The sequence below is a fragment of the Mobula hypostoma genome, chromosome 18 (genome assembly GCF_963921235.1).
Source record: "Mobula hypostoma chromosome 18, sMobHyp1.1, whole genome shotgun sequence".
Lineage (NCBI taxonomy): Eukaryota > Metazoa > Chordata > Chondrichthyes > Myliobatiformes > Myliobatidae > Mobula > Mobula hypostoma.
Window position 1 is genome coordinate 29,427,297 of NC_086114.1, and position 1,153,433 is coordinate 30,580,729.

Here is a 1,153,433-nt window from a genome sequence, read left to right on the forward strand (position 1 = left end):
TTAGCTGAGGCCTACCTACAGATGGAGCTAGAAGAAGCATCCAAATTGTTTCTCACTCACAAAGGCTATATTTTTGGAGAAGTATCTGCACTTACACTCTGGTAGAAAGCTATGGACTAGGTGCTGCAAGCCTGCCCAGGCACTCAGTGTTATCTGGATAATGTCATTGTTACTGGTGAGGATAGCAAGAAACACTTCCCAAATCTCTAGACAATGTTAAGAAGATTATGGGCTCAGAGCACAACATGACAAGTGTGAATTCTTTAAACCAAGCATCCCTTACTGTGGTCTTGCTATTGACGCACAAGGATTACGCGTGTGTGCTGAGAAAATTCAAGCAATGGTGGATTCTCCAAGACCAGTTATTACGACAGATTGGGAAGAAATGGCAATGGACAAAGCAGTGTGAGCTGACTTTCCAAAAGGCAAAGGGAATGGTGACAGCAGACACTGTACTCACACATTATGAAGCAAAGCATCACCCAGTGAAGCTAGCCTGTGATGGCTCACCTTATGGTATAGGTGCAGTCATGTCACATGCCATGAGTGATGGAAGTTAACGCCTCAGAGCCTTTGCATCATATTCTCTTACTGCACAGAGAAAAATTATGCACAGATTGACAGAGAGGCCTTGAGTCTGGTTTGGGGCATTAAACATTTCAACCAGTACCCGTATGGGAGAGATTTTACCCACAATACCGATCATCAACCACCTGTGTCCATTTTCAATCCACAGAAGGGTGCTCCACTAACAGCAGTACAAATGCAGAGGTGGACTCTGTTTCCTGGAGGACACAATTACAAGAGGACAGCTAATAATGGAAATGCAGATGGATTTTCCTGTTTACCCTTGGAAAAGGAAATACCTGAAAAATGTACAAAAGAGGACACTCCTCTTAATGCACAGTAGTCTCCCGAAAGAACCAAAGGGAAATCAGAAAATCCCCCATACTATCTCAAGTATACATGGCAACCCATAATGACTGGAAAGTGCAGCAGAAATTCCACATCCCCCATTATTTACCAGCACTGGGATGCACTTCTCATTGATGGGGGTTTCCTTATTGGGGAATGAGAGTTGTTGTACCATCCAATGTTCTGGACAGGTTGCACAGTGCATGGCCAGCAGACAAAGGATTCAGCCAATGCTTTCTTTTTGACCACACCTAGACGACCAACATGTAGCTCCTTCGGCACGTTAATGCTTATGCTCGGATTTCCTGAAACCCACTCTCAGCAGTATGCAGGACAAACAGCTGAGAGAAATTGAGGGCTCCTCAAACAAGTACGTTTGATGTTTCCCTCCTGGATAAGCAGTGCTGGCAATGGGGACACAGAGGTGATCAAAAGTGGGTACTTGAAAAGAATAGGTTGGACTCAGGTTGGAGGAACAACACCTTATGTTCCGTCTGGGTAGCCTCCAACCTGATGGCATGAACATTGACTTCTCTAACTTCTGCTAATGGCCCTCCTCCCCTTCTTACCCCATCCCTTATTTATATACACACACACATTCTTTCCCTCTCTCCTTTTTCTCCCTCTGTCCCTCTCACTATACTCCTTGACCATCCTCTGGGTTCCCCCCCCCCTTTTCTTTCTCCCTGGGCCTCCTGTCCCATGATCCTCTCGTATCCCTTTTGCCTATCACCTGTCCAGCTCTTGGCTTCATCCCTCCCCCTCCTGTCTTCTCCTATCATTTTGGATCTCCCCCTCCCCCTCCCACTTCCAAATCTCTTACTAGCTCTTCTTTCAGTTAGTCCTGATGAAGGGTCTCGGCCCGAAACGTCGAATGTACCTCTTCCTATAGATGCTGCCTAGCCTGCTGCGTTCACCAGCAACTTTGATGTGTGTTGCTTGGATTTCCAGCATCTGCAGAATTCCTTGTGTTTGCAACTTGGAAAGATTAAACTAGACCACTCCGCTACACAGTGGGGATCGTGTCTGATGTCATCTTGTGACAACACATCAATCACTTGAGGAGAGCGGACTCAATTAACAGAGAAGAAAGGTGTCCAGAGCTGTCAGAACCATTTACTGCAATCCCAGAGTCAACTCCTACAATCACCGTGGAGGAGGCCTCAGAACCTGAGATTGTTTCACAGCCACAAGTCTCACCCACCAAGCAGAGTGATCCCCCCTCCACCCCCACATCAGGAAAGACATTATCCCACAAAAGTTTGGAATTCTCCATAGTGATTAAATGTTTAAGCTTGAATGGGACAATTTAAAATATACTACTGCATGCTATGGATATGTAATGTGTTGCTCTCTAGTCATCTCATTTATTAGTGTAAGGGGTTTCTTCCATGTTATGTTAAAATTAAAATGGCTTCTTTGTTATGTTAAATACTGAAAAGGTCTCTAGCTAGCACTTTGCTTGGGTTATAACAGACAGCAGAGTACTATGAGCTAATGGGTGTCCATATTATTCTTTCTTGGGGTGATATGCTGTCTCATATGGCTGGGAACCAGGGGCTTTTGGTGGGGAGTTGGAGCAGAGACCGTGAGGACGACAGATGTGCAGGGAAGCTCTGGTTGATCACTCTGGGTGTTCCCAAGCTGCGAGTCGAAGGGGTCAGAGGGGTCCCGAAGAGGTCGCCAAGCTCCAACTTGTGCACGAAGAAATTGAACTTTGACAAGTCTGGTGCCTTTTCCATTCCTTTTTTGTATTGAACTTCTATTAATCTCATAGATTTAGTAATATCTATAAAGTGTAATTGGTAAAATGTACATTGTGCACTGGCTGATGATTGATGTTTGAAGCTGAATCAGGTGGCAGTTGTACAGCAACCGACATAACTGGGAGACAGGGTGGGCGATGGACAGGGTTTCCCCTAGACACATACGAGCCAATATAGCTGATCATTACATTAGTATTTGATTGCATCAGCCAGTGATGTAGTGGCATCAATACTGGACTCTGAGGCGAATGGTCCTGAGTTTGAATCTGGCCAGGTCCCAACCTAGACAGTAGCAGTATCTGCACGGAAGATAGGTCTGCCAATCTACTTCCGTATCTTGCCATGAAAACCCTATGGACAACTACACTATCTATAGCGTCACCATGAGTCAATGGCGACTCAATGGCACTCAACAACAAGTGTTTGATGAAGCATTCTTTGTTTGGATACATAATTCATTATGGGCTTTATGTAAGAAATGCATGAAAGTCATACATCATTATGCCACCAAGTCATGTGAGCACCTCGCTATAAAAAGGGTAAAAAGCTGAGTAGGCAAATAACCCAGCTCCTGGGTTTTTCTTTCGATTATTTACAAAACACAACAGAAGTGAGGAGGGATTGTTCTTTCAGAAGGTCATGGACCATTGGAATGTGTGGCACGTGGCCAAGTGGTTAAGGCATCAGTCTAGTGATCTGAAGGTCGCTAGTTCAAGCCTCAACTGAGGCAGCAAGTTGTGTCCTTGAGCAACACACTTAACCACACATTGGCAATGACACCAGTGCCAAACTGTGTGTGTCCTAGTGCCCTTCCCTTGGACAATATCAGTGCCGTGGAGAGGGGAGACTTGCAGCATGGGCAACTGCCGGTCTTCCATACAACCTTGCCCATGCCCCAGTCATCATTGAAAATCGATGGACAGCCGGAGGAGAGGACCATTGGAATTTACCACTCCACAGAACTGTGGAGGGTGAATTACTGAATGTGTTAAAGAGTGAGGTAAATGTTCTCTCTATAGGTGGATTGAAGGTAATGAGGAGCAGATGGGAACATGGAATCAAAGCCAAGAACAGATCACACAAGCTACTGTGTGAAGCTCCTCTGTCATGAGGCAGGGGAGTTTCAAGACAGTTTCATTATCTAACCCTGCCTCATGACATACAGTGAAGATGCAAGAAACTGCAGATGCTGGGATTTGTGGCAAAAGTCAATCTGCAGGAGGAACTCAGCAAGTGGAGCAGCAACTGTGGGAGGAAAGGAATTGTCAATGCTTTGGTTAAAATGCTATCTCGTGGAAAGGTGAGAGCCAATTCCTTTTCTCCCATAGATGCTAATCAATCCACTGGGCATTTCAGCAGATTTCTTGTTACTCATGGCATACAGTATATTGCAGCAACTTTGATGTGTTGCTTGAATTTCCAGCATCTGCAGAATTCCTGTTGGTTGAGTATATTGCAGCCCTGATTTTCTGTTCTAATGAAACCCTGGGCCAGTTCTAACCTGCATCCCAATGACTGAGGTCAATGACTGCATTGAACAGGCCTCAGGTGACAGACCCAGAATGCTCAGCTCATTGCTCTCAATGACCTTTGAACTGTTTTAAAGTACATCTGTAAAATAGAGATTTTAAAATTTCAAAGCTTATTAAATAATTATAAAGAGAAAAATATTCTTAAATTTTTATTTGAAAACTTTACAATAATTTAAAGTACTTAAAAGTTAAAAAGGTTAAAAATATAAAATGTTTTCCTTCTCTTACCTTTTCAAAGAAAATAAGACATGCTTTTCAAGTGAAAGGGCCATAGATAGCAGAACCATCAATGGAAGAAGAGCTGTCATAAGGGGGCACTGAGGGCAGACCTAAGTGCAAGACACAGACACTAAGTACTGGGAACTGGACTGGACTAGACTAGAGTTAGGGATGGGAACACTGATTTGGGCTAGGACTTTGGCTAGGAAAGTGGGACCATGACAAGGAACTGGGAACTTGGAGCCTGAGTTTGGACTCCAAGCCAAAGACTGGACAAGGACCCAAAACCTGGGTCTTGACTCAGGCTCAGACCCCAAAACTAGGCAAGGACGTGGCTTGGCTACCAGACTAGGCATAGGTTCTTCGAGGCTTTCCTGGGCAGGACGAGGAACTCCTTGTAACACAGGGCCAGGACCCTTTCTAGGACGCAGGGCCAGGATGCTTTCACAGGGCTGGGCCTCATCCTTGGACACCAGGCCAGGATGCTTACTAGGATGCAGGACCAGGATGACTGCTGAGGTAAACCACCAAGGAAACTGTCAGGGATTCAGATGGAGAGGGGAAGGGAACAGTCCAGCCTCAGAGTAACAGCAAAGACCACCTGACTTACCCCACAGAGGAAAGGACAGGAAGGGAGCTCAATCCAGGGTGCCTCCAAGTCTCAGGGCAGCTAATACAGTCAAATCCATATCCAGCTCAGAGTGGCAGACCACCACTCAGCTGGCCCCAGAAACAGCCAAATCCATACCACAATGACTGCTCCAACTAGAGACAACAAGGCTCCACAAAGCAGTGGTCCTCCAACCAGGCCTAGAGATGACAAATAGCTGCTCTAGCCTTCCACCAGCAGGTTGCTCCAAGGGGATGCTGACAAGACAAACCAGCACCCACACTCAATCCCAGGGCCTCTTATATTCCCAGCCCCAAGACGAGCATCAGGTGCCTATGATTAAGCCCAACTGAAACAAGGGACAGCTGGAAGACCCGGAGTCCAGAGTTCACGGACTGGACCATGACAAGCGCATAATCTATTGGATTAACTTCCCAAAGTTGCTCTTAGATCTTCAGATTCCCAACGATTTTCTGATGTTTATTCAAAATCAGTCAAATACAGCCCTAATCAACACCATTTAATCCATTCATGCTCACAACCTAATGTTGCTCTCTATCCCCCATCCTCTCAATGACACTGTGCTTGCCTTCTTCCCTGGGCACTATCTCTCAGTCTTACCCTCTCCTATTGGACCTTAATTTGTTCAAAATTATCACAGAAATAAAAATAAATCATTAAAATTTAAAATCTGACAGGGGGAATGACTGACTCATGGGATTGGTAAATAAAATGAATAGATAAGCTTTGTTCTTTAGTTTTTAATAAATTGTTGATTGAATAAGTTAATAAAAATTTCACAGCAGAATAGAAAGAATATTTATATATATATATATATATATATATATATATATATACGATGACAATGTGGAGCAGTTAATAGAGCTGTTGCCCTTCATTTCTAGATTCGGTCATGACCTCTGATGCTCTCAGCTTGGAGTTTGTATGTTCTGCCTGTGACTGTGTGGTTTTCCCCTGGATGTTCTGGTTTCCTCCTGTGTGCAGGTTAGTTGGAGAAAAGGCCATAGTAAATTACCTCTAGTGTGTGGGTGAGGAGTGGAATCCAGGGAAAGGTGTTGAGATCAGTCGGATTAGTATATATGAATTTTGGAATGTTTGTCAAAGAAACCAATTCCCTACTGTAGAGCTGAAAGCAGTTTGCATACTGTATTATTGTTTACTGCCAGAGGCATTAAGCTCTTCAGAATGAAAGTTTAATATTTTCATCAAAATGGAGGAAGAGTTTTCATATCAGATGTTCATAAGTCCCAACTGACCAGTTCCTATACTCTCCATATACTAATATCTATTTTTATTCTCATGTTTGCTACATTCAGCCAGTTAGTCCAAAATCCCTGTCTATATATTTTAGTAAATCACCTGTTGTTACAGTGGATAAACAGCCCTCGATGCTGGGTAATGTAACACTGATACTGGACATACCCTGGGAAATGTGAGACCCATGGAAGAATATGTATTACTTTGACTGAAGTTTGGATGTGACTCCAAACAAAAATAGCATCATTAAGCCTGCTGGCTAGAAGCAAATAATGCCTCTGTTGATCTAAACATCTGGCTGTCATTTCCAACATCTGGCTATCTACCCGTCCAGATGACAAAAAAATTTCATCCCCGTTCCAGTAATTTACTGGTGTATTGTATTTGTTGCCAATGCTCAGGATGTGATCTTTGGACCAAAGTACTGAGTCTCAGACCACTGCCAAAGGCATTGAAGTGTATTTAGAAAATAAAAGTTTTCTAGAGATTTACATAATCAAAAGTTAGCCCGGGGTCTAACTGCAGTCTTGGTATCTGGAGCTGATCATGAAATGACAGAGAAGTACATACAATCTTCAGCCAAGGAAGTACTTTTGTAGTTCAGTCACTGATATAGTTTGGAGAAAATACACAAAAAGAATCCTCAATTAGCAAAGTGGAAAACTAAACTGATTTTTCGTTGCAGAGATTTAAAGTTAACTGCTCCCCAAGATGAACTACTTTGTCTTTGAATGGGGCATAAACAGCCTTTATGTGCCACCCAACAGGACTTATTTGGTCTGGTTTTCATCCTGTAGGACCTTGCTCTGTTCCTTTACACAGAGGATGGTTCCTCAGGTATTCAAGCCCAGTGCTCCCTCAACACTGATCCTCAGAGAGAACTGTGCTGAATGGTAAAGCAGATCATGTGATGGTAGGCCCCGGGTTTGGCTTGAACTCTGACCTCTGTGCTCGGAGCAAGGGGTCACCAAGGCTGGATTTAATTCTCCTTATAGAAGGCAAAGGCAAGTTTCAAACCCTGGTAGAATGGAGATCCAGTCACTACAGTTCAGTTTTCAAACAGCATGATTGTGTTATCCCATCATTTTAATCAAATAGTATCAAAGTACGAACACTTTTTGGTTTCTGGACATGGCTGGTTGAAGTAGGAAATGTGGAAAATCATCCTGAGAGTCCACTCTTCAGCCAATCTAATGTGTCACACTTTTAAATCAACTCTATCTATATCATCAATGCACCTTCACTAGATCAATGCATGTCTACCATTGCTTATCTCAACTCCTCCATGAAATTAGTTCTGCATCTCCAAACTTGCCCATCTCCATCTCTTCACCAATGATGCTTCCCTCTCTCTTCCATTTAACCCTGCAAATCCCACTGTTCATTTCACATTATCTCCAGTTCTGCCCTCCTTACCTTACACCCTGCCCACCTCACCTTACACCCTGTCCACCTCACCGTATGCCCTCTCCACCCTCACAACCTTCTCCAGTTCTGCCCACCTCACCTTACACCCTGTCCACCTCACCGTATGCCCTCTCCACCCTCACAACCTTCTCCAGTTCTGCCCACCTCACCTTACACCCTGTCCACCTCACCTTACACCCTGCCCACCTCACCTTACACCCTGTCCACCTCACCGTATGCCCTCTCCACCCTCACAACCTTCTCCAGTTCTGCCCACCTCACCTTACACCCTGTCCACCTCACCCAATGCCCTCTCCACCTCACAATCTTCTCCAGTTCTGCCCACCTCACCTTACACCCTGTTCACCTCACCCAATGCCCTCTCCACCTCACAATCTTCTCCAGTTCTGCCCACCTCACCTTACATCCTGTCCACCTCACAACATCTCCAGTTCTGCCCACCTCACCTTACACCCTGCCCACCTCACCTTACACCCTGTCCACCTCACCTTACATCCTGTCCACCTCACAACATCTCCAGTTCTGCCCACCTCACCTTACACCCTGTCCACTTCACATCTCCAGTTCTGCCCACCTCACAACATCTCCAGTTCTGCCCACCTCACCTTATACCCTGTCCATCTCACCTTACACCCTGTCCACCTCAAAATATCTCCAGTTCTGCCCACCTAACATTACATCCAGTCTTTCTCACAAGAATGTCAGAACCATGGTTGGAAATGTTGCCTGGAAATTACATCAGGATCATAGGGATTCTGCTGGAAATAAATGTTTGGGAATAATATCAGGATCAGAGAGATATGGCAGGGATGAGAGTCAGAATTACATGGAAGTTAACCTGCAGTAATACCGGAATTCAGGGAAACTTTGTGGACAATTTTTGGGATTACAAGGATAATTTATGGAAATGATGCCGGGATCACAGAGAATTGCTTGGGTTCATATCAAAGGAAGGATATACTGATAATGGAAAGGATCCAGAGGAGATTTGTGAGAAAGATCCAGGGGTGAAGGGGTTAATGTATGAAGAATGTTTGAAGAGTCTTGGTCTACATTCACTGGAACCTAGAAGGATGAGGAGGCAATTTCATTAAAACCTACCAAACATTGGAAGGCAGGAACAGAGTAGACATGGAGGGGATGTTTCCAGCAGGGGGGGAAACCGCTGGTGTAAGATAGCACTGGTAAAGCCCAGTGATTACGTACTGGAAGCAAACAAAACAAAGAATACAAATAAATACTTTATTAACGATACTGTTTATTGTAAAATTTATGGTAAACAATCACCACAAACAATGGAGAGGTGAGCAACTGAGTCGAGTTTTGAAGCGTGCGGGTGCAAGGTGAGATTGAGGTATGTTTGAGGTAAAGTTAGGTGAGGTCGAGGCAAATTTACGGCGAGTGGAGGAGAGGTAGATTTGAGTCCCGTCCACCTAAACCCAGAGTGAGGTTTGATCAATCTAAGCACAAGGCTGGTTTGGAAAGGTCGGGTATGGGACAGAATGTGGCAGAGGGGTCCAGGCCCAAAGTGTATCCAAGTGACAGGGCTTGCATCCTAATATGAGGAATGACCCAATGTTTGGATGGTTTAAAGTCTGGACCAGATGGATTGAAAAGGCAGGGTGTCAGGATAGGAGTTGAGGATCAGGCCGGTTCTTCACGTTGCTCCAGCTCCAGCTGCTCTGGGCTCCATGTCTAAGGGCTTCACGACATTTACTCGGCTCTGTGCTGAACTGAGGCTGAGGCTGCAGCTGTGGCCTGCTCCAGGCCCTGTGACTGAGGGCCCTGCAACATCTACTAGACACTGCACTGAACTGAGGCTGAGGCTGAGGCTGTGGCCTGCTCCAGGCCCTGTGACTGAGGGCCCTGCAACATCTACTAGGCTCTGCGCTGAACTGAGGCTGAGGCTGAGGCTGTGGCCTGCTTTGTCTGCTCTGGGCTTCATATCTATGACTCACTTTTGTTGTGAATGCTATTTGCTAACTTTTATTGTTTACGCAATTTGTTTTTTTCTCTCTCTGCACATTGTGAGTTTGACAGTTTTCTTTTTTTAATGGGTTATTTTCAGATTCTTTGTTTTGTGGCTGCCAGTGAAGAGACAAATTTTAAGGCTGAATAATGTATACATACTTTGATAATAAATGCACTTTGAACTTTGAAACTGGGACCAGAGAGCACAGCCTCAGAATAAAAAGACATCCCTTTAGAATAGAGTTAAGTAGTAATTTCCTTGACCAGAGGGTGGTGAATCTGTGGAATTCATTGCCATGGGTGGCAGCGGAGACCAAATCTTTGGGTATTTTTAAAGTGGAGGTTGATAGATTCTTGTTTAGTAAGGGTGTCCAAGGCTATGGGGAGAAGGCAGATGAATAGGGTTGAGAGGGAACAATAAATTGAATGGAGGAGCAGAATTGATCAGCTGAATGGCCTAATTCTGCTCCTATGCTTTATGGCCTTATGGAAAACCAAAATGTATTTAGTACTGACTCCAGGAGGCTGAGAGAGCATGTTGAGTGTATGTTGGCTGTGTTATCCTTAGTGATTGTGTGGGAGGATATTCAAATACTATTGAATAGATTGCTGAAAATCAGGGTTATGAATTTCAATAACATCTAGTTTGTGTAAACAGTCAAATGGAAGGAAATAATTAGTTGTCAGAGACATATTCTCATTCATCAATTTCAACTGTCCTTGCGTCTCAGTGAGAGAAATTAAATCCCAAAAGGAAATGTCATCAATAAACTTTGCTGAACCTGACACAACTGAGCTACTGTTCAAACACCACTGCCAGCCTGCAGTGAATGCCATTAGCTTCAGGAACGCTGAAGAACATGGTAAAGAAAACAAGTGTTCAGTAGGTAGATTATGGAGAAAATTTCAGGTTCACTCCTCAGTAAAAACAGGTTTCAGCTGAGGAAATGCTGAAAGGCTGAAATTGTTTATATTCAAGGATGTGTAGTGGCCGACTTGGATGTCCATGTGGACCTGATTGTTGATTAATTAACAAAATATTCCAGGATGTAGGAATTAAAAGGAAGACTTGGAAGGTGGTGAAATATTAAACAATGGGGACGATTGTCTTTGTTCCACCCACTGTTTGTATTCAGGATTTCAGATGGTTTAAATAATTGATGAATATCTCACAGTCAAAGATGCAACTGAGAATTGCAAAGTTTCCCAGCACTGCAAGCTAGAGTAACAGTTATATTTTTGGAGCTTAATCGGTTTAAGTCTGACTGTGCAAACCAAAAACATAATGTCAGAATTGCTTTCTTTTCCCTTTAACAACTGTGCTGTTTGGAAGTATGCACTATCCTAACACCACATCTGATTCACAGGCAGACAACAAGATGAGGAATCCATTACCGTTTCTCTTTTGTCTGCCATTGTCCGAGAATGTCCGAAGATTCAGAACCCTAAGCACAGCACAGAAAAACACAACACATACAAATCTCACAAACAACAGGGAGATTAATGAATATCTGGACTATTTTTCATCCTCCCAGGAGGATAAATATAGTCTTTATTACAGGTGTCACTTCTGCAAGTTCAGCACTTTAACAACAAGGCAATGAAATATTGGCCAAAATTATGTGCTCAGATTCTGCAGTGGGATTTGAACCCATAACTTCTTGAATCAAAAGCCAGAGTTCTGCTTTCTGCAGATTATAAAACAGGTACAAGAATAAATCAGGCAAAAGATCTTAGCGCACTATTAGCTAATCAATATCTACGAACAAAATGGACTCCTGTCATTTTGAGTGCTTTTGCATCAGAAGAAGATATTGGCTCATCCATTGTGAATGGTCTTTCCATTCTTCAGCCTGAGTTCCCCTGTGCAGACTGACAGCAGGAGTGGTCTCCAGATCAGCGTGGTAAAAGGATCCTCCCAGATGGTCAAATGTTTTGTTGTAACAATATTCCAGAAGCAACAGAATAACAGTACATGAAACCCCAGCCTGTGGGTGGGATCACCCTGAAACCTGCTTGAGTATTGACTGAGGTTTGGTAAAAATACTGAAAGGCTTTTATTCGCTGTACAATACGACCTCCACAGTGAGTGTCTGCCCCCGGACTGAGGGGGAGGGGCAAGGCGAACACCTTTATACAGGACTCTGTGGGAGGAGCCACAGGGGCAGTCAGCAGACGGGTGTGTCCAGACAGGTAACCGAGCTACAACATATATACATGGTTTACCACATTCACCCCTCCTTTTTTTAAAAAAGTGTCCCGCGGGGTGAAGTGACTGACAATATTTACAAGAAGTATATATACAGGTTAAGTCTATCAGGCGGTCGAGTCCGTCGCTGTGACCTACGTAGCACCGGCGATGGCGGTTGTGCTGGCTCCGGCCTGACTTCAGGTGCCAGCACGTTAGGCGTCGGTAATCCCTCCTGCGTGTGCGTCGCGCCCGGTATGGGAGTATTGTGTGGTGTCTGTATAGGGTTTGGGGTGCACGGTGTCTCGTAGGTACATACATTGGTGGGTACAGGGTCAATAGTCACCACGGAGTGTTCAGGGTAGGGGCCCGGAGCTCCTGCGGGCGCCAGGTCGCAGATGGAGACCGTGTCCTCCCGCCCATCAGGTAAAACTACGTAGGCATACTGGGGGTTCGCATGAAGTAAGTGAACCCTCTCGACTATCGGGGAGTATTTATTGCTCCTCGCATGTTTCCGGAGCAGCACTGGCCCCGGGGACGTCAGCCAATATGGTAGGGTGGTTCCAGTGGTTGATTTTCTGGGAAAAGAAAAGAGCTGCTCATGAGGGGTGGCATTGGTGGCTGTGCATAACAGGGAGCGGATGGAGTGGAGTGCCTCGGGAAGGACCTCCTGCCAGCGGGAGACCGGCAGTCCCTTTGACCTGAGGGTTAAGAGTGTGGCTTTCCACACTGTGCCATTCCCCTTCTCTACCTGTCCATTCCCCCGGGGATTATAGCTCGTGGTCCTACTGGTTGCAATTCCCCTAGCCAGTAGATATTGGCGCAGCTCGTCACTCATAAACGAGGACCCTCTGTCACTGTGGATACAGCATGGGTATCCGAACAGAGTGAAGAGCTTGCGCAGGGCTTTTATAATTGACGTGGTAGTGGTGTCGGGGCAGGGGATGGCGAAGGGGAACCGCGAGTACTCGTCAATTACATTAAGGAAGTACACATTGCGGTCGATGGAGGGAAGGGGGCCCTTAAAGTCAACACTCAGTCGCTCAAAGGGGCGGGTGGCCTTGATGAGTGGTGCCTTTTCGGGTCGGTAGAAGTGCGGTTTGCACTCTGCGCAGACTTGGCAGTCCCTGGTCATCATCCTGATCTCCTCAAGGGAGTAAGGCAGGTTCCAGGCTTTCACGAAGTGGAAAAGCCGGATGACTCCCGGGTGGCAAAGGTCTACATGTAGGGCGTATAGCCGGTCGATCTGTGCGCTGGCACATGTTCCCCGGGATAGGGCATCGGAGGGCTCGTTGAGCTTCCCAGGCCTGTACATGATGTCATAGTTGTAGGTGGAGAGTTCGATTCTCCACCTCAGAATTTTATCATTTTTGATTTTGCTCCATGCTGATTATTAAACATGAACGCGACTGAGCGCTGGTCAGTTAGCAGGGTGAACCTTTTGCCGGCAAGATAGTGCCTCCAGTGCCTAATAGCTTCCACTATGGCCTGGGCCTCTTTCTCTACCGCAGAGTGCCGAATTTCAGGGCCTTGAAGGGTACGGGAGAAGAACGCCACTGGTCTTCCTGCCTGGTTGAGGGTAGCAGCCAGCGTAAAGTCGGAGGCGTCACTCTCTACTTGGAAGGGAATGGCCTCATCCACCGCATGCATTGCTGCTTTGGCAATGTCCCCTTTTATGCGGTTGAAGGCCGCGTGGGCCTCGGCAGAGAGGGGGAATGTGGTGGACTTGACCAGGGGGCGGGCCTTGTCTGCATAGTTAGAGACCCATTGGGCATAATATGAAAAGAAGCCCAGACACCTTTTGAGGGCTCTGAGGGTATTGGGAAGAGGGAGTTCCAACAAGGGGCGCATACGGTCGGGGTCAGGGCCAATGACTCCACTCTCCACGACACACCCAAGGATAGCAAGTCGGGTGGTCCCAAATACACACTTGTCCTTGTTATAGGTGAGGTTGAAAGATTTGGCCGCTTGGAGAAATTTTTGGAGGTTGTTGTCATGATCCTGCTGGTCGTGACTGCAGATGGTGATGTTATCCAGATATGGGAACGTGGCCTTCAGTTGGCACTGGTCCACCATCTGGTCCATTGCCCTCTGGAAGACAGATATACCATTCGTCACACCAAAGAGGACGCGCAGGAATTGATAAAGCCTGCCGTCCACCTCGAAGGCAGTGTAAGGGCGGTCCTCCCGGCGGATGGGGAGCTGATGGTAAGCGGATTTTAGGTCTATGGTCGAGTACACCTTGTACTGTGCTATCTGATTGACCATATCCGCGATGCGGGGTAGAGGGTACGCGTCGAGCTGCGTGAACCTATTGATGGTCTGGCTATAGTCCACGACCATCCTATTGTTCTCCCCGTTCCGAACAACCACCACCTGCACCCTCCAAGGACTTGTGCTTGCCTCAATGACCCCCTCCCTGAGCAGCCGCTGCACCTCCGACTTAATGAAAGCTCTGTCCCCCCGCGCTGTACCTCCTGCTTTTAGTTGCCACAGGTTTACAGTCGGGGGTCAGGTTGGCGAACAGTGGTGGGGGAGGGATCTTGAGGGTGGAGAGGCCGCAAGTGGTGTCGGTAGTGTGGCAGTTGGCGTGATGTTGGGTGGGATGCGCAGGTCGGTGTGTGTGTGTGGTCAGTAGCGGGGTACGTGACATATCTCTACAAAACAGGGGATTTATGACAGTAATTGGCGGGAGGGGCCCATCATACTTCATTGTCACGCTTTTCAGGTGGCTCTGGAAGTCCAACCCCAACAGCACAGGGGCACACAGTTGAGGCAAGACCAGTAACGTAAAGTCCCGATATTCTGTGCCCTGCACCACTAGTGTCGCTACACAACCCCCCCGGATGTCTGTTGTATGCGACCTGGAGGCCATGGTGACCCTCCGACTTACCGGCCGTATCATGAGTCCATAATGCTGCACCGTGGCCGGGTGGATAAAACTCTCCGCGCTGCCTGTGTCAAACAGGCAGCTTGTCCTGTGCCCCTCCACCAGGATGTCCATCATTGACCTTGCGAGCTGGTGGGGAGCGCTTTGGTCGAGGGTCACGGAAGCCAGGGTGGGGTCGCTGTCTTGGTCCGGCGTGGTGGGGTGCCCCGTGAGCACCCGTTGGTCGTAGGCGGTGGGGGATGGCGCCGACCAAGATGGCCGCCCCCATGTCTCGCACGTGGTGGCGGCGTGCAGGGAAGATGGCGGCAGGCAAGATGGCAACCCCCACATCTCGCACGTGGTGGCAGTGTGCAGGGAAGATGGTGGCAGGGAAGATGGCGGCCCCCATGTCTCACATGTGGTGGTGGCGTGCAGGGAAGATGGCGGCAGGCAAGATGGCAACCCCCACGTCTCGCACGTGGTGGCAGTGTGCAGGGAAGATGGCGGCCCCCATGTCTTGCACGCGGCGCTGCTCGATCTCGCTCACGGTTTTGACTTACAGACCTTGGCGAAGTGGCCCTTCTTTCCGCAGCTGGAACAGGTAGTTGTCGGGCCGGGCGGCGTTTCCGGGGGTGCTTCTCCAGTCCGCAGAAGTAGCACTTCGCGGACTCACAACTGGCGGCAGCCGAGGTCGATTCGCCGGCAGGTTGCGGAGTCTGCGGCGCCCACGAGGCCATCGGGGGATCGCGTGCCTGGAGAGCCTCGCAGTTATGCAGAGCGGCCTCCAACGTATCAGCCAGCTCGATCGCCGAACTTAGGGTAAGATCGGCTTTTTCCAGCAGCTGCTGGTGCACGTACACTGACCTGGTCCCCGTAACGAAGGCGTCTCTCACTAGGAGTTCTGCATGCTGCACCACCGTCAGCTCCTGGCAATTGCAGGCTCGCACGAGCGTCCGTAGGGCCCGGACAAACTCAGCACTCGATTCCCCGGGGCGCTGTTACCGTGTCGCTAAGCAATGCCGAGCATAGACGCTGTTTATTGACCGCAGGTATTGTCTTTTGAGTGCGTTCATCGCGCCATCGTAGTTCGGCTGGTCTCTGATCAGCGAATAAACCCGTGGACTGACCCTGGAGAGTAGAACTCTGCGCTTCGCTACGGGGTCGGTCGCTTTAATCTCCTCTAGATACGCTTCGAAGCAGGCCAGCCAGAGTTCAAAAGCATTTCCAGCATCAGGCATTTGCAGATGGAAGTCTAATTTTTCTGGTCTCAGGGCCTGTTCCATGTTTTAAAATGTACAGCGAATAAAATTGAAGCACCTTCAATTACTCCAAAAGACAAAGGCTTTTATTCGCTGTACAATACGACCTCCACAGTGAGTGTCTGCCCCCGGACTGAGGGGGAGGGGCAAGGCGAACACCTTTATACAGGACTCTGTGGGAGGAGCCACAGGGGCAGTCAGCAGAGGGGTGTGTCCAGACAGGTAACCGAGTTACAACATATATACATGGTTTACCACACCTGTGCAGACTGACAGCAGGAGTGGTCTCCAGATCAGCATGCTAAAAGGATCCTCCCAGATGGTCAAATGTTTTGTTGTAACAATATTCCAGAAGCAACAGAATAACAGTACATGAAACCCCAGCCTGTGGGTGGGATCACCCTGAAACCTGCTTGAGTATTTTCCACAAATCCTGTTAAAAATATTGTCTCACACCACTTAGAAATCACTATGTAGAGTGGGATTCCAGTCACCTTTATGATGCTTGCGTATTGTCAATTCTATTAATTCCATTCCAATGCCTCCTTTGCATTAGAACGTTCAGTCAATGAATACAAGGAATCCTTGCTGGAGTTAGTAGGACCCTCATACTACTGGGCATCTCTGGATCATAAAGAGCATTTAGAATTAAAAGTAGATGATTGCCACTGTGTTATAATAAGAGCTTATTTGAAGGCACAGCACCAAGGGCAAGGGCTGGCATCTGGGATAACTTCTTGTGCAAAACCTTTTCAGAGTTCCTCCCTGGCTATTGTTCGATTGGAAACCTTCGGCAGCGATGTGCTCAGAGGAAAAAGCAGCAGCTTGTAGGTTATTCAACCATCACCCTGATCCGCCAACATTTTGCATCCTTCCTGTGATTTATTGATCGAATTTTATTAAAAAATATATTAAATGTCAACATAATTTACTCTTTTGACTGAAAAATGAAAGGATCTATAGGAAAGTTCTCAAGGGTCAAAGCTGGAACTTTGGAAGAACGTAATAAACAAATGACTTGTCAATCCATGATTTTAAACTCTCAATTGCTTTGAATATCCTCCCAGTCTAGTCTAATCTGGACAGGACGTCAAAACTAATCCTGTTTCCTGCAACAAATTAACAATACTTTACTCCTCTTCACTTTTAGAGACTTAAAGTTATAGAAAAGTACCCACCTAGTCCATGCTGAGTCATTTAAACTGCCTACTCCCATCGACTTGCACCAGGTTCATCGTCCTCCACACCCTACCATCCATGTACCTAGCCATACATTGCTTAAAAGTGGAAATCAAGCTTGCATGCACTACTTTCACTGTCAGCTCGTTCCACACTCTTATGACACTCTGAGTGAAGAAGTTTCCCCTCATGTTCCCCTTAAACATTTCACCTTTCACCCTTAACCCATGACTACTGGTTGTAGTCCCACCCAACCTCAGTGGGAAAAGCTTGCTTGCATTTACCCTATCCATACCACTCATAATTCTGTATACCTCTATCAAATCTCCTCTCAAGCTTTTACATTCCAAGAAATAAAGTCCTAACCTATTCAATTTTCTGACATAACTCAGGTCCTCCAGAACTGGCAACATACTTGTAAATTTTCTCTGTAATCTTTCAACCTTAATTACATCTTTCCTGTAGGTAGGTGATGAAAACTTCAAGCAATACTCCAAAATTGTCAATTTATTAGCACACTTATCAGTATACACAGAGTGACCACTTTATTAGGTGCCTTCTATACCTAATACAGTGACCCACTGAGTGGATGTTTGTGGTCTTCTGCTGCTTTAGTCCGTCTATTTCAAAATTTAATATGTTGTGCATTCAGAGATGCTCTTCTGAACAGCACTGTTGTAACGTGTGGTTATTTGCATTATTGGTGCCTTCCTGTCGGCTTCAACCAGTCTGGCTATTCTCCTCTACCCCTCTCATTAACAAGGTAGTTTTGCCTACCGAACTGCTGCTCACTGGTTGCTTTTTTGTTTTCCGCACCATTCTCTGCAAACTCTAGAGTCTAGTGTGCATGAAAATTCCAGGGGATCAACAATTTCTGAGCTACTCAAACCACCCTGTCTGGCACCAGCACTCACTCTACAGTGAAGGTCAATTAGATCACATTTCCTCCCCATTCTGATTTTGTTCTGGACCACAAATGACCCTCTCGACCACGTCTGCATGCTCTTATGCATTGAGTTGCTGTCACGGGAATGGCTGAATAGATATTTCCATTAATGAGCAATTGTGGAAGTGTATCCAATAAAGTGGCCCCTGAGTGTATGATCACCAGTAAATGTCATTCACAATAAGTTCTTAAAGAGCTGCTTCCTCAAGCCTGACGTCGAGTGCAGACTGTGTGGAGTCTACATGTTCTCCCTGTGACCACATCAATTTCCTCTGTATGCTCAGGTTCCCTCTCAAATGTATGGGTCAGAAGGATATTTGGCCAGAGTAAATTGCCGCTAGTGTGTAGATAAGAGATAGAATCTGGGTGGGGGTGGTGGGGTAGCTGATGGGATTGAGGGGAGAATTAAACATGTTAGCTCAAATGCGCCCTTAGTGGGTCAAAAGACCTGTTTCTATACTGCAGAGACACGAAAGACTGTAGATGCAAGGATCTGGAACAACATAAAATATGCTAGAAGAACTCCATGAGTCAGGTAGCATCTGTGGAGGGAAATGGACAGTCAACATTAATGAAAGGTCTTAACCTGAAGCATTAATTGTCCATTTCCATCCAAAAATGCAGTCTGACCAATTGAGTTCAGTGGTGTTCCTCCCATGCCTTTTGTATTTATTCTGTGCGGCGTGACTGTTTATGACAGGGGTTCCCAACCTGGGGTCTATGGACCCCTCGGTTAATGGTGGGGGTCCATGGCATAAAAAGGTTGGGAACTCCTGGTTATGAGATTGCTACCTGATGTATAGCTGATACTAGCTAGGATTAGTGGTTCAATGGAATTGTATCAGTTTCTTCAGTAGACCTTGTGAGGTTTATTAGGATTGGCAGGGCAACTCAGCACAGCATATCAGCATTTATATAGGACCTCCATATACCAGAGGAAGGTAACAAAGTTGCTGGTGAACGCAGCAGGCCAGGCAGCATCTCTAGGAAGAGGTACAGTCGACATTTCAGGCCGAGACCCTTCGTCAGGACTAACTGAAGGAAGAGTTAGTAAGAGATTTGAAAGTGGGAGATCCAAAATGATAGGAGAAGACAGGAGGGGGAGGGATGGAGCCAAGAGCTGGACAGGTGATTGACAAAGGGGATATGAGAGGATCATGGGACAGGAGGCCCAGGGAGAAGGAAAAGGGGGAGGGGGGGAAACCCAGAGGATGGGCAAGGGGTATAGTCAGAGGGACAGAGGGAGAAAAAGGAGAGTGAGAGAAAGAATGTGTGTATAAGAATAGATAACGGATGGGGTACAAGGGGGAGGTGGGGCATTAGCAGAAGTTAGAGAAGTTAATGTTCATTCCATCAGGTTGGAGGCTACCCAGACAGAATATAAGGTGTTGTTCCTCCAACCTAAGTGTGGCTTCATCTTTACAGTAGAGGAGGCCGTGGATAGACATGTCAGAACGGGACATGGCGAGACCCGAGGCAGACTGGGAGACCGCTTTGCTGAACACCTACGCTCTGTCCGCCAGAGAAAGCAGGAGCTCCCAGTGGCCACACATTTTAATTCCACATCCCATTCCCGTTCTGACATGTCTATCCATGGCCTCCTCTACTGTAAAGATGAAGCCACACTTAGGTTGGAGGAACAACACCTTATATTCTGTCTGGGTAGCCTCCAACCTGATGGAATGAACATTGACCTCTCTAACTTCCGCTAATGCCCCACCTCCCCCTCGTACCCCATCCGTTGTTTATTTTTATACACACATTCTTACTCTCACTCTCCTTTTTCTCCCTCTGTCCCTCTGACTATACCCCTTGCCCATCCTCTGGGTTTCCCCCACTCCCCCTTTTCCTTCTTCCTGAGCCTCCTGCCCCATGATCCTCTCATATCCCCTTTGTCTATCACCTGTCCAGCTCTTGGCTCCATCCCTCCCCCTCCTGTCTTCTCCTATCATTTTGGATCTCCCCCTCCCCCTCCCACTTTCAAATCTCTTACTAACTCTTCCTTCAGTTAGTCCTGACGAAGGGTCTCGGCCTGAAACGTCGACTGTACCTCTTCCTAGAGATGCTGACTGGCCTGCTGTGCTCACCAGCAACTTTGATGTGTGTTGCTTGAATTTCCAGGATCTGCAGAATTCCTGTTGTTACCAGAGGAAGATGATGGGCAAGTGAGAAGATGAGAAGGGGTGAGAGATTAATCGGAATGGAGAATGGAAAAAGGGGATGGGGTGGGGGGTTAATTAATGGAAATGAGAAAAATCTGTGTTTACCTCCCTTTGCTTCCTTTCTCCTTCCCTTTTTTCAATGGCTGCTGTTCTCTCCTATTACATTCCTTCTTCTTTAGCATTTTACCTTTTCCACATCACCTCCCAGCTTCTTACTTCGTCACCCCACCCTCACCCACACACCATCCCCTCTTACTTGGTCTCACCTATCACCTGCCAGCTTGTACTACTTCCCCCACCCCCTACATTTTTATTCTGGCCTCTTCCTTTCCAGTCCTTATCTGAATCAGAATTAGGATCAAGTTTATTATCACTGGCATATGTTGTGAAATTTACTAATTTAGTGGCAGCGGTACAATGCAATACATGATAATATAGAAAAAATACCAATCACAGTAAGTATATATATGTATATTAAATAGTTAAATTAAAAACAGTGTGAAAACAGAAATGACAAAAGTGAGGTAGTGTTCATGGTTTATTTCCACTTAGGAATTGGATGGCTGAGGGGAAGAAGCTGTTCCTGAATTGCTGAGTGTGGCCCTTCAGGCTTCTGTACCTCCCTCCTGATGGTAACAATGAGAAGAGGGCTTGTCCTGGGTGATGGGGTCCTTAATGATGAATGCCACCTTTCTGAGGCACCGCTCCATGAAGATGTCTTGGTTAGTACAGAGGCTGATACCCAAGATGAAGCTGATTAATTTTACAACTTTCTGTAGCTTCTTTCCATCCCTCGCAGTAGCCACCACCCCCTCCCCCATACCAGACGGTGATGCAGCCTGTCAGAATGCACCCCATGGTACATCTGTAGAAGCTTTCGAGTGTCTTAGGTGACAAACCAAAGCTCCTCAAACTCCTAATGAAATATAGCTCAGTTTTACCTTCTTTATAGCTGCATCAATTTGTTGGGACCAGGTTAGATCCTCAGAGGTCTCAGCCCAAAACATCGATTGTTTATTTCCCTCCATAGATGCTGCCTGGCTTGCTGAGTTCCTCCAGCGCTCGGTGGTGTTCCAACATCTGCAGGACCTCTTGTGTCAGTATTTACAGTAAGTCCTTGGAAGCCGATACTTAAGGAAGTGCTTAGTTATAGTAGCTTTGAACAAAAAAAAAACAAACTCCTGGAAGAACAGAGCTGGACAAGGAGCATTTGTGGAGGCAGAGTGATGGCCTAAATTTACAGTACCTTCCCAGTGTAAGTCAGCAATCAGAGAAGGCTCTTCGGAATATTCCAATCAGTTAAGCTTGTACAACTCTGCAGTATATCTGTGACAGGAACTTCAAGTGCAGCAGCTAAAAAAGCTGAGTAATTTATTTTAATCACACTTCATACTGCAGTAATTTAACCTGATTATTGATTAATCTTGATCTTTCAAAAGCAATTGCAGTCACCTCTCACTGTCAGATGTGAGATGGATGACAATGCAATACTGAAAGGTTTGGGAGCTTGAAGTTATCTGAACGAGGTCCAAAGAGATATTTAATCCACAGTATTTCTGAAACCACATCTCCTGTTTAAGGCTTCCCTGTTTTCCTTCCCTCTGTCACTTAATTATACAGCATAAAATCTTACTTAATTTTTGCCACTCACCAGATGTCAGTAGCAGGAACATTGGAACAGACAATTTAGCAGCTGGTGTGAGATCACAGCTGATCAGTGAGCTAATTCTACTTACACACCTTGGTTATCTGTATCTTGGATCCCTACCTAATGAAAATGTTTAATCTTTGTTTTGATTTTCTAGCAGACCTCCAGTTTCTAGAGTTTTCAGAGGCAGAGGTTTCCTGGATTTTGTTACAATTTTTTTGAGAATGGGAATGCTTTGCAGCTGTGAAATAGACTGTCACTAATCATGATTTCCCCACACATTTAGTTAGGGGCTTGCATGGTAATACTGGCTCTGAGAACTGAGCTGCTGAAACATGCTCCCAGTCCCTAGTTCATTAGTAAAGAAAATATGTTTTCTTTTCAGGGACAGGAGGGATTCATTAATTCTCAAATATCTTTTCCAGTTTTGGCCTTGAATAGAGATATCACTTTCCTAGAGTATTCTTTTAACATTGGCAGGGACTAGTTAAATAAAGCTAGGAAAATCTGACCAATTATTATTAGAATTATTACAGCTCAAGTGAGACTTGAAGTAACCGGGCAACCACAGAGTGAACAGGTTTAGAAGGTTCAGTCACATTTGCCTACCACAGGTGCAGTGTTTATTTGTTTTTGCCCCAGATTCCTTGAAAAGGATTTGATGACTGTAAAATATTGTTATATTAGGATCCAATCTGAGATCCACCCCAGCTGCCATCGGGAATGAGGTACAGGAGCCTTAGGTCCCACACCACCAGGTTTAGGAACAATGATTACTCTTCAACCATCAGGCTCCTGAACCAACGAGGATAACATCACTCACCTCAACGCTGAACTGATTCCATAACCTGTGGACTCTACAAATTATGTTCTCAGTTTGTTTGCTTTTTGTCTGTTTGTTTGTTTGTTTATTTATTTATTTACCTGCCTATCTCTTTACGTATTTATCTAATTAATTAATTAATTAATTAAGTGATTTTCCTTTTGCTATATTGCACAGTGTGTCTTCTTTTTCATATTAGCTGTTTTTCACTCTTTGTGTGTAGTTTTTCATTGATTCTATTGTATTTCTTTGTTCTACTGTGAATGCTCACATGAAAATGAACCTCAGGGTAGTATATGGTGGCATACATGTAGTTTGAAAATAAATTTTACTTTGAACTTTGATCTTTGAAGTTCGGAACTTGATCCTTTTTTGAGTTCCGTTGTTATGACACCTCTGCAACCACATTGATCCAACTCCTGCAGACATACTACCCCACTGTAGAATGCAAATTATTATGCGTATTTTGGAGAAAGACATTTAAATGAAGGCTTAGCTGTAACAGAGTTGCCAGCCTGGTATTATTTGTCGGTGATCCTTCCAATCAGTTTGCTGGGTCTGAGATGGGTGCAATTAGTATCCAGTGTTGTAGAAGCAGGGATTTAGTACATCTCATTTGATAGAATTACACAACTGAGTAAATAAAATGTGAATGGCATTGTGACAGAATCTTGAATGCATTGGAAAAAAAACTGAGCTGAGAGGCAAACGGGACTAACTTAGATGGGAATCTTGGTCAGCATGGACAAGGTGGGCAGAAGGGCTTGTTTCTGTGCTTATGACTCTATGGAAACTCCTATGGAGGGGATTTTTAACTGGTTCCATACATATCCCAACAGCAAGGAAGACTTGCATTTCTGTTTCACCTGTCACTTCCACAGGATTTTTTGAAGGATACCTATGGCACTATAGTAATCTTGTACTGGAACCAATATTTAGCAGTGACTCCTTTCAGAACTATAGGCAATATCATTGGGATTTCACATTATGGAGCTGTGGGAAGTAAAAATAATTCACAAGATGCCAGGGAAAGCCAGTTCCAACCCACTGAATGTGTGCAAACTTGGGGAACCTAAAAAGATGGGATGATTTTCCATGCTTGTAATAAAGAGAATGCTAATTTAAGTGAAAATCTGAAACATTGCAGAGGCAGGAAACCTGAAATGAAAGTGGAAGTTGCTTGAGTCGCTCAGCAGGCCAGGCAGCATCTTTGGAAAGAGAAACTGTTAGTGTTTCAGGTCTAAGGCCCTTTCCTAATTCGTTTGAAGGCTCTAGGATTATAGGACAGTACAGCACAGTATAGGCCCTTCGGCCCATGATGTTATGCTGACATTTTATCAATCTGATCCTTCTCTTCCCCATAGCCCTCCATTGTTCCATCATCCTACCCAAGAGTATCTTTAATGTCCCTTATGTATCTGCCTCTAATACTACCCCAGCAGCGCGTTCCACCCATCCACCACTCTCTGTGTAAAACAACGCCCTCTGACATCCCTCCATACTTCCCCCAAATCACCTTAAAGTTATGCCCCCTCATGTTATCCATTGTTGTCCTGGGAAGCAGATGCTAGTTATCCATTCTGTTTAGGTCTCTTATAATCTTATACACCTCTGTCAAACACCTCTCACCCTCCTTTGCTCCAGAGAGAAAAGCCTCCTTTCTCTTTCCTTTCCTCATATGACATGCTCTCTAATCCAGACAACATTCTGGTGAATCTCTTCTGCACCCTCCTAAAGCATCTACATTTATCCCTCCCATAAAAAGGTGACTAGAACTGAGCACAATACTTTAAACACAGCATTAGTTATTTTTCAACTGATGCTGCCTGACCTGGTGACAAATATTTTCTGGTTCAATACAAATTAAATATTTTACAAATGCATAATTAATAATTAATTGTGAAAATTTTAATTTAAGGAGGATGGGAAAAGAAAAGGCTGGAGCTGTAAATTAAGTTGAAGTATTATGGTCAAGTTGGATTAGAAAATGCAACTTTTTATTCTGCTGAATTAACATTTTTTAAAAAGCACATGAAGTCCTTCCAGTCAAGATGGCATCGACCTGTGATTACTGTTGAGGTGGTGGCTCAGACTTAGCTGATTTTTAGGTTTGTGGAGACAGTTTTGGGGACAGCACAGGGAGTTTGGGCTCAGGTTAGCATTAAGTGACAGAGATGAGGTCAGGGGTAGTAAGTGAAGAGTTAGGGGCAGGAGCTGGAGGTACGAGTCTGGGTCAGAGTGCTCTGGGGTCAAAGGCCAACATCACTGAGGACAGAGGTTGTGTTGGCAGATCCTGAGGATAAAGACCTGCGATACTAGAAGCCAAGGACTGAAATTGGCAGGCCCCCCGAAGTCAGTTGCCCTAGGGTTTGTAGTTTATATAGCTGGGTTTGAAGGCCTGAGGTCAGTCAGCTGGTTCAGATGTTGACTCCAGCAATCCCCACAGTCAGAGATTGGGTCAGCAAGCACTGAGGACGAAATCCATCGATCTCTGTGGTTAAAGACTGAAGTCGGCAAGTCCAGATGATGAGGGCCAGTTTTTGCCAGTCTTGGGGTTGGAGGTCATTCAGCAGTTCCAGACACTAGTGATTTCAGAGGACAGAAGTTGGGTCAGCAGGCACTGAGGATGAGGACCTGTGATCCCTGAGGTCAAAGACCATTGTTGGCAGGCCTTCAGGACAAGGGCCCGTGATCACTGATGCAGGAGGGGAAACAGGAGTTTGTTCTGATGTTGTTGTGTCTGCCTTATTGTATGTTGGCTGAGAGTTGTTCTGCTAAATGTTGTAGGCATACTATGCTGGTACCAGAAGTGTGATGACTCTTGTGGGCTGTCCCCAGCACATCCTCAGACTGTGTTGGCCGTTAATGCAAACATCGCACTTTATGTTTCAATGTACATGTGACTAAAATAACTCTCATCTAATCAAATGAAGTCTAATCTAATTTTAATTAATATAATATTAATTAATCCACTACATAATGTACTGGTTGGGCACAGGAGTACATTCAGCCAGAGACTCATTCCACCAAGATGCAACACTGAGCATCATAGGAAGTTATTCCTGCCTGTGGCCATCAAACTTTACAACTCCTCCCTTGGAGGGTCAGACACCCTGAGCTAACAGGCTGGTCCTGGACTTATTTACTGGCATGATTTACATATTATTGTTTAATTATTTATGGTTTTATATTGCTATATTTATACTCTATTTCTGGTTGGTGCAACTGTAACAGAACCAAATTTCCCTCGGGATCAATAAAGTATGACTATGACTCTGACTATGACTATGATCTAGTCTAAGACAGTGTGATAATGCATGAAAGAGAGAGGACGATGATAGAGAACACATGTGGGAGTGACAGAGCAAGTAAGAATGAGTGATTTTGAGAGATGGAGAAGAAACACACCGGGGGTCGCCTGTCACCCACCAGCTTGTACTCCTCCTTCTCCCTCTCTTCCCATCTTTTCATTTCAGCATCTGTCCCTTTCTAGTTCTGATGAAGGGTCTTGACCCAAAATGTTAACTGTTTATTTTGGCCTGCTGCGTTCCTCCAGAATTTTGCATTGCTAGAGAAAAATAGATTTCTTTAAGAGTTGAGATGGGTGAAATCAAATGCTTTTGATTTTAACATTTTCAGGTTCTACCTAAAAAGTTCCTGCTTGTTTCAAGGAACTAATTCTTAATTTCTAGCAAAATTAGACCCTGATAAGATGTAATTGAAATTGTGGAGCAATGGGGTATTCATAGGATGATATGGCAATTTCCCAAAAATACTCAAGGAAAGAAAAAAACTGCAAGTATGGAACTCAGAAAGCCCTGACTCAGTAATAAAAGAAACTTGCAGAGGGATTAAGTAACAGGCAGTGCAACAAAATGCTGGAGGATCTCAGCAGGTCAGACGGCATCATTGGAGAGGAATGAACAGTTGACATTTCAGGCCAAGACCCTTGATCAGCGTCATTTTGGCCCAAAATGTTGACTGTTTATTCCTCTCCATAGAGGTTGCCTAACCTGCTGAGTTCGTCCAACATTTGTGTGTGTTTGTGCTCAGGATTTCCAATATCTGCAGAATCTTGTGTTAAATGACAGGCAAATCTTTGGCAGGGTGAGATTTTGAAAACTTCCAATATTTTATGAAGCCCAGGAAATGCCCCAGATTATAAAGAAGAATTTCCATTAATTAAAACCAACTTCTTGTGACAAATTTTGCCTCCTCTTGGGGTGAGTATGACTGAAAGATTCGTCATTGAATGAGTCTGATATTTGTTGACACTTGATTATTGCCCTGTAGAATCTGGAGCTTTACAGACCTCAATACTATTCAGAGCAGAGCTCTTGCCTTTCACTGGTAACCCTTTCTGAAGATGTGATTTTCGAGAGGTAGTAGATGACACTGACCTGAGAAGCAACACCTGATGATAAATTGCTGTCGCCGGACTTCTCTCTAGCTGGTTTATTTGGGAATAAGATTATCATGAGAAGGCTAATAAAACTCTTGTTGGAGGCTAAGGGCAGTAAAAATGTTTCATGACCATTACTTGTTCCTTACCTGCTCTGGTCATAACACAAGGCTGTGGCCCAGACATAATGCTATTCAGAGTTGATCGTACCAATATGAAGGGAAGAGTCAAGAAGGAATAATTTTCTCAGAGAGCTATGCTCAGCCCAGAGGTCCACTGGATTGGTAGAAGTAATGTATTGATTGTTGAATTTGAACTTAAATTAATAGGTGACTATGATGCTGTTAGCTGATAACAATTAAGGGGATCACATGACTTCTGAGAAGACTGTGATAAAGATTTAAAATCCAATTTTTGATCTCTGTGAGGGTGTTTTATGGCATGGGCAGTTGTGTTGATGGACATAGTAAAGACGTACACACATAGCAATCCCTTATCCCTTTGAGGTGAAGGTCACCCATAGATTTAAGTGTACATTGACTAGAGCTGTTGCGGGTCAACTGTTTTGTGCCCTTCATGGATTTTGATAACAACTCATTCAGCCAAAGTGCTTAACCAGTGATGTTCTTTAGTGCCCATAAATACTCATGCAGACACAATAGACTGTGCTTCAGACAGCTCGTGGGTACAAATCAGCTCCAAGCATGAGTGCAATACTAGTGACAGTCAAGTACTGCATTTTGTACATTAGGATCCCTTACTTATGTACAAGGGAGCACTCCTCATCTCTTTCCTTCTATAAGGAATAATTTTTCTGTGTAGGTTTACTGACATTTGATATATGGATATTGATGAATATTAAGTTGAATGTGCGAGACCTTCTTTCAGAAGCAGTAGTTAATTGTGTGCTGTGTCCAGGTGAACCTTCAGCTTATTAAACTACCTCTTAGAGCATGGAGAGACCTTTGCTCCCCACCCCCCTCCCTCCCGGCTGGATAATGTCACATGACCAGAGTGCACCTACACTTCCAATACCAATGCTGTCCTTCCCCCTCTGAGCCATCCTAGACCTTCTCCTACTCCACCTCATGGTGTTGTGCTTCCTCTCCTGACTGCATTGCCTCAGGTTAGCACAACCCTATCGCAGCTTGGGGCATTCTGGAATTAGGTGTTCAATTCCGGTGGCGTTCCGTAAGCAGTTTGTGTGTCCTCCCCATGGAATGTATGGATTTTCCCTGCGTGCTCCAGTTTCCTCCCACACTCTAAAGACGTACTGGGTAGGTTAATTGGTCATTGTAAATTGTCCTGTGATTAGGTTACGGTTAATCGAGTTTGTTGGGGGTTGCACAACGTGGCTCGAAAGGGTTGGAAGGGTCCACTGTGTGCTGTATCATTAAGTAGGTAACATACCACTGTTGTGGATCAATTATTGGGTGTCCTTCAACCAAGCCATTTAACTAATGAAGCTCTCTGGTACTCATACAGGTATGAGCTGAGGCCCTGGCATGAATGTGTTACATGTCCACAAAACAGTGGAGGTAGCAGAATCCTGGTGGGATGTTCCATTAGAGTCCTGGCTGTGTTGCAACTTTCGTTGTAGTGATCCTCAGTGGGAGTGGAATGCCTGAATGTATTAGAAGCTACAGGAATACTGGGTGGCCTGCACTGCCGAGATTATCCACTTGGGGCAGTGCTACTTTCTAGTATCTGGTCAAGCAGACTCCCTGAGAATCAAAGAGTCACACAAGCTTCCAGAATGTATGGTACTGAAATGAGATAATCAAAAGAAAAGGCTGTTTCTTCTGCTTCACGTGCAAGTGGTCACTGATTGTAAGAGGTGATCACTTGCCTGTAAAGCAGAAGGCGGCTTGCATGGATCTAAGCAAATATTGATTGGGTGCCTTGGCAACGTAGTGGTTAGCATGACGTTACTACAGCTCGGGGCGTTCCGGAGTTTGGAGTTCACTTCCAGTGGCGTTCTGTAAAGAGTCCGTACGTTCTCCCCATGGAATATGTGGCTTTTTCCCGGTGCTCGGGTTTCCTCTCACTGTCCAAAGATGTACTAGGTGGGTTAATTTGCCCCGTGATTAGGTTAGGGTTAATTGGGTTTGTCAGGGGTTACGCGGCATGGCTTGAAAGGACTGGAATGGTCCACCCTGGACTGTATCTCTAAACAAATAAAATACCACTATTGTGGGTCAAATATTGTGTGCCCTTCAACCAAGCCACTTAACTAATGAAGCTCCCTGGTACTCACAGTAAATCTTGGGGCAATCTGCATTTGAGAAGCGTGCAGCATGAGTCGTTAGGGAGCAGACTATGTGGAATAGAGTGACACAGTGGTGTAGAGGCTGCTGCCTCTCAGCTCAGGCCATCCAGGTTCAGTCCCGACCTCAGGCATTGTCTGTGTGGAGGTTACATGCTCTCACGGCTTTTCTCTGGGTGCTCTGGTTTCTTTGGGATAGAAGTGCGTGACCCTCTAAAATCCACACGATAGGGTCTCTGAATGTGAGTGCATGTGTGCCTCCTACCCCACGGCCCCTTGGACACATGGCATCCCACTCAAAATGCTCTGCGAACAGTGTAGCTGCACCCACCTCCCCACCTTTCTGAGCAATTAGCAATTCTCAATATTTAAATAAAACCGAATAGAACGATCAACGTTGATGATGAAATTTATGAAAATATTCCCAAAGAGCCATGAATCTGCCTACTGATGTATCTCATAGATGTGGGAGTACCTTTCTTAAATGGGAGATCTACTGAGTGTTCTTCTCTCCTTGACATAAGAGCTCCATTTTACGTTGCAGAAAAGGCTTAATACTATTAGATGCACTCTTGACAAGAGGCACACTAATGCCAAGTCAAATATGTCCCATAAAAGTCTTGAGTGGCGGAAATGGATTTTTTATTGCTTAGCACTGGGACACAGGCAATCATCTGCAACCCAAATCCTAAGCAACCGGGAATCAGAAAAGTGCTGAACAACATAATTAAACAGAAAAGGCCATCCCTATGAAACAAGAAAAATCCTTTCACACCCCCAATAACCATCACAAGTAATCTGCTTTTTATTTGTATAGAACAAAATTTACAAAGCCATTCATACATGATCTACTGACTTCAAAAATTGAGAATATTCAAAATACACTTTACCCCACTTCATTCTTGAATTATTTACAATTATTTACATGAAAATGCTAGATTTTTCTGTAAATGTTTATATTAAAAATGGTGCCATGCGGCGTTTGAAGTTATATGGAGGTCCCATGGGAGGGCTCCATAGCTTCAGGGAGCCCCCCAGGGCCTGACACAGACTGAAATGACATGGGGATTGGTGCTTTGACTGGACTTTGGCGGAAGAGTCCTCCATTGGGTGATCGATGCTTGCACTGTATAGATGGCAGTGTGGCCGAACTGCTGAGAGGCAGAGACAGGTTGGTGCTTGCAAGGGAGGAAAGCTTCCTACTTGTAGCGTGAGACTGTTCTGGTAAAAAAGTGCTGACTGAGATTTGGGTGTTCTGGTAATCTCGAACGGGCTCCAAGCCCTGGCTGGTCTGCATGCTGCCAATTTCCAGTGCCGAGATCTCAATGGAGGCAGCCGAGATCTGCTTGTGGGCCATGTCATCATCCATGAGACTGTCGATGCGGTGGTGTACCTGCTCCAGGTTCACTTCTTTATCCTGAACAAGAAACGTTTCATTAGACTGAGAGGAGGGTGAGAACAGGATGGGTGGGGGTTGGTGGAAGGATAGACCTGAAAAGAAGGTGAGGGAGGAGATTGGAAATAAGGACATTGGGAGGAGATAGAGAGGGGGGAAAGGAATGGTTCGGGAGACAGAAGTAAAGAGAAGAGAAGAAAGACAGATGAAGAGTGAGACATAAAGGGGTGAGTGGGACAGAGAGAAGTAGGTGGGAGAGTGAAAGTGAAAAGATAGAACAAGAAAGGAAAAGAGATTGGAGAGAAGGAAAAGGGAAAGAGACAAGGGGATGGAGAGAATTCTGAGGCTGGGGATGGAGATCACAAAGAGAAAGTGGGACAAAAATAGAAACAGGGAATGGGGAGAGTGCAGAGAAGAGTGAGAACAAGAGAGATGACAGAGAGATAGAAGGTGAGAAAGAATAACAGTTTGACAGGGAGACTGAAGGGATCCTTTGCTATTCATCCTGTTGTTGGGGTATAGTTTGCCCATTCTGAGGGCACTTCTAAGCTGCAAACACAGAAAAAGAAACACTCTCAGGTGTGAGGGTTGTATTGTCCTGGTATAACTGACCTAGAAATTCCAACAGACTATGAAGTTTCCAAATGTAAGGTCTTTGGCTTCCTTGGTGACCAAGGGATGGAAACATAGACTGATTCGACCTTGAGGCTCATGGTTTTGGATCCAATGTACCTGAGCATCACAAGTCCATGAGCTTCACTGGTAAGCTCAATCCTTTTTTGTAACTCAATAACACCATGATTTTGCAAACTAGCAAAAAATATAAAAACAGTAAGAGCTTCTACATTTATATAAATAGCAACAAAAATAAACATTGGTCTCTCAAAAGATGAGACCAGGGAATTAATAATGAGAAACAGAGAGATGGCAGAGATTCGAAGTAATTATATTGGATCAGTCTTCACAGTATAAGACACTAAGATCATTCCAGTAATAACTTATCCAGGTTATTGGTTAAAGAGTACAAGGAGCACTACAAGGAGTGAAGAAGTCAAAACAATTTATATCACTGGCAGAAAAATACAGGGCAAAGAAATAGGGCTAAAAACTGGGCTTGATGTTTTAAATGAAGTGGCTGTGGATATGTTGATTGTTAATCCTTGGATTCTGGAAAAGTCCCAGGATCTGGAAAATGGTAAGTATCACTATTGAAGAAAGGAGGGAGACATATAGCATGGATTTACAGACTAGTTAGCCAAGCATCTACTATTGCGAAATTACTGAAATCCATTAATGAGTAGGTAATAGCAGGACATTTAGAAAATCAAAGGAGAATTAAACAGATTCAACATGGACAGACAAGTAATGGTTGACAAATATCACAGGAGTGTAGCCGTTAGCGTAACAGATAATTACAGCACTAGTCACCCGGGTACAATTCTGCCACCCTCTATAAACAGTTTGTTTATTTTCCCTGTGACTGCTTGAGTTTCCTCCAGATCCCCCATTTTCCTCTCGCATTCCAAAGACGCACAACTAGTCGGAAAATTGGTCACATGGGTGTAAATTGGGCAGCATGGACTGGCTGGGCCAAGAAGGGCCTGTTACCAAACTGTATCTCTAAATAAAAATAGAAATATATACTAGAGTTCTTTGATGATGATGAACAGATAGTTAAAAGAGGAACCAATAGATGTAATGTATTTAGATTTTCAGAAACCATTTTAAATTGGTGACTGCACAAGAGTGCACAAGGTCATGGGCAGATAGGGGAAGGGCCAACAAATGGAAACAAGTGAGGTGAGATATATAGGACATTTTTGCATTAGTATCAGTAACACTTAAGGTGCCTCAGGGATCAGTACCAGGGTCAACTATTTACAAGCTACAGTATATTGATGACTTAGAGAAGGCACTGGATGTATTATAGCCACATTTGCAGATAATACAAAGACACGTGGGTTTGTAAGTTGAGAAGAGAATTCAAGAGCCTGCAAAGGTAATAGATAAGTTAGTGAGCAGCAAGAAATTGGCATATGTAGTATAATGTGAGATTATACATTATGGAAGGGAGAATTAAAAAGTTAATTATTATTTAAACTGAGTTAAATTTAAATTGATATAAAATGTTGCATACAAAGGTACATGGTGGCCATAGTAGGTGAAACAAAATATAAATAGCATACAAATTATTAGGAACATTGATCGTAATTGTGAAGGGTGTGGATTAAAAAGTAGGGAAGCCTGAAGCAATTTTTCAGGACAAAGATGAGACGACACCTGGAGAATAGTCACTGATTTGATCTTCATATTTAAGGAAGGCTATACCTGTTTTGAAGATACTTGTTTGATGCCTAGGATGAAAGGGGTTGGTAGATTAATAAAAGTCAAACAGTTTGAGTTTATAATTATTGGAGGATGGAAGAATGGAATGTGAACACACATGTAAGGCTCTGAAAGGGTTGACAGTTTGGTTTAGGGAATGTTTCCTCCAGAAATATGGAGCACAGTTTTGGAATAAGGGTTGCCTGTTTCAGACAAAAATATGGAAGAATTTTCTCTGAAAGTTGTGAAGTTTTGGAACTCTTTCCTGCTAGGAGGTGCAGAGATGGATTCAAATCTGAAACTGACAAACATTTAAGCTGCAAGGGAGACTAAACGGATGGGGAGAGAGCAGGAAAGCAGTGACAAGGTCAAGAGTGGGTCAGCCATGGTATGGCATGTTCAAGGCGTTGACTGATTCACTCCTGATCCTGTTTCTGATGTTCATGACTCACTGCTCCCTGCACACCTGGCCAGTGAGATTTACCTCCTTGGGAGTTTGCTGATGGCATCGATTGCTGTTCCACCAGATTTCTAAAGCTGCCACAAGGCAGGCAAGAAGAAGTCCTGCTGCCAAGATACAGAAAACACCAGCAAAGCTCTGCAGCTTTAGGGCCTGTCCATCTGGCAGCCCACCGGAGAGACTCTTCAGATTACACCGACCCATCTTTGGCCACCATTTCTGCTTGAACACATCCAGATCCCCACTGTCCTGCAGCTCCAGGATCCTGGACACAGTAGAAGCAAGGCTGGTTAGAAGGACAATCACATTCCCGTTATTCACAAACTATTAATAGAATGCCACAATTTTTACTGTCAATTATAAATGACCCAAGAGTATTGTGAAGCTATTCATAATCACATTCATAGGACCCCACTCTATGCTAAACAGAATCAAATTCCCACTGATTTCGCATATTATTTTAAAATGCCGGTTCTTTTGCTACTGGAATCTGTCATACCAAAAAGAAGTTGCTCAAAACTATCTCTTCAAAACATTATTTCATCTCATTTTTGAAAATAAAGCTTACTGTATGACCCCATCAATCTAATTAACCAAATGTCGAGAAGACCATAAGATATAGGAGCAGAAGTAGGCCATTTGGCCCATCAAGTCTACTCCATAAGACTATTAGATGATTAGTAAACTATTAGATGACTCCCTAGTATGATATGATGAACTCTACACCTCACAATCTACCTTGCACGTTTTTGTGTACCTGTACTGTCCTTCCTCTGTAGCTGTTACACTTTATTCTACGTTGTTACTGCTTTACCTTATTCTGCTTCAATGCACTGTGTAATGATTTGATCTATATGAACAATATGCAAGACAAGCTTTTCACCGTATCTCAGTACGTGTGACAAAAAGAACCCAATACCAATATTATGCATGCTTTCACCAGAATCAGAAGTGTCTGGGTTTATGTCTTTCTCAAAGGGCAACACTGTCATACAATGCGAAGAGAGTTTGCAATGTCAGAGGTACTTTCTCTTGGATGAATTGATGTCCAATTTGAGATTAGCTGTCTAAAGTGAACATACAAGATCCCATGGTATTTTCTTGAAAAATAGAGGGCCTGTTCATTATGTATCATTTAATAGATTTCATTAAGAACAGGTTATCTGCTCATTATCACTTCGCTGCCTGTGGGAACCTAATTTGTGCAACTTGGCTTCTAGCTCTGCTACACTACTACTTTCAAAGAGTACATCAGTGGCTGTGAAGTATTTGGGAACCCTGGAGCCGTGAAAATTATATAGAACTGTACGGTCACTTGAGAACTTCCACAGGACGAAATCTTAATGACCTTACAGAGGTGAACCAGGAAAAATACTAAATGCTGCCAGTTCACGAGGAATTAAGTCAGCTCCTCCTTATTCTAGTGTTCTCACTGACCACTCTAGCTTTTCATTTGACCATAGTCCGTCCTCATTCTATAGGTTTACAAATTTCTCCCCATGTACAAAATTAGCCAAGAGTCAATCATAGAGGCATAAAAGCACAGCAAGCCATTGTATCCCCCATTGTTTTCCCATTCATATCTGATCTGTGATCTAATTCCATGTATCTGTCTTTTTTAACATATTCCTTAATGCTTTTGTGTAAAAAAAACTTATTAATTTGACATTCACAGTTGGGCTGAAGTGAATTGCCATTTTCAGAAGAGAGTTCCAAATATAGAAGTGCTTTAGAACTTCATTTATGGAAAGCTGCCCTAATTTTAGATTGTGCTGTTAGTTCCAGGCTCCATCCTACTATGCTGCTCACTGCCCTTAATATCTTGAAATCTTCAATCAAATTGCCCCTATAAATATATTTCAGAAATGCAGGTCACCATTCCTTTCTCACAATATACTGTAATTCTTCCAGTCCAGTTTGCACTGATAAATCTGCACCACATTCCTTCTAAGGCCAACAATCCTCTTTGAAAATCTGGTGATGGAACTGCTCCCAGGCACAAGCACGTGATTTGACTAAGTTTTATATATTTGCTGCACAACTGTCATCCTGGGGCATTGCTAAGCAATATACAGCAATATCATACAGCCCATATACTCATTGTTTTCCCATCACCTTCTCGCATATGCTTGAATCCTCCCTCTCACCTGGCTGAACCTCTCTGTAATCATCTTCATGATACCCCCAGGTTTCTGCCCGATGTTTGCCTCAGTCATTTTCTTCGCTCTACACCAGTCAGAAGTTTGATCACCCCATTTTATCTACTCATTCCCCCAAACCTTTTCCTGACATTCCTTTCAAATATCAGACCTGCCCCCCAAATCATCAGTTCAAAAACCTCAATTCATCAATTCAGACCTCAAATTTGTGGCCAGTACCCAAATTATCAAACATAATCCCAACCCTCTAAAATCATCATCTCAACACCACACCCCTGTCATCAATTCACATTCCTGATCATCAGTTCACATGCCAAATCATCAGCTCAATTGCCTCAAACCATCAGTTCACATCCCAAATCAGTAGTCAAATCCACAAGACAACTTCCAACTTCTAAATGATCAAATTCCCCCGAATCATGCTCAATGACCAAATCATCAGCTCAGGTCCTCTCAGAGCATCGGCTCAGCCCCATTTCATTGGACAAGCCTCCCAATTATCTCCTGAAAATCACAAATCATCTGTACACTCCCCCAAAAAATCACTTGCTCAAGCCCACAAATTATTTGAATGCCACAAACCAAACCCCCAAATTATTCAGCTCAAACCTCCAAAATTGCCATTCCAACTTACAACCCTGCTCACCCCCAAAGTCAAAGTGCTGTTATTCCTCTAAATCAGGCAGTCCTAACCTTTTTTATACCAAAGAATCTTACCATTAACCAAGGGGTCCATGCACCACAGGTTGAGAAATCCTAGTCTAACTTACTAGGGAAATCCTCTTCCAATTTATTTATCAACCTACTTTCCTTCCCCAAAATCATCAAACTACAAACCTCTGCATATCATCAGGCCAAACATCCCTACTAATCCTCACACCAGCACCACAACTCTTAGCGTTCGCAATCCATTCCTTTACCTGCCCAGTGACTATCTGACACTCTGTTCAATCCATTCTTTCAAGCCCCCTTCTCACCCCTTGCACTCATTCGGCAGTGGGTTGATGAGTGGGATTGGTTGGCTGATTTGGGGTTAAGCATATGATTTGGAGGTTGGTCTGATGACTGGAGGGTCAAACTGATGATGTGAAGGTTGCCCACAATTTGCGAGAATTCGGCTGATGACTTATTATTTTCTGAACCTGTCTTGGACAATTTAATTATCTATACATGTGGAGGCCCCACCCCGTCTCTTTACTTTTATGCCATTAATCAGTACAAGGGTAAGATAGCACCGTGTGGAGGGTTCATGCAGAGTTTGAACTGCTTGGGTCAAAATGATACTGTTTCTTTGCCTAATCACGGATTACAGCAATTCCTAAATCAAGACCATCACTTCTGTAAATATCTTTTACCTAGCCTAGGATTTATTCCGCTATATATATGAAGAAAAAAAAAGTCTTAAAAGGATGGTGGTCTGGTATTGCCGAACTTTAGATTCTATTATTGGGTAATTAATATTCGATATTTAAAATTTTGGACATGGGACTTGGACATAGTTTCAAGTCCACATTGGGTAAATCTTGAATGTAAATCTGCACAAGGGTTTTCATTGGGTTCTATTTTAGGGATTTCGCTTCGCTTTACTCTTTCTAAATTGCATAAACAAATGGATAATCCAATAGTTAAACATACGAACATGGTTTCAATTTCAAAAATTTTTTGGGTTGAATCAATTTATTTTGGCAAGCCCTATTATATCCAATTTTTTTTCAACTTTCTATTATGGATGAAGCCTATTTGGTTTGGAAAACCAAAGGTATATTATGATTTTGTGATCTATTTTTGGATAATTGTTTCATGTCCTTTGAACAATTATCTAATAAATATAATTTGCCCAGGTCCTATTTCTTTAGATATTTACAGATTAGAAACTTTTTAAATACTGTTCTTCCTACCTTTCTGAACCTATATCCAATGGATACTTAGGAAAAAATTTTAGATTTAAACCCTTTTCAGAAAGGTGTAATAGCAACTATTTATTATATAATTATGAAAATACATTTAGACACCTAATAAAATTAAGAATGATTGGGAAAGGGAACTTAAGCTTACTTTACCTATTTAAAAATGGGAAAAAATTCTTCAATTAATTAATTCTTCCTCTATATGTTGTAAACACGCGCTGATACAGTTTAAGGTAGTACATAGGGCCCATATGTCCAAGGATAAATTAGCTTCTTATTACTCTCATATAAATCCCGTATGTGATAGATGTCACTCTGAGATAGCTTCTTTAACTCTCATGTTTTGGTCATGTCCTTTTTTGAAAAATTACTGGAAAGGTATCTTTGATACCATTTCAACTGTTTTGAGTATTGATTTACAACCTCACCCTATTACTGCAATTTTTGGTTTACCAATGATAAAACTAAATCATTTAACCTCTTCAACTTGTTGGATGATTGCATTTGTTACATTAATGGCTAGAAGTTCCATTTTGCTGAATTGGAAAGAGGTTAATCTTCCCGCTATATTTCATTGATTCTCTCAAACTATGTTGTGTTTACATTTAGAAAAAATTATAAGTGTCATTTATGATCCTTCTATTAAGTTCGAAAAGACTTGGAGGCCATTTATTCAACACTTCCATATGATGTAATTTGACCTTTTCCAAACCTATTCTATTACTTTCAACTATATGGAGGGAGGAGCGGAGTTAATGACAGTAATGCTCCTACTCGACGTAACACAACAGCCCATGTCTTTTTCTTTTCTTTAGTTTAGTTGATTAGTATTGTTTAGATTAGTTTTCTTTTTGGGGTATCTTGATTTTTTTTTCTTTTTTCATGCTACTTCTGCATTTTGTTTCTTATATTCATATTTTGTAAGATTTTGGGAGGTTTAATATCTGTGTGTTAACTGAGTTTAAATTTATATACGCTAATTATTAACAGTGTAATCCCAATAGCTTTGTATTAATACTATGTTATGTTTAACATTTTAATATTAATAAAAAAGATTGGAAAAAAAGACCATCATGTGCATTATATCTTCTCTATCAATAGAAAACAGTCATTGAACATATTTTATGAAAGATTCAGTGCAAATGGAAATTGATTCTAGGCACAAGACAGTGCAGTCTGTGGATCTGGTGGAATAAATCCCTGAAAGTGAATGAATGGATGACTAATAATTCCTGGCTACACATTATTCCTCATGAGATGAATTTATTGTTTAAGTAACTATTACAGTGATACAATCTATTCTGTTTATATTCTTTGACAAATCAAACTCGCATTAACTTTTAAAATGTTTGTACCCAGATTTGCTCTCTTGCTGAGATCCAAGAGAGAGGTGTCGTGTTGAAATTTGACAGCGTTTGTAGGAGCTTATTCAACGTACACTTTGCATACAATCTGCCCACAGAAGTACCCTTAACCTGCTGAATGACTGCTGGGTGCTCTGCAGGTGGGTGGCGATGTTCTAACTTGCCAATCCCAGCACTCTGTGTACCCATGGTGGAGAACTGCATCAATGAAAGGAATATGTTGGGGGTTCTGGGTTCGGTATGTCACCACAGTCTCTAGAAGGTCCCACAGATGCACCTGTCGAGAGCATTCTGGCTGGTTACATCACCATCTGGTGTGGAGGTGCCAGTGCAATGCCAGTCCAAGAGGCTTCAGTGGGTTCAGCCACTTCCATCACAGCACAAGCCTCTCTGCCATTGAGGACATCTTCAAAAGACAGTGGCTCAAGAATGCATCCAATATTAAGGACCATCACCATTTGGGATGTACACCTCTTCTCATTTCTACCATCAGGGCGGACGTACAGGAACTTGACTAATGGATCAGGAACAGTTTCTTTCACTCTGCCATCAAATTTCTGAACGGACCATGAACCCAAGAACAATACTTTGGATCCCTCTTTTGCGCTATTTATTTATATTTTGATTGTAACTTAATCATAGAGTCATTGAATACTATAGCACAGAAACTAGCCATTTATCCCATCTTGTATATGTTGAAATGTTATTCTGCCTAATAATTGTAATTCTACCTAGTAATAGTTATGATAATTTGTTGTGCCTGTACTGTACTGCTGCAAAAAACCCAATAAATTTCATTAATTAGTCTACAAATTTCATGGGTGCAATGCTAGCGTAGCGCTTTACTGCGCTAGTGACTCGAGCTTAATTCCTGTTGCTGTCTGTAAGGAGTTTGTAAGATCTTGCTGTGACTGTGCGGGTTTCTCTGTGTGCTCCAGTTTCCTCCCGCATTTCCAAGACATAAGATTGAGTAGGTTAATTGGTCACATGGGTGTACTTGGGAGCTGTGGGTTCATTGTGCCTAAAGGGCCTGTTACCAAGCTGTATTGCTTAAAATCAGAATTCTGATTTCGATTTTAATACAAATCTTGAGTAAGCTGGAATACGGAATGTGTAGGTGCAGAAACACTTGCCAAAAGTAGCAGGATGGGAAAGGAGGGGTAGACAATTTTAGCTGACCCTTTGGAGACGGATTAGACTGTGAGGAAATATAAGCTCATGTGTACAATGACAGACACCTACAGTTCCTCAGCCTGCACTCAGTGGAGTTTCAAAGAATGAAGAGGGATCTCATTGAAACCTATGGAATATTGAAAGGTCTAGAAAGTGTGGATGTGGGGAAGTGTTTCCTATAGTGAGGGATGTCTAGGACCGTAAGGCAGAGATAAAATACAAGGATGTCCCTTTAGAACAGAGATGAGGAGGAAATTGTTTAGCCAGAGGGTGGTGAATCTGTGGAATTCATTGACCCAAACAGCTGTGGAGGCCAAGTCATTGGATATATTTAAAACAGAGGTGGTTAGGTTCTTGATTAGTAAGGGCGCCAAAGGTTACAGGGAGAATGCAGGAGAATGGGGTTGATAAATCAGCCATGATGGAATGGCAGATTGGGCTATGGGCTGAATTCTGCTCCTATGTCTTATGGTCTTAAATAGATGGGGTGGTTTCCTTACCTCTGGGAGAAGAGATCTCTGTAGGGACTTCCATGTTGGAGTGCAATCCCATATCCTTTGCTGCTTACACTGTTCCCAACCACAGTCAGAGAGCAGTCATCGTCAGTTAGTGCTGTGTATTCCACCACGGCCATATCCCACAGGAAAGCATACGTTCCTGACTTTATCTGTTGACAGAGAAATCAGTTAATAATAGTTACTGATCATTCTGGGACAGAATGTTTATACCCTGTATCACTATCACAGCTATGCCAGAGAGCAAGAGGTCAGGATTAAGGACAATCTATCAGGGGAAATTAAACACAAAATACAGAAAGATTATTCTATCCTCAAATGAACCTGTTTTGTGTCCTGGGCTGTAGGTGGTTGCTGATCCAAGAGGCTGTTATTTATAAATTACTGTCATTCAGAGGGACTAATGCAATTCATTTGAACGTGAGAGCCTCAACAGAGATTTGCTGCATTTAATTAGATCATACCACAGCCCTGAAGTCTATTATTTAAGTATTAAAGAATTAATACCCACACAGGATTGCTAAAGGGGAAATTTCTTATTTTATGTACACTTCAGTTGCAGAGAACAAGACACGAGCAACGCAATTTGCAGTCTGTGTTGGAGGCATTGGATTCAGTTTTGGGGGGAATAGAGTGGCAGACTGATGTCATGGACAGCCCGTGCAGTTCTCCCCACAGACCAGAAAGGGGAAAGGAAAGGACTCGGCAACAAGTCTATTGTCTATCCACTCCCAGGACCTCGTGTGTTGGTTCCCTTCAGAAAGAATAACTTGTAAAAAGGTCACAGATGTTTTCTATACTCTTGTGAAAGAGAATAACTTAACTACTGAACCTTGGCATTTCCTAGAAGCTCATGACAAGGAACTTCAATGTGCCTTACCCCAACCCCAATCCATTCCTATAATTTCCTTCATATTGACTCTCAAACCAACACTAGTTTAAGGTTTGCCTGGAAACAAATCAGGCACTGCTGTAATTATTTTTTACTTGCACAACAGTGCCAGCCGATTCTCATTTAGGCACAAGTCAAGAACTAGCCTTTGAGAATCTACTTTACTGTTTTGTGGAGAAGCAGCATCTTTTCTACTCATTTTTGGTTGTAAGGCTGCAGATTATGCTTACCAAACCCTTTGATCAGCTCTCATTGTCTTTACTTACTGAGCTAATCCTCAGCATTTGAATTTGATCCTTGTCCAGTGATGTATCATAAATAAGATTGTTCAAGAACAGAAGGACCACAGAACAAGTAACAGATGGATGTCATTTTGAAACTAATCTTCCGACTAATTTTTAGAATTGTTACAGCACAGCAGGAGGTTTTATGGTATATACACTCAGTACTTCCTGTACCTAATATAGTGGCCACTGAGTGTATATTTGTAAGGCCAGTGATGTTGTGGGGATGGAACTGGACTCTCTCACGGTGGTGTCTGAAAAGAGGATGCTGTCCAAGTTGCATGCCATCTTGGTCAATGTCCCCCATCCACTACATAATGTACTGGGTGGGCACAGGAGTACATTCAGCCAGAGACTCATTCCACCGAGATGCAGCACTGAGCATCATAGGAAGTCATTCCTGCCTGTGGCCATCACACTTTACAACTCCTCCCTTGGAGGGTCAGACATCCTGAGCCAGTAGGCTGGTCCTGGACTTATTTCATAATTTACTGGCATAATTTACATATTATTGTTTAACTATTTATGGTTCTATTACTATTTATTATTTATGGAGCAACTGTAACTAAAACCAATTTCCCCTGGGATTAATAAAGTATGACTATGACTATGACTATTCATGGTCTTCTGCTGCTGTAGCCCACCCACTTCATTGGCTACCTTCTGTAAATGTGGTGCATTCGGAGATGCTCTTCAGCACAGCACTACTATAACACGTTGTTATCTGAGTCTGACCATTCTCCTCTGACCTCTCTCATTAACAAGGTGATTTTGCCCACTGAGCTGCTCCTCATTGGATGTTTTTTTTCCTTACACCCAGGAGTCAGCAGTTTCTGAGATACTCAAACCACGCCATCTGGCACCAACATTCCTTCCATGGTTAGAGTCACTTATATTACATTTCTTCTCCATTCTGCTGCTTGGTCTGAACAACAATTGAACCTCTTGATCAAGTCCTGTCTTCATTTCTGTTCACACTGTACACCTCAGACGTTCAGTACAAATCTGAGTCTTGTCACTGCAGAAGTTCTCTGATAACTCTGTGGTGTTTGGGTGTATCAGAGATGGGCAGGAGTCGGAGTACAGAGGACTGGTGGACAGGTTTGTGGAGCGGTGCAGGAGGAATCATCTGCTCCTGAATGTGGCCAAAACCAGGGAGATGATGACTGATTTCAGGAAGAAGAGGACTATGATGAACCTTGTATACATTCTGGGAGAAGACATTGCAGTGATGGAGGAGTACAAATACTTGGGTATTCACCTCGACAACAGACTTGACCGGAAAACCAACACCAAGGCTGTTCGCAAGAAGGGGATGAGCAGACTCTATTTTCTAAAGAAGCTGGATTCCTTCAATGTGTGCAGCAGGATGTTGGAGATCTTTTCCCAGTCTGTTGTAGTGAGTGCAGTCTTCTTTGTGGCTTTATGTTGGGGGAGCAGCATCAATGCTGGTGATGCACCAAGACTTACTAAACTCATCAAAAAGGCTAGATCCGTCCTTGGCTACAACCCAGACTCTTTTAAGCTAGTGTTGGGGAGGCCGTCACTAAGCAAGCTGTTATCCATTATGAACAATCAGGCACATCCTGTCAATGACCTACTGAATAAGCAGTGGAGCACCCTTTCGAACAGGCTCATTCAGCTCCACAGTCACAAGGATTGTTACAGAAAATCTTTCCTACCAAATGAAATAAGCATACACAACAGTTCATCTCTGTGTGGCCAAAACCAGGGATCATAGTACAATAGTCACTGTTTTATTATTTCATACATTATTATAGCACATTGGTAAATCATTATCATGTACTTTATTATTTGTTAATATTATTATTTTAGTTATTATTATATTTATTATTATTGCTAAATATGTTTTTAAATGTTGCTGCTGTAACAAAATAATTTCCCACTTGGGATCAATAAAGTATTTATTATTATGTCTGCATGTTTTTATGCCTTGAGTTGCTGCCTCATGATTGGCTGATTAGATTAATGAGCAGGTGTACAGGTGCACCTAACAAAGTGGCCACTGTACAGGGTATACTGAGGTGGCAATGCATACACTACATCTCCAGCAGTGCATTGCAGATTCCAACCACACAACTTGTTTTTACTCATGTCACTCTTAATTCTCTTTCCTGCTTTATATTGTACATTAGGCAGGCAAGTTAATTAGCATAACTATTAAAATTTTAATAAACCATATTTAAGTACAAATAGGAGGGGTTAACAGTTGATTAGCAATTATTGAAGTGATAATTATTACATTGTTATTAAGCTGTATCTATGTTCAGTGTGAAATATTCATGGAATATTCCAGGTCTATTATCCAGGAAACAAGTGGCACTCAGAGCTCCTATCCCCCATTCACACTGGTATCTTGTACTTCTTGACATTGGATGTATCAGCAGTGGACACCAACAATGGCCATAAACTTGGCAGTCAATCCACAATTGATTATCTCCGTTAATTCACAGCAGTATCCGCTAAGCTAATGCTGCAATCAGCAGAACGTCTCTTCTCAGCTGGATCAATGAGCTGGTTCAATTTAACACCTTCATGGCTTCCACTGGTGCTGCTTGGAGGAATGTTTCAGCGAATGCTGGATGGAACTTAGCCAAAGTGGATACATTTGGCTCTGACTATAGTCTATATTTGCTAAATGATGTGCCTAGACCTCTCATACAACTGGAAAGACAGAGAATTTGTTAATTTAGTTTGAGGTGAATATGTTCTCCTTTTCCTAGGATCATGCTAACAACGACATTTTTAAAATAAGTACTAATGTTCTAAAATATTGAACATTGCTTCTACTTTGGGAATCATTATAACTAACAGGGACAAAAAATGGCCGGTCAGTCCACTGTCTCTGTGTCACTCATTGCCTCGTTACTCAATTATTTCACTAACCCATTCTTTTCCCTACTGTTCCTGGTCGAAAATTCCCACTGAATCAGCTCCTAATTCTCTTTCCAACAGAGCAATCCAAGATCACATCAACACTTGAGGGAAAGAAACTCTTCTCACTCCGCCTCTTGATCTTTTGTCAATTATCCTCTATCATCCCTGCAGTTACTTTAGTCATTGTAAAGCATTTCTCCTTGCATATTCCATTAAACCCTTTCAGATTATGTGGAGCTCGATCAAGACGCTACTTTAAGGGCTACAATCCTACCTTCAGCCTCTCCATTTAACACGTCCCTGACACCCTGACGTGATTGTAAACACGAGAGATTCTGCAGTGCCTCCAGCATTTTGCGTCTGATACAATTATAATTAGCTTGTCAAGGCAACTGCTGGTAAGGTAAGTAAATAGTCATTCCCCCAGGGAGCTGTAGTGTGTCAAGATTAATCTATGCTGGGTTTGAGGTAGGGATATTTATTCAGATGAGATGTACAGTATAGATGAAGACCCTGTTGACTTTCAGAAAACTTGTGTAGATGTTACCTTTCCAATGCCCTCGTGGGCATTTGCCACACAGTTTTCTGCTCCGTTGTTTTTACTGATGGTTCTCCAGAGCTCGGCGTAAGTACTGTCCTGCTCCAATGGATTGGTGCCCTTTGCCTGAAAATACTCATAGACAGAGGAGTCCTTCACTGTGCCATAGGATAAATCGGACTGCTTCGCCAGGTCTTGGAAGGAGCTGTTGGTGAAAGAAAGGAGGCTGAGACCTTGATCTGAAGGGATGTGAACTAATTGAGCGTCTCTCACTAGAGCAATCATCTGACAACGCTCTTTGTTTGACACCAGAACACATAATCACAGAGAAATTAAGTTTACTGAGACAAACAGATTCAAATTCTTCCCTCACCTTACACCCCCATCCATATCAGTGGAGTATTGTCCATGTAAATTAAATTTGGTAAATTAGTGAAAAACTTAGCTTTGCATGCCATCTATACAGATTATCTCATTACAACACTGTATTGAGGTAGTACAAGGGAAAACAATGGCAGAACGCAAAATAAATTGTTACGGTTACAAAGAAAGCACAGTACAGGCTGATAATAAGATGCAAGGTAATTTGTGATGTCAAGAGTTCATTTTATGAATGAGGGGACCATCCAGTAGTCTTATAACAGCAGGATAGAAGGTCCTCTTGAGCCTGGTGGTATGTACTTTCAGGCTTTTGTATCTTCTGCCGGATGGGAAGGGGGAGAAGAGAGAATGTGTGGGATGAGTGGGTTCTTCGATTATTCATTTATTTTATTTATTGAGATACAGCGCAGAATAGACTCTTCTAGAACCGCACAGCAACCCCTGATTTAAACCTAGCTAATTCCCAATCTTTATGCATTCATATAGGATTCTTTTTATGGTGATATTTTCAGCTGTTTATAAAAGCTAAAGGCCTTTTAATGTTGGCTAAATCCTCTTTTTCCTGAGTCCTCTGTAACTGCTTTGAAAGCTGTTCTGTCTCACAGTAAATATGGATTGAATAATGTTTAATAAACTTCCTCTTTGCTATCCCTGAATCCTAACCGTATGCCAATCAAAGCAGAACATTCCACAAACGTTTGCTGTTCTTGACGTTTTCAATCAACCTTGTCATTCTTTTGCCTCCCTGTTGCTTGTTATCAGTCGATTACTGTTTCTTGTGACACCAAAGACAATTGTTCTGCTTTTCAAATAGGTTTTCATTGTATAAGAATGAAGTCAAAGTCCTGACATCAGGTGAGATCGGCTGAAATGGAGGCCAGTGCTCAGTACACACTCTTCAGAAGATTATCTCGATTCCAGCTGACATCAGTGAATATTTAACTGTCAAATACTTCTGTTCCCCAGCTTCATCTGGTCCATTTGAATTGGTAATTCCTTTTCTTATTTTTATGTTTGTATATATTCATTGTGTGTCTACTTGTCGAGGAATTATGAAAGATAAACTGAACTAGTCAGCAATGCACACTAATCTTCCAATTTCTTTGAGGCTAACATCTGAATGAATATTATACAAACTGCACCTGAAGTTGCAGCGAGTGTGGAAAGTGCTGTATGAATTATAATTCATTTATAAGTAATTTATCTGGCTGTACTTCTACTCACAGTGTACAGGCAGAGACTAAGGACTGCAGCACCAGTAGTGAGGATCAAGAAGGTATGATCAAGGGAGGTGGAGGATCACTTACTGGACTGCTTTGAATCAGTGGACTGGACAATATTCAGGGATTCATCTTCAAGTCTGAATGAACACGCAACCGTTGTCACCAACTTCAATACAACCTGTGAGGGTGAGTGTGGACGGGAATACACTGGATATACTCAAACCAAAGGTCATGGGTGAACCAAGAGATTAGTAATCTGCTGAGGGCCAGTCTGGGGCATTCAAGACTGGTGATCCAGAACTATACAGGAAGTCCAGGTATGACCTACAGAAGGCTAGTTTGAGGCAAAAGAACAATTCTAATTGAGGTTAGAGATGAAATCAGATGTATATCAGCTTTGTCAGGGTTTGCCGGCCATTACTTTCTACAAGGCAAAACCTAACGTCATGAATAGTTGTGATGCTTCACTCCCAGATAAGCTCAGTGCCTTTACGTGCACTTTGAAAGGGAGAATAAAACTACACCTGCGCAAATCTCTGTAGCATCTGGTGACCCTGTGATCTCTGACCTGGAGGCCGATGTCAGAACAGCTTTCAAGAGGTTGAATCATTTTGAGGCATCAGCTCTAGTGGTGTACTTGGTGGGGCTCTAGAACCCAGTGCCAACCAACTGGTGGGAGTGTTCAGGGACATATTGTATTCAATCATTCATTGTTGCAGTTGAAGATTCCTATCTGCTTCAGAAGGATGGCACTCATACTGCTGCCCAAGAAGAGCAGGGTGAGCTGTCTCAACAACTATCGCTTAGTGGTGCTCACATCTACTATGATGAAGTGATTTGAGAGGTTGGTCATGGCTAGAATTAATGCCTGTCTAAACAAGGACCACGACCTGCTGCAGTTTGCCTATCACCACAATAGGTCTTCAGTGGATGCAATCACACTAGCCTTCCACTCGGCCTTGGATCATCTCGACATTAGTAATACCTACGCCAGGCTGCTGTCTATTGACTACAGCTTAGTGTTCAATGTGATCATACCCTCAGTTCTAATGTGACGAAAGAGGGTTACAAAGAGTACACATAGATTAAGATGTTAACTGTCCTGTGCTGGCACCAGTGGGATCAACAGTTGATCTGCCACCTGTCTTCAGGAGAAAGAGAGATAAGGAAGACAATGGAGCAGCATTTGGAAATGTTAATGAAGAGACGGGAGAGTTTAATGGAAGGAGACACGGTCTGAGAGCTGTCAAGATCGGCTCCTTTTTGAACCCTGAACTGTTTGAAGTGTGATGGACAGGCGATACCCCAGCAGGGGGATAAAAAGGGACAGGTTCGCTAAGGCAGGACACACACGACACCACGAGGTAACGAGACCCTGGAAGCGGTGCGCCTCCCACAAGTCGGTGGGAGTTTTTGAGGGGCTGGTTGCGGGACCAAGCCATAGACGCACAGGGTGGAAAAGGTACGATCGGCGGGAACCTGGTGTGTGTCCGCCCTTGCCTGGGTGCCAGGTTCACTGCAGAGGAACGATCGTATCTGAAATGGAGGGGTCACAGTCGGTGACCTCAGAAGACATTACAAAGGGCTCTCCCGAAAGCTGACCGTGAGGAATATCGAAGGTCTGTGTGGAAGCCGTTTTGAATATTCATTCGCTTTCGCCCTCTCTCTCCTTCCCCCTCCCCCGTCCACCGGCACGGCAGTGATTACTGTGAACTGAACTGAACTCAAATGAACTGAACTTTGCGTCACTTTAAAACTGGTCATTTACCCCTAGACGACGATAGAGCTTAATTGATCCTGTTATCCTAGTTCTGTGTACATGTGTGTTTATCATTGCTGAACTGTTGTATTTATTATCCTTTTGATTAGAGTACTGTGTTGCTTATTTCTTTAATAAAACTTTCTTAGTTCCAGTAATCCAGACTCCAACTGAGTGATCCATTTCTGGTTTGGCAACCCAGTTACGGGGTACGTAACACTAATCAACAAGCTTCAAAATCTGGGCAACTGTAGCTCCCTCTATAACTAAATCTTGATTTCCTCACTGGGAAACCACAGTCTGTGTGATCAGAAATAACATCTGCTCCTCAGTGACAATCAATATTGGAGCACCTCCAGGATGTGTGTATTGCCCATTGTTCAACTCTCTCTACACCCATGACTGTGTGGATAGGCACAGCTGAAACACTATCTATAAATTTGCCAATGACCCAACTATTGCTAGCAGAATTACAGATGGTGATGAGGAGGCATACAGGAATGAGATAGATCAGCTGGTTGAGTAGTATCACAACAAAAGCCTTTCGCTCAACATCAGTAAGACCAAGGAACTGGTTATGGACTTCAGGAAGGGGAAGTTGAGGCAACACACAACAATCATCATCGAGAAGTCAAAAGTGGAAAGGGTGTGCAGTTTCAGGTGTCAACATCTCTAAGGATCTATCCTGGGCCCAATGTATTGATGCAATTAGAAAGAAGTCATGGCAGCTGCTATACTTCATTAGGAGTTTGGGGAAAATTGGAATGTCACCAAAGACACTCACAAATTACTGCAGAGAGCACCCTAACTGGTTGCATCACTGTCTGGTATGGAAGAGCCACTGCACAGGATTAGAAAATGCTGCAGAAATTTATAAACTCAGCCAGGTCCATCATGAGGTCTAGCGTTCCCAGCATCCACAGTATTGTGGTTAGTGTGACACTATGGCAGCTCGGGGCATCCCAGAGTTCAGAGTTCAATACCTGTGCCATTCTGTAAGGAGTGTCTGTACGGTCTGCATGTGGAATGTGCAGGTTTTCTCTGGGTCCTCTGGTTTCTTCCCACAGTCCAAAGACATCCCTGGCCGGTTAATTAGTCATTGTAAATTATTCCATGATTAGGTTAGGATAAATCGGGTTTGTTGGTGGTTGCTGGGACGTCGTAGCTCAAAGGCCTGGAAGGGCCTCCTCAGCACTGTATCGCTAAATAAAGTAAATAAATCCAGTGCACCTTCAAAAGGCGTTGCCTCAAAATGGTAGCATCCATCATTGAGGACCCCCATCACCCAGGACAGGCCCTCTTCTCATTGCTACAATCAAGGAGGAAGTACAGGAGCCTGAAGACACACACTCAATGTTTCAGGATCAGTTTCTTCTCCTCCGTACAATGTATTTGTTCCTCTCGTTTTGCACTACTTATTTAATTTAATTATTTTTACATGTACTTATTGCAATTTATGGTTTTTATTATGACGTATTGCAATGTACTGCTGCCACAAAACAACAAATTTCACGACATGCCAGTGATATTAAACCTGATTCTGATTCTGAATTCTGCCATTGTAATGAAATCCATTATTTCTACTGAAACACCATGGTTTCCTGGGCGGTGTAAGTCTAGGGAAGAGAACCTCCGGCCCCACCAGACTCCTGAGAGTAAGATGTGCTTGATCTCCCCCCTTAAAGCCCGGTTTGTGTGGATTTGCTCCCCTGTTACAAATTAATGCCACAAAATAACAGACAGCACACTGCGTACGATTAAAGGAATTATATTTATGAATCTTAACTAAAGGGTTAATAAAGAATAACATAAAGAAAATGGCCCATTCTAATTAAACAGTCAAATGTGCACAAGTTGGAGCTCATCTTGAACTTCTCCATCACTCACACGCTGGGCCTTCGGTCAATGTGAAAGAACACACCACATTCCGAACACCGCTCGCAATCCATCTCGAACAAATAGGTCTCCCACTGGGTCGTGTGCTGTGACCGGTTCTCCCCAGCATCTTCTCTCTTCACCTCCTCTCGAACAAAAGCTCCAAGCCCAGCCTTATTGTCCCTCACCAGGAAAACCTCCCGCTAATTGGATGACATACATTCCACCTCATCCCTCATCTTCTGCAATAACCCAAACAGGCAGAAAGCAGAACAGCCACTCTTACAGAGCTGCTAAATGAAATACCTACAGCATAACAGTAAAGATGGGAACCAGGGCAATCCACTAATATTTGTAAGAGAAAGACACACAGCTGTATCAAGGACATTGCAGGGAATGAACCACAATGAATAACATACCATGATTCTGGACTGAGTGGAATAGCAATTTACTGTGACACAAAGCTTGAAATACACTCCTGGAAGTTTAGCTACCTTGCTTCAGGCATCCTGCAGCTAATGATGGCATCCAAAATAGAGAGTAGGAGGAATCCTAGCCTTAAATATGAGGAAGGACAGCCAAGATGCATTCTTTATCCAGTGCTGGGACCTTTTATGTGTGAAGGAACTTGAAGCTTCCACTAGGTTGTGATGAGGCAACCAACATTGTGGTGACTACACTTGGAAAACAGGCTGAGGAATCACCTAGCAGCCTGATTATAGAAACAGGAGGTCTTGGTAAGTGACTGAAACATATTGTACCAATCCCTGTTCATTTCTCCAGGCTTGACATCACCACCTGATGATCCAAACTAGAACCTAAGTTAATCCAGTCTAGAGGCTCACTCTCCCACCTGCATAACAACCTAATGAACTCATTCCCTCTTCATCATTACAGTTGGAATCACTTAAAGATTGGATCTGGAAGCCCACAGAAACACCAAAAGAATCCTGATCCTGATCCCCATTGCCCCTGCAATCTATTGCTAATTTGCTCATAGTGGCTTCATTCCTTACTGTTTGTCATTCATTAATTCCCAGTTGGTTCACATTTTCCCTTCCCATCATCCAAACAATGCTTCCAAATGAAGCAGCCATTCAAATGAAGCACTGCTACTAATCTAGAATACTGCATTTGGAGATCACAATGTAGACACAAGAGACTGCTGGAAACTGCAATAAGTCACAAAGAGATGCAGGAAGTCAGCAGCGGAGGCAGCAGTTGTGGCGGCAAAGAGATAGTTGACATTTCAGCTAAAGACTCAGCATGGGGACTGAGAGTGTAAGGGGGAAATAGACCTACAAATAGTTGAGAGGGAGCGGTAAGGTAGGGGCTGGCAAGTGACTAGTGGACCTAGGTGAGTAAGGATTGATGGGCAGACGGAGCCAGGTGGGGAGGTAGTAACAGAGGCTGGTAGTTTGAGACAGCAAAGGGCTGAGATTGTGCAATCTGATAGGAAAAGGTGAGGAGTGAGTCCAGATTAGGGAGGAAGGCTGGACAGATGGGAACATACAGGGTAGAGAATAGGATTGGATAGGGGATCAAGTGAGTGAAGCTGATGGAACCGGATGGGTGGAGGAGAAAGAAAATGGGCAGCAAAGGGTTAGAGGTGGCAGTTTGGAAAGAAAGGAGCAATAAGAGGACCTGGGAGGATTGGATGGAGGGAAGGGAACAGAAGGGCTTGGGTTTGTTGAAAATGGAGAATTCATTGGGTTGTAGACTGCCAAGGTGCAATGTGAAGCTTTGTTCTTTTAGTTTGCGTCCGGCTTTTCCCTGGAAGTGGAGGAAGCTGTGGAAAATGGTGTGATATTGGGGAGGGGAGCTGCCAGGAGATCAGGATGATGATTGCTATGTTTTGTAACTCCAAAAGCTAATTGAAGGAAAATCATGGGAGCCCAGAATACTTGTGTACACTTAGTTTCTCTTTTAGTGAGCTGTTCAGATATGTCGTGATGGAGTAATATGTCTGCCATTCACGTATTTTTTACACACACACTCAATATATATACTTACTGAGAAACAGGTGTCCCCCGCTTTTCGAACGTTTGCTTTATGAAACCTTGCTGTTATGAAAGACCTACATTAGTTCCCTGTTTTCGCTAACAGGTGTTTTCACTGTTACGAAAAAAGCAGCGCGTGAAAAAAAAACAGTGTGCGATAAAAGGCACGTAAATGTCGGCCCAGATCAGAGGCGATTGCCGATTGCGTCGCCTCTGATCTGGGCCAACATTTACACGCCGGACGGCACCTAATTAATTAGCTTGTTTATTTTGGCTTTTTCTTAAAGATGTGCTGGATGCGTCCAGGCCACTGCTGCACCCCTGCATGCTTTGCGAATCAGTATCGGTTCGCTGCCCGGAGGGTGGGGGCCACTGCACCACCTCAACCTAACACACCATCATCACTGCGCTCGGCGCTGTCTTCCAGATTCTGGTAAGTGATACCACACTGTACGTACATTAATTCTACTTTATATAGGCTATGTGTTTTTATGTGTTATTTGGTATGATTTGGCAGCTTCATAGCTTAAAGGTTACTGGAGAGCGCTTGCGTGAGATTTTCTGTCGACGGCACTTGTGCCGTGTTTCTGCCAAGAGCGCTTGCATGAGATTTTCGCTACGGAGAACAGCGCAGGCAATTGTTCTAGAGTAGTATTTCTAATTTATATAGGCTGTATATTTATCATATCATTCCTGATTTTACTATATGTTACTGTTATTTTAGGTTTTAATGTGTTATTTGGCATGATTTGGTAGGTTATTTTTGGGTCTGCGAACGCTCACAAATTTTTTCCATATAAATAAATGGTAATTGCTTCTTCGCTTTACGACATTCCGGCTTATGAACCGTTTCATGGGAACGTTCTACCTTCGGATGGCGGGGGAAACCTGTACAGTGCAGAATAGGCCCTCCTGGACGTTCGAGCCACGCTGCCCAGTAAACACTGATTTAACCCTAATCTAATCACGAGACAATTTACAATGACCAACTAACCTACCAACCAGTATGTCTTTGGAATGTGGGTGGAAACTGGAGCACCCAGTCACGGGAAGAACGTGCAAACTCCTTACAGACAGTGGCAGGAATTGAACCTGGGTCACTGGTACTGTAAGGCATTGTGGTAAACCATTACACTACCGTGCTGTCTAAAGAATTAAAACCCAAAATGAATTATTTAAACAAAGAACGCCTAATCAAACAATATATTTACAGTATTGCTTAAATGTTACTGAAATATTAAATACACTGCAGTTGTGGACAGACTGCTTGAGTTCAGCAAAGCATTCATGGTGTGTTCTACACATTCAGAGAAACCACACTCGCTCTGAGTGCAGCATGGAACCTGGTTGTCCCATTCTGCCCTTTCTGTCTGCAGCCTCGAGCACTGTCACGGTGTGGCCCACTACAAGCCCGAGAGCCAACACCTCATCTTCCATGTAAGCACATTGCAGCCTCCTGGGAACTGTATCAAATTCTTCAATTTTAGTTAACTCATTCTGACTATATCAGAAGAGGCTGCCCTCAGCAGCCACTTGTGCATCTGCTCGTTAAAGCAAATATCTAATCAGTTAATCATGTGGGAGCAACTCAATGCACACAAACATGCAGACATCATCACGAGGTTCAGTTGTTGTTCAGACCAAACATTAGAATAGGGAAGAAATGTGATCTAAGTGATTTTGATTGTGGAATGTTTACTTGTACCAGAGAGGGTAGTTTGAGTGTCTCAGAAACTGTTGCTCTTTTGGCGTTTTCATGCACAATAGTCTCTAGAGTTTACAGAGAATGGTGTGTACAACAAAAACAAACACACTGTGAGTGGCACTTTCTGGGCAAAAATTCCCTGTTAATGAGAGAGGTCACAGGAGAATAGCCAGACTGCTTCAAGCTGACAGGAAGGCAACTGTAACTCAAGTAATCACGCATTTCATCAGAGATTTGGCTGAGAACATCTTTGAATGCAAATCACATTGAACCTTGAAGTGATTGGGCAGCAGAAGACCACGGACATGTATTTTTGTCTGTCATCCTGTCTGTTCGGTCTTTCTTCTTCTTATGGTCTGGCCTGGTGAACATGTCCCACAACCTCACCCATTCCCATTCTGACATGTCTATCCACGGCCTCCTCTACTGTAAAGATTAAGCCACACTCAGGTTGGAGGAACAACACCTTATATTCCGCCTGGGTAGGCTCCAACCTGACGGCATGAACATTGACTTCTCTAACTTCTGCTAATGCCCCACCTCCCCCTCGTACCCCATCTGTTACTTATTTTTATACACACATTCTTTCTCTCGCTCTCCTTTTTCTCCCTCTGTCCCTCTGAATATACTCCTTGCCCATCCTCTGGGTCCCCCCCCCCCGCTTCTTGTCTTTCTTCCCGGACCTCCTGTCCCATGATCCTCTCGTATCCCTTTTGTCTATCACCTGTCCAGCTCTTGGCTCCATCCCTCCCCCTCCTATCTTCTCCTATCATTTTGGATCTCCCCCTCCTCCTCCAACTTTCAAATCCCTTACTCACTCTTCCTTCAGTTAGTCCTGACGAAGGGTCTCGGCCTGAAATGTCGACCGCACCTCTTCCTAGAGATGCTGCCTGGCCTGCTGCGTTCACCAGCAACTTTTATGTGTGTTGCCACAACCTCACCATCAGCTTCACATTAGACAAGCAAATTCAGTGCAGGAAAATGTTCCCTTAAACCATCTGGATTCAGACTAGCAGAAATAGTCCCTTTACTCTACACCTGCCACATTCTCTCCAACTGAAAACTAACCTGTATTTCTCTTAAGTTAGTCCTGACGAAGGGTCTTGGCCCGAAACGTCGACTGTAGCTCTTCCGAGAGATGCTGCCTGGCTTGCTGCGTTCACCAGCAACTTTGATGTGGGTGGCTTGAATTTCCAGCATCTGCAGATTTCCTCGTGTTTGCTGTATTTCTCTTTACCAGTTTTTGTGAGGGACCCTTAAACTGATGCTGCTTGATCTGCTATGTGTTTCCGGCCATTTCTGGAGACACAAGGCACCGCAGAAGGGACCTTATCTTGAGATGTCAATAGTTTCCTTCCCTTCATAGATTCCGATTGACCTGTTCAATTCCTCTACAGAACATAGAATAGTACTGCACAGTACAGGACTATTGATCCACAATATCATACTGACCTTACAACCTGCTCCAAGATCAATCTAACCCTTCCCTCCCACATAACCTACCATTTTTCTTTCATCCATGTGCCTATCTAAAAATCTCTCCATGAGGTAATTTGTCAATTCAGCATCTTCTGTTTAGTAGCCTATTTCTTTCATGAATCCCTCATTGATTCACACCCTGTTCCTTCACTCCCAATGTCCTGCAGTCTACTGGCTAATTCCCCATTACCACACAGACTAGCATTCACTCCTGTTGTAATGTGAGCATTATTAAAAGTAAGTTAATACTAATTAGGATAATGGGGGTTTTTATTTCCGTTCTTTTTACTTCCGGTGTGCTTTGTATATAGTGTTCCCGCCATGCTGTACGGGTTGTAAAAGCCTTTGTATATTCATAACGGTTTTGACGTTCGAGATAAAGTTGTTTTCTTTGGGCATGACGTTGTCGAGTGTGCTTTTTTCAAAGTAGAAGTTACCACATATTTTTGGCGACGAGGTGAACTGGTTTTGTGGACGTGTCGACTCGTTTCGAACGGGAGCAGCAGCGCTGATAAGGGGCCTCACGTTCAGATGGCTCTGTTTGGGACTATTATTGATTTTGTGGAGGTAATGGAGGACTGGCCGGAGTATGAGGAAAGGTTGGGACACTTTTTCTGTGCTAATGGAACTACTGAGGAGGCTAAGAACCGCTCTATTCTCCTGAGTGTGTGTGGGGCAAAGAGTTACAAGCTAATAAGGAATTTAGCATTCCATATGACGAACTGGTCAAGCTCGTGGGAAACCACTACAATCCGAAACCTTCTGTGATAGTCCAACGGCCGTTTCAGGAAGCCAGGTCAGTCTGTGGCCAATTTTGTGGCCGAGCTTCGGCAGTTGTCGGAGCATTGTAATTTCAGAGCGGTGTTGGATGACACGCTCCATGATCGATTGGTATGTGGCATTAATAATGACGACATACAACACTGCCTGTTAGGGGAAACCCCACCGTTGACCTTCAAGAAAGCCTTAGAGATTGCCCAAGGCATGCAGATGGCTGCTAATAATGTCAAGGATATCCAGAAAGGACATGGGGAGTCGCAGTTGGCGGCAGTGTACCAAGTCAGGAGGGAGACTGGTAAACAGGCAAAGCGGGTGGAATGTTTCTGGTGTGGAGGGACGCACTATACAAATGATTGCAAGTTCAGGGACACTGCCTGCCATGCTTGTAGCAAAAAGGGACACTTAGCTAAAAAGTGCAGAAGTTCAAAGGGTAAGATTAAGCCTGGGCAGGAGAAAGCTCTACAGGCTCAGGCAGCCACACACCGTCTAGAGGAAGCAGATGGAGAGGCAGCGTGTGCCTACAACATGTTTGCAGTGGAAACAGATGAGGAACCACCTGAACCATATTATGCCACAGTCACTGTCAGGGGAAAGGACATTAAGTTCGAGATTGATTCGGGGGCTACTGCATCGGTCATTAGTGAAGAGACCTACAGGAGGACGTGGGGGTCCAACCTGCCTTCCATTAGACCGTCAAAACTCAAGCTCAGGACCTATACGGGGCAGCCCATACCTCACTTAGGGGTGTTATATGTGGACATTTCAGCTGGGGGTCAGAAGGCTGAAGCCAGGTTAGTGCTAGCTAAGGGCAGTGGGCCCAGTCTTTTGGGTCGCATTGGCTTTGCAAAATCCGGCTAAACTGGCATGAAATTAAGTATGCACACACGACGGAGGGCATTCTGCAGCTGTACAGTGATGTTTTCAGAGACGAGCTGGGCACACTGAAGGGCGTGACGGTGAAACTCCATGTCAACCCTGAGGTTACACCACGTTATTTCAAGCCCAGGTTGGTGCCCTATGCCATGAAAGGCAAAGTCGAGGAGGAGCTGGAACGTTTACAGAGGCTGGGCATTATTGAGCCTGTCCAGTTTTCAAGGTGGGCAGCTCCCATTGTTCCAGTTTTGAAGGCAGACAAAACGGTGAGGATATGTGGGGATTATAAGCTTACGGTGAATCAGGTCTCTATGCTGGAGGAGTACCCATTGCCACGGGTGGATGACCTGTTTGCGACCCTGTCAGGGGGTAAGCTGTTCACAAAAGTGGACATGCCTACCAACAACTGCTGCTCGACGAGGATTCAAAGGAGTATATAACCATATAATAATTAAAGCACGGAAACAGGCCATCTCGGCCCTTCTAGTCCATGCCAAACTCTTACTCTCACCTAGTCCCACCGACCTGCACTCAGCCCATAATCCATCACAATTAATAAGCACAAGGGATTATTCAAGTACAATCGCCTGGTGTTTGGAGTGTCGTCCAACCCTTCCGTTTTCCAAAGGACAATGGACACTTTGCTGCAGGGGATTCCGCTCGTAGCAGTGAACATTGATGATATTTTGATCACGGGGGCTACGGAGATGGAGCATCTGGCTAATTTAGAACGGGTGCTGAAGAGGCTCTCAGATGCAGGGCTGCGGTTGAAATGCGGAAAATGTGTGTTCCTGGCATCAAGTGTGACTTCCCTGTGACACAGGATCACAGCTGATGGGCTTTGCCCTGTGGAGGACAAAGTGAAAGCTATTAAGGAGGCCTCAAGACCCAAGATCATCACGGAACCCAGATCATTTGTAGGCATGGTGAATTATTATAGCAAGTTTCTTCCTGACCTCTCAAGGGTTTTGACCTCGCTGTATAAGCTGCTTCACAATGACACTAAGTGGCAGTGGGGTGAAGAGCAGGAGAAAGCTTCCAAGGAAGTGAAAGAACTCCACCACTCAGCGAAGCTGCTTGTTCACTGTGGCCCAGACAAGGAGATCACCCTTGCATGCAATGCCTCGCCCTGTGGAGTCGGGGCAGTTCTCTCACCTGTAATGGACAACCATTCAGAGAAGCCAATTGGTTTTGCTTCACTTACCCTGACTGCTGCTGAGAAGGAATATTCACAGCTAGACAAAGAAGGTCTGGCCATTGTTTTTGTGGTCAAACGCTTTCAACAATACCTTTATGGACGCGTATTTACAATTTATACGGACCATAAACCACTGATGAGCCTGTTCAGTGAGATTAGATGCATCCCACCGCTAGCCTCAGCCAGGATACAGCATTGGGCTCTTACATTGTCAGCCTACCAGTATACTATAGTGTACAGAGCGGGTGGGGATAATGCAAACGCCGATGCACTGAGTCGACTACCTTTACCTGAGACACCTGATGCTACATATGTGCCTCCAGAGACTGTGTTTTCATTGGAGAGGCTGTCAGAGACACCTGTAAAGGCGACTCAGATCAAGCAGTGGACAGAGAGGGAGCCAGTCCTGTCCCAAGTCAAGTCTTTTCTTTTACAAGGTTCACCCAGAGTTGTGGAAGGAGAGGAACTGAGGCCTTATGCCAAACGCAAGACAGAACTCAGTCTGCAGGATGGCTGCATTTTCTGGGGGGGCGAGGATCATCGTGCCTCCCCCTGGCCGTCTACAGATTGTGGAGGAAATTCATGAGACTCACCCAGGAGTGTATCGAATGAAAAGCCTTGCAAGATCCTATGTCTGGTGGCCAAGAATGGAGCAGGATCTGGAGAACAAGGTAAAATCATGCACGCAATGTCAGACTATGACTGCCCGCACTCCAACAGAGATGCTGATGGGGTGTAGGTCCAAGTCAAGATTGGACCTGCTGCGCCCAGACATGAAGCCAAAAGTGGAGAGAAAGCAGGAAAAGAAGGAGGGACATGATCAACATGCGCGAGAGAGACAGTTAAAACCGGATGACAATGTCTATGTGAGAAACAATCAGCAATGGCTGCCTGGGGTTATTCTTAAGCAGAGTGGTCCCGTCTCCTATGTTGTTAAGCTGACTGATGGGCGTGTTTTCCGCAGACATCAGGACCATGTGCGCCTGCGTCATGATACCGGCTCAGAGGCAGACATTTCCGTACAGTTTCCATTTGTGAGGCAGACTACGGTTAAAGCATGTCCACCAGTGACTTTTCCAGAGGGCGAGGCACTGGCAGAGGGGTCGGGGTCCCCTGAGGAGGATAGACATTCTCATGCAGACAAACAGATCCCTCTCAGGCCCCCAGAATCAGATCCACCCAAAACACCCTCACCAGTGGTGCCTGCGGGGTCACCGGGGTTACTGCTCAGATCACAGCGCACTCGTAAACCTCCTGACAGACTGAATTTTTGACAGGACAGTTTTTTTTGTTATTGTTAGATTGACTGTTGAACTTGTCATGTTTTCCAGAAGTTTTGTATTGGTAATCTGTTGCTGAGCTACTGTTATCCACTGATGTCTACTATAAGCCTACTGACTCTCACAGCTATCTGGACTATTCCTCTTCTCACCCTGTCTCTTGCAAAAACGCCATCCCCTTCTCGCAATTCCTCCGTCTCCGCCGCATCTGCTCTCAGGATGAGGCTTTTCATTCCAGGACGAGGGAGATGTCCTCCTTTTTTAAAGAAAGGGGCTTCCCTTCCTCCACTATCAACTCTGCTCTTAAACGCATCTCCCCCATTTCACGTACATCTGCTCTCACTCCATCCTCCCGCCACCCCACTAGGAATAGGGTTCCCCTGGTCCTCACCTGCCACCCCACCAGCCTCCGGGTCCAACATATTATTCTCCATAACTTCCGCCACCTCCAACGGGATCCCACCACTAAGCACATCTTTCCCTCCCCCCCCCTGCTTTCCGCAGGGATCGCTCCCTATGCGACTCCCTTGTCCATTCGACCCCCCCATCCCTCCCCACTGATCTCCCTCCTGGGACTTATCCGTGTAAGCGGAACAAGTGCTACACATGCCCTTACACTTCCTCCCTTACCACCATTCAGGGCCCCAAACAGTCCTTCCAGGTGAGGCAACACTTCACCTGTGAGTCGGCTGGGGTGATATACTGCGTCCGGTGCTCCCGATGTGGCCTTTTATATATTGGCGAGACCCGACGCAGACTGGGAGACCGCTTTGCTGAACACCTACGCTCTGTCCGCCAGAGAAAGCAGGATCTCCCAGTGGCTACACATTTTAATTCCACATCCCATTCCCATTCTGACATGTCTATCCACGGCCTCCTCTACTGTAAAGATGAAGCCACACTCAGGTTGGAGGAACAACACCTTATATTCCGTCTGATGGCATGAACATCGACTTCTCTAACTTCCGCTAATGCCCCACCTCCCCCTCGTACCCCATCTGTTATTTATTTTTATACACACATTCTTTCTCTCACTCTCCTTTTTCTCCCTCTGTCCCTCTGAATATACCCCTTGCCCATCCTCTGGGTTCCCCCGCCCCCGTCTTTCTCCCTAGGCCTCCTGTCCCATGATCCTCTCATATCCCTTTTGCCAATCAACTGTCCAGCTCTTGGCTCCATCCCTCCCCCTCCTGTCTTCTCCTATCATTTTGGATCTCCCCGTCCCCCTCCAACTTTCAAATCTCTTACTCATTCTTCCTTCAGTTAGTCCTGACGAAGGGTCTCGGCCTGAAACGTCGACTGTACCTCTTCCTAGAGATGCTGCCTGGCCTGCTGCGTTCACCAGCAACTTTGATGTGTGTTGCTGAGCTACTAGTGTAAGTTTTCATAGGTACGCAAGTTAGTAACACTACCGTTTTTATTTCCTAGTTTTTTACGTTTGGGGAATGTTGGATCTTAAAGGGGTAGAAGTGTTATAATGTGAGCATTATTAGAAGTAAGTTAATACTAAATAGGATAATAGGGGTGGGGGGTTTAACTTCTATTCTTTTTACTTCCGCTTTGTATATAGTGTCCCTGTCATGTCGTACGGGTTGTGAAAGCCACTGTATATACGTAACGGTTTTGATGTTCGAGATAATGTTGTTTTCTTTGGGCATGAAGTTGTCGAGTGTGCCTTTTTCAAAGTAGAAGTTACCACAACTCCCTATTTCTCCTCAACTGCTGATCACACCCCAGTACACCTCACTCTGATGTTCATTCCCCAGCACACCTCACTCTGATGTTCACACCCCAATACACCTCACTCTGATGTTCATTCCCCAGCACACCTCACTCTGATGTTCACTCCCAATACACCTCACTCTGATGTTCACCCCCCAATACACCTCACTCTAATGTTCATTCCCCAGTACACCTCACTCTGATGCTCACACCCCAATACACCTCACTCTGATGTTCATTCCCCAGCACACCTCACTCTGATGCTCACTCCCCAGTACACCTCACTCTGATGTTCACACCCCAATACACCTCACTCTGATGTTCACTCCCCAATACACCTCACTCTGATGTTCACTCCCCAGTACACCTCACTCTGATGCTCACTCCCCAGTACACCTCACTCTGATGTTCACACCCCAATACACCTCACTCTGATGTTCACTCCCCAGTACACCTCACTCTGATGTTCACTCCCCAATACACCTCACTCTGATGTTCACTCCCCAGTATACCTCACTCTGATATTCACACCCCAATACACCTCACTCTGATGTTCACTCCCCAGTACACCTCAATCTGATGTTCACTCCCCAATACACCTTACTCTGATGTTCACTCCCCAGTATACCTCACTCTGATATTCACACCCCAATACACCTCACTCTGATGTTCACTCCCCAGTACACCTCACTCTGATGTTCACTCCCCAATACACCTTACTCTGATGTTCACTCGCCAGTACACCTCACTCTGATGTTCACTCCCGAATACTTCTCACTCTGATGTTCACTCCCCAATACACCTCACTCTGATGTTCACTCCCCAGTACACCTCACTCTGATGTTCACTCCCCAATACACCTTACTCTGATGTTCACTCGCCAGTACACCTCACTCTGATGTTCACTCCCGAATACTTCTCACTCTGATGTTCACTCCCCAATACACCTCACTCTGATGTTCACTCCCGAATACTTCTCACTCTGATGTTCACTCCCCAATACACCTCACTCTGATGTTCACTCCCCAATACACCTCACTCTGATGTTCACCCCCCAATACTCCTCACTCTGATGTTCACTCCCCAGTACACCTCACTCTGATGCTCACTCCCCAGTACACCTCACTCTGATGTTCACACCCCAATACACCTCACTCTGATGTTCACTCCCCAATACACCTCACTCTGATGTTCACTCCCCAATACACCTCACTCTGATGTTCACTCCCCAGTACACCTCACTCTGATGTTCACTCCCCAATACACCTCACTCTGATGTTCACTCCCCAGTATACCTCACTCTGATATTCACACCCCAATACACCTCACTCTGATGTTCACTCCCCAGTACACCTCAATCTGATGTTCACTCCCCAGTACACGTCACTCTGATGTTCACTCCCCAATACACCTTACTCTGATGTTCACTCGCCAGTACACCTCACTCTGATGTTCACTCCCGAATACTTCTCACTCTGATGTTCACTCCCCAATACACCTCACTCTGATGTTCACTCCCCAGTACACTTCACTCTGATGTTCACTCTGCACTGGCTTCACTCGGACATTCATTCCCCATTGGTCTTCACTCTGTCGCTTCACTCTCCTTTGCCACCTCCTGGAGATCACTCTGTAATTCCCTACCTCCCATAATTAATTCTCTCACTCCTATTACCGTATGCTTTGTTGCTTCTCTCCTCATTTGGCCCATCAGTAACTCTCCACTGTCCCACACTCGGACGTGTAATCCCCCATCCGTTTGTACTTTGTCATTCCGTCACAATTTCCCGAACTCGACCAGCTCACTCCACCTCCACTTCAGGCTTTACCTATCTGTAGTGAACGTCTTTCCTCCTGCCTGAGAAAAACACGCTTTAATAATGTGCCCTGAATTGCAAGTCTCACATATCCACTTGCGAACATCTGTTGTAATGTTTGATGGAATAAGATATGTCCGTGGGAATTTATTACCGGCATGTTTGCTCCACCTCCGCACAATGGGCAGGGTGTATTCTATTCATCATTGTCTCACTAATTGTTATGCCTTGAACAAATGCAAAAGGAAACATTCTATTGGCGTGATGTGCAAATGTACAAACCAGATCTCACAGGGATCTATGAGTGATGGAGGTGCTGAACAGGAGTCATCTGCATTGCAGGGAAGATTGGTGGGGGGTTGGGAGGGTGGTGCAGAGGGTTCGTGTGGAGTGGGAACTGGGCAGTGGATGAAGTGAAAGAGAAGTTAATCAATATGCAGGCAGAATGAGACAATTAGGGATGAAAGTGTGAGAGTGTAAAAAGCTGCTCAGAGAAACAGACAGAAATATTGCTGCTGTTTCACAAAAATGAAAAGCATTTCTGGCGGACAGAGAAATATTAATGTATTGTGGTTGCTCTGTGTGCTTAAGGTGGTATAAGCTAACCTTGCCATCTTGCTATTTTAATGCATTTTCACAAATTATTTTTATTTTGATTTGTTCTGTTTGCAAAGGAAACAATAGATTGATTTAGCCTAAACAGCTAAAGAGGCAGCAAGTACATTGGGGAACGTTGGGCTTTAGTTTAAATTCCAGCAACACAGTCAGCTCATCAATCAGATGCAGTTCAGATAATCACGTCTTATACTTCATCCAATCAGCTCTCGGAGCTTCTGGGAAATAACCATGAGTGTATTCTTGGGATCAACAAACGGTCAGGCTTTTGACACTTGGCTTAGAGACAGGGAACAAAATTATAGAAACATTAGGGTCAGGGGAGCAGACAGGGATTCAGAGCTGGGGACTGGGATCTCAAGAAAGGAAACTTTTGCTAAAAATATTATGGATCTCAGGACTGGGAGCTGAGTGTGTCGAGAGGGGTCTGGATCTTCAGATTCATATTGAGTCTGTGGTCAAGGGTCCGCATCTGCGGGACAGCTATCAGAGTTTTGGAATATTGGTCCTAATCTTAAATTGATGACTGGTAACAGAGGTCTTGTTCTAGGGATAGGGTTTTGGATCTGAGGACAGGTTCCTTGGTGTTCCCTACACAACCAAAGTGTTGGTTTACCTGTACCAAAAGGATGGCAACAATTCATGAAAGAACACAGGCTAAAAAAAACGCCTTCTCTAGGGCAAATAATGGCCGCCTTGCAAATCACATAAAAAGTTAATGATATAGTAATTCTAAACCTTAACTGCTTAATCACTCCACATTCGACTAGTCTTCTCCATGCCAGGAATCAATATGGTCAAACTTCATTGCATGATTTTAAACATAAGCATATTCTTTCCTGGTTAGGGAGATTAGGATCATATGCAGCATTCCAGATGTGGTCTCATATGGGTCCTTTATGATTCCATTTGTACTCAAATTCTCTTGCAATGATAACTAACAAACAATTTGGCTTCCTAATGGCTTGATGTTCCTGCATGCTAATAATTTGTGACTCATGCAAAAGATCACCCAGGTCAGCTGAATGCCAACACTTTTCCGTAGGACCATAAGACGTGAGCAGAATCAGGTCATTTGGCCCAAAAATCATGTCTGATCCTTTTTTTCTCCTCCTCAACACCAGTTCCCAGCCTTCTCCCCATAACCTTTGATGCCGTGTCCAATCAAGAACCTATCATGTTCTGCCTTAAATACACCCAACAATCTGGCCTCCACAGCTGCCAGTGGTAACAAATTCCACAAATTCACCACGCCTTGGCCAAAGAAATTTCTCTGCATCTCTGTTTTAAATGGACAACCCTCTATCCTGAGGCTGTGCCCTCTTGTCATAGACTCCCCTACCATGGGAAATATCCTTTCCACATCTACTCTGTCTAGGCCTTTCAATACTCGAAAGGTTTCAATGAGATCCTTCCACATCTTTCTAAATTCCAGCGAGTACAAACCCGGAGCCATCATTCTCGGAACTATCGCTGTGAACTGCCTCTGGACCCCCTCCAATGCCAGCACAACTTTTCTTAGATGAGGGGCCCAAAACTGTTCACAATACACTAGGCGAGGCCTAGGCCTTATAAAGCCTCAGCATCACATCTCTGCTCTTGTATTCTAGACCTCTTGAAATGAATGCGAAGATCGCATATGCCTTCCTCAACACCAACTCAACCTGCAAGTTAACCTTTAGAATGTTCCGTACAAGGACTCCTAAGTCCCATGGCATCTCAGATTTTAGATTTTCTCCTTTTAGAAAATAGTCTGCACATATATTTCTACTATGACCATGCACTTTGCAACATTGTATTTCATTTGTCACTTTCTTGCCCATTCTCCTAATCTGTCTAAGTCCTTTTGCCGCCTACTTGTTTCCTCAACAATTCTCATATCATTATAAAAATATGCATCTTCTAATTTATCCACCGAAGTGGATATATCTTTCCGTGCTATATTCCACTTGTTATGTCCTGACCCATTCACAACCTCTCTGCTCCTTCCTCATAATCAACATTGCCACCTAGTCTGTATCATTAACAGACTTGAATATGTCCCCTTGTGCATATAATTCATCAAAACAGTGAACAGCAGAGATCCTAGGACCACTTCCTCCAGTAACCACTATGTTACAGTATCACAAGACAAAAATTGCCAGTTTATTCAGGCACAAGAATTCTGCAGATGTGGAAATCCCCAGTAAAACAAACCAAATGCTGGAGGAATTCCGTAGGTCAGGCAGCATCTATGATGGGCTGAGATGTTGACTCTTTATTCCTTTCCATAGATGCTGTCTGACCCGCTGAGTTCCTCCAGCAATTTGTGTGTGTTACTTAGTTTATTCAGATTTTTTAGCTTCTTTCAATTCATCAACCCTCACTCCAACCCATTACTCATAACTGTTTGTGCTCTGATTTTAGTTAATGAAAACAGAGCACATAATATCCAGCAAAGCAATGGGCTTTTAGAGGTCAAAGCACATCACATCCATTATCATTACTGCTAGTTACTTTGTAAAAAAACTTTGGTTAACTGTTTATCTTCTTACATAAACTTACAGTGACACTGCCTAACTCTATTGTTATTCTCTTAGTGCCTGCTATCCCTTCTTTAATAATAGATTCAAACATGTTCCTACTATGGATGTCAGATTGGCTGGACTCTGTTTCCCCGTCCGTTCGTCCGTCCCTCCCTCCCTCCCTTCTTTTCTTTCTTTCTTTCTTTCTTTCTTTCTTTCATTCTCTCTCTCTCTCTCTTCTCTCTCCCCTCCCTCTTTCTTGTTTATTAGATCTGTACCTACCAATTTGACCTGTAACCTATGCACTAATTCTTCATAACCTTCCATTGTATAACTTGTAAGCTATATATTAACTCATTAAAAGTTCACTGTATTATTCCCATAACAGTCATATCTTTTAATGTAGTTTCCTAGTCTACCATAGCCAATTCATTTCTCATTCCTCTAAGACCTTAGTTTCTCATTCAGCGATATTAATTTCAATCTTTATAAAGAAATTTAGTGTATTTTGATCACTTATTCCTAATGGGTCTTTAACAAGTCAATTATTAGTTAATCCCAGTTTACTGCACTATATTAAAATCATCTGTCCCCTTATCATTTACTGAAAATACTAATCTAGAAAACTATCTCATACACATCCCATAATTTTTTCCTACTTATTAATATGGCTAATTTAATTTTCCCAGTGTAAATGTAATTTAAGGTCTCCCAAGAATATTGAATTAGCATTCTCCTCCTATTTCCTGACTTATATTGCATTACCATGATTGCTTGGAAGCCTATATACAAATCATACTTATGTTTTCCAAGCAATGATCAGTTCTCTCTGCTGCCTTTATCCCATTCTTTGTTATCGAAGCCATCTCTCTTCCTTCTCCATTTCCTATTTTTTCTAAATGTTACGTATCCTGGAATATGCAACCTTCATCTAATTGCAACCATGTCTCCTTAATGGTTATTAGATCATTTCTATTCTATTGGAATCATTAATTCATCGACTTTGTCATGAATGCTATATGCAATAATGCAAAGAATCATGAGCACAAGAGATTCTGCATGTGCTGGAAATCCAGAATAACACACACAAAATGCTGTTGGAACTCAGCAGACCAGAGAGCATCTACAAATGTTTGTAGATAGAGGAATCATTTACCTTATTCTCTTTATTTCTCTCCATAGATGCTGCTTGACCTGTTGAGTTGCTTCAGCATTTTGTGTGTTTTACATTTAATATAAAGAATCATCTATTTTGTTTTTTTTATCATATATCCCTGTTCTGACTTTAACATTTTGCAACCATACATTATCTCTCGTCCATCCTCTTTAACTTTCCAAATATCAACTCATCAGTAATGTCCCCATCCTTTCTCCCTAAAAACCGCGACCAATATGGTTTTATCTTCACCCCTAATTTAGGAGATTAATTCCAGTCTGATTAAAATGAAGCCCAACAGAACATTGCCCCTGTGCCAGTGTCCCACGAACTGAGACCCATTTCTCTGACACTGATCTTTGATCCTGCTCCCTAGATTTGATGATCCTATATCAAAATGTATGTGACTCTGGTAGTAACCAAGACTATTTTCGTGGGTTTCCTTTTAATTTGCACATATTTGCTTTCCTTTCTGCATCTATGTATCTATTTGAGAAAGGATTCTGAGCCTGACAAAGGCAGGGAGCTGGAAATGGAAATGAATGTGGAGAAAGGGGTCTTGGGTCTAGCGAATAGACCTGGGTAAAGAAGGTATGTCTCTGTTGGGTCGGATGTTTAGGTATAGGGATTTATTATGGCATGGAGGTATTTGTTTTTGGACAGGGGCTTGTGTCTGGTTTTTGGGTCAGACGTCTGGAACTAGGACTAGGCCTGAGGCTGGGGTCTGGGTCTGGGAATTGATCTGGATCTGAGGTCTATGCCTGGGGTTTCATGTCTGCTTCTGCAGACAAGTGTTTGACTCCGGGGAGCAGTCTGATCTGATCATAGGTATCCATCAATGGATTAGCAACCGGGTGTGGGCACAGGATTTGGAATATAGATGGAGGTCTTAAGACTAAGGACAGGTGTCTGGGACAATCTCAGACAAACCCCACTTGAATTTTTTTGTGAATAGTTGTAAGCTATAATCATTAGAAACAACCTGGCAAGTTATCACCCCATTAATCTACAGTGATGTGATAAAAGGGATCATCAATAATGCTATCAACCGACACTTAGAGTCATACAGTCAGAGAAAAATACAGCACAGAAACAGGCCCTTCAGCCTATCTAGTCCACACCAAATCATTTAAATTGCCTCGTCCCATTGATCTGCACCCGGACTATACCCTTCATATCCTTCCCATGCATGTACACATCCATACCTTAGACAGCAGCAACCTGCTCAGAGAATCAGCTTGTGTTCCACCAAAATCACACAGATCCTGACCTCATTACAGCCGTGGTCCAAACATGGACCAAAAGACCTGAATTCCAGAGATGAAGTGCAATTAACTACCCCTGACATAGAGGCACTATTTGAATGAGTGCCGATCATGCCTAGCACAAATGAAGATGGTGGTGCTAGATCAGTCATCTCTGTGAGAGTTTCTCAGGGCTGTGCCCTCACCCCAATACATTATCATTGACTTTCCTTCAGTCATAATGGATGTTTGCTGATGATTGGACATTGTTGAGCATCCTACATGGTTCCTCAGCTAATGACGTGGTCCACAACAAAATGCAGCAAGACCTGGACAATATCCAAGCCTGGGCTGATATTGGCAATTAACATTTGCATGACACACATAGCAGGCAATGATGATATCTGCAAAAATTCGACCTATCACCCTCTGACATTCAATATTATTCCCATCACTGAATCGCCCACTATCAACATCCTGGGGGTTATCATTCACCAGAAACTGAACTGGAGTAGCCCCAGAAACAATGTGGCTACACGACCAGGTCAGTGGCTAGGAATCCTCCAGTGAGTGACCCACTTACTAACCCCCAAAGCTGTCCACCAGCTACAAAGCTCAAGCCTGGCGTGTGGTAGAAAACTCTTCACTTGCCCGGGTGAGAGTAGCTTCAACAACATTCAAGAAGCTTGGCATCATACTGTGCAAAGCAGCTCACGCGATAGGGACACCATCCACACTTATTTACTCAATCCGTGACTGATGTACAGTAACAGCACTTTGTACTATCTACAGAATCAGGTTTAATATCACTGTGACATTTGTTGTTTTGCAGCAGTAATACATAAAAAGTGATTATTAGTTAAAATAAGTAGTTAAACATAAATAAATAATACAAACAGAGAGTAAAGAGTGCTTTAGTGTTCATGGGTTTATTGTCTATTCAGAAATCTGATGGCAGAGGGGAAGAAGCTGTTCTTAAAATGTTGAGTGTTCTTCGACGGGCTCCTGGATCTCCTCCCTGATGGCAGTAAAGTGAAGAGGTCATGTCTTGGATGGTGAGGGTTTTTAATGATGGATGCCATCTTCTTGAGACATTGCCTTTTGAGGATGCCCTCAGTGTGGGGAGGGTAGTGGCCATGATTGAGCTGACTGATTCTACAACCCTCTGCAGCTTTTTCTGATCCTGTGCACTGGAGCCTCCATACCAAGGAATGATGCAGCCAGTCGGAATGCTCTCCATGGTTAATCTGTGGAAGCAACACATACAAAATACTGGAGGAACTCAGCAGGCCAGACACCATCTATGGAAAAGAATAAACAGTTAATGTTTTGGGCTGAGACCCTTCATCCTGATTAGGGGTTTCATCCCAAAACATTGAATATTTACACTTTTTCATACATTCTGCCTGGCCTGCTGGGATCCTGTGAGCGTTGCTTTGATTTCCAGCATCAGCAGATTTTCTCTTGTTTGTATAGCTGTAGAAATTTGCTCGAACCTTTCAAGACGTACCAAATCTCTTCCATTTGCAAAGACCCTACTAAATTTCTACAGGATGTCCTGCAAGAACTCATCAAGACCTCAGACAGCACCTTCCAAATCCAAGGACAGCAAAAGCTGAACACCATCTCCTGGAAGACACTCTCAAAGCTACATTCCACTCTGACTTGGAAACAGAACACTGCTACTTTATCATCTGGCTCAACGCCTGGAGCTTGCTCCTTAATGGTATTGTGGGCATATCTACACCTCAGGGACTGCAGCAATTCAAGAACGCAGCTCACCAGCACCTTCTCAACAGCACTTAGGAACAGCCAACTAAATGCTGCTTCAGCCCATGAAGATCTTATCTCTTGAATAAATAAAAAGGCCATATTGAGTTGCTTTTGTTGACTACGATAAGGCTCTTTAGTTTTGTAATTACCTGGGGAAGAGACTGCAGAACTGATACAAGAGGCAAGAATTATTCACTGATGTAGCTTTTTTTGTGCAGTAACTATGAGTGTTTCAGTTGCATGTTGCTCAGAATTCTTTTTTTTAAAACTTATTCATTTAAGGGATGTGGGCGTCGCCAGCTCAGCCAGAATGTATTACCCATCCCTAGTTGCCCTTGAGAAGATGGTGATGAGCTGCCTTCTTGAACAGCTGCAGTCCCTGAGGTGTAGGTATAACCACAGTGCTGTTAGGGAGGGAATTCCATGATTTTGACCGAGCAGCAATGAAGGAATGCGATATGTTTCCAAGTCAGGATGGTGAGTGACTTGGAGGAGGATTTCCCAGTGGTGATGTTCCCAGGTATCTGCTGTTCTTGTCCTTCTAGCTGGTAGTGGTCGTAGGTCTGGAAGGTGCTGCCTTAGGAACTTTGGTGTGTTGTTGCAGTGCATCTTGTAGATAGTACACACTGCTGCAACTTTTTGTTGATGGTGAAGGGATCGGATGCTTGTGAAAGGAATACAAAGGAAAGCTAGCCTAATCCAGTATGATCATTCAGGTAGCAAAGACAAGGGTAAATGAGCAACTGGACCTCTGCAAAATCAAGGCAGAGTGAAAAGGTCACCTAAGGCAGGGGTCCCCAACCTTTTTTGCACAGCGGACCGGATTAATATTGACAATATTCTTGCGGACCGGCCGACCGTGGGGGGGCGGGGGTGGGATTCAAGTAGGGTTAAATTCACCTCAACATGTCTTTTACAGTTAGGGTTGCCAACTATCTCACTCCCAAATAAGGGACAAAATTAGCAGTCAAATCTCAGAAACACGAGGAAATCTGCAGATGCTGGAATTTCAGTTCTGACGAAGGGTCTCGGCCCGAAACGTCGACTGTACCTCCTCCCAGAGATGCTGCCTGGCCTGCTGCGTTGATAGTCAAATCCCAGGACACTTTACCCCAGGATAGACTACCATGACCATGAAGCCTTGCGCGGGCACCTGTGTGCACATGTGTGACGTGCACATGTGTTGTGCACATGCGCGAACGTGCCGATTTTTTTCCCCACAAATCAGTTTTGCCTTCATCTTCCCGACTATACTGTACATACATTATTTCTACTTTATATAGGCTGTGTATTTATCATATCATTCCTGCTTTTACTATATGTTAGTGTTATTTATTTTCGGTTTTATTTGTTATTTGGTATGATTTGTTAGGTTATTTTTTGGGTCTGGGAACGCTCAAAAATTTTTCCCATATAAATTAATGGTAATTGCTTCTTCGCTTCACGCCATTTCGGCACGAAAGGTTTCATAGAAACGCTCTACCTTAGCGGGGCAAATACAGGACAAGGGCAGTACCGTATGGGACAAACCAATTTAGTCCAATATACGGGATGTCCCGGCAAATATGGGACAGTTGGCAACCCTATGTTCAACAGTGCGTGACAGGGAAAGAGGAAAGATGCAGCTGACTCATATCGTTTCCTCACGGCCCGGTAGCACATGCTTTGCGGCCCGGTGGTTGGGGACTACTGACCTATGGTCCTTATGACTGTGCTCAACATCCAGACGGAAGAGGAATGTAGGCTTACTCTTATTTGGTGAATCCCGGGAATTGAGGATGATTTGCTTCCACTCTGGCTTAGCCACAAAATCTTCCACAGATGGGGCAATAGATAGCTGATACGACAGCTGGGTGGTGTGCAGCCTCTTTTGCCATTTACCAGGCTTTTTACACACTCCCAATACATGGTTTTGAGCTTCTTAGTTCTATCCTGAGTACTTCTGCTTCATTTTTGGTTGTCAATGGGCAAGGATTCATTGGAGTCAGTAGGTAAGTTGCTCTGAGCATATCCTCACCCAATAATGTTTGTATTGGAGTGTTGATTTTGGGGGTCTGTAGTTGGGCATGCGAATGATGTGGGCTGTACTTTAGAGTTAATTGAGTGCAATGCTGAGATGTTAGCCTGGGAGAGGATCCTGATGTCAGTTGGAGGATTTTGTGGAGACATTATTGGAGGTTATCTTCCCAGTGTCTTGGAGTGCCTGCTCTATGCCGACCAGGTTCAGAGACATTTAGGAGGGCAGGGAACACTGCTACACACTAGACCATCAGTTTTTACTGAGTTTGAAATTTTGATTTACCATCTCCCTTTTCCTCAGTTACTAAAATGGTGAACTATGCCTTAGAGGGTGACAGTGAATTTCACAAATTATTGGGGGGATAGGAAAGAGAAGAACATCCATCACTTGAGTCCCAGAGACTCTGGAGACAAAGTGCAGCAAGCTACACATCAACCATGGCATGAGGTTTTGTGAAGTTCTGTTCTTAATAAACACAACTCTTGGATTCTGCTCATATTGTGTTGCCGAAAGAGAGAGAGACTGAGGAACTGGGTCCACAGTCTGGAAGACCATGGACATCTCATTCAACAACGAGAGACTGCATCAAAGATCACTTTATAACGTGGAAAGCTTAAAATAGATAGATTTTTAAAAATCCAGGAGCACAACCGTGGACTCTGCTGTGGCGTCTGCACACTCTGTCAGGCAGGCTGTGGAACAGGTTTGGCAAACACATTCATGAATGTGCACATTCCAGTCAATTAGTGTTTCATTGTTGTGGTATTTTACTCCCTTCCTCTTGTTCCGTTCTTGTCGAGACTTGACCAAAAGCAGAGCAATGTCAGTGCTCCTTACTTACCTTCTGCTGGTTCTGGGAAAGAAAACTACAGTTTAGACTGACACAGTTAAGGAGTGGTATTTATTTAGTATTAAGCTACTCTGGCCGAGCCACTGTATCGTCATTACCTTTAGTTTGACAGTTCTAGTTAACGGCCCTGTTGGCCTAGCATTTATTGTTTTTTTTTCTCTTATTTTCTACACAGCTTCCATTAAAGTTAGTGAACTGTTGATCAACTTCAGTCTCTCTCTCTCGCTCTCTCTCTCTCTCTCTCTCTCTCTCTCTCTCTCTCTCTCTCTCTCTATCTATCTATCTATCTATCTCTGCACTTGGGCCATAACCATATAGGCTGTCTGCAAGTCTCAGTGACAGAAAATGGACCCAGTAAAAAGAGAACAGCTGACCTCAGCCCTGACATTCATGGACAAGACAGGAGATGAGTTACAGTCAATTGAAGCTGCATTGAGAGAAGTAGCTGTAGCAGTGCGACAGATACTCTCAGATTGACAAGCCCAATCCAAACTGAAGTTTGTGGAGAGGAAACTAAAATCAGTAGAAGCTGGATTGTCTGACGTCTATCACATAGTGTGACAGCTACTTTCAGAGCAGCAAGCCCAGTCCCATCGGGAAGGACAGGTGTCAGCCCTTAGAGTGACAATTCAGCTACTCACTGCAGACAGGCAGAATCAGGTGGCAGTGATTATTGCACTCACTGCCACTGTTCAGCAGCTCACTTCCGACAGCCAGAATCATGTACAGCCACTACTGCTCTCGCAACTTTAGCTATGTCCGTCCTACTCCCAGCATCTCCCAGATTCACCTCTTCAACTTCGGCCACTAATGCTCCGACTCCTGTAACTGAGTCCGGACCAAAACCAAGTATTCCTCCACCAGGCAGATACTCTGGTGACCACAACGCCTGCAGGGATTTTATTACCTAGTATGAGCTGACTTTCCAAGCCTAGCCTGCTCAGTTCAGTGATGATCTGCATGAACTGCCGTACTTGATGAATCTCTCAGATGGACCCCACTCAGAGGGTACTCTCTACAACACTCTATGCGTACAAGGTTCCCCCGTAGCCCAGTCACCTTTGCAATTTATTGTCAAGTTCAAGAGAGTTTTGACCTTCCAGAATGGGTTCAGGAGGCTGCCCACTGTGCCAAGGTAGAGCCATAGTGAGGGACAATGCAGTAAAGTTCGGCACGCTTGTGGTGGAGACAGGGTGGAACGGGAATCTCATGGATATATCTCTGGCTCAAAAATGGAGATTTCTGTCTCAGCAATTGAGTGAAAATATTGGCGTCGCGGCTATGTATTGTCAGCCTCTATCCACCAGCAAGATTCACCATTTCACAAAGGTGTTCTGACTTGTGCTATAAATCAAGCATACAGAACAGCTCTCCTTCTCTCTTGTTGTTTCGCTTGATCTGCCGCTTTGCTGGTTCTTGGCCTTCCTTGGTTATCTTGATACAACCCATGGATTGATTTCTCCTTAAGGCACTCCAAGAGTGGGGACCGGCATGTCTACTACCTGTCTGTGTCCAGCTCAAACTCCTGTCCGCAAGTCCACTCCTATATCAACTGCTCGTGTGGGCCTGTCTGGCATTCCAGTTGAATGTGTTCACTTTCTTCAGGCCTTCAGTAAAAATAAAGCCATCTTCCTACCTCCACACCAGCCATATGTCTGCACCATTGACCTCTGACCCAGTATGACTCCTCTCCAGGGCCTGCTCTTTTCTGTTTCTTGTCTTGAAGGAGGCATTGGCCTCAGTAAACACAAAATACCCTGCAGATGCTGGGGTCAAAGCAACACGCACAATACATTGGAGGAAATCAGCAGGTCAGGCAGCATCCGTGGAAATGAACAAGGGATGGGGGAGGGGAAGCAGGGAGGGGATGAGCAGGAAAGGTGAAGAAGGAATAGGGGAAAGCACAATGGGTAGTAGAAGAAAGTGGAACCATGAGGGAGGTGATAGGCAGCTGGGGGAGGGGGCAGAGTGAAACTGGGACGGGGGAAGGAATTACCAGAAGTTGGAGAATTCAATGTTCATACCAAGGGGCTGGAGACTACCCAGACGGTATATGAGGTGTAGCTCCTCCAACATGAGTTTGGCCTCATCATGGCAGTAGGGGAGGCCATGTTTGGACATACACATTATATGTCCATACTTTATTTACATACATATCCGAATGGGAATGTGAAGCAGAGTTGAAGTGGGTAGCAACCGGGAAATCCTGTCTGTTGTGGCGGACTAGAGCCCCAGCCCCCTCCCTCTTCAGTCCTGATGAAGGGTCTAGCCCCGAAACGTTGACTGTTCGTTTCCACGGATGCTGCCCGACCTGCTGAGTTCCTCCAGCGAGTTGTGCATGTTGCTTTGACCCCAGCATCTGCAGAGTATTTTGTGTTTACCATTCGCTACTCCGCTGCTAAGTCTCTTCGAGGTATGCCTACCCTGAAGAAGTTTAAATCTTCTCTTCGACGGGAGTTCAGTGAGACCCTCTCTCACTGCTCCCCCTCTGTGATCTCTGCCTCTCTCCGACTCTTCAACCACATCCTGACCCAGACCTGCTACCACAGCCACATCTCCTTCCTGGGAACGTGTCTCCACTGCCATCTTGTACCGCAGGGATTCCAGCTCCGGTTCCAGACCTCCCAGTTCCGGGCCCAGCGAGGATCCTAGGTACCTCCATTTTATTGACTGCTGCTCCCTCCGTTGCTCCCGCCGGATTCTCACTGCCATGTGGAGAACCTACGGGCCCTGTCCCTCTCTCGGCCACCACTCTGGGCCTCGCTCTCCACCGTCTGTCATGGACCTCTCCTACACTTCATTCTTCGCTGGATTCACGCCTCCAACCACCGTTTCTTCTCCTTCCTAGTGTCCAAGAAGGACCATAAGCTCGCCCGCCTGGAGCCCACGACGATGATCGCCTCCAGCCCAGACCCCGACCCCTCGAACCTCGACTTCTCAGGCCTTCTGCAGGCTGAAGACCCATTTGCCTCTGACTCTGACCCCAACTGGAACCACGGCCTCCCAGACGTGGGCACCAGCCCCCAGCGGGCCATGGACTCACTTGCCTCCGACTCGGGCCTCAGTTCTGACGCCTTGCAGGCCACAGGCTCCGCCACCCCCAGCTCAGACCGAGGTCCTGACCCTCTCCAGACCGGGACCGCTCTTACTGCTGCTGGGTCCTATCACTCGTCTTATTCCTCCACTACCCTCTTTCCTCCCCGTGACTCCCAACCTTCCCTCTACCCCTCATCCCGGCTTCATTCCTCTGATCTCTTATCCTCCTCTAACACCACTCTCCCTGAACATCCCAACCACCCCTCCCTCCTGAGACCTCCCACTCTTTACCCTCCTCTGACCCCAGTCCCAACCCTTGCCGTGTCTTCACCATCCCCCCTGACCTTCCCCTCTCTGAAACAGAATGTTCTGTCCTTAGCAAGGGCCTCACTTTTGCCCCCCTCCATCCACACCTCAGTGAGTTCCGTGCCCGCCATGATGCTGAACTATTCTTCCGTCGCCTACGTCTCTGAGCCTACTTCTTTGGCAAGGATTCCCCTCCCCCTACTGATGACCCCTTCTCCCGTCTTCAACCCTCCTCCTCCACCTGGACACCCCACCCGGGCCTTCTAACCACACTCGATCTTTTCACCTCCAACTGTCACCGAGACAACAACCGTCTCAACTTCACCACTCCTCTCTCCTGTTCCAACCTCACTCCCTCTGAACGCACTGCCCTCCACTCTCTCTGCACTAATCCCAACCTCACCATCAAACCCGCTGACAAAGGTGGTGCCGTAGTAGTCTGGCGGAAGGACCTCTACCTCACTAAGGCCCAACGGCAGCTCTCTGACACTTCTTCTTACTTACCCCTGCAACAGGACCCCACCAAAAAACATGAAACCATTGTCTCCCATACCATCACCGTTCTTATCAACTCCAGAGACCTTCCATCCTCAGCCACCGAACTCATAATTCCCACACCCCGCACGCTCAGTTTTACCTCCACCCCAAGATCCACAAGCCTGACTGTCCTGGTAGACCCATAGACCCATAGTTTCTGCCTGCTTCTGCCCCACCAAACTCGTATCTGCCTACCTGGACTCCATTTCATCACCAATAGTTCAGTCCCTTTCCACCTACATCCGGAATACATCCCATGCCCTCCACCTCTTCAATAACTTCCAGTTCCCCAGTCCAGACCGCTTCATTTTCACTATGGATGTCCAATCCTTATACACTTCCATTCCCCATCAAGACGTCCTCAAAGCCCTCCGCTACTTTCTGGACAATAGACCTCACCAGTTCCCCTCCACCACCAACCTCCACCGGTTGGCGGAACTGGTACTCACACTTAATAATTTCTCTTTTGGCTCTTCCCACTTTCTTCAGATCAAGGGTGTAGCTATAGGCACTGGCATGGGCCCCAGCTACGCCTGCCTCTTCATTGGTTATGTGGAACAGTCTGTGCTCCAAACCTATTCTGGTACGGCTCCCCAACTTTTCCTTCGGTACATTGACCACTACATTGGTGTTGCTTCCTGCACCCATGCTGAGCTCGTCAATTTCATCAACTTTGCTTCTAACTTCCACCCAGCCCTCAAATTCACTTGGTCCATCTCGGACAATTCTCTCCCCTTTCTCAATCTCTCGGTCTCCATATCTGGAGACAGACTGTCCGCTGACACCTCCTATAATTCCACTGACTCTCATAACTACCTCGACTATACCTCTTCCCACCCTGCCACATGCAAAAATGCTATTCCCTATTCCCAGTTCCTCTGTCTCCACCGCATCTGCACTCAGGATGAGGCTTACAGTTCCAGGTCATCTCAAATGTCCTCTTTCTTTAAGGATCGTGGTTTCCCTTCTGCCATCATCAATGATGCCCTCTCCCACATCTCCTCCATTTCCCGCACTTCGGCCCTCACCCCATCCTCCCGCCACCACAACAGGGACAGAGTTCCCCTTGTCCTCACCTACCACCCCACCAGCCTCTGGATCCAGCACATTATCCTCCGCAACTTCTGCCACCTTCAACAGGACCCCACATCTTTCCCTCTCCACCCCTCTCCGCTTTCCACGGGGATCATTCCCTCCATGACTCCCTGGTCCACACATCCCTCCCCATGGATCTCCCGCCCGGCACTTATCCCTGTAAGCGTAAGTGCTACGCCTGTCCCTACACCTCCTCTCTCACCACTATTCAGGGCCCCAAACAGTCCTTCCAGGTGAGGCAACACTTCACGTGAATCTGTTGGGGTCATCTATTGCATCCGGTGCTCCTGGTGCGGCCTCCTCTACATCAATGAGACCTGACGCAGATTGGGGGACCACTTCGTCGAGCTCCTCGGCTCCGTCCGCCACAACAGACAGGATCTCCTGGTTGCCACCCACTTCAACTCTGCTTCCCACTCCCATTCAGATATGTCCATACATGGCCTCCTCTACTGCCATGAGGTCAAACTCAGGTTGGAGGAGCAACACCTCATATACCGTCTGAGTAGTCTCCAGCCCCTTGGCATGAACATTGAATTCTCCAACTTCCAGTAATTCCCTCCCCCTCCCTTCCCCTATCCCTGTTTCAATCTGCCCCCTCCCCCAGCTGCCTATCACCTCCCTCATGGTTCCGCCTCCTTCTACTACCCATTGTGCTTTCCCCTATTCCTTCTCCACCTTTCCTGCCTATCCCCTCCCTGCTTCCCCTCCCCCACCCCTTGACCTTTCCCCCTACTGGCTTTACACACGGGACCTACCAGCCTTCTCCTTCCCACCCTCCCCCCACCTTTTTTATAGGCCCCCGTCCCCTCTCTCTTCAGTCCTGATGAAGGGTCTCGGCCCGAAACGTTGAATGTTCTTTTCCACGGATGCTGCCGGACCTGCTGAGTTCCTCCAGCATGTTGTGCGTGTGGCGTTGGCCTCAGGATTTATCCATCCATCAACCTCGCCAGCAGGGCAAGCTTTTTTTTTCTGAGCAATAAGGATGTCAAGCTGTGTCCCTGCATTGATTATCAACCCCTAAGTCAGGGTTTCTCTGCTGTGAGCTCAGAAACAACACACACGGCAGGCTGAAAGGCTTTTCACATCGGACCGAAAATCTGGCTGGCATCTAGGGATCTGCTCTTGAAAGTTCAGAGCTGCAAGTTGGCCCCACACTATGTGGGACCATTTGTAGTGGAGAAGGTTATCAAAAGGGTCTCGTATAGATTGTGCCCAACATCATCAGTGAAGAATCACCATGTTCCATGTTTCCCAGCTCAAGCCAGAGGCTACCTCCCTCCTTGCTCCAGTTACCTCCCCTCCCCCTCCTCCATGCTTTGTGGATGGTTCCCTGATCTATCCTGTGTGGCGCCTATTGGTATCTCACTGCGTGTGGGGCAGGGTCCACTATCATGTGGATTGGGCAGGGTATGGTCCAGAGGAATGATCTTGGGTTCCAGGTAATGATATCCTGGACAAGTCTTTCATCCAGGACTTTGGGCAGGTGCAGGTCTCAGGCACCTTGGGAGCTGTGCCTAGAGCGGGGGGCCCTGACACAACCCACAGACTCTGCTGCAGGCTTTGTGTGCCCTCGCTGCCAGGCTGCGGATTGGGTTCCTGCCAATTAGTGTTTCATTGTGGTGGTATTTAACTCCCATCCTCTTATTCCATTCTTGTTAAGACATGACCAGAAACAGAGCAATGTTAGTGCCTCCTGCTTACCTTTGTCTTGGTTCCAGGAAAGAAGACTACCATTTGGTCTGACACTGTTAAGGAGCATTATTTATTTGGTATTAAGCTACTATGGCAGAGATGCTGTATCGGTGTTAGGTTAAGTTTGACAGTTCTAGTTAACGGCCCTGTTGGTCCGACATTTATTGCTCTTTTTCCCCTTGTTTTCTGCACAGTTCCTAATAAAGTCAGTGAACTGTTGATCCACTTCAGTATCTCTCTCTCTCTGTACTTGGCCCATAACATCACATACTGTCACCAGGCTGCAAATACACCACAGGACTGAAGGTGGCTCCAATGTCAGAGATGTTGCGTTTTGAATCAGACTTTAAACTGACGACCCGTCTATTCTCCCAGGGGAATCCTGTAAACTCCCAATTTCCTAAAACTCTTTCTTTTGAACCTTTTCCATTAACTGGAGGCTCTCTCGTGGGAAGGATTGTATTGATAACATGACTCACCATCCATTGCCTTTAATGCTCTTGGACTTGAGAATGATTGATTCATAAATAGAAATAACAGGATTAGAGAAACTAAATACAGGCAGCCCCTTGCATCTCTGTGCCTGACTGGCCCAATGGTTGACTGCAGTATACTCTTATGTAAACAAGAACAGTCATCACACTCAAAGGGAGGAAGGGTTTTATAAATATGCATAATCCTTAAAGCAGAACCCAACAGTATGTGTGTTTGTCTTTGGGTATATATGTGAGAGTATATGTGTGTGTATTAGTGTGTGGGTGAGTATGAGTGCATGTCTGAGTAAGTGCACACGTGTGTGTGCATGTGTATTCCACAGGGGTAATAATAATTCAAGAGAAAATAATTGCAATTGCTTGCTGATTGAGTAGCATTGATGGGTGGTTCTTCTCTCTCTGACATTCACTACCCTTGTATAATGGAGGCTGATCATTGTAGAGAGCTTCCAAAATTCAGTTCGAGCCAAGTCCAATGTGCAGCGGCTATAAATATACAGTATTGGCAGTTTAGAAGAAACAAGGTAGGATTAAAGTTTACATTTTAGACTTCAGCTGGGTCTGTGGAGATTCCAGATTGTGAGACAGCTTTGGAATTATATTGCTCAGGTGGCTTCATGGACTACTGGCCATGGTCATTGGACTATTCTTAAAAATGTTGTGTGCTGTCCTGGTCAACACACAGTAGAAGGAGTGCAGAAGAGATTGATCGGGATGTTGCCTGGATTGGCGGGTTTAGTTACAAGGAGAGATTTGGATAGGCTGGAATTGTTTTCACTCGGAGTGCAAGAGGCTGAGGGGTGATCTGATAGAGGTTTATGAAATTATGAGGGGCATAATAGGGCACATAGCCACAATCTTTCTCAAAGGGAAAAACAAAAGGCATAGGTTTAAACTGAGAGGAAAGTACTTAAAGGATGTCTTATGGCCAAGATTTTCACATAGAGGGTGATGGGTGTATCGAACAAGCTGTCAGAGGAGGTAGTTGAGCCAGGTACAATCACAGCATTTAAAAATTGCTTGACTGGATAGAAAAAGAACAGGGGCCTAATGGAAGAAAACTGGATTGGTGTAGTCAGGCATCTTGGTTGGCATGGATGTGTTGGGCCGAAGGGCTTGCTTCTGTATCTGACTCTGCATGGCTATCATTCTTGTAAAGTGAAGTCTGGCACATGACCCTGAATTCTGATAACCAGAAACATTAACTCTTTCTGTGCCCACAGATACCTGTTGAATACCTTCAGTGTTCTGGGCTTTGTTTAAAATTTCCTACAGTCTAAAGTTCAGAATAAATTTATTATCAAAGTATGTATATGTTACCACACACTACCTAGAGATTCATTTTCTTGCAGGCATTTACAGGAGAAAAAGAAATACAATAGAATTTTACGAAAAACTATACAATTTACAGGCAAAGATTGACAAGCACCAATGTGAAAAAGACAAAGTGCAAATGAAATGTCCAGCTTCTATCAGCAGGTCCAGGCCAAAGGAGACAATAGATTACGAACAACCATTGGCTTAACACTTGGAAGAATCATCTCAGAACTTGAACTGAGGCCGCCTGTGTTTAGGCTGCTGTTGGTCAGGCAGCAGGCTAATACCACAAATCATTATTTTCATTATTTCATTCAATCCATCCTCTCAAGGGACGGCTTACTCGCTTTGCTACAGCTACAGGCTCAAATGCTAGTGCCATCACAGTTCTTTTAGCTTCCCGTAATGGAAGCTGGGAAATATAGATGAGATGGATGGCTTTAACACAATGGCTTTTCAGTATTCTATTCATTTAAGCAGAATATTGAATATCTACAGTTTTTTAAAACAGTAAGATACAATGTTATCTTCTTTTGTATTCAAGCAGAAGAATTTTATCTTTGACCTATTCCATACTCTAATATGTAATTGAGCAAGTGTACAGTTAATTTATTTTTGAGCTTGTTCTTTATTCTGACTTCCCTCTGTGAGAATTGTACTTAGATTGATTTCAATCAACTTCTAGTAGCTGGGCTTCATTGCTAAAATAAATCTAGGGCAATTTGACAAAGTTTCTAAGCCCCTGGAATTTTTTGTTTATTGTGAGACTTGTCATATAGGAAAAGGGTCTGACAGAAAATATCCATCAGTACTCCCAGAAATTTGTGTTTTGCAAAAGTTCTAGTTTGGATATTAGGATTTCGGATGAAGTCAGTGAGATAACATAGATGGAGGTGGGTGAAGAACAGGTGCATAATTGTTTGAAAATACACAATCAGTGCATGGTATTTGTTGAATAATGCTCTTAGAGGAAAAAGCAAACACTCTGAATATACAAGCAAGCTAATTTTTCAGTATTCCTTAAGCATCCAGGTTTGGAGAGAATAAGGCCACTGGCTTAGATCCGTCAAGATCAATGATGTGCATTTTGCTCATCTCACATGATGGGTTATCCAAGTTCTACCTCAGTTCATTGCAATTGCAAACAGTGAGCATAATAACAGCCATTATGCTGCAGAAACATTTTCACTTGAAGCAGTGGGGTTTCTATAACCAAATGCAGCAATGCGCTTCACAAAACTACACAATGAATTCTTAGCTTCTAGTGCACACGATAGATAAGGGCACTAAAGTAAAAGATAATATAAAAGTATAGAATGCTGGAGTTTAATCTTCATAATCTCTTAGAGCTCACTTCACATTTGCAGACCCTGTTGCCATAGCTCTTGTTCCCATTTGTCTTTACCTCCCTTCAAACTAATTGACTGACAATGCTTCCTGGGCCGGCTACACTTTATTTGGGGATTGTATGATCACAGACACCTTATTCCAGCTCCAATCATATTGCCATATCCAAGATTACTGCCTGATCTATTTATTGATCCAGGATTTGTATAGACCCACAGGTAAGCGTGTAAAGGAAGGGATGAAGTGACAATCCCAGCAAAAATTAAAAACAAACAAAGCAAATCATCTCCAGCTTTGATGATCCTGCCTGGAGATATTCCCCTAAAATGAGCCAGAACAAGATTTCACTCCCACATCATTAACAAATGAATGTACTGTGGAAAATTAAAGAACAACACAGAATCCTTTACTGCAACATAAATAAACCAAGCCAAAAACAGCTGGAGGAACTCAGAGTCAGAAAGCATCTGTAGAGGGAAGTGAACTGATCATGTTTTGGGTCAAGGCGTTCTAACATCTGAACTCTCTGGCTGTCTTGAATCTTTGAGGAGGCCCAGAACCAGGCCAATTTCTGGCTGTGGCCTTTCCTCCCAGCTCTTGCTTATCTGGACACTTCTCTGTTACACAAAGAGTGGTCATTCCTTTTGGCCATGACTGTTAGCAGTCTTTCATCCCACTTCCCACACCTATCCCTCGGTGCTGAGGGGTTCTACTTCCACCTTGGAAAACTGCATCGCTATTCAGTAGAGCGGAGAACTTTCGAGCAAAACCTTCATTTTACTGTGACATTGCAATGCCTACCTACAGCTGGCATTACAATCAGTGGAACTTGTTGTCATATGTTGGGGTGAGGAGCGATCCTGATAGGTGGACTGGGGCGGATGTTGGCCACATTCTGAACGACACTGGAGAGGTCAATGTTGGCTCGAACAGAATGCAGCTGGGCATTTCCTAGAGTGAAACTGAGTGTCTAGAGTGACGCTGGCCTGGGCTTCTGCTGCCCTTGGGTGAATGACTGATGTCTTCAGCCATATACCTCAGATCAGGAGATTGACATTAAACAATAGTTGGGAGACACCTTGATTTGAACCCACTTCAATATCCAGAAAGATACGTAGATCTTTTCTGCAGATCAACAATGAGTGAAATCAGATGACAGTAAAACAAGATTATTGTCCAATGACAAAATCCAAAGCCTTAAGGTTAAACTTCAAAGCTATTGGGCAAATGGAATAGCTTTCAATATTCATAACTCATGCACCCTCATCTAATATCTCCAGATCATTTCACTCATTAAGATTTTGTTTTGATCTAGGAGCTTCTGTTTTAAGATTCTCTTCCTACTTTTCAAACTTCTCTGTCGTCTCACCCTTGCCCATCTCTATACCATCTTCCAACCCTGTAACTTTCTGAGATCTCTGTCTTCCCACAACCCCCAGATCTGACCTTGATTTCAGCCCCAGATCAGCTCCTGAGGCCCTGAGATCTGAAAATCTTTCTCCAAGCTCTTGTGCTGCTTTATCTTCTCTCTTTGCCTTCAAGATATTCTTTTAAATCTACCTCTGACCAAGCTTCTGGTTGGTCATCTGACAATCATTCCTGTGAAGCTCCTTGCTTTATATTGTGTTTTGCACATTGCTATTGTCTGTGATTTCCTGGGTAAATTAAGTTTCCACTGGTTGGACAGATAATTGAAGGTCGCTGTTCCCTTCCTCAGGACACATAATATTGGACAGGGAAGCCCATGATTTTGATAAGTTCATGGACCCCACTGGAGTTCTCTTATTCTGGTTATGAGGGCATAACAACATGAAGAAATTAAAAAGAAAAGGGGCAATTGGAATCTTAATGACCTGGAAAATTAAAAATAAAACTTCAAGTGTCCAAGCAATTATGTTTGTTCTTTTTGTCTCAGCCCAGTGAGTTCTGACAAGTTCTGATCCTGTTCCATCTAGTGCTGCAGGGGTCGGCTTCACTTTTTTTAGTGTTTATAATCTAATGGATCAATTCTCTCAGTGTCCTGGGGAGGTCAGAAGTATGTACATTTCCTTCCGAAAGCAAATTAAGTCCCTCTGGCAGGTAGAAATTCGGAGCACAGGGCAGATTCAGCGATGACTGAACAAGACAACCGACGAGGGTATAATTGAGATTTCACTTCTGGAGAATGAAATAACTAACATTGTATCAGCATGGAGGGAATATCATTAGTCTGGAAGCAGTGGTGTATGCCAGAATTGAGATGTGAATTGGGTATGTGCAACAGAAGTAAAAAGAACAAAGGATAATATATATCTAATAAAGGCCATGTCAACAAACTATTTGCAAAATTGAAATCCCCAAATGACACACACAAAATGCTGGAGGAACTCAGCAGGCCAGGAGTAAATTGTGAATGTTTCAGGCTGAGACCCTTCTTCAGGTCTCAGGAGTTTACTCTTTCCCATAGATGCTGCCTGGCCTGCTAAGTTCCTCCAGTATTTTGTGTATGTTGCTCTGAATTTCCAGCATCTGCAGATTTTCTTGTGTTTGTGAATCCTCAAGTGACTTCCCTTTCATAAAGAACAAGAGATGAGGTCCTTAAACACTAATCCACAGCAGGCCCATGGCTCATGAAAGTCAGAGAAGGAGAGGAGGTGAGGGAATGCCAAGTAAAGGCTGTTGATGATACATGCAAGCACTCAATGAGTTTGGAGCTGTAATTTCAAAGGTTATCTTCATTCTCTTTTGAAATGGTTTAAGTCTTTGAAACTGAAATCTCAATGGGCCTTAACGTTCCTGATAATAACTCCTCTACTGCAGTTAGCTGAAAAGTTAGGGAGAAAGTGCTCCAGCAGAAATTGACCGAGAAATACCTTAGGGAAATCTCAAACAATTAGTTTTAATACGCCCCCATCTTTAGCTTTGTGCCTCTATATATTTATAATGATTCATGGTTCCACTGTCCCTCTAAGGTCTTTGCAAGCTTTGGATTCTGGCTTTGTGCCACCCTGATTTTAATCACTCCTCCAAGGGAGAGTGGGATTCTTCAAGTGTTTGCAATGTTTGCAAACATTAATCTTAAAGTTCCACTTTTGTCCTTAGTTCAATTCACCTTGTAATAGAATGAAACTAAGACCACTGACTGCAGGAACCATGGCCTTACAAAGCCACAAAAATCTGTGGGCTTTGATCTGTACCTGGTAACATTCTGACTGAGACCACGGCACTGGGTGACAATGTGGTCCATCTGCCTTCACCCTGTGAAAGACGATCTTCAGTGGAGCTACTAAGACTTGATGTTTCAATCCCTATGGTAAGTCGGCACTCTCAATGTTGGCAGTGGGCTTGGAGTGCTGACAAGGAAGGTAGGTATGTCATTGGGTTCATCAGGTGGGCACTCTCCTTCTTTGACGTTTCGTTGATAGGCCCACGACGTCTCCAGAGGGCTCAAAGGTGCTACCTGGCGTCCCAGATACACCCCCCTCAGTTCCATACCCTCCTGTCTTCATCTTGCAGCCCAGTTGTTGTCTTTCTTTTTAATCCAAATCCAATTGCTGCTTTCTTCTACTGCATTTGACAAGGACTTGATTGCTTGTTGGAGGGAGTGACCCATCACCCCCATCTTCTTCAATAGACTGGTCGTAGATGTAGCAACGAATCCCCTGCATCCCACTACTACAGAGAAAATCTTGGTCTTCCAGCCATTCTGGGCAGCTTCAGTTGCCAGTTCAGAGTACTTGGTCTTTTTCCTCTCATAAGCTTCTTCAACACCATCTTCCCATGGTACTGTCAATTCCACAACATATGCCAACTTGGCTGTTGTGGACCACTGGACCAATGTCTGGCCAGAGTGTTGAAGCTGCAATGTCCAGGGGAAGCACAAGGTTTTTTTCCCCCAAGTCCACGTCCATTTTCCAATCCCGAGCAACCTGCAGAACGCTTACATCTTTTGATGTTATATGGTGCTCTGGAGGTTGGCCTGCTGGTACAAATCGTGTGATGTGGACATTTCCTGCTGATGTTTGCGGGAGAGCATTTGTGGTGATTCGCCTCTGTTCCAAGATTGATGCCAGTTGTCTGAGAACTTGGTTATGCCGCCCAGTGTACCGCCCCTGGTTAACACTGATTTCTTGGCTCGTCGTTTACATTGCTGTAAGATGTCTGAAAAGCAAATGTGAGCGACTGGCACATTCCTAGGTGCAGAAGTAAGCCCGGCGGGACATACTCACTGCAGTTACAACAAGAGCTCTGGACTGAAGGACCACATTCTGGGGTCCTGCCACCACGGGGAGACTGGACTCTCAATCACATCATGGGTGTATTGTTTTAGGGAAAAACATGAATGTCACTAATACAATGAGTCAGTGACATTCATGTGCTACAACGTAGGCTGAGAAAAGGCATGTATATGTACGTTATGAATAAAGTATATTTTTGAAATGAAAAAAATAATAAATCTGAAGTCTGTAATTGGTTGTCCGATGTCTATGAGTGTGGGAATCTGGGGACAATGAATGGAGGTCCAGAGGCTTCCTGTCCTGGGGTTGGAAACCTGATTTTGTGTATGTATGTGGGATGGGAAAGGGGCTTGTTTTACAGTTGTTGTCTTGTTTTGTTTCGGTGTTGCTTGTGTTGTTCTGCAGAACATCGTGGACATGGTGTGTTGGTGCTGGAATGTGTGGCAATACTTGTGGTCTAGCCCCAGCACAAGCTGGGGAACGCTGGTTGTTAACACAAACAATGCACTTCACTGTATGCTTCGATGTACATGTGACAAATGAATCACAATTTTAATCTAATATCAAGTCAGCGTGTGTTCCATGGGGTCAAATACAAGAGATGCATGGTATCAAATCTAGGGACCTGTATCTACAGCCAACTGCTTTCATGGAGCTGTTTCAGGGCAGTGAACAGGAAGGAGAAAAGAAGAAGGTAATGGTATGGGTTATCAAACTGACACCCACCTTCGACTTTTCTTGAAGTTCAGACTGCAACATTCTGTGCTGGGGAATCATTAGTTATTTTGCTGAAGGCTTAATTAAGTCTAACAGACCAAACCTAGCATGGGATTTGCACCACTCACCAACCACCCATGTGCATGGGGCCACATGACCATTGATGTCACTTCCTGACTAACATGGAAACTACTGGCAACAGTTCTCAGCCCATGGTGGGATGTGTCTTCAGACTCAATTTCCACACAGAGAAAGGATACAGCTGACCAATGTCACCAGAGAGTCCATGCCAATCATCTGAGAGGAAGTGAAATTATAAGGTTATTTCCTGACTCTAGTCTGATATTTTGGGAATTTGGGCAAAAAATGATTTGGGGAAAGTAGGAACACCATGTAAGTTATTATGACTATGAAAATGTGTGACATGACTATTCCATTGAGCCTATATCAATTTCTCAAAGGAGAAATTTTCTAAAGGAGAACAATTTTTTCCTTGTGCTCATTGACACACACTCAAAATGAACTAAAGTTGGACATGTACTCATATGACATGGAAAATACCATTGAAGAGTTGAGACTGATCTTTGTTATGCATGGAATCTTGGTTTAACTTAGTGTCTGACCACAAGTTACTTTGCACTTGAGAGTTCCTACATAGGATTTCCTTCCAATGGGTCATTAGGGAGATCTGGATGAGTTTTAAAAGAAGCCTGGAAGAAGCAAATGTTCTAAGATTGAATAATTGATCAACATACTTAAATTAGGTAAAACTTCATGAGTGGGTTTATTCCGGTGTAGTTGTTAATGCATCATTGTCTTCACACCTGATTGAGATTGTTATGCTTGAACTCAGAGAGGAGAGCTAAAAAAGGCAGCAGCTAAAGCAAAAGGTAATGTTTCGAGGAAAAAATGAAACCTCAGCTCAGTGATCAAGAATGAAACTCAGGAACAGAATCTGATGAAGTCGACCAAATCAGTAGTCTGAGAAGGTAATTAGTTCATATCAGAAATTATGTCAGAAATATCCATTTAGATGAAGTAGAGACAGCGAGTATGTGCCTGAGGACAATGAAGCAAAGCATGATGATGAACCTATTCCTGACATCAATATAGTTAAATACAATTAGAAAGTCACAGAAGCCCGTTGAGTCAAACTGTGAGGTTGGATGGTCCTCAGATACAGGAATGGGATCAGTACACAAGAAAGTAGATCAGACTGACTCTAGAATCCATTGGACCATCAGAGGTTGTGTATGCTGGGCAAAAGTTAAATAAATAAGCTGTCTGATTAGAGGACAGATTGAAATCCATGAGCACCTTAATACTATTTGGCCCATCAAGTCTGCACCATTATTCCATCATGGTTGATTATTTTTCAACCCCATTCTCCCATTTTGTTCCTACAATCCTTAACCCTTTCTTTGCTGTTAGAAGATACATCCTTGGCCAAAGCTTCTGTATCCTGTCTGTTACTTAAGTAGAAATTAGCAGCACTCCAACAGTATTTAAGTTTCACTTGACAATGCATCATTACATCCTCCAAGTAATTTCTATAGCTCAATAAGACTTCCTCTCATACTTCCAAATTCCAACTAATATTGGAATAACCCACTCAACTTTTCTCACAAGGAAGCCCTCTCAACCCAGCAATCTGCCCAGTAAAGCCTCTGCTCCATTCCATTTAAGACAAACATAACCTTCTTTGGGCAAGGAAACAAGAACTTCTATAGAACATTGAAAGTAGAGCACTGAACAGTACAGCAAAGGTATGGGCCTTCAGCCCAAATGTCCGTGCCAAATATGATGACAAATTAAAATAATCCTTTCTGGCTGTACATAGTCCACATTCCTCCATTCCTTATGTATTGGTGTGTCCATCTAAGAGCCTATTAAACACTTTCATTGTATCTACCTCCACTTCCACTTTTGGCACCACATTCCAGGTACCTATCACTCTATGTGCAAAATTTGTCGTCCACAACTCCTTTAGACTTTCCCCTCTCTCCTTAAAACTATGCCCTTTAGTATTTGACATGTCTATTCTAGAAAATGATTCTGTCTACTCTGTCAATGCTTCTCATAACTTTATATAACATCTCTTTAAAGCTAATAGTCTCTGTATCCTGGTAAATCTCCTCTACATTCTCTCCAAATCCTCCCCATCCTTGCTGTAATGGGGAAACTAGAACTGTACTCAATACTCCAAGTGTACCTAACCAAAGTTTTACATACATATCAGCAACTGAGTTTAATAACCAACCCTCCTTCCTCAGGAGGAAAGACACCATATAACCATATAACCATATAACAATTACAGCACGGAAACAGGCCACTCGGCCCTTTTAGTCCGTGCTGAACTCCATAGAACCATAGAACCATAGAAACTACAGCACAGAAACAGGCCCTTTGGCCCTTCTTGGCTGTGCCGAACCATTTTCTGCCTAGTCCCATTGACCTGCACATGGACCATGTCCCTCCATACACCTCTCATCCATGTATCTGTCCAATTTATTCTTAAATGTTAAAAAAGAACCTGCATTTACCACCTCGTCTGGCAGCTCATTCCATGCTCCCACCACTCTCTGTGTGAAGAAGCCCCCCCTAATGTTCCCTTTAAACTTTTCCCCCCTCACCCTTAACCCATGTCCTCTGGTTTTTTTCTCCCCTTGCCTCAGTGGAAAAAGCCTGCTTGCATTCACTCTATCTATACTCATCATAATTTTATATACCTCTATCAAATCTCCCCTCATGCTTCTACGCTCCAGGAAATAAAGTCCTAACCTATTCAACCTTTCTCTGTAACTGAGTTTCTCAAGTTCCAGCAACATCCTTGTAAACCTTCTCTGCACTCTTTAAACCTTATTTATATCCTTCCTGTAATTTGGTGACCAAAACTGAACACAATACTCCAGATTCGGCCTCACCAATGCCTTATACAACCTCATCATAACATTCCAGCTCTTATACTCAATACTTCGATTAATAAAGGCCAATGTACCAAAAGCTCTCTTTACGACCCTACCTACCTGTGATGACACATTTAGGGAATTTTGTATCTGTATTCCCAGATCCCTCTGTTCCACTGCACTCTTCAGTGCCTACCATTAACCCTGTATGTTCTACGCTGGTTTGTCCTTCCAACGTGCAATACCTCACACTTGTCAGTATTAAACTCCATCTGCCATTTTTCAGCCCATTTTTCCAGCTGGTCCAAGTCCCTCTGCAGGCTCTGAAAACCTTCCTCACTGTCTACTACACCTCCAATCTTTGTATCATCAGCAAACTTGCTGATCCAATTTACCACATTATCATCCAGATCATTGATATAGATGACAAATAACAATGGACCCAGCACTGATCCCTGTGGCACACCACTAGTCACAGGCCTCCACTCAGAGAAGCAGTTCTCTACCACCACTCTCTGGCTTCTTGCATCGAGCCAATGTCTAATCCAATTTACCACCTCTCCATGTATACCTAGCGACTGAATTTTCCTAACTAACCTCCCATGCGGGACCTTGTCAAAGGCCTTACTGAAGTCCATGTAGACAATATCCACTGCCTTCCCTTCATCCACTTTCCTGGTAACGTCCTCGAAAAACTCCAACAGATTGGTCAAACATGACCTACCACGCACAAAGCCATGTTGACTCTCCCTAATAAGCCCCTGTCTATCCAAATGCTTGTAGATTCTGTCTCTTAGTACTCCCTCCAATAACTTACCTACTACTGACGTTAAACTCACTGGCCTATAATCTCCCGGATTCCTTCTCGATCCTTTTTTAAACAACGGAACAACATGAGCCACTCTCCAATCCTCCGGCACTTCACCCGTAGACAGCGACATTTTAAATATTTCTGCCAGGGCCCCCGCAATTTCAACATTAGTCTCCTTCAAGGTCTGAGGGAACACTCTGTCAGGTGCCGGGGATTTATCCACTTTAATTCTCCTCAAGACAGCAAGCACCTCCTCCTTTTCAATCTGTACAGTTTCCATGGTCTCACTACTTGATTCCCTTAATTCCATAGATTTCATGCCAGCTTCCTTAGTAAATACAGACGCAAAAAACCTATTTAAGATCTCCCCCATTTCCTTTGGTTCCGCACAAAGCCGACCACTCTGATCTTCAAGAGGACCAATTTTATCCCTTACAATCCTTTTGCTCTTAGTATACTTGTAAAAGCTCTTTGGATTATCCTTCACTTTGACTGCCAAGGCAACTCTTACTCTCACCTAGTCCCACCGACCTGCACTCAGCCCATAATCATCCATTCCTTTCCTGTCCATACAGCTGTCCAATTTAACTTTAAACGACAACATCGAACCTGCCTCAACCACTTCTGCTGGAAGCTCGTTCCACACAATTACCACTCTCTGAGTAAAGAAGTTCCCCCTCATGTTACCCCTAAACTTTTGCCCTTTAACTCTCAACTCATGTCCTCTTGTTTGAATCTCCCCCACTCTCAATGGAAAAAGCCTATCCATGTCAACTCTATCTATCCCCCTCATAATTTTAAATACCTCTATCAAGTCCCCCCTCAACCTTCTACGCTCCAAAGAATAAAGACCCAACTTGTTCAACCTTTCTCTGTAACTTAGGAGATGAAACCCAGGTAACATTCTGGTAAATCTTCTCTGTACTCTCTCAATTCTGTTGACATCTCTCCTATAATTCGGTGACAAGAACTGTACACAATACTCCAAATTTGGCTTCACCAATGCCTTGTACAATTTCAACATTACATCCCAACTCCTATGCTCAATGCTCTGATTTATAAAGGCCAGCATACCAAAAGCTTTCTTCACCACCCTATCCACATGAGATTCCATCTTCAGGAAACTATGCACCATTATTCCTAGATCCCTCTGTTCTACTGCATTCTTCAATGCCCTACCATTTACCATGTATGTCCTATTTTGATTAGTCCTACCAAAATGTAGCACCTCACATTTATCAGCATTAAACTCCATCTGCCATCTTTCAGCTCACTCTTCTAACTGGCCTAAATCTCTCTGCAAGTTTTGAAAACCTGTTTCATTATCCACAACTCCACCTATCTTAGTATCATCTGCATACTTACTAATCCATTTTACCACCCCATCATCCAGATCATTAATGTATATGACAAACAACATTGGACCCAGTTACAGATCTCTGAGGCGCACCACTAGCCATCAGCCTCCAATCTGACAAACAGTTATCCATCACTACTCTCTGGCGTCTCCCATCCAGCCACTGCTGAATCCATTTTACTACTTCAATATTAACACCTAACGATTGAACCTTCCTAATTAACCTTCCATGTGGAACCTTGTCAAAGACCTTACTGAAGTCCATATAGACAACATCCACCACTTTACCCTCGTCAACTTTCCTGGTAATCTCTTCAAAAAATTCAATAAGACTTGTTAAACATGACTTTCCACGCACAAATCCATGTTGACTGTTCCTAATCAGACCCTGTCTATCCAAATAATTATATATACCATCTCTAAGAATACTTTCCATCAATTTACCCACCACTGACATCAAACTCTCAGGCCGATAATTGCTAGGTTTACTCTGAGAACCCTTTTTAAACAATGGAACAACATGAGCAATATGCCAATACTCCAGCACCATCACCGTTTCTAAAGACATTTGTAATATTTCTGTCAGAGCCCCTGCTAGTTCCACACTAACTTCCCGCAAGGTCCTAGGGAATATCCTGTCAGGACCTGGAGACTTATCCACTTTTATATTCCTTAAAAGCGCCAGCACTTCCTCTTCTTTAATCATCATAGTTTCCATAACTACCCTACTTGCTTCCCTTACCTTACACAATTCAGTATCTTTCTCCTTAGTGAATACCGAAGAAAAGAAATTGTTCAAAATCTCCCCCAGCTTTTTTGGCTCCGCACATAGCTGTCCACTCTGATTCTCTCAGGGACCAATTTTACCCCTCACTATCCTTTTGCTATTAATATAACTGTAGAAACTCTTTCAGTTTATTTTCACCTTACTTGCCAAAGCAACCTCATATCTTCTTTTAGCTTTTCTAATTTCTTTTTTAAGATTCTTTTTACATTCTTTATATTCCTGGAGCACCTCATTTACTCCAAGCTGCCTATATTTATTGTGGATCTCTCTTTTTTTCCGAACCAAGTTTCCAATATCCCTTGAAAACCATGGCTCTCTCAAACTTTTAACCTTTCCTTTCAACCTAACAGGAACATAAAGATTCTGTTTGGTTCCGTCACTGGTTCCTGTGGCTTCAGGCTAACTTTCAGTAATTCCTACAGGAACGTTATCTGTCTGAAGATTAACATTCCACCAACCACCTCAGGATTCAAGATTGTTTAATATCATTTCCAGTACACAAGTGTAATGGAGAACAAAATAATTGTTACTCCAGATCCAATGCAGCGCAAAATAAACATGCTAAGATAAAAAACATGGTAATAATAAAAAACACAAGAAACTTAAATACATAAGAAAGCTCATAAGATAGATTAATTGTATGTCAATAAAGTGAGGCTAGGCACAAGAGTATCTGTACATAAGGTGACTGGCAGGACATGATAAAGTAGTGGTGATGGGGGTGTGGAAAGCTGGGTTAGTGGCTAGATGTGTGGATCAGCCTTCCTGCTAGGGAAACGCAGCAATTGTTGAGTCTGGTGATCCTGGTGTGGATGCTGCATAAGCTCTTCCCTGAAGGGAATGGGACAGACCATCTATGAGCAGGGTGGATGTATTTCAAATTGAAGGTTGTCATTAAAGTTGCCAGTACCTATGCAGGACACTATTGCCAAATAATTCGAAGCAGCACTCAAATTAAAATATGGCTGTGGGCCATTTATGCTTCCCTCAGATGAATAATCTAATTCAGGCAAAATGCCAACACTAGCCCAAATAAATCAATGATACTTGACACTTTGACATCAGAGTCATTTAGACAGGTTTTACTTGATATGGACTGGGATCAGAATTTTGGTGAATTGAATAACTATAAAGTTTAAATAATGGTTGGGAGCTGTTGGATAAATTTGGGATGTTAAAGCAACAAGACAAGATTAAAGAACAGATTACTCATGGTTAATGAGTAGGAGTACAAAAGACACAGCAATGTAGAGATAATGTGGTAATAAATAAGGTAAATGGAGGGGAAATGGTTAAAAATCTAAATTAAAGCAACAAACACAAAATGATGATGGAACTCAGCAGGTCAGGCAACATCTATGAAATAAACAAACAGACTACGTTTCGGGCTGAGACCCTTCTTCAGGACTGGAAAGAGAGGGGAAGAACCCAGAGTAAAAAGGCAGGGGGAGAGGAAGGAGAACTAGCTAGAAGGTGATAGGTGAAGGCAGATGGGTGGAAAAAGTAAAGGGTTGGAGAAGAAGGAATCCGACAAAGGACAGAAAAGTGGAGAGTGGACCATGGGGGAAAGGGAAGAAGGAGGGACACCAGGTGGAGGTGATAGCCCAATGAAGAAAAGAGGTAAGAGGCCAGAGTAGGGAATAGAAGAAGAAAGAAGGCGTAGGGAATGTTTTTTTAATTGAAGGAAAACTCAATGTTCATGCCATCAGGTTGGAGGTTACCTAGATAGAATGTGAGGCGTTGACCCTCCACCCTGAGAGTGGCCTCATCATTGCAAAAGAGGAGGCCATGGACTGACATGTTGGAATGGGAATGGGGACAGGAATGGCCACTGGGAAATTCTGCTTTTTGCTTACGGAGTGAGGTGCTCGACAAAGCGGTCCTCCAGTTTACGTCTGGTCTCACCAGTGTAAAGGGCTGCATCAAGAGCATTGAGTACCATAGATGACCCCAACCAATTTGCAGGTGAAGTGTTGTCTCACCTGGAAAATCTGTTTGGGGCTCAGAATGGAGGTAAGGGAGGAGGTAAGTGGGCAAGGGTAGCATTTCTGGCACTTGCAGGGATATGTACTTTTAACCAAAATTAAATGCTCTTCGTCTGAATGTATGAAGTATTCAAACATGACAAATAATTGAATAGAACAGAGATAAATGGTAGGAATATAACTGCCTTCAGAGGGTCAGGGAGTTAGAAAAACTGCTGGACTAACACTATAAGCAAAGGACTATGGTGAGACAAGAATATCTGGAAATAGAATCACTTTGGATAAGGAATAGCGCAAGACTCAACAGAAGGAGCAGTCTGCAGGTCCCTGTCAATGGCTGTACTTCTGGGCAATGCATCATTAAAAATTGGGGTTTGTAACAAAGCTGATGCATGAAATATGGGTAACGTTAATCTTCACATAGACTGCACAAGTCAAATTGGTAAGATTACTTTGGGGATGAGTCTATGCAATACATTCAATATGGACTTAGTGGCCGTTTTATTGGGTAGCTCCAATACCTAGTAAAGTGGTCACTGAGCGTACAATCACGGGCTTCTGCTGCTGTAGCACATCCACAGTAAGGTTTACTGTGTTGTGCATTCAAAGATGCTGTTCCGCACACCACTGTTGTAACATGTGGTTATTTGAGTTACTGTCACCTTTCTGTCAGTTTGAACCAGTCTGGTCATTCTCTGACCTCTCTCATTAACAAGGCAGTTTTGCCCACAGAACTGCTGCTCACTGGATGATTTCTGTTTTTTGCACCATTCTCTCTGAACTCTAAAGACTGCTGTGTGTGAAAATCCCAGGAGATGAGCAGTTTCTGAGATGCTCAAAGCACTCTGTCTGGCACTAACAATCATTCCACAGTCAAAGTCACTTAGATCACATTTCTTCCCCATTCTGATGCTTGGTCTGAACAACAGCTGAACCTCTTGACCATGTCTGGATGCTTTTACACATTGAGTTGCTGCCACATGATTGAATGAGCAGGTGTATCTAATGAAGTGGCCACCAAGTGTAGATAACAGAACAGGACACATGGACCCAGTCTAAGATCAGCTTAGTCTTGATCAAGTTGTGCGGGAACATGGCAACTCATTGTAAGGTGTTCTCTGCAGATTTGCTAATTACTTTCATTGAAATCATTCGACTCCTTTAAATCTATACTTTATCCTGCCTTCTGTTATTGTTTTCCCTTGTACTACCTCAACACACTATTGTAATGGAGTGATCTTTATGGATGATATGTAAGACAAAGTTTTTCACCATTCCTCCACACCTACCAAATATTGAAAGGACTAGATAGGGCGGATGTGGAGAGGATGCTGCCTGTGGTGGGGGTATTCAGAACTAGAGGGCACAGCCTCAAAATTGAGGGGCGACCTTTTAGAACAGAGGTAAGGGGGATCTTTTTTAGCCAGAGAGTAGTGAACCTGTGGAATGCTCTGCCACAGACCTCGGTGGAGACCAAGTCTGTGGGTATATTTAAGGAAGAAATTAATTGTTTTCTGATTGGTCAGGGCATTGAAGAATATGGTGAGAAGGCAGGTGTATCGGATTGAGTGGGATCTGGGATCAGCCATGATGGAATGGTGGAGCAGACTCAATGGGCTGAATGGCCTAATTCAGCTTCTACGCCTTATGGTCTTATGAGACAATATTAAACTAATTGACCAATTTAATAAACAGACCTAGGCAAAAATGATCATAGTGTTATTCAGACTGAAAATTTTGAATTGAAAGAAGTTAAAGATGACATCAGACCACAAGATAAACTGTATAATATTCATGAGGAATGTAGAAGCTTTGTGGTTTCTGCAACAAACAATTTACTGGGGGAGCTCAGTTTGTAGGAGGAAGGGAATTGTTGATGCTTCAGGTCAAAAACCTGCATCACACTTGAATATTGAAAGGATTTTTCACACAGACAAAGGCAAACTAAAAGAAAATGATAAAGGGGTGAAAATAAAACATGTGAATCAACTAGCAAGATATACTACAAGGAAGTAAAGCTGAAGAAGGTAGCAAAAGTAAACACTAGTTCTTCAGAAGCTGATATAGGAATTAGTAATTATGGGCGAAGAAAACGTCAGAGATGTTAAACAAATATATTGCACCTGTTTTCTCAGAGAAAACATTAAAAGGATGCTGAAAATGGTAGAAAATAGAGGGCAAAATGAAGAGAGGAACTTAATACAATCAATTTCACTTGAGAAAAGTGTTAGGTAAGTCACAGTAAAGCGCTTTCTCACAAGCACCATTGGTACTTTTTTGGCCCATGTTTGACTCAGTTTCTGCAAAGCTAAAAGATCTGAAGACTGAAATTTCCTTGGGTATATTGAGAGGTAAATGATTGGGCCAGAAGTTAGAAAACAGAAAATAATGTAGAAAAAGTGAGATTATCCACCTTGACAGGAAGAATTTAATGACATGAAGTACTGAGAAGTCCTGATATCTCATACAAGAAATACTGAAGTTAGTAAGTAATAATAATAATTGCTTACTTAAGTAATAAGAAATAGTAAGTAATGAAGAAAGTAAAGGGAATGGTATTTTTTTTATTGCCATAGAGATAGGGTGGACATTCAGAGGTCTTTTGCCACAACTTTACAGAGCATTGATGGAACTACTGATGGTCCATAGAAACTCATTAGTGTAAGCAGAAGGAGGTCAATTCGGCCAATGGGTCCATGCAGGTTCTCAGAGTCCAACCCTTTCGACCTGATAACTATTATTTCTCAGATGCCAAATGATAGTCACTAAACATTTGGTTTATTACCATGGACAGGTCTTCAGGCTGGAGAGAACTTTGTATCAAATAGAGGGGGAGACATTACCTTCCAAAACATCCAACAGGCAGTGAAGGAGAGAACAAAGGTTCCAGGCAGGCTATCATTACATGGAGCAGATACTGTGGGTCCCCATTGGTATCCCACACTCAGAGTGCTGGTCAGGATGCAGCCCAGAGTCATGCATGGCAATACAAAGTCCCCCAGCCTGCTAAACACTAGGCAATCTCTGCTCGTGCCTCAGTGGCTCACTGAACATCGAGCCATGCAGTGATGAAATCATTTTGACCATTTCATAGCTGCAAGAGTGTCAGTGGAAGGATGAGCTCTGTTCTAGGTTCCTGCTACAGCACTGGGGTGGACAGGGTTTGTACAGAATACTGTCATGGCTCTTTGGCCCATCGTCCACACTGATCTTCTAGCAATCATCTATACTAATCCTACGTTAATCCCATTGTTAATATTTTTCCCCACATCCTGATCAACTTCCCCAGATTCTAACAGCCACCTACACACTAGGGGCAATTTACAATGGTCACTTTGCCTACTGACCTGCACATCTTGCGTCATGTGAAGTTTGAGAGGAAGATGGAGCCTTCACCACCATGGCCATACCAGGTATTGACAGGCAAGTGTATCCACCAACACCAGACCGGTTTCAGAATCTCTCCCTTCTCATGTATGTAAAAAGAGAGGTTTAAAAGTTTTGAATCCATTTTTTCTCTTATACCTGACCTCTATTACTGGTATCCCTCACCCTGATGGCGGATAGCGTAATTGAAGATACGGAAAACTTTCACTGCCTCATGGAAGTAAGCTGTCCATTTTGATATTGGTGTAATGCTTGTACTGTCAGTAACACATCTCTCTCTACAGGTACATAACATGTCATGCCACAATAGTCCCTTTCACCACTGATTCCATTTGAGCTCTCATTCCTGGTGACACGGCTTGAACAGGAACCAGTGTATGCAAGGTTGAAGTACAAAGAATTTTGCAATACAGAGAAGTTAAGAGTTAGGTTGGGGGGGGGGGTTGGTGGTGATGTGAGTGAGGTGGCTGAGTGGAGCAGAGGTACCTATCAGCTCATCCAAGACGGTACTGAATGACTAGGCTGCAACAGCCTGATAACATATTCCAACATACTAACTTTTCATTACTCAGTAAGAAGTTGAGAAACAGTAAAGCTGCTTCCACAGAAGGTAGAAATGTATGAATTATTTATCTGTTATAAAAGACCCCGGATGTAATGTTCCATAGACAGGTAGTTTATCACAAAACTAGAGGTTATTTCTTTGCAGTAAAGTGCTTTCCCCATCTTTTAAATGTCACAGCATCTGGAATGTAGAAGGTTTATTTGAGTGAGTTAGACTTCACATTGTGCATTCCCAAAGGCATAATATATCACATTCCAATAGCCTGCCAGAATAGACATCTCCCTGGCATGCCAGTAAATCAGGTGACTATTGTGCACTCAATTCTGACATTGGTAAGTTTATCCATGATTCATAGAATCTGGAACCAGATTTGAATTCAATGAAAAGGTTCTCTGAGATATTGCCTCCATATGTTGAAAAAAGAATTTTGCCAGAACTGGAGGGCTTGAGGTACAGGGAGAGCTTGGCTAGTCTAGGTCTTGATTTCTTGGAACAAATGTTAAAATCAGGAGAGGCATACGTAAGTCTTTTCCCCAGGGCAGGGTTAAGGTGAAAGGGGAAAGATTTAGAAGGGACCTGAGAGGCAACATTCTCTCACTGGATCTGCCAAAGTGTCTGTATCCATGCTGTTTTGCGTTATGCCTTTCACTGGCTCAACTCTTTCTACTCCAGGTCTTAGTGCCCTGGGGAGGCTGGTCCTTTCTCCTACCAGTCGGAGAAGAGAAACGATGTTTAACATTTTCAAACCTTACATGTGCCACAGATCTTTTTCAAGGTCTTTCTGGGAGCAAACATTGTTAACATGTTTGAATGAGAAAGTAGTTTTGATTTGAGCCAGTTACAAAGAGAGGGGTGCAGTTAAAAATCTAAATCCTGAATGGTGGTCATTTGCTGAAGATGGCGATCACTGATGATGGGTAAACAACAAGGCTGCAGATGTTAAACCGAGACTGCAATAGTCTTCCTTTACTAATAGGTCAGATTAATTAACATGCATTAAACACTGTAAAGTGAAAGTACAGCTTCCACTGTGTCAGATGAGCAAGACAGTTCTTGAAATGGAAATAATGCAACACTTTGTCCCTTCCTGTCTCAAAGTTTCCGCTGACATCACTTACTGGATGGAGTTATCCATTCTGGATACGGTCAGGAATGCAGCCAGATTGGCAGTGTATGAAGAACACACGATGAGAGTGAAGAGCCACCAGCTGCCCATCACAATCCGCATGGCAAATGAGTTCATGGGCGAATCTCCACCTGCAACCAAAACATTAATTGAAGCCCGACATCACAGGAACATGTCAAAAAGAAGTGAATGGGATGCGTGGTCTTTCGAGCCAGCCCCCTTATTCGATAAAATCCTGGTCGATCCAGCAATTTACCATTTAAACACATTATTCCTTGATTCTCTCAGCATCTAAAAACCCGCCAATCCCAGCCTCAAATACAGATAATAATGGAACATCCCCACTCAGCCTGTGGTAGAAAATTCCAAAGGATTTAAACCTCTCAGTAAAGAAATGTCTTCTCATCTTGACCTTTATTACTTTCTTATTTTTTCCCACACTATATTCAGCTGCTGATCTTACTTACAGCTTCCAGCCTCTATATTATCCCCACAGGTCACTTTCATACCTACCTCCTACCATCATTGGAGGAGGCATCACACCCTCCTCAGTTAGTTCATTAGTCTGACTGAGGACCTGGTACCATTCTTTGTAGCGCTCCTGTAGTAACAGCATGCACCTCTGATAAAAGAGGCTTATTCCCACTCTCCAAGTTTATCTTTTAATTAATCTTCTACTTATACACTGCATTTCCCCCAACTCTGTGAGCCCTTCTTTTATGTAACACATTTCCATGAAAAGTCTTCAAAAGTGCCTTATGAAAATCTGCACCTTCTGCTTCTCCTCCTTATTGGCCCTGTCAGCTACATCCTCATATAGCTGCTCTATCTGGCAAAGTTGATTCCATTCATAAAACCACGTTGACTCTCAATAATCCGACTATGATTTGATAACCCCCCTGTTACAACAGCTCATGAATTCCAGCATTTTGCTACCAGCCACTGTCAGGCAAGATTGTCTACAGTCCCTACCACACTCAAATAACAACTTTATAATGCCTGCTCCAGTGGAATTAGAATGTCCCAACGCAGAGATGATGATCACTTATGCATTCATTACTTCAAGTGCCACCTGTTTTAGAACTTGAAGTGCAGGTTAATTTTGGTTTATGGGCTTTATAAGCTTTTAATCCATTAATTTTATATATATTTTTATTTTCTCTTTAGAGATTTCACTTACCTTAAGGTTTCATGTGGTCATTAGATGTTAAGTTCATCATTATTTCTACTATTATAAGGATTACGTATGTTTTAGACTGCTAAGCAACTGTGGGGAATAACAGGGATTTAAAGAAGTGTTTATGTATTAATTTTAATTTCTGATTCACTTTAATATCTCTCTCACTAACTCCCTTTTAAGCATGTTCTGTAACTGTTGAAATGTGACCTTTCTTTGCATGATTGCTGTTGGAAAGGAGATGCATCGGTTAGTGACATTCATGAAATGGATTAATAATTTCATCACTGATATACTGCTGCTTGGAAGGAAAATAATCAAAATTCATCCTTTGCCTGCAATTGTTCGAATCAACATACACAATTGATGTGTGCCAGAACTGGGCAGTATTGTGCTGTGCCTAGTAGCTTGCAAGTCACGTGTTCCAGCTGTGTGTTTATAATGTGCAAAGGTTGTGTGCTCTAGCAACACTGCATAGTCATGGGTTCATCAGTAGCTCACTATTGTGCGAACCAACATATCTTAACACTATTATGTTGCATCAAGTATCTTGCACACTAGTTTTGTGTTCCAGTACTGTAGAGTAGCAGCTTGCTTCTGTATGATGTATCGGCATTGTGATCCAGCAATGTCAACAAGTACTGTATCCTAGCCGTGTTTACTAGTATATTATACTCCAACCGCATACACTGTTAAGTGAACAGCAATGGACAGCTGAATTATGCTCCAATATGATGCACTAACAGTATTTATCTTGCACCAACCATCTGTGCTATTACAATATAATGTTCCCACGTTGTATGACTCCATGTCTTGTTGACAATTTTATAAGATTATTAGGAATACCGCATATCCACTATTTCTAGAGCAAGTTGTTTTAGAGAGTTTGCAGCTGTTTGAACCAGTATACGAAGGGTGATTGATCAGTTCGTGGCCTAAGGTGGGAGGAGTCAATTTTAGAAAACCTAGAACATTTATTTTTCAACATAGTCCCCTCTTACAGGTACACACTTAGTCCAGTGGTCGTGGAGCATACGGATCTTAAGTGTCCACAGCAGGAGTGATTGATAAATTCGTGGTCTATGCTAGAAGGAGATGAGTTATTAACTTCAAACTTTCTGCATTTTCACTCAAGTAGTTGAACTGCACAGGCATGTAACAAGAGCTGTGTAACTCATCTCCTTCTACCCAAGGCCATGAACTTATCAATCACTCCTGCTGTGGACCACCTGGAGGTCCAAGACGCTCTCGTTACATGCACGTGCAGTTCAACTCTTTGAGTGATAATGCAGAAAGTTTGAAGTTAATAATTCATCTCCTTCTACCTTGGGCCACAAGCTTATCAATCACCCCTGCTGTGGACACTTTCTGGAGGTCCAAGATCCGTATGCTCCACGACCGCTGTTAAACTCTATCCCTCAACTTATAAAAGCTAACACCCCATAAGCTTTCTCAACTACCCTATCTACCTGTGAGGCAACTTTCAGGAAATTGTGGACATGTATCCCCAGATCCCTCTGCTCCTCCACACTACCAAGTATCCTGCCATTTACTTTGTACTCTGCCTTGGAGTTTGTTCTTCCAAAGTGTACCACCTCACACTTCTCTGGGTTAAACTCCATCTGCCACTTCTCAGCCCACTTCTGCATCCTATCAATGCCTCTCTGCAATCTTTGACAATCCTCTACACTATCTACAACACCACCAATCTTTGTGTCGTCTGCAAACTTGCCAACCCACCCTTCTACCCCAACATCCAGGTCGTTAATAAAAATCACGAAAAGTAGAGGTCCCAGAACCGATCCTTGTGGGACACCACTAGTCACAACCCTCCAATCCAAATGTACTCCCTCCACCACGACCCTCTGCCTTCTGCAGGCAAGCCAATTCTGAATCCACCTGGTCAAACTTCCCTGGATCCCACGCCTTCTGACTTTCTGAATAAGCCTACCATGTGGAACCTTGTCAAATGCCTTACTAAAATCCACATAGATCACATCCACTGCACTACTCTCATCTATATGCCTGGTCACCTCCTCAAAGAACTCTATCAGGCTCGTTAGACACGATCTGTCCTTCAGAAAGCCATGCTGACTGTCCCTGATCAGACCATGATTCTCTAAATGCCTATAGATCCTATCTCTAAGAATCTTTTCCAACAGCTTTCCCACCACAGATGTAAGCCTCACTAGTCTATAATTACCCGGACTATCCCTACTACCTTTTTTGAACAAGGGGACAACATTCACCTCCCTCCAATCCTCCAGTACCATTCCCATAGACAACGAGGACATAAAGATCCTAGCCAGAGGCTCAGCAATCTCTTCCCTCACCTCGTGGAGCAGTCTGGGGAATATTCCGTCAGGCCCCAGGGACTTATCCGTCCTAATGTATTTTAACAACTCCAACACTTCCTCTCTCTTAATACCAACATGCTCTAGAACATCAACCTTACTCATATTGTCCTCAGCGTCATTCCCTCTCATTGGTGAATACAGAAGAGAAGTATTCATTGAGGACCTCGCTCTCTTCCACAGCCTCCAGGCACATCTTCCCACCTTTATCTCTAATCGGTCCTACCTTCACTCCTGTCATCCTTTTGTTCTTCACATAATTGAAGAATGCCTTGGGATTTTCCTTTACCCTACTTGTCAAGGCCTTCACATGCCCCCTTCTTGCTCTTCTCAGCCCCTTCTTAAGCTCCTTTCTTGCTACCCTATATTTCTCAATAGACCCATCTGATCCTTGTTTCCTAAACCTCATATATGCTGCCTTCTTCCACCTGACTAGGTTTTCCACCTCACTTGTCACTCATGGTTCCTTCACCCTACCATTCTTTATCTTCCTCACTGGGACAAATTTATCCCTAACATCCTGCAAGAGATCCCTAAACATCGACCACATGTCCATGGTACATTTCCCAGCAAAAACATCATCCCAATTCACACCTGCAAGTTCTAGCCTTATAGCCTCATAATATGCCCTTCCCCAATTAAAAATTTTCCTGTCCTTTCTGATTCTATCCTTTTCCATGATAATGCTAAAAGCCAGGGAGCGGTGGTCACTGTCCCCCAGATGCTCACCCACTGAGACATCTGTGACCTGACCTGACAATAGCATACGTAACTATCACACTCTTACAGTACGTACACTATAATGTGTCTGCAGTTTGCTGCTGTACTGCACACCTGCAGTTATTCTATTACACTTTAATTAATTGTGGAACTTGGAGAACTATCATTAAACTGAGAGATTATGCAATGAAAATTAGATGCAGATTCAATTCTTCTGAATAACTTAGATATAATTCTTCTCCTCCGTGAAAACATTAGCTACTGTACATTCACAATACACAAATTAAATACATTAGTAACATTATCACTAATTTACATCTACCAATTAAGATAATTACAAAATAGACTTATTCTACAACTTAAAAATCTAGCAGATCTGTCTTTGCAAAAATGACTTCTATAATGTTAATAAAATGCAAGAGTGTGAAGTGGTGTTGGATTGTTTATGTTACTGCCTTGGGATTGTGAATTTAAACAGTACTTCAACAAAGAGTAATTGAAAAACCTAGAATTCATTCCATTGCAGACTAGCTTTGTGCCTACAATTAAATTTAGATTGCAAAGAAAAAAAAGTTTGGTAAAATGCGCTTATAGCACAGGGGTTGCAGGAGAAGGTCCTGATACTCATGAAAATATTTTTTGGTGACTTGGATTAGATGTTTCATCACTGTTTCTAAGGGAAGAGTCCTCAAGACCGGGGTATGCTGCCTTACATAACAAGAAGTGAGAATGATCATAACTATTCACTTCACACCAGAAGCCAAGAGAGGAGACCATTCAGCCCTGCACCTGAATGTGCTATCCGAGAGACAACTTGTGTTTGGCTCCACGGCAACCCACCCCACCCCACCCACTCTCTTGTGAGCTGCACATCCTCTAGTGTCTGCCCAATTACTGATAGAGGCACTCTTTCTGGGAGAGCATTTCAGATCTCAGCAACTTTCTCAGTGGAAAGAGCGTTTCCTCAACTCCTTTCTAACCCTTTGGTCAATGATTTTAAATATCTGCTACTTGCCAGAGGGAGCAGCTTTCCTCTATTTGAAATCAAAACCCCCTCAAAACATTCATCAATAGAGGCTTCAGAAGTCAACCTCACAGGCCTGGTATAAATCAGCAGCACAATAGAAACGTTTAAGTGGACTCTTAGTAATTAGCATCCCACTGCACCATCTCTATCTACTGTATGTGAATTCCAGTAAAGTGCAAAGGCCAATGTTAAAGGGTGTGAGCTGGGTTTGCTCTGGCATAGAGTTTCTTAATGTTGCTTCAGACGGAGCTGCTTTGTGCCTCTGTATCTGGCTCTTTAGCTTCACTCTGCCTACTGGGGGCGCTCAGCGGGTAGGGCCAGTCTTCACGTTCTCAGGGCACGGCTCTCAAATCTCAAAATAAAAAGTGTTTTGTACTGTTTGAAAAGTCGTAAATAAAAGATCTGCTTTGTGTGAGCAAGATTCAAAAATAACGGTTTCAAATTCATACCATGTATTCTCCATAAATTAATCAAGACTCGAGAGTGGAGGCTGCAGAATATTTGCTGCCCCAGGAAACCTCTGTATTGCTTGGTAACCAGCCCGATATGAATACTGTGCTCTGCAGTGGCCTCCTGCCAACATTGGTGCTTGTCACTTAATACTGATGTCACGAGGAACAGGGGATTACTTGGATTACATACAGGAGGACAATTCTCAGCCCTGAAACACACACAAACTTCGTTGTTCAAAATATCCTTCTGCATCATCTGATATGTCTTCACTGTGAAGGTCTTTGCTCAATTTCAAGGTCTAGGCATGGATCTTCATTAAGGTATTCTCCAAGTTGGTCTTGGAATATCTGTACTACTTATGTTAAATTAATGAAGCCATGTTGCTCCATCATAGTCAATCAAAATCAAATTTCTTTAAAAACATTTTCCTCTCCATGTTCCTATGCATTAGAACACAAGAACTGGATGAAAGCATTTGGCCCCTCCAACCTGTAAGATCCGGACTGCTCCTCATGCTGTTCCTGCAAAATTTATTATATGTGCTGCATATGCCTAAAAACTCAAAGGTAGAGGAGTTGCATAGATTCCCACTTGCCTTCCTTCCTTTTGGGCCCCTCCCTCTTGCACATATCCTGCCATTCTTAATTCTTCATTGCGCACACAACCTGGCCATTCATGCTCCATTCTCCATTCAAAATGTGACCAGAAATATAATCGTTACCTTGCTGAACAAATGCTCCATAGACGAGCCAAATGGCAGTGTGCAGAGTGCTGGAGGTGGAGGGAGGATTCTGAGAGTGGGTTGGAGTCTGTGTTCGGACCAGCTGCACCCGATTGAGCACAAAGATCAGGACCCCCACCAGTGGGATGGCAGCGGCAATGCAGGCCCACACTGCAAGGTCAAAGGGAGCAAACACTGAGAAGATGTTAATTTTTTCTTCTGGCTTTTTCAGGAGGATTCCAATTGAATAATCCATATAGCGCTTGCTGAAGTCCACAACACTCTCTCTCTCAGGGGTGATGGTTATTGCTGACACTGCTATGTCTGCTTTCTGTGAAGGAAAGGATAGGCAAAAATTAGCATCTTACTCTCAGGACTTAAGCAACAGAGGCCCACATATCCCAATTAGGCTTGGTGACCTGCACTGGCATTCAAATAGCCATGGTAGTTTGGTTTCTTAACTCTACTTGCCCTTTTTTGCTATATATCCCTAATATGCTCTCTCTTCCAGAGCATTTATTTCTATTCTTGACACCCACTGATGAGCTACCTATTTGGATAATTTACCTACCGTCTGCTCCTACATTATCCTAATTCTCTACATCAGAATATTTCTCAGAAAGAGCTGGCTTGATCAAGTTCATTGATGTATTGGATTTCTGTAAGAAAAGCCTTTCCTTTGTTACCTTATCAACCTACTCATCTGACAACTTGTTACATTTCATATTAAACAGCAGACAGAATCATTTACCTCACATCTGAAGTTGGCAGTTCAAACTCCACTCTTGCGTTTTACCACATAATCTGGGTGGCAATATTGTGGCAAGCTCTGGACGGTTGACATTTCACCTTATAATAATGATTGAATGAGTAGCTACTCTCTTCACTATTTTCCTTTTAAGTTAATAGAAGTATAATTCCAAACCTGGTTTGCAATTTGATTTCGAGTAATTGCAAAGCAGTAATCTCATTAATGTTTTCATGTGTTATTAACCTTTAGGTGACTGAGACACATGAAGGAATAATAGTCGCTCCTGAAGATTCAGATGTAGATTTATTTATTACACGTGCATTGAAACACATAGTGAAATGCGTCACGTGCGTTAACGACCCCTACACCTAGGGATGTTCTGGGGGCCAGTCCGCAAGTGTTGCCACACAACCTGGTGCCAACATTGCAAACTAAAAATGCTCAGCAGGACAACATGGAACACAACAAGCAACAAATGAACAACAACAAAACAAACCCCTTTCCTCCCTCCCACCCGCCTACACAAATGGGCAGTCCTACAACTCCAGGGCATGTCTCCAGGTCTTCAGCTATGGGGCTTCAACTTCTGGATTTCTGATTGAATTTTGGATTTTAATCTTCATTATCGACCCCCATACTAACTGATGACGGGACCTTGAACTCCAGTCTCGACCTCTGGGCACGTCAACTGATTGACCCTCATGCCTCCTTATGTAGCATCCTCATCTGATCCCAGGACTGACCCACTTGTTGACATTCCAACATTCACAGATGTCCTTTGTCACCCATTCATGTCACTGGCCTTCATGCTTGGAGTGGAAGCCTGGACTCCAGATGTCCTTTGTCCTCATGTCCACATTGAAGACCTTCAAGTGCGAATGTGTGGCAGTGGCCTGACACCTTATCTGACCATTTGGCTGTCCTCTTTCTACCCGCATACAGGCAGAGGCTAAAGAGCAAGACTCCAGAGATAAGGACAACAAAGTGGTGTTGCGGCTATGGGATTTGCTTCGAGTCGGTGGACTGGGCCATGCTCAAGGACTCATCAGAGGATCTGAATGAATATGCCACAGTTGTCATGGACCTTATAAAATCAGTTGTAGATGAGTGTGTCCCCACAAAATCATTCAGAGTCTTCCATAACCCGAAGCCCTTGATGGAACAAGAGATCTGCAATCTGCTGAGGGCCAGATCAGTGGTGTTCAGGTCTAGTGACAAGAGGTCCAGAGATGACCATCAGGAATCCATCTCACATGCAAAGTCGCAGTTTTTGACCAAAATTGAATCATTAAAGGATGCTTCATAACAATGGCAGGGCTTGCTATCACCTCCTACAAAGTGAAACCAAGCAACAAAGGTGACAACGAGGTTTCGCTCCCAGATGAGATCAATGCCTTTTATGCTCATTTTGACCACCAAAACATGGAGGCACATTCATGACTCCTACAGCCCATAATGACCCTGTGATTTCAATCTCTGAGAATGAATTAAGCGAATCCTTCAGGAGGGTGAACCCACGGAAAGCATCTAGTCCAGACAGAACACCTAGTCGAGTTGTAAAGACCTGTGCTTATCAATTGGCTGGAGTGTTCACAGACATCTTTATCCTCCCGCTTCAGCAGTCTGAGATAAAGAGCTGCTTCACATAGGCTTCAATTATCCAGTGTCTAAGAAGAACATGGCAACCTGCCTTAATGACTATCGACCATTAGCATTTACATCTACTATGGTGAAGTGCTTTGAGGAGATGGTGATGAAACACATCAACTCCTGCTTGAAAGTAACTTAGATCCAGTACAATTTGCATACGGTCACAATAAATCAACACTATATACCATTTTATTGGCTCTCCACCCAGCCCTGGACAGAGAAGATGTATGCATCAGGGTGTTCTTGATTGACTACATTCCCTCAAAACTAATCAAAAAGCTCCATGAACTAGGCAGACCTCGGTTAGTTTGGAATAGCAAAAAAATCTCCTCCACATTACCATTAGCACAGATGCACCACAAGGCTGTGTGTTCAGCCCCCTGCTCTACTCACTTTATACTTATGACTGTGAGGCTAAGCACAGCTCCAACGCCATATTCAAGTTTGCTGATGACACCACTGTCATTTGAGAATCGGGTGGGGGTGGGGAGGGGAATGAATCACCATATAGGAGAGAGATGGAAAATCTGGCTGAGTGGTGCCACAACAATAACCTCTCACTCAATGTCAGCAAGATCAAAGTAATGATTATAGACTTCAGGAGGAGGAAGCTGGAGGTCCATGAGCTAGCCCTTATTGGGGAGATCAGAGGTGGAGAGGGGCAGCAATTTCAAATCCCTTAGTATGATCATTTCAGAGGATCTGATTTGGGTCTAGCACCTAAGTGCCATTACAAAGAAAACACGACAGTGACTTTACTTTCTTAGAAGATTGTAAGGATCTAGCATGTCTTCTAAAATTTTGTCAAGCTTCTATAGATGAGCAGTGGAAAGTATATTGATTGGTTGCATCACAGTCTGATATGGAAACATCAATGGCCTTGAGCAGGAAAGCTTACAACAAATTAATGGATACAGCCTAGTCCATTATGGGTAAAGCCCTCCCAACTATTGAGCAGATCTACATAGAGTGCCGTCACAGGAAAGCAGCATCCATCATCAATGGCACACAGTATCCAGGCCATACTAACTTCTCACTTCTGCCATCAAGAAGGAAGTACAGGAGCTTCAGGACCCACACTACCAGGTTCCAAAACAGTTATTACCCCTTGACCATCTTGAACCAGTGGAGATAACTTCACTCAACTTCAGTCATTGCAACACTGAACTGATCCCACAACCTATGGACTGACTTTCAAGGACTCTTCATCTTATGTTCTCGATATTTATTTATTATTCTTTTCTTCTTGTATTTGTGTAGTTTGTTGCCTTTTGCACATTTTTTTGTTTGTCGTGTTATGTGTTGTCTTTAATTGATTCTGTTGTGCTTCTTTGGGTTTACTGCAAATGCCTGCAAGAAAATGAATCTCAGGGTTGTATATGGTGGTACATATGTACTTCGATATTAAATTTACTTTGAAGGTTTTGAACTTTGAACTCCTCCTTATCCCTGAGCTTAAACCATATTCTGACATCTAACTCCACCACATTACTGTCCATAAACCCTAACCTGACCCCTAACTTGCCCCTCTGTCCCCAAAACCATATCCATGAATTTAAAAAACAACAGTGTCTGAGCCACAATCTCGATGGAGACCGCAGCTCGGCACTATCTTGACCCACTGCTCCTGGATCACTTCCTTGAACAGGTTCCATGAATAGTCTGGTACATTCATTGACCTACTCTAATTACCCTGAAAGTCTGTGAAACTGACCTCTAAACCTAGAGCTTTTTCCATCAAGGAAAGGAAAAGGAAAAGCATCCTCTGTGAAGAGGATTCTGAGAATAAGGGAATGACTGGAATAGACGCTAATGATAGTGCCAGTGAAAGAAGCAAATGAAATTTCAATAAGACTGTCTGTCATATAAAAACATGCAGTTAAAAGAATTAGACTAAATAAATAGATGCAAGGAAGGGATATAAAACCAGTCATTTTAATAAAGTGATTGGAATGCATTCCGGTTTTGTAGCTGTGAATTAAACATCACCTGAGACTATTAGTAAGATTATGGCTTTTCAGTCACATAATGAAACCATAAATCCTCTTCGAAATTATACTTTTGTCACCTTAAAACTGGAAATTGTAAAAAAAAATGGCCCATTGTGCTGGGCCAAAATTCACCCCCTAGTTTTCAGTTCAATCCATGCTCTCACATCTTCCCTCTCTCTTCAATCCTACAAACCCTTTGTTTCCTGATTTCCCGAATGACTGGGTTCTGGATTATGGGGACACAAGACAACAGACTGTAGATGCTAGAATCTGGAGGAACTTAGTGGGTCAGGCAGCATCTATGGAGAGAAATGTATAGTCGATGTTCTTGGTCGAAACACTTCATCTGGACTGAAGGTACTGTCTGGATTATCCTCAACAGTAATTACAACATCGTTGGCAGCCATGACTTCAGTTGCCAAGGTGCTAAAATGGTTAATTCTCTTGTTAATATCTTACTTTCTGAAATATCTATAATACCATTCCTTGACCAAGATTATCATTGTGAATCCTGATATTTCTTCATGTGGTTCAAAGTTGTTGCATCTGATAATACTCTGCAAAATGCCTTAGGGCATTTTCTTACATTAAAATTACTGATAAATTGAGGCTATTGTAATGATCAGGATTATCTACATAGTTTTATTCCATGACTCCATCGTGAGAAGGATTTGTCATAGATGCATTTCATTCCTTTTAGTTCATACTTCGCAATGTGTTCTCAGTTGCCTGAAATATTCTCCTTTGTAAGAAACTCATTTGATTGGTTCATTAACTAAGACATCAGAAGCTCCAGAGAGCTGATGATTAGAGGCTGGCCATGAATATAAACAACTTGGTTTCAAGTAATTTGATGAGGAAAATCTTGTTATAATAGACTGTAGCCTTTGATTTAAGCTGTGAGACAGTTGTGTATGAATGCCTAACATGTTAATATGAAAGCTTTCCTCCTGCTCATTTAAGAGTAATTATTTAGTGATAATTAATCAACACACAAATTTTGGAGTGACATATGACAGTTGCCATGGTGATTCCAGTTTCTCACGTCCAGGTTTGGTCACCATACGTCCTGCAGGGCAACATCAATTTCCCTGTCAACAGGGAAGCTTTTCGCTAATAATCTTTCTGTATCTTTGCTGCTTGAGGTAAGGATCCTGACTACTCTATCTGAATAGAATGGAATTCTTGGACCATATCAGTTCTTGGGTTACTGGAAGATAACAGTAGGTATTCTGTCAACATTCTATGTCTGAAGTTATCAGTAATACAATGCACAGGAGAGAGGAACAAAGGGAGATGCAAATACATTTTCAAAGAAAGCGAGGAAAAATACATGAAAATTTGTAAACAATGCTAAAGGCCATTGGTTTTCTTAATTGAAAACCGTTGCCTGGTTTCTTTGACATTGACCTTTATATTGATAAATACTAACAGAAATGGCCCATACTTTCTATCCCTGCTAATTCTTTAGTAGGAAAGAGGTGTTAGAAAGCTTTCATGTTGTAGGCTGAAAGGCCTTTCTCTGTGCTGGACTGTTCTGTGTTCTAGAAATAGTCCCAGCACCTGATCCTCATGAGTCAAGACCTCCCAGAGTCTTCTCCCATGATTCCATATTGTTAGATATAACTTGTTTTTCTTCCCATCACTAAATGTCTACAAATCACAGAGACAGAGATTACTGTTCTACCATAAATTATTTATCTTTTCCACTAAATGTACATCAGTCCTTTTTGAGAAGGTCTGCACCACAAGGTGCTCTCTGGTTAATTACTTGTAAAGAAAATGTCTAACTCTCCTAGGATTTCTATATGCCTGATTCAGATCCTTTGTTTACTGTCTCAGTCAAGACCATGCAAGGCTGAAGGATAGAACTGCCTTCTTCTATATTGTGTGAAGGCAATTCTGTCCTTCACATGGACAAACATAGATATCACCTGGTATGTAGGATGGCCACAGACAAATATCCATTTTTGCTCTTTCTGCTCTTCTAATAACATGCGACAGAAGATCTAATAGAATGTTCTTATCTGAGGGTCAGTACTTTAGGCAGCAGCATTTCCTTGTTATTGGGCTTCTAGCTGTGTAGAACATTCTCAGTAATGCCACTCTAATAGTGTAGTTCTTCTACATTGAGTACTACTCTGACAGTGCAAGGCTTTCAACAGTAAAGCACTGTTAAACATTGTAGCATTCCACCTGCATTGCCTCTGTGCAGTCCCTTTTCAACCTTCTCTATCCAGTCATTCAGTACTCCATCAGCAGTCCCAGTCCAGATCATTTTCTCAAATCAGCAAGGAAAACCTATGGTTCTCCATCAGATTCATTAACCAAAATGATAATGAACAACATCATTCTATTATTAAATTTGAGTTGAGTTAATAAAGGAGTGCTCACCTTGTTAATGAGTTCTCCGATCATTCCATTCCAGGAGCCATTAGGAAGTTGACTACCATATTTATGGTCTGTGGCTTGATAGATCTCATACTTAAATCCAAGATTCTTAGCGAGAGCATCCAGGACATCAATGGAAAACCCTTTGTAGCGCTTTGGTTGTCCCAGGATGTTTTCAGCAACCATGACAAAGGGTTCCTCCTGTGGATACACACAGACAAATGCAAACAACACACACGCACACACACACGCACACACACGCACACACACACACACACACACACACGCACGCACACACGCACACACACACGCACACACACACACGCACACGCACACACACACACACACGCACACACACATGCACACACACACGCACGCACACACACACGCGCACACGCACGCACACACACACGCGCACACGCACGCACACACGCACACGCACGCACACACACGCACGCACGCACGCACACGCACACGCACACACGCACACACACACACACACGTACACACGCACACACACACACACGCACACACACACACACACACACGCACACACACACACACACACACACACACGTACACATGCACACACACACACACACACACACACACATGGGGTTGAGGAGCATTCAGGCAACACTAAATATTAACACCTTCAAATTAGGGAAGAGCTACATCAAGGTCACAACCTACCAATTGATGATGCTTCATTAGAAACATCCTTTCAAAAAAAGAAGCAGAGAGGTACCCTCACAGCATGAATCAGGCCAATACTGAAATACTTTATTTACACGATGTTTATGCCTTAATATTTTAATTAGATTATACTTGGAAAACTTGTGTTGTGCCAAAGAGTTAATATCCTTTGAGGTGTAAGGAGAATCCCCATTGGTGAGGGTGAATATTAATATAATCTAAAACGAAAAATTGTTGGAAATACCCAGGGCAGGTTGCATCTGTGGGAAGAGAGAATTGATGCTTCAGGGTGAAGACCCTTCAACTTCTCCCACAGATGCAAAGCAACCTGCTGAGTATTTCTAGCAACATGTTTTGTTTTATTTTAGATTTCCAACATCTGCTATTTTTTCAATTTTCATGAATATTAATATCCTACGTTTCCTTCTTTGTTGACATAAATCGATTCCCAAAATGGTTTTGAAGAATTACTGCAGGAAGGAACAGATAAAAGCAAGTCAAGAATGCATTTCCCCTCTATAGTTCACTCAGAAATATCCCAATATGATAGACCTAACGGAAACCTTATCAACACTGACTGATACAAGTCAAGAACTGACGCTTCTATTAATCTCCTCACGGAAAGCAGTGTACACTGAGAACCAGCAAATTAAAGATAACAAAGGAAGCTAAGGAGGTTTTTTAACAGGCCTTTGAAAGCCACAGGATGGAGGTGGAGGTGGGTTTAGTGGAGAAGAGTGGAATCAAAAGATCAATATGAAGGAAAAGGAAATGAGGCAAACTGACATTGCAAAGAGGAGACACAAGAGACAGCAGGTGCAGGAACATGAAGCAACACACAAAGGAGGAACTCAGGGGTCCAGGTGGCATCCAGGTGGGAAATAGACAGCTGACATTTTGAATCGTGACCTTTTATGCTATCAACGTGGAGCAACCTATGTTCCAAACTTATCCTGGCACTATTCTCCAACATTTTCTCTGCTGTATTGCCAAACGTACTGGTGCTGCTTCCTGCTCTTGTGCAGAGGCTGTCATTTTTATCAGATTCACTATTTTTTATTACTGCAGATGAAGAGCTTAAACTTGAAATGTCAAGTGTCCATTTCCCTCCTGACACTCGGAGTTCCACTGGTGCTTTTGTACTAACATTGCAAAGAACTGAGGTAAATAGAGTAGTGGAAAGGACTGAGAGAGGAGGTCACTGGAACTTGAAAAGAACATGAGCAATGGGGATGATGAATTGAAGCAAAGGGAGTGATGGGAATAATGGGAGTGATGGAATGTTGTGCTTCACTGTTGGGTAGGATTGATGGGAGTGACAGACTCTGCGAGATGTGGACCTGGCTTGGAATTCTCTCAGCTGTTCACCACACTAATATGGAGGTGGCTGTTTACCAGAATGGTGACTACTTTCAGGACGACTCCTTGCATGTCATTTTCCAAGCGTCGCTCCTGGAGACTCCCATTCAGACCCATCACTGGATCCCATACAGCCAGCTGTGGAGGAGATCAATAAATGATTCAGTCCCAATTTTCTGAGAGCAAGGCAGTGCAGAAATGTCAAATCATTTATAAGATCCTCTTGTACCAGATTTGCTTCAGTAAGACAAGTGAATGATTGACACAGACCCTCAGTAAAGATTGTGAGTCTAAGCTGTGTCAGACTCAAATCCATCAGCACCATTGATTCTCAGTGCAAACTCAAAGCAAGGAACCACACAGAGTAAGATGTTTCAGAACTTGATTGACACATGACCCAATATATTTCCAACATCTATAGACCCTATTATTCTTCAGTTGTGATCTGCCAGCTGAATAGAAATAGTTACATAAAGCATTGTTATTAAAGGAAAAATCTTGAATTTCTATAGGTTCTTTTGTTACTTCAAGATACCACAAACTGTGTATGTGGACTCTAATACTCTCACATAAAAAATATGATAACAAACATTTCTTTTAACGATTTTCATTATGGTAATGAATTATACAATCTAAAAGTTGAGAATATTAGTTTAGAAAATATTTTTTCAACTTTCTAATTTACAGTTTATGAGAAGTCTTCAGAGTGAGCCAGCTTAATGCCATTGAAATTGCTATACATGATTGGTCTTGAGCTGAACCCTGGTGGAAGTTGGCAGGTTTATGCCTTTCAGGTAGTTAGTGCCTTGTGAGCTGGTTTAATGTTAGTAGCATGCACACTTGTTTCCTCACCAGCCACATGGACATGCTCACTAGACTGGTAGAATGAGTATCTCACGTTAAACCCTGATAATACCCTATCCCACCACGTACCCATCATTTCTGTACATAAACCCTTGCATTCTCAACTTCGGAGGGAGGAGAAGATGGCGGCACGACACAGCACGTGCAGCCGTTCCGAATGATATCGTATCTGTAAAGTAGGATGCTGTACACAATCCTGATTTGATAGAGACAGACGTGAAGAAACACGGAGGAACATCTGGAGAAACTTCTGAAATGTCTGCTTTGCTGCCGCTGCTACTGTGCAATCGAGAATCTCTGGAGGGGAAGACCCCAACTCCTCGGCTTTGCCTATTGCCTGTTGCCGGGGCCGGGGTCGAAGCGCTCGGCAGAGATGGTGCTCGGTGCTCAGTGTCAGAGAGCTGGTCGGAGGCTCGGAGTTTTCGGACGGACTCTGGGTCGGATTGTGGTCGGATGCTTCTGGGATGCTGCATCGGCAAGTTTGCGACCCTGGAGGTTTACCGTCTGCGTGAGATGATGGGACTTTCGAGAGACTTTGAGATTTTTACTGTGCCCATGGTCTGTTCTTATCAAATTACGGTACTGCTTTGCACTGTTGTAACTATATGTTATAATTATGTGGTTTTGTCAGTTTTTCAGTCTTGGTTTGTCATGTGTTTCTGTGATATCATTCTGGAAAAACATTGTATCATTTCTTAGTGCATGCATTACTAAATGACAATAAAAGAGGACTGCATGTCCTCATAATCGAATCTAATCTACTGTTCTATTCTCCTATGTGGTCACTCCCTCAGGTTTAACAGGACAGTGCAAAAATTTGCAGTATTTATGTTTCTGACCTTGAATTGAGACTCACATCTGCACCACGAGAATATCTTGCTCCACCTGTCTCATTGAGAATTTTCTTCCCCACTCATTCATAAACTCATCTACTGGAAATGACTCAGCCATATCTATAGCACTTCCAGATCACTGTTCCATTGCACCTGTGCATAGAGTCTATAATCTGTGACCTAGCTTGTGGTAAACTCTGCTGATTATTCCCTAACCCACGACACATTCACCATGTCAGTGCTCAAAGACCTATGCTGGTACCTGGAGCAGGTCTTCAATTTTGACATGCTATTTATGGGTTTCTGGTTATGTAATGCCCTGGTTAAGAATTCTACTGAATGTGGCAGGTGCTGTCATACAGACTGTGGGGCCATCTTGTGAGTAAAGGGACATACTCCCGACTACCCCAGTATGAGGTCCAATATTATGTAATGGGCCCTTTTGTTTTTTTTTCTTTTTCTGTAACTATTTGTTAAAGTTGAAAATTTAGTAAGTATACTTTACTATCTTATGCTGGTGTACGATCTGTCATTTCTGGTCCACAGTATGGCAGTATTTACACAGCATTCACTCAAATCGAGGTTCCTTTAATTTTGGAACGTCACAACGTTTCTGTTTGGTCAAACCGCAAATCATACTGACGCTGGGCGTCGGTTGTTTATGAAAGGTGGCCTCCGCACCGTTGAGTCACGTTGCTGTTAGCAGAGTTAGCTAATAAGCCAAGTTTGTATGCAAGCCCCGGTGAGAGGGTTTTTGATTAATGTTATCAGCTCGTAACTCAGTGTCTCTGTACCTTTATCCAGGCATACAATCACTGTGCTTTCCCTTCCCACACTCACCCTTATTCCTTTGTGCTTTTGTCCACAGTGCCTTCAGCCAACAAAGACTCACTCTTGCAAATTCACTCTCAAATTTCTTTGCCATTGTATTTCTCTCTTCCAAGTTATATAACGTAATTATGTGACTATATAAAGTAATGATGTCAGTATGAAGTAAGTACTGTGCACTTGAAGGATGCTGTCGGTCTATAAACTGCCTATTTCATATTTTAGTGAAATTACTGCATGAATGCTAGGATGAGACACAAATACATTTTATACCACAAAAATCTTCTTTCACGGAGATTCATGAAAATAACGTATACAATCACATTATGAAACTCCTACCTTTTAGAATACTCTTGTAGCACTTGAAGCCCTTCCAGTGTTGTCTACAAGTATAACCCTTCCTCAGTTTTCTCTGCTTAAAACCCATCTCTTCTGCTGTTATTAGACACCTCCTAATATTTCTACTTCGAACTGCATCGTCTCTGATTATTCTTCACTGAAATCCATTAGGAAGTCAAAGTTGAGTAACACTCCAATAATCTTGCATCCTTAGTGATGGTGGTGCTGGAAGAACAGACTTTCTGGACTATTGAATGTTACTTCATACTAATATCCAAACACGTTCATTTCACTTTTTTAATGTTACACAATGGAGTTAGAGTTATAAAAGAATATTATGTGGAAACAGACCCTTCAGCTCAATTCAATCATGCTTGCCCCATATTCCTCTAAACGTCACCTATCCATATACTTATCCAAACAGTATAATGCATTCCCAGTATGCGGAAAATATACAAGCACTCCAGACTGTGGATGGAAACCTGCTCACATTCATGATCCTGGTTTTCTGGACCAAGCCTAGCTCCAGTTGTATACCTGGTCCACAGTCAGGACCCCAGCCCTGGCTGCATTCTAGATCCGCATATCCCATCTGTATTTTGGACCCACTTCTCCCTTCTGGAATAATGAATGCTTCAGATGCCAGGTGCTGTAATGAGCTCTTCCGGCCTGTGCTAGGGGCTGGAGAGCATTGTGCGCCATGGTTTTTAGAGCACCAGAATTGGTCAGTTGTTGATTCAGGAGAATTGCTAATTGTTTTGATTTCCTTGTGTTTTTCTTGAATGACTCGCTCTTTGTAATGCTGTCTCCTGGTGCTGTATTTAAACTTGTTGAGTTTATTTTGATAGCCTTGGGGATTCTGTGTTACTTGCATTATTTAAGTGGACACTTAATTAGCAATTATCACGGGGTCTTAGGCTACGTCCACACTAGACTGAATAAATCCATAACCAAAGCTTTTTCTCTTCGTTTCGACCCTCTGTCCACACTGAAACGGCGTTTTCCTCCCCCAAAAATGGAGCTTTTCTGAAACGCTGTCCAGAGTGTGTAAATCTGAAAACGCCGGTTGGGCGTTTTCTTGTGTACAGGGTAACCGGCTAATTTTAAAAATGCTGTCATGATGTACCGGAAGAAATGGTGACGGCAGCGCGGCATTTCATCATTTTCTTGAATGCATCCTCCAACACCACAACAACAATATCTGACAATAGATGTGAAACAGCCTAATGTAACATTGTATGGAAATACTAGATAACACAGATGCAGACATGTTTTATACATTTAACAAGGTGCTTTATTTACGTATTGCTTGTGTAAACATTCAATAGATGCAATTGTCACTGCTTCCAAAATGTCATTTTTAAGTAGTAGCTTGTGTTTGGCATAGGCGTGAAAATGTTAAGGCCAAAAAAGGAAAATTGTAAGTTTCACTTTTACTCAGGTAAAAATAAAATCACTTTTGCCCAGTAACTCGTTTTATTGCACATGTTAAATACAGCAAAATAATACAGAAAGACATGGCAAAAGTTAAGGCAAACAAATGAGGTAACAGCAAACTTCACTTTTGCCCAGTAACAAGTCTTAATGCATTTAGTTGTAGCTGTCGTCCCTTTCATCGGTGAAGAGACTATGGCTGTAGGAAATGTTTCCAGGGTGACCCCTCTGTGGGAGTAGGGAAGATGTTGGTGGGGCCACCCGGGTGTCTGTGTGTCCGTATGTGTAGCTATTGTAGTAGCTGTGAGGCTGGTATTGTGGCGGTGGAAAGTACTGGGGGGGAGCCATCATATTCCTCATCATTGCAAATCCCTCTGCAACAGAGTTAGTCAGTTTTTCAATGTTCGTCCTCAGCCGGGTATACTGTCTGTGAACACCGTGCCAGTTGCCTCCATACGCTCCAGTATTTGTTTTTTTTAGTTTTAAGTCCTCCTGAACAGGAGCCAACAGCTGTCCGTTGTTTGGCAATTTCCTTTTAAGTTTTCTAGTCTGTAACTGGACAAATGCTCACCAAGTATACCATTTCTCCTTCGCTTATTTTCTGTAGATGTGTCCTGCATGTGCCCAGTAGGAGGAGATTCGCCTAAATACCTGTTTTAATGTGGACGGAGGTATTTTCAAAAGCGCCTGGTGTGGACGCCTATCGTTTTTACACGAAACCAGTGTTTTCAAAATTTTCTGGTCTAGTGTGGATGTAGCCTTAGTTTTGAGAATGCAGTGTTACTTGGCTGAGCCACCGATATTCTGTTGGAATTCTTATGAATAAACCTGGGTTACTGCACTTGGGTTATGACATTGCCAGCACTCATTGTGACAGAACAACCCTGCCAAGTAATGGACCCAGCAGAAGTTGAACCGTAACATTTTGACATCAGTCAGGTTTAGGTGAGAATGCCATCTATTCTCAAGTCCAAGTCTACATTACAAGTGTCTCTAATTAATGTTCTAAGTTTCTCAAGACAACGTTCCAACTGCCTGTAGTCTACATTCTGATTTTCTCAAGTTCACGTTCTGAACTTTTCTTGTCCTTGTTCCAAGCTTCTCTAGTCTATGCCAAGGCTTATTCTGGGTCTAAGTGTTTCTGGTCCTCAATGTCATCGAGATTCCCCAGGTCTCACTTGGGGTTCCCTAGTTTTCTCTCAGGGTTCCTCAGGTCTCTCTTGAGTTTCTGCAGGTCTCCCTTGGCCATAGGGAGGGTTAACATTGGAACTAACTCTTCAGGCTGAGAATTGGTCAATTGTTGTTTCACGGGAGTTGCTAAAATCATTTCGATTTCCTTGCGTTTTTCTCAAGTGACCCACTCTTCGTAATGTGGTCTCCTGTTTAAGTTTAAGTTTATTTGATAGGCACGGGGGGTTTGTGTTATTTGTATGATTTAAATGGATGCTGGATTAGCGCTAATTGCAGAGTCCTAGTTTTGAGAATGCTAACGTCTCATGGTGTTGCTCAGCCGAGCTATCGATGCTCTGTTGGAATTCTTATGAATAAACTCCGCTCACAGTCTCTACATGGGAGTTTGTCTTTCCTCTGCACTTGGGTTTTGACGTTGCCAGCTCATATTATGACAGGTATTCGGGAATAGCAGATTAATGGAGTTTCATTTACTACATAAATCTTGCCTTGTAAACCGCTGCTCTCCTTAAGACATAATAGGATGTGACCAATTCATTCTCAGACAGTGGGTCTGAGGATGAAAGGGTGTTGGAACAAAAAAGGATGGGGTATTCAGGAACTGTGGCAAGAAGCTACAGCGAGCAGTAAACACAGCCTGGTGTGCATCCCTCTCTGCTTTAAAACTTACCTACATGAAGTAGCTGCTGTCTCATGAACACAACATTGATATTAAACATCCACATCATCCAGGCCACAACATCTTCTTGCAGCTACAAATGGGCAGAGGGTACAGAATCCTGAAGTCCCATGCCATCCAGTTCAAGAACAGCTACTTCCCTTCATCCATTTGTTTCTTGAACCAACCTGCCCAACCTTAATGACTACCTCTATATAGCAACTCTATGGCCACTTATAATTTTCCTGTGAATGTTGTATCTCTAAAGCTATGTGATTGTGATGCTACTCCAGGTAAGTCTTCCATTCCACTTGTGTGTACAGCAATAAACTCAACTTTGTCTTTTGAAGAATATAGACGATGACTATGATTATCCTGAGTTTCTGTGAAAGAAGATTCTTTTTGTATAACCTATATTTGTGTCCTAGCCCAGCCATCATGCAGAAATCTCACTAAAATCTGAGCAAGGCAATCTTTAGGTATACTATATGCACATTATCTGGTGCATCTGTCTCTTTGGGCTTCACTAAAGCCATAGTCACCGAAACAATCTGTTGACTGTCTGATTTAAACTGATTACTGAAGGAAAGAAACTAAATTAGTAATTTAAGTCAAGCTTAGAGTTACTTCATTCCTGAATTATGTCCCCCTAGACAGTCACAGATTGATAGTGATCCAAGTGAATGTGATTGGATGTTCTTCAGTGAGCTGATAGTGCATCATTCGATGGTTGGGCTAATGCAGCACATAGTCGTGGGACAGTTCTCCCCGAAAACCTCAGCCTAAAACTTTGTAAGTTCTGCACCTGAAAATCTTTGCTCCTTGGCCAGTCTTTTTTTTTAAATCCAGATTTTATCACAGCAACTGGATGTGCTTCTATGACATGCTGTTATTGTTGTTGTTGTTGCTTATGTTGTTATGCTGAACAGAGTGGCCATGCTATGTTGCCACTACAATGTGCAGTGACATTTACCCCTTACTGATCCATAGCTTGTGGTGGCTGTTAGCACAAATGACACGTTTCACTGTTTTGATGTAGAATTTAGAATTTATTTAAATCCATCCCACAAGGTGGGGGAGTAAGAATCTTTGTGTTATGACTCTGTTGCAATGTACAGATATGTGAATTGATAAGCCTCATGGCTTGAAAGAAACTGTCCCATAGCCTGTTGGTCCTGGCATTAATGCTGCGGTAGAGTTGCCAGACGGAAGCAACTGAAACAGTTTATGGTTGAGGTGACTAGTGTCCCCAGTGATCTTCCAGGCCTTCTTTCTGCACCTTAGTGGAGGGAAGTTCACATCTACAGATGAGCTGGGCTGTCCGTACCACTCTCTGCAGTGCCCAGCTATCGAGATTGGCGCAGTTCCCTTACTAGCTGGCGATATAGCCAGTCAGTATGTTCTCAATGGTGCCCCTGTAGAAGGTCTTATATATGTAATAAATAAATTAATCTGAATTACTGGTATAATAATGACTTTGGGCTTTCACTCTTGACAATCCTCAGTTATTCCTCTGCCTAACTAACATTCACTCATCAATTCTAAGAGGTCTAATCATGGTCTATAGATCAGTATCTCAGAGCAAAGCACCAAGCACCCCCAGGGGTTTAAAGGAAGAGACTATGAAATTGGTAAAGGAAGTCTTAACAGTCTTTTTTTCACAGGCATTTAGGAAACTCAATGAACCTTATGACTGAAATGTTCGCCTTCGGCAAGAGAGCAACGGTGGTGCATACTGAGAAGCAATTACAACCTAGAGTTAAACAAACAGTCCCTTAGCTGGAGCAAAACATCTGAACAGAATTTACATAGAAGGTGAATTTAGCAGGGATTGGCAGAATGTAAGTGCAAATGTGAGTTAAGGTGAGGCCATAAAGCAAGTTCTCCAAGATGATTGAACTTACCAAAGGAGTGTGGACTGGAGAGATTTGGGAGTATGTTGAGCTATGAAGAATTCCACGAGCAGGTAGATGTCAAGCTTTGTAAGGTGGTGGCATTGTAATTCCTTCAAGTGTCAACATCACAGCAGGTTAGCTTTGGGTTATAGATCACTCAGCATTGACATACCTCATTTGTAAAATACATTTAATTTTCTTGAAATTTAAGGAGCCTTAAGGTCCAAGGGAAATGAACAGTGCTGCCAGTTCTCATCATCAGAAGTTCTGAAATCTTCCAAATTCTCATATTCATGTAGAAAGTTCAAATGTTATTTGCCACCATGTGGAAGATGCTCTTCAAGCCACACACCATTCTGACCTGGAAATGCATTGTTGTTCCTTCATTGCTGCTGGGTTAACCTCCTAGAACTCTGTCCCTAACAATGTTGTGGGTATACCCACACCTTAAAGACTGCGGCAGTTCAAGAAGGCAGCTCATGACCAGCACCTTCTCATCCGCAGCCAGACATGGGCAGCTAAATGTTGGCGCAGGCTGGGAAGCCTAAATCCCTTAAATGAATATGATAAAAAGTTGCCTATAATTTATAAATATCACAGCATGTCCGACATCATTGGACCCAGGACTGAAAAAACTGTAAAGGATTAGTCCAATGACCAGGTATAGTTCAGGATCAATGTCCACCAAAGTCCAATGGGAAGCGACATTGTCTGAGCCTGTAACCAGTGGTCATGATCAGGATCAGTAACCGGAAGCTGGATAAATAACCAGTGACCAGTGGTCATGTTCAGCATCAGAATCTAGATAATGACCAATAAGTTCAGGATAGACAATGCTCTAGCACTGATGATAGCATCCTTTAGGAGGGTGAATCCACAGAAAGCGTTTGGCCTAGGTGGTGTCCCTGGCCAAGTACTGAAGACCTATGCTAAGCAACTGGCTAGAATGTTTACTGATATATTTAACTTCTCGCTTCAGCATTTTGAGTTATCTACCTGATTCAAGCAGGTTTCAATCATACCAATGCCAAAGGAGAACATAGTACCCTGCCTCAATGACTATCTGGTAGCACTTACATCCAATGTGATAAAGTGGTTTGAGAGATTGGTCATGAAACATGTCAACTCCTGTTTGCGAAGTGACTTGGATCCACTCCAACCTGCCTATCATCGCAACAGGCTAACAGCATTTCATTGGCTCTTCACTTAGCCCAAGTACATCTGGATAGTGAAGATGTCTACATTAAGACATGCTTGCCATAGAGGGAGTACAAAGAAGGTTCACCAGATTGATTCCTGGGATGGCAGGACTTTCATATGATGAAAGACTGGATTGACTAGGCTTATACTCTCTGGAATTTAGAAGATTGAGGAGAGATCTTATTGAAACGTATAAAATTCTAAAGGGATTGGACAGGCTAGATGCAGGAAGATTGTTCCCGATGTTAGGGAAGTCCAGAACGAGGGGTCACAGTTTGAGGATAAAGGGGAAGCCTTTCAGGACCAGGATGAGGAAAAACCTCTTCACACAGAGAGTGGTGAATCTGTGGAATTCTCTGCCATAGGAAACAGTTGAGACCAGTTCATTGGCTATATTTAAGAGGGAGTTAGATATGGCCCTTGTGGCTAAAGGGATCAGGGGTTATGGAGAGAAGGCAGGTACCGGGTTCTGAGTTGGATGATCAGCCATGATCATACTGAATGGCAGTGCAGGCTTGAAGGGCCGAATGGTCTACTCCTGCACCTATTTTCTATGTTTCTATGTTTCTGTGTTCATCATTGATTACACTTCTGCTTTCAACAATATCATCCCCTCAAAACTAATCAATAAGCTCCTAAACCTTAGGCCTTAATACCTCCTTGTGCAACTGGGTCCTCGATTTCCTCACTTGCAGACGAAGGGTCTCGGCCCGAAACGTCAGCTGTACCTCTTCCTAGAGACGCTGCCTGGCCTGCTGCGTTCACCAGCAACTTTGATGTGTATGGATACAGCCCAGTTAATCACAGGTAAAGCCTTCCACACTACTGAGCACTTCTACAAGGAGTGTTGTCATAGAAAAGCAGTATCTAACATCAAGGCAGTATCTATCATCAAGGACTCCTACCGACCAGGCCATGCTCTCTTCTCACTGCTGCCTTTGGGAAGCAGGTACAGGAGCCTTAGGTCCCACGCCACCAGGTTTAGGAACAGCTATTACTCCTCAACCATCAGGTGCCTGAAGCAGAGTAGATAAATTTACTCATCCCAACACTGAACTGATTCCCCAACCAATGGATCCACTTTCAAGGACTCTACAACTCACGTTCTCAATATTTATTGATTATTTTGTTTTTCTTTTTGTATTTGCACAGTTTGTCAACTTTTGCACATTGGTTGTTTGTCCGTCTTTGTGTGCAGTTTTTCATAGACTCTACTCTGCTTCTTTGCATCTACTGTGAACGTCTACAAGAAAATGAATCTCAGGGTACTATATGGTGACGTACATGTACTTCAATAATAAATTTACTTTGAACTTTGAGCTGAAAGTAAAGTGTCTTGGTTTCAAAGACTATCACCTCCATTTTCGGAGTAGCCATTGGGAAAGAGACCTCCAAGAGAGCCCAGATATTGTGAAAAATAAACAATATTTCATTTGTAAATAAGAACAAACTAGGAGGAACAATTCCGTACAGGGATACATACAGTGAGAAAGATTTTAATTTCAATATGCTGAGGGGAAGAGAATGTTGTAGACTGAGATAAGTACTACTACTACTATGTTGACTCAGGCCTTGCGGGGCCGGTGTCGGGCACGATGACGGACTCTCCACTTCTCCCTCTCCCTCATCAGTGTGTAAGGCATTATGATGACTGAGACAAGAGTAAGAGGCATCCAAACCATATGAGGAGACTTGGAAGCAACACAGACAAAATGCTGGAGGAACTCAGCAGGCCAGGCAGCATCTATGGGAAAGGGTAAACAGTTGATGTTTTGGGACGAGACCCTTCATCTGGACTGGAGAAAAAAGATAAGAATTCAAAGTAAGAAGGTGGGGGTGGGGTGGGGAGGGAGAAATACAAGGTGATAGGTGAAACCGGGAGGGGGCAAGGGATGAAGTAAGGAGCTGGGAAGTCGATTGGTGAAAAGAGTAAGGACTGGAGAAGGAGGAATCTGATAGGTGAGGACAGAAGGCCATGGAAGAAAGGGGAGAAGCACCAGAGGGAGATGAAGAGCACGTAAGAAGATAAGGAGAGAGAGGGAAATGGGAATGGCAAATGGTGAAGGCTGTGGGGGGGCATTACCAGAAGTTTGAGAAATTAATGTTCATGTCATCAGGTTGGAGGCTACCCAGATGAAATATAAGGTGTTGCTCATCAAACCTGAGTGTGGCCTCATCGTAGCAGTAGAGTAGGCCATGGACTTACATGTTGGAATGGGAATGGGGAGTGGAATTAAAATGAGTGACCACTGGGAGATCCTGCTTTTTCTGGCAGATGCTTGGTGAAGCTGTCTCCCAATCTACGTGTGGTCTCACTGATATACAGGAGGCCACAACGGTAGCACCGGATACAGTAGGTGACCCCAGCAGACTCACAGGTGACGTGTCACCTCACCTAGAAGGACTGTTTGGGGCCCTGAATGGTACTGAGGGAGGAGACGTAGGGGCAGGAGTAGCACTTGCTTACAAGGATAAGTGCCAGGTGGGAGATCAGTGGGGAGGGACAAATGGACAAGGGAGTCACATAGGGAGTGATCCTTGCAGAAAGCGAAAGTGGGTGGGAGGGAAAGATGTGTTTGGTGGTGGGATCCCATTGGAGATGGTGGAAATTACAGAAAATTATGTTCTGGTGGTGGTAGGTGAGGGCAAGAGGAACCTTATCCCTGATGGGGTGCTAGGAGAATAGGGTGAGGGCAGACGTGTGCAAAATAGAAGAGATGTAGCTGAGGGCAATGTTGATGGTGGAGGAAGGGAAGCCCCTTTCTTTGAAGAAAGAGGACATCTTTAAAGAAGGAGACATGGTGGAGCTTTGAGCCTTTCTCTTCCTCTTTAAGATTGAGGGTGACATTTTGTCAGTAGAGTGAGTGATGACTTTACTGCAAAGGTAAATTAATCCTGTCCTTGATTTACACGCTGATGGATGCTTGATTGGAATCTGAAAACAAAACATCTCACAGAAAAGATGTAGGACTTCTGGATTCTGTCCTTTTAGACAGATGCTGCTGTGCCCCTTTCCAAACTGGATCCTGAGACCCTGTTAAATAGTCTCTGAGCCTAATGCGTCAACACCAGTTTGTTCATGAAAGGTTCCAGTCTTGCTGTGTGTAACTCCTTTCTAGCTTTTGTTACATCCACCTACAATTATAATACATTCAGATTATTTACCTAACTCTTCAGAGAAGCTGGAAAAGCCACTTTGTTATTTCTGAGAGAGGAAATTATGACCAGGCAACCTTCAGAGTTAAAAAAAAACTTCCATAGTTTTATCTGAGAAGGCAGATATTGTCACCTTTACACTAATATTATGCTAAATAATATAGACTGAGTTTAGGTGCATCTCATCCCCCTGTATAACAGCTATAATCATTTTCACAGTATATCTTCTACAGTCCTGATGCAGGGTTTAAACACAAAACATCAACAATTTTTTGCCTCCCACAGATGTTGCCTCACCTGCTGAGTTCCTCCAGCAGGTTGTTTGTTACTCCGCATTCCAGCATTAGCAGTATTTGATGTCACCTTTCATAGATAATCTGGAAAAGGCTTCTTTATCAGGCTCCCTCTGTCACTGACATAGATCCATCTCTCTCAAAATACAGTCAGATACACAGTTGTCGGCAATAAACATTACTGGAAAAAGCTTTATGATAAATCTCTGTGATATATTTCTGTTAATACCTGAACAGTTCATCAATCCAATCCATCAGAAAACTAATGTCAGCCATGTAACCATCTCTAATTGACTGGATGAAGTGACAGATACTTGAATAAATGCATTAATACTTGTTAGTGAGCTCTTGGCAAGTTGAAATTTTAAAAAAAACTTTGAATTTAAAAAGTTTCTTTCATGATCCTAAGACATCCTGCAGTGCTATGTGATCAACAGCACAGGTATTAAAATGTTATGATGCACGAAACACAACATCTAATTTGGACACAAGCTCGCTCATACAATTTTGCGATAAGGACTGGATAATCTGCTTTAATGATGATGTTAGTTGCAGGAAGATGGCTGAGACCATGTTTGGAAGCTGTAATGAGGGTTGGTTTGGAGCTAATATAAAGAATCAAAGGATCTAAGTTAGTTGTTTTGTTATAAATCCTGCTGGTGAAGTAGAGGAAATATGGGGCACAGTGGAATGTTGCTTGAAGACTACACAGGACTGTCTATTTTGAAGTGCACTGCCACAAGAAAGCAGCATCCGTCATTAAAGACCCCCACCATCCAGGCCTTGCTCCCTTCTCACTGTTGCCATCAGGAAGAGGGCACGAGAGACTTAGGTCCTATACCTCCAAGCTCAGAAAGAAAACCACCCTTCAACCATCAGGCTTCCGAACCAGAGTGGATAACTTCACTCACCTCAATACCAAACTGATTCCACAACCTATGAACTCACTTTCAAGGACACCACAACTCATGTCTTCAGTATTATTTATTTACTATTTATTTGCTATTATTATTTTAACTATTAAACAAAAATCTTATCCACTGGGAGCTGCCATTTGATGGACGTATTCACATACATTCAGTGACCACTTTATTAGGTACACCTGTACATCTGCTCATTAATGCAAATATCTAATCAGCCAGTCTTGTGGCAGCAACTCAATGCATAAAAGCATGCAGACATGGTCAAGAGGTTCAGTTGTAGTTCAGACCAAGCATCAGGATGGGGAAGAGCTGTGATCTAAGTGACTTTGACTGTGGAATGATTGTTGGTTACAAATGGGGTGATTTGAATTATTATGCTTTGTAACTCCAAAACCTAAAAGCAAAATGAAAGGGAACATAGAGCCGGGAATAACTTGTGTACTTTGCTTTTACTTTAAGTGAGGCTATTTTACTTTTACATACTATATAACCAGCAATGCGTTACTTAAGAATGAAGAATGCTCAATCAAACAATATATTTATAATATTACTCAAATAGTATTGAAATACTAAATACACAACACTCCCCCCTCATTTAGCTATAAACTCCAACAATATGGAATGCATTTATAAATGTATATACTCACACACACATTGTATATAATACAACTACTATATAGATATCCACAGCATAGTAAGTTTTAAATTGTCCCATTCACACCTAAAGATTTAATTGTCGTGGAGGCTTTCTTACTCTTAACCATATATCCATATAACAATTACAGCAGGGAAACAGGCCATCTCGGCCATTCTAGTCCATGCCGAACTCTTACTCTCACCTAGTCCCACCGTCCCACACTCAGCCCATAACCCTCCATTCCTTTCCTCTTGTGGGATAAAGTCTTCCCCAACGAGGGGGATCACTCTGCTTGGCAGGTGAGTCTTGTGGGTGTGAACCAAGCACAGGATCTGGGGCCTCTCCCTCTGTGGTGGTTGTAGGAGTTGACTCTGGTCACCTTTCTTCTCTAAGAATTGACTCTGCTCTCTTGAACTGATCCATGTGTGTTGTCTACAGATGCCATCGGACACAATCTCCCCTGTGTAGGAGAGTGGTCCAGTATTAATGAGTAAGTGGTCATCAGTCTTTCCCTGTACCCACTTTTGATCACCTTTGTCACTAGGACTGCTTGTCCAGGAGTGAAACATCAAACTTTCTTGTTTGAGGAGCAGTTTATCCTGCATACTCATTCTGAGATTGGATTTGAGGAGATCTAAGTGTGAATTCAAGAGATGACCCAGGAACAGCATAGCAGGTGAGTCGTTAGTTGTGGAGAGTGCTGCACTGTGATATACAAGGAGGAAATTGGTGAAATTCGGATTCTGTGTTAGTGCAGTGTGTTCTGCTGACTTTGCTTGTAGTGTTCTTTAGGCTGTGGACAAGCCTTCCTGTAAAGCCATTTGTCGCTGGGTGGTAAGGTGTAGATGTAATATGTCTATTCCATTTATTTTCACGAATGATGGAAACTGTTCCACAGTAAAATTGTGGTCCATTGTCTCTGACTATGTGTTCTGGAAATGTAGTCCTTGAGAAGAGACTTCTCAACACATCAAGAGTGTGCAAGGTTGTAGTGGAGGCTATTGGGAACACTACTGGTGACTTTGTAATTGCATCTACTATTGCCAAGTAATTAGCGCCCATGAATGGTCCAGCAAAATTTATGTGAATCATCTACAAGGTCAGTACAGTTCATGCCCAGGGATGGAGAGGCACTGCTCTTGGCACCTTCTACATGTGTTGGCATGCTGAACAGTGCATGGCAAGCTGCTCGATCAGCTGGTCTATCCTAGACCACCAGACAAAACTTCCAGCCAACGCTTTCATTTCGACAACTACGAGATGACTGGCATGTTTATGAGAGAAGTCAGAGGAGAATGACCAGACTGGTTCGAGCTGACAGGAAGGCAACAGTAACTCAAATAACCGTGTGTTACAACAGTTGTGTGCAGAAAAACATCTCTGATCATAAAACACATCAAACCTTGAAGTGGATGGGCTACAGCATAGACTCAGTGAGGAGGTACCTAATAAAGTGGCCACTAAGTTTAGATCACATTTCACGAATTTTAGGGTTATTTTTATGATTTTTCCATTCTTGCTTCATTGACGAGTGAGTATGATTGCCCATCATTATTGATTTGAAGAATTTTCTTGTTTACGTGGAAATTTGCGGGTTTCAAATCTTGAGCAAATATTGGTAAAGCATGAGTTGCTTTTCAGACAGAATTGTGAATAGTGCCTCTCAGCAAAACCTTAATCTTTTTTTGAAGGTTGTCAATCATCTTAGAAATACAAATATCAAATCAGAAGAGGTGACAGAACAAAAAACACTCCTACCCTTGTCTGCCAAGCTCATACTTACCGCTCTGACACACGGGAATGAGATATACTTAAAGCCTCAATCTAAATTACTTAGCATAATATTAGTATAAAGCTGTCTGCTATTCTCATACGGACACTTTTTGCACCTGTACCAATTTCCTCTGGGTTAACAACTATTATCAAAGTAGAGTAGAAAATTCATGAGCCACTCTGATTCCTCCTAATTGATCCTTACAATCATTGAAATTTACTTAAAACTTTAAAAATTCTTCATGGCTGTATGTTGGGACGAGATGCTGGGAATATGCTTCCTCTTCCTGAAGAGTTTGGGAGTGGGTGCATAGTTTGAGAAACAGGGATAGACCATGTAGGACTGAGATGATGAAGGCAATCTTCACCCATAAGGCAGAATTTTCCACGTCAGAAGGTTCTGGAGGTTCAAGTTGTAAGTTTATTCAAAAAGAGGATAGATTTCTGGAAGTGATAGGGATTGAGGAATATGGAGACAGTGCTGAGGTAGATAAGTCACGATATTGCTGCCTGGCAGAGAAGGTTCAAGGGCTGGGAGACCTTATGCAGCTCACACATCTTATGTTCATATATCAAAGCTTTTACTGGAGAATGCAAGCTATAAAAGATCCAACTTCCACGTCTGAGCAAAAATGATCTGAGCTCCAAAGCATTGATACAAGACCCACACTGTATATCTAAGTCCTATTTAAGCAAGAAGCACACACTGATCAAACTGTCACATCCATCATCGGCAGGTCAATGAGCTTAGGTCTGGCAACTGATAGAGAGAAATATTGAAAGGAAGGCTAAGTGGAGACACAGTCAGAAAAAGGAATAAGAATGAGAAGGAGTAGAGAAATAGATAGGAGAGCAACGAGAAAGGGTGTATGACGGAAAGAAATGGGAATAAACGATGGAAGGCATAAAGATGTGAATAAACAGAATTGAAAGAATGGAAACAGATGGAGAAAATGAAGGAAGGATAGAGAAAGAAAGCTAGAGAGTGACTGACAGAAAGATAAAGAAAGATTAAAAACATAATTCATGAAAATCCATAGACTTGGGGGTAAAAAGAGATTGGTAAGAATGTAGTGACGTAATACGATTTCTTAATACACCATACAGAGTTCACAGAACCTTTGCAACTGAAGATACTTATCTGAAATGAAATATATTCTACTTTTTCTCCGCATGCATTGCTCTCCAATGGCTCAGTCAGATCACAGGATCATCTGGCCCTGCCCCTGACTCCCACACACTTGCAGAAAATGTTTCTCTTTCTCCATCTGTATATTCTTTACAAAATTCTGAAACCCTCGATGTAGTCACCTCTTCCACCTTCAATATTCCTGAGAACACAAGCCTAGTTTCTCTCATAATTTCATCCTAAGAGCCAGTAACATTCTGAGGAACCTGCACAGTACTTCAGGTGAGATCCAACATGGTTTTATAAGGGATAACAATCCATTAGCTTTTTTAAATTGCTTTCTGCATTTAACTGTTTTATTATGTTTGCGTTCAGAAACCCTCCAAACCTTTTTCCCTTCTTTTCATTAATACTCAGTTCAAAATTATTTTACTTCAAAATGAATGAATTCAAACACACCCATGTTAAATCCATTTGTTACAGCCTTTCTCACTCACTCAATGAATCAATCAATGTCTCTTTGTAGTTCTGTGTTTCTGTCCACAACACCACTAGCCTTTCTGTAAGTGGCAGCACTTAGCTATATGGCTGATTGAAAAGGTAACAATTGGGCACATTGACCTTATGCACGTTCTCCATAGCACAAGAAATTAGGCTCCATTCATGGTTCTATTAGGTTTTGGTACCTTAAAGGAACAATGTCTCTGCTTTATTGTTGTGCTTCATCAGAATTATAGACGTCTACTTAGAAAGGAATTTGTGAACAACCCCAAGAGAGGACAGCGTCAATAATAGAAGAAATATCTGAGGTATATTTAGGAGAAAATGGCAATGAGCAGTTTCTTGTCCATGCTTTATTCCATTCAGTTCTGCAGAGCACCATGCATTGCATAGGTTCTCTGCCACTGTCTCGTGGCTCTATCCTTACACTCTATCCTTACCTACAATCCTCAATCCCAAACATAAAATACTCTGTAGATGTTGGGGTCAAAGCAACACTCACAACACGCTGGAGGAACTCAGCAGGTGGGGCAGCATCCGTGGAAACGAACAGTCAATGTTTTGGGCCAAGACCCTTTGTCAGGACTGAAGAGGGAGGGGGCAGGGGGCCCTATAAAGAAGGTGGGCAGAGGGTGGGAAAGAGAAGGCAGGTAGGTGCAGGTGAAAAACCAACAAGGGGAAATATAAAGGAGTGGGGGAGGGGACGCAGGGAGGGGATAGGCAGGAAAGGTGAAGAAAGAATAGGGGAAAACACAATGGGTAGCAGAAGGAGGCAAAACCAAGAGGGAGGTGATAGGCAGCTGGAGGAGGGGGCAGAGTGAAACTGGGATGGGGGAGGGGGGGCAGGAAATTACTGGAAGTTGGAGAATTCAATCTTCATGCCCAGGGGCTGGAGACTACCCAGACGGTATATGAGGTGTTGCTCCTCCAACCTGAGTTTGGCCTCATCATGGCAGTAGAGGAGGCCATGTATGGACATATCTGAATGGGAATGTGAAGCAGAGTTGAGGTGGGTGGCAACCGGGAGATCCTGTCTGTTGTGGCGGACAGAGTGGAGGTGCTCAACGAAGTTGTCCCCCGATCTGCGTCGGGTCTCACGAATGTAGAGGAGGCCGCACCGGGAGCACCGGATGCAATAGGTGACCCCAACAGACTCACAAGTGAAGTGTTGCCTTACCTGGAAGGACTGTTTGGGGCCCTGAATGGTGGTGAGAGAGGAGGTGTAGGGACAGGTGTAGCACTTACACTTGTAGGGATAAGTGCCAGGTGGGAGATCCGTGGGGAGGGATGTGTGGACCAGGGAGTCGCGGAGGGATCGATCTCTGCGGAAAGCGGAGAGGGGTGGAGAGGGAAAGATGTGCTTAGTGGTGGGGTCCTGTTGAAGGTGGTGGAAGTTGCGGAGGATAATGTGCTGGATCCGAAGGCTGGTGGGGTGGTAGGTGACGACAAGGGAAACTCTGTCCCTGTTGTGGTGACAGGAGGATGGTGTGAGGGCCGAAGTGCGGGAAATGGAGGAGATGCAGGTGAGGGCGTCATTGATGACGGCAGAAGGGAAACCACAATTCTTAAAGAAAGAGGATATTTAAGATGTCCTGGAATGGAAAGTCTCATCCTGGGAGCAGATGTGGCGAAGGCGGAGGAACTGGGAATAGGGAATGGCATTTTTGCATGTGGCAGGGTGGGAGGAGGTATAGTCGAGGTAGTTATGACAGTCAGTGGGTTTAGTTTATTTCTACCCCATGCATCCAGTAGAGGTCATTGGGCGTCATCTAAGAGCAGGAAGCCAGCCTGATTTTATTCCTCCACAATGAAAGTCAGTAAAACTGATTTCTACTCCCAGATTGCCAAGAGTTCCCTCAGAAATGGGCAGAGATTGAATGAGCCATTGATTGCATGGTCAACCTTCTGATGTGAGCTAACCAGCCTGAAACAAACGATTATTTAAAAATAGATATTTTGGATAATAATTCGCCATTTCTCTTTTGGTGGAGATGAAAATGTCCATATTTTGACATTCTTGTGACTTGGTACTTTGGTCCTAGTTTGAACAGCTGTATATAATTGTAACATTTTATTATAACATCCTGTTGTAAGTGTTTATCACCCACACTTTCTCGTGCCAGTGCATGAAAACTTCCAGCAAGTCCTCGAAAGGCACATGAGGTGGACCCATGGTCAAGACAACATTTCTTCTCCAGTGTGTGAGAGGGAGAGCAACAAAGTTTAGAAAGGGAGGGATGGGGGCTGATCACATTGAATATAGACCGATCCCCTTGTTCAAAAAAGGTAGTAGGGATAGTCCGGGTAATTATAGACCAGTGAGCCTTACGTCTGTGGTGGGAAAGCTGTTGGAAAAGATTCTTAGAGATAGGATCTATGGGCATTTAGAGAATCATGGTCTGATCAGGGACAGTCAGCATGGCTTTGTGAAGGGCAGATCATGTCTAACAAGCCTGATAGAGTTCTTTGAGGAGGTGACCAGGCATATAGATGAGGGTAGTGCAGTAGATGTGATCTATATAGATTTTAGTAAGGCATTTGACAAGGTTCCACATGGTAGGCTTATTCAGAAAGTCTGAAGGCATGGGATCCAGGGAAGTTTGGCCAGGTGGATTCAGAATTGGCTTGCCTGCAGAAGGCAGAGGGTCATGGTGGAGGGAGTACATTCAGATTGGAGGATTATGACTAGTGGTGTCCTACAAGGATCGGTTCTGGGACCTCTACTTTTCATGATTTTTATTAACCACCTGGATGTAGGGGTAGAAGGGTGGGTTGGCAAGTTTGCAGATGACACAAAGGTTGGTGGTGTTGTAGATAGTGTAGAGGATTGTCGAAGATTGCAGAGAGACATTGATAGGATGCAGAAGTGGGCTGAGAAGTGGCAGATGGAGTTCAACCTGGAGAAGTGTGAGGTGGTACACTTTGGAAGGACAAACTCCAAGGCAGAGTACAAAGTAAATGGCAGGATACTTGGTAGTGTGGAGGAGCAGAGGAATCTCGGGGTACATGTCCACAGATCCATGAAAGTTGCCTCACAGGTAGATAGGATAGTTAAGAAAGCTTATGGGGTGTTAGCTTTCATAAGTTGAGGGATAGAGTTTAAGAGTCGTGAGGTAATGATGCAGCTCTATAAAACTCTGGTTAGGCCACACTTGGAGTACTGTGTCCAGATCTGGTCGCCTCACTATAGGAAGGATGTGAAAGCATTGGAAAGGGTACAGAGGAGATTTACCAGGATGCTGCCTGGTTTAGAGAGTATGGATTATGATCAGAGATTAAAAGAGCTAGGGCTTTACTCTTTGGAGAGAAGGAAGATGAGAGGAGATATGATAGAGGTATGCAAGATATTAAGAGGAATAGATGGAGTGGATAGCCGGCACCTCCTCCCCAGGGCACCACTGCTCAATACAAGAGGACATGGCTTTAAGGTAAGGGGTGGGAAGTTCAAAGGGGATATTAGAGGAAGGTTTTTTACTCAGAGTGGTTGGTGCGTGGAATGCACTGCCTGAGTCAGTGGTGGAGGCAGATACACTAGTGAAGTTTAAGAGACTACTAGACAGGTATATGGAGGAATTTAAGGTGGGGGGGTTATATGGGAGGCAGGGTTTGAAGGTCAGCACAACATTGTGGGCTGAAGGGCCTGTACTGTGCTGTGCTATTCTATGTTCTATATCTCCTACAGGTTCAACACGGGGCAGGTTCACTTCCACTTCATTGCCACTCTAACAGAGTCAGGATTTGTGCACTACACTGTGCAATGTGGCCCCACGCTGCGAAGCCTGAAGGGAAGACTGATAATATAAACAGACAATGGCGAATGAAGCTACTACGCAGGAAGTCGGGTTCTGGTTGAGAGAAAAATTCTTTGCAAAAAGTGATTAAGCTGCTAATTACTCAGCTGAGAGTTAGCCAATTGATTAAATGGGTTGCCATTTAGAACTGGGTAATGAGTGATTAAGAATTAGTTTGAATCTGGAATAGCAATAATAAGAATGAGTGCTAGGGGGATTGGTGTCATGATCTAATATAGAATGACACAGTCCTTCTCCAAGCAAGGCCCACAGGGCTTGATACTAGAGACAGGCAGTCACACTGTTGATCAAAAGCCCATTCCAGGTCCTGCATATTTTGAATACTTACCATCTGTATACTCTAGTCTACCATTCACTAACCCCCATTCTCCAAATCTGCACTACAGCCCCCCAAGCACATTCCCATCATCATCATCATCATCGTAATGTGCCATGTTGTATGACATGGGCAATCATGGTCTTTTGTCTGTCCATCTTACTCTTTTCTCTATCCACAGCCATGATTGCCATTGCCTTCTCCTGGGCAGTGTCTTAACAAGACGGGTGACCCAGCCATTACTGATACTCTTCAGAAACTGGCTGCCTGGCACCAGTGGTCACATAACCAGGACTTGTGATGTGCACCAGCTGCTCATACAACCATCCACCACTGGCTCCCATGGCTTCACGTGACCTTGATGGTGGGGCGGGGTGGGGTGGGGTGGGGGTGCTACACCTTGTACGGGGGTGACCTACAGGCTAGCGGAGGGAAGGAGCACTTTATACCTCCTTTGGTAGAGACGTATCTCCACCTCTCAATTCAGATATCCCCGTACATATTCCAAGCTCCCAAAATAGCTTCAATTGCAAGCACCTAAACATAACTTTAAACGACCAATGAGAGTATTTCTGAATAAACTCCCATCACAGTAAAAGAGGGATTGTGATTAAATGACAACATGATTTTTTTTTCCAAGATCTGCAGATTATAGAAGGAAGACTAATGTAAGGAGCTGCAATTATCAAATGCTAAACTCTGCACCTGCTCACAACATCCTTCCTCAGTACAAATAGACTCTATGATATAGATTGTGAAGAGCAAGAAAGGACGATTCAGAAGTGTGTTCTTCAGATACTTCTCCTCCAATACTGCATTAGTCTTTTAGCATTGTTCCTATGACAGTGTTCCTTCAGTATTATCCTTCTGACAGTGCAACACTCCCTGGTGCTGCCCCTCTAACAGTGCAACACTCCCGTGGTACTGCTCCTTCTACAGTGTAGCACTCTCTCGGTACTGCCCTTCCTAAAAATGCAACATTCCTCAGTACTGCCCTCTTAAAATGACCTGGTACCACTCCTTCGACAATGCATATATTCCAGACCAGACAAAGTGGTAGATCTTCTTGGTCAAGTCACCATAAGTAAGACTAGTTTTAGTTTTAAATTTGAGATTTAAGTTAAGTTATAATTCCAAACCTGCTCTGTTGAGAATCGAGCTATATTCCAGGACTTTAATCACTTACGGTATGCCCTCTGTCCTGCCTTCCAACAATGAAGCACTTCAACTCTTCTGTCTCTCAAAAAAACCACACTACTTCAGTATTTTCCCTTGGACATTGAATAAATCCCTGTTATAATCTCTCTGAAAGTGCTTATTTCATGGATGTAGAGAGGATGTTTCTATTAATGGGGGAGTCTAGGACCAGAGGGCACAGCTTCAGAATGGAGGGACGAACCCTTAGAGCAGAGATGAGGAGGAACTTATTTTAGTCAGAGGTGGTGAATGTGTGGAAGTCATTGCCACAGATGGCTGTGGAGGCCAAATCATTACTGAAGGTAATTTCCTTCGGTACTGTCCCTCATGCAGTTCAACACATCCTCTTTCCTGGCTCTCCTACAATCTATCACTCCCTCAATATCCTCCCTTCCAGAGTGCTGCGCTCCCTCAGTACCATCTCCTCCACAGTTAAACATTCCTTCTTTCAGCAGCATGTGATCTCTTTGTACTGCATCTGAGTGCCAGGCTTGACCATAGAGTAAAGCCCTGGAATGTGGTTTGAGCTTACAATTCTCAGTCAACCTTTTAATCATTTATGCAGAAGAGTGTGTTATTGTCGGCACTGTAGTGTGCAGTGGTTCACTTAGCTGATTAGTAACCTATCCAGGCAACCGATGTACAAACCAAACTTACAGAGCTCTGCACTCAAATCTCACCGTAGCAGCTTTGGAATTATAAATTCAGTTCGATGGTCTCAAACTTACAATAAAATCTTGTTTTGTGCCCAGATCCGCTCAGTCTGATGTGGAGTATATGCAACTCCAAACCCACAGAGGTATGCCCTCTGGAATGGCACACACTGGCGTAACAGCTGCACTATGATCACTACTAGAATAGAATTGTACAGCCCCAAGTTTAAATATGACAATATGACCATAAGACCATAAGATGTAGGAGCAGAATTATGACATTCGGACATTGAGTCTGCTCTACCATTCCATCATGGCTGATTTATTATTCTTCACAGCCCCATTCTCTTGCCTTCTCCCGTCTTTGATGCCCTGACTAATCAAGAACCTATTAAGCTCCGCTTTAAGTGACCCTATGACTTAACCTCCACACCCAGCAGTGGCAACGAATTCCACAGATTCACTACCCTCTGGCCAAAGAAATACCTACTTATCTCTGTTCTAAATGGACGTCCCTCTATTCTGAAGCTGTGCCCTCTGGTCCTAGACACCCCCACTATAGGAAACATCCACTCTACATCCACTGTATCGGGGCCTTTCAATATTTGATAGGTTTCAATGAGATACCCCTTCATTCTTCTGGACTCAAAATCCAGAGCCACGCAACATTTACTAACTTGAGAATGCATCATAATTCCTTCACTGTTACTAATTTTAAACTTCCAATCCCAACAGCACCGTGAGAGTATCTTAACCAGAGGGTTTGTGGCAGTCAATAAGATGGCTCACTACCTTCTCAAGGGCAATTAATGGATCACCAAGAACATCTACATCCTGAAAATATATTAATATAAAACTCCTGTGTCTGGAAAGAATGAATCATTTCTGAAGGTTCATTATTTGAGTGGCAAGCAGTTTCTTGGAATGCTGAAAATAAAGTTTTGATACTTAGCAGAAAATCATGGCCATCAGAGAAACTAATTTCACATCTGAAATGTAGTGATCTTTTTGTTCAATTGGAGCAGAGATTTTCTTGATTGTCGGCAGCTCTTAATGGTTTCTATTCCTGTACAGAGAGAGTAAATACTGTTTTTCTTCAACTGATTACAATCCAAGGTGTATGTCAGTAACTGCTATAGCTGTTTGTGAACCACTGGTCAGTTTGTATTGGAATAAATCGTTTATGTTAGTGTTGAATTATTTACTCCTGTTAAATGTATTAATTTACTATTATCTGCTCTGTGTTTGTCTTGAGTCAGTGGGGAATTGGCAGCATTATCTTAACCAAACACAATTTAACGGCTCAAAAACAATCCACATGTACAGTTACTAATCTGAGAGTATGCGGTGTGATGCTCAGCATCGCAATGTAGAACATAACCCACATGCTCACAGATTTGATCTTTAGTCTCTGTTGAGAGAGGGCATTAGTAGAGGCTGGAGGAATGACCTCAGAAAATCATAGAGTCATAGAGTGATAGAGAACAGAAACAGGCCCTTTATCTCTGTCAAGATGCTCATCCAAATCTAGTCCTGAGCTTAAATGAGGAAAATGAATCAAAGTTTGCTTTTTTGACTTGTCTTCTGTTGGACACTGAAGTCTGGCAAGAACAGGGTTATAGTCTAATTGTGTGATACTGCCGGTCTTCATCATTAGTGCATGGCAGCAGCCCAGAGTATTCTTGCTAACTAATAGAATTCTGGATCTTGAGGGAATCAAGGGTAATGCAGGAAGATGGTATTGAGGTGAAGGGTGAGTAATGGTCTTATTGGATATATGGAGCTCACCCAAAGGACTGAATGGTCTGCTTTTATTTCTTATATTTTTCTGTTATTTCGGAGAAGCTGTCACTGTCTGCACTACCTCAAGGAACCATCTAGGTGAAGGAAGCTCCAAACGACCAATTGGGGTTCAGTGTCACTCAAGGAATTCCAATGTATACATTAGAAAGAGCTACAGATAAAGCAAGTAGGAACTATGACTACAAAGTGATGACCCCCTTTGAAGTGGGAATCACCCGAGTATTGGCATGAATAGGAAGGTATAACAGGATGGGATTTTGAGTACATTAGATCTGCAATATCACCGATGGGGCCAATAAAACTAGATGATGTCAAATAGGTTTGTTGTTGCTATCTCTCTCCTGCTTCTACACCATGGTGACATTCAGAGGTACAGCAATACATGGATGGAACACCCTTCTGGTTCTCATGTTTGAATTTGTTTCCATCAGGCAACAGAAGAACAATAGCAGCATATGCAATCTTCCCTCAAAATCATACTCCATCCTGCCTTCAGAACATATCATTCTTATTGCCAATGACAGAATTTCATCTTCATCACACCAAGTGCATCAGGTCAAGAGTGTGGCTCACCAATGTTTTCTCAAGGGAAATTAGAAGTGGGCAGTAAATGGTGATCTTGCCAGCAAATCCACATTCCACAACAGAACATGACTTGCGGAGTATTATCTATCCTTTCGTATACACAAAGAGCATGACAACAAAGTTGAATTCTTGAAAAATGGACTTTGCTGAATTATTTAGCTCATACTATAGAGGGAGAGGGTGGTTCCTATCGCCTTGAATAGGGATCTGATGCAGAAGACGAGTTGAGGGCTGAGGCAAATCAGTCATGATGATATTGAATGGTAGAGCTAAGTGACCTATCCCCATTCATATATTCTTGTGCAAATTAGGTATATAACTTCTGAATAAATGGATATGTCAATTGGGGAGCGGAATCTTTAAATGAGGTACGAAGAGACTGCACAACAGAATCAAGTGATCAACTTGTAAATAAACTTATGTGAATGAGCAAGAGCAGTAGTGACAATGTACACTTTAGTTTAAACTTAAGCAATTAATCTAAGTAAACTAGAGCAGTTAGGCATGGTGTGCTAAATTTATTGAGTTAAAAAAAACTTCTCGAATTCCTCTCTGATATTTGTTTTTTTTTGTTGAAACTAACTCAGGAGACTCTGGCTCACATCTCAGTGTCTTCTTTTTCTTTAATTATGGTGTATTAATTGCTTAGCTTCTGCTTTGTTCAGTTCTAATTACCCAATTGTAAAGTTACTCCATCTCCAGAGACACAGAGAGCTTTTGAATAGGAAAACTTTAAAGTCAAGAGTCTTATGGCAATCTCCTTCAAGACTTTGGCAGCAAGAATCTGACGTCTCTTAATGAGATGGGCTTGATGAGTGCTTGAGCAATCATTCAGCCTGAGGCTGGAGGTAGGTTTTAGATTTCCTACAGCTGAACTACCAAACAGATGATTCCAGCTTCCTTGCTAACTTTATCTTGTCTGAAGGAAAGTAAGTTGAGGTTTGCGGTACTTTGTGAGCCTTCATCCTCAGCATGGGTCTCATTAGGTAGGAATTCTAATCATGGGTATAATCCATCCATGATTTCTGGTGCATCTAAATGTGAGATGGATGCTGTGTGTTTTTTGTTGGGAGGCGAGAGAGATGGTTGCTCTGTTGGCATCAACGTTTCCCAGATCACTGGACCTTGCCCTCAGTCACCTGACTTCCCAGCCTCCATCTTCACCTGCCTTAACAACTGCAGGCTTCAACTGCTCACAAGTTCTCTGCCAAGTTTGACAGAAGGAGGGGGAGTGGGAGAGGAAGATGGTCATTGGCAGAAAACTTGCAAAGACTGAATGTGCCAAAACACTCAGCAGGTCGGGAAAGATCTGTAGAAAGAGAAACAGGATTAACATTTCAGGCTGAAGATCCTTCGCCAGAACTGGGAAAGAGAGAAAACAAGTAATTCTCAGGTTGAGAGAGAGAGTGTGGAAGGGCTGGATACGATTGTTAGCTCTGTTTCTCTATCCACAGGTGCTGCCTGACTTGTTGAGTGTTTCTGAGCATTTGCAGTCTTTCTTTCGTATTTCCATCATCTGTAGATTCTTTTTGATTTTCTTTTCAAAAGAGGTGTGGTCTGATCTAACTGTGACATCAAAGAGTGACTGGCACCCTCGATGCATACACCCCACAACACTCACCCATATGTGATCACCTTACTTCACTTCACGTTAATATAGTCTTCCACTGGGATAGAAAAGAGCAGCATGAAAATAGTGATTTTGCCTCTGCAAGTCCATGCTATCAAACACATTTACACTCATCCCACCAATCCAACTCCAATCTTATTTCTTTTATTTTCAGGATCAGAATCAGATTTATTATCACCAGCATGTGACGTGAAATTTGTTAACTTAGCAGCAGCAGTTCAATGCAATACATAATCTAGCAGAGAGAAAAAAAATAATAAATAAACAAGTAAATCTATTATGTGTATTGAATAGATTTTCTAAAAATGTGCAAAAAACAGAAATACCAAAAAAATTTTTTAGAAGTGAGGTAGTGTCCAAGTCTTCAATGTCCATTTAGGAATCGGATGGCAGAGGGAAAGAAACTGTTCCTGAATCGCTGAGTGTGTGCCTTCAGGCTTCTGTATCTTCTGCCTGATGGTAACAGTGAGAAAAGAGCATACCCTGGGTGCTGGAGGTCCTTAATAATGGACGCTGCCTTTCTGAGACACCGCTCCCTAAAGATGTCCTGGGTACTTTGTAGGCTGGTGCACAAGATGGAGCTGACTAGATTTACAACCCTCTGCAGCTTCTTTCTGCCCTGTGCAGTAGCCCCTCCATACCAGACAGTGATGCAGCCTGTCAGAATGCTCTCCATGGTGCAACTATAGAAGTTTTTGAGTGTATTTCTTGACATGCCAAATCATTTCAAACTCCTAATAAAATATAGCCGCTGTCTTGCCTACTTTATAACTACATCAATATGTTGGGACCAGGTTAGATCCTGAGAGATCTTGACACTGAGGAACTTGAAGCTGCTCACTCTCTCCACTTCTGATCCCTCTATGAGGATTGGTATGTGCTCCTTCATCTTATCCTTCCTGAAGTCCACAATCAGCTCTTTCGTCTTACTGACGTTGGGTGCCAGGTTGTTGCTGTGGCACCATTCCACTAGTTGGCATATCTCACTCCTGTACGCCCTCTCATCACCACCTGAAATTCTATCAACAATGGTTGTATCGTCAGCAAATTTATAGATGGTATTGGAGCAATGCCTAGCCACACAGTCATGTGTATACAGAGAGTAGAGCAGTGGGCTAAGCACACACCACTGAGGTGCGCCAGTGTTGATCGTCAGCGAGGAGGATATGTTATCACCAATCCGCAGAGATTGTGATCTTCCGGTTAGAAAGTCGAGGATCCAATTGCAGAGGGAGGTACAGAGGCCCAGGTTCTGCAACTTCTCAATTAGGATTGTGGGAATGATGGTATTAAATGCTGAGTGAAAGTTGATGAACAGCATCTTGACATAGGTGTTTATGATGTCTAGATGGTCTGAAGCCATGCGGAGAGTCATTGAGATTGCGTCTGCCATTGACCTGTTGTGGCAATAGGCAAACTGTAATGGGTCCAGGTCCTTGCTGAGGCAGGAGTTCAATCTAGTCATAATCAACTTCTCAAAGCATTTCATCACTCTCGATCTGAGTGCTACCGGGCAATAGTCATTAAGGCAGCCCACATTATTCTTCTTAGGCACTGGTATAATTGTTGCCTTTTTGAAACAAGTGGGAACTTCTGCCCATAGCAGTGAGAGGTTGAAAAAGTCCTTGAATACTCCTGCTATTTGGTTGGCACGGGTTTTCAGAACCTTACCAGGTACTCCATCGGGATCTTCCTCCTTGCGAGGGTTCACTCTCTTTAAAGACAGTCTAAGATTGGCCTCTGAGACAGAGATCACAGGTGCAGCAGGGATCTTCACAGCTGTAGTTGTGTTCTCCCATTCAAAGCGTGCATAGAAGGCATTGAGTTCATCTGGTAGTGAAGCATTGCTGCCATTCATACTATTGGGTTTTGCTTTGTAAGAAATAATGTCTTGCAGACCCTGCCAGAGCTACCGTGCATCTGATATCGCCTCCAACCTCATTCAAGATTTTCTCTTCGCCTTTGAAATAGCCCTCCATAAATCATACCTGGTTTTCTGGTACAGACCTGGGTTGCCAGATTTGAATGCCACAGATCTAACCTTCAGCAGATGACATACATCCTGATTCATCCACGGCTTTTGGTTTGGGAATGTACAGCAAGTCTTTGTAGGCACACACTCATCCACACAGGTTTTAATGATGTTTGTAGCAACTAAGCATGCTCATCCAGATTCAAAGATGAATCCCTGAATACAGTCCAGTCCACCAATTCAAAGCAGTCCCATAGGTGCTCCTGTGTTTCCCTTGTCCATACTTTCTTGGTCTTCATTACTGGTGCTGCAGTCTTCAGTCTGTCTCTGCTTATACTTAGGGAGAAGAAGAACAGCCAGGTGATCAGACTTGCCAAAGTGAGGGCATGGAATAACACGGTAGACATTCTTGATGGTGGTGTAGCAATGGTCCAGTGTGTTGTTTCCTCTGGTATTGCAAGTGATCTGTTGATGGTAATTGCTTAGTTATTTTTTCAGACTGGCCTTGTTAAAATCTCCCAAAATGATGGTGAAGGCGTTAGGGTGCACTGTTTCATGCACGTTGATCCCATTGCTCAGATTATCTAAAGCCTGCTTGACATTGGCCTGAGGTGGAATGTAAACTCCTACCGGAATGACCCCAGAGAATTCCTGTGGTAAGTAAAAAGGATGACACTTTACTGCTAGATATTCCAGATCTGGTGAGCGGAATTGGGACAGCACTGATATATTTGTGCACCAAGAAGAGTTGATCATGAGGCCTTCTCCTCCAACTTTGTTTTTGAGAGACTCTTTTGATCTATCCTGACGGTGTATAGTAAACACGTTGATCCTCAATCATCAATGTATTAAGGGCAACTTACAGTGTTTAATTCACTTTCTGTTCCACACATATTTGGGATGTGCGAGAGAACCAGTGCACCCAGTGGGAATACGTACAGTTAGAGGAGGCATGTGCAGAATCCTCACAAACAGTACCTCAGATCAGGATGGAATCTGAAGCTGTGAGGCAGTGCCTCCACTAGCTGCTCCATTATGCCCCTCTGAGTTAAAATGGCAGCTTGCTGAAGCTTCCCTTCCCATTGCGATCTTAATAAATGCCACCTGTGTTGACTCTATCGCTGACAGTCCATCCACGACACTGGCTCACACTCCCGCTGATGAGCTAAAGGTCTACACTGAAGTGTTCTTGAAAGCTTTGGACAGATACTAGATACTGTGAACAAACTCTAAACTCAATAGTCCCTTTTCATAAATTAAGGACAACAGCAACAAACAATGGAATTTGCAAGAGAAATGCTTTATTGAAAAGGTACATAGTCTGTGCAAGATATTACTGACCTAGCATATTGGAAAGAAATAGGAAACACCAACAGGGTTTGACTAAGAAACAATAAACAATTTCTGTAGCCTCAGACTGTTCCAAAGCTCTGTAGAGCTGCCTGGAGTACCATTCCAACATATGAAATATGATTGCTAATAAGCATGATCCCATAAATAGCTCTGTGATAATGACCACAAAGTTAATATTAAAAGCACAGGCCTCAGTAGAGGAATATTATCTGCTAGGTGAGGCCTTGGCAACAAATGGAATTACTGATCAAGGGTCTCGGCTCAAAATGTTGACTGTTTATTCATTTCCATCAATGCTGCCTGACCTGCTGAGTTCCTCCAGCATTTTACGTGTTTTGAAATGGAATTACTGATGAGGTCCTATGGACTGCGGGCTTTGGTAGTGTGTAAGGATGTCCTCAGATCTGATGAAGGGTCCTAGCTATGAACTATCTCTCTTTCCACAGAATCCACCTACCCTGCTGAGTTTTACCAACATTTTGTGTGTTTTTTTTAAATTTCAGAATTCTAGCATCTGCTGTTGTTTTGATTTTCTTTTCTGTGCATGGATCATTACACTCTGTGCAGAAAGAGTGAATGAAAAGGATTATGAATCATTTGGAGACTGGTAGGTTCCTGACTCCATCCGAAACAAATCAAAACATTTCCATGTAAAGTTGGTGCTTGTTCATTGGAAGTACACAACCAACCAGAGTGCAAAACCCTGAGAAAAACTAAAGAGACTTTGAATTCTCCTTAGCAACATCAAATGTGTTAAGAAAATTCACAATACATTAGCTTCAGGTAATTTATTTTAAAATATAATGAGAGACTCACATGAGAGCTCCATGGTTCTGAGTGAATTTGACCTGACTCTCCATTAAGTTGGGAAGCTTTCAAAGTTCACAGACTCTGTGCTACCAACTCAGTTATTTAAGTCTGTGGGTCACTACCTTTGACTGTTCCAAACTGTAGGCTTAAGGCATTCTTTATTAAAATCAAGGTTACTGGCTCTCTTTGTGAATGTACCTGTTATAACCTTACAGAGTAACAATTCAAATTGCACCATCCTTTCTCCTGCCTCAGGTTTACTGATTTTTCCATTTGCTTTATCTACCTAACATTTCAAGATCCTAAGCATTCTCTTGCAGTCACTCTCGGAACGTCTTGCCTGTGGTATTTCATGGTCCTCTTGCCCTGTCCTCCAAACTACCAAGCTCTTTGTCTCCCAATAACTCCTCTCTGGCTATTTTCTTCATCTTGCTCCTGAGAAGTTCTGTTATCTGTACAGCGTTGGGGGGAATTGACAAATACATTGGTTACAAATGATAAACAAAATATAAAAATAGGACAGAATCGTATTTTCATCCTTTTGCTTCTCTCTACAAAGCGTTTAAAATTAATATGAAGGCTGTGATTCACCTTCCTGTCGCACCCACTCAAATAAATTCCAATTTCTTTTTGTCAGCTTGTACTATCAAGCTATTCTTCTATTGTTCTTAGTTAATTTAAACTATTTTAATCTATTCATTCAATTTTCATGGCAATAATTCCAAAATACTGTAGGGCAGTGTTAATTTGTTGCCATGCCAACAGTTCATCAAGATTTCATGAGCTTCCCAGAATCAAAGAAAAGGTGCAGGATGGAAAGAGGCATTTGGCCCATTAACTCTGTACTCAGTCTGGCTCATTCTGCTCTTCCTGCCTTTTCCTGATAGTCCTGTAGGTTCCTTACCTTTCTTGTACTTATCCACCGCCCTCTGAATGGAGCAATTGAAGTTGCCCCCCACTACCCACCCAGCAGTACATTGCCTACTCTAATCATTTGTATATATAAAATATTTTTCCTGATATCACTTGTAGTTGTTTTTTCCATCACCCCCCAATCCAATGAAAAATCGAAAACACTACAGTGCTAGAAAACGGAAATATAAATGAAGAGTCCTCAACCAGAAATATTACTGTTTCACTTTCCACAGATGCTACCTGATTTGCTGAGTGTAGTTTTTCACTGATTCTGTTCTATTGAGAATGCCGGCAAGAAAATGAATTTCTGGGTTGTATACACGCTCTTTGATAATAAATTTACCTCGAACTTTGAGTGCGTCACCATTTCCCAATGGACCTTCAATCTATCTCTGTGTTTCTTGATCCTGTGTCAATGGGAGAATACTTCTCAATGAATTATCCCACCACTCTTTCGATAGCCAAGGAGGAGTGCTATTTGCATGTTAATTCATTGTTTGGAATTCAAGGTGCTGTGGACGGCTCCTCCCGATCCTTAATACTAGCCACAATTTAGTGATTCAGGTGCAGAGTATTATAATGCCCACCATGACCACCTGGCTATTTGAAGGGACACTGACTCTTCATGCTGATCTTTGTTGTTTGAAACTCTACTCCAAACACTAAGGGGAAATTTGAGGGGGCACTGCTTCACTCAGAGGGGAGATGCAAGTTTAGAAAGAACCAACAGCAAAAGTGGCAGATGCAGGCTTGATTGTAACCTTTAAGCGAAGTTTGAAACTGCCTTGGAAGAGAGGGGCATGGTAGGCTTTAGCGGGGAAGAGGTAAATGATACAAGACAGGCCAGACTGGCATGAACTAAGTAGCACAAAGGGCCTGTTTCTGTGCTGTAGTAGTGCTCTGTAAAAGCTAAAAGATAAAATAAATTCAACATGTGTAAACTACTTGAATGTAACAAAATAAAACTCAGATGGGAATTGCTGGGTGTATGAATAGGCTGCAGTAAAATGGGCAGCTGAACGGGACTGATGGCCTCGCTGTCCTTGAAGCTGGCATAGATTCAATGGGCCAAACAGCCTTCCTTTGCAGCTGAGAAAACAACAAGTCTAATAGTACTTCAGCCAAACGGGCCATTTCCGAAGATTCATTGTGCTGGAACTAACATCAGCAACTTAGCATGTGGCCATGGTGTAATAGAGAGGTACAGCAGGGAACCAAGTTCTTCAGCTGACTGAGTCCACACCACACATTAACTACTGTCATTTATTTTATTCTCTCTATATTCTCATCAGCTGCCCTCAAATTCTACCACTCGCTAACAGACAAGAGGCAATTTAGAGTAGCAAATTAACCTATCGACCTGCAAAGCTTTGGGACGTGGGCAGAGCCAGAGAACCTGGAGAAAGCACATGCAATCTCAGGGGGAATGTACACAGACAGCACTTTAGGTTGCTGGAGGTGTGAGGTAGAGATTGGACTATCTGCACTCCTCAAATCTTAACATTAAAATTAATGTCTTGATTTTTCCATGGAATGATGCACCAGTGGTTTTAAGACAACCTAATTATCAAATTATGTTATTGGGACAGGGAATTATACTTAAGTGAAAAGAAAAAGTCAGTTTTTCTCTATTTATTTTCCCAATAAATAGGAAAGCCAGTTCCTTATCTTTTCCTTCCAGTCACCTCTCAATCCCTTCCGTACATCACCAAGATAAATTTGAACTGCTGACACAACTTCCAATTGGCAATGCTGCAGTCTGAGTTGGAGCAGACAGACAATGACGTGCCTGTTAAGAATAACAGCTACCTTGAGTCATCTTGATGATCAGTAAGATGGCAGATTTCTGTACTTGGAGACACGGGCTGTTAAACACTTGCTTTCTCTCTGTAGTGAGGTCTGTTTTTCCACATTTACTCCTATAACTTGCTCCATCTCTGTCTCAACTCACTTTCAGTCTTTGGCAATAAATCAAGATGTTCTGTTCACTTCCAATACAGGGATTTCATTATTATCCCGTACCATTGGGACCTCACAAACACATTCCTTCTGCAAAAGGTAATTTCTTTGTCAAATGTACCTGAGTGAATTGAGAACGCACAGCAAACTGTTTACAAAAATCTCATGTAGCACAGTAAAAGGTAATTTCAAGTGACTCTGAATTAATAACCAATTTGAAATGGATGGTAAAGCATCATCTGTAAATGTTAGGGACTCAGCAAATTCACAAAATAACTGGAGCTTTTGATTCGCTTTTCTTTACCACTTATCTTACAGTGCTTTGACATACTGTAAATCTTTCAACGCATGTTTTGATTCTTCCCTTGAATATTGGCCATTAACAGAGCTTAAACAGCAGATGTTTTCTAGACACACACCAAAATTAAACTTCAATATGCTGCAGCACAATAAGTGTTACAAATATTTGAGCATCACCCTGTGTTAAGGACAGAATCTGGACATTTCCAGGCCTGTGCTCAATTGTTCATTTGGAGCTTAGGATGAAATGGCAAGCAACATATGTTGCCTTTACAAACCTTTACAGGCTTCCCTCGATTTATGAAGCAATTACAATCCAAGAAAAAGTTCTGCAGTAAGAACATATGTAACCCGTAAATATGTTTCCCATTAGTTTCACTATAAAACTCTGGATGAGTTCCAGAGCCCAAAAATGAAGGTCAAGTGCACCTAACAATATATTCATAAAATATTGCTTATTAATAATAGAATAATAGAATAAGATATTAAAACATTCATAATTTCACCTTAGACCATAAGAACATATGACATAGGAGCAGAATTAGGCCATTCAGCCCATCGAGTCTGCACCGTACTTCCATCATGGCTGATCCCGGATCCCAGTCAACTCCACATACCTGCCTTCTCACTACATCCTTCGATGCCCTGAGCGATCAGGAGGCTATCAACTTCCACCTTAAGTATCCCTGTGAACTTGGCCTCCACTGCAGGCTGTGGCAGAGCATTCCACTGATTCTCTGCTCCCCGGGTAAAAGAATACCTCCTAACCTGTTCTAAAATGTCGCCCCCTGATTTTGAGGCTGTGCCTGCCCTCTAGTTCTGGATACCCTCACCATAGGAAACACCCTCTGCACATCCACCCAATCAACATTCAGTAGGTCTCAATGAGATCCCCTCGCATTTTTCTAAATTCCTGTGAGTACAGTCCCAAAGCTGCCAAACGTTCCTCATATGTTAACTCCTTCATTCCCAGATTCATCTTCGTGAACCTCCTCTGGACTCTCTCCAATGACAACACGTTTTCTAGATATGAGGCCCAAAACTGTTTGCAGTACTCCAACTGCATCCTGACTAGTGTCTTATAAACCCTCAGTAATATCTCCTTGCTTTTATATTTTATTCCTCTTGAAATAAATGCCAACATTGCATTTGCCTTCTTTACCACAGACTCAACCTGTAAATTAACCTTCTGGGAGTCTTGCACAAGGACTACTAAGTCCCTCTGCAGCTCTGATGTTTGAACCTTCTCCTGATTTAGATTTATTCCTTTTACGAAAGTGAATTATCGTATATTGTCCAACACTATTCCATCTGCCACTTCTTGCCCATTCTTCCAATTTATCAAAGCTCTGCAGTAATCGCATTGCTTCCTCAGCACTACCTACCCCTCCACCTATCTTTGTATCATCTGCAAACTTTTCCACAAAGCCATCAATTCCATTATCCAAATTATTGATAAACAATGTGAAAAGTAGCAGTCCCAATACTGACTCCTGAGGAACACCACTAGTCACTGGCAGCCAACCAGAGAAGGTCCCCTTTATTCCCACTTGCTGCCTCCTGCCTGTCAGCTATTTCTCTATCCATGACAGAATCTTTCCAGTAATGCCACAGGATTTTATCTTGTTCAGCAGCTTCATGTGTGGCACCTTATCAAATGCCTTCTCAAAATCCAATTAAGTGACATTCACTGCCTAGCCCTTGTCCACCCGCTTGTTACTTCCTCGAAAAACTCTTACAGATTTGTCAGGCAAGATCTCCCTTTGCTGAAACCATGCTGACTTTGACTTATTTTATCATTAGTCTCCAAGTAGTCTGAAACCTCATCCTTAATAATAGACTCCAACACTTTCCCAACCATTGAGGCTACGTTGACTGGCTTATAATTTACTTTCTTTTGCCTTCCTCCCTTCTTAAAGAGTGGAGTGACATTTGCAATCTTCCAGTCCTCCAGGACCATGCAAGAATCAGGTGATTCTTGAAAGATCATGACCAATGTTCAATGTTGGTTGAACAAGTTAGATCTTTATTCTTTAGAGCATAGAAGGTTGAGGGGAGACTTGATAGAGGTATTTAAAATTATGAGGGGGATAGATAGAGTTGATGTGGATAGGCTTTTTCCATTGAGAGTAGGGGGGATTCAAACAAGAGGACATGAGTTGAGAGTTAAGGGCAAAAGTTTAGGGGTAACACGAGGGGGAACCTCTTTACTCAGAGAGTGGTAGCTGTGTGGAATGAGCTTCCAGTAGAAGAGGTAGAGGCAGGTTCAATTTTGTCATTTAAAAAAAAACTAGGTGAGAGTAAGCGTTCAGCATGGACTACAAGGGCCGAGATGGCCTGTTTCCGTGCTGTAATTGTTATATGGTTATAATGCATCCACTATCTCTTCAGCAACCTCTCTGAGGATGAGCTCTGAGATTCAGTCCATCTGATCCAGGTGACTTATCCACCGTATGACCTTTGAATTTGCTTAGCACTTTTTCGTTTACATCCATCATCTATTTGTAAACCAGTTGAATCTGTCATGGCTCTGACCGTTAATTCCCCATTTTCTCCTAATTCCCTTTGATGGCAGCACACCTGGTTCTCATCAAGACCAGCAGCATAAAAACCCTGGATTTGCATCCACTCGTTGCCAGATCATTGTTTAGCCAGTGTGGTAATTAATGTTCCCGGCCACTTAGAATTGTGTATTCTAAGTTTTACTTCAGTACTGAGGTTTACCTGTGTAACTTCATCTCTCCGGGTCAAGAAAAGTATTGTCTACCGCTTGCCATTCTATGCTTCATGTTAAGATAAGTTTTGCCTGCCTCCTGTTTCCTGTTTGTCTTTCAGCGCAGCACAATACAGGCCCATCAGCCCACAAAGCTGTGCCGAACATGTTCTTACTTTAGAAATTACCTAGGGTTACCCATAGCCCTCTAAATTCTATATCTATTCTCTCTGTCGTGTGGCATAGGCAGCAATCCCGACATTACTGCCCTTGAGGTCCTGCTTCTCAGCTTCATTCCTAACTCACTGTATCCTTTTTTCAGGATCTCCTTCCTTTTTCTACCTATGTTGTTGGTATCAATATGTACTCCTGGCTGCTCACCCTCCCTTTTCAGGGTATTGTGGACGTGTTCAGAAACATTGTTGACCCTGGCCCCTGGGAGGCAACAATCATCCGTGTTTTCTTTTTGCATCCACAGAATCGGCTATCTGTCCCACTAACTATAAAGTCCCCTATTACTGCTGCCATCTTCACCAGTTTCCTACCCTTCTGAGCCAGACTCCGTGCCAGAAGCACAGCTGCTTTTGCTTCCCCCAGGTAGGCCCTACACCCTACTCCAGTACTCAAACTGGAGTACTTATTGTTCAGAGGGATGGCTAAAGGGGTGTTCTCCACTATTTGATGTTCTCCCTTCTCTCTCCTGATGGTCACTCACTTATCAGCCTCCTGCAGCCTTGGGGTGACTACCTCCCTGTAGCTCCTGTCTATCACTGCTTCACTTTCCCTAACAAGCTGAAGGTCATCAAGCTGCAGCTCCAGTTCCCTAACATGGTCTCAAAGGAGCTGCATCTCGATGCAGCTGGTGCAGATGTAGCCAGCGGTGAGGCTGATAGTCTCCCGGAAATCACACATCTGACGCACAGAATAGAACACTGGCCCTATTTTCTCAAGAGTTAATTCAGAAAAAAAGAAATAAGAAATAAAGAATGAATTCGCCTACTTACCGTGCCTCTGCCTGTTCTCGCCGGTTGAACCAAAGCCTTACCACTCTGACTTAGACTACTCCGACAATGACTGCTCTGATGATGACCGCTCTGCTAGACGGTACCCTTCTTTTATAGAGACTGGGTTTTTAAAGCTCTTCACTGGACCTGTGCGAGGATGCTTCTGTTGCATCTGTGCAGAACTCCAATCGAGTACTGGCCTTTCACGGTACTGACCATAATATATTCAAGATGTCACTCCCTCTCTTCCTTTCCTCATCCACTCCTGCTCTCACCAGCCATGCCATACTTTCCCAGGTCTTGCCACCTCAATCACCTTCCAATCCCGGTGCGAACCCTGTGCCTAGCCTCTCTATTCCCCTCTTCCTCCCTCTCCTCCCTTTTCCCAATTTCCCAATTCAGCATCACAGAAACCCACCACTCTTCCTCCCACAAATCTCTCCTCCCCTCCCATTCCACCCACCAACAATTCCTGCTTCCCCAGCACACTGCCGGCCTCCAGCCTTCTCTCATTTCTTATCCAATTACTCTTCCTCCACTACTCTCTCTATCATCTGCCACTTCTTCCATCACTCTCAGCATGCCTCCACAGCATTTTCCTTCCTTTTCGTATTCCAGCTTCCACCACATTTACTCCTCCCCTTCTTATCCCTACCTCCATTACTCTCCTCAGCTCCTACCATATTCACCCCTATCTTTCTTATTCCTACCTCCATGACTTTCCTCAGCTCTTTCCACCAATGTCCTGACCCACTTTGCATCTCCCTCAACTTCCCCACCACTCCCTTTCTCCTCCGGTTCCACATTCTCCTCTCTCTTCACCACTTTCATCATCTCCCTCAGCACTGCACATCCCTTCCTGCCCCACTCTTGCCTACCACTCTCCATCCCTTCACGTCATCCACTTTCCCTCTCCAAGCCCCTCTCTTGGTCAGTAATGTTGATTTGATTGTGATTTTTGTTAGCATTTCAGTTGTCTAAAGATAAGGGTCTAAGTGAACAGCGCAGTGTTGATGTCTCCTCGTATGGTAATCATTTGCAAATGGATTGGCTAGATCAGAAAACAATTCAACCAAATGTCCAACCACCCAAGCTACACATTTTCTCAGTTACTTCCATAAAGATCTAAAGATGAAAGATTAAATTTATTTGTTACATGTGCATTGAAACACTGAAACATACAGTGAAGTGTGTCACTTGCGTTCAAGCACAGTCCGAGGATTGTGCTGGAGGCAGACTCTGAACATTGCCACGCTTCTGCTACCAACAAAGCATGCACGCAGCTCACTTACTCTAACCCTGGAGTCTGAGGGTGCCAGGACATCTGGAGGAAGACCACGCGGTCACGGGGAGAATATACAAACCCCTTACAGACAGCAGCAAGAATTTATTTTATTACTGACATTAAGAGAGCCAGAAGAATCAACTGCATTACCACCAAAGTCATAAATAGAACCTCAAAATTCCCTTTCCTGCTGGTGGATGTCCTCTTTTACAGGGCACTTCGGACATGATGCCAGGAGGCGTCCTAGATTGCCACAGTTAGACGCTGGAAAGCAGTGATGAAGGATCTCTCATTCCACCCCATCTAACTGCAAGGGTGTGGAATTTTACTGTGTAGTTCCTCACTGTCCCTTTCCCTTGCTGCAGGTCTAGGAGTCGGTAGGCTGCCTACTGACCCTGTACTGGAAGATCAAACACTCTCTTGAATTCAACCATGAACTGTTGAAAGGACTAGAACGCGGGGAAGCTTAGAGCATTGAACAGGTTGGTGATCTGACCAAGAGATTCACCATGGAGGCTAGTTTACGTGCATCAGCACTAAACTGACCTGGCTGGGCTTGGAAAGTCAGCTCACACAGGGTAATAAAATTCTGCAGCTGTCAGGATCACCACAGTATCTGCCTGGTGGAGGAATACTCGGCTTTGCTCCAGAAATTCCAAAGGGAATCGGGGCATTAGTGACTGAGGCTGATGAGACTGTTACAGAGGAAGATGTTGGCGATTCTGAGGCTGTCCTGGCTGAAGGCTGCTGCTACTGAGTTGCGGCAGCGAGGACGGTAATGGCTGCCATCTGATTCTGGTTGTCGGGAGAGTTTGATGAACCGTCGCCGCGAGTGCTTGCTGTTCTGAAAGCAACTGTTGCACTGCGCAAGCCATTTCAGTCATCCCAGACTCCATTGACTTTAATCTCTCCACCTGACCAACGAACTTCAGCTTGGACGGGGCTTGCTGCTCTGTGAGTAGTTGTCGCACCGTTCAAGCCATATCAGTCAAACCAGTCTCTACCCACTTTAGCCTCTCTCGTAACTGCCCAACAAAATTTAGTGTTGCTAGAGACTTGCTGACACAAGTGTGTGATTATGGCCCAAGTGCAGGGGGAGAGACAGTTCAATGACTTTTAATAAGAACTGTGCAGAATTAAAGGAGAAACAGTAGATGCTAGCCCAACAGGGCCATTAACTAAAACTCTCAAACCGAAAGCTAATGCTGACAATGTGGCTAGGATACAGTAATGTAATATCTAATGAAGACCATTCCTTTACAAGTCAATCTAAATCAGGGTTTCTCAACTGGGGTTCCAAGAGAAGTCGCCAGGGGTTCTGCTAGAGATCGTGATTTAAAAAACTAAACATCATCTTTTGAACTTAGCGCAATGTGTGATGCTAGCGCTCGCAATGGTGGCCAGTGACCGGGCATCCCCATTGGCAATCTCCTTAGAGGTCTCTCAGCCCAGTACGGCAGTGCGCAGTTAGACCATGTTTATTCAGTCGAGTCCATTCTCAGTTTTTGACGTGTGATAGGGGAGGCTGTTGATAACTGGTGAGCGCTATATTGCACAGAGGGGAGGATGGTAAGCTGATAATTCATGAGCGTTATATTGCATAGAGGGAAGGATGGTAGGCTGTTGAAGGGTGTGAACTGCATTTTCTGAGCATTAAATGGACTTGGCCAACTTGGGCAGTGACGTCAGCCTCTTCCTCCTGAAATACCTCCTCCAACTTCCCCTTACGCACCATTGACTGACTTATGGGAGTGAACAAACTTCCAGTGTAGTAGAAAGTTGGAGTGAAATTTTCATGCTAAAGATAGTCCAATGTGGTGATTTTTGAAGAGGAGGTGTGAGGTGGAAGAGGAAGATTCTAGGCTTCGGCCTACATACAATTCTGATGAGGTTAATGATGAAAAATTAAAATAATCTGAGTCATTTCACCACATTAGTGCAACAATGGCCATAAAAAAAATCTGTCTTTCCAAAGAAAGCCTCTGAGCAACGTGATTTATATGGACTGGTGATCCTATTCCATTGTGCCTAGTCTGTGGCAAACAATTCACAAATGCCGCAATGGCTCCAGCTAAATTAAAAAGACACTTAACAACAAATCACAGCCATATGACACATAAAAGTGCTGATTGCTTTAAATGACAATTGGAATCGCAAAACAAACAGATTAAAGTTTTTGAATATAAAGTCACAGTCAGTAAAAGATTTCAGGAAGCAAGTTATTTAGTAGCTTTGAGACCAGTTCACTCAAGAATGCTTAAAAAATAAAACCTGGACGAAGAGCACACCAATCTCCTGCTACATTTAGAATCCCAGTGGCTTAGCAGAGGAAGAGTTCTCAACAGGGTGCTTGAGTTGAAAGATGAACTGCAGGAGTACTTTCAAGAAAAATAGTAGGCCAGATTTTGCTAAGTGCTTTGAAGATGAAGAATGGCTGCTGAAACCAGCCTGGTTAACAAACATTTTTCATCATATGAACCAGTTGAACAAGGATCTGCAAAGCCCTGGACCAAATGAATAGATTCTTGGATTTAAAAGGGAACTGAATCTTTCAAAAAATTATTTTGCAATAGGAAATCTTGATATGTTTCCCCTGCTGCCTGGGTTTGAGAGGAGGAAAATTATCAGAAAGTCTCGATTCTTATTGAAAACCAGCTGGAAGAACTGCAGAACAAAACTGAACAGTATTTTTCCTCCCTTTCAAAGGAAATGTATGACTGGGTAAAGGATACTTTCCCTGAATCTGCTGCTCAGCCTGAGACTTAACTTTGAGAGAAGAGGAAGAACTTTGTGAGATGCATTCTGATCATGCACTCAAGATGAGATTTACTAATTTTCACAGATTTTTTAATCTATTCAATATATGTATACTGTAATAGGCTTATTTATTATTATTTTTTATATTTTTTCTCTTCTATATTATGTCCTGTATTGAATCGCTGCTGCTTAGTTAACAAATTCATGTCACATGCTGGTGATAACAAAGCTGATTCTGCTCCTGCTCTGCTTGCCCCTGTACAAGTTCTGGATTCAGGATTCCTGTCATTCTTCGAAAAACAATGAACATTTTGCTGCAGTTTTCAACTTCTTACATGTGTGAGCAAGCTTTTTCTTGTTTAACAAGCATCAAGAGCAAGGATAGAAATTGGCTCATTTCAGTTGAAGGTGAAATCCATGTGTGCTTATCTCAAGTTCGACTGAGAATTGAGAAATTTATTATGTTTTCCTTAGGAGTTTTTAAAACTTATGAAAGGGAAAGAAATTAATTTCAAGAAAGATAAGCTGAGTTTAACTATCGTTTTTTTCAAGAAAAGTTGGCTAAAAATTCATTATCTACTCAAAAGAGCATTGACAATTATTTTTGGATTATTACATCTACAACTTACGGATGACACTAATGTACCATGAGCTGTTGATATAATAATTTTTATGCAGGGTTGCCCTGAGACCTGAAAATTATTTCAAGGGTTCCTCCAGGGAAAAAAGTTTGAGAAAGGCTGATCTAAATGGGAGCCTTCTTTCACAGAACAAGTAGCACAGATGCTGCTGTGCTTTGGGTGCAGTCTCGACAAGACTGGAATGACAGGAAGAGAGTTAAGTACCACCACAATGAAAGACTAATTGGCTGGAATGGGCATATTTCTGAACCTGTTCCACATCCTGCCTGTGAGTGTGTGCCGACCCCGTGGCAGAGTCCATGGTTGTATTAAAATAATGATAATTTGAATTAAATGCACACAGCCAGCTGAACATCTATGATTCTGTGGGTCCAGCTGGAATGCTCACCATATGAAGCACAGAAGTAAGAGGAAGGAGCTAACAGGGGAGACCCTGAGTGTTCAATAGTAGACTGCTATCTGGCATTTCCTTACATTGCACACATCCCCAGCGAGATCAACCCTTGTAACTTCTCTTTGTCAAGAGCTTGTCTCACTTGAAGGTAGCTGGTGAATCTCTATCTGTTCCCTATTAAGATGTAGATTCCATATCCCAGACTAGTCCTTATGTAGCCTCTGGTTATTTTGCTGATAACCTTGGCTCTGTGACCAAATGTCATCTGGTTTACTTGGTCTTTAGCCACAAAATAATTACTTCATTGACTGGATCCAAACATGTATAAGATCACTTCCAAGCTTCTTTTGTTTCAAAGAAAACAAACTGTTTTTCTATTCTTTTCATGTAACTATAATTCCTCGACCATGGAATAATTCTAAATAATCTCCCATAAACTTTCTGAAGCCCAATACTTAATAAAGTGTTATTTCTGGTATTTCATATGCTGATCACTGCTGTAGAGACTGAGTTTTAAAATGCATTAAAAAAAACTAGAATGGTTTCTTTAAACGTTCACACACATCTGATCTGCTTTTTTGTCTCCAACAAGGTGAAATGTGCCTGTGCATAAATTTAATTCCTCTACCATACTCTAGTGCAATAGATGGTACTCCTTATGATCTTGGTTACCATGGTAACAACTAGACTCTTTTTGTTACAGGGAAGAATATATTGGCCAGAAGCTAACTAAACCATTGTACAGAAGGACACAGGGAACAAGCCATTCCATACTCCCCAAAAATGTAGTGACATTAAATTAGAATATGGCTGCTCAGTGTATCTATTCTATATTCTTAAATATCTGTGGCTAATGAAAATCTATAACTGTCAGGTTTAAAGTTAGTGATTTATAATGTGAATAATAATTTCTTGAAGAGAGTTCCACAGTTTTAAAACCATCTTGATGTGGAGGGCAGACTCTAATTTTTAGACATTGTCTACTAATCCTAATCTCTCCAACCAGTGGAGATTAATTCTCCCTTTCATCAGTTCCTTTCAATTACTTAAAAGCATCAAATAAATCAAATCTTTCCCTTTTAAGTTTCAGGGAATACATTCCTTAACCTGGAATCTCTCCACTTTGTTTTCTCTTAGATTCTACATATCATTCTGATGAGTTGAAGTTCCCTTCTGGGCAATAGAGTCCTTCATTTCTTCTCTGTACTGCTACTTGTGTTGGCGCGTGGCCAAGTGGTTAAGGTATCGGTCTAGTGATCTGAAGGTCGCTAGTTTGAGCCTCAGCTGTGGCAGCGTGTTGTGTCCTTGAGCAAGGCACTTAACCACACTGCTCTGCAATGACACCGGTGCCAAGCTGTATCGTCCCTAGTGCCCTTCCCTTGGACAACATTGGTGGCATGGAGAGGGGAGGCTTGCCGCATGGGCAACTGCCGGTCTTCCATACAACCTGAAACCTTCCAAGGTGCAAATCCATGGTCTCACATGACTAATGGATGCCTTTTTTTCAGTGCTACTTAGTAGCAATGTGGGAAAACAAGAATGACAGTCCGCTATTCCAAACTTTTTAGTTCCAAGTAAACAGACTCAAATTTTCCTCTGCTGAAATCCAATTACCAGTTTTCCCTCTTCATTTGACACAATTAATGTCAAGGGAAAACTGAAAAATATAGAATAATAAAGGAGAGAAAGTCTGTTTTTCTAAAGGCAAATTATTCCTAACTCTAAGAGTACAAAATGATTATACAGCACTGTGCGAAAGTCCTAGGCACATACACAGTATATAGCTAGGGTGCATAAGACATTTGCACTGTACTGTAGTATTTTTTTATTTTTTTGTATATTGTACTGCTGTCACAAAAAAATTTCATTACATTTGTCAGTGATGATAAATCTGATTCTGATATGAGTCTCTATTGTGGACTGAGAGTGGGAAGGGAAGAGAGAAGGGAGAGGGGAATCATGGTTAGGAATCAGAGGAGGGAGCAGGAAGCACCAGAGACATTCTGTAATAACCAATAAACGAATTCTTAGGATTCAAGTGACTTTGCCTGTTGTCTCAGGGCTGCAGCCATGACCCTGCCCCCGCCCCCACCGGCCGTAGCCCTCCTTCTCCGCCACCTGCCCCACACCATTCCCGCAGGGCAGATCATCTTCACCACTCCCAACATCCTTTGCTCCCACCAAATTTACAGACCCGCTCACCACTCCATGTTGACCAATACAGGACTGTGCAAAGGGAGTCACTGAGCCTACTCCACAATTCACTGAGACTACAGCTGGCCTAAATATCATGCACTTCTGTTTTCCTGCCAGATCGCCATAAACCCTTGATCCCCCTATAGTACAGCAATTTCTCCAAGGACCTGGCTTCCGTTGTTCTGTTGTCAGAGAATTAAGACATCACAAACTGCCTAGTGAAATGGCTCCTCCTTATCTCAGTCTCACCAGTACAGCTGCATTGAACCAATATCAAACAGTAATGACCATTTTGCATCCAATTCTTGTCTCAGCTCATCAAAAATGAAGGCCCTGAGTAAAAGTGCAACAAAGATTCATCAGACAGGTCCTGGGGGTGAAGCTTTCAGTTACATGGACAGATTGATTAGGTTGTTTTCCTTAGAGAAGGTTGAAAGCCTGAAGAGTCTAGACATTGTGAGTAAAAAGAAATTGCTTCAATTGGCAGAGCGGTCAGGGGCAGCAGAGAAATTAGAATTAAAGTGACTGATAAAACAGGATAGGTGACAAGAGGAAATGTTTTCTCATGTAGTGACTAGTCATGAGATAGAATTCATGCCTAGAAGTCTGGTCAAAGCAGCTGTTTTTCAAAAAGATTTGATAGACATGAGAGAGAAAAACACTGCAGAGCTGTGGAGAAAGCTGTGTGTAAGAATAGGGCTGACTAATTCAATCTCACAGAGAATCAGCATGGGCCTCCTTCCATGCTTTAACATTCTGTGTGGTTTTCTAAGCTATTATCAGGTTATAAGTGAAGTGAATATTTACAGTTCTTTAGGGGAAAAAACATGGGCCTGTTTTAATACTGACAGGTTATATCAATTCTCTGCTGCTGCCATTCAATTTTTCCACTAGGCCAATAAATTGCCTTGCATTTCATAGCTATAACCTTAATTAGCATTCTCTTCAGAAGGATTTTTACAAATGGTTTTAGAAACACATATAAATAATGTCCAGAGCCATTCCCCTGGCCATGACTTCTGCCTCCTCCAAGATTTCAATCACGCTTTCCAGATGTGACCCAGCACTCATAAATTCATATTGATCTTTCTGGTGGAATGAAAGCTTTCAAAGGGTTCAGTTATTCTATACTTAATCATAGGGCTCTAGTAATTGTTTGATAATAGATGTTAGTCCAAATGGTCCATAATTCTCTGGTCTCCCCTTCTCAACTTTCTTAAACAGCAGTGCACATTTGGAATCAAAGGGAACAGTTTCTAAACCTGAAGAAATCTGGAAGGTTTGAATCCAGGTCACCTACAATAGGCTCACCCACTTCCATTAAAACCAAGCTGGAACTCAAATTTTCCTCTGCTGAAGGGAATAGACATGCTGATGGGAGTCGTTGCTTGAAGCATCAACAGGCTGGAGGTGAAATGCATACACCCACTATCCCTTTGCAAAATCCAATCTCAGATACTTCACCGCGCAACAAATTTTTATCATGCAACTATCTTTTGAACTATCCTCCCTTTGTGCTTTTATTCCTTTTGGGACTACTTCAAGATGTGGATCTTTGGAATGGCGACAGAAGATGCTTACCAGGGTGCTTCCTGGATTAGTGGATTTGAGCTATGAAGAGAGGTTGGACAAACTTGTTTTCTCTGGAAAGTCAGAGGCAGGTGGGAGGTCTTTTAGTTTATAAAATTATGTGAGGCATAGATAGGGTACACAGTCAGAATCTTTATTCCCAGGGTAGAAATGTCAATAAATAAAGGAAATAAATTTAAAGTGAGAGGGGGATAGTTCAAGGGAAAGGTCTAGGGCAACTTTTTTGCACAGACAATTGTAAATGGCTGGAATATGTCTCCAGGGTAGTTTTGGAAGCAGATACCACAGTGGCATTTAGATAGACACATGGATATGCAGGGAACGGAGGGATGTGAAATTGGCTACAATAACTTAAAAGGCACTTGAACAGACACATGGATAGGAAGGACTTCGGGGGATACGGGCAAAGTGCAGGCAGATGGGAATCTGGGTCGGCATGGACCAGTAGCGCCAATGGGTCTGTTTCCATGTGGTATGACTCTAAGACTCTAAGTGAAGCCAAAAGAGATTTAATTTAACTTGGCATTATGCCCAAAGGGCTTGTTTCTGTGCTGTAATGTTCTATGTTCTCCTTCCGGCTCTGTGAAACTTACTGGAAGAATTAAGGAAACTTGGATTTCTGAGGTTGTCAGGCCGAAACTACAGCAAAGAAAACCACAGAACTTCTTCCATTATCACACTTGATTTGATGCCACTAACCCTCGTTGTAATAGATTTTAAATTATATTCACCCTTTGCACAATACCACATTCACACTCTTCTGTTTAGCACCAATTACCCACGTTACCATCTCAATTCATTGTATTTAATACCTTATCCAAGCCTTTCATTATTTTGAACTCACCCAGCCACAGAATCTGTAGCTCTGCTTGGTTGCATCTCTAAATCTGCTTCACCAGCAAAACTCATCAGTGATATATACACAATTCTAAGCTGTGTGAACACTTAGGGAGAGTTTGTATCCAAAATGTTTTCACTTCATAGGAAATATATATTCCCTTTGCAGATTGGTTGTGGAGTAGAAACATGAGCTTAATCTCATTCATTGCCATTGAGTTCACTGAGAGTCAGGCAAGTTATTAACTGATGCCTGGGAGCACTAGGCAATGTTGCTTTACACTGCTGGTTGCTGTAATAATTGCTCCATGGGACTGACCAGAGAGCACAAAGGCTCATGTAGGTTTCTGAGCTAATAAGATGCTGGCTCTGTGAGGGGTTTCATTTATGCAGCTCACACTAGGATTTTCTTTTCTTCCCACCACTGGAAATGCACACAGATTACTAGGTACGACAGAAACTGAAACAAAAAAGGGGACAGTCAACTGAAAGGCACTGATCTTCGTCTGGAAAGCCAACAACTCTGCTTGGTAGTCAGTGAAAGATCCCGACTAATGGTCTGAGCCATGTGCGTCTGTGGCCTGTAGCTCCACAGAGAATTGCCGGCGACATCTAGTTCATGGGACAAGCAAGTCTGACTTCAGCACCCACATATTGTAACGAAGGAGCCAGAGAAGAATTGGAGGTCAGATACAGGTATATTTGGACCTCTTACGTTTTCAGTCTAGTGGTATGAACCTTCATTTAATGGGGTTATTTGCCCTGAGTTGAGCACAGGCAAATTATGTGTTTATTTCTTGCTTTTTCAAAATTTGTTATTTCTCTTTAATAGATGAAGCCTAGGAATTGCAAACACTTGGTGATGCTATTCCTGTGCAGCACTGCCTGGGCCAGATCCACTACTGGGAAGAGATCACACTCACAGGGAAATTAGTCTGGTTTTTTTAGAATGGTTCACCAGTGATGCTTTCCCAGCATCAATCACAAACCTAATGACTTCGTAGGACCTGCACGTCAACTTTCCTTCACTGCTTCTGCACGCTGGAACTCCCAAGTGCAACCTACACCTTCATTAAATAGTCACAAGAAAACTGAGAGCACATCACGTCGAGACAGGTAATGAGACTGCAATTAAAGGGTTTACCTCATGACATTGATGTCTGTCACACTGCATCTGCCAGCCTCATTTTTTAATAGGATAACAGAAGCTGCCTCGGTTGCAGTTCTTCAAAATTTGCAACCTTTCTGTACAAGCAACATTTCAATTGTATTCTCCATTTGCTTATTCTGTGAACAGCTGACAATGCAGTGTGACCAGAAGCCACTTTTAGCACAGGAGCTGAGTGGGTCATCTTGCTGTGAAGTGAACGATCAGATAAGAAGGATAGCACGACGTGCGCTCTCCCCCACACACTCTGTCTCTGCAAGGGCAAACTTTTTTGTCCTTGGCTTTGTATCATACATTGCACTTCTGAAAAACCAGCTCACCAAGTGTGAGCTCTGCACACGTAAACTGCACAAATGTGTTTCAAAACCATGAGACTCTGCCCATGCTGGAAATTCAGAGGCACATTTTCCATCTTCCCTTCACCTGGTCTCACCTCTCACCTTCCAGCTTGTATTCCTTTTCCCTCCCCCACCCTCCTTATTCTGGCCTCTTACTTTCCAGTCCAGATGAAGGGTCCATACCCAAAATGCTGATGGTTTATTTCCATTCATAAATGCTGCCTGTGTTGCTAAGTTCCTCCAGCACTCTGTTTGCGTTCTCATTGTGTTTCAGTGCCTGATTCTCAAAGTTAAAAGTAAATGTATTATCAAAGTACATATATGTTACCAGTCCAACACAGGTAAAGACCTCCCCATCACTGAGCACATTTACGAGGAGCGCTGTTGCAGGAACGCAACATCCGTCATCAAGGGCCACCACTACCCAGGCCATGCTCTCTTCTCACTCCTGCCATCAGAAAGGAGATACAGGAGCCTCAAGTCGCACACCTCCAGGTTCAGGAACAGTTATTACCCCTCAACCTTCAGGTTCTGGAACCAAAGGGGGCAAGTTCACTCACACCAATACTGAACTGAGTCCACACCTACAGACTTACTGTTAAGGGCACCACAACTCCTGTTCTCAATTTTTATTGCTTAGATATTATTATTATTATTATTGTTCTTTTCTTTTATTTTTATATTTGCACATTTTGTTGCCTTTTGCATATTGGTTGTTTGTCCACCTCTACTGTGTGCAGTTTCTCATTGTTTTGTTCAGGCGTTTTCCAATTACTATGAAGGCCCACAAGAAAATTACTCTCAGTGTTGTGTATACTGCATGTACTTTGTTAATAAATTTACTTTGAACTTTGATATACTACCTTGAGATTCATTTTCTTGCAGTAATTTACAGGAAAAACAGAGGTACAATGAATTTTTATGAAAAACCATACAGAAACAAAGACTGAAGAAGGCCAATGTGCAGAAAAAGACAAACTGCAAATAACAATAATACCGAAAACGTAAGTTGTAAAAGAAAATCATCGGAAGTGAGTCTGTAGGTCATACAAGACACATAAAAGTTGCTGGTGAACGCAGCAGGCCAGGCAGCATCTCTAGGAAGAGGTACAGTGGACGATTCGGGCCGAGACCCTTCGTCAGGACTAACTGAAAGAAGAGCTAGTAAGAGATTTGAGAGGGGGTGGGGGAGGGGGAGATCCAAAATGATAGGAGAAGACAGGAGGGGGAGGGATGGAGCCAAGAGCTGGACAGGTGATTGGCAAAAGGGATATGAGAGGATCATGGGACGGGAGGCCTAGGGAGAAAGAAAGGTGGGGGGGGAAGCCCAGAGGATGGGCAAGGAGTACAGTGAGAGGGACAGAGGGAGAATAAGGTGAGAGAGAAAAAGAATATACACACACATATATATGTATGATTATAAATAAATAAATAACGGATGGGGTACGAGGGGGAGGTGGGGCATTAGCGGAAGTTAGAGAAGTCGACGTTCATGCCATCAGGTTGGAGGCTACCCAGACAGAATATAAGGTGTTGTTCCTCCAACCTGAGTGTGGCTTCATCTTTACAGTAGAGGAGGCCGTGGATAGACATATCAGAATGGGAATGGGACGTGGAATTAAAATGCGTGGCTGCTGGGAGATCCTGCTTTCTCTGGCGAACAGAGCGTAGGTGTTCAGCAAAACGGTCTCCCAGTCTGATAGCCTCCAACCTGATAGCATGAACATTGACTTCTCTAACTTCCGTTAATGCCCCACCTCCCCCTCGTACCCCATCTGTTATTTATTATATATATATGTGTGTGTGTGTGTGTGTGTGTGTGTGTGTGTGTGTATGTATTCTTTTTCTCTCTCTCCTGTTTCTCCCTCTGTCCCTCCCACTATACTCCTTGCCCATCCTCTGGGCTTCCCCCCTTCCCCTTTCTTTCTCCCTGGGCCTCCTGTCCCATGATCCTCTCATATCCCCTTTGCCAATCACCTGTCCAGCTCTTGGCTCCATCCCTCCCCCTCCTGTCTTCTCCTATCATTTTGGATCTCCCCCTCCCCCTCCCACTTTCAAATCTCTTACTAACTCCTCCTTCAGTTAGTCCTGACGAAGGGTCTCGGTCTGAAACGTCGACTGTACCTCTTGCTAGAGATGCTGCCTGGCCTGCTGCATTCACCAGAAACTTTGATGTGTGTTGCTTGAAATTCTAGCATCTGCAGAATTCCTCATGATTGCGTCTGTAGGTCATACAATCAGATCAGAGTAGTGGTGATTTAAGTTATCCAGGCTGGTTCAGGAACCTGATGATTGAAGGGTAATAACCGTCCTGAATCTGGTGGAGTGGGACCTGAGGCTTCTGTACCTCCTTCCTGATGATGGTAGTGAGAAGAGGACATGGTCTGGATGGTGCAGATCTCAGATGGTGTGTGCTGCTTTCCTGGGACAGTGCTCTGTGTAAATGTATTCAAGGATGGGGAGGGCTTCGTCTGTGATGGACCGTGCTGCATTAACCATTTTTCATAGCCTTTTCCGTTCCTGGACATTGGCATTTCCGTACCAGACCGTGATGCAACCAGTCAGAATACTCTCCACTGTGTATCTGTATAAGTTTGTTGAAGTTTTTGGTGACGTGCCGAATCCATGCAGACCTTGAAGAAAGTAGAAGTGCTGTTGTGATGACACTTATGTGCTTGTCCCAGGACAGATCTCTGATATGTTGGTGCCAAGGAATTTGACTCTATGGCGTAAGGTACCAGACTGCTGCTTTAACCCATGCTTCCAATTTCAGAAATTTTGGTGGGAAACAATTGGACATTAGCAGCACATTTAGCACATCAAAAGAAGGAGAAATCTAATTTCTAAGCACTGAAATTGGGGTGGTTTGAATTAACTTTATAATTCTACTTTGTTGCTCACCATACAAAAATAACAAAGTGATGTCACAAGGCCATTTGGAAGTGATAGGGGTGGGATCTCAGGTTCTACATCTGAGACCATTTCCTCTTGTGGCCCACTCTAGCTGGCTGTGTCTACCAGGCTTGAATTGGCAAGGCAGAAGCACAAGTGGCAGGCGGAGTTGCAGGAAATGCATAAGATACTGAGTGCATGCAGCTGGCTGCACCAACCTGGACCCGCTTACTTTCAGCATGCAGTGAAGGTATTTCATTCAGAACTCCCAAAATCATGCTGCTCGTGTGACTCCTATCATCATTCCAGGTAAGGAGTCCCATCTTGTTCAGGTGGTTTGTAAGAACCCAGGTACGTGCTCCACATGAATAATTCAGGGTAGCTGAATTTAATTGTCCTGCACAATATTTACCAGAAGCACATTATATGATGAAACATATAACTGCAAATGTTGGAAGCTGGAGCAAGACACAAAATGCTGGAGGACCTTTAAGGGTCAGATAGCATCTATGAAGGGAAAAGGATAATTGATGGTTTGGATTAAGACCCTTCAGCTGGACCCATCTATATCTGTTGTGACTTTTAATTCCAGATGAAGGGTCGTGATCTGAAACGTTGAGTGTCCATTTCCCCGCTTGAATGACCTGCTGAATTCCTCCAGCAGTCTGTGTATTACTTGAAGAATTGACAGCAGAATACTGGTCACGCCAATGACATGTACATATCCTGCAGACCTTTTTAGGGTCATAGCTATAAAGCACTACAGCACACTGGCTCAGCAAGTCCACACCGGCCTAGACCCATCTAACTACACCCACACTGTATCCCTCCATACATTTTAATGTTAAAATTGAATTTGCATCTACCACTTCCACAAGCAGCTCGATCCACACTTGCACCATCCTCTGAGAGAAGAAGCTCCTCCTCGGATTCCCTTAGATGTTTCATCTTTCACTCTAAATCTATAACTTTCAGTTCTTGTCTCACCCAACTTGAGGAGAAAAAGCCTGCAAGCATCCACCCTCATAATTTTGTATTCATGTATATGATCTCCCCTCATTTTCCCACATTCCAGTGAAGGAGAAGATTTGACAGGCTAAGACTCAATTATGTAACATCCTTCTCAAGAGCATAGGGACTGGCTTCAGTGCTGCTAACTCAAGTATGCTCTCCTTAGATCATTCAGCATAAACGTTCCAACAGAATGCTCCAGTACTAAGGAACACAGAAAACCCTAAAACAGAATTAAAGCTAAGCATAATAAAAACGTAGCTGGGAGTCAAAAGGGATAAACATTTTGAAGTTTTATTATTCATAACAGTCAGAGTAAATTAGAAATCGCTCCGATCTAATAATGCAGCTCTTCTATTTCCTTACCCATTAAAGCATGACTCATCTCTTCCAATTTCAGCCCAAGTACAAATAAACTGGAACAATTAAAATGTAGACTAGTCTCTATCAGGAATGCATCGTAAAATGTTCATATCTGAACTGCATCAATAAATGGATTTGAAATTGCCCTTTAAGTGGAAAAAAATCAATAAAGCATGACAGCAACTTTTTTTAATCTTCTCTAGTATTTGCTGGAGTCAAAGGGCAGCACTGAGTGCACTGTGCACTTTTGCTGGTAATCCTTCCAGCTCTGGGGCAGCTCAAGAAGCCTTTGGGGCTTATTATGAATTCAAAGAGGTTGATGAGGTCTCATTTTGGGACTGAGGGGAATTAGTTTGGTGCACTTGCTGAGAATAAAGGAATTCGGATTTAGCATTGAAACAGATCAGTCGATCTCTTAATAGCAGCCATTAAAATGGGGGAGCTTGGTGGCTCAAGACTATTAACTAGTTAATAAATAGCGGCTGAATAATCTAATGATTTTTCAAATGTAATTGTACACTTTCAAAAGCCTGAATTGTGGAATTATGTGTAATCTCACCTCTGAGAACTCTACAAATAGATAGACAAAAAGATTAGAGAATGATTGGGAAAGGCTTCTCACACTGCACCAGTAATATTATCTCTAAACTCATAAAGGTACCTGTCTCTGTCAAAATGAAACATCCTGTTTTATGCATTAACCATCCCCTAAATAGGACTGAAAATTCGGCTCCCAATCTGGGACAAGTTATTGGCAGTTTTATAATATAATCACAAAGAGAAAATATGCAGGCGCTGGAAATCCGAGCAACACACACAAAATGCTAGAGGAACTCAGCAGGACTGGCAGCATCTATGGAAAAAAGTACAGTCGAGGTTTCGGGTCGAACCCCTTTGGCAGGACTGGAGAAAAAAAGCTGAGGAGTAGATTTAAAAGGTGGGAGACATGCAGAGAGAAAAACACCAGGTGATAGGTGAAACCTGGAGGGGGAGGAATGAAATTTTGTAAGGTAGGTTTATAATCCAAGATCAAGCCCTTCAATTCAGCACGGTGAAAAATAGTCCAGGATGCCTGTTAACAAACTGAACAAGAAAGAAAATTAGCAGTGCGTAAAGTAGGTGGGCAAATACTGAGCAAAAGTAAAAGGGTGCCTGTCTAACCTGTGTGGGCGAAGTCAACAATTTGTGTAACAATAAATGTGCAGTGGGCAGGTGGGTGCTGGGTATATGAATAGCAGAAATGTAAAGAGTAGGGGTATATGAATGGGCAGAACATTTCAAGGGAAGGGTGGAGAGTGGATGTGCGTATAACAGGTAATGTGTGGGTGGGAGATACAATGGGTAGTGTAAAGGGAGGGTACATAGTAGTCAAGATGTAGGTGTATGATAAATGGGATATAAGCCGGATAGAGTGATATAATGGATTGGACGTAAAGTGAACATGATGTATAACTGATTGGTGTCTGGTAGGCAGGCTACATGATGGGCAGTGCATCACAGGCAGAGGTGATGGGGTACAATCAATCCCATTAGATCCAATACCAGTCTTAAGAGTTGAATAGGTATTCTTCTAACATAATCCTTATACATCCCAACCCCTCTGTTCGTAGATCAAATTCTCATCGCTTCTCCTCATGTCACTAACCAGCTGCAAGTAATTCTCCTAATATACTTAATCATAACAATTTTGAATCATCCATTAAATCTCACTGACACAATCACAATGCACTTAATATCTATTTGGGCAGGTGCAAGGATTACTCATAGAGACATAGCAAAGTAGAGCACAGAAACAGTGTAATCTGCCTATCTAGTCCGTGCTGAACCATTTAAACTGCCTAATTCCACTGATCTGTACCAGGCCCGTAACCCTCCATATCCCTACCATCGATGTAGCTATCCAAACTTCTCTTAAACATTGAAATCAAGCTCACATGCACCACTTGCGCTGGAAGTAGTTCAACATTCTCATGACCCTCTGAGTGAAGAGGTTTCCCCTCATGGGAAGGTCTAGAGGGATATGAGCCAAAATTGGGAAAACGGGGCTTGCCTAGAAATGCACCTTGGTCAGGATGGATGAATTGGGCTGAAGGGCCTGTTTCCATGCTGTACTACTCCACGTTATGGTGCAAAAGTGCTGGGCACATATATACTACTAGGGTGCATAATACCTCTGCACAGTACTGTAGTAATTTTATGTATTGCTCTGTACTGCTGCGAAAAAACCCTCATTTCATGGCATATGTGAGAGATGATAAACCTGATTCTGATCTGTGTCTCTATTGCGGACTGAGAGTGGGAGAGGGGGCAGGGAGAAGGGAATCATGGTTGGGAAAAGGGGAAGGGAGAGTGGAGGAACAGGAAGCACCAGAGAGACATTCTGTAATGATCAATAAACCAAATGTTTGAAATCAAATTGCCTCGGCTGGTGTCTCTGGGCTGCAGCCCTGCACCAGGCACTCCTCCCATGGTGCTCCACCCTCGCCATTCCCAACAATCTTCTGCTGCCACCAGATTCTCAAATTTGCTCTCCACTCCACATTGACAAATACAGTGCAAAAGTCATAGGTGCCTAAGACATTTGCACAGTACTGTATAACTCTATGAGTTTATCTTGCCTTAATTTTCTCTGCTGCAAGGAGACAAAACCCAGCTTCTACACTCTCTCCACAATGGTCCATCATCCCTGGGGCCAATCTGCTCTACTGTGTACATACATCTATTGATGCTTCTGGACACATCTTCAGTGATGTTCCTGGAATCATCGGGTGTTTCAGGTCTTTCAACATCATACAACCTCCTCCAGGTGACCCAGCCGGGGCTGATCAGACCCCAGCTTGTGTCCAGATGGCTAGCTACTTATGACTCCATGGCTCCCCTCTTTTGAGCCACAGCCATCTTGAGGCCCTCTCTGCCGCATCGGTGGTACTGCGGATGGCTCTCCTCTTCCTCTCTCCCTCGATGCCCAAAATGCTGAAGGCTCTAACTAAAGAACGGGCTATGAATCCCCTACAACCAACCTCCACTGGGAGACACCTCGCTCTCCATCCAGCCTGCTGACAGTTGCTGACCAGTCCTGCGTACTTGGAGAGCTTCCTTTCAAAGGCCTCTTCCAAGCTATCTTCCCATGGGACTGTCAGCTCCAGCAGCACCACTTGCTTAGTAGACTCAGACACTAGGACAATGTCTGGTCGCAGGGTGGTGGCTGCGATATAGTTGGGAAACTTCAGCTGCCCTTCGAGGTCCACCAACAGCTACCAGTCCCTTGCAGAGGTCAGAATGCCTGCAGATGTTCTTTTGGCAGGGATTGGCTGCTCCCCAGCTCTGATAAAGGCAATGATCTGCTTGGAGGGTTGGGACCGCTTCGCCCACTCAACTCCTGCCCTGACGGCTTCAGCGATGGTCTTCAGGACCTGATCATGCCTCCACCTGTACCGTCCCTCACCAAGTGCCCTTGCGCAGCCGCTGAGGATGTGCTCCAGGGTTCCTCGCTTGGAGCACAGTGGGCACGCAGATGACTCTGCCTTGCCCCATGTGTGCAGGTTTGATGGGCTTGGAAGCACATCGTACACTGCCTGGATGAGAAATTGGATGCGGTGTGGTTCGGCTTTCCAAAGATCAGCCCAGGTCACTTTCCTCTCAACTGCATTCTTCCATCTTGTGCAAGCTCCCTGTTGCTTCATTTCCACCGCCTTGCAGGCTCTCATCTCCTCTACTACTGCTCTCACCTCCTCCTGAACTAGACGACGCCTTTCCTTCCCTCTGGTGTCCATTTGGGGAGCTGGAAAGGATCCTAGCCCAGCTCGGCCTTGTGTGACCACTCCCACCAGCCTCCTGTGACGCAGCCTAGCCTCTGCCTCCTGAACAGCTTCCTCTGCCCTCCACTTCCTGCCAGTACTTACTTGGATCCCTGCTCTAGCCACCTTCAGGTCAATTGAGTACCTATACTGTAGCACTTCTCTGGCTCTTGTTACCTTGAATTCTTCCTCCAAGGATTTGAAGGGCAGTTGCAGTTTGTTGTGGTGTCCATATTGTGTGATGCTGCTCAGGCTCTTTGGCAGCCCCAGCCATCTCCTGAGGTGGTTGCTAACCCTCCTCTCTAAGGGTTCGACTGTCAAGATCGGAACTGCATAGACGAGGAGGGGCCACAGGATTCTGGGAAGAATGCCGTGCTGATACACCCAGGCTTTAAACTTCCCAGGTAGGCCAGACTTGTCCACAGATTTCAGCCAGCCATCCAACTCAGTGCAGGTTGCCTGAATGGATGTTGTGTCCCTTAAAGAGCTGTCAAAAACTTTGCCTAAGCTCTTGACTGGCTTTTCTGTGATGGTTGGGATGGCTGTGCCTGCGATGCTGATCCGGAACTTGTTCTCCACCTTCCCTTTCTTCAGCACCATCGATCTTGATTTGGCAGGTTTGAAACGCATCCGGGCCCACTCCACCAGCTTTTCGAGCCCTTGCAGAATCCTCCGGCAGCCTGGGACTGATTCTGTGGTGACTGTGAGGTCATCCATGAATGCCCTGATAGGTGGTTGCCGTTGAGCGGAATTCATTCTGGGCCCTGTGCACTCTGGTTCAGCAGACTTAGTGAGCATGTTCATGGCTAGGGAGAACAGTGTCACTGAGATAGTGCTCCCTGTGATGATGCTGACCTCCACCTTGTGCCAGGTTGATGTAATTGCTCCTGAAGAGACCCTCATCCTGAAGTTGCTGTAATAATCAGCAATAAGGCCTCTGATTCTGCTGGGGACGTGATATTTGGTCAGTGTGAGCTGCACCAGCTTGTGCGGAATGGAGCCATAAGCATTTGCCAGGTCGAGCCACAACCCTGACAGGTTGCCCTTGTTCTCTCTGGCCTCCCTGATGAGCTGTGTCACCACACCGATGTGCTCCAGACAGCCCGGTATCCCTGAAATGCCACCCTTCTGGACTGATGTATCAATATAGGTTTTCTTTGCTAGGTAGGTGCACAACCGGTTGGAAACTGCACTGAAGAAGATCTTCGCCTCGACACACAGCAGGGAGATGATGTGAAACTGATCTATCTGGGTGGCATTTTCCTCCTTCGGGATCCACACCCCTTCAGCCACTCTCCACTGCTCTGGGATCGTCCTCCTTCTCCAGAAGGTTCTCAGGATCTTCCACAGACGCAGCAGGAGTTTGGGGCAGTTCTTGTACATTTTGTATGAGGTGTCGCTTGGTCCTGGAGCCGAGCTTGCCCTTGCTTTGTGGACGACCTCTCTGACTTCCTTTAGCTGCAGCTCTGACATGTTGAACTGCACATCCGGTTCAGGTGAGTCTATTTGGATGTTGCACTCTCCCAACTCCTGCTCTCTTTCAGGATCATTATATATCTTCTTCAGATGTTGGTCTATGTCTTCCTGCGAACAGGCCAGTTTCCCACTGAGCTTCTCCCCCAGCAACTCCTTGGTGAACTTGAAGGGGTTGGCGATAAAGGCAGCACGTTTTCGAGCCCTTTCACGACGCCGCCTCCGATGCCACTCTGCCCAGCGGAGGACCCTGATCTTCTTTCGTAGTATGTACATCAGCTGGGCCAAGCCAATGCCCTCCTCTTCTTCTGCCTCCTTGTATTGGGACTTCAGCGCTTTCATCTCCTGCCTGATGTTGTGGATCCTCAATGCTCTTTGGTTCTTTGAGTAAGATGTTTTGGAGCCTTCCTTGTCCTCTTCTCCGAACCATTCAGCTGTGAGACTAACAATAATTATTGTCATGGCTTGCAGCTTCCTATCAACCCCTCCCTTCGCCGTTGCCTCCAGAATTTGGTTAACATCGTCATCAAACTGCTTCCACAGTGAAGTCATGTTAGCTGCAGGCCATTTGATCCGCCTCCTGTTAGACTTCATGTTCGAGGGATTAGTTTGCAACACTTGGAGGTTCCAGGCACTATGGGGTGACTCTGGGCCTGGCCCCTCCTTCGTCTGACCAGGTTGGACACCTGCGCGTTGTGCTGCTCCTGCTCCCGCCAAACACTTCATCCTTGCTTGGTGGATCTTCAAGCCGCAATCATTCTTGCAGATTTTGCCACATGCACACTGCACAATATCTTGAGATCCTTCCTGAAGTGTTGTTACTTTCACTTCTAGTAGAGTCCTTCTCAATGAAATGCAAGGCTGACAGCAGAGAGCACAGATGCTTTAACCCACACTGGCTTGTGAGGTACAGCTTCTAATAGTGGATAAAGAAGCAAAAGCTGCCTTGCAGGCAGTGCTGAATGAACAATGTTAGAATGTGGATTTGAAAAGATAGGGTCAAATATCCAGCCAACAGTCAAAGCAGCAGACTTTAATGGAGAAATATTTAATGCACTTACATGATCTTTTCTTTCTGCAATCTAGAAAAGGCATTATAGCACTTAAACATAGATAGATTAATTCTGACATTAAAAAGAGGAACATCATATGAACCCATTAAGCCTCTATTCATACTGTAAGCGTAAGTCTGAATATCATGTGTCGATTTTAAACTCCGAAAATTAATTTTGATGCTATAACAAAATTCAAGGTACCATAACAAAGTAAATTGTATGATTATTGGTTAAAGCTAGGTGCTAAGTAAGCCCCACAAACTATATTATTACTGACTTTTGCCATATTAACCTTTGCGACCACTATTTTTTTATTCTCGAGGCACATATCGCAGCTCCAAGGGCTTTGGCATGGTATCTAATTGAGATTTTGAGCACCCATTTTATTCAATGACATACAGCTAGACCTCCCTCCTCGGAAGCCTGTGCTTACTGCAGGAAGAAGTTCCAGATGTAATTTTATTTACAGTTTAATGTTGGAAATATTTGAGAACTAAATTATTTTCATTTCATTTGTCTTCCTCCCAGAATTGCCAATTTAAAGGTTAAAACAGCTTTACAACACATAATTGCTAGGTAATTTTAAATAATTGCCTTTTAAATGTGTTTAATGATGTATTTCATGTGGCATCTTTTGAAATGAATGACAACACTCAAAATCCTATGATTGTCCATTCTTATTGGCCTACCAGTTATTTTGTGCACAATACTTTTTAAAAAGATCTCTGACTTTAACAAATTGCTCGTCATTAGTGACAGAAGCAGGCTTAGTTAGATGACTTCCCTTCAAATATGTTTATTTTAATGTGACATTGACTATAGACCACAGAGAGAGCAACAGAGAGCAGCGGGTGTACTGACAATTACATTCAGGAGTAACACCATTCAATATATTGATGTTTTGATGATTCTTTCTACTATCAGTAATAAAAGCAATTCTTCATCACACTTTAACGACCCATCAATAATGTCCCATTAATTATTTTGCTTAGTCTGTATCTATTTGCCATTTGTACACTTTGCACCTCAGAGCCCTCCAGACCAGGACTATAATTAACAGCAAAGGGCTATTAAAGCAAAATGCTAACACCAGCAATTAAGAATCTAACCGATAAACACCAAATGCTCTTAAAACTAGTTTTGATTTCTCCAACAACATGGGTGATTCTCAGAACAGCAATCATCCCCACAAAGTCAAGGGGTATTCAAAAGATCAAATCCAGAGCTGCTACTGTTTATTAGCTTACAATAAATTTTATTACATTAACACGTGAACATATCAGGAGCAAGTGCAGGCCATTTGGCTCGTGAATCTTGCTCCACCATTCAATAAGATGATGACTAATTTGACCGTGGAGTCTCCTCCACCTTCCTGTCTTTTCTCCATATTCCCCAGCTATGCAAAATCTATATTACTGTTTCTTAAGTATATTTAGTGACGTAGCCTCTTCTGCTTTCCTGGGCAGAGAATTGCACTGATTCACTACTTCCTGGGAAAAGCAGTTTCCCCTCATCACTATTCTTAATTGATTCCCTCGAATCTTGAGGCTATGTCATAGAAGTCTTGAGATAAATCAGTCAGTAATTTCATATTGAACTATTCACTTGGGCACTTGAAACCTCTTTGAAATTTTAACTATCTCACTGTTCTGTGTGAGTCTGAATCTAGGACACACCTGTAGTATGAAGGCTTTTTCTCTGCTGGTAGAAGTGAATGGGAAGAGCTGCAGACATATGGAACATAGACATAAGCACATGTACTGATGTGCTCCAACATGAAACCAGTGAAGGGGAGACCAAGAAAGACTGAAAGGCCTTCAAGTGAAAAATCTCTTAATGATTGCACCAATTTTACAGAGCCAAAGACTGCTGAGAGATTTTGCAATTTGGAATGAAGTTGATGCTATAATTAAATAGTAAAGAAACAGAGGCAGACTTAATCCAAATGCAAAATACTGCAAATCCCGGAAATCTGACATAATGATTAAAAAAAAAGACATTAGGCAGCATCAGTAGAGGGAAAAAAAGTATATTCCAGTTCAATAGCCATTTATCAGAATCTTTCTTGCTGTATTGTTTGTTTTTCAGCTTAATGTTACGCACAATACTGGGTCAAACTGTGCAATTATCCAAAGAAGAAGCCTGCAATTAAGTGAGTGTTAATCTCTGACAGAAGATAATCACAAGCAGTTTGGAATCAGAGGATGACATAACCAACGTGTTACCATTTCCAAACAATTAATATCTTGGGCATAACTCTTGTCTGATAACTTGGACACTGTGACTTTATGAGACCGTTTGCACACTCCATACCTAACACTGCTTCCTAAACTAAGTGTGAAATGGGATTTATAAATAGCTCAGAAAGTATCCGTCGAGCAGGAAGCTGTTGTTTTGGGTGGACATGATGGGAAGTGCAGAGAAACAGTAATAGAAGCTCAAAGGATGAATATCACAGCTGCTACTCTTCAATACATAGAGCAAGCATTTGCAAGCAGTTGTGAGATCAATAGAGTAAGGGGAATTAAAGAACCAACAAAATGAATGTAAAAGAGTGACTGCACACTGCCTAAATGGACCTTTGTATCTCCCTGTGCATTACAGTGCTTTAGAGTTTCAAAAGGAAAAATCTAAAGTAACGTTTATTGCAAAAAATGATGCCAAACGATTTTATATATATATATCTCAATCCTCTGTTGACAATGTTTTCTGGACAAGGAACAGAAGAAAGTAATAGTAGTTGATATGACAATCCTGAATGACAGTAACATTAGGAAGAAAGAATATGAGAAGGTGGAGAAATACCTGGGCTTGAAAGAGCAGATAGAAAGGATGTGGAAGGTTAAAGCCAGAGTAATCTCAGTGGTGATAGGAGCACTTGGAGCTGTGACACCTGGACTGGGAGAATGGCTCCAACAAATCCTGGGAACAACACTTGAGATCTCGGTCCAGGAGAACACACCACTAGGAACAGCAAGGATACTGCTCCGAACCCTCAACTCCTAGGCCTCTCTGGTAGAGGACCCGAGATTGAGGGAAAAATACACATACACACCACCCACAAGGGGTGAGAAAATATATATATATATATATATATATATATATATATATATATAAAAACAAAAAACATCCAATGAGCAGCAGTTCTGTTTGTGAAAAGGTCCTTGTTGATTTGAGAGGTCAGAGGAGAATGGCCAGATTGGTTCGAGCTTACAGAAAGGCGACAGTAATTCAAATAACTATGCATTACAAAGGTGGTGTGTGCATTTACTATAAATTATAATTATATATACATACAGTGTATATGTATTTTTGTTATAATAATATATTATAATTTATAGGGTATTTTATGAATTGCATTGTACTGCTGCCACATAACAACACATTTCACAACATATGTAAAATAGACTTTGTAGTTTCTGTGAAGCAGCAGTTTATGAAGCAAATATACTGCATTCCTGAAGTGCATTGCCAGATCATGGGAGGGTGCTCTGTTAAGCCTGGGGTTTGATTACACATAGTGTTAGGCTCGGAAAACAGTGAGACACGCCCAGTTCCTGATGACCAACAGCAGAGGATAAAGTTCTGGATAAAAGATAAACTGGAGGAAGTCGGGCTGTTCAACCTTGGAATAAGCAACAGGGACTGAGTCTCAGGTGAGTGCATGGTTTGGAAAAGGTAAAAGTTCAGAGTAGTTTCAGGTGAAACAGTTGAGCAAAGCATCACAACGTCACACTGGAGAAAGAATCACTTATGACTGATAGGAACGTTTTTGCAAGAGAGGTCAGTGAGTGGAATAAATCAAATCTTAGAGGCCAACCTTTTGTCACTTATGAAATCACTTGATGTTAGGCAAGAAGATCTTGAGTCAGCAGGTGAATGTGAAGTGAATGGTCTCATCTGTATTTATTGCACCGCTAGGGCTGACAAATTCAAGAAAAGAGTCGCGCTGCATAACTGGTTGCATTTGATCAGTAATGTTTTCAGTGATGGATATGCTGTCAGCTAAAGCCAGCGCGACCTCACTTTTCTACAGGATCAGCTCAAGCCTACGACTTTGAACCTGACAAAATTACTTCTTAATCCCAGTTATTACGATGAGACCTCAGAGGGCCTACCAGTTTCTCAAAATGTGCTTATACAACACCTAACATAAAAAATGCTCCCTATCTGTCCATAATTCTGCCCCCTAAAGTCTGACTAAGATGTGCCATACTCAGCTTCAACTAAAGTAATGAAAACTGTCAGGTAGTATCTAGAACTGGGGTTCTTAACCTTTTTTTAGCCACAGACCTCTTTGGCAGTCCAGTGAAGCCTATGGACCCCTTCTCAGAATGACGTATTTAAGTATAGAAAATAAAATACTTAGGATTACAAAATAAACCAATTATATTGAAATGCAGTTATCAACATGTTAAACAAAACAAATTTATGATATAGTAATACATATGCTTCTTTGTGATTTTATTGGTGACAAAGTCACAGATACTGCTAGTACTACTGCGGCTTGTGTCTACATTCATAATTGAAGGAAATGCTAAATTTCAGTTAGATATTAGTGAAAATAAAGATGTAATTTTTTTCCCATCCAAGTTCATGGACCCCCTGGAACCTAGCCATGGACCCCTTGTATCCCAGGTTAACAACCCCCAATCTAGAATGTTGGCTTTGCAGAGAAACTGATTAAGGGGGTTAAAATGTTCAGGGGCCAACACACCATAACAGAAGGTGAACATGAGCCTACAAACAGTCAGAAAATTTATATTAAATTACCAGGCTGGTGTTCTTGACATGATTATTCTTCATTCAAAAAGACTCATTGCTTATTTATTTCACAGCATTTTCAGGGAGTTTGCTATATTCAGGTTGCCTGCTGTATGTCTGTATAACACAACTGACTATGCTACAGAGATAATGAAGCAGCTTGAGTACACCAGCGGGACATAAAGATACTGCACTATTACAAGTTTGTGCTTTCTTCCTTTAATCTCTCAGGTTGCAACTTCTTCAGCAGTTTCCCTGTCAATCAATCATTTTCTCCACATGTTCTGTGGGTCAGTAAGTTGTTTCACTTAGAATAGTGTTTATTCCACAGATGAGTGGTGCAACAGAGCTTCCAGATGGTAACATGCAAAAAAAACTCAAATCTTAACAAGTATTAGGGGAGATTATTACAAGCAGATCTTGAAAATAGCATGACTCATTAAAACCAGCAGAGAGGGACAACATTTTCTAAGCAGAAGAAATAGCATTGGCTGACACCTATCAGACTAGAATCTAGTTTGTGAAGTTTATACTTTATTTGCTCATGCACCATTCCAAACCATGTTGTGCAAACAGAAAAGGAGAAACAGAAATATGTACTTACCCTTCGAACATCTTTTCCAAATGTTTCACTGTAACTGGTGCCAAGGATCTCAAAATTAATATTGGTGTTAGATACTCCATCTGCAAAAGCCATGGTTCCAGTTAGACCCGTAATTTTGCCCTAAAGGGAAGCAGAAGACACAATAGGTCAAGACACAGGAGATGATAGATGCTATGATCAGCAGTAAATAAAAAACACAAATTGCTGTGGTACTTAGTGGGTCAGGCAGCATCAGTGTAGGCAGAGGGATGGTCAACATTTCGGGTCAGGACCCTGCATCAGGATATCATATTTATGATGGAATATTCCAACTTCATATAGCTGCTACTCTACCCAAAAGACCCTCATTTGATGCACTGATCATCAATGCTTTACACAATTTATTGTTCTTGAATAATTCTGAGCCTGGAGAGGGTGATGAAAATGACAACTTTAACAGGCTGCTCTGAATCTTATAACTGCACTCAATCAAAATTATTTTATAATAAGTCCTTGCGTGCAGAATCTCAACAAAATAATTTTCCAACATTACAACATATAATCCAATTGATTGAATCAAATCCATCCATTTGCATCCATGGAGAGAGAAATGAGATGAGATTAGTACAGGATTGTTCTATTAAAGAGCTAGCATAGACTAGTCAAAAATCCCTTTTCTGCACACTAAGCTCTTAGTTTAGGTTTCAATTTGATTTTTTAACTGATTAAAAAGAATTCAGATAGATCCACTCAGTTGCTATTATATGAACTGTAATGAGTGAAATCAGTTCCAGTAAGTCATCTTTCTGAACAATATAATACATCTTAGCCAGCATTTTTTCTCTTAACCTATAACACTGAAATAGATTATCTGGTAATTTATCTATGTATTGCTGGGGTCCTGATGTGCATACGTTCACGAGGATTATAATAATGGCTATACTTTATTGGTTGTAAATTGCATCAGGACATACAGTGTTCATGAAAAATGGCCTATAAAATAATACGTGCATTTTACCAGCTCTCTTTCACTCCCATCATAGCAAATCTTAAATGATCTAGATCAAATGCAAGTTCATTGGCCTGAAACATTAATTCTGTTTTTCCCTTTTCATAGATGCTGACTGACTTACTGAGCATTTCGAGGATTTTTTCTGTCTCTATCATCAGTCTTTTGTTTCGTTCTCGTTTATGTGACTTGTTTTCTATGTATTTTGAGAGGCGCATTGGTTACACTGGAATAATGTTCTTGTAAGGGAATCAAAACACACATTTTCAGAAAACCAAACACTGTTGTTCCTCAAAATTTCTCTTGAAATCAAGCTGCTTGCAATTTTGAAAATTCAGAGATATACTATCACTGAACTATATTAATCACAGATTAAGTACATCTCAGATTCAGAATCAGATTTATTATCATTGGCATCTGACGTGAAATTTGTTAACTTAGCAGCAGCAGTTCAATGCAATACATAATCTAGCAGAGAGAGAAAAAAATAAATAAACAAGTAAATCAATTGTGTATATTGAATAGATTTTAAAAATCGTGCAAAAACAGAAATACTGTATATTTTTAAAAAATGAGGTAGTGTCCAAAGCTTCAATGTCCATTTAGGAATCAGATAGCAGAGGGGAAGAAGCTGTTCCTGATTCGCTGAGTGTCTGCCTTCAGGCTTCTGTATCTCCTACCTGATGGTAACAGTGAGAAAAGGGCATGCCCTGGGTGCTGGAGGTCCTTAATAATGGACGCTGCCTTTCTGAGACACCGCTCCTTAAAGATGCCCTGGGTACTTTGTAGGCTAGTGCCCAAGATGAAGCTGACTAGATTTACAACCTTCTGCAGCTTCTTTCAGTCCTGTGCAGTAGCCCTTCCATACCAGATAGTGATACAGCCTGTCAGAATGCTCTCCACGGTACAATTATAGGAGTTTTTGAGTGTATTTGTTCACATGACAAATCTCTTCAAACTTATAATAAAGTATAGCCACTGTCTTGCCTACTTTATAACTACATCAATATGTTGGGACCAGGTTAGATCCTGAGAGTTCTTGACACCAAGGAACTTGAAGCTGCTCACTCTCTCCACTTCTGATCCCTCTATGAGGATTGGTATGTGTTCCTTTGTCTTATCCTTCCTGAAGTCCAGTATCAGCTCTTTTGTCTTACTGACATTGAGTGCCAGGTTGTTGCTGTGGCACCATTCCACTAGTTGGCATACCTAACTCCTGTACTCCTGTAATCATTGTTACAGTGAACATAGGTGTTCATTTTAATATTATATTTTAGGTTTTAGTAAATGACATGGCAGAGGTGTTTTAGATTCAAGGGAAACTAACAATTCCTTTATTGTCAAACAAGTACAGAACAAAAGGTGTAACAAAAAAAAACTTCACATTGTTACATCATCATGTCAGACCAATCTCTTAAAGTGAACCCCAACTCAGGGACCCAGACAGGGTCTGCAATACTTTGCTTCCTAGATGAGTATGCTGCAGTTGTTACCGACTTCACTAAAACGGGGTACTGATTGTGGATGATCAGCCATGATCACAGTGAATGGTGGTGCTGGCTCGAAGGGCCGAATGGCTTACTCCGGCACCTATTGTCGAAAACCTGTGTGGATGAGTGTGTGCCCACAAAGACATGCTATACATTCTCAAACCAAAATCCATGGATGAACCAGGAGGTACGTCGTCTGCTGAAGGTCAGATCTGTGGCATTCAAGTCTGGCAACCCAGGCCTATACCAGAAAACCAGGTATGATTTGCGGAGGGCTATTTCAAAGGTGAAGAGACAATTTTGAATGAGGTTGGAGGTGACATTGGATGCATGGCAACTCTGGCAGGGACTGCAAGACATTACTTGCTACAAAGCAAAACCCAACAGCATGAATGGCAGCGATGCTTCACTACCAGATAAACTCAACGCCTTCTATGCACGCTTTGAAAGGGAGAACACTACTACAGCTGTGAAGATCCCTGCTGCACCTGATGACCCTGTGATCTCTGTCTCAGAGGCCGATGTTAGGCTGTCTTTAAAGTGAGTGAACCCTCAAAAGATGGAAGGTCCCGATGGAGTATCTGGTATAGCTCTGAAAACCTGTGCCAACCAACTAGTGTGAACACTCAAGGATATTTTCAACCTCTCACTGCTATGGTCAGACATTCCCACTTGCTTCAAAAAGGCAACAATTATACCAGTGCCTAAGAAGAATAATGTGGGCTGCCTTAATGACTATCGCCCAGTAGCACTCACATCGACAGTGATGAAATGCTTTGAGAGGTTGATCATGACTAGAATGAACTCCTGCCTCAGCAAGGACCTGGACCCATTGCAATTTGCCTATTGCCACAATAGGTCAACAGCAGACTCAATCTCAATGGCTCTCCACACGGCTTTAGACCACCTGGACAACACAAACACCTACGACAGGATACTGTTCATCAACTATAGCTCAGCATTTAATACCATCTTTCCCACGATCCTGATTGAGAAGTTCACACACTGGGCCTCTGTACCTCCCTCTGCAATTGGACTGTCGACTTCTTAACTGGAAGACCACAATCTGTGCGGATTGGTGATAACATATCCTCCTCGCTGACGATCAACACTGGCGCACCTCAAGGGTGTGTGCTTAGCCCACTGCTCTACTCTCTATATACACATGAGTGTGTGGCTAGGCACAGCTCAAGCACCATCTATAAATTTGCTGATGATACAACCATTGTTGGTCGAATCTCAGGTGATGACGAGAGGGCGTACAGGAGTGAGATATGCCAACTAGTGGTGTGGTGCCACAGCAACAACCTGGCACTCAATGTCAGTAAGACGAAAGAGCTGATTGTGGACTTCAGGAAGGGTAAGACAAAGAACCACATACCAATCCTCATAGGGGAATCAGAAGTGGAGAGAGTGAGCAGCTTCAAGTTCCTCGGTGTCAAGATCTCTTAGGATCTAACCTGGTCCCAACATATTAATGTAGTTATAAAGTAGGCAAGACAGTGGCTATACTTTATTAGGAGTTTGAAGAGATTTGGCAGGTGACACAAATACACTCAAAAACTTCTATACTTGTACCGTGGAGAGCATTCTGACAGACTGTATCACTGTCTGGTATGAAGGGGCTGCTGCACAGGACTGCAAGAAGCTGCAGAGGGTTGTAAATCCAGTCAGCTCCATCTTGGGTACTAGCCTACAATGTACCTAGGATATCTTCAGGGATTGGTGTCTCAGAAAGGCTGCATCCTTTAATAAGGACGTCCAGCACCCAGGGCATGCGCTTTTCTCACTGTTACAATCAGACAGGAGGTACAGAAGCCTGAAGACACACACACAGTGATTCAGTAACAGCTTCTTCCCCTCCGCCATCCGGTTCCTAAATGGATATTGAATCTTTGGATACTACCTCACTTTTTAAAAAATATACAGTATTTCTGATTTTCCATGTTTTTTAACATTTATTCAATATACATAATTGATTTACTTGTTTATTTATTATTATTTTAATTTTATTTATTATTATTATTTCTCTGCTAGATTATGTATTGCATTGAACTGCTGCTGCTCGGTTAACAAATTTCACATCACATGCTGGTGATAATAAACCTGATTCTGATTCTGAATTATGTATATATTTCCATCCCTCATATTACCCTACAATATCCTGTATAACGAGAATAAATTGAAAATGTTTTTGTGCATCAGGATTTTGTGTTCAAAACTGAATGAGATGATGACATTGCTACTTGTGGATGGGACTCTGGGATGTGGTTAGTATTTATGTCACAAAATGAGAGGTGCACTAAAATATTGAAATTTCTGCAAGCTGGCTTTCACAAGCAAACAATAAATTCTGATTCATTCGTGGCTGAAGCAGTAATTGGCATGGGTTGGTAATTGCATAATTATGAGGACACGTTGGTAATAAGCGCACCAACGTGCCTACATGGCCTGCTATCCAATCATCTGTGATTACACATAAAATCTGTCACTTACAGTCTGATTTGTCTTCCGAAAGCTGTTGTATTTCTGAAAGAGGGCAACTAACTAAGCACACACGTTACAAGAGGTGAAAAATCTCTCTTTGTTTGTCACCGTAACCTTGGACATCAGGATCTTGGACATTGGAGCTCGCTAATCTAATTTTCCTCTGGGAAGCAGTCTGAGATGTTCCTTTGTCTTACTCCCCTCCCATCCCTTCATGGTCTTGGTTTACTAGTGTATAATTTAGATTCGTATCTTGGTGGAGCAGATCAAAATTAACGAACTGTTGCTTTATAAGCACATAAATGTAGGATTCATTTGTAGGATTCACAAATGTTGGAAAAAGGTCAGCAAAGAATTCCACTATTGGACCATTTTAGATTCTCATTAGAACATTAGGAAGCTTGCAACTTGTCAAAGAATCCTATAGGCTGATCACATTTATACCTTAGAAACTAATCATAATCGTTCTTTAGAAGAGTAAGAGTAAGAGCAGTACAGAATGGAACAGGCCCTCTGGCTCTCAATGTAGCCAAGCTAATTAAATTAGTAATCAAATGCCCAACTCAACTAATACCTTTTGCCTACACAGTGGCTGTATCCTTCCATTTCCCGCAAATTCATGTGCCCATCTAAGAGGCTCTCGAACACCTCTGTTGTATTTGTCGCCATCATAATTCCAGTCAGTACTTTCCAGGCATCCACCACCCACCGTTAGTAAACTTGCCCTGAACATCTCCCTGAACTTACCTCCTCTCACATTAAGCGCATGCCATTTGAAGTTTGACATTTCAACCCTGTCAGATAGATATTAGCTGTCTGCTCTACCCATGCCTTTCATAATCTTATAACCTTCTATCAGACATCCCATGCACTAGAGAAAACATTCCAAGTTTGTCCACACTCTCTTTACAGCTAATACTCCCCAATGCAGGCAGCATGTTAAACCTCTTCTGAACCTCCTCTAACATCTCAACATATTTCCTACAATGGGGCAACCAGAACTTAATGTAATGCTCCAGATGTGGCCTAACTAGAGTTTTATAAAGCCGCAACCTAATTTCCCAACTCTTGAACTCAATTCCTCAATTATTACAGACAAGCATGCCATATGCCTTCTTTACCAAGCTATCAGCCTGTATAACCACTTTCAAGGAGCTATGGGTTTGGACCCTTAGATCCCTCTACATGTCAACACTGTTAACAGAGTACTGTCTCTTGAAGTTTGATCACCCACTGTCCCAGTGGTTATCTGGGGTGGGGGGGGGGGAAGAGAGGGAGGAAGAGGTCTGTCATGTAGTCCCATTAGGGTGACTGCATCTTCCATATTTTTGAGAACCAGTTAGACTCAGTGGATGAGTTCTCCACTGTGTCTCCCTTGAGTGCAGATTAATGGTGCAACCTCCACATCAACCCCTCCTGCACCCACCATACCTTTACTGCTTTCTCCATCTCTTCTAAAACATTAAAACTTGGGAAAATCAGGCATCCATTCCTGTCCTTCTCTCAGTCAGTCTCTGTTGGGGCCACAATATCATAATTCCACCTACCAATGGATCCTCTACATTCATGACCCTTAACCACAATACTCCTGGTATTAAAACACTTCAACCTGTCCATCCCATTGTAGCTATTACCTTACTCCTGCCTGTTCTTACTGGTCATGCTACCTACTTGCCCCTCAATCCCTCCACTTCCTGATTTCGTGCTATGGTTCCCACCCTGCTGCCAAACTAATTTAAGCCCTCCTGAGTAAGATTAGTGACCATCCTAGCCAGGATATTGATTACTCTCCAATTAAGTCTGCCTTGCCTTGCCTTGCACCCTTAACTCCTGGTAGAGTTGTCCGGGCGCCGTCATGACAAGCTTTGCACCAGTCTGTTCCATCTGTCGCGGTTGTGTACCAGAGCCTGGGTCACCACAAATGTTTTCCCTGTCCATTCTTTAATGTTGTCCGCCCATCTTTTCCTCTGTCTTTTCCCCTCCACAGTTCCTTGTAGAATGGTCTTTGCAATGCCACTGGATCTTGTTACGCGGCCATACAACCTCAGCTTTCTTTTCTTCACCGTTGTGAGAAGGTCTTCATGGGGGCCAATGTGGTGCTGGATGGTCTCGCGGACCTGCTCATTTGGGATTTGGTCCAAGTGTGAGATGCCCAAGATGTTGCGATAGCATCTCATTTCCAATGTCTGTATCTTTCTCTGTGGCTCTCCTGTGAGGGTCCATGAGTCAATTAAGTTCATGTATATATAAATTCAGTAATGAAGCAGAAGAGCATTAGTTGAAGTATTATAATTAAAAGAAAGTGGGAAAGGAGATTGTAAAATGACTTTATTTCATAGACCCCAAAATAAGGACATGAAAACAAGAGATAACACAAAACAAGACAAGAAAGAGCTTCTTCCAGGAGTTGGCATTTTAATGGACCATTTGGCCGCCTCTTGCACTTGACCTCTGGAAAAAAAAGCCTTCTCATTCTATGAAGAAGCATGAAATTCTCTCTGTTAGACTTGATTTGATAAAAACAAGGAACATGAGGCAGAAGAATAGCTATTTCCCCTTGATAAGAAACCTGTTCAAGGTGCCCTGGTAGTGTAGTGGTTAGCACATTGCTATTACAGCCCAGGGTGTCGGCGTTTAGAGTTCAATTCCAGTGTCTGCTGTAAGGAGGTTTGTATGTCCTTCCCGTATGCGCATAGGTATCCTCCAGGTGCATTGGAAAAACATCAACTAATGTCAGAACTGACAAGTCTCCTTCACAGCAGAGTGACTCATATTATTATTGAGACTTTAACCAGATTATCACAGAACTAACAATAAGTGAAAGATCCATTCTCTGTCCGAAGTGCTTTCAGCAGTCTAGTTCTCCAAATAATGATGAGATTCTATGATTTCATTTCCTCTATAACAAGTTTTCTGAGCACAAAAAGCAAACTGCTTTTTATCATTAACAAGGGGCACAGAGTAACGTTGGGATTTGGCTGGATGCTCTACCTCTTCACTGTATTTAGTACCCCAGGGAAGGTTCAGAGCGGAAGTTCAAACAGAGGAAGATTCTGATGCACAGGGGGTGGGGGACAAATGAAAGTGAAGTGGGTATAAATAGAATGAGTAGAGGATCACGGATGGAAAGAGCTTAGTGCGTCATTCATCCATTTTCTGGTGATTAATAAAGAGAAAGGAAATTGAAGGAGTGGGACTCTGATAATTCACAAAATTGAACTATTCATTAAAATTTAAAACGTACTTTTAAAAATTTGGCCTACTTATAGGATGACTTAATGACTTTTGATGTCGATTACATTTATATAATTTGGTCTATTCAATTACATTTTATTTTATATAATGTTTGTCTTGTGATTTTTAGTTTTGTCTCACATTTTTATGACTATATTGATTCATCATCACAATCTATGTAAAACACTTTGAGTCTGTATCTTAATGTATGAAACGTGCTATGTGAATAAAGTTATTATTATTTTATTTTTTCACAGCTGAAGCTGGCAAAACCTGAGGTACGGGCATAGCCAAGCATGCTCATTTCTCAATTGGTAGGAACTTTTGGACTTTTCTAATGGTGTTTAATATTGTGGCTTTCTGAAGATTTACATAAATTTTGCTGTGCAGGCCTAATTGTTTAATGCTGTTGTGTAGTGACTTTGGGATGATACCAGTTGTACATATTACTACTGGGACAATTTATACCCTGTTCATGTTCCAAAGTCTTACAATTTCCTCAGGTGTCTTCAATTCAGATGTTACTCACTTATTGATCTCTGTAAATTTTGTGTATTTGTACTGGCTATATCTATTAGATAAGTTGTTCTTGCTTGTTTATCCTGTATTATTACATCCAGACAGTAATTATGGATTGTCCTATCTGTAACAATGGATTGGTCATAATGTAATCTGTGGCTTTCTGATTCTAACACTGGATCTGGCTTGTATTTATAGTGAGGTGCGATTTCTTTTATGAGTTTGTATTTAAAGCAAGATTTTAATGAATGATGTTTGCCACTTGATTGTGCCTGTGTAAGTAATCAGATTGTGTTAAACTGCTTCAGGATCTTGTAATGTGTTGGATTGTTTCTGGTTTCTCTTGGCATTTTCTGCATTTGTTGTTTTTTTTATTATGTATTTATGATAATTTTTGTGTTAAGCACTTGGTCCTGTGTTACCACAAGAAACCCCTCTGTTTCTGGGAAGTGGTGTCCAACTGCGAGCCAGGCATTTGACGCTTCCTTGTTGACATCTATTCTGCTCAGATCGTGGGGATGTCTTCCATGGAGGGTAATGCTCTTCTATTGGCTAACTTTTTCTTCAATAGTGATAAGTTTGTCATTTTTCTGGGTTGTGCTCTCATTTAAGTTTAGTGGTGTATACTTCTTATCAGAATAGCATATGCTGGCATGGAGTGCTGATTGCTGTTTTCGGTGATGAAATTATATCCTTAGTTGAATAAATCCAGTCTGGTCTAAATAGATTAGGCCAGGTAAAAGCTTTTCCAATCTGCGCGCTAATATAGATGTAAATAGTTTGTAATCTAAATTAAGAACACTAATTGGCCGATAATTGCCACATTCTAGTTTATCTTTACCCTCTTTAGGAATAACTGAAATAATCGCTTCTCTCCAGGAAGGTGGAGTTTCTCCTCTCTGCAAGATCCAATTAAAGGTGTTAAGTAGTAATGGGGCTAACTGTGTCTTCAGGGACTTGTACCACTCTGAGGTAAACCCATCAGAACCCGGGGACTTTCCAGCCTTTAACCTAGAGATGGCCACGTTCAGTTCTTTGACAGTTACTGGTTCTAATAAACTTTCATTTTGTAAATCTGTAAGTTTAGGTAGATCTAAAAAATTCAATACACTGTCTATATAGGGCTCATGGGGGGCCCGGGGTTGGGAGTACAGCTCTCGATAATATGTTTCAAAACTCTCTTGAATTTTCCCTATTGTACTCTCCACAAGCTTTGTCTTTGGATTCTTTATTTTATGAATTGTATTGTCTGCTTGTTGTTTTCGTAATTTATATGCTAATAATCTAGCTGATTTACCTCCTACTTCATAATTCTTTAGTCTCAGGTAAAGAAAATTTCTTTGAGTTTCCAACGTATAAATATCATCAATTTCACTTTGCAATTTCCTAATTTCCTGTTTTTGATTTGAATTACTTTTGTTGCTATCTACAACTTGAAGTTGTTTTAATTTTCCTTGAAGGTCTGCTAATTTTTGTGCATTGATTTTTTTCATGTGAGTAGTAATGGAAATAATTTTCCCTCTCAGTACAGCTTTCAATGTATCCCATAAAATCACTGGTGATGTTTCTCCCGTGTCATTAAGGCCTAATCCATTTAGACCAGACTGGATTTATTCAACAAAGACAAACACAGGACAACATAAGGAGAACTCTGCACATATTAGAACGGGTTAATAAGAACGAGACAGAGACAATGGTAGTAGGATTGGACGCTGAGAAAGCTTTTGATTTGGTTAGTTGGGCATTCCTATACAGAGTGTTAGGAAGATTCGGCTTTCAAGAAAGGTTTATTAAAGTAATTCAGACTCTATATGACAGCCCTACAGCCCGAATTAAGATAAATGGGGACCTCTCTGACTCCTTCATTTTAGAGAGAGGCACTAGACAGGGATGCCCAATTTCTCCTCTCCTTTTTGCGCTATATATTGAACCATTTGCCCAACTAATAAGACAGAGCGAAATCGTAAAAGGTATCAAGGTGGCAGGGATTGAACAGAAAGTGGCGTTATTCGCAGATGATGTTTTGGTCTATCTGAGTGAATCAGAAAAATCATTTATAGGATTGTTTACACTGTTGGATGACTTTGGGAAAATATCAGGTTATAAAATAAATGTAAAGAAAACGCAAAAAAAAAAGAAATTATATCCTTAGAAGTTTTATCTGGCTGTTGCATAGATTTTTAATGTCCGTTATTCCTCCTCCCCGTTCTGTCTTAGGTAGTAATTTACCATTTCAGTTATTTCTCTTTGTAAATTTTCCAGATCGGTTTCGGACCAAGATATTACGTCAAAAGAATGCACTAATATAGGTATAGCGAAAGTGTTTATTGCCTTTGTTATATTTTTACTATTGAGCTCTGTTTGGCAGGTTTTCTTAAGCCTTGCAGTAAATTCTGTCAAAAGTTTTTCCTTTATTGCACTATGGTCTGTTTTATTTCCTTGTTGATATCCCGAATACTTATGTGTTTCACATTCATCCATCGGTTGTATTGTACACTGCTGCTCTGCTTTGTATTCTATTAGCTCTATTGCACCTTTCTTTATGTTTAATGTTCTGCATTTATCCAGTCCAAAGTTCATATTTATATCTTTCAAAAATAGCTCTACTATTTGAATTAATTGCTTTAACTTAACTGATGAAGGAGCATATAATTTCAAATCATTCATGTATAGAAGGTCTATTAAGGTATAGGCCATTTCCTGTGAACGTTACCTCGCTTTTTTAATATATATTATTTCTGGTTTTTTTTGGCATGATTTTTAATCTATTCAATATACGTACACTACAATTGGTTTATTTATTTATTTATTATTGTTGTTATTATTACTTTTCTTCTATATTATGTATTGCATTGAACTGCTGCTGCTAAGTTAACAAATTTCATGACATATGCCGGTGGTAATAAACCTGATCCTGATTTCATTTTTACTGTTTTGATACCCAATTTTCATCCGGTTCAGTAAATCAGAGAGCGGGTTTAAAGCTAGACAGAACCATAGAGGACTCAGAGATTATTTTTTTCGCAGCTCGAGCTGGTAAAACCTGAGGTGCAGGTATAGCCAAGCACACTCATTTCTCAATTCAGCAGGTCGGGCAGCATCCGTGGAAACGAACAGTCAACGTTTTGGGCCGGAACCCTTCGTCAGGATGAAGGGTTCCAGCCCGAAACGTTGACTGTTCATTTCCACGGATGCTGCCCGACCTGCTGAGTTCCTCCAGCGTGTTGTGAGTGTCACTTTGACCCCAGCATCTGCAGAGTATTTTGTGCTTTCATTTCTCAATTGATAGGAACTTTCGGACTATTCTAGTGGTGCTTTCTGAAGACTTACACAGATATTACTGTGTAGGCCTAATTGTTTGATGCTATTGTGTAGTGCCTTTGGGATGATACCAGTTGTAGACATTACCATCGGGGCAATGTATAACCTCATCATGTTCCAAAGTTCATTATTATTATTATTATTAATAATCAGGAATTCACAATCGCTAGTTTCCTTCTACTTGCTATGCTTTTCCAACACTCTCACATATATTCAGCTTCTCTTACATTTCGAATAGTGTCCAGCATGGATCTTCCTCCATTCCAGGACTTGGTGGACTTCCTCATGCAGTTCAGACTTGCCATGCTGTGCCATTTCCGGTCCTCTAGTTTCCTGTGGAAGGCTCCAGCCAATAACAGGACACTATCATACAGGTAAAGGTTGGATATCTGTCGCACAAAGGGATACAACTACAATTACTCAGACGCAACTAATTTCAACCATTCCTTATCCTAAACGCACCCAGTTTTGAGGATTGTTGATCAGAGGTTTTTGCTCTTTACATGCAAACACTTTGATTCATTTTTTATTCTGTCCATTCATTTTCTCATCTTCCTGAGTCAACATTTTTTTTAGTCAGCTGACATTCTGCAGACCAAGGCTAATCTATTGATTGGGTGTCAAAGGTGGATTGCTCAATGAATGCTGCCTCTCAATTGAGGGAGCAGAATAAATTCTGCTCACGTCCCCATTAATCATACAATTAGGTATTGATAATGAATGAGCAAATTGTGCTTATGGATCAATACTTAGGCCCACATGCACTTTACAGTAATGGATCAAAATAACCTTCCTTCCAACCCACTTTAACGTCGTGACTATTTATAATCATTGAGCTGTAATTGTTTTACCTTCCTTCAGATGTGGGAGTTTTCTTGGACTTCCCAAAAAGGAGTGGAATTAAATTCTGAGTTTACAAGCTCTTATAAATCTTCAGTGGAAGCATGACTGACGAGTGCCCCTCTTACATCAATTATCTGGAACCACACTCGTAATTGGAGGTTATAGGAATAAGTAGCAGTTCTTCCTGGAACTTTGGAAGAGGTGGATTCCATATGCATTGTTCATGGTGAAGGTGGGATGGAATTTAAACTAACTTTGTGAAGTCATAAGTTAACTTTGAGTTTATTGTCATATGTACAAGTACATGCATGTACAGGTGTAATGCCAAGCTTCCAGGTGTGTTTGCTGGTAATGGATTCTATTCTATTCTCCAGAAATGTGAATGCATTTTTACCTTTGGTACCGCTGGCAAGCAATGTCATCAGTTTGGATCATAACACAAAAAATTGTAAAACAGTTCCAAAACAATAACACCAGACAGGAAGCTATCCCAAACATGGAAACTGTTCCAAATTCTTGAGAGTAGTTAGATCTGAGTGAATTAGCATGGAGTGGATCAGCCTGATCACATCAAAGAGGATTACCATTCTGCAAGATTCAGGGGAAGATTTATTTGCATGAAAATTATTTTAAAAAGTTGTCTGACAGATGAGGTGAAATGGTTGGGAAAGGGATGTCTCAGTGAGAAGCTTTCGTTAATCTCATCCATATACATCAATAAATGAACCAGCAATGTTGACTGACATTAGGTGACAAAGAAACGAGATGCCTATCACCAGCCTGTCGACAGGTTCATTGAAATCATCCAGTGCAAGTACATGCTTGTTTCTTTTCAAAGGATGCAGCATCCTGTCGTTCAAATGAAAGAGGATGAAATAACAGGTGTTATCTGCATTTAAATGTTGACGGGAATGGGTGCATCAAGTACTTATTAAGAATGAGCAAATCACACTTCTAGAGCATTTTTAAAGAGGGAGCTGCTGAGAAATTGGGTTGTGCAGCCCTGCCTTTTATAGAGCTACAGAGAGGAAAATCAATGTGTCCCAAGGCACCACAGGGTCACACAGTTCTTCAAGCTTGAGAACTGCATACCGTCACCTCATTGCCCAGAACATGCTCTCTTCTTATCACTACCATCAGAGGGGAGGAACAGGGGCCTGAAGGTACACACTCAATGTTTTAGGAACAGCTGCTTCCCCTCCTCCACTAGATTTCTAAGCAGACCATGAACAGACCCATGAACATTACCTCACTATTTTTACTCTCTTTTTGTATTACTTATCTAATTTTTTTTGTATATTTCTTATTGTAATTTATAGTAATTCTTTTGAATTGCACTGTACTCTGCCACAAAACAACAAATATTTGACGTATATCATTTTAAGTGATTTTAAACCTGATTCAGATTCTGATTCTGCCCAGCTCAATCTTCTGTCCCACTGCTATAAAACTCCTGAATGAACCTCTTGTATAATAATGGTGAACTCGTCATCTCTCAGTCTATCCCATTATGGCCCTTGTACTCTATTTGTAGACCTGCACCACATTTCCTCTGTAACTGTAATACCTTTTCCCCCTTTTGTAGGACCATAGGTGTGGAATGATCTGTCTCAATGGCATGCAAGCAAAAGTTTCTAACTGTAACTCAGTAACTGTGACAAAAGTTGACCAAGTACTAACTTAAATCATGCCTTTCTGGAAAATCCACCAGGCCTTTCACATCAGGGATTGTTCTGCCAATTTCTGCCTCAGATGTTCATGCAATGATTGCAATGATGTTATCCCTGGCGTAATGGTAGTCAGGACTGCTGCCAGGTGAAATCATGTTGTGATGAACTAAAGCACATCTGATGCCAGTCACAAACTTATTGTGTGGCTGTCCAATTTACAGGGAGACTTCCTGACTTCCCTTAACCCGGGAAGTCTTGTTATTTTATTTACCTACTTTATCTCCTGCAGGAGCTTTTCCCCATCAGCAGGAAGGGCCTACACCATAGCTCATGCCCTTCACCAGACTGTCCAACCCATTGACCATCCAAACCCCTCACCTACACTGACACTCGCAAACTCATTGATAGCTAGGATATCCTACCCAACCCATTGATCAACACTGAAACCTTCTCCATCCATTGATAACTAAACTGCAACTATTCCTCAATCACCCATTCCTCTCACTCACTGACCATCAACTCTTCCCAACATATGACCATCAACCTTCATAATAATCCGACCATCTGATACCCCATACACTGAGTTCAATCCACAATAGGCATCAGGTGCACGTAAACCATCGACTAATAGGTTTGTTAGTCCATCACGTTTTGATTTCTTTTTTTTGCTCACCCTTGAGGAACCAAAAGAATTCTGGGCACGGACTTCATTTTGGCTGCAACTACTATGCAGTCTTTGTCCAATTTCTGAGGAACAGGAGGTGTGTGTGCAAGAGAGTCTGAAATCTGTGTGGATGAGAAGGTGACTATCACTATCTGAGACAGTGCACACACACATGAATGCATGTTAGACAGATGACATGGATTTGAGAAGGGCAACACAGTGGTCTCGTGGTTGGCTTAATGCTATTACAGCTTCGGCAATCACTGACACGGGTTCAATTCCCGCCACTGCCTGTAAGGAGTTCGTACGTTCTCTGTGTGACCACATGGGTTTTCCCTCGGTGTTCCGGTTTCCTTTCACATTCCAAAGAACTACGGTTAGCGTTAGTGAGTTGCAGGCATGCTATGTTGGTGCCAGAAGCATGGCGACACCTGCGGGTGGCACGGAACAATTCTCACTCATTTGATTTGATGCACACAAAGCATTTCGCTGCATGTTTTGATGTACGTGTGACAAATAAAGTGAATCCAATCTAATCCTGTGAGAAAGTGTATGCAAACACGAGGAAATCTGCAGATGCTGGAATTTCAAGCAACACACATAAAAGTTGCTGGTGAACGCAGCAGGCCAGGCAGCATCTCTAGGAAGAGGTACAGTTGACGTTTTGGGCCGAGACCCTTCGTCCTGATGAAGGGTCTCGGCCCAAAACGTCAACTGTACTTCTTCCTAGAGATGCTGCCTAGAATGTGTATGCACACTAGTATGAGTGAAAACTTGTAGTGTGTGTGTGTGTGTGTGTGTGTGTACATTCATATGTTTATTAGTGAAGCTGAGAATATCCGTACGTATATCTGTGATTGCGTGTGCATGCATGCATGTGTAAGTTTGTATGTGTGTTGGCCCACTAGTGTACATTCGTGTGTGTAGGCATTTGTGAGGGTGAGTGTGATAATGCATGCATTATGTCATTCCAAATGTTTAATTTTAGATTGACTAGGACTGCCTGCTCCCTTAGAAATTTCATCTCTCTTTTACTTCCCAGTAACCTTCAATCCATCTGTACAGTATCCAGGATCACACAGGAGGAAGACCAGGCTCCCTATAACCAGGGGTGTACTTCACAATCAGACAGAGAGCTTGGGGTGGGGGTGTTAATACCACGAGCTTTCCACCATTCAAGATGGACTGACTTGAAAGCATATTTTATAAAAGTATTAACAAAATTTCTGTCGAATAATGGAAGAAATTAGGATTTAAAGTTTCTTTTAATCTCATTCTTGATGTTAATACTTTAGCCCAGATTAGTAATATCCCCATTTAAAGGTATCAGTCACTGATCTATGTGACAGATGCTGTCACCTCCTCTGATGACAGGCACTGTTACCATTTCACCTGTTAGATGCTGTCACTTTCCCATCTGACAGACAATGGCACCTCTCTGTCATCCACCCCCTCACACAACAGTCACTAGCACCTCTCTCAAACTGCTCAAAGTGTTTCCACGTTTCACATGGTGACATAGCAACTGATATTATTCACAGGCACCTCAGCCCAATAGATCTCAGGGAATGAGGAGCCTCATTAATTTTTCAATGGTTTGAATGGAGAATTGCTTCACAACATTCAGACAACAACAGAGGCTCCACCGACTGTGTCATACACCTGTGTCACATACACACCTGTAGTGTCTGCAGGTAGCCTTCCTGTGGGTCGCACAGCAGAGAGGAGATCCGGTGGTTGTTTCTCATACACCTGCGGTTTGGGTCCTTGGAGGTGGGGAAGGTCTGCCTCACCACTGTCATACGGCCCAATGCGCTGTGAACAAGCTCCAGAATCTCAGAGTCGCTGATTTCCTGTTAATTACAAATTGCACGTTGCAATAAATGAGAACGTAAAAATCAGGAGCAGAAGACCGTCTACTCTTTCAAGCTTTCCCCACCATTCATCAAACCCGAGACCAATTCTCTGCACCAATGACCGTTTGCTGCACTGCTCCCATGTTCCATGTTCACATTAACATTTGGAAATACATTGAACTCTGTTTTCAATGGCGCATTGGATTGGACCTGAGCAACTCACTCAAAACGCTAGAGGGGCTTCGCAAGGCAGGCAGCGTCTATGGAGGGGCATAAATTATCAACGTTTCAGGCTGAGACAACTCACCAATCCTGATAACGGGTCTCGGTTCAAAACCTCAAGTGTTTATTCCCCTTCATAGATGCCGCCTGACTTGTGGAACTCATCCGGCATTTTGTGTGAGTTGCTCACGTTATACAGCATCTGCAAAATCTCATGTTTAGAATCTGGGGGGATTTTAGTTATTTTATTTAGGGATACAACCTGGAGCAAGCCCCTCCTGTCCAACATGATGCTTCACCCAGCCACCCATCTATTTTAACCCTAGCCTAATCATAGGGCAATGTACAATGACCAATTAACCCACTAACTGGTACATCTTTGGACAGTTGGAGGAAACCAGAGCACCAGGGGGAAACCCAAGTGCTGGGGGAAACACACGTGCTCTCTGGAAAGATGTACAAACTTCTTACAGAGGACGCTGGAATTGAACTCCCAACTCCAATGCCCCGAGCTGTATTAGTGTCATGCTAACCACTACACCACTGTGGTGTTAATGAAGTATTTGAATGAGATTAGTTTGGGACAGTACATTGGGAGTTTTACTGCTGAATCAGGCTTCATATTCCAAAGAGTCTGCTCCATGTTCTGCGATGAAGAGTGGACAACCCTGATCTTCACTCAATCTCAGAAGATCTCTTTGCATTGTCCCCACTCCATCTCTGCAGCTGAAAGCAAGTTAGTTTCTCACTCTTCTGCTTGCACTGAAGGGTGACTGAGCTAAAACATTTACACAATTTCTACCCTTACAGATGCTGTCTAATCTGTTGCGTATCTCCAGCATTTTTTTGCTTTTATTTCCAACGTGCACAGTTTGTTTTGTTTTCAATGTCTGAACCCCCACCACCCTCTGAGTGAAGCAATTTCTTATCGCAGTCTTACATGGCCTGTTCCTTACTTTGAGAAAGTGATCCAAATATTAGACTCCTCAGTCAGAAAAGATTTTCCCTGCATTTACCCCAAGGAATCCTATAAGAATTTTGTAAGATTCAATGAGATTTCTTCACATTCTCCTAAAATCTAGAGAATACGAGTCTAGTCCACTCTTTCTGGCCAAGGAAAGTTTGGTGAATCCATTCCACTACCCTCTAAGGAAAGCAGATTTTTTGAGGGATGAGATATAGTTCTTTATACATCTGTTTATCCAGCAGCCAGATGTTTTAGACTCTCCCCTTCAATTAATCATATGGCTGTGGGAACTATGGGGGAATGCCACATGTTATTTACATAGACCGGAATACAAGTTTCAAAGGGCAGCTCAAATGCAGTGAGGCTGCAGATTCTGAAAACCTGGAATAAATTCAGAGAACACTCAGTTGGCTTTTGGACAGAGTCAATGTTTCAGGCCGATTGCATTTCATCAGCCCATCTTAAATATTAACACTGTGGCCCTTATCATGATAAGGGTGTTGACCCCAAAACCAACTCTGCATGTCTCTCTCCAGTGATGCAGCTTGACTCACTGAGCTCCCCCAGCAGTTTGTGTTTTGATTCCGACATCTATAGTCTCATCTGTTCTCCAAATAAACGGGCGACTTCAGCTGATGTATAAACACAAACGTGGGATCAACACGCAAGAGAGAGAACCCTGAGTTTGGAATTCAATGGATCAGTTGAAGCCAGTAATATAACAGGTAAAGCTGAGACTCTCAGTGAGAGTGCTTATCTATCTGTTGCCCTTGGAATGACAATCTTGCCTACAACACCTATTTTAACACAACAAATTCTGCAAATTATGGAAATCCAGAATAACACACACAAAATGCTGGAGGAACTCAGCAGGCCGGGCAGCACCTATAGAGAGGAATAAAGAGCCAATGCTTTGGCTGAAACTTGGGCTCGTCATTCCTCTCCATAGAAGCTGCCTGACCTGCTGAGTTCCTCCAGCATTTTGTGTGCGTTACATCCTTTGTTTATTTTCTGATCTTATTAAAGAACAAAATTTCTGCAACAATAGTTACACCATTGTGTCATTTCACATGCTGACATGATTCTGGACTGACCATAACAACTGGTCCTTGAGAATGGGAACTCTGTCTGGATGCTTGAGTGAGCAGTCGTATTCCACTGCTGAATCCTGGAGATTGTGACATTTGACCTCTGTACTCCTCAGCACAGGGTTGTATGTGTCTATCAGAGCCCAGAGTCTAAAGTGTCCCTGAATTAGCTCACTGCAAATACAGCTGTACCTCAGAGCACCTTCCTTGCTAACACTCCAGTGATTGTAGAGAACAGTGTCTCAGACATCCTATAGCTTTTAAGAACAAAAAAGCTAAAGCCATCCATTGAGGGGACTGCTGTGACTTTTAATTACCAATACGCACACTTGTTATTGAAAAAGTTCAAAGGGGCTTCTTTCAATGATCAAGTTATTGATGGATGTTTTGAAGATATGCATGTTATTTATCTGATTGCTGGATCATGCTGAAATGTTCAGTATTTCTCCAATATTTTAATAAAAACGATAGTCTGAAATATTCTCTGTAAATTTTGTGAATTCTCTTGTTAATAAAATAAGAAAGTGCATTCAAGATGACTATTTGTTTACCAGGAAGGAGACACGGGAGTATGGTTTGCTCCTTGTCTCGGAATACAAGAGACTTCAGTTGAGGCCAAAGGCCCAGAGCTGCTTCAATGGAAGCTGCAGGAGTTAAAACTTCAAAGTGATTCAGTGAGAGGGAAAACAGTCAGTTTTCCTCTGTGTTGGGCTACTGGAATGTTGTGTTGAAGCTTCAGTCAAGGGTCAGCTGTTTCTGAAGTACCCGAGTAAACTCAATGGCATTACCACTTTGATTTAATTACTCCAAATCTCTCCTCGTTACTCTTCTTATCAGTTGCCTGAGATGTAAGTATCACTTCAAAGCTGCCACTTGTTGCTTCTTCTTAGTTTCTGTGTGAAAATGCTTGTGGGCCTCCTTCAAAAAGCACTGCAGCTGTGCTTTACTGTAATGAACCTATCTGATTTGCTACCTGTTAGAGGGTTGAGAGTCCAGAATCACATTCTGCCTAGGTCAGACAGGGGTAAGTTGTTTCTTGACCTAAATCGGAGACGGTGGGCTATCTTTTGCATTCCAACATCAGGGATACTTACACCAATACCAGATGTTTCTGACTTCTTATATATTTAAACTTGCAAAGAATTAAAGTTATTTACATTAAGTTTGCAAATTTACATTAACTTTACAATTATTTATTGAAACTTAAATATTGTAGTTTAAATTGATCTCCTCTGCATTACTAATCAATGTCACTGAATTACTAGGACTGTGACACAATCTCTACAATTCTGTAACATACTCTATAACTATAACACTTCTCTAGTTCAGCTATATAATGCTCTGGTTTGACTGCATCTGTATTATTACATTCAGGTCTGGTCACCTCGTGGTAGGAGGATATTGAGACTTTGGAGAGGGTATAGATGAGGTTCATCTGGATGCTGCCTGGATTAGAGAGTATAAGGAGAGGGGCAATGGAGGCAGGAGAAGGAGATCTGACAGTAATTTTTTTATTGTGGAAGGCATAGAATGAGTAGATAGCTGATATGAAAGAGGATCTAGTGCTTTCTCAGCATATATGACGAATAAACTCTTCTCAGACTTCCAGCCAAATTTGACTGGAAATTCGTAAAATGATAATCAACATCTAGATAACCCCAGAGGACAAAATGGTCAGTTTTGATGTGGTGACCCTGTTCACAGGAGTCCCCATTAAGGACTGCTTGGTCCTCTTGTGGTCAAGGTTTGATAAGGATACCATTGACCTTTTTGAACACACCCTTCCATTGATGTACTCCCTCAATAAGGGGAACTAATATGAACAAACAGATGGAATGGCCATGGATCGCCCTTGTCGCTGGCTGTTGCTAATTTCTACATGGAGGACTTTGAGGAGAGGGCTCTGAGTTTATTGCCATTACTCCCCAAATACTTTTACAGATACATCGATGACACCTCCATAGTGTGGCCTCATGGCACTCCAACAGTTCCACGACCATCTGAACAGCATACATCCAAACATTCAATTTACAACGGAGATGGAGAAGAGTGGTTGCCTCCTGTTTCTGGACATTCTAATAAAATGGAAACCAGGCGGTAGCCTCAGACGTGGAGTCTATCGGAAACCCACTCACACAGACTTGTACCTCAATATGGCTGGAAACCTGAGAAGAGTTTATTTGAGATAGCTAGCATCTTTTCTCCAGGGTTGAGAGTCTAATACCAGAGGGCATGTATTTAAGGTGAGAAGGATTAAGTTCAAAGGAGATGTAATTTTACACAAGGAGTGGTGGATGCCTGGGGTGATAGTGAAAGCAAGTATGATAGTGGTGTTCAGGAGACTCTTAGGCACATGAATGTGTAGGAAATGGAAGGATATGGGTATAGTGTAGCCAGGGCGTATTAGTTTAGTTGGACATTTGATTAGTAATTCACAACATCATAGCCCAAAGGGCCCATTCTTGCGCTGTACTCTTCAATATTCTTTGCTCGTACCTAAGTATCACTAGAAATAAGAACACAATGATTTTATAGGGCTGGCTACGGAAACAACAACAGTCTGTTACTGGGGCAAATTTGATCATTTAAACGCCTGTTCAAATGAAAAACAGATAGGGGGTGAGGAAGTGGGCTAAGACCCAACTAGTTGTGGTTGAGGACCTACTGCTAACATTCCCAGCAGGAACAACTCTGCACTTAAAGAGGAGGCCACGAGGATAAAAGGGAATCTTCAAAGTTATTTTATTAGAATCTAAAAAGCTTAGGCTGACTGAAACATATTCTTCCGTGAATGGTCGTAAAGCTCTAGCATACAGGTCTGATATTGGTGCTTGAATGAGTCCAATGGTAACACATCTCTTTAATGTGCAAAACTTTCCTACATACTGAATAAATGAATTGACAGAGGGCAAGAGGTGTCTTTCTACTTCGCTTGCTATTCTGTTCAGTCAATTACATGCTTGTCTTGCTTTTTTTTCTTGAATAAAAATACTCTTGAAAGAACCAGCTGCTGGCTTACTATAACAACATTATTGGAAGTGGTTAGATGTTTAAGGTCCTGCCCTCATGAAACAGATCAAATTTGCTTTAAATACATTATTGATTACAATTATAATCAGCAAATTAATTAGAACATGAGATATTAAACTGTTGAAGAAATTAAACAATTAGAATTGATCTTGTAGCCTCCTGTACAATTTGGGATTAATCGGAATTCAGTAGATTTGATGTTCATTTGGTGGTATTAAGGCCAAGCCTTTGGCAGTGAAATAGATTACCCTCGCTGTAATATACGGCTCTGATCAGATAAAACAACCAGTTGACTCAATTATTGCTGGTAGTCCTATTCATTGTCCCAATATTATTTTCCCTCTATACCAATACATCGAGAGCCATATATGAAACAGAATAAAGGCTGCTGTTATGTTTGTGGGACTGGGAATCCATGTGGCCCTGAATAACACACACAACAGATGGTCTATATTACACCACCTCATCTAGTTTTACTGACAAGACTAGCCTGAGTGATTTGTTCTAACGAACGATATAAATTACAACAGCTGTAATATTATTTCCATAGAAAATCTAAGTACTAGATACTTGATATCTGGGTGGCCTCTGCACTAATGCAGATACCTACCAAGATCACCATCTCCTCATGATCTCAGTGATACTGGTCTAGCAGTGACAACTGCTTTCTACAAAAATTAATTTAAAAAATGAAGTGAAATAGAATGAAAATCTGAAGAAAAAACATTGCAAATGAAATTGGAATGAAGGCTGGCATGAAAATGAAAGAAGAAGCAGGCCATGAACACATGAAGAATTAAAAATAAATCGTTTCCCTTGTGACACTTAAAAGTAATTCACAGTGCGTGAAACATTTCTAAGTATCTTGGAGAGATGTGATAAAAAGCTGATAAATGCAATTCTGTCTCTTTTCTGTTTTCTCTAAGTTGTTGGTAGATTATAGAGATGAATAATGATATCAACCCAGAAACTGGATCGATTAGAACCCACTTTACATAGGGTGGTAAAGAAGACGAACATTATGATTGCCTTCAGGTGTTGAGGAAGGAATGTACGAGTCATGAAGTTGTGTTTCAACTGGAGAAAACTTTAGTTAGGTCACACTTGGAGTACTGTGTGTGCAGTTTAGGTTGCCTCATTTCAGGAAGAATGTGGATGCAGAGTAGACCCACCAGGTTGCTGCATGGATTAGGGAGTATTAACTATAAAGAGAAGTTGGCTAGACTTGGATTGCTTTCTCTGGAATACCGGAGGCTAAAGGGAGACTTAATAGAAATATATAAAACTCTGAGAGGAGCAGATAGAATAGAGAGTCAAAGTCTGTTTCCCAAGGCAGAAGTGTCTAATACTAGAAGACACGACTTTAAAGTGAGAGGAGGAAAGTTTAAGGGAAATGTGCGAGGCAAACGCTTTTACTCAGGGATTGATAGCTGCCTGGGACATTGTGTTCTGGTTACTAGTGGAAGCAGACATGGTAACAACACTTAAGAGGCACTTAGGCAGATGAGTATGAAGTGAACGGCGGCATATGGATCAAGCACAGGAATAGTTCCACTTGGCATCATGGTTAGCAGAGAAATCTTGGCCTGAAGGGTCTGTTCCTGTACTGTGCTGTTCTATGTTTTATCTTCAGTTTGTATGTCAGCTTTCCAATGTCTCTACCCTTGTCCTATTTGACAGCCTGCAAACAATAACTTGACTGGGTAGCATCAAAACTGAACGCAGAGGTCTGACCCAAAATGCAGGCAGTTCCTTTTCCTCCACGGATGCTATTTGAACCACTGAGTTCATCCAGCAGATTGTTCGTTGCTCCAGATTCCAGCATCTGTAGTCCCATGTAAAGAATTCAGTTCCCTTTCCCTCATTGCAGCTACTGCCTGTTCCGCTGAGTATTTCTAGAACTTAATCTTTTCTTAAAGAACTCAAATCTTAATTTGAAAAGTCTGGGTTTTGATAACATAACTCAGAATTATGTCAGTGAAAAAGAAATGAGCAGTGAAAATGATCCAATGGCAATTTAACAAAACTTCACAAAGAACAGCAAGTACCTGAAGGCTGGGTAAAATGATAGCACCATTTTTCAAACTGGAGACAAGACTAAGTGTAGTAATTACAAAGACATTCAGCTAGGTAAATATATCCAGAAAGCTAGACCAAGTTAGGCGGAGCTAAACTAGGTTGAAATGTAATAGATTGTTTGTGTAATGCACACAAAATGCTGGAGGAACTCAGCAGGTCGGGCAGCATCTATGGAAGTGAATAAACAGTCGACGTTTTGGGCTGAGATTCTTCATCAGGGAGGGGGAGGATGCCAGAATAAGAAGTGGTTGAAGGGGAGGAGGACAAGCTAGAATGTGATAGGTGAAGCCAGGTGGGTGGGGGAGGGGGGTAATGACAGGGGGCGGGTAGCGCAGCGTTCTCCCTCTGTGGTTCCTTTGTCCATTTGTCCCTCCCCGCTACTCTGCCTCCTGGCATTTCTCCCTACAAGTGGTCGAAGTGCTGCACCTGCCCATTCACCTCCTCTCTCACCTCCATTTAAGTCCCCAGACAGTCCTTCCGGCTGAGGCAACGTCTCACATGCGAATCTGTTGGGGTCGACTAATGTATCTGGTGCTCCAGGTGCAGCCTCCTCTACAATTGTGAGACCTGACATAGATTGGGGGAACGCTTTGGTAAGCTCCTCAGCTCCAACTACAAAAAGCAGAATTTTCTGCCGGTCAACCATTTCAGTTCTTATCCCCATCCCCGTTCTGAAATGTCAATCCATGGCCTCCTCTTCTGCCATGGGCACTCTCAGATTGGAAGAGCAACACTTGGTATTCTGTCTAGGTAGCCTCCAACTGGATGACACGAACATCAATTCTCCAACTTCTGGTAATTTTTTCCCCTCCCCCTTTCCTCTTCTTCAACTTTCCAATCTGCTTTCTTAACTCTTCTCCTCACCTGCCTATCACCTCCGCCTTCCCTTTCTCCCATGGTCCACTCTCCCCTCCTATCAGATTCCTTACTTATTCAGCCTTTTATCTTTCAAGAGCTTCTGCCTCCACATCCCTTTCAGGCAGCAAGTTTCAGGACCCCACAACTTCTGCGTGAAAACATTTTTCCTCACCTCCCCTCTTGCAAAGTTTCTTCCTAACGACTAAGCCGATGTGCCTCGTGATTTTATACATTCCAATTATGTTTTTGATCCAAAGGAAGAAACTCTAGTCAATCTCATCTATCCTCATAGCCAGAGTTTTCCTCATACACCTCCTCCTCCCCATTGCTAATGCAATCACATATTTCCTATAATGTACTCGACATAGTACCTGAGCTGCAGCCTTACAAGCACCAAATCCAGTTTTTGCCGAGTCTCCCTGCACTTATATTCTGTATCTCAGACAATAAAGAAAAATATTTTGTATTGTGTGTGTTTTTTTAGCTGTCCAACTACTTTAAGGATGGACTATTTTAATCACTTTGCACTAAAATGAAATTTTTTTTGTTCTATTTTGTTTTGATTGAGTCCTGATGAAGGGTCTCATCCCAAAATGTCAACTGCTTATTCCTCTCTACAGATGCTGCCTGACCTGCTAAGTTCCTCTAGCATTTTGTCTGTGTTACTTCGTCTGCTGCGTTAAGTTGTTCATCGCATAGTGAACTTGACTTTGGTTATGGACTTATGCTACAAGACCCATCCCTCCACCATTCTTGGTATCCACTCTTTCATTGTATATTCCCTATATAATCCTTGTTTTGGTGTATTGTCTAATTACTTGACCTCACACTACACTGAACTAAATTCTCTTTACTACACAAGGAGGTACACTATTTTATATTTGTTACTTCCTCACCCAAATGACCAGACCAGTCACATCATTCTGATAACAAAACCTTTCCTCCTCCCTATAAACCACTTTGCCAATTTTTATATTATTGACAGGTTTTGAACAGTTGACCTATCGAGCCAAGATCCTGAAGTCAGCAGGCCATGCAGCATCTATGGAAAAGAGTAAACAATCGATGTTTCCAGCGACCCTTCACCAGGACTAATAAAGGGTCTCGGCCAGAAACATCGACAGTTTACTCTTTTCGACAGATGCTGTATGGCCTACTGCCTTCCTTCAGCATTTTGTGTGTGTGTGGTTGTGTAGCCTGTGGGTTAAGGAGAAGGAGTGGGATTTGCATGAAACTGGACATGGCTTTGAAAGTTTTGAAAGATTAAACTGGATATTGAAGACTGATAATATATCAATGAAAAGAAGGTCATAAAATACATAATATGCATAGTTAGATTATTAAAGTGATGAAAATACAATATGAATAACTTGAAGGCTATCAAATGGATCCTAAACTGCTATTGACAAATTTATATATAATTAAATGAATAAAATAAAATTATAAAAGTGTATCAAGAGGTGAGGACAATACACAAGATTAGAAAGTGGAAAACTGATTGACTGAGGTGATTTGCTGGTGAATATTGGAGTTTTTCCTACAGAGAGTTAAATTACTGTGAAGATTGAATTGAATTGAATTGGCTTTATTTCTTACATCCTTCACATACATGAGGAGTAAAAATCTTTACACTAATCTAGAGACACTAATAGAAGATAATAGCTTAAACTAGATACTAACACACGTAGGTGGAGCTAAGGAGATAATGGCTCCTAACAAAAACAGCTCTATTTCTATCTTTAATATCTCTGTTTTTCCCTTTCAGGGTTCTTTTGAAGACCCTGACCTGGAGTTACACGCTGACTTGTGTTCTTTGTGGGAATAGGACCCGCTCTCGGGGCCTCACGACGGCCATTATTCGATATACCAAGGATGCAGCCTAGGAGATTAGCTCACCTTCGGAATTTTGGGATTTCATGGCTCTGGAGGCAGACAGACTTGAAGTTGATGCCTCTGCAGCAAATTGGTGTATCGTGGGAGACAGAAGATCTCTGGCTGTGTGCCCAAAGACCTGAGCTCTTTGGACAAAGAGCTCGAAAAAGGCGACACAGTGGACTTTTAACATTGTAAATCAGCGAGTTATTTGTTATGTCTCCCCTCTCACTGTGAGACGGAGACACCTCTTTTTCCCTTATTAGGGAGAGAGAGAGCCTGTGGTGTGTTGAATTACTGGGTGAACGAGTAGTCTTTGGGGTAATCTAAGTCTGTGTCTGTATTGCTGTTTTGCTGCATGCTTGAGTGCTCGGTGATGGGTGCCGATGCTTTTTTTTTGCTGGTGAGGGAGGAGGGATCGTTCCTTGCTGCTGTTTATGCATGGGGGTCAGCTGTGGGGGTTTTGGGGTTCTAACACTTAACTGTCATTCATTCTTTGGGGCACTCCTCTGTTTTTGTGGATGGTTGCAAAGAAAAAGAATTTCAGGATGTATATTGTATACATTTCTCTGACATTAAATGAACCTTTGAAACTAGATTCTAGGCCATGATGGACAGTTGAGACCCAGCAAGTGTCACCACATGTTTGGCATCAACATAGCATGCACATAATTCAGTAATACCTACTATATGCCTTTGAAATGTGAGAAGAAACCAGAGCACCTGGAAGAAACCCACAAGGTCACAGGGAGAAAGTAGAAACATATTACAGACAATGGTGGGAATCAAACCCAGGACCCACAAGGTCACAGGGAGAAAGTAGAAACATTTTACAGACCACGGTGGGAATCAAACCCAGGACCCACAAGGTCACAGGGAGAACACAGGAACACATTATGGACAGTGGTGGGAATCAAATCAAATCATTGTGGTAACCATTGTCCTACTGTCCCCTCTGACAACACAGACAGATCGTCTTGAGTTATTCCATCAAGCTTTCAAAAATTTCTACCTTACTTGTCTATAATATAAGTATTACTGTTCTGTGGGGCTACACTCCTAAGTTTTGATTAAACAGATTTCCTGTATTCCTGATAACTTGTTCTTTTTCCCAGCCCTGCATATCTTTATTAAATAACATGTCCAGGATTGGATACAATGGCTAGTAATTTACAGTGAACAAAGTGACAGAGCTCGGTTTTGACCTTTAAAAAAACTGCCATAAAGGTTCAAGTGATCTCTGTGGGGTGGCCTTCCCTTTGCTGACAGGCAGCAGTTTAAAAGTGTTTCTTTGCAGGCTACAGTGATGTCATTAGCTGATGGGTCGTCAGTCACACAGAAGAATTTCCAGCGATTGCAAACAGGAAACAGACTGCTTTAATTTCTAATTTACTTTCTAAACATTTAATGAGAATGAAATTAAAAATTGGATTTGTAGAAGCCGAGTAAGTAAACAACTGGAAACATTATGGCTCTTTAATAATAAAACAAAGCCAATGACATTTTTAAACGATCATTTCACCAAATAACTTCCCATACATATTAAAATAGAGTTAGTGCACCATTAAGAACTCTAATTTCTTATTCATCGTTACATCACATTTTCGGGGTTGCCATAACTGAAATAGTTTGGAAGTACCCCAGTTCACCTATTTCTGGTGACTGAACTGGAAGATGATGTCTGACCATGCTCCTCGTACAGATCAATTCATCACACGGTGCATTGAGGTGGTTCAGGTTAAAACAATAACAGAATGCAGAATAAAGTGTAACAGCTACAGACAAAGTGAGGTAGACAATAAGGTGCAAGATCATAACAAAGCGGATTGTGAGGTTAAGGTATCATCTTATAAGACGTAAGAGAAGAGTGAGGCCATTCGGCCCGCCGAGTCTGCTCTGCCTTTCAATCACGACTGATTATTTTCCCCCGAACCCCATTCTCCTACCTTCTTCCTATAACCTTTGGCACCCTTACTAATAAGAACCTATCAGCCTGTGCTTTAGATATACCCAATGACTTGGCCGCTACAGCTGTCTGTGGCAATGAATTCCACAGATTCACCACCCTCTGGCTGAAGAAATTCCAATCCAGGGGACCTGTAAATAGACCACTAATCGAGGAACCAGGAACAGTGACAGGAACTTCCAAATGTCCATGCTTAACTGGGCTTGTTGCACTTCAGAAACTGCTGACAAATTCCTTCTGCTGTAATGGTGTGCATCCTGCTGTTACTGCACAATGTGGGCCCAGGCACGAGAAGGAATAAAAAATAGGCAGAGAAAGTAATCTACATGTGACATGGCCCTTTTTTGAGTGGGTGAGCTGAATTTATGCCATATTTCATAATTTCACATGGCACAGGCCATTCAGTCCATCAAATCTATGCTGGCTCTCCAGACATTCCGTACATAGGAGTCATGGAGTCACGGAACAGAGAAACAGACAGTTCAACCTACCGTATTTATGCCAACCATCAAGTATGCACTTATACTAACCTCATTTACAAGTACTTGTTCCATGGCCTTTTATGTCTTGGTGATTCAAATACTCATCCAGATTTTATTTAAATATGAGAATACTTGTCTCCACTGCCTTTTTAATTAGTGCATTGCAACCATGCTCTGGAACAACTCCCCCTCAGATTCCCTTCAACCTCCTTATTCCTTATCTTAAAATTTGTGTGTCTCACATTAGATTCTTCCCTTCCATTTTAGGGAAGAGTTTCTCATAAACGACCCTATCTTTGACCCTTATCATTTTAGATTAGATTATGAGAACACTCAGTCCTCTTTTATTGTCATTTAGAAATGCATACATGCATTAAGAAATGATACAACGTTTCAATTTTATATACCTGTATCAGGAATAGCACACCCCCCAACACCATTCTGCTTGATTCTGCTCCAAGCAAACCAAACCCAGCCCTGTTCCCTCCTCATAAGCGAAATACTTCATCCCAGGCAGTACCCTGGTGAATCTCCTCGCACCCTCTCCGGTGAAATTACATCCTTCCTATCGCGCATTGTGCTCACTCTCTGCTTTGCCACAGACACTGCTGGGCGCTCACGTAGGCAGGCAGCTGAAAGAAGACTGTAATCATACACATGAGGATGCACACATTCAAGCCAATTATGGTTTCTTTGTAATTGTGTTTAACTTCTCTCCCTTTTGTTTTGGTCTTGTCAAGTCTTGATCGAAGCACAGCAATTGCAATGCTCCCTGTTTACCTTAATCCACATTCGGGGTAGAAATGAGTGATTTAGATAACTCCCGTTAAAGGAGCAGTATTAATTTAGTTTTAGGTTATTGCTTTTGAGCTGCAGTGACAGTGTTAGATTTTAGTTAATTTGACAGTTTTTAGCTTGCGGCCCTGTTGGTCTACAGCTCTGATCAAAACACAGTGAACAGAGTCTGTGTCTGTGCCTCTTCATCTGCACTCGGACTATCACTGAACTCATGTCAGCACTCACAACAAGAGTTCAGCAGCTCATAACAGCCAGCCAAAATCAGGTCACAGCCATTTCCGCCATCTCCAAAGTGGTCCCACCACCAAACGCATCTTTCCCTCGCTCTACCCCCATTTTCTGCTTTCCGCAGGGAACGCTCCCTATGTGACTCCCTTGTCCATTCGTTCCTCTCCACTGATATCCATCCTGGCACTTATCCTTGCAAGTGGAACAAGTGTTACACCTGCCCCAACACTTCCTCCCTCACTACCATCCATATAACATATAACATATCCAGGCCCTTAACAGTCCTTCCAGGTGAGATGACACTTCCAGTAATGTACCCTGCCCTCTCCTTTACCATACCCTATCCCCTTATCCAGCTCTCATCTTATCTCCTTGCCTGCCCATTGCCTCCCTCTGGTGCTTCTCCCCCCTTTACTTTCTTATCTCTTTCACCAATCAACTTCCCAGCACTTTACTTCATCCCTCCCCCTCCCAGTTTGACCTTTCACCTTGTGTTTCTCTCACCTCTCCCCCACCTTTTAAATCTACTCCTTAACAGTTTTCTCCAAGCCCGCTGAAGGGGCTTGGTCTGAAACATCGGCTGTACTCTTCTCCATAGGCGCTGCCTGGCCTGCTGAGTTCCTCCAGCATTTTGTGTGCGTTGCTTGGATTTCCAGCATCTGCAGATTCTCTCTTGTTTGTGATCGGACTGCTCTGACTACTGCTTTTCAGAAGCTCTCTACCAGGGCAGTCACACTTCCCACACCAGCACCTCCCCCATCCTCCTTTATTACAGTCTGATCAGCTTCAGCCACTAATGCCTTGGTTACCTTGGCTGCTTCCGAACCTGAACCAGGCACTCTACCACCAGGCAGATACTCCGATGACCCCAATGGCTGCTAAAGCTTTATTACCCAGTGTGAGCTGACTTTCCAAGCCCAGCCAGGACAGCTCAGTGATGACGCAGATAGGCCGGCTTACAGGGTGAATCTCTTAGTCAGACCACACTCAACCTATTCAACAGCCTACAAGAACAACCCAGAGTTTCCAGCAATTTGAAGTCAAGTTCACAAGAGTATTTGACCTTTCAGTAGGTGGTCAGGAGGCTCTCTACTGACTCCTGGACTGCACCAAGGTAGAGGGTCATTAAGAACTTTATGCAGTAAGGTTCTGTCCTCTTGCAGTTGAGATGGGGTGGAACGAGAGATCATCACTGCTTTCCAGCGCAGGCTGAGCACAGAGATCAAGTCTCGCTGATCCAAGTTCAGTGACGGCCCAAGTGCAGAGGAAGAGACACAGACAAGGACTGAACGGTTCACTGAGTTTTGATAAGAACTGTATAGAACAAAGGAAAATAAACGCTAGGCCAACGGGGTTGCAAACTAAAAACTCTCAAACTAGCTAAAAACTCAAGCCATGACTGTGGCATGAAGGCAGTAACCATGAACTAAATTCATAACGCTCCTTCAATGGGGTGATCAAAGTCGTTAATCATCTATCCTGGAATGTAGACGAAGGTAAGAAGGGAGCATTGTCATCACTGTGCTTTAATCAAGGCTCGACAAGACTGAAGCAGGAGGAAGAGAGTTAAATACAATTACAAGGAAACCCTAATTGGATGGAATGTGTGCATCCACACAAGTGCGATTTCAGCTGCCCGCCTGGGAAAGCACCCTAACCATGGCAGTGTCCATGGCTCCCTAACTTACTTCCCTGTAACATAGTCTCTGTCACATCCACATCCCTTTACACCTGGATCTTGACTTGACCCACAGACCACAATCCGTAGGGATAGGCAGCAACACTTTCAACACAATTATTCTCTCAACACAGGTGCTCCACAAGGTTGTGTCCTCAGCCCCCTACTCTCTATACACTCACAACTGCATGGCCTGATTCTGCTCTAAGCCCACCCACAAGTTTGCAGGTGACAACACTGTAGTAGGATGAATCTCAAATAATGATGTGTTTGAGTACAGGAAAGAGGCAGAGAACCTTATGCATGTTGTCATGACAACGACCTTTTCCTCAATGTCAGCAATACAAAAGAGCTGGTCATTAACTTCAGGAAGGGGGCCAGTACACACTGCTCCTATTTACATCAACAGAGCTTGAGAGGTTTGAAAGTTTCAAGTTGCTAGGAGTGACCGTCACCAATTGCCATGTCCTGGTCCAACCATGTAGACATCATGGCCAAGAAAGCTCACCAGTGCTTTTACTTCCTTAGGAGGCTGAAGAAATTTGGCATGTGCCTTGTGACCCTCATCAACTTTTAGGATGCACTATAGAAAGCATTCCTTCTGGATACCCCACAACTCAGCTTGCAACCGCCCTGCTTGTGAACGCAAGAAACTGCAAAGAGTTGTGGTGGTAACTCAACACATCATGAAAACCAGCCTCCCATGGACTCTTTTTGATGTCTTGGAAAGGCAACCAACATAATCAAAGACCGTACCTACTCCTGACATTCTCTCTTCTCTATCTCACTCCACGCCCCCTCCTGCCACCATTGAGCAGAAATTACAAAAGCCTGAAAGCACATATCACTAGGCTCAAGGACTGTATAAAACTGTTGTATAGTCCTCTAGTACAAAAGTGATCTCTTGACCTCATAATCTATCTTGTTATGGCCTTGCATCACAATCTGGTATGGAAGTTGTCCTGTCCAAGACCGGAAGAAGCTGCAGAAGGTCGTGAACACGGCGCAGCACATCACACAAACCAATCTTCCATCCTTGGACTCACTTTACACCGCACGCTGTTGGAGCAGTGCTGCCAGGATAATTAAGGACACGACCCACCCAGTCAACACACTCTTCGTCCTTCTTCCCACCCCCCGCCCCCCACCGGGAGAAGGCTCAGGGGCTTGAAGACTGTACGGCCAGATTCGGGAACAGCTTCTTTCCAACTGTTCAACGGATTCTACCCGGATCCGGGCCATACCCTCCAAATATCTGGACCTGCCTCTCTGTTTTTTTGCACTACCTTACTTTCCATTTTTCTATTTTCTATTTATGATTTATAATTTAATTTTTTAATATTTACTATCGATTTGTAATCCAGGGAGTGCGAAGCGCAGAATCAAATATCGCTGTGATGATTGTACGTTCTAGTATCAATTGTTTGGCGACAATAAAGTATGAAGTATCTAATGTCTGCCTCCACTGCACTTTCCTGTAACTGTAACACTCCACCTTGCATTCTGTTCTTGTTTTCCCTTGTATTCCCTCAATATACGCTGTAATGAAGTGATATGTGTGGATGGCGTACAAAACAAAGCTTTTCACTGTACCCCTGTACTCGTAACAAAAATAAACCAATTTATCAATTTACCAAAATCCATTTGTACTGCAAACTACTTCTAACAGGGAAACTTACAGTGCTCAGTTAATCTACCAGCACACCTTGGGATGTGAGAGGAAACTGAGGCACCTAGGGAAATGCACATGCTCACATGAATAATATGTAGACACCACAGAGACAGCACCCTAGGTTCAGTTTAAACCCGGATCACTGGAGATAAGCAGCAGCAATTTTACATGCTGCACCACAGCGCTGCAGTTAGATATGGTGTTGGGCTCATTCAGTCTTCAGTGCTTTGTTTTTTAGACATCCGGATAATTAAATCATTTTTCCTATCATAAAACCAGTGAATTTAATATAACTAATACAAAAAGAAAAGGAACTATATATTCAATGCAAAGATCAATGTTTGAAAATACAGCTCTTCTTATATATTAGTCATTGATTCCTCAAATTATTATTATAGTCAGACCTGATTGGAGCTCAGATTTTCTGCAGAACTGTTTACAATACAGGGAAAGTAAATAATCTGCTTCTGTCAACAGATATTGCAATCAGACAACGTTCATTAATGCAACTTAACACTTGCACATTTGATGCTCATTGAAATCAAACCACTTAAAAGGAATAATAAAATTGCATTGTGGATCATTATTTTTGCCTCTGAAAAGAAAAAAAATAATGCATCAGTTGAATTATTCCATTTGGTCTATTTATTATTTGCTTTGTACTTATCTTAGCATTTCTCAGTCCCTCATCCCTTCAATTAGTCTGGTAATTAATCCTGTAATTTCACCCATGCAACGGCTGGCACACCACCAGTCGGATGTCACTAGGTGTCACCAGCATATGTGATAAATACCAAATCACAGTTTGAAGTAATGAACAAGAACCATGTACAGAACACAGTTACTGCATCGTCTCTACAGTTTAAATAGCACTATGAATTTTTAGTGATGAATATGAAAAGAACTCTGCAAAACAATCCCAAGCTTTTTCTTTTAATGAACGTTTTAGTTCATTTGTTTACAATGGGATAACAAAGCCATTAAAATGGTAGATAGAGCCGTGCATCCAGATGCACGACCACACTCGCAGTAATACTGAAGTCCTCAGTATTGGGCCTTGGTTTCTTAACCGCAGCTCCAAAACTGGGGAGAGCATTAGACTGAGTTGCAGCATTGCGCTTTGTCAAATTCTGTCTGAAAGATGTTAACTTGATAATAAATAAAAAATAACTAACTGCATCAGGCATTAGATTGCACAGTGGACATGGGTTCAGATATGGTCAAACTGTCTGAGTGAAGACACAAGGGAATTTGAAAGCCTGGGTGTATAGGAATGAAAATGCTCAAAATCTGAAACAACATCTGAAAACATTGCAAGCATTTAGCAGGTCAGGCAGTATCTGTGGAGATAATAAGAGTGAAGATAATATTTCAACCAAGGGTCTTTGAACTTAAACAGTTTTTCCACATTTGCTCCCTAACATGTTGAGGGTTTCCTTTTTTTTTGTTTCTGGTTTCTACTTGCCTTAGACCATGATTTGTCTAAGGCAAGTGCCCTTAGTATCTCTAAATTGACCGCCGGTTCCTGTGGGCATTCACATTTCAGTCTATCCCATGTCCCAATCAACTTAAAGGTTTGGCAGAAGTATCTGTCTTCCTAGTGCAGTGAACATACCACCCGTGAGTTTGTAAGGCAATGTTCCTAACCACTAGACAGTTTCAATAAATGTACTGGAAGTGCTCAAGGGGAAAAAAACACTGATTTCAATTTTTGCCCCTTCTGTTGAACAGGCAGAAGTCATATGCCATAACATGCACTGTCAGCTGTGTGTGAGCTTGCACACTATAAAGCCCTGATGTTCTAGAACTGAAAACTGTGACATTGGCCTTACCTCATTTACAAAGACCCAGTGGCTGTCCTTTGAGGCCAAGTTTGTTTCCACTGCCTGAAAAAAAAACACAGAAAGCAGAATGTTATAAATAAAGCAGATGGTTATAGGTTTGCCCAAGAGTTAGAAACCACCAAAGATTGCATAAGCATTTAAAGTATTTCTAAAATAACTGAAGATCTTGAGAATTACTTCACATTTTTATTGTCCTGCTGATAAACAATATTTATTGTGTAACTGTTTACTTTTAAAGAAGTTATTTTCTACTTCTTTCTGTTCTGGTTAATGTTAGCATGAAATCATTCATTGCTTATGCCATTTTTCTCTACCACATAACCACATTACAACCAAACTGTCTTAAGACTACTTTGGGTGGGTACTCAGGATGTGTGTGGCACACCTGGCAGGTGTGTTTGCAGACATTTTTAATCTCTTCCTCTCCCAGTGTAGAGTGCCCTCCTGCTTCAAAACATCCCCCATTGTCCCTGTACCTAAAAAGACCAAGGTAATATGTCTGAACGGCTGGCGACCTGTCGCCCTCACCTCAATAATAAACAAATGTTTTGAGAGGCTGGTCAAGGACCACATCTGCAGCGTGCTACCACCCACACTGGACCCCCTACAATTCACCTACCAACACGACCAATCGACAGATGACACAATAGTCACAGCTCTACACACTGTCCTTACACACCTGGAGAAGAAGGATGCTTATATGAGAAAGCTGTTCTTGGACCACAGTTCAGCATTTAACATAATAATTTCATCCAGGCTCGACAAGAAGATCAGAGACCTCGGCCTTCACCCTGCCTTGTGTAACTGGATCCTGGACTTCCTGTTAGATTGCCAGCAGGTGGCAACTGTGGGTTCCCTCACCTCTGTCCATTTGACCCTCAACACAGGTGACCCTCAGGCCTGTGTCCTAAGCCCCCTCCTTTACTCTGTATACCCATGACTGTGTCACCACCCACAGCTCCAATCTGCTAATTAAGTTTGCTGACGATACTACATTGATTGGCCCAATCTCAAATAACAATGAGGCAGCCTACAGTGAAGAAGTCATCACCCTGACACAGTGGTGTCAAAAAATCAAACTCTCCCTCAATGTCGCAAAAACAAAGGAGCTGGCTGTGGACTACAGGAGGATGGAGACAGGCTAACCCCTATAGACATCAATGAATCTGGGGTTGAGAGGGTGAACAGCTGTAAGTTCCTTGGCATAAACGTCACCGAGGACCTCACTTGCTCTGTACATACCAGCTGTGGGGTGAAAAAAAAGCACAACAGTGCCTCTTCTACCTCAGATGGTTGAAGAAGTTCAGTCTGTGTCCCCAAATCCTAAGGACTCTCTACAGGGGGACAATTGAGAGCATCCTGACTGGCTGTATCACTGCCTGGTATGGGAACTGTACTTCCCTCAATCACAGGACTCTGCAGAGAGTGGTGTGGACAACCCAGCGCATCTGTAGATGTGAACTTCCTACTATTCAGGTCATTTATGGTGACAGGTGCATAAAAAGGGTCTGAAGGATCATCGGGGACCCGAGTCACCCCAACCACAAATGGTTCTAGCTGCTACCATCTGGGAAACGGTATTGCAGCATTAAAGCCAGGACCAACAGGCTCTGGAACAGCTTCTTCCACCAGGCCATCAGACTGATTAATTCACATTGACACAATTGTATTTCTAAGCTATATTGACTGTCCTGTTGCATATCTTACTGTATATACTATTTAATACAAAATACTATAATTTGCACATTGCACATTCAGACGGAGATGTAACATAAAGATTTTTACTCCTCATGCATATGAAGGATGTAAGAAATAAACATCAACTCAATTAATGACCCCCTAATACAATAGATGGACACGACCTCACAATGCACGTTGTTATGACCTTGCACCTTATTGTCTCCCTGTATAGCACTTTCTGCATTCTGTTATAGTTTCAGCTTGTACTTTCTCAAAGCACTGTGTGATGAATTAATGTGCATGAACCTTTTCACTGTACCTCAGTATACGTGACAATAACGTACTGATTCCAATCCTACCTTATCGTCCATTTTCACTGCACTTTCTCTGTAACTGTAACACTTTATTCTGCATTCTATTATTGCCTAAGTACCAACTCAATCCACTGTTGTAATGAAATGATCTGTATGAAGACAGGTTTTTTTACATGTGGCAATAATAAACCAATTTACCAAGCTCACGAGTTGCCCAGATTTCGTTTGCTAGTTTTCTTCTCTCAATTTTCATGATGTTTTGAGGAACTAACATCATGAGTTCTGGCTTCCTACCAGGACTGTCCATTACCAGTTATGAACTCATCTCTTTCATGTATCATATCCAGATGAAGCCCATTGAAGACCTATTGGGCTGAATTGTCTTTTTGTGGGTTTGCTGAGTGAAGGATGATGAGTGAGGACTTGAGAACACTCTGTGCTTCTTTAATGACACAAGAGACTACAGATGCTGGAGTCTGGGATGAAAAAAAAACAAGCTCTTGGAGGAACTCTATGGGTCAAGGGAAAGGCATAGTCAATGCTTCATGTCAAAACCTATGAACTATGCACATCAACTTTGTTCTCGGGAAAAAGGAGCCTAAAGAGGGCATAGCTTTAAGGTCTGAGGAGAAAGATTTAAAAGGGACTTGAGGGACAACTTTACACAGAGGATGATGAGTATGTCCACATGTACGTTCAATGTTTTCAGGGAAAGAAGTTGAGGTGGGTACAATAATGACATCTAAAAGACATTTGGATAAATATATGGATACAAAAGGTTTTGAGGTATAGGGACCAAATGTGTGGCAAACGGGACGAGTTTAGATGGGCACCTTAGACAACACGGACAAGTTGGTCCGAAGGGCGTATCTCCATACTCATCACCCTCTATGACTCTGGACTAGGAGATGAAGAGTCTCAACCCAAAATATCGACCATCCATTTCCCTCTACAGATGCTTCCTGACCCATTGAGTTCATCCAGCAGCTCACTTTTTTGCTACTTTCCTTTCATGTTCCTTAGAAATAATTTAGAAATGGTCCATAAAAAGCGGCATCTTTAATGGGACACCTCTCCATCAGTTCTACCCCTCCACTAATGCAAGCTGCTATAGCTCCAACAATGCCACCCCCTTTCACTGGCCCTCTGACAGTACAATAATCCTTTGAACTGCTCCTCCAACAGTATGGGCTCCCTCATTCCTGCTGCTGGCATTTGGAATGGACAGAACTTCTTTTGTGAAGTCTATAAAGTGAGTTGAATTGGGCATGCAAGAGAGAATAGGTTACAAGGAAATAAGCAGGGCAATAATATTCCTCTAAGAGCCAGCATAGATTCATCAGCCAAATGCTTTCTTTCTATATCTTAAGAAAATATGAGAATTTAAAGTTCCAACTTTATGGCTCAGAGACAAAATCACAAAGAAGACTACGCATGCAATAATTTATTTTCTCTGGAAAAGTTCCTTTAAAAGTCGACACCTCCCAACATGGAATTCCAAAATCTCCTGGGGAATCCATGCTGTATCTACAAAATAAATCAAATACATGTATTCCATTGCAGTCTTCTGATAGTCCAAGTGCTTTTTTAGCTAAATATTTAATTGTTCACAACTGGGAGTAGTTGTTCCCTGTAATGGACCCTGACAACTCAGTCAAAGCAGGTGAAGTTCTGTGGGAGGGAGGTACAATCAGCACTGCATCTAACTTAGATCTACTGCATCTACCCCGTCGGAGGCTGTATCTAACCTGCTGCTCATCTCAGGGAAAGAAGAAGAATCTTAATGTGGGATCCTTTCTGGCTGAGACAGCAGAACATATATTCAATTTATTGGAAATGATGGAGAAAGTAAATAAATAGTTTGCCTTTGGCTTCATGGAAGAAGGCATAGAAAAAAATCATAGTAGAGGGCAATAGGAACTCAAGAAATTAGAATCAGTAGAAAGAATTGCTATGGAGAAATAACTGAACTGAAAGGGAACATCTCAGGCTTTAAAAGGAGTGGCTATGGAGTTAGAGGACTTTCAGAAGGTCACCATCTTCTGAAAGACCATAGATTCTAGAACTGCTCTAAAGAATTGGAAGGGAACAAATGTAACCCTACTGTTTAAGGAATGGATTAGAGAGAAAACAGAGATCAGTAGTAGGAAAAACACTGCAATGTATTACTGAGGGCTTGGTAACGAGGCACATGAAGTAATAACAAGTTTGGGCAAAGTCAGCCTGGACCTTTGGTGGATGGACATACCTGTTGAAAATAATTTAAGGTTTTAATTGGCAGAACTGGAATGCATGGTACTCAAGGTAAGATACTGGTATGAATTGAAGATTGATAATGGACAGAGTTGCTAGGAATAACTAGTCATTTGCAGGCTATGAGGCCATGAACAGTGGCCTTGCACAGCGACTGATGATTTCAATGATATGGATGAGGAGGTCAAGTGTAATGCATCCAATTTTTCTAATGGAACAAACTAAGGCTGCGGATTCTGTTGTGAGGAGGTTACATAGAGGCTTCAGGATGATGCAGAGATGTCAAGTGAATGGCAAAGACCTAACAGATGGAATATTGTATGAAAGTATGATTGAGATCAACCACTTTGAAGAGTAAGAAGAGTATAAAGGCAGAGCATTTTAAATTAAGACTTTGAATTATGTTAGTGCTCAGAGAGACTTTGGTGTCCTAATGAATGTAATGTTGAAATTTAACAAGCAGAATCTGTAAGTAATTAAGAAACCAGATGGCACATTGGCCTTTATTGCAAAGTAATTTTAAGTACAAAATGGAGACTTCTTTCTCCAATTATATCCTGTGAAAATGCATCTATAATATAATGAACTCATGTGATCTCCCTCCTAAGGAAAGATATACTTGCAAGTGTAAGGTTCAACAGATTGACTACAATTCAGTGAATGAGCAAAAGTTAAGTAGAATGGGCCTGTACATTTTCAGTTAAGAAGAATAAAAATTAGACATGCAAAGCTCTAACAGGACAAATGCAGAGTTAATGTTCCTTTTGTCTGTGGTGTTTAGAACCAAGGATTATGGTCTCAAAATATATCATTTGGCCATTCCGGACAGAGATAAAATAGATTCATTCAGCCAGAGGATGGTGAAGCTTTAAAATTCTCAACCCAAGTGGAGGTTCATTTACTGAGTACATTCATGACAGAATTTGACAGATTTTTAAAATTAGTTATGTTTGTAAGTGTGAGGAAATTAGTGATATTTAGTTAAAGATCACACATGATCTGATAGGCTGGCAGAGCAGTAATGAGCGGTGAATTGCCTACTCCTATTTCCCTTTGTTATGTTACATACCTGCACTCTCTTAATGATATGTGTGACTCAGAACCACAGTGTAGGGTTCTTCACTGACTGGAGAGAGAGAGGGGCTGGTTAGGGTGAGGAAGCTCCTCCATTATTGTAGGAGAATACCACACCAGACAGCCACATGAACGGCAACAGTGCTACTGATGTGTAGGAATATGATAAAACAGAAAGGAAAGCAGTGACTAGGAGTGTTCAGAATGAAAACTCATTGCACAGTTTATTCTTGTAAATAGTTTTACTGAAAATAAAGATTATCGATTCAATAAAAAAAAACAATGTGACTCAGAAGGTCGGAAAGGGGATGGTGAAAAAATATAAAAAAGGAAACAGTTTTCAAGCATTGTACTTCTATAGATTTTAAAATTTTATATTTGCGAATCTGCTGATAAAAAGTATCAGCACAATAAGAAATGCAGTATATTTATTACACACTTGATTACATTGAATTTCTTCAATCTGAAAGCATTAAAGTTTTTATATAAAGAAAAATAATGTGCTCCCAAATGACGAAATAACTCATTATCTTCTTAATGCTGCCTATTATACAGATAATACCTTTATATTCAGAACGTCATAAACCTTGGGATCAGTTCCTGTTTCTGTGCCTGACCATTCACCGCGTTAATGCTGATCACAATTTTGGCTTTATATTCTACATTTGGACCAGTTCTATTCTGCCACTATTTGCAAATCTGAGTTACAGTACCCTTTGCCATCAGCCTCAACCTTTTGCTCATTTACCTCCTGCTGTACCCAGCTGTCCATTTTAATTCTCCGATCTGCTCCAATGTATTTAGGTCACTTATGCTTTCCACCAAATCGAATGGCGCAGTTTATAAATCTCAGATTCTGTATTGGCAGGACCATTAGCAGCCCACAAAGCACCTTCTACAAGCTTTAAAAGGAGCAACTCGAGTCACCTCATGGGGAAAAATACAGAAGTTCAAAGTTCAATGTAAATTTATTCTCAAAGTACATATATGTCACTATGTACAACCCAAAGATTCATTTTCTTGCAGGCATTCCCAGTAGAATGAAGAAATACAGTATAATCAGTGAAAAACTACACACAAAGATTGGAAAGCAACATATGAGCAAAAGAAGGCAATCTATGCAAATACAATAAATAAATAATACTGAGAACATGAGTTGTGGAGTTCTTGAAATTGAGTCCACAGGTTGAGCAATCAGTTCAACGTTGAGATCAGTAACATTATGCACACTGATTCAGGAGCCTGATGGTTGAAAGGTGAGGCGACACTTCACCTGTGAGTCGACAGTTCACCTGTGAGTCGGCTGGGGTGATATACTGTGTCCGATGCTCCCGATGTGGCCTTTTATATATTGGCGAGACCCGACGCAGACTGGGAGACCGCTTTGCTGAACACCTACGCTCTGTCCGCCAGAGAAAGCAGGATCTCCCAGTGGCCACACATTTTAATTCCACATCCCATTCCCATTCTGACATGTCTATCCACGGCCTCCTCTACTGTAAAGATGAAGCCACACTCAGGTTGGAGGAACAACACCTTATATTCCGTCTGGGTAGCCTCCAACCTGATGGCATGAACATCGACTTCTCTAACTTCCGCTAATGCCCCATCTCCCCCTCGTACCCCATCTGTTATTTATTTTTATACACAAATTCTTTCTCTCACTCTCCTTTTTCTCCCTCTGTCCCTCTGACTATACCCTTTGCCCATCCTCTGGGTTCCCCCCCCACTTGTCTTTCTCTCTGGGCTTCCTGTCCCCTGATCCTCTCATATCCCCTTTGCCAATCACCTATCCAGCTCTTGGCTCTATCCCTCCCCTTCCTGTCTTCTCCTATCATTTTGGATCTCCCCCTCCCCCTTTCAAATCTCTTACTAACTTTTCCTTCAGTTAGTCCTGACGAAGGGTCTCGGCCTGAAACATCGACTGTACCTCTTCCTAGAGATGCTGCCTGGCCTGCTGCATTCACCATCAACTTTGATGTATGTTGCTTGAATTTCCAGCATCTGCAGAATTCCTGTTGTTTGCGTTGAAAGGTAATAACTGTTCTGGTGGTGTGGGACCCAAGGCATTTATATTAACACTTCACTTTTCACAGCTGACCGGTCAACTTACAGCACTTTCATTTAACACAATCATTGCAAATATTTGCACTCTGGTCTATGTGGAGTCTGACATTTCTGAAGTGGCCTTTGAAATTTACTTAACCACCTACTCAAGACTGTGGGATCATTGCCGAGATACTTATTGTCCTTTATATACATTAACAAAGTGGACCTTAATGCTGGAGGTACGACTCATTCCTCCAACAATGACACGATAGTAGGTGGTGTTGTTGATGGCCAGGATGACCTAAGGTCATGGTTGGTAAAATGGGGAGAACAATGGGAGGTGGAATTTAATTATAATTAGTGCAAGGTGATGCACTTTTGAAGAAACCACAAAGGCTTGGCATACACATTGAACAAAAATTAAAGATTTGCTTTATTTGTCATACAGTACATACAGTATATCGAAACGTTTGCACCGGTGACCATCACAGTTGGCCATGCTTCTGGTGCCAAAATGCCCACAACTTACTAACCCTAACCCTTACATCTTCAGAATGTAAGAGGCAACTAGCGCACCTGGAGGAAACACACACGGTCATGGTGAGAACATACAAATTCCTTACAGGCAGCAGCAGAATTGAACCCAGGTCAATGGCGCTGTAATAGAAGTATGCTAACTGCTATGGCCCAAGGCCCAAAGTATTACAAGTAGTACTTGGACAACTGTAGGACCCAAAGGACTACAGGGCAACAGTTGGTTGCACAGGTAGATAAGGAAGTGAAGAAGGTAAATGGGATCCATCCTTCATTATCCAAGGAGCAGAATATAGGAGTAGGGATGTTGTAGTAAGTCCTTTAAAATATTCCTTAGGCCACAGGCAAAGTACCATGTGCAGTTCTGGTTGCCACACTACAGGAAGGTTGTGTTTGCATTGGAGAACCTGTGAAGGTGATTCACCAGGACGATGGAAGCCCTCCACCATTTTGACAACTTCTGATATACTTATCTTCACCAGGACATTGTATGTGATGAAGCAATTTGGTATGAGGGGAAATTAGATAGGGTTGAAATGGAGGAGATCAAGGAGGGAAATCTGACTGATGGACTCAAAATTATGAGGGATTGGAAGTGAATACTCTCACAACATCAGAGTTGCCAAGGCATAGTGGGCTACAGACCTATGGCTGAAAGATGAGACATGTGTAGATGGACAATTGATGGTCAACATGAACATAGTGGGCCAAGAGCCATTTTCTGCACTGTATGATGCCCTAGTGTTGTCTTGAAGTTATAGAAAGGAGCACCACATTTCTGGGCACCGCATAAGTTATATGCAAAGACAAATGAAGTATTATGTAATTTGTGGGTTTCCTGTGAGTTGCCTAGCTTGCAGTATTTATTCTAGGAGCATCCAACAAGCTAACATGTGAGTGGCACGGGCATGCACTCTGATGCCAAACATTTATCTCACAAAGGCAGAACTTTACAGTGCTTTTGCAGCCTACATCAATGTAACCTGTGGATTCAGGCAGTGGGTGTCCACAGTAGGTAGGTAATGATAGGCTCTTTGTGCTTTCCCATCATCAACCACCCACTCCACCATCCTTCTTCCCTGACCACATCAACCAGATAGTAATCTACTATCCTAAACTCATGAACCTTGCCCAACGACCTCTCCTCACAGATGACCTGACTAGATTTCAATCTGCCCAGTGGGTCCCTCCAATTATCAGTCACCCCATCCAAGAATCTCAGGTAATAAAGACCTTGCCCTCCTCTAACCACCTTCCCTGCCATCTCTGCTGTTAACTCCTGATTCTTACTCCTCCACTTAATAACGTAACTGCCTCCCTGGCCTGACCTTTAACCTCTACCCCAGGTCTCTCCTTCCTGCAATCCTTTAAAATTATCAGCCATACTACTCCCCATACAAACAGACTTCATGCAAGTAAAGGTTTCCCCGAGTACAAGACCTGCCATTTAGTAACACAAAAGAGATGTTCACTCTCTGGAAAGGACATCCGCCGTTCTGGTCGAAACATCAGACACCTGCCCTTTCCAAAAGCAACTGTAACACTCTAACATCTATCATCTCATGGAAGTGAGCATCAGTGCATCTTTGTGCAATAATTTCGGCAAAAAAAATTTTTTTTCAAAGCAAACAGCACTCTATTTCTCAAAGGGTTACATGACAGAAGTGAAGAAATGGAAATCAAACTAGAACAAGTTCACATACGGGACAGGGGCTATATCTAATCGAAAGCTACTTTAGTCCAGACTTCAAAAAATGGGAAAATATTAAAGCAAAGCACATCAAAGAACAACCTGCTTAATGGAATGCTAAGTGTAATCTAACTGTCCTTTCTATAAAGTAATAAAGCTTGATGAAAGGGAATGCCCCTGGGGTCTCAGCATGTTTATCCACAGATATTAACGGAGTGTATGCCTGATCTACCTGAACTGTGGAAGTAAAGTTGGTAATAACACTAACCTTTGACTAGTCACATTCGTAAATGGGAACCCAAGCAATGATATATGACCATCATTGAAAATTAATGGGGTTTGAAATTCTTTCACTGATTTTCATTCTCACTGTACTTTGGTACCTCCAGGGAAAAAAACAAATCTTTGCTACTTGTATCTGGATATCAAAAACAATAAAAAGTAATGTGTAAGACCCAGAAGAGCATTGAAGTGCAACTATTGGAAGGAAATCTTTTATAGTTCTTCCTTTTTCCTTATTCCAATTCTACAACATCTGCAAACACACTCCTTTCATTATCCATATCTTTAGACATGACCATGCTTCTCTTACCAATGTCGTATGGTTCCTTGAATGGACAGAGGGAGACTGGGAGAATAATTGAATATGTTGTCAGTTATTCCATTGCTCTGTCTTATCAGTGCTTTTCTTTATCTGTTAGAGCACCATGCCTTTTGACTGAGGTGCTCAGGTTCAATTACACCATTCCCGATTCTCAATTGTTAGAAGATGCAGGACCTCGAGGCAAATTGTGAAAGTCGGTTTGATAAATCTGGTAGTTAATGGGTCGGACAATAAAGACCAGGAAAATCTATGTGAGCCCTACTCCACAGTAACTCACTGATTCTTAAAGCCTTTCGAAGAGGCTGTAAAAGTACTTGCAGTACAGACATGTTGGGATGAGTAATTAATGCAGCCTTATTCACAACTTGAGAACAATCATAAAACTGACTGGAAATCTTGAATGACATCTTTTACATCTTTAAATGTATAAAAGACAATTTTATTTTTATTGAGATACAGCGCCTTCTGGCCCTTTAAGACATGCCGCCCAACAATCACTAATTTAATCCCTGACCTATTATGGAACAATTTACAATGACCAATAACCTACCAACCAGTACTTCTTTGGACCGTGGGAGGAAACTGGAGCACCCGGAGGAAACCCACACGGACTCAAGGAGAATGTACAAACTCCTTACAGGCAGTGGCAGGAATTGAACCTGGGTCACCTGTGCTGTAAAGCATTGTGCTAACTACTACACTACTGTACGACCCCAAATTGCAGTCTCACTGCTGCTTGTATCTAGAGAAACTGCAATAAAGGATTCATCTTCCATGAGGGTGTTTACCCTTAAATGCATGTAGGTAAATGAGAAATATTTAATTTGCCAACACAGTTCAGGTCCATTCAATGTTTTTTTTTATGTAAGGCAAGGATTGAAGTCTTGTCAAGATATCTGACTACAGAGTGAGGAAAATTTACTGAGAGAGTGAAGTTGCCTGACAAGAAAGATCTAAAGCTGAGCCACGTTCAAAGTTGCCAAGAAGAAAATCTGGCAACGTCTGAAGAATCTCTAACAGATATTTGCCTTCAAATGATATTTCCGATTGTGTATTGGAAGTTTTTGGAAGACATCCTTCCAGACAGTCCTTCACCTCTATCAAAGCAAAATACTTGATTTGAAAATCTAAGAAGAAGAAATGCTGGAATTCTGAAAAGCAAAACAGGAATTTCTGGAATCACTCAGCAGATCAGGCTGCATCAATGGAAGGAGAAACAAAGTTAATGTTTCAAGTTGAAGATCTTGCAACCTGAATCAGTAATTCTTTTTCTTTCCATGGTTTCTACCTGATCTGCTGAGTGTTTCCAGCAAACAGTGTTTACATTTCATATTTGAATCCGAGGCAGCAGTTTTGCATTTCTCTCAAGTGTCTAAGTCTTCTGTACTAAAGGTGCCTTGTTTGCACTTGATGATAATCTAAGAGAAATGCATTCAATTATGGCAACTCTATGTACATTAGGAAAAGCTCAGTTTATAATATCGAGAATCACTTTATCAGTGCATGGACCACTATGGTCATTTACCGGAAACCACTACTGATAACTGACGACTGAGATGGAGAGGCATGCCCAGGCTATTTTCTGCAGCAGCATCATAAGCACGTCTTGGAGCGCTGCACCGAGCCGAGCCAACTCTAGAATAATTTTTGTACTTGGCTCAAACTCAAACCATTTTTAACATGCAGCAAATGATATTGAGGTGTAGAAACCTTTCCAGATAAATCAAACAAATTCCACGAACAAGATGAGGAGGAATTATTTCATAGACTGAGTCATTTTAATCTAAAATGCATTCCTTGAAAAGTGGCAGAATTAAATGTAATAGGACTTTTCAAAAGGGAATAGAATTAATGCTTGGAGAGTGAAAACCTTTCTTGGTTCTTATCAGATGCATGGGGAAGGAGCAGCAGAATGGAATTAATTGTACAGGTCATCTGAAGACTGAATGAACTCCTTTGTGCTTCAGAAGAGCGAGAGGTGACATATAAAGCCTTGAGTTTGGGTATGGAGAGAACTGTATTTCTTTTTTTGCTGTAAATCCCTGCAAGAAAGTGAATCTCAAGGTAGCATATGGTAACATAAATGTACTTTGATAATAAATTTACTTTGAAATTTTGAACTTCGAATTTTCTTACCTTATGGGAGAATCCAGAACAAGGGTTGGCTGTTTAAGCATAGGCTACTGAAGTCAGAAATCAAAGGGTACTGGAAACAGAGTCTCTGAACATCTTTAAAGGGAGGTAGGTAGATAGTTGTTTAGCAAGGGGTGAAGGGCTACCATGGGTAGGTAGGAATGCAGAATTAAGGATGCAGTTATATAGCCATGATTGTACAGAATGACAGATCAGGTTTGAGAAACCCAGTGGCCTATGCTTGTTCCTGGTTTGTGAGTTAGTTTTTATTTATGTAGAGAGACAGCACAGTAACGGGACCTTTCGGCCCAACCTGATTATACCCGTGTGACCAATTGACCTACTATCCCACATGGAGTGAGAGGAAACCAGAGCACTCGGAGGAAAGCCATGGGGAGATTGTACAAACTCCTCACTGAGTGCGCCGGAATCAAAGCAGCATTCCTAGTCCTGTAATGGCGTCATGCTGTTACACTACCATGTGGCCCCTATATTTGAAATCTTCGAAATTAATAGACATGATCTTCCTTGATCCACACCATAGCTTGTAGAATCCCTATAGCTGAAGTTACCTTTGCCTGTCACACAGCTCCTAACATCGTCGAGACCTGCCTGCCTGACCATTCTGTAAGACGGAGTAGTCTGTGAGTGATGACAAGGCCTCAGGTGGCACTAACAGGCAGTGCAGATAGAGCCAAGCAGAGACAACGCTGGTCACCACAAGCTGCCAGGGCTGGACAGGGGCAGGTCTGTCTGTGGTTCCTGTTTCCCAGCGTACTTCAAATGGACCTCATTATAAAGTGATTCGGACCACCTGAGCTTGTGATGGGTGTCCAATAAATGTGAAATTAAAATGGGAAATGGTCAGACAGATTTCCAGGTTTAATACTGGTTGATAGCATTACATTAGAACAGTATATTTGCAGCATTTTCCAGCACTGTAGTATGTTGCTTTTTCCCCTAAAATATACAGCATTCACAAGATTCGAAATATAATCAGAACCTGTTGAGAATTATGCTTTCACCAGCAACACACAATATGCTGGAAGGCTTCCTGGTGAAGGGTCTCGGCCCGAAACGTTGACTGTACTCTTTTCCATAGATTCTGCCTGGCCTGCTGAGTTCCCTTTTTATTCTCTTCTATTTCTCCTATGGCAATGAGCTTGCAGCGGCTTTGACTGTTTTTGACTGTAGATGGAGGGAGGATATTGTCTGGATTTGTAAATGTTTTTGAGAAGTGACATGTTGGCTCTGATTCTTCACCATCTCTTTGTTGAAGACCTCTTGTCTTACTGACATCAATTCATCTTTTAGTAGCTATTTCCAGTCTACTTCTTTTATAAGTTGTATCTTACTCTTTTGACTTTGTCATTATTCTATTGGAAAACTTTGATTCAATAGCATTATCCTTTTCCATGGTATCTAAATTTAACTGAACCAAAAACACAAACAAGAGAGAGTCTGCAGATGCTGGAATTCCAAGCAACACACACAAAATCTTGTCTGTTAACTGAGCCATGATGCTCTCCCAATGACAACTTTTTGACTGCTTCAGTTCATTCTCCAGTACTGTCTAAATTGACCCAATCTTTTGCTGGACTAATGAGATACATTATGAAGGATCTTGTGCTCTGTGTATTTTATAAACAGCACTGTCTTATTTACTGTTGGGGTAGAAACCCTATTGTCCCTCGTACACCCACGATCACTGTTGTTCAGTGCACTGCTTTGGGGTGTCTGTATTTATGTATTTTATTTATTACGATACAGTGCAGAACAATCCCTTCCAAGTTTTAATTCCAGATTCCCCATTTTAATCCTAGCTTAATCACTGGACAATTTACAATGACCAATTAACCAACCATCTTTGGACTGTGGCAGGAAACCAGAGCACCTGCAGGAAACCCACTTGGTCACAGGGAGAATGTACAAACTCCTTACAGGCAGTGGCAGGAATTGAACCCACCTTACTGGTACTGTAAAGCGTTGTGCTAACCACTACGCTACTGTGCCGCCCCCTTCGTGTGGGAGAGCAGATGAGGACTTGGTTTAATGTCTCAACAGAATAAAAATACCCCACCCCCAAATAGAGTAGAATTCCCTCAGACTGTAGCATAACATCAACTAGGATTGTATAATTAAATCTCTGAAGTGAATCTCTGGTATCTGCCTCTTTTTTGGCAGACCACCATTCTTCTAGACCAAGGCTGAAAATTTTTTTTTACCAAGAGCAATATCTACCAACACAATATATTTTTCAACATTTCAAAATCATGTCATTTTTTAGAAAGGTGAATGGTACTAAATTGCCATGCTGTTGAGAATAGTTTCCAATTTGAACTCTACATGCACCATGAAGGAGAAATTGGCTGGATAGATTAATTTTCTTATAATTTAAACATTTCAATCTTTGGTCTGATCTCAAATATCAAATGAGTAAATCCTATTGCTATTGTAAATTGAAAAGGAAAGATCTATTAAAACATTATCTTTATAAATAGAACAATAGGTTGTTTATTTGTGTATAGCTAACAGGTTTGAAAATCAATAGATTCGTCAGCAGCTCTGTCCGGATCTGTATGAAAAGTCAAAGCTATAGCTTTGCTAAAGAAAATCATTTTTGACTTGTATTCATTACAGCACATCTTCAGCTCTGCAGAGAATAAATGTAAACTTATCCCGAAAGAGTTTTGAAACCAAAGTAGCCCCAATAATAATAGAAGAAACATTTGTAGAGAAATGTTCATGAAGTTAAAATTACCTTTGATCATATTCTGGAGTTTAGATAGAATTGTTTGAAAAATCATCGCTAGATGTCACAGTCATCAGACTGATAAAAGTACATTGGTGAAATTCCAGAGGTACAGAATAATGCTTAATATCATAGCATCAGTAATCTGTGGCTATTAGAATATTACAAAGAACTTGATATGAAGAAAACAATGATACAAAAATGCCAGTTGATAATATCGCAAGGCATCTGTACGCGATCCAACATGACTTTAAAATCTGCAGTACAGCAGACATCCAATGGGTGTCTCAGTGGAAGCACAAGAGAATTTGGGGTGTGCAGCCTGTATTCAGCCTATCAGAATTAGGAATAGCTGCATTAAAAAAAGCATTTTGAACCATTAGAGTTTCTCTGACTTTCATTTTATTAATCTTGAAGAGAAAGGCAGCCTTGTTAAACTGACACAAACAGATCAGTTGAGCACCACATGGAACTGTCTTATAACAGTGATTCCTCTGAAAAGGAGAAACACAATATCAATCACTATGTAACATAACAACTTTCTGTTTCAAACACATGTCCCGTGAGAGCATTATCAAATGGGGAACTACTTAGAATGCGACACAGTGGCAAACCTAATGGAGTTACCGTGTTACAGCTGTAGGTTCACTCCTGATCTCCAGTGCGATCTGTGTGGAGTTCGCATGTTCTCCCCGGGACTATGTCAGTTTCATAGAACAATACAGTGGCACAGTACAGACCCTTTGGCCCAGGATGTGCCAGCATTTTAATCTACTCCAAGATCAACCTAAACCTTCTTTCCCACATATCTCTCCGTTTTTCTTTCACCCACGTGCCCATCTAAGAGTCCCTTCAATGTCCCTAATGAATCTGCCACCACCTCTGGCAGTAACTTCCACACATCCATGACTCTCCGTATAAAAATCCTGCCTCTGACATCCCCCCACAAGTTCCTCCAATAACCTTAAAATTACATCCTTTTGTATTAGCCTGTGTCACCCTTGGAAAAAAAGTTACTGGCTGTCCACTCTATCTATGTCTTTATTCACCTTACACACCTCTATCAAGTCACTGCTCATCCTTCTTCACTCCAAAGAGAAAAGCCCTATTTTGCTGAACCTTTTCACGTAAGACATGCTCTCTAATCCAGGCAACAGCCTAGTAAATCTCCTCTGCACCCCCACTAAAGCTTCCATTTCCTTCTTATAAAGAAGCAGCTGGAAGTGAAATAATACTCCATGTGAGGTCCAGCCAGAGTTTTATAGAGCTGCAATATTACCTTGTAGCTCTTGAACTTAATTCCCTGACTAATGAAGGCCAACACATCATATACTTTCTTAACCACCCTATCAATTTGCTTGACAACTTTGTTTGATATATAAATGTGGTCTCAAGATCCCTCTGTTCCTCCACATTATTAAGAATCCTGGCATTAACCTTGTACTCTACCTTCAAATTCAACCTTCCAAAGTATATCCCTTCACAACTTTCTCGACTGAACTCCATCTGCAACATCTCAGCTTAGATATGCATGCTTTCAATATTACTTCAAAACCTACAGAACCTTCTACATTATTGCCAACACTTTCATGTCATCTGCAGATTTGTTAAACCACCCTTCCACTTCCTCATCTATGCCATTTATGAAAATCATAAAGAGCAGGGGTCCCAGAACAGATCCCGACAGAATAATACGAGTCAAGTCAGCACTGGTCACCACCTTCCCCTTTGTATTTCAGTTTCCTCAATCATTCCAAAAGCATAGGTTAATCAGCCTCTGTAAATCACTTGTAAAGTGCAGATGAGTGGTAGAATCTGCTGAGAGTTGATGGGAATGTGGGGAGTATAAAACTGGATTTGTTCAGCATTACTGTAAGTGGGTGCTTGATGGACAGTGTGGACTTGATCAACTGAAGAATCTGAAGGAACTGTATGACTGACACTAGGATATTACTGTAGCTGAGCAAAAAAATAGCCAAAAAGAAAGGTTTGAAGAGAGCTTTAAAGAAAAGGAATTAGAGTCATATAGAGTCTTAGGGATGGAATTCCAGAACTGAAGACCTTAGAAGATGAAGGCACAACTCTCAGTGTCAGAGAGATGAAGTTCAGAAGGATCACAAGAATTGGAGGAGTGCTGGTGTGCCTGAGCATCTCAAAGATAGCAGAAACTAGAGTGGGGGGGGGGAACAGGTGACATCAGAGATGGAGTCAGTCACCACGCACTTGGTTGAAGGGACAATTAGTGGGTGCAAGTTCAAATAACCACAGCCGGGATTTGGATTGTGGATGGTCAGCCAGAAGGACACTGACCCCTCAGACTGATGAGTTTTCATCAGATCTGAAGCAAGTTAGATATAAAACAGGCTTTAGAAGTAGGCAAAGAAGGTGAGAGAAAGCAAGCTCTTCTTTTCATACAAATGCCTGGGAAAAGACAGACTCATATTTCTCGATCTACAGACATGCAGATAAATGCGTTCTAGCTGCACCCTCACAAATGAGGGATGACAAAGTATCCAACAATGCCTTTGCTGTTCACTAGAGGTCAAAGTAAAGCAGATTTGGATGGATTCCAAAAAACACAGTTAAATCATGTAAACCCACCCCTGAGTCAATGATCATCACAATATCCTCTCCTGCACACAGCTAATTCTTTCTGCATACATTTCAGCTAAAAAAAACACTTATTTTCAACTTCATTCATGTGATGTCAATGTCACTGGCTATAACAGCACTTACTGTCTATCCCAACTGCCCTGAGTACAGGAGGTAACTAAGAATCGATGATATTGGTAGGCCAGGAGTCACATGTATGTTAGACTGGGTAAGAATTCCAGCAGTCCTTCACTGAAGATATTAATTTCTTTTTAGAAAATCCAGTAGTTTCATGGTTACTGTTACAGGGGACGGTGTTTTGTCAAATTGCAGATTTATTTAATTATTCAATTTTAAATTTCCCATTTGTCATGATGGGAATTGAACTTGGATCTCTAGATCAGTGATGTTTAATAACTTTACCAACATACTACTGTGGAGGTGAAGTACCTTGTAAAGTTCTGGCATTTCCTTATGTCTGGGGTGTGTTATTCCTCGAAATGGAACTTCAGTCATCTTCTGCCTTGTTTTTGATTGTTACCTTAGTATACACTGATTTCCTCCAAAATATTACTCATCATAAAAGTGGGCTCCCTCACCTCTGTCCCCCTGACCCTCAACACAGGTGCCCCTCAGGGCTGTGTACCAAGCCCTCTCCTTTACTCTCTGTATACCCATGACTCTATTTCCACCCACAGCTCCAATCTGCTAATTAAATTTGCTGACTGATTGGCCTAATTTCAAATAAAAATGAGGCAGCCTACAGTGAGGAAGTGATACCCTGGCACAGTAGTGTCAAGAGAACAACCTCTCCCTCAACGTTGCAAAAACAAAGGAGCTGGTTGTGGACTACAGCAGGAATGGAGTCAGGCTAACCCCTATTGACATCAACGGATCTGGGGTTGAGCAGGTGAACAGCTTTAAGTTGGCATACACATCACCAAAGATCTTGCATGATCTGCTCATACCGCTGCACAACAGTACCTCTTTCATCTCAGTCAGTTGAAGAAGTTTGGTATGCTCTCCCCCTCCAAATTCTAAGAACTTTCTATAGGGGCATACTGACTGGCTGTATCACTGCCTGGTACGAGAACTGTATTTCCCTCAATCGCGGGACTCTTCAGAGAGTAGTGCGGACAGCCCAGCGCATCTGTAGTTGTGAACTCCCCACTCTTCAGGACATTGACAAAGACAGGTGTGTAAAAAGGGCCCAAAGGATTGTTGCAGACCCAAGTCACCCCAACCACAAACTGTTCCAGCTGCTACCATCCGGGAAACAGTACCACAGCATAAAAGCCAAGACCAACAGGCTCTGGGACAACTTCTTCCACCAGGCCATCAGACTGATTAATTCATGCTCACGCTATTGTATTTCTATGTTATATTGACTATCCTGTTGTACATAATATTTATTATAAATTACTATAATTGCAGATTGCACCTTTGAACAGTGACATTAACATAAAGATTTTTACTCCTCGTGTATTTGAAGGATGTAAGTAATAAAGTCAATCATTTCAATTCTACACCTGTGTAAAGGGGTGTTCTAATAAAAGGTAGCCCTAATCCCTATCTTGCTATAGCCTTCTGGGCAGTTTGAGGTGATGCTGAGGAGCTGAGCATGTTTGAATGACCACACAGAGCATCATCCTCAATACTCTCCAGGCTATATCCTCAGACCCTATGGTACATCACTGCAGCCAGAAAATTTGCCAGTGGTGTAGATCATCTGATGAGGAAAAATATTCCCAAATGGGTTCAGACTCTTCTGTCCCCTTTGGGTTCACAGAACACTTCAGGGGGACTGAGGTTGCAGAAATGATTCTTGAAGCCTGTTTCGTACTGACAAAAACCCACCGTGACAAGGAATAAAATGAAATAAAAATGCTGAGTATCTTTGCACTGGATATTACCAACTGTATTTTCTGGATGATGGATTTCGCAGTTACTTCTTACTTTTATAGTGAGTTCCTCAGGGATAATATTTTTTGCCATTTTTAAGCCTTTTTTTCTGAGCTGGACAAAAAGGATTTTAAACAGTTTTAACACAAACCTAGTATTACTGTTCTTTTTGTCGATGCGAGGCTCATCTTTAACAATAGTCAATCTTGAATAGCATCTTTTTAATTAAACAATGGCATGGTTATAGTGGAAAGTGTGGGTAGCATGGCCTTCAAAATGTTTTATTGAACCTCTTTTATCCACTGTAATTATAAAGCTCCACTCAGTAGCTGATAATCAGGATGCAACCCAGCAATTACTACAACTCTTTGAGTATTCACGGCATGCAATTGAACTGTATACAGAGTGTCGGATAACAAGCTGCTTCTGCCTGCCGATAATTAGGAAATAGCCCAATCACCCACCATTCAATTTGCTATCATTGCTTTGATAGCTATTATCTGACATTACTGTGATCTATCTTCTTAATCAACTCAGATTAATTTACTGCACTAGTAAAGTGCTTCATTTATGCAAAATACGTATTTACCCGGGAGGCAGGACTTCTTATAGTTGAGAGATTTTTTAGTGAGTCTTTTGAGTGCTGCCCTCTGGTGACTTGGCATAAGCTGATCCTAGCAGGAGCACAAATCTGAGCTCTTCATGTTCCCTGCTGGCTGTCGGAGCTACAACTAGGTGTGAACCATTCTTCCTTCCTTCAGACTTGGGATTGGGTGAGTGTGTGGCATTTCTTCTAGATCCAAACCAGTAAGATCTTCCCCTGATCACACTTCATTTCACAGTGGGTTTGAGTATAAGTGGGATGTTTATGTTTGATACAGAAGGGCAAGCGGCTTCCTGCGTTCCAATTATCATCAAGTCTTAGAATTATTCAGCGCAGAAACTAGTCCGTTGGCCACCTATGACCATGACAACAATGGAGTATCCACTTATCAAATCCTGGTCCATTGCCTTCCATGCCTTGTCAACTTGAGCGCTTGTCAAGGTATTTCCGAAATGTTGCATTTGTACTTGCTTCTGTCACCAGTTTAGGCAGTACACTTCACATTCCAACCACCCACTGGATGGAAAAAGAAACTTCCTCAGCCCTTCTTACTCCTTACCTCAGAAACCTCACTTTTGTGGAAAGGCTTCTTACTTTCTACCCGGTCTATGCTTTTACTGCTCTGTCTTTGAGCCTTTGGTGAAGTGCTGAGTTACAACATTGTGGTTTCACTCGCACATTAGTGTAAATCAGTCTGTACAGAATCATGAGTGGGACCACCGTTTACTGAACATTCGGACAATTTAACATTACCAGTTTCATATTATTTTATATTTCCATATGAGTTGTGAGGCTATTGCCTATGCTGGCTCTCAAAGCAATCCCATCAATCCCTTTCCTCCACTTATCTCCCAGTAACTTATGCTCTGCTACATGTCCTCCTCAGATATTCCCACGACCCACTTTTACAAGATTCAATATGTTCAAGGTTGTCCATTGTCATTCTTCAGTACACAAGTGGTTGATTATTACTCCGGATCTGATGCTGCTTAAAAAAAAACATAATAAATATAAACATAAAAGTAATCCTAAAAATCACCATGTATAAATAACCGTTATATACATAGACAGATTGTATGTACTGCACATAAAGTGATGCTAGTAGATATGCATGTAGCTTTGGAGGTGGGGTGGTTTAATCGGTGGAGATGATGATCAGCCTGACGGTTTGGGGGAAGTAACTGTTTGTGGGTCTGGTGGTCCTGGTGTGCATGTTGCATAGCCTCTTCCCTGATGAGAGTGGGACAAAGAGGCCATAAGCAGAGTGGGTGGATCCTTGATAATATTACTGGCCTATCTCCAGCAGCTTTCTGCATATATGTCCTTGATTGTGGATAGGCTGGTTATGGTGATGCGTTGGGCAATTTTGACTGCCCGTTGTGGGGCTTGCCTGGTGGCTGCAGTGCAGCTTCTGTACTACATAGTGAGGCAGCGTGTTAGAATGCTCGCCACCGCACGTCTGTAAAAGGTAGTGAGCAGTGGTGTTCATAGACCAGCTCCTTCAGCCTTCTTAAAAAGTGGGGGCATTAGTGAGCTACCTTGATTGAGCAGGATGGGTTTTCAGACCATGAGTAGTTGTGTGAGATGTGCAATCTCAGAAGTTTGAAACTGCTCGCCATTTCCAGTGTTGTGACATTGATGTGAAGAGGGGTGTGAGTGATGCAGGTTTTCCTGAAGTCGATAACTATCTCCTTTGTCTTGATGACATTGATTATAGAAAATTATAGCTAACTAACTCAATAAACCCATCAACCAGTACTTCTTTAGGAAATCAGAGCATCTCAAGGAAACCCACACAATCATGAGGAGGAAGTATTTGAGGCTGCTGGAGCTCAGAGGCAGTAGCAGCAACAGCGGCAGTCCCTGTATACTAATACAATATAGCCCTACGTTCCAACTTTGCACCAGGTAAAAACAGAAGTTATGTAATTTAAACAACTCCCTCTACTTAAGGCAGTAGCAGGGTGAATTACAATTGTCCCAGAATGTTGCTACAATGGCAATTGGATGATATAGTTAAAGGAACACAATTAAAGGATGCCTTCTATGCCTACAATGTTTGGACCGGTTTCTCCCACTGGACCTCTTTTATCTAATTATATTTCTCTGCCCTCTCCTTTCACTGTTCAATATATTCCATCAAATGTTTATCTGCTTCACATTAAACTATGCTGTGGTTGATGGCTTTAATGTGTCCCTTTGGTAATGAGTTCCACATTCTAAAAAGCTTCTGCACAAGAAAGTGCCTTTGACCTTCTCCTTTGTGTGGCTGATGCAAACTCGTAATATATGACTGATCTACCAACTGGAAATAATCCTCTCCCTGAGAATTTAGGAGTGTTCAGATCATTAAGATGTCCCTGCAACCTTCCATTATCTTGCATCAGAATTCAAGCAAAAAGATTCTTTGAACCCCAATGGTTGAGAAAGAAGAGAAATTTCAGAGGCAGCTTGGGATATAAATAATTCCATTGTAACAGTACGCCATAAAAATACGAGCAAAGAGCAAAGAGCAAATAAAGCACCAACTAATACATTACCTCGAGATATTCCTCAGTAAATTTAGTGACAGCCGTGATAAGACAACAATCCTCCCAGTTGATCAGACAGGGAGAAACAAATATTTCCTCACGGACACAACGGATTCTGCAGATGCTGAAAATCCAGAGCAACACACTCAAAATTCTGGAGGAACTCAGCAGGTCAGGCAACATCTATAATAAACAGTTGATGTTTCGGTCTCAGACCCTTCATCAGGACGCACATCGTTCCTCCCAGAAGCTGCCTGACTGTTGAGCAAGCGTGGCATTTCCTCTTCATATCACAATTTTCAAGATCTGCAATTTGGTTCTGCTTTTTAGTAGCGATATCTATCCTTTGGCTCTGAAGAGATAGTTGATGTTCAGCTCAGTAGGGGAATGAGAACAAGCTTCTAGTTGCCTAAAGCAGAAAACATGCAAGGGAACGACCAATAACTTCAAATCAAAAGCCATATACTGAAAAGAGAACAACAGAGGGAAGTGACTTTATAACTTTATGTCCTTGTTTATAATAGATGAAAGTAAGAAGAAGGTACAAATTATGAAGGAACAAAATTTATTTTCAAGACACCACAGGGAATTTTGATTCCTGACATGTAACTTGATGCACTTTCTAATATACCAATGAACAAGACCAGAGCAATATTTAATATAAAGTGGAAGGCACCTTTGCTCAACTTTATTGAAAAATTTTATTAGCCATTTGGGAATTAATTATTTTTTGCTGTTTTAAAACTTATCTCTCACAGCAAAAATGATACACTGCTTGGAAATTTTCTATAAATTATGACATATTATGTAGAGAATACATTGAGGATTCAAACTCCAGTCAGTACAACTTCAATTTAGTATGCCATTCTGTATCAAAGCTAGAAAGCCCATTAATTTTGCACAGTGGATTCCAACTAAGTATCATCCCAGCCATCCCCTCCTCATGTTACTATCATTGGATGACAAAGATTTTGCTTCCTGAATACTTTTGGGTGTATATAATTGATCTTGGGCTGCTGATCATGAAAATCACCATGAAATTTCCCTATCACGCATCATTTATTTAAAATTACCTATATTTATTATTTCAATTCATAATTCAAGTCAGTTAAAATATTGCTCACAATGTAAGCTGAAAAGTGTTCTATCTTGTCCAGACATGCTTAGGCAGGGCGGAATCTACATGGTAAAACAGGTTCTAGAAAGGCTATAAATTTCCAAGAAGGATTTTGCTATTTGAAACAGATGCTTCCTAGAATAACCAATGCCAAGGCATTTTTGTTGGTCCACAAATTAAGCAGATAGTCAGTGACAGGCAATTTGAAGAACTTCTAGTGGGACTGGAGAAAATTGCATGAAAGGCATTCAAAGATGTTGTTGAAAATTTTCTTGGCAACTACAGAGCACCAAACTAGGTGCAGCTAGATGACAAACAACAGGAATTCTGCAGATGCTGGAAATTCAAGCAACACACATCAAAGTTGCTGGTGAACGCAGCAGGCCAGGCAGCATCTCCAGGAAGAGGTACAGTCAACGTTTCAGGCCGAGACGATTTCGTCTGTCCTGACGAAGGGTCTCGGCCTGAAACGTTGACTGTACCTCTTCCTAGAGATGCTGCCTGGCCTGCTGCGTTCACCAGCAACTTTGATGTGTGCAGCTGGATGACAGCATGCTTCAAGATACAAAACCATGAAAAGCCACATGCCATAAAAGATTCATTTTCTGTATTCCCATTTAGATTTTACCCTGCAAATTTGGCACTGCCTGTAACGAGCACGGTGAAAGGCTTCACCAAAACATTGTGATTATGGAGAAATTGTATCAGGGCAACTGGAATCCATCAATGCAGGCTGATTATTGTTGGACACTTAAGTGAGAAGCTTCAGACACTGAGCATAAATGAAAACTATCAACAAAACATTTTAGCTTAGTTGAACTATTGCAAAGCATCAGCACTGTTACGCAGTTAAATGCATTATATTCAATAAAAGGTAACTTCTTGTTCCTGCAAATTCCTACTTGATACAATAGTCTGAAATTATATTTGTGTTCAGCTTCAAGTATTCTAGAAATATAGAAACATAGAACACCGACAGCACAATACAGGCCTTTCGGCCCACAAAGCCGTACCGACCATGTCCTTACCTTAGAAGTTACCCATAGCCCTCTATTTTTCTAAGCTCCATGTACCTATCCAGGAGTTTCTTAAAAGCCTCTATTGTATCTGCCTCCACTGCTGTTGCTAGCAGCCCATTCCACGCACTCACCATTCTCTGCATAAAAAACTTACCCCTGACAGCTCCTCTGTATCTACTTCCAAGCACCTTAAAACTGTGCCCTCTCATGCCAACCATTTCAGCCCTGAAAAAAGCCTCTGACTATCCACACGATCAATGCCTCTCATCATCTTATGCACCTCTATGAGGTCACCTCTCATCCTCCGTTGCTCCAAGGAGGAAAGGCCGAGTTCACTCAACCTATTCTCATAAGGCATGCTCCCCAATCCAGGCGACATCCTTGTAAATCTCCTCTGCACCCTTTCTATGGCTTCCACATCCTTCCTGTAGTGAGGCGACCAGAATTGAACACAGTACTCCAAGTGGGGTCTGAGCTGCAACATTCCCACTCGGCTCCTAAACTCAATCTCACAATTGATGAAGGCCAATGCACCATATGCCTTTTTAACCACACAGTCAACCTACACAGCAACTTTGAGTGTCCTATGGACTCAGACCCCAAGATCCCTCTGATCCTCCACACTGCCAAGAGCCTTACCATTGATACTATATTCTGCCATCATATTTGACCTACAAAAATAAACCATCTCACACTTACCTGGGTTTTGCAGCCCAGTTTTGCATCCTATCAATGTCCCGCTGAAACCTCCGACAGCCCTCCACACTATCCACAATGCCCCCAACCTTTGTGCCATCAGCAAATTTACTAACCCATCCCTCCACTTCCTCATTCAGGTCATTTATAAAAATCACAAACAGTAGGGGTCCCAGAACAGATCCCTGAGGCACACCACTGGTCACCGACCTCCATGCAGAATATGACCCGTCTACAGCCACTGTTTGCCTTCTGTGGGCAAGCCAGTTCTGGATCCACAAAGCAATGTCCCTTTGGTTCCTATGCCTCCTTACTTTCTCAGTAAGCCTTGCATGGGGTACCTTATCAAATGCCTTGCTGAAAACCATATACACCACATCTACTGTTCTGCATTCTTCAATGTGTTTAGTCACATCCTCAAAAAATTCACTCAGGCTCGTAAGGCATGGCCTGCCTTTGACAAAGCCATGCTGACTATTCCTAATCATATTATGCCTCTCCAAATATTCATAAATCCTGTCTCTCATGATCTTCTCTATCAACTTACCAATCACTGAAATAAAACCCACTGGTCTATAATTTCCTGGGCTATCTCTACTCCCTTTTCTGAATAAGGGAACACATCCGCAACCCCGGCCCCCCATCCTCCAGAACCTCTCCCATCCCCATTGCTGATGCAAAGATCATCACCAGAGGCTCAACAATCTCCTCCCTTGACTCCCATAGTAGCCTGGGGTACATCTTGTCTGGCCCGGTGACTTATCCAACTTAATGCTTTCCAAAAGCTCCAGCACATCCTCTTTCTTAATATATACATGCTCAAGCTTTTCAGTCCACTGCAAGTCATCCCTACAATCACCAAGATCCTTTTCCATAGTGAATATTGAAGCAAAGTATTCATTAAGTACCTCTGCTATCTCCTTCGATTCCATACACACTTTTCCACTGTCACACTTGATTGGTCCTATTCTCTCACACTTATCCTCTTGCTCTTCACATACTTGTAGAATGCCTTGAGGTTTTCATTAATCCTGTCCGCCAAAGCCTTCACATGACCCCTTCTGGCTCTCCTAATTTCATTCTTAAGCTCCTTCCTGCTAGCCTTATAATCCTCTAGATCTCTATCATTACCTAGTTTATTGAACCTTTCGCAAGCTCTTATTTTCTTCTTGACCAGATTTACAACAGCCTTTGTACACCATGGTCCATGTACCCTACCATCCTTTCCCTGTCTCATTGGAATGTACCTATGCGGAACTCCATGCAAATATCCCCTGAACATTTGCCACATTTCTTCCGTACGTTTCCCAGAGAACATCTTTTTCCAATTTATGCTTCCAAGTTCCTCATATTTCCCCTCACTCCAATTAAATGCTTTCCTAACTGTCTGTTCCTATCCCTCTCCAAAGCAATGGTAAAGGAGATAGAATTGTGGTCACTATCTCCAAAATGCTTTCCCACTGAGAGAGCTGACACCTGATCAGGTTCATTTCCCAATACCAGATCAAGTACAGCTTCTCCCCTTGTAGTCTTATCTATATATTGTGTCAAGAAACCTTCCTGAACATACCTAACAAACTCCACCCCATCTAAACCCCTTGCTCTAGTGAGATGCCAATCGATATTTGGGAAATTAAAATCTCCCACAACAACCCTGCTACTATTACACCTTTTCAGCATCTGTCTCCCTATCTGCTCCTTGATGTCCCTGTTACTTTCGGGTGGTCTATAAGAAACACCCAGTAGACTTATTGACCTCTTCCTTTTCCTAACTTCCACCCACAGAGACTCTGTAGACAATCCCTCCATGTCTTCTTCTTTTTCTGCAGCCATGACACTATCTCTGAGCAACAGTGCCACTCCCCCACCTTTTTTGCCTCCCTCCCTGTCCTTTCTGAAACATCTAAAGCCTGGCACTCGAAGTAGCCATTCCTGCCCCTGCACCATCCAAGTCTCTGTAATGGCCGCAACACCATATCTCCAAGTACTGATCCACACTCTAACCTCATCTGCTTTGTTCACAACAGTCCTTGCGTTAAAATAGACACATCTCAAACTTTTGGTCTGAGCGCATCCCTTCTCTATCACCTGCCTATCTTCCCTTTCGCACTGTCTTCCAGCTTTCTCTATTTGTAAGCCAACCACCTCTTCCTCCATCTCTTCAGTTCGGTTCCCACCCCCCAGCAATTCTAGTTTAAACTCTCCCCAGTAGCCTTTGCAAACCTTCCCGCCAGGTTATTGGTCCCCCTGGGATTCAAGTGCAACCTGTCCTTTTTGTACAGGTCACACCTGCCCCAAAAGAGGTCCCAATGATCCAGAAATCTGAATCCTTGCCCCCTGCTCCAATTCCTCAGCCACGAATTTATTCTCCACCTTACTCTATTCCTATACTCACTGTCACGTGGCACAGGCAATAATCCCAAGATGTCTACCTTTGTGGTCCTGCTTCTCAACTTCCTTCCTAACTCCCTATAGTTTGTTTTCAAGACCTCCTCCCTTTTCCTACCTATGTCGTTGGTACCAATATGTACCATAACCTTTGGCTTTTCTCCTTCCCACTTCAGAATATCGTGGACACGATCAGAAACTTCCTGGACCCTGTCACCTGGGAGGCAAACTACCATCCATGTTTCTTTCCTGCACCCACAGAATTGCCTGTCTGATCCTCTAACTACAGAGTCCCCTATCACTACTGCCTTTCTCTTCCTTTCCCTACCCTTCTGAGCCACAGGGCCAGTCTCTGTTGCTTCCCCCAGGTAGGCCATCCCCCCAACAGTACTCACGCAGGAGTACTTACTGTTAAGGGGGCCAGCCACAGGGGTACTCTCTAGCATCTGACTCCTGCCCTTCCCTCTCCTGACTGTTACCCACTTACCTGTCTCCCGAGACCCCGGTGTGACTACCTGCCTATAGCTCTTCTCCATCACCTCCTCACTCTTCCTGACCAGACGAAGGTCAACGAGCTGCATCTCCAGTTCCCTAATGCGGTCCCTAAGGAGCCGCAGCTCAGTGCATCTGGTGCAGATGTGACCGTCTGAGAGGCTTGGAGTCTCCAGGACTTCCCACATCTGACACCGAGCACAGAACACCGACCTTACACACATACTTCCTGTCTGTATTCTACACAGATAACCTACCTGCCTCGACCCCTTAACACTGAAGCCCCCTTGAGCCAAAGCCTTCTTACTCTGTCTCCTTCTACTCCGTCACCCTCTCCTCTGTCGCCCACTCTTTGAAGCTGTCTCCTTTTAAACTCTTCTCACTGTTCTACCTGGTTAAGTCCATGCGTCCTATCATAAACCAAAATAAATTCTGAGGAAGCAACATATTGAAAAATTTGTTGTCCAGTATATTCCGCTTATTTCAGGGAAAGGGTTTTTATTTGTAAATTATGATGAACAGGTTTTCTTGGAATCCATATCCCAGTACTTCCCTATGAAGGACATGAAATCAAAGAGATAATAAGAAGGAAGGTCAGAATGAGAAAGGCAACATAAAGACCATAAGATGTACCGTAGGAGCAGAATTAGGCCACTTGGCATATTGAGTCTGCTTCGCTATTTAATCAAGGCTGATTTTTTTTTCCCCAATAAAGTGAAAAGGTGCTCAAAAATGTACACCTGCTTCACCTCATATCTCCTGCTATGTTGCTAACTTTGACTCTCCATCAGACTGAGTTGGAAAGAGCAACCTCTGTTTGACTCTCCAAGGAAGCTCGCTTTTAGCCCTGAAGAGCACTGGGCAAAATTTTCCATTAGCATCAGTTAGATGGTGATAAAATTTTCCTTCAAGTCTGCAAGTGCTTCTGGTTAAACTATTCCCTGTGAATGGAAATTCCTTTTAACCTTTCTTCACTCATGGTGACATTTTGAAGTTGGTTGCTGTCCATCACTAAGTTTATAACCAGAGAAAAAAAACCCATTTTATTTACCAAAACCCTTTAGAATTTTAAAATAGTTCATGAAATGTCAGCTCACACTCTCTGGTCCAACTGAAATATCCGGTATCTCAACTCGTAATATTTCCTGCACTCTGTGCCATCCTGGTAAACCTACATGTACTGTGAACACTTTATATCAGTCTCCTGCTTTCATCCTATAACTTTAGTGCCCTATTAATTAAGTTGCTCGATTTGACACCCTGTTGCATTCCAGTGTTGTTAATCTGTATTTTCTGAGTCTGGAACCCTTTGCCATATGGGCAAGTTAACAAACGTGGATAAAAGATTGGCTGATTGGCAGGAGGCAAAGAATCAGAATAAAGGGGGCTTTTTTGGTTGGCTGCCAGTGACTAGTGTGTTCTACAGTGATCAATATTGGGACCGCTTCTTTTCATGTTATATGTCATGTCATATGTTATATGACAGAATTGATAATTTTGCGGCCACCTTTGTGGACAATACAAAGTGAGTTGGAGGGGCAGGTAGTACTGAGGAAGCAGGGAATCTGCAGGAGAGCTTGGATAGATTGGGAGAATGGGCAAAGAAGTGGCAGATGGAATACAGGGCAGGGAAGTGTATGGACATGAACTTTGGGAGAAGGAATGAAAGTATGGATTATTTTCTAAACGGGGAAAAAAATTCAAAAATCAGAGGTGCAAAGGGATTTGGGACTCCTTGTGCAGGATTCCCTAAAGGCACGTTGAGTCAGTGGTAAGGAAAGCAAATGTAATGTTAGCATTCATTTCATGAGGACTGGACTATAAGAATAAGGATGTGACTTTGAGGCTTTATAAGACATTGGTCATACCACACTTGGAGTATTGTAATCAGTTATCTAAGACAAAATGTGCTGGCATTGGAGAGGCACCAGAGAAGGTCCACAAGGATGATTCTGGGAATGAAAGAATTAATGTATGAGGAGCCTTTGGTGGCTCTGGGCCTGTACATGTTGGAGTTTAGAAGATTGAGGGAGGATCTCATTGAAACCTATTGAATATTGAAAGGCCTAGAGAGAGTGGAGGGGAGTATGGCATATCCAGGGAGGGGTAGCACCTCTGGTGAAGGGGCTTGTCATTTCCATTCAGGGGCAACTCAATCACCTGTTGTCCCCACTGGATACTCCGCTCTCATCTGTGACTCCAAGCAGCAGTTTGTATGTGACAGTAGGCCGGTACACCACTTCAACAGACAAGCTAAGCCGAGTGAGGGAGGCTGGCAACTTCATACCTCAGTGGGATACGGACATAGTTGTTCTGGCAAGCAAAGTCAACTCCAGCGAATTGGGTGGATGAGATCTACACGAGATCCAATGGCCAGGAAGGTGGTACTGCAAAGTTCTGTGGGCGACAAAGGGCATGACATGGCACAGAAGATGTCATGGTCATCCACCGCAACCAAGTTTGTGATGCTTGTTTGTGCCACTGGACGCAGACTTCTGAGGTCGAGAGAATGGAACTGTCCCAGTGCAAAGGCTTTTTCCTCTTTAACTACACAAGTTTCCTGTTATTGTCCAACACAATGGACAACCACCAGACAGAGTAGATGTGGAGAGGATGTTTACGAGAGTGGGTAAATCTAGGATCAGAGGGCACAACCTTAGAATTGAGGGATGTCCATTTAGAACAGTGACGAGAAAGATTTCTTTGGCTGTGGAGGTCAGGTCATTGGGTATATTTAAAGCAGAGATTGATATGCTGTTTTTTAGTCAGGGTGTCAAAGGTTTCGGGGAGAATGAAGTTAAGAGGGATAATAAATCAGCAATGGTGGAAGGGCAGGGCATCTCAATAGGCCGAGAGGCCTATTTCTGCTCCTATATCTTATGGTCTTATGGTTTCAGTCATTAACATAAACAACTTCAATCATAAACCCGCAGGTCGGCAGTGCTCGTTTAAAAGGAGAGCTTCGCGGGTCTTTGGTCTCATTCTGGCGGCCCAATCAGCGGCGGGGGCAGCGCCGAGAGCAGTAAAAGAAAATAGAGAAAGGACAAGTGGAGCAGCCGTTGTTGGGTGTGGGCCAATGGTGAGAGCGGGAGTGTTAGCCTTTGGCACAGAAGAGGCGTTGGCTCTGGGTAAGCTTCTGTTATGTTGCCCTTTTCTCGTACAGTCAGGGGTAATTAGTGTAGTTTAAATGGCCATTGTGTGTTCTTCGTGTCGGATGTTGGAGTTCTGGGAGATTCTCAGGGAAATATATCTGCGTGAAGTGCATCCACCTCCAGCTCCTTGAAGACCGTGTTAGGGATCTGGAGCAGCAGCTGGATGACCTTCAGCTTGTACGGGAGAGTGAGGAGATAATTGATCAGAGTTACAGGGAAGTCGACACCCCTAAGTTGCAGGAGGCAGGTAGCCGGGTGACTGTTGGGAGAAGGAGCAGAAGGGAAAGTGGGAGAAGAGGGGAGCAGAAGCGATAGGGGATCCAGTAGTCAAAAGAGCAGATAGGGGTTTCTGTGGATGTGAACAGGACACCCGGATGGTACATTGCCTCCAAGGTGCCAGGGTCAGGGATGTCTCGGATCGTATCCACAGCATTTTGGAGGGGAGGGGAAGCAGCCAGATGTCTTGGTACATATTGGTACCAATGACACAGGAAGGAAAAGCAAGGAGGTCCTGAAGAGTGAATTTAGAGAGCTAGGCAAAAAGCTGGAAACAGGACCTCCAGGGTAGTAATTTTTGGATTGCTACCTGTGCCACACAGCAGTGAGGGTAGACACAGGATGAATTGGCAGATAAATGTGCGGCTGAGAAGCTGGTGCAGGGGACGGAGCTTCAGGTTCTTAGGTCATTGGGATCTCTTCTGGGGGGAAGTACAAAAGGGACGGGTTGCGCATGAACCCAAGAGGGACCAATATTCTCGTGGGCAGGTTTGTTAGAACTGTTGGGAGAGTTTAAACTAATTCGGCAGGGGGTGGGAACCAGAGTGAAGGGATTCAGAATAGAACGGATAGTGAAAAAGCAAAGACAGTGTGCCGTCAGACAGTCAGGTAGAGCAGGCAGATGGTAGGACAAAATTGCAACCAGCAGGGTGAGTATCAGTGCATTAGTGACGCAGAATCAAAAAGGATTACAGATTACAACGGGAAATAGAAAAGGAATGAGTACAGTTATTGTTACAAGGATGCTCAAAAAGCTGAAAGCCTAAAGGCGCATAAGTCATACCGATGAGATGAACTGCACCCTAGGGGTCTGAAAGAGGTAGCAGTCGAGATAGTGGAGGCATTAGGAATGATCTTTCAAGAATCGTTGGACTCTGGCATGGTTTCGGAGGACTGGAAAATTGCAAATGTTACTCCACTCTTTAAGAAAGGAGGGAGGCAGCAGAAAGGAAATTATAGACTGGTTAGTCTGACCTCAGTGGTTGGGAAGATGTTGGAGTCAATTGTTAAGGATGAGGTGATGGAGTACTTGGTGACACAGGACAAAATAGGACAAAGTCAGCACAGTTTTATTAAGGGAAAATCTTGCCTGACAAACCTGTAGGACAGATAATGGGGATGCAGTGGATGTTGTAAATTTGGATTTTCAGAAGGCCTTTGACAAACTTACCAAGATAAGAGCCCATGGTATTACAAGAAAGTTACTGGCATGGTTAGAGCACTGGCTGATTGGTAGGAGGGAGCAAGTGGGAATAAAAAGATCCTTTTCTGGTTAGCTGCCAGTGACTTGTGGTGTTCTGCAGGGATCAGTGTTGGGACTGCTTCTTTTCATGCTGCATATGAATGATTTAGATAATGGAATAGATGGCTTTATTGCCAAGTTTGCAGATGATTTTGTGAATGAAAGGGTTATCACACGATGAATGTTTGACGCCTCTAGGTCGGTACTCGCTGGAATTTAGAAGGATGTGGGAGGGGATCTCATTGAAACCTTTCAAATGTTGAAGGGCCTAGACAGAGTAGATGCAGAAAGGATGTTTCCCATGGTGGGGGAGTCTAGGTGAAGAGGACACAGCTTCAGGACAGAGAAATTTCTTTAGCCAGAGGATAGTGAATTTGTGGAATTTGTAACCATAGGCAGCTGTGGAGGCCAGGATGTTGGGTGTACTTAAGGTGGAGATCAATAGGCTTTTGATTGGCCACAGCATCAAAAGTTACTGGGAGAAGGCCGGGGAGTGGGGCTGAGGAGGGGAGAAAAGGATCGACTATGATTGAATGGCAGAGCAGACTCAATGAGCCAAATGGCCTAATTCTGCTCCTGTCTTATGGTCTTATTCTGTATGTTACACTATAGTCTGTACTCTGCATTTTTAATTCTGCTATTGCTTTTCCTTTTCTGTTTGTGCCACCTCAACGTACTTGTGCTTGGAACAATTTACCTGTATAGCATGTAAAACTGTCACTGTATCTTGGTGCATGTGACAATAATAAACCAGTAACCAGTTTCCAAATTCTGCCAACATCCCTCCGCCAAACAGTTACAATTTCCTCAGCCTTTACTCAATTCTACTTTCAGGAATTATGTGTCATAGATTTATGGAGCAAAAAGAGTCATCCAGCAAAGAAATAAACCCTTCAGCCTACACAGTCTGTGCTGACCATCTGTTACAAAGGGACAAAATCAGAGTTTATGATGACCTGAGCTAAGTAAAATATTTCAAAGGGAAAAGGAAACAGACAGGGAGAAGTCAACGGATGAAGACCAGTGTGGACAGTGTATTCACCAGTAAGGCACAAAAATACAGATTGCATTGAACAGCAGCCTTACTGTTGGTAAACATGAGGGTAAACATGTCAGAGGTTTCAGGATCTTGTTGTGCACATCTTTCTCTCTTTGTCTCTTGAATCTGTAAGAGGGATGAAGAACAAGATGATGATAGACATAGATCAAGAGGATAGCCAGAGGGTAAACATGTCAGAGGTTTCAGGATAAACATGTCAGAGGTTTCAGGATCTTGTTGTGCACATCTTTCTCTCTTTGTCTCTTGAATCTGTAAGCCTGGTTAATGAGAACAGCAGAACGCAAGAAATAGAAACAAAGGTAGGTGCCATGATCCTTTGAGCTGCTCCTCCATTAACCATGTCCTATCGCCTTATCTTCCCAATTCTTTAACATTCAGAAATCCGTCTTTGTTTTAAATAAACTTAATATCGACATGTGAGCTTTCACAGCCCTCTGGGTTTGAGAAGTCCAAACATTGACCACGTGCTGAATGAAGAAATTCTGACCCTTGGAGCATAGAACATTGTATATTAAAGCACAGTCCAGACCATTCAAACCACTATGTTGTGTTAACCTTTTAACGTACTCTAAGATCAATCTAACCCTTCCCTGCTACATTTTTCTGTTATCTAAGAATTTCTTTAATGCCCAAAATACATCTGCCGTCACACCACTCCAGCAAAGCATTCTTCACACACATCACTGTACGTGTAAAAGAAAACTTAGCTCTAACTTCCCCCTATGCGTTCCTCCAATCACCTAAAAATTATACCCCCTTGTTTTAATCATTTCCATCCTGGGAAAAGGCCTCTGGCTATCCTCTTGATCTATGTCTATCATCATCTTGTTCTTCATCCCTCAGCCAGTGGAAACATTCTCTGTGCATCTACCCTTTAAGACTATTATATGCCTCAGTGCGATCCATCTCCATTTCCCCACCCCCACCACAGGGCCGCTCTACCTAGAAAGGCCAATGCCTTTCAGTCTTGATGAGGCCCTCCACTGGTTGTGATCAACAATTGTATGTTGCATCCCAGCTATCTATACGATAAGCAACCCATTATGTAAGCCAGGGCAGTACAATATAGAGAGCAATCTGTTGCCCATGTAGCAGGCTCCCCCTCTCCATGCTGATGATGAATCCCAAGGAACGGCAGAGGGTGATACAGCTTGGCACCAGCGGTGTCGCCGGAGTTGCCAGTCAGTGTTGAACTCAGCATAGGACTAACGTAAGGACTCCAGCTCTGGATTTTTCCCTTGGGGTTTACTCCTGAAGCCTTCCATATGAGTGGGTATAGCCCCAAGTGGAAGATGGAAATCAGAGTTTTCCTTCTCCATGATGAGCTGCCAACCCCGGCTGATGAGCCCCATATGCCCAAAGCGACTGGTCTTAAGGCAATAATAATCCACCTTTGCACCTTCTTCTGTCAGAAGAAACAGTGCTAAGCCACAAGTGAAACCCAGGAGATGGACTTGGTTCTCAGAGGTTATTTGGGACACACGCCATTCAGAGCATTTAATAGGTAGTGGGAGCTTATCCCCACTATCAGCCCCAGTTATAACAACCTTAAGGACCCTTTATCAGTCATGATGAGATTGTGATAAATAATATAAGAAAGTCAAGTTAAGTGTTGCATGGGATCCTGACCACCATTAAAACCATGAAAGGCCATGACAATGCCAGGTAATGTTAGTCTTTAACACGACGAGATTCAGGAGTTAATTACATCGCCAAAGACACATCCGCCAAATGCAGCATTGCTCCGTCACATACTACCTTTCCAGCCACATGCAGACTCTTACGGAGTGACCATGCAGATGGCAGAATCAGAATCATATTTATTATCACTGATCTATATCACGAAAGTTGTTCTGAAATAACAGAATAACGCAAGACATAAAAAAATTACTATAGGTTACAGCGCAGTGCAAAGGAAGGATAATGAGGGTTCGTGGGTTAATGGACCACTCAGAAATCGGATAGAGGAGGGAAAGAAGGTCTTTTTATTATTGAATGTGGATCTCCTTCCCGATAGTAATAACGAGAACAGTGCATGTCACAGATGGTGAGATCTCTTTCTTGTGACATTGCCTCTTGAAAATCTCCTCAGTGGTGGGGGGATTGTGATAACTGAGTCAACAGCCCTCTGTAAATGCTTTCAATCCTGTTCAATACCAGGCTGTGATGCAGCCATTCAGAATGCTATCCACTCTACAGCTGTAGAAATTTGCAAGTGTATCTGTTAACGTATCAAATCTCAAACACCTGTGAAATAAAGCTGGTAATGTGCCTTCTTCATGATTGCACCAATCTGTAGGGTCTAGGATGGGGCTGGGGTGGGGCTTTATTCAGTAAAGTGCTGTTTGCTGTTTCCTTTCTCCCTTGTTCAATTAACAAATCTAATTTGTTGCTTTATCACCTGTTCCTTGAGCATTCTTGCTGTGGCCATTTCAAATGCCACCTTTACCACTGAAACTGGAGAGGCCATATGATTAATTTAAGTCAATGAAAGCTCCTGGAAACATTGGTTACAAAACTCCTAATAGTTGGGCTTAAATAACCTCAAATCATCTCCAAACTGAATCTTTCCATATCTCATTAATTATTCTTTCAGGATAAATTTGGCTCAGTCCAGTACCATCGATCATTCTGAATCAGAGCAAGTTGATTTTGTCGGGAAATGTCGAGGAGGTTTGACCCAAAGGCAGAGCAATGGGGATGATTTAGCGGTGAATGATAACTTTAATAATAAACTGCAAAGTGACAAGGCACACGGGGCCGCAAAACAAGGGAGATCAGATACTTAACATCTCTCCTCTGGGCCATACCCTTCCAAGTCAACCTTCCACCATCCTGAGTTCTGGAAGTGCAGGCTCAGTTGGGTTTTTTCACTTACCACGTCCAGCTGTCACCATCCATCAGGATCACACCTGCCTTCCACATTCCTGCTTCAAGCCCATTGTCCATGGTCCTCTCCACCCTCCTGAGCTTGCACCTCCAGAACCCAGCATGGTGGAAGGTAGTCCACCTTCTCAATGTACGTGGTTCGCCAGTTGATGGATTCATGTCAATGTGGATTTGATGTGCTATACCTGGTCAACTGGGAAGGGCACAGCCCGAGGAAGAGGTCTTAGGCATTGCTCAGTTTCATCTGGATCCATCATCATCAATGAGTTCCACTGGACCCGCCCACCCCAGCTAACATGAGGCACCTTGCACTCATTTCCGACTTATCACCTGCAACCTACTTAAACCCAACTCTCATCCGCAATCCTTGTTCACCGTACAAACCAGTCAGTCTCAACTAGCTGCTCCTAGTCTTCAGTTATCTTGTTGCTTTGTCATGATAAATATCTGTTCTCGCTTGTTTTGTGCCTCCTTGTGCCTTGTTATTTGGCAGTTTATTATTAAAGTGATTGCTCAGCCCAAAATCATCTTCACTGAGCAATTCAAAGAGCCAATACCAACAGTGGATATTGATTGTTTGATATTTGGAAAATACCAAATATCAAAGGTTGGCTAAATCAAAAGTGGTGATGAATCAGCATACAGGAGGGAGTTTAAATATCTGGCTGAGTAGTGTCTCAACAATTACCTGTCACTCAATGTCAGCAAGATGAAGAAGCTGATTATTGTTTACTGGAGTGAGGAAACCAGAGGTCCATGAGCTAGACCTCATTGGAAGATCAGGTGGGAGGAGTTCAGCAACTTAAAATTCCTCTGTATTATCATTTCAGAGGATCTGTCCTGGGTCCAGCATGCAAATGGCATTATTATTAAAGCAAGGTAGCACTTCTATTTTCTTAGATGTTTGTGTAGATTCAGTATGTCAACTAAAACACTGACAAACTTCTGTAGATGTGAGGTGGAGAGTATATTGACTGGTTGTATCATGGCCTGGTATGGAAATACCAATGTCCTTGATTGGAAAATCCGATAAGAAGTAGTGGATATAGCCCAGTCCATCATGGGTAAAGCCCTCCCCACCGTTGAGCACATCTACATGGAGCACTGTCTCAGAAAAGCAGTGTCCATCATTAACGGCCCCTCACAATTAAGGCCGTGCTCTCTTCTTGCTGCTGTCCTCAGGAAGGAAGTACAAGGGCCTCAGGACCCACGCTACCGGGTTCAGTAACAGTTATTACCCCTTGACAATCAGGCTCCTGAACAAGAGGGGATAACTTCACTCACCCCAACACTGAATTGTTATTACAACCTATGGACTCACTTTCAAGGACTCTTCATCTCAAGTTCTCATTATTTATTGCTTATTTATTTATTATCACTATTTTTTTTCTTTTTGTGTTTGCAAAGTTTGTTGTCATTTGCACACCCGTTGTTGCCCATCCTGTTGCATGTGGTCTTCCTTTGATTCTGTTGTGTTCCTTTGTATTTACTATGAATGCCAGCAAGAAAATGTGTCTCAGGTTTGTATATAGTGACATATATGTACTTTGATAATACATTTACTTTGTACTTTGAAAAACCTGGTCTCAGCCAGGACCACTAAATAAAGCATCAATAGGTGGTTGTACTCGTTTGCTGACTGTGCACAGGATGTCTAGAATACAGTAAAATGTTGGAACTTAAAAACCTACAGACGTTGGAAATCAGAAATAAGAACATAAAGTGCTGGAAACTCTTAAGAGGTCAGACACCATCTGTGGACTGTGAAATATTTTAGATCTGGGACTTTACATCAGAATTCAGTAGGAGAGAATACAAATTAGTCCTAGGTTGTACAAAGGTGGGGATTTGGAGGAAAGGTGTAACAAAGGAAATATCTCTGTTTGGGAGAGACCAGAATCAGAAATAGGTTTATTGTTAGTATCGTATATGACATGAAATGTGTTGTTTTGCAGCAGCAGTACAGTGCAAGGGCATAAAATTGCTATAAATTATAAAATAAATAAATCATGCAAAAAAGGGAAATATGAAGTAAAGTTCATCGGTCTTTTAAGAGACTCCTGGATAGGTACATGGAGTTTTAAAAAATAGAGGGCTATGGGTAACCCTTGGTAATTTCCAAGGTAAGGACATGTTCGGTACAGCTTTGTGCACCGAAGGGCCTGTATTGTGCTGTAGGTTTTCTATGTTTCTATGTTTTTCTATGTTTCTATGACCATTCCGAAACCTTATGATTGAAGGGAGGAAGCTGTTTCTGAATCATTGTGTGTGGTGTTCAGGCCTATTGTATTGTGTGTGGTGTGTGGTGTACCTCCTCTCTGATGATAGTATCAAAAAGAGGGCATACTTGGATGGTGAGGATCTTTAGTGATGGATGCTGTCTTCTTAAGGCACTGCTTCTTGAAGGTATCTTTGATGGTGGGGAAGGTTGTGCCTGTGATGGAGGTGAATGGCTCCACAACTCTTTGCAACCTCTTGTGATCCTGTACGTTGAAGCCCCTATATCAGTGTGACATGTAACTAGTCAGAATGCTTTCCACCACACAACTATAAAAATGTGCATGCTTCCTTTGTGATTACATCAATATCTTGGGCCCAGGATAGTTCTGTGAAGATGATACCATCCAGCAACTTAAAACTGCTTACCCTTTCCACCACTGACCCTTCAATACGACAGGTGCCTGTTCTCCCAGCTTCACCTCCCTGAAGTTCACAATCAGTTCCTTCACCTTCCTAGTTGCTGGGGAACGTAGCAGGCCAGGCAGCCTGCTGCGTTCACCAGCAACTTTTATGTGTGTTGCTTGAAATTCCAGCATCTGCAGATTTCCTCGTGTTTGCGGCCTGAACCTTTCTGATGTTCAGTGTGCGGTCATTGTTGCAACACCCCTCAACCAGCCAACCTATCTCAATCTTCTATGCCTTCTTGTGAGGACACCAACAACAGTGGCGTCATCTGCAAATTTATAGACAATATCTGAGCTATTCTGAGCCTCACAGTCATGAGTGTAGCAAGAAGAGTAGTGGGCCAAACATGCATCCTTCAGGTGCACCTACGCCGACTGTCAGTGAGGAGGGGATGTTATCACTGAAGCCAAGGGTTAGAAGTTTGGTGATTAATACTGAGGGTATGAGGGTATTTAATGCCGATCTATAAATGATAAATAGCAGCTTGACGTGCACTCAGTGGCCACTTTATTAGGTACAGGAGGCATTGAATAAAGTAGCCACTGAGAGTATATTTTGCTGTTGTCTGGTTGCTCCAAAGCTGAGCAGAGGGCCAGTGGGATTACTAGCTATGGCAGTAGGTGAACTGAAATAGATCCAGGTCCTTGCTTAGGCAGGAAATAATTCTAGCCACAGCCAACCTCTCAAAGCACTTCATAATGGTAGATGTAAGTGCTAACAGTTGATAGTTCTTGATTCATCTCACGCTGCTTTTCTTGGGCACATAGGATTGCTGCCCTTTAGAACCTCGTGGGAACCTCGGACAGCAGCAGTTATAGATATCCTTAAACATTCCAGCCAGTCAGTTGGCAAAGTTTTCAGTACCCAGCCACCTGCACCATGTATTACAGATTATAATTATTATAATTATTTAACATGGAAGTCAAAGGGCAGTTCCGATCTGACTGAATTGCTTTGTCTGCATAATGTGTGTACAAGGCAGTATGTACAATAATAAAAAAATGAGAAAAGTTGGAGATGTTAATAGTAATACAAAAAAAATTATTTAGAGTGATGTCTTGAAAATGTAACGAACAAACCAAATCTCTTCCTTAATTGATTAAAATATATCTTTAGTTAGGGTGTTGGTACATTCAAAGATCAGGGATTGTTCTAAGTTACAATCCTTGACATCCTTATCTACCAAAGTTTCTTTGGTCAATCTGAGAGTCTCACCTCACCTTCCTTTCCCAGTACAACATCTGCCAATGTCCCAGCCAGAATCATGTGGTCATGCAGCATTAGCACAAAATCCACACTTTGAATCCAATTTTGCATGTTCATAACATTTTTACATGATTGGTTTGGAACCAGTTGTGCTGCAACATCATTTCTTTTCAATTGGTTGATCAATAAAATTAAGCTTTATAATTAATGTGGTTTCTTTCAGCTAAGTGGGCAAGGGGTGCTATTAAGCTAGACTTGCCCTGGAACAAGGATATCTGTAATTTTAATCTATATTGCTGGGTTGTTAATTCAAACAATAAAATTAGCAACTATTTACAGAGTCATAAAATTTCATACACATAAAATCATAAATTCTTTCTTCCCCAGGAATCGAAAACTAGAGGCAAAAGATTCAGGAAGAACCTAGGGGCAACTTTTTTTACACAGTGGCTGGTACTTATATGGAACCAGCTTCCAGAGGAAGTGGGTGAAGCAGGTAAATTCGGTGCATTTAGGAAGTATGTGGACAGGTATTTGGATGATAAGGTTAAAGCATATGGACCACATTGAGAAATAAGATGAGCTTGAATATACTTGGAATCCATGGACTGTTGTAGGTCAACGTGACCTTTTTTCTTGCTGTCCAACTCTATGACTCTATGATTTGATATGGAAATTATTTGTAGTTATCTTTTGATAGACTCCTGAGACCTGCAGAGAGATGCACACCACCAAAATCTCCTCCTCCCTCTGCTAGTCAAATTCACCAAATGATCCTGAGAACTACACCGGTGGATAGTAGAGAGGAGCATCACCAAAACATCCACAGCAGCTCAGCATTATATCACACACCAGTGCACAATCTGGGGATTCCATAGCTTTCTGGGAAACTCCGCGCCATCACATCAACAGAGAATGGTGATGAGGTAATGAGACGTGATTTGATCCCCAAGGCACAATAGAAACAGAATGCAGACAGTGGCAGCTGGCAGGTCGACAAAGTCACTGCTGTATTCCCCAAGCAGAAAACCCCAATCACTTTCCCTCTTCCCACAGACAACCACCTTCCACACAGAACACCATTATCCCTGTCCCACCATCCACACAGGATTATTCATCATCACATGCAATCACTGTCCTACACTTCCACAGGAGACCATAATTATGGTCCCTTGTAGCTTCCTCACCCACACCCAGGTTCAGTGCACCACAGCCAACTTCTTCAAAACTTAATTTGAAATTTGATCAAACATTTTCTGAAAAAATCAAACTTTGGCTATCTCATCCCTTAATGTAATTTTCCCTGTATTGTTTGACTCCCTGTGAAGGTTAATTTATAAACATTCTGTGCAATTCCTTCTTTGCAAATATTATAGTAAGTACATTATAATGGGCTGAACTGCAATCTTTGATGTGGGGCAATGGTCACACTAGGCCCCACAGGCTTGCATACAGTAAAGTGTAGGTGGATAATATATTGATACTGATTTATTACTGTTACAGGTACCAAGATACAGTGAAAAGCTTGTCTTGCATACTGTTTAAACAGATCAAATAAGGTAAAACAATACCAATGCATAATAAAGAGTAAAAGCCATCGAAAAAGTTCAGTGCAGGGAAACGATAAAGTGCAATATCATAATGCTATAGATTGTGAGGCCAAGAGCCTATCTTATTGTATAAGGGCCCTGTTCAAGAGTTTGATAACAGTGGCAGAGAAGCTGTCCTCCAAACTGGTGGCATGTGCTTTCAGGCTTTGGTACCTTCTGCTTGATGGGAGATGGAGAAGAGAGAATATTCAGGGTGGGTGAGGTATTTTATTATGCTGGCTGCTTTACTGAGGCAGTGAGAAGTGTGGACAGAGTCCATGGAGGGGAGGCTGGTTCCTATGGTGAGTCCACAATTCTCTGCAGTTTCTTGCTATCATATGTACGTTAATGTATATCATTACATGTTGTTACAGATACATGGCACATCAGTCACAAATGTACACTGCCTCTAAGTATTTTCATCCTTCTTCCTTGAGTATTCTCAAACTGTGGCCTCACCAAATTCATTTAAAGCTTGAATAAAATTTCCATACTCTTGCAATCCACCCAACACTCTAAAAATCACACACACACACACACACACACACGCAGTATTTCATTTGTCTTCCTATACTGCATGGTAACATCTTGCACAAAGGCACCAACTTCTCTCATCATTAAGAATCCAATATGTAACCAATCAGTCGGGAGGCTTCATCAGCAGCTTATCACTATGGCAACCCTCATATCTCCTTAATCAAAAAAAAGAATCGGGGAGAGTTAACAGATACTGTGAGCAGCAAGGAAACAAGCAGTAGGCTCATTGCAAGATTTGGACAAATGAGTAAAGACATCTTGCCTCAGTTATAGTATAGAATCTGTCTGTAACTGAAATATTGTGGAAGGTCTCCCTAGCCAAGGAAGGATAATACTTGTGGTATAGGAAATCACCTCATTGATCCTAAGGTGGGTTTGTCATATGATAAGGCAAGCTGAATATATATTTTCATTTAGAAAATGAGGGGCAATCTCTTTGAAGTATTCGAAAACAGGTCCTGACAGGATGCTTGCAGATTCAATGTTTGGTTTGACTGCTCTGTCTAAAACTGGGGGATGATAGTCACAAGGGGTGAGCCATGTCAGGCAGAGATGAGACGAAGTTGCTTCAACCAGAGTTTAGATTTTGGAATTCTCCATCAAAAGTGGATATAGAGGCTCAGTCACTGATGATTTTCAAAACGCGCTGAGAGGTGTTTAGATATTAAGGTATGAAAAGTCAAGTCTATTGCCATGTGCACAAGTACAGTGAAGTACAGGTACAATAAAAAGCTTACAGCAACAGCACAGGCACGAGGGTATGGACTGCACACAGAGCCAATGGGTGGTGAATTTGTGGAATTTATTACCACAGGCAGCTGTGGGGGCCAGGTCGTTGGGTATATTTAACGCAGAGCTTGATAGGTTTTTGATTGGACACACATCAAAGGTTATGGGGAGAAGGCCGGGTAGTGGGGCTGAGGAGGGGAAAAAAACTATGATTGAATTGAGGAGCAGACTCAATAGGCCAAATGGCTTAATTCTGCTCCTATGTCTTACGGTCTTAAAATACATAACTAATACATAAACTTTACAGAACAGTGAAACGAGAGAGAAAAATAAAACAAGACCCTAGTGGAAATAAGAGACACAAACAAAGACAAGCCCATGGTAGATCAAGATGTGTTCTGCAGTGTTCTGTTGCTGAGGTAGAGCCAGGGTTGTGCAGGTCAGTTCACATGCTCAATGGTTGTTTGTAAGAAGGTATGTAGGAATGTAGGGTTGGAGAAGGAAAGACTCATTGTGATAAAGGAGCGAACATCATGTTATTAAATGGCAGAGCAGGTGTCAGGGGTCTGAATGGCCTGTTCTTGCTTCTAATTCTTATGTTCATCTGAATGTTGCTGCAAGGAAACAAATCCATCACCTCACTCTCCAACTACGTTCAATAGAAATGGCAAGATACAACACAAAACAGCATTTTGAGGTCTGTTTGTGTTTCAGTACTGATTTCTACACAAGTTTAGACCACAAATGATTCTGATAAATTATTCACTCTGGCCCAGGCTAGTTTCAATTCACAAACACATTCCACACACTCCCGTGGCCTTACAATCCATGTATTCTGACTAATTCCAATTCTCTATTTCTTTTCCTTTATCCATGTTCATTCTTAAAACTTTATTGTCTTTGTACCTATTATTGCCTTTCCATTTTCTGAGAAGTCCATAAATAGATTCGGAAATGAAAAAGTGTTTCTCACATAATCATCAAAAAGCAGTTGCTGCAATGCTAGGAGAAAATACAGTCAGATCAAATGAAAATAAAACAGAAACAGTCTTAATGCATTTTAAACAACTTCCCAAATCTGGACGACAGATGTATGATTATTTCAAGCATCCATTTTGGCCAAAATTGTTTAAGTGAGGATTGAACTGAACTCAAGATGTGTGCTGGGAGGTGTGCAGACTCTTGTAGTTTCAAGGTTGGTAATATCAAGCACACAAAGTATTTGTGGGCTACTCAGAATGACCAGCGGGAGAGAACAGGACTCAATGACAGTGGAAGAGACAGGAACTGCACAATACACAGCTGAAGTTGTAGGAAGAGGAAAGAGTTGAGAGAGAGAGAGAGCGAGAGAGTGAGAGGGAGAGGGGAAGGGGAGAGAATGAGGGGGAGGGGAGTGGGAGGGGGAGAGAGTGAGGTAGAGTGAGAAGGAGAGGAAGAGGGAGAGAGGGAGAGGGGGAGAGAGTGGGAGAGAATAAATTAAGAAGGGGAAAAGAAGAAGAGAAAAGGGACAGACTACGTGCAATATCTTGCATGGTACAGGAAGAGCAAATATTACTTCAAGTTACAAACTACTTTTCAAGATTAGGATATTTTAAGCTTGTCCAATGATTGCATTTCAAAAAGAGAGACCCACCTCACATGCTACAGTGTTCTGATTTCCAGGGTCCTTAACTGATCCACATATCTATCCAAAGTATTTTTGCGGTGAGAATTCATGGCCAATTGAAAATTGTATGCATACAGTGGTCTTAAAGTCATTAACTTGCTTTATCAGGAAGTCCATGAGATTCAAATCAATATTTTGTTTTTTTCACTGGAAAGGCCAACATTTAAAACACTGCTCTTTCTACCTTGTAAAAGGTGGTGCCTTATTGAACTGATACGGTCAATATAGTGAAGGTTCTTGTTAGATAAGGAGTTTCAGGATTTTAACTTAGTGATGAGGGAAAAAGATCTTATATTTCTTTGCCAGTATGATATACACTCAGTGGCCTCTTTAGTAAATATGCTGTATATCTGTTCATTAATGCAAATATCTAATCAGCCAATCACGTGGCAGCAACTCAACGCATAAAAGCAGGGAGACATGGTCAAGAGGTTCAGTTGTTGTTCAGACCAAACATTAGACTGGAGAAGAAATGTGATCTAAATGACTTTGACCATGGAATGATTGTTGGTGCCAGATGGATTGAGTGTCTCAGAAACTGCTGATCTCCTGGGATTGTCATGCACAACTCTCTCTAGAGTTTACAGAGAATGGTGCAGGAAACAAAAAACATCCAGTGAGTGGCAGGTCTATAGGTGAAAACACCTTGTGAATGAGAGAGGTCAGCGAAGAATATCCATGCTGTCTCAGTCTGACAGGAAAGCAACTCAGATAACCATGTGTTACAACAGAGGTGTGCAGAAGAACATTTCTGAATACACAATACGTCAAACCTTGAAATGGATGGACTACAGTAGCAGAAGACCATGAACATACACTCAGTGGGCAGTTTATTGGGTACAGGAGTTACCTCATAAAGTAGCCACTGAATGTATGACTTTAATACAAACTTAGAAGTAACAAAGAGAAGAGTCATTGATTGACACACCATGAATGGTGGCCATTGGCCACACCGTACTAATGTGACTATACTCTCAAGTCATGTTTATCTTTCCAGTGGTAGAAGCAATAGGATTGGAACTGAAGCATCAGAAGAGTTGGCGACTTCTGAAGTGTGTGCAGTAGGTAGAGTATGTTGCAGACATAGTACACTGGTGGTAAAGGAAGCAGATGTTTCATATGATGGGTAGGCTGCCAGTCAAGCAAATTCTCTGTCCTGTCATTGGAGAGATTCTGGACTGTCATTCCAGCTCATCTGATCAACACAAGTACAGAATAGTCTATCCTGCTCTCAGCACACCTCATAGATGGAAATGCTAGAAAAATATCAAAACCCCAGTCACACAGCCCTGATCTACTCCAGGAATTGTGTGACTGGTCCATGTACCTTTCTGGTCCATGACAATCCACAGCATTTTAATGACAGGAAATTCATCACGAACAGGCAAAGACGGTAAGGAAATGTTGGATATATTCAGCAGGTCAGGAGGTATCTGTGGACAGATGAATAGACTTAACATTTCAGGCCGAAGACCTTCCATCAGACAGACCCTAGCTCTGATGAAAGATTATTGGCAAAACATTACCTCCGTTCCTCTTACCTCAGGTGTTGTCCAACCTGCTGAGCTTTTCCTGCATTATTCTTCCCTATGTCTGATTTCCAGCATCTGCAGTTACTTTTTTTGTGGCTGGAAAGCCAAAGTTCATAGACCAAACTAAAACAGAACTATCAGGTCATCCTGTGGCTCTGATTATGATGTATGACCATTCATCTTCAGAATTATGACTTCCAGAATGATTTACAGCATCTGAGATCAGTGCCAATTTTCACCAGAGCTGCGTCTCCAAAATTCTCAGCTTCACTGAAAGAGTAAGTGAACCAATGTGATAGTTGTTCCCAAAGCCGACATCTCCAACATGGCCACCACAGCTACACTCTGTTGATTATGCTATTGAAGCCACATTACTTGCATGCTGAACATTAAACTCCTGAAATGGACACTCTATACTAGGTTCGAGGATATGCTTCAGGAATGCTCAGAAATTCAGTAGAAAGTGTATAGCTCCTCTCAAACCTCCCACCTTATCCTATCAGCCATCTCCTGTCTCATCTGTGGAAGAGCCTGTAGTTCCTACATTGGCCTCATCACGAGTTACCTCAAAACATACAAGATTAGAGTGGAAGCAGGTTGTCCTCAATCCCGAGTAGCTGAATATAAAGACAAAGAGAGTTTGGGAGTTCATTGCCAAATTCTGAAAATTAACCAGTGCATTATTTTAAAATGAGAACAAATTGCATGTTTAATCTGAGATAACATTTGCCAACATTCTCACGCCCCTTGCCATGACATCAACATTTGATGTTAACTCTCCTTGAGTAGTAAAATGGTGATCAAAATGTATATATAATAAACTTATGACACATTGTGTGTCATGGGAGTGCAGTAAACTGAAGCATAAATTATTTGGTACCATTTAAAATTTCATTTCCATCAATGAAGGACAACTTATTGAAATATTGTTCAAGATGTCTCTGCCAACAAGCTGAATGAAAGATTCTTGACATAAATGTATTATGATTCTCAAACATTTTACTTTGCAAAATTATCATCAATATTTTAAAAGTACTCAGTTAAGATGTTAGTGCTGCAAAAAGAATAGCTGGCTAAAGGGGAATTCATGGGAAATTTCAGTTACATAATCACAATGGTAGGCATTTCAATGCCATCCCTCATCTGTAATTAGCTTACTTCATTGAAGAAATGCTGACTGTAGAGCACTGTTCACCAATCATATTGATGAGTACTGGTTCTGTGGTTAACTATCAATCAGCATTGATCAACAGTTAGGGTGACCACTGCTGGTCGGAGATGAATGGGCATTGATGAAAGAGTGAGCACTGATCACCGGTCAGGGAGTTATGCTCACTGGTCATAGAGTGACATTTATAGATCAGAGAAGTACCTGCTAGTGCTGATGCTCAGCCTCTGGTGTCTCCATGAGGAAGATGATACTCGGGAATTTTCTGATATAGAATTAAGAATTAGAAAATGAGATTGTTCCATATTCAGATTGGTTATTTCATTCCTTCCCACAACTCATTATGAGGAAGTAATGTCCTGCTCAGTCTCACATTGGCAATAATGAGAACCCTGTTGAAATCAGCTAACCCATTATAGAGCAAACACTGTGATAGGTTGCTCAGTGTTCACTACACCTCCTGTAATACATCATGTAATTTTGGAATTGATCAATAACTTGCACACTTGTATATATCCATGTGTTATGAGGTTATGGGAACTACTTTGCAAAACATTCCTCATAGGGTAATCCCTCTATCTTTTTTATGCTTCTAGCTTTATTTGCATAGAAATTTAATACGTTAGTTGAAAAACTCCAAACCTTCATCAGAGTTCTGTATAGAACCCAAGGGAATGAGGGTGTTTTCTTATTCAATGACACAGAGGGAGAAGCAAATACACATTAATTTATTACTGTCAGAATGTAATCTATCAGCACATTACTTAACCACACAGGGTAATGAATCGGATATGATAAATATTTTCATGATTGAGTTAACCAAATAGTTCACGTCATGAGACTGTGAATGAGAACTTTGATTAATTCAAATCTGACTCTGAAATCAGTGCCTGAATGCCCAATCCAAGTAAGGTATTCATAGGATAGGAGTGCAGAAATGCCTTGTCAGAGAAGTTCCAGGAGGACTGGGGATAGAAAGTGAAACAACTGACAGAAGAACGATGCCAATGTTACCCATCATCTCACCGTGCTGAATCCGGTGCTTAAAAATTTTCCCTTCACACATTTGAAGTTGTACTTGTGAAACAACTGTGTTCAGATGATAGATTCTCTCAGTCCATTGGAATGCATTGCTCACAGCACTACCCCCCCCCCCCCCCGACTGTCTCCTCACCTTCTCAGAGAGACGAGTGGTTCTCTGGAATTTCCTACCCCCACATAATGGTGCAGGTATTTACAGAGGAGGTCTGAAAAATTGGAGAATGGCAGGCAATGGAAAACATAGTGTTGAGAGCTGGCTACAGTCAGCTATGATCTTTTTTGGAAGGGCAGGGTTGAAGGGCTGGTTGGCCTGCTGCTGTGCCTTTTCTTCTGTACTTAATGCCAAGGCCGCAGGCTATGAGGCTGACATTGCTGGAACCATAGTTTGTCAGGATATGACAGCTTTGTGATGTAGGGAGAGGGATGGACTGAGTTGGAGGAGTGGTATTGCCCTTCCAAGAAATCCAGGAAGGGAAAATGAAAAGCAGGGTATGGCAATGAAGAAAGGAAGCAGAATGTGATCCCTGAGGCACCAGAAAACAGAACAGAGAAAGTGGCACCATGCATAACCTCATCCAGAATGGAAGAGAAATAGTGTCATGGAAAGAACGTGAGAATGATAATTAAATCAGCACAAAAATTAAGCATAATGTCACAAACTCTTTAATATACAGTGTTGTACAGTATTCCTAGATTGTTGGGTTTACTTTCCAGTCTTTCTGACATATTGAACACCCCACACTGGTAGCTGTGATCACAGAGTAAACTAAGCCAACTGTCAAATTATTTTTGGTGTTGTCTCTGCTAATCTTTCTGTTGAAAACTTACTTTTCAGTTTTATTTAAGTTGTGGTCTTCTTTTTGTTATAAAAGCAGACTCAGACTGATTTTGTGCTATATATTATACATTCTTTATACCACCCAACTGGATTAATAAAGCAGTGACATTTTAAATGCAAATAGTTGAAATATTGTGTCAAGTTGAAGTGTAAGGTAATTAAAAGAAAAGATATATTGAATTGAAATTAAGTTACTGCAAAATCACTATACTTCCTCAATGTTACTCCAGCCTTTCCTGAACGATGTTGTTTTTTGTTTATAGTAGGACTGCTCTAGAAAGAAAATAACCTTCAATTAGTGTCCACTTAGTTCTAGACCACATCATATGTCAGAATTGGAATTCAGATTGGTTTATTATTGTCTCACGTACTGAGGTACAGTGAAATGCTTGTGTTGTATACTATTTATAAAGAATTACCCAGCGCATTGAGATAAAACAAGGTAAAACAATAATGAAGTGCAGAATAAAACACAACAGCTACAGAGAAAGTGCAGTGCCTGTAGCCAGTAAGGTGCAAGATCATAATGAGTTAGATTATCAGGTGAACAGTCTATTTTATTGTTCTAGGGAACTGTTCAATAGAATCATGGATCACTACAGCACAGAAACAAACAGGCCCTTCATCACATCTAGTCCATGCTGATCTGTTTCACTGCCTAGTCCCATTTACCTGCACTCAGACCATAGCCCTACATACTCCTCCTATCCATATACCTATCCAGACTTCTTTTAAGTATTGCAATTGAGCCCACATCTACCATTTCTATTGGCAGCTTTTTTCCACACTCGGTATTGTCTGAGTGAAAAAGCTCCCCCTTAAGTTCTCCTTAAATATTTCACCTTTCATCTGAAACTATGCCCCTTAGTTCTAGTCTCACTAACCTCAGGGAAAAAAGCCTGCATGTACTTAACCTATCTATACCCCTCATAATTTTCTACACAATGGTTCTTTTAACAGCAGTCCTAGACCCTGGTGATATCTGCTTTTTGGCTTTTGTATCTACTGCCTGAGAGGTGAGCGGGAAAAGAGAGAATATTCAGAGTGGGTGGTGTCTTTCATAATGCCGGCTGCTTTACTGAGACATTGAGAAATATAGATAGATTCCGTGGAGGGGAGGCTGGTAGTTATGGCATTGCAGTTACCATACCAAGCTGTGATGCATTCAGATATGATGCTTTCTATGATGTATTGATAAACATTTTGAAGGTTGGACAGGGGCATACCAAACTCCTTTAGTGTTCTGAGGAAGCAGAAATGTTAGTGAGCTTTCTTAGTCATTGTGTCTACATGTTTGGACCAGGACAGGTAATGTTCAGTAAAAGAAACTTGAAGCTGTCAACCCTCTTAACCTCAGCATCACTGGTGAGGACAAGAGCACGTGCACAGCCCCTCCTTCCTGAAGTCAATGATCAGCTCCTTGTTCTGCTGACATTGAGGGAACTGTTGTTGACATGACACCACGTCACTAAACTCTCTGACTCCTTCCTGTGCTCCGACTCATTTTTATTTGAGATATGGCCCAAAATGGTTGAATCATCTGCAAGCTTGCCATGCAGTCATGAGTATACAGGGGCGTGGAGTAGGGAGCTGAGGATACAACCTTGTGGAGGAAGTGTTGCTACATATCCTTACTGATTGCAGTCTATTTGTCAAGAAGTCAAGGATCTAGTTGTAGAGGGTGGTTTAAAGAGCTGAAATCGAGTAATGGGGTGGGCGTGGCTGCTTTGACATCAGGGAAAGAAAGGGCCGGATGAAACTGGTGTCAATGGGCACCCAGAGGAAATCATTCCAAAGGCTGGCCACACCTCACACAATGGGAGATAGCTGTGGCCGTTGGAGGTTAATCAGCCCAGCTCCAGGATATTAATGAATTAGTTCATCAAAGAGTGCCATGCATAATGAGATTGAAGTTGGAATACTCACTGATGTTCGATTCCATTCTGAGCACCTCTTCAAGTGAAGCAGTCGATGCATGCGTGAAACAGCATGGGGACGACGTTCAATCAGTGGCAAGTAATATTACCATTTAACAAGTACTAGACAATGATGAACTGTTACAAGGGAAGATCAAATCAGTTGTCCTTGTTATTCAGTGAATTACTATTGCTACGTGTGCCAACATGCTGGGGTCACCACTGACCAGAAATTCATCTGGACCAGCCATATGGTGGTCATGAGAGCAGGTCAGAGGATACGTACCCTTTGAAAGGTGACTCACCTCCTGACCCTCCATCACCTATCTACCGTCTACAAGGCACATGAGTTAGAAGGCTCTCTGCTTGTTTCCACCTGCAGCTTCAATAACCCAAAGGATCTTAATATCATCCAGCTCACTAAACAATCATTCCCTCCACCACCAGCACACCATGCCTCCATGGACTGCACCTCCTGATCAATCTCTTCTGCCACTGAGAAAGGCAAGGGCTATAGGCACATGAAAGCATTCACATATGCCAGCTGTCACTCCGAGCTGTGTACCACCCTGACTTGGAAATATGTTGTCAGTTGCCCAGGTCTAGACCAGGGCATCCTAATCCACCACTACTCTGGAAACATCCCCAGGATTGCAATGGTTCAGGATGGTCATTGTCCACCTCCTTCTCAACATAATCAGAGACAGACAACAAGCTACTGGCTTTTCTGGCAAGGTGCGCACCCCCCTTGGCAGGACACAGGGAAGTGGGCAGGGAGAAGGTGTGGCAGGAAGCCACCATGCCCCTGTGGAGCCAACCTCTGGGGCCAGATGGCTGTATCACAATTTAAATTTGATGCAAATTGTGACATCACCAACAACGACAGTCAATATATTGATACATCCAGTGGCCAATTAGGTACACCTGTACACCTGCTCATAAATGCAAATATCTCGCCAACCAATCATGTGGCAGTAACTCATTGCATAAAAGCATGCACACATTATCAAGAAGTTCAGTTGTCGTTTGCCCAAACATCAGAATGGGGAAGAAATGTCATCTAGGTGACCTCTGTGGAATGATTGTTGATGCCGGATGGGGTGGTTTGAGTACCCCAGAAACTGCTGATCTCCTGGGATTTTCATGCACAACATTATCTGGAGTTCACAGAAAATTGTGCAAGAAACAAGATATATCCAGTGAGCAGCAGTTCTGTGGGCAAAAATGCCTTGTTAATGAGAGAGGTCAGAGGAGAATGGCCAGACTGGTTCAAGCTGACAAGGAGGAAACTGTAACTCAATAACCGTGTTTTACAACAATGATGTGCAGAAGAACATCTCTGTATGCTCAGCACATTGAACCTTGGAGTGGATGGGCTACAGCAGCAGAAGACCACGAACACACACTCACCGGAGATACATAACAAAACTGCTCACTGTGTGTATATTCACTATAGTCTCTGTGTTCCCATTTCAGTGCATGAATGTCACATTATTATTTTTAACCTGTTGCTTAAAGCTACATCTGTGTCAAAATAATTCCTCTAAAATCTCAATCCTTTTGTACCCAACTGGACTTTCACCCATTTTACTGGAATCCTACAGCTTTGAGATTAAAAACATTGAAAATTAATCAAACGGACTCTGAAAATAGAGGTTTGGATGTTGGACTTTTCTGCTCGTTGGATTTGTCACTTTTTCTCCCCTTTATTGACTTTCCTTGTTAACCATCAAACATTAGGCAATAATTGTCAGATTTTCTTTATTGCTTATTTTTGATAATTGCCTTGAAAATTATATGGGATTGAAATAAAACTTATATGTCTATAGTTGCCAGTGCTTGGTTTTGTTGCTTATTTGATAATGATCATCATTATGAACAGTTTGTTATCTACTGATCTATTCCAACAACTGGTAACTCCATTACAATATTGTCACAGCCTCACAAATCTTTTCACAAGTCTTTCAAACTTGGGGATAAATGCTAGCTCTTTCTGAAAATATATTTGCTTAAACCCTATCAGCAGGCTGGCATCTCATTTATATGAAAATCATTAAATTACTTGAGCTATGAATGTGTGTGGACACAGCATAATCTCCTGTGAATACTGGGAGGAAGCAATCATTCAGAATATTAACCAGAGTGCTCTGTACATTGCGTGACGTCATCTTATAATGATCTGCCCTTTTATTCTGGAAGTTGCGAAGGGAATTCATATCATTATGTATGGCACGCATTGCTGCTTTTATTAATGCGTTCCATTTTTTTATGCTTCCAGGATTTATACCATTTTTAAAGCAATGGTATTTTCTTGTGCATACAAAATCATAATCACACTGAAATGTTAACAGTCCCATCCAATTACCCAGCAAGATTCTTTGCAATTAGTTACACCAACTACCTAAAGTTACTTTAAGCATTGCTTGCCCGTGTTCTGTAAACCTGTCCCCTGCTAAACTGAGCTGCACAGCAAAACTTTAGATATCAAACAAAGTACGAGAGGAACCCAGTACTAGAGGGCCTATTTTGATGCAGGTTTTCCACCAAAACATTGACAATTCCTTTCCTTCCATGGAAGGTGCTCAACCCATTGAGTTCCTCCAGCAGATTATTTGTTCTACATTCCAACAGTTTCAATATGTTGGGGAAGAGGCTTGCCTTGGGTGGCTGTTCTAAATGGGGAGTATCGGGTGATCCACCCATTATTCTTAGCTCCACTCGCTGAAGTGAAACTGAATAAGATCCCCTGCATATGACAGACCACCAACCACGGATCGGGCAATGGTATTACACCTCGGGCATTCGGAGTTTGGAGCCCAATTCTGGTGTCGTTCGGTAAGGATTCTCTTTATGTCCTCTCTGTGGAACGCGTGTGTTTTTTTTCCCAGGCCCTCTGGTTTCCTCCCAGAATCCAAAGACATACCGGGTGGGTTAATTGGCCATTATAATTTGTCCAAAGAATAGGTTACGGTTAATCGGTTTGTCAGATTTGCTGGAGGCAGCATGGCTCGAAGAGCTGAAGGGTCTACTCTGCACTGTGTTGTTAAACAAGGTGAATAAATGAACAAATAGAGCCTATTCTTTTGCCCGATGCATGATACCACATTCAACATCTTCTGGCCTTAAAGCAAATCAGCATCACTTAACAAGACCACAACACATTGTTCAAGACTCCCTGCTCTTTTCCCATGCAAACATTGTACGATCTGACATAGGAGCAATGCCACAAAGGACACACTGATACAGATGTGCAGCTAATAAAGCAACTGCCTCTCAGCTCCAGCAATCCAGGTTCAATCCTAACTTCTGGTGATGTCCGTGTGAAGATTGCTTATTCTCCCAGTGACTGAAAGGGTTTCCTTTGGGTGTTTTGGTTTCTTCTCACATCCCAATAAGACATATGGTAGTGTGATCACTTGAGTTGAGCATGATGTTCTCCTAAGGGGTTGGCTATTGGTGTATCCTCAGGTAGTTGGAGAGGACAATCCAAGATCCGCCTAGTTACAGTGGATTCCTTTAATGGAGAATGCCTTTGCGTGACTTTGTTTAACATGGTGAAGCTGGTGCATGGGCAGTCACTACATGGTCCTTGACAGATCAGCGTCAGGATCTAGTGGCATAGAATGCAAGGCAACTGGGAACCCTTGATTGCCACAGCCTCCCTCTGCCTTCATTGTGACATGTCATCATCTTCTGCCAGCTCCATCACTGAAGTCTTGGTTGAATTGCTATTTGTCTGGAACCTTCCCCCCTGACCTTACTGCCAGGGGTGGCCCTACCAGAAGCTAAGCACCAGATGGCCAAACTCCAAACAGCATCGTTCCTGCGACCTCGGGAACACACAAGCCTTTCCACCACAACAAGGTGATGATACTTGGAGAAGACATGTGAATCGGTAGGCTAACTGGCTTGGTATGTGAGTGGTGGAATCTGGGCTAGTTGATGGGACTTTGGGGGATGGAGGAAATAAAATGTGTTAGAGCAGGGTAAGTGTAAAATGGTGGACAATCATTGGTGTGCAGCCAGAGGCCCGCTGGGTCTGTTACCATGTTCTGTCTCTCAATGAAGATAGAAGTCTTGGAATGTCTCCAAGAGACACATGCTTACTCATTTCTTTAATTGCAAATATAACATTTGGACTTTCCAGCTGAAGCATCAGGGAGAAATCCTGAGCTACACTGCACCCGTGTAAACAGCACACTGATCTCCAAATAATCTCACCAACCCACAAGCATTAACAATTAAGATATTTAGACTCCAATACTGTGTTCAACTTTGGATCTTCAAGGGTTAGTTCATCAAAGCAGGTACGCACCGCAACCAATTTGACATGGGCCAGATTATTGGAGTAGCATCAAAATCTATCATTTTAAGTTATATAGAATGTATTTTTTATCATCATGATTTATCTTGTCGAGCTGTGTCAACCCTTAATTATCCTGACACTGAAAAAGAGTCATAAATTTGCCAAACATTAAAGTTCATTGGGTTTCCAATCTTGAAAAGTAGGAGCCACTTCCAGAAAATGGAACGGTAATTCCCTGTCTGACAAACATAGGTCTGCTCTGATGAAGGAGACAGAGAATTCACAAAAGAACAGCCATGCCTCAGGGTGTTCCTGTAACGCGCCTACTAGTTTTGACAGCACTCTGTACTTGACAGGTGGCAAAATGGCTTCAATTATTACATTCAAGTTAGCTCGCTGTTCGCTCATGCCGTAAAATCACAGAGGATGGGGGTTGAACACTTTACAAAGTGATCATCCCTGCGTGTGAAATGTTTGATCAGTTATGAAGGTAAATGTGTGTGGGAGCTAGGTCAGGATGAGCTTTATTGACTTCTTTTGTATGAATGTCTAACTCAGGACTTGTGGGCAATGGAATCCCTACTGGATTCACCTCATCAAAGCAAAGCTTACACTCTGCACTTATAAGAAATCCCTGAGTACTTCCATGGGTCCTTTCCTCAGTCCCTGCATTATGAGGCAAAGAATATGTTGACTATAGGTCAGTAACTGAAGACCAGGTGTCAAATACCACTGAACCGGCCTCACACTGGTGAAAGGTCTCCCTGTGTGCTGCACCGAGACTGTACAGTAATCTAAGTGTCTAGAGTGGGTGGGTCACGCGAGGGAAGGCGAAGAATTTGGGTTAGGTCGGATGGGGAGAGATGGATATTAGAAGTGGGGTTCGGAGTTAGTACCAACTGCTGAAGACTAGTGGTAGGATATGAGGTTGTCATTTGTGGGGTGGGAGTGTTAGTGATTTGGGAGTTGTAAGCAATGCTTTAGTGGATGGATTGGGCAGGGAGCTCAAATCTTAAAGAATTGGTGAATTTGGGGAGTATTGTTTATGGATATGAACTGCAGAGTTTAAAGTTCAAAGTAAATTTATTATCAAAGCACATTAATGTCACCATAATCTACACTGAGATTTGTTTTCTTGTTGGCATTTACAGGAAAGTAAAGAAATACAGTAGAATTTATGAAAAACTATACCTAACAAAGACATTCAATGTGCAAAAGAGGACAAATTATGTATATAATAAATTAAAAAAATAGTAAATAAATAATACTGAGTTGTAGAGTCCTTGAAAGTAAGTCTCTAGGTTCTAGAGCCTGTTCAGTGATGAGGTGAGTGAAGTTATCCACACTGGTTCAGGAGCCTGTTGATTATAGGGTAATAACTGTTCCTGAACCTGGTGGTGAGGGACCTAAGTCTCCTGTATCACCTGCCAGATGGTAGTAGTGAGAAGAGAGCATGGTCTGGATGATGTGAGTGCTTGATGATGGTTGCTGTTTTCTTGTGAAGTGCTCCTTGTAAATTCTGCTCAAGGATAGGGAGGGCTACATCCAGCACTTTTTGTAGATTTTCTATTTCTGTGCATTGGTGTTTCCATATCAGGTTGTGATATAACCAGTCAGGATACTCTCCGATGTGCATCTATAGAATTTTTTTTGTAAGTTTTGGAATCTGCTGAATCTGCCCAAACTTCTAAGAAAGTAGAGGTGCAGTTGTGCCTTCTTAGTGATGGCATTCAGGTGGATCCTCTGATATGGTAATGCCAAGGAATTCAAAGTTACTGACTCTCTGAACCGCCTTTCTCCTAATGAGGACTTGGAGTTGAGGGTTGGGGGGTGAAATGAGGGCTGGTTCTGGGGGTAGAGCCTGAGAAGGGGCTCATGGGAGACTGGCCCAAGTGGGTTTCCTGATGCTGGGCTAGGACCTGCCCAGAATGTTCTCCTCACATTTAGACCACCACTGAACAGGGAACGGAGGAGAACCTGGGTGGAACGTGAATGACCAATAGCAGATACACTTTGGATCAAGGTGAGCTAATTTCTCCAGCTGATCATCTAAACGAGCTTTGCTGTGGGAACAATACTATTATGTGTGTGGAGTGATGTAAAACTAGCTCATTCACACAAAGTGGTGGCCTACATTCCCTGAATAGCAGTCTAACACAGAGAACCATATAAATGCATTACTGATTTACAAACGCCTATTATTGTAGGTGACAGTAGCACGGGATCAAACTGCCAACCAGTGGCACTGCTCACAGTGTATTAAGCGGAGCTAAATTAAGCTGAGTGACAGAGAACAATTCCATGGGGTACTCTGACTAACAAGAGCTGCCAGATCAGCTTGTTCTCAGCTCTCATACACAGATGAGATCTGAAGTGACCTGGAGGTCTGGCTGCTGGTACAACTGACCTCCCACTCCGCCACTGCCCTCATCAATGTGTTAAGTGTGGAGCAATGTGCGAAGGAAGGGGCTTGATTCATTTTGTACTTGGCTCCTCTGGAAACCCTGGTCACTCCTGTAGCATCACCACGGTTCTGCGGGTTCTACGTGCAAGTCAGTTAATTATGGATCTCATGCTTTCCCAGCGTATATGATGAATAAACTCTTCTCAGGCTTCCAATCAGGTACCCAGTATCAATTTTAACCAATGTTTTGATGACAAACTCTGCCATCTTCATCAGGTATGATGCCTAGGCAAATCTCGTCTGGTGGTATTTATACCCCCATTGTTCATCCATCCTGATTGGATGTTTCTTATCCAATCAGGTTTCTGCTGTCCCACCTTGTTTACAATCAAATTCCAGTTCTTACTTAGAGCACGACCTTCATCTTTGTTAAAATTATTTTTCTCTAGTTTTATTTCATCGGCTTCCTTCACCTGACGGTCTCAAAAGCCATTGGCACGGCACTATGGTTTTGTGCCGTTGAAATCAATCCTATGGCCATAGCAAATGCAATGGTCCGCTACTGATGACTTCACCTCCTGTACTCCTTGATGCAGGCCTTAACAAATTTTAACAAAGACGAGGTCTCACTCTAAGTAAGAACTGGAATTCAATTGTAAACAAGGTGGGACAGTGAAAACCTGATTGGATGAGGACAAACCAACAAGGAGGGATGGACAACAGGGATATGTATTCTACCAGATGAGATATGCCTCGGCATCAACCCTGGCAGATGGCAGAGTTTGTCATCAAAACGTTGGTTAAAATCAATACCTGTACCTGGTTGGAAGTCTGAGATGAGTTTCTTGGTCATTTAATTATGTAACATATAGATATACAAATCAAAAGGATGCCACTCAGCCCCTCAAACCTGTTCTGTCAATAACGAGATCATGGCTGATCTGATCACATTTTCAAATCCATGCTCCCACCTCCCCTTAGTAACCCTTCATGTTCTACACTCCAGTAGATACAGGCTTAGCCTTATCCAACCTTTCCTCAAAAGACAACCATTAATGAAGAGTTTATCTATCTCTATCTTAAAAGTAGTCACAGCAACTGCTTCCAACATCCCTTGAGGAAAAGAGTTTAACTCATTCATCTTAAAAGGGAGATCCCTTATTTGAAACAGTAACCCCAAGTTCTAGATCTTTCACAAGAGGAAATATCCTTATTTTATCAAGGTTCCCAATAAATTCAGCATTAACTGATAATGTAAATAATCCATCATTCGTAACTTGTAGGAGTGATTTGATTTAGTACTAAATATGAACAAAATGTTATTTAACAAAAGCAAATCAAATCCAAGCATTTGTAATACTTTAATTAATTAAAATACTTGATAAATCCAACATCTGAAGACGTTTCAGCATCTATTCGATGTGCTGAGTGACATATTTTTGCACAGAACAAGAGACACCCAGCAATGAGAAACATCACATGTACAGATATGGTGCATATTTTATTCAGTTTTAGTGTTCAAGGAGATATTCATTCAAGACACATGGGCTTTGCTGGCAGAGCTGGGAATTAATTGCCCATCCCTTATTATCCCTGAGAAGGTGATGATGAGCTGCCTTTCTGAACCGCTGCAGTGGCTGAGGTGTGGGTATCCCCACCGTACTGTTAAGGGAGGTTTGCAGGATTCTGACCCAGCCATGGTGAAGGAATGGTAACATACAGTAGTTCGTGGTCAGGATGTTATGTGGCTGGGAGAAAACTTCTCAGTTGGGGCATACCCATGGTTTTGCTGCCCTTGTCCTTCTGGACGTTAACTGGTCATGGATTTAAAAGGTGCTGTCTAAGAAGATTGTAGCTTGTCCCACAAGAAAGAACATCCACACCATGCCCATTCAGAACCAGAATCAGAATCAGGTTTATTGTCACCGGCATGTGACATGAAATTTGTTAACTTAGCAGCAGCAGTTCAATGCAATACATAATCTAGCAGAGACAGAAAAAATAATAAACATAAATAAAATAAAATAATAATAAGTAAATCAATTGCAGTATACGTATATTGAGTAGATTTTTAAAAACGTTCAAAAACAGAAATACTGTATATTAAAAAAAAGTGAAGAGGTGTCCAAAGATTCAATGTCCATTTAGGAATCGGATGGCAGAGGGGAAGAAGCTGTTCCTGAATCACCGAGTGTGTGCCTTCAGGCTTCTGTATCTCCTACCTGATGGTAACAGTGAGAAAAGGGCATGCCCTGGGTGCTGGACGTCCTTAATAATGGACACTCTGAGACACCGCTCCTTAAAGATGTCCTGGGTACTTTGTAGGCGAGTGCCCAAGATGGAGCTGACTAGATTTACAACCTTCTGCAGCTTCTTTCAGTCCTGTGCAGCAGCCCCTCCATACCAGACAGTGATGCAGCCTGACAGAATGCTCTCCACGGTACAACTATAGAAGTTTCTGAGTGTATTTGTTGACATACCAAATCTCTTCAAATTCCTCATAAAGTATAGCCGCTGTCTTGCCTTCTTTATGACTATATCAATATGTTGGGACCAGGTTAGATCCTCAGAGATCTTGACACCCAGGAACTTGATACTACTCACTCCCTCCACTTCTGATCCCTTTATGAGGATTGGTCTGTGTTCTTTCATCTTACCCTTCCTGAAGTCCACAGTCAGCTCTTTCGTCTTACTGACATTGAGTGCCAGGTTGTTGCTGCAGCACCACTTCACTAATTGGCATATCTCACTCCTGTACGCCCTCTCATCACCACCTGAGATTCTACCAACAATGGTTGTATTGTCAGCAAATTTATAGATGGTATTTGAGCTGTGCCTAGCCACACAGTCATTGGTGTAGAGGGAGTAGAGCAGTGAGCTAAGTACACACCCCTGAGGTGTGCCAGTGTTGATCGTCAGCGAGGAGGATATGTTGTCACCAATCCGCACAGATTGTGATCTTCCGGTTAGGAAGTTGAGGGTCCAATTGCAGAGGGAGGTTCAGAAGCCCAGGTTCTGTAACTTCTCAATTAGGATTGTGGGAATGATGGTATTAAATGCTGAGCTATAGTCAATGAACAGCATCCTGACATAGGTGTTTGTGTTGTCCAGGTGGTCTAAAGCCGTGTGGAGAGCCACTGAGACTGCACCTGCCATTGACCTATTGTGGTGATAGGCAAATTGCAATGGGTTCAGGTCCTTCTTGAGGCAGGAGATCAGTCTAGTCTAGTCTAGTCTCAAAGCATTTCATCACTGTCGATATGAGTGCTATCGGGCAATAGTCATTAAGGCAGCCCACATTATTCTTCTTAAGCACTGGTATAATTGTTGCCTTTTTGAAGCAAGTGGGAACTTCCACCCATAGCAGTGAGAGGTTGAAAATGTCCTTGAGTGTTCACACTAGTTGGTTGGCACAGGTTTTCAGAGCTTTACCAGGTACTCCATCAGGACCTTCTGCCTTGAGAGGGTTCACTCTCTTTAAAGTCAGCCTAACATTGGCCTCTGAGATGGAGGTACAGGGTCATCAGGTGCAGCAAGGATCTTCACAGCTGAAGTTGTGTTCTCCCTTTCAAAGCATGCATGGAAGGCATTGAGTTCATCTGGTAGTGAAGCATCGCTGCCATTCATGCTGTTGGGTTTCGCTTTGTAGGAAGTAATGACTTGCAGTCCCTGCCAGAGTTGCCATGCATCCGATGTCGCCTCCAACCTCATTCAAAATTGTCTCTTCACCTTTAAAATAGCCCTCCGCAAATCATACCTGGTTTTCTGGTATAGGCCTGGGTTGCCAGACTTGAATGCCACCGATCTAGCCTCCAGCAGACGATGTACCTCCTGGTTCATCCATGGATTTTGGTTTGGGAATGTACAGTATGTCTTTGTGGACACACACTCATCCACACAGGTTTTAAAGAAGTCGGTAACAATTGCAGCACACTCATCCAGGTTTGAAGATGAATCCCTGAATACAGTCCAGTCCACCAATTCAAAGCAGTCCTGTAGGCTCTCCTGTGCTTCCCTTGTCCAAACCTTTTTGGTCCTCACTGCTGGTGCTGCAGTCTTCAGTCTCTGCCTATACTCATGGAGTAGACGTACAGCCAGGTGATCAGACTTCCCAAAGTGAGGGCATGGAATAGCAAGGCATTCTTGATGGCGGTGTAGCAATGGTCCAGTGTGTTGTTTCTTCTGGTATTGCAAGGGATCTGTTGTTGGTAGTTGTTCAGTGATTTTTTTCAGACTGGCCTGGTTAAAATCTTCCCAAAACAATGGTGAAGGCATTAGAGTGCACTGTTTCGTGCATGTTGATCCCATTGCTCAGATCATCTAAAGCCTGATTGACATTGGCCTGAAGTGGAATGTAAACTGCTACCAAAATGACTCCAGAGAACTCCCATGGTATGTAAAAAGGACGGCACTTTACTGCTAGATACTGCTAGGTCTGGTGAGCAGAATTGGGACAGCACTGATATATTTCTGCATTCTGTCAAATCCTCTCAGTGTCCTTCCTTCTCACGATTTTAAACTCTGGCATATACAGCCTTAGTCTTAACCAATCTGTCCAAGGCATCCACATATTCCAGGTATTATTCTCTGAACTTCTTCCAATACATTTACAAAAGGAGACCGACAATACAGAGGATTTTCCAGTTGCAGTCTCACCAATGTCATATGCAGTTAAAGATTAACCTACCCACTTTATATTCAACTCTTCAGTAATAAGTAAACAGCTTTTGTTAGATTTCCTAATCACTTGTAATTATCGCTTTATTGAGCCGTTTTTATTTTAAGTTGATTTTGGTGTTTGTTCACATAAACTTAAATAATTGAAAAACTGTGTTGAAATGAAATTGCTTGGGTTTATTATGCATTCAGGCAGCATGGTGTCACAAACAGTTGGACTGCTGCCTCACAACTTCTGAGATCCATGTTCAATCCTGACCTCAGGTACTGCCGGCGGAGATTTTGCACGTCCTACCAGCGACTGTGTGAATATCCACAGGGTGTTCCAGTTTCAGGTGTGGAGTAGAATCTGGTGAAAGGTGATGGGAATGTGCGGAGAATGAAATGGGATTAGTATTGGATTAGTGTAAATGCTGTATTGCTCTAAGTATTTATGTTAATATGGTTAAGAAGCTTTTGACAGCAAAGGGTACAAAGGCCACGTTTGGGGAAGGTTCTCCGAGGCAGGTGGGCACACTTGGGCACTGCATCTGGACAGGTACACACCATAAACCTCACGTCCAGGCAGGTTGGAACTCTGCGTACTTTGCCCAATGTACAGGCACAATGAATACTTAAAGGTCCACACTACAAACTCGATGGTAATCGCTAGTTAGATAACTTAGAAAGTCCACGAGCGAATGCCGTGTATTGATGCATTGCTGAAACTTGACTAATTCATAATAATGAAAAAAAAACTGAAATGACAGGAGAAATAAAGCACAGTGGTTATTACTTTAGTTGCTTCTTTTGGGTTGGTACCAAAATAAATATGCATTGTAAGTGAGACAAAACTATAAAGTATTCCAAGTGAGTGGTGTCTTTCCTTTCTGTCACTTCAGCCTGGCCTTGCCTCAAGGTGCCAGAACAAGCTCAAAGAAATTCAGTAACAATAATTGGGACTGCCATTAATCTGTGCCTGATGGGGATCTGGTTGGAGAGATTGGCCTTAATGGTCATGCAGAAGGCAATTCAACATATTGGGAAGGTCAGGAATGAAGGGAAGGATCTGGTTTACTTTCTGTTTCCATTGCTGCCTTGGTGAGGTTTAAGCTGCTTGGCTGTCTACACCTCCAGCTCTGTACTGACTCCCTTCTACAATTTGCCCATTGCCTCTGTAAATGCACTATCCTCTGTTCATACAGTAACTGAACAAAGCTATCAATGCCTGGCTCAAAGTCTCATCTCTGCTCAGAGGACTGGTCTAAATCCAATAACATATTCGTTAACCCATAGTCAGAAAATCCGTGGATCATTCAGTTGTTACATGCCATGTCATAAGAGATGTGCCATCATGGTCTTTCGATGAGTATGATTGTTCTGGGCAACTTTTTTCTACAGAAGTCGTTTGCCATTGCCTTCTTCAGGGCAAGTGTCTTTACAAGATGGGGGACCTCAGCCATTATCAGTACTCCTTAGAGATTGTCTGCCCGGCATCAGTGGTCATATAACCATATGCACCAACTGCTCATCTATGGACGGAGAATGCATTATTTCTTTTGGGGAACTTGGTGATGGGATTCTTGAGCAACGCACACAAAACACTGATAGAACTCAGAAAGTCAGACCGCATCTATGGAGGGAAATAAGCAGTTGATGCTTTGGGGCAAGACCATTCATTAGGACTGGTGTTACTTCACGTCACCTGAAAGTTAATGACCAAGTGCTAAAGTCAGCTCACTCCGTTCTCAAAATTGTAAGATGTAGAAATTCTGCCACACAGCTATGAAACTAAATGGCATTGTCCAAATAAAAAAAAACAGTTTCTTTATCATTAGTAAAAATTGAAACTATTTAGGGACCTCTTAGCACCTGTCAGAAATTTGACTCCTGACTTTTCAAAAGGGCTTTCTTTTCTGCTAATACCTTTTTTCTATCATGAAACTCCCCAAGTAGCATCAATCAAGTGGTCCAGTGCCCAAATTGTTGTTTCCAATGCAATTTTCAATCTCACTGGTCTGGAAAAATAATTCTTATTCATTTAGTAGAGTGACCAGGCCTGTATGTGATAATGCAGAATGCAGTCTCACCAGGGCTCTGTGTAACGGAACAAAAGCGCCTCATACCATTATCCACTTGTATCAGAGGCCATTGTGGCATTTTCCTTCTTGATTGCTTGCTCTACCTACATGCTAACTTTTAGTGATAAGCGTACACAAGTCTCTGAATACCAACACTTTCTAATCTCTCATCATTTGAAAATACTCCATCTTCCAATTTCTTTTCTCTGACAGTAGTTGACATAATGTGTTTCCATATTAAATTAAATTTTCTATCTCCTTCTTCATTCACTTATCTGTTCCAGAGTTCCTTACATCCTCCTCAGAGCCTACATGTCCACCTAGCACTGTACTGTTTGTAAATTTAGATACTCTATACTTTTTCTCTCATTTCAATCATCAATACATACTGGGAACAGCAAAGGCTCTAGCACTGATGTATGCATCTCCCCAGCCTGAAAATTACTCTTATCGACAACTGTCTTGCTGCATCAATGCTCCCAGACACACTGAGTTCCTGTGCTGCTTTTATCCCTACTCTTCATCCACTGGTAAATCTTCAATCCTGGCCAGAATATTACCCTTAATCATAAAAAGTGTAGCATTGTTGGCAGAGAGAAGAATAGTCTTAAGAGAACAGTTGATATTGATAATTGATAAAATGGAATTTTATCCTGATAGGTATGAGGTAAACACAAGAGAAAATCTGTAGATGCTGGAAATCCAAAGCAACACACACAAAATGCTGGAGGAACTCAGCAAGTCAGGCAGCAACACTAGAATAAACAGCTAAAATTTCAGGCTGAGACCCTTCATTAGGGCTTCATAAAGCGCATCATGAGGTAAAACGCTTCAGGAAGACGAATAACAGTAGGACATACATAATGAATGCTCAGCTGTAGGAAGTATTGAAAAGGAAAAAGATCCTGGTGTACAACTTCATGGATTCCTGAAGGTACCAGTGCAGGCTGATAAGGTGGTGAAGAAATTGATGCTCCTTATGAAAAAGGTCTTGTATTCAATTCATCCCTCAATTCAAACTGGTGATTCAGGTCAGTATCCTTTAGTCAAAACTGCAGATGCAATGCGAGAAACAGGTTGTGAAATTCAATAATTAAAGTGAATGTAGAGGTAATAGTTTTAAAGTGGCATTTAGGTTCAGCTTGACCTTTTGCAAAGTAGTGTATAATCATACACCTCCTGAATTCATTTCTCACCAAAACCTCTGAAGGAGAGAGATGGAATTGCTAAGTACAAATACATGATAACAGCACTTTTAATCATGGAACCATTGTCTGAACCCTTGTGAGTATACTTTAGTGACCAATTTGAACTGATTATACAAAAGACTGCAGTTGATGTACAAAACCTATGTTCACAGCAAGTGATAAACTCCTTCACATGCCTTCTATAAATTGTAAGAGATTTTCAAAGACAATACATGTGGTTCTTTAATAACCTATCATGATGATATCATCGCCCAAGGTCAACTGTGATGCTGCCTGATCTATCACATTCATCTGGCATCTTGCCTGCTGCTCCCATCCCTACTTTTTGTCCATTGGCAAATTTTCATTCCGTGCCAGAGTATTATCCTCAACCGTGAAACTATAACAACACAATTCAAGTAATAACATATTTTGAAATTTACTGATTACAATAATTATCATAGGTAGTTAAGGTGATAAAACTGCCTCTCAGACCGACAGCTTTCACCAGCAGCTGCCTACAGGGATCTCTAACTATGGAACCCACCGACAACTCGCTGACCCTGGAGAGACATCAGCTTTTGTCTGCACTAGTCTGCTGGTCCGATATCCAGTTGGACATCCCGTCTTGCCCTACGGATGTCCGCATATCCATGTTGCTATCCTTTGAACGTGGAGTGGAGACTTGGGACTCTGGCCTGTCCTCTAATTCAGGAAGGCAAGAGAAAGGGATCGGGGTGGATAATAAATCAGGCATGATAGATGGCCATTCAGCCCCTGAGTCTGCTCCACCATTCATCATGGCTAATCCTTTTTCTCCCTCTCCTCAGCCCCACTCCCCAACCTTCTCCCCATAACCTTGATGCCATGTCCAATCAAGAACCTATCAAGCTCTGCCTTAAAAACACCCAACGACCCTACTGCCACAGCTGCTTGTGGTAAATTTCACAAATTCACCGCCCTGTGGATAAAGAAATTTCTCTGCATCTCTGTTTTAAATGGACACCCCTGTATCTTGAGGCCCTCTTGTCCTAGAATCCTCCATGGGAAACATCCTTTACACATCTACCTTGTCTAGGCATTTCCTCATTCTAAAGATTTCACTGAGCTCCCCCCTCGTCCTTCTAAAATCCAGCAAGTACAGACCCAGAGCTATCAAACATTCCTTGTATGATAACCCTTCCATTCTCGGAATCATCCTTGTGAACCTCCTCTGAACCCTCTCCAATGCCAGCACATCTTTTCTCAGATGAGGAGCCCTAACTGTTCATAATATTCAAGGTTGGGCCTCACCAGTGCCTCATAAATCCTCAGCAGAATGTCCCTGCTTTTGCATTCTAGATATCTTGAAATGAATACCAACATTGCATTTGCCTTCTTCACCACTGACTCTACCTGCAAATTAACATTTAGTTTGTTCTGCACAAGGACTCCCACGTCCCTTTGCATCTCAAATTTTTGGATTCTCTCCCCATTTAGAAAATAGTGTGCACATTTATTTCTTCTGCTAAAGTGCATGACCATGCATTTCCAACATTGTATTTCATTTGCCACTTTCTTGCCTATTCTCCTAAGTCCTTCTGCAGTCTACCTGTTCCCTTGGCACTACCTGCCCCCCCACAAACTTTACCTGCATGTTGCCCTCTGCATCTCACACCATTCTGGTTTAGAAATACATTTCTATTCCTTTTAACAGTATGGTTATATATGTTGAAGTAACTACACCCCACCTTACTAAACCCAGTAACCTGTCAGCACAGTGGGAGCATTTTTACATGAAGGATGCAGTGGCTCAAGAAGGCAGCACTCCGTCACCTGCTTAAGGGCAATTAGCAATGAACAATAAATGCTGTCCTTATCAGCAATTTCCAGATCCTGAAAGAAGTAAATAAAGTAAAAGGGAAGGAGTAATGACCATCAAAAGGTGATTATTATACAGGATTAGTATAATAAGTTATGTTAATAGCTTTCATTTCTACAATGAATCTAACATAGTAAAAATATTATAAGGTACTGTTCAGGAGTGAAACAGCAAATCTTATCATAAATTAGGAGCAATTAAGTTTAAAGACCAATGTTGGATCAACGAGGTGGTGAAATTGGAGGGGCAGGGGGAGAATATTTCAGAGCTTTGGAAGTCTTTACTCTTTAGAAAAGCCACATCTGGAGCTGTGTCTATATTTGATCTCCAGGCAAAAGAATGGAAAGATATTTTTGCTTTGGAGAAGATTCAATATGTTTGTTCCTTGACCAGTAATTCAGATTTCCCAGTAGTGAAAGAGTTTGGACAAAAGAGAGATGACCTCATTGATTGCTAATTCCGAGAGATTGATAAAGTAGGTGCTCTCTTAGGTGAGAAAATGAGATCAGCCATTTAGGAGTGAGGTGTATAAACATTTTTATGCAGACACTGAAAAATCTTTGGAATCTTCTGCTCCAAACAAATCAAGGTCAGAAAAGTAGAATTGGGTGGAGAGTGGACCAACTTTAAACTATTGAGAGGCAGAGTTGTTTCAATTGGCCATTTGGTGTCCTCCTGTTTCTACTTCAAAAATTCTCATGTTCTAAAGTCTTATTTGATTTGCTTCATTTGTTTGCACAGGGTAGGACAAAGCTGCCTAATCATTTGTTTAAATGATTATAGATGTGTTATATATCTGACGTAATGTGGGCATGAATAGTTCACAATTGGGTACTAGGGAGAGAGGCATCAGCAAAAACGAGTCAACACACAAAACAGACCATCCCACCGAGATACTGTATAAAGATGATGGGCCAGAAATTGTTAGTTGACTTTAACTTTGCTTTAGAACAACATAGTAGATCCTCTGAAAGTTCTTCGTGAATATCACATCACTATAGTGAGAACATAATTTATGAGGCCCACACAGCATCGTTGTCAGTTGTCAAAGTGTTTCTTTGTATGAAACTGCCATCACTATTTTCTGTGTGACTTTCCCTAAGGATGTTTAACAAATTTTCTCAACTCCCAGCAGACAACACAGCAGGGGTAATATCTGCAGATGTCTCTTCAAAGAAGTAACGCTTCTCCAGAAACAAAGAAAACAGGAGAAGAGACAGACTCATTAGCTGTTCCAAAATTCTCCACCATTCAACACTTGGTTACAGCAGAGTGGCAGCTCATCCAGGTTTACTCTGGATTCAGTCAATTTAGTCGCAAACACAAGGAATTCTGCAGATGCTGGAAATTCAAGCAACACACATCAAAGTTGCTGGTGAACGCAGCAGGCCAGGCAGCAACTCTAGGAAGAGGTACAGACAACATTTCGGGCCGAGACATTTAATCAGGACTAACTGGAAGAAGAGCTAGTAAGAGATTTGGAAAGTGGGAGGGGGTTCCCTGGTCCCCACCACTTTATTTTCAACATGGATGTCCAGTCCCTATATACTTCCATCCCCCATCAGGAAGGTCTCAAAGCTCTCCGCTTCTTTTTGGATTCCAGACCTAACCAGTTCCCCCCTACCACCACTCTGCTCCGTCTCGCGGAATTAGTCCTTACTCTTAATAATTTCTCCTTTGGCTCCTCCCACTTCCTCCAAACTAAAGGTGTAGCTATGGGCACCCGTATGGGTCCCAGCTATGCCTGCTTTTTTGTTGGCTTTGTGGAACAATCTATGTTCCAAACCTATTCTGGTATCTGTCCCCCACTTTTCCTTCACTACATCGACGACTGCATTGGCGCTGCTTCCTGCACGCATGCTGAGCTCGTTGACTTCATTAACTTTGCCTCCAACTTTCACCCTGCCCTCAAGTTTACCTGGTCCATTTCCGACACCTCCCTCCCCTTTCTAGATCTTTCTGTCTCTATCTCTGCAGACAGCTTATCTACTGATGTTTACTATAAGCTTACTGACTCTCACAGCTATCTGGACTATTCCTCTTCTCACCCTGTCTCTTGCAAAAATGTCATCCCCTTCTCGCAATTCCTCCGTCTCCGCCGCATCTGCTCTCAGGATGAGGCTTTTCATTCCAGGACGAGGGAGATGTCCTCCTTTTTTAAAGAAAGGGGCTTCCCTTCCTCCACTATCAACTCTGCTCTCAAATGCATCTCCCCCATTTCACGCATATCTGCTCTCACTCCATCCTTCCGCCACCCCACTAGGAATAGGGTTCCCCTCGTCCTCACCTACCCCCCACCAGACTCCGGGTCCAACATATAATTCTCTGTAACTTCTGCCACCTCCAACGGGATCCCACCACTAAGCACATCTTTCCCTCCCCCCACTCTGCTTTCCGCAGCAGGGATCGTTCCCTTGTCCATTCGTCCCCCCCATCCCTCCCTACCAATCTCCCTCCTGGCACTTATCCTTGTAAGCAGAACAAGTGCTACACATGCCCTTACACTTCCTCCCTCACCACCATTCAGGGCCCCAGACAGTCCTTCCAGGTGAGGCGACACTTCACCTGTGAGTCGGTTGGGGTGATATACTGCGTCTGGTGCTCCCGATGTGGCCTTCTATATATTGGTGAGACCTGATGCAGACTGGGAGATCGTTTCACTGAATACCTACGCTCTGTCCGCCAGAGAAAGCAGGATCTTCCAGTGGCCACACATTTTAATTCCACGTCCCATTCCCATTCTGATAGTTCTATCCACGGCCTCCTCTACTGTAACGATGAAGCCACACTCAGGTTGGAAGAACAACACCTTATATTCCGTCTGGGTAGCCTCCAACCTGATGGCATGAACATTGACTTCTCAAACTTCCGCTAATGCCCCACCTCCCCCTCGTACCCCATCCGTTATTTATATACGCACATTCTTTCTCTCTCTCTCCTTTTTCTCCTTCTATCCCACTCACTATAGCCCTTGCCCATCCTCTGGGTTTTCCCCCCCCTCCCTCTTTTCTTTCCCTGGGCCTCCTGTCCCATGATCCTCTCATATCCCTTTTGCCAATCACCTGTCCAGCTCTTGGCTCCATCCCTCCTCCTCCTGTCTTCTCCTATCATTTTGGATCTCTCCCTCCCCCTTCCACTTTCAAATCTCTTACTAGCTCTTTTTTCAGTTAGTCCTGACGAAGGGTCTCGGCCCAAAAAGTTGACTGTACCTCTTCCTAGAGATGCTGCCTGGCCTGCTGCGTTCACCAGTAGCTTTGATGTGTGTTGCTTCAGTCAATTTAGTTTTGGGTTTTATAAACACAAAATACTCTGCAGATGCTGGGGTCAAAGCAACACTCACAACACGCTGGAGGAATTCAGCAGGATGGACAGCATCCGTGGAAAGGATCAGTCAACGTTTCGGGCCGGAACCCTTCATCAGGACTAAAGAGGGAAGGGGCAGAGGCCCTATAAAGAAGGTGGGGGGAGGGTGGGAAGGAGAAAGCTGGTAGGTTCCAGGTGAAAAACCTGTAAAGGGTAAGATTAAGTGGTGGGGGAGGGGAAGCAGGGAGGTGATAGGCAGTAAAAGTGAAGAAGGAATAGGGGAAAAAACAATGGGTAGTAGAAGGAGGCGGAACCATGAGGGAGGTGATAGGCAGATGGGGGAGGGGGCAGAGTGAAATAGGGATAGGGGAAGGGAGGGGGAGGGAATTACTGGAAGTTGGAGAATTCTATGTTCATACTAAGGGGCTGGAGACTACCTGGACGGTATATGAGGTGTTGCTCCTCCAACAATTCAGTAGTATGGTTTCTGTATTCAATTCAATAGTTCTGGGTTTCTCATCTCATTCCTTGATTGTTTTAGTCAAGAAAACCATATTTAACTCATCCAATGTTTTTGACATTGCTTTCTGTGGTTCTCCACTCTATGGGCAAAGAGAAGTTTCTTCAGTCTTAAAATGGATATTTCATGTCCTTACACTATGACCCTTGTGTCTGGATTTCCCCTACAGGTGGGGGGTGTTGTGGTATTGCTATTAAATGAATGGAGACTCCATGATAAGAGGGGGCAGGGATATTCAAGGCTAGCACAGAGAAATCTATACAGGCTGCTGAAGATCAAATCCTGCAGGAGGCATATCCTTTGTGCAAGGGAGCTCATAAGATGCAGCCTATCAGCCAAGATCTCCAAGTATGAAGTTTGCACTGCAGTCTCTATGAGCAACTTCTCTGAATGTCTGCAGTCTAGTGACGCTTGCAATGCAGGCAAATCACTCGATCCATTCTCCCCGCTCCTCTGAGCTGAAGGAAAGGAAGTGTCACATTTTTCTCCTTGAGTATGGAGCGTGGATGACTTCCGTAATGCAACAGTGAGCAGCAAACTGTGAAATGCAGCATAATATGAACTGGGAAATGGGTAATTCCTTTATAACTCAGTCTCATAGTACAATAGTCTACGAGACTATTTATTATTTTGTACATTATTATTGCACATTGGTAAATTATTATTATGTATTTTATTATTCTGTACTTTATTATTAGCTATTTTGCACACTGCTAAGTGTGTTTTTAAATTTTGCTGCTGTAGCAAAAGAATTTCTCACTTGGGATCAATAAAGTACTTAATATTATCATTCTCTTTTATAAAGCTGCCATGAGACTGCCAATATTGGAGGCATTAAAGTACATTATTAGGAATGACATGGTGTTCAGTTCACTGCTTGGTGAGGTTTACTCATCTCTGCGCTGAACCGAGCCTGCGGCCTGCAATGAACAGGCTCCTTAGATCGGCTGTGGACTAACTTCCATGAATTTCATTTCTGAATGTTGTTTACTTTTATTGTTCGCAAAATTTGTTTTTTTTTCCTCTGCACATTAGGTGCTTGCCAGTCCTATTTTTTTAAATGTGTTCTGTTGTTTGTTTGTCTTGTGGCTGCTGTAGGAAGACAAATCTCAGGGTTGTATCTAGTATGCATACTTTGATAATAAATATACTTTGAACTTTGATAAAGTCTCACAAATCAATGAATGGAATTCTTGCATTTTCCTTAATTAACAATTAGGTGTTTCACAGCAACAAGTGCATTGGAAGATCAGTTTGTGCTCTTCATCTCCATCAACCCTCCATCGAATGGGAGCCTAATAACAAGCTATTGGAAGGACACTCAATGAAGAATGAAATCATATGACAAAGTAAAGAAAAAAATGCAATTTCTCTTTGGAATGCATGACAATGTCAGTAGGTAAAGCAAAGAAAAGCCCATTCTCTCCAGAACATTGATGGCAACACCTAATCCCAAACTAGAAAAGGGAATTTATAGGTATGGTCTTCTAAACATCCTCATAAACTGGAGTTAGACATAAAGGAATGCATTTGCTAAGATGGTTCTAAATAATCTTACAGGAAAATCTGATGCTAAAACGTGATCAGGAACACTGACAAGTCCTTGCAATTAAAAGCATGCTCCTTTTCATCTCCTGTGAACCATGGCACACTTTCTAGAGAATCCCTGCATACATTGGTGTAGTTCAAGGATCCCCCTGTACATACTGGCACGGTCCTAGCAAATACTGGCATGCCCTGAAGACCCTGTTCCAACCTAAGTGTGCTGTAAGCAAGTATTGAATAAGTTAGAGATCAAGGGTTGAGCACTGGATCTTGCTGGGGTAATGGCTGAACTCCCTGGCCCACTGACTGAGCCCCACAAACTGTTGTTGAAGCTGATAATTACTTTATCCAAGAGTTCATTTGATATGAAGCAAATAGCAGTGTCTGAAAAGGGTTACTGGTCTATTTTTCCTAGCTTTTGTTATACATAAAGATCTGATATTGTTTTGCTTAATAGGTTGTCACAACATTTTCATAATTTGACAGTTTTCACATTTAAGCTTTAATTTAAGAGTGATTAAAATGTTTTGTTCTCTGATTACAGGCTTCAATACCCAATTGCTTGCATGCATATTCCTCCACAAAAGGAGTATGACCCATACTACAATTAGGCCCTGTGTGTATAATTGCTCAGGCACAGTAGACTATGCTTGTTTTAATTATTTCAAACACAAAGCAAAATGTGAAAAAATGACTCTAATTCACAGCTAGCAATCAAATTAACAGCAAAGATTGGGCATCAGGGAACCCACAGCAGTTGAATACATGAATTTCACTGGAGGAATGGTGCTGTATATATTTGCCGCAGCTTCTAAATGTCCTCCTCCATTTTGTGCTGAATTATTTTGTTGTATGTCATCTAATGTTCATAGTGAACGCCTGACAGCCAGAAGTGTACTTTTTCTCACTCTACCATCCTTACCCCATCTCCTCCCCTTTCATCCCTTAAGCAAATGAATGTTCTGATGAAAGTATAATCTGGCTGAAATATCAACTGTATTTCTCTCCACAGATGTTGACTTCCCGGACAGAATACTTTCAGCATTTTCTGTTTATTAAAGTTCAAAATAAATTAATTATCAATGTACATATACGTCACCATATACAACCCTGACATTCATTTTCCAGTGGGCATTCACAGTAAATAGAAAATAACAAAAATATGTAATGATAATAATAAATAAACAATAAATATTAAGAACATGAAATGAAGAGTCATTGAAAGTGAGTTCATAGGTTGTGGAAACAGTTTAGTTCAGAGGTGAGTGAAGTCAAGTCAGGTTATCCCCTCTGATTCAAGAGCCTGATGGTTGAGGGCTAATAACTGTTCATGAGTCTGGTGGAGTGGGTCCTCAATTCCAGGATCTTATTTTTGGTGTTTTGTAAATGTTACTAATGTACCAGAAAATATTCTTCACCTATTTACTAAACTTCTCTAGAACTCCAGAAGCTTCTCGGAATCTTCTTCACAATGCGCCCTGCCAAGTAAATAGGTATGATGAGCAAAATTGAGATATATTATGCTTGATGGTGATATCCAAAGCATTGATGTAGATGATGAAAAGCTGGGGTTTCAGTAACAATCCCTTCAGCACCCACTGGTCTTATCCTCTTAATCGGAAAATTACCCATTTATCCCTACTCACTGTTTTTGTCCACTATCAAATCCATGCCAAAAGCTATTCCTTTAGTCTTGATAATTTCACTTGAATTGACTCTTATCCAAAAACGATCGAGCTAATCTCACTCACAAGTATGAACAACTTTCAATTATAAATGAAAAGAAGGGGGCTTTGACAAATTATGGTCAGGTGCTCTAGTTAAATCAGGTGTTTAACCATATGTTTTTGATCTTCTGTTTCAATAAGTTATGTTACTGAGGAAGGATGTGTTCTCTGTTGAATAGATTTTCAAGGCATCACTGAAAATCACGCTAAAAATTGAACAGCTTTTCCAAATGCAGATTGCTTGACCTGCCGAGCATGGTATGTGTGGACGGTGGCTGAATATAAAAAGTGACGATGTTATACTTATTTCTTCATAAACAGGAAATGCATGATACATTCCTCACAATTTCATCGAGATATGATCAGGAATGCTGAATTGCAACTATGTTTCTGAAAAAATGGGAGGATATTTGGAAAACTATTTGACACTGACAAAATATTACATATAAGACCATAAGACACATGAGCAGAATTAGGCCATTCAGCCCATTGAGTCTGCTCTGCCAGTCCATAATGGCTGATCCCAGATCCCACTCAATCCCATACACCTGCCTTCTTACCATATCCTTTGATGCCCTGACTGATCAGGAAACGACCAACTTCTGTCTTAAATATACCCATGGACTTGGCCTCCACCGCAGTCTGTGGCAGAGCATTCCACAGATTTACTACTCTCTGGCTAAAAAAAATTCCCCCTTACCTCTGTTCTAAAAGGTCACCTCTCAGTTTTGAAGCTGTGCCCTCTAGTTCTGGTTACCCCCACCACAGGAAACATCCTCTCCACAGCTACCCTATCTAGTCCTTTCAACATTTGGTAGGTTTCAATGAGATCCCCCTGCATTCTTCTAAATTCCAGTGAGTACAGGCCCAAAGCTGCCAAATGCTCCTTATATCTTAACCCCTTCATTCCCAGAGTCATCCTCACGAAGCTCCTCTGGATTCTCTGCAATGACAACACATCCTTTCTGAGATATTGGGTCCAACTGTTGACAATATTCCAAGTGAGGCCTGACTAAATTCTTATGAAGGCTCAGCGTTATCTCATTGCTTTTATATTCTATTCCCTTTAAATAAATGCCAACATTGCATTTGCCTTCTTTACCACAGACTCAACCTGTAAATTAACCGACCGGGAGTCTTGCACCCCTCATGTTTGAACCTTCTCTCCATTCAAATAATAGTCCGTACTATTGTTCCTTTTGCCAAAATGCATTATCATACATTTCCCAACAGTGTATTCCATCTGCCACTTTTTTGCCCATTCTTCCAATTTTTCTAAGTCCTGCTGCAATTGCATTGCTTCCTCTACACTCCCTATCCCTCCATCTATCTGGTCCAGGTTCCAAGTAGCACCCATGGATTGGACTAATCGCAGTTCATTTAGTGATATGATTTCCTGTGACATCCTGAGCCCAGCTCCCTCTGTTAGTCTGAACTATCTGACTTTTACTTAATCTGAAGCATTGGGGTATGGACTTAAAATGTATGGACATTTGCCACATACACGTGCACACACACTTGAGACTGCACTTACACATACACACACACACCCACACAGTGACATTTGTTATTTTGGTGCCTTTAAATGAAGAAAATCTTTATGAGTAATACAGCTTTCAATTTTGAAAATTACAGAAGCAGAATATGCTATGCAGGACCATTCCACCCATTCTGGCTTCGTGAAGAAGCTATCCAATTAAACGGTTCCCCAAAATCCTGGAGAATTGTTCTTGCTTAAAATAAGCTGCACATGACGACACCTATTATTGCTTAAAACTGTAGCTGACCAAACTGATCCGTAACTGTGGAAACAGTTATTATCTTTTGTCAAAAAGATTTTCATCTGTACAACAAAGAAATGATGATTCTTTTAGTATTAACATGATTCATAATTTATTTTGCCTCAAGAATTTGCCAGCGGTCATGCTTTGGTCTTAATCTCCATTAAAACAAAATCTCACAACAAATTATTCACATGGTAAGGTGCCTGTAGACTCTGACTGCATCTGCTAAATTGCACCTTTCCACCCATTTGTCAATTTGAAGGAGTAATGTATAGCAAACGAGATCTGTTGCAATAAGTGCAGATAGATGAATTGCATACTCTCACCTGGGAGAAGCAATGCTACTTTCACAGCGTTCATGACAGGTCTGCCCACAAGTCTACTGGTGTGTAGTTTTCTAAATTTTCCATAAAACTACTGAAAAATACCATGTGTGCGGTCTCCTCTCCCCAAAATGGCTTGCTCAAATGAGTACCACTCAGAAACTCTCCGGCATTTCAACAGTGTACTTTGGAGTTTTGTTGCCTACCAATTTTTGTGCATGTATATTTAGGGAACGGTAGGTACCTTGAAGACAGACTCAGTGGCTACCTCAGAATCCTGTTTTGTACCACTTACATGGAAGTTTGGTGAATCATTAAAGAACCAAGTCATTTTCACTTTCTGACATTGCCATTTCACCGTGAGTAACCCTTTACCAACAGCCTCTTGAGCGAGGGAACTAGTGAGTAGACATGCTCACCAGTAATGTGACCTGTTGCAGGATGACCCTGACCATCCTGGGATAATTCAGGCAGAAGGAACAGCACCCAGTGAGATGCCAATTGCACCCATTTCATTCTATGTCAGCTGGTCAGCACTTCTGTGAAACTCATCACTGAGAAAGAGCAGTGAACCACGTTGCATTTATTCTGCTGAAGCATGACTTCCTGGATTACATCCCATTGCATTTTATTAGATTTTCCACTCATTACCCATTTTATTTATTGATTATTCCATTTATTTGATCTGTTGCCATGCCCTATGTTCTCAGACATAGTTCAATTGTTATCTCATTGCCTAACACCTCTTGATATTTATCCTCCTATCTTTATCATTTCAAATCCTACATTGATACAGTTTTCTAACTCTGCTCAGTCAAATCTTGAATTTTCTCCCATACACAGCATAAATCCCCTGGACAATATCTGTCTCTGCCCTGTTCCATCTCAGCAGAAATCTCATAAGTGCATCTCTTCCAACCTCATTCTTCCTGTCCAACATATCCTAACTGTATCCGGTGGACAACCCAACATGAATATTCTCCCTTCCCTTCTACTTGGAAGTTCACAGATTCTGCCAGACCTCTACCTTAGTTTGAAACCATATCTTCTAATTTCCCATGCTCTTATACTGTATGTTCCTGGCTTTAAAACTAGCCTCCGGCATCAAAGGCCTTCCCATCACAAGATCAGAAAGAGGAATGCTTGTGAAGTGTTTAGTTTCAGTCACAACCTTCAAACAGTGATGTGTTCATGCTTACATACTGCAAGATTTGGACAACATAAATGCATGGGATATGTAGTAAAAATGACTTCTGCACCATAGTCATTTCAAGAAGAAAGTCTAGAAACCTAGATAAGCTACAGACAGTATTAAAGCCATTGAGTACTAATCATCAATATCTTCATGATTTCCAGTGATGAAAATTCATCTCGATGAATCACAGGCATTATGTGACAACATCAGATTGTCAATTCTGGGTATGATGTGGTGTTTCATTTATCTTCCATTTTCCCAAATCCTTTCCATCATCTAAAAGACACAAGGCAGAAGTTTGATGGATATTCTTCAGCTGCCTGATGTATGCAGCCTCAAAGACTTGACGGAGTAGCTCGTTTGATTGACACCACATCCACCACCTGAACTTTCACTTCCTTCACCACAGTGAACTACGCCTGCACTTCATGGCAGCTATTTGCTATGTTCAGCAATTTGCCGAGGTATCTTTGATAATATCTTCTGCATATAAAACCTCTACCACCGGGAAACTGGAGTGCATCAGTTGCATCACCACCAACAGGTTCCCCTCCAAGTCACATTCCACTTGGCTTGTCAACACAGCACCATTAGTACACTGTACTGAGTCTAGATCTGGGAACTCCTTACTGGGAGAACATTCACCACACTGATGCAAATGGACAGCTTACCAGCCATTGTTTTTTTTTCAGAGTAATAAATACTGGTCTTGCTAACTTCCCAAACATGATATAATATTAAAATTCCTTTGCAAGCATCTCAGTTTCTGGCAGCTAGTACTATGCTGCCTCAGTCTGTGCAATGACAGCATGTTGGGTATGTCCTGCACTGGAATGAAATTCACATGTACCTGTCCAGGTACTGCAGCTGCTAGTTAATCTTTAAACATGAACCTTTAACAGAGACATTTGTGTTAAAAACAACCTGGGGGGGTGGGGGAGGAAACCAACCCTGACATTAATTTACATATTTGCTGTACGTGTGAGTGGAGCTATTGGGGAAGATGTGGATGAAAGGAAGTTACAGGAATTGTCCTACACACAGGCTCAGATGAAATTGATGTTCGTTGACTTCCTTGTGCTCTTACCCGACCCGACACATCTGCAGGTTGATGGGCACTCTCACATCTCGGCGCTGTTGGGTTAAGCCCCACTCTAAAATGAGGATATGAGCTTGGCCGGCACTACAGTGCTATATGCAAAGAGAGCTGCAGTGATGAAGTACTTGCAATATTAACATAGGGCATAGAACAGTACAGTACAGTGGCTTCGGCCCATCATGTGGGCCAACCTCTAAACCTACTCCATGACACTTTCCTCCTACATTGCCCACGGCCCCCTACTGTTCTTCCATCCATTTGACTTTCTATGAGTCTCTTAACTGAGTCAGCCTCTACCCCAACCCTGGCAGTGGTACCCAGCACTCTCTGCGTAATAAACCTACCTCTGAACTCTCTCCCAAACTTTCCTCCGCTCACCTTAAAAGGACATTTTCTGGTTAAATCAGCATCTGTCAAGTTGACTATATGAAATCCCATGGCAGAATCCAAAAAATAAAGATTTCTACTGGAGTCCAGGCCACTATTTCTCCCTAACTAATACCATGAAAATAGTTAGTAAGTTGTTCATTCAACACCCAACTAGTTGCGGGGGCTGTTCTGCCTGTATATATAACTCAGTTCAAAATAATCTTTCGGTGATGGGGTTCGAAACTTTCCTGACTAGTGACATTATGCTAATTAAATCCAACTCTGAAACGATAACATTAAATAAACTCTGAAGAAGCTGGTTAAAGGACATGATTTAAGTGTTGCGACTGTTTGGAATATGTTGATGCAAACGAGATGTTTTCTCAGTTCCCATGGGTGGTGAGAACTGTAGTGCGTTCTACTACTCGTGCATGGCCACAGTAACAGGAGAAATATCAATCTATTTACCTGTAGGACTTGATACAAAGAGAGGGAAAGAAGGAAGGATTGAAGAGTGTGAATGCACAAAATGGCAAAGTTACCAAACGACCTTAAAGCAAAATGCCAATATTTCCTGGAGCTGTCCACTTCTGATACCAATTTGTAACTACCCACCACTACCCTTCTCCACTAAATCAAAAAACGGTTACTGTTTAATAACTGATAAACCTGTGGTCAGAGCCATTGCAGTTGAAGATGAATGACCTTAAGGAAAGCTGAAATCTGTTTGCAAAGGCCTGCTGACCTTTATAATGTGCTCTTCCATGTTCTTGATGACTGCTGCTGTCAGGCGCAATTCAAAATTAGCCCTTAAATCCAACAAGAGTGACGTCATCACACTCTGTCAGTAGTCAATCAAACTAAAGAATTCTTACAGAGAGCAAAGCAAAATAAAACTACACTATTTTTAAGCAATGTTTTAAATATGTTACAGAGCATGGGATAAAAATTAAACTGTGTGATTAAGGTAGAACTGAAAAAAATCAACAATATATCTTAAATCTTAAAAAAAAATTTTAAAAAATCTTCCTCCTTCCTTTCCAGCCCTGAAGAAGGATCTTGGCTTGAAACATCGACTGTTTATTCATTTGCATTGATGCTGCCTGCCCTGCTGAGTTCCTCCAGCATTTTGTATGCTTTCCTTTGGATTTCCAGCATCTGCAGAATTTCTTGTGTGTTTAAAAAGTCTTGTTAAACCTATTCAATTTTGAAATAATTATCTTGAGAAAATCTTAACAGAAGTTTTTAAAGATTTTTTAAATATTTAAGATTTTATTGATAAAGATGTAGCTAAGCAGTGATTATTACCTGGTAGTCTATTCAGTATATCCTGCATGGGGATTTGATAAAAATAAAGTTCTCTCAGTTCACTGATTTCTGGATATTATACAGCACAGTATGTAGAGGTACAGAGAAGGGCTTGAAAATGCACTGACATCAAAAATACCAGGATAACATAGCCCATCACGAACAATTGAGAGGTACTCAACAGTCGGCTCCCGATCTCTGCCTCAGGTAAAACCAATGCTCTCTAGCCAGTGTATAAGTTTACTTCTGCAGTCTTTTCTCCTTTGTGTGAAGTTGATCTTCCTGGCAACAACCCCAGTTTTCCTTGCTCTATAGGCCCTTATCATGTTGCCTTAGACCCTAAAGTACTTGTCTGGTTTTGCCTTTCACATACCAATTGAGAGAAAAACTAATGTTACTTCAATTTTGCATCATAACTCAGTCATTGGTTTATAGAATCAATGCAAAGCACTTTACTGAACTAAGAAAATTGAGTTTCATTTACTGTTTTACAAACTGTCAATTGTAACGACATTAAGTGAACAGCAACCATCCTGGTTTACAATAAAAATAACCTCAGTTCAGACAAATCTCTCATGAAACCTCATAGCAAGAAACTTATTTTAAAAAAATCTCTAACATGGTGGGTCCAATTAGCTTTGAATTTCTATCGTATATTTAATAATTTTCTTGTAGATGTGAGAGCAAACAATCCAATTAATGAGGTGTAACAGATTTATTCAGGGAGTTGTGTGGATTACAGGGCTACATCAAGCATCTTGAGAGTGAACTGATACAGCTTTTAAAGCTTCTGCAGAAGACATCTGTCACCTATCAGTTGAAAGTAGGTGAGCTGTTTGTAACTAGGTGCTTATGTACCACTCACCCTTACAGAATGAATTCAATGAAACCTGGGTTTATTTAAAGCTAAGAGTGATTAATCATTATCTTGCCATTAATTTTGAGAACTTTTGTTCGACACACTTCGCTGCCTGTTACGCCACTGGTATTCAGGGCAGCAATGAAGGTTTTTCATTGCTGTTTCCATCACAATTTTCTTGACCAGTCAGGGTTGTTAGCCCTGAGCTGAACCCCCAAACCTGGAGGACCAGTGGACCACTTTTAGTCTGGTCTCTACCCTTTGACTTACTTGGTATAGGTCAGGGGTCCCCAACCTTTTTTGCACCACGGACTGGTTTAATATTGACAATATTGTTGCGGACCGGCTGACCGGGGGGGGGGGTGGGGGGGGGTGGTGGGTGTTCACCTCAACATGTCTTTTACAGTTAGGGTTGCCAACTTTCTCACTCCCAAATAAGGGACAAAAGTAGCAGTCAAATCCCAGGACATTTTACCCCAAGAAAGACGACCATGACCATGAAGCCTTGTGCGGGCACCTGTGTGCACATGTGTGATGGCGCATGCACGTACGTGCTGCTTTTTCTCCCCCCCCCCGCACCAAATTGGTTTTGCCTTTATCTTCCGACTTAACTGTACATACAATATTTCTGCTTTATATAGGCTGTGTATTTATCATATCATTCCTGCTTTTACTATATGTTAGTGTTACTTATTTTCGGTTTTATGTGTTATTTGGTATGATCTGGTAGGTTATTTTTTGGGTCTGGGAATGCTCAAAAATTTTTCCCACAGAAATTAATGGTAATTGCTTCTTCAATTCACACCATTTCGGCATGATAGGTTTCATAGGCACACTCTACCTTAGCGGGGGAAATACGGGACAAGGGCGGTCCCGTATGGGACAAACCAATTTAGCCCAATATACAGGATGTCCTGGCAAATATGGGACAGTTGGCAACCCTATGTTCAAGTTCAACAGTGCGTGACAGGGAATGAGGAAAGATGCAGCTGATTCATATCATTTCCTCGCGGCCCAGTACCACATGCTTTGTGGCCCGGTGGTTGGGGACCGCTGGTATAGGTGACACAACCAAGCCTAAGAACAAGGCCCTGACTCCAGCCAACATAGTCCACTGGGCCATTGAGGTACACAAGCCTCCAAACCCTACGACAAGGTTGTGGTCCTCTTGGAGGGTTTTCAACACAATGCAACATTATTTGCATTGCTCTGGATCCCTAACATCTGCAGAACCTCTCGTGCTTAACTTATTTTTGTTCTAATGAAGATGTTGCAGAACTTTGCAAATTATTCAAAGCTAACTTAAGAATGAAAAATAACTGGGGTGCAATACACCTCCATTTATTCTGGGCAAAAATTTGAAAGAGTGAACACTTGCACAGATTTTGGTCTCAAAGGCCAATTAGTTAAAATATATAAACGTGGAAGTTATCAGCTTAGACACAGAGCAGGGTGGATCCTCAGAAAAAGAGAAGAAAATTATATATGATCACAACAGGAGTTTCATCTGTTTTGCTCTAAATGTCTCTCTCCATGGTGTAATATTAATAAGGAGCAGAAGGAAAATACAATACTGCGCAAAAGCCTGAGGTACATAGAGTTGGGGTGTCTAAGACTTTTACATTGTACTCCAAGCAGTTTTATATCATTTCCCCTGTGGGTTAATTCTGATTTGATTTGAAGCACATGGTGGAAAGACATCCATCACCACCTTCTCTTTATTTACCCTTGAAACAGTAGTATCTGTGAGACTTAAATTGCTAAACACCTGGTAGATATAGTACTGTGCAAAAGTCTAAGGCATTCTAGCTATATATATGTGCCTAAGACTCTTGCACAGTAATGTAGGAGCCATGGATTTCAGTCAACAATGAACTGCGGGATATAATCTCCTGAATACTTTAATACCATCTGTAATTTCTTCAAAGGAGTTAGTGTCATGTGTACAGTGGTTGGGACCATTGCTGGCACGGATGAGTTCGGCCGAAGAGCCTGTTTTCATGGTGTATTAATCTATGACTCAATGCACAGTATGCTTTGAAAGGCAAAGCAGCTTTCCAAATTAAATGCCACACTTGTGGGGAGACACACAGTGTTATGCTAATGTCTGTGCTTGAGATACAAATGTGTATTAATGCTGCGGGTGGGCTCGGAATATTTGCCCTGGAATTTGCTGGTCTCAATCAGTCATGTCTTGCTTGCCTTTCTGCATTTCCTGAATGGTCATAATGCAGCCTCTGCCTGACCCACTGCCACCCATACCTCCTGCAATTTAATTGCTTCTTTTATTAGAACCATTCAGTTCTTGAACCAACCAGCACAACCCTAATCACTACAGTTTAGCAACACTATGACCCCACTTTGCACTAAAATAAGTGGTTCATTTTGGTAGGTCTAATTTGAAGACAGAACATAATATAAATTTTAATATTCTAGGCAGTGTGGAGAACCTGAGAAATCTTGGGGTCCGTGTTGATAAGACACTCAAAGCTGCTGTGCAGATTGACAGTGTTGTTAAGAAGATGTATGGTATGTTGGCATTCATCAACCATAGGATTGAGTTCAAGAACCGTGAGTTAATGTTACGGCTATATAAGACGTTGGTCAGACCCCACTTGGAGTACTGTGTTCAGTTCTGGTCACCCCACTACAGGAAGGATGTGGATACTATAGAGAGAGTGCAGAGGAGATTTACAAGGATGTTGCCTGGATTGGAGGGCGTACCTTATAAGAATAGGTTGAGTATACTTGGACTTTTCTCCTTGGAGTGACGGAGGATGAGAGGTGACCTGATAGAGATATATAAGATGATGAGGGGCATTAATCATGTAGATAGCCAGAGGCTCTTTCCCAGGGTTGAAATGGCGAACACGAGGAGGCATAGTTTTAAGGTGCTTTGAAATAGGTACTGAGAGGATGTCAGGGGTAAGTTTTTCACACAGAGAGTGGTGGGTGCGTGGAATGCACTGCTGGCGGTGATGGTGGAAGCGGATACAATAGGATCATTTAAGAGCCTCTTAGATAGGTACATGGATCTTAGAAAAATAGAGGGCTATGTGCTAGGGAAATTCTAGGCAGTCTCTAGAGTAGGTTACATGGTTGGCACAACGCTGTGGGCCAAGTGGTCTGTAATGTGCTGTAAATTTCTATGTTCTGTGTTCTCAATAGACATTGTGATTTTTTTGTGTTCTTTCCTTTAAAAATTGTGTTTAATTTTTTTTATGGATGTTGCTTCTGTTTGGTGATACTACAAGTAAGATTTTCATTGCACTTGCGTATTCCCTTCAAAACTGGTGCTTAAGACAATAAACTCGACTGAGAGTTTTGACTTTGACTGTAGAACGTTTGCCTCTGATGTCACCATGTGCTTGAACATATACCTCTATTCACACACCAACATAATGTTCTCTACATGAGGCACAGCACTTCAAGCTAAACTGACAGACTTAACTTGTTTGGATGTCAAAGTTGATGGAAGAATTTGTAGCTACAGAGGAGAAAGTTATTGACTAGAATCTATTGCTTTGTATAATAGTGCCTGGTCTGGATTTTAGGGTAGTACCTTTTTAGCTGAAAGTTTCAGGTTCAAGTCCCATTCCAAGCACATAATTACAGACTACTACTCCAATACAACACTGAACAGAACTGTGGACTCAGCTGGTTCCACCACAGGTACAACTCTCCCTCCATGAGGAAAATCTACAAGAGGTGATATCTCAGGAAGGCAACGCCCATAATTAAGAAGCACCGTCATACCGGCCATGCCCTCTTACTGACAGGAGGTATAGGAGCCGAAAGACCTACACCTCAAGGTTCAATAACTGCTTCTTCCCCGCTGTTGTCAGATTCTTGCTCCAACCTGACTATACTTTTTCCTTAAAACTTGTTTTTCAGCAGAAAGTGGTAGATGCCCAGAATGTTTATTTTCCAAAAGTCCTTTTCTTTCAACTTGCACTAATGTCATTATATTTATGTTGTTGTGTAACTATGCACACCTTTATGTTAAATTAAGTTGTCATGTTTGCAAATATACTGTACTGCCGCTGCAAAAATCTTATTTTCATGGTACTTATAACCTGCGTGAGACACGCCTATGGCAAAAAACCTACAATCTTGACAATTTACGTGCAAACATTTCGTCACCATATAAGTAGACCTCATCAGTATGCTGTTAATTGTGATGCATCTTCCAAATGCATTAGGGGGACACACCACAATTAACAGCGCACTGATGATGTCTCCTCGTAGGGTGATGAAATGTTTGCAAGTAAATTGCCAAGATCGGAGAACAACTCAACCCAACCATCAACCACCTGAGCCATACATTTTCGGAGTTATTTCCAAGAAACCTATAGTTAAAGACATGAAGTTGCATTGCTACATTTCTGATGTGATCATAAACTGATGCCTTTTCTCATTTCTTAGGTGGAAGTTAAACATCAAGCATTATTTTGCAAAAGAGAGAGGAGGTTATCCCTGGTGATTAAGTAAATATTTATCTTTCAATGAGCATCATCATTTACAACAAATTATTTGGTCATTATGAGCATCACTCTCCATCGGTACTTGCTGTGCACAAATTGCCTCTCATTCTTTCTACACTTCAAAAGTGATTACACTTCAAAAGTGGTCTGTTAGCCATAAAAAGCATCGGGACATCCTGCAGCTATCAAAGACAGTATATAAATACGTGCTCTGTTGTAATATTCATGAAAATGACAAGGTCGCTAATTCATTTTGCTACCTACATGTCGATCATCCCACAGAACACTCAACTAAAAGGATCAGAAGAAGTTGTTTGATTTAAAATAAAATCAGCTTCAAGGAATTATCTGACTGTTTGAAATATAAACTGGGAGTGAGACAATCTCCCTGGTCATTTTTGATAAGATGCTCTTCAGCAAGTTTGCCCACCCTCTATTAATGATCAGAAGGCTTTGCTCAAGTCCATATGAAAAAAACGGTAATTGGAACAGGGACAAGATACGTTGCTTCGACTGTTTAACAAAGCAATCTGAGGTAGAACATCCACTGTTTTGAATCACAGACTTCAGCTTCATCTCCACTATTGTATCCCTTCTCCTTCTGCAGTGATCTTCCCAAAGGATATCCTGACCTCCCTCTTTCTCGATGATCAATACCTCTCCAGAAATATGTGATTACCTTTCATGCAAGTTGCTACAGAATTGGAATATCTTCCACCACCAGCAGTTATACATCATCACTATGCCACATGCATTTGCTCTGCCACATCATACAATCAGCAGCAGGAAGCCATGTGAATCACTGTCTACAGCCCACAGTGGCTAAAAGAAAAGGAGCTTCCAATGGAGAGAAAAGTAAATCTAGCAGAAGATACCGACAACAGATATTGTTTACTTGGTGTGTGCAGTCAAAGTCACTGTACAAAGCAAAGGCATGCCCTGTGAAGAAATATGAAAGTGATTGGAATTCTCTGACAAACTGTGGGATGATGCTGATGAACATATTGAGGAATATTTACATCAGAGGAATGGTGTGAGCAACCAAGAAAATTAATGAGTAAGAAGTCATGGTAAAGGCATGCTCAGATTATGTTGGAAGAGCAGCTTCCAAATGGCATAATAAGGGGACAAGGAAGATCAAAGATGATTGAAGGGTAAGAAAAGTAAGGAGAGATTGTGCAAACTTGGGCTGATCCTTCTGAAGTGTTGGAGGCAGAGGGGAACATGAAAAAAGTTATGAAATTATGAGAGAAGTTGATAGGAAGACAGTCAGAATCACTTTGCCGGAGTAGAAATGGCAAATACTAGCAAACATGCATTTAAGATGTGAAGAGTAACATTTTAAGGAGATGTGGGGTGGGGAGTTATTTTTTACACAGTATGGTAAGTCATGGAAGGGTCTGATGGAGTAGTGGTGGGAGCAGATATGATATTAACAGTTGAGAGGCTTTTAGATAGACACATGAATATGTAGAGAAGGGAGGGATATAGATCATGCGCTGGGGAAGAGATTTAGTTTGATTTGGCATAGTGTTCTGCACAGGCATCTTGGGGTTGAAGAATTGTTATATATTCTATGAGAGAGTGGGATCTATTGTGGATGGGCATGAGGGAAGAGATGGAAGATGAGCATGGTCAAAACCAGTGGAGAGCCAGGAATCACAAATGCAACCATAGCAAGGAAAGGGAGATAGTATTGCTGAGACCAGATAGCTCAAAAATGGTGTTTGAATCTCTTTTGTTAGGGCTTAAAGGAAAAACAAACACTGCTAAAGGTACCCTAGAGATGGCCAGAAAATGACAGATTGAGATTCCTTGATCCTAAAGACCCAATAGTTACAGGACTCCAGAGAACATCCCCTTTAATCCGTAAATTAACAGAGGAACCTGGCATTAAATCACATAGAATATTGTAGACAGAGGACAAATGTTTGACTTACTGGCTATGTATAAAGAACGGAGACCAATATTTATCAAGCCAAACTCACAACGAATGTTTATCTTTAAATTATTTGTATTAACTGAATAGAGGAAATTATTGTTTAAAGTAGATAAATTGATGGTCAAAGACACATATCTCGATTTAACAGAGTGTCAGCTGGAAAACACATTTCCCTCTTTGATCTGGGAAATCGCTGCGTAAATTTGTTCTAGTCCATTGCAGAAAATTAGTAACATCAGTCACTGTTGATAAGAGTTGCTAGTTTTACAGATCGTGTGTGTTTGGCTCCTTTCCCACAATGCATTGTCAGGGTCTTGGTAAACAGAATAAATCACTAATGAGGTTTTCTCACAGATCAAAATATTGGCTAAAGACAGATTTTGCACTAAAATGATTATTTCAGTGTGAGGATTTCATAGGTATTTCCCAATGTATTTGAGACTTGAGACTCTAATCTAGAGGCTGCATCTTGTAGATCTCCCAAGCTCCTTTGTAAAGAGATCATTGAACAGCACAGAGGGAAACCAGCTGAGGTTTCCAAACAGATTACATGATCATTGAAATTGAAAAGCATGACAGTGAACCAGCTTATTTGAAAAATAGAGTCATAGAGCACTACAACATAGAATCATGCCCTTCAGCCCATCTAATCTGTGCTGGCCTGTTTTTCTGCCTAGTCCTATCTACCTACATACAGACCATTGCTCTCCAGTTGCCTCCAATCCACATAGCTATCCAAACTTCTCTTAAATGTTGCAATTGAACCCGCAGGTACCATTTACACTAGCAGCTCACACCACATTCCCACCACATTCCCACCACCCTCTTGAGAGATGTTCTGTCTCAGGAAAATGTTTCACCTTTCACCCTAAACCTATAATCTCTAATTCTAGTCTCATCCAACAGAGGGGTAAAAAGCCTACATGTATTTACCCTATTAATACCCCTCATTATTTGTACAGCTAAAACGAAAGTTGACTGATTGGTAAATAATAGCATACTAGCTAACACAAACATTGAACTTTCTTATAAATTATATATTTTACTATGATTGGTTAACCCTTATTAAATCAAAAATGGAACTCTGTATGAATGTATTTTCCAGTCACAGGTCAATAATTACAAATTTTCAAATATCACTGATTATGTGTGTCCCAAAGCTCAAGTGCATGATTCTATCACAAAACTCACTATTATTTAATACCACCTGGGAAAATCGGCAATCCTTTAGCAGATTTTTAAAAAGTGCACGATATTTAGACAAAACTCAAGGAGAATAGATACTGTACTTTGTTCAATCTTTACATCTTTCTCCTGGTTCCACAAGTCTCCCTTTGGATTCAGCTGGTTGCAGAGGCAACACCAGGTACATGCAGGCTTTGAGTTCAACACATTTCACAGTGATGTAGCATTTTGTGTACAGAAGAAGTAGTAAATTGATGAAAATGAATAAAGCATTCACCAGCAACTCACTGAGGGAGATAATGTCACAACCAGTAGAACACAGCAGTGTTGAGGGCACTTGTTTCTAATGAGAATTTGTAACTAGTTGTTGAGCCTCTGTGGAGAACAGGCAGAAAGGAGAAAACATTGCTGCAAACTTCATATTCACCTCCAGTATTTTGCTTTCCCTGAACAGCCTTTCTTTCAATTTCTCTCACTTTCTACAAATCAAAGGTGTAGTCATGGGTACTCGCATATGCCTAAGGCATACCCTCCATTTTGTTGGCTACTTGGAGCAATCTGTGTTCAACACCTATTACAGCATGATGCCCCAGATCTTTCTTTGCAACATTGATGTTGCCTCCTGCAAACATGCTGAAATTATTGATTCAGATTCAAAATGGTATATTGTCAGATCCCAGCAGGGTGCACTGAAATCCCTTGCTCACGTGATCCTCACAGAGCAAACAACATAGATGGTAATAATAATAAGTACAGCAAATCAACTGGAAAACAATGGAATGGTGCAAAGTATAATCGTGCAAACTGAAGTTTATTCCATCAGCTTTGCTAACATCCTCCCTGCCCTCAAATTCACTTGGACTATTTCCAACAACTCTCTTGATCTCTCTGTCTCATCTCAACATTTAACTATCCACTGACATTTACTACAAACCCACAGCACTCCCATTGCTACCCTGATTATGTCTTCTCCCAGCCGGCCTCATGTAAGAATGACATCCCTTTCCCTTAGTTTCTCTGACTCCATTGCATCTGTGCTCGAAATGAACTTCGCCTCCTGGACATCTAAGGCCCTCTTTTTCATGAAACATGGCTTCTTTCATACTGTAGTTAATGGAGCCCTCAACTGCATCTCCTACATTCCCTCACATCTTAAATGCATGTTCACTAGTATTTGCCATTTCTACTCCGGCAAAGTGATTCTGACTGTCTTCCTATTAACTTCTCTCATAATTTCGTAACTTCTTTCATGTTTCCCTCAGCCTCCAGCGCTCCAGAAGGATCAGCCAGAGTTTGTGTAATCTCTCCTTACATCTCTTACCCTTCAATCATCTTTGATCTTCCTATTCTCCTTATTGTGCCATTTGGGAACGGCTCTTCCATTTTGAATCAGTCTCCCTTAGGACACTGTCAAAAGTCTTCAGTAAGTCCATGTAAATCACACCTTCTGCAGTGCCTTCACCAATGCACTTTGTGATCTCTCCAGAAAATTTAATCTGATTGGTCAGACAAGAGCTACCCTTTTTGGCTATCTCTGATTAGAATTTGCATTTCCAGATAATTATTAATCTGCTTCTCAGAATTTTTTCCCCCAGCAATTTCTTTACTACTGTTGTTACCCTTGGATGGAGAAAGTACAAAGGAGGTTCACCATAACAGTCCAAGGAATGAGGAGGTCCAGTTATCTTGATTGGAACATCAGAGCAGGAAAAGGCTATTTTAGTTCTTCAATCTATTCCATTCTTCTTGATTATTGTGTGACTGACACCCAGCTCCAGAGTGATTGAAGAAAATGGTGTTGTTCTCTTTCATTCAAAGTTAATGGTGATGTCAATTAGGTGTTCAAGACCACAACGGACTTTGACTGAGTGAAATTGATTGCACTGGCCTAAGAGCAAATAACTATGGAAGATAGATTTGGAATAAAAAGAGGAAGGAGGGTGCTTTTTAAAAAATATATTGAGCTGACACACTTGGGAGTGGAATTCATGAACATATTTATTGAGCAGATTTAATCATGTTTCAATAGATAGTTGTACATATACAATGGAAGAAAGGTACAAACTCTGCCAGGGATGGATTGAGGCCTGGCTGAGAAAGGAGGGGGGCATGGGATTAGCAATACCATCCTGTAAAAGTCCAGAGCTACAGAAACACCAACAGAAGCTCCAAAGACCTCATCCCTGGGAGAGGAAGGATCTTCACCTCAAAGACGTCTGAAGTTGTGTGGTGGAACAGAAGCCACACGACCGAGCAACTGGGCCCAAGACAGAGGGTTCCGGCGAGCTGCTCCCAGTGGCCTGTGCATCAGTAGAGGTGAGGGGCTTAAGACGAAGAAAGGCATAATAGTGATAGGATGGAATAGAAGAACAAAATAATTTGTAATGCTTTATCAAAGGATCTGGTTAGGCAGGAGTGGCTTCAATTTACAATATGCGATTTAATTCTATGACTACCTTTATGGCATAAACAATGTTGCTTCAATGAGATGACTCACCATTTAATAGCTTTGTACAGTGTTGCTAACATTGTCACATCCTGAAAATTAATAAGAATAATTCCTTATAGATAAGGAATGGTAGATTTCTACCCTGCTGCTGACGCTCTTTCATCTCTCTCCAAAATGGGGAATCTCCAAGTGAGGGGAATCACCACAATTCCCTCCTATGTCTCTGACTCCCATCATAAACCATGACTTCTGGCCATTTCCCCTCAAACTATCTTTAAATCAGTAGAAACTGGCATTTAGAGTTGCAGAACCATCTATCACTACGAGTTGTAGAGTAATTTCCATCATTTCCTGCTCTGCAATCATTCCCTTTGGTAAGCCACAGTTTAGTTTTGTATGACAAAGCCAAGTACCACTAGTCCTGTCAATTCAACACTCTCATAGGGTTTGTGTCACCTCTTTCACCCATCGCCTCTGGAACACATAGTCAGAGGACTCTGCAAAGCAGAATCTTTTCAGCTGCTCCTTGCACATAGAAACTCTAAGCTTGTTCCAAACTGTTCTTAAATATTGTCCACTCTTGAGAACATCTCCAATACCATAAAAACACAATCTTCAGCTCATCCCCAATCCAAGCCAAACTCTTTTCTTTCAAAAGTTTGAATAATCAAATCCAATATATTATTAATTTGACACACTTTAATTCATATCGTTCTTACCAAGCATAACACAAGCCTGATATTTTATGGAATCATATTTTTTACTGGAGAGCTCAAATTTAATCTCTTAATTTTCACAACAGACCAGTTGTCACATGAAAAGCCAGACAGTTCACCTCCTCACCAACTAGATCATTCGATTCATTCACCGAAAGCAAATCAACCAAATTAACACATCGAACCTACAATGATTATTGAACAATCGAAAGCAAAGCTTATACTCAAGTTGGACTAATTTACCAAAAGCCAATTAGTCAGAAGGAAAGTTGCTAAAATCAAAGATCAGTGCAATCAGTTACAAAACTTCAGATGGATATGTTGCAGGCACAGCAGCAAAGTTAGTACAGTCACTATTTCTCAACTCCAGTGATGTGGGTTAAATCCTACCCTTGGATGCTGTCTATGTGGAGTTTGTAACCAATGGGTTTTCTCTAGGTGCTCTGTATCTCTTCTACATCACAAAGACATGCAGGTTAGTATGATAATTGGCCATTGTAATTTGCCCCTAATGTGTAGGAGACTGGTAGAATATGGCAAAATTCACAGGACTCTGAAAAGAATAGGTTACCGGGAAATTTAGTGGGGAATGGGATTGTTTGTGAGCTGGCAGAGGCTTGATGACCTGAATGGCCTCCTATAAACAGGACCCCATTGGAGGAAGTCATTTTGTTTGGCAATTATTTTACATCTATGTCCATGTAATGCTTCCTTACATTACCAAGGCGACTTTTTGAAATATAGTTCCATTTGGGTGTTGAAAACATTTAGATGAATTGAAAATAGACCTTTACTTCCATTATAACTCTTCAACTTACTTAGGCTAAAGATATACTGTGGAGAGCATTCTGACAGGCTGCGTCAATATCTGGTATGGAGGGGCTACTGCACAGGACCGAAAGAAGCTGCAGAGGGTAGTAAATTTAGTCAGCTCCATCTTGGGTACTAGCCTACAAAGTACCCAGGACACCTTCAAGGAGTGGTGTCTCAGAAAAGCAGCGTCCATTATTAAGGATTCCCAGCACCCAGGGCATGCTCTTTTCTCACTGTTACCATCAGGTAGGAGGTACAGAAGCCTGAAGGCACACACTCAACAATTCAGATTCCTAAATTTGATTTGCCTGAAGGCACACGCTCTGCAGTTCAGGTTCCAAAATCCGAAATGCCATCCAATTCCTAAATGGACATTGAACCTGTGAACACTACCTCACTTTTTTATTATTTCTTATTTTTGTTTTTGCACGATTTTTAATCTATTCAATATATGTATACTGTAATTGATTGATTTATTATTATTTTTTCTTCTATATTATGTATTGCATTGAACTGCTGCTGCTAAGTTAACAAATTCCATGACACATGCCAGTGATAATAAACCTGATTCTGATATCCCAAAGCATTCACAACTGTAGGACAACTGGGAACAGAATTATACATATCAAGTTCCCAAAATTGTAATATAATTATGGACAGATAATCTGATTATAGCGATGTTGATTGATGAGATTAATATTGCCTAATCTTCAATACCCGGTTGGTTTACCTGAAAGATGGCAAATGGGTAATGTAACTTTCCCTTAAATAGCACCAGAGGGTCAATGTAGATTCTGTGTTCTCAGACGCAGAGCAGGGCTTGAATCATGGTTTAGACACGATTAGCTATACAAGCTAGTGAAAGGTATTTTACAAATGGAAAATAAAAAGATAAAGGTTTCAAACATAAAAAATTAACATCTATTTTCACAGATTATACCGAACTTGACTGACCTAACCTTTATCGTACAAATGCAAATCTTTTAATTATTTTCAATCCATCACTACATCTTTTAAAATATCTTATAGTTTGGATTGCCCTTTCTGGCATCACACCTCTGCAGTTCATCTCAAGAGCAAATACATGGCATTGCCCAATGATTAAAAAGGTCTCATTAACAAGGTCTCATCTCCTCAACTACTATAAACTGGCTCAGCACAGCTGTGCAGCATCTCATCTGGGTGCAGTTCTCCCAGAGTCTAACCCCGCTTTAACAATGAGAGAGTTGCATGGTATTTTGGTATTTACGTTCAGTTTCCCCATTAGATGCTTTCATGCAGAAGGACAAAGAAAAATAGAGATGTCAATTTGCACTTGCTTTCCATTTGCTGGGGGAAAACAGCTGCCGCATCTGTAGACTGCCACATTATTATTGTAGCAATGAGCAGCTTTGGAGCCTCCTATCTAAATGATCTAATTTCTTTGTCAGAAAGGCTGTGGGTTTTGTTAAAATGGCGTTTATATAAGTCAATGCCAGGATGACATTTATTGAACCAACTTTCAGATTTAGTCTCCTTCAAAGATTTAGAAGATTAAATCCCTGTGGGGGTGTGACAGTGTTTACACTACAAACCTCTCAGTGCTGACTGAACAAAAGAACACAATGTACAACACAACACTACATTTTAATGTCTTACAGCATTGGTTTGAAATTAAGAAAATGGAAATACTTTGTAATATTCATTCTGGCCTTACAATTAATATTAATCATGTGAACGATGTTAAATTATGAGAAGCTAAAAATGCTGGAACCCTGAAATGAAAACAAAGCTGAAGGACCTCTCAGTCAGAAAGGAAAAATTGATGTTTGTGTATTCACACCCCTTATGAAGTGAGAGAGGCCATTTGACCCATTGAGAACATGCTGGCTTTCAGAGTGTCCCCATCAATCCCATCACACCCTCTCCACTTCGCTGTAATCTGTTCTCTTACACTGCTATTTACACCCCCTGATTGTCCTACCACCCACCAACACCAAGCTTACTGTGGTCATTTACAAAACTAAGCAGCATGTCTTTGGATTGCAAGAGGAATCAGAACACCCAGGGAAACCCAGTCGGCCACAGAGAAACTCCACAATCTACATACACCCAACACCACAGATCAAAGCTCAGGATACTGGAGCAGCTATAGTACCTGCAGTTCCACTGTGTTGCTAGCTAAAACACCTTGACTGAATCCTGACAAAGAACTGATAAACTGTCTCCATCCTCAAAGATTCTGGATGCTCCAGGTATGCGTTTCCAACAGCTTGTGCCATCTTTAGTCTATAAATTATTAATAAAGAAAATTATGATTACTAATTTGTAAACGAATACCAATGAGACCACGAGGAAATCTGCAGATGCTGGAGTTTCAAGCAACACATATAAAAGTTGCTGGATCTGGGAGATTGTTTCGCTGAACACCTACGCTCTGTCCGCCAGAGAAAGCAGGATCTCCCAGTGGCCACACATTTTAATTCCACATCCCATTCCCATTCTGACATGTCTATCCACGGCCTCTTGTACTGTAAAGATGAAGCCACACTCAGGTTGGAGGAACAACACCTTATATTCTGTCTGGGTAGCCTCCAACCTGATGGCATGAACGTTGACTTCTCAAACTTCTGCTAATGCCCCACCTCCCCCTCGTACCCCATCCATTATTTATTTATATACACACATTCTTTCTCTCTCTCTCCTTTTTCTCCCTCTGTCCCCCTCACCATACCCCTTGCCCATCCTCTGGTTTCCCCCCCCCACCCCCTTTTCTTTCTCCCTAGGCCTCCCGTCCCATGATCCTCTCATATCACTTTTGCCAATCACCTGTCCAGCTCTTGGCTCCATCCCTCCCCCTCCTGTCCTCTCCTATCATTTCAGATCTCCCTCTCCACCTCCCACTTTCTAATCTCTTTCTAGCTCTTCTTTCAGTTAGTCCTGACGAAGGGGCTCGGCCCGAAACGTCGACTGTACCTCTTCCTCCCAATGAGGGGGTTGATATTAACGTACTTGTAGTTGTTCCTCTCCCTACCCTTTTAACAGAAGTTACAGAGGGTTTTTGTTAAACGTGACATTAGTGAAGGAGGGTTGGGCAATTGGTTCAAATGCTTGTGTTACTTGATCTCTTAGCAATAGGAGTTGACAGAAGTTCTAGTCCTTGTGAGAAGATCTAGCTTAGTCCATTAGACATTGAAGCAGAATTGAGCCATTTGGCTTATTGAGTCTGTTTTGCCATTCCAACATGACTGATTTACTATTCCCTCTCAAACTCATTTTCTCCATAACCATTGTCCCCCTTACTAGTCAATAAGCATGTCAACATTTGTTTTAAATATACCCAGTGATCTGTGGCAATCAATTCCACAGATACACCACCCACTGACCAAAGAAATTCCTCCTCATCTCTGTTCTAAAGAGATGTCCTTTTATTCTGAGGCTGTTCTCTCTGGTTTCCTATTCTGACTCTCCCACTATTGGATACATCCTATCCACCTCCATTTGATCCAGGCCTTTCAATATTCAGTAGGTTTTAATGAGATCCCCCTCATACTTCTTTCATCCTCAGGATCATTCTCCTAAACCACCTCTGGACCCTCTCCAATGCCTGCAAATCTTTCATTAGATATGGAGCCCAAAGCTCCTCACAATACTCAAATTGTGGTCTGACAAACACTGATAAATCCTCAGTATAAAATCCTTGGTTTATATTTGAGTACTCTTGGAAGGAATGCTAAACTTACATTTGCCCTCCCTGCTCAACTTCAAGTTAACCTGCAGTTTGACTAGATCTATCTGCAAGATCTATCCTAGGCCTAATATATTGAAGCAATTATGAAGAAGGCAAGCCAACGGCTAAATTTGATTAGGGTTTCAAGGAGATTTGGTATGCCACCAAAGACTAACAAATTTCTGAAGATGTACTGTGAAGAGCATTCTAACTCATTGCATCACCATCTAGTATGGAGAAGCCACAACACAAGATCAGAAAAGATTGCAAAGGGTTGCCAACTCAGCCAGCTCCATTATAGGCCTAGCCTCCCCAACATCATGGACATCATCAAAAGGCAATGGCTCAAAGAGGAGTCATCCATCGTTAACGACCCTCATCACCCAGGACATGGATTCTTATTATTGCTACCATCAGAGAAGAGGTACAGGATCCTCAAGACACACTCAACATTTTAAGAACTGCTTCTTCCCCTCTTGCATCAGATTTCCAAATGCACAATGAACCAACCCATTAACACAAACTCATTATTTTTGCACTACTTAATTCATGTTTTATATATCTTATTGTAATTTATAGTATATATTTATGTACTGCATTGTACTACTGCTGCAAAACAAATGTTATGATATATGTCAGTGATATTAAGCCAGATTCTAATTCTGATAACCTTTAGGAATCCTGAACTAGTACTCCCAATTCCCTTTGCACCTCCTATTTCTGAATTCTCTCCCCATTTAGAAAGTAGTCTACACATTTATTCCTGCTTCCAAAGTGCACAGCCATACACTTCCCTACACTGTATTCCATCTGTCACTTCTTTGCCCATTTTTCCAAACTGGCCAAATCTTTCTGCAGACTCCCTGCTTCCTCAACACTACCTGCCCCTCCACCTATCTTTGTATCATCTGCAAACTTGGCCACAAAGCCATCAATTCTGTTGCATAAGTTATTAACATACAACGTGAAAAGTAGTGGACCCAACACAAACCCCTGGTGAATGCCCACCAGTCGCCAGCAGTCAATGAAGAAAGGCACCCTTTATTCCCACTCTTTGCCTTCTGCCAGTCAGCCAATAACCAAAGAGATTCCAAAAAATACAAAGTAAAAACAGGATAAGCGTCAACATGAAAGTTTACAAGCCAGGCTAATTACAGGAGTCAGCAAAGGAAAGTTTTATGAAATAAGGCATGAGATATGCCTTCAAGTGAACTATATATTACCCAGACCATCCCACCACCCTCAATTGTACCTTTCTGCTATCCATTATATTCTCACGCTCAACCCCATTGCCAGCCCAAAACAGCCATAAGTCTCCCTCTTCATCATTCATTAAAGTCTGAACAGCCATTGGTCCTCAGGATACCAATTAAACACTCTTGTCTTTTTGATTCCAGACACAGTGTGCATTCTTCAGTATTACAGTGAATTTGCCCATTCTTTTGTTTTTATAATTTTGAATGACGGTTATCTCTACAGCTTTAGCCAGACTCCATGAATTTCTCTCCTTGGGTTTCACCAGTGAGAATCAATTTTTACCAATGACATAAATTGCAGCTATCCCTCCACAATCTGTGGCATGGTCTGTTGACCAAAGAGTCCTAAGTCTTGCTACCATCATGCATCAGGCGATCAACCTGCTGGATCTCACTGATTCAACCATTGACACATTCCATGTACTACCCTCTTGAAGCCATTCATTCTGCCTGAGAATGGAAGCCCATACAAGAAGTAACCTCTCCCACTCTGCGATAAACACAATGAAGCTTAATCAACTTAACATTCCACTCTTACGTCCAGTGCAGATGATACCTTTTGACCGCCACCTTCTTCACCCAGGCATTTAGGAATTGTTACATTTATCGCCGTATTTAACAATTTCTAAACACACGAAATTCTGCAGATTTTGTAAGTCCAGAGTAACACACACAAAATGCTGAAGGAACTCAGCAGGTCAGGCAGAATCTATTGAAAGAAATAAACAGTCAACAATTCAGGCCAAGACCCTTCATCATGACTCAATCTCTACCACTGTACACAGTTATTTTACAAGTTTGGGTAGACATGATTCTTTTATATAATGGAACGGGTCAGGAGTGAAACTGTTGGACAGTCAGGATACTTTTGATTGAGACTTGAAGTGCTGAGGTGAATTATGACAAGAGTTCATGATAGTACCATCTGGATAAGGCCCTTTGGGAAGAAGTCGTCGATGGGTGGACAGATCCGGTGTCAACATGGTGAATTAGACTCATATTCATGACACTTTTGCCTGGACATTATGCTCTGTTAATGTTTTCAACTCTTCAGGAGAATGGCAGACTATAGCTGAAGTAGTCTAAGAAGGGCTAGTTGACATCTCCACTGGAGGGGAGTTAGGGTCACAGCAAAGATGGAAGCACACCCAAGGGAGAAGAAGTTGTCAAAAGCTCATTGCAGTACTCACAAGTCCTAACTATAGCTTCCTTCAGACTGTCCATCATGAATTAGAGTCACTGAGTCGTACATTAATTTGCCTCGCCACTGCCACACTGACCAATGGGCACCCATCCATATTAATCCCATTTTCCAGTATTTGGCCTATAGACTTCAAGGCTTAGCTAATTCAGTTTTTGCTCCTTGCTCCATAAACCAGATCTTCAGACTCCCGTGAAAAGGTCAGGTTTCTCTTTATGATTGTTTGCTTTTTCCTGCTTGAGTTGTTGGCAGTTCATGCTATTGTAGAAAAAGAGCACAGAACTCTGCATTTGCAACCTTTTCTATGCTTGGGTGACCTGCCTTGTCAGGTCTGTGCTCCAAGCCCTATCTGCTCTGATTTATTCTAATGGAAAAATCCATTGGAAGTCCCAGATATTGAAAAGAACTCATCACTTCTAAAGAATGAATCTGTCACAAACATTAACTGGTCAAAAAGAAATTACATCAAGGTTTATGTTTTAAAGATTTTTACATTACATTAGAAACATTCTTATCACAGATCTGAGATTTAGCAATGTTTCCCATCATGACTCACTGTCTGAACATTGAGTACGGACACAGAGCTCTCTGCTGAACTATTCAAAGCAGGGTGAAAGGAAGCAACTGGTGGAACAGGCCAGCTCTTTCGTATGAAATGATCAGCGTATTTGTGAGTGGTGAACAGTCCTTTAGGAGGATAAGTAACCTTCATGGCTGCTCTAATGGATCAAATTGTACACATGAAAACCATGGAATTGGGCAAGTTCAGTCTCATTCCATTCATGGTTGTACAGTAGTCTAGTTATCTATACTGATTTAAATCATCCAAAGAGCTGAATGGAGCACAGGTAGTAAAGGATAGCTTGGGATAGAAAGGACATTAATGATAGAATGCTGATTGAAGAGAAACATATCCTTTTTATCTTTTGCAAGTCTTCGCCAGTGTAGGACTGAAAAGTGGGCTTACTTGGAGCTAAACTCAACTCAATTTTTTGAGGCTATCTTTTCTTTTAGTCCCACTGATTCCCTACTATTCAGTAACCTGAAGATCTGCCCATCACGAAACAAGGTAGGACCATCAAGATTGCAAATTCTTGCATGTTGCAGAATCCAAGTTACAGCCAAGAATCCACTGGTCACAGGCAAGTGAACCAACAGCACCATGTTTATTTGCTAATACCATTTGGCATCTTACGAACTACAGTTAAAGTTCCTTTAAGTAATAGAACATAGAACATGATGTGGTGCTTGCAATGTTAATATAGAACATAGGCCCATCATGTTCCAACGCCATATATAAACCTACTCCATGATCAATCCAATCCCCAATCTCTTCTCTTCTACACAGCCCATAAACCTCCACATTTACTTACGTCCATGTGCCTATCACAGAGGGTCTTAAGTCTCCCTATTGTAGCAGCCTCTCCCACTATTGAAAAAGATACCAGCAGGGCCAGCTGGTGGCGCAATGACATCGTCGTTGGACTTGGAAGCAGAGGTTCCCGGGTTCGAACCCAGTCGGGTCCGCTCCCGAGTGCACTTTCCATCCGTGCCGGGTTGAGTGTCGAGATCGCAATTCGACCTCGTAAAATAAAGGGAAAATACTGCGAAAATGTTTGTGCGAGGAGTGGCGAGCCACACAGTCTCTCTCTCGCTCTGCGCCTTGTAAAAGCCATTAAAAAGACATCATCACAGACGCGCGCACGCACACGCACAGACTCGCACACACGCAGGCACACGCCAAAAAAAAAGGAAAAAGATACCAGCAGGTTCCAATGTACGACAGTAGCCTTGTAACTTTGATGGCAGCCCAACCAGTATTATCTCACCTACTATTAGCTGCTGTTCACTCCAGTGTTCCATGCAATAGAAATCACAATTGCATGAAAGATTTGTACAGACTTTGCATGACTGAGCCTGTCCTTGCCAAAAATGTCCTGACTTTTTCCCTCGGTACAATTAAATGAGCTCATGAAACTCTGCGTGAAGTAATCGCAGCTGAATGTTGAGCAGCTGACTGAGAGCGGCAATTATGTTTATTAATTCAAAAACGCTATTAAGATCAATACCCAAGTGTAAAGGCTCAGAACATTATTGTTTTGGTTGGTTTTTGTATGGAAGTGCCGCTATATCAAATATCAAATTATTCGGGAAACATATTAATTGTGGATCTCAGTGTGTGCTGCAGTTTTCTTAGATACTGTTATGCCAACTCATACCTGCTGATACAAATAGACATGTTGCATTGAAGGGGTTAATGAGTCTGGGGCTGTAGTGGAGTAGTAAACTGGAAAGAATGCTGCTGACAGCTGTCAATCACTTTGCCCTCTCACATTCTGGGCCTCAGACTGCACGCTGGGAGCCAGATATCACCTTCGGGTACAGGCAAGCTCTGTAATCTTAATCATTCATATATTTCATAAAGGGAATCTTCCTGTCACAAACAGGATGTCAAGTAAAACTCTAAACTGGTGTTTCCATTTTATTTTTGGCAAGCATATCTGTTGCCATTTCAAAGCTGCAGCATGATCTGGATGTCGAAGATGGCACACATCAGGCCAAAGAGCCAAGTTAGACGACATACACCGAGTTCAATCATCAGACCTCAGTTATTTTTGCAAGAGAGTGGCTAATATTTCACAATCTTGCAGCAGCTGTATCTAACCATGTGCCCTTCACATCTAAAGGTTGTACAATTCCCTGCTTCCCACATTTCAGTGTGGGGGGACGTGGTCTCTATTGACTCAAATGGACCAGCCATATAAATACTGTGGATATAAATTAAGTGCTTATGGACGAAAAGCAAAGCCAATATGCCCTCTCTAGTGTGAATGATAAAATCCCATCTCACCATTTCAAAAAGTCAGAGAATTACCCCTGATATCCTAACCAGTATTAATCTCTCAGTTATTACAATTAAAGAATAACAGATAATGTGATCATTCTCCTGTGTGCAATTTTATTACTCCATTTCATATGTTACAAAACAACTGTGCTTCAGAAACACCTCAATAACTCTAGATCAGTCACAGGATCCTGTGGTCATGAAGGATTCTGGAGAAATGCAAGGCCTTATTTAATTATCACAATTGTGATGGCTGACGATTGAAATACTAAGAAAACTACTTGTCCCATTTACCATGCGAGACCCAACAGATTTTAGATCAAACTTCAAGATGACTCTGGCAGAAGGCGCTAGTTAATGCCAGGAGAATTTTTAATGCCTACATGGGAGGGCAGGTGGAGCCGAGGTTCAACGTTTCATTCAGCAATCAGGCACTCCTTCAGTACGGCAGTAGAAGGCCATCCTGGAAGTTTGAACCTACACCTGGGTTGTGATAGTCTCCCTTGAGTCAAGCTGACCCATGCTCCTCATATGGTCCTACAGAATACAACAGCTTTTAGGCTCTATGAAGTATTTATTTAGTAGATGGAGTCCACTTACATTTTCACTTGTCGGTCGTATCCATATAGTTAAAATGATGATTTTACCAAAATTTTTATATTTATTTCAGAATATCCCTGTTTTTTTGACTAAGAAGTTTTTTGATCGGATTGATTCTATTATTTTATCTTTTATTTGGAATAATAAAAGACCAAGAATTAGTAAATGTCATTAACAAAAGTTGAAAAAGAATGGAGGTCTTGCTTTGCCTAATTTAAGAATGTACTACTGGGCTGTTAATGTGCGATACATGTCCTTTTGGTTATATTGGGTTGATAAGAACAATCGGCCAATTTGGGTAGACCCGGAATTGAAAGCTGTGAAACAGTTTTACTTAACCTCATTATTGGGAGTTGCTTTACCTATACGATTAGCTAAAGTTGCTAATTTAAATTTATACTCTGTGATTAAGCATTCTTTACAAATTTGGCTCCAGTTCCACAATTTTTTTAATCTTAAAAAATTTAAACTTTGTAGTTTAATTTATCGAAATTACTTTTTTAAGTCTTCTTTGAGTGATTCAATTTTTTTTACTTTGGAAAGATAAAGGTATTAATTCTTTTTTGGATTTATTTAAAGAAAATAGATTGATGTCTTTGAACAATTAGTTGATAAATATTCTCTTTCATACTCACACTTTTTACAATACCTTCAAGTTAGACATTTCTTACAAAAATATTTAAGTAATTTTCCTTATATATTGGAGGCTGACCTGTTAGATACTATTATGAGTATGAACCCTTTGATGAAGGGTTCTATTGGAAGAATTTATAATTCATTATTACGATGGAATAAGCGTCCTTTATTTAAGATTAAAGAAGATTGGGAAAGGGAACTTAATTTGACTTTTATGATGGATGATTGGATATGGGTTCTGAAGCTGGTTAACTCTTCCTCGATCTGTGCTAGTCATTCACTGATTCAACTTAAAATTGTACATCGTTACTATCTGACGAAGGAGAGACTGTCTAAAATATTTCCTAATGTTCACAGTTATTGTGATAGATGTAAAACTGAGACAGCTACACTGACACATATGTTTTGGTCTTGTTCTATACTGGAACAGTTCTGGAAGTCAGTTTTTTCAACAATTTCTAAAGCACTTAAAATTAATTTACAACCTAACAAATTAACTGTGTTTTTTGGAATAATTCCTCAAAATATCTGTGGTATCTTTGTGTCTGACCAACAAGTTATTGCATTTGTTACATTGATAGCCGGGAAGGCCATTTTGTTGAAGTGGAAGGATACATCAGCTCCCACTTTGTCACAATGGTTCTCTCAAGTGATGCTATGTCTCAGTTTGGAGAAAATTAGAAGTCAAACCTCTAAACCTTTATTTGATTTTGAGAAAAGATTGGGTTCATTTGCCCATTATTATCATTTGAGTTAATTGATAGATTTTCTCCACGATCTAATTGTAAATTTCTGGTATTTTTTTTCTTGCTGGGGTTTGATGTTTATCTATGGAAGCTTTTTGTATGACGCATGGCTCTGAGGTTGTACAACTAATGTTTTTCCCCCCACTTTTCTGCTTAATAGGGGTTTTTTATTATCACAAAAATTTTTCAATCTTTAAAATAATGTTTTTTTTTCCTTGAGACATTGTAAGTTTTGCTTACTTCAATGTACTTGTGTTATTTTTTGAATAATAATAATAATAATAAAAAGATTTGAAAAGATAAAAAAAAGAATACAACAGCTTCCAGTGGGGTGGTGGCTGAAGAAAGCAAGTGACCTTAGGCATGGGTTATGTATTCGGAGGTGGATCCAGTCTGGTTCTGGAGGATGAGACAGTTGACCCAGGCTAGGTAAAGTAATAGTTTTCAGAGTTGAGAAAGGTTTCTCTTCTAACTCATCTCCAGTTTTGAAGGTCTCCTCTGTGACAAGTAGTTAAAACTGCTGTGGAGTCTGATTGCTATTAAACCTCACACTTGGTTTCAAAATCTTCTTAAGTCCAGTAATAAAAACAGAAAGTGCTGGAGACATTCAACAGGCAGGTAGCCTCTATGGAAAGAAAAAGGTTGATTTTTTTAAATAGCAGTTAGCATAATGCAATTACAGTGCCAGCCACCTGGGTTCAATTCCCGCTGCTGTCTGTAAGGAGTTCATACGTTTTCCCCATGATCCCATGGGTTTCCTCTGGGTGCTCCAGTTTCCTCCCACATTCCAAAGACATGGGAGTTCATATAACACATGCAGGAGAAAATCCGCAGATTCTGGAAATCCAAGCAAAACACACAAAATACTGGAGGAACTCAGCAGGCCAGGCAGCATCTATGGAAAAGAGTACAGTCGACGTTTACGTCTCATATGTCACGTGTGTATAATTGGGCATTGCAGGTTTGTTGGGTCAGAAGTGTTGTATCTCTAAAAAAATACCCATCATTACTTCACCTGATCTCATAAAGAGTATTCAACCTTAAAGTTTAACTCTGTTTCTCTCTCCACAGATGCTGACTTCCCGGCTGGGTGTTTTCAGCTTGTTTATATTTCAGATTTCCAGCATATGCATTTTTGTTTTTAATTTAATTTACTGCTAAAATCCAATGTTAATATTGCAGTAAATTAGTCTCTTGTGAAGATGGAGGAAGCTGACCTGATTTAAATTCCCATCTCCTGTTTTTAGTGGACGTGAAGGGTTAAATTCAGGATCAATTTCCCTTGCCAACTATTCAACCAACAATATACCTGTATAAATAAAGGTGGTATCAATCAAAACAGATCAAATACACCACTCTTCCCTTAGCCTGCTTGGGAAGGGTTCTATTTTAAAAGGACATCATTCACAGCTAAGCACTCACAAAATGCCTGCATGTTTGTTGATCAGTTCAACAATATGTAAAATCTTCATACGGATTCAGTGTCATGAACCGACAGTGAGAAGTGAGTGCCAAGACTCTGACATTTAGGACAACAGTCAGCTGACTGTTAAAGATGAGCTTTATTTAGACATCAAAGCAGACAGCGAAATGTGTCAATTTGTGTCAACACTCAACACAGTCTGAGGATTCTACTGGGGCTGCCTGTAAGCGTCACTATGTTTCTGGTGCCAACAAAGCATGCCTACAACTTACTAACACTGACCCGTACATCTCTGCATCTTTGGAATATGAGAGGAAACCAGAGCACCTGGAGGAAAGCCCCAGAGTCCCAGGGAGAACGTGCAAGCTTCTTATAGACAGCAGCGTGAATCAAACTCTGATTGGTGATTGCTAATGTCGTAAAGCGATCACACTAACCGCAATGCTACCAATCAGCACCACAAGGTGGAAAGGTCAAATGGTAATGAATGGTTCCTAGTTAAGGAGCTATATAAACCCAGTATAGAGGAAGAATAAGCAACATACTTCAAAGTAAAAACTCACACACCCACACGCTCTCGCATACTCATCAGCATGTTGTTCTGGTTGACTATTAAGAAAGTCATGTGACAGGTAACCCCTCACAAATCATTGCTGTCTGTGCATCTGTAGAGTTTTTCCATTTCCTTACTAAATTTGTCTAGAACCTTATTGATTCTATTTTCGGAGCAGTAACACAATGTTGCCTGTGTCACGTCACAATGACTCAAATTCTAGGAAAAGTCACTTATTCCCAGCAAGGGTGCAACAGAACTATTTGTTTGCCTGTATGGCAGGAGTCAGGTGGCTTATTCAGTATTACCTTGTTATGTCACGTGAAAGGTATTGTGAAGGAACATCAAATCAATGATTCTGCTGGATTCTGATCATTAAAGGCAGATATGCTGTAGCATGTATTAAGTTCTACAATGCAGTGCCTTATCCACGTCCTCCTTCTGCTACAGTGGGTCATCATTTTGTGGCTTCTGCCCCTCTGGAAGCTCACCTGCCGGCTGAACTCCAGACTGGATTCTGCCCTTTTGGTAGCAGGGATGTGAAACGTGCAGGGAATCACTGCAAACTCTACACGCCTGTTTGATGCATTCTGTGCTGTTCATATAGATGAAATCTCACCTCCTCGGGCTGATCGTGCTCTCTAGTCTTCTACCTGCATCTTAGCTCCCACTGTGGTGGGTGTTCAACTATTGTCCTCTGTGACCAGGTGAAGGGTCCCAATACAAAACGTTGACTGTGCATTTCCATCCATAGATGCTGCCTGACCTACTGAGCTACTCCGGCACTTTCTGCATTTTTGCACCTTCCAGCACCTGCAGTCTCTATGCCTCCAACACAAGAGTAGTAGACTACAGAAGTTATGATGGCAACATTGAAAAATTAAATTGTGTGTCATTAATGTGATCACCTGATTCTGCAGAAATGTTGGGTATATTAGCGTGCACCCTTACCGGAATTGCCTGAACAAAGCTCACACATAGGATTATTTGGTCTAGAAATAGCTGCAAATACAGTTGCTCAGGATTAAATTAATATTGGTTGCATTACATCGAAGAAAATAGTGTTATTTGACACAATTTCTAAGCGATAATTTGGTGTATGTGTTGGTGATTGTGCCACAAAACAGAGTTAAAAAAAATTTCTATGAAGTTGGGCTGCTGATGTCAAAATTTTGATTGCATAATGACAATCAGATGGGGAGAGGGGAGGGGGGGAAGAGAAGAGAGAAGAGAAGAGAAGAGAAGAGAAGAGAAGAGAAGAGAAGAGAAGAGAAGAGAAGAGAAATAGGAAAGAGGAGGGTACAGTCAACCAGAGAAAACTTCCACCATTTGTACAATCTTTCCCAATATCTCCCTCTCTCTAAGCTTGATCCACTTCCCAGAGTTAGTCATTATCCCTTTCCATATTGAGTAACTAGCACCAGCTTGAGCACTGCATGTAACTTCTGGTCACTACTTTACAGGAATGACGTGATTACCCTAGAGAGGGTGCAGAGGAAAACAATAAAGACGTTGCCTTGAATATAAAATTGCAGCTTTGAGGAAATAATGGATAGCACGGGGCTGTCTTCTTCAGAATAAAAGGACTGAGGGAGACTTAACTGAGATGAACAAAGCTTTGTGGGATCTAAATAGAATATTCAAGATCTTCTCTCCTTAAACTTGGGGGAAAGAAACAGCTGAAAGAATTGGAAGAAGGATCGGGGGATGATGAACTTCTTGTTCCTTCCGTATGACGGTGATGTGTGGAACTAATTGTATGAAAGAATGATAAAAGCAGAACCCCTTATCACACTTAAACTTCTCATGGTAGCATATCTGTGGACCTGTGACCAGCAGGGCTGCACACCCAGTGTCAGAAGGTAGAATTAGACTAGAGAGCTCATTATTAATCAGGGGAGATAAACCTTGCTGAAAGACCCTCTTCTGCATTAAGTCTTGTAAGGCTCTTCCTCAGGTCAGCATCCCACAAAGTTCAAGGTAAATTTATTATCAAAGTATGTGTATGTCACCATATACTACCATATGATTCATTTTCTTGCAGGCATTCACAGTAGAACAGTGAAATACAATAGAATCAATGAAAAACTACACTCAAATGAAGACTGAAAACAACCAATGTGCAAAAGTGTTCCTAGTGTAAGGAATGCCACTCTCTGGTCAACATTCCAAATGTTAGAGTTGTCTTTCATTCCACACACATTCCCAGTGTTCGTTGTGTCACACTTTCCTTCTTACAGCAAGGTTGAAGTTAAGTGTGGTAACCCATTGACTGTTGTAAGGTATCAGTGATAATGGTTACAGAAGCAAACATTACCTCAATAAATATCCTCAAGTAAAATACAAAAACTACAGTCTTCACAAACACTGAGTGTTTAATAATTCAGCCTTGCATTTGTCATTTTATGGAGATTTCTCTACCTATAATTAGAATTTATGGGGCGTGAGGACTCATGGAATCCCAGTAGAGGGGAGATTGTGTTAATTATTGGCACATGGACTCATTAGAGTGTTACAAGCCTAAGGCTATGTTAAGAAATGCGCAAACACTTTGTTCTTTAATAATTACTCTCAAGACTAAATGCATTCCAAGCTCCCTTAAGCCTCAAACCTTAGACCTTCCTTGGCCTTTTCTCTCTTGAGAGATTTTTGGATATAGAAAGCATCAATCTATCATATATCAGCTTGTCACATAATCAAAACACTTCACACAGAGTGAATTTCTTTACATGCAAAATGCCTTTTGCTGCATGGGCAAAATGCAGTACCTATCTCCATCAACAGTGGTTGATCATTTAATCTTTAGCTGCTATTTATTTCAGAGAGTAAAATATACCAGTCTGCATCTCTAGAAAAGTACTTGTCCTTTAATGTTTATATGAAAGCCAGGACATGCAAATCTGTAAGAAAAAGAACCCAAATTTGGCTGAGAAATGGGAATGGTATTGCCCTCTTTAGTCATGTTAAGGTTTGTAACAGATCAAATGCAGACCTCTCACAAGAAAATATGTACAGTATCTGTTTTATAACTAAGCAGTTTTATTTAAAGACAAGTCTGTAAAAAAAAAACAATTTGAATTAAATATAAATAAAATGGGCGATTTGTTGAAATATATAGTATATTTTAACTGTATTTCCTTTTAAGACAGACAAATTTTAAATTCATAGATTCCACAAGATATTGAATGCATTTTTGTAGTTGTCCTTTATAAATCATTGATTTTTATGAAACTTGCAGAAAATGGATTTTATATTTGATTCTCCAGACAATCTCAGGAAGAATAAAAGGACGATTAAATTTTGCCCAACCTTCACGTAAGCCATGTTATCACAGGCACTTGCTCTAAACGCAACTAAAAACACAATGCAAGAGCATAGATTTGCTGATGACAGATCTCTGAAATTAAAACAGAAAATACTCAGAGGTCAGGCAGCACCTGAGGAGGAAGAAACATAATTGAATCAAAATGAATTTTCAGCATTTTTGTTTACCTGTCTGAGACCACATTTCTGTCAAGAAACATTTAAAGGCATTGCACCTCCTCCAGTCCCTTACCTAAATGACCATTAAAACAATCTTTCATAATCCATGGCAAAACATATTGTTAAACTAACTAAATAGACAACATAATAATAAACTGTTGATATTCACAGTCATAGTCATAAAACATGGAATGACCCCTTCAGCCCACCAAATCCATAATGACTATCAAAAACCCATATACACTAATTCTACACTAATCCCATTTTTTCATTCCATGTTTCTACGACTCTCCTGTTCACATGTCAATTTACTTTGGGATGAGGGAGAAAATCAGAAAACCTAGAAGAAACCCGCACAGTTGTAAAGGGAATGTGAAACTCCACATTGACAGCAACTGAGGTCAGGAATGAATCCAGCACTCTGAGCTGGTTCTAATAACTGCACCATTGTGCTGCCTGTAGTGATGTCTAAAGCTGTGTACCTCCACCTGAGCCAAGAATGATACAACTTTTTGTAATTTTATGCAAGTCATTTTGTGGAGGAAACAAGTTGTTGGTGGGAGTCATTTCCAGCTTCATCTTCTATCCAAAGTGCAAGTCACTAAGAACACATCAGATGTCATTTCAATGAGAACATACCCAGCGTACATCCACCAAGAACACACCCAGTATCCATCTACTGAGAATGTACCCAGTGTCTATCTACTGAGAACGTACCCAGTGCCCATCTACTGAGAACGTACCCGGTGTCCATCTACTGAAAATGTACCCAGTGTCATCTACTGACCCAGTATCCATCTACTGAGAATGTACTCAGCGTCCATCCACCAAGAACACATCCAACGTCCATCTACTGAGAACATACCCAGTGTCCATCTACTGAAAATGTACCCGGTGTCCATCCACCAAGAACACATCCAACGTCCATCTACTGAGAACATACCCAGTGTCCATCCACTGAGAAGATACCCAGTGTCTTTTTGCTGAAACGTACCCAATGTCCACCTATTAAGAACGTACTCAGCGTCTGTCCACTGAGGTCATACCCGACGTCCATCTACTGAGAATATACCCAGTGTCCATCCACTGAGAACAGACACAGCACACGTCCAGCACCCATCCACTGAGAATGCACTCAGCACCCATCCGCTAAGCACACACCTGGCACCCATCCACTGAGCACACCTCAACACCCATCCGCTAAGCACACACCTGGCACCCATCCACTGAGCACACCTCAACACCCATCCGCTAAGCACACACCTGGTACCCATCCACTGAGCATACCTCAACACCCATCCACTGAGAATGCACTCAGCACCCATCCGCTGAGTACACACCAAGAGCATGTTGCTTGAGAACACGCCCAGTACTTGCCCACTGATGAAACACGCTGTACTCATTTCCCTTGCCCTATTATCCTGTGCTTTTCCCCTCCCATACCCTCTCCCTCCAAACATCACTTACATATACATACCAGAGGTTCCCTCATCACTTCTCTCTCTTTATTTTATAGCCCAATTTACTCGCTTATTCCATTAAATTCCACCTGTTGTCTTTTCTGCCAGTCACCTCCCAGCTTCTGTCATCATTCCTGCCCTCATCTGCCTATCACCTTCTCATCTAAATCCACCTATTATCTGTCGGTTCTTGCACCACGTTTTCCCTCCACCTTTTTATAATTTCCCTTTTCATTTAAGACCAAATAAAGGGTCCTGACCCAAAACGTCAATGATCCATTTGACACGTCTCACACTCTGGATTTTTTCAATGATTTTAAGTTTCCTGGCCCCCACTGCTTTATTTTCACTATGGATGTTCAGTCCCTATATACCTCCATCCCCCACCAGGAAGGTCTCAAAGCTCTCCGCTTCTTTTTGGATTCTAGACCTAACCAGTTCCCCTCTACAACCATTCTCCTCCGTCTAGCGAAATTAGTCCTTACTCTTAATAATTTCTCCTTTGGCTCCTCCCACTTCCTCCAAACTAAAGGCGTAGCTATGGGCACCCGTATGGGTCCCAGCTATGCCTGTCTTTTTGTTGGCTTTGTGGAACAGTCCATGTTCCAAGTATATACTGGTATCTGTCCCCCACTTTCCCTTCACTACATCGACGACTTCATTGGTGCTGCTTGCTGCACGCGTGCTGAGCTCGTTGACTTCATTAACTTTGCCTCCAACTTTCACCCTGCCCTTAAATTTACCTGGTCTATTTCCGACACCTCAAGTCAAGTCAAGTCACTTTTTATTGTCATTTCAACCATAACTGCTGGTACAGAACATAGTAAAAATGAGACAACATTTTACAGGACCATGGTGCTACATGAGACAATTCAAAAACCACACTGAACTACGTAAGAAAAAACACAAAAACTACACTAGACTACAGACCTATCCAGGACTGCATAAAGTGCACAAAACAGTAAAGGCACTACAATAAATACTAATAAATAATAAACAAGGCAGTAGGCACAGTAGAGGGTATAGTTGGTTGGTGTCAAGTCAGGCTCTGGGTATTGAGGAGTCTGATGGCTTGAAGGAAGAAACGGTTACATAGTCTGGTCGTGAGAGCCCGAATGCTTCGGTGCCTTTTCCCAGATGGCAGGAGGAAGAAGAGTTTATATGAGGGGTGTGTGGGGTCCTTCATAATGCTGTTTTCTTTGCGGATGCAGCGTGTGGTGTAAATGTCTGTGACAGCGGGAAGAGAGACCCTGATGATCTTCTCAGCTGACCTCACTATCTGGTGCAGGGTCTTGCGATCCGAGGTGGTACAATTTCTGAACCAGGCTGTGATGCAGCTGCTCAGGATGCTCTCAATACATCCTCTGTAGAATGTGGTGAGGATGGGGAGTGGGAGATGGACTTTTCTCAGCCTTCGCAGAAAGTAGAGACGCTGCTTTCTTCCCTTTTTTTGATCTTTCTGTCTCTGTCTCTGGAGACAGCTTACCTACTGATCTCTACTATAAGCCTACGGACTCTCACAGCTACCTGGACTATTCCTCTTCCCACCCTGTCTCTTGTAAAAATGCCATCCCCTTCTCGCAATTCCTCTGTCTCCGCTGCATCTGCTCTCAGGATGAAGCCTTTCATTCCAGAACGAAGGAGGTGTCTTCCTTTTTTAAAGAAAAGGGCTTCCCTTTCTCCACCATCAACTCTGCTCTCGAATGCATCTCTCCCATTTCACACACATCTGCTCTCACCCCATCTTCCTGCCACCCCACTAGGGATAGGGTTCCCCTTGTCCTTACCTACCACCCCACCAGCCTCCAGGTCCAACATATTATCCTCCGTAACTTCCGCCACCTTCAACGGGATCCCACCACCAAACACATCTTTCCCTCCCTCCCTCTTTCTGCTTTCAGCAGGGATCGCTCCCTACACAACTTCCTTGTCCATTCATCCCCCCCCCCATCCCTTCCCACCGATCTCCCTCCTAGCACTTACCCTTGTAAGCGGAACAAGTGCTACACATGCCCTTACACTTCCTCCCTCACCACCATTCAGGGCCTCAGACAGTCCTTCCAGGTGAGGCGACACTTCACCTGTGAGTCGCCTGGGGTGATATACTGCGTCTGGTGCTCCCGATGCAGCCTTCTGTATATTGGTGAGACCCGACGCAGATTGGGAAACCATTTCGCTGAACACCTACACTCTGTCTGCCAGAAAAAGCAGGATCTCCCAGTGGCCACACATTTTAATTCCACGTCCCATTCCTATTCTGATATGTCAATCCATGGCCTCCTCTACTGTCAAGATGAAGCCACACTCAGGTTGGAGGAACAACACCTTATATTCTGTCTGAGTAGCCTCCAACCTGATGGCATGAACATTGACTTTTCTAACTTCCGTTAATGTCCCTCCTCCCCTTCTTAGCCCACCCCTTATTTATTTATTTATTTATTTATTTGTTTGTTTATTTATTTATTTTCCCTTTTTTTTTCTTTCTCTCTCTGTCCCTCTCACAATTACTCCTTGCTTGCTCGCCATCTTCCTGTGGCGCTTCCCTCCCCCTTTCTTTCTCCCTAGGCCTCCCGCCCCATGATCCTCTCCCTTCTCCAGCCTTGTATCCATTTTGCCAATCAGCTTTCCAGCTCTAAGCTCTATCCCTCCCCCCTCTGTCTTCTCCTATCATTTTGGATCTCCCCCTTCCACTTTTAAATCTCTTACTATCTCTTCTTTCAGTTAGTCCTGTCGAAGGGTCTCAGCCCGAAACGTTGACTGTGCTTCTTCCTATGGATGCTGTCTGGCCTGCTGCGTTCCACCAGAATTTTGTATGTGTTGCTTGAATTTCCAGCATCTGCAGATGTCCTTGTGTTTGCGTCTCTCCATAGATGTTGCCTGACCCACTGCAAAGTCTCTGTGTGCATTCATTAAGAGTACAGCCTGTACCTGCCTACTGAGAGTACACCTTCACCAACTGAGTACACACTCTGTAATCATCTATGAAACACAAACAAAGACTGCAAGAAATTACAGCTGTGTACACAGCCCAGTCTACCACAAAAAACAGCCTCCTCTCCATTGACTCTGTCAACACAACCCTTGGCCTTGGGAAAGTAGCCAACATAATCAAAGGCCCTTCCCATCCTGGTAATTCCCTCTGGTCCCCCTTCCACTGGCAGAAGATACAACAGCTTGAAAATATGCTCCACCAGGTTCAAGGATGGATAGCATCATGGTCTTTGTACTTTATTTGTCTACCTGCACTGCACTTTCTCTACAACACTATATTCAGCATTATGTTATTGTTTTTTTATATAACCTTGTCATTCTTATGTTTGGAATAATCTGTCTGGGTGTCATGCAAATCAAAACTTTTCTCGGTTCATGTGAAAATAAATTACCATTTACCAATTATCTGTCCACTGAAAACTGCTCTGCCTATCTGATGAATTTCAAGTCAGCCCAGTTCCACAGTGGGTGGCTGATTGGTTCTACCCATCAGTTATGACAGAGGTTTCTTACATTCAAGTAATTACTCTGAGAAGAGGAAAGTGAGAATTAAAGAAATATTAATATTCAGAACTAGGAGATGTGACAACAGAGCTGGAGTGGGGGTGGGGGGAGTGGAATCCTGACGTACTCCCTCCCCTTGTCTCATATTCCGAATAGCTGATTCCAGTCACATTGTGTTGAACAGAAACATTGCCACAAGTAGCAAGGTGATGAACCCAATGGGTAACCCGATTTTTGGGCTCCTTCATCCATTCCCCACTGCTAGTCACTAGTGGGCTTCTAAAAGGAACAAGCCTGTCCAGGGAGAGGAGATGTAAGAGGATGTCCAAGTCAAGACAAGCCAGAATAAAAGCAGGCCATCCATCATCCTTCTATTAATATAGCATGTCAATATACTAAATCAAATTCCCTTTAGAACAGAGATGAGGAGGAATTTTTTCAGAGAGATGGTGGTAAATCTGTGGAATTCGCTGCCAAGGGCAGCTGTGGAGTTTAAGTCATTGGGTACAGTTAAAGCAGAGATTAATAGGTTCTTGATTAGTAAGGGTATCAAAGGTTACGGGGAGAAGGCAGGAGAATGGGGTTGAGAGGGAAAATAAATCAGCCACAATCGAATGGTGGAGTAGACTCGATGGGCTGAATGGCTTCATTTTTCTCTTACATCTTATGTTTTATAGTTACTTACAGATGCCATGCTCAGCTGGAAAAACAGCGTTGAATTTAATTTGACCCGTCCTGACACTTGGATGATAGCAGAGCTGGCAAGGACATCAGCGACATGATAGCTGCAGTACCTGCCAGCAAACAGCATGGTCAGAGAGGGGGGAAGAAATGATATGAAAACTGGTAAATAACACTGGGATTCAGATGTTCCTACAGGGGATTCGGCAAATGTTTGCATCCGATCCTGTCATGCCTGAGAGCGCAACGTCAATGCACTCAGAGACTGGAAGTACAGACCGAGATATCCATAAGCAGAAAACCAAAAACATTTTAACTTGTAAATATGGGTACAGAATACAAAATAATGAAGAATTATATGGATCATTGGTTTACTACGCTCCTCGAACATAATCTATGAATAAGAAATGTAAATAGTGTTTAAGGTGTAACAATAATCCTGATGCATCCTCCTGCTCACTGTAAACTAGTCCTTTCTGTACTATTACATTCAGTGGCCACTTTGATTGTTACCTCCTGTACCTAATAAAGTGGCCACTGAGTGTCTGTTCATGGTTTTCTGCTGCTGTAGCCCATCCACTTCAAGGTTTGATGTCTTGTGCATACAGAGATGCTCTTCTGCACATTACTGCTGTGAGGTGTGACGATTTGAGTTACCATGCTTTCCTGTCAGCTTCAACCAGTCTGCTCACTCTCCTCTGACCTCTTTCATTAACAAGACATTTTGACCCACAGCAATGCTGATCACTGGATGTTTTTTTTGCTTTTCATACCATTCTCTGTAAACTCCAGAGATGCTGTGTGTGAAAATCCCAGGAGATCAGCAGTTTCAAAGCTACTCAAACCACCCTGTCTGGCACCAACAATCACTCCATGGTCAAAGTCACTTAGGTCACATTTCTTCCCCATTCTGATGCTTGGATTGATCACAACCTGAATCTCTTGACCATGTCTGCGTGCTTTTATGCATTGAGTTGCTGCCACATAATTGACTAAGTAGATGTTTGCATTAACGGGCAGGTGTACAGGTATACCTAATAAAGTGACCACTAGGTATATTCCCTCATTTATTTCCTTATGCTGAGTTGCTAGCCGAACTGATGGGTGTATGGCACAATAAAAGCATCCTGGTCAATGACATTGAAAGAGAATGAGGCAAAGGAGATGCCAAGGGAAGATGGAATGAAAAGAGACAATGGACAAGGGAGAACAAACACCCAGAAACCCCTGCATGAAAGAAAAGATCATTGATATAAATTATAGTAGAGCATTTGCAAAATATGAAGCCACAAAGGGTGCCTCTAATCTACATTTTTCCTAACACAAATGCACTTGCAGACTATTTTAATGTCCACTGAAGTTCCAGAAAATGATTATAAATTAATAGAAAAGGGTGGAAACCCTGATACAGTACTATATTTTCTAGTAGAATCAGAAACCTCTTATAACCATTTCATATATAATGAATTCTTTTGAGGAATAATGGCTGTTTTTCTTCCCTGAGAAAACAGAAGAGCTAATCAGTAGACATAAGCTCCTACAAACAACTTGTTTAGTCTTTTGGATATGATGTGGAACAAACAATGCTGGACAGAACACTGAAAATCCCTTCTTTCTGAATTGCACTATTGAAACGCAAATTATACTCAAGGAGCCATCAGGACTATCACAGAGGCTGCTGGGTGGTCTCCAGATGGCTATGGACCAAGAGGTGTGACCCATGGACCAATGCTCGGGGACACGAGCCAGGGCCTGGTCAACCCCGGCTGGGTCACCTGGGTGAGAGTGTTAGATGTTGAAAGACCCAGAACACCCGATGACCCCCGGTGCATCATTGATGGTGTGTCCAAGTGCACCCTAGGGTGTATCTCTGCATCAACACATAGGACAAGACCTTGTCCTACCACTTTATCTGATGGAATTTATTCAAAGCTCTACTACTCAGTAAAGTCAATGCAACAAGACTTGTCCTAGCAATATAATTGAACTTGCAAATCTTATTAAAATGTTTATAGAACAATAAAAGGTTGGACAAGCTAAGTTGTTTTCTCTGGCGCAGTGGAGCCTGATGGGAGACCAGATAGAGTTTAATGAGTTTCATAGAAAGAATAGTCAGCTGATATCTTACTGAAGGTCAAAGTGTCTAATACCAGAGGTGAAAGAAGTAAAGGTCAAAGGAGATGTGCAGATCAGGTTGTATTTTAGCACACAAGAGTGACTGGAATGTGCTGCCATGATTGATGGGGGTGGACAGATGTGATAAAATTCTTTAAGATCTCATAACAACATACAGAGAGGGAGTCGGGCTTGACTGTGTGAGAGGGTATGGACATGTGCAGGCAGAAAGGATTAATTAGGCATCATTAGCTTAATTAGTTTGGCACAATATCATGGGCTGAAGGGTCTTTTCCTGGTCTGTACTGTCTATGTTCTCTTAAAAATAACCCTCAGTCTATAGGGCTGACCTTGAACAATAAAACATTCAATTAGGCTATTTCCCTTCTATTACAATCTTAAATTTTACATTTTAGAATTATTCATCTATTTCCCTTCCTAGGGTACTGTTTTGGCTGATAAAAAACTTCAAAAGTATCTTCTTCTTTGACGATTTCAATATATATTTTTCTTTCCATTTCAATGCATGTAGAAACGTGTTTTTGTATCTTAATGCATCAAATCTCACTTTCAAGAACTATTGAAGAAAAGGTACATTTTCTACAGTTTTTCTTCATTTAAAGTCTCTCATTTCTATTATCATCTCAGCAAATATCTTCCCTGCTCTCTCCATAGACCCGCTGTCACTACTTTATAAGGATGATTGAGACACTAAAACAAGTAGCAAAGTGGAGTCAAACAACCTGAGTTATGTATAGTGCTGTTGTCATAGTGATCGCACATTTCTAACCCTTGCAAGCACAAATAATGAGTACAGACTGTCACATCAAATCAGGAAGCCGCAGATAGATTGAATCCACACTGTTGTATAACAAAGGGGTATAATTCACCTTGGTGATTAGTCCACTGGCTCTGTTTTTACATCCTGTTTGATTTTTGTTTCCATCAACAGCATTGTGAAGCGAACGGCCAAAATGAAATTGCCCTGGGTGAATCTACACGCCAAAGTCAGCAGTCAGCAAAACAGGATTTATAGTGCAATCAATCACTACGCATTCAAGTTTGGATTTAAGTAAAAAAAGAGATTTCTCAGAAGGTCTCAGGAAATTTTCCTGGAAAACGCCAGATTTAGGTCAGGAAACTATTTCATTACAGTTCGATAGAGCTGGCGCTGGCGAGACACAATGTCTTGCAGGCAGCTAACATAATTACTAACTATTCTACTAATTATACTTTTTCTGGACTACATTTACATTTTTTATTGGTTGCAGTCTGTAATTTCCCTTTGTGAGTTGTGCTTTTGAACCGTCTGTATGACCTGGCATACGGTATCCTGAAGGATTTGGGGAACTGGACTCTGGAGGATGTGGGTACAGTCGCAGCAGCCAATGCTGGAGCAGACTTAGGGCCGGATTGAAGCAGTGGGGCCTGGGCCCGAGAGCGAAAGATGAACCAATGTTCAGTTGATTTAGGAGATGTGCAGATTAAAAAAGATTAAGCATTGAGGCCAAGGGTGAAAGACAGACTGGTGTTCACATCATTCTATGAGACTTTACTCTCTTCAGCCCTGAATTGAATCTGCCAATGTGACCAGCAGCCACTGGGCTCCTGGACCAGCTGAAGTGCTGACCTGGCTCTGTGGCTCTGACCTCAGTTTCGGGAACTCTGCAGTCTCGTTCTCTGTGTTATTTGTTTACATTTCTCACTGTCTGCACAATTTGCTCTTATTTTGCACATTGGATGTTTGACGGCTTTTGTTGTGTGGGGTTTTCCGTGGATTCTATAGTGTTTCTTTGTTTTGTGGCTGCCTGCAAGATGAACCTCAAGGTTGTATATCACTTTGATAATACATGTACTTTGAACTTTGAAATGGTGCCAAAGAGCTCTGAACATCTCTGCAATGTTATTTTTTTTAAAGAGATACAGCATGGAACAGGTGTGCTGCTCAGCAACCCACCTATTTAACACTAGCCTGATCACAGGATAATTTACAATGACCAATTAATATACTAACCAGGACATCTTTGGACAGTAGGGGGAAATCGGAGTACTGGACCCAGAGGAAATCCACGCGATCACGGTGAGAATGTAGAGGCTCCTTACAAATGGCATTGGAATTGAACTGCAAACTCTGTAATAGTATTGTGGTAACCACTACGCTACCATGGCACACTGTTGTCCCATCGAGGTTCAGAGGTCAGCTTATTCCCTGTGTGAGATTGCAGTGTGCCACTTTCATGCATCTTTCCCTGTGGAACTATTGCTGTGGCCGATGATGTGAGTAGGAGTGGGAGGGTACACCCAGGGGGTCAGGGAAACCTGGACAGACTGGTGAACTGCAGTATGTGCAGCAGGTATGTTCTTGCTGCAAGGGTCACAGTGGCCCTCTCGATCTACAGTCAGAAAGGTTCCCGTGGGGAGTAGTTCTACACAAGGGGAGGCAATCAATGCCTGTACACAGAAGGAAACTGCAATATACTAACAAGTCCCTATGCCTGCTCTGCCTTCTAAGTGGTTGTAGTCTTCTTTTCACGAGCAAGGAACTTGGTTACCTCCCGAATGAAACAGAGAGCAGCACACTGTGCAATGTGGCAGAGATCTGCAGCTGCAGATAGGAATGATTGTGAAGCCACAAAGGTCAGAGCGGCTCTGACCCTGACCTCCACGTCCAGCCACACAGAGAATTGGATTGATGTGCAGGGGTCACGAATCTGAGCACAAAGAATGCTGTCTTGGAATTGGCTTGTAACTAACACCGTTGAAGGGTGAGAACAAGCTGCAAAAGAAAATCACCAACATCTGCAGATGCTGGAAACCTAAAATAAAACCAGAAAATGTTGAAAATGCTCAGCAGTTCAGGCTGCATCTATGGGATGAGAAACAGAGTTAACATTTCAATTCTGAGCATGAGTCTTTGACTCGAACATTCACTAGGTTTTGTTTACCGCTGTTGCTGTCTGAGTTGATGGACATTTTCTGCTTTTGTTAGGAACTTTCCAGTATAGAGAAGTTTAGCTATCACAGAACGGATACGTTTCAGGCACTACACCCAGCATTGGTGGTAATATTACTGTTCTCCAGTTAAACCTTTTTTTGAACACACAGATTTTTTCCCCTGCAAAAGAATTGATTGGTCTTAAAATCGATACTTAAGAAACAAACCGACTTGGAAAACTGGAGGAATTTGCAGAATTTGAGAGGCAGGGAAGATGGTCAACAAACAAACTGAGGATGCCTGGCACTGTGTGAACAGGAACAAAGTTGAGATTGTAGTTTCCCTTGGGGTTATGATGAATCCATGGTTATTGGGCAAATCAAGGCAGGATTTAACATTAAATGAACTTCCCAATTGCAACCCTCCTCTCTGCCCGTGCATCCTTAAGACATCTATAGTAAGTAAGTTTCCTGAAGCATGCTGACGTTACTCCATTTTCAGCATAGCATGCTGGCGATCAGCACCTGGGTTAGTCTGAAGCCACTGCTGGAAGGCAAGATTAGGAACTCCTGGTGGTTGGGTGGGACAAGGGAGCCAAGTCTTCTCTCAAAGGCTGCCATGAACTTGCATTAATCTCAAATTCTGATATTTAGGGAACTTGAAATCACTAAAGCTTTACATAATTAAATAAAAGTCACGATATTAAAAAAAATATTTAAAATTGCCAAATTACATTAAAGCAGTGAATTAGAATAACATATATTTACCCTGCTTCTCTCACGTATGCCATATTAGTAGCTGAAATCCTCAGCTACTTCAACAAGGATTTGGCTTCTACCCAGTTCTGACAGGCCTAGGACTGGACTGGTGGATTCTTCCATGTAAGCAGGATCCATTATGGAGTCTACCAACAGAGGGGGCAGATATCTTAGTTGGTCTCCATAATATCATACATATTTATTAGGAGGGTGTGGCCTTTGCAGGATTCTGGGACTCTTTTACTTGTTCATTGCTGAATGCTCTTTTTGGAGTCATCAGCCACAAAGCAGAGTATTTACAGGGTTCAATACCCACCGCTGCCTAAAAGGATTTTGCATGTTCTCCCTGTGACCGCAAGGGTTCATTCCAGGAGTTCCAGTTTCCTCCCACATTCTAAAAGACGCAAGGGCTAGGGTTGGTAGGTTGTGGGCATGGTATGTTGGTGCAGGAAGCATGGCAACACTTGTGGGTTGCCCCTAGCACATCCTCGGACTGTGTTGGTCATCGACACAAACATCGCATTTTCACAGTATTTCAAGACTTTCTAATGTATATGTGACAAGCAAAGCTGACTTACATGGAGTGCCGACACAAGAAACCAGTGTCCATCAAAAATCCCTGCCACCCAGACCATGGTTTCTTCTTGCTTTGGCCATCAGGTAGGAGCTGTAGCAGCCTTCGTTCCTACACTCCCAGGTTGAGAAACAGTTCGGCCATCGGGCTCCTAAACCAGTGTGGACAACTTCATTTACCACTACTCTGAACTGATTCTACGACCTATAGGCTCATTTTCAAGCACTCGTTACAGTTCATGTTCTCAGTATTATTTCTATTTTCCCAGTTTGTCTTCTTTTACACATTGGTTGCTTGTCTGTCCTCCTTTATGTGCAGTTTCTCATAAAATTCTATTGTATTTCTTCTTCCTGTAAATGTCTGCAACAAAATCAATCTCAAGGCAGTATATGCTAATATATATGTACTTTGATAATAAATTTAATTTGAACTTCAGATTTATTTCATCTTGCATCTGCAGAGTGAGTGTTCCATGTAACTAGTACGTAATTAGTAATTTTTGTTTCCTTTTGGTGTCATATTTCTTGATGGAATGCACCAGATTCATGTTAAGGGTAATGGCTGTATCCCACGTCCAAACTCTAGAACAGAATTCAAGAAGCAGAGCAGAATATACAGGCTCTACTGTATCAACCACTTAATGCCCCATCATTAAGGGCAAAATTCTACTTGATTTCCAGGAGGTAGGTTTATGCGTCTGCTACCCTTGTCCATGTAGGTCAGTGGTTACAAAACAGTTTGGGTGACTGCCCTTTTGTCTCCTAGACCACAGCTCTAATGCCCCCCTCTCCCTTTCCCGCCATCACATAAAAACGATAAAGAATTTTGATTTACGATACACAATGAAAGAAATAGGAACTGCAAATTCAAAGCAGTGACAAGTAATTGAAAAAATATTCAAATTTATTTAAATCTACAATTAAAATAATTTTTTTATTTAGTTACAGTAAAAATAAATTTCATCAACAATTTTAGAATGTGCGTTAGTAGTCCAACTATTTACTAATTTGTTGCTTTTTGCCTTTCAGTGAGATGGATGGGCTTGGTGCAGTGATATCAGCTTTTCAACGTCAGGCTGAAAGTCACACAGAAGGAGTCTCAGTTCCCCAGGTTCTGTAATTTGCTGTCAGTGTTGCTGCTTTGAAAGAAGTTGGACAACTGCACTGAAACCACGCTTCGATAAATATGATGTTGGACAGGCAATAAAGAACATTTTGTTCTTTTTCCACAGTGCAGGGTAGCGTTCAGAGGTTACTTTCTGTAACTAAAAGTCTTGATATGATTTTTTTATTCATCGGCTTCAGCTCAAAGTCATCTTGTAGCAACATCGGTTCTTCCTCCATCCTCCCTGGTAATTCCTCATTTCAAATGTTCAGGAATAGATTTATTACCCAGTCTGGAACTTGGATTGAGAAAAGATCCTGAAATCTCTCTGAGATGTCCTTATGCTACTTACCCAGGTGGACACAATATACTTGAAGATGATCACCTGGTATTCTTTCTTTCTCTTCTCACACATGGAGGCTCATAAATTGGAAAAGGTCGCAATGGCCAATATTGCACTTAAATAGGGTAAACTTGAACAGAAATGTGAGGGTGACTGATTTGACTTTGTTAAGATTCACATCATATCCCTGCAATTGAAAATTGATTTGATCACTGAACAAAGAACTTGAGTCTTCAAAGAATTTCGTCATAATTTCTAAAAGTGCATAAAAGCATCTCAGGCAGTTTCCTTTCGAGAACCATCTGACTTTTGTGTGCAATAACGTGTTCAAACTGTTCGTAATTCTCAATAAAAAGCTCTCAAAATAGTTGAGAATTGAGACCATGGGACTTGATTTTATTAAATGCTGTGATAACGATATTTAATGATTTGTGCAGCTGATCACTTAGGTTGTTTTTGTGACAAGATGTTGTCTGTGAATTACACAGTGAATGGTAAATATGTTAGGTACGGCTTTTTTCAAGAAAGTAATAACCCCTCAGTGCACAAGCAAGAATGTTGGTGATCAAAATGTCCTTCTCTTTTAAAAATTGCTCAGCATCCTGAAATATTGACTCCCCCTTTGTATCTTTTTCTAATCCCCTTGCAAATAACAACCCTTCAACCATACTTTCATCTCTTATGAAGTGAAAACAACCTAGAAGTAAAGATTAATTGCCTGGCAAAGTTGATTCATCCAACTGCAGATCCTGTTGTCCTAGGTATATTGCACAATGTGTCCTCCACATTCTCAGACATTTCATCTGTTCGCCATTGAACAGAGTTGGAATTGCTTTAATTTGGTCTGGTGATATACTCAGAAACTCCCTTATTACTGGTAGAATCTGTTCTTCTCCAATTGTATGGAGCTTTCCCAATTTAGCAATGAGCAACAAAAGCTTGTATGAAGCAAACAAAGCATCACACTATTTTGTCATGAACTGCTGGAAAGCATGATTTGAAGTGTTTTGCTTTTCTGAAAGTTTTCACAAAGGAAGTTAAAATAAGCCAAATTATTGTTTGTTTTTTCAGAGTGCATTCTCTCCAAATGTTCAAGGAGCATGGATGGTTTCATTGCCTCGTTTGAAAAAAAAACTTTTTCACACAACAGACACAATGGCTGCTGCTGGTTGCTTGGTGCTGGTATAAATCCATATTTCAGATACTCAACACTACACTGTCTATACTTCGTTTTCATCTGTTCTATTTCTGCCATTTTTGTTATGGATTAACAACCACGGTCAATCATCTATTGTTTAAGTCCAACCTCAAGCACTGTGATTAATAAAAGGCAGAGTTATGGGATCATCATAGCTCAGGTAAATACTGACTATCTGCCTGAAGGTACATGAAGTGGGACAGTAATCACTTAGTTGGGCCATGGACAAGAGAACTGTGGTCAAGATCATTAAAAGGGCAGATTCTGAATTTTTCTCCATTGAATGTCATACCCTAATTCACAGGAATTGTGTCACTGTGTGATTAGAGTGTGGAAATTGTACTAGCTAACACTGTATTACAGTAGTGAATGGCAATAATGCACAGACCAGGCCCGGAAATTACATGTTCCTTCAGTCCAGATTTACCAAGATGTGCCAAATACAAGAAGTGTCATATTGCTTTTCAACAACTACAACATGCTTTGAGCAATGTCCAAAAGAACATAGAGTTAGCAAGAGATGAGGTGATTAAGTGATCATTGTAATCAATTGTGAGGCACAGAGGATCAAATGCTTATGATAATAATACATTTTTTAAATTAAGCCTATCATTCCTCAGCTGCTCCCCTTGCTACTGATTGCCCCCCTTATCATTATTGCCCCCTTAGAAATTACCACCACCCCAAGCGGGCGATATCGCACTGATCTAGGTGGTAGAGCTCAAAACTCAGGGAAGCATTGTTGGAGTAGATTATCTAAGTAACACCAGCGCATTTTGTAAATGCAACACATTGCTGGTTAGTGCATCACTGAAGAAAGAGATTCATGTTAAAGATGGTGGATGAGATTCAAATGGGATTCTTTGGCTTGGATAGTTCTTGACTGTTGTTGGAACTGCTCTCTCCTAGGCAAGGAGAGGGTATTTTGTTGCATTACTGATGTCTGCCGTTAGGTGATATAAAGGATTTGAGGACTCTGGAGTGAGTCACTTAATGAAGAATACCAGCCACAGATCAGCTTTTGAGCATTTATCTACTGTAGCTGGTCAAATTATTTGTGAAAGGTGAGCCCCCCACCCCCAGGATTTTGTTGTGGGGAACTTGGTGATGGTAATGCATCATGTCAATGACTGCGCTTTCTTTTGTTGGATGTGATCATTGCCTTGTAGCTGTGCAGGGACTTGCCATTGGGGCTTTCACGTGAGTAAAGGAATTAATCATGATTTTGAATCACATTATTGAACTATAACAAAGCACCAATTATTTTGAATGGTCAAACAGAATACATCTTAGTTTTTCCGTTTCTTTGTACATTTCCAAGGATTCCAGGACACTGTGCTGTAAAATAAACTTAACCCAATAGTGCACCAATTTCTGATTGACTTTGCACCCACCATTATTTTCCCTGCCTTTTTAAGCAGGATCTTCATTTAACCTAATCTCTTTTGCAGACATAAAATGCCCCCAAGTTATGTCAATAATAGTGCGATACAAAAAACTTGACGCCACCTGATATTTAACATCATTGTTCTGAAAAATACGGTGACTGCTTTGCCCCATGAGGTCAACCCAACTCCCTGGCCCCAGGTTCGTTCTATATTTCTGCTGCTACTCCGTGCCCTATCCCAAAGTTGCTGCTCTATTCAGAAGGTCACCTAAAGTCCACGATTAAAGAGCCAAGATCACCGGCTGCAGCTTAAAGGAACCGACAGATTTACAAAGATCCAAAACTTCTGGATTTCAGCCACTTTATTCCCGAATGACCATAAACATTTATGGTATCTCTGACTCACTTTCACAAGCAAGCATATTAGAGGAACTATTCTTCACCTGTCTAGCTGGATCCCTTGGATTCATTTTAGTACCTCTCACTACCATTATATCATCCATTTGTACAGTGCAACTGGAAGAATGTTTCTTATAATGTAATATGTCCCTTTAAGAGCTGACTGCAGATTTCTCTCCAATGAGGCTCAACGTTGACAGCTACAAGCAGCTGCATTAGAGCAACAGAGAATGCCAGCACTCCCTCACACAGGGTAAACCCTCTGTTTTGAGCTGGGAGTGACCCAATTGAAAATCACCATCCTTATGAAACTTCAACAAAATTACAAGCTGGTAGTGCATTTTCTTCGTTTTAACTGTGAGGCTTGAGATGCCTTTGAAAAGAGCATTCAAAAGAAATTATACAGGTCTGCAGTCACAAATGGGCCTGTCCAGATAAAAATACAGGTAAGTATAGATATCGTAAATGCAAGCAGGCTTTTTCCACAGAGTTTGAGTGAGACTAGTAGAAGTCAAAGGATAAGGGTGAAAGGTGAAATATTTCAGGGGAACCTGAGGGGGAACTTCTTCACTCAGAGGATGGTGCATGTATAGGTTGCTAGAAGGAGAAGTGAATGCACATTTGATTGCATCACGTAGGAGAAGTTTGGATAAGTACATGGATGGATGGATATGGAAGGCTATGGTCCAGATGAGGGTCAATGGGACCTGCAGAATAACAGTTTAACATGAACTAGATGGGCTGAATGGACTGTTTCTGTGCTGCAGTACTCTATTCCTTTCCTTCTCCTCAGGTCCATGGACAGAGCAATCCCACCATTCCCATTCCTCCTCTCCCTATTTCCCTCTACCCCTACATGCTATTCTCTTCTCCTGCGTAACAACCCCCTTGGATTCTTTCACCACCTACGTACACTAGGGGCAATTTACAATGGCCAGTTAACCTATCTGTATACCTTTGGGGCACAGGAGTAAACTAACAGATGCACTGGAAACTACACAGTTACAGGAAACATATGCAAACTCCACATAGAAGGCACTGGGGATGAAAGAGTGAAATAAAACTCCAGGCATTAGTTTAGGATAGGAAGGGAGGGCTTTTATACGCAATAACTCTCCTTCTCAACTTGAGCCTGAATATGATCACTGGTAACTGGCTTATTACTGTCACATGTACCGAGATAAAGTGGAAAGCTTTTGGCAGCATGCCATGCCTAAGGATCAGTCCATACTTAAGTACAAAGAAAAACAGATTGTGAAATGTAGTGTTCCAGTACAGGGAAAGTGGAATGCAGGTAGACAAAGTGCAAGAGTCATGAAACGGTAGACCGAGAATTCAAAAGTTCATTATGAGCATGCAAGCGGTCTGTTCCAGAGTCTAACAAGAGCAGGACAAAAGCTATCCCCTGAGCCTGGTGCTCAAGCTTTTCTCTCGTGGGAGGAGGGAGGAGAGAGAATGACCAGGGTGGGAGGGGTCCTTGATTACATTAGCTACTTTCCTGAGGCAGTGGAAAGGGCAGATGGAGTTCCTGGAGGGGAGGCTGGTTTGCATGATGGACTCACAAATTCTCTGCAATTCCTTAAGTTCCTGGGCAAAGCATTTGCCATCCCAAGCTGCTTTGCATCCAGGGTGCGAGGTACAGGGAAGTGGGATTAGGATGGGAGCTCTGGAGAGGAATTGTCCCATCACAGCCTCCTTATATTGGTTGACATTTAGGGTTTCAGCAGTAGGTATATTCCACACACTTAACATTATTCAACAATTCATTAGATGTATTCACAATTTAAAAAAGGAAAAAAAATGTTTTTGTGCAAATAGCTTTTTCTGGTTATCATCTTGATTTTCAGTTCAGCACAACTCTGGTATAAAGAACAAAGGCTGAGGGAAACATGGAGTGGCTGTTTTTTTGCCAATTCCAATACCTTTCCATTAATTTATTTTTAACCTCACCTGTAATTGAAGATTGATTTTAAAATGGGCTTATTCATATCTCCATAACATTAAGCTTTGCTGGAGCTTTCTGACAAGGTCAAGACAACTGAAATGTTCTTTAGGAAAAAAAATTGTTTGCCAGAAATGACTCAGAAGTATTTACTTGACAGCAACCCACATAAAAATCCCTTATGCTCTCCTTTACATAAAAACTTCTCTTGTCCTCCAGGGTTTCTGTGGCATGATCAACATAAACCTGAAAATCAGAAGCTGTTACTATTTCTGCCTCTTGGTTGTTTTTACAATTTCCTGTCAATCTGAGTCCAGGTTTCTCTGGGAGTTTTGAAGGGAAAGACCGGGAATCAAAGCAGGAAGTTGTACCAAGATGCCTGGATTGGACACTCTGATGACTTGTGGCTGCATCAAATTCAATGATTTAACAGTTTAAAGAATCACAAAATTAAGGCCCAAGGTTCCACCCAACCATATAGAAGAAGAGAGCTGTGAAAATTAAACCCAGACAAAAATAAAAGATTAAAAGAATCAACAGAATCAACAGAATCAACAAACTCATTCGTAAGGCCAGTGATGTTGTGGGGATGGAACTGGACTCTCTGACGGTGGTGTCTGAAAAGAGGATGCTGTCGAAGTTGCATGCCATCTTGGACAATGTCTCCCATCTACTACATAATGTACTGGTTGGGCACAGGAGTGCATTCAGCCAGAGACTCATTCCACTGAGATGCAACACAGAGCGTCATAGGAAGTCATTCCTGCCTGTTGCCATCAAACTTTACAACTCCTCCCTTGGAGGGTCAGACACCCTGAGCCAATAGGCTGGTCCTGGACTTATTTCCTGGCATAATTTACATATTACTATTTAATTATTTATGGTTTTATCACTATTTAATTATTTAAGGTGCAACTGTAACGAAAACCAATTTCCCTCGGGATCAATAAAGTATGACTATGACTATGACTGTGATTCCAGCAAGGATTGTGATCCCTCCATCTCTCACACCCAACATGTAGAATTCAAGTTCATCATTCCCCCATCTCTCTTTCCAGAATGTACTTCAATACATCACCCCATTCTTTATCACTTTCAAAGTAGAGAATTCCAATGTTCTATCCTTCCCTCTATCAATCCCAATATGTAGTCCAATGCATCATTCCCCTCTGTGTCACTCCTGATGTGTGGAATTCCAGTGGGTGAAATGATAATTCATTTTCTTTCAATTTGATGCAGAAATGAGATTGAATTGGGAATCTCCCCCGGTGAAATGGAATGTCCATGATTTCTGATGAGCTTAGCATCACTTCAAAAATTTGACCAAGGAATTCCTGAAACTAGATGCTCTCGCACTGGTAAAGTGCCATGCTGTCAGGTTCAGGAACAATTACTGGCATCAAGTTCTTGAACCCCTGCACCACCTTAACGCTACCTCAGAAATAGAACACTATGGACCATCTCTGGCGCTATGCACTATGTGTGTTTTATGCAAAACAAGATATCAGTACAAAAACACAATCTTTAATCATGTCATTGTCTGGTATAATTTTTGTATAATTTATAATCTGACCATTTCTGTACCTATGTATCACGGAGCTGCTGCGAGCAGATTTTTCATTTGGTCAGTACCTCTCTGTATTTGTGCACATAGCAATATAAACTTGATTTGACCTGACTTCAGTGCCATAACACACAAAATGATTTCAATCCTCACGCAATGCCGTTTTAACAGCAGGTGTTCTGTAACCACTATAGCTGAGCTGAAGCGCATGGAACTTGGTGACACTAAAATGAAATTCTGCTGCTTGCCCAACCCCAGCGGCACCAGACTCAACAAGCCGTCGTCTTCCACAGTCATCTGTAGCTTTCTGCACATTGTGGAAATGAGGAACCACTTGCTCACGGGCCCTCAGCAGGACAAAGGTTGGAGAAGAAGAAGAAGAAGACGAAGATGACGAAGATGACGACGAAGAAGAAGAAAATGAAGACAAGGATATTGGTGATGACAAGATGGCAAAGATGAAGATAAAGAAGTGAACAGTGAAGAAGAAGAAGAAGAAGATTGCAAAGAAGACAATAATGATAAAGAAAATGAATAAGAAGATAATGAAGAGGATAATGAAGACAAGGATATTGGTGATGACAAGATGGCAAAGAAGATGAAGATAAAGAAGTGAACAGTGAAGAAGAAGAAGAAGAAGATTGCAAAGACAATAATAATAAAGAAAATAAATAAGAAGATAATGAAGAGGATAATGAAGACAAGGATATTGGCGATGACAAGATGGCAAAGAAGATGAAGATAAAGAAGTGAACAAAGAAGAAGTAGTAGAAGTAGTAGAAGTTGTTGTTGTTGATGATGATGATGATGATGATGATGATGATGAAAGGAACCTGGGCTACCATGAGCCCAAAATCCTGAATATACTACTTGCCTGTTTGTGATCTTAACCAACTGTGCTCACCACCTCTGTGATGGCCGGTTACAATGAGAGGCTACGTTCACAGCAGCCTGGTTCTTCCATGTTATCTGTTAAGATAATTAATCTCCAGACAGTGTCAACTGCTCCTTGACAGATAGCTCCTTCATCAATCAGCCTTGCATATATTGATCCAATGAGATTCTTAAGGAGCCTTGTTGTCAACTATTTTAAATGATCTGTTGTCCATGATCGAAACTGCAAGTGAAAACTGGCACCCAGTGAGATGCAATATGATGGAATTTTCACTATGATTAAGTCCATACTGAGGTAATATGGAAAAAAGATGACTCCCTTTAAAGGTGGACTACATAAATTGAATCGGCTAGTTCAAAGAGAAACATCAGATCCTGAAAATTCATGAAAATCTGGCCCTTCTTTCAGCATTTTGATTTGAATGCTTACTCCCCAGAGGCAGAGACTAAGATACTTATTCTGTGAGATTGCTGGGGTAAAACTGAAATGATTTTATACCCATCAAAGATGTGTTTAAATATAATCTCTGAAAAGCCCTGTCAACGGTGACATCTGAGTATCTGACCTTTCTCTAAAGAGAAGCCATAATAATGGGACAGCACTGAGGCTGAAGTATTTTAGTGAATCATGTGCCATTAATTCTGACCTTTGCATCTTATATAACCATATTGTATCAATCAAAAGAGGTAAATGAATGGAATAGGAGACGGAATGGCATTGATTTCATCTCTATAATCATGAATCCAAAATCTAACTTGCTTTTTTAATAAGATGTGTGCCTTATCTCATTTGCAGTCCTACATCCAGTGGTTACTGTTCTGGCTATAAGAAGCCATTCTTATCAGAAATCTCTGGGGTCATTACAGACAGAGGTCGAGAGTCCAGGTTGTCTCAACGGAAGTAAGTTGCATTTCCTTTGAGGTAATTACCTCTTACACAGCTACTCGCCTCAGTGCCACCCTCAAAGTATCTTCACTATCACTTTGATGACACCAATGCTTTGAGACATATTTTAATCCTTTAGATTACACTGAGCCTATACTGCACAATGCATTAGTTTATCTCAGCACAGTATCTCTACTCAATTTTCAGCCAAATATTTTCAATCTGTAATGAATGCACAGAATAAAGGAAAGTGCTCTACGCTGCATAAAATGTTCAGTAAAAATTAATCAGTGAACTTAAAGTCCTTTAATTAAAGACACTGTAAAGGAAGTTTAAATTAAACTTCCAAAATAATTTATAACCTGTGCAACAAACCCTATTGCTTTCTCATTGAACTGGCTTTCCACATTGCCTTCAGAATAAATTTCAAAATGAGAGGCCATTTTGATAAGTGACAATAAATTAGCACAATGTGAAGACACAGTAAGGAGATTCCATGTTTAGTCTCATGACCACGGGACTGCTAGGGTGCCTTTGAAAAGGACCCTGTTGCTCAGATCACACAGAGATCATGGACTCCTCTCCTGTATGTTCTTGCTTCTGTATCATGCAAACCCATAAATTTGCAAGATAGGGTTAGGTTAGATGAACAAGGGTTAATGTCTTGCCTATCAGTGTGCATAGGCAGAGATGGAATGAGGCCGTTTTGGACACTGGGTATATTTTCAATTTGGCAGAGTTCGTCAGGGTTAAAATCCGCTGGGCCCCAGGAATTTTGCTCTAGCATTTCAAGTTCCAAAGACAATATGAAAAATATCTTAAACTTGAACTGTGTTGCGATGAGACAGCACTGAGGACTTTAAACAGCGAAAAATGACAAGACAAGCAAAACGGGCAACACTAAATAGAAAGATTCATGGCTTGAGATTCTTAAAAGCTTGCATTTCATTTGGGTAATAGCATACGTTTTCAGGCAGCCCATCTCAGCAAGAATTAACCTGCCTAGTCAAACTGAATAAGTGATAAGGGATCATTCAATTTGGTTTCTGGCAGCTATTCCAGTTCCTGTCCCCATTCTTCTGTTCTATTGTCCATCTGGGTCCTCTTTAGTTTTGGCATGAGACATATTTTCTTGCCTTGCACGATCATTACTTTTGTCATTTAATACCTCTGACTTCAGTAGATACACAGTGGTGCGTATCCTGACTGAGTATCAAGGCTTGATATGGAAACACCAATGTCCAAGAATGGGAACGTCTGCAAAAAGTGGTGGATACATAACAGTTCATCACAAGAAAAGCCCCCATCATCATTTTGCACATCTAAATAAATCAGCATCCATCGTCAAGAAGCCCCCGACATCCAGTCCATGCTCTCTTTTCGCTGCTGTCATTGGGAAGGAAGTACAGGAGCCTTAGGTCCCACACTAGCAGGTTCAGGAACAGTTATTACACTTTAACCACTAGGCTTCTGAGCCAGAATGGATAACTTCACTCACCTCAACACTGGATTGATTCCACAATCTATGGATTCACTTTCATGTTCTCAGTGTCATTAATGTACTTCATTTTTTTTTTAAATTTTACACAGTTTGTCTTATTTTGCACATCGGTTCTTTGTCAGTCTTTGTGTGTAGTTTTTCACTGATTCCATTGTATTTCTTTGTTCTACTGTGAATGCCTGCAAAAAATGAATCTCTGGATAGTGACATACCTTGTATATCCTTTGATAATAAATATACTTGGAACTTTGGACCACATCTCTCCCAATCAGACGTTTTCCTATTGTTTCTCAACACCAAAGTATTGGAAATCTGAACCAGAGACAGAGAATGCTGGAAACATTTTCTTTCCTTTCCACGGATGGTCAGATACCATCCATGGAAAGAAAAGTAAAACAGTTACTTGAAAACTCTCACTTGAAACATTAACTCTGTTCCTTTTTCCACAGATGCTCTCTGTTCTGCATAAACATGAGAGATTCTGCAGATGCTGGAAACCTAGAGCAACACAAAAAATGCTGCAGGAACTCAGCAGGTTAGGAAAGTCCTTGATCCAAAATGCCGACTGTTTATTCCTCTACATAGATGCTGCCTGACCTGCTGAGGTCCTCCAGCATTTTATGTACTCCCTGTTATTCTGAGTATTTCCAACATTTTCTACTTTTGTACCTCAGTATTCTTTGCCTAATTCTTGATTCACAGCCTATGTATTTATTGAAGGGTTGCTCGTCTCTAAAACTTCTCATTTCTAATGGAAGTCCAAGCTGAATGTTTATATTTCTCTATCCAGAGCTTCCTGGCAAGCTGTTCTGGTTTTAAAGTGGTGATGTGGATTTGGGGAACAATATTAGATGTGACAGGCTTCTCGTCAATCAGTGCCAATGGATGCAGGTTACCCATCTAAACAGGCAGACAGAAAGCAGAGTAATAGTTCATCCTTATATTGTTATAAATGCTGGAATTGGAATTCCCCAGAAATCGGCTATAGGTTATGTTTGGATTAACTTTCATTGACGCATCAGAGCTCTTAATCATTCGGAGTAAATGTCAACACACATCAGCAGATTTTTGTGAAATAGCTCCAGCTTCCTGTCAAGGACCATTGGCATTGGCTGAACTCTTGCTTACAATCCCTCTCAGGACATCTCTAATCTCCCAATGGTTTAAAAATATTGTTCGAAGATTAGTGGACAAATGACCTCCAAGAGCAGACACCCATGGACTTATCAAAACTGTACATCGTAAAACATTGGATTAAATACATTTGTGTCATTTCTAGATGCCGTTTGAAACTTGCCCTTAATACAACCTTATACACTATCATCTGCTTTTGAATTACAGGCCACAGTCTCAAAACAAAAACTACAGTGTTAGCAAATTGACCTAAATCACTATTGGCATGATTTATCAAGTAAATCTCTGCTCTCTGGGCTAAAAAAAAATACTGAATTTTGAATCCTATTCCTGAATTTGTTCATACATACAAATCAGCAGGGCTCGGTCGCTCAGCACCTCAAGCTGACTGGATTGTAACCTCAACTTCACATTTTTCCTACTTTCACCCCATTACTTACCATGAATCTATCTACCTCTGCCCTAAATGTATTCAAAGACTCTGCTTCGCCACCCTTTGAGGATGAGAGTTCCAAAGACTTGCGATCTTCACCTACCTAAAGAGGGGAATCTCACTGAAACTTACTGGACATTGAAAGGCCTGGATAAAGTGGATGTGGAGAGGATGTTCCCATTGTCAGGACATTCTCAGGGGTCTGAGGGCACAGTCTCAGATTAAAGGGGCAACCTTTGGAACTGAAACGAGGAGAATATCTTCAACCAGAGGGTGGTGAATTGGCGGAATTTGTTGTCACTGAGGGCAGTGGTGATGAACTCACTGGATGTACCGAAGACAGAGAACGATAGGTCCTTGATGAGCAATGGGATTATGGATTATAGGGAGAAGGCGTAAGAATGGGATTGAGTAAAATCAGCCATGATTGAATGGTGGAGCAGACTCAACGAGCCAAGTGGTCTAATTCTACTCCTAAATCTTAAAGGAGACCCTTATTCAAAGGCAGTGACCTCTAGTTCTAACTTCTTGCAGAGGAGGAAATGTTCTCGCCATATCCAGGCTGTCATGACCCATCAAGATCTAACATCTGTAAATATGCACTGACGGAGCCCTATGTAATCATCTGTGAGGGAGATTTTAAAGGGATGTTGTTGCTTTCTTTGGATACATGTTATTCAGAAATCCACATGCATTCTCCTAATTGGTGGATTGACTATTTATGTCATGCCTTCAGCATATTAAACAATTTTATCTATTAATTAAATTTGTTGTACGTGAACAAATTTCCATAAAAATTCAACCCCTGGTATTTCCCTCCTTTTATTTATATCTTTAAAAATAAAAGAACTTTTTCGTCTCAGTCTTGACTTTGTTGCCAGTTTCCGACTAATTCCAAACCAGGGGCCACCCCCCTAACCGACAGCCACCCTACCCTGCTCCCTCAGAGAATGCAAGATACTTCAACCACTCAAATCTTCCCAGTAATACAGCAAGTCGAGACTTACGGTGCTTTTGGTCTTTGCAATTTGTCATGGTGTACAAGCTAACATTTTTAAATGATTTTATGTGCACAGTCATATACTATAAATAACGTCAGTGATAGGACAAGTGACAGATTCATGGGATGACTCATTCCATCCACCTCCACCATTCACACTGGAATCAAAAAGTAAATCACCTCAATTTTTATAGATATGAAATGGGGGAAAACACATTTAATTTCCATCTTTTTTCTATTTTGATTCCGAATGGTTTGGTAGTTGCAGAGTACAGGATGATAGTCTTTAAGGAGATAAAAATGAAGAGTTCTGGGCAAGAGCGGATTGCAACTGTATATCTAGAGATAGAAACGATACCACACTCTCTTCCGCAGTAGATGGCATGAGACAAAGAGGTGCCAGTAGGTATTAGAGTGCCACACCCCAGCTCCTCATTTGATTCACCCCTCCTCTCTATTTAGTTCCATGCCCCATATTCTTCTTCTGTCAGATTCTATCATCCTCAATCCTTTGTTTCCCCCCAACACCTCTCCAACTTTAACCACCATTTCCACTCTCCCCTCCAATGTCTGCATATCACCCCTCCTCACTTGGATGCACCCCTTGCTTGCCAGCTCTTGCTCTACTCCTTCCTGTCATCTCTTTTCTGGCTATCCCCCCCTCTATTTCTGTCCAATAAAGGCTCTTGACTCTTTGACGGTCCAATTTCCTCCACAGATGCTGCCCGACCCACTGAGATCCGCAGCATTTTGTTGTTTGACCTTTTTGATGAGGCTGATATGTGTTCTGAAAGTCGGAAATGACAGATCCGACAGTGTTATAGACACTGAGTCGTACAGCACAGAAACAAGTCCTTTGGCTCCTCCGCATTCGTGTCAATCATCAGGTACTTACCAAACTGACCCAATTTATTAACACTTAGGTTGTGCGTCAGTGACCCAAGTTCTTTCCCCCAAGACTGGGGAGTCAAAAACCATAGGGCACAGATACAAATTAAGAGGGGAGAGATTTAAAAGAGGCCTCAGAAGTAATTTCATTACACACAGGGTAGTGAGTACCTAGAGTGATCTGCCAGAAGAAATGGTCAGTGCGGGTACAACTGCAAGAGTTATGAGGCATTCGGATAGGTACATAGAGGGGAGGGGTTTGGATGGTTATGGGATGAATGCTGTCAAGTGACACCAGCAAGGAGGATCCTATGGTTAGCATGGACCTACTGGGCCGAAAGGCCTCATTCCTTGCTGTTTGACTCTCTGACTCCACATGTCTGGTCACTTTTTTTCCTGTGTTCTAAGAGTACTTGCTTTCACCACTCATTCCCGACTCTGGATTCCAACCACCCTCTGGGTGAAAAAATTCATCCCTGGATCCTCTGGATCCTTACAGTCAGTAGGACTGGCCAACAAGGTAGCTAAACAAACACATGGAGGTCGTCCTCTGTTAGCCAAAGCACAGCATAAAAGACAAGGGAGTTTATGCAGCAACTCTGTGAAGCATAGATCATACAGCATGGGAACAGGCCCTTCAGCCCAACTGGACCATGCTGATCAAGATTCCCAACTAAGCTAGTCCCATTTTTACTGTGTTTGGCACATATCCCTCTAAATCAGGGGTCCACAGACTCCTTGCTTAATGGTATGATCCATGGCATAAAAAATGTTGGGAACCCCTCTGCTCTAAAGCTTTCCTACACATTAATCCCTTTCCTATACATTTACCAAGTAGTCAGACTATTATATGAATACTGCATTCAATTCTGGCACACTACAGGAAAGATGCCTTTGTTCTGAAGAGGATGAACAGATGATTTCTGAATATACTTGCAGGATTGGGAAATTTTAGCTGTGAGGAAAGATTAGACAAGGTAGGCATGTTTTCTCAAGAACATATTAGACTGAAGTGTTACAGTTATGAGGGCCTAAATAGAGTAAATGAGGAGTCATTACCAGAAGACAAAGATTTATGGTAATTAGTCAAATTTCAAGGAAGTGGGTGGTGGTGATCTGGAACTCACTGCTTGAAAAGACGGTAGAGGCAGAACTCCTCGTCATATTTAAATAGCATTTGAAGACTCATATCATGGACCCAGTGATATAAGGCAGAATTAGGACAGAGAGCAGCAAATCATAAACACAAGAGATTTTTCAGATGTTGGAATCTTGAGCGAACAGACTGGGACAAACATCTTGTCTTTGACCATTACATATTGGCCTTCCTCCATACCATAAATTTCCTATGTTTCTAAATGTTATGTGTACTCAAAATTATTCATCACATGTATAATACTTTCTGGTATTCAGTTGCCTTGCCAAATATCAGTGACAAAAGAAAAAAAAAGATAAAAACAATAACTCACTGTAGGTCAGACAAAAGACAAGAGCTCAGCATAAGGGAGGAGGTTAACAATGTTTATAGTTCAGCCTCCAGGATTACTTGGAGAGGAACATCATTCCTAGACTCTGATCTGTACCCATGGTTTTCCATTGACTGCGAAAGGTGGTCTCTCTTTAATATCTATGGAGGGGTCATTCAGACTTCTATTGCTATTCCACAGTCCAGTTGAATTTGTCGTCTTGCTTTTCATATCCTCATCGGCTGCAATTGTGGTGTCCATGCAAATTAATTGATTCAGTTGATTAAATTAGTTGTATGCGAGCACTTCACTGTAGATCACTGGAGGAAATCAGTGTATCATATAGTGTCTGTGAAGGGATCAAAGGGGAAGTTGTGGTTACGGATCAGGAGCGTGGATAAGGACTGAGGCTATAGAGGGGAGACGGCCTGTGTAAAGGGGTGAGAGGGAAGGTCCGGAATAAAGCTAGGAGGCTGATTAGAAGTCCAGATCAAAGCCCAAAGGTCAATCAGAAGTCGATTGCCAGAGTCCCAAATCTGTGAATCTCTGTGAGTCTTTGGGGAATTCGGGGCCCAGTATCTGTGAGCCCAAGTCCAAGTCTGCTGGGGAAGTTGAGGCCCAGTGAGGAATGGGGCTTGCTTCACGGGCATTGCCTCGTTATGTGTTATGCTCTGTTTTGTTACGTTCTGTGTTGTTCTGCTGAACACATTGGGCAGGCTATGTTAGCATCAGAAATTGTGGCAACATTTACAGGTTTCCCCCAGCACATCCTCGGGTGTGTTGGTTGTTAACGCAAATGACACATTTCACTGTATATTTTGACGTACAGGTGATAAATAAATCTGAATCTAAATCTTAATCCGAGGCAGGGTTTGGTGGGTGATGGGGCAGCAGGTAAAGAGGAGATGATAGATAGTCTATAACCTGAGGCATTTTGAAAGGAATTTTAACTTCTCAGGTAACTCTCTCGCCCTGTAGTCCTTTCTCTGTCCTTTGTTCCCTAAAACCTTCCCCAATAAATCTGCACTGCAAACCATTACTTAGGTTCAATCTCCTCCACCCATTTGACTCCATCATTATACAAGTTTTCCAGTGAAACTCTGAGTTTAAAGGGTGTAGGGAAATATACAAGCTCTCTGGAACTAACTGTGGCTGCAAACCTGCCCATGTTCCTGATCCCTGGTGTTGACAACCACAGCCCCAGTCACACACCCTGTTTGTGGTCACACTCTCTGGGACCTTGGGTCACATTCTGAAGTGGGACAGATACCAAAACAGGAGGATTTCTGAACTGGATGACCAGAGTTTGTAGCATAAAACCATCAGAATCTTAGTGCTCCATGTTCATCAAGGATGGAAATTTAGCCCAATGGCACAGCCGGTAGTGTTTCTGCCTCTCCGCTCTAAGGTCCTGGCTTACAACCTGAGATCAGGTGCTATCTGATTGGAATTTGTATGTGCTTCTTGAGATTCATGTGCTCCAAATTCCTCCCACATCTGAAAGATCAGCTATTTGGCTGGATAATTGGCCACTGTAAAGTGCCCCTGTTGTAGGAGGGTGTTCATGGCATGAGAGAGAGAATAGGTCACAGCAAAAACAAGTGAGGGAATGAGATTGCTCTGAGAGTTGACATAGACTCAATGGGCCAAGTGGCCTTTGTAATTTATGGATCTATTTCTTTTAGAGTAATGACTCCCCTGAGCACTGCATATAGACGGATACCTTACCTATGCACATTGATCTGTTGTCTACGCATGCATATTGATCTGCTCTCTCTCCTTTCTCTCTCTCTCGCTGCAATGTGAATACACTGGTTAAAGCTCGTCCCATCCTCATCACCAATTTGTTGTGTCTGTGCAAGTACATACCAATTAAATAAAAACACGCACGTGGGAGATGAGCTTTAACTGGAGTGAGAGAGAGTGAGGGAGGGAGAGGGAGGGAGAGGGAGAGAATGAGAGAATGAGAATTTATTGCTCGTTCCTAGTAGCCCTTGAGAAGGTGGTGATGAGCTTCCTTCTTGAACTGCTGTGGTCCCTGAAGTGTATCGGAACTCTGTTCATGTGACAACAAATCAAATAGCTGCAAAGCTGTTCATGAGCAGGAATCTGAGATCTCGCATAGACCTCCTGAAACCGGACCTCCGGAGGGAAGTGCAGAATAAACAGTTCAGCCAGTTGCCAAGTGGATCAGCAAGGAGCATCGAGATTGGACAGGAAGTCCGAATGCCTGATTACTGAGAAGACAAATGGACACCCAGTAGGATCGCTACAAGAACTGGACCACTGACGTATACGGTGGAAGTTGGAGATCATGCATGAAGTTCATGTGGACTAGATACTGGATGCTCAACTGAAGAACACACCTGAGTCGACTGCATCCAATAAGATGGACACTTTACAACCACCAGACTTACCTCCTAGTGATGATCATGTCTCTGACGGCAACGTGACACCGGCAACTGAGAGTGTTGTCTTTGATAAGACACCTGTCAAACCTGATGCTACTCCACAGGTCCAGAGATGCTACAAGAACATTGTCCTTGAGAAGACACCTGTCAAAACTGATGCTACTCCACAGGTCCAGAGGCACTATCCTGAAAGAAACAGAGGCCACCCAAAAGACTGAAACTTAAGTATAGTGAAGTTAGTTATGGACCGTTCTTGTGAAAGCATGTTTATTTGGAATATGGTTTGTGAAAGGGAAATTGAATGTTTTGTACATATACAGTTTTATGTTGCATTAATCCAGAGGGGGAAGAAGTGTAATGGATGGATCTATTTTGTTTAGAGCAATGACTCTCCTTAGAACTATGTATGGACTGGTATCTTACCTATGCACATTGATCTGTTGTCTACGCATGTCTATTGATCTGATCTCTCCCTCTCTCGCTGCAATGTGAATACACCAGTTAATGTTCGTCTCTCACATGTGTGCTTTTATTTAATTGATATGTAGTTGCACAGACACAACAGCTTTACTCTCTGTCACAAGGAAATATGAAACCATCTGTCCTCCACTGACTCTGTCTATACTTCCACCTGTCTTGGGGAAAACAGCCAACACATTCATGGACCCCTCCCACCCCAATCATTCTCTCTGCTCCCCTCTCCCAAGGGGCCGAAGATACAAACATTTAAGAGAATGGATCAACAAGGACGTTTTTGTCCAACTCTTGAACTGATCTTTCAGAAGGTCATAAGATGGACTCTTGAAACTCCCGATCTCAATCTACCCTCTCTGCGACCTTTGAACCCTATTTGTCTACCTGAACTACACCTTCTCTGTAACTGGAACACTTTATTCTGCATTCTGTGTTATTGTTTGTTACCTCAATGTAATTATGTATGGCATAATCTGTCCAGAGGCACACAGAAATATTTCACTGTTGCTTGGTGTATGTGACAATAATAAACTCGTACTACAATCAAATCAATACATAACTAATATCAGTGACTGGCGTAACAGCATACTGGAAGCATTACAACCAGGTCTTAAGGACATAATAGGTGTCATATATTAGCTTAGCTTAATAGCTTCATAATGCATTGCAAAGCTACACGCAATTATACCTGTACACTGACAGTTCACAATGAAATGGTTGAATGATATTTTGTTGCTGCTTCTGAATACATAACCATGGATTAGAATTAAAGAAAAGCATAACATGTGCACAGAATTGGCCTGAAACACTGAACAGTTTATTTATCTGGTAATACTGTGGAAACCGGGTTAAAATTATTAAATACTGAGCCCCATATATAAACTGGGGAGGATGCTGATGGATGTGTGAGAGAGATTAGAGTAGAAGAGTCATTGACACATAGAGTCATGGACTGAGCTCCAGGGAGGTAAGTGGAGAGGAAAAGTGATGGATGGGTTTGTTCTGAAAGTCAGCATCAGTTCAGTAGATCAAGTGGCCGCCCTTCTATGTTGTGTGATACAATTTCAGATTTAGATTTAATTATCACATGTATATCAAAACATACAGTGAAATGCATTGTTTGTGTTGACACCAGCACGCCCACAAATGCTGCCATACACTCCAGAGCCAACAGAGCATGCTCACCATGTTTGGCAAAACAATACAGAACACAAGATAACAGAGCATACCAAGTGTCAAAGCAACAGCAACAAAACAAGCCCCCTTCCTCGCTCCCACGCGTCCATGAACATCTGTAGTCCTTTACACCCAAGATAGGCCACCTTTGGTTTCTAGCCTCCAGCAGGCTCGAGGATTTGCAGACATTGGGCCATTGACTTCCCCAGCAGACTCACGGAGATTTGCAGACTACATGAAGTTACCCAATCCAATCTAAGGACGAGCCCAGATCCGTCAATATGGGTAACAATCATCTGAGACGGTCAGGTAGTTCAGTAAATGAAAATTAGGGTGGTCAGAGGTGTGATCTTGCTAGTGATGCTATTATACCACAAACAAAAGTTTCATTAAAAGGACTGCAGATTGGTATTGGTTATTTGAGGTCCCACAATAAGCTCAGCCAATAAAGCACATCACCAAAACAACGTTCACCATCCCTTTGATCAGATCACAATCTGAAATTATTCAGGAGTATAAATAGTTGGCAGTTTTAGATGAAGGAAGAAATAATTTTCATTTATGATTCAGTGTCCTCAGGAATGTCTATGAGGAATTTTCAATTTCTACCATGGTTAATATAGCAGTAAATGCAAGAGCTCACAGTCAAATGAAACACAAGCTTTTGTTGATATCCCAGGGCAGGGGAATGTTGCTGGGATTTATCTCCACTGAGGCTGCCCCTACACAAGTATAACACTCCCTCATCATGGGGCACACCTCAACCCTCAGCCTTGTTACCCAGTGTTAAATAGGTTCTGACAAGCCAATTAGATTCAAGAATTGGGTCAGTTATGAGAATACATCATCACATTGGGGTTGGCTATCTAATTTTTTTGGCATCTTACTACTTTTAAAAGTATTGACATACTAAAGGCCGCATTGTTTTTGCAAACACACTTGCTGCTCAGTGACAGTATGGTGACTGTGTGAGATCTCGGCCACAATCTGAATAGGCAGATTATAAAACCATAATATATAGGAGCAGCATTTGGCCATTCGATCCATCGAGACTGCTCCATCATTCCATTATGGCTGCTTTATTATCCCTTTCAACCACATACTCCTGCTTTCTCCCTGTGACCTTTGACGCCCAGATTAAGCAAGAAGCTACTGACTTCTGCTTTAAGTATACTCAATGACTTGTCCTCCACAGCCAGCTATGGCAATTATTTCCACAGATGCACCAACCCCTGGCTAAAGAAATTCCTCCTCATCTCTGTCTGCACCCCATGGTCCGAGACTCCCCCACTACAGGAATCATCCTCTCCACGTCCACTGTATCTAGGCCTTTCAATATTTGATAGGTTTCAATGAGAATCCTCATTCATCTAAACTCCAATGACAACAAGCCCAGTGCCATCAAACGCTCTTCATATGTTAGTCCTGTCATTTCTGGGATCATTCTCATGAGCCTTCTTCAGACCCTCTCCAATGCCACCACATCCTTGCTAACATAAAGGGGTCTAAAATGCTCGCAATACTCCAAGTACTCTCTGACCAATGACTTATAAAGCCTCAGCATTATATCCTTTTCATTCATTGTAAAGTTTCACCTGTCTATGGGCGGTTCCTGCACAATCTGAAGATTCACCTTTAGATTAAACAGTGAAACAAAGGTTTCCCATTTTTGTACTTGTGATGTCTTTGGTCATGCCGGCATTTATTGATCATTTCTAATTGAACTGGAATAAGGAAACAGTGGAACCCTTCAAAGGATACTTAAGCATTAAGCACATTGTTTTGGTTCAACAGTCACAAATATATCTGAACAGGTAAGATGGGCAGATTTTTTGCTTTCTGAAGGTTATTACTCACTTAATGGATGTTAATGATAATCAATTGGCTTCAGAATCACCATGACTGACACTTAAGTTTTATTATGGGCATAATTATTCAAATTTAAATGCTCAGGTGCCTTGATAGGAATTAAACAGACATCTACAGATCATATTTCATGCCTGATGCTAGTTTAGTAACGTAATTTGGGTATGTATCACCGTCTCCGTGATATTACTCTGTGAAACGACCAGAATCAGAATCAAGTTTATTAGGTCCTTGCTCAAACAAGAGTTAATTCTAGCTATGACCAGCCTTTCAAAGCACATCTTCATAGTACCTGTTAGTGTTACCGGGTGTCAGTATAAGTACTGTCCTCTAAAGCAGCTCGGAATTCTCAGACCCTGGCCTATGGTATAACATGAAGCTCCCATGTCTTGTGATATTGAATTTCAGAAAAAGTACACAGTTGTATCTGTTGTGTGTCTTGGCACTGTTGCTCTAAACGCAGTGTTAAAGCAGGCATGGTGAGCCAAGTTTTTGTTTCTGCTCTTCAACCTCAGAGCCACAGAGTCAAATAGCATCTTATCAGCTCCCTTATTCCTCAATATCCATGCTGGCCAGCACATCCATCCACACCAGGAGTCCCCAACCTTTTTTTTTAGAAAGATAGAACATAGAAACATAGAAAATCTACGGCACGATACAGGCCTTTCAGCCCACAATGCTACGCTGGTCAGATCACTCATCTGAGTGCTACTGGTACCATGTAACCCAGTACTACCTGCTGCATGGTTGGGTGGTCGGCCACTAAACCGGCTCCCCCATCAGGCCTGCCTGGTGAGGAGGGTGGCTAGACACCCTGCAGGATGAAAATCAAGACCTCTCAAAGGGCAGATGAACCCTCTCGTAGGGTCAACGGCCATCTAGCAAACACGTGCCGTGAAGTGTGGAAAGGGCATCCCTAGCTTCAAAGCTTGCTTTGGCCATTCACTGCAACAGAACTTCTCCCAGCCGTCTTGGACACCACCATGCCACTGGATCTAGGAGGGGATGTCGAGAGGCGGGGTCTGGACCTGTGCAACCCCCTACTCACCTAAAATGCATTCACACTCATGCTGTTCCTTTCTGAAGAGTGGGGTCAACCCCACTAACTGACTGAAAGGAACCATCATCATCCTATGGAATAGATAGATAGATAGATAGAGAGATAGATAGATAGAGATAGAGATAGAGAGAGAGAGAGATAGAGAGATAGAGATAGAGAGAGAGAGAGAGAGGGGAGGGGGAGGGAGGGAGGGAGGGAGAGAGAGAGAGCTGAACATACTTTACCTTAGGTTACCCGTAGCCCTGTGTTTTTCTAAGCTCCATGTACCTATCCAGGAGTCTCTTAAAATACCCTGTTGTCTCCTATTACCCTATTTTACGCCATGGACCAATATTATTAAGCAAGGGGAACCTTTGAACTATACCACAGGCTGGGAACCCCTGAACTATGCTAATCTCATTATCCACCACTTGTTCTGTAGCCTTAGACCATAAGACCATAAGGCAGGGTTCCCAAATTAGTTTTCCACAAGGACCAAATTATGTCAAGCATGCCAAGCCAAGGGCCAAAACGTCCAGGGTTTTTTTTCATTGTGCCAGTAAGTTGTTTTATGGGTAGATGTTGTTGTTGCTGCTATTACTATTATTATTATTAGTAGTAGTAGTAGTAGTAGTAGTAGTAATAATTTAGACCTGGGATTCACAAAGCCTGTGTTGTGGGTCACACAAGAAAAAAAATGCACTCTTGAAACAAAATAAGTCCAAAACCAACCACTTAATCATGACTCTAGCTATCACAACTGTCAGCTGTCACATTGCGAACTCATCTGGGACTTAAAACACACACACACACACACACACACACACACACACACACACACACTGTAAACATGGTAGTCTTCACCACTTCTCTTCTACACAAAGAACACTTCTCTTCCACACAGAGTTTTAGTGGTACTGCCTTTTCCACTGTTTCTGTTCTCTCATTTAATCTATTTGTTCTTTTTAATTAAACAATGTAGCATTTGAAGTATGATCTGTAACTATAAATGAAATTATCAGTATTATTGTTGTTGTAATATTATTATACCACAATAAGATTGACAAATGAACAAAAATAAATTGATTCACTCACCAATCAGTGAGAGAAGTGACAGCGATGGGATGAAGCAATCCTTCTGATGTCAGGCCTGTATTCCGTTGTAGCAATCCTGAGGCACTGGCCAAGATGTGCATTGGAGAGTCTGTTTCTGTCCTGGTTCTTGATAGAGTTTATTGAAGAAAATGATGACTCACATATGTACGTGGAGGGGAATAGTGTGAGTAGGAGCATTGCAATAGCTCGTGTGTTTTTGAATTGAGCTTGGGGAACCACGTTGATCTAAAAGTCACTCACCCCAACGTCCTTGTGTTGTGCTTTGAGCAAATCAGATGTTCCCATTTCCAAGACCTCCTTATGAAGAGTTGCCTCATCTATGGAAGGCACCAGCCTTTTGGCCTCTGCAGTCCACTGGCCGTCAGCCGAAATGGAGAACGGCTGTCTCAGGTAGGGGAGGATGTCACCTGAGAGTTTAGGGGAGCTTTCAAATCATTCCCTGAAGTTTTCTGCCAGGCTCATCTTGAAATCCTTCATCACTGGATCCTCCCGCATTTTGTTCTTCTCGCAATGCTCCCGCAGACGTGGAAAGTGCAACTTTCTCCTGTGAATGTCTCTGTCCAAAAGGTTCAGCTTTGACCAGAAAGCTTCACTCGCCTCATACATGTCCACAACAGTGTGGTTGTTGCCTTGTAATTGCAGATTAAGTAGACTTAGATGAGACATAATGTCACACAAAAAAAGAACATGTGCCATCACCTTGTTGTCACTTAAAAACCTCTTAAATCCTTGGGCTTTTTGGCTCTGCAGGCTGGATAAAAATGACACAAGCTCATCGTGCAGGTTGCACACCCTCTCCAACACACAGCCTTTGCTCAGCCAGCGAACGTCATTATGCAGCAAAAGATCTTTGTGTTCCGCTGGCATTTCCTCCAGCAATGCTCTGAAAAGGCAATGTTGCAGACTAGAACTCTCACGAACAAAATTTACCAGTCTCGTCACAGTATCCACTGCCTCTTTCATTTCCCCACACAATTTAGGGCACAACATTGATTTGTGAGTAATGCAGTGTCCTGGGTTAGCAACAGCAAACCTGCTTACTAAGCCCTTGTGTTGTCCCACCATCAATGGAGCCCCATTTGTGACAACAGCCACAATTTTGCTCACATCCAAGCCATTCTTCTTGAAGAACTGTGTCAATTCGTTAAAAGTTATTTCCCCAGTTGTGCGCCCAGGCAGAGGAAGCAAACAAAGTAGCTCTTCCCGAAAGGTCTTCCCAATAAAAAATCTTGTGAACACAAATAGCTCTTCCATATCGATTCAGTCACAGGACGAGTCTATGGCTAGTAATATGGCTTGTGCTTTCTCCAAATCGGTGAGTAGATTGGAAAAACACTCCTCCATTAAAACTTCTAATTTTCTTGTTGCCATGTTAGCCAACAATAGCACCATCTTTAATAGCTCCACAACTGTTTTCTTGGTTTTTTCATCATGACTTAAAACTTCGCCAACCATATCAGCTGCACACATTTTAATCAATTCGACATCAGTGAATGGTTTCTTAGCTTTGGTAAGATTCCATGACACATGCAATGATGCAGCTGTTGCGCTCTTTTGTGCAGATGTTGACTTACAGATAGTAGAAACGGAGTGCTTCTATGATGTTATATTTGCAATTTTTTGTTTGCGTTGATCTGATTTTGCAGGGTAGTTGGCATTAAAACTGGCAGCATACATAGTGTTGAAGTGCCGCTGTCTAGTCGAGGACTGTAGAGAGCGTGGAGTAGGTCGTGCGCTCTACGGGGGCATAGGTCAAGTGTACGGTGTAGGATGAGGTTAAAATAAATTAGAGCACCGCGCGCTTTATTTACATGTTATGACAGGTGCGTTCATTAAGTGCCAATGGGTCGGCACGGTCCAGACATTTGGTTCTCACGGTCCGGACTTGGCCTGCGGTCTGCCTACTGGGGTTGTCTGCCATAAGGTACAGGAGAAATATTAGGCCATTTGCCCTTCGAGTCTGCTCTGGCATTCCATCATGGTGGATTTATGATCCCTCTAAACCCCATTCTCCTGCCTTCTTCCTTAAACTTTGATGCTCTGAATAATCAAGAACATATTGACTTCCGCTTTAAATATTCCCGGTGACTTGGCTTCCACAGCTGACTGAATGAATTCCACGATTCATCATCCTCTGGTACCTTTCTACGCCTTGCCGATTCAAGTGCTTATTTAGATACTTATTAGATATTGGGAGAGTCTCACTTTTCACCACTGTCTCAAGCAGTGCATTTCAAATTCTAACCACCCTGTAATATCTAAACTTTCTGCTCTTTATCTTAGACCCATTCCCCCGCGTACAGATACCTCTGCTGCAGATCAGAGTTCACCACTCTCTGTATCTGTGCCGCTCCCAATTTTATGAATCATTACTACAGTATGTCTCCATTAAAATATTACAATAGGCCAGGGGTTCCCAACCTTTTTTATGCCATGGACTAATACCATTAGCAAGAGGTCCAGGGACCCCACCTTGGGAACCTTTGCTTAAGACCTTGTTGCAAGTGTTTATCTGGCTTCTCTTTGATGTGTCACTTGGCTTCAATTGCTGATCAGGAAAGCAAGCTGTGTAGTGTAAAATACTGAAATGCATTTTGGAAAGTGTAGTAAAATTAACCAATGATGACCCTCGTAGTATAAATAAATAATTCTGTTTTTAATACGAAAGTGAAATAAGTCAGCATCTCGATATCAGTCTTGTTTACATGGACACTACAATAATAATTAAAGCAATCTTTTCCCTCATCAACATCGAATGCTTCAGAGATTATACAAACACTTTCCTCTTCAAAGTATTCTAATGAGACCACAAAATAACAGGTTTGACAGGAATCCAGATTATCAATACAGACACCATGGAGCTTTGTGGCAGCCACTAGTATCAGATGGATGACACTGTTATAAATGCAACAGAAAATCACATTTGGTTGAAAGCGAAAGGATTCAATTTACCAGAACAAGCAGACAGTATGATAAGAGATATTATAACGAGAAGCTGCAGCAAATTGGCATTAATGTCTTTGAATGTTTCAAAAGTAGTTGATCATTTCATCTTAGAGATATTTTACATTTAATAAGTTTTGATATTATGAGGGAAATAGCTAGAAGCAATTACTAAAGCAGCCTGTAGCATTGATTGAATGGTTTCACTTTCCAGTGCTGTAAAACTTCTCTGCCTGACTCCCTTTGGCCTCTAAACCAAGGATTAATGTTGTCCTTGGCATAGTAATTATGCTCTCAGCTCTGAGTCAATCTACCTTTATTGTTACCCAGCCGCTAACAATATTGTTTTGGGTCAACCATTCTCATGTTTGCACCTCCCACACTTTCTAATCATAAACAGCAATTGTCACAGTCCTCGGTTATGTCAAGCAATTCGCATGTGTAAACGAGTCATTAAGGCACCAGAGAGGGAATGTCATAAGGAGCAGGGCTCTGACTTTCAGGCTATCAAATGTACAAGAGATTCTGCAGATGCTGCAAGTCATGAGCAATACACACAAGATGCTGGAGGAACTCAGCAGGTCAGGCAGCATCTATGGCGGGGGGGGGGGAATAAACTGTTGACGTTGAAGGTCTCAGCCTGAAATGTTGACTATTTCCTTTCAGAGATGCTACCTGACCTGATGAGTTACTCAAGTATTTTTGTGTGTTTCTCAACTTTTGGACATCTCAAGTAACTGAAATATTTGCTCTCCACTGACCCCTGCAGTTCTTGGGTGAATAGTCTTAACCTTCCAATTTCCAAAGAAGACATTCTAGTTTGGAGATTAAGATGATTGTAGGAAATCTACGGATTTGTCCCTCTAAGGCCAACATGTAGGAACACAAGACTCTCCAGACACTGGAATATGGAGCGATAAACAAGATACGTACAGGATTAATTTAGCGGGTCAAGCAGTATCTACGGAGGGAAATGGGAAGCCAGCATTTCCAGCTGAGAGTCTTAGTCAGGACTCCATCAGTACTGATAAGGGGTGCAGCCCAAAACATCCGTAGATACTGCAGGATCCATTGGCTTCTCCAATATCTTCTTTGTGAAATCAATATTTACTTCATTTTCTGCCTGAACTACTCAAACTGCTTTAGGTACAATCTAATCAGAGTTTTGTATAAGTATAGCATAATTTATAACCCTCTTTTCCCTATGCCTCTCAATATAAGGGCTCTGTTAACCTTATCTTCTAATCTCGTTAGTGTTGCTTTAATAGTTTTAATAGCCGCACCTCTTTGAGTTTTTCCTGCTTCTAAAATTTTTTCCTGCCTCTAAAATTTATTTCTTTATTCATTTATTTTCTGGGACCTATGTGTTACTAGCAAAGCTGGCATCCCTTGGCCATCCCTTCTCACTCTTAGGAAGTTGTTGACTAGCAGTTTTTTTGCACTTTATGTCCTTTGCTGCTTTGGAATTCAACATAGTGAATCAATAATTTCTTCATTAAAACAGTATAAATAAGCCCGTTCTAAAATCTGCCAACAAATCATCACAAACTCCATATTATCAATACCATCTGCATTAGAAGCAGAAAAGGAGATATGTTTGTGTATGATTGTGAAATATACTTAACATGCCAACGAGGTAGAGGGTGACAACCTTTCGTGTGCAGTTTTATTTCCTTTGTGCACTAGTAGCAAAAGAAGCCAACACCTTAGAGGGAACATTGGATACAACTGTTGATGAGGGGAATGGTCACAGTGAAATCTTGCACTATCTGCCTTTCCTGGTGGTCACCCAACTACCTACAGCCTGCAATTAACCATTAAAACTCATGTTTTCATAATGGTCTCTGCAACCAAATGATCTTCTGTGCATCCAGTTCCAGCTCCATTTCCTCAATGTGGTCAGCCGGGAACACATTTCCCACAGGTATATCCATCTGGGACACTGGAAGTTTCCTGATCCTACAGGAAGATTATGCCACTGCCATCCTGATGACACTAAGTCCAAAGATTGTGATGAAAAGCTTCAAGTAATGTCAGAGTAAATTTGTTATCAACGTATGTACAGCATATGTCACCATACACTACTTTGAGATTCATTTTGTTGCAGGCATTTACAGGAAAATAAAGGAATACAATAGAATTTATGAAAAACTGTAAATAACAAAGACTGACAAACAACCAAAGACTTTCCTGTTCTTATCTGTACCTCTTGAGGATCTAACCTGGACCCAACATATTGATGTAGCTACAAAGAAGCACAACAGTGCTATATTTCATTAGGAGCTTGAAGAGGTTTGCTAATATCACCAAAAACACTTGCAAATTTCTACAGATGTACTATGGAGAGCATTCTGACAGGCTGCATCATCGCCTGGTATGGGAGGGCTACTGACGAGGTCCAAAATAAGTTGCAGAGAGTTGTAAACTTTGTCAGCTCCATCATGGACACTAGCCTCCATAGTATCCAGGACATCTTCAAGGAGTGATGCCTCAAAAAGGTGGCATCCATCATTAAGGGCTCCCATCACCTGGTTTATGCCTTGTTCTCATGACTACCATCAAGAAGGAAGTACAGGAGCCTGAAGGCACACACTCAACAAATGAGAAACAGTTTCTTCCCCTCTGCCATCCAATTTCTGAATGGACATTGAACTCATGAACACCACCTCACTACTTTTTTACTTCTATTTTTGCATCACTTATTTTAACTAATACACATATATACATTTACTGCAATTCAGTTTCTTTCTCTATTATTATGTATTGCATTGTACTACAGCCTCAAAGACAACCAATTTCACGACTTATGCCAATGATATTAAACTTGATTCTTATGCTGATTCTAATTTCTTGCCAAAGCCTCTCAAGCCTTAGCCTCGGTGCCGACTCAAACTTGGGACTCAAACACGGCCACTTCCAACAAAGGAGGCTCCAAAACAACCACTCCACTAGTGGTTACCTCCTTGTTATTCGATGGTGTGCAAGGGTGATGGGTAGTATTAGTAAAAGCAGGGTGATATTCCCATGATTGAGATAATGATGGATGGCGCTGGTGTGGTGTGGAAAAGGGTTACAGTAGATGGTATTGGAGCAGAAAGGGGGCAAAGTAATGATATTTAAATAACCTCACTGTGTGATTGGAACAGCAGCTCTTCTACATTAACTTTTATCCTTACTAATTTCACTAAGGCCACTAATTGGCTCAGAAGTAATTACTAATTGGATCTCAAGTGTGATGATGGGTCCAATTTCTCGGCATTCCCAGTTCTTGTGAGTTTCACGGGATTCAGTTCATTAAGTGATTCTGAAAACAAGCGGGCTTAGGAACCATCCAGATATGCTCAGTTCTTTAAAGCATTGTATAATTGGATGTCACTGTTGTGTAACTGATATTTCTCACATGAAGAGTGCCAGATCAGTTAAAAGCAGGAGATCCATGCCCATGTTACCTCTGTGCTGCTAATGAACACATAGTGGACACTTCGCAGTGACTATATCAGTGGCAGTTTGAAACATTGTGCTGTGTACAGAACATTTCTGTGGGAAAAGAGAAATGGCACATAAAAACATCAAACAATTACCACCTAATTGCCCCCACTAATCCATTTGATATCACCTCACCATGCCACTATAGTGATATATCACTATGGCTCATTTTGTCCTATCCAGACCTCCTCCCACCTTCTCTGCAACTTAAAACCTACCTGTTTTTCTCTCTTTCCTAGTCGTGATGGAAGGACTTTATCCTGAAACATTGACTTTGCTAATCTCGACAGGCACTACATGGCCATCTGAGTGTTTCCATCATGCTCTATCTTGAAGGAAGGCGGTAGGATAACTGGACATATAGAATCCTGAAGATCTAGAGCTGTCATTAACACTCAACAAGTCACACCTGGATTCAGTCTTGCCATCAACAAAATACACAACGTGCATGTTATCAAACTGCTTGATCCACTTGGCAAGGTTATGGATGTATTCTCCACTGTCTATTGCTCTCTGGGAATTTGTCCTCTGATAGACATTAAAATACCTGGAAGTGTTTCAGATTATTAGGTACGCAATTCGTTAAAGCATGAAGCTTTAATTACATGGATTTAGTTTCCTATTTTTAAATTAAGGAATTTGTTATAGCTTCAAATTTTAATGTTATATCAAAGTGTTGGTGCAAATCATTAATGACAAAGTATTTACACTGACAATTAGAAGTTTTATCACTAGAGACAGTATTAAATGTAACTTTCCTAATACTGGGGCTCTGGGGGTCATTATAAACTGTAACTCTTCTGGTGCTAGGTCTCAAAGGGTCAGTGATAGCTGGAACCCTTCTAACACCAGCCTTCTAAAGCTGAGTATTAATAATAATCCCTCTAAAAGTCAGGCTGAGGGGTCAATATTAACTTCAACCCTTCTAATACCAAAGGACTCAGAAGGTAAGCAAAAACTGTAATACAATTAATGCTAGGGCTCAGGAATCAGTATTAACAATAATCCTTCTAATACTGGGGCTCATGAAACAGTATTTAGCATTCAGTGTTGTGTATAATGTAGAAATGGATGTGTCAGTAGCAAGTGCTAAATTCTTGGATTTTTTAAAAATCTCCCACCTATACACAGGAGATAGAGATGGATTTGTGCTTTCACTCGAACAAGCTAATCAGGCTTTCTTTGAACTAAAATATTCTTTCACTTCACAAGTCTCGGAGGTCATTACATTTCTTCCCTTTCGGAACCAGTAACACGCTGTCCACAACTAAACTTTCACAGCGCCTCCAAATATTGTGCAATAGGCATCACTGTACACACTACCTAAGTGAATTTCTCCATCTCCCTCACAGCTGTCTAGTACTTTTCATCTATAAATTCCAATTTATGTCACAGAAACTGCACTGAGCCAAATTAAGATCTTTTCATTTACTAAGAAATTTGTAACCACCTGAGTCAGACTGACAGGTCTTATAGCACAAACAAAAGTTTTCAGTTCATAAGTACATGAGAGATAGGAGCAGCAGTAGGGAATCTGGCCTGTAGAGCCTGCTCTATCATCCAATAAGATCATGACCAATCTAGCCATAGGCTCAGCTCCACCTATCAATCTTTTCCCCATAGCTCTTGGTATTCAAAAACCTATCTAACTGTGTCTTAAATATATTTAATGAGACAGCCTCCATTGCTTGCCTGAGCAGCGAGTTCCACAGATTCACTCATCTCTAGAAAAAGCAGTCTCTCCTCATCTCCGTCCTAAATCTACACTCCTAAATCTTGTGGCTATGTCCCCTAGTTCTAGTCCCACCTACCAGTGGAAACAACTTTCCTGCCTCTTAACTTATCCTTCTCGTAATTTGATATATTTCTATAAATCCCCTCTCATTCTTTTGAATTCCAGTGAGTACAGTCCCAGGTGACTCAATCTTGCCTCATAGGCAAACCCCTTCATCCTTTGCTCAAGTAAGGAGACCTGAACTGCACACAGTTCTCCAGGTGTAGCCTCACCAATATCCTGTACAATTACAACTTAACCTACCTGCTCCCTCTAGCAATGAAGGCTACCTTTCCATCTGCCTTATTGATATGTTACCCCTGCATACCAGTCTTCTGCGATTCATGCATAAGCACTCTCAAGTCCCTCGGCACAGCAGAATGCTACAATCTTTCATCATTTAAATAATAATCTGATCTTCAAGTTTTTTCTTCCACAGAGTTACCTACGTTGTACGCCATCCAGCTCCTGGTATACCTCAGTAAGAGTGAGAGACATCTGGAATTGCGTGGTGCAGAGACAGAGAGACACAGCACAGAAACAGACCCTTCGACCAATATCATGCATCAATTTTACACAAATCCTACTCTAATTCATCTTATTCTCCTTACATCGCCAGGTTCTATTACTAATCTACACATTATGAGTAATTTACAATGGTCAAATTAACCCCCTAGTTCACACATCTAACAAACCCAGAGGGAACCCACCCAGTCACAGGGAGAGTGTGCAAACTCCACATGGACAGCGCCAGAGGGTGGCATTGAATCAAAGTCAGTGGAGCTTCTCTGTGAGCTGCATCCACTGTTTCTCTTCACTGAGTTGGATACAAGAATGAAACAGATTTTTTTTATTAAGTGACTCTTCAATCTTCATCCATCACTTGAAATTCATCAGTCTTCCTTCTCAAAGAGCAATTCAAGAAGTCAGTCAGCAAGGGTCAGACATCTCTGATCCTGCCCACTTGACCCCCAACCTGCTGGAACCTGACCATTTTGTCAGGACTGATCTATGTTCTGCGAGAAACACTTTGCTTAGGGTATGTTGGGCTGGGCCATATTGTTCTGGCTCAGTCTGACAGGGGCAGCAGGTGGTGACTATTTTAAACAGATAGTTAATCAGAGGAATGGAAGAGGTGCTTGATGGGAGGGTGACCTTGGATCTCAGTTTCAAATCTGATTTGGTATCATTACCAGATTGAGTTATCTAGGTAGGAAGTGAATAGAGAATGTTGCCCACAATGGAGAAGTGCTTTTACAGTGGTCCGAAAGCCACAGTCAGGTGGTGATATCTACTCCTGAGAGTGGACAAAGGACTTCATCCAGACTTGGAGCCTTGCTTGAGAGAGGATGTCGATCTGACTCAATGCCATGATCAAACTGGAACAGGAAAAAAGGTATTGGGTTTTAACTGAGCCATTTTAATTAAGTACCTGAGCATACCACTGGAATGTGAGGGTTCAACTCACCTGAGTGCAGAACAAAACCAACTTTATATTGTGACATTGGGCTACACCAGTGACCTTCCTGAGACACAGTAGCAGATGCTAGTTAGAACACAGCAACAAGACTGATCAAAGATCATTTGACTGCAAGTAATCTTTAAAAAGAAAATGAATTGATGCTCCTCATGTCATCATCAAGACTTGAGTTTCCCTGCAGAGGATTACAGTGCTTTCTAGTGGGGTGAGAGAACAACCAATGAGGTATATTCTGCTGACATACCACCACTCACCCACAACCACAATCTGATTAAAACTCAAACTACAATTAAAATGACAAGATTTTGAAAGCATCATATAAATAATTTACGGTCAGCAGAGAGTGACTGCAGAATAAAACACAGTTCAGTGGGCCCTAGGTTATTATAATTGGTGACATCAGCATTGTGTATTATTTTTAATTTCTTCACAGTACATAGACATCTTTAACAAGGACACATTTGTAGTCCATTTCCTAATTGCCCTGGAATTGAGAGGCTCCTCAACTATTTCAGAGGATAGTTGTGTTCAGCACGTTATTATGGTTGTGAATCATGCACATTGCCAGAAAAGGCAAGGACACTGAGAAGATTAATAATTGTACGGACTTTTACTACCATCCTAGGTTAATGCTTACCATTCCTGACCCCAGTATTTTTTTTAAGATTCTAAACCTATTTAATTACTTGAAATCACATTTCCCACCTGCTATGATTGAATTCAAGTTCAGGCCCCATATCAATACCCCAGGCCCCTGGGTACCAACCCCTCAGTTTAAACAAAACCACACAACATCTCTGTTGATGTGCCCATAAGGAAACCCAAGCAGGGGGTGAGATTCTGCCTGAAAGGGAATTTGGGCCAGAGAAAGCACTTCACAGTTAGATTTGTTCTAATCTCTGCCTTCTGAGAGATAAGGATGAAGGCTAATCCGCGTATTCTCAAGAGACCAAGAGAACGCTGAGCTGCATCAACAGAAGTGCTTGCAATCATGGAATTAGTCTGTGGTGTGAATGATTTGTGGGTCCTCATTGTGAGCAGAATATGCTATGGAGCAGAGAGCACGTTGCAAAGCTTACAACCCTCTACAGTTGAGAGTGATATATTCTTCAAAGATGAAGGAAATAATGTTGAGTGATGTAATCTTTTAAAAAAAACTGGATTCATGTTCCTTATGCCTGTATCAGTATATGAGATAGATTTGGGTGGGTGGGGGGGGGGCCGAATGATGAATGGAATGGTAATTAACAATGTACTCAAGGGTAAATGGATGGAAAGACAGAACTTTGATGTTGTTCTGTCTAAGTTTTGTTTGATTCCAAACTCTATCCTGGTTGCAGTAGCTACTGTATCTCCTCTTTAAGATCCCTGACTCAGATTCTACCGAGAACTGTGCCTCTAACCTCATTCCAATGCTCTGCTGCTAGGTAGATAATAGACAGATCACAGGTGGCCTCGTGGTTAGCAGACATAGTTCAAAGTAAATTTATTATCAAAATATGTACTGTACTACCATGAGATTCATTTTCCTGTGGGCATTCACAGTAGATGTAAAGAAATACAATGGAATCAATGAAAAACTATACACAGATGGACAAACAATGTGCAAAAGAAGACAAACTGCAAATACAAATAAAAAACTAAGTAAGTAATAAACAATATTGAGAACATGAGTTGCAGAGTTCCAGAAAATAAATCCATTGGTTGTGGAATCAGTTCAATTCTGAGGTGAGTGAAGTTATACTTTATACTTTATTGTCGCCAAACAATTGGTACTAGAACGTACAATCATCACAGCGATATTTGATCCTGCGCTTCACACTCCCTGGATTACAAATATTAAATATTAAAAATAGTTGTAATTAATAAATATTAAAAATTTAAATTATAAATCATAAATAGAAAATAGAAAAATGGGAAGGAAGGTAGTGCAAAAAAACCGAGAGGCAGGTCCGGATATTTGGAGGGTACGGCCCAGATCTGGGTCAGGATCCATTCAGCAGTCTTATCACAGTTGGAAAGAAGCTGTTCCAAAATCTGGCCGTACGAGTCTTCAAGCTCCTGAACCTTCTCCCGGAGGGATGAGGGACAAAAAGTGTGTTGGCTGGGTGGGTCGTGTCCTTGATTATCCTGGCAGCACTGCTCCGACAGCATGCGGTGTAAAGTGAGTCCATGGATGGAAGATTGGTTTGTGTGATGTGCTGCGCCGTGTTCACGATCTTCTGCAGCTTCTTTCAGTCTTGGACAGAACAACCTCCATACCAGGTTGTGATGCACCCTAGAAGAATGCTTTCTACGGTGCATCTATAAAAATTAGTGAGAGTTTTAGGGGACAGGCCAAATTTCTTTAGTTTTCTCAGGAAGTAAAGGCGCTGGTGGGCCTTCTTGGCAGTGAACTCTGCTTGGTTGGACCAAGTCAGGTCATTTGTGATATTGACCCCGAGGAACTTAAAGCTTTTGACCTGTTCCACCTGCGCACCACTGATGTAAATTGGGTCGTGCAGTCCGCTACTCCTCCTGAAGTCAACAACCAATCCCTTTGTCTTGCTGACGTTGAGGTATAGGTTATTGTCTTCGCACCATGCCACCAGGTTCTTAATTTCCTCTCTGTACTCAAACTCATCATTACCCGAGATACGGCCTACAATTGTTATGTCATCAGCAAACTTACATATTGAGTTTGATGGAAACTTGGCTACACAATCATGGGTGTACAGTGAGTACAGCAGGGGGCTGAGTACACAGCCTTGTGGGGCACCGGTGCCCAGAGTGATTGTAGAGGAGAGCTTGTCCCCTATTTTGACAGCCTGGGTCCTGTCTGTGAGGAAGTTGAAGATCCAGCCGCAGATCTGCAGTATCCATCCATACTGGTTCAGGAGCCTGTTGGTTCAAGGGTAATAACTGTTCCCAAACGTGGTAAATGTGGGATCTAAAGCTCTTGTACCTCCTTTCTGATAGCAGGAGTGAGGAGAGAGAATGGCCTCGATAGTGGAGGTCCTTGATGATGTTTGCAGCTTTCTTGTGGCAGCCCTCCTTTAAGATGTACTCAATGGTGAGGAGGGCTTTACCCGTGATGAACTGGGCTATATCCACTACTTTCTGTGGGCTTTTTCTGTTCAAGGGCATTGGTGTTTCTGTATCAGGCCATGATGCAACCAGTCAGCATACTCTCCACTGTACATCTGTAGAAATTTGTCAAAGTTTTAGGAGACATGCCAAATCTGCGCAAACTTCTAAGAAAGTAGAGGCATTGCCATGCCTTCTTTGTAATGGCACTTACATGCTGGTTCCATTCCTCTGGAATTATAACACCAAGGAATTTAATGTTACTAACCCTCCCTACCTCCGATACCCTGAGGAGGACTCAATTATGATCCTCTGATTTTAATTAAATTGTCAATTGTTTCCTTAAGTCATCCAGTAAACCAAGCTACTCCCAGCCACTTCTGCCTCCAGACACACACACTTAGAAATGGTTTCCAACAAAGGCAGAATTTCAAGTCCAGAACTGCATAGTGATACAGCTAGTAGAATTGGGTTCAATTGTGACCTAAAATGTTGTCTGTATGGAGCTTGCATGTTCTCCTTGTGACACAAGGTGCACAAATTCCTTACCAAACCCCAATGGCAGGTTAATTGGCCACAACAAATTGCTCCTAGTGTGTAGGTGAATGGTAGTATCTGGGAAGAGTTGTTGGGGATGTGAGGAGAATATGCAACTGGGAAAATTTACACTCAGTGACCACTTTATTAGGTACCTCCTATACCTAATAAAGTGCCTGCTAAGTGTATGTTTATGATCAACTGCTACTGTACTTCATCCACTTTATCCACTTCAAGGTTTGACATGTTGTGCATTCAGAGATACCCTTTTGTACACCATGGTTGTAACACATGGTTACTTGAGTTACTGTTGCCTTCCTGTCAGCTTGAACTAGTCTGGCCATTCTCCTCTGAGCTCTATCATTGACAAGGCGTATTTGCCCACAGAACTGCTGCTCATTGGATTTTTTTTGTTTTTGTTTTTTAAACCATTCTCTGTATCTAGAGACATGAAAATCCTGAGGGATCAGCAGTTTCTGAGATACTCAAACCACTCCGTCTGGGAGCAACGATCATTCCACAGACAAAGTCACTTAGATCACATTTCTTGCCCGTTCTGAAGTTTTGTTGGAACATCAGCTGAGCCTCTTGACCATGTCTGCATGTGTTGATGCATTGAGTTGCTGCCGTATGATTGGCTGATTAGATAGTTGCATTAACAAGCAGGTGTACAGGTGCACCTAATAAAGTGGCCACTGAGTGTAGCTGGGAAATGACACCACTGTAGACTGGCACATACTCACTGGGCTGTAGAGCCTCCTGCACAGAAGTTTGCAGTACACATATGGATTAATATTATTCACAATCTTACCCAAGTATCAGAACCTATGACTTAAAAATAAGTAACAGCAAGAATGCAGACTTGCAATGCTTGTACATTAAAAACTACCAAAGATTGATTAACTACAATGGACAGTCAGAGGAAGGGAACATACATGGCATGCGGAACATACAGAATCTAAACTCATTACCTGGGAGAAGATATCAAGAGGAATGGTTATCAAAAGAGAGACATTAGTTTCGAGACCAGTTTTTCCTTGATTACTCTTTCACTGGGACCTGTCAGAATTTTACATTGCGGAATTGACTGCAGACAGGAAAATAATTCGGCAAAAACACTTTAGCAGACAAAAATGCAGAGAATTAAATATGATGAATTGCTCTCAACAAACACAGGAAGGTAAGTTCTTCACTGTTTACAGATAAGGGTTAGGGGCCATGTTCTCAGATGAAACTGTTCATCGACCAATGTTGTCAAGCTTATCACAAGATATCTGAACATGATACATCATACACTTCACCAATTTGCCATGTCTGCTTCTTGTACTGCTGAATGAAGGTGAACGGAGAGACTTCTGGTAAGATGGTGACATGTTTGTATGCAGCAGCTTCTACTGGGCCAACCAAAGGTGTTTTTGTCCTTTTTAAATGTGTTTTTTTATGATCATAAGATACTGCTGGACATTAAGAACTTAAAATACTACAAGTCTACCCCATTAGCAAGTTGCTCGTTGGTGAAGAAACTGAAGGATCTGGAATTGTGCAGATCGTTTTGCTGTCTGAGCTCGGGGGGCGTTGGAGTGGGTGTGCGAAGGAGGTGCGAGTAATTGTCTCAGTCGCTTTTCTTGTGATCGTAAGACCCTGTTGGACATTGTTAATGTGGAATGCTGCAAGTCCAGTTCACTGGTTTGTTGGTGAATGGTGGGGGCAGACCGCAGGGGAGCTGTGTGGCCTCAGACATAGTAAGGACTAGGCCTCAAGCCACAGAGTCACCTGTTTGCAGCTGCCCAGGAGAGAGGCGTTGGAGTCAACACACTCCCCCAGAAAGCCAGAGGTGGTGTAGTATGGCATACATGCTAGAGTTAGTGCTGCCCTCTAGTGTCTGTTCAGTAGGAGACAAGAGGTGTTTTTTTTTTGACTGCTGACTGCTGCAACATTCACCGACTTAGGGACTTGAAATTTTTTTTTAATGTCAGTATTTTACAGCTGCCTTATTTGTGTTATGTGTGCCTTGTGCTGTGTATGATTGTTGAAACTGTGTTTTGCACCTTGGCCCTGAGTAACGCTGTTTCAATTAGCTGCGTTCACGGGTGTTCATGGGTATTCATGTTTATCAAATGACAATAAAACTTGAACTTGAATGTGAAATTGAATACATTAATCGCAGCCGCAGCAGACTTGCAGATGCAATTGGAACAAAAGTTGGGTAGAAAGTAAATACTGTTGTTAACTCATATGCTTGATCTCTCTCAGGTGTTGGCAGCAGTATCCAAATTTTCTACCTGATGCGGTGAATTGAAATACTAAGACTTTTAGTATTCGGAGTTTCATCCTGAAATATCTTCAGTTTATTTCCGCACCACGGAAGCTGTTCAACCCATTGAGTCTCTCCAGCAGAATGTTTGTTGCTCCATTTCAGCACATTCCAGGAAAGGGATGGATCTTAAGGATGGAAAATAAGTTGAGTGGTTATTTGAGTCATCTTCAGAGTGGCATTATGATACAATGGGGTGGTTGCTCCAGAGATTCCAACTATAATTATTCTTGGGACAATATCTAATTTCACCCACAAATCATCTGTTTGAAGTAACAGTCTAGAAACTAGGTGTGTTTGTACCTGTTATTGGTATAAGCCATGCATAAAAAATTTATGGTGTATATTTTAAAGTGATTGGAACATAGAACATAGAAAGTCTACAGCACAATACAAGCCCTTCAGCCCACAAAGCTGTGCTGAACATGCCCTTACTATAGAAATTACCTGGGGATACCCATGGGCCCCTATTTTTCTAAGCTCTATTTACCTATCTAGGAGTCTCTTAAAAGACCCTATCGAATCCCGCCTTCATCACCGTCACCGGCAGCCCTTTCCACTCTCTCACCACTCTCTGTGTAAAAACTTACCCCTGACATCACCTTAAAACTGTGCCCTCTCGTGCTAGCCATTTCGGCCCTGGGGATAGGCCTCTGACTATCCACATGATCAATGCCTCTCATCGTCTTATACACCTCTATCAGGTCACCTCTCATCCTCCGTCGCTCTAAGGAAAAAAGGCCGAGTTCACTCAACCTATTCTCATTAGGCATGCTCCCCAATCCAGGCAACATCCTTGTAAATCTCCTCTGCACTAACTTTCTGTGGTGTCCACATCCTTCCTGTAGTGAGGCGACCAGAACTGAGCACAGTACTGCAAATGGGGTCTGACCAGGGTCCTATATAGCTGCAACGTTACCTCTCGGCTCCTAAACTCAATCTGACGATTGGTGAAGGCCAATGAACCATATGCCTTCTTAACCACAGAGTCAACCTGTGGAGCAGTTCTATGGACTCAGACCCCAAGATCCCTCTGATACTCCACACTGCCAAGATCGAGTCCACTTTCTGCTGAAGCCCCTTTAATCGAGAAATTAGGCCAGGCAGTTCTTGCTGTGATTCATCTAGCAAGGGTGCAGGTAGCGATATTGTCAATGTATATTGCACCCATTGCTTCCATTCTGATAGAAACAGGATCAATGAGTCATGACCAAGTACCTATCGTCTTGGGTTTTCACACACTGTAAAACAAGAAGTAATTCTGCTGAAGGGTCTCAGCTCAAGATATCGACTCTTCATTTCCCTCCATAGATGCTGCCTGACCAGCTGAGTTCCTCCAGCATTCTGCGTGGGTTGCTCCAGATGTTCAGCATCTGCAGTCTCTCCTGCAGCAAATGAGTCAGATGGCATTGCTTCTGCGCTCTGCGCCTCACTGCAAGGTGCTGCCAATCTGCAGTTGTAATAATCCCATTGACTTTGGCAATTTGGGGCCATTTGGTTTGATTGTCCTGTTCCATCACCTGTAGTTCAAAGTTCAAAAGATTTATTATCTAAGTACTTACATGTGTGTCACCATATACTACCTTAGCGTTCATAGTAGAACAAAGAAATACAATAGAATCGATGAAAAATTGTACACAAAGTCAGACAAACAGTGTACAGTTTGTGTAGATATAATAGATATATTTCTAAGGTATTAAATATAGATATCTCTCCTCACCCTATTACTGCTATCTTTGGACTTCCTAAAATTTCTAGTAATCTTTCCCCTTCAGCCCGTAGAATGATCGCATTTCTTACTTTAATGGCGAAAAAGTGTATTTTACAACATTGGAAAGAGCTTAATGCTCCAACTACCTTTTTTTGGTTCTCTCAGACGATTTTATGTTTGAATCTGGAGAAAATTAGAAGCAACCTTTATGATTCTTCATTTAAATTTGAACAGATTTGGGGACCTTTTATTCGATACTTTCATTTAATGTAATACATACCCTTCTCGTTTTTTTTCACTGTTTTTAAAGGAGGTCGGGATTGAGGACGTGATTTTAAGTTTAACTCTGTTTGGTTTCAAGTTAGCCCATTGCTTTGCTTTGCTTTTAGTTAGTTGCACGGTGGGTTTTTTTGGGGGGGTTTTTTTTTCTTTTTTTTTCCATTGATATATATATAAAATTTAGTATACTATTATGTTATCTTGGTTTTTTATGTTTAAATTACATTGTTTGTAGTATTTTTTTTGGTATTGATACCTTCTGGAATTCTATTATATTTTAACATTGTATTAATGTTTATATGGTTTACCTTTTTGTATACTTATTCAATAAAAAGATTTAAAAAGAAAGATATAATAGATAGATAGATACTGATAGCATTTGTGATGGGAGTCCTTGAAAGTGAGTTCATAGGTTGTGGAATCAGTTCAGAGTCAGGTGACTGAAGTTATCCACGCTGTGATCTCCATTAGGACCCCAAAGCAGGAGACTCTCGTCCTCCTCATCTTCACAGTACCCCATTCTTCCCTTGTTCCTATTGCACAACGAGCCCTTTACCTCAGACATCTCTTTCCCAGCAAGCGGCACGGTATTCACGAGCCCAGCAAGATGCTGCCATCTGTAGATGAACCCTCGAATTGGTACAGAAAGGCAAAGATGTCCCAACGTGGTGATATCTGTGGTGACTCATGGTTCGGCAAAACGCAGTCTGGTGCAGCAGAAACAGTTGGAATGGAAATTGATGCTGCTCTGACGGGGAAGCTGAACCTGATGCACAAGTGCGGCTCACGCTGGGGCATGTCCAATCCGGTTTCCAGAGCAACTAAGTATACTTTTAGTTGTGTGAAACTGAAATAAACGGTGCTGCACAACCTAATTACTAGGCTGTTTAGAGAGCTAAGAGAGGCTTAGGGATGCCGCTGCCTACAAAGGCAAGTAACCAAAGTGTTCTAACAAGCATCTTTCATCGATGACAGTCAACTCCCAACTAACAGCAATCACTTATATTGAAAGCCATATTAAATGGGATACTTACAGCTTAAAGGTACACAACCCCTTATATTCCTATCTCTTAAAAAGGTATTTTTTTCTCTTTAATAAGTCCATACAGCTGAATAACACCTGACAATTATTATTGTAACTACTATGGTTCTGATGAAGGGTCTCCAGCTTGAAACACTGACTCTGTTTCTCTTTCCACAGATGCTGCCTGACCTGCTGAGTGTTTATCGCATTTTCTGTTTTAATTGCATATTTTCAGTACCTGCAGTTTTTTTTTGGAGTTACATCCACAATACATTATATAATATATGCTAATATATTTAAGATCTTCATTTGATACCATGAACTCAGCTGAAACAAATTCAGCTAAGCTCACAATATCTTTAGTTTTCCCTTAAAGCTCTTCATCTTTCTGTCTCTGCAGGTCACATCCTCCATGTCTTTGTATTAATTTTGTCTCACATTGCTGACTTGCACTCTGATTTTCCTGTAGACACCAGGCCTTGTTTGAGGTCACAACATCTCCTGACCTGATCTTCCCTCTCTGAATTGTTTTCAGTGCTCACTAATGGGCCTTATGAACCAGGATTCACTTTCTGTTTCGTGTTATCTATTATCAAATTCTGCTAGAGCATTCCCCACACTTGTCGCATTGCCCAGAAGGAAGCACTAACTGTCGTTACACCACTTCTCACAGGTATGAGAGTCAGCGATAACTTTCCATGATTATTTCATTGGAGCTTTCGCCTGTGGTTCTATTTTGCTGGCGCCCATGAGTTGAGCGTGCCACTGAAGTCTACCTGATCAATATTATGTTTGGGTCAATCTCATCAATACCTGTTGCCATAATTGTCTCATCACACAGTCTTTCAGTCTGTGATGGAATCCAATCTATGCTCATGATCAATGGTGTGTGCTCCTGACCTATAACAACATTGGGCAACCGGATCATCCATCTCCAGTTGAATCACAACAGATCACTACATTCTCCAGAACCCAGAGAGCATCTCTGGAACAGCTGTTAAACACCACTCTGTTGTGAATCCATGTATCGAGGTTAAGGAGTTGCGAATGTATGTCTATGACAGGCAATGGCTCACCATCAAAGTGAGTTCATCTTGTTCAATTATCAATCATTGATAAATGTCTTCCTGAGTATTCAAAGGGTGCCATTCAACATCCCCATTTCTAGCTCCACGTTGCCCAATTCTAGAGTGTGTACAGCATTCCAACAGGACCGCTGGGCAGTACAGTGGCTCCAGAGACCCAGGTTGGCTGCTGTCTGTGCGAAGTTTGCATACTTTCTCTTTTACCCTATAGGTTTCCCCCGGGTGTTCCTGTTCCCTCCCACATCCTAAGCATTTATGGCTTGAGCCATTGTAATTTGCCCTTCCTATGCAGGTGAATCCAAATTTCAAGTTCAAGATGAATTTATTGTCAAAGTACATATATGTTACCATGAACTACCTTGAGATTCATTTTTCTTACAGGCATTTATAGGAAGAAGAAGTAAAAATGAATTTATGAAAAACTATACATAAACAAAGACTGACATGCCAATATGCAAAAGAAGACAAATTAAAATAAAACTATAGTACTGAGAACACACGGCTCCTCAAGTTGCACCATCTCAAACATTATTGATGCCATTTCTGCAAGCGCTTCAGTACTGGTGTTGGTTCCGGTAAACTACAGATGTGCCAACAAAACACTCTTCTATTATGGACCTCTTAACTCAAACCTCTAGTGAACTGGGTTCAGTCCTGACCTCCTGTCTTACCACGTTCTTCCTGTGATTATATGGATCTCCTCTGGTTTTCTCCCTCACCCCAAAAGCATGCAAACTGGTCTATGAATGAGTTGTTGCAAATTGACCGTTGTGTAGGTGGAAGGGCAGAAAATGATGGTGGAGATGTCTGAGCATTTGAGAGAAAATAGGGAGAAAAAAATAAGCGGGGGAATGGCAGTGATGGGATTTTTGTCAGAGCTAGCATTGACCCAATGAACCCATTGGCTTCCTTCTATCTTGTACGTAAATATAAAAATAGTTGAAACGTAAAAACTGTGTTTAAGGTGAGAGTGGGAAAGTTTAAAGGAGATGTGAAGGGAAAGTTCTTTTTTTTACTACACAGAGAGTGCTAGGTGCCTGGGATGGACTACCAAGGATGGTGAAGGAAGTTGATACAACAGTGGTATTTAACAGGGCTGTTAAACACGTGACTAGCCAAGGAATGGAGGGTTATTGATCATTTACGGTACAAGCAGAAGAGATGAAGTTCAGTTCAGCATCAATTTTGGCGCAGACAACGTGAAGCAAAGGGACTGTCCCTGGGCTGTACTGTTCAATGTTCCCTATGGAAAGGCAGTTCATTTATAACTAATATTGTGGCTCACCTGTGAATTGCCCAGGTGTTAGAGGCACGTTTGCCTTCATATAAACAGCTCAATGAACTACAATGCTTTGCGCTGTTACTGAAACTCTCCTGTGAAAAGAAGAGTTGACCCTAGGATTTATTTCTGCAGAAAGCAAATGATCTCAGTACAATCTGAGAGCAAGCTCTCTTGTCAGCTTTATTAGGAACCCAATTAATTGTCCATAGTCTGCAGGCTCAGCCAGCGAGGTTTAATTTAAAAATTCAATGGGGATTAGGCTGATGATTTTTGTTATACAATTCAGTCTCCCATTTTGTGTAAGGTGTATAAACATGAGACTCTGGAGATGCTGGAAATCCAGAGCAACACACACAAGGTACTGGAGGGAGTCAGCAGGCCAGACGGCCTCTATAGTGAGGAATAAACAATCAACGTCTCAGGCTGAGACCTTTCATCAAGACTGGAAAGGAAGGGGAAGAAGCCAGAATAAGAAGGTGGGAGGGGAGGGGGAGGAGTACAAGCTAGTAGGTGATAGGTGAAACCAGGTGAGGGGGAAGGTGGGGGAGGGGGCAATGAAATGAGAAGAGGGGAGGCGATAGATGGAAAAGGTCAAGGGCTGAAGAAGAAGGAATCTAATTGGAGAGGAGAGTGGACCACGGGAGAAAGGGAAGGAGAAGAAAAGGGGTAAAAGTGGAGCCAGAAGGGGGAATGGAAAAAGAAAGAAGAGGAAAGGGGGAAAAATTACCATAAGTTGGAGAAAAAGATGTTCATGCCATCAGGTTGGAGGTGACCCAGACAGAATATAAAGTGTTGCTCCTCCAATCTGAGAGTGGCCTCATTGCGGCAGAAGCTAAGGCCATGGACTGACTTGTGAGAATGACAGTGGGAAGTCAAATTGAAATAGGCGGCCACTGAGAAATCTCACCTTTTCTAGTGGATGGAGTGAAGGTGCTCAATCGGGTCTCATCGATGTAGAGGAGGTCGCACTGGGAGTATTGGATACAGAAAAGGATCACAATGTACACGCAGGTGAAATGTCGCCCCACCTGGGCCCTGAAAGGTGATGAGGGAGAACAGGTAGGGGCAGGTGTAGCAGTTGTCCTGCTCAGGGTATTCAGTGTGGATGGATGAGCAGGTGTAGAAAGCGATCCTGCAGTAGGCAGAGAGAGGAGTGTGGGTAGCCCTCTATGTGATTTCCCATTCCTATATGCCAGTCCATGGTCTCCGCTTCTGTCATGGTGAGGCCACTGTCAAGTTGGAGGAGCAACACCTCATATTCTGTCTGACTAACCTCCAATCAGATGGCATGGACACTGATTTCCCTAACTTCCAGTAATTCCAGCCCCCTTCCCTCATTTCTCTTTTTCTATTCTTCATTCTGACTCCATCTTACCTCTTCTCTTGTCCTCAACTACCTATCACCTCCCTCTGGTGCCCCTCCTCCTTCCTCTTTCTCTCCACTGTTCTCTCCTATTAGATTCCTACATCTTCAGCCCTTTACCTGTTCCACTTCATCCCCTCCTCCCCCACACACCCACCTTCCCTCTCTCCTTCTTTCACCCGCCTCCTGCTAGCTTGGACTCCTTCCCACTCTCCCACCTTCATATTCTGGCTTCTGTCACCTTCCTTTCAAGTCCTAATAAAGGGTCTCGACTTGAAACGTTGACTATTTATTCCCCTCCATAGCTGCTGCCTGACCTGCTGAGTTCCTCCAGCATGTTGTGTGGGTTGCAATTTATAAGTACGTATGCAGAGGGGAGGCTGTAAAACACAAATTATTACATAGCCAGCAAAATCGAATGCTAGCACAATCTAAATACCATAAATCTCATATTATGAATAGTTTTAAAAATGCATTGCAACTCTAAAAAATGTAGCAGAATCCATCCTGAATTCTAACAGATTCTAATATACTAACTTAAATCCCACTTTGGCTTTAGTCCATTCTGTAATAAAGAAAATCTTCCAACCTACCTCCTGAGGAAGCGGTTACCACTATCCCTCTTTGGGGGTAAAATGTCATCTGCAGCTGACAACTCATGAACAATTAATCAATGCTTTTTATGTTATTGGAGTTATGAGTTCATGAAAAATAACTGCAGACGAAGATACTGTATGCTAGTTAAACTGATGGCTGGTTGTAAAAAATACCTAGAAGACATTTTACTGGTAGATATATACTGATGATAGGTGGAATGATTGTTATGAGGCTATTCTTATTGTTTATATACATGGGTTGTAAGTTCAAATTCGTGAAAACATGCCTCAATTTTCAGAAAATTACTCACAACTAATGAGAATCAGCAAGGCCAGATTTGTAAAGATGTATTTGAAATTGCCGTACGAGGTCATGATAAAACCAGTCACTGTTGGAAGTATCTAGACTGGTTGGATCATGCTACCGAAGTTCTGATGCACAGTAGCTGCAGAGTATAGAGGACACATTCTGGTGTGTCATGGGCACTGTCTTCCCATCGCTGAAAGCCTCTACATGAGCTGCTGCCTCAAAAATGACAGCACTTATCATCAAGGATTGCCACAAACCAGGTAATATCTTCTTCCCTCTGCTACCATCAGGCAGGAGATACAGAAGCCTGAAGGATCCACACCACAAGTTCAAGAACAGCTACTTTCCTACAACCATCAGGTTCTTGAAATAACCCACACGACTGGCACCCTACCACAGCAATGGAACACCACAGGCTACCCCTTGCACTACCATTGAATCACTCTAGTTGTTATTGCTTTGCACCAAAGTCTTGTTTTGCAGTTTTTTCCCCTTCATTATCTTGTATAATTTATTTTCTCAGAGTAGTCTGAACCCAAGTTGGGCGTTACGGTAGTGTAGCAGTTAGCGTGACGCTATTACTAGTCAGGATATTGGAGTTCAGAGTTCAATCCCAGCATCCTCTGTAAAGAGTCTCTGTACATCCTTTCCATGCAATGTATGGGTTTTCTTCAGGTCTTCCGATTTCCTCCCATTGTCCAGAGATGAGCTGGGTAGGTTAACTGGTCATTGTAAATTGTCCCGTGATTAGCTTAGTGTTAAACCGAGTTATTCAGGAGTTGCTGGGTGGTGCAGCTTGAATGGCCAGAAGGGGCTATTCTGCACCATATCTCTAATTAATTAATTATCCACCATGCCCTGTACTTCACCATACTTGTGCATTTGACAGTAAGCTCGACTTGAGAACTTAAACTCAGGCACTTGGGAAAGATTGCAGTGCAGAGCACAGCCATTTAGCCGGCTCCGTCCATGGCAACCAAAATTGGACTACCAAGATTATCACTTCCCACATCCTGGTCCACAGTAATTGCTTAAGGCTGGGAATGGTGGTTGTTGAAGAACATAGGTGTAAAATGGCAACGATATTATTGCAGCCCTGCTGAAATTCTCATGCCCAGAATCAAGGCATCAACTCACCTGTTCCGCCCACTGGTTGGGTGAGAACCAGTTCACTCAGTCACAGAGAGTCTCAAACCATTCACATAGATTTCTACGTCAATGGTCGACTGTAGCTCCAGGTGGGCTAAAAGAAGTCATCAACTAAGGGGAGATAATTCTCTAGGTAAAGATTTAACGATCAGCTTTATTTGTCACGTGCAGATCAAAATAAACAAACGTACGATGAAATACGTCATCGGTGTGAATGACCAACACAGTCTAAGGAATGTTCTGGGGCAGCCTGTGGGTGTTGCAATGCTTCCAGTGCCAACTTAGCATGCTCACAGCTCATTAAACCTACCCTAACCATACATCTTTGGATTCGGGAGGAAACCAGAGCACCCTGAGGAAACACACACAGTCACGGCAAGAACATACAAACTCCTCACAGACACAGGTGGTTACTAAACCCTGATCGGTGATCGCTGGCACTATAAAGCGTTGCGCTAACCGCTACGCTACCGTCACCGCCCCAGTCAGGAAACAGCTGTCGCTTTAACAGCAACAACCCCGGCATCAAAAGGGTCTGAACAAATCACACTCGAATCAATGCCAGTGCACAGTTTATCTTCAATGCAAATTTATGTTTTCCTCAAAGCATTAATGTTCGCCACTATTTAGTAGACTGTCAGTGACCCATCATATCTCTACCCATCCTATCCCATCATGTCTGTCTATTTATCAACAAATGAAGCCAAAAGGGTGTTTAGTCTTGAAATTAAAGGGTGTTTAATGAAAGGACTCACAATGCACTGGATTCTTCCTCTTCAATCTTAAAGGGTAAAAAACATTCAGCTATAATTTTGGCAGCTTTACTTCCTCTGTTACCCTATGAATTGATATTACAACTCCAGGGTTGATCTCAAACCTTCAGTCAACACTTCCAGGGCTTTGTGATTGAACTCAGGCTGACAAATCTCGCTCATATTGAGCTATAGTCATTGGACAGGTGAAACGTTTAATATCTGATGCTGACAAAAGCCTTAATGAGGCTACTTGGAATGAAATACAAGAATTCTGGTAACATAAAGGAAATCTGTAGTGGGTATTAGAGCACTCAGGGGAGCTGATTATACAAGGCTACAGTACCTCTCAATATAATATTAGAATTAGCTGTCATGTTATGGCAGCTATAATATAATGATGATACCCTGGTCTCCAATTGTCATTATCCTCTGCATCCATGGCATTCACATTCAGAGCCATAATCACACACCACACACACACACGTTTTCTCTGAATCATATATCAAATCTTGTCTTCTGATTATTACTCAGTAACTTCCTGGCCTAAAATGGACTCTTAAGCATTTTAAGCGTCTACACACATAATCTGTCTCTTACATGCATGCACAATGCCTAACCACATTTTCACACAACATTTATATACACTGTATATCCAAACATGCATGCAAACATTCAAACAGAGACACACTTATGCAAATACCCTGATTCAGTCACATACAACACTAACTCAGAATATAAAATACTGATAAGTGTAGGATATTGGGTTGTGGTTGCTAGATTGGGCGCAGAAAAGGGTTTTGAAATTAGATTAATTAGGTTGGATATTTAGCTCCCCAAGTTCCTTAGTTAGTTCAAAAAGACCTTTTGAAACGAGCTAATAATTTACTAACTTAAATGCTTCAGTGATTTAGAATCAAGTAATTCACTGATGGATGTCTGGTCACAAATTACTTGATGATAAATCCACTTTTAGTTGTAGAAATTAAACTGTGGTTTACACTTAACTACTTTAAGGACTGTTTATTAATGGTAAACAAACACAATAATTATTTTCTATATCACCAGCATGCATATGTTATTGTGCTCATGATTTCTGCTCAGTTTCAATCACACTTATATAATGACAGGAATTTGCAGCACTGAAGGACAAAAGGAGCAGGACATTTGGCCCATTGTCTTCATGCCAGCCCAATCTATATCTGTTTGGGTTGCTCCCACTTTACTGCTTAGTCTTCTCTTTTACTTCATGCCTCAACCAGTAAAGACAATTATTGCAGATCTGGGGATATGCACCCTACTGCATCTCAGTTCAAGATTTCTTAATATACGACCACTTACCACTGAAAACACATTACCTCTTACCAAAGAAAACCACTTGCCCTTGGCCACTTTTGTGCCCAATTAACTAACTCATTGACATTCCTTTGTAGCTTATGACTTACTTCCTAACCACCAGCAACACTGTCAATTTTGGCATCATCAGGAAACTTCCTAAGTATGACTCTTTAGGCTGAGTCGTTAAAATATATCAAAAAAGCAAGGGACTTGGTTTAGTATCCTCCAGCTACCGGAGATCATTCCTTTTGCCTTCCCCCAGTGGGGCCAATTCCTACACCAATGTTACTACCCTTGAGGGCTTCGAGTTTCCTGTTTAACTACCCAGTGGGACCATGTAATGCCTTGCTAAAATCTATATCAACATAATTCAATGCATTACCCTCATCAAATCTCCTCATTCAGTTGTTACTCATACGTAGCATTCCCTCAACAAATTCATACCGAAATTCATTAAGTAAGATACCGGTGACCCCTGTTTCCATCCAGGGGGTCAGTGTGGACATGGTGGAGGATTACAAATACCTGGGGATATGAATTGACAATAAACTGGACTGGTCAAAGAACACTGAGGCTGTCTACAAGAAGGGTCAGAGCCGTCTCTATTTCCTGAGGAGACTGAGGTCCTTTAACATCTGCCTGACGATGCTGAGGATTTTCTACGAGTCTGTGGTGGCCAGTGCTATCACGTTTGCTGTTGTATTCTGGGGCAGCAGGCTGAGCGTAGCAGACACCAACAGAATCAACAAACTTATTCGTAAGGCCAATGATGTTGTAGGGATGGAACTGGACTCTCTCGCGGTGGTGTCTGAAAAGAGGATGCTTTCTAAGTTGCATGCCATCTTGGTCAATGTCTCCCATCCACTACATAATGTACTAGGTGGGCACAGGAGTACATTCAGCCAGAGACTCATTCCACCGAGATGCGGCACAGAGCGTCATAGGAAGTCATTCCTGCCTGTGACCATCAAACTTTACAACTCCTCCCTTGGAGGGTCAGACACCCTGAGCCAATAGGCTGGTCCTGGACTTATTTCATAATTTACTGGCATAATTTACATATTACTATTTAACTATTTATGGTTCTATTACTATTTATTATTTATGGTACAACTGTAACAAAAACCAATTTCCCCCGGGATCAATAAAGTATGATTATGACTATGACTATAACTTGTGCCACTCTATATATTAGCTTATTCTTTCCAATAACCCGTTCACATAATCCCATTCTGTCTGACTTGTAATTACTCAGTCTATTCCATCCTCCTTTTATGAACAATGACACCACATTAGCTCTTTTCAAGCCATCCAAGAGGACTGGGAAATGATAATGATTGTAATATCTAGGTGCAGCACAGTGTGATGCCACTGTGGTCGGTGCCAGAACCAGAATGAGACTCAAATATTGCTGTAGGAGAAATGGTGAAGATCAGAAATGAAGGAAGCACAACACACAATTCAAAGACCCTGCTTTGCTTTTTTCCCCCCTCTCTGCATCAATATATATGTCCAGGTGCAGGTCAGTAGGACGAGGCAGAAATATGGTTCGGCACAGCCAAAAGGCCTGTTTCTGTGCTGTAATGTTCTATAGTTCTATGGTTCTACATTACAGTTGTGCCAAACATCTCCACAGAACAGGAAACCATGAGAAAAGTAGCCAACCTGACCTTAAACTAGAGTTAGATCCAGATTCAGAGAACTAGCAGGGCCTGACCTCACAGGTAGTGATACCATGGCAAGAATAGGTGCTAGTGAGCACATGGTAGGTCCTTCGATTTGTGATTGAATATTAAGTATTGATCCCTTATTACACTTAATAAAAGCCCATAACCACCAAATTTTATGCCTCATTCATGACCTCTGAAGGACCTCTGGACTGCAAAATCGCCAGATCCAACAGCAGTGATGTCTTCTCTAGTATTCTGCAGTGAAGCTGGTGAAGTCAGAGGAACACAACCAGCAAAGGCTAACTCTGAGGGCTCCAACCAAGGAAACGTAGATGCTGAGAGAGGAGTCCAACATGAAGGAGCATAAAACTCTGGGCACCAGGAACCTAGCAAGGACACCTGTGATAGTGTAACAGGTCATGTTTGGGACACAGTGCTGCCTCATTTCCCCCTCTTTCTACCCGCTCTCCCACTTCCCACTGCTAGTTGGTGAATTAGAGTAAGGCTTCTCAGTGCCAACATGCTGAAAACGTTGTCACTGAATTTTCCTTTATGCCAAGATGAATCATTGGCAGTTACAGCATTGGTAATGGGAATTAAACCATTGATGAAATCCAGAGCTACCTGTAAGTGACTGAGGAACAAAGAACTGCAACTAAAAGCTCAGGCAATTGAAAGAGATGACTTTGAATGGGCATCATCTAAATGGAGCATTTGGAATGAGCTTCCACTCCAGCTGCTGTGTTCTAGCCTCTCTTTGAGGGAAGAGGGAGAGGTGGCATCAGGAGGACACAATGTTAAAGTAAGCATTGGCTGTGTTTTGATCGTAACTGCATGGTCCCATATTACCATCAACAACCATTTCCATTTCCCCACACTGACGCACGAACTCACATTCTCTGGAAGTGTCACAGCCTGCTCCTCACAATTTCAATATGATTACAATAATAAATATGCTGGTGCTCTAATTGTTGCAATCAAACAATCCTCAGCCCCTCACATGGTTGCTCATCTCAATGAATCTCATTTCAAGAACGTGATAAAACTCACTGTGTTAGAGTCAGAGAAAGGTATAGCACAGAAACAGCCCCTTGGACCAACCAGGTCTCTGCCAGCTCTCATATAACCATATAACAACTACAGCACGGAAACAGGCCATCTCGACCCTCCTAGTCCATGCCGAACTCTCACTCTCACCTAGTCCCACCGACCTGCACTCAGCCCATAACTCTCAACACTCACTTAGCTTGATCTTTTTGTCTATTCTCATCAACTCCCCACAGGTCCTACATTTCACCTGCACCCTCAAAGCAAATTACAAGGGCCAAGTATTCCACCGCCACGTTTTTGGGATGTTGGGGGAGGCATGGGTACCAGGAGAAGATGGTCACAGGGAGAACATATGACCTCCACGGACAGAGCACCAAAGACCAGGACTGAACTCGGTCTCTGGCATCGCGTAGCGGTGGCTCCATTTCATGTATAGAACAACCATGCTGTGGCAAAATTTTAAAAAAACCACCATCTTACAGTTCTAAATGCAGGGTTTATTGCCCACTTCTGAGGCTGATAAAGAGCCCAGAACATTCAGTTTCCTTTAAATCCCACGAGCCTAGAACGCATCCTATAGTTGTGACGAGAAACGTTGACAAGGACGGTTGGGACCCAAATGCTGGCGTATCTGAGACAAGGATCGAGACACGGCATGAAACGAGTGAGAACAAAGCTGAGCAGAAAGCAAAGCACTAGGCGATATCTCTAATTGAGTTTACAATTGAGCACTGAGGCTCTGCTCAGGTGCTCTTTCAACACGGAATTCTTGGCACCAAAACATGATTGCCAATTAGCGGGACGATCCCAAACCCTCACAGGGGCTGCGCCACCTATCCATACTCCAGGAGTTAGTGTCTAAACTGGCACAGTTGAGTAACACTCGTAGTAATACTCTGTTGTTTCAGAGATACTTAAATAACTCCATTGGCTGCTCATGCCAACATCTGAATGCTCTTTTAAGAAAACCCATTTGAAATCTAGAAAGATTTAACAGCATAACTGCGACAAATTTCCCACTAATTATTCCGGCTCTATAGTCATCTAACCTGCGGTTTTTAAAAGGATCGTCATAAGCCAACAACAATGAGAGTGTCATGTACGTAAGTGAGATAACACTGCATGATGCTATTGATCATGTGTGTATCGCGGAGCAATCTGAAGAAAGCCTGAAATAAGCCAGACACTCTTCGCTATGCTTCCCACACGTTGCACTGCTTGTTATTTCCATTGTAAACTGGGAATGTACAAGAGTCTATAAGTGACAAGGATGGAATGGAAAAGAATTGAAGCTGTAAAAAGTAACCAAGTGGTCAAGCAAATTACTTGTATAGTTGTAGTAGGGTAAGTACAAAAATATGGGATTAGTTACCATTGCTTCGATGTTGAGACTTGAAGCGCTTTGATGAACACAGGAGAAGTAAGACATCGTGTATACCTCAGTGTGTGTACCTCAATGCAAGAAGCATCAGGAACAAAGGTGATGAACTGAGAGCTTGGATACATACATGGAATTGTGATGTAGTGGCCATTACAGAGACTTGGCTGGCACCAGGGCAGGAATGGATTCTCAATATTCCTGGATTTCAGTGCTTTAAAAGGGATAGAGAGGGAGGAAAAAGGGGAGGAGGGGTGGCATTACTGGTCAGGGATACTATTACAGCTACAGAAAGGGTGGGTAATGTAGCAGGATCCTCTTTTGAGTCAATATGGGTGGAAGTCAGGAACAGGAAGGGAGCAGTTACTCTATTGGGGGTATTCTATAGGCCCCCTGGTAGCAGCAGAGATACCGAGGAGCAGATTGGGAGGCAGATTTTGGAAAGGTGCAAAAATAACAGGGTTGTTATCATGGGTGACTTTAACTTCCCTAATATTGATTGGCACCTGATTAGTTCCAAGGGTCCAGATGGGGCAGAATTTGTTAAGTGTGTCCAGGATGGTTTCCTGTCACAGTATGTGGACAGGCTGACCGGGGGAATGATCTGGTACTAGGTAATGAACCGGGTCAGGTTACAGATCTCTCAGTGGGTGAGCATCTGGGGGACAGTGACCACCGCTCCCTGGCATTTATAATTATCATGGAAAAGGATAGAATCAAAGAGAACAGGAACATTTTTAATTGGGGAAAGGCAAATTATGAGGCTATAAGGCTAGAACTTGCGGGTGTGAATTGGGATGATGTTTTTGCAGGGAAATGTACTATGGACATGTGGTCGATGTTTAGAGATCTCTTGCGGGATGTAAGGGATAAATTTGTCCCGGTGAGTAAGATAAAGAATGGTAGGGTGAAGGAACCATGGGTGACAAGTGAGGTGGAAAATCTAGTCAGGAGGAAAAAGGCAGCATACATGAGGTTTCGGAAGCAAGGATCAGATGGGTCTATTGAGGAATATAGGGAAGCAAGAAAGGACCTTAAGAAGGGGCTGAGAAGAGCAAGGAGGGGGCATGAGAAGGCCTTGGCGAGTAGGGTAAAGGAAAACTCCAAGGCATTCTTCAATTATGTGAAGAAAAAAAGGATGACAGGAGTGAAGGTAGGACCGATTAGAGATAAAGGTGGGAAGATGTGCCTGGAGGCTGTGGAAGTGAGTGAGGTCCTCAGTGAATACTTCTCTTCGGTATTCACCAATGAGAGGGAACTTGATGATGGTGAGGACAATATGAGTGAGGTTGATGTTCTGGAGAATGCTGATATTAAGGGAGAGGAGGTGTTGGAGTTGTTAAAATACATTAGGACAGATAAGTCCCCGGGGCCTGACGGAATATTCCCCAGGCTGCTCCACGAGGCAAGAGAAGAGATTGCTGAGCCTCTGGCTAGGATCTTTATGTCCTCGTTGTCCACAGGAATGGTACTGGAGGATTGGAGGGAGGCGAATGTTGTTCCCTTGTTCAAAAAAGGTAGTAGAGATAGTCCGGGTAATTATAGACCAGTAAGCCTTACATCTGTGGTGGGAAAGCTGTTGGAAAAGATTCTTAGAGATAGGATCTATAGGTATTTAGAGAATCATGGTCTGATCAGGGGCAGTCAGCATGGCTTTCTGAAGGGCAGATCGTGTCTAACAAGCCTGATAGAGTTCTTTGAGGAGGTGACCAGGCATATAGATGAGGGTAGTGCAGTGGATGTGATCTATATGGATTTTAGTAAGGCATTTGACAAGGTTCCACACGGTAGGCTTATTCAGAAAGTTAGAAGGCATGGGATCCAGGGAAGTTTGGCCAGGTGGATTCAGAATTGGCTTGCCTGCAGAAGGCAGAGGGTGGTGGTGGAGGGAATACATTCAGATTGGAAGATTGTGACTAGTGGTGTCCCACAAGGATCTGTTCTGGGACCTCTACTTTTCGTGACTTTTATTAACGACCTGGATGTTGGGGTAGAAGGGTGGGTTGGCAAGTTTGCAGATGACACAAAGTTTGGTGGTGTTGTAGATAGTGTAGAGGATTGTCAAAGATTGCAGAGAGACATTGATAGGATGCAGAAGTGGGCTGAGAAGTGGCAGATGGGGTTCAACCCGGAGAAGTGTGAGGTGGTACACTTTGGAAGGGCAAATTCCAAGGCAGAGTACCAAGTAAATGGCAGGATACTTGGTAGTGTGGAGGAGCAGAGGGATCTCGGGGTACATGTCCACAGATCCCTGAAAGTTGCCTCACAGGTGGATAGGGTAGTTAAGAAAGCTTATGGGGTGTTAGCTTTCATAAGTCGAGGGATAGAGTTTAAGAGTTGCGATGTAATGATGCAGCTCTATAAAACTCTGGTTAGGCCACACTTGGAGTATTGTGTCCAGTTCTGGTCACCTCACTATAGGAAGGATGTGGAAGCATTGGAAAGGGTACAGAGGAGATCTACCAGGATGCTGCCTGGTTTAGAAAGTATGCATTATGATCAGAGATTAAGGGAGCTAGGGCTTTACTCTTTGGAGAGAAGGAGGATGAGAGGAGACATGATAGAGGTGTACAAGATAATAAGAGGAATAGATAGAGTGGATAGCCAGCGCCTCTTCCCCAGGGCACCACTGCTCAATACAAGAGGACATGGCTTTAAGGTAAGGGGTGGGAAGTTCAAGGGGGATATTAGAGGAAGGTTTTTTACTCAGAGAGTGGTTGGTGTGTGGAATGCACTGCCTGAGTTGTGAAGTTTAAGAGACTACTAGACAGGTATATGGAGGAATCTAAGGTGGGGGCTTATATGGGAGGCAGGGTTTGAGGGTCGGCACAACATTGTGGGCCGAAGGGCCTGTACTGTGCTGTACTATTCTATGTTCTATGTTCTATGTGTATGGGGACATGACTACCTGTGTGGTTGCATCAGGCTGTGCTTTGAAGTACATAGTCATCAAATGCTGCTATGTACAGAGGTTCTACCTGTCCTCATTGCTGCAGAGAGTAGGCCTGCCCATTGGACTTTTCCGCACTATTTACCCTTCATGGAAAAGTTAGAAACTTAGAAATGTAGAAAACCAATAGCACAATACAGGCCCTTCAGCCCACAAAGCTGTGCCAAACATGTCCCTACCTAGGCTTTACCCATAGCCCTCTATTTTTCTAAGTTCCATGTAGCCATCCAGGAGTTTCTTAAAAGACCCTATCGTTTTCCCCTCCACCGCCACTGCTGGCAGCCCGTTCCATGCACTCACCACTCTCTGCGTAAAAAACTTACCCCTGACATCTCTTTTCACTGAGTTCTTTTCAGACAAACAGCTTGGACCATGACTATCAGGCAGTGGTCAGCATAGAACATCCTGTAGGGACTGTGAGTCAAAGACACAATGTATGCAGAAGCTAATTCCCTGAGGAAACTTTCAAAACCACCTCTCAGAAAGCTTCATCACTGGAACTCACCAACAAGCACCAAGACCAAGCCAGGTTGGCAGTGAGAGGGGCACTCCCCATCAGATCCTCCCAGATCCTTACATTCCGGATCTCACTCCTAACAAGTGCGTCCTTCAGTACATCTGCAATGAGGGTAAGACGGTCAACCAGCTGTCTACAGACTGTGCATTTGCAAGGAAGATCTGGAGGAGGATGAAAGGGTCATAAGGAGTTGTTAATAGCGGACTCTGATGTACAGGCTGATCCCAGGAATGCATATCAGGGCAGACATCAAGTGCAGCTGGATGATCACCAGCAAGGTGAAAGACACTGTAGAATCTTCGCAAAATCTCTTCGTCTTCCAGTAAATGAGATGAGTGGAAGGGAATGTGGCCAACTGACACAGGACCAAACTGCAGGACAATGTGCAGAGGAACACATTGAAGCTCAGTACAACCAATGCAGAGACTTTGTAGGGAAGAAGTGCAGTCTAGGATCCTTTTGCCTCTCAACACTGAGGTGCTAAGTCCAGTGTAGAAGCTTCTCAAACACTTGAATTAACCAGGAGGCCACATGAATGGTATTGGTGCTACCCACACAAAATATGCTAATAGTACTATTGCATAGAACACTGCAAATGCAATGACAGAATAACACTACAGATGTAAAGAGCCATCACTGTGATTTGCACTTGTATGTGTTTTTTCTAATGAATGAAAGACCCTGTAACTGCTGAAGACCACATGGTGCAAGATGCAGATTGCACTGTATGGAACTTTGCAGTTTATGATAAAGTTTTTTTTCTGAAAAAGTACTTCAATTCTTATGTAGAATGGATTAAATCTTCTTCGGGGCAAACTGCACTATTAAAATTGAGGGCGTGCGTGAAATTGTTCCCACACAAAATGAAGTCATAGGAGGGCATGAAAAAGCAATCTTAGCAAAAGAAAATGACTCAGATCTATGTGCCTCCTGGTTCCATGCAAGTCAAAAATCAAAATGAAGCATTGTTTTTATTCATTGATTCATGGGTTCTGGATATCACTGGCAACATCAGTATTTATTCTCCACCCCTACTAGCTCCTGAAATGAAGAGTTTGTTGGGAGCTAAGTACATTGTTTGGTCTAATCACAGTCAAGCTCAACTAAGTAAGATATTATTCACTAAGTAGAGAGAGATCCAAGACCAAGCTGGATTGCAAAAACCTACACATTTAGGATCAGAAACCAAAGGTCAGTTGAGATTGTAACTGTCTACAGGAAAACTCCAATGATCTGGCACTGGGAACATTGACAGTACTGGTTCAGCAAATTTTCGGAACCACTGGATATTAAAACATACACTTATTTCACTTTTTCAGATGTTACTCTGAAACTAGTTGTCCAGTTTAAAGGGAGCGGGAGATTATGAACACTCCAGATCCTGACTCTGGTTGCAAACCAATTCAAGTTCCTGTTCTTCTAGTTTTCTGGACCTCAGCCCTGGCTTCACCCATCCTTCTGGCCCACATTTAACTGCATTCGAACCTTCGGTTCTCATTCTGGGTTAATGAGTGAAGCAGATGCTAGACCATCAGGATTTCTGAACAAGTGGATGCTGGATTGCTGGAATTTTACTAACCTGTCATCAGAATCAGAACCACTGACATATGTTGCGAAATTTTTTGCTTTGTGGCAGTGGTACAGTGCAAGACAAAAAAAGTATACAATATGCAATAAAAAATGAAAAAAAAGTGTGAAAAAGGAACAGTGAGGTAGTGTTCATTTTGGTACCTTTAAAACTGAGCATCTTGGGACAAATTTATTTGTAATTTAACAATGAGAGTACATAGGGATTGGATAATTATGTCTGCAGGCAGGAACAAGCACGAACAAATTGGGATATAAACACCTACAATGGTTGGTATATAGGCTTGTATGCAACATTTTGGACCAGTGGAAATGGTCCAGAAGGGTTGTATGGAAACTATTATTACCATTTTTCTTAACAACTAATTTCATTACTTAGTCTAATAGGTTAGATTTACCACAGTACATAATTATCTATTTAAATGTTTATTTTGCTTTTATATCATCTCAATGTGTACTTAAGAATGTATAAATAATTGTAGTTTTATACATATAAAAAAATGGAAAAGGTTATATGTGTGAAAAAAGTACATGATAATTGTGAACTCCTTATCCAAATAAAAATAAAATTAAAAAAAAAACAATGAGAAAATTTAACCTGAATTATTACATACATGATGAAATATTCGACCTTTCACCTACAATAGAGATTGCTTTTGAAAAATACTGAAGAACCTTTGCAAGTACATACAGTAGTACCATTATCATTGTCACGTACAGACAGGAGAAGGAGCTCCAACAGCAAGCCTAAGTCATGTAAATAAATTTGGTATGAAAGGCGGAATAGATGGAAAAGCTGCTCTCAATGTAATGAAGACCATCAGACCATCTATCATGAGTCTACCAGGTTAGAGCAGTGAAATATTTTAAGTGGGAAAAAAATGGGCATAAATTCTTAGGGTAAGAGGATCGCAAGTCAGGATAATGTCAGCATAGAGTTTCTCAATTCAAACAACACACAGTTAAGGCATGGACAACACTGATATTGATGTGTAATTTGGCAAGTGAAGGTTAAGCAGCACATAGCAGTAATAAAAAATGTAACTATTTTAAAATAAAAGTGGAATTTAATGATTAGTATATCGATAGGAACATCAATACACTGCTGACTGTTCTATTTCAACTAGCTACATTACGGTGTGGAGTCATCAACCACAATTTTTCAGGCTACCATGGTCAGGATGCCAAACCAATTCCAAACAGTCAATGCAATAGATTTTTTTTTTAAAAAACACAACTGCAAATGGAAAATCCTACAAAATTAGTGAATATGGCCCAGTCCATCGCAGGTAAAGCCCTCCCCACCGGCACTCCCAACCTGGGTAAAGCCCTCCACACCAGGGGCTCCCAACCTGGGGTTCACAGACCCCTTGCTGAATGGCATTGGTCCATGGCATAAGAAATATTGGGAACCCCTGTTTCCCACCATTGAGCTCATTTACACAGAGCGTTGTTGCAGGAAAGCAGCATCCATCACCACCCATGCTCTCTTCCCGCAGGTGCCATCAGGAGCCACAGGACTCTCAACACTAGGTTTAGGATCAGTCATTACCCTTCAACCATCAGGCTCTTGAACCAAACTTCACTTGCCCCATCATTGAAATGTTCCCGCAACCTATAGACTCACTTTCAAGAACGCTTCGTCTTATGTTCTTGATATTTATTATTTATTTATTACTATTATTTCTTTCTTTTTGTATTTGCACAGTTTGTTGTCTTTTGAACACTGGACAATTGAACACCGAAAATGGTGTGGTTTTTCATTGATTCTGTTATGGTCACTGTTCTATTATGGAATTATTAAGTATGCTCACAAGAAAATTAATCTCAGGGTTTTACAGTACATGGTGACATATATGTAATTTGATAATAAATTTACTTTGAACTTTAAGCTTTGAACAGAGAGAAGGAATATATCCAACTACCTGAGGAAGTTTCAGAGGGATTCATGAGATAATGTGGGTTCCAGAAAATCTGAAAATTTCACCAAAACTTCCCAGGCAAGACCCTATATTATTCCATGCTTCCGATGGGCCTTGACACAGTAGCAACTCCACAGCTGTTGAAGGACAAATGTTTAGTGATCAGGAAAGGAACCACAGAAAGTATACGATTTCTGCAAATGAGCCCTAGTGAAACTCTTATAGTCCACAACACACACTCCACAATGCTAAAATTCATTTATGGCGCCACCAGTTGTGCATTTGGGCCAAATGTAGGCCACTTTACAGAAAATAGCTGTAAGAAGCCCATTGGCTTTGGACACTAATGAACATTTGGAGGAAATATAGTCAGGCGGAAAATGAGACATTGCGAATTATGTCTGGGATCACAAAGTGCCTCCATTTCTTATTAGGAATCCACAATTGATCCACAATTTCTACAATGGCAGCTTGAGAAAGCAGTGGTGGTCCATTATCCTGTGCCGATATGAGTATGCGATTCAAAACTGAGCATCCAAACAGAAAGATGTAGTAGATGCGGCATCTAAATTACTGCATACAATCACAAATGGAAAATAGAGGATGCAATATTCATGCTACTGACTGTAGAGAATGATCTCCTGTAACATCTAGGTAGATAGTGAAAATGGCACAGTATTAAAGCAAGTCTATGAGAAAGTATGAGAATGGCTGGATTGATTTTGACATGCTTGGATGAGAATATAGAGCCTTTCTATCGCAGGGATTACAATCTGTCCAGAAATCATCAGTGCATCAAAGTATTACAAAGCAGAATAGTGAAACATCACGGAAGTATCTGTAGATTTCTGAAATCTTTAGATTATTGACCTGGGATAAGCAAGGATTTGGAAAAGCTGGCGAGATAACACACAGATTGAAGATGCCGAGAGCACCACCCCAAATGTCATACACTGAATACACAATACAAGAACTCGCATCATTTTCATGACATGTGAACCTTGCAAGGAGATTGTGTTGGACAATGGTGGAGAGTCCTGGTCATTTCACTCTGCACAGCTTGTGATAGAAAATGGGATCAGATATCACTTTACAGCTTCTCACTGTCCATCTCCAAAATGGAGATCAATATGTACAGTGAAGGAAGCGGGGAAATTTTGAAAGTTATTCAAGAAGGATCTGGTCTTGCTCTAAAGCATCAGCTCACAGATTTATTTTTCTCTAAGCTGCAGACCAGCGCTGCGATCCATGACAGAATAAACATCTGTAGAACTGCTGATGCACAGAGTATTCAGATTGAGAGGAGAGCTGGATGGTGCAGATGTACCCAAAGGAAACATCATGGAATGCTCGGTGATAAGCAGGTGGACAGTACGTGAATAAAGTACATTGATCAGAGAGGTTGTGACAATACATGATTTCCTGAATTTGAAACCAATTGTTTAAACTTGCAAATATTCCAGTGTTATCAGAATACTTCCATCCATTCCTTCCAAAGGTGGAAACAGTACAATATTTTAAAAAAATGAATGAGATGTCATGGCATAGTGAACTAGATCACGTGTGTGCCATTGAGAAAACCTTTGAATAAAGCAGACAGTTGTTGAGTCTGACTGTGCTGCCTATGTGCTACTCTCTACCATCCACATGTTACTCTATCAGAGACAAGAACATTTCAGTTTGCACTACCTGCCCACCTCAACGTGGAATACAAGGGAGAAGGAATTCTCCTGATTGCATTGCATATCATTGCATATCTGTCCAGCTTAATGTGGAACATAAGGGGAAGTTGCATTGCTGCATATCAAGCAGGCTGTTCATCACAAGCTCGTCTCGCTGACGTCTTCTTCCTTCTGTTCCCCGAGCTCCCCTTATTCCCATCCCAGCCTATCGTCCTCCATGAGATACTGCCAGTGTCCACAAGGGCCTATTTCCAATCAGGCCAAGGTTCACTTTCATCTTTTTTTAGATTCATGACAGTCATACAACCTTGAAACAGGCCCTTTAGTCCAAATCATCCATGCTGAACAAGATATCTGTCCGAGCTCAACCTGGTATCTTGTGTTTGATCCACGTTCCTCTGAACCTTTTATTTTATTATTTTATCTGTTCAATTGTTTTAAGTTTTGTAATAATATCCACCTCAGCCACTTTCACTGGCAACTTGTTTCATATAGCCACCACTCCCTGTGTGAAAAACCTGCCCCTCAGATGCTTTTGAAAACTTTCCCCACACCTTAAGCCTATGCCCTCTTTACAGCTTTACAGTCCCCTACACTGGGAAAAAGATTTTGACACCCCTTATGATTTTATAAATATCCATAAGGTGACCCCTCAGCTGCCTACACTGCATGGAAAAAAGTCCCAACCTATCCAGCCTGTCCTTGTAACCCAAACAATCTAGTTCCAGCAACATCCTCATAATCTTTTTTGCACCCCTTCCAGATTAATGACATTCTTCCTACAGCTGGGTGACCAGACCTGCACACGATACTCCATGTGGTCTCACCTTCTTAACCACCTGTGTTGCATCTTCCAGGGAAATGCACCCCAAGGTCTTCTGTTCTACAGCATTCTCTAGGACCTTGCCTGTTACTGTGTAAATCTTGCCCTGGTTTCACAAAATGCTACACTTTGCACTGGTCTGGGTTGAATTCCATCTACCATTTCCTGGCCTCCTCTGTCTTTTCATCTAGATCCTGGGATAATCTGAGCCAATCCTCTTCACTATTCAGTCATTCTCTTGCTTGGGGTGTTGTGCTGACTATATCCCAATCCATTACCCCCACCAAATAATCTCTTCCAAAGACATTGCAGATTCTGGCTGGAAATGGAATATGTATTTGTGTTTAGTGATAAAATAAACCATCACAATTTCCCTATGCATGTCCCACATCCCTCTGAGCCTTGCCCCTCCATGTATCTACAGTACATTAAATAGAATTAAAACATTTCATAAGCATCAGTAAACATCCACATCTGAACTTACATTAGAAGATTGTACATTGGTCAGTGAACGATCAGTAAAGCTGTTCAGTGGAACTTGTACACACTAACCGACACAGATACAGAGAGGTGTCCGAAACTAGAAAGCATAGAGTTTAGACTGGACCTGAGGAATTGTTCTTTTCATCTAGATTTCATACAAACTAAAGAAAATAGGAACTGAAGTAGTCCATTCCGCCCTTTCAACATGATCACAGCCTGTTCTTCTCAGACTTTCATAGCCCTCAACTTCCTCGTCTTTCAAAAAAAAATATCTGTTTCCTCTTTACACATTCCCAATCTCAGGATTTGAGAATTCAAGCGGGTCCACTGTGCTGAATAGGTGATCGAAGCGGAGACTTTCAAAACTTTTAAGAAGTATGTAAACAAACACTTGAATAGCCAAGTACAGGTAAATAGACAAAGATAAGAAGAAAAGATTATCTTTATAAAAATTGGCTTTAGTTGTCACATGTACATCAAAACGTACAGTGAAATGAGTTGTTTGGTGTCAACGATCAGCACAGTCTGAAATGTACTGGGGGGGGGGGGGCGCGCAGGATGCAGCCTGCAATTGCCACTATGCTTCCAGCACTAACGTAGCATGCCCATGACTTACTAACCCTAACTTGTACATCTTTGGAATGTGGGTGGAAACCAGAGCAACTGGAGAAGAGTCACATGCTGACGGGGAGAACCTACAAACTCCTTTTGGACAGCGGTGGGAATTGGCGCTGTAAAGTGCTACCATGCTGCCAATTGGTATAGATGGATGCTTGATGGTCAGTGTGGATATGTTAGGTTCAAGGGTCTGCTTTGTGCTGTATGAGTCTGTGGTTCTATGACAGTGACAAACTACTCTGCCTGAATCGACATCAGCCCAACTGAGTTGAGACCTACAGTCATCAATAATAACTGTTTCAAGAGACAATCAAACTATACACAGCTCAGTCTTCAACTTTACTGGCACAGCAACACCTCTGACTATACAGAGATATGACAATCAGTCCAATTCACACTGACAGATGTAAGAATCAATCTGATTGTACAAACAAAGTTAGCTGACTGTGGTGAAAGACATGGGAATCAATATCATTTTCCAGAGAGAATCCATTCATCCGACTGCCTGCAAACACAAAATACTAAAGAAAACAATCTGTTGACAGTCTGAGAAACAGGGGACACCTATCTGAGTGAAGCAATCTTCTGGCTGAGGCAGGATCCAACCCTTCCAATTACCTCCTCATCAGCCTGCTCTCGATCATTGGCAGAGTGGTGGAAGGTGTCAGCAACAGTGCTATCAAGCACTCCTCACCACTTAAGTGTCAGCTGTGCCTCGGTTGGTAGTGCACTTGCCAGGATTTGGAGCATTCTGGAGTGTGAATTAATTGTAAAATCCAAACGGACACTCCAGCATTGCATTGTCTTTCAGATGAGACATTAAACCAAGGCCTTCTGTCACATGAATAGAAAAGTTTTCTTTTTATTATTTTACACACAGCAACCATTAACCCCATAAATTACCTCACTAATTCAGTTTACCCAATCATTATGTGTGAGCTTACTGTTTGAAAGTCACCTGCCACACTTCCCGCATTTTAAATACAGGAACGCTACAACAAGATTTGGGATATTCTGAGAGTGCAGTGAAATGTGCTGTGGTAAAGGAAGTTGTTTTTCTTTTTGATGTTTGGTTTAGATTTTATCAGGACCAGTCTGACCTGACCCCGAGGACCTATCCTGGTTCCAACATATCGATGTAGCTGTAAAGAAGGCAAGACAGCAGCTATACTGCATTAGGAGTTTGAGGAGTCTTGGTACATCACCTAAGGCACTCAAAAATTTCTACAGAAGTACTGTGAAGACCATTCTGACTGGCTGCATCACTGTCTGGTATTGGGGCGGCTGGGGAGGGCTACTCCTGCAATAGGATCAAAGTAAGCTGCAGAGAGTTGCAAAATTAGTCATCTCCATCATGGTCAAGAGCTTCTGTAATATCCAAGATATCTTCAAGAGGCAGTGCCCTGGGACTTTGGGCTTGGAGTTTCTTAGGACAGTGTGGTAGACCCAACCTCTTCAATTGCTTCATCATCAGGCCAGATATATCACTATCCATTGATAATGGTACAGCATTCAATTTGATTTTCAAATATAAAGCAGTATTTGTGTATTTTCAGCAACATTTGGACTCCATTCAGGCTTGGTTAATAAGACCACTTCCAGCAATAAAGATGTCACCTTTCTGTCCCAGAGTTTTCAATAGAATTGCCTAGTTTCCCACCGTCAACAGCTTGGAGATTACCACTGGAATTTAGCTGGTCCACCAACACAAGTACTGTGCGTGTGGGTACGATATACTCTATCAGGTAGAAGAGCAAGTATTTGGAGGTGAGGAATAAGGTTGATCAAATGATCAAAAAGGAGGGGTCTGTGGAAGAAAATTATAAAGTTAAAAATAATTTTGAATTAAACGCTGTTGTCAGGCTTGACTAGCTAAATATTGCTCAAGACCTGGGTCATGAGGGTGACGGGATAAGAGGCAGACACCGCCTTGCTCGTGCGAGCTAACGATGGCCAGACATTGATCATGCCAGCAGTGAGGTATTGTTAACTTCTTCTAAGATTGTCTGGCAAGTAGCAAATTGAGGAACTAACTGTAGACATGTATCTCTGATTTTATGCCGGTTTACCTTTTTGTGTACTAATTCAATAAAAAGATTTAAAGAACGATTTTATGCCTTGCGTGGGAACGTTAGTAAACTTGCTGATACAAGTGCTTTGGAAATTGCTGACCAAGTATGTTTAGTTGTTGGCTATTGTCCAAAATTTACTGTATAAATCTGAGATGTAACCTGACATTGTCAGAGTTGTAAGACAACGGCTTCCCATGAGCATGTCATAAAAGGATTAACCGTATATTGAGGTCTTTGTCTTATTTCTGTTCCCTACCGGAGTAAAGTCTCTCATAGCGATTGGTGATTAAATTCTTTTACAGTAAATCAGAGTAAATTTTTCTGCAGCTAGGTATTCTATTGAGTTTCTTTCCTTCTAACACTCCAAAGCATTTCCCCCACATTCAAAGCAAATTAAGAGTGTAAAGAAATATTTGTTCTTGCCAGAAGTAACATTCTTCCAGAAGAGACAAGCTCAGTAAATATTTAAAGAATTAATGTTCCTATTTTACATGTACCTTAAGAGGAGAAGAGGCTGAGGCAGAAGTTAGAAACTGGCTCCTGCTGGATGCCTTACCATTCAATGAGATCATGGTTTCCTTGTCCTTGTGTCACTCATCTGCACCATTCCATTCAAGTCCAACCTTACTTGATTTCTGACATGGATATACTTAGCTGCTTGAGTGTCCATCTCCCCCTTATCTGAACACACTAATCACCTGCCAGTTTGTACTGCTCCCCCACCTACTGCCTCCTCCCTTTCCAGTCCTGATGAAGGGTCTTAGCCTAAAATCTCAACACTTTGTTTCGCTCCGTAGATGCTGCTTTACCTGCTGAGTTCCTCCAGCATTTTGAATGTGTTGCTCAAGATTTCTGGCATCTGCAAATCTTTGGTGTCTCCCTCATTATATATATTTTACCCATTATTTAGCAACACCTACTGTGGATACTCCACCCAGAAGAACAAATCTACCATCCCTAGAATTACACACCATTTACCAAAGCTCAGCTTTATCCCTTTGTCACATGCACATTGAAACATACAGTGAAATGTATCATTTGCTTCAGTGAGGGGCCGCTCACAAGTGTCACTCAGCTTGCTCTCAGCTAACTATTCCTAGCCCATGCATCTCTGGAACGTGGGAGGAAACTAGAACACCCGGAGGAAACAGAAGTGTCACAGGAAGAACATACAAACTCATCACAAACTGCGGCAGAAATTGAATCCCGATCTTCCAGTCACAGGTGCTGAAAGGCGTTGTGGTAAGGATGCACTCCAGCAGCTCACCAAACTTCTTCAACTGCACCTCCCAAACTTCTGACCATAATATCTTAGAAGGTCAAGGAAAGCAGATCCATAGAAGGAAAGAAAGGTGCAGGGAGGGGTAAAAACAAGCCGTTAAGATCACATACGGATGATAGGTACTGGTAGAGAAACCACGGTAGCTGATGTTGTAAGATTTGATACTGGGTTTGGAAGACAGCACTGTGCCCAGACAGTTTGATGAGGTGCTTGTTGTAGGCCTCACGGTGACAGTGCAGGGGGCGGGGATAATGGGATTGTCATAGAATTTCCCAGGGTAGGGGAGTCTGAAACTAGAGGGCATGGGTTTGTGAGAGGGGAGAAATACAAAATGGTTCCAAGGGGCAGGTTTCCCCACACAGTGGTGGTGGGAATATGGAACGAGCTGCCGGAGGAGCTGGTAGAGGTGGGCACAATTACATTTAAAAGACATCTAGACAGCTATGTGGAAAGGAAGGGTTGAGAGAGATATGGGACACATTGAGCTAGCTCGGGAAGACACATTGGTCAGCATTGATGAGTTGGGCCGAAGCACTTATTTTCATGCGATATAACGGTGATTTTGAGATATTGTTCCAATTTCCCCTCAATCACAGACATCCTGATTCGGAAATCCTTTACTGTCATGGGTTAAAATCCGAGTGCTACCTCATTAACAACATTGTGGGAGCAGATTCGCCATAACAACTGCCACTCATCACAGGCACAAATGTCATGAGGGATATGCAATGAGCGCTCACTTTCCCAATGATGCTCAATTAACATCTAAATATGATTCCGACTTTACTCCATTACCAATCTCCTTTTTCTTTTACAAGTGTCTCCAGTGTGTGACAGTTTCCATAATGATGACTTAGCTTTCCCACATTTTTAAACCTCTCCCTTCAAATATTTGTCCCTGCTGCTGTACTTAGATATCTCCATCTGCTAGACAAATGGCCTGCTATGACCAGTGACCGAGCTAAATCATTTCTCCTCGTCTTCTCCTATTTTTTCAGCTGGCACAGATAACCAGCTACTGTTGTCCAACACTTCCTTGGGAGGCTAAAGAAAATTGGCACGCTTCCTTTGACCCTCACCAGTTTTTATTTGAATACATCACGGCTTGGTATGGTAACTGTTCTGCCCGTGACCACAAGAAAATGCAGAGTTGTGGACACAGCTCAGCACATCACAGAAACCAGCCTCTCCTCCATGGACTCCGTCTACACTTTTCAGTACTTCAGTAAAACAGCCAACAAAAGACTCCACACACACTGGACATTTTCTCTTCTCCTCCCTCCCATTAGATAGAAAATATACAAGTCTGAAAGCATGTACCACCAGGCTTAAGGAGAACTTTTATCCCCCTGTTATAAGACTATTAAATAGTATGCCAAGGTGGACTGTTGACCTTAAAATCTATCTCATTGTGACACCTTACTGTACCTGTCTGCTTGCTTTCTGTACTGTGACACTTTGTTTTGAACTCTGTTATTGTTTTACCTCTTACTATCTCATTGCGCTGTTGCAATGAATTGACTTGTACTGACAGTGTTTAAGACAAATTTCACACTGTACATTAGCTTGGTACAGGCGACTACAATAAATGTATTTCTCCAGCAGTGCCCTGCTGGCTGGCATCTCACTGGTCCCATTCTTATCTCTCTAGTCACTGCCAGCAGAAATGACTCCTTTTCCCAGTCCTAATCCTTGGACCCTGAGGGATTTGTCAAGCTAGCCTGCTTCTCAATTACATTTTTCCCTTCAATGGCATTACCTGGAAACAATGCCCCATGTACACTAGTCAGAGCTGGATATTCCTTTACGATTTTCATGTGCAATTAAAATCAAAGAGAGAAAAAAGTGAAAACAAGTTCTACAGCTGGTGAGAAATACAATACTGTTAAATATAAAACACTCCAAGAATTGTCACTTTTTGAAATCAAAATTCACAACATAGGCTTGATCTTCAGTTCCTGAGCTGAACTGGAGCACTACTAGTAGGACAGCTGATTTATTTGTTTTTAGATTTGCAACCTCTTAAATCCCAGAACCAGGAGAGATTTGGAACACAAAGTGGAAAGCCCCATTTAAAATCGGAAAACACATACTTCTGAGTTAGGACTTGTAATCTCCTTCAACACCTCCATCTTTGAGCTGTGTTGGTTACTAACCTCGTTTATGAATGTCTGAGCTCCTCGTGGGCTCAACAGCAGGATGGCCCGACGCAGAGTGTCCCGGTAACGGTTCAGCTCCTCAGTCTTCATCGTGGTGAAGAGACTAGCAAAGATCCGACTGATGTTCTGGTCAATTCTCTGCAAAGATACATCTAACCCTTGGCGGGAAGCTTGATCCAGGAACCCTTGCAGCCCTCGAATATCTGGCAACACAAACACAAGAGAGTCTGTCAGCAACACAAGTGTTGTAAATAGGAAGGATGGGCAAAGGTGAGGCCAGCAATGTCCAGCATCTCAATGGGTAATCGTATCCTTTGATCCTCGTCATAACCTTTGACTGTGAAGCTGTCAATCTTATTCACAAGACTTATATTTCAATAATCTTTCATTTTACGTGGTGAGCAAAGCCTCCCTTTTAGACATCCTTTGTAGAATGTAAAGAGAGCATTCTGCTGCTTCGGGAAAGCAACCAACATAATGAAGAACTCCCCACCCACCCGGGGCATTCACCCTTCTCTCTTCTCCTGTCGAACAGAAGATACAAAACCGGAAACGACATACCACCGGCATCAATGACAGACTCTTTACTACTGTTGTAGGACTATTGAAATTTTACCTAACACGATGATGCAATAACCTCACAATCTACCTTGATACGGCTTTGTGCTTTATTGTCTGCCTGTATGGCTCTTCCACTATAACTGTAACACTTTATTCTGCATTCTGGTATTGACCTACCTCAACGTGCTGATGTTCAAAGTAAATTTATTATCAAAATACATATATATACAACCCTGAGATTCCGTTTCCAATAGCCACAATGGAATCAATGAAAGAACGTGATGTGATGAAATAATCCGTATGGATGGCATACAAAACAAGGATTTTCACTGTACCTCAGTACACGATGTTTAAAATTATTTCCTGAGTTACTTGCCACTGTGAATAGTTTGAATTCACGGTGATTGAGGATGGAGAAAGCGAGAGCAAGGAAGCAGTTAAGAGTGTAAATGTACATGGGTATGGCATGTGCACACGTGTGCAAAAAGAGTGAGAAAGACATGGAGAGAGTCAGAAAGACATGAAAGAAAAGGGAGAAAATAATTGAAAGAACGTTACAGGGAAAGAGAAACCTTGGGGGTTTCAGAGACAGAAGTTGAGGCAACATAAGACATAAAGGAGAGGGAGAGAGATATGACAGACAGATAGAGATGGGTTAAAGTTTATGGGCAGTTAAAAATGGATTTCTTCATGGAATTGAATTATTCAGCAGTTATTTAACTAACGGCAATAATTAAGATTGCCAGATTATTAATATATACCGGACATATCTGTCCTTCCCCAAAGTTCTTGAACTTTCATTCTTTTATTTTTCCTTTGTCCTTTCATCACTGCTTCCTGCTGAGCGTAAAATACCATCTTAGGCTGCAGTACTTGACCAGTGAGCAGCTTCTGTTAAAAGGGACCAGCATGTTTCAAACATAAACTTCCTTCAAAATGATTCATTTCAAATGGGCCCTTCAATGATGTGGCATCATTATTAGAATGAAACCCTCCCATCAGTGCAGACTGAGCTCCCCTGTGACTTGCCAGCAGTGAGTGTCTGAAACATTCATCACTAATTTATAAAGGACAAGCGAGCTTTTTAAAAAAAAATTGTTCTCCCAACTCAATTAAAGAAAGCAGCTTGTGGAGGAACGATAAAGCCCAAATCCAATGAGACACAAACAAAAACAGATAAGGACATGAGGACCAAAGTGAATAAATATTAAATCAAAGACTAATTAGTTTTAAACAACCTTCATGAGCTAACAAAATGATCGGACACATTCCCAAATATTACTTCTTCCCAACAGCAAGCACGGATTGATATCGCTTTCAGCTTCCCTGTGGTGGTTTAATTATTTCATACGTTGGCCCCTGTGCTACCGAATCAGAACGTGTACTACCATTCTGACAGCAGTTTGAGATTGACATCTGAACATCTTAACACTTTCATTTATCTGTCTTGGAGGATCGTGCCTCTGAGGGCCCAACTTTTATTTTTAAATTAATTTGAAATGGCTTCAGGCCTAACAATTTAGGCAGGAAAGTAGTGAGAGAGCATCGTAAGTGAACTCTGGTAATGGAAAGATTCTTTGTGAGCGTCTTGTCTTTCCATGAATATAAAGCACCATTAGTACTATTCAGAGATGCTTTTAAAATGGTCCATTTTCTGAATGCAGTAGAAGGAGTTCATTCATACATATTCAGGAATATTGAGTCACACCCTTTGACACCCACTGGGCTGTACAAAGTTGATAGGAGAGTGGTTTAGCTTAAGATGATCTAAATGTTCAGATTTTATTATATGCACTCTGAGCAGTAATCAGCTCATGAAGCAACCACTCCTTCTCTTGTCCAGTTTTAGTATGTAATCACTTTGTTCAGAATATCAAAACATATGGGAAATATATCTTCTATTAATCAAAGCAAAGTGTATCCAGCCCATACTGGGAAAACTAAATTAACAAGATAGTTAGATTTTAGTAAGGGTGTTAGAGTTAAAGTTTTGACTGATTTTTCCAGTGAGCTGATCTCTGGTTGTTCAAGATAAACAAAGAAGGCAGCCAGCAGAGAGAGAGAGCAGCTTAGGGAATCATTCTTGAGCCATTTACACGCCAGATTAAATAAGATCCCACCATTAAGGGTTTAGGTGCTTCAGTCGCTGAAGAAAAAATATCCCAATGCTCAGGGCTTTCATCCTGATGACCAAACAATTCACTCAAACACTTGGAGGACATCTGTTGTGAAGCCTGCAGCTCAGCTTGGCCTGCTTTCTATCAATGGGCAATGATCTATAGGGGTTTGACATTTGCAACCAACTGATGCTTTTCAGTTCCAATCTCTTCAGAAACACAAGACCATCCTTTAATCAGCCACACTTGTAGAGTTTCAGCCTGACACACTTGCCACCGACAGATGTATTAGAAACAGTTCAGAGAAGGTTCACTAGGCTAATACCTGAAATGGACAGGTTGTCTTGTGAGGAAGGGCCAGGCTTGACAAAACTGCCTATTCAGGCTACACCCATAACCTTCTAAACCCTTCTTAGCCACGTAACTGTCCAAAAGTCTTTTAAATATTGCTTTTGAACCTGCCTCAACCATATACTCCGGCAGCATTTCCCACACACATACTACCTTTGTGTAGAAAAGATGTCCCCCCCCACCCCGCCAAGTTCCTATAAAATATTTCCTCTCTCATCTTAAATTGATGCCCATTAGTTCTTGATTCCGCAGCCTGGGGAAAAGACTGAGTGCTTTCACCCCACCTATGCCCCTTGTGATTTTATGCATCTCAGTCTCCTGCACTCCAAGGAATAAACTCCCAGCCTGCCCAACTTCTCCGTATAACTAAAGCCCTCAAATCCTGGCAAGAACCTTTTAAATTGCTTCTGCATTCTTTCCAGTTTACTAACTCCCAGCCTGCCCAACTTCTCCGTATAACTAAAGCCCTCAAATCCTGGCAAGAACCTTTTAAATCGCTTCTGCATTCTTTCCAGTTTACTAACACAGTACGGTGACCAATACTGACGTACTTGAACTTGATTGAAATATTGAAGCTGATCCTGGGGTGGGTCTTGACAGAGTGGATGTGGGAAAATCCAGAATGAGGAGTCAATGTTCAACAATAAGGGGTCACGCTGAGATGATGTAAAATTTTCTCTCTGAGGGTTTGATGTCTTGGAAATTTCTTCCTCAAAGGCCAGCAAAAACACGGTCTTAATGGACTTCTAGGACAGAGGTGTTTTAGGACGGAAGGACTTGGCAAACTCCAACATGAGGATGAATATATAAAAGAATAGGAAATGTTCGAAATACCGATTAGCGGTTAAGGGAGAAGATGGGTTCACTAGTTATGTGGTTATGCTCGAATCCCATGGGTTCAAATAATATCTCCCTGACTTTATTACATCTTATTACATTTGCTTATTTCCTCTTTCCCTTTCTCTCCCTCCTCCTCAGAGTGAGCCATCCACCAGAAAATTGATCAGTTGTTTTAGGTGTTGCTGATTCCACAGAAAAGATCTTCACATACACTAAGAGTTCCACAGAAACATAAATAACATAGAGACAGTTCAACTGCTTTGTTTGTCAAATGCCTCAGTGATCACTGTATTAGGTTCACCTGTACAGCTGCTCATAAATGTAAATCATAAATCATGTGGCAGCAACTCATTACATAAAAACATACACACATGTTCAAGAGGTTCAGTTGTTGTTCAGACCAAACATCAGAATGGTGAAGAAATATGATCTAAATGACTTGACCGTGGAATGACCGTTGGTGGTTTGAGTATCTCAGAAACTGCTGATCTACTGGGATTTTCACATAATGCTATCTTTAGAGTTTACAGAGAATGATGCGAAAAACAAAAAAAAAGACATTCAGCAAGCGGCAATTCTGTGAGCGAAAATGTCTTGTTAATGAGAGAGGTCAGAGGAGAATGGCCAGACTGACAGGAAGGCAACAATAATTCGAACAGCCATACATTACTATAGTGGCGCGCAGAAGAGCATCTCTGAAAGCACAACATATTGAACCTTGAAGTGGATAAAGCAGCAAAAGACCACAATATACCGGAGGTACCTAATAAAGCGGCCACTGAATGTATTGTACGTGGAAAATTTTAATGGAGCTATCCAGCTGAACTTTCCTACCATTAATGCTCTTTTTTGTTTAAGCAATAATTATTATATTATTTCTAAATGATTATTATTTCCAATTTTACAAGGAAAATGTAGTTATCCAAGAAAGGAATGCAAAGAAGAATTCAATCATATGAATAATGCATGGAAGAAGAAACCTAGCTGAAGGTAAGGAACAAGGCAGAAGATCAGGACTGTGTGGACAGTCAGGTGTGAGAATAATATATAAAGAGGAGTAATGATGGATAGGGAAGGATCATCTGGTCAAGCCATTGTAGCTGGTGAGACAGGGAAATTAATCTCAAGGTACGATACGCAAGATGTACATACATACTTCGATAATATATTTACTCTCACTCCAGTTTGAACCACTCAGAACATGTCACTGAAGCATTAAATAAGTTGGACAAATTTATTCTAAAACAAATCGACCAGGGTTACACAAGACGTAGTTCAATGATTCCTAGACCATTTCCTGATGCATGGAGCGCTCTAAAAGACCATAATACCGTTTGTATATAGGAACGAATTAGGGCATTCAGCTCATCGACTCTGCTCTGCAACCTCAATCATGGCTGATTTTTTTTCCCCAACTTCATTCTCCTATCAACTTCCCTTACTTCCACCCCCAATCAATCAAGAACCCTTAAATACACTCAATGACTTGGCCTCCGCAGCCCTCTATGGCAACGATTTCCACAGATTTAACCAACATCTCACTGACCTAGGCACTGGTTAGTTAGGATACACAGATGCATTTCCACAGCTGCTTGTTGAGTTCTTGGTCACAACCATGCACAATGAGGAGATATTGAGGTGCAGTTGATGGTATCATATGGAATTTTGTACCACACTGCAGGCACAGAGGTTCACGCATTCATCCTTCAACCAATTACCAGGTCCAAGATAAATACACTCAGTGACTAGGCCTCCATAGCCCTCTGTGACAAAGATTCACCACCAGCTGTCTGAAGAAATTACTCCTCACCTCAGTTTTAAAGGGGCCTTTCTTACACCAAGAGGAGTCCTTCTTTAAAGGTAAAAATTATAGTCCACTCTAGACCTGACCTCCCTTCAGTTAGCTGATGGTTCCAGTGGTCCACACCGGAAGTGGAGATATTCCCACGATTCTCAATCTGCATCGTCATCCAGTGTGACTCCTGCTGAGAACATGGATCTAAATGGAGGACAAGTGAGTCCAGATAGGCATCACAGTCGGTAATGGACTAGGTGAGCTGCAAGGGGTCTGTTTCTGTGCTGCATGATTCCTTTAGGACTAGATTCAATTCTGACGCCTTTTGGAAGCATTGTGCTGGCATAGTGAGAAGATGGGATACCCAAAGAATAGAATTAGTCTTCACTGACATATAAGCAAAGGCTTTGTGAGAAAAGAAAGAGATGAGGAGACAAAAGGAGAGCAAAATTTGAAATAATGAAAAGTTTAGCTCCCTCTGGACATTACAAAGATGCAAAGCCACTTAAATATACAGTATCAATCTTGATATAATTAAACTTGCTGGAAATTCTTCTCTTAAACACATACCATTCTTAAACTCAATGTATTGGTCTCAGGAACAGAACAGACCTGCACTCAGCTCATACCTAAATCTTGTTGCCTACAGCAAGGCAGTGGTCAGAAGGGCTTTCACCAGGTTTGCGTGAAATTCTTTTTCTGTCACCGCAGGAGACTTGAAAGCAGTTAGAGGGACTGGATTGCCAATTTGCTTTTCCTGATAAGAATGATTTTGGTTTGCATGGAACTGTGCTGTGTTGCCAAGCAGTTAAGGAGAGTACAGCTGTATCTCTGTATACCTGTGGTTAGAGTATCATCGCTCTATACTCCGACAGTGAGACAGGACCAGTTTTTTATTTGGGACCTAACAGTACAAAGCAATTACACACATCCAGGGCAGGAGGAGAGCCCAAGAAGCATTTCAGAAGACAACAGATTTAATGTGTGTTATTTCACTATACTTAGAGAACAAGTACTCAGCTTGGAATAAGAAAGGGATTAGCTAGAGGGAAGACATTTACATTTTTTTAACATTAATGTGTTGAAATATAAGTCAAACTACCGTAAGAGAGGATAAATCGTCGTCAAGGTCTGCTGTTATGACAACGATAATGAGGGACATTTTAGGCTGCAGATGAATTTTCATTTACTGATATTGGATGGAAGCATGTCTGAATCAGTCTCTTGCCACAATAAGAATTCTGACATTATTAGATGTAGACTAGTCTTCAAATTGGATTCTGGGAAAGTAATTTATGTGCAAAAAGCAGCATATTGAAAAGTCAAACAGAATCCATGGAACTATATTCCTCTCTCATTTCCAGCAATTGAAATTCCACATCCTTTCCCTTCTTACTCCTTTCTAATTCCAGAAATCATTATTAACATCATTGTTGCCTTGACTTCTCTAGGTTCAAGAACAGCTACTTCCTTTCAATTATTCAGTTAACTATTCAATACAGTTTAGCAACACTACAACCACTTTCATCACTTTGCACTAAAATGGACTTTCTTTTCCCTTGTAAAAATTGTGTTGATGTTTAATCCACATTTTTCTTCTGAATGCTGCTTATATGCTGTGGTGTTCCTATGAAGCTATGGTAAGTTTTTTTTATTATACCTGTGCAAGCATGCACTTATGTATGTGACAATAAATTTGACTTTCAGTATTCTAGATCTGACCTGATACAAATTCTAATTCATCCTCTGCTTCTTTAGCTGTTTGCTCATCGTGTTATTGCAATTGTTTACTAGTCTCCAATTCTCAAAGTACCAATTTTGTCACTGCCTTATAACTGTTCCATGACTACGTTTTCTCTATAAATTCTAACTGCAGATGGAACTTCAGCCAGCTCTGGGTGTTCCAGTGGAGACACAGAGACAGCAGCTGCTAGAATCCTGGCACACACATTAAAGGCAAGCTGCTGGAGGAGTTCAGCAGCTCAGGCAACATTTGTAGAGGGAAGTGAACAGTCAAGATTTTGAGACCTTTCATCTGGATTAATTTTCCAGAGTTTGGTTTTAAAATCCCTGCGTCAGAACACTTTATTATCTGGCATTTGTGGGAAATAAGAAATACTATTCCCAGAGCACAACATTAATCCACTTGCAACAAACGTTTTTATAGTGAGAATAAAGATGAGGAGATACAAGGCATTCACTGCACCGTATTCCTCCATTTGGGTTAGAAAATTAATGAGATTATATGTCAAAGGGGGAAGGAATGATGGCCAGGACAGCAGGGGACCTCAGATTGCCTTTGTAAGAGATCCTAGGATCTTTTGTTCTTGACCATGAGATAATTCCTCTCTCTTTGATACGTTTTCATCAGGACGTGTTACTAATTATCCTTACTGACTGCCGTCTGTTTCCAGAAACTCAAGGATCCAGATGCAAAGGCAGACATCCCACCCTGCAAAAACTAATTTCAGTGAGGTAGCACCATCAATTTGCGGAAGACTTCCGGGAGAGGTGGGATGTCTGCAATAGAGTAGCTCCTTAGCAGCCAGCTAGTTTAAATAACATTAGCAATGCTAATGAACGAATGACACCTGTTAAATTTACCTCAACATGTCTTTTACGGTCTTAATCCACCATGGGCAATAGAAAAGTCACTGTTGCAAACAGTGCAGCGAGCAAAACTGTCATTATTTTTTACCCCTATTAGGCAGGGGTACATTTTAGTGTAGTCCGGGGTGACGTATGTTTTATATTTTTTTGGAACACTCTGCCATGGCATGCTCTCGCTCACGCTCTCTCTCTCTCTCGCGCTCTCTCTCTCGCTTGTGCATGTGCATTCTCTCTCGTGGTCGCTCTCGCGCTCTCTCTTGCTTTTCTCTCGCTCGCTCTCAAAAAAATTGATTTCCGTGATATTGTATATAATTTGCGGGGCATCAGGGAGCCACTATTAATATGCGGGAGACTCCCGGAAGTTCCGGGAGAGGTGGGATGTCTGCAAAGGGAGGCTTTAACTCCCAGGGTCCAGAGTCTGGAGCTGAGTTTAATTGGAATAACAGTATTGAAGGCATAACTGTAGTTAATAAATAATAGTCTGATATAGGTGTCTTTACCACACAGATACTCCAGAGCTGAGAGTAGGGCCGAGGAGAGTGCATCTGCAGTAAAGCTACTTCTGTGATAGGCAAATTGCATTGGGTCGAGGTTGTCTGGAAAACTGGAGTTGAAGCATGCCATGCTCAAAGCAGTTCAAGTTTATTTATGCAAAAATTTGAGTTACATGAACAGCATGCAAGACAAGCTTTGCACTATATCTTGGCACATGTGACAATAATAAATCAATACCAATAGCTTTTTGTCAAAACTGCAGCCTCACACAACTGCTTTGAAGGAACGAGAAATACTTGTCTGTAATCCTACCCTGCCAGTGAAAATTTGCTTGTCTGCATTAATATTGTGTCTGCCTCTAGGAACTAACAAGTTCTGATGACAATGATCCTTCTAATTTTTAGTAGTCAGTGTGTGCAAAAATCTAATGTGCAAATTTTTTTCCTGTAACAAAAGTATGTGCGCACTGAATGCACACATGGTACAGTTTATGTAGGTTTACAAAATATTTGACATAAAACTGCACAGAATAACAACAAAATAACATACATATTTAAGTCACTCAGTAATTTTTTCTCTCTCCTGTCTTTGGCATTTACCCATTCTTTGTAAACTAATAGAACTTCCATCCAATTGATAGCGCAAACACGAGGAATTCTGCAGATGCTGGAAATTCAAGCAACACACATCAAAGTTGCTGGTGAACGCAGCAGGCCAGGCAGCATCTCTAGGAAGAGGTACAGTCGACGTTTCAAGCCGAGACCCTTCATCAGGACTAACGATGCTGCCTGGCCTGCTGCGTTCACCAGCAACTTTGATGTGTGTTGATCCAATTGATAGCTTTTGATTCTCATTAACATATCCAAATGACATTCACCTAAACGGTTTCTCAGCTTGTTTTTGAGTTGATTCTTTAGGCTAAAACCTCGCTCACAGTCCGCACTAGACGCAAGAAAGGTTCCCTCAATGTCCATCAACTGTGCAAGGTCGCAAAGCTGTTCATTTTGAAGTACAAATGCCACCATTTGAGCAAAGTTTGAAATCAGTTTGGATTTAGTTTTTTCTTGCATGGAAAATTTGAAATCATTAAGCTGTCTAACTATTACAGTATTTTCAGCTAGAAAGTCATGATATTTTAGACATAAGGCATTAACTTGTTCATCGCCCAATGTGAAGTCACAATCTGCAATTGGGGAGAAATCAAAAGCTGACCATTCCTGTACCTTATCTTCAGGAAACCTTTCTTCTAAATGAACACAAAGACTATTTATAAAGTCAACAGTCAATTTGTATGTACTGTGACGTTTTCTTCACATTGTTGGCTTCGCAAAACTTTAACTTTGTTACTCCACGAAACATTGTCTCCCAGATACTGCTTTCTTATCTTGTTAATTTTGCCTCACTCAAAATGAAGTGAATCAATCGGTGTCAGGCCACTCTTTTGCAGAATCTTACACAGTGCAGCCAGTTCATCAAATACATCACTTAAAACCTGTAAAGCTACTTTGTATGTGATGTTTATCAATTTCTTGTGACAGTATTTAGCCACAGGGTCATTTGACTGATCTTCTTCAAAGTATGTGTTCAATGCCTCATAATTTTTTATTATTGCCTGCAATGGGAAGTGTCTAGATAACCATCTGACTTCATTAAGTGGTCTGAAAGCAACAGCTTCATTTTCAGAGGCCTCTGCAATTTTTTTAAATTCGCATCTTTTAACTGCAGTTCGAGAAAACATTGTATAGATTGTTCTCAATAAAGTTTCAATGTCTCTGAATAACTTGACTTATTTCCATGCATCACAAATCCCCAGATCTTCACGGTGAGCTACACAGTGTTGCTGAACTAAGTGTGAGATGTCCTGTTTAAGTCTTGCTGCAACACCATTAACTCTGCCCAATATTAATGACGCTCCATCAGATGTAAACATCACCATTTTATGGAGGTCAAATTTCTTCTCTTCATAAAACTGCTTGATCGCTGAAACAATAGAGGAAGCATCACATGCCTGCAGCTGAACTATTCCACCAAAAATGTTTTATAAACAGTACAATCTTTAGATCTGAATTTGAAGTACAGAAGAGACATTTGTCGACAGATATGTCTGTGGTTTCATCAACTGCTAACGTGTGAAAATCTGCTGATGCTATTTCTTCAAACATGTCTTCCTGAACAATATAGTTGATAGTCTCCAGAAATTCGAAGGCATAAATTTTGCTTTGCCAGCTGTCTGGGAGTTGAACATACTTTTCCATATGTTCATTAATGTGTAACTGAATGTAAAGAGTTATTCATTTTAACAGCTAACAACACACTGTCAATAAGAACTTTGATCTCTTCTAGATTTGATCGTTTTCGCTCTCGCTCATCTGCACTTAACCGTAACATGTGCCTGTAACGGGTAATGACGGGTTCTGTTACCTGAGCTTTTGTACACCATCCAAATGCGATTTACTTGCTAAATGACGCTTCAAAAAGTCAAGTTTCCAAATATCACCCCACTTCTTTCCAATAGCAAAAACTCCAGCAACTTTCGCGTCACGACAATACAAACAGATAACTCCAGTTTCAGAATCATACATAAATATTTCTCATAGCTGAACGCTCATGACCTCATGAGCTCTCGGTGTAGCAGTTTCTACTATTTTGTTAAGCCATTCAACCTTAAACGAATTTGCAGTTCTTTTGCGCTTCACGCCCTTCGCTTCTTTTGAATTCAAAATAGTGAATCAATATTTTTTTCAATAAAAACTTAGTGAGCTGTCTACAGGATTTGAAACAGGTCTTTGTAAACTTTATGATATGAACACATCCCGCTAAAAATGATGCTGTGATGCATCTGTACAAACTGGAACAGGAAAGGTGAGGTGACATAAATTAGTGATGTGCATTGTGGTATTTGGAAAACTGACTTACTAGTTAACAGAAACAGTTAGCTAAAAATATTATTTTCAGTAAGTATAATTATTAATTACTACATTATTTTAGGTAACTAGCCTTTTGTGCGCACATTAATTTCCTTTGTGCGCTGGTTGAAAAACGTGTGTGCACACACACAGGTGCACAGCTTAGAGGGAACATAGCTGATGACCATTTGTTCTTCCCGGAATGCAGGTGCAATTCCCATCCAAAACCAACCCAATCTAGCAACGGTGGTGGAGGCAGATACGATAGGGTTTTTTAAGAGACTCCTGGATAGGTACATGGAGCTTAGAAAATTAGAGGGCTATGGGTAACCCTAGGTAATTTCTAAAGTATGTACATGTTCGGCACAGCATTGTGGGCCGAAGGGCCCGTATTGTGCTGCAGATTTTCTATGTTTCTATGTTTTCTATGTAATCCATTCTCACACATAATCTCAAATCCTGTTGTCATGCACATGAGTTGATTGCAATTATAATTCAGAGGCCTGACAGCTTTCCAATCAGCCAAACCCAGCAGAGAAAGAGGTCAGAATCAGGATTCTAAAGGACTAGAGTTCCTTTCGGTTACCATCACAAATTCTTAGATTTTTCGACATGAACTCATGCATTCTCTGGACAGTCTGTGCGTTTCTGACATTGCCCATTGGGACATTAAAGTAAATGTCTAATGGCATTTTAAATAAGGTTCAAAATTTTAATAGCACTGAGCTCTGGAGTTGAACTTGTGACATGGATTGCCAATGGGGCTGCATAGTAGCATAGTGATGAGCAGAATGCTATTACAACCCCAGCAACTTGGGTTCAATTCCACTGCTGATTAGAAGGAGTTTGTATGTTCTCTATGTTACAGTGTGGGTTTCCTCTAGGTGCCGCCCACATTCTAAAGGCGTACAGGTCAGTCGGTCACACGGGTGCAATTGGCAACATGGGGTCGTTAGACCAGAGGGGCCTGGTACCGTGTTGTATCTCTAAAAATTAAAATAGTGCACAAGAGGCTGTAGCAGAGATAAAATCAGGGCCGGCATATCACCTTATAATGCACAATCACATTCTCAGCTGAGTAAGGTCACAGCACTGCAGCACAGGAGAATGTATTACCAATTTCCTGGTAAAGAGAACACAAGGAGGTTAGAAACTAGTATTACTCAGCTGATGTATGCAAACATACATCAGCAATGTGGAGCACATGGCCTCCTCATGATGTAATATTTCCATATTTCAAAGGGCCCAGTGTGAGACACCTACACTCAGTGGCCACCCTACTAGCTATCTCCTGTACTGAATAAAGAGGCCACTTGGTATATGCTTCTGGAATCAACGTATGATGTGCTGTGCGTTCAGATGCTCTTTATTGTAATACATGGTTATTTGAGTTACTGTCGACTTTCTGTAAGCTTGAACCAATATGGCCAACCTCCTTTGACCTCTCTCATTAGCAAGGCATTCTCACCGACAGAACTGCCACTCTTTTAATATTTGTTTTGTTTTTCACAAGATCCTCTTAAGGATTTAGTCAAAAGCCTCACTGAAATCCAAGTGACCACACCTACTGGTTATCAAACTAATCAATTCACCCTTTCCAACAAACTATCACAATGTTACAGCACAGAAAGAGGATATTTAGCCCACTAAAACTATGTCTACCTAGTAATACAGTCAATCTCATGTCCCAGCTCTCTCCTCATAGCCCTGCAAATTCCTTATACGTTCAAACATTTCAGAATTTCTGTTCATAACTGGTAATTAAAACTTCATCTACCACAACAAATACCACAACCTTCACTATTTCTTTTCACATACCCATGAATTAGTCAATCACCTTATATCAAAAATCAAAGATTAGCTTTAGTTATAACATGTACATTGAAACATACAGTACAATGCATCATTTGCATCAAATCAAATCAGCAAGGCTTGCGCTGGGCAGCCCACAAGAGTCGCCATGCTTCCAGTATCTATATAGTATGTCCACAACTCAGTACCCAGAACTGTACATCTTTAGAATGTGCGAAGAACACACACAGTCACGGGGAGAAGGTACAAACTCCTTGCAGACAGTGGCAGATTTAATCCCTGGTCTTACAGCTGGTGCAGTAAAACAAAGCGACAACCATGTTGCCCTCTGTGCACTCTGCTGCTTTATCACTTCCTCTTCATTTCCTCCAACTCAACCTCTCATAGCTCCATGTGCTTCAGTCAGATCTTCTCTCCACCTTCAAGAAGAACAACCCTGATCTCCAGTCAACATCAGAGCTAAAAGATCTCATCCTGGAACCTCTTCAGTAGGTCATGAACACATTTCTTGCAGCACTAAGGGAGACATGCTGGCTACTGGCAGAGCAACCCCATCAGCACATCTCCCCTCTCTTTACTTCCCTGTAGCCTCACCACTAACTTTCTCTCATATGCCCACCAACTTTCCTTTGATCCTTTCATCCACATTCCTACATTAAGGGACAATCAACAACAGGGGCCAATTAAACTAGTAGAATGACGTTGGGTTGTGGAGGATTTGATGTACATGGATGAACCTCTTAGTGTCACGGGAGAATGGGCTAATTCTATACAGACAACATCCAAAGTCAAGACTAAGCCTCAGTCACGGGACTGCAAGGTAGCAGCACTAACTGATGTATCACTGAGCCATTCATTCTCCATGACCATCACATATTTTCTGTAGTGTAGTATCTGAACTGGATCATTTTATAGCCTAAACTTTGATAGAATTTGATAGATTCAAGCTTTTGCAAGCATAACTTTAGGTATGAAGCCCAAGATCACAAATGGTCATTACATGTATCTGCTTTCTCAATCCATATTGATAGCATTTGCCAATTTCCAGTGCCCTGGAAGCCTCCAGTAATAAAGAACTGAAGAAGAGAAGCTGAAGGTCATTTGGCTCCTCACACTTCCCATTTTCCTGCTCTAACTGTTTGTCTCTTCATACCCGTAACATCCAAAACCTAACAATCACTCTTTTGCATACATTCAGTGACTGCGGCTCCATTAGATTTCAAGTGAAGAATTCACACCTCAGTCCTGAATGCATCCTGTAGCTGTGACTGACAGGAAAGGTGGCCAGACTGTAAGAGGTGTTGCTTTCAAGTGAGATCCTAAATTCAGAGTCTACATGTCCGTTTCAGATACAAGGATATAAGCTTCAGAACACAGCAACTTTCCTAGTGGTTCAGCTAAGAATTATCACTTAGCCATCATCACTAGATGTAGGGCATCACCATTCTTTCCACTGCACTGGAAACAATGCAGAGGAGATTGACAAAGATGTTGCCAGGACTTAAGAGACTGAGTTGTGGAGAGAGGTTGAGCAAGTTGAGACTGTTTTCACTGAAGTGTAGTGTGATGAGGGGGGATCTTATAGGGGTGTACAAAATCTGAGTGGCATAGACAGAGTTAAGGAGGGCATAGGGAACTCCCAGGGTTAGGGAATCAAGAACCAGAGGGCATGGATTTAAGGGGAGAAGGGTAAGGTTTTATAAGACAATGAGAGGCAACTTTTTCACCTGCAGGATGGTCAGTATATGGAAGGGGTTGCCAGAGAAAGTAGTTGAGGCAAGTGCATTAATGACATTTAAAAGGCACCAGGACTGATACATGGATAGGAATGGTTTAGAGGGATGTGGCCCAAACGTGAATTAATGGGAACCTTGGTCTGTGTAAACCGGTTGGTCTGAAGGTCCTGTTTCTGTGCTTTGTGGCTCTACGACCAGATGTCACTGCCTGGTCACTAATTGATATTTCAGAGATGTTGAGGTCTGCTCCAAGGTTTGGGTGCACTGGTGCAGAATACAATTCACCTTTTCATGTTTGTCAGAGAGTGGAACAACAACAGCTCAAAGGGAAATAACGATAGAAAATAATATGGAATCAGTGAGCAGCTTATAAAGGTAATAGAAACATTGAAAATAAAACATGTAAATTGCTCATGGCACTGGTTAAAATCTCAAGTATGAGAAAAACTCTCAATTTGTTGCAGGATTATTCCAAGCATGCAACACAAAGCACAGTCGATATTTCTCTGTTGCCAAGTCAACAATGCCACAACTGTCATTTCTTCATCTCCAATCTCTTTGTTAGCATCAGCCCCAACTCTGTCCCTCCAGCCCTCTAATTCTGCCTATCTGGGGGCAATTCTAACTTCACTCACCCATCAACAAGCAGGCAGGATTAGGCCCAGTGCTGGATGCTAACTTACTCATTATTAGCCCCCAGTGAAATCAGCGCTGAAAATTATCAAGTTTGGAGTATTGCAGGATATAAAGTGATACTGCACCAGATCCTTGGATGACCTGGTACTGAATTCTTTTAAAATGGCTTTTTTTCTTGCCCTCTTTTCCAATACAACTTTTTCACCCACTTCTGTTAACCTACTTGTCCTTATCCCATTGCTTTCTTCTTTGGATTTATTGTCATCGAGTGGTTCCTGAGGTTGTGAATAGCCGGGGCTGGTAGTGGGGATAAGCTCCCACTACCTAAAAAGTGCTCAAAATGGCATGCATCTCTGACAACCAAGTCCAACTCTTGACCTTCACGTGTGGCTTAGCCACTAGGCCCGGCAGAATGGTTCCTACTGACAAGAGAAGGGGTAAAGGGGGGCCACTGGCACCTCAAAACCATTTGCTTTGGGCAGGTGGGGCTCATCAGCCTTGGATGGCAGCCCGCCCAGGAGAAGGAAAACTCTGATTTTAAACCTCTGCTGCCTTGTGGTCATACCCACCCATGGGATAGGCTTCAGGAGTAAACCCTGAAGAAGAAATTCAGAGCCGGGGTCCCTAAGGCAATTTGATGTTGTTTACAACTTCACTCTGGCAACCTTCAGCCGGTTCTTCAAATCTTCCTGCCCAGGCTTGCGCTCTGGAGAGGACGCAGTCCAGCAGAGGCGCAGAAACAGCACATCAGCCACTTTGTCCATACTGAGCAAGCTGGTCCCATTTGCATTTACATGACCCATATTTGTCTAAACATTTCTGATTTGTGTACCTTTCCAAAAAGATTTTAAATATAGTGATACGGGCCTCAACTATTTCTACTGGCTGCTTGTTTTGTATGTTGTAGTTGTAATGGTGAAAGTTGCCCCACAGGTTTCTATTAAATCTTTCCCCTCGCATCTTAACTTGTAGTGACTTCTTGTGGCCAGTTTGTCTCTCAACACCATTGATGAGAATGACAGCAAAACAATTGCCTACTTTAATGGAGGAATTTAACACGTAGAGAGAATGAGCAAATATATATAAGATACTAAAGAGAGAGAGATGGAGGAAGAGAGACATGGACAAGGAGAGACAGAAACATAGAGAGAGTGAGAGAGAAGCAGAGACACAGAGACAGAGACAGACTGACCGATGGTTCCAATGTAACGTGAAGGATTCCATAAGACCATAAAACACAGGAGCAGAATTAGGCCATCTGGCCCATCGAGTCCATTCCACCATTCAATCATGGCTGATTCTTTTTTTTTATCTCCTCCTCAACCCCAGGTTCCAGCCTTCTCCCTGTAAGCTTTGATGCCACGTCTAATCAAGAACCTCATCAATCTCTGCCTTAAGTACACCCAACAACCTGGCAACCACAGCTGCATGTGGCGACGAACTCCACAAATTCACCACCTTCTGGCTAAAGAAATTTATCCACATCTCTGTTTTGAAAGAACACCCCTCTATCCTGCAGCTGTGTCCTCTTGTCCTCGATTCTCCAACCAAGGGAAACATCCTTTCCACATCTACTCTGTCTAGGCCTTTCAACATTCGAAAGGTTTCAATGAGATCTCCCTTCATCCTTCTGAAATCCAATGAGTACAGACCCAGAGCCATCAAACTTTCCTCATATGATAACCCTTTCATTCCTGGAATTAACCTTGTAAGCACATCCTTTCTAAGATGAGGAGCCTAAAACTGTTCACAACACTCAAGGTGAGGCCTCACCAGTGTCTTATAAAGCCTCAGCGTCACATCCTTGCATCCATGACATTTGCCTTCCTCACCACCAACTCAACCTGCAAGTTAACCTTCAGGGTATTCTGCACAAGGACTCCCAAGTCCCTCTTCATCTCAAATTCCTGGATTTTCTCCTCGTTTAGAAAATAGTCTGCACATTTATTTCTACTACCAAAATCCACGACCATGCATTTTCCAACTTTGTATTTCATTTGCCACTTCCTTGCCATTCTCCTAATCTGTACAAGTCCTTCTGCAGCCTACCTGTTTCCTCAACACTACCTGCTTCTCCACCAACCTTTGTATCATCTGCAATCTTGACAACAAAGCCATCTATTCCATCATCTAAATAATTTTTATACAGCATAAAAAGAAGTGGTCCCAACACCAACCCTTGCGGAATCCACTAGTCACTGGCAGCCAACCAGAAAAGGATCTTTTTATTCCCACTCACTGCCTCCTACCAATCAGCCAATGCTATAACCATGTTAGTAACTTTTCTGTATTACCTTGGTAAGCAGCCTCATGTGTGGTACCTTGTCAAAGACCTTCTGAAAGTCCAAATTTACAACATCCACTGCATCCCCTTTATCTATCCTACTTGATACAGATACAGGACCATAAGATATAGGAGAAGTAGGCCATTCGGCCCATCAAGTGTGCTCCACCATTCAATCATGAGCTAATCCAATTCTTCCAGTCATCCCGACTCCTCTGCCTTCAACCCACACCCTTTGATGCCCTGGCTAATCAAGAACCTATCTATCTCTGCCTTAAATGCACCCAATGACTTGGCCTCCACAGCTGCTCATGGCAACAAATTCCACAGATTTACCACCCTCTGACTAAAGTAATTCTGCGCATCCCTGTTCTAAATGGATGTCCTTCAATCCTGAAGTTGTGCCCTCTTGTCCTCGCCTCCCCTACCATGGGAAATAACTTTGCTATATCTAACTTGATCAGGCCTTTTAACATTTGGAATGCTTCTATGAGTTCCCCCCTCATTCTCCTGAACTCCAGGGAATATAGCCCAAGCGCTGTCAGATGTTTCTCATATGGTAACCCTTTCATTCCTGGAACCATTCTCGTGAATCTCCTCTGAACCCTCTCCAATGTCAGCATATCCTTTCTAAAATAAGGAGCCCAAAACTGCACACAATACTTCAAGTGTGGTCTCACGAGTGCCTTATATAGCCTCAAAATCACATCCCTGCTCTTATATTCTATACCTCTAGAAATGAATGGCAACATTGTATTCGTTTTCTTCACCATTGACTCAGTCTGGAGGTTAACCTTTAGGGTATCCTGCACAAGGACTCCCAAGTCTCTTTGCAACTTTGCATTTTGCATTCTCTCCCCATCTAAATAATAGTCTGTCTGTTTATTTCTTCCACCAAAGTGTATGACCATACACTTTCCAACATTGTATTTCTTTTGCCACTTTTTTGCCCATTCCCCTGAACTGTTTAATTCTCTCTGCAGGCTCTCTGTTTCCTCAACACTTCTCGCTCCTCCACTATCACAATATACAACATCTACTACATCCCCTTTATCTGTCCTACTTGTAATCTCCTCAAAGAATTCTAACAGGTTCGTCAGGCATGATTTTCCCTGAAGGAAACCATGCTGACTTTGTACGATCTTGTCCTGTCTCACCAAGTACTCCATCACCTCATCCTTTACAATTGACTCTGATATCTTCCCAACCACTGAGGTCAGGCTAACTGGTCTAATTTCCTTTCTGCTGCCTTCCTCCTTTCTTAAAGAGTGGAGTAACATTTGCAATTTTCCAGTCCTCTGGCACCGTGCCAGAGTCCAATAATTTTTGAAGGATCATTTCAAATGCCACCACAATCTCTAACGCTATTTCTTTCAGAATCCTGGAGTGCAGTTCCTCTGGTCCAGGTGACTTAGGTACCCTTATGTTACAAGAGAGCACCTTCTCTCTTGTAACAGTAACTGCACCCACTTCTCTTCCTTCAGACAGTACAACACCAGGCATACTGCTAGTGTCTTCCACAGTGAAAACCGATGCAAAATACTCATTTCGTTCATCAACCATCTCCTTGTCTCCTGTTATTATTTCTCCTGCCTCATTTTCTAGTGGTCTGATATCCATTCTCATTTTTCTTTTATCTTTAACAAACTTGAAAACACTTTTACTACCCACTTTGGTGTTATTTGCTAGCTTGCTTTCATATTTCACCTTATCCCTTCTAATAATTTTTTTAGTTGCTCTCTGTAGGTTTTTAAACACTTCCCAATCCTCTATCTACCCATTAATTTTTGCTTTGTTGTACGCCCTTTCTTTTGTTTTTACAATAGCTTTGACTTGTCAGCCGCAGTTGTACTATTTTACCATTTGAGTATTTCTTCATTTTTGGAATACACGTTCTGCACCTTTCTCATTTCTCCCAGAAACACACACCATTGCTGCTCTGCTGACATCCCTGCCAGCAGCTCCTTCCAATTTACTTTGCCGAACTCCTCTCTCATACCACTGTAAATTCCCTTACTCCACTGAAATACTGCTACATCAGACCTTACTTTCTCCCTATCAACTTTCAAGTTGAACACAATCATATTGTGATCACTGGTTCCTAAGGGTTCTTTTAGCTTAAGCTCCCTAATCACCTCCGGTTCATTACATAACACCTAATCCAGTATAGTTGATCTCCTAGCAGGCTCAATGACAAACTGCTCTAAAAAGCCATCTTTTAGGCATTCAACAAACTCACTCTCTTGAGATCCATTACCAACCTGATTTTCTCATTCGACGTGCTCATTAAAATCTCCCATGACTACCATAAATAACATTGCCCTTTCGACTCGCCTTTTCTATTTCCTGTTGTAACCTGTTGTCCATCTCCCAGCCACTGTTGGGAAGCCTGTACATAACTGCCATCTATGTCCTTTTACCCTTGCAGTTTCTTAACTCAACCCACAAGGATTCAACATCTTCCAATCCTATGTCACATCTTTCTACTGATTGGATGCCATTCTTTACCAGTAGAGCCACACCACCCGCTCTGCCTACCTTCCTATCCCTCCGATATAACGTGTAACCTTGGACATTCAGTTACCAACTACAACCATCCTTCAGCCACGATTCAGTGATGGCCATAACATCATACCTGGCAAGGTCACCTTATTTCTTATACTATGTGCACTTAGATACAACACCTTGAGTACCATATTTGCTGTCCTTTCTGACTCTGCATCTGTATTGATTTGATAGTCAGCCTGTTGGCTGCAGCTAAGTCCCATCACCTGCCTGCCCTTCCTGACAATCTGACTGCACGCTATCTTTATTTTTTTACCATCTGTCCTATCCCGAGTCCTTTCACTCCAGTTCCTACCTCCCGCCAAGTTGGTTTAAACCCTCCCCAATAGCTCTAACAAACTTGCCTGCGAGAATATTGGTCCCCCCCGGGTTCAGGTGCAACCTGTCACTTTTGAACAGCTCATTCCTCTCCCAGTAGAGATCCCAATTATCCAAGAACCTGAAGCCCTGCCCCCTGCACCAGCTTCTCAGCCACGCATTTATCTGCCAAATCATCTTGTTTCTACCCTCACTGGCGCGTGGCACAGGCAGCAATCCAGAAATTACCACCCAGAAGGTCCTGCTTCTCAGCTTTCTACCTAACTCTCTAAATCCTCTTTTCAGGATCTCATTGCTTTTCCTTCCTATATCATTGATACTGATATGTACCAAGACATCTGGCTGCTCTCCCTCCCTCTCCAAAATGTTGTGGACACGATCTGAGGCATCCCTGACCCTGGCACCTGAGAGGCAACATAACATCCAGGTGTCCCATTCTCCTGTCTGTTCCCCTCACTATTGAGTCCCCTATCACTACCATTCCCTTCTTCTCTCTCTTTCCCTTCTGCACCATGGACCCATGGTCAGTGCTTGTAACCTGGTCGCCATGGCATTCTCCTGGGAGGTCATCTCTCATAAGATCATCCAAAGCGGTATACTTGGTTTTGAGGAGAATGGGCACAGGGGCGCTCTGCTCTAACAGCCTATTTCCATTTCTCCTGACAGTCACCCAGCTACTCGCCTCCTGCAACTTCGGGGTGACTACTTCCCTGTATCTTTGATCAATTATATCCTCATTCTCCCGTACAAGCCGATGGTCATCCAGTTGCTGCTCCAGATCCCTAACACGGCCTTCAAGAAGCTGCAGCCGGATGCACTTCACGCAGATGTAGTTCCCCGGGAGATTCTGGGTCTCTCAGTTTTCCAACATCTGGCATGAAGAGCACAACACAACCATTTAAATGGTACAGTAAGAGAGGGGGGAGAAAAAACAAAAAAGGAAATCTTAACAGACGCTTTACACAGAGCCAACGCCTCTTCTGAGCTGAAGCCTCCTTTGAGCCATAGCCTGTCGCTTCTACTCTCAGCACTGGCCTACTCCCAACAATGGCTGCCCTGACAATGTCCACTCCACTTATCCCTTCTGTACTTTTATATAGAATATAAATAGATTCATGACTGTATATTCATCAAATAGAAAATAATCGCTAATGCCATTCCCTTCACAGAATCTTTTAAAATTCTTCATCATAGCTTTAAAGTGCACGAGAAAAATAGTCTCTCTTTTGTTCAGCTCTCTACAGGTTCAAATCCTTGATGCACTTTAATCTCTTTTTTCACTGGTTACTCACACAGTCCCCATTCTTTTCACTAGAGAAAAATTGACAGATTTTTTAAAAATGGAAACCTGTCTTTTTCATGTTATAATTAATCTTTCCAAACAAATGTCATTTTGCATTCTTTGCACTCAGCATCGTGACTTCTGCTTTTCATCATGACTCCTGTTCTAAGAAAGATCAGAAGCAAAATAAAATTGCTGTTGCTAATGCTGCAGCTTGCATTGTTCTGCAAGAGATCGTCGATCAGTGTCTTTGCTTTGATGATAGTTACAATAAATTAATACCATGTCAATTCAGGTGTCAATAATGCTATGTCAGAAAAATAGAAGCAAATTTGATGGATACTCTAAATGTGAAATGAAAGACAAATGGTGTTAGAAATACTCTGAATTTAAACAGCACCTAAACTAATTAACCTTTCCCAACAGTATGAAGACTCGGGTACAGTCAAATAGCTACGCACATCAAAGTTGCTGGTGAACGCAGCAGGCCAGGCAGCATCTCTAGGAAGAGGTACAGTCGACGTTTCAGGCCAAGACCCTTCGTCAGGACTAACTGAAGGAAGAGTGAGTAAGAGATTTGAAAGTGGGAGGGGGACGGGGAGATCCAAAATGATAGGAGAAGACGGGAGGGGGAGGGATGGAGCCGAGAGCTGGACAGGTGATTGGCAAAGGGGATATGAGAGGATCGTGGGACAGGAAGCCTAGGGAGAAGGAAAAGGGGGAGGGGAGAAAAACCCAGAGGATGGGCAAGGGGTATAGTGAGAGGGACAGAGGGAGAAAAAGGAGAGAGAGAGAATGTGTGTATATAAATAAATAACGGATGGGGTACGAGGGGGAGGTGGGGCATTAGCGGAAGTTTGAGAAGTCAATGTTCATGCCATCAGGTTGGAGGCTACCCAGACGGAATATAAGGTGTTGTTCCTCCAACCTGAGTGTGGCTTCATTTTTACAGTAGAGGAGGCCGTGCATAGACATATTCAAATGGAAATGGGATGTGGAATTAAAATGTGTGGCCACTGGGAGATCCTGCTTTCTCTGGCAGACAGAGCGTAGGTGTTCAGCAAAATGATCTCCCATTCTGTGTCAGGTCTCGCCAACATACAGAAGGCCACATCGGGAGCACCAGACGCAGTATATGACCCCAGCCGAGCTGTCAAATAGCTGGTGTGTTAGCAACCATGACTTCATTGTGATGAAATGTGAGAACAATTAGAGAGCAGAGGCTCCTCATTATGTTTGTTTGCTTGATGGCTGCACTGTCAACAATTCGCAAACTCCAGACTTCCACTACCAAGAGGGTAAGGAACGTCATCATCTGCAGGCTTCCTTCCAAGTCATGCACCAGCCTGAATTGGAAACTTATTGTTGTTCTTTCAAAGTCACTGAGTCTAAATTCTGATCTCGTTATCACTATGGGACTTGAGTAGTTCAGTTATCTGGGACAGTCAGAGATGTTGTAAATGCATTGACAAGCTCAAGCCTCCAGTGTCCTGGGTTCAACACCAAACATCCTGGCTTCCTCACATGAAGAACATGCCCCTTCTGGGTTCACGCCTACATGCCAGGATGCACGCCAGCTCCCTCTAACTCCTGAGAGCACCCTCTTTCTTCCCCTCACCCTACTGCATCATCCATTCATTCATTAAGTAGCAACTCTTCCCTGAAGCTGGAAGAGTGCAATTTGCACTGTGGTGTTTTCCTTTAAGAGCGTTGTTCTGCGAATATGGCCGAATTATGGCAGTGACAAGAATGTGCTAAGAATCAACTGAATAGCGTTATACTGAGACTAAACAGGACAGTGTTACACTGGGGAACTTGTTCGGTGAAGCTTGAAATAGAAGATCTTAGTTTTAATAAGATATTCAAATACATATTTGGATAATCCATAGCATGAACCAATTTCCAGACGAATATCACAACACTAGGATAAACTAATTTGCAGGAATAGAATATGGAATTAATTAAAAATTAAGGTGGCTGATGGTCAGTGCAGATGTGTGCTGAAGGGTTTGCTTTATATCTGCATAATTCTATGATTCTAAAGGTCCCATGCTGAGGCTTTCCTCAACTTGGACCTCCAAATCTAATACGATTCTTAGGCTTAGAACCTCAATCCTTTATTATTACTTTTTGACAAGCAGCTATTTAATTCAGCTGAATTAATGAGCTCTGTTTTAACAATCAACACACATCAAAGTTGCTGGTGAACGCAGCAGGCCAGGCCGCATCTGTAGGAAGAGGTGCAGTCGACGTTTCAGGCCGAGACCCTTCGTCAGGACTAACTGAAGGAAGAGTGAGTAAGGGATTTGAAAGTTGGAGGGGAAGGGGGAGATCCAAAATGATAGGAGAAGACAGGAGGGGGAGGGATAGAGCCAAGAGCTGGACAGGTGATAGGCAAAAGGGAATACGAGAGGATCATGGGACAGGAGGTCTGGGAAGAAAGACAGGGGGTGGGGGGGGACCCAGAGGATGGACAAGGGGTATATTCAGAGGGACAGAGGGAGAAAAAGGAGAGTGAGAGAAAGAATGTGTGCATGAAAATAAGTAACAGATGGGGTACGAGGGGGAGGTGGGGCCTTAGTGGAAGTTAGAGAAGTCAATGTTCATGCCATCAGGTTGGAGGCTACCCAGACGGAATATAAGGTTTTGTTCCTCCAACCTGAGTGTGGCTTCATCTTTACAGTAGAGGAGGCCGTGGATAGACATGTCAAAATGGGAATGGGATGTGGAATTAAAATGTGCAGCCACTGGGAGATCCTGCTTTCTCTGGCGGACAGAGCGTAGATGTTCAGCAAAGCGGTCTCCCAGTCTGCGTCGGGTCTTGCCAATATATAAAAAGCCACATCAGGAGCACCGGACGCAGTATATCACCCCAGTCGACTCACAGGTGAAGTGTTGCCTCACCTGGAAGGACTGTTTGGGGCCCTGAATGGTGGTAAGGGAGGAAGTGTAAGGGCATGTGTAGCACTTGTTCCGCTTACACGGATAAGTGCCAGGAGGGAGATCAGTGGGGAGGTATGGGGGGGACGAATGGACAAGGGAGTTGCGTAGGGAGCGATCCCTGCGGAATGCAGAGAGAGGGGCGGAGGGAAAGATGTGCTTAGTGGTGGGATCCCGTTGGAGGTGGCGGAAGTTACAGAGAATAATATGTTGGACCCGGAGGCTGGTGGGGTGGTAGGTGAGGACCAGGGGAACCCTATTCCTAGTGGGGTGGCGGGAGGATGGAGTGAGAGCAGACGGTGGGGTGGTAGGTGAGGACCAGGGGAACCTATCCACGGCCTCCTCTACTGTAAAGATGAAGCCACACTCAGGTTGGAGGAACAACACCTTATATTCCGTCCGGGTAGCCTCCAACCTGATGGCATGAACATCGACTTCTCTAACCTCCGCTAAGGCCCCACCTCCCCCTCGTACCCCATCTGTTACTTATTTTAATGCACACATTCTTTCTCTCACTCTCCTTTTTCTCCCTCTGTCCCTCTGAATATACCTCTTGCCCATCCTCTGGGTCCCCCCCCCCGTCTTTCTTCCCGGACCTCCTGTCCCATGATCCTCTCGTATCCCCTTTTGCCTATCACCTGTCCAGCTCTTGGCTCTATCCCTCCCCCTCCTGTCTTCTCCTATCATTTTGGATCTCCCCCTCCCCCTCCAACTTTCAAATCCCTTACTCACTCTTCCTTCAGTTAGTCCTGACGAAGGGTCTCGGCCTGAAACGTCGACTGTACCTCTTCCTACAGATGCTGCTTGGCCTGCTGCGTTCACCAGCAACTTTGATGTGTGTTGCTTGAATTTCCAGCATCTGCAGAATTCCTGTTATTTCTGTTTTAACAATGACTGTTAAGGGAATTTCACATTCAAACAATCTCAATTATTTTAAAACTTCCTCCTTAATTCATTTAGTGACTATCATCACTTCGTGCCCTCTGGTCATCAAATTGGGAATAATTGATAGCATCGCCATTCAAACTCTTCCCAATCTTTAAGCTTTTGCACTTTCTTTATTCATATAAACGTAAGGTGAAAGGGGAAATATTATAGATTTTAGTTGATAGCGGGGGGATTTAAAGGGGATCTGAGAGGCAAGTTTGTCACTGGTGGGAATATGGAGCAAGTTCAGAAATGGTAAAAGTGGATACATTTACATTGTTTATGTTTTTTTTTTGGACAGGTTTGGACATGGATAGGACAGGTTTAGAGGGAAATGGTCCAAATGCAAGCAAATAGGACGAGCCAAGAAGGACACTTTGGTCAGCATGGAAAAGTTGGCCTGCAGGGCCTGTTTCCATGCTGAACAATGCTATGACTCTGAATTAGGAGCAGGGGTAGGCCCATGGACCGATCTTCCACCTCTGTGCCATTCTCCTGTATTACCTCCATGTTCCTTGTTTCAGAAACCTCTTGATTGTTGATTAATGATGGAACTGCCTCAGCCTCTGAGATAGAGAATTCCAGAAATTCACCACCTTCTAAATAAATACATTTCTCTTCACTTCAATCCTAATGAACAATCTTTTATTCTGAGTCTGAAAACCCAGCTCTCATCTCCCAGACAAGGAGAAACATTCTCCTTGCTTTCACTTGTAAGAATTTTACAAGTTTAAATGAGATCATCTCTCATTTCCGGAATATCTGTGTAATTCAAAGGGTGGTCGACTCCTTCTCACACAGCAACCCCACCATCCCAAAGGCAAGTCAGTTGAATTGTTGCTACACCCCTCAATCAAAAGTAAAGAGACCAAACTGTACTCAATAGTCCAGGTGAGGTCTCATCAAAACCTAATATAATTACTCTTGTTTTCAAGTCCTCTGTCACCACAATCAGTTCCACACACTCACTGTCTTTACCTATTTGGGCTGTATGAAGGAGAAACATCTTGGAATTGGCCCAATACCTCTATCTCATCATTCATGGTCCCTGCCTTTTGCACTAACATGTTATACTTTCACATATTAACTTGATTCACCGTATACATTTACATGCATTAAGAAATTGCTGTGGCGTGTTGGAGTGACTTTCAGCAAAAGTGACAATACTCAACAATTATACAGAATAAAGAATTACATAAAAAACAAAGTCAAAAGTACAGATCTGGAACAAAATGTGCGTAAATATATAAATAGTGGCATGTATTTACAATGTAAACAGCATTATAAAAAGTGGTTTAAAGTGCAAATAGATAGAGAGAAGAGTGGGAGGGCTAACTAAAGTAGTTAATCAGATTAACCGCCTGGGGCAAGGAATTTTGAAATGGCTAGGATTTGCAAAATCTGTCACCCACCCAGCAAAGCAGATCAGATTTGCACTGCCATCCAGCCTCACACAGTCAACATTATGAATGGAACAGGTCAGGCTAGCATCCACCAGAGCTTTGAAGATTGAGAGATAACTTCTTTGAAACATGAAAATATGAGGGGTCTCAGAAGAGTGGAGAGGATATTTCTTCTCATTGAACCAGTTTCACTGTTTAAAAACAAAGTCTGAAGATTCCATTTATCAGCACTTTGTCTGTAATCATCAGGCTAAAAAGACAACTTTTGCTACAAACTGAAGAGTTATTTAAAGTTTGAGAATTCAACATTACGTCCTGTAGGCTGGAAGATACAGTAACTTAATTTTGGCTCAGGCATTTCACTTCTTTTTCTTTTTTGTATGATTTGGGGTATACCTCAATTTTCACAATTAGCACCAAATCATCCATCAGCCACACAGACTGATAGCCAATTACAAATATCCCAATTAGCAGAGACTCAACTAGCCCTGATAGGGTGAGAAGAATTTCAATAGGTAGAAGAGTAATTAGATTTGCAGAAGTCATTTTTTTGGTTCAATTGACAGAATTTTCACCTCTACCAAATATAATTTTTTGCAGAGTTTAAGTCTGCAGGATGTATGGCACAGGACTTATTTTGCCTAACCAGTCCATATTGGCATTAATATCTGATCAGTCCTCCCAATGTATTTCCACATCTGAATCTATCAGCATGTGCTAATCATTCACCAGTCCCTTATGTTCTTGCCACTCTCTGCACAAATGTATTATACAATTCAGCCACTCTGTATGCAGCTGAGTTCCACATTGTCAACATTCCTTGGGAAAAGGCACCTACTAAATTTGCTATTCAGAGATGAAGTACTGATACAGCACTATTCTATCAGAGACTTCTTTGGCTGAGAAATTCAAAGGATCCCCTAACACAATTCAAAGATGAACAAAGGAGCTCCAATCTTGTCCTGGATAACATTCATCCCCTGAACAATATCAACAAAATCGGAAAAGAGGACTTTTCATTGATGTAAAGTGCTGAAATACTGTTAGGATGCTAGAAGAAGTTAAGTGGTCAAGCAGCTGAAGTGGAGAGTAAATAAATTCAGATCATTGGTGCCTTTTCATCAGAATCCAAGTGTAGTGAGCTGTTCAAGTTCTACAGTAGCTTGCCTTTGAAGCCTGTTCTACCTGGTGGGAAATACTGTCAGTAACCAGAAATAACCATCCTCAAAAGTTGCGCCCTCATCTGATCTACAAAGGCTCGTGGTTTGCAAGACCTGCTTCTTCCCCCTGACCAAGTTCATACAACAGATGATGTTGGTGAAGGTGTCTGCCACTACACGCTCCAATCATCTTGATAGCCAATTCACTCAACTTTCAATAACCCCTGCCACTATGTTGGTCCCTGACTTTGGGATTTTAGAATTAGTTTCATTTACTGGAGTAAATTTACCATTTGTTCTTTCATCAATAAAACACTAAAACAAATTTGCAATGTTTGGAGCCCAAAAATAACGCAAATAAAAACTTAGATCAAGAACTGAAGAACTAAAGAACATGAACACTGGAGTACAAATGGCTTCAGAGCATAAATGAACAGCAGTAATGGGCACACAGAAACCTACAGTGAAGTTCAGACTTCACTGAGTGTGTTGATCATTGACTTCCAACCAACTTGCCTCTCTTTAAGGAACTGCAGAATCAGCAGGGAGTCAGCATCTGTGTAAACAGGGGGACGTACAGGTTTAAATAATTGTTTAGTTTAATTGACAGTGTGGTGAAGAGCCCAAATTAGAAGCACTGAGTAATGGGATTCAAGAGAGTGAGGACACAGCCAAGAGCAGGGGTTTTAAAGCTAGTGTATAATAGCAGATGCACTTCTTAATAAGACAAAAGAATTTCCACACAGCGCCAACACTAATAACGATGTGCTTCTGAAATGGAAACTACAGTAGATGTGCTTGCATACCTGTGCCCTGCGCCATTCTACATCTTTAACTGTATTCGTTCTGCACCCTAATCTTATACACACAAAGCACAAGTACTCCTCTCAACCTCAGTGAACTTGACTACGATTCTTACAGGGTTATAAATAAGATCAGGACTGAGAAATTTGGGTGCATAATGCTCCAGATCGTGTGTCCAACGTTTGATCTGTTTTAGAGTGAATGTAACTGTAACTATTTCTAAATGAAGTCGCACCACACTGGTCCACTTCTGTTTCTGAATCACACACAGGAATCTGACACAATTTGCACTTCAAATGCACAACTAATCATGTCACTCCTGTGTTGTAATTAGGTATTCAAAGAAATGGGTATCATTGGGCATTGGGCTTTAAAAGTGCCACCTCAGTCTAGGATTCCACAGCTAAATCCTAACATTTAGTTTTCTTGAGCCTCCATTGATGGTGTCAAAATCCTCCATCAATCATGTCCCTGACCCGTCAACTTGCCCAACTGCTGTGCCTGTCAAGTTCTCATCCACATTAGGGATTAACAAAACCATATATGGTGTATTCCACTTTCTACCCGACCAGCTGACTCACTCCTCCAGGTTTCGGCTTTGGTGGCTGTACCCTGGTCTACTGTTCTTAAAATTGGATTCTACAGCTTTATAAAGATCTTCCTACTTAGCTTTGAGGACAGAAGCAGCAGTAACCCATATGACCTCTGTGTGTCATTCTACAAAAAATAAGACTGAACTTTGACGGAAGTGAAGCAGAAGTGTTAACACTCTAACTGGTAGAATAAATTTTGATGAAACCAGGGATTGTATACAGCTACTTGAAGACAGATAAAAAGCCTTCATCAGGGAGTGAAAAATAGCACATTGAATTGAGGGCAAAGGCTAAACCATACTGCATTGCAAAATATTCCCCTTCATTATTTTTCAAAATTTATTCTCTCTTCTTCCCACCTCCCTACCATTGGGCAAAAGATACAAAAGCCTGGAAGTACTGTATATACCACCAGGCGTAAGTTATCAGACCCTTAAACAGACCTCTTGCATGATAAGATGGACTCTTGACCTCACAATCTACCCATTATCTTGCACTTTATCATTTACCTGCACTTCTTCTGCATCTTTTACACTTTATTCTGCATTGTTATTATTTTACCTTATTCTAGCTCACTGCACCGTGAAATGATTTGATCTGTATAAATATTATACAAGACAATCTTTCCACTGTATCTTGGTACATGTGACCATAATAAACCAATACCAAAATATGTGAGGCCAGAATAATCTACAGTTCAACAAATGGACTAAGCACAATGGCATCCGATCAAATACCTTATTGAAACACATGAGCTCACAGTTCTAGCAAATTCTGTAACTGCACTGAACTAAAATAGGGTTCACCCTATTATGGAACATAGAATAGTTCAGCCTTTCTTCCCATGACGTCTGTGCTGAGCCAAATTAAATGAATCCTTTCTGCTTACACATTCAAAGTTCAACGTAGATTTATTATCAAAGTATGTATATGTCACCATATACTGCCCTGAGATTCATTTTTCTTGCAGGCATTCATAGTAGAACAAAGAAATTCAATTATATCATTGCAAAACTACACACAAAGATAGATGAGCAACCAATATGTAGAAGAACGCAAGCTGTGCAAAAACAAAGTCTAATAGTAAAGAAATAATACCGAGAACATGAGTTGTAGAGTCCTCGAAAGTTGTGATCAATGATCAGTTCAGTGCTGAAGTGAGTGAAGTTATCCACGCTGGTTCAGGAGCCTGATGGTTGAAGGGTAGTAACGGATCCTGAAACTGGTGGCGTGGGACCTAAGGCTCCCATACCTCCTTCCTGATTGTAGAGTGAGAAGACAGCATGGCCTGGATGGAGGGGGTCCTTGATTCTGGGTGCTGCTTTCTTGTGGTAGTGCTCCTTGTAGGTGTGCTCACTGGTGGGGATGGCTTTTCCTGTGATAGACTGGGCTGCGTCTACTACTTTTTATAGGTTTTCCCATTGGTATTTCCATACCAGACCATGATGCAACTAGTCAGGATACTTTCCACTGTGTATCTATAGAAATTTGTCAAAGTTTGAAATAATCAATGCCTCCATTCCCTACATATTCATGTTCCCGCCTGAAAGTCCCTTGAATGTGACTATCGTATCTGGTTTCACTACCAACACTGACAGCCTATTCCAGCCATCTATCACTCCCTGTGTGAAACAACTTGTCCTGACAACTCCTTTAACCTTTCACCATTTCACCTTAAAGCACAGTACGCACTCTAGTATTCAATGTTTCTAGCCTGGGTTACAGATTCTGCCACCTACATTATTTATGCCTCTCATAGATTTAGAAACTTCTGTAGACTTCTCTCAGCTTCTGACACTCTATTGAAAACAACCCTAGTTTGTCCAACTCCTTCTAACAGTGTGGCCATCTCATGCATAGCAACCTAGAAAGAAAAGATTATTTGGTCCTTTGAAACTTTGCTGCCAAACAATGAGATTATGATAAGTCTGTACTTCATGTCCATTTTCTTGACTTGGTTCTGGAACCATCAATACCCATATACAACATTAATTTGGGTGTAGAGATAATAGAGCAGTGGGCTAAGCATCTACATCTTAGCATTTAACACCATCATTCATACAGTTCTGATTGAAAAGCTCCAGAATCTGAGCCTCAATACCTCCCTCTGCAACTGGATCCTTGACTTCCTAACCGAAGACCACAATCTGTGTGGATTGGAAATAACATCTCCATATCACTGATAATCAACACTGACACATTTCAGGGATGTGTGCTCAGCCCACTGTTCTACCTTTCTTTTATGCTTGCTTTGAAAGGAAGAATAAAACTACAGCTATGACGATCCCTTCAGCACCTGGTGACCCTGTGATCTCTGTCTCAGAAGCCAATGTCAGGGTGTCCTTCAAGAAGGTGAAGCCCCACAAAGTGACACGCCTCGATGGAGTACCTGATAAGGCTCTGAAAATCCATGCCAACTAACTGGCAGGTGTGCCAAAGACATTTTCAATCTCTCATTGCTACATTTGGAAGTTCCTACCTGCTTCAAAAGGGCAACAATTATACTAGTGCACAGGAAGAACTGGATGAGCAGCCTTAATGACTATTATCCAGTAGCACTCACATCTACAGTGATGAAGTGCTTTGGTTATGGCTAGAGTCAATTCCTGCCTCAGAAAGGACCTGGACCCATTGCAATTTGCCTATTGCCACAATAGGTCTACGGTGGATGCAATCTTTGTGGCCTTGGATCACTTGGTCAACACAAATAATTACGTCAGGATGCTGTTTATTGACTACAGCTCAGTGTTTAACACCATCATTCCTACAGTTCTGATCAAAAATCTACAGAACCTGGGCCTCTGTGCCTCCCTCTGCAACTGGATTCTCAACTTCCTGACTGGAAGACCACAAACTGTGCGGATGGGAAATAACATCGCCACCTCAGGGATGTGTGCTTAGCCCACTGCTCTACTCTCTCTACCCGTGACCGTGTGGCTAGGCACAGCTCAAATGTCATTTATAAATTGACTGATGATAGATTCTGATGGCAGAATCTCAGATGGTGATGAGCGGACATACAGGAGCGAGATATACCAGCTAGTTGAGTGGTATCACAGCAACATCCTTTTACTGAATGTCAGTAAGACCAAAGAACTGATTATGGACTTCAGAATGGATAAGACAAGAGAACACATACTAGTCTGCATAGAGGGATCAGAAGTGGAAAGGGTAAGCAATTTCAAGTTCTTAGGTATCAATATCTCTGAGGGCCTAACCTGGACCCAACACATCAAAGCAGCCATAATGAAGGCAAGACAACCGCTATACAGCATTAGGAGTCTGAGAGCATTTGGTATGTTACCAAAAGCACTCACAAATTTCTACAATATACCATGGAGAGCTCTAACTGGCTGCAGTACCATCTGGTATGGGGGTGCTACTGCTCAGGATCGAAGTAAGCCGCAGAGAGTTGTAAAATTAGTCAGCCCCATCATGGGCACCAACTTCCATAGGGCATCTTCAAGGAGTGGTTCCTCAAAAAGGCAGTGTCCATCATTAAGGACACACGTTACCCAGAACATGCCCTCTTCTCAGTGCTACCATCAGGACGGAGGTACAGTAGACTGAAGGCACACTCTTAGTGATCTAGGAACAGCTTTTTCTGTTCTGCCATCTGATTTCTGAATAGGCATTGAACCCATGAATTCTATCTCACTACCTTTATATTTCTTATATTGGTACTACTAATTTAGCTATTTAATATATATACACACACACACTCACTGAAGTTCACAGTTTTTCCCTCCTCTATTATTATGTACTGTACTGCCGCTGCAAAGTCAACAAATTTCACAACATATGCCGGTGATATTAAACCTGATTATGATTCTGATCTTGGTTTTGAAATTATCGTAGTCTCTTGTGGCAGGGTGCGCTAGAGTTTCACTCCCCCTTGAGGAATGCGTTTGATGACATCATCCATAAACAGATTAGTTCTAATTTTAAGCTTAAAGAAAATCTGGAAGTGCTCATCAGATCAGGCAGCATCTATGGAGCATGAAATAGTTAATGTTTGTGATCAGCACTTTAAGCTTTCACATTCTGAACTCTACCCTCCTGTGTGATAGTAGCCTCAAAATTGCATTACTATTTTTAATGGCATTAAAATTCATTGTGCATAATTCTAATGCACTTTGAAAAACTCTCATAAAATTAATTATTATTAAATATTCACTGAGCAATGTTAGTTCTCTCTGTGTAATGCCACATCACATCAGCTTCAGCACAATGCTCTCAGCTGAAGTATCAGGAGCTGTGAGAGCTTCCATCAGGTGTGATCCTTGTAACTCCTGTAGGGTTTACCGCAATATGGGCTGCACTCTTCCAGCTACTGGTGAGTGTTGCTAATTAGCACATGGATGGTGCAATGATAGGCAGGACTATCTGGAATAGTGGATGAAAAAATAATCTCTAAAGCATGCATGTTCTTTTATAAGGAGGTTCTATTCCAGGCTACAGCCAAGACCTCCTGGCAGGAGATGACCAGGAAAAACCATTGTAAAGTAAAATACATATCTGTCAATACCTGTGCTTTGGAGAGATGAAAATCACTTTATCTACTCTTCTGTACGTTGCAGAAAAGTGGATTAAGTCTGCATTCCTTGAGTCTGGAATTGGGGACACATCAATATTGCAGCCCTGAAGGACGCACTGTGAAATGTGGCGAAGATCAGCTGGTCTGGTCCTAAGGTAGGCAGGCAGAAATGTCTCTGACCTTAAATCCTCAGGCAGAGCAATCCAAGCTCACATGAGGATACATTTGAAGTCGTATGAGGCCACGAGTGGCATGTGGAGCTCTGTGGCCTGGCATGGAGCATTGGGCTTCTAGAATTCTCTATCTCCTGTATTTACTAATTGTTGTCTTAACTTGAGTTGTTAAGCCCTTGTGCTTTTGGTTTAATCTTGTCAAGTTAATTGTGATTGGCATGGGTTTCCCACACTCTGTGATTATTAAAGGGGAACTCTCATTGAGTCCTTGTGTTTGTAGAGCATGATTTTTGGCTCACAGTGTCACTCTGATTCTCTGTTGGTATTACTATGTATAACTTCTTGTTTCCATCTCTTCACGGCGAGTCTGCTGTTCCTCTACTCCTGGGCCAAGTCATTGCCAGGACTCACTGTCACAGAGTCTGCCGTTCCGCCAACACCTGGATCCAGTCCTGCCAGTGACCACCGTGACAACAAACTTCAGTGAGAACAAACATTGTAGGCAGTAAAGCTGCCCCCTTTGAAGGGCATGGCTTAAGAGGGAAAAGGACAGGTAACCTGGTGGGTAAATATCAACCACCAGTTTTAGACCTGTGAGATTGAAAATTTCACTGGGAACTTTTATGTTTCAATGCTGCTGATGTCATCTGGGGGTGATGTTTGCAGGAAAGAAAATTCTGGGACAAATGACTATCCACCTGCCCCCGGTTAAGAACTGAATTTCTTAAGACACCCAGAATAGGAGGCAAAATTGCTATTTGTCAGGTCATCTATGCAGTAGAATTTGTTTGTCAAGCTGTAATGGTAATTTATGTTATCTCTCCTTATCTACCTTAATAAATACTCTTGTTTTAAAGACCTCAATTTTATCACTTCCACCTTTCAAACTCAAAATAATACAAGCTGTTTTTGCAAACTATCCTCAGCGTTTTACAATTACTTCTGGAGAACCTGCACTGAACCCCAATCACTATTAGTATCGCTTTCATCAGTTCATCAAGTTCAATCCTGTTCTGTTTCTCTTGCCTCTGGGATGACGAGAACTGAAATCTGCAAGACTCACTATTGATCCATTGTACCTCCTGCAGATTATGGCCTTGCTGGCTGTGGAAGTGTATGCCTTGAACAGCAAACTACCGAGCCCAGCTCTGCTCAGAGGAATTACCTGTCCAAGGAAAATATTTCCTTTTCCTTTTCCACTGCGTCAGCTCACTGGGATTGTCAAGATTTTTAAAGATTAAAGATTAGCTTTATTTGTCACATGTACATCGAAACATACAGTGAAATGAATTGTTTGCATCAAATCATATCAGTGAGGCTTGTGCTGGGCAACCTGCTACTGTTATCACACTTCTAGTGGCAACATAGCATGACCACAACTTACTAACTCTAATCGTACAACTTTGCAATGTGGCAGGAAACTAGCACGCCCAGAGAACATCCACGAGGTCATGGGGAGAATGGTCAAACTCCTTACAAACAGCGGTGGGGATAGAACCCTGATCGCTTACACTGTAAAGGATTGTGCTAACAGTCACACTATTTTTGCTAACCTCCCAATAAAAAGGGCTGCTTGATACATCAATTAATGAGAAGATGATTTCTCAGAAATATGGATTTTTCCTGTGTACTTTTACACTCTACAAACGTTAACTAGGCTCCACTTTATTGGCCAGTACAGTATTAGAAACGCACAGCTTGTGAAAGGCACTGCAGAATTATAAGTCTTTATTTCCTTTCCTGAGACTTGTAGCCAAGATGTTACAGAACCCAGGAGCACACTGAACACGTACCAATGAAGCCTTAGCCAGTCAAGATTCCCCAAAAAGAATAAAGTTGAAACTGCCTGAAATCTGAAACTAAAACAGAGATTGCAAGAAATATTTGTGCTCAGAATTAATGTTTATGGTGGAAAATCTATCAATAGTGTCCTAAAAAAAAGGTCACTGACTTGAAATATTAACCCTATTTCCTACCACCACAGATGCTACTCTGACTTGTTGAGTATTTGCAGTATTTTCTGTTTCAATATCAGTTACACTGAATTATCTAAGAAAAACACTAGAACACAGATCAAGCAATATTTATGGAAAGAGAAACAGAGTTCATGTTTCAGTTCAAAAACTTTTCCCTGGTCATGTATCATCAAACATACCCACCATCCAGGCCATGCCAGCTTTTCACAACTACCATTGGACAGGAGGTACAGAAGTTTGAAGTCACACACTACCAACTTCAAGAATAATTATTTCCCTTAAACCAACCAGAAAAAACCCAATCTCTATCTCTGAATAGCACCACCATAAGCACTTAGCACCATAATAATCAGAATCAGGTTTATTATCACCAGCAGGTGTCGTGAAATTTGTTAACTTAGCAGCAGCAGTTCGATGCAATACATAATAATGAGAAAAAAATAGTAAATAAGTACATCAATTACAGTATACGTATATTGAATAGATTAAAAAACATACAGAAATCAGAAATAATATATTTAAAAAGCGAGGTAGTGTTCATGGGTTCAATGTCCATTTAGGAATCGGATGGCAGAGGGGAAGAAGCTGTTCCTGAATCGCTGAGTCTGTGCCTTCAGGCTTGTGTACCTTAAGTTTTCTTTGCTCTAATTGTGTTCTTCCTTGTACAAGTTGTGTACAATTTATGTTTTTACTGTGTATCTGATACCATGTGCCTCTGGTGCTGCTGCTGCAAGTAAGTTTCATTGCACCTCTGCATACGTGTGCCTATAATGCCTAAATTTCACTTTGACTTAACACCCTTGTCCTGAAACATTTATTTCTCTCTGCATAAGTACTGCCTAATCTGCTAGTGCTTCTAGAATTTTCTGATTTTATTTCAAATTTCAAGCATCTTCAGATTTTCTTTTTGATTTGCAACCTTCCATTGTTTAAGACTAGTTTGTGAATAGAGCTTTCATGAGTCAGCAAGGACAGGGGATGCGTGAGTGAGGGCACGGGAGCAAGAGGTGTGGATGAATTCAGGTCTAAGAGGATATTAAATGGTTGGTCGACTGTGCATTGAGATAATCAAGTCAAGAATACAACAAGGACATAGATGAGGGTTTAGGCATGGAGGTCATTCCGAATATTTGCATTTAGTTTAGGTTATTCAGATTTCTATCAGAACATCCTGCAATGCTTCATAGGCAACAGCATTGTTTTTCAGTGTTGAAACTTTGGCGGCATGTTTTGGTGAACAGCAAGGTGCCACAAGCAGTAATGTAACAATGCTGATGTCACAGTGGTGCAACAGTAGTGTTGCCATCTCACAGCTCCTGTGATCAGGGTTTAATACTCGCCTCGGGTACTGTTTGTGTGGTGTTTGCACGTTATTCCAGGTAGGTTTCCTTCGGGTACACAGTTTTTCTCCCATTTCCCAAAGACACGGCACTTGGTACGTTAATTGGCCACTATAAATGGTTTTGGGTGTAGGTTGTGATTGAAGAATCAGAGGTGTTACTGAGCACATGTGAGTGGAAAGGTTTCCACCAAATAAGTGGCAGGGTGGGATCAACGGGAGCTAGCTTACACTTAATGGTCTGAATGGCCTCCTTCTATGTTATAAGGCAGCTGGAAAAACATCCTCAGACAATCTGCTGGAGGAACTCAGTGGGCCGAGTAGCATAACAAGGCCACAAGGTAGAGCAAATGAGGCCCATCGAAACTGATCACTCAGAACTGGGTACTCGCAGCTCCCTCAGACCTGAGATAAAGAAGCAGCATTGTAGTGTAGTGGTTAGGTAACACCATTACAGCACCATCACGAGGAAATCTGCAGATGCTGGAATTTCAAGCAACACACATAAAAGTTGCTAGTGAACGCAGCAGGCCAGGCAGCATCTCTAGGAAGAGGTACAGTTGATGTTTCAGGCCAAGACCCTTTGTCAGGACTAACTGAAAAAAAGAGATAGTAAGAGATTTGAAAGTGGGAGGGGGAGATCCAAAATGATAGGAGAAGACAGGACGGGGAGGGATGGAGCCAAGAGCTGGACAGGTGATTGGCAAAAGGGATATGACAGGGCATGGGACGGGAGGCCTAGGGAGAAAGAAAGGGGGAGGGGGGAATCCCAGAGGATGGGCAAGGAGTATAGTGAGAGGGAGAGAGGGAGAAAAAGAGAGAGAGAAAAAATATATATATAATAATAATAATAAATAAATAACGGATGGGGTATGAAGGGGAGGTGGGGCATTAACAGAAGTTAGAGTGGTCAATGTTCATGCCATCAGGTTGGAGGCTACCCAGACGGAATATAAGGTGTTGTTCCTCCAACCTGAGTGTGGCTTCATCTTGACAGTAGAGAAGGCCGTGGATAGACATATCAGAATGGGTCACATCGGGAGCACCAGACGCAGTATACGATGCCAGCCAACTCACCTGTGATATAGGCTGCATCCGGTGCTCCAGTGTGGCCTTCTATATATTGGCGAGACATGACACAGGCTGGGAGACCGTTTCGCTGAACACCTACGCTCTGTCCGCCAGAAAAAGCAGGATCTCCCAGTGGCCACACATTTTGATTCCACGTCCCATTCCCATTCTGACATGTCTATCCACGGCCTCCTCTACTGTCAAGATGAAGCCACACTCAGGTTGGAGGAACGACACCTTATATTCCGTCTGGGTAGCCTCCAACCTGATGGCATGAATATTGACTTCTCTGACTTCCGTTAATGCCCCACCTCCCCTTCGTACCCCATCCATTAATGATTTATTATTATTATATTTTTTTGCTCTCTCTCTTTTTCTCCCTCTGTCCCTCTCACTATACTCCTTGCCCATCCTCTGGGATTCCCCTCTTCCCCCTTTCTTTCTCCCTAGGCCTCCCGTCCCATGATCCCCTCTTATCCCTTTTGCCAATCAACTTTCCAGCTCTTGGCTCCATCCCTCCCCCTCCTGTCTTCTCCTATCATTTTGGATCTCCCCCTCCCCCTTTCAAACCTCTATCTCTTCTTTCAGTTAGTCCTGACGAAGGGTCTCGGCCCGAAACGTTGACTGTACCTCTTCCTATAGATGCTGCCTGGCCTGCTGCGTTCACCAGCAATTTTTATGTGTGTTACAGCACCATCAAACTGGGTTCAATTCCCACCACTGTCTGTAAGGAGATTATACGTTCTGTCCGTGATCACATGGATTTCTTCCACATACTCCGATTTCCTCCCTCATTCAAAAACATACGGGCTAGTAGATTAATTGTTCATGTGGCCAGAGTGGCCAGAAGGGCCTGTTCCTGTGCTGTACCTCCAATTAAATAAAAATAAGAAATATCCGTCCTAAACTGTGTGTACAATCAAGCTCTGTTATGTAATATTCAATTATTCTAAAGAACAATGTGAAGAATTTTGTACTGATCCTCTCTTGAGGATTAAGAAGGATGGTTCTCCCAAAGATCACATTCATATATTCAGGGCCTTTCACTTTATATACTGGCAACAGATGAAAAACAGTCTGTCTGCTACACTTCAAAGGTTAGAAACTTAGGTCCCAGCAACCAGTGTGCTTATTGATCTATTAAATGTGTGAAATTCAGTTGTTGGTGGAAAGAAGATGATTTATTGATGCATTCTGCCTCACAGTCTCTTGTGGAAGAGTTTCTGTGCTGAGAATGAAATTCAAAAAATATATTCAATAATGCCAAATTCTATTTGTGAAATTACTTTAATGCAAAATGTCTCCATGTTCTTTAACAAATCTTATTTTAGACTGAAGAATATGAGGATATGTTTGGACAATCTCTGTTAGAAAGGTTACTGAAAAGGTAAGGTGAGATGTTGGGTGGTTTAGGCTCTAAACACGACTGAGTTCCAGGACAGACAGTGGAAAATATTGTTGCTGTTGTTCCTTTCTGCATCTTGTGGCACATCGGGCAGCCATTTCTTTAGCATTTGTCTGTTTTTTTACAAGGCTGAGTTGCTAGCTCGACACTCAACGATGGAAAGCATGCAAGGAGCCGGCCGGATTCGAACCCGAGATCACTTGCCTTGAAGTCCGGTGTGGATGCCCCTACACCACCTGGTTGAAGATATGATCATCAATAATGGAGAAGAAAACAATTAGCTCATGTGGTCAAAGTACCATTCAACCCTTCATCCCCACCTCAGTAGCCATCGTCTCACCCCCGTGCATCAACATTGCTATGGTTACAGAATCATGGAAAAATACAGCATGACAATAGGTCCTTCAGCTCACTGCGTTTGGAACAACCAGCAAACATGCTTCTACACAAATCCAATAATAATTCCATTTTGTAGTCCCTCTACATTCTATGCAAATTGAAAGTATATCTATTATCAAAGAATGCACAAAATTATACAACCTTGAGATTTGTTTGCTTACAGGAAGCTACAAATCAAGAAACCCAAAAGAACTAAATTAAAGAAAAATAAATAAATAAAAGACCAACACCCAATGCACAAGAGAAAGGAAAAAGAAAACCCAAATCATGCAAACAATTGAAGCAAAGAACAACATTCCAAAAAAAAAAATTGAGTCCTCAGATGCGAACCTTGGAGCAGCCCAGAGTAGGCCCAAAGCCTCACTTATCAGCTCATCATATTAGCAAGCACAGACAACAACAGCCGGGGTAGTCTTCGTAGCTTCAGTGCCATGGAGAGAGGAGTGACCATTGCAGACAGCCAGCAAAATGAGCTCTCAGCTCCGATATGGGCCAACGTTTAAATCGTCTAAACAGCGTATTGTGCCTCCCACAACCATCTCATCTTTGGAATGTTGGAGAAATGCAATCTCGGGGAGAACATGACAACGCAACATAAACAGTACCAGAGATCGGGATTGAACCTAGGTCTCTGACATTGAAAAGCATCAGCTCAATTAGCTGTGCCACAGTGTTGCTGCTCCATTAAGTCAAGAAGCTTTTTCAAATGACAAGCAGATCCAGTTGGCCAAATCTAATGCTATTTAATTGCCAAATTTCACAGAGCTGTGAGTTTCTCTGAGTACTGTTCATATTTTTCTCAAAAATCTCTTAAATAGAGGTGTTATTTCATGAGAATAATTTATAGATTTTGTGCAGTCTGAGCAATTCTGCCTTTTTCACATTTCTATTGCTTTGTAATGCGAACAATTGTGGTATTTGTGCTTTCATGTCTCCATGACTACATTGGTGAAATCAAATATCTATTAAACACCACAAGTAGACAGAGAACCCCTTCCCCTGAGGCACTTTACAATTGCAAAGTTTTAAGCTTATTGCTCTCTAAGGTTAGATTATTAAGGTTTATAACTTTTGTTATATATAAAGCAGTTTGGCTTTAGCTTCTATAATGCATCTCACCAGAGCTTATCGGTTGAATTTTGGATTGAAGTACATTTAACAGCAACACTGGCAGATATTGATAAGGATCTTTTCTAAAATTAAACGTCTTGATAGTTATGGGAAGCTGATTACCTATTGACAGAGGAGCTTGCCTATGCTTCCATTTCTACAAATTAACTTATAGTAATCAGCGTTGAAAGTTTTCATTAATTCGGGGCATCACAAGGACATTGTTAGCCTGTTTACTTATATCCACTGTTAATTCCAAATGACATCTGTTAGCCTCCATTCCTCACATCACAGACATGTAAAGTGCTTTCCACATCTGGGGTTTCAATCTCCCCTCTTCCTACTCTGCCTTAACGAGGGTTTCAATCTGACACTAATATTTCTTGCTCAGATAAGGGAAGAAGATGAGGGCAGCAGGATGGGAAAAAAGAAAATACTGTATATTGCATTTGGATATAGGCAAATTATTACAAAAATTGAAGGAAAAAGCCTTGAGGTGCTTGTGGCTCTGGAACCAAAATGAGATAAGATGACCCTTGAAGAAATATTACAGAAAAGTGATGGAATGCAGAGTAATGAGGTGGAGATGCAAAATGCAAGACAGCTGGATGTTTTGAAAGCATATGGGAAATTTTCAAAAGTAACATACTACAGATGATTCAAAAGGAGCTGGCATTAGGAAACTGGTATCTACTAGGCTATCAGAGGCTTTTTCTAGAGCAGTTCTTTTAATTGTCCTGAGCCTGATGTGACCCACACAAGTCTTGGACCAGCTTTCTCTTTCACCTATCTTTAAATGAACTGCTATCATAGATTCATAAAAGCCTATGAGCACAAAAGGACACCATTCAGCCCAATATGCTCTCTGTAGTGGGAATTTAGCCTCTACCATCCTTTCGTGTAGTGAGTTGTGGGTTCCCTGAGCTCTCTGGGTGATTGAGTTTTCCTCCTTCTTCTCCTCCAATCAATGATCATAAATCCAGGGTCCTGGCCTTTGACTCTTGTGTGAATGAGAACAGAACCTAGAGTCACAGAGAGATGCAGCCAGGAAAAGCCCATCACTCACATCAGCTATTAACTACCCATTTGCTCTAATCATACATTAATCCCATTTTTATTCTCCTCAACTCTCTCCAGATTCAACCATCACAACCACATTTGGACAACTTTACAGTCACCAACTGACCCAATCCTGATGAAGGGTCTTGGCCCGAAATGTCCACTGTTCATTTGCCTCTACAGATAAGTTCCTCCTGCCTTTTGTGTGCATTGTGATCAACATCGTGATCAACTAGTGTGTGTTTAGAATGTGCAAGGAAACTAAAAAAGAAAACACAGGAAACTCACAAGGTCATAAGCATAACGTGAAAACTCTGCAAATAGTTTTCAAGGTCAGGATTGAACCTGCGTCTCTGGTGCTGAAGGCAGCCTCTGGAAAAATCTCAAAGGGTCTGTGGACCACACTATTGTTCTGCTCTTGCTATTTAATTCTTTTGGGACTCTCATAACCTTACACCCTGCCATTATTCACACTTCAGGCTTTTCTGTTTCCGCTCCTCAGGAAATCCCTTCAATCTCTTCAATTTCTCCCAAAAGCTAGAGGCAACATTTTTGTAAATCACCTCTATGTCCTCTTTAGTACAATCACATCTTTCCTGTAATTTGTTGATCAAACTGAATGCCAGACTCAGAATTATCCTGCCACAACTGGATTTGGTTAGACCTATCACCTACCAGTCCCTGTCCCATCCCTTCTTTATACTGGCAACCTTCCCTCTTCACTCCAGTCCTGATACCGAGTCTTAACACAAAAACACCGATATATACCTCTTGCCTCCACAGATGCTGATTGACTCATTGCTTTCTCCCAGACTTCTGTTTTTGTTAAAAATTCCAGCATCTGCAGTCTCTTTTGTCTTCAGTATTTAAGAGTGAGCTAACTAGAGGTGTATCCAGTCTAACCTCCTTCCTTTTATATTCTATGCATCAATAATGAAAAAGCAACATACTTGTTCTCCTTTTTAAACACCTATCAACCTTTGTATGCTGCTATCTATAATGAATTGTAGACACACAATAAATATTTGCCTTCATGTCTCCATTTAATGTATCTTCCTTAACTCAGTGTTTTACCTCCAATTTCCATGGTCTGAATTTTTATTGGCTTTTTTTCCCCACCTATCAGACCACCTACTGAAGTCTCAAGCTTCACTGGCACAGGTCAATTTAAATCCCCTATTTAAATTTAAATCTTAAATTCATACTAATGAAAATGAAAAGTACCATATATAGAGTCCCATGAAACCCATTGCAAACAGCCTTCCACTTATTGGATCATCAATCAACTATTTCTCTTCCTTCCTATCAAAGTTTACCCTCTTATTTGAATTCCATGGGCTTTTAACAATTTGGCTTTCCTGCCATATCGGATCTTGTCAAATGAAAGCCTTGTTAAAAATCCATGCAGACAACATCTAGTGTAACTGTCCTCTTCAATCCTCCTTCTTACCTCCTCAAAAATTTCATACAATTACTCTTTTTTTGTGATGCAGAGAATTTTACTTTCAACATATGACAGTTAAATAATGAGAGAATATTACTTACCTTATCATCTGTGGAATAAATCAGTGTTTAATTATATTAATATTATTATATTTAATACATTTTGTTACATACAATGTTATCCCAATGGACTTGCCTGGTTCACTATTGTCTAGGTTTCTAGCTGGCATGCTGTTCTGTAGAAGCTCTTTTGTGCTTTTGCACTTTGTTTTGCTTGACATTTACATGGCTTTTGGAACATTTTACAGATCACTTCATTCTTCACCACACACACTGCAGCAGTTCAAGGATAAGGTTTGCTCAGGCCGAAAGCTAGCAGCCCTATCAAAAACACCTACCTCCTGTGTTTGTAGTTTTCCGTCCTTTGCTTTTGAGAGGTTGTTCTCTGACCTCTGCCATTTACTTACTTTCTCAACAGGAGATTGATGAATTCATTTTGCTTTCATAGCAAACATTGGTCCGGCTTTCAGTAACTCACACAAGCAAGTCAAATAAATACAAGTGGTGTCATAGTATGAATCCTAGTCCAACATTGTCACTTCACCTACCAATTTGAGGTTAGTTGTACCAAGATTTATCGAAGCCACAGTGTTATATATCACAGAAACGGGCCCTTTAGCCCACTGTCCATACTGACCATCAGTCGGCCATTTACATTAATCCTACACACTTTCCATATTGTGTCAATCTTTGTTTCCAACAGATCGAGTGTTAACTATGTAGGAAGGAACTGTCTCTCCACTCTAAACAATCTGATGGCCCTGGCTTGATGCTGTGTAAGTCTGCCAGTTCATGGATTACTGTGGTTCCTTTCGTTTAGTAGAGTCATAGAAAACGACAGCACAGAAACAGGCCATTTGCCCATCTAGTCTGTACCAAACTATTACTCTACTTAGTCCAATTGACCTGCACCTAGACCGTAGTCCACCACAGACCTCCCAAATTTTTCTTAACTGTTGAAATCAAACACACATCCACTACTTCTTCTGACAACTCATTCAAATCTCACTACCTCTGAGGGCAGAATTTCTCCCTCATGTTCCGCTTAAATATTTTGCCTTTCATCCTTAACCCCTGACTGCTAGTTTTAATCTCACACAATCTCAGTGGAAAAAAGCTTGCTCGCATTTACCCTATCTATATACCTCATAATTTTGTATACCTCTATCACTTCTCCCCTCATTCTTCAATGCTCTTGGGAATAAATTCCTAAACTATTCAACCTATCCCTATAACTCAGGTAACACAAACAAGAGAAAATCTGCAGATGCTGGAAATCAAAGTAACACACACACAGGGCTGGAGGAACTCAGCAGGCCAGGCAGCATCTATGGAAAACAGTAAACAGTGAACATTTCAGGCCAGACCTTTCAATCGTCTTAATGAAGGGTTTCAGCCTGAAACGTTGGCTGTACTCTTTTGTACTCCTATGCTGAGTGACTTCAACAAACAAGCAGGTAGTGCTCCATCCCTCTGGCAATGTGTGGATAGCAAAGGAAGAGTAAGGAAAGGTAACTAAATATGTTAGAAACATAGAAAATCTACAGCCCAGTGTAGGCCCTTTGGCCCACAAAGTTGTGCCGAACATGTCCTTACCTTAGAAATTACTAGGCTTACCCATAGCCCTCTATTTTTCTAAGCTCCATGTACCTATCCAAAAGGCTCTTATAATACCCTATCGTTTCCTCCTCCACTACCATTGCCGGCAGCCCATTCCACGCACTCACCACTCTCTGAGTAAAAAAACTTACCCCTGACATCTCCTCTGTACCTACTCCCCAGCACCTTAAACCTGTGTCCTCTTGTGGCAACCATTTCAGCCCTGGGAAAAAGCCTCTGACTAGCCACACGATCAATGCCTCTCATCATCTTATACACCTCTATCAGGTCACCTCTCCTACTCAATAACCCACAGTGGCATATCTCCCACGACCTAAGGAGCTGATGGTGGATGGAGAGAACACAGGAGGCTCCAAGTTGTAAAAAGTACTGAGAACACAAACACCCAAGATTAGGGGATAACTCAACAATGGGAGAGAGGCAGTCAATACGTCCCGGTGGGCACACTTCACAGACCCCCTCATCGGCAAATCACTTCTTAACATAAACAACTTTGACTGCATCCCACAGTAGCCTATTCAGCCCCTTCTTGCTGCCACTCCTGAATGACAAGTCAGGAATGCCATAACCTAACTCAATGATATGTATTTCCTCCGAAAAATCAGCCGTGAAGAACATCAGTCACAAATTCCACATCAAGGAAGAGGAGGATATATCCTGAGATGCTACAATATGATAATTTTCCAGAAATGAGACAACTGAGTGTGGGAATTACAGAGACGTCTCCCCACCATTTACGACAGGGAATGTTACTGACAGCGTGCATCTGAAGTGCTTCCTCTCAGCACTGATCAGATCCTTTGTGAATCGCACTATAGATCCCATTCAGCTCAGGGCACAAAGGAGTCTTGGGATCTCTCTAACATCTTCAGCTCCATCAGCTGGGAGGTACAGACGCCTGAATTTCTACACCATCAGGTTCAAGAGCAGCTACTACCTTTTAACCATTCTGTTCTTGAGCCAGCAAGAAAACTCTAATCACTACATGTTAGCAACACTATGAACACTTTGATTATTTTGCACTAAAATGGACCATTTTTGTTCTCATTGTGTTCTTTCCTGTAAAAATTGTTTAATCCCTGCTTTTTCTTACGAACGCTGCTTGTACGATGCTACATGCCTGCAATGCTACTGCAAGTAGGTTTGTCATTGCACCTGTGCATACAGGTACTGGTGCATATGACAATAAACTTTGATCGGAAATCTCTGGCCCAAGACCACAGGAAATGGAGAGTGAACATTCAAAATGGTATGGAGGAACTTGAGACCCTGTATCAGGAGCGCACAGAAACCTTGTGTGAGCTGCAGAAGGGACGCAATACCTCATAGTTATCCACAAACCTGCCCCATCAGGCACCTCCTGCTCTATTATGCAAGAGATGTGTTGTTCCCTCATTAGCCTCATCAGCCAACTCAGAAACCAATCAGCCCCAGTTCCAAGGGACTGCCGAAAATGAAGAGCTAAAATTGAATGCCTGTCATCTTCCTCAACAAAAACGATATTCAAGAAACTGAAAAATATTAAATATTTTATAACCCAAATTAAAACTTAATTAAAGAACTTATTAGCACAACAACACAATTAAAAACAAATAAATAGATATTAATCAACTCAACCAAATCAAATCAAATTAAAATTAACATGCAATTATATTCCAGAGTAGCTTCTTCTCACTGAAGCCAGTGGATATGCCAGAGTTGGGCACATGCTGTATCTGGTTTAGGATTTCCCATCTAAATCTAATTTTCCCCCATTAAGCTTCTCAACATTACTAAACCCTAACCATTTTCTTTATCTAATGCCAGTGTACACGCTGTGTATTTCCAGGTTGGAATGTAATCTGAGGAAACCACGCATTCCACAGGTAGGACGTACAAATTCCTCACAGAGGATACTTGGATCGAAGCCCCAGGTTGTGATGGCAGTGCACTAACTGCTGTGCTACCGTGGCACCCCTCCCCCCAAGCACACATTCATAGAGTCATAAAACAGTACAGCACACAAACAGGCCCTTCAGCCCATCTAGCCCATGCTAACACCATTTAAACTGCCTACTCCCATCGACTTGAATATGCAAGAATAGCCTGATCAGGCATATTAATGTGTGGCTGAGAGACTGGTGTAAGGGGCAGGGACTCAGATTCCTGGATTACTGGGGCCTCTTCTGGGGAAGGTACGACCTGTACAAAAAGGATGTGTTACACCTGAACCCAAAGTGGTCCAATCTCCTAGCGGGCACATTTAATAGAGCCATTAGGGAAGGTTTAAACTAATTTGGCAGGGGGATGGGAACCAGAGTGATAGGACTGAAGAAGTGGAAAACAGAAATAAATCAAAGATAGCGTGCAACAGAGATTATAGAAAGAACAGGCAGGTATGAGGCTTAATCAAAGCCAGTGGCATAAGTTACAAGGCATGGTGCAGTTAAAACAGAAAGCAACAAATACTAGACTGAGATTGCTGTATTTGAATGCATACAGCATAAGGAATAAAATGGACAATCTTGAAATTCAGCTACAGATTGGCAAATATGACGTTGTGGCCCTCTCTGAAACTTGGCTAAAGGATGGCTGCCATTGGGAGCTGAATGTCCAAGGATATACTGTGTATCAGAAAGATAGATTAGTTGGCAAAGGGGTGGTGTGGCTCTGTGTATAAGAAATAATATTAAATCATTGGAAAGAGATGACATAGGATTGGAAGGTGTAGAGTCTCTATGGGTTGAGTTAAGAAATGGCAAGGGTAAAAGGACCATGAAGGCAGCTGTACACAGGCCTCCAAACAGCAGCTGGGATGTAGATTACAAATTACAGCAAGGAATAGAAAAGACGTGTCAGAAAGGCAATGTCATGATAATTGTTGGGGATTTTAACATGAAAGTGGATTGGAAAAACCAGGTCAGTACTGCACCTCAAAGGAGAGAATTTGTAGAATGTTTAAGGGATGGCTTTTTAGAACAGCTTGTTGCTGAGCCCACTAGGGGCTCAGATGTGCTGGATTTGTGTTGTGCAATGATCTGGAGGTGATAAGAGAGCTTAAGGTTAAGGAACCCCTAGGGAACAGTGATCACAGTACGATCGAGTTCACATTGAAATTTGAGAGGGAAAAAAATCCAATATGTTGGTATTTCAGTGGAATAAAGGAAATTACAATGGCTTGAGAGGGGAACTGGACCAAGTTGACTGGAAAGGGACATTATGCGAAAGACTGCAGAGCAGCAATGGCTGAAGTTTCTGTGAAAAATGTGGGAAGTGCAAGACAGATATATTCCAAATAAGAAGAAATTTTCAAAGGGAAGAAGAACACTACCGTGGCTGACAAGTGAAGTGAAAGACAAAGTAAAAGCAAAAGAGAGGGCATACAAGGAAGCCAGAGCTAGTGGGAAGATAGAGGATTGGGAAGCTTTTAGAAACTTGCAGAAGGAAAGTAAGAAGGTCATTTGGAAGGAAAAGATGAATTATGAGAGGAAGCTAATATCAAATAAGATACTAAAAGCTTTTTTAACTATATAAAGGGTAAAAGAGAGTCGAGGGTAGATATAGGACCAATACAAAATGACGGTAGAGATATTGTAATGAGAGATGCAGAGATGGCAGAAGAACTGAATGCGTATTTTGCATCAGCCTTCACAGTGGAAGACTTCTGCAGTATACAGGGCATTCAAGAGTGTCAGGGAAGTGAAGTATGTGCAGTAAAAACTACGACTGAGGTTGTGCTCAGGAAGCTTAATGGTTTGAGGGTGGATAAGTCTCCCGGACCTGATGGAAAGCACGCTCGGGTTCTGAAGGAAGTAGCTGGAGAGGTTGTGGAGGCATTGATGATGATCTTTCAAGAACTGATAGATTCTGGCATTGTATCCATGGTGATAGGAAAGGTACCAGAGGATCAGAGGACAATCAGTGTTGTTCCGCTGTTTAAGAAAGGCTCTAAACATAAGCCATGAAATTATAGGCCGGTGAGTCTGACATCAGTTATGGGGAAGTTATTGGAAGGTATTCTAAGGGACCTGATAAATAAGTATAGACATTGACTGGTTAAGGATAGTCAGCATGGCTTTGTGCGTGTTAGGTCATGTCTAACCATCTTATTGAGTTTTTAAGGATGTTACCAGGAAAATGGATGAAGGCAAGGTAGTGGATGTTGTCCACATGGACTTTAGAAAAACATTTGGCAAGGTCCCAAATGGGAGGTTAGTTAAAAAGATTCACCCGCTCAGCAATCAAGATGAGGTAGTAAATTGGATGAGACATTGGCTTTGTGGGAGAAGCCAGAAAGTGGTAGTAGATAGTTGCCTCTCTGACTGGAGGCCTGTGACTAGAGGAGTGGTGCAGGGATCAGTGCTGGATCTGTTGTTGTTTATATCCATAATCTGGATGATAATGTGCTTAACTGGATCTGCAAATTTGTGGATGACACCAAGATTAGGGATGTAGTGGACAACAAGGAGGGCTATTATGGCTTGCAGAGGGATCTGGATCAACTGGAAAAATGGGCTGAAAAATGGCAGGTGGTGCATTGCAGTAGGACCAAGAGGGTAGGTCTTAAACAGTGAATTGTAGGAACTGAGGAGTGTGGTAGAACAAACAGATCTGGGAACGTATAATTCATTGAAAGTGGTGTCACAGGAAGATAGGGTCATAAAGAAAGCTTTTGCCAGGTTGACCTTCCTAAATAAAAGTATTGAGTACAGAAGATGGGATGTAATATTAAAACTGTATAAGATGTTGATGAGGGCTAATTTGGAGTATTGTGTGCAGTTTTGCTCATCTGCCTACAGGAAAGATGCCAATAACATTGAAAGAGTACAGAGAAAATTTTTGTGGATGTTGCTGGGTCTGAAGGACCTAAGTTCTAAGGAAAGATTGAATAGGTTTGGACTTTATTCCTTAGAATGTAGAACATTGAGAGGAGATTTCATAGAGGTAAACAAAATTATGAAGAGTATTGATATAGTAAATGCAAGCAGGCTTTTTCCACTGGGGTTGGGTGGGACTACAACCAGAGGTCATGTATTAAGGGTGAAAGGTGAAAAGTTTAAGGGGAAAATAAGGGAAAACGTTTTCACTCAGAGGGTTGTGTGAGCATGGAATAAGCTGCCAGCACAAGTGGTGCATGGGATCTCGATTTCAACATTTAAGCGAAGTTAGGATAGGCACATGGATGGTAGGGGTGTAGAGGACTATGGGCCCATTGCAGGTCATAAGACGGTAAGACCATAAGATATAGGAGCAGAAGTTGGCCATCCATAATAACCGTCTGGATATAATAATACAGGATAAACAAGCAAGAACAATTTATTTAATAGATATAGTCATTCCAAACACACATGACTTACGGAAATCAATAAGTGGGTAATAGTGGTGAAGCATATTGCTGAATGGCAGTCTTTTATGTTATTACAAGTCTAGACACACATGGTTATTATATTGATATTTATTTCTGCCATGTTTGTCTTTTATTTTATTGATAATTTTATGTTTTGTAAGCAGTGATTTACATAATTTCAACACTGACTCAAGGGTTCGGGAAAAAATTTGTAAAAGAATTCAATAAAATTTAAATCATCAAAAAGTCAATAAGTGAAAAACACCAGAATTCTGCTGAATTAAAAGAGGAAATTGAAAGACTTTGGAACGTGAACAGGGTATACATTGTCCCAGTAGTGGTACCTACCACTGATATCATCCCAAAGGCACCACACAATAACATTAAACAATTAGCCCGACACAGTAATATCGTTGTAAATCTTCAGAAAGCCACAATAGTAAACATCACTAGAATAGTTCAAAAGTTCCAAACAATTGACAAGTGAGTGTGCTTGGCTAAGCCCATACCTCAGCTTTTACCAGCTTGAGCTGAGAAAAAATAAAAATAAAAATAAATATAATAATATTGTATTTGAACAGTTTGCCTTCTTTTGCATATTGGCTGCTTGTCAGTCTGTGTGTGTCGTTTTTCACTGATTTTATTCTATCATCCTACAGTAAGTGCCTCCATGAAAATGAACGCAGGGTAGTATATGGTGACAGATGCATACTTTGACAATAAATTTACCTTGAACTTTGAACTAACAGTAGGGAGGGTGGTGGAAGTGTATGTCTCTGACAGGGTGAAACCCGGATGGCCATGTGAATAAGCTGCAGGCAAAGCAATCTGGTGAATGGATACTGTGAGAAATTAGAGAATAAGAAAATAAGCAAAAGAATATAGGATTTGTGAGATGCCAAGGAGGAGCACAGGCCGGGCACTTACTCCACTGCCAAAGACAGGGAGGAAAAGAAGGAAAACAAAAGAGGCAGCACACAAGTTGAGATACATGCCTGGACTCCTTGCATTTTGTGTTTCTCGCTCTTTTTTTTTGTTGCTGTTTGTGCGGGTTTTTTTTGCGCGTGGCAGCGGGGAGGGTTGATGACTTTCTTTGAACAGGTTCCATGGTTTTCTTTGTTTCGTGGCTGTCTGTGGGGAAGGCAAACCTCCAGGTTGTATACTGCATAAATACCTTGATAGTAAATGTAATTTGAATCTTTGACTATTACTCATTACAACAGCGGTGAACGGTAGTGTCCTGCATTTGCCAAGTAATCCGAATGTTTTGAAGCTGCACACATCTAGATTAATCCAAGGTATTCCGTAAAACTCCTGACATATCTTAGAAAGTGTGGATTGGTTTTTGGAAGTTAGTACATACTGTGAATGTCCACACTGTGATCAGTTTTTGAGCTGCAGTGTAACCCTTGGGATGCTGTTAGCAAGGGGCAGGATAACAGGAACCCTTTTAAGGCATCAAGGAGAAATCAACGTTTCTCCCTTGCTGGACACCTCATTGACAAGGCCCTGCAAGGTGTGAAAATTACTTGCCAGTTATTAATCCATTTTTAAATGTCGTTCATGCCTTGTTTCACAGGGGCACAGACTATGTCATTGTCTAAGGAGATCAATATCTTTAGCCCCACAGTAATCTAACACCATCAACAGTTCCCATGTAACTAGAGCCTAGTGATGACTGGTGAGGCAAGACCGAGCTCCAGAGTTAAATGCAGGACTTCCGCATAGAGGTTTTGAGAAATAGATAACATGGGCATGAGGGTGATAGAAAATGTAAGGGTATGTAGAAGAGATGGGATAGATTGATCTTGGAGTAGATTAAAATGTCAGCATAACTTGATAGGCTGAAGGGCCTATACTGTGCTGCAATGTTCTATGTCCTAACTCAGACAAATGTGTGTGATCTCACAGTGTGACCCACCTGTCCCAGACAATGGATCAGGAGAAGCAAAGAACAGTAGGGGAAAGTCTCTGCTCTAACTGTTGCTGGACATAATTCTGGACACAATATGGACATAATGGTAGATCTTCCATTCCAGGAACATCGTACGGTGTCAAATCAACTACTACTACTACGTCAACTAAGGCCTAGTGGGCCGGCATCGGGCACAATGACAGACTCTCCACTTCTCCCTCTCCCTCATCAGTGTGCTCAGTTCATCTACATTAGCCGCACTGCTGTCTTCTAGGAGCGTGTTGACCATAGTCTTGCGAGGGCGCCCAGGGTTCATCCTCCCATGCTTGGGCTCCCATATGATGACTAGGCTGGCAGGTAGCTCGAGGTGGTGTAGACAGCGCCCCGCTAGTTGCAGTCTTCTCGCCTCGATTTTAGTGGAGCACATCGGCAGATTGTTAAATCAAAATCTGGTTTATTATCACTGTTTTATATTACATGACATTCATTGTTCCTTGGCAGCACTGCAGGGCAAGGCTATAAAATAACTACAAATTATAAAATAAAGTTGACAGCGTTATCTTGCCTTTCACAGCGTGGAATTTCCTCACTTGTGTAGTAAGGTCATTTGTGCCCACATACCACACGAGGTCTAGAGGTTCTGAATAAACTGGCATCTGTTTGGATGCCATTATTCCCATATTTGTGACTCAGTAACAGACTATCAAATATTCTACAGTAAGTAAAGATGAGAGCAAGGTGGCCACAGTCATTTAGTTTGCACTTTGAGCCAATTCTCTTTTGGACGTTGACTGCAGAGAATGGGAAAACATACAGTGGGACAAAATGTAACTGGAAATTTCCTTAAATGTCCCTCAAACACATGGAGAATCATTCTAAGTTTGGTTAATAGTATGATCATAGGGAATTGTTGTAAAAGTTACAGATGTTATGGTTTTTATGATACTTTGATTATATTGTTGGGTGGTGGGATGGAGATACGTCTCTACCAAAGGAGGTGTAAGGCGCTCTTTCCCTCTGTTAGCCTGCAGATCACCCTTGGGCAAGGTGTAGCACCTGCTTAGCCGTTTGATCAGGATTCGCGGGAAGCCATGGGAGCAGGGGCTGGATGGTCGTATGAGAAACTGGCGCATATTATGTCGTGGTTTTGTGAACGTTGACCCCAGGCAGACAGTCTTTGAAGAGTATTGATAATGGCTGGGGTCACCAGTCTGGCAAAGATACTGCCCAGAAAAAGGCAATGGCAAACAATTTTTGTAGAAAATTTGCCAAGAACAATCATGGCCGTGGAAAGACCATGACACAGCACATAATGAACGAATGATTATATTGTAACAAGCTATCTGCTGGAGGAACTGAGCAGGTCGAGCAGCACCTGTAGAGATAAAGGAATTGCTGACTGGAAAGGTGAGGGACAAACCTTCCTGATGAAGGGTCTCAACCGAACATGTTGACTGTTTATTCCTCCAGCATTTTGTGTGTGTTGCTCTAGATTTCCAGCATCTGCAGAAATTCTTGTGTTTCTGACATGTGGAAGATGTTTAAAAGTCCAGGATCTGCATGTTCCAGCAAGGAGCAAAGACAAGGATAGTCTGGCAAGGATAATCTTGGATAATCCAAGAGATCCAAAATTCAGTCAGGAAGAAAAAGAATGCATACATGATGCTTAGGAAGCTAAAACCAGGTTGGGCCCTTGTGGAATATGAAGATAGCAAAACATACTCAATCAAGCAATTAGGAAAGCCAGAAGTTCTTGATATACAGGATCAAGGAGAATCCCAAAGTATTTTATATTAAGAAGCAGATAACTAAGAAGAAGATAGGACCACTCGAGGATAAAGGAGATAAATTTCTGCTTGGAGTCAGAGCAGGTGGCTGAGGTATTAAATTAACAATTTGTTTTGGTACTTACTGAGAAGAAGGAACTAGAGGATAGTGAAAGCAAAGTGGGGCATGCTAATGTGCTGGGATATTTTAAGCTGAAGTAGGATGTAGAGCTGGGTCTTCTGTAAAACATTAAGATAGAAAATTTCCCAGGACTTGATAGCATGTATGGTATTCCAGAATAGTGGAAGAATCAAGTGAGGAGATCGCTGGCGCTTGGATCAGGATCTTCGTGGATTCACCAGCAACAGGCAAGTTTCCAAAGGAGTAGAGAGTAACAAATATTGTACCGTTTTTCATGGAAGGAAATAGGAACTCCAGGTAATTATAGGCTAGTGAACCCCACATCAGTTGTTGGGAAACAATTGGAGAGGATGAGGGATAGGATTTATATGCATTTGGAAAGGCATGGCTTACTTATGGCCAGTCAGCATGGCTTTGTGCACAGCAAGTCATGTCTTATAATCTGGATCGACTTGTTGAGGGCTTAACAAAGGTGCTTGATGAGGGTAAGGCAATGGACATTATCTACATGGACTTTAATAAGGTATTTGATAAGATCCCTCGTGGTAGCTTTATTCAGAGGATAAAATGAATGAAATCCAGGATAAATTGCAACTTTGAATTCAGAACTGTCTTGTCCATAGAAGAGAGAGAGAGAGAGAGATATAAACTGTTTCTCTGGCTGGAGGTCCATGACCAGTGGTATTTTGTGCAGTTCTGCCCTCCTTGTTATAGAAAGGTAGTGGAGACTGTGGAAAGGATGCAGAAGAGGTTTACCAGGATGCTGTCTGGATTAGAGACCATGAGCTGTAAGGAAAGATTGGACAAAATTAGGTTGTTCTCTCCAGAGTATGGGAAGTTGAGGGAGACTGAAAGAGGATATACAAATTATGAGTCTTATGGTAGACAAATAGAACTTTTCCCCAGGGTGGATGTTTAAAGGCAATGTGAGGGGAACATTTTATACACACAGACTTGTAGGTGCTTGGAATGGATTGCTAAGGGTAGTAATGGAAGCAAGGAGCTTTGTGGAGTTTAAGAGGCTTTTAGATAGACACATGAATATTAAGAGGATGCTGTCCAAGTTGCATGCCATCTTGGACAATGTCTCCCATCCACTACATAATGTATTAGTTGGGCACAGGAGTACATTCAGCCAGAGACTCATTCCACCAAGATGCAACACCGAGCATCATAGGAAGTCATTCCTGCCTGTGGCCATCAGACTTTACAACTCCTCCCTTGGAGGGTCAGACACCCTGAGCCAATAGGCTGGTCCTGGACTTATTTCCTGGCATAATTTACATATTACTATTTAATTATTTATGGTTTTATATGGCTATATTTATACTCCGTTCTTGGTCGGTGCAACAGTAATGAAACCAAATTTCCCTCGGGATCAATAAAGTATGACTATGACTATGAAAGGATGAAGAGAATAGAGGGTTAAAAATGATACACAGGAAGACATTGAGTATAAATTGGCATCAAGATTGGCACAAGGTTGGCCAAAAGGCCTGTACAGTGCGGCACTGTTCTACGTTATACATTCATTTTCATGTATTAGTAACAGTGCTTGTATATTCAAGGACTCGCGATGGAGGTCTGAGTGTCTCTGTACTGGTGACCCAGATCCCCATTGCAATTGTTAAAAAGTTGGATCGTTTCAACTGGCTTTGTCTTTTAGTTATTGCAAAGAATGGGCAAGCAACCAGTGGAACAAAATGTACTGAAAAGTTCTTCAAACACAAAGAAATTGATTCCTAAATTTGGCTGATAGTGTCAATTTAAAGTTCGGCAGCAAGTTAATTGAGTGAGGTGCCTCACTGGCAGAGCTATCTGTTTGGTCCCTTTCTCTATTACATTGATGGTGTAAGAGTAAATCTGGTACAGAAAGATAGCTCCCAGCTCTTGGGAGACTCAGCTTAAACTCCTGGCCTGAGTTGATCTCAGCCAACAGTGGGAATTGATTCTAGATGGAGAGCACCAGTTCCCACTGCAGACAAGCTTGGCTAACTTTTGGACTCACCACCCAGCATATGGTTGGTCAATGAATGCTCAGGGCAATGCAAGACACATCTACAGAAACTACATTTGATCTCACCAACCCTGGTTTAAAGTGAGGAAGAAATACTTCAGGCAGTTTTAGAATAGAGTGCTTGTTAGTCTGTCTGTTTGATGTATTGGTCTGAGGTCGAGGCTGTTTTTTTTTGTTACTGATATATTGCATGATTCATATACTGTGTATCATGTATCACTGTGTTATTCATATATTGCTGTGGTGGCATATGACAACTTGTATTTTTGGCATATTGCATGCAGTTTTATTATTTACAGTATATATCAAGTTTGCATGACAAGCAGTAATTAAATTACAGGATAAACAGCCAATGTTTTGGACCATTGATCTAGAGACATAAGCCTGGATCTCACCACCACAGTGGGGAAATTTATATTCAAGAAACTAAATATATCTTAAAACTAGTTTCAGTGATGGTAACTATGAAACTTTCACATTGTTATAGAACCAATCTGCTCACTAACGTCCACTGGAGAGCAAGACTTGCCCATCTTTAACCAGCATGGCCTATGTTTGAGTCGATCCAACTATGTGATGGACTTCTAAATAAAAGCAGAAAGCCAAGACAAATTGGAGATGCTGGACTTCATTGTCTTCTCTTTTCAGGGCAATTAAAATAGATAATACATGTAGGTGCTGACAGAAAGGTCTATATCATGAGAACAGTTAAATAAAGAAATATGTGATTGAATCACCTACGAGGGGTGATTGATAAGTTTGTGGCCTAAGGTAGAAGAAGTCAATTTTAGGAAACCTAGCACATTTATTTTTCAACACAGTCCCCTTCTACATGTACACACTTAGTCCAGTGGTCATGGAGCATATGAATCCCTTCTTTGTAGAAGTGGTCCACAGCAGGGGTGATTGATAAGTTTGTGGCCTAAGGTAGAAGGAGATGAGTTATACGGCTCTCGTTACGTGCAGTTCACTCTTTGAGTGAAAATGCAGAAAGTCCTCATTTCCTTCTACTTTAGGCCACAAACTTATCAATCACCCCTGCTGTGGACCACTTTCTGGAGGTCCAAGACGCCAACTTCTAAAAAGAAGGGATCCGTATGCTCCACGACCGCTGGGCTAATTTTAGGAAAATTAAATGTGCTAGGTTTACTAAAATTGACTCCTTCTACTTTAGGCCACGAACTTATCAATCACCCCTTGTATATCTTGTATTTATGTGCCACATTATTGATTCAAATTTTTTAAATTTATTTTATTTTATTGAGATACAGCACAGAATAGGCCCTTCCAGCCTTTTGAGCCATGCCGCCCAGCAACTCCCGATTTAACCGCCTAGCCTAATCACGGAACAATTTACAATGACCAGCCTGTATACCTTTAGACTGTGGCGGGGAGCCGGAGGAACAAAGGAAAGCCACACTGTTACGGGGAGAACGCACAAACTCCTTACAGATAATGGCAGCAATTGAACCAGGGTTGCTGGTACTGTAAAGCGTTGTGCTACTCACTGTGCCACCGTGCCACACCTTGAGTGTGCATTGTGTGTGTGTGTGTGAATGGAATTGTAATATATACTGAATGAGAGTGAGTGTGTGTGTGTGTGTGTGTGGTCTCTGAATGATTCATAAATCCATGGTGGATGTTATGTGGGTGTGTGTACTTCACATATTGAAAACTTGAGTGTATATGTGCATGTGATTGTGTACTGTATATAGTATATTTTTGTGTTTATGAGATACATGTAACAAGGTCTAGAATGTGCACAGTAACTAAAGAGGCATACTAGAGTTGGGTAGTACAGGGGATAGCACCTCCTCCACATGTTGCATTCCAGCAACATAATTATATCTCGCCCAAGCGTCAAGGCATTGCATCTGATAAAGTGGACTCTGAGCTTTTTTTCACCACTTGCAGAGTGAGCACATTCAGGCTGGGGAGCACTGGTGAGTGTTAGGAGGAAGGACTGGATCAATGTCAAGAGCAGGTGATGAGCCCGGAATTCTGTGGATTGGCCAGGGATCAGAGTTGATGAAGGACTGTGGGTGTGGAGGCTGGTTGGTCTGAGTTAGGATCAGTAAACAATGTCTGTTGGATATGTGAGACTGGAGATGGGGTTTGCCTGGGGAGAAAGATAAAGTTAACGGGAGTGCACATAAGCTACTGGTCAAAGCTTTGGTTTATGCTCCATCTTAACAACTCCTTAATCAAACCCCATCAATGTATCCACCCAATCCTCCCTCCTTTAATGAACTTTTCTAGCCTCTTCTTGAGAGCTTACAAATGGACATACAAATCAGGAAGGCCACCCTGCTCTGCCATTTAATAAATGACTGATGACTATCAATTCCACTTTAAAGATTAGCTTTACTTGTTTCATGTACATCAAAACACGCAGAGAAACGCATTGTTCGCGTCCAATCAAATCAGCGTCAAAACAGTATGGCCACAACTTACTAACCCTAACTGTACATACATCTTTGGAATGTGGGAGGAAACTGGAGCACCCTGAGGAAACTTACATGTTTGTGGGGAGAACACACTGTAGAAACTCCCTATAGACAACTCTGATCTTACAGCTGGCACTGTAATAGTGTTGCATCTAGCATGCTGTCTCACTTTCTCTGCTACCCACGGTAACATTTGTTTATTAAAAAACTATCTAACTCTGCCTTAAGTAAAATAGTCTAAGGCTCTGCTTCCCCTCATGTCAATGTTATTTGGCATAACTACTCATTGTGGCAGTGATTTCCCTAATCTAATTACTCTTTCGGTAAAGAGCCGTCTCCTACATGTGTGCACATCAGCCCACTCCTGATTTAATCTATGCTCAGTATTCCCTGTTGGGTTTATTGATAAGTATTTCTGTCTATCATTTCCGGTTTTAGATCCCCACAAATGGAAACATGTTTTCCTCCCCTAGATCAGCACTTTGAATTTTTAAAAGGTGTCGGTCTAGTTTCCCAGAGAACAGAGTCCCCACCTGTGCATGATTTTGTGATGAATATAATTTCTCAGTTCTGGTATCATCTTGTGAATCTCTTTTTACTCCTTCTCCATTGTCAGTATGCAATATGCAGTTAAGACCTGTCCATGGTATGTGAAATGTGGTCTCAGCATGGGCTGTTCTGGGTTAACGTAGCCTCTTTGCTTTTTAATTCTGTTCTACAAGTGATCCTTGCAGCTTAGTTTGTGTTTTAAGGCCTCATTAACTTGCTCTGATACTTTTAATGGTGTGAGATCTGTAGCCCTGGGTTACATTGCTCCTCTACCCAATTTAGACTCAATGTTCAAGTAGGAGGAAGCCTTCTTAATCTTCCCATCAAATAAACCACTTTGTTCTGATTCAGACCGTCACTTGTTTAATTAACTAATGAAGTAGTTGGCACTAATGAGTTGAAATGATGTTTGGTGAGGTTACTGCACAAATGAATTAAATGTTCTGATCAAAATTTATTAGCGAGAAAGGTTTAGATTGATAGAGTTTGTCATGAGTCTCAATCTGCTCACTGGTTCTTATCCAGTCTGCGTGTGTGGGAGGAAGTATGGAGATTACGTGCAAGAGAGGGTGTGTGTGCGTGTGTGCGTGTGTGTGTGTGTGTGTGTGTGTGTGTGTGTGTGTGTGTATGAGAGAGAGAGTTTTTGTGTACGTCTCTGTACAACTGTGTCAATCATACAGAGTGGCCGGGAAGTCTCTGTCTTCTCTGTGTTTATGTTTACAACTCTGGCCCTAAATACTGGAGTTGTGGTTGGAAGCACAAGCCAACACTTCACTGAGAGCTGCATCTGTGCAAGGATGTTCCGAGCACCTCACAGCAGTCATACTGAGACCCTCACTTTTGACCATGGTTTAAGATGAAGCACTGACCTTCACGATGTCTTACTGTGAACACCGCCCCAGGCTAAGCTTCTGACATTCTGCTCTCACTGCTACAACCAGCCGCATGGAGGAATAAACGCAGTGACTTTTACTATTGCTGCATTGCATGTCAGTGAAACACCTTCACACTTCCAATCATCTCTGGACAAAACAGAATAACAGACTTCCCCTAAATCTCCCAGCACAATCTGGACAGTTCAGATGAAAGCTGACAGTTCTCCACCCAAAAGCATCAACAATCCATCTCTCTCCACAGATAATGCCCGGCCCACTGCGTGCCTCCAGCATCTTGCTTGTTTAACCTCTTGGTGAAGTCAGCCACTTCAGTCTGGAGGGACCCTGTGCTGCTCATGGTCTTTGTCTGTGGCAGCCAACCACAGGAGAGGTGTAGTTGGGTACCCAGACCTGATGGCAGCCGGCAGCCAGTGGAAATTGAGTAGCTCATCAGTGAGGGGTGGGGGGTCAAGCCATTGGGTAACTGCTGAGAGAAAGGTAAAAGGCAGCAATAATTATACTTCCCCCCCAATCGAGGGACAACAGATGCTCCCAGATCAGGAGGACAAAGGACTAGGGATGAGGAAGGGCCCTCAGTGGTGAGAACGCCGCAATAACATTTTACATGTATTTACACAGGTTGCACAAGTACCGAACACTCCCAACAAATTTCAAACTCACAACAACATTGACAGAACTACTGATACAGGTATGTAGACTGAGAACCAATCTGTGATTTGCTTCATTCCGCAGAATGCAGCACCTTGATTTTCCTGTTGAGCTGTAAATCCTCCAGCTCTGTTAAAGAGCTCCTGGACTACCTGTTCACATGTGCACCCAATACTTCCTCATGGATATCTTGTTTGATAATACTTAAATAGCAAAGAATTAGGCAAAGATTGTCCATGCTTACACACCACCCAAGAAATCAGACACTGTACATGGTGCTACTACGTTCCTTCTGCAGTAAGCCTGCACTCTCCCTGCAGGATTCCTTTGACAGTCCTGACCCTTTTCTGCTCTGAACTATCCTTATCACATTGCTGCATTTCTCCTGACCTCTTCCTGCTCTAGTCCTGCTCTGTTGCTACCACAAGTGCCGGCTCCTTCCTGCTGTTAACAGTCTTAACCATTTCTTAGCCAGATCAAGGAATGAAATGCAGAAAACTGCAGGTTCTGGCATCAGAAATAAAGAAAAACAAAAATGGTGGAAATTCTCAACAGTTCAGAGAGCACCAGATCTGTTCTAATGAACTGAAACATGATATGTTTCTCTATCTGCCTACGGTGCCTGACTGCTGAATACTTTCAAGATTTCCGCATCAACTGATCTATTGTGGGAGTCAATAATCATAATACAATCTGATTCCAACATGGTTAAGAGCACTGATTTTATTTATCCATATAGATTGTTTTTGGCCTCTGATGGTGGTGTCTGAAAAGAGGATGCTGTCCAAGTTGCATGCCATCTTGGACAATGTCTCCCATCCACTACATAATGTACTGGTTGGGCACAGGAGTACATTCAGCCAGAGACTCATTCCACTAAGATGCAACACAGAGCGTCATAGGAAGTCATTCCTGCCTGTGGCCACCAAACTTTACAACTCCTCTCTTGGAGGGTCAGACACCCTGAGCCAATAGGCTGGTCCTGAACTTATTTCCTGGCATAATTTACATATTATTATTTAATTATTTATGGTTTTATTACTATTTAATTATTTATGGTGCAACTGTAACGAAAACCAATTTCCCCTGGGATCAATAAAGTATGACTATGACTATGAAAATAGTTGAAGCAGATTCAAACCCCCTTACTTTTGGAAGAATAAGAAGCAATTTCATTGGAAATGCAAAATTCTTATGGGATTTGATGGGATAGGTGTAAAAATGAATGTGGTTTCAGTCACAAAATAAGATATTTGTCGTTGGAGCTGAGAAGAGGAGACCCAAGGGATGTTGCAATCTGGAGCAACAATCTGCTGGAGGAACACAACCATCTCAGAGATGAGAAAGAAACTACTTTCTTTAGAATATCTGAAATTCTCTACCCAAGAGGCTTATAACAGCGAGAGTCAGATGCAGAGAGGCTTCAGTGAGATGGAGACAGGCTAAATGAATGAGAGAAGATGGCACAGATTGAATATAATGTGGAAAAATGGGAAGTCATCCTGTTGTGATAGAAAAGTAGAAAGGCAAAGTATATTGACAATTGAAGGAATGAAATGTGTTGGTGTTCAGATGAGGGGGGGGTTGGGCTTGTGCATGAGACAGTGAAACTCAATGTGCAATACAGTAAGTAATTAGAAGTCTGTACTACAGACTCAAAACATGCCGACCATGGGAGTTGCTGGATGACAGAATGCTGGACTCGAGACTGTCAGCTTGTGCCTTCATCTAAGGTAATAGTAAAACCATAAACAATGGCCAGAAATGAAATAAAGCTGTAGATGCCGGAACCTGAAACAAAACAGAAATGCGCGAATGACTCAGCCAGTTAAGCGGCATCCAAAGAAAAAGAAACTAATCAACACTTCTGGTCAGCAATCCTTCCTTAGAATTGAGGTAGAATGGAGGGTTTACAGTTTCTAAAGCAGAGGAGATGGCTCACCTATCACCTGCCAGCCTGTATTCCTCCACACCATCCCCACCCCCCGTTTTCTTATTCAGGCTTCTGTCCCCTTCCTTTCCAGTCCTGGTGAAGGGTTTTGGCAAAAGTGTTGACTGTTGACTTCCTTCATGGCCTGACATGTTGAGTTCCTCCAGCAGTCGTGTGTGTGTGTGCGCGCTGTGCAAGGTCTCCAGTATCTGCAGAGTTTTGTGCTCCATTGAGTTTAGAAGAATGGCAAACAATCTCATTTAAAGATATAAATTCTCACAGATCTTGGTAACAATGCAGGGATAAGGTTTGCCCTGGTTGGGCTGCTTGAAGCAGAGGTCACAGTTTCAGAACGGTCAGGACTGAAATAAGAATTTCTTTCGGGAGAAGCTCTCCCTAAGAGTGCTGGAGACTCTGTTATAGTCAGGACAGAACTGATAAAATTTTGGATAAGAAAGGAATAAAGGAATTGGTATGGGAAAGCGACACTAATGTGAATCATATATGGAGCTATACCATCCAGTCTTGAGCTGGTCGGAGCCTATACACAGTAACAATTTGTATCAGAACTGGTCTTGGCCTGAAATGTTGACTGTTTATTCCTTTCCATAGATGCTGCCTGACATGCTGAGTTCGTCCAGTGTTTAATACACATTACTCTGGATTTCCAGAATCTCTTTTGTTTATGTATTAGAACTGAGTGCTTTAACTGTACTTCTTCTGTTTCTGTCTAGATCTCACCTTTTACCTGTGAAATCCTAAAGGGAGAGCTGTGTTTGTTCCAGAAATTTATGCTAAAATTCCACCTTGAATTAAACTAATTTTTAGCCCAACTTAACATGTTTACCCTTCAAGCAATTAGATTGTTTTGACCACATTTTTATAATTTCATTCTCATTGGTGCTGCAAACATACAGGCCTGAAAATTCAATTTAGTACGGCTGTTTGCTTTAGCTTTGTGACAATAAAAACTGATTAAATGTGATAGAAATGGTTTGAGAGGCAGTTTGGGGATAGGACTGGTTTCTCCATCAGGAATTGACTTCTGCATTGCTGATGCACTTTTCTCTTCAGCCTGTATAAAAAACGACAGGTTACACCTGAACAGGAGGGGCACTAGTATCCTTGTGGGCAGGTTGCCAGTTTTTGGGGAGAGTTTGAATTAATTTGGCAGGGGGACTGGAACCTGAGAGTTGGGGCAATTGGTATACTAGTCAATGCACTGTGTGTTTGAGACTGTGAGGAAGGACAGGCAGATGACAGGGCAAAATTGAAGTCAGTGGTATGAGTTAAAGCTTAATGGGGGGAAATTGAAAAGGGTGATGAATACAGACTTTATATCTGAATGGACACAGTAGAAAGAGGAATGTAGATGTTCCTGTAGCGCAATTTGAGGTTGGCAGGTAAGATGTTGAGGGCTTCACTGAGTCATGGCTGATCGAAGATCATAGTTCGGAGCTTAACATCCAAGGAAACACCTTGTATCAAAAATACAGGCAGGTAGGTAGAGGGGATGCAGTAGCTCTGTTGGTAAAGAATGAAAGCAGATTCTTAGCAAGAGATGACATCGAAAGATGTAGAATCCTTGTGGGTAGAGTTAAGAAACTGAAAGTGCAAAAAGACCCTGATGTGAGTTATATACAGGCCTCTGAATAGTAGCCAGGATGTAGGATATAAATTCCAATGGAAAGTAGAAAAAGCATGCAATATGGGTAATGTTATGATAGCCATGGTGGATATCAATATGCAGATAGATTGGGAAAATCAGGTCGGCACTGGATCCCAACAGAAGCGATTTGTAGGACACCTATGAGAAGCTTTTAGAGGCGCGTGCTGTTCAGCCCAACGGGGAAAGGAGGTTCTGGATTGGGTGTTGTGTAATGAACTAGATTTGATTAGGGAGCCTAAAGGGAGCCCTCCTTTACTCTCTGTATACCCATGACTGTGTCGCCACCCACAGCTCCAATCTGCTAATTAAATTTGCTGATGGCACTATACTGATTGGCCTAATCTCAAATAATAATGAGGCAGCCAACGGAGAGGAAGTCATCACCCTGACAAGATGCTGTCAAGAAAACAACCTCTCCCTCAACATCGTAAAAACAAAGGAGCTGATTGTGGACTACAGGAGGAATGGAGACAGGCTAACGCCTATAGTCACATGGATCTGGGGTTGAGAGGGTGAACATCTTTAAGTTCCTTGGCATACACATCACCAAGGATTTCACATGGTCTGTACATACCGTCTGTGTGGTGAAAAAGACATAGCAGTGCCTCTTTCACCTCAGACGGTTGAAGAAGTTTGGTATGGACCCCCAATTCTAAGAACTTTCTATAGGGGCATGATTGAGAGCATCCTGACTGGCTGTATCACTGCTTGGTATGGGAACTGTACTTCTGTCAATCACAGGACTCTGCAGAGAGTGATGTGGACAGTCCAGCGCATCTGTAGATGTGAACTTTCCACTATTCGGGACATTTACAAAGACAGGTGTGTAAGAAGGGCCTGAAGGATCACTGGGGACCTGAGTCACCCCAATCACAAACTGTTCCAGCTGCTACCATCCAGGAAGTGGTACTGCAGGTTAAAGGCCAGGACCAACAGGCTCTGGGTCAACTTCTTCCACCAGGCCATCAGACTGCTTAATTCATGCTGACGCAACTGTATTTCTATGTTATATCGACTATCCTGTTGCACATATTTATTATAAATTACTATACTTGCAGATTGCACATTTGAACAGACACAAAGTAAAGATTTTTACTCCTCATGGATATGAAGGATGTAAGTAATAAAGTCAATTCAATTAAAGTAACTTTTAGGAGACAGTGATCATAATATAGAATTCATCCTGCACTTTGAGAGGGAGAAGATAAAGTCAGATGTATCAGTATTACAGTAGAGTAAAGGGAATTAAAGAGGCATGAGAGAGGAGCTGGGCAAGTTGATTGGAAGGGGGCACTAGCAGGAATGACAGCAGGAAATCAATGGCTTGAGTTTCTGGGGACAATTTGGAAGGTGCAAGATAGATACATTCTAATGAAGAAGTATTCTAAAGGGAGGCTGAGGCACCGTGGCTGACAAAGGAAGTCAAAGACAGCATAAAAACAAAAGAGGGGGCATATAATACAGCAAAAAATAATGGAAAGTTAGAGGATTGGGACGTTTTTAAAAACTAAAATTGGGCAACCAAAAACATAAGGAGAGAAAAGATGAACTATGAAGGCAAGCTAGCCAATTATGTCAAAGAGGATACCCAAAGTTTTTCCAAATATATAAAGAATAAAAATGAGGCAAGAGTTGATTTTGAACGGCTAGAGAATAACACTACAATGGTAGTAATGGGGAACCACGGAATAGCAGTTGAACTTAATACGTACTTTGCTTCATCTTCACTGTGGAAGGCACTAGCAGTATGCCAGAAGTTCGATAACGCAGAAGAATTGAGTGTAGTTGCTATTAGGAAGTGGAAGGTGCTTGAGAAGCTGAAAGATCTGAAGGTAGATTAGTCACCTGGACCTGATGGACAACATCCCAGGTTTCACAAAGAGATAGCTGAAGAGATTGTGGAGGCATTGGTAATTGTCTTGCAAGAATTATTAAATTCTATAATAGTTCCAGAGGGCAGGAAAATTGCAAATGTCATCCCACGTTTTATGAAGAGAGGGATGCAGACAACAGGAAATTTTGGGCCTGTTAGCTTAACTTCTGAGGTTGGCAAGATGCTTGGAGTTCATTATTAAGGGTGAGGTTTCGAGGTATTTGTAGACACATGATAAAGTAGGACAGAGTCAGCAGGATTTCCTTAAGAGGAAATCTTGCATAACAATTCAGTTGGAGTTCTTTGAGGAGGTACAGTGCCTATAAAAAGTATTCAACCCCTTTGGAACTTTTCATGTTTTTATTGTTTTACAACATTGAATCACAGTCTATTTAATTTGGCTTTTTTTGACATTGATCAACAGAAAAAGATTCTCTTGTGTCAAAGTGAAAACAGATCTCCGGAAGTTGATCTAAATTAATCGCAAATTTAAATAATAAAATAATTAATTGCTTAAGTATTCACCCCCTTCAAGTCAGTATTTAGCAGATGCACCTTTGGCAGCAATTACATCCTTGAGTCTGTGTGAATAGGTCTCTATCAGCTTTTCACATCTGATAGAGACACTGCAATTTTTCCCCATTCCTCTAAACAAAACTGCTGAAGCTCTGTAAGATTGCATGGGGAGCATGAGTGAACAGCGTTTTTCAGGTCCAGCCACAAATTCTCAATTGGATTGAGGTCTGCACTCTGACTTGGCCACTCCAGGATATTAACTTTGTTGTGTTAAGCCATTCCTTGTATCTTTGGCTTTATGCTTGGTGTCATCGTCTTTCTGGAAAACAAATCTTCTACCAAGTCACAGTTCTCCTGCAGACTGCATCAGATGTTACTGCAGGATTTCCCTGTATTTTGCTGCATTCATTTTACCCTGTACCTTCACAAGTCTTCCAGGGCCTGCTGCTGTGAAGTATCCCCACAGCATGATGTAGCCACCACACGCTTCACAATAGGGATGGTATATTTTTGATGTGCGGTGTTTGACTTAAGGCAAACAAAGTGCTTAGTCTCATGGCCAAAAAGTTCAATTTTGGTTTCATTAGACCTTAGGACCTTCTTCCAGCTGATTTCAGAGTCTCCCACATGCCTTCTGGCAAACTCTAGCCAAGATTTCATGCATTTCCCCCCCCCCCACCCCACCCCACCCCACCCCACCCCAAGTGTCTTTCTCTTTGCCATTCTCCCATAAAACAGTGACTGCTGAAACGCCCCGTCAACAAGTGCTGTATATGCAATCTCCCCATCTCAGCCACCAAAACGTGTAACTCCTCCAGAGATATCATAGGTCTCTTGGTGGCCTCCCTCACTATTCCCCTTCTTGCACAGTGACTCCATTTTTGAGGACGGGCTGCTCCAGGCAGATTTACAGCTGTGCCACATTCTTTCCATTTCTTGATGGTTGACTTAACCGGGATATTCAGTGACTTGGAAATGTTCTTGTATTCATCTCCTAACTTGAGCTTTTCAATAAACCTTTATGTGGAGTCACTTGGAGTGTTCTTCTGTCTTCATGGTATAGTTTTTTGTCAGGATACTGACTCACTGGTGGTTGGATTTTCCAGATGCAGGTGTACTTTCACTACAATCAATTGAAACAACTTGACTGCACACAGGAGATCTCCATTTAACTAATTATGTGACTTCTAAAACCAATTGCCTGCACCAGTGATGATTTGGTGTGTCATATTAAAGGCGGGAGGAGGAATGCTTACACAATCAGTTATTTTGTGTTTTATATTTGTAATTAATTTAGATCACTTTGGAGAGATCTGTTTTCACTCTGACATGAAAGAGTATTTTTCTGCTGATCAATGTCATAAAAGCTAAATTCAATCCACTGTGATTCAATTTTGTAAAGCAATAAAACATGAAAACTCCCGGTGGAGGGGGTGAGTTCCTTTTATAGGCACTGTAACAGGCAAAGGAAAGTCAGTGGATGTTGTGTACTTGTATTTTCAGGCCTTTGGCAAGGTGCTGCACATGTGGCTACTTAACAAGGTAAGAATTCATGGTAATACAGGAAAAATACTAGCATCTATAGAAGATTGTCAACTGGCAGGAAGCAAGGAGTGTGAATCAAGGGGCCTATTCTGGTTGGTTGCTGGTAACTACTAATATTCCACTGGGTATTATGACTGCTGCTTTTCACATTTTATATCAATGATTTGGATGATGAAGTTGATGGCTTTGTGGCCAAGTCTGAAGATGATACAAAGAGAATCTGCAGAAGGACTTGAGCAGATTGGGAGAATGGGAAAGAAGTGGCAGATGGATTATAGCATAGGGAAGTGTTTGGTCATGCACTTTGGTAAAGAGAATAAAGGCATAGACTATTTTCTAAACGGGGAGAACCCTCAGAGGAGCAAAAGGACTTGCAGCATTCCCTTAAGGTTAACTTGGAGGTTGAGTCAGTGGTAAGGAAGGCAAATGAAACATTATCATTCATTTCAAAGAGTAGAATATAAGAGCAAGGATGTGATGTTGAGGTTTTATAAGGCATTGGTTAGACTTCATTTGGACCTCATTAGATCTCATGGTGAGCATTTTTGGCCTCCTTATCTAAGAAGAGATGTGCTGGCAAAGGAGAGGTCCAAAGGGGGTTCACGAGAATGATTCTGGGAATCATATGAGGAGCCCAGGGGTGGTGAATCTGTGGAATTCTTTGCCACAGATGGCTTTGGAGCCTAAGCTATTGAGTATATTCAAAGCAACTGTTGACAGTTTCTTGGTTAGTTGGGGCGTCAAAGTTTATGGGGAGAAGTTAGGAGAATGGAGTTGAGGAAGATAATAAATCAGTCATGATAGAAAGGTGTAATTCTGCTCCTATGTTTTATGGTCTTATGGTCAGTAACTATCACCTTCATTTAAAAGTGTAAGAAATAGACAAAGGAGGAGGCCACCTGGGCCCTCATGTTTGCTTCACCATTGAACAAGATCAAGGCTGATTTTCCTTTATTATATTGGTCAGCACAGCATCACCTCAGGATCATGGCCTGCATGATTTCTTGATTTCCTTATGATATCTGTTAGTGATGTCACTCCTTGTGCAATGCAATTCTTAGTGGAATATTGATCTCCTAATTACAGCCAGCACCAAGGCTGTGTTGCCTTGAAATACTGAAGACCATTCAATCCATTGTGTCTGCTAGCCCTTGGAGAAATGCCACATCGCCTGTAACCTATTTCCTCACACCTAGCCATGAGCACTCCCAATACTCCAAACTCTTTCAGATATATCCTCCTTAACCTTCCTAAACCCTAAACCTCCCTCATTCTCCTTCCAGACATTAATAGCAGCATTTGCTTTCTTCCCCCATTCTGACAAAGGTCTGCTGACCTGAAAGGTTAACTTGGTTTCTCTGTCCACGGAAGCCAGCTAACCTTCTCAGTGCTTACATTTTGGAGTCATAAAATTTTACATCACAAAAACAGGTTCTGCAGGCCATCATATCCATTGCTTGTCCTCTGCCCTCTATGCCTGCGAAATTTCAGTGCCAGTCTAAACATTTCCTTCTGATCCCCTCTAAATCCCTTTTCCCTTCCCCTAAATCTAGGCACCCTGGTTTTATTCACCACTGATAAGGAGAAAAGTTTCCTGCATCCTACTCTACATATACTCCTCTGGATCATGAGTAAATCTGCAGATGCTGGAAATATAATGCAACACACAAAAATTTCTGGAGGAACTCAGCAGGTTAGGCAGCAACTACAGAACTGAAAGTCGACATTTCAGACCAAGACCCTTCTTCGGGACTTCACATAATGTTATGTATCTCATTCAAATATTTTATAATCTTCCTCCATTTCCCAATGCCTCAGGAAAGCAGCCAACATTATCAAAGACCCCTCCAACCCCAGACGTTTTCCTTTCTTCCCCCCTTCCATCAGTCAGGAGTTACATAAGAAAATAAACTTGACTTTTTTTTTTACTTTTGCTTGACTGTTTGAAAATGCAACTGAACAACGCAGGAGTTTTACCCTCTCAATAAAATCTCTTATTTTTATTTTTAATTTAGAGCATGGTTACAGATCCTTTCAGCCCATCAAGCATGTGCCACCCAATTACACCCGTGTGACCAATGAACCTACTAACTTGTGTACGGGGTCTTTCTTTTTTGTTAGATTTAAAATGGCATCTCTTGTTATGTTACACTGGGAAATGCTATGAAAGTCTCCAGCTAGACAGTTGCTTGGGTTAATACAGACAGTAGGGTGCTAATAGCCAATGGGTGGTCATGTATCGTTTTATTTTCGGATACAATACTGTAATCATATGACTAGGGACGGGTTTTTGGCAGGGAGTCGGAGGGGAGACGGGGAGGACGGAGGGGAGACAGGGAGTCGGAGGAGAGACGAGGAGGACGGCGGACGTGCGGAGAGGCTCTGGTCGATCACTTTGGGTGGTCCCGAGCCGTGAGTCGACAGGATCCGGGTGGTCGTCAGGAATCGATTGAGCTCCAACGGTTGCGCGCGAGTAACTTGGACTTTGATAAGTGTTGGCGCCTTTTTTTTTCCATTACTTCCCTTTCTGTATTGAATTTATATTAATGTCGTAGAATTAGTAATATCTATAAAGTGTACTTGTTAAAATTTACTGGGTGTCTGGCTGATGATTGATGTTTGGGATTGATTCAGGAGGCGACCGACCCTATGGGGAGTGTTGAGGCGGGTGCTGGGTGAGATTTCCCCTAGACATATACGAGCCAATATAATGGAACGTTACACTTGCATGTTGTGGAATGTTGGAGGAAACCAAGCAGTCACAGGGAGAAGCCACGGACTCCTAACTGAACCCAGGTTACTGGCTCTGTAGGAGTATTATGCTGTTATGCCACCATACTGCCTCAATTAAAAAAAAGATTTGAACCTACAGCATGGATTTCTGCTCCATCACCTTTAGCATTCAGCCACGACTCCTGTAGGACATATGACAGAAGTAATAGCTGGTAACGCAACCATCATGTTCACAGCCTCTTGTGGTTTGTTTTGTCTCCTGTCGTCTTTGTGAATGAGCATTCACTAACATCAGGATATTCTTCTACACCCAGTGGCCACTATATTAGGTACGCCTGTACACCTGCTTGTTAATGCAAATACCTCATCAGCCATAACAGTCTCTAGAATTTACAGAGAATGGTGCAAGAAACAAAAGAACATCCAGTGAACAGCAGTTCTGTGGGTGAAAGTGCCTTAGATAACTAAAAAGGCAATACGGGGGGGAAAGATGAGGTACGAAGGTAAGCTAGCCAAGAATATAAAGGAGGATAGTAAAAGCTTCTTTAGGTATGTGAAGAGGAAAAAAATTAGTTAAGACCAAAGTTGGGCCCTTGAAGACAGAAATGGGTGAATTTATTGTGGGGAACAAGGAAATGGCAGACGAGCTGAACAGGTACATTGGATCTGTCTTCACTAGGAAAGACACAAACAATCTCCCAGGTGTAATAGTGGCCAGAGGACCTAGGGTAACGGAGGAACTGAAGGAAATTCGCATTAGGCAGAAAATGGTGTTGGGTAAACTAATGGGACTGAAGGTTGATAAATCCCCAGGGCCTGATGGTCTGCATCCCCGGGTACTTAAGGAGGTGGCTCTGGAAATCGTGGACGCATTGGTAATCATTTTCCAGTGTTCTATAGATTCAGGATCAGTTCCTGCTGATTGGAGGGTAGCTAATGTTATCCCACTTTTTAAGAAAGGAGGGAGAGAGAAAACAGGCAATTATAGATCAGTTAGTCTGACATCAGTGGTGGGGAAGATGTTGGAGTCAATTATAAATGATGAAATAGCAGCATATTTGGATAGCAGTAGCAGGATTGGTCCGAGTCAGCATCGATTTACGAAGGGGAAATCATGCTTGACTAATCTTCTGGAATTTTTTGAGGATGTAACTATGAAAATGGACATGGGAAAGCCAGTGGAGGTAATGTACCTGGACTTTCAGAAAGCGTTTGATAAGGTCCCACCTAAGAGGTTAGTGGGCAAAATTAGAGCACACGGTATTGGGAGTAGGGTACTGACATGGATAGAAAATTGGTTGGCAGACAGGAAACATGGATTAACGGGTCCTTTTCAGAATGGCAGGCAGTAACTAGTGGGGTAGCAAGGGTCGGTGCTGGGGCCGAAGCTATTTACAATATACATTAATAACTTGGATGAAGGGATTAAAAGTAACATTAGCAAATTTGCCGATGACACAAAGCTGGGTGGCAGTGTGAAATGTGAGGAGGATGTTATGAGAATGCATGGTGACTTGGACAGGTTGGGTGAGTGGGCAGATGCATGGCAGATGCAGTTTAATGTGGATAAATGTGAGGTTATCCACTTTGGTGGCAAGAGCAAGAAGGCAGATTACTATCTAAATGGTGTTGTTAGGAAAAGGGGAAGTACAACGAGATCTTGGTGTCCTTGTTCATCAGTCACTGAAAGAAAGCATACAGGTACAGCAGGCAGTGAAGAAAGCTAATGGCATGTTGGCCTTCATAACAAGGGGAGTTGGGTATAGGAGCAAAGAGGTCCTTCTGCAGTTGTACAAGGCCCTGGTGAGACCCCACCTGGAGTATTATGTGCAGTTTTGGTCTCCAAATTTGAGGAAGGACATTCTTGCTATGGAGGCAGTTCAGCGTAGGTTCACTGGGTTAATTCCAGGGATGGTGGGAATGTCATATGTTGAAAGATTGGAGCAAATGGGCTTGTATACACTGGAATTTAGAAGGATGAGAGGGGATCTGATTGAAACATATAAGATTATTAAGGGATTGGACACGCTGGAGGCGGGGAACATTTCCCCGATGTTGGGGGAGTCCAGAACCAGAGGCCACAGTTTAAGAATAAGGGGTAGACCATTTAGAACAGAGTTGAGGAAAAACTTTTTCACACAGAGGGTTGCAGATCTGTGGAATGCCCTGCCTCAGAAGGCAGGGGAGGTCAATTCTCTGGATTCTTTCAAGAAAGAGTTAGATAGAGCTCTTAAAGATAGTGGAGTCAAGGGATATGGGGAGAAAGCAGGAACAGGGTACTGATTGTGGATGATCAGCCATGATTACAGTGAATGGTGGTGCTGGCTCAAAGGGCCGAATGGCCTACTCCTGCACCTATTGTCTATTGTTGATGAGAGAGGCCAGAGGAGAATGGCTAGGCTGGTTCAAGCTGATAGGAAGGTGACAGTAACACAGATAACAATGCTTTACAACAGTGGTGTGCAGAATAGCATCTCTGAATGCACAACACATCAAACCTTGAAGTGGATGGGCTACAGCAGCAGAAGATCATGAACTCAGTGGTACAGGAGGTGCCTATTAAAGGTATTTAAACCAACCAGTCAATAGACAACTCCTGTTGCATAACAATGGGAGACAGTAGAAGAGTTACTGGGCTAACATCCAGGATTCTGGCTCATTGACCCAGAGAAATGAATTCAAATCCCACCATGGCAGCCGGGGAATTTAAATTCAAGTAAATAAATAAAATCTGGAATTTAACTGAAAAAGAGGGCAGTGTCAGAAACAGAAGCCAGAAACTCACCAGATGGTTTGTTTTTTGTTTAAAAAGCCATCTGGTTCACTAATGTCTTTTTGGGAGGAAAATCTGCCATCCTTACCCAGTCTGACCCAATCTACCTCTTAACTATCACCTGATTCCAGGGAAACTGGTGACAGACGATAACTTGCCAGTGATGTCCATGATTGAACAAAAATAAATCATCCTCTCGCAAAGTGGCCGCACAAGTTGATAGGGCGAGAAACAAGACGAATGGTATGCCTGCTGTTATTTGTTGAGGCTTTGAGTTCAAGAGTGCGGAAATTTCATTGCAGAATTATGAAACTCTTGTTGGACTGTGTCTGGAGCACTGCATTCAATTCTGGTAGGTTGATTACAAGACGAATGTGAAAGCTTTGAAGAGGATCACCCAGCTGCCACGAGGACGAGAGAGCTTGTGCTATAAGGAGCAGGTGGACAAACCTGGGTTGTCTTCTCTGGAGTGGTGGAGGCTGAAGGCAGACTTGATACAAGTTTATCAGGTTATGAAAGACATAGATAGGTTACACAGCGGGCATCTTTTCTCACAGGGTCAAAATGTCTAACACAAGAGGTCATTTAAGGTGAGTTCAAAGGAGATGTTCAGAGCATGTTTTTTTCATGCATGATGTAGGGACTTGGAATGTACAGCCAGGGGTTGCAGTGGAGGCAAATATGATAGGGTGTTTAAAAAGGCTCTTAAAGCTGCACATCAGACAATTGACAGATATGGACATTGTGTAGGCAGAAGGGATTAATTTAGTTACATGCAGTGGCATGCAAAATTTGAGCGCCCCGGTCAAAATTTCTGTTACTGTGAATAGCTAAGCGAGTAAAAGATGACCTGATTTCCAAAAGACATAAAGTTAAAGATGACACATTTCTTTAATATTCTAAGCCAGATTACTTTTTTTATTTCCATCTTTTACAGTTTCAAAATAACAAAAAAGGAAAAGGGCCCGAAGCAAAAGTTTGGGCACCCTGCATGGTCAGTACTTAGTAATACCTCCTTTGACAAGTATCACAGCTTGTAAGAGCTTTCTGTAGCCAGCTAAGAGTCTTTCAATTCTTGTTTGGGGGATTTTCGCCCATTCTCCCTTACAAAAGGCTTCAAGTTCTGTGAGATTATTGGGCTGTCTTGCGTGCACTGCTCTATGAGGTCTATGCACAGATTTTTGATGATGTTTAGGTCGGGGGACTGTGAGGGCCATGGCAAAACCTTCAGCTTGTGCCTCTTGAGGTAGTTCATTGTTGATTTTGAGGTGTTTAGGATCATTATCCTGTTGTAGAAGCCATCCTCTTTTCATCTTCAGCTTTTTAACAGATGGTGTGCTGTTTGCTTCCAGAATTTGCTGGTATTTAATTGAATTCATTCTTCCCTCTACCAGTGAAATGTTCCCTGTGCCACTGGCTGCAACACAAGCCCAAAGCATGATCGATCCACCCCCATGCTTAACAGTTGGAGAGGTTCTTTTCATGAAATTCTGCACCATTTTTTCTCCAAACATACCTTTGCTCATTGCGGTCAAAAAGTTCTATTTTAACTTCATCACTCCACAGGACTTGTTTCCAAAATGCATCAGGTTTGTTTAGATGTTCCTTTGCAAACTTCTGACGCTGAATTTTGTGGTGAGGACACAGGAAAGGTTTTCTTCTGATGACTCTTCCATGAAGGTCATATTTGTGCAGGTGTCGCTACACAGTAGAACAGTGCACCACCACTCCAGAGTCTACTAAATCTTCCTGAAGGTCTTTTGCAGTCAAACTGGGGTTTTGATTTGCATTTCTAGCAATCCTACGAGCAGTTCTCTCAGAAAGTTTTCTTGGTCTTGCAGACCTCAACTTGACCTCCACCATTGCTGTTAACTGCCATTTCTTAATTACATTACAACTGAGGAGACGGCTACCTGAAAACACTTTCCAATCTTCTTATAGCCTTCTCCTGCTTTGTGGGCATCATTTATTTTAATTTTCAAAGAGCTAGGCAGCTGCTTAGAGGAGCCCATGGCTGCTGATTGTTTGGACAAGGTTTGAGGAGTCAGGGTATTTATAAAGCTTTGAAATTTGCATCACCTGGCCTTTCCTAACAATGACTGTGAACAAGCCATAGCCGTAACAAGCTAATTAAGGTCTGAGACCTTGGTAAAATTTATCTGAGAGCTCAAATCTCCTGGCTTACCCAAAGTTTTTCATGGTGCTTCTTTCCTTTTTTTTTCCCACTCTAAAATTGTACAAAAGGAAAATAATACACTAATCTTCCTTAAAATGTTGAAAAGAATGTTTCATCTTTAACTTTATGACTTTTGGAGGTGAGTTCATCTTCTACTCACTTAACTACTCACAGCAACAGAAATTTTGACCAGGGGTGCCCAAACTTTTGCATGCCACTGTATTTAATTACTAATTAAATCAGTTCACACAGCATTATGGGCCAAAGGGCCAGCTCCTGTTCCTGTGCAGTACAGTTCTATGTTCTGTGACTCAGGGGTGGATAGGAACGTGTGTGTGTGTGTGTGTGTGTGTGGGGGAGGGAGGTGGTGAGGTGGAAAGGGGGAAGGGAAGAGGGAGCAGGAGGGAGCGGGGAGGGGGCAGAAGGCAGAGAGGGAGCTCTGTGAATATTCGTTGATGGCAGGACAACTCAAGAACAAATGAAAGTACTACATCTTGTCAGACGCCTGGAAATCCTGTTGATTGGGTGCACCTTGCTCACAAGCTTCCCCTGTATGGTCTCAGATTATTACTGATCATGAGGGGCTCAGCTCTCAAAAACGTTTCAGCTTTCCCAGATGTCAAAGCTGTCAAGGACACTGAATGTCTTTGATAAATAAATATTAAAAATAATTTGAGAAGAATTTAATAGAGCACAAAAACAATTAAAACTTGAAAATAATTAAAAACAATTAAATACATTTCAGGCAACTTAATTAAATGAGAAAAAAAAGATAATCACCTTGTTCCTAAGTTCCCTCTGCAGGATTTTTACAAGTGAAATTAATTGGTGTGCTGGACCTGTGCCAGGTGAATCTGGTGTGGCTCAGCAAGCAGGTATTCCCGGTGCTGGGAAATCAGAGGAAGTGCATGCCTCATCAAGGTTACAGGAACAGCCATCAGCTCCCAGTGATCTGGGACTCCCGCTTTTTCATCCAGACCCCCAAACAGTCCAACTAATTCCATTCAAAGTTCAAAGTAAAGTTACTATCAAAGTACATATATGTCACCATAATACAACCCTGAGTTTCATTTTCTTGCAGGGATAATCAATAAATCCCTAATAGAATAATAACCATAATAGAATCAATGAGAGACAAAACTAAATAAGTAATAATAATGAATAAATAAGCAATAAATATTGAGAACATGAGATGAAGAGTCCTTGAAAGTGAGTTAATAGGTTGTGGGAACATTTCAGTGATGGGACAAGTGAAGTTGAATGGTTAGCTCCCTTTAGTTCAAGAGCCTGAGGGTAATAACTGTTCCTGAACCTGATGGTGTGGGTCCTGACGGCAGCAGTGAAAACAAAGCATGTCCTGGGTGGTGGGCATCCCTGATGATGGATCCTGCTTTCCTGTGACAATGTTTCATGTAGATCTGCACAATGGTGGGGAGGGCTTTACCCATGATGGACTGGGCCATATCCACTACTTTTTGCGAGTTTTTCCATTCAAGAGCATTGGTGTTTCCATACCAGGCTGTAATGCAGCAGCCAGTCAATATACTCTCCACTACACATCCATAGAAGTTTGTCAAAGTCTTAGATGTCATGTTGAATCTCCACGAACTCCTCAGGAAGTTGAGCTGCTGCTGTAGTTTCTTCATAATTACACTTACGTGCAGGACCCAAGACAGGTCCTCCAAAGACATTTTACGTTTAAGAGGCATTCAGACAGGTACATGATCAGGTAAGGAAACAGAGTGGTATAGACCATGTGCAAGCAGATGGAATTTGTTTAAATTAGTTTCATGATTGGCACTGTTTTCAACCAGTTTTGTACACTGGTTGAATGCCCATGATAGTGCAGTCTTTCACTGTTTCTACTATGGTTAATATTCTATTCTGGATTTATTGAGTATGTCTGCAGGAAAACGAATCTTAGGTTTGGAAATGGTGGCATATATACATTGATAATAAATTTACTTTGAACAGTGAACTTTGACAGAAGGGCCTGTGCTGTGTGGTACAATTATCTGTTGATTTTTTGCATTTATTTACTTCAATAGGAAATCTGGGCCATACTGTCAGCTGTTCACCATTATGCCCAGGGAATAAGATCTTATTCAAACTAGGCTCAGCCAGCACAGTGGCACAGCTGGTTAAGCTGCTGCCTTGCATCTCTAGTAAATTGGGTTCAATCCTGACCTCCCCAGTGCGGTCTGTGTGGAATTTGCATGCTCTCCAATAATCATGGGATTTCATTCACTTTCTTCCTACATTCCAAAGATATCTGAGTTAGTATATTAATTACCCTCAGCTTGTAGGTGTTGAATCAGGGGGAAATTAATAGAAATATGGAGAGAATAAAATTGAATTCATATCACATCACTGGATCCAGTCTTATCATTGAATTCCAGTTTAAGATGGTACTGGTAAATCACAGTGACTTCTGGCTGGTGGGTGATGAAACAAAGAAAACACCTAGTTATTCTGTGTGTGTTTGTTACAAACACGAGAAAAATCTGCAGATGCTGGAAATCCGAACAACACACCCAAAATGCTGGAGGAACTCAGCAGGCCAGGCAGCATCTATGGAAAAAAAGCACGGTTGATGTTTCAGGCCGAGACCCTTCATCAGGACTAGAGAAAAAAAAGCTGAGGAGTAGATTTAAAAGGTGAGGGAAGAGGAGAGAGAAATACCAGGCAATAGGTGAAACTTGGAGGGGGAGGGATGATACAAAGAGCTAGCAAGTTGATTGTTGAGAGGGACAGGCCATGGAAGAACAGAAAGGCGGGGGGGGGGGTGATGGGGAGGAGCACCAGAGAGGGGCGATGGGCAGGTAAGGAGATAACATAAGAGAGAGACAAGCGATTGGGAAATGATAAAGGGGTTGGGGGGAGTGGAGGCATTACTGGAAGTTTGAGAAATTGATGTTCATGCTATCAGGTTGGAGGCTACCCAAATAGAATACAAGATGTTGTTCCTCCAACCTAAGAGTGGCCTCATCACAACAGTGGAGGTGGCCATGGATGGACACATTGGAATGGGAATGGGAAGTGGAATTAAAATGGGTGGCCACTGGGAGATCCCGTTTGTTCTGGTGGACGGAGCGTAGATGCTTGGTGAAGTGGTCTCCCAATCTATGTCGGGTCTCACTGATATACGAGAGGCCACACTGGAAGCACCAAACACAGTAGATGGCCCCAGCAGACTCAGAGGTGAAGCATCGCCTCACCTGGAAGGACTGTTTGGGGCCCTGAATGGTAGTGGGGGGAGGTGGGGTGTTGGGGCAGGTGAAGCACTTTCTCTGCTTACAAATATAAGTGCCAGGAGGGAGATCAGTGGAGAGGGATGATTGGACAAGGGAGTCGTGTAGGGAGCGATCCCTGCGGAAAGCAGAAGGTGGGGGGAGGAAAAGATGTATTTGGTAGTGGGGTCCAGTTGAAGGTGGCGGAGGTTTTGGAGAATAATGTGCTGGATGCGGAGGCTGGTGGGGTGATTGGTGAGGACAAGGGGAACTCTATTCTTGGTAGTGTGGTGGGAGGATGTGGTAAGAGCAGATGTGTGTGAGATAGAAGAGATATGGTTGAGGGTAGTGTTGATAACCGGCGCACCAATCGTGAGTTGGAGAGCTCCGAGAGAGGAATCAGCGCACGGGTCCGGGAGCGAAGTTTAAAAGGGGAAAGCTTCGTGGGAACTCGGCTATAACCAGAGCACCAAATGTTTGTTGGAGAGCAGGGAAGGTTCAGGCATATAAGGGAGACCCTGCCGAGCACAGTGGTCATAAAAGGAGCGGTCATCGACAGAGTGCTCTAAGTCAGAGAGGTCGGGCTTAGGCTCACGCAAGCTTCGGCGAGGTAAGTGGGCTTTGTCTTTTTCCTTGCATTTTTTGAGGAGTAGAGAGCGTCTCTGTAGGGTTAGTACTTTGCTCTGGGTGTCAGATGTGGGAATCTTCTAGTTTCCCATCTGCGCCAGGTGCACCGAGATGCAGCTCCTGAGAGACTGTGTTGGGGATCTGGAGCTGCAGCTCGATGACCTACAGCTCATTAGGGAAAGTGAGCAGGAAATAGGTAGGAGCTACAGGGAGTTAGATAAGTGGGTGACTGTCAGGGAAGGGAAGGGAAGAGGTCAGAGAGTATTGAGCACCCCTGTGGCCATCCCCCTCAGTAATAGTTATCTCATTTTGGATTATGTTGAGGGGGGTGACCTGACAGAGGACAACCACGGCAATCGGGTCTCTGACACTGAGCCTGGCTCCATGGTGCAGAAGGGAGAGTAGAAGATGAGGAATGCAGTAGTCATAAGGAATGCCATAGACAGGGGAAAAGACAGAACGTCTGTCAGCCTGACAGAGATACCTGCATGGTGTGTTGCCTCCCAGGTGCCAGGGTACGGGTGTCTCAGATCAGGTGCAGAGTATTCTGAAGGGAGAGGGTGAACAGCCAGAAGTCTTGGTACACTTTGGCACCAATGACATCGGTAGAAAAAGGGAGGAGGTCCTAAAGAGAGAATTCAAGGAGTTGGGTAGGAAGCTGAAAAGCAGGACCTCCAGGGTAGTAATCTCAGGATTGCTGCCTGTGCCACATGCTAATGAGTGCAAGAATAGCATGATCAGGCATATTAATGTGTGGCTGAGAGACTGGTGTAGGGGGCAGGGCTTTGGGTTCCTGGATCATTGGGGCCTCTTCTGGGGGAGGTACGACCTGTACAAAAGGGATGGGTTATACCAGAACCCAAAGAGGTCCAATATCCTAGCAGGCAGGTTTAATAGAGCTGTTAGGGAGGGTTTAAACTAATTTGGCTGGGGGAAGGGAACCAGAGTGATAGGGCTGATGAGAGGGAAAACAGAAATAAATCAAAGATAGCGTGCAACAGAGATGGCAGACAGGACAGGCAAGAGATGAGGCATAATCACAGCCAGTGGGATGATCTACAGGGCAATAGAGGTGAGATGCAGTTAAAACAGAAAACAGCAAATGCTGGACTTAAAGTGTTACATCTGAATGCACTCAGCATAACAAATAAAATGGACGATATTAAAATTAAGCTAGAGATGGGCAAATATGACGTTGTGGCCATCTCTGAAACTTGAATAAAGGATGGCTGTCATTGGGAGCTGAACAGCCCAGGATATACGGTGTTTTGGAAAGATAGGTTAGTAGGCAGAGAGGGTGGTGTGGCCCTGTGTATAAGAAAGAATATTAAATCATTAGAAAGGGATGACATAGGATCAGAAGGTGTAGAGTCTCAATGAGTTGAGTTAAGAAATGGCAAGGATAAAAGGATCCTAATGGCCGTTGTATACAAGCTTTCAAACAGCAGCCGGGATGTGGATTACAAATTACAGCAGGAGGTAGAAAAGATGTGTCAGAAGGACAATGTCATGATATCATTGGGGATTTGAACATGAAAGTGAATTGGAAAAACCAGGTTAGTACTGGACCTCAAGAGACAGAATTTGTAGAATGTCTAAGGGACATCTAAGACACTAGCAGGAAGGACAGCAGAGCAGCAATGGCTGGAGTTTCTGCGAAAAATGAGAGAAGTGCAAGACAGATATAGTCCAAATAAGAAGAAATTTTCGAATGGAAGAAGGACACTTCCGTGGCTGACAAGTGAAATAAGAGCCAAAGTAAAAGCAAAAGAAAGGACATACAAGGAAGCCAAAGCTAGTGGGAAGACAGAGGATTGGGAAGCTTTTAAAAACTTGGAGAAGGAAACTAAGAAGGTCATTAGGAAAGAAGAGATGAATTATGAAAGGAAGCTGGTGACTATTATCAAAGAAGATACTAAAAGATTGTTTAAGTATATAAAGGGTAAAAGAGAGTTGAGGACAGATATAGAACCAATAGAAAATGACGCTGGAGATATTGTAATGAGAGATGCAGAGATGGCAGAGGAACTGAGTGTATATCTTGCATCAGTCTTCACAGTGGAAGATGTCTGCAGTATACCGGACATTTAAGAGTGTCGGGGAAGTGAAGTATGTGCAGTGAAAATTACAACCGAGAAGATACTCAGGAAGCTTAATAGTCTGAGGGTGAATAAGTCTCCTGGACCTAAGGGAATGCATCCTCGGGTTCTGAAGGAAGCAGCTGGAGAGATTGCGGAGGCATTAACAGTGATCTTTCAAGAATCAAAAGATTCTGGCATTGTACTGGATGACTGGAAAATTGCAAATGTTACTCCACCATTTAAGAAGGGTGGGAGGCAGCAGAAGGGAAACTATAGACCTGTTAGCTTGACATCAGTGGCTGGGAAGTTGTTGGAATCAATTGTTAGGGATAAGATTACAGAGTACCTGGAGGCACATGACAAGATCGGCCAAAGCCAGCATGGTTTCCTGAAAAGAAAATCCTGCCTGACGAACCTCCTGCAATTTTTTGAGGAAATTACAAGCAGAGTAGACAAAGGAGATGCAGTAGATGTGGTGCTTGGATTTTCAGAAGGCCTTTGACAAGGTGCCACACATGAGGCTGCTTAGCAAGATAAGAGCCCATGGAATTACAGGGAAGTTACTAGCATGGATGGAGTATTGGCTGATCAGCAGAAAACAGAGAGTGCTAATAAAGGGATCCTATTCTGGCTGGCTGCTGGTTACCAGTGGAGTTCCACAGGGGTTAGTGTTGGGACTACTGCTTTTTACAATGTATGTCAATGATTTGAAATATAGGATTAATAGATTTGTAGATAAGCTTTCCGATGATACTAAGATAGATGGAGGAGCAGGTAGTGTTGAGAAAACAGAGAGCCTGCAGAGATACTTGGCTAGTTTAGGGGAATGGACAAAGAAATGACAAATGAATTACAATGTTGGGAAGTGTATGGTCATGCACTTTGGTGGAAGAAATAAACAGGCAGACTATTATTTAGATGGGGAGAGAATTCAAAATGCAGAGATGCAAAGCGACTTGGGAGCCCTTGTGCAGGATACCGTAAAGGTTAACCTCTAGGTTGAGTCAGTGGTGAAGAAGGTGAATGCAATGTTGGCATTCACTTCTAGGGGGTGGAATATAAGAGCAGGGATGCGATGTTGAGGCTCTATAAGGCACTCGTGAGACCACACTTGGAGTACTGTGTGCAGTTTTGGGCTCCTTATTTTAGAAAGGATATACTGACATTGGAGAGGGTTCAGAGAACATTCACAAAAATGATTCCAGGAATGAAAAGGCTACCTTATGAGGAACATCTGGCAGCTCTTGGGCTGTATTCCCTGGAGTTCAGGAGAATGAGGTGGGGGACCTCATTGAAACATTCCGAATGTTAAAAGGCCTGGACAGATTAGATATGGCAAAGTTATTTCCCGTGGTAGGGGAGTCTAGGACAAGAGGGCACGACTTCAGGATTGAAGAACGTCCGTTTAGAACAGAGATCCAGAGAAATTACTTTAGTCAGAGGGTGGTAAATCTGTGGAATTTGTTGCCACGAGGGCTATGGAGGCCAAGTCATTAGGTGCATTTAAGGCAGTGATAGATAGGTTCTTGATTAGCCAGGACATCAAAGGGTAGGGGGAGAAGGCAGGGGACTGGGGATGATTGGAAGAATTGAATCAGCCCATGATTGAATGGTGGAGCAGACTCGATGGGCCAAATGGTGTACACATGGCTGTGTGGCTAGGCATAACTCAAATACCATCTACAAATTTGCTGACGATACAACCATTGTTGGTAGAATTTCAGGTGGTGACACGAGGGCGTACAAGAGTGAGATATGCCAACTAGTGGAGTGGTGCTACAGCAACAACCTGACACTCAATGTCAGTAAGACGAAAGAGCTGATTGTGGACTTCAGGAAGGATAAGACGAAGAACCACATACCAATCCTCATAGAGGGATCAGAAGTGGAGAGAGTGAGCAGTTTCAAGTTCCTGGGTGTCAAGATCTCTGAGGATCTAACCTAGTCCCAACATATCAATGTAGTTATAAAGAAGGCAAGACAGCAGCCATACTTTATTAGGAGTTCGAAGGTACTTGGCATGTCAACAAATATACTCAAAAACTTCTATAGTTCTTCCGTGGAGAGCATTCTGACAGGCTGCATCACTGTCTGGTATGGAGGGGCTACTGCACAGGACCAAAAGGAGCTGCAGAAGGTTGTAAATCTAGTCAGCTCCATCTTGGGCACTAGCCTACAAAGTACCCAGGACGTCTTTAAGGACGCAAACAACAGGAATTCTGCAGATGCTGGAAATTCAAGCAGCACACAAAGTTGCTGGTGAACGCAGAAGGCCAGGCAGATCTCTAGGAAGAGGTACAGTCGACGTTTCAGGCCGAGAACCTTCGTCAGGACTAACTGAAGGAAGAGTTAGTAAGAGATTTGAAAGTGGGAGGGGGAGGGATAGATCCAAAATGATAGGAGAAGACAGGAGGAGGAGGGATAGAACCAAGAGCTGGACAGGTGATTGGCAAAGGGGATATGAGAGGATCATGGGACAGGAGGTCCGGGGAGAAAGACAAGGGGGGGGATCCCAGAGGATGGGCAAGGGGTATAGTCAGAGGGACAGAGGGAGAAAAAGGAGAGTGAGAGAAAGAATGTGTGTATAAAAATAAATAACGGATGGGGTACGAGGGGGAGGTGGGGTATTAGCGGAAGTTAGGGAAGTCGATGTTCATGCCATCAGGTTGGAGGCTACCCAGACGGAATATGAAGTGTTGTTCCTCCAACCTGAGTGTGACTTCATCTTTACAGTAGAGGAGGCCATGGATAGACATGTCAGAATGGGAATGGGATGTGGAATTAAAATGTGTGGCCACTGGGAGATCTTTGAGGAGCAGTGTCTCAGAAATGCAGCATCTAATATTAAGGACCTCCGGCACCCAGGGCATGCCCTTTTCTCACTGTTACCATCAGGTTGGAGATACAGAAGCCTGAAGGTACACGCTCAGTGATTCAGGAACAGCTTCTTCACCTCTGCCATCTGATTCCTAAATGGACGTTGAATCTTTGGACACTCTCTCACTTTTCTTCATATACAATATTTGTTTTTGCACATTTTTAATCTATTCAATATACGTATACCATAATTGATTTACTTATTTATTAGTATTTTTAATTTTATTTTTTATTTTTTTCTCTGCTAGATTATGTATTGCATTGAACTGCTGCTGCTAAGTTAACAAATTTCACGTCACTTGCCGGTGTTAATAAACCTGATTCTGATTCTGATTCTGGTTCTGCTCCGAAATCTTTTGGACTTATGGTCTTATGATGGTGGAGGAAGGGAACCCCCTTTTTTTGAAAAAGGAGGACATCTCCTTTATTCTACAATGAAAAGCCTCATCCTGAGAGCAGATGTGGCAGAGATGGAGGAATTGCATTTTTACAAGCAGCAGGGTGGGATGAGATATAGTCCAGGTAGCTGTGAGAGTCCATTAGTTTATAATAGGCATCGGTGAATAAGCTGTCTCTAGAGATAGAGACAGTGAGATCGAAAAAGGGAAGGGAAATATCAGAAATGAACCAGGTGAATTTGAGGACCGGGTGGAAGTTGAAGGCAGTGTGGCTGAAATCGGCAGGTTCAGCATGGGTGCAGGAAGCAGCACCAATGCAGTCGTTGATAAAGCATAGGAAAAGTACAGGACGGTCACCAGTGTAGGCTTGCAACATAGACAGTTCAACGTAATTGACAAACAGGCAGGCATAACTGGGACCCATGTAAGTGCCCATGGCTACCCCTTCTGTTTGAAGGAAGTGGGACAAAACAAAGGAGAAATTATTTAGAGTGAGGACATGTTCCATGAGGCGGAGGAGAGTAGTTGTGGAGGGGAACTGATTGGGTATGATGTCCAGAAAGAAAGGCTTTCCTGGTGGGGGGATGGAGGAGTATAGGGACTGGACATCCACAATAGAAGTAAGATAATGGGGTCAGGGAACTTGAAATCCTTGAAAAGATCAAGAACGTGTGAGGTGTCATAGATGTAAGGTGGGAAGGGACTGAACCAGGGGGAATAAAACAGAGCTGAGGTATGCCAATATGAGTACAGTGGGGCAAGAACAAGCTGAAACAATGGGTCTACCTGAACAAGCAGGTTTGAGGATCTTGGGTTGGAAGTAGAAACAGGAGGTGTGGGGTGCAGGAACTATGAGGTTGGTGGCAGTGGATGGGAGATCCCCAGAGTCAGTAAGGTTGGTGATGGTGTGGGAGACGATGGACTGGTGTTCCTCAGTGGGTCCTGTTCAAGGGGTAAGTAAGAGGAGGTGTCTGAGAGTTGGTGCTGGGCCTCAGCAAGGTAGAGGTCAGTTCGCCAGACTACGACAGCACTTCTCTTATCTACAGGTTTGATGGTGAGGTTAGGATTAGTGCTGAGGGAGTGGAGAGCCAAGCGTTCGGAAGGACATAACAAAGTACTTTGTTAGTCAATCTTTTCTGGTAAACGATCATCGCAAATGGTAGCCTTTAACTTCCCAGTCGGCTTGGAGGCAATTCGATATGGCAGAACCGAGGTGAGGTGAGGCAGTGGGCCTGTCGCTAAGAGTGAGGAAGACTACCAAACTGAACTGGAAACGTTGGGTACAGGCCAAATCAAGGCAGCAGGGCCCAGGCCCCAGAGTGTGTCGAAGTGACTGAACCCCATGTTTGAACTACGATTCAAGCACCGGGTCGAATCGGGAAGGGCGGGTACAGGCTGAATCGAGGTGGCAGGGTCCAGGCCCCAGAATATGTTGAAGCAACTAGACCCAAATCTGGATGACAATTTAAGCACCAGGCCAGATTGAAAAGGTCGGTGTGTCAGACTCTGAGATGAGAGACAGGCCAGTTCAGTTAGCTGCTCTGCTCTGCACTGAGCTAATGGTCTGCGGATTAACTTTCTTTGTCAATTTCAGTTCATTGTTGCTTGCATTTATAGTTTGCATGACTTGTTTTAGTTGCTCTGCACATTGGCTGTTCGGAAGTCTTTTTTTATATGGGTTTTTTTGGGTCTCTGTTTTGTGGCTGCCTATGAGGAGATGAATCTCAGGGTTGTAATGTATACATACTTTGATGTGGTGAACAGCATAGGTTAGATGGACTGAAGAGTCTGCTTCTCAATGAGAGGCTTTCAACTTTGTTGATCATATTGTACTCATCACCAAAAAGCACGTGATATTTCTTGAAATTCCACTATACCTAATACTAAAGCATTTTACAGTAAGATTGTTAATAATTAATAGGAATTTAATAAGAATCTATTGCTGCGACTAATTAGCAATATTTCAACAACTCTGTAAATGTGGAAGTGTAGGAAGGTTATAAATGTTTGATATAAAGAGTGATGCATTATTAATTACAGCTGAATATTACCTCTGAAACATTTTATATTGTGCAGTTCCTCTGTTTCATATTGCTCTTAAAATTCAGTTCAATTGATCTTTTTAGGGTGAATTTTGATTCCCTATAAAATGCAAAATAAATCCCAACCCCAATATTCCCTAGTCATTTATGTTAAATAAAAGCAGAAAATGGCAGAAATAGTCAGCAGGTCAGGCAGGATCTGCAGGAGAGAAACCAGAGTTGATGATCTAACTTTCCATCAAGGAAAGACAGGAGTCTGCACAGCCATAGTCATAGAGTTATAATTATAGAAAACTACAGCACAGAAACAGGTCCTTCAGCCCCTCTAGTCCTTGCTGAACTATTACTGTGCTGAGTCTCATCGACCTGCACCCATACCATAGCCCTCCATACCCATCCATTCATTTACTTATCAAAACTTCTCTTAAATGTTGAAATCAAATCCACATTTACCACTTCCACTGGCAGCTTGTTGCACTCCCGCACCTGCCTCTGAGTGAGGAAGATTACCCTCATGTACCCCTTTAACATTTCACCTTTCACTCTTATTCCATGGCCTCTAGTTCTAGTCTCAGCCAACATCAGTGGAAAAAGTCTATTTGCAATTACCCCATCTACACCTCCCATAATTTTGTATACTTCAAGTCAAGTCAAGTTTATTGTCATTTAACTATATTACATGTATTGTATAACATATATAACCATATAATATATATAGAAATGAGACGTTTCTCCAAACCAGAATGTAAAGCACAGTAGTACATATAACATACAGTACACATGATAATTTATGAAGGTGAGGGTAAAATGTACAGATGAATCATACATAAATAACAAACTAAAGTGCATTAATATTAAATAAAGTAAGGTACAGAACAGATTTACCAGTGACACTTCGAATACGATGCAGAAGGGAATTCAGAAGCCTAATGGCCTGGGGAAGCAAACAGTTCCTCATCCTGACTGATCTTGTTTTTATGCAACAGGGTCTCCTGCCTGATGGTAGAAAGTCAAAGAGGATACTGGATGCAAACAACAGGAATTCTGCAGATGCTGGAAATTCAAGCAACACACATCAAAGTTGCTGGTGAACGCAGCAGGCCAAGCAGCATCTATAGGAAGAGGATCCGTGTAAGCGGAACAAGTGCTACACATGCCCTTACACTTCCTCCCTTACCACCATTCAGGGCCCCAAACAGTCTTTCCAGGTGAGGCATCACTTCACCTGTGAGTCGACTGGGGTGATATACTGCGTCCGGTGCTCCCGATGTGGCCTTTTATATATTGGTGAGACCCGACGCAGACTGGGAGACCGCTTTGCTGAACATCTACGCTCTGTCCGCCAGAGAAAGCAGGATCTCCCAGTGGCCACACATTTTAATTCCACATCCCATTCCCATTCTGACATGTCTATCCACGGCCTCCTCTACTGTAAAGATGAAGCCACACTCAGGTTGGAGGAACAACACCTTATATTCCGTCTGGGTAGCCTCCAACCTGATGGCATGAACATTGACTTCTCTAACTTCCGCTAGGCCCCACCTCCCCCTCGTACCCCAGCTGTTACTCATTTTTATGCACACATTCTTTCTCTCACTCTCCTTTTTCTCCCTCTGTCCCTCTGAATATACCTCTTGCCCATCCTCTGGGTCACCCCCCCCCCGTCTTTCTTCCCAGACCTCCTGTCCCATGATCCTCTCGTATCCCCTTTTGCCTATCACCTGTCCAGCTCTCGGCTCTATCCCTCCCCCTCCTGTCTTCTCCTATCATTTTGCATCTCCCCCTCCCCCTCCAGCTTTCAAATCCCTTACTCACTCTTCCTTCAGTTAGTCCTGACGAAGGGTCTCGGCCTGAAACGTCGACTGCGCCTCTTCCTATAGAGGATACTGGATGGATGGCTGGGGTCCTTAATAACACCAAGGGCCCTGCGATTGCAGTGCTCCTGATAAATGTCCCTGATGGATGGCAGGGAGGGCCTTATGACCCTCTCAGCTGTTCTCACAATCCTTTGTAGGGACTTCCAGTCTGATGCTTGACTGCTCCATGTGGAGACTTTCTAGCCTCCCATAGTATCCAAGACACCTTCAAGGAGCTGCCAAGGACATGCCCTCTTCTCATTGTTACCGTCAGGAAGGAGATACAGAAACCTAAAGGCACACACTCTGTGATTCAGGAACAGCTTCTTTCCCTCTACCATCTGATTCCTAAATGGACGGTGAAGCTATGAACACTGCCTCTCACTTTTAATAAATTTGTTTTTTTGCACTGTTTATAATTTAACTATTTAATATACATATACAGTGTATACTTACTGTAGTTTATTTATTTATTCTATATTTATCTTGTATTGCATTGTACTGCTGCCACAAAGTTAAAAGTTTTCACAACATATGCTGGTGATACTAAACGTATTCTGATTCTGCTCCCATACAAGATGGAAGCAACTTGTCAGGGTACTCTCAATAGCGATCCGGTAAAACCGAGTTAAGGAATGGGAGGGAGCCTTGCTTGCCTCAATTTTCTTAGGAAGTGGAAGCGCTGCTGTGCCTTCTTGTTCAGGGAGGTGATATTAAGGGACCAGGTGAGGTCATCCATGATGTGAATTCCTGGGAACTTAGTGCACTAAACTCTCTCTATGGAGGAGCCATATATTCGCAGAGGGGGATGGTTCGTCTGCACCTTCCTGAAGCTCACAATGATTTGTTTTGCCTTCTCCACATTCAGGTGTGTTCTTCTCACACCAGTGCACCAGCCACTCCACTTCCTCTCGATACTCCGTCTCATCACCATTCTTGATGAGGCCAACCACCGTTGTGTCATCTGCAAACTTGAGCTGAATCCCACAGCACAGTCACGTCTCAGCAGTGTGAACAGCAGTGGGCTGAGCACACAGCCTTGGGGAGCGCCAGTGCTCAGTGGAATGGGACGAGAGATGTTGCTGCTCACGCGGACTGACTGTGGCCTTACTGTTAAGAAGTCCTGGATCCACTTACAGAGGGAAGTGTTGAGACTCAGGGAGGACAGTTTCCCATCCGGTTTCTGGGGTATGATGGTGTTAAATACCAACTATACTTCTATACATTATGCTTCTATAAATCTCCCCTCATTCCCTTATGCTCCAGGGAATAAAGTCCTAGCCTATTTAAACTTTCCCTCTAATCCAGGTCCTCAAGTTCCAGCAACATCCTTGTCAATTTTCTCTGCACTCTTTCAATCTTATTGCTGTCTTTCCTGTAGGTAGGTGATCAGAACTGCACCCAATACTTCAAATGAGGCCATACAATGTCTTGTATAATTTCAACATCCCTACTCCTGTACTCAATATTTTGTTTTGTGATGGCCAATGTGCCAAAAGTTCTCTTTACGACCCTATCTACCCATGATATCACTTCCAAAGAATTTTGTATTCCCATATTCTTCTGTTCTACTACACTCCTTAGTGCCCTACCTTACACTATGTATGTCCTACCCTAGTTTGTCTTCCCAAAGTGTAACACATCACACTTGTCTGCATTAAATTCCATCTGCTATTTTTGAGGGATATGTGCCTAATGTAGGCAAATGGACTAGCTTAGAGGAAATAATGGTTGGCATGGACTAGTTGGGCCAAAGGGCCTGTTTCCACACTGTAAGATTCTATGACTCTATGTTGGCTTTCAATAAAAACCAGTGTTTTCTCACATTTTGCTTTTTCTCAAAGAGAGGGAGTCATACAGCATGGCAATAGGCCATTTGGTCCATCATGTTTATGTTGACCATCTGTACTCATCTGTATAGATCTGTATAGATCCATACCTGTACTTGGCATGGAGCCTTTAATATTTAGGTAATTTGTGTCCTCGTCATATCAGTGAACAAGCCCAATGTGCATCAGCTCTGCCAAAAAGGTGAAAATATTCAGCAGGTTAGGCGGCATCAGTGGGAAAAAGAGTTGATGCCTGTCCCGACGTCAGTAACATAGTCAAAGTGGGGAATTCTTCAAAATAATTCTAGATTAGTATATCTTTCCTACACAAAAAACACCCTTGACATTGAAGTGGAATAATTAGAAGAGACAGCAACACTTCAAAAGGGAAATAGTTCAACATAAATTGTAAAGGGCAGTGGAGTGTCAAAGGTCAAGGTGATAAAAAGAAGCCTAGTTCAGATTAACTGAGCAGAAAGTAAAACAGAGGTCAATTGGCGAGGACTGCAGAAATTTCTAACTTGAGCTGGGGTGTGTGTCACTGTATGAAGGACTACAGTAAAATTCATGCAAGGTCCACCCACAACGATGCTCTCACATTCACTTGGGCAAAAATAGGTCTTGAACAGTAAACCTCACACTCTGGTACTTCATCGATGAGCTTACAGAGGGAAGAAGAGCTTTCAGAGGATAAGAGTGGAGCAATGGATCAATGGGAGAGAACACTGTGGAGATGAGGAATCACACAGATGTAGTGAATCTCCTTTCTTGCATTTACTACGTCTATGAAGATAATGAGGGACAGGACAGGCAATGGTGTAAGTGGATTTGATCAATGATCATTGGCCATAAAAAAGATTAAGCTGTTGGAGGGGAGAAGGTGGGCGATCATGATGATGTCAAACAGGTATGAGGAGTCAACAGGGAAGAAGTTCATGGAGATGTCTGGGGCATAGATGTGTGAAGTGATGATCTGGATGAAAGCCAAGAAATCAGGGTGGGTTTGAAGTCCCTGACAGCAAGAGGTAGGATAATGGAACCAACCATAATCTCAAGCAGGAGAATACTCCTGAAGAGGACTAGTGTCTCAGACCTCCCAGTAACAGGCCATGCGATGAACCAATGATGAAGCAGGCCTTTGGTTAAGACTGGTCTTGATGGTTGGCTCACTGTACATCTGCTCAGTATAGTTTTGCTAATAGACAATGAAACAGATTTCTGATGCCAGGGAATACTGTAATACTCAGGAAGTCAGGCAGCATTTGTCTATATCAGAAGTGCCATGGGTTATCTATCTGAGACAGTACTTTAGTTGTTCTCTCTCCATCATTAGTGTTTGATACCTGCACTCTAATACCTTTTACAGCTACACAGGGGACCTTTGTGGAAAATAATAGTGCCATACCTATTCTAAATAAAACACTGGAACACAGGCAAAAAGAGTGAAGATTTGACTTAGATCATCTCAATTAAATAAAACAGCAGGAATATCAATTTGAATTCATCTTTTCTCTCACTAGTCTCCCAATGAAATATCGGAATAATGCCATCCTGATCAGATAGGCTTCCTAGGCCAGGCCCAGTGCTACCTGTGGAACTGCCTGCTCCCACATTGGACTCACTGAAAAATCCAGCAGTAGAGTTCAAGGGTCTGGGATCAGGGAATAACTGAGCAGGAAGTTGGATCTCTGCCTGCACTCCAATCAGGAGCATTGTTAAGTAGCCCAGTTAAGCTGTTGTGCTTGGCAGATCCAAGCATAACTGATCATTTCTAGCAAAGCAGATCATTGCTCTCAAAATGTCTTCAGGTAACCCACAAACAGAAAATGTTAGAAATACTCAACAGGTCAGGCAGCATCTGTGGAGACAGCAAAAGAGTCAATGTTTCGGGTTGATGACTCATGATGAGAACATTCTGATAGTTCTGATGATTGGTTTTGACCATAAAACATTAGGTTTTTCTCTCTCTCCCTCCCCACAGATGATGTCTTTCCTGACGAGTACTTCCCATGCTTTTTTCTCAGATCTTCATTAACTACAGTATTTTGTTATTGGACTACTTTACATGCCAAGCATGTGTCGATTGTTTGACATTGAGAGCAATCTATTTTTATTCCATAAATATGGTTAATTTATTTAAAATGTCTGATGTAAAAGCCAAGAACTGAGATGTTCTAGATTATAGAACATTACGTATGACATAACATTTATTATATCAGAGACCTAGGCTATTTCTGACTCTAAATTACATGAAATCCACCTCCAGAAATGCCAAGCATTTTCACAACAGGAGAATATCTGATAATGGCAGTTTTCACCATGATAATTACTGAATTTTTCTCCCTCACCATCGTTTTTTAAACTCCAATATTTACTCCAGTCCCTGCATTTGAATGCAGCCTCTGCAGGAAGCAGAGACAGTCCCATCTGTTAGCTCCTTCTCAATCCGGCATACATGCTTTGTTTTGTGAGGTTCACACCATCAATTTGCATTTCCAGTCCCCTTAATTGCCCAATTAACTCAGGAAGATTAACACTAAACAAACCATTTTCTTTCCATAGTGTTCCTGACACCTCTGCTTATTTTCAGTTAATTAGGTTGTCCCCTGGTCGTGGATCTACTGTGGAGTCTCAGGACTGGCCTTGTTCAATCTCTTTAACACTGTTGTCATGGGGCAACAGAGATAATGGTGCCATTAAAATTTTCATTATGGTGATGACTGACACCTCCAACCTATTCTAACTCCAACACATTACTGTGCAATTTGTTACAGAGACTCAGCAAAAACGTATAATAAAAAATAGCAAAAGTATTCAAGGGTGAATATCCACCAAATATCCAGTATTCCTGGTATGGCCTCGACTGAGGAGTCCTGATACAGATTGGGCAAACTCTTCCGTCAAGTGTTTGGCTCTGTCCGCCAAAAAAAGCGGATTTTCCCAAGTGGCCATCAGTTTTAATTCTATTTCCCATTCTTATCCGACATGTTGATCCATGGCCTTCTCTACTGCTGTGAAGAGGACTTTCTCAGTTCAGAGGAGCAACACATCATTGCATCTGAGAAACTGCCGATCTGATGGTATGAACATTGATTTCTCTAACCTGGTAATTTCTCTGCCCGTCCCCCTTCTCTTTTTCCACTCCCCATACTAGCTCCCCATTCACCCCTTCTCTTTTCCTCACCTACCTGTCACCTCCCTCATATGTCCTTCCTCCTCTCCTTTCTCCCAAGGTCCACTCTCCTCTCCTATCTTCTTCTGCCCTTTACCTTTTCCACTTGTCACCTTCCCCCCCCCACCTAAATTCCCCCTCACTTGGCTTTACCTATCACCTGACAATTTGTACTCCTTCTCCTCCCTTCACCTTATTTTGGCTTCTTACCCACTTTCCAGTCCTGATGAGGGTCTCGGCCCAAAACATTGACTGTTTATTCCTCTCCATTGGAGCTGAATGATCTGCTGAGTTCCTCCAGCACTTTGTGTGCACTGCTCAGGATTTCCAGCACCAGCAGTATCTCTTGTGATCAAAGGTGGGGGTTCAGGTGAGGTAGATGACTATCAGAGTGCTTGAATGGGACATTTTGTTTGGCTCGCCGTGATGATCAGAAAATTCACCGGCCCTTCTTTTCCTTTAAAAATAGAATGCTTCACGAATTTTCATGTCATACTTGTCCAGGGGTCATGCTAATCTTCTATGAATCCTTTCCATCTCAGTACACGTACAGCTAGCACTATTGTCTGAGTTCTGCGCTGAAATCACTGAACAATCCTGCCCTGCTATAGGAAAGATGCTCTTCATCCGGAAAGAGTGCAGAAAAGATTTATAAGGATGTCACCAGGGCTTGAAGGACCAAGTTATAGGGAGTGGTTGGACTGGCTCGGACTTTATTCCTTGGAGTGTAGGAGAATGAGGGGTGATCTTATTGAGGTATATAAAATCACAGGGGGTATAGATAGGGTGAATGCACCCTCTTTCTTCCAGGGTCGGGGAAATTTATGTGGAATGTGTTGCCAGAGGAAGTGGCTGAGGCAGGTACAATAACAACTTTCAAAGACAGTCGGAAAAGTACGTGGATCGGAAAGATCTAGAAGATTGTGGGCCAAACATTGGCAAATGGGACTAGTTTGGATGGGGCATCATGGACCAGTTGGTCTGAAAGGCCTGTTCTCATGCTGAATAATCCTATGTATGGCTCTAAAATCCCTGACTGCCTCTGATACAGAATGTCTCACAACAGCTGATAGTAATGGACTCAGTGGGTTGAAGGTCTTGCCTCTGTGCTATAAGAGTCTATGACAGTCCATGGTTTTACAATTTCCTCGGAAGCCTCCTTATCACCAGTTTGAATGTGGACAACAAACAAAATAAGGATCTAATAAGGAATCGCAAGGGACTGGAGATGCTGGAATCTGGAGCAACAAACAGTCTGCTGAAGGAACTCAGCGGGGTTGAGGAACATCTGTCGGGGGAAAGAATTGTTGATGTTGTGAAATAAATTGTCCAGATGTTACACAGGCTTTGCAGTAAACTGAAGTAATAAATTGCAAAAATATTCAAAAATGGGGACTCAGGAGAAGTTGATGGAGACTATTTTGGGGCAACTGTGCTTCAGAGTTTTGATCGGAAACATTGACAATTCTTCCCCCTCCCCAACCCCATAAATGCTGCTCAACCAGCTGAGTTCCTCCAGAAGATCTCTTAGTGCCAATAAAAAATAAAAATGCCCAAAACGAACATGGTACAATCCACATCCATACATTTGTTTTGGATTTACACTCAAACAGAAATATTTTCAAGTAGTATCTAATCAGCAACCAGATACAAAAGCCGTCCCAATTTACCTAACACCAGCCAAAGGATGTAAGAAATAAAGTCAATTCAATTTTATTCTCCCACATTCCCATCAATTCCACCCCCCCCGACAGATTCCATCACTTTGTCACACACTAGGGACAACTTATAGTGCCCAATTAATTTACCAATCAGCATGTATTTGTGATGTAGGAGGAAACCTACGCTGTCAGAAGGGGAACGTAAAAACAGACAGCACTGGAGGTCAAGATTAAAACTACATGGCTGGAGCTCTGCAACATTGGCTCTACTTTCTGTGCCACTGTAATAGTTCCATTCTGTTTGGAAATTAAATAGCACACCACACTGTTGAAAGAGATCAGAGTTCTCTCGGTTTCGTAAATGATGCTTCTCACTCAAAAACCATTAACAAAGAGCAGATCATCTTGTCAACCATCTGATTGTGGATTCTGGCATCTTGCTGTGTAGAAACTATCTGCTGATTCACTCTGCATGTCAAAACTCATTGCGGTTCAAAACAAAAAAAGCTGCTTAAAGGTGAGATAAGAGGATATTATAAATATGATCCTTTCAGCATGTGAAGAGTAAGCAGTGTGAGTAAAGCTGACTCCATTCCTGCAGGAAGCCAGGCCGTGGGACCCACCCACCTACATCAGGCTCCACTATCTGCCAACATTGGCACCTCCAGTTGAAGGCTTTCCTGAGGTTTCCAGGAAAGGCCTGCGGATTCTGGGCTGGACTAGAGATTTTGAAGTGATGCAGCTATAGAGTGGGTCTGGAAGAGCTGAGTGTGAAGAGTGTATTGGTCATGGGGGTCAGGAGGGTGCTTGGTCATTTAGGAGCAGCACTACAAAGGGCAGCTTCAGACTGGCGAGGAAAGCCATGTAAGCTGGGAGAGGCTTTAGAGTAGAGACAGAGAGGAAGGGAGAACAGGGGATTGGTAAGAGGATAGGTGAATGGAGGAGTTGGTGGTATTGAGGTAGGGTGTAAAGGACACAGAGTGTAGACTGATGGAGAGAAGGATATAGGTTTGGAGGATGTGAGGGAGAGGAAAAACCAAGGTAAAAAGTGTACACATGACAATGAAAGCGTGTGTGTGTGTGTGTGTGTGAGAGAAAGACCGAGCGAGAGAGAGCGAGAGAGGTGTGTGTGCGTGCATACGGAGTGTGTGCACGTGTATTTATGTGTATGTGTGGGGTTGTGGGGTGTGTGCATGCATGTGCACACTGTGTGTGTGTAATGTGTGTGTTTGCACGTGCATATTGAGTGTGTGTGCATGTGTGTGCAATGAGTGTGTGTGAATGCATGCATGTGTGTGCATACTGAGTGTGCGCATGTGTGTTATATTTTATTTAGAAATACACACGGTAACTGGCTTTTACAGCCCAACAAGCCTGTGCCACACAATTATACCCATCTGACCAATTAACCTATTAAACTGTATGTCTCTGGAATGTGGCAGGAAACTAGAGCACCCAGAGGAAACCCATCAATGGAAGAACAGACAAACTCCTCACAGACAGTGACAGGAATTGAACCCAGGTCACTGGCACGTAATAACACAAAGCTACTGTGGTGTGATTATGTGCACAATGTGTCTGTGTGTGAATATATCTCACTATCTAAGGACTGCGTGGTGGCTCGTGTGCACATTACCCATGTTAAAAATGTTCATCCGCAGGCATCTCCCACTCCTCAGCATTGGAGTAGAAGCAAGTTATCGCAGACACCAAGGAGAAGCCCTGGAGAAAGGGGGAGGTGAGAAAGATTAATGGGCATAATGTAAGGAAGGAGGGTATTTTTTCCAGTCAGTTTTGGATTTAGCACCATCTCACAGGTCCTGCTCTGAAACTGCAACTCCCACTGACAGCTTGTTATAACTGGTTTGAGCTCTCTGGAGAATAATTAACAGATTACAACTGGAGCCCAACAGTGGACCATTTACAGCTGTGTACACTCTGCAGGAGATGATATCTGGGTGACAGGCAGGGTGATTGACAGACCATGGAAAGTCTTAATTAAAATCCAATAGCTTTGCATCCGTTTTGGTCTCTAGATACCATTATGGTTTTTCTTACAGAACTCACTTACGCTGCAGTACCGTTGGCCTTCACCTTCATCAAGGTGAATTCTCTGCTTGGCAAGGCAAGGATTTTTAACTACGAGAAAGCTGAAAGGCTGTCCCAGCCAAGACACACAGTGCCTAGATGAAGCACTCCCCATCCATTTATCTGCAGATAAGCTGCTTCTATCCCACTATTATAAGCCTATAGAACAGACCACTTAACCTCTCTGTTATCTTTCACCCACACTGTAGCAGTTACCATTACACTATTACAGAGACAGCTGTAAGGCTGGGGTTCAATTCCCACCACTGCCTGTAAGGAGTTTATACGTTCTCCCCGTGACCGTGTGGCTTTCTTCCAAAAGCTCCAGTTTCCTCCCACACTTCACAGACGTATGGCTAGGGTTAGTGAGCTATGAGCATGCAATGCTGGCGCCAGAAGCACGGCGACACTTGTGCGGCTGACTGGCACAATCTTTGCTGATTTGATTCGAAGCAAACAATGCCTTTTACTCCCAGTGGCCATACATTTTAATTCCACGTCCCATTCCCATTCTGATATGTCTATCCACGGCCTCCTCTACTCTCAAGATGAAGCCACACTCAGGTTGGAGGAACAACACCTTATACTCCAACCTGATGGCATGAACATTGACTTCTCCAACTTCCATTAATGCCCCACCTCCCCCTTGTACCCCATCCGTTATTTATTTATTAATTATATATATATTTTCCCCTCTCTCTCTCCTTTTTCTCCCTCTGTCCCTCTCACTATACTCCTTGCCCATCCTCTGGGCTTCCCCCTCCCCATTTCTTTCTTCCTAGGCCTCCCGTCCCATGACCCTCTCATATCCCTTTTGCCAGTCACCTGTCCAGGTCTTGGCTCCATCCCTCCCCCTCCTGTCTTCTCCTATCATTTTGGATCTCCCCCTCCCCCTCCCACTTTCAAATCTCTTACTAACTCTTCCTTCAGTTAGTCCTGACGAAGGGTCTCAGCCCGAAACGTCGACTGTACCTCTTCTTAGAGATGCTGCCTGGCCTGCTGCGCTCACCAGCAACTTTGATGTGTTTTGCTTGAAATTCCAGCATCTGCAGATTTCCTTGTGTTGACGCCTTTTACTGTATGTTTCGATGAACATGTGACAAGTAAAGCCACTCTTATCTTATTGTCTTCACATTCAATGGGTCTGCACTTCACATTTTCTGATTCTGTAACACTATATCCTAAACAAGAGAAATTCTGCAGATGCTGGCAATCCAAAGCAACACACACAAAATGCTGGAAGAACTTAGATGATCAGGCAGCATCAATGGAAGTGAATAAACAGCTGACGTTTTGGGCCAAGACTCCTCTTCAGGACTGGAAAGGAAGGGGGAAAATGGTAGAATAAAAGGGTAAGGGGAAGGAGAAGAAGGATAGCCAGAAGGTGATAGGTGAAGCCAGGTGGGTGGGAAAAGAAAAGGACTTATAGACTACTTTCTGTTTTCCCATGTACTACCTGTGGTCAAACATATATACATGTTGTAACTGGGTTACCTGTCTGGACATGACTGGACACGCCCCTCTGTTGACTGCTCCTGTGGCTCCTCCCACAGACCCCTGAATAAAGGCGATTGTGCCACTGCTCCTCCCTCAGTCCAGGACAGATACTCAGCATGGACACTGGTCCATTTACTGTTAATAAAAGCCTTTCAGTCTACTTCCAGTCTTTTGGAGCAATTGATAGTGCATCACTACCTCAATAAACTCTTGTGGGGAAATGATTTGTATGGATGGCATTCAAAGTTCTTCACTGTACCTCAGTATATGAAATAACAATAAATCAACACTCTATTAAAGCCATTAACTGCAAGATTCACTCTCATAGGAACCAAACTTGGCTGGGGCAGCCCATACTCCTCTGAGTGGGTCTCTCCCCCCCATAAACAAATTGTGCTCCCCACAGTCTGACTGAAATGATAATACTGAAGGTACAGAGTGTGGCAAGCCAATGTATTAGAATACCCAAGTGTATTACCAGGTTACCACCCACAGCCCTAACACCGTCTCACTCAGACTGGTTTGACTGTAAAATGCATTACAATTTCTAGGTTTCCAGGGGTGGTGTGGAGCTAGCCTCTGTTCTGTCTGTCACTTCTCACTGCCTCGGGAAAGCAGCCAGCATAACCAAAGATCTCAGCCACTCTCTTCTGCCCCCTCCCACCAGGCAGAAGAAACAAAAGCTTGAAAGGACTCACCACAAGGCTCAATGACAGTTTCTATCCCGCTGTTATAAGACTAATAGACTTCTCCTATGATAAATGGATTTTGTACCTCACAATCTACCTCTTTGTGGCCTTGCATATTGTGGTCTACCTTCAAAGCACATTCTCTGTAACTAATTCTATCCTGCATTCACCACCAGGCTCAAGGACAGCTTCTATCCTGCTGTTATAAGACTCTAGTATATGATGAAGATGAATTCTTGATCTCTCAGTCTACCTCAGTATAGCCCTTGCACCTTGTTTGTCTCCCCACACTGCACTTCTTCTGTTACAGTAACTCTGTATTCTTTCCCCTTGCACTAATAATTGGAATGTTCAGTATGGGTGGCACGCAAAACAACGATTTTCACTGTACCTCGGGTACATGTGCCAATAGTGAAACAATTACCATTACCAATGGAACCAGCCCAGGTGTGATATGAATGAACTGCAGAGTCCTGTTGAACAAGCCTGCAAAGGCCCAGTTGTCTGTGCAGCACAAGGGGACTTTTGTTTGGTGTTCGTGGACTTCGGCCAAGCTCAAGGCAGCCCAGCTTGGCTGAGCAGTGTGAAATGTGAGCTAGGAGCACATCCAAGGCCGCACTTGTCAGGGTATGGCTATCCCTGGGCGTTCCACCAGAGGCAGCAGCGTATAGTGACTTGGCCTTGGACGCAGATCAACAAGTAGAGGCAGCAATGAGGAGCCATAAGCGCAGAGTCACCTCACATAACCTCAGCGTAGAAACACTTCTACTTGCATTGCCAACTGTTTTGACTTTTCCCCTCAATTTCAACTTGAATTGACTTTATCTTCGTTCTTCAAACAGAAATTTTAGAACCAGCAATAACGATCAGAGATCACAATATAAAAAGGGCTTTGAAATTCTTCTGCAGAGTTCATGTTTGTATGCACTATGAACAATATTTCAATGAATAGCTTGTCAAAGAGAAACGTGAACTGCAGTACTTCCCTCATGTTCTGCTTTGAACAGCCTTTCTCCACAATAACAGTCAATGGCCTGTTCTTCGATGTGCAATACCTTATGTTCCTGGGCTAGAGAATTCTGTACCATTGTGTCCAAAGAATAACACACCGTGTGCCATTCCAGTCATCAAATAGTCCATGTGATGATGCCCAGAGATCGTTTCTAGAAAACCGCATTCTGCCCACATGCACGCTGAGAGCTACTTAGAAACATAGAAAGCCTACAGCACAATACAGGCCCTTCGGCCCACAAAGTTGTGCCGAACATATCCCTACCTAATAGAAATTACTAGCCTTCCCCATAGCCCTCTAATTGTCTAAGCTCCATGTACCTATCCAAAAGTCTCTTAAAAGACCCTATCGTATCCACCTCCACCACCGTTGCCGGCAGCCCGTTCCACACACTCACCACTGTGTAAAAAAACTTACCCCTGACATCTCCTCTGTACCTACTCCCCAGCGCCTTAAACCCGTGTCCTCTTGTGGCAACCATTTCAGCCCTGGGAAAAAGCCTCTGACTATCCACACGATCAATGCCTCTCATCTTGCGTGACCACAGTCATTTATTAGCCCGTGGCAGTACAGGATCTGTGCAGAAGCAGGACAATACAATCCACACCAGGCCCAGTTTGTCATCTATAGCAGATGCTTCAGATAGATTTGGCTTTACCTCTCATTATTGACGAGGAGGACAAGTAAGCAAACATATTCAGTGCACCAGCCCTACACATTGTTCAACTGAGGGAATGGGTGTTTAAAACTCAAGATCTCAGGCCCAGCACAAAACTCATACTCGATCGGGCAGCAGTAATCACTGACCTCAGATGTACTTCTGTCACCAGCACAACCTACAGCAAGCATCTCAACCACTGAAAGTACATCAACAACATTGCTGGCTGTGTTTGGGCAACCAGGTTTTTGTATGCGTAAGAGGTTTCTTTCTTCCAAATACTGTCATGAGGAAAGGTTAGCCAGTGGACAGAAGAAATAATTCATGGGTGATCTCAAATATGCCTTGAAAATAATGAAACATCTTCACTGACTTCTGAGTGCTCAAGATGGAGAGGAAGCATTCAGAACGCCACTGAGAATCGCAATTCCTCATGTCAGAAGTACACAAAGGCTTTAACACAGGCAGATCACCATCTCACTCAGTAGACACCCTCTGCCCCATCAGTGCAAAAGTCTGTGCTTCCTATTTTGACCTGTTCAACGAAAAGGACCCATCGAACCAGAGTGGAAGAAAGTCATCCTTAATCTTCAGGGACTGCCAAAGTAGCAGCAAGGTGCACCTGAAAACATTGTGTTGAGAATTATAATGACAAATTAAGTCTTCTTGTCACTGAGCATTGCTTGGGTCAGATCCTCCAGATGTATTATTTTTCTGAGATCCTCACTCTTTAAATTTACAATCAGAAACAGCTCAGCGTGCATAGTAACTGATAGACATCGAGTCATACAGCACAGAAACAGGCCCTTCAGCCAAACTCATCCACGCACATCGTGTTACCCTGCAAGCTAGTCTGACATTCGGCCCACAGCCCTCGAAACCTCTCCTGCCATGTACTTATCCGGATGGCATTTAATTGTTAATAATGTGCCCATTTCTGGCAGCTCATTCCAAATATGCACCACAACTTACTCACCCTAACCCGTATGCTTTTGGAATGTGGGAGGAAACTGGAGCACCCGCAGCCAACCCGCGTGGTCCCTACAGACAGCGGCAGAAATTGAACCCCAAGCAATTTTACAGCTGGCTCTGAAATGTGTTGCTCTAAGTGCCACACTACTGTACCATTCTTATTGTGGCATCCCTCGCTGGGAAAAAGGCTATGTGCTTTCTCCCTATCTATGCCCCTCATTATCTTATTTATATAGGATCACTCCTACACGTCATATACGTCTGTTAGATCACCCATCAATCTCTTACATTACAGGAAATAAATTCCTAGTCCACACAACCTCTCCTCGTAACTGAAACCTCCAAATTCAGGCAACAGCCTGGTAAATCTTTATTGCGCTCTTTCTAGTTTAATCACATATTTTCAATATCAAGACAATCAAAAGTACAGACAACACTTGCCCTTTTCAAGCAAAGAAGTGGTATGCCATTGGATGGCTGAGTTTAGGCTCCACTAGCTGAAGGATTCTCCTAAACTGACTGTCAGGAACCCAGTGCAAGAATTGTTGGTTTCCTCCTAGAACTTGTTCTCTGGGAATCAAAGGTGTGGTATTGAGTGTGGCCTCCAGTGCTAGTGATGTAGATCAGCAGTGACTGAACTGCTTAAAACAAGGAAAGAGTTCAATAACATCTCACATTCAAGGAATGCAAAACAAATTACACAGACGGCTTTGTGGTTTGTGTAAGCAATCAGCCAAATAAAAAGAACTCTAGTGAGATGGTGTTGCTATGGTGACATCTCATAATGCCATGGTTATGCCCCATAGACAAGAACATAAAACAATGTGGTACTATTAATACAGAATTTTAAAAATCTTTCTCAAAAGTGGAGATTAAGCATTTAAGAATAACAGGAGGCTGACCCTTGCCAGACTACTGCAGCCACTTCTCTAAGGTAACTTGTCAACATAGGTTATTTCAGGAATGGAAGCAGTCCAGAGCTCCTGAAAATGCAGAGGTCATCTTCGTTTTGTACCATTGAATGTTTAATTGAGGTAAACAACCACCAGAAGCTCTAGATTACGTTACACCTTCTACACTGATAATGTAGCAAGTTTTAGAAGATAGTTCAATGTGCCCAATATTGTCTCAAGTGATGCTTTCTATCTTTAGCCAAGGTGAGCTGGTAGTGGAAGGCGTGAAAGTTAAAGGTGTAAATAGGGCATCAATCAAATGAACCCATATTTTCCTGGAACATGTCAACTTTCTTGAGAGCTGCACTCAACCAGACAAGTGGAATTCACTCCAGGAGAGCCACTCACTGCAGGGTACCCAGTGTCTCATCTGCTCCTGAAACTACGGTAATTTACATGTTTGGTCTATAGAGTCACAGGGTCATTCAGCATGGAAACACTCTCAGGTCCAACTGGTTCGTGCTGACCAAGATACCCATTAAAGCTTGTCTGATTTCCCTTTGTTTGGCTTGTGTTTCTCTTTACCCTTCCTGTCAATATACTTCTCCAAATGTTGTTAATGTGCATGCCTCGACCACTTTCTCAGGAAGCTTATTCTGTACATGTGTAACCCTCTGGGTGAAAAAGATCCCCCTTAGGTTCCCATTAAGTCTCTCACCTTTCACCTTCAACCTTTGCCTTCTAGTTGTTGATTCCCCAGCCCTGGGGGAGAAAACCGCATATTTGCCCTTTCTATTTCCCTCATGATTTTATACACATTTATAAGATCAACCCTCATTCTGCAATGAATACTGTCCTACCTTGCTCAGCCTCTATAACTCTGTCCCCTGCCTGCTGGCAACATGCTTGTAATTCTTTTGATACCCTTTCCAGCTTAATGGCATCTTTCCTATGACAAGGTAACCAAAACTGAACACAATAATTCAAATGCAGCCTCAATGACTTCTTGTGCAACTGCTACATAATGTCCCAAATTCTCCACATAATGTTCTGCCAGCTGAGTTTCTGGTCAATGGTGACCTACAGGAATTTACTGGTGGAAAACGTAATAGTAGCAATATCATCAAATAACATGGGTTGGTGACTGGAATCTCTTTTTCAAGGTGTTCATTGACTGCCAAAGTGTGGTGTGTATGATAGTTGCCACTTATCTATTATCACCTAATTAGGCATCTATTGTGCCGGTGCTCAGAAAGGGTGTGTGGGTCTGCCTCAGCAACTACCAACTGGTAGCACTTACTGTACATCAACTGTAATGAAGTGCTGTGAGAGGTTGGTTATGGTGTGAATCAATTCCAGCATCAAAGGTGACCCGGATCCGCTTCAGTTTGACTGCCACCACAATAGGTCAACAGCAAATGCGATTTCTTTGTCTCTGTCCTGAGCAGAGTGAAATCTGCACAATAGAAACTCATACATCAGACTTCCTTTCATTGACTGCAGCTCAATATTCAACATCATTATCCCATCCACCTTAATCATCAAGCTTCAAGACCTGAGCCTCAATATCTCCCTATGCATCTTCTATAGATTTGCACTGATGAGTTTATTGGCTGGTTGCATTATGGCCTGCTGTGGAAACATCAACACACTTGAATGGAAAGCCTACAATCAGTAGTGGATATAGCCCAGTCCATCACAAGTAAAGCCCTCCCTGCCATTGAGCACATCTACTTGGAGCACTGATGCAGGAAAGCTGCATCCATTACAAAGGGCCCCCAACACCTAAGCCATGCTCTCCTCTCTCAGTGCCATCTGGAAGGAGCTACAGGAGCCTCAGGACCTACACCACCAGGCTCAGGAACAGGTAAAAGCCCTCAACCATCAGGCTCAGGAACAGGTAAAAGCCCTCAACCATCAGGCTCTTGAACAGAGGGCATAACTTCAGTCAACTTCATTCACCTCAACACTGAACTGTTCCTACAATCTATAGACTCACTTTCAAGGATTCTGTCTCATGTTCTTGATATCTATTGCTTATTTATTATTATTATTATTTTGTTCCTTTGTGCTTACTGTAAATGCCCACAAGAAATTGAGTCTCAGGGTTGTATATGGTGACATATATGCACTTTGATAATGAACATACTTTGAATTTTGAAACAGATACTCAACTTCCTCACGAGTAGACCTCAAACAGAGAGCAACACACATCAAAGTTGCTGGTGAACGCAGCAGGCCAGGCAGCATCTCTAGGAAGAGGTACAGTCGACGTTTCGGGCTGAAACCCTTCGTCAGGACAGGAGGCTGACCCTTGTCAGACTACTGCAGCCATTTCTCTAAGGTATGTTATCAACATAGGTTATTTCAGGAATGGAAGCAGTCCAGAGCTCCTGAAGATGCTGAGGTCATCTTTGTTTTGTATCCTTGAAAGTTTAATTGTGGTAAACAACCATCAGAAGCTTTAGATTACATTACACCTTCTACACTGATAATGCAGCAAGTTTTAGAAGATAGTTCAATGTGCCCAATATTTTTTCAAGTGATGCTTTCTATCTTTAGCCAAGGTGAGCTGGTAGTGGAAGGCGTGAATGTTAAAGGTCCTGACGAACGATCTCAGCCTGAAACGTCGACTGTTCCTCTTCCTAGAGATGCTGCCTGGCCTGCTGTGTTCACCAGCATCTTTGATGTGTGTTGCTTGAATTTTCAGCATCTGCAGAATTCCTCGTGCTCAAACAGAGAAGATTGTTAATGACAACTTTTTCTCACTGACCATCAGCACCGGTGACTTCAAGGCTGTGTACTTTCTCCCCTGCTCTTGTCTATCCATATGTCACTGTGTGGCTCAGTACAGCTCCAATGCCACAACAAATTCACCAACAATACCACTGTTGTGGGTCGAATCACTGGTGGTAATGACTCAGCTTACCAAAGGGAGATAGGATTCCTGGTTGAGTGGCGCCATAACAACTTCTCTCAGCATGAGTAACACTACACAGCAAATTGCTGACTTTGGAAAGGGAAAGAAGGGTGAACACGTACCAGTCTACATTGGAGGTTCTGCAGTGAAGAGAGCTGGCAGCTTTAAACCACTGGCCATTAACACCGGGCACCATGGGAACGTCGCGGTTTGCGCAATGCTATTACAGCTCAGGGCATCGGAGTTCAGAGTTCAATTCCAATGTTCTCTGTAAGAAGTCTCTGTACGTTCTCCCCGTAGAATGCATGGGTTTTCCCCAGGTGCTCCAGTTTCCTCCCACTGACCAAAGACATACCATGTAGGATAATTGATCATTGTAACTTGTCCTGTGATTTGGTTTGGGTTAAATTGGGGTTATCAAGGTTTGCTGGGCAGCACAGCTGGAAGGATCGGAAGGGGATACTCCGTGCCTTATTGTTAAATAAATAAATAACCATACTGGATGACCTATCCTGGGCCCTGTACGTAGATGCAATCACAACGAAAGCACACCAGCATCTTTACTTTCTTACGAGGTTAACACTGTAACAAACTTCTCTGGATGTACTGTTGAAAGCATCCTGACTGTTTGCATTATGGTCTGGTACAGCATTCAATTGTGCAGAAAGGCAAGAAATTGCAAAGAGCAGTGAATGCTGCCCATTCATCATGAGCACAACCCTCCCCACCATTGGTGGTATCTGGAAGAGTGGCTGCCTCAAGACGGCAACATCAATCTTCAAAGATCCCCAATGTCCAGGCATACTATCTTCCTGCAGTTACTATAGGACAGAAACGAAGTCCCGCATCACCAGATTCAACAGCAGCTACTTCCCTTCAATCATTTAGTTCTTGGACGATCTGACACAACTCCAGTCACTGCCTCAGTCTAGCAACATGATAACCACTTTGATCACTTTGCACTAAAGCAGAATTTTTGTAATAATTGTGTTCTTTCTTCAAAAAAAATGCTCAATTCATATTTAACATGATTTTTTTTCAGAATGTTGCTTTTTATGGTGTTACATGTCTGTGATGCTGCTGCAAGTTTCTCTCGCCCCTGTGCATGCATGTACTTGTGCACACGGCAGTAAACTCGACTTTGACTTTAGAGCCGTCCTGAATGCATCTTGGGCTTCTCCAGGCAAACACGGATTACTCTCTTCTCTAAAGAACTGCAGAGAGTGTCGCGGGCATCATAGAGCAACACGGCATGGATACAGGCCCCTTGACCCAACCAAGTCCTATGCTGACTACAATGTACACCCAGCTAGGTCATAATTTCCTGCATATGGCCTATATCCCTCTAAGCCCTTCTCACCCATGTACCTAAAGTTAAATATAATTAAAACATTTCAGACATCAGTGAACATCTACGTCTGAACTTATGATAGAAAGTTGTACACGGGAAGAAGGTGACTTGACCTGGGACACTATCCTAAGGCACAGCTACTGTGATATCCTAGTGCTGGGATAACCTCCAATAACTGTCTTACTGTGTGCGAGGTATGACCCCAACAGTGTTTTTCCTTGTTGCCTACTGAAATCACTCTGCCTAATGCTGCCTTGATGTTAAAGGGCTGTCACTCTCACCTCACCTCTGAAATTTAGCTCTTCGGTCCATACGTGGACCAAAACCGTGATGTGGGCCGGACTCAAGATGTGTCTGATGGAACATATTAGGCACTTACGAGCACACTATGGGTGAGCAAGTTCTGCTGAATTGCACTGTCAGTGACACCTCCATCACTCTGCTGATGACTGAAAGCATCATTTACAATTTACAGTACTGACATTGATTGATGTTTGATAGGAAAATGTATGAAATGTTACTGAACTATAGCAAGTAGTTACAAAACGTATGTGAAGTTTGTAGCAGGCACGATGCATGACCTACTCTGGTCAATTTCCATCTTGTGTACCTCCACATATTGAAACAACACGTCACTCCCTTGAGTCTACGTCTGGGTTTTATGGACATTTTTCTGGACTGTTTCCAGCACTGAAGAGATTCAGTTGGCATGCTGTGAATATCAATTACCGCAGGGTATTATCTGCAGTTAGCTGAACAATTGCCAGAATTCCGGCTTTGTATGAAGGACAGAGAAGATAATGTCCATTCAGGAGATGCAAGTAATATCAGTGCAAAGAGTGCACCACTGCCAACTACAGACATCAGCAACAGTCATCAAATTGAGGAATGTGACGGGTGCCATTTGAGAACTGCACTGTGGTCTATGGTGTGTGCACACTCTTGGAACCTGAGCCCTGCCAGACATCATATGCTCAAGGCACTGGTGTGTAGCACCCACTGGGACATTGCAGAGTAAGCAGCTCATAATATTCAATAGTGCTCAGGGCATTTTTGTTTCTCAGAAATAACAGCATATCAAAATTCAAGTGCTGTAGTTAATTCTGAATTTTCAACACTGCATGGGTGATCATGGATGGCTCGACAGGAAGGGCACCCCTGGCTGTGTTACTGAAAGCATTCATTTGTTGTTTGCTCCTGTTGCTGACTCTGCCAGAATTTAGGCTATTTATACTTGTTTCAAGTCATAACACTTTTTGGAGAGTGATGCACCAAGAGCTGAGGAACTTCAGGCTCCTGTACAAACTAATTATTCCCATGAGAAGATGCTAATGATTAAGAAGCATTTCAAGCCCACCCTGTTTGTCAATGACAGTGGCGCCTCCCTTCCTCACTGGCTAAATGATTTCTATACACGATTTGATCAGTTGAATGATGTGGCATCAAGGAAAGTCCCTCTCTCTTTCTAAAGAACAGGCACCCTGTCTAGCCGCAGTCAAGGTGAGTGGACCCTAGTCAGGGAAAATCCACGCAAAGTTGCAGGGCCAGACACTGTGCTGAGGGACTGTGAATCCTAGCTCATGAATGTCTTATCAGACATCTTTAATATCTTTCTGAAACAGTCCACTTTTCCTGCAGACTTCAAGGCAGCCACCGTCATTCCAGTGGCCAAGAGAGCAACAGTAATGACCTAAATGATTACGGCATAGTGGCACTGATTTCAATAATCATGAAGTGCTTTGAGTGGCTGGTAAAGGATTATATAAAATCCTACTTTCCAGTTACATTGGACCCTTTCTAATTCGCCTGCTACTCCAATCGGTCCACTAATGATGCTAGAGCCTCAGACCTCCACTCTGGTTTGTCTCACCGAGTAGACGATGTGTTGTACACCAGGATGTTGTTCATCGACTGCAGCTCGGTGTTTAACATCATCATCCCTCAGAGGCTGGTGGGTAAACTTTCCTCATTAAGACTCAACACCCCTTTCTTCAAATGAATCTTGGACTCCGTCACAGAAGGAGCCCAATCAGCCCCAGCTGGCAGCAACACCTCGAGCTCCATCACGCTGAGCACCGGTGTCCCCCAGTGCTGGGTGTTCAGCCCACTGCTGACTCACGAATGCACTTCCAAATTTAGCTCAAACTGCACCATCAGGTTTGCTGCTGATACCACAGTGGTTGGGTTCATCAGCAACAATAATGATTCAGCATACAGTGAGCAGTTAAAGTGGCTTGTCAAACGGTGTGAGAACATCAACCTGAGTCTTAACGTGGACAGGATAAAAGAGATGATTGTGGACTTCAGTAAATGCACAGGTCAACCACTCTTCATTGCACAATGGCTCTGCAATGGAGAGAGTGAAGAGCACGAAGTTTCTTGGAGCGCACATAACAGATGATCTAACCTGGACACACAACATCTCCTCACTAGACAAGGCACAGCAGTGTCTGTGCTTTCTGAGGACATTGAAGTGTGCAAGACTTCCTGCTGCCATTCTAACAACTTTCTACAGGAGCACCATCAAGAGTATCCTGACTGGCTGCATCATTGTGTGGTATGGAAGCTGCAAGGCATCGGGCCGCAAGACCCTGCAGAGGACAGTAAAAACCGCTGACAGGATCATCGGGGTCTCTCCTCCCCCTGCCCCCCATTTCTGACATTTACCAGAAGCACTGTGGACAAAGGGCCCAAAGCATTGTTGAGGATTCCTACCACCCATCCCACAATCTCTTTGACCCATTACTGTCAGGAAGAAGGTACAGAAATATCAGAACTAAGACTGTAAGGCTGGTCAACAGCTTCTTCTCTCAGGCTGTGAGACTAATACCCTGCCACCACTGAGGTCTCATCACTAAGACAGGCTGTTTACTGTTTACCTGTGCTGCGCTTTACTTCATGCATTTTAAATTATACTTTATTAACTAATTTATAACATAATATGTTGGTTTATGTGCTGCATGTGATCTATGTTCTGTCAATGCACTTTGGTCCAGATGAACATTGTTTCGTTTGCTTTAATATGTATATGTGTGTGTATATATGTGTGAGCCTGAACTTGATTTTAGAGACCATTTCCTAGATCAATAATTGGTATGGATGGGTCATGTTATGAGGAAAAGTTGGACAGAATAAGCTTGTACTACTGGAGTTTAGAAGAGTGAGAGGTGATTTGATTAAACAGCCCAGAAGGACTGTGACAAGGCAAAAGTGGAGGAGAAGTTTCCTTTATGGGAGAATCGAAACTTAGGACCTACATTCACAAATAAATGATAGTTTACTTAAAACAGGGATGAGGAGAATTAATTTCTCTCAGAGGGTAATAGGATTTGGAACTGTCTTCCCCAAACAGCAGATTCTTTATGTCAGAGACAGATCGACTCTTGATATGGTGAGGACAATTGCAGACTTCAGGTACAGTTAGGTCAGATATGAATAGTGAAGCTGGTTTGGGAGATGGAGGTGTCTACTCCGGCGTTTAATGCTTTTGTTTGTAGCCCGTGACTGCGAGAAGCTGCAGAGTTGTGGACACAGCTCTGTCTACACTTCTCGCTGCCTCAGTAGAGTATCCAGCATAATGAAAGACACACCCAGCCCAAACATACTTTCTTCTCCCTACTTCCACTGGGCAGAAGTTACCAAAGCCTAAAGGAATGTGCCACAAGGCTAAAGGATGGCTTCTATCCCATTGTTCTAAGACTATTGAAACATCCCCTAGTACGATAAGATGGACTCCTGTCCTCACAATCTACCTCTTTATGATCTTGCACCTACTGTCTGCCTGCACAGCACTTTCTCCATAGCTGTAACACGTAATTCTGTTATGAATTTATGGAATTCATTGCCACAGATAGCTGTGGGGGCCAAGTCATTGGGTATATTAAAATGGAGGCTGATAGGTTCTTGATTAGTAACGGCATCAAAGATTACAGGGAAAAACTGGGAGAATGGAGTTAAGAGGGATAATAAAATGGTGGATCAAATGGGTCAATTGGCCTGATCTCCTCCTATGTCTTATGATCTAGTGGCTTTAACAGTGAATAAATTCCACCTCTTGTTCACCAGCTGTCAAAGATGGCACTGAAGTTCAATTATTGTGCATTTCTTTAATCAAAAAATAAAAAATAATCTTAAAAATTATTTAAATTGTAAACTGTTAAACATCATTCATAAATGTAAAAATAATTTAAGTCAAAAGAATTTAGATCAAAGGTTTTAATGTTTTGTGATTACCATTTTTATAATATTTACACATTTAAAACTCTGACCGTTGTTTTGTGGCATTGATTTTAAAGGGTGCTGGACATGGTAAACTTCAGTGGGCAGATTAATCAGCCTGAGGGTTGGGACATCCATAGATGCCCACCCTGTTTTATTGGAAAATCTACCAGTAGGAGGAGATGGCAACACAAGCCACCTAGAGGAAGATGTCACTGCCAGCTTCGGCCTATGCTGGACTTTGGGGACTTCAGCTGGGAGATGCCCGAAAGATACTAGTAGGGCAGAATAAAAGGAAGTAATGGCTCCTTTGTCAAAACTACAAGGCAGATTCAACTTTGAATATTGAATTCTCCAACTTCCAGTAATTCCCTCCCCCTCCCTTCCCAGTTTCACTCTGCTGCCCATCACCTCCCTCATGGTTTCGCCTCCTACTACTCATTGTATTTCCCCTATTCCCTCTTCACCTTTCCTGCCTATCCCCTCCCTGCTTCCCCTCCCCCACCCCTTTATCTTTCCCCTTACTGGTTTTTCACCCGGAACCTACCAGCCTTCTCCTTCCCACCCTCTCCCCACCTTCTTTATAGGGCCTCTGCCCCTTCCCTCTTCAGTCCTGACAAAGGGCTCTGGCCCGAAACGTTGACTGATCATTTCCACGGATGCTGCCCGACCTGCTGAGTTCCTCCAGCGTGTTGTGCATGTTGCTTTGACCCCAGCCTCTGCAGAGTATTTTGTGATTAATGGAGATTTAAAGACAGAGTGTAATCCTGGCTGCAGTCGTGCAGGGTTTACATCGTACCTGGCATCCTGTGCACCTTGATACCATCTGCAAGGAGTGGACGGACTACTAGACTGGAGGTGTTTATCACATGATAGGCCTTCACTCATGGCGGTTTAGAAGAATGAGGTGTACATTTGTACATGTACAATATACTTGTGAGAGAGATTGACAAGATATATGTTGTTTCCTCCATTGCCTAGAATTTGTCAGTACAATGTTGCCACATCGGACTGAGATGGAAGGATCTCGGAGATGGAAGCTGGTCAACATACATTTTCTGAGAGAGACAAGGGGTTGGTTCCTGAAAACCCCAGGTACTGACCCCAGATAGTGTCACAGAAATCCTAACAATTTGCTGCAACCAGGCACAATGGGCTCCACGCCTGTGAAAACCCCATGCCGGGTTGGGGCTAGATCGTTCTGTGCTCCTTGACATTAAACAAGCTTTCTGGCAGACTTCCCAGTGCACAGAGCTCTTCACATGCAAATCCATCAGCCCTTCTCCACAGTCTATTCTATTAAAGTGCTCAACTGAGTCATTAGCAGCAAGATTCATGTGCATCCTCACTCTCTAGGGGCTAACACCTGCACTCTCCTCTCTGCCTGTGCAGGCTACAGGCCTCAGGTCTGGTGAAAAGCAAGCAGGTCTCACCTCGCGCCCTGCCCTAAATTACGCAGCCTGCCTCAGGATCTGAGCCGGTGGCTGTGAATGAAAAACTGAGTGACGAACTTATAATGATCAGTCCCGTACGGTGCAGCCTGGTTGTAGTTCTTGATATCAGAAACAAAAGTGTCACAGGTGTATGGTTGTGGTGTGGAGCAGCAACACTGCCTGGGGCTTTTAAATCCTAAAACAATGAATGGGACAGTGTGATGAAGGAGGTCTATGTGTCAATCTCATCTATAACAAGGACAAGTGTGTGTTCGGAACCACCCGACTTGCTATCCTTGGGTGTGTCGTGGAGAACGGAGTCATTGGCCCTGACCCCGACAGTATGTGCCCCCTGTTGGAACTCCCTCTTCCCAATACCCTCAGAGCCCTCAAAAGGTGCCTGGGCTTCTTTTCGTATTACGCCCAATGGGTCTCTAACTACGCAGAAAAGGCCCACCCCCGGTCAAGTCCACCACATTTCCCCTCTCTGCCGAGGTCCGCGCGGCCTTCAGCTGCATTAAAGGGGACATTGCCAAAGCAGCAATGCATGCAGTGGATGAGGCCATTCCTTTCCAAGTAGAGAGTGACGTCTCCGACTTCGCGCTGGCTGCTACCCTCAACCAGGCAGGAAGACCGGTGGCATTATTCTCCCGTACTCTTCAAGGCCCTGAAATTCGGCACTCCACGGTGGAGAAAGAGGCCCAGGCCATAGTGGAAGCTATAAGGCACTGAAGGCACTATCTCACCGGCAAAAGGTTCACCCTGCTAACTGACCAGCGCTCAGTTGCATTCATGTTTAGTAACCAACAGCGGGGCAAAATCAAAAATGTTAAAATTCTGGGGTGGAGAATCGAACTCTCCACCTTCAACTATGACATCATGTACAGGCTTGGGAAGCTCAACGAGCCCTATCCCGGGGAATGTGCACCAACACGCAGGTCGACCAGCTACACGCCCTACATGTAGATCTTTGCCACCCAGGAGTCACCGGGCTTTTCCACTTTGTGAAAGCCCGGAACCTGCCTTACTCCCTTGAGGAGACCAGGACGATGGCCGGGGACTGCCAAGTCTGCGCAGAGTGCAAACCGCACTTCTACCGACCCAAAAAGGCACAACTCATCAAGGCCACCCGCCCCTTTGAGCAACTGAGTGTCGACTTTAAGGGCCCCTTTCCCTCCACCGACCACAATGTGTACTTTCTTAACGTAATCGACGAGTACTTGTGGTTCCCCCTTGCCATCCCCTGCCCAGATACCACTACCACTTCAGTTATAAAAGCCCTGCGCAAGCTCTTCACTCTGTTCGGATATCCATGCTATATCCACAGTGACAGAGGGCCCTTGTTTATGAGTGACGAACTGCACCAATACCTACTGGCTAGGGGAATTGCAACCAGTAGGACCACGAGCTATAATCCCCGGGGGAATGGACAGGTAGAGAAGGAGAATGGCACAGTGTGGAAAGCCACACTCTTAACCCTCAGGTCAAAGGGACTGCCGGTCTCCCGCTGGCAGGAGGTCCTTCCCGAGGCACTCCACTCCATCCGCTCCCTGTTATGCGCAGCCACCAATGCCACCCCTCATGAGAGACTCTTTTCTTTTCCAGAATGTCAACTACTGGGAGCACCCTACCAACTTGGCTGATGTCCCCGGGGCCAGTGCTGCTCCGGAAACATGCGAGGAGCAATAAATACTCCCCGATGGTCGAGAGGGTTCATTTACTTCATGCAAACCCCCAGTATGCCCACATGATTTTATCTGATGGGCGGGAGGATACAGTCTCCATCCGCGACCTGGCGCCCGCAGGACCACCAGGCCCCTACCCTGAACACTCCATGGTGACTATTGACCCCGTACACACTGATGTATATACCTACCAGACACCGCGCACTCCAAGCCCAACACAGACACCACACAACACTCCCATACCTGGCACAACGAACGCACACGAGGGATTACCGACGCCTAACGTGCTGACACCTCAAGTCAGGCCGGAGCCAGCACAACCGTCGTCGCCGGTGCAATTACCGTCGGTGCTACGTAGGCCACAGCGACGGAATCAACCGCCTGATAGACTTAACCTGCAAGTATACTTGTTTTAAATATTGTCAGTCACTTCACCCCACAGGACTCTCTTTTTTAAAAAGGAGAGGTAAATGTGATAATTTATATAGTTTGCAATTGGGTTACCTGTCTGGACACGCCTCTCTGCTGACTGCTCCTGTGGCTCCTCCCACAGAGTCCTGAATAAAGGCGATTGTGTCACTGCTCCTCCCTCAGTCCAGGACAGATACTCAGCATGGACGTTGGTCCATTTACTGTTAATAAAAGCCTTTCAGTATTTACTCTACTTCCAGTCTTTTGGAGTAATTGATAGTGCATCAGATAATAAATCTGATTCTGAGAGAGAGCTGCTGCCTCAGAGCTCTAGTAACCCGGGTTCAATCCTGACCTTGGGCTGTGTGCACGGAACTTGAACACTCACACCCTGTGACCGCATGAACTTCCCCGACATACTCCATTTTCTTCTCACTCCAAAGGTGGTGGGTCAGTAGGTTAATTGGGTACTGTATATTGCGGGCGAGTCGTAGAATTTTGGGGGCATTGGTGGAATGTGGGGAGAATAAAATGTGTTAGGGGAAGATTAGTGTAAATATAGGTGCCTGATAATGGGCAGAAGACATATGTCTCTGCAACTCCAGTCAGCTCCTGCTATTTCTACTGATGCTCCATTTGGTGTCCAAGAGTGAGGAAAGGGAGTCAGTGAAGGTCATGCAATGTATTTGGACATAATGCCCCTCATGTTGAATAACTAGTCATGCATGTTATCTATCAGATGTGACATACTGTTGCAGAGAGTGTGTGAAGATGCAGTGAAGTGAATATTAGATATCAATCTTAATCGATAGAGATCGTTCAGGGTCATATTGTAAGCATATTTCTATATTTTCTAAAAGATAGTGCCTTCAAAAATTCACCACTCTATCAATATTGAACAGATTAAATCTTGCAGTGAATTTTCTGTCATTTAAAAGCAATGCTATCAAAAACAAGCAGATAATTCTAAATCAAATTTATACATGCCTTTACAAATGCCAGCTACATTTAACACTAGATTCTTTGCTTTAGATTTTGTTACTATCATTTACACTTTTCCATTTCCAGATCTATAAACGTGCACTCCCTTGAATAATTTAAATTGATGAATCTTCAGAAATCCACTGGTTTAATTAGCCAGTTAACACTAATCACGAGACAATAGTTCAAGGTAGTGGGTTACTTTAGCAACTTTCTGTAAATGTCTAACCCAGGGATAACTAGCTAATGCTGCACATTAATAAGTCCTGTTAAGTTGGGTATGAAGGTAAAAACATCTTTTCAGATTCAAGCCCTCTAGGCTCATGTTGTAACTAGTTTGGTCGAGAAAAAAAATGTCAGTCAACAGAACTCAAATAATGCACCGTCCTCCACAAGAATTTCTTTCATATCTAGTGTAAGCCCTCAGAGTACTCACTGTGTAAAACACATATACAAGTATAACACAGACATTCTGAACTTCTGCCCGTCCTTTGTCAATCTATAAGGATATTATCGAGTCTTAAACCTGAAAGATCCACAAATTGGACAATTCTGTGAGTTATTCAAGCAGGAGCCTCTTATTCATAGACAGAGTCAAGGAGTCACATAGCACTGAAACAAGCCCTTAGAACAGGTGCATCCACCTTCCCAGCAAGCGTCTACTTAATTTAATTCTACACGAATCCTACTTTTTAAATCCCCTTCACATTCCCATCAGCACCCCAAGATTATAACATGAGGAGGAATTTACAGCAGTCAATTAACTTAGCAAGCTACACGCTTTTGAAACCTGCGAGGGAAGTGGATCACTCAGAAGAAGCTCACGCAGTCACAGTGAGAGCGCACAAACCCTACACGGAGCGCACAGGAGGTCGGGAATGAAGCCAAGCTCTTGAATTGTGAGGTAGCAGCTCTACCAGCTGTGCACTGCTCGGCCCCAGAGTTCTATTGCCTGCTTTGCTAGCGTAACCACCTCATAGAAAATTCATGACACAAGAGAAGGCTATTCTACCCATTGTGTCCACGCCAGCCTGATCCTGCCATCCTACACTCCTTCAAAAGATAGTCCTTCAAGTACACAGCCAAATGATTTGGAGCTCTTTAGTAACATGCGCAGGTGATAATTCTCTACACTGCTAGGCTACAAGCACAGGAGCAGAGATCTGAGCCTGGAAAGTCTCACCAAAAACCTATTTGATGTTTTATGAATTGTCACTTAATTGGATGAAATTACATACACAAGACTAGGATAGACATTAAAATGTAGGGACAGGAAGCTTGTAGCATATGTAAATTTTACTCTGAACAGCAGGGGGTATGGTGTGAGGAGATCAAAGTGCATGCCACATTGTATGAAAAGAAATAATGGCCAAAAATACAATTCTGGGATGAGGAAATCTATCCAATGCAATACCATATAACAATATAACAATTACAGCACGGAAACAGGCCACCTCAGCCCTTCTAGTCCATGCCGAACTCTTACCCTATCCTAGTTCCACTGACCTGCACTCAGCCTATAACCCTCCATTCCTTTCCTGTCCATATATCTATCCAATTTAACTTTAAATGACAACATAGAAACTTCCTCAACCACTTCTGCTGGAAGCTTAGTCCACACAGCCACCACTCTGAGTAAAGAAGTTCTCCCTCATGTTACCCCTAAACTTTTGTCCTCTAACTCTCAACCCATGTCTTCTTGTTTGAATCTTCCCCACTCTCAATGGAAAAAGTCTAACCATGTCAACTCTATCAATCCCCCTCATAATTTTAAACACCTCTATCAAGTTCCCCCTCAACCTTCTATGCTCCAAAGAATAAACACCTAACTTGTTCAATCTTTCTCTGTAACTTAGGAGATGAAACCCAGGCAACATTTTAGTTAACCTCCTCTGTACTCTCTCAATTTTATTGACATCTTTCCTATAATTCGGTGACCAGAACTGTACACAATACTCCAGATTTGGCCTTACCAATGCCTTATACAAATTCAACATTACATCCCAACTCCTATACTCAATGCTCTGATTAATAAAGGCCAGCAAACCAAAAGCTTTCTTCACCACCCTATCCACATGAGATTCCATCTTCAGGGAACTGTGCACCATTATTCCTAGATCCCTGTGTTCTACAGCATTTTTCAATGCCCTACCATTTACCATGTATATCCTATTTTGATTAGTTCTACCAAAATGTAGCACCTCACATTTTTCTGCATTAAACTCCATCTGCCATCTTTCAGCCCACTCTTCTCACTGTCCTAAATCTCTCTGCAAGTTTTGAAAACCTACCTCATCATCCACAACACCACCTATCTTAGTATCATCTACATACTTACTAATCCAATTTACCACCCCATCATCCAGATCATTAATATATATTACAAACAACATTGGACCCAGTACAGATCCCTGAGGCACACTGCTACACACCATCCTCCAATCTGACAGACAGTTATCCACCACTGCTCTTTGGCGTCTCCCATCCAGCCACTGCTGAATCCATTTTACTACTTCGATATTAATGCCTAACGATTGAACCTTCCGTATGGAACCTTGTCAAAGGCCTTACTGAAGTCCATATAGACAACATCCACCATTTTACCCTAATCAACTTTCTTAGTAACCTTATCAAAAAATTCAATAAGATTTGTCAAACATGACCTTCCACGCACAAATCCATGTTGACTGTTCCTAATCAGACCCTGTTTATCCAGATATTTATATATACCATCTCTAAGAATACTTTCCATCAATTTACCCACCACTGGCATCAAACTCACAGGCCGATAATTGCCAGGTTTACTCTTAGAACCCTTTTTAAATAATGGAATTACATGAGCAATACACCAATCCTCTGGCACCATCCCCGTTTCTAATGACATTTGAAATATTTCTGTCAGAGCCCCTGCTATTTCCACACTAACGTCCCTCAAGGTCCTAGGGAATATCTTGTCCGGACCCGGAGACTTATCCACTTTTATATTCCTTAATAGTGCCAGTACTTCCTCTTCTATAATTGCTATACTTTCCATAACTACCCTACTTGTTTCCTTTACCTTACACAATTCAATATCCTTCTCCTTATTGAATACCGGAGAAAAGAAATTGTTCAAAATCTCCGCCATCTCTTTTGGCTCCGCACATAGCCGTCCACTTTGATTCTCCAAGGGACCAATTTTATCCCTCACTATCCTTTTGCCACTAACATAACTGTAGAAACCCTTTGGATTTATTTTCACCTTACTTGCCAAAGCAACCTCGTATCTTCAGGGTTAATAATAATAATAATAATAATAATAATAATATTAATAATAATACAGTGTTCATGAACTACCTAATCTTTTCACCTTAACTTTAGATTTTGAAGACACGCAGTCCTCTTTTATTGTCATTTAGTAATGCATGCATTAAGAAATGATACGATATTTCCTCCGATGTGATATCACAAAACACAGGACAGACCAAGACTGAAAAAAACTAACAAAACCACATAATTATAACATATAGTTACAACAGTGCAACAATACCATAACTTGATGAAGAAATCCATGAGCACAGTAAAAAGTTCAAAGTCTCTCAAATGTCCCACATCTCACGCAGACGGGAGAAGGAAGAAAAACTCTCCCTGCCAAACCCGACCACGGTCTGACTCTGAGTCATCCGAAAACGTCAAGCTCTGATCAGCCCTCCGACACCAAGTGCTGAGCGCCATCTCTATCTGAACGATTCGACCTCCATCTCAATCGCCAACAGCAGGCAAAGCCGGGGATTTTGAGGCCTTCCCTCCGAAAGATTCCCGATCACGCAGTAACAACAGCAGTGAACTGGCGATTCAGAAATTTTTCCAGATGTTCCTCTGTGCTTTCAGGTCCGTCTCCATCAAATCAGAATTGTTCACGGCCCCTATTTAACGGATACGATATCATTTTTCACCGGAGGGCTGCACACACACGGTGTGCTGCTCTCTCCTCCCGCCAGTTAGGGTTTAATGATCTGAGCACATAGTGACATTATAAAGATTGGTGTCCTTTAGCAGGAGGACTGAGCTCAGCATTTTTACCTTTGTCCTAACGCTGCTGGTTATCATCAATCACAGAATCTTTCCTGACCTCTCCCCCTTGTTCAAATGGTCTTGAGAAACTTGAACACAGATTTTAATTTCATCAGCAATCTGGATGGCGGAATTGATGCTCTGTGGCCAAGTTCACAACTGAAACAAAGATGGGTGGAGGGGTAAGTCGTGTTGAGGAAGCAGTAAGTCTGCAGAAGGACTTGGAAAGTTTAGGGAGAATGGGCAAAGAAATGGCAGGTATAATACACTGTAGTGAAGTGTATGGTCATGTAATTTGGCAGAAGGTGTAGTCTGTTTTCTAAACAGGGAGTGAATTAAAAAATCAGATGTACAAAGGGCCTTGGGGGTCCTAGTCAATGTTCCCGCGCTTTTTTTTTTACAGCTGTATGGACCAGCTATTGCTCTGAGCAAGAAATTTTTACACAGCCTGAAAAATGCACGGCATTCTAAATGCCTTTTTTGTAATATACATATTATGAATATTAAAAGTGAAAATTGAAAATCACATACTTTTGAATTTGTTAATTAATTCAAAGATATAGTGAAAAGCAGTACAACAAAGAAAGTCTTTGAAATTTAGTAAGCGTTTTCTAACTGTGTCTAATTCCAGCTGCATGGCAACAAAGTCTATATGCGTGGAAGTGTTTTAGTTACTGCGCGGCCGTGCACCCGTGTAGCTTCGAGGGAACTGAGGTCTTAGTGCGGGATTCCTTAAAATTTAACTTGCAAGTTGAGTCAATAGTAAGGAAGGCAGATCCAATGGTAGCATTCATTTTGAGAGGGCTAGAATATAAAAGCAAGGATGTAATGCTAAGGCTTTGTTAGGCATTGATCAGACCACATTTGGAGTATTGTGAGCAGATTTATTTATTTAGAGATACAGCATGGGACAGGCTCCTCCAGTCCACCTATTTAACTCTAGCTTAATCATAGGACAATGACCAACTAATCTATTAACCGATAGATCTGTGGAGTGTGGGAGAAAACAGGAGAACCCAGAAGAAATCTGTGTGTTCACGAGGAGGACACACCAACTCCTTACGGAGGATGCCGGAATCGAACTCCGAACTCCGATGCCCCAAGCTATAATAGTGTTATCATTGACCGCTATGCTACCGTAGCACATTATAGCTATGAAAGGATGCGCTGTTATTGGAGCGAGTCCAAAGGAAGTTTGTGGGAATGATCCTGGGAATAAATGGGTTTTGAAGAGCATTTGATGGCTCAGAGCTTTATTTGCTGGAGTTTAAAAGAATGGGGGGGGGGGGGTTCTCGTTTAAAACTACTGAATCTTGTAAGGCCTTGATAGAGTGGATTGAAAGGATATGGAGAGATGTTTCCAATAATGGGAGAGTCTAGGACCAGAGTGCACAGGCTCAGAACAGAAATACGTCAATTTAGAACAGAGAGGAGGAGGAATTTCTTTAGCCAGAGAATGGTGAATCTCCACAGATGGCTGTGGAGGCTGAGCCATTTGGTATATTTAAAAAGGAGGTTGATAGACTCTTGGTTTGCAAAGGCATCAAGGTTAACAGGGAGAACGCAGAGAATGAGGTTGAGAGGGAAAAGAAATCAGCCATGATCAAATGACAGAGCAGACTCAATGGTCAAAGTGGTCTAATTATGCTCCTGTGTCTTATGATCTTATGGCCAATAATTCAGATCTCCCACTTTAGTAATTAAAGATTCCTGAGACACTTTTAAAAATTCTCTGAGATTATGGAGAGTCATTAATATTTTTACAAAAAAATCAATAGATGTTCAGGGAATTGAGAGCAAGTGCAGTAGTGACACTGAGGTGAAAGGTCATCTGTGATCTTACTGAGTGGCAGGAATAGCACGAGGGGCTGAATGGTCTACTTCCACTTCTATGTCTCATGGCAGGCATCTATTTGGCCCATCATGTTTCAGCTGACCTAAGAGCCCATCAGACTAATCCCGCTATTCAGTCCAGACCATTGTCCATAATGCTGCACCATGACCTTCCCGGTAAGAGGGTCTATCGTTTCACCAGCTTTCAAGCAGTGTGCTCCTGACTCCCAATATGATGTGGGCGAGAAAGGCTGTTGCCAGCTCTCCACTAATTATCCCGCATCACCTTAAAGACATGCCTCTGTTAAGGAAATCGGTTTCTTCCTATTCAACCCCTTGCTTATCAAAAATCTGTCCACAAGAATAATTTGTTTATAAATGCTTTTATAATTATTAAAGATCATCTCACTCTCCTTTGACTTAAATAAAAGTCTGTTGTTAGTCAGCTTTCCCTCAGTCTAACTTTCCCCAGTTCTTCTGTCATCCTCCAAAATTCATTGATTCATTTACACTGTATCTTTCAATGTAGTGACATGATCCGCCCACATTATTCCATCTGACTAGTCTGCTCTTATATACCAATGCCTTAGTGCCTTGGCCAAGCAATAAATGTTACCTGTGTCCCTTCTAAATTGCTTTATCTCCTTGCTGCCAATGCTCTCAAAGGGATTTGGAGACATCCTCCTGGCTCCCTCTATTTTTGCTGCATTATCCCTGTCATTCGTTTGCTTTACCAAGTATGGCCTGACATCCATTTGTCACTTACCTCCCTATCTAATCAGTCTGTTGCTGTCTTCTTTTAGAGTTCTGCTTTCTTCCTCAATCTCAACCACATAGTTTAATACTGTAAAATTCCACTTTTTTTCACTTTCCTTCCATTTAACTCAAGTCAATGGAGCATAAAACCTAAAATATAGAACGTTTCTGCACAGTACAGGCCCTTTGGCCCTACAATGTTGTGCTGACCTTTTAACCTACTCCAAGATCAAACTAACTCTTCCATTCTACATAGTGCTCCATTTTTCTATCATCCATGTTCCAAATTGAACCAAACTTAACAAAAGGCATATGAGAGACTGGAGACGGTGGAATCTAGAGCAACAAACAAATCTGGTGGAAGAACTCAGAGCATTAAGCGGCACCTGTCGGGGAAAAGAAATAGCTGACGTTTCCCTGCATCAGGATGGGAAGTCTGACGATCATTCTTCCAGAGGCTACATGATTCACAACCGAGTTGTATCAATACACCAGTACTTTGCTCTCGCACACAACATGCTGGAGGAACTCAACAGCTCAGGTGGCACCTATAGGAAAGTGTAAACAGTTGCCACTTTGAGATGACCTTCCTTCAGGACTTTACTCCATCAGGTTTCAAGTGTCCACATAGATTTCATTGTATCCATAAGTGGTGCCCTTAAAGACCACGCCATAGTCATCACCCATGTTGTCAACAAGTACCTTCTGATTCAACACTGTCATGATACAGTAGCCGCTGCAGAAAGAAGACACCCTGACGGCAGCCAGGACACCAAGCCTTAACCTGTGGTCACACACCAACTTCAGGTTGTGGATTGCAATCCAGTTTTAACCCAGAACAAGGAGGATGATATACAAACAACCAATCACACCCTGTGCCACAAAGAAATCTGCAGTCCGGCAAAGCCACCTACTTACTCTGAATAAAAGATAAACGGTTCTCCTTGAACTTCGTACATCAATAACGCTTGCTCGTAAACTAGTCTTGAATACCAGATGCAAACTTCAAGATGTTGCAGGCATCTCCCCTCCCAAGTGATGGAGCCAGATATGGAAAAATTATTTGCCTCATCTCCTTTCACTGTACTGCCAATGCAACCTCCCCCCCCCCCACCCCCACCCCCGGGGTTACATTTGTGGCTACTGGAAGGCCAGATATTGGGTTGAATATCTTTAGATGTACACAGAAGTCTCAGAGAGTTCTAAACTGTTTGATAGGTCAGTTACTCCCTAAATATTTCTTGAAAATGTGGTCTTCCCATTGGAAGCTTTCTCTTTCTCTTTCCCTGTGCTGCTCTGGTTGTCTTCTGCTCACATCCCTAGTTATCCTGTATTTCAAGGCAAATATCTCCGTCTGGAAGGAATAGTGCAAAATCCTTGAAGTCAGAAAAAGCTTGACCACTAGAAATTCTGCTGCAAATTTTGAGCAACACATTCAAAATGCCACAGAAACTCAGCAAGGGAATAAAGAGTTGTCTTTTCAAGCTGAGACCCTTAATCAGGACTGGAAACAAATGGGCATAAGCCAGTAAAAGAAGGTGGGGGAGAGTACAAGCTGGCAGGTGATAAGTGAGACCAGGAGAGGGGATAGGTGAGAGGATGGGGGTGAAGCTGGGAGGTGGTAGGAGGAAGAGGTAAAGGGCTGACAAAGAAGGAATCTAATAGGAGAGGATACTAGACATTGAAAGAAAGGGAAGGAGGAAGGGTACCAGATGGAAGTGATGGGCAAGTGAGGAGAAAAGAGGTGAAAGACTAACCAGAATGGGAAATGGAATAAGAGCTTGCAGGAATAAGTGCCAGGAGGGAGATAAGTGGGAAGGGTGAAAGGACACGGGAGTTATATAGTTCAAGTTATAAATTTAAGTTTATATATCATTCAACTATACATCAATATAGCCAAGCAAAATGGCGTTCCTTGGGGCCAAGGTGCAAAACTCTCAGCACCCTGCACATTGCACATAGCACAAGTAGCACATATGGTTAAAAAATTCAGAAAGACATATAGTCAGAAAGAGAAAAAAAATAATGTGGACCAAGTCCCTGAGCTGTCCTGGTTTAGCTTGTACTTCCACCAAACACTGGAGGCAGCACCCAGCGAATTCTGGAAGACAAAGCTGAGTGAGCACTAGAGAGCAGCATCGAATGAATACTGACCAAAGGGCAGCCCCAATGGAAGGGGCCAGCCCCCAACAAGGTATGAAATCCAGAGGCACACAGCCAACTCTCTTGTTTCCTCTGCGGACGACCACAACAAGCATCTCCGAAATGAGGGTCTTGCCCGCATAGCAAGCAAGGTAACATAGCTTTCCACCATTGGTTTTGCCAATGAACCAGTGAACTGGACTTGCAGTATTCTACACTATCAATGTCCAACAGGGTCTGGAGATCACAATAAAAATAACCAAGACAATCACTCGCAGCTGGTTTTGGACCAGGCACACAGAGCATCCCTCTCAGCTAACACTATAGCACTTGGCATGCTACAGTCTATGCAACTTGAAAAAACACAAAACAAAATCCCCAGAGTCTTGTAAAATCACAGCAACAACAAAGCGGCAAACAGTAACAAAATTGTAGCGGTGGTTGGCCCTTCAAGCAGCACTGGTAGGATGATTGAATGCATGGTCACCAACGAGCAGCTATAACTGGAGCTTTGAGCTCCATATGACACTCCTGGAACCAAGTCTGCATTGCATGGTGATTGACTTCACCACCCATCTCCAGCAAGTGTTCAGTACTGACATGCTGGTACACTCAGAAACTCAGCATCTGTGAAGAGGGATAAACAGTCAACATTTTGGGCCAAGGCCCCTTCATCAGGATTGGAAAAGAAGAGTGAAGAGCCAGAAAAAGAAATTGGGGGGTTGGGGGGAGGGAAGAAGTACAAGCTGGTAGGTGATAGGTAAGACCAGGTGAGGGTGAAGGTGGGATGTGATAGGAGGAAGAGATAAAGGGCTGAAGAAGAGGGAATCGGCTAGGAGAGGAAAGAGAACCATGGGAGAAAGGGAGGAGGGGGGGCATCAAGGGGAGGTGATGAGCAGAAGGTATAAGAGGGAAGCCAGATTGGGGAATGGAAAAACAGAGATGGAGGGAGGATGAAAGTTAGAGGAATTGATGTTCATGCTATCAATTTCAAGGTTACAAACCTATTTGCCAACCTGTGCAACACAATGCCCAAATACTTATATATTTATTTATTGAGATACAGTGCAGAATAGGCCCCTCCAGTACTTTGAGCCATGCTGCTCAACAATCCCTCGATTTAATCTGACTCTTATTATGGGACAACTTATCATGACCAATTAACCTCCCAGCAGTCATTGGAAAGTGCGAGGAAACTCATATGGTCACGTGGAGAACATACAAACTCCTTATAGGCAACAGTGGGAAGTGAACCTGGGGCACTTGTACTGTAAAGTGCTGTGCTAACCATTACGCTTATCATACATATGATGCCATGCATATGCACGTACCATGGGTGACACTTGGATTCCCAACAAGCCCAAAAAGTGGCACTCGTTAAGATATGATTTCTGAGCAAGCTGCACAACTGACTGATATCTTTAGCTGAGAATTCTTGCAAGAACAGTTTTGCATCAGAGTCCAAACCTTCCAAAAAATATCTTGTGTGATGCTGAATTGGTTTGATCACAGCTGCAAATTTGGGTTTTGAAATATAACAGCTGGAAAAGAATTTGATTTATGGGTTAGGGTATCTGTCTGAAGGTGCTGCTGTTCCATGGAGAAACGCCCGACTTCTCATTCTCTCGAGAGACACACACAGAGAGACTGCAGCCGTCAGAAAGTGTAGCATCACCCAACGTGCTGGAGGGATTCAGCAGGTCAAACATCATTGTGTGGATAGCCAGAGGCTTTTTCCCAGGACTGAAGTGGCGAACACGAGGGGGCATAGCTTTAAGGTGCTTGGAAGTAAGTACAAGGCAGATGTCAGAGGTAAGTTTCTCACACAGAGAGTGGGGGGTGCATGGAATACACTGTCCCTGAAGGTGGTAGAGACGGGTTTAATAGGGTCTTTTCAGAGACTCTTAGATAGGTACATGGAGCTTAGAAAAGTAGAGAGCAATAAGTAGGGAAATTCTAGGCAGTTTCTGGAGTAGGTTACATGGTTGGCACAACATTGTGGGCCAAAGGGCCTGTAATGTACTGTAGATTTCTATGTTTCTATCATCTGTGGGAGGAAAAGAATTGTTGATGTTTTGAGTCAAAACCTTGCACCATGAATGAGAGTAGAGAGATGCGATGGCCAGTATAAAGAGGGAACAAAGAGTGGTGGGAAAGGAGTAGAAATTACTTCATCGCCATACAAACTGGGGCGACACAGTAGTGTAGTGGTTAGCATAATGCTTTATAGCACCAGCTCTAAGATTGGGGTTCACTTCCTTCTGCTGTCTTTAAGGAGTTTGTATGTTCTCCCCATGACCACGTGGGTTTTCTCCTGGTACTCAGGTTTCCTCCCACATTCCAAAAACGTATGAGTCAGGGTTAGTAAGCAGTGGGCATATAATGTTAGCACTGGGAGTGTGGCGACACGTGTGGGCTGCCGCAGTACAAATCAGACTGTGTTGGTTATTGAGGTAAACGTGACTTTCACTGTATGTTTTGATGCACATGCAACAAATAAAGCTCATCTTCAATGAAATTCCTTGTTTGCTTGAAGCTCACAAAGTAAATGTTACACTCAGTAATAATAAACAGAACAGCAAGTGCAATACAGCAGACTGGTGCAAAGATCAGTTACCTCCACCAGCCGTGGAATTCCCCTGTATGACATGCTGGGGGTTACTCACCGTAGTTGCTGTCGTAGAAGATGATGAACTTCTGCCATCGCAGTTCGTTGACCAGCCTGAGCATGACGTCGCCGATTCGGATCAGGGGCCTGGCGGGCAGCGTGTACTCCTCAAGGCTGGGATTGCGCGTCAGCTGGCAGGCGGTGCGGGGAGAGCCCCTGTTGCTGCGCTGCACAAAGATATGCGGGATGTGCATGGTGTCCGTGAGCGACTGGAGAGCGCTGGCCGAAGCACAGCCAGTGGAGGACACCAGGGCGAGGATCCCTTGGGTCATCAGGTCGCATGCTGCCGGCAGAGAGAAGAAGGGATTAACGCCCAAGTTGTATCAGAAAGCACGACTGTCGGCTCTCCACTGGCATGTAACTAACATTAGTACATAGAGATTACTTCCCTGCATTGTCCTTTTCCCATCCACCAGAAATCTGTTCCAGCCCAAATTAAACTCTGATGCCTGCAAAGCTCCCTGGTGAGACAGACAGGTGAATCTATTACTCCCCAAAACTCAGGGAGCACAGCAAATGACTGCAGTGTCACACTAATAGAGGCGAGTTTAGGACTGGGCTAAAACTATTACCGCAGAGTGAATACTGCTTTAATCTACAGGGAGGTTTATTCCATAACCAAACCAAAGGTGTACCTGCCCTAAATGAGCTTGTTCAGATATTGTAGAGCAGGGGTTCCCATCTTTTTTTATGTCATGGACCCCTACCCTTAACCAAGGGGTCCATAGATCCCAGGTTGGGAACCCCTGTTGCAGAGGGAGTTTCATCTTGCATCTTACCATGCTGAACTTGCCAGGAGAATGCATGGCTGGATGGTGTCTAAGGAGATTTTTCTTTGTAGGTAACCTGGGAGTGTCTTTCAGGACATAAAGAGCTTTCCTCTCCTACACCTTATCTCCTCTGGGATCATTTTATTAGACAATGTAGATGAAAGTCCATGGAGTGTTCGAGTATTAAAGCACAGAAAGTGGCCTTTCAGCCCAACTCATCCATGTCAAGCAAGGTGCCCACTTAAGCTAGTCATATTTGTCCTGGTGTGGCCCATGTCCCTCTAACCTTTACTAACCATGTACTTATCAAAATGCCTTTTAAATATCATTATTGTACACTCCTCGGCTATATCTGGCACCTTTTTCCATATACAAGGCACCGTCAGCATTAAGACTTTGCCCCTCAGGACCTTCTTAAAATTTTCCCCTCTCACCTTAAGCTATACCTTCTACTATCTGATTCCTTTTCATTGAAACAGAAAAAAAAGTTGTGCATTATTTTGTTTGAAATCTGTACTGAAGCTGAACAAGCAGTGTTTGATTGAAATTGAAAATGCACTTGCAAAAAGAGACAGTTTTCGGGGAAAAGGGTTGTAGAAACCCCGATAAAGAACCTGCTCATGTTATGAGATGATTATGGATTGGACTGTGGATCAAGCTGGATTCTTTCAGTGTATGCGATTATATTCTGTGTTTTCACCCATTCTTTGTTATTGCCGTTTTTGTGATTTGTTAGATTTTCTTTTTGAGGGAGGTAGGGGGTTTTTGTTTCTCTTTGAACGGCTTCCATGGTTTTCTTTGTTTCGTGGCTGTCTGGAAAAGATGAATCTCAGAGTTGTAGACTGCACACCATAAATATACCTTTGAAACTTTGATGAATTCAAAGTTCATTACAGCCATTGAGGTCATTTTGAAGTGCAGGTAAATACAGTGAAATGTGGCAACCAATTCAAACAAAGCTATATTATGATGATGATGGGATAAATATTGGCCAAGATAATGTGGAACAACTCCTTTGCTTTGCTCCCACATCGGTTCAGTTACTGAGTGGGTTGCACGGTAGTGTAGCAGTTAGCATCATGCTACTTCAGCGCCAGCAACCCAGGTTCAATTTCCAATGTTACCTGTAAGGACTTAGTATATTCTCCCCATGATTGCATGGGTTTCCTCCCCGTTCTCTGCATGGGTCTCCAAAGACGTATGGGTTAATAGGTTATCTAGTCACGTGGTTGTAATGGGGTGGCACAGGTTTACTGGGTTGGAAGGGCCTGTTACCACATGGTGTCTCTAAATAAATGAATAAATAAACTCTTCCTGGGCTTCCAGCCAGCTACCGCTGTTGATTTTAACCAACATTTTGATGACAAATCCATCATCTTCATCAGGGACATCTAGTCTGATGGTATTTGTATACTCAACTCCCATTGTCCGTCCCTCCTGATGGGTTAGTCCAATTGTAAACAACGTGGTACTGCAGAAACCTGATTGGTTGAGGACTAACCAATCATGAGGGACGGACAATGGGACGGACCATCTGGTTTGTCCTCAACCAGACTAGACCTGCCTAGGCATCATCCTTGATGAAGATGGCAGAGTTTGTCATCAAAACGTCAGTGAAAATCAATACCTATACGTGGCTGGAAGCCAGAGAAGAGTTTATTTGTCATATATGCAGTGAAAGCACTAGATCCCTTTTCAAATAAATAAATGATTCCCCAAGACTTGGACCATTGATTTCAAATCCCACAAGAACTCTCGGGAAATTTAAGTTCAACTGATTAAGTAAATCTGGAATTTAAAGAAGATCTGCCATTTTATCCATTCTGGCCCATATGTACCTCCAGACCATCCAGTGCAATCAATTCTTAATTGCCAGAACTCAGGAGCAATTGGGATGGACAATTACTGCTGGTCCTAAATTAAAACAGACTGAGGGGACTTCCTAGCATCAGCATCTAACCTGCCCATGCTTTGAAACACTGTTTCATTGTCTCATCACATGCTGGTTCAAAGTGGAGTTCCACATTTATCTTTCTACCGCTGTCTCCTATTTTATTCTGACCTCTACAAAGTTCTACCTTAACCATTATATAAATATCACAGCAGTTGATTTTTTTTAAAATCTGTGGTGTTTATGCTGCTTCTTTGATATAACTTCCTAATTTAGTGCCAGAACTCTTTTTTTTCTCAAAACTGTTTTATTTTATTTGCATGAACATGTTGAATTGCCTCTCAAGTGTTGCCTGGATTTGATTTCAACACCTGGCTGACAGTACTTTCCAGATAGTTACCCATTCAAAAAGAAGCTCCCCTTTTTCCATTCCTCCCAGTTCTTTCACAAACTATTTCAAATCTATGATCTCTATTAATAGACTGATTTGCCAGAGGAAGTACAATAGCTTATGTCTGCTTAATCTTGCAAGATTGCATTTTGTTTCCCCATACTCTTCTCTATGCTGGGTGAGCAACTCAACACTCTCACCATGGCTTTGACACCCTTCGTATTTATTTATTGAGAGCTACAGTGCCCAACAGGCCCTTCTGGACCATTGATCCCACCTATCAACACTAACCTCATCGCAATTTACCCACTAACCAGTTAGGAAGAAACCCGAGCACCCGGAGGAAACCCATGTTGTTCATGGGGGGATATGTACAAACTCATTACAGACAGTGCTGGAATTGAACTCCTAACTCTGGAGCATTAACTGCTACACTACTGTGGTGCCCCTAAGGATTCCTTCCCAAGGCTGATGTTGTTGCTGTGCTTCATATTATTTAAGTGTCATGCTTGGTTCCCTCCCTTAACGAGGTGCTATGCATTAGAAGAATTAGTCCTTTACAATATGTGGGCCATGGTGACATAAAGGAGCATAGAGCTCATTAGGAGTGAAGTTGTCCACAAGCTGCTCTTTCTACCACAGGAGTCATACGTTTAACTGTAATTAAAAGAGTAATTAATTTATTGTGCTCTCTGCTTTCAATCATACTACCAGAGCCTGAAACAAAAGTGCCTCATTGACAGAAAGGGCTTAGTATAAATTATCGAGCAGGTAATTTCCGAAGCTCTCAAACTCTTTGGAAACCTGGTAATTAAATAACTACAAGCAGTATGTTGAAGAAGATGATTCACAAGATAGTACTCCTCAAGGGGAAGCTGTGAAAGATGGGAGTTTTATACCAAAAATCAAGGCCATGAAGTTATGCTTTGCAGTTAGTAATACTTACTACATCAGGTATAACTTCTTGCTTATTAGGATGTTGGAAGTGGTTTTACATTTGTAAAACAATGGGCACAAGATCTACATGTGAATATCATAAGATTTTGAACATTCATTTAGCATAGTTTTTATAGTTTTTATCTGGATACATCTCTCAATACCACAATAGACTGATTGAGTTTGTCCTTTCCATTGCACGCTCACCTTTTTACACACACACACACACACACACACACACACAATCCTATAGCTCATCCCCACTAACTCACTCTACCCCCTTAATAAAGGCATTTATGTGATACCTCTTCTTAATAGCAACATTGCATGCACGTGATCATGGATCCTACCTCTGGACTCAACTCAACTATCGAATATCTTGCCCATATTGGAAGTTGCCTTTGTGAACAACGCAGTGAGATTGCTTGTTTCCATCAGTGATGGAGCTGTGATACAGCTCTGTTCCAAAACTCATACATATTCAGAGCAGAAACAGCTCCTTCCAACATCCAAACACACACAAGAGAAAATCTGCAGATACTGGAAATCCAAAAAAACACACACAAAACGCAGGAGGAACTCAGCAGGCCAGGCAGCATCCATGGAAATGAGTGAACATTCGATGTTTCGGGCCGAGACCCTTCATCAGGATTCCAGCACTTCTGCTGGAGGGTCTCAGCCCGAAGCATCGACTGTACTCTTTTCCATAGCTGCCTGGCCTGCTGAGTTCCTCAAGCATTTTGTATGTGTTTCTCCTTTCAACATCCCATTACATTAAATATAAATATTAATATGATGTAATATAATGGAAGACTATACAGGTGTGTACCACTTAACGTCTATTTGGACAACATCCGATCGCATATACATCCGTAGTCCCAATTGGAGAACGTGACGTAGCAGACGTAACCAATCTTGTGTATCACGCGTCTCTTGAGTGTAGTAGTGTTATCTCTCTGTTTAATTTTCTTTTGAAAATATTACCGTAAAGTGCATCATGGCTTCCAAACACAAGCTATTCAACCTGAAACTCTTCCAGTGGAACACTACGAAGAAGTTGAGAACAGAGATGTGGATGATCCTGATCATCTTTGATAAACTGTGTGTGATACAGGCTAAGAAAGCGTTTACATAAAAGTTTAAAAAGTGAAAAAGATTAAAAAGGTTAAAATGAAATAAAAAATTACAGTGTGTGTATAATGGTGTACAGTATACAGTTTTAGTGCAAGTTCTTGGCTATTTAGTCAATACAGGTACACTACAGTACTCCACATAGGTTTGCTAAGTATATAATATGGTGTTCGCACAACATCCAAATCACATAACATCCGATTTCACAGAACGTATCATGGACGTTAAGTGATGCATATCTGTAATTGGGTCTGAGTTTACAGCAGGACATCTGCCACTTTCTAACCCAGGTTCATTTGAAGCCGTGTTCAAGCCTGGATTCCAGGAATGGGCTATGGCATTGCCTGGTGTGATAATGGGTTGTTCTGGGGGCAAATGTCTTCTTATGAAAAATTGTGACTAGCCGAAGTTTTATGAAGGCTATCTTACAATGATATATATATATATATAACTACTTAAGCCATGAATGTTTGAGGGATATAGGAGCACACTGCCTATGGTGGCTGAAAGTACATGATTAAATGAAGGAGATCTAGAACAGAGTGAGAAAGGCTGATTTTACAGCAAGCAGTAGGGAGACAGAATTTTCTTTCCAAGTGTTTGAGACAGAGTTAAGACAATAAGGTAACGTGTAATGGAAGAAAGGAAGTTAAAGGGAATAGAGAGGGGAAATTCAATCAGAAGTACTGCTGATCCTCAATCCCTGTGTCAGCTTCTCTATAACCCACGGACCTATTTGAGTAGCACTGCCAGTCTATTGGCAGAATTTCTTGTCTATGTTCAGCTTGGCGTGAATCATCTGTACTCAGCAGGAATCTGGTTGACAAAGTCCCAATGAGTTTTTAAATTGTACCTATAATTGAAGTGAGCAGAAAGAGGGGTATTTCCTGTCAGCTCTATTTGTATATAAGCAGCCCTGAAATGACACTGTCCAAACCAAAAGATGAGAATTTGCTCTTTTTCCAATTATAGACAAGGCAAGGATACTTCACTTTATTAATTTAAATGGGAATTGATTCAAGATTTATTCACGAGATCATCTTGTAGAACAACTTTCATTTGTTCCATTTCCCATGGGTTGATTCCTTTTTAATCATCTTCGGTCTTTTGTAACTACTACATGTATCAGGGTAAAGTGCCAGCAGAAATATCAATGAAAAATCATTCAACACAAACGGAGAGTTAAAGATTTTCAACTCATTATTTGTGAATCGAGTCCAAAAATTCTGTTTCGTCAATGGCTATTGAGTTAGAACAGAAACAAAAGTAGGTTAGAAGTTGATGTGTCTTCCAAGAGATGCATCCTCAGGTCAAAAGGCAGCAGGCAAATGTTTTTTCTGTGGTTTGTATGCTATTTCCTCAGTTTTCAGCCCTATTAATTGACCACTGTATATTTTCCTTCATGTGAGTCTAGAACTAGGTTCAGGTCCCGGCTTACTGAAAGAAATAGGACACTACCTTGGTTAGAGGAAACCAGGAAACCTGGAGACATAGGAGGCAACAGACTGAAATCTGGAGCAACTAACAAGTTGCTAGAGGAACTCAATGGGTCAGGCGGCACCTGTGGAGGGATATGGACAGTCAATTTATCTGGACTCTCGATTAAACCTAGCAACGTCTACCTGTCCTGCTAGTCTGTGATGAGCAGGTCCCAAGATCATCGAAAGCAGAACTGGCTCAACATTAACCCTACCATAAAGATGGTGGGATAATTTTTCACCTGCATTGCCTGGACAATGACTGCTCAGGCACACTGACCCCATGAAATCAATTATATGAAAAAGAGATGTGTTAGATGTGTTCATTAGGTCCTCCAGTTGGTCATCTACACCCCTATCAAACCATCAGAAGCCACAAAAATAGCTTAACACTTCAGAGGGGTATATGGAGTGCTGGGGTGTATGAGCTGTCTTGGGAGTCCAGGGAGGGGTAACAACGCTGCTGAAGGAGCTTTCTGTGTCCATTGCAGGGCAGCTCACTCTCCTCATTAGACACTCAGCTCTCACATGTGGCTCTATGCAGCTGCTTGCATGTAACAGTGAACACACCCCAGTATACTGTTTTGACAGGTGGGCTAAATGAGCCGAGGGGAGCCAGAGGACCTCATACCTTGGTGAGACAGGGACATGCCAGTCCTAGCATGCCAAGTCTAGGTGGACTGGGTGGATGAGATCAACAATGAGATCCAACAGATGGAAAGATTGTTTTGCAGTGCTTTCGGGGGATAGAAGGGTATGACAAGTCATGGTTATCTTCTGAAACCAAGAAAGACCCCAGTTGTTACGACTACTTGAACCATTCTGAGGTCGGAAGAGTGGAATTACCTTAGCGCAACAGCTTTTCCACTTTAAAAGCTCTCCCATACAGGTTTCTTCATGCAATTCTCAATGAAGCCTTAGCAGTGGCTCCACTACCAGGTCCAGGACAGTTACCATGTCCATATTGTGGATGCCGTGTCCCTCACAACTCGGACTCAGCAGCCACCTTTGAATGCACAATAAAAGAACTGAAATAATCCAACTGTCATCATCAGATCTGATGAACTATCAATCAATCCTTGCTTCAAAGGATCTAATCAATTCACGGCAGAGCCATTGATGGACCAGCCATTCATAACCCATGGGAAAACCACTAGAAAGAAAATCAAGCCCCACGTTTTCCGTTGTGCCTTTCTCTGGCAGGTGAGAGTGCTACACGTCAGATCATTCTCTAATACAGCAACATTATCAACCACCTACAATGCCAGGAATCATCTCATTATTTTATAATAATCAGAACCAGAGACAAGAGAGCAGAGATCACCAACTACAATCCAAGGTGCGGCCACTCCAAGTATGAATAATGTGTTTGGAGGTTTCACAGCTACAATCCAAGGTACAGTCACACCACGTAGAAAATGTGCCAAAACTACGACACAAGGGGCAATAGATGTCAGTACAATGTCATTTTTTACAGTGAGATTGGTATTTGTTTGGTTAACCAAAAGGTATGAGGTGAAGGTAGGCATATGCAGTGAGCTCACCAATGAACCTTGCTTTTACTGAACAGTGCAGCAAACTCAAGGGGCTAAGCATCAAATGCTCTGACTCTTTTACAACAGCTTGTTCTGACTGATGCATTAGTGAGAAACAATTAACTGTCTGATATTAGAATAATGTTTAATTAGCTCCAATAAAAATTAAAGGACGATGCTCCAACATTACTTCTTTTCTGTGTTAACACAGCATATGCTCAGAGTTACCAACCAGAAAGCAAATCACATCATCTCACATCTCAACTCACACAGCTATCTGCATTTTACTTAAGGGGCCATTACTCCATTTGCTCAAGCCGAGGTTGTGGAATCTCATGCACAGAAACAGGTCCTTCAGCCCAGTCTCCAGGATCACCATAGATCTTCTGTGTGGGACAGAAGACAGATCAATATCTCTAACAACACACATAAAAGTTGCTGGTGTACGCAGCAGGCCAGGCAGCATCTCTAGGAAGAGGTACAGTTGAAGTTTCGGGCCGAGACCCTTCGTCAGTGATCTCTAAATCACTCTGGGTTTCATACTACTCATGCAGAATGACTAATTGGCTTTTTGAAATCATTGATGATCTAAAGAATAAACATTTTATATTGCAATTCTCATTTTTTTCCCACTTGGCTGTAGGAATATTTATGTACTTAATAAAGATGCTGACTCTACAGCAGAGACCAACAGATTAAAATTTCAACTTTTCGGAGCTTGGCTTTCAAGTGCATTGCAAGATGGAAGAATTTTAGTCCTTGACTTAAACTGGGAATAGTGCTCTCCTGACATCTAACAATGACAGACCCAACTGATACAATTAATTTCTTCTGCATTATCAGAGCTGGATATGTATGAGGTGACCAGGGCAGCGAAACAGCAGCATTAAAATGAAATAATGCTACACATTAAATTACAATAATAAATTATAACGAGTCCCTTGGCCTTTTAAGGGGGAAATCATAAAACTGTAGGAGCATGTCCTTGAATTGCAACACATACTTTTCAAAGAAACGTGGAGAAGGACAGGAACAACCCACTATGAGCTATCATCGCATTTTCAATTAGTTGTACACTTTATAACCAGGCTAATAATAATAATGAATCCTCTTGAAAGGGTCTTGGTCTGAAATATCATCTATTCATTCCTTTCCATAGATGCAGCCTGTCCTGCTGAGTTCCTCCAGCATTTTGATTGTGTTACTAAGCATAATAATAACCTCGAAATTATAGGGGCTCCCCATGGCCTGACTTACCAAAATCCAATTTTATGCGAATCCTCCCATCCATTCTTAAAGCATTTGTATCAAGCCTGTATTAATAATAAAATGTTCACGCTATTTACTAATGACTAGATACAGTATATGGTCCACTAGTTTAATTATGGGTAGCACTGGGGTAAAATTGAAGAATTGTATGTAGAGCTATATGACACTGAGACACGAAATTGCAAATGCTGGAATCTAGAGCAACAAGCAATCTGCTAGAAAAACTTAGTGGGTCGAGCAGCATCTGTGGGTGGGGGTTATGGGGAAAGAAATTGTCGCTACTTCCAGTAGAAACCCTGCATTAATACAGATGCAGTGTTTTGGTGCAATATGACATGGATGGTGATAAGAAAATAACATTTCTCCCTTAAGAAAAATTGACATACAGACAGTTCTTATTAACAGAACCCTTACGTAACCTGAACACTGCCTATTGTCCATTCACTAATGAAAGCACCATAATTGAACTGCTTCAGTTCCGTTTCTAACTTCTGATGGACAGATTTGTGAAGCATCTCCCCTGACAGAATTCAAAATTGCTGAGGCAGCACCCTCCCTTAAATGGTGAATGTACAATCCACCAAATACTCTGAAGGATATCATCAAGGTCACCATGATAGCAGAACCTCCCCACCCTCTGGCTATGAAGCTAGACCACAGCATGACCAGATACGCTAACTGAAGGGCATACTGCAACGCTTCCTCACCAAATCTGGAACCCCCAACCCAATGCCCCTAGCAATGAACATCACTACAAATGATTCAAGGGAAAGGCTCAGTGGGACACTCCATATATGGGCAAATATAGAAAGCAAATTAAACGCGTAATAGAAGCCATTCTAGGTAGAACGGTCAAAGCACACATAAGTTTTTTACCCATTTAACCCAACCACATGTCTTCTATAAAACAAAGTTAGAGTTACACAAGGGTTTCAACATCCAAGACTGATCATTCCATAATCACTGTAGCCATGCAGCGTTGGCCAATGAGACCCACAAACAAGAGGATAGAAGTCCAGATAATCTGTTTTCATTAATGTTGATTGATGACTAAATATTGGACTAGATACTGAACTAAAAACAGAAAACAATAGAAATACTCAGAAGGTTAGGTAGTATCTGTGAAGAGTGAGAGGGATTAAGTTAGACATCCATTAGATAGAAAAAGCTTCAGTTCAGGATCCTGGGTCACTGATAACTTTTTCTGTCCTCCTTCTGATCTGAAATCCGTACCCTCTTGTGTTTGACTCCCACTTTTGTACTGCTGACCATTTACCTCTAAATTTCTTGCTGTATCTGCATGCTAACCTGAAATGATACTTGTACAAAATAGTCAGACATCTTTGAACATAGTATTTAATAGTCTCACAGCTTTTGAATGATGTGCTTTTCTTCCATTCATCTACCAAAGTGTATAACCTCATATTTTTACTCAGTACACCCCATTAGGTGCTTCCCCTAACTTACCTAACCCAATTAAATCCCTCACTCTTCATTTTCCTAAATGCCTTTATATCATCAGTGAACTTGGATACTTCATTTCTTCAAAGATACTCATATAGATTGCAAATAAATGATGCTCAGCATTAACCTCTGAGAAACGCCAGCTTGAAATGACCCATCTTCACCAGTGCTTTCCTTTCTATCTGTTAACCATTCTTCTTTCCAAAGCAACATACAAGCTATCCCCCATGTAAGGAATGAGTTCCATTTTCACAGGCAGCCATGTTAAATTCTGTTCACAAGTTTGAAAAATGTATTCAGCATGCCAACCATACCTACACTGCACAGTAATGAATGGCATCAAAGCACATCAGAAAGAACAATTACTAAGGGTGGGGGGTGGGGGAGAGAGAGAGAGGAAACTATTTCTGCCAATCAAAGTTCAAAGTTCAAAGTGCATTTATTATCAAAGTACGTTTACATTATTCAACTTTGAGATTCATTTTCTTTCAGGCAGCCACACACAAAACAAAGAAACTCAAAAGAACCCATCAGAAAAAAAGACCATCGAACACCCAATATGCAGAGCAAAAAAAGCAAATCACGCAATCAACACAAGCAAATAGAGTTTTGAACTGAAGTCCACAAACGGAGTCAGATACACAGACCTTAGTTCAGCACAGAGCCAAGTAAGCATCACAGAGCAGCAAGCTGAACTGGCCCATCTCTTGCTACGGGCCCCAACAGCCTGACCCCAAAGATAGTCAGATACACAGACCCTCAGTTCAACACCGATCTAAGTAATTGTCACGGAGCAGTGAGCAGAACTGGCCCGTCCCTTGCCACAGGCCCTGACAGCCTGACCTTTTCAATCTGGTGTGGCACTTAAAGCTCATCCGAACATCGGGTTCAGTTGCTTCGATGTGCTCTGGGGCTTGGAGCCCGCCGTCTCAATCCGGCCTTTAGGCGACATTTCCAATTCGGCCTAGCACTTAAATCAATTAGACCCCGGGTCTTCCTCATTCTCGCCAACAGCCCCGCTGTCTCGGTTCTGCTGCATCAAATTGCCTCCAACTTCAAAGAGAAGTTACAGGCTATTGGTTGCGATGATTGTTTACCAGAAATCATAGGAACAAATGTACATATGCAGACAATAGTTTTGATTTTAGTAATATTATAGGAATGTATTCATACCTGTGGCATCTCATAAGGCAGGTAATCATAACTTGGGACTGTAAATATTACCTTGAATACAATGATCCCTTACTGCATACGGTAATGTTTAAGTATTGCATTTCCAAGTGCCTTTAGGAAATCCAAATACACCACATTAACTGGCAATCCCTTATCTATTATGCTAATTACAACCCAAAGAACTTTCATCAATTTTTAAATATGATTTTCCTTTCATAAAATCATGTTGACTCTTCCTAATTGTATTATGCGTGTCTAAATGCTCTGTTATCACTTCCTTAATAATGGATTCCAGCTTTTTCATGTCAGCTAATTAGGCTATCATTCTCTATTTGCACAATCCCTCATTTTACTGATACTACATTCGCCGTTTCCAAATTCTACGCAATGATAAAGAATGACAATTGATGCATTGACTCACTGGAGTCTTCTAGTTTAGATTCCTGGACACAACCAGGTTCATGGTATTTATCACCCATCAGACACACAAGTTTACCTAGTATTTTCTCTTTGTTTTAATTACATCAACTGGTTTAAGTTTCTCCCTATTTTTTGTTCCACAGTTAATAGGACTTCTGAGGACTTTAAATATCTCTCCCGCAAAGACAGTCTCAAAATATTTGTTTAACTTCTCTGCCATTTCTGTATTTCATTTTATTAATTATCCTGTCTCAGCTTCTAAGAGACCAGCTGGCCTTCTCTTCCTCTTTATGTTCTTGCAGAGGCTTCATTATCTGTTTTTACATTTCATGATAATTATCACTTATTATTTTCTTTTCTTTTTTTGTCATTCACCATTTATTCCCGAGATTCTCCCAATTTATTATACCCATACTATTCTTGGCAATTGCAGGGAATGTACAGTAGCTGCCTCAGCTCTGGTGACACGGGTTCGATCCTGATTTCTGGTGCGTGCTCTCCCTTTGAAAATGTGTAAGGTACACAGCAGACCAAGCAGCATCTGCACAGAGAGAAGACAGACAATGCTTCAACAAAAGATCTGTTTTAAATTGCAGAGAACAAGAGGGATGGAGAGACCTGAGAGAATGTCTACGATAGGGTGCAGAACATAGCCAGTCTGGGTGATGTGGCTGTTTATGGTGCTGCTTAAGAGAGGGGATCGATGCTTGTTTTAATTGTGCTCATTGCCAGCAGAGAATGAAGGAGATCGGTCCGAAGCTTACTGGAATACGTTGAGTCAAAAAGTAGCAAAGGCTTGGATGCGTATTCCAGTTGCAATTGAGTTGAGATGGGTGATGTTATGGTGGCAGAAATACTTAGTATTGGCATAGAGATGAGGTCCAAAGCTTAACTTGTTGTTAAATAAGTTCAAAGGCATTCTTAAGTTTTAAACTTTGTTGACAGCTGCAACAGCCAATGAGCCTGCGGATGGGATAGCAGGCAACACATAAGGAATGATCTCACTAATGTACAAGGAGTCAGCCTAGAATCAGCTGCAAAGCAGTAGAAGGTTTGATTAAAACATACAAGATCCCCAGGGGTCCTGGATGTGGAGAGGATGTTTTCTATGGTGTATTCCCAAACTAGTGGTCATGATTTAGAAATAAGGGGTCATCCACTTAAGGCAGAGATGAGATAATTGATATAGTTTTCTCTTTCTGAGGGCTGTTAATCTTTGGCACTCTCTTTCTGAAATGAGAGTTTTGGAATATTTTTAAGGCAGAAGTGTAGATGGTCTTGGTAAGAAAGGGGGTGGAAAGATCACCATAAGTAGTTGGGAATATAGATTTGTTGCTGTAATCAGATTATCGATGAGGAGCTAATTCTGGTCCTAATTTATATATTTGAACATATTCCCATTATTATGAACCTGCTACTGCAACTTAAAATACCAACATTTCTTCCATAGTGAAAAGTCTCCTTAAAAATGGCAAGGGCACTGCAAACCCTAATCACCCACCAGAGGTCACCCATATTGATAGGAGGAACAGAAAAGTAAAATATTGCTTAAATAGTCTGTTGCTAATGAATGCTGGTGGTCGGAAATACTTGGCTGTCTAAGTACAAGGAAGATGAAAAGGTAGCAGAAAGATGCAGCGAATAATTGTTTTTATCATAAAGGTGGTGGAATAAAAGGGTAAGGTGTTCTTACTGCAACTTCAAAGGTTTTTAAAAATTAAATTTCTTTGAAAATCAAAATAGATGCACCATTTGCATCAATGACCAACATGTCCGAGGATGACCTGAAGGCAGACTGCAAGGGACGTTACATTTCCAGCACCAACATAGCATGTCCACAATTTAGTAATCCTAACCCATGTGTCTTTGGAATGTGGGAGGAAACCAGAGCACTGGAGGAGACGCACGCGGTCACGGAGAGAACGTACGAACTCCTTACAGACTGCAGTGGGAATTGAAACCCTGTTGCTGGCACTATAAAGTGTTGCACTAACCGTTAATGTTCACAGGGGTTTGGCAGACACCACACCTGCAGGTCTGATGACAAATTTTCCCCTCCCAATCAAGGAAGAGTGTTGTTCCCTTGGAGGCAGCAAAGAAAAGATTGATTTGGTTAGGAAGAAAGCATTGTCTTGTTTGGAAATAGTAAGTAGAATGAAGCTCCTCTCTCAGGAGTTTGGAAGAATAAGTAGAAATTGAACTGCAAAATATTGGCAGGTAGATGCTGTAGAAATGCTTCCCCTGCTGTGAGAGTGTGAAACCAGGGAGCACAGTCTTAGGATAAAGAAATATTATTTAAGCCTAGGCTGAGGACTTTTGATTCAGTCCAGCAGGTTGTGAATTGTTGGCATTCTCTACCCAGAGAATTATTGTTTATTCAAGATGAAGGCACATGGATTTTTAGACAGTTATGAAATTGTGGTTCATGGGGATCACATGGCATGAAATTATGTCCAACAGTCAGATCAGCAATGAATTGTGGAGCAAACTCAAGGGGCACATTCATCACTCCTGCTTTTGTTCCTGATCAAGCATTCATGGGTTCAGTTTTCCCTCCTACTCTTCGTCACTGCTTTAAACCACAACCGTTCCCTATGCAGAACAGGAACATATCAGCTATGTTTTTCAATTCCAGCTAAGCATTATCTCTGGTACCCGAGCTATCTGTCATTTTTGAATTTCCAAATACAACAATACCATTCCTCAGGGAGTACTTCTGCCCTTACTCATACTTTCAGGTATAAATACTCATTGCTAAGCCTGCTCCCTCTCTTTTCTCTCCCTCTCTCACACACACATGCAGTCTTTAGCAATAATAAATCTCCTGCCTCTTCTGACCATGTATAAACAAAACACAGGGATGTTAATACATTTGCACCTGTAGAAATCTAGCCTCAGTATTGTCAACTACACATTACACTGAAGAATATTAATCTCTCCATGTTCCCAACATACGCAAGTACCTCGGCAGAGCCATACCGAACCTTCCTTCACTTTCAACTCATTCTCATGGGAACCAAGGCCCCGCATACACCAGACAAACAATGATTTAACAGAGTAGTGCATCTGAGAACATTTTACAAAGGAGATGAACAGTAGTGCAACATCTGGGCGAGGGAATGGAATAGTTTACTGCTGTCACTGGCACGCATTAATTTTACCTATGTCCTCCCTGATTAGTTTTGTGGGTATATTAAACAAAGCCCTTGCTTTGTTGATGCCAAGAGCAATCAGACTGTGTAAGAAGCACAGAAACCTGACAATGAAAGATGAAGGCTATACTCTATCACTGACAGTGCCTCTGTTCTCTCTACAGCTTAAAACACAGCTGTCTTCTAACTTTTCCAGTTCTGACGAAGGGCTCTTAACTCAAAACATCATCTCTGTTTCTCTCCCCACAAATGCAGCCTGATCTATTTAGTGCTTCTGGCATTTTCTATTTCTGTTAAGGTAAAAGGATTGCCTGCTGAAGACTCTTCAGACAGAATTGAGGCAAGCAAGTGACTTCAGCGGAGAATCTCAGAGACAAGTACATGCTTTCTAAAACATCGTCAGCAAATTTCTGAAACACAAGAAATGTTCCAGGAAACAAAATGTTGTGTGGATTTCCTCTGAGGGCCCCAGTTTTCTCCCACATCCCAAAGGCATTAGGGTTGGTAGGATAATTGTGTAGGTGAGTGGCAGAATCTTGGGTGAGCTGAAGAGAATGGGAAGAAGTACAAAATATGGGATCAAGTTTTGACTTGAGGCCTCCGTCGACCGTGGATGCTGTATCCTATCTGTCTAGATACACAAGCCTGGGCAGTACAGTATGGAGAGCAAGCTGTTTCCCATGTGGAAGCCCCCCCCCACAATCCATGCATCTGATGAGAGCAAGGGAATGGCAGAGGCCGATACAGTTTGCCACCAGCAGCATTGCAGGAGTTGTCAGTCTGCATTGAACTCAATGTAGGACTGCTTTAGGAATTCCAATTCTATAGTTTTCCCTCAGGGTTTGCTCCCAAAGTCTTCCCTATGAGTGGGTATAACCACAAGGCAGCGGAAGTTTGAGATCAGAGTTTTCCTTCCCCTAGATGAACTGCCAACCATGGCTGATGAGCCCCATCTGCCCCAAAGCGACTGGTTTTAAGGTGTCAGTAAACTGCCTTTGCCCCTTCTCCTGCCAGTAGAAACAGCCCCACTAGGCTTATTAGCTAAGCCACACGTGAAGGTCAGGAGCTGGACTTAGTTGTCAGAGGCTATTTGAGGCACATGCCGTTGGGACCATTTAATAGGTAGTGGGAGCTTGTTCCCATTACCACCCCTGGCTATAACAACCTTACAGAACCTAAAATCAATGTAGGATCCGTGTAAGTGAGTGATTGATGGTCAACACAGACTCGGTAGAACAAAGCGCCTGTGTCCATGGTGTATTTCTCTCTGACTCAGTAACTCTAGTAGCAGAAATCCATGAACTATAAGCATCTAAACCACTAGCATTCTGGTTTTCAACCACTTTTAATTGAGTCATTGAAAATACTCAGCAGAATATAAATACATTCATCCTCGTCGGGAATATACCTACAATTTGCAACAGGTCAGTAGTTACTGACTTCAGACTGGTTCTTCCTGATTGATTCATTGTTGTGTTAGGTTGAAATTTAGCTATTCTGATTGGTTGTTTGCCCAGTCAACTAAACCAGTCATACAGGTATATAGAAAAATCTCACTGCCTTTATTTAGCCTCACTGATTGATTGCTCTTTCATAATTGTTGCTAACCTGGAACTGTCTTCATTTACTGGTAATCCCTTTGGTACAGACCCTGTGACCACCTTTTACTCTTGCTCTTCCCAAGTGGACCATTCTCCACCAATCAATGACCAGGCCTCAGCATTTGTTGACCTCTGCACCAAATTCTTCAGACGAAACAAGTTTTGGTGCATGACTAAATTAACAGGTGATGAAAAAGAAAGAAGGAAATAATACAAGTGCATCAATAGGTCAATAGTTCCACTTAATATCAGACAAATGTATGCAGTATACATCCTGAAATTCTTATTCTTCATAGACGTCCATGAACACAGAAGAGTACCCCAAAGAATGGATGATAGTAAAAATGTTTGGACCCCCAAAGCCCCCCCCCAATATTGTTTTACCTTTCAAGGGTGTAACTTATTCAAGTAAACTGGTCCAGAAGTTCTAGAACGGTATTAAAAAGTGTTTCTCTTTTCAGCAGTGGAAGGTGTAGGGGCTTCCAGAAGTCAGATGGACACAAGGGCTGGGAGCAATGTCAGGGCCTCAGTGAAGGTTCAGGAGTCAAGGATAGGGTGACCTATAAAGGATGATGGCCAGAGTTTAAAGGGTAGAGGGCAGGTCCAGGGGCACAGAGCTGGAGTTGTAGAATGAAGATTGGAAGTCCATCAAGAGGCTTTGAGGGAATTGCTGGGTTGAGACAGTGGGTTAATCAACTGGACAAAATATAACTAGAGAAGGTTGCATGGTCGGCACAACATTGTGGGCTGAAGGGCCTGTAATGTGCTATGTTTCTATAACTGGTGGAGTGATGTCATGGGAATGTGGGATTGGAGAGTCAGGACATCAGGACCTAGACCTTATGAAGATGAGAGTGAGATTGGTTACTGCTGTGTAGGACAGAACTGTCAGCAATGGAAGGAGTGGAATTAGCTTCAGGTAGGACTCATCCATTCCAGTCGTGCATTGGCAAAAATCACAAATGCGGCAAAGCTGAAAATCCAAATTAAAAAGGGAAGGTGCTGGAAACACTCAGCAGGTCAGGCAGCATCTGTGGAAAGTGAAACAATCCCAAACTCTTTGTCAGAATGGGAAAAGGAGATGACAAGTTAGTTTTCAATGATTTAATGTCAGAAAATGTATACAATATACAGCCTGAAATTCTTACTCTTCGTGGACATCCATGAAACAGAAAAAAAACTTCAAGGAATGAATGACAGAAAAAAAAAACCCAAAGCCTCCCCTCGTACACACAAGCAGCAGCAAAAGTATCGAAACCCCTCCCCCACTTGCTCCAACCCCCTCCCACCTGCCATTAATCCCCACCCACCACTCATCATGCAAGCAATAACGAAGCTCCCCAAAGAGACCATAACATCTCAGACATGTTCTCTTTCTCACTAGTGAGCGAGAGAGCGATACCACTCCTGTGACGAGAGGGGAAACCTCTGACGCTATTAGTTGCAAAGTGAGACAACAGCTAGAAGCATACTTTGCTTCTTTGTCTGTGTTATCTGCTGCATCTAGCGGGGCTGTGGGATGTGTGCAGACTATAGTAATAGAGACAGGAGAAACTGAGTCAAAATCACAGATGGATGACTGTCAGAAATGGCCAATGCTGATACAGGGAGAAAGAAAGAGTGAGTTATGTAAAGTTACAATATTCATCGCTGAGTCCAGGAGGCTGCAACATGACTAGATATTGTTGCTCAAGCTGGAATTGGTCCTCATTGTAACAATGCAAGAAGCCATAGACAGGAACGTTAGCTAACAGAACATAACTCTCAGCCAGAAACAGAGATAATAGTGCAGTCAAAGACATAAATTAGAAGGAGGGTCTAACAGGAAGAAAGAGAAACAGAAAAAGGAACTCAAGGAAGGACTTTCAGAGTTGAAGACATGACTGTGAGTATTAAGATGATTGATGAAGTCTCATCCCATAAATATCAAACCAGATTAACCTTCCTCTGAATGAATCCAAACATTAGCATTTCCTTCTGTTTATATAAAATGTTCCGTGGATAACCAATTAGGTAGATATCAAAAATTTACTGGCAAGGATTTGATTGTTTCTCTAAGAAATGAGAAAGAAGATCCGGTTTTCAGGGCCCATTATCAATCTCTGCCTGTGTTATCTCGGTTTTCTAGACTTCAGCAGTAAACTGGAGAGAAAGGTGATGACACAAAAGGAGGACAATAAAGCTAGCTACTCCATTGTACTCTTTGTAATTACGGCTCAGTTGAACAACTTATTGAATTTTCTTATCATCTTTTTGCTACGGGGTCCCTTAGGAGTGAGGATGACTCATTTCCACTCATTCTAAGGTGACTGAGGAAACCAATATAGGGACAGCAGACTCTTCCACAGTCAAAAGGCGCCTGGCAGGTTGGCCAAAAGGTCTGCTCCATCTGCCACTTGTGAAGGGTCTTTGTATGCTGCCTGTAATGGACTCGATCTCAGGTCCATCTCAAATGTTTCTCATGTACTTTCATCACTTATGGCCTTGGGGTCCTCGAGAATAAGTAGGGGTACTGCATTGTTTCAAGGAAACTTTGAATTCATTCCCTTTCTTTGACAGAACGTGGAACAGAGTGTCTGTTTCAGAAGTATGCCAGTCAAGCAAACAAACTGGCTGCCAAACAGAGTTATTGATTTGATGCTTTGAGATGCTTGCTGTAGGTTGAACTGGTTTTAGAAGTATGTACGAAGACAGGGATCACTGCTGCCTGATTGGACGTGGGTTTCATGCTGAATCTGAGATCTTGATCTTCAAACACACGTTCCATCAACTGAACAAAGTCTGTGCTGGTGTACTGAAGATAGGCTCACTTCACCAGCCACACCACAGTCACGCAAGACCTGCAAATTACCTTTGCAGAAATGAAACCATCCCAAAAATGACATCATTGGCCATCTGAGCAAAACCCATGCAAAGTCAAACACACTGAAATCAATCAAAAACACTTCATAACACTGTACCCTAAAATTAGGTGTCAGAGTGGAGATAGGTTTCTACCAAAGGAGGTGTAAGACACTCCTTCCCTCCACTAGCCTGCAGGTCTCCCTTGAGCAAGGTGTAGCGCATGGTTAGTCCCAAATCAGGGTCGCATGAAGCCATGAAAGCTTATGGTGATGATCATATGAGCAGCTGGTGTACATCACCAGTCATGGTTATGCAACCTCTGACACCAGGCAGCCAGACTCTGAAGATGGGATCACCCGTCTTGTAAAGACATTGTCCAGAAGGTGGTAAAAGCAAACCAATTCTATAGAAAAATTTTCCAAGAATAATCATGGTCATGGAATGGAAGACCAAGATCACCCATGTCATATGACATGGGACATAATGATGATCGTGACCCCAAATTGGTATAAAAGAATCAACGATGATGAGGATTAGGTAGACAAATGAAGTTCAGACCACAATCAATCAGCCGTGATGTTTATGTTTACTTCCATTTCTTGCAGTCTTGTTATAGGGTGCCAGAATACCTTATTTAATCTTACAACCTCGGATGCAATTTATGAATTGAAGAGATTACACTTTTCAATGAAAATATAATTAATGAAGGTACAATGAATGAATCACAGTCCATAGGGATTAGTATTCTGCAGTTATGTCTCAAGAATCGCTGAAGAAATATTAATATGAATATTAACAGTTTTTATTCTCACAAGAAATATTAATAAAAACAGAAAATGCTGGGAACATTTAGCAGGACATCTATGGAAGGAGAAACAGAGTTAAGTGTCAGAGTCAAAGACTCTACCTTAGATCTGATCTGTTTTTATTTCAGGTTTGTACCACCTGCGTTTTTCCTCATCTTTTTCCGCGCCACGGTAGCATAGTGGTTGGCTCAGGGCATTCCAGAGTTAGGAGTTCAACTCCGGCAACGTTCTGTAAGGAGTCTCGGTTAGACTTCCCCATGGTATGCATGGGTTTTCTCTAGGGTCTCCAGTTTCCTCCCACAGTCCAAAGGGTAGGTTAATTGGTCATTGTAAATTGTGCTGTGACTAGGTTAGGGCTGATCGGGTTTGTCTGAGGTTGCTGAGTCAATGTGGCTCAAAGGGTTGGAAGGGCCCACTCTGTGCTGCATCGCTTAATGAATTAATAATCTTATACTGCTTTTCAGAGGTCCAACATCACATCATTTGGGCAACAATGGATGAGCATTAAGCATAGACCCGTTAACAGAGCCCACAAACCAAATAATACTTGTCACGCCATATTCTGCTCATCATTGTAGTTCGTTGAAAGGAATCCCTTTTAACATGCCAGATACCTGAACTTTAAGTGTGCAAAATTGTGTATTTGCACAGCATAATTTCAGGAGCCTAGTGGATACTTTAAGACAATTAGTATTGACGAATTACTATTGTATTAGTATTGACAATGAGTAAGACGTAAGAGCTGATTGTGAACTTCAGGAAAGGTAAAACAAAGGAACACATACCAATCCTCAGAGGGATCAGAAGTGAAAAGAGTAAGCAGTTTCAAATTGCTGGGTGTCATATCTCTGAGGATTTAAATTGGTCCCAACATATCGATGTAGGTATAATGAAGGCAAGACAGCGACTATTTTTCATTGGGAGTTTGAAGACATTTGATGTGTCAACAAAAACACTCAAAAACTTGTACCGTGGAAATTTAAGGTGGTGCACAGGGCACATATGTCTAAAGATAAATTAGCTCATTTCTATTCACATATAAGCCCAATTTGTGATAGATGTCATTTTGAAGTTGCTTCCTTGACTCATATGTTTTGGTCTTGCCCTTTCTTGCATAAAAATTGGAAAGATATCTTTGATATTATTTCTATTGCCGTACGTATTAATTTACAACCACACCCTGTTACTGCAATTTTTGGATTACCAATAATGGAAGATAGTTACTTCTCCCCTTCAGCCTGTCGGATGATTGCTTTTTTAACATTAACGGTTAGAAAATTTATCTTATTGAACTGGAAAGAGGTCAATCCCCTACTACATTTCAATGGTTTTCTCAAACTATATCTTGTTTAAATTTAGAGAAAATTCGAAGTGGCACCTCTGACACTTTGGTTAAATTTGAAGAAACTTGGAGACCATTTATTCAACATTTCCATATGATGTAGTTTGACCCTTCTGAATCCTTTTTTAAAAATTTAAAATACACGGATAGATGAGTGGAGTTAACGACATTAATGATTCTATCCAATGTAATATGTTAGCCTTTTCTCACTGTTACCATCAGGTAGGAGATACAGAAGCCTGAAGGCACACACTCAGCAATTCAGGAACAGCTTATTCCCCTCTGCCATCCGATTCCTAAATGGACATCGAACCCATGAACACTACCTCACTTTTAAAATATGTATCATTTCTGTTTTTCCCATGATTTTAGTCTATTCAATATACATATACTGTAATTTATTTATGTATCTATTTATTATTATTATTTTTTATTCTTCTATATTATGTATTGCATTGAACTACTGCTAAGTTAACAAATTTCATGACACATACTGGTGATAATAAACCTGATTCTGAAAGGTGAATTTAAAAGACTGTGCTGTGAAGAAAGTTAAAAAAGGCAAAATTAAAATAAAAACAGTGAAGGCAAGCCAATAACAATTTAGCAAAATTTGATGGGAAAGAATAAGAACAGATAGTGAGTACAGAGTAGAGATAACAGCTCTAGTGTGGCATGAATACAAGACTAAATGAAACACATACTCAATTGCCACCCCAAATGAGTGCCTGATTTGTAAGCTCCATTCAGAACAGAACAAGACTATCTTCAAATCTGTGAAGCCAGGCACCAAGTGTACATCATTTTGCATTTCTCCACACAATTTCATTTAGGCTTAGGGAGGCATACAATCTGTCAGCTAGAGACATATCACATGAAATAATAAACAGTTAAACATCTGTGAGACTTTGAACAAAACACTAAATCTCCAACACTGCTTCCCTTCCTCCCACTTCCTTTGAAGCAATTCCACCTTGCAGTCCCAGTACAATGCCAGCTCGGCCCCGATGAGGATGGGACATGGGGAAAGAAGCCCATTCCATCTATTGAGCAGATCTTGGCTGTACTAAACACTAGTTGCATTCACTCAGCCTTTCTCCAGGTTCCTTGTCACATTAGCAAACAGCCAATCTTGTGGGCTCAATGTCAGGCTAGAATGATAGGCTTGCATAGAGCCATATTATTACCCTGGCATTCTGATCCTCTCTGGAGCCTGTGGCTTCTAATTTCATTGTTTGGCATCACGAGGATTTACATACCTGCAGAAACTTGTCTTGGATTGTCATTCCTGTCTCGCTCTAGGGTAGTTTAATTGGAGGTGTACTATCAAGCAGAAATGGATTAAAATTTTCCATTGAACAGTTGTTAAATGTTTGTAATGAAAGCAGTTTACATAATAGCAAAGAACACAGTGCTGCAGTGCATGACATGAATCTGATCATCGTGCTAAAGGAAACAAACTACACTGTTGCTATGCACACGGTCAAGACAAGAGGTAGCTTCTCTCCACAAGTCACCTAAACAGGCTCCTTTAATAACTTCTGTTAAATTGACCTGATCACCAGCACTTTCCCCAATTAAAAATTTAAAAAAATGATCTTCTATCTCACTAATTCAATTTCCACAAGACAGTACAGTTTGAAGCTAGATCTCTAAAGCATTGTGAAATAAACTGGCTTTGCCTTCAGAATGGTGCCTGACATATATGCACTAAAAGGATACGCAAAAATCAATCTTTATTGACAGCATCCACTTTCAATGCAACAGCACATTCCAGTCTTCAAAGAGTTTCAATGCTGAATGATAGCAAGAATAAGCTAAGGTTCCAAAGGCCTCACTGCTCGATCCTCACCAGTCTGTAAAATCTTGAAAGGCTTTGATGAAGTAATTCAAAAATATTGTCTCAAAATAAAGCAGGATAATAGGACAAAAAGATAGCATCAAACAACAGACAAAGAGATGACTGGTATTGTGTGTGGGGAGAAAATTAGACAATAAGACCATAAGATATAAGAGCAGATTTAGACCATTTGGCTATCAAGTCTGCTCTGCCATTTCATCATGGTTGATCTATTTTTCCTCTCTGCCCCAGTCTCCTACTTTCTCCCTGTATCCCTTCATGCCTTGACAGATCAAGAATCTCTCAACCTCTGCATTAAATATACATAAGGACTTGGCTTCCGCAGCTGCCTGTGGTAAAGAATTCCACAGGTTCGCCACTTTTTGGCTAAAGAAATTCCTCCTAATCTCCATTCTAAAAGGGCACCCCTCTATTCTGAGGCTATGTCCTCTGGTCTTAAACTCTCCCACCATAGGAATCATCCTCTTCACTTCACTCTATCAAGGCCTTTCACCACTCGATAGGTTTCAATTAGGTCATCCCTTATTCTTCTGAATTCTAGTGAATACAGGCCCAGAGCCATCAAATGCTTTTCAAGTGGCAAACCATTCAATCCTGGAATCATTTTCATGAACCTTCTTTGAACCCTCTCTAGTTTCAGCACTTCCTTTCTAAGATAAGGGGCCCAAACTGCTCACAATACTCCAAGTGAGGCCTCACCAGTGCTTTGTAAAGTCTCAACAATACATCATTGCTTTTACATTCTAGTCCTCTTGAAGTGAATGCTAACATTGCATTTGCCTTCTTCACCACAGACTCAACCAGCAAATTAACCTTTAGGGAATCCTGCACAATGACTCCTAAATCCCTTTGCACCTCAGTTTTTTTTTGTATTTTCTCTCCATTTAATAGTCAACCCTTTAATTTCTTCTACCAAAGTGCATGACCATACACCTCCCAATACTGTATTCCATCTGCCACAAAATAATGGCCTCATTTGTGAAAAATGCATTGTTTTGCATGGAGTTTGTTGAAAGATTAGCCTTGATTGGTCACCTTACTAATGTGAGTAATAAAACCTTTGTTTTATGGTTTGCCTGCACTAATACATGATGATGCGAAAGGATTGCGGCTTTCAGTTACAATCCAAATGAGTGTTTCCGTGGGCAACGATTCCAACAAGGGAAGCAGTGCTCACAGTCGTTACCACCAGGTCTGCAAGCTACACACTGGGTCTCACATCTTAAAGGGGCACTCCCAATATCACACTCCAATGGCAGAGAAGATGGTGAAGGGAGTGTTTGGAGAGGCTTGGAATCATTGCCCCAGCATTAATAACTGGGATCTAAGTGTATAGTGGATGAAATTTTCCGTGAAACAGAAATTACTTATGCCAGGAAGCCTTGGAGGGTAACAGTAACATGGAGCTGGTGATGAAGACTCTACTAAGAGTGTCAGACTGAGAAACAACAATATAAGTGTCATGAACTCACAAGATATGCCCGAGGAGTAATTGCTAACACATTCAGTCACTGTTTGTTGCTCTTAAATCATTTCACATCACTTAGCACCCTCACCCTCCCCACAGCAAAATAGCCTCCTGGATGATATACACATCTGTGTGCTGGGAAAATCCCCAACATAACACTCACCCTATTAACACATGGGTTAGTACACACACACACACTCACACATGGTCTGACAAGCCTGCAATCCATACTGAGTGTCAGCAGTCGTACCCATGAGCAAACTAGACATAGGTCAAGTGAGGCACTAATTTCCTTGGTATAATCGGTTTCAATTATCATTCAACAATGATACGACTATACAAGACCTTGGTCAGACCCCACTTGGAGTACTGTGCTCAGTTCTGGTCACCTCACTACAGGAAGGATGTGGATACTATAGAGAGAGTGCAGAGGAGATTTACAAGGATGTTGCCTGGATTGGAGGGCGTACCTTATGAGAATAGGTTGAGTGAACTTGGCCTTTTCTCCTTGGAGTGATGGAGGATGAGAGGTGACCTGATAGAGATGTATAAGATGATGAGGGTCGTTGATCGTGTGGCTAGCCAGAGGCTTTTCCCCAGAGCTGAAATGGCTAGCATGAGGGGGCACAGTTTTAAGGTGCTTGGAAATCGGTACCGAGGGGATGTTAGGGATGTGTTTTTCACACAGAGTGGTGGGTGCGTGGAATGCACTGCCAGCAGTGGTGGTGGAAGTGGATACAATAGGATCTTTCAAGAGCCTCTTAGATAGGTACATGGAGCTTAGAAAAATAGACGGCTATGCGCTAGGGAAATTCTAGGCAGTCTCTAGAGTAGGTTACATGGTCAGCACAACATTGTGGACTGAAAGGCCTGTAATATGCTATAGATTTCTATGTTCTATGTTCTAACAAGAGGAAGCACATAGCAACCATCCAGCACAATGGAGACGATCTGGCAGGGGCCGGTGGAAGCAAAGATCCTTCTCCTCTCATTTTTATTCAGGCAATAAGACCATGCTGATGGTACCACTGAAGGGAGGGCTCCAATTCTTCCAGAGTAAGGCTGGTAGACCCACAGTGAAATATATGGTAATATCAAAATCAGGCAAAATGAACAAGATGGCTCAGAAAACCAGCAGAAACTACTGGTTTAGGTGGTTCTTTTGCAGCATCATTTCTAGTCCTATAGTGTTACCAGCCTCTACTCTGACTGATGTCAGTGTTTAATCACTATGGTGACTGATGGATTAGATTTTAGGTTCTGTGTAAGCATGACTAGAGGACCTTCAAAGTCTTGTGTCTATATGGAGGTACCATCAGAGTTCAGCCAATGGCTAGGAAAAGATTGCTATCATGATAGATGACAGAATTTCTTCAGGAACAGGAGAGTCACCAGAAACAGGCCCATCTCCATTGGAAGCAGGTTGCGCTTCTCCACGAAGTGAAAGCCGACTGAGTAGAGTTCACCATTGTCTTTAGGAAGCAGACAGCTGCTTTGTACGACACGGTTGCAGGAGCTGGCATAGGTTTTGAGATGTCAACAGCAGCGGCACAATAACATAGATCAGAGTGGACCTGCCTTCTGATCATTAGTCCAGAACCATGAGAGTCTCAGTGGCAATGTCAAGATGAAAACCGCAGTCCTCTTTCAGCATTCAGCACATGGCCCCGGCTCTCCAGCAATACTCTCATACGTGTCCCAAAGACCCCGCTGTCACTCGGACCAGACAACACTCTCATCTCAGCAGCCATTATGCACAGCTGTTGCCCACACTAGAAACAGAGGCAGCTACTCACTACAGGCAACAACTACTGGAAATGCACGGCGACACGACAGTAGGATTCATAACCCCACATGGAAAGAAGTACTCGGATACATATCAACTAAGAATAAAAGTATAATCACTTTCAATTGAACAACTATTGTCACTTATGGGTGCACTGAAACCATTGCTTAAAAATGTAAATGCACAAATCAAATGGTGATTCCTCATGAGCAAGTCAGCTCATATTATTTAGATTAAAACATTCCACATTGTTGCCCCTCATCGTAACTTTAAATATTTAATTAACATAGCACAGAACGCATCAGGAACAGATGACAGAACACAGGATACCCATTGATAGGGACAGTCATCTACTAACCCTTTTAGGTGATGCAAATGTTCTTACTTCAGAAGTAATATTGCAGAGAGAATGGTGATTATGAAGTGCTACTGGCTTTTTGGATTTGATAGTGGAAGGTAGCGAAGTTAGAGATGGTTCAATCTTGATCACAGCAGGAGATCTCCAAGTGATGCAGTGTATGGTAATTGAGCTATCGGAGTCCTCTATCACTGCCCATCTGCTGAGCCTGTTACACTCGAGGTGGGATTTAATGAAGGAGGAATGATATTCATATCCTTTATTACACAAGTAAATTGTCCCATTTGTATTTCCTGAATGATTCTGAAATATTCCAGCTCAAAGCAGTATATATGTGAAGCACTGTGAGAAGAAATCTATTCCACCACAATATGTCACTTCACAGTCTACAATATTCCTCTCTCTACCATTATCAGCAAGTGAGGAGAGCAAGTCATTGCCAGGCATCTAGATGGGGTACAAACTCGTGAAACTGAGACCACATGGTCCTAAATGATTATAGCAAAGTGCAAAATGCAAAGTTGAGTAATCCTTCTCTCAGTGTATCAGATAAAAGCTACACAGCCTTGTCACATTTTGTCATGAATGAAGGTGGGCCATTAAACATGAAGAGAAGGGGGAAGCTGCAAGTAAATCCTTATCATCAGCAATGGTGAAACCGAGCACATGGAACATAGAAGTTAGGACACAGCATAGTCCAGAACCTTCAACCTGCTCCAAGATCAATCTAACCTTTCCCTCTCACGTAGACCTCCATTTTACTTTCATCCATGTGCCTAAGAGTCCCTTAAATGACTGTAATGTATCTGCCCCTACCACCGCCCCCAGAAGTGCATTCCATGCACTTAACACTGTCTGGGTAAAAATCTATACTGTATCTCTGACATCCCTCATACATACCTTCAAACACCTCAAAATTACGTCCTGTCCTATTAGCCATTGCCACCTTGGAGAAAGGCAGCAGATGTCCACTCCATCTATGCCTCTTATCATCAGTAAAGGACAAAGCTGATGTAATTGTCATGAGTTCAATGGGAAAAGTCAACTGCACAATCCATGTTGTCTCCTTCTGAGGGTTCTGACACAAAAGCTGATCTTGAACAAATTACATTTCACTCCAGGATGTTGTCACATCAATAAACAGTAGGGTTAAAAGGTGGTGGGAATAGACAACATGCTGGCTTGATGTCTGACGACGAGTAGCCAGATCTAGCCCCTTCTATAACAATGCTGTTCCTAGACTGCTACAATGGCATCCAATTTTCCATCTGAAGACACAATGGATTTTGCAGCTGCTGGGAATCTTAAGCAACACAGAATTCAGGGGGGAACTCGCACAGCATTTAGGTGAGGATGTCTCATCAATCACCTGCCAGTTTTGATTCCTCCCGCTCACCCAATTTCTTACTCTGGTTTCTGCTCTCTTCCATTACAGTCCAAATGAAGGGTCTCAGCTTGAAACATCAACTGTTTATTTCCCTCCATTTCCCACACACTTTGCACAACTCCCATTAAGCTAATTACTTTCTTGGTCAGCAATAGCAGTATTAAGTGGCACATTCTCACCAACAATCTGCTTACTATTGTTCTTACTAGGTTTAGTCAAGACTATTGGGCTCTCCTCTTCACTGCAATTTTCGAGTGTCTTTGACATCACAATGTCATTTGAATGGCATCATGAAATCCTGGTAAAATCTAAGTCAACGGGAACCAAGAAGAAAACTCTCCACTGGCTGGAGAGTCCTGGTGCACCTTCTGGTAGAATGGTTGTACGCTCAGATGAGGCAGCCACTCCAGGACCAATCAAAGACATATTTGTTTGTCCTGTGAATCTCTTTCACAATATCAAGTGTCATGTGTGACGCCCAGCAGAGGTACTGGACTGATGATGCTAATGAGAGTGATAAGAAAGACAATGGAGAAACATTCAAAATGCTAATAAGGGAGAAGAGAGGGATTAATGGAAAAGAAACACAATTCAGAATATTGACAGACCGGTTGCTTTGAACCTGAACTGTTTGAAGTTTGATAGACAGGTGATACCCCAGCAGGGGGATAAAAAGAGCAGGTTTGCTAAGGCACGCAACACACCACGAGGCCCTGAAAAGAGCAGTGTACCCCCACAAGTGGTGGGAGTTCGGAGGTCCGGTTCGTGGGAACCGATCAGAGGCTCACAGGGTGTAAAGGTACGATCGGTGGGAACCTGGGGTGTGTGTCCGCCCTTGCCTAGGTGCCGGGTTCACCGCGGAAGAATGATCGTATCCGGAATGGAGGAGTCACAGTCGGTGACCACAGCGGGGATTAGAAGACATAAAAGGGTCTGCCCGAAACTGCAAAGACATCAGGGTCAGCCTGAACCAAATTGCATCTCTCTCTCTCTCTCTCTCTCTCTCTCTCTCTCTCTATCTCCCCCCCCCACCCCCGCCAATGGTACAACAACAGCGATTACTGCAAACTGCACTAAACTGAACTGAACTCTGCTTCAGTCAAGACTGATCATTTTACCCCTAGACTGCGATAGAGCTTGGTTGATTCCTATTACCCTATTTCTGTGTACATGCGTGTATTATCATTGCTAACCTGTTACATTGATATCCTTACGATTAGAGTACTGTATTACTTATGTCTTTAATAAAACTTTATTAGTTCCTAGTAATCCAGACTCCAACGAGCATTCCATTTCTGCTGGTTTGGCAACCCAGTTACAGGATACGCAACACAAGTCACTGCTGGATACGAAGAATATCAATTACTGCAGGACTATCCCATCAGCTCATCAATGAAATACAAAGAAAATGCTGGAGAAACTCAGCTGGCCAGGCAGCATCCATAGACAAGAGTAAATAATTGATGTTCTGGACTGAGATCCTTCATCAGGACTGGATAAAAGAGATCCAGTCCTGATGAAGGGTCTCGGTCCAAAATGTCGGCTGTTTACTCTTTTCTATAGATGCTGTCTGGCCTGCTGAGTTCCTCCAGCATTTTGTGTGTTACTTTGATTCCCAGCATCTACAGATTTTCTCTTGTTTGGAGCTCATCATTGAGTTGCTTGTTAGTGATGGGGCTGGACTTATTGCATAACGTTGTTGTGTTGTCGCCTGTACTTGTTGCATACCATTGTGCCAAGATGGTGTGCGATTCAAAAAAAGAGGTGCCAGTGCTTGTCTCGGACATTTTTATTGTGATCGCAAGACCCTGTTAGACGTTAGTAATGTAGAGTAATGCACGTCCAGTTCACCTGCTCGTGGGCGAGAGGCCGACAGCGGGGGAGATGCATTGCTTCAGTTGTTGCGCAGACGAGGGCTTCGTGCCTCAGAGTCACCTGTAGTGAATGCCGGTGAAGGAAACACCAGAGCTGGCTGTGTCTCTCCGGATTTCGCACTGGGTTGAGGACTGCACCCCAACCCCTCCACTGGTGCTGCCCCCCAGTGTTCCCTTGGTGGAAGAACAAGCTGGACCAGGACAACCCAGGGACTTGGGCTTTTTTTTTCCCTCTTTATGACTGTTTTTCTGAAATTGTAACCATATGCGCTATTTGCCCAATGTGCTATGTGTAGTGTGCTGAGTGCTGTTGGTCATGTGTTTTGTACACTTTGGTCCTGGAGAAACACTGTTTTGTTTGGCCATATTCATGTATGATTGAATGATAATTAAACTTAAAACTTGAAACATACTTATCATGAAGGAAGATGGTTACAGCGATCAATCATCTCAGTCTAATATAATGGAGCAGGAGTTCCTCAGAATAGTATCCTAGCTACGGCCATTTTCAGATGTATTCTCAGAGGTAACCCCTCATGAGGCAAGAAGCAGCAACTCCTCAGATGGTAAAGCCTACCATACACAACATCCCTTGCAGTTCTCCTGTAGTGATCAAGGCTGATCCTCCTCAAACTTCAGGCCATTCTACTGTCAGACACAAGCACCAAGTGGCAGCTCATAATGCAAAGCCTGAACAATATTCAGGCATGGGCAGGATACCAATAACACTCGTATCACACCAATGCTTATCTTCATCAGGAAAAAGCCTGACCTCATCCCTCTGGCACTCAATAACATCACACCGCAGAATCACCCACAATAATCTCCAGGGCCTTACCACTGACTAGAAAATAACTTGATCACTCACCTAAATATTGCAAGAATATCCTGCGACAAGTGATTTACCCCCTTCACACCTAGAGCCTTTCAACTATCCACACAGCTCATGAAGATTATAAAGGAATACTCTCCACTAGCCTGTAGGTATACTCTTTTAATAAAAGTGAATAAGCTCAGCACCTTTCAGAACTGAGCTTCCCACTTGACAGGCAGCTCAATTATAGTGTGTGCCATCTGCATAGTGTACTGTTTCTACTACAGTGATAGCACCTCCCAAACCTACAAGCTCTGCTACCTAAAAGCCAAAGACAGTCAATGAATTGGTAGACTACTATGTACAGGTTTCTTTCCAAGTCACCTTCTCTTCTGACTTGGAAATATACTGCCAGTCCTTCATTTCTCTCTGCATTGAATCCTAGAACCCCTGACCCAACTGCACCGTGGAAGCACCTTCAGAAGGTTCAACAAATCTGTTCACTACAAAAATCCCAAGGATGGACTAGCGATACCATATTCCCAAAATGAAATAAACATGTAAATCAGAAGAGCACTTCCTTGTTTTCTCTGGACTTGTGCTTGCTTTCAGAAAAAGAAACGGAGCATGAAGGCAGAAGAAGGCAGCTATACAGCTGCAACTCCCCTTCGCTTGGAGACAAAAGAGCCAGCCACAGGAATTCTATACAAGGAGGAAGCAAAAAAAACAAAGAAAAGCTACCCAGAACAGGCTTATATTAAGTAGGTACCCAGACAGAAGAACAATACTACTGTGCCACTAGCAATAAACCCAGTGGATAATACTGACTTAACCCCAGATGTCCTAAACAAAAGAATCTTTGATGATTTGCTGCCTGACCTGCTGAGTTCCTCCAGCATTTAGATGTGCGCTACTCTGGATTTCCAGCATCTGCAGAAACTCTTGTGTTTAATTTTTGATAACATGTTTCATCAGGCGGATCTTTGATCGCAAATTAACCCCCAGACATGTTACTAACCAGACAGTGCTGTTGATGCCGAGTTAACCATTTCCACCTGAATCCACAGTATGGGAGCTACAATGGATGTCAGCATCCTGACTTCATAAGAAGGAAAGGAGATTAACCAGAGGTGCCTGTTCGAAGACATAGACATATCCTTGTAAGCGTTTGGGGTGAGAACTGGGCTTGACAAAAGATTGTTTTCACTCCATTCTCTCCAAACCACAGGATTGCTGGGAATGGCTATGAAATGGATAAACTTGGCAGGGTCTTTAGGAAGAAGGGAAAGAAGTAGGCTTATTAAAAAGACATGTGAGAGATCAATAAAGAGAAAAAAAAAACACTGCACTCCAGCCCCCAAGTGTTCCTGGATTCAAGATCTTTGTGGTAGGAATTCATAGAGAATGAAGAACTGTAAATCAGACCTGAATCAAGGATTGTACGACTTTAATCTTACTGATTCAATCAATCTGATAAGAAGCTTTACAAACGTGTAGACCTCAAGCTCATCAGAGCCTTTGCAATAGACAATCATAAAATTGTTGCATCTTTCAGAAAGGCATTAAGTTTTTGTCAAACTAAAGGTGAAGCTCATTGTGGGTATGTATATTTATATGACAATGTTGTATTCAGCCTCAAGATATTAGTGTAGATAACAGATGGGAAGCCAGTGTATTGTTAGATTAATATAAATTGTGTTTGCTCCCACTCATAGGACGTTGAAGTATGACTGCATGATCAAATTAAACATCAATCACATGGTGTTGTTACACACACACACACACACACACACACACACACACCAACCATTGTTCATTCTCTGCTTTGGCTATGGAACCCTAAGCCATTAGCTGATGGAAAATAAAAACAGAAAAAAGGCTGCAAACCACTCAGCAGTCCAGGCTGTATCTATAGGAGGAGAAACAATTATCATTTCAGGACTAAGAGAAAAGTGAGTTAATTTTCAGCAGGAGAGAAGGTGGCAGTTGGTAGTCAGAACAATGGAATACCTCTGAAGGGGTGAGTCTAAAGGAGCTGATGGAGACAATTACCTGTGCATTAAGGTTAATTGTATGTATTACGGTTGTAAATGATGAGGTTCTGGAACACTTGGGACTAACCCATGTTATTCTTCTTATCCAAAGTGCTAGAAATCCTGTGAGGAACTCAAAAGACATATCTTTACATAAAGTACAGTGAGAAACTAGAACTTGCAATTGTAAGATCGAGAAGTCAGCTGAAAATTGTACTGTTAGATTTGGATGGAAGGAGTCTTGAGTGCCAAATTAATGCAGGTGTTGATTGGTTGGACTGACTGGCCCGTTTCTGTGCTATGCAACTTATATAATGCTGTGTGTTCACAATGCATAGCTGCCAGGTGAAAGAGCTCGAAGTGGTGCCTGCCAGTTCTGCATGGAAAGGCACCGTACCATGCTGGACCTCACCATTCAGTTGAGAATTGTATCCCCAGTAAGTGGCTGTGCCAAGGGAAGGGAGCTCTATCAGCTCAGTGCTCAGGTTGGGCCCTTTACCACACTGTGGTTGCAGGATTTAAAGAAAAACTATGAAAGATTAACTTTATCTGTCACGTTCATCAAGCACAATGAAATGTGTTTGCATCAAATCAGCAAGGAAGGTGTGGGGAGCCCACAAGTGCCACCATGCTTCCAGCACCAACATAGAATGCCCACGACTCACTAACTCTAACTAATCTTTGGAATGTGGGCCGAAACTGGAGTACTTGGAGGAAACCTGTGCCGTCACAGGGAGAACGTGCAAACGCCTTACAGACAGCGGTGAGCAACAAACTCTGATCTTACAGCTGGGACAGTAAAGTGATACACCAGCTGCTGCCACGCCACAGTATTCTGTGAACCCCTCAGCGTTCAAAGTAAATTTAATGCCCATGTATGTATACGTTACCATATACTGCCTTGAGATTCAGTTTGTTGCAATTGTTTACAATAAAAAAAGAAATACGATGGAATTTCTGAAAAACTATACATAATATTTGAACAAAGATTGACAAACAACTGAAGAAAAACTGTGCACATAAAAAAAATACTGAGAACATGTTGTAAAGATTCCTTGAAAGTGAATCTGTAGGTCATAGAAACAATTCAAAGTAGTGATGATTTAAGTGATTGAAGACACTGGGAAAACCATGGAAAGCATACCATCTCCTCCTCCATTCATCCAAATAAAAACTGAACTGAATGTTATACTGTTAGCCATAAGAGCCCCTGCCAGGCCTTTATTCTACAATTCTGCAGTATTAAAACACTTCAGCCCACTGGCTCTGTGTCAACCATCAAACACACATTTTCAGTAATCCCCTCTTATCCTTCCATCAATTCATCTCAGGTTCACTTACACATAGGGACAACTTAGAGTGGTGAATTAACCCAGCATTCTGAATGCTTGTGGGATATGTAAGGAAACTGGAGCACGCATGCATGCATTCACAGGCAGAACATCTAAACACCATAAAGACGGCAGTCAACTTAAGAAAATCTGCAGAAGCTGGGAAGCCAGAACAACATACTCAAAGTGCTGGAGGAACTCCGATCTCGGCATGAACTGTTTACTCTTTTCCATAAATGCCGCCTGGCGTGCCGAGTTCCTCCGGCATTTTGTGTGTGTTGCTTCAGACAGCACTCAAGGTCAGGACTGAACCCGGGTCTCTGAAGCGGAGTTGGCTGTGTCACTCTGCTGAATGTGTATTAGCCCAAACAATGTCATTTAAACACTGTTCAAATGCCAACCTGCACACCTTTGGGATGTGGGAGGAAACCAAAGCACCCAGGGAGAACCTGAGTGGTCACAGAGAGAGCATTCAAATTCTAAGCAGATAGCATCCAAGGTCAGGACTGAACTGGGGTTGCTGGAGCTGTCATTGCAGCTCTGATAGCTGCACCACCGTGACAATTAGGCTGCCTGGACCATTTTCATTACGTGCACTCACTCAGTAGCGAGTAAATAAAGCAGAATATTGCTGCTATCAGATCGAAAAGCCCACTGAGCATTGGCACGCAACCGCTGTACTTAAATAAACAGCACTCTGCCACCAGATACTCAATCTACCTTCCCAGCACCGCCTCAAGATACAGCCAGACACTTCATAAGATAGCAGGTACTTAGGAGGGCACTTCAATGGCCAGAACACATCAAGAACTCAGATAATATCAAACCTGAGAAAAGGAAGGTCAGACAGTTAATGAACATCATCCAAACTCAGAGATAAACTACAGTCTATGAAGCAACACAGAGGACTAGAAAGTCAATTGCATATTACTGGGTTTTCAGTGTTGTTGGATTAAAGATTGCCTTCACTATAAGTAAAATATAACATTAGTCCCAAAGTCTATGCAAGCACCTGCCTCACGTGTGTAGTATTAATCATTCCTGTGCATCACTAAGGAAGAACTTGGACTACGTTGTCCTGGGATTCTCCTTCATTGGTTACTTCTGGGACAACCAAGTTTACTGATGCAATGCTGGTTTGGCACCAGATATCTGGCAGGTTTCATACCCGCATCACTCATTCACGCCCACAGATTGCCAAACTCAACCATTCAAATGACCCATGCCTGTAACACTTCAATGAATCGAGTGATATCCACCCTAGCCAGCTGCCTCATCATCACCCCTCACCATCCTGACACGGGAATATGGCAGGCATTGTGGTCCTGTAGCCAAATTTTTATAATCTGGCAAAAAAACTTATAAGTAGGAAGATGAAGAAAATTGTCTATAGAGGATTCTCAGTGACTTCCGCCCTTGAGAATGTTATTAGGAGGCTTGAGGTCTGGAGATGTGTGGTGCAAGAAGAGTGTAGAAGGGTTGAGATTAAATCTGGGACAGGTGGGACCTATTGAAATGATACAGCTTGTCAAAGTGCAGATGAAGGACAGCACAGGCAATGTTCTTAGGATGCACTGCTCAACCTCTCTACACTCATGACTGTGTGGCTAGGATTACCTCAAAAGCCATCTATAAATTTGCAGATGACACCATTGTTGTTGGCAAAGTCACAGATGACAAGGTCAGCAAGACCAGAGAACTGATTATGGACTGAAGGAAGAGGAATTTGGGAGAACCTACACCCGTCCTCAACAAGGGGACAGCAGTGGAAAAGGCGAGCAGCGTCAAAGTCCTGGGTGTCAATATCTCAGAGGATTTATCCTGGGAGCAACACATTGATGCAATTATGAAGAAGACACGCTAGTGGTTCTGCTTCAGAAGGAGTTTGAGGAGATTTGGTATGTCACCAAAGATTCCAGCAAACTTCGACAGGTGACAGCATTCCAAACGGTTGCATCACTGCCTGGTACGAAGCCTCCAATGCACAGGATTGCAAGAGGCCTCCGCACCATCAAGGACATGTACAAGAGGCGGTGCCTCAAGTAGGCAGCATGTATTATTAAAAAGCCTTACCATTTGTGGTATGCACCCTTTGTATTACCACCATCACGGAAGAGGGATAGGAGCTTGAAGACCCACATGCAACATTTTAAGAAAAGATTCTTCCCTTTCACCATCAGATTTCTCCATGGTCCATTAACCCATGAACACTACCTTATTAATCCTTTTTTGGGCACTATTTAATTATTTTTTTTGTAATTTAGAGTAATTTTATGTCTTTGCACTGTGCTGCTGATGCAAAACAACAAATTTCATGTCATATTAGATAGTGATGTTAAACTTGATTCTGATTTTGATTCTGATTCACTTTGCACCTTAGTCTGATGATGACTAATGTGTGAAGGTTCACTCTTGGGGACATTCCACATTAAAATGATTGATAGGCATCAGCAATATGGATGTTATAAGTGCATGACAAAGTGAGAGTGTTGGGTAGACTCTGAGAAGGAAGTAGCATATACTACATATCGATATATTAAGATGATAAGAGGAATCCAAAGCTATGTTTACAATGTATGCCATGCAAGCAATTAAAGTGTGATGAACACAGTTGGAGAGGGGAAAAAACAAATAGACACATGAAAATATATGTTGTGGCAATAATGAAAATGGAGCTTAAAATAGTGAAGATTGGGCACTTACTGACTTTGGATATGAAGTGTTCAGAAATGTTTGGGAAAGTAAAAGAGGAAGAATTTGGGGGTGCATTGACAAGGAAGATATTAGGGTGTCGGAAAGAGGCAATGTCTTGGATCTGGCAAGGAGCAAATGTGCCTCTTTGGAGAGGAGAAGCAAAAAACCTGCCTTATATCTGAACACGACAGGTACCGATTAAGAATAATTCACCACCGTTGCACACCTGCTCTTCTTCCGAGTCACCTGTCAGTTGACTATAAGTACACTTGTATATAGATAAGCCACCCTCCATAACTTTTTATACACTGATTATCCACAGAATGTAACTGATGTTGGCAATTAATCTTCCCTAATATTGTCCAAACTGAGAATCAACCCTATTGGTCTAGAGTTACAAGAGACTAAACCATGTTAGAACAGTCAATTTCATTGCTTGAAAGACAATTAGTAAAAATAGGTTTTTACAACATTGTAATAGTTTTATGCTCACCATCATGGTAAATAGCTATTACAACAACAAACATTCCACTGCAGGAATACAGTGGGTTAAGCAGCATCTCTGAGAGGAAAGGAATTGTGCCGTTTCAAGTCAAAACCCTGCATCAGAAATTCTCTTACGTTTCTTATTTTATCATAAAATAGATTTTCATTACCATGCAGATTTAAATGTTGACAAGTCCTTTCTTCCCACAGAAACTGCTCAAACCACTGAGTTCTCCAATAGATTGGATGCTACTCCTTTCTGCACCTGCTGCCTTGTGTCGCTATTAGATCCTATCAAATAGATTCTAAATTTATTAAATTCTTTCTGTTTAACTTCTCCAGCTTCCACTGTGGGATTTAAAGTTATCCCCAGATTGAAAGTTCAGAAGCCAGTTGTTATGTTCAAAAATTTCCATATGGTATCATACCACAGCTTAAACTCTTTCATTAAGCAACACTCCAAAGAGAGGTTTCATTCTTTAGATCACCTGGGTCTACAGGTGGACATAAGGAAGTGCCTTCTAAAAAGATAATTGAGCTGCCCTAATAGGTAGATAAGTGGCCCTCTCTAACTAAAAAAAATTTTTTTAAAAATTGGTCTTCTCGTTACTTTGTGTGTTTTATCTGCTTTCGAAACCAAACAGATAAGTAATACATTGAATATGACACATCCTGAAAGATATTCTAATGTGCAGCATAAATATAATTCTTTCCTCTTTAATCTCCTGCATTCCATCTCAGACAAATGATTGTACCCTGCCAGAACTTGAACCAACAACCTTTGGCAATTATAGGAAGATTGCAGCGAAATTGCTTTAATTCATGGCATCAGTACAAAAATCCCCTGAACAAGGAGGGAAATTGAGTGAAAGTAGTAATTACAACAATCAAATTACAATAAGAAAACCAGAAACAAAAAAAATCCAATTCTCATTGACAAACATCTTATGTGCTTCACGAATTAAAAACAAATCTATTTAGGATTGACAAGTAGATCTGAACATATATTGAAGCTTGAGCAAAGTATTCTTAATGAAATTTTGTGGGTGCTTGAAGTAGATTGGCTTGGATCTTTCGAATAAGACCTACAGAGACTAAACTTAACAGCTGTTATTAGCTTCATACATGACCCCTTGAAGCAAGAAACACATCTCAAACACTACCACTTGAATTGCGATAAAATAGAAAAAATACTGTCTCTATTCCCATTTCTACATCTCTCCACTCATTTTGAAGTGTTTCTTCATATATTTCCTATTTTCTTTTTATTACCACTAGACAGAAGGCTTGAAGTAGGGTACATTATCAATTGCAAGCTGTTAAAACATCTCAATGCAGTTTAAGGTTACAAAGGTAGAGCATGCAGAATAATTTAAGTTAAATACAATAGCAGGTTAAAGGGGCTGTGTTTTATTTTTAGGTTTCTCTGATGGTGCTGTGGGACCCACCAAAGATGATTCCAATATACATGAGAACTCTTTTCATTGCCATGCTTCAAAAGGAGGAGGTATCATATTCCCTAGAGGGTCTGAAGGTAGCTAAATTCCCAGGCCTGATGAGATGAATCCTAGGCGTATGGGAGGTGAGGGAAGAGATTGTGGGCAGCCTGTCAGAGATTTCTAAGCATTTCCTTCCTGGCCATAGGTGAGGTGCCTGATGACTGCAGGACAGAAACTATAGTACTTTTATTCAAGGAGGGCAACAAGGATATAGCAAGGTGAGTGTAACACCAGTCTTTGGGCAATTACTGGAAAAATACCTGAGAGATAGGATTAATCTATTCTTGTAAAGGCAGGGGTTGATCAAAGAAAGTCAGCATGGCGTTGTTAGGGAGTGATCTGGTCTGACTAATCTGACTGAATTTTCCAGAGTGGTTTATGTAGTCTACACAGATTCAGTAAGAGCTTTCATAAGGTTCCACCTAGGATATTGGGCAATAAGTTTGGAGATTTTGTAATCCAGGTCATATTAACAAATTTGATCCAGAATTGGGCTGGTAATCGAAGACATGGGGTGACAAGGAGGCTCGCTCCTTTTGTGATCGGGAGTCCATGATTAATGTAGGTATGGGTACTTGGAACTTTTGTGATTGTACATAAACAATATTTGTATATGAACACAGGAAATCTGATTACTAAATTCACAGATGATATGAAATTGGTGGTGGTGTTAATAGTGAGAGTGTAGTCTTAGGCCAGAGCACAATTTCTGTTGAGTTAGTGAGATGCACAGAGTAATCAGATGGAATTTAATTTTAATAATCATGAGGAGATATATTTTGGGAGGTCTAATAAGCGTAAGAGTGTCATAAGGTGAGTGTTGATGGCAGACCCAAATGCAAGACACTGGCACTGACACTGAAGTACTGGGAACTGGACTGTACACAGACTAGGTGCTGGGACAGGAACACAGACTTGGGCTAGGAAAGTGGGACCAGGATGAGGAACTGGGAACTAGCAGCCTGGGTTTGGACTCCGAGCCAGAGACTGGACAAGGACCCAGGACCTGGGTCTTTACTTGGGCTCGGACCCCAGAACTAGGCAAGGACATGACATGGCTACAGGACTGGACATGGCTTGGGTTCTTCAAGGCTTGGGCTTGGCTACAGGACTAGGCGAGGCTATGACGTGGCTACAGGACTGGACATGCCTTGGGTTCTTTGAGGCTTGCCTAGGCAGGACGAGGTACTCCTGGGCAGGATAAGGTACTCCTTCTTGGAACACAGGGCTGAGACCCTTTCTAGGATGCAGGGCCGGGATGCTTTCGCAGGGCCAGGCCCCTTCCTTGGATGCCAGGCTAGGATGCTTACTAGGATGCAGGACCGGAATGACAGCCGAGGTAAACTCCCAAGGAAATTGTCAGGGATTCAGATGGAGAGGGGAAGGGAACAGTCCAGCCTCAGGGTAATGGCAAAGACAGCCTGGCTTACCCAATAGAGGCAAGGACAGGGAAGGACAGATCCCACTGTAGGGTAACAGCAAAGATGGCCTGACTTACCCAACAGAGGTGAGGACAGGAAAACAACAGAAGTGAGGACAGGAAAGGACAGATCCGACCACAGGGTAGCAGCAAGGATGGCCTGACTTACCCCACAGAGGCAAGGACAGGAAGGGACAGATCCTACTGTAGGGTAACAGCAAGGACGGCCTGACTTACCCCACGGAGGTAAGGACAGGAAAGGGACTCAATCCAGAGTGGCTCCAAGTCTCAGGGCAGCCAGCAACCTCAGCTGGCTACAGAAACAGCCGAATCCATATCTAGCTCGGAGTGGCAGACCACCATTCAGCTGGCCCCGGAAACAGCCAAATCCATACCACGAAGACTGCTCCGACAAGAGACAACAAGGCTCCATGCAGCAGTGGTCCTCCAACCAGGCCTAGAGATCACAAATGGCTGCTCTAGCCTTCCACCAACAAGTTACTCCAAGGAAATACTGACAAGACAAACCAGCAACTATACTTGACCCCAGGGCCACTTATATTCCCAGCCGCAAGACAAGAATCAGGTGCCTATGATTAAACCCAACTGAAGCAAGGGACAGCTGGAAGACCCGGAGTCCAGAGTCCACGGACCGGACCGTGAACCGGAATGCAGATTTCACAGACCAACCATGACAAAGAGCTACACATTGAATGGTAGGGTCCCAGGGAGTTAAAGGAACTAAAGTACTTACTTTGGTATACAAGTCCAAAGTTCCTTGAAGGAGTCAGTTTAGCTAGATAAAGTGGTCAGGAATCCCTACAGGATTGCAGTTTTCTTTTGCCAGGGATTGGTACATAATAGGAATAAGATTATGATACAGTACGTCTATTTGAATCATTGGTTAGGTCAGTGCTGGAGTACCGTGGGTATTTCTGGTCACCACACTAAAGACAGAACATAATTGCATTGAAGAAATTTCCAAAGAAATTCATCAGAATATTGCCCTGGAATGGAGCAGTTCAGTTATGATTAAAGACTTGGTTTGTTTTTGGGAGCAATTTGTTACTGTGAGCAGTTCAGGACTAAATTAAAGGCATCCGTTAGTCTTGCGGGATCATGGATCTGTGCCTGGAAGGTCTTCACTCTCCAGGGCGCAGGCCTGGGCAAGGTTGTATGGAAGATTGGCAGTTGCCCATGCTGCAAGTCTCCCCTCTTCATGACACCAATGTTGTCCAAGGGAAGGGCATTAGGACCCATACAGCTTGGCACCAGTGTCATCTCAGTGCAATGTGTGGTTAAGTGCCTTGCTTAAGGACACACACGCTGCCTCGGGTTCGAACTCATGACCTTCAGATCACTAGTCGAACACCTTAACCACTTGGCCACGTGCCCACACAGTTCAGGACTACATATCTAAGAAAGGATGAGCTGACATTGGAGAGGCTCCAGGAGAGGGTTAGGAGAATGATTCTGAGAATGAAAGGATTCATGTATGAGGAACATTTGATGGCTCTGGTCCCCTACTTGCTGGAGTTAAGAATGAGGGGAAATCTCATTGAAACCTACTGAATAGTAAAATACCTGGATAGAAAGGACATGGAGAGGATTTTTCCAATAGGGGCAAGGTCTGGAACCCGAGGGCAAAGCTTCAGAATAGAAGGACGTCCCTTTAGAACAGAGAAGAGAAGGAATATCTTTGGCAAGAGGTGGCAAATTGGTGGAATTCATTGCCACAAATGTTTGTGGAGGCCAAGACATGTAGTATACTTGAAGTGGAGGCTAACATGTTCTTGATTATTTAGGGCATCGCAGGTTACAGGGAGAAGGCTGGAAAATGGGATTGAGAGGGAAAACAAATCAACCATGATGTAATGGCAGAGCAGATTTGATGAGCTGAATAGCTTAAATTCTACTCCTATGCCTTATGCTCTTAAGATTTTCCTTGAAGCAGTAGAGCATGAGGAGGAGCTGACTGAAATCTATGAGGAGATTTCATTGCGGAGGTAGCAACACATTTTTCCCCACTGCAGTGATATCAAGTAGTAACCAGAGAGCTTCAGTTTAATGTAAAGGGTAGAGGGTTTGGAAGGAACTGATAACATTTTCTTCACCCAAAGGTTGGAAATGGGTGGTGGAGGCAGAGGTTCCCACAGCATTCAAGTAGTACCAGATGAGTACTTGACTTACCAAGGAATAGAAGGCTTCAACTGTCCATAATATAGGAAAATAAGACTAGTGCTTTTATAGTTAACATGAACAAAAGAGCCTCCTTTCGAGCTATATGATTCTTTGAGTCCATGACATCGTGAAAACTTTTCATGCATGAATTTTTTGCAATTTTTTTGAAAATTTTTGCTATTTATTTACTTTTGCGATGCATTGGTTTTTATGTTTTTGCATTCTACTCTTGCAACAAAACTTCAAATTTCATCTCATAGATCAGTGATAATAAACCTGATTCAGATTTTGATTCAACTACACCCGAATAGTTTCAATGCATCATTCTCGCTCCCCCTGCAAAGCTCTTGGATATTAGGTGGCAGAATCACCTTCGGCAATTATAGATGCAAAGCGTTCATGATCTTCCATCTACACATGTTCAGTCTCCTTTTCTTGCTGAAACCACTCATGGCCCAATTGTCTGAAACTTCAGCACATCTGAAGTATTGTAAATCTAGAAAGCTGGGTGGAAGGTTTTGGGATTTAGATGAATCAGTGATGAAAGAAGAAAGGTAGCTACAAACAGCAAATCACTCCCAGTCCAATTTCCCTCTGAGCAGGGCTTCAACAGGTAATAAACATGGTTGCTTTAGTGTAAGTGCCAAAATAATTTCATGCGCAATTTGTGAATTAAAATAACCAAATGCTCACTGTACTCCAATTATTATTTGGACTGACTTATTCTAAGGTGTTGAGTTCAAATCCACAGTGCTTAGATTGTGAGGGATAACTAAAGCAAATACATAGAAGTCGCATTTTGGTGAAGTATTTTTAGATTTAAAATATATCCCATGTTACTAACCACCTCTCCAATGAGTACTTTGGAAAAAGTAGAGCATACTATTTTCATTTGGTATCTCAAGGCAAAAAAAAGTTACAGGTCAGTGTGGCACTTAAGAAAAATGACAGGTTGCTAATGGAGCTATTTACTAACCATTCTTGCCCCAGGGATCTGGAAGCAGATGGAGGTTAAGTGTTCTCCACTAGAAGGTAGATTTGACTTCCTGCTGTGCCCTGCAGAACTGCCAGAAAGGATAAGCTCTCCATCTGGCTGTGTAGTTAGATCTTACAGGAATAAAAAGATGAGAGCTCAGGGATAATTTCTAGCTAAATGGATATGACATGTGCCTGCATCTCACAGTGGATCCACATTCCAGTTCTCCCAGGTTTGTTGCATTTAATGTGCTTTTGACTTTATTAAATGAATACAATCCCAAAGAGATTCCCAGTGCATACATATCCCAACTAAAGAAATGCTGCTTAGATTAATACACAAAAAATGCTGGAAGAATTCAGCAGGTCAGGCAGCATATATGGAAAGGAGTAAACAATCAGTTTCAGGCCGTGACCCTTCACCTGCTGCCTGACTTGCTGAATTCCTCCAGCATTTTCTGAGTGATTCTATGGATTTCCAGCATCTGCAGAACCTCTTGTGTTTATGAACTTATTATCTTTTTTATTTCGAGATACAGTACGGAACAGGCTCTTGCCACCCAACCACCCAGCAGCCCACCTATTTAGTCTAATCACAGGACAATTTACAATGACTAACTAACTTACTAACCTGTGCATGTTTAGAATGTGGGAGAAAAGTGAAGCACCCGGAGAAAAGCCACCGTTCATGGGAAGCATGTATAAATTTCTTACAAATGACGTCAGAATTGAATTCCACCTCAAGGTGTAATAACGTAAACACCAGGAAATCTGCAGGTGTTGGAATTTCAAGCAACACACATAAAAGTTGCTGGTGAACGCAGCAGGCCAGGCAGCCAGAAACGTCAACTGTACCTCTTCCTAGAGATGCTGCCTGGCCTGCTGCGTTCACCAGCAACTTTTATGTGTGTTGCTTCAAGGTGTAATAACGTTGCATTATTGTACTGCATCTAATTAGTGCTTAGCAATTCATTTCTATCCATAGCACAGAAAATGTGATAAAATCAGTGGAATGGACTTCAGGGAAAGGTTGCGAGCCTGAAAGGAAATTTTAAGAACTGTATATATTGGAATTCTGAAATGAAAAAGAGAAAACATTGGAAACACTCAGTAGATGAGGCAGCATCTGTGCAAAGAGGAAGAGCTTTAATGTTTCAGATTGAGAACCCTGCAGCAGGACTGGTAATATGTGAGTGAAGAAATTACTTCAAAGCTGCAGAACAGAAACAGCAAAGGGGAGTAAGATGAGGCTAGTGAATGACTGTTGAAGTTGTATGGTTGATAGGCTACAGTTAGAGACACAGGACACAGACAAAGGAACATAAAAGCTGTGAAATGCAGAGTTGTAAGAGACATCCAGCACCTTGGATCTTGCTAACTGACAGGAAAATCAGGCCGTGCCAATGTTACAGATAGATGACCTACAGCAGAATTGGCCAGTTCTGATACAAACAGAAAAACAGAGCGATCTGAAGGTATTCAAAATCATACTGAGTCTAGAAGGCTGCAATTTGCCTGAATGGAAGATGTGATTGGGTTCCTTACTTACATTGGGCTTTGTTGTTATAGTGTGGGACGCAGGTTGAAGCAGGTGTGAGATGGAAAATTACCATGGCATTGAACCTGAAGCTCAAGGTCATCTCTATGGATGGAACACAGGTGCTCCATAAAGCAATCATAACACATGCATTCAGTTTCTCCATTGCTGGGGAGACCACATTGTGGGTATCAAATGCAGTACATTAGACTGGAGTAGGTTAAAAGTTCAAAGAATCAAAATCAGAATTAGGTTTAATATCACTGACATATGTCATGAAATTTGTTGTTTTCCAGCAGCAGTATATGGTAATATATAATAATAAAAACAATAAATTAAGTGTACATATAAAAAATAGGTATATATACATATACCCTGGTTAAGATTTCCACTGCTATGCTGTGGAGTAGTTTGCATTAGCTGTTTTCTGTAAAAGCAGTGTGCCATGCTGGAAAGCGTGTCCTGTTTTGGCTTCAGCTAAGATAAGGACCCATGTTGTCTAATTTAGGAACGTGAGTCAGCCAATCAGGCTTGTGGAATGTAAGACAAGGTTCTAGCGAGTTATCTGAGGGATTATAGCCTGGTTTGGGGTCTTTTAGGGGAACTGAGGGGTGGGACAGAAGGGAAGATGCTGTAGAATGTCATTGGAAGGAGAGTCCCCATTGCAAGAAGGCCTTTGTGCAGATGAATGGCTCCAAGGAGGAAGGGAAATACTCCTGAGGTACAGAGCCAATTTGCTTGAGATGGTCTTCGAGGGGAGTTCGAAAATGTGGCAAGTGTTTTCAAGCAGAGCATGGGTCCAGAGCATGAGTAAGAGATATACCCCCAAATACTCCAGTATGAGTTCCAACAGTTATGTGCATATTGGACTGGTTTAACTGTAATGGGCCCATTTCTTTTCTATTCTTTTCTTTTTCATAATAACTGTTTGATAAAGCTGAAATTGATAAATATACTTTCTTTATAATTTTATGTGGTGTACGATCTGTTATTTCTTGCCGACCAATAGTTGTGTATGGGCAGTATTTACTCAACTTTCACTCAAATCTTGTTTTTTTTATCAGAACATCACAACGTTTCAGTTTGGTTGAACCCCAAATCATACCAACCCTAGATGTATATTGTTTATGGAAGGTGGCCTTCTCACTGCTGGGTCATGTGGCTGTTAGCTGAGTTAACTATCGAGCCAAGTTTGCGTACGAGCCCAGTGACAGAGTTACATATAAATATAAAATTAAGCAAGCAGTACAAATAGATGGGAAAGAACAGTGGGGTAGTGTTCGTGGTCCATTCAGAAATCTAATGGGGAAGGTGAACAAGCTGTTCCTGCAATGTTGAGTGTGTGCCTTCAGGCTCCTGCGTGATGATAGCAATGAGAAGAGGGCAAGTCTTGGGAGACGGGGGTCCTTGATGATGGATGGCACCGGTTTGAGACTTCGAATTTTGAAGGCTTCCTTATTTCCTTGATGCTGGGGCGGATACTGCTCCTGATGGAGCTGGCTGAGTTTACAACTTTCTGCAGCTTTTTTCACTCCTGTGCAGTAGCCCTCCATATGAGATGGTGATGCAGCCAGTTAGAATGCTTACCATGGTTCATCTGTAGACATTTATGAATGCCTTTGGTGACATACCAATTCTCCTCAAACTCCCAATGAAATATAGCCACTGTCAGGCCTTCTTTTAACTGCATCAATATTTTGGGCCCAAGATGAATCTTCTGAGACGTTGACACCCAGGGACTTGAAACTGCTCACCCTTTCCACTTCTGATCCCTCGATGAGGACTGGTGTGTGTTCCCTCAATTTACCTTTCCTGAAGTCCACAATTGATTCCTTTGTCTTACTTATGTTGAGTGCAAGGTTGTTAGGGTGACACCACTCAACCAGCTGATCTATCTTGCTCCTGTACACCTCTTCGTCACCATCTGAAATTCTGCCAATAATTGTTATGTCATTGGCAAACTTATAGATGGTGTTCGAGTTGTGTCTAGCCACGTAATCGTGGGTTCGGAGAGAGTAGTGTATACAGCCTTGAGGTGCACCAGCAAGAAGGAGATTTTATTTCTGATCCATCTCGACTGTCGTCTCCTGGTGAGGAGGTCAAGAATCCATTTGCAGAGGATGGTGGAGAAACCCAGGTTTTGCAGCTTGTTGATTAGAACTGAGGATATAATTGTGTGAAATGTTGAGCTGTAGACAATAAACATCAGGCTGATGAAGATATTACTATTCCCCAGGTGATCTCAATGCCTTCTATGCTCGCTTTGATCATCAAAACTTGGAGGTACCATTACAAGTTCCCACAGCCCCTGATGATCCTGTGCTTTCAATCTCTGAGGCTGACGTGCAGGCAGCCTTCAGGAGGGAGGTCCCACAAAAAGCATCCACCCCAGAAGTGACTTGGATCCAATCCAAATTGCCTTCTGGAACAGGTCCACGGTAGATACATCTTATTGGCTCTTCAGTCAACCCTGGGATATCTGGACAGCAAGCATGCATACATCAGGATGTTCTTTGTGGAATAAAGCTCAGCATTCAATACCATTATCCCTTTAAGACTAATCATTAAGCTTCAAGACCTTGGCCCCTATACCTCCTTGTGCAATTGGATCTTCCATTTCCTCAGACCCCAGTCAGTTCGGATTGGCAACAAGATCTCCATCAGTACTGGTGCACTAAAAAACTGTGTGGTTCACCCACTGCTCTTCACTTTAAACTTATGAATGTGAGGCTAAGCACAGCTCCAATGTCATATTCAAGTTTGCTGACGACGCCACTGTCATAGGCCATATCAAAGATGGTGACAAATCAGCAGATAGGAAGGAGAATGAAAATCTGGCTGAGTGGTACCACAGCAGCAACCTCTGACAACTCAATGTCAGCAAGACCAAGGAGCTGATTATTGACCTCAGGGAGAGGAAACCAGAGGTCCATGAGCCAGTCCTCATCAGAGGATCAGAGGTGGAGAGGGTCAGCAACTTTAAATTCCTCAGTGATATCATTCCAAAGGACCTGTCCTGGGCCCTGCACGTAAGCACAATTATGAAGAAAACTTGGCAGTGCCTCTACTTCCTTAGGAGTTTGCAAAGATTTGGCAGACTTCACAAGGATTTCACAAACTTCTGTAGATGTGTGATGGATTATATATTGACTGGCGGCAACACAGACTGGTATCACTAATACCCTTGAATGGGAAGTCCTACAAAAAGTAGTGGATACAGACCAGTCCATCATGGATAAAGCCCTGCCCACCACTGAGCACATCTACATGAAGTGTTGTCACAGGAAAGCAGCTTCCATCATTAGTGACCCCCACCACCCTGGACCTGTTCTCTCCTCACTCCAGCCATCAGGAAAAAGGTACAGAAGCCTTCGGACTCATGCCACTAGGTCCAGGGACAATTACCACTTGAACCAAAGAGGATAACTTCACTCAACTTCTCTTACTTCATCATTGAAATGTTCCCACAACTTATGGACTCACTTTCAATAACTCTCCATGTCACGTTCTCCATACTTATTGCCTGTCTATTTATTAATATTCTTTCTTTCTTTTTGCATTTGCACTGTTTGTTGTCTTTGGCATGCTGGTTGAATGCCCATGTTGGTGCGGTCTTTTATTGATTCTACTATGGCTGTAATTTTATTATAGATTACTGAGTATGCCTGCAAGAAAATGAATCTCAGGGTTGTACATGATGACATACATATACATTGATAATAAATTTAATTTGAACTTTAACCCAAGGTTGAGTGGAGAGTTAGTGGGATTCCATCCTCTCTAGGTCTATATTGTGGTGATAGGCAAATTAGAGCTGGTCCAGGTCCCTTCGAGTGTGAATAAGTCAATGCTTTACCTGGATGGTGGGAAAGGGAGGCTAATAGGATTGGTTTTACACTTCTTTTGTTTGCTCAGAAATGTATCATGGAAGGGGGAATAGTTGGTGGATGTGGTTTGGACTCAGACTGTCCTGAAGAGAATAGTCACCGTGGAGTGCCGATGGGAGACAAAGAAGAGATATCTCCATAATAGGATATTACTGAAATTGAAATAAATAATCCAACATTTCACTTGTATTGCTTCCAATCTAGAATACAATTTCATTCATTATGCTCCTGCGAACAGTTAAACTACGGACTCTGCTGGTCGTACTCTCCTTTTTACTGAGTTCTGGTGGCTTGAATCCTTAATAACGTTGTGACAGTTGGGATGCCATCTGATCATTTATAGAAGTGCCAGAATGTGTGCCTTTGTTGCAGAGCCTGGGAAGAGGATGTGTAAAGTTGGGAGGGCCTTTCCTGGATGAGCAGACAGTAAACATTTATGCCAAGGACTTTGATCACATTGCTCTGATTCTTTTTCAATGTTATGTGATTGATAATTGCTTTAAGCTGTCATTAGTATTAAGTTACAACAATTTCTGGGTGAAACTGTGCAATCTGTAAAATCTGACCAGCCACTTCCAGTTGGAATCCAAACCCATGCCTAATGTCTCCTCATATCACTTGAGTATCTAATTACATTAATCAGTGTATATAGCAGTTTTCCAACTATGTAAGTTGGTAAATTGGTTTATCATTGGCACATGCACTGAGGTACAATAAAAGCCTTCACTTTGCACATCATCCACACAGATCATTCCAACACATCAGTAATAACAGCAAATAGCAGTAACAAAATGTAGAATATAGTGTATAGTTGCAGAGAAAGTACATTGCAGGTAGACAACGCGGTGCAAGGCCATGATGAGATCGATTGTAAGGTCAAAGGGCCCATCTTATCATACAAGAGGTCTGTCAATACTCTTATAACAGTGGCATGGAACTTGTAATTTCCTATTACTGGAGATATCTCTTCCTTCCCTCCTCATTGACACTCTACTGGGACCATTCTCTTCAGGACTCTAGTGTCCACGCTTTCAGGCATTTGTGCCTTCTGTCTAATGGGAGAAGGGGAGAAAAGAGAATATCGGAGTTGGTCTTTGGTTATGGTGGCTGCTTTACTGACTGCAAGACATGCAGGCAGTTTCCATGAAGGACAGACTGGGTTTTGTGATATGCTTCGTTGTGTCCACAACTCTCTGCAGTTTTCTGTGGGTCTAATGCAAAGCAGCTGCTAGAACAAAGTGTGATGTTTGGAGATAGAATGCTTTCTATGGTGCATTGATAAAAAGGTAGAGCGAGTCAACAGGACATACCAAATTTCTTTAGCTTCCTGAGGAAGTAGAGGCACTGATTCACTTCCTTGGTATGGTTGTAATTGGCACAGGACAGACTATTGTTGATGTTTATTCCTTGGGACTTGAAGTTCCTTGAGGTAGTAGTAGTAAGAAATGTAGTTTTAAAGTCAGCTTTCCAACACTATTTTAAGGGATATTCAGCTAAACAACAGAAAATTTCAGAAACACACATAAAAGTTGCTGGTGAACGCAGCAGGCCGGGCAGCATCTCTAGGAAAAGGTGCAGTCGACGTTTCATGCCGAGACCCTTCGTCAGGACTAACTGAAGGAAGAGTGAGTAAGGGATTTGAAAGCTGGAGGGGGAGGGGGAGATGCAAAATGATAGGAGAAGACAGGAGGAGGAGGGATGGAGCCAAGAGCTGAACAGGTGATAGGCAAAAGGGATACGAGAGGATCATGGGACAGGAGGTCTGGGAAGAAAGGCAAGGGATGGGGGGGACCCAGAGGATGGGCAAGGGGTATATTCAGAGGGACAGAGGGAGAAAAAGGAGAGTGAGAGAAAGAATGTGTGTATAAAAATAAGTAACAGATGGGGTACGAGGGGAAGTGGGGCATTAGCGGAAGTTAGAGAAGTCGATGTTCATGCCATCAGGTTGGAGACTACCCAGACGGAATATAAGGTGTTGTTCTTCCAACCTGAGTGTGGCTTCATCTTTACAGTAGAGGAGGCTGTGGATAGACATGTCAGAATGGGAATGGGATGTGGAATTAAAATGTGTGGCCACTGGGAGATCCTGCTTTCTCTGGCGGACAGAGCGTAGGTGTTCAGCTAAGCGGTCTCCCAGTCTGCATCGGGTTTCGCCAATATATAAAAGGCCACATCGGGAGCACCGGACGCAGTATATCACCCCAGCCGACTCACAGGTGAAGTGTTGCCTCACCTGGAAGGACTGTTTGGGGCCCGGAATGGTGGTAAGGGAAGGAGTGTAAGTGCATATGTAGCACTTGTTCCGCTTACACGGATAAGTGCCAGGAGGGAGATCAGTGGGGAGGGATAGGGGGGACTAATGGACAAGGGAGTTGCGTAGGGAGCGATCCCTTTCAGAAAATTTCAGAAGGCAGCTTCAAACCTTACTGGAACTTCTTCAAAGTGTTCAGCGGTTCATAAACTGACACCTATTTGAACTGATCATCTACTGACTAACTAAATTACTGCTGCCTCTGTGTGCATGGTATTTGTTGACTGGGCACTACAGGCTTAGCAGCACAGCTCTGGGGGAGGGGGAGACAAAAAGGACGCACACATACAAAGACCACATCCCCAGAGAGTTTTCTTATACAAAGCATCTATCTTAACCTCCCCAAACAAACTTTTCACAGGTTCAGGTTTCCTAAGGCACAAAAATAACGTTGGAGAACTTGCAAACACACAGACATGCCCTTACTCCCCTTTGCTTCATACCAATCAGATATCAATACTCACTAAAGATCCTTGTGTCAAAGATTCATTGTTGATGCTGCGAAGCTCTTCTACTGCCTCAGAGGTGGAGGGCCACACAGGGATGAATAGAACTCACCCAACGAGGTAATGAGGAGATGGACGACTGGCTCTCAAGCTCTGTTCATGTGTGTTCGAATGAGCAGTGTTAAATCTCTGAGGGCAGAGTCTGCAGAGGAGAATGCTTTGAGGGGCTGTGGGTGGCAGTGGCGGCAGCAGAGCAAAACATCTTGCAATTGCTGCCCCCTATCTCTAGAACCTGGGTTCCATCCTAACCCAGGAGCAGTCGGTGTAGAATTTGCAAACTCTCTCCGGGAATAAACGGGTTTTCCCAAGGTGCTCGAATTTCTTTCACATCCCAAAGACACACTGATCAGTGGTTAATGGGCCATAAATGCCTTCATTGATAGAATTTGTGAGGAACTGATGGAAACATGCAGAGAATAAAATGGAATGGCTGTAGGATTAGTGTACATGGGTACTTGATGGTCAGCATGTGCTGTCCAGGCTGAAGGGCCTGTTTCTAAATCGTATCTCCTCATGACTCTCTGAGAACTAATTGAAGTGCAGAGGATTCACTTGTACATCAGCACATTCGCTGTGTAAAGTGTGTTAACTCAAGCATTCTTATCTATGGCCAGACGATAATCACTTAATGTTTAAAAGGGCCTCTCGACAGTCACCCTCAATCTCTCCTGGACGTAATTGTATTCAAGTCACTGCCTTAGTCACTGAATGATAAAAACGTATCAAGCAATGCCACCACTCTACACGATTGACAGTCTTGGAAGTCAAGGGCTTAATTTGCCCTCAGCAGTAATGGAATGCTGGTATGGGAACTCATTCTCCATAAACTGGGAGCATCTTGCTAAATCATCTCGTGATTACATATGTTGGCATGGAGTCAGCAGGGCATCGTCTCCTTCACAACTTTAGAACAGCCAGACTGAATTTCTAGTCATAAGAGATTCTGCAGATGCTGGAAGCCTTGAGCAACACATATGAAATGCTGGATGAATTCAGCAGGTCAGGCAGCGTCTACAGAGGGAAATAAACATCAATGTTTCTGGCCAAGACTTTTCATCAGGACTGGAAAGGAAGGGGACAAAAGTCAGAATATGAAGGTGGGGTTGAGGGGGAGTACAAGCTGGCAGGTGACAAGTGTGACCAGGTGATGGGGAAGATGGGTGGATGGGACGGTGATGATGTATGAAGCCTCCTTCTCAACTTTTCTTATGGCTTTCTTTTGGTTTGTGCTGTTGAATGGACTGCTCCTTAACTGTAGCACCATAAATAATGTTAACAAATTAGTTACCAAAAATCAAGTAAGAGCATTCAGCTCAGAAGAGGCACACAGGGGGACCTTTGCCCTACTTGAAGCTGTTGTCTCAGCTAACAGAAGCTGGATTGTGGGATAGACAGCTGTGGGACACTGACAGACATGTTACCCGAGGGACAAATGCTGACACTGTGAGGGGCACAGAATGTCAGAATCTTCAAACCTAGTGGACCTCTCAGTGATCCTGGCAAGTAGTGGGGTTAGAACCTGCTGTGACACAACCGCTACAACCATTACCATAAACTCTACAGCCGTCACAGTGGCACTGATAAGCCCAGATTCACAGGCATCCCCGGTCTCTGCACCAGATCTCTGTTTAATCTAGTCTGAGCTCCGCCCATGATGGGAAAGTGGATATAACAGATCTGGACAGTGGAAAGGGCAACATCATGGGTGGGTTAACCTCTGTTTTCATGGGAAAGCAATTTGCTCATTGGTTCTGCATCTTCATGCCTGGAGAAACTGCATCTTTTCATCCACCAAGGATAGATATCCATTCTAACACATATATCCTCCATCAAGGTCTCTCTATGAACAGGAGTCATCTCCACTTCCCTTGTGTTTTGTTCTATGCTGCTCAGCGGCATTAGTGCTTGCAGTTGTTTGGGGGAGTGTGGGCCCTGAAGTGCCCTGTGAACAAAGAATGGTAAAAGTGGCAGCTGAATGAAACTTGGAGTGAATCTAGTGGAGACGGAAGTGCACTGCTATATAGTCATCGGAATGTCAGAGCTTTGTGTTACAATGCCTTTAGGCCAGCCTTGTCACACAGAGACGGTGCTTGTATCATCAATACAACAATTATGTTAGAAGGGTGGGTAAGTGGACACGACTCTGATTTTGACTCTAGGATAGTTAAGCATTGTCTGAGATCATCAGGTAACTGCAATGGCCCAGTGAGAGCAATGTCTTTTGTTTCACCCAAGTTTGCTGAGATACAGGAGCAAAGAGATAGAATGGTCCATGCTGTGGAAAGCCTGCATACGTTGACGGGACCAGAGTATCGCTCCAGAAATAGCCTACTTGTGACTCCATTAGTAAAGAACTAATTTGTGGGCTGCCCCCGGCACATGCTTGGGTTTTTAACACAAACGACGCATTTCACTGTATATTACAATGCACATGTGATAAATAAATCTGAATCCGAATCTGAACTTATTCCAATTTGCTTCAACTGGAGAAGAAGATGGTAAGTTTTTAAACTTCATTCCAGCCTACAACTCAATGTTGCTGTAGAGTTATAAAGCACCAGTGTGGTTAGAAAGGCCCACTTCAGCCTGCAATATTAAGAGAGCCTGCATTTTTTCCTCACATCAAAATAATATTCTTGCTTTGATAATACTCGATCCTCATCCTCAAAGGAATGATTTTTTTTATCTTTAGAAGCCAGAAGACTTTCTACTGCAGATCATCAAAGAGAAAGCAGGAGGGAGATCATGAATGTTTTCAGCCTATGAAATAGAACACGTACCACAGTGGACTCCACGATATTGCCCTACACTGCACAGGGCACCAAGTGGTACTAATGGTTCAGCATCATTAAGAAGCAAACATCTTTTTAGTTTATACAATATTTTATTGAATTCAAAGTAAATTGCTCCTGCGGTTATTGAAATCACATCAAAGTATGGAGCATAGGAACATACGAGTAAGGATAGGTCACTCGACCCCTCAGGACTGCCCCACCTTCAACAATGATGGCTGATCTGTCCCCAAGCATCATCTCCTCAATGGTAGTATCTTCATAGTCCTCAATTTCTTAATCTTTCTAAAATGTAACTCCTTTAAGTACCACTCCCACCCTCCACCCCAGTGAAATACAACAAAGATGGGATTTCAAACTGTGTTCACCAGAATGTTTTTGGTCATTGTGTCATTAACTGAATGAGGATGAGAATTGGATCTTATTGGAGTTTAGAAGAATGAGGGGTTTCTCAGTGAAACCTATTGAATATTGAAAGGCCTATATAGGGAGGACATTGTGAAGATATTTCCTGTAGCGAGGGAATCTAGGACCAGAGGGCACAGGCTCTGAATAGAAGGAAGTCCCTTTAGAACAGAAATGAGGAAATTTTTTTTTTAGCCAAAGGATAGTGAATCTGTAGAATTTATTGCGGCAGATAGCTTGGAGACCAATTCATTGAGTATATTTAAAATGGTGGTTGATAGGTTCTAGATCAAAGGTTATGAGGAAAAGGTAGGAGACTGGGGTTGAGAGGGATAATAACTCAGCCATGATGGACTGATGAAGCAGATTTAAAGAGGCGAGTGGCCTAATTCTGTCTTATGGTCTTATTCCTGGACATGACGGAATCAAAAGTAAAGGGGGAGGACTGCAAACATCATTTTGTGAGATAGCCTTTGGGAACAAAAAAAAAGGAAGCTAAAGTAGAACTTCTTAACTGGAGGAGGGATAACTTCATTAAGATGAAAGGGGATCCGGACAATGTAATGTGGAACCAATAATTGACAAGTAGAATGGGAGGCAACTTTATTGAAACAAATAGAATTCTTACCAGGCTTGTCAGAGTAATGGAGTCAACCCAATACCTCATGAGCACATCCATCCCAACCATTGATGGTATCTACATAACGAGCTGTCTCAAGAGGCAGCACCCATCATCAAAGATCCCCACCATCCAGGCCATGCCATCTGTTCACAAATATCATCAGGCAGGAGGTACAGAAGCCCTAAGTACCATAGTGGCAGGTTCAGGAACAGCTCCTTCCCTTCAACCATTCAGTTCTTGAACCAATCTGCACAACCCTAATCACTACCTCAGCATAGCAACACCATTTGTACTAAAGTGGACTTTTTTAGTTCTAATTGTGCTCCTTCTTGTAAAAAGGTAGTATAACTTACGTTTTTCTTGTGAATGCTATATATGTGATGCTGCTGCAAATAAGCTTTTCATTGCACTGGTGCTCACATGAGACCATCAGACATAGGAACAGAATTAGGCCATTCAGCCCATCAAGTCTGCTCTGCCATTCCATCATGGCTGATCCCAGATCCCAGTCAACCCCATATACCTGCCTTCTCACCACATCCTTTGATCCTCTGACCGATCAGGAAACTATCTAATTACGCCTTAAATATGCACACGGACTTGATCTTCACCGCAGTCTGTGGCAGAGCATTCCACAGATTTATTACTACCTGACTAACAAAATTCCTCCTTACCTCTGTTCTAAAGGGTTGCCCTTCAATTTTGAGGCTGGATACCCCCGCCATGGGAATTCTGGATACCTCCACCCTGTCTAGTCCTTTCAACATTCAGACATGTTCCAACATGTATATGCAATTGACAATACTCGTTTGACTTTACAAAGGAATTAGATGGGTGCATAATGGCAAATTATGGGCATCCCAATAAAAAGGACTGAATAGATTGTTTTTAATATGCGTACTCAGTGGGCTGAAGATCTCCAATGGCATTAACTTACAACTGTATGATTTTTATCACATGGCATATATCCAATATAAACTCCAATATGTTACTGAAAATAGATGGTAGGCACTTATCATGATGGGCACTTGTCACTCAGGAATCAAGTTCAATGACAGTTCCTTCAAGTGAATTTTTTTGAACAAATGTCTCTTCCATTCATCCTGCCCCTTTAACGGAGCAACATCTGTAGCATAAAATCAGTGAATAACACCCCACCTCTGAGAAAGAATTTTGGGTCTATCTCATTAAACAAGATTGATAGCTACAGAGTGCTGCGCTGGGAGAGGTGCTAGTTTTTGAATGAATCATTCAATAAAGGCTCCAGATGGGTTTTGAAGCAAAGAATCACCATCCTTGTTTTAAAGAAGAGCAGGGAAGTAGGGGTCAATCATAGAAAGTGTACCACACAGGAGAAGCCATTCAGCCCATCAAGTCTATGTCAGTTGAAGTAAACACTATCCAACCAATTGCCACCTTCCAGCACCTGGTCCATAAACCTTCAGGTCACAAGCATGTATCCAAGAACAATTTAAATGTGGTATGAGCTTCTCCTTGCACCACCCTTTCATACACTGAGTTTCAGACTGCCAGTCTCTGAATGAAATGATTTTTCCCTGCCTCCCCCTATAACCCTTCCATTAATTATTCTCCCCCCATGTTTGTAATGCTAAGGGAAAGAGATCGACCATAGTCACTCTAGCACAAACACAACACCTTGAGTCTCATCATGGACAAGACTAAAGAGATGTTGTGGACTTCAGGAAGGTGCAGGCTGATCACTCCCTGCTGTACATCTACTTTGTGGATAGTCAGGAGCACCAAGTTTCTTGGAGTGCGCATCACAGATGTGTTTCACCTTGTGTTTCTTCCTCCCCTCCCCCCCACCTTCTTACTCTGACACCCCATCTTTTTTCCCCAGTCCTGATGAAGGGTCTTGGCCCGAGATGCCGACTGTACTCTTTTCCATAGATGCTCTCTGGCCTGCTGAGTTCCTCCAGCATTTTGCATGGGTTGTTTGGATTTCCAGCATCTGCAGATTTTCTCTTGCTTGTCACAGATGATCTCACCTGGTCACTCAACACCACCTCTTTAGTCAGGAAAGCACAGCAGTGCCTCCACTTCCTGAGGAGATTGAGACAAATGAAGCTCCTCACCCCATTCTAACCACATCCTACTGGAGCTCCACTGAGTGTGTCCTGGCCAGCTGTATTACCATCTGGTATGACAATGTCAAGGCATCAGGCTGCAAGACCCTGCAGCAGATTCTGAGGACTGCTGAGAGAATCATCGGGGTCTTTCTCTGCCCCATCCTCCCCATCCAGAACATAAAACAGAAGCACTCCATGCATGGAACCCTCAGCATTGTCAAGGACCTCTCCCATCCATCCCACAATCTCTTTGACCTCCTACCATCAGGCAGCAGGTACTGCAGTATAAGAACCAGGACAGTTAGGCTGGGAACTGCCCCTTTCCCCAGGCTGAGAGACTTCTGAACACCTTGCCAGCATCTAGTACATATAATTTACAGGTAAAACAGCGCCAGCGGCAGTAATAGTGTTGTATATTTAACTATGTCATATATGCACTTTATGTCAACTTCTACATCTACAGAATACTTTTTTATCTGTTAAATTATTGTGTTAATATTATTTTCCTTGCTGTATGTGACATATGTACTGTGTTTTGCACCTTAGTCCCCGAGGAGCATTTTTTCATTCAGCTCGACACATGTGTAGAGTTAAATGACAATAAAATTAAATAAAGAGGCTGATAAATCTTGCACACCTCAAAAATACTTAACCTTCAATAACTATCATTAAAACATGTTATCTAATCATTACACTGTTGCTATTCTTTGGGATCTTGCTCCGTTTCTTATTTTTTCCACAATGTCAACACTTCACACTCTGTAAAACATTTCATTCGCTCTGTTATTCCATGCACAGACAGAGTATAAATTGAAATTATCTCCAAGACAGAGTGAATTATGACCTCTCGCTTTCTCTTCAGTACCAGTTAACAAACACTGCAAGATTTCATCATCTTCACCAGCTCTTAATTTCGTTTGAATTCAGCAGAAAAGTTAGTTTGAAACAATTTTATGAAATGCTATTTTCTTTCTCCCTGTAATTTCAGAACTTGACATGCCCTTAAATCATATGATACATCACTTCCTTGAGTTTACTGTTGTAAATCTTGTCCTGATGCTGGTGATAGTGAATTTATTGAAATAATTAAATTGAAAATGTTTAATTACTATACAAACTCTGAAGCTCCAAAGGTTTCAGAGGGAGGGGACTTAGGGTGGATGAGGGTGGGGGATTTGAGTTTTCAGAGCTTGTGCTTTGGTCACAGTGGAATATTTAACTGTTACACATGCTTTCTTCCTACAATAATGTCTGGTAAATCAATGGCTAGATATGGCCAACTCTCCCAGAGGAAAAGATAATGGAGCTGCATTGACATTAAGAATACAACCTGACTGGTACACAATGGAGTTCTTAAAAATGAGGGGGGATCTTACTGAAACCTACTGGATACTGAAAGACCAGGATAGAGTGGAGATAGAGAGGATGCTTCCATTAGTAGGAGAGTCTAGGGTCCAAGGCATAGCCTCAGAAGAAAAGGAAGTCCCTTTAAAACTGAGATTTTCTTCAGCAAGAGGGTAGAAGCTGTGATGGAGTTTTTTGCCATGGAGACTGTGGAAATTGCGGCATTGAGTGTAATTATGGCAGAATTCGATAGGTAACACCTTTGCTCCATCCGCAACAGGCAGGATTTCCTGGAGGCCAACCATTTTAATTCCACTCCCCATTCCCATTCTGACATGATAAAGCCCCTCTCGGGTTGGAGGACCAACATCTCGTATTGTATCTGGCTAGCTTCCAATCTGATGGCATGAAGAACCATTTCTCTTCCCTCCCTCTTCTCTCTTTATCCATTCCCATTTTGGCTCTTCTCTTACCCTTTCTTTTCTCCTCACCTACCTATCACCTCCCTCTGGTGGTCTTTATCTTTCCCTTTCTCCTGAGGTCCACTCTCCTCTCCCATCAGACTCCTTCCTCATTAGCCCTTTATCTCTTCCACTAATCACCTCTCAACTCCTCACTTCACCTTGCTCTCTCTCACCCATCCACCTACCCCCTCAGCTGGCTTCACTTTCTAGCTTGTACTCTCCCTCCTCCCCCATCTTCTTATTCTGGCTTCTTCCCCCTTCCTTTCTAGTCCTGATGAAGGCTCCCAGCCCGAAACGTTCCCTGCTAATTCCTCTCCTTAGATGCTGCCTGACCTGCTGAGCACCTCTAGCATCTAGGGTGTGTTACTATAGATAGGTTCTTCACTGGTTGTGGGGACAGGGTGGGAAAATGGTGTTGAAAAAGCAACAGTAGATTCAATGGTCGAAATGACCTCAATCTGCTCCTGTATCTTATGGTTTTACAGTCTATCCATATCCTTCTCAAGAAATGTCAGATCATTTGGCTGATTTGGTGGCAACACTGGTAGCTTGTGTAAATCAGATGTCAATCCTGTGATAAGTCTGGAGGGTGATCAAAATGGGATCAGACAGGGGTTCCCTGCATCAAGCCATCATCAGAGAGTGGGGTCAAGCCTTTGGTATTCCTCATGCCTGCTCACTAAGTGGAGTAGCTTTGAAGTGACAAGACTAGCTTGCTCAATATCCCACTCTACAATAATCTGCTTGCAGAGACCAAAGCATATCGGTGCTGGTCTGGAGTCACATGTGTACTAAAGACAGTAGGATTGTCCCTAAAGGTCATTTGTTACATTTTCAGCTTCACGGTGACTTTTAGTGAGATCAACTCACTAATCAATGTGAATTTAAATTCAATTCAAAATATAGGATTCTGCTGTCACCAGCGTGTGAGATGAACTTTAACCTGCAGTCTACAACAGCACTGGCTCCAGATGTGTTAATGCACTAGGGCACAGCAGCAGGTGTGTACCCATTCACAGACAGACAGGTAAATGTGAGATCATCTACAATGTGCAGACACATAAACACAATACAAATCATGGCTCTGTACACCTTGCATGTCACTTTGACATATGAACACTTACATACAGTTACAATACAGGCAAATTTCCTACACAAATAAGCACATCTTCCAACCTGGTATGATATCTCAACCAGGTGTAGGCAGGATAATCACTAACAAGAAAAAAATCTGCAGATGTTGGAAATCCAGGCAACACACACCAAATACTGGAGGAACTCAGCAGGCCAGGTAGCCTCTATGGAAAAGATTGAACAGTTGATGTTTCGGGACCGGTGAAGGGTTCGGCCCGAAACGTCAACTGTTTACACTTTTCCATGGATGCTGCCTGGCCTGTTGAGATCATCCAGCATAGTTGGTGTGTTGGCAGATTAAAGGTTTCTTCAGCAAATGAAAATTAAGCAAGCTGCAAATGCTGATTCTGATGAAGTGGCTCCAAGCTGTTGTCAGTGTTTCTCTTTCTCCAGTTACTCCCTAATCTGCTACCTGCTCTTTCTGCTTCTATTACCTCTTCTGCTCTTGGTGACAATTGATCTTGGGTGGCAGGGATTACATACTTTGTACAGGATTTTGTTTCAACATACAAGTGGAGAAGTTACCGTAGACAACGTTCAAATTCCCTTTGAACGAAGCAGTCGGCTTTGATGCCGGCCAGACGATGAGAGTAACTTGAGTCAGACTTGATCTGTTTAACATTCAACGCTTATTTCTTCCATCTCTGCACAACGTGCGTTATTTCTAGAGCTCTTGAGCTGCTTCCTGTTTGCAAACAATGTTCATTGTGTTCTGTCTGTGTCTGTGTGCATCTGCAGATGCTCCTCTACACGTATTTCGACAGATGTCTCAGTCTGTAGCCCTTCATCAGAAACAAACATATTGTGGTTCTTGTGTCCATATACTGCAGTATAAAAGCAATGAGTGGCAAACTCACAACAAATGTTAGGAGGGATTTCTTTATATAAATTGAAGAGCTGTTGCCGAGCTCTCAAAGGTGGGTAAGTACTGGACATCTGTCTCAGCTGGAAGCTGCTATGTTGGCATGCTGGTTATTCTGAGAAGAAGTATCATATTTTTACCTACACCCAACTTGTTTCAAGGCTTTCATCCTGCCTGCACCACATTCAACACCAAGACACTCGGTGTGAAGGGATTGGGTTCCCATCACACAACAAAGAGACTTGGAAATTTCCATCTTTCATAGTAGTTTCAATGTGAGGCCCTCTGGCTATCAATCAAAACCTGCTTGCAATAGATTTCAGTGGCTGCTTTTATCGCACATCAGAAATCTGTTCATGAAATTAAGCCTAAAGCACAGAGATAACTGTGCAATTCTATTAATTCCCTAAAGCACTTCACTGAAGATCTACATGATGATCATCCTCGAAATATTACTGAAGGTCACCGCCCACAGCTCTACTGAGACAGAGAAGGACTACTCTCCCCTTGGAGGATATTTCCATTTGTTTCACATGTGTCTTTACCCCATACAACTAGTGAAATCTTATCAGTTTTGCCAATTACAATAAAGTGCAATGCAGGAAGGGGTACCCAGTCAGAGTCCTCCCCTCACAGCTTCACAGTGGTCTTCTAAGTATAGATTTCAACTGCGTAATGGATGTCTGCATTCAAGGTTCATCTGTAGTCTGCTGATCAGTCTCTGATTGACATAATTGTGTCTTAAATATATATACAATGCTCAGGGAATACATTATATTGGTTGTGTCTTCGCTGCAGAACTGAGTGCACACTCTGTTGTAAGATATAGTAACAAATAGCAATGAGATTGAGCTGCATTCCCATGAAGCATTGATCAGAGTGAGTGCAGCTTTGTAGCAAACACTTCAAATCACTTCTCAAGATCCAGACAATGTCGGCAAAGCCAGAATTTATTTCCCATCCCTAACTGCCATTAAGAAGATGCTGGTGAGCTGCTTTCTGCAACCAATGCAGTACCTCTGTCATAGGTACTCCCATGGTAAGGTTGGGAATTCTAGGATTCAGCTCCAGTGATGATGAAATGGTGAAGACTCTATAGGCTGAATGGATTAATTTTGCTCCTACGCCTCATGGTCTTATGGACTGGCAGCAAGCTTCCAAGCCAGGATGTACGATTTCATCCTTTGTTTCTCTTGATCGTACAAGTTATGAGTTGGGGGGGGGGTAAGATTGGTAAATGAATTTATTTTTATTATATGCATTGTTCTGCATGCCATCCATACAGAGCGTTTCTTCACATCAGTGTCAGAGTAGGCTGGGTGAGTCAGCATGAAGGTCACTGAATGCTGGCGGACATGAATGGTCAGAGTGAGGTGCCAAACAAGCAAGGCACCGTGATGCCACTTGATCAAACTCTGTCTTGATGTCAGGCCAGCCACACTCTGCTCACCTCAGAAATTCAGATCTTTGGTCAATGTTTGAAGCCAGGCTGTGATATGACATAGAGGTGTGTGGTCCTATCAACAAAACCCAAACTAGGGATCAATGCAGAGTCATTTGGTGAGCAAATTGATCCCCAGTTTGATAAAATCAAAGTCATGTTTATCAATATATGCCCAAGTACATATTTCACAGGTGCAATGCAAACTTAGTTGCAGCAGCGTCTAGCATCAGGCATACATGTGGCATCAGAAAGACAACATTCACAAGAGAAATATAACTTCAATTTTATAAAATGATATAGTAAAGAACACAATTAGAACAAAAAAAAATCAAGTCCATTGTAGCGCAAAGGAGTCAAAGTGGTCTATACTGAGGTAAGTGAAGAGGGTTAGGGTTGAGTAGCTTAGATTAAGAACTGAGTAGCTGTTGTTGAACTGTTAACTGTTGAATTGTAGCACTACTGATGGCAGCTTCAGACATTTTACTGATAATTGAGAGCAGTCTATTCGGGCAGTGAGCTGCCTGATAGTGTTTGTTCTGCTCTTTGCGAGCAGAACATACATTTGCAATTTTCCACATGGTCAGGTAGATGCTAGTATTGTGACTATATCAAACAGCCTGGCTGAAGGCTTGGCTGGAGACATAGCCACCTGTGCAGCACATGTTCAGAGCTACAACTTGGTGCTTTCTGGTCCCCTAGTCTTTTCTTTATCTATTACTGTCAGAGCAGATTGAGTGTAGCTTTGAATGAGATAATTTCAGTGCAGTAACAAGGGGCGGTGCATGATCAAAGCTATTGACAATGTGATACTGGGGAACGTGCTGCATTTTTGGAGGTACTTCCAGCACAGTGCTGAGGGAATGCAGCATGGCTGGCCAAGAAAGTTGTTGCCTAACTAACCTCAAATTAGCACAATGAAATCACCTTGAATTCATCACAAGAGCACTGCAATGTATTTAGTATTTCGAAAAATATTCTGTACTTTCACTGCACAAAACCCTCTGAAATATTTCATGACAAATCTACAGATCTGAGAATGTCAGAACAGAGGAAAAAGAGTGATTAGACTATTCAACCCTCCAATCATGCATCATGACCGTGACTGATCTACCTCAACACCATTTTACAACTTTGGACCCGTATCTTTTGATTTCCATTGATGTCCAGAAATTCATTTACTTCTATTTTGTAATTAGGGTAGGGAATTCTGGAAGTTCATCTCCTCCTCATCCCAGTCCTAAATGGCCAAACTCTTGTTCTGAAACTATCACCAGCCCTGGTTCTAGGTTCCTCACCCAGGAGGAACATGATCCCTGCATTTGGCCTGTGAGGGCCACTCTCTAAATGCTAGAGAGTACAATCCCAGTTTCCATAATGCCCCTTATGCAGAAAACACAACACCTCTACAAGCAACTTAACTGTAATCCCTCAAGGACAAATAAATCCTTTTTTGGGGTGTGAAGAGCAAAGCTCCAGGTGCTGTCTCATCAATGCATTCAGTATTTCTTCATCCCATATTAAAAATCCTCTCATAATAATGACTAACATACGATTTGCCTTCCTAATTGCTTGTCACACCTGAATATTAGCTATTAGTAACTTTTGTACAGGTACACCTCTCCATTTGAACATTAATCTATCCAGCTATTCACTATTTCTGATTTTCAGTTATTTACACCAAAATGGATCACCACACAACTTTCCACAAAAAATTCCATCTACCAAGTTCTCAAGCACTTATGCAGATAGTTTATCGGCCTTTGAAGCTTCTTTGCATCTTTCTCTGTATTCACAATCCCACCAACTTTAGTATCCTCAGTAAACTTGGAAACGTGACACCTGCTGCCCTCAACCAAGTCATCGATATGGATCATGAATAGTTGGGTCTCAAGCACCCATCCCTGCAGTACCCAAGATGTTACAGCTTGCCATTCTCAGAACAATCACTTACCCTCACTACTTCTTGCCTGATAGCCAATTCTGATTCCATTTCAGTATATTACAGGAAATTCATACACATAGTGCTTTTAATAAGGCTACAAGCATTCTGACTGACTGAATCACCGCCTGGTATGGTGGGAGGGCGACTACTACACAGGATCATAGCGAGCTGCAAAGAGTTGTAAGATTAGTCAGCTCTATCATGGGTACTAGCCTCCGTAGTATCCAAGACATCTTCAAGGAGCGATGCCTGAGAAAAGTGGCTTCCATCATCAAGGACCCCCACATTCTCATTGTTATCAATTGGAAGGAGGTACAGAAGCCTGAAGGCACACACTCAGTGATTCAGGAACAGCTTCTTCCCAACTCCCATCCAATTTCTAAATGCATATTGAACCCATGAACAGTACCTCACAAGTTTTTTAAAATTTCTGTTTTTTGCACTACTTACCTTAACTATTTAATACACCTACTGTAATTCAGTTTTTTGTTTATTTATCATGTATTGCATTGTACTGCCCCCACAAAGTTAAAATATTTCATGACAAGTGCAGGTGATATGAAACCTGATCCTGATTCTGATTCTGGTTCGGACATGCATGAGAATCATTACTTCTAGATCAACATACGATTGTGCTAATTTCCCAAGTATTTGACCTGGCACTTCAGTTGTCCTTCATGATCATGCCAATAATGCCATTTTCACACCAGTTTAGGATGTAATTTTGTCACTTCTATGCTACACTCCTTCATGAAGCAGCCTGAGAAATCTGTTTCCAGAACTCACATGGCCATCCGTCACTGTACCCTTTTAGAACAATTGTACTTACAGAGCATCACACTCCAGTAGCTTTCCTTACTTGACTGAGCTTGTTCCCTGCAATCCCTGTGTCCCTAGATTACTTCAGTGTCCAAAAATCTCTGCCATGCCTGTTTTGTGAATATATTTGCTGTCTATGCATCTAGTGGTAACCTCACTAACTCAAGTTTCAGTCCCTGAAATCTAATTAAAAGGTACACACAAAGGAACATCCATTTCATACCAATAACCTGCTGGACACTGGCACTATGTATATCTGCTTTAATGCCCTAAAGGATCCTACATTCTCATTAGACTTGATCAATACCGGCCCAGCCCTCGGTCTAATGAAACAGAGCATCAGACACTCAATTAGAAGCAGTATAATTACACTCATTTCAATTTATGCAATTGTCTTCAGGCTCTGATCCCAGGGAACCGAAACTCCACTCTTTCTTTAAGGAGTGTTCATGTTGAAACTGTTGAGTGGTAAATACTTGCAAGTACACTGGGGAGAATTTCTCAACCTAATCAAAGCAGCGGCTACATCAGGGAGTAGACATCTCACCTGAAGCTTCAGTGACAGGGTAGTTCTTCTGCAGCAACACTGGAAAGTTTGACATTTGCTTGAAAACCGCTAACCCTTTGTTGTAGAGAATATCTTCAGCTTCCACAGCCAGGGAAGACCCTTACAATCAGCAAGGAATAGTGTTAGTAAGGAGTTACTGGAGCAAACATGTACCAATGGAAGAGAAACTCCAAGACAGGAAGATACAAGGGCAAATAGCTTGAGCTGTATAGTTAAGATCTTTCTTCTTCATGTGTCACCCCCTGTTCTATAGAAAGATGGGATAATGCTTGCAAATGACCTCCAATTCTGCTGTACACACAAGAAATTCAACTATGTCCATTTGGGTAGCAATCCAACCTAAACTTTGTCATGCATTTGCCAATAACCAAATTGTGCTCTGCTTTAGACTCAGTTCTTTTCTTCCTCCTCCTCATCTGATATTGATTAGAAAACTGCTTAAATGTACCTGCATTTGACATCTACTGAAAGACACAAAGTTCAGTACAATAAAAATTTTAACTAAAATTACATTGTATTCTATTGCATTTGGCTTATTACTCCACTACCTCATTCCCTGAAATTCCAATCATTCAAATTTGTAAAGTTTTCAATTACAGGTAGGGACCTGACTTCTCCATGGATTGTCACCTTGTCATGGTGGAGAAGCTTGTGTGGTCCCGTGATCCTGAGAGTGATGCCGTCTGGAGCTATGCTCCTGGTAGGGTCACCCATGGTGATAAGGTTGAGGGTGAGGTCCCTGACAAAGAACAATCCAATCAAGACCTCAACGGTGGAACAGGCGGACGAAGTTACTTCGAATTCAATGGCTGTGAAGGCGAATGAAGGCTGCAACAAATCCATCAGCTCCAATCGTCATGGTTTCCATGCCATTGGAATTACTTTGTTGATTTGTGAAGTATCATGTGCTTCTTGGAGTGCAACATCAAGTACACGTTAAACAAATACACACACAGGCATCTTTGCTCTGTGTTATGGAAAGAGTCCATCATCCTCGACCTCAAGGGATAGCCATGATGATGACAAGGAACCGGAAATTCTCATCTTCCGCTCTGATCTATTTATCGTATTTGTTGTGTTCTTTATATGTACCGTAGGTTACTAAGAACAAACCATATTCTGGAAGAATTAAAACTAGAACTTTTATTTACAACAGCAAACAGCAACCACGTTTTCACCATACAAGTTTCTCGATCATTCTGTCATTTCTGCGCACACTCAGAACTCGGTCCAATCACGTTCTTACATGTGACATGTGATATCACCACATCTTCCTTTCCTTAAAAAGAAAAACAATTAGCAACATTGACCAAAGCAAATGCATAATTTAACATGTCTCTATCAGTCTCTCTGGGGGTTTACGAACATGAGTAGACCTTTTAAGTGGTTCACACAGTTCTTGTGTTTCATTGTTATTTCCACGTTTTGTCTGGTCTGCATCAGTTAACTGAAACTCTAAAGTTGGATCTTTCTTGAGGTCTTTGCGATTTCTTCTTAACACTGCTCCCTCTTCTGTTTGGACCATGTATGATCTGGGTTGTACTTCTTCAAGTACTGTAGCTTTCTGTGTCCATGGGTCCATTTTGTCTTGTATCCTCACTTCACCTCCTTGGTGCAGTTTAGGTTATGGATGAGAACATCTGTCAAAGTATGTTTTCTGCTTTGCTTTGTGTTCATCTTTCCATCTTTTCACTTGTTCACATCCCTCTGTTCTCAGAAAGCTCTCATCTATTGGCAGATTGGATCTCAAACGGCGTCCCATCAAGAGCTGAGCTCACCACAGTATTATCAGATTTTTTTTTAGGATTAGCTTTATCTGTCTCACGTATATCGAATCATCACAAATCAAATCAAATCAGTCATATCAGTGATGATTGTGCTTTGGGGCAACCAACATGTATCGCCATACTTCCGGCGCCAACATAGCATGCATATAACTTGCCAATCCTAACCATGCATCTTTGGACTGTGGGAGGAAACCGGAGCACCCAGAGGAAACCTACTTGATCGGCGGGGGGGGGGGGGGGTTGGAGAATGTACAGACAGCAGTGGGAATTGAACTGCAATCAGTAATCAGTGGCACCGTAAAAAAATTACACTAACTGTGACTACTGTGCTGCCCCATATGTACAAAGTGATTGATGTTCATAGTATTTCTGATAACACAGCACCATTCTCTGTCAGAGCACAGTTTCGATCTGGGTTATGGATTCAAGATCAGATCTAGAGATAGAAATGGAACCAGTGTGAACTTAAATTATTTTGTGCATTTTCAATAATAAGATAACAGATAAAGATGAGGCTTGGGCCATAAATGTCCTCTATAAGTCAACATGTGGCACTGCTACTGAAGTGAAGTGAATTCCGCAGGTCTCCTCAACCACATTCCTCCCCTAAACAACAGCTCAAATGCAGCTTAACTGGGTAATTATCTCATTATTGTTCCTCACTTCTTGTTGAGTATGAGAGACTCCCTTGTTACTTGTTATATCTAGTAGTATAATTAGATTTTATAACTAGCGAAGAATAAGGAGACCAAATAGTCCTTGGAAAATAATAATTAAAAGACATAGAGGTGCAAAAGGATTTAGTGATACAAACCCACAAAGCACTTAAACTAATAGCCTAGGTTAATGAATCCACTGAAAACTGCAAGCAACTTCTAGGATGATAAAATATAAAAGCAAGTGAAAAAAGTTAAGTTGAATCTACATACCACTCAGCTCAGCCTATCTTTGGAGAAGAGGGAACAGCACTTTATGGCACAATGATTATACAACTGTTAAGTTCCAGGACTAATAACTTACAGGTTCATGTTCAAATCATATTTAAATAGAAATTGAAACAAAACAAACCAAGGTCGTTGACCTTGACAACTACAAAGCCACCGGATGATTGTAAAAGCCCTTTTGGTCCACTTTATCCTTAAGGAAAAGAAGTCTTCCATCCATGTCCACTCTGGAAGGAGGTGACTGCAGACATGCTTAACCATCAGTTCATAGCTTTGAGAGAAGGTCAGTAAGTGACGGCCTTGTCTGCGAAGGCCAGATTCTAAAGAATGCATAATACATAAAAATGTGTAAGCAGCATACACTCAGTCGCCACTTTATCCAGTACCTCCTGTACCAAATAAAGTGGACGCTGGGTGGATGTTTGTGGTCTTCTGCTGCCTTAGCCCATCCACTTCAATGTTCAACATGCTGTGTGTTCAAAGATGCTCTTCTGCAGGCCACAGTTGAAGTCATTTGAGTTACTCTTGTCTTCCTGTCAGCCTGAACCAGTCTGGCCATTCTCCTCTGATCATTCTCAATACAAGGCACTGTGTCCACAGAGCTGTTGCTCACTGGACCATTCCCTATAAGCTTATGTGTGTGAAAATCCTAGCAGATCAGCAGTTTCTGTGATACACAAACCACTCTATCATTCAATCATTCCACAGACAAAGTCACTTGGATCACATTTTTTCCATTTCCGATATTTGATCTGAGCAACAACTGGACCTCTTGACTATGTCTGCACGCTTTTATGCATTGAGTTGCTGACACAATATTGGCTGATTAGATATTTGCATTAATGAGCAGGTGGACCTAATAAAATGAGCATTGAGTGTATATGTAGTCCAAATAATAAAAGATTTACTAGAATGATTTCTGAAGTGAGAGGCAACTCAGCTGACAAGACTGGAGCACTCTTCTGTAGAATAATATACATTGTTGGGTCATCCAATAGAGGCTTTTAAGAATAGGCTTTTGGTAATGTGGAAGGTCAGAGCAGGGAGCAATTAATATAACAGTGACTTATGCATCCAAGAGGGATCCAGGAGAAACTGCTTAACCAAGAGAATCAATAGATTGTGGAAGTCACTATCATATGGAAATAATTGAATTGAAGTAAAGTGCAGTGATATATGTTAGAGGAAGCTAAATCTTTATTTAAAACAGACGAGTTGATAGCGTAAAAGGAGGACGGGTAGGAGGATATTTTGCTGCTGTGTTACAAAAGCTTTATAAGGTCATGCAATGAGTACTGCATGCAGTTTTCCATGTCCTGCTATAGAAAGAATGTCACTAAACTGGAAAGGATGCTAAAAAAAAGATTTACAAGAATCTTATTGGGACGGGAGGGTTTGAGTTATAAAGAGTGTGTATATAGGCTTGAACAGGGGTTCCGAACATGGGGCTCGTGGGCACCTCAGTTAATGACAGGGGTCCATGGCATTAAAAAGGTTGAGAACCCCTGGGTCAGAACTTATATTGCCTGGAGCGAAGGAGTGAAGGGTGCCCTTACAGAGGTTTATAAAATCATGAGGAGCATAGATAAGGTTAATTATCACATATTGTCCCAAGGTTGGTGAGTCTATAACTAACAGGTTTAAGGTGAGAGGAGAAAGACTTAAAAGGAACCCTGGGGGGAATGTTTGCACACAGAGGGTGATTGGTACATGAAATGAGCTGCCAGAGAAAGTGCAAGAAGCAAGTACAACTACAATGTTTAGCAGTCATTCGGACAAATACATGGATTTGAAAGGTATAGAGCAATACGGGTCAAGTGTTTGCAAATGTGACTAGTTCTGTTCAACTCAGGCAACTTACTCCAAGATGGGATATGGCTGGTTAGGTCGTGTCAGAACAACACTCAATATCAGTAAGGCCAATTAAGTTATTGAGGACTCCAGGAAGGGGAAGTCAGGAGAACTGGTCAAAGTCCTCATGCAAGTGTTAACAGTGGGAATAGAGAGCAGCTCTAGGTTCCTGGGTTTGTCTCCAAGGATGTGTCCTGGGCCTAACACAGAGATGCAAACTCAAGGATAGCATGCCAGTAGTTCTGCCCTATAAAAAAGATACACAAAGTCAGGTCACTGACAGAGCCGGCTCTTCTTGAGAAAGATCTGTTTATGTGCACATGCCTTGACTGAAACCACTTTCAGAGGACCTTAAAAGAATTGTAGAGCTGCATGAGGCTACAAAAGGCTACAAAAGCATTTCTAAAGACCTGAGTGTCCATCAGTCCACAGAAAGAGAAATTGTCTTCAAGTGGAGGAACCTCAGCGCTGTTGCTACTCTCCCTAGCAGTGGGCATCCTGCAAAGGTCACACCAAGAGCGCAAAGTACAATGCCAAAGGAGGTGAAAAAGAACCCAAGGGTAGCAACAAAAGACCTGCAAAAATCCCTAGAACTTGCTAAAGTCTCTGTTCATGTTTCCACGATAAGAAAAACACTGAACAAGGATGGTGTTCAGGGAAGTATACCATGCAGGAAACCACTGCTCTCAAAAAAAATGCTGCTGCATGTCTCAAATTTGCAAAAAGCCACCCAGATGTTCTACAGAACATAGTTCTGTAGAAAAATGAGAAAAAATTTGAACTTTATGGAAGAAATGCACGTTGCTTTGTTTGGAAGAAAAAGGGCACTGCATACCAACACCAAAACCTCATCCCAACTGTGAAGCATGATGAAAGCAACACACATCAAAGTTGCTGGTGAACGCAGCAGGCCAGGCAGCATCTATAGGAAGAGGTGCAGTCGACGTTTCAGGCCGAGACCCTTCGTCAGGACTAACTGAAGGAAGAGTGAGTAAGGGATTTGAAAGCTGGAGGGGGAGGGGGAGATGCAAAATGATAGGAGAAGACAGGAGGGGGAGGGATAGAGCCGAGAGCTGGACAGGTGATAGGCAAAAGGGGATACGAGAGGATCATGGGACAGGAGGTCCGGGAAGAAAGACGGGGCGGGGTGACCCAGAGGATGGGCAAGAGGTATATTCAGAGGGACAGAGGGAGAAAAAGGAGAGTGAGAGAAAGAATGTGTGCATAAAAATGAGTAACAGATGGGGTACGAGGGGGAGGTGGGGCCTTAGCGGAAGTTAGAGAAGTCAATGTTCATGCCATCAGGTTGGAGCCTACCCAGACGGAATATAAGGTGTTGTTCCTCCAACCTGAGTGTGGCTTCATCTTTACAGTAGAGGAGGCCGTGGATAGACATGTCAGAATGGGAATGGGATGTGGAATTAAAATGTGTGGCCACTGGGAGATCCTGCTTTCTCTGGCGGACAGAGCGTAGATATTCAGCAAAGCGGTCTCCCAGTCTGCGTCGGGTCTCACCAATATATAAAAGAATATGAAAGGAACAGCATGGTTTGGGGCTGCTTTGCTGCCTCAGGGCCTGGACAGTTTGCAATCGTTGAGGGAACAATGATTTCAAAATTGTATCAAGACATTTCATGTGAGAATGTCAGGGTGGTAGTCCATCACCTGAAGCTTAAGAGAAGTTGGATTATACAACAAGACAATGATCCGAAAGATAGGAGTAAATCAACAACAGAATGCTTTAAAAAGGAGAACATTCATGTTTTGGAATAGCCGAGTTGAAGTCCAGACCTTAATCCTACAGAAATGTTGTGGAAGGACCTGAAGAGAGCAGTTCATGCAAAGAAACCCACCAACATCTAAGAGTTGAAGCTGTTTTGTATGGAGGAATGGCCTATGTGCAGGACTGATCAACAGTTACTGGAAACATTTGGTTGAAGTTATTGCTGTACAAGAGAGTCACACCAGTTACGGAAAGAACAGTTAACATACTTTTCCCAACAAATACATGTAATATTGGATCATTTTTCTCCTTGCGGCCTTCTATATACTGGCACACTTCCTCCCCCACCACCATTCAGGGCCGCAAACAGTCCTTCCAGGTGAGGCAACACTTCACCTGTGAGTTGGCTGGGGTGATAGTCATACTCATAGTCATACTTTATTGATCCCGGGGGAAATTGGTTTTTGTTACAGTTGCACCATAAATAATTAAATAGTAAAAACCATAAATAGTTAAATAGTAATATGTAAATTATGCTAGGAAATAAGTCCAGGACCAGCCTATTGGCTCAGGGTGTCTGACCCTCCAAGGGAGGAGTTGTAAAGTTTGATGGCTACAGGCAGGAATGACTTCCTATGACGCTCTGTGCTGCACCCCAGTGGAATGAGTCTCTGGCTGAATGTACTCCTGTGCCCACCCAGTACAGTATGTAGTGGATGGGAGACATTGTCCAAGATGACATGCAACTTGGACAGCATCCTCTTTTCAGACACCACCGTCAGAGAGTCCAGTTCCATCCCCACAACATCACTGGCCTTACGAATGAGTTTGTTAATTCTGTTGGTGTCTGCTACCCTCAGCCTGCTGCCCCAGCACACAACAGCAAACATGATCGCACTGGCCACCACAGACTCGTAGAACATCCTCAGCATCGTCCGGCAGATGTTAAAGGACCTCAGTCTCCTCAGGAAATAGAGGAATCTCTGACCCTTCTTGTAGACAGCCTCAGTGTTCTTTGACCAGTCCAGTTTATTGTCAATTCATATCCCCAGGTATTTGTAATCCTCCACCATGTCCACACTGACCCCCTGGATGGAAACAGGGGTCACCGGTACCTTAGCTTTCCTCAGGTCTATCACCAGCTTCTTAGTCTTTTTCACATTAAGCTGTGTCCGGTGCTCCCGATGCAGCCTTCTATATATTGGCGAGATCTGATGCAGGCTGGGAGACCGTTTCGCTGAACACCTACGCTCTGTCCGCTTGAGAAAGCAGGATCTCCCAGTGGCCACACATTTTAATTCCACGTCCCATTCCCATTCTGATATGTCTATACACGGCCTCTTCTACTGTCAAGATGAAGCCACACTCAGGTTAGAGGAACAACACCTTATATTCAGTCTGGGTAGCCTCCAACCTGATGGCATGAACGTTGACTTCTCTAACTTCCATTAATGCCCCATCTCCCATTCGTACCCCATCCCTTATTTATTTATTTATTTATTATTATTTTTCCCCCTTTTTTCCTCTCTTTTTTCTCCCTCTATCCCTCTCACTGTAACTCCTTGCCCATCCTCTGGGCTCCCTCCTTCCTCTTTCTTTCTCCCTAGGCCTCCCGTCCCATGATCCTCTCCCTTCTCCTGCCTTGTATCCCTTTTGCCAATCACCTGTCCAGCTCTTAGCTCCATCCCTCCCCCTCCTGTCTTCTATCATTTTGGATCTCCCCCTTCCCCTCCCACTTTCAAATCTCTTACTAACTCTTCTTTCAGTAGGTCCTGATGAAGGGTCCCGGCCCAAAACGTCGACTGTACCTCTTCCTAGAGATGCTGCCTGGCCTGCTGCATTCACCAGCATTTTTTGTGTGTGTTGCTAATGATTGTTGTGTTATTTATTTAATTGGGTTCTCTTTATCTAAGTCTTAGGACTTACGTGAAGATCTGATTGCATTTTTAGTCATATTTATGCAGAAATAGATAAAATTCTACAGGGTTCACAAAGATTCCAGCACCACTGTAAAGGCTCCAAATCACAGAAATGTGGGGTTGTCAGCTCAGACAGCATCATCACGGACATGAGCCTCTCCACCATCAAGGACATCTTCAAGAGTTTGAGCATCGAGAAGGTGGTATTCAACAAGAGGGAACATCACCTTCCGTAATATGCTGTCTTTTCATTACTACCATCAGGGAGGAGACACAGGAGCATGAGGACCCATACCCAATGATTCAGGAATAGCTTCTTCACCTGCACCATCAGATTTCTGAACAGAACTCATGTACACTACCCCATAATTCCTTTTTTTCTGCAATTTTTATTTGGTAATTTATTGTAATTTTATGTCTTTGCACTGCACTGTCACCACAAACAACAAATTTCATGTTATATTAAATGATGATAATAAACCTGATTCTGGCATTGCGCCAATTCAAATATTTTATCTTATGTCTTAGTTTACAATAATTTTTAGGTTTTTATTGAAATAAAATGTCAACATTCAGTGATTTGTGGGACTCCTGTCTTCGTTGAACAATAGCGTTGGCATTAGTTGCAGCAATTGCGCTCTGAGTCACACTTGAGCTGGTGCTTCCTGCAGGAATCCTGTCTCCGCACTAGCATTGCTGCCCCTGACCTGTGATCAGGAGCAGGCCACAAAAGATGATGGTCACACGCAGCAGAAACTGCGTGATTGCCCTAAAGCGGCTATAACCGTGTGCGGAGAAGTCCTTTCCCACTGCTTCCAATTGAAAAACATTTCAACAATGCAAAAATCTTGAAATTAACTTAAGAACATTAATGTTAGACTATACAACATAGGAGCAGAATTAGGCCATTCAGCCCATCAAGTCTGTTCCATTATTCCATCATGGCTGATTTATTATCCCTTTCAACCACATTCTCTAGCTTTCTCCCCATAACCTTTCACAGCCTTACTAATTAAGAACCCATCAACCTCTGCTTTAAATATACCCAATGAATTGGCCTTCACAGCCACCGATGGCAATGAATTCCATAGATTCACCACCCTCTGGCTAAAGAAATTCTTCCTCATCCCTATTCTAATGGGATGTCCCTCTATTCTGAGGCTGTGCCCTCTGATCATAGACTCACTCACCATAGGAAACATCACCTCTACTCTAGCTAAGCTTTTCAGTATTTGATAGGTTTCAATGAGATCCCTCCTTTCCGCTAAACTCTAATCAAATGCTGCTCATATATTAACCCTTTCACTCCCGGGATAACTCTCGTGGACCTCCTCTGGACCCTCACCAATGCCAGCACATTCTTTCCTAGATAAGGGGCCAAAACTGCTCACAAAACTCCAAATGCAGTCTGACCAATGCCTGATGAAGCCTCAGCATTATATTCCTGCTTATTTATTCTAGTCCTCTTGCACTAAATGCTAACATTGCATTTGTGTTCCTTCCAACCAAATGTTAGTTTAAATAAGATAATAATTATGGATTGCCATGATTTGACATGCATTTGAAATATAAGGGAAGGAACTGGGGTTTAGAGAGAGAGTGGAAAAGTGGAGTCGAGAGCACGATTGGATCCATGTGATCGTATTGAGCTGTGGTGCAGACTCGAGTATGTTCTTACCTTCTTAAGCCAGACATCATCACTTTCAATGTAGTTTAGTGACTCCTTTCAAATAAAAGGACCATGCTAAATGTGCTAACCACGGCACATCAACTCCAGGATCAGATTAGGAATGCTTCAGGACCCTCACTTCACGACCCTATGGGACTAACTCTGGACTCAGTGCTGAGGTGAGAGGCACAAGAAGAGGTCAGTTATATATTCCCACTGTGAACCCAGTAGATAGTTTACTGCAAACAAGAAAAAAATCTGCAGCTGCTGGAAATCCAAGCAACACACACAAAGTGCTGGAGGAACTCAGCAGGCCAGGCAGCATCTATGGAAAAAAAAGAACAGTTGATGTTTCAGGTCAAGACCCTTCATCAGGACTGGAACAAAAAGAAGACGAGGAGTCAGAGTAAGAAGGTGGGGGGAGGGAAGGAAGAAACACAAGGTGATAAGTGAAACCGAGAGGGGTGGAGTGGTGAAGTAAAGAGCTGGGAAGTTGATGGGTTCAAGAGATACAAGGCTGGAGAAAGGAGGAATCTGATAGGAGAGGACAGGACAGCATGGAAGAAAGAAAAGAGGGGAGGAGCACCAGAGGGAAGTGATGGGCAGGTAAGGAGATGAGGTGAGAGAGGGAAATGAGAATGGGGAATGGTGAAGGAGGGGAAGGGGCATTACTGTAAGTGCGAGAAATCAATGTTTATGCCATCAGGTTGGAGGCTTCCCAGATGGAATATAAAATGTTACTCATCCAACCTGAATGTGGCCTCATCACAGCAGTAGACGGACTGACATGTCGGAATGGGAATGGGAAGTAGAATTAAAATGGATTGTTTGTTACGGTCTTTATAACACATCAGATTACATATGCTTATAACTTGTTTGCACTCATAGAAACACCTTAACAGGAAGAGGCCAATCTGTCCCTCAAGACTATCTCACCATTTAGTAGGAGCAGCAATCACCTGTGTCTATGTACAGACCTCTTGCCTTCTTATTGATTTATCAGTATCAGAATCAGAATCATGTTTAATATCACTGGCATATGTCATGATTTTTGCTGTTTTGTGGGAGCAGTACATTGCAATACATAGTGATAAAAACTGTAAATTACAATAACTATATATAAAAATATAAATTTTTAAAAGTCATGCAAAAAGAGAGGGGAAATACTGAGGATTTTCATGTGTTCATTGTTCATTCAGAAATCTGATGGTGGAGGGGAAGAAGTAATTCCTGAAATGTTGAGTGTGTGTCATCAGACTCCTGTACCTCCTCCTTGACGGTAGCATTGAGAAGAGAGCATGTCCTGGGTGATACAGGTCCTTTAACAATGGACGCCACCTTTTCAAGACATTGCCTTTTGAAGGTGTCCAGGATGCTCGGGAGAATAGTGCCATGATGGAACAGGCTAACTTTACAACTTTCTGCAGCTTTTTTGATCCTGTGCATCGGTCCTTCCATACCAGACAGTGATGCAGCCAGACAGAACGCTCTCCACAGAACATCTGTAGAAATTTGCAAGTGCCTTCGGTGACATATTAATTCTCCTCAAACTCCTAATAAAGTATATCCACTGTCTCACTTTCTTTGTAATTGCATCAATATGTTGGGCCCAGGATAGATCTGCAGAGATGTTGACACCCGGGAACTTGAAACTGCTCACCACTTCCACCTCTGATCCCTCAATCAGGACTGGTGTGTGCTCCCTCTATTTACCCTTCCTGAATTCCACAAACAATTCCTTCATCTCGAGTGCAAGGATGTTGCGATAACACCACTTAACCAGTTGATCTATCTCACTCCTGTACACCTCCTCGTCACCATCTGAACTTCTGCCAATTATTGTTGTGCCATCGGCAGATTTACAGATGGTGTTTGAGCTGTGCCTAGCTACACAGTCATGGGTACAGAGAGAGTAGAGCAGAGGGATAAACACGCATCCTTGAGGTGTGCCAGTGTTAAATGTAAGTGAGGAGCAGATGTTATTTTCGATCCACGCAGACTGTGGTCTCCCAGTGTGGAAGTTAAGGATCCATTTTCAGAGGGAGGCACAGAGGCCAAGGTTTTGGAGCTTTGTCATTAGAACTGAGGGTATGATTGTGTTGAACATTGAGCTACAGTCAATAAATAGCAGCCCAATGTAAGTACTACTGTTGTCCAGGTGACCTTAGGTCATGTGGAGAGCCAGTGAGATTGCATCTGCAGCAGACCTATTGTGGTGATAGGCAAATTGTAGCAGATCCAGACCTTGCTCAGGGAGAAGTTGATTCTAGCCATGACAAACCTATCAAAAAGCACTACATCACAGTAGGTGTGAGCACCACCGGGCAATAGTCATCGAGGCAGCTTACACAGCTCTTCTCCCAGCATTGTTATGATTGTCACCCTTCTGAAGCAGGTGGGAACCTCCGAATGCAGCAGTGAGAGCTTGAGAGATTTAAATACTGGACCAGCAGAACACCCACTAATCGATGATTGATTGATCTTTCATCCACAGCACTTGTAAGAGGGTGTTTCAAATTTCTACCACCCTCTGTATAAGAAAGTGTTTTCTAACTTCATTCCTAAATGGATTGGTTCAGTTTTTATGGTTGATTCTTCATGGCAAATCTCTCCACCAGAAGAAAATACTCACATCCAATTGCCTTATTTTTTTTATAAAACATTCCAAAACAATATAATTGCACCTTAATTTTACGTTCTTGTGTTTACAAGCTTGGTTGATGTAATATCTCTTCATAATCTAAACCTTGACATCCTGGGAATATCCTGGTTAAAGATTAATCTCTCCTTTCCAAGATAGGGTGTCCAGAAATACACACAATATTCCAGTTATGGTCCAACCAAGGCATTGTACATCTCTAATGAAGAGTTTTGACCCAAAGTACAGCAACTCCTTTCCCAGGACAGAATGGGCTCAACCCACTAAGTTCCTCAAGCAGATTGTTTGATCAGGTTCCAGATTCTGCAGCCTCTTGTGTCTCCTTTGTATAGCAAACTTCCTTTCCCCCTTTGTTCTAGCATTCTAGTTTTGAAAGCTAACTTCTTACTAGCACTTTTGATTATTTTTATAACTAAATAAATATTTTAGATTTATATTCATTGACCCAAAATCTCTTTGGACCTCCATAATGCTGAGAGTTTCACCTTCTAAATTAAAACCTGATCAATCTTCTGTTCCAGTGGAAAGTCGCATTTTCCTATTAAAATGCATCTAACACAATTCGTCTTCTGACTTAATTTATCATTGTCTGTTGGAAATATTATGCTCCTATCTACAGTATTTACAATATTACTGTTCTGTGCTCCACCAGTAATCTTGGATCTCCGTTTCCCTATTATGTTGTATATGATTAAAAAATAAAGTGAATTCCTGAGACCCAAATACAGATCATTTCAAGGCGTCACCAGTTAGCTCCTTACAGTTAAAGTATGAACACAGTATATCTGTATTCTGACTTTTATTGCCTAACCATTTTCCTGAAATGTTCATTTCCATGAGTTTTAATTTTAGCTCACAGCTTCTAAAAGTGTTATCTGATTAAGTATCTCCATATAAATTACCTCTACATGTGTGACCACTATTTTACTTACTTTCTTAAATAATTCAATTAGACTTCAAAACCACTTTACAAATCTACACTCTTACTCAAAGTTGCTCTTAGTCTTCATTCTTTACTTATAGATTCCAGTAATTTCGTCACAACAGATTTTATACTAACTTACCTATAATTTCCTTTTTTATCTTTATCACTTTAAGTAATAGTTGCATTTGTAAATTTCCAATCTACAGGGAAAATTATTGAATTGAGAGAGCTTTGGAAGATTATTCTGAAGGTACATGCAATTTCCCCACCTCTGTTAAAATCAATCATCAGAGCGACATCCATCATTTCCTAAGGATATTAGACTTTGGAGAGGAATTTTTTCTGTTTACAAAGTTGGCCAGGGTTGGCAAGATTCACCTCCAGCTCTTCTGTAATGGCTGGTATAAACTTATTATGCAAACCAACCTATTCTATTTGTAACAGAAACCTGCTTTTGGAGAATTCCCATTAGTAGACTATTGCAGTTCTTTGAATAAAGCTACAGGTATTTTTTTAAAGTCTTTCTCTCCTTTGCAAATTTCATTTCATCTTCCTTGTAGCTTAAGCTATCATTTTTATCTTCACTTTATCAGTCACAGATAATAATAAAATTCCTTACACTTTTCAGTATTATTTTCTTTAGTTTCATATGATCTCTCAATTCGTTGATTGACGACGCCATTTTATTTATCATAAACCTCTCTACCCTAGGGGATATCTTTAACTGTATTAAGCTAAATTCATTTTGAACATCTCGCACTATTCATCTGTAAGCTTATGTGATAAAAATCTGACCAGTTTGCTTTAGTTTTTCTCTGCCTGATCCCATAATTAAATCTAGAATCTTCATAACTTTGTTATGCTTCTCCTTCCCAAAATTAATATTGACTTTGATATTATCTTTATTATTAGATAAATGCATCTTTACCATTAACTGTCTGGTTCATTAATCACTGCTAAATCCACTCTCAGCTGTCCTATTACTTCTAGAACACATTGTTCCAGAAAAGTTACATTCACCTTGTATCTTCTTTCGTCAAATTGTTAAAAGTATTGCTCTCTGTTAAAACTAATTTCTTTTTGCTGCTAGCCTCTTCGATTTCAATTAATAGATTCTACCCCTTAATTATTTTTATCTGATATTTGTTGGTGACATATTGGTACAGTAGCTGGTACTTTTCCCATAAGTGCAGCATTTCCTCTGGGTGCTCTGGTTTCCTCCCAGATCATAAAAGCTTGCAGGTAATTAGTTAATAGCAGAATGAATCGAAAGAGGGAGTTAATGTGTACATGGAACATGCAAAGTTTCTTTTGCAAGTTGAGTCCATGGTGAGGAAGGCAAATGCACTGTTTGTACACATTTCAAGAGGATTAGAATATAAAAGCAAGAATGTAGTTAGTTAAAATGTTAAAGTCTGTCCCAAGCCTTATAGGCTCATCAGGCCAGTGCTTATGCCAGTTTCCGTGGCGTGAAGTGACTGAGAGTACGAGACCCCCGCCCCCCCACCGGACAGGACGCCAGTCTATCGCGAAGTTAAATCCCAGCATTTGCTGGTACCCATTTTCAGCTGGGTGGACTGGAGCATTGTGTGTTTAAGTGCCTTGCTCAAGGACACAACACGCTGCCTCGGCTGAGCCTTGAACTCACGACCTTCAGATCGCTAGTCCAACGCCCTAACCACTTTGCCACGCGCCACAAGGATGTAGTGTTAAGGCTTTATAAAGTGATGGAGAGGCCTCGTTTGGAGACATGAGTAGTTTTGGGCCCCTTATCTAAGAAAGGATCAACTGACGTTGGACAGGGTTCAGAGGAGGTTCGTGATAATTATTTTGGGATTGAAAGGCTTATCATATGAGGAGCATTTGATAGCACTGGGCCTCTACTCACTGGACTTTAGAAGAGTGATGGGCGATCTCATTGAAACCTATTGAATGTTGAAAGGCCTCAGCAGAGTAGATCTGGAAAGAATATTTCCTAAGGTAGGGGCATCTAAGACTAGAAGATACAGCCTCAGAGTAGAGGGATGTCCATATGGAACGGAGATGAGAGGAGGAATTTCTTTAGCTAGAGGGTAGTGAATCTGTGGAATTCATTGCCACAGGCAGCTGTGGGGGGCCAAATCATTGGGTGCATTTAAGGCTGAGCTTGATAGATGCTTTATTAGTCAGGGCATGAAGGGATATGGGGTGAAGACAAGAGATTGGGGCTGAGAGAGAAATAGATCATCCATGATGAAATAGCAGAGCAGACTCGATGGGTCGAATGGCCCAATTTTGATTCTATGTCTTATGGTCTTATTGAACTTGCAGGAATGTAGGGAACAAAGACACAACACTACAGAGACTGCAGATGCTAGAAACCTGGAGAACACACAAAATGCTGGAGGAACTCAGCAGGTCAGGCAGCATCTCTAGGAAATAAATGAACAGTTCATTCAGACATTTTGGGCTGAGACTGTAAAGGAAGAGGGCCCAAGCCAGAATAAAAGTAGGGGAAGGGGTGAAGAATGAGCTGCAGGAAATAGGTAAATCTAAGTGAGAGGGGGAAGGTAGGAGAGTGGGGAAGTGGTGAAAAAGGAGTTAACATGAGAGCCTGGCAGGTCATAGATCTGGGGAAGTGGACCTCCCTAAGAGATGACATGGATACAAGGAGTCAAATGGACTTCTCCCTGTCAATATAAAATAACTCACATTAGAGTTTTCCTCCTCTCCCTTGGTTCCAGACATAAAACCCTCCTGAGTGTTCTTCAATTTCCAGTTTGTTCCCTTGCCACAATGGCTGTCTGTGCCTTAACTTTCTCTCCTTGTCTCAATATCGAGGTGCTCGGTTAGCAGCAGCTCCCCATCCCTTCCAACCTCAGCAGCTCTTGGAGCAAAGAGTTACAGATTTTCCAAAATCTTGCAGGAAGTGATGCAATACCTTCTGATATCATATCTCCTAAATCTAGATTTAATGCTAAAGTTACACCCCTTTGTTGTAAATAGCCCCACATTTAGGAAACAGCTGATATTTCTCCCTGCTTAGCCGTTATAAGTAGTCTCTCTGGAATATTAATAGGATTCTGTCTGCTTTGGTTGATCTAAATGTTGTAGCTAATCCAGTTCACATAATAATAGATTATTCCCAACTGATTGTATAGTAGAAGAATTTCTAATTTTCCAAGTAGAGTACAATCATTTTGTTCCTGTCAACCCCTCCACTTAATTCAAATAGACAAGAATTTTAGTTACTTCCTCAGCAGAGAACCCATCTGTTCTCCTTTCATTGGCCTGTCATCCTCTTATACCCTATAGAAGAATGCCATATTGGAAAGCATCTCTTGTATTGACTCAGCTCTTCAAAGATCCAGTTCATTTTCCAGCTACCCTTATAGATTGGGAGCACAAACATTCATCATCTCATTTGTCTACTTGTTCAATTTGGCATCAACACCAGGTGATTAGTGAATAAAGAGAACATCACCTTTCCCTTCCAATTTCACGTACTGCATTCAATGTTCACAGTCTACATCTCCGCATTGCAGAAAACGACACTTGATTAGATGATTGCTTTGTTCAGCATCTGCGGTCAGCCAGCAGCATGACACAGAGCTATCTGTTGCCTGCCACTTCAATTCTCTATCCCAATCTCACTCCGATCTATCCACCTGTGGCCTCTTGTAGTCTGGCAATAAGATCCAACATAAGCTTAAGGAACAACACTACATCTTCTGTCAGGAAAGTTGCAGCCTTCCAAACACATTCTGAACTCGATAATTTTGGGCCAATCACTTCTTGTATATCATGTTTGACATGTAGAACAGTTCGACATGTTCTACAGCCCCGATTTCACTATTTTTACATTCTTTGTTTGATTTCTGCTTTTCTCTTTACAACTACTTACATTAACCAGTTGAACAACTCAACAAAATGCTGAGGGAACTCAGCAGGCCAGGCAGCATCTAGGAAAAGAGTACTGTCGACATTTCAGGTCAAAACCCTTCAGCAGGACTGCAAAAGGGTTTTGGCCTGAAACATCAACTGTACTCTTTTCCCAGATGCTGTGTGGCCTGTTGAGTTCCTCCAGCACTTTGTGTGTGTTGCTCAGATTTCCAGCATCTGAAAATTGTTTCTTGTTTGTTAACCAGTTGAACTGCTGTTCTCTGTAACCTATCCCTATGGCAACCCTGACATCACCCTCTATCCCATCCGTCCTTCTCCCCACTTCCTCTCCAACTTAGAATCAACTTGTTTTCTCCTTTTCACAGTTCCTACCAAGGGTTTTCATCATGAAATATTAATTCAGTTTCTGTTTCCTGACCTGCTGAGTGCCTCCAGCACTTTCTGGTTTTATTTAAGATTTCCAGCATTAGCAGTATTTTTTTGTTTTCAGCACACGGAGCATCTGGATAGAGAATTGGTTTGATGGCGGGAAGAAGAGGGTGAGGGAGGAAGGTTGTTTTTATTTTGAACTGGAGGTCCATGGCTAGCTGTGTTCCCCAAGGCTTGGTGCTGGGCCTATCACTATTTCTTATCCTTATCAATGTTTTCAAACAAAATATACAAGGCATGGTCGGTAAGTTTGCAGATGGAAACTTACTGGCAGGTAATTAGGTCTATGTATTCTAGCAGAATTTATTTTCTCAAAATGCACTACCTCACACTTGCCTGGATTAAATTCAATCTGCCACTGCTCCACCCAGCTTTCCAACTGACCTATGCCCTTCGACAACCTTCTGTCCAACTATCTCTGATTCCGTCAGTTTAAGTGTCGTCTGCAAACATGACACTAAAATTGGTGATAAAGTGAAAAATGAAGAGAGTTATCTAATTTGACAATAGGTTGTAGATCCACTGGGGATCCACATTCCATTGTAACCTTAGATCACCCAATAAGAATGGCAGGTGGAAATTATTTCAGATAAGTGCAAGGGTTTCCACTTTGAACATTAGACCAGGGCAGGTATTACATTGTAAATGGTTGGGCTCTGGACAGTGTTGTGGAACAAAGAGACTGAGAGGTACAGGAGCATAGTTGCCTAAAAGAGGAAATGTGGCTAGACAGGATGGTGAGGAAGGGGTTTGGCATGCTTGCCTTCAACAGTTAGGACACTGAGTACCGGACTCAGGATGCCTTGTTACAGCTGTGCACGACGTAGTGAGACCACACTTGGAGTGCTGTGCACAGATGTGGTCACCTGGGTACAGGAAAGATGTCGTTAAGCTGGAGGGCATGCTGAAGAGATTCACAAGGATGTTACTGGGACTGTAAAGCTTGAGCTGTATGAAGAGACTGGAATAACGGAGCGTATAGATTTAAGGTAGGAGGAACATCTTTTTCACATAGATGGCGGTGGGTAAATGGAATAAAAGGAAGTCGTGAAGGCAGGTACAATTTCAAACTTGAAAAGGCATTTAAACACGTATATAGATAGAAAAGGTTTAGAGGGCTATAGGCCAAATGCTGGGAAATTGAACCAACTCAGGTAGATAGCTGAGTCAGCATGGATGATTTGGGCTGAAGGGCCTATTTCTATGCTATAAAACTCTAGTACCGTCATCCAAGTGGTATTACAAACAGCAGTGGTCCCAGTACTAACTCTGGTGGCACACCACATGTTACAGACTTCTAGTCAGAGCAACACCCATCCACCATTAGCCTTTTCTTCCTTTCAAAAAGCCAATTTTGTAACCAGTTTACCAACACACCTCAGATGCCTTGTGACTTAACCTTCTGGATCAACCTACCGTGTGAGACCTTGTCAAAGGTCTCACCAAAGTATTTGCAAACCATGTCTACCACTCTGTCTTCATTAACTTACTCTATCTTCCCAATAAACTCAGTCAGATTTGTAAAACATCAGAAAACCATAAGACCATAAGACAAAGGAGCAGAAGTAGGCCATTCAGCCCATCAAGTCTGCTCCGCTATTTTATCATGAGCTGATCCATTTTCTCCTATTTAGTCCCACTCCCCTGCCTTCTCACCATAACCTTTGATGCCCTGGCTACTCAGATACCTATCAATCTCTGCCTTAAATACACCCAATGACTTGGCCTCCACTGCTGCCCGTGGCAACAAATTCCATAGATTCACCACCCTCTGACTAAAAAAATTTCTTCGCATTTCTGTTCTGAAAGGGCGCCCTTCAATCCTTAAGTCATGCCCTCTCATACTAGACTCCCCCATCATGGGAAGCAACTTTGCCACATCCACTCTGCCCATGCCTTTTAACATTCGAAATGTTTCTATGAGGTCTCCCCTCATTCTTCTAAACTCCAAGGAATACAGTCCAAGAGCGGACAAACGTTCCTCATATGTTAACCCTCTCATTCCCAGAATCATTCTAGTGAATCTTCTCTGTACCCTCTCCAACGTCAGCACGTCCTTTCTTAAATAAGGAGACCAAGACTCCCCACAGTACTCCAAGTGAGGTCTCACCAGCGCCTTATAGAGCCTCAACATCACATCCCTGTTCCTATACTCTATTCCTCTAGAAATGAATGCCAACATTGCATTCGCCTTCTTCACTACTGACTCAACCTGGAGGTTAACTTTAAGGGTATCCTGTACGAGGACTCCCAAGTCCCGTTGCATCTCAGAACTTTGAATTCTTTCTCCATTTAAATAATAGTCTGCCCGTTTATTTTTTCTGCCAAAGTGCATAACCATACACTTTCCAACATTGTACTTCATTTGCCACTTCTCTGCCCATTCTTCCAATCTATCCAAGTCTCTCTGCAGACTCTCCATTTCCTCAGCACTACCGGCCCCTCCACCTATCTTCGTATCGTCAGCAAACTTAGCCACAAAGCCATCTATTCCATAATCTAAATCGTTGACGTACAATGTAAAAAGAAGCGGCCCCAACACTGATCCCTGCGGAACACCACTGGTAACCGGCAGCCAGCCAGAATAGGATCCCTTTATTCCCACTCTCTGTTTCCTGCCAATCAGCCAACGCTCTATCCATGTATGTAACTTTCCCGTAATTCCATGGGCTCTTATCTTGTTAAGTAGCCTCATGTGTGGCACCTTGTCAAAGGCCTTCTGAAAATCCAAATATACAACATCCACTGCATTTCCCTTGTCTAGCCTACTGGTAATTTCCTCAAAAAATTGTAATAGGTTTGTCAGGCAGGATTTTCCTTTAAAGAATCCATGCTGAGTTCTGCCTATCTTGTCATATGCCTCCAGGTACTCTGTAACGTTATCCTTGACAATCAACTCCAACAACTTCCCAACCACCAATGTCAAGCTAACAGGTCTATAATTTCCTTTTTGCTTCCTTGCCCCCTTCTTAAATAGCGGAGTGACATTTGCAATCTTCCAGTCCTCCGGAACCATGCCAGAATCTATCGACTTTTGAAAGATCATCGCTAATGCCTCCGCAATCTCCACAGTTACTTCCTCCAGAACACGAGGGTGCATTCCATCTGGTCCGGGAGATTTATCTACCTTTAGACTATTCAGCTTCCTGAGTACTTTCTCTGTCGTAATTGTGACTGCGCACACTTCTCTTCCCTGCCACCCTTGAGTGTCCAGTATACTGCTGTCTTCCTCAGTGAAGACTGATGCAAAATACTTGTTCAGTTCCTCTGCCATCTCCTCAGCTCCCATTACAATTTCTGCAGCATCATTTTCTATCGGTCCTATATCTACTCTCACCTGTCTTTTACTCTTTATATACTTGAAAAAGCTTTTAGTATCCTCTTCAATATCATTTGCTAGCTTCCTTTCATAGTTAATCTTTTCTCTCTTAATGACCTTCTTGGTTTCCTTTTGTAAGGTTTTAAAAACTTCCCAATCCTCTCTCTTCCCACTAATTTTTGCTTCCTTCTATGCCCTCTCTTTTGCTTTAACTTTGGCTTTGACTTCTCTTGTCAACGACGGTTGCATCCTTTTTCCACTCGAAAATTTCTTCTTTTTTGGAATATGCCTGTCTTGCACCTTCCTCACTTCTCGCATAAACTCCAGCCACTGCTGCTCTGCCGTCTTTCCCGCCAGTGTCTCTTTCCAGTCAACTTTGGCCAGTTCCTCTCTCATGCCACTGTAATTTCCTTTACTCCACTGAAATACCGACACATCAGATTTCAGCTTCTCTTTTTCTAATTTCACAGTGAACTCAGTCATGTTATGATCACTGCCTCCTAAAGGTTCCTTCACCTCAATCTCTCTAATCACCTCCAGTTCATTACATAATACCCAATCCAGTACAGCCGATCCCCTAGTGGGCTCAACAACAAGCTGTTCTAAAAAGCCATCTCGCAGACTTTCTACAAATTCTCTCTCTTGAGATCCAGTGCTGACCTGATTTTCCCAATCTACTCGCATGTTAAAATCCCCCACAATTATCATAACGCTGCCCTTCTGACAAGCCTTTTCTATTTCCAGTTGTAATTTGTAGTCCACATCCCTGCAGCTGTTTGGAGGCCTATAAATAACTGCCATCAGCGTCCTTTTACCCCTGCTATTCCTTAGCTCAACCCATAAAGATTCTGCACCTTCTGATCCTATATCACCTCTTTCTAATGATTTAATATCATTTCTTACCAACAAAGCCACGCCTCCCCCTCTGCCTACCTTCCTATCCTTCCGATACACCGTGTATCCTTGGACGTTCAGCTCCCAGAGACATGCATCCTTTAGCCAGGTCTCAGTGATGGCCACAATATCATACCTGCCAATCTGTAGTTGTACAACAAGATCATCCACCTTATTCCTTATGCTGCGTGCATTTAAGTACAACACCTTAAGACCAGTATTTGATACTTTTTGCTTTGATTTCACTGCAACTTTATTGCACTGCAACTCATCCCAATGGCTACAAATTTGCCCCATCATCTTCCCTGCACTAAAAAAAAATTTGATTTCTCCTAATCTGTCCCTGCCTTTGCAAGTGAACATAAATCCTGCCCCTCAGCACCTTCTCCAATAACTTCCCCACCATCAATGTACAGCTCGCTGGTCTGTACTTTCCAGGATTACCTTATTTCCTTTCTTGAATGAGGGCCGACACCAGCTGTCCTCCCATCTTTTGGTACCTCTCCCAAGGCCATTGAACATACAGAGATCTCTATCAGAACCCCAACAATCTCCACCCTAGCTTCCCTTTGTATCCTGACAGTGATCTCATCAGGTCCTGGGAATTTATCCATCCTCATATGCTCCCGTTCTTTTTAGCATGCCCCCTACTTCCTGTCGCGGACATGCTCCATGGTATCAGCTACCCCTCGCTTAACTGTCCAGCTTATCCTTCTCCCAATTGAATACTGGTAAGCAGTATTCATTTAGGATCATACTCATCTCCCCTGAACATACATGTAGATGAACTTTTTGATCCCTGAGTGGACCTGGTCCTTCCTAAGCTACCCTTGTGCTTACAATATACTTATAAAAGGTTTCAGATGGATGTCAGGTTTGAAGTTTTACTGTGTTATTTCATTCCTCCAATGGCCTTTATAATAATAGGTTTATGACAGTAATCAATTAGAAAGGTTAACATGCTGACTTATAAACTACCCTGTGACTGGCAATTGCTTGAGTTATGATGCAAAAATTGTAATGGTTCTCCAGCTGGCTAACTAATTCATCATACTCTGGCATTTACTAGAGGAGGAAGCAAAGCAACTAAAGAAATACACCCAGTGTTTAATTGGAATCGATTTGTTTCCTTTCTATTGCATTCCGTTGGCATCAATCTTGAACATTTGCTGGAAGTGCAAATACTTTGACAGAATATCTGGTGGTTAAAGTGATGCCAGTGTGAAGAGGGCAGATCCAAAGAGGACTGGCATTTGGCTTTAAGTATATGGTACCAGGATTAGTGGCTCCGCTTTATGTGACTGCACCAGTTGTTATCATTTAGGGCACTTTCCACTGGACAACTCTAGATACCTATCAAACAGAAACAATTTAAGCTCATGAACAAGGTAACTGGGATAGAGTGACTAGATCTCATCCCATTGTCTATACACAGTACAAAATATTACAGATGGTGTAATATAAAAGAGAAATAAATGAGATAAAAGAGAAATACTCAGCAATTCAGGCAGCATCAGTGGAGGGAGAAACAGTTAATATTTCAGCTCAATTACCGATATGAACTGGGACAATTAAATGTTAAACAAGTTCAGGACAAGTTAGCTAAGGTTTGGGTGAGTTAGGTCGTCTCTAACCAATAACATTGACTTTATTGGAGGGTGAATTAGACAGGGACTAAACAGACAATGTATCTTTCTCCTTTGCATTAGCAATGAAAGATCTTCCCCTAAAACAATACCATTGCTACATTCTGTTCTACAGAGTAAACACACACACATCCATAATAAATACATTTAGTTTGACACAAATTGTTTGAGTAGCTGCCAGCTCACTTCATGTACCCACCAAGTAACTTCATAATGCTTTTCTCCCTGTATTATCTACTCATTCTATATGCCTGGCATGTTGATTTGTTCAACAGAAGTCTCATTTCTTGCACCTATTACTGTCTAGGGCATAACTACAATCCCAACGCATATAATAAACAACTCAAAGAATGCTCCAATAGCCCATTCAATATATTAGCTTCTCCATGTAATTAACAGTTTTGTGAATGTAGAAGCCACCTCATGCATTAATTAATCACTTCACCATGCTCCCAAATGCCACCTCTCTTACTAGATATACTGTACCTTACTCTACATTCATCCCACCTCATTCCCTACACCTCTTATGTCATTCCATATGCCTACAACTCACTGGGAATATCAACCACCTTAACACTCATCATGTACCAGTCATCAATGATCTTACTGGATATATCTCACACCTTAGATGTACTGCCAAAACTATCTCACAAGATATATCTCATTAGATCATAAGACATAGGAGTAGAATTAGACCATTTGGCCAGTCGAGTCTGCTGTGCCATTCAATCATGGCTGATCCTTTTTCCACCACTCCTCAGCTCTTCTCCCTGTAACCTTTGATGAATCTATTAATCTCCACCCTAAGTACACCCAACGACCTGGCCTCCACAGCTGCCTGTGGTAATAAGTTCCAGAAATTCACCACCCTCTGACTAACAAAATTTCTTTGCACCTCATAAGTGGATGCCCCTCTATCCTGAGGCTGTGCCTTCTTGTCCTAGACTCCCATCCATGGAAAGCATCCTTTCCGCATCTACTCTGTCTAGGCCTTTCAGTATTTGAAAGCTTTCAGTGATATCCCCCCTCATCGTTCTAAATTCCAGTGAATACAGGCCCAGAACATTAAAACATTCCTCATAAGATAACCCTTTCATTCCCGGAATCGTCCTTGTGAACTTCCTCTGAACCCTCTCCAATGTCAGCACATTTTTTTCTTAGCTAAGAAACCTAAAACCATTCACAATACTCAAGGTGAGGCCTCACCAGTGCCTTATAAAGCCTCAGCATCACATCCTTGCTCTTGTATTCTAGACCTCTTGAAATGAACGCGAGCATGGCATTTGCCTCCCTCACCACCGACTCAATCTGCAAGTGAACCTTCAGGGTGTTCTGCACAAGGACTCCCAAGTCCATCTGCATCTCAGATTCCTGGATTTTCTCCCTGTTTAGAAAATAGTCTGCACATTTATTTCTACTACCAAAGTGCATGACCATGTACTTTCCAACATAGTATTTCATTTGCCACTTCTTTGCCCATTCTCCTAATCCGTCTAAGTCCATCCAGAGCCTTCCTGTTTCCTCAACACTACCTGTCTCTTCTCCAATCTTCATGTTATCTGCAAACGTGGCAACAAACCCATCTATTCCATCATCTAAATCATTTATATACAGCATAAAAAAAGTGGTTCCAATACCAACCCCTGCGGAACACCACTAGTCACTGGCAGCCAACCAGAAAAGGATCCTTTTATTTCCATCCATTGCTTCCTACCAATCAGCCAATGCTCTAAGCATTCTAGTAACTTTCCTGTAATATCATGGGCTCTTAACTTGGTAAGCAGCCTCATGTGTGGCACCTTGTGAAAAGCCTTCTCAAAATTCAAATATACAACATCCACTACATCCCTTTAACTATCCTACTTGTAATCTCCTCAAAGAGTTCCAACAGTTTCATAAGGCAAGATTTTTCCTGAAAGAAACCATGCTGACTTTGTCCTATCTTGTCTTGTGTCACCAAGTACTTCATAACTTCATCTTTAAAAAATGACTCCAACATCTTCCCAACCACTGAGGTCAGGCTAACTGGTCTATAATTTCCTTTCTGCTGCCTCCCTCCTTTCTTAAGGAGTGGAGTGACATTTGCAATTTTCCAGTCCTCTGGAACCATACCAGAGTCCAATGATTTTTGAAAGATCATTTCTAATGCTGCCACAATCTCTAACGCTACCTCTTTCAGAACCCTAGGGTGCAGTTCATCTGGTCCAGATAACTTATGTACCTTTAAGTCTTTCAGCTCTTTGAGTACCTTCTCCCTTGTAATAGTAACAACATTCACTTTTCTTCCCTCACACCCTGCGACATCTGGCACACTGCTGGTGTCTTCCACAGTAAAGACTGGTGCAAAATACTCATTTAATTCATCTGCTATCTCCTTGTCCCCGTTACTATTTCTTTAGCCTCCTTTTCTTGCGACCCTATATCCACACTCATCTCTCCTTTATTTGTTAAATACTTGAAAAAGCTTTTTCTATCCACCTTGATGTTGTTGCTAGCTTGCTTTCATATTTCGTCTTTTCTCTCCTAATGATTTTTTTAGTTGCTTTCTGTTGGTTTTTAAAAGTTTCCCAAACCTCAATTTTCCTGCTAATTTTTGCTTTATTGTAAGCCCTCTCTTTGGCTTTGACTTCCATTGTCAGACGTGGTTGTACTATTTTGCCACTTGAACATTTCTTTGTTTTTGGAATACATCTATTCTGCATCTTCCTCATTTTTTTCCCAGAAACTCCCAAGCTATTGCTGTTCTGTTGTCATCCCTGCCAGCAGCTCCTTCCAAGTTACTTTGACCAATTCCTTTCTCATACCACTGGAATTTCCTTTACTCTACTGAAATATTGCTACCTGAGACTTTACTTTCACCCTATCAAATTTCAATCATATTGAGATCACTGCCTCCTAAGGGTTCCTTTACCTTAATCTCCCTAATCAGCCCTAATCAGGGTGTTATGGGTTACATAACACCCAATCCAGTACAGCTGATCCCCAAGTAAGTTCAACAACAAACTGCTCTAAAAAGCCATTTTGTAGGCATTCAACAAATTCACTCTCTTAAGATCTATTACCAATCCGATTTTCCTAATCTACCTGCAAGTTAAAATCTCCCATGACTATCATAACATTGCCCTTTTGACAGGCCTTTTCTATTTCCCATTGTAATCGTTAGTCCACATCCTTGTTACTGTGTGAAGGTCTGTATATAATTGCAATCAGTATCCTTTTATCCTTGCAGTTTCTTAACTCAACCCAAAAGGATTCAACATCTTCTAATCCTATGTGCCATCTTTCTAATGATTTAATGCCATTCTTTACCAGCAGAGCCATGCCACCCCCTCTGCCTACCTTCCTACCCCTGTGATACAATGTGTAACCTTGGACATTCAGCTCCCAACTACAACTATCCTTCAGCCATAATCCAGTGATGGCCACAAGATCATACTTAACAATCTATAATTCTGCAACAAGATCATCCACCTTATTTCTTATACTCCATGCATTGAGATATAACACTTTGAGTGCTCTATTTGTTACCTTTTTTGATTCTGCATCCCTAATGTGCTGATACCATGCTGGCTGCAATTTTCTCCTATCATCTGCCTGCCCTCCCTGACAGTCTGACTGTGCACTGTCTTTGCTTTTTTACCATCCATCCTATCCTTAGTCCTTTCACTCAGATTACTATCCCCTACCAAATTAGTTTAAACCCTCCCCAACAGCTCTAACAAACCTGCCACCAATACTGGTCTTCCTTAGGTTCAGGTGCAACCCATCCTTTTTGTACAGGTCATACTTCCCCAGGAGAGATCCAAATGATCCAAGAACCTGAAGCCCTGCCCCCTGCACCAGCTTCTCAACCACACGTTTATCTGCCATTCCTCATACATTTTCATGAAAACGAATCCAGGATTGAAAGGCTTGTCACTTCAGAAGCGTTTGATGGCTCTGGGCCTCTTCTCACCAAAGTTCAGAAGAATGAGGGGTGACCTCATTGAACCCTATCGAACGTTGAAAGGTCTTGATAGGATGTTTCCTATGGTGGGTGATGTCTAAGATCAGAGGATACTGCCTCAGATGGAGTGGCATCCTTTTAGGGTGGAGATGAAGAGGAATTTCTTTCACCAGAGAATGGTGAATCTGTGGAATTTATTGCCACAGGTAGCTGTGGAGGACAAGTTAATGGGTGTATTTAAGACAGAGGTTGACAGATTCTTGACTGGTCAGGGCATGAAGGGATATGGGGAGAAGGTAGGAGATTCGGGTTAGGAGGAAGAATGGATCAGCCATGATGAAATGGTGGAACAGACTTGATGGGCCAAATGGCCTAATTCTGCTCTTATATCTAATGGTCTTATTCACATTAGCTTATTCTGTATCACTATCATCTTGCTGTATATATTAATCATTCCACTTCATAATAGCACAGCACAGTACAGAAGTGTACAGAGATGTTAAAAAATGCAATTGGGGAAGAAAAAATAATTAGTGAGACCAAAAAATTAAAATAGTAATATACTTTTACTATTCATCTGAAAAATATACATCAGCATTGGATGGGAAGAGGGCAGGACTACAGGACTCTACCACTGATGTACAAAAACCAACAACCAATGGCTGCCATCGACACAATGGGCAGGATGTACTGTGCTAACCCGAGTCCATCAATGACATTATTACAATAATGGAGAGATGACAGAAGCTTTTTATCATCTTGTTACTATTTACCAGGGAAATACAGTACGGTACATAAAGATAAATAATGAAAGGACTGCTTTTTGAAAAGAGAAAGAGGATGCATTGAATGAGCTAATTAAACCCAAAGTGGATGAAACTTGCTTCAGGCTGATTTTATTTACGCATTTTAAAAGAATCTGGGCAAGATAGCAAAGGTGCTAGAATGTGCATCAGTGAATCTCTCTGTGCTTTTTAAAAATTTCTTTATAATTGGTAATGATACAGCTGAATGGCTTGTTAGGCCAGGAAGAATCAATGACATTTGTAGCTTGCAGTCACACACAGGGAGACTAGGCAAGAATGGGACATTTCTTCTCCTGAAGGGAATTAGTGGCTAAATGCTTTCAATGCAACAGTTACGTGGGCATCATTACTAATGACCAGGTTATTAAATCAGTTTAAATACCACCTATTCCATGGTGATAGGTGTCAGGTCTCTGTATTGTTAGACCTGGGCCTCCAATTTACAAATCCAGGAGATTAACTGCTGAGTTGCCATCAAAGCAGCTACCTCACTATATCAACACCTAGTCCATGCACGAACCTCCTCATTCTGTGTATCAACAACCTTAAGCTGTGTATCAACCATCATGTACAGATCATTACTCTATGCATGTCTCTTTGAAACTTTTATTTATATGGAGAATATAATATGTATTCTTACAGTTAATCAAAGTTAAATCATGTTCCCAGTTGAATTAAAGTGTACCCTGCACTACACTTAGATCTCTAACTTGCCAGCTGCCAATAAATAAACTGAGACAGCTGTGTTCCTTAACATCCTCAATGGTGTGAAAAGGATTTCAAATTCTTTCTGTGTGAGAGAGGGAGAGAGAGACAGACAGACAGACACAGAGAGAAAGAGAGAAGTTGTGTGTATGTGAGAGAGACAGACACTGTATATGTGTGCACAGAGACATTGCATATGTAGGTATCTGTGCATGAGAGAGGCAAATATGTGTGTGTGCACATTTGTGTGAGAGAAAGAAATTGTTTGTGTATGAGATAGTCTGTGTATGTATATGAGTGTACATGTGTGAGAGAGAGACTGTATGTGGAGGTGTATGAGAGAAAGATGTATAAATGTGTACATGTGAGTAAGAATCAGATTTTGTATGTTTATAGGTGTATGCATGTGAGACAGAGAGAGAGAGACATTGTGTGTGTGAGAGATGCGTGTGTGGGAAAGAAAGTGATTGTACAGCATATTGCTTAATTAAAAATTCTTTGTTGTTTAAATTCATTACTGGTTACATGTAAAAGTATGTGAATGGCAACAAGTTATTATGCGACTGTGTCACAACTGCGTGCCTTACTAAAATAAAAGTGAAGTAGACATTCATCTCATGGCTCTGTTTTTTTTTGTTCAAATAGGTTTTGGAGTAACAGCACTTAACAGTGACAATGAGTAAGTCGTAGACAAAACCAAGACAACCACAGGACAGCAGTTAAAGGACAGCAAGACATTCAATTTAAGAAACAGTGCAGCACATGCTTCTTTGGTTAGGGAAAGAAACGGCTGAGTTTAAAAAAAGGGAGAAAACAGACGAAGTTCACTGGTTCATAAACAATGAGTACTGGCATAATAGAAAAAATTTTAAAAAGCAAGCAGAAATGGCTGGCTACATTAGAAAGATAGACATGTTCAATTGCAGAAAAATATAACTGGATGTTTTATACTGAGTGAATTGAGCAGTATTTTGAAGCAAAGGAACTAGCCAATGAAAAGTGAGTGTGAGTTTTGTTGAGTGTGTTGTGTGGAAAAACATACAGTTTGCTTAGAAGTTTAAGTGGTCCAATGAAACCAGCTGAAATAAGCTTTGCTGATATCATGAAAGTAATGCAGGAACATTTAGGACCAAAACCATTGTTGATTACAGAGTGCTGTAGGTTTCATAAGTGGAATCAAAAGGAAGAGGAGTCCATTTCAGCATATGTGACTGAATTGAAGAGATTGTCTGAGCATTGTCAATACAGCATTGGGCTTAATGATATGCAATGGGCTTATCGATACTGAAGGATTGTTTAATTTGTGGAATCCTACAAGAAGGCATTCAAAAATGGCTCTTAACTGAAGCACAACACATTTTTAAAAGAACAGTTGAAATCACTGTATCAATGGAAACAAAAGCCAGTGACACAATTGTGTTGGAGTCAGGAATGAAAGTGAGCATGAACAAAATTGCACATCTAAATAGAAAATGGCCTGGCTGAACGAATTGAGTTACCTTTGTGGCAGGGGTTCACTTACACCAGATCAATGCACATTTAAAGGCAAAATGTGCAGAAAATGCGACAAAGTAGGACACATACAAGGGGCATGTTGGGCATACAAAAAATAAAGGGACTGCGCAAAGAAGAGGGAAAGATAAAAAGAGCACTAATCAGATTGTTTCATAGCCACATGTATCAGTGTATCACCTGCCAAGCTGTATCTATTGTGGTAAACCATATATATGTTGTAACTAGGTTAACTGTCTGGACACGCCCCTCTGCTGACTGCCCCTGTGGCTCCTCCCACATATTCCTGTATAAAGGTGTTTTGCCTTGCCCCTCCCCCTCAGTCCGGGGGCAGACACTCACCATGGAGGTCATATTGTACAGTGAATAAAAGCCTTTCAGTATTTTACCCAACCTCAGTCTCTTGGAGTTATTGAAGGTGCTTCATCTCTATCTCTATCTATCTATCTATCTATCTCTCTCTCTCTCTCTCTCTCTCTCTCTCTCTGCATATATATATGAATTGTTGAACCTCTAACAGAATAGTGGAGGACAAGGAGGAGAGAGGATGATATTTGCATCATCACCTTAATCCTTGTCACTGAACAACGACAATCTATTGGGATCTGGCAAATAGAAGACTTCCTTTCATTTATACTGTATACTCAAACAGCTAGAATTTGAGGGGGAAAAGCATATGTGACTTTTGGACCTTTGTCTTCTAACTTGTTTCCATAATATTATCACAGTTACAATTAAAGAACACACAATATTTAAATGTCTCATTAATTTAATTTTACTTTCAGGAGAATGGAGAGTGGATGACTTAATGTATTAGACACCCAACGGATATGATTCAAATTCAGCCTAGACAGATGTGATTAGTCTCCTTTTATCACTGTGCAGCTCTTCAAATGCAGACTTAAGTGTCCTTTGAATGTGAATTGGAATGTTTTTAATTCTCTTCCACAAGGTTACATTTCTTTAAGCAGAGTAATAATTGGAACTACGCTGGCAGTTTCATTCAGAGAAAGGTGGCTGATGCAGAAAACAGAAAAACGGCTGATTCTGTTCAGTGAATGGAGGCTGTGGAGGACTTAGTGCTCGGCATTGAGGCACCTCATTTTAAAATTTATTTCCAGGTTATGTACAATATCTGGCTGGCAAGGATAAATTTAACATTCTTTGCTAACATCCACATAAGAGAGTGGTGATCAACCCTCTTGAACTACTGGAATTCCCCTAGTGGAGGTACTTCCACAATCTTCCTGTTGCTCTCGCCCAGATCTGATGAGGGACTGCTACCTTCATTTCAAATCAAGAGGACAGTATCATTTCCACACAACTGATCTTCCAGAATGTAGAAGATGCAGAATGTTTGCTTGAGGGATACTGGAGGAGAAGGGGAGGGAGAGGAAGAAACAGGGAGCGAGAAGTGGAAAGAGAGATGGGGAGAGAGTGGTGGGGGAAGGGAGAAAGAGAGAAAAAACAGGAAAAAGGGAGTTTCAGGGGAAAGAGGAAGGGAGAGACCCAAGGAAGAAAGAGACAAAAAGGGAGAGAGGAAAGAGCGAGGAGAAGAATGACGGGGAGGGAGAGAGGGAGAAAGGGAAAGAGAAGGAAGGAGAGAATAGAGAGAGCGGGGAGGAAGAGAGGAAGTGGGAGAGAGAGGTGGAGAGAGAGGGATTAGGAGAGAGAGATTAAGAGGAATGGAGAAGGGTGGATGAAGAGGAGGGGGAGGAGGGGAGCAGGGGAGAGAGAAAGGAGAGGAAAAGCGGTGGAGAAGAGTTGGGTGGTTTTGACAGGGACCTTGCTGGCTTGAGGGACATTGTATCTGTTGAGAGATGATGGCAGTTTATTGAAAGCAGAAAGCACTTTATATACCACACCCTCTCATGGATGAACAGTCACAGTGAATAATCGTCTCTTGGTTCCAAAAATAGACTTGTTATTTTCATCTTAAATATATCTGAATCTCCAGTGAGCGAGGAGGCGATGTGAAAACTATACTTTACCATCCCGTTTGAGATTGAAGATTGATTATTAAACCTCACCCCTGGCCCACACCATAACTTTAGGTTGACTGGGGTAGGTATAGGCAATGACTATTCCCCTTACGGAGATGTCTACTATCAGTGATCACAGTCTCTAAAGAAAGGATTGGATATTCAGGGTTGGACCGAGAAGAATTTCATCAGCACAGTGATACAGCAAGTAGTACTGCTGCCTCTCAACACTGGGAGGTTCAGGTTCGATGCTGACCTCTGGCACTGTATGTGACCAGGTGAGTTTCCTCTACTGTTTAGGTTTCCTCCTAAAGACATTGAGGTTGGTCAGTTTAATGGCTGGTGTAAATTGCCCATGGAACATAGGAGAGTGGTGGAATCTGGGAAGGTGGGAAGAATACCAGGAGAAAGAAACCAGAGGTCCATGAGCCAGTCCTCATTGGAGGATCAGATGTGAAGAGAGTCAGCAGCTTTAAATTCCTCGGTGTTATCATTTTGGAAGTCCTGTCCTGAGCTCAGTGCAATTATGAAGAAAGCATGGCAGTGGCTCTACTTTCTTAGGAGTTTGCAAAGATTTGGCATGACATCTAAACATTGAAAACCTTCTACAGATGTGTGGTGGAGAGTATATTGATTGGCTGCATCATAGCCTGGTATGGAAATACCAATGCTTTTGAACAGAAAATCCTACAGAAAGTAGTCGTTATGGCCCAGCCCATCACGGGAAAGCTCCTCACACCATTCAGCACATCCACAAGGATCATTGTTGCAGGAAAGCTGCGTCCAACATCAGAGACCCCACCACCCAAGTCATGCTCTCGTCCCACTGCTGCCATCAAGAAGAAGCTACAGGAGCCTCAGGACTCACACCACCAGGTATAGGAACAGTTATTACCCCTCAACCATTAGCTCATGAACCAAAGGGGAGAACTTCACTCAACTTCACTTGCCCCATCACTGAAGTATTTCCATAGCCTATGGACTCACTTTCAAGAATTCTTTATCTCATGTTCTCAATATTTATTGCTTATTTATTTATTATGACTAGTTCTTTCTTTTTGTATCTGGAGAGTCTTTTGCACACTCATTGAATGCCCAAGTTAGTACAGTCCTTCACTGGCTGTATTATGGTTATTGTTCTATTGTGAATTATTGAGTATGCCCTCAAGAAAATGAATCTCAGGGTAGTATACGGTGATATATACATACTTAGATAATAAATTCACTTTGAACTTTGAATAATATGGGATCAGTGTAGGTTCGTGTAAATCAAAGGTTCTGAACTCGGGGTGCATAGACTTCAAGGGGCCCATAGCATGAGAAAGGCTTGAGACTGCTGGTGTAAATGAATGCATGACAGTTGGTGGGCCAAAGGTACCGTTTCTGTGCCATATAATTCTTTGATCCTCTAACTTCCTTCATTCAAAGAATATGAATGTTTGCGAGATCTCTACGCAAGGCAGCGGTGAGGTAAATCTTGATATATTAAGGGAAATGAAGACTACGGAGATGGCTTTAACTGGTGTATTCGCGTTACGAGAGTGAGAGAGAGAAAAATACGCATGCATATTCAACAGTGCATGCACAGACAACAGATCAATAAATAGTGCTAAAAGTGGGGCAGTGGCTTTGCTCAAAAAGAAATAGATCCATACGTTACACATCCTCCCTCTTTAGGTTAATGTAACACAAACTGTATATATGCAAAACATACAATTTCCCATTCATAAACCCATGTTCCAAATAAACATGCTTTCACCATAACAGTCCACAACTAACTTCACTGTCTAAAGACTCAGTTTTTTGGGTGGCCTCTGTTTCTTTCAGTCTAGCGCCTCTGGACCCGTGGAGTGGCATCAGGTTTGGCAGGTGTCTTGTCTGACAAAGGTGCATGTGTTTGATTTCTCGTCAAATGAACAGAGTTCTGATACACAAAAAGGAAGTTGTCTACCTTGTGCTGTAGAGAAATGTTCTCCTTGTCTATTGCTTTACTGGACATCTTGAAAGTTTGGACCCATTCTTTGCTGGTGGTGAGCAGCTGATTTGAGAAGTCTGATGCCATATTTCTTCAACAGTTGGAATTCTTCAGACAAGTACTGTGGTTCATTGTCACTCTCAATTTGTTCTTTGCTGTTTCTGGTGAACATAGTCCTCAGAGTAGAGACAGTTTTTGTTGAGGTAGTTGATTTCATTGGTATAACCTCTGGCCACTTCGAATGAGTATCCACAGCAATCAGAAACATGAAGTTCATGAATGGTCCAGCAAAGTCAATATGTACTCTTTGCCATGGCTGCATTTTGAATGTTTTGGCATCCGAAACGGTTTCTGGCCAAGTCTTTGATCTGTTTATCTATGTATTCCCTTCTGATTAGTATTAACCAGCTGTGGCAGCCTCTGGTTAGTGCTACCATTTGAACTGCAGTTGCCCATTGATGCCACCCCAAAAGCTTTGATTGAGTGAGAATCTAGCTAGATTCTTCTCAACCATTCACATCTAAAAAGTGCTGCCTCTCCACTTTTCAATACATAAACCTCTAATTATTCTGTTTGGCCTCCATAGGTTACATTTACTTTCATTTTGCCTTTGGGAGGCACTTCTTCACTTGTGTAAGTGTATAGGTCTTTAGCAGCACTGAGGTCTTCTCTATTGGTATCTTAGAAAAGTGTCTAATATAGTTAGCCTCTGGAATTATGGACAAGGCTGACCCTGTTTTCAGTTTTACACCATCTATAATGATCCAGATGGTTTTCTGATCTGCTTCAGTTATTCCAAGAAATTCTAAGCATGACAGTTCACCTTTGTCAGACTCTATGTTGTCTAATTCTTTTTACATTCGGTAATTTTGCTTAGTTTTGTGTTTGAGACTTTTCACTCGGTCTTGTGCTTTTTGTCTACCTTGTGTACTCTCTTTCTCTGTGATTTCATCTGTGACACTTCCTGCATTCTTTTTCTTTGAACCAACAGTCATTTGTATCATGGGAGGATTTGCCACATCGATAACATTTTTGGCTTTTTGCACCATTCAGGGATATTTTGTGTATTTCACAGTCTAACTTTTTCTGTAGTTTTGCTGCATCCTTTGCTGCAGTCTCTAATGATATTGTCCGTTCTAAGGTTAGGTCTCTTTCGGACAGTAGCCTCTATTAAGTGCTTCAATTATGCATGCCACAGACAAGCCTGCCCCTTAATGCATCAGAAAGTCCATCTCTAAAGTCACAGCAGTGGAAAAGTTCGTGCAGTTCTGCAATGTATTCAGAAGTGCTTTCATCTTTTGACTGGTTCTTTTTGTAAAATATAAATCTCTCAGCCATTGCCAAAAGTTTAGGGCTCAAGAGGTTATGTAAAATTGTAACAATTTTGTCAAATGTCTTGCTTGCTGGCTTTGCAGGGCGTACTAAGTTTCGTAAGAGACTGTACGCCCTCGCACCCATTAAGCTAGGAAGCGTAGCGGCTTTCTTTCACTCCTCCACGTTGTTCACGTTATAATACAGTTCAACCCTCTTGATATATGACTCCCAGCCTTCATTAGCACTATCAAATAAGTCAGCTTTCTCCATTGAAGGCATCACAATGTTAATTTCACTTTAAATTCAGCGCGCCTCTCACTGGTACCATGCGCTGTACTCAAGTGTTTGTTAGTGTCTGTGATGGCCTTTTTGTTCTGTTTAGCTCTCGCTGGTTCATCCCATAACTGTTGGTATAGTTGGTGATATTCGCTGACGTTCATGTTCGTTATCGTCGCCAATTTGTTGTGTCTGTGCACAACTACATATCAATTAAATAAAAGCAAGCAGGTGGGAGATGGCCTTAACTGGTGTATTCACATTGCAGTGAAAGAGAGAGAACAACGTAGACAACAGCACATGCGCAGACAACAGATCAGTATGTAGTGCTAAGGGAGAGGTCACTGCTGTAAAAGAAACAGACCCATACATTACAGTGGCCATTAACTCCCCTTTAACTTCTTGGCTGCCCATCTACACCAGGCACTAATTTGCAGTAACAATTACACCCACCATCACACCTATGGGATGTGAGGGGCAGAGTGCCCATTTGAAGTTCATGTGTCTGAGGAACAAGCGTCCCAACTGGCACAGATCGTACCTGAAGTCAGGACTGATCTACGTCCCTGGAGCAGAGAGGTGGCAGCACTACCTGCTGTGTCTCCTAGCTGCTGTAATTTGTGTTAACCTCAACTTCCCCCATTTCTAATGAAGGGTTATCAGTTTTACCTCTGTTCCCTTATCCACCAGCATTGATTAATCTGCTTATTATTTCCAACATTTTGTGCTTTACTTTTGATTTGACGTGATAGACCATGCTCTTCAGCAAGAGAACGCATCACTATTAATAAAGAGAATACAGTTCAGTATACCCAGCATGGCTTAAATACTGGGTGAAGTCACCTCCGCACTATCCCAGTAAATATACTCAGTGTGATTACAGAGTGGGGTGGGTAGAACCTCAAGCAGACTATGAGGGTAACAGATACCCAAGACACCATTGCCTGCAGCTTTTTCTCAGAGATGCCCACTGCCCTGATTAAGAAACTAATAGTCATCTCTTCAATATCAGCTGATTGAAATTGCGGAAGTCCATCCCCACAGCACTATTAGGAGAAACTTCACCACTGGACTAGATTGGTTCATGAAGTCAACTCACCACCACTGTCTTCTGAAGAAGGATAGTAAGTACTGACTTATCTAGAAGTAAGTACTGATGGACCACATTCAAAGGACAAATGTAATGTAAAGTTATAAACAATGCTTTTTGTAAAATTTTCACTAACACAAGAGATTCTGCACAAGAAATCCAGAGTAATACACACAAAATGCTGGAGGAACTCTGCAGGTCTTGCAGTCCTGATGAAGGGTCTCAGCCCGAAAAATCAACTCTTTATTCCTTTCTATAGATGCTGCCTGACCTGTTGAGTTCCCCCGGCATTTTGTGTAGATATCACTAACATAATTTTGTTATTAGAGTGGTGTTTTCATGTTATTTACTCTTCATTTCTTCCCCCGAGTAATTTTGTTCTGAGAATTCAGTGCTTCTTTACTCAATAGGTCTTGCACTTTTCTTTATGTCTCCCTAGGAGCATAGTTGACCCTTGAGTGGTGAAGACGTGAGAAATGTACTGATTATTACAATAAGAGTTATCAGGAAGTAGCAAGCTTGAAAGAGAATAAGCAGAATTAGTCAGAGGCTGTCTTGAAACACAACAACAAGCTGAGTTCAAAGGCAGAAATTAATGAGAACATGGCACAAACACACACCTCATTATTAACAAACCAGTAAATGCTTCACAGGGGAATATGTCAAGCAATGGTCAAAAGGATACATCTACATCACTTTAACTTTTTGATGTAAACTGCAGCCTATCGCAGTTTCTGAAACTCGACTGTCAGAGCTGTAACAATCTGTCTGGGACCACATATTGGAATGAGATTAATTATGGACCAATTTAGGTCAGTTCAGTTCATTTGTCGTTTATTGTCATTTAGAAATGCATGCGGTAAAAATGATACAACGTTCCTCCAGAATGATATCACAAAAAAACACAGGACAAACCAAGACTAAAACTGACAAAACCACATAATTATAACATATAGTTACAACAGTGCAAAGCAATACCGTAATTTGATGAAGAGCAGACCATATGCACGGTAAAAAAAAGTTTCAAAGTCCTGATAGACTCATCATCTCACGCAGGCGGCAGAAGGGAGGAACTCTCCCCGTCATGAACCTCCAAGCGCCGCCAATTCGCCAATGCACCCAACCGCAGCGGACTTTGAGTCCATCTGAAAACTTCGAGCCTCCAACCAGCCCCTCCGACACAGCCTCTCTGAGCACCATCCTCTGCCGAGCGCTTTGACCCTGCCCCGGCCGCTGAGCAACAAGCAAAACCGAGGACTCGGGGCCTTCTCCTCCGGAGATTTCGGACCACACAGTAGCAGCAGCAGCAAAGCAGGCATTTCAGAAGTTTCACCAGATGTTCCTCCGTGCTCTCACGTCTGTCTCCATCAAATCAGGATTGTGCACGGCACCCTACTTGACAAATAGCAGACATCACCACCAGAGTGGCAGCTTAGCAAGTGATATCACCTCATTCGGATCCAGCAATACAACAGTACTGTAAATGATGGGATGTTATTTTCAAGAATTGGAATTGGCTTACGATTGTCAAATGTACTGAGATGCAGTGAAAAAAATTGTCTACCATATTGTTCAAACAAATCAGATCATTACACAGTGCACTGGGGTGGAACAGGGTAAACAATAACAATGCAGAATAAAGTGTATTTACAGAGGAAATGCAGTGCAGGTGAACAATAAGCTACAAGATCATAACGAGGTAGTTTAGAAGGTCAAGAGAAATTAGCAATTTTGTGACACTGATTCAAGAGAGGAAGTTCTCAATGCTGTCAGGATTTGTCTTTTGTGGACATTATTTGCAGTGCACAAACAAGAGAAAATCTGCAGATGCTGGATATACGAGCAACACACACAAAATGCTGGAGGAACTCAGCAGAGCTGGGCAGCATCTGTGGAAAAAGAGTACAGTCGATGTTTCAGGTCACAACCCTTTGGCAGGACTGGAGGAAAAAAGCTGAGAAGTAGATTTGAAGAGTGGTGGAGGGGTGCGGAGGAGGCATTAATTGCAATATCTTGTTTGTGGCAGGTTCCTGTGCAGACTAGCTGCTGTGTTTCCTAAATTGCAACAATGTCTAGACAGCAACAGACTGCACTAACAGTGAAGTGTTTTGAGAAATCCTGACTCACTATCGAAAGGTTTACTTAGAATGATTTGAACTACACAGTTGAAACTAAAGTTATTACCAGAGACCGTATGTACGGTATATGTCACCAGATACTACTTTCAGGTTCAAATTTTTATGTATTCACAGTAGAACAAAAAAATACAATAGTATCAGTAAGATTCTACACATAAAGACTGACAAATGGTGTAAATGTGCTAATAAAAGTTAAATGAATAACTAATACTGACAACATGAGTTGTAGAGTTCTTAAAAGTGATGAAAGAAATGAAAGATTGCCCTCAATCATACTTAAACAACTCATTGCTTGTGACCCCTTTATGGTTGCTCATGCATTTTATTAAGAACCTGTTCCACCATCTTTTCAATTAGGCCAAGATATCAGAAAAATATAAACCACTCAGATATTAAATATCTGACAGCATTATTTGTTGGTCTGGTTTAAGCACATCCCCAAAAGCCAGTCACAATGTCAGTTTGAAGTTCCATCAAAGTGTTGTTATGCCAGGGAACAACAAGGCTGGAGTAGTGTAGAGGCCACTGTGAAAAGAGGTGAACCAGCTCAGAATGACCACCACTTCATTTTCATGGACTAATTTAGCAAGTCAAACATGGATAGGATTTAAAATAAAATGTTGGGAAGCGTCAACATGAGAATAAAGGGTTGGAGGTACACGAAATGGTAGATGCTGAAATCTGGAGCAACAACAAGCAAGATGCTGGGCAGGCAATATCTGTGAAGAGAAATGGACAATCACCATTTCAGATTGAGATCTTTCATCTGCAGTCTAGATGGAGAATTTCAACCCAAAATATCAACTATCTTGCTTCCTGCCTGTTGAGAAAGGTTAATAATTGGTGCAACAAATCAGATTGTGAGCCTCAGTCAGAAACTTTAGAAATGTCATCATGGATAGGAAGTGCTATAACCTAAGTGTACAAGGAGATCACCAGTGGAAGTGCCAACTAACTATTCATACAGCTCAACTTGGATCAGTGCCAAATCTTCAAGGTCATGACAACTGGATAGTTAGAACTAAATTCAAAGATGTAGAGCAACTGGTCAGCACTTCTGGGGCTGGAAATGTCATTGTGTTCATATAAACAAATTCACAAGAAAGCAAGCTGGATGTGTAGTTATAGATTCTGAATTGGAAGAGTCAAGTGCTAAGGATGAAGGCAAGCTCCAGAGGAAGTCAGAACGGTGTGGTCAGGAGAACCAGTATGGATCAGAAAGAGCAGTACAGAAGGGAAAGATCAAGGAGAAAAAGTAATTGCAAGAAAGCTGGCAATTTGGGAGTCTGTAGGTTTTCATAAACTGACTACTTAGGGGCATGAAAGAACAGCTTAGAACTTACATCAATATTGTCCATGGGTTACTTAGCATGTAAAGCATGAATCAAGAAACCCAGATCAGTGAACGATAATTATAGATTACTTAGTTGCTGTGGATGTAGCCCATTGATTAGGGCTGCGGACTAGTGGGTCGCATCTAGCCAATTACAGTAGACTTCACCTGCAGTCCGTCTGCCTTTGCCATTGCTCTGATTTGGGGATCAGCATTCACAGCTGCAGACTATGTAAATCATCATTTATTAATGGCCCACTATTATCGGCAAGGGGCAAAAAACAAGCTGATAGCTGAAATATCGAGGAGCTTCTCTATGTGCGAACATCTTATTCTCTGATTATTCTTGCTTTGTGAATCGTTTCCTTAAGACCCTGCTTTCAAATTGCTGCCATGACTGACTGGGTCACTTTGAGATTAACGTGACGCTGTAAGGAACGTGGAAACGTGTATCCGTTGCAATTATTTCTATTTTATTTCATTTATTTAGAAATACAGCATGATCTCTACAGCAGAAAGTTAAAAAAAATGGAGGTTTAGCTTTACCAAATTTTAGGTTTTATTACTGGGCAGCTAATATACGGAATCTCACGTTTTGGTTATACTATATTAATCACGAGGACTGTCCCAGGCGGGTTTCTTTAGAAGCTAACTCGGTTAAAAATTTTTCTATTATCTCCCTTTTGGGATCTTCACTTCCTTTATCCTTAAGTAAGATAACTGAAAATGTGGTAGTCAAACATACTTTGAGGATTTGGATACAATTTAGAAAACACTTCTGTTTATTGAGATTCTCTCTTTCTAGTCCCATTTTTTAAAATTATTTTTTTAAGCCTTCTAGACTGATGTAGTTTTTAAACAATGGGAAAGATTGGGCATTACATATTTCTGGGATCTGTTTGTTGGAGGAAGTCTTTCTTAGTTTGAATAATTGTCAACTAAATATAGTTTACCAAAAACCCATTTTTTTCGTTACTTACTGTGACGAAAGAGGGTTATAAAGAGTACACATAGATTAAGATGTTAACTGTCCTGTGCTGGCACCAGTGGGATCAACAGTTGATCTGCCACCTGTCTTCAGGAGAAAGAGAGATAAGGAAGACAATGGAGCAGCATTTGGAAATGTTAATGAAGAGGCGGGAGAGTTTAATGGAAGGAGACACGGTCTGAGAGCTGTCAAGATTGGCTCCTTTTTGAACCCTGAACTGTTTGAAGTGTGATGGACAGGCGATACCCCAGCAGGGGGATATAAAGGGATGTTCGCTAAGGCAGGACACACACGACACCACGAGGTAACGAGACCCTGGAAGCGGTGCGCCTCCCACAAGTCGGTGGGAGTTTTTGGAGGGCTGGTCGCGGGACCAAGCCATAGACGCACAGGGTGGAAAAGGTACGATCGGCGGGAACCTGGTGTGTGTCCGCCCTTGCCTGGGTGCCAGGTTCACTGCAGAGGAACGATCGTATCTGAAACGGAGGGGTCGTAGTCGGTGACCTCAGAAGACATTACAGAGGGCTCGCCCGAAAGCTGACTGCAAGGAATATCGAAGGTCTGTGTGGAAGCCGTTTTGAATATTCATTCGCTTTCGCTCTCTCTCTCCTCCCCCCACTGTCCACCGCCACGGCAGTGATTACTGTGAACTGAACTGAACTCAATTGAACTTTGAAACTGGTCATTTACCCCTAGACAACAATAGAGCTTGATTGATCCTGTTATCCATTCTGTGTACATGTGTGTTTATCATTGCTGAACTGTTGTATTTATTATCCTTTTGATTAGAGTACTGTGTTGCTTACTTCTTTAATAAAACTTTCTTAGTTCCAGTAATCCAGACTCCAACTGAGTGATCCATTTCTGCTGGTTTGGCAACCCAGTTACGGGGTACGTAACATTACAAATTAGAGATTTTCTGCAATTTCAATTATAAGCATTTCCTAATAATCCTGATAAGAATGTATTAGATGAAATTCTTAATATGAAATCATTCTATAATGGTTCAATATCCAATACTTATGATATGTTGTTGGGAATGAGAAATGGTTCTTCAGACAAAATTAAAAATCTTTGGGAACAAGATTTACAGACTTCAATTTCTGAAGAAACTTGGAATGAGATTTTAAATTGGTTAATACTTCATCATCATGTGCTCATCATTCCCTTCTACAATTTAAAGTGGTTCATAGGGCTTATATGACTAAGGATAAGTTATCTCGTTTTTATATGGATATTGTATACCTCCCTACTGTGATAGGTGTAACACATTTATTCATTTATTTTGGACGTGGCCAAGTCTTGGAAAATATTGGAAGGAAGTATTCCAAATTTTTTCTGTCCTCTTTAAAGTAAATTTTAAGCCTAATCCTTTGACTGCCCTATTTGGTATTGTTGGAAGGAGAGATATCATTATGAAGACATCTGATCTGCACATTCTGACTTTTATCTCTCTTATGGCTGGAAGGGCGTTTTTGTTTAAATGGAAGGATGCTGTTCCGTCTAATCATGCTCAGTGGTTACGGGATGTTATGGCATGCCTAAATTTAGAAAAGATTCGTTGTTCAATTTCCGAATCTAACCAAGATTTTCAAAATTTGTCGGGGCCAGTTTTAAATTATTTTCATAATCTTTGACCTTTTGTTAAAGTAAAGAGGTTGGTTAATAGCATATCTTATTATCTGATAAGTTCTTGTTTTTTTCCCAAACAGCTTTGACTTTGGTACTGGGTGTAGATAATTTTTTTAAATAAAATTGTTCATATTCTAATACACAAATTAATCTAATCTATATGCATATAGAGTAAGGAGTTTGTTAATGTGATTCAATATACTGTATATGGTATTATTATACTTTTTCTTTTGTTTTATAATATGTATTCTCTTGGACTCTGTATTGTCCTATATAGAAACCAATAAAAAATATTGGAAAAAGGAAAGAAATACAGCATGATAACCGGCTCTTCTGGCCCAACCAGCTGCACTGCCCAGTTACACCCACGTGACCCATTAACCAACCAGCCCGGACGTGGGAGGACACCGGAGCACCGGGAGGAATCTTCCGCCATCGCAGGGAGAGCGTGCAAACCCCTCTCAGGCAGCAGTGGGACTGAACCCATGTCGCTGCAATAGCTGTAATATTGTTATGTTGAGGCTGCATTAAGTTATTTAAAAATTGCTTCCTACAATCTCATTCAATCAATCTGGGCTGGCAGGTTAGAGGAGGCAGGTTACTACAAGGACACAGTGCTATGGATTTCCACCCCAACATCAAATGGTAAAAGTAACCCAAGCAATTGGCTTCCCCTCTGCCATCACATAATCTGAGTGGTCCATGAAGCCATAAACACTATCTCACTATTCCTCTTTGCTATATTTATTTATTTTATTTATTATTGTAACTTATAGTAATATTTTATGTCCTGCACTGTAACAAATTTAACGTATGTCAGTGATAATAAACCTGATTCTGATTCTCCTCTGTGTGGTGGTCCGCTGGATTGATGGAGGAGCCTGTCCAGAGCAGATGAAGACTCAGGGTCACCTTAGCCGGCCACATTGAGAGCCCTAAAATTCTTCTCCACTCTGGTCCAAGGAATCACTGGGAAATCATATGTGAGGCAATTTACAGTGGCCAGCTAACCCCCCAAAAACAAGAGAAAATCTGCAGATGCTGGACATCAAAGATTTGAACTTCTTCATGGTGGGCATCCAAAGTGCTGCCTGGCCTGCTGAGATCCTCCAGCATTTTGTGTGCATAACCTCCCAAAAATTCAAAGTTGAAAATAAATTTATTACTCAAGGACATACTCTATGTGTTACTATTTATAACCTTGAGGTTCCTTTTCTTGCAGGCATTTATAGGGAATAAAAGAAATACAATCGAATTTACTAAAAAAAAATTACACGTAAAGCGACACAAACAACCAATGTGCAAAAGACAACAAACTGATTCATAGAATCAGTTCAGAGTGGTAGTGATTGAAGTTATCCACACCATTTCAGGAGCCTGATGACTGTAGGGTAATCAATGTTTCTGAGCCTGGTGGTGTGGTGTCTAAGAATTCTGTACCTCCTGCCTGAGTGCAGTAGGTAGAAGAAGGCAGAGATGGTGGGAGTCTGATGATGGATGCTGCTTCCTTGTGGCAGTGCTCCATGTAAATGTGCTGAATAGTGGGGAGGGTTTTGCCTGTGATGGACTGGGCTGTATCCACCGCATTTTTGTAGCCTTTTCCATTACACCCTTCAATTCTTTTTGCTGAAACACAAGGGACTGCAGAAGCTGGAATCTATTGTAGCAAACAACATCCTGGTGGAACTCAGTGGCAGCATCTGTGAGGGGAATGGACAGTCGATGCTTTGGGTTGAGACCCTTCATTTGGAAATCTTATTATTGCTTGATCTTCAGGGAAAAGCATCATCATCATGTGCCATGTTATGTGATGTAGGCCAGGGGTCCCCAACCTTCTTTGCACTACGGACCGGTTTAATATTGACAATATTCTTGCGGACCGGCCGACCGGGGGGGTAGGATTACCAACGGACGAGAGTAGCAGTTAAATACCTTGTGTTTACCCCGAGAAAGACGACAATGACCATGAAGCCTTGCGCAGACACCAGTGCGCATACGTGTACGTGCCGATTTTTTTTCTACAAATCGTTTTTGGCGATTCTGTGCGGCGGGGGTGGTGTTAATCACGACCGGAATATAGGTGATAAGTGGCTAATACACTCAATTTTGTTTCTAAAAGGGTTTATCTAATGAATTTAATATTAAATACACAGCGCATATTTTCCTCGCATGAATATAGTGATAAGTCAATTATCAGGGGAGGACAGGGGAGCTTGAAGTAAGTGTTGAACGAACTTCCAGTAGAAGTGGTAGAGGCAGGTTTGATATTATCATTTAAAGAAAAATTGGATAGGTATATGGACAGGAGAGGAATGGAGGGTTATGGGCTGAGTGCAGGTCGGTGGGACTAGGTGAGAGTAGCGTTCGGCACGGACTAGAAGGGCAGACATCTCCTGTTTCCGTGCTGTAATTGTTATATGGTTATATAAGTCAATAGCATCATAACATTTTAAGTAACGTTTGGATATTAAACACACAGCGCATATTTTCCCTGTATGAACATATAAAATCGTTGCAACAGACCAATATCACTGAATCAGTGGGATCCCTGCAACAAGACGGTCCTATCGAGGGGTGATGGGAGACAGCGATACTCGAAGGGGGTTCCTTATGTCCAGTCTATTTCACAATTTAGTTTTCGTTACACTCATTGCAGAGATATGTTGGAAATGGAAGCAACGTTTTCAGTGCTTTCGTGGCTATCTCAGGATATTCAGCCTTGACTTTGATTCAGAATGCCGGCAGAGATGTTATGTCAAACATATTTTTCAGCCCGCCGTCATTTGCAAGCTCGAGGAGTTGATCTCCTTCTCACACTGACATGGATGACCCGTGTGTAATGACCTCGCGTGCGTAATGGCTGAACAGGGGGCGTGACAGGGAATGAGGGAAGGTGCAGCTGACTCATATCGCCAAATCACATCATTTCCTCGCGGCCCGGCAGCACATGCTTTGCGGCCCGGTAACAGTCCGCGGCCTGGTGGTTGGGGACCACTGATATAGGCGATCAAGGTCTTTGACCGTGTTTATTTTTGGCATATTTTTCTACACAAGCAGTTTGCCATTGCCTTCTCCTGGGCAGTGTCTTTACAAGACAGGTGACCCCAGCCATTATCAATACTCTTCAGAGACTGTCTGCCTGGCATCAGTGGTCACATAACCAGGACTTGTGATATGCACCAGGTTCTTATATGACTATCTACCACCTGCTCCAATGGCTTCACAAGACCCTGATCAGTGGGGGGAGGGGAGGATAAGCACGTGCCACACCTTGCCCAAGGGTGACCCACAGGACTAGCGGAGGGAAGGAGCACCTTACACCTCCTTTGGTAGAGGCGTACCTCCATCCCACCAGAGCAAAGCACACCGTTGGAAAGGAGCCTCTTTCTTGTGATCTGCAGCCCATCTATTCATTCAGTTATACCATGTGTAGGAGGACCATGGGAGGCAAGCAACTTGCCTGCTTACATTGCCAATGCTTTAATGTTTGCTGTTCCTTTAATGCCACGCCACTGAAATGCTAACTGGATGATCAAGTTTGTTTCAACAACAGAGAGATTGGTTTGGAGGGTACTTTCACTCTGCATATAATATGATTTTTCCATTAAGCGTATGGAGAATGCCTTCATCTTCTCCAACAGGAGATATGCAAAAGACAGATTCTGCACTGATTCATCTGCACTGCATGAAGCACTTTGCACAAGAGAAAAGGTGGAGGTGATATATATTTAAGAATTCAAAACAAAACCATTACCAAGACCGATGTTGCAGTCTATCTCTCACCTGAGTGTAAACACACATCCTTGCAAGACACATTACCATGGCAACATCACATGTTTAATTATTCTCCACAATATTCATGCTATGAATGGGTCTCATCAGTAGCTAAAGAGTGAGGCAGTGATGTTGGGGGGGGGTCGTGCAGTGGAGGAATTGCAGGGGGTATAGTGAGGACTGACATTTTGTTCAGATAATGTGGTTCTGGCTAATTATCCAACATCATGAATAACACACAAGGCAATTCAAGTACACAGCCAGAGGCAGTTAGAGACAAAGCCTGTTATTCCAGCCACAGGAAGCAGATCTCTCAGCATCCACAGAGGCTCAGCAACATGAAGAAGTCAACTCAGCTCCAAGGTGTATCTGCCAGTGTTGATGGGGATCAGGGAACAGAAGGAAGAGGAAGAAGGGTTAAAATAACAAGGCTGCTCGCCTTCAGAACATTCACAAACAGAAAGAAGCAAAGGCTGTCTCCCAGTTGAACGCCGAGCTCTGCGTGGGCTGCATGCTGAGAGCTGGAGCCTTGCTGTGTAAATCACTGATTTCATTTACCGCCTTCTCCAGTCTGTCCACTGCGGTCTTCCATAAATATTTAGGCAGATGCACCCAGGCTCGTACAGCCCCTGAATACCAACAATGGCTGATAAAGTAACAAACATTCACAAGAGCCCACAGTAAATACACAACGGCAACCCACGCGACTCTGAAAACAAACCACACCTGCAGGAGTGATGCAGGAGTCTGTGCTGCTCGGACAGACAGAAACCACTCCAGGCACTGACTGAAAGCTCCCTTCTGGGTGCTCCCGTGTCCACCTTACATGGGTTAAGGAACCACCTTTCATCTGCCCTGCTACTGCAGGGAACAGAGAGGGAGGTGAGGGGTCAGGCTAAAGGGCTAAGAACATAAGAAATAAGAAACAGAGCAGCAGAAGGCTTTCTGGCCCATCAAGCCTTCTCCACCATTCAATAAGATTGTGATGTTTGGCTGTGGGCTCAACTCCACCCAACTGCCATTTCCCTATAACCTTTAATTCCTCTGCTACGCAAAAATCTATCTCACTGTGTCTTAAATATAAGTGCTTAATGGGGTAGGCTCTACCACTTCCCTGGGCAGAGAATTCCACAGATTCATTATTAGAAACGTAGAAAACCTACAGCACAATACAGGCTCTTCGGCCCACAAAGCTGTGCCAAAACATGTCCCTACCTCAGAAATTACTCAGGGTTACCCATAGCCCTCTATTTTTCTAAGCTCCATGTACTCTTCCAGGAGTCTCTTAAAAGACCCTATCATTTCCACCTCCACCACCGTTGCCGGCAGCCCATTCCACGCACTCACCACTCTCTGCGTAAAAAAACTTACCCCTGACATCTCCCCTGTACCTACTTCCAAGCACCTTAAGACTATGCCCTCCCGTGCTAGCCATTTCAGCCCTGGGGAAAAGCCTCTGACTATCCACATGATCAGTGCCTCTCATTATCTTGTACACCTCTATCAGGTCACCTCTCATCCTTCGTCGTTCCAAGGAGAAAAGGCCGAGTTCACTCAATCTATTCTCATAAGGCATGCTCCCCAATCCAGGCAACATCCTTGTAAATCTCCTCTGCACCCTTTCTATGGTTTCCACATCCTTCCTGTAGTGAGGTGACCAGAACTGAGCACAGTACTCCAAGTGGGGTCTGACCAGGGTTCCATATAACTGCAACATAACCTCTCGGTTCTTAAACTCAATCGCACAATTGATGAAGGCCAATGCACTTGAAAAGAAGTTTTTCCTCATTTCCATCCTAAATCTATTCCTTGAGGCTATGTCCCCGAGTTGGATGAGGCATTGGTGGTTGGGTCGGGCAATTGCTGGTGGGAGGTGGGGAAGTTGGGGATTTCCAGTAGTGTTAGGAGTGGTCGTGGTTGATTCAGATGGATGTTGTTGAGCCATGGTTGTGAGTGGGGGTCCTTGGCCTGGCGGTGATTGGTGTACTGCTGAGTGAGGATGCTGAACCGGTTGGATGCCTGTGAGTTTAGGCCCTCAGGCAGTCAGGTTGTGGGATCAGTGAGAGGATCAGGGGAGAGTGATGAGCAAGATGGTGGAGGAGGAGGCTAGGAAATTGAGGAATAGATAGAGTCAATCGCGCAATACCCCACAGATGCAGGACCTTCAGCCCAACCAGTCTATGCTGACTATGGTTCAAAGTTCAAAGTAAATACACTATCTAAGTATGTATACTATGTACAACCCTGAGGCAGCACAAAACAAAGAAGCACAATGGAATCCATGAAACACCCCACACAACAAAAACCAACAAACATCCAACGTGCAAAAAAAAAGAACAGATCTTGCAAACAATAAAAAAAAGTAAACAAATATTACACAGAATATGAATGACAGAGTCCTGGAAAGTGAGTCCACAGTCTCGGATCCGGTTCAGCGCTGAGGCGTGAAGCTGATCCTGGAGCCTGACAGATGCAGGGCAACAACTATTTCCAAACCTGGCCACAGACCCAAGACCCCTGCACCACCATCCCAATAGTAGCAGAGAAAAGACAGGCAGAACGGTCACATCCAGGCAGACAATGCAGGCTTAGGTGGGGGAATCATGGCTGACATGGGAAAGTGAGCTGAACACCAGTTCGATCCCTGCCCTCAGCCTCGATGTCTTAATCTTGTTAATCTGGCTCGGCGCTTAAATCGGCTGAACATTGGTTCATTTCTCTTTCTCAGGCCCTGACACTCCAGTCAGGCGGGTCTCGGGCTTTCTGCCCCAGCAATGGCTACTGTAACAATGGCAGTACCTGCATTCTTGACAGTCCATTTCGCCAAATCCTTCAGGAGATCGCAAAACACCAGATCATTCAGACAGTTCAAAAAGACAATTACAGACTACAGATTGCAGCGCTAATAGTCCAGGAGGAGTGTACTTAGTAGAATAACTAGTAGCTTTGTCAGCTGCCCAGAAAATGTCACTGTATATTGCCTGCACCATCTTAGTGCCCATGAACATGGTCCCAATTTCTTGTGTTTGGCTCATGTTCTTTAAGCCTCGCTCCTGCATTTACCTATCGAAGTGCTTGTTAAATGATATTACTGTACCTGGCTCAACCACTTTCTCTGGCAGCTTGTACTCATGACCCTCTGCGTAAAAATTTTGCCCCTCAGGCTCCTTTTAAATCTTTCCCCTCTCACTGTAAACGACTGCCCTCTCATTTTGACCTCCACCACAGAAGGGAGAAGATTGTTACCCTTGACCTTATCCATTCCTTTAATAACTTTAAACATTTCTAGGAGACTGTCCTTTGTTCTCCTACATTCAAATGAATAAAGACATCGCCTGGACAAATGCTCCCTATAACTCATACCCTCTGGTCCCGGCAGCATTCTCATAAATCAGTTCTGTACTCTTTGCGGTTTAATCACATTGTTCCCATAACAGAGTGACCAAACAATGGAAAAGCAGGTTAGTAGATACGCTTGAAGGAAGCCACCAGCCTTGGGTTTCCAGCACTGGGCTGATTCCTGCTCCGAGAAGCCCCCTTTTCTTGCAGGGAAGGAAAGCAGCAGGGTTACAGATCATTTGCATTGAGCATGCCTCAAAGTCACATGGGCATATTTCTCCTGTGAACACTCAAAATGGAGCCAGGGGTCTGAACCTGATACCTGACCATCCATTTCTCACACGGAAGCTGCCTGATCTGCTGAGCACTTGTTTATTTTTTGCCCAACATTCAAAATGAGCTCTAGCAAACTGCCTGACATCACTGTGAGCATACCTGACACAGAAAATACATCGTTGGTATGAGTGGGATCCTCAACACTTTCGGCTATGCCTTCACAACTTCTATCTCCAGGCAGATTCAAAGAAAAAAGAGATCCAAAAGGGGAATTAGCTGCCTCATTGAGTTTCACACTGGGATATTGCTTGGAACCTCAAGCAGACTCAGTTCTTCCAACCAGTTCTCAATCCCAGCTGTAGTTACAGGCTTTGAATTCAGCATTAAATAATTTTAAAAATGCCCCAGATGAAACATATTAAAGCACAGAAAAGGGTATGATTATTACATCAAATACACAGGAGAAAAACTGACCATGGGATACTGAAAGAGTTGGAACGTGCACAAAAGAAATAAAAGCAGCGGGGTGATCTTTCACCCCCCATGCCTGTTCTACCATTCAGGGAGACAATCTCCCGCAACAACAGCCTCCTACGTTAACCATACATCTCTAGATTTCTTTCATAGAAAAAAAATAACAGTCCCCAGGGTGATGGTGGCAGAGAAGAACACCTCAGACGTTTCAACATCCAAGGACCAGATCTTGCCGGCGTGGTTCGTGTGTTACTGAAACCAACTCTCAAGCCACCCCCCAGGTTACTAGTGCTCAAACAGATCTTGCATGGTTGTCTGTTTAAACCTTCTCATGGAAATGAATGGATGGTAAATATGCAAACTTGGGTGCAAATTCAAAATCATCAATGTGAAATTAGTGCAGTAATAGTAAATGTAAGAGACTAGTTCGTGTGGAGTTTATTGTTATGAGCACAAGTATGGAAGGTAGAGGTACAATGAAACACTGCCTGCAGCAGCTCTATATCACTGCACTATTTCTAAAACTGTTCTGAACTTTTTTTTAAAGATAGCCTTGCTACAGCACCTTCTGCGCAACCATAATACCATAATTCTGTTGTTGCTTTTACTTTCCGCTAGCCAGTGCACTGATGTGGTGAAATGACATGCATAGGATGGTGTGCATGCAAAGTTTTTCATTGCAACAAAGTACATGCAATAATAATGAACCCATTACCAATTTTTAAAGTTCTCGTTCAGCGCGGAACTGAGAGCCCCCATACTCACTTCCCAGAATGCTGACCAGATTAGACATATGTCAACTACATTTTCAAGATCAGATGAAGGGACTGAATGTCTGAGCCACAAGGAGAACCAGCTGCCAGGTTTTACACTTACTTTGACTTTATGTAGAGCATGTCATCCACAGCATCATAAAGCAGCAATTGCTCAACAATAATCTGTCCACAATACTGGCTGAGTTGCCTCGGGACTACTTGGAGCCAGAACTGATTGGTTAAACATCCTTGTTTCATAAATGGACCAAAGAGCTCCATTTGTGAGGTGGATTGAGAGAAACTGCCCTCACTTGACCGAGTGTGGCATCAAGGAAAAGTGAATGGCCAAGAGGAAAAAACACAACTATGAATAGATGCACAAAGGAAGACGGCAGTGGTTGTTAGGGGTCAATCATCCCAATTTACAAACATCAAACAAAGTGCTCGAGGAACTCAGAAGGACAGGTAGCATCTATGGAATGAACAGTCAATGTTTTGGGCCAAGACTTCAGGACTTTTAAGGAATATAAAAGTGGATAAGTCTCTGGGTCCTGACAGGATATTCCCTAGGACCTTGAGGGAAGTTAGTGTGGAAATAGCAGGGGCTCTGATAGAAATATTTCAAATGTCATTAGAAAGGGGATGGTGCCGGAGGATTGGCATATTGCTCATGTTGTTCCATTGTTTAAAAAGGGTTCTAAGAGTAAACCTGGCAATTATTGGCCTGTGAGTTTGACGTCAGTGGTGGGTAAATTGATGGAAAGTATTCTTAGAGATGGTAAATATAATTTTCTGGATAGACAGGGTCTGATTAGGAACAGTCAACATGGATTTGTGCGTGGAAGGTCATGTTTGACAAATCTTACTGAATTTTTTGATGAGGTTACTAAGAAAGTTGACGAGGGTAAAACGGTGGATGTTGTCTATATGGACTTCAGTAAGGCCTTTGTCAAGGTTCCATATGGAAGGTAGTTAGGAAGGTTCAATCATTAGGTATTAATATTGAAGTAGTAAAATGAATTCAGCAGTGGCTGGACGGGAGACTCCAGAGAGTAGTGGTGCATAACTGTTTGTCAGATTGGAGGCCGGTGACTAGTGGTGTGCCTCAGGGATCTGTACTGGGTCCAATGTTGTTTATCACATACATTAATGATCTGGATGATGGGTGGTAAATTGGATTAGTAAGTATGCAGATGATACTAAGTTGTGGATAATGAAGTAGGTTTTCAAAGCTTGCACAGAGATTTAGGCTGATTAGAAGAGTGGGCTGAAAGATGGTAGATGGAGTTTAATGCTGATAAATGTGAGGTGCTACATTTTGGTAGGACTAATCAAAATAGGACATACATGGTAAATAGTAGGGTGTTGAAGAACGTAGTAGAACAGAGGGATCTAGGAATAATGGTGCATAGTTCCCTGAAGGTAAAATCTCATGTGGATAGGGTGGTGAAGAAAGCTTTTGGTATGCTGGCTTTTATAAATCAGGGCATTGAATATAGGAGTTGGGATGTAATGTTGAAATTGTACAAGGCATTGGTGAGGCCAAATTTGGAGTATTGCGTACAGTTCTGGTCACCGAATTACAGGAAAGATGTCAACAAAATAGAAAGAGTACAGAGAAGATTTACTAGAATGTTACCCGGGTTTCATCACCTAAGTTACAGAGAAAGGTTCAACAAGTTGGGTCTTTATTCTTTGGAGTGTAGAAGGTTGAGGGGGGACTTGATAGAGGTATTTAAAATTATGAGGGGGATAGATAGAGTTGAAGTGGATAGGCTTTTTCCATTGAGAGTGGGGGAGCTTCAATCAAGAGCATATGAGTTGAGAGTTAAAGGGCAAAAGTTTAGGGGTAACATGAGAGGGAACTTCTTTACTCAGAGAATGGTAGCTATGTGGAACAAGCTTCCAGCAGAAGTGGTTGAAACAAGTTTGATACTGTCATTTAAAGTTAAATGGGATAGCTATATGGACAGGAAAGGAATGGAGGGTTATTGGCTGAGTGCAGGTCAGTAGGACTAGGTGAGAGTAAGCGTTCAGCACGGACTAGAAGGGCCGAGATGGCCTGTTTCTGTGCTGTAATTGTTTTATGGTTATATGACTGGAATGGAAATGGATAGGAGCCAGAAAAAAGAGGAAGGAGGAGGAGAAGGAGAACAAGCTGGCAGGAAATAGTTAAATCCAGGTGAGGGGGAAGGTAGGTGGGTGGGGGAAGAGTGATGAAAGAGAATGACCCCTTTCCTTTCCAGCCTTGGACTGAAAAGTCTACTGTTCATTTCCTTCCATAGAAGCTGCTCGACCTGGTGAGTTCTTCCGGCGCTTTGTTGGTTAAGATTTCCAGCATCTGCAGAATCTGTTGTGTCTCAGACATCATTGCTGAAATTTCAAAGGTTGGCTCACTCCTTCTCTGGATTCTTTGCAGACGTGCTCTTTTAATATCCATTCCGCAGGATCCACTGAGTGGTCTGTCTGTGTACAGGTGGTCTTTTAATGCCCATACTGTGGGACTGGGAGAACATCAGTGAATGAGTTAACTCTCTCAAGTGGGAGAGATTGTCGAAGAACGTTGGTCCTGACCTATAATTAATTCTGTTCACACCACAGAGGAACAGTTGACATTAAGCTCACTGATTTAAAGGTCTTGCTGCTCATTAGTATAATAAGTTTGCAAAATTATGCCTCAAACACCTGTAGATTTTTTGTAAATGTTGTATATTTCGTTAGCCTCTATGGTGCAAATATCACACTTTAGAAAACCCCAACCAGCTTTAGAAATACAAATATTCTATTGATACCCAGAAATACTAATTAAGGCGGGATTAAATAATTTGGATTTTTTTGTGAATTCCACAACACAAGAAAATAGGAGCTGGAGTAGGCCACTCGATCCCTCAGGCCTATCCCACCATTCAACATGATCACGCTTGATCTCTGTTAAGCTCAATCCCTCTTCTCTGTCAGAATTCATCTTTCTCTCTATCAAATATATTGAATGGTCTGGCCTCCAATGCCTTCGGCCACAGGGAACTCCAGAGACTCTCTACCTTCTGAGGGAAGAATTTTCTCCTGAAGTTTTAAATGACCAGCCCTCCAGTTTGTATCTATGATCCTGCGTTTGTGGTTGTCCCACACATAGAAGTATCTCAATGTCTACTCTGTCAGCTCTCCTGAGGATCTTTTATTTTGGAATAAGATCACTGCACATGCTCAGAACTACACCCTAAATCATTCCCTGGTTTCCTTCACTCCCTTTAGCAATGTGCCTGCCACAGAGTTTGTGAGCATGAGCAGAGGGTGTGGTTGCTGTAATCCAGACCCAGACCAATATGTACATCGCTGGGCTCTCAGGTTGTATTTTAATTCAAGCTTCCATACAAGAAAGATCTTTACTTTTATGTTTTTCTATATTCCCTGTGTTACATTTTTCTCTGTTAATATCCCATTCTGTTGGCCTGGTTGCGTCAGCTTGTCTGAATTAATCCAAGTTAGTTCCAAATAGCCAAGCCTGCTGCCACCTTTGAGTTGGAACTTTGATTGGTTTGAGCATCAGCATCGAGCGCAAGTCTGTAGCCTGGCACTATGACTGGAATATCAATACAGAGTGAAAGCTCCCACTTGGAGCAGCAGTCTTTTAGATCTCTCACCCTGCATCACTGTCAGGTGGATAGCAAACAGCCATGACTCATGTGTTCTGGCTAATAATACTTTGATAGAAGTGTTCAAAACAAAGCAATTGAAGTAAGTAATGAATTGGTGAAAAGATCATAAGCTGAAGGGTAAAGAAGAAATGAGGAAGAATTGTTTTTACATGACAAGTAGTTGCGAGCTGGGATTCACAGACGAGGCATGGCAAGATCAGATTAAGCCATGGCTTTGAGGAGGAATTGGATCTTGCCTTGATAGACATTCACAGGGTTGAAGAGAAAGATCCCAAGCTTGGAACTAATTGTGCTGGTCTAAATGGCACAGGCTTGATAAAGAGAGGAAGACTCAAAGGGAGTGACAGTGCAGAAACAGGCCCATGTACCCATGCCGAACCATCAAGCACATACTAATACCATTCCCATCTGATTCTCCTCAATTCTCCCCAATTCAAACCCTCACCAGCACACCAAGGGGAACTTGCATTGGCTAATTCATCTGATTTGCACACACCTGAGATGTGGGAGGAAAGTGGAACAGCTTATGGAAACACATGCAAGCTCCACATAGAGAGTAGCCAAGGTCAGGATTGAACCATGAGGCAGTGACTCTACCAACTGCGCCACTCTGCTATCCACATTTTTCAAGCTGACTCCTTAACCACTATCTGGATTATGTATTCAAAAATTCAACAACTCCCCAAAAGATGAGTTTATCATTTATCATGTAGCTGTCTGGGATGTAGCTACGTGTAAACTGGCTGCTGTGTTGGCTGATGTTACAACACTCCATTGTTAGCAATCATTGAGTATCTGTGTGAAACACTTCAGGACACAGAAATGATTAAATATATTATATTAGAGCTAAAACAAAAAATACTGTACTTAGTCGGCTACACAGAGTCTACAGAAAGGGAAACGGAGTCAATACTTTGGGACTGAGACCCTTCATCAGAACTAGAAATGCTAGTCCTATTTTAGTCTTTGTTTTCAATTTCCAGCATCTGCAGGATTCTTTTGAGTAACACAAGAATTTTCTTTTATTTGGCTTACAGTGGAACTATACTCTTTGTGCAGTTTATTAGGGATACCTGTTCTCCTGCTTGTTAATGTAAATGTCTAATCAGCCAATCATGTGGCAGCAACTCAATACATAAAAGCACGCAGACATGGTCAAGAGGTTCAGTTGCTGTTCAGACCAAATATCAGAAAGGGGAAGAAATGTGAACAAGGCAACTTTGACCATGGAATGATTTTTGGTGCCAGACAGGATGGTTTGAGTACCTCAGAAACTGCCGATCTCCTGGGATTTTCACATACAACAGCCTCGAGAATCTACAGAAAATGGTGTAAAAACAAAAAAAAAAGATCCAGCGAGCAGAACCGCAGCCCTGTGGGTGAAAATGCCTTGTTAATGAGAGAGGTCAGAGGAGAATGGCTTGACCAGTTCAGGCTGACAGGAAGGTGACAGTAACTCAAATAACCATGTGTAATAACAGTGGTGTGCAGATGAGCATCTCTGAAAGCATAACATGTCGAACCTTGGAGTGGATGGGCTACAGCAGCAGAAAGCCATAAACATACACTCAGTGGCCACTTTATTAGGTATAGGAGGTATTTAATACAGTGTCCACTGACTGTACAAGAGCTCGCCAATGCTGGAACCTGGAGCACCAGAGGAACTCAGCAGGTCAAGCAGCTTCTGCAATAATATATGGTGCTTTACCTGTTGAATTCCTCCAGCTGATTATCTTCAGTATATAATGAAATGCATTTTAGCAGAAGAATAGGACAAATATATACATATATTCATAATTATTTCTTTTGTCCAGCACAAAATAAATTATGCAATAAATTATCCTATTTTTGGGATTGTCAGTATTCGACATCTCATTTATATTTAAATTCATTTGCCGGAGTTTCTCTTTTTTATCAATTAATGCAAAATGTTAGGAATTACATTCCACCATTCCCTAAAGGCAACATCACCTAAAAGATAGAAGAACCTACAGCCAGAGAGGGAAAACAGAACCCCAGAAGATTCAGCTGGATGCTGTCTTCCCACTTCCCCCTCTGCCTGTCCCAGAGCCACTTCCCTCAGCTTTTCCCTGTACCCACATTATCATTCCCCTCCTTGTTTAAACAGTCTCACATTTGAAAACCTAGAACTTTCAAGTAAATTACTTTCACGATAATCCTTAACCAGTAGCCAATCGCATTCCTGATGGAGTTCTATTAGATGTGAGACATGATTTTCTTCTCTGAAATGTAGATACTGCTTATAAGCTTGGTGATATTTATCTGAAAATTATGGTATTCTGTTTAAGACTTGTGTGTCTGATTTAACTGCACCATCCTAGCTTCTACCACACTCCTTTTTTTTAAAGGCCGGGATTATTTTCTGCTTCCATTTCTCAGACATTGGGTGCAGTAATCTATTGGAACAGATTGCAGCTTTTTCAGAAGCTATCTGCTATATTCTCCTCTCAAACCACCAGAGTGAAGATCAAAGAAATTTTATATAGTGGGGGTGAGGTGTCTTCATATGTGGAGAGAAAAGACATGGGTGGTTTGTAAAATAAACGGAATCTACAGCATATTAGGCAAGGATCTATCATCCTCAGTGCCATAAAAGATAGCATCAATGGTGGGCATAATCTACTTCAGCTGACTTCATGCAAGATTTAAAGTATATCAGGTACATGTCAAACTGGGTAAGTTCACTTTTAGGCAAGAGACTACATTGGGCAAGTATAATGGTCAGGGTCAATAGATTCTTAGAGTCAAAGTGTAATACAGCATGTGAACTCAGCTGCACTATTGCCAACCATAGCATCCTCTCTGCTATTCCCAGTTTCCCACATTCAGTGCATAACCTCCATGTACCTAAGCAAATGCCGCTTGAATGTTAGAATTGTTACCACCTCGACCACTTCCTCTGGTAGCTCATTCCAGGTACTTTCTACCCTCTTTGTAATGAAACTATTGCACAGGTCTCTTCTAAATCTCTCTCCTCTTATCTTGTATCTGTGCCTTCTAGTTTTGGACTCTCCAATCCTGGGGAAAAGACAAGCTCAAAGTAAATGTATTATCAAAGTACATATCTGTCACATACTGTATACATCCCTAAGAAACAGAATAGAATCGATGAAAACTGCACCCGACAGGTCAGACAACAACCAATGTGCAAAAAACAACAAACTATGCAAATACAAAAAGAAAGAGAGAAAAATGGTACAATCAATTAATCAGCAATAAATATTGAGAACATGAGATGAAGAGTTCTTCAAATTGAGTGCATAGCTTGTGAGAACAGTTCAGTGATGAGGCAAGTGAAGTTGAGGGAAGTTATCTTATGCCCATTAGTTCAAAAGCCTGTTGGTTGAGAAGTAATAATTGCTCCTGAATCTGGTGGTGTGGGTGATGAGACTCCTGTACCTTCTTCCTGATAGCAGCAGTGAGCATGGCCTGGATAGTGGAGGTTCTTGATGTTGGATGCTGCTTTTCTGTGACAGCGCTCTGTGTAGATGTGCTCGATGGGTGGGGAGGGCTTTACCCTGTGATTTACCGGCTGTATCCACTACTTTTTGTAGGATTTTCCATACAAGAGCATTGGTGTTTCCATACCATGGTATGATGCAGCCAGTCAATATACTCTCCACCACACATTTATAGAAGTTTGTCAGAGTTTTAGATGACATGCCAAATCCTTGCAAACTTCTATGAAAGTAGGGGGACTGCTGTGCTTTCTTCATAATGGTACTAACATGCTGGACCCAGGATAGGTCCTCTGAAATGATAACAGCAAGGAATTTAAAGTTGATGACGCTTTCCACCTTTCATCCCCAAAGGAAGACTGGCTCAAGGACCTCTGGTTTCCTCCTCCTGAGATCAGTAATCATCTCCTTGGTCTTGCTGACAATGAGTGAGAGGTTGTTGCCCGATTTCAATCTCCCTTCTATATGCTGCTTCATCACCATCTTTGATATGACCACCAACAGTGGTGTTTTTGGCAAACTCAAATATGGCTTTTGAGCTGTGCTTAGCCTCATAGTCTTGTGGTGCACCGTCTGATGGAGATTGTGGAGGAATTTGTTGCCAATCTGAACTGACTGGGATCTGCAAGTGGGGAAATCGAAGATCAAGTTACACAAGGAGGTATTGAGGCCTAGGACTTGAAGGTTAGTGATTAGTTTTGAGGCAATGATAGTATTGAATCCTGAGCTGTAGTTGATAAAGAGCATCCTGATGTAAGCATCTTTGCTGTCCAGATGATCCAGAATTCAGTGATGAGCCAATGAAATGTGCCTGCTGTTGACCTGTTGTGCCAGTAGGCAAAATGGATTGGATCCAAGTTGCTTCGCAGGCAGGAGTTGATATGTTTCATCATCAGCCTCTTAAGACACTCCATCACTGTGGATGTAAGTGCTACTGGATGAAAGTCATTGAGGCAGATACATTCTTCTTAGGCACTGGTACAATTGAAGCTTACCTGGAGCAGGTGGATACCTCAGACTGCCGAAGCAAGGGGTTAAAGATATTGGTGAATACTCCAGCCAGTTGATCAGCACAGGTCTATAGAACTCGGCCAAGTATGGCCAGTTGTCCATCTGGGCTGATGCTTTCCATGGGTTCATCCTCCTGAAGGATGCTCTCACGTCGATTTCAGAAACCAAAATCACAGGGTCAACAATGGCTGTGGGAGTCCATGAAGATGCCTCCATGTTTTGATAGTCAAAGCGTACATAAAATGTATTGAGTTCATCTGGGAGCAAAACCATGTTTTCACTTATGTCTCTTGGTTTCACTTTGTAGAAGGTGATACCATTCAAGCCCTGCCACAGCTGTCAAGCACCTTCAGTAGTTCAAGTTTGGTCCAACTTCTCATGTGAGATGGTTTTCTGGAGATCGTACCTGAACCTCTTGTATTTAACTTCATTGCCAGACCAGAATGCTACTGATCTGACCCTCAGCAGATTGCAGGTTTCATGGTTCATCCAAGGCTTCTGGTTAAGGAAGGCAGAATGATTTTGTGGGGACACATTCATCTACAAATATTTGTATAAAATCTGTGACAACCATGTGTATTCGTTCAGATCCTCTTATGAGATCTCGAACGTGGCCGTTTCTATCAGCTTGAAGCAATCCTGTAGCCTCCATGACGCCCTCTTTGTTTGACCATCCACCTTATTCATACCCCTCATGACTTCATAAACTTTCATGAGGTTACATCTCATTCTGCTACATTCCAAGAAATAATGATCCAATGTGTCCAATCTCTCCCTATATCTCAGGTCTTGCAGTCCAGGCAGCATCCTCATAAATCTCTTATTCGCCCTCTCCAGCTTGACAATGCAGGCACACTTTATACCATGCAGGGAATATGAATATGTGGCAGAGTTATGGGAGAGAGGATCCATGGTAACCATTGATCCTTTGTTACAGAGTCATGCAGTAGAGTTACACAGCACGAAAACAGGCCCTTCAGTTCAACTTACCCATGCTGCCCAAGTTTCCCACCTCAGCTAGTCCATTTACTTATATTTGACTCACATTGCCCTAAGCATTTCCTATTCACAGACAATATTTATCCAAATATATTTTAAATGCTGTTTTTGCAGTTACCTGCATAACATTCTTTGGCAGCTTGCCCCTTATACACACCACCCTCCATATGTAGAATTCACATCTCAATTCCCTTTTAATCTTTCTTTCCCCTCTTCTTAAACCAATACCCTCTAAATCTGGCTCCTTTTCCCTGGGAAAGAGATTGTCTATTCGCTCAATCTCAGATCAGAATCAGATTTATTACCACTGACACATGTTATGAAATTTGTTATTTTGTGACAGCAGCACAGTGCAAAACATTAAAAAAAAACTATGTTACGATAAAACTAAATAAACAAACAGTGCGAAAGATGAATAATGAGGTAGTGTTCGTGGGTTCATGGACTGTTCAGAAATCTGACGGCAGGGGAAAGAAATTCTTCCAAAATCTTTGAGTTTAGCTCTTCAAAAGTTCAAAGTTCAATGTACATTTATTATCGAAGTGTATATTCTTGATACAACTTTGACATTCGTTTCCTTACAGGCAGCCACAAAGCAGAGAAACCCAACAGAACCCATTAAAACAAAAGAAGTCTTTTGAACACCCAGTATCAACTTGTCTCAGTCTCTGACATTTTAAGCGATAAGTTTCTGGTCCTATTAGGCAGTCTCTCTATAAAGTGGCTTTAAAATTGCTAGTCATTTTGTAGAGAGTCTTTTATCCTGTTGCTGCAGGTCACTGACCAGCAAAACCCAATATCTTCGGTTCTATAACCTTTGATGTGTTCTAATAGCCTACAGTTAATCCACTCCATCCGACATTACCTAGAAGTAAAGGTAAAAAATCCACCCCTTGTCTTCAAGGTGTACATCTTATTGTGCAGCTCCCATCTACAACAGAGTACACTCAGCTCCTTTACAGAGGTGCTGTTGCCATAGCTACTGATCCTCAGAGATGTTTTCTGAGCTTGTTTGCACAGATAGGTTCACTATCTGTTAGCAGTGAAGTTTTTGCATCAATTATCACCATTACTGACCACCTTGGTTCTGAAGCAAAATAGAAAGATGAGTGTGTAGAGATCTGGCTGCCCATCTCTTACTTTGGCCTGTGGCATTTTGGACCTTTGGCTTCCTGATTGATCTTGCCCAAAATCTGCTCAATGTTCTCCACATCACATTCAGATACATTACATAACTACAGTTTTTGGGGACCGACTGCAAAAGATACAGAAGTCTTTCGTGAGAAGGTGCATTGAATCAGTTACTTCAGGTTTGCCAATGCAATGCAAAGTCACCATCACAACACAGTAGTGATTTCATCAGCACACCAGGGAATCCATAGAGAGTGGAGGCTAAGAAGGAGGTTACATTTTGAGAGCAGCTGAACTCATTGGGCAGGGTCTTCATCGATTCCACCATGGATGGTCCCAAGCCCAGCTGTGGAAGAAGGAGGGTTGTAACCCCATCCTGTAAAAACCCAGAGCAACAAAAATGGCAGCAGATGTTCCAGAAACCTCTTCCTGGGAGAGGAAGAATCTTCAAAGGTGGGGGACAACTTGAAAGACTGGCCCAGGGCACAGGACTCTGGCAGGCCGCTGAAAGTGGCCTATGCCCCAGAAGGGTCGGTGGACTTAAAAGAAGAAAAGTTTTCATCAGAAGTCCTGGTCCTAGCTGAACGGTAGCGTAGTGGTTAACATAACTGTTTACAGCATCAGCAATCAATGTTCAATTCCTGCCGCTGTCTATAAGGTGTTTGTATGTTCTCCCACTGACCGTGTGGGTTTCCTCCAGGATACCCTGGATTCCTCCCACATTTCAAAGATGTACAGATTAGTAAAGGTTAGCAAGTTGTGGGCATGCCATGATGGTGCCAGAACTCTGGTAATACTTGCGGGCTGCCCCCGGCACATAGTTGGGCTCTATTGATCACTGATGCAAATGACACATTTTACTGTGTATGTTTTGATGATTTGACCTTCCTGCAACAAATAAAAGCTAATCTTTAATCTTTAAAGAGCAATGTGGGAAGGATCAACAACAAATATTAGTCCGAATTAACTTCAGTTTTTCCACTTGTTCTGGAAGGATGGAAATGAAGTGGGGGAGAGAGAGGGAGGGAAAGACAAGAACCCAAAAGTACTTTTAGAAGCAATAAATTACTTTTCAAAGAAAATCACTGTTGTTGTATCCATTCTTGAGATTAACTACTGCCTCTACAACAAAACAATTAAATAGCAGATGAACAAAAAGAGGAAACAGATAGTTAATATTGACAAATGATCTGTAAAATAATTCTTCATTGTAAAGTGTAATGGCCCTATTTCATGGCCTATATTCACCACTAAAGATGCTTCTCACAGTACTGTTTCTAAGACTTCTTAAAGAAGGAATTGCTTGACTACTTTTAACAGTGTAGTATAGCATCCTAATGTTCAGTCCCATAAAGGTTATGATTTTCCATGAGGGATTTGCAGAGCAGAATTGCTGAATTTCCCTGCATTATCTTGCACAATCTGAAGGTCGCTAGTTCGAGCCTCACCTGAGGCAGCGTGTTATGTCCTTGAGCAAGGCGCTTAACCACACATTGCTCTGCAACGACACCGGTGCCAAGCTGTATCGACCCTGGTCCCCTTCCCTTGGACAACATCGGTGGCATGGAGAGGGGAGACTTGCAGCATGGGCAACTGCCGGTCTTCCATATAACCTTGCCCAGGCCTGCGCCCTGGAAACCTACCAAGGCGCAAATCCATGGTCTCACGAGACTAACAGATGCCTATCTTGCACTATATCAATTTCTGTGCTTTGCTGTTTTCATTTCGTTATTTTATGGACCATTCTGCCCATCAAACCAATATTTGTTCTCAAAATAACCCCCAAATCATTCCCATTCCCCACATGTTTCTCTGAAATCTATTCTCTCTCAAATGTCCATTAATTACAGGCTGACACTCCTACCTACGCTATGGGTAATTTGCAGTGGCCATATAACCTACCAACCTACATGCCTTAGGGGTGTGGGATAAGACCACAGCACCCAAGGGAAAATGCAAAGTCTGAAGGAGAACGTGCAAACTCCACAAAGACCAGCATTGAACCAGGTGGCTGAAGCACGGAGATATCAGCATTATCTACAATGTCCAGAGCTGCCCATGCCACAGTGCCATGACATCTAGTAGATACTGGCACCTGGTCTCACAACTATAACCCGAGAGACACATTAGAACAGCTCTCTTCCATCTACTGTAGAGTGCTGTTACTTCCAGGGAATCATTGCAGCGATCAGCAGGGTAAGAGGATGCTCCCAGGGGAATCAATGGGGCCCAGGAATGACAGAGAAGATTACACACATGATGGTTCTTCTTTGTACATGGAGGCTACGGTGACTAGGAACACTGTCGTTCACACTTGGCAGGAGGTAGGAGGTAGGCTAAAAGAACTTCTGAGAAGGAGAATTCTACAGGCTATTTTTGCAAAGTACTTATCATTTATATTTATATTTATATCTGCACGGTTTGCTGTTCATTGATCCTGTTTACAGTTACTGTTCTATAAATTTGCTAAGTATGTCCACAGGGAAAAGGATCCCAGAGTTGTTTGTGGAGACATGTATGATTTGATAATAAATTTTACTTTGAACTTGGAACTTCAAACCCCCATGTCATGGTACTCAGGTAATGAAAATACATCCTTAAAAAATTCACAAATCACTATCTAGGATTTTGAGATATAGAATAAAATTCACTCTCACAGAATTTATGTGAAGGCAACTAAATAAATAAGTACAGTTTTTTGACTCACATTTTATGATGCGCATACAGATGGCGTAGCTTCACATTATGGAAAACTGCAATACCAACTGTTTTCTTGCGACACACCTGACTGTAACCTAATGTATGGGTTGCCAGTAATGAGTGCAGTGTAGGAATCGGTGTGCTCGGGGGAATCTTGAAATGCAGAAAAATCCCAACACTGCCCTGTCTACACTTCAGTGGAGTAGAACGCCCAACAGTACTGAGGGGACAGTCGGCAACATACCATGAGATGTGGCAGAGATCAGCTCCAACAGGCTGACTGATCCTGAGACAACCATGTTCAGAGTGACTAGCTTTGAGCTCCACAGGCAAAGCCTGTATGTGAGCGTGTCTTTGGTCACAGGCGGTCCCAGATCTCAGTGAGCCCAATGTCGGCTCATTAAGCAGAGTGGTTTCAGGAGAAGCATGGCGAGTGAACACCAAGTATGGAGCATCACTCCATAAAATATTGAAAAATAGCATTCTGACAGGCTGCATCACTGTCTAGTATGCAGGTTGCTTCTGCACAGGACTGAGAGAAGCTGCAGAGGGTCATAAATTTAGTCAGCTCCATCTTGGGTACTAGCCTACAAAGTACCCAGGACATCTTCAAAGAGTGATATTTCAGAAAGGTGGCATCCAATATAAGGACCCCCAGTACCCAGGGCATATCCTTTTCTCATTGTTACCATCAAGGAGGAGGTACAGAAGCCTGAAGACACACATTCAGCGATTCAGGAACAGCTTCTTCCCCTCTGTCATCCGATTGCTAAATGGTCATTGAACTCATGGACACTACCTCACTTTTTTAATATATATTATTTCTGTTTTTGCATGATTTTTAATCTATTCAATATACATATAGCATAATTGATTGACTCATTGATTTATTTTTTTCTGTATTAAATATTGCATTGAACTGCTGCTGTTAAGTTAACAAATTTCACGACACATGCTGGTGATAATAAACCTGATTCTGATTCTGATTCTGAGATCGAGATCAGCTAACACACCGAGTACACCTGCTCCCTCTGTGGGAAGACCAAGATGAAGTGGAGGACCATTGGAATATGACACTGTGGGTCCTGCATGAAGACTATTGCTGGAGGAGCCTGGGCCTACGACACAACTTCAGCTGTCACTGTGAAGAGGGTTGCCAACTTTCTCACTCCCAAATAAGGGACAAAAGTAGCAGTCAAATACGGGACACTTGTGTTTACCCCAAGAAAGACCACCATGACCATGAAGCTTTGCGCGGGCACCTGTGTGCGCATGCGTGATGTGCGTATGTGTGTACATGCCGATTTTTTTTTCTACAAATCAGTTTTGGCTTAATCTTCCTGATTCTGATACACTGTACATACATTATTTCAACTTTATATAGGCTGTGTATTTATCATATCATTCCTGCTTTTACTATATGTTAGTGTTATTTTAGGTTTTATGTGTTATTGGTATGATTTGGTAGGTTATTTTTTGAGTCTGGGAACGCTCAAAAATTTTTCCCATATAAATTAATGGTAATTGCTTCTGTGCTTTACGCCATTTTGGCTTACATACGGTTTCATAGGAATGCTCTACCTTAGCGGGGGAAATAGGGGACAAGGGCGGTCCCATATGGGACAAACCAATTTAGCCCAATATACAGGATATCCCGGTTAATACGGGACAGTTGGCAATCCTACTGTGAAATCTTCAATTCATCTTCTCTGGGAGCTGAAGTACCAGTGAATATCAAACACTGGGGGTGTCTAATTTTCAACTGTTTATATGCCAGCAACCTAGCGAACAAGAGGTTAAAGACAAAAAAAAAGGATTGCTCTTTTGTGAGCCAATGCTAATTTTTAGATGATTGAACTTAAAAAGCACACTGAAGACAAATTTAGACTTTGCATTATTTGAGGATGGTGATATGCAGGAAGTTATGAACTTCTGGAATTAATAAAGACTTTGCCAAAATGTCAGGGTTTATGTTTCCTGATGGGAAGGACTGAGGCTAAGAAATAGCCTCATCTTTGCTCCACCCCATGGTAAATATATGTTTGACTGCAGAGTGCTGTGTTATTTTGGGACTGAGCAAACTCATTGATCCTATCCCTTCTCCCCCTCCCCTCCAGGCCCCTCACACCTTGTACTGTCTGGATGTCAACACCATCAGAGGACTGTGTGTGCAGGAATTTACAAGAGTCCACCAAAGGAATTCTCCAGACAGATGAAGAAGTGGAGCCCAGAGCTAAAGAATGATGTAATTCTGTTTCTTGTTATGTTCTTGGTGACTTGAATACAGATTGGGGAAGGGGCCAACCGCTTTGTTCTCTCTTTCTTCAGTCACAGAGTGCACTCCATTTCAAGGTAGGAAAGGGAGCCAAGCTGGCTTTAGCTGCATCACATGTGCATACCTACCAGAGGAGGCAGCCGCCACTCATGAACAGAGGGAGAAGACAGGAAAAAAAACGCTCAAACACACATAGCATTGCTTTCCATCTCATTTTGCTGAATCAAATAAGTCACATATAAAATTTCCTGAAACCCTTGAACTGAACTTATTCCATTCAAGCTGCAGATTTTGACAACCACTGAGTTGCAAAAATTAGTATTCTGCAGCCGTTCACTTTGTTCCTTTAGGACAGTGCTGACGAATTGATAGCGAATAAATATTCTGGTTTCAGGCCCTGTGATTACAGTAGATTATGGCAGCAACTGCAGCAAAGTAACAGAGAACAGAGGTTCCATCGTTAGTGCTAACTAAATCCCAGACTTAGCCTTGTGCTGCTAATTGGAGATTAGGGAGCTTGCAGGCAAAGGGGTTTTGGGGACGGATGATGGATGAAGCCTGGTGGGAAGCCAATGTCAGGTACTTCTTGCCAGTTGGTTTGACATATATCAGAAGCAAGCAACAAATAGGAGTTGTCTGCGGGAGACAATTTATGGATTGACGCCTTCCCAAAATAAAGAATAAAATGGTGGAACTCCAGGAAAAAACCTGGCTTATTTCCAGTAAGATGAGGTGGCTTAACGAACTGTAATAACTGCATGCTGACTGCAGCTAAACACTCCAAGAAGACTTGGAGAGTTTGTGGACCGCACAGGTAACGTCAGATGAGGAAGTAATACTGCCATAATGCACAAGTCTCGCCCTAGGCCTCATCATAACAGATACACAAAAAGGAAGTGACATGGGTAAAGAGCCGATGAAATCTTGAAGAAATGGCTCACATCATTTTAAATTGCAAGGAGGACTGGCTGACAGTTGAGGAATGAATCTGCCACACAGTCCCCAGTGCACTCAGATATCTTCCTTCAAGTAAAGCACCATGTTCTGTTCCTCTCCTTTCCCATCTCCTCTACCCAAGGCAAGTAAGAAATGAAACTACAGACATTCACAAGTAATAAGGGACCTCAAGTAGCTCACAGAAGCCTTCAGTCAATTGCTTCCTTTACATTATAGCTTCTCCAGAATCCCCTACTAACGGCTCAGTGTTCCTCCAGGGTAAGGAAATAGGGTAATGTTTGATTGTGAAGCAGCATGCTGCTGTAACAGAGGGCTCCTTTCCTCTTCCTTTTTGTGCAATTTTCCTCAGCTGCAATTTTTCTTGAATTAGGATGACATATTTTGACTCCTAAAGTACACTCCTCTCTTTCCCAAAGTGCATGCCGGCCAGTAAAATATATGAGTTGTAAATTAAAAGAGTCATCCATTGGGGAGCAACAGTAAGGTGAGAACAAAAGGCAGAAAACTTGAAGAGCAGGATAAAAAGCATAATAGAACCATGGTGCAATCAATAACTGATGTTTGAGACAAGGAAAACAATTTCAGCTTTCCAATTGTCCTCCTGAATCACAAAAGAGCTACAATTGGTTTTCAAGAGTCAGTGGTTGATTCTTTGAGTTACGGGTTTGAAATTGAGTAGTAATGAGAAGCTAGGAGCTATCAAAACCAATTCAACCAGTGGAGTAAATGGTATAAGAAAAGTTACCTACGAAACGATGGGCAATATTATTAGAAGGCAATTTCCACACTGGTTTCTTCTGCTGACCACTGAAAAAGCATGAGGAACATCTGCCACTGACTGCAAACCAAGAAATATCTGCTGCCCTTTAAAAACTGAGGAACATCTGCCCACCGCAAACCAGGGAATATCTGTTGATCACCGCAGACTGAGAAACGTCAGCTAATCACTGCAGACTGAGAAGTGTCTGCTGATCACGGGAAAGCAAGAAAGATGTTGCCCACTGCAAACTCAGACACATCCGCAAAAATGACACAGGTCAGTACCTGGGTGCAGCTACTAGAGGTACCACCTCACTGATCCAGCGACCTGTGTTCAATCCCGATTTTTAGTGATGTGGTTTCCCTCCACATCCCAAAAATATGCAGATTGGTGTGTTAAACCTGGGAGAGGAGTTAAAGGGAACACACAAGAGATTTTGCAGTTACTGTCCATTGTCCTTTCTTATCAGATTTCTTCTTCTTCAGCCCTTTACCTCTTCCACCAATCACATCCCAGCTTCTTACATCATTCCCTTTGACCCTCCCACCCACCCACACACCTGGTCTCAAATATCACCTGCCAGCTTGCATTACTCCCCCTCTCCCCACCTTCTTCTTCTGACCTGCCTCTTTCCGTTTCAGTCCTGATGAAGGGTCTTGGCTCAAAGCGTCAACTGCTTATCTCCCTCCAAAGGTGCAACTGCCCTTTTGAGTTCCTCAGGCAATCTGTGTGTGTTGGAATTGAAGGGAATGTGCGAGAGTATAGACGAGATTAGTGTAGATTTAATGTAAATAGGTGCTTTACGGTTGGTGTGAACTCAATGGACTGAAGAGCCCTTTTCCTTGCTTTATAGTGGCTGTATCTTAAATCCATTTGGCTCCTGACCCTCACAGGCCACAGCTTGAACTTCTGTAGTATCCAACAATCTCCCCAATCTGATATTAAGAGCTGGTGTGAATTATTAATATCCTTCCTTCTTCAAAACAGCTTTTACATTGTTATATCTAAAATTAACTGGAAATTCCATAACTAATAAAGTTATAGCAGGAAATTGAGCAGCCTTGCTGGCTGTTGCAATTGGCATGAATCAGAGCTGCATGCCATCTAGAGGACTGAATCTCAGTGCTGTCAATCTAATCCGTCAGGCTCATGGCAGACAATGTTCGAACTGAACCTTTGACCCAGAGGTCAGGGTACTACCCGCCGACACACACATTAACCAAGTGCAGTCTCACCATGTGGGAAACCCACTGGAATCTTTAGCCTTTTAATTTCACAGAACAGACCTCCTCAGTCCAATGACATCACTTGGTACCTTTCTCCTTTTTGGGATACAGTACACATAAGTGATGACAATTGTATCCCACCATAATTTTTTTAAATGCTTTATTCTATCATGCCTATCGCACATTAACAAACAAAGCAGGCCTTCAGGGACTGAATAGGAAACAAGGGGAGGCCATTGAGTTAGTATAAAGGATCTGCTGATGTGTCTCCAGGCTGGCTCATTACCTTTGCTTAACATATACCTTACATTTTATTCACTTATTCCACTTGCAGAGGGTTTCTAGGTGGGAAGCAGTACTATACCTTAGCGGGCTGGTATAATAAATTATATATTTGGTTTATATTTTACTGCTGGCTAGCCCATTGTTTTTTTAACACCCCATCGCGTGAAGATTAAATAAGGTAAATGTTTTCATGAATGACTTTTGAGGCCCAGAGCTATCTGGATAATTCATAAGCTTGCTTCAGTCATGGGAGAAGTTATCTAGCACAAGTTGCCCAGGATAGAAGCCGATCTGTGTGAGTGGAAAGGGATTTGTGTTCAGCAGTTCCTTCAACTGAAACTGATGGTTTAACTGAGCAAAGCATTTTTATGTAAACAGGCTTAAAGCTCGACATCCATTGGTTAGAAGCCACAGAAATTCTAAGAATCATACACATTTCTAGCCTGGGATCTCTGCCCCACCACGTCCATGCCAGTCAAAAATTCAGCTAATCCACTTTTCAGACCCCTGGGTGAGCTCTACAGCACATCACACTTATTCAGGAGCTTGGTCAGCGGCTGTGAGCTACTCAGGCAGTGAATTTTACACCAGCATCCCCTCATCACAGCCCCCAGATGGAAAGCTGTCATCTCCTCTGTGATCCTGTGATTGAGGTCTTGGTTAAGGGAAGGAGGAGTACTCTTTCTGGGCTTTGTTATCTAAATATCAATAAAATCTCCTCTATGTCTCCTCTAAAACAAAGCAACCTCAGACTTTCCAATGCCTTCTTATGATTAAAACTTCGACAGACATGTGTCACCCAAAGTTACAAAGGACAACTCCCTTCCATTGAATTCCACATGACAGGTGGGATCATGTCCTTCTCACTTTTTTATCACTGAAAGTGACTTTAGAACAAAATACCATTTTAATATTTACTTATACAGCTTGTTTACTTACTGTCCCTCCCCTGTATAACATTTTGGTTTCTAATATGTTCGAGCCCCAGTTCTCAGATGCAGGATTTTGACCTGAAGTATTGACTGTTCCGTTCCTCCTGCAGATGCTGCCCGACCCAGTGAATCTCTCCAGATACCAGCATCTGCATGTCTCATAAACAGAAGAGGTTCTGCAGATGTCCTGATGAAGGGTCACAGCCCGAAAAGTTAACTGTTTATTCATTTGCATCAATGCTGCCTGATCTACTGAGTTCCTCCAGCATTTTGTGTGCTTTGCTCTGACCATCTTTAGTGTCAAGTGTCCCCAGATTTGCTGCGTTCTTAGACCAATGCTTTACCACCAATTCAGTCCTGTTGTGGTTGAGACCTTGCAGTGGTAAAGAATACCCTGAATGGGGCAAAAGTTGGCTGGCTGCTTCAGGCCAGGTGCCACAGACTCAGCTGTCCCTTGTCCATTCCATTTTCACCATGTTAAAACCATGGTAACTAAATATCTGAATCAATTAGATTAAATGTGAAACAATCAGCAGAGGAACAAAAAACCAGAACCAAGAATGGGCAGATACCAAAAGCATGAAGACTAAATTATGCAACAACCTTACCAATAAACTGTGTGTTCCTCCTGGGGAATGGGTTCAACAACCATTAATTCTTTGACCCCTGGTATTTTTGTCAATAGCAGTAGACTGTTCAGCAGTTTGGAGGCAATCACACACATTAACTTAATTATCTCAGAAGAATCTGACCAACTCAACTTCCATGTGTCCAAATTCTAACTTCCAGTCCCTCTCCATTGCAAACACAGCCTGCATCTACCTCCGTAACGCACTTGTGCTAACCATCAAGATTACTGGTTAGCAATGGCTCATTTATTCCAATATTGTTCTGTATAATGTCTTACCTTCCACTTTATTTAGTGATATAGCATGGAGTAGTCCCTTCCGGCCCTTAGAGCCACACTGCCCTAGCAACACCACAACCCCAAATTCACCCTAACCTGATCACGGGACAATTTACAATGACTAATTGACCTACCTGGTTGATCTCTGGACTGTGGGAGGAAACTGAAGCACTCAGAGAAAACACACACATTCCACGGGAAGGACCTACAGAGACTCCTCAGAGAATGGTGCCAGAATTGAACTCTGAACTTGCAGACTGCCCTGAGCTGTATAGTGTCATGCTAACCGTCCACTTACTAAACGTTCTGCTTATGTAAAACAGTGTTGCATATATAAAGTTCATGTACATTGGCTCTAAGGCCACTGTTACCTCACACTAAAAGTGCTGACCCATCACCTTACACCTCCGATCTCTATGACTTCCTATCACCAGACTACCCTCCCTTCCTCCTGGTGACAATCCCTGTGCCTTTAGTTATATTGGCATTATGCTCCAGATTTCAGTCAGCAAACAGTATCACCCTTCAACATTACTAACATTGCCCCAAAACGAAAATACGTTCTTTAGCAGATGACACTAAGATGATGGCATCACAGTGAAGGTAGGAAGGAAAGGTGCACCGCATCCAGGGTTTCTCCAGCTAGCAGACGATTTCCCTCCATGCCTGTCTGACGTAGTGGGGAACCGCATACGAGGCAAGTTACACTATTGCCTTCCAAAGAGGTCACCAGCTCGTAACCCAGCACGGATGGAAAGTGTGCAGGGGAGCCGGCTGGATTCGAACTCGGGAACTTTCGTCCTGAAGTCCGGCACTGATGACACCACGCCACCAGCCGGGTCTACAGTGAAGGTAGTTATCAAGAATTACAGTAGAATCTTGGTCAGCTGGATAAATAGGCCAAGGAATGGCAGATGAAGTTTGATTCACACAAATGCAAAGTGTGGCACTTTGGGAAGTCTCACAGCAAATGGTAGAGCTCTGGGGAGTATTGCAGAACAGAGTGACCTTGGAGTTTAGTTACATAAGAGATTAGAATTAGGACATTTGGCTTATCAGGTCTGCTCTGCAATTTCATCATGGCTGATCCATTTTCCATCTCAACCCTATTCTCCTGCCTTCTCCCTTTCACACCCTGACTAATCAAGAATCTCTCAACTTTTGGCTTAAGTACATGGAATGACCTACCTATAGGAAAGATATGAACAAGATTGAAAGAGTACGAAGAAACTTTGCAAGAATGTTACCCTGACTTGAGGACCTAAGTTATAGGGAAAGGTTGAATAGATTAAGGCTTCATTCTCTGAAGCGTAGAAAAATGAGGTGAGATTTGATAGAGGTATAGAAAATTATGAGGATTATAGATAGGGTAAATAGAAGCAGGCTTTTTCAATTGAGGTTGGGTGAAACTAGCACTAGAGATCATAGATAAAGGGAAAAAGGTGAAATATTTAAGGGCAACCTAAAGGGGAAATTCTTTACTCAGATGGTGATGCAAATGGAGGGGAGGAGAAGATGGAGGCGCAACGCAGCACGCGTGGCCGCTCTGAATTGATATCGTATTTGTGAAATAGGATGCCGTGCACAATCCTGATTTGATGGAGACAGCCGTGAGAAGCACGGAGGAATGTCTGGAGAAACTTCTGAAATGCCTGCTTCGCTGCTGCTGCTACTGTGCGATCCAGAATCTTCGGAGGGGAAGGTCCCAAATCCTCGGCTTTGCCTATTGCGTGTTGCCAGGGCTGGGGTCGAAGCACTCGGCAGAGATGGTGCTCGGTGTTGGAGAGCTGGTCGGAGGCTCGAAGTTTTCGGACGGACTCGGAGTCGAACCGTGGTCAAGCGCTTCCAGGGTGCTGCACCGGCAAGTTTACGGCGCTGGAAGCTCATGGCAGGAAGAGTTTTCTTCCTTCAACCGTCTGCGTGAGATGGTGGGACTTTCGAGAGACTTTGAGACTTTTTTTTAATCGTGCTCGTGGTCTGTTCTTCTATCAAATTACGGTATTACTTGCACTGTTGTAACTATGTGTTATAATTATGTGGTTCTTGTCAGTTTTTTTTAGTCTTGGTTTGTCTTGTGTTTCTATGATATCATTCTGGAGGAACAAATTGTATCATTTCTTAATGCATGCATTACTAAATGACAATAAACGTGGACTGCGTGTCCTCATAATCCAATCTAATCTAATCTAATCTAAATGTGGAATGAACAGACTGCATAAATTGTGGATATGGGTTTGACTGCAACATTTAAGAGAAGTTTGGATAAATACATGATGGGAGTTTACTCCATTAAAAGTTGCTGTTGGGAGTGCCAACATCTCACCAGAAAACAACTTCCTTCTTTTTCTTCTTTGCTGTTCTGTTGATAACTTCGCAACAAGCCATTCTGAACTATAACTGCCCCCTGTTGGTTCAATTACCTGAAGAATCTTAATCTTCCTCAGTATCGTTTCTTGGATCCTTATTATTTGCGCTGCCTCCTTGGGAGCATGTCAAAAGTAGATATGGGTTCTGATAACTCTGTCCTAGATACACTGTAAAACACATGGCAGAAGCAGGACTCATCACTGAGAACCGAGAGAAGATCCCATTCATTTCTAGCGTCGCTTTACCATTATCTGACAATTTCCTATTCAACACTGGTAATGCACATCATTACCTCAGAACCTTATCAAAATCTTTCTGAAATCCAGTTCATTAACTTTTCCAATAAACATCTCTGTTTCCCTCAACATATTATTCTCCTACAAGTGCTTATTCCCTGGATCACTGAAGAGCATTTCAAAGATAGCTGCTCCAACTGATCCTAAACCTACTGTTTCTATGCATGCTTCATACCCATGTTTGGATAATACAATCTCCTCTTATAAATTAAAAGGCAATTTTACTTAAAAAATCAAATTATCTGGTGAATTGAACAGAGCCCGGGGAGATTTTGTTGAATAATTCAATATAAATTAACAGATAACTTAAATTAACCCTGTTTTAAGGAGTGGGCTGTCTATGTTAATCTGCATAGAATATTACAAAGAAATTCAGCACCCTGAAATCGCAAGGCTACAAACACAATGAACCTAATATTCTGTTCAGTTCTGTTTTAAGTACACCCAAACATATTTGGAACACCAATATATTTACATCATAACTATTATTTTCCATGTTGTTCTTCCAGAAAATCCTATTTGGAGCTAGGTGGAGTAATAGCCTTCCCTGTTCACTGTACTCTGGTAGATAGAGACATGCAGTAATTGTTTCCTTGTATCTCAAGTCTAGCCTCAGACTATTTTAATAGTACTATGACAACTGTGTCCTGGCAATATGCTCATCATGGTGCACCACAGCCGAATGGTTAGCGCGATGCCATTACAGCTCTGGGTGTTCCTGAGTTTGTAGTCCCATTCTGGTACTGTTCTCAAATGAGCCTCTCTATGTCCTCCCCTTAGGATGCGTGGGTTTGCCTTGGATGCTTGGGTTTCCTTCCACAGTCCAAAGATGTAGTGGATAGGTTAATTGGTCACTGTAAATGATCCTGTGGTTATGTTAGGGTTAATCGGTGTTGTGGGGAGGCTGGGGCAGCGTGACTCGAAGGGCTGAAAGCACTGACTCCCCGCTGTAGCAATAAATAAATAAGCTTGTAATTCTCCACATTGTAGGATTTCATCTGCTCTCATCTCCATGATCAGTCATTTCTCTATCTTATCTAATACGATCCTTTTCTGGAAACTAGGTGCTGACCCTTGCTTCATTACTTTGGCATCCATAACCTCTTGTATCAACATGAAGAGAATATCTCTAGTTATTCCACTTTTTCTACCATTTTCAATTTAACCTTTATAAAATCTCATTTCAAGTCTTCTCTGGAAATGCTAATAGGTTTGTTCTTTCTCATTTCTTCACCCCTTTGGTTCCAATGATATTCCAGCCCATTCTGGAAATCCGCAGCAAACATGAAAGCTCTCTGGTCAATCTAAACTCCCAGAACAACGCACCTGGACTGTGAGACCTGGAACAAGTGAAACTGGGGCAACGCAGCGATACAGCTCGTGGAGACTCTGCCTTGCAGCCTCAGAGACACGGCTTCAGTCCTGGGCTCGGGAAGTTTGCATATTCTCCCTGTGACTGTGTGGGTCTTTCTAGGTGCTCCCACAAAATAAAGTGAAGATTGGTAGGTGAACTGGGCCCAGTGATTGCCCTTGCGTGTAGGTCAATGGTAGAATTTGGAAGAAGAGGAATTTGGGAAGATCAAAATGTCAATGTTTACATTAATCCAAGACAGGATTAATATAAAGTAGACAGCATCAACTTAACGGGCTTAGAGGTCTGTCTCTGTGTTTTATGACTCTATGAAACGTGCTGTCATTTCTTTTATAGGATGATACGGCAAATTCAGATACTTCGTCATTCAGGTAGAGGCTGTGTCCCAGCCAGCGTAGGGTAGTGGTTAGTGCAATTCTATTACGGATTGGGGAGTTATTGAATTTGGAGTTCAATTGCAGTCCTGTCTGTAAGGAGTTTTTAATGTTGTTCCCGTGAATCGCATGGGTTTCCTCCAGGTGCACTGGTTTCCTCCCACCTCCCAAAGAGGTACTGGCCAGTAGGTTAATTGGTTATTATAAATGTTCCTGTGATTACGCTATGGTTAAATTGGTGGGTGGTGCCACTGGTTGGGCTGGAAGGGCCCGTTCGCGTGGTGTCTCTCTAAATAAATAATATCAAACTGCTCACTGTTTTCACTTCATCACTCCCCCTCCTCTCCTACCACTGTAGAACTCAAGATTAATTGAGGAGGGGGACCACACAAAGCTGCGACATGTAGCCGCACAGAGTGTCAGTTAAGATTTTTCAGGAGTCGGTGTAAGTTGTGTGACAAAAGTTGCAGTTTTATTGTTGTTATTGGGAAGCCGTGAGTTCTAAACTACTCAGCCCAAGTTGGAAATAAGGGTCTGAAGCATAAAATTTAAAAAAAAAATGCTGGAAGCTCAGCAGGTCTGGTAGAATCATTGTCAAAAAATGACCAGTGGAAGTGGTCCAGAAGAGTTATATGGAAACTGTTATTACTATTTTTCTTAACAACTAATACCATTACTTAGCCTAATAGATTAGAATTACCACAGTACATAATTATCTATTTAAGTGTCTAATTTCCTTTTATATCATCTCAATGTGTACTTAAGAATGTATAAATAATTATAGTTTTATACATATAAAAAAATGGAAAAGGTTATATGTGTGAAAAAAGTACATGATATTTGTGAATTCCTTATCCAAATAAAAATAAAATTAAAAAAAAAAGAAAATAGAGACTAGTGGTTGATGATCAGCAATGAGGGTAAGCTCTCTCCCATACAAGTACCAGTTGAAATGCTTTACACCTCAAGGCCTCTTTGTTAACCTGTGCGTAATTTTCCTCCAAAGCGGTGAGGGAACATGACACAAAGGCTATAGGGCGTTCACTTCCATCACTTATAACGTGCCATGATTGCACCTAAACCATAAGGGGAGGTATCACAGGAAGTTTAACTGGATGGTGGGGATTATAATATGTGAGCACAGTGTCTGATGTCACCATTTCCTTTACCTTTTTGAAAGCCACCTCACACTACTTTGTCCATTGACATTTCCTCTCGATCTGTTGTAACAAGTTCAAAGGGTAGAGCACAGTAGCCAGGTTTGGCAGGAACCTATTATACTAATTGACAAATCCTAAAAGGACTGCAACTGTAACACATCCTTTGGCCCTGGGACATCCACCACTGCTTGAATTTTCTGAGCACACTTGTGTAATTCTTGTGCATCAGTGATGTGACCACAGTAAGTGATGCCTGTTTCAAAGAATTCACACTTGTTCTGTCATGCTTTTAGCTCATAGCCTCCTAATATTTTTAACACTGCCTTGAGAATTTGGAGGTTCTTACTGGGAACAATGATGTCAGCCAGGTAACACTGAATGCATAGACAGCCTTACACCACCTGGTCCATGGCTTTCTGCCCCAGTGCATGTGTAGATGCTACTCCAAAATTAAGCCTATTATAGCATTCTTCATGACTACTGGGACCTCTGGCTCATGGGCTACTTCATTTAACAATTTTTTTTACCATTGATATGTTTGGGTTTTCCAGTGTCATCCTTGAATACTGCTGTGGTATCATCCAGTACCTTTCTTAATTCACTTTCAGCTGTCTCTATTGCAGGGCTGTGGCATGCAAATGGGTGATGGATCTCCATTCAAGTTGTATTTGTCTCTGCCAATTACGACCTCACAACACAGGCGAGGGATGGGCTTGGTGAGCTTTATTTGCCTCTACGCTGAAATGAGGCCGTGGCCTGCAAGTGGACCGGCAGTGAATGGCTTTGTGACAATGAACTCACTTTCATGAACTGTAGTTCTGAATGTTATTAGATTACTTTTTGTTGTTTGTACAATTTGGTTTTTTTTTTGCGTGTTGGGTGTTTGACTGTCTTCTTTTTTAATGGGTTCTATTGGGTTTCTCTGTTTTGTAGCTGCCAGCAAGGAAACAAATCTCAAAGGTTGGATATAATATACATACTCTGATAATAAATATACTTTGAACATTGAACTTTGAACACAATGCTGGTCCTCCTGTTTTACCACATCCATTTTCATGTTGTATGTCAATAATTTTTTTTAAAAAACTACTCAATTCATTCTGTGTACAGCTGCCAATTACAGAAATGGTGAGAAACTCTTGGACTCTCCTTCCATCTCTGATTCCCATTCTGACGGTTATTAACAGGGTGCAGGTGAAACACCTTATACTCTGTCCAGATAGCCTCTAACCTGATGGTATGAATGTCGATTTCTCCTACTGGTAACAAAAATACCGGTAAAAATACCCACCCCACCTCCCCTCTTCTTCTTTTCGCCACTTGGCCTCTTACCCCTTCTCTGTTGCCTATCACCACCCCCTAAGTCCCCTCCTCCTTCCCTTTTCCTGTGGTCCACTGTTCTCAGATTCCTTCCTCTCCAGCCCTTTACCTTTCCTACCCACTTGGCTTCACATCATCTTCTACCTATTCTCCTTCCCCTCCCCCTATCTTCCCCCTTCCCTTCCAGTCCTGAAGAAGGCTCTTGTCCCAAAATGCTGGCTGTTTATTAATTTCCATCGATGCTGCCCGACCTGCTGAGGTCCTCCAGTATTTTGAATTATCTTTTGCACAATCAAATGCATCTATCTTTCCGATGCAGCCAGCTATTTTGCTTTTTAAAATGTTTTAATTATTATCACCCAGTACTTACTGTTTATAAATCTATGAATTTCATCTGCTTTCTGCCTTTTTTTTAAACTCGACCATCTTCTCCTCTTGGGAACATAGGATATCTCTCTGTGCTTTTTTTTTACACATGAATGTCTCGCTGCACTTCAACAGGTAGGTAGTCGTTTTGGGTTTGCTTTAATACTTACTCGTCAACACTGTTATGCTTTTTAACTCTAAAACATAAAACTAGTTGGGAGCCCAGAACAACTTACCTTTTTACTTTAGTGAGATGCGCACATGTGATGTGGTGGTGTAATGACGTATGCCATTCACGTGCTTATATATATAAAACCCAAAATTAATGATTTATACTTTATACTTTATTGTCGCCAAACAATTGATACTAGAGCGTACAATCATCACAGCGATATTTGATTCTGCTCTTAGTGCTCCCTGGAGTACAAATCGATAGTAAATATTAATAATTTAAATTATAAATCATAAATAGAAAATAGAAAAGGGAAAGTAATGTAGTGCAAAAAAACCGAGAGGCAGGTCCGGATATTTGAAGGGTCTGGCCCAGATCCGGGTCTGATTTAGACAATTAGAGAATGTTAATCAAACAGTACATCTACAATATTACTCAAATATTACTAAAATATTAAATACTCTACAACTGTGTTAAAGTTCAACGAGTTCTGACTGCTGTACATGACAAAAATATGTAAACAGTTAGTGAAATATAATAAAGCTGTTACACATGTTGTAGCAGCAACCAATCCACATAGTTTGTGTGTGCGTCTGCATGTGCAAATGTTTGCATATAGCTCATATGGACACATAGACACACACACACACACACACACACACACACACACACCCGCCTTACGTTTGGGGTGCATCTGAAGAATTCTGTTTTAAGAACCTAAGAAATGGTGATGTTAACTGGAAGGCTGAGGAGTAAAGAAGTGGGCTTGACTTGTTATCCAGGAAGTAAGAAACAGAGGAAGATTTGTATCTCTGTAGCAGTTTTCATAGCCAGAGCACAAACCAAGAGTTTTACAGCTCTGTAAAAGGAGGAGTCACTGTTGAGAGGTGGGAAATGCAACCACTAACTGTATACACCAAATTCCCACAAACAATACATGTTAATAAGAATAAGGCTATGTTTTAGGTTGGTAATACTAGGTTAATTAATTCAGCACAACACCATGGGCCGAAAGTTCTGTTCCTGTGCTGTACTATTCTTTGCTGTATGTATGTGATAAAAAGGAAAAGAGCCCATTATCCCATGAAAGGAGCCAAGAGGTTAAACATTAATGAGATGTTATTTGATACTGATATAGATGCTGGAGTTATTTCAAGTGTCTGGAAAAAGATCAATAAGCTTTACCTTAATACAAAAAGTAATTATTAAGTACATTGGAAGCAGAAAACGTAAGTTTCAACGTGTATCTTGCATGAAATGCCAATGCAGGAAACATTCAGTGTTAGATCATTGCAACGTTCTGAAAGGTTTAAATTACTTTATCAACAACTTGATTTGGGGCTTCTCTTGTGAAGAACAGAATTTGAGAAATTACCCTAACAGCAATGGGAAATACAAAGACAGAACTAGGTGTGATAGCTACTAATAAATCTCCTGGACAAGTATGACAGTATCTAAACAGTAGAACTAAAGTTAACAAGGTGCAAGGAGACACAAAGGAAATAGCAAGCATGAGCCATAACATGCCAGAGGCATTGAAGTCTTCGCTGTGTGCAAGAGGTCATTGACAGTCAGCACAGGATATGAGTGAAAGCTGAAAATAATGAAGGCACAGACAGCTCAATATCATCTCTGGGTTACCAATATCTAGAAGTAGTTACAACAGAAGTATATGGAATATGACTTCTTGTAAATTATCTGGAAGCATGAAAGTTTTTTTTAAGTTTGAAGAGGCATTTTCACATCTTTTTAGCTAGTGCAAACTGCTTCACAGTTAGTGAAGTAGCTCCAAACTTTAGCCATATTTGTAACTTATACAACAAGATCCCACCAATTGTTAAAATAACCAGCTATTTGGTCATTTACTGAAATTGAGCAAAGAAACAGGCATGCCCTGGGATCTCTAATAGCCACAAGATAGTGCCTCTGGAAGCAGGTACATAGAGCAGTCACAAACAAGAACACACACAAAATGCTGGAGGAACTCAGCAGGCCAGGCAGCATCCATGGAGAAAAGTACTGTCGAGATTTTGGGCTGAAACCCTTTGGCAAGACTGGAGAAAAAAGCTGAGGAGTAGATTTAAAAGGTGGGAGGAAGGAGAGAGAGAAACACAAGGTGACAGGTGAAACAGGAAGGGGAGGGATGAAGTAAAGAGCTGGTTCTAAATTGTCCCATTGATTTGGACATCGCTCTGCTCTGGTATTCTGCAATATTAACGTAGTTTTTACTTTTTGATTTGTGTAATATATTGCAGAAAAGTTCTTACAGAAGAGACATCCCACCCACCAAATCCACACCAACCATCAAGCACTCATTTACACAAATCCTGCACTCAATGGATTTTATTTTTCTCACATTCTCATCAGCTGTCCCTGGATTTTGGCACTCACACACACACTCGGGGTAGTTTACAGAGGGCATTTAACTTATCAACTGGCACATCCTCCCTCTATCCTTTGTTTGGCAATTGCATACCGTTTAGTAAAACAGGTGACAAATATAAACCATGGAAGCACATATTTCCCATCCTTCTGCCCTTTGTGCAGTAACTTTGCTGGTGCAGAGCATCAGCCCACTGGAAAGCAACATAAGCTGTGAGTCTAACAACAAATTATGCCAGAGAAGCAGGATATTCTCAGCTGAAATTCACCCCCACATCTTCTGAAGCTCAACTAATCTCTTTGCTGCTGATTAAGCTTCATAACAAACCCCACATGAAGCAATAAACGCTGAGTCTCAATAAATGCTAAACCTTGTAATTAAAGTCACGGTTACAAATGGCACCTGACAACAGTAGAAACAGTGAGTGTTCAATCGCAGTGCTGAGGTAGCATAGAGCAAGCACCATGTCATTGCAACATCTGCAGGTCACTTCAGTCAAAAGGTTAATGTTCGAATTAGTCTGAGGCAGTATTGGCTAAACATGAGGGACACAGACTGACTTTTGCCCTCTAGGAAAATCCTGAAGGTAAGCTGTGAAGAGAGCAAGAGGTGTAATCAGGAGAAACAGAAACTGCAGTGTGGCATCTTTAGCCAACAGCACAATGAACCCATGGCTGCTCCCCAAATTTAAAATTGATTAACAGAGTCTGCACAAGATATGAAACAGGTTCTGGCAAAGAACTGAATGAAGCTTTTAAACTCCTCTGCCTGGAATAGCTCCAATTTAAAACTGTCTTTTCGTAACTATAGATGATGAAACGTTCATCTTAAATTTCAATTCCTTTTGAGAAGGCTGTCGTATTCAACCATCGACTATCCAGCCACCCCTCCGAATTGGAAGTGATTGTGTATTGACAGTTGTTTGCTGCCAAATACAAAATCACATTGTCCTTTCCTTTACAGCAAAAGCAGCCCATTGTCTTTTGTAAGCGGAATTCAGAGAAAGGAGAGGGGATTAGATTAAAACAGAAAGATCCCGAAAGGTCTTGAGACAAAGGATGTGGATACTAAGCAGGCGCACCATGCCTTGGTATGGTAACTGCTCTGCACATGACTGCAGAGAGTTGTGGACACAGCTCAGCGCACCATAAAAACCAGCATCCACTCCATGGAATCTATCTACAGTGTACTTCTCGCTGCTTCAGTGAAGTAGCCAGCATAATCAAAGACCGCACCTTGGATGTTTTCTCTCCTCCCATCATAGCATTTCCTTCTCCTCGGCGGGCTGCCAAGAATGGCTGATGAGCCCCATTTTCCCAGAGCAACTGGTTTTAGGTCCCAGTAACCCACTTTTGCCCCTTCTCCTGGAGAAGGTGCTTATATAAGCACATGAATGTACAAGTAACAGAGGGAACTGGACCATGTGCAGACTGAAGGGAATCAGCATCATTGGTGGGATTAGTTCAGTACAACACTGTAGGCCAAAGGGCCTGTTCCATTTCTGTGTCCTGTGATGTGGGAATACAGGTTTCAGGTTATCTTCAAAGGAACCACCATTTTGTTAAATGGTTGAGCAGGTTTGAGGGTGCAAATGGTCCACACTTGCTCTTAACTGACGCTAGGAATGAAAGGACTAACCCAAAAAATGAATTGTGAAGCATGAAAACATACTAGCTGGACAAACTAAGCTGAACAATCAGCAGTGAGAATGGTGTGACTACTCAAGAAAAACAGACCCTCATTCAGCCAACTATTTTTCACTGAGTGAAAGGCGAGGGCTGAGGTGGGTTTTCTGGGGAACAGCGAACAGTAGTTGTTGTGCCATGATATCTTCATTTGGCTAACCACCAGAGGTGTAGCTTGATTCATGTCTTCCAGGAAAATACACAGGAGAACTCAGGAGAAATAAACTGTGGTGTAACCGAGTTGGGGGAGTGGAGCATCTTTAGGGTATGGGAAACTGAGCGTATGGATGCTCCACAAATTTGACATTGGTTAATACATCATAATTAAAACACATTCCTGACAATAAGCTGAAAAGTTTTAATTTCTTTTTCATGCAATATGTCCAATTTAAGACTGTTTGGAACTGCTCAAGCCCCTTTCCCGATCTCTTAACAATTTTCCCTCAGAGATAGTGAATATTTTATATTTTGAGGCACATTCAAAGCCAAGTGCATTAACCTACTGAACTTTGTTTTCACTCTTCTATTTAACATACTGAATTTCCCCACTGAATGTCACAGTAAATCTTGCCTTTGTAACTTATAAAAACATGCTTCCTTCAAGAGGTGCTTGAAGGAAACTTAACTTCAGGAGAGAGTGCCAGGGAAATCAGACAGTTAACTAAGACATACCAATGACAGGCTTGATGTAACTGTCAGGTAAAACACTCTACACAGCTCTGATAACATTTGCCAACTTCAGCCTTAGATCAAAAGGCCACATAGATGATCTCATTTCCAAGCTGTCATTGTTCCCCAGTTTGATTCCAAACTACATGTCAGTCATAAACTGAGCAAAAAAAAAATGACCAGGTGTGAAGACATAAAATACTTGAGCACATTGACTATACAAAGACCTTTCATCCACTGACTTTTTTTTGATTCAAGTCCAGACAGCAGAGGCGACAGGAAAAGGTAGCTATTCATATTGCACTTCTCTAGCAGTATACGCTCTGCTGCCATGAGCTCCAATGAGGAGCAGCATATGTCCAACGTAATTCTTCATGTTGATGCCTTGACTCTTTCTGTACTATAATGCACCCAGATTTGCTGAATGTTCCTAGCATTTTCTGTTTTATTTATAAAGCATCTGTGCCCATTGTAGATATTTTAATATTGATCCCATTATGGTTGATGCACTATGTGAAATTATCACAGTAGTGGGGAATGGGATTGCTCTGAGAGTTGGCACAGGTCTGATGGACTGAATGATCTCCTATGTCACAAGGAATAGTGGAAATATATGTGGAAATCAAAATCTAGACATTCCCATCTGATAAATGCTGAAATGTCAGGTGGAGCATTGCAGTAAATCCAAACTGGCATGCTAGGAAATAAACTCAAGCAGCTAGAACTTGGATAATATAACACCACATTTTTGGAGTGCTATCGACAGGGTAGCCTAGATAGATAGATAAATAGATACTTTATTTATCCCAAAGGAAATTGCAGTGTCACAGTAGTATTACAGTGCACAAATATCCAAGTATACAAATATTAGAAGAGAAGTATGAATGAATAAAAAAATAAGTAACCTGAAACAATCTAACAGGAGGGGGTCATCACTTCCCCGGCTATAGGCGGAGTCATTATAGAGCCTAATGTCTGAGGGTAAGAATGGCTCTTTGGAGCCGCACAGTTGACTTAGTCTATTACTGAAAGTGCTCCTCTGTTCAGCCAAGGTGGCATGCAGAGATTGAGAAACATTGTCCAGAATTGCCAGGATTTTCCATCAGGTCCTTTGTTCTACCACAGACTCCAGTATGTCCAGTTTGACTCCTTGGCCTACAGGGACGAAGTCCAGCACCTGGCCAAGTGGTGTGCTGACAACAACCTGGTCCTTAACACCCAGAAGCCCAAGGAGATCATTGTGGACTTCAGGCATGCTGGGAGCCACACTCACATCCCCATCTACATCAACGGAGCTGTAGTGGAGCATGTATCAAGCTTCAAATTCCTCGGTGTCCACATTTCCGAGGATCTTACCTGGTCCCTGAACTCCTCCATCCTGATCAAAAAGGTGCAACAGCGCCTTTATCTCCTGCGAAGCATCAAGAAAGCTCACCTCTGTCCCAGGATACTGACGGACTTTTACCGCTGTACCATTGAGAGCATACTCACCAACTGCATCTCAGTGTGGTATTGCAATTGTACCGTATCGGACCGCAAAGCACTCCAGTGTGTGGTGAAAACTGCCCAGCAGATTATCGGCACCCAATTGCCCACCGTTGAGAACATCTACCATAAACACTGCCTGGGCAGGGTGAAAAGCATTATCAAGGATGCATCTCACCCCAATTATGGACTTTTTTACTCTCCTCCCATCCGATAGGTGCTACAGGAGCCTCTGCTCCTGCACCAGCAGGCACAGGAAGAGCTTCTTCCCTGAGGCTGTGACCCTGCTGAAGCTCACATCACAGCACTAAGCAGTATTGCATCCATATTGTACTGTCTCAGTACTTTTATATTTGTGTGCTGTAGCACTTACTTTTTATTCACAGTTATTTTGTAAATAACACTGTTCTTTGCATTTCTGGTCAGATGCTAACTGCATTTCATTGGCTTTGTATCTGTACTCGGCACAATGACAATGAAGTTGAATCTAATCTAATAACAGAGCCAGCCTTTCTAAATAGTTTAATTAGCCTGTTGGCATCACCCATGTTGATGCCATTGCCTCAGCATACCACCGCATAGTAGATTGTACGAGCAACAACAGACTTGTAGAGCATGTGAAGGAGAGGTTTGCATACTTCAAAGGACCTCAGTCTTCTCAGGAAGTAGAGGCAACTCTGGTCCTTCTTCTACACAGCCCCTGTGTTGGTCCACCATCCAGGTGCACCCCCAGGTACTTGTAGATCCTCACCACATCCACGTCCTCACCATCAATAGTAACAGGGAGCAGTGCAGGCTTAGTCCATCACCGTCTCCTTTGTCTTATTGATGTTGAGCTGCAGATAATTCAGTTTGCACCATTTGGCAAAGTCCTCCATCAGGGCCTTGATTCTTCCTCCTGTCCTCCCTTTGTTCACCCAACGGTTGCTGAGTCATCAGAGGATTCCTGCAGATGACATGACTCAGTGTTGTATCTAAAGTCTGAGGTATACAGGGTAAACAGGAAGGGAGCCGATACAGTCCCCTGTGGGGTCCCAGTGCTGCTTATAGCCATGTCTGACACACAGCTCTGAAGCTGCACAAACTGTGGTCTGCCAGCCAGGTAGTCCATTATCCAGGATACAATGGAAGTGTCAACCTGCGTAGAATGGAGATTTTTCCCTGGCAGTGAGGGCTGTACGTTATTGAAGGCACTTGAGAAATCAAAAAACATGATAACGCATGGTTAGCACAATGCGTTACAGTATAGGCGACCCATGTTCAATTCCTTCAGGTGCCTGTGAGGAGTTTGTACGTTCTCCCTGTAAATTCATGGGTTTTCGTTGGGTAGTCCCGTTTCCTCCCACAGTTCAAAGGTGTACTAATTGGTAGGTTAATTGTCCCATGATTAGGCTGGGATTAAATCGGGGATTGCTTGGTGGTGTGGCCCAAAGGACTGGAAGGGTCTTTTCTGTGCTGAATCCCAATAAAATAAAAGCAATTTGAATATTAGGACTTCATGTGAGCCATGGTGTAGCTCTCAAAATTACAATATCCCATGCACCATCCAGTTTATAGTGAGTGCTTCTCGTCCTGCACAATTTATACGCAGTTAACGGTTAATCACCAGCTCTCCGTTGGGGCTATTATCTCCTAACTACTGGTGCACGTTACTGAATATACCCCTCCCACCAATATCTTAAACTTTTTTGCAGCACATACGCATAGCTCTACCCTGCCACTGTGACCAGTTCCATTGCTCATTGTCGCCTGTCCCCAACCCAATCAAACACAGTTCCCAGCCCACACTGTGCTTGAGTCACCTTCTTATCGATTTGACCTCGACTCTGATTGTACACCTTCTGATTCCTATGATTACCCTCACTGCCCATCACATCCCCAAGTTGTTGCCCACTAGCAAAAACTGCAAAATTTAAGATATCTACCCTCTCTGACAAACAACCTTGTATCCACTGTTCTCCACCTGCTGCTGCTTGCCCCAGCTCGTCTATCAAATGATCAATCAACCTGGCTTCTACCCTGAGCTCCTCTTACCTTGTATCTGCCATAACCTTGGCCCCCGCCCAAATTTTCCAGGTTTCTGTTATGTGCTCTGACGTGGAGAAACGAGTGAGGAAAAACACTTCAGCACACTGCCTCAGCTCTTGAGATGGGCATGAACAAGGTATTTATCATTCCACCACACACTATCTAACATGTACATTGAATCAACAGTCAATTTTTAGGCAAACACTCTGGCAGCATGTTAATGACCTTGTTCAAAAGGTAATACCAGCAACCCATTACATCTGTCCTAGGGAACAGCACAGCCCAGAAACAAAGACTAAATGACCAGCATCTCTCTCCAAATTAAACATTTTATCCTACTTGACAAAGATTGAGCCATAAACTCATTTTTGGACATTAAATTCCTCTTCAAAACTCAGCCTCTTCTGTTTTAATATATTACATACAAGGCACATAACTGGTTCTCAGCTACAGTTCTTACCCTGATAGACATGAACTGCATAACATTCACAGGCCAACCAAGCTGATCAATAAAAGCCTCACTGCCAATAAAGGAAGCCCTCAAGAAATGTGATACGTCAACCCTCCCCCTAAAAATTAACGTGTGATCATTGGTATTTATTGTAGGAATATCCTGTTGAATAATAGATGATCGTATCAGAATAAAATTGAGTGTCAAGGTAAATACCTACAGTATATACAGTATTTTAGAAATTGTGAAGCACAATGATAAATCTAAAGAAATGAAAATGTCATTAAAGTTTCATGATGTCACTGACATCTACTGAGACTAGATATTTAATTGAAAGGGATTCAGTTTATTTCAGCAAGAATTCCAACATGCTGCTTAAGATGTACACACTGGAATCATGTGGAAATTATGGAAAAGCCTTGGATACCACCTGCTGTCTTGTATGCAAGTGCCCCAATCATTTATTTGGCACACTTGATCAGACTGCCAATCTGCCAAGGTTAAAATGTTACTAAGGTGCAGCACTGATTTTACAACCTGTACATTTTGGAACTACTGATCACCACTCCCCGCCTCCAAAATATTTCAAATCCTTTTCTTTTCTTGTCTTTTGGGGATCCCAGACCTCTGCTGTCTCCTGCTTATTTTCCCTCACCCAAATGTCTGAAATGTTCTCCCATGTGAACACACAGACCCAGCTTGGTGATAACTGGAAAATAAGATGCAAACCATCAAAGGGAAATAAGGAAGGGTGCAAATCATTGAACTTGTTTTGAAATCAAAAGAAAACAAGCACATAGAATTCTGTGAGTTAGACAAAAAAATGTTAACCTGCTCAAGATGAATGCAAATTGAGATGGTTTAACACGTCTTCTGATTTCAGATGTGAAAGGAGGTTTGCAGATTCAGGTACATATTGTCAGTAAAGATTCAAGATTCAAGATTGTTTATTGTCATTCTTCAGTACGTAAGTGTAAAGGAGAATGAAATGATTGTCACTCTGGATCTGATGCAGCACAAAAAAAATCACGAGAAGCATAAAGACACATAAAAAACAAACAAATATATAGAAGTGATTCTATAAAACACAATATAGATAGACTGATTGGATGTACGCAAAGTGATGCCAGTTAATGTGTTGGTAATGTAGTGGTGGTGAGGTGGTGGGCTGGTGGAGTGATTAATGGGTGGAAGTGTTAATCAGCCTGACAGCTTGGGGGAAGTAACTGTTCCTGAGTCTAACGGTCTTGGCGTGGAAGCTGCATAACCTCTTCCCTGATGGGAGTGGAACCAACAGTCTATAAGCAGGGTGGGTGGGAGCCTTCCTGATTTTGCTGGCCTTTTCCTGGCACCATAGGCATCATTGACAAGTATATAAATCTAATGGACTGCATTATGGGGAGGGGCTGATGCGGCTATAGGTTCTGATTAGTTTACCCCTATGTACCATGAACAGTCTAGACACCACACCTTGATACACATTCTCAATCTGTATTGCTTATTTATTTATTTATTATTATTACTTTTTTACTTACTTTCTTTTTGTACTTGTACAGTTTGTTGTCTTCTGTGCATTGGTTGACCGTCTCTGTTGTGTGCATTTTTTCTTTAATTCTCTTGTGTTTCTTTCTATTTACCCTGAACGCCCACAAGAAAATTAATCTCAGAGTAGTATATGGTGGATCAAAGGTTCATTTGTTATCAAAGCAAAAAGCCATACGCAACTCTGAAATTTGCATTCTCCAGATAGCCATGAAACAAAGAAAGAACACGAAAGTCATTCAGAGAGAAACATCAAACCCACACCACGCCCCCCGTACAAAAAAGAATGACATCCCAGTCATCAACCCCCCCCTCCCACCGCACAAAACAGAACAGAAACATCGACCCCAATAAACAAACCAAACCCTGAACAAGAAAAACTAACAGAACACTAACAGGACATCAACACACAAACCCCTTCACCTCGCACAACAAACAGAAAAGGAACAGGTGATAAAAAGCACAGAATATAAAAACCATGAGTCTGAAAAAGTCCACAGTCCATAAGCACAACAGTCCAAACGTAAACACAGAACCATAATACCATCCTATGATATCACCGATATTCATCGAAAGACAGGGATACCATGTGAGGCAGAGAGGCCTACCCGCCTGCCACAGCGAGCCACACAGTGACAGGTCACTCACACTGAACTTACTCTGAACTTTGGATGTAAACTTACATCGGTCTTTAATATAAATGAGAGCAATTTAACTACACCAACCTTCTGGATCTGTTTCAGAACTTTGGACAGCTATATAGCTGTCAGACATGTGAAGTCAGATTTCACTGCAATGTGGTTTTCAGTGTGCACTGTTTCTATATCATACATGGTTTATGGAGAATGTACTACCTGTCATAATGAGTTATTATCCCTGTCTAAGAGGCATTGTCAAGTATTCATAGTTAAATTTCACTTGACAAGAGGCAACGTGTTGCTTAACAAAAGAAGCTGCCTATTGGCCAAGAGGACTTATTCATATTAATGATTGATCCTAATTAGAAAGTGACAATTTATTCAATAGCCAGGACATCAAAGGCCCATTAGCAAAAGCGAAACATCACCTGTGTGCATTGCCTCTGTGTACTCGCAGTAGAAACAGGATTCTACTCCTTTGTGTGTACTTCCTTGCTTTGAGGATGTTTTCTGCCTGCTACTACAGGCCAGAAGGTGGCCGACAAGAGTACATGGAGACAGTAGAGTGAATAAAAAAAAGATTAATTATACCGTCTCTCTACAATACCAAGGAAAATAATTAAAGCAGAATTCACCATATCAAACTGGAAGCTAATTAACCTCTTGTGCCCCAATTTCTTCCCTTTTTCTTCGAAGACACAAGCTTTGATGTCTTACATAAGCAGAGAGGAAATCAGGTGTCATGGTTATGCACATATCAAATAAATGCTTCAAATATAAAAAGAACAATGCTCAATACTGATATCTCAGCCTACGCATAGTGACGACCTCTTTCAGATGTGCTTTTGTGATATAATCACAGCCTGTAAATTCTCTTTGCTTTGAACACATCAGGAGCAAACTGCAGAACAGCATGTGAGGACGTTCTGCCCATTGGAGTTGTGCAATCCAGATAGTCCACACAAACCCATGCCCCATCCCCCTCACTTGTATCTCTACAAGCCTCTCTGGTTCAAGTTCCTCTTTAGATGTTTAAGTGAATCTATTTTCTTTACCTTATCACAAAATGAATGCCAGTTTGAAACTAAGGGCATGGAAATTCCTTGGCATCCCAGAAGTGAGTTAGATGGCCATTGCAAATTAGATTAGATTGGATTAGATTATGAGGACACTCAGTCCTCGTTTATTGTCATTTAGAAATGCATGCATTAAAAAATGATACAATGTTCCTCCAGAATGATATCACAGAAACACAGGACAAACCAAGACTCAAAACTGACAAAACCACATAATTATAACATATAGTTACAACAGTGCAAAGCAATACCCGTAATTTGATAAAGAGCAGACCATGGGCATGGTAAAAAAAAGTCTCAAAGTCCCGATAGCCCATCATCTCACACAGATGGTAGAAGGGAGAAACTCTCCCTGCCATGAACCTCCAAGGGCCACAAACTTGCCGATGCAGAACCCTGGAAGCACCCGATCGCGGCGGACTCTGAGTCCGTCCGAAAACTTCAAGCCTCCGACCAGCCCTCCAACACAGCCTCTCCAAGCACCATCCTCTGCCGAGCACTTCGACCCCGCCCCGGCCACCGAGCAACAAGCAAAGCCGAGGACTCGGGGCCTTCTCCTCCGGAGATTCTGGACCACACAGTAGCAGCAGCAGTGAAGCAGGCATTTCAGAGGTTTCACCAGATGTTCCTCCGTGCTCTCATGTCCGTCTCCATCAAATCAGGATTGTGCACGGCACCCTACTTGACAAATAACAGACATCACCACCGGAGTGGCCGCTGTGAGCTGTGTCACGCCACCATTTTCTCCTCCCGCCAAATAAAATGGCTTTTTGAGGCATTGCAACACAAGTCAGCAGTCCCCAGATGCCATGGTAACCTGGTACGATAGAACTGATTTACATACTTCCCTTCATGGACTGTGCTACTGCAGGACACATCAGGGAAAGTATCAAATCAGTCCAAACAACAGGAATTCTGCAGATGCTGGAAATTCAAGCAACACACATCAAAGTTACTGGTGAACACAGCGGGCCAGGCAGCATCTCTAGGAAGAGGTACAGTCGACGTTTCAGGCCGAGACCCTTCATCAGGACTAACTGAAGGAAGAGTTAGTAAGAGATTTGAAAGTGGGAGGGGGAGGGGGAGACCCAAAATGATAGGAGAAGACAGGAGGGGGAGGGATGGAGCCAAGAGCTGGACAGGTGATTGGCAAAGGGGATATGAGAGGATCATGGGACAGGAGGCCCGGGGAGAAAGACAAGGGGGGGGGGGACCCAGAGGATGGGCAAGGGGTATCATCAGAGGGACAGAGGGAGAAAAAGGAGAGTGAGAGAAAGAATGTGTGTATATAAATAAATAACGGATGGGGTACGAGGGGGAGGTGGGGCATTAGCGGAAGTTAGAGAAGTCAATGCTCATGCCATCAGGTTGGAGGCTAGCCAGACAGAATATAAGGTGTTGTTCCTCCAACCTGAGTGTGGCCATCTATATATTGGCGAGACCCGACACAGACTGGGAGATCGTTTTGCTGAACACCTACGCTGTGTCCGCCAGAGAAAGCAGGATCTCCCAGTGGCCACACATTTTAATTCCACATCCCATTCCCATTCTGATATGTCTATCCACGGCCTCCTCTACTCTAAAGATGAAGCCACACTCAGGTTGGAGGAACAACACCTTATATTCCGTCTGGGTAGCCTCCAATCTGATAGCATGAACATTGACTTCTCTAACTTCCGCTAATGCCCCACCTCCCCCTCGTACCCCATCCGTTATTTATTTTTATACACACATTCTTTCTCTCACTCTCCTTTTTCTCCTTCTGTCCCTCTGACTATACCCCTTGCCCATCCTCTGGGTTCCCCCCCCTTTGTCTTTCTCCCCGGACCTCCTGTCCCATGATCCTCTCATATCCCTTTTGCCTATCACCTGTCCAGCTCTTGGCTCCATCCCTCCCCCTCCTGTCTTCTCCTATCATTTTGGATCTCCCCCTCCCCCTCCCACTTTCAAATCTCTTACTAACTCTTCCTTCAGTTAGTCCTGACGAAGGGTCTCGGCCTGAAACGTCGACTGTACCTCTCCCTAGAGATGCTGCCTGGCCTGCTGCGTTCACCAGCAACTTTTATGTGTGTTGATCAAGTCAGTCCAGCCTGATTCCAAGCTGGAGTGAGGGAAGCATGGGCTCATGGAGCTGGTGTTTAGATGTTGTGTGCTGAGTCAGGGGGAACGGGAGTCATTTCAGGGCCTCACCTTAAGGAGTCAAGAAGCTGGGAACTGCTGTGACCTTTGGTGAGAAGGCTTATTCAGAGGCTCATGATCAGAGCCAGAGACAATGAGGGGAGTTGGGATGACATCAGTGGACAGTTCAGCACAGTAGCATGTGCAGGAATTTGGGAAAGGTTTAGGAAAAGACCAGGAAGAAGAGGAAAATCTGCTAAGTCCCTAAAACTGGTCCCCACCTTAAGACCCAGCAAACCTTAAGCAAGATTTTTCTGAATGTGCTCAGTGGAAAGCACACTCAAGAACTATGTGATCAGTTTCCTTTTATGCATATATGAGCCAGACGTCATATCACCAGCTCCAGTATGACACACAACCAGGTCAAATGTCTGGAACGACACAGCTCGACTGGAGCATAAGGACTAGATTTATATCCCTCATTTTGGTTTCACCATTCAGTAAAATTTAGGTTTATCTTTTACCTTTACAACGTTCGTCTTAAACATCCCTGTATCTGTGCTGGTCTTAATAACTAAACATACTCTGCAGCTGAGCATAACCTATTAAATAATGAATTCCAAAAATTCACCACTGTCTGGGCGAATAAATTTCTCCTCTGCTTGGTCCTGAGAGGCCGACCCCTTATTGTGAGTTTTTCATCTCTGCAACTGGATTCAACAGGCAGGGGAAATATCAACTGAGGATGCATCTGTCAAGTTCCTTAAGAATTTTAAACACAAGAGATCCTGCAGAAGCTGGAAATCTTTTTTTATGTGATTTTTTTTTTGATGTGAAGAATTCCTTAAGATTTTTTGTCTGTTTCAATGAGTTTGCCTCTAGATCTTCAAAACACCAGAAAGCATGGACTTACTCAATCTCTTGTGACAAAGTTGGAGTCCAAGGAATCAATTTCCTGAATCCTTGGTTCACTCCATCTATCACATGTCCATCTTTGCTTAGTGGGATGTTCAGGCCTCTACTGAGGTTTCCATACGAGATCGCACCAGAATTTATATAGTTGGAGCAAGATGTCTCTCCTCTCCCCATTATAATCAGTATGTTCATTTTCCACCAAAACAATATCCAGGTTCTCTAAGCACAACCACCTTCAGTTGCTCATCACATAAAATACTGTCGTTATATTATTTTTTCTCAAAGTTCTCTATCAAACCCTATATTTTTCCAGATACATTCCTTCTGCCTTAACTTTACTCATGCTGTTTGCCTGACCATCTCCCCCTGAAGTTTCTCCTTCTCTTCTTCACAGCAGAAAATAACACACAGTGTTGTATCATCTGCAAACTTGGGTGCATTGTACTTGATCTCCTCACCCAGATGTGGATCGTGAACAGCTGGGGCACCAACGCCAATCCCTGCCTCACCTTACTGACTGCGGCCTTCCAACCTGAAAATGACCCATTTATTCCTCTTTTTGGTTAACTGATCCTTAATTCATTCCAGTATGCTAACTCACAGGACTGCATACATGTTTTTAAAATAATTAATGCAATGTTTTGTCAAAGCCATTCTGAAAATCTAAATCTGTCACATTACATGGCTTAGACTTGTTTATTTTATGGGCACAAACCAAAAACTTCCAGATTTGTCAATATGACTTACTTTTATAAATCCGTGCATACTCTGTATAACTTTTTTGTTATGTTTGAAATGGCCTTATACCATTTTCTGCATAATTTTTCATGGATTGATGTCAGGCTAACTGGTCAATAGTCCCCTGCCTTCCTTCTCTTAAAACATTATGGTTATGTTTGCAACCTTCTACTCTGTATAACCGTTTCTAGAATCTTCTGAATTCTGGAAAATGACGCCAGTGCATCCTCTATTTACATAACCATAAACCAGGGGTTCCCAAACTATGGTCCATGGACCCCTCAATTAATGGTAGGGATCCAGGGCATAAAAATGGTCAGGGACACCTGCCATAAACACTTCAAACCCCTGGGATGAAAGTTATCAGGTCCTGGGCAAAAATGGCATCAATGGTAGAATGATAACATTCAGAGGAAAAAGAAGGTGGAATTAGTCAAGTACAGAAAAAGACACAAAAAATCCTCTTGAAAATAGTGGAGGACAACTGGTCCCACTCTGGAATAAACTGATTTTCTATTGCACAGCTCTGGGGGTGGCGGGGCGGGGGGGGGGGCGTGGTGGTGGGAAAGCACCACAGTTACAAATTTCTAGGTCACAACTACCTCTTGAAAATTTTACTTTTTCTCATTCTTGGATGAGTTTCTTTGTTATAAAGAAAGGATAATTGTACCATGTATTGTATACTAACTGGTTTATAGAAAAATGGAGTTATGCAGCATGAATACAGGCCCTTCAGCCCAACTCATCCATCCCAACCAAGATGTCTTTCCTGAGCTATTCCAATTTGCATACATTTGGCCATGTTCCTCTGAACCTTTCTTATCCATGTCCTTTCAAAACAGGAACACAAGAAATTATCATGCACAAAGTGCTGGAGGAAGGAACTCAACAGGTGAGACATCAACTATGGAAAAGAAAAGTTGTGATGCAAGGTCTCAGCCTAAAATATCAACTCTTTATGCCTTTCCATTGATGCTGCCTAACCTGCTGAGTTCCTCCAGCATTTTGTGTGTGTTACCCCATTCAAAGCAGAATGCTTTCTTGAAAATCATGGACTTGGGTGTGATTCGCTCAAGGAGCTCACCAGAGTGAAGCCAATTGGCAAGCTTCAGGTTACAAATCAGAGGTTTAGCCAACAGTTTTGAGCCTTGAAGCAACCCAGGGTTCAAGATGTATCTTCTGGATAGTATTATATTTCAAAGCTCAGATGTTGCATTGCTTGGCTGCTGGTGCTACCATGTGAAATTGTGCTCTTGTACTTCTTGTGAGTGATGCTCACCAGTTTGGGAGAGGTTGTTAACAACGTGGTGATAAGCCAACCTTGTGAAGCACTGTAGTCCTTATGAAGAAGTTGCTCTCACAACCCAGATGGACTGGGACCTCCGAGATTGAGACTCAATCATGGGAGGAGTCTGGGGAATAAAACCCAGCACACGTGCAGAAGCCACTGTGTGTCAGAGGTTGTGGAATTAAATATTTATGGTGAGATCTAACGAAGCAGTCAAGATTTTAAAATTGTAAGAAATTTAGGTATTCTACATTGGATAAGTATTTGGACAATTTACAGGCCTATTGGAGTAAAGGCATAGACAGTGCAGTATGACTGTGAGTTGAGGATAAGTTCTCCATTGACATCAGAGTATGAGTGAAAGGAAAGTATTTTTGGAAATTCTCTGTCTTTGACCCAGGCAAATGAATTCATAGAAAGCTGCAGGTGTGCTGGAGTGCCATGGTGTGGTCAGCTGGTCCACTGCAGGCAGGCTGGGAAAGAGAAGAAGAGATAAAGACTGGCCACAGCCATGATGAGTGATGCTAATGGTATGGAATTTTTCAACCAAACAGTTCCAGCAAAGACTTGTATGGTCTGGGAGGCTGTGAAGCTGGAGTTGGGAATCAGATTCAAAATCAGAATCAGGTTTATTATCACTGTCTTATATGATGTGGATGGCGTGTGGCCAAGTGGTTAAGGCGTTGGTCTAGTGATCTAGAGATCGCTAGTTCGAGCCTCTCAGTTGAACTGGTGTTATGTCCTTGAGCAAGGCACTTAACCACACATTGCTCTGCGACAACACCGGTGCCAAGCTGTATCGGCCTTAGCGCCCTTCCCTTGGACAACATTGGCGGTGTGGAGAGGGGAGACTTGCAGCATGGGCAACTGCCGGTCTTCCATACAACCTTGCCCAGGCCTGCGCCCTGGAAAACCTTCCAAGGCACAAATCCATGGTCTCACGAGACTAATGGATGCCTATATGATGTAGAATGTATCTTTTTGTGATACCAGTACAATGTAAAGAAGCATAATTACTATAAATTGTGAAATAAATAAATAGCGCAAAAAATAATCAGGTAGTATTCATGGGTTTATGAACAGTTGAGAAATCTGATAGTGGAGGGGAAGACATTATTTCTGAAACATTGAGTGTGGATCTTCAGGCTCCTGTACCTCCTCCCTGAATGTAATAATGAGAAGGCATGTTCCTGATGGAGAGGGTCTTTAGTGATGGATACCACCTTGCTGAGAACAGGCTCTTAAGGATGTCCTCGATAGTGGGGAGCCTCTTGCCCATGATGCAACTGGCTGAGTCTACAGCCCCCTGCGGCCTATTGCAGTCTTGTGCATTTGGAGCCTCCATGCCAGGGTGTGATGCAGTTAGTCAGGATGCCCTCTACTGTAACCTTACAGAAATTTGCAAAACTTAAGGTTTGGGTTCTTCAGATATGGAATGATAACAGCAACATTAGGGAAATGGGGCAGAGCACTGAGGTTATAGAACCACTGTAAAAGAAAATCAAGGGTTAACAAAATCCTGACGATAGCTGGGTGAGAAGTAAATGGGGTCTGTCTGTCTGCTCGTATTAATTATCAATAAGTCCTGTTATTAATGAAGAACTGATAAGCATGGATATTGTGTGTAAGGAGGAACCCTTAGCCCTTCAGACACAAGGACTAATGGCTTGGTTTCTTATAGTTAATGGGGAGGTTCCTTCTGCCTTCAAGGCTACAGGGCTAACAGCATGGTTTCTTCTAATTAATGGGGAACTGATTATGTATGCAGGGACCCTGTGCCTAATTTTGTGGAAGGTATGGAAGCATCCTGAATGTTGTCAATTAAGTCTAAGTCTAAGCAGGAACTTTTGACCCCTGAAAACTGTTGAACTGCATGTATTTTAAGGTATAAAGGACTATGCTTCTGCTCCCTTTAGCAGAGTCTCTTAGTGGGCTCTCCGTGGTCACATAATAAAGTAATTAAACCGAATACCAGGGTCTGTGTCTTTGATTAAGTCTAACAGTGGTAGTAAATTTCTCTGACAACAACTATCCACTGGAAAGGAAAGTTGGATACTCAGTCATCTGGCAAACATTGGGCCAGAGGACTGGAAGTGGCAGAATATCTGACAGTGTCATGATGGGATTCAGGAGACAAACTTGAGACGTAAGGGAGTCCAGGATAGGACCACAAAGATGATTACGACTTTGAAAGTGGTAAGTTTTGCATGTAGAATTGAGATCAGCTGATGCAATTCAAAGCTGTTATGTTTGGCTATGTAATTCTCCGCAAAAGTACTTGAGTATGTTGTGTGCATTGTATTTTTGTGCAAGGCACGTGGAGATCCCCCTTGTGTAATTGGATCCTGGAGTTCCTCACTTGGAGACCCCAGTCAGTTTGGATTGCCAAAAACATCTCCTCCACAATCTCCATCAGCACAGGAGCTCCACAGGGATGTGTACTTAGCCCCCTGCTCTACTCACTTTACACCTGAGTCTGTGTGGCTAAGGACAGCTCCAACACCATATTCAAGTTTGCTGATGACACCGTTGTTGTGGGGTGTTTCAAAAGTGGTGCTGAATCAGCATACAGGAGGGAGATTAAAAATTTGACTGAGTGGTGTAATAAGAACAACCTCTCACTCAATGTCAATTAGACCAAGGAACTGATTGTAAACTTCAGGAGAGGAAAACCAGAGGTCCATGAGCCAGAAGTCATCGGAGGATCAGAGGTGGAGAAGGTCAGCCACATTGAATTCCTGGATGTCACTATCTCAGAGGACCTGCCCTGGACCCATCATATAAATATAATTGTGAAGAAACACAGCAATACCTTCACTTCTGCAGAGGTTTGGCATGTCATTGAAAACCTTGGCAAACTTCTTTAGATGTGTGGTGGAAAATGTGCTGACTGGCTGCACTACGGCCTGGTATGGGAACACCAACGCCTTCGAGTGGAAAATCCTACTAAAAGTAGTGACTTTGGCCCAGTACATCACGTGTAAAACTGCCCCAACTATTGAGCACATCTACATGAAACGTTGTCGTAGAAAAGCAGCATCCATCATCAAAGATCCTCACAGCCCAGGCCACTGCTGCCATCAGGCAGAAGGCATGGGTGCCTCAGGACTCACACCACCAGGTTCAAGCATAGTTACTACCCCTCAACCATCTGGCTTTTGAACAATAGGTGATAACTACACTGATTTAAGGACTCTTTATCTTGTTATTTCATGCTCATTATTTATTATCCGCATTTGCACAGCTTGTTTACAGTTTACAGTCCCTGATGCCTACAGTTTACAGATCCTACTTACAGTCATAGTTCTGTAGATTTGCTAAGTATGCCCGCAGGAAAACAATCTCAGGGTCGTATGTGGTGACATGTATGTACTCTGATAATAAATTTTACTTTGAACTTTGTGTTGGGTGTGAAAGTGCATTGCAGGGGAGAATGACAGGTGAGGGTGTTGTGTTTATGCTGTGTGTGCATCAAATACATCTTTGCTGCAGGCTCTCCAGCTTGCAGAATGGGCAGTGGAGTGGATACAGAGTCAATCAGCATTATAGGACCCACTGCACAGAGATGGTATCCACAGAGGGGGAATACAGACACGAAGTGTAGGAGAGAAGAGATTGAGTGTGACTTGCATCACATTGCATCAGAGTATCTGTGTTTCCACCTTGACTGAATTGACAAGAACACAACAGTGATAAAGCCATCAAAGATTTATAGATTTAAAGATTTAATAGAATGAGGCAGGAAAGTTATAAAAAATTACAATCAGAGTTTGATCATCGTAAATATAATAATGTGATTCTTTTTTCTGTCGTTTGACATTCATCAATTTATGACAATGTTTTTAGCACCTGTGATAAATTATCCAGAAGTTCTTGCCATTCTGAGATATATTCCATGTAAGAGTTTTGGATTTTCTTATTTTGCCAGCTTCCTTGTGAGGATGACAGTTATGCCATCAGGTATGTAACATCATGTATGCAACTGAATCTCTCAGAGACAGTACAGTTCAGCACTGAGTCTGATGATTTATGGAGAGGGTTGTATTTAAGAAGGCCGTCCGTCATCTGCTGGTTTTTGGAAGTTTGCAACAGATGACATGGGGAGGTCAAAGGTGAGTGGGTTTTGTATTCTTTGAATACGAGTTTCAACAGATTACAACACCCAATTGTGTTTGTTCACAAATTTATCATTAATCATGCAATTAATTTCCTCAAATTGTATCCTACTGAACTTTACAGTCATATAGTCTCATGAGAGTTTTATCAATTTATTTTCAAAACTCAAGGTGATGATATCAATTTTAATTATTATGGATGAAAATTTTAATGAAGTTTACTTACACTGGGAAATGTAGTGAAGCTATTGTTCGTGTTCCCCATTTGCAAAGCTCACTCAAGTGTGCCAGTTTGAAACATAATACCCAACATGATTGCCTTTCAAACATTCCTTTCAAACCACTTGTGTGTGAGTGTGCATACACATGTGTTTTTGTACGTGTGTCTGTGTGTACCGGGAGAGATTGAAAGAAGGGAACAACCTTCCTCATTGATTGGGAAGTAGTGAGTTAAATCTAAGTTAGATTTATTGTATGTGCATAACTATAGTGAGGTACAATACAACTTGCTTGCAGAGCATCACAGGCACATAAATACAGACAATACACAGAAAAAAAACTATAAATAGATTACTGTATACCATACTGTGAAAGAAAGATTGTGCAGAAGCAAGACAATGCCAAAAAAAAATGACACAAAGACAAGAGTTAGTCCATAGTGTTCTGTCACTGAAGTAGAATTATAATTATGCAGGTCAGTTCAAGAATCTGATGGTAAGGATTAGTGGTGATCACCATAGCATTGCTTGTGTTATGGAAGTGGCTGGTGTTTCTGGAAGACTAGGGGATTGGAGGCCATGAAGAAGTGGGTGATCAAGGATGGCACTTGATCTGAGGTTTTCTTTTTAACATTTTTCTTGTAGTTTAAATTTCCTATGCCTGTTTATAATTTCATGTAATCCCCTATTTGCTGAGCAGATCCTGTATTTTTCTAGAAGCTTCTCTGCAGCCTGTGTCACACCACTGTACCTGACAATTTCATAGGTTACCTCTTATCACTGGAATGTGCTTTATCTCTCTAGTTTTTCGTATAAGACAACCACAACTTCTTTTGTTTTTCTTTTTGATCTCCTCCTTGCCTTCTCTCTCTCTCTCACAGTAGTGTGAGTTGGTTACCATTAATTTTTTTCATTCTGAACACCTAATAAAACAGCTACAGAATAATTACTACTGTAGATTTACACCTTATTCTTGACTTCAAAAGAACCTCCAGTATCACCAAACCCGACAGCAGGAAGGGTATTGTATTTACTTGTAGCTGTGATGATAAGCCATGCAGTCTTAGTATGCTGGAACATCATCGCATGTACTGTATATAAGAAGCAAACACCATGTGTAAAGAACGCAAACAACAGGAATTCTGCAGATGCTGGAAATTCAAGCAACACACATCAAAGTTGCTGGTGAACGCAGCAGACCAGGCAGCATCTCTAGGAAGAGGTGCAGTCGACGTTTCAGGCCGAGACCCTTCGTCAGGACTCCAGGCAGCATCTCCTGACGAAGGGTCTCGGCCTGAAACGTCAACTGCACCTCTTCCTAGAGATGCTGCCTGGTCTGCTGCGTTCACCAGCAACTTTGATGTGTGTTACCATGTGTAAAGAAAATCACTTGCCCTTGGAATAAGTACAAAGCTCCTGCGTCTGCAGTTATTCCTCCAACAGTATCCATTCTTCAGTTTAGGATAAATTACAACTGGCAACTGGGATAAAAATAAAATCAGAGGGAAATCATTTTCATTGTGTTTCAAGGACAGCGTTTTCACCTTCTGGGCACAATGCAAGCTTGGGGCTGTGAGGATTTCAGTACGTAATAGCAGAAAATAGACCAGGAAAGTTCAATTTCCTGAACTGTTGGCTGTGTAGATCCATGCTGCAAGAGTGCCGAGGGTGCAAAGTGAGGGCGCCAGGGGGAGCCTGTTTCTGTTCACCGGATGATGGCGGTCAGCCTTTGAGCAGCCCAGTCAGCATGTAAAGTTGAATTAAAGCAAACAAGGGCACGTGCATCTTCTACTACTCAAATGAGCAGGGAATAAAAGTGCAAACACACAGGAGGCTTGAGTACTGCAGCAGTTCTGTGGCAGGAAAAGAAAGAAAACGGCAGCTTTGGCAGAGGATTTTCTGAAGATGTTGGAAATCCAGAATAACAAGCAATGCTGGAGGAACTCAGTAGGTCAGGCAGCATCAGTGGTGGTGAATAAACAGTTGAGATTTCAGGCCAAAACCCTTCATCAAGACTGGAAAGGAAGGGGGCAATAGGAAAGAAAGGAGAAGGAAGGCAGGGGACAGATTACCAGAAGTTAGAGAAATTGATGTTCATGGAGGCTACCTAGATAGAATATGAGGTGTTGCTCCTCCAGCTGGAACTTGGCCTCATTGTGGCAGTGATGGAGACCATAGCAACTCAAGGAGATAGGTTTCACCTACAGCCCGGGGAGTATGGAACAAGGTGTGTGAGTTGCTCATGTCCAGTGTGGAGAAGATGGAGCTGTTCTTCACAGTCAGTAATATTGCTGGGTATTTAGAACATCAGGTCTACCCCACTAGCGAGTTGCTTTTCGACTTCATCCTGCACCGTGTTGCAGCCTGCGTCATGCACACAGGAAAGAAGGCATCAGAGCCAGTGTGTGATCCAGCAAACAGCGCAAGTGATTGGCTTGGATGGTTTTATTGCAGGATTGTGTCTTACGTGAAGATGGCACCCAAGAACACAAGGGAATTCCATTCTGTGGTCAGCCACATGTGTAAAAGGGTAAGGACCACCTGTACAGAAACTAGACTGCAAGCGGTGGTGGTCTCTGATAAAGATGTACTATTACCTGTTGTTCCCCGTGCAATAATAATTGCAAAGAATCTAAACGCTATGTGCATTAGAAAGACAGATATTTCTCAGATTTCTAGTTTCTGGTAACAAAGGAGACCATCCAGTCCATCAAATCCGGACCAGATATCATGGCAACCCCATTGCTCCACATTTTCCCCTGTGAACTAGTATCTTTCACCAGCCCACCTACTCCACGCCTATTCTCCAACTGCCCAGAACATGGGGTGAGGCACACTCACAGGGGCCAATTAATCTCCCAACCAGCATGACATTGGGATATGGGAGGGAACCAGAGCACTCAGAGAAAGCCCCTGGGATCACAGGGAAAGAGAAATTCCACACAGTTAAGGAACAATCCCAGGTCAATGGAGTGGCAGGCAGCAGCACTACCTGACGTGTTGTATTTTACCACAGATGAAACAAAGCATAAGGCAACAAAAAAAGCGTAGACTTTAATGCTACGTCAGCACAGAGGGAATAAGTTTCTCATTACAATTACAGAGTCGACTGCATATTACCACCACAATATTAACTTTGTATGGCATCTATAAACATTAGATTTTGGAGAACATGTACAATAAACTATTTCTGATATCTGTTGGCCATAACAATTCTAGAAACTCAGGGCAGGAGGTTGCATGCTCCTAACTTCCAGGAATGGGGACAAGCACGCAAGTAAGAAGATCGAGTTGACTGTGGAATCCGGTCAACGGTCTGAACCTCTAAAGACTGACCATGTTTGGGAAGAGTGTTTACTAATATCATCTTCAAAGCGGGAAAGCAGTTGTGGTGCGTGTAGTGTGATGGTCTGGAGAGAGGGCAAACTGGAGGGAGGGATTGGAGGCAGTGAAATGACAAGAGGAAGGAAAGACTAGAGACAGGAAGGGATCAAAGGATCAGAGGGAGGGAGAGAAAAGGAGATTAAAGGAAAGTTGTGAGGGCTCAGAGGCAGAGAGAGAGAGAGAACAAATGAGAACATAAGCTTATTTTCTCTCCTTCCCATTTCTGCTGAAGGGTCTTCAGCCTGAAACAAAGTTTGTTTCTATTCCCTTGGATGTGGCTTGACGTTGAGTATTTCCAGCATTTTCTGCTTTTATTTTAGATTTACAGAACTAGCAGTCTTTTTGATTTGCAGTCTACTGACCTCAGCCTTAAAAACACAATGACCAAGATTCCAAGGATTATGGAACAGAGAACTCCAAAAGTTTACATTACATTTTGGAAGAAGCTCCTCTTCATGGATCTGGAAAGGCTGAGAATGCCACCTTGTTCTCTGTTCTCTAGCCTCAATATGCCAATCTATTTGTCATTATAACAATGTAACATTATTCTCCACCCATCAGAAAACATTGTATCAAATTAACCACAATGCATTTTGTTTGAAAGAATTAATGAATGAAATATTTTCCAGGAATACATTCTTTTCATAAATAAAGGAATTACAGTATAAATTAATCTAAACCAATCTTCCACTCTAACAGGGGTTCCGAAACCTGGTGTTCCCTTGGTTAATGGTGGTGGGGGGGAGGGTTCCACAGCATTAAAAAAAAGGTTGGGAACCCCTGTTTGCATAACCAACTCCTCTCATTGTCTCTAAGGCAGAGATCCAAACTTGTGCCATGATGCAACCCAGATCTCTACAATTGCAGAAAGACTTCCTAACTCTTGGTGACATCAGTGGCAATGGTTCAATGGTTTAAAAATAATTAACTCTACTGAATTTATTGACTATGAATATCAAAATATTGTACTGTTTCTTTCTTGGTACGCATCTTTTATTATGACTAAAGTTTGTTTTTGAAATATTGAAGAAAGCTCTTGCAATGAAGGCCGGCATACCACTTTCCACAGCTCAATCTGCTTGTTATTTTTCTGAGGGTTAGCTTGCTACTCCTATTGGAAAGGAGTTACACTAGCTTGTGCTAAGGTTTGTACCAGCTTTTCTCATCTTCTGAGACTTGCTGGCAACGAACACATTGATTGGGCTTCGAGCTCATCATCACCACTTGTCCAAATTGACTTGTTATTGTCCACCATAGTCTGGGTTTATGCTGGAAGGTTTCAAGTAGATATCCAGTTCCCTGGAGATCCTCTCTGACCTTGGGTCAGGGTCCAGGGCCACGCCTTTCTTTCTTGGCTTATTTTGGATTATAGTGTCACCTTCAATGTGAAGGTTCTGGTCTGCAAGCAGAGGACCATAGAACCATAGAAACTACAGCACAGAAACAGGCCTTTTGGCCCTTCTTGGCTGTGCCGAACCATTTTCTGCCTAGTCCCACTGACCTGCACACGGACCATATCCCTCCATACACCTCCCATCCATGTATCTGTCCAATTTTTTCTTAAATGTTAAAAAAGAACCCGCATTTACCACCTCGTCTGGCAGCTCATTCCATACTTCCACCACTCTCTGTGTGAAGAAGCCCCCTCTAACGTTCCCTTTAAACATTTCCCCCCTCACCCTTAACCCATGTCCTCTGGTTTTTTTCTCCCTTTGCCTCAGTGGAAAAAGCCTGCTTGCATTCACTCTATCTATACCCATCATAATTTTATATACCTCTATCAAATCTCCCCTCATTCTTCTACACTCCAGGGAATAAAGTCATAACCTATTCAACCTTTCTCTGTAACTGAGTTTCTCAAGTCCCGGCAACATCCTCGTAAACCTTCTCTGCACTCTTTCAACCTTATTTATATCCTTCCTGTAATTTGGTGACCAAAACTGAACACAGTACTCCAGATTCGGCCTCACCAATGCCTTATACAACCTCATCATAACATTCCAGCTCTTATACTCAATACTTTGATTAATAAAGGCCAATGTACCAAAAGCTCTCTTTACGACCCTATCTACCTGTGACGGCACTTTTAGGGAATCTTGTATCTGTATTCCCAGATCCCTCTGTTCTACTGCACTCCTCAGTGCCTTATCATTAACACTGTATGTTCTACGTTGGTTTGTCCTTCCAACATGCATTACCTCACACTTGTCTGTATTAAACTCCATCTGCCATTTTTCAGCCCATTTTTCCAGCTGGTCCAAGTCCTTCTGCAGGCTCTGAAAACCTTCCTCGCTGTCTACTACACCTCCAGTCTTTGTATCATCAGCAAATTTGCTGATCCAATTTACCACATTATCATCCAGATCATTGATATAGATGACAAATAACAATGGACCCAGCACTGATCCCTGTGGCACACCACTAGTCACAGGCCTCCACTCGGAGAAGCAATTCTCTACCACCACTCTTTGGCTTCTTCCATTGAGCCAATGTCTGATCCAATTTACCACCTCTCCATGTATACCTAACGACTGAATTACCTAGCGTTGTATTTATTGATCCCAGGAGACAGGGTGACACAGAATGTAGCACAGAGGGGATAATGTGGCTGGCACAGCAACTGCCTCACTATTCCAGTGACTCAGGTTCAATCTAGACCTCTGGTGTTGTCAGTGTGGAGTTTCTCAATGTCTCCCTGTGACCACGTGAGTTTCTTCAGAGCGTTCCATTTCCCAGCTGGGCAGGGTGGTAGGTTATTTGGTCAATGTTAATTTTCCCAAATGGCAGAATCCGAGAAGAGCCAATGGCAATGTGAGTAGAATAAAGTAGGGTTGGTGCAAATGGATGCTTAACCTCAGTTTAGTACCAATGGGCCAAAGAGCATCTGCCTGTGCTGCCTGGCACAATGAGTCCATGTCCGACCATTGGATTTGAAGATTCATTGGTTACCACAGCTCTGGTTCTTATTGGTTCAAGCTCTTCCCTGTTTCTTAGCTGGTTTTGGCAACGTGTGTAAGCCGATCTCTTACCAGGTGTGCCATATAGTGATATTAGTGCACTATTATCTGCTTCCAGGAATCATCTATATTCATTCAGTTTAAAGATACAGTACAGTAAAAGGCCCTTTCAGTCCGACGAATCCATGCCACCCAATTACGCCCATCTGACCAATTAACCTGCTAACACAGTAGATCTTTGAAATTAACCCATGCATCTTCGAAGCACGGGAGGGAACGGAAACACCCAGAAAAAAAAAATCCACGCGGTCACAGGGAGAACGCACCCACGGCTGCGCGATTGAACTTGGGCGGCAGGCACTGTGACAGCATTACGCAAGCTTTAGCGGCGCTGTGTCACCCCAATACCATGGGGTACATTACCGAGCAAGAAAAGAGTCTGGGAAATGAAGGTGAGAAGCAGAGGGTAGAGGTAGGCATGTGAGAGAGGGTGTCATGGCCATTGAAACTAGCCTTATAAGTTGGTGGGGTGATCATAGAGATATGCTGCAACGGGGGCTACTCAACGTCCCTAGGTAAGGGGTTTCCAGGGGGAAGAGAGAGAACAAAAGACAGATGTGGCAACATTGAAGAAGGATAAATATAGACAGACAAGTTCCAAAAAGTTGAGACCATTATGGATTAAACTGAGGAACACAAAAGGAACAATCACTTGCTAAGAGTTTGCTATCTGGGTAATATACTAGAGACCCCTGTTCTAAACAAGGACTGTGCTAGGAGTGACATTATTGTGCGGTTATTGGGTGCAGACCTCCATGTACATGCGTAACAGGTGACTGGTGGTGCCTGGTGGAGTTTTCGCCGTTTGACCTGGTAGACCACACAATCACTCATGCTCCAGTTGACGAGAATCACCATTCGCGTCGCTTTGAAAGGGTAATGACATGTGACCGAGCTCCGTGCCAAAACCCCTCCGACTGCCAAGCAACTCAAAAGATTCTGTCAAGGACGACAAAGAAGCTGAAAGCAAAGGACAGGAATTGGATTCTGTGCCAGCGATTGTCAAGCAGACATTGGCAATGCTGCAGCTGAACCCAAAATTCCAACAAATCCCAGAGATCAGACAGTTTCCTGAGGGCAACCGTCAATTCACATTACTGCTCCCTGAACTCATTTGAATTTATTCATCATATAATAAAACATGCTTCGTTAAATGAGAACTACTGCAAAGAGCTGGGAACCTAAACCATCTATTCCCAGATAAATACTCACTGATTAGTTTTTTTATTATGTTTTTCAATTAGTTTGTTGTTTAAATAATCCTCTTGTCAGGCTCAGTGTAAATCACGAGCTGTCTGCCTTCATTCATTCTTTGCCAAGTATTGCCAGAAACACTAACTCATTTATTTCCAGATGTAGCTCACATCTCCATGGGAACCACTGTCGCCCTTGACCTTACTGGCAGCTACAAGTATTTGGATTTGTCTGGGTGTTTCAGGAATGGGTCTGTGTTTACAGAAGTTACTCCAGAAGTGTGTCCAAATCTGCAGAAGTTCCACAAGAATTTGCAGGATTCGCCAGATGCCAGGAATCATTTACATGACGGGGTCTTCAGGTATGTTGAGAAACAAGAGTTGTTCAAGGAGAAACAATATTAACATAATTTATCACACTTACAAATTACAGAACTGTCCCAAATGTTTAAAAGAATAATTGGGGTTCTCCAGTAAACATAACTACTGGCTGATGAGTACAGTTATTAATAAGTATTAATTGGTGTTCCTCAGTTTTAGGGTCACGGAGTCACATAGCATAGAAATGGGCCCTTCGACCCAGATGATCCATACTGACCAAGAACTCCATCCAAAGCTCACTACATTTGCCTGGGTTTTGTCCATATCCCTCAAAACCATTTCTATCCATGTACCTGCCCATATGTCTCTTAAACATTGTAATTGTACCAACCTCTACAGTTCCCTCTGACAATTTGTTCCGTACATCCACTGCCCCCTGAATGAAAACATTCCCTCGCAGATTTCTTTTAAATATTTCCCCTCTGACCTTAAATCTATGCTGTTCAGTTTCAGACTCTCCTACTGTGGAGAAAAAGTATATATTACCATTGACATTATCTTCTTCTTTCATGATTTATATACCTCAAGACGGCCACCCTTTGGCCTCTTAGGGGAAAATAACCCCAGCCTATCCAGTCTGTTCTTATAACATAAGTCCTCCAGCTCTGGTAACATCTGGTAAATCTTTTCTGCTTAATGATATCTATCCTGTCGCTAGGTGACCAGAATCGAACACAATATGTAATTGTAGATGTATTACTCAAGATTTCATGAGATATGTGAAAACATAACCTGTGGTTTCCCAGGGATCAGTAAACATTACCCATGGTTTCCCAAGAGTGTATAAATATTAACAAAGGATTCCCCAGATGTGAAAAAAAACTATTAAATTGGGGCTCCACAGCAGAGCACTAACTGGGGTTCCCCAGCTGTGTATCTTTAATGGAGTTTCCCAGATGTATATAAATATTACCTAGAGTATGACAGGTGTGTGTAAATGTGAACACACCACTCCTAAGCTATGTATAAATATGAACCGTCACATCCCCAGGTATGCATAAATATTACCCAGGTTTCCTTATGTGTATTAAATATTAGCAAAAGGTTGCTTGAGTTGTATATAAATATTAGCGGGAGCTCCCCGGGTGTGTACAAATGTTAACTGTGCCAAGAATGGCAAGTGGAAGTAAGTGAGGAGAGCGATGGGGTATTGCACAGGATAGGGGCAACACAATCATTGGTAGAACATGAAGTGTAGATCAGAGAGATCTTGAATTGTGGCCTTAAAACTCCCAGGGTGGCAGGACAGACAGATAATATTTGCATTAACTAGCCAATGCAAAGAGTATAACATGCTTGAAGTTCATAAATGCAAGTCAGGCTGCAGCCAGAGTGTCATGTGTCCTGGAATTATAGTTAAGAGGCAGGTCTAATGAGGCTGGTCTGACTATCTGCATGACAAAGGAGACTAAGGGGAGACATGTTGAGAGTGCCAGGGTTGAAGGGATTCTGCCAAGACAACAGATACTTACTAATTGATAGGAAGTTTGAGGGAAACTGAGGAAAATAGTTGCACTCAAAAATTGTTCCGGTTTGAAATAGTAGAGGAGACAAATTCCCTCAATGCATTCAAACTCTTGAAGAGCCAGAATCTACAATGTTGCAGAAGTGAACGTATTCCAAATAATTCTATTTTTGCCTACCTTGGCCAAAATGGACTGAATAGACTCCGACTGTGTCATATTTTCTCGGATTTAAATACATTTAGCATTTCAATTTCTTTCCTGCAGTTCAAAGTACCGCACAGCATTGAATTCTATGACAAGTTTAGAATATCAATGTTGCCTCATTTGTCCAGTTGTGCATGCAGGTAAACAAACCCATAATAACAGTATGTTATATCCAATTGTATTCACTATCGGAGCAAGATTCCTAGCAATCTGATGCTCTAATAGGCTGACTGAACCCGATGGGACTTATAAAAATCTCTCACAGAGGCTTCTAGTATTACACTTACTTGAAGGAAATGAAGAATCAATATTTATGCCAAGAAAGACCAGAATTGTTTACCTCCTCAATCATTTATAATGAATGTACTGAACATTCTGTACTCATGGATAATCTTCCGTCTCCGTCTTTCATTGACGGTCTTTCAGCATTGAGGGTGACTTGATTCTGTTCATTCTCAGAACAACCACAGGAGGTGCCTGACAGAGTGGGTGGGTGGGTAAGTAGTTTGTGACGGGGTGTGCTTATTTGGCAGAGCTTCAGTGTGCGTCCAGCACGTGGATACGAAGTTCCCAGAGCCATCGCAAACTTTTTTTTTTCCCACTTTGAGTGATTATGAGATACAGATTCCAGGCAGTCATGAGGATATTGCAGTTTTTTTCCCCTCTCAAGGTTTTAAGAGCACTCTTTAACCTACGAACTGGTTGCAACTCTTTGAACTTTAATTCAATGTCCATGAATGATAATCTTGCTAGGGCAATTGCTCTGTTCCCACCAAACCCCTGACAGTGCTGTCTCAGGTACTGTACCAGCCTCCCACTGCTGTGCTGTGCTCCAGAGAAGCACTATTTACGGGTATCAGGAGACTGGCATTCAGCTTGGTGGTGTATGGGGATTCTACTGTCTCTACCTATAGGGAACACCCTGAACAGCAGACATGTGTGTGCTGCACTGAAATACAACAAAACCAGTTTGTAGTCAGTTCCCACTGTGCTTTCCTGTAGTTAATCACTGGATTCTTTGACAAGGGGTCAGTGATATTCGCACAGAGTCCCGAAATAGACTTCGGGCACAGTGGCTGCAACCAACCTACGCTTACAAAGCAAAAGTAACACATGCAAAATGCAGGAGGAACTCAGCAGGTCAGGCAGCATCAATGGAAATAAACTGTTTATTCCTTTCCGTGGATGCTGCCTGACCTGCTGAGTTTCTCCATCATTTTGTATGTGTTATTCTGGATATCCAGCAACTGTAGAATCGCCTGTGCTTACAGATCAATGTTACTTTTTTGAAGTACAAAGTTCAATTGCAACCAACTGTATTGTGGGGGTGTGGCTTATTTGCCAGCCTAAAGCCGCTTCCATCCTGTCGGTTGTTGATTGGTCAGCTTAGAGCTATGGCGGCTCTTCCCATTGGTTGCCTTGTGTGCCACAATTCTGGTGTCTGGTTTCAGACACTCGGGTATAAAGAGTAATATGTGTGAGAGGTTTGCTCTCTTTTGCTTTGTCCCCCAAAAACAGGGCACAGGGGCATTGGGATGGTATGTTCTGTATGTGCCCTTAGCTAAGCATCTGTGTGTTGAATATTTAGTTCTCTAGTTGTGCAGCTTGAGAGAATTTAAATGTTTGGTCAAATTTTTTATTGTTTGTAAATAATGATTAATATGCTTATTTGTAGTTAGTGGTTTCTGTCTCACCTCCCAAACCCATGAACCTGCTTCAACATTACACCAGCAAAATATTTTTTTTAATCACACATACGCACATGCAGACACAAGCATACACACATAGTATTTATCACTAAATCCGCTGAGAAAATACCTGCAGAAAAGGTATTTATTGCAGATTAAAGATGAATAAATCATCATAAAATATGGAAGTTAAATGGCTTGGGAAATATGGCTCATCATAAAATTCATAAAATGGCAACAAGGTTAATCTCTTTCTTCAAAATCTGCATTATACACATCTTTAATTCTAATGTATCTATTTCTTGCAAATTCCTTTGGGATTATTCAACTTAAAACTTCCAGTAACGAGGTTGCTTGAAATGATTACTTCTGAAGTGAAATACAAAATTATGAACAAGGAGCGTAATCCTTATCCCGAGAATTAGAAGATAAATATGTAACTTCCGTAGTTTGTGCTTCCCAGAGTGGTCATGGAATTCAGCAATGGAGGCAGGTAGAGTAACAGAGACGGATGCTCCATGTGGTATTGGTTGCTAACTCGTGAAGAGCTGCCACACTCACTCTCACTCTGTATCTGGGAACTCCACAATGAGTTGCTAGCTCACAGCTCCAGAGACCTGGGCTCAATTCTGACCTCTGCTGCTGTCTATGTTGAGTTTGCATATTCTCTGGGTGGGTTTCCTATGAGATCCCAAAAAATATGTAGGTCTGTATGGTTGATTGTGCCCTGTAAGTTGTTCCGTACATTTACTAGAATTTTCTTACTGTATCTGTGCTGAAACCTTTTCGCTAGAATAACAGAGCACCCAATCAAATACCCACAGGTACTTTTAACACAGTAACCAAAGTATCAAGAAATCAAACTTTTCCATCTACATTTCAGGGAGGGGGTGAGCTAAAGGACACTTCCATCTCAGGTAAACACAAAATATTCTGCAGATGCTGGGCTCAAAGCAACACTCACTACAAGCTGGAGGAACCTACCAGCCTTCTCCTTCCCACCCACACCCCCCCCACCTTCTTTAAAGGGCCTCTGCCCCTTCCCTCTTCAGTCCTGATGAAGGGTTCCGGCCCGAAACGTTGACTGATCGTTTCCACAGATGCTGCCCGACCTGCTGAGTTCCTCCAGCGTGTAGTGAGTGTTGCCTCCATCTCAGGTATTTCCTGTGACTTTCAGCAGTAGTCGACATCTGGGACCTCAAACCTCTCTGAGAAATCTTGTTAAAGATCTTTCCCTTCCTGCCTGGTATTTAAAGACTCCTTCTACAACATGGATGCACTTGGACGCTTGGTGAGGTAAAGATGTCACAAATGCAAATATTCATCGTGTAGACTCAAGCTGGGGGCGGTGCTTCTTGTATGAGGAATTGCCTGTGGAACCATTGCATTTAATGTGTTCAATGGAGAAGATGTTGTTATTCAGAAAAACCTATCTCACACATACATAGTGAACAGGCTGACCTGTATAACTGGCCCAGCTATAAGCAGCAGATTGTGGATCTATGTGGTTTTATTAGCAGCCCCAGAATGTAATTTCATGCTTGACCACTGAACTAGTCATCAAGGACTAAAGAAGCTGAACTGTATGTCAAAAGCAACAGCTAAAGAGCAATGGTGTAAGTTATAGAAACTGAATTCCTGTAAAATAGAAACATTTTGCTTGGAAGCAATGCACGATTTACTCTGAAACACAGTTCACCTGGATTGGCATCCAATGGGACCAAAGTCAGCAACTAAGTGGCCTTACAACTGGATTTATCCAATGGTGTGCCCTATGGGAAGCTTGGACAACCCAGCACCAATCTTCCAGAGGATGTTATCAATAGGTTACAGACATTCGTTATTCCAAAATAATTGAGTAATCTCTTGCTCAAGTCCTGCAGTCCTGGGGTCCCCATTTGAGCAGGAAAATGAGACAGAAGATCAGTCATGACAAAGCAAATGCCAGAGCCCCTGAGCTCCAGCCCCTCTAACTCACGTTCATACCGTCGTAACTTGCTCCACACTGTCTATCCGACTCACAAGCCCAGCCTTTCCCTACAATGGTTCGAGAGTTGTCACCAGCGTCATAAGCAGATGCATGTAAAACTTTGCTGATTTCATTTTAGAGCAGCAAGTCAGAATGCTAATCTCTAAAGCTTGATAACTGTACGGGATCCCTGTAATTATTTCCTTAATGGGCCAATCAACCGAAAGATATAAATGTTTTCTTTCTCGGCTAGTTAACTAATAAAAATGTCACTTAATTGCCACTTTGCCTCGATCTTCTAAGATCTCTCAATCCAAGCTGCTCCTAAATATCTTTTTTTCCCACATTTCGTTCTCCCTCTGATCTTTCTATGGCTTCTGATCAACAATATACATTATGTAAGTTCAATCTCAATAATAGACACCACCCAAGGAGCCAAGTGACCTCCTTCCTTTGCCATATACTGCTGCACATTCCGTGACAAGCTGAATGAAAGAGGATCTATACTAAAGAGCATACGTAGTTGAACTTTAAAAAAAATTAGTGTGTAAAATCACAAACGGAGAACAGAATCAATACTGTACATTGTTATCCTCTAATGGACCAATAACTTGGCTCATCTATTGCTGACACTTTTACTCACACCTTTGTCCCTTTCAGGCAATGCTTTACTGTAGTCCTGACTGATCTCCAATCACAAATCCGCCAATAACTTCTCATGCTCCGCCGCCCAGTTTGCAGCTCCCACGATCCTGTTCACCCATCGCCACAGAGCACACCAGCTCACCATCTGACCTTGATTTGAGTATAAACCACTTCGCAGTCTTCCCTGTCCCTGTGATCTATTCCAGCCCTCCCACACAATGGTCCCTTGATCATCCCCAACTTGCTCATCATTGACAGCCCCCTGCCTTTTACAGCGCAATCCCTAACCCTCCATTCCTGGTCCACTTTTTTCTGCCCAAAATGTTCCTTTTTTGATGAAAGGGGTTCAACCTGAAACATTAACTCTGCATCTTTCTCTCCACAGGTGCTGCCTTCATTTGAGCTTTTTCAGCATATTCTGTTTTCATGAAACTTCGAGTTATTTCCCTTAAACCAGGGGTGCCCCACCTGGGATCCGTGACCCCTTGTTTAATCACATTGGTCCATGGCATAAAAAAGGTTGGGAATCCTTGCCTCCATACATGCGTCGGTCAGGCATTACCTGATAATACAACAAAAGAACATTCAACTATTCTTCATCATCATCAGGTGCCATGCCCAGTTTGAGCTTTGACTGCCATGGCCCACACACTCCTGTTTCGGGTCAAGTGGATCAATTCATTGGTATTCATTTCCAGTTCTCTGGCTGCTGTCTCCATCATCATTTGTCTTTGTCTTCCTCTTGCTTTCTTCCCTTCAATCTTTCGCATAATTACCATGCATTCTAACTCCTCTTTCCTAATCACATGTCCAATGAAGTTACGTTGCCTTTTCATGATCTCATACGTTATTTCCCTTTTTGTGTGTTTTTTTTGTGTCTTTTTTTCTGTTTATGACATCCTCGTTAGATATTCATTTTGTCCATGATATTCTTTGCATCCTCCTCAAAAACCACATCTCTGCCACTACAATTGGTTTCCTCATGTTACTAGATATTGTCCAACATTCTGAGCCATATAACATAACCGGATAAACATAACATTTCAGTACTCTGAGGCGGGTTGTCATGCTTAGTTTAGTATTGGTCAGTATACTCTTCATTCTCGTAAAGGTGTCTTTTGCCATCCCTATTCTTCTTTTGATGTCCAAGTCACACCTGCCATCTGATGTCACCCAGCTTCCTAAGTAGCAAAAGTTCTGTACTTGTTTAATGTCTTCCCCATTTATTCTCAGACCGCAGATAGGATTCTCCTTCTTTTTGGGTATCACCACACATTCTGTCTTTTTGCAATTGATAAGATAGACCCATTTTTGCACTATACTTCAACTATTAGAGGTGCTATATAAATGTCGGTTGCTACTAATGAGGTGAGGTGCTCAGGTGGTTTAGACAGTCACCCTGCATGAGTATAAACCTTTACTTCACACTCCAGCGCATCAGAATCAGGTTTAATATCACCAGCATATGTCGTGAAATTTGTTGTCTTTACACCAGTAGTAAAATGGAGTACATAATAATAGACAAAAATTGTGAATTATAGAAAGTATATACAGTATTTATATTAATCATTAAATTAAATAAGTCGTGCAAAAATAGAAATGAAAAAAGCAGTGAGTTAGTATACGTGAGTTCATTGTCCATTCAGACATCAATGGCAGAGTGGAAGAGGCTCATCCTGAATTGTTGAGTGTGTGCCTTCAGGCTCCTGTACCTCCTCCCTGATGGTAGGAATGAGAACAAGGCGATGGGGGTCCCCTTTTTCAGGTATCACTCCTTGAAGATGTCCTGGATACTAAGACGACCAGTGCTCATGATGGAGCGGACTAAGTTCACATCTCTCTGCAGCTGGCTACGATCCTGTGCAGTAGCACCCCCATGCCAGAGGGGGATGCTGCCAGTTAGAATGCTCTCCATGGTACATCTGTAGAAATTTGCGGGTGTCTTTGGTGACGTACCAAATCTCCTCAAGCTCCTTTTGCGCAGAAGTATGAAGAATAAGTACAAGCTCAGTTTGTTGAAAACTCCAAAGCATGATTGGCAGCAAAGATATCCAGCAACAAGATCAGATAAGGTGAGAGTAAATGGAAGTGTAAGTCTATTGTCTCCAAAGCTCATTGTAATAATGGTCACAGGCTTTGCAATAGCTCCTCTCCCTGGAAACAGCAGAGCCAAGCAGGTCACTGTATTGCCAGTGCCAACCCAGCAGGCGAGGAATACATCTGCTTAGTGCTGAGTGAAAGTGGGACTCAGTTGCCGACTATTCTCATCCCTGCACAATCCATCCTGTCGAGGGCAACTGGGGGCTAATACTCTCATACTCAATTAGTGCAAGTGACTAAAGACAAATTTCTTCCCCGTTGTTTCTACAGGCAGTATTTTAAATGATATGTGCAGATAGCTTGGGCTCTGTTCTCCCAAATTTTCTTCCTTCCTTATTAATAAATCCTAAAGCAGAAACAAGACAAGAAACTCAATGAACATGTCAGGACAGCTTAACCGTGCTACACTCCCGCCCAGTGTCTGCTGCATAATTTCAGCATTAACTAAATCAGCTCTTATATATAGAATTTTTTTCTCTTTTGTTTTAAGCCTTTGCCTGATGAATTTGCATTTTTATTTTACAATGCAGGATAGATAGACCAGGGAATAAATGCTGAGAGAAGATGCTCAGATAGTTATTTCACAGAAAATCACAAGGATGAAGATTACTGTTTCCGAGTAGGTACTGTTTCTAAATCCACTGTTACAAAGCACCACCGGAAGTGGTTGATAATTCAGAGAGGAAGGGCAATCAACTGAGCAAGGCAAGACTACATGGAAACCCTCTGAGATCAGTCAGCAGTGGGTCAGAGTAAGGGAAGAAAGGTTACCACAGGTGCCCCTTCAAGACCCTCGGAAATAGTGAACTTACTAGTTACAATAAACAAAATGCCCGAGGAACTCAGCAGGTCAGGCAATATCTTTGGAGAGAAAACAAAAGTCGACATTTCAGGTCAAAACCTTTCCTCTGGACTGAGTAACTAATACTAGTTATTGTGTTGGACTGCAAGCTAATTAATTTCCTGCATGGTTGATTACACCTCTGCACTATTTTCAATTTATTAACCTATTATTAAGATTTAAGTCTTACCTGAGCTTTCCAATCTGCATTATTAAATTGAAAAAAAAACTGAGACCTCACCGGAGGAGCTGGCACATCACAACGGCCGTGAAGGCAGAGAAAGACTGCAGCTGAGAAGGGTCCCCAGTCATCTTGCCACAGGACTTGACCCTGATCTATGAAGGACCTTGTGATGGCTGCCCATGCAGCAACTTCCCCATGTTAAACCAAGTCATGCACAGGCATCTTCCATTAAGGAAATCCACCCCAAAACACGACTCCTTAGGAGAGGATACTACTCGACTCGAGTGACCGCACTACTATTAAAAAAAAATAAATTGACATTTTCTTCAATTTTAAAGCTGGGATTTCTTTTAGCCATGTTTTGTTGAATATTTAACACAGAATTGTTAAAGAATGATCACAAAGATCTTGTTTCAAATTGACGGCATGCAGCGTGCTTGCGACATTTCTCTGGCTCTCCCTCCATCATTAATCACCTGTGTTGTACATGACAAGAGGTGCCGTGAAGGACACACAAGGTGCTGCTGAACTATTACAAAGACATTTAACCTTTGCATACACTCGGTCATGCAGCAGTCTCCTGCTTGCTTGGTGCAGCTTTGGCAGATTCAATTGGCACTTGTTTACTTGGTGAGTAAACATTGTCTCCCAGTCACAAGTAAAAATGAAATGTGGATTAAGAATGCACATGCACAGGAGTTGGGAGAGGGATATTAGAAAAGTGAGAGTTAAGGAAAGTCCACAGTTTATTTAAAGATCATCATCATCAGATTGCCAGGGTTCGCTATAAATTTCCCAGTCCTTGAGCATTCTGCATAAATTGAGTGGCCATGAGTGGATCTCCTGACTCAGATATCAAACTTCAGGAAGAGCAGAAAGAACACAGAGTCCCTGAATAACATCAGTACATACCCCCGTTACTGACACACACCCTCAATAATAACAACAGGAATTCTGCAGATGCTGGAAATTCCAGCAACACACATCAAAGTTGCTGGTGAACGCAGCAGGCCAGGCAGCATCTCTAGGATGAGGTGCAGTCGACGTTTCAGGCCAAGGCCCTTCGTCAGGACTAACTGAAGGAAGAGCTAGTAAGAGATTTGAAAGTTGGAGGGGGAGGGGGAGATCCAAAATGATAGGAGAAGACAGGAGGGGGAGGGATGGAGCCAAGAGCTGGACAGGTGATAGGCAAAAGGGATACGAGAGGATCATGGGACAGATATATGCCCCACCTCCCCCTCGTACCCCATCTGTTACTTATTTTTATACACACATTCTTTTTCTCCCTCTGTCCCTCTGAATATACCCCTTGCCCATCCTCTGGGTTCCCCCCCCACTCCTCGTCTTTCTTCCCAGACCTCCTGTCCCATGATCCTCTTGTATCCCTTTTGCCTATCACCTGTCCAGCTCTTGGCTCCATCCTTCCCCCTCCTGTCTTCTCCTATCATTTTGGATCTCCCCCTCCCCCTCCAACTTTCAAATCTCTTACTCACTCTTCCTTCAGTTAGTCCTGACGAAGGGTCTCGGCCTGAAACGTCGACTGCACCTCTTCCTAGAGATGCTGCCTGGCCTGCTGCGTTCACCAGCAACTTTGATGTGTGTCCCTCAATAATGACATACTCCTATTTCCAGTACATATCCCCATTACTCACATACATACACACACACACACACACACATTACTAAGATACTGTGCCAACACCAGGTATCCTTGTGTACAAATGAATTTCAATATTACACAGATTTTAACCTGCCATATAGTTTTATTTTCTTGAGGAAAACTTTTTCTTCATGCACTTTAGAAAGAATGCCAAGTTCTTGGGGATGCTGCTGAGAATCCCACAAGGGTTGAGGAATTACATTTTGAACCTTACAGCTAAAAGGCTAAAGGGAAGCATGATGGAACGTTTCAAAATTATGAGAAATGGATCTGGAAGAATTGCTTCCATCACAGGGTAAAAAGACCGGAAACTCAGGGGTTTCAATTTCAAATAACTGGGGAAAATGCCAGAGAAGGATCTATTGTTCACAACTGTTGCTACGGCTAGAATATATGTTGTCTGCAAGGGCAATAGACAGAGATTTAATAACATCCATGAAGACATATCTATAAAGGAAGAAAAAATTGCAAAACTATGAGGAAAAAACAGAGAGTGCCACTAATTGGCAGTAAAAAGAACCATATTAGGTACACTGTTCAATGGCTGCCTCCTCTGCCATATCTTTCTCTGATGTATTTTATTATAAAATCCCTAAGCAGCTACTAGATGTACAATTATGAATGTTTTGTGTCCTTAAATTCATCCTTCTCAAGCTTGTTCTTTGATAAATGATTCACGTACATCTTATCTTTTACTGGATTAAACTGGCCTGGGAGGCAAATGCTTGTGTTAAGGTGATGTAGCAAAGAAATAATCTTAGTGCTCTACACTCACTCACCTTGAGACATGAGCTTGGAATTAATGTTGCTTGTATGAGTGAGGGAATGTTGACTGTCTTCATGCAAACATTTCTCGGCTGCTGTTTCAATGAAATAAATCAGTTTGTGTTTTTTTACAAATTCAGGTTTGGAGTGGGTAATTTCTCAGGTTCTGAGCTGATCCAGACATCTTTCCCTTTCACTGGAGGAGACTTACATTGCTGTGCAGTAACAAAAAACCCAAACAAAACCTCCTTTTCTTTTGATATGGACCCCGCTATTTCACCTACTTTCAGACGATGATGCGGTTTGTAGCATAGACAATATTAGTCAACAAAATAACATTGCTTAAAATACAAATGGTGAACTGATCATCATACATATTTGATGCTTTTGTACCTTGTTGTAAAAAAGTGGCTCCTGTCTACTTAGTGATTGTGATTCTACAAAGTTTCATAACAGTGAGGATTGAAGGAATGCCCCAAGAGAAGAGAAAGAGAAGGTTTCATACATAAATACAGCATTTCTGGCAATGTGTGGACTGATTCAATCATGTCCTTGTCCATATCCGCTAATCTATTATATGATGAATATTAATCCCAATAAATTGCCGCTTTGCCACACAGCAGGAATAAAATCAGAATCAGGTTTATTATCACTGTCGTGTATCGTGAAACTTATTGTTCTCCAGCTGCAGTGCAGAGCAATACAAAACAAATTATTATAAGTTACAACAAGAAGTGTATAAATAAATATAAATAAGGTGCCCCACGAGGCTCCTTAACAAGATAAGATCCTCTGACGTTACAGGAAAGATACTGGCATGGATAGAGGAACGACTGACAGGCAGCAGGCAGTGAGTGGGAGTACAAGGGGCCTTTTCTGGTGGGCTGCCAGTGACTAGTGGTGTTCCTCAGGAGTCAGTGTTGGGACTGCTGCTTTTCACATTGTTTGTCAGTGATTTAGACAATGGAATTGATGACTTTGTGGCAAAGTTTGTGGATGATACGAAGATACGAAGAGGGGTAGGTAGTGCTGAGGAAGCAATGTGATTGCAGCAGGACTTAGAAAAATTGGAAGAATGGGCAAAAAAGTGGCAGATAGAATATAATGTTGGAAAATATATGATAATTCATTTTGGTAAAAGAAAAAATAGTGCTGACTATTACCTAAATGGGGAGAAACTTCAAACATAAGGGATGCACAGGATCTTAGGAGTCCTCCTGCAAGACTCCCTGAAGATTAATTCACAGGTTGAGTTTGTGGTAAAGGCGGCAAATGGAATGTTGGCATTTATTTCAAGGAGAATAGAATACATAAGCAAGGAGATAATGCTGAGCCTTTATAAGACACTGGTCAGGCTGCACTTGGAGTATTGTCAACAGTTTTGGACCCTAAATCTCAGAAAGGATGTATTGTCATTCGACAGAATCCAGAGGAGGTTCACAAAGATGATTCTGGGAATGAAGGGGTTAACATATGAGGAGCATTTGCAGCTTTGGGCCTGTACTCAGTGGACTTTAGAAGAATACAGGGAGTCTTATTGAAACCTACTGAATGTTGAAAAGACTAGATAAGGTGGAGGTGGAAAGGATGTTTCCTGTGAAGGGAGTATCCAGAACGAGAGGACACAGTCTCAAAACTGAGGGGCAACCTTTTAGAATAGAGGTAAGGAGGAATTTTCTTTGGCTGAGAGTAGTGAATCTGTGGAATGCTCTGCGACAGACTGCACCGGAGGCCAAATCCATCGGTATATTTAAAGGGAAGTTGATTGTTTCCTGATTGGTCAGGGCATCAAAAGATATAGCAAGAGGGCAAGTGTATGGGGTTGAGTGGGATCCGGGATCGGCCATGATGGAATGGCGGAGCAGATTCGATGGGCTGAATGGCCTAATTCTGTTTCTATGTCTTATGGTCTAAATAGTGCAAGAAGAGAGCAAAATACTAAGGTAGTGTTCATGGGTTCTTGGAATGTTCACATATTTGATGGTGGAGGAGAAGAAATTGTTCCTAAAGCATTGAATGTGCATCTTCAGACTCCCGTATCTCCTCTCTGATGGTAATAATGAGAGAGGGGCATGTCCTGGATGGTAAAGGTCCTTCGCAATGGATGCCACCTTCTTGAAGCAGGGTTCCAGTACAAATTTTACCATATCTCACTGCTCTTATGGGCAGTCGAGTTGTGGGTACACCAGAGGTGGCCAGCTGAAGGAAGGTTGTGTCCCATAGCACGGGGGCTTCTTGCATGGTGTCAATGATGAGTGGATTGCGAAAGCAATGTTTGTTGTGAAGAACTACCCACGGGACAGGGAAAGTTTGATAAATGAAGCCAACCTTTTCCGGCCTGTGTGAGCTGAGATTTATTCAGTAAGATTTGTTGACTTCATATTTGGTGAAAGTTTATATCTGCAATAATGTCAGTGCATCGAGGGAAAGCTTGAGAACTGGGGGTAAGTTGAACATCGGATATTAAGCAGCAAAGATCAATCACTTTCAAACCTTGGCATGGGATTTTTTTATTCTAGTAGAATTCCAAGGCACCCTAACCCACAATAAGACCATAAGGTATAAGAGCAGAATTAGTCAATTCAGCCCAATGAGTCTGCTCTGCCATTCAATAATGGCTGATTTTTTTTCCCAACCTCATTTTCCTGCATTCTCCATGTAACCCTTAACCTCCTTTCCAATCAACAATCTATCAATTTCTGCCTTAAATACACCCACCTCCAAAGCCCTCTGAGGCAATGAATTCCACAGATTCACCACCCTCTGGCTGAAGAAATTCTTCCTCATCTAATTTCTGAAGCGACAACCTCAGATCCTTTGCTCTTCTACTAAAAGAAACATCCTCTCCACTTCCATTCTACACAGACCTTTCAATAAATGAAGGAGTCATATTGGATTCATAGTGAAAGGTTCATTGGATTCAATCTATTCAGGCTGCGAGCAGCTTGTGTCCACATCAATATTTCCTTGAGTCTCCACTCTGCTATGCCTTCAATGGAAGGAGTCCATAAGCCTTTCCACTAAATCTCTCTAAATCTGGAGATAAAGCTACATACTAACAGTATACTCTAGTTATACAAAGGCTAATGCTATCAAAATAAGAGGCAAGTTTCACTAATAAATCTTTCTTGCTAGTTGTTAATCACAGGGCACACCTGAGACTCATGGAATACTAATGGAAGAGATTACCTGATGAACAGAGGAAGTGCTTCAAGGATCTTCTCCAATCTGCCATGAAACAATGCAACCTATACCTCATGGGAATCTGGAGCCCAGGAACATTCAAAATGGAGACAGGACTCTTGAGATGGTCTTCAGAGCTTCAAGACAATGCATCTAGAGCACTTGAAGACAGCAGAAGGGTAACAACTCAAACACACACACACACACACCCTATCAGGCACCTCTTGCCTGTAAGTGGAAGTCTAAGGTCCCCACATTGATCACTTCAGAATCTACCAAACCAGAAAAGAAACAAGTTATTCCCAACCCTGAGGGATTGTCTATATTGAGGAAGATTCTATTAAAGGAATCAAGACCTGCTCACAATAGTAGCCAACCCACAAGTAATTGTTGTTCTGTTCCATCCCAGCATACTGATCTACTCAAAAATCTTTTCCACCTCCTGGAGACCAACGGAACTCCAAATGTGGGAGAGTTGAAAAGAATTAAAGATGTTCATTGAACAGACAATAGGCTGAACATGTCAGATTCAAAGAAATCCTGTGGATACATTGCATCAAACCAACATGGGCCATCACTACACAGCTAGCAAGATAGCCCAATAAAGGGTCATGACCTAGTCCAGACGAGCGATCTCAATACAAAATATTGACTGATTATTTCTCTCCACAGATGCTCCCTCAACAATTGAGTTCCTCTTGCATTTTCTTTGTTGCTATTGAACAGCACGACGCAGATGAATCAGAATCAGGTTTAATATCACCAGCATGTGATGTGAAATTTGTTAACCTAGCAGCAACAGTTCAATACAATACATAATAGAGAAGAAAAAAAGACAAAGTAAAATAATAATAAATAAATCAACTACAGTATACATATATCAAATAGATTAAAAACCGTGCAAAAAACAGTAATTCTATTTTTTAAAAAGTGAGATAGTGTCCAAGGGTTCAATGTCCATTTAGAAATCAGATAGCAGAGGGGAAGAAGCTGTTCCTGAATCGCTGAGTGTGTGCTTTCAGGCTTCTGTACCTCCTACCTAATGGTAACAGTGAGAAAAGGGCATGTCCTGGGTGCTGGAGGTCCTTAATAATGGACACTGCCTTTCTGAGACACCACTCCTTGAAGATATCCTGGATACTTTGTAGGCTAGTACCCAAGATGGAGCTGACTAGATTTACAACCTTCTGCAGCTTCTTTCGGTCCTATGCAGTTGCCGCACCACCACCCCACCCCCCTTCCCCATACCAGACAGTGATGCAGCCTGTCAGAATGCTCTCCACATAACATCTATAGAAGTTTTTGAGTGTATTTGTTGACGTGTCAAATCTCTTCAAACTCCTTATGAAGTATAGCCTCTGCCTTGTCTTCTTTATAACTGCATCGATATGTTGGAGGGAGGAAAACTGTCTTCAATTAATCAAGAAGGAAAGGAGGGGGAGAGAAATCCAAAAACTATAGACCAGTTGGCCTAACAACAGTTGAAGGGCAAATTGCACAATCTAAGATTAAAGCAACAATAACAAGGTGCATAGACAATAAGAAAGGGACTGGGCAACATCAATGTGGGGTTATGAAAGGAAAATCTGCTGGGGGAACTCAATGGGTTAAACAGCATCTGTGAAGGCAAAGGTATGTTTAATAATATGGGTCAAGTTCCTGCACAAAAGGCTGAATGTATGGAGGGAGAGTGCCAGCATACAGAGGTGAGGCTGGTAGACCATTAGCAGAAACAGGTAAGGAAGGGGCGGAGACAGTGGCTGTTGGGTGATAGAAAAGACGGAGATGGATAAGGATAAAGGAAAAGGGGGAAAATGGTTTCAGCTGATGGAAAGTTGATGTAGACATTTGAATTAGATAGCCTTTAATAATGTACCACATCAGAGTTGGGGTTAATAGACTGTCATTCGTTGACGACTGGGTGATGGACAGAAAGCCAAGAGTAGTAGTAACAGGCCCATTTTCAGGGTAAAGGAGGCTGTGACCAATGTAGTACCATAAAGGTTGGTGCTTGGAACCCAGCTGCTCAGAATCTTACCAGTGACTGAATGAGCACCTGGAGTAATATACTCTGGTGTCATATATGGAGTAATATATGAAGATGCAGACAAGCTTGAAGAGAACAAGTTAAGTGAAATGCAAAAAAAAAGCAGCTTGTAATACAAGAGGATCTAATGGAAGTACCAGAATAAAGACTACATCCTGTCTTCCTAGCCAAGAAAAACTTGTGATTCTTTTTCTAATCACTGGCATTTAGGCATTGATAGCAAAGCCGACTCATCTCTATTCATAAGTGTTCACATTATGCTTGAAGGAACTCCGAGGGAAAAGTTTTGGTGATTAACCCCAGCAGTTCAGAGGAATGCATACAGGGCCAAATAATCAGTAATATGGGTGAGACAAGGTAAGGATAGCATGTGACTCCCTAAACAGATGGGCTGTTCATCAGAGCACTGAAAAGTAACATGGGCTCTATTCTTCATATCATAACAGCTGAGAACTTCAACTTGTCCAGATAGTCAGTGATAAAGGCAGCACATCCCCTACTTAAAGGATATTAGTGAAACAGAATGATGTATTTGTGGCCACCTTTAATGATGTTGGTTTATCCCACTTTATTTGATCAACAGAATTTAAATCCCCAACCTGCCATATGGGCTTGAAGCTCCTGTCTTTGAAACAATAACCAAGGCTCTAGATTAGTGTAGTAGCAACCTCAATTCTACTGTACTTTCCAATATTCCTACTCAGCACTGGTCCAAATCCAAAACTGCTATCACTGAGGTAAGCCAAGGTAACAGGGATGGAAATCAAGAGGAATCCCAGTGAAATTCCATGGTTTAAATGAACTTGAATTGGATTGAGACTCAGAACTGACTACACATGAAAGAAGTCGCTACTTGCATTGCTGTGATGTCATTCATAGCTTCAGAACACCCCAAAGTTCTTACAAAGTGCAATCTCCCTTGTAATGTGAGGATTAAATAGAAACATGTTAAACCTTCAGCATTTATATGGCTCTCTCTCTCTCTCTCACCCACACACACAATGGAACTTTCCAACATCACCTCAGCAGAGGCTCCTCTTTCCAGCAAACACATTCAGCCTTTAAAAGCTAACTATTAGCCTTTAACCCTGTATTTTGTTTGTCAATAGTGATCCCTTTCCAGACAAGTTGGCCTGAGGGCTGCAGCAAGGTTTGCTGGCAGTGTGTAGCTCTGAAGGGCCCACGGAATGACCATCCTACACTGGCAAAGATCTGGGTTCCAGCAGCCAACTGCTGGCATGTTCCTGCTATATTGAGGCTGAGCTACAACATCCTGGAGGGGCACCAACACATTACACATTATGTTGCAAATAGTAAGTTCATGATAGGTGTTACACTCAGTAAAATACAGTTTTTTTCAGTGTTCTAGTGGTTAGGTCCTATTAACACTCAAAATTTTAAGTCAGTTCTTAATGGAAAATACATGGAGTGTAGTTACTTAAATAGTTGTGATTGCCAGTTTGTTTGAAATTACACTCAGTGATTAATATGATACATAGAATGGTAAAAGGAAGTCTGAAAACCTTTGATTCCGTTTCCTTTGTATGTGGAATGTAACAAGTGAAACAACAGAAGCCGACTCCCAGCGGTAGTAAAAGTTGTATCTCATCACTGGCCTGCTGCGTTCACCAGCAACTTTTATGTGTGTTGCTTGAAATTCCAGCATCTGCAGAATTCCTCATGTTTGTGACTGGCAGGACTGCTTTGTTTCAGTTAGGTAACTAATAACCAGTGCACCTTTAAAGCAGCAAAAATCCTCAAAACTAGAGTTTAACAATGGACATTGAGCTCTTGGATGCTTCAGGCAGACCAGCTCTCATTTTACAACAACAGGAATTCTGCAGATGCTGGAAATTCAAGCAACACACATCAAAGTTGCTGGTGAATGCAGCAGGCCAAGCAGCATCTCTAGGAAGAGATACAGTTGATGTTTCAGGCCGAGACCCTTCGTTAGTCCTGACGAAGGGTCTCGGCCTGAAACGTCGACTGTACCTCTTCCTAGAGATGCTGCCTGGCCTGCTGCGTTCACCAGCAACTTTGATGTGTGCAGCTCTCATTTTGTCTGTTTTGGGATGGGATTATTTACAACGTGATCAGCAATAGAGAGCTACAGTGCAGGCACAGGCCCCTAGGCCCACTGAGTCCATACTAAACACCCAGCTTCCTTTTACGTTCATTCTACCCAAACTCACTTTATCCTTTCTCCCCATTCTCACCAACAATCCCAGATCCTGCCGCTCATCTACACAGGGGTAGTTTACAGTGGTCAATTAACCTGTGGGAAACCAGAACACCCAGAGGACAACCCAGTCCATCATAGGGCAATGGGCAAGCTTCATACGAACAGCACTGGAAGTCAAGATTGAACCCAGATCTCTGCTGTGAGGCAGCAACTTTACTGCCAGCTCATGTGTGCCACCCATGCACTTTACAAATACATTGGGAGTGATGAGATACAATTTTACTGCCACTGAGAGTCGGCATCTGTTGTTTCACTTGTTGTTACATTCCACAGAGAAAACGGAATCAAAGGTCTTCAGATTTCCTTTTACCATTAACTTAAACAGAAGGCTTCTCGGTTATAAGGGTTTCTATTTGGCTCGAGTGTAAGGCACTTTATCTGACTGCCCGTAGTATTCAAAACAAGGTCAGTGAACCTGTGGCACAAATCAGTACAAGGCAGGATGATTTAGCAGTCATTACAGAAATGTGGTTACAGGGTGGAGATGACTGGGATTTAAATATCCGAGGGTGTCAGATAATGAGGAAGGTAAGGAAGGAAGGTAAAGGAAGTGGGGTAAGGATGGGATCCGGGTGATTGAGATAATATAATATCTAAGGAGCAGAAAGTTGAGTCCATCTGGGTAAAGATCAGGAATAGAAAAAGGAAAGAAAATCACTAGTGAGTTCTATAGGCCACCGCATGATAACATCATAGTGGCAAAAGAAACAAGAAATATCTGATGCATGTAAGAATAGAATAGCTGTTGACTTGGGGACTTTAACTTGCACATAGATTGGGCAAATCAAGTTGGCTGCCGCATTCTCAAAGAGGACTTCATAGAGTGCATCGTGATAGCTTTCTTGAACAGCATGTTAGATAGCTTATGAAGAAAATTGATACCTTAGATTGGATCCTGTGCAATGAGACAGGTAAAATTAAGAGTCCTGTAGTTAGGGATCCTCTTGGAAAGAGTGATCTCAGTATGATTGTCACGAAGTGCACTGGCAATTTCGAAACCCAAGTGCGAAGGAGTGACAGCTTCCAATGTTGAGAGAGCAATGACAGTTTATTTAAAGGACGAAGTAAATTGATTATCAAAGTACATATATGTCACATATACAACCCTGAGATTTATTTTCTTGTGGGCATACTCAATTATTCAAGATAATTTCAAAAGAATATTGGTGGCTCACCAAGTGACATCACTAGAAGTAATATTCTCAAAACTAGGACCCTGCAATTAGCAGTAACTGGGCGTCTGCTTAAATCAATCAAGCAACATGGAATCCCTGAGCCAATAAAAATAATGTTAACAAGCCTAAACAGAAAGCACCAGTAGACCACTTTACAAAGAGCAGGTCAATGAAAAACATAGGGAACTCTAAATAACTAGCCACTGTCGGTAAACAATAATAAACCAATTATCTGCGGGGCACCAAACTCATTAAGAGCTCATTACAATGACTGAATTTCTCACACAAATGTGGGGTGCAATAGTCTGATCTAAAATGAGTGTATTATGCCTAAACAAGGGAGAATACAACAGGAAGAGGGAAGAGCTGACTAGCCTGGATAGGGAACACAGGCAATATAATGGGTCAGTTGTGGGACATTGGAAGACTTTCAGTGACTTTCATGACACGCAACAAAAATATATGCCAGTTAAAAGCAAGGACAGTAAGAGTAGGGAAAACCAGACTTGGAGAACTAAGGAAATAAAAGATGGCATCAAACTAAAAGCTCAAGCATATAAAGTCACCCAGAGTAAAGGGAAACTGGAAGATTGGGAAAACATTAAAAAGCAACAAAGAATCATTAGCAATTAGAGAAAGGGAAGACAGATTATGAAAGGAAACTAGCACAAGATATAACAACACATAGTAAAAGCTTTCATAATTATATAAAGTGGAAAAGGATGGCTAAAATTAATGTAGATTTACTGGATGATCAAAAGTGGAAATTGATATCGACTAATATGGGAATGGTCAAGGTCATGAATGACTATTTTGTGGAGGACATGTTTTTCCTGTCACAGATAGATTCTATAGATGAGATGCAAGGTGAGAACCTTGATGCAATTGCTGTCACTAAAGAGGTAGCAATGAGCAAACTAATGTGACAAAGTTAGACAATACTCCGAGTCCTGATAGAATGCATCCCAGAGTACCAAAAGAAATGGCAAAATTATAGTGGATGTGTTTGCTTACCAAAATTCTCTGGAAGGTCCTGGCAGACTGAAGGAGACCAGAACTGCAAACAGTACTCCAGATGTGGCCTCATCAGTACCATATACAGTTGTGGAATAACCCTGATGTTAAATTCAGTCCTTCTAGCAATGAATAGCAACACTTTATTTGCATTCTTGATACCCTGTTGTCCCTGAAAATTAACTTTTAGCAATTCATGCACAAGCACTTCCAAGTCCCTTAGCACAACAGCGTGATAGAGTCTTTCACCATTTACCCCGATGGACTCCCATCACCCAGGACATGTCCTCTTCTCATTGTTACCATCAGGGAGGAGGTACAGAAGCCTGAAGATGCACAGTCAACAACTCAGGAATCGTTTCTTCCCCTTTGCCATCTGATTTCTGAAGGAACCCATGAACAATACCTCACTACTTTTTTCATTTCTATTTTGGCATCACAGTTTTTTCTCTCGCTCTCTCTCTATTATGTATTGCATTGTACTGTTAGAAGGACTGAATTTAACAGCAGAGTTATTCCACAACTGTACATGGTACTGATGAGGCCACATCTGGAGTACTGTTTGCAGTTCTGGTCTCCTTACTTGAAGAAAGGCATACTGGCTTTGTGGGCCGTGCAGAGATGGTTCGCCAGGTTGTTTTTGGAGACGAGGCGGTTAATCCATGAGGTCTATACTCATTGGAATTTAGCAGAATGAGAAGAAATCTTATAGGAGCATGTAAAATTATTAAAGGGATAGATAAGACAGAGGCAGGAAAGTTATTTCCACTGCCGAGTGACACTAGAAACAGACGACATAGCCCCAAGATTCTGGAGATGTGATTTTGGACGGAGATGAGGAGAAACTGTTTTTCCAAGAGAGTAGTAAATCTGTAGAATTCTCTGCCCAGGGAAGCAGTAGGGGATACTTCATTAAATACATTTACGACACAGAAAGTTATAGTAGGTTCTTGCACAGCAGGGGAAATAAAGGTTATGGGGAAAAGGCAGGTAGTTGAAGCTGAGTCCATGGCCAGATCAGCCATGATTTTATTGAATGACAGAGCAGGCTTGATGGGCCAGATGGCTGACTCCAGCTCCTAATTCTTATGTTCTTATATTATTATCAGAGTTGGATTTAGGCACTTCTATGAAGTGAGGAATAGTAAACAGCCAATATAGCTAAAATTAAAAAGTATAATATTATATAGTCTCTGTTACAATGTAAAACTTCACCAATTATTGCGCAGGGCCTAAACCAATACAGCCATCAAACCTGCATTAACCTAAAGTTTGGTGTAATCATGCCTCAGGCTAATTTCATTTTAAGTTGTCACTTCTGACAAAGAACTATCAACATCACAATCGGATCTGGCAGTGGGACTGAAAGCACAAACTTACATCTTATTGAAAGGTGTTGAAGTAATTGGAAATCAGCAATTCTCTTAAATTCTACTCTTATTACTGCCCACTCCTGGCTTCAAATGTGAGTTTTTCCTCCAGAAGTATTATCAAGACCTGTGTTCTTGGTTAATGTTGGGTGGCTAATGATATGGAAAGGTATCCCCAGGGTATTGATATCTTTGAAATCTCCAGTGAATGGGGTGTTTGTCATAGTGCAAGTCTCAGTATACAGCAGCCAGAAACAGGGACTCATTTCCCGCACCCTAATTAGAAGCTCAGTAAATCACAAATTCCCTTTGGTAATTGAGGATATGTGCAAGCTTTGAATATTTGCAGTTTTCTTGCCTGAAGCTGCAACTGATACACAGAATTGTTATCTCTTTTTGATTTGCTCCATGTGCTTTGGGCAGTGCTGTCAAGGTACTCTTTCTGCATAACGTCAGTTTGTTCATGCAGTCAGTGGGGAGTTGCCTCCTCGCAAACAACCAAATGGAGCTTTCAAATTAATTCCAATTACTCAACTTCAGGCAGATGCCTTCATGCAAATTCCTAATCTCCTGTGCCACTCTCATGTGCAAGACTTTTCCATTTTCCTCCTCCACTTTCAATGCACCATGAAAAAGCATCCCATCTGGGTGCATCCACAGCTTGGTAAGGCAACCGCTCTGCCTGAGACCGCAGGAACATGCAGTATCGCGGACACATATCAGCACATCACGAAAATCCGCCTGTTCCCCATGGATTCTGCCCATAGTTGTTACTACCTCAATAAAACAGCCAGCACAAAGACACCGCCATCTCAAGACATTCTTTCTTATCCTCCCTCCCATTGGGCAGAAGGTAAAAAAAACCTGAAAGCATGTGCCATCAGGCTCTAGGACAGATTCTATCCCACTTTTATAAGACTATTGAATGGTATCTTTATACAAAAAGATATCCTCTTAACTTCACAATTTACCTCAAGAAAGCCTTGCATCTTATTGTCTACCTGAGCTGCACTTCCTCTGTAGCTGTAATACTTTATTTTGCATTCAGTTAAAGTTTTTCCCTTATATGGTGAGGACAAGGTCTTGAAGCTTATTGATTTGTATGGTGAGGATGAAAGCTGTAGTTGATAAAGAGCACCCTGATGAACTCATCTTCGCTATGCAGATGTTCCAGGGTTGAGTGAACAGCCAATGAAATGGCAGCTGTTGTGGACCTGTTGTGATGGTAGACAAATTGGGGTGGATCCAAGTCGCTGCTCAGGGAGGAGTTGATGTGTTTCATCACTAACATCTCCAAACACTTCATCACAGTGGATGTAAGTGACACTGGACCACAGAGTAGGATCTGCCGTAGGCCAATGGCGACAATAACCTGGGACACACTTTTATCAAAGATGTAGGGTGACAAACAAATGAGCTCTAATTGTGTTAACAACAGTGTGGGATCAAGTATAGAAACTTTAAAGGCAGGTGAAATCTAACACTGACTTTGATGACAGTATTTCTGTGAATCCAAAGAAATGAGGGCCCATGATTGAAGAAGAGATCCTGAGATGTGAGATGAAGCTCAAAGTGTGTCTGACAAACTGAGGGGAGAAAGATTCAATTGTAACTCAAGGGGTAAATTTTACCACACAAACGGTAGTGAGCAGATAGAATGGACTATCGAGGGTGGTGGCAGAGGCATGGATCATTATAACATTTTAAAGGCATTTGGAGAATTACATGGATAGGAAAAGTTTAGAGAGATACAGATCAAACACTGGCATATGGGTCTAGTTCAGTTTGGTAACTTGGTCGACATAGACAAGTTCAACCAAAGGGCCTGTTTCTGTGCTGCATAACTTTTTGAATGGGATGCTGGTGGAAGGTAGTGATGGTAGATGAGGAGGAAACATCAGTCACTGTGGAAGATCTAGGAAAATATAGATTACATATGAATATTTTACATCACACTCATTACACCGCCAGACATCAGAAGGATCCAATCACAGAATTTTAGTTTGACCCAGCTTCAAGCACCTATAGATTTGCAAATAGCCAATAGCACCTAATCATTACCAGGTCTCAAGCAATAGGCCCCCCTTCATTAACAGAAGTGTTATGTTCACAAATAAACCTCTGTTATATGAAAAGCTGTTAAATCGGAGGTTCCTTTTAATTATTTCCTAATGAAATTACTTGGTTTGGCATCTGATGCCAAGGAGGTGGTGGCGAAGGAAGAAAGGGAGACCAGATGACCCACTTACCCATGCAGGAGTATAAGTTTTGGAGCAGATCTACTTCTGATCATCAACCCATTTGTCAGAGAGGGAACTGGCTATGGTGCCATCTGGAGTTGCTCCCTATGCTCAGGTAGGCAAGTTGATTGGCATGAATGAGTTGTGCTGAAGAGCCCACTTCCAAGCTGTGCTGTGACATTATTACACAAATGAAACTTCCCCACTGGGCTACTCACTGCCTGATATCATTGGACTTGTGGTCACCAATCTCATTCTTGTTGACTGGTGATGGCACATTTCCCAAACAGTTTATTTAGGTGCAATCTCTTTGCAAGAAGTTAGATGCATTCCCACCCATTTTTGCAGGGAGCAATACTTTGCAAGGCCAAAATCATGATTAAGTAAAATACAGACACAAGAGATGCTGGAATCTCAATCAACACAAAAGGCATTGGAGGAATTCAGCAGGTCAGGCAGCATCTATAAATGGAAATGGACAGTCAATGCTTTGGGTCATAGAAACATAGAAACATAGAAAATAGGTGCAGGAGTAGACCATTCGGCCCTTCGAGCCTGCACCGCCATTCAGTATGATCATGGCTGATAATCCAACTCAGAACCCTGTACCTGCCTTCTCTCCATACCCCCTGATCCCTTTAGCCACAAGGGCCATATCCAACTCCCTCTTAAATATAGCCAATGAACTGGCCTCAACTGTTTCCTGTGGCAGAGAATTTCACAGATTCACCACTCTCTGTGTGAAGAAGTTTTTCCTAATCTCAGTCCTAAAAGGCTTCCCCTTTATCCTCAGACTGTGACCCCTGGTTCTGGACTTCCCCAATGTCAAGAACAATCTTCCTGCATCTAGCCTGTCCAATCCCTTTAGGATTTTATACATTTCAATCAGATCCCCCCTCAATCTTCTAAATTCCAACGAGTATAAGCCTAGTTCATCCAGTCTTTCATCATATGAAAGTCCTGCCATCCCAGGAATCAATCTGGTGACACACATAAAAGTTGCTGGTGAACGCAGCAGGCCAGGCAGCATCTCTAGGAAGAGGTGCAGTCGGCGTTTCAGGCCGAGACCCTTGTGTTAGTCCTGACGAAGGGTCTCGGCCTGAAACGTCGACTACACCTCTTCCTAGAGATGCTGCCTGGCCTGCTGCGTTCACCAGCAACTTTTATGTGTGTTGCTTGAATTTCCAGCATCTGCAGAATTCCTGTTGTTTGCATTTAAAATCAATCTGGTGAACCTTCTTTGTACTCCCTCTATGGCAAGGATGTCTTTCCTCAGATTAGGGGACCAAAACTGCACACAATACTCCAGGTGTGGTCTCACCAAGGCCTTGTACAACTGCAGTAGTACCTCCCTGCTCCTGTACTCAAACCCTCTTGCTATAAATGCCAGCATACCATTCGCCTTTTTCATCGCCTGCTGTACCTGCATGCCCACTTTCAATGACTGGTGTATAATGACACCCAGGTCTCGTTGCACCTCCCCTTTTCCTAATCGGCCACCATTCAGATAATAATCTGTTTTCCTGTTTTTGCCACCAAAGTGGATAACTTCACATTTATCCACATTAAATTGCATCTGCCATGAATTTGCCCACTCACCTAACCTATCCAAGTCACCCTGCATCCTCCTCACAGCTAACACTGCCGCCCAGCTTCATGTCATCCGCAAACTTGGAGATGCTGCATTTAATTCCCTCATCCAAGTCATTAATATATATTGTAAACAACTGGGGTCCCAGCACTGAGCCTTGCGGTACCCCACTAGTCACTGCCTGCCATTGCAAGACCCTTCATCTGGTTTCATTCGGGTCCAATGAAGGATCTTCATCCCAAATACTAATTGTCCATTTCCTTTCATAAATGCTGCCTGACTTTATAAATTCCTCCAGTGCCTTTGGTGTTGATTAAATAAAACCTTTCATTGAAGCAAAGATACGCTGAGAAAATATAAGCTAACTAAAGGAAACCATGAGACCATAGAATCCATCACATTGAGGACCCCCTCATCCAGAATATGCCCTCTTTTCATTGCTACCATCACAGAAGAGGTACAAGAGCCTGAAGACGAGCATTCAACATTTCAAGAACAGCTTAGACCATAAGACTACAAGACATAGAGGCAGAATTAGGCCATTTGGCCTATCTAGTCTGCTCTGCCATTCCACTATGGCTGATTTATCACCCCTCTCAACCCCAATCTCCTGCCTTCTCTCTGTAACCTTTGACATCCTGACCAATCAAAAACCTATCTATCTCCGTTTTAAATACGCTTTCCCTGGTGTCTGCAGCAATGGGTTCCACAGATTCACCACCCTCTGGCTAAAGAAGTTTTCCTCATCTCTGTTCCAACAAGATGTCCCTCCATTCTGAAGCTGTGTCCTCTGCTCCTAGACTCCCCTCACTATAGGAAACATCTATGATGATTCAGCAACAGCTTCTTCCCCTCTACCATCCATTTTCTGAATGGACATTGAACGCATGAATCCTACCTCACCCATTTTTTACTTCTATTTTTGCACTACATACTTCATTAATGATTTTTTTAAAATAATAATATATACATTCTTTACAAGAAGAGGATGAACAGAGTCTATTTTCTAAGGAAGCTAAGATCCTTCAATGTGTGCAGCAGGATATTGGAGATCGTTTACCAGCTGTAGCGAGTGCAGTCTTTACGGCTGTATGTTGGGGGAGCGGCATCAGTGCTGGTGATGCAAAAAGACTAAAGAAACTCATCAAGGCTGGATCCATCATTGGACACAACCCAGACTCTTTTGAGTTAGTGGTGAAGAGGAGGTCACGAAACAAACTGTTACCCATAATGGACAATCTGACACAACCTCTCCATGAGCTACTGAACAAGTAGTGGAGCACCCTTTCGAACAGGCTCATTCAGTTCTGCTGTCACAAGGATCATTACAGAAAATCTGTCCTACCAAATGCAACAAGCATATACGACAACACGAGGAATTCTGCAGATGCTAGAAATTCAAGCAACAGTTAGTCCTGATGAAGGGTCTCGGCCCGAAACATCGACTGTACTTCTTCCTAGAGATGCTGCCTGGCCTGCTGCGTTCACCAGCAACTTTGATGTGTGTTGTAAGCACATACGACAGTTATCTCTGTCCAACAGGAGAATACACATCATAGTATAATCGTCTCTGTTTTATTATTTTGTACATTATTATTACACATTGGTAAATTATTGAGTATATTATTATTCCATATTTTATTATCAGTTAATAATAATAAATAAACACACTGCTAAGTGTGTTTTCAAATATTGCCACTATAAGGAAAGAATTTCCCACACAGGATCAATAAAGTATTTATTACTATTATTCTAACTGTAATTCACAGTTGTTTTTATTATTAAGTATTGCATTGTACTGCTCCTTAAAGTCAACAAATTTCACGACATATGCCAGTGATATTAAACCTGATTCTGAGCTTCTCCACATCTACTCTATCTAGGTCTTTAAAATTTGCCGATATTTGCTGTTCTTTAAAGCACAAAGCTGATTGCACCAAACTCTAACTTAGCAGCAGAACAGTACTGAGTTACTCATCTTACTCTGATGCTGTGATACAAATTGGAGTGGATGCTAACCTTGTTCGATCTTATAAAATGGATGATAGCAAGTTTGTTCATGGGTTCAGCCAATGTAAAGCAAAGAATGGGATTAAAGTGAAGTGTCTGCTGGCTTACTGACCCTTTCCATCCTGTCACACAGAGGCTACATTACCATCATTTTGTCCATCTCACAGCACAATGGGAGATCTGATTGTCAGTAACGTCAGAGCACACGAGGCAAATATTAATGGGCAAAGGCTAATAGTGGCCGAAGCAAAAGCAAATGAGTGTCCGAATATTTACTGATCATTAAAAGATAGGTAACCATAATGAAGTCTAAGATAATACAACGACATTGATGGTAGGTACTGCTTTATCAAGAATTTCTTGCAGAGCAGATGCAATTGATAATGTAATTACTGGATCAAGAGCCTTCTCAGCAATGTGAGCTTGTGTTGTATGCAGCTCAAAGATAGCAGAAGTAACAATTGTGTTTTTGGCTTTGTGCACATTGGGCATCTCTGCTTCCACTTCATTGTGTTTAAAATATTGTAGCTCGGATTTTGCCAAGTGAGGAGAACTACTGGCACCTCTTAAGGAAAGTGGTCAAAGGATTGAGAAGTTTGAAGCTTACTGGCCAAACTCCAGCACTCATTTCCCAGTTGTACTCCACCCTTGGGCTCCCTACAGGGTCAGAGATATTCAAAAGCATTTAGAATATCTTGCTTCTTGTGTCACCTCTGACATGACTCTCACCAGATCTGGGCCAAACAGGCCACAGTGTAGAAGCAGCTGTGTGTAAATGTACTGGCAGCTACTGTTTCAGCTTCTGAAGGTGCAGGCAAACCTTACTGCCAGTTCCTCCATGATTTTAGTTATTCCACATCAAACACGATGCAGGTGCAGATTTAGATAATAAAATTCAATAGTCAGCTATTATACCTCCACAGTGTTTTAACAGAGCCAAACTCTGGCCAAGATGTGAAAGACCAGGGACACAAACTGAACAGGAGAGGCATACACTCACTGCTTGAGAAAACACCTGTGTTATTCCCTGGGTTTAATATTACAAGGAAATTGTTTATTTTGTTCCTCAAGGATAGTCAGATAATTTTCTGCATTGTTGACCTTCTTTTTCCATATTAAATTTCTCCCAATGCACTCTACAAGGCTTTTATCAGACATAGTGAGTGGAACCAAAATTAATTTAAAAGCTCTGTCTCTGTAACCAGTTCTAATAACACTGGAAAGAAACAGTGCGACTGATATAAGCAATTACTAAATACAGAGCATAAGATAGTTCTTGGCTCTTGCCAATATATATATATTTGAATATTACAATACTGCGACTTGGCCCAGTAAATGCCGCAAGGCTTATTATCAGTATGTCATAGACATAGTCATAGTCATACTTTATTGATCCTGAGGGCAATTGTGTTTCGTTACAGTTGCACCAACCAAGAATAGAGTATAGATATAGCAATATAAAAACCATAAATAATTAAATAATAATATGTAAATTATGCCAGGAAATAAGTCCAGGACCAGCCTATTGGCTCAGCGTGTCTGACCCTCCAAGGGAAGAGTTGTAAAGTTTGATGGCAACAGGCAGGAATGACTTCCTATGACGCTCTGTGTTGCATCTCGGTGGAATGAGTCTCTGGCTGAATGTACTCCTGTGCCCAACCAGTACATTATGTAGTGGATGGGAGACATTGACCAAGATGGCATGCAACTTAGACAGCGTCCTCTTTTCAGACACCACCGTCAGAGAGTCCAGTTCCATCCCCACAACATCACTGGCCTTACGAATGAGTTTGTTGATTCTGTTGGTGTCTGCTACCCTCAGCCTGCTGCCCCAGCACACAACAGCAAACATGATAGTACTGGCCGCCACAGACTCGTAGAACATCCTCAGCATCGTCCGGCGGATGTTAAAGGACAGTTCCGAGGAGATTTTTTTTTTAAACCATAGCATCATTGGCACTCATGTGGTCCCCTGGTGATACACCGTTTCACTGTTTGAGGAGTTTCCCCACCTGACTCAGCCTGTCCGTGTCTGGTAGCGGAAAGGCCCTGGACTGTGGTTCTTCCCTCGAGAACCTTTGCATCTTTCTCGCCAAACCTCAGTCCATCCCTCAGGACTTACTCTTGCTGTTTGGAATATGCGGTCAGTGGAATTTCTTTATGGACATCTTGCTGCACTGGAAAACCAAGTTTTTAACACTGACCCAAGATCCTTCGACCTTGAATGGAAATCACAGAGCCTGTAGATAATGAAATAAATGCTGGAGATATTCAGTTGGTCAGGCAGCATCGATAGGAAGAGAAACAAGAGCTGATGTTTCAGATCTGGGACCTTTGCTAGAACCTGAAACATTAACTTGTTTCTCTTTCACTAAGCTGCTGATCTTCATCTCTGCATTGGTGTATATAAGACATATGAGCATCCTACATTGGCAACAATCTAGATACCAGTGTCATCTGCTGGGAGCAATGTTTCAATTTTCTCTGATACACTGAAGCTACTGTGCCCTGGAGAGGCACCAAAAGGACATCTTCTGTTTTCATCCAACCTACTATCTTTGTTTGTGATAAAGCATCCAATTATATTATTTTGAAGAGCAGAGCAGAATTTGTCTTGGTCTCCTATATTACAATTGATAAATGCATGGTTCACACTTATGTTGCATTAAAAGAAACAAGGAGAAAACCTCATTTCTCACAGGGAGGCAAGGTGGCAGCTTAGTAAGACCAGAGAGAGGCTGACTCCTTTGTAAAAGGGATCAACGGTGAACCTTATAGTAAGGACGAGTGAGTTCAGTGATGTGAAAAATAACAAGTTTGGATTCTAAGAGAAAATGAAGAAATCCCAAATGTTCCTTTATTGTATTTAGGGCTATATTGCAAATCCTTTTGGAGAATTTTAAAATACCCAGCTCAATTTCCAGCACCTTGTACCCTTGAGAGACAAAGTTGTGGATTCAAGTCTTGATGCATAAACTTGAACCCTGTATTGCTGTACCAAAGAGTGTTGTGCTGTAGGAAATGCTGCCTTAGATGAGACATTGATCTGAGATCTTTTACCTGAGATAATGAAATCCCTAGATATAAAAATAAATACTGGAGACATTCAACAGGTCAGGCAGCATCTTTGGAATGAGAAACAAGAGTTGATGCTTCAGGTCAGAGCCTGAAACTTGTTTCTCTCTCCACAGATGCTGCCTGATCTGCTGACTGTTTCCAACAACATTGGTTTTAACCCTGTCTACCATCTCTGTTTCTGATAAAATATCATTATTCTGAAGAGCAGAAGAATTCCTCCTGGTGTTGTGTCTAATAACACTTATCCCTCAATCAACATTTAAAGTGATTATTAGCTCATTAGCAGATTGCTGTTCTGGGATCTTACTATATGCAAATTTACTGCAGGATTTAGTACAACTATAACACCACTTCACTGGCTGTGAAGCACTTTGGGACATCCCAAACTCAAAACAAGGACCTGCATAAATACAAGTACATGAATGTGAATTTATCTACATGTGTACAGTGGAAAACATTGAGTAGTCAGAAACTGGGCAATGTTGATTTTCAAAGGGATGCCCCGGGTGTCCTTATACACAGTTTATGGAAGACACACACACACCTACTTTCAGCAATTGTGTATGATGGCATTCATGGAAAGAAGATTTTATATAGATTCCATTTAATTCAGCCTCTGTTGCCTCCACTGGTCACCTCCCAAATTCTACCATCATTTCCACTCTCACCTCCTCCATCTGATTCTTACCCCTCCTCACCTAGATCCGCCAATTATCTTCTAGCTCTTGCTTCACATTTCATACTGGCTGTCTCCCAGCTATCAATCCAGATGAAAGATGCCAACCAAAGTGTTAACTGTCCACTTCCCTCCACAGAGGCTGACCAAATCCAACGTCTTGTGTGTTACTCCACACACCAGCATCTGCAATCTCCTGTAACTGTAAGGGGCCCCAGGAAGACAGTTTTACCCAAACAGAGATACGGACACAAGATAGGCACCCTCTTTGACTATGTACAAGAGGACTTCAGCTTGTCGTTTAAGATAACCATCCCTCAGAAAATGGTGGGTAAACTGCCCTTGTTGGGTCTCAACAACTCTCTCTGTAACTGGATCTTAGGCTTCTTGACAGGAAGACCACAGTCAGTCTCTAGCTCTGTCCTGCTGAGGACCAGTGCCCCCCATGGCTGAGTGCTTAGCCCTTTGCTGACGCATGACTGTACTGCTAGATCCAGTTTAAAGCAAATCGTCAGGTTTGCTGATGACACGACGGTGGCCGGCCTCATCATCAACAACAACGGGACGGCGTACAGAGAGGAGGCAGAGCCGCAGGTCAGATGGTGTGAGCACACAGCTTGAGTGTCAATGTGGACAAAACCAAAGAGATGATGGTGGACCTTAGGAAGGTGCAGGCTGACCATTCCTCACTGCACATAAATGGCTCCTCCATGGAGAGAGTTAGGAGCACACCAAGTTTCTGGGAGTACACAAAATGAATGATCTCACCTGGCTCCTCAACACCATCTCTTTAGTCAAGAAAATGCAGCAGGGTCTCCAATTCCTGAGGAGAGTAAGGCCTGTGAGGTAGCCCCCTGCACAACTCTTGCCCTCCCCTCTGATTCTAACCAATTTTTACAGGATTAAGACTGTCCTTACCAGATGCATCACTGTCTGGTATGGGAGTTGCAAGACACCTGACCATATGACCCTACAAAGGATTGCAAGGACAGCTGAGAGGATCAGCAGGGTCTCCCTTCCACCCATCGAGATAGTTGTCAGGACACTTAGCATTGTTAATGATCCCTCCCACCCACCCTCCCCAAACACTTTCTTCAACCTCCTATCATCAAGCAAGAGGTACTTTAGTAATAGGACACAGACTATTAGGATGGGAGTCAGCTGCTTCCCTTAAGCCGTGAGACTACTGAACTTCATTGTCTCGCCATGTATGAAGTGTCACTAGCATCATTCTGTTTACTTTTCAACGTGTCATAAATGCTCCTTTTTATTTGTTAATTTATTTGGGCTAATATTACTTTGTGTGTTGTATGTGAGTTATATGTATTGTGTGGTGCACCTTGGTCTGGAGGAACTTTCTTTCATTTGATGGTATATGTCTGAAATGACAGTAAAATATAACTTGAAAAGACATCGTCCTACAATTACTCAGAATCCGAGTAAGAGCACACCAGGAAAGGTGTAAAAATTTTGCACCTATTTAAAAAGGTTACAGTATTCTATTGCTAATTTGTGTGATTTTGGGAGGTTTACTAACTATGTGTTACTTGACTGTATACTTGTATAAAATAATAATTATTAATTAATACAATCCCAATCGCTCTGTACTTATTTTTTGTAATGTGTATGATGTTGAAATTAATAAAAAGATTGAAAAAGAAAGAAAAAGAAGGTTACAGTAACTATAGGAGAAGGGCTGAAAAGATCACCAGAGTGAGACAGCAAATCTGCAATGAGAGATTGAGTAGTCAGGATTTTTTTATTATTTAAAATTAAAATGAGTGAGAGATGACTTCACTGAAACATACAAAATTCTTCAAGGGTAGGTATGAAGTGCACCTCTCCTGGTTAATGAAGAATCACTATATCAGAATAAGGGGCAAATTACTAAGGACTGAGTAGGGAGAATGTTTTCTCACTCAAAGTGGTGAATCTATGGAAAACTCTGCCCCTCAAAATTGTGAGGGCACTGTTATTAATTGAATTCAAAAACAGAGGTAGGTAGGCTTTTCGATATTAAACTAATCAAGGGATTTGGGAATAGGACATGAATGTAATGTTGAGATAGTTCAACCATGATCTCAAGAGGACCAAATAATTGACCTGACTTTTATTTTTATGTTGTTAAGTATCCTCTTTGTCTCTTGCTCCAGCTTCCTCCACAATGAATAATGACACCTGAGTGTTTCAGCAGATATCTGGAAATAAGCTGGAGAACGTGCAAAGGTAATTCTCAAGGATGTCGCCAGGATTCAGTAAACTGAGCATAGACAGGTTGAGTCGCCTAGGCTTGTAAAATCATGAGGGGCATATACAGAGTCAATGTGCACACTATCTTTTTCCCAGGGTTCGAGAATCAAGAACTAGAAGGCAAGAACTTTTTCTTTAAGCTGAGTGGAGAAAGATACGAGGAATGTGAAGGAGAACATTTTCATGCAGAGGATAGTCTGTATATAGAAACATAGAAAATAGGTGCAGGAGTAGGCCATTCGGCCCTTCGAGCCTGCACCGCCATTTATTATGATCATGGCTGATCATCCAACCCAGAACCCAGCCTTCCCTCCATACCCCCTGACCCCTGTAGCCACAAGGGCCATATCTAACTTCCTTTTAAACATAGCTAATGAACTGGCCTCAACAGTTTGCTGTGGCAGAGAATTCCACAGATTCACCACTCTCTGTGTGAAGAAGTTTTTCCTAATCTCGGTCCTAAAAGGCTTCCCCTCTATCCTCAAACTGTGACCCCTCGTTCTGGACCTCCCCAACATCGGGAACAATCTTCCCGCATCTAGCCTGTCCAATCCCTTTAGGATCTTATACGTTTCAATCAGATCCCCCCTCAATCTTCTAAATTCCAACGAGTACAAGCCCAGTTCATCCAGTCTTTCTTCATATGAAAGACCTGCCATCCCAGGAATCAATCTGGTGAACCTTCTTTGTACTCCCTCTATGGCAAAGATGTCTTTCCTCAGATTAGGGGACCAAAACTGCACACAATACTCCAGGTGTGGTCTCACCAAGGCCTTGTACAACTGCAGTAGTACCTCCCTGCTCCTGTACTCGAATCCTCTCGCTATAAATGCCAGCATACCGTTCGCCTTTTTCACCACCTGCTGTACCTGCATGCCCACTTTCAATGACTGGTGTATAATGACACCCAGGTCTCGTTGCACCTCCCCTTTTCCTAATCGGCCACCATTCAGATAATAATCTGTTTTCCTATTTTTGCCACCAAAGTGGATAACTTCACATTTATCCACATTAAATTGCATCTGCCATGAGTTTGCCCACTCACCCAACCTATCCAAGTCACCCTGCATCCTCTTAGCATCCTCCTCACTGCTAACACTGCCACCCAGCTTCGTGTCATCCGCAAACTTGGAGATGCTGCATTTAATTCCCTCATCCAAGTCATTAATATATATTGTAAACAACTGGGGTCCCAGCACTGAGCCTTGCGGTACTCCACTATTCACCGCCTGCCATTCTGAAAAGGTCCCGTTTATTCCCACTCTTTGCTTCCTGTCTGCTAACCAATTCTCCACCCACACCAATACCTTACCCCCAATACCGTGTGCTTTAAGTTTGCACACTAATCTCCTGTGTGGGACCTTGTCAAAAGCCTTTTGAAAATCCAAATATACCACATCCACTGGTTCTCCCCTAACCACTCTACTAGTTACATCCTCAAAAAATTCTATGAGATTCGTCAGACATGATTTTCCTTTCACAAATCCATGCTGACTTTGTCCGATCATTTCACCGCTTTCCAAATGTGCTGTTATCACATCCTTGATAACTGACTCCAGCAGTTTCCCCACCACCGACGTTAGGCTAACCGGCCTATAATTCCCCGGTTTCTCTCTCCCTCCTTTTTTAAAAAGTGGGGTTACATTAGCCACCCTCCAATCCTCAGGAACTAGTCCAGAATCTAACGAGTTTTGAAAAATTATCACTAATGCATCCACTATTTCTTGGGCTACTTCCTTAAGCACTCTGGGATGCAGACCATCTGGCCCTGGGGATTTATCTGCCTTCAATCCCTTCAATTTACCTAACACCACTTCCCTACTAACAAGTATTTCGCTCAGTTCCTCCATCTCACTGGACCCTCTGTCCCTTACTATTTCTGGAAGATTATTTATGTCCTCCTTAGTGAAGACAGAACCAAAGTAATTATTCAATTGGTCTGCCATGTCCTTGCTCCCCATAATCAATTCACCTGTTTCTGTTTGCAGGGGACCTACATTTGTCTTTATCAGTCTTTTCCTTTTTACATATCTATAAAAGCTTTTACAGTCCGTTTTTATGTTCTCTGCCAGTTTTCTCTCATAATCTTTTTTCCCCTTCCTAATTAAGCCCTTTGTCCTCCTCTGCTGAACTCTGAATTTCTCCCAGTCCTCAGGTGAGCCACTTTCTCTGGCTAATTTGTATGCTACTTCTTTGGAATTGATACTATCCCTAATTTCTCTTGTCAGCCACGGGTGCACTACCTTCCTTGATTTATTCTTTTGCCAAACTGGGATGAACAATTGTTGTAGTTCATCCATGCAACCTTTAAATGCCTGCCATTGCATATCCACCGTCAATCCTTTAAGTGTCATTTGCCAGTCTATCTTAGCTAATTCACGACTCATACCTTCAAAGTTACCCCTCTTTAAGTTCAGAACCTTTGTTTCTGAATTAACTACGTCACTCTCCATGTTAATGAAGAATTCCACCATATTATGGTCACTCTTACCCAAGGGGCCTCTCACGACAAGATCGCTAATTAACCCTTCCTCATTGCTCAAAACCCAGTCCAGAATAGCCTGCTCTCTAGTCGGTTCCTCGACATGTTGGTTCAAAAAACCATCCCGTATACATTCCAAGAAATCCTCTTCCTCAGCACCTTTACCAATTTGGTTCACCCAGTCTACATGTAGATTGAAGTCACCCATATACAATGAGTGCCAGAGGTTTTTGAAGCAGGCACATTAACAATATTTAAACAGGCATTTGGACAGATAAGTAAACAGGAAAGGTTTAGAGAGATATGGGTCAACTGTTGGCAAACAGGATTGGATCAGATGGACTGTTTCAGTGTTATATTACTCTATCTTCAGATCTACAAGATGCTAAAATTTCTCTGAGGATAAAGAATGTGCATGATTACTCAATGAAGCGTAAGATTATGAGTATTTGGGTTCAGCAATGGGATTGGAATATGGGCTTTGTTTTCTCTCTGTTCCACTGTTCCTGGCTATCCACAACCCAGGGGGCTGACGTTCCAACCCAATGAGCCTCTTTCCGTCCTGCATCATTTTGTGAAATATTAACTTATTCAGCAATATTGCTGAACAAGCAACTCTTGGAACTTCAACTAACTTCTATAGTTAAATTGAGTAGTTCAATAGGTTTATTTAATATCAGAGAACTGTATACAATGTACAACATGAAATTCTTTTTCTTCGCAGACGCCCGCAAAAACAGATGAGAGTTGCAGAGAATGAGTGACAGTTAAAACGTAAGAACCCCAAAGTCCCGCCCTCCTTATAGCAAGAGTCATTTATCATGACTTCACTTAGACTACAGTGACCACATCAGACAGACTACCAGGTCTGTCTAATGACTTCACTCCCCTTCCACTATTCAGTGCCAAAAGTATTGTTCCAGCACCCTGTGAACTGGGTAATCTGAATCAAAATGGAAACTTTGCCTGTCAAATTGCCAGCTGTAATTTTATTTCTGCATTATTATAACTGTGCAAAGTTTTAACTCTTTACATTAAAAAAACACAATGAATTATTTCAAGGCTCAACTTTGAAACAGTTAAACAATGTTTCGAACAATGATGTAATCGATGTGTGTAGGTGGAAAAGCTGTGAGAACGAACCACGGAATGTGAAAATTGTTCTGCAGTGAATGCTGTGATTACAGGTATTAAAGTATTTGTAAACTTTGTGACAGACCTCGCAGAGTACAATAATTATCACAGAGGCACAGAACAGGCTTGGGGAAAGGTCCTTGATTACTCATCACTGGCAGCTGGCCAACTACTGACACACTCAGGATCCTTTATAATTACTGACCCAGCCAGGGACCCTCTATAGTCACTGACCCAGTGAAGGACCCTCTCCAATTACTGACCAACGTCGGGACCCTCTCCAATTACTGACCAACGCCGGGACCCTCTCCAATTACTGACCAACGCAGAAAACCTCTCCAATTACTGACCAACGTCGGGACCCTCTCCAATTACTGACCAATGCAGGGACCCTCTCCAATTACTGACCAACACTGGGAACCTCTCCAATTACTGACCAACACAAGGACCCTCTCCAATTACTGACCAACGCAGGGCACCTCTCCAATTACTGACCAACGCCGGGACCCTCCAATTACTGACCAACGCCGGGACCCTCTCCAATTACTGACCAACGCCGGGACCCTCTCCAATTACTGACCATCGCAGGGACCCTCTCCAATTACTGACCAACGCAGGGACCCTCTGCAATTACTCACCCACTGAGGAACCCTCTACAATCACTCTCCCACCGAGTGACCCCTCCACAGGATCCTCTATAGTTACTGACCCAGTGAAGGACCCTCTACAATTACTGACCCACCAAGGGATCCTCCGCAATTACTGACCTGCTGAGGGGCCCTCTACAATTACAGGCATATGCCCAGGACCCTTTATAATTGCTGACCCATTGAGGGAGGCCTTTTGTTAGCTGCGGTCGACTAATAATGTTATGACCTAACTGTCAATACACAAGCCAGGGCAATGCGATGTGGAGAGCAAGCTGCTGCCCATGTAGCAGGCTCCCGCCAGCACCGCCCTCCACACAGCTGAATCCAAAGGAACAGCAGAGACCAATACAGTTTGGCATCAGTGGTGTTACAGGAGTTGCCAGTCAGTGTTGAACTATTCATCGGAGGACTACCTTAGAGACTCCAGCTCCAGATTTTCTCTCTGGGTTTACTCGCGAAGCTTTCCCCATGAGTGGGTATAGCCACAAGGCAGTTGAGGTTTGAGAGCAGAGTTCTCCTTCTCCTAGATAAGCTGCCAACCACAGCTGAGGAGCCCCATCTGCCCGAAGCAACTGGTTTTAAGGCACCAGTAACCCACCTTTACCCCTTATCCTGGCAGTAGAAACAGTTCCACTGAGCGTAGTAGATAAGCCACACATGAAGGCTAGGAGCTGGACTTGGTTGTCAGAGGCTATTTGAGATGCATGCCATGGGAGCATTTAATAGGCAGTGGGAGCTTATCCATAATACTCCCCTCCCAACTCCCGCCTATGAGAACCTTAAGGAAATTTAAAGAACCCACTCAGGGAGCCTCTACAATTACTGATACACTGCCAGGACCCTCTACCATTACTAACACATAATTATTGCTACCGCCCCCCCCCCCCAGGGCACCCTGCAATTACTAGCAGCCTGGCAAAATTAAATGTCAAGCCAGATGCCAGATTCCTGAGCAGTGTGATCACAGCGAACCTGATGGTAACAGATGTCGCAGATTTCAGAGGTGCCGTTGGAGTCAGGAGTGTGAGGGAATGCTTCAAAATAAGGCAGCTTCATAGCCTGCCAAAGCCAGTGCTGATTCCTCATCCTACTTCACTTGGCCAATGTGGTCTTCTAAATAAACCTCCACCTCCAGATCACTAGATCAGAATGAGGGGTAGACTATTTAAAACTGAATAGGGAGATAGTTTTTTTTCCCACTTAGAGTAGCGAATCTACAGAATTCTTCACCCGAATAGGATGTGGAAACACTGCCTTAATTGCATTCAAAAACAAAGCTTGATACGTTTTCAGGGATTAAAGTGATCAAGGAAATTAGTAATGGGACAAGAAGGTAACATTGAGATACGTCAACTATGATCTTAATGAATAACTCAAGGGCCAAAAGTCCAATCAGACTTTTAAAAACATTGTTAAACATCCTCTTGGTCTCTTTCTCCAGTTTTCCCCACAATGAACAATAGAATCTGAGTGTTTCAGTATCATGTGCAGGACAGGAAATACTTGGCCATAAGCTGATGAGGAATGTGGAGGAGATTTTTGATGATGTTGCCAGCATGTATGCGTATGCTGTGTCCAGCGGATTCTGATGACAACTGAGTACCCTCCAGTCCTAACAAAGCCCTGTGACTTGCCCCTTTGAAGAGAACCTGTGGCTCTCCTCGAAGAGTTAAGCTTACGAACTCAGCCCTTTTGCAGTAGAAACCCTGGGTGACCTCCTTGGTAGTGCAGTCCAAAGAAAACAGAGATGTTGGCAGCAGAAGCAAGGAGTACTCTGTAGTACTCTGTAACTAGAGTACACAGAACACTATGACCGAAAGCAGCTTGAAGACACAATAATGATTTTGTGCTATCCCAGCCCACTGCCTGAGGAATGTTTCCAGTCCCGTTCTCTAAAGTTTGGAAGAATTAAAGGTAGGACTTGGCCAAATACGTGAAGAGGAATATTGAAATAATGTACATAACGTTGTTACAGTTCTCACTGTAGTTCTCATAATTAAAATGCTTAAGTGCGCGATGGGAACAAGCTTTCTATTATCTTCTAATTAATTGAAAAACACTTCCACCTAATTGAATTGTGTTCTCTGGATGCCATCCAGAGGGTAAAGACTTGTCTCACAGAGATGTCACTCATGGTCAGGTACTTGTGTGAAGGAACCTTTCACAGCTGCTGAGTCAAGTGTCTCTTTGTACTGACCCCATCACGAGCACAACCCCAGAGAATGGTACACACTCTGTCTGCTCCTGGGATTTAGGCAACTAATTCTGTTTGGTTACCCTACCTTCAGATCCACAGACCATGGAGTTGTACAGCACAGAAACAGATGCCCTTCAGCCCACCCTCTCCAGACTGACCTCCAAGTACCAATCTGGACTAATTCCATTTATCTGCACTTCATCCATAGACTTCAACACCTTGGTAACTGAAGTGTTCATCCAAAAACCTCTTAAATGTAGTGAGAGTCTCTGCCTCCACTAGTTTCTCAGGCAGTGTGTTACAAACTTCAATCGTCTTCTGGGTGACAAAATGATTCCCTATATCTTGATTCCTTATACAGTGCAATGTAAATCATTTGCAGATATGGGCAGAGAAATGGCAGATGAAGTTTAACCCAGATAAATGTGAGATGTTGCACCTTGTTAGGACAACTGCAAGGAGACAGTACGCTGTTAAGGGGAAGACTGTTAACGTTGTTGCTGAGCAGAGAGATCTTGGCTCCAAGTTCATAGCTCCTTGAAAGTGGCTACACAGGTCGATAGGATGGTTAAGGAGGCTTATGGAATGCTTGTTTTTATTAGTCGAGGCTTTAAGTTCAAAAGTCAAGAGATTATTTTACAACTTTATAAAACTCTAGTTCGGCCACATCTGGAATATTACTTAATGGTGAAGAAGAGGCTTACCAGGATACTGCCTGGTTTAGAGGGCATGTGCCAGCATGAGGCTGGACAATTCTGGGTTGTTTTCTCTGTAGTGGCAGAGGCTTGAGTGGAGATTTGATAGAGGTTCATTAGATTATGAGAGGCATAGATAGAGTAGACAGAGAGTATCTTTTCCCCAGGGTAGGAATGTCTAATACCAGAGGGCATGAATTGAAGGTGAGAGGGGGTAGGTTCAAAGGGAACGCGAGGGATTTTTACTCAGAGAGCAGTGGATGCCTGGAATGTGCTGCCTGGTATAGTGGTGGAGGCAAGTACATTAGCTTTTACAAGACATTCAGATAGGCACGTGAATATAATGAAGATAAAGGGATATGGACATTATGCAGATAGGAGGGATTAGTCTTTAGGGTTTTTTAAAATTTACATTTTAGCTGGTTTGGCATGACATTGTGGGACAAGGGGCCTGTTCCTTTACTGTACTGTTCCATGTGCTATGTTCTATCTGCTCCACTCCTTGCGTTTAAGCTATCCCATCTGGTTTCGAGACCTCTGATATGAGGAAAGGTTTACCACTGTTTACTCAGTCTCTGTCCTTCAGGACTTTGTATATCTGTGTCAGCTCCTCTCTAAGCATTCTCCACAGTGAGGAAGACAAACCCGGCCTATTCAGTCACTCTTCATAATTGAGATATGCCACCCTAGGCAACACCCCAGTGAATCCCCTCTGCACCACCCTAGGCAACACCCCAGTGAATCCCCTCTGCACCACCCAGGCAACGTCCCAGTGAATCCCCCCTGCACCACCCCAGGCAACGTCCCAATAAATCCCCTCTGCCCCACCCTAGGCAACACCCCAGTGAATCCCCTTTGCACCACCCTAGGCAACACCCCAGTGAATCCCCTCTGCAACACACTAGGCAACACCCCAGTGAATCCCCTCTGCACCACCCAGGCAACGTCCCAGTGAATCCCCCCTGCACCACCCAGGCAACACCCCAGTGAATCCCCTCTGCACCACCCAGGCAACGTCCCAGTGAATCCCCTCTGCCCCACCCTAGGCAACACCCCAGTGAATCCCCTCTGCACCACCCAGGCAACACCCCAGTGAATCCCCTCTGCCCCACCCTAGGCAACGTCCCAGTGAATCCCCTCTGCCCCACCCCAGGCAACACCCCAGTGAATCCCCTTTGCACCACCCTAGGCAACACCCCAGTGAATCCCCTCTGCACCACCCAGGCAACACCCCAGTGAATCCCCTCTGCCCCACCCTAGGCAACGTCCCAGTGAATCCCCTCTGCCCCACCCCAGGCAACACCCCAGTGAATCCCCTCTGCACCACCCTAGGCAACACCCCAGTGAATCCCCTCTGCCCCACCCTAGGCAACATCCCAGTAAATCCCCTCTGCACCACCCTAGGCAACACCCCAGTGAATCCCCTCTGCACCACCCTAGGCAACGTCCCAGTGAATCCCCTCTGCCCCACCCTAGGCAACACCCCAGTGAATCCCCTCTGCAACACACGAGGCAACACCCCAGTGAATCCCCTCTGCACCACCCAGGCAACGTCCCAGTGAATCCCCCCTGCACCACCCCAGGCAACGTCCCAGTGAATCCCCTCTGCCCCACCCTAGGCAACTTCCCAATAAATCCCCTCTGCCCCACCCTAGGCAACATCCCAGTGAATCCCCTCTGCACCACCCTAGGCAACACCCCAGTGAATCCCCTCTGCACCACCCAGGCAACACCCCAGTGAATCCCTTCTGCCTTACCCTAAGCAACACCCCAGTGAATCCCTTCTGCCTTACCCTAGGCAACACCCCAGTGAATCCCTTCTGCCTTACCCTAGGCAACACCCCAGTGAATCCCCTCTGCCCCACCCTAGGCAACGTCCCAGTGAATCCCCTCTGCACCACCCTAGGCAACACCCCAGTGAATCCCCTTTGCACCACCCAGGCGACACCCCAGTGAATCCCCTCTGCACCACCCAGGCAACACCCCAGTGAATCCCCTCTGCCCCACCCCAGGCAACGTCCTAGTGAATCCCCTCTGCCCCACCCTAGGCAACGTCCTAGTGAATCCCCTCTGCCCCACCCTAGGGAACACCCCAGTGAATCCCCTCTGCACCACCCTAGGCAACGTCCCAGTGAATCCCCTCTGCACCACCCTAGGCAACACCCCAGTGAATCCCCTCTGCACCACCCAGGCAACACCTCAGTGAATCCCCTCTGCCCCACCCTAGGCAACACCCCAGTGAATCCCCTCTGCACCACCCAGGCAACACCCCAGTGAATCCCCTCTGCACCACCCTAGGCAACGTCCTAGTGAATCAGGCAACGTCCTAGTGAATCCCCTCTGCACCACCCTAGGCAACGTCCTAGTGAATCCCCTCTGCCCCACCCTAGGCAACGTCCCAGTGAATCTCCTCTGTACCATCTACAGAGTAATTGTGCTTTCTATATCATTTTAATAACAACTGCACACAATATTCCAGATGGCCTCACCTCTGTTTATAAAGATGTACTCTAACTTCTTTGCTCTTATTTCATGCCTCAGTTAATGAAGCAAGCTTCCCTTATTCCTTTCTTAGGATATTACCTACCTGCACTGGGACCTTTCAGGATTTTGGATGTAAACCACTGTCCCTCCATTCTGCAGTAGCCCTTTGGACCCCCCCATTCACTGTGTATGTCCAACCCATGTCGGGATTAAAGTCTCTCTGTCATTGCTCTGCCCAGTGGAAGAGGTGTACTGATCTACAGAGCTGATATGGTTGGATATATGGAGGGGCAGTCTATTGCTCAGAACCACAGCTGTGCTTTTAAAATTGTCAGATTGGAGTGCTTTAGCACTCTGGTGGCCTACCTGAACCCTAACACCTGAACCTTCTCTAAACGCCAGCTCATCCAAAGCTGCACTGCCCCTTTGTAACTCACCCCACCCATTACATCATCACAAGCTCTGCCACTTGATATATTTATTAGGTACCTCCTGCACCTAATGTGTATGTTTGTGTCTTCTACTGCTGTGACCCATCCACTTCAAGGTTAGTAAATATACCTAAGACAAGGTTGGATAGATTTTCACATAGTAGGGGAATTAAGGGTTATGGGGGAAAGGCACGAGTCCATGGCCAGATCAGCCATGATCTTATTAAATGGCAGAGCAGGCTTGACAGGGCAGATGGCCTCCTCCTGTTCCTATTTCTTATGTTCTTATGTTCAATGCATTGCGCTCTTCTGCACATCACTGTTGTAACATGTGGTTATTCGATTTCCTGTCACCTTCCTGTCAGCTTGGGCATTCAGGATATTCTCCTCTGACCTCTCTCATTATCAAAGTATTTTCACCTACAGAACTGTTGCTCACTGGATGTTTATTGATTTTCACACCATTTTCTTTAAACTCAAGTCAGTTCAACGTGAAAATCCCAGGAGATCAGCAGTCTCTGAAACATTCAAACTGTCCCATCGGGCACCAAATATCATTCCACAGCCAAAGTCACTTAGATCACATTTCTTCCCCATTCTGATGTTTGGTCTGAACAACTGAACCTCTTGACCGTGTCCACATGCTTTTATGTATTGAATTTCTGCCACAAGATTGGCTGATTAGATATTTCAGTTCACAAGCAGCTCTACCTAATAAAGTGGTCACTGGATGTATGACAATATACATTGACATGGTTCTACATAGTTACAGAGCCCAGGATTATTTCTCATTCCCCCAGAACACCAACACAAGAGATCAGGGTTCAGACCACAGAAGATCATAGGAATGGGGGAATGGATAACGTGAGCCACGGGAGATCTCTGCTTCTGTTTATTCACAGAGTGGGCTTGTGCAGACTGAGGTGATGCCGCCCGCGCTCAAATTTCAAACTTCTCATCTCACTTCTGATGGGCATGTTCCAAATGAACACGCCACAGAAAGAAGGCTTCTCAATTTAATATCATCCTGAAGCAAATGCAGTTTCACTTACACAGATCCTTAAATTAACACGTGGATGATTAATCTGAAGAATGGCAATTAAACGTGACGCCAGTGCAAATCAAAAACTTCGTACTGATGGGGAACACATCAAATGAAGCAGATGAGGAAGCAGAGGATGTGGAAAGCAAAATGTCTTATAGTGGAGGGCATGCACTGAAGGTGAGAGGGGGGAAGCTCAAAGGGACTAGTGTGTTTTCTTATATGGGAGGGTGCCTGGAATGTTCCCCAGATATGGAGGCAGATATAAAAGAGGTGGGGGCCCTTAAGACAGTCGTGTAGATGTACAGATAATGGAAGGATGTGGACTTCATGTGGGCAGAAAGGATTAGTTTAGGTATTAATTACTATTTTAATTAGTTTGGTACAACATCATGGGCCAAAGGGCTTGTCCTTGTGCTGTTTTACACCATAAGCAGTTGCTATTTTGATAATCCTCTGTTACAACTACTGCAATGGGTTCACTGTATGGAAATATTGTCTGGAGGAACATTTTCAAATAATTCTTAGGCAAAATTCCACAGTCTTATTGCTGCATCTGTCAATCTGACATCCAAAGCAGATTTTGATTGATTTTATTATCAAGCATAATGATTATCTTAGTATATGTCAGTCTGGATGTATCAAGAAATGCCAAGGACTGTGCAGGAATTGTGACACATTCACCATTGGAAGAATTTAAGACAGACAGGTAATACTAAGCAACAGTAAAATACAGTAGCTGCAAGCCTGAACACTGACTGGTGCTATGAACTCGACTGAGTGTCAATATGGCTCAGGGCTGAATGTGGGTTCAGGCCATATTAAGCCCTGAGCTGACCAGCTTTTATATCAGGGGTTCACAACCTGAGGTCCATTGACCTTGGTTAATGGCAGGGCTTCATGGTATGAAAAATGTTTGGGAATGCCTGTTTTAGGCAACTCCCAGTGCAGAGGAGGTGATGTGCCCATACTGAGGGGAATCATTACACCTCCCCATACACTAGGGGAGAGGGTGTTACCCTGTGGAGATGACTGATCATCTTCTGTTAAAAGAGACTCAGCGATCTTCAGTTTTATCAGCCAGATTTGATGAGCTTAGGAAACACATGCAACATGAGTTTAATACCAAAATTGGAGACAAAATCGGATATTGAATGATTACATCTATTCTACTTTCCCCACGGTATTTTTTAATCTGGGAATCACATTTAGGTTCCATTAAATTCTAGGCACTCATGTCAGGTTATCACCAACTATTTATTGTAATTTAACACCCACCTCACTTTACTCACAGCCCCCCACCCCCAATTGCCTCACTCTGAACTTCCAAAAGTCAAGGATTCAAGAAATCCCCATTAAAACTCAGAGACAGCCTGCTGCACAGACTTTAAAAAACCATATGTCTCTATTGAAAGATGTAAAAATGATGTCCTGATCTCCTGGTCAACATCCTATCCCAACAAACATGGAAAACATGGAATGTCTGGAAATACATTTCTTATTTTGGGACTTTGCTAAAGATAGACTAGCTCTCTCATTTGTCTCTATCACAATAATGTCCATTCTTCAAGAAATATTTAATTGTATTTTTGAGAATGTAATAAATACTGATTTAAATTTCTTTCTTTACCAACACTAAAAGCCAATATTTTATTTCAATCACAGAAATCGTCGTAGCATGTGGCTCAGGCTATTGGTACTGTACGACTGGAACATTTGAGACAATGTAATTATATTCAACGAAGATACAGTAGGTGCTTCAAAGATCTATAGCTCAGACCTTCTGATTGAAATAATCAACCTTAGGTCTATTATTGGAAATAACAAAACTTGTTGAATAAACCAATCACTTGCCTGGCTTGAGTGTGGAATAGTTTCCCTGTTCTTTAGGGTTCATCGACTAACAGAGAATGGAAGCAGCGCCTTCAGCTCAAGTCGTCCAAGTTTGTCCCATATGTCCATGTTTTGCCCACATCCCTCTGAACCTGGGGTTCCCAACCTGGGGTCCATTGTCCCCTTGCTTAATAGTGTTGATCCATGTAAGAAAAAGGCTAGGAACCCCTGCTCTAGTCCTTTCCTATCCATGTACTCATCCAAATATCTCCTAAATGTATTTTCTCTGGCAGTTCATTCTATAAATGCAGCACCTTCTGCATTAAGAAGTTGTCCACAAGTCCCTTTTAAATGTTTCACCAGTCACCTTAACTTATGCCCTCTAGTTTTTAGTTCTGCTTCCTTGGGGGGGAAAAACTGCAAATTCACCCTATCTATGGGCTTCATGATTATATGCACATTTATAAGGTCATCCCTGAGTCTCCTATGTCTCAAGGAATAAAGGCCTAGCCTGCCAAACATCTCCCTATAACTCAGGCCCCTAAGTCCTGTTAACAGCCTTGTACATCTTCTTTGCATCCTTTCTAGACTAACTATGTCTTTCCTGTAACAGGGCAAACATAACTGTACACAATACTCCAAGTACAGCCTCCCCAATGTGTCATACAATTGCAACCTAATGTCCTAACTCCTATACTGAAAGCCCTGACCATGTCAAAAATGCCTACTTCACCACCCTGTCTAGCAGTGATGCTGCCTTCGGCGAACTATGTACTTATAATCCTCGGTGCCTCTGTTCTACAACGCTCTCTGAACCCAGACCACTGATTGTACAAGTCCTACCTGGTCTCATTTCCCAAAATGCAATATTTGGCACTTAACTGAACTGAAAGCCTTTTGCCAATCCTTAGCCAACTTAGCTAGCTAATCAAGATTCCCCAGGTAATTTATGCTAACCTCCTTCCCCATCTACACTGTCACCCATTTTAGTATCATCCACAGACTTACCAAACACACCATTTTCTCCCACGTTCCAAAGCTGTACAGATTAGTAAATTGTGGGAATACTAGAAAACATAGCGATATTGACTAGCTGCCTCCAGCACAACCTCAGACTGTGTTGGTCATTGACACAAATGATGCACTTTGCTGTATGCTTTGATGCGCACATGACACATAAAGCTGATCTTTATTTTTATCTGTACATGTGCATCCATAAACAGTGGACACAAAGGTCCCAGTATTGACCACTGTGGGACACCACTTAGTCACGGGCCTCCAGTCCCAGAAGTAATCTTCAACCATCTCTCTCTGCTTCCTACCATTGAGTTATTATTCCAATTAGCTATCTCTTCCTGGATCCCATGCAATCTAACCTTCCAGACTAGCCTGCCATGTGGAAAATTGTCATATGTTGCATGACACTCCAAAGTACATGTTGATATTGTGTCCACCAGGAACAGGGAAAGAAAAGCTGGCGATCTGAGGATAAATGAGTACACAAATCAGTATGCCAATAACTTCCCCAGAATACAGTACAAGTTGTCACATTGATGCCCACCATTCATCTGGCCACTAACCACACTGCCCACACTGGGAGACATCTAACAGGGTGTTGGAAGGTCTAAACAGAAAATATGCCTCAGCTGGAGCATTGCTGAGAGCCCATCCCCCGAATACCCTGAGAGTCTATGACAGGCAAAGCTGGGAGCAGAGCTTCATCTTCTGTCAATGCCTCTGAAACTTTTTACAGATTTTAAATATTTCTGATAGATAAAAGCATGGCTGAAATAAAGATTTAGACCACAAGACCTAGGAGCAGAATTAGGCCATTCAGCCCATCGAGTCCACTCCACCATTTCATCATGGCTGATCCCAGATCCTATTCAATCCCATACACCTGCCCTTTCTCCATATCTCTTAATGCCCTGACCAATCAGGAATCTATCAGCTTTAAATATACCCATGGATTTGGCCTCCACCGCAGTCTGTGGCAGAGCATTCCACAGATTTACAACTCTTTGGCTAAAAAAAGTTCCTCCTTATTTATGTTCTTGAGGCCTCCAGTCCTGGATAACCCCACCAGAGGAAACATCCTCTCCACATCCACCTTATCTAATCCTTTCAACATCTGGTAGGCTTCAATGAGATCCCCATGCATTGTTCTAAATTCCAGTGAGTACAGGCCCAAAGCTGCCAAACACTCCTCATATGCTAACCCCTTCATTCCCAGAATCATCCTTATGAACCTCCTCCGGACTCTCTACAATGAAAACACATCCTTTCTGAAACAATGGGCCCATAACTGTTGACAATACTCCAAGTACAGCCTAACTAGTGTCTTATAAAGCTTCAGCATCATCTCCTTGGTTTTTATATTCTATTCCCCTTGCAAAAACCTGAACAATCCCTTGACTACTTGCAATTAAATAAAAAAGACAACTTAAGACAAAAATTTACAACTGAAGTAAGGAATTGATTTCAAAGTCTAGAAATAGAATCTGTTGAAGATGATAGCAATCATGCAGAAATGAAATTTAACTCTCTAAAGGATGCCTTGGTCGAATCAGCAAAGTCAGTGATCCCTAAAAAAGAAAAAAGCACAGAGAATAAATGGATGACAGATGAAATCAAAAATCTAATGGAAGAAGGGAGACAGAAGAAAGTAAATCCTATAGAATATAAGTCCTTAGATAAAAAAAAAGTTAAAAGCTTATGTCAAAAAGCCAAAGAAGAATGGTTAAACCAGGAATGTGAGCAAATAGAAAGAATCCCTATAACTGATCCGAAAAAGTTACATCAACAAATCAAGAATATTACTGGTAAAAAGCTCCTCTGTTCTTCAGGTGGATGTTTGAAAGCAAAGGCCAGTACCATTATCATGGAAAAAGATGAGATTATGAACAGATGGACTGAGTATATTCAGGAATTGTTTGAAGACGATCGAGGCGAAAAACCAGAAATTAAGAAAAACATTGAAGGTCCAAGTATTTTAAAATCTGAAGTTTGTAATGCAATAAATAAGATGAAGAAACGAAAGGCAACAGGTCCTGATGAATTAGTAATAGAGCAAATTATCGCCCTTGAAGATTATGGAATTAAAAAACTTACTGATTTAATTAATGACATTTATGAGACTGGAATAATACCAGAAGAGATGAAAAAATCAGTATTTTTCACTCTTCCTAAGAAACCTAGAGCAATAGAATGTGAATTACATAGGACCATAATTTAATGAGTCATATCACCAAGATACTTATAAGAATTTTTATGACAAGAGCTAAAAGTAAGATACAAGCTGAAATAGGCAATGAACGATGTGGTTTTCTGAAAGACAAAGGTACAAGAAACGCAATATGGATGTTAAGGATACTATCAGAATGAGCTATTCAAGTGCAAAAAGATGTGTTTGTTTGTTTTATCAACTACACAAAACCATTTGATAAAGTGAAGCACAATAAGTTATTTGAAATATTACAGAAAATTCTAGATCTAGATTCGAAAGACCTCCGCCTAATCAGAAATCTGTACTGGGAACAAGCTGCCACTGTAAGAGTAGATGGAGAAGTGAGTCAGTTTACGAAAATCAAGAGAGGCGTTAGACAATGGTGTGTTTTCTCCTCTGATTTATTTAATGTGTACAGTGAAACAATATTACAAAAAAATAAAAGACATATTGGGAATCAAAGTTGGTGGTGAAAACATCAATAATTTCAGATATGCGGATGACACTGTGTTAATTGCAAGTATGGAGGAAGAACTGCAAAACTTAATTGATATAATGGTTGAAGAAAGTGCAAAAATGGGTCTATCTATCAATTGCAAAAAGACAGAATGTATGGTGATATTCAAAAAGGAGAATCCTATCTGCAGGCTGAGAATAAACGGGGAAGACATAAAACAAGTACAGAACTTTTACTACTTAGGAAGCTGGGTGACATCAGCTGGCAGGTGCGACTTGGACATTAAAAGAAGAATAGGGATGCCAAAAGACACCTTTATGAGAATGAAGAGTATACTGACCAATACTAAACTAGGCATGACAACCCGCCTCAGAGTACTGAAATGTTACATTTATCCAGTTATATTATATGGCTCAGAATGTTGGACAATATCTAGTAACATAAGGAAACAAATTGTAGTAGCAGAGATGTGGTTTTTGAGGAGGATGCAAAGAATATCATGGACAAAACGCATATCTAACGAGGATGTCATGAACAGAGCAAACACAAAAAGAGAAATAATGTATGAGATCATGAAAAGGCAACATGACTTCATTGGACATGTGATTAGGAAAGAGGAGTTAGAATGCACGGTAATTATGGGAAAGATTGAAGGGAAGAAAGCAAGAGGAAGACAAAGACAAATGATGATGGAGACAGCAGCCAGAGAACTGGAAATGAATACCAATGAATTGATCCTCTTGATCTGAAACAGGAGTGTGTGGGCCATGGCAGTCAAAGCTCAAACTGGGCATGGCACCTGATGATGATGACTTCCCTTGAAATAAATGCCAACATAGCATTTGCCTTCTTTAACACAAACTCAACCTGTGAATTAACATTCTGGGAGTCTTGCATGAGGGCCCCCAAGACCCTTTGCACCTCTGATGTTTGAATTTTCTCCCCATTTAGATAACAGTCTGCATTATTGTTCCTTTTACTAAAAATGCATTATCATACATTTCCCAACACTCCATCTGCTACTTTTTTTCCCCTTTCTTCCAATTTGTCTAAGTCCTGCTGCAATCACATTGCTTCCTCAACACTAAACACCCCTCCACCTATCTTCATATCATCCACAAACTTTGCCACAAATCTGTCAATTCCACTATCTAAATCATCAACAAACAATGTGAAAAGTAGAGGTCCCGATACTGACTACTGAGGAACACCACTAGTCACTGGCAGCCACCCTGAAAAGACCCCTTTATTCCCACTTGCTGCCTCTTACTTGTCAACCATTCCTCTATCCATGCCAGTTTCTTTCCTGTAACACTATAGGATTTTATCTTGTTAAGCAGCCTCTTATGAGACACCTTATCAAATGTCTTCTGAAAATCTAAGACATCCACTGCCTCTTCTTTGTCCACCCTGCTTGGTTCTTCCTCAAGGAATTCTAATAGATTTGTTGAGCAAGATTTCCCTTTACAGTAACCATGCTGACTTTGACGTGTTTTATCAGTAGTCCCCAAGTACTCCGAAACCTCATCCTTAATAATGGACTCCAACACTTTGCCAACCACTGAGGTAAAGCTAACTAGCCTATAATTTCCTCGCATTTGCCTTCCTCCCTTCTTAAAGAGTGATGTGACATATGCAATTTTCTAGTCCTCCAGGAACATGCCAGAATCGAGTGATTCTTGAAAGATCATGACCGATGCATCCATTATCTCTTTAGCAACCTCTTTCAGGACTCTGGGATGTAGTCTATCTGATCCAGGTGACTTATCCACCTTAAGACTTTTGAGTTTGCCTCACACTTTTTCTTTTGTAATAGCAATGGCACTCACACCTGCTCCCTGATGTTCAAGGACCTCTGGCTCACTGCTAGTGTCTTCCACAGTGAAGACTGAAGTGAAGTACTTATTAGGTTCATCTGCCATTTCTTTGTCCACCACTACTACCTCACCAGCATCATTTTCCAGTGGCCCAATATCAACTCTCACCTCCACTTTATTCTTTATATAACTGAAAAACTTTTAGTATCCTGCTTTATATTATTGGCTAATTTGCCCTCATATTTCATCTTTTCCCTTCTATAGCTTTTTAGTTGCCTTTTATTGGATTTTAAAGGCTTCCCAATCATCCAATTTCCCACTCACTTTTGCTACCTTATATGCCCTTTCCTTGGTTTAACTTCCCTTGTCAGCCACGGTTGCCTAGCTGTCATTTGAGAACTACTTTTCTATCGGACATATCTATCCCATGCCTTGTGAATTATTCCCAGAAACATCAGCCACCTCTGTTTTGCCGTCATTCCTGCTAGTATCCCCCTCCAATTCACCCAGGCAAGATCCTCTTTCGTGCCTCTGTAATTCCCTTATTCCATTGCGATACTGATACATGTAACGAATGCTTCCTCCACTCAAGTTGCAATATGAATTCAATCATATTATGATCACGGCCTCCTACGGGTTCCTTTACATTAAGCTGACTAATAATTACACAACACCCAATCTAAGATAGACTTTCCTCTGATAGGCTCGAGCACAAGCTGCTATAAAAAGCCAACTCATAAGCATTCAACAAATTCCCTCTCTTGTGATCCTACACCAACCTGATTTTCTCAATGCCCTTGCATATTGAAGTCCTCCATTACAATTGTAACATTACCTTCATTAGATGCCTTTTCCAGCTCCCTTTGCAATCTGAACTCCACATCTTGGCTACTATTTGGAGGCCTATATATGATTCCCATAATGTTTTTTTACCCTTACAGTTTCTTAACCACCCACGAAGATTCAACATTCCCTGACCTCATGTCATCTCTTTCTAAAGATGTAATTCCATCTTTTACCAATAGAGGCATGCCACTGCCTATGCCTTCCTGTCTGTCCTTTTGATACAAAGTATATCCTTTGATGTTAAACTCTCAACTAAGACCTTCTTTCAGCCATGAATCAGTAATGCCCATAGCTTCATACCGAGCAATCTCTAATTGTGCCACAAGTTCATCCACTTTATTCTGAACGCTACGTGCATTTAAATGCAGCACCTTCAGTCCTGTATTCTTAGCCGTTTTGACTTTTGCCTCTGTAGTACAATTTAACTATTTGCTCTGTCTACAGTTGTACCCAATCACTGGCTTGTCCTTCCTTACATTGATATTACATATTACAGTATCTACTTGTAAACCTGCTGGCTCTATCATAATGGTTCCCATTCCCCTGTCATATTAGTTTAAACCACTCCCAACAGCTCTAGCAAACCTGCCCACAAGGATATTGTTCCTCCTCGGATTCAAATGCAACCTGTCCATTTTGTATAGGTCATACCTGCTCCAGAAGTAGTCCCAATGATCCAGAAATCTGAATCCCTGGCCCTGCTCCAATTCTTCAGCCACGCATTCTACTCCTACCCTCACCATCATGTAGCACAGGCAGCAATCCTGAGATTACTACCTTCAAGGTCCTGCTTCTCAGCTTCCTTCCTAACTCCCTGTATTCTGTTTTCAGAAAATTGTTAACTTAAAGTATAATTAAAGAAATAATTGAATAATTTAAAACATTGAAATTGTTAACCAAAAAAACAAATTAATTTCTTTCAAAAACATTTAAATATTAAATAAGCAAAACAAAAACATATAGATGAAGCTTATCTTTTTTCATCCTACTCTCCTGATCAGAAATCCCTATGTAAATGATAGGAATGAATGGATTCCACAGCATTGCTCTTGAAAATTCCAGGAATCTCTCAGTCATTCAGCAAATGCAGCTCTTCAGGAGAGACTGAATATGTCCAGGAAATCTGTATTTTAGTGGGACTTGTCAAATAACACAGTTCTCTTCAAAATTGCAGACCATTGCCAGCTCAATTGAGCCCTTCATCTAAAATCATTCAGTTTGCAAGAACTGACAGACTTGAACTACAATATACCCTAGTTTCACTGCAAGATTTAAAACAAAGGCCCCCATATAAGGAAAAGGGGCAGGAATAAGTCGCACGCTTTTCTGAATGGAAGAAAATCCTGGTGGGGAAAGACTCAGAAGCAATGATCAGTGACAGAATTATTAGTTATTTCTACAGATATGGATTATTAGAGGAAGCCACTCTGGATTTGCTAGAGGCAAGTAACATTTTGATACAAATGTCTTAAGTAACAGAGAGCATCAATGAGGGAAATTTAGTTGATGTAACTTATCCAGTTTGAGCTTCTTAGATTTGTTTGGTAAAACGTCATATCGTAGGTCTGTCACAAGACTGGAGCATGAAATAAAAAGGTTTGTAGCAGCATGAACAGAATATTGATGAAGTACCAGGAATCTGAGTAGCTGCCAGCTCCCCAGAGTTGGTAGGACCACTGATTTTCTAAGTCTAAGTAAATGGGCACAAGGCAAGACCTGCAGATGGCACGGTCTACAGTACTGTATAATGTGCTGTCAGGATAGTAAAAAACTTCAGGGAAGAAGAGGCAGGCAAATTACAATTAATACTGAAAATACAAATGCTATGGTTACATTTTGATAAGAAGAATGAGAGAAATGAATGAAAACCAAAAAGCATAATTCTAATGAGAGTGGGGCACATGAACAGAGAGTGCATCGGTTGTTTAAAGTGACAAGGCATGGAAGAATTAGTTAAAATCCATACAGAATCTTGGGTTTTGTGCATGAAGAGAACACCACGGCAAAGAAATTAAAACATACCTTTACCAAATACAATTCTAGTCACTATTGGATTATTGCGGCCAGTTTTGGAAAGTTCAGGAAGGAAAAAAGGCTTTTAAACAGAATAGAGAAGAGATTTCATAAATCTACAAAATAATTTCCACAGTACCATGGCTTGATTATTAGGCTCACTTTAGCTCTGTAGCTTTAGAACAACATAGTGTTGTTCTCTATAAGGCAGAGAAGAGCATGAGGGCATCAGATCATAGGTATTTAAAACCATGAAGATAATAGGCAGCAAACAACAGGAATTCTGCAGATGCTGGAAATTCAAGCAACACACATCACAGTTGCTGGTGAACGCAGCAGGCCAGGCAGCATCTCTAGGAAGAGGTACACTCAACATTTCGGGCCGAGACCCTTCGTCAGGTCACTACCTGTCACTACCTATTGCAATCCCGTCTCCTTCAGATCCCATCGTCAGCTCCTGGGTCCTCGGAGGCTCCACCTTCCTCTCACCCCAACCCTCCCCTCTCCACTGACACCCCCAGCCCCCCCTCCCCCCTCTGATCCCAGCTCTCATCCGTGCCAGGTCTTTACCATCCCCTCCGACCTTCAACTGTCGGAGGCAGAACGCTCTGTCCTCAGTAAGGGCCTCAGCTTTGTCCCCCTTCGCCCACACTTCAGCGAGTTCCGTGTTCGCCATGATGCGGAACTTTTCTTCCGCCATCTCCGTCTCCGAGCCTACTTCTTCGGCAAGGACTCTTCCACCCCCACCGATGACTCCTTCTCCTGTCTTCAACCCTCCTCTTCTTCATGGACACCCCGTTCTGGTCTTCTGCCTGCTCTGGATCTCTTTATTGCCAACTGCCGACGGGACATCAACCATCTCGACTTCACCGCACCTTGTTCCCATTCCAACCTCACTCCTTCGGAACGCTCTGCTCTCCACTCCCTCCGCACTAATCCTAACCTTATTATTAAACCCGCCGATAAGGGGGCTGCTGTTGTAGTCTGGCGTACGGACCTCTACCTTGCCAAGGCACAGCAACAACTCACGGATACCTCTTCTTATTTACCCCTCGATCGTGACCCCACTAAGGAGCACCAGGCCATTGTCTCCCACACCATCACCGACTTTATCCGCTCAGGGGATCTCCCATCCACTGCTACCAACCTTATAGTTCCCACACCCCGCACTTCCCGTTTCTATCTCCTACCCAAGATCCACAAACCTGTCTGTCCTGGCAGACCTATTGTCTCAGCTTGCTCCTGCCCTACCGAACTCATTTCTGCAGTCCTGACAAAGGGTCTCGGCCTGAAACGTCAACTGTACCTCTTCCTAGAGATGCTGCCTGGCCTGCTGCGTTCACCAGCAACTTTGATGTGTGTTGCTAAGATAATAGGCAGATTGGACGGAGAAAAATTGCTCTTTTGGTGGAGCGATCAAGAACCAGAACATAATAAAGAAAGGTGACAAGCAAAAAAAAAAAATCAAGGGACATTTTTTATTTAACTCGCAAACTAAGACATCAGTGTTTGAAATAAGTTGCCAGGAATAACATTGAAAGTAGATTTCATTGTCATGTTCAAAGGAGTGTGGATAAAATGAAATGTCTTTGCTAGACGAGGGAGAGTAGGACTAACTAGACTGTGCTTGCATAAAGCTGGTATAGCCTCGATAGACCAAATGGCCTCCTTCCATGGTGTAACTCCCTTGCAATTCTGCAATATCTTCAGGAAATTCTTCCACCAAAGGGATTCATGAAACATTAGGCGGAGAAAAGATGCAGGGAAAATATATTGACATTTCTGCTGGGTATGTATGCTGAAGATGTTTTTTTTTAAACCATTGACAAAAAGGAACAAAGGTCCTCTACATCGAGGCTAAATTCACAGTGGGAGAAGCTACGTTGTAGAGGTGAATGTAATAATGAAACCAGGGTGCCAAATAAATTTATTTGTCCGTGACACTAATCCAATTTATATGTGTAACACTGAATAACATGGCACTAGATTGCACTTAATCTCTCAGTGCTCTTTGCCTTATTCATTGCTTCTGATGAGTGTCAGATGCTTTAGATGAAACTTCAGGACATTTCCAATAATACCAACAAAAAAAGCAGCTCTTGTTACAATCTAACTACCAATAAAGTGTTGTCTACAACTCTCCTCTTCATGTCAACGAGAACTGGAAAAAGAGTAAAGTGCTATAAGGTGCTCCGATGTGTCACTACCTATTAGGGATGACGATTGGCCCTGTCACCGAGTGGCAGTTTAGCATTACATATGGAAATACCATAAAGAAAGCATCAACAGAACACACAGGAAGAGGCCCTTCAGCCACAAGTTGTCCCAAACTAATTAAACCTAATCCCTTCTGCCTTAACATGGTCCACAGCCTTCCATTCGTGCACCTGTCTAAGAGCCTCTTAAACACCTTCTATGGTACCTGCCTCCACAACCATTGGCAGCACATTCCAGGCACCCACCATTCCCTGTGCATAAAAAATGGCCTTTGAACTTTCCCCCTTTCATGCCCTCTAGTATTAGCCATTTTAATCTTGGGGAAAAGATACTGGCTACGATTGTAAACACGAGGAATTCTGCAGATGCTGGAAATTCAAGCAACACACATCAAAGTTGCTGGTGAAAGCAGCAGGCCAGGCAGCATCTCTAGGAAGAGGTACAGTCGACGTTTCAGGCCGAGACCCTTTGTCAGGACTAACTTCCTGTACCTCTTCCTAGAGATGCTGCCTGGCCTGCTGCGTTCACCAGCAACTTTGATGTGTGTGGCCACGATTGTCATCATTTTACAAACTTATATCAGGTCTCGCCTCAGCCTGTGCTGCTCCAGAGCAAGCAACCCAAGTCTGTCCAACGTCAAGTCAAGTCAAGTTGCTTTTATTGTCATTTCAATCATAACTGTTGGTACCGTACACAGTAAAAACGAAACAACGTTCCTCCAGGACCACAGTGCTACGTGAAACAACACAGAACTACACTAGACTTCCTGAAACAACACAAAACTATACTAGACTACGTGAAACAACACAGAACTACATTAGACTACCTGAAACAACACAAAACTACATTAGACGTCAGACCTACACGGGACTACATAAAGTGCACAAAACAGTGCAAGACAGTACAATAATTAATAAACATGACAATAGGCACAGTAAAGGACAAATTACAATATACTAATAAATGATGTAAATGTAAACAATGTTTTAGCAGGAATTGAGAAAGAAATGAGCAAAAATTGCAAAGGGAGTGGAGTGGTGTTCAGGGGTGGGTGGGAATGTGTGTGTGTGTGTGTATGAGGGAGAGAGACAGAGAGAGACAGAGAGACAGAGAGACAGAGAGAGAGACCAGGCTCTGGGAATTGAGGAGTCTGATGGCTGGTCATGACAGCCCGAATGCTTCGGTACCTTTTACCAGATGGCAGGAGGGAGAAGAGTTTATATGAGGGGTGCGTGGGGTCCTTCACAATGCTGTTAGCTTTGCGGATGCAGCATGTGGAGTAAGTGTCTGTAATGGCGGGAAGAGAGACCCCGATGATCTTCTCAGCTGACCTCACTATCCGCTGCAGGGTCTTGCGATCCGAGACGGTGCAATTTCTGAACCAGGCAATAATGCAGCTGCTCAGGATACTCTCAATACATTCTCCGTAGAATGTGGTGAGGATGGGGTGGGGGGTGGAATTTCTAGCACATAACCTCTAATCCAGGCAACATCCTGGTAAACCTCTTATGCACCTTCTCCAAAGCCTCTACATCCTTCACATAATGGGGCAACCAGAACTGAATGCAACATTCCAAATGCGGCCCAAGCACAGTTTTATAAACCTGCCACTTAACATTGATTTTTGGACTCAGTGTCTCGACTAAAAAATGCAAGCATGCCAAATGCCTTCTTTATCATAATGTTTTTTCTAAAATTCAAATAAATGGACTAAAGCCAGCATTCCTGTGCAGAGCATGAAGGTCAACAAATTTCATAGACTAAGGTGCACATTTTCAGGGATTTGAGTTACTAAATATACTGGAATTTCCTCAAGGTGGAAGGAGTTGAAACATCCAACCGTGAACATGAAAGGCAATGTTCTGCATTTACTGTACTGGGCTTTAATGGAAAAACACATTGTTATAACAGTAACTTTTCAAGCATTTTTTAATCAGAATCCACAGCAGTGGTAAAGCTCAGTGTGAATGCCTAGTTAATTTACCATCAACCCAGCTAAGTGATGTGATAAAAATAATGGAGTTGGATTCTGTCATCTGTGCCTGGTGAAGAGAATGGAATAATCAGATTCAGAAACAGAATCAGAATCAGGTTTAATGTCATCAGCATGTGTGGTCAAATTTGTTGTTTTGGGGCAGCAGAACATTGTAATACATAATAACAAAAACTATAAATTACAACAATAAGTACTGTACTGTGCAAAGGTCTTTGGTATATAACTAGGATGCCTAAGCCTTTTGGTACAGTACTGTAGTAATTGTATGTGTTGCTTTGTACTGCTACCACAGGAAAAAAAAAGCAAATTTCATGACATATAGTGAATGATCATAAACCTGATTCTGATATGGGTCTCCAGTGTGGACTAAGAGTGGGAAGGGGTCAGGGAGAGGGGAGGGAGTGGAAGGCAATGGAGGGGCATTCCGCAATGATAACTAACCTGACTGTTTGGAGGCAAGTAACCTTGCCTGGTGTCTCAGGACTGGGTGTGTCTGCACCCATGCCACACCCTGCTCCTGGCACTTCTTTTCTGCACCTGTCCCACACCCCTCCCGTGGTACTCCACCCTCACCATCCTCTGCTCTCATCAGATTTACAAACTCACTCTCCACTCTACGTTGACAATTCAGTACTCTACTAAAGCCTTAGGCACCCTAGATATATATATATATATATGTCTAAGAGTTTTGCACAGTTTTGTATATATACAGTGGCATGCAAAAGTTTGGGCACCACTGGTCAAAATTTCTGTTACTGTGAATAGTTCAGTGAGTAGAAGATGAACTGATCTCCAAAAGTCAAAGTTAAGGATGAAACATTCTCTTCAACATTTTAAGCAAGATTAGTGTATTATTTTAGTTTTGTACAATTATAGAGTGAAAAAAAGGAAAGGAGCACCATGAAAACGTTTGGGCACCTCAAGAGATTTGAGCTCTCACATAACTTTTACTAAGGTCTCAGACCTTAATTAGCTTGTTAGGGCTATGGCTTGTTCACAGTCATTGTTAGGAAAAGTCAGGTGATGCAAATTTCAAAGCTTTATAAATACCCTGACTCCTCAAACCTTATCCCAACAATCAGCATCCATGGGCTCCTCTAAGCAGCTGACTAGCTCTCTGAAAATTAAAATAAATGATGCCCACAAAGCAGGAGAAGGCTATAAGAAGATAGGAAAGTGTTTTCAGGTAGCCTTTTCCTCAGTTTGTAATGTAATTAAGAAATGGCAGCTAACAGGAACAGTGGAGGTCAAGATGAGGTCTGGAAGACCAAGAAAACTTTCTGAGAGAACTGCTTGTAGGATTGCTAGAAAGGCAAAACAAAACCCCCATTTGACAGCAAAAGATGTTCAGGAAGATTTAGTAGACTCTGGAGTGGTGGTGCACTGTTCTACTGTGCAGTGACACCTGCACAAGTATGACCTTCATGAAAGAGTCATCAGAAGAAAACTTTTCCTGCATCCTCCCCACAAAACTCAGCATCAGAAGTTTGCAAAGGAACATCTAAACAAGCCTGATACATTTCGGTAACAAGTCCTGTGGACAGATGAAGTTAAAATAGAACTTTTTGGCCGCAATGAGCAAAGGTGTGTTTGGAGAAAAAAGGGTGCAGAATTTCATGAAAAGACCACCTCTATCAGACTTTGAGCTTGTGTTGCAGCCAGTGGCACGGGGAACATTTCACTGGTAGAGGGAAGAATAAATTCAATTAAATACAGCAAATTCTGGAAGCAAACATCACATCGTCTGTAAAAAAGCCGAAGATGAAAAGAGGATGGCTTCTACAACAGGATAATGATCCTAAACACCTCAAAATCCACAATGGACTACCTCAAGAGGCGCGAGCTGAAGGTTTTGCCATGGCCCTCACAATCCCCCGACTTAAACGTCATCGAAAATCTGTGGATAGACCTCAAAAGAGCAGTGCATGCAAGACAGCCCAAGAATCTCACAGGACTAGAAGCCTTTTGCAAGGAAGAATGGGCAAAAATCCCCCAAACAAGAAATGAAAGACTCTTAGCTGGCTACAGAAAGTGTTTACAAGCTGTGATATTTGCCAAAGGGGGTGCTACTAAGTACTGACCATGCAGGGCGCCCAAACTTCTTCTTCGGGCCCTTTTCCTTTTTTGTTATTTTGAAACTGTAAAAGATGGAAATAAAAAAGTAATCTTGCTTAAAATATTAAAGAAATGTGTCATCTTTAACATTATGCCTTTTGGAAATCAGGACATCTTTTACTCGCTTAGCTATTCACAGTAACAAAAATTTTGACCGGGGTGCCCAAACTTTTGCCACTGTATATATAATAAGTAAGTAGAACAAAAAGAAAGGGGAAAATACTGAGGAAGTGTTCATGGTTCCTTCTCCATTCAGAAATCTGATGGCAGAGGGGAAGGTGCTGTTCCTGAAAAGCTAAGTGTGTGTCTTCAGGCACCTGTACCTCTTCTCTGTTGGTAGAAATGAGAAGGGGGAATATCCTGGGTGGTCAGGTACATTAATGTTGGATCCTGCTTTTTAGAGGGAATGCCTTTTGAAGGTGTTCTGGATGCTGGGGAGGCTGGTGCCCATGATGGAGCTGGCTGAGTTTACAACTCTGCAGCTTTTTCTAATCCTGTGCATTTCTCCCTTCATATCAGATGGTGATGCAACCAGTTAGAATGCTGTCCATAGTACAGCGTTAGAAATTTGTGAGTGTCTTTGGTGACATACCAATTCCCCTCAAACTCCTAATGAAATATAGCTGCTCTTGTACCTTCTTTGTAATTGCATCAATATATTTGGCTCAGGATAGATCCCAAGGAGCTTGAAACTGCTCACCCTTTCTACTTCTGATCACTGGATGAGGACTGGTGTGTGTTAACAATTGAAAGCTCCTCATAAATCTCTTTTATTGAAGTGATTTAACAAATAGAAATAGGAAATGGTGAGGCTATGGACCTTGGCAGAGCTCCATAAATAAAACAATTCCAGGACAAAATTCAAAACTGCAATTAGCCCCGTAGGGACACACATACAAGGTGAGATCATTATTTTATGCAGTGCTGGTCATTGCATTACGGGAAGAATGGAGGTATTTTTGGAAAGGTGCAGCCTGGATCAGAGTTGATGATATCATATTCGTCACAGACAATATGTCCTATGTTTTGTTCATCACTTTGGACGCGTAGCACCATTTAAGTCAAAAAGGCACAAAACCTACTTGAGAATGCCTATGCTTCAAGATGAAAAAAACATGCATCCAATCAAACTGAACTGTGCAGGATAATAAATAGGATAGATGCAAGGAAGGTTAAAGGTCAGCTTGATTTGTCATGTACATTGAAACACATCATGGTTTGGGGATGCTTGAGGATGTGTTGGAGGCAGCCTGTGAGTGTCACCTGCTTCTGGTGGCAGTATGGCATGCCCACAACTTACTAACCCTAACTCGTCCATCTTTGTAAAGGGGAAGAAACCGGAGCCTGGTCATGCGGAGAAAAATCAAACTCCGAACAGACAGTGTCGCACTAACCACTGCACTACCATGCCTCAGGAAGAGGAATTATGAACGAGGGACAGACATCATCAAATGGTAGAGCTCAGCTGTTCATGGAACTGGTTACCACGGAGAAGTCCAAAACTGGAGTTTGTTCTCATGAGAAACTGGGGGAAGTTAGGGTTTTGGAGGCACTAGGCCTACAGGCACACTTGTGATCTGGGTTACACCACCCCCAACATCCTCGAGGTCCCACTTCTCCAGTTATCTTGCAAGGTGGAGCAATCTTTGGTGGGAAATTAGGCCTCAGACGACGGATCCTGAGTCCAACTCAGACTACCCTCATGGCCATGACAGCTCCTGATTTTGGAGGCCCTATCAGCGATCTCAAAATGTATATAAAAATATGGATGAGGAAGTCACCAGCTGGGTACAATATTCATTACCAGGTCAGGTTTTTCCAACATCTGGTATATCAAACAACTTTGCCCAAGCAGAAGACTGTGAGCCAAGTTGTACCAGGTCCTGCCAGGAAATGAAACCAACATGGCTTATGGGAATACGTTAGGAGCATATGGGGCAGCACGGTAGCGTAGTGGTTAGCACAACGCTTTATGGTTTCAGAGACTTGGTTTCAATTCCCGACGCTGCCTGCAAGGAGCTTGTACATTCTCCCTGAGACTGCGTGGATTTCTTCCTGCTGCTCCGGTTTCCTCCCACAGTCTAAAGACGTACTGGTTGGTTGGTTAATTGGTCATTGTAATTGTCCCGTGATTAGGTAGGATTAAATCGGGGGATTGCTGGGCGGTGCAGCTCGAAGGGCCGGAAGGGCCTGTTCTGGACTGGATCTCAATAAATAAAGTAAATAATTAAATAAACAGGGCATCCTTTTCTAAAGCTTAGTCCTTGGCTACTGGGGGAAAGATGCCCACTAGATGACCTACCCAATACAGCCCCACAGTAATATCCAGCTTATAACATTTTATACAGAAGTCTGAGCTCCATCAGAAGTTGCTTGTTCACAAGACTGATGCCAGTCCTCGCTATTATTATTCAGAACAAATCTGTCGTGTAACTTCCTCCTTAAATTATGTACATCTATTGCATCAGACAGGTGGAACAAGAAAGTTTCTATGAACTCGATAGTAATTCCATTACCTTCCAGTCTGCAATGAAAGGAATGCACTCTGGTGATTAAAGCGAATCGATTGATAAAATGACATCTGACAACTCAGTCTGTACTCAGTCAGTCTCACTTGAATTCTTTCTCTGTGCTTTTCTTAATAACCTTGTGACATGAAAGGTCCTTACAGGGGGGAGGAGATGAAAAACACTTAAATCAAAGAATAAAACTGGAGTGTGAAGAATGCCTCAATTTTCTGTCAATTACATATGATGGAACAGCTCATGGTGCAGCCTGCAGGAAATGTATTACAATTAAACCAGAAAATTCAGAATATGTGCTAACGTGTACTGTAGTCCTTACAGCAATGTAAATTTTGCACATTTCAGCTTGTCTTCATATTTCCACTGTACTATATTCTTCCTTTTCAAATACAGTCTATTTCCCTTCTAAATGGTGTAATAATTGCCAATTGTAATCTGCTTTAAAACCCCTGTAGTATGTCTATCCATGGACCACTAATGCTATGTATTAAGAATGTGTTCTCTCTTTGCTCTTCAGTCTTCTACTTTTAACCTCAAGCTACATCATCTTGATACAGATTTATCATCAGGACACGGGGTTAAATCTAACACCAGTTTCCCCCCTTCAGCCATGGCCCGCAGAAGGACAGCAAAAATTGTAAGACCCTGCAACGTGTTATGAAGGCTGCTGAGAGAATTGTTGGGAATACTTTCTCTCACCCCCCTCCACCCAGGACATACACCAGAAGTGCTGCATTTGACAGCCCTAAACTTTGTCAAGGACCCCTCCCATCGCTCCCGCAATCTCCTTGACATTCTACTGTCAGGAAAAAGGTACCACAGTGTACAAACAAGGACAGTTAGGCTGGATAACAGCTTCTTCCCCCAGGCTAAGAGACTTCCGAACACTCTGCTATCACCCATCACACATCGTTTATGACAGCGCCAGTAGCAAAATACTGTTTTATATTTAACTATGTGTTAACCTTATGACTCTAAACTAGGCATGACAACCCACCTCAGAGTACTGAAAAGTTAGGTTCATCCAGTTATGTGATATGGATCAGAATATTGGACAATATCTAGTAACATGAAGAAACAAATTGAAATGAATATCTAACGAGGATGTCATGAACACAGCAAGCACAAAAAGAGAAATAATGTACGAGATCATGAAAAGGCAATGTAACTTCATTGGACATGTGATTAGGAAAGAGGAGTTAGAATACACAGTAATTATGGGAAAGATTGAAGGGAAGAAAGCAAAAGGAAGGCAAAGACAAATGATGATGGAGACAGCAGCCAGAGAACTGGAAATGAATACCAATGAATTGATCCACTTGACCTGAAACAGGAGTGTGTAGGCCATGACAGTCAAAGCTCAAACTGGGCATGGCACCTGATGATGATGATGATATTTAACTATATGTCGTAGATGCACTTTCTGTCAACTCGTACGCCTGCAGATTCTGTATTATCTGTTAATATTATTGTTTTAAAATTATTTTATGTATGGCGTTTTGCACCTTGGTTGCAAAGGAACATTATTTCATTTAGCCGTTTACATGTGTACGGTTGAATGACAATAAATCTGAACTTGAACTTGAAAACAAAGACGTGAGATGTTTTCATGCATTTTACCAGAGCTTATAGCACAGAAGTTCCAGTGAAGTTATATCTTACAACTCATACAAGAGATGTGGAATTAATATTTCTATAGTTTAAATCTATTTTCATGTGAACAACCACCTTTTCGAGGCAAAATGGTCCACACTCTGAGAGGTTACAACAGGCTGAATAATTCAAAAGATGAAATACAAATTCTGTAAACAATCATCCAGTTAGTCAGGATCTGAGGATAGAAAAGCAGAGTTAACTTTGAATATCAGAAGCTAAAACTTTGTTTCTCTGTCCACAGATTCTGGCTGATCTGCTGAGTGTCTTTCTTCAGCGTTTTCTGTTTTTTTACACCAGATTTACAGCTTCTATGTCTTTTTTAAATTTTCATCTCATCTAGATGGATGGACACAAACTGTTCCTCCCTTTAGAATGTCTCAAGCGGAGGAAGAAGATTTTTGGGAGAAGATGTGAAAAGGTTTAGGTTACCATCTCTTGAAAGTGGTAAGCAACTGCATATCCCTTCCCTGTTGCAAATTAACTCAGCTTCTTGTTCATCTCTCCACATATCACATTATGGAGAGCGTACGTGAAAATGAGCAGAGGCACCAAAGACGCAGACAGAATCAGCTGCAAGTTACTCACAGTACGCTTTCTCCCAGGGACCTGCAGGAAGTGTGTCCAGTGAGTGAAAGACAATTCATTTCGAAGACTTAAGAACATGTACGAGGCAAACAGGCCTCAGAAATTGTACTGGTATTGGTTTGTTATTGTCACACGCCCACCAGGATACCGTGAAAAACTTGTCTTGTATACCGTTCATACAGATCAAATGACCACCCAGTGCATGAGATAGTACAAGGTAAAACAATAACAGAATACAGAATAAAGTGTAACAGTTGCAGAGGAAGTACAGTTGCTGATAGACAATAAGGTGCAAGGTCATAATGAGGTAGATTTTAAGGTCAAGAGCCCATCATATCTTACTTGCGCGCAGCAGTCAAAGTTCTCGTGTCCCAGACTTTGGGCAAAATTTCCGGAAGGGAGAAGGATGACACTCCATTAATCTCAGAGAACAGAGCAATGTTAGGAGTTTGTGCAACATAACTTGGGATCTGGTTTGCACTGGTCCTTGTGTATCACTCTTAGTGAGGACAATGGTACTAACACATCTGCATACAAGAATCATATTTCAGTGGTAATAAAGCTGAATCTGATTGTAACACCAGTCTCCAGAAACAGACACACACTAAGCTAGAACGAGATGACCCGGGGGACAACGGGTAAGGATTCAATCATGTGCTTGAAGCTTCCTTGAGAAAAAAATGCAGCAGTCGCACTGACCCTTTGCGAGCACTGACCTGCGACCACTCAAAATGAAGAGCATTCAGATGGCATTGGGAGACTTGAGAACATACAGTGGAAAGCTCCTCAGTGGCAGAAGGGGCACACCACTAAAATTTCCTGTCTGCCTGGACTGTCAGCTCCCTCTGTGGGGTCCCCCACTGACTCCTATCAGTCACTGACTCAGAGTGAAGTCAAGCTGTCCTCAGTGATGAGGGACGTCTAAGAAGGAGGTGCTGACACAGGTGCATAGTTAAGTGCCAGGACCCCTATCAGTTTGAGGAGGGCTACAATTCTTTTCAAATAATTTGAAAGGCTTCTTTATAAAGTGATGGTTACTTTATTGCCTAGAGGATTTCCAAGGTCCAGCTCGGCTGCTGACAGATTGACGGGGAGCGGGCAGGGGGCAGTGAAGGGAAAGGGGAAGAGGGGGAGGAAGAGAGGAGAGGGAGGGAGATGGAGAGAGAAGGGGAGAGACTGAAGAGGGAGGAATGTAAATAGGTGGAGGGAGTGAAGAGAGGGAAAAGGTAGAAAGGAGAGAGTGAGAGAAAGTGAGAGAAGGGAGAGGGAGAAGGGATAGAGGGGGAGGGGTGAGAGGGGTGGAGAGGGGATTGGAGAGAGGAGAAGAGAGAAGGGGAGAGGGAGGAGGAGGAGGGAGGGAGAGGGAAAGGGTTAAGAGAAAGAGAGACAGAGACAGAGAGAAAGACAAAGAGAGACAGAGGTAGAGAGACAAAGAAAGAAAGAGAGCAACAGACAGAAAGAGATACAGAGAGACAGAGATATTGTTTGTGGAATCACACCCAGCAATTCTTTTGTGAGGTTTCTAGCAGTAGAGAAGCCGGGGGAATCAATTGGACAATGGAAAGGAGGCAATGATCAATATATAGTGACAGCAATTTGTCTATTCCACTATTCAGTTTGGCAATAATTGACAAATTTTATCCAGTGATGATCAGTTTCAATGAAGTAGCGAAGAACAGAGAGACAAGTGTTCCGTTCGATGACATGGTTACAATGGAGCTGTTGTGCTTCACCATTCACAGTCCTAACAACCATTTTAAATGTCTAATACAATCTCATGAATGGAATACCAGCTGAAGTCAATAGCTATGCTGTCTGACAGGTTAAGGGAAAAGTCGCTGCTTGCTTCTTCATCATCAATAAGGGAAAAACATTCAGTTTCATAGAGCTTTAACAGGATCACATACTATCATGGGAGGATTTTATGTATTACTGTGTCTTATTTAACAATAATAGCTTACATACATACTGCACAGAATGCTCCATAATCTGAGGACATCACAAAATAAAGGGGTTGTTGAAAACCCGCAAAACCAGACAACACGATGAACCCCTTCTACAACTTCTCCAAGGTGTCCACATTCTTCCTGGAGCAACCAGAACAGAAAGCAAAGCACAAGCGTGGCCAGACTAACCTTCATAATCTTGGGACATCATAAAACTCTCTGCAGCCAATAAAACACTTGTGAAGTACAGTCACTGATGTAATATACAAAATGTGGGATCCAATTTTCACATAGCAATGTTCCACAACAGCGGTGTGATAACATCCAAATAATCTTGAGGGGACTTTGAAAAGCTTTCCATACTTTTTTTTTATAGTATCACTGGTTATTTTTAACTCCCTCTACGAACGTAAAGGATAAGTGCTGAAGGAGGCCATATCATCAGTAAATAAGACCACAGGGCTTTTCTGATCTTGGCCTTAATTCCACTTTTGTGCCTGACCCTCATAAACCTGGGTTCTCCTCTTCAACAAAAATATTTTTTATTGCCACTTTCAACATATTTAACAACTCTGACTCCAGAGTTCCCTGGGGTAGAGCAGTTCCGAAATTCACAAAATTGTAAAGTACATTTTTTACATCATCTCCATCTCAATTAAGAGCGCTCTGTCTTCAGCAAGGGCCTCATCTTTGTCCCCCTTCGCCCACACCTCAGCGAGTTGCGCGTTCGCCATGACGCGGAACTCTTCTTCCGCCGGCTCCGTCTCCGAGCCTACTTCTTCGGCAAGGACTCTCCTGCCTCACCGAACTCATTTCTGCATACCTCGACATGGTTTTATCCCCCCTTGTTCAATCCCTTCCTACCTATGTCCATGACACATCTCACGCTCTGAAACTTTTCGATGATTTTAAGTTCCCTGGCCCCCACCACTTTATTTTCACCATGGATGTCCAGTCCCTATATACATCCATCCCCCGTCAGGAAGGTCTCCGCTTCTTTTTGGATTCTAGACCTAACCAGTTCCCCTCTACCACCATTCTGCTCTGTCTAGCGGAATTAGTCCTTACTCTTAATAATTTCTCCTTTGGCTCCTCCCATTTCCTCCACGCTAAAGGTGTAGCTATGGGCACCCGTATGGGTCCCAGCTATGCCTGTCTTTTTGTTGGCTTTGTGGAACAATCTATGTTCCGTACCTATTCGGGTATCTGTCCCCCACTTTTCCTTCGCTACATCGACGACTGCATTGGCGCTGCTTCCTGTAAGCATGCTGAGCTCATTGACTTTATTAACTTTGCCTCCAACTTTCACCCTGCCCTCAAGTTTACCTGGTCCATTTCTGACACCTCCCTCCCCTTTCTAGATCTTTCTGTCTCTGTCTCTGGAGACAGCTTATCCACTGATGTCTACTATAAGCCTACTGACTCTCACAGCTATCTGGACTATTCCTCTTCTCACCCTGTCTCTTGCAAAGATGCCATCCCCTTCTCGCAATTCCTCCGTCTCCGCCGCATCTGCTCTCAGGATGAGGATTTTCATTCCAGGACGAGGGAGATGTCCTCCTTTTTTAAAGAAAGGGGCTTCCTTTCCTCCACTATCAAATCTGCTCTCAAACACATCTCCCCTATTTCACGTACATCTGCTCTCACTCCATCCTCCCGCTACCCCACTAGGAATAGGGTTCCCCTGGTCCTCACCTACCACCCCACCAGACTCCGGGTCCAACATGTTATTCTCCGTAACTTCCGCCACCTCCAACGGGATCCCACCACTAAGCACATCTTTCCCTCCCCCCCCCTCTGCTTTCCGCAGGGATCGCTCCCTACGCAACTCCCTTGTCCATTCGTCCCCCCCATTCCTCCCCACCAATCTCCCTCCTGGCACTTACCCTTGTAAGCGGAACAAGTGCTACACATGCCATTGCACTTCCTCCCTTACCACCATTCAGGGCCCCAGACAGTCCTTCCAGGTGAGGCGACACTTCACCAGTGAGTCAGCTGGGGTGAAATACTGCGTCCGGTGCTCCCGATGTGGCCTTCTATATATTGGTGAGACCCGACGCAGACTGGGAGATCATTTCGCTGGACACCTACACTCTGTCCGCCAGAGAAAGCAGGATCTCCCAGTGGCCACACATTTTAATTCCACATCCCATTCCCATTCTGACATGTCTATCCACGGCCTCCTCTACTGTAAAGATGAAGCCACACTCAAGTTGGAGGAACAACACCTTATATTCCGTCTGGGTAGCCTCCAACCTGATGGCATGAACATTAACTTCTCAAACTTCCGCTAATGCCCCACCTCCCCCCCGTACCCCATCCGTTATTTATTTATATACACACATTCTTTTTCTCTCTCCTCCTTTTTCTCCCTCTGTCCCTCTCACTGTGCCCCTTGCCCATCCTCTGGGCTTTTTCCTCCCCTCCCCCTTTTCTTTCTCCCTAGGCCTCCTGTCCCATGATCCTCTCATATTCCTTCTGTCAATCAACTGTCCAGCTCTTGGCTCCATCCCTCCCCCTCCTGTCTTCTCCTATCATTTCAGATCTCCCCCCCCCCCCAACTTTCAAATCTCTTACTAGCTCTTCTTTCAGTTAGTCCTGACGAAGGGTCTCGGCCCGAAACGTCAACCGTACCTCTTCCAGTAGATGCTGCCTGGCCTGCTGCGTTCACCAGCAACTTTTACGTGTGTTGCTCAATTAAGTGACCTTTTATTATGGTTCTCAATACCCTCATAATTATTCAGCACGATCAACTGTCATTCTTATCTCCAATGAGTACAAGTCCAACCTGCTCAATCACTCCTCATACAACACCCCTATTCACCCCAAGAATTATCCTGGTGAACCTTCTCCAAACAGCGTTCAGAGAAGTACATCCCTCCTTTAAAAGGAGATCAAAGCTGCAATATTTTGCAGTTATGGCATTACGAATATATTACAGAGTTTTAACAAGGTGTTCCCTTCTTTTACATTCTTGTGAAAAAAAAACAACATATAGTTTTCTTCCTAAGGATTTGCTGTGCTAAATTCCAAGCATCAAGACTGAGAACAATCAAATCCCTTTAAGATAACCTGAAAAATTAGATGGAGTATTGACTTTTCATTTCTTTGCAAAGATAGTACTTACCTAAATTCTCACCATTCTGGACTAAAATTTCAGATGCGATTACGTGTCTCAGTTTTAGGAACTTTTTTCTTCATAAACACAGAGATTGAGTGCTACCATCAGCCACCAACAACAATGACTTGAATGAAGAACACGTGACATGAATTGCTAACAGGAAAACACTCAGTGCACAGCGAGAACAGGATGGTTATGTAGGTTCTGTTTACAGGTCCCAGAGAACTGGAGATAGCCAGTGTTATCCTATTCATTAACAAGTGCAGCAGGGAGAATTATAGGCCACGGAGCCTCACCTCAGTGGCAGGGAAGCTGTTGGAGAGGGTTCTTAGAGATAGGATTTACTCATAGTTGGAAAAGCATGGGCTAATTAGGGACAGCTTTGCACAGAGCAGGTCATGTTACAGATTTGACTGAGTTTTTGAGGAAGTGCCAAAGGTGATTGATGAGGGTGAGGGAGCAGATGTTGCCCTCATGGACTCTAGTAAAGTATTTGACATGGAGGGCTGATCCAGAGGATTAAAATGCCTGGGATTCACAGTCACTTGGGAGATTGGATTTGAAACTAGTTTGCCCATAGGAGACAGAGGGTTGTGATGAAGGTGCTTTATTCCGACTGAAGATCTGTAACCAGTCATGCTCCACGGGGATCTTTGCCATGACTTCTGTTGTTTGTGATATTTATTAATGACTTGGATGAAAATGAGATGAGCTGATTAGTAAGTTTGCAGATGATGTAAAAATTGGTGGAGTTGTGGATAGCACAGATTCAGCAGGTTAAACTGTAGATCAACTGCAGGTATACAGAGAAATGGCAGATGGAATTTAAACTTTGCTTGGTCAATAATCTTGGTCAAGACCCCACCAATCTTCTCTCTTACCTCTCTGAATAATCTGAGATAGATCCCATCAGGCCTTTGGGATTTATCCAGTTTAATATTCTTTGATATACTCAAAGCCTCCTTATTCTTGATCTCGGCATGCACGAGGTGTTTAGCATACACCCCATAGATCTCACCTGGTGAATACTGATACAAAGAGCTGACTTAGCTCCTCAGCCACACTTTCTGGCACCAAGCCTTTGTAAACACTTTTTTTCACTTTAGGTGAATGTAATTTTTTAAATCATTGCTTAGACAAAGAAACAAATGAGATTGAAAAGTAAGGTTTGCAGAACCCAAAGATTTCGATATGTAGCCTATTTAAACTCTGAATCAATAAATTAAAACAAGTGCTGCAGAATATGCTGCATTAATTTTTTCCTCCATTTCCATTGCCTTTTTGTAAATAAACTAAATGAATCACTGGAAATGAAAAAAATGGCCATTTTCAAAATGCTCCTGGCACCCATCTCCAAGGTCTGATCACAGCAGGTTAATCTCTAGGGCAATTTTTCAGCCTGGTAACACTGACCCGGACACCCTGCTGGAGTCTGAGCAGTGAGCCTAGAAACTGGACTGCTCTTAAATCCAAGCAACTAATCCAGCACAGTGATATTTGTTTGCGCTGTTTCTTGCTTATGTATATTAAGTACAGTTTGAGATTGTGACCTTCATAAAAACATTTATTTGGACTGCTCAAAGCTTCCTTCAACAGTATTCTGCTTTGGAGGTGCCAAATGACATGCTTTCAAGGCAAACTGAAAGGTTATGGTAGGAAGAGAATATGTCTCAGTTTCACAGGCCACAACCTTACTAACCTGGTGGTTCAGGAAAGTGGAGGAGGGAGATCCAATGTGTCACTGGTCCATGGAGGGCAGAAACAAAGAGGTGTTGCTTGAGTAATTCTTCCACAAAGATTCACCGGGAGTACTGAAGAAAAGACAAACAATCTTCTGGATGAACTCAGTGGGTCAAGCAACATCTCTGGTAGGAAAGGTATCGACAACATCTCAGCTCATAGCCCTGCATCAACATCGGATTTCTTTCCTCCCACAGATGCTGCATGAATTGCTGAGTTCTTCCAGCAGATTATTAGTTGGTCCAGATTCAAGCATCTGTAGCCTCTTGCGTCTCTCCCTAATGAAAATAGAAGTTCCAAAACCTCATGAGATGTGACCAGGTGAGGACTTGTCTCCTCCAAGATTGCTCTCAGAACCACCCTCATGATCAACACATCTAACCCTCCGGCATTGCAGCTATTGAAGTATGAAAGATAAGTCTCCAGAGGCATGGTATCAACCATGGACTTGTTGCCCTATGCCTGACCATAAGGAGAGTAGATCGTGAAGATTCTACTGCATATTGTGAAGCTTCGAAGTTCCATACACCCACTTCCAATGTCATGCTCCAGGTTATACACTCTTCTTGCTGTTGCCATCAGGAAGGTGGTAAAGGAGCCTTAGGACTCACACCACCAGGTTCAGGAACGATCAGGCTCTTGAACCAAAGGGATAACTTCATCCAACTTCACCTGTCCTGTCTTGGAAATGTTCCCAAAGTTGGGGACTCACTTTCAAGGATTCCCCATGTTCTCGACATTTACTGCCTATTTATTTATGATTATTTATTATTATTTCTTTCTTTTTATGTTTGCAAAGTTTGTTGCCTTTTGAACATTGGTTGAATGCCCAAACTGTAGTGATCTTTCATTGATTCTATTATGGCCATTATTCTATTATAGACTTATTAAATATGCTCACAAGAAAATGAAGTTGTATATAGTGACATATATGTACTTTGATAATACATTTACTTTGAACTTTGAATTTCTTTAGACTGAAGGATAATTGAAGTCCTTCATCTTCAAGTAAGGAATACCAATATTGCTACTGAAATGCAGGACAGAGCAAGTTTGCTGCCTGGAATGAGGCTGTCCAGAGACCAAGAAGTTCAGCCATACAGTGACCTTGAACAATTATATGAAACAAAATGGTCCAGGAGTTGGCATCTGGCCACAGATCTGCCCACAGAAGGCTCCTGTCTCCACTAACTTCCATCACAGGAAACACTGCTCCCCGAATAGATCAGGAGAAAAGAAATAAAAATGCTGGAAAAGTTCAGGAGGTCATGTATTATCTGAGGAAAGAGAAACAGTTAATATTTCAGGCTGAAGGTCCTCTAGCAGAATTAAGAGAGAGAGCAAGTTAAGTCAATTGCCAGTGAAAGTGTGGGAGGTGTAACAAAGGGAATGTCAATAATAAGGTGAAATTATGATGTAGTAATTCAATGGATAGTGGAGCTTCTTTCTCTGTGTGGTGTGTTACTGATATTGTGAAGTCTGCAAGATGTTGTATCATCTGCTCTACTGGGATGTGCTGAGCAAGCCAGTATGTACATACAAATGAAAGAAAACTAAAAGGGTAAGGATTAGCAAGAACAGATGGCTAGTCCCAATGCAAGTAAAGAAAAAGAAAGTTTACTAAAGCTAGCGTATTCAGTGCCGATGGCTGCAACATGCCCAGACAAAAATTGTGGTGTTGCTACTCAAGTTTATGACAGGCTTTGTTGTGACAGCACAAGAGGCCACACACTAGCCAGAGTGAGCACAAGATGCGGAGTTAAATCGCAGGCAGACACCCAGAAGCTCATGGTCTGCAAATGGAGTGACGGTGCTCTGCAAAGGGATTCTCCAGGCTGTGTTTGGTTTCTCCAATGCAGAGGAAGCCACCTTGTGAACAACAAACACAGTACACCAGACTGGAAAGGGGGGCAAGTAAATCATTGCTTCATCTAGAACCACAAAGTTGTTGGATGGAAGAAAGGGAATAGTTAACAGGATGGGTATTCCACCTCACCTCCCATACTTACATGGAAAAATGCCACATCATGGGGAGTAAATAGTAGGCAGGAATGAAAGAGCAAACCAGGGAGTCATCCCTTTGAAATGACAAAAGGGAAGGGGAGATAGTGTGCAGTTCTGGGTGTCCAATATGCATAATGTCATCATCATCGTGCTATGTTGAATGACCTGGGCAAAGGGGCTCTTTGATCATAGTCGCTCTTTGCAACTTTTTTTCTTCAGAAGTGTCTTTACAAGAGAGGTGACCCCAGCCACGATCAATACTACTCTTAAGAGATTGTCCGCTCGGCCTTGGTGGTTCCACAACCAGGACTTGTGATATGCATCAGCTGCTCATACAACCATTTACCATCTGCTCTCATGGCTTTACATGACCCTGATTTGGGAGCCAGGCCTAGCAGAGGGAAGGAGCACCTTACACCTCCTTTGGTAGAGACATATCTCTGCCCCACCACACAAGTGCATTATGTATAATTGATGTTAATTTAAGTCAAATTGCAAGTTGAGTTTGTCATATACACATGTACAGTACACAATGAATACATACCTGTAGCAGTGCAGACACATCATATAAGCAGCCTTTACAATAAAACATTATTTGTTCTCTCATCTTGTAATGCATTGTGTTGTTGCTGCTGCAAAAGTTAATTTTCAAAGCATTTATATTCATAGTATATATGCTTGTATCAATGAACTCAAAGTTGAACCTAGTTGTCAGGACACTGGAGCAGGGATCCAATCGCAGACCCAGTTCTGTGCACACAGTGATATTAATTGAGTAACAAATCCCAAGGTGCAAACAAGGTCAGCGTCAAAGTTCAGGCAGAGATCAAAACATCCAGAAGAATCCAAAAACCAGAATCAGGAAACAGGCAGAGTCGATATTCAGACAGACAGAGTACAGATACAAATGCTGGAAAAGCTTAGGAAAATTCTCTTGCACAATTTGACAACAAACAGGTGAAAACACAGGACTGAAATACACTGAGCAATAAACAGAGAGGCAGATGATAGGTGGAGCACAACAAGACACAGGTGACAGCAATACAGGTAATAATGAGAGACAGATGAGAGACCGAGTACTCAGTAATACAGGGGCCGGAGTAGAGCAGGAGTGGGGACAGAGGCACATGGAAATGCAAAACCACAGACTGACAGCTAGAGGGAAACACACAAAAAGGCAGAGTTCAACTGGAGGTACTGACACTAGCTCTCACAAGGATATTATTTAACTGGAAATGGGGCTGAAAAGATTCACCAGGATGTGACTAGGACAGGAGGACCTCAGTTACTATGACAGACTGAATATGCTGAGATTTTTTTTCTTTGAGCAAAGGATACCTTGGGATGAGTTTATGGAGGTATATAAGAGCATGGAGGCAGAGATAAATTGAACAGTCACAGTCTTTTCATAGAAGTCTGAAACTAAGGAGCATAGATTTAAGGTGAGGGGAGAAAGATTTTAAAAAGACCTGAGAGGAAATCTTTTACACAAAAGGTGGTGGGTAAATGGAACCATCTTCCTGAGAAACTGGTGGAGGCGGGTAAAATTACACTGTTGATAGGTACATGGATAGAAAAGGGTCGGTGGGGGGATAGGGATGAAATACAAGCAAACAAGAGTAGTTTCTTTAAACATCTTGGTTGTCATGGATGAGTTTAGCCTAAGCTGCTGTGTCACTCAATGACTCTATTGAATGTGGAGGCTGGGGGTGTTGAAGGTGAGGCCAAGGGAAATTTTGGTCTTGTTCCATCCAAGAGGAGGTGAGGTAAGTTCTGAGGGGTAAATAACAGCTGAGCTGTAAACATAGAAACATAGAAAACCTACAGCACAATACACACCCTTCGGCCCACTAATCTGTGCCGAACATGTCCTTACCTTAGAACTACCTAAGCATACCCATAGCCCTCTATTTTTCTAAGCTACATGTACCCATTCAGGAGTCTCTTAAAAGACCCTATCGTTTCCGCCTCCACCACCACCACCGGCAGGCCATTCCACGCACTCACCACTCTGCGTAAAAAGACATCTCCTCTGTACCCACTTCCAAGCACCTTAAAACTGTGCTCTCTCGTGCTAGCCATTTCAGCCCTGGGAAAAAGCCTCTGATAATCCACACGATCAATGCCTCTCATTATTTTGTACACCTCTATCAGGTCACCTCTCATCCTCCGTCACTCCAAGGAAAGAAGGCCGAGTTCACTCAACTTATTCTCATACGGCATGTTCCCCAATCCAGGCAACATCCTTGTAAGTCTCCTCTGCACCCTTTCTACAGTTTCCACATCCTTCCCGTAGTGAGGCGACCAGAACTGAGCACAGTACTCCAAGTGGGGTTTGACCAGGGTCCTATGTAGCTGCAACATTACCTCTTGGCTCTTTAACTCAAATCCCACTATTGATGAAGGTCAATGCACCGTATGCCTTCTTAACCACAGAGTCAACCTGCATAGCAGCTTTTAGTGTCCTATTGACTTGGGCCCCAAGATTCTTCTGATCCTCCGCACTGCCAAGTGTCTTACCATTAATACTATATTCCACCATCATATTTGACCTACCAAAATGAACGACCTCACATTTATCTGGGTTGAATTCTATCTGCCAAGTAGTCAAGGGCTCCATGCACTGTGGTTGAAGGGAAGCCACAGTTCAGAAAGGAAGACATTGCCGTTCTTCCAGAAAAGAATCTTGAAGATAGTATCCACAGTGGTAAACTCTCTAACCAGATATGTCCACCCTGCCTACTTCATCTGTCCTGTACTCTCAACTCCAGCAGATCATCCAACAGGACCAGTCCGTGATATTTATGGTATGTGGGGAAATGTCAGGACAAAGGCAATACTGTACAATCAATTACGAGAGCCCTCTTCACCATCACTCAGTTCCTATAGAGCAAACTGAAGCTTGCTGACAATTATCTGTGAGGCTCTTTAAATTACTTTAACCAAGGGAAATGAGCGCTATAAAAGCATCATTCTGGTAAATAACCACCGATTAGTGTAAAATGGAAAAAAATGTGACCCAAATTTTCCCTGGCAATGCCCAATTGCCAACTCCAGGCTACTTCTGCAGACTGACTGTCTGACATGTGGCAATGCAATCTGATTTGGAATGTCTGAATTCTCTGAGATTCCCCTCATGACTTATCTGGGAAATATTGAGTTTATGTTGCACAGCACTGTTCTTCTGAGTTGCCAAGTAACTCATTAAAAAAAAAACAATGCGTGCCTTAGGAATGAGATAAAGACCTTTCTGGAGCTCGGACTATGTTAGAATTACAGCTGATTAATGCATTAACTAATTGGTTACTTCAGGCAATGAAAGCATGAGCCTCATGTTCACCTGCAAGTAACTAATCAATGTAGTCCTCCTCCCAGATTGTGACAGTGAAAAAGTGCGGAGCCAACATCAGCAATTACAATCCTGTTGTGTTGGTCGAGGTTCTGAGGGGCTCCCAAACTCCAGGGGTAGAACCACTGTACAAACTGCTAAAGAAATAATCATTTATGGGAGGGCATCCAGTCAGTCAGGATCAATGCACACTTCTAGTACTGGATTCACAATTGATAAAGGGGACAATTTTCTCCCCATCACTTGTAACCGATTTGAGAAAGTACTTTCCAAATTCATCACAGCTCCCCAGGCATGTGCTATAACACTTACATTGGTTTCCATAATATTGGCACAGTTATTTGTTAAATTCAGACTACTTTTGAATAAATTTTGGATTTCTACTACTTTCTATATATAGAAGAATTGCTCTAATCCATCATACCATTGATTCAGCAATTTAAAACACCGATAATAAGGATCCAGTTCCCTTTATATCTCTAGTTAGTGCTTTTGAGGAGTTGCTGAAGGAAGGAGTCAAGGGTACATCTCACCACTGGATATCGATCCTCTGCAGTGTTACTGAATTCACAGAAATATGGACCACGCTTTTTTTCATGTCCCATTAACTAGTGGTTATTTACCAGAACTATTTACTTCATAAATGTTTGACTTTAAAATAATTCTTATGCGGTTCATTATGATTATTCACTTTACAAGATGTGGGCATCACCTGCAAGGCAACAATTTTATTGACCATCCCCAAGGTGGTGAGCTATATTCCTCAATTTTTAACACAACTGAATGGCTTGCTTAGTCACTTCAATGGAGAGTTAAGACTTTGGATCCAGTCCAAGTAAGGGCAAAATCGTTCAAAGTAAATGTAATATCGATGTACATATATCTCACCATGTTATTACACTGAAGTTAACCCTACTTGTGGACCTCCATTAGAGAGGAGGGCTGCGTAGCGCTCATGTCAGGAGGACCAGATTCAAAACCAGTCACTTCCCCCAAGCAGTAAGGCTGATTGACACCTCCACCTACTAACCTACCCCACTATACCCCCCCTCGCCAACACTACTTCATTATTTCCTGTCAGAGTCACTCGATGAGGGGTGATTGATAAGTTCGTGGCCTAAGGTAGAAGGAGTCAATTTTAGAAAACCTAGCACATTTATCTTTCAACGTAGTCCCCTCCTACATTTACACACTAAGTCCAGTGGTCGTGGAGCATACGGCTCTTGGACCTCCAGAAAGTGTCCACAGCAGGGATGATTGATAAGTTTGTGGCCTAAGGTAGAAGGAAGATGAGTTATACAGCTCTAGTTACATGTACATGCAGTTCAACTCTTTGAGTGAAAATGCAGAAAGTTTGAAGTTAATAACTCATCTCCTTCTACCTCAGGCCACAGACTTATCAATCACCCCTGCTGTGCATAGTGTTACTTTATAGACACACAATCAATCTATATATATATATCTCAACTATCTTACTTGTTTCTATTTATTGGGATTTTTTATTATAGTGTTGTTTATCTTATTCTGTGTTTTTTTTTGTGCTCTTCGGATCTGGAGTAACAATGATTTAATTCTCCTTTACACATGTGTACTGGAAATGGCGTCAAACAACCTTGAATCTAGAATTTTTTGCAGGCATTCACAGCAGATACAAAGAAACATGATGGAATCAATGAAAATATACACACAGAGACGAACAAATACCAATGTGCAAGAGAAGGCAAACGGTGCAAATACAATAAATAAATAAATAAACAAGCAAACAAACAATGTTGAGAACATATTGTAGAATACTTGAAAGTAAGTTCCTAGGTTGTGGAATCAGATCAGTGTTGAGGTAGGTGAAGTCATCCTGACTGAAGGGTGATAACTGTTCCTGAGCTGCTCCGGCCTATGGTCAGGCCACACTTAGATCCCCTCCAGTTCGCCTACTAGCCCCAACTAGGAGTTGAGGATGCCATCGTCTACCTGCTGAACCGTGTCTACGCTCACCTGGACAAGCCAGCGAGCACTGTGAGGGTCATGTTTTTTGACTTCTCCAGTGCGTTCAACACCATCCGCCCTGCTCTGCTGGGGGAGAAGCTGACAGCAATGCAGGTGGATGTTCCCCTGGTGTCATAGATTCTTGATTACCCGTCTGGCAGACCATAGTACATGTGCTTGCAACACTGTGTGTCCGACAGAGTGATCAGCAGCTCTGGGGCTCCACAGGGGACTGTCTTGTCTCCCTTTCTCTTCACCAGTTACACCTCGGACTTCAACTACTGCACAGAGTCTTGTCATCTTCAGAAGTTTTTGGATGACTCTGCCATAGTTGGATGCATCAGCAAGGGAGATGAGGTTGAGTACAGGGCTACTGTAGGAAATTTTGTCACATGGTGTGAGCAGAGTTATCTGCAGCTTAATGTGAAAAAGACTAAGGAGCTGGTGGTAGACCTGAGGAGAGCTAAGGTACTGGTGACCCCTGTTTCCATCCAGGGGGTCAGTGTGGACATGGTGGAGGATTATAAATACCTGGGGATACGAATTGACAATAAATTGGACTGGTCAAAGAACACTGAGGCTGTCTACAAGAAGAGTCAGAGCCATCTCTATTTCCTGAGGAGACTGAGGTCCTTTAACATCTACCGGACGATGCTGAGGATGTTCTATGAGTCTGTGGTGGCCAGTGCTATCATGTTTGCTGTTGTGTACTGGGGCAGCAGGCTGAGGGTAGCAGACACCAACAGAATCAACAAACTCATTCGTAAGGCCAGTGATGTTGTGGGGATGGAACTGGACTCTCTCACGGTGGTGTCTGAAAAGAGGATGCTGTCTAAGTTGCATGCCATCTTGGACAATGTCTCCCATCCACTACATAATGTACTGGATGGGCACCGGAGTACATTCAGCCAGAGACTCATTCCTCCAAGATGCAACACAGAGCATCATACGAAGTCATTCCTGCTTGTGGCCATCAAACTTTACAACTCCTCCCTTGGAGGGTCAGACACCCTGAGCCAATAGGCTAGTCCTGGACTTATTTCATAATTTACTGGCATAATTTACATATTACTATTTAACTATTTATGGTTCTATTACTATTTATTATTTATGGTGCAACTGTAATGAAAACCAATTTCCCCCTGGGATCAATAAAGTATGACTATGACTATGACTATGAACCTGATAGTGGGACCTACAGCTCCTGTACCTACTTCCCAATGGCAGCAGCAAGAAGGAAGCATGGCCTGGATGGTGGGGGTGGGGGGGTTGTCCATGATGAAGGGGAGTACTCAGTTTCTTTACTGAACAGCAGTGGTAGATGAGGTGAGTTTTCAGGTCAGTCTGGTAGATTCATGATCAATATTACTAACTCTAGCTTTCTTTTCAAATGAGAAGCATTACTCCCGAGGCTGTGATCCAAGAACAGCAAGAACTTGGCCCCGAATTAGTCAAGAAACCTTCTGAAAAGCAGACAAACATGATCTTTTTTTGTATCTTCCTCTCAACTCTCTAACCATGAAAATCAATCTCTGAAGTTGGATATCGCAAAGAATTCTATCAAGATCTCACACCAATCAATTTCCTAAAAAGGATAATAGGTTTTCAAAATCTGAGCTGTTCTGAAAGCCTCTCAATGTTTGACAGATGGCCCATTAATTTTGAAGAGGACTGGGGAGTACTGGGAAATTTGAGTGAGTCTTCAATAGACAGGAAACCGAAACATGTCTCAATGTGGAGGAACAATGCACTGTCCTGCACAGTTCTGAGAATTATAGTCTGAAGTAGAATATCAGCCAATCTATATGGAGAGAACAATAATAGGTGTTCACTGCAGACAGTGCTTTTAAAGATGTAATGCAGAATAGCACCTCACCAGCTTGTTCCACACTATTCCAGTAATTGACTGACACAGCAGTCATGACCATTATCCAGATGACAGAAAGCACTTCTACAAGATGAGAATTTATTTCTACTGCAGCACAAATAGAATGATGTGCAATTCCTTTCATGACACATGAAAACAAATGAAGGAAGAAGAGTAACTACCTTTATTACGTTGCTATGGCTACCATCCCTTCCTCGGGTCAAATGATTGCAGCTTCTTCATGGAACCATGTCTTGCAGCATTTTCGATGAATGGGCTGTTAATCATATTCTGGCTGGAGCAACTCACTTCTGAGAATGTTATTTTCCAAGGAAGCATTGTGAATTAAGGTCTCTTCCTGTGCCACTTTGAGCCTCAGCAGGCTCCTAATGTAAGCCGCTGTGCTTCTTACGATCCAGGCCCAATACCCTGGCGGCTACTAATTTGCACAGGTTATTGTGTAGTCAAACATGTTCATGCATAGGCCCAGACAGGTGCAAAATGGGTTTACATTCCAACCACATTAGAATAGTTAATCCCATTTAGAGCATGAAATGACTCATAATTCAACCCTGTTGGTGTTAAATGTGTCGTCTCAAAAGCAATGGTGGCGTTAGCTAATAGATGTATGGAAGACGGATTTTCACATTGGATTTGTTTCCTGAGGCGAACATGAGGGAGTTGCAACCAACATTCTACACAAAATCTGTCAATTTATTGTGATGTAAATTGTTGTACTGAAGAATACCAGTTAGTTTGAATGAGCATGAAATTCAAACAATAACTCAAGTTTAAAAACAAGAAATATTCAAGCTTCCTGACAATTTTTGCAGAGGTTTAAACTTGATTATACAAGGAAATTAACTAAAGAGATTTGATCATAACAAGCCAGTCTACGCTGACACTCCACCTCTTTCAGCTAAGTCATGGCTATATCTGATCTGAGACTTGAACTAATGTTCAGTGAAGCATATTGTATAAGTCATACAAGTCCAATTCTCTGAATTTAGAGGGTTGCCCTTGTGACAAGATGTTTGGTTGGTTAGTTTGTTCTTTCTTTATATATTAACGTTAGCACGTTAACTGATGTCACCTCTCTATGCCCCAGTGTTTCTGAGATGGATATTCACTTTCCAGGACCCGAGCAGCTTTTTGCCAAGCTCAGCTTTCTAGCACAGTAGCTGACTCTTCCAGGGGTCAAAGAGTTGTTTCTGAGTAAGTTAAACTTCGAACCAATATTCCTTCTGCATTTTCTTGCCACAAGCAAGAACCAGTCTTCAGTTCTTAATGTTAATGGCAAACAATAATCAGTTTGAAGTTAAAAGGACAGCTTTGCAAACACACAGCACTATCTAGAGAGCACAGACTGATGGCCTGCAGCACGGGGCTAACTGCATGCTGGCTAAATTATTTAGTTCAAGGAAACTTGCACACCAGATCGATACTATCTCTTAGTGTGTGTTGGCGCGTGGCCAAGTGGTCAAGGCGTCGGTCTGGTGATCTGAAGGTCGCTACTTCGAGCCTCAGCTGAGGCAGCGTGTTGTGTCCTTGAGCAAGGCTCTTAACCACACACTTCTCTGCGAGAACACCGGTGCCAAACTGTATCGGCCCTAATGCCCTTCCCTTGGACAACATCAGTGGCATGGAGAGGGGAGACTTGCAGCATGGGCAATTGCTAGTCTTCCATACAACCTAGCCCAGGCCTGCGCCCTGGAAATCTTCCAAGGCGCAAATCCATGGTCTCACGAGACTAACGGATGCCTATCTCTTTGCGCATCAAACAGCTGATCTATCAATAGTTGGAGATTTGTGTACTCAGAGTATCAGCTCTAACAACATTAATTTTGGGTTCTTGGATCTCTGTCCCCAGAAGTTTTTAGATCATATGTGTGAATTTCCCAGCAAAGTTATGTTGCTGGGAAGTCACCAAATAGCAAAAAAAAGTATAGATGTAAGAAAGCACACAGGCTTGTTGGAAAAAGTCAAGATGAATGACAGAAAGATGGGGTGACTAAAAACCATTCTTCTGCCTTTGATTTCTGCCATGGTTGACTCAATCAACAGCAACTTGTTGGTATGTCTTTTTAGCTTATAGGAATTGTACCTGTGACTTGGAAATCCTTGGTGTTTTAGTAATTGTTTGCTTGGAATTTGAAAACCTTTTCTAAGATAGCTTTCACCTGTGAATTTTATCAAAATTTAACTGTGTACCACTAAAAATAAATGAACTGCGCTTAAACTACTTTGTTAGCTGAATGTATGTCCTCTTTGCAGAGAGGGGGGCCCACTACTCAAATAGTGGGTATTGGTAGCTAAACTAGCCATGGAAAATACATAGGGAAGTAATCCAGCCTTTAAAGAGGAGGTGGCTACAGTATAACCAGTGAGGGTATCTGTAGCTATCTACACTGGACAGGGCTTAAGATCTTTGTTTGATTTCTTAACTTCATGGACAACAAACCCAATACCATCACCATCTTCACACATAGACGCATCATATACTTGCCATCTTGTAAATTAGTTTCCTCTTGTATGGTAAGTATACATTTTTTTGTTTTTTGCAGGTGTTTTGGAATTATTTATCAGTCTTTAGCAATTTTAGCTTCATGTTTCTCTCAGCATACACCCTTCAATGGCTATTATAATTTTATATATTTAGAGTTACAGAATGAACAAGCCTTTCCAGTCCAATGAGCCCATGCTGCCTAATTATACCCATAACCAATTAACCTACTAACCCATATGTCTTTGGAATGTGGGAGGAAACTGAAGCACCCAGAGGAAACCCACGTGGTCAGGGGAAGAACATACAAGCTCCTTACAGACAGCGATGGGAATTGAATCCAGGTCTCTGGTGCTGTAATAGTGTTATGCTACTGTGCAACCCCAAGGAAACTTTCAATTGAGCAAAAATCTATAAGTATCTAAAACAATATGAAGGATGAATAAGTGCTTATGAAAAGTATCCCCCACCTTGGAAGTTTTCAAGTTTTATTGTTTTACAACATTGAATCACAGTGGATTTAATTTAGCTTTTTTAACACTGATCAACAGAAAAAGACTCATTTGTGTCAAAGTGAAAATAGATCTCTCCAAAGTGATCTAACTATAAAACACAAAATAATTGATTGTATATGTATTTACCTCCCTTTAATATGACACACCATATCATTACTGGTGCAGCCAATTAGCTTTAGAAGTCCCAGAACTAGTTAAATGCAGATCTGATTTCGAAGACCTGGGTGCAGTCAAGATGTTTCAATTCATTGTAGTAAAAATACACTTGTATCTGGAAGGTCCAACTGCTGGTGAGTCAGTATCCTGACTAAAACTACACCATGAAGACAAAAGAACACTCCAAGCAACTCCGCGAAAAGTTATTGAAAAGCACAAGTCAGGAGATGAATGAAAGAAAATTTCCGACTCACTGAAAATCCCTTGGAGTACAGTTAAGTCAACCAGCAAGAAATGGAAAGACCATGGCTCAGCTGTAAATCTGCCTGGAGTAGGCTGTCCTCAAAAACTGAGTGACAGTGCAAAAAGGGGATTATTGAGGGAGGCCACCAAGAGACATATGACAATTCCGGAGGCATTACAACTTCAGCTGTTGAGAACAAACAACTGTTGCCCGGGTGCTCCACCAGTCACAGCTTTATGGGAAAGTTGCAAAGAGAAAGCTACTGTTAAAAAAAACTCACATGAAAGCTCAGCTAGAGCTTGCCAGAAGGAATGTGGGAGACCAAAGTCAGCTGGAACAAAGTTCTATGGTCTGATGAAACCAAAATTGAGCTCTATGGCCATCAGACTAAACATTATGTTTTGCATAAGCCAAACACCGCACATCATCAAAAACATACTATCCCTACCGTGAAGCATGGTGGTGGCTGCATTGTGCTGTGGGGATGCTTCACTGCAGCAGGCCCTGGAAGGCTTGTGAAGATAGAGGGTAAAATGAATGCAGCAAAATACAGGGAAATCCTGGAGAATAACCTAATGCAGCCTGCAAGAGAACTGTGACTTGGAAGATTTCTTTTCCAGCAAGACAGTGACCCCAAGCATAAAGCCAAAGCTACACAGGAATGGCTTGAAAACAGCAAAGTTAATGTCCTGGAGTGGCCAAGTCAGAATCCAGAGAATTCGAAAATTTGTGGCTGGACTTGAAAAGTGCTGTTCAATCATGATCCCCATGCAATCTGACAGAGCTTGAGCAGTTTTGTTTAGAGGAATGGGGAAAAACTGCAGTATCCAGATGTGCAAAGCTGATAGAGACTTATCCACATAGACTCAAAACTGTAATTGCTGCCAAAGGTGCATCTACTAAATACTGACTTGAAGGGAGTGAATACTTATGCAATCAATTATTTTGTGTTTTACATTTGTAATTAATTTAGATCAAAAGACACAAAAGAGTCCTTTTCTGTTGAATATTGTCAAAAAATGCCAAATGAAATCCATTATGATTCAATGTTGTAAAACAATAAAATTTGAAAACTTCCAGGGGTGGTGAATACATTTATAGCACTGCACAATACTACGCAAAACTCCTAGGCACATATGAGGGGTGATTGATAAGTTCATGGCCTAAGGTAGAAGGAGTCAAGCTTAGAAACCTTAACATATTTATTTTTCAACATAGTCCCCTCCTACATTTACTGCAGTGGTCGTGGAGCATACGGATCTTAGACCTCCAGAAAGTGTCCACAGCAGGGATGATTGATAAGTTTGTGGCCTAAGGTAGAAGGAGATGAGTTATACAGCTCTCATTAATGCATATGCAGTTCAACACTTTGAGTGATTATGCAGAAAGTTTGAAGTTAATAACTCATTTCCTTCTACCTTAGGCCATGAACTTATCAATCACCCCTAGTATTTATAGCTAAGGTGCCTCAGACTTTTCCACAGTACTGTATTTATCAACATGGAACAACGAGCGAGTTTGTAAATGTGGTGGAACAAAGGATATTGGGAATGGTGAGGGTAGAGTGCCCCGGGAGGGGTATGGGACAGGTGGTAGAGCAGGAGTGCCAGGACAGGGGTTGGTGTGGGTACAGATACACCCAGCACTGAGACCATAAGATGTCAGTCAAGGTAATTTGATTCCAAACAACCGGTTTATTGATCTTTACAGAATGCCTCTCTGGTGCTTCCCACTCTCTCCCCTCTCCCTTCCCCTCTTCCCAACCATGATTCCCTTTTCCCTGCCCCCACTCTGAGTCCACAATATAGACTCCTATTTGAACCAGGTTTATCAAGACTCACATGTCATGAAGTTTGTTTTATTTTGCAGTAGCAGTACAGTGCAATATAGAAAATTACTCCAGTACTGTGCAAAAATCTTACGGACCCTAACTACGTACATGTGCCTAAGACTTTTGCACAGTACTGTTTATTTTGATACCCCATCTCATGGAGGCAAGTCTCCCACAGGTAGAAAAAGGAGTTTTCTTCTCCTTCCCATCTCCTTCTGCTGCTACCTTCAGGGACGCTACAGTACGTCTCCATCCCAAACACAAGAATGAATTAAGCCACCCAAAGTACAGTCCGAACAGCTTGACCCCTTTTCTGAGACACCACAGCTGGGGGGAGTGTCAGAGTAGGGGGAGTAGGGGAGATGAATGATGTCAGACAACGCATTTTTTTTTAGGTTATGCGATAACCATTAGGAAGCATCTTTAGATGTATTTTCAGGGACAATCTAATAGCTTGAAAACTGTCAGGATCACCTAATTTCACACAAGACTTTATGAAGTGTACATTGCTATGAAATTATTTGTCCAGTAACACAATACAGAAATGCTTCAATGCAGCAAGAGTCAAAGTAAAGATGACAAGGCTAATATTATCCTCAGATATATCTGATCAAAAGCGAGAGGTAAATGAACCGTTAGTTACAACGCTAGAAGGACCAGTATTCATACTTTCCTGACCTTCAGTCACATTCTTATACCTCTGATGAAAATGCCAATTATCGGAAGGCCATTCCACAAGTCTTCAGCTCTGCAAGTATACCTACAGAAAGATGCCATCTTGCAGCACACAACCATTACAGTTTTTCATGGTAAGATCGGCTACAAGATTCACCTGCAGTAACCGATCCACTGAATTTCAGCAGAAAGCAATGTGATCCAGGGCAAAGACAAGTCTCATAGGACAATACGTCTTTCAGACCAACCAAGTGGAGCACAAGGTTATGCAAAGATATGTGGGAAATGGATTGCCTCTTGAGTTTACTACTCCCATAATTGGCCTCACTCTGAGGCTTTACTCAGAGCTACTGGATAAAGGTAAGGTGAAACCAAGAGCAAAATAACGCTGATCCTGACAATTTACAGTAGGCAGCTTCCCTTATCACAGCAACACTAATAAATAGCTCTTATTACGCTTTATAGGTGGCAGCAGTTTCTGCAGGAACCTCTCCGCTGAGTGGGATTGCAGTTTCTGCAGGAGTCTCTCTGGTGAGTGGGACTGCAGTTTTTGTAGATGTCTCTCTGGTGAGTGGGACTGCAATTTTCACAGGAGCCTCTCTGGTGAGTGGGACTGCAGTTTTTGCAGGAGCCTCTCTGGTGAGTGGCATTTGCAGTTTCTGCAGGAGTCTCTCTGGTGAGTGGGACTGCAGTTTTCGCAGACGTCTCACTGGTGAGTGGGACTGCAGTTTTTGCAGGAGTCTCTCTGGTGAGTGGGACTGCAGTTTTTGCAGGAGTCTCTCTGGTGAGTGGGACTGCAGTTTTTGCAGGAGTCTCTCTGGTGAGTGGGACTGCAGTTTTTGCAGGAGTTTCACTGGTGAGAGGGACTGCAGTTTTTGCAGGAGTCTCTCTGGTGAGTGGGACTGCAGTTTTTGCAGGAGTCTCTCTGGTGAGTGGGACTGCAGCTTTTGCAGGAGTTTCACTGGTCAGTGGGACTGCAGTTTTTGCAGTTGTCTCTCTGGTGAGTGGGACTGCAGTTTTTGCAGATGTCTTTCTGGTGAGTGGGACTGCAGTTTTTGCAGATGTCTCTCTGGTGAGTGGGACTGCAGTTTTTGCAGATGTCTCTCTGGTGAGTGGGACTGCAGTTTTTGCAGATGTCTCTCTGGTGAGTGGGACTGCAGTTTTTGCAGTTGTCTCTCTGGTGAGTGGGACTACAGCTTTTGCAGGAACCTCTCTGGTGAGTGGGACTGCAGTTTTCGCAGACGTCTCACTGGTGAGTGGGACTGCAGTTTTCGCAGACGTCTCACTGGTGAGTGGGACTGCAGTTTTTGCAGGAGTCTCTCTGGTGAGTGGGACTGCAGCTTTTGCAGGAACCTCTCTGGTGAGTGGGACTGCAGTTTTCGCAGACGTCTCACTGGTGAGTGGGACTGCAGTTTTCGCAGACGTCTCACTGGTCAGTGGGACTGCAGTTTTTGCAGTTGTCTCTCTGGTGAGTGGGACTGCAGTTTTTGCAGATGTCTCTCTGGTGAGTGGGACTGCAGTTTTTGCAGTTGTCTCTCTGGTGAGTGGGACTGCAGTTTTTGCAGTTGTCTTTCTGGTGAGTGGGACTGCAGTTTTCGCAGACGTCTCACTGGTGAGTGGGACTGCAGTTTTCGCAGACGTCTCACTGGTGAGTGGGACTGCAGTTTTCGCAGACGTCTCACTGGTGAGTGGGACTGCAGTTTTTGCTGTTGTCTCTCTGGTGAGTGGGACTGCAGTTTTTGCAGATGTCTCTCTGGTGAGTGGGACTGCAGTTTTTGCAACGATCTCTCTGGTGAGTGGGACTGCAATTTCTGCAGGAGTCTCTCTGGTGAGTGGGACTGCAGTTTTTGCAGGAGTCTCTCTGGTGAGTGGGACTGCAGTTTTTGCAGGAGTCTCTCTAGTGAGTGGGACTGCAGTTTTTGCAGGAGTCTCTCTGGTGAGTGGGACTGCAGCTTTTGCAGGAGTTTCACTGGTGAGTGGGACTGCAGTTTTTGCAGATGTCTCTCTGGTGAGTGGGACTGCAGTTTTTGCAACGATCTCTCTGGTGAGTGGGACTGCAATTTCTGCAGGAGTCTCTCTGGTGAGTGGGACTGCAGTTTTTGCAGATGTCTCTCTGGTGAGTGGGACTGCAGTTTTTGCAACAATCTCTCTGGTGAGTGGGACTGCAATTTCTGCAGGAGTCTCTCTGGTGAGTGGGACTGCAGTTTTTGCAGACGTCTCTCTGGTGAGTGGGATTGTAGTTTTTGCAGGATTCTCACTGGTGAGAGACTGCAGTTTTTGCAAGAGTCTCACTGGTGAGTGGGACTGCTGTTTTTTCAGGAACCTCGGGTGAATGGGACCAGTTTTTCCAGACGTCTCTCTGGTGAGTGGGACTGCAGTTTTTGCAGGAGCTTCTCTGGTGAGTGGGACTGCTGTTTTTGCAACGATCTCTCTGGTGAGTGGGACTGCAGTTTCTGCAGGAGTCTCTCTAGTGAGTGGGACTGCAGTTTTTCCAGTTGTCTCACTGGTCAGTGGGACTGCAGTTTTTGCAGACGTCTCTCTGGTGAGTGGGACTGCAGATTTTGCAGGAGCCTCTCTGGTGAGTGGGACTGCAGTTCTTGCAGACGTCTCTCTGGTGAGTGGGACTGCAGTTTTTGCAGGAGTCTCACTGGTGAGTGGGACTGCAGTTTTTCCAGGAACCTCTTTGGTGAGTGGGACTGCAGTTTTTGCAGACGTCTCTCTGGTGAGTGGGATTGTAGCTTTTGCAGACATCTCTCTGGTGAGTGGGACTGCAGTTTCTGCAGGGACCTCTCTGTTGAGTGGGACTGCAATTTTCACAGGAGTCTCTCTGGTGTGTGGGACTGCAGTTTCTGCAGGGATCTCTCTGGTGAGTGGGACTGCAATTTTCACAGGTGTCTCTCTGGTGAGTGGGACTGCAGTTTTTCCAGTTGTCTCTCTGGTGAGTGGGACTGCAGTTTTTGCAGGAGTCTCTCTGGTGAGTGGGACTGCAGTTTTTGCAGGAGTCTCTCTGGTGAGTGGGACTGCAGTTTTTCCAGTTGTCTCTCTGGTGAGTGGGACTGCAGTTTTTGCAGGAACCTCTCTGGTTAGTGGGACTGCAGTTTTTGCAGGCATCTCACTTGTGAGTGGGACTGCTGTTTTTGCAGGATTTTCACTTCTGAGTGGGACTGCAGTTTTTGCAGTTGTCTCTCTGGTGAGTGGGACTGCAGTTTTTGCAGGAACCTCTCTGGTGAGTGGGACTGCAGTTTTTGCAGGAACCTCTCTGGTGAGTGGGACTGCAGTTTTTGCAGGAACCTCTCGGGTGAATGGGACTGCAGTTTTTGCAGACGTCTCTCTGGTGAGCGGGACTGCAGTTTTTGCAGGAACCTCTCTGGTGAGTGGGACTGCAGTTTTTTTAGTTGTCTCACTGCTGAGTGGGACTGCAGTTTTTGCAGGAGTCTCTCTGGTGAGTGGAACTGCAGTTTTTGCAGGAGCCTCTCTGGTGAGTGGGACTGCAGTTTTTGCAGGAGCCTCTCTGGTGAGTGGGACTGCAGTTTTTGCAGGAGTCTCTCTGGTGAGTGGGACTGCAGTTTTTGCAGACTTTTCTCTGGTGAGTGGGACTGCAGTTTTTGCAGGAGTCTCTCTGGTAAGTGGGACTGCAGTTTTTGCAGGAGCCTCTCTGGTGAGTGGGACAGCAGTTCTTGCAGATGTCTCTCTGGTGAGTGGGACTGCAGTTTTTGCAGGAACCTCTCTGGTGAGTGGGACTGCAATTTCTGCAGGAGTCTCTCTGGTGAGTGGGACTGCAGTTTTGCAGGAGTCTCTCTGGTGAGTGGGACTGCAGTTTTTGCAGGAACCTCTCTGGTGAGTGGGACCAGTTTTTGCAGGAACCTCTCTGGTGAGTGGGACTGCAATTTTTATAGTTGTCTCACTGGTGAGTGGGACTGCAGCTTTTGCAGGGATCTCTCCGTTGAGTGGGACTGCAATTTTCACAGGAGCCTCTCTGGTGAGTGGGACTGCAGTTTCTGCAGGAGTCTCTCTAGTGAGTGGGACTGCAGTTTCTGCAGGAGTCTCTCTGGTGAGTGGGACTGCAGTTTCTGCAGGAGTCTCTCTGGTGAGTGGGACTGCAGCTTTTGCAGGGATCTCTCCGTTGAGTGGGACTGCAATTTTCACAGGAGTCTCTCTGCTGAGTGGGACTGCAGTTTTTGCAGCAGTGCACCTTTGGATCCCAAGTACGTTTAGCCGCTAAGGTTTTGACTGCGCGAGATTTTCACTGTGCAGACCACAGAGCCTACAGAGAGGAAGTCATCACTCTAACACAGTGGTGTGAAGTAAAGAACCTCTCCCCCAATGTCTCATAAACAAAGAAGCTGGTTTTGGACTATAAGAGGAATGGAGACAGGCTAACCCCTTTTGACATCAATGGATCTGGGGTTGAGAGGGTGAAAAGCTTTAAGGTCCTCTGCATAAACATCACCGAGGATCTCACATGATCTTTACATACCAGATGTGTGGTGAAAAAAGCACAACAGTGCCTCTTTCACCTCAGACAGCTGAAAAAGTTCGGCATGAGTTCCCAGATCCTAAGGAGTTTCTACATGGGCACAATTGAGAGCATCCTGACTGGCTGCATCACTGCCTGGTATGGGAACTGTACTTCCCTCAATCGCAGGACTCTGCAGAGAGTGGTGTGGACAGTCCAGTGCATCGGTGGTTGTGAACTTCCCGCTGGTAAGGAGATTTACAGAGACATATGCATAAAAAGGGCCCGAAGAATCACTGGGGACCTAAGTCACCCCAACCACAAACTGTTCCATCTGCCACCATCTTGGAAACGGTACTGCAGCATAAAAGCCAAGATCCAAAGGCTTGGGGACAGACTGATTAATTCATGCTGATACCATTATATTTCGATGTTATATTGACTGTTTTGTTGTGCATACTATTTATTTTAAATTACTATAAATTGCACATTGAACATTCAGACAGAAATGTAACATAAAGATTTTCAGTCCTTGTATGTGAAGGATGTAAAAAGTCAATTAAATTCAATTCAATTCATCAATCATGACATGAGAGGAATTAACCTGTTGATGGTGACATAATAAACGAGAAAATCCGCAGATACTGGAAATCTGAGCAACGCCCACAAAATGCTGGAGGAACTCAGCAGGCCAGGCAGCATCTATGGAAAAGTGTAAACAGTCAATGGTTCTGCCAAGACACTTCATCAGGACTCACGAAGAGTCTCAGACTGAAATGGCAGCTGTTTATTCTTTTCCTTAGATGCTGCCTGGCCTGCTGAGTTCCTCCGGCATTTTGATGGTGACATAATAAATGGCATTCGCTGTACTGTGTACGTAAACTGAGTTGACATCTCCATTCATCGAATGTCTTTTAACCTCAGCAATGATTAAATTTCTATGCAGTTCAATGGGATTGTGTCAACACTTGGGAGGGAGTGCAAGTTGCACAATGCATGCTATCCTTAAACCAGGACTTAATGTGAGCATCACCAACAAAAGTGCTTGCTACCCCCAGCAGACCCTTGAAATTGTAAACTAAAAATTACCGTCTCGGCACTGTCATACTGGATTATTCATGAAGTGATGGGCCTCCCGCTCTGATGCCGCGTGCTCTTCCCTGCCCGTATCTGAGTTGCTACCTTTCACATGTCAGCCATCGGGTGTTCAAGATAGATATCAGACCATAAGACATAGGATCAGAAATAGGCCATTTGGCCCATCGAGTCTGCTCCATCATTCCATTATAGCTGATTTATTTTCCCCCTCAACCCCATTCACCAGCATTCTCCCTGTAACCCTTAACGGCCTTACTAATCAAGAAACTATCAACGTCTGCTTTAAATATTCCGAATGATTTGGCCTTGACAGCCGTCTCCGGCAATGAATTCCACAGATTCACAACCCTCTGACTGAAGAAATTCTTCCTCATCTCCGTTCTAAAGGGACATCCTTCTATTCTGAGGCTGTTCACTCTGGTCCTAGACACCCCCACAACAGCAAACATTCTCTCCATGTCCACTCTACTGAAGTCTTTCAGTACTCAATAGGTTTCAATAATATACCTTCCCATTTTTCTAAACTCCAGTGAGGACAGGTTCAGAGCTATCAAACGCTCTTCATACATTAACCCTTCCATCCACAATAAGCTCTTTCCTCGTGGAATCTAAATGGCACATCCTCCTTGATCACAGTCTGGATTAATGGGCTATGGAGGAAAAGGAAGAGTTCACTCTGAGAAGGAAAAGACTGACTCCTTTTCACATTCCCCATTGCTGATGAAGCTGTCAAGGGGTCAGGTAGACAAAGGCCAAATCTGCCAAGAACCAAGTCCCCTCCAGCACCATGACCTGTGCCATATGCACTGACAACATCGTGTGTCATACCTGCTTGGATTCTTCAATATTCTCCCACGTACCTATGTTCTGCTCTTGTTTGATGTAATTCTGCTGCTAATAGAGACCAACTGGATCCCAGGTGATATCTCTATTTTTGTAGAACGTCTGTTTGGGGCAACAGCATACAGATGCTGCTGAGTTCCTCCAGCAGATTGCTTGTTGCTCCAGATTCGAACATCTGCAATCTCTTTTGTTGACATCTGTTCAGGGGTCTCATCTCCCTGCTCTTGGATGACACATAGATCTCTGAGAGAGCAAGTAACAGAGTTCTGATGCAGTGGCTTCTGTAGATACACGAAGACCTCCCACAATTTCAGGGGAAAGTGCCAGGGACGGGGTGATGTAAGTGGGAAGGGATGAGCGGACCAGATTCAGGGATGTATGCAAAGCCTCCTTGATAAACCACAACATCCTCACAGACTGGGCATCCCTGACCCATGACCATTCAAAGTGCAAGATAAGCAATCGGGATGGAACAGATAACCTCAGGTCCATGTATCAGGAGCACACAGCAGCCGTGGGTAAACAAAGGAAGGAACAGACACACACCATCTGGTTAGCTACCATCTGCAAAGAATCTGTAGCTCCAAAACAGGTTTCAATGATCTTCTCAGAATCCCCACAGCAGGAGAGGAAGCAATTCATCATCCAGTACCAAGAGAATGCCTAAGATTAAGAAAGATCCCAAAGGACTCTTCAAGGCAAAAAAGACCTCTCATTTCCCGAGGCAACAGCCTTCCCTCAAGCAACACCATCACAATAATTTAACCAGCCACACATTTCATTGATGTTTCCCGAATGTTGCTGGGGACTACATTACTGTTATACTTCCCCACGTATCAACCATTGCGGCACTTCAGAGAAATTCATAGTGTTAAAATTGTATCAAGAACTGCGGAGACAAATGTCAAGGTAGATCAATCAAACTTGGTCTTCTTTGTAACATTATCTAAAAAAGGGTCATTGCGGATTTATTTTCTTGGTTCGCAATGTTACAAGCCCCATTACTGTCCTTCCTGTCTAACACTGCCTATATCTTGACGACAATTTTAAATCTATTATTATTGTCCAAATGCACATAAAAATGGTTGGCCCATTTTCCTATCCTAACCTCATATTCTGGTTGTAGCACCGGTGAGTACGCCATCACCTGCACTAACAACATGGGGAAAATGGCTGCTCGTTGGGGATCGGTAGCAAAAAATGTCCAGTCTGACCCCCTGAATTCAACTGGAAATGGTTTCATACTCAAGGCAAGCACATAAAGTAGGTCACTATGGAGGAAGCAGTGGAAAATGGGATTTAGTGTAGATTGGTTGTTGATAGTATAGTCGTAGTGGGCCGAAGGGACTGTTCCCATAGCATATGGCTCTATGCTTCTTTAACAATGGCACTAAACTAATTTCATGTGCAATGGGCATGGGCATCACGTGTTCCAACTCCTGCTCTGGCATCTATTTACTCACAGACAACCTGGTTTTACAATGTGTTATAAAGATTAGTTTTATTAGTTATATGTACATCAAAACACACAGTGAAATGTATCATTTTGATGTCAAATCAAATCAGCGAGGATTGTGCTGGGCACCCACACTTCTGGTGCCCACAACTCTCTGACCAGAACCTGTACCCCTTTGGAGTGTGGATGGAAACCGGAGCACCCAGAGGATAACTACTCAGTCGTGAGGAGAATGTACAAACTCCTTACAGACAGTGGTGGGAATTGAACCCTATTCGGTAATCGCTGGTGCCGTAAGGCGATGCCCTAACTGTGACCTTACCATGCAGCCCAGACACTCTTGTGTCTCCAGGTTTCACAGACTCTAGTTCCACTAAAAAGATTATATGTAAAGGGTTAGGGCACAGATAGCATTCATTGTCCTCACTGAGACCTGTGACCTCAGCTACAACCTCAAATGTCCTTGGAAGTCAGAGCCACTTTCAGCTTCCTGGGCTCAGGGTTACTTCTAGGCAACTGCTGCTGACCCCTTTGCCATGCTTCACAGTGTTGGGTCACGGGAGTCACCTGATTCCACAATCCAAGCAGTGAAGGTTTCAGCAACGTGCACAAAATGCTGGAGGAACTCAGCAGGTCATCCAACGTTAAAGGAATGAATAAACAGTCAGTGTTTTGAGCCAAGACCCTTCTTTAGGACCGGAAAGAAAGATACCAGAATAAAAAAGGTGTTGAGAGTGTAAGGAAACTAGCTAAAAGATGATGGGGAAGCCAGGTGGGTGGTAAAGGTAAAGGGTTAGAGAAAAAGGAATCCGATAGGAGAGGAGTGTGGACCACAGGAGAAAGGGAAGGAGAAGGGGACCCAGGGGGAAGTGATAGGCAGGTGAGAAGAGGTAAAAGACCAGAGCAGGAAATGGAAAGAAGAGAGGAAGGGTAGGGGAATTTTTTCTACCAGATGGAGAAATCAAAATTCATGCCAATAGTTTGGAGGCTACCTTGGCAGAATATAAGGTGTTGCTCCTCCACCCTGAGTGGCTTCAGCTGCTTTTCCTTCAGCCACAGGTGCAAACATAGTGGGCACCGTTATTTGCCTGGTTTCCCCAAATGGAAAGTGTTCAGTGGCTGTAGACTGTACTTAGAGATTCCTTCCTGGAGCATCTGGTGATGACCATGACCCTCTTTCACAAAGAATCTGCCTTCATTGATCACCACTTTTCCTCAGCCTGTCTAAGTTATATTGACTCCGTCACTGCAAGCAGTCTCCTGTAACCCACTTACACTCCCCATCCCAGTCACTACATCACCAATTCATTCTGTGGCAGAATTCCACTACGCATGAAAAAAATGGCCTGTCCCTTTAAGAGTAGACTGCAATCCTCACAACAGTTGTGCTTCAAAAATTGTGCCAACCTGCAATACATCGACAGAAACACCTGGCAGCTCTGCTCCATATTTAAAGGTATTAGTTTTTATACAACTTTCACAAACACAGTAAATACAAAGAAAGTGCTGAACCCAAGAGATTCTGCAGATGCTGGAATCCTTCAGCAACGCACACAAAGTGCTGGAGGGACTTTGCAAGTCAGGCAGCACCTGTGGGGAGAAATAAATGGTCAACATCTTTGGCTGAGACCCTTTATCAGGATTTCACCCAGCTCAGTGCTAGGCAACTACCGCCTGACCGATACAATCCCACGGCAATTAAAAAAGGAAATGTTGGAAATACTCAGCGGGTCAGGCAGCATCTGTGCAAAGGAAAACAGCAATAATGTCTCCAGTCAAAGACCCTTCATCGAACTGGAAAAATGAAAAACACACTAGTTTTTCAAGTTGTAGCAAACTAAGGAAGGGATATCTTCATTGTGAAGATATTTGATAAAGTGAGGTCAGGGAGAACATGGGAGTAAGTTTTATATATATATATATAGAGAGAGAGAGAGAGAGAAACATATGAATACAGGGGAGAAGCTGATCCTAAAATGATGAGTGTATGTCTTCAGGCTCCTGTTTCTCCTCACCAATGGTAGTAATGAGAAGAGGACATGTCCTCGGTGGTGGGGGCTTTAATCACGGGTGCCACCATTTTGAGGCATCTCCTTTTGAAGATGTTCTCAATGCTGGGGAAGCTAACGCCCACCGTGGCACTGATTGAATTTACAATCCTCTTCAGCTTTATCCGATCCTGTGCACCGGCCCCCAATACCAGACAGAGCTAGTTGAAAGGTCAGTTAGGGTCACAAAGAGATACAGCAGGGAAACAGGCCCTTCAGCACATCAACCACCCACTTACATTAATCCACCTACATTAAACGCGTTTTTTAATCTCCCACTTTTTCATCAACTCCCCTCAGATTCTACCATTATCTGTGCAGTTGGAGCCACTAACAGTGGCCAATTAAACCAGCAGCCTGCGTACGTTTGGACTGTGGGTAGAACCTGGAGTACCTTGGAAAAGGCAAATAGTCACAGAGAGAATGCACAAATTCAGGTCAGGACTGAACCCACTTCTCCAGTTCTGTGGGGCATTCTGTGGAACCAGCTACAACATTCTGAGTGAGGAAATACAGACAAAGGAATGCTTAAGGGTACAAAAGGCAGCAGATCAGGTTTTGAATGTGTCCTGAACTTTCTGCTTTTATCTCAGATTTTCAGCATTTGCAGTTTCTTGAGTTTTAATTATGCTCCTTTGTCCAAATGAGATTCATGGGCATGTAATGAACTTGTCTGGATCACCACAGAATAGTGCTGAAGAGCAAAGGAAAAGATGAACTCTCCAAAATTTCTCTTAACACAATGGTATACAGTTTATAATCAGAGGAGTTGTCTTTGAGCTACGAGAACGAAAGGTTTTTTAAAAAGTATGAGAGATGGTTTTTGCTACTAAATCCAGTTTTACTGGAATTATGCATCCATAGATCCTCCATTCCATCACCAGGATGAAGGAGCCAGATTTGGCCAAGGTTTAACCTACTGCCAGTCTCCCCAACCTAATATAAAGCAGAGGCACTAAAAAAAAAAGATCCTTGATCCTGGCAATACAGAAATCTATGGGTTACTGAATGGACTCTCTGTCAAACAGCTCAGAGGCATAACTCATTTCCTCTCGTACCTCCCTTTTCTTTCTTGACTAAACTTCTCACTTAGAGAATGGGACCTCTTACATACAGCACATTGGTGTTACACAGGGATTTAGTAAAGACAAATCAAACTGTCTGACAAACTTGATTGTGTTCTTTTGACAAGACAGCTCAATAGAAGGGTAGAATAAAATTACTTGGTGGTCAAAACGCAGAGAGCGGTTACTCATCAAAATGGAGGGCTGTTTGGCTATATGTCCTAAGAATTCAGGACTGATCTCTGTGTTTCTGACATACATTGATTCTGACTTGGATGCAGTCTGAAGTGAGATTTAAAAATATCAAAATGTAATAAATACAGGGTCAAGAGTGATGTGACAAAGCTTTCCTTTCATAGCATCTCTGTGTATAAAGAATTGTTCTTAACCATCTCCTCAGCCTGGGTAACAAACAATGACCACTTATGATTCAGTTCCCATGGCTACATAAAATCATTAATGTACTGTTTAATTTAACCTCCTTTCACATTTTCTACAGTATATACACTTCGTGGCCACTTTATTAGGTACACCTGTACACCTGCTCGTAAATGCAAAAATCTTATCAGCCAATTATGTGGCAGCAACTTCAATGTATAAAAGATCCAGTCATGATTGAAAAGGTTCAGTTGTTGTTCAGACACAAACATCAGAACGGGGGAGAAAAATTACCTAAGTGACTTTGACCGTGTAATGATTGTTGGTGCCAGATGGGGGGGTCTTCAGTATCTCAGAACCTGCTGATCATCTTGGATTCAAACACAACAGTCTCTAGAGTTTACGGAGTATGTGAAGTCATAGAGAGAACATGCAAACTCCACACAGAGAGCATGAAACATCTAGCTCTGTGTGGCAACAGTAATAATTATCGTGCCATTCTCGCTTTAGGTCGCATCTGGAAATTCCAATTGGTGGACAATTTCCCTCCACGCCGCTCTGACATATTGGGAAATCATATACTCGGCAAGTTACAGCAGTGGTTTTCCTTTGCCTACTGCCAGGTGAGTTTAAAGAGATCACCACCTCTTGCAGTGGATGACCAGGACGTCTACGTGCCTTGTCGTGCTCTTAGCGCTCCACCAACGCCTGCTGGCCTGTCTTCCTGACCGTTGGACCATTAATTGGTCTCCTCCGCTCCATCTGCCAGGGCCAGACTTCACACGCTGGGATAGGCAAATCCCCTACCTCACCCAGGGTCGAAGACCCATCGGCTACCCTCACCTGGTTTGGCCTGTCTGCCGAGACGGTTTACCGGGGTGTGGCCGCTGCACGTGCTACAGCTACTTGGAGCCACAGGTGAGAGCTGAGCGCCAGGTGGGGACCAAAGGTGCCATTGGTAAACTATTGGAATAATGTCACGGTGTGGCTAAGCACAGCTCTAACGCCACATTCAAGTTTGCTGATGACACAGCTATTGTGGCCAGTCAAGGGTGGTGATTAATCAGCATATAGGAGGGAGATTGAAAATCTGGCTGAGTGGTGCGATAGCAGCAACTTCTCGCTCAATGTCAGCAAGACCAAGGAATTGATTGTAGACTTCAGAACAAGGAAACTAAAGGTCCATGAGCCAGTCCTCATCAGAGGATCAGAGGCTGAGAGGGTTAACAACTTTAACTTCCTGAGGGTTACTATTTCAGAGGATCTGTCCTGGACCCAGCATGTCAGTGCAAATACAAAGTAAGTACGGCAGCACCTCTACTTCCTTAGCAGTTTGTGGAGTTCAGCCTGACATCTAAAACTTTGACAAAATTCTATAGATGTGTAGTGGAGAGTATATTGACTGGCCACGTCACAGACTGGTATGGAAACACCAATGCCTTTGAATGGAAAATCCAACAGAAAGTAGTGGATTTGGCCCAGAACATCATGGATAATGCCTTCCCAACCAGTGAGCACATCTACATGAAATGCTGATGTAGGAAAGTAGCATCAATCATCAGAGATCCCACTACCCAGGACGTCCTCTCTTCTTGCTGCTGCCATCAGATAGAAGATACAAGAGCCTCAGGACTCACGCTAGCAGATTTAAGAACAGTTACTACCCCTCAACCATCAGGCTCTTGAATAAAAGGGGATAACTTCATTCAACTTTATTTGCCCTATCATTGTAATATTCCCTCAAATTAGCTCGCTGACAAGGACACTTTATCTCAATACCTCATGTTCTTGCTATTTATTGCTATTTACTTCTATTCGTATTTGCAAAGTTTAATGTCTTCTGCACTCTAGTTGATCTTTCATTGATCCTGTTATAGTTACTATTCTATAGATTTGCTGAGTACGCCCACAAGAAATGAATCTCAGAGTTGTGTATTGTGGCAAATATGTATTTCAATAATAAAATTTACTTTGAACTTTGAAAATTATTTAAGAAACAGCAAGTAGTTTTCTCAACCTGTGAGAAGGAGGTTTTCCTTTGTTTGCTTTTCGTCATGCATTCATAAATGTCATCTTTATATACACAGCGGGATATATACATAAAACGGGCAAATATCTGTTAGCTGAACATTAATTCTGAGAGGGATAATGTGATGAATTTTGGAAGAAGAAACACGGGGAATTAAACTAAATATTGCAATTAAAAAGAACAGAAGCTTCAGGTGGTAACAAAGGTCAAAAAGATCATTAAAAAAGCAGAGAGGAATTTTTTTTAAAGTAGAAGCAGAAAAGAAAAGCAAGAAAATTACTGAAATCTTTTATGAAACGTAGTTTAGGTTTCTGCTGAATCTAGTTTGATATCTCAAGCTTAGAAATGACTGTCAAGCTTTTGGAATGATTACTGGGATGACAACTTCAAGAAAATGGAACTGTTTTGAGAATTGAGAATTCGCAGTCATCCAATGTCATGAAGGGTTTTGCAAGAGCATGGAAGGGAAACTTTTTGCACTGGGACATGAGCTAGCAATCTGAGACCCAATGTTGAAGATTACTGACAAAAGAATCAAGAGATGAGGGGCAGCTGTGATCTGGGATACACGTGTGAAAAGAATTGCTTCAGAAATTCCCCTGCCACAAAAAGCAGCACAGTTGCACACACAGCATTTAGAGCGGCCGCCTCACATTTCCAGCAACACAGTTTTGATTCTGACCACCGTTGTTGTCTGTGTGGAGTTTGCATGTCTTCTCTGTGACCCCAAGAGTTTCCAGTTTCTCCCCTCATTTACAAAGTTGATATGTTAGTGGGTCGCCATAAATTGCCCCTGGTGTGTAGGTGAGTGATAGAATCTGGGGGAGCTGATGGGAATGTGTGCAGAATAAAATGGATTAGTGTAAATTAACGTAAATAGGTGTTTAATGGACCGAAGGACCTGTCTCTACACCAATAACCCCATGACACTATGTTGGAAGAAGATTTAACTGCTGTGAATCTTCCTGAAGGATAAGGGAAATGTGGCCATTTTGCCCCAGTATCTTTAGAAGGTTTGGGACTCCCAAACACACAGATTCCAGAACTTTCTGATGCCACTTGCTTCCTGATTACGCTCTGCCTCTGGATTCTTCAATGGATGGAGGTTGTGCTTCAAGGCCTCTTCTTATTGCTGCCGTCAGGCAGGGGTACAGGCGGAAGATCCACATCAATGTTCAATAACAGCTTCTTCCCTACTGCCATCAAGTTCTTGAACTGACCTGAAAAACTCTAATATTACCTCAAACCCTATATTCTTTCGCTCTCTCAATCTTGCATTCGTGTTTCTTATTTTTGCACACACTGAAGTTATGTATAATTTATCTTAACTTACATTTGTCATTGTCTTATAATGTACTAGGCTGCGGCTGCGAAATGCCCATTTTCATGGCGTTTATATCCTGTGTATGTATATCTATGACAACAATAAACTTGAATTTGACTTTTGCCAGTGCCCTCGCTGAGGAATCAGAATGCTTCACCGTCACTGACTCTAACCTCGTTCAGTAAAAGTGATTCAAGTCATTTCAGTAGAGAGGAACGTTGCCAGTGAGCTAGGTAAAAGTATCAGATATTTAATTTACAATTTCCCTCAATTGCCCCAGATCTGACACTCACCTACACACAAGAATTGAATTTATTTATGTAATTACAATGTCTCACAATTGCGCTGACAGAAATCATAAAATCATAAAAGCAGAAATCATAAAATGAAGCACTTTAATTTCCTTTTTATTAGTTTAATCTTTTTCCACATTAAATCAAACCAGTTAAAGTGTCCTAAACATTTGGCTGGTTGAAGGCAGCCCATGTGTGGTAACTCAGTCAGCCACTGGTCTTTTCAGTATTTTGGGCGGTGGTGTAAGTTTCTGTCTGCCATGCGATACTCCTTGTGCTCTGTACTAAGCAGGACTTTGATAATAAAGCTTGAATAGGTCCTGTTCTTTCCAGCAAGTGACAAGTGTGAAAATTCTGGGCAATAGCAGCCTTTCAGAAGGGATCAGATAAAGACAAGAAAAAAGATGAAGGGAGTGCATGTCTCTGGAAAATAACGTTGCAGCTTTCCAAACTTTGGTTAGGTCTATGCATTTGTGTATAAAGCTGGCCACCTGATTACAGGAAGGATAAGGGAGGGGGTTTGGACAGGGAGCAGGTGACATTTACCAGGATACTGCCTAGATTACTGGGCAAGGGCTATAAATTCACAGTGATTGTTTCCTGTTGTTCATCAGAGGCTGAAGGATAGAAGTTTATAAGATTGTGAGAGGGATAGGTAGACAGTCAGAATTTTTCCCCCAGGGGTTCCCAACCTTTTTTTATGCCATGGATCATTATCATGAACTGAAGGGTCTGTGCACCCCAGGTTGACCACCCCTGTTCTAGAACAACGAATTTAAGGTGAAAGGTAGAAAGTTTAAAGGACAGGTGTGAGAAATTTTTTTTAATTTTTACACATGGAGTGGTAGGTGCCTGGCATTTCATCCTAATGCAAGGGGGAATGGTGATAGCATATATGATGGTGGAGTTTAAGAGGCAGTTAGAGAGACTAATGAAGGCACAGGAAATGGAGATATAGTATACGGGACATGTAGGGGCAAAAGAGAATTAGTTTAATTTGACACAGACATCATGGGCTGAATAGCCTCCTCCTGTACTGTACTGACTATGTTCAATGTTTAATGTAATGAGAGCAGGGTAAATGAGTTAACTTTGCAATTTTATTAACATAGCAGATATTACATTCGTGCCTCAACACACACAGAGCTTTGCTCCTATGAACCCATAATATTGAAGCGTACTAATACACCATCACACCAGTCTGACATGGAAACCTATTCATCATATTTGTCAAAGCAAACATTTTTAATACTGCTGATTTACACTGAGGCAACACTTTGGGAAGTTTACAATTAGAGATACAAATTATTCTGTTTCTAATCGACTGCATTTCATTCAATCTGAAGAGAATCAATCAGTTAAATGATGCATCACTGTACTCCCAAAACGATGATTAGTGTGCCATACCTAAAATTTCTCAGCTAAAAGAATTTTCCTGGATTTTCTTCTGTGTTTATTTGCAAAGGCAGTACTTCATCTCAGTGTGAACTCTCAGAAAGGGCAAACTCAAATCCTGCAAACAATTCCTGCAGATGTGGATTAAAGTACATTTCAGCATAGCTACAACCCATGATCAATTTTTTTTAAATAAAGCTGATATCTTTAATACTGCATCTGGGACCAAGTACAGATTGGGCATGGAATTATTCTCTGCAAAAGGACAGAGTGCTTCATGAGAAGTGTTGCCCTCAACTGTGCGAGAGACCCGAATTCAGTGCTGACCTCAGGGGCTGTCTGTGTGGAGTTCGCATGTTCTCCCTGTGACCGTGTGGATTTGCCCTGAGCGCTCCAGTTTTCTTGCGTACGCCAAAAATGTGCAGACTTGTAGGTTGACTGGCCTCTGCTCAGGTGAGTAGCAGAAACGAGAGCAGGGGTTCCCACACGTTTTTATGACATGGATCAATACCATTAAGCAAGGTGTCCATGGACCCTAGGTTGGGAGACCCAGAGAGAGCTGATGAGAATGTGAGGAGAATCAAAGATAGGATCAGTATAGGGTTAGTGTTAAAAAGGTGGTTGATAGCCAGTGATGATTTAGTGAGCCAAAGAGCCTGTTTCCATTTTAGAGGAGTCCATGTCTCGACAATACTGTGTGAGAATCACTACAGGGGTTTAAGGAATTGGACCAGGGACTTGCCAAGAAGCATATTGGCAATTAACAGAAAGGCCTTTTGAAGTATTCTTCTGCCTGCCTGAATAATAGATGGCCAGGGTCCCTAACTGCTATACAGAACTGATGTGGTTATTAGCCTTCAATCAGAGGCTTCTGAACCAGTGTGGAGAACTTCACTCACCTCAATATTGAGTACATCACTGAACAAAACCTATGGACACACTTCCAAGACTCCACAGCTCATGTTCTTGGTATTATTTACTTATTTATTTATTATTAGTAGTGATATTTAGTTTTTTTTTAATTTTGCACAGTTTGTCTTTTGCACATTGGTTGCTGTCAGTATCTGTGTGTAGTCTTTCATTGATTCTGGTGTAAATGTCAGCGAGAGAATGAATCTCAGGATAATAAATGGTGGCATATGCATACTCTGATAACAAGCTTCCTTGAAAGTTGGTATCAAATCCTTGCAGTTATAAGCAATGAATAAAAGTTTCCAAGTTTGATTTCATGACCAAGGGACATGGGAGGGGAAGTTAAAGCTCTGAGATACGAGAACATTGCTGCTCAGGTCATTAGCTGACAGACAGTAATGATTTAACTGGGGGTTCATCAAACCAGCCAGGCTAATGAATGACATGTTTGCAAACTCTCCTGACAGCAGACAATCATCAGTTTACAAGACGGTTATCATCCTAATCAGGTCTTTATTGGTGATCAATGCTCATTGTGATTGTTTCCTGTTATGCTCCTCAATACTGTGGCAGACCATCTACGACAAATAGCCAGATCAGAAACAACTGTTGCACAGTTCAGAGAGATTGCCTAGATTACCATTCCACAGACACATTGTCCCAAACACTTGCCCATTTAACATTTCCAAGTCACTGAAAATATTTAGTTTTCAGATCTATGGCCAATACCACACCAAAACTGGCTCTGCCAGTGGATTCCATGTGGAGTTCAGTGTGGGACTGTCAGCATTTCCCAGCAGATTTGGTCCATTGTGTGTGGAAAATGAGAGATCTAGCACCGCTGATTAACAGTAAATTGAAGCCATTACAGCACTGCTCAGTGGCACTGAGTGAAGTCAATCAGACACTGGAATTCAGTTAAAGGTCAGTACCAAGACAAAATAGGGAGGTAATCTCCTTACTCCATAAATCATTGCCACAAATAGACCTGCAATACACAATTTTGAATCTCCACAATACCAGGGAGATGATGGAGGCTTTGAAAAGAGCTCAGCTAGAGTGACTGAAGGCTGGGGAAATTGGATTCTGGTGAACAGCTAATGTTCTTATCTTCCTACTTCATAACTTCTTACAACAAAGAGGAAGCCATTTCACTCTCAAGTCTATGCCAGCTTACATTCCCACTAATATTCCTGTCATCTGTTCTCCACACATTCACATCAACACCCCCCAAGATTCTACAATCCACCTGCTTACCAAGTGGACAATTTACAGTGGACAATTACCTATCAAAACCAAAGAGAAGATTGAGATGGTTGCTGTCCTTAAGATTCTCAAGGAACTAGGCCACATCAATCATACATAACTCTTTCCACTTATCCAGAGCAGTCTGACTAGATTACTAGGTTTGTACTTAAAAGGGGAGAAGGTTTAAAATAATCCACAGAAACGATATCTCAGAGTGTGATCAATCTGTGCATCTGGCATAGATTGATGCATTAATGAGAGACAGCAGAATGTGAAAGTGTTAATTCATTTAAATATAAATTATACGGATTTTTCTTAGAAACTAGCATCGCGGGAGCCTGCGAGGGTAACTTGAGAAATGACGTGTTCACTGCAGCGTGTACAGGAAAAATAGAAACTTTAAACATGCTTCCTGAAACCCTCCATCATAATGTTTACCTCAGCTCAGGCTGGGCATGTAATAGATTGAGATTGATTGGTATGATCAGCCAATAATCCTCCCTCTGTTGGATATTAAGACAAGCAGGAGAGTAGAAGAGCACCGGTGTGCTTTGCTGTGGTTACTGCAAGGCATAGATGTTGAGAAGGGGCTAATATTAAGAAGTATTAAAAATAGTCCTTCTGTCTCTATAGCGCTAGTGTCTAATTGAGATGAAATCCTACCCTCCAACAACAACCCCGAAGACCCGCTTTTATCCCCGAATCAGATCGCCTGATATGCAATTGTACACCACAACATCCCCACTGCTGGTGGCAAATCGCCAAAAAACATCTCCTTCCGAGCACATCTCTTAACACCCCACCCTGCACATCTCTCACTACTCTCCCTGCTATATCTCCCTCCCTCCAAGATCATCCCATTTCCCTTTATCCAGCACAGTCTATGCACTGACCCAGCACCTGAAGAGAGTTGCAGGCCTATGTTAGTCATAGTCATAGACATAGTCATAGTCATACTTTATTGATCCCGAGGGAAATTGGTTATAGCCCTGTTTATATTGGAATGCTGCCAGCATATAACCAAGAGATTCTTTGGTGCACCATGCAGCCACCCTTCTTTCAGTTAGCCCTGACGAAGGGTCTCAGCCCGAAACGTCGACTGTACCTCTTCCTATAGATGCTGCCTGGCCTGCTGCGTTCACCAGCACTTTTTGTGTGTGTTGCAGCCACAGATTAACATGTTTCTGATTTTCAGACCAGTCAGACGAACACTAAGAATGAATCATGGGTTTTCTCTAGCGCTGGAAATGGTTACATCCCGACACGCGGGACAGAAGCAAGGTCGCATTGTGTATTCCACGGACCAGCAAAGACCGGCCGGCTTAGCGAACAGAGCGGTGGACACCCCTGCTGAAATCCGGAGGAAAACACACAGAGGGGGATCACAAAGCTGAGGAAAGAGGACCGGGTCGAGACAACAGAGACTTGTGGAGAAGAGGAGTTCGGTGGGTAATACCGTTCCGACCGACCGGAAGTGCACTGAGAGCGGTAAGCGTAAAGGAGTTTCGTGCTTACTGATCTGGTTAACAACAGATGGTGCAATCCGGGGTATATTACGATCGAGGAACGTGTTTGCAGACTGGATATTGAACTTTTTACTGTTGGACTTCGGCTCCCGTTCCACCGTGATACAACACTTGGCGGCACGGGAGGTCGTTCCTGCCTGTGGCCATCGAACGTGCAGCTCCTCCCGTGGAGGGTCAGACTGGTCCTGGACTTATTTTCCATCTGGCATAGTTTGCATTTTGGTGTTTGATTGTTGGGGTTTTTTGTATTGCTATATTTACGCTCTGTTCTTGGATGGTGCGGCTGTAGCGAAACCAAATTTCCCTCGGGATTAATAAAGTATATCTATCTATCTATCTATCTATCTATCTGAATATGGTCAGATCAAGGAAAGCAGGTTGAAAAGTTAACACGAGGAATTCTGCAGATGCTGGGATTTCAAGCAACACACATAAAAGTTGCAGGTGAACGCAGCAGGCCAGGCAGCATCTCTAGGAAGAGGTACAATCAACGTTTCAGGCCAAGACCCTTTGTCAGGACAATTAATGTTTGAGCATTTTGTTTGATTTAACCACTAGCGATACAGATCTGTAGTTTTGTGGTGACCAAGAATGAGAACTAATCATTCTAGGGCAAACGTAGTGGAGAACTGTTTGGTGCTTGGTGCTGGCAGAGTGTAGTCCTTATAATAGAGGACATCAAAGAGGCATTTATGGGGAGTGAGCTTGATTTAGAAGACTGGGAAATAGAATGAGCGAAGATAAAAGATAACAAGAAGCAAAAAAAATGTGAGTTAGTTTATAGGATCCCTAACAATGACAATAATAGCAACAAAACATTGATCCAACAATAAGAAATTCCCATAATAAAGTAAAGTAATAATCATAGCAAATTATAACTGCAAATGTTGTTTGGACGACTAGTTCCTAGAATATGTTTGGAATCTTTAAATTCTACACTGTGGAATCAAAAGAATATTTTAACCCTTTTATGTATAATGGGATGGGATTAATTATTAATGTCATACCACAGAATCCTCTAGGAAAGTGATCTATTATGATGAAATTTAAATTGGATTCAAGAATTACACACAATTAAAGATAAAATCAATGTCCCCAATATAACTGGGGACAGTTTGTATAAAGCAGATTAGAAAATCAGATTAAGAGTTAACGTAGTGGATGATCAATGACAAACATTTTATGAATATTGAATAATTCTCAACATATATACATTCAGTTGCCACATTATTAGGTACCTTCTGTACCTAGTGTTTACTGAGTTACTACTGCTTTCCTGTCAACTTGAATTATTCTCCTCTGACTTCTCCCATTAGCAAGGCAATTTTGCCCAGAGAAGTGCCACTCACTGGGTGTTTATTGTTTTTCACACCATTCTCTGTGAACTCTAGAGACTGTTGTGCATGGAAGTCCCAGGAGATCAGTTTCTGAAGTACCCCGAACTGATGTTTGGTCCGAACAACAACCGAACCTCTTGGCCATGTCTGCATGCTTTTAGGTATTATCTTGCTGCCACCTGATTGGCTGATTAGATATTTGCATTAATGAGCAGGTGTACAGGTGTACCTAAAAAGTGGCCATTGAGTGTAAATTATATAACATCTCATTGCAAGAGTAGTGTAGCCATACTAACTAAAATGTTATGAATGTACTGTATAAGATAGAAGGAAATTTATAGTTTTGCTTAAAGGAATAAGGATTAAGACAGTTTAGCCTACAAAGATTGATGAAAAAACTGATAAGCAGGAAGATAATAAATTGTGAAAGCTATCAAGAAATAAGTAAAGATTTCAAGAGCTTTTGCGTGAGTTCAAATGTAAAAAATTCAAGTGCCCTTCAGAGGCAGAGGTGGAAGAGCTTAAAATATGGAAAGAGGAAATAGCTAAGGTTAAATGAAACACCTTTTTTCCTGTTCGCACTGTTGATGAAACAATAAACATACATGAACTAGTGGCATCCAAAGGTTTAATGAAATTAATTGCCAAAGAACATATTGAACTGAAAACTCTGACACATCCCTTGGACTTTATGACCAACACTCTGGGGTCCTGAAAGAGGTTGGTTTCAGAAATTGTGAATTCATTAATCATGATCTTCCAGAACTGCTGGAATTAGTACTTTCAAATTGGAAGGCAGCAAGTTTTAACACCATTATTGAAGACTGAAGGAAGAGCAAATAAAGAACTTCAGACCAGACAGTTTGATATCAGTTGACAGAAAGTTAATGGACTCTGTTATTTACAAGACATTTAGAAAATCTCAAATTGAAGTTATCATTGGAGCATCAGAGAATGTAGTAAATCTGTATTTTCAAGATGTATTCAATAGAATAGTGTAAAAACATCGCAATAATAGAAGCTCAGAGTGGTAATATGTTAGAGTAGACAGGCCATTAAATAAAAGACAAAAAATTGGAGAGCATGAATGAATGAATGAAAGGATCATTTACAGTCTGGCAAGATGCTACAAGGAACAACACTAGAGGCTCTGACAAATCAGTTTAGTCGAAAGACAGAGGCCTAGAAATTCTATCACGTAGCATTGCTTACCTCTGCATCTCACTCTTGAAAATTACCACAGAGAGTGAAACACAAAAATGACCATTTCCACGACATTTTGTATCACTCTGCAAATTTGACAAACTTGTATGTTTGAAGATTTTTCAGAATTAGCTATTCCATATACAATGTCTTTTTGGGAACATTGCTTAGGAAATTAGTGCAGTTTATCCTGGGAGCAACAGTCGTTCCCAGGACAACCGTGTTTTGACAGCACAGTGCCAGTTGGCGCCCCAGGAAAGATGTATATCTACCCTCTCTCTTATCAGTTCCCTCCTCACAATGCCCCATTAACCAATCTCATCAAAATGCACCTGACCCAAATCTAACCTAACTCCTTTGGATCCAGCTATTTGAATACTCATCAGTCATCCCTTCAGGAGCTCTAATTACTTTACCCACTGACATCCTGAGGCTTGGTGATCCAATGATTCACCCAACAGTCACCTGATGCTCAGACTTCCCGACCCTGAACAGTCTCAATTACACAGCAGTCTCATCACCTAACCCAAAAGTGCCTTAATATTCTCAGTTGCCAAGTTCTCAACTGCCTTGATTGCACAATGGTTTCTGTCCTCTGATTCTCACTCGACCCCTAGTCACTCCCCTTTTGAGAAGAACTGTGATTCGTCAGTGCAGCAAAGATGGCAATTGTGCTCATGAATGCACATGTGTCAGCTAATTATTATTTCTTTGTGATGGTATTTAACTCCATTCTTTTCATCATAGCACTTGACAAGACTTGAGCAAAGCAAAGAAACATTTCCCTGCCTGCTTGCATTCGGCTTTGCCTGAGAAATTGGACTGTCAAATCAATTGGCTCTGAAGACTAGTGGTATTCATTGTATATTTAGTTATTCCTTTTAGCTGCAGTGATGTCCTCGTTTTCCATTTGAGAGTAATAGTTAACAGCCCTGTTTGACCTAGCATTTATTGTTTTCCTTTCCCTCTAACTCTGTTCGCATTAAAGTCTGTGAACTCTTAACCTGCTTCAGTGCCTCTTTCTTTCTCGGCTCTTGGGCCATATCCAAACGTGCAGATAGGTTCAGCATGGGCCTTGGATATTACTCAACTTTCTAACAATAGGACATGGAAAGGAGAAAGGATATCCATGCCTTGGTGGTAATACAACATAGATTTACTAGAGCAATAATTTTCTGAATTAAACATTTCTCCCACAAGGATACAGGATAGATAGGCCTTGATCTCTAAACAAAGAAAACTATTTAAGGTGACTCTCTGTTGTGACTTTTAATTCATTTTGGTGATTTCAGAGTTTAAAATTAAATATAAAATGTTGAGACAGGTGGAAAGAATAGATCTCTTTCCTCCTGATCAAATGGAATAAGTCTCAATTCAAGCTCTTTTATGTTTCTGGATCTTCTGCCTGGAGAGTTGCATATCTTGCTATGTTGTGTTTCTGAGATGATGACCAGTAGGTTTTTGACATGAGGAGAATCAAAGGGCTTGGGGATTAGATGGGAAGGCATGATTGAAAAAATGGATCATTCATTACCTTATTAAATGCCAAACTGTTATGGAAGTATGGAGTTCTCCTAATCCAACTTCTTATGTCTTTACATTTCATATTCTTAGCACCAAGATTAAGAAATAACAAACATATTAACTAGTTCTGGATCCCAAAATAATACCAGAACTTTATAATCCTCCAATATTTAGATCACAATTCTGCCTTGCCATTATGGAAATCATAAGAATCGACCCCTAAATGGCCTTGACAATGATCAGATCCTTCCCACATGAATGTCAATAAGAAGTAGAATGGAATAACATCAACATATTTTAACTATGTGATATTACAATCTGTGCTAAATTAAATTCTTAAAGTTTAGTTTATTTTTACTAATTTTTACTAGGTTTTTACAAGATTTCCTTATTTATGTAGTAAGTGTCATTCAATAATCGATCTTAAGTAGTCTCTTATCTTTTTGTTTTTTTTATATAAAGCTTTCAATGCTCATTTCATGACCTTTGACATGATTAAATGAAACACCTACCTAATCTGGGATTTTCTTTGGAAGTCTGAAATAATGTTAGCTTTGAAAAGCTTGAGCTACACAATCTAATGCTGCCTTCCTGCATTTAGTTTGTATCTCACAAATCACGGCTTCTCCAGTCACACCCCAGAACAGTCAGCCTCCACCACCTTCCTTGTTAGGTTCGCAATCCTACTTCCCTCTAGTTTGAAAGGATTTTTCTCAATTCTTCTTTAAATCTTCCACCAATTACTTTAGATCTATCTCTCTTCTTGACCCCTCTGTGTAAGGGAAACATTCTTTCCTGTGTACTCTCTCCATTCCCAAAAAAATACGACACACATCAATCAAGTCTCCTCAAAGACACCTCTGCTTGCATGAAAGCAACCCCAACTTACACAATCTTTCCTCATTGCTACAATTTTACAGTCCTGGCAAATCCTCGTAAGCTTTCCCTGCGCCATCTCCAGGACAATCACACTTTTCCTGGAATTCTGATGAGGAAAACTGTAAATACCAGTAGTTATGGGAATGAGTGCTGACCGTCCAATGTTACCAGTACTGGACACACTCTAGTAATAAATAATAACAAAAAAATTGTTTGTAGAATTTGTGGAGGGTCACTAGTGGTGTACACACCCTACCACAGCTACAGCTTTCCAGATCTCAAACGTGTAATCTTTTCTCCCTAACTTCACCACTGATATCTCTTCCTTGAGGGCTTCCTTCAAAACCTTTCACCCAGCTTTATGTCACCATACCTTAGATCTCTTAGAATGGACTGTGACATTGAATCTCGTAAGGCGTCGGGGAGGTGCCTTGAAAAATATTATTGCATTAAAGATTTGCATTTATAGCTGTCGATATATTTATCTATAATTCTGCAGGCAGGGTGAAGGAGTGTGCTGTTCATAATTGCACAGATGGCATGATGCAGTCCTTAGGGCACTGGGCTTCTATAATCAGAATTAAAACAGCTGTCAGTTTTCAAACAGCTGAGTGATTCAGGTCCAGCTGATCATCCACTACAGATTCATCGTGTAAATCAGATGACCTCAGTGTTGTTGTGTTGCACTAAAGAATCTCGCCTCACTGTCTCACATAGAGTTTACGTCCTCAATATTTAGGATAGACACCTCCTGCTGTAGGTTATCTCTGCCCTTTGACATCAAGAATGATGAAGATTAACATAAAGGTACAAAGGTCTTCTTATATATATTGCTCTGGATGACAGAATAAAGACTAGAATAAGGAGATTCGGCATATTACCAAATACTCATTTCGGCATATACAGATGCGCTGTTGAAAGCATTCTGTTATCATTCTTGTTATCATCATGGCTTGGTTTGGCAATTCCAATGGACAAGAATCCATGAGGCTACAGACAGTACTGGACACAGCCTATCCATCACAGACTCAGCCCTCCACACCACTGAAAGCATCTACAGGAGGCGCTGAAAGCATCTACATGAAGCACAGCCTTAAGAAGGTTGAATGTATTATCAATGGTCCATAGCATCTCGCCCAATGCTCTCTTTTTGCTGTTGCTGTCAGCCAGGAGGTACAGAATTCAGAGGTCCCACGTCACTTAGTTTAGGAAGAGCTACCTTCCTACTACTTGCAGGTTCTTGAACTGATTTGCACAACCTAACTCTACCTCAGCAAAGGAGCTCCACTGGTTACCTCACGTATTTCCGTGAACTTGGCTCTGATTGTGTTTTTTGCACAAACGTCTTGTTTTGCCCAGTCTTGAATCCCCTTCACTATCTGATAGAATTTATGTTTTGTGCATTGTCTGAACCCACATGCCTGTGAGGCTGGTGCAGGCGAGTTTTTCATTGTACCTGTACCTCACCGTACTTGACAATAAACTATAATTGATTTGTAGAATGGCTCAACTTTTCTTAATCTACTTACATAAGTCTAGCCTTATCAATAACAACTCATTGCACAGACCAAGAAGTTTAATATACATGTAACTGCCAGCATTAAACTGTCACCACCCTCCCTGTCATAGACAATCCTTCCATTGTACACATGCCTCCTCACCTTCTGTCCTTCTAAAAGCTACCTGTGTCACTCTTTCCCAGTTCTAATGAAGGGTCACAGAACCAAGATGTTGATGATCTTCCTTCCACAAATGTGGCCTGCCCTGCTGAGAGCTTCCAGCATTTTTTAAAATTTCAGATTTCCGGCATCTGCAGTTGTTTTTCATGTGTAATGGGTTACCTACTTTACAGATACCATCTACTAACTCTGATACCTCTCATTTCAAGTACAAGTGAATTGATGCAATTAAAGCCTTCTCAATGAGAAGCATTTTTGTTTGGTCTCCCCTTGTCCCCTTCTCTGAGGGGTGATCCTTACTGGGAGCACTCCCATGTATAACCTCCACGCAACGGATTCTGCAGATAATGGAAGTCTTGAGCAACACACAAAATGCTGGAGGAACTCAGCAAATGTCACGAAATTTGTTGTTATGAGGCAGCAGTACATTGCAATACATAATAATAAAAACTGCGAATTACAGTAAGTATATATTATACTTTTAATTAAATTGAATCGGTAGTACAAGAAAGTAGTGAGGTAATGTTCATGGATTCAATGCCCATTCAGAAATCTGATGGCAAATGAGAAGAAGCTGTTCTTGAAATGCTGAGTGTGTGCCTTCAAGTTCTTGGACCTCCTTCCTAATGGCAGCAATGAGAAGATGGCATGTCCTGGGTGATGGGGTTCCTTAATGATGGATGCCACCTTTTTGACACATTGTTCCTTGAAGATATACTGGATGCTGCTGAGGCTAGTGCCCATGATGGATCTGACTGAGTTTACAATGTTCTGCAGCTTATTTCAATCCTGTGCAGTGCCCCCTCTCCAGTACCAGACAGTGGTGCAACCAGTTAGAATCCACCAAACATCCATAGAAATTTTTGAGTGCCTTTGGTGACATACCAAATCTCTTCAAACTCCTAATGAAATATAGCCACTGTCGTGCCTTCTTTGTAATTGCATCGATATGTCGGGCCCAGGATAGATCCTCAGAGATGTCGGCAGCCAGGAACTTGAAATTGCTCACTCTCTCCATTTCTGATCACTCTGTGAGGACTAAGTATTATCAAGTGTGATCAAACTAAGGTGCTGACACTGTGGAATGCATTCAGAAAGGAGACGTTCATGGAATCCCCAGCCTCATGGAATCATTACTAATTAAACTGAAATAGCAATTCATCACCGTGAATTATTACTGACAAAAATAATGTCATCCTGCATTTCCAGGCATTAGGTATCACCTTATATCTACTTGTCCATTTTAAGCTACATGAAATGAAAACAGAAAACAGTGGAAGCACTCCACATGTCAATCAGTGTCTACAGAGAAAAAAAGCAGAGTAAATGTTTCATGGTTACTGTCACCTCTTGCAGATTCATTGACTGAAACACTATAACAATAAATACACAAATTGCTGGAAACACTTGCCAGCACATGCAGCATCTGCCGGTAGAGAAGCTGTGTTAATGTTTCAGATTTAATGATTTTTGAGCTGAAATGTTTTTATTTTGGATATTTTGCATCTACAGTTTTTATTCTGATTTTCATTGATATGAACCTTGTGTTCATCTTAACTCCATATATACTGCCTGACAATCTGAATATTTCCAAGAATTTACATTTTTATTCCGAGTCCAACTCCTATAGTAAATTATTTTGGATTGCCTAGTGTTTCTGGTCCAAAACAAATAAACACAAAGTTTATTGAATTCAGCAGGTTCTGGGATCCCTGCTGCTCACACACCTCCACACATTAACTTTGCTTGGTCTTTAGCCTTCATCCTATAGATGCAGTCACATGTCACTGAATAAACCTGAACTTTATCAATAATGTATCTAATCAAACCCTTCAATAATTTGTACACACACTCATTCCATGTTCTTCAGAAAAATTTCCAACATTTCAGTTCTGTTAGGTTTGGCAGAGTTGAATGGTCTTTTACAAAGTCATACATTAACCTATGTGCTATCCCATGTTATAGCCTCCGAACATTTATCACTCAGTGCGAAGCGACTGATCAAGAGCCATTCTCAATCTTTTTTGGGGGAATTTTCATTAGGAGTGAGGAACCACCTCTAGTCATTTCTGTTTACAATTTGTGGATAGTTCTGTTCATTCTGTGGATAATAGTCCCTCACCCATTGTGTTTTCCACTTCACCCTTGAGGTCACAGTAAAGCCAATAAGGCCCACCAAGCACAATGGGATTTGGTTACTTTACTTGATACTTTATACTTTATTGTCGCCAAACAATTGGTACTAGAACGTACAATCATCACAGCGATATTTGATTCTGTGCTTCATACTCCCTGGATTACAAATATTAAATATTAAAAATAGTTAAAATTAGTAAATATTAAAAATTTAAATTATAAATCATAAATAGAAAATAGAAAAATGGGAAGTAAGGTAGTGCAAAAAAACCAAGAGGCAGGTCCGGATATTTGGAGGGTACGGCCCAGATCCGGGTCAGGATCCATTCAGCAGTCTTATCACAGCTGGAAAGAAGCTGTTCCCAAATCTGGCCGTACGAGTCTTCAAGCTCCTGAGCCTTCTCCCGGAGGGAAGAGGGACGAAAAGTGTGTTGGCTGGGTGGGTCGTGTCCTTGATTATCCTGGCAGCACTGCTCCGACAGCGTGCAGTGTAAGGTGAGTCCACGGACGGAAGATTGGTTTGTGTGATGTGCTGCGCCGTGTTCACGATCTTCTGAGGCTTCTTTCGGTCTTGGACAGGACAACTTCCATACCAGGTTGTGATGCACCCTAGAAAAATGCTTTCTACGGTGCATCTATAAAAATTAGTGAGGGTTTTAGGGGACAGGCCAAATTTCTTTAGTTTTCTCAGGAAGTAAAGGTGCTGGTGGGCCTTCTTGGCAGTGAATTCTGCTTGGTTGGACCAAGTCAGGTCATTTGTGATATTGACCCCGAGAAACTTAAAGCTTTTGACCTGTTCCACTTGCGCACCACCGATGTAAATCGGGTCGTGCGGTCCACTACTCCTTCTCAAGTCAACAACCAATTCCTTCGTCTTGGTTCCTTCGTTACCAATTTCCCCCGGGATCAATAAAGTATGACTATGACTATTGCTGACGTTGAGGGATAGGCTATTGTCTTCGCACCATGCCACCAGGTTTTTAATTCCCTCTCTGTACTCAAACTCATCATTACCCAAGATACGGCCTACAATTGTCGTGTCATCAACAAACTTATATATTGAGTTTGATGGAAACTTGGCTACACAATCATGGGTGTACAGTGAGTACAGCAGGGGGCTGAGTACACAGCCTTGTGGGGCACCGGTGCTCAGAGTGATTGTAGAGGAGAGCTTGTCCCCTGTTTTTACAGCCTGGGTCCTGTCAAGTTTCAGGAATACCAAGTTTCAGGAATATTCCCAAATGTATTTTCAAATATGCTGAAGGTTATAAAATCAATCAACCACTCTCTCAAATATTTTACCCTTGAATACCTCTCTACTCCACAATTTATGAGATCAGTATTCAGAATAGAAAGTTTAAAAACAGGTCTGACTTGCATCTTATCACCAGTAGAGTCCTCAGCCCAAGAACAGCAATTCTTATATGATAAATCCCATATAAATGCATCAGTTTTCTCTGGGTAAAAATAATTTATCTTCAGTACAAAGGATAATTAAACATTTTATTTGCATTCATTCACAGGTTGCCACAGGCAATAGCAGTAATTATTGCCCATTCCTAATTGCCCTGTATTAACTGCCAATCATGTTGGTGAGACTGGGATAACATGTGTGTCAGACTGCCTAAGGTTGATATATATACTTGCCTGAAGGACATTCATGAATCCAGTGGTGTTTAATAACAATTTAGTATTTTCATCGATACTGAAAGTAACGTTAGCTTTATTTAAATTCTAGTTTTAATGTAGGACGAATACAAATTCCCCTGCTACTATGGTGGGATTTAAACTCATGCCGCTGAATCAATGATCAAAAACTCTGGATGTCCAATAATATGATTTCTGTGCTTCCACACCCAATGGGCACTGACAGGAGTAAAGAAAGAAAAGGGAGAATGGAGGGAGTGTCTGGGAGTAGGGAGAAGGGTGATGAGTGTGAAATGGGGGAGAAAAGGAAAAAAAGAAAGCATGATGGAAGGGAGATATTGGCGGTAAAGGAAGAAGATGGGGAAGTCTTCTGGCTCCTTGGGGTAAAACGGAAAGGGTAAAGTACAGTACAGTACTTTATAATGATACTGATGGTTGAAACTGATATCACCACACCCTGTGTAATACAAGGGATGACCAAATTTACAATCCATTTTCAAAGACAACACCTTCAATTAACCACTTGTTAATTTTATTGACATTTAAAAGTCAATTGAAGAGTAAAATGCCTGCATGGATTGAACTACAAGGGGATGATAAAACATTTACATTTTTAAACCAATTTGATCAATTTACTCTGCAACACATGTTTTCTATATATTGTTTTTCATCATTACAGTGTGTGAGCTGATGGAGACTGATACAAAGAAAACTGATCTTCAAAAATAATCAAGTCTTAAAAGAAACAACATCTGTCACAGTTCCTGTCACGTTCAGTAATTTAATACTTATTGCCTCAGTTTCATTTGCTCTCAGATTAACTAGCTGGCATACAAATACCCTGCAGAGTGATTCAAATTCTTTCTGCTTGTCCTTGAGGTACTTTAGGCTGCTGAATTTACATATACGTTTCCTTTTTGCAATTTGCTTTCTCTTAATCTTTGAGTTGGCTGTAAAAATATTTTCTAGAGCAATTCCAGTTCACGTTGCTGACTACTGACGCAGAAGCAGATGAGACACATTCAGAGAATGGGATGGATCTGTTGAATGGTCGTAGTTTCCAGTTGTGTTGGCACTGAAAAGCACATCTCACATTGCTACATCCAATTCCCATTCGGCAACCAGATCCATCTACCAATCTGAGTTTTATTATGGACAGATACTCAGTGCTCTCTCACTCGCATCCATGAAGACCTGCCACATATCACAACTACATTAAATGAATTCATTCACAAATATCCGCATATCTATTAGAAAAAAATACTTCCACTCAACCCAATACTTCACTGGAACAACCCTCCCCATCATCAGTAGTATCTACATGAGACAATGCCTCAAGATTTCCACCATCGAGGTCTTGCCATCTTCTTGCAGCTACTATCCAGAAGAAAGTTTGCAAGTCTGAAGTCCCTCTCACCCAGGCTCAAGAACAAATACTTCCCTTCAGCCATTCAGTTCGTATAACAATCACTATCTCAGTATAACAGCACTATGACCACTTTGCACTACAATGGACTTTGCATTTTTCTTGTTCTAAATCTGCTTCTTGTATAATTTTTATAAAATTTACGTTTAGACGTTTTTGTGAATGTCATAAGCCTGTGATACTGCTACGAGTAAGGTTTTCATTGCACGTGCACATGCACAGTATGTACTTGCGCATACAACGGTAAACTTGACTTTGACATTAACATTCTGGCTGACTATGTGCACCACGGAGGGAGCTTACTACTCTTAAAGAAATCATAAAACATTTACCTTAACAAGAGTCACACAGCAAAAATCAGCAACAATCAAACCTGTGGTGGCCTCTTTGCAAACCCTGTGCTCAGATCACAGTTCCTCCTGTATGATGGGTGTAGTTTTAATTACTGGTAGGCTTCTGCTTTTGCATGGATCACAGCCGCCCTTCTTCTGAAGGGAGCAGCATCACAGCTAACAAATAATCTCCTTTGATACACAAGAGTGTTGTAAAACAAGTTCACAAAATGCTACATTGTGCTTCATGATATTGAACTGTGAAATTCGACAATATTTGACCAATGTCAATTAATTGACATCATATTGAACTTGTAATGCATAGGAGTTCCATTGAAAGGGACAGAGGCCGGCAGGGGTACTTCGCCTCATAAATAAAGACAGGCATCAACTAAAATAGAATGATAGAGTTGTACGGTCTGGAAGCAGGACCTTCAGCTCAGCTCATCCATTCTGAACAAGATGTCTTTCTGAGATAGTCCCAGTTTCCTGCATTTGGCCCATATCCCTCTAATGTACTAGGAACAGATCAGCTTAGTTTCATTTCTCTGTACTGTTGGTTGAGAGGAATGGAGTCATCGACACCAAGGTTTTCTTCTTTCCCATTTTTAAGTTGTTAGTATTGCCCAAGTCTTTTAGTTTAGTTGACTAATTCTGTTTAGTTGTTTTTTTTTGGGATGGGGTTTGTTTTTTTTCTATTTTTTTTTCTTTTTCATGACTTTTCTTCAGTTTTTTTTTGCTTTGTATTATTCATTGTTATTCTACACGACTGGGAGCTTTGTCAATTTATACTATTTGGTCTTACAATTACTCATTTTAAGTGTAACAATGTATCTCCTACTATTTGTATTATTGCTATGTTATGTTTTCATTCTATGAAATTAATAAAAAGATTGGAAAAGAAAGGAACAGATCAGCTTGAAATAATCCAGAAAGATGGATAAAATAGAAACATAAAATTGCAGAAAAATCTGGAGTGGGAATAAGGTTATTGATAATAATAAACACAAGATTCTGCAGAGGCTGGAAATCCAAACCAATGCACATAAAGTGCTTGAATAAATGAGTAGGTCAGGCAGCATCGATGGAAATGAATCAGCAGTTGACGTTTCATGCCGGAACCCTTCATCAGAACCGGAAAGGTCGGGTGAAGATGCCAGAATAAGAAGTAGGAGGGGAAGAAGGACAAGCTAGAAAGTGATAGGTGAAGCCAGGTAGGTGTAGAAGTAAGAAACTGGGAGCTCGGAATCTATTCCATAGCTCCATTGATAAAGACAAAATTAACAATGGATTTGTTAAGGAAAGGTGATGGAGAGGAATTGGTTTACTTTTTTTTCTTGTGCACAAATTAAGTGTTTATTAATTTCCTTTAAATACTGAAGAACTCACAGCTTTGACACAGAAGGATTCAGAACCTGCCCCTTCAGTGTATCCATGGATTTAATTCTTTAAAGAAAAAGATCTTGAAAGATTCTGTGTCTTGCACAGATTGTGATCGCAAAAACTAGCTGAACTCTGCCTTCTCCTGATCAATAGTTTCTTTTGTGGAGAGAGTGTTTTTCAATTCTGCATCAGTCTTTTACAACTTGGTCTTGTCAGAGGGAAGCAAAGTCCCTGAAGCCTGCTTTGTCTGGCATTTCAGTTCAATCTACCCTGCCGCAAGTGTTCCTCTGTTTCCTTCCTGTGTCTCAGGTGTTACATTTATAGATCCTTACAGACAGCTAGACAGGCTAATAAGAACATACAGGATTTCAGTTTTAAGCCAAGACGTAGAATACAAAGTCGGGGAGTGTGGTGCTGAAAATATAGATAAGATTAGTTAGGTCACAGTTTGAATTCTATCCCACTATAACATAACAGCTATATTTTATTAGAAGTTTGAGGAGATTTGGTATGTCACCCAAGATACTCACACATTTCTACAGATGTATCTTGGAGAGCATTCTAACTGGGTGCATCACCGTCTGGTATGTGTGGGTGCGGGCGGGAGGGGGGGGGCCGCGGTGTGAGGGGGTTGTGTTGGGGGGCTACCGAACTGGATTGAAAGAAGCTGCAAAAAGTTGTGAACTCATTCAGCTCCATCATGGGCACTAACCTCTGTGGCATCCAGGTCACTTTCAAGGAGTGATGCCTCAAAAAGGCAGCATCCATCATGAAGGACCATCATCACCCTGGACACGTTCTCTTCTCATTGATACCAACGGGAGGGGCGGGAGGCACACACTCAAAGATTCAGGATGACCTTTCTCCCCTCCGCCATCTGATTTCTGAATGTACATTGAAACCATGAACACTACCTCACTACTTTTTTATATATATATATACTATAATCTTTATTATTATGTACCGCAATGTACTGCTGCCACAAAAGCAACAAATTTCACAACATATGCCAACAATATTAAAACTGATTCTGATTCTATGTGAAGTTCCAGCCACCACTTTATGGAAAGGATGTAACTGTACTGAGGAGATTTACTGTATAAAAGTATGGAAACACCAATGCCCAGGAACGGAAAAGTCTACAAAAGTGGTGGGCACAGCCCAGTCCATCACAGGAAGAGCCATCCCCACCATTGAGCTCACTTGCAATGAACGCTACCCCAAATGAGCAGCATTCAGGCCCTGCCCTCTTCCTTTCACTACCATTGGGCAGGAGATACAGGTTCAGAACAGTCATTACCCTTCTACCATTGGGCTCCTAAACCAGCGTGGATAACTTCACTCACCTCAACAATGAAATGATCCCACAACCTATGGATTCACTTTCAAGTTGTCTGCAACTCATGTTCACAGTATTATTTATTTATTTATGTATTTATTTGTTTGTTTGTTTATTTATTTGCACAAATTGTCTTCTTTTGAACATTGGCTGATTTTATAAATTCTATTGTATTGATTTATTTGCCTGTAAGTGCCTGCAAGAAAATGAATCTCAAGGTTTCATACAGGCACTTTGATAATAAATTTACTTTGAAGTACTTTGACTTTAGAAATGGAAAACTTTGTGCAGAAGCTAACAGTGCCCTCTTGGGAACAGGGGAGGAGGTGAGACTCAGCCAAAAAATTATGAGTACCTTGATGGAATAGAAAGAAAAAAAAATTAGCAAAGCGATCAAAAACATGGGCTGCAGATTTAAAGTAGGATCGACAGGTAAGAGGTGAAGAAAAGATTTTGACTCAGGGATTAAGTAGAATACGGGTATCTGAAAGCCACTATCTCATTATTGACAGTGGTACGAGCCCCTTATCACATTTGTTGTGCATTTGAAGAGCTCTAGTTTCCTCCAACATCCCAAAATGTACATGAATAAGAAAATTAACCAGCCACTCCAAGTCAACCTTAATATGTACACAAATGACAGAATCCAGGGGAAATCATGACAAAATAGTTCTGATGAAGTGTTCCTGATCTGAAGTATTAAATGTTTCTCTTTCTGCAGATGCTGCTTGACCTGTTGAGTGTTTCTGATAATTTTCCCTGTTTTAAAGCACTGGAACTGCCATCGGAAAGATTACCTTCACTAAAAAGAATGAGCCTCATTTTCTATGGGTCAGCAAAGGATGAGAACTAAAGTGCAAATTCATCTATAGTTAATTTGTGTAAATGTTTTACTTGCCCTTAAAAGACAATCAACTTTTGGCTGCTCAATTGACGAACTTTATTCGGGAATATTGATACTTAAATCTGGATTAGTCTGAAAGTACATCTCATTTGATTATCTAACCAAGCTTTGCAATTACTCTATTCCTTCACATATCACTTAACCTTCCCAAAATGGATTAACACAGTTAACCAATTTAGTAGTGAGACTTGAAATAGGATGGTCTAATTAGTTATACCAGAGACATTTCATTTACTAATAGATTTCAATCTCCCAAATGCACCTATCTGATGATCTTGTACGAGTTTCAGAAAGACTTTCTCCTGAAAACTAGTTCAAGTTCACTTGTTGTCATTTAACAGCACACACGTAAACAGCTAAACAAAAACAGCATTACAGCATTCCTCAAGGTGCAAAATACAGTACATACAGTCACACACAGCCATGATAGCATATACAGTCACAAAATGGTAACAGCACAAGTCCTTGAGTGGTATGCCATGAAGAATCGATAGTGGATGGCATGTTATTCTGTAAGAGAAGCAAACAGCAGTTCCTCCGCTAGCGCTGGGCCAGTCGCAGATGGAGGCAATCCAGTTTCTCCAGCAGTGAGCGAACAATGGAGAGCAGTGCCAACAGGAGAGCTGGCCTGAATGGGCCATCCCCCAACCCAGCACAGATCTATATTAAAACATAACCTTTATATCACTTCCATGATCATGTTCCCAAGAGTTGAAAAGAATCTTGATTTTCTAGCAGTGATAAAGGCCACGCAAACGCTTTTGTCACACAACTTCACTTCCTTACCCCAGGATACCAACTCAATTTCATCCTTATACATTCCAAAGTCCAGGACTTGTTAGTACCCATACATCCATGTGATCTCCACTCATGGATTTCTAATCACCATAGGGAAGAAGGTACAATAGGTTAGACACCAATGAAGGGTGTCTTTGTTTTCTTACTTTCTACTCTTTTATCCCCTCTAGCCATCCATGGGTCATGCTCCTGGTCAACACCGAGTCATAAAACACTACAGCACAGAAACATAAACTTCGGCCTCTCTGGCCCATGCCAAACTATTTATCTGCCTAGTCCCATTGACCTGCACCCAGACCATGGCCCTCCATAACCCTCCCATCTATGTATCTATCTAAATTTCTCCTAAATGTTAAATTAAACTCACATCTACCACCTCCATTAGCAGCTCATTCCACACTCTTGCCACCCTCAGAGTGAAGAAGTTCCCCTTAAACATTTCACCTTTCACCCTTAACCCATGACCTCTTGTTCTAATCTCATCCGACCTCAGTGGAAAAAGCCTGCTTGCATTTACCCTATTTGTACCCTTCATAATTTTGTATACCTCTACCATATCTCCCCTCATTCATCTACACCAGAGAATTGTCCTAACCTATTCAACTTTTCCCTGTAACTCAGATCCACATGTCCTGGCAGCATCCCTGAAAAATTTCCCTGCACTCTTTCAATCTTATTCACATATTTCCTCCAGGTAGGCGACCAGAACTGAACACACTACTCCAAATTAGGCCTCACCAACATCTTACACATCTTCAACAAAATATCCCAACTCCTGTACTCAGTACTTTGAAAGTCAATGTGCCAAAACCTTTCTTTACAAACCTAGCTACCCATGAAGCCACTTTCAAGGAATTTTGAGTCTGTATTCCCAGACCCTTGGTCCTACCATGTTCCTAGGTGTCCTACTGCTCGCTCTGTAAGTCCTACCCTGGTTTGTCCTCACAAAGTGCAACACCTCACACTTGTTTGCATGAAATTCCATCTGCCATTTTTCAGCCCATTTTTTCCAGTTGGTTCAGACCTTACTGCAAGCTTTTGTAGTTTTCCTTGGTGTCCACTACACTCCCAATCTTGGTGTCATCCACAAATTTGCTGATCCAGTTTACCACATTATCATCCAGATGACAAACTACAATGGACCCAGCACTGATTCCTGGGACACACCATTAATTACAGTTGTCTGGTCAGAGAGGCAACCATCTACTACCACTCTGGGGCTTCTCCTGGGAAGCCAATGTCTAATTCAATTTATAATCTCATCTTTTATGCCATGTGACTGAACCCTCTTGACTGACCTCCCATGTGGGGCCTTGTCAAAGTCCATGTAGACAACATCTACTGCATTGCCTTCATCAACTTTCCTGGTAATGTACTCAAAAAGCTGTAAGATTGATCGGACATGACTTATCATACACAAAGCCATGTTAACTGTCTGTAATTAGTCCCTGTCTATCCAAATACAGTGGATTCTGGTTAATTGGGACACATTTTGGCCCACTTAAACATCTACCCCAATTAGCCATAGTTTTATGGAAACAGACAAACTACCATTTAACTGAGTGACATTATTTATTTGTTTGTTTGTGTGTTTGTTTATTTATTTATTGAGATACAGTGCGGAATAACCTCTTGAACTTTAACCAATATTTAAGCCTGCATCCAAAGCAGTCACACTTCTCCATCCATTGCCCATTCCTCATAATAATCCAATCATGAAACCGTTCTGTTTAAATTATTGGCTTTGACCCTTTCCTTGATCTCCCATATCTCTCATCTCACACTAAATCCTTTAAATACCTCATCTAATCCTCATAAAAACTGAACATTTGAGTCATGTGCACTCATTTTCATCTATCGACTCAGAGTCACACACTTAGCAATTTAATCATTGAGTTTAAACATTAACAAGTATTACTTTACCATTGCAATCTGTTACCTAGGTCTTTCTATCAGACATAGGAGCAGAATTTGGCCATTCAACCCATCAAATCTGCTTTGCCATTCCATCACGGCTGATTTATTATCCCTTTTTCAATAATCTCCTGAATTGGATTCTGTCTCATATGGTCTATTATGATGCTTCAATACATTCCTTGATTTCTAGTACCTCAGCCTTGTCTAACTGCATGTAAATCGTTTGGAAACAATATTATTTTTAGTGTAACAGCACTGTAAAAATGAACAGAAGGTAATCTGGTTTTGCATTCACAGACCACATGGTAAAGACTTTTGCCTCCAACTATTTCTGGAGAACGTTTTTAGGAAGTTGGCAATAAGTACTCAGACAATCAGCCAAAATTTTACACAACATGTCATCAATCATAGCATGAAGCCTATCACAAAGCCAATTACTAAATGGGCTCTCAGCCACTGAATTAATGGCAGGATACTGATACCCTTGCACATAACTCTGAACCTCTCATGAGCAAATTTACTTCTGTTCTCGGTCAATTGTTTTGCAGTCACACCATGCCCAATCTCTGTCCAGTTTTCCACAACTGTGTCTATAGTAATCTCTTTCCCCTTACTACAGTATATGGAGCTACTAAATTTCATGACCAGGTTGATTAAATACAAGCTAAAAACATTCTTTTCTTCATTCTATTATTCCTGATGTCCTGCTGTGCAAACTGTGCCTTTGGGACAGAGTTCCAGGATTTATTTCCAACAATGATAAAGGAAAGGCAAAGTATTTCCAAGACACTGTGGAGGAGGACCTGTAAGCAGTTGTGTTCCTACTGCACTAGTCCAAGCTGCTGGTAGAGGCTGTGGGTTTCAGAGATGCTGTTGGAGTACCCTGTCTGAGTGACTCTGGTGAATTGTGTTGATGACGCACACTACAGTCACAGTGCACGAATATTGCAGGAGGTGGATGGGGCCATTTTGGTCAAATGGTCTTTCTGAGAGCTTTCTGAGAGCTTTTGGAGCTTTAGTCATCTGGGTAGGTGCAGAGTATTCCCTTCTCAGTTCTGACTTGTAGATAGTGAGAGGTATCCTGCACCACCAATTACCAACTCTTTGATCTGCTTTTGTTGCAGTGGTACGTGAGGATGGTCCACAATGTTTGGGTCAGTGTTCACCCCCAGGATGTTGATGGTGGAGAAACTCTGTGATGGTGACAACATTGGAAGTCAAGGGCAGGTAATCAGACACACTGAGGTATGCACGCCACTTCCTGTTCATACCCGAATGTTATTCTGGTCTTATTACATTGGGTGAGCAGTTGCAAATAGTAGCATGGACCTTAGTCTTATTCTTTACCCTTACATTAATCATCATTGTTTTATAAATTAAAATAATAATCTTACACGTTCATTTCAAAGGTAACACACACAAAATGCTGGAGCAGGTCAAGCAGCATCCATGGAAATGACTAAACAATTGCCATTTCAGGCCAAGACCCTTCTTCAGGACTGGAATGGAAGGGGGAAGATGCCAGAATAAAAAGTTGTGGGGAGGGGAAGGAGGATAGCTAGAAAGTGATAGATGAGGCCAGGCGGGTAGGAAAGGTAAAGGGCCGGAGAGGAAAGAACCTGATAGGAGGAGAGTCGGCCATAGGAGAAAGGGAAGGAGGAGAGAACCCAGGAGGAGATTGATAGGTGGGAAGAGGTATGGGGAATAGAAGAAGAGGGGAGGGACAGGGAAAAATGTTACTGGAAGGAGAAATCAATATTCATACCATCAAGTTGGAAACTACCCACATGCTCATTTCAGGGAGGTAGCACCATCAATTTGCGGGAGAATCCCGGAACTTCCGGGAGTGGTGGGATGTCTGCAATAGAGTAGCTCCTCAGCAGCCAGCCAGCTAGTTTAAATAATGTTAGCAATGCTAATGAACGAATGACACCTGTTAAACTCACCTCAGCATGTCTTTTACATTTTAACCCACCATAGGCAATAGAAAAGTCACTGTTGCAAACAGTGCAGTGAACAACACTGTCATTATTTTTGACCCCTATTAGGCAGGAGTACACTTTAGGGTAGTCTGGAGTGACATACTGTACGTTTTATATTTTTTTTTTGGAACACTCTGCCACTCTGACTTTTTTGGGACTCTCTTGCTCTTGCTCTCTCTCTCACGCGTGCGCGCTCTCGCGCTCGTGGTCACTCTCTCTCGCACTTGCTTTCTCGCACTCTCTCTCTCTCTCTCTCTCTCTCGTGGTCGCTCTCTCTCGCACTTGCTTTCTCGCTCATGCTCTCGCTCTCTCTCTCTCTCTCATGGTCACTCTCACTCGCGCTCGCTCTCGCTCTCACTCTGTCTCTGTCTCTCTCTCGCACTTACTTTCTCGTTCTCGCTCTCTCTCTCTCTCTCGCGCTCTCACGCTCTCTCTCGTAGTCTCTCTCACTCGCGCTTGCTCTTGCGCTCGCTCTCTCTCTCAAAAAAATTGATTTCCGTGACATTGTATACAATTTGCGGGCATCAGGGAGCCACTATTAATATGCGGGAGACTCCCGGAACTTCCGGGAGAGGTGAGAAGTCTGCAGATGGAATATAAAGTGATGCTCCTCCACCCTGAAGACGGCCTCATCTTGGCACAAGAGGAATCCATGGACCAACATGTTAGAAAAGGAATGGGAATGGGAATTAAAATGTTTGGCCACCGGAAAGTTCCACTACTGGTGGATGGAGTGGAGGTGCTCAACAAAGTGGTCCCCCAATTTACGACGGGTCTCACCAATGTAGAGGAGGCCGCATCGGGAGCACCGGGCACAATAGAAGACCCCAGCGGATTTGCAGGTGAAGTGTTACCTCACCTGGAAGGCCTGTTAGGGGCCCTGAATGCAGGTGAGAGAGGAAGATGAATGAGCTGGTGTAGGTACCTCATAGGTAGCAGTGGTATAGTGGTCAAATTACTAGTGAAATGACTGGGTATTGGTTAAGTCACCAGAAAGTAGTTCAGGGCACGGAAATCCAGAGGACTTGACTAAAGGAAAGAGACACAAATTCAGATCCCACCAGTTTACATTCAATTATTTAAATAATTTGGAATTCAGGAAAAAAGATGTTAGGGTATAATTACAACACTTGGCATGCACCCAATAATGTGGAAATTACCCACATTTGTCATTCTATATAAAGCAAGATAAGTTCAATCCATTTAATTACCACCCAGTCCACTCTCAGTCATCACCAACAGATGGAAGGTGCCATCAATAATGCTGCCAATTGGTACCCACACCATTAATCTCCTCACTGACCCATAAACAAGCTTTGCCAGGACCATGTTACTCCAGACCTCATCAGAACCTTAGCTGAAACGTGGTCCAGGCAGCCTGAGAGTGACTGCTCCCAATATCAAGGCAACATTTGACCAAACAAAGCATCGAGAGGCCTGGGAAGCAGAAAGGGAAATTCTATAGTGGTCGAGAACAGATCTCATACAAACACAGATGGTTGTGTTTTTTTGGAAATAAATCATCTCAATACCAGAGCATCACAGGATGAATTCTTCAGGGTGAGTTTGTTGGCCCATTCACGTCCACTTGCATTGTCACCAACTCTTCCAATGTAAGGTCAAAATTATGATGATCAGTTGACTTCTCGAATCCTTTGTTCATGAAACTGCAAAGCCAGAACACCAACCTCTAATTGGCCAAAAAGTGGTAAGTGATATTCTTGTCATACAAGTGTAAGGTAGCGATCATTTTCAAGGAGAGATACAGTCTTAACATTCCACCTCATTACCACCCCTAAGTCTCATAACATCAACACCCAGGGGGGTCAACACTTACAACATACTCAGTCAGACAGCTACAATTACTATGATTGTGGGATCACTAATACTAGTGGTGTGGAATCACAGAAACAATGGCTAGGCAACAGGCTGGAGGCTGGATATCCCATGGCAACTGACTCAATGGTAACTCTCCAAATCCTTATCACTTTCGATGGAGTCTAATAGAATAGTTTCCGTGTGAGAGCAATTCCAGCAACATTCAGGCAACCTCAGAGCAAAGCATCCTGCACACCACCCACAAAGTTAAATATTCGTTTCCTCCATCACCAGCAATCTGTAGCTACAGTGTTGAGCACCTACAAAATGCAAATTATCCCTAAAGCCACATTGACAACTGCTTCCAAATTTACAACGTCTATCACAAAGCAGGGGCATAGAAATACGACCGTCCACCTCCAGATCACACTCTAATTGCCTTGAAAACATTTCAGTGTTACCTCTGCTCCGGGCAGAGTTCAGGAGTTTTCTCCCCTGTACACCTTTGGAAGTGCACACAATCCGTAATAGTGCATGAAGGTGACTCAAATAATACCTCAAGGGAAACAGAGATCGACAATGAATGCTGGACTTACCACAACACAGGAAGTCTAAGCCTAAGTACCTGCAGAATTTATTATTGTTTGTATTGGTTTATTATGGTTGTCATATGTACCAAGATGCAGTGAAAAGTTTGTCTTGTTCATACAAATTTAACCATTGAGCTAGAATAGGGTAAAACAATAAAAATGCAGAATAAGGTGTAAATGCGACAAAAAAAGTGCAGTGCAGATAAACGATAAAGGGCAAGATCATAACAAGGCAGAATGTGAGGCCAAGAGTACTTCTTATTATACAAGAGATCCCCTCAAGAGTCTGCTAGAAGTTATCCTTGAGCCTGATGGTACATGCTTTCGGGCTTGTGTATCACCTGCCGATGGGAGAGGGGAGAGGAGGGAATGTCCAGGTGAACGCTGAGTCTTTGATTAAGCTGACTCTTTTACTGAGACTGCAAGAAGTATAGACAGGGGGGAGGCTGGTTTTTGTAACATGCTGAGCTGTGTCCACAACTCGTTGCATTTTCTTGCGGTCACGTGCAGAGCGTTTGCCATAGCAAGCCATTATGCATTCAGACAGAATACTTTCTATGGTGCGTCGATAAAAATTGGTAAGAGTTTACTAATTTGTGGAAATTGGTAAAAGTTTAAAGACTGCGCAACTAATTCATTCATCGGGGGATTAAACTCCTTATTACGATTAGTGTCTTCAATTCTTCATCCATTCCTACATTCTACTTGTGTCCTTCCAAAGAAGCTGATTCTTGCACAGGCCCTTTTTCTATAATAACAACTTTGGGGCAATCCTGGAATTCATTTATTGCCCGAGTAATGTTTATATTTTCCGTAATTTCAGTAGTTTTGCTCTTTGTGGTTTCCAATACCAGTCTGTCGGACTTTAATCCTTCCATTACATAGACACTGCAATGTAAATCATTCATTCTCTCACCTTTTCTGTCACAACCAGGACACTCAACTGTTCCATTGCAGCGGGGAGTGTGGGGTTAAATTTCACCCAAAAAGTTTTGTCAATGACTACATAAATTAAGGGCTTCTTTTTCACGAACTTTCGTAGCCTCGTTCCTGTCCAAATGAGGCACTTAAGCCTAGTCCTGTCCTTCAAACAGTAGAATCAAGCCAGCTATTCTGAAATTGAGCCATCAATCTTTTGTACAAAATTTATTACGTTCTATTCTACTGAAGGACTGTCTAGTTACAAAATCTACCAAACTTCAATGACAAATTAACCCCAGTCTTCAACTAGTTCAAACTCTGAACTTCAGAGGAACATCGTACCTTGAAGATTCAAACAGATTATTCTATTTTCTACAGTGGATGTGTTTTCACATCCCAAAAAAAAACCCAAATCATTTCTAACTTCAATAACTGTTACCATGGTAACTCAGATAAGGTGGGTGCACAGTCTTTTTTCATGGAGACACCATTTCCATATCAGACACCCCCTTGAAAGCTCACTCCTCTCCTCCCAATCCTGCTGTCGAAGAGTTTAGAGATACCATTTCACTACAACTAAAACAAATGGATTCAAATAGGTAAACAAGAATTTCAATTGATTTCATCAGTAATAAATTCTAAAGGCAGGAAAGAGCCCCAGGTTACCGTTCCTGTAAACCATTCATAATCCACGGAGTTTGCAAGTTGGAAGTGCAGCCATTAACCAAGTTCCCAGCTGGCAGCAGAGAGAACATGAAACGTCACAGAGCAGTATAGGCCCCTCAGCACCCAATGTTGTGCTGACCTCCTAAACTACTCCAAAAGCAATCTAATCCTTCTGTCCTTCATAATCCTTCATTTTTCTTTCATCTATGTACCTATCTAAGAATCTCTTAAATGCTTTAATTACCACCACCCCTGGCAGTGTATTCCATGCGCTGGCCACTCCCAGTTAAAAAACCTACTTCTGATTTTCTCCCCTATACTTTCCTCCAATCACCTTAAAATGATGTCCTCTTACATTAGCCATCGGAAGCCTGGAGAAAGGCACTGACTGTCCACTACACCTATGCCTCTTATAATCTTATACATCTCTCTATCATAAGATGCCCACAGTCCCACAGTAGCTGGCAAATCCATCCCACCAGTCTCCCAAACACTTGTACATATGCACAGGCTGTACATGAGTGGGGTGCTGGTAAGCTGGGGAGGACCTGTACTGAGGTTGATTCCTCTATATAAAGAGAAAGAAAGTTAAGGATAAAGGATAGAGATGAGTTTTATTCATCACCTGTATATTAAAACTTCAAAACATACATTCAAATGTGTTCTTTTTCCATCAACGACCAACACAGTCCAAGATGTGCTGGAGGCCGACCAGAAGTGGTGCCAATGTAGCATACCCACAACTTACTAACCCCAACCCGGACATCTTTGTAATGTGGGCGGAAGCCAAAGCACCCGGAGGAAACCCACGTTGCCATGGGGCAAACATGCAAACTCCTCGCAGACAGCAACTGGAATTGGACCCTGATCTTACAGGAGCTGCTACGAAGCATTACTCTGCCATACGGTAGATGATGCTAGTCGAACATAAAGACGAAATATTCAGCTGGACTGTGAGAACTTAGCACTAACACTCCAGGTAAACAAAAACATTCCAGATTTTCTTCATAGTCCCATATTTTCTGCGGTAGTCAGGTTTGGTCTTATAATGCTTTATTAGTAGCAATATGGAATGCTATATTATACATTTCCTTAAAAGACTATGTAAACTTCTGAGCGAGCCAATAAAATCATTACTTAGCTTATTCAGTAATGAATCTGTACAATTAATGAATACATGGGATATTAGCCACAGTTCCTACTGGCAGATCTGAGAATACAGTCTCTGTCAGTCTGAACATTTTGTGTTATGGGCATAAAACCCAAAATGAGCCTTTGCGGCTGGTTTCTGATTTGGGCTGCAGGATTTCTTGCAGCTGGTTCAGTAACTGAATCAACCTACTATTTAACCTGCACCCCACCCCCCCGCCATCCCCTCACCCACTCCCACAGCAGCTGGGAAGGCAAGAAATTCTCATACTCAATCTAATTAAATCAAATCTGTGCAGGTCAACTAATGATGAAAATGTACATTTAACTAGACAACCGAGCGCATCTTTGTTCCATTCACGTGCTGTTAAACTGGCGACAGCCACAGCAAACCTCATGCTATTTAACATGCGTTCTGAGCCATCCTTGCTGCTGTCCTGCTGGGAGAAGTTGCTTTGTAGGTTTGAAGAGGCAATGACAGGAATTACAATCACAAAGGACAGGAAGAAAGCAACTGCTCCAGTTATGAACATTTGAATTGGGAGCAGGAGTTGGCCACTCAGCCCCTCTAGCCTGGTCTGCCATGTAATAAGATCACTGTTGATTTGATTGTAACCTCAACTCAGAATTCTCCCTATCCCTTGGTAATGTTGGCCGATAAATATCTACCTGTGCCTTAATGATGTTAAATCTTAGTTTCCTCAGTCCTTGTGGAAACACTTGGCCTACTAAGAGAGAAAAAAGTGTCTCCTCTCTGTGTCAAATGATCAATCCCTTATTGAGAAACAGTGTCCCTTGGTTCTTGGTTCCCCCACAAGATGAAACATCCTCTGCACATCCACCATCAAATTTCAACCGTCCCCTCTCACTCTTCTAAACTCAACCAAACACAAGTGTAATTTTGTCAAACTTTCCTCATGAGACGACTCAGCCATTCCAACTATCAGTTTAGTAACCCTTCTCCAAATTGATCCCAGTGTGTTTTGTACAAGTCCTGTGGACACATTGTGGTCTCACCAATATCCTGCAATAACTGAAGCATACGGTATACTCCCTATGTTATCACTTACAAATGGTCATTGCTGATGTGCTTCCTTACATTAACACCTACTGCTATTGACTACAGAGAAGCAAATGCTATTTCGACTGTACAGCAGAATGTGTTAAATCAGGCAATTATGTTCAATCGCACCTGGTAAGAAGCCAAAGAAGCAACTGGCCAATATAAGCCACAACTCGTCGAAGTATCATGTAAGAGATAGGACTTGGAAAAGCCCCTGTATGAATTGACATGGAATGGATTTGTGAAGGTGCGTGGGAACAAGGAAAAGAGGCATGGATGTGGACTGTGGCTGCTGATGGGTGCTTCATGAACCTCACAGTTATCAGAACACAGGATGCAGTAAAGCAAAATACAACCTTTGTCTACGAAGTCTGCTTGGAAAATTGAAGACTTTGATGAGGGTGAACTGCCACAGGACAAACCAGCCATGGTGGTTGTTTTGATACCTTGTGCATATGCAGAGAAACAGCTACCACTGAAGGAAGATCAGCTGTGTGTATTAATAAAACATGATCCTGTCTGACTACAAGTACTCCAGCTTCCTATGGGGGCTTGTTGAGTGTCACAAATACATTCTATCATTTCCCATACCAACAGGAAGCCAGTCAGAGCATAAAATCCAACCATTCACAGAGAAATGTACAGCATCTGCCAACTAGACATTAATTTGGGTCCATCCTAGCCTCTCTGGCATGATTTTAAAGAGAAGAAGTTGAGGGTCAAGATCATTTGGACAAACATCAACAGAGTCCAACAAACAAGAGGTCAAGGGAGACAATAGACATCTGGCGTGATTTCCCTAGACTTCTGGTGCAATGCTCTCTGAAAGTTATAGAGTCATTTAGCTTGGAAAATGCCCTTTGACCCTTTCACGCTACAGTCCATGTCAACCGTCAACCATCCACTTACACATATCACTGTTTTTTTTTTGCCATCCACATTCTAATCAACTCCCCTTCAGGTTCTGCCACTCACTCACACTCTCGGGCTCCTTAAAGTGGCTAGTTAACCTACTAACCCAGATGTCTTTGGGATGTGGGAAAAGGCCTGCTCGGTCATGAGGAAAACGTGCGATCCCACACAGACAACCCCAGAGGTCAGGACCTCGACAGAGATGCACCTGGATCTGTCAAGAGTGAGAAAACTGAGCCTATCCACACCATGTGTGCAGAACAGAGCCACTGCTCCCCCAGATTAAAATTACCCCCTTCGACAAGTGAAGGTCGATCAGTCAAGCTGCAGTGAAGGGACCTTCCACACCAATAAGAATAAAATACAGACTTGGACAAGCTAGGGTACATTTCAGTACACTAAATTTGGAGTTTATATTTTCGAGATATGGTAGAAATCTCTTATTTAGTCTCACATCTACCACATACTATTAAGTTTGATTATATATTCTCCCAGCCTACATAGTGCATCTGTTGTGTGATCTTTCTCCAGGCCTCATTTTAGACCACCATCCTTCATAATCTAGGTTTTGATTTTACCATATCCATCAGTGGAATTACATTTTGCTGCTGTTTGATATAAAATTTGCAAGCAGCCTCTCAGGGATCATTTGCCGCTTGTGCCATCTATTGAAATATGATTGCTTCATCCATTATATTTATCAGGAGTGAAATCAGTTGGTGCTTTCTAAATCTCTACACATTCTGTATCACCTCTACTCCCTGAAAGCGGGAGATGTGTATCATAAATATCTTATCTGCAATAGGACAAAAGCAGAGCTCTCTCACACAAAACACTGATGGTTTTTAAATGTGTTGTAGCTCACTCAAAGCCTTCCCTATTTCTCCTGTTTTTAAAAATCTCAATCGGTGATGTGAGGAAGAGGTAAAACAAACACGGGCAGTACAACTAGTTGGAATGCGCTCAGTGTCCACTTTATTAGGTACACACGTGCACCTGCTTGTTAATGTAAATATCTAATCAGCCAATCATGTGGAAGCAACTCAATGCATAAAAGAAATCCAAAAAAAAAATCATTCGGTGAGCAGCATTTCTGTGGGCCAAAATGCCTTGTTAATGAGATAGGTCAAAGCACCACGGCCAGACTGGTTCGTGTTCAAAGGCAGGCAATAGTAACTCAAATAACCAGGCATTACAACAATGGCGTGCAGAAGATCATCTCTGAACATACAACTCATCAAACCCTGAAATAGAAGGACTACATCAGCAGACGAGCACATCGGATTCCACTCCTGTGGCCATTTTATCAGGTACAGTCCTACACCTAATAAAGTGGCTATTGAGTGTATGTTACTAGTTGGGCAAAACCAACTGTGTGGGATATATAATAGATGACTCATTTCAGACGTTCTTACAGAGAAACAAACTCTGTATTAACAATTATAGGGTGATAGAGAGATATAGCATTGAATCTGATCCTTCAGGCCATCGATCCCCCATGGACACTATTCCTACCCTTATTCCATGTTTTAAAATTCTCTCGATATTCTCATCAAATATTCTTAGGTTCTACCACCCAGTCAGATAATAAGTGAAATTTACAAAGGCCAGTTAACGTACCTACCCGCACATCCTTGGGATGTGGGAAGAAACCAGAGCACCTGGGCAAACCCAAATGGTCACAGAGAGAACATCTAAAATCCATGCATACAACACCCATGGTCATGATTGGACCTTGATCTCCAGCACTGAGGGAATAGTGATACTAGCTGCCTCAGTGTGCTTTTCATTAATCAAGTAGCTTGTTAACTTTCCATCGCACTAAAGATATAAAACATGGACAAGGAATAGAATTAGGCCTTTTGGCAATTTGAGTTCACTCTGCCATTTGATCATGGCTGATTTATTTTCCCTCTCAACCCCATTCTCCTGACTTTACCCAATAACTTTCGATGCGCTTACTAATCAAGAACTTAGCACTCTCCACAATAAATATATACTCAATGGCTTGGCCTCCACGGCCATCTGTGACAATGAATTCCACAGAATCACCACCTCCTGGCTAAAGAAATCCCTTCTCATCCCTGTTCTAAAGGGACATCGTTCTATTCTGAGGCTATGATCTCTAGTCAAAGACTCTCCCATTATTTGAAACATCCTTTCCACGTCCACTTTATGAAGGCCTTCCAATATTCGATAGGTTTCAAAGAGAGCCACTGTCATTCTTCTAAACTCCAGTCAGTACAGCCCCAGAACCATCAAATATCCCTCACAAACCCCCCCAGGACCCTCTCCAATGCCAGCACATCCTTTCTTGGACATTGGGGCCCAAAGCTATTCACAACACACCCAACGTGGTCTGACAATAAATTCTTAGCATTACATCCTTGTCCTCCGAAAATGAATTCTAACATTGCATTTTCTTTCTTCTGCATTTAACCACACACAATCATGTTTACTGAAGAGTTATCCTTTTGCCTTCAAACTTCTCGACAATGTACAAGCTGTAATGAATCAGTCATATCTCACTGTTCCTTCAGCACCATTGGGCATTGTTCTCATATTCATCTACATTCTCCATGGGTGCCCAAGCACCTCATAACCTGATGCAGTTCAAAGAGAAACCCTACCATTTCAAGGCAGCCATAGAGAGGTCAGTAGAAGTGATTTGTTGTGTGACTACATAAGAGAGCTTGGTTGTAATGAGTGCAATTGTCAGTGAAGGTTTGGTTGATAATCAACACAGCATAATTGAAGTTAAATGCATTTTACGCATGGCCAAATTGACGTCTTGCAAACTATCTGCTATTTTCCTTTGGGAACTTTCGTGCACTGCCTTCCTGAACCATTAAAGTCATGCATCAAATGTAAGGTATATCATCTCCCATCTATTCACTTTCCAGAATGCCACAAGACCTGGAACTAAGAAGGAAGGGACTCTCCAAATTTCAGCTCACACATTGTCCTCATGATCAAGGTGCTGGGAAAAATCCAATGGAACTGAAGCATAAGGTGGGATATTGCTCAAAAGACAGTAGAGAAAAAACTGCATGTTATTCAAACACAGGGTTGTGGTGAGTGAGTGAGGGAAGTGAAGCCAGGTAGATTGGGCTCCTTCATAGATGAGGCATGAACCTGATGAACCAAAGGACCTCATCCTATGCCAAGTTGATTCGAGTCTTACCTGTGTCACCACACCAGAAGGCCAATTTTTCTGGTAAGTCTCAGGTTAGTTACACCAGCATCTTATTGTTCCTTCAACCATACTTTTAATCTGCTCTTCATGTTTGCAAGTCATTAACTCAGCATTCACTCTGTGTTCAGAACCTCGCTGTTATTTTAACAGGTGTCCTCTGATGTTTTCTTTCACTGGGGTGCAAGGATGCAAATCCCCTCTCATAAGGTTAAACAGAATCTGTGCAAGCTCCGTACAATCTCTTCAACCTCTAATCACTTAAACCAGGTTCTTCGCAGCCTTACCACAGGAGATGGCACCTCTGGGAGGCTTTTGAGGCACTGATCAATGGATGTCTGGAAATGTGTGACCATGCATAGCTGTAAATAGTTTCCTTAAAGATTGCCTATTACACTAATGAGCACTCCTGCTACGTTTCAGCTGTGTCTCACTAAAAAACCAACTGGATGAATCTCTTACTTACAACAGATACATGCTCAAATGAGGCCGAGGTTACAGGTGTGTTCACCGTGGTGTGTACAAGTGTTTTAATGCTCCAGAGTAATTATTACAACACAGATAGTGCCCTGGCGTGGGAAAAGCATGTGTGCTTTGCATGCACTGCATATCACCGCTCTACGGCAGGACGATAGAGTTTAGGACTTCTGTAGGTCAAGACGCAGCTATTGATAATGGAGCAACTAGCAAAGGGGCAAGACTGGAGGGGAACTGATACATGAGTGTTACAAAGCTGGAGACTAGAGGTGTACTTCATTCAATACACCTGTGCACATGCTCATTAATGCAAACATCAAATCAGCCAATCATGTGGCAGCAACTCAATGCATAAGAGCATTTAGACATGGTCAAGAGGTTCAGATGTTGTTCAGACCAAACACAGAATGGAGAAGAAACCTGATCCAAGTGACTTTGACCGTGATTGTTTGTGCCAGATGGGGTGGTTTGAGTATCTCAAAAATTGCTGTTCTCCTGGGATTTTCACACACAACAGTCTCTAGAGTTTACAGAAGATGTTGAGAGGAACAAGAACTATCCAGTAAGCAGCAGTGTTAATAAGAGAGGTCAGAGGAGACTGGCCAGACTGGTTCAGGCTGGCGGGAAGGTGACAGCAACTCTGATAACCATGTATTACAACAGTGCTGTACAGAAGAGATCTCCGAACACACAACAAGCCAAACCTTGAAGAAGATGGGCCAAAGGAGCAGAAAACCATGAGCATGCAGAAATTCACTCAGTGGCCATTTTATAAAGTGCAGGAGGCACGTAATAAAGCGGCCATGGAGTGTAAATAGATCATGGCCCCAGTAAGCTCTTCAAAGCCGGGATGACTGGAGGAACAGTGCTTGGTTACAATAATGGGAAGAAAGTTTTAAACCTCTTCAAGTTTATGAAGATGACAAAGGGCCATGGACCCAAAACACTGACCATTTCCCTCTCCACAGATGCTGCCTGAGTCATTGTGTTTTCCCAGTAATTTCTTCAGAAGTTTATGGAGGATTGTCAGCAAGGAGCTAGACTAGAGGTACCACAGAGAGCTTCAGCAGCAGATGAAGAGGTGAAGCCGGGTGAATTCATGGAGGTGTAAATGTATGCTTTCTGAAATGGCCTGAACATATTATTAAAAACTGACTTCTCCACACGATAATTTTGCCTACTTCACAGACAAGAATTCATTGCAAATGACCTGCAAGTCTTGACTAGTTGGAGGTAGATATTTAATATTTAGCAGCACTAAGGATAGAAAGTGACAGTATTGGGACTGGTGCTGTTACTAAATTAATAGCTTCTACTTGCATTTGAAGGGAAAATCACCTGGCTCTCAATATGCAATCAAATTATTTTGGAAAATACTGAAACAAATTTACATCCTTAGTTTTCTGTTCACCAGTTTCCTCATTTTTCATTTAAATTTGTTATTTCTTCTGCTGGTGTGTGCTGCCATGTGGAAACAGTAACACAAAGGACTTCAGGGAGAGAGTGGGCCACTGCAAGAGTTTGGGACTGATGCACAGCTCTGAAGATGGAGTGGGCAGTGGGATTAGTTTGGGTCTGGTACAGAGCTCAGAAGACACAGTGGACCATTGGAACAGTCTGGGACTGGTACAGATTTTGGAGGATAGAGTGGGGTCAATTTGGGACTGGTACAGGTTTCAGATGATGGACTGAGGCAATGGGTTTAGTTTGAGACTAATACCATGCTTTGGGGAAAAAGTAGGATAGCCTGAGATTCCTCTAACAAAGCGTTGTTGCAGACCCAATCATTGAATTGACTTTTATCTGTTTCTTTACCGAAATTTCTTATGACCATTTTACATGTTTTAGCTACGCAACGGATTCCTTACGGTTGTTATAGTCAGTGGTGGGGAGTTGTACGAGGTAGTGGAAATAAGCTTCCACAAAGGATTAAATGCTCCCAATTGCATGCATTTCAAATAGTTCCTGGCCTTCATGTCCCGGCAGAACCATTTCTACTGACAGAAAAAAAGGGCAAGGGTGGGTTACTGGTGCCTTAAAACTAGCTGCTTTGGGCATATGGGGCTCGTCAGCCCTGTTTGGCAGCTCATCTAGGAGAAGAAAAACTCTGATCTAAACCTCCACTGCCTTGAGGCTATACCCACTCATGGAAAAGGCTTCGGGAATGAACCCCAAGGAAAGATCTGGAGTTGGAGCCCCTAAAGCAGTCCTATATTGAGTTCAATGCTGACTGGCAATCCCTGTGACGTCCCTGTTCTAAGCTGTATCAGTCTTTGCCATTTCTTTGGATTCATCAGCTGAATGGAGAGAGGGTGCCTGCTACATGGGCAATATCTTGCTCTGCATATCGTACTGCCCAGGCTTGCATACTGTCTGGCATATCATGTAGTCAGCTGGCATGCAACATCCATGGTTGACCATGTCCAACAGACAGCTTCAATTCAGCTGCACATCAGTAACTCATGAATGTCGCTCAGCTTCTACACGAATCTACATGAAAAATATGAATTCATCTGAGCTGCCTTAGAAAATGTTTGATCCTTTCCTGTCCATTTCCCTCATTTCCTCAGAATTATAGTCGAATTATGGTGACATCACTGGATGTAAAATAGGAAGCCTGGGCTTCTGTCCAGAACCAAATCCCAGCTGAATTTAGGATGATAGCCCAAAATGGCAGCTGTTTATTACACTCCATGGATGCTGCCTGACATGCTGAGTTCCTCCAGTATTTATGCACGTCCCACTTGAGTTTAAATTCTGTAGATATATATTATCTGTAATAAATTATTTATGTTAGTAATATTGATATGAAATGTTCTCATTCTTGGGAAGGAAGATTTCTGCCCACTTCACAGTAGGCCCTTGTGACTCCAGACCCACCTTTTCTTCATTAAACAGACCCTTGGGATCAAGGCTGACTAACTTCCACTCTAAGATGACCTATGAGTTTCAGTGTGGAAACTAGGGTCTTCAATAGGTAGAGGGCAGGCAGCAGATGACTGGGTAGGTGGGTGGATAGTTTGTGAAGAGGTCCTCTCCTACCACCACTTATGCAGGGCTTTGAACGTCTCCAACGTATGTCAATATCAAACTGGTTGTGCCTTCTCCATTTTGAATGGAGCCACAAATGCTCGGGAGTGAGAGGGGTTTCCGTATTTCTTCGAGGATTTTTTGAGTACATTTTTAAAGCTTTTTATCTGCCTGCTTGGTAATGTTATCCCATGAATGAGTTCAGAATAGAGTCAGTTGTTGACCTTGAGGCTGTAAACAGCATGGCCTGCCCACTAATTAGGAGCTCAGGATTGATAGCGGACAATGATGTTGTTCACTTCTCAGTAAATCTGAAGGATTTTATGTAGGTCTGCCCACCAGTGAGAGTAAATGCACTCTAAAATAGCAAGCTTCCTGTTCAAAGGGCAGTTAGGAGCTGACATTGGATTCAAAAACTTTTCAGTGGCCCTTCACTCTCTGAATGAATGACTAAAATGACTCTTAGTGAGATTTTTATTTTTGTTTTATTTAGTTTCAAAGGTTTCAAAGGTACATTTAACGTCAGGGAAATGTATGCAATATACATCCTGAAATTCTTCTGTCTTCGCAACCATCCACAAAAAACAGAGGAGTGCCCCAAAGAATGAAAGAATGAATGACAGTTAAATGTTAGAACCCCAACCCCCCCCCCAGCTCCCCGCCCCACGCGTAAGCAGCAGCAAAGCAACAACCCCCCACCCCCGCTGGCCAGCAGGAAAAAAGCATCGGCATGCCCCCTCCTCCCACCAAGCACATAAGTATGCAGCAAAGCATCAAAAAAGACGCAGACTTGCAGTACCCTAGAGACTACTCGTTCACCCAGTAACGTTAGTATTTTATTTTATTCATTTTTATTTTATTCTGGCCCTTCAAGCAGCATCAACCCAGAAACCCCTGACAACCCCAATTTAACCCTAACCTAATCCCGGGACAATTTACAATGAACAATTAAGCAATTAACCTGTCTTTGGACTGTGGGAGGAAACTGGAGCTCCTGGAGAAAACCCACAAATTCCACGGGCTCCTTACAAATGATGCTGGGATTGGGATTGAGCTCTAACCTCCAACACCCTGAGCTGTAATAGCGTCGTGCTAACTACTACAATACTGCTGAGACTTGACAAGGTGAAAGGGAATCATTTTTCAGAGTGAAACTTGATTTTGAAGTGAGAAATTATATACTCTCTAAACTTTCTATCTTACTCCAAAAAAAACTTACTTCTCAACCTACAATCCAGACTCAGAGAGGATTAACCATTCCTTTCAATCACAACCAAATTTCATTGGACAACTCCTGTTTCACAGCCCAGTTGATACAACAAGGCAAACAGCCCCAAACTCTGCCTTGATTGCCTCACTTCTGAAAGACCCACTTAGAGAGAGTGCAGTCTCATCACCACCACAATAGCACAGCGAATGAGTCAGATATGGCCATTAAAGGATCTGCCCAGCATTGTCAGCTGCTTGGCTTCTGCCTTGGAAATCTGGGCTCCCCCTTGAGAGCTTTAGATGCTGCTAATGATGCCAGTTTAATCAGTCTGACTGAGGGCAGTGTAATAGTGAGGGAGTGGAACTAATCGGAAGCAGATTACAATTGATCAAAGGCAAGGTGCAGAAACAGTTGTACAGAAGTCGCAAATCCATTGCAGGCCTGTGTCGTGCCGGTCTGCCTACAACATGACTTACAACCGTCAGCCCATTTAACACAACACAGAGCTCAGAGCCCTGGTGTTCCATACTCCAACTGGTCCATAGATAGTCACAGGCTCCCATGATGCTGAAAAGAATAGTGTTTATTGTTGCTCTAAGGCAAGGACAAGCTAGTCTTTTGAGTTTGGAAGAATGGAGTTGCGGGGGGAGGATATTCAAATATATCAGTACCTTCTGTTGCATCAGGAGGCAGCAAGATGGATCCACTGGTGGGATAATTTAGAACACTGGGGTTAGTTACCAGATTGAAGGGGGGGTTAATTTAAAATGCATCTGCATTGCTTTGCTGTTGTTGCTTGTTGTGTTGTGTTGTTCTGCCAAGCGCTGTTGGCACCGGAACGTGTGGTGACACTTGTGGGCTGCCCTCAGCACGGCCTCAGGCTGTGAAAGCAAGCAGCGCAGTTCGCCGTATGTTTGGATGCATATGTGATAAACAAGTGAATCTGAGGCTGAGGAATTTCTCAAACAAGGTGGTAATTTGGCGAATCTCTGGAAAGCTTTGGCCGAGAGGGGGGAAGAACATTGGATCAGTGGAGGCACTTCAAGAGGAAGTAGCAATATATTCTGAAAGATCAAAGAATTGAGGATGAGGAGGAACTGGCACAAAAAAGGAAGTGAGGCCTGGGGCAGATTAGAAACATAGAAAATAGGTGCAGGAGTAGGCCATTCAGCCCTTCTAGCCTGCACCACCATTTATTATGATCATGGCTGATCATCCAACTCAGAACCCTGCCCCAACCTTCCCTCCATACCCCCTGATCCCCATAGACACAAGGGCCATATCTAACTCCCTCTTAAATATAGCCAATGAACTGGCCTCAACTGTTTCCTGTGGCAGAGAATTCCACAGATTCACCACTAGTGACAGGGAAAGCTTGAGGGGCCGAGTGGTGGTAAAAGTATTCCTACAGCACAGTCCAAGAGTTGTAGAGATGAAGAAAGAGTGATAATTAATGCCCAAAGCTGGATAGTCTATTCAAAAAATATATAATCCAATGGCAAGTGCATACATAAGAATTAAAATCTGATTAAATACAATTTAATAAAAATGTTCTAATCATTAAAGATGAACTCTACTGACAGAGAAGAAATTTGGGAATTAATTACGAATATCTATATGGCGAGCGGAAAGTTGTTAAAATCAGAGAAATACTGGAGCTCAGGTAAGCATGCTAGTGTCATGGTGGGATGACTGTAAATTCATTAAAGCCCACATTTTTACACCACATTCAGAATGCATGTCGAATGATGAATTACTTTCATCTGCAGTGGCTATTGCCATGTAATCACCACAGCAACTGATCTTGCAATGAAAACCCCCGCAAGCAGCATCTTCAGTGATCGGACCCACGAAAGCAGATTCAATATTAACTTTTAGAAAGAAATTACTTATGCATTTGAAACAGACAAAAATTGCTGATCTGAAGAGAATTAATAAAAAAAGATGTGTAGACAGCTCTTTCAAAGTGCCTGCCTGGATATCATGGGCCGACTTGCTTCCTTCTCTGCTGTAAGATTTTTCAGTCCTTTAAGGAAGATTGTCCAATAGTCTGGACCCTGGGACAAACCAGTTCTCATTGTTTAATAGCTCCAGGAGTGATTAACATCCAGAGGAAAACAGGAACAGGCAAACTAAATCCTGATTTACATTCCATTAAAAGGACAGTTCAAATGTGTACTGAGAGCAGCTCTGGGGCTGGACTGAACTTATGGTGTTTTGACCCAGTAATGATGGCACTACTATTAACTAAGCTGGCAATTAAAATGTAAATTACAGCATGACAACAGATGTGTCATCTACCTATGATGACTATTTAATTCCATGTTACAGCAAACTGTACTAATTATACTTCACTATATACACTCAGTGTTCACTCTATTAGGTACACCTGTGCATCTGCTGGTTAATGCAAATATCTAATCAGCTAATCATGTGGCAGCAACTCAATGCATAAAAGCATGCAAACATGGTCAAGAGGTTCAGCTGTTGTTCAGACCAAACATCAGAATGGGGAAGAAATGTGATGTAAATTATTTTGGCCGTGGAATGATCATTGGGGTAGGACGTGGTAGTTTGAGAGTTTCAGAGACTGCTGATCTCCAGGATTTTCATGCACAACAATCTCTGGAATTTACAGAGAATGGTGTGCAAAACAAAAAAAAAATCCAGTGAGTGGCAGTTCTCTGGTTGAAAATGCCTTGTTAATGAGTAGTGTCAGAGGAGAATGGCCAGTCTGATTCAAGCTGATAGGAAGACAATAGTAACTCAAATGTTACAACACTGGTGTGCAGAAGAGCATCTCTGAATGCACAACACGTCAGACCTTGAAGTGGATGGGCTACAGCAGCAGAAGACCACAAATGTACACTCAGTGGCCACTTTATTAGGTACAGGAACAAACTGGCTACTGAGTGTGTGTGTGTGTGTGTGTGTTGTGTGAGAGAGAGAGTGTGTGTGTGTGTGTGTGTGTGTGTGTGTTTAAAGTGATTCCCATGCAACAATATCAAAGGAGTGAGGATCAAGGAGAAAATCAGCTAAAGCTTCTCTTCATTTCAAGTTTTACCAAACAATTATTTTCCTACTGGAATAACATAACTGTTGGTGTTGGAACTATTAAACATAAGCAGATAATGTTGGAAATGCTCAGCAGGTCAGACAGCATCTGAGCAGGGAGAAACAGAGCCATACTTTGGGACAAGGACCTTCATCAGAACTGGAAAAGTGTTCTAAGTTTCAGTGTAGGGAGAATGGTGGTCTGCTCCCATATGGAGAAACCAACATTTGGTTGACTGTTTCCGAGTAAAGCTCCATTCATTTACAAGAACACAAGCAAATAGTAGACTACCAGGCCCCGAACACTGCTTTGTCGTTCAATTTAATCATGGCTAATCTACTCCAGATCTCAGCTCCTTCTTCTTCACTTCTGCATTACCCTTAATTCTCCAAATTTTCAAGAATTTATTCACCTCCTCTTTAACTACCTAACTCCACCATGGACGGTCCCAGACCCAGCTGTGAAAAGAGAAGGGCTGGGCATGGAGCTAGCAATCCCATCCTGTAAAAACACAGAGCAACAGAAACATCAGTTGAAGCTCCAAAGACCCCATCCCTGGGAGAGGAAGGATCTCTACCTTGAAGACGTATGGTCGTGTGGTGAAAGTGGAAGCCACAGGGTTGATCAACCTCCTATCGACCCAGCTTAAGAAGAAGTGGGTTTAAATACCTCTAATCACTTAGATTCCAGAATCCACTACTGTAGAGAATTCAAAAGGTTCACCATCCTTTGAGAGAACAAATGCCTACAATCCTTTTCTTGTCAATAGATAAGGTAATGCTAATTCCAGCATCCTGCCACTTTAATTCTACATCCACTCCCATTTTGACCTCTCAGTGTTGGGCCACTGGAATTGCTCCAACATGCCTAATGTAAACTCCAGAAAGAGATGCCCATCATCCATTTGGGCATGCTGCAGCCTTTTGGACTCACTTTCAAGGACACTACAGCTCAAGTTCTCCAATTTATTTATCTTTTAGATTAGATTATGAAGACACGTAGTCTTCTTTTATTGTCATTTAGTAATGCATGCATTAAGAAATGATACATTATTTCCTCCGGTGTGATATCACAAAACACAGGACAGACCAAGACTGAAAAAACTGACAAAACCACATAATTATAACATATAGTTACAACAGTGCATAATACCATAACTTGACGAAGAAGTCCATGAGCACAGTAAATCTCAAAGTTTTTCAAATGTCCCACATCTCACGCAGACGGGAGAAGGAAGAAAAACTCTCCCTGCCATACCGACCACAATCCGACTCTGAGTCATCCGAAAACTTCGAGCTCTGATCAGCTCTCTGACACCGAGTACTGAGCTTTCTGTCTATCTATTTATTTATATATTATTTGGGATTTTTGCTTTGTATTTGCAGTTTGTCGTTTGCTCCTTAATCGTTTTGTCAGTCTTTGTGTGTAGCTTTTCATTGCTTCTACTATATTTCTTTGTTCTACTATGAATGTCTTCAAGAAAATGAATCTCAGTGTACTATATGGTGTCATATATATACTTTGATAAATTTACTTTGGAGTTTGATCTTTGAATTCAACAATTTCAGGAACCCCTGTTGTTTTCCCTCCCTCTCTGCAGATACAGCTGCACAATTTCAATTTTTTAGGATTTCCTTGATTTTTTTTGATAACTTTGATCTACACCCTATCACATATATTCCCTTCCTCTCTCTGCCTCTCCGTCTCCCTGCAACTTAAAACACACTTCTCACTTTCCCAGTTCTGGCGAAGAGTCCATGACCTGAGACATTGAATTATTCACTCACGTGCAGAGTTTGTCTGGCAGAATGTAATAATATCATGAAATGCATTAAGTTTCAAAGATATTTCCCTTCTAAAAAGAAATCTGATTTTATTCTGGAAACGAAGTATCTTTGTCATTCTTCAGTACACCGGTGTAAAGGAACAAAATGATTGTTATTCCGGATCTAATGTAGAATAAAAAGAACACAGTAAAGAAACAATAAAGAATTGCAATAAATATAAATCTAAAAACAAGCCTATCAAACACAATGTAAAAGTAGCTGTTGTAAACATAGACTACGTGTATGTACATAAGGTGATGCTGGGTGATGTGTATGGTGTGATGATGGGTGGTGGTCTCATCTTCCGACATACCCACATTCACTTTAGACTTTTCTACTTTATATAATTATAAAATATTTTATTATATGTTTTTATACTTTGTGCTAGTTTACATTCATAATCTAACTTCTCTTATTGCTTGCTTAATGGTTCTTCGTTGCTTTTTAATGTTTTCCCAATCTTCCAGTTTCCCATTACTCTTGGCGACTTTGTATGCGTGAACTTTTGCTTCGATGCCGTCCTTTATTTTCTTAAGTCATCCAAACCTGGTTCTCCCCACCCTTAGTGTCCTTGCTTTAAAATGGAATGAGCTTTTGTTGAGCACCATGAATATTCTCTTTGAAAGTCTTCTGCTGTTCCTCAAATATCCCCACCATGTACTGTAGTCTGTGTTCCCGACCTACACTGGCAAGCTCCTCCTCCATCCTGGTGTAGTCTTCTTTACTTAGGCACGATACTCTGGTTCTAGCTGAAAATATTGCACCCTCCATTTGTATGAGATATTTGATCGTACTGTGATCACTCTTTACAAGAGGATACCTAACTACAAGGTGGTTAATTTTACCTGTCGCATTGCACAGGACCAGATCAGAGATAACAATTTCCCTTGTAGGTTCACTAAGATGCTATTCAAGAAAGCTAACATTGATGCATCCTATGAACTCCTCCTCTAGACTGCCTTGACAAACTTGTTTTGACCAATCTATGAGCAAGTTAATCCCCCATGACAGCTGCAATTCCATTCATCCATGCATCTGCTATTTTTTGCCTGTGCTACTGTAACATTATTCTTTGGTGCTCATTAAACAACTCCCAATGGTGACTTTGTTTTCCTTTTATGATTCCTAATCTCTGTCTAGATGGACTGAACCTTCTGCTCCTTAGATCTTACCTCATCTCTCACTATCACCCTGACCTCATCCTTAATTAAAAGCGCAAACCCCCTTCCCTTACCTTCCTGCCAATCCTTCTGGATTAGCCAGTCTAGGTGAAGGTTCTCAGCCCGAAATGTCGACTGTTTCTTCATTTCCATCGATATTGACTGACCTGCTGAGTTATTCCAGCATTTTTTGTGTGTTGCTTTGGATCTCCAGCATCTGCAAAATCTCACGTGCTTCTGCATTACCTGATACCCTTGGATATTTAATTCCCAATCATCTCCATGGTGCAATCATGTATCTATAATGACCACTAAATCATACCCCTTTCTACTGACTGGTGCCACTACCTTACCAATCTTGTTTCGAATACTGCAGGCATTCAGATAAAGTGACTTTACACTCATTATCCTTCTGAATCTAATAACCTTTGTGTCCTTTGCATTTGACATTTCTGTACTCCACTCTGACTTTTGCTTTAGTCTCTGCATCGCTTCCCTCTGTCTTTCTACCTAGATTCCCATCTCCCTGCTATGGTAGTTTAAATGCTCCCCAACAGAACTAGCAAATTGGGACACTGATCCTGATCCTGACAGGGCGTAGACCATCCCACCTCCTGGAGAACTCATTCCAGTACCCCAGGAATCTGAACCCCTCCCTCCTGCACCACTGCTCAACCCACATATTCATCCAAACTATGCTGCTGTTCTGACCAGCATATGGCATCCTGGGATTATTACCTTTAAGGTCATACTTTTTAATTTATCTCCTAGTTCCCTAAGTTTGATTTGTAGGACCTCTTGCCACTCCTTTCCCGTATTATTGGTACCTACATTCTCCAAAACGTCCGGCTGGCGGCGCAGTGACATCAGGACTGGATTCCGGAGCGAAGGTTACCGAGTTCAAACCCATCCATAGCTTTTCATCCATGCCGGGTTGAGTGTCGAGCTCACAACTCGGCCTTGTAAAAAAAAACTGCGCTGTGAGAAGGACGTGGGGGACCACTCACAGAATCTTTCCTCCAAGACAACCACTTGAAAAGTGGTCGCCGAGGCTCTGGCAGAATATGGCACACGAACAAAAGGAAATTGCTCCAAAACAACTCAATGTTCACCCTCCCCTTTCAGAGTTCTCTGCAGCTACTCTGATTCATCCCTGATATTTACACCAGTGAGGCAACAAACCAACTGAATGTCCCATCTGGGGCCACAAATACTCCTGCCTATTCCCCTTTCCATGGAACCCTCGACCACAATAGCTTTGCTATTCTTTTCTCTGTACCCCCATGCCTCGTGAGACTCTGTGAGAACGTCTGGGAGCAGAGAGGATTCAGCCTTACCACCAAGCTGAAGGTCTACTGTGCAGTGGTCCTTACCACCCTCCTTTACGCCAGCGAGACCTGAACTGTCTACAGCAGACATGCCAAACAGCTCAACCACTTTCACCTGAGCTGTCTCCGCAGACTCCTCCACATCAGGTGGCAGGACAAAGTCCCCGACACGGAAATCCTGGAACGAGCTGGACTCTGCAGCATCTACACCCTCCTGCTGAAAGCCCAAGCCAGGTGGGCTGGACATGTGGTCAGAATGCCAGACAGCCGATTGCTTAAGCAGCTGCTGTACAGAGAACTGTGTCAGGGCAAGCGCTCAGTCAGGGGGGCAGAAGAAACGTTACAAAGACTGCCTCAAAGCGTCCCTCAAAGGCCTGGGTGTCGACATCAACACGTGGGAGACGCTTGCCCTCGACCATCCAGCTTGGCGCAGGAAGATCACCACAGGAACCCGTGCAGCTGAAGTCAGGCGCATCATCGAGGCGCAACGAAAGCGTGCTGTGCGCAAGGCCCAAGCAGCATCCACTGCCACGACAGCACCCACCCACTTGTGTCCCACATGTGGGCGAGCCTTCAGGGCCCGGATTGGCCTCATCAGTCACCTCCGGACCCACAGTCACCAATCTCCCATTTGACTTTGAAGCCATGGTCATCTTCGACTATGAAGGATGAACAACAACAACTCCCATGCAGCAGATCCTGGCTACTACTGCCTTCCCCCGATGAGCCATCTCTCCCAAAGGTATCTAAAGAGGTTTTGGAGGGAGATAACCGCAGGGGTCTCCTGCACCGCCTTCCTGCTATTGCTCTGCCTGATGATCAGCTGTACCCAATCTTTCCCGAGACCCTTCAGCTGGCATGTGACCAACTCAGTAAATGTGATCCACAGCATTCTCAGCATTGCAGATGCTCCTATGTGAATCCATGCCAGCTCCTGGGACGTCATGTGGTCTGTCAGGAGCTGCAGCTGTACGCACTCCCTGCCCATGTAGTCATCAGGAACCCTGTCAGCCCCCCTGAGTTCCCACATTGCACAGGAGGAGCAGGAAACAAAGCAGAGCTCCCCTGCCGTGGCTTTAAAGCTCTGCTCAATTCTCACACTCTCGCTCCAAGTCCCAACTCCTGAGCCCCTTCTTGCCAAAGCCTCCTTGTGCAAGACATCCCCAAACTAGACATTAGCTCTTAAATGAGCAACACTTGAAACAGGTTCAGCAATTAATCAGCGCCTGAACAGTAACTGGTGAAAATGGTGGACCAAATATTACAGATTGTGCATCTCTGCCCAATAATCATCTTCCACTAATTCCTGCACAGTTCAAACTGCATTCAGCCAACAAGCTTGTTTACAAAATACAACAGAAAATTACTGCTTCCATAAATATTACATCTTAATTAACATTAATTGGCAGAAAAATTATAGCTATGAAAGTACATTGCATAATGTATCTGTAGGAGGGCAATATAATCAAGGATAGAGATTGACCCTGTCTTCAGCTGCTTAATTTCTTTGTAACTCCCCCTGACAAAAGAGTATTGTGTGTTTGTCAAAGTGAGAGACAAGGAATTAAACATGTCTCCATACCACATCAACACCAAATGCTTCAGGCCTTCTTTGCTTACACCACATGAATTAATAGATTAGCAACTCCTACACTGTTGTACACTGTGCCTTCATCTCAATATCAAAGCATTCGCCAAAGAACCAAGTGAGCGTTTCCTTCTTCATCTCCTTTCAGCTTTTATGATATATGCTATGGATTTGATACCTCTGATAAGGTGCCCAAAGTTATTGCAGTTAGGACAATGAGATATGATGCCCCAGGGTGACAAACAAATACATACAATATTGCGACTGGATACTCAACTTCCTTATCAGCAGACCTCAGTCATCTCCTTGATGATCACCAAAGCTGCGTGCTAAGCCCCCTGCTCTTTGCTCTACACCCTCATGACAGTGTGGCTAAGCACAGCTCCAATGCCATCTTCAAATCTGCCAATGACAGCACTGCTGTTGGATGAAACACAAGTGGCAAAGAGTCAGCTTACCAGAGCCAGATCGGTCACCTGGTTGAGTGGTGACTCATAAATAATACCTGCGGCATTCATTGTCAGCAAAACCAAATGGATAATTGTTGACTTCAGGAAGGGGAAGAAGGGTGAACATACTTCAGTCTACTTTGGGGGGATTGGTGCTGGAGAACGAAAGCAGCTTTGAATTAACCTATCCTGAGCCTAGCGCATATATGTCGTCGTAAGCACACTAATGCAAGAGGCTGCAGAGAACAGCAGACTCTGCCTGATGTACCAAGGCACACCCTTCCCCATCACTAGTACATGAGCTGCTGCTTTAAGAAGGCAACATCATTCATCAGAGATCCCCACCGTCCAGGCCATTTTTACACACCCACCGTCAGGCAGGAGATTCAGAAACCTAAAGTTCCACATCACCAGTTTCAAAGACAGCTACTTCCCTTCAACAATTCAGTTCTGGAACGAACCACCAAAAGCTCTAATCTCTACAGTTTAGCAACACTACGACCACTTTGATCACTTTTCACTAAAATAGACAGTTTTTATTTTGTTCTAATGCATATTTTCCTGTAAAAGATTGTGTATAATTTATGATTAATTTATGTTTATGGAACAGTTGCATTGGAAAACAGTTGTAGCAGCAGCTAGGTGCCTGTGATGTTTCTGCAAGTGGTTTTCAGTGCAACTGCCTATACATGTACTTGGTTATGTGACAATAAACTTAACTCTGACTTTGACATTGAATAGGAGTAGGGGTATATTACACCAAAAGTACAATCACTGAGATCAATGGAAATTAGGGTTCAGTTTAGGAGGCGATAGCGCCTAACAGCGACTCCTTTGTTTGCATCTTCAGAAACAGCTCTATTTCTATCTTTAATATCTCTATTTTTCTCTTTCAGGGTTCTTTTGAAGACCCTGACTTGGAGTTACACACTAAATTCAGTTCTTTGTGGGAATGGGACCTGGTCTTGGGGTCTCATGACTGGCCGCTATTTGATATACCAAAGACGTGGCCTAGAAAAATAATGTACCTTCAGGATTTCAGGATTTCGTGGCTGTGGAGGTGTGCAGACTCGAGGTCAGTGCCTCCGCAGGAATCTGGTGTATCGTGGGAGTACACGGAGGAATGAAAGCAGCGAGCTGCTGCTGGCTGTGTGCCCAGAGACGTGGGTTCTTTGGGCACAGAGCTCGGAAAAAGCGACACAACAGACATTTAACGTCATAAATCAGCAAGTTGTTTGTTGCGTTTCCCTTTTCGCTGTGAAACGGGGACACCTCTTTTTCCATTATTAGGGAGAGAGAGAGCCTATGGTATGTCAAATTACTGGGTGAACGAGTAGTTTTTGGGGTACTGCAAGTACTCTATTCATCTTTATTGATGCTTTGCTGCACACTTGAACGCTTGGTGGGGTGCACCGATGCTTTTTTGCTGGTGGGGGGGGGGTTGTTGCTTTGCTGCTGCTTATGCGTGGGAGGGGGGAGTTGGGGGGGCCTTGGGGTTCTAACATTCAACTGTCATTCATTCTTTGGGGCACTCCTCTGTTTTTGTGGATGTTTCCGTAAAAAAGAATTTCAGGATGTATATTGTATACATTTCTCTGACATTAAATGTACCTTTGAAACCTTTGAAACTATGATGGTGTTATACTATAGAATACCAATAGCCAACAGGCGATAGACTAACAGATATGCAGTTAGATCATGGCAGATGAAAAACAGTAGGACTATTGTGGGGTTGATGTTAACTTTTCTACTATTCACTGGGACTCCCTTGCTACCAGGGATCCGGATGGGACAATATTTGTTAGGTGCATCCAGAAGAGCCCAACTAGGGAAAAGCAGTACCATAGCCTGACCCGGAGGAGAATAAGCCTGGCCGGGTGACCAAAGTTTCAGTGGTGGGAGCATTTTGAGAACAGCAATCATAATTTCATAAGTTTTAACTTAGATTTGAATGGTCCTCTGACAAAAGTACTAAATCGGGGTGGGGAGGGGAATAATTTCAACAGTATTGGAGAGAAACAGAAACAGGATGAGTGAAATACGGATGCAAAATAATTTAGGGATCTTGGATGACAAGAGAATTGCAAGTTTGGTCGGAAAGAAAAGAGAATCATATGTAAAACTGAGGAACCTGAAAACAGACACGGTCGTTAAGGAGCTATGAAAAAAAACAGGAAAGAACCCAAACAAAGAATTAGGAAAGATAAAAGGGGCCATGAATTGACCTTAGTATGTAGAACTAATGAGGATCCCATGACATTTTGTTAGTATATTGGGAGCAAGAGAATAGCTAAGGAGAGAGGAGGTCCACTCAAAGACAAGAGGAAATTATGCATGGAACCAGTGGACGTGGATAGGTTCCTAAATGATTACTTCACATTGGCATTCATGAAGGAGAAATATATGTCTAATGCTGAGAATGGCCAAGTGTTTGTTGATATTCTAGAGTATGCCAATATTAATGAGGAAGTTTTGGATGTATTGCGAAACATTAAGGTAAATAAGTTCATTTGTACTGATGGAATCTATTCCTGGATACTGAGAGAGACAAATGAATGTACTTACAGGCCTTGACCGAGAACTTTGTATCCCTTTAGCCAAAGCAGAAGTCCCAGAGGATCGTAGATAATGTCGTTCCCCTGTTTAAGTAAGTTGTCTCTGAGGACTTCAGTAAAGTATTTGACGAGGTGCTTTATGGTAGCTGAAGCAGAAAATGATGTTGGATACACAGTGGATTGGTAAGTTATATATGAAGTTAGGTAAATCATAGAAGACAGAGGATAGTGGTGGAGGGGTGTTTATTTTTTCACCGGAGGGCTATTCCTGTGATGTTCCGCTGAATCAGTATGGGACCTCCATTGCATATAATATCCATTAATGATTTGGATGAAAGTGTAGGTGCTGTAATGAATAAGTTTTTGAACAACACTGAAATTGGAGTTCATTATCGTGAGAAAAATTGTAAAAGGATAGATCAGGATATAGGTCAGTTGGAAATTTGGGTAGAGAAATGACAGATAGAGTTCAATCTGGGCAGCTGTGAGGTGTTGCATTTTGGAAGGTCAAAGAGGAGAGTATGCAGTCTCAGGAGCTTTGATGTACAGAGGGATCTTGAAGTAAGAAGTCCATGACTCCCTGAAAGTGGCAAAACAAATTGAAATAGTGGTAGAAGATGTATGACATTTTTGCTTTCATCAGTTAGGACATTGAATATAAAAGTCAACAAATCATATTGTGGCTGTTCAAAGTTCAAAGTAAACTTATTATTAAAATACAGATAAGTCACCATATACAACCCTGAAATTCATTTTCTTGTTAACGTATTCCATAAATCCAATAACCCTATTAGAATCAATGAATGACCACACCAGCAGGGCAGACAACCGGTGTACAAAAGACAACAAACTGTGCAAATACAAAAAGAAAGAAAAAAGAAGAAATAATCATAAAAATATACATTCCAAACGCACATAACTTAGAAAAATCAGTAAGTGAAAATCACCAGATATATACTGAAATAAAAGAGGAAATTGAAAGACTTTGGAACATGAACAGGCTATACATTGTCCCAATAGTAATATCTCCAACTGGTATCATCCCAAAGTCACTACACAATAGCATTAAACAACTAGGGCTACACAGTAATACCTATGTAAATTGACAGAAAGCCACAATACTAAACACCATTAGAATAGTCTGGAAGTTCCTAGCAATTGACAAATGAGTGTGCTTGGCTGTGCCCATACTTCAGGTTTTACCAGCTTGAGTGGAGAAAAAATAAATTAAAATAATAATAATAAATAAACAAACAATAAATATTGAGAGCATGAGATGAAGAGCCTTTGAAAGTGAGTCCATTGATTGTGGGAATAGTTCAGTGATGGGACATGAAGTTGAGTGAAGTTATTCCCCCTAGCTCAAGACCCTGATAGCTGAGGGATAATAACTGCTCCTGAACCTGATGGTGTGAGTCCTAAGGCTCCTGGACCTTCTTATAGATGGCAGCCGAGAGAAGAGAGTATGACCTGGGTGATGGGAGTCCCTGATGATGGATGCTGCCTTCCTGATCCAACGCTCTGTATAGATGTGCTCAATAGTGGGGAGGGCTTTACCCATGATAGTCTGGGCCATTTAGCCCCATTAGTTTTTGCAAGATTTTACATTCAAGGGCATTCATGTTTCCATACCAGGCTGTCATGTAGCCAGTCAATATACTCTCCACCACACATCCATAGAAGTTTGTCAAAGTTTTAGATGACATACTGAAACTTTGCAAACTCCTAAGGAAGGAGAGGCGTTGCGGTGCTTTCTTTGCACGTACGTGCTGGTCCCAGGACAGGTCCTCTGAAATGATAACACCGAGGAACTTAAAGTTGCTGACCCTCTCCATCTCTGATTCCCCCGATGAGGACTGGCTCAAGGACCTCTGATGTCCTTCTCCTTAAATCAATAATTAGCTCCTTGATCTTGCTGATATTGAGCAAGAAGTTGTTATTGTAGCACCACTCAGCCACATTTTCAATCTCCCTCCTATACTATATGCTCATTCTTCATCATCTTTGATATGACCTATGACAGTGGTGTCATACCTAAAATATGCAAACCTAAATATGGCATTGGGGCTGTGCTTAGCCACACAGTGTAAAGTGAAGAGCAGGGGGCTAAGCACCCAGCCTTGTGGTGCATCTGTACTGATGGAGATTGTGGAGGAGATGTTGCTGCCAATCTGAACCTACTGGAGTCTACAAATGAGGAAATCAAAGATCCAATTCCACAAGGAGGTATTGGCACCAAGGTCTTATAGGTTATTGATTAGTTCTGAGGGGATGATAATATTGAATGCTGAGCTCTCAAAACATTTCATTGCTGTGGATGTAAGTGCTTCTGGATGATAGTTATTGAGACAGGTTACCACGTTCCCTGAGGCACTGATATTATTGAAGCCTGCCTGAAGTAGGTGGGTATCTCAGATAGATGAAGCAAGAGGTTAAAGATCTCAGGGTACACTCCAGCCAGTTAATGAGCACAGGTATTTAGTATTCAGCCAAGTACCCCACCTGGGCTGGATGCTTTCCAGGATTCTTCAGGATTCACCCTCCTGAAGAATGCTCTTATGTCTGCTTCAGAGATTGTAATCACAGGGTCAACGGGGGTTGTGGTCATTTCTGATGGTCCTTCCATTTTCTTGGCAGTCAAATTCAGCATAGGAGGCATTAAGCTCAACAGGAAGTGAAGCCCTTTCATCACCTGTGTCATTTGTTTTCACTTTGTAAGAAGTGATAGCATTCAAGTCCTGCCACAGCAGTCGAGTATCCTTCATTGATTCAAGTTCAGTCCCAAATAGCCACTTCGCCTGAGATGGTTTTCTGGAGATTGTCCCTGGCCATCATGTAACTTCCTTGGTATCCAGACCTGAGTGCCTCTTACCTGGCCCTCAGCAGGGTGCAGATGTCATGGTTCAATCAGGGCTTCTGGTTGGGGAAGACTCTTGAGTGATTTTGTGGGGACACACTCGTCTACAACTGTTTTTATGAAGTCTGTGACAACCGTGATGTATTCATTCAGATCCACAGATGACTCCTTGAACATGGCCCTGTCCACTGATGCGAAGCAATCCCGTAACAGCTCCTTTGCCTCCCGCAACCACCTCTTTGTTTTCCTAATCTCCAGAGCCTTGCTCTTTGGCCTTTACCTGTATGCAGGTTTTAGAAGGACAGCCGGGTGATCAGACTTCCCGAAGTGTGGTCCAGGCATGGAACAGTGGGCATTCCTTATCTTAGTATAGCAGTGGGCTAGTGTGTTACTACAGGTTATATGCTGATTACTTCAAACAAGCCTATTGAAAGCCTTGATTATGACATGAAATATGTAAGGGTGAGCTCTTTCTTGTTTGATGACATCGTCATGCAGCATATCAAGCAGTTGCTACTAGTCAGCCGCTGGTGGTATGTAAACTGCAGCCAGGATCACAGAGGAGAGCTCTCTTGGTAAATTGAACAGACGGCATTTGATCACTAGGTGTTCAAAATTGGGGGAACACAAGTTCAACAAAACCGCCACATCAGAGCAGCACATTTAAGAAGCACACGCTGCCACACGATTGCTATATTATAAGAAGATGTGGAGGCTTTGGAGAGGGTGCAGAAGAGGTTTGCCAGGGTGTAGCCTGGTTCGGAGGCGATTAGCCATAGCAAGAGGTTGGTCGGATTTGGACTGCTTTCTCTGGAGATGCAGGGACTGAGGTAGCAAAAATCATGGGAGGTATAGAAAGGGCAGATAGTCAGCACCTTTACCGCACAGTGCACATGTCAAATACTAGAGGGCATAGGTTTAAGGCGAGAGGGGCCAGTTTAAAGGAGATGTGTGAGGCAAGTTATTTTTAAAGCTGAATGTAATATGTGCCTGGATCGCAGTGCCAGGGAAGTTGGAGAAGCAAACACAATAGCAACATTAAGGAGGCATTCAGAAAGACACATAGATGGGCGGATGGCATTAGCTTAGATCTATGTCATAGTCGGCTCAAATATAGAGGGTCAAAGCCTGTACTGAACAGTTCTATATTCTGTGATCTTTATTTCCAAGAAAGGGCAATTTAAATAAATCCAAGAGAATATTAAATGCAGTCAGCATGCAGACCAAATCAGGTAAAGAAATCAGGTAAAAAATCCAGAAAGGATTTTAGCTACAATCAAGTTAGTACACAGCCACCATTACAATCACAAGATTTTTTATTATATTTATTTATCTGAATTTAAATTCCACAGCTATCATAGCTCAAGTTGAATTTACATCTCTGGGTCTGTATATTGCGACTTATTAACAAACCTCTGGTGCTCACATACCCTTCTGCTCTGTCCCCACAGACCATAAACCTTCCCTCTTCCACTATTTATCCAATTCTCTTTTAAGTAATTTGTTTCCAATGTCCTTTAAGGCAGCACATTCAGGATCATAACAACTCATCAGATGAAAAGATCGTCAGCTTATCTTCCTTCTTTCCTAATTAGCTTGAATGAACTCTGGTTATCAATGCTCCAGCCATGGGAGATTTTTTTTAAATGTCTATTAATAAGCTAATGTTATTGAGCATTCTATTTCACCTTCCTGACTCTAAGGAAGGAGAACAGTTTCTCCAGTCTCTGCATTTAAATGAATTCAAAGTCCCATGCACCATGCTAGTAAATCTCTGCTGTATCCCCCTCTTACAGTGATGACAACTTTCTATAGCTTGATGCCAGCTGAGACCTAACCAGTGATGCTTTATGCCTATATTTCTGTATTCTATTACAAGGATCCCAGATATTCTTTAACACGCTCTTTGACATTTAGGAGAGCATAGCAGTGCAAATGTTAACTGCTGTCTTATCGCTTCAGAGACTTGCCTTTGATCTTGACCTTGGATGTTGGATGCTGCCTACGTGACATTTGCACTTGCCATTTTGCTCTGGTTTCCTCCCGTATCTCAAATCTGTGCTGGTAGTTTGATTTATTTGATACTTTGAATTATCTCTCTGTGAAGGTAAATGGCCAATAGAGATGAAGGGAAGTTGGCAGGCATGTGTAATAGAGGGTGGGCTGGGGGACTACAAAGAAATAAAGTCTGTCATGACCCTTGTGGCCCATCATGCCGGTTTCCATGGCGTGAAGCGACTGAGAGTACGAGACTACCCCCCCCCACCCCGATAGGACGCCAGTCTACCGCGAGGTTAACCCCCAGCATTTTTGCCGGTACCCATTCTCAGCTGGGTGGACTGGAGCAGTGTGTGGTTAAGTGCTCAAGGACACACACGCTGCCTTGGCCGAGGCTCAAACCCACAACCTTCAGATCGCTAGTCCAATGCCCTAAACACTTGGCCACATGCCACACACCAAGAAATAAGGACATGGGGAGTGAGAGTGATGGGCTTGCTCCCCTGAGCTGCTGATGGGCTGAATGGCCTAAACTGTAATAAATAAATAAATCTGCTCAAGTACAAAATAAAAACTGTAGTTCCATCTACTCACATGACTCTCCTTACATCTGACTGCAACAGAACCCATGACTGGGCCTGGGGAGAGAGGGTTGGCTGCACCTACAATTAGCCGAACATAACCGCAGTCTTCAACAATAAAGTCGAAAAATAATTTTCATCCTCACTGCTCTCTGCTCATTCTTCTGAACAAACTGCATCTCTCTATAATTCTCTACATTAAATGTGTCAGCCTCTGCCATTCCTTAGGGTTCATCAGCTGAGTGGAATGGAGAAGCTTGCTACATGGGCAACAGCTTGTTCTCCCTATCATAATGCCCTGGCTTGCATATCTAGACAGCCAGGATGCAACATCCATAGTTAACCCTGATCAACAGAGGCCTCAGAAATGTCGTCTGCCATGGAGAGCCTGGCTCTCAGACACACACCCTTGAACTTAACTGAATGAATTAGCTTTAAATCGGGGCTGAAGGACAATGGATTTGGGTTGAGATGTACCAGCCTGGCTCAGTAATTTATCGAAGGCCAGGATGACTTGGTCCATGTTTTCCACTGTTACTGATCATTGTGTGTCATTTTATTCCCTAACAGGTAAATGGCATGACTGAAATTGTTCTAGTCATGGCAATGGATAGGTCAGACTGGATGTGAAAAAGATGAGGAAAAGAAATCAGCATGTCTTGTATAATTTCGTAGCCAATCTCAGCTGTCAACTCCTTCTTCACTGTCTTTACCTCCATCAGTCAGTTAATACCTGTTCGCAGTGTATTACATTTCTGAGTTTCGTGTCATTAGCAAATTGTGAAATGATGCTCCATAAATAGCTCGATGGTTCTAATACCAATCCTTCCCTCCAGCCTGAAAAAAACATCATTCATCTGCGGTTTCAAGTTTCCATCTTTTAGCCAATCTTGTATTCATATTGCATTTAATCCCAAAGACTTATATTAACAAATAATTTCTAAACAGGTCAATAAATGGAAATGTGTCTTCAATCAATCTTCTGTGGCCATCGGCAGCTGAAGAAACGAATGCCCGGGCAGTTGTTCAATACATGTCCCTTCAATAGAGCAAAGTTCTGATTCTGCCTCTCAGGCTGAAATATTAACATTCTCCTTCTGATATTGATAAGCCATTTGCTTATTGCAGGCAGATTCTGTTTTGTTATATCAAATGGGGAAGTGAAAGCAAGGATAAAGAGGAGAATCTACAGAATAATATAGGAGGGAGATTGAAAATCTGTTTACCTGTTAGAGAATGAAATTGCATATATTGTTCAACAACCTCTCATCCAATGACAGTAAAACCAAGCAGATGATTATTGACTAATAGAGGAAGAAACTGTGGGTCCATGAACCAGTCCTCATTAGGGGATTGGAGGTAGAGAGAGTCAGTAACTTTAAATTTCTTGGCATTATCTTATTGGATGTTTTGCTCTGGGACTAGCACATAATTGTCATCACAAAGAAGTTAGCACAAATTTGATGTGTTGTTAAAACTCGGACAAATGTCTATAGATATACAGTGGAGAGTAGCCTGACTGGTTGCATGACAGCCTGGTATGGAAACACCAATGCCCAGGAACAGAAAACAGCCTACAAAAAGTAATGGGGACAGCCCAGTCCATCACAGGCAAAGCTCTCCCCACCACTGAGTACATCTCCAAGGAGCATTACCATAAGGAATCAACATCCATCAACAACAACCCCAATATCCAGGCTATGCTCTCTTCTCGCTACTACCATCAGTCAAGGGGTACAGGAGCTTGGGATCCCAGACCAGCATGATCAGGAACAGATATTACCCTTCAACCATCAGGTTCCTGGCCCAGTATGGATAATTTCACTCACCTCAACACTGAACTGATTCTACAACCTATGGACTCGCTTTCAAGGACTCTAAAATTCATGGTCTCCATATTATTGATTTCCTACTCATTATCTGCAGTAGTAGTAGTATTATTATTATTGTATTTTTATTTTTGCTCCACTCAAGCTGGTCAAACCTGAGGTATAGGCATAGCCAAGCATGCTCATTTGTCAATTGCCAGAAACGCTTGGACTATTCTAGTGGTGTTTAGTATTGTGGCTTTCTGAAGATTTACATAAATATTGCTATATAGGCCTAATTGTCTAATGCTGTTGTGTAACGACTTTGGGATGACACCATTTGTAGATATTACTATTAGGACAACGTATACCCTGCTCCTGTTCCATAGTCTTTCAAATTTGCTCTTTTAATTTAGCATATTCCTGGTGATTTTCACTTACTGATTTCTGGATGTTATGTGTGTTTGTGCTGGTTATATCTATTAAATAAGTTGTTCTTGCTTGTTTATCCTGTAATACTATATCCAGATGGTTAATATGAATTGTTGTATTTGTAATAATAGATCAGTTGTAATATAATTTGTAGGAGCCTAACTCTCTAAAATTGGATTAGACTTGTATTTATAGTAAGGTATGATGTCTTTTATGAGTTTGTATTTTAAAGCAAGATCTTATGAATGATGCAACATACATCAAAGTTGCTGGTGAACGCAGCAGGCCAAGCAGCATCTATAGGAAGAGGCGCAGTCGACGTTTCAGGCCGAAACCCTTCGTCAGGACTTATGAATGATGTTTGACTCTTGACCGTGCCTGTATAAATAGTCAGATTGAGTTAAACTGCTTCAGGATCCTGTAACATGCTGGATTGCTTCTGGTTTCTCTTGGCATTTTCTGCATTTATCATCTTGAATTTGTGGGTCTTTTATTATGTGCATTTGATAATGTTTGTGTTAACCACCTGGTCCTCTATTGCCATTATGAACCCCTCTCTTTCAAAGGGTTCAAAGGTACATTTAATGTCAGAGAAATGTATACAATATACATCCCAAAATGCTTTTTCTTTTTCTTGACAACCATCCATGATAAACAGAGGAGTGCCTCCAAAGAATGAATGACAGATAAATGTTAGAACCCCAAAGTCCCTCCCAGCTCCCCTCCTCCCGCACGTAAGCAGCAGCAAGCAATGATCCCCCCTCCCCACCGGCAAAAAAAAGCATCAGCACCCGCCACCGAGCACTCAAGCATGAAGCAAAGCAACAGCAAAGACACAGACTTGCAGTACCCCAAAGACTGTGGTATTCGACATACCACAGGCTCTGACTCTGCCTGATAAGGAAGAAAGAGATGTCTCCATTTCACAGTGAGAGGGGAGACATAACAAACAACTCGCTGGTTTACGATGTTAAAAGTCCGTTGCGTTGGTTTCTCCAAGCTCTGTGCCCAAAGATCTCGGGTCTCTGGGCACACGGCCTTAGATCTTCCATCTCTCATGACAAACTGCTCTCCTGTCCGGACACCAGCCTTCGATTGCCCTGTCTCCAGAGCCACGGAATCATGGTCCTCCAAAGGCGAGCGAAGCTCTTAGGCTGCGCCCTTGACACGCCGAATAACGGCCATTCGTGAAACCCCAAGAGTGGGTCCCATTCCCACAAAGAACCAAAGTCAAGGTGTAACTCCAGGTCAGGGTCTTCAAAAGAACCCTGAAAGGGAAAAATAGAGATATTAAAAATGGAAATAGAGCTGTTTCCGAAGATGCAAGCAAAGGAGTTGCTGTTAGAAAATGGTCTCCAACTCTAAGCCAGGTGTTCGACGTTTCCTTGTCAACATCTAGTCTGCTCAGATCATGGGGATGTCTTTCATGGAGGGTCATGTTCGTCCATTGGTTAACCTTTCCTTCCATATGATAAATTCTTCATTTTTCTGGGTTGTGCATTCATTTAAGTTTAGTGGTGTGTACATCTTATCAGAATTTCATATGCTTGTGTGGAGCGCTGAATTCTGTTTTCCTTGATGAAAATAGAACCTGAGAAGTTTCATCTGACTGTAGAGTAAATTTTTTATGTTTGTTATTCCTCTCCGTCCTCCTGTCCTAGGTAGTGTTAATCTAATTGCGCTCAAGTGTACATAATCTATATGTTACTAAAACTCTCATGCTCTGTTTGTCTGTTTGTCTGTTTGTGACCTCCAATTAGTGCAAACGGTACATTACGATGACACTATTTTTGGCTAAATCGACTTAAAATGTGCTAATTTACAGAATGCAGGCAAGGTTCAGGATTATATATTCGTTAAAAATTGCTCACTCGCCAAAATCAACTACCCTGCTTTCACCCAAGAGCCGATGTCAGCCATGATGAAAACCGTCACGCGACACCACGATGCATGCACACGGCCAGCCTCAGTAGCGACTCACAATGCTCACAGCAGTAACACCAACCAGGGCAGCTCTATTTCGAGTGGTCACATTCTGCTAATCACCATCAGCATGTGCAGGATTGGGACAGATCTAACTGCCACCCATCAATAAGAGATAATTAAATCTTATTGTAATGACGTACTTCGAGACACCAATCAAACCCTTTGCTGCAGTTAAAGGACAGCGGTGACTATATCACGTCCATTTAGGAGAGCGCCAACCACATCATCAAGAATAATCAGCATCCTGGAGGCTTTGGTGTTACTTGTTAGTGCTTCGTATCTTCTATCCAGCATTAGGGTAAAAAAAAAAATGGTCAGCCTAATTATGCCACATGGAAAGAGAAGGGGGACATTATGGTCAAGAGATGACACCAAACATTGTTGGGAAGTGGCAAGGAAAGGGAGAGAACAAGAATCAGATGAAGCCAGGGCCGCACAACTCCAGGATCAAAGAGTCAGGACAAAAAGGATGAGAGAAGAAGAGACAAAGGAGCTGAGAAATGCATGTCTCCAGGATCAGAAACAAACAACAAACAGCAGAAGAGATGAAGAGACGGGGGATGAAAGGGCTGCACATCTCCAGAATGACAAAAATAGGCACAGGAGGATGAGAGAGGAAGAGACAAAGGAGCTGAGAAATGCACGTCTCCAGGATCAGAGACAAAGAATAAACAGCAGAAGAGATGAAGAGATGGGGCATGAAAGGGCTGTATATCTCCAGAATGACAAAAATAGGCACAGGAGGATGAGAGAGGAAGAGACAAAGGAGCAGAGAAATGCACATCTCCAAGATCAGAGACAAAGAATTATCAGCAGAAGAGATGAAGAGACAGCGGATGAAAGGACTGCACATCTCCAGAATGACAACGAGAGGCACAAGGGTGGCAGATCAACCAGAAATGACGCCATCAAAAGTGTCCTTTATTAAACAAGGAGTTTATAAAACAACAATATTTGCCTTGCTACGCGTCATTCTTTTTTAATAAACTGAGATTTTCTTCTTCAATTTCCAAAGCAAAGCAATACCAATAGCAGTGAGGAAAATTTAATGTTCATTCTGTTCACATCAGACTGCACTACCCTTCTCTCAAAGGGTGCCCCAGCGGGTCACCCCGTTGTCTAGTGTTTTCTAAAATTTGTCCTTTCAGTTCTTATTTTGCTTTGTAAATTTTCCAGATTAGTTTCAGACCATGATTTTATGCCAAAAGAATACGTTAATATGGGTATAACAGAAGTGTTTATGCCTTTTTTATATTTTTACTATTGGGTTCTGTTTGGCATATTTTCTTAAGCCATGAAATAAATGTTGTTAAAAGTGTTGCCTTTATCACACTATGATCTATTTTCTTTGCTTTCTGATATCCCAAATACTTACATGTTTCACATTCATCAATCAGTTGTATCACATCATGCTCCTCTGTTCCATATTCTATTAACTCTATTGCACCTTTCATTATGTTTAATGTTCTGCACTTACCTAGTATAATGTTAAGTTTATAATTATTATTATTATCATCATTATATTTGTATTTGCATAGACTGTCTTTCGCACATTTATTGTTTGTCATTCTTGGTTTGAGTGTGGTTTTTTATTGATTACTGTATTTCTTTCAGGGGTAGAATATGGTGACATATACATATTTTAATAATAAATTTACATTAAAATTTGAAATTTTTATGATAATGATCATGGAGTATTGAATAGCCCATACATTGCTGAACTGCCTATTTCATACCATTGGAATCAATGTTCCAGCCATTGTGGTCTCAGGGCAGTCTATCACTAGGAGGCTGGCTCTCCTCCTCACCGAGAGGCCCGGCAGAGGAAAATGTTTCCGAGATGGGTTTTTGACACCCAGTGAGCTTCCAGCCACATAATGTCAAAGACTGAGTGCTGCTGAGGGTGTTTCACATTGGCAAAAAAAAAGAAAAACTATTAAAAATAGAACTGTGCAATTAGAATCATTAGGATAGCACCGTGGTGCAATTAGGGGAGCTGATGCCTCACAACCCCTCCGACTCAGATTCAGTCTTGACCTCCCGTACTCTGTGGAGCTCACACGTTCTCCCTATGGCTGCGTGGATTTCCTGCGGGTGCTCTGGTTTCCTACTGCATCTCAAAGACGTGCAAGTTGGTAGGCCAATTGGCTGCTGTAAGTTAACTGGGAAACTGGGGATGTGAGAGGGAATGAAGTCGTAGTGGTTTGTGATAGGGTTAAAATCAGATGGGATTTTGATGGTCAGGTCAAATGCAGCGGATCCTCTGTTCCCATGCTGGCTAATTCTATGACTCTATGATTAGAATCTGAATATTAATCAGGTAATTATCACGTTGTGAAATTTGTTGTTTCATGGCAGCAGTACAGTGCAAGACATAAAATATTACTCTTAGCCGCAATAAAAGATAAAATAAATAAACGCTGCAAAAGAGAAATAGTGATATAATGTTTGTGGGTTCAGAGATCTGATGACGGAGGGGAAGAAGTTGTCCTTAAAACATCGAGTGTGGGTCTTCAAGCTCCCGTACCTCCTCCCTGACAGAGGTAATGAGAAGAGGGCATGTCCCAGATGGCGAGGGTCCTTAATGGTGGATGTTACCTTCCAAAGGCACCAGCTTTTGAAGATGTCCCTGGTGGGGAAGCTTGTGCCCGTGATGGAGCTGCCTGAGTTGACAGCCCCCGGCAACCCCTTTCCATCCTGTGCATTGGAGACGCTGTACCTACACTGTGATGCAACCAGTCAGAATGAGTTTCAGAACATCTGGAGTTCGCCCCTGAGAATGGTGAGTGTGGAAAGATTATATCACCTTGTAATATTGAAGTCAAATTTGAAAGTTGAGGTTATTGTCATATTCACAAGTACAAGATGCAATGAAAAACTTACTGTAGCACCACAGGCACATAGCATCATGCAGTCTACATTTGCAAGTAAAACATAAATTACAAAGCATTTTACAAGAAAGAACACAACTAAAGAAAAAAATGTCCATTTTAGTGCAGAGTGGTCAAAGCAGTCACTGTGTTGCTAAACTGCAGTGATTAGGGTTATGCTGGTTGGTTCAAGAACCTAATGGTTAAAGGAAAGTAGCTGTTCTTGAACTTGGTGGTGTGAGACTTCAGGTTTCTGAACCTCCTACCCAATTGTAGCTGCAAGAAAATAGCATGGCCCGATGGTGGGGACATATGTTGAAGGAGGTTACCTCCTGTAGATACTACGGATGGTGGGGAGGGATGTATTGGGTTGACTCCTGTGCTCTGTGTATCTTCTTATATTCCTGTGCATATGAGTTGCTATACTAGGCTCTGAGGCTTTCAGTGTAGGTTAGGTGTGAGTACTTGATTTCTCCATTGCCCCTCATCAGTGAATGGTCCATTGAACACCCACAATGCTATGAATCACCGACACCACCCTATTAAAAGTGGGAACGGCTGAGAAAGGTCCATGGCATGGCACAACAGCATTAAGAGTAGCTTGGAGATGAATCAGTTTTGGATTAGTCCTCTTCTCACTTTGGGAGGAGTGTCAGCTTGCCATCATGATTACTGAGAAGACAGCAATGGAAACCACATGAGTGGGAATATTAGATGAAAAAGAAAGGAATTGAACTGAAAATTGTAGACAAGTCTCCGTCATGAAGTCCAAGAGGACTGACAGGACTCATACAAGAAAAACTCGACATCAATTAGAGCCGTGAAATCTGAGGGAAGAATGGGAAAATGTCTGAACATCAGACCACATCAGTTTCATGGACTGATAACACCAAGTGCCTGTATCAGGTAACATGCGTTCGACAGCTCCTCCAGGACTATCTGCCACAGAGACGGGGTAAAATGATTCAAACCAGTTGTCTGATATTTTCAATTTTTGAGAAAACTCAGTTTTAGCCAGTGCACATTCATTCCCAGTTGCTGAGACATGGTTCAGCTTTAATGAGTGCGGTGAAGCTCGGGGATCTGTCCATCACTGTCTACGGTAGTTAACTAGTTCTCCCTAAGTGACGTTGGCGCTTGATTCTAATTGTTCACTTCAGACTAAAGGCTGGGATTCAATACAGCAGAGACTCTTGTAGAAGCAAGAATAGATTGCCTACACATCAGCAGAAATTAGGCAGGTGGAGAGGAGGGATGAGAACCTAGGTCAGCCGTCTGCGAGTCTGCTGCTTCAATTCCCTGACATACTCCAGGCAGACTCCATCATTATTTGATCCATTTCAGCTGCAGTTTAACCCAGCTATTGGGAATCTGCCCTTGTTAAACCTCATGGCTTTCGTATACAAAATTATAGACAGGGTGAATGGGTACAGGCTTATTCACCTCAGGTTGGGTGACAGTAGAACTAGAGGTCATAGGTTTAGGATGAAAGGTGAAATATTCAAGGGGAACCTGAGAGGGATCTTCATTCAGAGGGTGGTGTGAATGTGGAACGAACTGCCAACAGAAGTGATAGATGCAGGTTCAGTTGTAGCATCTAAGAGAAGTTTGGATAGATATGTGGATGAAAGGGGTTTAGAGATATGTGGGCTGGGTGCAGGGAGATGGGATAGGCTGATTTGGTCAGCATGAACTAGATGGGCCAAAGGGCCTCTGTGCTGTAGTAATCTATCACTATACAGCTTGACTTCAACTTGACAATGCTCCAAGCACAGTAATAATACTGTATGTGTGAATAGTATGCAGTCTTAACCTATTGACGTCGTGCACCATGTTTTGCAAGGCTTCATCTATTAGCAAAGCATATAGTGAGACAGTAACTAAATTTAAATTGTCTATTCAGTCACACTCTCATGTGTGACTTCAAACAAGAAGTTGCAGGAACTCAGCAGGTTAGGAAGAAAATGGATAGTCAACATTTTGGGTTGACACCCTTCATCTGAAATGTTGATTCTTCAGTAAGGATGAAGAATCTTGATCTGAAACATTGGCTGTTCATTTCCCTCCACAAATGCTGCCTGAACCATTGAGTTCCTCCAGCATCTTGTTACTCCAGATTCCAGCATCTATAATCTTGAGTCTCCATGTGACTTTAAATCCTATTTTATTGCATTATACCCGATATAATGCATCATAAGAGTTGCTGCCTTTTTTTTTTGCTGCCACTTCAGACAAGTGTTCCTAAACGAGCTTCAACTTTTCAATTTTGTTAGCACCAAGTTATCTGGAGAATAGTGAATGTTTGAGAGTGACTACAAGCAGGCAACACTCCACTCAAGTTTACAGAATGGTTATTGTGATGGCATGTTCACACCTTCTACTAACCCAGCACATCAGCTAATGATTGTGATGTAATTATAGCAGTTGTACTCAAAACATGCCTTAAAGATGAAGACGACAGCCCACATTGATCACATTTCATCTGCAGTATCCATGGCTATCTTAATCCTTCCTGCTCCTATATTCCCCCACTTTGCTTTCCTTCAGTCACCTGTCTCACTTATTCCTGAGAGGAATCACAGAGACTGCAGATGCTGGAATCTGGAGTGAAAAATTAACTGCTGGAAGGACTCAGTCGGTTAAGCAACATCGGTGGAAGCAAAGGGAAAATCCTAGTGTTGACTATCCCTTTGCCTCCATAGAGGGCTACTTGACCCACCAAGTCTTTTCAGCAATTTATTTTTTTTCTACATTTAATCCTAATATTGATACAATCTCTTACTTGACAACTAATTGTAATGGATTCCTCTTTTCGCAACCCTGTATAAAATGGCTTTTCCTGCTGTTGAAACTAACCACTGACTGTACTGTATTAATTGTATGTATTGCACTGTACTGCTGCCACAAAAAACGAAAATCATGGTAAATGTGGGGGATGATAAACCTGATTCTAATATGGGTCTCAATTGTGGACTGAGAACGGGTAGGGGGCAGATAGAGGGGAATCATCATTGGGAAAAGAAGAAGGGAGCGGGAAATCATAGTCGGAAAATGGAGAAGGTGGAGTGGAGGGGCAGGAAGCACCAGAGAGACAATCTGTAATGGTCAATAAACCAAACATTTGGAATCAAATGACCTTGTCTGTAATGATCAATAAACCAATTGTATAGAATCAAATGACCTCACCTGGTGTCCTGGTGTCTCAGGGCTGGGTATGTCTGCAATATATATATTCAATACTGTATGTAATTTTCCAGGATTCCCCTCAAGATTAATGTTTATAAATTTATAAAATAAGATTAGTTTTATTTGTCACAGTTACATCGAAAAATATATCGAAATGTGTTGTTTATGTCAAATCAAATCAGCGAGGATTATGCAAGTGTTGCTACACATCCAGGTGCCAACATAGTATGCCCACAACTTACCAACCCTAACCATACAGCTTTAGAATATGGGAGGAAACTGGAGCACCCGGAGGAAACCCATGCAATTACAGAAAGAACATACCAGTCCTTACAGACAGTGAAGAGAGTTAAACCTGGATTTTACAGGTGGCACTATAATAATGTTAACTATACACAAATTTAATCATCTCTATTTGATTGCTCCATATTTTTGTATAATGTTTCACCTTTTCATTTGCTTCTACAATTCACTGTTATATGGACAGGATAATCCATTCCCAACTTATTCCATTTATTTTTAATGCAACCAAATGGTAAGATATGAAATGCACAGCTTATGCTATTTGCTAAGACAACCTCACTGGTACATACAAAAGGGAACTGATTATCCTTCGAAGGAGGATTTGGCAATGTTCCGGGCAATGAGCAAATGGAGTGCAGATAACTGGAAAAAGCCAGCACAAGTACAGTAAGCCAACTAACCTTAGGCAAGAGGGGTACCAAGCTATGTTGAAAATGTTCTAGAGGTATTGTGTGTGATGGCAGAAAGTTAACATTTCAAGCTGATGCTGGAACCCGGAGCAAAAAATAAACTGTGGAAGAACTCAATAAGCCAAGCAGTATCTGTGGAGGAAAAGGGATAATCCTGAAGTGTTGACTGTCCCTTTGTCTCTGTAGATGCTGCTTAACCCCCCGAGTCTCTTCAGTAGCTGACTTTTTCTCCTCTTAACCTGATGTTGATATAATCTGTCCATTGGAGACCAATTATAATTAAGTCATTACAATTCTGAGGATGTATTAAAGCAGCTGATAGTGCCAATGGGCTGGAAGAGACCACAAAAAGCAAAGTATTTGATAAACTAGGAGACAGATGAGATCAAATGATAATAGGACTGATGGTGGGTGGCAGATGAGCTGAGAATTAAAACTGGTCCTTGGATGGTTGTAAACGGGACAAGTGCGCTGACAAAGCTTAGGTCAAGAGTAGAGAACTCCCTACCCAAAAGTACCAGAGAAGTATCGTCACCCGCACTACTGCAGCGGTTCAAAAAGATGGCTCACTTCTCAAAGACAACTAGGGAAGGACAGTTGCGTCTACATTCCAAAAAACAAATAAATAAAGAAAAAAATCAGAACTGTTATAGCAGGCACCATCTAAAAGCAGGGACATCTTGCAGTGTATATAATGTTTTCTTCTTATCCAGGTTGGTGAAAGGGATTTAATGCACTTTGTGCTTAATATAAGTCATCTGGATCTGGTCATATATCTGTCCCATTCTCCAGACTGACTTCACAGGCACTGGTATCCACTCCTGTTCTTTTGGCATTTCCAGCAAACAAAAACTGAAGTACAGCCTGGGGTCGAGCTCACAAATAAAACACTGACATGTACTGTGGATAATGGACTGATCGGCCATTTCACTGAGCAGTTAAGCGTCAGTGTGGTTTCTGCAGTGAGGAACTGGTCAGAGCAGTTCCTTCCCAAGACATTTTTTTAACAATCCAGCATTGTGTTGTTTATTGTTACTGACAAAAAGATTTTTATTCCAAATATATTTAATTAATTGAATCTGAATTTCCTTGAAACCATTAATCCAAGACTTTGATTTAGTCATGCAGTGACATAACCAACTTGATCAAAGCTGCCCACATCCTCATCAGAACAGACATTAAAAACTACTGTTTGAGTGATGGTTGACAAGACACCTACCCAGGAACGAAAGAAGTCTCTCCTCTTTCTCTCTCACCAACAACACACACACACACACACACACACACACACAGCCCATTAGAGACAAACTGTTGATGCAAATCTACATTTATCTCACAGAAACTGCATTTCAGTCCTTTCTGGATATAGGTACATTTCAGTAATGAATGGCATATTATTCCTGAGACAGCTTCTTCTGGGCTTGAGTGCATCAGTAAAATGCCAATGTTTCACAGAAGAGCTAATATATTTCTAATCTGTTTCATCAAAACTGACCCTGGGGCACTCATCAGAGGATCTGGTGATTGGCTGTTATTTTTAATTCAAGCACATTCCTTATTAGTATTCACTGTGCACATGCATCGACTTATAGACAGTGGGACCATGTACAACCATCATTTAGGACTGGTTTAAATTATATTTCATGGAAATTTTCAGTTACTTTTTTGATATTTATTCTAGACTCTGTATTGAGGAAAGTCTCCCACTGGAAATTGTATCAGGTCTGCAGTAAATATCTATTACACACCTCTTATCTTCTCCCCTGCAAAGAGAAAATCTTTACATGGCTGCTAATTTCAAGTAGTTAATTTTTACTGAAAATTTCAGTGGTTGGTATAAAAAGCTGAGTCATAAGTTACTTGTTATAAACACAATAGCTGATGTATCAAGAATATCAATTTAAGTGTCTTCGATCAAATGCACATGTTCCTCATTTGAAATAAAATTGTATCTAGTCCATTTTAATGTCAGAGTTATTTTATTGACCAACAGGCAATGTGTAACATACAGAAGTGTAGAAAAGCAAAATCAATACTCATGAAACTGCCTGTGCAGAAAAGGTAGAACCTACTGTAAATTATTCCAAAAAACGTGGAGTGATTTCTTTCGAAAAACAAATGCAGTGAGTGATGCTACCTACACGCAAATCCCGTACTATACAATAAATCCCAGCCACTTATAGCAGGGTTCTCATCTAGCTGGATAGTAAGGAAAATTATTCGATCATCCCCACTCTGGTAGGTAATGGCATTGTTCCTAAACAGCAACCTTTTAGCATAGCCTGTAAAAGACAAGCTACAAAGCAGTGTACAAAGTCAGCCTGGTCCCCATTCTCAAATATGGAACCACACATCAAACTTCAAAGTTCAAATAAGTTTATTACCAAAGTACGTTCTACCCTGAGATTCACTTGCTTGCTGACTTCACGGTAGAACAAAGTGGTACAACAGAATCAATCAAAAGCTACACAATGTACAAAAGAAGGCAAACTGTGCAAATACCAAAAAGAAACAATAATAATAATAATAATAACTGATTGGGTTGAGTTGTTCTCCGATCTTGACAATCCATTTGCAAACGCTTCTTCACCATATGAGGAGACATCATCAGGGTGCTATTCCTCTGAATGCTTGGCCTGTATACGCTAATCAATCAGTTAACTGGTCATCATTACAGAAACCCAATTGTGATAATAATAAATAAATAAATAATACTGAGTTCATGGAGTTGTAGAGCCCTTGAAAATGAGCCCGTGGGTTGTGTTCAGCATTGTGGTGAGTGAAGGTGTCTACACTTGTGCAGGAGCCTGATGGTTGAAAGTTAATAACTGTTCCTGAACATGGAGGTATGGGACCTAAGGCTCCTGTATCTCCTTCTTGAAGGTAGTTGCAAAAGGAGAGCAAGGCCAGGGCAGTGGGCATGAATATGAGTGCCAGGAAAACTGGCTCAGGTATCATCTGAAAGCCAGTGGTCATTGGCAGACAATTGCTAAAAAGAATCATCAGATTCTGATGCTCCTATTGCTCTGAGTGAGACATTTTTGCCAGTCCCTCTACTCATTTGCACTCTCAAAAAAGTGCATATGTTTGATTTCTAACAAGTTTGCATAACAAGCCTCCCCCAACACTCACTATCACCTCAAAACGTGCAAATTCCAGAATCAGGTGTAATATCATTGACAAATGCCATGAAACGTGTTATTTTGTGGCAGCAGTGCAATGAAATACATCAAAAATACTATAAATTATAATAAGAAATATATAGAAAAATAAATTAAATATGTAGTGCAAAACGAGAGCAAGAAAGTGAGGTGATCTTTGTGAGGTGGGTCATTGTCCATTCAGAGATCTGATGGCTGAGGGGAAGAAGCTGTTCCTAAAATGCTGAGCGTGTGTCTTCAGTGTGTACTCTGAGCAATCAATCTAAGCATATTTTCTCCATTTAGTTTTCCAAATGCAAAACCACTAAACTCAAAATGATCCCTCACTATAAGCAAATAATACAGCAACAATCTTATTCTTACTTTAGTCTGAGGCTGTTTATGGAAGCGTAAGTGGCTGGTAACTCACTGCAGTAAATTACCCTTTAAATCACATTCGCAATCTGTTTTAAAGCTAATGGAATTAAAGCTGATGGAATTGATGATGTTGGTGGGTTGAGGTTTGTTCACAGTGTTTGTGGATATTAAGGGAATCAAAGGATGTGGGGGTGGACCAGGCAAGAATAATGCTGGGGCGGGGTGGTCACAGACCTCACCGATGACAGGCAAGGGCAAAGGACATTCTCCGGCTCTAGATTCCTTTATTTATGAACGCTTATTTAGTGATACAGTGTGGAACAAGGTGTCTGGCCCAACAAGCTGCCCCATCCAGCAACACCTATTTAAAGCTAGCCTAACAAGAGGACAATTTACAATGAGCTTTCTACCTACCAACCAGAGCGTCTTTGCACTGTGGGAAGAAACGGGAGCACCCGGAGGAAACCCATGTGGTCACAGGGAAAACATACAAAACTCCTTACAGACGGGACCGGAACTGAACTCGAACTCTGACGCTCTGAGGTGTAATAGCATCGCACTAACCGCTATGCCACCATGAAGTCCTGAATATTTACCTCATCTTGACCTGGGTGTGTTCCCCCCATTTCCACAGCGCAGTTCTGGTTATTGGGAGCAAAGGTGGATGAATGGGCAGGTGAAGGGGTTAGGGTTAGTGGAGGGGTAGGGTTAGGATGGGGGTTTTCAAGACAATCTCCAGCCATGTTCCATGAGGGGTGTACACAATGAATGATGATTCACGTTCACAAAATGCACTTTGGTTAAATCAAGAAGCTGGTGGCTTAGCACTCAATTTCAGGCCCATTCACTGCTTGAGGTGAACATCTCTTTGAAAAGAATGGAGAGATTAAAGTTTTTAGTTCCTATTAAGCATTTATACAATAACATTACTGTTAGCGTTGTCGGAGCTGACGGCTCCAATCAACTGCCTTTGTCCTCTGCCTCTTGGTCCCTTGGCAAATTTCATCATCATTGTACACAGCAGATCACTGATGCATCATGTCAATTTTATTTTAAGCATCCTATGAGAGTCTGCAGATTGTACGTGTTCACTACTTGCGATCAGTTATCTCCCTCAGAGTCAGCACAGTAGATTCACTTTACCAGATCACCACTGTTTTCAAAAATTGCCAGAAATATCTTGTAAGCTAAACTACAGAGTACAGGATAAAACTGTCGTACAGGCTCACCACTACACTCTTGTACACACATTATGACTGGTATTCAGTTGTACACACTCTCACGTGTACTTACAGATTTTCACGCAGTGCCTCCAGTCTCTCTCTCTTTCTCACACTGACACGGGCATGCACTGCTGTATACACACACACACACACACACACACGCTCATATGCAAGATGCTTGTCTTTGGCAATGATTAATAAACTACATGCTTAAGATTAATAAATAGTAAGAAAATATTCAATAAAATAGGATGATAAATGACCAGAGCATAATAGCAGCCTGGAACTTTATATCCAAACACAGATTATCACAGACCTATCCTGATCTACAGCCTACCCTCTGCAAAAATAGCACATCGGTCAGACCGGACAGAACCTATATTATTTTGGAGTCAGTGTTGGTGTAAAGTCTGTGTGAAGGGGCCCCACCACAGAGCCTGAATGCATAATATAGGCAGTTACTCCACCGTAAGGATACGGCACTATCTGGGAATATAACCTGTGGACGAGGCAATCAACAATCTCTTACTTGCCATTGAAACAGCCTAGATGAGGTGATTTATCTGAAACATGTCTACTGAGTTTCATGGTGCTGGTGAAGCATAGCGATGACCTGCTGGTAACAAAGAAAACACACAAAACTATAAATTACTGTATTAATCATGCTTCTCAAAAACGATCACTTCCCTTTTGGAGCTCAGCTTTTGAACCGCCTGTACAGCCTGGCATTTTTGCAGTGTAAACTGAACACTTGAAGGTGCAGGTCAGGACGGTTGCAACGTGGAGTGTATGGGCCGAATTGAGGCAGCAGGATCTAGGCCCGAGAGCAGGGAATAAGCCAATGTTAGGCCATTGCTGGATTGGACTTGGAGGCGATTCGATGCCACAGAACTGAGGCAAGCCGAGCGGAGGTAAGGCAGAGTTGAGATGGCAGGGCCGGGCCCAGGACCAAGAGTGAGGGAAAACCCAGGGTTTCATCGATTTAAGCACTGGGCCGAATTGGAAAGGTCAAGTACGGGCCAAATTGAGACAGCGGGGCCCAAGAGCATGTCAAAGCGGCAAGGCCTAGGTCCAAGACTGAGAAATGACCCAAGGTTTAGATGATTTAAGTGCCAGGCCAGATTGAAAGGGTCAGGGGGTTGGGGCCAGAGCAGAGGGGCAGGCTGGTTCTTCTTACTGCTCTACAAGATTTACTGCTTTGAACTGAGGCTGCAGCCTGCAACTAATGGGCTCCCGAATTGGTGGCAGTGATGACAGGTTTCAAGGCTGTGGACTCACTTTTGCAACCTTCAATTCTAAATGTTACCTGCTTATTTTATTGTTTGCATGGTTTGTTTATTTTTCTGCACAATTGGGTAATTGATGGTCTTTTTTTTTAAAGAGTTCTATTGGGTTTCTTTGTCCTGTGGCTGCCTGTAAGGAGACAAGTCTCAGGGTTGTATATCGTGTACATACTGTGATAATAAATGTACTTTGAACTTTGAGACTACTTCCATCTTACATCTTTATCCCAGATTCTGTAACTTTGAGCTCAACAAGGGTACAGCTATATACTTTGAAAGGGATGAAGTCTTCTACCTAAACCACACTATTATGCACTGTGTATCTTAAATCCATTCCCTTCTGTTTGGCTTCTCTTTATATTTACCTTATCTGGTAGTCCCTTAATGTTATGAACCACAACAATCCCAATATTATCACTTGAATGGATCTTTTGTATGATAAGATGGACTCTTGACCTCACAATCTACCTCGTTATGACCTTGCATTTTATCATTTACCTGCACTGCTCTTTTTTGGCAGCTTTTACACCTTAGTCTGCATTGTTATTGTTTTACTATATTCTATCTAGATCAATGCAAGGTGTATGAATTGATCTGTATGAGCAAAGCGCAAGACAAGCTTTACCCTGAACTTCCTTGGATTTGGCGGAATTGATCCGAGGTCCTTCAGAAGTCATGAATGAAGCATAACACTTCGTGGTTACAACTGTTTTATTGTGTTACAATAACAAGAAAAGACAAAGAAAAAGCAGTTTAGTCATTTCATACTCAAACTAGAGATAAACAAAATTCGAATGGTAGCAATTAGCCGATAACGTAGTCCGATTCAAGTGTGTGAGACACCTGCTGCGGAAAAACGGAGAAGCTTCTAGAAGAATACAGAATCAGCTATACAACAGTTACTGGAAAACTTACTGAACAATTACATATATTGGTGATTATATAAAAATACAAAAAAGCATAGGAAAGTTAAAATAGTCATAGTCATAGTCATACTTATATTGATCCGAGGGGAAATTGGTTTTCATTACAGTTGCACCATAAATAATAAATAGTAATAATACCATAAATAGTTAAATAGTAATATGTAAATTATGCCAGGAAATAAGTCCAGGACCAGTCTATTGGCTCAGGGTGTCTGACCCTCCAAGGGAGGAGTTGTAAAGTTTGATGGCCACAGGCAGGAATGACTTCCTATGATGCTCTGTGTTGCATCTCAGTGGAATGAGTCTCTGGCTGAATGTACTCCTGTGCCCAGCCAGTACATTATATGGTGGATGGGAGACATTGTCCGAGATGGCATGCAACTTGAACAAGGAAAATACAAGGAAAATAACAAAAGAATTGCAATTCTACACCCTAATTCAACATTTGGTACATGTGATAGTAATGAAGCATTAGCAATATCAATACAAAATCTCCCCTCTGGTCCAAGGAAAATATCAGCTGAGCAAATCTTTCCTCACAGCTAAGCTTCCATTTGGGAAATATTCATTGAACACCTCATATTGTCACATGATTCTCTTTAAGTGTTCTCATGGACCATAGCTAATGTTCTGTAGAGTTCCAAAATGACCAGTCTCTTTGCTCATCAATTTGATGTCTTGGACATGAATGGAAAGCATCCTGTGTGTGCCTCTTGGCCTCTCAATTGCCCTCCTCAGTTGTCTTTCAGACCCTTGGGCTTCTCAAGAGTCTGACATTTACTATATCTCCTCTTCCCTTACTAGTCCATCCCAAATTCATGAACGTTCCATTCTCTGCTTTGAAATCTTCACCCCATTTCTGCTCACCATTCATTCCACTGATATCTCACTTTATCATCCAGCTGTTTTCTTCCTCGGTTTTCACCAAATGGACAGGGGAACAGTAAAGTCAGACTATCAAGTTGGAATTAATCAGCTGTACTGAATTGGTCTCCATGTTTCATGTCAACTGTATAGTGTCCGAACTGTGTCTTCCAACCACAATTTTTTTTTCTCCAAAACTGCTTTATTCAGAAGTATTACAAAATAAAGTTATTTACATATAAGAATAAACATTCGTTGACTCTGAGTCCTTATTCAATAAAGTTATTTACAATAAAGTTATGCGTTGACTCTCTGTTCATTTACAAATGAAAGATGTTTACAATAAACCGTTCATTTACTCTCAACCTTTGGTCAAGAGTTAAGACTTATTAACAATAAAATTATCAACAATAAAGGCAGACATTGGCTCTAATTCATTTCCCAAATTAGCAATTCCACCCACTCCTTGGGCACCATGTTGATTATCTGTCCACACCGCTGATGAGGGTTAGTCTCCTCCCCACCCAACCCCTCACACTCCCACGGGTGATGAACCTTAAACTGTGGTCCTTCCCCACCGGGCCTTCGCGGTGGCCGCACCAAGCTTGAGTGCGTCCCTCAGCACGTACTCCTGCAGGCGAGAGTGAGCCAGCCGGCAGCATTCAGCCATGGACATCTCCATGTGCTGGCAGACCACCAAGTTTCGGGCAGCCCAAAGCGTGTCCTTCACTGAATTGATGATCAGGAAGCAAAGAGTACCTTTACCATAAGAAGGTTGTTCACCAACACCTGCTCAAGAGCACCCAGGGTGGAGCATTACATGGTGTCCTTGTCAGTAACACCCACATTACAGATAATAGAAGTCTTGACCTCACAATCTACCTCATTATGATCTTGCACTGAACTTTCTCTGTAGTTGCTACACTTCTGCGTTGATATTGTTCGACATCAAAGCATCTTGTGATGATCTAATCTGGATGCGCAGTATGCATTCATGATTTTCACTGTACATTAATTCATGTGACAAGAAAAAAATCAATAATAAACTAATACCCAAAAATAGATTTCAATAAAAATAAGTGATAATTATAGTAGCAGATTATCCTTCTGAAACTTTCACATTCTAGCCGGCTAGTTTCCTGTCAATATATTCGGAAGACCTCTCACACAATTCTTCAGTGAATGTTTTAACAGCAAAATAATTGAAGCAATGTGGTTAAAATATATCAAGAAAAATCTTTGTTAATTGATATTTTGTATCAGTCTATTAACACTACTCTGTAGGCTAAAGCAATCTATGAAGACCATCAAAATAGGCAGCATCACCTTCTGGGCTATTGCACCTTAGGGAGCAGCACAATAGTAACTAAGCAACGGGCAGTAAGAGTAACCCAGCAACAGGCAGAATCCAGGCTCCCGGCAACGGGTAGCAAGATTAATCTGGCTGTTAAAAGATGTTGGGATCATTCTCTGCTTTACCAGGCCATTGAAAACATTAAAACCAATACACTATAAGGTGTCTTAACAGTGGGGAATTAATAAGTACCAGATTAAATACAATAAAGAATGAGATTAACATAAACAGAATATTTGGGACTGTGTACGGTAGATATCAGTCTGATTGCAATGATAATTTCCCCATGAATCTGAAAACAAAAGAATATAAGGAACAACAGCTCCAGACAGTTCTAATCATTTCAGAACAAATGCATTTGTATTCGTATTAAATACTTCTTAATAAAAATAATACTGGGCTCATTACGAGGCAGATAATGCTAGACAATACCCATGCAGATACAAAAGATTGTGGAAGCAGCTGGAGGAACTGTGCAGGTCGGTGTATTGGGTCAAGACCCTTCACCTGGACTGAAAGAATACAGACCTTTTCATTTGGTTCCCCAATGGCTTGATGAGTTTTGCGCAAGAGGGAGTTCTCTGCTCACAAGTGTGCTGGAGACGAGATCATCAGATGTCCTCAAGGCAGAGATAGATAGATTTTTCAGTGATTGGGAAACTGAGGTCTACAGGTACTGGTAGCTGAATCCTGCACAGATCAGCCACAATCATATTGAACACTGGGCAAGCTTGAGGGGGCTGGTAGCTTATTCCTGCTGCTACTTCCTTGTGTTCTTGTGTTTTTAACGTGTCAGTCAGTAGTTGGAAAAGCCAAAGAGTCCTGCAAGGATGAGGGGAGCTGCTCCAGAGCTACTATCAAATTTCCAAAATCATCAGATGCGTTTCTGCTCCATTCAACAGGCAGCTCTGTCTGCTCACTGTGTGCCTGAATGATTACAGAGCTGACATATACCCCCAAAATCAAACAGCTTGATAATACACAACTTCTGGCTGAGATCTCATTGGAACACAGAAACAACAGAACTCCTGACGAAGGGTCTCGGCCTGAAACGTCGACTGCGCCTCTTCCTATAGATGCTGCCTGGCCTGCTGCGTTCACCAGCAACTTTGATGTATGTTGCTTGAATTTCCAGCATCTGCAGAATTCCTGTTGTTAACAACAGAACTCTGCCAGGTATTGAACACGCAGGTTGTCAAGAGGACAAATACATGAACATCATCTCAGTAATGTACCGAATTAAGCAAAGTCAAATTGTACTTGAACATACCCTTGCCCTGTCACCATCTGCCTCACTAACCCCACAAATCCACCATGACCTCATCCTCACCCACACTAAGCCCCAAACGCCAATATTCCGCCACCCCCACCAGCCTCACTGACCCAAACTTCCACCACCTCCACTCTCACCCCAACCTCACCACCGCTCTGCTCAGATAGATAGCATTCATGGCCTGAAATTGTAGATTCAGCAAGGCTTAAAGTTGGCTGTAAGCCAGCTACAAGATAGAACATAAAGAGTAAACATGGTTACTAAGATGCAAAAAAGGTTAGAAGTGATATTCCTCAGGGACGTGTACTAGAGCATTGCTGTTCACCATTTGTATAAATCATTTTGAACTTGTGAATTCAAATAGAAATTCAACCTTTGACTTTGACACCAAGGGGGAATGGGTGTTATCATTAAGACCAGTGAAGAATATGATAGAATATCTTCAGGATGAGTGTAGAATTGGCATGTGAACTTCCACGGAGATAAATGCAAGACTGCATATTATGTGAAGGAGAATAAAAAGATCAACAGAATTTGGAGGCATTGATTCACAATATACTAATAGTAGGTACATATTAAAGAAAGCTATCATTATAATCAATCAAATCACCGAAATTCATTTCTAGAAGGACTGAACTGTAAAGTAGATAAGTCACATTTAATTTGCATTAAATCTTGGATCTGAAAATAGTTCTGATCCCATTATAAAAGGAATTAAATGCATAGGAGAAAGTGTAATAAAAATTACAAGAATTGTAACACAACTGAGAAATTATAATAAGAAATAATTGGACAAACTTCTTTCCTAGAGAGTTGAAGATAAGAGATGAACCAGATGGTCTCTCAGGTGCAGGAAGTCTTGGATGAGGTCAATGGAGACGTATGTATCCATTAGCACATGAAACCAGAATGGTGGCTCTAATTATAAGGCAGACCCTACTAAATTAAACCTTAGAGACACTTCACGAAGTGAGTAATGAGTATGTGGAACTCGGTACCGCAAAGAACCAAAAAATGTAAGTACCCAGGGAGAAAGATAATAGTTGGGGGTCAGTGTAGACCAAAGAAGATGGGAGGAGGCCGTAATATTGCCTGACAGACAGCATGGGTCTGGTTTTTGTACTGTAAATATTAGTCTAGAAACTCAAAATAATCTGCAGATGCTGGGGTCAAAGCAACACTCACAACACATTGGAGGAACTCAGTTGGTCGGGCAGCATCCGTGGAAAAGGTCGGTCGACGTTTCGGGCTGGAACCTTTCGTCAGGACTGAAGAGGGAAGGGGCAAAGGCCGTATAAAGAAGGTGGGGGGAGGGTGGGAAGGAGAAGGCTGGAAGGTTCCAGGTGAAAAACCAGTAAGGGGAAAGATAAAGGGGTGGGGGAAGGGAGGCAGGGAGGTGATAGGCAGGAAAGGTGAAGAAAGAAACCCATTGTGTTTTCCCCTATTCATTATTACTCAGTGGAGTCCTGCTTGAAGTGGTAGCAGTTAGCCGCCGGGAGTCTGACTCAGGCAGATCTTCTCTGGCTCTTCCTCCCACCTCCTGGATTGGACCCCATACCCTTCAAACCCATGATCTACCTCAACCACCAACCTTCTGAAGAAGGTTCACTCCTGCACAATTGGGACAATAATAAAATAAAACAAAACAAAAAATAAATATGAATAAAAGCAGGTGGTAGTTAGAGTAGTAGGTAACAGATTAGCAGCAGGAGTGAACCATTCCTATTCTAGCTGGCTTGTTCCCGATCAACATAGCTGGAAGACCTGCTCCCTCCATTCTTCAGTGACTGTTTTAATGGAAAATTAATTGATGCAAATATACCATGAAAAAATGTTTTTAATTGATACCTTTGTTTCATTCTATTAACAGTATGTATGCCTCCCCCTACACCCTGTACATTAGCAATCACATCAGCCCACTCTGCACAACTCCACAGCTAACCCTTGTCCAGCTCTCACCCTGGCTCTTCTACTAGCCCACTGGCACTGATTCCCCCCATATTTATTGTCTATCTGTATGCCTCTCTCTCTCCCCCCACAACTCACTGGAGTTAGCTCATGCCCCAGACTGCAAAGGAATTGTTTTCCTTGCGCCAAATTAGTCACTTACAGCGCCTTAGACCTGGAAACCCCAGCAACATGTCTCCAAATAAATCATGCATCGACCCGCTGCAGACCAACCAACTAACAAGCCTCTATGGCCACCAGCCAGTTTCCAGGCATTTGTGATTCTGTGTCTCACAAATTGAATTTCTCTGCACTTCCATTCTTCACAGAGAAGAATGAGAATTATGGTTCTTAATTTTAGGGACATTATTAATGAATCAAGGACTGAAACTCAATAACTTTAAGGTAAGAGTGTAAACTGTATTATAATGAGTAATAGCACTAAACACGGAAAGATCCCTCGGATTTAATTTCCATACAAGGGAGTTAACAGAATCTAGCGAGGAATTGCAGATGCTTCTGACACAATCTTCCAAGAATTGTTGCCTTAGTTATATTAACTATAACTCTATTACATAGGAAAGGTGAGATAAAGAAATCAGGAAACTATAGATATAGGCAGAGCTGCAGTGAAATTATCTGAATCTGTAACTGGAGACAAATGCCGCAGTCTGATTTAGGGACTGAATTGCGGGACTGCTTCATCGAGTACCTCTGCTCCAAATGTCAAAAGTGGCACCTCCTGGTGGCCAAACATTTTAAATCCAATTCCCACTCATGTTCCAACATGGTCAGTCCATTACCTCCTCTCGTGCCATGATGAGGCCACTCTCGGGGTGAAGGAGCAACAGCTGGGCAGCCTCCAACCTGATGGCATGAATATCAATTTCTCCTACCAGTAAAAAAAAATTCCCTTCCCCCTCCCCAATTCTTCTATTCCCCACTCTGGTCTCCTACCTCTTCTCACCAGCCTGTCACCTCTCCCCGAATCCTCTCCTCCTTCCCTTTCTCCCATGGTCCACCTTCCTCTCCTATCAGATTCCTTTCTCTCCAGCCCTTTACCTTTCCCACCCACCCGGCTTAACCTATCATTTTTCAGCAACCCTCCTTCTACTCCTCCCACCTTTTTATTGTGGCATCTTCCCCTTTCCATTTCAGTCCTGAAGAAGGCTGAAACATTGACTGTTTGTTAATTTCCGGAGATGCTGCTCGACCTGCTGAGTTCCTCCTGCATTTTGTATGTGTTACTTAGGAATTTTTATGCTGATTAGAGAATCTGACTTGCATTTATAAAGGACAGGTCGTGTATGACAAACCTAATTGATTCACAGACATTTCCCTCTCGACTATCCAACTTAGACTTCCAGAAGTCATTTGATAAAGCTCCCTATAAGACACTGCCACCTCAAATAAATATAACAACTACAAGGCATTTGTACTTGAATTTCAATAGACGGATGTCCCACATGGAGTGTTAACAATTATTACATTAATAATTTACATAAAACAACAGAAATCCAGAATTTCATGTCTTACTAATGACACAATGCATAACAGACAAGAGCATAAGATTACCGAGACATAAATAAATAATATATACAATAACTGAACTAGTAAAACTGTGGCAAAACTGTGAAACGGGGACACTTCATTTTCCTTTATTATGGAGAGAGAGAGCCTGTGGCATGTCGAATTACTGGGTGAACAAGTAGTCTTTGGGGTACTGCAAGTCTGTGTCTTTATTGATGCTTTGCTGCACACTTGAGTGCTCGGTGGGGGGTGCAGATGCTTTTTTGCTGGTGGGGGAGGGGGGTTGTTGCTTTGCTGCTGCTCATGCATGGGAGGGGGGAGCTGGGGGAGGGGCTTTGAGGTTCTAACATTTAACTGTCATTCATTCTTTGGGGCACTCCACTGTTTTCGTGGATGTTTGCGAAGAAAAAGAATTTCAGGATGTATATTGTATACATTTCTCTGACATTAAATGTACCTTTGAAACCTATTGAAATGGATTTCACATTTGGTGAGTGTGAGGACTTCTACTTTGTACTAAAATGGGAGCTGTATTATTTCAATAATTTAAAAAAAAACTAAGAACAGCAGAGGCCAAAAAAGATAAATTAGGAGCCCATGTGACCAGGTCACAAAAATAAATAGTAATCAAATCTAAGTTTAATGGAAAATTCGAGTAAAGTGGTGCCTCTACCCCAGAATCAACAGAATGATACAGAGATACAGTCAAGTATACATTTGGCCTAACTTCACCATAGAAAGCTATCTGGCCCAGCCTCACTGCTACTGTCGATGGGCATGAAATCAAAAGGCCATGTTTGAAGTTCAAAGTTTAAAGTAAATTTTATTATCAAAGTACATATATGTCGCCATATACAACCCTGAGATTCATTTTCCTGTGTGCATACTCAGCAAATCTATAGAACAGTAACCATAACGGTATCAATGAAAGATCAACCAGAGTGCAGAAGACAACAGACTGTGCAAATGCAAACATAAATAAATAGCAATAAATAGCGATAACATGAGATAATGAGATAAAGAGTCCGTAAAGTGAGATCTATGGTTGTAGGAAAATTTCAATGATGGGGCAAGCAAGTGTCGTTATCCCCTTCTATTCACGAGACTGAAGGTTGACGGGTAGTAATTGTTCTTGAACCTGGTGGTGCGTGTACTTTCCACCCATTGTTTTCCTACAACACCATTTCATGTAGATGTGCTCAATGGTTGGGAGAGCTTTACCCATGATGTACTGGGCCGAAACCACTAAGATTTTCTGTTCAAATGCATTGATGTTGCCATACCAAGCTGTGATGCAGCCTGTCAATATACTACACTACACATCTATAGAAGCATATCAAAGTTTTAGGTCTTATGTCAAACCTCTGCAGACTCCTAAGGAAGTAAGACCATAAGATATAGGAGCTGAAGTAGGCCACTCAGCCCATCGAGTCTGCTCCGCCATTCAATCATGGGCTGATCCAATTCTTCCAGTCATCCCCACTCCCCTGCCTTCTCCCCATACCCTTTGATACCCTGGCTAATCAAGAACCTATCTATCGCTGCCTTAAATACACCCAATGACTTGGCCTCCACAGCTGCTCACGGCCCCAAATACCACAGGACGTCCATTTAGAACTGAGATGCAGAGAAATTACTTTAGCCAGAGGGTGGTAAATCTGTGGAATTTATCTCTGCTGAAGTTCTAAAATATGGCAGTGAGGAACTTCAGTCACAAATCTACAGCTTCGTCTCCCAGATCTAGGAAGAGGTGCCCTCCATAGTTGCATTTGTCCCTTACTTGAAGACAGCCAGAGGTTCACTGGTTATACCCGTATTAGCTTGGTGGAAGAAGCCGGAGGGCAGTAGTGGAGGGCTGTTTTTCGGATTAGAGACTTTGCCCACTAGTGTGCCATAGAGACCAATTCTGTGTCTCCTGTTCCTCGTCATTTATCTAGTTGGGAATTCAGCTGGCCTGATGAGTGGGCATGCAGATAGCATCAACATTGATGGTCTGGTGGACAGTGAAGAAGATTGTCTAAGGTTACAACAAGATCTAGATCAGCTAGCAAAATAAAAAGGAATGGCAGATGGAATTTAACATGGACAAGTGTGAATTGATGAACATTGGTAGGATAAGCCAAGGTAGACTATTCTGGTGAGTGTTGTTCAACAAAGAGACCTAGAGGTACAAGTACATAGTTTCCTAAAAGTGGTGAAACAGAAAACAAGGTGGTGAAAAAGGTGGTTGTCTTTATATGAAAGGGTACTGCGTGCAGGGTTGGGACGTCAGGTTACATTTGTATAAGATGCTGGTGAGACTACACCTGGAATACTGTGTGCAGTACTGGTGACCGTTCTATAAGAAAGGTGTATTTAATCTAGAGAAGGTGAAGAAGAACGAAGAAATGGTTCACAAGAGCTTGCTAGACTGGAGGGCTTGAGTTATCAGGAGGAACTAGATAGGCTGAGACTGTTTTCCCTGGAGTGAAGAAGGCTAAAGAGTGACCTTATAGCAGTTCATATTGTCATGAGGTACACAGATAGGATGGATGGTCATGGTATAGGGGACTAGAGGACATAGGTTTAAGTTGAGAAGGGAAAGATCTAATGGGGACATGACAGTCAAGTTTTCACATGGAGATTGAAAGTGGTATACAGAATGAACTGCCAGGGAAAGTGGTTGAGACAGGTACAAGACAATACTTAAGAGATAGAGGTATGTGTGTTGTTTAAAAAACACTTCGAGAGGTGCATGAATAGAAAAGGTTCAGGGGGATATGGACCAGCTGCTAGCTCTGGAAGACGCCTTGGTCAGCATGGATGAGCCATGCTGAAGGGTCAGTTTCCAGTTTGCATGCTGTATAACTCAGTAACTCTATGACTCCAAACTCCAGGGGTAGAAACTCTATTCTGAGCTCCATCATGGGAAGAGATGACCAGGCAGAGAGTAAAATGATGTTCTCGCTGCCTTTGATCAAGTGTAACATCCCCAAGTTCTTGTGGGAATCCCTGACCAAAGATCCACAGAGAAGAAGCAGTCAGAATAAAACGGAGAATCTCAAGCCTATTCATGGTGAGCACAGCAAACCCAGTGTTAATTGTGGAAACGTTGTACAGCCTCCCAAATTACCCGTACATCTATCCTGACAGGCAACTTCGGTGGAGAAGTTTGTGAGCTCTACGTTGGCCTCATGAATCTACACAACTCAAGAGGAAGCAAGTTGGCCTCAATCATTTATGGCAGCTTAATAGGAGGAAATTGAGGAACAAAATTGGATCAGCCATGATGAAATGGCGGAGCAGACTTGATGGGCCAAGTGGCCTAATTCTGCTCCTATATCTTATGTTTTTATGGTCTTATTAATATTATTTGCTAACTAACGATATTAAAATAGATGCAGCGAGCAACTTGAGTCAAAACATAGTGGTAAATAAATTCAGATTCTGCACTAGATCAAATCTATTGCAGACCTATTGTCTTAATGGCTTACTCAACGATCTTCAGGGAAAGCATGGCAACAGCTCTACTTCATTAGAAGTTTGGGAAGATTCGGTATGTCATCTAAAACTTTGACAAAATTCTACAGATGTACTGATTGGTTGCATCATGGCCTGGTATGGGAACACCAATGCACTTGAACAGTAAAGCCTACAAAAAGTAGTGGACATAGCCCCATCAATCATGAGTAAAGCACTCCCCACCATTGAGCACATCCGCAAGGAGCACTGTAACAGTAGAGCAGCATCCATCAATAAGACTCCCACCACCCAGGTCATGCTCATTACTTGCTGCTGCCATCGGGAAGGAGGTACACAACCGTCAACACCCATACAACTAGGATCAGAAACAGTATTTACCCCTCAACCATCAGGCTCTTGAACCAGAGTGGATAACTTCATACATCCCCACACTGAACTGTTCCCATAGTCTATGTTCTCACTTTAAAGGACTCTTCAGCTCATGGTTTCAATATTTATTGCTTATTTATTCATTATTATTATTTCACCTATTTTATTTCTTTTTTGTATTTGCGTAATTTGTTGTCTTTTACGCATAGGTTGTTTGTTCGGCTTGCTGTGAGCAATTTTTCATTGATTCGCTTGTGTTTATTTGTATTTACTATGAATGCCCACAAGAAAATGAAACTCAGGCTTGTATATGTTGACATATATGTACTTTGATAATAAATTGACTTTGAAATTTTGAATTGTTTTTATGCATTTAAGTCTCTTTTTAAATGGGTTGGGTTGACTTGACATCAACAAAGATTCAGGGGAATGGATTTCACGTTCTAATGTTTTTGTGTAAAAACAATCACCCATCTAACCCTGGCTATATCCTGTCATCTGGAGTTGATAAGTCCTTGAGTCTGATTCATAGACCAGTGGAAATAACTCTTCACTCCTTATTCACTAAGCATTTCTGAGATTTAGATTTTGTCCAGCAATTTCCATTTCAAAGTGAAAGATGAAGGGTGAATGTCAGCTGGGCAAATTGTTTTAAATATAAGCAGAATACTGAATTGATTGAAGCAAGGTAAATTATTAAGGGTATGTCCCATTTTCCTTAAATAAGCATATGATGTCATCAAAGGTTTGTAACTATTTCTTTTTGATTCAACCCTAAGGAAAGAAATCCTTTCTGGGATCAAATTCTTAGTGCTTATTCAGCTACAACTGTGATACCACAAAACAATGCTGCATTGGAGGATACTGAGGTTACAATTCACATTCACACAATTACTGCTTATGTAATAATAGTTTAATTATAATCACAGTAGAAAATCACCCCAAAGAGTAACAAGGTGAAGACCTAGAGAAGTGCGAGCAGGCACTGATCAAAGGGGAGTTGATGCAGAGCAGTCTAAATTTTGCTGTGGTAAGTACATCTTGGTGCTGAGTTGTACACAAAGCATGATCTTCATGAACAAGATATGGGTTCCTGGAAGAGCTCAGCGAGTCAGTCAGCATCAGTGAACAGAAATAGATAGTTGTTGCTTTGGGTTTGAGAACATTGACTGTCCATCTGTCTCCTCAGATACCAACAGACCCCAGTGAGTTTTTCACAGTAGCTCGATTTTTGCTCCTGATCTATGCATCTGCAGTCTCTTGTGTCAACCTGAACATCATGACAGTCACCCTAAATCAGGGGGGTGAACAACAACCACCCACCCTCACCCCTTCATCTGCAATGGCCCATCAGAAAGACCACTCACCGAGTGAATAAGCTTCAATCTACCTCAGTAACTCAGCCCACCTACTCTCAGGTCCCTGCTTGAAATCTTGGACCCACAGCTTGCTGACTGAAGGGTGAGAACAGCAGCACCAAGCCAAAAGTGACCCTTACCCATTGTGTCAATAGCAGCAAGATTCCCCAGCACAACTGTGCCATTAATTATATTGATATTCTGTCTGAGCACATGAACATATTATTGACTGGCACTCCACAATTGACAGAGGAAGCTTGGGGTTCCAATTTAGCCACTAAATAATTACGATGTACTGCCCCTCATTTACAAATGCATGATCTCTTCTTCTTATCTCTATTTTTACAATAAAAAGACCATTGATTGCTTCACAAATTGCTGCATTTAGAAACTCAGTTCATCAAAGCACAAGTTCATTTAGTTGGGAAATACAAAGTAACACACAATTATGGAATAGGCTGGTCTTCCTGCTCTACAATTAAATTGCTGCTAATGTTCTTCTCCTACGCATGGCCTCATCTGTTAGTGACTCAGCAGAGTGGCTTTAACGTTGTTTTCAACACACATTAAATCCAATCACATTCTTGCAATTCAAACAGTGTTTACTTTTTCATCTACGGAACTATTACTTTTTAATTAACAAAACCAAAAACAGACACCCCAGGCAACGGGTACATTTTAATTGTGAATTGTACGATAGCTTGCCTGTTTCCTGTCGTGTTAAGATATTCAGCATTGATTTAAAGAATGTGTTTTCCACCCAGACGTTAGCACAACTTTTTCAAAATGCGGTAGTATCATTTTATATGAGAACTGAAAATGCTGGAACCACACATGTCAGGCAGCACCTGTAAAAAGAGAAACGTTAATATTTCAAGTCTAGGACCTTTTGTCAGTATTTGACGCTGCCTCACCTGATGAGTGCATCCAATATGCTTGGGCTTTTATTTCAGATTTCCAGCATCCATGCTTTTTGGAAAAAAAAATCCGTTTGTTAGCAGCATCTTCTGCCTTTCTGCAGATTCCTGTTTTTTTCCTTTGAATCTATGTCTCACTCAATATATCGGTCTCTTTCTCTGCTTCCCTATATCTCTTCTATCTGTCTTCTCATCAGAAAGCTTCAAAGCTCCAGTGGACTTTATAAAATTGAATTCCAAGTAGCAAAGTAAGCTGAAAATCTCCTCTTATTCCAGACTACACTGATCCACACCTGAGAATTTATATCAGCTACTAATTTCCCTTACCTCCAAATAGCAATTAAACTCACATTCTGGGTTCTTCCCCTTCTCCTCCAATCCCGATGGAAGGTCTTGACCCAAAACCTTGTTTATTTCCCTGCTGGACTTGCTCAGTTCATATAGGATTTTGTGTGAGTTGCTCCAGACCTCCAGCATCTACAGAATCTCTTCTGGTTTTGATTAAGCTGACATAATCTTCTTGCACCTTGAATTGCAGCTCATGTTTTAGTGTTTGTTACCTCAAAGGGGACATACTAAACATGGCTTTTTTTAACTTAATACTTCCCATGACAAAATTCCACTATCTTACACTTACTGAAGATAGTTTTCATGCACAAGGGCCTTGTGCATGAAATTCTTTAATGCAATTGCTGTGATTTGTTTACTGTTGTGCCAGAATTTCCTAAAATGAATTCTGGGGACTTCCATATTTACACGGCTGAGAGGAAAGTTGGATCAGCCACGATGAAATGACGGAGAAGACTCGATGGGCCAAATAGCCTAATCCCGCTCCTGTATTTTATGGTCTTATGGTTTTATACTGGGAACCTGAGAATCACATTGACATTCGACAGGTTACTGTAACGTCAGTTTTCTGTCCTCCAGCTCTGCGCTGCAGAGAACATTGCCTCAAACAGCTTACCTTCTGCCTCCATGAGTTCATGTTTAGATGCTAAATTTGAATAATATTGAAGTATTATTTCATATTTTAACTGCCCCAGGTGCTGTGCCTCATATCTGCAAGCATCACGCCAACTTGGGCTGCTAATGTGATGAACTGAGACCATGGCCTGCTCCGAACATTCGGATCTAAGGACTCGGTTTGGTTTGCAATGTTGTGCTCACTCCTATTGTTTGCATGGTTTGTGTTTTTCTAGCTCTTTCTCTGCGCATTGGGTGTAGGTCTTTTTTTTTGTTTAATTGGGTCCTTCCAGGTTTCTTGTTTTGTGGCTGCCTGTAAGCAGACAAATCTCAAGGTTTATATATTCTTTGATAATACATGTGTACTTTGAATCTTTGATTAAGGATAAGGAAAAGCCTCATAGCTTAGTAATGGTGGCTTAAATATCCCTACTTTCTAGTCTTGTTTCACTTGAAGATTTGTTTGACCTTTTACTCAAAGATAAGGGAGATTGCCAAATCACACTTTAAAATGTTAAAAAAGGCTTTCATTCTAACCCATAACAAATTGAAATTACAATCTGTTTTGCTTTACCCAGTGTTTATTTAATTCAACTTTCTGCTTGCTTGGGAAGTTCAATGGCATATAAAAAATACAGAATTATATAACACAGAAACAGGCCCTTTCAGCCCACCTGGTTCATGACAACTGTGAGACCTATCTATGCTAATCACATTTGCTGGCAATGGGCCATTATCTCTCAATGCCTTTTCTATCTAAGTACCTGTCTTAATGCCTTTTAAACATTGTATCTGCTTCTATCACCTCCACTAGCAGCTTACCAGATAACTACCCACCCTCTGTGTGAAAAATTTCCCCTGTGAAAAACTATCCTGTCATAAAAGGATGCATTATTAAACATTCCCACAGGTGATCCTAGATGTGTGAGCTTTGCTTTTCAAAGTCCCACCATCAAGTGTTCAGCATCCACAACACCGGGACTTCTTTCTCTCAGTTCCTGGGTGGGAGAGAGGATTGGGGCTTGTTCGTCCATTGTTGTTTTGCTGCTTGTCATGTTCTGCTTTGATGTGGTCTGTGTTGTTCTGCCGAGAATTGTGGGTATGTTATGTTGGCACTAACATGTGCAGGCTGCCCCAGTACACCCTCATTGGGTTGGTTGTTTATACAAATGATGCATTTTACTGTATGTTTTGACATACATATGATAGATAAATGATCAACTTGACCTTGAACTTGCATAAACTTTCTGATGGTTGTGAAACCTGAATCACCAGTAACAAGCATCTGATTAACCCAAACACCTCCACTGGCGCGATCCGTGGAAGGTCCTTCATGTAACCTAGGAGACTTGGTGCGCACACGCCTGTGGTGCCTCTGGTGACATCATCACCCAGGAACGATACACTGCTGAATTAGGAAGACACCGCGTGCCTACCCAATTGCAATACTCCCAACCTTGTGGAAGAGCAAAGACTCAAGAACCTAGAGAAAATATTGATGATATCCCAAGGAAGAATTGAGAAGTGTGTTTTAGACCCCAGAAACAGAGTGACAGGAGAAAGTGACGGATTCACAATCATTATTATTAATGACATTCCCCATTATTATTGAGAACCATGTCATCCTGGGTTTGGAGAAACAGAAGAAAAGGAAAGAAGGAAATAAGGCGTAGATACCAGTTGTCTGACCTTCCTGTCTACCTCCATTCATGCTGGCTACAAGAGGCATGAGAATAAAACTTCTTTAGCCATCTATAACTTACCTACCACCCTAGGCTATGGAGGAGACTTTCCTCAACTATGAGTGATACTCATCATGATGACAAGATGATCTCCTAGTGTTTCAAGATAACATTAAAATTTTGACCATAACAGATACTTACTTTACCCTGTCTCAACACATTCTCCATCATAATTTATTAATAATTTTCTCATTGCTGGATAATAGATTGAGCAACACCAAGGGGATATATTTGTAGTTATCACATGCTTACAATGAATATTATTTGCCGTTAACAGAGATCATTGTGTTATGAGAAAAGGGAAGATAACAACAGACACTGTGGCACCCATGATTATGGGTGAGGTATTGGTGCAAGGTTAGTAGTCAGGTACTGCACCAACCAATAGTGCACTTAATCTGGATGGCTAGACCGATATAGCAAAGACTTTCTTCTTCAACAGCTCTTCTGTGGAGAGAGTGAAGTGCACAATGTTCATTGGTGTACACCTAATGGATGATCTGACCTGGACCCACAACGCCTCCTCATTACTCAAGAACGCACAGCAGCATCTACACTTTCCCAAGAGATTAAGTTCGCAAGGCTCCCCGCCCCCATTCTAACAGCTTTTTACAGGAGCACCACTGGGAGTGTCCTGTCTGGCTGCATCATTGCACGGTCTGGAAGCTGCAACATGTCAAACTACGAACTACAGAAGATAGTAAAAACCACCGAGACATCAATGGGGTCTCCCTCCCCCCTATTTGTGACATTTACCGGGAGTGTTGTATACAAAGGGCCTGAAACATTGTTGAGGATCCCTACCACCCATCTCACAATCTCCTTGACCCACTACCATCAGGAAGGAGGTACAGGAGCATCAGGACTAGGACTGCCAGTCTGAGTAACAGCTTCTTCCCCCAGGCTGTGGGACTAATAAATACCCTGCAACTGCCGAGGTCTCATCACTACGACAGCGAGCTCTTTATTGTTTAAGTACTGTTTACCTGTGCTGCACACTTCACATGCATTTTGGGTCATATTTTATTAACATTTGTGGTAATATCTTGTTTTATGTGCTGTGTGTGACATATGTATTATGAGTGCACTATGGCCCAGAGGAACATTATTTGTTTGTTTCTATGTATGTACAGTCAAATGAAAATAAACTTAAACTTGAACTTAAGGTGGGTTTATGTTCTATCTCCCCTGCATGGCTCACAATAGACCATATCAGACTGAAGTCATGCGCCATACTTGGATTTCACAGGGACTTGACTGAGTTCAGACTGTTCCTGTTCTGCCCATTTCACAGACAATGATGCCTTCAAAGTACTGTACACAGGGGTACGTGCTGCCTGAAGTCTACACTTCATTATAAAAAAGGCCTTCAAATTTCCTCAAAGAGACAAGAAACAACCAACACAGCTCAAAAGTTCTGATTTAAGAAATGTAAAGCCGTATCTACCCAAGTTAAGGTGGAAAATCCAGGTTGAATTTATTAATGGAATTCTCAGTGCTTATCGACACTTTTATTAACTTCTGCTACAAAAATTATGCTTTACTACATTAAGCTTTCTCTGCCTTTCTATTTTGCATCCAGTCAGAGAATTGAGGGTGCTGATCACTGGCATACATATCCATCGCATTCAACCCAGTCTGTCAGTCTTCAAAAATCATTGTAGCTAGTCACTGTAACTTCAGTGAAGTTCTGAATTAGGTATGTTTGCTGGTGATTGGTTCTGGTTTCTGGATGATGGGTGGTGGTGTGGTGATAAAAGTGATATTTGATAATTGGTTGGACTGCTGATGATTGGTGATTGGTATGGTTTTTATTGTTGGCGGTGATGATTGTGAGGGTTACTAATAGGAGCATAATTACCTCTCATCTTCTACTGGACAAAGTACCCTGCACAATTTCTACTGTGTAGGAAATTGATCTAAAACGGCAAAGACAACCCTGACTCTATGATGCGATCACAACTGAGTTTACTTGTAACTCTGAATGCACTTTATACACTTCAGTACAAAGTCCAAGGATGACATTTCCAACTGTCTGGAGCTGAATAACTTAAAAGCACTCTTCATCTCTGTGCTCTCATGGTCAACGTGTGATGGACTTACTGACCCCTATAGTTCCATGAGCCAGATTAGTCACTGCTTACTGGAGTGGAGGGGAGAAAAATGGAACACAAAGCCTTCTATTGATCAATAGTAGAAAAGAAAACACAGACGCCTGTGGTTCATTCAATTCTCAAAAAGTTCTCAGTGGATCCTCTGAAGGGAAGTTAGTCTAAGTTGGCCCTTTTCCAAATGCAAAATTCAAAACATAGACAGAAGCCTTGCAAACCTACACCACTGTCTTCACATATTCAAACAGATTTATTTATACAATGTAAATTTTAGGTTGTTTGTTACCTCTGGGAGAAGTCATAGTTGGCCAAACCATATCAGCATTCCTTTGTTCCACAGATATTTCTGAATTCAGAAGAATTTCTAATGATCAGACAGAATTTTCTGTGAAGAATCCTTTTTACGTACTTACATTGATGATTTTTAATTTGTGATGTAACCCTCCCAGAATGACAATGCTAATTCTGACAGCAGCAGAAATATTGACCTCAAGTCAAACCATCTATTACCTGAAGCAATGTCAAAAGCACTCAACTTCCAGTCACTGAGATATCCAATCCCACCCATATGAGAGAAGAAGCAATGACTTGAATACCAAGATGCCAAGTCTGAATAACTCATTGTGAGCATGAAGGTATTGGGAGAAAATTGCTCCTAGTTCTGGCCACTGTAGAGCAAGGACATACCAAAGGGGAACAGACTCTCTCTATAAATGTTTATCCATGAAAAAGCTTATTATTATGGGGTGGTGTGCTGTAGAAATACAATTTCAATGGGTTCTCTGTTAATGAGTGACTTGAGCAATCCCTGTTGCCAGCGACTGATGTTTGAAGATTTCACAGTAAGTACTGCCAGATAAGACAGAGAGAACAAAATAATGATAAAAAATGAAGAAGTCCACTGTTTGTTGCAGAAAACAAATTTAGAGAACTATTTAGAAAGAATTAGTTTACAATATTGTTATAGGCAGTATCAAGGGAATTATAGTTTAACTACAGGTAGAGGGAGGAGGGTAAGAGACAGTAAGGGTAAAAACTATTGATAAATTCAGTGGAAAGCTGAGTATATTTGAGTAAATTTAAATGACTGAGGTGACCAAGAAATGAATGAACCGCAGTGATACCTTTCAGAACTGTATATGTATAGATCACTCTCCATCCAGTTCAAGAGTCATAGAATTTGTGCACTGAGATGTAAACACAAACAAGAAAATAGAAACAACTCAGGAACTAATAAACTCAATTCTACACACGGGCAAAAGGATGCTGGGACATATGTAAACAAATTATTATAAGCAACATCAAAGGTTATCAAAGGAATAAAAATGCAAATGGTATTTATTTCTACTGGTTAGTATTCCAAAGTAGTGAAATTATAGCAAAACTGCATAAGAACTTGGTCAGGTTTTAGATAAACTGTTGGGTGTGGGGCACTCAACACATGACAATAATCACTTGCATGGGACAAAGAGCATATCTGCTTTGAAAAGGAAATAGGAACATGAGGGAAGGTATGAAAGATCTCCGGAATGGTGAGATGGAATAGATGGAGGAGTTTCCACAGGGTATAAAAATCTGCCAAGCAAGTATGGAAGAAAGCCTGCTTCTGTCTATATATTCTGCATGTTTGCTGTTTGCCTGTCTGCTCTCTTGACAGAAACCAATTTACCACAGGGGAAAGGTCTGCAAAGAAACCTGATGTTTGCATCAGTTTGGAGCCTGGTATCCGGATGGCACGTACACACAGCTGTTCCAATTTCTTATCTACAGTGCAGATCTTCCATTGTCATTGCCACTGGCTGCAGTCTCATGATATTGGAGATGATGAGTAGGCCGCATCTCCTGTAGTTGATGTCGGTTACATAGAAAAGATGGTCAACTTCCAGCTGAGCTGATCTGAAGAGATGGGTAGGGGAGTTATGTAGTGCTTGATAGACACACATTCAAAGCTTAGTGTGCTCCCTTGCCACAATAATAGGTACCACCATTGATAACAGCAGAGGTAAACATGCCAATAGATTGTTCCTGACGGTCCCTGGTCGCATACAAGTAGACGGGCTCTCTGGTTACTGTTTAGAGGGAGGGACCTCCACATGCGGAACATAGCAACATCTTTCATTTCCACTGGAATCTCCTCCATTGTTATTGAGCAGTGAGTTCCAGTAACCATGAAGGAAAGATAATATATTTACAATACTTGGAAGACTTACTGAGATTTAGAGAGTCTGTGGCACCTCTGTCTGCTACCTTTGCCCTTCCTGTTGGTGAAGGTGCTGTTGAGGCCTTGGCGAGATACTGCAGTGCAGTTTGTAGACAGAACACAGAACAGCCATGCCGTCCCAGTGTGAGGAGTGTGATGGTGGGTGAGCGAGCAACAGGCGGGCTGCTTTGCCCCAGGCATGCTGAGTTTCTACTGTTCAGCTGGCACTTCTGCAGGCATTATAAAATTCCTGACTTGCCAAATGGAGGGCAGTCTTGTAGGTCACACCATAAGGTAGCCAAACTATGTTCTGCACTTTTGCAGCTACAATATTTATTTGACCAGTTAATATTCTAGTCAACATGAATACCTGTTATTCTAATGCCCATTGGATTCCAATGACACATATCCACTTGTTCCTTGAGCTCGCCATCTGGGTGCAGTGATTTTGATGGTAGTTAGTCCATTGAGAGTGACTCTCACACCAACAGAATGCCATCAACAACTTCCAAGTTGAGTGAGTGCCAGCACTGTGATGAGAATGGGGAGGAGTGCTCAAGAACCCAACAAGGATTTGGGTTGTTTAAGATTTGAATGATCCTATTATAAAATATCCCTTCATTGGATCCGTATTTAGTTCAGTATTCACCATTGACAAACATGTACATTTTGTTTCTTAAAGTTCTGTATTTACAGCAATGTTGTAGTATTATTAATTCATTATCATAATTGGTTACACCAGCTTTTCAGGGTTATTAAGCAAGTCAATTATTTATTTAAATGCCATTACAGTGTTATTGAACTGTAAATTTTTAACAGTGTTAATATTGTACTTTTGTTACCATTAAGTGTTGGATCAGAGCTATCTTTTAAGATGAAACAGTATTGCTCTCTGAGATTGGAAGGTCATTCTGAGCTCTTTTAAATGGCAGAAGATGGAGAGCCAATTGTGGCTGTAAATCCTCACTATTTGTACATTCACCGTTCCCACCTCGATTTGTCAAACTCTGGCAGCTGGGAGAACCAAAGAGGAGTCAGTGCGGTGGATATAATGCCTGAAGAGGCAAAGCACTGCTGACCTACAAAGAGAAGTGTTTAGTCGTCTGGAATCAGAGGGAAGATGTGAGGAAGTGAGGATGGAGCTTCATACGGAGCACGAAGATATCTGCCTTCCCGCTAAACAGAAAACCACACCACTCCACTTATCACCTGTGTTGCAACAAAGTCACAGCAGAACCCATTGCCATACAGCACAAGAAAAGGAGATTTTCCATAAATCATTTGTCAACCTATTTCATTCAACGTGGGCTTTTTTTTATCACATAAGAGAATCAAATTCTCTGCATCAAATTAAAGTATCAACTTTGCATCTCAACTTTGAGGAGACATGCAAATAAAAACCGGCTGACATTAGCTTCTGAAACCAACCTGTCAGAAAAATATCAGCCACCCGAGCAAAAGGGTCAGAGTCATAGAAAAGTCCAGCTTGAAAACACGCCTTTTGGCCCATTTAGTCCACGCCAAACCATTTAAACTGCCTACTACCATCTCCTGCACCAGGACCATAGACCTCCATATCCCCACCATCCATGTACCTATCCTAATTTCTCTCCTTGTTTAAGGAGGGAACTGCATTGGCATATTGTAAGAGGAGATATTGAATTAATGGTACAGTGTATAAAGAGAAAGACATGTAACAATTACACTTATTGTACATACAGAAATATAATGAATACAATACAGTTTTAAGATAAAAATGACCAAGAAATTGTTGCTGAGGCCATGACTGACAAATCACGAACATTTCCAATTTTCCAGTACCAACAAAAGGTCATGGTCCTTCCTAAAATTTTAATTCTCATGCTTGTTTCTCCACAGCTGATGTTTGACCTGCCAAACATATCCAGCACTTTATGCTTTCGTCTTCCAGAAATGATAGAGCTTTTGTTTACTTTAGGCCTTACCTTTTTTTTTATCATTAAGTTTCCTTTGGAAGTCTGATATGCCTGATGGATTCTTTCATTAAGGTAATGCAGTAGGTGATGCCAATCCAAGCAAATCAAGATATTTTCCTGCTCTATCTGGGCTACATATTGCTAAGTGATCTTGGCCATTGTGGCAGCCACATGTCTGACCAGAATAGGGGAAAGCATCCGAACACAAGCCTACAACTTATATGGGAAGTTATTCAGTTCCTCACAAAGGATCTGGAGGAACTCAATGGGCCAGGCTGCATCTATAGAGGGAAATGTTGAACTGTCCACTTCCCTCCATGGATGCTGCCTGACCTGCTGAGTTCCTCCAAATCCTTTGTAGGTTGCTCCGGTTTTCCAGTATCTGCAGTCTCTTGGTTCTCCATGGTCAGTTCAGACAAACTTGTTCATCAGGGAGGCTATGAAAGGGTTACAAGACTGATTCACCTGATACCATTGCTGAGGGGGATAAATCATTAGACAATCTTAGCTTGTGTATTCATTGAGGAGTTATCTAATTGAGGTATTTAAGGTGACACAATGGTTTTAGAAATGGAAATTATATGCTTCAGATATAGGAATCAAGAGCAATTGAATATAAAGCAACACACACGAAATGCTGCAGGCCAGGCAGCATCTATGGAAAAAGAGAAAAGGGTTGATGTTTCAGGCCAAGACCCTTCTTCAGGACTGAGAAGGAAAGGGGAAGATGCCAAAATAAAAACAAAGATGGGGAGGGGATAGAGACTAGCTGGAAGGTGATAGGTGAAGCCAGGTGAGTGGAAAAGGTCAAGGGCTGGAGAAGAAAGAATCTGATAGGAGAGGAGAGTTGACCACAGGAGAAAGAGAAGTTGGGGACCCAGGGGAAAGTAGTGGGCAGGTGAGAAGAAGTAACACACACAAAGTGCTGGAAGCATTCAGCAAGTTAGGCAGCATCTACAGACAAATATACAACACCCTTCCAGTCCTGCCGAAAGGTCCCGGCCCGCAGCATTGACTCTACTTTTTTCCATAGGTGCTGCCTGGCCTGCTGAGTTCCTCCAGTAGCTGGTGTGTGCTGCATGGATTTCCAGCATCTGCAGATTTATTCTTGTTTGAGGTGAGAAGAATGAAAAGGTCAGAGTGGGGAATCGAGGAAGGGGAGGGTGAAATTCCCGTACCAGAAGGAGAAATCGACATTCATGCCATCAAGTTGGAGGATCCCAAGACAGAATATAAGGTGTTGCTCCTCCACCCTGAGGGTGGCCTCACCTTGGCACAAGAGGAGACTATGGACTGATACAATGGAATGGGAACGGGAATTGGAATTAAAATGCCTGGGCACTGGGAAGTCCCGCTAATGGTGGAGGGTGTGGAGGTGCTCGACATGCTAAATACAAGCTATGTTGAGGCCACATGAGGAAGCAGTTTCTGTATGAAGGGCAGTGGAAAACATTAGTTCTTGCTTCCACACGGATATGGATTCAGGGGTTGTTAACAATATCAGGAGGGAGACTGACAGATGTATAAGATATCATGGGATATGTAGCAAAGATAGAGTAAGGTACATTTAACTTTGTATACTGGAGAAAGAAGCAGTTTTAATAATGTGGGTGAAATATTAATTTCTGAAACACCAATTTACTACCTGATTAGCTGCTTTATACATTAATGTGATAGCAACAATCTCCACAGTATCAAAAACACAGCACATCTGAATTTTAAAAAATATATATTTGGAGTTCTATTATCTCTGTAGAAAGACAATATCACTCTCTTTGTGTTGTGCTGGATATATTAAGGTTATCGCCTACAGTTTTCCTTGCAAAAGACAAATATCAGTGAATGTAAAAGCTTAATGATTGCCTGCCTGAGTACAGGCATGTCCAAGCAACCAACGCAAGTGATTTTCAACAGATGCTTAATGGTTTCTTTTATGTGACATTAAATAATGCAGCATCCACAATGCAATAAGAATCCTACAGAAATATTGTCTGACTTCAACAGAATCCATTATGTCAAACCAATATTATGCAATGAAAATAATATTGTAATCATTACAACTCAGCAAACAAGGAGAGGTACAGTGAAATCCAAGGCACTTAATAAGAAGATATTGTTAGAACACAGTTGACAACAACACCTTACATTTATACATCTCTCTGCACAAAACAAAACACCCCATGGTGGCTTACAGGAAGAGTAGACAGCAATGAGCACAAGTAAAGGTAAATTTAGTAGATAAGTTAGATTTGTTATCTGGCTTATTGCTCAAAGGAAATACATCATTAGGTACAGATCCAAGCCAATCAAAATTATTTCATGCTCTATCCAGCTACATGAAGCGGCATAATCTTAGAGATAAAAACAACCGTTTGACTAGGAATCATTAACCGGAATGGGGGAACATATCGGAACTGCAGTTGCACATCTTAATAGGATGCTAAGCTTAGTTCTAGATGTTACTCAGAAAGGTTTAGTTTACAGCTCAGGGTAGCAGGCAGTTCCTTCTGTCCAGAGAGAAGACTACGAATGTAAGAAGATTAAGGGATAACCATTCAGGGGTCAAAAAAGCAGAAAGGGATTGGTGAAAGAATTGAGGAAAGGGCAGATATGATAACTGCATTCTTGTTGCCAATGTTGGAGAGAGTGAGTGAATTAGGGGTAGAACTCCAGAGATTAAAAAAAATCCGAGTTGAGACAGGGCAGAGAAAGATTTAAAGGAACATAACAGGTAGATCTTATGAATCTACTCTGCCATTTAACAGATTACATCCAATGATCTACTTTGTTCACTTTTCTACCCAATTCCCATCACTCTTGATTAGCATTCTTTCTAAAAATGTATTCTTGTGTTGAACATAATCAACCAGTGAGAATCCAAAGTCCTTTGGGACAATGAATTCCAAAGATTAGTGAGTTCTTAAGAAATTTCTTGACCCTACATAGTCATCTGGTCTTCCAGAGGCTATACACCCTACTTGTAAATCCTCCAGTCACGGCAGATAAACCCTTTTTGGGTATATTATTTATTACTATATGATGATTCCCAGCCTGCATAATGGCAGTGATTGGAGAAAAATCTTAGTGACTCTTTCCACATAAGATCACACCATTTCCAAAAACCAATCGAGTAACGTTATGCTACAGCTACCCAATGAAAGTAAGCTTTATGTACAGAGTCCAAACTGAAGCCCAGCACAGATATAGAAAGTTTCCCTAGTACTTCACTCTTACCAGTAATAAAGCTGAGTGCAGCATTTGCCATTTGAATTGCTTGCTCTATCTGTTTGCTGGCTTTCAGTGTTTCAGAAGCAAGCATACTGAGATCCTTCAGCACACCAGCATGCATTTCTTATTCACTATTTGAAATAATATACTTTATTCTTACGCTTCCTAACGAATAAGCTTGTTTCCATTTTGAACTCTGAGCACATCATACTGAGTGCAAGGGCAGCTTTGAAGGCTGAACCTTATGTTCAGATCGCTGTGTACTATAGGAAAACTTGGATGGTCTATCTTTTCAGCTGAGTATTTCATGTACGTTGTGAATAATTTAGGCGTCAGTGCTGATCACTGTAGCAATTAACTAACAATCTGTATGAAAGGCATGAAAGCTACTCTAAAAAACAACAAACTTCACGACATATCAGTGATATTAAACCTGAGTCTGATTCTGATTGTACTCTCCATTCCCTGTCCTTTAATGAATCCTCCTTATCCCTATCCCTTATCCATTACTCCCAATCCAATTTTAGGAAAACCTTCTATGAGAAATTGTGTTCATCAACTATAACAGGTAAATTGGTTCATTACTGTCACATGTGAAGAAGAAAAAAGCCCTTAACTCCGAGTGGAGTCATCGGGATGCCATCATGATGGCTTTTTTTTTAGCAGGCTTTCTTATTTTTACGAGGCTGAGTTGCTAGCTCAACGCTCAACCCAGCACCGATGGGAAGCGTGCAGGGAGCCGGCTGGATTCGAACTCAGGAGCCTTCGCTCCGAAGTCCGGCACTGATGCCACTAAGCCACCAGCCGGCACTGTCACATGTAACAAAGTACAATGAAAAACTTTGATTTGCATGCCATCCATGGAGATTATTTTATCACTTCAGTGCATCAAGGTAGGACAAGGGTAAAACAATAACAGAATGCAGAATTGCATGTTATAATTAGAGAGAAAGTGCAGTACAGGCAGACTATAAAGTTCAAGGGCCAGGACGAGGTAGACTGTGAGGTCAAGAGTGTATCTTAGTGTACAAGAGGTCCTTTTAAGATGAAAACACAAGGGCAAGTGAGGGGAACCAGTAGATGTAGAGTACGCAGATTTTCAAAATACTTACATATAAAGTAACAAATTATGTGTGAAACCTTGTTAAAAAGCAACAAATAGAATATGCAGTGATTTCCTCTAATCTGCCACGTTTTATAGAACACAGCGAAGAAACAGGCCTTTCGGCCCACCACATCCATTCTGGTCTTTTGCTCATTTACATTGATCCCATTTGCCTTCATTAGGTCTGCATTCTCTTAAATCAGTGATGGCTCTACCTAATGGTACAAAGCAAACTCAATATAACTCAGGAATCAGGGGAAAACTTTGACACCCGTGTTAGGCTGGTTACTCACTTTACAAGTGAAATTAACGTTTATTTAATTTTTATCTTGTGACAAGACAATAATACACAGAGGGTACCCTAGATCATGATTTGATGGGCTGTGTTATAATGAGGTTGCAGTGGGTTATTGTTTTCTGAATACCTGTCACCACATTCTGATTAACACATACACAGAACTTCCTAAGAGCTGACATCAAATCTTCTTTCCCACTCTTTCTTTTAATAATGATGATGCATTTGTTTACATTCAAAATACTAAGATCATTCCGGAATTCATGGAATTCTGAAATGGGGATAAAAGAAATTCCTGGAGAGAATGTCTGACGATAGATCAAAAAGCCAGTGAAGGACTATAGTAATGGATTTATAAGGTATGGTAGCAGGGTAATGTACTAAATTGTGCTGTAGTGGTGAGACTAATAGGGAGATTGAGCCTGGAGCTGAACAAAGACTCTGTTCAAGGTGTGGGAGAGGCAAGGGTATAAACAGAGTATACTCTTAGGATGTAAGCAAATAATATTGGCAACGTATCAGTTCGTGGTTTGAGTCAAACAGCACAACAAGGTTGCAAGTTTAATATGCAAATTTACAAACACAATTCACTTTCTTTGTCTAGTAATTATATCCTAGATTGAATAATATTCTTCATTTATCTGAGGAGGCAGAGCTAAGTAGTCGTGGCACCCAGCGGTGACTTAATTGCTTGCATCTTCGAAAACAGTTCTACTTCCATCTTTAATATCTCTATTTTTCCCTTTCAGGGTTCTTTTGAAGACCCTGACCTGGAGTTACATGCTGACTACGGTTCTTTGCGGGAATGGGACCCGCTCTCGGGGTTCCACAATCGACCGCTATTCGGCATGCCAAAGGCTTGGCCTAAGATTTCGGCACGGATTCTGAAGCCTGTGATCTCAGGGAACTGGAGACGGGTGGATCAAGGGTTGGTGTCGCCACAGCAAGCCCGTGTGTCGTTGGGGGAGTCGGAACATTTGCTGTATGCCTGGGGACCTGGGATCTTTGCGATCTTCAGGCACAGAGCTCGAAAAAAGCGCCAAAATGGACTTTTAACATCGTAAACCAGCGAGTTGTGCTGGTTTGGAAAATGGAGTCACCTCTTTCTCCCTTATTAGGAGAGAGAGAGAGCCAGCAGCATGTCGAATTATCGGGTGAACAATGTAGTCTTTGGGGTAACTGCAAGTCTGTGTCTTCGCTATTGCTTTGCTCATGCTTGAGTGCTGGTAGCAGGTAACTTTATTTTTGCCAGCGGGGGGGAGGGATCGTTGCTTGCTGCCGCTTACGCATGGGAGGGAGGGGAGCTGGGAGGGACTTTGGGGTTCTAACATTTAACTGTCATTCATTCTTGGGACACTCCTCTGTTTTTGTGGATGGTTGCGAAGAAAAAGCATTTCAGGATGTATATAGTATATATTTCTCTGACATTAAACTGTACCTTTGAACCTTCGAACAGAGTCAATATGGAGAATACGGTGCTCTTCCAATCATGTCATCCACTGTCAACACAGTTTCCCTCCTCTGTCAGAGAGAGGATGGGAAATAGGAAAACGATGGATGTGGAGAGGATGATTTGTATGGTGGGGGGATCGAGGACCAGAGGGCACAGACTCAGATTACAAGGACATCCCTTTAGAAGAGATGAGGAGGAATTTCTTTCGCCAGAGGGTGGTAAACCTGTGAAATTCATTGCCAGAGATGGCTGTGGAAGCCAAGTCATTTGGCATATTTAAAGTGGACGTTTGATTAGTCAGGGTATCAAAAGTTACGAGGAGATGGCAGTAGAATGGGATTCAGAGGGGTAATAAATTAGCCATGAAGGAATGCTGGACTGGAATAGAATAGACAGACTCAGTGGGCTGTATGGCCTAATTCTGATCCTATGCCTTATGGTCTAAACACACACATCAGCTTTAACTGTGCACATGCAATTCTTCACTTCTCACACTGGGTATCACAATAAAAGCTTGTAATTATGATTCAACTTTGGACATTTTTTTTTGCTGTGAACACATACACATAAAAACAGTAAATTCTTCCAAACTGGTGAACCCTGGTCAAAAGTTTTGCTACTTCAGCTGGGACTGAATTTGCAAATTCCCTGAGCTTCTAAGACATTGATCCTTATCGAGGATCCATTTGCCTTCTTTCAGGTAGCAACAGGTGAATTACTAAAAGTGAAATATCTTGTCCTATGCCCCTATCAAATAACTCTAGATAGATATACTTCCATCTGTTTCCATCCTAACTGGACACTACCACAGCACTTTCTGCATTTGAATTATCTCCAGTTCATGCCTAAATGACCTGAGTTTTCTTGACTGCCTAAATGAATTCATCTGGAGATGCACAAGACCTTCTGCAATCACCACTGAATAAAAATTTCCACCCACTTATAAAAAAAATCCATATACCCAAAGTGCTAACAAAGCACATGGACAGAATCTACAGCAACCATTCCATTAAACCAGCCACTGTACAATTTTGGCAGTAGATCTGGAAGGACTTAACTGACTTTCTGTCCTTCCCTGTGGAGCAGCAAATGAGCCCATCCACCACTTGTGACAAAGTGAACATTCAGAGCTCGGAGAACGAAGGGCATAAACTTCCAGCTAACCAGGGCTGCCATGTTAAAATGCAGCAGACAGGAGCACTGTGCTCTATTTGCATTTCACACTCATCTCATGATGCAGGAACAAACACTGTTCAGTCTCATTAGTATCTTCACTTCAGCTGATGTGCCGTCAAATTGGATGCAAAACTGGCACCAATCATTCCTTACTACCGCACATACAAAATGACTCCGAAAGGCATTATGGATCTACTTCAAAAAGATATGACAAATTTTCCAAGCAGTAAAATTACTTGTGGACATTATTGATCAGATGCAACCTATATTTTAACACCAGCAAAATCCTAAATTAAAAGATCAATGCAAATTGATTATTGGAAACCATGTGCAGAACAGGAGTAAGTGACAAACGAGTTGATCTGAATGGTTGGAAAATAATTACTTATGCATGAAAGGAGTTTATTAGGATAAATATGCAACAGGGAAATAGATATCATACTTGAGAGTAGTCGCCCTTAAGGTGTCACATCAAACATAGAAACTTGTTAATCAGTACTTTCCTAAGGACCTTTCATGAAAAGCATCCACTTCTCTACCTCTCTGTCACTGTGTTTTACTTATTCCAGTAAAGAAGTTACTTCTTCCAGTTCTTAAATTGAAATATCAGAAGTAAATTATTTGTAAAATACGTGATCAAATTATACCATTAATAAGCTCTGGAAGAGTGCGGTGAAATTCAGAACTTCTGGGGAAACCCTATCACTGTGCTGATTTTCATGGATTTCTGGAAGCACAACCCTATGTATCTGTAAGTGGATTATCCCTAAAAGCTAGAAATGTCTTCAGATCCACGAGGAACATACGGAGACCAACCAAATACAGTGTCCACACCAAGGTGACGCTGTACCAGAAAAGTGTTCTGTCCGCACTCTTGTATGAGTCAGAATGCTGGTGCATGACTAAGAGCAACCTTGTCAAGCTGTCATCATCCCACACCACGAGCCTCGGAAGATTCTCCTTATCTTCTGGCCAAGAAAGATATCCAACTATGCCCTACTCATTCAGAGTCATCAATGGGGCATGGCCACAATCATCATGAGGAAATGCTGGAGATGGATTGGGCATGTGATGAGAAGAAAGGGCAACTCCATCATCAAGATGGCACTTCATTGGACACTTGAAAGTTGGAGGAAATGTGGAAGACCAAAGACAACTTGGTGCCATAAAATACAGGCAGAAATGAGGACCCTGAACCACACCTGGGGCACAATAGAGATGATGGCCAAGGACAGAGATAGAGGACATTCATTGTTGCCCTAAGCACCAGTGGCATAACAGGCAGCAAGTACGAAAACGAGGTTTCATGATATAATACTCTCATATCTGCAAGAGTGTCAAAACCTTTGCAAGAAACCATCTTGGCCAAGACAGAAAGTCTGGATCTAAGTCTTAAATAAAGTGATTCTAGATCTGACATTTTCCACCAAACACTAATGGTGTGTATTATTGTTTGTTAATAAATAAAAGTTATCTTCAAATCAACATCATCAATATTCTCTGTTGTTCCAAATTATTGATCTGACACATGGAGGACACTATAAATCTGTCACAAAAAAAAGATATCATAAATTTTCCAAAAGTATCTTGTAAATATGTGTACAACTGAAGTTCTTGCAAGACTAAAATAGTAAGGTATAGATCAGAGCAAATGTATTCTAGGAAACTAAGGGCACAGCAGAGGTCAATAAGCTCATTGGTAGGAGAACTATCAATGAAATTGACATTTGGACAGAAGTATGACAATGAAATGCAGACTTCCCAATGAATGCTGTGGAGGTACTTTCTTGTCATAGAGTTCTATTGCCATTTCTGACTCAATCCGACATGAACATTGAACAATTCAAAACTGATTGTCAATAGTGTTAAGGGTGCAATTGGAATATAACTTAATGTTACAAGACTAACATAATAAGATCAAGGGGCAATCAGGTAAAATCAAAGTCCAGCACTGATGTCAGGGATCATTTCAGCACAAAATGGCCTTGATGCTGCATTGGATTCCGGGAAGATTATTGGAGGCAAAACAGCTAGAGGTAGATGTTACAGTTGTAGGTTCTTATGAATGAAGTGGCAGATGGGCCAACTGAACTCCTTCCAGAAATATTAAATGAAACAACTTTTCAAAGATTGTAATTGCAACATCTAAACTTGGTTGGATTCCTTCGGCCAAAACGAAGAACAGACGATATGGCCATTCTTGCCTGTTAGCTCTCAAGAGCTAAAAACCATAAAACTCATGAAAAATATTCGTCTCCGTCTAATGTGAGCTCGCAAACACCCCAAACCACTTTTATACCCCTTTTTTTTATTGTGTAGCAGAAGTACGAAATGTAGGTTCTGCGAACTCAAATTCTGATAGGACTGCTCTTTCGTGCAACAACACGACGAGCAAATGTGCTTGGCATAATGAAGTTGCAGTATTCCCTCACACTGCAATACTTAACCCGTACCAAAGGTAACTGCCCTCGCAGCACATAACTGTACAGTGGATAATACCCGTATTGAGTTACGTAACAATAATCCATTGCTTAAGATCTATCATATGTTACGCGTAGGGATGCAGATCCTCTTAATGCCCGTGGCTCAGTACCCTCGGGAAAACACTGAGCCCGTGCTGTATTCTATCCCTCACAAACAGGGAAGGGGGGAGTAGGGAAGATCCAAATATTGAAACCTCTGCCAGATGCTCCCTCGGGTTTTCCAGCGGCTCGCCTCTAAGCAGGGAGCTGCAAAGCTGGATACTGCACAGTTACATTAAACCCGTGCAGATGTGTTTTTTTTAATCCTTTCTTCGGGATTATTAGTTTGAATGCAATGCAGCAATCTCTCTCCTACAAAACCAACGGAAGCAAACAGGGTCTGAATTGCGCAATAATCCATCCGCCCATGAACAGATTTGCAACTGAAAGCGTCAGATGCATTTGGACCCCGTGATTACTGAGTGAAACCTCACACTCGGTACTTGCTGGTTAGCAGCTATCTCCGGGGGAGTTTTCCCGCAGGAAGCCCAGGGAGCCAAATCGGGAGACTGTGTCATTACTGGAAATAGCTAAGGACATATAAGCGTGTCCCACCATCACCCCTACCCCACCATCAATCAATGGAAAACTGTGACAATACTCCTTCATTCCTTAGCGAACAGCGCCCACCACCGGTTGGGGCCGCCGAGTAGAGATTTCCCCCACGCACCATTCGGTTGTTTGTTTGGGGATATTATCAGATTGGTTTCCGTCGATGATGCAATGAGAGCGGAGTAAACATTTGAGAAATTCGGAGTTGGGTTTTTGGCTCTGCTTCGGAGGCCGAACATGTTATTGGGAAGGATTTGATTGCATTATTATCTAATGCACCTACCTTCCTGCACTGTCTGAAAGGGATTGTTCGCCTCGACGAATTTGATGGAATAGGTTATTTTCTCGCTTTGTAAAATGTCGTCATTGAGACTGAGGTCGGAGACGGCCAGCTGAAAAACCTCGTCATCCTTCGCAGCACTCTCTTCAAAAATTGCACCTGTCAGGGGAAACGAACATGCTAAGAAGATGTCTGACTACAATCATTTCCTAAGTTTACCTAAACCGTCTTTCCTACTGTTCCTAAGAATCATTTCAGCACTAGGGAACTGTCCACCGGGGCTGGTAATAAAGGTCCGACGGCCAGTCCCCATTCATTCCCTCATTCAGAAATTTCAAACAAAAGGCATTACAATAATTAAAGACCAACAATAACGCAACAACTGGTTAATGTGTCTCTTGATAAACACGAAAACAAGTCTTTCGGAATGCATTGGTCCCATAGGTACACTATTGTTGAAAAGGTATCATTTACTGGTCTATGAGGTTACATTAAAGGCCCGCTCCCAGGAGCTTCATGCAGCGGAGTAACCCAAGGAATAATTGTCATCTTGGAAAAATGTCACTAATGCGCGATAACGTAATTAATAAACGAGTAAATTTGTTGCCTGACTGATTAAGTTCTCGTTAAAATAAAAATAATTACTGTCCACAGTGATTGGTTATAGTCAAACTCGGATAGGACAACTCCATGTATCCCGCAAAGTGTATGATTGTTCATAGACATCCTGTACAGTCCAGACCTGTGTAACAGAGTTCTGCAACACAAGTATCAAAATCCTGCGCAGACCTCTACAACATTCCAGGGCCCCATACAGCCTAGGTTCATACGAAAGATGTAAAAACAAAGACACCTTACTTCTGACTCTGGACTAGAAAAAATATCAGCACCATAGCAAAAGTTGATTGAAGCTAAGGTTAGGATTTTCTGTTTGTGTGTAATTTGAGAATCTTCAATTCTCTGTCCGTGGACTGGAATTGAAAGGCGGGCTGGACCCCAGTACGGGAGGTCCCTGTGTCTGCAATGTTTGTTTGGACGCATCGAATCTTGGTGTATTTAGCTACAAGCGCATCATGTTGCTAACAATGTATACCCTTCCTGAATCTGACTCCGTGTGTATGTGTGTGTGTGTGTGTGTACACGAGTTATCACTGTAAACAGTTAAGAAACTCTCACGACGCCAAATGATAGCAATTCGATTGCTACTCTCTTCGCGTTAAACCGCTTAGGCCGCTTTATGGCCAGCTACAGCTGCATAAAATGGGATAAGCGGGACGGATCGCAGCGTCCGAAGCCCAGCTGCCTCGTGGTGTACAGGTGTCCGTACACCCTGATGCACAGCAGAGCCCGGGGAGCAACTGCAGCACTGCCGACTCTGGGGAGCGCACCCTGACCGTCCCCCCCCCATTCCCCTTCGCCCCATTCTTTGTCGGATCTATCGTGCCCCTCATTCTTGCCATTGCAATTGGCGTTCCTTAAATCGACAAAACGAAACTGCCAAGTGGAAGGCTACAGGTCGTTGAACCGAGCTCCGGTCCAGCCTGTCGTGGATTCACTCTTTCATTTCAATTATGAACCAAGGCGAGAGGCCCCAGTCCCTCACAGGGTGGCGGGGATAGGTGGAGGGAGCCCGCCTGTGTCGGGAGCAGAGGTATTCAGGGCGAGGGGGTTATCCGTTTGGGATAATCTGGTTCAGTTCGAACGATTGGGACGAGGGAATGAAGATTAGGACATGAAAGCTGGGAATGAGAAAAGGTAGTGGAAACAGATCGGAGTGAAAATAAGGGCAGGGGAGATCTCCTTAAACTTTTATGTACTGGTTGTAAGGAAAAGCTGTCGCTGTCCAATGCGGCGGTTCAGTTAGACACGAATCTCAAGGCACAGAGAGGGGCTCGGGGTAGAAAGTTTGTTCGGTTGTGAGTCTTGGGTGGCGGGGGTTTTGGTGCTGTGGAGTTTGGAGGTTTGGGGTTGGGAGGGAGAGAGACGGGCAGAACACGGTTCCACATTCCAACACTGGGCTGCGGCTCACCTGCTCACCCCGGTGTCGGTCCAAACGGAATCCCACACCTTTCCTGCTCCCTCCGAGCCTGGTTGGAGATAGAAGGGGAGAAGGCAGCCGCCCCAACTTCGGTTGCCTTCCCAACCACCCTCCTCAAACAGTCCCCCACCTCCCCTAACCCTCGACATTCTCCAACCCATCAACCCATTCACAATACAGGCACTGCTTGTCGGTCGCCGGCTTCTTACCGATGTGGATGATGGAATCTGCTCGCACTAAATCGCTGCCAAAAATCCACGACAAGGCGGCTAAGAGGCACAGGGGTAGAACTTCCATTTTTTCCTTGGCGCATCAGTCGGTTCGGGGCAGATCCTAATACAACCCCCACCGCAGGGAAGCGCGCACACACACATACACACTATATACGGCCGCGATCATTAATAATCGGGGGGGAAACGCAGGCTGGGCGAGAGGGGGGCAAGGAGAAAAGGCAAAGTGCGCGGAGCGGGCGCTTCTCGCCACCAGCTCCCGGACATAACATCCAAATTGCGGAGGTGTCTCTGCGCCACGTGATTGCAGTGTGTGTGTGTGTGTGTGTGTGTGTGTGTGTGTCTATGTATGTCTGTAAGTATGCGTGTGTATATGTCTGTGTGTGTGTGTGTGTGTGTGTGTGTGTGTCTACATGGAACTGCGCGGAGAGATGGAGTCTGATTAAAAAGGAGCGCGCCGTGCACTAGCAGGGAGAGAAAGAGAGAGAGAGAGAGAGATCAGGAAACAAGGGGGCGAAGGGAGATGCTGGGAGGGTTCAACCGTTCTCCATGGGGGGGGTGGTTTCCGATCTAGGACCTTGCAAGGTTTCTCCGGGAGAAAACCTCAAGGCTTTGCGGGAGGAGATTTGGGGCTTGAAGTGTTAAAGGTGACGGGACGAATGGGCGCCGGGACTTTGGGAGGGGGTGGGGGTGCCTTTTGTCCCGTGACCCCAATTAACCTGTGACGAGCCGGGAGGGATGTGAAACAGCTGCTGTGGGGGGGGGGGCTGTAAGTTTGATTTACGGGGAGGGGGGAATGTCTGAGGAATAGATTGATGGGCGGATGTGACCGTGTAACAGCCGTCACCAGCCCTGATCCTTGTAATTGATTAGTTTCACACTGAATCTTCTGTCTCCATGTAACACGGAGAGCTAGGGGCGTGTTTGTGTTGTGTGTGTGTGTGTGTGTGTGTGTGTGTGAGAGAGAGAGAGAGTGAGTGCAAGACAGAGAGCGTGTCGGAGAAGACAGCGTGTATTCCCTGGTACGTGTGTGTGTGTGTGTGTGTGTGTGTGTGTGTGTGTGAGAGAGAGAGAAGGAGGGAGAGACAGAGAAAGAGAGATTGATACCAATACCACAAATCAACAGGATCGCAGGATTTTAAGATTTGTTTCTGACAGTGGAAGATGTGTGGGATCCAGCACTCATCGCGCCAGGACAGGAGGGTTTCCGGTAGAACTTAAGGTGCGAGCCATAATCTAGAGACAAAAAAAACGGGCAGTTGGATTTGTTGAATGCTGGTAAAATTGTTTGTAAATAGAAGGTTCAGACGTCTGCCAGCTGATTGATTGCGGGTTTGAAAGTCTATTGTGAATCGGACATTGTCTTCCGAATACTTCACTGCCGTCAGAACATTGGGACTTCAGTATTAATAATGTCAAATTCCTGGTGTGTGTTGGGGATAGACTGAGAGAGTGAGGTCTCTCGTGGGTTAATTGAGAACCTACCCTGCAAAAAAGTCCGGTGCTCTCAAAAGCCAATCGTTTTTATGCTTACATAAAGGAGAAAATTTAAGAGGAGTGAACAGGGTAAACTTAAACGGGGCCCAGGAGTCGGAGCGGCGTTCCAATGTTCCTAAGAGGGACCTTCGGGTGAGGCCGTCCGTCCCGACTACGGCCAATGGATTACGCCGAAAAGAAATTGGGGGGAAAAGCTTCAAGAAAGGAGCGAGTTGGAGAGGGGCAAAGAGGGGCTGAAAATGATTGAGAAATATTGAAACATATGCGGCGGATCATACGAGAAGGGGAGGTTTATCCTCACAAACTAATGGGACCCAACATTGCACAGGGTGCGTGGACATTGGAGAGGCTTTTGATGGTACACAGCACGTGGATGCTATATTAGGAGAGAGCGCAGAGAGCTATGAACCGTCGGGGAGAATGGTTCATAACCATTCAGCTGTCAATTAATTTAGGAATCAGAAAATCCGGGAAAAAAAAAGCAGGCGAACAGGTTGAATGCCGAGTTTTCCGGCTACAGTGACTTTCATTTCGCCAGTGGCTGCTTCTGTACCAGAGTGGACCGGATAATTCAAAAATCTTGAGAAACTTCCATAGATGTGTGGTGGAAAGTGTATGGACTGTCTGCAAATATACCTGGTATGGAAACGCCAATGCCTTTGCACGGAAAATCCGACAAAAGGGAGTGGATTCGGCCAGGTAGGTCAGGGACAAAGCCCTCCCAATCATTGAGCACATCTGCATGAATCGCCAGGAAAGCAACATCCATCATCAAAGATCCTCACCACTCAGGCCGTGCTCTTCTCTCACTGCTGCCATCAGGTAGAAGGTAGAAGTACCTCAGGACTCGCACCTCCACGTTCAAGAGCAGTTACTGGGCTCTCAACCATCAGGCTCTTGAGCAATAGAGGATAATTACCCACAACCAATGATCTCATTTTAAGGACTCTTTATCTTGTTATTTCATGCTCTCCTTGTTTATTGCTATTTATTTATATTTGCATTTGCACTGTCTGTAGTGCTCTTCCCCTTTTATTGATCCTGGTTAGAGTTACTATTCTATAGATCTGTTGAGAATGCCCACAGGAAAAAGAATTTCAGGGTTGTGTGTGGTGGCATATACAGTATGTACTCTGGTAATAAATTTTACTTTGAACTTTGATCAAGGGGACTCATGGAGCGGAGCAGAAACCTTTGATTGTTCTAGAGGTTCAGAAGACAGAACGGAGAGATCTGGTGCTGGCCCTCACTCAGTCTCCTCAGGAGCTTCTTGATCCACTGATTTCCTCTAGCAGTTTGATTTTTATTTCTCCAGATTTCAGCACCTACTGTTTCTTATGTCTTTAATGCTGGCAGTCCAGCAGATACATAGACAATGGTTCCCTTTTGCCAGGTCCTCGGCCTGTTTAGCCAAAGATCCCCACTTTCTGGGCCATGCCATCTTGCTGCTATCATCATTTATCAGGACTTTCTGAGCACTGCGTGTGCAGGGCCCTTAGTATTATCAAGGATCCCACCCATCCGTTCAGCACCCTCTTTGACTTTCTACCATCAGGCAGGAGACTATGATGCATAAAAACAAGAAAAGTCACTTCCCTCAGGCCATAAGGCTTCTGAACTCCCTGTCGCATTGTATTCGAAGTGTCACTGGTTAATCTGAACCGTACCTTAAAATATTTAATTCTGATACACTTTACTTTGTTATTTGTGTGTGATTCCTCTATAGATTTTATCCTTACCTTCATTAGTTATCATGTGCTATGTGAATCATGTGTTATATGTAATAATGTGATTTACACCCTGGTTCAAAGAAATGTCTCTTTCTTTCTACATTATATGGTTATATATGTTATACACATGTATATTGTTAAATGACAATAAACTTGACTTGATTTGATCTGGGCAGGAGGTACTGAAGCCTGAAGTCTCACAGCACCAGGTTCAAGGACTGCTGCTTCCCCCTCAAACATTAGGTTCTTGGACCAACTGCCACTACCCTAATCACTGCCTCAGTATAGCAAAACCATGACCACTTTAATCAACTTACAATACAATGGACTTTGTTCTTTTTGTGCTCTGGTTATGTTCTTCCCTGTAAAAATTGTGGGTCTTTTCAGAAAAATGGAAATCAAAGTGTCTGCTCCTAATCATATCCAACAACCTCTGCTGGAAGGGAGAGAATTTGGCCCAACTGTGATTATCTCACCTACTTGCTCAAATCGTCCCAGAGATGGAACAACTGTTGGGAGAGAAACCAGGAATCACCCACAGACCTTCAACCACTTCTCCACTTGGTCCAGGAACAAGGGAATTAACGTACGGTATTTATCTAATTTTCCATCCCTGCCTAGTTTATCCCCGCCTTTGGACCCTTTGCTCTGGTTTTCCTTGTATGACATTTCAATTAAATCAGTTTAGAGAAGAGAATCAGTTCACTGCAGGAAAATGAATCTCCAGGTAGCATATGATGACATATACATTCTTTGATAATAAACTTACATAAAACTTTATTAAACAAGCAGCAATCGGGAGTTGAATATAATTCTGAGAAAACCACAGTGAAACTCCATGTATATCTGATGTTGAATGGAATGTTAAGCTAATGTAATGCTACGCCTGGTTTACAAACTCTTTAGTGAAGTCCTCTAGACTCTTAACAAGGTTCTGAGTCCCCAAAGTGAATACTGCATATAGAAACACGGGAGACTGCAGATAGCTTGAACCTGGAGCAACAAATAATCAGGTGGAAGAAATCAGCAGGTCAAGCAACAGCTGTGGGAAGAAAGGAATTGTCAACATTGAGGTCGAAACTCAGAATTAGGATGAAACCCTGATGCATGGTTTTGGCCTGAAATGTTGATGGTTTCTTTCCTCCAACAGATGCTGATAGGCCTGCTGATTTCCTCCAGCAGATTGTTCGCTGCTTGAAAGACTGAACGTGTTTGAAACATGAAATAAAAGCAGAAAATACCAGAAACACCCAACAGGTCAGCGAGTATCTGTGGAGAAAAAAAAATAACTCTTCATGTTAGTGACTGTTAATATAAATCACAATGCTGTCATGGATGGGTCTCACAGTTCACATTCCCCAAGATGTCTGATCTTTCAAGTCACAGCTCTGCAGATGCTTGTATAGGAGAGCTCTACAAAAACACACAGACAGCCCAGTCAGCTGTTAAACAGTGTTAATAGGAACCCAACTACAGGCACTGCTCTTCAACCCTCCAGCTGCAATGTAAATCTATGTGAACATATTTGTGGACCTCCCTGGATTTTGGATAGAGATTCTCAAAGATTTATAAAGAAAATACAATAAAAAGATAAATCCAAACACTGATCCCTAAGGACGTTTATAACCACAGATCCAGCCAGACCTCTCTAAAGATACATTTCTGACACAAGTAAACCTAGGCAGCTTAAGAAGAACAGTACCCTGCCTCAGGCACCATGCCTTTGCATTCGTTGCACAGTGAGGTAGTATAATTCTTCCGCAATACATGTTCAACTAGAAAGCAAAATTAACTGCCATGAATATTCTTTTTAGGCATTCACCGAATAAAACTAGTTGAAGCTACATCTTACTGTGATTATGTGTTATGATATAGTCCCCCTGGATTTTCAAGTGATGTAATTAATGTTGTTTCAGAAGTGTGGGGACATATGACATTACAACTACGTGGTACATTCAGTGGCCGTTTTATTAGCTATACCTGTACACCTGCTCATAAATGCAGATATCTAATCAGCCAATCAGGTGGCAGCAACTTAATGCATAAAAGCATGCAGACATGGTCAATGGGTTCAGTTGTTGTTCAGACCAAATATCGGAGTGGGGAAGAAACGTGATCTAAGTGACTTTGACCATGGAATGATTGTTGATGCCAGACAAGATTGTTCACGTCCTCAGAAACTACTGATTTCGTGGGATTTTCACACACAACAGTCTCTAGAGTTTTCAGAGAATGGTGCAAGAAACAAAACAAAACATGCAGTGAGCGGCGGTTCTGTATGTGAAAATGCCTTGTTGACGAAAGACGTCAGAGGAGAATGGCCAGACTGGTTCAAGCTGACAGGAAGGTGACAGCAACTCAAATAACCATGCATTTTAACAATGGTGTGCAGAAGAGCATCTCTGAATCAACAACACAACAAACCTTGAGTGGATGTGCTACAGAGGCAAAAGACCACAAACATACAAGAACCACTTTATTACATACAGGAAATACCTAATAAAGCAGCCCTTGAGTGTGTATGCAGGGGAATCCTAAAACATTCATTGAAGGGCAGTATCATCAAGCTTCCTTCCAGTGGAATAAACAATTGAGATCTAGTTAGACAGCAGAAAAAGTCGTTACTTCAGTTAGCTCACAGCAGCATGTAAAAATTAAAGTGTTGAATTGTTAACACCTCACTGCTCATCTTAAAAGTTACCGGTTCAACCCCAACTCCGGCTGTCAAATATATGATGAACACTTCAGTAAATACTCCAGTAGAGAAGCAGAAATTGCTCTAAATGCCTTTTCCACGTGCCATGCAGAATGTTTCAATCTCATTGAATAAAGAGGTGGCAAGTCCTGACTGTGTTCTCTTTAAGCAAACTCAGCAGAAGCAGACGCACTAGCCTTTGTCCCTGTATATATATGATCGCGTCATTTTCTTAAATGATTGCAACAATCATTTTTGTGAAGTGCTTTGCGATGTGATGAAGAGGGCTACATAAATACACAGCATTCACATTTCTTGAGGCACAGCAACAGAATACAATTAGTTTTCTTCAACTACACAACACACTTCTTTAGTGAGTTAAAAATCTTAATTCCGCTGTTGGATACAGAACCTGCCAGGGCCAGCTATCAGGAAATAATATTTATTCACCGAGGTACCAAGCATATTGTGGGATTCTAGAGACATGTGGGAGGATTCATATTCATTTTTTTTACAGTACTTCAGCTCAGCTCTGCAAAACCAATTAAAGCTGTATCAGGGCCATTTTGTCATTAAATCAGATTTTGTCCCATTATTTTATTATTCATTTATCTAAGTAATGTATGGAGATAATTTACTAATTATTTCATTAAATTCCATCTACATACTTAACTCTCTAGTTGTCCCTTTTCGAAACATTCACCTTGTCTTCATTGTGAATTTTCTACCAACAAGTGACATCATTAGGTGTGCTTGTAAAGTGAGAGTAATCTAAAGGAAATACTCTTTTTCTGCAGTCTGATTAATTATTCCAAAGTCAGGTATATCATGGATTAAATGCCCAGCAAATCTCCCTCTGCTTTGGTCCATCAAACACTTTCAGGGCAAAAATAGCCTGAAAAGAGAAAAGTTCCATCTGCTCTGTCCCACCAAACACTCTCAGGGTAGGTACAGGATGGGTCAGGTAATGGTTAAGCTCTGACCTGCCAGGCACGTCTTTCTCCTCTGCATTCTACAGCCCCTACATTCTTTGGTCTAGATTCCTTCATCTATATTTCTACTCTCTAACTTATTGACTAGATGCCTTTGTTTCCTTTTCATTTCATGGTCATCTCAGTTTTATTCTGTCAGAGACATTCGCCTCCATTACCCTCCCTGAGGGTTAACAAGCTTCATTTGTTTCCATCCCAGTTCTGATGAAGTGTCTTTGGCCAAAATGTTAACTGTTTCTGTCCCCACCTATGCTGTCTGGCCTGCTGAGTATTTTCAACATTTTATTTTTTCATTATCAGCAAATAAACTCTTCTCAGTATTCCAATCGCAAACAAGAGAAAACCTGCAGATGCTGGAACTCCAAGCAACACAGACAAAATGCTGGAGGAACTCAGCAGGCCAGGTAACACCTGTGGAAAAGAGTACAGTCGACGCTTCGGGCTGAGACCCTTCTCGGTATTGGTGCATTAGATACTCTCAGGGCAGGTATAGGATGAGTTAGATGAAAAGTGAAATATAATTTCCATATCTTCTACTCTCTCACTTGATGATAGATTGTTTCATCCAGAAATAGGATCGTTTTTTGTGTTTTTGGCTACCCTCATGAGAACCATTTACCTGCTCAAGCTAGAATTTCTTCTGATACTGTTAGACAGCCAGTGAAGTGTTATATTTATAAAATAAGCTTCATAACGTTTTCTCAGGATTTTTGTTCAATTAAAATAAAGTGTTATCCTTTCTCTGCACACATTTTCTCTCCACTGTGTATGAAACAACACTCTAATAGAAAGAGATATGGCTTTTTATACCTGATATCCAGGTAACCACAGAAGAAGAGGAGTTCTGAATGTCTATTTTCAGGCTTCATCTCCATTGGTAGAGAGAGGCCAGGGGAGGGCTTGGGGAGTGGGGAGGGTAGTGGAGGTCAAAGCAAGGGATAAGACAGAAAGAATAAAAGCAGATTCTGCACTACCGTGAGGATAATGAGAAGTAGTTAATTACAGGACTATCAATCCAAAGACCTGAAGCAAGAGCATCTCCACCTAGGGACTGGCAGTGACGTATTTACTTTCTTTACAGGTTACGAGATATCAAGGGGGATAGAGTTGTCTGTTAGACATCAGGTGAGAGACCCCTCCAGCTGTCTATCTACCCGTATGTCAGGTTCCTCACCTCACCCTCTGAACTTAATGGGGAGTTATAACCAAAGTTTCTATGACAAGTTCTGCCATCCTGCTATCAAAACATCGATTATAATCGATACCTGTATCAAGAAGAGTTTATTCATCATATATGCTGGGAAAGCACTAGATTTTTTTTTAAACGGGGAGTTATTCCCAATGTTCCAGCTGAAGTTTCCAACTATGCAAGTCAGCCGAGGTTTGTTGGAATGGTGGGAGCGTCCTCTCCTCCAGGCGTCAACTCTCAGGTTAGAGAATTCACCAGCAGACTTGAAGAGTTTCAGTTTGGTTACCTGCACCTTAGAAAGTGAAACTTACTTTGCAATTGGCATTTGGACTGCACCCTCTGAGACCGAATGTTAATTGTATTTTAAAACATAGAGCATAGAACTCAGGCCTTTCGGACCATTGTGTTGTGCCAACCTTTTAACCTACTCCAAGAACAATCTAGCCATTTCTTGCCACGTAGCCCTCCATTTTGCTTTGATCCTATCTAAGAATCTTTTAAATCTGCCATCACATTTTACGTAAAAACCCAACCTCTGCCATTCCCTCTCCTATACTTTCCTCCAATCACCTTAAAACTATGTCCTCTCATATTAGCAGTTTCCACCCTGAGAAAAGGTCTCTGGTGTTCACTCCAGCTACGTCTTTTATCATTTTATGATGGTTGCCCATTGTGTTCATGATGATGGTTGGCCTTCTGCAGCTCGTCAGTTATGGATCGAAGGTGGCTGTGGAGTCCAGGTCTCGTGCAGCAAACTGGCTCACCGTGAGGGTAGAGGAACTGGCCTGAGTCAACTGGAGGAGCTGCTGATGCTGCTGCTTTCCATCACTCTCAAGCCGCCCAGCTGGTCTGCAGGACACCTCTCCTCAAAGATGTCGTGGGCGTGTCCTGTCAAGGTACACCATCCAGTCCTGCCTTACGCGCACTGTGCCAGCTGCTTTGGAGTAAGTCCGGCATATGTGACATTAGCTTTCACACAATCTTTCAACCTCTTGCGAAGCCCGCCTTGATTCCTTTTGCCCCAAGTTAGGTCGCCATACAGTAGCTGGCTGGGGACTCTGAGTCCGCCATGCGTATGACAAGACCTGTACATCAAAGCTGGGCTTTCAGGGTCAGGGCTGGTGCTGGTGATCTCTGCTCCATCAATGACTTCCTGGTTCGTGACTTGGTCCTGCCAGCAGATATCTAGGATCATCTAATACACTTCCATCTCTCATCCTCCTTGGCTCCTAGCTTTCTGAACCTATCCTGAAAAGACATGCTCTCAGATCTAGGCAACATCATGGTAAATCTCCTCTGAATCCTCCTTAAAACATCCACATTCTTCCTGCAATGATGTGACCAGAACTGAACCCGAAACTCCCAAGTAGCCAGAGTTTTATAGAGCTGCAACATTACCACACTATTCTGTGTTTAGAATTAAAATACTTGGCCTTTTGGTTCACAGAAGTGTTCTTACACCAAAAAAAAACATTTCACTCTCTTTCTGGGTAATCTTCACATCTCATGAATCAGAATCACAATCAGGTTTATTATCACCAGCATGTGACATGAAATTTGTTAACTTAGCAGCAGCAGTTCAATGCAATACATAATATAGAAGAAAAAAAAACATAATAATAATAATAAATAAATAAATTACAATATACATATATTGAATAGATTAAAAAATTTGCAAAAATCAGAAGTACTGTATATTTTTTAAAAAGTGAGGTAGTGTCCGAGAGTTCAATGTCCATTTAGGAATCGGATGGCAGAGGGGAAGAAGCTGTTTGTGAATCGCTGAGTGTGTGCCTTCAGGCTTCTGTATCTCCTACCTGATGGTAACAGTGAGAAAAGGGCATGCCCTGGGTGCTGGACGTCCTTATTAGTGACCAAGATGGAGCTGACTAGATTTACAACCCTCTGCAGCTTCTTTCGGTCCTGTGCAGTAGCCCCTCCATACCAGACATTGATGCAGCCTGTCAGAATGCTCTCCACAGTAGATCTATAGAAGTTTCTGAGTGTATTTGTTGACATGCCAAATCTCTTCAAACTCCTAATGAGTTGCTTTGAGAGCCACTGTCTTGCTTTCTTCATACCTACATCTTTCTGTTGGGACCAGATTAGATCCTCAGAGATCTAGACACCTAGGAACTTGAAACTGCTCACTCTCTCCACTTCTGATCCCTCTGTGAGGATTGGCATGTGCTCCTTCATCTTACCCTTCCTGAAGTCCACAATCAGCTCTTTCGCCTTACTGATTGAATGCCAGGTTGTTGTTGTGGCACCTTTCCACTGGTTGGTACATCTCACTCCTGCAGGCCCTCTCGTCACCACCTGAGATTCTACCAACAAAAGGTTGTATCATCAGCAAATTTATAGTGGGAATTGAGCTGTGCCTAGCCACACAGTCAAGTGTATATAGAGAGTAGAGCAGTGGGCTAAGCACACACCCCTGAGGTGCACCAGTGTTGATCGTCAGCGAGGAGGATATGTTATCACCAATCCGCACAGACTGTGGTCTTCTGGTTAGGAAGTCAAGGATCCAATTGCAGAGGGAGGTACAGAGGCCCAGGTTCTGCAACTTCTCAATAAGGATTGTGGGAAGAATGGTATTAAATGCCAAGCTATAGTCAATGAACAGCATCCTGACATAAGTGTTTGTGTTGTCCAGGTGGTCTAAAGCCTTGCGAAGAACCATTGAGATTGCATCTGCCGTTGACCTATTGTGGTGATAGGCAAATTGCATTGGGTCCAGGTCCTTGCTGAGGCAGGAGTTCAGTCTAGTCATGACCAATCTCTTAAAGTATTTCATCACTGTTGATGTGAGTGTTACCAGGTGATAATCATTAAGGCAGCCCACATTATTCTTCTAGGCACTGGTATAACTGTTGCCTTTTTGAAGCAAGTGGGAACTTCTGCCCGTAGCAGTGAAAGTTTGAAAATGTCCTTGAATACTCCCGCTAGCTGGTTGGCACAGGTTTTCAGAGCCTTACCAGGTACTCCATCGGGACCTTTTGCCTTGTGAGGGTTCATTCTCTTTAAAGACAGTCTAACATTGACCTCTGAGATGGAGATCACAGGGTCATCAGGTGCAGCAAGGATCTTCACAGCTGTAGTTGTTTTCTCTCTTTCAAAGTGGGCATAGAAGGCATTGAGTTCATCTGGTAGTGAAGCATCGTTGCCATTAATGCTATTGGGTTTCACTTTGTAGGAAGTAATGTCTTGCAGACCCTGCCAGAGTTGTTGTGCATCCGATGTCACCTCCAACCTCATTTGAAATTGTCTCTTCGCCCTTGAAATAGCCCTCCGCAAATCATACCTGGTTTTCTGGTACAGGCCTGGGTTGCCAGACTTGAATGCCGCAGATCTAGCCTTCAGCAGATGACGTACCTCCTGGTTCATCTACAACTTTTGGTTTGGGAATGTACAGTAAGTCTTTGTAGGCACACACTCATCCACACAGGTTTTAATAAAGTCGGTAACAACTGCATCATACTCATCCAGGTTCAATGATGAATCCCTGAATACAGTCCAGTCCACCAATTCAAAGCAGTCCTGTAGGCTCACCTGTGCTTCCTTTGTCCAAGCCTTCTTGGTCCTCACTGCTGGTGCTGCCGTCTTCAGTCTCTGCCTATACTCAGGGAGTAGAAGTACAGCCAGGTGATCAGACTTCCTGAAGTGAGGGCGTGGAATAGCATGGTAGGCATTCTTGATGGTGGTGTAGCAATGGTCCAGTGGGTTGTTTCCTCTGGTATTGCAAGTGATCTGTTGATGGTAATTGCTTAGTGATGTTTTCAGACTGGCCTGGTTAAAATTTCCCAAAACAATGGTGAAGGCGTTAGAGTGCACTGTTTCGTGCATGTTGATCCCATTGCTCAGATCATCTAAAGCATGATTGACATTGGCCTGAGGTGGAATGTATACTGCTACCCCGGAGAATTCCAGTGGTAGGTAAAAAGGACAGCACTTAACTGCTAGATATTCCAGGTCTGGTGAGCAGAATTGGGACAGCGCTGATATATTTGTGGACCAAGAAGAGTTGATCATGAGGTATACTCCTCCACCTCTGCTTTTGAGAGACGCTATACATCTATCCTGACGGTGTATAGTAAACCCATCAATCTAAATCGCTGCATCTGGTAGAGAAGGGGTTAACCAGGATTCCGTAAAGCAAAGGACACACACGGTCCAAATGTCCCTCTGATTCAGCACCCTAGCTCTGAGATCACTGATTTTATCCACCAGAGACTGCACGTTTGCCAGCAAGATATTAATTACAGGGAGTTTAAAACCCCATTTCCTTAAGCGCACTTGTAACCCCGCTCTGTACCCGTGCTTCCTCCGTGGTGTCCTACCTGGGCGCTTCCGACCACAAGCAGTGATAGTTTGTTTAAACGCATTAAGGTATCTTTGATGACTGTACTGACCTTGGAAGCAGTTGTGCTTTTTTTTCAGGACCACCATTTACTACTGAATATCTATTGCAGAGTATTTAATTATCACTCTTGACACAGACTGGGCCTTGAGCTGTGTGTGAATGTTAGAACAGTGAGAGGTAGGGTTCAGTAATTGGTAGTAGAGAAAGAATTTGCACTTCAATATACAATATTATGTATTAAATGCAGCAGAACGGTGTCCATCAGTTAGGTATCTTAGACTTTTAATATAAATTCCTATCTTGACAATACCTCTTCCCACCCTAATAGTTGTAAAAATGATATTCAGTTCCTCTGTCTCCACTGCATCTTTTCTATTGAGACCTTCTATTCCAAAACATCTGAGATGTCCTTCTTCAAAGAACAGTGTTTTCCATCTTGTACCAAGAATGCCACCCTCACCCATATCTTCTCCATTTCCTGGACATCTGCTCTTACCCCTTCTTCCCAACACCATAATAGGGATGGTGTTCTGCTTGTTCTTACCAATCACCGCACAAGACGCCACATCCAGCACATCATTTTCCATAACCTCCACTAACTTCAACCAGATCCTGCCACTAAACACATATTCCCTCTGCCCTCCAATCTCTACTTTCTACAAGGATAATTCTCCATGTGACTCCCCTATCCACTTGTCTTTCCTCACTTACCTCTGTCCTGGCACTTAACTCTGCAAGTGGGACAAGTGCTACACCTGCTCCTTCACTTCCTCCCTCACCACCTTTCAGAGCTCCAAACAGTCCTTCCAGGCGAGGGAACAGTTCACCTGCAAGTCTGTCAGGGTCATCTAGTGCATTTGGTGCTCTTGGTATGGTCTCCATTAGGTACATCGGTGAGACCCGACACAGTTTAGGGGATTACTTTGCCCACCACAACAGGCAGGATTTCCCAGTGGCCATTCATTTTAATTTTTCTCATTCCCCTTCTGACATGTTAATCCATGGCTTCCTCTACAGCCATGATGAGGCCAGTCATGGCATATTCTGTTTGGGTAGCCTCCAACCCGCCAGCATGCAAGTGAATTTATCTAACGTCCAGTAATTTCTCCCCCTCCCACTTCTCTCTTTATCCATTCTGCATTCTGGTTCCCCTCTTACCCTGTCCTGCCCACTACCACTCTCTGCTGCCCCTCCTCCTCCTATAGTCCGCTCTCCTCTTCTACCAGATTCCTCCTCCTTCTGCCCTTTACCTTTTCTACCTATCACTTCCCAGCTTCTCATTTCAACCCCCTCCCTTCCGCTCAACTGGTTCACCTCTGACCTGCCAGTCAGTACGCCTTCTGCTCCCCCACCTTCTTATTCTGGCTTCTTCCCCCTTCCTTTCCAGGCATGATGAAGGGTCTCGACCTGAAACGTTGGCCATTCATTCCCCTCCATCGACGCTGTCTGAGCTGCTGAGCTCCTGTGTTGCTCTGGATTTCCAACAACTATAGAATCTCTTATGTGTAGGAGAAGGAGTAGGCTGTCAGTCTTTCTGACCTGCTCTCCCATTTAGTAATATCACTGCAACATCAGCTTTGTATTGCCTTCTGTCATTATTACCCTTTCACCTCTTTGTTGATCAAACACGTATCAACTTCTGCCTTAAAACAATTAAAAAGACTTAGCTTCCACTGGGCTGTGATGAAGAGTTGCAAAAACTCACAATCCTCTGAGGGTGAAAAAGAAACTGCCTCAACTCTGCCTTAGTTGGATGACCCTTTGCTTTTAACCTGACCCACAGGTCTGGCTTCTCCCTCAAGTGGAAACAGCCTCTGCAAAATCCCCCTCAAGTGTTATACATTCCAGTTAAGTTACCTCTCACTCTGACTCCAACTAATACAAGCCCAGCCTGCCCAATACTTCCTCGTAAAATAACATGCTCCTCTCAGATTTATCTGGGCTGCTTCCTATGAATTAACATCATTCCTTAAATAAGCATATTATAAACAGCAGGGTTTCATCAATGACCTGTCTAACTATTCAATTCCCTTTGCAAACTGTTAGCTTTCCTCGTTGCATGATCCTCCTGAACCTCAGCCCATGAACTAGGACATCCAGATCTTTCCGCGACCCACAGATTTGACTTTATTATTTTTCTTGCCAAAATCAATGTTTTATTTTTCTCACTTGCGTGCCAGTAATTTGCATTTCCATTTAAACTCCCTTTGTCCTTTTATAACCTCATTACATCTTCTTTACAACTTACTTTGTGTTATCAGCAATTTTTGCAAGTACGTCTTTGGTACCTTTATCCCAGTCAATACCCAGCACCCACCTCTGTGCACGTAACTTCATGTATATTGCCAACCTGAAAAAGACTCATCTACACTTTCTTAGCATCCTCCATCCACACCCTTATGTTGCCTCCTATACCATGAGCTTTTATTTTCTGCAGTAATTTTTGATTTGGTATTTTATCAAATACCTTTGGGAAGTGTAAATCTCATATATCTACCAGTTCCACTACAGATGTTACTTACTCAAAGAACTCAATAAATTGGAGTCAAAGTCACACAGCACGGGACGGGCCTCTTGGCCTATTAACTCTATGTCAATCTTTATCTACCTATCCCGTTAACCAGCATCCAGTCTGTCACTTTCTATGCCTTCATAATTTGAGTGCTCATCTAGATAGCTCTTAAGTGTTCTGAGAGTACCTTCCACCCATTCAGATAGGGTGTTCTAGATTCCAGCCACCCTCTGAGTGAAAAAAATCTTTCTCTGATCCCCTCTGAACTTTCCCATATCTTACATCTTTGTCCTCTACTTGTTGATGCCTTCAGTACAGCAAAAAGTTTTTCACAATGTATCTGTTGTTTATATCATTCAAAATGTATAAGATCTTTTTTATAAATCAAACACAATTTTCTATTCACAAGATCACGTTGACTCTGCCTGATTACCTTGAGATATGCTAATTGCTTTGATACAACATCTTTGATAATAACTTCTAACATTTTCACATATGAGATGTTATGCTAATTGCCTGTGTTTTCCCAATAGCTGTTGTTTTACATTTCTGAATAAAAGGTTTCATTGGAATAAAATGGATCATTGGATCAAGGAACTAAACGGAATGAATTAGTATCTCAAAAATGGGTATCCAGGAAGGCAGGATGAGTTGCAACATTTGCATATTGTCCACTGATGCACACAATAAACTTTGGTATAACATACAAGAGAAAATCTGCAGATGCTAGAAATCGAAGTAATACACACAAAATGCTGGAGGAACACAGCATCTATGGAAAAGAGTAAACAGTTGACGTTTCAGGCCGAGACCCTTCATTAGGACTGGAGAAAGGAGATCAAAAGTCAGAGTAAGAAGGTTGGGGGAGGAGAGGAAGAAGTACAATGTTGTAAGTGATAGGTGAATCGGGGAGAGGAGGAAGTAAAGAGCTGGGAAATCGATTGGTGAAAGAGATCTAGAGAAGGGGGAATCTGATAGGAGAGGACAGAAGGCCATGGAAGAAAGGGAAGGGGGAGGAGCACCAGAGGGAGGTGATGGGCAGGTAAGGAGATAAAGTAAGAGAGGGAAATGGGTATGGAGAATGATGAAGGGGGGGGGGGGTAATTACCGGAAGTTCAAGAAATTGATTTTCATACCATCAGGTTGGAAGCTCTCCAGGTGTTACCCATCTGACCTGAATGTGGCCTCGTCACGGTAGTGAAGGAGGCTATGGACTGAAATGTCAGAATGGGAATCAGAAGTGGAATTGAAATGGGTGGCCGCCAGGAGAACCTACTTCTTCCAGTGGACGGAGCATAGGTGCTTAGTGAAGCGGTCTCCCAATTTACATCGGGTCTCACCAATATACAAGAGGCTGCACCGGGAGCACCAAATATAGTAGATGACCGCAACAGTCTCACAGGTGAAATGTCATTTCCCCTAGAAGGACTGTTTGGGGTCCTGAATGGTAGTGAGGGACAAGGTGCAGCGGAAGGTGTGGCACTTGTTCTGTTTGCAAGGAAAACTGTCAGGAGGGAGATCAGTGAGGAGGGATTAATAGACAAGGAGTCATGTACGGAGTGATCCCTGCAGAAAATGGAAAGTGGGGGAGGGGGGGAAGATGTGCTTGGTGTGGGGATTCGAGAGAATTATGTGCAGGATGCGGAGGCTGGTCGGGTGGTAGGTGAGGACAAGAGGAACCCTATCCCTGGTGGGATAGTGGGTGGATGGGGTAAGGGCAGGCATGTGTGAAATGGAAGAGATGCAGGTGAGGGCAGCATGGATGGTGGAGGAAGGGAAGCCCCTTTCTTTGAAGAAGGAGGACATCACACTAGCTCTGGAATAAAAAGCATCATCCTGAGAACCGATGCGGCGGAGACAGAGGAATTGGGAGAGGATGGCACACGCTGATATAACTTTATACTTTATACTTTATTGTCGCCAAACAATTGATACTAGAACGTACAATCATCATAGCGATATTTGATTCTGTGCTTCACACTCCCTGGATTACAAATATTAAATATTAAAAATATTAAAAATTAGTAAATATTAAAAATTTAAATTATAAATCATAAATAGAAAATAGAAAAATGGAAAGTAAGGTAGTGCAAAAAAACTGAGAGGGAGGTCTGGATATTTGGAGGGTACGGCCCAGATCCGGGTCAGGATCCATTCAACAGTCTTATCACAGTTGGAAAGAAGCTCAGGGTAGCAATTGGCATGCCTAAAATTGAGATACTGATTTACAAATCCGTAACACAGGGCCACATGCTTGCTCAACAGCAGAAGTAACACATAACAGGACTAAATCATCCCACAGAAATTAATTCAACCCTTTTACCGCAGTCCTACAATCCACAGGCAGCTTTGGAAAGGCTCTCCAAGAACATCCCCATCTTTGCTGATGATAGAGCCCAGAGGGTGAATATGGAAGATGAAGACAAAAACAGCTGTAACCCACTTTAGTGGGAGACACAGAGCTGCTGGTCAATCATGTCTCCCTCGTGAAGAACCCACCATTACGGTGGCAGGTTTTGGCCAATTAATTCACTTCTGGTAAATGATCACGATTGCTGAATATGAGAGTAGACAACATCTACACCGCACACGAGCAATATACAGCAGAGTCCATAGGCCGCTGGACAAACTGTTGCAGTATAGTCACAACACTGGCATGACGTGTACCTGACAATGTGGAATACTTCCCAGCTACACAGACAAATCCAGTGCTGCTAATTGCTGCCCCCAGCAGACCTTCTTCAATCATTAACAACGTGATGGAAAATGTTACTGACAGTGTCATCAGGAAAACCTCCTGACCAATAGTTTACTCACTGATGGCTCCATCTGGATTTTACAGGGTTTGCTCAGCTCCAGATCTCATCATTGTCTTGGCTCAGACATTCTCAAAAGGGATGAAATGCAAGCAGAGATGAGAACTACTGCCTTTGACCTTGACAGAATTTAACGGAGTGTCACATTGCAATGGTCGTGGGAATGAAGTGAGATAATGATCTTACTCCCTGGAGTCACACTTCCCACACTACTTAAAGCATTGGCTGTGAATGTAAGAATGAAACAGCATTACACTCTTTATTCTTGTAAATAATTCTTCTATTAAGAACAGCATTTATTTTGATTTTTTTTTAAACTACAAGGGAACCCCCAAGTTTCCCCTGAAGACACCCACCACTTTGATTCATTTTCATCAAGTCTTAACCTTGGAATCAACTATCCAAGGTACCTTTACCAGGTGTATAGCCCCTTAAGAACATGACTCAACACTTTCTTGAAAGAACATATCACCAGGCTTGAAGACAGCTTCTATCCTGCTGTTATCCAACACATGAATGGACCTCTTGCATACTAATTTCAAAATCTACATTGTAATGGCCTTTGCAATTTCTCTGTATCTATAACATTATACTCTGCATTCTATTTTTCCTTTTTACTACCTCAATGTATTTATGTATAAAACAATCTGTCTGGATGACAAGCTGTTAGGGCATATGAATATATGGTATATGGCATGGTATATAGGAGTATGGTACATATCAAATATTAATTTCAACAGCAACCAGTTTTCAGACCCAAATGTGAATTGTAGATTGATTTTAAAATGCAGCTCAGAACAATGGCGCTCTTGGAGCTGCAGACTGGAGTTGATTGCAAACCAAAAAACACCCCACTTGGCCTGAGATGTCTGCATCTGTTGAGTGCAGGCCAGAGTCATAGGTAACAAACATTCATATTGGGTGTCAGGAGAGTGGGTGTGAAGATCTAAGTGTGTGAAAACTATATGCAATTCAAAGGAAGCATTGTGGGCACATTGTCACTCTAGAATTGTCCTGCCGTTACCTTTGATCTTTAGCATATAAAAATGTTGTGTGGTATTGGGTCAGGGAGACGTCGACCATGAGTGTCTCCTTTGATGTCTACTTGTTTTACTGAATGAAGACTTCTGTAACAACTAGCTTCAGTGTCTGTCCTGTGACTTCGATCACAGTCACAACAACACAAACAAACGCTTTTCACTGTATATATCTCAGCATATGTGACAGTAACTGATAAACCAAACCAAGCCTCTTCTCAAAAAGCCATTAGAGATGGGCGATGAATGCTGGCCTTGCCACAACAGTTAAAAGTGAATAAAGAAAATATATTACTCTCTCCATATTATTTCAGTTGATTTCAGTTCAGACTAGAGAATGATTCTGGGATATTTACATCTGCAGTCTGGTTAAACTCACTGTGATTGAGGAAGCCTTCATTTTATCGTGCCTACAGCTAATATTTTGTATTAAGCAATCTCAAATTTAACTTGCCAGATAGGAAAGCTCTACTCAGAGCGAAACTAAAGAGTAATTTCTAAGCATTGTGTATGTTTTCAACAATCTAATTGATACGCTATGGAGTCAGAATAATTGATCATCAGAACTTTCTCCAAGGACATTAATGGCACTTATTATAATTAGGATGACAGATTCATTAAAGCAAGCAGTTTTGCAAGCTCTTGAGTGGTTTACAAATGTTAAAAGTAGTTAAGACTTTGAGATCGCATTGTTGTCATCCATTTAAACAATGCACAGAACTTCAAGCAACTAGATTCAGGATTATTAGTGGAAGAACACATTTCTTAAACAGAAAAAGGGGGCCAAAGTAATCCAAGAAGCAGAATACAAAAAAGGTGAGGTTAAGTAGCAAAAATATACTGTATTTGCAAATTGCTTGTTTGGTACCAGGATTTTAACATCATTATCTCTATGAAAGATCAGCCCCTCCACTCCAGTAATCTGCTGGCAATTCAACAGGGCTGAACAACCATTTACAAAGCAAATCATTGCTTCCTTTGTCCTCAGTCCGCATTTACCCTAGCCCTGCTACTCTCCCTACTCTGTCTATTGCTGTTTCTTTGCTATTTCTCTGCTCCAAAGTTCGTACATTTTGAGCTATCTCACACAGTGCATAGATCCAGAGAAAAGGCACAGTATTCCCCAACATTGACCAGAGCTCCAATCAACAATGCCCAGAAAAAAATTTAAAAATTATGCCAGTCAGACTATTGAGAAGAGTGCTTCCTTTTTGATTTCAGACAAACCCAAAAAAGTGTTCAATCTCATAGGCACTAAATGCCAGGCTGTGTTCAGTTGTTCTTCCTATCTGCAGGGTAGAGAGAGATCAAAAGAGTGTACTCTTTGCAAGCTCTTGAGTGGTTTACAAATGTTAAAAGTAGTTTGAGACACAGCAGCGATTGCATGCTGAGACCCATGACATGTACATGTGCAACTTAATCATTGCATCATAATGAATCTTAAAAAGGGGCTGGGGGGGGTAACTCAGTGCCCATGGAATGGAGATGTTGAGGTGCTTGTGGGCATGCTATGTTGGTGCCAGAACTGTGGCGGACACTTGCGGACTGCCCAACGCAATCCTCACCGATTTGATTCGACACAAAACGACACATTTCACTGCGTGTTTTGATGTACATTTGACAAATAAAGCTAATCTTTTTTAAAACGTTTTGTCAGCAGTTTGGCACACCTACACCCAAGAGGGCTGAGAGTTCCCAGTCTCCGGTCTATAAGGGTTCCATGTGAAGTGTGCTTATAGGGTTTCCATCTGTTTATTTTAGCCAGTGTAGTTCTACAGCACAAACTGCCTTACTGTTTCCCACTAGTCACCAACATTAGTCACCCAGACAGCCCTGTGGATGGCTGGTATGAGACAATCAGAAGGACGAGCAGAGTTCTACGATGGGTGTGCTCCTGAGGTTGAAACAAAGTAATTAAGCTTTACCTTCCATTTAATTCTCTTGTCTAGCGTTGACCGCCATCATCATAATCTCATTACGAGCTCCTCCCCCCCCCCCCAAAGAACTAACATGTATAAAGAAGATGCTGGCATTGCAGACAATCCAGAGGAGGTTTCATGAGAATGATCCCAGAATGAAAAGGGTTAATGTATGCTGAGTGTTTGATGGCTCTAGGCCTGAACTTTTTGGAGTTTAGAGCAAAAAGTGGGGATCTCATTGAAACCTATCAAATATTTAAAGGCCTAGATAGAGTGGATATGGGGAGGATGTTTACTGTAGTGGGGAGCCTAGTACCAGAGGGAAAAGCCTCAAAATACAAGGATACCCCTTCAGAAGAGAAGTTTGGAGGAATGACTTTAGCCAGAGGGCAGTGAATCTGTGGAATTCATTGCCACAGATGGCTTTGGAGACAAGGGCATTGGGTATATTTAAAGTGGAGGTTGATAGTCAGTATGTAAAAGGTTATGGGGAGAAGGCAGGAGAATGAGATTGAGAGAGATAATAAATAAGCCATATTGGAATGGGGGAGCAGAATTGATGGGCTGAATGGCCTTATTCTGCTCCTATGTCTTTTAGTCTAAAGAGCTACAAGTATTCAACTCTCAGGAGAGTCATCGAGGAGAGTAATACGATGCCATCAGACATTATCATCCCAAGACCTGTTCTTTTTCCCTTAATCCTGCCTTTACCCTCTGTAAAGGAATCAGGGTCATGTGAAGCCATGGGAGCAGGTGGTGGCTGGTCGTATGAGCAGCTGGTGCATATCACAAGTCCTGGTTATGCGATCACTGACACCAGGCAGACAATCTCTCAGTACTCTGAAGAGTATTGATAATGGCTGAGGTCACCTGTCTTGTAAAGACACTGCCCAGAAGAAGGCAATGGCAAGCCACTTCTGTAGAAAAATTTCCCCAGAACAATCATAGTCATGGATAAGAACAGAATAGTCCATGTCACACAACACAGCACAAAATGACAAAGAATCTCCATAAATCGTGTGGATTGACTGGACTGATTATCAGTCAAGGCCTTCTTCAGGCAAGGAGCAGGCCCTGGGAGAACTTCTTATTTAGAGAAAGGCCCTAACTGATAATTATCAAAATTATAATATTAGAATGAGCACCTTTTGAAAATGGAAGATCACTGAACGTCATCCAGTAGTGGACAATAACGGGGTAACAAAGGGCAGTAATGAAATGCTATACAAATAGGACCGAGTGGAGAAAGGAGGTCGAAAACCAGTCAGGAAGATCGGAGAGGAGCAAAGGGTGGAGAAAAATCCCACCGCTGTCTGTAAGGAGTTTCCACGCTCTCCCCCGACCGCCAGGAACTCCAGGTTCCTCTAATAATCCAAAAATGTATGGGATAATTAGTCACAGTGTAGTATTGTTGGGCTGGAACTGCCCACTACAGTGGTGCATCTCTAAATAAAAGTAAATTAATAAATGAAGCTACCAAAGGTAACGAGAGAACATGGGAAAAGATTTTGATAAGGTATCAGGGAATATAAAAGTCATCCATCAGCATTTAAATAATGAGACAGCAGTAAGAGGGAAGTGAGGCTGGGAGATCAAAAGGTAATCAGTACATGGAATCTGAGGGCAAGGTGAGGGCAGCTTTTTGAAACAATCAGCAGGAAACTGAATAGTTCTCATGAGAGAATGCTGAATAATTAAAGGAACATAGAATATTAAAGGCAAATCTTGTTGAATAACTTGATTGGCTTTTTGGTGAAGATTGATAATGGTAATAAAATGGATGTAAAATTTTGGAAAGTATTTGACAAAGTCTGATTTAGAAAGCTGGTTATGAAAACTGAAGTCCATGGACTCAGAGGACCTGTGGACTGTGGACATGAAGCTGGCCCAGGTATAACAGTAAAACAATGCTAAAGATTTGCTTTTCTAAATAAAAGGAAGAAGATAAGAACGTGATGATACTCCTCAATGTTAAGCAATTCAACTATTTGTTATGCATGTACGTCTCTACCATGGGAGGTGTAAGGTGCTCCTTCCCTCTGCTAGCCTGGAGGTCGTCCTTGGGCAAGGTGTAGCACCTGCATAGTCCCCCCCATTCAGGGTCACGTGAAGCCATGGGAGTAGGTGGTGGACGGTCGTATGAGCAGCTGATGTAGATCACAGGTCCTGGTTATACAACCACTGACACCAGGCAGACAATTTCTGAAGAGTATTGATAATGGCTGGGGTCACCCATCTTGTAAAAACATTGCCCAGAAGTTTATAGCAAATCACTTCTATTGAAAAGTTTGCCATGAGCATGGTCATGGAAAGACCTGATCACCTACATCATACGACACAGCAATAAGGAACAAATGATATATACACATACATTCACATACTCTCATTGCCTTCTTTACCTATACACCTGCAAATATCTAATCAGCCAATCATGTGTCAGCAACTCAGTGCCTAGAAGCATGCAAACTTGGTCAAGAAGTTCAGCTGTTGTTCAGACTAAACACCAGAACACGGAAGAATGGTGATCTAAATGACTTTGACCATGAAATGATAGTTGATGCCAGACAGGGAGATTTGAGTATCTCAAAAACTGCGGATCTCCTGGGATTTTCACACTCAACAGCCTTTAGAGTTTACAGAGAACGGTGTGAGAAACAAACAACAGCTACTGAGTGGCAGTTCTGTGGGTGAAGACGCCTTGTTAATAAGCGAGATCTGAGGAGAATGGCCAGACTAGTTCAAGCTGACGGGAAGGCGACAGCAACTCAAATAACCATGCGTTACAACAGCAGCGTGCAGGAAAGCATCTCTGAATGCACAATATACCAAAACTTGATGTGCATGGGCTACAGCAGCTGAAGGCTATGAAAATACACATCGAGGAAACATCTAATAAAGTAGCCACTGAGTGTATATTTCTTGATAAATCAGTGATCGTTCAGAAGAGCAAAAGGATATTGCATTGAGACTTGCAAAATGATTAAAGGCCTTGTCTGGCTGAATGCAGAAAAGATGTTTCTCCTGTCCGAGAAACCTCAGAACCAGAATCAGAATCAGTTCTGCTCTCATTGACATACTGTGCAAAAGTCTTAGGCACCCTAGCTATAATTATGTGTCTAAGTCTTTAGTATAGTACTGTATATTGTGAAATCTGTTGTTTTGAGGGAGCAGCACAGGGCAATGCATGGAAAAAATACTATAAGTGACATTAAGAAATACCAAAAATAAATAATTAATGCAAAAAGTGAGGCATTGCTCATGGGTTCATGGTCCATTCAGAAATCGGATCACAGACAGAAAAAAAAACTGTTCCTAAAATATTGAGTGTTCTCAGGTCCCATTTCCTCCCTGATGGTAGTTATGAGAAGAGGGCATGCCCTGAAGGTCCGTAATGATGCATGCCACCTTCCTGCGGCATTAACTATTGAAGGTGTCCTTGCTGATGGGGATGGTTTGTGCTCATGAAGGAGCTGGCTGAGTTTACAACCCTCTGCAGCTGTTTCTGATCCAGTGCATTGGCCCCTCCACACTGGACAGTGATGCAAGCAATCAGAATGCACCCCAGGGTACATCTGTAGGAATTTTCTAGAGTTTTTGGAGACATACCAAATCTCCTCAAACTTCGAATGAAATATAGCCACTGCCATGCCTTCTTCGTAACTGCATCAATACGTTAGGCCCAGGATAGATCCTCAGTGATGTTGACACCAAGAACTTGAAACTGCGCACCCTTTACACTACTGACCCTCGACGAGGACTGGTGTGTGTTCCCTCAACTTCCCCTTCCTGAAGTCCACAATCAGTCCCTTGGTCTCACTGATGCTGAGTACAAGGTTGGTGTTGCTACACCACTCAACCTACCTATCTATCTCACTCCTCATTACGCCTCCTCATTACTATCTGAGGTTCTATCAACAACAGTTGTATCGTCGGCAAATTTATAGATGGCGCTTGAGTACAAATCAGTGAGCGTAAGATGGCGGCATGCTCGGACGCAGCAGCCACCCTGGGTCCAGTCAAAGGAGTATTTGTTTGTCTTTTACATTTTTTTATGATCCCAAGTCACTGCTGGACGCTAAGTACATCAAGTACTGTTCGGACTATCCCATCAGCAAGTTGCTCCATAGTGATGGAGTTGGACTTATTGCACAATGTTCTTGTGTTATCGCCTGGACTCATTGTACTGAGATCGTGCCTGGTGCGAGTGATTGTCTCAGACATTTCTATTGTGATTGCAAGTCCCTGTTGGACATTGGTAATGTACACTGCAAGCCCGGTTCACTGGTTCATTGGCAAGACCGATAGCGGGGGATCTGCGATGCCTCAGTTGTGGCAGGGACTAGGCCCTCACCGCGGGGTCATCTGTTGCAGTCACCCAGGAGAGGAGATGCCGTAGGATGTGTGGGAGAGAACAGAGGCCTCCCTGAGCACGCTGGAATCCAACTGGGTCAGAGGCTAGCCTTTTTCGTAGGTGCTACCGTCTGGTGTTCGCTTGGTGTGAAAACAATCTAAATTAGGACAACTTACAAAAACAAGAAATTCTTCAGATGCTGGAAATCCAAAGCAACACACACAAAATGCTAAAGGAACTCAGCAGGTCAAGCAGCATCTATGGAAATGATCAAATGGTTGATATTTTGGACTGAGATCCTTCTTCAATCGATGTTCCGGGCCGAGACCCTTCTTCAGGACAACTTACCATCGATCTACAGTTATGCTACTCAGGCACTTGGGCTATATATTTTTCTTTCTTTGTATGTTTTCCTACAATCATAACCATACATGCTATATGTGCTATATGCAGTTTGCTGTGTGCTATTGGCAATGTGTTTTGCACCTTGGCCTTGGAGGAATGCTGTTTCATTTGGCTATTTTCATGTATGAATCATAATTAAACCTGAACTTGGCCTAGCCACAGAGTCATGAATGTAGAGAGAGTAGAGTAGTGAGCTGACCACCCATCCTTGGGGTGTACTTGTACTGTCAATGAGGAGAAGATATTATTTCCAATCTTGCCCGACTGTAGTCTCCAGATGATGCAGTTGCACAGGGAGGTCCAGTTACAGAGGCCCAGGTTTTGAAGCTTGTTAATTAGTACTGAGGGGAATGATAGTGTTGAATGTGGAGGTGAATCAATAAACAACAGCCAGATGTAGGTAATGTTGTTGTCCAGGTGGTCCAGGCTGAGTGGAGGGACAGTGAGATTACACCCATTGTAGATCAAATGCAGTGATAAACAAATTGCAGTGGGACCAGGTCTTTGCTTTGGCAGGAGTTAGTTCTAACCTTGGCCAATCTCACAAAGCACTTCATCACAGTAGATGAGAGTGCTATTGAGTGACAGTCATTAAGGCAGTTCACGCTGCTCTTCTTTGGCACCAGTATGATTAATGCCCTTTTGAAGCAGATGGGAGCCACCTACCACAGCACTGAGAGATTAAAGATATCCTTGAACATTCCAGCCAATTGGTTGGCACAGGTTTACAGTGCCCTGTCAAGTACACCGCTGGGACCTGATGCTTTGCAAAAGTTCACCCTCTTGAAAGACGTTCTTTCATCAGCTTCTGAGACAGATATCACAGGGTCACCAGATGCTGCAGAGATCTGCTCAAGTCTAATCTTATTCTCCCTTTCAAAGTGTGCATACCATTGATTTAGCTTATCAGGGAGTGAAGCATCACAGCCATTCATAATGTTATGTTTTGCTTTGGGGGAAGGAATAGCCTGCAAATCCTACCACAGCTGATGTGCAACCAATTCTGTCTCTAACTTCATCCAGAATTGCTTTTCGCTCTCTAGGTAGCCTTCCATTGGTCATAACTGGACTTCTTGTAGAGTACTGGATATATGGTCTTGAACACCACAGATCTAGCCCTCTGATGACTTCTATGAATCTTATGATTCATCCATGACTTCTGGTTGGGATATGTTCAGGATGCTCTCAAGGGCACACTCTCATCCACACAGGTCCTGACAAGGTTGGTGACAACTAGGGCACATTCATTCAGATCCAAAGATGAATCCTCAAATATTGTCCAGTCACTGATTCAAAGCAGTCCTGTAAGTGTTACTTCACTTCTATTCACCATACCTGTGTGACCCTCACCACTGGTGCTGTGGTCCTCAGTCTCTGCCTGAATGCTGGGAGTAGAAGAAGAGCCAGGTGGTCAGACTTGCTGAAGTGAATGTATGGGATGGCATGATAAGCATCCTTGATGGTGGTGTAGCAATGGTCAAGTGTGTTGGCTCCTATGATTCCATAGGAGATATGTTGGTAGTAGTTTACCAGAGGAATTCCCCTACAATGATTGGGAAGACATCAAGCTATGTTGTCTCCTGATTGCTGACTTTGGTGCTCAGCTCCTCCAGTGTCAACCTGACGCTCGTCAGGGGTGGAATGCACATTACAAACAGGATGACAATGCAAAACTCCCTCAGCAAATACAATGCTTGACTGCTAAATGTTCCAGATTGGGGAAGCAGAACTGATATAAAACCACCATGTCTGTGCGCCATGAGTCAATCATGAAAGCAAATGTTGCTACCTTTCTCTTTACCTGGTATAGATGCCCAGTCCATGTGTGGAAGCTGAAGTGCTTTATCCAGGATGTCCGCAGGGCAAGCCATGTCTCTGTGAAGCAAAGTATGCAGCAGTCTGGTACTGCAGTGTAGCTCTGAGGTCTTCAATTTTATTTTCTCAAGACTGTACATTAGCCGAAAGGGTGGTAGGGAGTAGGGGGTTGGCCATTTAGTGCTGAGAGGGGAAGAACTTCCTTTATTCAAAAGGCAGTGTACCTTTGGAATTCTCTACACCAGAAGACTGTAAATGCATAATCTTTGAATTCATCTAAAGCAGGGGTTCTCAACCTTTTTTATGTCATGAACTCTTACCATTAACCAAGGGGGTCTATGGGCACCAGATTGGGAAGCCTGATCTAAATTGTCCATTCTAGACTTTAAACTAATCAAGGGACATTGAGATAGTGCAGGAAAATAGTGCTGAGGTGAGAAATCAGCCGCTATCTTAATGAATAGGAGAGCAGTTGTGAGTGTTTGGAACTAGAGTCTAGTTTCAGATTCTGGTCACTGGAGATATGAATGCATTGGAGAGGGGGCAGAAAACATTTACTGAAATGGTTCCAGGATTAAAAGATTTCAATTCAAGGATTGATTGGAAAAGCTAGGGTTGTTCTTTTTGGAGCAGACAAGGTTGAAAGAAGATTTAACAGAGGCATGAAAGATCATGAATGGTTTAGGAGGGAAGCAATTCCCATTACTGGATGGGGTCTAGGACTAAAGGACATGGATCTAAAGTGATCGACAAAAGATCCAGGGCTGATGTGAGGATAAACTACACAGTGAAGCTTTGGATCTGGAAAGAATTGACTTGATGTGTTAAGGGTACAAATTTGACTGGCTATATTGTGGAGTGAATTCCAACAAAAAAAATGGATATGTGGAAGACAAAACAGACAAAACTGCTGAACAACTAATATTTATTCCTATTAAGTTGTGGTCATTTTCAAAAGTCAGTGGGCATATTCATTTCTGGGGGAAAAGAAAAACAGTTTCACTTCCCTTAGTAATTTTTATAACTTTCCAAAATACATTTGAATCACATTATTAAATCATGTCTGTAGTGTGCCTAAACAGCTTTTTGTTTTTTCCAGAATGCACATCCCTCAGTGAACCTCATTTTGCTGCTCCATTCTAGAAATCTAATTGGTTTGTCTGACAGGATCTGGAGAAAAATTGGGTTAGACGGGGTCTGAGGTTGGATGACAGAACAACAAGCACAGGGAGTGACTGAAGTGGAGGCATAAACCCCAGAAGCAGAGAGTTTAGAAACCCTAGAATCTGGAGCCAGTCAGACCAACTGAACCATTGATGTTGATACCTGATGTTGTGGATCCTCACTTTCTACATCGTTGTAAATTAGGTGGGTCCTTAGAAGGAGATAAATACCTAAAGGTAAAAGAGACATTTAAGATCCAAGAACTGGGACAATGCAGATGACTGAATTGTTTTACAAGGACCCAGTGCAGACAATGGGCTAAATGTTCTTCTCTGTCGTATCAAGTCTTAGGAGTTAAGAAAACAATAAGATATTTCTGTGCATCACATGAGGATTTCCTAATTTGATACTGGGCCAAGAGCTGATGTTACCAAGTAGTTGTTGACTTGCCTGTTCAGAATAAATATACACTACAATCAATCTGGCAGCAGTGTACTAAATGCTGCCACTGCCTGGATTACATTAAACAAAGAATTGCTGACATGGATACAAATCTTCTAACTAATTGGTACAGTATTTCTGAGGAGTGAAATCTATTTTCAATCAAAGAAGGAAATGTCACAAGGGACTCAGGCCAAAGCAGTTTCACAACAACCAAAATAACATTTGCAGTGATAATATTAACTTTATGTGTCGCTAAAATAAAACTGGGAAATTGATTGACCAGATAGTAATTCCTGTTCATTTTTAGGTCACATTAAAATATAATGCAAACATCAAGATCTCACAAATGACAATGCAATATAGGACCAATTAATCTTTAGTTAAGGAGGCGTTGATAAGCTTCCTTCAGAACTCCTTATTTTTCTTTTCAATGCTGCATGATAGAATTATTCCATTCACTGGAAAGAAATTACTTTGATTTCTCATCTAAAGGATGCCATCTCTTTCATCTCAATATCACATGGCCCTTTTGGCTTCAATTATGTGGCCTCAAGAAGTGAGAAGAAGTTTGAAGTCTAACTGCTAACTAATCAGAGCCAACAGAAGAACTAAGTGAGCCACACCAGCATTTTAAGGTCAAAGGCTCTTTGCAACATCCAAAATCTTTAATAGCTGTAAGAGGTTTGATAGATGTGAGAAAATCAAAGTTGTGAGCATAATTTGGTGGTAAAGTTACACTGAAACCTATTGAATATTGAAAGGTCTGGATAGGCTTATAATACAAGGATATCCCTTTAGAATTGAGATGAGGATGTATTCCTAGCCAGGGGATGCTGAATGTGTGGAAATCATTGCCACAGATGACTGTGGAGGTCAAGTCTTAGGGTAGATTTAACACAGAAGTTGACAGGGTCTTGATTAGGTAACGAAAACGGGGATTATGGGGAGAAAGCAGGAGAATGGGATTGAGAGGGATAAAAAATCAGCCATGATGGAATGGCTAATTAGATTTGATAGAGTGAATGGCCTAATTCTGCTCCTATGCTTATGGTCCTATGCTGTTTGTAAAACATTTATTTCACCTTCGAGTATTAATCTCACTGATCAGGTTGCAGAAGCTTCAAGAGGATAGGGATGAGTGAGCAAAGATGAAATGCAATGTGGAAAAATGTGAGGTTATGCATTTCGGTAGAAATAGTGATTACTTTTAAAGTGGTGAGAGCTGGGGAAGTATTGATTCAAAGGGGCCTGGGTATTGTGTAATGAAAGCTAACATACTGATGGAGCAGACAGGAAGGAGGATGGCATGTTGACTTTTGTTGATGGAAGATTTGACTACAAAAGTAAGTGTACCTTATTACACTTATATAGAGCCTTAATGAGATCCCACCTGGAGTGTAGTGTGCAATTTTAGTCTTCTTACTATATTATAGGCTATACTTGCTAAAGAGGATAAATTTATGCAGCCGCTGTTTGTAAGGAGAATGTATAAGCTCCTTACTGACAGCGGCTGGAATCAAACCCTGACCAATGATCGCTAGGGCTGTAAAGCGATTGTGCTAACCGTTGCGCTACTGTGCTAAGGCTGAAAAATGGTGTTGAGGGAGAAGATCAGCAATGGTATTGAAAGTGAAGTAGACTTGAGGAGCGAATTCTTACACCTATTTCTTGTGTGCGAAACAGTTGCTCTGGAGACAATTGAAAAAGTTAATCACTTACCAATAGTTCTTTGCTAGAATACCACAACTTGTTTCTGTAAAATGCTTGTCTGGGCACCATTTAACTAAACTCAACATCTTTTTAAATAACTTTAAGTTTTATGATTTTCAGAAATTCAAGTTCAGTGCTGAAGAAAGAAAATCCTCACTGAACAATCCATCCACCCAAGGAATTAAACCATCTGCGGAAGTCCTGATAGGATTCCTACCAGATTTAACTTCCCTTCTCAAACAGAGGAGCCAATTTATGAAGGACAGCTGGCAGTCAATTGACATCAATGACAGATTTAAGAACTGGGCTTTAATGAGGAAGTTTACTCGCCCATTCCAAAGAATTTCACCTTCAAACAGAAGTGAAGACATGTCTGAAGGATCAGTCACTATTTGGGCAGAATTTGCCTTATTAGATGGAAACTAGTAGCAAGTGTTGAACTATTGTACACCATCAATTTCTTCAGGGTACATGCTGAGCAAAGACAGAAATCGAGAAATTGTTCCATGATTCGTATGTCTTTCAGTGTTGTTGGTCAGCCTACTGTTTGTGAAAATAACATAAAGAGCAAGAGCTGCATTTGTGAGGTTCACAGAACAACATTAACATGTCCTGATCCAGAAATGTTGACCATCCTTCCCTCCCACAGCTGTTGCTCAACACACTGACTTACATTTGTTGCTTTTTGTGTAATGTTGCGCTGAATTTGATGCTACACATTTTAGCTCAGTGTTCTATATCTATGTGTTGCAAGCTCCCTTTGCAAGCATGTAACACAACAGATTTAGTTCAGTCTTATAAAGACATAACATAATGCAATCAACACTCTTCCAGCTGCTGGAAAGTGTTGCTACTGATAGTCTTGATGGTGCAAAGTTGGGAATGGGGCAGTTTGGTGGGAGAGTGCTCCCAATGGGTTGGAAAGACCTTGAAGGTTCCTATGGAAGACATATTCTTTTTGCTAGAAACATGGGATCTTTCACAACTACAGCTAAGTTGTCCGGGGAGCAGCGTGCTGGATGTGGAGAGAGAGAAACAAAAGTAAGGACAAGTGTATCAATGTTTCAGTGCCTGCTCTTTGTGAAGCTTGTGATATGTTCATTCTATTTGCTTGTTGCTAAAAACATTCTGAGAGACAGAATGTATCTACTCAGAGAATGGCAAAGGTTAATTAAAGCCATTCTGGTTTTATTGATTTGTTTATTGTTATGATGGTTTTATTCAGGGGAGATCTTTTAAAGGGATTTAAAGAGATTGGCTTCAATTGTCACGGGTATATTGAAACACACAGTGATATGTGATACAGTCCAAGATGTGCTGGGAGGAGACCATAGGTGTCACCATATTTCTTCGGCCAAGATAGCATGGCCTCAACTCACTAACCCTAACTTGTCTGACCTTGGAATGTGGGAGGAAACCACAGCACCAGGAAGAAACTGATACGGTCATGGGGAGAATGTACAGGCTCCTTACAGACAGTGGCAGGAATTGAACCCTGATCTTACAGCTGTCTCTCCACTGTCTGCTTCCTTTAGTATGGAGTTTAGGTGACCTTTTTAATGCAGAAGGAAGAGCTAGAAGGGATTGGGGCAGATGTGAGAAGATGAGCGTAATATTGATCTTGACTTACAGCCTCATGTGGTGCAGGGACTGATGCGAGGTTCTATTTGAGATTCCCAGATCTGATTGAGGATGTTTGAGAATTGGCTCTTTAACTAGTGGTTTTGGGGAAAGAGGTTATTAAAATATGGGTGTTCTACAAATAAGAACTAATGTTTGTTTTCAAATCAGATAAATGCACGTTACATTACAGTTGATATAATCAGGAGGACTTTGACACTGGCAGAAATGCTAGAGAGAGAACTAAAATTCCACCAAAAAATGGGGATATAACCTTGGAGAATTCAGTGAGGGGCTGGTGAATTCCTAGTCCCTTACAAATAAGAAGACATTTGTAGCTTAAAGATGCAGCCTAGGCCTGATGAGATTACCCAAGGCTGCTAGGGGAGTTAAGGAGAAAATTGCTGGGGCTCTGTAAGATATTTTAAAATCTTTGTTGGTCATAGGTGAGGTGCTACATGAATGGAGGACAGCAAATGCCAGCAAGTTTAAGCCAGGTAATTATAAGCTAAGGGGACTATCAATGGTATGAAAGTTGTGGGGAAAAGTTCTAAGGGGAAAAATTAATCTATGTTTGGAAAGGCAGGAATTAATCAAGAAGTCTAGCCAATTTAATAGTATTTTTTAAAGAGATAACGAAGTGTTTTGATGAGGACAGTGCAGTTAATGAAGTCCACATGAAATTCAGTAGGATCTATGACAAAATTCCACATGGAAAACTGAATGATTAGAGCTCTGAGAAATAGGGCAAGTTATTAAATTGGATCAAAAGTGGGTTTGGTAATAAATTAACAGATTAGAGAATGATATTGCTCAGTTAATAAATTGACAGAGAGGAGAGCGCAGGTCCTGGTATCTGGAATGACACACAATCTGCTGGAGGAACTCAGCAATTTGAGCAGCATCTGTGGGGGGAAAAGAATTGTTGATGTTTTCAGTCCAGACCCCGCATCAGGGCTGAAATGGCAGATCAAGGACAAATAGAATTTAATCCTGATAAATGCAAGTTGATGCATTTTGAGAGGGCCAACAGGAGAAATACATATGCAGGGAATGGTAGGGTCCTACAGAGTGTTGAAGAACTGGGAGACCTTGCTTTTCAAATCCATGCATCCCTGAAGCTGTCAGCATGGGTGTGCAAATTGGTGAAGGAGTCGTACAGGATAATATTCTTCACCATCCATGACGAGGAATATAAGAACAGAAAGGCTATGGTACAAACATATAAAACTTTAATTAGGCCACAGCTGGAGTACTGTGTGCAGTTCTGGTCACCAGACCCTATGGAGGATATGATTGCACTGGAGAGAGTGCAGAAGAGAGTCACTAGGAAGTTGCCATGGATGAAACATTTCAGTTATGCCTAGATAGGCTGGAAGCTGGGGGAACCCCGATTGAAGTAAGCAAAATTATGGGAGCATTGATAGGGTGGGAATAAATTAAAGAGGTAAAGGGATTAAAGGACACATAAGAAAAACTTTTCTTCACCCAATGCTTGGGTGGAATCTGAAGAGCTCTGCCTAATGGGGTGGGGGAGTCATATCCTCTCACAGCATCTATGATGCAACCAATGTGCACTAGAGTTGCCAAAGCATAGAAGGCTACAGACCTAATACAACATGGGATAAGTAACTATGGGTACTCTATGGAAAGGCTACATGATTTACTTTTGTGCTTTGGCATCCAGAAATAAGGAACTGGGAGACCTTGCTCATAAGACATAGGAGCACTATTAGGCCATTCGGCCCATTGAGTTTGCTTCACCATTCTATCATGATTGATTTATTGACCCTCTCAACCCCATTCTCCTGACTTTTCTCACAGCCTTTTACACCCTTACTATTTAAGAAATTATCAACTTCCTCTTTAAACATGGCCAATGACTTGACCTTCACAGCTGTCTGTGACAATGAATTCCACAAATCCACCATCCTCTAGCTAAAGAAATTCTTCCTCATCTCTGTTCTAAAGTGACATCATTTTATTCTGAGGCTGTGTCCTCTGGTTCTAGACTCCACGCTCCCCCCCCCCCCCCCACACCTGACAGGAAACATCCTCTCCACATCAACTGTATCTAGGCCTTTCAATATTCAACAGGTTTCAATGAGATCTCCCCTCATTCTTCAAAACTCCAGTCAGTAGAGGCCCAGAGGCATCAGGTGCTCCTCATGTGTTAACCCTTCCATTCCCAAGATCACTCCCATGAACCTGCTCTGGACCATTTCCAATGCTAGTTCATCCTTTCACAGATAATGTCTGCAAGACTTGGTTAAAGACATATTTAGCATTGGTGTACTTTAATTCGGAGCAGTGTGAAAATGTACTTGAAGGTCTAACTAAAGCCAAATACCAGGACTGACTGTTTAGACTCATATATGAATGTTAGCCATTTGAACAGGCTCCTGGGGTAACCTGCTGTCATCACATTCAGAAGGATACAAGTAAATAGCCAAAAATAATGGCAGAGAACCAGGAGGGGCAATACAATTTTGCCAGGTGAAAACCTGACCAAGGGGTTTATCTGTGATTTTGAACATTACCGGAAAGTCTCGTCATATGAAGGATCAGTTCTCAGAGAAATAAATCTGTGATTGCAGATTAGTTAGGAGCTGAGCAAAAGACAGATCTGTGGGAGGTATTCATTATCAGAATACAGATAGTGGCACAATTAGTAGACTAAGGCAATTTGGAGAGAATACTTCGGGGAGCATTGACTCAATGCTTATATTAACTTTCCACAGCTTTATGGTCGAATAAACAGGAAGTCATGATAGTTGAAATACACCATTGGAAAGCTAAGCATAAATACAACATAAATCTCTGCAACATCAATTCCCTACAGAGCAAGAACCTACAATGACACAGAGCAAGAACTTGGGGGAAGGAGCAACTTAAGTTATTGGCAAATATGGGTCTGATGGGATAAATGCAATCCTGTGCTATGAGTTTTAATCACATTGATTCTATTTTTTAAATGACTGTATGATGACTTTATCATATCAAAAGCTATCTATAATACCACAGCTCCTTATGTAATATTCTAGAGTTGGAATAAAAGTTTGTGATTGTGGGAGACACTTGAGAGATTTCATCTTCTTTAAGGAACTTCCTACTTTAATGAACTCCTGGGAAGATATTCTATGTTGTCAGTTGTTCTGTGAATAATGATAAGGCTGCTTATTACTTAACATAAACATTTTATTCATGGTCTGATCCAGGAAGAGTAAATGATAAGAAATATAAAAAACCTTCCCTTTTGAATTATCCGTGTAGCTAAATAACATGTGATTGAAATAAGCAGAATTAATGCTTGGCAGGTCAAATATGTAAAGCCTTTGATTGGCAATAAGCTGCATACATGTTAAATGAGCCCTTCGTTCCAATAAGAAGCAGTAAATCACACAGGCTTTCAGTCTGAAGGGACCATAAGACAAAGCAGCAGAATTAAACCATTCAGCCCATCGAGTCTACTCCATCATTTTATCATGGCTGATTTATTACCCTATCAACTCCATTCTCCTGCCTTCTTCCCATAGCATATGACACCCTTACTAATCAAGAACCTGTCAACCTCTGCTTTAAAGCTATCCAGTGACTCAGTCTCCACAGCCATCCATGGCAATTAATTCCACAGATCTGCCACCCCCTGGCTAAAGAAATTCCTCCAGACAATTCAAATAGAACATAGGACATAGACCAGTACAGAACAGGGACAGGCCGTTCGGCCCACAATGTTGTGCCAAACCAGCTAAAAAGCAAATCAAAAACACCCAAACATTAATCTTGCCTACCTACACCATGTCCATATCCCTCCATCTTCCTTACATCCATGTGTCTATCCAAATGTCTATTAAAAACCTTCAATGTATTTGCCTCTACCACCGTACCAGGCAGCGCATTCCAGGCATCCGTGAATCTCTGAATAAAAAACTTACCCCTCACATTCCCCTTAAACCCACCCCCTATCACCTTCAATGCATGCCCTCTGCTGTTAAACAGATACACTCTGTCCACTCTGTCTATGCCTCTCATAATCTTGTCAACCTCTGTCAGATCTCCCCTTAGCTCCTAGTGTGTTAGAGAAAACAACCCAAGTTTATCCAGCCTTTCATAATAGCACATGCCCTTGAAACCAACAGTATCCTGGTAAACCTCTTCTGCCCCCTCTCCAGAGCCTCTACATCTTTCCTTTAGTGGGTTGACCAGGACTGCACACAATACTCCAAATGTGGCCAAACCAGAGGTTTATAAAGTTGCAACACAACCTCTTGACCTTTGAACTCAATGCCTCGACTACTAAATGCAAGCATTCCATAAGCTTTCTTAACCACCTTATTGACCTATGTAGTCACTTTCAAGGAGGTATGATCTTGGATCCCAAGACCACCCTGCTCAGCAACACTGTCGAGGGTCTTGCTCTTAACAGTGTACTGTTGCCCTACATTTCCCCTACCAAGGTGAAAACCTCACGTTTATCTGGGTTAAACTCCATCTGCCATTTCTCAGCCCATATCTGCAACTGATCTATATTGTGCTGTATTCTTTGCCAGTCTTCTACACGATTCACAATTCCACCAATCTTGGTATCATTCACAAGTCTACTAACCCACCCATCTACATTTTCATCCGGGTCATTCATATCATGAGCAAAGCAGATGAGCTTAGAGCACGGATCAGTACTTGGAGCTATGATGTTGAGGCCATTACAGGGACATGGATGGCTCAGGGGCAGGAATGGTTACTTAGAGTGTCAGGCTTTAGATGTTTCAGAAAGGACAAGTAGGGAGGCAAGAGAGGTGGGGGCATGACACTGCTGATCAAAGATAGTGTCACTGCTGCAGAAAAGGAGGAAGTCATGCAGGGATTGTCTACTGAGTCTCTGTGGGTGGAAGTTAGAAACAGGAAGGGGTCAATAACTTTACTGGGTGTTTTTTATAGACCACCCAGTAGCTAACAGGGACATTGAGGAGCAGATAGGGAGACAGATTCTGGAAAGGTGTAATAATAACAGGGTTGTCGTGGTGGGAGATTTTAATTTCACCAATATTGATTAGCATCTTCCTAGAGCGAGGGGTTTAGAAGGGGTGGAGTTTGTTAGGTGTGTTCAGCAAGGTCTCCTGACACAATATGTAGATAAGCCTACAAGAGGAGAGTCTGTACTTGATCTGGTATCGGAAAATGAACCTGGTCAGGTGTCAGGTCTCTCAGTGGGAGAGCATTTTGGAGATAGCAATCACAATTCTACCTCCTTTATCATAGTATTGGAGAGGGATAGGAAAAGACAAGTTCGGAAAGCGTTTAATTGGAGTAAGGGGAAATATGAAGCTATCAGGCAGGAATTGGAAGCATAAATTGGGAACAGAAATTCTTAGGGAAATATACGCCAGAAATTTGGAAAATGTTCAGGGGATATTTGCGTAGAGTTCTGTTTAGGTATGTTCCAATGAGACAGGGAAAGGATGGCAGGGTACAGGAACCGTGGTGTACAAAGGCTGTCAAAAATCTAGTCAAGAAGAAAAGAAAGGTTACGAAAGGTTCAAAAAGCTGGGTAATGATAGAAATCTAGAAAATTATAAAGCTAGCAGGAAGGAGCTTAAGAATGAAATTAGGAGAGCCAAAAGGGGCCATAGAGGCCTTGGCATGCAGGATTAAGGAAAACCCCAAGGCATTCTACAAGTATGTGGAAAGCAAGAGGATAATATGTGAGAGAACAGGACCAATCAAGTGTGACAGTGAAAAGTGTGTATGGAAGTGGAGGAGATAGTGGAGATACTTAATGAATACTTTGCTTAAGTATTCACTACGGAAAAGGACCTTGGTGATTGTAGGGATGACTTTTAGTGGACTGAAAAGCTTGAGCATATAGAAGTTAAGAAAGAGGATGTGCTGGAGCTTTTGGAAAGCATCAAGTTGGATAAGTCACCAGAACTGTATGAGATATACCCTAGGCTACTGTGGGAGGCGAGGGAGAAGATTGCTGATCTTCTGGCAATGTTTTTTGCATCATCAATGGGGATGGGAGAGGTTCCAGAGGATTGGAGGGTTGCAGATGTTGTTCCCTTATTCAAGAAAGGGAGTAGAGATAGCCTAGGAAAGTATAGACCAGTGAGTCTTACTTCAGTGTTTGGTAAGTTGATGGAGAAGATCCTGAGAGGCAGGTGGAGGCGGATACAATAGGGTCTTTTAAGAGGATCCTGGATAGGTACATGGAGCTTAGAAAAGTAGATGGCTATGGGTAACCCTAGGTAATTTCTAAAGTAAGTACATATTTGGCACAGCATCGTGGGCTGAAGGGCCTGTGTTGTACTGTCGGTTTCCTATGTTTCTATATACATCACAAACAGCAGAGGTCTCAGCACAGATCCGAGCAGAATTCCACGAATTACAGACCTCCAGCTCGAATAAGTCCTTCAACCACAAAGCCATGCTGGCTCTCCCTAACTATTCCATGGAACTTCCAAATGCTCATCTATCCTATTCCTGAGAGTTTTCTCCAGCAATTTCCCTACAATGGACGTGAGACTCTCCAGCCTATAGTTCCCAGGATTTTCTCTTGCTCCCTTCTTAAATAGAGGTACAACATTAGCCACTTGCCAGTCCTACATGACCTCACCTGTGACGAGAGAGGACACAAAGGTACTGGTCAAGAGCCCAACAATCTCATCTCTTGCCTCCTTCAATAAATCCTATCAGGCCCTGGGGTTTTATTCACCTTAATACCCATTTGGATGCCCAACACTTCCTCCTCCTTGACCTCTAAATGCCTAGCGTATTTATGCACTATGCACTGATCTCTGGGACTGCCATATCCTTTTCCTTAGTAAATACTGAAGCAAAGTACTCATTAAGTACCCCGCTCGCATTCTCTGCATCCAACCAATGTTTCCCCTTAATCCCTGAGTGGTCCCACCCTCTCTCTAGTTATCTTGATGTATGAATAGAATGCCTTGGGATTCACCTTAATCCTACCTGCCAAGGACTTTTCATGCTTTCCTGATTCCCTTCTTCAGTTCTTTTCTGGCTTCTTTATACTTCTCAAGTGCTTTGTTTGATCTTAACTTCTGAAACCTTACATACTTTCGCTTTTTCTCCTTGACTAAATTCATCACCTCTCTGGACATCCAAGGTTCTCTTATCTTTCCATCCCCGTCCTTCCTTCTAACAAGAACATACGTTGCCTGTGCTCTGTGCAATTGTCTGATGTGGATTTCCCAGAAAAAAAAGGCATGCCCAATTAACACTTCTTAGTTCCTGCCTAATGCCCTCATAATTTGCCCTACTCTAATTTAAAGCTCTCCCTCAAGGACCATACCTATCCTTATCTATAGCTATCCTGAAAGTTAAAGAGTTGTGATCATTGCTCCCCAACTGTTCACCCACTGAAAGGTCAGTCACCTGGCCAGGCTCTTACCCAACACCAAGTCCAGTACAGCCCCTCCTCTAAGTGGACCGACCACATATTGATTTAAGAAACCTTCCTGGATGCACTTAATTCTGCCCCATTCAAACCTGTTACACTAAGAAGGTCCCAGTTTACATTAGGGAAGTTGAAATGCCCCACGACAGCAGCCCTATTATTTTTACATATTTCCCAAATCTGATGATATATCTGTTCTCAATGTCCTGGTGGCTATTGAGGGGTCTGTAGTACAATCCCATCACTGTGATGGCACCATCCTATTCCAGAGTTTGATCAAATGGGCTCAGTGTCTGACCCGTCCATTCTCTCTCCCCTGAGTGCAGCTGTGATGTTGTCCCTGATTAGAGGTGCAACTCCACCCTTTCTATTACCTCTTCCTCTATCTTTTCTAAAACTTCAAAAACCCTGTACATTAATCACCCAGTCCAGCCCCTCTCTCAACCAAGTTTCAGTAATGCCTATAACATTGTAGTTCCAGGTACTGATCCATGCTTTAAGTTAATCTTCCTCACCCATAATGCTCCTAACATTAAAATATACAAATTTCAAACTGTCCGACCCATCATACCAGTTATTTTGATTTTGCCTTGCAATCCTTTTCCTAACATACTTTATACTTTATTGTCGCCAAACAATTGATACTAGAACGTACAGTCATCCAAGCGATATTTGATTCTGCGCTTCCTGCTCCCTGGATTACAAATTGATAGTAAATATTAAAAATTTAAATTATAAATCATAAATAGAAAATAGAGAAATGGAAAGTAAGGTAGTGCGAAAAAACCGAGATGCAGGTCCGGATATTTGGAGGGTACGGCCCAGATCCGGGTCAGGATCCGTTCAGCAGTCTTATCACAGTTGGAAAGAAGCTGTTCCCAAATCTGGCCGTACGAGTCTTCAAGCTCCTGAGCCTTCTCCCAGAGGGAAGAGAGGGGAAAAGTGTGTTGGCTGGGTGGGTCGTGTCCTTGATTATGCTGGCAGCACTGCTCCGACAGAGTGCGGTGTAAAGTGAGTCCATGGATGGAAGATTGGTTTGTGTGATGTGCTGCGCTGTGTTCACGATCTTCTGCAGTTTCTTCCGGTCTTGGACAGGACAACTTCCATACCAGGTTGTGATGCACCCTAGAAGTATGCTTTCTACGGTGCATCTATAAAAATTAGTGAGGGTTTTAGGGGACAGGCCAAATTTCTTTAGTTTTCTCAAGAAGTAAAGGTGCTGGTGGGCCTTCTTGGCAATGGATTCTGCTTGGTTGGACCAAGTCAGGTCATTTGTGATATTGACCCCAAGGAACTTAAAGCCTTTGACCTGTTCCACTTGTGCACCACCGATGTAAATTGGGTCGTGTGGTCTGCTACTCCTTCTGAAGTCAACAACCAATTCCTTCGTCTTGCTGACGTTGAGGGATAGGTTATTGTCTTCGAACCATGCCACCAGGTTCTTAATTTCCTCTCTGTACTTAAACTCATCATTACCCGAGATACGGCCTACAATTGTTCTTTCTTTCATCTATCTTTTGGTGCGATTCTTCCCTTAGTGACCTGGGGCTCCGGTTCCCAGCCCCCTGCAGAGCTAATTTAAACTCTCCCGAGTAGCATCAGCAAACCTCCCAGCCAGGACATTGGCTTCCTTCCAGTTCAGGTGCAACCTGTTCCCTCTTATCTAGGTCACACCTTCCCCAGAAAAGGTTCCAATGATCCAAGAACTTGAAACCCTGTCTCCTGCACCATCTCCGCAGCTGTTCATTCATCCGTGCTATCACCCCCTTCCCACCTGCACTCACCCATGGCACCGGGAGATTACAGCCTTGGAGGTCCTTCTCTTCAATCTCTTTCCACTCTAAATATACTCACTGTGTAGGATCTTTTCCCTCTTTCTGCCCATGTCACTGGTGCCAAAATGCACCACGACCTCTGGCTGCACCCCCTTCCCCCTCAGGAATATCTTGTACATCATGGACCCTAGCACTCGGGAGGCAGCACACCATCCTAGTGTCTCTTTTGCAGCCACAGAATCTCCTTTCTGTCCCCCTAACCATCTAGTCCTCTAACTACCACACTACCCGACTTCACCCTTCCCTCTTGAGCCTCAGATCCGGCCACAGTGCACCAGCCTGGATGCTGCTGCCATGATCTGAAGGGCCATCCCCTCAGCAGTATCCAAAGAGGAATATATGTTTCTGAGGGGAATGGTTTAGCTTTCTGTGGAACATGGCTGTTTAATTCCTTACTCCTCTTATGCCTGAATGCAAATGATGCCGTTGTTCTAACATCTTCGCTCTAGAGAACTTCCACAATCCCCCACCCCCTCATCTTTTCTTTCCTGTCAAAGAAACTAGGACCACCCATGAATAATCACTTGTGTACAGTCTGTAATTAATAGAGCTTGCAAGTGATTCATCTGATTCATGACTAAAGTTGCCACAACAGTGACGGGAATTGGCATTTAACTTCGCAGCACTATCATCTGAATCACTTTAATTGAAGGGCGCTGCCGCGAACATCAGCAGCTGCAATACGGAAGTGCCTAATAATGGAGCCCACTGCCCCCACATTGCCGTTTCAAATGACGCAGGCGTGCTCAAGGCTGGGAAGCCTTTGGCATCCTATCTTTCTTTTGGGTGGGTTCGTGGAACACCACACCCAAAAAATAGGACACAAAGTTCAACTAAAGGGCAACTTACAGATCTCAATCCTGAAGAAACATGCTCCAGATATCCGTTCCAAGATGGTGAAGATCACCAGGGAGTTCTATAGAGTAGAGAAATACAGCATGATAGTAGGTCTACAATCCAACTCACCCATACAAAGATGTCCACCCAAGCTAGTTACTTTTGCTTACCTATCCCTCTAAACCTTCCCTATCCATGTACTTGTCCAAATACCTTTTAGTCATAGAGTATAGAGCTGTATAATGTGGAAAAAAGGCTCTTTGGCCCATACTTGTCCATATTGACTTATATCTCCATATGGACTCACTTTACACTGCACACTGTCGGAGCAGTGCTGCCAGGATAATCAAGGACATGACCCACACAGCCAACACACTTTTCATCCCTCTTCCCTCCGGGAGAAGGCTCAGGAGCTTGAAGACTCGTATGGCCAGATTTGGGAACAGCTTCTTTCCAACTGTGATAAGACTGCTGAACAGATCCTGACCCGGATCTGGGCCGTACCCTCCAAATATCTGGACCTGCCTCTTGGTTTTTTTGCACTACCTTACTTTGCATTTTTCTATTTTCTATTTATGATTTATAATTTAAATTTTTAATATTTACTATTGATTTGTAATCCAGGGAGCGGGAAGCGCAGAATCAAATATTGCTGTGATGATTGTACGCTGTAGTATCAATTGTTTGGCAACAATAAAGTATAAAGTATATGTGTATTCAAGCCAATTCCATTCCTGTATGGCCCATATCCATCTAATCTCCTAACATCCAAGTGTGTGTCCACATGTTTCTTAAATGTATCCAATATATCGGCCTCAACTGCATCCTATGGAAGCTAGTTTCATATACCTACAACGCACTGTATACAAGCGTTGCCCTTCAGAATCTTATTAAATTTTCACCTCTAACCTTAAAATCATGTCCTCTAGTTTTTGATTCTCCAATCCTGGAGAAAAGACTGCTCACCTCATCTATACCCCGATACACCTTCATGAGATGATCCCGCATTCTCCTATGCTCCAAGGAGTAAAAGTCCAGCCTGTCTAGTAGGCCTTCCATTGATCAGGGTCGACCATGGATGTCGCACCCTAAATGTCTATGCAAGCCAGGGCAGTACGACATGGAGAGCAAGCTGTTGCCCAGGCAACAGGCTTTCCGTCTCCGTACATCTGATGAATCTGAAGTAACAGCAGAGACCGATACAGTTTGGCACCAGTACCATTGCAGGAGTTGTCAGTCTGCACTGAACTCAACATAGGACTACGTTAGGGACTACAGCTCTGGATTTTTCCTCAGGGTTTACTCCCGAAGTGGTTGTAGCCACAAGGCAACGGAGGTTTGAGATCAGAGTTTTCCTTCTCCTAGATGAGCTGCCAAGCATGGCTGATGAGTGTCATCTGCCCAAAGCGACTGGTTGTAAGGTGCCAGTTATCTGCCTTTGCCCCTTCTCCAGTCAGTAGAAGCGGTTCTGCCTAGCTCAGTAGCTAAGGCACATGTAAAGGCCAGGAGCTGGACTTGGTCGTCAAAGACTATTTGAGATACACATTACTGGGAGCATTTTAATAGATAGTGGGAGCTTGCCCCCAGTAATTCCCCTGGTTATGACAACTATGAGAAACCAGTCTCCCTATAACTCAGTCTCCTGAGCCCTGCAAACATCATTGCAAATCTTTTTTTTTGTATTCTCTCCAGTTTAATCACATCTTTTAAATGTTGTTATTTTATCTACCTCACTTAACCCAATGGTAGCTCATTCCATATATCACCCTTTGTGTCAAGAAGTTGTCCCCCGGGTCCCTTTTAAATCTTTCCCCTCTCACCTTAAATATACCCCGTCTAATTTTTTATTCCATTTCACTGAATAAAATAGACTGAGTGTGTTCATCTTATCTATGGCCCTATTGATTTTACACACCTTCTTGTACAATTTGATGAAGTCATAGAGAGCTACAGCATGGAAACAGGCCCTTCAGCCCATCGAGTCAACACTAACCATCAACTACCATTTGACAGTAACCCTACATTAATCTTATTTTAATTAACCTATCAAACTGCATGTCTTTAAGGTGTGGGAGGAAACAAGAGCACTTGGAGGGAATCCACGTAGTCACAGGAGGAAGATGCGGACTCCACGCAGACAGCATCCAAGGTCAGGATTGTACTAGAATGTCTGGCACTGCGGATCAGCGCTACCTCAAAAAGGTGGCATTCATCACTGAGGACCCCCATCACCCAGGTTCTGCCTTGTTCTCGTTGTTACCATCAGGAAGGAAGGACAGGAGCCCAAAGGCACACACTCAACGATTCAGGAACAGCTTCTTCCCCTCTGTCTTCTGATTTCTGAATGGACATTGAACCCATGAATACTACCTCACTATGTTTTTTTTATTTCCATGTTTGCACTACTTAATTTAACTATTATATATATATATTTGCTGTAATTCACAAGTTTATTATTATTATGCACTGTACTACTGCTGCAAAATTGACAAATGTCACAACATGTGCGGGTGGTATGAAACCCGATTTTGTTTCTGATTCTCTACTAGCTGTGACATGAGTGTTAAAGAGTGATAGAGGGAGCTAGCTCTCAATTTGCTTCCCTCTGTAGTTTTAGCTCCTTGGAATTAGTGGCCTTGAGAGGGGTAAGAGAATGCCCTGTACATGGGATCATTGAACCACCACACTCTTTTCTTGTCTCTTCATACATTTACACTACATTCAATCCACATGTTAAATGGTTAATGGGGAAAAAGCATTCAGACTCACTTTGTTGTCATATAACGCTGACTGATTTATTCAACCCACATCACATTTTACCAGAGCAAAGCTGATAATAAACGATTTACACCCAGACTACGGCATTAAATTAGTCAGTGAGTTATTTAAAACACATTCTAAATACACTTTTGTCTCAGACAGATCTTCCTGTTATCACAGCCAACCCACTCATTCTGAAAATGCTCCCACAAAAACAGCAAGACTTTGCTAATGCAGCATAAGGATATTCCCTCAAAAAAAAGACCAAAGCCCTAACCGAAACCCTTCGTGTCAATGGGTCTTGGGCAATTTTATCTCGCTTGATGCTCAAGTATACACACTAAAGGTGAGCAGCACACAAAGAGCTGCAGAAACTCAGTGGATCAGGCAGCATCCGTGGAAGGAAATGAACAGCTGATGTTTCAGGTCCAGCAGAAGGATCGTGACCTGAGATGTCGACTCTCCTTTCCCTCCACAGATGCTGCCTGATCTGCTGAGTTTCTCCAGTCTTTCAGATTCCAGCAGCGGCAGTCTCTTGTGCCCACACTAAGGCTTAGACTGGCCATGCTCCATTGAGGTTGTTAGAGAATTGAGTCTGCATGTCAGGATGTGTAGAGCAAGTAGAATAGTCCTTAAGGTTGGCCCATCATGGTCTGAAGGGCCTGTACAGAGCTGTGAAGTTTTATATTCCTCTCTCAGAATGACATTGGTTTTCAAGGGTCTTGTGTTGCTAAGTTAGTCAGCATGGTCAACTGCAGCGCAGTATTATCAGGTGAGAAAGTTATAAAATCCAGATGGTGACTAAATCCTCATTGCAGAGGTTTAACAACAAGAGGAAAAAAAGGTTGTTTCTGAAACCTGGCACTGACATCAGTGGTTCACAAGAAGACCAGTATCACAGCCCTATGTTCATTCCCCGCTGCTTTTCTTTCTGATCTCTCTTTGACCATGCAAAGATTTCAATTTGTATTTAAAATGGATGCCCTGGAGAGCGCAATAAAAATGCCAAGAAGAGCACAGAGAAAAAAAATGTGTGAGTTACTATTAGTAGTAATGTCATTCCAAGAAAAAAGCAATGGCTATAAACCAGGAGTATCTACTAAACTATGGTCTGTTATTCACAGGCCCTGGCAAACACTTCAGTGTAGCCCAGACACATATCTGATTTGTGTTATAAATGATAATTCTATGAATAAGCCAAAGAAAAAACAAGAGGTGTACAATGACAGGCTACCTGCTCAATTTCCACCAAAGGGTAGTTCTTTTACAGTCCTCACACACCTGTTGGTATTGTCTGCATTTTATACACCTATATTTTTGCAAAGATAACTTCTTAACATTAATCGATAAATGGTTAACTAAAACATCGTTGGTATCAGAAAGTTAATGGGAATTAACTATTGACTTCAATAGGCCAGCTGGCTAGCATTCTTTTTGATACAAGTCTTCACTTTAAACACCACAAAGTGAGAAAATAAACCCATTTCATCCATAGTCCACTGACTAGGATAATTAACAGACCCTCTTATTGTCTCTTTCCAGTGATTAATTGGTTCACTGAATGTTTAATTTTCTATATTAGGTATTGAATTCAGCCCGAACATTTTTGGATACAGGTTCCAGCTGTAAAGGAAAGACTCAAAAGGTTTCAAACGTATGATTTAGAGGCAAGAAATAGTTCAATTAATTAGAACTATTACTGAAGACTGATTATTTGCCAAACACTCAGCATTTATGCAGTATCGTAGGATCCTTTTTAGCAGCCACTTACTCAGATTGTTCAAGATAAATACCTATTTCTCAACAAGGATAACTGTATTTTGATTTCTGCATTGTGAAACCAGATATTTGTTCTTAACTTCCTTATGAACTGGAAGGAGCAGCATTCATGTAACTGTGTACAATACACAACCGCTCATCTGGAGAATATAAAGGCAAGGATGTAATGTAGAGGCTTTATGAGCCATTGGTCACATTGTGAGCAGTTTTGGGCCCCTTCTCTCAGAAAAAGGTGTATTGGCATTCGAGAAGTTACAAAAGAAGTTCACGAAAATGATTCTGGGAATGAAAAGGGTTGAATTACGAGGAGCAGTTAATGGTTCCAGACCTGTACTCACTGGAGTTTAGAAGAATGAGGGGGCGATCTCATTGAAACCTATCAAATATTGAAAAGCCTAGATGGTGCGGATGTGGAGAGGATGTTACCTGTAGAGAGGGAGTCTAGGACCAGATGGTACAGCCTCAGAATAGAGGACCATCCCTTTAGAAAAGGGTTTTAGGAGGAATTTCTTTAGCCAGAGAGTGGTGAATCTGTGGAATTCATTGCCACAGATGGCTGAGGAGGCAAAGTCACTGGATATACTTAAAGTGGAGGCTGATAGGTTTTTAATTAATAAGGGCATCAAAGGTTACAAGGAGAAGGCAGGAGAATGGGGTTGAGAGGGATAATAAATCAGCCCTGACGGAATGGCAGAGAAGACTTGCTGGGCCGAATGGCCTAATTCTGCTCCTCTGACTTATGGTCTTCTGGTGTAACACTCTCAGTTGGTATCTACCTCACTGCCTGTTTCAATAGTTGAGATGCTCACTGCAAATGACACCTGAGGTTAAGTTTGGGAGAATCAAAACCAAGCTAGCACCATGTCCCCACCTGATCTTTGACCATTCGTTATTCTATAATGAATATTTGGCAGAGTTTACACATTTATTGATAATGATGTCATTTTCTGACATTGAGGAAGTTCAGTTACAGTCTGAAGAAACTATATTGATGTAATTAATGTCAATGATTGATCAGTATTACTGTCACTGAGCTGAATACTGGTGGAACATTATCAGGTCTGGACATTGTGAACTTTCTTTCTTTGGTTATTTTGAGGGCCATTTCATCATCCATTCATCACATGGATACTCCCTCTATGAACTTCCATCCATCAAAATGCCAGTGCTAATTAAATAAGGTGATTCCTCAACACTGGACTCTACTACCCAGCCTGCTGATTTCAAGGGAAGCTTTTTAAAAGGACTCCATTAATGAATCATTATTGTCACATTCCATCAGCCAAGTGGCCAATAATCTTCTCTATACAATGTCAAGAGGAGCCACATGAGAATTTGAAATTAACCATATAACCATATAACAATTACAGCACGGAAACAGGCCATCTCGACCCTTCTAGTCCGTACCAAACTCTTACTCTCACCTAGTCCCACTGACCTGCACTCAGCTCATAACCCTCCATTCCTTTCCTGTCCATATATCTATCCAATTTAACTTTAAACGACAACATCGAACCTGCCTCAACCACTTCTGCTGGAAGCTTGTTCCACACAGCTACCACTCTCTGAGTAAAGAAGTTCCCCCTCATGTTACCCCTGAACTTTTGCCCTTTAACTCTCAACTCATGTCCTCTTGTTTGAATCTCCCCCATTCTCAATGGAAAAAGCCTATCCACGTCAACTCTATCTATCCCCCTCATAATTTTAAACTCCTCTATCAAGTCCCCGCTCAACATTCGACGCTCCAAAGAATAAGGACCTAACTTGTTCAACCTTTCTCTGTAACTTAGGAGATGAAACCCAGGCAACATTTTAGTAAACCTCCTCTGTGCTCTCTCAATTTTATTGACATCTTTCCTATAATTCAGTGACCAGAACTGTACACAATACTCCAAATTTGGCCTTACCAATGCCTTATACAATTTCAACATTACATCCCAACTCCTATACTCAGTGCTCTGATTAATAAAGACCAGCATTCTAAAAGCTTTCTTCACCACCCTATCCACATAAGATTCCACCTTCAGGGAACTATGCACCATTATTCCTAGATCCCTGTGTTCTACAGCATTCTTCAATGCCCTACCATTTACACCATTAACTGGAGGCCTTCTTAGAGAATGTGGTATTCCTTTACGAAGTGTGCTGAGGAATATTTTCCTTGGCCTGAATACAGCTAACATCTACTAATAATGGAAATAGCTCAAGCAAGTAAAACTTTGGTTGAATTATTCTGCACCTTCTAACTCTATCTCATATTTTTACCTGTTATATCAAGTGGTTGAACTTTAAGTCCTTTCCTTAACCGAGCTGAAAACACATTGAGTCACAGAGTCATTGAACACAGAATCAGAATCAGGTTTATTATCACTGGCGTGTGCCATGAAATTTGTTAACTTAGCAGCAGCAGTTCAATGCAATACACGATAATACAGAAAGAAAAATAAATAAGTGAATAAATTACAGTATATGTATATTGAATAGATTTAAAAATCATGCAACAACAGAAATAATATATATTTTTAAAAGTGAGGTAGTGTTCACAGGTTCTGTCCAACCCACAAATTTTTCCCATTAAAATCCGGGCAGGTCCTCTAACTAGGACATCTTCCAAAGTATCAGTCAAGTGACAACTCCAGTCATGTAGACGCCATTGGGAAGAGAGCATGCCAGCGCTTCTACTTCCTCAGTGTGACAAAGAGACAAGGAGGGGCTCTGGGAGTCATCAACATTGACTACAGGCTTCGTGAAGTCTCATGGCACCAAATCAAGTTTAGACGAGGTAACTTTCTGCAGATGACTCTCTGTCGCCCACCCTCAGCTGAGGAACCAGAGCCTTTTCATGTATAATAAGGCAAAATAAATCTTCAGCATAGACAGAAAATGTGCCCTGAATGGACAGCTTCCCTGCCAGACAGCAAGAGTGGCTTCTAATCACCAACTTTAAGCTGAGCCACACAAGTTCTGAAAGACACGGCTTCTGCATTGTGTCTGCAGAAGGTGATGTAGGAACTAATGCCAGAACACCAGAAAATGGACTCAGGAGTGGGCCAGTAGACTCCTCACACAAAACCCACTGTTCCATATGATCATGGCGGATCTATGCCGGCCTCAACTCCTCTTCTGTGCCCCATCACCCCTTGATCTTTCAAATATTTATCCAACTTCATTTTCAATACATCTAAAGATCTAAGGGAGGCCTCCTCCACTATCTGGGCTAAAGATTTCCAGAGATGCACGACCATTTGAGAGAAGAAATTTCGTATCAACTCTAAAGAAAAGGTCCATTCTACATGACTCTCAACATCTTCTCCATCAAATTCACTGAAGATTCCACATACTATTTGAATATGGTTACCCTGTAGCAGTGTGCTACACACAGCGCTAGAATAACAACATGTAGTCGGAGAGTTGGAGTTGCGATAAAAGAGATTTATTCAAACTTCTCGGCCTCCTTTTCAGCCTTCCCGTTCTCGCCCTCCCTGGGCGGGACTGCCGTGGGAAATGCATATTCGCAGACCCTTTCTGTGCGTGGGATTTTCCCCCTGCCGGTGAAGATAGCCTGGCGCCCTTTTTGGGGCCGGCCTCTCTGCCGGCGCGCGCCGTTTCGTGAGCCGGTTCGTGTGTGCCAGAAAGTGGGTCACCACAACCCCACATTCTTCGAAACTCCAAGTTATTCTGTAGATGCTGGAAGTCCTGAGCAACACACACAAAATGCTGACGGAACTCAAAAGGTCAAGCACCACCAGTGGAGGAAAGTGAACAGTCGATATTTTGGACCGAGACCCTTCATCAGGACTGGAAAGGAAGGGGGTTGAGTCCAGAATGAGAAAGTGAGTTGAGGGGGAGGAGTATAAACTGGAATGTGATAGGTGGGACCAGGTGAGGGAGAGGGAGAAGGTGGGAGGTTTATGAAGTAAGAAGCTGAAAGATGAGAGGTGGTAACCAGAGGGACATGATGGGAAGGCCACACGATGGGGAAGGGGAAGAGAAATGGTGAGAAGGCCACCAGAATGAGTGAAAACAAAGTGAGGAGGGGGAACAGAGGGAAGCAGCGACTGGAAATTAGTGAAGTCGAGGTTCATGCCATCAGGTTGGAGACTACCAAGATGAGATATGAGGTTTTGCTCTTCCAGACTGTGTTTGGCTTCATCATGGCGGTGAACAGAGATGTTGGTGTGGGAGTGGGATGTGGAATTGAGATCCTGGTGTGCCACGGATGGAGCGAATGCCACGGCCCTAAACAATGACTCCTTATTTTCCTCCAGAGATGCTGTCTGACCTGTTGAGGTCCTCCAGCATTCTGTATGTATTGCTGAATACAGATCCAAACTGTCATGCCATTCTGAATTGGACAACCCTGAAATCCCAGGAATTAGCTTGGTGAATTTTTAAACAACCCCAATAATATTATATCCTTTCCTGAGTAAAGAGACTAAAGCTCTAGGTGTGGCCCCAGCAGCACCCTGTATAAACTCCTACCCCCTTCACAACAAAGGCCAAAATGGTGTCTGCATTAACTACTTGTTGAACCTTTCTGTGATTCATGCATTGGATAACTCAGCTCCCTCTGAACTTCACTTTTTCATCTTTCTCCAGGTTCTAACTCAGATTCAGGTTTATTTATGCTATGTACATTAAAATGTGCTGTGATATGCGTCACTTGCGTTGGCAACCAGCACAACCCAAGGATGTGTTGGGGGCAGTCTGCAAGTGTTATCACATATCCTGGCACCAACATTTCTCAGCAGAGCAACACAGAATTCAACAAGCAAAACAAGCCCCTTTTCAAACACGCATAGACAGCTCTCCAATTCCAGGACAGGCTTCCAGACTCCAGGTCTCCAAGCTTCAACCATTAGACTTCGACTTCTCGACTTCTGATTGACCTTTCAGCTCCGGTCGTCACTATCAATCCCCGGACTAGCCGGTGAGGGGACCCTGACGTCCAGGCTTACCGACTGTCTGGCCTTCATACCTCCTCCTGCCTCCTGCTCACAAGGACATCAAATCCTGGAAACCAAAGCCAGCCCGATATCTATGGATGTCCTCCATCACTGGACCCGAATGCAGAACATGGCCGAGATTATTTAGATAACAATGCAGCTTTTGATTCCTCTTACAAACCTGCATGAGTTCACACTTCCATATATTAAATTCCATTTGTCAGATTTTAACCCAGTCACTCAGTGCAATCCCTTTATTACAATTATAATCCCTTTGCAGAATCACAATGTCACATCACAGCATGTCCTTCCACCGATTTTTTTTAAGTAGGGATTAACCATTTCATCCATTAAGGCACCTCAGGGTTCAAACTTCAATGTAAATTCATTATCAAAGTACATGTTACCATATGCAACCTCAAAATGCATTCTCTTGCTTGAATTTACAGAAAATACAAATAAACACAATAGAATTAATGAAAAACTGCTCACAACAAGATGAGCAAACAACCAGTGTGCAAAACACAATAAACTCTGCAAATACAAAAAGAAAAAAAGCAAACAAAATAATAGTAAATAATAAATAAGCAATAAATATTGAGAATGTGAGATGAAGAGACTTTTAAAGTGAGTCCATAGGTTGTTTAGTGATGAGGTGCGTGAAGCTGAGTGAAGTTGTCCCCTCTGGTTCAAGAGCCTGATTGTTGAGGGGTAATAACTGCTCCTGAACCTGGTGGTGTGGGTCTTGAGATTCCTGTGCCTCCTTCCCAATGGCAGCAGTGAGAAGAGAGCATGGCTGGGATGCAATGCAAACAGTCAGTCTACTCTCCACTGTGCATCTATATTAGTTTGTCAGTTTCAGACGACATGTTGAATCTTCACACACTTCGAAGGAGAAGCACTGCCGTGCTTTCTTTGTAATGGCACTTGTGTGCAGGACCCAGGACAGGTCCTCTGAAATGATAGCACCGAGGAATTTAAAGTTGTTGACCCTCTCCACTTCTGATCCTCTGATGATGAGAACTGGCACATGGACCTCTGGTTTCCTCCTCCTGTAGTCAATAATCAGCTCTTTGGTCTTGCTGAACTGAGTGAAAGGTTGTTGTGGCACCTCACAGCCCAGATTTCCTATCTCCCTTCTAGATTAGATTAGATTAGATTATGACGACACGCAGTCCTCTTTTATTGTCATTTAGTAATGCATGCATTAAGAAATGATACAATATTCCTCCGGTGTGATATCACAGAAACACAGGACAGACCAAGACTGAAAAACTGACAAAAACCACATAATTATAACGTATAGTTACAACAGTGCAACAATACCATAACTTGATGTAGAACAGGCCATGGGCACCGTAAAAAAGTTCAAAGTCACTTGAAAGTCCCACATCTCACGCAGACAGGAGAAGGCAGAAAACTCTCCCTGCCGTGCCCGACCACAGTCTGACTCTGAGCCGTCCGAAAACTTCGAGCTCCGATCAGCCCTCCGACACTGAGTACCGAGCACCATCTCTGCCAAACGCTTCAACCCCAGCCTCGGTCGCCAGCAGCAGGCAAAGCCGAGGATTCTGGGGCCTTCCCTCCGGAGATTCTCGATCGCACAGTAGCAGCAGCAGCGAACCGGGCATTTCAGAAATTTCTCCAGATGTTCCTCTGTGCTTCTCACGTCTGTCTCCATCAAATCAGAATTGTGCACGGCATCCTACTTACAAATAAGATATCATTTCACCAGAGAGCTGCGCGCACTGCGTCGTGCTGCCATCTTCTCCTCCCGCCGTTCTACATGCTGATTTGTCACCATCTTCGATTCAGTCAACAACAGTGGCATTGTCAGCAAGCAGAAATATGGCGTTGGAATTGTGCTTCGCCTCACAGTCATAAACATGAAGTAGGTAGAGTAGAGCTAAGTACACAGCCTTCTGGTGTCCCTGTGCTGATGGTGATTGCGGATGAGATGTTGCTGCTAGTCTGAGAGTCACCACAGAGAGTATCTAAAAGTAACCACCACACAACTTTGTAGAGACAAAGTTCTGCCTTCATATCAAGGACATCTCCACCATCGCAGAACTTTTATTCTAGACGAGGCAAATTCTGACAGTCTACCAGTTCAGGAAGCACCATGAGTGGCAGAACTATATTCATCCCAATGTGTTGAAGAGCATGTTAGGTGAACAACAGGAATTCTGCAGATGCTGGAAATTCAAGCAACACACATCAAAGTTGCTGGTGAACGCAGCAGACCAGGCAGCATCTCTAGGAAGAGGTGCAGTCGACGTTGATGTGTGTAGCATGTTAGGTGAACCCGCAAAGGAGGTGCCCAGCTGGTGAGACTACAGCAAAAGGCTACGTATACCTAACATCTGCATGAGCACCAGGGTTGGCAACCATGTTTGCAGACATTCAGATTTCAGTCCAAAACTCTTCTGAGAGTCACTCACAAAAACACGCACATTTTCTTTAACTGCCCATTCTAACTGTACATCAACAGGTATTGATATTTTTGGTTATGTTTCAAAACACACGCTCCATCGTCCTCCCTCCGTTGTTGCAATCAGCCCAATGAACTCCATGACCTTTCCTCCCTACAGCCTTACCGCTGATAACTACCCACTCACTGACTCACTCAACATCCCTCACTGTCCACTAAATGTCCCTCACAACCCCACTCAATATCCTTCACTACCCCACTAAACGTCCCTCACTATCCCACTCAACGTCCCTCACTACCCCACTCAACGTCTCTCACTACCCCACTAAATGTCCCTCACTATCCCACTCAACATCCCTCACTACCCCACTCAACGTCCCTCACTAGCCCACTAAATGTCCCTCACTACCCCACTCAACATCCCTCACTACCCCACTAAATGTCCCTCACTACCCCACTAAATGTCCCTCACTACCCCACTCAACATCCCTCACTAGCCCACTCAACATCCCTCACTAGCCCACTAAACGTCCCTCACTACCCCTCTCAATGTCCCTCACTACCCCACTCAACATCCCTCACTACCCCACTCAACATCCCTCACTAGCCCACTAAATGTCCCTCACTACCCCACTCAACGTCCCTCACTAGCCCACTAAATGTCCCTCACTACCCCTCTCAATGTCCCTCACTACCCCACTAAACGACCCTCACTATCCCACTAAATGTCCCTCACTACCCCACTCAATGTCCCTCACTATCCCACTCAACGTTCTTCACCACCCCACTAAACGTCCCTCACTACCCCACTCAACGTCCTTCACTACCCCACTCAATGTCCCTCACTACCCCATTAAACGTCCCTCACTATCCCACTCAACATCCCTCACTGCCCCACCAAACGTCCCTCACTGCCTCACTCGATGTTCCGCACTGCTCCAATCACCACACCTTCACTGCTCCATCCAACCTGTGCCATCATGCATACTGTCCCAGTGTTCTATAGTGACTAATCTGTACTAACCTGTACTCTATCTCAGTGATCCACCTGGCAGGCTTGAGCCCCCTAATTTGCTCCCAGTGACAATCTAATATCCACCTACTGTAGCCCAGTGTTTCACAGTGACTGATCTGCTCTCACCAGCACTGTACCTGTGTTTCACAGTGACAGACCAAAACCCACCAGCAATATATCTCAGTGCTTTACAGAACTGACCTGTACCAACCAGTATTGTGTCCCAGTATTATTCAGAAACAGCCTTGAACCATTATCGTACCTAGTTTTTCAGTAACAGACCTGTGCCCACCTGTACTGAACCCCTGTGTCATAGAGTGACTAAGGAATGCCTACCAGTATTCCACCTCAGTAACAGACCAGTACCCACCTATATTGAACTCCTGTGTCATAGAGTGACTAAGGAATGCTGACCTGTATTCCACCTCAGTAACAAATCAGTGCCTACCTATACTGTACCCCTGTGTCATAGAGTGACTAACCTGTGGCTGACAGTATTCCACCTCAGTAACAGACCTGTGCCCACCTGTACTGAACCCCTGTGTCATAGAGTGACTAACTGACTAACTTGTGCCTACTAGTATTCCAGCTCAGTAACAGACCCGTACCCACCTGTACTGAATCAATATATTTTTTTCAGTGTCAGACCTGTGCCCACCAATATTATGTCCTAGTCATACACCCCTGCCCACAAGCACTATCTCACAGTGAAAAGCAGTGCCAGAAACCTTGTCTCCCGTGCCATACCACTGGGTTCTTATTTTTATTTACAGATACATCAGGGTAACCAGTCCTTCAGGCCCAGTGTGCCCGAGCCACCCAATTACATCCATGTGACCAATGAACCTACTTACCCATACATCTTTGGAATGTGGGAGGAAACCAGAGCACCAGGAGGAAACCCACACAGTCACAGAAACTCCTTACAGGTAGTGGTAGAACTTGCAGTATAATAGCGTCATGCTAACTGCCATGCTAGCAAGCCACACACCCAGATCCAGTTTACTTAGACACTTGCAGGCAAGGCACTCATCTCCAGGTTGGATCTAGGCCATGGGCTGGAGGGTTATGCAGCACAGAAATAAACAGAGCTAAGTTATTCCAGAAGCAGTGCAGGAGGTCAAGGCACAACAGTCCCTGCCATATCCAGTCATGAATAGTCATGGACAATTAAACAGCTAATAAGAGAAGGCTCCAAGCACCTCCTCATCTAAATGATCACAGAACGCAGCATGTGATTGCCAAAGTCAAAGCTCAAGCATTTCTGGCCATCTTCAACCAGAGTGGATGGTACCTCAACCTCCCCCTGAGAGCCCCACTATCACAGAAGCCATCTGTTCAATTCCATTCACCCTCCATTATGTCAAGTGTTGGCCAAGAGCACCGGATATAGTGAAGGCCCCAATGCACCAACAACAAACTAGATGCAAATTTTTTTAAAGTTCTTACAGATTTTGGCAAGGCAGATGCAGGGATGTTTATCCTGGGGTGTCTGGAACCACAGGTCACAGACTCCAAAGAAGTGGTTGGGCACTCAGGACAGAGATGAGGAGATGTTTCTTCACCCAGATGGTTCACTCCGTCAACTATACACGAGCAAAGAATCTCATCGCACTCTGCTGCATATGACTATAAACTAACCTGAATCTGTATTATGGAGGCTCAGCTAGTGAGTATTTTCAGAACAGAGCTCAATAGATTAAGAGATATTGAGGGATATGTGGGAAAATGGCAATGAGATAAAAACGTGATCATGGCCTTATTGAACGGTACAGCAAAAGCAGGGGAACCAGGCGGACTAACCTTGCCTTGGTGGTACCTGCTGCTGGAGGCCCCACACATTAGATTCTCCAAAGCAAATGAACTGGCCACTCATTTTGTTGCTTCTAAAATGCTGCACTTAATATTTCTGTACATAGTTAGACTTCTCAAACAGAAATGCTTTGGAACATTGACAGCACACAAAGATGATATAAGAAGAGAAATCTGTCACTCATTTATTTCATATATCACAGTTCCCAGTTCTTACAACCCCTTGAAAACCAAGATATCTTGATCTACAGTACATGAGTGCTATTTTATGATGCGTTTTGGCTAAAAATAGGAAGGAAATTTTATTCTGAGTGATTAGTTTGACAGGGAAAGGATTGACATTTAACTGTTCGTGCCTGCCTTGCCTTTCAGTCAGATCAGGCTGGTGTGCATCGCTCTCCCATTTCTATTCCTTGCTTCCCATTCCTTTACTAGACCGAAATCTTCTCAGCTCGGAGTCAATGGAGTCCAAGCACCTTCGGAGAGAGGGAGACTAATATTTCATACACAATGCTGGAGGAACTCAGCAGGGCAGGCAGCATCTACGGAGGGGAATAAACAGCTGATATTTCTGGCCAAGACCCTTCATCAGGCTCTCCCGGCCTGAAAAGTCAACTGCTTCTACCCTTCCGTAGAAGCTGCCGGACCTTTTGAGTTCCAGCAGCATTTTATGTGTTGTTCTGGATTTCCAGCATCTGCAATCTGTTTCATTTAGCTTTCGAATGCAGAAAATGTGTCTCGATTTTAATCTTAATTAGTCGGATCCAATTTTGATTCTTCCCCTCTCTTGTTCAACAAGCCACCTGTCTCATCTGTTCCTAAATGACATCTTGTCCATTGCTCAATTTGATGTGACCTGGGCAAAACCCCCAATGGGAGCTACTCCCTGAGCCCCAACTCTTTGAGCATCAGGAAGCAGGGCCTCGACTCACAGAAACACTTTGTTACTTGGTAAGGCCTCAAAGACCCTCCATGTTTGAGAATGCCTCAGACATTCACATTCAAATATATTGTATGCTAAACATGCTACTGAAATCTGTGGGAGAGACAAAACTTAAAATAAAAATGAAATATACAAGAGAATATTAAATAAATTTAATTCGACAAAGATAAATTTTCTTAGATTTATAAACACAAGAGGTTCTGCAAGTATTTTGTTTCCTCCTGTCACACTCAGTGGCCATTTTATTTGGTTCCTCTCTACCTAATTAAGTGGCCGCTGAGTGCAGGTTCGAGTGCTTCTGCCATGGTAGCCCATCCACTTCAAGGTTCGACATCTTGTGTGTTCAGAGATGCTCGTCTGCACACCACTGTTGAAATGTGATTATTTGAGTTACTATCGTCTTTGTGTCAGCTTGAACCAGTCTGGCCACTCTCCTCTGACCTCTCTCATTAACAAGGCATTTTCACCCACAGAGCCGCTGCTCAGAGGATTTTTTTTGTTTCTCACACCATTAAACTCTCAAGACTGTTGTACATGAAAATCCCAGGAGATCAGCAGTTTCTGAGATACGCAAGTCCCCTATCAGGCACCAACAATTAGTCCACGATCAAAGTCATTTTGATCACATTTCTTCTTCATCAGATTCTGATGTTTGGTCTGAACAATAACTGAACCTCTTGACCATGTCTGCATGCTTTTATCCATTAAGTTGCTGCCACATGATTGGCTGATTAGATATTTGCATTCACGAGCAGGTGTACAGGTGTACCTAATAAAGTGGCCATTGAGTGTATGCTGACCTAATGAGTTCCTCAGACAATTTGCGTGTGTTGCTTTAGATTTATATGTCTTTGCTGGAGCCAGATGAAGTCTTCCCTGTCCCTGCAGACAGATACAGGGAAAAGAGAGTAAAAGTTGTATACTCCTGCTGGACCAGCAGTTCATTGGAATCAGCAAAGCCCCACAGATCAATTCCGCAGATGCTCGAGAGTTCCCCGTTCATATGGGAGTATCAAAATTCTGTTTACAGTCCCACATGGAGTGGCCAGCATTCCTGCAGAAGTTTCAGGTTGTGCTTGGAAATTATTGTCACCATTAGAAATTGCACAAGATAGTTTGGAGAGACAACTCAGCAATTATTGAAGGATTTGGATAGACTATTTCAGCAATATGACCACATCACCTGTGTCCCTGGTTGCTTTATTTCCTTTGATGTATTCAAACCGTCTGAGTCATCATCAAAGGGGATAGCTTTATTCCAACTTAAATCATTGCCTCAGGAGGACCGGACTGCACGGTCAGAGAAATTAACTATATGGTTGCAATTGAAAACTATTATTAACAATAATAGTACCTCCTGTTTTGCTAAAAGTTGGCTAACTCAAAATGCTGACTGCTTCTCTTTCCACAGATGCTACCTGAAATGTTAAGGGTTTCCAGAATTTTCTATTTTTGGTTCAGATTTCCAATTCAAAAGTTCCATTTAATATCAGAAAATATATACAATATTCAACCTGAAATTGTCACTCACCTGAAATGCTCGAAACAGAGGAAAATCCCAAAAGTTGAATGACAGAAAAAATGTAAGAACCCCAAAGCCCCCCGCCCCCTCCCACACACAAGCGGGAGCAAGCAGCATCAACCCTCCCCCCCCCAATTTATTCTAACACAAAGCATCAGCACTCCTACCACCACCATGCAAACAACAGCAAAATCCCCAAAGAGAGTCCATGGTCTACAGCCCATCAAAAACTAACTTCACTCCAATGTTCTTGACATCCCACAGGTTCTCTCTCTCATTAACAAGGGAGAGACAGATATCGCTCCTTCCACGGCGAGAGGGGAGACATCAGCCGCTATTTCGATAAAACACTTAGTCCGAAGCATTGCTTTTTATTTCGGGTTCCCCAACTTGAGAATTGGCAGCAAACGCTCGCTCATCATCAACAGAGCACGGCCTGGATGATGTGGAGGGAGGCTATGTTTTTTTCATGATTTGTATCCCGCCATTCCCTACATATTTGTGCATCTATCTAAAAACTCCTTGAATTTCACTATTTACATGTGCTTCTACCACTACCTCTGGCCGCCCGTCCAAGGCACCTTCCACTTTCTGGGTAAAAAAAACATGCCCCACACATCCTCTTTAAACTTTCTCCTTCTCATCTTAAATGCAAGTCCTCTAATATTTGACATTTCTATCCTGCAAAAAAAGATTCTGACTCCCTACCCTCTCTCTGCCTCTAATAATGTTATAAACTTCCTCAATCAGGTCTTCCCTCAGCCTCAGCAGTTCAGAGAAAAAAGCATTCAAGTTTGTCCAGCCTCTCCTTATAGCTTATACCCTCTCATCCAGCAGCTTCTTGCTTAGACTCTCTGCACCTTTTCCAAAGTCTCCACAACCTTCCTATAAGGGCTGACTGGAATGGCACACAAACATCACTTTTTTAATTTATTTTCAGGCCTTATTTAATTGCATTAACAGAGAGCAAACATAATTCCGGCACAATAACAGGTTGAGATGCGGTCCATTTCTGTACTTGATTGATGTCATCCTGCAGAACAATGGCAAAAATGAGCGGCTGGTGTGAAGTCAGTTCACTGATATGGGTGATTGGAAAGAGAACACTTATTTTATTTTAGTGACACAGTGCGGAGTAAGCCTTTCTGGCCCTTTGAGCTACCCTGCCCCAGCAAACCCCCGACAAACCTGATTAGCTCTAACTTATTTACAATGACCAATTAACCTGCCCAGTAGGTCTTTGGACTGCAGGAGGAAACCCACACATTCCGCAGGGGCTCCTTATAGAAACTGTGCCGGGATTGCATTCTGAACTGTGAAACACCCTGAGCTGTCACACTAACCACTGCACCACCCAATTTTACTTCCATCCTAAAGGACACAGCTAACGTCTGCCTAAAACCAGAGTGTGAAAAGCAGTGATATTTAGCCCGGCCGTGAATAGATCAAAACCTTGCACGTTATGCAGTAGATTCATTTTATTTTCACAATTAATTAGGGCACATATCACAATTATACACTGGTTAAGACATCTTAAAGTAAAAAGAAAGATCACCATTACACTAAAAAACCATCAGTTCTTAATTTGGTTTACAATCGATCTCTATCTTTGGTGCGAGATGAAAGTAAGCAAATCTGCAGAGATCAGGAAAAATAAAGGATATGTTAAGGGCACCTAAACTGTCTGATTTACATTCCACTCATAGTGCTGACTGCATAGTTCGCATGTGTCTCTTATTGTAAGTGAATTATTATCCTGCCCAAAGTGGTACATAAATCACATCTGATGACATACTCACTTTGTGATAGACAATCATATTAAAGGCATTAATTGTTTTTCTGAATACACTTACCGCAGGTTATTCATTCTCATTAGGATGGGAAGGTGTATACAATACTTCAGCCGTCTTCTTGAACTGTTTCAGTAAACTAATCTTAGCAGAAATACATGTGAAGCACCCAGCTGTTTCCTAGATGAATCCCATACCCTTTCCTCTTCCACCTGAGCAACTGGTTTCTCTTCAAAAACCTGAACGTGTTGCTTTCCATCACATTCACTGCAATGCAATCTCAAGAGCTGTTGTCTATGACATAAACTGTTTATCTTATTAGCGATATGAGGCAAGTTTCTGGCCTGCATTGAAAATCACACCTTAAGCTAGTGACTTTCCTTGCTTTTTTTACACCATGGTTTTGTGATCTTTTTCCTCCACTGATGCCAGTGTAAGACAGGATTAGAGTTACTTGGACCTTCCAGGGACCTCCCTGATTCCTTCCGAAGAATCCCGGCAAAGTATCTAGACAACATTTCAATCACCAAGACTGCAAAGGCTACAGACTAGACGCTGATGAATTGGATTAGATCATACACACAATGTAGATATGTTGGGCCACATTCCTCTGCTGTACGGCTCCATGAATAGTCTAACTCCAATGCCGCTTGAAATGATTACTAATTGTGTATATTTACCTTCAGCAATTGCTAAGCTACCTTTAATTTGTTTCAACATTGTTGTTGCGTTGTTCCACTATTTGTGCTTCAACGTAAAACAGCAGATCCGATTCTCTTTCCACAAATGCAGTCTCACCTTCTGAAGATTTCCAGCATTTTCTGTTTTTATTCTAGATTTCTATCTACAGTTTTTTTTAAATTTTCAAGTAGATGAACACTCTGTGGCCATTTTATTAGGTACACCTGTACAGCTGCTTGCTAATGCACATATCTAATCAGCCAATCATGTGGCAGCAACTCGATGCATAAAAGCATGCAGGCATGGTCAAGAGCTTCAGTTGCTGAACCAAGAACTGAACAGACGAAACATCAGAATTGGAAAGAAATGTATTCTAAGTGACTTTGACCGTGGAATGATTTTTGGTGCCAGGCAGGGTGGTTTGAGTATATCAACAATAGCTGATCTCCTAGAATGTTCACAGACAACAGTCTCAAGAGTTTACAAAGAATGGTGCAAAAACTCAAGAACATTTAGTGAGCAGTGAAATTGCCTTGTAATGAGAAAGGTCAGAGGGGAATGGTCAGACTGGTTCAAGCTGACTGGAAGGCGACAGTAACTCAAGTAACCACTTGCTACAACAGTGGTGTGCAGAAGAGCATCTCTGAATGCATGGCATGTTGAACTTTGAAGTGGTTGGGCCCCGGCAGCAAAAGACCTCGAACATACAGAAATGCAATCAGTAGCCTCTTTATTAGCTTCCCTCCTGAACCTAAGAAAGTAGCACTGTATTCCACCATACCGCCAGCTTATATCTTACAAAACAGGGAATGGCTGGTAAGTCTCGGAGTGGATCCCACCAGAAAATACCATTCTTTGACCTGCTATTACATGACAGTATTGACATGGCTAGTCCAGTTAAAGTTCCCCACTAATGATGAAACCTAGGAAGCTGATGGAGAGGGACCCAGCATTGCTTGCATGGTGAGATGATCAGTCTTCTTTCTCGAGATTAATAGCCTGCAATGCCAGCACTAGTATATATTTGTATGTGTTTTGTTACGCTTTTGTTTGCATAATTACTATTTGATGTATCTTGACTACATTATTGTAATGTTTCCATTGTGTTATTCCTTGCATTACTGTTGTGCATTAACACTACCTTGCAGGATGCTTTGTGATGTTCACCTCCTCTTGTTCAATCCTTCTGCTGAACTCAAATTGTGTTTAAGATTTTCCCTCCCTCTAGGTGATACTCAGCTATTCAAAACTTGTAATATAGAAAAGGATAATGAAAAAAGCATCAGCTGTCTGTAATTTCCAAAACATCTCTCCGTTGTTTGGAAATTGCCCCTTCTCCTTAGTAATTAACAACAGAATCAAGCCACAATTGGCAAACTGTGAAATAATTAAACATTGGCAAAGGGGGAAAAAATAGGCCACGTTAAGAGGTCTCAATTAGATTGCAATGTGTGTGTGTGTTTATGAATGTATGTATTATTCAAACATTCAAATTTGTGATATTTTAATCCCACTGATGACAATCAGCCAAGTTATCAAAATATTTTATTCCCCATGACACACTGGCAGTTTGCAGGTGGATGGAGATGTGTGGCTCTGGCTTTGGTAATTGGCGCATCTTTTAATGGTCAAATTAAGAAGTAAATCTAAATGGAAGGAGTGAGAAGGGAACAATATGCACGGCTTGCATTAATTATAGAATGAGAGAGACCTTGGCATATAAAATCATATCTACAAAGTTCTGCTTTCTGTTGTTCCATTTCCTTTATATCCTCTGCAGAATGTTCAAACTCAGACCTGTTGGCACTGTCCACTGAAGAAGCAGCACTAAAGTTCAGATAAACACCTTGCATCATTAAGGATATGTTTACACATCAAGAATACTTGAGGCTCCAATCCATCAAGTGTCACTAATTACTAATTGATCCTTGCTTTCTGCTTGAAAAGTTTTGTGTCTTCAAGTTGTTGCAATAAGTTGAAATATGAACTGTCAGTGCTGTTTACTAAAAGTCAAGGAGTCGCTAAATTTTGCTGGAGTCCGTTTTCTTCTTTTGTCATTTGTGACAATGGAAGTACGCGTTGTGATGTGGGAAGCGCAGAACCAGTGAGATGTTTAGGGTACACATGAAGTGCCTTGGCCATCACAGAATGGGGAGCCTAGATTTTGTAAGCGTTCATGCAGTGCAGTCACCAGTAATGTGTCGGAAGCAATGATGAGTGGAAGCCTCTGATATGGCAATGGGCAGGGGCAGGGGTAGAAAGGGGAACTCCCGAGTGAACAGAATGAATTGGAAGATGAGCTCTCCGTTCCAGCACAGCAAGAAAGCATCCAACAGGAAACTGATAATTCAGAGGGACCCTTTAATGGACATAGCACAGCAAGACTTGTGGGCATAAAACTGATTCTGTGAAAGCCTCTGGTGGTGTGAGACAGATGACTGACAAATCATTAGAGGCCATAAGTGTTCCAGAGATGGACTCTGGTAGGACAGACCTTAGCCACACTCAGCAGACTGAATGTCATTACAGTGGCTGTTAATAATAACCCCTTGTTCTGTGACCTGCTGTCATGGTCCGGTCCATGAAGTCCGTATTCCGGTTCACAGTCCGGTCCATCGACCCTTGCTCCAGGTTTTCCTGTCTACCCTGTTTCTGTTCTTGTTGAGCTCTAATTGAGCCAGCTGATGCTCGTTGGGGCTGGCTGCATAAATACCTTCAGAGACCAGGGCATGGCTGCTGGATTGTTCTTGCCCTTACTCCTTGTATCCCTTCCTCTGCCTCCTGTTTCCTCGCCTGAAGCCTTGCCTAGTCTTGCCGGTAACTCTCGCCGCGCCTGAAGTTCTCGTTTCGCCTTGCATTGCCTGAAGCTTTGCCTTGTTTTGCTGGTAACTCTCGCCTCGTCTTGCCTGCAGTCTTGTCCTGGAGCCACCCTGTACCTAGCTCCCTTCCTGTCCCTTGCCTCCGCCTGGTAAGCCAGGCCGTCTTGCCATTACCTGCGGTTGGTTCTGTCCCTTCCTGTCCCTTGCCTCCGTCGGGTTGTGATCCGCGACCTGCCCAGGAGTAGCCTCCAGCCTCCTGCCTCCTGCCAAGCCTCGTCTCTAGCCTCTAGCCTCAAGCCTGAAGACTCCAGCCTCGTCCTGCCTGCCAGCCAAGCCTCATCCTTGCCTAGTTCTGGGGTCCGAGCCAGAGGCAAGACCCAGGTACTGGGTCCTTGTCCAGTCTCTGGTTCGGAGTCCAAGCCCGGGCTCCTAGCTCTCTTGTCCAGTCCTGTTCCGGGTTCCCGGTTTTCGTGTCCATGTCCTTGACCTCACCCTGTATCCTAGTCCTGTCCCTAGTACTTCAGTGTCTGTGTCTTGCACTTGGGTCCGTTTCTAGCCACCTCCTTATGACACCTGCTGGTTAGTACTTCAATAACAAATAGCACAGGTCACCAGCACATACAAAGCCTTTGACTAGTAATCACTATAGTTCCCAAAAAAAGATAGGAGGTTGAACATATATTTTAGAATGCATACACACTTAGTGGCCATTTTATTAGGTACACCCGCTCATTAGTACAATTATCTAATCAGCCAATCACGTGGCAGCAACTGAATGCATAAAAGCAGGCAGACATGGTCAAGAGGTTCATTTGTTGTTCAGACCAAATATCAGAATGGGGAAGAAATGTGATCTAAGCAACTTTGACTGTGGAATGACTGTTGGTGCCAGATGGGATGGTTTGAGTATTTCAGCAACTGCTAATTGCCTGGGAATTTCACACACAACAGTCTCTAAAGTTCACAGAGAACAGTTCAAAAAGCAAACAAAAAAAAATCCAATGAGCAGCAGATCTGTGGGCGAAAATGCCTTGTTCTTGAGCGAAGTCAGAGGACTGGATCAAGGCAACAGTAACTCAGGTAATTACACGTTACAACAGTGGTGTGCAGAAGAGCATCTCTGAACACGCAACACATCGAATATTGAAGTGGATAGGTGACAGCATCAAAAGAGCACAAACATACACTCTGCAGCCACTTTTAGGTTTTAGTATATGGGAGCTTGCTCAAAAAGCAAGCTCCCATAATTAATATAGTTTTGTAGTGCAATATTTATTATAACGCTTATTAATCTATCACTTAATTCTATTACCCAATAGAAGTAGGTAATATTTTCAGCTGGGTGTTGGAGAGATATCAGAAAGCTTGTAAAAACACATTACAATCTCAAATAATCAATTTGCCGGCACTGAGAAACCATTTAGCAGTGTATTTATAAGAACGTTTATCAGTGAAATCCCAGCCTGTCTTCTCCACAAATTGGATATATTATTCGAGGAGATACATGCCAGTATCACCCAATGGTGATATGGTTAGTATCCATAATCACACACACTGGAGTCCTTCGGTTTTAAAATCAATGTTTAATTAAAGATAAAATCTCTTATTAAAAAAAAAAGTAACTAAAACAATCTGAGCTTTCAGCCAAAGATATTGAGGTGTGAATAAAACATTTTTCCTCCAGTAGGTATTGAACATAGCCAATTACATGGATGCTATGATGGGCCAGAGCATATTTTTAAACATTTAAAGGAAATTTAATTTGTAGGTTTGAATTCATAGTGTCATCACTAATTGTCACTGAAACAGGAGGAGTCCTGAATCAACCTCAGTCATTGACATTGCAACTTGGGCAGAAGTTATGTAAATTAATTTTAACATAAAAGAAATTACTTTGCACGTCTTAACTGGTTAAAATTGAGGTCAAAAAAAGAGGAATGGATTTAATTCTGAACTTTCAGTTTAGTTTAGTGGTTTGATTCAGTCCTTTGAATTCAAACATCATTCCAAGTACAGTACTGAGATCTGGATCTGGACAGGGCGTGAAAATCAAGAAGAAAGAAAGCTGTGGGTAGTGGAAAATTGAAACTATGAGTGGCCCAGTGGTGTTGCAGCCTCACATATTCAATGACCCAGGTTCAATCCTGAGCTATGGAGTGTGCACTTTCTCCCTGTGAGCACGTAGGTTTTTCTCATGTGCTCTCGTTATCTCCCACATTTCAAAGCTGTGGGGGTTAATTGCCCATTGTAAATTGCTTCAAATGCAGGCGGGAAGAAGTGGAATCCATGAATTAAGTGGATTGTGGGACAGAATAAGCCACTGGGAAACAGGTGGGGGAATAAGATGGATGGGATGGCTAGGAGAGGTGATGTAGATTTGGTGGCCCCAATAGCCTCCTTAGTCATAAAAGTAATATGAAAAATAAAATCAATAAGTGCTTCAAATACTCAGCAGATCAGGTAACATCTGCAGTGAAACAGTGTTAAAATTTCATCAGAAATGGGGAAGTGAATAGCTAAGTGTGTCTAAGCTTCAGAAGAGGTGGGGGTAAGGGACAAGTGGAAGGTCTCTGTTAGGGTGGAGACCAAGTTCATCCAGGTTTCATGGTTATCCAGTTTCCAGAAGACCACAGACCATAAGGCATGGGAGCAGAATGAGGGCATTCCACCAGTTGTGTCTCCTCCATCACTTCATCATGGCTGATTTACTTTCCCTCTCAACCCCATTCTCCTGCCTTCTTCCCATAACCTTTGACACCATTACTAATCGAGAACCTACAAAACCCCACTCCAATGTATCCAATGACACGGCCTCAACAGCTGCCTATGGCAATGAATTCCACAGACTCGCTACCATCTGTTTAAATAAATTTCTCCTAATCGCTGTCCTAAAGGGATGTCCTTCTAGTTAGTTAGTACCGACCCTCCTTAGCTTACAAACACCTGACCTATGTCCATACAGCTTGTACGTACAAATAACCATTTGTGAGACCAGCAGGACAGATTTACCAGCTGCTATGGGGAATTGGGTATCCTCTGATCTGTGGGACCTCGGTTCACGGCCACATTTCTGACTTGCAAACTGCCCGGGTTAGGAACAATTCACGGGAACGGAAGCCAACGTGTAACTTGGGGAGGGCCTGCAGGTAAATGAGAACAATTAGTGAGGGGAAAAAATAAAGGAATGCAATGGAAGTGTGGGAGGCTGGAAATCCAAAATGAAAGAGAACATTGTAAATACCTAGCTAACGTGCAACAAAAGTCATTGTGCCTCACAGTATTTCATGAACTCTGACAATATGTTACATGCACGTTCGTTCACCAACTGAAAGAACCCAGGTCCTTCAGGTCATCATCATACCATGAAATATCAACATGCTTCAGCTATTTCCAATTATTAGTTATTGCATTGCTTGTTTGTTACTTTGGTTGACCCTGGAATCATGTGAAGTTTCAAGTATTAACCTGGGATTTATTTAGGAATGCTTTATGAATTCCTGGCTTAAAAGGTTAGTGAAGAACAGAAAAATATTGTAAAATCCTAAGGGTCCTTGATAGGATTGATGTCGAGAGGACATTTCTGCTTGTGGGAAAGTTGAGGTTCACTGTTTAAAGGAAGGAGTCATGCGTTTGGGACAGCTGATGGAGAGTCTTTGAGACTCTGTTCTTAGAAGAACAGTGGACATTTTTAATGTGGGCTAAATAATCTTACTGAACAAATGAGTGAAAGGTTACTCCAGGTGAGAAAGAAACAAACATGAGAGCAGCAGAACAATAATCAGAGGAGTGAGGAGAATCAGAAACAGGTTTATTATGACTGACTTAAGTCATGAAATGTGCTGCTTTACAGCAGCAGTGCAATACAATACCTAAAAGATTACTGAGTTACAGTAATAAATAGGTAGATAAATAAATAAATTGTATGGAAAGAGAACAACACAGAGGTCGTGTTTATGGGTTCATGGGCAGGTCAGAACTCTTACCAGGTACCAAAAGAGAGATTTCCAACCTCAAATACTAGTTGTTGGGAGAGTACTTTGAAAATAATACCATGCTCCAAACTGCCATAAATGAGATTGTAGAAAAATTCTGTAGGTTTCAACTCATTAGAAGTGCAGTATTTAAAAGAGTGTATGGAGTGTCAGGGAGGGGTAGCACCTCTGGTGGGGAAACATGTCGCGTCCTTTTCAGGGCGGTTAGTCCACCTTTGGTCTCCACCTGGCACTCAGCTCTCACCTGTGGCTCCCCGTAGCTGTTTGCATGCGACAGCAGCCACACCCCGGGCAACGGCTTCGACAAGCCGGCTAAACCAGGTGAGAGTAGCCGACGGGTCTCAAACCCTCAGTGAGATAGGGAGTTGTCTATCCCAGCATGTGAAGACAGACTCCGGCGGATTGAGTGGACGAGACCAATGGAAGGTCCAACGGTCAAGAAGGCGGTCTCTGCAAGCGTCGTGGAACGTGTAGAGCAGGACAAGGCACAGAAGACGTCCTGGTCATCCACTGCGCCTAGTCCCATCTCCAGCCATCTAGACTCTGTCTTGCCACTGGATCCAGATGGGAATTGGGAAGAGAGAGTGAGGCTGACGCTACGCAACTCTCCCTCACTTAAATCCAAATCACGCGCTAGTCTTGACACCATCATAATGGTGTCGAGGTCCTCATCGATGTCAATGATGGACAAACAACAACAAAAGAGTAATAATCTTCCCAATAGAAAAGTTGCTAGGTTCAGTAGGCTGTGTCCTGGCAACTGTGGACATTTTTTGCCTGAATACAAAGGGAGAGTGGGGTTAGCCAGCATAATTTTGGTCATGGGAGACCTTTTGAAACAGTACTCTGGGACAGAGAGGAGAAGATTGAGGGGAGATTTGATAGAGGTATACAAAATTATAAGGGGTATAGATAGGGTTGATGCAAGCAGGGTTTTTCTCCTGGGGCTGGGTGGGACTACAACTAGAGGTCATAGGTTAAGGGTGAAAGGTGAAAAGCTTAAGGGGAACATGAGGGGAAACTTCTTCACTCAGAGGATGGTGAGAGTGTGGAATGAGCTTCCTGCACCAGCGCAGCATGCAAGCTTGATATCAGTGTTTAAGGAAAGTTTGGATAGGTGCATGGATGGTAGCGGTATGGAGGGCTATGGTCCCGATGGAAGTATGCAAGTTAAATGGCTCAACACTGACTAGATGGGCTGAAGGGACTGTTTCTGTGTTGTACTTGTCTATGACACTTTGACAAAGTGAAATGTCACTTGGCTCGAACATAGAAAAATACAGTCTCTTTGGCCCACAATGTTGGGTCGACTTTTTAACCTGCTCCCACATATCCCTGTCCCTCCCATGCAGCCTTCCATTTTTCTTTCATCCATGTGCCTATTCAAGAGTCTTTTAAATGTCCCCGAGCTTTTTTAACTCTACCACCACCCCTGTTAGTGTGTTCCATGCATTTACACTCTCTGTAAAAAACCTACCTCTGACTCCCCCCCCCACCCCCCGGCAATGTATTAGCCACCGCAGCTCTGCAAAACTGGTACCGGCTGTCCACTCTATCAATGCCTCTCATCATCGAATACACCTCTATCAAGTTGTCAAGACCAGGGTTAATAAAGGAGAAGTAGCATGGATTTGTTAAAGGAAAATAAAATCTAATAAATTTGATTAAGTTTTTGATGGAGCAATAACGTGAATTGATGCACAGCGAGATATTAAAATGTTATAGAAACATAGAAACATAGAAAATAGGTGCAGGAGTAGGCCATTCGGCCCTTTGAGCCTGCACCGCCATTTATTATGATCATGGCTGATCATCCAACTCAGATCCCCGCCCCAGCCTTCCCTCCATACCCCCTGATCCCCATAGACACAAGGGCCATATCTAACTCCCTCTTAAATATAGCCAATGAATTGGCCTCAACTGTTTCCTGTGGCAGAGAATTCCACAGATTCACCTCTCTCTGTGTGAAGAAGTTTTTCCTAATCTCGGTCCTAAAAGGCTTCCCCTTTATCCTCAAACTGTGACCCCTTGTTCTGGACTTCCCCAACATCGGGAACAATCATCCTGCATCTAGCCTGTCCAATCCCTTTAGGATTTTATACGTTTCAATCAGATCCCCCCTCAATCTTCTAAATTCCAACGAGTACAAGCCCAATTCATCCAGTCTTTCTTCATATGAAAGTCCTGCCATCCCAGGAATCAATCTGGTGAACCTTCTTTGTACTCCCTCTATGGCAAGGATGTCTTTCCTCAGATTAGGGGACCAAAACTGCACACAATACTCCAGGTGTGGTCTCACCAAGGCCTTGTACAACTGCAGTAGTACCTCCCTGCTCCTGTACTCGAATCCTCTCGCTATAAATGCCAGCATACCATTCGCCTTTTTCACCGCCTGCTGTACCTGCATGCCCACTTTCAACGACTGGTGTATAATGACACCCAGGTCTTGTTGCACCTCCCCTTTTCCTAATCGGCCACCATTCAGATAATAATCTGTTTTCCTATTTTTGCCACCAAAGTGGATAACTTCACATTTATCCACATTAAATTGCATCTGCCATGAATTTGCCCACTCACCCAACCTATCCAAGTCACTCTGCATCCTCTTAGCATCCTCCTCACAGCTAACACTGCCACCCAGCTTCGTGTCATCCACAAACTTGGAGATGCTGCATTTAATTCCATCATCCAAGTCATTAATATATATTGTAAACAACTGGGGTCCCAGCACTCTATTATTAGACGAAGCACAGCATAAGGGGTTTGTTATCAAAATTGAAGTGTTTGGGGTTAAAGGGGCAGTGGCAGCAAGAATTTGAAATTAACTAAGGAATAGAGAGCAAACAGTAGTGGGAAAATGAATATTTTTCAGACTGGAGAGATACACATAATACTGTTCTCGAGGGGATGGTATTAGGAAGACATAAGATGTACGTGAAATGAAAAAGTGAAATTGCAAGACTCATGATAGATGAAGCCGAATGCAAAGAATTGTGGAGTAATATACTTTGGAAGGGAGAATGTGAAGAATAAAATATAAATCATACAATTTTGAGATGGCGCAGGAGCAGTGAGTTCTGGAAGTAATACATAGTCTGTGAAAGTGACAACCTAAGTTGGTAAGACTCCTGCAAAAGTATTAGTGCTCTTTGGGTTTATAAATAATGCCTAAAATATAAAAGCAAAGAAACTAAGTTTTTTTTTTAAATTGATCACCAAAGAGATAACCCCAATGGAGAATTCTGTCTAAATCAGGGAACCATATTTTTGGGAGGATGCCTAGACTTTGGAAAGATTTACCAGAATGACATTGGGACTGCTGGTCATTAGTAAGAAAGAAAGAGTTAAGAGATCGAGCTCCTTCTCATTAAAGCAGAAATGGCTAAAGGAAAACCTAATGGACTTGTTCAAAGTTATTAACCACCTTAGTTATACGAAACTGAACCATTTTCTCTGATATTAGGGTCAAGCATCAGTTCAGTGCAGATTTAAGATAAAAGAAGCAAAAAAGGAAAAAAATTGGATGGTGTTTGATAAAGGTGAAAAAGATCATAATGAATTTAAACAAGATTAATAAAGAGAAGCTGTTTCCTACACTCACCTGGGACATAGATTTAAAACAAAGGATAAAACAGTAGAGTGAAAATGAAAGGAAAATTACAGGGGCTAGTGATAAAAATCATTGCCTGTAATGTTGGGGGAAACATCATCAAAAATACTGTCAAAGGGGAATCAGGTTGACATATGAACGGATTGAACTTATAGGGAAAAAAAGGGGGAAGAACGTGGACACGAACTGAATAAAGAACCCTCAAGAACTGAGAATCCAAATCAGAATCAGGTTTAATATCACTGGTTTTATGTTGTGAGATTGTTGTTTTGGGGCAGCAGTACATTGCAATACATAAAAAATTTAAATTGCGATGAGAACTACACAGTATATATATTAAACAAGCACCGGAAAAGGAGAGCAGAAAGGGTAAGGTTCATTGTCTGTTTAGAAATCTGATGGCAGAGGGGAAGAAGCTGTTCCTGAAACATTGAGTGTGGGTTGTCAGGCTCCTGTACCTCCTCTTTGATATTAGCAATGAGAAGAGGACATGCCTGGGTGATGGTGGTTTTTAATGGTGGATAATTGATTGGCTGAATAGCCTCTATTTGTGATTAAAGATATCTTTGGTTTTATAGACCAGCACAGTACAAGTCCTTCAGCCCACAATGTTGTGCCAACTTGTTAACCTACCCTACGAGCATCTAATCGTTCCCTCCTACATATCCCTCCACTGTTCTATCATCCATGTGCCTATCTAAGAGTTTCTTCAATGTCCCTGATGTGTCTGGCTTTACCGCCACCTTTAACAGGTCATTACACACTCACCACTCTCTGTGTAAAAAACGTACCTCTGAACATTTCCCTGATACTTTACTCAAATCATCTTAAAATTATGCCCCCTCATATTAGCCATTTCCGCCTTAGATGTTCACTCCATCTATGTCTCTTATCATCTTGTACACCTCTATCAAGTCACCTTATAAGAGAAGAGGGCATTTTTGTTTTACAATGTGATCTGTTCTGTAAGATACTATCTGAAAAAGATTGGGCAAATTCAACAAGAACTTTCAAATGAGAGCTGAAGGCAAATATAACAATAATATTACAAGGGTGATTGGGAAAGAGGAAAGAGGTGGGGGAGGTTTTTTTTTTGTTCAGGATCCAGCACAGGGAAGTCATTTGAGTCATCGTTGACCAGAAACTCACTGGACTTATCTCCTGTCATCCCAGAGCCTTTCCACCATGTACAAGGAGGGGGCATGATGGAGTACTGAATGAATACAGCCCCAGCAACTCTCAAAAACATCAGCACTATCTAGGACAAAGCATCCTGCATGATTGGTTTCCCCTTCCACACCAAGCATTATTTCCATCACTGCTGCACAGTGTCTGCAGTGTGAGCCATTAATTTGTAGTTCCTTGCCCAGGCCATTCCAACACCAGAATAAACAGGGACAATAGGTACATGGGAGCCAAGAGTCTGCAGATGCTGGAGATCTTGAGCAACATACACAGAATGATGGTGGAACTCAACAGGTCAGGCAGCATCTATGGAGGGAAATGAACCGACTTCCGCTCTCTTCCTTTCTAGTCCAGACGGAGACTGAGTCATAGAGGCCTGTTGTCCAATTTAGTCCATGCCAAGCTATAATTCTGCCCACTTGCATTGACCTGCACTTAGACCATAGCCCTTCATACTCCTCCCATCCATGTAATTATCCAAACTTCTCTTAAATGTTGAAATTGAACCCGCATCCTTCACTTCCACTGACAGCTCACTCCAAGCTCTCACCACCCTCAGAGAAGAATTCTCCTTCACGTTCCCCTCAAACATTTCAGCTTTCACCCTTAACCTATGGCCTTTTGTTCTACTCCCAGCTTACCTCACTGAGAAAAGTCTTCTTGCGTATACCCTATATATACCCCTCAATTTTGTATTCCTCCCTCAGATCTCCCCTCATTCTCCTATTCTCCAGGGAATACAGGTTAACCAATTCAGCCTACCCCCTATAACTCAGATCGTCAAGTCCCAGCAATATCCTTGTAAATTTTCTCTGTGCTCTTTGAAACGTATTGATATCTTTCCCGCAGGTAGGTGACCAGAAATGCATGCAATACTCCAAGGGTCTCAGCCCAACACGCTGACGATTCATTCCCCCCCCCCCCAACCCCACAGATTCTACCTGAGCTGCTGCATTCCTCCAGCATGTCACTTATGAGACATATGGGAATACCTGTTCCTCCAGGTTCCTGTCTAAGTTGGAAACATCCTGCTGGTTCTTCATCCTCACCAGGAGTAAATCCTGGCAAACCCTTCCCAACCATAGTGTGGAAGTAGTTTCAGCAGCAAGGAGCTGCAATTCCAAGGGGTGGGTAAAAAGTAATATTCCGGCCATACATGGTCAGATCCCAAAGAAATGAATAAAAACAGAACTAGGAGCCAAAAGACTGACCACACTAAAAGATTCTGAGATCCTCTTCAGATGTAAGGATAGCAGTACTTTTAAAAATAATGGTGTGAGAGTAGGATTGGGGATCAGGGCAGGGAAGTGACTGCAATATTGGATCAACCATGTCAATCATCTGAGAAGTGGCTCGGGAGACAATATGCTCACTGCCTGCTTCCTCTTCCTTCATGGAGACACAAGCGACTGCAGACACTGGAATCGGGAGCAAAAAAAAACAAACTACTAGAGGAATTCATCTGGTCAGGCACCACATTTAGAGGGAACTAAGGTGGGCACTAGACAGTTGACATGTTAGGTCAAAGCCCTTCATCTGAACTTAAAAATATAGAGGGGAGGGGAGGGGTGAGGCAAGAACTGGTAAATGACCGGTGGATCCAGGTGATGAGGAGACGATTGGCAGATGGAGTCAAGTGGAACAGGGAAAGGTGGAGATAGAGGCAAAAGCTGCGGGGGGGGGGTGATAGCGAGTGACCAAATTCGTTATGTTTAGCCACCACTGAGCATGCCTGCAAGAAGCACTGCCCCAAGAAAGCGGCATCCATAATCAAGGACCCCCCACCATTCACGCCATGCTCTCTGCTCGCTGTGCCATTGGGAAGGAGGTACAAAGCCTCGGGTCTCACACCACCAGGAACGGGAACAGTTATTACCTTCAACCTTCAGGCTCCTGATCCAGTGTGGACAACTTCACTCACCTCAACACTGAACTGATTCCGCAACCTATGGACTCACTTTCAAAATTCTACAACTCATGTTGTCAATTTTATTTATTTGCTTATTTATTCTAACTATTTTTTTCGGCTCCAGCTGGTAGAATCCTGAGGTATGGGCATAGCCAAGCATACTCATTTCTCGATTGCTGGGAACTTTCGGACTATTTTAATGGTGTTTAATATTATGGCTTTACATAAGTATTGCCTGCGTAGGCCTAATTGTTTAGTGCTATTGTGTAGTGACTTTGGACTGAAACCAGTTATATATATTACTATTGGGTCTATGTATACCCTGTTCATGTTCCAAAGTCTATCAATTTCCTCTTTTAATTCAGCATATTTCTGGTGTTTTTCACATTGATTTTTGTATGTTATGTGTGTTTGGAATGGCTATACCTATTAAGTACGTTATTCTTGCTTGTTTGTTCTGTAATATCATATTTGGCTGGTTATTATGGATTGTCCTATCTGTAACAATGGATCAGTTGTAGTATAATTTGTAGGACTCTGATTAACATGCTTTTATTTATAGTCAGATATGGTGTCATTTGTGAGTTTGTATTTTAAAGCAAGATTTTGGTGACTGATGATTGATGCTTGATTGTGCCTGTGTAATTAATCAGATTGAGTTAAACTGCTACAGGATCCTGTAATGTCTTAAATTGTTTCAGTTTTCTCTTGGCATTTTCTGCATTTATCATCTGGAATTGGTTGGTCGTTTATTGTGTATCTTTGATAATAGTTTGTGTTAACCACCTGGTCTTGTATTGCCACAAGGAACCCCTCTGTTTCTGGAAAGAGGGCACCAACTCTGAGCCAGGGACTCGACACTTCCTCATCGACATCTAGTCTGCTCAGATCATGAGGATGTCTTCCATGGAGGGTCCAAGCTCTTCTGTTAGTTAACTTTTTCTTCTAAAGTGATAATTTCTTCTTTTTCTGGCTTGTGCTTTCATTTAAGTTTAGTGGTGTGTACTCCTTATCAGAATTACATATCCTCGCAAGGTGTGTTGAATCTTCTTTTCATTGATGAGACTATATCCTGAGAAGTTTTATCTGACTGTTGTGTAAATTTTTTATGTCTGTTATTCCTCTTCCTACTTCTGTCCTAGGTAGTGTTAATCTAATTATGCTCAAGTGTACATAATGTTTACTAAAATTTGTCCTACCAATTCTTATTTTTCGTTACAAGAACAAGATATCCTACCAAAAGAATACATTAATGAAGGTATAGCGAAAGAGTTTATAGTCTGTTATATTTTTACAATTGAACCTGTTTGGCAGACTTTCTTAAGCCTTGAAGTAAATTCTATCGAAAGTTTTCCTTTTATCACAGTATGATCTATTTTCTTTGCTTCTTGATATCCCAAATACTTATATGTTTCATATTCATCCATCGGTTGTATTGTATACTGCTGCTTTGTTTTATATTCTATTAGCTCTATTGCACCTTTCTTTATGTTTAATATTCTGCATTTACCTAGTCCAAGCTTCATGTTTATAACTTTTTAAATAGTTCTTCTATTGAATTACAAACAGGAGAAATTTTGCAGATGCTGTAAAAACAACATACACAAAATGCTGGAGGAACTCAGCAGGCCAGGCAGCATGTATAGAAAAAAGTACAGTCGACTTTTCGGGCCGAGACCCTTCAACAGGACTATTGAATAAATTGCTTTAGCTTTACTGATAAAGGAGCGTATAATTTCAAATCATCCATATATAGAAGGTTTGTCAAGGTATAATTTGGTTGTTTCTGATTTGATAACTTATTTTCATCTGATTCAGTAAATTATAAAGTGGGTTTAAAACTAGACAACACCATAGTGGACTTAAGGAGTCAACCTGATAAATGCCTCAGTTTATTTTGAGAATGGTGGTTGTTCTTTTTTGGTTGTTAATAGGTAGGGTGATTATAGCACGCTAATGCTTCATCAGATCTTGCAGGAATTTCACAAGTACTGGGTGTAGTTTATATATATTAAGAACTCCTATTAACCATGAGTGTGAGACATAATTAAATGCTTTTGGTAGTCAATACAACAACATGAAAGGTTTCTGCCATTCCTCTAGGCTTGATTTAGAATTACATAATCTATCAGTTGTTCTTTACATCGTTTCATACCCTTACGGCATCCCTTCTGCTCTTCTGTATGTATATTGTGGTTATCTAAGTGAGTGGTGATCAGTTGCAAGATGTATGTTGTTACAATTTTATATATTGCTTGTAAACAAGCAATAGGATAATATTTTGATGGGTCATTTGTAATTTTCCCTTTAGGCAGGAGATATATTTTATCTTCTGTCAAAAATTCGGGCAACTTTTCTGGATTTTTAAGAAACGTGTGGAAACCATCTTGGTTTCCTTGGCTGCATAAGTCTAGGGAAAACAATCTCCGGCCCTGCCAAACTTGGGAGGTTGAAGCACGCTTGATCCCACCCCAAACCTCGGTTTGTGTGGATGCTGTGTCGTTTGCTACCCTATTATAAATTAATGCCACAAAATAACAGATAGTACACTGTATACGATTAAAGGAGTTATATTCGTAAATCTTAACTGAAGGGTTAGTAAAAGAATAACAAAAAGAAAAGAGCCCATTCTAATTAAACAGTCAAATGTGCACAAGTTGGAGCTCACCTCGAACTTCTTGTCACTCACGCGCTGTGCCCTCGGTCAATGTGAAAACACACACCACCTTGCAAATGTCGCTCGCAATCCATCTCAAACAAACGGATTTCCCACCGGATTGTATGCTATGGCCGATTCTCCCCAGGGTCTTCTCGCTTCATCTCCTCTTGAACCCAAACCTCCAAGCCCAACCTTTGTCCCTCACCAAGAAAACCTCCCGCTAATTGGATGACATACATTCCACATCATCCCTTATCTTCAACAGTAACCCAAACAGGCTGAAAGCAGAACAGCCGCTCTTACAGAGCTGCTATATGAAATACCTACAGCATAACAGTAAAGATGTGAACCAGGGCATTACATGTATTAATAGGTGTGGCTGAAGGCAAGTAAATTTTTATACCAATAATTATGAATATTATCACTGCCAGTACTTCTCCAGTCATGGGTATTTTTAATAACCACTTTTAGCATATCCATTATAAATTCAGGTATTTGCATGTCTTCAATTTTGTATGTGCATTCTTTTTCCTTCACAATCTAACTTGCTTCTTGATTGTGTGTCACTGTTTTTTACCAAATTTTAGACCAAAAATTCATTATCTCAGTGTTTCTTAGTAATCGCATGGTAGGGGATTCTAGGACAAGAGTGCGCGACTTCAGGATTGAAGGACGTTCTTTTAGAACTGAGATGAGGAGAAATTACTTTAGTCAGAGGATGGTAAATCTGTGGAATTTGTTGCCACAAGGGCTGTGGAGGCCAAGTCATTGGATGTATTTAAGACAGAGATAGATAGGTTCTTGATTAGCCAGGGCATCAAAGGATGTGGGGTGAAAGCAGAGGAGTGGGAATGACTGGAAGAATTGGATCAGCCCATGGTTGAATGGCAGAGCAGTCTCAATGGGCCGAATAGCCTACTTCTGCTCCAATATCTTATGGTCTTATGGTCTTAAAGGGTTAGTGATATTTTGATAGTCAAATTTACTATCAATGCCCTGTAGAAACCTTTTTCATTGTTCCTGAACTGATAATTCTGTTTCCTTTGTCTGGTGCATTTCAGGTATCTATTTAATCTGGATTTGTATGCACCAATGTTTTGTTTTAATGTATGTACTCTATAAATTCTACAATGCTTCTGTTATCGTGCATGGACCTCATATTTCCTTAGCTTTTCTCTTAACTTCCTTGCTCCAGTTATTCATCTTATACTCCATTAAGTAGGCTATTTTTGCTCTTAAGGTTTCAATTTTGTTTCTTAATCTCTTTTCCCACATTGGTGTTCTTATTTCATTACTCAGTTTTGGGTTTCTATTAATGATTGCCTTTATTCTGGAGCCATTGCACTGCACTGCTGCTAATGCCGTGCAGTATGGTATTGTGTGTAGTTCTTCAGATGTTTCAAGTTTTCCTAAATGTAGTGGTAATATAATATTGTTGAGAGTATTAATATTTTTTGCAAATTTTGATGATTTGTTTTGTTTTGGTATGTGGGATATTTTTGTTGGGTCAATGTCCACGTATTCTGTTAAATGTTAGGATAACTTTGAAAGTTCTGCTTCATCATCTGCAATTTGTGGAGGCTGTACCTCTATGTTGTTTCCATTACCGTCAGGTTGTGGAGCTGTTGTTGAAGTAATTCTATTTTCATCAATGCTTCGAGAGTTGGTACCTTCATTATTTTCTTGTATAGTGCCGTGTGGTCTTTAGGTTGCTTTCTTTCTAGCTCTTGTGCAACTTCATGTTTTATTTGGTTTAACATGTCTATGTGGATTAAGTTATTTTTTATTATCACTCCATGGTAATCTGCAGTTCTTTGTGCATTTGCTTGCAGGAAGGGATATTGCGCTATAAACTGGTGATGAAGTTTGTCCCTGAATGCCGTCATGTCAGTCTCCAGTTCCGTTATCCAATAATATACACTTCTAGTGACCATTTCATGCATGTCTTTCTTCTCTTAACTTGTTTGCGTGGCCCCAGTTGTAAGTGGACAGCTCCCCTGAGCAATGCCTGCAGCAGTCACAGTCTATGGTGTTGGTGGGCTACTTTGAATGCTGGCTGTATCTTTTTCGGGTTTCCTGTCTGCCTGTCCAGAGATGCACCATTAATGGTTCGCTTACTGTCACGCCCAGCGCTCGCTCCAGGCATGTCCTGCCAAACCCCAGGCAGCAGCCGTACAACTCTATTCCATAGGCATGTCTCCATATCTAAAGCAAAAGTGTATTTCTTTTTATACCTACGGGTAGATTTTGGTTTTGTTTTTATTATTTTTTTTATATTTGCACATTTTGCCTTCTTTTTCACATTGGTTGTTTGCCATCTGTATTTATGCATAGATTTTCATTGATTTTATTGTACTTCTTCGTTCTACTGTGAATGCCTGCAAGAAAATGAATCTCAGGGTAGTATGTGGTGATAGATACATACTCTTATAATAGATTGAACTTTGAAATCTCAATGGTATTGGGATCAGACTTTCATTACTCCTGGTAGTCTGAAGTTAGATGAATTCAATGCCTCGAAAGGAGTTTTACTGATCCAAGACAAAAACTGAAGCTTTATTTTGAAAATGGAACAATATTAAAAATGACTCAATCCATTTGCACTTGAACAAAGCATGAGAAATGCTTATTGACTTTCTACCTTTCGGCAATCCACGGACCATTTAATTCTCCCTCTTCCCTATCAAATATCACATCTTAAAAGTGAAAAATAATCACAGCTAAAACCCTTCAGAACACAAATAACTGTACTTTCCCCTTGACCTGTATGCATCCAAGTGAAAGCTGCACCTACGTGAATCACTTTACATCCATTACTCAGCCACGACTGCATGCAATATGAGCATACCATTTCCAACGTGTTCCACGGCATGGAATTTTATTGGGATCTACTGCATGTAACTTGCAGTTTGCCACAAACAATTTTCCATCTCTCATTTGCTACAGGCTGCAGTACCATCACTTCACCTGGTGCCTTCTGCGTTATGAGGCTCTGCAAAATTGAGCTTGGTTTACTAACGGTTCAAATGACTAAACTCTCTGTTAAACCTGTTAGCATTTTTTTTAGTTTGGACAGACTGTTCAGTGTTATTAAAGGGCTGGAGCATCTGGTCTTTACTGAGCATTGTGTGAAGTGCTGAATAAGTGTACCAAGACTCAGGAATTGAACAAAGACTAGGAAAGGAGTACAGTCGACGCTTCGGGCCGAAACTCTTTGACAGGACTGGAGAAAGAAGCTGAGGAGTAGATTTAAAAGGTAGAGGGAGGGGAGAGAGAAGCGCAAGGTGATAGGTGAAACCTGGAGAGGGAGGGATGAAGTAAAGAGCTGGGAAGTTGATTGATGAAAGAGACAGAAAACCATTGAAGAAAGAAAAGGGAGGAGGGAGAGAGAGATGATGTGCGGGCAAGGAGATGAGGTGAGAGAGGGAAAGGGGGTCGAGGAATGTTGAAGGGAGTGGGGGGAGGGGGGTGTAGTGGAGACTATTACCAGAAGGTTGAGAAACAGATGGTCTTGCCATCAGGTTGGAGGCTACCCAAACAGAATACAAGGTGTCATTCCTTCAACACTAACTTTCCCACCCAACACCTCCCTCTGGTGCTCCTCCTCCCTTTTCTTTCTTCCATGGGCTTCTGTCTCTTTCACCAATCAACTTCCCAGCTCTTTACTTCATTCCTCCCCCTCCTGGTTTCACCTATCAGCTTGTGTTTCTCTCTCCCCTCCCCCCCCCACTTTTAAATCTACTCCAGTACTACCGAAGGGTCTCGGCCTGAAATGCCAACTGTACTCTTTTCCTAAATGCTGCCAGGCCTGCTGAGTTCCTCCAGCATTTTGTGTGCATTGCTTGGATTTCCAGCATCTGCAGATTTTCTCTTGTTTGTGAGTTGAACAAATAAGACAAATTGTTCCTCTAGATTGACTCGGTAGTCTTATACAAGCAATGCCACAATCCGGAGGAGCAGTCATTCACCTGACACAATATTTACAGATGTAGCTGCCTTAAAACAATAATTATCCTTTTACGACCAATAATAATACTAAAGTTAGCAGCACAGGTAGATAAGGGAGCAAGGAAGATACAGGTATATGGGATGCTGACCTTTGTTAGCTGTAACACAGAATGTAAGGGCATGGTACAACCTCAAATTCTGTTCAGACCACAGCTAGAATATTGTGTGCCCCGTGTGGGAATGGAACATTTCCAATGATGAAGAAGGACTAGATAAGTCTTTCTGTTTTCTTTGGAGTGCAGAAGACAGAAGGGAGAAACAAGCAGAGACAGACAAATGTGTAAGGGGCACAGATAAGATAAATAGTGAAAAACTATTCCTCCGTGACCAATATGTCAAAAACCAGAGGGTATACACTCAGTGGCTACTTTATTAGGTACACCTGCTTATTAATGCAAATACCTTATCAGCCAATCATGTGGCAACAACTCAGGTCAAATATCAGAATGGGGATGAAATGTGATCTAAGTGTCTTTAAAATGTGGAATGATTGCTCGTGCCAGATGGAGTGTTTTGAGCGTCTCAGAAACTGCTGATCGCCTGTGATTCTCAGTCACAACAGTCTCTAGAGTTTACAGAGAATGGTGTGAAAAAACAAAAAAAAAATCATCCAGTGGGCGGCAGTTTTATGGGTGAAAATACCTTGTTAATGAGAGCGGTCAGAGGGAGAATGGCCAGATTGGTTCAAGCTGACAGGAAGGCGCCAGTAACTCAAATAGCCACGTGTTACAACGGTGGCATGCAGAAGAGCATCTCAGAATGCACAACATATCAATCCTTGAAGTGGTTGGTCTACAGCAGCAGAAGTTACTCAGTGAGGTACCGAATAAGTGGTTGCTGACTATAATTTTAAGGTGAGGAAGAACATTGGAGGAGATCTGAGAAATGTGTTTTATTTTCACCCAGATAGTGATCTTATTGGGGAATGCATTGCCTGGGAGTTTGCTGGAGGCAGGTACTCTCACAATTAGGATTCTCTTGATGTTCACTTAAATCACCAAAGCATAGAAGGCTTAAAGACCAAATGTTGTCATATGGGATTAATATAGCTGGATATTTAATATTCAGCAAGTAGGGGCTGGGCTGAGAGGCCTGATTTCTGTGGTGTTCATTCTATGACTACAGGAGGGATCCTGTGTTTTTGACCAGCACTAAAAAGAAGATAGTGTTTGGTTGAAGGCTTTTCTCAGACGGAAATCAAGAAGCGATTTTCCCACGGCTATGCAAAATATTTTGTGATTATTGAGATACCTTCCCATTAGTGAGGGGGTTGTTTGGTATTAGTCATTTGTCAGAGAACTTGGTTTAAATGAGTCCCCATAGTCATAGCTTTGAAGAGATCTGAATCACCCAAGGTCCATGCAACTTCATTAGAGCACCTGATCTGATGAATCACTGCCGCTTTCAGTCATGCTGGACATGAGGCTGGCTCAGATGACTCAAAATTCTGAAGGTGGTAAGCTCAAGACCAATGCTAGGCCTCAACTTCCTAACAAAGGAGTAAGGCACTGTTGGACAGAGACTCTTTCTGACCACTACACTGAAAGTCAGAGATCAAAACAAAACATGGAATTCTATCAGTATCCTTGTCAACATTTTCCCTCAACTACTACATAAGATCAGGAATAGGCACTTGTCTTCAAGCCTTCTCCAGCATTTAGTGGGATCATAGTACTTGGGCCTTGGCTCCACTTTTCCATCTGTTTTCCATAACTCTTGAAATTGTTTTATGAAAATATAGTTCTCATGAGGAGCTACTGTGAAGAATCAATAACGTGCCTTCCTCTGCATCGAGGAAATCTACTGATTCATTCTCCATAGCCCTGTGGACTAGAGAATTCCAAAGATTCAGGACACAGAGGAGAGATTCCATCTCATTGTTTCAAACAGACAAATTCCTATTTCTGAAACTTTATTTCCTAGCTGTATATCACCCATGAGAGGAAATGTGCTCTCAGAATCTACCCTGTTAAGCCAGAAACTCTAATGTTTCAATTTCATCTCTCAATCTTTTTAAATCCACCGAGTACAGTAAAGGCCCAATCTGATAAATCTTTTCTCATGTAACAACACTTCATCCCAGATCAATGCCAATATAAGGTACATTTGACACAACGTTGTGGTCAAGGACACACTAAACGACCGTGCATGCCACCTGTGCATGGCGGAGCCACGTAGAGTGCCACCATCAACACACATTCACTGCTGGCCGGACCAGACCTGGCACACAATGGAGTGGAAAGTGTAAGCCTGACTCTGGGGAGGTAAACCTACCATTTAACTAACAGCAGAACAACCTGCAAGCTCCACCCCCTGCACCTTTCAAAGGAATCTTCAAATTTCTCAGGGATTGAACTGGGGTACGCAGTTAAGCTTTCCGAAAGTGCAAGGCATCCTGAGACATCTAGCACGTTGTTGTTGGGTAAAAGGGCTTGTTTTGTATTGAAAAGTCACCTGGACAGTGTGGTAAACCATGTATATAGTTTGTAACTGGGTTACCTGTCTGGACACGCCCCTCTGCTGACTGCTCCTGTGGCTCCTCCCACAGACCCCTGAATAAAGGCGATTGTGTCACTGCTCCTCCCTCAGTCCAGGACAGACACAGCATGGACGAGGACCCATTTTACTGTTAATAAAAGCCTTCCAGTATTTACTCTACTTCCAGTCTTTTGGAGTAATTGATAGTGCAGACAGATACTTGGATCAGAAATGTTTGGAGGGATATTGTCCAAACAGAGGCAATCAGTCAAATTGGTAAACGCAGACCAGCAAAGGCCGAAGGGCATGTTTCTGTGAAATTATATTGTTATTATTGGGATACAGCAGGGAATAGGCCCTTTAATCTTTACACAAGATGACAAGGTACTCCGCTCCCTTTATATTCAAGCACTCTGTGACCAGGTACAGTCTTCTGCACGTGATGACCTTTCGTTATTCATTCAAGCACAAGCCATCAGTAGTGCCAACCATTTTAATGGCACAACACCAAGATACCAAACTGGTCTGGAGAGCAAGAGGTGTTCCAAACCTTCGCTTCCCAACACCAGTGAGAGCTGCAGGACAAGAATGGACAGTTTTACAATGACATGAAGCTGCATGATATACAGTGGAAGCAACTTCAGGGGTTCTTAGGAAAGGAAAGATGGGGTGTTCTGGAGGTGCCTCTAATGCAGTTTAGGAAGGTTCTCTCACTTCAACAGCCAGAGCCAGATTAGAATGAGGAGGTTCAAATGAGAAGATGACAAGAAGCATTTTCCATAATGCTATAACAGACTGGTTGATTCATCTCTATTTCAGAAAGTAATCAGATCAGTTTCAACAAAGCTTAAAGGCTGAATCAATCTATGTCCATTGTGGAAACATTTACTATATATTGATAACATTAACACAACACATATCAGACAATTGCCACCTCTAGGGAAAGTCCAGCCATATCTTCTCAACAGTGAATGGCATGACCAATATCAAAACCATCACCGTCAGTGTTGTGAGGGTCAGATTGCCTGCACTTGACATACAATTACTGCCTCTGCTACACTATGACAGAGGCTGTGTACTTTGTACTGGGGAGCCCATCCCTGAGGTGCCATTTACAAGGCACATGTCTGGAATGGAATGGAATACTCTCCACAAATTCTCTGCTCCAGTCGCCAAGTGTCTGCATCGGAGGCTGTCACTGGAAGAATTAACCCTGCCAAGCCACTCTGATGGTGAATATTCTGTGCCACCACTTTCTGCAAAAGAGAGGGAAGGGTTTTACAGAATGTGTTATATCTAGGTACACGTCTGACCAGCTTCGTTTACATAGGAAGCAGATAGCACCCAATGCTTGAATGACTGGAAACGACTGTGAGCTCTGCTTGTAGCCATGTAGACTTCGACTGTAGCTATCTTGTATAACAGTAGCACTGGGTATTTGTACCTCAAACAGCACTCGCCAGTACTTGGGGCCTGATTGCATAAAACACCAAGAACAAACATAAAGGAGCTTGATATCATTTAGGACAAAGCAGGATGTTAATGGACACCCCCATCCAGTTTCATGAACATTCACCCCCAGTGCCACCACTGCACTGCAGCATTTGTGTGTCCCAGCTACAAAGTGCAAAGCAGAAACCTCAATAGGACGTGGAAGTTCTGCAGACTCCTCCACCTGGAGGAGGAAGGTAAAAATTGCGAGGCCATACCACACCTTACAAGCAGCATGCAAAGCCCTTGGAACTCCATCTGGAGCTCCCAGACTGACCACCCTGAGGCAGTGTGTGCCACAACACTGACAAGGGTGAAAGACAGCTCACCGCCAACCTCTCAGGAATCTGCAGATTGTCAGCTGGGAAAAAAGACATCCATATTGCAAGAGTGAAAACAATACAGAAAGATAAACAAGATTCCCCATTGCATCATTGCAGCTTGTCAGCTTTCCTTTGTCACAATCGTGCCAGGAAATCATGAATAGAAGCACCAATTACGTCAGTATTCCAAACCATTTTTATACAGCCACTCTCAACCAAAATGTCAACTAATCATTCCCCCTTCCTTGTCATGCTTGTTTTGCAGTTACGTTTGTTTCTATTGCTGTTCCCCCAGTGGCTTTGAACAAGACGGCTGAAGGCTGCTCATCTATTGTGAAGAGGCCGGAGATGTCCATCGATGAAGGGCAGAATGATAGCCAGGCTTCTGTCCACAGCTTCACACCGTAAGCACCGCAGTGGGTAGCTGGCAGACGGGCAACGATCGGGGCACTGACTGCCTGATGGGATTGGGAATGGGGTCATCCCGGGAGAGAGCTGAGAGGCAAAAACCACTCTCCTTTGATGGACCCTCAGCAACCTTGTAACCTTGCAGAAAACTGCGACGCTGGTATCCATGACAGCTACAGTCTGAGCTTACACAGTAGCTAGCTGAGCTCGTTAGCAACTCCTCTTCCACTTACTCACACGTTGGGAGGTGTTTGCCTCCCTTGTAGCTGAAGGGAATCAGATGGGGAACTAAGGTCCAGAAGGATTGACTACCAGTTCCAGGATGGGAGTATGCAATCCCCCAAGTTAAGTTGGAAGATGGATACTTTCACTCTCCTTGATGTTTCACACAAGCTATCTGTCATATCTGTCAAGGCCCAATGTATCTCATTACGCATGTGTCCTGTGGGGGTGGGAGGGGGAAAGCCTTATTCTGATTGTCGAAAGTTTCTTCTGTTGTGATTGATTAGTTTAGAAACTTAGCTGCTTTTCCCATTGGATATTGCCTGGTGTCCAGTTTCAAATATCCTAGGGATATAGAGGTTCTTTCTCTCTTCCTTTGTTTAAGGCCAACGGTGCACATGGCCATTGGGAAGGTAGGCTCTGCGCGCACTTATAACTGAGTATGTTTGTCGAATATTTGGATTTGTAGGGCCTGTAACTTGAACGTTTGGTCGAATTTTTACTGTTTGTAAGTGAATAATTAATATACCTATTCGAAGTCAGTGCTTTCTGTCTCACTTCTCTGACTTGTGAAGCTGATTCAACATTACAGCATGTTGCTCATCTCCTTCGTCAAGGTCCTCTCTGGAGATATCCAGACAAAGGCATATCGCCCTCTACCCTAGCGTAAGTCTGATCTGCATGGCTAATCAGATGCAGATGCTGCCCAAGCTATCTGCTCCAGTTGGCACGTGTCTGTGTTGGTGGCTGTAAATGGAAATATTAACCCTGTCAAGCTGCTCTCTGCCACCACATTCTTCAAAAGAGTGTTACATCTAGTTACAAATCTGTCCAGCTTCCTTTATAGAGAAAGCAGAAACCATCCAATGCTTGAATGACTGGAGACGACTGTGAGTTCTGCCTGTAGCCAGTAGTATCAGGCTGTAGCTGTCGTGGATACCAGTACTGCTGGATGTCACAACAATCTAGTAACCCATTCTACTTGTTACAAAGGCTGTTGAAGCTCCATCAAAGCAGAGTATTTTTGTCTCTGATGGGTTGGAATCTGAATTGTCATTTTTCTTGTAGTTTACCTTTGTTCTTGTTTATGTAATGCTTATACATGTTTAAACTTGCTTAAAAATCTTAAAGGTTTGATTTATTTGTCACATCTGCATTGAAACATAGAAAAAAGAAATGTGTCGTTAACGTCAAATCAAATCAATGTGGATTGTACTAGGTGGCCCGCGAATGTCGTCACACTTCTCATACCAACACAGCATGACCACAACTGACCGTGCATCTGGAAATCGGGAGGAGACCTAAGCACCAAGAGGAAACCCATGAAGTTACTGGGAGAATGGATCAACCACTGGCAGACTACAGCGGGAATCGAACCCTGTTCCTACAGCTAGCACTGTAATAGTGGTACACTAACCTCTATAGTACAAATGTTCAGTTAATTTTTATTAGTTTGTAGTTTAGTCAGTTGTTGTGTATTTAATATTTCAATAATGTTTGATTAATTATATATTGTTTGATTAAGGATTCTTGTTAATTTAAATAATTAATTACAGGTCACATGAAAAAATATATCAATTGAATGCATTATCACATGACACATGCACATCTCACTTAAAGTAAAAACTCAAACTAGACCCGTATTCCTGTATTCCCATGTCCTTTATTTGAATTAGTTTAATGTTTTGAAGCTACAAAACATAACACTGGTTCTATAATTTCTTGTAGTTTCTTTGCCCACAGCCTGTGACATGCTTTAAATCACACTGTTTCATCAGCTGGTCTTATCAAGGAATTCCCTTACCTGTCTAATTTGAGCTAGTTTGACCATGACTTTTGTTCTTTGTCTTTCCTTTGCCTTCTTTCTTAATTACAATTTGAGTGAGTTTATTACAGATAGATTGTTAACTGCTTTTGTGCAATACTGATGAAATCTTGCTGAAGGCTCTCAACCCCAAAACATCAACTGTTTATTCCCTTCTATAAATGCTGCCTGACTGCTGATTTCCTCCAGCATTTTGTGTGTGTTATCCTGCAAAATCTCTTGTGTTTGTGCTTTTCTGTCATGTCTTTGTTACGAACATGGAATAAAAGGACTGTAACTAAAAGATTTGTGTTTCATTCTTGACTTCCGAAGAACCTTCTGGATAATGCTATCTCCAGATCCAACATTTCACTAAGAAGGACCTCAAATGTATCTGTGCCCTGATAGTCAGACAACTAGCTGTGAAAGTGCCGGGAGAAGATATGGGAATTGAGGGGAGATATGGATGAGCGCTCCAGCACCCACAGTGGGGGCAAAGACCTGCTTCCTTAAAATTGAGGACATCTCAGGAGGTCTGGAGTGGAAGGACTCATCAAGAACAGATATGGCAAAGACAGAGAATCTGGGTGAAAGGAATTGTGTTCGTCTAGAGACAAGATGGGAAGGGGTGTAGTCCAGGTAGCTATGGAAGTCAGTGGGTTTGTAGTACATTGTCTGCCTCCTGAGATGAAAACACGGACTAATTTTTTTTTAAATTGCGAGGGACTGAGTTCCAGATAATGTTGCAGCTTTATAAAGCTCTGAATAGACAACACTTGGAGCATTTTGCCACATTATAGCAAGAATGTGGAAGACTTAGAGAGATTTACCGGAATGCTGCCTAGATTAGAGAACACATCTTATGAGGAAAGGTTGAGCGAGCTAAGGCATTTCTCTTTGGAGTAAAAGAGGATGAGAAGTGATGTGATAAAAATGTACAAGATAGAAGGCATTTTACAGCGATTGGAGGAGAGTATATGGGAAATGTCAGAGTTTTTTTTAAACACAGAGTTCATGGAGTCTCAGGGATGCTGGAAGAGGAAGATACATTGAGGGCATTTAAGAGATTCTTAGATCGGCTCATGATGAAAAAAGATAGGGGGCTATGTGGGAGGGAAGGGTTAGATTGATCTTGGAAGAGGTTAAAAGTCTGACAAGGTCATGGGCCATCGGGCTGGTACTGTGCTGGACTGTTCTATGTTCTATGACCCTCACTCAGAGCAGAGCTATCTGCCTGGAACAGTTGAGCTCTTGATTGAGCCCTTCTCCAACCTCCTCCATTATAAATGAAATGCTTTCAACCTGCTTGGCATCAGCCATAGGGGGAACAACTGCATAGAGAGAGTGGAGCAGGGAAAGTATGCGTAAGATAGAAGCGAAAGCTATGCCTGATGCATGAGTAGTTGGCATTGTGACAACTTTATCTTGGTCATCACACATGAAGTGACCCAGTAGCATGGCAGTTAGCGTGAAGCTAGTACAGATTGGGTCATTCCGGAGTTTGGAGTTCAATTCCAGTGCCACCTGTAAGGAGTTTGTACGTTCTCCCCATTCACCGTGTGTGTTTCCTTTGAGTGCTCTGGTTCTCTCCCAGAGTCCAAAGATCTACTGATTAGTAGTTTAATTGTCCCATGCTTAGGCTAGGGTTAAATAGGTGAGATGCTGCACAGTACAGCTCATTCTCATCTTCTCCATCTCACCCACCAAGGTGCACTTTCCTTCCAAGATTTTCTTCAAGCCTCAGACTGCTTTCCAGGATTGGTTGAATCAACTGGGTAACAGGCAGATTCAGATTCAGAATCATTTATTTATTACATGTATGTCGAAACATACAGTGAAATGTGTCATTTGTGTTAACAACCAACAACGTGCGGAAGCCCGCAGGTTTCACCACACATTCCACTGCCAACATAGCACTGCCCACTGTGTTCGTGGAACAAGACAAGCAACAACAACAACTGAACAATAGCAACTAAACAGCAACAGCAAAACAAGCACTGTTGCTCCCTGCCATCCACCCACACACAGGCAGTCCAACCCCAGCCTCCAGCAGACCAACACTGGGGCTTCAACTTCCCTCACAGACTTGCAGATCCAAAGCTCCAGCCATCAGATGGACCTTCGGGCTTCGATCTACGGTCGAGTCATCTCCAGGACCTGCAGATGGCGATGAATGAGGAACCTGGATGAGGACACTGAACTCCAGGCCTCGAATTCCCAGACACTCAGATGACCAGGACCAAAACATTAGGCCTCAAACTCTGGTCCTCGCTGCCCAATGAAACAGTGCAGGCTACCTCAGTAAATATATTTGAGACAAGGTTGGATGGATTTTTGCACAGTAGGGAAATTAAGGGCTATGGGGAAAAGGCAGATAGGTGGAGATGAGTCGATGGCCAGATCAGCCATGAACTTATTGAATGGCAGAGCAGGCTTGACAGGCCAGATGGCCTAGTCCTGCACAAGCCCAGTGGGGCTCACTGTCGCTCGTGCCTCCTGCATGCATGGAATTCAGACATGGGTTTAACCTTAGCTAGTCAGCTCCTTTTCACTTGCAAAATTGCACTGATGAGTGTATCTTAATCTGGCAGTGCAGCTGATACTAGCTCCTCAATCACAATAACGAAGAGCACAGATTTAGCAGGTAACCTGTGCCAAGCCAAACTAGCACAGGTTAATTGCACATCACAATTCCACTGCATGTTTCCCATTGCAATTCATTTATCCCATATTATCTAGTCATTCATCACGTTGCTATTCCGGGAAAATTACTGGTACAGAATGTAATCCTTTCACTTTGAAAAATATTGACGCAATGTATAAATCTAATCATTATTACTGTTTATTAAAATAACTAATAAAACTGTCAATGTGTAATCATTAAAGAAGAGAAATAAGTTTAGTTAAGGTCCACATCTCCATGGTAACAACTGGCTTATAAGGATCCCAGCAGCAGTTTCCCACCTCTTGACAATTTGCATTTGGAAGCTGCTGAGAGTTAGCAACGTAAAGCTCAAAGCTGTTTTCGTGGATGAATTCTGAGTGAGGCCCATTTGATGAAACACAAAAGTAAAGTGAAAGAAGACTTTGTAAAATTCCTGTAAAAACACCACCGAACCGAGTTTCACAGATGGCTTATTCTCCCTTCTTTTTCTCCACCAACATTTCATGATTTTTGTTCCGTAAGGCTGGGTGAAGACAAATCCACAAACCCATTCCAGGCAACAGCAACGGAATGTGCAATCACCAAAACAGAGCTGTGCTCCCATTTTTTAAAAATTTGCTTTTCATCATAACCTTCATAATAAAGGAGAAAGGAAGTTTTCAAAGCAGGCATTGTTTTTAAACAGGCTTTTGGAAAAGTGAGTAAAAAGGAAACTACAGCAGTTTTTTTAAAAGCAAGTTTGATATAGTTGTGTTATGTCCAGATGGGCCAGAAACTATTGTTAGAGGAGAGACAATCCGTGAGATCACCTTTTGGTACAGAGGGCAACCACATTCTCTTGCCTTCTCCAATTACCTTTGATGCCCTATCAACTTCTGATTTAAATATACCCAATGACTAGACATCTGCAGCAATGTTTTCCGCAGATTCATCACCAGGCTAAAGAAATTCCTACTCACCTCTGTCCTAAAGGGACATCCTTCTATTCTGAGGCTTTTCCCTCTGGTCATAGATTCCACCACTAAAGGAGTCATCCCCTCATTGTCCACGCTATATAAGCTTTTCAATGTTTAATAGGTTTCAATAAGATCCCCCTCCCCATTCTTCTAATCTCCAATGAGTACAGGCCTAAAGCTATCATATATTTTTGTGCATTAACCCCTTCATTCCTAGGTACCATAACAACAACCTCTTACTCATTGTCAGCAAGACCAAGGAGCTGATTATTAACTTCAGAGAATTACAGAGGCAAGAGAGAGGAGTTGGTGATTCTTCATTTAAATGATTCTTCATTTAAATTTGAACAGATTTGGGGACCTTTTATTCGATATTTTCATTTAATGTAATATTTACCCTTCTTGTTTTTTTTCACTGTTTTTAATGGAGGTCGGGATTGAGGACGTGATTTTAAGTTTAACTCTGTTTGGTTTCAAGTTAGCCCATTGTTTTGCCTTGCTTTTAGTTAGTTGCACGGTGGGTTTTTTTTTGGGGGGTTTTTTTCTTTTTTTCCATTGATATATATAAAATTTAGTATACTATTATGTTATCTTGGTTTCTTATGTTTAAATTACATTGTTTGTAGTATTTTTTTGGTATTGATACCTTTTGGAATTTTATTATACTTTAACATTGTATTAATGTTTATATGGCTTACCTTTTTTGTATACTTACTCAATAAAAAGATTTAAAAAGAAAAGAGAGAGGAGTTGGCCAGAATTAATTGGAAAAGAACACTGGCAGGGATGACACCAGAACAGCAATGGCTGGAATTTCTGGAAGCAATTCGGAAGGCACAGGATATATACATCCCAAAGAGGAAGAAGTATTCTAAAGGCAAGATAGATAGATACTTTATTGATCCCAAAGGAAATTATAGTGTCACAGCTGTGGCTAACAAGAGAAGTGAAAGCCAAAATAAAAGTCAAAGAAAGGTCATATAATAGAACAAAAATTAGTGCAAAGTTAGAAAATTAGGAAGCTTTTAAAAACCAACAAAGGCAACTAAAAAAGTAATTAAGAAGGTAAAGATGGAATACGGAAGTAAGCTAGCCAATAGTATTAAACAGGATATCAAAATTTTTTTCAGATACATAACGTGTAAGAGAGGTGGGAGTAGATATTGGACCTCTGGAAACTAATGCTGGAGAGGTAGTAATGGGGAACAACAAATGGCCAATAAACTGAATAAGTATTTTGCATCAGCCTTCTCTATGGAAGACACTAACAGTATGGTGGAGGTTCCAGGTATCAGATGGCATGAAGTGTGTGAAGTTACCATAACTAGGCAAAAGGTTCTTGAGAAACTGGAAGTTCTGAAGGTAGATAAGTCACCTGCACAAGGTGGTGTACGCCCCAAAGTTTTGAAAGAGGTGGTTGAAGAGATTGTGGGGCATTAGTAATGATCTTTCAAGAATCACTAGATTCTGGAATGGTTATGGAAGACTGGAAGATTGCAAATGTTGCTCTGCTCTTCAAGAAGGAAGAGAAGCACAAGAAAGGAAACTATAGGTTTACTAGGATGTTGCCGGGTCTTCAGGAGTTGAGTTACAGGGAAAGATTGAACAGGTTAGGGCTTCATTTCTCAGACCGTAGAAGAATGAGGGGAGATTTGATAGAGGTTTCCAAAATTATGAGGGGTATAGACAGTATAAATGTGAATAGGTTCTTTCCACTTAGATTAAGAGAGATAAATACGAGAGGACATGACTTTAGGGTGAAAGGGGAAAGGTTTAGGGGGAACTTCTTCACTCAGAGAGTGGTGGGAGTGTGGAATGAGCTGTCATCTGACATGGTAAATGCGGGCTCACTCTTAAGTTTTTAGAATAAATTGGATAGGTACATGAATGGGAGAGGTCTGGAGGGTTATGGACTGGATGCAGGTCAATGGTACTAGTGGAATAATGTTTCGGCATAGACTAGATGGGCCGAATGGCCTGTTTTCTGTGCTATAGTGTTCTATGGTTCTAGAGGGCAGTTAGTTGGGGCATGATAACATACCTGGTCAGGTGCTGAGAGACTGTGCAGCTCAATAAACAGAGGACCTAACAGATACCTTCAACGGCTCTCTGGAACAGTGCACTGTCACCTCAGGCTTCAAGGCAGCCACCATCATCCCAGTGCCCAAGTGGGCAACAGTAAGCTGCTTCGTTGACTACCATCCAGTGGCACCGACTTCAACAATAATGAAGGGCTTTGAGTGGCTGGTTATGGATGCATGAAGCCCCATCTTCCTGCTACATTGGATCAGTTCTTGTTCATTATTGCTCAGGTTGGTCCGCTGATGATGCCATAGCCTCCACACTCCACTCTGCTCTGGACAACCCAGAAAGTGGTGCCTCATATGCCACGATGCAGTTTATCAACTTCAATTCACTGTTTAATATGATCATCCCTCAGAAGCTGGTGGGTAAACTGTCCTCGCTGGGTCTGAACACCTCTCTCTGCAGCTGGATCCAGACTTCTTGACAGAAGGGCCACAGTCTTGTTGACGGAAACATCTCCAGCTCCACCACACTGAGCCGCGACGCTCCCCAGGGCTGTGCGTTCAGCCCACTGCTGGCGTATGACCGCACTGCTAGATACAGTTTAAACTGACTCATCAGGTTCGCTGATGACACGGCAGTGACTGATCTCATCAGCAACAACAATGAGCAGGTAGAGCAGCTGATTGAATTGTGCGAACACACAGCCTAAGCCTCAACATGGACAAGACCACAGACATAACTGAGGACTTTAGGAAGGTGCAGGCTGACCACTCCTCACAGCATCTTCCTGGTTCCGCCATGGAGAGAGTTAGGAGCACCAAGCTTCTGGAATTGCACCTAACAGACAAACTCACCCGGCCTTTCAACATCACTTTTTTGGCCCAGAAAGCACAGCAACGTCTCCACTTCTTGAGGATGTTGAAGGGAGTGAAGTTTCCCACCCTCCTGCCCCCATTCTAACCAATTTTCACAACAGTACCATTGAGTGTCCTGACCAGCTGCATCACTGTCTGTTACGGGAATATATATTTTTTATTTTTTATTATTATTTTTTTTGTTATCTTTTGTCGGGCTTTTTTTGTGCTGCATTGAATCTGGATTAAAAATGATTTTGCTCTCCTTTTACACGTGTACAGGGAATGACAGTAAACAATCTTGAACCTTGAACCTCGAATCTGACCACAAGTTCCTATAGAGGATTGTGAGGATTGCTGAGAGTATTATTGGGGTCTCTCTTCCACCCATCAGAGATATTGATCAGGAGCGTGGTGTATGAAGGGCCGTTAGTGTTGCCAGTGATCCCTTCCATCCATCCAACAATCTCTTTGAACCTCTACCGTCAGGCAGGAGGTACCGTACATAGCATTAGGCCAAGAACTGTTAGAATGTGAAACAACCTCTTCCCCAGCCATAAGACTACTGACCTCCCTGCTACCACCCCAGCCTCATCATGCATGAATTGCAGGTAGCATTATATTGTTTACTTTTTAACTTGTGTCATAAATGCACCCTATTATTTGTTAATTTACTCGTGTCAATATTACTGTGTGTGTGTATTATGCGTGTGAGTTATATGCACCGTGTATCTTGGTGATGCACTATCAATTACTCCAAAAGACTGGCAGTAGAGTAAATACTGAAAGGCTTTTATTAACAGTAAATGGACCAACATCCTTGCTGAGTATCTGTCCTGGACTGAGGGAGGAGCAGTGACACAATCGCCTTTATTCAGGGGTCTGTGGGGGGAGCCACAGGAGCAGTCAGCAGAGGGGCGTGTCCAGTCAGGTAACCCAGATATATATGGTTTACCACACTTGGTCCAGAGGAACGTTGTTTTGTTTGGCAGTATACACGTGTATGGTTAAATGAGAATAGACTGAAATTGATTTTAAACTTGATATTCTAGTTTTCTTGAAATGGATGCTAACATTGCATTTGCTTTCCTTGCTACTCTTCTGTCTTTATTTTATAAAGCACCAAAAGAATGTAAAGGACAGACAATGATACCTCACTTGGGAGGAACGTATGCACATAGAGAGATGGTTAGATGTGGTTAATAAGGTCAAAGTAGGGTTTGTGTGAGGCTTATTATTTACTATATGCTCAGTTATATTGGTTAAGGAATCAAAGAAAGAACAATGATATTGGATGTCCAGAACAGTGACAAGAACTATAAAAGGAGCTTAGGAGGGTTAATGGTGCCTAACGGCAACTCCTCTGCTTGCATCTTTGGAAACAGCTCTATTTCCATCTTTAGTATCTCTATTTTTCCCTTTCAGGCTTCTTTTGAAGACCCTGACCTGGAGTTATACGCTGACTACTGTTCTTTATGGGAGTGGGACCATCTCTCGGGGTTTTACGAAGGACCATTATTCGGCAACATCAAGGGCTCGGCCTAAGAGCTTTGCTCGCCTTTGGAGGACTGAGATCTCGTGGCTCTGGAGTTGGGGGGAGGGGTGATATCGGAGGTCAGTGTCCAGGTAGAAGACCGGTGTGTCATGGGAGATGGAAGATCTAAGACCGTGTGTCCAGAGACCCGAGTTCTTTGGACACAGAGCTCAGAAAAAGCGACGCAATGGACTTTTAACATCGTAAACCAGCGAGTTGTTTGTTATGTCTCTCCTCTCGCTGTGAAACAGAGACAACTCTTTCTCCCTTATTAGGGAGAGAGAGAGAGAGCTTACGGTATGTCAAATACCAGGTGAACGAGTAGTCTGTGGGGTACTGCAAGTCTGTGTCTTTGCTGTTGCTTTGCTCACACTTCTGTGCCTGGTGGCAGGTGCTGATGCTCTTTTTTTTGCCAGTGGGGAGAGGGAGGGATTGTTGCTTGCTGCCACTTACACGTGGGAGGGAGGGGAGCTGTGAGGGGGGACTTTGGGGTTCTAACATTTAACTGTCATTCATTCTTTGGGGCACTCCTCTGTCTTCGTGGATGGTTGCGAAGAAAAAGCATTTCAGGATGTATATTGTATACATTTCTCTGACATTAAATATACCTTCGAAACCTTTGAAAGTTCTAAAAATAGCCACCACATTGACAGATGCAGCATGGTGTAGAAAATTGCAAATCTTAAACGAGTAGTGAAAGGAAATGCACGTAAGCTGACTAGAGGAAGAGGTGAATCTTACTGTGTGAATGAAGAAATTACTAAAATGCAACATTCAATATGATGATTTAAAAAAACAGAATCCTTGAGTTCTAATCAACTGATCAAGAATACAGGTGTTGAACTTGTACAGAACCATAATTGGGTTGAAGTTAAAATACTGACTGCAATTTTGGGCATTCAGGGGGATGATATAAAGATACCCTAACGCTGCTGTGGTAATTAGTTGGATACTGGGGGAAGTGGAGGAGGGGTTTAGAGTTGGATTGAGGGGGGACGTGGGTTGGGGTTTGGCAGAGACTTAAGTCCATTAAGGGAATCAAAGTTTATGGGAAAACGAGTAAAAGATGGTGCTAGGGCAGAAAATAGCCTCGATCTTGATGAAGGGTGTAACAGGTTGGGGAGCCAGGTGGCTTACTACTACTGCTATTTCTTATGTTATGGGCTACGTTACAAGAAAGGTAGAATAAATGCAGTGCTCTGATTTTGTGACATTACCTCAGAGCCAATTGAAGTCCATCCATGCACAATGTGCCAGATGTAGTATGCAGCCAGATTATATAAAGCAATCTTCAGTATGACCACTCAATCATACAGCACAGAAGGTGGTCCTTTAACCAATAAGGCCTGTGCCAGCTCCATGAAAGAATATCCAATTATTTCTATTCCCTGGTTCATTCCCCACAGTACTGAAAATTTATCCTCTTCAAGTTTTTTTACCCAGTTCCCTTTGAAAGTGCCTTTAAATTCTGAATCACAACAACCAGCTACTCTCCATTTGGGCCCTTAATCACTGATCTTCTCACCCCTCAAGGAGCTTCTCATTATTAACTGTGCAACTTTTATCAACCAAATCTGTGTTTATACTAACTGGTATACAGTGCACCAGTATAGTGTTCACAAAACTACGTGAAAACCTTGTCAGCCCATTGTCTGGAAAAAGAAAAATTAACTTGGATGCTGACAAACTGAAAACAGAAAGGACTCTAGATACCTACGAAGTCGAGCAGAATCTGCAGAGAAAGAAACAGATTTAATCTTCCCATATCAACCTGAAACACTAGCTTGTCTCTCTCACTCCACAGATGCTGCCCGACCTATTGAGATTGGTTGATACTTGCTTTTTCCTTGTGGAGAAATATCACTCTTTTTCTCAAACTATTGCTTCAAGTTTTGGAACAGTTTCTCTGTCCTTGAACCCATTGGGAGTAGCTGCTTTCAAAAGTGAAACCAGATTGAATCCAATGAATGTTCCTTAGCCCCATTCCCAATAATTCTGAGAACTGCTCATTATTTGCTTTATTTTGGATTCTAAACACAAGTTGAACTTGGATACTTCAAGATGTTTATATTTCATTTTTCATCAACAGAAAGTCACCAATAAAAGTACAGATTTACAGTGCCAAGGATACTTATTAACAAAGCCAAATGCAATGCATGTATGATATAATCGCTTACTTATCATGAAACTATAATTTGCAAAGTGACAAATCTGGAAAATCGCCACAAGGGCCAGTTGTTTAAATCACTAGTCTGAGTGCAGTCACCTTAACAACTGCATCAGAACATGAAATGGAACCAGGAAATTATGCAAATGCTCATCAAGTCAGGCTTCTGCAGAGAGAGAAACATTACTAATGTTTCAGGATGGAGACCTTGCAACAGTTTTGGGAAAGAGGGAAAGCTTGGTGGTTTCAAATTGCAGAGAGGGATCGATAGCAGGAAAGGACTAGTCCTGACAGGGTGAGGCCAGAGCTCAGCTGAGTACAAGTTGTAGGTGTTGTTGCTTGATGGGAAATTGGGGGCAGTGAGAAAGAGGGGAAATGGACAGAGCTACTGAAAAAACAATCACATCAGATCAGATTAGTTCTTTGTCATACACACCAGCTTGCAGTAAAGGTCCTTGCTTGCATGAAGATCAGAGTACAAAGTATAAGTGACTATAATGAGTACAACAGGTGCAAAGCAGCAGAATAGAACATGCAGATTGCACCAGATTGTATCACTACCTCTCCGAAATGGGATAAAGGGAGTCGTGAGGTCTGAAATAGTGCAAAAAGAAATGCTAATCTGACAATAATGGAATAAACAAAGCAAGCAAGCTGAAGCGCCAGTAGGAGGGGGATGTGAAAGAGGTAATTGGTTCAGAAGTCCTAAAGTGGTGGGGGTGGAAGCTGCTTTTGAGTTTGGTCATCTAGGTTTCAAGCTCATGTATCTTTGCTCTAAAGATAGAAGGGAGACAAGGGAATGCCTAGGGTGGGAGGCATCTTTGACAAGATTATTAGTCTTCCTGAAGCAACGCATGTGAAGGTGGACTGGGTGGAAGGAAGTCAGCATGCTGTGATGCACTGGCCTGTGTTTAACACCATCATTGATAGCGTGGGTCCAGGATTTCCATGGCGATAAGCTGTAGGTGAAATTATCTGGTTAATAGATTAATAAAGGAGGTTAGTAACTGAGAAAATAAACTAAGGGACATATAGAACATGTGACCCATAGTCAAATCCAGCTGGTAATACTCTCCTCACACATCACAAAGGTTGTAGGATAATTGACCAGTGTAAATTATCTCTTGGGTAGGTAGGTTCAAGAGGAATTAGTAGGGGTGGTAGTTAATGGGTATGTGGATAGTATAGGTTAAAAGAGGGTGAGAGGGGAATAGGTTGATGGGAGAATTCTGAGGGCTAGCATAAAAGAAATGGGCCGAATTTCTTCTTTCTATGTTGGAAGAATATATTGTTTCTTTTCTTGATGTGTTGGCTTCGAAACACGGAAAATCACGAATATTTTTTGACAGCGTGAGGGATCATTGATACCCACAGGAACAGGCAGATGGAATTTCAATTCATTTACTCATCTGAAGGATAGGAATGCTGATTATGCATCAACGTCAGTCTGGCATCGGATGTCAACTTTGATTAGGTGCTCAGTTCTTGGAGTGAAGCTTGACAACAACAGTAAACTGTTTCAACTTTTGACTTCATCTTTACCTTTGACATTATTGTTTATAAGATCAGGTCAAAAGAATAAAAGAACAGGCAGGACCAAACCAGTCAGCCTCTGATGCCTGCTCCACCACTCAATAAGATCATAGCACATAAAATACTGGAGAAATCCAAAGTTCAAGGTACATTTATTTTCAAAGTATGTGTACCTTAAGATTCACCTTCTTGCAGGCAGACACAAAGCAAAGAGACACAATAGAATCTGTGAATAAAACACACACAGCAAAGAGCATCAGACATCCAATGTACGAAAAAAGAACACATAGTTCAAACAGTGAAAAGGTAAACAAGTGAGACAGGGGACATGAACTGCAGAGTTACCAAAAGTGGACATGAACTGCACAGTCATGGATCCAGAACCACACTGAAGCGAGTGCCAATGGCCGCAGAGTCAGCTCAGAGGTGAGACGAGTAAAGTCTCTTGAAATAGTAGCTAAACAACAGTTTGTCCTTCAACCTGGGCCTCAACACCTTAAATCTTTTTAATCTGACTCAACTCTGAAATCAGCTGAACATCAGTTCATTTTAAACTCTCAGTTCTGGGCCCCACCGCTTAAAACGAACCGATGCGTAGCTGATCCGGCCTGGAGTCAGCCCCAGCAATAGCCGTCATGGCCGTAGCTGCATTCCCGAGAGTCCGCAAAAACGACAGGTCATACAGGCGCTTCAAAGACACAACTCCAAAAGGGAGATTACAGGCTGCGGATTGCGGTGACCATAGTCCAGAAAAAGTGTAGGTAATAGAATAATTGGTGGCTTTGTTTGCTGTGATTTGCCAGCGCCATCTTGGGAGTCTCAGCAAGTCAGGCAGCATCTATGGAGGGGAATAAACTGTAAACATTTCAGGCCAGGATTGGAAAGGAAGGGGGCAAAAGCCAGGATAAGAAGGCTGGGGGGTGGCAGAGGGGAAGGAGTACAAGCTGGCAGGTGACTAATGACACAAAGTGAGGGGCAAGACAGGTGGGTGGGGGAGGGAGGATGAAATAGGAAGCTGCGAGGTGATAGGTGGAAGAGGTAATGGGTTGAAGAAGAATGAATCTGTTAGGAGAGGACAGTGGACCATGGAAGGGGGAAGGAAACCAAAAGGAAGTGATGGACAGGTGAGGAAAAGAGAAGGGGTAACCAGAATGAGGAATGGAAAAAAGGAAAGGTAGGGAAAGGGTGAGAAATTGATGTTCATGTCATCAGGTTGGAGGCCACTCAGATGGAATAAGATGTGCTGCTCCTTCAACCTGAATTTGGCCTCATCATGACAGTAGAGAAGGCCAATAATAGACATGTCAGAATGGGAATGGGAAGTTAAACTGAAATGGGTAGTCACCAGTAGAAATATCCATTTCTCCAACTTCCAGAAATATCTACCCCCTCCCTCTTCTCTCTTTTTCCACTTCCCATTCTGGCTCCTCTCTCACCCTTCTCTTCTCCTCACAAGCCAACCACCTCCCTCTGGTGCCCCTTCTTCATCCCTTGCTTCCTTAGTCCACTGTTGTCTCCTACTAGATTCATTCTTCAGTCCTTTACCTCTTCTATCTATCTCCTCCCAGATTCTACTTAACCCACCCCCACCCACCCACCTTCCCCCCTCACCCGGTCTCACCTATCACCTCACAGTTTGTACTTCTTCCACTCCCCAATATTTCAAAGACTTGCTAACCTTGGGTGAAGAGATTTCTTCCTAACTCTGAAATCTGCAGATGTTGGAAGTCTGAAATAAAATGGAAAACTGCTGGAAACACTCAGCAGGTCAGGCAGCATGCACGGAAAGAGAAACAGAGTTAATGTCAAACTGCAAACAGGAGAAAGTCTGCAGATGCTGGAAACCCCAGCAGCACACACAAAATGCCGGAGGAACTCAGGCCAAGCAGCATTAGAAAAGGTCTATGGGTTTTGGCCTGAAACGTCGACTGTACTCTTCTCCATACATGCTGCCTGGCCTGCTGAGTTCCTCCAGCTCTTTGTGTGTGTTGCACAGTTGATGTGTCAGGTTAGGTATTTATGAACCTTTTCTCCATATGCATCATAGGTCCTTCAATGTGAAACATCAATACTGCATCTAGTTCTGTGTATTCGGAAGATGGAGCTTAGGAGGGTTAATGGCGCCTAATAGCAACTCCTCTGCTTGCATCTTTGGAAACAGCTCTATTTCCATCTTTAATATCTCTATTTTTTCCTTTCAGGGTTCTTTTGAAGACCCTGACCTGGAGTTACACATTGACTACAGTTCTTTGCAGGAATGGGAATGGAATGGGCCATTGTTTGGCACGCCAAAGGCTCGGCCTAAGAGTCTGGCTCGAATTCGGAAGCCTCGGATCTTGGGGCTCGGTACAAGGGCTGATTGAGGGTTGGTTCACGATAGGAGACCCGTGTTTCGTCAGGGGAGTCGGGATATCTGCGACTGTGTCCCTGGAGACCTGGGATCTTTGCGATCCTCAGGCACAGAGCTTGAAAAAAGTAACGTAATGAACTTTTAACATCGTAAACCAGCGAGTTGTTTGTTGTGTCTCCCCGCTCGCTGGGAAAATGCAGACGCCTCTTTCTCCCTTATTAGGGAGAGAGAGTACCTGCGGTATGTCAAATACCAGGTGAAATGCAAAGTTTTTGGGGTAACTGCAAGTCTGTGTCTTTGCTATTGCTTCATTCACACTTGAGTGCTCAGTGGTGGGTGCTGATGTTTTTTTTACAGGTGAGGGGCAGGGTTGTTGCTTGCTGCCACTTACGCGTCGGAGGGGGTTGCTGGGAGACTTTGGGGTTCTAACATTTAACTGTCATTCATTCTTTGCGGCACTCCTCTGTTTTGGGGGATGGTTGTGAAGAAAAAGCATTCCGGGTTGTATATTGTATACATTTTTCTCTGACATTAAATTGTACCTTTGAACCTTTAAACCTTTGAACTTGCATAGTATTCCCAGCATTTTTACTTCTTCTCTTCTCTTGCACATTTCCGAGACTGTGAGCCCTGGTTCTAGGCAGCCCAGTGAGGAGGAAACAGGAGTTCAACACCTATCTCATCAAGACTTGCGATGATCTTGTACATTTCGAAAAGATCAACTCCCAGGAGGGGAGTCTGACTAATCCCTCCACATGATACATTTGGGGTGGAGAAAACACACATGGAGCTTACCAGCTGGTTAAACAGCCTGCTCCTATATAATCGTCTCAATATAGTTCTCTGCAATCACCTAAACAAAGGGCTGTCACTAATTAGAGGCACATGATGCATTGTGTATAACAGGTAACGCTGATGAAGCCTGGTTTGGGCTGCACATTTTTTAAAATTTGCTGTTGTCGTCCTCTGTACATCGGTTGTTTGTCCATCTTTGTGATGCTTTTTTGTAGAATCTGTTGTATTTCTTTATTTGTTCTGTACATGCCTGTGAGAAAGCGAATCTCAAGGGTAAGATATACATACTTTAATAACAAATTTACTCTGAACATTCGGACACGGAATCATCATGGAAGATTTAACTTGATGACGTACATTAATATGCCATAGTATATATTTTTCTGATGAATGCTGTAAGAAAAAACAAATCATGTAATGATTAAAACTACATGAGTAATAATTATTTTTCTCCAGCTGGAAAAATGCTTCAAGTATAATAAATAGCTGCAGGCCATGAGTACAATATGATTAATATCTCTTGTTTCTGAGATTGACCAAAATAAATTGTTACAAATTATCCAGCGTTTTCACTGTGTAAATATTTATCACACTGAGCTAGTATAGCATACCTGCTACATTTGTTGCTTATGTAATTCCTTGTGGTATTGAATTGCCTGTGAAGTCCCTTGCCATTGAATTGATGGATTGTGGATTTGAATTCCAGTACAGAAAGAGTACTGGAACATTCACATGAAGGAGGGGGTTTGCATGGTTAGGAGAAACAGCTTTCGGAGGAGATGCCAGCATTTTTATTGGTCATCCCCATTTTATCCCACCTGTGAAGACAATGATGGTCTGGAATTGCATATAGACCAGACCGGATTTCCGTATAGAGTCCTTCAGGCCTGTGTGGGGCACTGGAGAGCACTGGGCTCTGAGGTTTTCAGAGAACCTGACGAAGGGTCTCGGCCCGAAACGTCGACTGTACCTCTTCCTAGAGATGCTGCCTGGCCTGCTGCGTTCACCAACAACTTTGATGTGTGTTGCTTGAATTTCCAGCATCTGCAGAATTCCTCATGTTGAGGTTTTCAGAGAACCTGAATTGGTTTATTGTTGTTTAATGACAGTCGTTAATCATTTAGAGTTCCTTGTGTTTTCCTTGAGCCACTTGCTCTTTGAAAAGTCATCTCCTGGTGCTTTATGTTTAAGCTTGTTAAGTTTACTTTGATTGGCTCAGGGATTCCGTGTTAATTGTATTATTTAAGTGGATGCCTGATTAGCACTAATTGTAGGGCCCTTGTTTTGAGAATGATTCGTCTCGCAATGATGCTCGGTCCAGCCATCAATGTTCTGCTGGAGTTTCTATGCATAAATTCCTGTTTCTGTCTCTACGTGGGAGTCTGTCATTCATCTGTTCCCGGGCTCAGTTGTTTCCCAACGCACACTATGACAGTCGTGGACCGGCTGGTGTGCAATGGCGTCAGCGCCGGACTCCAGAACGAAGGCTCCCGAGTTTGAATGCAAGTCGGGCCACCCCCCCGAGCACGCTTTCCATCCGTGCCGGGTTGAGTGTCGAGCTAGCCACTCAGCCTCGTAAAAAATACAAGGGTCGAGTCAGGAACGTTCATATCGTGACCCGGTTAATCTGAAAGGAGACCAATCCTGACACCACGCGCCAGACAAGAATGGCTGACTGTCTGGTGCGACATGCTAAACAAAAACAAGTATGACGGTAGGACCCTGCCAAGTAATGAACACAGGGGAGCTTGAACAGAGGCGACTTGACATCAGTGGTTGGAGGCGAGGGTGCCTTCTATTCTCAGTGCATGTTCTGAGTCTATGATCCAAGTGTCCCAAGTCTATGTTTCAACTGTCCCAAGTCTACGTTCCAAACTTTTCCAGTCTCCATTCCAAGTTTTTCAAGTCTAAAGTGCCTGCGTTTCCAGCTTTCAGGTCCTCTGACTCAGGTCAGCGTAACGATTGGCCACTTCAAGCAAGCTTATTGATTGACACAACACATCAGCATGTAAGACATTAGTGTAAATTTTGGAATAGCCCTGCTCCAAAAGCTGATCCCCAGCTGGTGTGTGCAAAAACACAAGTAAAGTAACCCTTTCAAGAGCAAGTTGCCTTATATTTAATCTCTTGATGAAGGTCATGGTACAGACTGCAAAAAATAAGCTTTCAGGTAACAAATGAAACAGGTTACAGAGAGTCAGCTAGCTCAGCGATAAGAAGAGCCTATCCGTGCTGTCTCAATCAGTAACATTGTGAATACAGCCTTCTGTATCCAAGTTGTCTCTGGAAAAAATTGTGAAGGGCAAAACACTGTGAGCAAGATGTTTCCAGGATCCTTCCCTAGGTTTCAAGTTTTATGTTTGTAAGGACTCAATTTGCCAGGTCTTGAGGCTTTTTCTAGCTGTCAAGGTTTTTTTCCGGATCTTGAGGCTTCTTCCAAGTCTCACGACTTTTTCAGGGTCTAAGCATCCCAACCTAAACATTCAAGGTTCTCAAGTTTCTTAAGGTTTTGAAGGTTTATCAAGGTCGCCAAGGTTTCTCAAGGTCATCAAGGTTTTCCATGTTTCCCATGATGCTTCAGGTTTCCCAGGACATTTCTCAATGTTTCCAAGGTTCTTATAATGTTCTCCCTGTCTTGAGGACTCCCAAGCCTCCCTCTCAGGGCCCAGCTCGAGGGTCCCAGGCCTCTCCATCTCTCAGGATCGCCAGGTCCCCAGGTCTCTCAGGATTCCCAATTTTCTCAGTCCTTCGGGGTCCCCAAGTCTCCCTGCCTCTTGAGGACCCACTCAAGCTCCCTAGGTCTCTTGAGTCGACCCTGGATTTCGAGTTTTCAGGTCTTCCTGGGCCATTAGGTGCCAGCCATTGGGAAAGGGGGGGGCCTGTAATGAGTTACAGAGCATTGAGCTCTGGTATTTTGAGAGCACTATAATTGGTTTATTGTTGCTTAACAATAATCATTTCATTGTTTGGAGTTCTGTTTTCTTCCAGTCTTTGTAATGCAGTCTCCTAGTGTCTTCTGTTTCAAGGATTCCGTGTCAAGGATTAGCGCTAATTGCAGGGTCCTTGTTTTGAGAATGATTCCTATCGTGGTGTCGCTCGGTCTAGCCATCGATGTTCTGTTGGAGTTGCTATGTTTAAACTCTTCTTTCTGTCTCTACATGGGAGTCTGTTGTTCCTTCACACCTGGATCCAGACATTTGCCAGCACATACCATGACAATTTCCTTATCTCTAGAATATTAATGCACTATGCAGTTGGCCGGGGTCTTCACAGACATTTTTAATCTGTCCCTGGCCCAGGCAGTTGTCCCCACAAGCTTCAAGATCGCCACCATCGTGCCAGTGCCAAAGCATTCTACTACCACAGGCCTGAATGACTTCCGTCCAGTTGCACTCACCCCCATTACTGCAAAGTGCTTTGAGAGACTGGTTCTGTCACATCTGAAATCCTGTCTGCAAACTACCCTGGACCCCCATCAATTTGCCTATCGCATCAATAGGACAACAGAGGACTCCATCTCCACAGAACTTCACTCTGCCCTGATCCACCTGGACAGCCCCAACTCTTATGTCAGAATGCTGTTCACTAACTTTAGTTTGGCACTCAATACTGTGATCCCCTCCAAACTGATCATCAAACTTCGCCAGCTTGGTATCAGTTCATTCCTCTGCAATTGGACTTCGGACTTTCTGACTGACAGACCCCAATCAGTTAAGTTAGACAACCTCTCCTCCTCCACTCTCACCCTGAACACCAGCGTGCCTCAAGGCTGTGTGCTGAGCCCTCGTCTGTACTCCCTTTTCACCTATGACTGTGTTCCTGTACATGGTTCTAACTCCATAATCAAGTTCGCAGATGATACCACGGTGGTTGGTCTGATCAGAGGGGATGATGAGATGGCCAACAGGGATGAGATCCAACACCTGGCCACGTGGTGTGCTGACAACAACCTGGCCCTTAACACCCAGAAGACCAAGGAGATCATTGTGGACTTCAGGCATGCTGGGAGCCACACTCACATCCTCATCTACATCAACGGAGCGGTACTGGAGCGTGTATCAAGCTTCAAATTCCTTGGTGTCCACATTTCCGAGGATCTCACCTGGTCCCTGAACTCCTCCACCCTGATCAAAAAGGCACAACAGCGCCTTTATTTCCTGTGGAGCACGAAGAAAGCTCACCTCTGTCCCAGGATACTGACGGACTTTTACTGTCGTACCATTGAGAGCATACTCACCAACTGCATCTCAGTGTGGTATGGCAATTGTCCCGTATCGGACCGCAAAGCACTCCAGCGTGTGGTGAAAACTGCCCAGCGGATTATCGGCACCCATTTTCCCACCATTGAGAACATCTACCATAAACGCTGCCTGAGCAGGGTGAAAAGCATTATCAAAGATGCATCTCACCCTAAACATGGACTTTTTACTCTCCTCCCATCCAGTAGGCGCTACTGGAGCCTCCGCTCCCACATCAGCAGGCACAGGAAGAGCTTCTTCCCTGAGGCTGTGACCCTGCTGAACCTCACATCACAGCGTTAAGCAGTCTTGCATCCATATTGTACTGTCTCAGTACTTTTATATTTGTGTGCTGTAGCACTTACTTTTTAATCGCAGTTATTTTGTAAATAACACTATTCTTTGCATTTTTGGTTAGATGCTAACTGCATTTCATTGGCTTTGTATCTGTACTTGGCACAATGACAATAAAGTTGAATCTAATCTAATCTAATCTAATCTTACGTATTGGACATACTAGGTTGAATAATTCTGTGTTCAAAATTAAATTGCATGATACCGGCATCTGCAGGGAGTGCACCTGCCAAAAAATGGTGCAGCACATATCGTTTGAATGCAGTTCCTAGGAGGTGCAAAGGAAACACCTGATTGCTAAATTGAAATCTTTGGGATAGCAGCAGTGTAACATGGAATGTTTAATAGGATATCACTGCCATCATAATGTATATAAGTGCATATTTGAGTTTTTGATAGATTTGAGTTTTCTGGGGGCGGGGGGGTGGATTTTAGTGGGTATACTTCCTGTCTCTTTGCTCCACGCTCCAACTCAGTAGGTGGCAGTAATGCACCTTGCGTTGGTCTGCCAATCACCCTTAAATATTACAGGAAGAAGTTGTTTCATGGTTAACGTTACTCGCTCAGGGCATTTCTTCTAAGTTAAGATTTAGTTCATTACTTGAATTTAAATCCACAGTTGCCATCATTGCTTTGATCTCAATAATTCCTAACCTTTTAATTTAACCACTACCCTCCCCTGTGTCCTGGCCAATACCTATCAATTATTTTAAAACAGATTACACGGTCATTAATACCACTTCTGTATTATATGGGCACTCACCCACTACACCAGTGACTGTTCTTCATAATATACTTCAAGGCAAAGGGTTTTGTAACATCCTTAACTCATAGAAGTACCTTCTTTGAATTATTTTCCATTGTTCCTTAATGATACCTAATGTAAGAGAACTGACATTTTGGTCCAACCTATCCTGACTCCTTCCAAAGCAATGCCTCATTTCTTCTCATACATCCTCGAGTTTCAATTACCATTCCATCAATGAGAGATCATTCTGTATGTTCACCAGTCTTCATGTTATATGAATATTAAATTCGCCTTTTACAAATTCAAATCCATTGCATTCCATATTCAATTTGAAATAATTTTCCATTTGACCTTTTAGATCTCACTTGTGATTTTGTACACCTCCATGACCACCTCCCACAGGCCTCCACCATAGTATAATTCTTTCTACTCAGGCGTTCAGGACATGATTGATAAGATAAAGTTTATTCTCTGAGTTATGCTTGAAGTCTAATGTTCAGCATCTTACTATCTGTTGATTATTGTTAAGTGTTGAGTCTATGAGCTTTCTAACAGCCATTTCATAGTGTGCTTGGGTCTACCTAGATTCACAGGGTCATGCAGCATGGAAACAGAGCCTTCATCCCGACTAGGCCATGTCAAACAATATTCCCATCTAAACCAATCCTGTTCGCTAGCATTTGGGCCATATCCCTCTCAGCATTTTCCTAGGTCCAGTGTCCATATTAAAATGCATTTGTTATTTCTATGTACACTTTTATAACTTGCCCAAACACCACGTTTTATCAGCTTTATCTTCATTAAGAACCCTCACCATCCGAGACCTGCCGTCCTCTCATTACTGCCGTCTGGGAGGACATGGAAGACACACTCAGTGTTTTAGGAACAGCTTCTTCCCCTCTGCCATTACATTTCTGAATGGCCTGTGAACACCACCTCATTCTCCTCTTTTGCAATATATGTTTATTTTCTCTTGTGACTTATTGTAATTTGTAATCCCCGCACTGTACTGCTGCCATAAAACAACGAATTTCATGACTTACGTTGGCGACAGTAAACCTGATTTTGATTCTTCCTCTGAGTCCTCTAGCTTGGGATCAGCTGCAAACATTGCCAATTTGTGTGGCACTTCTGAATAAAAATCATTGACGTAAACCAAAATGACAAAGCTGTGGTGCGGCCAAATCCTGGGCCATAAGCTTAGAGTGAAGCCACCCAGACTGAAAAACGCCTGAACACACTGAGGCCATTTGAAAGTTTCTGACCTCTGAGGAGGTGCTTTATAAAAACAAGTCTTGTTTTGCAGTGGGCTGAGGATGCCACACTGTTTGCTATAATTAATTACCAATCACATTCTACCGCTCAGCAGCACATTAGGGGCAATTAACCTTTGAACCTGTTTGTCTTTGTGGGAGGAACCCTAAGCATCTGGGGGGGGGGGGGGAACCCAGAGCAAGAACAATCGTAATTACCAATCCAGTTAACGTAATCATTTAAAGTTACATAGTAACGTAAATGGGACTTTCCGTATTGAATGAATTCTGCCACTGACTTTAGACAGATGCATCTTGTCCAGACAGAAACAAGAGTAAATTGACCAGATTTACTGGGGTTAGCTAACTGGATGACCTGCCTTTTACTCATGCCAGTTTTGGTGATTATAGCAATTTGCATCTGTCAGGGCCAAGGCCAAGGTCTGCACTGCAGTGGTAGGCAGCCGCAGTCCAGTGAGACAGAGGGCTTGCAGAAGGAACAGTCCAAAGTGCAGATCGCAGAACTGCACTGCTGCACGCAGAAGCTAGTAACCAAAGCTTCTGTTAGTAGCCACTGGGGCTTGCCAGCATTGGGAGGGGGCCCTAGAAAACCACAGTGCTAAGTTAGCGAATGATCCTGTATTTGAAAGTAACACATCAAAGTTGGAAGGAGAGAGATCTGCCAGGCTGCCAGTCCTGATTATTATCTGCAATGACAGTCTATTGGAGAGAGCCTTACCAGTTACCTACCTATAAACTCAAAAGTTCCATCACCACCAACACGTACAAATACAGCTATTTTCTTTTAAAACAATTTTTATAGACCGTCAGAATATGTGTTAACTGGGATTTCAAATAGACGTCAGGTTTCTATTGAACGCCAAACATGAAATGTACTGGAATTCATTTAATATAGATTCTACATCATGTAACTCAATGATTCTGCATCTCACAGTTAAATTTTATTGAACCAATAAAAATCTACTGCAGGTTCAGTGGGCATTGTACAGATGCTAAGTGAAAAAACAGGCCTGTTGGCTCACCAAATCCGCACTGATTATCAATCATCTATTTCCAATAGTCCTATAGGTCCCCCACATTCCCGTTAGCTTTCACACATTCTACCGCTCACAGGGGCAATTAACCTTTGAACCTGTTTGTCTTTATAGGAGGAATCCCAAGTATCCGGGGGAACCCACAGCAAGAACATGAAAACTCTACACACTCACTGCAAAAGATCAGGATTGAACACTGAGGCAGCTGCTCAATGCCTTTATCTTACCATTTCTGTTTCCAACACTTGGTTACGTCCTGACGAAGGGTCTCGGCCTGAAACGTCGACTGCACCTCTTCCTATAGATGCTGCTTGGCCTGCTGCGTTCACCAGCAACTTTGATGTATGTTACTTGGTTAAGGTTGTTTTAAGAGTACAGGTAAGCATAGGAAGTGTTTTCTAGAGTATAAGATGAACTAAAGCAACTTCTTTCTCTGCTTGCCTTAAAAGACATGCACAAAATGACTCTAGTTTAACTCTAATTCCATCCACATATCTCCTACAACTTCTGAGGCTAACTGGTCTGATGCACATTCAACAGAGGTCTACACATTCTCTCCAAATGACAACATAGTGTTTCTTGTGAAGATTACCTCCAGGTTTGAGGAGTTGTAGGGCTCACAATCAATTTATGCAGATTTCTGATTGAAATTGATGACTCTTGCAAGTTTCTCTAGAAGTGTGGAGCAGAGCATCCTGACTGGTTGCTCTGCAGCCTGTTATGGAGGCTCCCAGGCACAGGATTGCAAAAGGCTGCAGAGAATTAAAGACTCTACCAGCTCCATCATGGAAACAAGCCTCCCCACCACAAAGGACGTCTTGAAAAAGCAGCGCTTCAAGAAGCTAGCATCCATCACTAAGGACTCTCACCTCCAGGGACACACCCTCTTCTCATTGCTACCACCAGGCAGGAGGTACAGAAGCCTGAAGACCCCAAACAACAATTCAGAAACAACTTCTCCCCCTCTGCCATCATATATCCAAATAGTCCATGAACTTATGAACACTGCTTCATAATTCTTTTTCATTGTACCTTTTTTTAATTGGTATTTCGGAGTAATTGGCACTGTACTGCGGCTGCAGAACAACTAATTTCATGTCATATAAGACAGTGGCAATAAGCCTGATTCTTATTTTGGATCCACACTCACCCTTATAAGACTGTAAGACATAGGAGCAGAATCAGGCCATTGGGCCTATCGAGTCTGCTCCACCATTCCATCATGGCCGGTCCCGAATCCTACTCAACCCCTTACACCTGCCTTCTCGCCGTTTCCTTTGATGCCCCGACCAATCAGGAAACTATCAATTTTTTTGCTTTAAATATACCCTCTGTCTTGGCCTCCACAGTTGTCCGTGGCAGAACATTCCACAGATTCACTACTCTCTAGCTAAAAAAAAATCCCTCCTTACCTGTGTTCTAAAGGGTCACCCCTCAATTTTGAGGCTGTGCCCTCCAGTTCTGGATACCCCCACCATAGGAAACATCCTCTGCACATCCACCTTATCTAGTCCTTCCAAAGTTCGGTAGATTTTAATGAGATGCACCCCCCCCCGCCCCGCATTCTTCTAAATTCCAGTGAGTACAGACCCAAAGGTGCCAAACACTTCTTATATGTTAACCCTTTCATTCCAGGAATCATCCTTGTGAACCTCCTCTGGACTCCCTCCAATGACAGCACATACTTTCTGAGATCTGGGGCCCAAAACTGTTGTCAATACTCTGTGTGGCCTGATCATGTGTTATAAAACCTCAACATTATCTCTTTGTTTTTGTTTTCCTTGAAATGGATGCCAACATTCATTTTCCTTCTTTACCTGGGGAAAAGATTTACTCAAGGGAACTGCATAAATACAGTATGTCCTGAACACCTCACCTCCAAACACACACATATTAAAGATGGAAATATGGACATAACAAAATGTTCTAAAATCTCACATCAATAAAAACTAAATTTAGCTAACTCATTTATTGCATCTATTTAATTAGTGGCCTGTCAGTTTGATATATGATCATCCTGAGTTCTAAACTCCATAAAGTTGACTTCTGTGCTTGAGAAAGCAATACAAATGATTCTTTAGTGCAATGAAGAGAAAACTGATTCACCTATTGCTTTTAATCATTGATTTTGGTTTGAACTTTAATAAACAGGTACATTTACCTCTAGGTTTGGGCAGAAAGAAGTAGAGTTTCCACCCCTCGCTAAAAGATTGGTCTTCATCTTTGTACTTCTGTTTTCATTGTTTGTTGTTTTATTGTTGTCACATATATGGAGGTGTAGTGAAAACGTTTTGTTTGCATGCCATCCAGACAGATTATGCCACACATTATTACATGAAGGTACTAAAGAAAAGGAACAGAATGCAGAATATAAATAGAGCTACAGAGGAATTGCAGTGCGGGTAGACAAATAAAGTGAAATAGCCACTTTGAGATAGACTGGGAGGTCAAGAGTTCATCTTGCAGTATGTGAGAGATCCATTCAAGAGTCTGATAACAATTAGACAGAATTTGTCCTCGAGTTTAGTGGTACATGTTCTCGAACCTTTGTATCATCTTCCCAATGGGAGAGGGCAAAGACAGAACTGCTTTCACTGCATTTGGTTTCATGCCCATCTCAGAGGGTCCAAATATCCACAAGACCAACATACTAATAGCCCAATAAATTCTATTTGCTTTTTTTTTAAACCAATACACATAATTCTTCAACGATTACTATTTTTTAACCTGGTTTCGTATTATTAATAGTGTGTAATAGTACAAATACTCCTCTCCAAAATTGCCTTTCTAAAGGTGTTTCTCTCATATCCCTTTTGCCAATCAACTGTCCAGCTCCTGGCTCCATCCTTCCGCCTCCTGTCTTCTCCTATCATTTCGGATCTCCCCCTCCCCCTCCCACTTTCAAATCTCTTACTAGCTCTTCCTTCAGTTAGTCCTGACGAAGGGTCTCGGCCCGAAACGTCGAATGTACCTCTTCCTAGAGATGCTGCCTGACCTACTGCGTTCACCAGCAACCTTGATGTATGTTGCTTGAATTTCCAGCATCTGCAGAATTCCTCGTGTTTGCTTTCTAAATGTGCTATTCACTCGTTGTAGTGCAAGATCTTGACATCCAGTATTGTGATGTATATAGAGATAACTGATTAGATGAATATGATTTCAAAAGTTCCTTGTAGGAATACCATAGATCTTGACTTTTGAGAGTCTCCTTCCCTCCATTCTAACTTCCTCATATCACCAAGCACTGCTTTTTATGAAGATACATCAAAACGGGATGATCTAATGGTTGTTGTTGTTGTTCCCAGTGGTATGTGTTAATATTGAAGCTCTTCAGAGATATTCCAAGAGTCTTTGAATCTCTTTACTGTCCACCATGTGATTTTCAGCACTCCACACTCCACGCAGTAACACACACAAAATGTTGGAAGAACTAAGCAGGCCAGGCAGCATCCATGGGGGGGGAACGAACATCAACTACTTATTCCCCTCCATAGATTCTGCCTTCCCAGCTGAGTTCCTCCAACATTTTGTTGTGTCACACAAGATTTCCAGCACCTGCAGACAGAGTGTCTTGTGTCTATGATTTGCTACTCGATAAGGCAGCTGCTTCGGTATTCTGTCATCAGACAGTGCTGTGGCATGTGATTAATAGTTTGGCATGACATTTGGCTACTCCTGAGCTGTACCAGTTTGTGTTCTATGGCCTGTTCACCCGATCTGTGATTCTTTCAACAATGCGTACGTGTTTGCTTGGGACAGAAACTGTGCTTCGGATTCCAATCTTGCCACTTGATGTGAAGGATTGTGCACAGTCAAGTCATGTGGAAGTGCCTGAATTGACTGGCATGCCTCCTTTACCCTGTCCAAGTCTCATAAGTATGGAATAGAGCCCATATGAGAAAAGCACGATACCCCTTCAATTTGGACCGTAGGCTGATTCCTCTTCATTCCCAAACTTTACTTTGCAGCCTTGCAAAAACAGAGCTGTTGTTTGCTGTGCTGTTGTTGACTTTGTCATCAACATTGACTGATCTTGAGAAAGTGCTTCCAAGAGATGTGAACCTGTCCACATCTGAAAGTCTCTGACTACTTACAAGGTGGTCAGGATGGCACCAGCAAACAACGATTCCTCAGGCGACCTCTTCCAGATAGTCAATTATTTCACTTTTTCTATGTCTTCTACTTACTGTTTTTATCTTCATTGTGTTTTGGAAACTGTAGAGCCTGAGACTTACAGTTCAGAGTTTGATTGAGTGATCTAGCACTCTGCTGTCCCCAAGAAAATTCCAGGAAAGGACCGTGAGCACGAGCTGCCTCAGGGAGAGGACCAGAGACAGGACGTGAGGCCATGATCAACTCCATTTCTCACCGATGAAAACATCGAGGAAGATTGAAACATCGAGGTGAATGCAGAGGAGACCGCATGTCAGCGATGGCTCTCCATGGAGACCAAGGGTTGGTGGTTAGGAGGCTGCAGTTCGGCGGTCACTCTTCAGGGAAGGACTGACTTCGGTCAGTCTCCTCAGTCCTGATGGAGCTATTTTTCAAAATTCTGAGATTTATGTGATTATTGGTGTGGACTGTGGTTTATATTGGTCTCCTTCAGTTTTCAGTGTTTTTTTTTCTCTTGTTGCTGATTGGCAGGTTGAGGGTTTGATGTACTAACTGCTGTTTTCCGGGTGGGTGATCCGTTAGTTTTTGTGTGAGGGAAGGGTTGGGGGTTTCCCAGTTTCTGTTTCTTTTTTTTTGTGCAGGGGTGTTCGATGTGTTTTCTTCCAACGACCTCCACGTTTTTTTCTGTATCTCATGTCTACCTGGAGAAGACAGATCTCAGAGTTGTATTCTGCATACATACTTTGATAATAAAATAAACATGTGGTTCTGTGTATAAGGTGTTTGGTGCAGGCTGGGGCATAACCTCCATTTTCTTTGTGCTAATAGTGCAGACGAAGCAGCCACAGGCGCTGGCAGACTTATCCTCCTGCATATGAGCATCTGACTTGCATCGAGTGGACAGTCATCAGCAAAGAGGAGGCCCCCTAAACTGAATTCTGGCACTTGGGGCACTTGTTACCTAGGGTAGGCATCAGATGAGAACGTCATGCTTGCTGAACAGTGTGAAGGTGTTCACACAGTCACTAGGGACCAGGAACAGTCTGAAAATTCCCTGTCATACATTTTGATATTTCATTTTGTATGGGTGATAAATAAAGCTAAACTTTTTGTCTTTTCACTCTAGCCACAAAATACCATTGGATTTGTGGACAGTTGTGATGAACTTTTCAGGGCAAACATACCCGGCCATGGTTTTCCAGTGGCGCTCATGACACACAGTGTCGCAAGCGTGATCAACAAAGGTGGAGAGAACAAGCTGTAATTTTGTTGATAGAACTTCTCTTGGGTTTGTTTTGCTGTAAAGATCATTGCACACACTTTACAGAAACCACATTGAATATAGAATATGGAGAGAGCTGGGGCCACAAGCTGTGCATCAAAGAGCAGTGTGCAGCTCAGGAGCCTTGGTCCGAGTACCACTGACCAAAACATTCACTTTATTTATGTATCGATTTCACATGACAGCTATAAAAAATAGGTGGCGTACTTCCTGAAAGAGTTATGTCAGAAATATCCTCAGCAATCATTTTGTTGTCTCAGAAACTTATTTACCAGTTCACCTTAGGTCTTCATTGGTTATAAATATCAATTAGGAGACCCTACAAGAAAATCCATAGATCTTCATTGAAAAAAAATTACCGCAGGGTAACAGTTGACCCCAGCTCAAGGTGATTTTTAAAATGAAGAGCACCATCTGGAGCAGCTTTGATGCATTTTCCCTGGAAGGGGCTCAGGCCAGCTTTGGTCAATGCTTAACTGGAGCTGACCAGTCCTGGTACTGATTCCTAGTCAACAACAGACAATGAAGCCAAAAACAAAAGCAAGCTGCATAACTTTGTCTGGAACCAAGTGGAATTGGAGGATCGGCAATTCAAAGATCAGGCAGCATCTGTGAAGAACCAGTCTTGGTGATGCAGTTCAATGACTTTTCTCTGAAGCGTTAACTCTCCTGCTCTCTCCACAGATGCTGAATGTCTCCAGCATTTTATGTTTCACTTCAGAGTTCTAGCATCCATGGTATTTTGTTTTCAGTCGTACAGAAGTCCAAATTAAAAACATGAAACCAAAGCAACTGGGAAGTTTTAAAACAATTCGTTCAATTAATCTGTTATAAATGTCAGCAATAGTGGTGAAGAAACTGGATTACGGTAGAAGCCAATCAGGTTCACTAATATTCATTAGTGGAGGAAATTGAATTTACTGCTTGAGGAATTATTTTGAGCCCATAACTCAGGGTTGGGAGAAAGCAAGCAGATCCTGTTGCCTAAAGAGAGCAGTTTACATAAAGCACTGTGGAGATCCCAGCGCTCTTTGAATGGTGCACACATTAGAGAAGAGCACTGCTGATTTGGGATTATGACGAACTTTGATCAGTGGAAGAAGATGATCCACGGGAACCATTTTAACAGTCACATTCAGCCAGGGAAAGAACCAGTTCTCTTCAACTAATTGCACAGACAACACTGACTCCTCGCAGCCAGGGTAGAGGGAGCTGGCAGGATCCCGCCACTTTATCAAAGGTTCCATATCACCTGTGGATTTAGTAACAACTTCTGCTTGATTTGAAAGCTGTTATCCAAACTTGTTTAACCGATAAGAGATGAAACATTACTACCTCTTGAATATTGATTAAAACTGTTCTTCCTTGCCAACGCAATGACCAACAGCACTATGAGGTGGGTTATGTCACGAGTCCAGTCTGTTCTGGAATGTAGTCTTCTTGGGATCATTTCCTGTCTATTCCCATCATGGATGAGAGGCCAGCAGCAGCATGCCATGGTGTGTAGCCACCGACTCCAACGCTGCAGTCTTGACTTGAGGTCCAACTAATTAGCAAAGGTGGTAGACGCTCCATTGTAGCATAATGACTAGTGTGACACTTTTACAACTCAGGGTGTCAGAGTTCAATCCCAGCCGCCCCTGTAAGGAATCTCTGTATGTCCTCCCTGTGAAACGCATAGGTTTACTTCAGGTGCTCCGGTTTCCTCCCACAGTACAAAGGCATTCCAGTTAGTAGGTTAATTGGTGTCCCGTGATTAGGTCAGGGTTAAATTGTTGTTGTCAGGGGTTGCTGGGTGGAGTAGCTCAAAGAGCCGGAAGGGCCTATTCCACGGTGTATTTCTAAATAATATAAAAATAAATAAATTAAAAACTCCCTACCATTAACACTTCTAGTATTTCCCCAAAGCATCAACAAAACATTTTAAATTAAAGGACCACAGATGTTGGAATCTGGAACGAAAAACAGACTACTGGAGGAATTTAGTAAGTCAAACTGCGTCTGTGGAAGGAGAGCACTGTAAGATATTTTGGGTCATAAACCTGCATCTGTTCCTTTCCCTCCACAGATCTGCTCAACCTGCTGAGTCTAATGTAGTTTTGTGTTGTTTCAGGTAGTCTAGTGTAGTTCTGTGTTGTTTCAGGCAGTCTAGTGTAATTTTGTGTTGTTTCCCATAGCACCGTGGTCCTGGAGGAACGTTGTTTCGTTTTTACTGTGTATGGTACCAACAGTTATGGTTGAAATGACAATAAAAGCGACTTGATTTGACTTGGCTTGAACAGTTCGTGCTTTGCTCCAAAATGTTTTAAATAAAACTTCCACTTTGGTGTTATTGTTTTCATTGAAACTTGTTTTATCTTTTCAAATCATCTTCTGCAGCTTCAAGACCTCTGATGTCCTCCCTTAAATGATCATTCCTCTGGGTCTCTATAAAATACCTCCAACCCCAATGACAGCACAGAGATCAGGGTCCAACACCTCCCCTAGTGGTAGGTCTCAAATCACAATGCAACAGCTCCTCCACCAGCGAGGCATCGATCACAGCTCAGTAGTTCCTCTAGTGGCAGGACTAAGATCAGCACCCAACTGCTTCCTCTCAGGCAGAATTAGACCAAAGTTCAGTAGGGCTTCTTGAGACTCCCCAGGCAGAACCTCGCGATGAAGGATGACATGCGTCCACCTCAGTCTGGGTTCTGAAATTGCGGACAAGTCCCATAGAAGAGCTGCAGTTTTTCCCACAGGTGAGGACGAAGGTTCGCCATCTACGATGAGTCTCAGTCAAAACGTCAACAGTTCATTTAGTTGGCCTCCATAGATGGTGCCTAACTTGCCGAGTTCCTCCAGCGTTTTGTGCGTGTTGTTCAAAATTTCTGACATCTGCAGAACCTCTTGTGCTTAGAAGTTTCCTTTGCTCCTTTCACTATTTTGACTTGACTTCTAAATGGGGTTCTCATTAAAGAGGCTCAGTGGTCAGTGCCTTTCCATGTCTTCATTCTCATCCCCAATGGTCACAAGACAGCAATTCTCATGGGTTAATGAGGATGTTATATTTAAGGGATGCCCTTAAAGTATTTTCTCTGTCTTCCTGCAGATCTGCTGTCATGACTAAGCTCAAGGAAGATTTCCTCTTCCAGTAATCTGGTGTCAGACATTCAGGCAATGTGGCTCACCCACATGAGGAAGGACATACGGGCTTTGGAGGCGGTGCAGGGGAGGTTCACCAGGTTGGTTCCAGAGATGAGGGGAGATTGAGTCGCCTGGGACTGTACTCACTGGAATTCAGAAGAATGAGAGGAGATCTTATTGAGACATATAAAATTATGAAACAGATAGATAAGAGAGAGGCAGGAAAGTTGTGTCCACTGGTAGATGAGGCTAGAACTAGGGGACGTAGCCCCAAGATTCGAGGGAGTAGATTTGGGACGGAGATGAGGAGGAACTGCTTTTCCTGGAGAGTGGTGTATCGGTGGAATTCTCTCCCCAATGAAGCAGTGGAGGCTACCTCAGTGAATTTATTTAAGACAAGGTTAGATAGATTTTTGCATAGTCGGGAATTAAGGGTTATGGGGAAAAGGCAAGTAGGTGGAGATGAGTCCATGGCCAGATCAGACATGATCTTATTAAATGGCAAAGCAGGCTCAACAGGCCAGATGGACTACTCCTGCTCCTATTTCTTATGTTCTTATCTGTAAAGTATACAAGGGTGGGATTCTCTGCTACTTGTAGACCACCAGATTAGTGCTTGGTTTGAAGTCTTGATCTTGAAGCACTCTTTCTCAGAGTATCAAGGAGCACTCTAGAGGCAGCAGTGAATTTTAAAATCCATGTCCACCTTTTCTGAGAGTCCTCCCAGTTTTGTTTATTGTCAGAGGGTAGTACACTGAAGCAGGAGCAAGTTGGTAGAAGATCATTGTCTTCTAGATGTGTAGATTAAGGCCCATACACTCATGAACAGGCCAATGAAGACCTGGACCAGACCCCCAAGTGTGCAGATGTGCCAGCAATATTTACAGCACATACTGCAGTTCAATACGTGCAGTTTTAGTGACCTTGGTTACAGATTGGAAACAGAAGTTGAACACTTTCCATTCATTCTTTAGATTAGTTCCACTCCAACAAGAAGCTTATTGGGTGTGACGTAGTAAAAAAAAAGATTGACAAAAAAGAATGTAGACTCAACCTTTCTTGACCTTTGTCTGTATTGGGATTGGTCCTTGATGGGCCAATTGGTTAAATCACGGCCTCTTCCAGGAATCTGGTGTCAGACATTGGGGTGACTGATTCCACCCATTGATTAGAATCACGGCCTGCATGTCATCATAATATATACCAGTACAGCACAACAGTTCGGCCCAACACTTCTGTAACCACCACAGTCTAATTTAAACTGCACATCTGCACACCTGTAAAACGGTTAAATTCTTCCATTCCCTGACTATCCATGCATCCGTCTAAATATCTTCTAAGCACTTCTCCTGGGTCTGTCTCTATCACCTCCCCCGGTTTAGCGCTGTGCAGGTCGCTTCAGTGTGGACAATTGCCCAGATGTGTCCCATTCACAAAATGCAGAAAAAAAATCCAATCCAGCTAATTACTGCCTAAACAGTTTACTCTCAATCATCAGAGAAGTGATGGAATGTGTCATTGACAGTGCTAACAAGTGGTAATTATGTAATTACTCACCACTGAAGTGCTTACTGATGCTCAATTTGGGTTTTGCCAAGAGCATGTCAGCTTCAGACCTCATCACAGATTTGGTCCACACGCAGACCGAAGAGCTGAGTTTAACGGTTGAGGCAAAAGTGACTACCCTTGATGTCAAGGCAAAATCTAACCAAGTGAGGCATCAAGGTGTTGATATTCTGACCACTCATCTGTTACGTTAAAAGCCTGCAAGCAGACCACTGATTACATGAATCAAATCTGTTCGAAGAAGGGAGATAAAGACCTGGCCGGAAGGAGCAACCTCAGCGTTGCAGGGCTGCTTTGAAAACACGGACCGGAGCATCTTCAGGGAGGCGGCTGCCTACTACCATCAGGCTAGAACCAATTAAAATGTGGGATCTGTGATTGGTGATAAAGAAAAGTACATTGAGGAGGTCACCATTATTAAACGTGTCTCAGCGAGGACAAATCAGAAGCCATGATTGACAGCAGAGGTCCAGTTAAGGAAACTGCCTTCAGTTCCGGGGATAAGACAGGTCTTAGGTCAGCAAGAGCTGTGCTTTCCCATACTAACAGGAATGCAAAACAGGACTACTTACAGAGAACTACAACCATTTCTGTGACTTCAGAGACACAAGGAGCACATGGTGGGGCATTCGGAACATAACACAAGACAAGTCCACCCTGCGTGGAATGGGAGTGACACCTCTTTTCCTGATAGATGACTTGATGCATGGAATGATGTGCTGGTGAGGATCAGGCATTCTGTCCAACTGCAGCTGATGTGTGGAAGGCCCTAGTCAGGGTCAACCCACATAAAATAGCAGGGCTTGATACTGGCCTGGTGCTGAGGGGGTGTGCATCCCAGTGAACAGAGGTTCTAACAGACACCTTCAATATCTCTCTGGAACAGCCAACTGTCCCCATAGGCTTCAAGGCAGGTACCATCATCCCAGTGCCCAAGAGGTCAGCAGTAACCATCCAGTGGCATTGACCTCAACAATAAGGAAGTGCTTTGAGAGGCTGGTAATAGATCACATTAAATTCTATCTTCCTGCTACATTGGACCTTTTCCAGTTCACTTATTGCTCAAATCAGTCCACTGATGATGCCATATCCTCTGCCCTCTATTCTGTCCTGTCCCATTTGGAAAATGGTGCCTCCTACACCAAAATGCTGTCTATCAACCTCAGCTCAGCATTTAATACGATCTTCCCTCAGAAGCTGTTGGGTTAAACTGTCCTCATTGGGTCTCAAAACCTCTCTCTGTAATTGGATCTTAGACTTCTTGATAGCAAGACCACAGTCAGTGCATGTTGGCAGCAAGATCTCTAGCACCATCCTGCTGAGCAACAGCATCCCCCAGGGCCGAGTGCTCAGCCCACTGCTGATCATACTATTGGCACCTTACTGTATTGCTAGATCCTGTTCAAACTGAATCATCAAGTTCGCTGATGGCACGATAATGGTTGGCCTCATCAACAACGAGGATGAGACAGCGTATAGAGAGGAAGTATAGCGGATGGCAGAATGGTGTGGGCACAACAACTTCGGTCTCAATGTGAACATGTATAAAGAGAGAATTGTGGACTTTAGGGAGGTGCAGGCTGACCGCTCCTCACTGCACATAAACAGCTCCTCCATTGAGAGAGTTAGGAGCACCAACTTTCTGAGAGTGCACATAACAGACAATCTCACCTGGTCTCTCAACACCACCTCTTTAGTCAAGAAAGCACAGCGACATCTCCATTTCCTGAGGAGATTGAGGTGATCAGGGTTCACCCGTCTTCCCACACCCCATCCTAGCTAATTTTTACAGGAGCACCTTTGAATGTTTCATTTAGCTGTATACTGTATATGTATACAGTTGAATTACAATAAATTTGATCTTCAACTTGAAGGGCCACAGTAAGTCTGAATTCCATGGATATTAAGGAGAGAAGGTCCTTCTAATTCAGATTCAGGTTCATTGTATTTATCACATACAGTGAAATGCGTCACTTGCTTTAACAACCACACAACTTAAGGGTGTGGTGAAGGCAGCCCGCAAGTGTCACCACATATTCCGTCAGCACCATAGTATGCCCACAGTGCTTAGCAGAATAACACAAGCAACAGCAACAACAGGAAGCACCAGCAAACCAAGCCCCTTTTCTACCTCCCACGTACTCACACACACACAGAACTCCAACTCCAAGACAGCCAACATCCCTGGGCTGGATTCGTAGACTCACAGACACTGAGCCTCCAACTTCTGCACATGTCAAACCAGGGGCTTCAGCCAACAGGCCTCGACAACTTTGACCTTTGAACTTCAACCATTGGTATTGTAACCCAGGACTTGCTGATCATGGAATTTGAACATTGGGCGTTGAACTTCCGAATCTCTCCTGAGGATCAACAACCCTCATGTCACTTGCCCACAAAGTCCTCGAATCCCAGATCTCGCCAATCTGGGGGGACTCACCAGTCTCAAAGAAAGATGGTGTCAATTGGTGGAAGCCTATCGTCTTAGCTGCAGGACATCACAGCGGGAGTTCCTCAGAGCAGCGGCCAAGACGCAGTCATTTTCAGCTGCTTTATCAATAACCTTCTTCCATCATCGGGTATAAAGTGTCCAAAGGTTTAATGATTATGTAGGATGTTCAACTCCATTCCCAGCACCTCAGCTATTGAGTGGTCTGTGGCTTCATGCCTCAAGGCCAAGGTAACACTTCTGCACAGGATGATAAGTGGAAAGTGAGAGTCATACCACAAAAGCACCAAGTACTGTTTACTTCCATCAAGTATTTATCCATCTTCCCTGTTGATTCAATGCATTTAACATCACTGGGTATGGCAATATGGATGGGAGCTCACCAGCAACCCAAAATCTGCCCAGGTTCATAAATACGGTGGCTACAACAGAGAACAGGAGGCTACATGACCAACAAGATCTCAGCGGCCAAGCTAAAGATTTGTGATCCGTAACTAACAATATCTCCTGCCAGTCTGTTTCAGTGCAGTTATAACTCTGGCAACTACCCTATGGGTCAAGTTGAGTTTATTATTATGAGCACAAATAGAGCTTAAGAGACAATGGCGCCTAACAGCATTTTCTTTGCTTGCATCTTCAGAAACAGCTCTATTTCTATCTTTAATATCTCTATTTTTCCCTTTCAGGGTTCTTTTGAAGACCCTGACCTGGAGTTACAAGCTGACTACGGTTCTTTGCGGGAATGGGACCCGCTCTCGGGGTTTCACGACAGGCTGTTATTCAATATACCAAGACATGGCCTAGAAGACTAGCGCACCTTTGGAGTTTCGGGATTTCGTGGCTCTGGAGGTGGGCGAACTGGAGGTCGATGCCTCTGCAGGAAATCATTGTGTCATGGGAGATGGAAGATCAAAAGCAACAAGCAGGCTGTTGGCTGTGTGCCCAGAGACCCAAGTTCTTTGGGCACAGAGCTCGGAAAAAGCGACGTAATGGACTTTTAACATTGTAAATCAGTGAGTTGTTTGTTATGTCTCCCCTCTCGCTGTGAAATGGAGACATCTTTTTTCCCCTATTAGGGAGAGAGAGAGCCTGTGGTATGTTGAATTACCGGGTGAACAAGTAGTCTTTGGGGTACTGCAAGTCTGTGTCTTTATTGATGCTTTGCTGCATGCTTGAGTGCTCAGTGGAGGGTGCCGATGCTTTTTTGCTGGTGGGGGAGGGGGGTTGTTGCTTTGTTGCTGCTTACGCATGGGAGGGGGCATCTGGGGGGGCTTTGGAGTTCTAACATTTAACTGTCATTCATTCTTTGGGGCATTCCTCCGTTTTCGTGGACAGTTGCAAAAAAAAAAGCATTTCAGGATGTATATTGTATACCTTTCTCTGACGTTAAAGGTACCTTTGAAACCTTGGAGGAAGTATGGTGAACTTCAGGTGGAATGTACATCTCTCGAGATGAATGATACAGCTCATCACTCCAAAGGTCTTCCACCATCTGCAAGGCATGTCCGGGGTGAGATGGAATGTTTTAACTGGATAAGGACAGATCCAACAACATTCATGAGGCTTGACAAAGCAGGTCACTTGGCTGAAATCATATCCACCACCATAATCATTCATTCTCTCCACCACAGGCACCCAGCAGTTGTAACAGGAAACATCTACAAACACTTTCTTATAGCAGTAGTGCGATCACTTGAGTCAAGTATGATATTGTCCCAAGGGGTTGTCTTCAGGTGGCTAGAGAGGCCAATCTGTGCTCCACATAACTCAGACATTAGGTTTGATTCCCTTAATGGTAAACACCTGTTTGTGACTTTGCTTAACGTGGGGCGGCTGATGCAGAATGGGGGCAGGGTCCAGTGGCGTGAAATGCAAGGTGACTGGGCTTTACTGCTGCAGCCTTCCTCCGCCTCCACTGCCATTGTGATGTGTCTGCATCTTCTGCCAGCTCTTCCATCGAGGTCTTCGTTTGGATCACTCTTTGTCTGGAACCCTTCCTTTGAGTTTACTGCCATCGATGACCCAACCAAGATCTAAGTGTCAGGTGGTCAAACTCCAGACAGCATAGCTCCCGCGATTACAGATACTTACCAGCCTCGCTACCACAGTAAGTGTGATCACTGGGGAAGACCTCCTTTCGCGACAATGATCACACTTCCCAAACAAGCGACCTTTGCCATCAGACAGACACTGTCATCCTAATTTGGAAATATGTTGTCAATCTTTCATCTTCACTGGATCCAGTGCAGGAATTCTCTCCCCAGTGAACATGTTCATTGAAAGGACTGCGGCAATTCAAGAGAAGGCAGCACTACAACCTTCTCAAGGGTGCTCAGGCATGAGCTATAAATGCTGCCCTTGCTGGTGATGGCCAGAACCTGTAGTGGACAATCATTTCTTTTGGACAATGCTGTCCTGGGGAGAGACCAAGACGTTCACACACGTCATACGACACAGCTCATAACTAAGTACAGAAATGCAACAGGCAAATTATAGACTGTCAATTACCTCACTGAAGTGTGTAACCATTTTTTTTCTGCCTATCATGCCTAGTTGAGTTCCTAATGTTCACGTCTCCAGGTGCAATTCAGTTAATACTTCACTTTACCTGTGACAAGAGTCAGATCACAGCTGGCAAGCCGAGGTCACAGTGCAAGCAGCTCGCCCATTGGCAGGACCCCGTTCACAGCTCAACAGCTCCTCTAGTGGCACAAGTCAGATCACAGCTCAGCACCTCCCCAGAACCAGGATCATGTCTCAGCTTCATATTTACTCTCTGAGAGCGCTCATAGCTCAATTCGAAGCAAGGTTGTGGACCTGAATTGTTAACCCTGTTTTTCTTTCTCCACAGATTCTTTCTGACCTAGTACACTATCCCAGCAGTCCTTTCGTTATTTTTATTTCAGTTTGCTGATCACTACGTCATCTTGTGGCAGGACCAATATCACAGCTCAGTCTAGAAATTTGCAGAGATAAATGTACATTTCTTCCTTCTCTGTGTGGTACATACAATATCTATATCACTTGCCACAGCATTGTCAAATCAATGTAATTTTCACATTCTCAGCCTGGTTTTCAAACTCCCTCTGCGACTACCCATCTCATTTACACAAATTCCTCTGGCTCTGCATCTCGAAGAATTGCACACTCTTTCAATTATGATCTATTATGCATCTCCAGAATCATCCCTTAAATGCAATGCTGTCTGCTCCATCGTGGCTGTGTCTGCTGCTGCTTTAGTCCTCCAGTCTGGAGTCCCACTCCTCAGTTTTGCTACCTCACAAACTTTCTCTCCCATCAATCTTTTTAAAACCAACTTCTTTCAAACCTCCTTGCAGGTACATTGTCAAATTTAATTTCCTTAAGGTTTTTATAGCTGGGGTGGTAGTGGGGATAAGCTCCCTCCATCTATTAAGTGGTCTCAATGGCATATGCCGCAAATATTGACGACCAAGTCCAGATCTTGGCCTTCAGGTGTGGCTGGGTGACTAAACTCAGTGGAACAGTTTTTACTGACAGGAGCATGGACAAAGGTGGGTTACTGGCACCTTAAAAGCAGTTGCTTCAGGCAGACGGGGTTCGTCAGCTGTGGCTGGCAGCTCATCCAGGAGGAAAAAAACTCTGATCTCAAGCCTCTGCTGCTTTGCGACTATCTCCAGTCAGCAGTGAACCTCGAGGAACAATTAGGAGATGAAGTCCCTCAGGCAGTCCTACATTGAGATCTATATTGACTGGCAACTCCTGCGACGCCGCTGATGCCAAGCTGTGTCGGTCTCTGACATTCCTTTGGACTCATCAGCTGCGTGGAGAGGGGGAGCCTGATACACGGGGAACAACTTGCTCCCCATATCGTACTGCTCTGGATTGCGTGTCACAGAGACAGCTGGGACACAACATCCGTGGTCAAGCCAAACCAACAGAGCGCCTCAAAGTTTCCATGAAAAGCCTTGGAGGATTTTTTACATTAAAGATGCTGAATTTTATTTATTTTACAGTTTCGTAATAAATAAAATTGCATTGTCTTAGTTCACAGTACAAAACTATTACTGCACTCAGTTATAATATTGGCAATATGTCAACATGACATCAGAATTAATTCCTAAACAACACACAAAACGTTGGAGCAACTCAGCAGGTCAGGCGGCATTTATGGAAATGAATAAACAGTTGACATTTTGTTCGAGATTCTTCTTCTAATTCCTAAACATTCCACGAGGAAAACATCTGAGAAGTATTGCACAGAGTCCAGTCTCTCAGTATCCAGTTTCAACAGAACTTTATTCACAGAGCCTTCAAAGTGGCTGGACCAAGCTTTAGTCTGGCCCTCAGCACATACTCCTATGCCTGAAAGGGTTCCATTCGGCAATGTTTCGCCATGTATATCACCTTTCACTGGAAGACCATCAAACTTCAGAAAAAGAACACTTTGGTCTGTCTGATATAGCACAGAAAGATGCCCTTTGGCCCAACTCATCCATGCCTGCCAGGATGTAATTCTAAGCTAGTCCCATCTGCCTGCGTTTGACCCTCGCCCCTCAAACTTCACTCCAAGTTCAGCTTCACCTGCATCTTGTTCAAATGCCTATCTAGGGGTAATAACATGACTTTCGAATGTTGTTACTGTAGCAGCTTCAACCACTCCCTCTGCCAGCTCATTCCATGTACATTCCACCCTCTGTGTGGAAAATGTTGCCACTCGGGGTCCTACTAAATCTTTCCCTTCTCACTCTAAAACTATACCATCTGGTACTTGGTTCCCCAACCTTGAGAAATAAAGACTGTGTGCATTTGCCCTATCTATGCCCCTCTTGATTTTATATGAGGTTCGTCCATCATCACCGATGAAGACTTCGACACCATTAGTACTTTTTACGAGGTCGAGTTGCTAGCTCAACACTCAACCCGGCACGGGTGGAAAGCATGCACGGGAGCGGCCCGACTGGATTCGAACTCGGGAATCTTTGCTCCAAAGTCCGGCGCTGATGTCACTGCGCCACCAGCTGGCTGATGGTGTTGAGACTTGCGCGTGATTTGGATTTAAGTGAGGGAGAGTTGCGTAGCGTCAGCCTCACTCTCTCTTCCTAATTCCCATCTGGATCCAGTGGCAAGACAGAGTCAAGACAGCTGGAGATGGGACTAGGCGCAGTGGATGACCAGGACACCTTCAGTGTCTTGTCCTGCTCTACGCGTACCACGATGCTTGCAGAGACTGCCTTCTTGACCGTTGGACCTTCCATTGGTCTCTTCCGCTCAATCCGCCAGAGTCTGTCTTCACATGCTGGGATAGACAACTCCCTATCTCACAGAGGGTTTGAGACCCGTCGGCTACCCTCACCTGGTTTAGCCGGCTTGTCAAAGCCGTTGCCCGGGGTGTGGCCGCTATCGCATGCAGACAGCTACGGGGAGCCACAGGTGAGAGCTGAGTGCCAGGTAGGGACCAAAGGTGGACTAACCGCCCTGAAAAGAACGTGACATGTTCCCCCACCAGAGGTGCTACCCCTCCCTGACACCCCATACACCCCTCTTGATTTTATACACCCCTATAAGATCACCCTGCACTCCAAGGAATAAAGTCCTAACTTCTCCATGTAGCTCAGTCTCTCAAGTTCAGGCAGCAGCCTCATAAATCTTTTCTGTCCTCTTTCCAGCTTAATGGCAACTGTCCTAAACTGAATGTAATATTCCTAATGCAGCTTAACGAGAACTGCAGTGTAGCATCAAAAGTGTCATGTACAACTACAACATTACATTTCAACTTCCATCCTCACTGCCCTGCATGATGAAGGACCACGTGCCAAAAGCCTCCTTCACACTTGACAAGACTTGATCGTCTTCCAGTAGCTGTTGACAGCACACAGTCCTGAAAAGTGCTTGTGGAAGCACTGAGTCCTATTACTGCAATTCAAACACCTGACCCCAGGAAAACTACTGTTCTGATCTCAGTCCTGCCAGAAAAGGCCGGGTGACAGGTCTGCTTAAAAACGCACCAGAGTAGCTGGGGAGAGAAAAAAAGAAAATCATTATTTTTTTTGTGAGGATGATGGGTAGGCCAGATAATTAAGAAAGCTTTTAAAGACAGCAAAGAATGACTATAAACACTGTGTGGAAAGGTGGATTGTGGGAGTAAACAAGCAAGCAAAATAAAAATAGACAGTAAGTACATCTACAAAATGAATATTGCCCCCTTAGAGGATGAGAATCGGTGAAATAGTAAGTAGGAAGTAAGGGACTATCAACAATATTTCCAATCCATCTTCATGATAGATTAAATATATTCCTACATTGGTAGAACATAATGAAGAGAGGTGGAATATGGGAGACGGGAACTTTGAATTATCGTGTCCCCCCCCCCACCCCCCAAAGACAAAACTCTGGATAAGCACGAGAATAAAAGTCATCTGAACTTGGTGGTCTGCAGAGATAATGGAGGAGTTGATTATGATCTTTCAAAATTCCCTAGATTTGGAAGAAGTCCAGCAGAATGGAAAGCCACTAACATAATGCCACTGTTCAAGAAAGGAGGGAGCTGAAAATAGCAAACTCTAGACCAGTAGACCAGTAGACTAGGCTCAGCATCTGGCATTGGGAAAATCTGTCATTCAGGGTGTAGTAATAGGGCAGTGAGAACACCAATCAGGGAAGGTCATAGTTTTTGTGAAAAGGATATCATATTTCACAAGTTTATTATGGTTCTTTGAAAATGTACATAAATGGGCAGGGTAGACAAAGGAGAATGAGTAAATGTGATGAATTTAGATTTACAGAGAAAATTTGGCAATGTGCCACATGATTGGACAAGACATTAGGCAAGAGTTCAGAGTAACGTGTTAGCATGGGTAGAGGACTGGCCGACTCAAAAGAGGCAGTCAGGATAAATGGATCACTTTCAGATTGGCAGGCTGTATCTAAAGGGGGTGCCACAGTAGTCCTCTCAGGGTCCTCAGCGAAAAACAATCTACAAATATCAGCATGCAGCTCTGAACTCGGATTTTAGAATATCAAGGCACTTGACAACGTGAAAGAGGCGCTTTGTAAATCTACTCATGGAACTGAAGTCAAATGCCCACCACACAGCTCATGACATGATTGAGATTTAGGTTAGCAGCTGCAGGAGATCGGACATGAGAAGCGACATTCATACATCCAGATATCATGCCGACTCTGATTAGCTTGCTGAGGCAAACAGCTGGTACTGGCTTATTGCGTCTCTAAGTGACAGCCTCACCATTCACTGAGGTAGATCATATATCTTCCTCCCATCTGTGATCACTGTGTTGGTTTTCATCCAGAGTCGTGATGCATCCTGCCGTGTACTATTCATGTAGCAAAGTCACAGAGCAAATGCTTGTCTAAAAACAGAGGGAGGCAGAGGAGGCTCACAAAATTGCTGGAGAAACTCAGCAGGTCGGGCAGCAGCTGTGGAGAGAAATAAACAGCCTTAGTGCCTTCTTCAGGACTGGAAGGGAAGGGTAAGAAGCCAGAGAGAGAAGGTGAGGGGAGGGAAAGGAGTGCAAGCTGAAGGGTGATAGGTGAAACCAGGTGAGGGGAGAGGGTGGTGGTCGGGGGAAGAGGCAGAGGACTGTAATGAGACCAGGTCAGTTAAACTAGCTCGCAGAGGCCACTCCGGTGGTGGTGTCTGTTATTTGTCAAGTAGGGTGCCGTGCACAATCCTGATTTGATGGAGACGGACGTGAGAGCACAGAGGAACATCTGGTGAAACCTCTGAAATGCCTGCTTCACTGCTGCTGCCACCATGTGATCCAGAATCTCCAAAAGAGAAGGTCTCGAGTCCTCGGCTTTGCTTGTTGCTTGGCAGCCAGGGCAGGGTCGAAGCGCTCGGCAGAGGATGGTGCTCAGAGAGGCTGTGTCGGAGGGGCTGGTCGGAGGTTCAAAGTTTTCAGACGGGCTCACAGTCCGCTGCGGTCGGGTGCTTCCAATGGTGCTGCATCGGTAAGTTAGCAGCACTTGGACGTTCATGGCAGTGAGAGTTTCTCCGTCCTACTGTCTGTGTGAGATAATAAGTCTATCGGGACTCTGAGACTTTTTTTTACCATGCCCATGGTCTGCTCTTTATCAAATTATGGTATTGCTTTGCACTGCTGTAACTATATGTTATAATTATGTGGTTTTGTCAGTTTTAGTCTTGGTTTGTCTTGTGTTTTCTTGTGATATCATTCTGGAGGAACATTGTATCATTTTTTAATGCATGCATTTCTAAATGACAATAAACGAGGACTGAGTGTCCTCATAATCTAATCTAGTAAGTGTAAAGATCAGTTATAATGGGAGTCTCTTTCCATGGTGTAAGTTCAACAGCTTCACTAAAACAGTGACAGTTCTGTGGGTGAATGAGGGAGGTCAGAGGAGAATCTCCAGACTGGTTCAAGCTGACAGGAAGGCGAAAGTAACTCAGATAACTATGCTCACCAACAGTGGTGTGCAGAAGAGCATCTCTGAATGCACAACACATCAAACCTTGAAGTTAGTGGTCTACTGCAGTGGAAGACCATGAACATACACTCAGTAGCCACTGAGTAAGTATTAGATAAGGACTGATTCAATCTGTGTGAAGTAACCTGGAGTCTCAGACTCGTGTCAGTTATATAGCTGGTCAACTAAAATACACTGGACGATAGAAAAAACAAGGAGATTATTGCACTCCCTATGGATTTCAGACTGCAGGCAACATAAGGTGTTCAACTACCATCAGACCAGGCATCAAGGTATAGCTCAAATCATGCAGCACAGGTTTTATGGTGAAGACACCCAGTGAGATTATCAATCATGAATCATTGTGCATGGGGTAACTACCAGATTCATGGACCATTGCTTTCCAGCCATTAGCTAACCGTCAAACCCTTGATTAGTTTCATGCAAATTCCATGAAGTTTTGTAAGCGGTGACGAAATTTAATGCCGTGATGAAGTTTAATGTTTTAACCAAGAATCTTGAAATTTAATTTTCCATTCCAATGTGTTTATTAATGAAACCTGGATTTGTGCACCTCCAGACTGTAACCAATTCCCGAGTAAAATGCAGGACAAGATAAGGAAGAAGGAGGTATGGATGCTGATGCTATCGGTGAAGTGGGTTACTTGGTTACTGTAACTTCATCCTCGGTATAGGAAGAAAGGGGAATTGATGGGCATGTCAAAGAGAATAGGTTACATGACAGAGAAACATGAAAAGGGGAACAAAGCTGACTGGGTTGCTCTGTTGAGACCCTGCATGAACCTGGTGGGCCAAATGGTCACCTTCGGTATCAAAAATGGCAAAAAGGAAACCTGCATGGGATTCTTGGCAGAAATGTTCAGTTAGCATCTTGTGTGTTTGATGTAGTCTACATGGATTTCAGCAAAGCTTTTGACAAGATCCCATATGGCACACTCCTTGAAACAGTCAAAGTCCACGGGATCCAAAGCAGAACAAGCCAATGTTAGTGAACAGTGAGTTCTTCAGGGCTCAGGGCTCAGTACTTGGCCCTTTGCTTCTGCTGAATAATTTAATGACTTAGACTTAAACATAGTTTGTAAATGGTGCAAAAAAAAATTCAGCCATGTCTTGGAGGAAAGGTTTAGCCTGCAAGAAGATATAAGTGAACTGATCGGTTAGATAGAAAAGCATTGAGCGGGATTTAATTCAGAGAAGTTTGCGATAATGGACAATAATGGAAGGTCACTGAATTAGCTGTCAAACAGAGGACCACAGAGGGTACATCACTGACCCTTAAAAGTCAGTGGGACAGATCAATAAGATGTTTCCTTTATTAACCATAAGGAGCATTGAGGTTATGCTGGAATTACGTACAGCAACAATTTGGCCACTGTTTGAGTATCGCATACAGCTCTGGTCACGACACTCAAACACAACGTGGTGACATTGCAGACGGGACTGAAGATATTTACACAGTTGCTACCTGGTCTTGAGAACTGTGGCGCTGAGGACAATTGGATATAATGGTATATGTTTCCTTTGAACGAGAGGAGGCTGAGGAAATGCTTAACAGAGGTGTACAAAATCAGAATGGACCTAGTCAGAGTAATTAGGAAGAATCTGCTTCCCTTAGCAATGGCGTTATGCATTTAATGTAATTGGTGGAAGAACTCAAAGTGAGATGAACAAGACATATTTCACCTGACAGTAGCAAATATCTAAAACAACAATTTGAGGGATCTACACAGAACTGCGCAAAAGTCTTAGGCACATATACATAGGCAGGGTGCCCAAGTACTGTATTGTCAATGTGGAGCAGAGAGCGAGTTTGTAAATCTGGCGGGAGCAAAGGAAGTTGGGAGTGGTGAGGATAGAGTGCTGAGGGAAGGGTGTGGGACAGGTAACAAAGAAGGAGTGCTGGGGAGCGAAGGCAGATACACCCAGCCCTGAGACACCTGACAAGTTCATTTCATTCCAAACAATTGGTTAATTGATCATTACAGAATATCTCTCTGATGCCTCCTGCTCCCTTCCCCTTTTCCCAACCTCAATTCCCCTTCCCACTCCCAGTCCACAATAGTGACCCATATCAGAATCAGGTTTATCATCAGTCACATGTGCATGAAAATAGTATTTTTTTGTGGCAGAAGTACAGTACAATGCATAAAATTATTACAGTACTGTGCAAAAGTCTTAGGCATCCTAGCTATATATATATATGTCCCTAAGACTTTTACACAGTACTGTATGCCTTATAGTTAGCTGTAACTTAGAGAATTCTTTAAGAGGCAAGTGCCCAAAAACAGCAAAATTTTTTATCATCAAGTACCTTAAGCTTCTTTTGAACCGTTTTTATCCATTTCTTAATGAGGGATGTGAAATTTAAATTGGCCTCATGGTTAACGCAGACATCATTGGCCAATGGGTCTGTTCGTAGGCTGTAGGAACAGACCCATTATACATTTATAATCTATGTATATTCTATAATTAGGGCTATATTCTCAATGTGTCAGAGGCTTGAATTCTGCAGTGAGGGACTCACCTCCTCACTCCCAAAAGCGTACCAGGCTCGGGTCAGGAGTGAGATGGAATACTCTCCACTTGACCTGATGAGGACATCTTCAACAACTCAACACCATACACGTCATGGCAGCTCGACACCACACAGGCCATGGCAGCTCGACACCATACAGGTCATGGCAGCTCGACACCACACAGGTCATGGCAGCTCGACACCACACAGGTCATGGCAGCTCGACACCACACAGGACATGGCAGCTCGACACCACACAGGACATGGCAGCTCGACACCATACAGGTCATGGCAGCTCGACACCACACAGGACATGGCAGCTCGACACCATACAGGTCATGGCAGCTCGACACCATACAGGTCATGGCAGCTCGAAAACATACAGGTCATGGCAGCTCGACACCATACACGTCATGGCAGCTCGACACCACACAGGACATGGCAGCTCGACACCACACAGGTCATGGCAGCTCGACACCACACAGGTCATGGCAGCTCGACACCACACAGGACATGGCAGCTCGACACCATACAGGTCATGGCAGCTCGACACCATACAGGTCATGGCAGCTCGAAAACATACAGGACATGGCAGCTCGACACCATACAGGTCATGGCAGCTCGACACCATACACGTCATGGCAGCTCGACACCATACAGGACATGGCAGCTCAACACCACACAGGACATGGCAGCTCGACACCACACAGGTCATGGCAGCTCGACACCACACAGGACATGGCAGCTCGACACCATACAGGTCATGGCAGCTCGACACCATACAGGTCATGGCAGCTCGAAAACATACAGGCCATGGCAGCTCGACACCACACAGGTCATGGCAGCTCGACACCATACAGGCCATGGCAGCTCGACACCATACAGGTCATGGCAGCTCGACACCATACAGGCCATGGCAGCTGGACACCACACAGGACATGGCAGCTCGACACCACACAGGTCATGGCAGCTCGACACCACACAGGTCATGGCAGCTCGACACCACACAGGACATGGCAGCTCGACACCACACAGGCCATGGCAGCTCGACACCACACAGGTCATGGCAGCTCGACACCACACAGGACATGGCAGCTCGACACCATACAGGTCATGGCAGCTCGACACCATACAGGTCATGGCAGCTCGAAAACATACAGGACATGGCAGCTCGACACCACACAGGACATGGCAGCTCGAAAACATACAGGCCATGGCAGCCCGACACCATACAGGTCATGGCAGCTCGAAAACATACAGGACATGGCAGCTCGACACCACACAGGTCATGGCAGCTCGAAAACATACAGGACATGGCAGCCCGACACCACATAGGTCATGGCAGCTCGAAAACATACAGGACATGGCAGCTCGACACCACACAGGTCATGGCAGCTCGAAAACATACAGGACATGGCAGCTCAACACCACACAGGTCATGGCAGCATCTGTGGAAAAGAGTACAGTCGATGCTTCAGGCTGAGACCCTTCAGCAGGACTGGGGAAAAAAGGACGAGCAGAGTTAAGAGGTGAGGGGGTGGGGGAAACACAAGTTGGTAGGTGAAACTGGGAGGGGAGGGGTGAAGTAAAGAGCTGGGAAGTTGATTGCTGAAAGGGATACAGGGCTGGAGTAGGGGAAATCTAATAGGAGAGGACAGAAGGACATAGAAGAAAGAAAAGGGGGGAGGAGCACTGGGGGGAGGCAATGGGCAGGCAAGGAGATAAGGTGAGAGAGGGAAATGGGAATGGGGAATGGTGAAGGGGGAGAGGGGACATTACCGAAAGTTCAATAAATGGATGTTCATACCATCAGGCTGGAGGCTACCCAGGTGGAATACAAGGTATTTTTCCTTCAACCTGAGTGTGGCCTCATCGCAACAGTAGAGGAGGCCATGGATTGATATGATGGAATGGGAATGGGAAGTGGAATTAAAATTGGTGGCCACTGTGAGATTCTGCTTTTTCTAGCGAAGCTGTCCCGCAATCTACGTCAGGTCTCATCGATATACAGGAGGCCACAACAGGAGCACTGGACACAGTACATGACCCCAACAGACTCACAGGTGAAGTGTCATCTCACCTGGACGGACTGTTTGGGGCCCTGAATGGTAGTGATGGAGGAGGTGTAGGGGCAGGTGTAACACTTGTTCCGCTTGCAAGGGTAAGTGCCAGGAGGGAGATCAATGGGGATGGGCAAATGGACAAGGGAGTTGCGTAGGGAGTAATCCCTGTGGAAAGCAGAAATTGGGGTGGGGAATGAAATATGTGCTGCTAGTGGGATCCCATTGGAGATGGCAGAAGTTGTGGCAAATACTGTGTCCAGTGCTCCTGTTGTGGCCTCCTGCATATCGGTGAGACCCAACGGAGATTGTGGGACTGCTTCGCCGAGCACCTGGGCTCTATCTACCAGAAAGACCGGGATCTCTCAAAGGCCATCCATTTTAATTCCACCTCCCACTCCCATTCTGATATGTCAATCCATGGCCTCCTCTACTGTCGCAATTGGTGTCAGGTTAGGAAAAGGGGAAGCACAACGAGATCTAGGTGTCCTTGTTCATCAGTCACTGAAAATAAGCATGCAGGTACAGCAGGCAGTGAAGAAAGCTAATGGCATGCTGGCCTTCATAACAAGGGGAATTGAGTATAGGAGCAAGGGTGTCCTTCTGCGGTTGTACGGGGCCCTGGTGAGACCACACCTGGAATATTGTGTACAGTTTTGGTCTCCAAATTTGTGGAAGGACATTCTTGCTATTGAGGGAGTGCAGCGCCGGTTCACGAGGTTAATTCCAGGGATGGCGGGACTGTCATCTGTTGAAAGATTGGAGCGACTGGGCTTGTATGCACTGGAATTTAGAAGGATGAGAGGGAATCTGATTGAAACATATAAGATTATTAAGGGATTGGACACGCTAGAGACAGGAAACATGTTCCCAATATTGGGGGAGTCCAGAGCCAGAGGCCACAGTTTAAGAATAAGGGGTAGGCCATTTAGAATGGAGTTGAGGAAAAACTTTTTCACACAGAGGGTTGTGGTTCTGTGGAATGCTCTGCCTCAGAAGGCAGTGGAGGCCAGTTCTCTGGATTCTTTCAAAAAGAGTTAGATAGAGCTCTTAAAGATAGTGGAGTGAAGGGATATGGGGAGAAGGCAGGAAAAGAGTACTGATTGTGGATGAGCAGCCATGATCACAGTGAATGGCGGTGCTGGCTTGAAGGGCTGAATGGCCTACTCCTGCACCTATTGTCTATTGTCTATTGCCTATTGCAATGAGGCCACACTCAGCTTGGAGGAACAACACCTTATATTCTGTTTGGGTAGCCTCCAACCTGATGACACGAACATCGATTTCTCGGAATTCTGGTAATGACTCTCCCCACCTCCCTTCACCATTCCCCATCCCCTTTTTCCTCTCACACCTTATCTCCTTGCTTGCCCATCGTCTTCCTCTGGTGTTCCTCCGCCCCTTTTCTTTTCCTTCTTCCATGGCCTTCTGTCCTCTCCTACTAGATTCCCCCTTCTCCAGCCCTGTATCCCTTTCACCAAGCAACTTCCCAGCTCTTTACTTCACCCCTCCCCCTCCCAGTTTCACCTGTCGCCTTGTGTTTCTTCCTCCCCTCCCCCCACCTTTTAACTCTACTCCTCATCCTTTTTACTCCAGTCCTGCTGAAGCATCTCAGCCCAAAATATCGACTGTACTCTTTTCCATAGATGCTGCCTGGCCTGCTGAGTTCCTCCAGCATTTTACATGTGTTGCTTGGATTTCCAGCATTTGCAGATTTTCTCATTTGTTTCCTCCCTCTCTCAAATCCGAAGGAAGTTCTCATATCTGAAAGGTTAACTATTCCTCTTTCCTCAGATGCTGCCTAACCCACGCTTTCCCAGCACTTCCTGTTCTGCTTCAAGCCACATGTCCTCCAGAATCATAAATTTACTGCAATTCAGCAAGGACAGGGTTATCCCCACTCGAACCAGTTGAGATAAACACTGCGCTCACAACTTCTACAGCACCGGAGGCACAGGAGGGGTTAATAATGACAGCTGGAGCTGGGGGGCAAAGGGTGATGATGAGGTAATGATAGTCACAAAGGAAGGTAACCTCCATGTTGATCAGATGTCTCACCAGATTGATTCCTGGGATGGCAGGACTTCCGTATGAAGAAAGACTGGATGAACTAGGCTTGTACTCGTTGGAATTTAGAAGATTGAGGGGGGATCTGATTGAAACGTATAAAATCCTAAAGGGATTGGACAGGCTAGATGCAGGAAGATTGTTCCCGATGTTGGGGAAGTCCAGAACGAGGGGTCACAGTTTGAGGATAAAGGGGAAGCCTTTTAGGACTGAGATTAGGAAAAACTTCTTCACACAGAGAGTGGTGAATCTGTGGAATTCTCTGCCACAGGAAACTGTTGAGGCCAGTTCATTGGCTATATTTAAGAGGGAGTTAGATATGGCCCTTGTGGCTACGGGGATCAGGGGGTATGGAGGGAAGGCTGGTGCAGGGTTCTGAGTTGGATGATCAGCCATGATCATAATAAATGGTGGTGCAGGCTCGAAGGACCGAATGGCCTACTCCTGCACCTATTTTCTATGTTTCTATGTTTCAGTATGAAGATAGGTGGATATATAGACTCTTTAAGAGACAAGTTCCCAGAAATTGCAACTATTTTTGTGATCGAGTACCTCGCAGTTCTTTTGCACTGCTTTTACCTATCTGTTGTAGTAGCTAGACCCATTATTTTCATGCTAATAGCTATAATTTTCATGATAATGAATACCACTCAAACAGTATAATGCTATGGGTCAATGAAGGAAAAGCGGGTACTGTAAAATATCTGAATACACCACGGTTCATATTTTATCACAGCAGATTCTAGTCGCATCTTCAGAACCATGGCCTTAGAATTTGAGGCTCAGGATGCAACAGCCCTGGTGAACTCATGCTGCACGCTTGCGTTGGTGGTGTTTGTTTGTCTCCACCAGAGAAGGCTGCAGTTTGATCCCTGCTGTGATGTGCTTCATTAACTGTGCATCGCCTCGCTTACAACGGGGACAGAGATTTGGTCCACAGAGGGAGTTATGATCAGACAGATTTTAAATGGACAGTTGAAGGAGCACAAATAGGGCCTCTTGCCAAGCAGATGGAAAGGGGAAAAAAAAACATGAGGTAACCGTAACTGCAAAACAATATGACCCAGAATTTCATTTGGGTGTTATTGTTCTTCCCTGCACTCTACAGTTGAAAATTGTATTTCCCTGAGTGCTAATGTGATTGCAAACATTTCTGAGTCATATCACTTCATTCCCAAAACAATAGCAGACAATCCTAGAATTATTTGCTTTTGCGTGGATGGTGCCCGACAGCATCAGAGCCCATGCTTATAACAACACTTTATCAGCACATCCTTATTCTGATTAGATAAGATAGAAACGTGATTGAACTCATGCTGATCAAGGCTGTTTTTAAAGGTGATCCCTAGGTGATTGGGCAACTCCAGGTAGAATTTACTCTGTTACTGAAGCTCCTGCTGCATTCTCTAGTATGGACCAGCATGGTGGATCAAACCACGCAGACATGTACTATACACAAGAAATTTCGAGTCATGAAACAGCAATAGGAATGAAAGCATCAATGGGTCTGGGGTTGAGAGGGTCAACAGCTTTAAGTTCCTAGGTATACACATCACCGAGGACCTCACTTGGTCTGTACATACCAGCTGTGTGGTGAAAAAAGCACAACAGCGCCTCCTGCACCTCAGACAGTTGAAGAAGTTCGGTCTGAGTACCCAAATCCTAAGGACTTTCTACAGGGGCACAACTGAGAGCATCCTGACTGGCTGCATCACTGCCTGGTAGGGGAACTGTACTTCCCTCAATCGCAGGACTCTGCAGAGAGTGGTGCGGACAGCCCAGCACATCTGTAGATGTGAACTTCCCTCTATTCAGGACATTTACAGCGACAGGTGCATATAAAGGGCCCAAAGGATCATTGGGGACTTAGTCGCCCTAGACAGAAGCTGTTCCAGCTGCTACCATCTGGGAAATGGTACCTCAGCATTAAAGCCAGGACCAACAGGCTCTGGGACAGCTTCTTCCACCGGGCTATCAGACTGATTAATTCACGCTGACACAATTGTATTTCTGAGCTATATTGACTGTCCTGTTGCATATCTTACTGTACATACTATTTATTACAAATTACTATAATTTGCACATTGCACATTCAGACGGAGGCGTAACGTAAAGATTTTTACTCCCCATATACGTGAAGGGTCTATGTGAAGAAATAAAGACAATTCAATTTATTGTCGTGACTCATGAAGGCCAGAATCTGAAAAGTGAGCTCCATCTAACCACACTGTTCCAAGGTAAGAAGCAAGGCCATTGTGATGTGAGATACTGTGGTACAGATTCCATCTCTAGGCCTGGTTTACCAAAGTCTTCCTTGTGTAGTAATAACCTTGGGAATTGCTCAAATATTGAGTTCTTATTGCATGAGTTAATAGAGGACATGTGGCCATGTTTGTCAGGAACTAAGATCCAAGGGTTAGGGCTAATGTCTAAAGTTTCCATTTCCTATGAAGTTTGCTACCATCTGCATCATCGTGCAGTGGGAGACAATTCCACCTCCCCATCCCACGGGTAGTCTAGAGACATCAGCTACGGCACAGTGTTTTCACTTCCCACGTAAAAGTAATGGTCCGGCGCTGAATGCTGCTTAAAATCTGGACGTGGGCCTCACTGGACCTCACCACATCCCGCTGGAGATTGTCCGGACATTGGTAATTCCGCGGGCCTCACTGGACCTCACCACATCCCGCTAGAGATTGTCCGGACATTGGTAATTCCGCGGGCCTCACTGGGCCTCACCACATCCCGCTGGAGATTGTCCGGACATTGGTAATTCCGCGGGCCTCACTGGACCTCACCACATCCTGCTGGAGATTGTCTGGACATTGGTGTTCCGCGGGCCTCACTGGGCCTCACCACATAACGCTGGAGATTCTCTGGATATTGGTGTTCCGCGGGCCTCACTGGACCTCACCACATCCTGCTGGAGATTGTCTGGACATTGGTGTTCCGCGGGCCTCACTGGGCCTCACCACATAACGCTGGAGATTCTCTGGATATTGGTGTTCCGCGGGCCTCACTGGGCCTCACCACATCCCGCTGGAGATTTTCCGGACATTGGTGTTCCGCGGGCCTCACTGGACCTCACCACATCCAGCTGGAGATTGTCCGGACATTGGTAATTCCGCGGGCCTCACTGGACCTCACCACATCCAGCTGGAGGTTGTCTGGACATTGGTAATTCCACGGGCCTCACAGGACCTCACCACATCCAGCTGGAGGTTGTCTGGACATTGGTAATTCCACGGGCCTCACAGGACCTCACCACATCCAGCTGGAGGTTGTCTGGACATTGGTAATTCCACGGGCCTCACTGGGCCTCACCACACCCCGCTGGAGATTGTCCGGACATTGGTGTTCCGCGGGCCTCACTGGACCTCACCACATAACGCTGGAGATTGTCCGGACATTGGTAATTCCGCGGGCCTCACTGGACCTCACCACAGCCAGCTGGAGGTTGTCTGGACATTGGTATTCCGCGGGCCTCACTGGACCTCACCACATCCAGCTGGAGGTTGTTTGGACATTGGTAATTCCGCGGGCCTCACTGGGCCTCACCACATCCAGCTGGAGATTGTCGGGATGTTGGTATTCCGCGGCCCTCACTGGGCCTCATCACATCCCGCTGGAGATTGTCCGGACATTGGTGTTCCGCGGGCCTCACTGGGCCTCACCACATCCAGCTGGAGATTGTCCGGACATTGGTAATTCCGCGGGCCTCACTGGTCCTCATCACATCCCGCTGGAGATTGTCTGGATATTGGTGTTCCATGGGCCTCACTGGGCCTCATCACGGCCAACAGGGAGTCCACCTGAACTTTTCCTTATGGTTGTCTAGGGTCTGGCGATTGCCTGGACGTTGGTGCCATGTGGGAAAGTGGGTAAGTGGCTTAGACTAAAGCATTGAACAAGACCTAAAACTGGGAGGAGAAATCACAACATCCCTGGCCAAGTCGAGCACTATATTGTCGCGGGGCTGGGTAGAAACAGATCTGCATGGCACCAAGATCCAGACAATGGCCAGCCTACAGACAACCGTAAGGAAAAGCTTAGGTGGGCTCCCTGTTGGCTGCAGTGAGGCCCAGTGAGGCCTACAGAGCACCAGTCTAGATACGGCTCTATACCTGACACTATGGTGAAAGAAACTTTTGAACATACCTGACTTGTTCCTAGAACCAAGAAAATACCAGACCCATCAGCCACCTTGTTGCCCAAGTCATACAGTAAATAATTTAGTATGGAAACAGACCATTCAGCTGACTGAGGCTATACCAACCACACTAATCCCAACTTGGCCCATTTTGTTCTCCCCACTTTCCCATCAACTCCCCCAGATTCTGCACCTCACCTAGGAGCAATTCACAGTGGCCAGTTAACCTGACAACTTTATACTTTATACATTATTGTCACCAAACAATTGGTACTAGAACGTACAATCATCACAACGATATTTGATTCTGCGCTTCACGCTCCCTGGATTTCAAATATTAAATATTATAAATATTAAAAATAGTTAAAATTAGTAAATATTAAAAATTTAAATTATAAATCATAAATAGAAAATAGAAAAATGGGAAGTAAGGTAGAGCAAAAAAACCTGAGAGGCAGGTCCGGATACTTGGAGGGTACGGTCCAGATCCGGGTCAGGATCCGTTCAGCAGTTTTATCACAGTTGGAAAGAAGCTGTTCCCAAATCTGGCCGTACGAGTCTTCAAGCTCCTGAACCTTCTCCTGGAGGGAAGAGGGACGAAAAGTCTATTGGCTGGGTGGGTCGTGTCCTTGATTATCCTGGCAGCACTGCTCCGACAACGTGCAGTGCAAAGTGAGTCCATGGACGGAAGATTGGTTTGTGTGATGTGCTGCACCGTGTTCATGATCTTCTGCAGCTTCTTCCGGTCTTGGACAGGACAACTTCCATACCAGGTTGTGATGCACCCTAGAAGAATGCTTTCTACGGTGCATCTATAAAAATTAGTGAGGGTTTTAGGGGACAGGTCAAAGTTCTTTAGTTTTCTCGGGAAGTAAAGGCGCTGGTGGGCCTTCTTGGCAGTGAATTCTGCTTGGTTGGACCAAGTCAGGTCATTTGTGATTTTGACCCCAAGGAACTTAAAGCTTTTGACCTGTTCCACTTGCACACCACCGATGTAAATGGGGTCGTGCGGTCCACTACTCCTTCTGATGTCAACAACCAATTCCTTCGTCTTGCTGACATTGAGGGATAGGTTATTGTCTTTGCACCATGCCACCAGGTTCTTAATTTCCTCCCTGTACTCAAACTCATCATTACCCGAGATACGACCTACAATTGTTGTGTCATCAGCAAACTTATATATTGAGTTTGATGGAATCTTGGCTACACAATCATGGATGTACAGTGAGTACAGCAGGGGGCTGAGTACACAGCCTTGTGGGGCACCGGTGCTCAGAGTGACTGTAGAGGAGAGCTTGTCCCTTAATTTTACAGCCTGGGTCCTGTCTGTGAGGAAGTTGAAGATTCAGCTGCAGATCTGAGTGCTAAGGCCCAGGTTCCGGAGATTAGGAATCAGTTTGGGAATGTGGAAGGAAACCTGATCACCCAAAGAAAACCCAGCACTCACAGGGGAAACAAACAATTTCCACGCACACAGCACCGGAGGTCAGCATTTAACGCAAGCCACTGGAACTGTGGAGCAGCAGTCTATCAGTTGCCTGCTGTGCTACCCAAATGGTGATAGTCGCTGCCTCAGGAACTACACGGTGGAGTAGATGGCTTCTTGGCTCCTCATGACCTCCAGGGAGAAATGTGGAATGAACGCTTCCTTTACCCAGTCCATCTTACACCGTCAGTCTCACAGGTAGACAACACCTTGTGAGTCATTATACATCCTCAGCAGCTTCCCTCCTTGCAAAGCCCCACCCAATCCCTGCAAAATATTAGCAAAATGAGAACTCACCTTTTGAAACAGGATCCCTTGGCCTCAGCCATTCCCACGTTGCTCAATTATGGACAAGCTCTATCGTAGCTAGAGCAGAACAGGAAGGACAACTCACTTTAATTTAAACCGTACAAAACAAAAGCCATTTTGAGTTGCAGCCCAATTACAGCTCATTTGGTTTAAAACCAGACACGGTCCTGCAGCTGGAACACAATTTGAGCTTCGAGGCCACATTTCATCATTGTAAAAACAATATTTTAATTTTCTGCAGCAATCAAGAAATCCCCAGTTAAAAAAGAATACATGCTGATACCTTCAATTTAAAGTTCTTTATCCCTTACTTCAATTTTCCTCCATCTGGTTACGCAAGCTTAAAAGTTTAACGGATATAAAAAGCAAACTTTGTCACTTTCACACAGATTAAATCTGGATTCTTCTTACTTACATGTTCATGATTCATCTTTCTTGCATCAGTAACTTTGGTATCAGTGGTAACTTTAAAAATCTTTTGCATCGGTTGTGTCAAATTGTTAAATTCTGTCAAGATACCTCTTCCGAGTAATGAAGTCTGTTTGCAGTATGTTTGGATTCTCATTAGAGTTCCGAGAGGCAATGTTACAGCTCTATAAAGTTTTGTGTTGACAGTTCTGGTCACTTTACTATAGGAAGGATATGGAACCGTTAGAGACCGTGGAGATTTACCAGGATGTTGCCTGGATTAGAGAACGTGTCCTATGTGGAAACATTGAGCAAGCTAGGACTTTTCTCTTTGGAGCGAAGGGGGATGAGAGGTGACCTGATAGAGATGATAAGAGGCATTAAGAGAGTGGAGATCAAAAGTCTTTTTCCCAGGGTGCCAACAGCTAATACAAGAGGATATACAGTACATTTAAGGTGATTGGAAGAAAGTGTAGGAGGGATGTCAAAGGCAGTTTTTTTTAGCACGGAGAGTGGTAGGAACATAGAGTGCATTGTCAGGGCTGGTGATAGAGGCATTTAAGAGATTAGATAGACACATAGATGTAAGAAAAATGGAGGATTTAAAAGATTAGATCGACACATAAATGTAAGATAAATGGAGGATTATATGGCAAGGAATGATTAGGTTGATCTTGGAGTACGTTAAAAAGTCAGCACAATATCATGGGCTGAAGAGCCTATACTGTATTGTGTTGCTCTATGTTCTAAACAAACAGCTGGAGGAACTCCGCATGAGGGAAAAGGAATTGTTGATGTTTCAGATTGAAACCCTGCATCCAGACACAGATTCGGCGATCACTTTGCAGAACAAGAGTAACTAAGCTTCCAGTCACTTGAATTTTTTACTAAGAATGAGAGGGAACAGATGGTTAATATTACCATCAATGTTTTGTTTATTTGAACAGAATACTTTGGCAAAAAGACTTCACTATGCAGCTACTTGAAACAGACAGTCAAGTATATATGAACATCTATGCCAAGATGCACCTTCTTATGCTCCTATTTGTAATAGAATAGAAATTCCTATTAGTAAACCTATTATGCAGTAATGAAGTCCTTTGACAGTTCAGGGTCTTTTTTTTCTGTCTTGTGAATTGGATGTTTATTTAATGATTTAATGACATCATTCATACCCTGATGGCTGAATAGCTTTCAAATATTTAGTTAACAACGCACACAAAATACTGGAGGAACTCAGCAAGTGAGGCAGCATCTGTGGAGGGGAAAGTATAAATGATGTTTTTGACTGTGGCCCTTCATCAGGCTAGAAAGGAAGGGGAAAGAAGCCAAACCAAGAAGGCAGGGGAGGTGCAGGAGGGTGGAAGGGGAGGAGTACAAAATGGCGGGTGAGACCAGATGAGGGGTAAGTTTGGTTCTGGGTGGGGGAGAGGATAGATGGATAAAGTAAAGTGCTGAAGAAGAAGGAATCTAATAGAGAGGACATGGTCCATGGAAGAAAGGGAAGCAGGAGGTAAACCAGAGGATGGCGATGGGCAGGTGAGGAGAAAGAGAAGGGGTAACCAGAATAAGGAATGGAAAAACAGGGTGGTGGGGGGGAGAAATTTCCAGACGTTAGAGAAATCAATGATCATGCCACCAGGTTGGAGGCTACCGAGTTGAAATATGAAATTCACTAACTTGCTGAGTTCCTCCAGCACTTTCTGCTTGTTGCTGAAGATTTCCAGCATCTGTAGAATTGCTTGTGTTTATAGTTAACATCACACTAACTTATTCTGGCCATTTGGGGTGAAGGCAGGCCTTCCTTTTCTCTCAGCAGCCAGGATTCCAGAAAAAAAGGCATTGATTGATGTTTTTCTCCTTCAGGGATATTCATCCATTTTTTTTGGTATGCAAGTTCTTAACCGTCAATCAAACCAGCAAGTGTGTCTAAGTTACCTTCGGCTGGAGAAATCCCTCCCAAAGTCAGCATCTTGCTCCACAACTTCTGTTCATACCTAGGGGCTAGCTTTACTATTCAAGCAATTAAAAAGTTTGTGTCTCCTTAGTGTCTAAGATGGAAGAGCTATACAGGAAGAAACTTAAGTATCTTTAGAAAAGATGCCCTCATCTTTAATCTGATATCCACATAACCAAGTTGGCTTGCAGATAATTGGAGTTGGTATTGGAATTGGTTTATTATTGTCATATGTACTGAGGTCAGTAAAAAGCTTCTCTTGAACACTATTCAGAGAGATTAAGTCATTACGTGGTGCATTGACAAAGAACAAGGTGAATCAATAACAATGCAGAATAAAGTGTAACAGCTACAGAGAAAGTGCAGTACAGGCAAATGATAAAGATCAAGATCATAGCAAGGTCAAGAGCCCAAATGATCATACTAGGGAGCCACGGGTAGATCCTTGAGCCAGGAGGTGCGTGCTTTTTCTTATGCTTTTGGAAGTTTTCAGTCTATGAGCCATAGTTGTGCCATTATCGTGTTTGGGATGGTTAATGGGAAGGTGAAACGGGGAGTTGTTCTCTTTGCGTACCCACAGAGTAATTACAATGATGATCACTGAACTTCTTCCAGGCACCATGACAAGCAAATTACCAGGAGACAATTGCCATTATACCAACTACTCGTGCATGAGGTACACCTTCAGTGTCTGTCTGATGTGTACTTTGCCTGCACCACATTCTCTGCACAGTGGTTCTCCCAACAGATGACACCAAGCTGGTCCCGAACACTTATCAGTTATAATGGAGGAGGCTGGAGGTAGTCATGGAGAAGACTTCAAAATTTTCCAGGGTGATGGCCCAGCTTCAGAATGCAGCTTGTACTACAGAGGATGTAAACCAGTTCAGCACACTACGGCCCTTTGGCCCACGATGTTGTGCCAACCCTTTAACCTACCCCAAGATCAGCCTAACTCTTCCCTTCCACATAGCCCTCCATTTTTCTTTCATTCAGGTGCTCCCCTAAGAGTCTCTTAAATGTCCCTAATGCATTTACATCTACCATCGCACCTGGCGGTGTACTCCTTGCAGATACCATGCTCAGTGAAAAATTCTACCTCTACCATCCACTCTACACTTTCCTCCAAAAACCTTACATTTTTGCCCCCTTGTACCAGTCATTTCCACTTTGGGGCAAAAAGGCACTACCTGTCCACTTTATCTATGCCTCTTTTCATCTTGTACACCCCTGTCAAGTCACCCTCCTTCACTCCACAGTGAAAAGCCTTACCAAACCAGACAGTGCCCTGGTACATCTTCTCGGCACCCTCTCTAAAACATCCACATCCTTCCTCTAAAGACATGACCAGAAATAGGCACGAAATTCCAAGTGTGGTCTGACCAAAGTGTCATAGAACTGTAACATTACCTCATGGCTCTTGAAGTCAATGTCCCAACACACCGGAGGCCTCTTAACCTCCTTAGAAACTTGTGCTGCAACTTTGAGAGATCTGTGGACGTGAACCCCAAGATCCTTCCGTTCCTCCACACTGCCATCAACCCTGCATTCTGCCTTCAAGTTCAACCTTCCAAAGTGAATCACTTCCCACTTTTCTGGATTAATCTCCATCTGCCATGATCTCCATGATGCAGGGATGCTGCATTATTCACATTGGACAATCCAAACACAACCTGAACCCAACCTGACCAATCCATCCTCTAACTGCACCCAGCCCTAATAGGGCCAACCCTACACCCTGAACCCTACCCAACCACTGCCAATGCAAACCCTGCCCAATCACAGCCAACCTAAGCCCCACATGATCTAGAAGACTACGACTGAAGCCATGTAGCTGGCAACTAAACCTCTTCAATATATAACGGGGAAAGGAGGCAACTTGATATGAGCAGCAGGTCATTGAGAGAAGAGGACAACACAGTGGTGATCTGCAAAAGGTTAACAGTAACTGCTCAGAATAAAAGACTAGATAGAGGTTGTGATTAGGACAAGATACAGACATGAGAGTTAATGATCTGTGAAATACTCAGAGAAGGAGAATTGATAACAGCTTCACTAGCAGAGTGTTTCCCAGTACTGATTGATTAATTGCAAAATTGTGAATAATGAGCTGTTGCAAGAAGCAATTGAAGACAACAAGATGCTGACTGTTGGGTTGTTCTCAGGTAAGAATCTCTGAAACATCTCCTATGCTATCAATGGCCTCGACAGCAGAAAGAAAGGCTTTTTTATAACACTGGTAACCAGAGGCCTCGGGTAGAACGGTGAAATGGTGGCTGGGAAGAACTGGCCATGGGACACATGTGAAAACACAATCACTGTGTCTGATTGACTCATCTGGAGGTTGAAGGAGCCTCAGCATCCTAAAAGATTAACATAAAAACTTATCAATGGAATGCAACAGAAGCCACTGCACCACCAGGGAGCAACAACGTAGGAGGACCAAGGTCTGACACATGAGCAACAGTGGACCCTGCAGCACAAAACAGGTAGGTAATGCTTAAGCAACGAGCAATCTGCTGGAGGAGCTCAGCAAGTCAAGTCAAGTCTATTATCATTTAACTATATACATGTATACCGGCATATGAGGCAACGTTTCTCCAGACCAGGATGTAAGGCACCGTAGTACACATAGCACACACATAACACATGATAACTTAGGAAAGTAAGAATTAAGTCCCCAAATGAATTAAAGTAAAGAGCATAAGTTAAATATTGAAGGGGACAGAACATAGTCAAGCAGAATCAGTGGGAGGAAAATGGGTTCATTAAGGTTATCATGGCTGAAAAGGGTGGGAGGGGGATGGTGGGGATGAGCTGTCACTACTTATTAAATGTTGCCAATGGCGTGCGTATCAAATAGCCTCTGACACCCAAACCCAGCTCCTGGCCTATACATGTGGCTTAGCTACTAAGTCCAGCAGAACCATTTCTACTGGCAGGAGAAGGGGCAGAAGTGGGCTACTGGAACCTTGAAATCACTTGCTCCAGGCAGATGGAGCTTGTCAGCCATGGTTGACAGCTTCATCTGGGAGAAGGAAACTCTGATCTCAAACCTCCACTACCTTGCAGCTGTACCCATTAATTGGAGAGGCAATGGGAGTAAACCCTGAGGAAAAATCCTGAGCTGGATTCCCTAAGGCAGTCCTACATTAAGTTCAACATTGACTGGCAACTCCTGCAATGCCTCGGCTGCCAAACTGTGTCCGTCTCTTCCATTCCTTTGGATTCATCAGCTGCACGGAGAGGGGGAGCCTGCTGCATGGGCAACAGCTTGCTCTCCATGTCGTGCTGCCCTGCCTTCTGTACTTGGTTGCATGCTAATACGCAGACAGCTAGGGTGCAATATCCACGGTCAACCCCAACCTGTCTGAAGTAATCACGTGTACAAACAGCTTTATTTCCTCCACCTGACCTGAAGACTGGATTTTATGATCAACAAGCCCTACCCAACCTTGATTTCAACGCTGAGGAGAAATTCAGATAGCTATTTGGATGGACGGGTATAGAGAGCTGTAGTCCAGGTGCAGGTCAATGCAGGAGCGAAGCAGAATAATAGTTTGGCACAGACTAAATGGGCCGAAGGGCCTCCTTCTGCACTGTAGTGTTCTGTGACTCTGTAACTTGGTCCTGGCCTCTCCCATTCTGACTCAAAATCTTCTCAGCAATGACCAATGCAAGATGCAACCCAAACCTTATCCCCACAAGGCCAGTCCAAACCCGGTCAGAGCCCGACTCAACCGCAGTGAGTCTAAACCTGATCCAAAACCAATCCAATCATGACCAGTCCTAACCCAACCAAAACTGAACCCAAACAAGACCGGTCCAAACCCAGTCAGAGCCCTACCCAACAGTAGCCGGTCCAAGCCTGATCTACACCCAGCTGTAGTCTGTTCGTATATGACTAAACTGTGGCTCAACCAGACTTGAATCAAGCCCTATCCATCCCACTGACAGTGGGTCAAACTGGATCTGAGCATTACTTAATCCTAGCCAGTCCAAATCCAACCCAGCCCAACTCGATTGTTGCCAGTCCGATTGTGGACATGTAATCCTTTGGCTACCCAAACCAAGCACGACACGTGTAATCTGCTCCCGTTTGACTCTGGTTGGATAGTTAAGTTCTACATTAATGTATTTCAGGTCCAGAGGAGAGGTCTTTCCAACAGCTCACGGAACATTTGCTCTCTACTTAACATCACTGACAGATGATCCCACTTACTCCACAGAGGTCGACAGTTGGTTTGAAGTGAATCAATATTAGTGCAGGCACAGTCATTACCCTACATGTTTCAGCAAACTTGTCATTTTAACAGTGTATGTTAATTATGGAATTGAACTATACATGCCGCAGAGAGCAGATGGGCACAGTGCTCCTTGCATTGCCTGTGGTTGAATTTGGGTAATTAATAAACACAGTTGAAACAAATATCTGGAAGCATTCCATGCTAATGACTGTTCCTTAGCTGACAATATATGGGCTGGCTCATTTTTAGCTTGTTATATCTCCCTCGGTATGACATCATCATCAAGAAGATTCTCTGTAAACAAGCATTTCCAAAAATACAAAAATGGATCCAATTAAAAATTAAAATAAAAATATAGAGAAATGCATGAGTGGCCATTGATTATTGTGGATAATAGCCAGATTAATATCCTGTCAGTACCTTTCCATGAAGGACATCAAACTAGGCTAATGTTTCTGTCTTGCCTGTTTTATAGTGCTACCCAAACTATTTCTGCCTCCTCGCCTGTGGTTCGGAGCCCCAGGGACAGCTTGTGGTCAGCACTTCCGTATTTGAAGGCTTACACTGGTCAGAAAGACTAGAACAGATAGACAGGCCCTTTGGAATCAACTACTATTCATTCACAAGCTGTGGCGGAGCTGGGAGGGCCAGCATCTGTTGCCCTTCCCCAGCTGGTGGCAAACCAGTTTCTTGAACTACAATGTCAGTCTGGTGAAGGTTGCTGAAAAAGGTTGCTGTGGAGAATATACCAAAATTTGGACCAAGTACGACATAGAACTGGCGAAATGAAATGCATTTTTCCCTCACATTCCCAAATTCTTAAAAGAGGCGCCCATCCTAGAAGTGTTCAGCTTTTCACAAAGGCTTTAATCTTGGAGTATCGTTAATAAGTAAGTAATTAATATGAATAAATCAGTAATAATGAGAAACAATTGATTGTAACAATGTTCAATAATCCATCTTGGATTTCATAATCCACTCTGATCAATTGATTTGACATACGTGAGTGTCTCTCTCTTTGGGAGTCTGTCTGAGTGTGGGTCCATCTCTCTGTATCTGAGTGTGAGTTTGTGCATATGTGCATGAACCTACACATCTGTTTCTCTCATTCACCCACCCATCCCATGCTGATCACCACCAGCTTCCAGTCCAATAACTTTTATCCCATTTTCAAATCCCTCTTTCCTTTCACTTCTCCCATTCTTTGGCATTTCACCCAGCTGCAAACAGGATTTGAAGGCCTGAGTAAAAGAAAGAGGTTGAGCAGTTTACAACCTTATTCCTAGGAGTATAGAAAACATAGGGGTGACCTTATAGTGGTATATAAAATCATAAAGGGTATAGAGAGGGTGAACACACATAGGGGACATAGATTTAAGGTGAGAGTAGAAAGATTTAAAAGGATATGCTGTAAGAGGTAACTTCTTCATTGGTGTGGTATGTCTATGGAAATTGCTGTGAGAGAAAGTGTTTCAGGCTGGTATAGTTATAACAACAATCAAAACCCATTTATATAAGTATATGGCCAAGCAAGAGTAAATGGGACTAGTTTGGTTGGCACAATGTACTGCGTGCATGAGTTGGGTCCAGGTTGACTCCATGTTGAAGACATGCACTGATTCGAAGCAGGAGTAGGCCTGCCATTGATCTGATTCCCACCTAACTTCTTATCAAGTACCTAGCTGCCTCTGTGGTAAAACCAGAGTCTGTTTCCATTGCACTCTGAGGAATAGATTTCCAGAGGTACATAGATGTCTGAGGGGGGAAAAATCATCTAATCTCCACCTTGAATGGCTGACTACTTATTTTTAAGCATTGACATAGAGTATATCTTGTAATCCCCTAAAAGGAGGTCATGTTCTCTCCACAGTTGCTCAGTCATAATCTCGGCATCTTTCAATCAAATCATATGACTTTTCTAAACCTCGGCAAGTACAAGCCTATATTCCACACCCCACACCCCCACCCCCGGTTCTTGATAAGACAACCTGCCCAATCCACATATCTATCTTGTAACAATAATCTACTTTTAACACATTAACATCATTTCTTAAGGACGGAAACACTGAACTTTGCATGATTTAATAATAATAACCACATTTTTGATCCTGAATGGGAGAATCTTTCGTTACAGCAGAACATTTAAAAACACACTTAACAGTGTGCAGACTTAAATAATAATAAAGTACAGAATAATAATATATAATAATAATTTACCATTGTGCAATAATAATGTATGAAATAATAAAACAGAGTCTATTGTACTATGTTCAGTGTTCTCCTGTTGCACAGAGTTGAACTGTTGTATATACTTATTGCATTTGATAAGAAAGATTTTCTGTAACAATCCTTGTGACAGCAGAGCTGAATGAGTCTATTCGAAAGGGTGCTCCGCTGATTATTCAGAAGATCGTGGAGAGGATGTGCCAGATTGTCCACATATGATAACAGTTTGTTTAGTGAACTTTGCAGGTAGGTTTCCTCCCCCATCAGAGAGTTGTGTGGGTTAGTAAGTTAAATGGCCACTGTAAATGGCTCCTAGTATGTAGGTGAGTGTACAGGGAGAAGAAAAATAGGATCAGTGCAAATGGGTTAGAATGGACACTGGACCAAATGGCATATTTCAAGTCAAATTCATTGTCACAGGCACAAATACTGTGAGGGACAGATGCACTGAAAAATTTGCTTTCAGGAGCATCACAGGCACGTAGATTCAGACAACACAGAGTATAAATTATACAAAACAGTGAAAAAAAAGAACAAGACATTAGTACAAACAAAAAAACACGATTATAGACAAGTCTGTGGTAGTACGTGAGGCCGTCCATAGTGTTCTGTTGCTGAGGTAGGATGAGGCTTGTACAGGTTAGTTCAAGAGCCTGATGGTTGCAGAAAAGTAGCTGTTCCTGAACATGGTAATGACTTTTTAATATGTTCTTATTGCAATTTATAGTAATTTTTATGTATTGCATTGTACTGCTGCGGTTAAATAACAAACTTTATGACAACCTTTACAACAATGTTATGTCAGTGTGAATAAACCTGACTCCAATGTGTGGGACTGCAGGCCGCTGTAGCTCCTGACCAACACTAGCAGCAAATGACGTCTGACCTCAATGGTGGGGATACTCAGAGACAGAGGTCACCTTGCTGAGGCGGTGCCTCCTGGAGATGCTATCATTGGTGGGGAGGATCGTGTCCACTGCTCTCTGCATTCCTGTGCATCGGAATTGCTATTCCAGACCATGATGCAACTATGCTGTATGGCCATGTATTTAATTTGACTTAAATAATAACATTTCGTTAGTTTGCCCAGCTTTGTAAGATATACAAGCATAATAAATCAAGTGATTTTCAGGGAGGAAGGAAGGGAAAGAACTTCCATCTGTTGCAAACTTTGTGGCACCATTTCTGCATTACTGTTAAGAATAATCAGAACAAGTCAGCCTGCTGGGAAAGAAATGGGAGGGGGAAATGCACATTTTACTATACTTTTGTACTTTTGTTGTTACTTAAAGGTGATAATAAATATTAATGAAGGCCAGAGAGTGTACATCATCCTTTCTAATACATACCATCAGCAGCAAGCTCAAAAGGCTAACTAAATTTTAAAAAACATTAAATCTCTATTCACCAATAAGTTACAGAAGCTCATATCATGAAAGCCATCATTATGAAATCCTGAGTATTTCTTGTTGAAATGTGTTTCTATCCCAAGAGATTTTTCCTTTTTTGCATAAAGGGTCTTTTATACATCAGGGACGTTGCTGGCTTTTGCTGGGATCGGTGACAATGGAAAGGATCAACTAGCAAGGAACTAGGGTGGAATAGATTTCTCATCAATCACACGGTTCAAAGGGAGACTTCAATAGCTTAATCCCATCTGCTCCACATCGTCCATATAGTCAAGGGAGCTGATTTGTCAATGGACTGTGCCAAATCATTCCTAGGCCAGAAACACTTGTATTGAAAAATGACATCTATGCCTGGGGTTGCCAGGAAGTGATAAGCTTTGTAAAAGGCATTCACTTGCTGTGTTGTCTCGCTGGAGAATGTTGACTGCAGGTTTCAGAGAGTGACTGGCCTGCGGGACTTTTGCAGCTTGCCCTGTTAACGGCACCATTTTGTCTTTCCAGGGCTGACTAAAGGCATATTTCAGCCCCAAATGGAGTTGCGTCAGCAATTTTGAATAGGGTAGTAAAAGCAAATCGGTCAAGGTGAGTGTTGTGTTCTCTATATTTCTACGGACCGTGGGTTAACAATAAAGAATCATATTCTAGAAGGATTAGAACTTTTATTTACAGCAACAAAACCAAACCACGTTTCTTACTGCGCCATGTTCCAGATCATTCTCGCATTTCTGCGCATGCTCCGAACTCTTTCCAATCGTGTTCTGACACGTCGTTACACGTGATATCACCACAGTGAGGACTAGTAGAACAAAGGAAGGCTGCATTTATTCTCCTTTCTCAGTGTCCCATCAAATGCTTTCCGAGTAGGGATGATGTAGGCTCGAGCAAAACTCTACATTTTGCTGTCAAGGGAAGGGATAACACAGTTAAGATACAGAATAAAGCGCTCTGTACACTGTCCCATCACACACTCCCAGGTCAGGGATAGTACGGATTAGTAAAGCTTCTGGTTCACTGTCCCATCAAATTTGCCGAGAGCCGGGGCTTCAGCACAGGTTAGAGTCAAGGTCCCATCAAACACTCACAGAACAGAGACAGTCAGGACTAGATTACGAGGCAGTGGAAGAAGGCTGATGTCTAAAAGGCAAAGGATGAGAGAGAAGTCGTCCATGAGCCAGTCCTAATCAGGGGAATTAGAGGTGGAGAGAGTCGGCAACTTTAAATTCCATGGTGTTATCATTTCAAAGGATCTGCCCTGGGTCCAGCACGTAAGTGATATTATGAAGAAAGCATGACAGCACCTCTATTTTCTTAGAAGTTTGACAAGATTCAGCATGTCATTTAAAACTTCAGCAAACTTCTATAGATGTGTGGTGGAGAGTATATTGACTGACTGCATCACGGCCTGGTATGGAAACACCAGTGCCCTTGAATGGGAAATCCTGAAAAAAGTAGTAAATCTGACCCAGTCCATATGCTTTTCTCACTGCTGCCATCAGGAAGAAGCTATAGGAGCCTCAGGACCCACACTACAAGTTCAGGAACAGTTATTACCCCTCAACCATTAGGCTCTTGAACTATGGGGGATAACTTCACTCACCCCATTGCTGAACTGTTCCTGCAGCTTACGGACTCATTTCTAACGAGTCTTCATCTCAAGTTCTTGATATTCATTGTTTTTTTTTTGCTTTTGTATTTGCATAGTTCGTTGAATTCTGCTCATTTGATGTTGTCCGTTCTGTTGGTTGTGGTCTTTCATTGATTCTAATGTGTTTCTTGTATTTACTGTGAATGCCCACAAGAAAATGAATCTTGGGATCATGTATGGTGACATATATGTACTTCGATAATAAATTTAATTTTAACTTTGAGGTGAACCACTGTTAAAGATACAACTATGAGTGGATTTTGTTGAAGCTTACAGAGTAAAATGACTCCAGACACCTGATTATAATTTACGACGGGTCTCACCAATTTAGAGGAGGCCACACCAGAGTCACTGGACAAAATAGGTGACCCCAACAATATTTTAACTCAAGTATCGCTCTGCTTCATGCAGGATGTGTGGTGAGGCACTTATCCATTCGGTGCCCAGATCATCAAAGGGGGAACTTGAGTAGCCCACTGTATCCACCAGCGATTGTGATGGAAGAGAAAGTCCTTACTAAGCTGGACACCACTGCCTCAGCCACTCAGTGGCCAGATCACGGATCTAACTCCATGCTTGAAAGGAGTCAAATCTTCCGTAGAGACTGACTCCAGTAGACAGCAGAGTCTAAGTAGCACCAAGTGCCTGTCATCCTGCTGCAAGTACAGACTTCATCATATCTATACAGGCGCTTGTGCATACGACAATAAACTCAACTTCCTTCCACTTTGACTTTGAGAAGACCTCCATTCACTAAAAGCTCCACAAAGAACTGACCACAAATGCAAATCAGCAAAGCATCATCTCCTCTTTCAAGACTTTCCTACCCTTTGAAATGAAATTAATTTGCAATTTCTAGTTGTAATTGTGAGTAAAGATTTTAATGATTCATTATCTTGAGTTTAATTATCCCTTCATAATGAGGGGAGATTATCAAATCTTTGATGCAAAGTCCCTATCACCTATTTTTCATATTGAATTACATGGCTTCAGTTCCAGCAGTGTTTTTCAGAAACAGATCCTCTTGGTAACTTAAAGTTTGATGATAGTCTTGAGAATTCCTCTGACTAATAGGTGATTGATACAAACAATACAGTTCCTGTTCAAATGGCTACTTGCCAAGGAAGATTATCAACAGCAAAGTATTATAATCTTATCACTGAGCATTGGGGATTTGAGGTGGTAATTTTCAGAATTGCATGAACATTTTCATTTGCAGTTATCTTTTTCATTGGTCACTCTTAATGACCTTGAGCAGAACTGTGCACTCCCAATTATGGTAACTACCACTTCAGAGGAATGATCACATCTGTTCTATTACTGGTAAGACACAGAATCTCTGTCACATAAAGGAATGCAGCCATAAGGTGGGCTGGAATGAAGCCATAAGTAAGGCTTGGTGAAAAAGGTTAGGTAAGGCTTATTGAGGTGAAATTAGGTAGATGTGAAGCCAGATGATGTGGCTTGTGATCTGTGTACTGGCAACGTAAGTCAAACGCGTGCAAGCTATTGCAATTGGCTGTTCGTGCAGTAAACAATGTCATAAATGCATGGTGATAAAAACACCAGGCTTAAGCATTTCATAATGCATTATCCAACACTAAGGTGGCACTGTGGTGCAGCAATTAGTGTTGCTGCTTGCTCAATACCAACCTTTGGTGCTCTCCCCTGGGTGCTCCGGTTTCAGCCCACTTCTCAAAGTTCATGGTGGTTGATAAATTAATTGGCTCTTGTAAGTTGCTCCTGGTTAAGGTGTGTGGCTGGTGAATGGGAAAGTGGGGAACTGACCTACGTGCAAGAGGTAAACTGGGACTAGATGGAAGATATTTGATAGTTGGTGTAGGGCATGCTGGGCTAATAGGCTTATTTCCTGGCTGTCCCATTCAAATCATGTACCATTGGCAGTTGGCTTCTACCACAATGTAATCTCTCTGCCAAGAATCATACTGGCAACTAACAGCCATGTTTAGATGATCTACAATGGGGACAGGAGCAGCTGAAAGATATAACCTGACATTTAGGTTTGACAAGTCACTTATCCAAATTCTGTCCCTACTACTTATTACAGTCAAGGTTGCGGCTACAGGCAGAATGTTTCCAGCATTTTCTGTTAATGCTCTGAGAGATTTTGCCTTTCTTCCACCCACCCCCTCCCTCTCCTTCTCTGCTAGCTAAAACTAATTTGTTTCTCTCTTTAAACGCAAACAGGAATTCTGCAGATGCTGGAAATTAAAGCGACATACATCAAAGTTGCTGGTGAACGCAGCAGGCCAAGCAGCATCTATAGGAAGAGGTGCAGTCGACGTTTCAGGCCGAGACCCTTCGTCAGGACTTCGTTTCTCTCTTTGCCTGTTCTGCTGAAGGGTCTTCTACCTGAAACGTCTCCTTCTCTGCAGATTCTGCCTACCTTGTTGAGTGTCACCAGCATTTTCTATTTTTACTACCAACAGAGTCCTTGTTCATTGACTATGGCGTGCATATGAATGTATTAAAATACATATAACAGATGTGATGTCAGTGTTTGTGTCTGAAAGTTAGTGGTGAGATATGTTCCCTCTGGGACTTGGGTTCAAATCCATCTACATCAAAGGCAATGGAGATCTGATGGCTGAAAGGCCCCACGGGCAATAAATTGGACCAATCTCAAAGCAGTTTGCACAAATTGTTTGCTCGCCTCAATCCCGTGAGACTAAAGATGGTTCCTCATCTTTTTGCGATGGCTTGGAAAGTGAGAAAATTCAGATTTGTGCAGCATCTGTCCTCTTCTCAAGCGTAATATTTTCTGGCTGATGTAGCATCGCACCTGGTTCACTTGAATAGTGGGTGCAGTTACCCACTCAATCATAGTGCTTAGCTGTCGAAAGGGAAAGAGAGACTTAATTCCCAATACATAGACGCTGCTTTCTCCAAAACTAAAATCCAAAATAAAACTGATTTGTAGGTGTTTATGAGGAGGAAGTTGAACCCACACCGCTTCATATTGAAACGGAAGAGGCAGTGATTCAAAACATAGTTGCTTCATTTCTGTGGATTTCTACAAATGCATCGTAAATCTCTGATGTGCTTCAAGTACTGAACTCTATATACAGTACTTCATTGTCTAATGCAATCGTTTTTCTTGTCATTCCTGTTGAATATTTCATACTGAGCCGGTGAAAGCTTTAAAATCACGTTGGTTGTTCTCTCAAACATATTTCTGTATATCCTTCCAAATTACAACCAATTGCTTTTCATGTATTCACAAGAATATCACTTTCCAAACATTTCTTTGACATCATTTTGTTGTTAAGAAAGCTCAGAGATAGGTAATCATGGAGCACCCTGTTGTCAAGCTGTACTAATGGTTTAATAACACAATGGTTTGGTGCTATAGTGAGGCAGGACTTTGTAACTTTGATAAATAGAGCAGAAAATTCAGGAACTATGTAGCCGCCATATTGGTACTCGCCCCTTTATTGGTGGGAGACACAGTGGGGCAGCAGTTACAGTGGCCGCCTCACACTTCACGCTTCTTCTGTGCGGTGTTTGTATATTCTTCTGCCTGGGTTTCCTTTAGTCATTTCTACTTCCGAGGTATGCCACTTTCTAGATACGCTCTTTGTTGGCCAATGTAAATAATCCCTTGTAGGTGAGCCACTGGAAAAAGGGAAGTTAAGTCAGTAGTATAATGTTGCTCCAGTACTGTGTATATCATAACTGCATTCGTATGATTCCCTGTACCAGTACCTGTCTAATGGTGCAACAACTCCTTGGGTTAAGAGCTTCAAGTGCATAGCAGAGAATCCTGGTGCAAAACCATTGATGTGACGGCCAAGGACACTCACCAACGCCTCTTCGTTCTCGGTAGGTTAAAGAAATTTGGCACGTCCCCATCGATCCGACCAATTTTTATTGATGCACATCAAGGCAGTGGGTGCGACCTTCGGAGGTCTCGGCACTCCAGAGACCGGTCCCTCTCAATGTAGGTGGAGGGGGGAGAGTCTGCTGGTTCTTGAGCTGGGGGAGCTCAAACAAGCCTCTCATCAGGCTGCAACTTCGAAACAGTGATCTGTCGGTCTCCCCTCCCACTGTGGAAGGGGTGACACCTCCCTCTGCTTTGTTAGTGAGAAATAGAGAACCTATGGCATGTCGAATGTTGGGCAAACAATGGCTTTTGTTGGACTGCAGATCATGGTCTCTCTTTGGGAGCTTTGCCATTGCTTGCTTGGTAGGTGGTGGGCACTGATGCTTCATGCAGAAGCAAGTGGGGGAGAGGGAGGTGGTAAGATTGATATTTTGTTGCTGCTTGTAGAGGGGAGGGGGCTTTGGGGTTTTAATGTTTTCCTGTCTTTGGGGTTTTCTTCTGTTTTGTGGATGTCTGTGAAGACTAAGAATTTCAGGTTGTTTACTGTATACATTCTTTGCTATTAAATGAAACCATTGAATCATTAGATAGCATTCGATTAGGTGCATAATTGCGAGGCATAGTAACCATTCTGCACGTGACCACAAGAAACTGCAGAGACTTATGAACAGAGCTCAGCACATCACAGAAATGTTCTTTTATTCTTTCTCAGTAAAAGAAGCAACCAGGTCCCCTCTATCACCACCCTCCTCTGTCTGGCAGAACTGATCATCACCCTCAAAAAGTTTTCCTCCCACTTTCCCCAGACTCGTGGGGTAGCTATGGACACCTGTATGAGCCCCAGCTATGCCCGCCTTTTTCTTTCTTTTCAAATCTTTTTATTGTTATATTATACAAAAGAAATAACACGAGTACAATGAAGTAACAACACCTACAGTGTCTCAAAAAAGACATTACCTTAAAGATTGAAAATAAATTCATTATAACAAAAAAAACCTACTAAGCAGAAAAAGTGGGGGGAAAACCCCTTTAGGTGTACAACCCCGGAGCCATGCGTCATATGAAAAGCTTCTAAAAATAAACTTCAAACCGCCAGCGAGAAAAGAAAATATACCAAAAAATTTACAATTAGATCGTGGAATCTATCAATTAGCTCAAATGATAATAAGGAGCAAATGAGCCCCAGCTTTTCTCAAAATCAAATAAAGGTTCAAAGGTTTGACTTCTAATTTTCTCCAAATGAAGACATAGCATCACTTGAGAGAACCATTGTGACAAAGTGGGAGCTGATGTATCCTTCCACTTCAACAAAGTGGCCCTCCTAGCTATCAATGTAACAAATGCAATAAGATGTTGCTCAGACACAGAAATACCACGAATATTTTGAGGAATTATTCCAAAAAGCACAGTTAATTTATTAGGTTTGTAGATTAATTTTAAGTGTGTTAGAAATTGTTGAAAAAACTGACTTCCAGAACTGTTCCAATATAGAACAAGACCAAAACATATGTGTCAGTGTAGCTATCTCAGTTTTACATCTATCACAATAACTATCAACATTAGAAAATATTTTAGGAAGTCTCTTCTTCATCAAATGATAACAATGTACAATTTAAAATTGAATCAGTGAATGGCTAGCACACACTGAAGAAGAGTTAACCAACTTCAAAATCCATGTCCAATGCTCCGTCATAAAAGTCAAATTGAGTTCCTTTTCCCAATCCTGTTTAATCTTAGATAAAGGACGCTTATCCCATTGTAATAATAAATTATAAATTCTTCCAATAGAACCCTTGATCGAAGGGTTCATACTCATAATAGTATCTAACAGGTCAGCCTCCAATATGTAAGGAAAATTACTTAAATATTTTTGTTAAAGAAATGTCTAACGGAGGTATTGCAGAAATTGTGAGTATGAAAGAGAATATTTATCAATTAATTGTTCAAAAGACATCAATCCCTCTTCCTTAAATAAATCCAAAAAAGAATTAATACCTTTATTTTTCCAAAGTAAAAAAATTGGATCACTCAAAGAAGGCTTATAAAAGTAATTTCGATGAATTAAACTACAAAGTTTAAATTTTTTAAGATTATAAAAACTGCGGAACTGGAGCCAAATTTGTAAAGAATACTTAATCACAGGATATAGGTTTAAATTAGCAACTTTAGCTAATTTTATAGGTAAAGCAGCTCCCAATAACGAGGTTAAATAAAACTGTTTTACAACTTTCAGTTCCAGGTCAACTCAAATTGGCCGATCACTCTCATCAACCCAGTATAACCAAAAGGACATGTATCGCACATTAACAGCCCAATAATACATTCTTAAATTAGGCAAAGCAAGATCTCCTTCCTTTTTCAATTTTTGTGAGTGACATTTATTAATTCTTGGTCTTTTATTATTCGAAATAAAACATAAAATAATAGAATCAATCCGATCAAAAAACTTCCTAGTCAAAAAAACAGGAATATTCTGAAATAATTATAAAAATTTTGGTAAAATCATCATTTTAACTATATGAATACGACCAACAAGTGAAAATGTGAGTGGACTCCATCTACTAAATAAATACTTCATAGAGTCTACTAAAGGAAGAGATTTGGCTTTATAAAGATCCTTATATTTTTAGTGATTATAATACCTAAATACCAAAAAAGAATCTGTGAATTTAAAAGGAGTATTATCATATATAGAGACAGAATCATTTAAAGGAAACAATTCACTTTTACCGAAATTTATTTTATATCCTGAAAAATCTCCAAATTTATTGAATTGTTTTAACAAGGCAGGAATAGGTTCATCAGGATTAGATATATAAACCAATAAATCGTCAGCGTAAAGAGAGATCTTATGCATGGCCTCATTCACGAAAATCCCATGGATATTTTTAGCCTCACGAAGTGCAATAGCAAGGGGTTCTAATATTAAATTAAATAACAAAGGACTTAACGGACAGCCTTGCCTTGTCCCCCGTGAAAGCTGAAAAAAAGACCTACAATTGTTAGTGACAACAGTAGCAATAGGAGCTTTATATATCATTTTAATCCAATTATTAAAATTAGCACCAAAGCCAAATTTCTCTGAAACATTAAATAAATATTTCCATTCAACTCGATCAAAAGCTTTTTCAGCATCCAAAGATACAACACATTGTGGAGTTTTAAAAGAGGACGAATATATAATGTTAATTAGTCTCCGAACATTTGAAAAAGAATAGCGACCCTTTATAAAGCCTGTTTGATCTTTAAAAATAATTTTACCCAAAATATTCTCCAACCGATTGGCCATTATCTTTGACAGAATCTTGACGTCGACATTCGGTAATGAAATAGGTCTATATGAAGCACAGTCAGTGGGATCTTTATCTTTTTTTAAGAATTAAAGAAATAGAAGCCTCATAAAAAGTAGAGGGTAAGTCACCTTTCACAAAAGAAACCTTAAACATTTCCAACATATACGGAGAAAGCAACTTTCCAAATTTTTTACAAAATTCTACAGGATAACCATCAAGTCCTGGGGACTTACCAGATTGCATTGAAAAAATAGCTTTATGAATTTCAGCTTCAGTGATTTGAGCATCGAGAGTTTTTTGATCCTCAGTCAAGATTTTAGGAAAAGCAATCTTTCATAAAAAAGCATTCATTTCAGAGGAATCTAACGGACATTGAGATTTATAAAGTTCAGTATTAAAGTCTTGAAAAATCTTATTAATTTCTTCATATTCCTGAGCCAAGGTACCATCTTTCCTACAGATTTTCAAGATTTGCCTCTTGGCTGCAGCCGTTTTTAATAGAGATGCAAGCAGTTTATTATTTTTATCTCCAAACATAAAATTGGCTCTTTAACTTAAGCAAATAGCCTTCAATGCGATGAGTTAATAACAGGTTATATTGTGATTGAAGTTCCATGCCTGCCTTTTTGTTGGCTATGTAGAGCAGTCCCTGTTCCAAGTATTCCCCAGTAACTCCCCAACACTTCCTACATTGATGACTGCATTGGTGCTGCTTTTTACTCTCAAGCTCAGCTTGTAAATTTCATCAACTTTGCCTCCTCCCAGGAAGCTTCCCCCCTGCCTTTAAATTCACTTGGTCCATTTCTGACACCTCCTTCCCTTTTCTCGATCTCTCTCCCTCCATCTCCAGAGGCAAACTGTTGACCAACATCTTTTACAAATTACCAGTTCTCCTGGCTATCTCTTCCCATCCTGTCTCCTGTAAAAATGCTATTCCATTTTCTCAGTTCCTTCACTCCCACAGCATCTGTTTCCAGGATGAGGCTTTCCTTTCTAGGATATCAGAGGTGCCCTCCTTCTGCAAAGAACAGGGTTTTCCTTCCTCCATTTCCTGAACATCCATGCTCACCCCATCTTCCCGCTGCCTTCACTGTGACAGAGTTCCTCGTGAACCCTCCTACCCTCCCATGAGCTTCTGCATAATTCTCTGCAAGACCCACACCTCTAAATAGATCCTACCACCAAATATATCTTTACCTCCCCCCCACCACCGCTTCTGCTTTCCTCTGTGATTCCCTTGTCCATTCATCCCTCCCACCAATCTGCCTCCCGGCTCATTTCCCTGCAAGCAGCCAAACGTATACCATACCTTCTCCCTCACCTCCATTCAGGGCCCCTGAGGCCGCCCTCAGGGTGGAGGAGCAACACCTTATATTCTGTCTGGATAGCCTCCAACCTATGTATCCCTCCCCCCTCCTCCTCTTCTATTCCCCACTCTGGCCTCTTAACCTCTTCTCACCTGACTATCACCTCTCCCTGGGTCCCTTCCTTTCTCCCACAGTCCACTCTCCTCTCCTATCAGATTCCTTCTTCTCCAGCTCTTTGTCTTTCCGACCCACCTGGCTTCACCTCTCACCTTCTATCTTGTCCTCCCTCCCCTCCCCCCGACTTTTTATTCTAGCATCCTTTCCAGTCCTGAAGAAGGATCTCAGCCCAAAATGTCGACTGTTTATTCACTTCCATAGATGCTGCTTAGTTCTTCCAGCATTTTGTGTGTGTGTTATCATAGAAAGAAGCCTCTCCTCCATGGATTTTTTCAATGGCATAGTCACAGTCAAATTGGCACAGGAAGTCTCACGTAGGCCGGGGAGCAAGTGATTTAAATAAAGGAGGGCTTTTGGCTTTATCCAGCAGCACAGAAGGCCTCACGCGTTAACAAGGGCAAATAAAAATAAGGCAGCGACAAGCGGAGAAGCCATTGTGAGAGTGGACCAGTGTTAGAGTGCGGAGGCTTTGGCTTATCTGGCTTCGGCAGGTAGATATCTGGTAAATTTCTTCTTCTTCATTCTTCATCTGTCTGTGTATAGTTAGTGCAGTGAGAATGGCTTCTGGGGCAGTGTTGTGTTCGTTGTGTTGGATGTGGGAATCCGGGGAGATATCTGCACCAGAAGCACCGAGCTGCAGTCCCTCAGAGAACACGTTAAGGAACTGGAGCTGCAGCTCAATGATCTTCACCTCATATGGGAAACTGGGGGAATGATAGATAGAAGCTACAGAGAGATAGTTACTCCTATGTTGCAGGAGACAGGAAAGTGGGTGACTGTCAGGAGAGGAAGGGAAATGGGAAGCCAGTACAGAGCACCCTGTGGCCATTCCGCTCCCTAATAAATATACTGTTCTGCATACTATTGAGAGGGAATACCTACTTGTGGAGAGCCACAGCAACCAGGTCTCTGGCGCTGTGACTCAGAAAGGAAGGGGAGAGAAGTAGTGACAGGGAATTCTATAGTTAGAGGAGCAGACACGAGATACTGTGGTTGCGATGGAGACACCCGGATGGTGTGTCACCCCCCAGGTGCCAGGGTCAGGATGTCTCGGATCAGATTCACGACATTCTAAAGTGGAAGGGTGACCAACCAGAAGTCGTGGCACCAGTGAGATAGGTAGGAAAAGCCAGATGATCCTGAAGAATTAAATTAGGAAGCTGAAAAACAGGACTTCCAGGGTAGCACTTACTGTGACACATGACAGTGAGAATAAGAATAGAATGATTTAACAGATGACTGTGTGGTTGAGAAACTGGTGCAGTTTTCAGATTTCTGAATTATTGGGACCCCTTCTGCAGAAGGTGTACCCTGGACAAAAGGGATAGGTTACTCCTGAACATGAGGGGAACCAATATAATTGTGGGCAGGTTTGCCGGAGCTGTTGGGGAAAGTTTAAACTAATTCGGTGGGGTATGGGCACCAGAGTGATACTGCTGAGGATAGGGCTGTTAGTTTACAGGAGGAGGAAGTGTGTAGTGAGACTGTCAGGAAGGACAGGCAGATGATAGGGCAAAATTGCAGTCAGTGGGATACGTCACAGTATAAAAGGGGAACAAAATTGAAAAGGGTAACAAAAGCAGGACTGAAGGTCTTAGGTTTGAATGCATGCAGTGTATGGAATAAAGTAGATGATTTTGGAGCATAGTTAGAGATAGGCAGCTATAATGTTGTGGGCATCAATGAGTCAGTCATGGCTGGAAGATCATAGCTGGGAACTTAACATCTAAGGATACACATTGTTTTGAAAGGACAGGCAGGTAGGTATAGTGTGGTTATGTTGGTAAAATATGAAATCAAATCCGAAGAAACGGGTGACATAGGATCGGAAGATGTAGAATCCTTGTACTGCAAGGATTGCAAGGGTGAAAAGACCCTGATAGGAATTAGATACAGGCCTCCAAACAGTAGCCAGGACATGGGCTACAAATTACAATGGGAGATAGAAAAGGCATGTCAAAAGGGCAATGTTACAATGGCCATGGGGGATTTCAATCGGCAGGTAGATTGGAAAAATTAGGTTTGTGTCGAATCCCAAAACAGAGAGTTCATAGAATGCCTACAAAATGGCTTTTTAGAGGAGCTTATGGTTGAGCCCAATAGGGGATCAGCTATTTTGGATTAGGTTCTGTGTAATGAACCAGATTTGATTGGGGAGCTTAAGGTAAAGGAACCCTTAGGAGAAGGTGATCATAATATGATAAAATTCACCCTGCAGTTTCAGAGGGAGAAGGTAAAGTCCAATGTATCAGCATTACAGTGCAGTAAAGTGAATTACAGAAGCATGAAAGAGGAGCTGGCCAAAGTTTATTGGAAGGGCACTCCAGCAGGGATAATGGCAGAACACAATGGCTGGAATTTCTGGGAGCAATTTGGAAGGTGCAGGATAGACACATCCCCAAGAAGAAGGTGTATTTTAAAGGCAGATAATGCAACCGTGGCTGACATGGAAAGTCAAAGCCAATATAAAAGAAAAAAATAGGGCATATAATAGAGCAAAAATTCATGGGAAATTACAGGACTGGAAATCTTTTAAAAACAACGAAGAGCAACTAAAAAACCATGGAGGGAGGGAAGATACAATATGAAGGTAAGCTAGCCAGCAATATCAAAGAGGGTACCAAAATATTTTTCAGGTGTATATATAGAGGAAAAGAGAGATGAGAGTAGATATTGGACTGCTGGAAAATGTTGCTGGAAAGGTAGTAATGGGGGATAAAAAAACAGCAGATGAACTGAATAAGCACTTTACATCAGTCTTCACTATGGAAGACACTAGCAGTATGCAGAAATGCAGTATGCGGGGACAGAAATGAGTGCAGTTGTTATTACTGGGAGAAAGTGCTTGAGAGACAAAAGAACCCATGGTATTACAGAAAAGATACTAGTGCACCCTCTTACTGGGGCTTGTACACCAACTTAGTCTATTAGCTGTTCTGCTAAAAGCCATGTTGCTCAGTGGTGAGAAGATTGCCTTTGAAAAGCAATGCACAGCTGGGTCGTTATGATTTGGGGTTCAACCAAACAGGAACGTTGTGATGTTAACGATTAAAGGAAACTCAACGAGAGTGATTGCTGCCCATACACAGTTACCAGTAGCCCAGAAATGACACCAGCATGAAATTACATAGAAAGAATATTTAACAATTTTCAACTTTATCAAACAGTTAACAGAAAAAGAAAAAGATAAAAGGCCCCATTACAATAAAACTAGTCTAATTGTACACATAAACATTGGAGCTCATTTCTATAGTATCTGTATTGTGTCTGTATGAGTACATATCAAATAAATAAAGTTATGCACGCGAAGTTAACGTGTATATGCACCTTGCAGAGAGCAATAACTCAATGTGCATGTGTAAGTTATCAGTCAATAATTAGTGTTAAGTGTAGTCATCACTAGAAAAGAAATAGATCCATGCATTACACTTCCTTTGCCTTTAGATTAATTAACATAAAACTGTATATGTAACAAAACATTCAATTTCCCTTTAACAGACCATGCTTTTACAATAACGGTCCATAACTAATATAACTAATAACATAACTAATTAAATACATACTAGAATACATATCAGAAGAATAGAAACATAGAAAACATGTATTCTAGTCCGTTGTCACTCACAATTTGTTCTGGTAAGCCATTTCTGGCAAAGGCAGTCCTGAGAGTGGAGTGAGTCTTTGCTGAGGTGGTTGACTTCACTGGTGTAACCTCCAGCCACTTCAAGTGAGCATCCACAGCAATTAGAGACATGGAGTCTATGAATAGCCCAACAAAATCAATATGTCCTCTTTGTCATGTGTGAATAGCCACTCTCACGATATAACGGTGCCTGTGGGGGTGTATTTTGAACTTTTTGGCATCCCAAACAGCCTTTAACCACGTCTTCGATCTCCTTATCTATTCCGAGCCACCAAACATAACTCCAGGCAAGACTCTTCATTTTGACTGTACCCAGGAATCCTTCATGCAGATTCTCTAACACTCTGGGGCACAGTTTACAGGGAACCACAACACGAGATCCACATATCAGCGTTCTTTGACATACAGACAGTTGGTCTCATCTCACTGAGAACTCTGGAAACACAGCGTTACCATGAGCTGGCCATCCTTGCATGGCGATGTCATCGACCTTTGACAATGTCAGGTCATTCCTTTGTATTTCAGAAGTTGTTACCAGCAGCTGGTCCACCAATGCTGTGTGGAACACTTCTGCTTGGTCACTAAATGAAGACTTCTCTTCTTCAGTTGCCAACAATGGAAGATGTGACAAACCATCAGTATTACTGTGTTGTTTGGTATCTTTGAACTCTATGTCATAAGAGTGGGCACATAGGAAAAGTGCCCAAAGCTGCAACCGGGCAGTGGGCATCACTGAGATTCTCTTCCTGTGATTGAAAGCGGACACAGGGGGCTGGTGGTCTGCCACTAGATTAAACTTTTGTCCACAGAGGTAGTGGTGGAACCTCATTACTCCCCATACTGGACTACGGGCCCCTCGATTGATCTGTGAGAAGTTGCATTCTGCACATTCTCCAATGCCATAAAGGGATGCGTCACACACCAGTCTGATGGGCAGGGATGGGTCATAACAGGGGAGCAGTTCATCTGATGTTGTTCGTCTCTTTATTTCCTTGAATGTTTTTTCACATTTTCTGACCGTTCCCACTTTGCTCCTGTCTGTAACAGTGCATTCAATGGATGCAGCACGGTATCAATGTTTGAGAGAAGCTGGGTGGTAGGAGCTTACAAGGCCTAGTCTGACCTGGGTTGTGACACATCTTCCAGTTCGGGTGCCTGCAGCACTGCTTCAATCTTTTCTTGTAAGCCATGTTTGTCAATGACATGAAGCGCACTACGGGCCTTCAGAATCTCTTCCCACCTAGCTCTCAAGAGTCTTTCTCACATCCTTCAATCCTGATTGTCCAACACAACGTTCCTAAGTTGGACAACGTAGCTCCTCATCTTTAGCTTAGGCCAAAACTCCCTTACCTGCAGGACACTCTGCTTTTACAGAAAAATGCTAAAATAAAATACCTCACAGCATAACAGTAGAAATCATAACCTGGGCATTATCGTAACATGGATAGAGCATTGGCTGATTGGAAGGAGGCAAAGAGTGGGAATAAAGGAAGCCCTTTCCGATTGACTGCCAGTGACTAGTGATGTTCCACAGGGGTCTGTGTAGGAGCCGCATCTTTTTACATTGTATCTCAATGATTTGGATGATGGAATTGATGGTTTTGTGGCCAAGTCTGCCGATGATACAAAGATAGGAGGAGGGACAGGTGGTGTTGAGGAAGCGGGGAGTCTGCAGAACAACTAGGACAGATTAGGAGAATGGGCAAAGAAGTGGAAAATGGAATACAGCGTCAGGAAGTGTTTGGTGATACAATATATTTGAAAAGGGGAGAAAACTCAAAAATCCATATTGCAAAGGGACTTGGGAGTCCTCATGCAGGATTCCCTAAAGGTTAAATTGCAGGCTGAGTTGGTGGTGAGGCAGACAACTGCAATGTTAGCATTCATTTCGAGAGGACTAGACAGTAAAGGCAAGGATGCAATGCTGAGGCTTTATAAGCCACTGGTGAGACCTCCCTTGGAATATTATGACCACTTTTGGACCCCTTATTTAAGAGGATGTGCTGACATTGGGGAGGATTCAAAAAATGAAAGGCTTATTGTATGAGGAGCAATTGATACTCTGGGCTTTTATTGCTGGAATTTTAAAGAATGAAGGGGATCTCAATCAAACCCATTGAACGTTGAAAGACTTAGATAAAGTGGATGTGGAGAAGATGTTTCCTACTGTGGGGGAGTCTAGGATCAGAGAGCACAATGTCTGAATAGAGGGACGTCCATTTAGAATGGGGATGAGAAGTAATTTCTTTAGCCAAAGGGTTTTGAGTCTGTTGAATTCATCTCCACAGGTGGCTGTGGAGGCCAGGTCATTGGGCATATTTAAGGTGGAGGTTGATAGGTTCTTGATTAGTCAGAGAGTGAAAGGTTACAGGGTAAAGCAGGAGAATGGGCTTCAGAGGATCAGCCATGATGAAATGGCAGAGCAGCTTCGATGGGCCAAATGGCATTGTTCTACTCTTATGTCTTATGGACTCTTGTCTCTACCTTTTGCAGCCAACATAATCAAAGATCACACCCACCTGGGCATTCTCTTTTCTCCTCTTTCCCATCAGGCCAAAGATAAAACAGGCTAGGAAATGCATACCATCCTATTGTTATCAGGCCTCTTGTAGAAAATGATGGACTCTTGACCTCAGGATCTGCCCTGTCATGATCTTGCATTTTGTTGTTTACCTGCACTGCACTTTCTCTGTGGCTGTTATGCTTTATTCTGCATTGTTATTCTTCTGCCTCCATGCACTGGGTAATGGTCTGGTCTGTATGAATTGTATGCTAGACAAACTTTTCATGTATCTCGGTGCAGGTGCCGATAATAAGTCAACACTTATACTGTGCTATGCTGATATGTTGCAAATGGGGAGCGCCAGTAATTCAGTACTCTGACATTTGTAGCATGATATGTCAAAGGAAAGTTTAACCCTTCTGAGCTTTGAGATAAGCCAGACTGTTGTCACCAGTACAATCTTCAAAGTGGCGGTGTGCTGAGATAATTAGTTTATGCCAACAGGCTCAATAAACCTATTAGAAAGGCTGGCTGTGTTATACGAGTCAAACTGGACACACTGGAGGCTGTGGTAGAACAAAGGACGGACAGAAAATCCTGGCAATTCTGGACAATGTTTCTCACCCTCTGCATGCCACCTTGGCTGAACAGAAGAGCACTTTTAGTAATAGACGAAGACTACTGCATTGTTCCAAAGAGCACTATATGAGGTCATTTTACCCTCAGCCATTGAGTCAACCTATACCCAAGGATGTAGTGACCCCTGCCCCTGTTAGACTGAGGTACCTTATTTTTTATTCTTTCTTATTTCTCTTCCAATATTTGTATATTTGTATATCTGTGCACTTGTAATGCTACTGTGACACTGAGATTTCCTTTGGGATCAATAAAGTATCTATCTATCTAAATCTGCAATATCTGGTGCCAACACAGAATTGGATCAATCATTGAGGAAAACAAAGCTGCAGGAAACTTGGAAAACGGGACGACCTTGCTCTTGCAGGTATTGACAGCAAGTTCAATGGGAAATGGGCTCCTTCCATACAGTAGCAATTCCATGTTCTGTAACACAGTCAGGAACCAGCCATCAATCCAAATCACAATAGTATATGTGAAGGCTTAGCAGGTTAATGTCAAAATATTGCCAAGACTGTTAGTCACTATATAGAGTACTGGGAAAAAAACTCACAGCAATTAGTGTGGTATGGCAGATAGGCATGTTTCAAAGTTGCAATGTGTTAAAAATAGACACAATGGGCCACTCTATCAATGGGGTGATCATCCTGCCCCTGGAATCTCCAATCCAAGCAAAAAGAAACAAGACAATTGTGAAATGACCCACGGAAGCCGGAATGTCTTTCGAACTCCACAGGGGTAGCAATTACCCCATGTCCACAGTGATCTTCATCCCCAGCCCCATTCACAGGACCTCAGTGTGGGTAAATATAGAGTGGCAATTCAAACCTGATGTCATTACTCAGACAAAGAGCAAGTGGACAGCTAGCTGCCATTCTGTATGAGGTCTCCTGCTTGACGGTTACATAACTTGAAGTCCAAATAAACTTAAACTTAGATCTTGCCTGAGCCTGTATGCACAGCTATCCTGCACAAAACAGATCTACTGCACAGCTCTCCTCCCCCATGGTTACAATTAAGAATAATGTAGCTGTTTCCAAAAGAGTAGATAAAAATAATTTATCATTTATTAATGAGGCATTCTGAGGACAAGTCAGGGATTTTCCTTCAAAAGGAGAACAGACAGCACTCGTTAGAAAAGTCAGTATTTTCAAATAAATAATTCCCAGTTGGCTATCATACATCTTTGCCCTGGCGGATGTAAAATGTTTTGGGGTGTGACTTACAACCTCTGCTATGATACAATTTTGTGGGATTATGTCCATCAGGGAACCAGTGACAGTTTCAGAACTTCCTGCTAGCTACCCGGGCATCTACCGAATCCAGCAAGTTTGAAAAAAAGCCCTTTCATTGTGTATTTACCATCAGTGGAATATCTGTCTGAGTGTGAGAGAGAGAGAGAGAGAGAGAGAGAAACTGTGAGTGCATGTCTGTAAATGTGTGTGTGTGTCTGAGTCTCCGAGTAAAATACAGAGTGTCTGGTCTGGAGCTCACGGTGACATGATGTGTGAGGTGATGGACATCCATCTGGTGTTGCTGGAAGATGCAGGGCTTCTCACACCAGGTGTCCACTGCAGCCACTGCTTTCCAATGGCAGCCCTGCTCCCACATGCAAACCCTCCTGCCCCGACACGTCGAAGCACCCTGATGCCGGCTCTCATTCACCAGCACTTCCTTGCTGCTTTGAGTGAAATAGGGAGCTCCTTCCCTCCCCCTACAGACTCCTCTTCCTCTGTGGCAGTCATAACGTGAGCTGCTGATGTCCGTGACATGTCAGAATGTATAGGATTGAGGGTATGATTAATGGGTTGATTAGATGGCACGGTGATTGGAAAAAAAAGACAAGCGCATTTTGAACTGTTTATATTTTTATGAGTAAAGTCTATTTTTGTAATTTAAAAAATCTCTTTAATAACTGACCGGCACCATTCCCCCTTGCCCATTTGTGGTTTAGTGAAGTGTTTAGATTCCATGCTGTCCCTGGAGAAACTGAGCAGGTCCTGGCACCAAGTCTAAACCACCACAGCATTGTTTCCAAAGTATTTTTGGCCAATTTCATAACTTTCGTTTTGCCAAGAATCTGATTTGAGACTTAACACTGTAACACACATTTAGCACACAAAAATAAAGGCAAAATCCAATTCTGAGGCAAACCTTAGACCCAAAATATGCAAGTCAAGGTTCAGCTGATTGGACAGTGTCACCCACAGGAACTATCATTTACACCCAGCTAACAAAATAATAATTTCTTCATATCGTTAATTCTGGCCGCTATTGGGCAGGGACTGCAAAAAGGCTCATGGCAGTTGGAACTTTACCTCACTGTTAAACGATAAAGCACTTAAAATTTATTTATGGTTTGTAGAGTTCTTTGAAACTGGTATGATTCATTTCATACCCATGTAACAACCTGACGCTTCCAATACTTGTTTTAACTTGGCTCCCTAGCTGACGTTAAGACAGAACGAAAGAAGCAGGAATAGGTTCTTCATGACTACTCTATCACTAAATGGACAATCACTGGGTAGATTTAGAATGGAAGTCAATAGGTTCTTGATTAGAAAGGATGTCAAAGACTACAAGATAGAAGTCAGGACAAGGCTGTTCAGAGGGATGATAAATCAGTTTTAATAGAATAGTGAAGCATGCTCAGTAGTCCAAATGTCCTAATTCTGCTTCTATGTCTTGTGGTCTTATGAATTATATTAGGGCTCAGTCTCTATGGAGAGGAATAAACAGTTCACATTTCAGGCCGAGACTGTTCATCAGGACTCATAATGCAGATCTTCAGCGTCTGCAGGATCTCCTCTAGTTATGCGACTAGACCTGGTCTGTTAGCTCAGTACCATTTTCCCTTGTGGTTAAATAAAGAAGAAGAGAAATGTTATAAAAGATCAGGAAACTAAGAGCTATGGGGAACTGGCACAGGAGGAACTGACTCCTGGGATTGTGTGGTAGAGCAGAACTGAGGGGCCGAGTGGCCTACTCCAGCTACTCTTTTGTTCTTATGTCCTTAACCCCATAATCCCTTGATTCTCTTTGGACATTTTGCCCTAACTGTGGTGTTTTTTTTTTTGTAAAAATTGTGTATACTTTAGTTCCAAGTTCTTCTTGTGAGTGTTGCTTATACGATAAGTGATGTGGGCGGGAAGAATCATCACAGACACTACCCACCCAGCAAACTGCCTTTTCCAAAAGCTCCTTTCTGAAAAGTGCAATAAGGCTCTTAAAAGAAAAACTACACAGCATCTTAAAAGCTTCTTCCCCCGGGCTGTTAATGCGATCACCTCTTCTAGATAGCCACCCACTCCCCTCTATGTATTGCCTCAGTCACAGCACTGGTCCAGAAACACTTTAAACCATTCTTTATAGTGCTGTTTACATTGGAAATTACTGCCCATTACACCACTGGCATTTAGGGCAGAAACGAAGGTCCTCCATCTCTTGTGGCTTTCATCATGTCAGTAGCTTCCTCTCGGTTTTCACTACTATCAGTCATGCAAGCACCGGGTGGAGGCTCGGGAATATCATCGCACTCAGATGTAGAAGGATTCTTCATTGCTGTTTTTGTAACAATTTTGTTTTACCGGTCAGGGTTGTTGTCCGTGAGCTGAGTCCCCAAACCTGGAAGACCAGTGGCCTGTTTGGCATGGGTGACCCCACCAAGAGCCAAAGCATAAAGCCCTGACTCCAGCCAACGCAGCTCTCCAGGTCATTGAGGCCTGAAAGCCTCCAAACCCGACGACAAGGTTGTGATCCTCTTGAAGGATGCATCGGAAATACATATTGGTATTTATAAATTGATGTACATTTTATTCTGCACTTTAACCTCTGACTTCCTTTTTTATATACTGTAATTCTTTATTCTCATAATTGTTGAATGTTGTGCCAACACACCCCAAAGCAAGTTCCTAAATCAGTGGATTCTGTTTAATTGGTCCATCAGTTAATCAGAGCAGCTGCTTATTTGGAACAATCCTTAAAGAACAAAAGCAGATCAAGAAAATAGCCGGGACTCCCTTCATTTATTTGGGACAGTATGCCACTTAATTGGGACAGGAGACTGTTGCCAAACATTTTCTAACAAGCATCAGTTGTGTACGCGTCGTGTGGCCATTAGGCACTACACCGTTGCTTAGGGCAAGCAGGTTTTTTTAAATAGCGTAACCTGCATGTTTGTGTTCAAAAAGCAGAGATCTTTGTCACCGATAGTTGGCAAGTAACAAACAGTAAGATGATTCAGAACTGTTTTGCTTACTGCAATTTCAAGCATTCAGGGTTGGAGATGCCAAAAACAGCTGGGAGTGAAAATGAACAATTTCACTGCTTCGGCAAGTTAGGAACTATGAAAAATTTGAAGGTGTCAGCAATCATCTTGAATGTTACAATTAAAATGAAGATTTGGAGGATGCAGTCATCAAGAGCACTGTTTGAAGCCAGTCCACTATCTGCACTAGGTGTCTGTGCTGATTTTGTTAATTTATAGTCAATCAAAAGAAATTGTCAGCATACACTGAATGAATTCCTCCGTCAATAGCTATTAGGAACTAATACACAGTCTTATAGTGCTGTAGTAATTTTGGTAGCATACTAATTTATTCTGCATATTTGACTATTTTGCATGAAACTTGAGCTAATTGGGGCAGCCACTTATTTGGGCCAAGAAGTACTAGCTCAAGAGAAGAGAGAATAACAGAACTCTGAGCTGCGGCAGACACTGCCCCATTGAAGCTCCTTCAATAATTCCAAAAGACTGAAGTAGGATAAATACTAAAAGGCTTTTATTCGCAGTAAGATGTGACCTTCATGCTGAGTGTCTGCCCCTGGTCTGAGGGGGAGGAGCAGGGCGAAAACGTCTTTATTCAGGAGTCTGTGGGAGGAGCCACAGGGGCAGTCAGCTTAGGGGCGTGTCCAGACAGGTAACGCAGTTACAACATATATATATGGTTTACCACACCTGTCTTAGTAACTGGAGCCCTGGAGGGCTTGAGCCCACTGTGTCCTGCAGTGCACAATTCCAGCATCTGAGTCCTGAAGAAAGGTCTCGGCCCAAAACGTTGACCATCTATTCATTTCCATAGATGCTGCCTGACCTGCGGAGTTCCTCCAGCATTTTGTGCGTGTTCCTTTGGATTTCCAGCATCTGCAGATCTTCTCATGTTTATGATTTTCAGAATTTTGCGTTTTCACGATTCCAGAAGTTTAGTTCTGTTTGGGATTATTCTGGAATTATGAAGGTATGGATTAATTAAAATGAGAGCTAGTCTTTGCAATTATCCATTCATAATTTAACTTGAGCTACTATGTTAATACTATTGAAATTAATTATTGAGTGCGGGACATTCTAATACTGTACCATTAAAACTACAGAGGGGAATACAATCGATGAATGCTTATGTTATTTATGGTCAAGGAAAACTTCGGAATGAGATTAAGGAAGGAATTACGTGACCACCTCCTGCATTAACATGTTGTTAGAGGCGAATCCTGCCACCTAATGTTCTGTTCAAGGCAGGTATGTTTTGCCACTTAATATTCTGTCTCGTTGCATATTCAGGGCACCGTCTCTCAACACTGCACCAAAAGGGTTTTGTTTCGATGTCTGGAGTTTGTGCTCAGAAGCTTTCGGAATAGACACCACTTCACAGGAGTTCTGCTCGTTGGGATGTGCTCCCATTGTAAATCCCCGAATATATCCAAAATGTTAAAGCAGGTGAATGAATTTGTAGTCAATCGTTAATTGTTGTCTTTGTATATAAAACTATTAAACATTGCGTCAGGAGAGAGAAACTCTTAGACTCTCTCCAGAAGATCTGCTGTGTGAATAAAGGCTTGTATATTTCCAAGTTACATTTTCTGTGCAGCTTGGTTTTTGTCAGTCACAGCAGTCCCTCTCTACTGTCCACACCAAAATCCTTCTTCTTACACTCGTCCAGACCCAGCTATGATTCACTTATGAGCACCAACGGCCTCGGTCTCCTGGACAACTTCAGTCCGCACTTTTTCTGCAGTCATTCCCTTTGTTCTCTCCACCGTCCTGTATTTGCAACTTATAACAAACTTGTTTTTTTTCTCCCCACCCCCCGTAACCAGTTCCATTCACGTTCACTCTGCCTCTTCTTCTCCACAGATGCTGTCCGTCCTGCTGAAAGAGAACGCTGGAAAAACTTGGCAGATCAGAGGAGAGAGAAAAATTGAGAGAATGTTACATGTTGAGGGTCTTCTATCAGAACTGGCCAGATCTTACAAAGAGGAGAAGCTGGTGGAGTGATTTCAGGAAGAAGAACATTCTTTAAGCGGAGAATATTGAGCAATTTTTGTTTTTATTTCAGATTTCCATCATCTCTACACTTTGCTCTTCCCTCTCGAAGTTCTGCCCACCATGGTAGCATTCACAGGACTGAGGCTGGCCTCTGAGCCCTGGATCATGCGAGCTGTAACACGTTTATCTACTTCCACCCATCATATGAACTTAAGGCAGCATTTCAATAGATTAATGATCCATCGATGCTCTAAGACCAGAGACAGATTCCAACACAAAACAAGGTCTTTCAGTTTCTTCATTCATCACTACCAACACTGGTCCTTATACTAACATTATAAGGGGAAATGGTCCATATCGTGACTTTCCATAATGTGAAGGTGCATTATTTGCACAGGCATCAAAAGAGCAAGTTGAAAATATATTTGTTTATTTATTTCCACTTAACTTTGTGAGAGTAAATTGTATTCTGTTTTGGGTAAGTGATTTATGAGTTCTGTAAGGGTGAATTTCCATTATCCAAGATACTATAAAATGGGGGGTTGGAGTGGGGTGTTGCATGGGCACTTGCTAATTGAGACAACACTTTTCTGTAGAGCTGGAGTCACATATATCACCTCAAGTTCCCTTTGTAAGTAAACTGGAACTAGCCCTTTATTAAACTCTAGATTTATTTTATTAACTGAAGTTTAATTCCTTTGATGTGATAAAGAAGGTTCGGCTTCAAGCCTCTGGTTCGTAAATCCAGGCACCTGATTTGCTCAATAAAACACCGCTCCAGGATTTCACCATTCACCTTCAATGTTCACTGTGGGTCTGTGAAGAGGCTTTCCAAATCGCCTCTCTCACCCTGTCCTTTCCCCCAAAGAATTCTGAAGTTTTCTCCTCCAGTATTTATCCAAATCCCTTTTGAAAGTTGGAAGGACACTGGAGACAGTATCAATAGCAATTCCCCATTTGAATCTCTCTATTGATTCTACTTCCAGCCACTCTATCATTACAGACAATAACAGCAGCCCTGGCCATTAAGGCTGAGCTTGGTCAGGCACTTAGACAACCACTCAAGACTTTAAATCTACAACTTGAGCAGCAGTGTCTAAAATAGCATGTTGCTAGAAGGAGTTTATCAGCTTTTGGCTGTCCATTTATTTTTAAAAGGTTAGGTTGGGAGGCGTCTGGATGACTGAATTATATTTGAGCCAAGTAGTTAACTTTATTTCTTTTCCCTTTGACAGTAGGAGTGCAGTCTGAATTGCACGTGTGTCTTTCTTGGCCTCCCCTATTACTCAGTAGGAGTTTACACTAAGGAATGCAGGGGAGAATTGTACAGCTACATGCTGAGCGATAAATGAACTGTGAGGCTACAACAGCCAGAATACTTAACCTACTGAGTTTCTTTCTGAATGGGAATATAGGTTCTCATACCAAAGAGCTACTGCATGTGGTGAGATGCTGAGAAACCCAGATGGTGTTCCAGGCTACCTGCACATTGGGGTTGTGTTTATAGATTGAGTTTTCAGATGGAGGAAGTATCTGAAGAGGTAGGTATACAAATTTCTTGACCCAACGACATGCAAACATTCCCTGTTAAACACTTTCCTCCAAAGTATTTGTGAATTAGACATCGAGGAACGAGGTGGCCTTGCTTATTCAACTTCAGCCCTTATCCAATTTGCCAGATCAGCAAACAAAAGAGATAAACAAAAATCATAAATTGGATAGAATTTAAAAGACTGGGAATACAACTGACAGCAGGAAATACAGTTTAGTTATCACCTTTCTGTTCTTGAGTAACACACACAAAATGCTGGAGGAACTCCACAGGTCAGCCAGTGTTTATAGAGGGAAATAATCAGCTAACCCTTTGGGAAACATTGTTTATTCTGGCTGTTCATTCCCCTCCACACATGCCACCTGACCTGCTGAGTTCCTCCAGCATTTTGCATGTGTTGCTCAACATTTCCAGCACCTGCAGAATCTCCTGTGTCTGTGACCTTCCTGCTCTTCCTCTTTTCCTAGCCCTCCCCGCCACCCCCCAGGATCGAGGATGAACGACCTCCACTCTGGTTCTGAGGCTGATGATGCCAATGTGGGGACTATAGACTCCTTCACAGATGGGATAGGAGGTGACTGATAATCGAGTAGGGACTGTTGTGTTTAGCAACTCCAGACACTAATTGAAAGAAAAACACAGACCCGGGATACTTGTCTACTTAGTTTTTTATCCATTTTGTTTTAGTGAGGTGCTCACATATGACACGGTGGCGTAGTGACATAAGCCATTCATGCAGTCTTACATATAACCGATAATGAATTATATAAACAAACAGAATGCTTAATCAAAGAATATATTCACAATATGACTCAAATACTAAATACACCCTCCTCCCTGTTTAATTATAAACCCCCAGGTGAGACTTGCAGCTGTAAAACAATCTTAAGTTCTGGGCCCTGTGCGTGGTGGTTGCAGCCATTGACTCCGAGACTGCAGGAAGTGGTTTTTACAGCTCTGGACACTTTTCTTCTCTAACAATTAACTCTGATCTCCTCATCAGACACAATCTCCACTGTGTAGGAGAGTGGTCCAATGCTGTCCTTAATCTTTCCAAGTACCCGCTTTCGATCATCTCTGAGGTCCCTCACCAGGATTGCTTGTCCAGGAGCGAAATATCGAACCTACTTGTCTGAGGAGCCCTCAATTTGTCCTGAATACTCCTTCTCAGACTGGGTTTTAGGAGATCCAAGTGTGGGCACAAGGGGTGACCCAGGAACAGCATAGTTGGTGGGTTGTTGGTGTGGAGTGTGCTGCACTGCGATATGCAAAGGGGAAATCGGTGAGCTTCCGATTCCGTGTCAGTGTACATTCCGGACAAACCTTTCCGCCAAGCCATTTGTGGTTCGGTGCAGATGTAATATCCCTTATTTCATGCATTTTCAGGAAGGAATGAACTGCTCCACAATAAACTGTGGTCCATTGTCACTGACTAAATGTTCTGGACCACCCGTCCCTGAGAAAAGTGTGCAACTCAGTAGTGGAGGCTATTGGGAAAACTTCTAGCCACTTTGTAGCTGCATCCACTGCTGCCAAGAAAGTTGTGCCCATGAATGGTCTGGCAAAATCCACATGAATCCTCCGCCAGTGCAGTGCAGTCTATTCCCAGGGATGGAGAGGCTCTGCTCTTGGCATCCCAAACAGCGCATGGCAAACTGCTCAATCTGCTGTGACGAAAGAGGGTTACAAAAGTACACATAGACTAAGATGTTAACTGTCCTGTGCTAGCACCAGTGGGATCAACAGTTGATCTGCCACCTGCCTTCAGGAGAGAGAGATAAGTAAGACAATGGAGCAGCATTTGGAAATGTTAATGAAGAGACGAGAGAGTTTAACGGAAGGAGACACTGGTCTGAGTATTGTCAAGACTGGCTCCTTTTGAACCCCGAACTGTTTGAAGTGTGATGGACAGGCGATACCCCAGCAGGGGGATAAAAAGGGGCAGGTTCACTAAGACAAGACACACGACTCCACGAGGTAACGAGACCCTGAAAGCGGTGTGCCCCCCCACTAGTTGGTGGGAGTATTTTGGAGGTCTGGTCGCGGGACCAGCCATAGACGCACAGGGTAGAAAGGTACAGGTTGGCGGGAACCTGGTGTGTGTGTCCACCCTTGCCTGGGTGCTGGATTCACCGCTGAAGAACGATCATATCTAGAACTGAGGGGTCACAGTCAGTGACCTCAGAAGACATTACAAAGGGCTCGCCCGAAAGCTGACTGCGAGGAATATCGAAGGTCTGTTTGGAATCCAATCTGAATATTCATTCGTTCTCTCTCTCTCCCCCCCCCACCCCGCCCAATGGAACAACAGTGATTACTGCGAACTGAACTGAATTCAATTGAACTGAACTTTGCGTCACTTGAAACTGGTCATTTACCCCTAGACGGCGATAGAGCTTGATTGATCCTATTATCCTAGTTCTGTGTACATGTGTGTTTATTCATTGCTAACCTGTTGCATTTATATCCTTACTATTAGAGTACTGTGTTGCTTATTTCTTTAATAAAACTTTCTTAGTTCCAGTAATCCAGACTCCAACTAAGTGGTCCATTTCTGCTGGTTTGGCAACCCAGTTATGGGGTACGTAACACTGCTGACTGACTATTCCAAGGCCAGCAGACCAAGCTTCAAGCTACTGCTTTCATTTTGGCCACACCTACACAGTATGACTGGCATATAGCTCCTCCAATACTTGGATGGTGAAATAACTCCCATTCCCCACATAAGGCAACCACTGTCAAGGGCAACTTCATCCAAATAGCGATCAGTCAAAATGGGGGAAGTGGAGTTTCTGCCTCACATTCACCCAAGTAGACCTGAGACAGTGTGAGGTCATTCCTGGTTTCCCTTCTGGATGTTCTCTGCCATAATAGGGAGACTTTCTGCTTGCATTAGGGAGGATACCTCAAGAGAAGTGTTCTCTTTCGTAAATTTCCCAGCTATTTCCTTTTCCAAGGGTAAATGAGAAAACCAATTGACATTTCCATGATGAGTTGTCCTCTTGTATTTGATCTTGTAATTATGTCCTCCGAGAAACAGACCCATCTCTGCATCTGTGCTGCTGTTGTTGTGGAACACCCTTCTGTGGATTGAAAATGGACACTATTCGCTGATGGTCAGTAATGAGGGTAAACTCTCACCCTTACAGGTACTGGTTGAAATGTTTTACACACCAAACCAAACTCGAGGCCTCTGTTAATCTCTGCATAACTTTTTCTCTGCAGCAGTAACGGAACATGATTCAAAGGCTATAGGGCATTCATTTCCATCACTCAGAATATGTGACATAACTGCACCGATACCATAAGGCGAGGCATCACAGGCAAGCTTCATTTGGCGATGTGAATCATAATGTGTGACTATATGGTGTCACCATTTCCTTTACCTTTTGGAAAGCCACCTCACAGTGCTTTGTCCATTGCCATTTCTTCTGGGTCTGTAGTGATGAGTTCAAGGGGTGGAGCACAGTATCCAGCTTTGGCAGAAACCTGTTATAGTAATTGACAAATCCTAAAGAGGATTGCAACTGTGACATGTCCTTTGGCCTTGGGGCATCCACCACTGCTTGAATTTTCTCAGCACACTTATGTAATCCTTGTGAGTCAATAACGTGACCACAGCAAGTGATGCTTAGTTTAAAGAATTCGCAGTTGTCATGTCATGCTCTGAGCTCTTAATTGTCTAATCTTTTTAACACGGTTTTGAAATTTTGGAGATGTTCCTTGTCATCTTCACTGGTAACAATGATATCAGCCAGATTACACTGAGTGACCGGGCAGCCTCACAGCACTCACTTCCTGCCAGAGTGCAGGTGCAGATGCTACTCTAAAAATAAGTCTATTTTAGCGATAAAGCCCTTTGTGAGTGTTTATGGTGAGAAACACTTTGGACCCTTCTTCCATCTCCACCTGCAGATAGGCCTCAGCTAAGTCCTGTTTGCTTAAGTGTTTAACTCCCGAAAGGTATGCAAAAATATCCTCTATCCATCTAAAATCTTAAAATCATCACAGATCCTGACAGACCCATTCTTCTTGGCTACCAGCTTTGTCGATGGGCTTCACTCAACCTTGAAAAGAATTATTTTAGCCTCTATGCAATCTAGCTCACGAGCTACTTTATTCCAGATGACATAAGGAAACAGGCAGGCTTTGTAAAATGTGGGTGTGGCATTTTCATTTAACGTGATTTTACCCTTGTTATGTTTGAGTTTTCCAATACCGTCCTTAAACATTGCTGTGGCATCATCCAGTACCTTTCCTAAATTGATTTCAGTTGACTCTTTTGCAGATGATATGACACGCAAATGGTGGTGGACGAATTTCCAATCAAGTTGTAGTTGTCTCAGCCAATCACGATCCCACAATGCTGGTCCTCCTGTTTTTACCACATACAATCCCAATATGCTTGTTGGTTCTTGGATTTCACTACTACAAATGTCATTCCCACAGGGGTTATCTTATCTCCAGTGTAAGTTCATAGTTAGATATTTGCAGGTTTCAGTTCAGTATCTTTGAAATGCCATTCAACCTCATTTTGTGAAATGACTGAAACAGCCAGGCCAGTATCCAATTCCATTTTAATTCATTTCCCATTCACTTCTGATGTTGGCCATATTGCTTGTCTCTTGTTAGTTTTCACAGTGTAAATCTCAAGGCTGCCCAATCCTGTGTCATTCTCATGATTATCAGATTTTTCATCAACAGCATACTGATTAGTGCTATTTTGAAACTGCTACTTGATTTTTAGCTTTTTCCCTTCTGTGTGCAGTCCATTCGTTTTTGTCGGCCCGACATGCTTTTTGTATGTGCCGTACTTTGTATGTGCCGTGCTTTGTATGTGCCTTGCCTTGCCTTGCCTCACCTTGCCTGTAAACCTTGCCTACACAGCTGTCAAGTTCAACTGCAAGATAAAGAACTGTCTATCGTTGTTTCGAACCGTCTCTGTGTCCACGCCTTCACTAGGTAGGTCCGGCCGTTTGCCGCTACCTAGTGTTGGAAACTGTCTCGTCGTGTTTACAATTATGTGTATGAGCCCCGGCCCTACGTCCTGTTCCCAAGGAGGGGTCCTGGCTCTGTGTTCCATGTCCCTGTGTCCCTATCTCTCCCTCGACCAAGTCAAGGCTTCCGGCTTTGTGTTCCAAGGTGTCTGTTTCCCAAGACCACGTCATGTCTTCGCCTAGTCCCGGAGTCTGAGCCTGAGTCAAGACCCAGGTTTTAGGTCCTTGTCCAGTCTCTGGCTTGGAGTCCGAACCCAAGCCTCATCATGTCTTCGCCTTGAGGAACCCAAGCCTCGTCATGTCCTCGCCTCAAGGAACCCAAGCCTCATCATGTCTTCGCCTTGAGGAACCCAAGCCTCGTCATGTCCTCGCCTCAAGGAACCCAAGCCTCATCATGTCTTCGCCTTGAGGAACCCAAGCCTCGTCATGTCCTCACCTCAAGGAATCCAAGCCTCATCCAGTCTTGTAGCCACGTCATATCCTCGTCATGTGCTCCACATCTGGGGTCCGAGCCCAAGTCAAGACCTAGGTTTCGGGTCCTTGTCCAGGCTCCTAGTTCCCAGTTCCTTGTCCTGGTCCTGCTTGCCTAGCCAATGTCCTAGCCCAAGTTTGTGTTCTTGTCCCAGCTCTCTAGTCAAGTCCTGTTCCTGGTACTTCAGAGTCTGTGTCTTGCATTTGTGTCCGCCACCAATGCCCACCTTATGACACTTCTTTGTTGCCACTGTTATGTTTTGTAACTCCTGAAATTAATTGAAAGTAGAAAACGGGAGCAAGGATACTTGTCTACATAGTTCTTACCCCCCTTTGTTTTTAGTGAGGCATTCGCATATGATTTGGCAGCATAATGATTTCTGTCTTTGCTCAAGATTTCCAGCATCTGCAGAAACTCTTGTGTCTATGACCTTCCTGCTTTTCCTCTCTCCTAGCCATCCCCTTGGGATCGTGGATGACTTGTCTCTGTTCTGTTTCTGTGACTGATGATGCCAACATGGAAACTGTAGACTCCCTCACAGATGGGACAGGAAGTGTCTGATGGGACAGAAAGTCCAGCAGGGATTGAAAGGAACTAATTGAAAGAAAAACACTTGTCTACTTAGTTTTAATTTTCCTTTTCTTTCAGTGAGCTGCTCACATTTGACGTGGTGGCGTAATGATGTATGTCAGTCATGTACTTCTTACATATAACCCATATGTAAACAAACAAAGGATGTGTAATTAAACCATATATTTACAATATCACTCAAAAATGAAACACACTACAGATATGTTCTTTGTGAGGTGGTGTCCTTCTTCCACCAGTTATGCAGAGTCCCTGCATGCTCCCAACCCATGAACTCGAGAATCTCAGTCTCATACAATTCTCCACTTTAAGTGGTCTTAGGCCACCATTTCTCAGTGAGTCAGTGAGTTCAGAGTCACAGAGTCCCAGAATTGTACAGCACAGAAACAGGCCTTTGCTGAACTTTAGCCCATCTTCAATAACCTACTTTAATCCTATTTGCCCACATTAGGTCCATTCCCTTCTGTGTTTTGCCTATTTAACTGTCTATGTCTAATCCCTTTTAAATATATTCTAGTTATTCCACCACCTCTTCTGGCAGCATGTATAGATATCAACCACTCTTTGTGTAAAAAAAAAACCTACTCCTCAGATCTCCTTTCAAACTCTTCCCTCCACCTTAAACATGTGCCTTCTTGATGTTGATGCCCTAAGCAGGAAGTGTTGCACTTTTACAGGGAATCTCAGGAGTGACCTTCACTCTGTCCACCTGGTACTCTCTTGCCATGATGGATCTTGGAATGGGGTACCTGTTTCAAGTTCTATTACAAGTCAGGGATCAGGGATCCAAGCTCTTTGCACAACTAGCTCTGCTGTCGAGCAAGTTTTCCTGCAGTCCACTCCGGTCACACTGCGACTGGCTGACCACCATTGAACTTATCACCAATGACCACCATTGAACTTACTGTTCAATACTATATACACACACACACACACACACACACACACACACAGAGTCCTTTACTATGACAGTTGTATTTATAGAGTTAAAGAACCATTAGCCAAAGGGTACGAAAATGTATTTGAGTAAATTGTCATGTCTGGCTTCATTTTACCAGAAAAACTGTAAAACGGTGTTGGGTGATATTAAGTTTTTAACAGTATTTGCAGCAAAACAGAACAAAATTAAATGACCCAAGTGACTTCAGATTCTGCTGTGGCATAAAATATAACTGAAACAGACAGATCCAAAGAATGCATTGAAATCATTCATTGGATTTCATTCTTTCTTTCTGATGCACAAAAGGCATGCAGCTTCCAACCCTAAAGTCCAAGGTTTCCAGCACTCTGGTATCCCTGATTAGTAGCAGTACATATGATTGCTGTGGGCAAGACGGGTGGTATGGGGGTAAGAGGAGCATCCAGACTGGGCAAATGACCGCTGGGCACTTTTATCAGTGAGGTATAATGGCAGAATCGAGGATATTGCTGAGAGGCTGGAGATCAATTGGGCACCACAGGAGCCAGGGAGGAGGTGGCTCCAAGTCCCCATTAATTCATACAATGCAGAAACAAATTGTCTTTCGTCAAGGGCAGTGTGGGGATGAGCTCTCCACAATGTGAACAGTTGTAGTGAGCCACTTCACTGAATGGTTCAGGGCTCCATTCACTGATCAATGCAGTTAGTCCCAGAGAGAAGGGCCTGAGGAATTATTGTGTGTCAGATGGGCTTCCTTGGGAGTCAAATGTTGAAGACCTGTTTTTCTTCTTCTCCCTGAGCAAATCATGAGTCTTTGGAACTCAAAGGGTGGTGGGAGCAGAGGGAGATAAGTAATGGGGGTAGGGGGAGCATAGTCTGATAGGTCAGGTGAAAAGTGGAGCAGTCGAGGGGCCGAGTGGCCTATTCCCGGTACTAACTCACAAGTGCAACAGGTAGTGTGGTGAACTCCTAGTCGTACTTCAAGTGTTCATTGATGCCTGTAGGTTGGATCTCAAACCTCCAATTTACATCAGCAAACATGGAACTGTGACTTTCGCTAACCATTGATATTGTTAAACAAACAACAGACACTGGAGAAATGCCCATTGGGTGAAGGTATATCACTCTTGGAAGTGTCTAGGTCAGTTTCTCTGAGATCTTACCCGGAAGGAAATTATCTAACCCAGGTTAAGTCCTGGCAAAGGGTCTCAGCCCAAAACATCGACTGTATTTTTCTCCATAGATGCTGCCTGCACTGCTGAGTTCCTGCAGCAATTTGTGTGTGTTTCTTAACCCCGGTTAAATTGCATTCATGAATATAAGATGTCAATAAAGGTAACATCTCAGAATATGTTTTATAATCTTAACCCAAAACATTGACTGTTCACTTTCCTCTATAGATGCTGCCTGTCTTGCTGCAGAACTCTGCATTTATCCTAAGATTTTCAGCATCTGTAGTCTCTTGTGTTTCCAGGAGGCGGTTGATGAAGATGATGCCCTCAGGTCCCTCCTAAATCTTTCTCCTCTCACCTGAATCTATATCCTCTAATCTTTGATTCTCTCTTTCTGAAAAAAATACTGTGTACATTCATCCTCTCTATGGCCCAATTTTCTCCACTCCCAGATCCCCAGAGCCTGTAGGGCAATGTGTTTGCAGGATTTTTATCATGGTGGCTGGACCCTGTCACAATTCTCACAGTCCAGTAAGAACCAGGGATTTGTTGACCATAAACATTCCAAGTTCTCCAAACAGAACATTCCTTAGGCAAGAGTCACCCACAACAAGCCTCCCCTACTTTGATTCTCTCTCATTTGATGACAAACATAATGTTCTGGTCAAGGGTCATTGTGCTGGAAAGTCTGAGCTGTCTCCTTACCTGTTGGCATTCACCTTCATTGGCAATTGGAGAATGGCTACTCCAGCAGAATAACTCGCCGAGATTAGATTAGATTCAACTTTATTGTCATTGTGCCGAGTATACATACAAAGCCAATGAAATACAGGTTAGCATCTAACCAGAAATGCAAAGAATAGAGTTATTTACAAAATAACTGCGAATAAAAAATGCTACAGCACACAAATATAAAAGTACTGAGACAGTACAATACTGCTTAGCGCTCTGATGTGAGGTTCAGCAGGGTCACAGCCTCAGAGAAGAAGCTCTTCCTGCTCCTGCTGATGTGGGAGCGGAGGCTCCTGTAGCGCCTACCGGATGGGAGGAGAGTAAAAAGTCCATGGTTAGGGTGAGATGCATCCTTGATAATGCCTTTCACCCTGCCCAGGCAGTGTTTATGGTAGATGTTCTCAATGGCGGGCAATTGGGTGTTGGTAATTTGCTGGGCAGTTTTCACCACACACTGGAGTGCTTTGCAATCCGATACAGAACAATTGTCGTACCACACTGAGATGCAGCTGGTGAGTATGCTCTCAATGGTACAGTAGTAAAAGTCGGTCAGTATCCTGGGACAGATATGCTGATCTCCTGACTGTGATGCCAGTACCTTGTTCTGGGAATGAGAAATCTTTGCCCTGTTTCCATGGTTACTCTAATGGCTCCTCTGGGACCTTATAGAAATATATAAAATCATGAGGGCCATAGAGAAGATGAATGTATACAGTATTTTTTCCAGAGAAAGAGAATCAAAAATTAGAGGATATAGATTTAGGTGAGAGGAGAAAGATTTAAGAGGAACCTGAGGGCAACTTCGTCATGCAGAAGGTGATGAGTATATGGAATGAGCTGTCAGATGTAGAAGACCTTGAAAGAAAGGGAAGGGGAGGTGCACCAGAGGGGGGTAATGAGCAGGTAAGGAGATAGGGTGAGAGAGGGAAACAGAATGGGAATGGTGAAGGTGGGGCAATTACTGGAAGTTCAAGAAATCTTTACTTCACCCCTTTCCCTCTCCTGGTTTCACCTATCACCTACCATCTTGTATTACTTCCACCCTCACTTAATCTCACCTATCACCTGCCAGCTTGTACTCTTTCACATTCCCATTCAGGATCAATAAAGTATTCATTATTATTATTAGGTTTTGCCCCTTCCATTTCAGTCCTGATGAAGGCAAAACTGTGGCTGTTTATTCCCCTCCATAGATGCTGCTTGACCAGTTGAGTTCCTCCACCATTTTCTTGTGTGTTGATCTAACTATCTCTGTCTTGAATATATCCTACAGCCCTGTTGGGGAGAAAAGTGCAAAAATTCACCACCCCCTGTGTGAAGAACCATCTTCTCTTATTTTGAGAGTCTTTATCTCATGTTCATAATTCAAATTAAAATTTGTTAAGTATGTATATACTACCCTGAGATTCATTTTCTCACGGGCATTTCCAGGAGAAAAGAACAACCATAGAATTTACAAAAAAACTATACATAAACAGGCAAAGACTGACAAGTAACCCATGTGTAAAAGAAGACAAATAGTGCCACTAAAAATACTGAGAATATGAGTTGTAAAGAAAACTTGGAAGTGAGATAAAGAGACCTCGAAAGTTCCGGACACTGCTGCCAAGAATATTTCACATTGTCAGTTACAGACAATAATTCACAGTTGGAAAACATGCCTTTTGCCTGCGAAATCTACTCCGACTAATGGAATCTATTACACTAATGCTACCCTAGTTCCATTTATAGCCTATCAGCTACCCCAGATTCTGCCACATAGTTCATTCAGCTTCACTTACCCCATCATTAAAATGTTCTCACAACCAACAGACTCACTTCAATAAGTTCAATAGGTACATTTAATGCCAGAGAAACGTATACAATATACTTCCTGAAATTCTTTTTTTTGCAAACATCCACGAAAACAGAGGAGTTCCCCAAAGAATGAATGACAGTTAAACGTTAGAACCCCAAAGCCCCTCCCCCAGCTCCCCCCCCCACTCCCTCAATCAGCAAAAAAGTATCGGCACCCTCCACCAAGCACTCAAGCGTGCAGCAAAGCATCAATAAAGACACAGACGCAGTACCCCAAAGACTACTCGTTCACCCAGTAATTCAACATACCACAGGCTCTCTCCTTCCCCCTAATAAGGGAAAAAGGGGTGTCCCCGTTTCATAGCGAAAGGGGAGACATAACAAACACTTCGCTAATTTATAATGTTAAAAGTCTGTTGTGTCGCATTTTCCAAGCCCTGCGTCCAGAGAATCAACCCCGGAAAGGCTCAGGTCTCTGGATGCACAGCTGGCAGCTAACCCGCTACTCCTGGCGTTCCAGGTTCTCCCACGACGTCTCAGGCAGGGGCACCAGCCTAGTATCAGCCCATCTCCAGAGCCATGAAAATCCGGCACCCTGAAGTCGCACTAGTCTTCCAGACCGTGTCCTTGGGATAGCAAAAAGCAGCCGGTCATGAGGCCCTGAGAGCGGGTCCCATTCCCGCAAGGAACTGAAGTCAGAGTGTAACTCCAGCTCAGGGTCTTCAAAAGAACCTTGAAAAGGGAAAAAAAAGAGAGATATCAAAGATAGAGATAGAGCTGTTTACGAAGATGCAAGCAGAGCAGTCGCTGTCTAGCGCCATCTTGACTTTGCTCCGCCCTCCGCCTTTCAACAACTCCTCATCTCATGTTCTTGATATTTTTTTGCTTATTTATTATTGTTTTTTTTATTGTTGTATTTGCACAGTTTGTTGTCTTTTGCACACTGGTCAAATGCCCTAGTTGGGTGGTCTTTCATTGGTTCAGTTCTAGTTATGATCGGAGAGAATTACTGAGTATGCCCACAAAAAATGGATCTCAGGGTTGTACATGGCAACATACATGAACTTTGATAATAAATTTACATTGAATTTTGAACGCTAACCTGTAAGGGACAATTTAAGGTGGCGACTTAACCTACCAACTCATGTTTCTGGAATGCGAGGTGAAACGTGAACACACAGGAAAAACCCACAGAGTCTCACAGAGAATATGCAAACTTCACACAGAGAGTACTAGGAGGTCAGGATCATATCCAGGTCACCGGAGCTGTGAGACAGCAAATGTCAAGTCAAGTTTATTGTTCTGCACAAGTACAGTGAGGTACAAGCAGAATGAAAAACTTGCTTGCAGCTACATCAACAGGAGCATCAATACAGACAATGCATGAGACATAAATTATGAAAGACAGTGAAAACGAAAATAAGAACGTGCAGAACATAAAAACACAATCAAATGCAAGTCTATGAGACCATAACACATAGGAGCAGAACAAGCTCATTTGGCCCATCGAGTCTGCTCCAGCATTCAATCATGCCAGTGTCATCAGGAGGTGGCTAGGAACGGACCCAAGTGCAAGACACAGACACTGAAGTACTAGGGACGGGACTAGGATACAGGCTGAGGGCAAGGACATGGACACAAAAACCAGGAACCCGGAACAGGACTGGACAAGAGAGCTAGGAGCCCGGGCTTGGACTCCGAGCCAGAGACTGGACAAGGACCCAGTACCTGGGTCTTGCCTCTGGCTCGGACCCCAGAACTAGGCAAGCACGAGGCTTGGCTGGCAGGCAGGATGAGGCTGGAGTCTTCAGGCTTGAGGCTAGGCAGGCTCCTCCTGGGCAGGGCGCGGTACTCCTGGGCAGGGCGCGGATCACCACCCGATGGAGGCATGGGACAGGAAGGGACAGAACCAACCATAGGTAACGGCAAGACGGCCTGGCTACCCGACGGAAGCAAGGAACAGGAAGGGACAGAACCAACCGCAGGTAACGGCAAAACAGCCTGACTTACCTGGCGGAGGCAAGGGACAGGAATGGAGTTAGGTACGGGGTGGCTCCAGGACAAGACTGCAGGCGAGACAAGGCGAGAGTTACCAGCAAGACCAGGCAAGGCTTCAGGCAAAACAAGAACTTCAGGCGAGGCGAGAGTTACCGGCAAGACAAGGCAAGGCTTCAGGCAAGGAAACAGAAAGCAGAGGAAAGCATACAAGGAGTAAGGATAAGAACAATCCAGCAGCCGCACTCTGGTCTCTGAAGGTATTTATGCAGCCAGCCCCAACGAGCATCAGCTGGCTCAGTTAGAGCTCAACAAGAACAGAAACAGGGTAGACAGGAAAACATGGAGCAAGGGTCGATGGACCGGACCGTGAACTGGAATACGGACTTCACGGACCGGACCATGACAGCCTGATCCTTTTTTTCTCCTCCTCGATCCCAGTTCCTGGCCTCCTCCCCATAACCTTTGATGCCATGTCCAATCAAGAACCTATCAGGCTCTGCCTTAAATACACCCAGTGACCTGGCCTCCACAGCTGCATGTGGCAACAAATTCCACAAATTCTCTACTCTTTTGCTAAAGAAATTTCCCCACATTTCTGTTTTGAAAAGGCACCCCTCTATCCTGAGGCTGTGCCCTCTTGTCCTAGACTCTTCCCACCATGAGAAACATCCTTTCCACATCTACTCTGTCTAGGCCTTTCAACATTCGAAAGGTTTCAATGAGATCCCTCCTCATCCCCTCATCCTTCTAAATTCCAGTGAGTACAGACCCAGAGCTATCAAACGTTCCTTGTATTTTAACCCTTTCATTCCTGGAATCATCATTGTGTACCTCATCTGAACCCTCTCCAATGTCAGCACATCTCTTCTAAGATGAGGAGCCCAAAACTGTTCACAATACTCAAGGCGAGGCCTCACCAGTGCCTTATAAAGCTTCAACAACACATCCCTGCTCTTGTATTCTAGACCTCTTGAAATGCATGCAGACATTGCATTTGCCTTCCTCACCACTGACTCAACCTGCAAGTTAACCTTTATCTGCACAAGGACTCCCAAGTCCCTTTATCTCAGATTTTTGGATTTTCTCCCCATTTAGAAAATAGTCCGCACATTTATTTCTACTACCAAAGTTTATTTCCAACATTGTATTTCATTTGCCACTTTCTTTCCCATTCTCCTAATCTGTCCAAGTCCTTCTGCATCCTACCTGTTTCCTCAACACTACCTGCCCCTCCATGGTAGTGGGTAGTGGCTCCATATGTCACTACTACAGGGCGTGACGACCCTGCCTTACACGAGTCCCGGGCTCAGCTAGCTCCAGCTGACAGTACCCAGTATGGGCCCTATCCAGGGTTACGGATCCCACTGCCTTGTGGGTATCTTCAGGAGAAGAGAAGGCTAAGGAGTAAACCCTACACAAATCCGGAGTGGAGCCCCTAAGGCGGTTGGATGACATATCACGTAACCTCCTGGCAGCTCCTGCAGCCAAGCTGATGCCAAATGTACTGCTTCGCATTCCTTTGGACCATTATCCGCGAGGCCGAGAGGGGGATCTTGACGTCTGGGCAGCCCAGGATCTCCATATTCATCGCCCAGGTCTGTGCCCCGGAAAACCGGGCGCATCCATTGCCTATGTAGACAGACGGAGCTATGAACCTACCCCTTCACCAATCTTCGTATTGTCTGCAAACTTGGCAACAAAACCATCTATTTCATCATCTAAATCATTTATATAGAGCATAGAAAGAAGTGGTCCCAACACCGACCCCTGCGAAACACCACTAGTCACTGGCAGCCAACTAGACAAGGATTCTTTTATACCCACTCACTGCCTCCTTCCAATCAGCCAATGCTCTCACCATGTTAGTATCTTTCCTGTAATACCACAGGCTCTTAACTTTGTAAGCAGCTTCATGTGTGGCATCTTGTCAAAGGCCTTCTGAAAGTCCAAATATACAACATCCACTGCATCCCCTTTATCTATCCTACTTATAATCTCCTCAAAAAATTCCAACAGGTTTATCAAGCAGGATTTTCCCTTAAGGAAACCATGCTGACTTTGTCCTACCTTGTTCTGTGTCACCAAGTACTCCATCACCTCATGCTTAACAACTGACTCTAATATCTGAGTGACATTTGCAATTTTCTACTCCTCTGACACCATGCCAGAGTCCAATGAGTTTTTGGAAGATTGTTTCTAATACTGCCACAATCTCTAATGCTACCTCTTTCAGATACCTAGGGTGCAGTTCATCTGATCCAGGTGACTTATGTACCCTTTAAGTCTTTCAGCTTTTTGAACACCTTCTCCCTTGTAGTAGTAACCATACCCACTTCTCTTCCTTCACACACTACAGCATCTGGAATACTGATGGTGTCTTCTACAGTGAAGACTAAGGCAATATACTCATTTAATTCATCTGCCATCTCCTTGTCCCCTGTTATTATTTCTCCTGCTTCATTTTCTAGTGGTCCTATATGCACTCTCCTCGCTCTTTTATTTTTTACATACTTGAAAAAGCTTTTACTATCCACTTTGATATTATTTGCTAGCTTGCTTTCATATTTCATCTTTTCCCTTCTAATGATTTTTTTAGTTGCTCTTTGTAGGTTTTTAAAAACTTCCCAATCCTCTATCTTCCCACTAATTTTTGCTTTCTTGTATGCCCTCTGTTTTGTTTTTAGATTAGCTTTGAACTCCCTTGTCAGCTACAGTTCTACTATTTTGTTATTTGAGTATTTCTTCATTTTTGGAATACGTCTGTCCTGCACCTTCCTCATTTTTCCTAGAAACTCACACCACTGCTGCTCTGCCATCATCCTTGCCAGCAGCTCCTTCCAATTTACTTTGGCGACCTCCACCCTCATACCACTGTAATTTTCCTCACTCCACTGAAGCACTGCTACATCAGACTTTACTTTCTCCCTATCAAGTTTCAAGTCGAACACAATCATATTGTGATCACTGGTTCCGAAGGGTTCTTTTACCTTCTCCCTAATCACCTCCAGTTCATTACATAACACCCAATCCAGTATCGCTGATCCCCTAGTAGGCTCGCGACAAACTGCTCTAAAAAGCCATCTCTTAGGCATTCAACAAACTCACTCTCTTAAGATACAATACCAACCTGTATTTCCCAATCGAACTGCATGTTAAAATCTCCCATGACTATCATAACATTTAAGTCCTTAGTAGTGTAAGAGGTCCATAGTGTTCAGTTGGTGAGGTAGGAATAGGGTTGTACAGGTTGCTCAGTCAAAGGTCGGTTTATAATTTGGTAAATTTCAGTGAGCTCTCCCGTCGTATTGTTGGTATACACTGTTATGTTTTTCTTTCACTATATCACTAATTCTACATGAAGATTATTCCTGATGTTGGTTCTGTGTAGTTGACCACTAACTCAAACTATTTTAACTGGTGAAAGAATAAACACAGACCACTAAAACTAACATGTTACGCTTAGGCAATATGTTTTTCTTTTCACTTTAGACTGAATTGACATATTAGTTAGCAAACAGCTATGGTTAAATATTATAATTCCAGGTTACTTATAGCGTAACAATACACAGATGGGAAACCTGAAAAGCAAAAGACAAGCTAAATCTTTATTCAAAGTACATAATGTTAATGAAAATCAAATAAGTTAACTGCAGACACTGGGTATCTGAAATAGAAACAGAAAATGGCACAAACACTCAGCAGGTCAGACAGTATCTGTGGAAAGAGAGACAATTAACATTTCAGTGTTTTTTCCCCACATTTACATCTCTGTCCACAGATGAAGGAACTGCACTGTCCCTTAACAACCATAATATTTTACTTCAATTATCACCCTCCCCTCCCTTTCTAGTTACACAACTTACTTTCCCAGTTCTGATGAAGTATCCCTGATTTGAAATATTGACTGTATCTCTTTCTGCAGGTGTTGTTGAGTTTTTCCTGCTCTTACATGAATATATTTTGTTAATAATGTGTTTTAAATGATAATTATATTTTATGAGTTTGTAAATGACTGTGGTATCAAGTATATTTTATGAGATTGTAAATCATTGTGGCATACTGACTAGGTATCTTGTCCCAATATTAACGATCTCGTACATAGTCTTGTTTTCCTTCTTCAAGCCCAAGGGAAATACTTTGGCATCAGGAACTGACCAACAATTTGTAAGACATCTTCACTATCTGTATTGCACAGGTCAGAAGGAATTTAAAATCTTCAAGTTCCCTGCCAGGCTGTACACATGCCACAGAAAGGATCGCCAGTCTTAAAGAAGTCTATAATGTGATTATTGCACAACAGAGCATAGGTCAATATGACAAGCTCCCATATAACTTTTGTGCAAAAGTTCAAGATAATTCCAAAGTTTAAGTAGAATAACAGAAATTAATATTACCAATGAAGAATCGATTTCCACAACATTATACTGTATTTAATAATAAAACAACTGAAAATTACTCTGTCTACACTCAGTGTCCATTAGGTAGATCTGTACATCTGTTTGCTAATGCAAATATCTAATCTGGCAGCAACTCCATGCATAAAAGCATGCAGGCATGGTCAAAAGTTTCAGTGGTTGTTCAGACCAAACGTCAGAATGGGAGAAGAAATGTCTAAGTGATTTGACCATGGAATGATTGCTGGTGCCAGACAAGGTGGTTTGGGTATCGCAGAAACTGCTGATCTCCTGGGATTTTCATGCACAACAATCTCTAAAATTTATAGAAAATGGTGCAAGAAGCAAAAAAAAAGACATCCAGTAAGCAGCCACTTTGTGGGCGAAAATACCTTGATAATGAGAGATCTGAGGAGAATGGCCAGACAGGTTCAAGCTGACAGGAAGATGACTAACTCAAATAACCATGTGTTACAATAGTGCTGTGCAGAAGAGCACCTGTTATACTTTGAAGTGAACAGGCTACAGCAGCTGAAGACCACAAACTCACACTCGGTGGCCACTTTATTAATTACAGGAGGTACCAAACCCTAAAATGTAATTATTCCCTCATTATTATATAACAGCTGAACACCGCAGGGGTCAGTATGACTAGCTCCCATATATTCTTCATACAAAAATTCAAGACTATTCCAAAACTGATAGCAAAAACACATTAATATTACTAACAAATAATCAATTTCGACACCATTATATGTAATAATATTACTGAAAATATTCTATCTAGAATAATAATTTTAACAAAATAATCTTTAGTTAATGAATAACACTGGACAACAATTTTTTTCAAAAGTGTTTCTTCCTCAGAATTTTTTTTGTTTATGATAGACTGCTTGAAGATGAACACAAATATAATTTCAGACTACTTGTATCATGTGGGAATTTGGAGAATCAACATATTAACTTTTATTGAATATAATGTGTTTAATTGCATAATGGTGCTGATGCTTTGCAATAGTTCAACTAAGTAAAAAATATTTTGTTAATGATTTTCATTTGTACTCAGTGTCTGAGGCTTTTTGCTTAAGTGTCCAACAATAATTCGCCAGCATTGATGGGTTCCAGTTGCCCTGGTATCTTTTCTCCATGACCGCAATGTCCTGGTGAAATCTTTCACCATGCTCGTCACTAACAGCACCAAGATTTGCAGGGAAGAAATCTAAATGGGAATGCAGAAAATGAATCTTTAGTAACATGTAGCATTTCATGGTTTTATATGCTTGAAGCATGTTTTCAACCAGCTGCATGTAGTTTGGTGCTCTGTAGATGCCGAGAAAATTTTCAACAACTTCTTTGACTGCCTTCCATGTGATTTTCTCCGGTCCCACTAGAAATTCTTCAAATTGCCTGTCATTGATGACCTGTTTGACTTGTGGACCAACAAAAATGCTTTCCTTAATCTTGGCATCAGTTATTCTGGGAAACATCAGTCTCAAATATCAAAATCCTTCGTAGAAATTGTTGTGCCTGGTGATAGCAAATTCCATCCTTACAGTCCTGAACCCAATAATTATTACTAAAACCTGTCCTGCCATGCAGCAGCCGCGCTGCCTAAGCATACCCAAGCATGCTTGGACAAGATAGGAAACTTTCCAGCTTACATTGTAGGCAACATTTTAATTGACTTGAATTATGAATTGAAATCATAATCATGTTTATTTTAAAAATGGTGCGTGATAGGGAAATTCCATGGTGATTTTCATGATCAGTAGCCCAAAGTTCATAAGATACACCTAAAGGTATTCAGGAAGCAAAATCTTTGTTGTCCAGTGTAATTAAGCCAACAAATTAAATGTCGCATTACAATGGCTGGCTTTTGGTAATTTGGCTTTTGATTTCGAACAAGAAAAATGTATTCCCAAATCTAGAATACTACTCTTGAATAGGATTTCAACAATTATTCAAAAAAGGAAGATAGAAAGCAGGAAATAATAGGCCAGTTAGGATAACATTTTTCCATCCCCCTCCCCTCTTCTTCTATTCCCTACTCTGACCTTTTACTTCTTCTCACCGGCCTATCACCTCTTCCTGGTGCCCCTCCTCCTTCCCTTTCTCCTATGGTCCACTCTCCTCTCCAATCAGAATCCGTTGTCAGTCCTTTACCTTTCCCATCCTCCTGGCTTCACCTATCACTTTCTAGCTATCCTGCTTCATTCCCCACCCCCCACCTTTTTATTCTGGTGTTCACCTCCCCAGCCTTTCTTTTCCACTCCTAAAGTAGAGCCTCAGCCCAAAACATTGATTTCTATGAATGCTGCCTGACCTGCTGAGTTCCTCCAGCATTTCGTGTGTGTTGCTTAGAATAACATTTATCAGAGAACATTTTTAGAGGCTGTCATTAAAGACATTAAGCTGGGCACTCAGAAAAACACAAGTAATCAGAACAAGTCAAAAAGATTTGTGAAAGGAAAATTCTGTTTGACAAATTTATGAGTTTTTTGAGGAAATAACATGTGCTATGAGAACGAATGTCCAGAGGCATTTGCTAAAATGCTACATCAAAGATTATTGCAGGAAAGAAAAGTTCATAGTGTAGGAGGTAACATATCAGCATGGGTTGAAGATTGTCTGGCTCATAGGAAAAAAAGTAGGCATAAATGTACCTTGCTCTGATTGGCAAGATGTAATGAGAACGTTCAAGAATTGGTGCTAGGGACCCTATGCTTTACAATTTATACTGATGCCACAGATGGAGGCTCTGAATTAATAATGAAATCTTTGAATGGTGTAAACATTGGTAAGAAAGTAAATTGTGAAGAGGATTAAAGAATACAGCAAAGGGTTATTAAAGCAGCCATGATGGAATGGCAGAGCAGATTCAATTAGGCTGAGTGGCCTAATTCTGCTCCTAGGTCTTATGGTCTAAATAAAAAAAAACAAGCTAGCTTAAAAATTAGCTAAAGAGAAAAACAGAGATAATCAAAGGAACTTGATAAAATTGCATGAACACAGAAGATTCTGGAAATCTTGAGCAAAACACACAAAATGCTGGAGGAACTCAGCAATCCAGGCAGCATCTATAGAGGGGAATAAACAGTTGACGTTTCAGGTCGAGGTGCTTCATCAGGATTCTTTGGATCCATTTTGCGTCGTGTTACACCTATAAGGCAATTTGAGAATTAATTAAATGCAATTGCATTAATTAAATATGCATTTTTCTCTGTAAGTACTGGTACAAGTGCAAATGATTGACCTATTCTTGTGAATAATTAATCTACTTGGGTGCCGAGGGTGCATCAGAACAGAAATTATTCACTTACATCAGCCACTGTCAGGTTTGGGTAAGGTGAAGTGCGTGCCTGTGAGAGCTGGGGGAGGGCGTCGTTAATGCTGGCATCCTCGGTGCACACAAAGACTGGTTGTGCGACTTCCCAGGGGCATCAACATGGCATGGGGTTTGCCAATGGCAAGTGTGGCTGGGCAATGCAGGTGTAACTGTCAGATAATCAAGAGTTCAGACACTCTGGCCTGTCCACCCTGTTTCACTCTCTGCAGCTTCTGCAGGATTTCTGGCAGATGGTTTTTCATATAATTCAGATCATCTGCATTTGCTGCACCCAGTTTAGTCATTTAGTCTTAGCACTCAAAGACATGAACGTATTTTCTGGTGGAGGTAGTATTCATTGCTTTCGATGCCTTTGGAATCATCGAGCAACATAATGATCTCCGGAGTTTATATCAGAAACAGCAGCCTGCTGCCTCCTATCCTACCAAGTGGGTCAGAATATCAGACAAACTCTTTGTAGTCCTCTAGGTGAGTCAAATTATCACCTCCAATTGGCCCAATTGTTCCCAAGAACAAAAATGTTCGTTTTCTTCCTTGGGTTGGAGGAGAAATGCTACTTAAAACTGTTGGCCATATCTGTATTAGTCGGAATGTGATGAGGAATTTGAATAAGGAGTGGAAATCCTGCTGGAAAAGTCTGAAGAATAGGGCTGGAATAACGAGGAGGGTTGCATAATCCACAGCCACTGGCGGAAGCAGGACCTGGGTCTACTTACAGAGCAGAGAGTGAAGGCATGGGACCTAATGGGAAACTTCCAGCCAACTGCGTGCATGTCACCTTCAGCTTTTTACAGTAACTTGTCAATTCTCTCTGGAACACATGAAGCACCGTGTTGCAGTTCTGGTCACCGCATGACAGGAAGGATGTGGTTGTGCTGGGAAGAGTGCAGAGGAGATTCAGTCAGATGTGGACCATTCCAGTTATAAGGAGAGGCAGGATAGGCTGGGTCTGTTTTCCCTCGAGTGGGGGAGGTGGAGGGGGTACATGATACTATGTGGGGAATGGGTAGAATCTTTTCCCATAATGTCCAAGAACAGATGGCTGATGGACTCTTTATTAACAGACTTAGATTTTCTTTTTGTTTACCTGGTTGACACACTTGTCACCAGTGCATCCAAATCTGAACATGTATCTCATCTCCGCACACCTTTCAAGCAATTAAGCCAACAGAGGTTGATTATTAACCCTGCTAAATGCTAGTTTGGTTTCTCAACCATTGACTTTCTCAGCCATTGCATCGCCGCAGAAGGTTCCAAACCCCTGCCATCAAAAGTAGCCACTACTATGGATATCCCACCGCCCTGCACTACTAAAGAACTACAGGGGTTTTTAGGTACCGTTAATTTCTATCACCACTTCATTCCGTGAGCTGCTGATCTTATGCTCCTCCTGTATAGTGCGATTAAAGGCAATACTCATAATCACGTACTTGACTGGTCAGCGGGCGTGACCAGGGCATTTGATGATACCAAACGAGAGGAAAAATAATGCCGTGGTTGATTGTCTCTCATGACCAACCATTGAGGCCATACACAGGGGTTGACTATGCCGACACGGCTTAGCCGACCAAGCTACTGACCCAGAGGTCCAGGCTTACTGAACAACTGTCATGGGCCTGTGGTTGGCTGACATTAAGTTTGGGGAAGCTGGGGTTTCTTTCTTGTGCGATGTCTCAACCGGTCACCCTCGCCCCATCGTGCCCGCAAATTGGAGGTGGACTGTTTTGAATTCCAGACATGGCCTCTCGCATCTGGGCTGGAAGGCTTCATGGAAACTGGTTGTACTAAAGTTTGTGTGGCAAAGCCTTAGAAAGGACATGTGTGATTGGACTGCAGTCCGTGTGGAGTGCCAGCGGGCAAAAATTCAGCGTCATATCTAGGCACCATCAGCACCTTTTGAGGTCCCTGAGTGACAGTTTGACCATGTCAATGTGGACCTTGCTAGTCCTCTTCCGTCCTCCCACAGTTACACATACCTCATTACCATGGTGGACCGTACCACTGGGTGGCCAGCGATTGCCTCTCTAGCATCGATGATGGCTGCATGTCTCGGGCATCCATCAGTACTTGGGTTCCTTGGTTTGGAACCCCATCTGATATTCTCTTTGATCATGCATCCAGTTCATATCAGACCTCCGGGCTGCAATGGCCCAGAACCTTGATGTTAGGCTACTTCACACCACGGCGTATCACCCACAGTCCAACGGCCTTTGCAAGCGGTTTCACTGCTCCTTAAGGGCTGCTCTGACAATGGACCCCTGTTGGATCAGTGTTGGCACGATTGTCTCCCGGGGGTCCTGCTGGAGATCAGAACAGCTCCAAAAGAGGACCTGCAGTCGTCTGCAGCCGAGCTGGTATAAGAGCAGTCATTACAAGTACTAGGTGATTTTATTCCTGACACCATGAATGCCTCGTCAGCCTCTCGACAGCATTCCATCCTCCTGAGTAAATTCCATTCCTTTGCACCTATTCCGACCTCACATTATGGTGTACAGCACCCTTGGGTTCCTGTTGACCTACATTCCACCTCGCTTGTTTCTGTCTGCCATGATGCTTACCAACATCCCCTTGGGCCCCCTTATGATGGCCCATTCCACATTTTGGAATGCAGAGAAAAGATATCATAGATAAGAGGGTTAAACCTAAATGTATTTTGGTAGATCATCTTTATCCAGCTCACCAAAATTTGCGGGGTTCCACTATCATTTCCCTGCCTTCATGACATGACTATGAGTGTGTCAACACAATTGTGCAATAACCAAGATCTTATTAGGGAGCTTAACATAAAGGAACCCCTAGGAGGCAGTGATCATAATATGATTGAATTCATACTGCAACTTGAGAGGGAGAAGCATAACTCACATGTATCAGTTCGCAATGGAATAAAGGGAATTACAGAGGCATGAGAGAGGAGTTTGCCCAGGTGGATTGGAGGGGGATGCTGGCAGAGATGACAGCAGAGCAGAGATGGCTGAAGTTTCTCAGAATAGTTGACAAGACACAGGATAGATATGTCCCACAGAGGAAGAAGTTCTCAAATGGCAGGGTTAGGCAACCGTGGCTGACCAAGAAAGTTAAGAACTGCATAAAAGCCAAGGAAAGGGAACATAATGTAGCAAAGGTGAGTGGGAAGTTGGATGATTGGGAAGCTTTTAAAATCCAACAAAAGGCAACTGAAAAAGCTATAAGAAGGGAAACGATGAAATATGAGGGCAAACTAGCCAATAATATAAAGTGGGACACCAACGTTTTTTCAGTTATCTGGTGGTGGTATCCGTTAGTCTCGCGAGACCATGGATCTGCGCCTGGAAAGTCTTGCTTCAGTCTGTGTTAGAGCAGCGTCTGTTGTGGCTGTAGAGTCCCACATGGGAGTGACAGTCTCAGCTGCAGTGACTGCACTTGAAGGCGCTGTCCTCTACTGTTGTCTTGGTGCTGTTTTTCCGACGAGTGTGCTTTTCTTCAGTGGCAAGCCTCAGCTTCTCTTCTCCTCTTTTTAGACCTCTGGTAGTTCCAGCCTCCAGTGAGAGCGACACCAAAGTTTTTCAGTTATATAAAGAGCAAAAGAGAGGCGAGAGTTGATATTGGACCACTGGAAAATGATGCTAGTGAGGTAGTAATGGGGGACAAAGAAATGTCAGATGAACTTAATGGGTACTTTGCATCTGTCTTCAGTGTGGCTGACGCGAGCAGTGTGCCAGAGGTCCGTGAGTGTCAGGGAGCAGGAGTGAGTGCCATTGCTATTACAAAGGGAAACGTGCTTGGCAAACTCAAAGGTCTCGATATGAGGAGCGTTTGGCAGCTTTGAGCCTGTGCACTGGAATTTAGAAGAATGTGTGGGGATCTCATTGAAACCTACTAAATGTTGAAAGGACTAGATAGGTTGGATGTGGAGAGGATGTTTCCTGTGGTGGGGGTTTCCTGAACTAGGGGGCACAGCAAAATTGAGGGGTGACTCTTTAGAACAGAGGTAAGGAGGAATTTTTTTAGCCAACTAGTAGTAAATCTGTGGAACACTCTGCCGCAGACTGTGGTGGAGGCCAAGCCCATGGGTATATTTAAGGTGGAAGTTGATCGTTTCCTGATCGGAGAGGGCATCAAAGGATATGGCAAGAAGTCAGGTGTATGGGGTTGAATAGAATCTGGGATCAGCCATGATGGAATGGTGGAGCAGACTTGATGGGCTGAATGGCCTAATTCTGCTCCTATGTCTCATGGTCTTAACACACCACTGGATGAGCCAGATGCCTCTGTTGTTCCTCCACCCATGAAACATCAGACCTGAGCTCCAGACGGGCTCGCAAGGCCAGGTTTAGTGAATTCTGTAGGGGCCTGTGTAGGGTAATGTAATTAGTAGAAACTTTCATAATTCACAACCACCGACATTGAGTTGCAGTTCAATTTAAGAGGCTGGTCTGACGTGATGATGTAATTATGTGAAGCTCTGCTGCCACACTTCGTGTTCAGTTTTTGGAGCACAAGAAATAGGTTGTTACGGTTTTTCTTAAACATAAAATGCCTCACGTCGTTCTCTGTGTGAAACCTACTGTAGGATCAGTGGGAGATTTTCACACAAAGGGTGCTGAGAGTCTAGAAGGTGATGAAGGAAAATACACTCACCACATTTCCAAAGCATTTTGATAAGTACCTGGATCATCAAGGTATAGAAGGCTGTGGAGATGATGCAGGTAAATGGGATTGGTGTAGATAGATATCTCAGTTGGTATAGACATTGTTGTCTGAAGGACCTGTTTCCATTCTGAAAGACTATATAATTCTTTGACCCAATGTAACTCATAGGAAGCGCTCAGATCCCAAACTTGCTTTGGATGGGGCTCCATTTGACTGCTTCCTGGCACTTTCCTCCTGAAGTAACTCTCACTGGTTCTCCTGTTGAATCAGGTTCTCACAAGGCAACAAGGAGAAGAGAGATCCTGTGAATCCCGCAGGATGCAGACCTCCCCACAGAAGGGTGTCTGATGGAGGTATATTGTCCCTGGTGCCCCAAGGCCAGACCGATGAACTTGGAATACAATCTGCCAGCAGCCACTCTTCTGGGTCCCTGGCCCTGAGATGCCCTTTCCCAGTGGCAAGGCACTATTGCCAGGTTGGCCTTTCTCACCTTATCAAATTCTCAAGCTGTTGCCGTGAACCCATCACACATATTGTATAATCTAACTCATCTCTCATCTTCATCCTCATAGACCAAACCCAACTAACATTGTACACTAGATATCAAATCCAGGACCACTCATTACCAGCAACCAACCAAATAACCCTTTGTACCAAGGAACATAACCCAGCAAACCTTCACATCCAGAGACCAAATTCAAGGGATCTCCCATACCACCGCTCCAGACACCAAAGATACTTCCCACCCAGAAACCAAAATCTCATAACCTTTCATGCTAAGGGACCAAATCCAAGGAACTACCACACCAGGGATCTAGTTCAGGACCACATCATCATGAGATCATACGTAACCAATGAGAATAGCTGATGACAGGCATAAGCCACCCCACCATTGAGGACATCGTCAAAAGGTGGTACCCCAAGGATTTGCAAGTGATCCCTGGAGTTGTCTAAGGCTATAAGAGTTTCCAAGGATCTCACCTCCGATTTGATTCTGGGTGTGAGAATACCTTGCCTTTGATGTGAGGGGTTCTGGGAATTTGTCTCTGGGCATGAGGTCCCTCTCCTCTTGGGTAATCCCTGGATCTGATCCCTTGGGTATTGGTGGGTGGGAAGGTACACACAAATTGAGTTTAAATTCCATTTATCAATGGGTATTGAAGAGAGAGGGGGCCACTTGTGATTGAAGAAATTTGATCGTATGTGCGATGAGCTCGTGGAATCAGCTTGAGGATTGGATAATGTGAGAAAGGCTGGGATTGATGCATTGCTAATGGGAAAGGCATTCATCATTAAGGACCCTCACTGCCCCGGTCACACCCCTTTCTCATTATTACAAGTGGGAAGGTGATACAGAAGCCTGAAAACCCACACTCAGTATTTTAGGGACAGCTTTTTCCCCTTTGTCATCAGCTTTCAGAACAGTTCATGAACCCAAGTACATTACTTTGCTATTCCACGTTTACATCTATTTTTATTGTAATTTATAGTCATTTTTATGTATTGCACTGTACTGCTGCTACAACGTAACAAATTTCATAACATAATCTCAGTGATAATAAATCTGAATCTGATTCTGATCACAGGAGTGGAGCAAACTCTGGTCCAAGGTGGTGATGGAGGAGGAATCAGAGATGGTTGAAGACACCAGATTACATGCAGCTGTCAGAGCTCACTGAATGACTAAATCCAGCACAACATTTGAATTTGCCAGGTTTGCTATTAAAATCCTAACCTAATATACTTGATATTTCCCTGTGAGTAACAGAGAGAGAAGAGAGAAGGGAGGAATTCAGATGATTGCAAAGGGTTATTTATTAGGTTGCTTTGTGACTCATCAGAATGAGATCAAACAGGTAAATGAATGTACCATAAACCCTAGCAATATCCCCAGATCTTCCCAGCCTTGAATCCTATTCCAAATCATAAAAGATTCTGCAGATGCAGGAAAATCTTGAGCAAAGCACACTAAACACTGAAGGAACGCAGCAAACCAGGCAGCATCCATGGAGGGAAATAGACTGCTTTGTTTCATAAACATTTCTCAAACAGTTCATTTCCCTCCATAGACGCTGCCTGACTTTCTGAGTTCTTCCAGCGTTTTGTGTGTGTAACTGAAGCGATGTGGTAGCAATCATCAGTGGTGCTGTATAGGCACACGTGAATGATCTCTCCAAACGTGGAGTTGGTTTGTCATAGAGCAGGAGTCACCCTCAGTTAATGATAAGGGTCCATGGCATATTAGAAGTTTGGGAACCCCTGTCATAGAGTCATACAGCATAGAAACAGACAATTCGGCCCAGCACATCCATGCCAACCCATGGGCACCCATCTGTTTTAATCCCATCTTATAACACTTGGTCTGTTGTCTTCTATGCCTAGGAGATTTGTGTTTATCTAGATCAGAGTTTCTCAACTGGAGTTCCGTAGAGCACTAGGGTTCCACGAGAGATGGTGATTAAAAAAAATAAACATCGTTCTTTGAGCTTCGCGCAATGCGCAATACTAGTACTCGTAGTGGTAGGCAGTGACCGAGTGGTCCCGTTAGCAATCTCATTAGTGGTCCCTCAGCCCAATATGGCAGTGCGCAGTTGGAGCGTGCTTATTTGCTTGAGTCAATTCTCAGTTTTTGATGCGAGATAGGGAAGGCCGTTGATAATTGGTGAGTGCGGTATTGCACAGAGGGGAGGATGGTTAGCTGATGAGTGTGAAGTGCATTTTCTGAGCATTGAATGGACTCGCCCAACTTAGGCTGTGATGGCAGCCTCTCCCTCCTGAATTAGCTCTCCCCAACTTCCCTTCACATGTCGACAACTGACTTATGGGAGCAAACAAACTGCAAGTGTGGTAGAAAATTGGAGGGAAATTTTCATTCCAGTAAAGGAATTCTTTTCACCCCATGTATCAGCTGCAGGCTTGTTGCTTTGCTTTGCTATTGTTGTATATATTGTAAAAGGTGGATTGTGTAGGTTAGAAGTGAATTGTATTGCAAAGTTTTCTGATTTAGTTATTATGCCATTCTTTTTATATTTTATTAACCCCTGTGTCAGTACAAGATGCAGTATAAGAAATTGAAGAAGTTTCACTCTCAAACAGTATGATAAGTCAACGTATTGATATCATGTCACATGATGCTGAAGAGGTTTTGTGTGAAAAGGTGAAAATCAACAGCTTTTCTATCCAGATTGATGAGTCAACAGATTTCACCAACAAATGTCATGTAAGATTTGTGAAATTCAAGAAAACTTTTTCTGCTGCAAAGAGCCATCCAAAACAAAGGCCAAGATATATTAATGTTTTGTCTTCATATCTGGAAACAAAAAGTCTGTCTTGGAGGAACTGTGTTGGCTGTGATGGTTGGCTCCGTGAGAGGTTTTGTTCCTCTTGTAAAAAAAAAGAAAATCCTGACATTGTTACAACACACTGCTTTCTTCATAGAGAGGTGCTGATGTCAAAAACTCCTGGAGATGAAAAAAAGTTCTGCATGATGTTACAAAAATGGTTAACTTTACTAAATAAAAACAAGTTCACTCAGGAATGTTTAAAAAACTTGAAAACCTAGACAAAGAGCTCACCAATCTGCTGCTACATATAGAAATCCGGTGGCTTAGCAGAAGAAGAGCTCTCAACAGGGTGTCTGAACTGAAAGGTGAATTGCAGGAGTACTTTCAAGAAAATAGTCGGCCGGATATTGCCGAGTGCTTTGAAGATGAAGAATGGCTGCAGAAGCTAGCCTATATAGCAGACATTTTTCATCATATGAACCAGTTAAACAAGTCTCTGCAAGACCCAGGAGAAAACGTTTTGACCTCAAGTGACAAGATTCTTGGATTTAAAAGGAAATTGAATCTTTGGAAAAGTCATGATGCAAAAGGAAATCTTGAAATGTTTCCTCTGCTGTCTGGGCTTGAGAGTGAGGAAGTATATCAGAAATTCTCGAGTCTTATTGAAAAGAGAAATTTATTATGTTTGCCTTATGAGTTTTTAAAATTTATGAAAGGAAAGAAAGAGATGGATTTCCGGAAAGGTAAGCTAAGCTTATTGTCAACAGTTTTGAGCCCCATATCTCAGAAAGGATGTGTTGTCATTGGAGAGAGTTCAGGAATGAAGGTGTTAGCATATGAGGAGCATTTGGCAGCTTTGGGACTGAACTGACTAGAATTTAGAAAAATGCAGGGGAATCTCATTAAAACCTACTGAATGTTGAAAGGACTAGATAAGGTGGATATATGAGGATGTTTCCTATGGTGGGGGTATCCAAAACTAGAGAGCACAGCCTCAAAATTGAGGGGTGACCCTTGGAACAGAGGTAAGGAGGAACTTTTTAGCCAAAGAGTAGGAAGTCTGTGGAATGCTCTGCCACAGACTACAGTGGAGGCCAAGTCCATGGGTATATATAAGGCGGAAGTGATAGCTTCCTGATTGGTTGGGGCATCAAAGGATTTGACGAGAAGGCAGCTGTATGGGGTTCAGTGAGATCCAGGATCAGCCGTGATGGAATGGCGGAGCAGACTCAGTGGGCTGAATGGCCTAATTCTGCTCCTGTGTCTTATGGACTAAGCTTAACCACCTGTTTTTTCCCCCAAGAAAGGGTGGCGAAAAATTCATTCTCTACTCAAAAGAGCATTGACAATTATTTTTGGATTATAACATCTACAACTTTCTGATCATGCTAACATACCGTGAGCTGTTGATATAATCATTTTTACGCAGGGGTTCCCTGAGACCTGAAAATTATTTCATGGGTCCCTCCAGGGCTGATCTAGACACTTCTTAAATATTGTCAATTTTTTTTTCCAGCTCTCCCTTCAGCAATCTGTTCAAAGCACTCACCACTCTCTGGGTGAATAAGGCCCCCATCAGATCTCCTCCAAATCTCTTCCCCCTTAGCTAAATCGACATCCTCTGGCTTTATCTAGGGGAGAAGTTTCCTGCCAGTACCCTTTATAATATTATATACCCCAAGCATGAGCCCTCTTCATTTCTATCACTCCAGAGAGCTCCAGAGGTCGTGGGTTAAGGGTGAAAGGGGAAATGTTTGAGGGTAAACTTCTTCACTCAGAGGATGGTGAGAATGTGGAACGAGATGCCGGTGCCAGTGGTGGATGTGATTTTGATTTCAATACTTAAGGGAAGTTTGGCTCAGTACATGGATGGGGGGGGTATGGAGGGGTATGGAGGAGTGTGAAGGGGTATGGAGGGCTATGGTTCACGTGCAGGTCGATAGGACTAGTAAGTTTAAATGGTTCGGCCTGGATAGGCCGAAGGGCCTGTTTCTGTGCTGTTGTTTTCTATGACTCTATAAATCTCATTTTATTCTCCTCAAATGCTACCACACCGCTACACTAGGGGCAGTTTACAGTGGACAATTAACCCACAGCCTGTACACCTTTGGAACAAACACCAATGTACATGATCACAAGGGGAACGTGCAAACTCCACAGAGACAGCGGCAGAGGTCAGGATTGAACCTGCATTACTGCGGCTGGGCGGCAGTGACTGATACTAACTGCACCACTGTGCCATCCCAAGCACAAAGTGTACTTAAGTACCAGGATAATCATTGAGTCAGCCCAGGTTGGTTCTTTAATAGATCAGAGCACAAACTCAACACAATAAATAGCTTTTTGACCAGTTGCTGACTGACTTTTAGCTCAATTCTAAATTAGTCTGGGCTTACCCTTCTCCTGCAGAACACATATTACTGGACTTTGTCTGAAATGTTTAAATGATGGGAAGGGTAGATAGGACTGAACAGCTTCCAGCACTAGATAAGGGCACGTTAACACAAATTAAACTGAGAGATTGGAACAGAATTGTGAGACTGAGTAATTCGCGGTAGGAGTTGTTACAAATGAAACCGGCTCACGCTGAATGTTTGGATAGCAGACTGGGCCCACTGTGGAGGAAAAGGTCTTGAGTGAATAAATAGAAGTCAATGCAAATTGCGCCTGTCAACTTAGTTCACCTAAAGAAGGTAAATTAATATGAGCAAATACTTGGAGTATTGTTAACAGTTCTGGGCCGTATATCTCAGAAAGGATGTGTTGTCATTAGAGAGAGTCCAGAGGAGGTTCACGAGGATGATCCCAGGAATGAAGGGGTTAACACATGAGGAGCATTAGGCTGAATGGCCGAGCTCTGCTCCTATGTTTTAAGGTGTTAATAGAAGCTGAGACTCACCTGACACCTCACTTTCCAACGGAGTCGGGCTGACGCTGTACACTGACAGGTGTACTCTGATCACAAGCAATTGATGCCTATGCCCCTGTGACCTGCAGTCTAGGATGAGTATCATCAACTCCTTTAGGATATATGAGTATTTGGATAGACATGGACCATAAGTAGATCCCCCCCCCTCGCATTTAGCTCTATCCCACCCAACAACCCAGTATACCACTTTGGTATATCTAGCAGAGGAAAAGCTCAATGGTCAGGTCTCTGGCACTGAGTCTGCCTCTGTGACTCAGAAGGGAAGGGGGAGAAGAGGTGAGCTGTGGATAGGAGATTCGTTAGTTAGGGAACAGAAAGGAGATTATGTAGATAATGACAAGCTTCCCAGAAGGTACGTTGCCTCCCGAGTGCCAGGGTTCCAGACATCTCAGATTGACCCCTTACATTGCTAGGCAGGAGGGTGAACAGCCAGAGGTCATGGTCCATGTCAGCACTGATGACATGGGTAGGAAGAATGATGAGGTTCTGCAAAGAGAGTGCAGGATGTTAGATGCTAAGATGAAAGGCGGGACATCCAGGGTTGTGATCTCAGGACTGCTACCCATATGCCATGTGCTAGTGAGGCCAAAAATAGAATTTAGTATGTGGCTAAGGGGTTGGTGGCAGCTTAGTATTCCAGGGTTATTGCATTACGTGTAACAAAGCAAGAGGGATTACAGGAGGAGGGGTAGCATTACTAGTCGGGGAAAATGTCACGACAGTTCTCGATCAAGACAGACTGGAGAACTCGTCAAGTGAGGCGCTATGGGTAGAACTGAGGAATAAGAAAAGTATGACCATGTTAATGGGGCTATATTACAGACCCCTCCCCCACTGTCCGTGGGATTTAAAGGAACTATTTTGTAGGGAGATCACAGACTGTTGAAAGAAACACAAGGTTATTATAGTAGGTGATTTTAACTTTCCACATATTGACTAGGACTCCCATACTGTAAAAGGACTACATGGGACAGAGTTTGTCAAATGTGTTCAGGAAAGTTTCCTTAATCAGTATACCAAAATCTCAATGAGAGAGTGTGCAATACTTGATCTGCAGGTGACAGAAGTTTGAGTAGGGGAACACTTTTCATCGAGTGATCATATTGCCATTAGTTTCAAAGTAAATATGGAAAAAGATAGGCCTGGTCCATGGGTTGAGAGGCTAAATTGGAGAAAGGCCAGTTTTAATGGTATCGAAAGTATCTGGCAAGAGTGGATTCGGATAGGCAGTTTTCTGGCAAGGGTGTACTTGGTAAGTGGGAGGCCTTCAAAAGTAACATTTTGAGAGTACCAAGTCTGTATGTGCATGTCAGAATAAAAGTTAAAGATAACAGGTCCCGGGAACTTTAATTTTCAAGAGATATTAGGCCCTGCTTAAGAAAAGACTGAAAAGCTTGAGCATATAGACATTAAGAAAGACGATGTGCTGGAGCTTTTGGAAAGCATCAAGTAGGATGAGTCACCGGGACCAGACGAGTTATACCCCAGGCTACCGTTGGTGGTGAGGGAGGTGTTTGCTGAGCCTCTGGCAATGATCATCAATAGGGACGGGAGAGGTTCCGAAGGATTGGAGGGTTGCAGATGTTGTTCTATTATTCAAGAAAGGGAGTAGAGATAGCCCAGGAAATTATAGATCAGTGAGTCTTACTTCAGTGGATAGCAAGTTGATGGAGAAGATCCTGAGAGGCAGGAATTATGACATAATATGATTAGGAATATTCAGCATGGCTTTGTCAAAGGCAGGTCATGCCTTACGAGCCTGATTGAATTTTTTGACTAAACACATCGATGAAGGTGGAGCAGTAGATGTAGTGTATATGGATTTCGGCAAGGCATTTGATAAGGTACCCCATGTAAGGCTTATTGAGAAAGTAAGGAGGCATGGGATCCAAGGGGACCTTGCTTTGTGGATCCAGAACTGGCTTGCCCACAGAAGGTAAAGAGTGGTTGTAGATGGGTCATATTCTGCATGGAGGCTGGTGACCAGTGGTGTGCCTCAGGGATCTGCTCTGGGACCCCTTCTCTTTGTGATTTTTATTAATGACCTAGATGAGGAAGTGGAGGGATGGGTTAATAAATTTGCTGATGACACAAAGGTTGGGAGTGTTGTGGATAGTGTGGAGGGCTGTCAGAGGTTACAGCAGGACATCGTTAGGATGCAAATTTGGGCTGAGAAGTGGCAGATGGAGTTCAACCCAGATAAGTGTGAGGTGGTTCATTTTGGTAGGTCAAATATGATGGCAGAATATAGTATTAATGGTAAGACTCTTGGCAGTGTGGATGATCAGAGGGATCTTGGGATCTGAATCCATAGGACACTCAAAGCTGCTGTGCAGGTTGACTGTGTGGTTACGAAGGTATACAGTGTATTGGTCTTCATCAATCGTGGGATTGAGTTTAGGAGCTGAGAGGTAATGTTGCAGCTATATAGGACCCTGGTCAGACCCCACTTGGAGTACTGTGCTCAATTCTGGTTGCTTCACTACTGGAAGGATGTGGAAACCATAGAAAGGGTGCAGGGGAGACTTACAAGGATGTTGCCTGGATTGGGGAGCATGCCTTATGAGAATAAGTTAAGTGAACTCAGCCTTTTCTCCTTGGAGTGACGGAGGATGAGAGATGACCTGGTAGAGGTGTATAAGATGATGACAGGCATTGATGGTGTGGATAGTCAGAGGCTTTTTCCCAGGGCTGAAATGGCTAACACGAGAGGGCACAGTTTTATGGTGCTTGGAAGTAGGTACAGAGGAGAGGTTAGGGGTAAGTTTTTTACGCAGAGAATGGTGAGTGCGTGGAATGGGTTGCCGGTGAGGGTGGTGGAGGTGGATACAATCGGCTCTTTTAAGAGACTCCTGGATAGGTACATTGAGCTTAGAAAAATAGAGGGCTATGGGTAACCCTAGGTAATTTCTAAAGTAAGTACATGTTCGGCACACCATTGTGGGCCGATGGGCCTGTATTGTGCTGTAGGTTTTCTATGTTTCTATGTTTCTGAAACAAAAGGAGGCATATAGCAGGTATAGGCAAGTAGGAACAAATTAGGTGCTTATGGAGTATAAGAAATGCAAGAGAACGCTTAAGAAAGAAATCGTCAAGGCTAAAAGAAGACATGAGGTTGCCCTAGTAGACAAGTTAAAGGAGAATCCTAAGGGATTCTACAGATATGTTAAGAGCAAAAGAATTGTAAGGGACAAAATTGATCCTCTGGAAGGTCAAAATGATAATCCATGTGTAGATCCAGAAGAGATGGGGGAGATCTTAAATATATGAATGTGTTGCATTGTATTTACTCGGGAGACAGACACAGAGTCTACAGAAGTGAAGCAAAGTAACATCAACTTCATGGACCCTATACAGATTACAGAGGAGGAAGTGTTTGCTGTCTTGAGGCAAATTAGGGGGATAAAGCCCTAGGCCCTGACAGGGTGTTCCCTCAGACCCTGTGGGAGACAAGTGCAGAAATTGCAGGGACCCCAGCAGAGATATTTAAATCCTTAACAACTGGAGAGGTACTGGAGAATTGAAGGATAGCTAATGTTGTTCTACTGTTTTAAAAATAAACTAGGAAATTATAGGCTGGTAACCCCAACGTCAGTAGTGGGAAAATTATTGGAACTTATAGTCAAGATAGTGCCTACGTACAACACTCCCACGGTTGAACATGAAACCATAGATTTCATTTATTTTATGCTTTTTACATTTGTTTTTTGCCTTAAATATGATTCTGAAACTGATGGAGCCTGTGATTCGCAGTTTGGAGATTGGGTGTTTCAGCCCCTGTGGTCTCTGAGGGGATTTGGAAGACAGAGGCAGCGTGGCAAGAGGCTGCAGGACAGGGCACAAGCTGCTGTTCGACTCCGCTTTGCTGATTAAAGCTTCCATTAGTCACCAATTAAAGCTTTAAGAAGATTGAAACACTGAGGCGAGTGCAGAAGGTGAGTACCAGCTGCCTGTCATTTCATCGTTGGTGAGATCACTCTGTTGTCAGAGAGCGGGACCCTGCTGCTGTACCTGGAGAATGTTACCCAGGTGTTCTGTGCTTTGGATATGGACTTTATTTTTAGTCTTACAGTTTTTTTTATATAGTGTTGTTTTTCACCCAATCTTTCTCATTTTTTTGTGTGCAGGGAAGGGGGATTTGGGGTTGATGTGCTTCTTCCATTTTTGTTTGTTTTTTGGTGCAGGGAGGAGGGATTTGGGGGTTGATGACCGTGCTGTTGTTCTCTCTGACGGTGGTGTTTGAAAAGAGGATGCTGTCCAAGTTGCATGCCATCTTGGACAATGTCTCCCATCCACTACATAATGTACTGGTTGGGCACAGGAGTACATTCAGCCAGAGACTCATTCCACTGAGATGCAACACAGAGCGTCATAGGAAGTCATTCCTGCCTGTGGCCATCAAACTTTACAACTCCTCCCTTGGAGTGTCAGACACCCTGAGCCAGTAGGCTGGTCCTGGACTTATTTCCATCTGGCATAATTTACGTATTATTATTTAATTATTTATGGTTTTATATTGCTATATTTATACTGTATTCTTGGATGGGGCAACTGTACGAAACCCAATTTCCCTCGGGGTCAATAAAGTATGTCTATCTATCTATCTATCTATCTATTTTCTTTCTTGGTTTCGTGGCTATCTGGAGAAGAAGAATTTCAGAGTTGTATACTTTAATAATAAATGAACCTTTGAAGTTATTCTAAAGGACTGGATATATGAGTATTTGGATAGACATGGACTGATAGGGGTAGTCAGCTTGGCTTCTTGTGTAGTAAGTCATGTTTATCCAATGTTATAGAGTTTTTTGAGGAAGTTATCAGGAAAGCTGATGAAGGCAAGGCAGTGGATGTTATCTACATGATCTTTAGCAAGGTACTTGACAAGGTCCCGCATAGAGGTTGATCAAGAAGGATCAGTTGCTCAGCATTCAAGATGCAGTAGTAAATTGAATTAGACATTGGTTTTGTGGGAGAAGACAGAGCATGGTAGTAGATAGTTGTCTCTCTGACTGGAGGCCTGTGACTAGTGGTGTGCCACGGGGGACAGTGTTGGGTCTGTTGTTGTTCGTTATCTATATCAATGACCTGAATGATAAGGCAGTTAACTGGATCAGCAAATTTGCAGATGACACCAAGATTGGGGGTGTAGTGGAAAGTGAAGAGTACTATCAGAGCTTGCAGAGAGATCTGGACCAGCTGGAAAAATGGGCTGAAAATGGCAGATGGAATTTAATGCAGACAAGTGTGAGGTGCTGCACTTTGCGAGGACCAACCAGGGTAGGTCTTACACAGAGAATGGTAGGGCACGGAGGAGTGCCTTAGAACAAGGGGATCTGGGAATACTGGTCCATAATTCATTCAAAGTGGTGTCACAGATAGACAGGGTCATAAAGAAAGTTTTTGGCACATCAGCTTTCATAAATCAAAATATTGAGTACAGGAGATGGGATGTTATGTTGAAGTTGTATCAGACATTGGTGAGGCCCAATTTGGAGTGTTGTGTGCAGTTTTGGTCTCCTACCCACACGAAAAATGTCAACAAGGTTGAAAGACTACAGAGAAAATTTACAAGGATGTTGCCAGGACTGGAGGACCTGAGTTATAAGAAAAGTTTGAATAGGTTAGGACTTTATTCCTTAGAATGTAGCAGATTGAGAGGAAGATTTGATTGAGATATCCAAAATTATGAGGGGAATAGATGGAGTAAATGCAAGCAGGCTTTTTCCATTGAGGTTGGGTGAGACTAGGATTAGAGGTCATTAGTTAAGGGTGAAAGGTGAAAAGCTTAAGGGAATCAGGAGGGGCAACTTCTTCACTCAGAGGGTCGTGAGAGTGTGAAATAAACTACCAGTGCAAGTGGTGCATACGAGCTCAATTTCAACATTTAAGAGAAGTTTGGATAGGAACATGAATGGTAGGGGTGTGGAGGGCTATGGTCCTGGTGCAGGTCAGTGGGAGCAGGCAATTTAAATGGTTTAGCACAGACTAGATGGGCCAAAGGGGCTGTTTCTGTGCTTTACTCTTCTATGACTACCTCTGTGCTTTGTGCAATTCCCAGCAGTGCCCAGCTCCTGACTAAAGCATGCTGTGGCCAGTCTCTGGTGTAACCTCCTGCAGTAAAACTCCCTCAATTAAGCTCCTGATATGCCCTGTTTTAGAGCATCTGCCTGGAGTCCCATCCTTAGAGTAGCCATCAGTAGTGCCAATTGTCAGGTAACCTCTGTCGACATTCAATATTCTGTAGTAACTCAAATAATCGCCTGCGCTTCCAAACTGACTGAGTAACCCCTTGTAGTACACAGGGCTACAGAAGTCTCTAAAACAGAGAAAATGGAACAGTACAGGACAGGAACTGCCCTTTGGCCCACAATGTTATGCTGAAATAATTAAACTAGCAATTAAAATTGCTATAATATCCCTCCATTCTCTGCACCTTCCTCTGTAAGGGAGCCTCTTGAATGTCTCTATTGTACTTTCCTCCATTCCCCCAGCAATGCATTCCAGGCACTCGCCAGTCTCGGTGTAAAAAAACTTGCCCCACGTTTCTCCCTTAAACTTACCACATCTCACTTTACAAACATGCCCTCTAGTATTAGACATTTCAACCCTAGGAAGAAGACACTAGCTGTCTATCTATGCCTCTCATAATCTTATAAACTTAATATCTATCAGATCTCCCATCAGCCTTCACCACTCCAGAGGAAACAACCCATGTTTGTCCAGTTTTTCCTTAAAGCACATGCCCTCTAATCCAGGTAAACTTCTTCTGCACCCTCTCCAAAACCTCCCATCCTTCCCGTAATGGGGTGACCAGAAATAAATGCAATTCTCCAGATGCGGCCTAACTAAACGTTTATAAAACTGCAACCTAACTTCGCAACTCTTGAACCTAATGCCTTGGACTAATAAAAGCAAGTATGCCATGCACCTTCTTTACCTCTGTAGCCACTTTCAGAGTGCTATGGACTTGGACCCCAAGATCCCATAGACATTCCTTCACATTCGATCTCCCAAGGAGCAACACTTCACACTTGGCTGGATTAAACTGCATTTGCCATTTCTCCACCCATGTCTGCAACCAAACTATATCCTACGGTATGCTCTTGCAATCCTCTAGATTATCCAAAACCCGCTTTCGCTGATGTTTTATATATATATATATATGTCACAAAGAGTAGAAGTCCCAGCATGCATCTCTGAAGACACTGCTCAGGGACCTCTGACCAGAGTAAGTCCCAATGACCATTATCCTCTGACTTCCAAGAGCAAGTCAATTCTTAATGCAAACACCCAATTTTCCATAGATCCCATGTATTTTAATCTTCTGAATGAGCCTCCCACGAGGGACCTTGTCAAACACCTTACTAAAATCCATGTAGACAATGTCCACAGTTTTACCTTCATCAATCACTTTCATCACCTCATCAAAAAACTCAAACAACAGTGCCTAGTCTTTCAAGTCACCACCAGCAGGTCTCCGCTGTGTCAGTAACCCAAGCAGTGGCCAGAAACTTGAGTCACCTTGTGCAGTTCCCACTTACTAAGAAAACTTGTGGCCCCAGTTATTTAAGCAGCGGCCATTCCCTCAGTTAATCTACAGCAGTCTCCTGTCCCTCAAGTAGTATTTTCCAGTCCATCTGGTTACCCCTTGCAGTATCCATTCTCTAACAATGCCCATCCCTAAAGTAAGATGGTCAACACCACCCCCACACTGTCTGAGGGTCGTTTATTTAATTGATTTAGGCTAGTTTGTATTAATGAATGCCACCTTAAGTAATAAAGCACGTAGGACTCATTGTCCAAACTACAGCACTCCTTTCTCCATGTCATCATCATTGCTGCATTCTCATCCTCCCACATCTAACTCTGTCCTCGTGATGTTTTATAGATTAGATTAGATTATGAGGATGCGCAGTCCTTGTTTGTTGTCATTTAGTAATGCATGCATTAAGAAATGATACAATTTGTTCCTCCAGCATGATATCACAGAAACACAAGACAAACCAAGACTGAAAAACTGACAAAAACCACATAATTATAACATATAGTTACAACAGTGCAAAGCAATACCGTAATTTGATAAAGAGCAGACCATGGGCACGGTAAAAAAGAGTCTCAAAGTCTCTCGAAAGTCCCACCATCTCACGCAGACGGTAGAAGGAAGAAAAACTCTCCCTGCCGTGAGCTTCCAGCACATGTGCTTCCCCGCCATTTTGTACAACACGAAAGCAGGTCATTCAGCCCAACTCGACCAAATACCTGAGCTAGTCCCACCTAGGAATATTTGATCCATATCCCTCTAAACCAGGGCTTCCAACCTTTTTTTTAATGCCATGGACCCCTATTATTAACTGTGAGGCTCATAGACCCCAGTTGGGGAACCCTGAAGCCTTTTCTATCCATGAACCCGTCTGCATTGCTTCATCAGGTAGGTTGTCCCACATGCTCACCACTCTTTGTGTGAAGAACCTGTTCCTCAGGACCCCTTTAAATCTTTCCTTCCGTTTATCTCACTTCTCCTAAACTCTCTCCACATTATTGACATCAGCTATTCCCTGACGTGTTTTCTCCAGCTACCCTGGTTCACGGCACCAGCAGCCTGGGGTAAGTTCCCACTGCGGTCTGTAGAGAGTTTGAATTGGTTTCCTCCAGCTACTCTGGTTTCCTCCCACCTTCCTGAGATGTACAGGTCAGTAGGCTAATTGATCCCATGGGTGTCATTGGGTGCCGCAGATCCGTTGGGCTGGAAGGACCTGGTACCGTGCTGAATCTCTAAATAAATAAAAAATCTCTGAATAGGGAGGTTTCTCCTGAATTTCCTGCTGGATTTCAAGAGTGAAATCACTGCTAATGCAACAGTCGGTCAATCAGCTGATGGAGAAAGATTAGAAAAACTCAGAAATGTAATTGGAAATCTAAAGTGAGCTTCCAACTGGGATATTTTCATGACACTTAACTAGTAATACATTAAATACCTTCCCAAAATCAGCAGGTAATGTCACTAACAATTATTTTTCTGCAGAAGTCATTGCATTTGAGAATCTTATATAGAACATCCATGAAGAAAAATAAACTTCTATTTAAGATGCTGGTTACTGCAATGGGAATGTCTGTTTTCTCTCTAGGTGGATTCTGGCTGACGCGAGTTAAAAAAAGACAAACCTAATTACTTTCTTCAACTGTAGCAACATCTCCCTAGAACACTTAAAAAGTTGAAAATTTCACTTGTAATCTCAAAGAGTTACTGGAGTGCTTTATAAGAAAGAATCCTGGCAATTCAGTGAGGGAATCACACACAGGCATTAAGAAGTGCAGCCAATAGTACTGCTGCCTTATAGGAATATTGGTGTTGATGACAGCAGCCAAGGTTGGTTACAACCTCTGGGAATGGACCCAGCACACTTCCACTGCATCAGTCCAAGTGGGTTCGATCCTGGCCGTGGATCCTGTCTGTGCGGAGTTTGTACATTCTCCCTGTGATTGTTTGGGTTCTCTCCACATCCCAAAGATTGGAAGGTCTTTTTTGGCTAATGTAAGTTGTCCCTGGGGTTAATGGGGGTGTGGGAGCACAGGGTGGGAAAGGAGGGATCGGGGTGCAAGAAGAAAGTTGGTATCAGAGTAAATTGGTGCCTAACGAGCTGAGGGACCTTTGTCTAGTGTGTACGACACAATAACAGGAGCTGGGGGTTGGCTGCTCTAGTGACTTCTTTCTCAGAGTGGGCTTAGTTTTTTCCTAAATTAATATTATAGAGACCCTGTTATTGCTGCTTTTGTTAAAAGCAGCCCGTCACTGTGAATTAAACGTTAACAATACCAGTCACTCTAGCTGGGTTTAGCTGAAGCTCTTGCTCCATGAACATAGACACGATGGACCAAATGGTCTCCTTTTGTGCCATAACTTTTTTTATGACCAGACTAGAAAGTCACGTGTTCAAAGCATGCCGGTATGCACAGATGTGATACTCTGTTCCAGCTGCAAGACAATCTGAATATAATGTCTCGTGTTTGAAACTCTCTATGATATCCGGTTCACTGAACCAACCAGACTCATAAATAAACAGGCTTCGAGATTTGAGAAGGAATACAGATCACTTTCACAATCCCATGGAAGAGAGCGTGTCGTGCACGTCAGATGAATTCCTCAGCAAGAATCTGGCTACATACAATAAGATGAGAGGGGAAAGAGGGAGATGACTAACAAATATAAAATGAAATTAGAATGGCAGCTGATATTAAACATAAACCACAAATGTGTTGCCAATATGCAAATAGTAAGCAAGTAGCAAAATTCTTATTT

At 42.4% G+C, this 1,153,433-nt stretch overlaps 1 protein-coding gene, 1 long non-coding RNA gene and 1 pseudogene across 2 annotated transcripts; 1 reads left to right on the forward strand and 2 right to left on the reverse strand.

Moving 5' to 3' along the window:
- Nucleotides 1-30,253: 30,253 nt before the first annotated feature.
- Nucleotides 30,254-932,091, reverse strand: LOC134358184 (glutamate receptor ionotropic, delta-1-like). Its single transcript, XM_063070179.1, has 16 exons — nt 931,711-932,091; nt 929,467-929,622; nt 541,018-541,302; nt 411,736-411,941; nt 218,287-218,340; nt 199,338-199,511; nt 194,709-194,870; nt 182,443-182,562; nt 116,638-116,739; nt 114,550-114,747; nt 107,764-108,094; nt 101,304-101,442; nt 45,382-45,577; nt 40,746-40,912; nt 33,667-33,907; nt 30,254-30,878 (listed from the first exon to the last, which is right to left on the reverse strand). The coding sequence occupies exons 1-16, from the start codon at nt 931,796-931,798 to the stop codon at nt 30,450-30,452; spliced, it is 3,048 nt and encodes a 1,015-aa protein (XP_062926249.1). The 5' UTR covers nt 931,799-932,091; the 3' UTR covers nt 30,254-30,449.
- LOC134358635 (U6 spliceosomal RNA) lies at nt 507,558-507,658 on the reverse strand (annotated as a pseudogene).
- Nucleotides 932,092-1,087,536: 155,445 nt separating the features above from the next.
- Nucleotides 1,087,537-1,110,894, forward strand: LOC134358185 (uncharacterized). The gene is made up of 3 exons (XR_010020824.1): nt 1,087,537-1,087,599; nt 1,109,623-1,109,778; nt 1,110,196-1,110,894. It is a non-coding gene; the product is annotated as an uncharacterized LOC134358185 (long non-coding RNA).
- Nucleotides 1,110,895-1,153,433: the final 42,539 nt, after the last annotated feature.

Coding starts and splice junctions, on each gene's coding strand:
- LOC134358184 (XM_063070179.1), bottom strand. CDS start 931,798: ATGGAAGTTCTACCCCTGTGCCTCTTAGCCGCCTTGTCGTGGATTTTT. Junction 194,871..199,337: donor GCTACCTGCAGACACTACAG/GTGTGTATGTGA, acceptor TTTGTGCGACAG/ATATCCAACCTTTACCTGTA. Junction 182,563..194,708: donor TGCTGGACACTATTCGAAAT/GTAAGAGAAGCT, acceptor GCTTCCCTTTAG/GGCAAAATTACGGGTCTAAC.